Genomic DNA, 1,153,433 nt, shown 5'->3' on the forward strand with positions numbered 1-1,153,433 from the left:
ATTAGGAGACATTTAGGTTCTCAAGAAACGACAACATTATTCCTTTCCTAATGACCGCAGTGCACTGTCAGCATTTAGTTCAGCAGCAGATTGTTTTCCCTCTCAATAAACCGAGTGGAATAAGGGAGAGAGAGAGAGGGATTGATAAAATGAAAACACTGCCAAGCCATGAATTCAGCCACTAAAAGGATATCTGGCCTGTCCAATCAGAAGCTGGATTACATCTTCCGACCGTAGCATCCAGCTGCTGCTGCTTTGCTGTTGAATCCTCTACGTTTTGCAGCCACAATGCTGCGTGCACCGGCTCGCTTCAGCCACCGGCAGCAGAAAACGAAATAAACACTAGCACTTGACAGGAAATTCACACTCCCGTAGCCCACTGCCAGCAACTGCCTTCGGATGGGATGGAAAGGTCAGGTCAGCCATTCAATTATAGTACGTGGGATGACTGGTGAAGGGCAGAAGAATGTGTGTGGGGGCTGTTAAATGCTGATTGGTTTCACTGAGTTATGGGATGGCGTAAGTACCGCCTAAAACACAGAGAAAAATGTTAGATGCATGTAAGGAAAATGCGAATTTAAGGAAGAGCAGCAAAACGCACTTAACGCTTACAGAATAATTATTATTCATAATACCGCAGAGATGCGTCCTAATATTTTCCATGTAACAGGGTGTTCATTCTGCTGCATGTACTAGCTGTGTGTTTCCTAATATTTGAAACATTAATTGGCCTGTTTTAATATGATGCAGTAGATTGTCTGGGAAGCGGTAGTACACCCCTCTTATCCAGGGGTCCCTGTCAAGTGCCCTCCTTTCCTCATCTTTTTCTCCTTTATGTATGCTTGGAAGTCTGCAATAACTGGATGTTACCGTGCATCTTATTTAATGTTAGAGTCCACTGGTGCCCTCACTACTCCCCTACAAAAAGGAAATGACCACACTACTCTACTGTAATAATTTATTACACTTAAGGTGTGAGATCACAATGCCTTCGCCCAGGACCACCACATAGTGTGAAAGGCAGGCCACTGAGCAGAGTTAAAACTAGGGGTGGGTAGAACTCGAGGGATTTGACTCTGTGGAATTCCACTGGTGACATTCCACAGAGTTCTGCTGATGGGCAAAAATTGGCACATCGCACCGGTAGCGCATTCCGTGCTGAAAAATCAGCAAGAACGGCACCACACGGTGCTACCGAAGGCGCAGCTACTCAAGTTGATTTTGCTGCCGCACAAGTAGATTTTCTACTCGAACAGCAGCCTTCTGACTACAAATGGTTGTGACTGCCTCTGTTGGACAAATCTCACCAGGTGTTCTCCAAGAGACAAGAAATTGCACTAGGGGACGCCAAATCTCGCTCGCCAACATACCATTGTGGTGCCGCGTTTGAGAAACAAATTCCACCGCACAGGGATTTGCGGAATTTGGCGGGAACTCCACGTTACAAGAGTAATAGGGAGTTGGCAAAATTCCACCAATTACACGGGCATAACGGAATATTCCGCCCAAGCCTAGTTATAACTTCTGCATGCACAGTTAAAGGTATAGTAAGCTCTCTAGCTCTCTCTCTATTAACCAAATTTTTTGTTTGAAATTGTTTATCAGCTAATATGGAGACAGTGTATTTAGTGTACTGCACTGATGGAGCTCAAAACAAGAAAGCAGGAGTATTTGTGCATGTCACCACACAATCTGAAATTCAACAGGTTTAGAAAGTGTCTTATGGCAAACTGCTTCAATTATGTGTTGGCAACGAAGTTCAAAGTGCTATGATCGCACCCACGTGACACACAATATTCTTCATTATAGTGCGGGGTGGGATCACCGCGCATTTTACAATCAATAAGAACTGTAGAAAGGAAAGCGATACAATTGGGACTTACATTTTGTGAAGAAGAAAAGGGGTGAAGCACATTTAGGATTAAACATTCTTAACTGTTTGTTAATACTTCAAACAGTGTTGCTGAAAGGATATTAAATAGTGCAATTTTTAAAGAATTACTTAAATCGTTTAAGTGAGATCAAATCTCTGTGCACAGGTTTGCTCCTGTTATAGGTAAGGGACTCAATCCAGGGAAACACAGTAATCCCCCAAAATAAGTATTTGTCTAACCAGAGTTAAAAATCAGAAACTTTTAATATTTGAAAGAAATAGAATTTAGGTTGAACTTTTGATACAGAAAGGTAGAAAGTGAGAAACCAAAACATCAATGCAGTCTATGTATTTAGCAATCTTATATTTTAGAGGATTTAACTCTTCCAATAAGGTAACCTCACCCTAATTCCTACTCTTATACTTAAAGCTACCCCTATTACTTGAATAGTACGGTTTTATTTCCTTACCTCAACTCACAACTCCTAACCCTAACGTTAACCTCATTTACCCATCCCTATTCTTAACACTATGCCTAACCCAAACCGTCTCCCAGTCCCTATCCATAACACTTACCACAAGAATGCCCTTTATCCTAGTCCTAACACTCTCTATTACTCTAACTTCATCTTTAAGTTTGATCCTATCCTCAATCAAGCCTAACCCACAGCATGAACCTATCCATAACCCCACCAGTATCTCCTATCATTACTCTTACCCTAATGCTCACACACTCCCCAACAATTAGCCTTATCCTAAAGTTAACCCTAACCATCTCCTTCACCCATTTTAAATATCTTTCGTTTTCTAAATGTTGTCAGAATTCCTCTTTTTTCTTTCTTTTGTTTCTTTTACTTTCAGCTTTTTTTCAAACTTTTGGTTTTCTGGGTTTGTTTCGAAATTGAGACCCCGTAGGAATTCAAGTTTCTATCCTTTGTCTATCAAAGTCTGTGGAGAGGTGGCAGTAAAAACTTTGCAGTCTTCTTATACCCTGGATCCTTAGAAGCTTGACTTATTTCTAGGAGTAAACTTGGCGATCAGATGGAAGGGAGGGAAATGTCAGTAGTTGTATCAGAGCTTACTTTTGCTTCCTATTATTAACCAATCAATAAATCTTTATTTCGGCAATGTTTCAGCCATAAAAGAACATAAAAAGATATATACAATAAAAACATACAGTAGTGGGGCAATAACTACAATTTCAGTGTTTAATATAGACCAAAACTACTAACCACTGTTTGAAATTACAAAACTCCTTTTGATCCAAATAGTATGCAAGTACTTTGAAAGTGCAAACACAATGTGGCCTGCAGTATCGGTTTTAAAAATCCTTAGTGCATCTGAGCATTTCCGGAAGCCTAAATTTCTACAAATTGGTACTATCCAGTACTTCCGGGCTCTACTATAGAGAGGGCAGAAAAATAAAATATGGCATTCATTTTCATTGTCCATACCGCAACCTGGGCATTGAGAGGCCCTTGACGGAGACCATTTGCTGGTAAGTCACGCTATAGGAAGGGAGCCAAACCTCCATTGTATATAGAGCTTCCTAGCCAAAGTAGGGTAAATCACATTCAAATAATCTTCAAATGAATATACAGATTTAACCTCTAAGAATGCTTTTACCATCGAACCATTCTGCGAGTCATGCAACCAAACACTGGAGCAGCGAGATCTATGGTACTCAGTGAATGAATTCGCTGAAATCTCACTACAGGCTATTGCCGGGTTGAACCACATATCCGCAAGGCCCATTGTCAGGAGTTCTTGTTTGACATAAGAGAGCCAGGGAATATGCACTGCTTTGCTTAAACACAGTATTTCTTGAAGTTCAGTTCTGTACTGCAGGAGTTCGGGCGTCAGCCATAGCCTCCTCCAAAACCTAAGAGGTTTAATGGCTAATTCCTCCTGGATGGGGAGTAGACCCAAGTCAAGCCTTAGCGGTAGGAGAGGTGTACTTTGGGGGAGCAGGAGCAGCTGTCGCAGAAATCTGTTCTCTACTTTTGTAATTTCAGGTCTAACTGCATGCCCCCATAATTCCCCTCCATACAATGCCGCCGCTCTTGCCCTCGTTTTATAAATTTCCAGGCCAGGGCTTATAGGCTTATATGTGGAGGCATTTGTCATTTTTAGTATTCCCCCAGATATTTGGGTCAGTTTGAGTTGAGATTTGGCCAGCTGGGGACCCCAGGAGAGATTTTCACTTAGTGTGACGCCCAGATATTGAAATGTGTGGACTCTCTCCAATGGAACCGAATCCAAGGTGGGTGATGGTCTGGTGTGTGATGAGGGGTTAAATATCATAAATTTTGTCTTGTCTACATTTATCTGTAAACCATTTTCACAGCAAAAGTTGTTAAAACCATTCAATATGCGTTGTATCCCCATGGGTGACTTAGATAATAGCAAAGTGTCGTCGGCAAACATTATAGCCGCGACTTTCTTGCCAGCCAGTCTGGGTGCATCATTGTTTGGCACCGCATCCAAGTAAGATATCATCCCATTTACATATAGACAGAACAAAGTGGGTGCCAGGACACACCCTTGCCTGACCCCCTTGTTCACTGGAAACCTAGCAGACAGTACACCCCCTCTCCCACACCTGACCTGTGCAAAATGTTGTGTGTGCAACCTCACCAGAAGCCCCAGTAATGAATTTGGAACTCCCAAATCCCGTAGGACAGCCCAAAGTTTACCCCTGGGGACAGTGTCGAACGCTGAACGTAAATCTACAAAGACCATATAGAGGCTGCCACTCTCCACCGTCACAGTCTTCCAATACAGCATTATTACGCGGAAGATCTGGTCCATGGTGGATGTTTTGCTCCTAAATCCAGCCTGATATGGTGAAAGAATTTCATACTCATTGATCCACTCCTGCAAACGATCTAAAATAAGACGTGCGAATATTTTTGGGGGGACATCAATGAGACTAATAGGTCTGTAATTGACGGGGAGCAGGGGAGAACCCTTTTTATAAATTGGTATAATTTCTGCTCCCAGCCAGGAATCCGGAACCTCAGCCCCATGCAGAATGGAATTAAATAGAGCACATAAATACGGCGTCCATATCTTTGGCTGTTCTTTGAACATATCCCCAGGGAGTTTATCAATACCTGGAGCTTTACCCATCGACAATTTTGCAACGGTGTTAGAGACATCCTCTGGGGAAAATTCCAGGGCCTCATCATCCCCTAGAGGGAATGCATGGAAGGGCAAAAGATCTAAATCGGAGGTTGCTGCATAAAGAGATTTAAAATGAGATTCCCACCCCCCCGCGTCTAGATTAACTTCAATCGCGTTACGGGGTTCATCGCACCCTGTATTCACAATGGCCCAGAATCTCCGCCCTTCCTTATTAGCAAGTGCGGAGGCTAAATTCTCCCATCTTTCCCGATCCCAATCTATTTTAGCCTGTTTCATAACTTCTTTGTAGGTGTGCCTAAGGGCACAGATAGTTAACCTGTCGCTACCGATTTTGATGGCATGGATCAGGTCGGATTTAGATTTCCTACACGTGGCGTTATACCAGGACGTTGGGGAATTCCTAGTCTTACTAGAAGTAGCAATAGGGTTAAAAATGCCTGCCAGGGTGTCTACCAATTCCTGGTCGACAGTAATCAAGTTCCTGGGTATACCGGTAGGTAGCCCCTGTGCCCAAATGTCACTTGCCATTTCAAGAAAAGGTAGGATGAGTGTATATAAATTTGAGAGAGCGTCCCTCCTCTCTCGCAGATTCCCCCACTTGACCCGCCTCCTATTATTGGTAATGACCAGACCAAGGTCAGGGGTCGGTTCAGTTAGGCTTTTCAGGATAATAGGGGATTCCATTTTCAGCAACAGTGCGTTATGGTCGCTGTCCGTTCTATTCAATACCTCCAGGTCCACTATCTTTTGCCACAGCCTGGTCTCAACCATGACATAGTCTAAATGGGATTCCCGATCTTTTTTGTTATAAGTAGGCTTGGAGGGAATGTCAGAGGGCTTCCGACCATTAACCGCCCTGACTGAATGATGAAGAGTTAAAGTCATAATCTGCAAGGCCAAAGGGGTCCAGGCCTTTGCATAGGTAGACTTACTGGGAGGGATTCCCCAAAACTCATCCTCTCCCGACAATACCCCCTCATTCAGCCCATGCAAGGGCTCGAAGTGGCAGTTAAAATCTCCTGCGATCACATAGTGAATATCTCGATTTAGAGTTTCAAGGAAAGCTGATAGTTCCCCAATAGTCTTGGATTCCTTTGCCAATACAGCTGGTCGGGAATATACATTCACTACCGCCAATTTATATGAGGAGGGCCATGTCATAAGGACACATAGGATATCGTCCGAATTTGTTTGAATCGAATCCACCCTGCACCCCAGATGTATACCGACCCACGTTGTCAGGCCACCAGAGGGGCGGCCTTTACCACCCCAACGGGCTGAGATATTGAAGGCCACAAACCCCAATCTATGAGCCTCTTCCCTAGCCCAAGTCTCCTGGAGTAGGATCACGTCAGAGGTATCAATAAAGGTGCCCCATTCTGGGCAGGCTAACTTATTTTTCAAACCCGCCACATTCCAAGATATTAAATTCATAGGCTGAGGATGGCACGGAGGATTTGTTACAAGATCTAATCGATGAGATGGACTCCTCTGGGGCTGTGGTTCAATGAACCGCGGTGTAACAGGACTAGTACTTTCTGAGTTATCGGGCGAGTACGGGACACCAGGAGACAGTATGGTATTCTCTGGGGGGAGACTGTTAGTAATCCCTATAATATCAGATGGGGGCCCCTGGGTGCAAGATGACAGACTGCTTTCCCCTATTGCCTCAATTAGCTCAGGACCCGAAATGTTACCCCCCAATGTACCCTGTGCTGCTTGGGTATGCCTGGGCAGTCAATCAACCTGGTCCAGAAGACTGTATCTGTTTGAACAGGGGGTATAAGACCATTTCAGGGCATATGGATCTCGCCTAGACTTCCCGTCACCTCCCCTACGCGAGTAAGGGATAAGAGTCCAGCCTTTTCCCTCTATCCTCGACTGTCCAGATGGGTAGAAGAAGGAGAGGGGGCGCACCCCTATTTTTGTGTCAAAGCGGGATGTTTCCCACTTGCAGATATAATCTACAGTCCTAACATCCCGGAAATTGACTATAACGCAATCGCCAGTTACATTTTTAGGGGTACACCCCACCCAACCCACCCTTCTGACCATGATGATCTCGCTATTAACGTGAGGGGGCAGCGGCCTATGGATGCTAAGCCAGTGTATTGTCTTGTTTTTCAAATTAGTGAAGTCTTCGCTACTAGGGTCACTAATTTCTGGTACCCCTGTAAGGACAACCAGATAAGGGCTTGCTTCCGGGGGCAGATCAAATCTCGGGGTAAACCCAAGTGCCTCTCCCTGATTTCCCTTCTGCACCATCCTTCCATTGTCGCTCTCTTTAGCCAGGGTGGCCTTTCCAGTATTATCATTATTTGAATTTTGCTTAACAGGTGGCCTAACTTCGCGTTGTACTTGTGGGGGATTAAGTGTAGTGGCAGGAACTACATGGGGTACAAGATGCGAATTAGTTACTGGCCGAATATCCAAGCTTAAAGAAGAGGAGGCATCAGTCATTACCCCTCCCGCCCTACCATTAGGAGTGCAACTACAGGAACATGTGGGGCCTACTTTATTGATGGCACCGTCTATAAATCCCCTTATTTGCTGTTCAAGCTTTAAGATGTGGGACGCTAAGCTATCTAGCCTTTTTTCCAAAGGGCCAAGAAGAGTACGCAGCAGTGAATCTACATTGTGTAATGTTATTGCATCCCCGTCTACATTTGACGGTAAAACAGAAGAATCAGCGAGAACCTGGCTGGCGGAATCCCCTTGAGGCTTCGGATGGGTGGACAATGGGAGTAGGGTATGGCTTCCCTGGCCATCTATGACCACACTTGAAGTCTCTAAAACTGTATTATTACGCCGTTTTACAGGTTTAACACCCCCAGTTTTAGATCTAATTTCATTAGAAGCTTTGGGCTTAATTTTCGGAATCGGCTCTTTAGTATTTCCCTTTTTTTTCCGTAGGATCGGACCATGTCTGATCACTGGGGGTGATAGATCTCTCGTAGTTGTCACCGCGAGATCATCACAACTCAGGGAATCACTGTGGGATGTATCATCAATAAATTGGGTAAGGGGTAGAGTGGTAGTTTTAGCACCAGAACCATTTGGGGAGCGGGCAGTAGCAAATAAGCCCAGCGAAGATCTCCTAGCATGGGCAAGATCCTGCGACACTCTACGCTGCATAAGATCAATGCCTTGATCAATCACGGAGTTTGCTCTGACAATAAAATGGTCTAGGGTGCCAGTAAGATTGCCATTAGTAACAGGAATCCTGCTCTCTTTGGTTGCCATTTGTCAAATTAGTGAGAGCAGGAAGGTTGAATTGTAGTATTATGCACCAATCAATACTGTAGTAACCTGTAATAAAAGTGCCTCGTTCAAGGAGCAATAAAAACCAGAATAAATGTAACTTCAAAGGTACACATACAGTTTAATCCACGGATTTAAGAGAGGGGGCCCAGTCCGGTCTCTTGCGGTCTCGAACGGGCTTAAACGGGCCCGCCCTTGGCCCGGGCTTCGCCCGGGACACGCCCCGGACGCGTCCCGCGTACGCGTGGCTGTGGAAGCTGTTATAGTGGGAAAGAGGGGAGGGGCCGGGAAGAGACAGCAGCTGCGGCCAATGACCGTGAACAGTGAGGCCGCTGGTACTCGCAGTCCCGGCTCGTTGCAGGTCGACCCCAGTACTCCCAATAGGTTCTTCAAAGAGCAATCACCGCCGAGAGGCCCCGCAATACTGCTCCCAAGGTCCGTGGCAGAGATGTGGCTCCGAGCAGCACCCGCGAAGCGGGGGCCGCGAGGCGCTATGTAGTGATGGGGGGAGGAGCCGGGAAGAGACAGCAGCTGCGGCCAATGACCGTGAACAGTGAGGCCGCTGGTACTCGCAGTCCCGGCTCGTTGCAGGTCGACCCCAGTACTCCCAATAGGTTCTTCAAAGAGCAATCACCGCTGAGAGGCCCCGCAATACTGCTCCCAAGGTCCGTGGCAGAGATGTGGCTCCGAGCGGCTCCCGCGAAGCGGGGGCCGCGAGGCGCTATGTAGTGATGGGGGGAGGAGCCGGGAAGAGACAGCAGCTGCGGCCAATGACCGTGAACAGTGAGGCCGCTGGTACTCGCAGTCCCGGCTCGTTGCAGGTCGACCCCAGTACTCCCAATAGGTTCTTCAAAGAGCAATCACCGCCGAGAGGCCCCGCAATACTGCTCCCAAGGTCCGTGGCAGAGATGTGGCTCCGAGCGGCACCCAGAGAATTCCTCTTTTTTCTTTCTTTTGTTTCTTTTACTTTCAGCTTTTTTTCAAACTTTTGGTTTTCTGGGTTTGTTTCGAAATTGAGACCCCGTAGGAATTCAAGTTTCTATCCTTTGTCTATCAAAGTCTGTGGAGAGGTGGCAGTAAAAACTTTGCAGTCTTCTTATACCCTGGATCCTTAGAAGCTTGACTTATTTCTAGGAGTAAACTTGGCGATCAGATGGAAGGGAGGGAAATGTCAGTAGTTGTATCAGAGCTTACTTTTGCTTCCTATTATTAACACTACAGCCCAGCAGCAAGATAACTCAATGTGTTCTGCCAAAGATGTGACGCCGACCTAAACCCTCCCCCCCTCCATATTAATGCAATTGAATTAAAAACACAGCAGAGGTGCTGTTAGTGGTAGGGATGAAATCTGTCATTATTGGACCTGGACCTCTCTGCAGGGTCACCCCAAAACTTTTGCGTTTTTGCTGTATTCGTTTTTGTTGGCCTTAGGACTCTGCACTTTACTACTGCAAACTAGTGCTACTTAAGTGCTTGTTCTCTCTCCTTAAAACATGGTACACTTGACTTATACCAGATTGGCTTATTTAATTTACTGGTAAGGCCCTAGTAAAATGGCACTACCTCTGAACAGGGCCTGTAAATTAAATGTTGCAAGTGGCCCTGCAGCACTGATTTTCCAAACCACTTAAGTAGCCCTTCCAACATGTTTCAGGCCTGCCATTGCAGTTTTAAACTGACATTTCAACCTGGCAAAATAAGCCTTTTGCCCAGGCCCAAACCTTTCTTTTTAATACATCTAAGTCATCACTAGGGTAGGCCCTAGACAACGGACGGAATGCTGAACAATGCAAACATTCACCCCCAGTCACAAGGATCTGGGTTTAATCCATCATTGTTTTGCTCACCACACCACCCCAGTTTGGACCCAGCCATATGAAAATCAGCCTTGAAACCCTGAAACCGGTCCTAGGATGCTTGGTTCCAGTCCAGGTAGGACCTGGGCTGGCAGTTCGGGCTGGACTGTTCCTATTGGGCACAGGGTCAAGACTGATTTGCATATGTCTGGGTTCAAACTGGAATGGCAAGGTGAGCAAAAAAACGATGGATTTAGGCCCAGATCTCTGTATTGGGATAAATGTATGACAATGTTCTGCATTCTGTTCATCAATTGTTCTTTTTGCATTTGTCACCCCGAGTGGGATGGGTATGCCCAGACGTGGGTCCCGTGCTCCTCCATGCCACTGGAGTCAAGCTATTCTGACTGATGAGGGGTGAAACCCCGAAACCGGTCCTAGGATGCTTGGTTCCAGTCCAGGGAGGACCTGGCTTGTCAGTTCGGGCTGGACTGTTCCCATTGGGTACAGGGTCAAGACTGATTTGCATATGGCTGAGTTTAAACTGGAATGTCATGGTGAGCAAAAAAACTATGGAATTAGGCCCAGTTCTCTGTACTGGGGTGAATGTATGACATTGTTCTGCATTCTGTCCTATTGTTCTTTTTACTTTAATGAAGTTGCCATTTTTCCGCCTTACCCATTTAGTGCCTGTAGCCTGTCTCTGCGTCACATGACTGGATGCAGCTGACAGATGGGCTTTGTGTATTCCTGCTAGACAGCCACACACAATAGAGAGCTTAGGTGTGCCTGGATGGGGCACCACTGCTAGGATGGCAGGTAGGAGCTGGGTACAACCCTACTTACGCTTGAATAAGCCATGTCCTGCCTCAACACAAAGGGTTACATACCTTCTGTAGTTATTCTGGAGCCAGGACAGGGTAAGCAGGCTGCCCGGGGACCTCAAGGGGATACCTCTAGAAGCTTCGCCCACATTCCAGGGGAAGAGTAGCAGGTATAAATATTGGACCTCAGACACCACCTCTAGAGTACACATCTGGACCTGTGGATAGTCTGCCAGGAAGAAGGACTGCTGTGCTTCTTCCTGGCAGAAGAAGCACAGAAGAAGCTTCTTGAGCAATCCCCCTCAAATGAAGGTCTGTGTCTAATTTTGACATAATGAATGTCTTGCGCCTCAGCATACAGAGGCAATGATTAAAACGTTTTCAATGCGACTTTGCCATGGTCGTAAAGCAATCGTTGCAACTTCGAACAGCACTAGCTTCAATTTACCATTGAAGGAACAGAAAGCTGTTCTCCATTTATAGCTTTGTTATGTGGTTTGCTGTTAAAGCACTGAAATTTGCCTTTATGGGAGTAGCTAAAAAGTAGCAAGAAATTCTCCAAGTAGTTCGATGTCCGATTGTTCAGCCCTCATTGGAATTTGTATTACCTTCTCTTTGATTTGTAAAAGTAAGATTCTGCGGGAAAACCTTTTTGAAGTTGTTGATTCCCTGTAAATATGTTGCAATTGCATGGAATAATTATTTTTATTAGTATAGTATAAACATATTTTTCCTCACGTTTTCTTTTTTCATGTTAATATTTTTCCTCACCATTTTCAAAAGCCACTTCAAAAAAGTGTTCACTATATTCTCCTTCAACAAATTAATCTTGGCATACTATTTTTTCCAGAAATGTTTTTGGAACTGAAACTATTAATTTGATACAGAGAACTTAATTCTAAGGTATATTTTTCCAGTGAGGTTTTCAGAGTATGAGATAAAATATTCCTCTCAGAGCTCTGTGTGATTTTTTTTGGTATGCTGTGTCCCTTCAAGTTTCGAAATGTGTGATTCTAAAACAAAATTCAATTCCTCATTGTATTTGTTGGTGATTTTTGTCCAATAATGTTTTCAAATTATCAACAAACACCTACAATTTCTCTTGCTTTCTCAACAAAAGAAAACATGTACAAGCAAACCCCATATATCTGGCACTGCCTGCCAGCATTTTGGTTTTGCTAATGTATTTTTTGTTTTTTCATGTGTTTTGTAAACTGTTATTCCTGAATGAGCAGCCAGACTCTTACCAATACATTGAAAAAGCCATTGGCTAAAAGTAAAGCAAGCTATGGTCTAAAAAACGCACATTGCCATAGTAGTCCCTGGCTCTGAAGGGGGCTGTATTGTGTGCAAAAGGGCTTGAATGCTGTCACTCACAGTGCAGACAGCCAATGGCTGATGTGGGTTGACCCATTTCCCCAAGTAGCATGCTATAGTGGGTGGAAGAAAAATGTGCATGACACAACAACACACCAATGGAGGAAGAGAGCGTACTGAAAACTCCTATAAGTATATTTATTATTATATTTATATATAAATATAATCTTAGTAACATCAAAAGTTCTTGGCTAACCCCAAACCTAAAAACGTGGGCTCGTTCACCAGCAAAAAATAAAAGAACCTGCTTGAACGTATCTTTGTTTTTTTTTAATCACACACCTTTCCAGGAGTACACTTTCTGAGCTACGCTAGTTGCAGGATTCCCAGAAGACTCCTGGAATGTCACTTGACATTTTCTTCTGTTAGCATTTCCACAATATAAATCTGTTTGCGTACTATAGTTCTGCACCGAAAGGGAGCCCCACTCAACAATTGCACATTTTATGATTTTTCAGTTATTTTTCTTAATGTGAATTACGTGTTCCCGTTTCCCCACACCCACCCGAAGTTGTAGGCGTTTTGTTCTGCTTCCCACCCTGAAAGGGTATGTATGCCAGCCCTTGACTGGTGTAGATCTGCGCCCATTTCCAGAGTGGGAACGGGTCAGAGACTGGTCATAGATAAACATTCACAAATCACTCAATGGTTGCCCACTCAACACCCCTGACATGGGTTTTACTTCCTCGTGATATTACACGACCGCAGGGTAATATTCTACATAAGTAAATGGATCTAAGTCTGTAAGGCCACATATTGGGAAGGGCCGGCTTTGCAAGTGTAGAGCCAACCATTTTGGGTCATGAAAGTAGTTTTACGTCTGAGGATGCTTGAATGAATCGGGCCCATTAAACAGCAGCATGGCTGCCAATCTACCTGGTGTGAGCAGATGATCTGACATGTAAAGATTGGATGGGATTGCCTGAATCCTGCCTGAGCCAGAATGTCATGAAATAAAAGTGGCTCAAAGTGGAGGGCAACGACTTTTGTCCCACAGAATCCTGTGGGATGAAGCTCTGAGAAAGCGCTTGCTTGGAAAGGGTGTCCTAGGGTAGGGGAAGATGTGTAAGGCAGGTAGGTAGGAGAACCAGTTTGAGCTGTTAGCTAGTTATTCCTTTGATGGCCAGATCACTCTTCCCATTTCTGTGGACAAAACATCCTGGAACATCGCAGGTGACACAGGGCTAAGGACTCGTGTATAAGAGAGATAAGTGGCGCCGACAGGTAACCATTAGGACTGAACATATGTAGGGGGGATCGGGCACTTGCCCAGCTTTGATTGGGGTGGGTGCTTCATGTCACCCACATGGTGTACCACACAAGCCTTGGTGTCTTAGGTTCATTGCCCATTCCCCATGCTGGTCCCTTGGAAAGATGACTGGAAGCAATGTTCTATTGCACAAGCCCATAAGCCTGCAGTGCCTCTTACAAGACTGTTCACAGGCCCCCTAGATGGTGGGTCCATCCACAGCTAAGGATGGCAGGGAGACTAGAAGGTTGGAAGCGTAGAGGTCAGACACCGGTGATAACTCCAGGGAGAAACTCTTACACTGCTGCTGCCCTTCAATGTTTCCTGTATACTGTCAAGCCATCTGACTGACAGTGTTTGTTTTGAGTCTTCACGTAAAGGACACTGTCTGATAGGGCTTGATGGGCCTAATTCTCTTGATAAGGACACTGATAGATGTTTCCACATTGGCACTGCAGCTTGCCCCTAGGGATTGGGACCCATCAATGAATGAGTGTTTAACATAATTGTTCCTGTCTCTCAGTCCTTTATGAGAGCAGAGGCATGTGGCCGTGCTCAAGAAGCTGTTAACATAGGTAGTGCCATTCTGGCATAATAAAGTTTTATGCTGGTGCTCGTGCAATATGTCATAAAGGACAGTGTCAATGTACTGGCCATTTTAAATACCTGTGTGCACAGCTCCAAATTCAATTGTGTCATGCGAGTGCCCACCTAACCTTTAGTAAATAAGGGCCTCAGTCTCCAACGTTACTCGGTCCAAGGAGCTATCATTTGGCTATCAGTCCATTTAGGGGGAGCAGGTGGGTCCAGGTTTTGTATTAGATGTAAAAGGGATATTGGGGATGCCTCTTTGTAAAATGTAATAAAGTATACAAAACGTGATGGATGGAATGCTTGAATTAATCTCAGCCACTTGTATTACTCAGGGCTGCATCCCAATCCATCGGTATTTTGCACACCATCTCACCTCAGTTTGGACCCAGCTATATACAAATATATATTCATCCTGCAAAGCCAGGTCCTCCGTGAACCAGAACACAAGCAACCCAGACCTGGATCCTGTGCTCACTGTGCCCCTGGAATCAGGCTATACTTGGCTAAAGAGCCCATAATAAGGGCAAAAGTAGTCCTGGGCTGCTTGTTTTCTGGTTCAGGGAAGACCTGGCCTTGCAGTTTGGGCTGAACTCTTCCAATTGGAGTAAGATCAAGGCTGATTTGTATTTGGCTGAGTCTCAACTGAGGTGTCATTGTGGGCAAAAAACAATGGATTGGGGTGTGGCCTGAGCAATTCCCAGTGGTTGAGATTAATTCAAGCATTCCATCCATCACCTTGTTGGTGTTGCAGTTGCTGCCATAAGTGTGATGGGTATGCTCGGATGTAGGTCCCGTACTCACTGTGCCACTAGAATCAAGCTATACCTGGCTGATGAGTCCATAAGAAGGGTGAAACTTGTCCTGGGTTACTTGTTTTCTGGTTCAGGTTGTACCTGGCCAGGCATTTCTGTCTGGACAGTTCTGATTGGAGCAGGATCAAGGCTGATTTGCATATGTCTGGGTCCAAACTGAGGTGGCATGGCGGGCAAAAAATCATGCATTGGGATGAGGCCCGAGTGATTGCCAGTGGCTGGGATTAATTCAAGCATTCTATCGATTACCTTGTTGTTGTTGCAGTTGCCACCCTAAGTGTTACGGGTATGCCCAGACGTGGATCCTATGCTCCCTGGAATCAAGCTATGCCTGGCTGATGAGCCCATATTAAGGGCAAAACCGGTCCTCGGTTGCTTGTTTTTGAGGTTTAGTGAGGACCTGGCCTGTCAGTTTGGGCTGGACTGTTCCAATTGGCGCAGGGTCAAGGCTGATTTGCATATGGTCGGTCCAAACTGAGGTGGCGTGGTGGGTGAAAAACAATGGATTGGGATGCGGCCCGAGCGATTGTTAGTGGCTGAGATTCATTTAAGCATTCTATTCATCACCTTGCTGTTTTTGTAGAATGAGACACCTCACATAATGAAGCTGAGAAATGCTGGTACTGTCTTTTAGAATCAAGGCACATCTGCTGGTAAGAGCTGGCACTGTGCCATTAAAAGTGAGGAAATTTTAATTCCTCATGCTGTTTATCACTTTTCATTATACCTGGTTAGTTGAGTGAAATAAAGCTCAGTCCCATAGCACGTATATCCTTGCCCTCTGTAAGACTTTCAATGAGTTTCTGTATTCTCTTTACCATTGTAGTAAAACTATGCATACACAGTGCATCTTCATCCTCAACACACAGCTGTATTTCACTATGAAGATCCTGCTGATTGGCTTTGTAAATGTGTGTACTGCTTTGCATTGCCACTCTTTGAACAGGCCTTTCCCATACATGGTCCTTCATGGTCTACACCTTAAAACAGAACATATAGTTTACTCCATTATGCAGAAATGGTGAACATATTGGTTGATCATTATTGTTTGGAGATAGTTCTGTCTATGTTATTGCATTACCTGAAGGGTTAAGCACTCCAGCTTCCTCAATTAAAATATTGAAAGTCATTTTCAATCACCCTACCACATGGAGGCATGAGGCTGCAAGTTTTGTCTTTTAAGGTTGTAGAAGTCTGGGTTACTTGTGGTATCCATCAAAAATGGCAGAATGCACACCAAATTACACACTTACACAGCTTTAGGGATGCTCACTCAAAGGCTTTATTTTGTTGCGTGCAACCCTGGTTTAGCGCGCTCCATCCATGCGCGTAAAGTTCATTCAAAATAAGTAGAGCCTCGTCAGGTTCCAACCCAGGATGCACTGCATGAAATGAGCTCCCGAACAAATCGAGTTCCAACAATTTTTTTCATTATTATTTCCTTTTATTTCATCTCATTATTGGTAATCCATTTTAATCCAGCATCTTTAGTCCAAATATTTCATTAATAAGTTTAACTTGTATCACCATTACATTACTTTGGGAGTATTTTATTCCTTATAATGCATTTGTGTTTCACATGCAGGAATTGATGCCTCGGTGAGTTAAGTGCTTACAGGTAATTTCTGTGTGTCCTGCAGGTCATGGGGTCCAATCCATGAAGCATCAACTTAGACTTTCACCAATCTTAGGTCAATACCTTGAGTTCCATTATATTGATTATAAGTTTTACCTGTGATTTGCAGCATGTAGAAACTGTTTTCTTAAGGGCTATGTTTAAAAAAGAGTATTTGCCTAGTGTTAAACGTCTCTGTCATATAACCTCTGCTGTCCTGTTGTACTACAAAATATCTAGTTGCGTCATAAACGTTTAATGTTGTGTTACTATATCCAGTTTGACCTCAAAATTATGGCAGTCACACATTGTATTCTTTCAACATGTTACAATGAGAATCTTGTGACCATAAACACTTAAAATGCAGAGGACTGTATATTTTTGGATGATCAGAGAAGGATAAGGGGTGTTTGGTTCAAAATATTCTTAGAATGGGGCTTCAAATGATGACCTCTTCAATCCAAACGAAAATGTGTGTGGCAGCTACGTGTGGTTGTGGGTGAGATTCGTGTTAGCAAAAATATCGTCTTACAGAAATAAGGAGTCCTGAAATTGTTTACAAGGATACTATCCATTGGGTGCAGATTTTCTATAATTTTCTGCAATGGGGCTAGATATCTGTAAACAATAATTAGGACACACTATTTATATCCGACTATATTCATTCTGCTACCATACTCTGTGGGCTAAGACCTTCACGATGACCATTGCTACTATGAAAGTAACAAGCAGCATTTTCATCTCTGCTGAGCCCATGCTCCTCATGTCCATGACACTCTGGAATCTTGCTCTGCTGAAACGCAGGCTACATTTCTGAGGTTGGGTCTGTCTACTCCCTGTTCTGTTTGCTTTTCATCTGCTGATGGCCGATCCTGGGCTGCCTGTGTGTGTGTGTTTTTTTTTTATTACAAAAATCTTTATTTAACTAAATATTATATCTTGTACAGTCATTCCTAATGGGTCTCGAACAGTAAGCTAATCTTCTAGATGTAGGTCGATTTGCAACCCACGTGCAATCGCTGTGTTCAAATTTAAAGTTTAGCACATTAAGGATAGCGATTACCAAACAGCGAATTGGTAAAAGTCACTATTTGTTAATCACTATTCTTAATATTTGTCAGAGTGACATGGAAGTCCTAGGTGACCAGCAATATACTTTTGCATGTGCAGTTGAGGGAATGTTATGCCATATAATAAGTGGTCCCCCCAAATCACCTAATCAAGTATGGTATTCCACCCTGGTTAGTCCAGAGTGGTCACGGAGCAGCAAAAGACTGTTTCAGCCCAGTCCTCACCCCTCTATTGGATTTAAAGGGCCTTTTGTTATCAGGCAGGCAGAGGGCTGGCAGCAGCAGAACTAGGATGTGATAAGAGGGGCACATTTTCACCTGCCTCAGTCCCAATCCCTACTCCTCTATTCTCTAATCTTCAGTATGGCATTTTCCTTCTTTGTACTCTCACTTCATGTGCATCACTGCTCTGCACTCCACAATCGTGTGCTTTCCCATCATGCGCTCTCCCATCATGCGCTCTCCCATCATGCTCTCTCCCATCACGCGCTCACCCATCACGCGCTCTCCCATCATGGGCTCTCCCATCATGCGCTCTCCCATCATGGGCTCTCCCATCATGCGCTCACCCATCACGCGCTCTCCCATCATGGGCTCTCCCATCATGCGCTCTCCCATCATGGGCTCTCCCATCATGCGCTCTCCCATCATGGGCTCTCCCATCATGGGCTCTCCCTTCATGCTCTCTCCCATCATGGGCTCTCCCATCATGCTCTCTCCCATCATGCGCTCTCCTATCATGGGCTCTCCCATCATGCGCTCTCCCATCATGGGCTCTCCCATCATGTGCTCTCCCATCACGGGCTCTCTCATTATATGCTCTCCCATCATGCTGTCGCACCCTATGGTCTCTGACCTTGCACTCTGTGACCCTGCTCTCCTTCTTATATTTGGTTATCCTGTGGTCCCCAGTCCACGATTGCTCATTATGTGCTCTCTTCCATTCATAGCTCTTCCATCATGTGCTCCACACCACACTGCGCCCATTCTGTGCTTAATCCACACCCCCTCCACCTTACTATCCTGCGAACAAGCCCTCCCTCTCCTACCCCACGTGCTCCATCCTGTCCTGTCCTATCCTACACTATTTTCCATTTGTGCAGGAAAATGGTGGAACTCACTGCCTTCCTAATTTAGGAAGCAGCTGAAGACTTGACTGTTTACTGAAGCTGTGGAATGAGCCGCTGTTAGAGTTAGTGGCGTGTTTAGCAACCAATTGGCTCTGTTGTCCTTCTTTTAGCGCTAAGACACCTTAGGGCAATTGGGCGCTTTATTAAACTATTTCATTCATTCATTCTCAGTAATAGGCCCTTCCACCAGGTGCTTTCCCATCGTTTACTCTCTCTTTTCCTTTGCTCTCTAATTTTATCTTTTTTCTCCTATCCTGTGAACTTCCCCAGCCCGTGTTAGTCCTCACCTTGTGCTTTCCTACTCTTTAATCTCCATGTGCTCTCTAACCCTTCGCTCTCACAAGTGCTCTCAAGACGAGGATGCGGCCTAACGACTTGAGCGGTCAACCCTGAAGCTGTGGTACCGGATTCGAGTCTTGGCAGGGACTCCCAGCCTCCTGTGATTGTGGGCAAATCACTTCATCTCCCCGTGCCGAACACAATGAATGTGTCTGTCTGTAACGCAACGGGTGCTCATGTAAAGCGCTCTGATACCTCCGGGTAGAGTTTGTGCTATATAAAACTCAAAAATAATAATACATGCTCTTCCTCATTCTGTGCTCACCCATCCACAAAGGAGTCCTCCATCATCTGTGGAGCATGACACTATTCGTCACTTGTCATCCATTCCACTTTGGGTACCACTTCACAACTGCCAGGAAAACCTGAAGGCAAGGGATCTAACTGTTGCAAGGCGGGGGGGGGGTCTGCCCTACCGCGGTGCGCCACGGCAGTGCTCGGATGCTCGCTGTAAATAACTCACACCCACATGCTGTTAATGCTTAGCGCGGACTGCCGTCGCAGTTCCGCTTTCTTTATTTTACTACTTATACGTTCACGCCCGCCTGCCAGCGTGAACGCAGGGGGCGGGGCTATGGAACGCACACCAGCGGAGAAAAGCTGGTGCGCCAATTGTTACATCCCATCTCAACTCAGTCTTCGACCATGGTGTGAAAAGTCTGATTGTTCACTTACTTAACAGGCGCAGTCTCTTAAGCGGGTGCTCGGCAGCGTGTTTGCTATCAGCGCATACCTGGTGGCTCCTGCTAGTCAGTAGTGTGGGGGCCAGTGTCCTGGGGGTAGGGGCTACGTCTCGGTTGGCCTCGATGACTCTTGTGCTCTCTGGCGCAGGAGGTTTGTCAGACTGCCGATCCTCAGCCCTTGGGGGACTGTCTGAACGCTCTTCCGTCTCCTCCGTGTTGTTCTCGCTGGTGGGGAGGGGGACAGGTGGGTCTAGTTGCTTGAACCAAGAGATGTTGCGGGTCACCCGTTCTCAGGCTTTCTCGACAGTCACCTTTGTTCCTTGCCGACCGATCACTGTCCAGTGTCCTTGTTCGTAGCGTGTGCGGAATTTGCTTCCTGGTCTTCTGTCCCTCAGGATGACCGTGTCTCCAGGCCGAAGTGGGTGGACGGCAGCTCTCTGGGCTCGACTGGCCTGGCTGTTGCGATTCTCTCTTCTTCGGAACACTCCTTCTTCGTCATAGGGGGGGGGGGGACCACCCAGGGGCAACGGGAATACCGTCCCGGCGTGGGCCAGAGAACATGAGCGCCTATGGAGCCTGGCGCGTTGAACAGAGTGGCGTGCTCCGGTATTCCCGTAGGAACCTCTGAAGTTCTTGCTCGGGGTCATTCTGTTCTGCCACTGCGATGCAAATCGATTTGTTTATTGTCCGCATGAACCGTTCAATCTCCCCGTTTGCTTATGGCCATTGGGGGGTGATGCGCCGGTGTTGGATTCCGTGGTGGTGCATGAATTCACGTAATTCGTGTCCTTGGAATGGGGGTCCGTTGTCGCTGCGGAGTTCCTTTGGACATCCGAACATTCCAAATATCTTCTCTAGAGCGGGGCCGACATGCAGAAAAGCTGTTGAGGTCACTACCTCTACTATTGGGTATTTGGAGTAACTGTCAATGAGGGCTAACGTGACTCGCCCATCAGGAAAACTCCCGAAGTCCACACTTACTTTTTCCCAGGGGCTCTGCCCATGCTCTTCAGTGTAGGTGGGTGCTGGTTTCTCGGGTGCGCTTGTGATTTGGCATGACGGGCACTTGCGGATTAGTTCTTCGATCCGGGCATCCGTTTCTGGAAACCAGACCTTCTCTCTCATGCGGGCTTTCATCCGTTCTGTCCCTTGGTGACCTCAGTGAGCCAGTTGTGTTGCCCGCAGTTGCAGGGACGCTGGGATGACGATTCGAGTCCCTCGGAGAAAGAGTCCCCCTCTGGTGAGGCTCAGTTCGTTCCTTACTCGCCACATGTGCACCAGGCTTTCCTTTTCTGGGCTAGACCATGTGTTTACTGACTGAAGGAATTGTCTCCATAGCCCTCCTTGGATGGTGTTCTGGAAGTAGGACATCACCGGGTCATCCTTGGCCGCAGCGGTTATTTCTTCCAGTGTCAGTGCCCGGGGGCATGTCAGGGCTGTTAGCATGTCCAGGTGTGCTTCTGTGTCATCGCTGTTCTGTTCTTCCTTCTCTTCTTTGGTTATGTCTGGGTGCCTTGATAGGAAGTCAGCCGGGTTCTTGGCCCCAGGTCGGTAGACCACCTCCATGTTGTAGTGTTGGAGCCCGATAGCCCACCACTCAATGCGTGGAGGAGGGTCAGGCGCTGATCCTTTGAAAAGCGGCACCAGTGGTTGATGGTCTGTGACAACGGTAAAGGGGTGTCCGCAGATGTATAAGTGGAAGTGTCTGCATCCCCATCAGATCGCCAGAGCTTCTCGTTCAATCTGCGAGTATCACTTCTCCGTTGGCATGAGCGCTTTCCTAGTGTAGGCTAGGGCAGCCCATCTCCCTGGTTTTTGTTCTTGTGGACTGTCCCTAGGCCCACAGGGCTGACGTCCACAAGTATCTCGGTCCTCTTGGCGGGGTCAAAGTACACCAGCGTGGTGTGGTCGAGGAGTGATTTCTTGACTGCTTGAAATGCTGTCTCTTCAGTCTGACACCATCTCCACAGGGCGTCGGCAAGGGTGAGGCCCCTGAGAGGTTCCGCAAGGGTGGCCAGATCGGGGATGAAGCGGCCGCAGTACGTGGCCATTCCCAAGAAGCTACGGATCTCGGCGACTGTGAGCGGTGCAGCTGCGGTCTTGATCGCTTGGGATTTCCGTGGGTCAACTTGTATGCCCTCTTGCGTGAAGGTGTATCCAAAGAATTCAATGGTCTGTTGGAATAGCAGGCACTTCTCCCTGTGCAATGTGACTCCCTGTTCTGATAGTCGCTTCAGTGTCGCTCTCAAGTGTTGGTAGTGCTCTGCAACTGTCTTTGAGTGGATAAGGATGTCGGCACTCACGTTCAGAACACCAGGGAGTCCGAACAGGATTTCTTTCACTGTGTTTTGGAAGTTCTCGGTGGAGGATGATATGCCGAAATTCAGTCTTTTGTACCTCCTAAGGCCTAGGTGGGTGCTGAATGTGGTGATATACCGGCTCTCTCTGGCAAGTGTCAGTTGGTGGTATCCAGCATTTAGATCTAGTTTTGAGACCCACCGGGAGCCATTTAGATCAGCTACGATGTCATCCATGGTTGGTGTTAGGTGACGTTTGTGCCGAATTGCCTTGTTCGGGAGGCGCATATCTATGCACAGCCTGATCTTTCCTGGTTGTCGGGGTTTTTCGGCTATTTCCATGGGCGACACCCATGGTGTGGGTCCTGATACCTTTTCGATGACTCCCTGGTCTTCGAGCTTTTGTAGCTCCTCCTCTACCAGCGGCCGGAGGTGAAATGGGATCCTCCTGTGTCTCAACGCTGTCGGTGGGACGGAGGTGTCTATATGTAGCTTGCTTGGAGCCCTCTTGATCTTACCTAGCCCTTTGAATAGGTCTTTGAACTGGTCGAGCAGTTCTGCTGTCTGGTCTAGTTGTACTTTCCTGGCGAACATTATCAGTCACAGGTCTTCGGCTGCGTGGCTGCTGAGTAGTGTGTCCACCTCTTGGTCGATCATGTGGATATCGATGGTGATTTCGACACTTCCTGACTGTACTGGCACAGTCATCTTGCCTTTTAGCGGTAGTGGCGTGTCACTGCCGTATGCAAATATTTTGGCTTTTGACGGTCTGAGTGCTGGTCTGGGCCTCAGCTTGTTGTACTGCTGGATTCCCATCACTGTTACCGAGGCGCACTGCATTGACATCAGACCCAGCAACTTGGACTGTGCAGAAGGGTTGGGGTCGTCGTCTGCTCTTCAGGGCTCTGGTGAATGAGACTAGATATGTTTCTCCTTCTTCCTCTGACGTGGAAGCATCCTCTTGGTAGGCGGGTTGTTCTCTCTTCTTGTTCCCAGGTTGAGATGTCAACGAGACTTGCGACAGCTGGCAGACCATTCATCTCATCGGTTTCGGCCGGGTCCCTTCCTTACGCTGCATTTTCCTCCTGCACACGGATGGGAAGTGATTTGCAATTCCGCAGTTGGTGCATGTCTTCCCTTGTGCCGGGCATGACGGCGAGGGGTGTTCCTTGAACCCACAGTAACCGCAGTGGGTCATCGGGGTCTGTGGCTGACACTCTCGTTGCCTGTAGGACCTGTCTTTTGTCCTGACTGCATCTGCCTTTTCCGTCTTTACCGTGGCACCCTTCTCTGGCCCTCTCATCAAGGCTACGTCCATCTCTTCTGCCCGTGCTGCCGACAAGTCATGGGACCGTGCTAGCACCAGGATATCGTTCATTAGTATGTTCGGTTGCCTTAAAATGAGGCCGCGTAGGGTCTTGCTGCGTATCCCTAGGATCAGCTGGGCTCTGATTTCTTCAGCTGCTCGATCCCCCACGAGGTGCGTTGCGGCCAGCTCCCTTAGTCGTGCATAAAAAGTGTCGACGGATTCACCTTCCCTTTGCTTTGCTTGTCTAAGCTTAAAGTGTTCGAAATTCGGGTTCATTTGGGGGTCAAAGTGGGCGTTCAAAGCGGTGACCCCTGCAGCATAGTCATCGGGTGGGCCTGTGACTGGTAGGTGCTTGAACAGGAGGTAGATCTCTTCTCCTGCATAGTGAAGTAGAAGGGAGCGCTTCACTGCCCTGTCCTATTCCCGCATCGCGATGAAGTAGTTCTGTAGGCGGCCAAGCCACGTTTGCCATCGAGGTGCGGCTGTGGTGAGGTCTGCAGGCTCACTGAAGGGAGGCAAGACGCCAGATGGAGGGTGGTGTGGTGCCGCCGGTGCTGAGGCCTGGGCAGCGACATCCTGATCTCCCATCTCGTGTGGCATGGGTGCGGTTTGATGGCTTATTGAGGGGTCTTGCTGCTGACGGGTGGCTTGCTGGGGTCGGTGCCACTGCACTTAGCGTCGTGCAGACTTGCGTGCGAGCCAATGCGTGGTACTCACTCAGACTGGGGTACCAGGGCATCTCTGTGGCCCCCTTCAGATGTGTCCACACGTGGTGTAAGTGGTGTGCCAGGCGACTGCGACAGGGAGCAGCTATGTGTGCTGCTTTGGTTGGTTGGTCGTGATTGCACTGGGTGGGGCCCACGTGGTAGGCCTGCTGATGTCTGGGAGAGCCTCGTGGCTCTAACCTTCCCAGTGCTGCGTGGTGCTGCCACTTTCCTCTGCCACTATGCTGGGGCCTCCCGCCTACATCGCCAGTGTTCCAAGGGGGGGTCTGCCCTCCCGCTGCGCGCCACGGCAGTGCTCGGATGCACGCTGTAAATAACTCACACCCACACGCTGTTTGAGCTTTGCGTGGACTGCTGTCGCAGTTCCGCTTCCTTTATTTTATTACTTACGCTTTGAGGCCCCCGGCGTGAACGCAGGGGGTGGGGCTACGGAACGCGCACCAGCAGGGAAAGGCTGGTGCGCCAACTGTTACACTAACAAGAGACTTCCATCCTATGTTCTCTTCATCCTTTGTTCTATCCTCTCCTGTGATCTCTTACATCCTTTGTTATTCTTCACCCTTAGTGCTCCTCTAATCTGCTGTCTCCTCTCGTGTGCTGTCCCATCTTGTGCTTTCTCAAGCCTAGTGTTGTCCCTTCCAGTGTTTCGCTTTGCCCCAGCCTTCTCCATCATATCAGGTGCTCTTACTTCCTGTGTTCTTCTGCAGTCAATGTTATTCCATGCAGTGTTTTATCTTGTACTGTGCCAGCTCTGTTCTCGGCTTTCACTCAATCTTAGCTCTCACATGACATTGTACTCTTGAATCCTTCATGTTCTCATTCATTTTCTCCCCCCCCTGTCAATACAATTCCACCACAAGCATTCTCATATGCAGAGCACTCTGTATTCTGGACCCTGCCTTTGTCCGTTAGGGTCAGACTGGGACCAAAAATAGGGTTGAACACCAAAATAAAAGTGGCCCTCATTAACGAAGCAGCTAGCTAAAAAAAATAGTAATATATGTGAAATAGACAGTACCGGCCCACCTGGCCATAAAACCGGCCCAAAATTGCTAAAAAAAACAGTTCGCAAACTATTGGTCACTGACTGATTGCCCCATAGGTCAGTCGGACCCTGGGTAAGAGTTGTGCCCATGTGAGTTTATGTTCAGCAAGGTACCTACATGAGTGCATGGTTAGCAGTGTGCCTGTTGGAGGGCAAGGAGTAGGGGAAACAGCATTTACAACCTTTACAACGTGGTCATTACAATGACCTGTCTTTATCACTGCATTCCTTTACCACGCAAGCCTTTACAATGACTTGCCATAGGGTCATGTAGCGTTAGACTTCGTAGTCCAACACTTTACCTACTGTTATGCAGACTAGAGTTGGAATAGTAATTTATACCTCTCCAAAGTCCAGCGCTTTCCCCTAAGGCAAAGTGGTTGTTTGTGGTAAAGACTTGTGTGGTAAAGTAATGCAGTGGTAAAGACCGGTCGTTGTAAAGGATGCGTTGTAAAGCTGTACATGGTAATGGCTTGCATGGTTCCGACATACAACCAAGGAGTGCTGTATGCCAGTGGGGGTACAGGATGAGGAGGTGGTTCTAGGGCGCATGCTGTGCCTTTTTGAGTGTACAGCGAGTGCGTGCATGTGTGACCTCAGTGTGAACAGTATGCCTGTATGAGTGCTGGAGAAAGAGTGTGACTGTGTAATTGCAGTGTAAGGGGTGTGCCTTTGTGAGTATAAGGCGAGGGACATCCCTGTATGTGCGTCCCTGTGTGAGCACAGGGTGAGTTGAGTGCCTGTGTGAGAGCAGGATGAGTGCGGTATCCTTTAGTGAAGGGTGAGGGGTGTGCTGCCTCTAAGAAGCAAGAGAAGGTTGGTACCTTTGTGACTGTAGAAGGAGGGGTGTGGCTGTGTGATATACTGGGGAGGAGGGAGACTGTGCAAGTGCAGGGGGAAGGGTGTGTCTATGTGAGTTCAGCGAGGAGGGGTGTGCATGTTGGAGTGAGTGAAGAGCTGTGTGGTTGTGGGTTATATGCTGAGGGTGAGGATAGAGTGGACAGTGTGCCTTTGGGAGTGCAGGGGAAGGGTGCATCTTATTGAATGCAGCAGGAGGGGTATGGAAATGTCAGTCCAGCGGATTGGGTGTACCCTTTAGAGTTCAGGGGAGCAGTGTGCTTATTGAGGAGAGAGAGAGAGCTGTGTGGGTCTTGTGTGAGGGGTGGTTGTAGGGTGAGTGGTATGCCCTTGTGAGTGCACAGAGAGTGGTGTGCTTGTGTGAGCGCAGAGTGAATAGTGTGCCTGTGTGAGGTCTAGAGAATGGGTGTCCCTGTACAATTGGAAAAACTATAGAATTTCCCCTGTGTAAATTCAGGACAGGCTCAAGTGCAATCTGTGGAAAAAAACACTCCAACAACAAAAATATATATTTATTAAGTTATAATCACATAGGACTCAAAAATGATATACTCACATAATTATATAGAACATAAAACACACACAAATAAAAGAACTCTAATAATTATAAGAGTTTAAAAGGTTTTGTATAAAAATACATATAGATGCCACTTTCTTACAAACATCATCAGGTATTCAATCCATGCAGATTTCTAAAACCAGGTGAGACAAGAAATGAGCCTTGTTATACTTGTTGACTCATTCTGATGGATTAACTGTAATAGAAACCACATTCTTTAGGACACTTGAGATATGTATTTTAATCTTAGATAAAAATATTAAATTGAGTGATGAATAAATGGCTTCTCTTGCTCATGCAGGCCCTCCAAATGCCAGCATGTACCAGACTCAAGGCTCACGGTGTCCTCTAACAGACCAATGTACACCTCGCATGGGTGTATCCACCTGGAATGTGCCACTGTATATGTGCATAACACAGGAGTACACTTAATAGAAACCTGTAAGACAAGGATTCTGCCCACTTATAAGCCACCAAATTCTTAGGTTCTCGGGAGCACCTAAGCCCCAACACGATGATGCTGTGAACCTCTGGTTTGCTGTGCGCTGGCCTTTGAAGGTGAGGAGATTTACTATATTCTTTCAATGTTTAGCAGGGGGTATTTTATTCCTTGTCCCACCATTGCCATTCAGACAAGATGAAGTGGCTATTCCTTCTTCATTTGAAAGACTTTTGATGCAGATAACTATAATAAGTGTGAAACCTATGATGGGAAAATAAACCAATATACAGCTAGTAAAGTTTTCCAAAAAGGTATTATATTATTACAGATTATTGTAAGCCATTTTAGAATAGTTGTAGCATTGCAGCGATTTTTATCTTAGAGAGATTCTTGCTTTGGTGTAATAAATGCTATCTGTTCAAAAAATAAAATTGATGACATAGATGTTTCCTCTCTTTTCTTTCTTTTCACCACAGTTCACTTTTCTTTAACTGTTTAAACATCAGTTATAATTATACACCATGACCTGTTTTTCACACTATCTGTCGGCACTGTCATCAAGCATCATCAATCAACCAATCAATCAATCTGGGTTTTTAAAGCTCGGCTACTCACTCGTGAGGGTCTCTAGGCGCTGGGGGGGGGGGGGGGGCTGCTTCTTAACATCACAACCCACCTGTAGCTACCTATTAGAGCATCAATGTCACTATCTTCTTACAGAGCATTAGTGATATCAAAATCGGAATGTAATAAAATTAGAGATACATATATTGCATGATATCATGTTTATTATGTATTACATTTTTCAGCTCTTCTTATAGCACGAACTACAGTGGTATGCAAACCCAGATGTCACAGGGATACTTGAAATATGGAAATATTTCATGGATATCTGTGAAATATGAAAGGGAATTAAAGGAAAATATGTTTTATAAAGCGCTTGAATGCCCAGGGGCGTCTTGGTGCTGGTAGCACAACAGATAGATGATATATAACAGCTAAATTATGAAGCTATAAGTTAAAAGGCCAGTTCTTAAGATTCTTTCTAAATGCCAACAAGGAAGAAATGGTCTTTAATTTGGTGGTTATGGCATTCCACCGCTTGGCTGTGCCATCCATGAAGCTTCTACCCCCAGCACATTCTTCTGAACTTGGGCACTTTCAGGTTAACTGCTGAGGATGATCGGAGTGACCCAGCGGGAATATATCTGGTTAATTTATTTTTAAAGTAGTCTGGGCCTTCTCCATGTAGGGCCTTAAAGGCAATATGCAATGCCGTGAAGTCTATCCTCTTGACAACTGGCAGCCAATGAAGTTCCTCAAGAGCCTTAACTGCTGAACTTTGTCTAGGTATTCCCAGCAATAGGCGCACTGCCGAATTCTGCAGAATTTGTAGCTTGCTCAAGAGACGTTTCTGTATATTAATAAATAAACCCTTACAATAGTCTATTTTAGATAGTGTAAGTGCAGTTACCACTAGTTTCTTCAGCTCCAAAGTGATAAAAGGTAAAATCTTCCTCAGAATTTTTAGCCTAAGGAATGTGCTTGAAGTAATGGCATTCACCTGTTTGTCAAACACCAGCTGGCTATCAACGATCACCCCTAGATTTTTCACCTTGGTTACTGGGGTTGGAAGGGACCCAAGTTCCTCAGGCCACCAGTCTGGTGACCAGAAGGAAGTATTATTTCCTAATAGTAACACTTTGGTTTTATCGGTGTTCAAATTCAAACAATTGCCCGCCATCCAGTTGTTGACTTGTCGCATACATGTGTTGAAGATAGACGCTGACTCTTTGTGGTTACCAGCAACTGAGATAATAATTTGTGTGTCGTCAGCATAACAGACTACCGAAAAACCTAAAGTTCTAAAGATTAAACAGGGTCTGGCTCAGCGATGATCCCTGCGGAACTCCACACGGGAGAGAAAAGGAGTATGAGCGATAGCCATCCAAAGACACTGACTGAACTCTGTCAGTGAGAAAAGAAGCTAATAGGGATAGTGCTAAGTTACGAAAACCCAGAGATTCGACAACGTCAATCAGAATTTTATGGCTGACCATGTCAAATGCTGCTGAAAGGTCAAGAATGATAAGCACTATGGTCAAAAGGGCAATTTCCATGACATACCGGAAAATCATTAATAACGCACCTGACCCCATGCAAAAGCTCCGTGATAAATGGGTCGCTGACCTGGGAGAACTTGACGACTCAGACTGGCAGGACGCATTAGCCTCACCCAGGGAAGTGGCAATCCCATCCCGACTTCGCCTGATACAACTTAAGATCCTGTACAGAGTGTACTACACACGGCTGACACTTCACCACATGGGGAGAGCGGACACTCCACTTTGCTTGAGGGGGTGTGGGGCACCTGGCACTTTTTTCCACACTATCTGGGAATGCCCTGTGATAGTGGAATACTGGAGATTGGTAATGGGAAAAATCACACGATTCAGCGGGAACCCTGTCCCACCCGACCCCAAGCTTTGCCTCTTAAATATATGCGAGCCCACAGACCTTAATATCACACGACAAGCATGGGCAACCTTGGGAATGCTGATGGCAAAAAAGAATATCGCAAGACACTGGGGTGCAGTGGCCGCCCCCACTATCGCAGAATGGTGTAAAGACGTGGATATAGCTATGGTAGCTGAAAAACTGTATATGTATGCAGGGGGTGCCCGAAATAATGGATACGGCTGTGGCAAGGATGGAACATATATAGGGGGGAGCTATGCACATTACCGATTATAGCACAAGACCCTGACGAAATGATGTGATCTAGCCATTTGTAACTGAATACTGTGATTTTCCTATGGGGTGTTATGTGCATAGGTGGGACGCCACAATGAGGCCGATAGTATACAACCCACCCTAGAGCCGTCTTAAAAAATCCAAGCTGAATATTAGATGGAATACCGGGATATCTATAAGTTTTGACCTTGTGCCTCCTGATTATTATTATTTTAATGTTTACTGAAAATAAAAATAAATTTACAAAAAAAAGAATGATAAGCACTGTAGAGTTCCCACCATCGAGCAAAATCCTTAATTCCTTCGTGGCCATAATTAGAGTCAATTCTGTACTGTGTTGGAGACGAAATCCAAACTGCGCATGATTCCAGGAATGAAGTAAGCTCTTTATTGATTGCCTTTTCTCCATTTTGGCAATAAACGGGAGCCTGGAGATAGGCCGATAATTATTGGCAACAGAAGGATCCAACTGGGGTTTTTTCAACAGTGGGAACAATGAGGCCACCTTCATATTGGATGGAAAGGAACCCTGCCTAAACAAATTGTTAACAATTGGTGTCAAGACACCCGCTAAAGTTCTAGAAACCGAATGTAAGCTCTCTGGAGGACAGGGGTCCAATGGGGACCCCGAGCGAGTGTTGAGGATTCGTTTCTGCACTTGTATATAGAAATATAGAAAATATTTTCCATATCCATTTGCTCCATCCCTCTCTGCGCCATTTTCCCATTGTCAATTGTTTAATCAACTTTCTATTCATGAAAAGCAAGCAAAATATGAGCATTGTAATTCTGATCAGTGCCCATTGGTAGTTGCACCAACAGCATAAAATATCTTTAAAAGATCACGTTGCTCTACAAAGATTATAACCTAGTATTACGCTTGCTATTTTCAATAATCATTTCCCTGTTTAAAAAAAATGCTTTTATTCAAGCTACCTGCCCCACAATAAACATATATTATAAAAAATACTTAGAAACAACATATGTAATATGGTCCGATATTGCCATCACAAGGTTCTGGTTACAATCTATAAACCACACAGTCATACGCAATGTATAATGGGGGCACAAGTTATAGTTAGTTTGCTAAGCTATAAATGGCATATTTCAGTAGTTGTTTTTTTAAGTTAGCTTGTTTCTCATTCCATCACCTAATTATTATATAACTTTAACTGTGGTTTTCAAGTGACTATATATATATGTGCAATGATTTCTGCATGTTATCAGCTGTCAACTCACCACAGGTCATCAGGATGAGTTTCTGCCAGATGTGTTATTTTAGGCCTCGGCTCTAGACGACGTGCATGTGCTGTCTCAAAAAGAGACCTGTTGTATGTACTTTGTGGGCTTCAGCCTGCCCATAGGCTTGCCGTTTGCTGGTTCCCTCATCGCTCCATTATTCTTACTCCCCATTTGCCCATGGCATGCATGCGTTATGCCTCTTCCCTTCTTTAGCTCTCCCGAAAGCATCGACCAATTACCACTAAACATACGCTGGGACTATTTTAACAAAAAACAAGAGAGCTGCCAATGCTGTCCATTATTTGACAAAAAATTCTTTCAAAGTGTAATCATTGAAACATTAACACTGATGACTTCTTTTTCTGTCTGATTTAATCATAAATGACTCAGATCATATAAAAAAACACATAACACTACATTATCCCACAAACCTAAAGGTACATCTCGAAGTAATGTACATAATTTTTTGTATGCATATTTTACTTATACATATACATACACAACAAAATAATTTTTCAACAATTACCATATACAAGACAAACACTAAATACATCACTCATACCCATTCAAACAAATCTTATCTTGACAGACAACAATAATACATATTGAATTGTGGAGACCATCAGCAAAAATTCAAAAATGGACTCTGTTTTAATTTGGCTGGAGGATTGGCCTCAAACGTAAGGTCTGCGCGTTTCAGATCCCTTTCTTTGAAGGGACTATTTTAAGGCATTGTTTCAGGACTTTTTTGTTACGTTAAGACCAGTTTTCACGAGTGCTACTGTTTTTACTTGCACTGTTCTTTTTCCTGCTTGTGCCGTCTCTTTATTTCTCTTTGCCTATCACATTCCCTCTATGTTGCTCTCTCACTCCTTGTTCTTTCGCTGTCTGTTGTTGCATCCTCTCTGTCTCCTGCGGGTTTTTTTGTAAAAAAAATGTTATAGTGCTAACTCAACCCAAAGGGATTTGAGCGCTTTACATGAGCACCAATTACATTACACAAGGATACATTAATTTCTTGGTAGCCCCGGGGAGAGTAAGCGTTTTGCACAGAATCACAGGATGTTGAGCCGACGCCGAGATTTTATCCTGGTTCTTCAGCTCCAAAGTCGGCAGCTCTGGGCATTGCACCAGATCTTTTCTCCAGCAGTTGGGCAAAAATCAGTACAGGCCTAGGGACAGCGCACCCTGCTCTCTTTAAATAACTATGCCAATATTGTTCAATTCCATTGTAATACTTTGTAAGAATTTTACTGCAGCTTGAAAAGTCACCTGGGATTTAGGATTACCTGCTCAAACATTAACAACCGAGCATCAAGTTAGTACGCGTAACATCTCACTGCTCCCTTTAGATAGCTCCCAAAGCCTCCAGCAACAAAGCCGTCAAGGCTAGCTGCAGTCTTTTCAGACCGCACGCTCATGAGCCTCTGCAGCCTGATTGATTTGATTGGACTCCTGAGGTTGTTGGACGGAAGCGGGTTTGCTTTACATGGAAATTTTAAAATATTATCCACCTGCTTTTATCCAGAGAGCAAAAAGTTGGAAGGAAAAAACTACATCCATGCAAGCGGTGAAGCGGATATATATCCCTTGGGGTTTGAGAAGGTAAGCAGTACACCTGCAACTATTGGCAATATGTGGATGTTGTGAATTTCATGAGATGCTCAGATGCCCCCATTCTAGGTCTCAGCTCTAGACGGTGTGCATATGCTGTCTCGAAAAGAGACCTGTTGCATGTACTTTGTGGGCTTCAGTCATCCCATAGGCTTGCCATTTGCAGCGCCTGCAGTTGATGCTGTATGAACAAGTGCTTCTTTCCTCCTCTCCCTTGCCCCCACTACTAGACAATATTCATTGGAGCGTTGTATCTCTCCGCCTTAATATATGATCATTACCTTATCTTTGTTTCCCTTAGTACCGAATTTGTGCTGGTTAGTATCTTTGGTTGGCAATCACGTCGTTCTTTCAGATGAATGGAAAATCCTTCTAGTCACAGATGGTCGCTACGTTCAGTAATAGCTGTGCCTACTTTTGTAACCTGCCCGCCACATCGAAGCTTGCCTCGCAAACCCTACAGGCAACTACAGGAAACGATCTAAAAGACATTCATATTGACAATTCTGATAGCTCGAGCATTGCCGAGACCTATTAGCTTTTCCAATGCTTGTTTATCAAGACCAGTCTACATACCTGTAGTTCCACTTTTTCCACTATATACATGGTCTTACAAGTCCCCACCTGCCTAGTGCTATTGGGTTTAACACAGAACTGTTGGCAAGTCAGACTTAAGAAGCGGTTGTACTTGTCACTTTCATTTGCTTGCTTCTTAATTGATGGCTTATATGAGCTTTACATCCCTGTGAGAAGTTGGCCTGGTATATGATGTTCACTAGTTAAAGTGACCACCTTGTACCATGCCAAGCAACCCTTATGGTGTGGTTGTAAGTCAACCTTTTCGGACTAGCTGCCCTAGTGGTAGCGTAGGCTAAGCAGTCTTTGAGGCTAAACTCGTTAAAGCGTGTTAAGCAGGCTGTTTTACCAAATGTAACCCCCCTTTATACCAATGAAAGGACACCACACAGATATATATTGAAAATATATATGTATTTATTTCTCAAAGTATCCCCTAGACTCTTTATGAGCACGGGAGCACAAATCGTTAAACAAGACAATGTTATAATACACAGAAGTTGCACTTTATATGGATGGGCCCTGGTGGCCACTCAAACCATATACTAAAATAGTGGTATAAGTACCACGAACAGGAAAGTGAAAAGGCCTAGGGCCTCTAGAATCGCTGGGCCTACAAGGAGCTAACTTCAGTTAGTGACCAGGAGGTCCACGGGTCGCGTGTGCAGTGAGGAAAGTTACACGCGGGCTCCCATAGGTTTTCAATGGGTGCGTAAAAGTTACAAAGTTACTGCAGAAAGGGTCTTCTGAATGGACTACGATCTTAAGATTTGAAACACAGACACTAGAGATGATTCTCTACACTTGGGCACCGGGGTGCCAGCTTTACCTCACCCACAGGAAGCGGGTGCATAGGTCTCGAAGTGCGTCGGGTTTCTTCTATCGATTCAATGGAGCCTGATGACAAGGATGCTGCAGGCGGTCGGTCCAGAAGAGATGCGGTGGATCCAAGAGTGGATCGGAGTTGTCGAAGACCTGAAAGCAGAGGGGACAGTGTTCACAGTCACTAGCCAGTGACCGGCGTGGCACCAGGTAGGTACCAGGCGATGTCAGGTGCAAACAGGTGATGAGGGGTAGCTTGTCTCCGCAGCCACGTAGTCCCTGAAGGTCGACGACCTCCAGGAGTCGGTTCACAAGCTGTCCCATGCAGGCTCTCGCTGTCGGCGGTGTCGGCGACTCAAAAGAAGCAAACAAGCCTTGGCAAAGGCAGGAGTCGTGGAAAGAGAGGAAAGCTGATTGTTCTGACCAGCAAGGTCAGAGGGGCTGCTCTTTTGGAGAGCAGCTAGGGCCAGTCTGGAGCAACCAGACCAGCATCGTTAGTTTCAAGTTTCGTCGCCAAAATGGCCACTAGCCAACGGGCCAGGGACCGGGCAGGCGCGTCGAGATGCAAAGTGCAGAGGGGCCCCACGCAGATCGTGGAGATGCTGGAGGGCTCACCTTTGGTGCGGATGCTGCTCGATGGTTGGGCTTCTCAGGACCCAAAGCACAACTTGGAGGGAGCCTTTGTCGTTGCGCTTGCAGCTTGTTGTCGGTCTTCCAAGATGGCTGGCTCCACGTGTCTCGGTGCCTCCACGGGTTCCTTCTTTGCAGGGACTGTGGATCGGGCTGTGAGAGGTCTGGAGGTCCAGGTCTTGTTGGGCTCTGGGCTCGGGCTCCAGCAGGAGGCGGCAGCAAAGCAGACGTCCAATAGCTGGTTGGTGCTTTCGTTAGCAAGATGGTCACTCCCTGACCATAGGGGAGATTTCCTTCAGTCCTCTGTGCAGCAGAGTGTCGAAGTTCCCGTCTTCTTCTTGTGGTTAAGTTGATTCCAGGATGTCTGAAGTCTTAGGACACAGCTCCTACCTTTAAGCGGATTCTAGGGGCCGGACTACCTGCTAGGTCCCTCCCTAGGGGTGGGACCAGGAAGGGGGGTGGTTACACCCCCAATCCTTTGTCCAGCTCGCCCCAGGTCCAGGGCTGGTGTGCCCCAGGACCGGATTGAACTGGCATTTGCACCGAGGCTCCTTGTGAGCCTCAGGCATGTCTGATTCCTTTCAAGCCCTACCTGACCAATACACAAAATCCTGTCTGGGGTGGTGCACGCACCTCCCCTGGCAGGAAACCCTTTGTCCACACCTCCCAAGCTGGAAGGACTCCCAGCAGCAGGAGGGCAGACTTGTGTCTGTGGTGGCAGCATCCATTTTGTGGAGCTGAGGCTATGTCTGATTTTACCCGGGTTTCAGGTACTGTACATGTCGTGTCCCTCTAGAAGGGTGGAATGCTAACCCCGTCGCCAGAATTGGCGAGGGGTTAGTATTCCAATTCGTATGACACCTTACTCGACATGTTTTGATAAAGCCAAACCAAAGATAGCATTTAACCGCGAGGTTCATAATGCACTTAAGAGTATATGGTATGACGATATCTGGAAACAGTAGAAGGAAGTTGTTCCGACCACTGCAGACAGGCTCAGCTCATGCCAGAGCACCATCTCACATGGAACCAAGCACTCTGCCTTCAGGATTGTTAAGGCCTGCCATAGGAGTGACTGATAGGTTAACATGTGTCCCATTTAAGGTTAGGTATAGTTATACTACACCTAAGTAAGAGGTGGTTACACCAACTTACCCCAGCTGAGTGATCAGCCAGTTGTGTCAAATTTGTTAGGCCAGGCCTGGGGTGGCATAATACATGCTGCAGCCCCTGGCAGGCCTTAGATACACCAATGCCCTGGGTACCTAGTGTACACTGGTACAGGGGCTCACAGGGTGATCCACTTCCAATTGGGTATGCACCTAGGGTGCATAGTGTAAATTTAGTAGAGAGAACAGCAGGCTGGGGGTCTGCTTGGCAGGCCCACAGCCTCAATATGTCAAAAACCAGTGAAGCAAAAAGCAAAAATTTGGGGTGACCATAGGATAGCAGAGCCTACTCTCCTACAATCCCCATCCCTCCATTGAAGCACGGCACATTTCTGTGTCCTTACACTTCTCATTTCTTTGGTGTTACTTGTTTCTTTTTAGTGTTTTACAACTGTCTCCCTTGTGTGCTTCTGTGCCACATTTGTCCACGTATTCCTCTGTCTCGTTGGGTGCTTCTCTGCCCCGCTAGAGGTGGGTGAGCCACTTAAAGCTCAAGACAGATAGCAGGCTCTGCTTCAGCTTGAGGTTCTCTTGGAACCTCAAACCCAAAACGAGCCAAGCAGTTATATGGCTTCTGCCTGCTACCCTCGCTCTACCCTTGTATACAAAGCATTAACATTTGAGGTTATAAAGGAGAGACAAATAGATACCCATTTAGTGTCTGATAAGCACACAGTGTAACCAGAAAGCCTCCCGGCTTTCCAGCTTAACCAAACTCTCTGATATTAGGCAAATGATTTGTTTCACCAATCCCCTTTTTCTTCATTACCTCTCAATGAATCTATAATATGACTTATTAATGTCAAAGCTGCCACATGTTGAAGAAATGTGATTTTTTAATTATAAAGAGACATTGTCATATTTTATGTGATGTTTGTTTCATGGGTTACCAAGGCATTCATTTTCCAGGCTTGGCATGTGCAACGGCTCTTAGAGCCAAGCCAGACCCTTGGCTAAACGTTCCCCTGTTAATTTGTTGGCTTGCTCACCTCTATGCTCCATGTCTCTGTGTTGCTCTCTCACCTTGCGTCCCCCCTCAGTCTGTGCTGCGGTGCCTCGCTGTGTGCTCTTGGTCGCATAGTCTCGCTGTGTGCGTCTCTTCCCCTCTGTGTTGCACTGTATCTGTCTCTGCCCTCCCTTGTTGTTTCCATCTACCATGTTGCTTCTCCCGCCCACATCCCATGTGTTGTTTCCCCACCCGCCTGCCTCCCCCATTTGGCTTCCACGCCTCTGCCTGGTGTTTTTAGTTCGGGCCTAGAGGCACCGCACATGCGCTGCTCTGCGAGGCATGGGGTAATCCCTATGTGGGGTTAGGCCACACCCACCACTTTTCATTTGCTACTTCGTGTGCCTTTCAAAATTGCTTTCTTTTGATTAGTGAAACGCTGAGCTTTGCCCCGCATTTGGGAGTGTTTTCACTTTCATGGCAACTGCCTCCTCACATGTGCCCTTCCGGTCACATTTATTTATCCTATGTTCGGCGCACTCTTTGGTTTTTGGTGTTGAATGGTCCTGTGCTGTTTCTTGCTTCCCTAAGCCTTCTCCTTCCCTCTATGGATATCTAAGATCTGCTGCTATCTTGCAGCGCTATACGTTGTCCTTGCGCCTTTGCTCTTGCCCCCCTCCCATTATCACCTCCCTCGTCCCTCCTCCTCTCCCTTTTTTGGGCGTGTGATCATTAGGTCTCGGCTAGACAGCGCTTGCGCTGTCTCTTTGAGACATGCTGTATCTACTCTGTGGGGCTAGAGCCTACTCAGAGGCTTCCCATTTGCTGACTGCATTATCACTCTCCTAATCTTTCTCCTCATTTGTCCATGGCATGCATTTGTCATGCCTCTTGCTGTGTTTACCACTCCCAGAGAGCAGGGACTAAGTACAATATAAATACACTGGTTACCATTTTAATATGTGTTTGAGGGACTCATTTATTCTTTCTTGAAAATCAATTGGCACTCCTGGTCCTGTTCTTATCTCCTCATGTTAGCTGTAAATTCCAAGACTGGGGCAAATGTCAGACACTGCCTGTGTTCGCTTGTTCTGTTTTCTTTGCTTTCCAGTCTGCTCCGTCTTCCTCTGCCCCATGTCCAACATGCATTTGCTGTCTTGTGATTCTGCACCTCATTGTTCACTTTATCATCCAGTTGTTTAATTTTATGAAGTACACGATGCTCTGAATTCAGCCCTCGCATAAAGAGGATTTCCCTTCCGTTCGCTGTGTTGACCTAATACACCATCCGGTGGAAACACTTTAATTGCATTTCCTGTGATTCCTCGCATTACCTGACAATTCTTCTCATCTACTGCCACTCGGTGATAAATGCATTTCCCCTTCGCATCAGTCGATGGCTTCAATAAAACATATGTGAAAATCGCTTAGCCCCGGTTTTTATCTGATAACTTTTAATCATTGCTTAATTTGTAAAATATTTAGTGCCAGGGCTCTGACAAGCAGGCCACTGCAGCTTGCACCACCCATCACCTTTGTGATCACAGCCAAAACAACTACTAACCATCTCTCTCGCATGTAAATGCGACAGTTCAGATTACTCCAGGGCCCCTAAGCTAAAGAAATGGCTGGGGAGGCTGGTATTAGCATTTTTTTTATGTATATTGTTTTACTAAACACCTGTTATACTGCTAATCTCTAAATTACATGAGCAGCGCCACCTTGTGGCAGACTGCCCTAAGTGTGGTGTTGAAAATTAGGTGCCGAGCACCGGAAACAAATTAAATGCCGATGCTCAGCACCGGAAAGCACCAGCTCAAATTAAGCACTGCTTTTAATGTGCTCCCCGAAGCAGCTTTACCTGAAAAATACAAACACAAGCAGGAGAAAACTTTTGGGGTTTTGCTTTCAGCAGCGCCCTCAGAGAAACTATTAACGAAAATTCTAAATATACTTTCCCTGTAAGGATGAGTTAGTTTAGTTGTTCACCAGGACAGAAGGCACAGAAACCACATGTCACATTTAGAGCCCAACTTTCCACGGAATGAGGAAGGTCTGTGAGTGGGGGGGAAGGGTGGTATTCAAAAGAACCACAGGCGCCCAGACACTCAATAAAGAAAGCAAGGAGTCAAGAGGAACTGAGACTCTGAAACCAATAAATAAACTTGCAGTCACTCATGAATGCAAAATAGGGCATTCCCTTTTTTTTTTTTTTTTTATTATTTTTTATTTGTAAACAGGCTGACAAAAGACAAAAGAGACAATATACATTGATGCATACATTTGTAAATATAACAAAAAAGAAATAAGAAAGAATGTTTCGTAGTACTAAACAAATCACAATAGCCGGATCATTCCATAAAAGTTCCCCAATTCTTTTCATATTTGCTCAAGGAGCGTATCCCTCTTAGATTTGCTAATGCTAACTCCATCGAGTGAATCTCAGTTACCAATGTCCACCAGTCCCATACCGTAGGTGGATCAGGGCGGGTCCAAGCTCTGGCCAATGTTAGCTTAGCGCAAGACATAAGGATTGAGGCCAGGCCTGCCTGTGGAAAAGAGATGGGATATATATCCAGCAAGACCGAGGCAGCGTTGAATGAGGGTAGTTGAACCGTCTTAATTTTTATGACTCTTTGAATGTCCCCCCAAAAGCTCCCAAAAGTAGGGCATGAGAACAACATATGTACCAGATCGACGGCCTCGGCCGAGCATTTAGGGCATTTTGTTCGATCGCTATATAAATTGTTGTGGGACCACTTAGCTATTATTTTGGGCGTGTAATATAACATACAGCTCGTTCTGAACTGTTGAAGTCTTAAACTAGATGAACGGACCCTTTTATTAATATTTGACAAAGAACACTCTATCTCCCTCGGTGTAATATTTATGCCTATTAGCTTTCCCCATTTATCAGCTAATTTAGAGCAATCATTTGCTTTAAAGCTGGTTAGAAGACGATAAGTGTCACTTATTACTGATTTATTTTTATCTGAATATAGGTAGTTCAATATATCGCTATCTAAGACCGTCGTAAGTTGTTTTTTATTAATCAAGTAGTCATGTATCTGTAAATGTTTATATCTCATAGTTTCAGGAATATCATATAGCAACTTAAGGGTATTAAAATCTAAAAACCCATGTGTACCGTAAAGGTCTCCTAAGACACTAATACCCGTCCTAGCCCAGCTATAAGCACTGTTATCGTTGAATATTCCCGGCAGACCCGGGTTGCCCCACAGTGGTAACTTTGAATGAAAATAGGTGATTTTACAGTGTTTTGATATATTGCCCCAAATCTTTATTATAGCTTTAGCAGTCTTAAATTTCACTCTTTAGTAGTAATTAGGGTCGTTAACTCGTAGCAAAAACAAATTTGAATCCTGTTTTAGCATAAAAGTGTGAAAAAAAAGTGTTCCTTCTTTTTTAAGTAGAGAGCGAATACGCAGCACAAAAGCAGGCCAAAAATACATCTTGAAATCAGGAAAGTTAAGACCTCCCATATTTATGTTGTTTTTCAGAAGATTCAGCGATCTTCTTGCTTTTTTAAAGCCCCAAATAAATCTACTAAATGCAGCATCTAATTGTTTAAAGAACATATTATTCAGGTTATCGCTAATTATACCCCAGTCTCTTCGGTCCCCGAGATTTGTAAAAATGCTACATACCTAGGTGTTAAACTCACAGCTAAAATTCAAGAAATCAACAACTTGAATTATAATACACTAACAAAATCGACTATCTCATTACTAAAAAAATGGCACAGATTACCCTTGAATCTAATTGGGAGAATCATTTTGATAAAGATGAAAATATTACCTAAATATTTGTATTTATTCCGCTCTATTCCACTGACTTTAAATAATATGTTCTTTAAACAATTAGAGGCATTCCCTTATAACCTGCATTTCACCAGTCCTTTAATGCACATTCTACATTTGCGGATCAGCTGAAAACTTTTGGAGAACTCGATATAGACATGTGAAAGAAGCAGTCAAAATTTCCTACGAATCTATGTTATATTACTTGATTATAAATGAATGTACACTTACAATATAAAAGATACAAAACAATTTGTAGTCCATAAGGGTCCTTTAAAAAAATCATATTTAATTTGTTGATGCTTAGAATGGGACAAAAGATGCTGCTCGAGCTTAGTCTCAGCTTTAACGATTGAAAAGCGGTATACAACTTCTCAGCGTATTATTATTATTTGAAGCGAAATAGCTTCATATTGAGTTTTTCAGTATTTTTTTTTTTTGCCTTGATGAGCAAATACCATTTCCGAGTTTGCTATCCCACAAGGCTAAAGAATGGAGCAAATTAATTTGCACGCTTCTGCAAAGATTCAGTGGTAGGGATTTTATTCATAAACAACAGTCAAAAAGAAAAGCAGCGCAGTCTGCACTATTGTTGCTTCTTCGGAAATAAAAGAGAGTGAAAAAACATATTGTCTAAAACTAAAAAACTAAAAAAAAATCAGTTACCTCTTCTTTTGGCCTGGCTGGGTAAATACCACTTTCTACCTGATCTATTTCACACACAGTTTGACTGAATTGTGTAAATTTAATGTTCTTGTTTTTGTGCCAGTGGAAAGTTTCTGTAGTGAGGCTCTTGGTTTCATGAGACTTGTGTGAAGGGGAAAATGTGAATTTAAGGGTGTGCTATCCTGCACTCTTTCTCTATTTATTATTTACACACAACAAAAATGTGAAATTAGTTTGATATATGTGTTGGCCTTGCTTGTTGAAAATTCAGTGTTCTCCGTTTCCTGATACTCACGCACCAAATGGGAAATGAAATGAATTAGCTCTGTGTAAGGTTTCTCTTTATTAGGTCCTGAGGGAGTGAGGTGCATACACCTTGTTCATATCCAATTAGATTGCCCGTATGCGTCAACATACGTAGAGCTTTACGTGGGCCGGGTCTTTTCAGTGCTCAGCACCGGCAGTTCTAAAGAGCAGGTGCTGAGACGGGTTTCTATCGGGCTCTTCATTTTTGCCCTCAGGCTGAAAACAAATCTTACCTCTGCTGCAGTACCACCCTTCACTGCCTTTGATATAACTTCAAAGAGACTTGTTCTTTCACAGTCTCAACATTTCAAAACTGAGGCATTTTCAACATTAGTTGTTGCTTATTTATCTTATGCAACTAACAACCATTGTCAAAGCCAATTGCCCGGACTTGTTGAAGGTGTAATATTACATTTTGTATTATATATCTGGATGCAATGACAGAAGCAGCAAAATACCAGGCGGGCGACACATTATACTCAGCACAGATTTTTAGCTTGCTTGGTATTAAGCCACACCTTGAATTACATCGGCCACACCCCTTTGAGAGCCCCCCTCCCCAGTTTTTTCATCCCACTTAAAGCCCTGTACATATGGTTTTTAGGATGTGCTGCTCAACATACAAGATGCCTGATAGTGGAATTTGTGCATTTTGCCAAAGCCAAATTTTGCACAAGTCCGCACATTTTTAGAATCTCAGTGAAGCATCCTGAAAAGAACTGACATTTATTTTTGGGGGACTCACTCACCTTGAAGTAGACGTATTGTTTAAGTTCCAGTTTTATATTTTTGCTAAAACAATACACACACAGTGACACCATGTCCTGTTGGTGTTTACAAATAGGTGCCGGAGCTGAGCACCGGCAAACACTAGCACAAATTAAACACTTCATGCTGCATTTTTAAATAACAGCAAAAATAATACTGCACCACAGTGCTAAAAATATGTAGTGTGGGAACAGATGGAACAGTACTTTGTAGGAGTGTGCCCCTCGGTACAAGCCACTTTGGGTGCTGAAGCAGTGTAGCACAATAAAGCCAAACAAGGCCAGTGCTCAGTTGCTACGGGACATACTTTAAAACTCCTGATTCAGCATGATGGTGAATTTGCATTCTGGGAGCATGAGGAGGACCTGTCTGGAATATGGTACGCATCTTAAACCTAATGGAGGGTATAATATCCCTGAGGTGGGGTTTCAAACAGGGTTACAAATGAGATGCCTGGCTGTCTTACGAATCTGGCTCCATTTCATCAGTAACACATGCTTTTTTCTTTAAATATTCACTCTACTGCAAAAAACCCAAAAAACATTGCCATTTACAATGCAAATAGCTCCAACTCTGACAAATGCGAGACCTATTGCATTGCAAATGCTTCTTTTTGGTTTGCGGACAGTAAATCGATTGTCAAGACTATGCTTTTGTCCATGCCTGTTCAGCTTCAGCGCCCGTCTGTGCCGCCCCCCTTTCCATCACTTTGTTATTGTTGTCTGCAAAGCGGAGCACCCGGATCCTAGCCGAGCCGAAACCCCAGTAGGTCGCCGTACACCACGTTGAGGGGGTTGGAATTTCAAGCTTGTTTCATGTTAGTTTTCAGTATGGTTTCAAGTTAAGTTTTCAGTTTGATATAACATTTTTGTTGTTCGTAGTGCCACTTAAAAAGTGCATCAATTTAGATATGAAGCTAGGAGCTTGCCCGCTCTGTTAGCCTCACGAAGATTGATGGCCTTGTATTTGTTGACCCACAATCTGGCTCTCTCATTCAGTATTTTATTATACTCTTTCTTTTCCTGGTGATGTCTGTTAGGAAGCTAGAGCTCTGTATTGCACTGGCATGTGCTGATTCTAGTCTTTTGATGTCGCTTTCAAGTTGGTTCAGTCACTGGTTTGCGCTTGTTAGAATCCAGGGTCTCTGGTTGGCGCAGGTATGCACTTGCGACAAGCAGGGACCCTTTCCTCTAAGTCAGGGCAAAGGATCACCTCTTTAAAAATAACCCCTGCTCACCCTCTAGGTAACGTGGCGCGAGCAGTCAGGCTAAATTTCCAGAGGGCATATAGGTTAAGCGTTCAAGTTGTTCCACACAATAATCACCACCCCACCACACAAAAGACACAAGGCTGTATTTATCAAAAATAGAAGTCTTTATATAAAAGGTTTTGCTCAGGCAGGATGATAAATACAGTTCTCTTGGTAAATTAGGGTTCCAGTTACTTGTAAAGGGTTAAGGGCAGCCACAGGTTTCAAAATGGCACAGTTCTACTTAAAATCAGTTCTTTGGGTCTTCTGCGCACTTCGTAGCGCCTTTCTGATGCTCTGGGCAAGGTTTTTGCAGTGCCTTGCCGTTTCTCACGCTTCCCGCGTGAGCCGGAGTAAGCTTGCCGAGTCTCACGCTTCTCTCGTGAGCACCGGCAATGGTTTTCAATGTAGTACGGCTCAAACAGTACAGCGCGAACACCGAATCTTCAACAGCCGTACCAGGCAACAATATGGTGTGAACCCAGGCTATTTGCAGGGCAATACGGTGCGAACAGGGAGCAGTACGGGGTGAACCCTGAACAGTTTAAAGGCAGTACGATTCCGACCAGAAGCAGTACGAGTCGAACTTCGGCCCCGGGGGTGATGATTTCAAACGTAGGTACGGTGCGAACAGGGAGCAGTACGGGGTGAACCCTGAACAGTTTAAAGGCAGTACGGTTCCGACCAGAAGCAGTACGAGTCGAACTTCGGCCCCGGGGTGATGATTTCAAACGTAGGTACGGTGCGAACAGGGAGCAGTACGGGGCGAACCCTGAACAGTTTAAAGGCAGTACAGTGTGAACAAGGATATCTTCAAAGGTGGTACGCTTCAGACCACGGCACGTTGGGGACAAGGACGGTCCGTACAAAGGCACGTACGGACCGTAATTTCAGCGCGATCGTCCACAATACCTTTGTTCTGCACGTGGGGTTGGTCACGGCGGCGGCCTCGGGTTTCCACGGCGCGGTGTCTCACGTCGCAGTGTCGTCCCTCACAGTCAGAGGGCGGCGGTGCTTCGTGGGGCACCCGAAGAAGGTCCCAGCCACACGACCAAGGGCAGAGGGGAAGGCAGCTCCGGGGGCAATTCTTAGCGCGTTGCAGCGCCGACGTCTTCGTAGTAGATCACGAGTGCGTCGCAGGTCTTTGCAGGGATCTCGGTGGCGCGGGGTCACCAAGGCTCGGTGCACGGACCCTCAGGGTCCTTTCCTGGCGGTGCGAGCTACGGCTCGGAGGGGCTGGTACTTGCGGTGCTGGGACCCGACAGGCCCTGGCGGTGCTCGTGGTAGCCCCAGGTGGCAGATGTCGCGGTGCAGGGAAAGGAGTAGAGGCACACAGGTTTTCTGGGAGTCAGCTTCACAGAATCGCTTCCAGGCACTTCTCCTCTTCTTGGGGATAGGTTGCGCCCACTGTTCCTGGGGCGCAGATCAGGGGGCAAGTTCACAAGCAAGCCCTTGGAGATTGTTTAAAAGCGCAGTTTGAATCAAAGTCTTTTCCTCAAGTCTTTTCCTCTCCTTCCAGCAGACAGGCACCCACTGCAGGCCAGTCTCTCAGGCAGAGAGACAGTACTCCTCCTTCAGCTTCTCCAGGTCCTTCTCCTTCAGGCAGAGGTTCGTCGTTGCGTAAACAGGATCTGATTTCTTAGGAGCCAGGCTCCTACTTTTATAGTGCAATTCTTTTGTTCTTTAGCGCCAGGGGGCCTGGGCCTGGCTCAGTCCAGTTCTGGAGCACTTTGTTGTGGTGACTCTGCTCTTTCCTTTCAGCAGCAGGGCAGAGACATCAGCCGCTCCACAGGGGGCGGAGCCGGCTTTGTGCTGGCAGAGCACAGGTCTATTCAAGAGTCAAGGTGTACTCCTCCCACCCATCCTGGTGTAATCTCTCTACCCACCACCTGGCAGCCAGCCTGTCTCTGGGGATTCCCCAACCCTGCTCCTTACTGTTGCTAGGCAGAACACACACACACAGCAGAGGCGGACTGAAATGGCCAGGTCAGTAAATACTAACTTTCTAAAAGTAGTATTTACAAACGCAGGATATTAAAATAAACTTGGGGCCTGGCATGGCAAACAGGGTTCATCAAATACCTGGGGGTCCAATTCGGAAACGACCTTAGATCCACACTAGATCAAAATGAGAAACTACTGCTAGAGAAAACAAAGACTCTTCTGGAGTCCTGGTCCCCCAAGTGCATAACCTGGTGGGGCAGAATAGAAATGATCAAGATGATGATCACCCCAATGATCAACTACTTGCTCAGCGTGTAACCACTGCTCCTCACTGACGATTTCCACCGTAAAATAGGTAACCAGATGAAGAAATTCCTATGGCGAGGGAAAAAAACGTGTATAAGTATTAAAAAGTGCATCATGTTTTCATCTGCAGAGCCGAACCCGTGACCTACAAGTGACACATCTCTGCATTGGGCTCTTAGCTCAGTAAATCACGTTAAAACCTCAGAGCTAGTTCCCACTGCAGAGCACATTTACCAATCCCGGCTCGGGCGCTTTGGTGGCAGTGATGGGGCTATGAAATATTATTTTGGGTGGTGTGAAGAGGCCACCTCTTTGGGTTTATAAAAAGAGGTCTGCGCATCATGTGTGCTTTGATATGTGGAGTGCAGAAATCATTCAATTAAGCATGTGCCCCAGAAAGTAAAAGCCTTTTACGTGCTTCCACTCAGCACACTAAAAGCTAAAAAGGGGGGTTCTTCAAAATCTATTGAAAAAATTTGCTTTTTATGAGGGCTCAAAGAAGAAACAATACATACAACCAGAAGAGGAAGTCATCAGCGCCACTCATTCCAGCATCTACTGTATGCTCAATTGCCCGCAATTTATAGCGCTGTGCGTTATTTATCCTGTTTATAAACACTTCCAACCTCAGCTGCTCTGAAGAAAAGAAATACACACAATTAAAACATTAATACGTGTACTTAGTACAGGGGGAAGCTTATAAAAAGGCATGGTGGAATTTCCAAACCACGGAATGGGTCTTTTTGGATACGGAGCTGGGTTCGTATCCGGCTTTGCATGAATGTCCAGCGATTCTGTGCAAATCTCATAATCTTTTCCTCTTCAAGCACTTTGCTAATCCCAGTTACCTCCGCCGAGGGAGAACTGCAACAAACTGACAATTTGTTGCTATTTGTTTTTTTTAACTCTTTTTATTGTTAATCAAAACACTGTCACAGTTTACATTTGATAGAAATCACAATGCATGGTACTTAGTGAGACATTACGCACAGTTCCACAGTATCCTGCTAAGTATACATTACAGTGCATTATAGAACATTAAGGTATTAGATCTTCCAGGGGCGGCTGTGCCGGTAACACCGGTGGCTCACATATGGTACCTCTATAGTCGTTCCACTTCCCCCATATTTGTATCCATTTTCTAGGGTATTTTCTTGTGACATATACTGTTTATTCTCGAAACATGGACCAGTCAATGTCCGCTTCCCATTCCCCCAGTGTCGGGGCTGTGTGGACTCCCCACTTCCTTGCAATGTTCCTTTTAGCAATCATTAATCCTAGCGTTGCCCATATTTTTTTCCTTGCTGCTCAAGTCAGTCGATTCCCATATATTTAGGAGACACCGCTTGGCCTCCATTGTTATTGTCTGCCCCAGAACTTCCCCCATACATGAGGTGACTGCCCGCCAATATCTCGCTATGTAAGGACATTCCCACAGCACATAAAAAAGGTGCCTTCCCGGCCACATCACCGTCTGCAATTAGGTTCATTTCCATACCCCATCCTGACCAAAGCCGGCCCGGTAACATATATCCTATGCAGTATTTTCAGCTGCACCAGTTTTAGCTTCGAGGATGTCGCCCCCTCCCTTGGGGATGCCAGCACTTCTCCTCCTCATCAAGTTCTGTTAAGTCACTGTCCCACTTTGCACGGAGCTGCTGGAGGGGATCAGGTGAATGATTTATAAGCTTTAGGTAAGTCAGGGAAATTGCCTACTTGGGCATATAGCCGTCCAGAAGCCTATCCTCGAGAGGAGAGGCCTCAAGAGGGGTCTCCTCTTTCGGGATAGCAGTGTATAGTGAATGTCGCACCTTTAAGTACCTGAATCTCTCAGTATCTGTGAGCTCAAACCCTTGTTGTGGGGCTGTGAATGGCATTATCTCTTTTTTTCCCAGAGATCGCCCACTCAGGAGATCCCTATCATATCCCATCTATCAAACCCCTTCATCTTCCAGAGATCTCCCAATCGTTCAGAGTCCCATAGCGGGGTAAACTGCATTATGGTTTTTGCCCATACCATCTCTTTCTGGACCTGGTGCCAAACCTGTACAGAGTGTTTTGTATGGCCTGTCAGGGGAAAGTTGGTTGGTTTAGAATATAATGCTCGTGTTTAATTCTCCCCAGGGAGAAGCCACCTAGCCATGGCATAGCCAGGATCCGTAGGGGCCGGTATATGCAGTGGTTGATGGCTGCTAGGTGTGCCACCCAGTAGTATTTTTTAATATTTGGCAAACCGATCCCCCATCATACCAGCTCCGCAGTAACCTCGAGAACGCGATTCTCGGCCGACCACTTCCCCAGTGCAGCGCCCACTGTGAATTCCACCTGTCTGAAATAAGATGCGGGAATCGGGGTAGCTGAATTCTGTAGGACGTATAAGAACCACGGCAGAGACATCATTTTAAACAACGCGGCTCTCCACAATAGGGACAACGGAAGAGATTGCCAATGTTCTACATCAGATTTCAGTCGCTGCAATGGTGGTGAGAGGTAAGCACTGTAAAATAATTTGGGATCCTTAGTGAAAAAAATCCCAAAATATTTAAACCCCCTCTGTCACCATCTTGAGTTGATATTCTTTCGGTAGGACCGACGGCTGACCCTGAAGCACAAAAATTAAAGACTTTGACCAGTTAATAGTGTACCTGGAGTATGTACCGAAATTAGTAAAGATGTTAAGGACTCTACCAGGGATCTATTGGGGAAAGCCAAGTATAACAAAATGTCATCTGCGTAGAGCAATATCTGGTCCTCCCAGTCATAAGCCCAGCATAGCCCTCTTATTACGGGGTCTCGTCGGATCCAGCAGGCCAAGGGTTCTAGTATTGCATGTTTGTCTTTTTTCACCCCAGAGATCTGAGATAGAGCGTGTCCCCTTAACACTGTTTTAAAGGCTTTCTTAAAGGACCCCAGCCGAGGCAACTGTGCCGTCGGTTTTAGCAAAGTAGTGTTCAATTTCTTTTTCTAACTTTGATTTAATGTGGGTTTCCGAAGATACCAGGGGCTAATCGGTGCAACCCGAGTACAGTCTCCCTTCCCATACTCCATGTGTAGCCAAACTGGGGAGTGGTCAGATATTACTTCCCTGACATAGCCAACATGTGCCGCTGGGGCGAGGATATAATCCAGGCAGGAAAAGCTTTTGTGGACCCCAGAGTGAAACGTGTAATGTGTCTAAGTATGGTGATATACTCTCCACATATCCACCAGCCCCATAGCCTCCAGGAAACGCGGGAGGTGCAGTTGTGAGGGAGGTATATCTCTAGGGGGGTAACGGTCCAGTGTCCCAGAAACCACTGAGTTTAGGTCACCTCTTATTACCATTCTACCATTGGGAAACATAAGTAGTGCCCTCCCCAGGTCTTAAATGTAATTTCCTGCAATCCTGGTGGCAAGTACAGTGACAGCAGTGTCAGTGCCTCACCCTCCCACTATCCATATACCGCAGCATATCTCCCCAAATTGTCAGTATAAACCTGCTCTATTGCCACTGGGAAAGCACGTCTCTTCAATATGCCAACTCCGCTGGAGCCCGTCGTGAACCCAGAGTGAGCAACTAATTAGCCCCCTCTAACTAGGGCTTTGCACATTTTTCCTATGAGATGCGTCTCTTGAAGCAACACCACCTCTGGGGCATGTCGCCTAACAAACTGCGAAAGAATCCCCTTTTAACTTTGTTTCGCAAGCCATTCACATTCCAGGATAATAACTTAATCCGTTTCTCACTTCTAGTGCCCATGTCTCCGGCTAATCTTTACTATTGGGAGGCGCCCAGCTATGTCCCCGGAACACCCACCCGCAGACAATAGAAGCGTGTGCGAACCGTTGTGATCTCAACATCGAGTTCCTGGTCACTGAGTTTCCCATGCTTAGGCTCGCTATTTACAATTCTGTGACAAAAGAAAAATAATCCTACAAAAATAAAACTCCCAACACCCCCCACCCTATTGTCCTCCATGCTCTCCTGCACTCCAGGTTCGGAACTGCCCATGACCCCTATAGTGCGGAGTGCCTGTCGCCCTAACTAAAAAACGAACTAGAAATTGGAGGGGAAGAGGCAGTAGACTCCCGCCCAATGGACCGTCCACCGCTACTATGCGCTCCCCAATAACTATATATGGACATGCATCATGTGAGAAGTTGGCCTGGCATATGCTGTCTCCTAGTTATAGGAACACCTTGCACCAGTCCAATTCGACTCTTATTGATAGGTTTAAGACAACCTTTAAAGAAAGCTATCCTCGTGGTAGCTGTGGAGAGCAGCCTTCAGGCTGAGTCTTGAAGGAGTGTTAAGCTTATTGTTTTACCATAATAACCTCTTGAATAACCAAATGAAAAAGTAGCCCACACAGGTATATATATAAAATATATGTATTTATTCTAGACAGAATCCCACAGTCTCTTTATGAAGCTGTGGCAAAGTTACAATTTCAAACAAGCATTGATAGATACAATAAATAGCACTATTAACATTGGGCCCCAGGGGGGGACCAAACCATATACTAAAAAAGTGGTATAAGAACCACGACAACTCTACAGACAATGCCTAGGGCATTTAGGATCGCTGTCCCCTTAAGAATCCACCCCAGGTTATGAGGAAAGGGACCCACGGGAGGCGCGTGCAGTGGAAGTAGCTGCTATCGGGATCTCTATTACAGCCTATGGAGAATGTCGCGGTTGGAAATAAACAGTTTAAAAATACTTCTAGCAGGAGTAAAAAGTTAAAACTTTAAACTTAAGCTTTTGATGAGCCCACTACCACGAGAGTACTGAGGTACCACTGTTACCTGCCCCAGGGAAGCCGGGTGCACAGGTCGTTTATGCTGTCGGGTCGCGGGCTGATTTTCAATGGGAAAATAGTCAAAAGTTCTGCTAACCAAAAGCGTCGATGATTCCGTGAAGATCAAAGATGTGGAGATTGTAGAGAAGAACCTGAAAGCAGAGGGGACAGAGTCTGGGTCACGGCAAAGTGACCAGGAGGCTCAAAGCAAAGAGCCCTTCGATGTCGGGTGCTTCAGGTGGAAAGTGGTGTAGCTTGGATCTGCAGCCACGGGCTCCGGGAGACTTCAAGGAAGGCCAGCTTCTGGAGGGCAACTGTCCCACGTCGGATGAGGGTTGCTGCGGTATTAGTGTCCGGATTGGATCCACTAAGCCTTGGCAACTGCAACCCCCGAAAGATGAACAAATCTGCTACAGTGCAAACCCACGAGGTCTGGGAGAGGTCTCCTTCAAGGAGACTGTAGAACAGGCCTGGAGCAGCCAGGGGAACTCTTGATTCTTGGAATAGACCTCCGCTAGGGCCCACAAGTCGAGAGACAAGGGACTACGGGAGGCGGCAATTTGGAGTGCATAAAAGGGCACCCACGGGCCACCGGAGGGGGCTAGGGTGCTGGTCTTTGGCACAATTGCTGTAGAGTGGTTGGCTCGAAAACGGGCCAAAGCACAACTTCCCCACTGGTCAGGGTCGTGTGCTACGCAAGAGGTGGCCGGTGTCCTGGGGTATTGGGGATCTCGGCACCCACGCGGTCCTCAGTGCCCAAACTCGTTGAGCACACTCACTGGCCTCTGGGATGTGCTGGAAACCCACCTCAAGGGTGCTGGAAGTCGTTGAAGTCCGTAGGAGCAGCGAGGTTCCAACCGGGTCAATTGCAGTGTTTCAGGTGCCTGCCAAGCAGGGGGATAACTCCTTTATCCCAAGGGAGATTTCTTCCATCAGCTGGGCAGCAGCAAGTCGAAGGTCAAGACTGTAAAGTTCAAGATTAATCTGAGGCTCTGGGGCCACGTTATTCACCTTTATCCCCAAGATTATGGGAGTGTCCAGAGTAGTGTCCACCAATTGTGTGTTTCCCGCCTGGGCGAGGGGCAGGATGCCCCTGAACCGGTTCCAAGCGGTGTATGCAGAATGAGGTCTCTGCAGCTGCCTACGTGCAACTCTGAAAGGACAAATGGTGCACCCACCCTGTTCCAATCCACATTATCCTGTCTGGGGAGATGCTAGCACCTCCCTGCCACAGGAGCCCTATTGTCCAGCTGGCGAGGCTGGGGTTTTCCCCAGCAACAGCCAGCCAGGGTTGTGTAGGTGGCGGGCAGTAGCCATTTTGTGTTACTTGTGCACTTTTAAATTGGTGTCCAAATTCTACCGCTTTTCCCATATCGCCCCTCTAGCAGGGGGGAATCGTACCCTCATGCCCATGGCTGGACTGGGGGTATGATTCCTACATGTTTGACATCAAACATGATATGGTTCTGTGTAACCATTCTCAAGTTATCGCGTTATCGGGATAGACTTATAATGCGGTTAAGAGTATATGGTATGGCTACACTACAAACAACCCAGCAATGATTTTACGAAGGTTGCAGAGATGCCCTACTCACGTAGGGGTCCCCCCTCACACAGACCTCAGCACCCTGCCTTGTAGGATTAGCAAGGCCTGCTATAGGGGTGACCTATGAGAGTATATGTGTTGTAATGGGGTGGGATATAGGGTACCTATATCCCTGTAAGGGGTGCTAGCACCACCTTACCCAGACTACAGTAGTGGTCTGGTGGTGTCAGTTTGTATGGCTGTCCCAGGGTGGCACAATAAGTGCTGCAGCCCTGTTAGGCCTACTGAGGGACCCATGCCCTGGGTACCTAGGGTACCATCTACAAGGGACTGTCAGGGCATCCTCAGCATCCAACTGGGTTTGTACCTAGGGTACTCACATCAGTTTTAGGGAGAAAGCAGATAGGCTGGGGTCCTGGATAGCAGGATCCCATCCAGACTAGTCAAAAACCACTCAAATACCAGGCAAAAAGTTTGGGGCAACCATTAGTCAGATTCCACCTTCCTACATAACCCCCCCCCCCCCCCCCCCCCAACGAAAGGAGATAAGGCTAACCATGTCCAGATAAGCCTTTATTTCCTGAGTGGCCATATAAGGAAGAACCTGCACTAGCATGGTGGCTCCCTGTCTCATGGTCCACTTGGGAAATCCTACCCCACGGGGTTCTAGAGTTTCTCCAAAGTCTAGGGGAATTACCTGTATTGGTTTTTGGTACAGAGGTGGGCTGGTGGGGTGTCTGAGTCTGGAAGTGAGGCCCTATTTGGGTTGGTCTCAACCTCCTCAGGTCACTGGTCACCATGGAAGCCTTTCTGCCCATGACTGTGTCATATCTGGCCCTAAGGGTCAACCTCTGGCTGCCTACAGCTGGGGGTTGGATCCCTTTGGTTGGAATAGTGGAGGGCACTGGAAGGTTTGGGGCAACTATGCCCCAGGTTTCCCGGTGCTCAACATCATCCATTTGAGGTCTACCTATACCTAGGGGTAAGGGTGGTCCCTCGGTTTGTAGAGGAATATTCACCTGGCTGAAACTACTCTGCTGGGTGTCCCTAATCTGCTGATGAGGGGGTTCCTCTGGACAGGGGCCCATTATGGGTCCACTGACCTCCCTGACCTCTGCAGCCCTGGGCTGACTGAGGCAGGGTAGAGAGGGGTAGGATACCTGCTCCAGACTGGGTACCACCTTGGAAGGATCCCCTGCCATCAGAGAGGTGGCCAGGCCAGGCCTGTCCACTTCTGGGGCAGTTACTTCACAAGGGGCAGGATCAGTTCCCTGAGAAACGTGACCCTTACCTTTAGTCTGGTGGGGGGAGGGCTGTTCCTCACCCCCTATGCTCTCTGTTTGTGTGGAGTGATCCATAGTTTCAGGCTTCACTCCCTTTATTTTCTCCTGGGGTGGAGGTGAGGCCCTCAGGGTCTCATCCACTCTCTCAGGGATTCCTACCATTTTCAAATGGGCCTTGTGATCTACCTTAGCCCAGGCTGAGATTTCCAGATCATTCCCCAGTAGACAATCTACAGGCAAGGTTGGGGACACTGCCACTCTCTTTGGGCCAGTGACCCCTCCCCAGCTGAGATTTACTACTGCCATGGGATGGTCTGTCCTAACTCCATCAACGTTGGTCACCTGGTAGCTAAACCCAGGTAAAAGCTGTTCTAGGGGCACTAGTCTCTTGGTCACCATGGTGACACTAGCCCCTGTGTCCTTGTAGGCCACAGCCTTCTGACCATTGATCATGGGCTCTTGTCTGTACCTGCCCAGGATACTGGGACTTATGGTAAAGTTGGCAAACCCCATGCCACCATCACAGACTAGAGTTGCTTGTGTAGGGGACCTGGTTAGGCCAGAGTCCACCTGAGTTCCCCAAGAAAACCCAACTAAGTTTTTGGGTGCACTCCCACCACCTGGGGGCTTACTACTAGTAGCAACAGGAGGTGTTGGAGCTGCAATGGGAGGAACATTTTCTTTATTGCCATTCTTTGGACAGCTGGAGTCAGTTTTCCAGTGGCCAGGTTGCTTACACACATGGCAATATGGTTTCTTGTTAGAAGAGGAAGGATTTTGGGACCCACCCCCAGCACTGGGTTTTTGGGGCCCTTCAGGGGACTTTTCTGTTTTATTATCCCCACCTTTCTCTTTGGGCTCGGTAGAATCTTTCTTCTGGTCACCACCTTGGTTCTTGGGCCTGATCCTGGTTCTGACCCATTTGTCTGCCTTCTTACCCAATTCTTGGGGAGAGGTCAAATCAGAGTCCACCAGGTGCTGGTGTAAGAGTTGGTTTTGACAATTATTAAGAATCTGCTCCCTCATGATGAGATTATACAATCCTTGATAATTATTTACTTTACTGCCATTTAACCAACCTTCCAATGCCTTGGTAGCACAATCCACAAAGTCTACCCAATCTTGATCCTGTGCTTTTTGGGTGTCTCTGAACTTAAGTCTGTATTGATCAGTGGTTAAGCCAAACCCATCTATTAAAGCATCTCTCAAGATATAATAACCATCAGCATCCTCTTCTCTTACAGAGAGGAGCTTGTCTCTACCTTTGCCTGCAAAGGAGAGCCACAGGATTGCTGCCCACTGCTCTACTGGGACCCTTTGTACTTTACAGGCCCTCTCAAGAGCAGAGATCCATTTGTGGATATCATCCCCTGTCTTATAGGGGGGCACAATCTTGTGGAGGTTCCTATTGTCAGGGACTTTCTCTCTAACTCTAGGGGTTTCATTACTGCCACCAGGGGTCTCTATACCCCACTTTCTTGAAGCTTTCTGAAGCTCCAGGGACTCCCTGTCCAATGCTAACTGCTCTCTCTTTAGTTGTAGCTTTGCCTGCTCAAACTGGAGCAATCTGCATTTCCTCTATTGGGAGGATTCTCTCCTCTGAGGAGAGGCAGAGGTCCTTTTGGATCTCCTAGAATGGTTGGACCCCACTGAGGGGGATCTGTTCCTTCTTGGATCCACCACTCTCCATTTAGGGATGGAGAGAGTGCCTTTTGGGCCATCACCTCCATGTTGTGAGTGGTCTGGTTCTTCCAGGTCAGGATCTTCCTCCTCTTCCTGGTCCTCATCAGAGTCCTCTCTAGGAGGGTCCTCTTCTGATTGATGCCCACCCAACCTGTCTACCCCATCAGACCCTAAAGTCTGCTTAAAGTCTGCTATGAGCAGGATTTCCCTGAGACGTTGGGTATTGGCACCTTTGTTTGTCTTAAGTTTCCTAAAGGTGCACATCTCCCTAAGATCAGCAAAGGAGAGATGATCATATTTGTCGACTGGGACCCTTTGGGGTCCTTCCAGAGCCTTATGGGCACCGGAACCTAAAGACATTTCTAGTGTAGAGATAGTGGTGTATCTACCTACACTAAGTGTGGCCTACTGAACCCTTTCTTGAGTTGTAGTCAAGGTGTGCTAAACCCTCTACACACAACTCCAAGTTCAGTAGAACTTATTGTATTCTAAGCTTGAATTTATATGTACCTTTGGTACCAAGTGGCTTTCACTTTAGAAATTCAATTTGTTATCTGGTAAAACAATGACAAGCTTGAATCCAACCGCTGCACACCAATGTGAGAAGTTGGCCTGGCATATGCTGTCTCCTAGTTATAGGGACACCTTGCACCAGTCCAATTCGACTCTTATTGATGATAGGTTTAAGACAACGTTTAAAGAAAGCTATCCTAGTGGTAGCTGTGGAGAGCAGCCTTCAGGCTAAGTCTTGAAGGAGTGTTAAGCTTATTGTTTTACCATAATAACCTCTTGAATAACCAAATGAAAGAGTAGCCCACACAGGTATATATATAAAATATATGTATTTATTCTAGACAGAATCCCACAGTCTCTTTATGAAGCTGTGGCAAAGTTACAATTTCAAACAAGCATTGATAGATACAATAAATAGCACTATTAACATTGGGCCCCAGGGGGGGGACCAAACCATATATTAAAAAATGTGGTATAAGAACCACGACAATTCTACAGACAATGCCTAGGGCATTTAGGATCGCTGGCCCCTTAAGAATCCACCCCAGGTTATGAGGAAGGGGACCCACGGGAGGCGCGTGCAGTGGAAGTAGCTGCTATCGGGATCTCTATTACAGCCTATGGAGAATGTTGCGGTTGGAAATAAACAGTTTAAAAATACTTCTAGCAGGAGTACAAAGTTAAAACTTTAGACTTAAGCTTTTGAGGAGCCCACTACCACGAGAGTACCGAGGTACCACTGTTACCTGCCCCAGGGAAGCCGGGTGCATAGGTCGTTTCTGCTGTCGGGTCGCGGACTGATTTTCAATGGGAAAATAGTCAAAAGTTCTGCTAACCAAAAGCGTCGATGATTCCGTGAAGATCAAAGATGTGGAGATTGTAGAGAAGAACCTGAAAGCAGAGGGGACAGAGTCTGGGTCACGGCAAAGTGACCAGGAGGCTCAAAGCAAAGAGCCCTTCGATGTCGGGTGCTTCAGGTGGAAAGTGGTGTAGCTTGGATCTGCAGCCACGGGCTCCGGGAGGCTTCAAGGAAGGCCAGCTTCTGGAGGGCAAGTGTCCCACGTAGGATGAGGGTCGCTGCGGTGTTAGTGCCCAGATTGGATCCACTAAGCCTTGGCAACCGCAACCCACGAAAGATGAACAAATCTGCTACAGTGCAGACCCACGAGGTCTGGGAGAGGTCTCCTTCAAGGAGACTGTAGAGCAGTCCTGGAGCAGCTAGGGGAACTCTTGATTCTTGAGATAGACCTCTGCTAGGGCCCACAAGTTGAGAGACAAGGGACCGCGGGAGGCGGCAATTTGGAGTGCGTAAAAGGGCACCCATGGGCCATCAGTGGGGGCTAGGGCGCTGGTCTTTGGCACAATTGCTGTAGAGTGGTTGGCTCGAAAACGGGCCAAAGCACAACTTTCCCACTGGTCAGGGTCGTGTGCTACGCAAGAGGTGGCCGGTGTCCTGGGGTATTGGGGATCTCGGCATCCACGCGGTCCACGGTGCCCAAACTCGTTGAGCACACTCACTGGCCTCTGGGATGCGCTGGAAATTCACCTCAAGGGTGCTGGAAGTCGTCGAAGTCCATAGGAGCAGCGAGGTTCCAACCGGGTCACTTGCAGTGTTTCAGGTGCCTGCCAAGCAGGGGGATAACTCCTTTATCCCAAGGGAGATTTCTTCCGTCAGCTGGGCAGCAGCAAGTCGAAGGTCAAGACTGTAAAGTTCAAGATTAATCTGAGGCTCTGGGGCCACGTTATTCACCTTTATCCCTAAGATTAGGGGAGTGTCCAGAGTAGTGTCCACCAATGAGAGGTGAGGCGGGAAAGGGTGGCTACACCCTCTCCCCTTTGTGTGTTTCCCGCCTGGGCGAGGGGCAGGATGCCCCTGAACCGGTTCCAAGCGGTGTATGCAGAATGAGGTCTCTGCAGCTGCCTACGTGCAACTCTGAAAGGACATTTGGTGCACCCACCCTGTTCCAATCCATATTATCCTGTCTGGGGAGATGCTAGCACCTCCCTGCCACAGGAGCCCTATTGTCCAGCTGGCGAGGCTGGGGTTTTCCCCAGCAACAGCCAGCCAGGGTCGTGTAGGTGGCGGGCAGTAGCCATTTTGTGTTACTTGTGCACTTTTAAATTGGTGTCCAAATTCTACCGCTTTTCCCATATCGCCCCTCTAGCAGGGGGGAATCGTACCCTCATGCCCATGGCTGGACTGGGGGTATGATTCCTACATGTTTGACACCAAACACGATATGGTTCTGTGTAGCCATTCTCAAGTTATCGCGTTATCGCGATAGACTTATAATGCGGTTAAGAGTATATGGTATGGCTACACTACAAACAACCCAGCAATGATTTTACGAAGGTTGCAGAGAGGCCCTACTCACGTAGGGGTCCCCCCTCACACATACCTCAGCACCCTGCCTTGTAGGATTAGCAAGGCCTGCTATAGAGGTGACCCTATGAGAGTATATGTGTTGTAATGGGGTGGGATATAGGGTACCTATATCCCTGTAAGGGGTGCTAGCACCACCTTACCCAGACTACAGTAGTGGTCTGGTGGTGTCAGTTTGTATGGCTGTCCCAGGGTGGCACAATAAGTGCTGCAGCCCTGGTAGGCCTACTGAGGGACCCATGCCCTGGGTACCTAGGGTACCATCTACAAGGGACTGTCAGGGCATCCTCAGCATCCAATTGGGTTTGTACCTAGGGTACTCACGTCAGTTTTAGGGAGAAAGCAGATAGGCTGGGGTCCTGGATAGCAGGATCCCAGCCAGACTAGTCAAAAACCACTCGAATACCAGGCAAAAAGTTGGGGGCAACCATTAGTCAGATTCCACCTTCCTACACATCATATATAAATGTAATCAAATAATGCAGAAAATGTTCACTTGGCCTGCTCAGCGCAGCGACCCAGTTCATACCGTGTCATTAGAGGTGAGGGCGACGTGGAAGTCTCTTTGTTAACAGTTTCCGGCGTGGCAAAACAGTCACTGACCAGTGCCAATGCCTAAAGTTTATCTGACGTTAAAAATCTTCGCTGGACTCCAGCCCTTCAACTATTCTTGTGCTGCTTCCGGCATGTCAAAAAACCAAGTCTTGCTGTCCGCTTCGACGTGCAGCTTAACCGGGAATAACATCGCATAACGAATACCTTTATCCCTCAGCAATTTTTTAACATCCAGGAAGGTGCGACGTCGTCGTTGAACCGCAATGGTAAAATCCGGGAAAACGGACAGTTCACTGTTGTCAATCTTTAGAGGAGGGTTAGCACGTGCCGTCTGTAGAACACTGTCTCGGTCCCTGAAGTTAAGGAGTCGTGCCAGGATAGGTCTTGGAGGGGCACGGGGCTTAGGTCTTCCCCCTGGCACTCTCTGTGCCCTTTCAACCGTAAAGAATTTCAACAGCGGTTTGGGACGTAGGTGGTTCATGAATAAATCTGCCACAAACAGGTCCACGGCCGGCCCCTCCGCTTATTTAGGGACCCCAATAATTCTGATGTTGTTACGTCTTGCGCGACCTTCGTAGTCATCCAGTTGGGCATCCAACCTTTTTTGCGCCAAATGAAGATCCTTGATTTCTTTACCCATTCGTTGGTTTTCGCTACGTAGGTCTTTAGTCACCCAGTCCATGGTTTTCACTTTTTCGCTAGTGTTTTTCAAATCAGTCCCGAGCAATGCCATGTCGATTGATATGGTGTCCATTCGGTGCTCCAGCGAGGTACGCACTCCTGTTATTGCTACAATTATGTCTGCCAGTGTTGGTTCCCCTTTGGATGGCGTCGACAATTTCTTCATCTCTCTCTTGGTTGCCCCCTCTTGTTCGCATCCTTTGTGAGTTGTGTATTTGTCCAGCCTCGGCTGGAGTGTAGTCCTCTGCCTGTTTGGTCCTGACATGACGCAGCGGCGTAAACGGAGTACCGTCCACCAGCACTACGTACTCGTGGTTCACTCGCCACTCACAGCACACCAGGCCAAACACTCAAGAGGCTGCCAGGGTGCCGTCTCGCTAGGGTTGCCAGATATGTGGTACACTGACCTCAGCGTTTCATAGATGTCGTAACTTGTATGAACCTCTTCCTCCAGCAAAGTATACGCCAACCAGGGGTTATGAACTATGAGTTATTGTCACAGTGGCTTTGGACCCAGGTATTTAGTTCACTGAATACAGCTTTGCAAGAACGGAGTCAGAGTTCACTGCCCCCAAAGTGAACTATGCCAGTATGTCACGGCCCATCTGTCAGTCTCGGTCCACTGCTGTTGGGCAGGCCGGTCATTCAGGTCCCGTCCCTCCCTGCCAGAGATTGCGATGCGTGTGGGCTCCCACCGTCAGCATCAGCCAGCGTACTAAACTGCAGCCCTGCACATCAGCTTCCGACAGGGCCGCTGGGCGGCAGGCGTGACGGGAGATGCAGAGCCGCGCCACGGACCGCCGATGTGTCTATGGTCCCTGTGGCAGCCACTCCAGTAAGGCTTCTGATGGCAGGGGGTGGGAGGTCAATAAGAGAAACGTTACTGAGGCCCCCTGTGCCTGTAGGGGTCCGGGTGCAGAATGTTGGGCATGGGCCTCCGGGGCGCCACCACGACCCGACAACTGCGGCTTCCCATCACGGAGGTCCTGTCCGGCTGCTCAATCAATCGAGCCTGGGGATTCCGGGCCCGATCTTCACTCCGTTCCACTTCTTGTCGCGATCCCGCTTGGAAACGGAGGCTCCTCAGGATTCGTGCGTCGCAAGAGGGGTTCCACTCCTTGACGTCCCCAACTCCTACAATGATTGCACAGAGTATTAGGGCGATCAAGTAAGGGAAGGAAAGGGAAAGGAACAGCAGGGAGTAGAACCTGTAAAACAAAACACAGCGAAATGGAGACAACACAGGTGCATGCAATTCTACACTCAATAATTCTCACTTGCCTACTTCTGTCTGGCCACACCAACAACCACCGGCTTCAACCTCCTATGTTTCTACATGTGGTATTGCCTCATACCCCAACAGACATGTTCTATAGGAAGCGACATGCAGCGTGCAAATGTAGGTGTAGGACAAATGGGTTATTCGTCACCCCTTCATAACTTGCTTGGATTCAGCAACCCCTTGGCTGAGAGAGTCTTGTTTATAAACCTCCAGGTTAAGACATTCTTCTATCTAACTGAAAGTCAAAAATGCACCACAACAGAATGCTTGGGTGAGCGAGCGTGCTATCTTTAAAATGTCAGTGACTCGATGATCCTGTGATCCAGAGAAGGCGCGTCTGCCACAAATGCGCGCTAAGACTCCTCCTCCTGAGTTTAGTCAATGTCACGCGGGAGAATTGCCATGTACGAAACCTAGTTCCTTCGTATCCTGACACTGTTACAAATGCGCTTACCTTCAGTGCTTTTGGGGGTTCTCAGACCTCTTCGACCCTGCGGTCCTGGTAGACCGGCAACGGGTCGCGAGTGCGGCGGAGGGAATAAGCGGGCACCGGACTAAGCCGCAGTCCCCGGCTCACCTTCGTGCTCCCTTGTATTCGTCAACGCGGTCTTCTCCGCAGGCGCAACAATCGGCTGCCGAACACCAGACTTCCTCCGCAGGTGCAGCAACGGCTGCCGAACACTGGATTCGTCAAAAGGAAACGGGACTGGGATGAAAGGGACGCTACGACGTTAGTTTCTCCCCGTAGCGTGGTTCAAGGAATAACGGGTTCGCAATGCAAAAAATAACGCACGCCTCTCTGGCGCGTGTCGTCCTAATTTATGGACGCAGCTCCGCATCTCCCCGCCGGACCGGGCTTTCTGGGTAGTGTAGTCCCATGCAGGCACCAACTCGTTGGTTCCTGACAGAAGGTCCCCCTTCCCGGCGCCTCCTAGATCCTGGTTTAGCGGGGTGTCTGCTGTAGAAGGCCCTGACCGCCCCCGGGGCATGTACATTGGTGTAGGGTTCCCACGAGTCATCCTCCGAGGTGTAGCCCTTCCAGGACACATGAAACCACAGCTTCCCTCACCTGTACTTGGAGTCCAATATCCTCTTCACCTCGTATTCCACTCCCCCGTTAATGGAGATCGGAGGAGGTGTTTTCCGCCGAGCCCCTACCGCTGGTTTCAAGAGACCGCAGTGAAACACGGGATGAATCCGTAGGTAACCCGGTAATCGCAAGCGATACGCCACCGGGTTGATCTTCTTTACCACTTGGTACGGGCCTATGAATCTGGGGTGAAACACACTGCGCAGTTTGAACCAGATGTTTTTTGTGGACAACCACACCATGTCCCCTATCTTGTACTGAGGTCCACCTATGCGGTGGCGATCCTCCCAACCTTTCTACGTCAGCTTGGCCCGCCGCAGCTATCTCCACACCGTCTTGTGTACCGCATGTAGGGCCTCGAGATGAGCGTGTACAGAGGACTGGTCCGCTATGTCAGCCGGTAAGGTAGGTGATGGACAGGATGCGGGCACTAAAGCCGTAGTTCGCAGTAAACTGAGAAACTCCCGTAGAGCTGTGGGAGGCATTGTTGTAGGCTAACTCAGCCATCCGGAGCAGAGGAACCCATGATTCTTGTGCTTCGTTGGCGTAACATCTCAGATACTTCTTCAGGGTCTGGTTAAGCCTCTCGGTCTGCCCATCCTTCTGTGGGTGGAAACTGGTAGACACCGCTGACTCGACGTGCAGGGCCTGGCCCCACCTCCTCCAGAAGCTGGCGATGAACTGGGGACCCCGGTCCGACACCATGACTTTCGGGAGTCCGTGTAACTTAACCACGTTTTGAAGCACCAGTTGTGCGGTTTGTCCGGCCGTGGGCAGGTTCTTGCAGTGAATAAAGTGGCCCATCTTGGTCAGGCTGTCTATTACCACCAGAAGCGCAGTATACCCCTGGTCCATGGGCAGACAAGTGACGAAATCCAAACTGATGTGTTGCCACGCAGGTGAGGAGTCGGCATGGTGATAAGTTTTCCTTTTTTCTTTGTCGTCTCGCTTTTTCCTCGCGCACAACTCTCGCACCTAGAAACCCATTCCTTGACATCTCGAGCCAACGAGTCCCACCAGAAGTGCTTTCTCAGCAACTGGACGGTTTTTTGGAAACCTGGATGGCCGGCCAATGGGGAATTATGGCACCAGGCAAAGGCTTCCTTCTGCAACGGCACCGTCGGTAGATACAGCGCTTGATTCTGGAACGGCAGCTGCTGCTTCAGGGTGCGGTTTGGCGTCTCCTTGGCCCATTCCTCCCATTCGTGTGAAGTCTTATGACCTCACACCTCGTCCAGGTATTGGTCAGCCTTGAGAACACACACCACCATGGAGGGATCAATGATGGCCGCCGGAGGGACGGTGATCCGGTCGCTGTCGGTCTCTAAGCGAGACAAGGAGTCAGGCTTGCGGTTTTCCGCTCTGGGCCTGAAGGTGATGATAAAGTCATACTCTTCAAAAAAGAGCATCCACCTCATCTGCCGTTCAGACAGGTGCCGCGCAGTTTTAAGGTACTGTAGATTTTTGTGGTCGGAGTACACTGTGATAGGATACCGGGCCCCCCATAAATACGGACGCCACTCCCCGAAGGCCTTTTTGAATGATAACAGCTCCTTCTCCGCAACATTGTAATTCTTTTCTGCCGGGTTCTGTTTTTTGGACAGATAAGCTACTGGGTGTAACTGTCCATTATGCGATAGGATGGCCCCTATCGCTTCGTCGGAAGCATCAGCCTCCACGATGAAGGGAGCGTCGAACCGGGGGTGCCTGAGAATCGGCGCCGAGGTAAAGGCCCTTTTTAAAAGTTCGAAGGCGGTAGCCACTTCCGGAGTCCATTCAAAGGCAGTTCCCTTTCTAAGAAGCCTTGAAATAGGCAGTGCTTTGTGTGAGAAATCCTGAATGAACCTGCGATAATAGTTGGCAATCCCCAGGAATCTCTGCACCCCTTTGACGTTGGTTGGCCCCGGCCAGTCCCTTACTGCCTGTACCTTCCTTTCTGCCATTCCCAAGCCATCCGGACGGAGCATCAGCCCCAAAAACTCTACCTCATACATCCCAAACTCGCATTTATTTAGTTTACAATACAGTTGGTGTTTCCTCCGGGCTTCTAGAACTTGAATGACGTGGCCCTGGTGTTCTTCCTCTGTCTTGCAGTAAATGAGTATGTCGTGTATATAGACGACCACTGTATGGTCTATGAGCTCCTTCAGCACGTCGTTCAAGAAATACTGGAACGCCGCAGGGGCATTACACAACCCAAACGGCATTACGGTATACTCGAACAGGCCGTAGCGTGTTTTAAAGGCCGTTTTCCATTCATTCCCCTCTCTCATGCGTACCAAATGGTACGCCCCTCTCAGATCTAGCCTAGTATAGATCCTGGCCTCCCGAACCTGGTCCAACAAAACAGGTATAAGTGGCAGGGGGTATCGATTACGAATGGTATTCTTGTTTCGAACCCGATAGTCGCAGCTCTCCATTTGCCTTTGAAATGAAAAACAGAGGGGACGCCACCGGTGAGTGAGAAGGCCTGATGAGCCCCATCCTAGTGTAGTGATCGAGATAGTCCAGGGTTACTCATAGTACGGCCCGCGGGCCGCCAGCGGCCCGGCAAGCCTTCCTTGGCGGCCCGCGGACCTTGCAGACATCCTACCTGTGTTTAAAAAAAAAAAATAGCAAACGCTGCCGGGTGCAGCAGCAGCCCGGACTCCGAGACTCTGCTCTGTGGGGGCCGGGGGATTCCAGTGATTGCCAAAGTGGAGATGCAGGGGCCTAAGAGGTGAAATACAACAAAGCTTTATTAACATGTAAATGGTCTTTTAAAGACCTGTGAAGTACTCGGGTGCGGCTGTGTCTGCGCGCTGGGAAGCTGTCTCAGTGCAGCTGTGTGTGTGCGCTGGGAAGCTGTCTGAGCCCGGGCTGAGGGCTGACACAAAAAGGGGGTGAGATGACAGAGGGTCATGGAGGGAGGGAGAGGGAGGCAGAGGGAGGGAGACAGAGGTTGACAGAGCGTAAGAGAGAGAGGGAGACAGAGAGGCGCAGTCTGGGGGAGACAGAGGGAGGGAGGGAGAGGAAGGGAGACAGAGAGAGACAGAGAGGGAGGCATGAGGGAGACAGAGGGCGGGAGACGGAGGGAGGGAGATGGAGGGAGGGAGAGAGACAGAGAGAGAGGGAGGGAGACAGAGAGAGAGACGGAGGGAGGGAGACAGAGGGCGGGAGGGAGACGGAGGGCGGGAGGGAGACGGAGGGAGAGGGAGGGAAAGAGACGGAGGGAGATGGAGGGAGAGAGACAGAGGTAGAGGGAGGGAGACAGAGGGAGGGAGGGAGACGGAGGGAGACAGAGGAAGACGGAGGGAGAGGGAGATAGACGGAGGGAGAGAGATGGAGGGAGGGAAAGAGACAGGGAGAGATAGAGGGAGGGAGACAGAGAGAGACGGAGGGAGGGAGGGAGACAGAGGGCTGGAGGGAGACGGAGGGAGGGAGATGGAGGGAGGGAGGGAGGGAGGGAGACGGAGGGAGGGAGGGAGACAGAGGGAGGAGGGCGACGGAGGGAGGGAGACAGGGAGAGAGACAGGGAGAGAGACAGGGAGAGAGACAGGGGGAGAGAGACAGGGGGAGAGAGACAGGGAGGGAGACGGAGACAGGGAGGGAGACGGAGGGAGATGGAGGGAGAGGGAGGGAGACAGAGGGAGGGAGAGAGACGGAGGGAGGGAGATGGAGGGAGGGAGGGAGATGGAGACGGAGGGAGGGAGGGAGACGGAGGGAGAGAGGGAGACAGAGGGAGGAAGGGAGATGGAGGGAGACAGATGGAGGGAGACAGAGAGAGACGGAGGGAGATGGAGGAAGAGGTAGGGAGACGGAGGGAGAGAGAAGGAGGGAGGGAGACAGAGGGAGGGAGATGGAGGGAGATAGAGGCAGTGTGGGAGACGGAGGGAGAGAGAGGGAGAGAGAGGGAGGGAGAGGGAGGGAGGGAGACGGAGGAAGGGAGGGAGACAGAGGAAGGGAGGGAGACAGAGGGAGGGAGGGAGACGGAGGGAGGGAGGGAGACGGAGGGAGATAGAGGGAGGGAGGGAGACTGAGGGAGAGAGACGGAGGGAGGGAGACGGAGGGAGAGGGAGACAGAGGGAGGGAGAGGGAGGGAGGGAGATGGAGGGAGGGAGATGGAGGAAGGGAGGGAGACAGAGGAAGGGAGGGAGACAGAGGGAGGGAGGGAGACGGAGGGAGATAGAGGGAGGGAGGGAGGGAGGGAGACAGAGGGAGAGAGACGGAGGGAGGGAGATGGAGGGAGACAGAGGGAGGGAGATGGAGGGAGACAGAGGGAGGGAGGAAGACGGAAGGAGAGAGAGGGAGGGAGAGGGTGGGAGTGAGGGAGAGGGAGGGAGTGAGGGAGAGGGAGGGAGACAGAGGAAGGGAGGGAGATGGAGGAAGGGAGGGAGACGGAGGGAGGGAGGGAGTTGGAGGGAGATAGAGGGAGGGAGGGAGACGGAGGGAGATAGAGGGAGGGAGTGAGACAGAGGGAGATGGGGGACGGGAGACGGAGGGAGAGGGAGATAGAGGGAGAGAGACAGAGGGAGAGAGACAGAGGAAGAGGGAGGGAGACAGGGAGGGAGACAGAGGGAGAGAGACAGAGGGAGGGAGACAGAGGGAGAGGGAGGGAGACAGAGGGAGGGAGGGAGACAGGGAGGGAGACAGAGGGAGGGAGAGGGAGGGAGGGAGAGGGAGACGGAGGGAGATGGAGGGAGAGGGAGGGAGACAGAGGGAGGGAGAGAGACAGGGAGGGAGACAGAGGGAGGGAGACAGAGGGAGGAGGCATCAGAGGGAGAGCGACAGAGGGAGGGCGACAGAGGGAGGGCGACAGAGGGAGGGCGACAGTGGGAGGGCGACAGTGGGAGGGAGACAGAGGGAGGGAGACAGAGAGGGAGACAGAGAGGGAGGAGGGAGAGAGAAAGGGAGGAGGGAGACAGAGGGAGGAGGGCGACGGAGGGAGGGAGACAGGGAGAGAGACAGGGGGAGAGAGACAGGGGGAGAGAGACAGGGGGAGAGATACAGGGAGAGAGAGAGACAGGGGGAGAGAGAGGGAGGGGGAGGGAGGGAGAGGGAAGGGGAGAGAGGGAGAGGGAGGGAGAGGGAGGTGGAAAGAGGGAGGGAGAGGGGGAGGGAGGGGAGGGGAGAGGGGAGGGAGGGGGAGAGGGAGAGAGATAGTCGCAGCATGCTCTCAACTCACCATTTGCCTTTGAAATGAAAAACAGAGGGGACGCCGCCGGTGAGCGAGAAGGCCTGATGAACCCTATCCTAGTGTAGTGATCGAGATAGTCCAGGGTTACTCATAGTACGGCCCGCGGGCCGCCAGCGGCCCGGCAAGCCTTCCTTGGCGGCCCGCGGACCTTGCAGACATCCTACCTGTGTTTAAAAAAAAAAAATAGCAAACGCTGCCGAGTGCAGCAGCAGCCCGGACTCCGAGACTCTGCTCTGTGGGGGCCGGGGGATTCCAGTGATTGTCAAAGTGGAGATGCAGGGGCCTAAGAGGTGAAATACAACAAAGCTTTATTAACATGTAAATGGTCTTTTAAAGACCTGTGAAGTACTCGGGTGCGGCTGTGTCTGTGCGCTGGGAAGCTGTCTCAGTGCAGCTGTGTGTGTGCGCTGGGAGGCTGTCTGAGCCCGGGCTGAGGGCTGACACACAAAGGGGGTGAGATGACAGAGGGTCTTGGAGGGAGGGAGAGGGAGGCAGAGGGAGGGAGACAGAGGTTGACAGAGGGTGACAGAGAGAGGGAGACAGAGAGGCGCAGTCTGGGGGAGACAGAGGGAGGGAGGGAGAGGAAGGGAGACAGAGAGAGACAGAGAGGGAGCCGAGAGGGAGACAGCGGGCGGGAGACGGAGGGAGGGAGATGGAGGGAGGGAGAGAGACAGGGAGAGAGGGAGGGAGACAGAGAGAGAGATGGAGGGAGGGAGACAGAGGGCGGGAGGGAGACGGAGGGAGAGGGAGGGAAAGAGACGGAGGGAGACAGAGGGAGACAGAGGGAGACGGAGGGAGATGGAGGGAGAGAGACAGAGGGAGAGGGAGGGAGACAGAGGGAGGGAGGGAGACGGAGGGAGGGAGGGAGACGGAGGGAGACAGAGGAAGACGGAGGGAGAGGGAGAGAGATGGAGGGAGAGAGACGGAGGGAGGGAAAGAGACAGGGAGAGATAGAGGGAGGGAGACAGAGAGAGAGAGAGACGGAGGGATGGAGGGAGACAGAGGGCGGGAGGGCGGGAGGGAGACGGAGGGAGGGAGATGGAGGGAGGGAGGGAGGGAGATGGAGACGGAGGGAGGGAGGGAGACGGAGGGAGAGAGGGAGACAGAGGGAGAAAGGGAGATGGAGGGAGACAGATGGAGGGAGACAGAGAGGGAGGCGAGAGGGAGACAGCGGGCGGGAGACGGAGGGAGGGAGATGGAGGGAGGGAGAGAGACAGGGAGAGAGGGAGGGAGACAGAGAGAGAGATGGAGGGAGGGAGACAGAGGGCGGGAGGGAGACGGAGGGAGAGGGAGGGAAAGAGACGGAGGGAGACAGAGGGAGACGGAGGGAGATGGAGGGAGAGAGACAGAGGGAGAGGGAGGGAGACAGAGGGAGGGAGGGAGACGGAGGGAGACAGAGGAAGACGGAGGGAGAGAGAGAGAGACGGAGGGAGGGAGGGAAAGAGACAGGGAGAGATAGAGGGAGGGAGACAGAGAGAGAGACGGAGGGATGGAGGGAGACAGAGGGCGGGAGGGAGACGGAGGGAGGGAGATGGAGGGAGGGAGGGAGGGAGATGGAGACAGAGGGAGGGAGGGAGACGGAGGGAGAGAGGGAGACAGAGGGAGGAAGGGAGATGGAGGGAGACAGATGGAGGGAGACAGAGAGAGACGGAGGGAGATGGAGGAAGAGGGAGGGAGACGGAGGGAGAGAGAAGGAGGGAGGGAGACAGAGGGAGGGAGATGGAGGGAGATAGAGGGAGTGTGGGAGACGGAGGGAGAGAGAGGGAGAGAGAGAGAGGGAGAGAGACGGAGGAAGGGAGGGAGACAGGAAGGGAGGGAGACAGAGGGAGGGAGGGAGACGGAGGGAGATAGAGGGAGGGAGGGAGACGGAGGGAGAGAGACGGAGGGAGGGAGACGGAGGGAGAGGGAGACAGAGGCAGAGAGACAGAGGGAGGGAGATGGAGGGAGACAGAGGGAGGGAGATGGAGGGAGACAGAGGGAGGGAGGAAGACGGAGGGAGAGAGAGGGAGGGAGAGGGAGGGAGTGAGGGAGAGGGAGGGAGTGAGGGAGAGGGAGGGAGGGAGACAGAGGAAGGGAGGGAGATGGAGGAAGGGAGGGAGACGGAGGGAGGGAGGGAGACGGAGGGAGGGAGGGAGTTGGAGGGAGATAGAGGGAGGGAGGGAGACGGAGGGAGATAGAGGGAGGGAGTGAGACAGAGGGAGATGGGGGACGGGAGACGGAGGGAGACAGGGAGGGAGACAGAGGGAGAGAGACAGAGGGAGGGAGGGAGACAGGGAGGGAGGGAGACGGAGACAGGGAGGGAGACGGAGACAGGGAGGGAGACGGAGGGAGATGGAGGGAGAGGGAGGGAGACAGAGGGAGGGAGAGAGACGGAGGGAGGGAGATGGAGGGAGGGAGGGAGATGGAGAGGGAGGGAGGGAGACGGAGGGAGAGAGGGAGACAGAGGGAGGAAGGGAGATGGAGGGAGACAGATGGAGGGAGACAGAGAGAGACAGAGGGAGATGGAGGAAGAGGGAGGGAGACGGAGGGAGAGAGAAGGAGGGAGACAGAGGGAGGGAGATGGAGGGAGATAGAGGGTGTGTGGGAGACGGAGGGAGAGAGAGGGAGAGAGAGGGAGAGAGAGGGAGGGAGACGTAGGAAGGGAGGGAGACAGAGGAAGGGAGGGAGACAGAGGGAGGGAGGGAGATGGAGGGAGAGAGACGGAGGGAGAGAGACGGAGGGAGGGAGGGAGACGGAGGGAGAGGGAGACAGAGGGAGAGAGACAGAGGGAGGGAGATGGAGTGAGACAGAGGGAGGGAGATGGAGGGAGACAGAGGGAGGGAGGAAGACGGAGGGAGAGAGAGGGAGGGAGAGGGAGGGAGTGAGGGAGAGGGAGGGAGGGAGACAGAGGAAGGGAGGGAGATGGAGGAAGGGAGGGAGACGGAGGGAGGGAGGGAGTTGGAGGGAGATAGAGGGAGGGAGGGAGACGGAGGGAGATAGAGGGAGGGAGTGAGACAGAGGGAGATGGGGGACGGGAGACGGAGGGAGACAGGGAGGGAGACAGAGGGAGAGAGAGGGAGGGAGGGAGACGGAGACAGGGAGGGAGACGGAGACAGGGAGGGAGACGGAGGGAGATGGAGGGAGAGGGAGGGAGAGGGAGGGAGAGGGAGGGAGACAGAGGGAGGGAGAGAGACGGAGGGAGGGAGATGGAGGGAGGGAGGGAGGGAGATGGAGACGGAGGGAGGGAGGGAGACGGAGGGAGAGAGGGAGACAGAGGGAGGAAGGGAGATGGAGGGAGACAGATGGAGGGAGACAGAGAGAGACGGAGGGAGATGGAGGAAGAGGGAGGGAGACGGAGGGAGAGAGAAGGAGGGAGACAGAGGGAGGGAGATGGAGGGAGATAGAGGGTGTGTGGGAGACGGAGGGAGAGAGAGGGAGAGAGAGGGAGGAAGGGAGGGAGACAGAGGAAGGGAGGGAGACAGAGGGAGGGAGGGAGACGGAGGGAGAGAGACGGAGGGAGAGGGAGACAGAGACAGAGGGAGAGGGAGAGAGACAGAGGGAGGGAGATGGAGGGAGACAGAGGGAGGGAGATGGAGGGAGACAGAGGGAGGGAGGGAGACGGAGAGAGAGAGAGAGAGGGAGGGAGATGGAGGGAGGGAGTGAGGGAGAGGGAGGGAGGGAGACAGAGGAAGGGAGGGAGATGGAGGAAGGGAGGGAGACGGAGGAAGGGAGGGAGGTGGAGGGAGATAGAGGGAGGGAGGGAGGGAGGGAGACGGAGGGAGATAGAGGGAGGGAGGGAGACGGAGGGAGATGGGGGACGGGAGACGGAGGGAGAGGGAGATATAGGGAGAGAGACAGAGGGAGAGAGACAGAGGGAGAGAGACGGAGGGAGACAGGGAGGGAGACAGGGAGGGAGACAGAGGGAGAGGGAGGGAGGGAGGGAGACGGAGACAGGGAGGGAGACGGAGACAGGGAGGGAGATGGAGGGAGATGGAGGGAGAGGGAGGGAGACAGAGGGAGGGAGAGAGACAGGAAGAGAGACAGGGAGGGAGACAGAGGGAGGGAGACAGAGGGAGGAGGCATCAGAGGGAGGGCGACAGAGGGAGGGCGACAGAGGGAGGGCGACAGAGGGAGGGCGACAGAGGGAGGGCGACAGAGGGAGGGCGACAGTGGGAGGGAGACAGAGGGAGGAGGGCGACGGAGGGAGGGAGACAGGGAGAGAGACAGGGAGAGAGACAGGGGGAGAGAGACAGGGGGAGAGAGACAGGGAGGGAGACGGAGACAGGGAGGGAGACGGAGGGAGATGGAGGGAGAGGGAGGGAGACAGAGGGAGGGAGAGAGACGGAGGGAGGGAGATGGAGGGAGGGAGGGAGATGGAGACGGAGGGAGGGAGGGAGACGGAGGGAGAGAGGGAGACAGAGGGAGGAAGGGAGATGGAGGGAGACCGATGGAGGGAGACAGAGAGAGACGGAGGGAGATGGAGGAAGAGGGAGGGAGACGGAGGGAGAGAGAAGGAGGGAGACAGAGGGAGGGAGATGGAGGGAGAGAGAAGGAGGGAGATGGAGGGAGATAGAGGGTGTGTGGGAGACGGAGGGAGAGAGAGGGAGAGAGAGGGAGGGAGAGGGAGGGAGACAGAGGAAGGGAGGGAGACAGAGGAAGGGAGGGAGACAGAGGGAGGGAGGGAGACGGAGGGAGAGAGACGGAGGGAGGGAGGGAGACGGAGGGAGAGGGAGACAGAGGGAGAGAGACAGAGGGAGGGAGATGGAGTGAGACAGAGGGAGGGAGATGGAGGGAGACAGAGGGAGGGAGGAAGACGGAGGGAGAGAGAGGGAGGGAGAGGGAGGGAGTGAGGGAGAGGGAGGGAGGGAGACAGAGGAAGGGTGGGAGATGGAGGAAGGGAGGGAGACGGAGGGAGGGAGGGAGTTGGAGGGAGATAGAGGGAGGGAGGGAGACGGAGGGAGATAGAGGGAGGGAGTGAGACAGAGGGAGATGGGGGACGGGAGACGGAGGGAGGCAGGGAGGGAGACAGAGGGAGAGAGACAGAGGGAGGGAGACAGAGGGAGAGGGAGGGAGACAGAGGGAGGGAGGGAGACAGAGGGAGGGAGAGGGAGGGAGGGAGACGGAGGGAGGGAGACGGAGACAGGGAGGGAGACGGAGACAGGGAGGGAGACGGAGGGAGATGGAGGAAGAGGGAGGGAGACGGAGGGAGAGAGAAGGAGGGAGACAGAGGGAGGGAGATGGAGGGAGATAGAGGGTGTGTGGGAGACGGAGGGAGAGAGAGGGAGAGAGAGGGAGGGAGAGGGAGGGAGACGGAGGAAGGGAGGGAGACAGAGGAAGGGAGGGAGACAGAGGGAGGGAGGGAGACGGAGGGAGAGGGAGACAGAGGGAGAGGGAGAGAGACAGAGGGAGGGAGATGGAGGGAGACAGAGGGAGGGAGATGGAGGGAGACAGAGGGAGGGAGGGAGACGGAGAGAGAGAGAGAGAGGGAGGGAGATGGAGGGAGTGAGGGAGAGGGAGGGAGGGAGACAGAGGAAGGGAGGGAGATGGAGGAAGGGAGGGAGACGGAGGAAGGGAGGGAGGTGGAGGGAGATAGAGGGAGGGAGGGAGGGAGGGAGACGGAGGGAGATAGAGGGAGGGAGGGAGACGGAGGGAGATGGGGGACGGGAGACGGAGGGAGAGGGAGATATAGGGAGAGAGACAGAGGGAGAGAGACAGAGGGAGAGAGACGGAGGGAGACAGGGAGGGAGACAGAGGGAGAGAGACAGAGGGAGGGAGACAGAGGGAGAGGGAGAGGGAGGGAGGGAGAGGGAGGGAGGGAGGGAGGGAGACGGAGACAGGGAGGGAGACGGAGACAGGGAGGGAGATGGAGGGAGATGGAGGGAGAGGGAGGGAGACAGAGGGAGGGAGAGAGACAGGGAGGGAGACAGAGGGAGGGAGACAGAGGGAGGAGGCATCAGAGGGAGGGCGACAGAGGGAGGGCGACAGAGGGAGGGCGACAGAGGGAGGGCGACAGAGGGAGGGCGACAGAGGGAGGGCGACAGTGGGAGGGAGACAGAGGGAGGAGGCCGACGGAGGGAGGGAGACAGGGAGAGAGACAGGGGGAGAGAGACAGGGGGAGAGAGACAGGGAGGGAGACGGAGACAGGGAGGGAGACGGAGGGAGATGGAGGGAGAGGGAGGGAGACAGAGGGAGGGAGAGAGACGGAGGGAGGGAGATGGAGGGAGGGAGGGAGATGGAGACGGAGGGAGGGAGGGAGACGGAGGGAGAGAGGGAGACAGAGGGAGGAAGGGAGATGGAGGGAGACAGATGGAGGGAGACAGAGAGAGACGGAGGGAGATGGAGGAAGAGGGAGGGAGACGGAGGGAGAGAGAAGGAGGGAGACAGAGGGAGGGAGATGGAGGGAGATAGAGGGTGTGTGGGAGACGGAGGGAGAGAGAGGGAGAGAGAGGGAGGGAGAGGGAGGGAGACAGAGGAAGGGAGGGAGACAGAGGAAGGGAGGGAGACAGAGGGAGGGAGGGAGACGGAGGGAGAGAGACGGAGGGAGGGAGGGAGACGGAGGGAGGGAGGGAGACAGAGGGAGGGAGAGGGAGGGAGGGAGACGGAGACAGGGAGGGAGACGGAGACAGGGAGGGAGACGGAGGGAGATGGAGGGAGAGGGAGGGAGACAGAGGGAGGGAGATGGAGGGAGGGAGGGAGATGGAGGGAGGGAGGGAGATGGAGACGGAGGGAGGGAGGGAGACGGAGGGAGAGAGGGAGACAGAGGGAGGAAGGGAGATGGAGGGAGACAGATGGAGGGAGACAGAGAGAGACGGAGGGAGATGGAGGAAGAGGGAGGGAGGGAGACGGAGGGAGAGAGAAGGAGGGAGACAGAGGGAGGGAGATGGAGGGAGATAGAGGGTGTGTGGGAGACGGAGGGAGAGAGAGGGAGAGAGAGGGAGAGAGAGGGAGGGAGAGGGAGGGAGACGTAGGAAGGGAGGGAGACAGAGGAAGGGAGGGAGACAGAGGGAGGGAGGGAGACGGAGGGAGAGAGACGGAGGGAGAGAGACGGAGGGAGGGAGGGAGACAGAGGGAGAGGGAGACAGAGGGAGAGAGACAGAGGGAGGGAGATGGAGTGAGACAGAGGGAGGGAGATGGAGGGAGACAGAGGGAGGGAGGAAGACGGAGGGAGAGAGAGGGAGGGAGAGGGAGGGAGTGAGGGAGAGGGAGGGAGGGAGACAGAGGAAGGGAGGGAGATGGAGGAAGGGAGGGAGACGGAGGGAGGGAGGGAGTTGGAGGGAGATAGAGGGAGGGAGGGAGGGAGACGGAGGGAGATAGAGGGAGGGAGTGAGACAGAGGGAGATGGGGGACGGGAGACGGAGGGAGACAGGGAGGGAGACGGAGACAGGGAGGGAGACGGAGACAGGGAGGGAGACGGAGGGAGATGGAGGGAGAGGGAGGGAGACAGAGGGAGGGAGACAGAGGGAGGGAGAGAGACGGAGGGAGGGAGATGGAGGGAGGGAGGGAGGGAGATGGAGACGGAGGGAGGGAGGGAGACGGAGGGAGAGAGGGAGACAGAGGGAGGAAGGGAGATGGAGGGAGACAGATGGAGGGAGACAGAGAGAGACGGAGGGAGATGGAGGAAGAGGGAGGGAGACGGAGGGAGAGAGAAGGAGGGAGACAGAGGGAGGGAGATGGAGGGAGATAGAGGGTGTGTGGGAGACGGAGGGAGAGAGAGGGAGAGGGAGAGAGAGGGAGAGAGAGGGAGGGAGACGGAGGAAGGGAGGGAGACAGAGGAAGGGAGGGAGACAGAGGGAGGGAGGGAGACGGAGGGAGAGAGACGGAGGGAGAGGGAGACAGAGGGAGAGGGAGAGAGACAGAGGGAGGGAGATGGAGGGAGACAGAGGGAGGGAGATGGAGGGAGAGAGAGAGAGGGAGGGAGATGGAGGGAGTGAGGGAGAGGGTGGGAGGGAGACAGAGGAAGGGAGGGAGATGGAGGAAGGGAGGGAGACGGAGGAAGGGAGGGAGGTGGAGGGAGATAGAGGGAGGGAGGGAGGGAGGGAGACGGAGGGAGATAGAGGGAGGGAGGGAGACGGAGGGAGATGGGGGACGGGAGACGGAGGGAGAGGGAGATATAGGGAGAGAGACAGAGGGAGAGAGACAGAGGGAGAGAGACGGAGGGAGACAGGGAGGGAGACAGAGGGAGAGAGACAGAGGGAGGGAGACAGAGGGAGAGGGAGGGAGGGAGGGAGACGGAGACAGGGAGGGAGACGGAGACAGGGAGGGAGATGGAGGGAGAGGGAGGGAGACAGAGGGAGGGAGAGAGACAGGGAGGGAGACAGAGGGAGGGAGACAGAGGGAGGAGGCATCAGAGGGAGGGCGACAGAGGGAGGGCGACAGAGGGAGGGCGACAGAGGGAGGGCGACAGAGGGAGGGCGACAGTGGGAGGGAGACAGACGGAGGGAGGGCGACGGAGGGAGGGAGACAGGGAGAGAGACAGGGAGAGAGACAGGGGGAGAGAGACAGGGGGAGAGAGACAGGGAGGGAGACGGAGACAGGGAGGGAGACGGAGGGGGAGGGAGAGGGAGGGAGACAGAGGGAGGGAGAGAGACGGAGGGAGGGAGATGGAGGGAGGGAGGGAGATGGAGACGGAGGGAGGGAGGGAGACGGAGGGAGAGAGGGAGACAGAGGGAGGAAGGGAGATGGAGGGAGACAGATGGAGGGAGACAGAGAGAGACGGAGGGAGATGGAGGAAGAGGGAGGGAGACGGAGGGAGAGAGAAGGAGGGAGACAGAGGGAGGGAGATGGAGGGAGATAGAGGGTGTGTGGGAGACGGAGGGAGAGAGAGGGAGGGAGAGGGAGGGAGACAGAGGAAGGGAGGGAGACAGAGGAAGGGAGGGAGACAGACAGAGGGAGGGAGGGAGACGGAGGGAGAGAGACGGAGGGAGGGAGGGAGACGGAGGGAGAGGGAGACAGAGGGAGAGAGACAGAGGGAGGGAGATGGAGTGAGACAGAGGGAGGGAGATGGAGGGAGACAGAGGGAGGGAGGAAGACGGAGGGAGAGAGAGGGAGGGAGAGGGAGGGAGTGAGGGAGAGGGAGGGAGGGAGACAGAGGAAGGGAGGGAGATGGAGGAAGGGAGGGAGACGGAGGGAGGGAGGGAGTTGGAGGGAGATAGAGGGAGGGAGGGAGACGGAGGGAGATAGAGGGAGGGAGTGAGACAGAGGGAGATGGGGGACGGGAGACGGAGGGAGGCAGGGAGGGAGACGGAGACAGGGAGGGAGACGGAGACAGGGAGGGAGACGGAGGGAGAGGGAGGGAGACAGAGGGAGGGAGACAGAGGGAGAGGGAGGGAGACAGAGGGAGGGAGGGAGACAGAGGGAGGGAGAGGGAGGGAGGGAGACGGAGACAGGGAGGGAGACGGAGACAGGGAGGGAGACGGAGACAGGGAGGGAGACGGAGACAGGGAGGGAGACGGAGGGAGATGGAGGGAGAGGGAGGGAGACAGAGGGAGGGAGAGAGACGGAGGGAGGGAGATGGAGGGAGGGAGGGAGGGAGATGGAGACGGAGGGAGGGAGGGAGACGGAGGGAGAGAGGGAGACAGAGGGAGGAAGGGAGATGGAGGGAGACAGATGGAGGGAGACAGAGAGAGACGGAGGGAGATGTTTCAGCTCTAAGAGTTCCTTGTCGGCGCTAAATGTGGTAGTTCTTCTGTCGAACACCCCTTTGATCGCTGCTCTGAACCCTTCCCAGTCCGACAAAGTCGGGTCATCGTTTCGGACCAGGGGTACAGCCCAGTTGGCGGCATTCCCGATTAGGTATGAAATGGCGAAAGGAGGACGGCTTACATGAAAAGTGCATCATAATCTGGGTCAAAAATACCTGTATTTTTCGGGGGTCCCCCGCATACCTTTCGGGGCTGGCTAATGGAATGGGAGGAGGGACAGAAACATGTATTTGTGGGCTCCCTGAAGCTACCTCGAACGGGTTTCTGGTGAGTTTCTCTACCCTTAATCGCAGGGCCGCGGTCTCAGCCCTGGAGGCAGCCAACTCCTGCTGGACCAGAGCCAAGGCCCCTAAAACCTCTTCCATGTTCGCACTGGTACTGTGGCGCACAAATCGGGAGGAGCGGAATTCGTGGGTGCGTTATTCTGTCGCGATCCCGCTTGGAAACTGAGGCTCCTCAGGATTCGTGCATCGCAAGAGGGGTTCCACTCCTTGACATCCCCAACTCCTACAATGATTGCACAGAGTATTAGAGCGATCAAGTAAGGGAAGGAAAGGGAAAGGAACAGCAGGATGTAGAATCTTTAAAACAAAACACAGCGAAATGGAGACAACACAGGTGCATGCAATTCTACACTCAATAATTCTCACTAGCCTACTTCTGTCTGGCCACACCAACAACCACCGGATGCAACCTCCTATGTTTCTACATGTGGTATTGCCTCATACCCCAACAGACATGTTCTACAGGAAGCGACATGCAGCGTGCAAATGTAGGTGTAGGACAAATGGGTTAATCGTCACCCCTTCAGGACTTGCTTGGATTCAGCAACCCCTTGGCTGAGAGAGTCTCGTTTATAAACCTCCAGGTTAAGACATTCTTCTGTCTAACTGAAAGTCAAAAATGTACCACAACAGAATGCTTGGGTGAGCGAGCGTGCTATCTCTAAAGTGTCAGTGACTCAGTGATCCTGTGATCCAGAGAAGGCACGTCTGCCACAAATGCGCGCTAAAACTCCTCCTCCTGAGTTTAGTCAATGTCACGCTGGAGAATTGCCATGTACGAAACCTAGTTCCTTCGTATCCTGACACTGTCACAAATGCGCTTACCTTCAGCGCTTTTGGGGGTTCTCAGACCTCTTCGACCCTGCGGCCCTGATAGACCGGCAACGGGTCGAGAGTGCGGCGGAGGGAATAAGCGGGCACCGGACTAAGCCGCAGTCCCCGGCTCACCTTCGTGCTCCCTTGTATTCGTCAACGTGGTCTTCTCCGCAGGCGCAACAATCGGCTGCCGAACACCAGACTTCCTCCGCAGGTGCAGCAACGGCTGCCGAACACTGGATTCGTCAAAAGGAAACGGGACTGGGCTGAAAGGGACGCCACGACGTGAGTTTCTCCCCGTAGCGTGGTTCAAGGAATAACGGGTTCGCAATGCAGAAAATAACGCACGCCTCTCTGGCGCGTGTTGTCCTAATTTATGGACGTAGCTCCGCCTCTCCCCGCCGGACCGAGCTTTCTGGGAAGTGTAGTCCCATGCAGGCGCCAGCTCGTTGGTTCCTGACACTTCTGCCCGGAGTCTTGGAGCAAGCACTTCCCAGCGCATGGCACCACAGCGGAGGGATCGCTCACCCCTCCGATCGTTTGGGGGAGAAAACAGATATTTGACGGATAATGAGGCGATTTGAGGCCACCGGCGACAGGAGATTCACCGCCTCGCAGCCATGGCACTCGGCGGTCAAGCCACGCCCCCCTTGTTGCTAATTTTAATACCAAGATTGGTCAACGAACTAAACGCTGATACTGTGCTACTTGTGATCTGCAGATACAATTCTGAAGGCGGGTAATGTCAACTGGGCCTTTCATCCTTCCAATGTAAGTATAAAGTAATAGTAACTCCTGTTGTCTACAACTCTTATAAATGTCAAGCAGCTCAATTACTTTCTACCACGTTCTTGGCATTTTTTGAGCAACCAGTGTCCCCTGGATTCCTGCCTCCTCCAAATGTCCGTTTGGATGAATTTGCAGGGTCTTAACATAGCTGCTCCATCTCCTGTAGAATTGTTGGGGCTGTATTTCTCTTTTCCTCCTCAGGATACTTATAGGGACAACAAGTGGGTAAAGTTAATTGGCTGGGCTCAGCATCGGAGGTCTGGCTTCCCTGGGGTGTGTGGCAGCACCACAGGGAGAGCCTGGGTTGCAGGGCAGGCACTGGGGTCGTTGCTGCCAAGAACAACTGCAAATTGTGTCAGTGAACTTCAGTCATTGGTTCTCATGCCCTGCTAGTGTAGGAATTTTGCCTCATCACATGTGCACATCTGTCTAATAAGAAGTACACTTCAGTGGCAGGTCTGGTGAGTGAATACTTTATTTTGTCAATGGTTCTTCTTTCCATTCTTTATCAGTTTTTAAATGTTTGGTAATCCTTGTGTGTTTATGCTATTTTTCCAAATTACAATAATTCAAAGCAAATATGCTTTCTTTGCACCCATAAAAATCATATTTTTCTGTGATCTTAAAAGAGTTACTAAATCTCTCCCAGTACCCGATTTCCTCTATTAAAATTATACGGGATTGGTATATTTTTTTAGTTTCACATTTTGATTGGAAGCATATAATCACCTTTTTTTTTTTTTTTTACTAGAAAGCGCGTAGTATTTAGCCCATTTCCTTGTTAAAAGGTGAGAAGTAGGGTGGGGGCGGCATTTTTCTCCCAGAGATATCAGCACTAAGCCTTACATTGCTTGAACTTTAAAGCTCTGTGGCTGAAGACATTCTCCTTAGCACCCTGACAAAACACATTGCAACTTGTTTCTCTTGTTTCTTTTACTGTCACAGAGAGACTGGGAAGTTTAACCAAATAGCTAAATTATTCTGAATTTACTTTACAAGTGAAATTGTGTGCAAATCACCAGTGGCGTAGCAAGCACTTTGGCCACCCGTGGCGGTCCCTGTGTTTGCCGCCCTGTGCGGCCGCTCAACAGAGCTCTTTGGGTGCTGGAGGGATTTTTAGGTCTCGCCTGACCCAGCGCATGCGCTGGTCTGGCGAGACATTTTGTGAGGGCTCCAAAAAGTGCTACCAGGCCAGCCTAGAGCTACAGTGCATGTGCGCGGGCGTTGCGCTTTACCGCAATTACTTTAACTTTCGCGGCTGCTTTGATGTTTGATCGCGATCACTTTCGCGGCCGCAGGGCTGCTTTGATGTTCTCCGTGAGGCTTCAATAGATTGCAGCAGTTAAAACAAGCATTGGCATAGCCAATAGGTCTCGCTTTTGGGACCTTTAAGTGTTTAGTTATGCAACTGTTGCATGGCTAAACACTTATAAGGTCCCAAAGGCGAGACCTATTGGCTATGCCAATGCTTGTTTCCATTTGCCGCCCCTCTGCGGCCGATTGAAGAGCACGGGGCGAATTCCACCCCCGAGAGCGGCAAGCAAGACCGGGCGGAGGCTGCAAATCACCTGCATATCTACAGATGAATCAGCTTCTGGTGTATATTATTCAAATAGTCACAATCGCTTAAATGTAATCATTGAAACACAGTTGCTTCAGAGGCACTTTGCAAACACTTGCAGTGTCCATGTGTTTTGTTTTTGCTGATACTGTTTCACATTGGCAAAACGCATTTTTTATTTTTTGTTGATGTGGGGGAGTTAATTGACAAAAAACACTGGCAAAGGGAAAAGGTCAGGTGAAGCATTTGAAAGGTGAGTCCTATTGGCTTTGCCAATGCTTGTTTTCCTTCTTTTTAGTTGCAGATTCAAGTCTGATCGGCGACTGGATAAAGCCTCCATATCAGTTTGTAGGCATCTGCTCAATTTTTATTTTTTTTATTTTTTGCTGTGCAGCATAGCTTAAACCGATTAGTAAAGCCAATGAGTCCCAAAGGCGAGACCCATTAGCTTGCTTGCTATGATTGTTGTCACATGAGAAATATTTAAAATCGATATTAAATTCTTGAAAGGAGACAGTTGTACTTGTTCCTTATAGGCAAATTGAAGTTAATATCTCTGAGAGCACTCTTTCAACATACGGTGATGATAGCGCTCGAATACTGAGCAAAAGCGCTAAACCCAGTGACGAGCCGGAAGCCATTACAAGGTCTGCTTAAGGCGCATGCGTTGTAGGCGCTTTCCTTCGAGCGGCAGGACGTTGGATAAGGTTTCGATGAGTTGAAAATTATGAATTTGTCCGTTTGTAATCATTCTAAAAAGCTACCGAGGGGCAGCATACGTTCTTTGTCTTAACAGGTGTCAGAATTAATGCTAATCGGCAATTGTACTTCTTTACACTTTATTTTTGTTCTGGAATAAGCGACAGTATAGTCTTCTGCTGGGCTCCTGTGGTAGGAAAACGTGCCTGATGATGGGCTGTTTTATCCTGAGGGACAGAGGGACAATGTGATCTAAAACACGAAGTACATTCCCTATACGATGAGCGCCTCTATTGAACGTAACTGAATAGAAAGTGCTCAGCGAGCTCTGTTGCCACGAGGGGAATTAGCTCAGATGGTAGAGCGCTCGCTTAGCATGCGAGAGGTAGCGGGATCGATGCCCGCATTCTCCAGGAGGAATATTTTGTATGCTTTTCTGTTTCAAAAATATTTAATTTAGGAAGCATTTGTATTCTTGCTCATCATGCATAGTAGTTAGAAGCAAACGAGCAAACTATTTAGGTTTCCGAAACATGAACCTAAACAGTTATTTGATAACAAAAAAGCGAGCGCACGAAGCTCTATAAATGTTTCACAGCAATTGAGCTTTTTAGCAGTAGGATTTCACTTGTATAAATAACCACGGTACTTCCTCTGCTATTCTCTTTCGTAGTCCAGCTTCCATCAAAGCGGCCGGCTGCCTGCAACCCGTGACATGGGGGCGGGGGGGGGGGGGGCAAGCGGAAGTCAAAAACGATTTTATAGATTTTTGGGCACCTGGACACAGCAATAATTTCAGGCTCCCTATTTAAAACCAGGCGCGCAACACCCATTGGATTCAAAGGGCTTCAGCATACCCCCCCCCCCCCCCTCCTCGTGTGTGGCAGCCCGGGATGAGACAGCTTCCCGGGCACAGACACACCCGAGCACTTCACAGGTCTTTAAAAGACCATTTGCATGTTGATGAGGCCTCGCTGTTGTTTCACCCCTTCTGAGAGCCACTGCAGCTCCACGCTATTGCTTAAAGACTCAGCCCCCCCCCCGAATTTTTTTTTTATCCCCCCCCCCCCCGAAATTTGGCTCTAGTTGCGCCCCTGTTTAAAGCATTTACACATAGCAAGTGTTAAAATTACATCTAAATGGAAAAAAGACTAGAAAACGATTTTTTTCGGAGTTTGGAAATTATTTCCACCAAATCGTGGGTTACACTTCTGCAATGCCCTCGGGCTCTTGGTAGGATTGTCACCTGGCCGGTATTTTACTCCTATGCCTATATTTTTATGGCCATATGAGAAGAAAAAAGAACAGCCGCACAGGTGATATGGCACATAGGCAACAAATACCGCACTCAAGCTCTCTATGGCCTTGCTGCTACCAGACCATACTTAATAAACAAATCTTGTACAAAAGGGGAGTGCTAAAGGAGTCCCCAAAAAATTTTTTGTAGAAGGTTCAAGATGTTGATATTGACGCGTTTTCTTGATAACCTTTTCCATGTAAAATGCAGTCCTTCAAACAATCCATAAAGTAGAAGCCATGAAATTGTGTTTCCATCCAAAGTTTTCATTTATTGAATCATTCAGTAATACTCCAACATCAGGCCAGTCAATGCGTTTCGTCCCCAAAATGGACTTCCTCAGGGTTTTATTCTGTTCATCCAATGAATCATCATCAGAAGTGTATATCAAGCTGTGGTCAAGTTTCCTGTTCCTCAGTGGGCCCTGTGTATATTACAAGACGGAGGCAAAATCCCTTCCATGCGAAGCCCCCCACGAGAGATTCACTAAACCTAGATATTTCTGAAAACTAGAAATTCAGCAGAGAGTAGAGGGAAGTATGGCTCAAGTAGACCCCCCAATGTTTATTTGCCATACAAACCCCAAACTTTGGTGTTCACACTTTTCGCAATAGGAATGTGATGAAAACTGTGACCATATGAAGTCAATGTGGTCAACACATAGTCTTCAGTTTGGTACATTCATTGGCTCAGTCACAGAAATAGTACTATTTTTATTGGGAAAAGTGTGGGAATTTGAGGTGGTAGGAATTTTGTGAATGCCACAGATTCCAGAGCTTTCCAGAAGCCAGATACTTATTATACTGTTTGACTTTGGTTTTGATTTTTGGATCTTCCCAAAACTTGCAAGTCAAACCCGACTGGCGAGCCAGGCATAGAATAGCAGTTGAATCCTGCACTAAAACAGCCGCACACAAGTCACTTGTGTTTCGCAAGTCATGCTCTATTTTAGGTGATACTTTTCTGAATTGCTTTGCATTTTCAATATTTGTAGCTACCCTTGACGTCTTCCCAGGGGTCAGTCACCTTTAGTGTTGGCCACTCATGGCTGTGCAAACTTTTATTCCACAATTCAAAACTTACAAATAGGAGAGTATTAATGCTTTAGAGCTCTGATGGTACCTTTTAAAAATACTTATATCTATAAAAATACTGTAGCGATTTACATCAAACCAAAATAGCATGTATTCTGGGTAATGGTACCTTTTTTTGCCAAGTTTGATATAAATCAATTCCATAAAGTATGGCGCAAAGGGAGGGAATACTATAGACTTGATGTCATAGCAGACATATAACAGACAGCCTCTGAGTGAAATTTGAGACATGAGAGGGCACAAAAGGGACAAGGAACGCCCAACAGAGCATATAGAGATAGACAACATCGTAACATGTGGGGGGGATGGGGGGAGATTGCATAATGGCGGCACACGAAGTATTCTTGGCCCAGTGTGAAGGGTATTTGAAATGTGATATGGAAACTGACGATCTTTTCGGCCATGACACTTGTGTGATGTCATGCGACTTTGTTTAAGCAGTTAATTGTGTTAATGTTCACATGCAATACAAATATTTCTTTAAAAAAAAAAAAGTCTGGTATAAATCAATTCAGCTGTTTGGACTGTAGATGAAGTCAAAATTTACCATGGGAGCTAAAATGGGTAAATACTTGTTTTATTGCCACCCCCTTTATCTTTTTTTATTTGTTAATAGATCTTTACAAACTTTTAAAGATGCTTGTATCTCAAAAGCTACTGAACGGATATGAGTATAGTTCTGTTTCCATGCCAGGTTTGGTGAAAATCTGTTTAGTAATTTGGACTGTAGATGAAAGCAAAATTTCCTGTGGGAGCTAAAATGTGGAAACACTTGTTTTTTTGCCCCCTACTTAACTTTATTTACCTGTGGACAGATCTTTATGAGTCACAGCATGCAGAAGCTTAGCTGACAGTTAGCAGATTGGCAGGTTTCGTGGGAATCCTCTCATGGGGTCAAAAGTTATAGGTAAATCAAAAAATGCCTTTTCAATGGAAAGTGTGGCTGAACCATAACTACCTATTTGGAGACCATTACCCTATAATATATATAATAAGCATAGACTTATTATCTTATAAAAAATAAATAAAGCAACATTATGGTTATGACCCAGAAAACAGATAATTTTTCTAGATGTTGTTAGCTATGCAATGCCTCTCCTTCAAACTTCACAAATCCTGTATCCTGAACCCCGTCTGCTGTAGGGTTTGTGACCATGCCAAGTGCCAGCTGGACCAAGCTTCGTATAACGAGCACAGATGCTAACTTCTCTTCAATGACGAGGGTGAAGCCATGAAGCTTGGCCTGTTTAGGGCGCATGGACTGTAGGCGCTTTCCTTCGAGTAGCGCTTTGCTGCTTCAGGTTTTGATGAGCTGAAAGAAATCGATTAGTTTGCGAAAAGCTATAAAAAGCCGCCCTAGGGTAACATATGCTCTTTGTCTTAACATGAGATAGATTGATGTTAACGTGAAATGCAACTTCTTTTAATTTTATTTTTGTTTTGTAAGTAGAAAGGTGAAAATGTTTTTTCTGTTGGATGTAATGAGGTAGGAATGTCTGGTCCAAGGAGGAATTGTTTGTCCTGACGAGGTAGAAAGAAGAGGTCGTGAAGAAGAGAATATATTCTCTGCTGAACTGGATTCTATATTGAGCTTGGACATTTTCTCTATAGGAGACAATGGTTGCATATGGGGAATTAGCTCAGATGGTACAGCTTTCTCTTAGCTTGCGAGACGTAGCGGGATCGATGCCCACATTCTCCAAAGCACACGTTTTGAAAACATGTACGAGTTTCAAAACTGTTTAAATAAATAAAAGATTGCATTTTCATAGATGTATACTGGAGCCCTTCATTAAACAGCATAAAATAAATTAGGTAACTGTTCCCAAAACATGGACACAAATAGCTGTTTTTTTATTGTGCTGCAGAGAGAGCATGAAGCTCCTAACATTTCACATCAATTTAAATAGAATTTTTCAGCAATAGGGTTTTCCTTCGACACCCTCAATCCTGCCTCTACTGTTCTCTTTCATAGTCCAGCTTCCATTCACGCAATCATTTGTAGACAGATTCTAGAATGAAAAGAGGAAAAGTCCTCGCGCAAGTCTGAGCTAATTGCCATAATAGCTGAACTGTACAAGACTTAAAGCTGAAAACTCATGTGGCACGTGGTGGGGGCAGAACCCATATTTTTTAACCCTGGGCATAGTTTGCGTAGTGGCGCTACGCGAAGTGCACTTCGCACTACGCACAGCTACGCGAACTGCGTAGTGCGGGAGGGAAATGCTGTTCGCACTGATTGCACAGTGCTGAATGCTTATCCGCACTGTGCAATCATTGCAAACGGCATCTTGCACAGTGCAAGCGGTCGTTTTCTGCCGCTCGAGTAGCTTTGTACTTGAGCGGCAGCTTTCTCAACTCAGACTGGTAGTTTCTCATCGCGAGCGGTCGCGGGCATACACGACCACTCGCAATGAGAAACCTGACCTCCCTGCGTTGAGAATCTCGCCGGGAGGTTTATTTTCCACTCTTGTGATCGGCAACTTGATTTTGCTGATCGCGAACGAAGAAAAAGTCTTGCCGGGATGTTGATTTTGCTCGCTAGCGGTCGCCAACTTGACGTTGAGGACCGCGAGCAAGCAAAAAATGCCCGCTACGCTACACGTTTTTTGCACTGTGCTACGTGCAATTCGCATAGTGTGTAGTAGCTCAAACTACACACGCTCCGCGAGCGCAGCGTAGTACTACGCCCAGGGTTAATATTCTTATGGATCGCTCAAAGCGCTCATGCATTGTCTGTGAAAGCTAGTGAGGGAGCCTGAGCCCACCTTTTCAATTCTTTTAGCAGCATGATTGCGTTGAGGAAAGAAAAGATTGCAAGTTGCTTGAAATACAGTGTAACACAAAAGGCTACACAAAGACCCAAGCATTTGGTGTGTGAATATTAATGAGGTAAGCTTACCTCGTTAATATTCACTCACCAAATGCTTATTATTACAAGTAGCTTCACCCGATCGCTTGCACATTCAACATCACCGATCTAACATGATTTATTAATGGTCTCGTACTGCTCACCTCCGATACGTGAAAGGCACATACTTATAACTAAAAATGCACTAGTAGAACCGTGCGGAGAACCACATAATCTCTCCTATTAAACACACTGCTAATAGCTCAACCTTTACCTTAATATCGCCACTGAGCGCCGTCTTCAATTTCGGAATGCATGCTATTTTTTTCAATGAATTGTTTCTATGAATAAGGGTTATTCCAACCCGAAATGCATTGGACAGGATAAAAAACTGTATGAGACAGACAAGATGTTTAAAACTTAAAACTTCAAGGATAAGTGAATAAAACGTACTCTCAGAAGTAATATTCTCCTGACTAACTTTTTTGAAGAACCAGCTAAACTTGGTATAAAGATCTCCACCAGGAGATCAACTCAGCGCCCAGGGGGACACATCCACACAGTGTTGTGCTGCTTTTTTCATTTCATTGATGTTTTTGACCGGTACGTCGCCCCAGGAGCACTATTAAAAACTTTATAGAACACTGAACTTTCTCTGAAACTCACAGTTGTAGCGCACACAACTCACTTTTTATCAAAACATGAGACAGAAACATTCTACGAATTTCACATAAGAGTTTGAACATTACTTGCAGAAGTGAAGACACTCCAAGTGTATTACAAATTCAGGCCTACAACTTAAGCTAAATTAATAGATTTCACCATATTGTGTAGGTAGGGAAATGTATTGATCATTACATTTCGATGAAAGCAATCTTTGAATGCATTAAAACACATCTTGCATCTAAGCCATTAACCTAAGAAAGCAAGTGTCATAATAATACATTATTAAATCACTTTTACTAGTGAGGCCTAAAACGGGTCACAATGGTTACAATGGTCAGTACACGCTCTAAGTAGTAATTCCAAGCCTTACATTAGATTACATTAACTTTTGCAGGATCATGTTAATGGGTTCACATTTCCTCTAACATATAATTCTCTCATAACATTGAATAATATGTGATTGTGTTCTACAAACGGTTACATTGCACTCCTAACATTTGCCCCATGTAGGATATGAATCCTCCACTCTATCACTAGTGTACTTTAAAAAGAAAAAAAATCTTAAAGGGGCTTAAAGCCCACCCATTACTAACCTTTACTTACCATTGATTGGCTCTCATGTCACTATTTTTTCTTTACTTACCATTGGTTAGCCCCTCCTCCTTGCCTCAGATTCATCCTGGGGTTTCTGTGTGTTCATGCTGTGGAGAATAGACCAAGTACAGCTTCTTGTAGCCAGTGTCCTTCCACTGGCCGCATGCTCCTGTATGTACTTGTTTATTACTTTTGGACATCCACTCTTACTGACTGCATGTTCCGAAGTGACTTTCTTTCATACCGCCTGTGTTTCCCCAGCCCCGCCCTCCATTGCTTTCCACACTCCCACCCCTGCTCTCCTTCCGCTCCCAGATGTGTTATTCCCCCCAAACATCTTGCACTGTTTTTCTTTACATGTTGCACAGCAGCATAGGCTGATGTGCAACATGGCTTACACACAAAAAAGCGCTATGACACGGTCAGTGCTGGCTGTGTTATAGTACGTATTTTTGTTTTTACTTTAAGCTATGGGAGACATTATGGGTGTAAAGACTCAGAGCTTAGCAGTTAAGAAATTGCATGTAATAATCATTGTGTAATCCAGCACTTATCCATTATAAAGAGCCATTATTAGAGCCATGTGAAAGTAGATTCCGTAAACAGCTAAAGACCTGGCTGTTCGCTAAAACTGAATAAAGATAACTCTTGGATAGTTTGTACAACTCGGTACGCCATGCAAAATGCAGTCGCATCCTTTTCAGAGCCTTGTCTTAGCGCGGGGACACACCGGTGGTGTAACCATGCGCTATACAAATGGATAAATAAATGAATAAAACAGAAGTACTTTGTTATACCAAAATGAAATACCACACAGAGGAATATGCCAGTGAATAAAGCATTGTATAATAGGCACTAGAGGTCAGAATAAGCAAAAATGAATCAGACTTAGATTTATTTCACAGGTACAGACTCACGGTGAATAGTGTAAGCAGAATTCTGTATCGCTGGCCCATAGGTCAGTCATTTAATGACCCAGTCACTGGTATGCTCCTGCTACGGCAGGAATGTCTCCTGCATGGTAAATGAGCATGTTCCCCTGCTCTACATGGCCAGACTGCACGTGAATCTGATATTATGATTTTTCTTTGGCCCACCTAACATGCTAATCTAGCTTGTGCACTGAGGCCTACGACTGTCCATGTTGACGCAGAGGTCAAAAACCTGTTCTGTGACCTGGGGAGCACAACAAGAATGCCCTCTGTTTTGACATAGAATTATTGTCCTTAGTTGCTGAAATAAAGCTTTGATGGCAACACACTGTTTTTTGTAGATTATAGCAGGGACATAACCACCAACTCTCTAACAACTATTGTTGGTTTTTATGATGTACTTAAATTCCAGCCCCATGTGCACATGCCAACTACTCCCTACCCCCAGCCTTCAGGCAACCCCTGCTGCCACCACCTTCGTCTGTTCGCAGCAGGGGTTTGGCGCAGGGCTTGTCTATAGCCAGGCCCCGCCCCCTACGATCAGCTAACCCCACTGCCAATGTATTCAGCTGTGCACAGCAGGTGTCTGAAGCAGGACCTGTCCAGTGGCCAGGCGCAAGGCCCTACCACCTCCTATCCGTCACTTCTACAGCTCACAGCCTTTGGATGTGCAGTGGTTTTAGGCACAGGGCCTGGTCACAGACCTGGCCCTGCACCCAAGCCCCTGCTCTCAGCCATCTCCCAAGGGCACCCAAGGTTAGGAGCAGCCTTACACACAACTCCCTACTATCGGCACAGCCCTGCAGCTGTGTTGAGCACAGCGCATATGCACTACACCCAACACCTCTCATTAGTCCAGATGTTCTACACAAATCCCTGTCTCTCTGTCTTGCATGCTCTCAGTCTTTCTTTATTTTAACTCTTTGAGAAACTCGCAAGTCATATGTAACTTGTGATTTTTCACAAAATGGTGGACAAATCCACCACCTAAAATGGCTGCTCACATAATTGAGACTTCCTTTGGACTTGTGAGTCATGCGCTTTTGCCTGTTTTTTCCTCGTATAGAACTTTCTTGTTCCATGCCACTGGATTACCCCGTGCACTTTCATGGGGTCAGACACCTCTGAGGATGGCCCCCACGGGTGTACAAAATGTTTTCCATGGTGAAAAAGGTATGAGTCAGATCTGTCTTGCCTGTTTGAAGATGGTCAAAAGAAAAAGTTACCATAAAAATCTAACGGTAATTGGCAGTGGTCATGAGTCATGACTCACATTTTAAAACGGCATAGATATTCAAGTGTAAACCCTTTAAAGCATGCTCTGAGACTTATGTAATGGATTGACAAATGTTATGTGAATCTGTACACAGGGTCAAAAGTTCTGGGCAAATCAAAAAATGTTTTTTGAATGGAATGCATGACTAAATCATAACAAGTCACTTGCCACCACCATCATGAAAGGTGTGTGTGTGTATAGAGAACATAACGGGTAACGGTCTAATGCCGGTTTGTATTGCCATTGAGCGGCTCTGGTGGCATTTACAAACCATGAGGCCAAAGGCTGAAGGGTTTATAAATGTCACCAGAAACCCAAGATGTTGTTTGTTAGGTATGTTTTATATTACATGATTTATTAATTGATTTAGGTACCCTTTAGAAAGATTTACTGCATTCGGGCATCATCTATGTACTTTTCATTGTTTGCCTGAAACTGCAGATATGTTTGTCAATGTTTTGAGAAATGTGTGTTTTTCGTTGGGGTAATGTGGTTTATGCAACATTATGTATTTTTATAAATCACATTTTAAATACTTGAACATTGTGAGGAAATTAAAAACATGCATTCTAAGAAGAGCTTTTATTTTGAAGTACACGTACACCAAACAGTAGGTTTAACAAAGCATATATATATATAGAAAAAAATATAATGCAATGTAGGACAGTGTAACTTTTTGCTGACAGAGTTCTGTGCTTAGTGTTTATTTTCACACACTAGGGAGCATTCATTGGTAAATGCTTGCATCAGGGATAGCCTGTGAGGAGCAGCTTGACAAGGGTGCTGATTTATGTTCTAAGAGTAGCACTATATATATAGCGCCGGGACGCCTCTTTGCTGAGGCAGCTGCGCGCATTAAGTCTAGTTAACATAACATAACAATATAATTGTAAAAGCATTTATTTTTAACCAGCAAATGAAAGAAAGGCGAAATGCCCTGCTATCTGTCTGGATAATTGCTTAATCGACTGAAATAGGGATGGCAGGCACTATACAAATGCTACAGTACAATACATGCTAGGGTGCAGTGCTTAATTTGAGACAGTGATTTCTGGTGTTTGGCAAGGGCACTTAATTGTCAACACGGGTGCTTGTAACAGTCTGCCACAAGGTGGTGCTGTCTGGCTAGTTTAGAGATGACCACAACAACAGTTAATTATTAATTCAATATACATTGAATATGACTATTACCATTCTTAGAGCTTTGAGGGCCTGAAATAGTCTGAATTATCACACGTAGGAGTGTGATGGTTAGTAGTTGTGTTGTTACTATCATTGGCAGCATGGCAGGCAGCCGCGGTCGGTAGTAGGAGTAACTGCAGGGCAGTGACGTGGGGAGGGGGAGGGGCAGGGGCAGGGTGGGGGGTAGTAAACTATGGACTACGGAGGTTTACAGGTAAGTTAACATATAAATTAATAAAAACGAATTTTGTTGCGTGCACTGCAGTGAACGCAACAAAATTCGTTTTATTAATTTATATGTTAATTTACCTGTAAACCTCCGTAATCCATAGTTTACTACCCCCCACCCTGCCCCTCCCCCTCCCCACGTCACCGCCCTGCAGTTACTCCTACTACCGACCGCAGCTGATGGCAGGGGCAATGTGTGGTGCAAGCTGTAGTGTCCTCCTGATGAGAGCCATGGCCCTTATTTTCTTGTGTGCAAATTAAGTACTGCTAGGGTGTGTAGTTTCCCATTAAAATGTATGGGCTATAGGTCCCAGCATCCCTAGTGTTGTTTGTTAAAACCCAGGACTGGTTGAAAGTGAGTTTCATTACAGAAGCCTACTTGACACCTGTGTGTTGCTCTGCTTTTATTTTTCATAACTGCTGCCATTTAAGAGATCTTTTTTTTTAAATCTGCCCTTGGTTGCCACGGAGTAGTGCTACTGATCATAAAGCGCTTCAACGCCTCATCACGAATTGTAAGCACTGTATGCATACAGGTGCAATAGTTATTCAAATAAACACAGCTACTGCAATGTAACGTTTCTTAGCCTTACCGCGAGACAGAATTGATCTTAATCGGCAATTTAGTATCTTATAAATGTATTGTTTCCTTGACATGAATGAGCATAGTGTCTCAGTTTTAAGTTATGGATATCAACATGTTCTGCTGTGATTGATAATTGTTTTTTTGAGCTTCACAGGCAAAGCAGAATAGATTATTGAAACAAAATCCCCTTCCTACACTGGTAGGGACTTTGTTGGGCTCCAAAGAATTATGGCATTCGTGTCGCTATAGAGACGGGGAATTAGCTCAGATGGTAGAGCGCTCGCTTAGCATGCGAGAGGTAGCGGGATCGATGCCCGCATTCTCCAGAAGGTCAATTTTGAATACTTTGACTTTAAAAACGTGTATTAATCTAGAAGTGTGTTTGAAAGCATGTATTAATTTAGAAGTGTGATAATGATTGCACGAAGTAATACTGATGCAAAAAGACACCCCAACATCATTCCTGAATACGGTGGAAATTTTATTGAAATACCGATGTACTTTCACTGTAGAGAGCGTTGAACTGTGTAATGGCTATATCACTTCAAAAATTGAACTTTTCAGCGAAAGAATTTCCCTTCTGTTCATTTTCCTACTCCATCTTCCAGTCAAACAAAGGTTTTGATCAATTCTAGAATGGAAAGACAGGAGAGCTATCATCCCCTTTAAACCAGAGACTGCAAAACAGACCGTGGGCTGAAAGCCCGCGTGCGCGTGCTTCTTTAGCAGCTGCATCTCGCGTGAGCGTGCTTCACTGAGTTCCCAGGCACCTCGAGGGCTGTGGAGACCATGGCGCAGACATATCTGAACCCCCGTTTCAATTATTATTTATTATTTATAAACCATTACATTTAGACAGAAAAAGTGTAAGAAATTACCTAAACATCATGGGGTAGATTTACAAGCCCCTTGCGCCACTTTTGCGTCACTTTTCCCATGTTCAAAGTGACGCAAAGAGGCGCAAGGGGCTTGTAAATCTGCCCCCATATCTTTAAGAATGACGGCCCAGGCCAATACAAACATAAACAAAATACATACTTAAAAAGAAAATATAAGTAGAAAGTGCTTTAATAGGCGTGTGGGAGGTGCTGCAGCAGCCCCATGAAATGTGAGACTTTAGCTGGAGGATGAACGGTAAAGGAGCGCTTCAAATGTTTTTCTTCTAGCAGCATTGGTTGTTTGTGCTGGCCGATCTTTCATTTTCTTTTTTGTGACTTCAAATTGACGAAATGTTTTAATTTTCACATAATGGGGATGTGTATGATAGGAGAAGGCTATAGCATGGCAAATATTTTGCAACACGTTTGTTCATAAAACAGCTTTAGAAAATAACCATTAAATGTATTTTCAATTATTCCAAAAGGCATTTGAAATACACATGAGGTAATAATATTGGCTGTTTGGGCCTGATTCACCAAGCTATTTTCACATCCAAGTCAAAAGTACACACACAGATGGTTTAGTTTACAAGTGCAAATTCACTTTTGAAATTCAGAAAAATGAATTTGCAATCATAAAAATACTTAACCATTCATAATGTCGTCCAATCATGATGTCACGTTGCACATGGGTAAACCTTCTCCCATAGGTGAAGAGTGGCCATTCCAGGGCGGGAATGTCCTGATATTTAAGAGCAAACATGACTATATGAGTTTGTTGTTATACACACAAAAAAAATCATTTCAGATTTCTGCCCTTTTGAGATTTGCTCCAGTCCATCGTAGGAGTGAATCTATTTCCTGTGTTGAATGTGAAAGGAGCCCCCACAAAATTAAGTGGGTGTACGGGGAAAGAAGTTTATAGACAGGAAAACATAATTTTGCTATGGAGAAGAACGATATAAACTGCAACTGCACTAATGCCAAGGCATTTCACATGTACACATTTGTATCATATGTACAGTTGCACATATGGAATTGTATTTGCATACTATTCCTTGGAATTCATAACCCTTTTCCAGAAAAGCTTTTGTACACCTATGACTGGCACAGGTTTACAGAAGTGCTCTGGAAACCTTTGTGAATTTGAAAAAAAACCTGTAAATCTGCACCCAATCGAAGAAGTAAACCCACTGGTGCAAAGATAACATTTTTGAAAGAGGGGACACCTCGATCCTGAAGTGTGAGAGAAACAATGATTTCAAAAGTGAACCAATTCCAAACCCAAATGTACTCTATGTTTTGATGTAACAGACAAAGCAGGCGGTATATTAGCATACAATGCTACTTATGATCCATCATACATATTGGCACATTTTTTAAATCCTGTGCAATATGTAGACCCAACATGCACTGAAATTACTGTAAGAAGATGGCCCTTTCTGACATGGTCACCCCCTACTTTTTGCCTGTTATTTGATGCAATTTTAACTGAAGTGCACTGGATTCCTACTATCCAGGCCCCCAGTGTCGGAGCTCTTCCCCTAAAACAAGGTAACTGTTCAATTGTTCCCAAATTGGCAAGACCTTTAGCATATCTCTAAATCCATTTTAAATGGTACCCCTGGTACCTAAGGCATGGGTACTAAAGAGAGTCCCTAAGGGCTGCAGCATGTGTTTTGCCACCCTAAGGGACCCACCACCAAACTCATGCAGATTGCCATTGCAGGCTGCGGGAAGAAATGGTGTAGACAAATGTGAAAGTTCGGCATGACACACAGCCTGTGTGCCATGCCAACCGACATTGCATAAAATATAGGCAGGCAACCCCTACAGCTGGCCTTACAGCCCTAGGGCATGGTGCATTATATTTAGGGCTCCCGTTTTATGGTATTTATTTTTTCAACATTTCTGTCTGTATTTATGCATATTTATTTTTTGCTAATTTTTTCTGTATTTATCCATTTTTATTTTGTGTTTTCTGTATAAATGAAGCTGCAATGGGTATTTTTCCACATATATTTAACTGATAAATGTATACTCGCATTTGAATGTCCAAAAGGTTTGAGCAGTACACAGTGCAATCACGTTATCTGAAAACACTTGCATTGTAGAATAGCATAAATAATTGTAGATCTGAACTTAGTTAAGCTTAATTAAGAAATCTATTGTCTTTTTTCATGTCTCATACCTCTAAATCTGTACACCTAACGACCTGGTACGCATGACTAACAGTAGAATTTTTTTTTTTTTACTGAAGGCCTATTTTCTGTATTTAAAAATAAATATAGACTGGAAAATAAATAGTTTGCTGTCTGTATTTATCTGTAAAAAAACAGTCAAAATGGGAAACTGGGAACCTTAATTATATTACATGAGAGGACATATCTGCATGAGAAGATATGCTCCTGTGCTGTCTAGTTCAATTGCTAGATAGTAAAAGGCAGCAGGCAAACCATTTTAAGTATATGTACTGGATACTAAAAGGGTGCAGGCAAACCATTTTAAGTATATGTACTGGATAGTAAAAGGGAGCAGGCAAACCATTTTAAGTATATGTACTGGATACTAAAAGGGTGCAGGCAAACCATTTTAAGTATATGTACTGGATACTAAAAGGGTGCAGGCAAACCATTTTAAGTATATGTACTGGATACTAAAAGGGTGCAGGCAAACCATTTTAAGTATATGTACTGGATACTAAAAGGGTGCAGGCAAACCATTTTAAGTATATGTACTGGATACTAAAAGGGTGCAGGCAAACCATTTTAAGTATATGTACTGGATAGTAAAAGGGAGCAGGCAAACCATTTTAAGTATATGTACTGGATACTAAAAGGGTGCAGGCAAACCATTTTAAGTATATGTACTGGATACTAAAAGGGTGCAGGCAAACCATTTTAAGTATATGTACTGGATACTAAAAGGGTGCAGGCAAACCATTTTAAGTATATGTACTGGATAGTAAAAGGGAGCAGGCAAACCCTTTTAAGTATATGTACTGGATAGTAAAAGGCAGCAGGCAAACCATTTTAAGTATATGTACTGGATAGTAAAAGGCAGCAGGCAAACCCTTTTAAGTATATGTACTGGATAGTAAAAGGCAGCAGGCAAACCATTTTAAGTATATGTACTGGATAGTAAAAGGCAGCAGGCAAACCATTTTAAGTATATGGACTGGATAGTAAAAGGGAGCAGGCAAACCATTTTAAGTATATGTACTGGATAGTAAAAGGCAGCAGGCAAACCCTTTTAAGTATATGTACTGGATAGTAAAAGGCAGCAGGCAAACCATTTTAAGTATATGTACTGGATAGTAAAAGGCAGCAGGCAAACCATTTTAAGTATATGGACTGGATAGTAAAAGGGAGCAGGCAAACCATTTTAAGTATATGTACTGGATAGTAAAAGGCAGCAGGCAAACCATTTTAAGTATATGTACTGGATACTAAAAGGGTGCAGGCAAACCATTTTAAGTATATGTACTGGATAGTAAAAGGGAGCAGGCAAACCCTTTTAAGTATATGTACTGGATAGTAAAAGGCAGCAGGCAAACCATTTTAAGTATATGTACTGGATAGTAAAAGGGAGCAGGCAAACCCTTTTAAGTATATGTACTGGATAGTAAAAGGGTGCAGGCAAACCATTTTAAGTATATGTACTGGATAGTAAAAGGCAGCAGGCAAACCATTTTAAGTATATGTACTGGACAGTGGTCAGTACGAGTTCCCCAGCTACATGATGGCTTCACTGAAACCTATGGTGTTTGGGATCAAACACCTTGTCTTAATACGTTCTTACTGATGCCAGTAGTAGATTTATTAAAACATGCACCCAGAGGGCACCTTAGAGGTGTCCCTGAAAGCCTACCAGCCTGTTAGTGTGCTGGCTGACTGGTCCTATCCAGCCTGCCACCACAGAGATGTTTCTGAGCCCCTGCAGGTGAGAGCCGGCACTCTCTGAGGCCACAAAAAAGGCCTGCTCCGGAGGAAGTTATACCCACCTACTCCAGCATTATGACTAAACCGCTTGCTCACACTTCCACAAAAGAGCATTTGGGATTATTAATTTGAGCCCTGTAACCTAATAACGGGTTGTCTGTTTTTTTTTGGTACACTACATAAAAAGCCAGCTTCCTACAATTACCTTTTGAACGCCTTGTGAATTTTGAAGTAAAATCACCATGGCACTGTGTTAGACGGAATTTCTCTGAAAACATCATAAAAAACATTTACTTCTAAAGATAGAATATATTTTTAACACTGCAAAAATGTTTTTACTAAGACCCTACATTATGAGAAACATATTTAAAGATGTTGTCTTCATTTGAATGCAGACGACCAAACAGTTTAACCTAGTATTCCAGTTACCGTTTTCGGTAAACTTTTGCCACTTTGCAAAAAGTAGCTTCTTCCTGCTTACAGCACCAAAATAAACATGTAATTTAAAAAATACAATTCTTACTGATTGAAGTATACATTTTAAGTTATCTAGCTCTACAAACTTTAATCCTCTACTATAGAATCTACTAGTAAATTCATGTGTATCCTTATTTTGTAAAGCACTGGTTGATATTGTAATGCGTTCTGACCCCTGGGTCTGGTATGTACTATGTACATGGTAAATAAATAAATAACACAATATTTATGTCTGACTCTATTTTTATCAACATGCAGCCGCCGATGTAGCATTTCTGGTATGGCTGACTAGTAATCACGTGTGACAACATAACTCTGGGTGGGTGCCCTAAAATACGTCTCAAGCTTGGCTTGTCAGTTTCACTCGGTCTGTGAACATGGAGACTGGCTCATCGAAACAATAGCCAAGCTGGAATTCTGGGCTTTTCCCCATTACCTCCCAAATACCGTTTTTTAACACAAAAATTCCTAAATGCGTGGAAGATGAGCGCAAAAATAGAATCGAAAATGGTACCTTTCAACCTCATTTTTTTCATGCTGTTCAAATGCAGAAGATGTTTGTGAAACTGTCTGCAGTCAAACTCTGCACTTCGATGTGTTGCAATGAAGACTTACACCAGGAGACCCAACTCTGTGTCACTCATCCATCAGTCGGTATTTATATAGCACGGCATACCATCCTGGGGCTATCCAGGCGCTGTGTGATCTGACACCTCTTTGTTTTGTGTTGTGCTTCTCCTGAAAATATGTTCGAGTGGAAGTCAGTGATATTAACATATAGGGGCATATTTACAAGGTGACGTTAAGCCATGCTAAGTGGTTTAGCGCCTCCTTGTAAATATTGAAAATGGCGCTACGCCACCGGAACGTAAAAAAAGTGACGTTCGTAAATATGCCCCAAAGTGTCCTGCGTTCCTGTAAAAAAACTTTATACAGTTTTTTTAAGAAAGACTTTTTGCATCTGATTGATTTAACATGTGAGCGGCGTATTTATTTAATACAGCGTTCTATTGATCTCCTTAACGAATCATGGGGCCTTATTTACAAGGGGATTGCGCCACCGGAACATAATTTTTTGGACGTTCTGGTGGTGCAATGCCCTGCACCATATTTACAGAGTGGGTTTTTGTGCCTTAATGCTGCTTTTTAAATATGGTACCTTTTCACGCAGGTATCTGTGTGAAAGGGGCGTGCAATGGGTGTTGCTGTGGGTGTTCCACCGCAACACCCATTGCTTTTTTACGCTGCCCCCAAATTTACAAGGAGGTGGAAATCTGAGGCAATGCCATGCAATACCAGGCGTTAGAATAGTTTTTATTTCTCCTCGTTTTTGCTTTTTCTATGTCTGCTACATTCTGAAGCACACGTGGAAAGTGCAAAATACCATTAATTATTGTTTACGTACAGGAATGTGTCCCTTCCTGCACAGAAACAATCATTAAATAATGGCGATTTGCTACTTCTATGTGTGCTGGAGGGAAACAGTCTTTTCGACGCAACCGTTACAATGCATGCGATTACATCGCATGCCGTTGCAACGCAAAAGTTGTGCAGCAGTGGGTAGAAGGTGTTGGATTTAACTCCAACACCTTCCCTACTGTTGCACACACTGGAGTTGGAATAGAAAATTAATCTATTCCAACTTCCAGCGCTCCCCCGACAGAAAGTCAGGGTACAGTTTTGCGTTGCAAAGGCATGCGATGTATTCGCATGCGTTGTAACATCACATATTCGTGCTGCAGACATAGAAGTAGCAAATCACCATTATGGATTGTTTATGTGCAGGAAGGGACACCTTCATGCACACAAACAATCATTCCCTGCAATGCAGGCACCCTTGCACTATGGCGCAAGGGTGACTGTGTTGGCGCTAGGCAGCAAATTTTAGTAACAGCGCTAGGGAAAGCACAGCGGTGCGCCACATTATTGTAAATATGGCGCATCCCTTAATTTTGGAAATGGTGGTGCGTGTTTCTGCAAAATTTGCCGCAGCTCCGCGCTCCATCATTTCCTTGTATAAATGCCCCCAAAATACCTTTGCTGTTAAATGAGAGAGAGTTAAAGATATCATTCCAGTGGCAATATTGCCCAATGTGTAACCAATAAGTACTGTTAAAATCCCGACTTTCCTCCTTGACCAATGTTTGTGACCTTAGAAAAATTAGTTTACTTCCCTGAGCCTCAATTTTCTTGATCATCACAGTGGAAAGCAAATTCAGTTCAAGCTGGGCCCTATAAAATAAACTCTCTTGTTTATGGTTATTAAATTGTTCTGTAACATTAGTCTATCTCCAGAGTTTAATTTGCAAAGAACGTAAGTGTAGGTGCCCAAAATGTTTCTTAGGAGGCCACTGCTCAGGGCTGGACTGGGAACAGAAAGAGGCCATGGTAAAATGCTTGTCCGATCCCCCTGGGGGGAGTGGACGAGCTGTTAGCTAGGGCCGGTTTTGGCTGATTTTGATACAGGGGGCTGATTTTGCTGGTAACAAAAACGCCATCCACCCGGCCCAAAACCCTCCCCCAACCTGGCAGCCCACCAGGGAAACGTCCGGTGCCTGCTACGGCCAGTCCGGCTCTGCTGCTGCCCAATTCCCCCACAGACTCTGCCCACTTTCTACACAGACGAGTGCCTATATAGAGAATGCAAAAGCTGCATAGTAGAGATCTCACAAAGTGAGCAAGACTTGCCACAAGGGGTGTTCAACCCCTAGAATGCTTCCTTTTTCCCATTTCATATTTTAAAACCTGTGTATTCCTTCACGCACGTCCCATAGAATCATAATTACAATTGACACATAGGTTACCGTTACTCTGTGTGCTCTGTAAAGAGGCCAAGGATCAGGTCAGCAAGTTGCAGGAAACCGTTTTAGGCACAGTGGCAATCATTGTCAGAAATGTGCACTACTGTCGTGTAGTTCCCATTATTCCGTAGGACCTGCACGTTTGTGGACAACATAAACTCTGGGTGCAGTGCTTAGACTGATTCCAGGCACCCCGCAGTATATGTACTGGGGCACATGACACTACCTTCACCTTCAACCTCTGTGCTCGCAGTTGTGTGGTCATGAACACCCATCCACTTCTTGAACTCACTCTGACTCTACCTATGGATTTTGACGCATCCCCAGATTTACAAGGCCTTGTAAACTTTGGGATGCACCAGAACCTTACGCCTCCCAGGGTAGGTGCAACGAGGAGAAACATCACTATTTCTCCTCTTTTTTTCCTCTTTCTATCTGTAGAAAAAGGAAAAAGCCTACCTGGATTGTTTTTGTGCAGGAAGGTGACCCTTCATGCCCTAAAACAATCCTGTATGCAACACAGACATCCCTGCACCATGATGTAGCAGGTTGACATGTTGCTGTGCACCAAAATCTCATAAATCTGCCCCCTAGAGGCAACTCAGTTCGCACTATGCACTTTAGAAGACTTGGTTGTTACATGAAAAACACAAGTGTAGAAACACAACTTCAGGGAAAAGAAAACACCTTTAGGAAACAGGGACACGTATACCATGCAACAGCAAGTAAAATGAGTGAAATGTAACAGTGAATGCATCACTGACATGTACCTTAGGGGTTCCGCTTTCAAATTCTAACAACAATATTGATCATATGTAAGGAGCAGATAACAAGGGACATGCTGCTGCGAAATGTGGGGTGGGGCTTGAGATTGGAGAGGACAGGGAGGAGGGAGGAGGGGAAAGCGGGGAATGAGCCGATTGACGCTGCACAGACTCCGCTGTATTGCTGATGTGGATAGATGCTGGGGGCGAATACCGCTGAGATGGTCCGGGGGAAGGCGGGCTGGACCCGGATGGACATGCTGGTGGGCTGAACCTGTAAGATCATAAGTGGAAAACAGCTGTGCCGAATACTGATGAGAACGATGTACTGATTTCATGCTCCTGGTTACGATGCAAGTGTCTGTATTGTTTAAAAACTTTATAAATAAAGTTTAAAAAAATAAATAAATAAAGGAGCAGAAAACAAATGACTTGTCTATTGATAGGGTGACCAGATTTCGTAAACCAAAAACCGGGACAGTCCACATTCCACAAACATAGAAGTAGGACTATAATTTTGTATCAACTTACTGGCACAGAAAGACTTAATTGACAGTACACACATAGGAAAAACAGACAATAGGTACTAGAGGGAATTAAAAGTAACTTTTACACACAGTATTATCTGTGCTTTCAGATAAGGACTAATAAATAATTATTCACCAAAATACATTAAAACTTTCATCCTTTTGTACTATCTACCCTCTTCGAAAACATGGCATCTGCTGAAACTTGAAGAGACATTTTGTGAGTAAAGAGGCTGGCCCCGGAAAATCCAGGACGCCAGGTCACGCTAACTATAATGACTTCACTTACTGCCATGGAAGGACTGCACTGGCACATCCCATAAACCATTTTGTTAAGTGTTACTTAGCTGAAGGAAGACATTACAAAGGTCTCAAGTTACCTTATGGCTACATCATGGAGCCTGTTGGCATTCTGGGACTCGTAGTTTTGGCTGCACCTGTAAAAGGTACACCTGGATCTGAAACTGCATAAGCAAATTACAAAACCAAGACTTGATAAGAACACAGATGTGCCTACGACATATAACATGGAGAGATGCACAAGGATCCATAAAAAATAAATATTTGCCTGTTCTACAATAAGGGCACCACAAATAAAAGTTGCATGGTTTCTTTTTAAATGAGATAGCATTAAAGTTGTGCCCACTTCCGACAATGCAAACAGAAATAGTGTAGACAGTATTTTCATTAAATAACCCCTCTCTTTCATTCCCAGATATCGTGATGAACATAAGGACACAGCTCAAAAGCTGGGGGTCAACTGAGGTTCTTTTCGTATTCTAATGTGCCCCTCTTTCCATCCCGTTGTAGCACAGTGGTAGTCTTTGAAACGAAAGCAAAACAGTTCACATCAAATGTGCACGCTACCCGCCCCGCTTTTGTCAATTTTAATTAAAACTATTGGGACAGTCCACAAAACCCCGGGACTGTCCTTATGACTCTTCAGAACAGGGTCGCATTAGACGTCATACTTGCAGACCGAGGTGGGGTATGTAAAGTGATCCAATCAAGTTGCTGTGTTTTCATTCCAGATAACGCTCCGACAGTTTACCAGGCCATTTCCAAACTGCATAAGATCTCCGAATCTATTCACGTGGATCAAGGGGATTGGTCATTGATGGGGTGGTTCTGGGAACTGATATCCACCTGGGGATGGAAGGTTCTGATAGTTATTGGGATGATCTTAGCCATTCTTTTCCTGTTCTGTCTGTGTGTACAGTGTGCTCCTGCAATATGTGGCCTCTGTGTTACATCGTGTGTAAGGAAACCTGTATCAAGAGACGAGCTAAGTAATAGGATGATGCTACAGCAACATCTCAACGACTTTATGAACATAGACCTGGACTCAGACCTGGACTCAGATTAGCGTGAGTATAGGTTATTGCCTATGTAAGGGCAAAAGGAGGGTCTGTGGTACTGAAAATTCTGGACCCGTGTTATAAACATCATCGTATCATGACGATTTTGGTATCAGCAGACCGAGAATGATTAGAATACTATGCACAAGCATTTTCACCATATTCGGGTGACGAAATCACCCTTAAATCAGAGTTTCCGTCCTGAACCCTCGGTTTCCATTGAACGGCAGCCATTTTGTGATTGCCCTCACATAGGCCAATGACCAGGCCAAAAACGAGTCTGAAGGACACATACACCTTTGCTGACTCCACTGCCTGAAGCCAAACCTGTTCGGCCAGTTCCTTTCCCAGCGGCCGAATGAGATTAGTATCAAGGCACAACCTATCATAAAACCTTTCATCACACACAAACCATGCGCAATCTTACACACACACCTGTCCCTGTTTCTTTTTTTATGACTTGCTTTACGAGGAGGAGGTGCCCATTTTTATTGGGGGTCCGTCGATATCTGATGAAAGTACTGAGCCTTGCCGGGTAATTGCTTGAGGGCTAAACAAACTGAAATATGGGCTTGTCATCATGACTCTGCGTTTTCTTTGTAGAGAAAATATGTGAATGGTCAACTGTAAAATAAGGAATGTTTGCCTAAAGCATAATATTTTGTATAAAAAGAGAAGGCTGGCTTTGTAAGGTTGAGCAGTCTCCTGAGAATATACACCGTGTTGTACTTCTAGGATACCTGTTACTGGTTGCAGCCAATAAATACGATCTTTGACTTCACCAGGAAGACTCTGTGTTTCTGTAGTCTGAAACAGGAAGAACTCGAAGTCTTAGGGTGTGTTCCCTGGCACCGCTGGGTTCTGAAAAACCCAGTACTTCAGTTGGCGCCCAACGTGTGGCGATTTCAGCGGTACCGGTCCAAGCCAGAGGTTCGTGAGGAGCTTCGTGTGAAAATTCTGGAGGAAGGCCGCCACTTCATCGACCCCTGTATGTCGACGTGGTCCGAAAGTCTTTGCTGCGAGGGTCCCCGCTTCCCGACGGCTACGAAGGACTGCTGCCCTGACTATCGCCCTGTTTTGGACCCTTGATGATTGGTAGAGCGAAACGATAGACGAGTCTTCTGGTGACGTCATCGATACCTCAGTTAAGTATAAGTGGAGCGTCTCCCAGTCTTTAGTTTGGTTCTTAGTTTGGTATCCCCTTGGGATCTTTGATTTGGAACTTGCAAGTACCAAAGCCGAGGGACTCGTGTATTCACAAGACTATCGTATTCGATAATCCTTTGAAGTTTGAAGCTAGACTAGAGAGCGAAGATGCCTGGTCTTAGCAGACTTGGAAATTTGTTTTGTCTTAGTTGTAATAGGGATTCCCGATTGGAGGACTCGTGTCCGGTTCCTCCGATTGGAACTCCAACCTATGAACTATATGTGAAACATGGAGTAGGCCCCATCACATATAATGAAGTATGGATCCGATACACCAGGAAAGATGGTGCTTTAAAATGGCCCCAATATGGTAGTTTTGACACAGAGATTCTGGATAATCTGGAGGTTAAACTTTTTAAGAAGAAAGCCCGGACGGCGATGTTTGACTCTTTCCGCCTATGGCGTAAGGAAGCCAAACAGAAGGAGATTAAATTAGCAAAGAGAAATAAGAGAGAAAAGGGTATCTCGATAATGCAAGCTGCGATGCAGTTTAAAGATAATGAAGAAGAACAGATGAGTGAGCAGTTGCACAGGCAACGTAAAATGGTGATCGATAAATGTTATCCAGTTTTACCGCTTCTTCAGCAAGATGCAGCAGAAGAAATTGAGAAAGATCCTTTAATGTCACACTTGTTGAGTTCGCCACCCCCTTATGCGCAGAGTGCTACAGCACCTCCGCAACCTTTAGTTGTGCAACCTCCAATTATTGTGCCCCAACTTTTTCCACAGCCGCCAGCTCCTCTTCAGTTGGCTCCTACTCCTATGGCGCAGCCCCCTCAAGGGCCGCCGACTTTGCTACCAGCTTCATCTGTACTTCCTATGACTTTGTCTACTACATCGACTGCCTCTTCTGGTGTTCTTCCTGATACTGCCTCTGTGTCTGCATCTCCGTCTGCCTTGCCTCCCTCTGTTTTTCCTCCTGTTCTTTTGTCAACTTCTCCTTCTATCCGACAGAGAATGACTGATACTGTTGCTAGCATTATATTTCCTCTCTTCGGGTCAGGTGGTGTGACCCCTGATTCGGAGCGTAAGCAGTCACGTAGTCAACTGCCTGATTCTCGAGAGAGAGAGAAGTGTTTGACCATATGGCGCGTAAATGGGTTACCTTCCCTTTTAAATATGATGTGGAGTCTGTTATGGATGTCTTCCGTCAATGGGAAGCACCAAAACAAAGATACGTTTTTGAGAAAATGTGTGCTTTCCTTTGTGAGGAATTGGAGGATAATGATTTGGAAACAAATCCGCCTGAGTTGTGCCGTGTACGGTTTGAGCTTTCAAAGGGCACGATTGTGGGTTCCTATGTTGAGAAAGCAGTTGTGACGTTGTTGTCCTTTAGGAATAAGGATCCTTCTCAGTCACTGTTTGAACATGACTCCTCAGTTAGAAAAAAAGTGCGACAGTACCCAATGAGAGAAGTCCCTCCGGTATGGAAGGACGCCGTTGCGGCTGATGCCGTTAATAACATTGCTGCTGCTCCAGCTCATTTTCAGCGTGTTTGGGTACATGTTCCTTGGAAGCGAGCTGAAGTTTTAGCCCTTAAGCAGACTTTGCCTGACCCCCGTAAAAACCCTGCAGGGTATTATAAGGAATTATCACAGACTGCAGACACATGCATTATGAATTTAGCTGACATAGACATGTTATTTGGGAATGTTGTTCCACAGCCTTTGTGGGGATTGATTCGCCATACAGATCACGCGCAAGAGTTAGGTGACTCATGGGCTAATATTAGTACTGCAAATGATAGACAAGTTGGTGGTGCCAAGCCTGAGCCTTTGGTAGCAGAACTTCCTGCTAGGATCATTACTTACATGAAGACTTTAATGCCTGCGATGCGTGTGAATTGGGATAAATTGTCTGCATGTAAGCAGAAGAAAGATGAAACAGTGTCTGATTTCTTCACCAGGTTTGAGGAAACGTTTATCGACCACAGTGGTCAAGATATGAGTACAGAAGGTGGTCAACGGTTGTTCGTTGACAAGTTTGTGCACAATTTGCTTCCCGAGCTGTGTAAGAAATTGAAAGATTCAGAGAGTTCTTGGGCTGTTTCCTCTTTAGCACAAATATTGGCTACTGCACAGTACTACGAAAATAGGGATAAAGATGAGAAGGATAGAGCAGAAAAGAAAACTAAAGAATTAAAGACGAAGGTTCTTTTACAACAGGCGTATCCGCCACGTGGTGGGCAGAGTAACTATCAGCAACCTCAACAGTTTCAGAGAAACTCACAAAGGTTCGAGTATTCTCAACCACGTGTTCCTGTAGGTCCCAATCAGTGTTCATATTGTAAAGAAGAGGGTCATTTCAAGTATAGTTGTCCAATTTTGTTACAGCGTACGAATGGTTCTTCTGGCGCAAGAGGTCGAGGTGTTCAACAAGCTCCTAGAAGTAGAGGACGTGGAAGTTTACCCCAGAACGCGCGTTCCCTTCCGCCTCAGAATTCAATGAATAGTTTTGACCAGCAAAATCACGCGTCTGGTAGGACGGCTCAGTACTATCATGACGACTACTATGCAGAAGATGAGAATATGGAAGGTAATGATTGCTAGGACAGCCATAGACAAAGAGAGGGAGTTGTTTCAGTTCCAGTAGATCAGAGTGGACCTTATGTTAAGGTGATTACATCAGGTGTGTCAGAGCCTTTTCTGTTGGATACTGGTGCTACAAAGAGTTCTATTATGCACTCAAAACTCCCTGGCGCACCTTTGTCTGGCGAGACGAATGTTTCAGTAGGTTTTACTGGCGCCCCGGTTAGGAACCCGATTTCTTGTCCTATGTCCCTTTCTGTTGGACCTTGTGAATTGGAAGCACCCCTTATCCTGACGACAGGTTGTGGTGAAAACTTGTTAGGATTGGATTTGTTGAAAAGATTGTACGCGACATTATATTGTTCTCCTTCGGGAGTACAACTTACACTGGGTAGGAAAGTGATCTCTCCAATGTATTTGTCGAAGGATAAACTTCCGACTGAATTGTCGTTTCTTCCTGATATTCTTTGGGCTACTGGTCCTAATGATGTGGGTCTTTTGGAAATACCGCCATATGTTGTGACATTGAAAGCCAATGTTAAATTGCCATGCATTCCCCAATACAAGATCTCTAGTGAAGGTGAAAAAGCGTTGCTAGCGATCATTTATGATTTGATTGAAAAAGATGTAATTGAAGAGACAAGAGGCAACGTTTGTAATAGTCCTGTTTTGCCTGTTTTGAAACGTACTGACCCTTCTCAGCCACCTGTTTACAGGTTCGTGATTGATCTTAGAGAGGTCAATAAAATAGTTGTGCCACAGTTTCCAGTTGTTCTTGATATCACTGCCCTATTGACTATGATTCCAGCTTCCGCCACCTGGTTCTCGGTGATCGACTTGGAGAATTTTTTCTTCAGTATCCCGATTGCCGAGGAGAGCAGAGATATTTTTGGCTTCAGTTTAGGAGGCCGAAGCTTCCGCTTCAAACGCGCTCCTCAAGGCTACTGTGAAAGTCCATCAATATATAGTCAGGCTTTAAAAACACAGCTTGATGCAATTGTTTTACCTGATGGCGCTACCCTTATTCAGTACGTCGATGATTTGCTAATAGCTGCAGATACTGAGGAGATTTGTAAAGAAGCCACCTTGTCGTTGTTGCGCCATTTGTCTGATTTACATCACAAAGTGTCTCTTTCAAAACTGCAATATTGTCGACAAGAAGTGACCTACTTAGGTCATCTCTTATCGAAGGAGGGAAGGAAACTGACCCCAGAAAGAATTCAGGCTATTGCAAAACTGAGTGTGCCAAGGACACAGAGAGAAGTACGTGCTTTCTTGGGCATTACATCATACTGCAGACAGTGGATACCGAATTTTTCTTTGCTGGCCAAACCTTTGGTAGCATTGACCTGTAAAGATACACCGAATCCCGTTCCGTGGTCTGAAGATTGTCAGAAAAGTTTTTCCGAATTGCGTAATGCATTGTGTTCGGCTCCTGTGTTGGGTACCCCCGACTACAGTAGGCCCTTTACACTGTATATCCATGAGAAAGAGGTCTTGTGCATTGTCAGTGCTGACACAGTCTTTTGGAGACAAGCAGCGTCCATGCGTGTATTTTTCGTCGACTTTGGATCAAGTAGCTAAAGCATTGCCGAGTTGCTTGAGAGCCACAGCGGCAGCAGCTGTTTCTATTCGACAGTCTGCTGGGTTAGTGATGAATAATATGTTGATTGTGATGGTTCCACATGCAGTGGACACGTTGTTAAACAGGACCAAGACACAGCACTTAACTAGTGCTCGATTGTCAGGTTACGAGTTGACACTGTTAGCGAGTCATGTGCACATAAAAAGGTGCAATACTTTGAATCCAGCCACGTTATTGCCGATTTCAGTAGAGACAGATGATGTTGAACAGCATGATTGTTTTCTTAGGACAGAAGAAGAAACGAAAGGGAGAGTAGATCTTAAAGATACTCCTCTTGTAAAGTGTGATGGTACCTTATGGGTGGATGGTTCATGCTTCAAGCTTCCGAATGGTGATACGACTGCAGCATATGCTGTCACGACTTTGCATACGATTGTTGAAGCTGCACGTATACCACACAATTCAGCTCAAGCAATAGAGTTGATTGCACTTACGAGAGCGTGTGTGTTATCAAAAGGTATGAAAGTGACCATATATACCGACAGCCAGTATGCGTTTGGTGTGGCTCATAGTTTTGGACGATTGTGGAAAGAACGTGGGTTCCTGACTTCGCATGGAGCTAAGATTCAGCATGGTCAGTTGGTGAATGAGCTTCTTGAGTCACTGACCTTGCCGTTACAAGTCGCGATTGTGAAATGCAGTGCACACAAGAAGGTTACTGATGATGTTGGTCGTGGTAATGCATTTGCTGACGAGATCGCAAAAGAAACAGCAAAAGAGGTGATGAATCGAATGTATGTTGCAGGCCCTGCAAGATGGGTTGGTGATGTTGGAATGTGTGAAGATACGATAGAGAGTGTGAAGTCTCTTCAAGCTGAAGCTTCAGAGAAAGAGTTGAGTGTGTGGAGAGAAAGTACGGGTAAATTGGATGAAAATGGTTGTTGGGTTGACCTGTCAGAACATCAGCGATGGTTGTTACCCGATGCGTATGTGCTTGCAGTGGTGACAATGGCTCATGGAATGGCCCATATCAGTGTGAAAGGGATTTGTAAATTGTTGGCTCCAGTATGGCAAAATGCTGGAATTCCTAAATGTGCAGAGAATGTGGTCAAGAATTGCATGGTGTGTCTGAAATACAATCCTGGTAGGGGAACCCCAACTCCAGCTGGTCATTTTGCGCCTCCAGCGTATCCGTTTGAGGTTTTGCAGCTAGATTTCATCCACATGGAAAGGTGCAACAATTTGAAATACGTACTCGTTGTGGTTTGTGCCTTTTCAAGATGGGTAGAAGCATATCCCTTAAAAGACAACACTGCCTTATCCACAGCTAAAGCCCTTGCCAAAGAATTCTTCCCTAGGTTTGGAATGCCGAGAATGGTCTGGAGTGATAATGGGAGTGAATTTGTGGGTCGAGTGATGAAGAAAGTATGTGAGGGGCTAGGTATCCAGCAAAAATTTCACGCTGCAAATCACCCCCAATCAGCTGGACTAGTAGAGTGCTATAATGGCACGTTAAAATTGAAGTTGGCAAAAATACAAGCGAGCTCTGGTCTTAAATGGCCTGACGCTCTGCCTTTAGCACTCATATCAACAAGAATGACTGTGCATTCGCGAGTGGGACTTAGTCCCTATGAAATTGTGTTCGGCCGCCCGGCCAACATATGGGGAGTGCCAAGGCCGACAAAATTCAGTGAGATCGAACACCCAGTACTTCTGGATTATTTGTATGAATTGACGGCTAAATTGCGTGTTTTACACCAACAGGTTCACGATACTCTGCCTCAGGTCTCTGAAGCTCCAGGACATCTTATCGATCCTGGATCATGGGTGCTGGTCAAAAACTTCCAGCGGACAAACAATGACCAGCTCCGTTGGACCGGCCCCCATCTCGTCCTTCTCTCAACAAGATCAGCTGTTCGAGTGGAAGGGAAAAAGAACTGGATCCACGGCGTACACTGCAAGAGGGTCCCTTTGACTCTACCGTACGACCGGTGGGTCCAGGAGGGGATCACTGACTCTGAGACTGAGACTGTGCCTCGTTTTCTGCCTTTTAGCGATGCACGTGTAAAAGGAACACTTTCTGAACAAGAAAGTGACAATATTTTGCAAGAAGCTGTGCCACCGTCAATTCGATTGAACACTACAGAGCCTGAACTTTTGTTCCAGAACCAGACAGTTCCTGGAAAAAGCCGTTACAATCTGAGGCCGAGAACTATGGACAAATAAAAATTCTTTTTCTTTGCTATTTTTGAAAGTGCAGCTCTCTCATCTGAGAAACTTTCTTATTTTTGTTTTTCAAACCGCCATCCGGGTTCAGCTGTAGGGGCGTGGTTGCCCAAGTCTTTGGAGTGCAGCTGAAGACGTTAGGTCGACAGTTCTGGTCGGTCTAAGGGAGTTGCCCTGGACTGACAGAAGCATTCCTTAGCATAGAACACCCTACCACCACGAGCAGCAATTAGAGAGGATGGAGTTTTTCGAGAATGAGAGACCTGCCAAACAGATGAACTTTAAAGCCAGAATGCGTATAATGATGACAAAGAAACAATTTTTGATATTATGTATTTTCATGTTGCTTAGTGTAATGACGTTTTTAATAGGATATGTTTTATTCTCTTTTCAAGTGACATTTGCACGCACTACACAGCCCATACCTCCTTCTACTGTTTCCTCGCATTCTTTTCACCCTCAGCCTGAACACGAGTCTGCTAGAAGATTAGAATTTGTCAATAATTCATTCATTCAGCTTCTACACCAACACCAATTAGTAGTTAACACAACTAACTGTTGGGTGTGTGGTCTTATGCCTCATACTACTGATAAAGGTATCCCTTATCTGGTCCTGCCTTTCAGCCATAATGGTTCTGTGTGGGCATATAGAACGATATTCATATACGCTCATGAAGCCAACCCCCTACGTTCTGTGAAAGATAATCCTAAGAATAGTGCTCTAGTTAAGGGTATAGTAGATATGATTAGGGAAGATATTTCCTATGAGACTATCCCGAGAGATGAGACACTAGCATATATTGGATGGAACATAACAGGATATGGAGTTACTCTGAGTGAGAACCAGCGAGCAAAGAGATCCTCCCCGATTTGGATTGTACCCCATCAGGGTCACCTATGTCTGCAAGGTAATGGCAAGAATCCCAGAGCTCAGTTAGGGAAAAGTATCTGCACTGAAACATATGTTTTTGCATCTCAGACTTCCCCTTCGTTCTTAGCAGCTAAGGGTACCTATTTCATCTGCCATAATAGAGCCTATACATGGTTGCCCCCTGACTTCTCAGGCACATGTTTTGTTTCGTTCCTGTTGCCTCCCACCTACACGGCCGCGGCAGATTACCATAAGACAAGGATAGTTAGAGGTGTCATCAGTAAAGAAGACACTACAGGACAAGAACTTGGAGAGTTCGTAAAGGGTTTTCTGCCGTTTTGGGGGCCCATGGTTAACAGCAGGAACATAAGGCAATTGACAAGGGTGGTTGAATCCACGGTAGATGAAACCGCCGGTGCCCTTAGTAATTTGACGGCTGAGCTCCAGTCGAATCGCCTTATGACTCTTGAGAACAGGGTCGCATTAGACGTCATACTTGCAGACCGAGGTGGGGTATGTAAAGTGATCCAATCAAGTTGCTGTGTTTTCATTCCAGATAACGCTCCAACAGTTTACCAGGCCATTTCCAAACTGCATAAGATCTCCGAATCTATTCACGTGGATCAAGGGGATTGGTCATTGATGGGGTGGTTCTGGGAACTGATATCCTCCTGGGGATGGAAGATTCTGATAGTTATTGGGATGATCTTCGCCATTCTTTTCCTGTTCTGTCTGTGTGTACAGTGTGCTCCTGCAATATGTGGCCTCTGTGTTACATCGTGTGTAAGGAAACCTGTATCAAGAGACGAGCTAAGTAATAGGATGATGCTACAGCTACATCTCAACGACTTTATGAACATAGACCTGGACTCAGATTAGCGTGAGTATAGGTTATTGCCTATGTAAGGGCAAAAGGAGGGTCTGTGGTACTGAAAATTCTGGACCCGTGTTATAAACATCATCGTATCATGACGATTTTGGTATCAGCAGACCGAGAATGATTAGCATACTATGCACAAGCATTTTCGCCATATTCGGGTGACGAAATCACCCTTAAATCAGAGTTTCCGTCCTGAACCCTCGGTTTCCATTGAACGGCAGCCATTTTGTGATTGCCCTCACATAGGCCAATGACCAGGCCAAAAATGAGTCTGAAGGACACATACACCTTTGCTGACTCCACTGCCTGAAGCCAAACCTGTTCGGCCAGTTCCTTTCCCAGTGGCCGAATGAGATTAGTATCAAGGCACAACCTATCATAAAACCTTTCATCACACACAAACCATGCGCAATCTTACACACACACCTGTCCCTGTTTCTTTTCTTATGACTTGCTTTACGAGGAGGAGGTGCCCGTTTTTATTGGGGGTCCGTCGATATCTGATGAAAGTACTGAGCCTTGCCGGGTAATTGATTGAGGGCTGGACAAACTGAAATATGGGCTTGTCATCAGGACTCTGCTTTTTCTTTGTAGTGAAAATATGTGAATGGTCAACTGTAAAATAAGGAATGTTTGCCTACAGCATAATATTTTGTATAAAAAGAGAAGGCTGGCTTTGTAAGGTTTAGCAGTCTCCTGAGAATATACACCGTGTTGTACTTCTAGGATACCTGTTACTGGCTGCAGCCAATAAATACGATCTTTGACTTCGCTAGGAAGACTCTGTGTTTCTGTAGTCTGAAACACGAAGAACTCGAAGTCTTAGGGTGTGTTCCCTGGCACCGCTGGGTTCTGAAAAACCCAGTACTTCAGTTGCGCATAAGTCTAGTTAACATAACATAACAATATAATTGTAAAAGCATTTATTTTTAACCAGCAAATGAAAGAAAGGCGAAGTGCCCTGCTATCTGTCTGGATAATTGCTTAATCGACTGAAATAGGGATGGCAGGCACTATACAAATGCTACAGTACAATACATGCTAGGGCGCAGTGCTTAATTTGAGACAGTGATTTCTGGTGTTTGGCAAGGGCACTTAATTGTCAACACGGGTGCTTGTAACAGTCTGCCACAAGGTGGTGCTGTCTGGCTAGTTTAGAGATGACCACAACAACAGTTAATTATTAATTCAACATACATTGAATGTGACTATTACCATTCTTAGAGCTTTGAGGGCCTGAAATAGTCTGAATTATCACACGTAGGAGTGTGATGGTTAGTAGTTGTGTTGTTACTATCATTGGCAGCATGGCAGGCAGCCGCGGTCGGTAGTAGGAGTAAATGCAGGGCGGTGACGTGGGGAGGGGGAGGGGCAGGGTGGGGGGTAGTAAACTATGGATTACGGAGGTTTACAGGTAAGTTAACATATAAATTAATAAAAACGAATTTTGTTGTGTGCACTGCAGTGAACGCAACAAAATTCGTTTTATTAATTTATATGTTAATTTACCTGTAAACCTCCGTAATCCATAGTTTACTACCCCCCACCCTGCCCCTCCCCCTCCCCACGTCACCGCCCTGCAGTTACTCCTACTACCGACCGCAGCTGATGGCAGGGGCAATGTGTGGTGCAAGCTGTAGTGTCCTCCTGATGAGAGCCATGGCCCTTATTTTCTTGTGTGCAAATTAAGTACTGCTAGGGTGTGTAGTTTCCCATTAAAATGTATGGGCTATAGGTCCCAGCATCCCTAGTGTTGTTTGTTAAAACCCAGGACTGGTTGAAAGTGAGTTTCATTACAGAAGCCTACTTGACACCTGTGTGTTGCTCTGCTTTTATTTTTCATAACTGCTGCCATTTAAGAGATCTTTTTTTTTAAATCTGCCCTTGGTTGCCACGGAGTAGTGCTACTGATCATAAAGCGCTTCAACGCCTCATCACGAATTGTAAGCACTGTATGCATACAGGTGCAATAGTTATTCAAATAAACACAGCTACTGCAATGTAACGTTTCTTAGCCTTACCGCGAGACAGAATTGATCTTAATCGGCAATTTAGTATCTTATAAATGTATTGTTTCCTTGACATGAATGAGCATAGTGTCTCAGTTTTAAGTTATGGATATCAACATGTTCTGCTGTGATTGATAATTGTTTTTTTGAGCTTCACAGGCAAAGCAGAATAGATTATTGAAACAAAATCCCCTTCCTACACTGGTAGGGACTTTGTTGGGCTCCAAAGAATTATGGCATTCGTGTCGCTATAGAGACGGGGAATTAGCTCAGATGGTAGAGCGCTCGCTTAGCATGCGAGAGGTAGCGGGATCGATGCCCGCATTCTCCAGAAGGTCAATTTTGAATACTTTGACTTTAAAAACGTGTATTAATCTAGAAGTGTGTTTGAAAGCATGTATTAATTTAGAAGTGTGATAATGATTGCACGAAGTAATACTGATGCAAAAAGACACCCCAACATCATTCCTGAATACGGTGGAAATTTTATTGAAATACCGATGTACTTTCACTGTAGAGAGCGTTGAACTGTGTAATGGCTATATCACTTCAAAAATTGAACTTTTCAGCGAAAGAATTTCCCTTCTGTTCATTTTCCTACTCCATCTTCCAGTCAAACAAAGGTTTTGATCAATTCTAGAATGGAAAGACAGGAGAGCTATCATCCCCTTTAAACCGGAGACTGCAAAACAGACCGTGGGCTGAAAGCCCGCGTGCGCGTGCTTCTTTAGCAGCTGCATCTCGCGTGAGCGTGCTTCACTGAGTTCCCAGGCACCTCGAGGGCTGTGGGGCCCGTGGCGCAGATATATCTGAACCTCCGTTTAAATTATTATTTATTATTTATAAACCATTACATTTACACAGAAACAGTGTAAGAAATTACCTAAACATCACGGGGCAGATTTACAAGCCCCTTGTGCCACTTTTGCGTCACTTTTCCCATGTTCAAAGTGACGCAAAAGAGGCGTAAGTAAGGGGCTTGTAAATCTGCCCCCATATCTTTAAGAATGACGGTCCAGGCCGATACAAACATAAACAAAATCGCCTAAAGACGTATTTCTAGCCCCTATCTGTACATACTTAAAAAGAAAATATAAGTAGAAAGTGCTTTAATAGGCGTGTGGGAGGTGCTGCAGCAGCCCCATGAAATGTGAGACTTTAGCTGGAGGATGAACGGTAAAGGAGCCCTTCAAATGTTTTTCTTCTAGCAGCATTGGTTGTTTGTGCTGGCCGATCTTTCATTTTCTTTTTTGTGACTTCAAATTGACGAAATGTTTTAATTTTCACATAATGGGGATGTGTAAGACTGTATGATAGGAGAAGGCTATAGCATGGCAAATATTTTGCAACACGTTTTTTCATAAAACAGCTTTAGAAAATAACCATTAAATGTATTTTCAATTATTCCAAAAGGCATTTGAAATACACATGAGGTAATAATATTGGATGTTTGGGCCTGATTCACCAAGCTATTTTCACATCCAAGTCAAAAGTACACACACAAATGGTTTAGTTTACAAGTGCAAATTCACTTTTGAAATTCAGAAAAAGTGAATATGCAATCATAAAAATACTTAACCATTCATAATAACATCCAATCATGATGTAACGTTGCACATGGGTAAAGCTTCTCTCATAGGTGACGAGTGGCCATACCAGGGCAGGAATGCCCTGATATTTAAGAGCAAACATGACCATATTAGTTTGTTGTTATACACACAAAAAAAATTCATTTAAGATTTCTGCCCTTTTGAGATTTGCTCCAGTCCGTCGTAGGAGTGAATCTATTTCCTGTGTGGAATGGGAAAGGAGCCCCCACAAAATTAAGTGGGTGCAGTGGCGTCACTAGGGTTGGTGTCACCCGGTGCGGGTAACTCATGGTGTCACCCCCTCACTACTTACCGCATGGACCACCTCCTATGCCCTGAGTCCGCCAGTGGACACAGTTGGCAAATAACGGGACCATACAGAATCCTTAGTAACGTTTGTAAATGTAGGTCCTATATTTACCAAATGTGCCTGTTAAGAACAGTGTGATAATGATTCATTAATCAGGTTGTACAGTGGGCTACCTGCTAGTCAACAGTTTATTGGAATTTATAATATCATAGGTATGGTACTTTTTACTGGTGTGGTGTTCCCACTATCCAGCAACACGATATATCAGTGGTCAAAGTGGGGGGAAAAAAGTAGGGGAACTGTGGGCGGAGAATCAGAGGGCGGGAATAACCCAAGGATTGGATCAGTGGGCAGAGCCAGAGGCGTGGCCAGAATGCGCAAACATCCCAATTTTTTGTGTTTGTTTGGTTTCACAGTTTTATCAACCAATGGATACACATGATTATTTAAGGTTATAATGAGTTATTGACAGTAAAATGTGTTCACAAAGTAGGATATGCTTCTAATCACAGAATGTCCCCAAATACGATAAAATGTGGAAGCACAAGCCATTTGTCTCCGAAACCATCGAGTTTTTGTCATCAGCAATTCTCCCCTTTCCAAAACAGCAGTTCAAACATGAATGGCTAAAAATCCTAGTTTGCAAATGTTTTCTAAATAATAATGGCTCTGACATATTTGCCTCGTAATGCAAGATCTGCAGCATGATCTGACCATTTAAACTAATAAATTGTTTGTAGCTCAAGCGTATCAAAAGTTAATAAAAAATGTGATTTGTGTTGCTGCGGAGTTACTAGCTCACTGTTCTATGTTAGGATTTTAACTTATAAACTGCAAGTAACAAAAGGATCTCTCTGAAAAAAGCAGTAGCCCACTGGCCTATTTACATTAGGTGCACTTTGTGATCTGCATGGTACATGTTCTTTGCAGCAGGTACATTAACCCTCTGAGCTACCTTTCCATGAGTCAAATCTTCCATTAGACAAAATTCCGATCTCTCTCTAGGAAGAACATTAATCACCAGAGTCATCATGACATTTTTATTCTTACCGAAAATTACTGGAGGCCAGGAAGGAGGCAGCAAGCGCTTTTAAAACCATAATATACTTGCACAGATGATGCCTCCACCTAAAGTGAGCACCTGGTGCGGTCACACCGGTTGCACCGCCCTAGAGCTGGCCCTTCTCAAGGGTCCTGTGATCTCAGTGACAGGGTCACTATTCTAGGGTGTACTGCTTCATAGGCCTGCCCGCAAGACTGGAGGTGAACTTCAGTATGAATAGTGGTGGACAAGCCTTGAAGGTTAACCTACACTTGTCATGCTAGGGTCCACCTGCTGGTGCTACGACACCGGGGCTTCTAATGTCTTGCGAAGCCTTCTAAGGTCTAGCATGAGATAGTGCTCTCTCAGGAGAGTGGTCTGGCGCACTGGTTATTAAGGCTGAACCTGGTTCCCCAGTTCCAAATTCAGCAGCTCTGGCCATAGTGCCACATCCTCTCCCCCACTGAACACCATACTGCCCCACTGAGAAAAACTCAGACTGCCTTCAACTACAACCCAATTGTTGCCAGCTATAAACACCTGGATGCGGCTCAATTTAAATTACGCACTGGGCAAGAGCAATATGTGGCCTACAAAAAAATGTGACAGCATCCTGGAAAAAGCAAACAATCATAGGGAATGCAAAATTTTGCAAACCATGTGAAATGTAAGCAGGAACAACATGGTTACCTTAACGCTTTTACACTCACTGTTCAGAAATCAGTGAGTGCTTTTGTCTGAGAAGTTAAGGACATGACAACAGGGCCCTGAATGGACCCATTTCAATGGCCATTGCTTGTATCCTTACAAAACGTAAGCAGCATGGTAAAAAAGACAACAACCCTAGATACAGAGCAGCAGTACAAATTTTGTTTTTCAATCCTCACATTGCAGTACCTCCGGATTGGTGCACTAGTTCCAAGCCCAGGGAAAACAAAGCCAAGACAACAAAAATAGTGCTTCACTGCCAAACTGTAAAAGTGGCGCTAATGTGTTTGGGTGTGAATAAAATCAATCTGGACAGTTTGCTACCACTCTGTCTTACTTTATTTAGTTATTTATTTTTCATATTTTTAAACTTTTATTCCCGATGCTGCATTTTGGAATTAAATGTCAGAAAAATACGACATTGATTTCCAGCAAAAGTGATTTTCTTTTTTTGATCCATTTCACAGGGAAGCAAATAAAAGAAAGGAGAGGAGACAGTGCGCACTGCGCACAGGCGGGGAACAACCTTTACAACGCAACTTTTACAACACTTACAATGCATTTTTTACAACGCACAATCCATTACAACGCATGACATTACAACGCATGACACTACAACGCATTTTTAAAAACTAACTTTACAACGCATTCCATTACAACGCATACTACCATTACAACGCATACCATTACAACGCATAATATTAAACTACACTATCCAACACTTTCCCTACTGTTGCACCCCTTGGAGTTAGAATAGTAATTTTTACCCCTGTACTATCCAACACTTACCCTACTGTTGCACCCCCTGGAGTTAGAATAGTAATTTTTACCCCTGTACTATCCAACACTTACCCTACTGTTGCACCCCCTGGAGTTAGAATAGTAATTTTTACCCCTATACTATCCAACACTTACCCTACTGTTGCACCCCCTGGAGTTAGAGTAGTAATTTTTACCCCTATACTATCCAACACTTACCCTACTGTTGCACCCCCTGGAGTTAGAATAGTAATTTTTACCCCTATACTATCCAACACTTTCCCTACTGTTGCACCCCCTGGAGTTAGAATAGTAATTTTTACCCCTATACTATCCAACACTTACCCTACTGTTGCACCCCCTGGAGTTAGAATAGTAATTTTAACCCCTATACTATCCAACACTTACCCTACTGTTGCACCCCCTGGAGTTAGAATAGTAAATTTAACCCCTATACTATCCAACACTTTCCCTACTGTTGCACCCCCTGGAGTTAGAATAGTAATTTTTACCCCTATACTATCCAACACTTACCCTACTGTTGAACCCCCTGGAGTTAGAATAGTAATTTTAACCCCTATACTATCCAACACTTTCCCTACTGTTGCACCCCCTGGAGTTAGAATAGTAATTGTTACCCCTATACTATCCAACACTTACACTACTGTTGCACCCCCTGGAGTTAGAAAAGTAATTTTTACCCCTATACTATCTAATACTTACCTTAAATGCAATTTAATATTATGCGTTGTAATGGTATGCGTTGTAATGGTAGTATGCGTTGTAATGGAATGCGTTGTAAAGGTAGTTTTTAAAAATGTGTTGTAGTGTCATGCGTTGTAATGTCATGCGTTGTAATGGATTGTGCGTTGTAAAAAATGCGTTGTAAGTGCATGCGTTGTAAACGTGTGCGTTGTAATGACATACATCCCGCACAGGCACCTCCTCCTCCTCCTAAAAGGTTAGGTTGCTCTGCGCACACCAGCCCTGTTGGTGTCACCCCATGTGAGGGTGTCACCCGGTGCGGTCCGCACCCCCCCGCACCCCCATAGTGACGCCGCTGAGTGGGTGTACGGGGAAAGAAGTTTATAGACAGGAAAACATAATTTTGCTATGGGGAAGAGAACAATATAAATCTGCAACTGCACTAATGCCAAGGCATTTTCACATGTACACATGTGTATCATATGTACAGTTGCACATATGGAATTGTATTTGCATACTGTTCCTTTGAATTCATAACCCTTTTCCAGAAAAGCTTTTGTAAACCTGTGACTGGTACAGGTTTACAGAAGTGCTCTGGAAACCTTTGTGAATTTGAAAAAAACTGTAAATCTGCACCCAAGCGAAGAAGTAAACCCACTGGTGCAAAGATCACATTTTTGAAAGAGGGGACACCTCGATCCTGAAGTGTGAGAGAAACAATGATTTCAAAATTGAACCAATTCCAAACCCAAATGTACTCTATGTTTTGATGTAACAGACAAAGCAGGCGGTATATTAGCATACAATGCCACTTATGGTCCATCATACATATTGCCACATTTTTTAAATCCTGTGCAATATGTAGACCCAATATGCACTGATATTACTATAAGAAGATGGCCCTTTCTGACATGGTCACCCCCTACTTTTTGCCTGTTATTTGATGCAATTTTAACTGAAGTGCACTGGATTCCTACTATCCAGGCCCCTAGTGTCAGAGCTCTTCCCCTAAAACAAGGTAACTGTTCAATTGTTCCCAAATTGGCAAGACCTTTAGCATATCTCTAAATCCATTTTAAATGGTACCCCTGGTACCTAGGGCATGGGTACTAAAGAGAGTCCCTAAGGGCTGCAGCATGTGTTTTGCCACCCTAAGGGACCCACCACCAAACTCATGCAGATTGCCATTGCAGGCTGCGGGAAGAAATGGTGTAGACAAATGTGAAAGTACGGCATGACACACAGCCTGTGTGCCATGCCCACCGACACTGCATAAAATATAGGCAGGCAACCCCTACAGCAGGCCTTACAGCCCTAGGGCATGGTGCATTATATTTAGGGCTCCCATTTTATGGTATTTATTTTTTCAACATTTCTGTCTGTATTTATGCATATTTATTTTTTGCTCATTTTTTCTGTATTTATCCATTTTTATTTTGTGTTTTCTGTATAAATGAAGCTGCAATGGGTATTTTTCCACTTTTATTTAACTGATAAATGTAAACTCGCATTTGAATGTCCAAAAGGTTTGAGCAGTATACAGTGCAATAACGTTATCTGAAAACACTTGCATTGTAGAATAGCATAAATAATTGTAGATCTGCACTTAGTTAAGCTTAATTAAGAAATCTATTGTCTTTTTTCATGTCTCATACCTCTAAATCTGTACACCTAACGACCTGGCACACATTACTAACAGTAGAAAAAAAATAATTGAAAGAAGGCCTATTTTCTGTATTTAAAATTAAATACAGACAGGAAAATAAATAGTTTGCTGTCTGTATTTATCTGTAAAAAACAGTCAAAATGGAAAACTAGGAGCCTTAATTATATTACATGAGAGGACATATCTGCATGAGAAGATATGCTCCTGTGCTGTCTAGTTCAATTGCTAGATAGTAAAAGGGAGCAGGCAAACCATTTCAAGTATATGTACTGGACAGTGGTCATTACGAGTTCCCCAGCTGCATGATGGCTTCACTGAAACCTATGGTGTTTGGGATCAAACACCTTGTCTTAATACGTTCTTACTGATGCCAGTAGTAGATTTATTAAAACATGCACCCAGAGGGCACCTTAGAGGTGTCCCTGAAAGCCTACCAGCCTGTTAGTGTGCTGGCTGACTGGTCCTATCCAGCCTGCCACCACAGAGATGTTTCTGAGCCCCTGCAGGTGAGAGCCGGTACTCTCTGAGGCCACAAAAAAGGCCTGCTCCGGAGGAAGTTATACCCACCTACTCCAGCATTATGACTAAACCGCTTGCTCACACTTCCACAAAAGAGCATTTGGGATTATTAATTTGAGCCCTGTAACCTAATAACGGGTTGTCCGTTTTTTTTTGGTACACTACATAAAAAGCCAGCTTCCTACAATTACCTTTTGAACGCCTTGTGAATTTTGAAGTAAAATCACCATGGCACTGTGTTAGACGGAATTTCTCTGAAAACATCATAAAAAACATTTACTTCTAAAGATAGAATATATTTTTAATACTGCAAAAATGTTTTTACTAAGACCCTACATTATGAGAAACATATTTAAAGATGTTGTCTTCATTTGAATGCAGACGACCAAACAGTTTAACCTAGTATTCCAGTTACCGTTTTCGGTAAACTTTTGCCACTTTGCAAAAAGTAGCTTCTTCCTGCTTACAGCACCAAAATAAACATGTAATTTAAAAAATGCCATTTTTACTGATTGAAGTATACATTTTAAGTTATCTAGCTCTACAAACTTTAATCCTCTACTATAGAATCTACTAGTAAATTCATGTGTATCCTTATTTTGTAAAGCACTGGTTGATATTGTAATGCGTTCTGACCCCTGGGTCTGGTATGTACTATGTTCCCTGGAAAATAAATAAATACACAATATTTATGTCTGACTATATTTTTATCAACTAACATGCAGCCGCCGATGTAGCATTTCTGGTATGGCTGACTAGTAATCAAGTGTGACAACATAACTCTGGGTGGGTGCCCTAAAATACGTCTCAAGCTTGGCTTGTCAGTTTCACTCGGTCTGTGAACATGGAGACTGGCTCATCGAAACAATAGCCAAGCTGGAATTCTGGGCTTTCCCCTATTACCTCCCAAATACCGTTTTTTAACACAAAAATTCCTAAATGCGTGGAAGATAAGCGCAAAAATAGAATCGAAAATGGTACCTTTCAACCTCATTTTTTTCATGCTGTTCAAATGCAGAAGATGTTTGTGAAACTGTCTGCAGTCAAACTCTGCACTTCGATGTGTTGCAATGAAGACTTACACCAGGAGACCCAACTCTGTGTCACTCATCCATCAGTCGGTATTTATATAGCACGGCTTACCATCCTGGGGCTATCCAGGCGCTGTGTGATCTGACACCTCTTTGTTTTGTGTTGTGCTTCTCCTGAAAATATGTTCGAGTGGAAGTCAGTGATATTAACATATAGGGGCATATTTACAAGGTGACGTTAAGCCATGCTAAGTGGTTTAGCGCCTCCTTGTAAATATTGAAAATGGCGCTACGCCACCGGCACGTAAAAAAAGTGACGTTCGTAAATATGCCCCAAAGTGTCCTGCGTTCCTGTAACTAAACTTTATACAGTTTTTTTAAGAAAGACTTTTTGCATCTGATTGATTTAACATGTGAGCGGCGTATTTATTTAACACAGCATTCTATTCATCTCCTTAACAAATCATGGGGCCTATTTACAAGGGGATTGCGCCACCGGAACATAATTTTTGGGACGTTCTGGTGGTGCAATGCCCTGCACCATATTTACAGAGTGGGTTTTTGTGCCTTAATGCTGCTTTTTAAATATGGTACCTTTTCACGCAGGTATCTGTGTGAAAGGGGCGTGAAATGGGTGTTGCTGTGGGTGTTCCACCGCAACACCCATTGCTTTTTTACGCTGCCCCCAAATTTACAAGGAGGTGGAAATCTGAGGCAATGCCAATGCTTACCAGGCATTAGAATAGTTTTTATTTCTCCTCGTTTTTGCTTTTTCTATGTCTGCTACATTCTGAAGCACACGTGGAAAGAGCAAAATACCATTAATTATTGTTTACGTACAGGAATGTGTCCCTTCCTGCACAGAAACAATCATTAAATAATGGCGATTTGCTACTTCTATGTGTGCTGGAGGGAAACAGTCTTTTCGACGCAACCGTTACAATGCATGCGATTACATCGCATGCCGTTGCAACGCAAAAGTTGTGCAGCAGTGGGTAGAAGGTGTTGGATTTAACTCCAACACCTTCCCTACTGTTGCACACACTGGAGTTGGAATAGAAAATTAATCTATTCCAACTTCCAGCGATCCCCCAACAGAAAGTCAGGGTAAAGTTTTGCGTTGCAACGGCATGCGATGTATTCGCATGCGTTGTAACATCACATATTCGTGCTGCAGACATAGAAGTAGCAAATCGCCGTTATGGATTGTTTATGTGCAGGAAGGGACACCTTCATGCACACAAACAATCATTCCCTGCAATGCAGGCACCCTTGCACTATGGCGCAAGGGTGACTGTGTTGGCGCTAGGCAGCAAATTTTAGTACCAGCGCTAGGGAAAGCACAGCGGTGCGCCACATTATTGTAAATATGGCGCATCCCTTAATTTTGGAAATGGTGGTGCGTGTTTCTGCAAAATTCGCCGCAGCTCTGCGCTCCATCATTTCCTTGTATAAATGCCCCCAAAATACCTTTGATGTTAAATGAGAGAGAGTTAAAGATATCACTCCAGTGGCAATATTGCCCAATGTGTAACCAATAAGTACTGTTAAAATCCCGACTTTCCTCCTTGACCAATGTTTGTGACCTTAGAAAAATTAGTTTACTTCCCTGAGCCTCAATTTTCTTGATCATCACAGTGGAAAGCAAATTCAGTTCAAGCTGGGCCCTATAAAATAAACTCTCTTGTTTATGGTTATTAAATTGTTCTGTAACATTAGTCTATCTCCAGAGTTTAATTTGCAAAGAACGTAAGTGTAGGTGCCCAAAATGTTTCTTAGGAGGCCACTGCTCAGGGCTGGACTGGGAACAGAAAGAGGCCATGGTAAAATGCTTGTCCGATCCCCCTGGGGGGAGTGGACGAGCTGTTAGCTAGGGCCGGTTTTGGTTGACTGATTTTGATACAGGGGGCTGATATTGCTGGTAACAAAAACGCCCCCCCTTCGGGCCCAAAACCCTCCCCCAACCTGGCAGCCCACCAGGGAAACGTCCGGTGCCTGCTACGGCCAGTCCGGCTCTGCTGATGCCCAATTCCCCCACAGACTCTGCCCACTTTCTTCACAGATGAGTGCCTATATAGAGAATGCAAAAGCTGCATAGTAGAGATCTCACAAAGTGAGCAAGACTTGCCACAAGGGGTGTTCAACCCCTAGAATGCTTCCTTTATCCCATTTCATATTTTAAAACCGGTGTATTCCTTCACGCACGTCCCATAGAATCATAATTACAATTGACACATAGGTTACCGTTACTCTGTGTGCTCTGTAAAGAGGCCAAGGATCAGGTCAGCAAGTTGCAGGAAACCGTTTTAGGCACAGTGGCAATCATTGTCAGAAATGTGCACTACTGTCGTGTAGTTCCCATTATTCCGTAGGACCTGCACGTTTGTGGACAACATAAACTCTGGGTGCAGTGCTTAGACTGATTCCAGGCACCCCGTAGTATATGTACTGGGGCACATGACACTACCTTCACCTTCAACCTCTGTGCTCGCAGTTGTGTGGTCATGAACACCCATCCACTTCTTGAACTCACTCTGACTCTACCTATGGATTTTGACGCATCCCCAGATTTACAAGGCCTTGTGAACTTTGGGATGCACCAGAACCTTACGCCTCCCAGGGTAGGTGCAACGAGGAGAAACATCACTATTTCTCCTCTTTTTTTCCTCTTTCTATCTGTAGAAAAGGGAAAAAGCCTACCTGGATTGTTTTTGTGCAGGAAGGTGACCCTTCATGCCCTAAAACAATCCTGTATGCAACACAGACATCCCTGCACCATGATGTAGCAGGTTGACATGTTGCTGTGCACCAAAATCTCATAAATCTGCCCCCTAGAGGCAACTCAGTTCGCACTATGCACTTTAGAAGACTTGGTTGTTACATGAAAAACACAAGTGTAGAAACACAACTTCAGGGAAAAGAAAACACCTTTAGGAAACAGGGACACGTATACCATGCAACAGCAAGTAAAATGAGTGAAATGTAACAGTGAATGCATCACTGACATGTACCTTAGGGGTTCCGCTTTCAAATTCTAACAACAATATTGATCATATGTAAGGAGCAGATAACAAGGGACATGCTGCTGCGAAATGTGGGGTGGGGCTTGAGATTGGAGAGGACAGGGAGGAGGGAGGAGGGGAAAGCGGGGAATGAGCCGATTGACGCTGCACAGACTCCGCTGTATTGCTGATGTGGATAGATGCTGGGGGCGAATACCGCTGAGATGGTCCGGGGGAAGGCGGGCTGGACCCGGATGGACATGCTGGTGGGCTGAACCTGTAAGATCATAAGTGGAAAACAGCTGTGCCGAATACTGATGAGAACGATGTACTGATTTCATGCTCCTGGTTACGATGCAAGTGTCTGTATTGTTTAAAAACTTTATAAATAAAGTTTAAAAAAATAAATAAATAAAGGAGCAGAAAACAAATGACTTGTCTATTGATAGGGTGACCAGATTTCGTAAACCAAAAACCGGGACAGTCCACATTCCACAAACATAGAAGTAGGACTATAATTTTGTATCGACTTACTGGCACAGAAAGACTTAATTGACAGTACACACATAGGAAAAACAGACAATAGGTACTAGAGGGAATTAAAAGTAACTTTTACACACAGTATTATCTGTGCTTTCAGATAAGGACTAATAAATAATTATTCACCAAAATACATTAAAACTTTCATCCTTTTGTACTATCTACCCTCTTCGAAAACATGACATCTGCTGAAACTTGAAGAGACATTTTGTGAGTAAAGAGGCTGGCCCCGGAAAATCCAGGCCGCCAGGTCACGCTAACTATAATGACTTCACTTATTGCCATGGAAGGACTGCACTGGCACATCCTATAAACCATTTTGTTAAGCGTTACTTAGCTGAAGGAAAACATTACAAAGTTCTCAAGTTGCCTTATGGCTACATCATGGAGCCTGTTGGCATTCTGGGACTCGTAGTTTTGGCTGCACCTGTAAAAGGTACACCTGGATCTGAAACTGCATAAGCAAATTACAAAACCAAGACTTGATAAGAACACAGATGTGCCTACGACATATAACATGGAGAGATGCACAAGGATCCATAAAAAATAAATATTTGCCTGTTCTACAATAAGGGCACCAAAAATAAAAGTTGCATGGTTTCTTTTTAAACGAGATAGCATTAAAGTTGTGCCCACGTCCCACAATGCAAACAGAAATAGTGTAGACAGTATTTTCATTAAATAACCCCTCTCTTTCATTCCCAGATATCGTGATGAACAGAAGGAAACAGCTCAAAAGCTGGGGGTCAACTGAGGGTCTTTTCGTATTCTAATGTGCCCCTCTTTCCATCCCCCTGTAGCACAGTGGTAGTCTTTGAAACGAAAGCAAAACAGTTCACATCAAATGTGCAGGCTACCCGCCCCTCTCCCCAATACCGGGACTTTTGTCCATTTTAATTAAAACTGTTGGGACAGTCCACAAAAACCCGGGGCTGTCCGGGGAAATCCGGGAAGTCTGGTCACCCTACTTTCATCAATTTATAACTTTGTGATGAGGGGAGCGGGCCAGGAATGTTTTTAAGGTCATATTTACAAACTCTACTTTGTAATATATATCACCCAATTCAGTGGTTATCTATTGTGCTAAATTGAAAAACTTAAAAATGTTTAAAAAAAAAAACTTTGGGGCATTTTTAAAGCCCTCTTCATATTTTACGCAGCGTTTGTTGCGCAGTTTTTCTGCCAAATATTGTGATGCCCAGGTTCGTTCTTTGTCTCTGGCAGTGCGTATTTTGCAATAATAAAAAAAAAACAGCAACACAATAACTCTGCCTGTGCCCGTGCTGCTAAATGGCGGGGTTGCCTCAAGGCTGGCTAGTCCTAATTTATCTTTCTTCCACCAACCCCACACTTCCCAGCTGTCTCTGTGCCTCGCTCTCACCGGATCTCCTTCACCCCTCCTTTCTCTGTCAGTGTCTCCCTTTCTTTCGCTTGCTTTTTTCTTCTCCCTTTTTCTGTTTTTCCTCCTATTGGGTCGAAGTCTGATTATGTAAAATAAGTCCCTGTCCCTCAAAATGAGTGCTGGCTGCCGCCCACCTCCTGCACACAAAAAGCACTGCTTTTAGGGCAGGGTCACGACCGTCCCCCTCCTCGGGCATGTCATTGTGAAGGGAAGTGTGATTTGCACCTGTCTTCACCGATATTGGAGATTTTCTTCAAGCGGGTTTTACTGAATTCCATTAACCTGGGCGGTTTTTAACGAATACACATTTCATTTTATCTACATAGCGCTTAGAACCCAGTAATGCCAATGTAGTGAATACTTCCATGGTCCTAAAACAAGCCAACACAACTGATAGTAATAGACGGTATAGTTGGCCTGTTTTGATTGAGAGTAAAAGTACAGCACAGTTTCTCTGTTGTCTTTAACTTTCTGTGAAAACATGTTCTGGGTTGACAGATGATCGCCTACTTGAAGAAGAGTGAAAAGCATACCACTGAAACCTGATCGCCTCAGTTGACTCTGTAAAAATAAGTATGCAGAAACAACTAATGTCAGATGGGGAATTAGCTCAGATGGTAGAGCGCTCGCTTAGCATGCGAGAGGTAGCGGGATCGATGCCCGCATTCTCCACAAGCGTTTCTTTTTAATATGAATAAAAGTGTATTTATAGATATGCGCATTTCTGCCACTGTTCTTTGGAATTTTCAGTTTAAATATTTACCTCATTTAGAAAGCAATGGAAGTTTCGTACTGTCCAGCATGGGGAGCGGTTCGCGGCTGAAATTAGACGCAACGCGTCCTGTGCCTGAAACTTACGACGCGTTGGTAAAACACCAGCCTGGTCTCAGTAGGGAAGGGACATCTTAAAAAGAGCAAGTTAAGCAAAGGGCAATGGTTGTTTACTTCACCTGCTCCATTGACCGCGCAATATAAATAAGCACTGGCAAAGGCAATAGGTCCCGCCTTTGAGACGCATTGGCAATCCCCTTTGTTCATGCTATGTAGCACTGGCTGTTACAGCACGAACAAAAGTAAAAGTGAAAAACACAAAATAAAGGGTGCACAAACGCGTCATGACGTAGGTGTCCGAAACACCTGCCATTTTTAGGTTTCAACTGCACAGCGCTTGCGTTGTGCTTGTGAAATCTCTTGTATTTAATATATCTTACATGGGGGCTCTTATCAGTCCGGCTGAATTACTGTGTTCATTCGCTTTTGTATGGAACTTTTTTTTGTTGTTAACTTTCCCTGGCTGCACACATTTAAGATAATTCTACTAAAGCTGTTCACACTGTTTAAGCCCCATTCACTGCCAAGATAAGATCTCTTCTCATGGATAAGGCAGACAGCTTCTAACAGTATGCTGAAATGCTTGCTTTTTATCACTTAGTTGTGTGAAGCAGACGTTTGTGGCATTTCCTGTTCATGCCTCAGTACCTTTCTTTGCACTTTGTATGCATTATCGGTTAGATATTTTCAACTTATGGTCATTATGATCAAATTCTAAATGTTGTAATAAACACTGCACATTAAAAAGAAAGTTAATATACAAGAGCTATGCTATATTTTACTACTAAACAGGCACACACAAGTGCAGTTACCTTGCAGACAACAGGATCATGATTTAAATGGTGCAGCAGGTGCAGTAGCACCGGGCCCATCAGTTGTCAGAATTCCTCTAAACACATAATATTGCTATATTTGGCTACTAAACAGGCAGTGACAATTGCATTTACCTTGCAGTTAAAAGGGACCTGATTTGAATGGTGCAGCAGTTGCAGAATTGCGGGGCGAAAAGCTCTACTGACCCCACTAAACCCAGATTATTGCTAACATTTGAACCTAAACAGGCAGTCACAAGTGCAGTTAACTTGCAGACAAGAGGGTGATGATTCTATGCTTTCAAAGGTGCAGCAGGTGCAGTGATACCAGGACCAAAAGCTCTCAGCACCCCACTACACACCTAAAACTGCTATATTTTACTACTAAACGGGAAGTCACAAGTTCAGTTATCTTGCAGACAACAGGGTCATAATTTGAATGGTGCAGCAGGTGCAGTGGCACCAGGGCCAAAAGTTGTCAGAACTCCTCTAAATACGTAATATTGAATATTTTACTACTATACAGGCAGTCACAATTGCAGTTACCTTGTAGTTAAAAGGGCCTTGATTTCAATGGTGCAGCAGGTACAGTGGCACCAGAGCCAAAAGTTGTCATAACTCTACTAAACACCAAGGGGCAGATTTATAAGCCCCATGCGCCATTTTTGTGTCACTTTTAACATGGGAAAAGTGACGCAAAAGTGGCGCAAGGGGCTTGTAAATCTGCCCCCAAATATTGCTATATTTTACAACTAAACAGGCAGTCACAAGTGCAGTTATCTAGCAAGTAGTAGGGTCATGATTTCAATAGTGCACCAGGTGCAGTGACACCAGGACCAAAAGCTCCAGGCACCCCACTAAACACTGATTATTGCTATATTTTACAACTAAACAGGCAGTCACAAGTGCAGTTATCTTTCAGGCACTAGGGTCATGATTTGAATGATGCAGCAGGTGCAGTAGCACCAGGCCAAAAAGTTGTCAGAACTCCTCCAAACATTTAATATTGCAATCTGTACTACAAAACAGGCAGTCACACTTCAAACACTGAACTAACCATTAGCCTTGGATTCCTGAGCTGCATACTCCCCAACGTAAAGTGCCTTGTTAGGAGTAGTAGGCGCTATATGCATATGTATATTCCTCCTTCTTCATTGTTTGCTGGCTGCCACCATGCTCTTGAACGTAACGCGGGTTATCTGACGGACTCAGCACTGTCCAAAAACATACACCAATCTCCTTTGCCTGCAAGGATGACACCGCCTTGTGTGGGTTTATGGATTTTTTGTTGCAAGCTACCATTGTACGCGTTTCGGCTGATATACAGCCTTGTTCACCGATGACGAGGCACCATTTTCACCCTATATTTACAAAGTTCAGTGCATGATGTGTTACCATTGAAAGTGAAAACATACTCAATTTCTCGCATTATGTCTCTTATGAAATTACATGCATCTTTTTCTTGCCACATTATCTGCAGATTACAATGCTCTGTTTTAATGTCACCGTTAAGACTGTAAAATTTCATAGTATCAAAATTTATCACAGTTAAAATTCCAACTGTCAATTTAAGAACATTTAAAATGTGGTCTTTAGGAATAAGTGTCATATATAAAATTATTTTCACACTGATTATTGTAAGGTAAAATGCAGCATCAGTCCACAGTCATTTAACCCATAGTGGATCAACCTCCTTTCACATTATAAACACGCAATTTTCAATGGCGCTGCTCCTCAATTGCATCTCATGATATTGTCACCATACAATGTAAAACAAGCAATTTGTACGAAAACTCATTATAAAATATATATATTTTGTTCTTAAATGAACTCAAGTATTATATAATAAATGAGGAATGTGGACAGGAGGGACTTTATAATGTTCAGGGAGCGTGTTTTCGTATAGTTATGGATTTGCTGCATTTGCCACGTAATCCATCACCTTTGCATGACTTTCAGATTTTAACAAAAAAAATAGTTTCTAGCTCAAATGGCTCGAAAGTTACTTGTTAGCGGAAGGAATGCTTTGTGCCGCTTTTGTTGCTGGGGGCCGATATTGCAGCTACGCTGCAAAACCCACCCCGTAACAAAAACAGCATCCCAGGGAAGTAAAACCGTCCCCCACCCTGGCGGCCCATCGGGGAAATGCCCTGTGCCCGCTACGGCCAGTCCAGTCCTGGTAGTTGAGTATACCCTCAGTAACAAGTTAGCAAGCTCAGTGCCTTGATGTACTCAATATGGTCCTCCAAGGCTGAGCTGAGAGTTGCAGTAACTAGCCGCTCCAAGTACATGCCTGGAATAGAGCGAGGGGGCACGCTAGTGAAGGTATCACAATCGACCTATTGTGATCAGCCGGTGCATACATTTCTTCCAGTTGCTGAATAACCTAGAGAGAACAGGCCAAGCATGGCTTGAAGGAGATTGCAGGATCGAATAGCAGGGCTGTAAATCCTGGTGTGCTGCAAGCAATTCACCTCCTTCGTGTGAGTCCAAACTTGCAGTGGAACTACAAATTTAATGGGGCCCAGAGACCAAGATAGGGACCCATTACTATGACTCTTGCTTGAATTCATCTTTTAATTAATTGCAAGAAGCTGTGAAGCATCAAGGGTGGTGGAGTGGCAGAAACTCACAAACAGTACAGACTTCAATAACACACAATTAACGGATTGTTCAATTTGTTTTATTACCTTTAGCAAGAATAGGTCTATCATTGCTTGAGTAAGTGTGTCTATTATGCATGATTAATAAAAAACATATCATATGTGTATTATTATACAGATTAATTTATACAAGTGAGACATGCTTTTTATTACTTGAGGTGCTCCAGTTAAAGACTTGAGGTTCTCCCAGTACTTGATATTTTCTGGCAGGACTGGAGAGAGTACACCCGCATGTTCTGGACGGTATTTAAAAGGTGGAATGACTTGTTGAGTTCTCTCCATGTGCTCACACAATTTTGTCTGTTTTATGTAAATTCAGTGCAGAATTCAGCTATTTCCCTAGTAGCTCACTCACCATTTTGTTTGTTTAATATGTTTTTAATGACATTACACTTAACCATAATACATTTCCCATTGCTTTAGACATACAGAGAAGTTCACAGTCGAATACAGCACACATTCTACATCCCTGTTTAATAGAGAACCGGTCAGTAGCACCACTACAGTTACATTTTCTCTTGAGCTAGGCAGCCAACATGTCTTCATACTCATTGATGAGCATGCCAGGTTGTGGGACCCAAGGGCCATGGCACGTGGTGCATGGATGTAGACATGGACGGACTGGCCGTAGCGGGCACCGGGCATTTTCCCAGTGGGCCGCCAGGGTTGGGGACGGTGTTGGGCCCCTGAGGGCCGTTTTTGTGACAGGGACGTTTTTGCAGCATAGCTGCAAAATCGGCCCCTGTAACAAAATCGTCCGAAACCGACCCTTGCAAACAGCTCAGCCGCACCCCCAACCTCTTGGGGGGCCGGCGAAGCACTTTGCCAGGGCCGTTTTTGGTTCCCAGTTCGGCCCTGGATGTGGACTCTATGGGGTTTGCAGTGTCGGTTCCCGCTCGGATGCTAGACCAGGCTGGTGAGTCTATGTTTCTTTGGCGGAAAAAGGCTCACTCACCATTAGCATATCTCAGTCATGGCGGGCAGGGGGAGTAGGGCGACAGAGGTGATGCTTGCCGCTAATGGGTGATTCAGGTCCACAGTTCAGCGAAAGACAAGTTGTCTGCCCCACATGCCTGAGTAAAGTTCGTCGTGCACGGTGGGATGGTTGCTGTTCAGCGATGATAAAACTCAGGCCGATGGTGGCTGGCCAGTAAGTGTGGAACGGCAATGGGATTTTGGGTAGAAATGGGAGTGAGAGTCCCAGGGGAGGAACAGTCACTCAAGTTTAACCAGTGGCGGCTGGCATCTACGGGAAGGGAGAGGCGGCGCACATGCAAATAATATATAAAAAAAATGCGCACGCAAATAATGTATAAAAAATCACTTACCTTACAGAACACTACTTCCTCCGGTTCATACCTCCTCTTTCACTGGAACTGGATGCTGCAACTCCCTTGGTCAATCCTGGCGCTGCTCTCGCCAGCATGAGAGCAGTGCTAGGGTTGGTGGGAGAGGCCTCACTCGGCGCTCCACAATACTCTGGAGGCTTTAGCTTGTTCTAACCCAGCTGTCTTAAGACAACTGGGTAGAATGGTTAGTGTGTGCATGTGCGACCAAAAAAGACATGTACACTTTAAACAGTCCACAGCCAGCCTACCCTCCTCCCTGCTGCTGTCGCTCAGCAGTAGAGTACAGCTCCCGTTCTGATGCTCTGTTCGGGACGGGGCATGGAAAATAAAATGTTAATAAAATTACCATTTTATTTTTCATCTCTGAGGGCTTATAAGTGGGGCAACACTTCTCCGCATCTAACGGAGGAGCCACCCCTGAGTTCAACACAAATCAGAAGCTAACTGGTGGGGCTCTTCAGCTATTTCCTTGCACTAGATGTGTACAATTCGGAGAAGCCACAGGAGTAGCTTAGCTAGAGCCGAGCCAAGGACCCAGCTTAGCTCTAAGAGCCAACACTCAAGCCAAGTCACCATAAAATGATCGTGTGAACCCAGAAAAGAAAGCCTGTGCCGCCAGTCAGCCTCTCTTCAGTACATAATAGGTAAAACAACAGCAGCAGCTTTTGTCGCTTACACAGATCATGTAGGGGAGTCCTGGAGAGCACAGAGAACTGCATGGCCAGCATTCCTTCAAACATTAGATACTGTGAATCAGTAGCAGTGCTTGCTTTCTTCACCGAAATTGAACTTGCCCATCATAGTGGTACAAGTAAATGTTTCCCTCACATACAGAACAGCTTCGGCATGGTCAGCATAAGGGCAAGCTTCCCTCACATAAATAACAGATAGATCATGGTCAGCAGAAGGGAAAGCTTCACTCACATCCATAACAGATACATCATGGTCAGCAGAAAAACAAGTTTCTCTCACATAAATACCAGATACATCATGGTTAGCAGAAGGGCAAGCTTCTCTCACATAAATAACAGATACATCATGGACAGCTGAAGGTCAAGCTTCTCTCACATAAATAACAGCTACATAATGGTCAGCTGAAGGGCAAGTATCGCTCACATATCACAGATACATCATGGTACGCAGAGGGGCAAGCTTCTCTCACATAAAAACCAGATACATAATGGTTAGTAAAAGGGCAAGCTTCTTTCACATTTATACCAGATACATCATGGTCAGTGGAAGGGAAAACTTCTCTCACATATAACAGATACATCATGGTCAGCAGGAGGGCAAGCTTCTCTCACTTAAATGAGACATATATCATGGTCAGCAGAAGGGCAAGTTTCTCTCACACATAACATATGCATCATGGTCAGCTGAAGGTAAAGCTTCACTGTCATAAATAACAGATATATCATGGTCTGCGGAAGGGAAAGCTTCTCTCACAAAAATAAAAGATGCATGATGGTCAGCAGAAGGGCAATCTTCTCTCACATACATAACAGATACATTATGGTTATCAGAAGGGCAAGCTTCTCTCACATATAACAGATACATCATGGTCAGCAGAAGGGAAAGCTTCTCTCACATATAACAGATACATCACGGTCTGTGGAAGGGAAAGCTTATCTCACATAAATAACATATACATCATGGTTATCAGAAGGGCAAGCTTCTCTCACATATATAATATATATCACATGGTTAGCAGAAGGGCAAGCTTCGCTCACATATAACAGATACATCATGGTCTGTGGAAGAGAAAGCTTATCTCACATAAAGAACAGATACAACATGGTCAGCAGAAGGAAAAGCTTCTCTCACATATAACAGTTACGCCATGGTCATCAGAAGGGCAAGATTCTCTCACATATATAACAGATAAATCATGGTCAACAAAAGGGAAAGCTTCTCTCATACATAACAAATACATTATGGTCAGCAGAGGGGCAAGCTTCTCTCACATATAACAGATCCATCATGTTCTGTGGAAGGGCAAGCTTAGCTCACTTATAACACATATATAATTAGCAGTAGGATCTTGTCCTTTGTCAATGACCTGCAGCATCCTGGCTTGCACAATATGAGCGTCCCGCCTACTTCGGAATGCCACTGTTTGTCTCTAAAACAGGTTTTGCTAGTAAATTATACTCTTTTGCAACTTAAATCACTTTCAAAGCATATTGCTTTGAAGAGAGATGACAGTGGAGGAAATTGCAACAACATAAAATGCAGCAATCAGCGTAACTGAAAACACTTCAACAGGACATTGAGTATGAGGATATCCTTATAAGATGCATTTCAGTTGGGATGTTGCCCCATAACTTGCCCATCGCAGCGACTAATCTCCTTTCACCCACCCTTAGTTTTCTAGAGGTCGGTGAGCCACTGACAGAATAAGCCAAGTCAGGGCTGGCTCTCCCGTAGTGCGACTGGTACAGCTGCACTTGGTGATGACCTTGGGAGCGCTGTGTTTAGAAATAACTTGTGGGTTTAAATGCACCCTTGGCAGAGTTCCTTGTGTGCCAAAACAGACTTCAGGCAAGAGACAAAATGTGTCGCAGACTGGTGATTAAATTTCCTGCTGGAGAGAGAGCGAGATTTGTCTAGTAGTGGCAGTTCTGACTCATCATAATGTAGCACAGAAGGTGTGTCATGCACATCATAGAACTGTATTCTATGTGGATAGCTCAGTGGGTTTTTAATTTTGTCACAGAGATCCTTTTGTTACTTGTGCTTCATAAGTTACAATCCTAATATAGCACAGTTAGCTATGAACTGTCATCAAAGAGCTGCATGCAAACTGCAAGGAATGGGGTCGGAACCGTATGTTTTTCCCCAGTCTTTCATTTCCCTTATGGCTCAAAAGGGTTAGTTTAGGCAGAAATACATTCTTATTGGTAAAGCCAATTCCAATCTCTGTGGTATGTCTTTTAAATCGAGAGTTTGTGCTTCTCCAGGCCAAACACTCATAAAATATACTGCCTGCTAGTAAGGGTGATATATGTTTGCTAAACCTTGTATTCCTTATTGTCTTGTGTATCATTTCCTATAGACTGATTTGCACACATATGATTTATTGTCTCTTTGTAAGGTGTGTGATGTAAGGCTCTGACACCCTACATTGTAAAGCAATTGAAATGCATGTGAGAGAGGGGCTATGGAGTAATGAGGGGCACTGTTGGAGGATTATAGTGACGCAATCCATGGAGAAGGAGGTCATGGGGGGAGCCAAAAAGATTGTCGCACCAGACACCACCAGCGCAAAAGACGTCCCTGAGCCATACTCAAGCCTGAAGCCCAGCTCTGGCTCAGCTCAAGGTCCTGTTGGAATCTCAAACCCATAACAAGCCGAACTTTCATGTGGCTTGAGCCTGCCACACTTTCTTTCGCCTCATGCACAAAGTGGCAAAAACAAAGCATTAACATTTGAGGCAAAAAGGAGAGACAAATGAATGCCCATTTAGAGGCTGATTTGTACAAAGTGAAATCTGAAAATCTCATTAAGTGCGGCTTCCACACTTAATCAAATTGTGTGATCTTGTGCAAATATTTTTCTCCCCTATTGCATATGAAAGCACCTTCAAATAATTGAGTTTAGAATATCTATTGTGTTTGATTTAATAGACTATAATGTTGCTCTGTCTATAAGATTCTGGGCCACATACATGGTCCACATGACAACTGTCTTGCCTCTTAGTTCAGTAATGACAGTGTCACCAGGGTTGGGGAAATGGCAGGAAGAGTTTTAAGTACATGTTTTAAAACTATCACTTTTGATAAGTACTTCTCAGTACAGTGCTATCATGTGGCGTAATAATATCAAAGCTTCCACATGTTAAAGAAGAGCACTTTTTTTAAATTTTAAAGCGACTTTATCATATTTTATGTGATGTTTGTTGTATGATTTACAGTCACGGCCGGCACGACTCGCGGGTGGGGGGGGGGGGGGTGCGGGGAGGGGGGTCACGTGTGGGTAGGGGGTGTTAATAAATTTTTATTTACAACTTACCTTCGCCTCAGGTCCCGCGTCGCGTCTCCTTCTCTCTCTGCTACGAGTCTCAGGAAGCAGGCAGCCTCGCTCTCCTCCCCTAAGTCAATCACAACGCTGCAATGGCAGCATTGTGATTGGCTGGGATGCCGACCACACATGGGTCTATGGGGAGGCTGTTTTCTTCATGCAGGCTGCATGCAGCCAACATGGAGCAAACGGGAGAGTGCGTATGACTGGTTTGGTCGGCCCTGGGACCAACCAAACAGTCAGCACCCACAACAGTGGGCAAGCCAATCTTCCCCTGCCCTGCAGCAGGATCGTCCACCCGCCCACCTCCAACCAAACCCTTCTGCTTTCTCGCAGTGCGAGAAGCAGAAACATAAAATGGTATTCATAATACCATTATATGTTTCTGCTTCTCGCACTGCGAGAAAGCAGTGTGGCGACGCTCCTCCGCCCACATGGAGGAGCCGCCCCTGTTGATTTACATGGCAAACATTACCATGGCTTGGCTCTGCCTTGGCTCGCCGTAATGCATTGTTGACTCGCTGACTCTATTTGACCCAGCTTCACTGATGCCACACTGGCGACGCTCGCGGGGCAGCACGTGCAGCATGTGTTCAATGCACTTGTTCAATGGATGGCCCATTTCAGGCGTTCCACCTAATTCACACCAACCTTTGAGATGAAGTTGGGCTCAGGAGGAGGGATTGCCAGGACATGTTTTTCTCAACCCAATTTAATTTCAGACATGATAGCTGCTGCTCTCAATTTTTTGGGTAAATATCTTTAAAGCACACACAGGGGGATATTCTCAAGAACGTGTGATAACTACCGCAAAAGTAGTTTAACGCAACTCTTCACATCACAGCCTATCACGGGAAAATAACACCGTGTTAATGTGGTATTCTCAACACGGCGGCACCATGCGATATACCCACCAACAACGTGTTAAATGAATGCGTTAAAACCAACCAGATGCCGCAAAAATGCGAAACACCAACTCGAAAAAAGCGGCGATGACGCACATCATGATACAAAAATCAGCAAAAAACAACCAAAGGCCTGCAATCCCCAAGCGACACGTGGTAAAATGCACTACAAAAGTTGGAAAAACAACACATACAAAAGCCAAACAACCGCGAAGCACAATTGAGTCAGCCGGAGCAAGTGCAGAGGACAACCAGAAACCCACAAGCCCCCCGGAGGACCAGCCTGGGACCTCGGGCCAGGGAAGGGCAAGGAGAAGAAGATTAAGAAGAAGCGGTTCAGTCCGCAGGAAAACAGGATCCTGATAACGGAGGTGATAGAACACCATCAACTACTGCTCATCACTTCCACTGTGTCACTGGGAACTAAAAATAGAATATGGCAGACCATTGTGGATAAGGTGAATGCAGTCGGAGTGCTGAAGAGGACAATGTAAGAGGTCAAGAGGCGCTGGAATGATGTCAAGCGCAAAACCAAGCAGAAACTCGCAAACAACCGGAAGGCAGCAATGCAGACTGGAGGTGGGAGCCCAGCGCCACAGGAGGAGCTGGACGAGATGGAGGAAATGGTGTCCACAGTCATCAGTGGGGAGAAGGTGGCAGGAGTTGGGGGACCAGACACTGATCAACATGACCGGACACAACAGCAACAGGGTGAGTAACGACCAGGGACTGGGGGGACGGGGGAGATGGGCACAATGGCACACATGCACAATTAAGCATAGCACATCTGCGGACAAACCATGCCCCAGACCCCCAACTCCCACCAAAAGACCAGTGCACCCAAGTATGCAACATCACAGCACTGTATAAGCACAGAAGTCAGAGGCACACCGCATGTAAGGGATAAGGGGCAGCCAAATCAGAACTGTAGGGGCGACTCCCTCAAAATGCGGCACACACACATCACATGCAGAGCACATCAACATTGACAATGATGTGGCTCAATCTGCAACACGTACACAACAGAACAGAGGGACCAACTGGTGCCGCTTGTGTGCAGGAACTGGCCAATCACATGTGGCATCGCAGGGAAATGTGAGTTGACAATGTACAAGTACAAACACACATCCATGATGTTGTCGAAATGTCCACTGCCCAGCATCAAATAGGCCGCTCCCCACAAACAGTCACAATGTACAATGTCATGCAGTCTGAATGTAAACATGTACAATGCTTCAACATACATGTGAACACAATGTTAAACTGCATCTCCCCTTCACATTGCAGAGGGAGAAACAACACCTCTTGCATAGCAGTCCCAACCTCTCTTCTCTGATGACGAAAAGGACCACCACACCTTCGACTCCGACGCCCTCCAACAGCTCGTGGACAGCATCCGCAGCCCACTTCCAGGAGCAGGGCAGCCCAGTTACTATGAGGAGAACCCACCCCCTGCAGGCAGCACCCACCACCACGGTTGCCTCCCAGGACCCCCACGACACACACATGTCCTTCCAACTCTGTTTGTTGGTGTGCCAGGAGTAGCTGGCTGATCAGGTGCAGGTGGGGTTCAACCACATGGCAGCCAAACTAGACGCCATACATGGGTGTCTAAGTCCCATCAGGGCCTATTCACAGTCCCTAACGGACACCGACAGTCCACTCCATGCCCTCCAATGAACCTTGGCTGACATCACCAGAGTCCTGACTCAGAGACAAGACCGACTGTCCAGTCAGAGTGGCTCCAGCGAGCTCGCCCGGGACTCATGCAGAGGCTCATGGAGGACAGGGAGCGGACGCGGGCGGAAAAGGCGGCTGCCACGGCTGCACACCAGCGAGAGGTAGCTGGGTCCCCCAATGTCTTAAAGACCATCCTCATGTCATTGCTGCCACGAGGCCTGGCACTGATGCATGCTGCTGCTACCACTCCATCCACATCTCTGGCCCCTGATGTGTCAGTGCCACACAGTGTGGCACACATTCCACCTTCAGCCCCTGAGGTGTCACTGCCACACAGTGCTGGAGACAGAACACCACCACCCACATGTGAGGCACCTGAAACAGCAGAGGACGAAGATGCGGATGAATCTGCTCTCGTGGTCAGAAGGAAGTGGTAGCATTCATCTCCGCCATATGGCCTGTTTCTGCTTGGTTCTGCCCTCTGCATCATCACCTTCCACTGTCCCCCGATGCACTCTGCGACACTAACCTTGGACCTCGACATGGACTGCCATATTCTGTTTGGTCACCAATGACCCAGCTATCAGACTGCGGACTGAACTCCTCCTCTTCTGATGTACTTATCCTTCCCTGAAGGACACTGGCTGGCCCTCCACGGGCTATCAATGTAAAGTGGGGTTTGCAGGGCCCGGTACTGCTCCAGCTACGACACTCCATTGAATGTACATTAAACATTCATTGTCACACCAATGTGTCATTTCTATGATCTTGCAAGTGTGGAGATATGGATGAATGTAGGGTCAGTGATTCCCCCTAACGTCCATGTTGCTCATGTTGTGGGACTTGGGTCACAGAGTGACACATTGCTGATTGCGTTCAGGGTGGCGTCGACACTAGAACGGAGACACACGCATTAGTCACTTCCTTGTCCAGCCCAGAACGGAAGCACGCCCAGAGCCCCGGGGTCATTGTTCACACCCTTATGCTGGACTGGCATACGCCAGGCAAGCCCACTCGGCTTACGCTCACGGGGGGGGGGACAATGCTACATGTCTCAGGTCTTCCCTGCTGCTCACAGGTCTAGTTGTCAGCATGCCACAGACACTCCCTCACGGCTGGTTCACACCCACACCACACCCATTCACACCCACACCACACCCATTCAGCACCGGCATCACAGGACACGTGACCCTGCCAATTAAAAGGGCCTGGTGCACGTGCTGGATGCCATTTCCACTCTGTAACTGGGTTTCTCCGTGTGGGTATCATTTCTGCCTGAGGGCCTAGGGCCCGGACACAGCACATTCCCGGTGCCGGGGGTGACATGATGGCTTCCGCACCATGGGAATCAATCATAAAGGGTCCATGGCTTGCGGTGCACAGACTTAGTGGCACAGGCACACCGCCACGGGACGGTGTCTTTGGGTGCACTGTGGTAGGTGCACCTAAAGTGCAGAGCGGTTGTGCAGCTTGCGATGATGCGCCATCCAGGCGGTCCAGAATGGTCGCATTAGTGTGAGCCCTGCTGGACCGCAGTGTAGGTCTGAGCCAGCAGGCAGTGCGGGCCTACCGACACGTGGCGTCGCCTCACAGTTCACAGAGTTAGTGGCACCTCTAGTGCTAGGCGGGTGTGCAGCCTGCGATGAGACCGGGTGCACTGATATGTTCTCTGCCATAGCGAAATCAAGACCCAGAATCAAGTGTGTGACCTGGTGGCCCGCAGTGCGGGGCTGCATGATGTGGAGGGTGCCATGGTCACGGGCCCCGGGCTTTGGGCTCCCAGCGGCACGTGGTGGGTCCTCTTGGAGACATGTCGGTAGCGGAAGGTGAGGAGGGAGGCCTGGTTGCGCAGGGGCGGGCAATCTCTGCTGGGCGGCGGGAGGGGTTGGGGTACTGCAGCGTGTGTGCGCAGGGGCCGGCAAGCGCGGATGGCGTGTGCTACTGTATGGACTCTGCCATTCATGTCTCAGGAAACTGTTTCAGATGAGGGACCTGGGGGACTGCAGTGTGTACCGGCACGTGGTTGGAGACACACTGGTGGCTGCAGGTGAGCAGTGAGGCCTGGGTCTGCAGTGTTGGCACTCTCTCTCCCTCTCTTTCTCTCTCCCTCTCTTTCTCTCTCTCTCTCTCTCTCTCTCTCTTTCTCTCTCTTTCTCTCTCTCCCTCTCTTTCACTCTCTCTCTTTCTCTCTCCCTCTCTTTCGCTCTCCCGCTCTCTCGCTCTCTTTCTCTCTCCCTCTCTTTCTTTCTCTCTTTCTTTCTCCCCCTCTCCCCCCCCCCTCTCTCTCTCTCTCTCTCTCTCTCTCTCTCTCTCTCTCTTTCGCTCTCTCTCTCTCTGTACTTTGATGGGCTCATGACACACCTTCTTATCTGTATTTCTGTCTTGCTGGCTGTGACTTACAGAATGCCCAGAGAAGACCCCTTGTGTCTCTTCAAGATTGTTGTTTGAGGTTTAATCTGTAATAAAGTTTTTATTTGGATTATATGATTTGAATGTATGATTTCCATTTTTCTGGCCGCACCTGTATGTTAGGTGTTGTGATTGTGCAACTTCAGACGATTTGTTTGGTTCATGGTTTCGTGGTGTTAATGTGCATTCTCTTTGTCCAAAGGGAGGGGGGGGGTGGGTGGTGGGGTCCTGGGGGTGGTGGTGGGTGCTGTTGCCCTATTGGGGCTCCGAGCTGCATGTTCAGTTGCTCGGGGGCATCTGTTGTTCTTCATGTTTGGCTATGGACTGTGCTCCCTTGGCTGCTGCCGGTTGTTGTCCGACTTTACACCAGGTCAGAGCTGGTGTTAGTTTCCTGCTGCTAACGCACCTTATTGCCTGTTTTGGGATCTTATCGCCGATCTGGCTGGTTGTTGAGAATGTTGCAGAGTGGTGTTGTCGCGGCTTTTTGCTCGGAAATGCCTACTCTGCATCTCATTAGCGATGGTTGCCGGGGTCATCCGTGGCGATGTCTTTTTGAGGATGCTATCTCCGGAAAACTGGTGAGATCGGCTGTTAGCACCAGCTTTTGAATGGGGCGATAAATTTATCATGACTTTGGCTGCGCTAAAGTGTCGATAACTCGGCGATAGATCCTTGAGAATATACCCCACATTTGTTTATCAAAGGAGTGCTAATGTTGGCGCATTAGGAGTCAGATGTTGAAATCTGCATTTGGGAAACTATCTCTACCCGCTCGTCCAGTGACCTGTTTAACCCTTGATTTCCTACAAAAAACACAAGACAGAAAGTCAGGAACTCAATATTATTTTAATTTCAGAAGTAAGCCAATTGGAAGTGTGACATATAATCTGGGCCGCAGGAATTATGTGTTTCTGTGGCTGCAGTTTTTCCCACAAAATCATGGATTTCCCCCATTTTCCACACAATGCACCATCTTCTGCATAAATGAACAAGCATTTGCAATGCAATAGGTCTCCCAATTGCGATATTTTGAGCTATTGGCATTGTAAATAACAATGCCTTTTATTTATGTGTTTAAAAAACCTGCAATAATAAAAGGCACTGTCATTTGCAATAGGTCAAAATTTCTAAAATGCGAGACCTATTGCATTGCAAATGCTTGTCAGAAGTGGTCGAAATGACGAGTTGCGCTATTCAAAACTCCAAAATAAAACAATTTAAATAAATGAATGAATAATATACCGGGTTCTCAGCATAAACCCATGCACATTTCACGATGAAGCAGTCGTGTTTGGGAAATAACATGCGTAACTGAAGTAGGCGAAACATGTTTTGTCACTCATAGCCAAGTAGGTGTCAAGGAGAGTGGGTCCAAAGAATCCTTAACTCTCAACCCCCCTCATTTCGGATAAAGAATCACATTGTGGATTGTTTTACACTTTAGTAAGACCGGACTGCCCATAGCATGTTGGCAATCATGTATTTAACTGCATTTTTAAAGGGAATAACAGAACATAACTGTAATGTTTCAAAATATAAGTTAGACCATTTTCTAGAATGATTGTAAAAACATATTTTCAAATGGGGCCTCCCCTTGTGTGAAAATACTTGAAACTTGAAGTCCACTGCTTTAAATTCATACCAATGTTGTTTCACATGCAGAGCTTTGTATCTGAGAAATAGGTGCCCTAATTTAGCATTTTGCTCACATGCCCCTGGCAGTTTCCGAGCCAAGGTTGTTAGAATGTCCGCGAACATGTGAGGTGAAACGAGCAGCGCCATGTTGGTGAAGGCTGACTGAGCGCGCGAGCAGGGCACGGCCTGTGGTTGGTCCTCAGTGTGAACCTTTAGGTAGGCAGGGGGCAGAATGCTTTGATTGGACTCTAGCACCAGTTTATAAACACACAGATTAAACCTCGCCAGTGACCCCCGAACTGCACCCAATGCAGGGGTTTTGTGGGAGTCCCTCTGACTGGACCCTGCCTTAGAGATGAACCCCGATCTGCAGCATCCAGCAAAACAATGGATTGCCCCCTCCCAAATAAATAATATCACTTGGAGCTCGAGACCTGGAATGCGACTTCTGGTTGACTTTGAGCATGTTGTTGGTGTTGCCATGGTAACCGCACCTGCAAACATTATGCGCATGCGATGAGTGGCATTTTAATATCACACTTCTTTAAAATTCGAATTCTGCATATTGTATAAATGTCACCATGGATTAAAACAACAAGGATGCTCCAAAAAGCATAAGTAAGCCAGGCTTTCCAAAATATCTGATGATTGATCATTGCGTCTGAACAATTACAGGCATCACTCCGTTTTCTAAAAGACCACGAACATACGTGAAAAATAGCACTTTTAGTCGGAGATTCACCCCAGTAAACACGCTGAATGGTGTGCATTCTGCTGCCAAATGTCATGCAGGGAGAACCAGAGAGCAATGGCTGGATTAGTGCACGTAAACCTGCTATGTCCCGAAAACGTAAAACAACCTCTTTGCGCGCAGCATATGTTCATTTATAGCGACGGGCTGTTTGCGAGCATGAGATAAGCCACTTGGGATCCTGCTTGATGGCGGCCCGGGCTTGCGGTGCAACAGACAACATTGAGGGTGCATGCTAATGGAGAGGCAGGAGGTAGCTGTGCAGGGCGACGCTTGGCAAGGACTGCTGGCTCCACGACGCGGAGTGACTGCATCGCGCCAAATTGCAGCAATTTCTTACAGCAAACAATGCAGCAAAAACACGCATGGATCGGGGAAGCTGATGGTTACCTCAAACGAGCGCGAGCAACGCAACAAAGGTGACTCGTTAAGGGGCGTTGCGGCGGGCTGTTTGCAAGCACGAGATAAGCCACTCGGGATCCTGCTTGACGGCGGCCTGGGCCTGAGGGGCAGCGCCACAGCTCGTCAGCAGAGAGCGTGCTCATGTACAAGTCCGGACGGGCGGGCCTAAAGGAGACAGGGAGGGAGCCAAAAAGCCTCACAGCTAATCAAATGCGAGCGTTTCACACAAAGTATGACGCGCTTGAATGAAAAGCAGAGGCAGAGCTTCCACCCCACTTCCAAAGCAACCTGATGACAATAGATCTCGCAGAGCGGGCAGCGCATGTGCTGTGATGCTAGGCGAGACCTAAATAGTTCACCATAATGAAATGTTGTTTTTAGCTCTAACAGATCAAACACTATTAAACAGAAAGTGAAACACGGAACAATGAGCAGTGGCAGATCCGTTTCTAAATTTAACCAGTCACCTTACAGTTGCTGATAGCTGTATTCAGGTGTAAAACTTTGCCCAGACGCTAGTAATAGTTACTAAAATGACAAAATAAAGAAATAATACTGCTGCAGATTATGCTGCATAATTTCTCTTTCCTAGCTGCATAATTTTGTCATCCACTGCTGCATAACTCCAGTGGCCCGGCATGTGATACCATCCACCATTCCTGGCTTTTCCCCAACAGTGTGTAGCATTGTGGGGTTGTAGTTTGTATTTTTAGGCTGCCATTATGGGTTCAACATTGTAGCAAGCTAACAGCTGTTACTGCAGTGCCAGAGCTGGCCTAATGTGTTATGCATGATATTAAGCCGCTTGTCAGCCATGGTTTACATTTTTGCAAATTCCTCTAGTTCTTTCCAGAAACTGATTGATTCACAAATTCTGCTTGTATATTTTGTGAGAGTTTACTCTTTCATTTAAGTCATTCATGAAAACAAGCATTGGCAATGAAAATCATTTTGTCTTTTCTGCAGTGCAAAGTTTATTATAGAGATTCCCAACACAAAAAGGCACAACTTGGGAAGCAGCAACAAACCTTCCCTAACACACATAATAAACAAAAGAAAGGTGTCAAAACTAGTAGCAACATCACGCAGTTCTCTCACGCATACAGAACCGGTGCAAAACAGGCAGCTAACATACTAAAGAGGGAGTGAGAAGTAATAAAGGTCTGTTTTATGCTCAGCAGAGAAGATGTACAACAGTCCTGGAAGAACCAGCAAAACCTCCTATGGGATTCATAAACAATCATGTACTCCCATAGGGTGATGGACCCTCGGCTTTCTAGTGTGGTTTCAACAGTGGTTTCCACCTCTTGCACTGGGAAGCAAATGAGTGTATGATTGTTCACTGGTTCTGTCCATAAGTAGACATTTATATTCTCCTTTTGATACACTTAGAGTTATATTCCATGTGTGTGTAAGTGAGCTAAAATAATTGTGACTGGTGTCTTTCTACTACCAGACTAAATAAAGTGAGGCAAGCTACAAGTGCTATTTCCCTTATGGAGTCAGGCGCCTTTATCAGGACTATAGAATTCCGTATCGCACATCAAATATCATGAAACAGTCTACAATGTATTGGGCATGTTTTCCAATACCATCCAATATGTCCTTTGTTTTTTTATAAGATGGGGCAATAAGAGTGGAATCAACCCTTCTTCCCAGGACAGGCATATCTTGGGAGGAAACGGTGTAAGCTTCAGTCCTTCAGAGGACATGTACAGCCAGGGCAGCAGCAGCGCAAGCATTCCTCATCACAGCAAGCCATGCTTCCTCACAGAACAGGTATCACATGGCAGTAACAAGCAAGCGTCCCTCTCTCACAGAAGGCAGCAAGTGCAGTCTTTAATTTCCCCAAAAACAGATTGGGTGTAAAGTGTAAACTAGTACAACAAGCTTTCATCGCACACAAAACATGCACAGTTAAGGCATGAGTGACATGAAGTTATAGACAGATCTATGGAGTGGGTGCTTAAATCATTGAGAGGCATGTATAGAAGATGAGTTACTGAACATGTCGGTTCTGACACCATGCACACGAAAGTTATATTCCACGTCAGTATCCTTAAAGTACTGTTGCTGTCACTCGGAGACCTGCTGTCACTGCTGTAACTCCTGGTATCATATCCTGCAGTCTTGCTGCTGTCACTCCATTGGGTGCAACTGCTGCCATTTACATGTACACTTGTTAATGAACCTTCAACCTCAAAGGCTGAGCCCTTGCTACAACAAAGATAGTGGCCTTCTCTAGAGGTAGTGTGATAGGGGATGGAGGGAGCAACATATGGCCCTGTATGGCCCATTTAAAGACAAAATGGCACAAACAAAAAAAACACACATCGATACTTCTCTTTTGTTCTTGTGCCCACCATTACCCCTTCTTTCTCTACAATTTCCCACTCTCTATTCAATATTTCTTTCTCTCACTCAATCTCATCCCGTCTCTACCCCAATCCATGCCCTCCTTTCCTACATTTTCCCTATTTCTTATTCCCTTTCCCTCTATCTCGTTCATGTGTACCTCTTTTTGCTTACATTTATATTTCTTCTCAGTCTCTTGTCATGTACTCTTGGTCCACCTACATTTGTCTTTTCGCCATTTTCTCTTACACTCAGTGCCCTCACTCTCTTCACTCACACCCGCCTTTCTCTATCTATTAGCCTCTTCTATTCCAGTTTAATCTATTATACATGCCTGTCACACTATTCTCATTTTTCACACTCTCTCCCCCCTCTATGTCTCACATGCATCAACTCTTTCTTACTTGACTCTACTACTTATATCTCGCTTTGCATAATGTAAGACCAGCGCAAGAATTTAAGCCAATTCTCGTTCAAAGTATGTTTCCTGCACCACACCTTCGAGCAGGGGTGCCACATTTGCTATTTGTTCACTATAAATATGATACCCACTAATGGTAGCAGTTTAGGCCTCCACCTAGTATTCTCTTCCCCCAAAAAATGGCCCTGCTCTTTTGTGTCACACTCTGTCTTCTCTTATCCACAGATGCTCTCTAGAATTCTTGCATGAGCCTCATACTTTCTCTTATCAACCCTCCATGTCTCTTTCTGTCTCACACACATCCTCTTTGACACTTTTATTTGCACACCCATTTCTGTCCATCCTGATACTTTGCTCCCTCTATCCTTCTCACTTCCCTCCCTGCAGCACACAGACTACTCTTTCTGACAGTCATCTCACTATAGTATCTCACACATTCCTTTCTCACACCATCCTTTCACTTATCTTCTAGTCTAATCTTTTCTCACCATTCTCACAAAGGCCCTGTTTCCTGTCGCACACACTCCTCCTAACATCTCATTTTCACTCACACCCACTTTCACACCCTCACCTCTCAATAAAATGCTTCCCTCACAAACACATGCACGCATTTCACTCCCTCTTACAAGTCCTTTACCCTCACAACCCCCTTTCTAGGTCTCGCATGGCGTTGCAGCGCAAAGCGCTACTCGCCTCGGCGAGATTTATTGTTAACGAGGAGTTTCAGTTGAAGCCTTGAAGCCCCGCCCCTCATTTCCATTGGCTGGCGTCACCGTTTATGCTAAACGGTGGCCTACCATTGAAAATGAGGGTATTTGGGTAACGCCCTTTGGCCTCCGAGCCGGACTGGGTCGCCTGCTTTGCTGCTGTAGCAAAGCAGTTATCTATCTTTATGGGGCCATGTGTTTCTAAATAGAAACACATGGCCCCATAAAGACAAGAGATCCCCATGCTCCGGCTGCAGTGTGGTCCTCTTTCACTTTCGGGACCGTGCTTATTTTGGGAAGGGACTGCGGGATTTGGTTTTAAGTGTGCAGTACCTGTTTTTGGTCGGAGGAGGGGGAAGGAGCCAGGTGCTGGCCCCACGTTGGCACACTATTTGCTGTGGTCGGGCAGGATGACGGGCTGCTGTCTTTTGGCGGAGGAGAAGGAGCAGCACAGGATCAACACAGAGATCGAGCGGCGGATAAAGAAGGACAAGCAGAACGCCCGCCGCAAGCTCAAGCTGCTGCTGCTGGGTGAGTGACAGCGGGCTTCGAGGCGCTGCTCTGTTACTTCTCAGGTGTCTCGTTGATCCAAATAACTCTCTGGAAACACCGAGGCTGCGCCTCCTGCTCCCCGGCCCCTTTGGAATTGGTTCTTTCTCTTCCCACTCAATGACAGTTCTTCTGTTTGTTTTCCTTCCCCTCCTTCTCCAAGGCAATTCGTTTTATTTTCTCTTGCCCTCTCCTCTTCTCCATGGCACTCCTGTCCTTTTTTGTAATCTCCTCTTCTCCATGGAAAATCTGTTCATTCACTCTTTTCTTCTTTGCCTCGCCCTCTCTGTAATACGCTCTGTAAATCTGTTCTTTGTTTCCTGTCTTTTTTCTTCTGCTCTAAGGCGGGTTTCTCCTGCCCCATGGCACTTGTGTTCTTTCTTTCTGTTTTATGCCCTCTAACTCCATGCTGACAACGTGAAGCCGGACACAGAAGGGGCAGTGGCTGGGGACTTTGTACAGAAAGGATCTGTTGTTCCAGTGGCTGGAAACGGTCGGGCAGGGCGTGGAGGGCAGCTCAGAGGTGCCCGTAATTGCCCCGGGGTGACAGTGGAACCCGATCCCCGCCTTCGCGGAGCCTCACTGGCTCGGCAGAGCTGCTCGTACCTTCCAGGATATTGTAGACTTTGCCGTCTGGGGGTTCTTTCACACAGAGTGTTTTGTTTCTTTTGTTTCAATCCAATGCTCTGATTTAATTTTAGTTATTTAATGGCTTTGCACAGTCCGACGGACACCAGAAGCTAGTTTACCCCAAAGTTGCAGTCACACTGTCTGGGTGCATTGATGCGGTGGGGCAGGTTTCTTTCAGTCTGCACACGTGTCTATGTATATTTCATTTATTCGATCCGCTCGCCTCTGCCCTCATTCCTATGCCTTCTTTAATCCCCAGTTTCTTTCTTTTGCTGCCCTTCTTGCTATTGGCCAACTTAGATCATTCTCTTCTCCATCTCTCAGTAACTTTTTAGGTGCGTTTGGCTTACATATTGCCTTTCAGTTCATCATGATTCCCTCTTTGTTTTCCCAGCCCTTGGGTGCCTTTTTCCTCTCTTTTTGTTTGGCTCTTGTCTATCTGTGTTTCATTCGGTGTGTTTACTTTGTCTCTTGTGTCGCCGTCAGACCATGTCTGTACCACAAAAAGAAAAAAGTATGCTTTCATGTAGAAAATGTGCTTGTTATATAAAGCACTTTAATACCGGCAGGTTATGTTCACGCTATATAAAGTGACAATAAACTACTAATCACGCACTCCGCATATGACTCAAACATGCCCGAAGCACGTCAACTACTCTTACAGACAATAGTAGTGTATTCTAGCACTGGATTGCAGCCGTACACTTCAACTGAAAGTGCAACAGTTTGCTGCATGGCTAAATACTTAGACCCCAAAGGCGAGACCGATTGCATTGCAAATGCTTGTTTGTCTTTCCTACATGTCTATTTGTCCTTCCCACACATGCATCATTACTTACACAGCTTTCTCTTGTTCATTTCATTCTCTTTATCAGTTCCTGTTTCTCACACGCACTTTCACTTTTATACTCTCCCTTACACAGACGCAGACACTCAACGATGGCTGTTTTTTTCTGTTCCCTATGTTCCCTATCACAAGTTTGAATATTGAATGATCATTTTTGAAAATCATGCTGGAGTAAACAAAGCAGTGTTCCACAATTTGGCAAAATCAACTTAGCATCTTGGAGCTATTACAGGACTGCACTTTTCAAAAGGGATAGTCCCCCATAAATAACCTGGTTTCAGACTCAAACACGCTGTAACAGATAGCACCGCAATTGTCCAGACCCTGATCGCTAAGTATGTAGTTATAAAATTGCAAACCCTGTATACTGTCTTTATAGATTTTTCAACAGCATTTGATAAAGTCGACAGATGAGTCCTATGTAGAAAATTACAGATATTGGGCATTCCCGTGAGACTCCTCGATTTGGTCATTACACTACACTCCTCCACATGGTGTAAGGTTTTGACAATGAAATGTGGGCCTTACACCTATAATATACACCCTGCATGACTTAACACTGGGGTGTCTGTTAGCTCCATTACTGTTTCCCTGTATCTATATGATCTATATACCCAACAAGCCAATGTCGAGAATTTTCTCAGCAAATAGCATCTTGTAGTTTGCATGACCTATTGTTGGCAGATGACGTGGTGCTATTTGATCTCACCTCAATTGGCCTCCAACCAGTTTAAAGCCTCTACATGATTAAGCGAAGGCTTACAAAAAACAATCAACATCTCTAAAACCAATGTTTTGCCCCTTAGAAAATTACGAGTTTGGAAGTCCATAGGACCACCAAACTTGTGGTGGAGGTGCAGAGGCGGTTGGTGACCGCCGTACCAGAGGTCCGACCGGCGTATTACCAGCACGGTGGTCAGATCATCAGAGAACCATTGAAACCGATAGGGATCTGCGATCCCTGACAGTGGTGCCGCAGTCTAGGAAAGCAATATGCTTGGCAGTGACACTACAGCACCGCCAAGCATATTAAAAGTTTCCCCACCACCAGCCTTTTCATGGCTGTAAGCCCACAGTGAAAATGCTGGCTGTGTGGAAACAAAGATGGCCCTAAAGGGCCTTCTATTGCTCCTGTGACTAGGGATGCATGTAGGGGGGCACTTGTTGTGCTCCCCTGTGTGCATGCACCCCCTTTCATGCACAGCAAGGACTGCACAGTCCACACCGTGTAGAAACGGCCTTTGACACTCCCATCGCAGTGCCTTTCTTATAGGCACCGCCTTGGGACTGCATCACCGCTCACCCATCAGACCATGAGAAAACTCCTAATCTGGCGGGCAGGCGGCTTTGGTGTTGTGGGAGCGGGGAGGTTGCGTGGCGCCCCGCTCCCACCCCTTCAAAGTTGTAATCAGGACCTCAATGTGAAGTGAAATGGTTTGATCATTTTAGAATTGGAAACCGATTAACTAATTAGTCTACATATGATTCTGGAGAATGATTCTGTATGTCCTAAAGTTTTATAATCTTTCACCTAGAAACTGTTTCATTGTTTAATTGTTTTATAATTGTTGATCTTGTTTGAGGTCCAAATCCATAAAATACTTTTGAACTTTGATGCCCTGCTGATAAGGTCTGAAACGAAAATCCTAGTCCGGTTTGTAGACTTAAATCAATGCAGTGATGCTTTCAAGCTTTACCATGGATAGTTAGTTGGTAAAATGGAGAAAAACGAAAGTAGGGGACCATTAGCAAAATAATGGCATGTGTGTTGATGCATTCGTTTTCCATGGTTTGAAAAGTAGCCTTTCGCTTTTAGGGAATTATTATATGAAGCAGCCCAGACTCAGCCTAAGTTATGTTCTAGAAAGAAACATAGGTACCAACCTCTTAAAGAGTGGTTTTAATGCACTTGCATTAGGCGCTTTTTTAATCCTAGCCTCAGTGCTGTACCTGTTCAAAATGTTGAGAGCCGCCAGAGCTGGTGTGTGTTGCTTCAGTGCTCCATTCTGCTCCCCCTGGAAAACATTAATGTGCAGAGGTGCTGAAGTCCTTCCCCTTTATGCAATAGAGGGTATACAAAATTCAACAGGCCTTCTTGAGCAGGAGACAGGCTAGGCAAGAGCTGAAAGAAAACGCGTCATGAGGGATTGAGGACCTTAGGATAGCTACATCCAGACATATGGCATGAACAAGAATTGACCCTTTAGTGGGTTGTCTATCTCTATCTTGCACCCTATGAACAGAGTTCCACAAGATGGAGTTACCTCTCTCTCTCAAAGAGCTCTGAGGTCAGGCTGGGGAGCGTAGCAACACTCTGGTCTCTGGTAGACTTTGTCTTTAGGCAGCTGTCCTTGAAACAGTGTTTGCTCAAACTGGGACTCCATGATCCTTCAGGTGAATCCAGGGAAGTTCTCAACTCATCAGGCAGACTACCTCCATTCCCTCAGATTCACGCTCTGCAGGCCTTATGTTCGCAGTACTGGAGTATGGCCCGTAGTCCTGAAGGAGAAGCCGCCAAACGGGCTGTTCCTGGGCCATCCTTTCCTCTATACTGGAGTAAAAAATCTCCTTGCAGTAGAAAGATGAACTTGAACACTTGGCTAACAGTGCCAGTTTATATACAAATACAGGGGCAGTTTCTTTTACTTCAGAAGGCTGCTCCAAATTAAAAGTACAGCTAATTTCTGGAGGAATCCGGCCTAAAAACTGTGAATCTTTGTATTGGTGCAGATTAGCTGCAAGAAATCCAGTAACCAAACGGTGAACAGTCACTCTGATTCCTTTGGTGATGCCAGGCATCCCACAACAACCAATGTGAACATTAGCCAAATTCTCCTTCTGCCAATCAGTGCTTGTTCCCAGTGGCAGCTCTTCCGCTAAGGCAGTAACAAATAAATCTCCCAAGATGGCCACAAGAGACAAAAGAGCCCAAATGTAGCCCAAATATCACCCAGATGTAGCCCAAGTATAGCCCAATGACAGAATGTCCCAGAGTGTTCTGACGAACAACTAGAGCGCTTACTGTCTTACTTATGACAAAAGTATGGCACACCTGAAGCCATCTTGATTGGAATAAACTGGTAACACTTAAAACATTTAATTTAAAAAGGAACACAATGAGGGGGTCCATTTTGCCATAGAAATTATGATTAGTGCTGAAGAAAGAAAAATTAGGGCACATTTTGAGTGACTTCTCAAATCCTCTTCTATTTCATTAAAAAATTCTGATATGCAGACTGAAACATGCACTTTTAATACCAGCAGCAGACTTCCATGGTGAGCAGTAGCTTTACTACAGTGATCTAATGAGCAACTAGAGTGCTAACATTCAGAATTTATGGCAAATGTGTGACATATCTGAATACCTTCTTGATGGAATCAAAGTAAAAAACTGAAAGCATTTCCTACTGAGGAGACTGCAGTAAATGAGGAAATTAGGAAACTTCATAACAAATAAATCTCCCAAGATGGCCACCAGAGACAAAAGAGCCCAAATGCAGCACAAATATCACTCAGATGTAGCCCACATGTAGCCCAATGACAGAAGTGTGCAAAACACTTATTGTTTGTGTATTTGCAGTTTTATATAGTGCAGACTTGTCAGGTATTGGAGTGCTTTACATGAGCATTGGTTACATCACACAAGATCAAATTCATTTTGGTTGTAGACATGGGGAGATTAAGTGATTTGACCACAATCACAGAATGTTGCGCTGAAGCAGAAACTCCAACCTGGTTCCCCAGTTTCAAAGTCTGCAGCTCTAGAAGTAACACCACTCCTCTCCCCTAAGTGCAACATTTAATCAAGTGGTCAACTGGATAAAAAAAACATAAAGATTGCAAATAATTTAAAAGTTCTTTGTCGCTATTTGAAAACTCAGAAAATATGTCCTCATTTTAGTTTTTTAGAGCACTAACCATAATTTTGATGCAAATAAGACCCTCTCATATATGTAATTTCTAAAGGAAATGCTCTAGGTATTACAGTTTTGATTACATCAAGATGACGTCAGGCGTTCCACACTTTTGTAATAAATATAGAATGTTAGCAATCTAATTGTTCATTGGTTCCAGTGAGAGGCAGAGGCCAGGGGCACGGACTCTGAAAATTGAAGGCAGGTAGGAGAGTGCAGGGGCAACAATTTGACCACACTGGGCAGGCAGGAAGGGCAGTGGCAGCACAACAGACTATGGAGGGCAGTGGAAAGGGGGGCAGGGGCAACAAACCAACAATACAGGACTGGCAAGAGAGGCTGTGGCAATATAATAGACCATTGCGGGCAGAAGGAAGAGGCAGTGGTAGTACAACCATACATGCCAACAGACCTGTTTCAGACAGGAAACGTCCAATATTTTTAAGCTCAAATGCGCTTTATTTGATCTGTCTCCTGTCTACAATCTCCTCTTTTTCAATGTAACTCAAAGGGGAAAATCAATACCCCAGTTTTTTTTCAAAATCTCCCTCTTACCAAGTTCAAAATGTTCGCAAGTATGGTACAATGGATCATGGTAGGCAGGAGGAATTGGGGTAGGGACATGGACTCGGATAACAGAGGACAGGAGGGACATGGAGAGGTGCACCAAACTGACCCTACAGGGCAGGCATCAGGGTTTGCAGCAGCACAATACACCACACAGGGCATGCGGAACGGGAGTGCAGCACAACAATCCATAGAAAGCAATAGGGAGGGGACAGGACCGTGCACATGGACAACAGAGAACAGAGGGGAAAGAGGAAATGGTAGCTAGCTGACCATAATGGACAGACAGGAGAAAAAGCTGCAGCATAACAGACCATAAAGGGCAGGAGGGACAGATCAGGGGCATTACAATGGAACAGACAAGGCAGGAGGGAGGGAATAGGGGCCTGCACATGGAAACAGAGGGCTGGGGGCAAGGGGGCAGGGCAGGAGCAGCAAGATGACCATGGAGGTCAGGAAGGATGGGCACTAGAAACAAGACACACCATGGAGAGCAACTATGAGACTATGATGGCATGCACACAGACCATGGAGGGAAGGTGGGAGGGGGTCAGGGGCAGCTAGCTGACTACACAGGGAAGGTGGGAGGGGCCATGGCAGCACAGAACACCAAGCATGGCAAGCGGGAGGGTTAGTGGCAGCACAATGGCTATGATGGGCAAGAAGGAGGGTGCAGGGGCATGCACAAAGGACCATGGAGGATAGAAGGGAGGGTCAGGACCTGGGCACAGACATGAGTGTTCAGGGGAAGGGGCCTCACAACAGACCGCCAGGCAGGAGGAGCAGTTGCAGCACAACAGACCAGGGAGGGCAGAAGGGTGTGGCAGTAAAATGGACCATGGAGGACAGGAGGAAGGGGATAGGGGCATGGCATGTGGACAGGCAGGGTGGAGGTGGCAGGGACAGGTTACAGTCATCTGACAATGCTAGGCAGGTGGGAGGGGAGTGGCAGCTCAACAGAACACTCAGAGTAGATAGGAGTGGCAGGTCCATGGAACATGGTGGGCAAAAAGGATGGAGCAGGGGCATGCACAAAGACATCGGAGGGCAGGGGGAAGGAGAATAGGGGCAGCAAGCTAAGCACAGAGGCTAAGCAGGAGGTCAATGATGGGCCATAGAATTGGGCAATGGAGGGCAGGAGGAGTGGACTGGTACATCATGCTAAATGGAGGGCAGTGGCAGTACATCAGACCATGCATGGCAGGAGGGAGGAGGCTAGTCCATGGATTCAGACAACAGAGAATAGGGAGGAGGTGGATGGGGCAGCAAGCTAACTGTTCAGAGAAGGTGGGTATTAGGAACTTTATTGTTTTTAAAATGTGTGTCTGTGCGAACTACTTAAAATATGAACAAGTATGCAGCATAATCTTACTTTTATTCAGGAAGAAGAGGACGTTTGTGACTGTGACTCCGGGCTCACTTGGCAGAAACACCCCCTGACCCTCCACCCCCAATCGCAAAATGTAATGCCTGTGAAAAGGGTAGGTGGACGCAGTATTATATAGAACATAGTCTTGAGAGCACGATTGAAAATGAAAAGATATAGTAGATGGTATAAATTATGCACCAAAAAGTGTGATATAAGATGAACCGGGGCGTGAAATATAATATGCAATACATTGTGCGCAATGACAGATTCATTGGAGAGCGCGAGATAGCACAGGCACTAGCGCGTGCTATGCAATATGCGCCTTGGAGTGTAATATGCACAGGGCAGTGTTGTGTAACCTAACTAGTCTCTAAAGTTGTAATATAAAATATGTGCTGGGGAGTGTAACGTTGCATATGCACTGTGACAAAGATATAGATCCCAGATTGTAATATGTATGGCATAGCGCTGTGCGTCATAACCTAGGCATCGAGGAAGGCACGTTAGATGGGGCAATATAACCCGTGCAAAGTCAAGTTTGGCATGACATATTCTCGGGGTGGTGCTACAGTGCACATGGGCTAGAGAGTGTCATAGCATACGCACTAGCTGCTGGAATACAACACAGAGGTATGTGACACTCAGCGGGCACTGGTGGGTGTAATACAGCATTGGGCTCAGCCAGGAGCACGCTGTGACTCTCAAGTGAGGTTCGTCTCCTTTCCAGAGAGTAAAATAAAAAGAATTTCACATCCGGTGGTGGATGTGTGTTTTATTAACCGTGAGGGGGCTTTCTTGCATAGTTTGGTCGAATTTTTGTCGAATACCCTTTGAATGGCTTGGTGTGCGTGTGTATTAACCCCTTCCCCGCTCATGACGGAACCGTTCCGTCATGAGCCACGGTTGCCGTGTGCTCATGACGGAACGGTTCCGTCATGACAATCCTGTTGGCGGCCGCTCCGCCTGCGCGGCGCTGTTTCCCCGCCTGTGCGGGGCGACAACGCAAATGGGCGGAGTCATGACGGAACCGTTCCGTCATGAGCACAGCTCAACTGTGGCTCATGACGGAGCGGCTCCGTCATGAGCACAGGCCCACCGCGCTGCCCCCCTGCCCCCCCCAGCGCTGCAGCGGAATGTCCGCGGCAGCGAAGGGGTTAAATGTGCCCGTCAATAACTACCCATGTTTGTATAAATAAACAATAAGCGTGTCTACTTGGAGAGTACCCACCGTCGGGGGCGCCGGGATTAGACACGGTAGGGCATCAGACACGTCAGAGCTTCACTAGCGGTGTAAATACATTCCATGTGGATTCATTGTATGCATAGTCGCCTTTTAATGAATGTCACGCAAATTGTCATGGTGATAGGTACATACGGTTTGTTCAGCATGTCCTAGGTGTTTCTATAAATATATATTTTTTTAAAACAATAAAAAACAAAGGCCGGCCCCGGGGGATGGGGTCCCCGGGGCCATAAGTAGCCTGAGGAGTGGGGCAACGCAGCCTCCTAAAGAATAAAAAAAAAAAAAAGGCCATGACCCGGGGGTTGGGGTCCCTGGGGCCGATTAAGACCTTGGGAGGGACAAATTTATTTTTTTCAACAAAACAAATTAGGATGCAGGCCCTGGGGGATGGGGTCACCAGGGCCACCAGGGCCAATAAATTAGAAAAAGAAGGGGGGCCACACAGATCTCCTTCTTAAAAAAATAAAATAAATAAAAGACCGGCATCGCGCCGGAGGCCACGACCCCTCCTTGCAGCACTCTGCAAATGCACCCCCTTGCCAGTTGTAAGATGGGGAATTAATTTCCCTTCAATACTGAGGGTCCCTGAGGGCCAACTAGCCCAACAGGTATCTCCAGTATGCGCCAGGGAGCTGCGTTGCAGACAGGTGTTCTGAGGCTACGCCCCTTTTTACACCTCTATGCAATGCAGCTCTGTGGCGCTTACTGGAGGTACCTAGTGGGCTAGTTTGCCCCTAGGAACCCTCAGGATTCAAGGGGACTTAATCTCCCAACTTAAAAAACGGCCACAGGGCGTATTTACACAGTGGGGAAGGGAGGGGACGGGGCCTGAGGTGACGTGTGCAAACACGCCCTATGGCGCGTTTTAAGTTGGGGAAATAATTCCCCTTCAATCCTGAGGGCCCTTGGGGGCCAAATAGCCCACCAGGTGCTTCCAGTAATCGCCACTGCGCTGCGTTGCAGAGAGGTGGTCTAGGCCGTACCGCTTTTTACATCTCTCTGCAACGCAGCTCTGTGGCGCTTACTGGAGGTACCTAGTGAGCTAGTTGGACCCTAGTGACCCTCAGGATTCAAGGGGACTTAATCTCCCAACTTAAAACGGCCACAGGGCATGTTTACACAGTGGGGAAGGGAGGGGACGGGGCCTGAGGTGACATGTGCAAACACTCCCTGTGGCGCGTTTTAAGAGGTAGTTTTAATCCCCTGCCCTATTATATACTAGGGGCTTACAGAGGAGGTCATGCTAATCACAGGGGGACCCCAACGCATAGTGTTCCCTATCTTTTTCACTGTATTCTGAGTGTCTTTTAACATAGCACTGGCTCTAGGACTGGTTAGTCAGACTCAGTTACCACCAGTATCCGTCTGAAAAAGTTGAGGGTACAGGATGATTTTGCAACAAGGCTTCTTCCTGCTGTTCTGTTTGTTCTTTCTGCACGTTATCCTTCTTCCTGCACTTTTCTTCGTCTTTGAGGACTTCTGTTGCTTCTTTCTGCATTTCTTTTTTTTCTTTCTGTGCGTTTTTTCTTCTTTCTTCACATGTCCTATCTCTGTAGGCATAGTTAGAAATTAGCATTTAAAAAATCTTTGAAATTCACTGAAAAAACCATAGGTTTCAGGGGCGTTATAGTTAGCTGGACTTTTCACTCGTACAAAACCATTGAAATTCCCCCATTATAGTTAGTTCAGCTAACTATAACTCGTGCGCCCGCAATGCACTGCTGATGACGTCACATATTACATCACTCATGACATGGTCAGTGACATCACTCATGACATCACTGATGACATCTCAAATGACATCACTGATGACATCATCCTTGTGATAGAGTGGCAGACCTCCTCGCCCCCTAATATAACCTTTGATACACACATTCAAAAATAGAAACTAACATTTTCAAAACAATGGACACACCAATACCAGTTACAACAACCTATTCAGTAATTCTAAGATCCACATACACATCCACTCATTCACCAATAGTCCTATACAGTTACTCATACATGTACTCACTCATCATATGTACTCATACACCTATACATCCTGTTACACAATGCCACTCATCCATAGAGTTACTCACACACATAGTCACTCATGCTAATAAAGAATCAAACATCCATTTACTTGCATATACAGTTATACACACACCACCACACTTACTTCTACAGAAACTTACACATACTTAGTCTTTTAAACAATCACTTATAGAAACACATACTTATTCATACAGGAACTCTTTCAATCTCTCACTCTCACATATACTCACTTATATACACCAATAGTCACATATACTAGTTTAAAACATATGTAGTTACTCTTAAAGACACTATAGAGACAGTCATTCACTCACTAACACACCCATGCACACACTCATCCACCCATACAGTCCTGCACACATGCTGTCTTCAACACATACAAACAGTGAGTCACTCATTCACGCACCTATGCACTACGTAATACCCCCCACCGAATCATACAGACACTCATACTGATTCTCAAAAAGCCAACTAATAACCTATATAGACACTCATGTAGCTACTCACCAACCCATGCAGCCACTTATACACAAAGTGAGAGACTGATACAGATATTTACATATTTAAACATTACTCACTAAGCCATGTATTCACTAAAATACACTTAATCAGTCAGTTATACAATCAATTTTTCAAAAACAGATCATCCATTTAGACACTTATATACCCATTTATTCTTCCATCGACCTTGAGATATACATATATAAAACATATGTAATTTTCAGAAAAACACACATTCACTAGATGATGTCATCAGTGATGTCATCAGTGATGTCATTTGAGATGTCATCAGTGATGTCATGAGTGATGTCACTGACCATGTCATGAGTGATGTATGTGACATCATCAGCAGTGCATTGCGGGCGCACGAGTTATAGTTAGCTGAACTAACTATAACGGGGGAATTTCAATGGTTTTGAACGAGTGAAAAGTCCAGCTAACTATAACGCCCCTGAAACCTATAGTTTTTTCAGGGAATTTCTAAGGTTTTTTAAATGCTAATTCTTAACTATAACGTGCCTGAAACCTATGTTTTTTTCAGTGAAGATATATAAATATTTATACATATATATAAATGCATATGCATATATATGCATATATATGTGCATATGTGTGCGTGTAGAGAGAGGTGGAGGTGTAGAGGTGGAGGTGTAGAGGTAGAGAGGTAGAGGTAGAGAGGTAGAGGTAGAGAGAGAGAGAGAGGTAGAGAGAGGTAGAGAGAGGTAGAGAGGTAGAGAGTAGAGAGTGAGTAATAGAGAGTAGAGAGTGAGTAGTAGAGAGTAGTAGAGAGAGTAGCAGAGTGAGTAGTAGAGAGTAGTAGAGAGTAGTAGAGTGAGTAGTAGAGAGTAGTAGAGAGTAGTTGAGAGTGAGTAGTAGAGAGTGAGTAGTAGAGAGTGAGTAGTAGAGTGAGTAGTAAAGTGAGTAGTAGAGCGTAGTAGAGAGTGAGTAGTAGAGAGTGAGTAGTAGAGAGTGAGTAGTAGAGAGTGAGTAGTAGAGAGTAGTAGGGAGTGAGTAGTAGAGAGGAGTAGTAGAGAGGAGTAGTAGAGAGTGAGTAGTAGAGAGTAGTAGGGAGTGAGTAGTAGAGAGTGAGTAGTAGAGAGAGAGTAGTAGAGAGTAGTAGACAGTGAGTAATAGTGAGTAGTAGAGAGAGAGTAGTAGAGAGTAGTAGAGAGTGAGTAGTAGAGAGTAGTAGAGAGAGAGTAATAGAGAGAGAGTAGTAGAGAGTGAGTAGTAAAGAGTAGTAGAGAGTGAGTAGTAGAGTGAGTAGGAGAGTGAGTAGTAGAGAGTGAGTAGTAGAGAGGAGTAGTAGAGAGTGAGTAGTAGAGAGTAGTAGAGAGTGAGTAGTAGAGAGTAGTAGGGAGTGAGTAGTAGAGAGTGAGTAGTAGAGAGAGAGAGTAGTAGAGAGTAGTAGACAGTGAGTAATAGTGAGTAGTAGAGAGTGAGTAGTAGAGAGAGAGTAGTAGAGAGAGAGTAGTAGAGAGTAGTAGAGTAGTAGAGAGTGAGTAGTAGAGAGTAGTGGAGTAGTAGAGAGTGAGTAGTAGTAGTAGAGAGTGAGTAGTAGAGAGGAGTAGTAGAGAGTGAGTAGTAGAGAGTAGTAGAGAGTGAGTAGTAGAGAGTAGTAGGGAGTGAGTAGTAGAGAGTGAGTAGTAGAGAGAGAGTAGTAGAGAGTAGTAGACAGTGAGTAATAGTGAGTAGTAGAGAGTGAGTAGTAGAGAGAGAGTAGTAGAGAGAGAGTAGTAGAGAGTAGTAGAGAGTAGTAGAGTAGTAGAGAGTGAGTAGTAGAGAGTGAGTAGTTGAGAGTGAGCAGTAGAGAGTAGTAGAGAGTGAGTAATAGAGAGAGAGTAGTAGAGAGTGAGTAGTAGAGTGAGTAGTAGAGAGAGAGTAGTAGCGAGTGAGTAGTAGAGAGAGAGAGAATAGTAGAGAGTGAGTAGTAGAGAGTGAGTAGTAGAGAGTAGTAGCGAGTGAGTAGTAGAGAGTGAGGAGTAGAGAGTGAGTGTGTGACGGGACGGGTCTGCCGGCTCAGGGGTCTCCAGAGGGCACGGACTGGTGGGCACCGATATCAGGGGTCCCTAACAATCTCCCCTCTCCACAGACCAACTGGGCAGCGGACGAAGACGAACTGCCGCTGGTGGCCGGAGCCGGGCCCTTTAACTGGGATGTACCTGGAACGCAAGCCCCGCCCAGGGAGGACGTCACTCAAGCAGGAAGTACAAGTGGAGGCGAACCGAGGAGGTGGAGGGACGGCGATCCCTGGAGGAAGGACGGAGACGAAGGAGACGGAGGAGGAGAAGACGGCGCGACTGAGAGGAACGATCCAGAGCAGGCGGACACCGGAGGCTGGAGGAACGAGAGACCCAGCGGCTACGGACTCCGCGAAGCGCCCGGCCACGTTCCCAGGGGAGGAGCGTGGCTTGGACAGGTACGGGACCGGGTAGCGGGCTGGATGGGAAGGCGGGAGAACCCGCGTTAACCGGTCGCCCCCTTAAGTCTTCTTGTTTAGTATTGTTTGATCCCCTCACCGTTTGTGGCACTCCGTTTTCGGTTGTACACCAGTAGGGTGCTTCCTCACTCCCGGTCCCTGGTGTTAGGAATACGAGTTTACCTACTCCCAGTCTAATATAGTCCCTTATCTCTCTCTTCCTTGGGCACAACGGAGAGCCAAGTACGTGGCCGCCGGCAGGACGAGGAAGGAGGGAACGAATCATCCGGGAAGAGCGTTGGAGACCTAATTCACCACGGATCCCGCTACTTTCGCGAGAGAAAGGCTAACTAGCCGGACTAAAAGACGATTGATCTCAATAAAGCCACGTATACCCAGAACTCGTGTAGTCTCTCTCATTGACGCCCCATCACAGAGTGGTAGAGAGTAGTAGAGCGTAGAGAATAGTAGAGAGAGAGTAGTAGAGAGTAGTAGAGTAGTAGAGAGTGAGTAGTAGAGAGTAGTAGAGAGCGAGTAGTAGAGAGTGAGTATTGGAGAGTGAGTAGTAGAGAGTAGTAGAGAGTGAGTAGTAGAGAGTGAGTAGTAGAGAGAGAGTAGTAGAGAGTGTGTAGTAGAGAATAGTAGAGTGAGTAGCAGAGAGAGAGAGTAGTAGAGAGTAGTAGAGAGAGAGAGTGAATAGTAGAGTATTATAGAGTGAGTGGTAGATATTAGTAGAGTGAGTAGTATTGAGTAGTAGAGAGTGAGTAGTAGAGAGAGAGAGTAGTAGAGAGTAGTAAGAGTGAGTAGTAGAGAGTGAGTAGTAGAGAGTAGTAGCGAGTGAGTAGTAGAGAGTGAGGAGTAGAGAGTGAGTAGTAGAGAATGAGTAGTAGAGTAGTAGAGAGTGAGTAGTAGAGAGTGAGTAGTAGAGAGTAGTAGAGAGTGAGTAGTAGAGTACTAGAGAGTAGTCAGTCAGTGTCAGTCAGTGTCAGTCAGTCAGCATCAGTCAATCAGTGTCAGTCATTCAGTGTCAGTCAGTGTCAGTCAGTCAGTGTCAGTCAGTCAGCGTCAGTCAGTGTCAGTCAGTCAGTGTCAGTCAGTCAGTGTCAGTCAGTGTCAGTCATTGTCAGTCAGTCAGTTTCAATCAATCAGTGTCAGTCAGTGTCAGTGTCAGTCAATCAGTGTCAATCAGTCAGTGTCAGTCAGTCAGTGTCAGTCAGTGTCAGCTAGAGCAGCTCTGCTGACCTGGTTCTCTGGCTCTAAAGCATCTCTGCTGACCTGGTTCTCTCCCTCTAAAGCAGCTCTGCTGACCTGGTTTCTCTGGCTCTACAGCAGGTCTGCTGACCTGGTTCTCTGGCTCTAGAGCAGCTCTGCTGATCTAGTTCTTAGGCTACAGAGCAGCTCTGCTGATCCGGTTCTCTGGCTCTACAATAGTAGAGAGAGAGTAGTAGAGAGTGAGTACTAGAGAGTGAGTAGTAGAGAGTGAGTAGTAAAGTGAGTAGTAAAGTGAGTAGTAGAGAGTAGCAGAGAGTAGTAGAGAGTGAGTAGTAGAGAGTAGTAGAGAGTGAGTAGTAGAGAGTGAGTAGTAGAGAGTAGTAGGGAGTGAGTAGCAGAGAGTGAGTAGCAGAGAGAGAGTATTAGAGAGTAGTAGAGAGTGAGTAGTAGAGTGAGTAGTAGAGAGAGAGTAATAGAGAGAGAGTAGTATAGAGTGAGTAGTAAAGAGTAGTAGAGAGTGAGTAGTAGAGAGTAGTAGAGAGGAGTAGTAGAGAGTAGTAGAGAGGAGTAGTAGAGAGTGAGTAGTAGAGAGGAGTAGGGAGTGAGTAGTAGAGAGTGAGTAGTAGAGAGAGAGTAGTAGACAGTGAGTAATAGAGAGTAGTAGAGAGTGAGTATTAGAGAGAGAGTAGTAGAGAGTAGTAGAGTAGTAGAGAGTGTGTAGTAGAGAATAGTAGAGTGAGTAGCAGAGAGAGAGAGTAGTAGAGAGTGAGTAGTAGAGTATTATAGAGTGAGTGGTAGATAGTAGTAGAGAGTAGTAGAGTGAGTAGTATTGAGTAGTAGAGAGTGAGTAGTAGAGAGAGAGAGTAGTAGTGAGTAGTAGAGAGTGAGTAGTAGAGAGTGAGTAGTAGAGAGTAGTGGCGAGTGAGTAGTAGAGAGTGAGGATTACAGAGTGAGTAGTAGAGAGTAGTAGAGTAGTAGAGAGTGAGTAGTAGAGAGAGAGTAGTAGAGAGTAGTAGAGAATGAGTAGTAGAGTAGTAGAGAGTGAGTGGTAGAGAGTAGTAGAGAGTAGAAGAGTGAGTAGTAGAGATTGAGTAGTAGAGAGTGAGTAGTAGAGAGAGAGAGTAGTAGAGAGTGAGTAGTTGAGAGTAGTAGAGTGAGTAGTAGAGAGAGAGTAGTAGAGAGTAGTAGAGAGTGCGTAGTAGAGTACTAGAGAGTAGTCAGTCAGTGTCAGTCAGTGTCAGTCAGTCAGTGTCAGTGTCAGTCAGTCAGTCAGTGTCAGTCAATCAGTGTCAGTCATTCAGTGTCAGTCAGTGTCAGTCAGTCAGTGTCAGTCAATCAGCGTCAGTCAGTGTCAGTCAGTCAGTCAGTGTCAGTCAATCAGTGTCAGTCATTGTCAGTTTCAATCAATCAGTGTCAGTCAGTGTCAGTGTCAGTCAATCAGTGTCAGTCAGTGTCAATCAGTCAGTGTCAGTCAGTGTCAGTCAGTGTCAGCTAGAGCAGCTCTGCTGACCTGGTTCTCTGGCTCTAAAGCATCTCTGCTGACCTGGTTCTCTCCCTCTAAAGCAGCTCTGCTGACCTGGTTTCTCTGGCTCTACGGCAGGTCTGCTGACCTGGTTAGGCTACAGAGCAGCCCTGCTGATCCGGTTCTCTGGCTCTACAACAGCTCTGCTGACCTGGTTCTCTGGCTCTAAAGCAGCTCTGCTAATCTGGTTCTATGGCTCTAAAGCAGTTCTGCTGACATGGTTCTCTGGCTCTAGAGCAGCTCTGCTGACCTGGTTCTCTCCCTCTAGAGCAGCTCTGCTGACCAAGTTCTCTCCCTCTGAAGCAGCTCTACTGACCTGGTTTCTCTGGCTCTACAGCAGCTCTGCTGACCTGGTTCTCTGGGGCTCTAGAGCAGCTCTGCTGACCTGTTTCTTAGGCTCTAGAGCAGCTCTGCTGACCTGGTTCTCTGGCTCTAAAGCAGCTCTGCTGACCTGGTTCTGCGGCTCTAAAGCAGCTCTGCTGACATGGTTCTCTGGCTCTAGAGCAGCTCTGCTGACCTGGTTCTCTGGCTCTAAAGCAGCTCTGCTGACCTGGTTTTCTGGCTCTAAAGCAGCTCTGCAGGCCTGGTTCTCTGGCTCTAAAGCAGCTCTGCTGATCTGGTTCTCTCCCTCTAAAGCAGCTCTACTGACCTGGTTTCTCTAGCTCTACAGCAGCTCTGCTGACCTGGTTCTCTGACTCTAGAGCAGCTCTGCTGACCTGGTTCTGCGGCTCTAAAGCAGCTCTGCTGACCCGGTTCTATGGCTCTAAAGCAGTTCTGCTGACCTGGTTCTCTGGCTGTAGAGCAGCTCTGCTGACCTGGTCCCTTGGCTCTAAAGCAGCTCTGCTGACCTGGTTCTCTCCCTCTAAAGCAAATCTGCTAACCTGGTTCTCTTGCTCTAAAGCAACTCTACTGACCTGGTTTCTCTGGCTCTACAGCAGCTCTGCTGGTTCTCTGGCTCTAGAGCAGCTCTGCTGACCTGGTTCTTAGGCTCTAGAGCAGCTCTGCTGACCTGGTTCTCTGGCTCTAGAGCAGCTCTGCTGACCTGGTTCTCTCCCTCTAAATCAGCTCTACTGACCTCATTATCTGCTGCTAGAGCAGCTCTGCTGACCTGGTTCTATGGCTCTAAAGCAGCTCTGCTGACCTGGTTCTCTGGCTCTAGAGCAGCTCTGCTGACCTGGTTCTTTTGCTCTAAAGCAGCTCTGCTGACCTGGTTCTCTCCCTCTAGAGCAGCTCTGCTGACCTGGTTCTCTGGCTCTTAAGCAGCTCTGCTGACCTGGTTCTATGGCTCTGTGACGGTTGGTCAGGGACAGACGGGACACGGGTGCTTTGTAAGCGTGGTTTTATTGCAATATATCGCTTTCTTAATCGACTAGTCAGTCTTTCCCTCGGCCACATGGCCGGATCCGTGGTTCCTCTCGGGTGGGGTCTTCCTTCCGGAAGGGTTCTCTGTCGTCGCCTTCCTTGGACCACGGGAGGTATGCGATATGTTTCTCCCCGGGAAGAGCAGGGCCCCAGAAGAAAGGAAACAAACAAAGGATAGTGTCAGGGTACCTTTCCTTAACGGTTCAACCTAAGACCGGGACCGGGCATGAGGAGACACCCTAATTTGTGCAACAGTGATTACCCGTAAGAACTCTGTGTACTTCGTGAAATGTGCAATAGGGGGGGAAACAAGAGAATAGAAACAACAATACAGGCACTAGTTTTCAAGTAGGCGGCTTATCCCCTCTCGCTATCCAGCCCACTACGCGGTCCCGTACCTGTCCTAGCCACGCTCCTCCCCTGGGAACGTGGCGGGGCGCTTCGCGGGATCCCGGGCCTCCTGGCCGTCCGGTGTCAGTCTCTCCGCTTCCTCCACACTTCTCCTCGCACTCGCTCCTCGACGCGCCTCCTCCTCCTCCTCTTGACTCTTCTCCTGTACTCCACTCTTCGCCTCCGCTCCTCCGGGAATCGCCGTTCCTCCACTGTCGGGTCTCGCCTCCATTTGACGTCCCCTGCGCCGTGACGTCACTCAGGGGTGTTTCCGATGATACGAAGTGTTTCCAGTTAAAGGGCTCCACTCCTTCCTGTATCCGCACTGTACTCTCTGGTGAGGGAGGACATTCTTCCTGCTGTGGGGGGACAAGAGGGGGTGAGAACGGTACGTGTGTCCACCAGTCCTTAATGTCTTTTTGCTCCGCTTGTCCCGCTCTGTCACAGGCTCTAAAGAAGCTTTGCTGACCTGGTTCTCTGGCTCTAAAGCAGCTCTGCTGACCTGGTTCTCTGGCTCTAAAGCAGTTCTGCTGACGTGGTTCTCTGCCTCTAGAGCAGCTCTGCTGACCTGGTTCTATGGCTCTAAAGCAGCTCTGCTGACCTGGTTTCTCTGGCTCTAAAGCAGTTCTGCTGACCTGGTTCTCTTCCTATAAAGCAGCTCTGCTGACCTGGTTTCTCTGGCTCTGCAGCAGCTCTGCTGACCTGGTTCTCTGGCTCTAGAGGAGCTCTGCTGACCTGGGTCTCTGGTTCTAGAGCAGCTCTGCTGACCTGCTTCTTAGGCTCTAGAGCAGCTCTGCTGACCTGGTTCTCTGGCTCTACAACGGCTCTGCTGATCTGGTTTCTCTGGCTTTTTCAGCAGCTCTGCTGACCTGGTTCTCTGCACTCACGATGCACGCACCCGACTTCGCGAAAATATATTTAAAAATAAGTTTATTATAAGTACAAATATATTATTTTTATGAATATCTTAGATAATCGCTTGCCCTAATATGTCTATTAAAGACACATACATATCATTTTGGAACATAATTTTTTTTTACGGGAGTCGCGCACCCAGCTCGCCCCAGCACGTATATATGACGTCACACGGGACCCGCAGCCGTGCAAGCATCTTGTACCGTAATGCGCATGTGTCGCGAATGCGTGGGACCAGGAGTCGCGGACTGATCGCATTCCAATCGCGCACATCACGTAATATTAAATGTATATGATGTAACTGAAAAACACGCAGTCGTCTCACACCGTACGCGGATCCTTCACGACTTTTCTAAAATGATGGCTAGAATGTGCGCACCCACCGTGATGTGTACGCTTTGAGTGCGCAACTCCGAAAAAAATTGGAATTATTTTTTTAAAGAAAATAATATAAATATATTAAAATAAAAAATGAAAACAAGAAAATTAATCAATATATCAGTTTAAATTTTTATTTTATTTTATTTTTTGCAATTTTCAGAAAAATATATAATGTTATTTAATTAATAAAATATTTATAAATAAACAGTTAAAAAACTGTAGAAAATCAGTACAAAAGAATAGGTATAACTAATATCACACTTAAAAATTAGCATTTAAAAAACCTTTGAAATTCACTGAAAAAACCATAGGTTTCAGAGACGTTATAGTTAGAAAAAAGTATTTAAAAAACCTTAGAAATTCACAGAAAAAAACATAGGTTTCAGGGGTGTTATAGTTAGCTGGCCATATGACTCGCACAAAACCATTGAAATTCCTCCGTTATAGTTAGTTCTGCTAACTATAACTCGCGCGCCTGCAATGCACTACTGATGATGTCACATATTGCATCATTCATGACATGGTCAGTGACATCACTGATGACATCACTGATGACATCTCAAATGACATCACTGATGACATCATCCACGTGGCAATCCGATACACCTCATCATACACTGGTATAACCTTTCATCACTCACTGTAAAATACAGAGTACCATATTTGAAACCATTGACACACCAATACCAGTTACTACATACCCACTCACTGATTCCTAAGTCTACACACACAACTACCCATTCAACAACAGAATCATTTATACATGCAGTCACTAATTAATAGAACACTATCAAATGCACTTATACACATATATAGACATTGACACATCAGCAGTCATCTTAGTCGGATATGCAGTCATCCTACTCACTCATGAAAAAAATGAATCACACTTACATTTACTCACTTACACAATTATCCAACAACACCTCATTTATTCAAACACATAGCAACTCATAGTTAATATGTTAAAAAATCACCATTACAATTATACACTCATTCATATAGTTACTCTCATAATCACTGACTCTTACACATACTTATTTATATACACCAACTCTCACATGCAATGCCTTTTATTTTTTTACTTTGTTGAAGATGTACAACTAAAACATATATTCGCTCACCAACACACAAATAAATACACTCAGTCACCTAAACAACTGTTTCCACATGCACTCTTAAATCTATACACCTAGTCAATCAACCATTCACACATCTATGCATAGTTACACACACCCCTTCCAACCACACACAAACTCAGTGTCCCATACACATACTCACCTAACTAATCAATAACTAATATACACACTCATGTAGTTAGTGACCAACTGATGCAGCATGTTATACAACAACAGAGACAGTGCTGCACACATTCACATAGTTTAGTTACTAATCCATGTATTAAGTGAGACACTTTTAATTACTCACTTAAACAGACAGCTACTAAATCCTCCATCCAGACAGTTATATATCCACTCAATCTTCAATACAGATTGGTATATATGTAACATATTTAAATTTCAAACTAAACCACATTCACTGGATGATGTCATCAGTGATGTCATCAGTGATGTCATTTGAGATGTCATTAGTGATGTCATCAGTGATGTCACTGACCATGTCATGAATGATGCAATATGTGACATCATCAGCAGTGCATTGCAGGTGCGCGAGTTATAGTTAGCAGAACTAACTATAACGCAGGAATGTCTATGGTTTTGTACGAGTGAAATGGCCAGCTAACTATAACACCCCTGAAACCTATGTTTTTTTCTTTGAATATATATATATATATATATATATATATATATATATATATATATATATATATATATATATTCACTGAAAAAAACATAGGTTTCAGGCACGTTATAGTTAGAAATTAGCATTTAAAAAACCTTAGAAATTCACTGAAAATACCATAGGTTTCAGGGACGTTATAGTTACTTGGACATTTGACTCATATAAAACGAGAGATATTCGCCCGTTATAGTTAGTTGAGCTAACTATAACTCGCGCGCCCGCAATGCACTGGTGATGACGTCACATATTACATCACTCATGACATGGTCAGTGACATCACTCATGACATCACTGATGACATCTCAAATTACATCACTGATGACATCACTGATGACATCATCCAGTGAATGTGTGTTTCTGTAAAGTTTAAATATGTTTCATATATATCTATTCCAAGGTCTATGGAAGAATGAGTGGATGTAGAAGTGCCTGAATAGATTATTTAGTAGATGCATGACTGACTGTATAAGTCACTGATTGAACGTATGTTACTAAATGCATGGGTTAGTGACTAAACTGTGTGAATGTCTATATTAGTCTCTCAGTTGGTGTGTAAAGAGGTGCATGGATTGGTGAGTAGCTACATAACTGTCTATATGGATTATTGATTTATTGTATGAGTATCTGTATGGGTGTCTGAGTGTCTATGTGGGTGGGTGGGGGGTGTCTGACTCTGTGCATACATGTCTGAATGGCTGATTTACTGGTTGTATAGATTCAAAAGTGCATCTCGGAAGGGCTGTATGGGTAGCTGACTGTGTGTACAGGTGTGTTGATTAGTGAATTGATGTCTCAGTTGTATATATGTGAGTAACTATATATGTTTTTAGACAGTATCTGTGAGTGTTGGGGTGTATAATTGACTATACGTGAGAGACAGTGATTGCAAGAGTGTCTACATACATGAATGTGTACTTGTATTAGTGATTGTATAAGAGAGTAAGTATGTGTTAGTATCTATATAAATAAAGGAGGTGGTGTGTGTATAAATAAGTCAGGTGGTGTCTATATATCTGCATAGGTGAGTACATGGGTGTGTGATTGATTTTTGGCATGACTGAGTAGATGTGTGAGTAACTCTATGGATCAGTAGCACTGTGTGTGTAAGTATAGGTGTATGAGTGGATATTATACTGATGTAATGATGAGTGACAGCATGTATGAGTGACTGTATGAGTGTATGTCTCAAATATATAGATAGGAATCAGTGGATGGGTATCTAGTATCTGGTATTGGTGTGTCTATGGTTTCGAAAATGGTAGTCTGTATTTTAGAGTACGTGTATCAAAGGTTATATTAGAGTGTGAGGAGGTGTGTCAGACTATCACATGGATGATGTCATCAGTGATGTCATGAGTGATGTCACTGACCATGTCATGAGTGATGTAATATGTGATGTCATCACCAGTGCATTGCGGGCGCGCGAGTTATATTTAGCTCAACTAACTATAACGGGCAAATTTCTCTGATTTTATATGAGTCAAATGTCCTAGTAACTATAACATCCCTGAAACCTATGTTTTTTCAGTGAATTTCTAAGGTTTTTTAAATGCTAATTTCTAACTATAACATGCCTGAAACCTATATCATGTGTAGATCGGTCTTGGTTTATCTGTGAGCAAACGTGTGTCTGTATGTGCTTGAATCTAACAGTGTTTGTGTAGAGGCGTTGTTATATGTGCATGAATAGACCTGCCTGTGCCTATGAGAGTCTCCCTGTCTCTCTGTCAGTAATAAGGTGTGTGCTTGTGTTTATGTAGCTGGGTTTTATTGGTGTGTGTTCACATTCGTCCTTGTGTCTGTCTGTTTCCTGATCTGTCTGTGCTTGTATTAATGTGTCTAAGTGCGCGGGTCTTTACATGGATGAGTGTCGTGTTGCCTCGTATATGTGAATCTGAGTACTTGTCTGTGTGTGCGGGCACATTGAACTGTTCAAGCACTTGTATAGCGTTTTCCTCTTAGTAAGCCTATGTGTGTCTGATTGTGTTCCTGTTTCTGGGTCAGTATGTGTGTGTATTTTTCTGTATGTTTGTGACTTTATGCCTCTGTGTCTGATTGTAGGCGTCTTTATAGTTATTGTGTGTGCCTTTTATGTGTTTGTTTATATGTGTTCCGAGAGCCAAGAAACAGCTTACCAATCCTGGCAGCCCAAACCAGTCATGCTCACTCTGCCCTTTCTCCATGCAGGCTGCAATGCAGACTGCATGGAGATCATGGCCTCACTGCATGCCCCGAGCTGGGCGGCGTCCCCACCAATCACAACGCTGCCATTGCAGCATTGTGAGTGGCTTAGAGAAGGGGAGCGAGTCTTCCTGTTCCCTGTTCCTGCCGGAGGTAGGAGAGCAGGAGCAGGAGCCAAGAAGACGTGGGACCCGGCAGACGGACAGGTACGTTTTTTATTTATTTGTTTGTGAATAAATTAACCAACCCCCCCCCCCCCATTGCACCACCAGTGATTATGCCGGCCGCAACTGCATAGCATTAGGCCATAGCCTCATTCTAATGCAGGAACGCCCTCCTGAAATAGTGCCGGTGCTGTATTTGCGCCAACGCTAATTGTATTAGAGAAGGGGCCACACAAGCATCTGCAACCGCTTGTGTAATGCTACAGGGCTCCAAGGGTGCACAGAACAAGCACACTCTCCCATTGACCACCCTCCCTGTGTCATAAAACCCCTGCTTGTACCCAACACTACACGACTTAAAAACAAATCTAAACAAACATCTCTTGAGCTTGGAGGGCATGAAGAGTGAATGTTACCCTGAAGGGTACTAAATACGCCAATAGCCATACAGCACATCTCATGCTAAGATGCTGCCTCCATCTGTGGTGACACCTTTCAGTTTGCGCTAGAGAAGAGTACATTAGGATGTCTGAGTGTCCTTGCTGTGCTTACATTTGAGACAGCAGCCTGTGAACACTCGCCATTTATAGCCTCGGTGGATTCTGTCTGTTTCGCACTCACTCCTTTTATTGTCCGATGGGTGCTCTTGTACTTCTGTACATTTCTGCTACTAATGTTACTTGACTCTTGGATTAAATTCAATTAAATTAAAAGAACACATTTTGTGTGCGCGTGTACTACTGTGTCCTCTGCTATGAGGACATTACAAAGTAGGCGATTGCAAGCCCTTTGACCTTTTAAATCCGGCACGAGAAGCAATGTTCGGATTAAAAACGCATCCTACAGCCTCCCAGATTAAACAAATACAGGATTATGGCTTTTTGCAATAACGCAGGGTCTCGGGTGCTCTCTCTCTGGCTGGGTTTCCTGGACCGAGTTAAATGTGTTTTTTTGTTCTTCAAGTGACTGATATGAAACTCTCCCGACACTGAACACCCATCCCCACCTTATGATCCGTTTCCTTTTTTGATTTGATTCACAATGAAGTGGTCGGCTGCTTAGCTGGGGAAATGTCAAGGCTGCTTTTTAATTAAAAGGAAAAGCCAGTTTCTTTACTAAGCCACGTGTCTCGTTCAGTGTTTAATTTGTACAAACAGCATGGAGTCCATGTTTTTTTTTTAATACGATTCTACCACGGGTGTTGAGTGCTGGGATGGCTTAATACCAAGGCTGCATAATCTTGACTCCACCTCATGTCCCTTTCCCCTTTCTACCTTTTATGCCTTTCTCTCTTTCTCTGGGTCAAGGTCTGATGAAAAATAACTCCCAGTTCATAAACAAGCATTTACAATGCAATGGTCCCGGCAACATTCTAGGTAGAGCTATTGGTATTGCTCATTATTCTTTTATGGTTTTTGTATCCCTAAATAAATGGCATTGTCATTTCTATTGGCATGAGGTTTTTTTTTGCATATGTGATACCTATTGCATTAGAAGAGAGAGAGTGAGGTAGTGAGATAGAGTGAGGTATTGAAATAGAGAGTGAGGTAGTGAGAAAGAGTGAGGTAGATAGAGAGTGAGGTAGTGAAAGAGTGAGTTAGTGAGTGAGGTATTTTCTGACGTAGTGAGATAGAAACAGTGAGTGATGTTGTGAGATAGAGAAAGATTGAGGTAGTGAAAGAGAGTGAGGTAGTGAGGGATGTTGTGAGGTATTAAGATAGAAACAGTGATGTAGTGAAGTTTTGAGAGAGTGTGTTGTGATATAGTGAGGTAGTGAGAGTGAGATAGAAATAGATAGTGATGTAGTTATAGAAAATGAGGTAGTGAGATAGAGAGTGAAGTTTCTAAGTAGTGTGTTAGAGTGAGAGAGTTACTGTGGTAGTGATATTGTGTTGCTGTGAGAAAGAGAGAGTTGAGTAGTGAGTTAGAGAGTGAGGTAGAGAGTGAGGCAGAGAGTTAGTGAGAGAGAGTGTAGTATAGTGAGAGACAGTGAGGTAGTGAGAGAGTGATGTAGTGAAGTTTTGAGAGTGTGTTGTGATATAGTGAGGTAGTGAGAGTGAGATAGAAATAGATAGTGATGTAGTGAGAGAGTGAGGTAGTGAGATAGAGAGAAAGTGACGTTTTTAAGTAGTGTGTTAGAGTGAGAGATAGTTACTGTGGTAGTGATATTGTGTTGCTGGAAAACACATGGCTAGTGACCACTTTACTTCTACCAGCCAGGTAGAAAATACAAATGAGCACCCAAAACCTTCTTATATATCCCAAAGGGCAGGCCAAAGCCCACAATATGGATATATTCACTGTATTGGACACAATAGGTCTGAAACAAGAAAAAGGTAAAGCGGTCTTATTGGTGAGATCCAAAGTACGAAACAAGTCATCATACAAAGCAGAATTTTCAATCTGTCTCAAACACAGAGGCTTCAAAAATGTTTTCAAGAGCAGGAAACACAAGAAAGGTAAACTGCAATGCAGTTGTGGAAAGAAGAGAACTATGGCAGGGGGAAATTGTGAGTCATCTTTAGTGGTAAAAATGTCAAGGGAGCACATTCATTGCTGAGATTTCGCTCTCTCACCATGGATATATATATGTGATGTTTTGGGAAAGCGCTGCAAATCTCGCCTTTCGGCCACTTCAGAGCGATGAGCAGTGGTACAAGGTAGGTTGGGAAGCCATGATGTAAAATGTGTTCACTGTTTTAAAGTTTGTCTAGAGTTAAGAATGGCAATACATTTTCAGCATCAAGGACGTGCTTTTTAAAACCCGCTTCGGAAGAAAAAAAAAAGTCTTCGTGTACAAGTCTCCACAGCAATATTTAAATTTGGCACAATCATCTAAATATGATAAATACTGGAACTTGTAAATTGGGTTACACGATCCCGAAAACTGTTAATTTCTTATAATGACAAATTATGAATTTACCCCCATTTGCCGAACAGAATGCTTGTTAGGTGATGTGCCCCAGCATCCATTCCTTAAATTGAAGGCTGACGCTGTCTCTCAATCCCATCACATCTCGTAACCCGACCAAAAAAAAAAGAATCCTAGAACCCTGTTCAAAACCTCAACAGATGGCATAATAGTATCAACAGCACGATACAACGTCCTCTCAAAAACCATCGATGCACCCAGACCTACTATGGGACCATTTTGAGATATTCGGCGTCCCCACTTACTTAAACATGCCTAGTTATTCGCCATGCGTCAAATACTGACAGTAGGTAATGGGAGAAGCGGTCAGTATAAATGAATGATATCGTAGGAGGCTGCAGTCTGCAATAAATATGATCCGTGGTATCGGGAGCTGCGAACAACTAACAACCTATCTGTGATCAGTGTCGCCTCCGATCTCTGACATTGGTAGCCTGCTAGTGTTCAGTGGATAGGTATCAATTTCTACAACCGCCGATAACACAGAGCAATATCCATGGCCGCGGAGGGCCTATGTGGGCTGGATTATCACCCCCAGCTCGGAATGTGCGCGTTGTAATCCCAATAGTCGCGTCTCCTCAGGCTGTTCACCTCGGCGTTGACCCGGGCCCTGCTCCCGGTGGTGGGGCCGGGCATGGCGGAGGCTGCTCCTCGCAGTGGCAAGAGGCAGCAGGAGCGCAGGGGCAGGCGGCCCAGTAGCGGCGCGGGGAGCAGCAAGAGGCAGCGAAGGGCCAGGCCGGGCAGGGAGGGAGAGGGGCGCCGGGGGCTTCAGGCGGTGCTGCGGAGGGAGGGACCCGGAACACAGGCTGCGAGTGGCCAGCGACCAACGAGTCGGGAACGAGAGCGCGCCACCTGGCGGACGGGAGGAACGATTGACCAGCGAGACGGGTAAAAGAAGGAGCGCCTTCCAGCCAGAAGATGTGGAAACAGCACTGTGACTGTGGCGTAGCGTAGCGTAGTAAATGCCGAGGATACAGAAACTCGAAACACAGTCAGGAGAACGTCTTCAATGCAGAGGGAGCTGTCACGGTTCCCAGGGATCTTCTCCTCGGGATGACGCCGATGCTAGGTATGGGTCCCCCACCCATCCGTCCCCAGTCCGGCGTACGTATAACACTCACGGACTCTGAAGACAGGTGGGCGAGGGAAGGAAGGGTAGGAACAGCGGGGAAGGAGACCTGCAAAGAGAGAAGGATATGGATTACACCAGGACTGACCCTCAGGGTCCTGCCACCACCCCGTGCCAGAGTCTCCCTGCGTACCTGGGGGACCCTTCCTCCCTCCGACTGGCTCTGCGGGACACCAGGACCCCTGGTGCAGATCGAGGAAATGCTGAGGTTGAGGAGATGGCGGAGCGAAGTCAGGGTGCCTTCCCCCGGGACTACCTCGTTACGTCACGGGCAGTAGGGAAGGAGAGCCGAGGTTCTGAAAGAGGTAAGGTCGCCTTGCGGAGGCGCTACCACTCGACGCCCCACGGAAACTCCTAGGGTGGAGGAGCGCGGGAAATCACTCGGGGTCTCTTCCGTTCCTATACGGAAAGACCTGAGGTGCAACAAGCTAGTGCTCCCGGCGCTTCTACGTCACGCCCGGAATCCCTGGGCGGAGGAGCGCCAGAAGCCTGAAGGGGTCTCCTCTGTTCCTGGCACGGAGAGACCGGTAGTTCGTCCGGTGAGAGTACCCGGCGCTTCAACGTCACGCCCGGAATCCTTGGGCGGAGGAGCGCCGGGAGAGTACTCACCGAGAGGAGGGAAGACCACGGGGGGAGGCTGGCTGGCGGCTGGGAGCCTGTGAGGTCTGCAAGGATGAGGCGGCCCGCCGCCGTGGATGGAGGAGCCGGCAGGGGTTTTCCAATGCCGCCGCGGGTCTTCTCGCAGGGATGTCTCGGGGGAATAGGACTCGGAGAAAACCAAGCGGGAACGAAGCGATTCGGAGATCGCTTCCGAGTCGTGGCACACAAACCTGATGATGGGAATCATTGGCCCAGCCTCCTGGGTGGTTCCGCGCTTTATGCGCTTCCGGAGGTCCCGTGTTGCCGGTAGGCGCCTTGGTTTCTGGGTGTTGGAGTCTGGTTGAGTCGCTCGGTCTGGCCATCCGTCTGAGGGTGGAAGCTCGTGGAGAGGGAAGAGCGGATGCTGAGCTGTTCGCACCAGACCTTCCAAAACCTGGCCGTGAACTGTGAGCCTCGGTCAGACACGATTCCTAACGGGAGTCCATGAAGCCGCACCACATGTCTCAACAAGAGAGATGCCAAAACCCCTGCAGTGGGGACTTGTTTACAGGCGATGAAGTGTCCCATTTTGATGAGGTAATCCACCACCACGATGATGGCGGTGCATCCCTGGTCCTTCGGTAGTCCCACCACAAAGTCTATCGAGATCCTTTCCCAGGGGTTCATCGGTGTGGGAAGAGGCATCAGGAGCCCCTGCTTCCTCTGATGGTCGGTTTTCATTTGCGCACAGATCGCACACTGCTGAACCCACTGCAACACGTCCGGTCTGACGGAGGGCCACCAGACTTGCCGCAGCACCTTTTCCAAGGTCTTGGTCCCTCCCATGTGCCCCGCACAGGGCAGATCATGGCACCAGGAGAAAACGAGCGTCCGAAGCCGAAGCGTGGGTACTAGGAGCCTGGAGCCGCACAGGGGGAGACCTTGGTGGAGGCTCCATTCCTTATGGCTCTTCAACCACGTGGTCCAGGCGAAGGTGCGGAGTCCTTGTTTCACCTTCTGCAAGAACGAGTCGGTCTTTACGCTCCCTATGACTTGCTCAGGTGAGACGATGGACTGTTCTGGGGTTCCCCTTGGAAGGCCCTGGGAATTCTGGCGTGACAGGGCGTCGGCTTTTCGGTTGAGCGCTCCTGGTCGATAGGTGACCAAGAAATGGTACTCCGCAAAAAAGAGCATCCACCGCTTTTGTCGGGGAGAGAGATGGCGGGCAGACTGTAGGAATTGGAGATTCTGATGGTCCGTGTACACCGTCACCTGATGCCGGGCCCCCATCAACCAATGCCGCCATTCCAGGAACGCCTCCCGAATGGCGAGCAACTCCTTCTCAGAGATGGTATAGTTGAGTTTGGCCGGGCTCAGCTTCTTGGACATGTAAGCGACCGGGTGGAGCACACCGATGTCCGGTTGGCGCTGGGATAGAATGGCGCCCACCGCTTCGTCAGAAGCGTCCGCTTCGACCAGAAACGGAAGATCAGGGTCGGCATGTCGCAAGATGGAGGCACTGGTGAAGGCTCTCTTAAGTTGTTCGAACGCCATCTGGGCTTCAGCGGACCAGAGAAAGGGAGTCCCTTTGCGCGTTAGCTTGGTGAGCGGTGTTACCATGTGCGAGAACTGATGGATGAATCTCCTGTAGAAGTTGGAGAAACCCAGGAAACTCTGGATGTCCTTCACGGATGTCGGTTGGGGCCACTTGGCGACCGCCTGCACTTTGCGCTCAGTCATGATCTGTCCCTCTGGAGTGAGCAGGACACCGAGGAATTCCACCGTGGTGACATGGAACTCACACTTGGTGAGTTTCCAAAACAGCCGGTTTCTTTCCAGGGCCGCCAACACCTTTCGAACGTGACCGACATGTTCCTCCAGATCAGATGAAAAGATCAGGATGTCGTCGATGTAAACTACGACATATCGGTCCAGGAACTCTCTCAATACTTCGTTGAGGAAGTATTGGAACGCGGCCGGGGCGTTGCAAAGCCCAAAGGGCATCACCAAGTATTCGTACAAGCCGAATCTCGTTTTGAAGGCGGTCTTCCACTCGTCGCCCGCGCGGATCCGCACCAGATGGTATGCCCCCCGGAGGTCCAACCTCGTGTAGATCCGCGCCCCTTGGACCTGCTCCAATAGCACCGGGATGAGAGGCAAGGGGTATTGGTTCTTGATGGTTAGGGTGTTGAGAGAGCGGTAGTCGATACAGCAGCGAAGCTCGCCGTTCGCCTTGGGTATGAAAAACAGGGGCGACGCCGCTGGGGAACTCGAAGGGCGAATAAACCCCAGTTTCAAATACTCATCCAAGTACGCTCTCAAGTGGCAGGTTTCGGGGCCCGTTAGGGCGTACACTCTGCTGCACGGGATAGCGGCTCCTGGAACCAGGTCGATACGGCAGTCGTAGTCGCGGTGTGGCGGCAGCTCTTCGGCCTTTTGTTTATCGAAGACCTCCGCATACTGGGCATAGCAGTCGGGGAGAGTCACTTCCTTCTCTGCGGCTGTGGCCAAGTGGTGTGAGCCCGCTTTGGCTCCCTCCACCGGGGCCCCCTCTAGGTGGCACTGGGCCTGACAAAACGGGGATCCGAACGTGATCGTGCTGGTTGACCAGTGGATGGAAGGCTCGTGCCGCCTCAACCATGGAAGCCCAAGGATGAGCTTACATCTCGGCGCTTGGATGATGTTCAGTGCGAGCCATTCGCCGTGGTTTCTTCCTATGGTGATCCACAAGGATGGGGTCATGTGACGAATGGGACCGGATTCCAGCTCTTTGCCGTCGACCGCATACACCAGCTCGGGAGAGGTTTTCGTGCGAAGAGGAATACCCAACCGCTACGCTTCCTTGATGTCCATAAAGCAGCCTGTGGCTCCGGAATCAATCATGGCCCTCACGTCCATGGGGCCCTTGTTGAGGGTCACCTGCACGGTAAGAAACAGGTGGTCGGGTTCTCTAGTGCCGTCAGCCTCCAGGGAAGGAATGAAATGACAGCTTGAAGGCTTCCTTCCCTGACCCTTCAAGCGCGTTGGTTTTCCGACGCCGTTTCCCCGAGACAGGCCGCCTCCAGGCTAGCCTTTGGCCTATTGGTCTTTGGACGAACCGGGCACTCGCGCAAGAAATGGCCTTTCTTGCCGCAGTAGAGACAGAGACCCTGTCTCCGACGGTGATCCCGTTCGGTAAGGGTTAGGGACGCTCTCACCGTCCCGATCTCCATGGAGTCACCTCGGGGCGATGCCTGCTCCAACAACCGGGGAGGCTCGACCGGCGAAGTGTTTTTGTCCTTTCTTTTGTGGTCCCCTTTTCTCTCTCGGAGCCGGTATTCTAGCCGGGAAGCCAGCTCAATCATGGCAGCGCAAGTGACTGGTTGCGGGTCTATCTGGGCTATGACGTCCTTTAGCTCCTCCGTCAGCCCTCGGTAGAAAATCGCAGCCTGCTTTGACTCAGGCCAGTTGGTTTCGGCCACCAACCGGCGAAAGCTGTTGACGTACCCCAAGTAATCCGTACTGGATTGGCGAAGGTCAAGGAGGTCACTATCAGCGGAGAAGGTGTCGGCCCGGCAATCGAACGTCTTTTCGAACTCCTGCCGGAAGGAATCCCAGTCGTATAGGAGGGCATCGTCTCTTCTCACGAGAGGAACTGCCCACTGAGCTGCCTCTCCGGTCAGGTAGGAGATCAAGAATGCTACTCGGGCCTGATTGGTGAGGAAAAGTTTCGGCTTGCAATGGAAGTGTAGCTGTATCTGCGTCAGAAAGACCTGCACCTTTTGTATATCCCCGTGAAACCTTTCTGGGGGGGCCAGGGGGATTTGTGTGGGTATCTCTACAATCACCTGAGGGGTAGGGACAGGGGGGACAGGCCCCGCGTCGAAGGGATTACGCTGCATGCGGTCCAAGCGCGAGTGCAGCGCGGCGGAGTCTGCCCGGGAAGCCGCCAGTTCTAGTTGCACTTGGGCCAACGCGGCTAACACGTCGTCCAAGGTGGCCATCGTGTTCGCACCAACGAGATCAGGAGGAGGAAAATTCGTGGGCCAATGATTCTGTCACGGTTCCCAGGGATCTTCTCCTCGGGATGACGCCGATGCTAGGTATGGGTCCTCCACCCATCCGTCCCCAGTCCGGCGTACGTATAACACTCACGGACTCTGAAGACAGGTGGGCGAGGGAAGGAAGGGTAGGAACAGCGGGGAAGGAGACCTGCAAAGAGAGAAGGATATGGATTACACCAGGACTGACCCTCAGGGTCCTGCCACCACCCCGTGCCAGAGTCTCCCTGCGTACCTGGGGGACCCTTCCTCCTTCCGACTGGCTCTGCGGGACACCAGGACCCCTGGTGCAGATCGGGGAAATGCTGAGGTTGAGGAGATGGCGGAGCGAAGTCAGGGTGCCTTTCCCCGGGACTACCTCGTTACGTCACGGGCAGTAGGGAAGGAGAGCCGAGGTTCTGAAAGAGGTAAGGTCGCCTTGCAGAGGCGCTACCACTCGACGCCCCACGGAAACTCCTAGGGCGGAGGAGCGCGGGAAAACACTCGGGGTCTCTTCCGTTCCTATACGGAAAGACCTGAGGTGCAACAAGCTAGTGCTCCCGGCGCTTCTACGTCACGCCCGGAATCCCTGGGCGGAGGAGCACCAGAAGCCTGAAGGGGTCTCCTCCGTTCCTGGCACAGAGAGACCGGTAGTTCGTCCGGTGAGAGTACCCGGCGCTTCAACATCACGCCCGGAATCCTTGGGCGGAGGAGCGCCGGGAGAGTACTCACCGAGAGGAGGGAAGACCACGGGGGGAGGCTGGCTGGCGGCTGGGAGCCTGTGAGGTCTGCAAGGATGAGGCGGCCCGCCGCCGTGGATGGAGGAGCCGGCAGGGGTTTTCCAATGCCGCCGCGGGTCTTCTCGCAGGGATGTCTCGGCGGAATAGGACTCGGAGAAAACCAAGCGGGAACGAAGCGATTCGGAGATCGCTTCCGAGTCGTGGCACACGAACCTGATGATGGGAATCATTGGCCCCGCCTCCTCGGTGGTTCCGCGCTTTATGCGCTTCCGGAGGTCCCGTGTTGCCGGTAGGCGCCTTGGTTTCTGGGTGTTGGAGTCCGTTCTTTCGAGGCGGGGCTTCGCGACATCCCAGATCATGACAGGAGCGCAGAGGGAGCGCGAAGGGATGGTGCTACACCAGAACGTGCTTAGAAGGCTTCTGGCCGGCCTTCAAAAAAGACAAGCATTGGCAAAGCCAGTGGTGCTGACTTGCAATTTCAGTCACACGACAATCATTTAATAAACAAGCACTCCACTGCCTTTCTCCGAGGCGAAGCAGAAATGCCTCGGAGAAAGGCAGCGGCGTTTTCCGATTCGGGGGCGTGTTTCTTTTTCTCTCCTCTTGCCATTGGCTGGAGGAGAGAAAAACAAGCCCATCGAAAAGTATCGCAAAAACACGCCCCCGAATCCGAAAAGGACGGGGCTTGTTTTGCGAGACAAAGACTCTTCTCCAATGGCTGGCCAGCATTTAAGAGGCCAGCCAATGGAGAAGAGGAGAGAAGAGGGGCGGGTTCAAGCCCCTCTTCTCCAAAACATTAAATCTCGGAGCGAGACTGCGCAAGCGCAGCCCTCGAGCCGAGACCTAAAAACATGAGTGCCGGTGCCCACCGCCTGGAAACACCGCCACAAATTAAGCACTGGCAGTCGATTAGTTGTGAATGGTTTTTAGATTTGGGAAAAATCTACCAGGCATCGACTGAATTAAAAAAAAGTTGAGGTTCAAATTGAGCTTGTTGAGCTGCAAGGATATGCTTTTGGCGGGATACAGTAATTGCAAGTGTCTGAAACTTCAATTGTAAAAATAAATTGTGCGGATCACCAAAGTTTTTCTTAAGAGTCCACTGCCAAATGTCAAGGTTGCCAATAAAAAGGTTACCTAGTCTTGATTCTTCCACATGCTTTTGTGATCTACCACCCTCTGCTTTGTGACTCTTTAACTCACTTTTTCAGGTACTTTGCCATCCCTTCATTTTCCTATTGTCACTATTTTCCTATCTTTCTTTCCCCTCTTCTTTCTGCATGTCTTACCTTTCCCTCGTTCACTCTGGTTGTAAAGATGATGATAAAAAATAGGTTCTGGTCCCCAAAACGATTGTCAGTGCCCGCCACCTGCAGTCACCAGCATAAAGTAAGTACTGGTGCTGGTGTAAGAGCTAAGGGCCTAATTTAGATTTTGGCAGATGGGTGACTCCTTCACAAATGTGGCGACTATGCCGTCCGCCATTATAAGTGCATTATGTTCTACAAACGTGGGTTATCCGTCACATTTGTAACTCGTCCACTAAACTCAAAATGAGGCCCTCACTGTGAGAAGGCTGCCTGGCTTCTTGTCTTTGCTCATACCTGGAAAGCTTCCGTTGCTCTGCCTTCTGGCTTCCTGTGGATCACTGGCAACAAATTAGGACTGTAGCCTGTTGCTACATAGGCCTGCGTGGTGAACGCCACTAGGTTTGTGGGATTTGCGGAGTTTTCCTCACTCCCCTGAGTTTTTTCCTCGCTCAAAATTCCACCTCCCGACGAGATTTCTCAACACGGGTGAGCATTGAGAAAGCTGCAGCTCAGGTAGAAAATCTACTCGAGCTGCAATAAAAGAAGCAGCGCCCTCTTGCGTAATGCATGGTGCAGTTTGTGTTGAGTTTTCAGCGCGGGACAAACACCTGGTGCTGGAAATCAACGTGAACTGCATGACCAAACGCACTCCTCCGCTTGTGGAACTCCACATAGTTTTTCGGTCACTTTGCAGAGTTCAGTGTAGCAAAAGTCCACCCAGACCTAATGCTAATGAGAGATCTTCGGACTGTCACATTTTCTGGTTAGAGGCGAGTGTTTGTACGCACATTTGACGAATGACAAATAAAAAAGGTCGCCATCTTTACTTAGGGGACACATTACACTCTCGATCTGCCTTGCTCGTGACCTTAGTAGAGAGGTCACCTGACTATGTCATGCAAGACACTGTTTCCAGTTCTGGATTTCTAATTAATAATTTCATCAAAGTGTCTGTGATTTGCATTGTCGTATGTAGTGATGGCATGACTTAAATGTTCTCATTTGATCAAAAATATGTTTCTGTTTAAATAGCTGTGTTAGGTTGTGCTGCATGTAAATCTCAAGGGGAGAGTTTGCAAGGATTGTTGAAGGCTAGCAATTAATTTGAGAACATATTCTATTTTACCAGGCGCAATATTCAGCAATCAACCTTCTGGATTAAGGACCATATGAGAGACTAATGTTCAGACGAGCAGGAGATGAACTCCACAGCGGTAAGTGACTGGTACTCAAGTTGTCTTTGAGCCAAGGCATTTCACAGTAATGTAAGGGTTAAATCTGCGTTAATTACTGAAGCGATGAAAACAATGGAAACATTCAGGAGCAAGTAGGCGAAACTAAATCGAAAATGCATGTTACTTAAAATGTTTTAATTTATCATGCTAATTAGAAAATATGACCCCTATTAACATTTTGGAGGCACATAATGTTGATCGGATTTCAGATAGTATTTTTTAATTTAGTTTAAACAACTTTTTCTGTGGTTATTCACGATTAATCTTAGTCGATTGTCACGACTCAAGCTATCCAATGTGGATTTATCTACCAGCTTAATTAATCTTAGAAAACAGTTTTTGCAGTGGAGGCCTTTTTGAGACTTTGTTTAACCCCTTCAGTGCCCATGACGAGCTGGACTCGTCATGGGCCGCGGTGGCGCTGTGCCCATGACGAGTCCAGCTCGTCATAGACCCCGCCCGCTAATGCAACGGCCGGCACTGGGCGGGGAAAGGGGCGGGCACTGAAGGGGTTAAAATTGAAATTAAAGCTTTCCTTCCTGAAATCATGTTGACTATTTGTACTTGGCGAGAATAAGACACTCCACTCGACCCACTGAGCTATCACAGGACCACATCCATCAAAAAAGCATTATGCGATTGCCTAAATAGCGACTTTTACGCTATTTGGCAATCACAAAATGCTATGTATGTAAGGAATTGGCAGCTATTGTTGGGATACATTTGTTTGTATCCTTGATTTGGGGCAACACTCCCAAATTCTGAAGCCTATTTTAAATATCTCACTTGGGGCCTCATGTAGGTGGCATACACTTTACCGATTCTAAAATACCGAATCATACCGAATCGGTATTTTAGAATCGGTAAAGTGTATGTAGGTAAAAATTTGGTAAATGTTACCGAATCGGAGTGAGTCGGTAATTACCGATTCGGTAATGAGGCATACCTTCCCATTGATGGGAAGGTATGCCTCATTACCGAATCGGTAAATACCGATTCGGTAATGGGGGGAACACATGCAAGGGTGGCAGGGTGTCACATTGACACCCTGTTGCACCCCTGAAACGGCCATGTGTGCACATGTGGCACACATACATGCCCTAAGGGCATGTATGTCTGCCACATTGCACACGTCTAGGCGCTCTGAAATGCATTTCCACATCCATACATTATTTACCACCAACTATTAGTTGGTGGTAAATACCGACTCCAAACAACACCCACACACTCCCCCTACATCTCATTTCTGTATTCGGAATTTACCGAATCGGTAAAATGACCGATTCGGTAATTTTACCGAATCGGTAAATTACCGACTACAGAAATGAGCCCCCTACATGTCACAAGCCTAAATACCGGTCGGTAACGGTAAAATTACCGAAAATCGGCCGTTACCGACCGGTATTCGGCTACGTACATGAGGCCCTTGGTTCCAAAATCTAAGAGATGTAATATTTTATACCGTACCCAACCACAGGTGAATTGGAAGCATGGTGCACCTCTGGGCTGCAAAAGGAACTAATTAAGATATACAGGTGAACCAACAGATTCGTTCTGCAGCTCCGATTATGCAGAGACTTTCTGGGCAATCAGTGGCGGAACGCAAAATGGTGGCCCCCCTGCATAATGTGATGAGATGCCCCTGAGTCTCCCAGTCTCACAGATATTCATTGATCTTGGGCTCAGTGGTGGTCCCCTGGAGGTCTGGAGCCCCCCCACCCTGCCCCGCAGGGGCTGCAGGGACCTGTGTTACACCCTTTTGGACAATAAGGGAAGACGATGGGATGGAAACAGCCTGGAGCCGGGACTGTGTGCACAACATTTCTCACTTGGCCTTCTTGAGCCCTAGTCACATCCATGACCCTGTCTCCGTGTGCCCCGGAAGGCCACCTTGTGATGTTTAGCCAAAGAGTGGGGAAGGCCCTTCTTGTATATTGGAGCTATGGTGCTTTTTAGGTAGGGTCTGCAGAGCTGCTTCTCTCCAAGAAGTGTGTTTACCTTCATGGTTTTCCCGGGAAATGCGTGTCTGTTTACCCCAGCCAATAGCATATCTCACATTGCTTGGATGAGATCACATTGAAGGGGCAGTGGGACACATGAGAAACAGTTAGGGATTGGCCTGGGAGTACCTACCAATGACATATTAACTGATACCCTTTCTGAACCCATGTTACACCCACTGCTTCTCAGTACAAGCCTGAGAGGAAGAAGATGGAATGTCTGCTTTTTCTTGAAGAGGAACATTTCCTGCTCCCCATCTGAAAGGAATGCAAGAAAAGTTGAAGGAATTCAATGTGAAAAACGTGACTTCTTTTTATGAAAAAACATCTTTGTAAGTTTCATTGGAGCGGGAACCAGGAGTATCCATTTGACATAGGCGCTAACTCATTGAATACAAGGCCAGCCTTGTACTGCGCTGGACTGTTTTATCCCCACAATATGGGGTCATCAGGTCAATGGATCATGGGTATTCATTTTTTGAGGTCATGTGGAGGTCAACTTCTGAACTGATTCAACATTTAGTAAAACATGAAAACTTCGACCAGCCCAAACCCCCAACTTTAGGATGACTGCGCTCTTGTTGATCAGCCGTGCATGGTCTCTAGTTCCTGGTTGAAGCTCTATTCTTAATTTTGTTCAGGATTTCTTTAGTTGCTATGGACATAATAAAATGCCTTTCCCGAATGGTTGGATATTCTTTATTAATTTTTGAAATCCTTATCTATTTGTTGCTCTTTGGTGACCTTTTACTTGTTATGTTTGTTTTCTCAAAAACTGGTTTGGATCTTTATGTTTCTCATTTATGTAAGTGTGTTGTTGTTTATTAGTTTACCTATATGCAAATGCCTCACAGGTTTTCCTGGCTGCTCGAGTGAACCAAAAGGGAGGCAGGATACGCATAAGGGTAACATGTATGTAATCTTTGTAGGGCTTCTATTTAGTCTGAGTAGGTACATGTTGTGTCAATAGAATGCCCTTTCTCTCAGTAAGGCTGCCAGTCACATGTTCTTCAATGAGGTTTGTATGTGACTTCCAGCTGTGCTGAACACAAAGTCTTTCTATTATACTCAGTTTCTGCAAACTCTAGTATGTTTTACCAAAGCACCATTAACATCTTAATATGGGGAAAATATGTGGCAGAAATCTTCAATAAAGGCTTATAATCTGCTTTAGCGTGCTATACTGGCCAGGGCTTAGTTTATAAAGAAATGCCAGGGCCCATCTCAGGAAACCACTGCCGCTTGCACCATTGATTGTGCCTACTAGCACTGCCATTGCCAGTACCAACACAACTACTAACCATCACTGGCTATTCCAGGCCACCCAAAGCTTAAAAATGGGCTGGCCAACTGGAGTAATTCATTGTTAATGTATATTGAATTGTGAAACACTCTCTTAAAAAGCTCACCTCAAACATATACATACAGCGCCACCAGGTGGTTGGCTGTCAGAAGAGACAGTACTGTGCACCGGCAAATGCCGGCTCAAATTAAACACTGATACTGGCCATTAAAGGCCCACTCCAGTGTTTGGCGAGCGGCTGTAACTAGAGAGCAGGCTGTTAATGTCCAATTAGAACATATTACCCCACGAGGAAAGGATGTGCTAACTAGAAAATAAGGATTCTCTGGAAACGGAGCGGGTTAAGACCCACTGCAGCTCTGAACGCTTTGTTTCACAGCTCTCACTGTGATTGCTCAACAATTAAATCTGTGTGCAGGGCCATGGTTGTTAGCTGTTGAACAAACACAGCAACAGCTGTGATAGAAATCTGAAGTCATCCTCTGATTCTTCCCTGGACTTGGCTAAACTGTTTTTACTCATTCATCTGAGCCAGGGAGACACAGGAGCTGAGCAGAATCACCCCTCCCTTCTTCTGAGGCTCCAGTGATAGTGTGACCTATGGGAGGAGGGGGTAGTGATGCTCCCATGTGCTCTGATCCACAGCCTATGTCTCTCTCTTTTCCCTGCCCAATCCACCAATCCTGGAGAGGCAGGGGAAGAGGCAGGCAGAGACGGTGGCCAGAACACTGTCATATTGAGAGCAGTGGGCGCATACCAGATTTTATTTGCTACTGATGCTCCATTTTCCTCAGTGGAGCTCATCATTCCAATGCACTATGTGAGCTGTAGTTTGGACCCTTAACGAAAGACGGGACATTGATAAGTTTGAGGTTCCATGTGATGTGTAATTCTGGGACTCAATACCAGTGGCGGCCGACACAGGTAAGAGTGGTAGGGTGGGGTGGGGGCGGGGGTCAGGGAAGTCGACAATGGGATACGTAACATTAAATTAAAAAAAATAATAAAACCACTTACCTTTCGCTTGCCGCATCACCGATGCGGCGAGCGCAAGGTCAGTGGTTTTAAAAAAAACTTAATCTTACTATCCCATCATCTGTGAACTTCCCTGACCACAAGCAGCCTTGCCTCCGCCCAACCGTCCCAGTGCCTCACCGCTCTTAACTGGGCCGGCCGCCACTGCTCAATACCCCGTCCCTGTTAAAGGAGCCCTTCCTCCAACATGGCCGACAATCAAAATGATTTTTATGTGAATGAACCGCTTATTGTAGTCTCTCTCTATCTCCTACGTTTACTAATAGTCTGTGATGATCACAACTGTGCTGTACTTGTTGACAAAGAGGTTTAGTGTTTCCCTTATGGCAAGACTGGGGGAAGGATATCATACCACCTGACTATGTTTAAGACACTGTTCATATGACTGTCCAAGGACACATTCTCTACACAGGTTGTGGAACAGGTTCTAGTGCCTGTGTTTTTGAATAAGATACTGCCTCCTGTCTCCAGTGAAGCAGGCTGAGTGAGCTTGGTTTAGGAAGAAAAGGTTAAATATGTCTGGTGGAAAAACCTGCAGTCTGGACCTGATTCAAAGTCAATTGTACATTTCCGTGCACAAATATAAATCATAATTTCCTGTGTGCGCATTCAAACTAAGAAACCGGCTGTAGGAACTACTGTCAGCAAGAAAGCAACCAGACTATTCTATTAAAATGATATATTCTGGTCATTTTTTAATTTCAAATAATATGTTGGAAACATATGACTGTCTTGTTTGGGCGGCAGTATTTTTTCATTCTTCTTTTATTTTTTTTCATTCATATATTGCAATAAAAATAAAAATAAAGCCACCAACTTGCAAAGCCAGACCAATTGATTTTTCCAGTGCTTGTTTGACACCAGGTGTTGACTCTTGCTCATAGAATATGGAGTGGAAATGATAAGAAGCAGCATTTTTTGATGAATGCTCGCTGTAATAAAAGGCGATTCATTATAATGAGGCTTTTGAAAAGAAATGTCATGCTTGAAAAATGTAAGATTTCATGCTGGAATAACAAGAAGCCATTTGTATGTTAATACATTATTTTATATGTAAATCGAAAAAAAATAATTATTAAAATATAAGTGAAGTTTCAGTTTTCACTGCTCAAATTCATGCTGCCTGCTTATCACAGCTTACAGTCACCCACCATCCAAATGTCCGTAACGGACACACAAATTCCATGAAATGAGCTAAAACATAAACTATTATGTTTTCTGACCTAATCGCCAACAACCAATGTGATCCAATGGCCACATTACCACCTTCTCTTTGTAGGTTTCATGCTAAAGGGCCTGTCCTGCACTACCAACCATACAGAAGTGGAAGGTAACCAAAGAGCTGTAACCCTTGAAACCACCTCTCTTAGAGAAAGCAACACTTTTTAAGCAACTCAAATGTATCCCTCATCACCAGCAACCCACTACAACCTCCAATGAGCAGACAGCAATGACAGACCTCAATGTTGTGTTACTATTACTGCTAACTCTTCCACACTTTGGGGCATATTTACAACGAAGCTGCGGAGCGTGGCGTTAGCCTCCTTGGTTTAACGCCGCACTCTGCCACTTCTAAAACACAGGGCTGCACCATATTTATAACAATATGGTGCAGCCCTGCATTTCCCGCTGAACTGGCACTAAATTTAGCAGCCTAGCGCCAATACATGCACCCTTGCACCATAGTCTGCTTTGAGGTGAAGATTGTTTATGTGCAGGAAGGTATCCCTTCATGCACATAAACAATCTTTAAATGGTGTTTTGTCACTTCTATGTGTGCTGCTTAATACAGCACACATAGAAGTTACAAAATGTTACTTTTTTAAAAGATTGTTTATGTGCAGGAAGGGATACCTTCCTGCACACAAGCCATCAATGGCCTTTTGCTTTTTCCATGTGTACTGCACAACACAGCACACATGGAAACAGCACAAACGAGGAGAAATAAAGCATTTCTCCTCGTTTCGCCATGTTAAGACCAGGTTGTGGGTCATTTCCCACTAGTTTTTTTCCTCGGCAGATTTGGAGACTTGTCTGACTGTACAGCTTCTGATTGTTGTTGCCAGGAAGGAGATGCCTGTTTTGGGTGGGAGGGTGTAAGAGGCCCACTGAGAATGGGTGTAACATGTCCAATCTATAGACCATATCGTTTTTTTTTGTAAAAATGAGTCAGTTCAGTTCAAAATGCTTTATTCGGTTTGTTTACACAACCATATAGCAGACATAAAATATAAAACATACAGCAATCATACAATAAAACTATAAAAGGGACAAAATATATAGGCCAATTACATTGGATGTGTACGAGACATACTAACTGGGATACAATCTCCTCAAATAATACCAATACGTAATAGAATGGTCGGTATAAATACAAGGGGAGAAGGCTCTAATGGACTCAATAAATTTACATGTGCTGGTTGCTAAAGTGCTGAGTAATGTGCAAAATACGCAATATAAAGTGCAGTTCCCGTATTGGGACATGTACAAATATCGCAAGAAAAGGCTCTGCAGTACTCAACAAAATGACAAGTGCAACTTGCTAATATTCTAAATGATTAAATAACAATAGATTTTCTGGCGGTCATACATTTTAGAATATAAGTAGCTACATGACAACATATATCTGCGCTTTCCAGAGTAAACATTAAAATGTTTGAACCATTAGCGACCTAGCCTGTGGAAGATAATCACATGTGCCTGTATTGGTCAGCTTTGTATCTATATGGTTTTAGAGCTGGTACAGGTTGTTGGTGGGCACCCAGGGAAGGATGGTTAATTTCTTCCCATTTAGCTATGGATTTGTGCAAGCATATGTATGGTATACTCATAATGTGATTTTTCAAATCTTTTCTACAAGAAAGTTGGCGAATTGTTGACATTTTCATCTGAGTGGGAGACCAGATAATGCTTGTGTTTGATGAGTGATAGTGTTTGCTTGCGTCATTCACCTGTAAGTTCTCTCTAGGAGAGGTTAGGGCAAAGAGAGGCAGTGTTTTCTTTTTAAAAAAACTGCTTGGGATATTTTCTGAAACACTTGACAAATTATTTGAATGGAGATAGTGGGAGTTTCTCCGGCATTGCACAATTTTTGAGAAAAGTTCTGGCCAACAAAGCGGCCTTACCACTTTGACACAACCTACTTTCTCAAACTGTGGATATGGGTAATGTGTTGCACTTTGAAATAGAACTCACCACCATGGTAACCAGTTATCACCCCAGAGACATTTTGACAGGAGTAATTGATGAGGATATTAAGTCCTAGTTGTTAATTATTTACAAGTTGTCAAGGATGTCATTTAACAATTGATGGGATACTCTATTTCGTGGATGTGGAGACACCACCTCTGCCATTCCAGCTGTATCTGAGCTACCAAATGTATAGTTTTATTCCATTTGTGCTGAAATGTTTCCCTGAATCGTTTCCTGTACATTGGTGTGGTCTTTTGTTGAGAAATACAGTAATTGCAGGTCCATCATGTCATGTTCGCACTTATTTTTTCCATCAGACAACCAATGGGGAGAGGGGGCTGTCTTGAAAAGATAAATATTAATTTTCCCTTCATTCAGTAAGTTTTTCCTTCAGAGTCTGGGGACAACTGTCGCTTTTCCTTCTCTGGATTGACATAGTTTACATAGCCTATCCGGCATAACAATCGGGACCCAAATTAAAATAGTACCTCTCAGAGGATGTCCCAGGATTCTTTTTGTATGTGGAATTTAAGTCTCAATAGTGGAGTATTTGCAGATATTAAGACTGTAAAATATTTATCCCATTTGTATTTTAAATATTAAGAAGTGGTGTAAATAGCACATGTGTTGTAAGATTTCTCAGACCCTTCAAGTTGTAATGTACTGGTTTCGTTGAGATTATACCTCATTATTATATCAGATATGTTATGGCCAGCAGAAGACTGGTGGTAAAGGTGCACAAAATGCGCTGAAACATGTGGCATTTTCCCCAACAGTTTCATGTATTTGACTGCATCTCTGTGCAAATGCATTCTAAATCTTGGGGTAATGCCACATTTCCTAAATGTAATAATTACCCCTTTGTGGTACAATTCAGGATTTAGCACCTAGAGGTAAATAAGCATCCATTGTCAAGGCAGTTGCGAGGTGCTCATAGCTGCTAAGGGATAACAGATATTATTTCCATTCAAAAGTGTTCAATAACTGTCCACTGTCCTACTGTTGAGGCCACAGCGACATGGTGGGTACTGCATAGTTTGTCATACTTTCCTTTTTAAACTTCTTTTGTATATTCTTGTTTCTAAAAACAGGGATCCAAAGTAGAGGAAGAATGGGGCATGTGGCAGGAGCAGCTGAAGCTACTAAGCGCGCTGCATTGGGCTCTTACATTTCTTTTTTTAGGTAAGTGATCTACTGTCCAATTGAATTATTTTAGCACCAGACTGCTATCAATATGTCTATAGATATCTTTAACATATATTCCTTTTTATTTTTTGGTGTTTTTTTGCTGCACATTGATTGTCTTGTTTGTTTAGTGACTGTTATTTTACAATCAATGTTCCTCTATGGAAACCTTCGAATTTGCTCCAATTTGTTCCAGATTCAGTTAATCAGACATGTCTTTGGCTTCCACAGGTCAGAAAAGCAGCCTTATGACCTCTGCCTGTGAAGATCAAGCCAAAAGGCTGCTTCTCTGACCTGCCCAAGCCAAGCACATGTCTAATTAAATGAATTTGGAGCAAATATTTAACTAAGATGAATCATTATTAGATATTGAAGAATACTGCAGAAGAAATTTGTTTTATGCACACAGGAGGTGAATACCCTCAGCACAAATAGTATTGGTAAGATTGCCTTGAAAAAGCAGGGGTTCAGAAACACATGTTGGCTGAGAAGACTGGAAGTCTATAACCAGATGGGATTTTTCTGTGGATGCCATAGTGATCTATATGTTGTAAAGATCACAAATTTGGAAAACGTTTATGATAATGTCAACTATTTGATGTCTGATCCTTTTGATTATCTTACAAAAATGATGATGCCCTATCATTCTATAATACATTTTGTTGTCAGTGATACAGTTTATGGGTAAATATATCTTGTCTTTTCCACTCAGTTTTGGATTTTTTTGTTTTTGAATATATACTCACCCTAGAGGATAACGTAGCGCTGGGCAATTTTCTTTTTTTCCCGGACTTGTATTAAAAAAAACATGTGTTCAAATCTTCCACGTTTCTCATTACTTAAAAATTAACCAACAATATACATGTATTTCCCAGTGGTGGTCGCCACTGGGTAGGTAGTTAGTTAGGTCACTACTTTTTGACTAGTTTGTGCACATGAAAAGTATCGAGGTGATTTGTCAAGCAGGGCCCAGGAAAAATGGGGGCCCCAAAACACAAAATCCCTATGTATTTTCCAGACTTTTTTATGAAGCGCTACAGCAAAACTGCGGAACAGAATTACACAAAATTTGGCAGAAAGCTAGATCTTAGTCCACAAATTGTGCTTTTTGTGATTTGATGTAAATCCGTTCAGTAGTTTTTGAGAATTTAAGGTTAAAAAATATTTGTATATTTGAAGGGTTGGGAGAAACCCAATTAAAAAAAATAGACTGTTCCGATAAGCCCAGGGAGCTTGTTTCCCTTTGACCATCTCGTTCCTGTGGGAGCCAGACTCTCGCAGGAGCAAGCTCTCGGATTGACTGCCAGCAACTTGAATAAAAGGTTGCTGACAGCAATTACAGGACTCTGGTACTTAGTCCCCTGTCCTGAACTTTAAAAAAAACATATAAGGTGGCAGGGTAGGGATACTTTTCCCCTTAGGCCCCATGGGGGGACACAGAGGCACCCCTCTTGAAGCCAAAATGTAAAACCAATTAGACATTTTTGTAACGATCCCTAGGGAGTCCCAAGGGATCGAGGCAAAAAAAACAAAATGGCGGCCTGGGGCTGCATTGTTTAATTAACCCCCCTCCCTGAGCAATTTTTGGCCCCAAAGACCCCATCTCCCAGAGCCCAATTTAATAAATTTGGGGAGGGGTCGCACAGCCCCCCTCCCAGAGCTGTATTCGGCACCAGGGACCCCATCCCCCTGGGCCCAAAATAGTTTTTAAGGAGGCATCGGCCCCCGTTAAAAGGCCCCTGGGACCACATCAGCCAGGGCAAATATTTTTTTAAAAAGGGAGGGGGCCACGCAACCCCCTTCCCTGAGCCTTTACTGGCCCGGGGGCCTCCATCCATTGGGACCGGCTCACACTCTGTGTCCCAGGAAGTCCATTCCGGGGAGACACAGTGGTTTCCCTGCTCACACCGGTGTGGGCAGGGAAACTTGTGTTTGTTCCCATTCGGTGGGAATATTTTTTAACAGCTTGCAAAACGGGAGTAAACACAATGGGCATCATTATGATGAGCAGTTGAAGGTCTTTCTTCCCGACATCAGAGGTATCTGTCCGACTGCCTTATTACGATACTGACGGTTGAAGGTAAACCCGTGGAGGAATACCGCTCCGCTTCCAATGGGCTCAAGGAGCCCGTCGAGGTGGAGGGAAGATCGTAATCCCAAAAGGGAGGTGGTGCCTACTCAGGCACCGCCCTGGGGATTACGATGCATGTTTGCGACAGCCTTTATATGGCAGTTCGACTGCCATAGAAAGGCTGTCAGAAAAGGACTATGGGGGCCCCTAGCAGGGCCACTGTACCCCCCAGCCCCCAGCCTCCACTATGAGGCCTTGGGGGCAAACATCCATGCACCGTGTGGCAGACACCACATGGTGTCTGGCAAAAGGTGCATGAATGTCTAAAAACATATATTTTTCTGTTGCAGCTTGTGCTGCAGCCCTTTTTCTGCTTCGGCACAAGCTGCAATGTAAAAATTGATGTTTCCAACCACCCACAGGGCAGTCGTATCCTAATTTGGTGGGGGGAACCATCGACTAATAGTTGGGCCGATTACATCCCGCTACGGTGTCGGTCAAACGCTCGTCCGACCAACATCGTAATAGGCCCCAAAGTGTTCTCCCAGAGGGCAGGAGCTTTAAAAATGCTCCCTTTAGTAATTACTTGGCACTGGGGTATTAGGTTCCCGGGGCCTAATATGGCTTGGGGAGCAGGGATGCACTCTTCACCTGGCCTCTTATTTTGGCCCCTGGGGTTAGGGCCCCTGGGGCCTTTTAAGGCTTGAGGAGGGAGGCCACATGGTCTATTTCCCCTTTTTTTGGAAGCGGTCCATGTGATAGGGTCCCAGGGCCAATTTAGGGTCAGGGATGGAGCTGCAAACCCCCTCTCCCCTTAATCGATATGTTTTGTCCCAGTGGATGTGGTCCCGAAGGCCAACCTTACGCTGCTCATGCCAAAGGCTATGCTTGGGGGAGGTTAGCAGCCTGCTGGGGAGTTGTCCACAGGGCATGGCTACAGGCCAGGCCCTATGGCCAACACTCCGCTGTACACGGCCGAAGGCTGTGTGCACCCTGGAGATGGCTGCCTGCGGGGTTTTATCAACATTCCAGATACATTTGACAAAGTAAAAGGAAGTTAATATTCAAAGGCAATTGGAGCACTTTTAGTAGTTTGATCATTTGGACCAGATGGATTACCACTCAGTAGGTTCTTAGTGGGTTGAACTCTATTGCTCTATTAGTGTGTTTGCTAAATTTAATAAAAACTATTCAGTTGTTTTTAGGACATTGTCACAAAGCAAACCCTTATGGCAATATTGTGGCAAACATTACAAATGTTAATCCACTAATCTCCAATCCGTCTATGTGTGTGTGTGTTTGTGTGTGTGTGTTTGTGAGAGAGCGAGAGAGAGAGAGAGAGAGAGAGAGAGAGAGAGAGAGAGAGGGACTGGATATAGCCTCACTGGTGCAGGTTTCTAATCTTATATGAACCGTTTGAAAAGTAACACTTGAGAAATATTAATGTTTGTTTATTTAGTATGATCATAGAAACAAAATATTTGTGAACCCTCTTGTCATCTCACCTGATGATCCATTGAAAGAGCAATTGATGACCTCAGACAGTTCAAGGAACTGTCCCCAGACTCGGGAGCACCAACAGTCATACATCTGCAGGATGCCAGAGAGGAGTAGCAGGGATCACCAAATAGGAACAAATCTTCTACGCAACTACATACTAAAGAGAGATGGGAAACCAGAAGAGAGGAAAGAGACAAAAAACATGTAGAGAAAATGCCAGTGGTGTCCAAACTAACAGCTACAGAGAGTCTTGCCACCAATGAAGTTGCGAGGCAACTTCTGTTCTGCTATTTCTACTAAAGCTACCTGGAAGTGGCCATCCCGCCCTTCCTATTCCATTGGTCTTACCCAAGCTCATGACCCAGAAGTCCTCCTGATCTATCCCCCCTATCTCCACAGGTCCAGCCTCCACCTTGTCTTTTTACACAATTCTTGTCTATTCTGATCTTGTCGCACTCTTATCCTTTGCTGATTTAGATTGTATGAGTCAATTTCCTCACCCCCAGTCAACTTGCAGTCCTTTGTATTGGGTTCCTAATAGAAACGGGGAAGAAAGTATCTCACTCCTGATAAGTAGGTCCTGAAATGAATAGAATCTAATACTATTGTATTTGAAAAATGTCATGATCTTTGAATCTGGATAGGCTATCTTTGATTTTTAAATCACCAGGTTTGGCTTAGGGCTAATTGATGAACTACTGGCAAACCAGTTAGAGTCCACTTGGTGGAAGTCCTTGATAATGAACATTGTTAAAGAGACTCCTTTAACTAGTAGCTTTTGTATTGGCACCTCTGCTATTTTTCCAGCTCCAGTCTGATGCCTGGGGGTAATTCTAAGGTGAGGAATCTATAACTAATTAGTCATTTTAGACAGGAAAGCTCAAGATTGTATGTTGTGAAAATACTTTATGTTGAAAATGAAATCTCATCAATTTCAGTTTTGCAAAGGATGAAAACAATTTTGATGTTTTACTAAAAACTGTGCTATTTGTACACAATTAGAAAATATCAAAATCACATATTTTGAAATTAAATTATAGTACAACTGTTGCTTATGTGATAACCACCCTGCTTAAAAGAGTATTGTTGTATCTAAAGCTCCAGCCTGTGTTTTGCTGATGACCTGCCTCTTGTTCACGCCTCTTTGGTCGCTGCCAGTTGTGTACTGCTTGTGGTGGATCACAGATTGGAAAACACCTGAGAGAGGTACGATCTAGTGATGAGATTTACTGCACCTTTATCTGCAACCCTTCTTTTGTTATGCATGCAAAAAAATCTTTTTGGTGGATTTACAATATTAAAATGATGATGGCTTAAAGCAATCTGTTTTGTGTGGAAATTATATCAAGTGCAAATAATAGGATTATCTTCCGATATGTAGTCCCTCCTATGCAAATCAGTAATCAAATGCCTTTTGAAACATATTACATTTGTCTAATTTCAAGGTTCTAGAAACTAATTCAGTTCTGAACGTGCATAGGATGCCTGAGCTCTCTTCTGTATCCGGTGCCCTGAAAATGAGGTTTCAAGTTTCAATACTTGTGTTGCTAACGCACCAATTCCTACAATTCTGGTTCATAACTACAGGTTCTCGGTTTCAATTAGCCATCTTTGGCTCTACATTCAGGGCTACATTCTTATTACTGTGTAAACAGGAGTTTGCACACCATTGGAATTATGAGTTGAGCAGTGGTGGCTGTTGCGGAACATAAGTGGTGGTCAGCAGAAGAGAATAAAAAAATAAAATTACTTACCTGCCAGCCGCCACTTCCATCCTCTTCTGTTCTTGTCAACTCCTGGCAGCATGCAAGCTCCCAGACTCCCCTAAGCCAATAGTATTACCAGCATGACAGCAGTGTCGCGATTGGTCTGAGGGGCCTGGTTTGCAGCTCAGACAGTGCCTGTGAGCCTGGGACTTGTCTCTACCCAGCTGTGCAACACAGCCAGTTGGAGAAAATGCTAAGTGTGCATGTCGGTTTGGCCATCCTAAGACGGCCAGCCAAACTATCATGCGCACTTATGGTGCCCATCACTCCTCCTCCCTGCTCCTTCACGATAGCTTAGCCCAGCCCTGTCCCACCCTAAACTGCCTCAGTGCTGAAAAATAAAATGATAATAACATCTTTTTATATTAGTTTATTTTCCTGTTTGCACTGTTGAGAGCTGTGGGGTGACGCTGCTCTGCTGACGGAGGAGGCTCCACCGGAGTTAAGTGATAATTGTCAACCATGACAAAATTTCTCAGGGTAAAAGCAACTGAAGAAAGGCAAAACATGCGGAATTAGTGTGTGTTACATATTTATTGTTTACCTTATGCTTCATTTCCATCTCCTACTCGGTCATTAATCCCCAATTCGCACGACTGGGCGGACTCTCTTTCTAAATCTTTCGAAGATAAAATTATCGCAATTCACAACTATTTTCTGCCTCAAATAAATAACAACCCTTCAGAAACTTCATCCATTGTGTCTCCAGGCCTTCCTCATATCCTGGATGAATGTTCTCATTGCATTACAGAGGTAGTGGCAAAAGCTATGCAGAAAATAAAATCGGGCTCGCCTACTGACCCCGTGCCAACAAAATGTCTTCCAATCATTGCACCGGTGCTGTTGGATAGTCTAACTGACCTATTTAACAGGTCACTATCGCAGGCCGAGGTCCCAAAATTATGGAAAGCTGCCAGAGTCAGACCTATTTTAAAGAAACCCACTGCCGACCCAAAGCTCCCCTTGAAGTATTGTCCCATCTCGCTGCTTCCTCACTTTGGGAAGATGCTTGAATCTCTAGTAAACAAATAGCTTGTTATCCACCTTGAGAGTCATAGACTACTGGACCCCTCTCGATCGGTTTTTAGGGTCGCCCACAGTACGGAGACAGCACTGGTAGAGGTAACAGATAACATCAGGCTAGCATTGGACAGAGTTCAGTCATCAATTCTTGTCCTGCTAGATTCATCAGCCGCTTTTTGACACCATCTCCCATAGCATTCTAGAACAACGGCTCTGGGAAATTGGTGTCAGGGGAATGCCTTAAAATGGCTTCAGAGTTATCTAACAGACCAAGTTACAACGGTACAGGTGGGCAAAATTGTTTCCTGTAGCAGACCAGTCAAGATGGGAGTGCCACAGGGCTCTATTCTGAGCCCGACTCTTTTTAATCTTTACGTGACACCACTGACCAAGGTGATCAGATCCTACGGCTTCGATGTTGTATCATACGCCGATGATACTCAGATCCTGATCCCCCTTCTCCCAGATCCGGTAGAGACAAAGTTGCGATTCAAAGAATGCATGTCCCCAGTTGATAGGTGGATGAGCACAAATCACCTTCAACTAAACGGAGGCAAGTCTGAGATTGTGCTTTTCGGCAAGGCTCATGAACACTGGTGGCCCTTGAACCTAGGCCCCTGTCCAATCCCAAAACAGAAGGTACGGAATTTAGGATTCCATATGGACAACCAATTATCAATGAAAAGTCAGATTACCCATATAATTGGTTCCTGCTTTGGTGTGATGCGCAGTCTACACAAGGTTTTTAAATGGATTGCATTTGAAGCCAGAAAACCACTAGTTCAGGGACTGATTATAAACTGCATGGACTACGGCAATGCCCTGTTGTCCTCAATCAACGAAGGCCTTCTTACAAGGCTTCAGATTCTGCAGAACACTGCGGCCAGGCTGGATCTCAACCTCCCGCCTAGATCCCCTTCGGCCCCTAGTCTGAGATCTCTACACTGGTTTCCAGTCAGAAAGCAAATTCACTTCAAGATTCTTAATTCAACACACAAAAATATTTACGGAACTGGCCCGGTGTACTGGGCCAAAAAGCTAAGATGGTACCAGCCTTGCAGGACCCTGAGATCCAGAATTACTTCTTACACCACTCAGAATCCGCACCACTAGAAATGGAGGAAGGTCCTTCTCCTTTCTTGCACCTGCCTCTTGGAACAAACTGCCCTTAAACTTACGTACAATCACAGATCACAACTGCTTTCGCAGGAAGTTAAAGACATGGCTGTTCTACAACTAAACAAGCAAGCTTTCAGAGCTGTCTGCAGGCGCCATGAGACTTTCAAGTGGTTTGTGCACTGACTAAATGCCCCTGATTTGATTTGATATAGCAAACTCGAAATTGGAAGAGTTTACCACATTCAATATGTACCTCACTCTGGGGCAATGGTATTTACAGGACTTGTTAAATATCCTACCCTATTCTGCACAACTTGGAATCGGCCCTTTGTACAATGAAAAAACAAACACTCTTTCCGACAAAAAGGCTTTGATTTAATCATCCCTTATTAAATATCAGAATTTAGCATTAATATCAGAATTATGAGTATCATAGTTATTATCATACCTGTTGCATTTTTTGATGCAATGAGATGGCCTTGATGGAACACAAGCAAGATCAACACACATTTTGACTCACAAAAGAAAACTAGAATACAACATGTCATAAAAACAGCACAGGCAACATTATTAAACAAGAATGGCTCCAACAATAAAGCACAGTTTTTCAAGTATATTGGTCAAATCCATGGATTTGAAGGGATTTCTGAAGAAGAACTGAAGAAATATTGGATTATTTCAGTGTCTGCCACACGAGCAATGTTTCACCAGATTAGATTATCATGTATGTGCCTTCCAGGAAATAGTGTGTCTGAGACAAAGAAAAAGTATGGATTCCAAGCAGGCCGCATTTGTGCCACAGAAGATGCAAAGCCTATGTAAAGTAGTGTTTCTCTTTGTGTAAATGCCCATATAGAATCCAATGACAGGAAAAATACCATAAAGGTTACTTTTTGTGCCAAGATGAAATGCCCCTCACTGTATGAGAGTACTCTGGGGGCGGATGAGATGGAACCCCTCTTGTCCACACCTTCTCAGAAGCTTTATTTCATGGGAGGTCACATATTGAAATTGTTATTTAGTAGTATGGCATCAGGAAGCACACCTTTTAGGTTATTATGCGGATTAGCTGTCTAACTCAATAATGTGGCAAGAGAGTGTCACCTGATGCTATTGTGGAGCTTGGTGTTGGTCAGTGCAACTCCTTAAAAGGAGAGCAGCAGCATTAATGGTTGGAGCTTGTACTTCTGAGTGTCAGTAGATGGACATTTGGGGGCTAGATATGCCCCACTCCTTTCGAGAAACAGCAGCAGGGAAAGTTGTGTTACACAGTCACAGGCGCCAAGTGCATTGATTGCTGCATGCGTACCACAAAGACAGAAACTGGCATTTAGAAAGTGACTTTAAAGTCGACCCCTTCTTGCTTTGGATCCAGATAATGTCTGTCATAGTGCTAGATCTGGTAGTAAGCTCTGGTGCCAAAGGTGCCTCAGGGCAGGGGGTGGCGTTCCCCAGGACTGGGTGAAGCCAGGGTCACATATCAAAGGCAGCAGAGGTTTGAAGCCTTTCATCTTGATATGCTAAATTCACTAGCCATCCTGCAGGAGGAGGTGTAATCACCTTCCTCCGGACAGGCATTGTTCAGTTCTCATAGAGCATGGGCTCCCCTGCCAAATGGAGCAATAGACATCAATATCACCAAGATATGCTGCACTAACAGACTCCAGCCCAGCCAGGACTTTGTTCACCAGCCTCTGGAAGGTTTTAGGGGCGGTCTTTAGACCAGATGGCATCACAGTGAACTGGTAATGCCCATCTAGGGTCGGAAATGGAGATTTGTTTTTGGCTCCTGGGGCGAGACCAATCTGCCAGTACCCTGATGTTAAGTCAAAGTTACTGAGAAACTTGGCTGCACCCAACCTGTCAATCAGGTCATCCGCTCCTGGAATAGGTTGAGTATCAGTCTTGGTGACTGCATTGAGACCCCAGGAGTCGTCACAAAACCTCAGCTCTGGTTTACCTCCCTCGGAATGAGATTTGGGGACTAAGACCACAGGGCTGGCCCAGGGATTCTCAGAGGGTTCGATGAACCCTATTTACAGCATCTTGCTAATTTCAGCTCTGATGCTTTCCTTAACTTGGTCAGGCTGCCTGTAGATTTTATTTTTGACAGGTAGGCTCTTCCCGGTGTCCACATCATATGTGCACCAGGTTGTCTGACCAGGGGTTATGGAAAAGAGCTCAGCATCCTGTGCCAGGAGTTGCCTAAAGTCAGTTTGCTGTTGGGCAGTGAGGGTGTCTCACAAGACAACTCCTTCAACAGACCCATCTTTAGGGTTGTTTGAGAGGACCTCAAGGAGATGTTTACTTTTGTCATGACCCCCTCATGCACCCTTTGTATAGTGGGCCTGGCATGCAGGGCTCATGTTACCCTACCCCGGTGGTACCTTATGGCAGTCTGTGATTCCATGCCCGAGTTTACCCTCTCCCCCTGATTTCAATACACCTGAGCTTGCAAGCACTCCCTGAACATGGGAACCAATAGCTTGCCATGCTCCCGCTGTTGCTGGGGTCTTGGAGTGCTTTCCCTTCTGCTTCCATCTTTTAGTTTGCACCTGCTCTTCCTGTAAGGTTAAGCCAGTGTACTAACACTTGTTTCCTTCAGGAGTCTTGGAGAACCTTCCAGATTGCCACATGTACCATGTGACACATGTGATCCTGTTGTTTCTATTGGACCCTGAGCCTGTATATAAACCACACTCAAATCTTAGCCCCTTGCTTGGCCTACGCTTCCAGTGAAGTAAGCTTCCTGCTTTCCCACTCCCCTGAAGAATCGACCGAACCTGGGCAGTGTTGTTCCCTGCTGCAGTTCAAGCCCTTGGCTCCAGTTCCCTCGACCCATGCTTCATCTCCACCTCCTGCTCAGCTACTCCAGTTCCTCTCTCTGAGACAAGACCTAGAGACCTTCGTCAAACTTAGGACAAGTTGAAATACTAGGCTAAGTACTTAATAACAGGTTAGTGCATAGTCTCATTTCATAATAGTAAGCACGCCGGAGTATTGTCATCCTCAGCCTATAGATTTGTCTTCAAGTTTCCTCTCAGTGACCTCCCTCTAGTTCACCTTGATTGTTCTTGCTCCAGACCCTTCCATCAACATTGGCCTTTGAGCTATGTTTCTACAAGAACTAGAGGCATTGCTCTGTTTTTCTCTGATGAACAGAAGTGCCTAGAGAATTCTCCTTCGAGCGTTTGATTCATGTGTGATCCTTGTATCAAAACCAGTGTGCCTTGTATACCTTGTGAGTGTCATACTCCAATCCATGGTCCTAGTTTACCATGGGAGATTAATTTTCCAATCTGTGTTCCTAGTATACGTTGGGAGTGCCAGAAACTCCAACCCATGTTTTGAGTTTAACCTTTGGAGTATCAGAAACTCCAACCCATGTTTCAAGTGTAACCTTGGGAGTTCCAGAAACTCCAACCCGCCACCTAGTGTTTTGACTGAGAAGTCAACAAAATCTACCCAGGACTGACTTGAAGTTTTCTGAGTCTCCCTGAACTTAATCCTGTTCTCCCAGTGGTGAGGCCAAAGACCTCAATCAAGGTATCCTTCATGAGGTCATACGTCTCAGCTTCTTCCTCATCCAGTGTCAGGAGTCTATCCCTGCACTTTCCTGAGTCTAACTCCCACAGTAGAGAGCCCCAGTTTTTCTGGTGTAACTTCCTCATTTTACAAGCCCTCTCAAAGGCTCTAAACCATTTGGTAATGGCATCACCCTCAACATATTTTGGGATAATCCCTTTGGGGATTTTGAGATCAAACGTTTACTCTCTCTCCCCATTTACTTTGTTGCTTCCACCACTTATGGGTTCAAGACCCATCTCAGCCCTTTCTTTCTTTATAATCCAGGAATTTGGCTTCCAGGCCTCCTTTTTGGCTATTATTTCAAGATATACATCTTGATTACCTAGATCTTCTATATGCCTAGGTACATGTTTAGGATAGAGGTTTCTGTCTTTGTCCTAATCCTCCTCTTTTGTTATGGTGGGGGGCTACCCCCGGGACTACTGACTACAGTCTCATTGTCACTGTCCACATCCTCCTCAGGGGTGACAGGACTTTTTTCCAACTGAGCTGCATCAAATTCTGCAAGGAGCTCCTGGAATCTTGCTTTTGTAGGGTTTGAGCCTGTTGTAATTGTATTGGCTTTACAGAGGATCCTTAACTGCTGCATACTAAGCTGTAGATAAGGGTGAGGTTGATTTCCGGCCCTATCTTCTCTGAGCTAGACATGTTTAGCATAGTTGGGACCTTTTTAGAAAATCGAGAAAAAAATTGCAAAGACTTTTAAAGCCTAACTGACAAGTACTCTTTTTAATTTTCTAAAACAATGGCCTAGGGGACTTAACACAAGGCCCCAACAGTTGAGATTAGAAAATGTAAAAAAAACATGAAAAATCAACACATTTTTTAAATACTAAATGTCAATTGTGGATTTCTTTGTGGAATCACCTATTGACCAAGTGGTATCAGCAAATGCAAAGTCTTGTATCCCACCCCTGCCACCAATGTAGGAAGCTGGCTTTTTATGTGGTAGTGCCAATGTAAGGGCAACCAAAGGAAAAAAACTCATTGCTTTACAGGTCTTCCTAAAATAATCCTAACTGCTCTATTTGTAGTAGTGTGGTCAAGCAGCTAAGGCTTATCATAGAGGAGTTTTAAGCATTTGTTGTACACGCACATTCACAAATGAGACACACGCTAAAGAAGAAATCCGAGACCAATTTAGAAAAATAACGTAGATTTGTATATAATGTTAGATACCAAGATCATTAGAGTCAGGTAAGTACTTTCAGACTTAACTTTCGGACTTATGGATTTTACAAGAAAACAAAAATATACAAAATAATAAATTTGAGGTATGAACCATGAACGCAGTAAGGTTATCCTTTGGGAGGAATTACATAAACTGCATACAAGTACTGTGCCTGATTCCTAAAAAAGAAAAATATGGAAGGCAATGCAGGAAAAAATAAATGATGTAGGATTCACACAGAAGTTCATTAAAGAGATTAGAAAAAAATGGTACGACCTAAGATCCGGGACAAAGGAGAAGGTTGCAACCCGGCTAACTCAGGCCAGAGGAACTGAAGGAGGCCCCCCTACTGTTCCCCCTTCCCCCACTGCACTTGAACAACTTGTTGAAACAACGTTGGAGCCAGAGGCAGTGGAAGGATGTGGAAATATTGACACTTCTGAACTGCTGGTACCTCTCAAGATAAGTGTACTACAAGATTCTAATCGCCACACCAAATACATATTAAGCACTGACATTTAGCACATGATAGTTCAAAAACTTTATTATATCAACATAATGCAATTAAACTCATATAACACAGCCATAATACAGTAAATAATATTTATTCCATTTTTAAACAGATATCCATTCTCATCGAACTGATGCTTCTGAAGGTGAGGCATTTGTGGATATTCCAATGCAGAAAGAAAAGCAACTTGTGGATGATAGTGAAGACACAATACCGCAATTGACACCAATGAGCACAACAGTGCAAGTACAATCACAGTCATCCAATGTATTGGGTGCAGGAAGTACTTTGAGACTAGGCTAGGAACCTGTAGTCAGGCCACAGGAACAATGGGGCCAACTTAGATGTCGCAATCACTGTGTGCCCACTAATTTATCTCCCGCAAACCTTAAAAGTGGTGACATCGCACTAAATGTTACGGTGCTTGGTGGACTGGTGGCATTGATGCTGAAAGTTCAGCATCTACAACAGAGGGAAATAAAGCAGATTAATAACAAACTTACTAATATTGATAATAGCATGGTAGCAGTATTGAAAACATTGCATCAACCCTAGCTGATAATCAACAGCATGTGAATGTTAGATTGATAATCTGACAGACGCTGTGAAGACCCTATGTCTAGATATCAATGCAGTATAAAGTGGGGGGGGGCCTCTATACTGACCTATTTAATTTTGAACTTCAAAATTAAATAGGTCAGTATAGAGACCCCCCCCCCCCCCCCCCCACCACCACTTTATACTTTGTTCTGACTCCCTCCTCTAGGGCCTAAAAATTATCTTAGGGAGTATCTTTTCTTTCTCTTATAGATATCAATGCAGACCATGTACAACACAGACATAGGGAATGTCTCACATGGAAGGCTTGATTACCGTAATAAACAAACTTGCACATGCAACATCTGTGCTATTAAGACAAACTGTCAACATCCAGGTTGAAATGAGACACTACAGCGAGGATGTGGACCGTGAACTGCTACAGAACACAAATGCTGCTGAGAGATTGCAAACCACTCAGATAGCAGGTGTCAATCAAGTAGTATGTCCTGAGAGCGAGAACCACTCTAGTGTGAGTAGTATGTCGGACAGCGACACCATGAGTGTGCATGAAACCAGGCGTGGCACTGCTGGAGGTGAAAATCTGGGTGCCAGCACTTCTGGTTGTACCAAATGGAAGTCATACGATGATATCCTGCTAATGTTGCTAATGTTGATTGTCCTGTTTGTCGTAACCCATATTTCAAATTATGTTTATATACTACTGGTGACATAAAGTAATGTCATTTTCTATGCTAAAAGTCCTTGAAGAAAGAATTACAATGTGATGTTTTATTACCTGCACAAAATGGCTTGGAGTTTTATTTAGTATTAGTTTTCAAGATTTCACTCACCCTGAGCAAAAATTCTAAGTAATTTTAGCACACCACCGTTGACCCTCTGCTGCTCCCAATTCATGATGTTGCAGATCTGGTGGTAGCTGTTCTTCATCCTCATCAATTTCAAAGCCAGCTACAGTAACAGTTAAACCTCTGCCTGGTGCTTCATTGTAAATAATTCACATGTTGCAACAGTCTTGCACAGAAGTCGGGAGAGTACTGTAGGGCACCACCACTCTTCTGCAGGCATATGAATCTACTTTTCAGGATTCCAAATGTGCACCCAATCACACTTCTGGTTTTCCTATGTGCCATATTGTACTTATTGTATTGTCTGTATGTTTTATATGTACCTGTTTTTACTCCAAAATGTACATTTCATGAATGGTGGTTCTCCACCCTTTTATGATTTTTTTTTAATGAAATCAAATAAAAGTATTTATTCAGGTTATTCAGGCAACGCTGACAGCATATGGCTGGATTCATATATAAAGTCATTATCCAGGGGCGTAAGGCATATACACTATCACCTGAAATAGTAATGTATATTGTTACACATCACATTTAAAAAAGATTTTCTAATATGTAAAAAAAAATAACATAGACTTATTACCCAAAATGTATGCATCATCAAACTCTCCACTTTGTAGCCTCATGGGTGCTCTTAGGTAAATGTGCTATGTCTGTGATCACATGTTGTGCATCACACAGAACTTGAATAGTCATAGAATGAGTATTTGTCCTGTGGAGGAATACATTATCTATGGTGGAGGATGGGCCGACTGACACATATGCACCATCTACACATCCAATAACATTTGAGAATGATTCTACCCTGTAAAATTGAAGGAAGCTTGGTAGTATGTAGTTCATGGGCATTTCTAGGCAAAGCTGCTGCAATCACATCTAAATAGCTACCAGATTCTAATAGAAGCAAACTGCATAACACCTGCACATGGGTTGGGATGGCCTTCCTACATAAGGTGTGTCTGTCAAGCTGAGGCTTTAAATCAGCAATTAGATCTCTGATTACTTCACTACTTAGCCTATACTTGTTGTATATCTCCTCTGTTTGTTCAAACAGTGTGACCCTTAGTCTGAAATGAAAATCCTCTCCTGCCTTTTCCGCCTTTTCTGCACCAAGCCAAAATCTTAATTGTCATGACATACAGAGCAGCCATTTTGGAAAAACTCTGATGCATTCTGGGGCACTTGTTTTAGCTTGCACATGATTACCACCTGGGCCGAGGTCGTGGCCAATTGCATTTGCAATTTGTTGTTTTTGTGACTATTCGTCATTTGTGACTGTGATGAACATAGCGAATCGCAAATATTGATTTCTTATTTGCAATTCACTATTTGGAGTTGCTAAATTACCGATTTAAAAACCATTCACGAATTTAACTTGAGGACTGAAATAAGGTCCCATAAATTCCATTTTTATGATTTAGTGATCGGTATTCAGTTTGCAAAGAATATCGATTCGCTAACTTTCTGTACATATGGCCTCTGGTTCTACTCGATTTGTAACGATGAGTAGTTCAAATGCAAGCCTGCACTTTTTGAAAAAAAGTGGGGTAAATAATTTATGCAGGTACACTAGAGACAATACATTATGGAGAATCTGCGGGTTAATCGTTTTGTTCTGGCATAATAACTCACTACCAATATCACCTCTGTTATTTGCGAAAAACTGTTTGAATACGGCTGCATACATTTTTCTGCAATGCTCACTATAAGCATCCTTTCTCTGGAAGTGGAAAATATAAAATTAAATTCACATAAAATGTATGTATACATATATTTTGTAGTTTTGTTTTTTTTATCAATTCCTTCATTAGGATACCTGGAAGAGGACCATATATCAGCAGACCTCTGTCTTTGTTCTATTCATATGGAATAATACTAAAAAACAACAGAAGAAAGGTTCAACGTCCTAGCTAAGTTATGGATTTCATATGTTAAAGACGCTGTTCCAGCGAGGTTATGAAGTAGTTTCTTATAGGATATGTAATACAGTTACTGATTGCATACTGTTTAAAGCTTTTTAAGACTTCTTCAGCCCTAAAATCTGAATGACTCAGCTGGTCTAATCTCTTGCTGGTGATATATGTGATGTCATTCAGTAATGCAATGACAGCTGAACTACAGTATTTGATGTGCCCCTACAGGTGGTAGGAAATCACAATGGATGAGCAAGTGGGCACTTTGGAAGCATTTCCGGGATTACTTTCCTGTAAAGGTAAAATCGTTTATTTTTTTATTATTTGATTGAATAATAAATAATAAAAATATGTACTAAATGGAGTTAACTAAACAATGTCATGAAGGTGGTCTGACACTAGAAGTCAGCATATTACAACCAGAGACGTGTGCCTACAATCTTTTTATTTACATGGTAAATGTTCCTTGTACATGTGACTGCTGCAGTAGCCGCAGTGTCCTGCTTGTGTCCAACGTCATAGACTGCCATGTGAAATAGAACCGTGTCCAGCTGGAGTATTCCGCCATGACTGTACCCATCTATCCACAGCCACAAACATCCCACTCAGGTAAAATGGCGTACATGTTCGGAGAGTAAATCTGAGAAAAGAGCTTCGGCAGCACTGCGACTTCAAGGTACAGCTAAGCTACTGGAATATGTTTGCATTTTGCCTTCTAATTTTCCTTAAATTTGAAAAAATGTTTTCTCTTGGAAAACAATAGTAAGATTAGATGGCTGAAGTATGTGAAATCAGAGCTGACTGCTGTTGGGCTTGTAGAGCTATTTAGGGATCCAACTGTGTGTAGGAAGATTTTGAAACAGAAGCTGATTAACACCTTTATGCTGAGGGCACATTACAATCGAATGGAAAAGAGCTGTAATAAACAGGCAGTCCTCGCATACAATTCGATCCCGCCCCTGATAGAGGGAGGGTATTTCTACCTAGCAGACATTAGTATACCAAAGCATAAATATATATTATTGAGATTCTGTATGAATCTGATTTCACTGATGCTAGGTCATCCGGAGAGAAGATTCAAGCACTCAGATCTGACGTTGTGTCCTTGTGACAACCACTCTCCCCAAACTTATTTGTATCTAGTTCTGTTTTGCGGGCTCTACAAGAAAGAAAGGAATGATTACATTGTCCCGATTTTAAAGCGTTACAATCTTAGACAACGTCTGGTTGCACTTTATTTTTTTAAATCATTGCCTGACCCTTTGGTCTGTTTTTCAGTAGCGACATTTTTGTGGACCTGCATAAAAAAGAGAGGAAGCAGTGGGGCTTATAAACAGAGTGGTGTTTTTACTTACTTATTTATTTATTAACTAAAAGAAGATAATATGTATCCATAGATATATTTTATGTGGTCAATAGAGCATAACATTACTTTTTTTATGGTTTTTCTCCTAGTGTAAGTTTTAGATTCTTTAAAAATAACCCCTCAGATATTTGATATGATATTTTAACATGGATTTTATTTTATGTGAATTGGAGATGCATGCTGATTATTGTATCCTTTTATCGTTGCATTTATGATCTGTATTTAATGGATCGAATAACGAATCTATTGCTTGATTGAATACTCAAAAGCAAGCTTTAACAACAACTTGTTATTTTTGTATTCATGTTTCATTTATGGGCCTAATAAATGATAACAGCTTTTTTTAACAGCTATATTATAATATAGATTTATCACAAACTCAGGGTTAGGCTCTCTCATCTGCTTTGGCTAAAGTCCTTTCAGCCATTGGCTTAAAACAGTGTCAATCATATCTTGGATCAGCCCAAAGAAGGTTCTTTCCATCTTCTGTTAGCTGTTCTGAAGTATCCTTCTTCTGCTTGAGGGGTCCATTGCACATTTGAAAAGTCCAGTCAATAAGCATACGTTTATCACTTTAATTTATGTATCGGACACCTGCATTTTGTTTATAAGGTAGTCCTTTTTAGGTCTCGCCTGGCGGTGCAGCGCAAAGCGCTGCTCGCTCGGCGAGACCTAAAGTGAGAGAGGAGATTTCAGAAGGGTACTTGAAGCCCCGCCCATCCTTTTCATTGGGTCGAGTCAGCATTTATGCTATACGCTGGCTTCCCATTGAAAAGGATGCTTTTGGGCCACTGCCCTTTCTACCTTTCGTCCGGCCCATCCAGACTGGGTCGTCTGCTTCACGGCTGTCATGAAGCACTTTCTTATCTTTAGGGGGGCCATCTGTTACTTGTCTTATTTTTGTTTCGCGTGCGCAAGTGCCATCTGTTTTTTAGCGTCCGTGTAGTGCTTGCTTTCTCATGGGGCCTGCTGTCTGTCTCAGAACTCCTAGATCTGGGCCACCTAGCATGTAAGGATTTCTGTCACGCCACGTTCGAGACACAGTTTGTGTAGTGTAACTTTTACTGATGTTGTCATTATATTAATTACAGGTTTTAAACTAGAAAATCCTACCTATTTTTGGTTACAGAATGCTGATCGGTATGCTGTTCTAGGCTCACTCGAATCTCTGACACGAGGCGAGAGTACTGTCTATAGGTCCCTCAGCCACACTCTGACCCCACACTGTCCTCTGCAGTGGGTTTAGCTCTGACTCTGTTGTTGTGAGCAGCCCTTCCGTTACTGCATGTCATGGGAGGTGATGTAAAAGGTGGATACAAAAATTCAGATTTTTCATTGCCATTCAGATAAGCATCACACCGGGCAGGTAATCTGCTTCCGAGATGATTACAATAGGACAATCACAAACCGAATCCGTCTTTTTATGACTCCACCGGGGCGCATTCGGAAGAATTGCCCTTTAATATTGAACAGCATGCAAGTGTAGAATGAGTATTGTTCCGGCTAATGCTGAACATTGGGAGACATTAACCTTCATTCTCACCATGTTAAAGGGAGGCAGAGAGGCGAGGGCTTAAATGTAGTGCAGTGCGCAGGCAGCAGATTAGTACTCGTGTAAAATAAAACGCACACGCACATCTCCTGCCAGGATTGGATTTGATCAAAAGGCGCAGGTGGAGCCCTCGATGTTGAAATGTTGTCCACTTATCCCTGAGTATCCTACAGATGTTTGCCACGCAACAGCTGAAACTGCGCGCCATGGTGGGGGAAGTTTCGCATTACATAGCGCCATAAGGCAGCTGCCTACAATGGCCCTAACTTAGCACTGGCCACGGGCAGCAATCACAAACCATTCACCAGTTCTGTACCTCCCCCCGCCTCCCCCTCCCACACACACACACCCTTTCGGACATGTACATCTCCAAGTTATGCAACAACATCAGCCTAACAAGTAATGCACTTTACTCCCATGACTAGCCAGATAATACTCGATGCAAGCAGTGCTTTATTTCACTTTTTATTATTTTATTTATGCTGTAGTCATTTTTGCGCGTGTATACTGTACCTTCAGTTTACAGTATTATTCGGGTGCAGTGGACCACTGTCGTCTGGTGGCTACTGCACCTGCTGCACAAATGATAGCTCTGCCGCGGGTGGTGCTAGCTGTAGCTCTCCGGCTGCCCGACAGAGGGTGCTACGACTCAGGCTAAATTACATCGTTCCTAAAGAGAGTGGGTTAGTTTGGGGATTGCTCTGAATAATCTGAAAAGACAGAAGCGCCTGGAAGCAGCATTTATTGCAGCAAAGCGCTCGTTCTGTTATCTCGTGGTCTTATCAGACAACCCCCCCAGCTGCAACGGGGTCTCACCTGCTGGAACCGGTCCTAGTATGTATTTGGTTTCCATGACAGCAGGATGTGGACAACAGCATCTGAGTTACTGTGACAAACCATGATGAGCCTGTGTGGCAGGCACATGAGCTAGTGCATTCTGGGAGTTGTATTCCTGCTTCAGTTAAACTGAACAGATTTGACATGAAGACATCTGGTAACCTTAGCCAACGGGGACTCCATGGGCAGCCCCGTAACAGCGCGAGGCCATGACACCCCCTCGTGTTCCCCACTCCCAAGGGCTCCCCACTGCTGGCATAGAATCCCGCTCTTCTCCTGACTGGGACAGGGATGAAGCCGACGTTTGCTGGATTTTCACATAATGGGCAGGAACAGGTGAGGGTCGAATGCCCGCTACCTTTCCCCAGGAGTATTTCTTCATAGGCAGCAGAGCCGGGTTTTATTCACTGGACCCTTCTCTGCAGCAGGCTGAGGATGTTGTTGAGCACAATGTAAAAGATAATGATGGTGAGTAGTGTTTCTGTAGAGTGTGTTTACCTGAGTGCGTCTTTTGAATATTAAACTCAGGAGCCGCCCTCCCTTCTTGTGCACGTGAGGTGACCTTTGCTCCTTTGACCACTGACATGGGGCTTATGTCATCAGTGTTTCAGTAGAACCCCTGCTGGCAGTGTTGTCACAGTCTCACCCATCCCCCACCTCATGGCTGCCCACATCTTGACACTAGCACCCTGCCCCCCCACCTACGTGTAAAAACCACCGTGAGAAAAGGTCCCATGTTCCCTCTGCCTCGCCTTTCAGTGGATTCTTCTGAGTGCTGCAATTAATACTGCCCCCCAGCGTCCGTGGCATTAACTGTGTCTACATCCTCGGATGATGTAAGTTGTCACCTTATGTAATGATCTATCTCAGTTGTAAAGCGCTCAAGCCCTTTTGGGCAATATCCGCGCCATGTAAAAATAATTAAATAAATAAATAAAGGGTCTCTCTTCCGGCCCACAAGCTTAGCCTCAGGGTGTGCTAACCCCTTCACTGCTCTTAGTGGGGGCACTGGGGCTTCTCAGATCACACGTGCCCCCCCTACACTAATATCAATCAAATTGCCCCCAGTTTTGAGCTTCCTCGCTCTGTGGCTATCACATTTAATTTGTCTCTCTGCCTCCTCTCCAGTGTACAACCCCTTCATCTCCTCCCAAATCCACCCGCCCCCAAGGACCCCTAATTACAAGCAGCTCCACAGAGAGCTGCTTCACTAAGGGATGAGCTCATCTCTCTCTGCCGGGAGGGGCGTAGGTTTGGGGAGGAGGGGTCTTCATTAATTCTAGTGGGAGCAGGATAGAGTCTCCCCCGTATGGGAGATTGAGAGCGCTCCGGGCTGCCAAGAATGGCATTTGTCAGCATAAACTGGCTGTGTTGCTTGAAAGGAGAGCTATTTTTGTCCTGGGGGCGGGAAAGAGGGGCATCGGGATTCATCAATCCACCCATGCATCCATACATCAATCCATCGAGAGGGACTGAGGCCAGCACCCTGAGTCACTCATGGAAGATGGGCTGGGGGAGGGGCATGGGTAGCAGCCTAGTTTCACTCATCAGAGGTGGGCGGCCTCAACCAATGGAAGGGGTGTCATTCATTACAAAGTAGTCTCACCCGCTAGAAAAGGCGTCACTCAAGGAAAGGTCTCACTCACTAGAAGGTGGTCTCACTCATATGAAGTAGGTCTCATTCGATGTAAGGTGGTCGCACTCTCTGGATGGTGGGCTTACCCGCTAAATTTTCCAACACCTTGAAGGTAGTGTCACCCCCTGGATGTGGTCTCACTCGATGGGAGGAGATCTCATTCAGCATAACATACCCACCTCTACTGGAGGTCGTTTCGTTAGAAGGAGGTCTCCAGGGCACAAGTCCTAAACAAGCATTTGCAATGCAATAGGTCTCGTATTTAGGCGAGTTTGAGCTATTGACATTGCAAATAACAATGCCTTTTATTTTTGTTTTTAAAACATAAATAAATGGCATTGGCATTTACAATGCCAATAGCTTAAACTCGGGTAAATGCGAGACCTATTGCATTGCAAATGCTTGTTTATCTTCTGTCTAGCAATTATTTTCAGTTCTTGTCTAACAGCGCACACGTGCTGTTGCTGTGAGGGGTATTGTATGCAGTGGGTTGGAGCCTCGCTATCCCTTACCATTTGCAGGCTCGATTGTCACTCTTTGTAGCTGCCTCTTAATTGGCCACCATATGCCTGAAATCACTTCCTTCTATTTTTCAGGCGCATGGACTAAGTACTAATTAATTTAGTGTAATTTTTGTCCCTTGCCTTGGCTATCTGAGCTGTGGTTCTGAGAAAAAAAATTTTTTACACCATTTATTTCGGATCTGCATGTTTTTCACATCGGCAATCTTTTTTCAAACTTTCACCTGGTCCTACCTGACTTTCTTCAATGACACAGATTATTAAATCAGTGTTAGTTTTTTTCTACCTTTTTTTTAGATCAGCATTTTTTTCCTGCTTGCCATTCTTTTGTTCAGCCTTTCACTTTGCTCGACGTCACTTTTTTTTTTTTAAATTGGCACCGACTATTTAATAAGTCTGTGTGAGACTTTGTGCTTTAGGGCTTCGGTGCAACCCGTACCCATATTGCTCTCTGACCCCTCTCTGTATTCCTCCTCCTTCTTATCCATGGCTTTTTCATTTCTTTTTGTTTGCAATCTTGTAAAGGGACACCTCGACCCGAAGGTATTGGAGCTCTACATGATCACCAATTACATCACACAAGGTGACATTCCACTTTTTTAGGTGCAAGGAGATTAAGTGATTTGCTCAAATTCACTAAATATTGAGCTGATGCCGGGACTCGACATTGCTTCCCCGGTTCCAAATTCGGCAGCTCTGCCCATTATCTCTCATTTAGTATTCGGTATGATATTAAGTTTGTATTTAGAGTAACAGTAAGAGTATAACTATATGATGGGCGTCCATTTGATGGGTTGGATGCATGAACTTATTTTTTATCGAAAATTATGTGGGTATTTTGATTGGGTCTTTTCCCCGCCCATTTGCTTCCTGCCGCCTTCCCTAGCAGCCATGGGTCTGTGTTGTTCACAGCAGCCACATAACAGATGTTGATTGATGCAGAGTCTGGCAGCAAACTGCTGCTCATTTCAGTATTACTAGTGCAAACGGAAGTTCCTGGTAGGTGCGCATTCTGGGCTTCTCATTTTGGTGTTATTAAATTTGAAACTACGCATGTGTGAGCATAGCTGGAAGCTTATCTGTGATGCCAATGCACGCCGGTTATTTCATGTGCTCATTTCTTCACAAAATCTACTATACTCCCATTAAACGTCATCGCTATCATCTCCACCCCGATGATAGGTGAGCCAGATGTGGAATGTCTGGGGCAGACTTTTTCCATCTTGCATGGATGTGTGGGGCAGTGGGCCAATTCAGGCTTTCTGGGTGAGGTTTCCATTGCACTAAGTGATATGGTAGGGCAGGACTTGACGCTTACCAGGCGCGCAACGCCCAAAGGGCTCAAAGTGCTTCAGCCCCGCCGTCGCATGTGTGTAAACACGGGCTGAAACAGCTTCCCGGGCACACACACAGACAGTTTTTGAGCTGTTATACACCCGAGTACTTCACAGGTCTTTAAAAGACCATTTACTTCTTAACGAGGCTTTGTTGTTTTTCACCCCTTCTTAGAGCCCCTGCATCTCCACTCTGCCTATTGCTGGAAGAATTACCCCCACCCCCCAAATTTTTAGTAGCCCGCCCCCCGAATTTTGGCTCTATTTGCGCCTCTGACGCTTACTCCTCTCATGGCAGTTTTGGGGCACACTGGGGAGATCAAAATGGGTTTCCAAAAACATGTGAACCTGGCTCTACTATTGGCTAAGCGTAGGGTCGCCTGCCACAGGTAGCGTGGAACAGTGCCGAAATTCAACGACAGGCTATCTGACCTCATCTACTGCAATGAACAATTGTCCAAATATGCTGAATTGTTACCTCCTCGGTCTAGGCTAGGGTGATCAACCGTCCGTAAATTTCACGGACTGTCCGTTATTTTGGTGTGATGTACATTGTCTGTAATCATTCCTTTTACAGAAGCCTTTTGTCCGTAATTTTGGACATTAATTATAGCGTTCCCTGCGAGAAGCCCCAAGAGATTAAAAGTTCTCAGGGGCCAGCTCGCCCTTCTCTGTTGAACTCCAGAGGCTGCAGCAGCCCCTCCCTGAGCTCTCACAGACTGTGGGCAGGCCCATTGTCATTCCAGCTGAGGCTTTCGAATGACAATGCGCCCGCCCTCTGCCTTTAGCATATCATGTGCCAGTGAGATCGGAGTTAGTGTTTACAGAGGAGATTTCCCCAAACAGAGTACTGTGGGGAATTTGCCCCCTTGTGTAATTTGTCAATGTTGTACACAGAGTGAACAGGGCAGGAGCAGTGACGGGACAGAAGAGGCGACAGGAAAGGAGAGGTGATGGGCAGGAGAGGTGACCGGGCAGGAGCAGTGAACAGACAGGAGCAGTGAACCGGGCAGGAGAAGTGATGGGACAGGAGAAGTGATGGGGCAGGAGCGGTGATCGGGCATGAGCAGGAGTGCTGACCGGATGGGAGCAGTGAACGGGCAGGAGCGGTGAACAGGGAAGGAAAAGTACAGGGCAGGAAAAGTGATGTGACAGGAGCAGTGACAGGACAGGAGAGGCAACAGGAAAGGAGAGGCGACGGGGCAGTAGAGGTGACCGAGCAAGTGAAGTGACGGGCAGGAGCAGTGAACTGGGCAGGAGCAGTGAACGGGGCTGGAGTAGAGAACGGGGCAGGAGAAGTGACAGGGCTGGAGTAGATGGGGCAAGAGAAGTAACAGGGCAGGAGAAGCAATGGGGCAGGAGAAGTGACAGGGCAGGAGAAGCAACAGGGAACGAGAGGCGACAGGGAAGGAGAGGCGACAGAAAAGGAGAGGCAACAGGGATGGAGAGGTGGTGGGGCAGGAGAATTGACAGGCAGGAGAAGTGACGGGTAGGAGAAGTGACGGGCAGGAGTGGTGATGGGGCAGGAGAGGTAATGGGGCCAGTAAATGATTAGGCATGAGCAGGAGCAGTGACCGGGCAGGAGCAGTGAACGGACAGGAGCAGTGAACGGACAGGAGAGGTGGACGGACAGGAGCGGTGTACAGACAGGAGTGGTGAACAGACAGGAGCGGTGAATGGGGAAGGAGAAGTGACGGGTCAGCAGAAGTGACAGGTCAGCAGAAGTGATGGGGCAGCAGAAGTGACGGGGCAGCAGAAGTGGCGGGGCAGGAGAAGTGGCGGGGCAGGGGACGTGAGGGGCAGGGGAAGTGACAAGGAAGGAGTGGTGATCGAGCATGAGTACTGACTGGAGAGGAGCAGTGAAAGGGCAGGAGCAGTGAACGGGCAGGAGCGGTGACGGGGCAGGAGAAGTGATGGGGCAGGAGAAGTGACAGGGCAGGAGCAATGATTAGGCATGAGCAGGAGCGGTGAACAGGTAGAAGCAGTGAATGGGTAGGATCAGTGAACGGGCAGGAGCAGTGAACAGGCAGGAGCAGTGAAAGGGCAGGAGCAGTGACGGGGCAGGGGAAATGACAGGGAAGGAGCGGTGACGGGGTAGGAGAAGTGAAGGAGCGGGAGTAGTGATTAGGCATGAGCAGGAGCGGTGAATGGGTAGGAGCAGTGAACGGGTAGGAGCAGTGAACGGGCAGGAGAAGTGAACGGACAGGAGCTGTGAACAGGCAGGAGCAGTGACGGGGCAGGGGAAATGACAGGGAAGGAGCGGTGACGGGGTAGGAAACGTGACCAGGCAGGAGAAGTGACTTGTACTTATGTTCCTTGCCTATTTATTTATACACTATTGCATGACATCCACTGATGCGTCTGCAAAACATACCTGTTGTCCCGAGTTTTTGTCCTGAATTTTGACCTCCTGTCCTGAATTTTTATCTTGAATTTTTAAACTCACCATCCTGAATTTGCACCCATGCCAGTTGGCCACTCTAGTCTAGGCCTCAAGATATTTGGGACTTGCCGCGTAAAAATCTGCTGTTGCATGATCAGATGAATGAAACAAAGTCAAAGTCAAAAAATTCTTTATTTTGGCCTGTAAGCGGGTTGCAATGAGGACACTGACGCTGAAGTGTTTGCTGGGGTTGTTTATTGAGAGTTCACACTGTTACGGGTCGTCTCCGATCCCCTCGGTGTCAGTATCTCGGGTCTTGGCCCTCCGGTTCTTCGTCTGGGACTTGATGAACTTCGCTCCCCTTAGGCGTCGGGCTCTTGGGTCGAGGTCTCCCTCCGGGCCATGCGAGACAAAGAGAGAGATGCTAGGGTTAGGACACGGCTCTTCCGTAACTTTCTACTTGAGGGACGGGGGTGAGGGAAACACACAGGTGCTGCAGTGCTCTCGTCAGGCGTTCGTGACTCAAAGGAGTGAGTGAGAGGGGGGGGAAGTCTAGCGGTCTTTGAGGCGGTGAGCGTTTAGCGGTCAGTGGCGAGCACCCTTCTCCCGCCTCCCGACCCAACCCGCGAAGCGTTCCCGTACCTGGGAAAGCCACGCACCTCCTCCTGGGGCGTGGCTCGGCGGAGTGTGAGGTCCGAGGTCTCCTGCCTCCGGTCTCCAGTCCTCCTTGCGGTCGCTACTTCTCCTCGGCCGTTCCTCTCTCTCGATCCCGTCTTCCTCCTCCGATTCACCGTCGTGCTCCTTCTCCGTTCTCCCTCCGGTGTCGTCACACATCCTGGTTCTCTTCTCCCGTCCTCTTATTGGCTGTTGTTCCTCCACGTTAGAATAGAGGGCGGGACTGTCATGGAAGGTGTCCCAGTTGAAGGCACAGAGTCCCGTTTTCGAGGTGTCTGAATCCTCGGTGGTCCACGGATCCTGGGAGATAGAAAGTACATGATCGTTCAGATCTTGAGGAGACCACCAGTCACCCCCTTTGCAGTCGTCGTCCCTGCCGTCCCCGTGACACGGCCAATTTGGCCATAAAATGGTACAGAGTAAAACAGAAAGGGGAAGAAGGGGAAAAGGGAAGGCAAGTAAGATTTAAAATCCATTTGTATACACATGGCAATATTTTCGTACAGGCAAAAATACCCTCTCATTAAAAAATTTAAAAATGCGACAGGTTCCAGACACTCATTTCAAAAACATTAAAGCTAGCAATCAATATCGATTAATTTACGCCGCTTGCACCACATAGCTAGCAAAAATTTACAGAGTGCAAAAACAATAGGGCTCGATGAACTATAGTTAAAAATTCTAAAAGCATTCAGGCAATGTTTAAAACCCAGGTTTCTGCACAATGGGATCAGCCAATATTTTCTTGATTTGGTATATGCTGGACAAAAGAAGAGAACATGAATCTCATCTTCTAAATCGCAGCTACAGCCCGGACAAGACTTATTAGAGGAGGCCGTCCACTTGCTTGTGACGGCCTTGAGGGGTAAAGTGCCATGTCGCCATTGGATAAAAAGTTTACGCGCTAAAATCGGGAGGACAACATCCATGAAGTCCTCAAAATAATAAGAATTTTTAAATTCTAAAAAAGAATTAGTGAGGGAACCCACATTAGGGGCCGTGATTAAAAGTTCCAGCTTTTGCCCTTTGTAAATTTTGGTAAACATCTTTCGTGATATCCGGCCACATGCCCTATCTGGGTCTTCCCACATGGATTGTAGTCCTAGACTTAGAAGTTCACGCTTAATAAACGCAAGCCAGGGGATTAAGGATCTGTTTAAGTTCGTCCCTATAGTTTACAAGATCTGGAGTGGTCCATAGTCTGTGCAAGAACCTTAAGGGCTTTACTGCTAGCTCGTTTGCAATAGGCGACAGTCCCAGGTCTAACCTCAGCGGTGTTAATGGAGTACTCTGAGGAAGCGATAATAATTGCCTTGCAAATTTGGACTCAACTTTTGTAATTTCAGGGGCAGCACAGTGACCCCAAAGCTCACCCCCATAGAGAGCAGCTGCCCTTGCTTGCGTCTTATAGACCTCCAGCGCAGGACTCACTGGTCTAAACCTTTAAGATAGCACCCGACAGCTGTGAAAGTCTCATGTGGGATTTGGCCTTTTGCGTACCCCATGACAAATTTTCATGAATTGTAACACCCAGGTACTGGAAGGTCGTAACCCTTTCCAAGCATACATCACCCAGTGATGGATTAGCGCGAGTATACACTGGCGGGTTAAAGATCATGAATTTTGTCTTGTCAGCGTTGATCTCAAGGCCTCTGCTCCGACAGAAGTCCCCAAAGCTGTTCAATATCCTCTCAATCCCCATGGGTGATTTGGAGAGCAGGAGGGTGTCGTCCGCGAACATAATCGCCGGCACCCTCCTGCCAGCCAGTCTTGGTGCGTCATTGTCAGGAACACTGTCCAGATGAGAGATTACCCTGTTGACATAAAGGCAGAACAGGGTCGGTGCTAAGACACAACCCTGTCTCACCCCCCTGCCAAAGGGGAACCTTGGTGACAGCGTCCCATTCTTGCCACAGCGAACCTAGGCAAAGTTCCCCTCATGCAATCTAATAAGTAGCACTAAAATCTGGTGCGGGAGGCCCAGATCCTGGAGGACAGCCCACAGTTTCCCCCTAGGAACTAGGTCAAACGCGGACCGGAGGTCCACGAAGACCATATAGAGCCTGCCACCCTCTACCTTTACCGTCTTCCAGTACAGTAGGATCAGTCGGAAGATTTGATCCATAGTGGAGGTATTCCTTCTGAATCCCGCCGGGAAGGGGCTCAGGACATCGTGATCCTCCATCCACGTCCACAAATGGCCCAGGACCAGTCTTGCATATATTTTTTGTTGGACGTCGATTAAGCTGATTGGCCTGTAATTGTCTGGGAGCAGAGGTGACCCCTTCTTAAATATCGGGACTATCTCTGCCCCCAGCCAAGTACTGCGATATTTCCATGCCTCTCGAGATAGCGTTAAATACGACAAGGAGATAGGGGCCCCAGATTTCAGGTTGATGTCTAAAAAAATCCCCCGGTAATTTATCAAGTCCCGGGGCCTTTCCCACTGAAAGTTTGCCTATTACACTGATCACCTCCCCCAAGGTAAACTCCAGGGGCTCCTGCTGATCTTCTGGGACTTGTGAGTCGGGCAAACTACACAACGCGGCCTCCCCCCCATATAAACCTTTAAAATAGGCCTCCCATGCTGATGGCGCAATATTCGATTCAATGGCAGATTTTAGGTCACCCGAACCATGGTTAACAAGTGACCAAAATCTGTGCGCATCTTTTGTGTCCAGGGCTACCTTTAGGTTCATCCACCTTTCCATGTCCCATTCTTTTCTTGCATGCCCCATGACCTCTTTGTACTGCAATCTGTAATCTCGAATCGCCATTTTGCTGTGCCCTGCCTTAATTGCTATTACAAGATTACTCTTTGCTCTCCTGCATGCTGAATTGTACCAGGAAGAGGCAGGTTGTCTGGGCCTTCTCGTGGGAGCCTGGGGGTAGAAGACTTCAGCCAGGTTATTGGCCAAATCTAAATGGATTACACTAAGTTCTCCATTGAAGTCACTGGGAACATCTTGGGAGATTAGAGTTTCGACCTCCAGGAGTCGTGGTAGAACTATGTTGTAGACTTTAGCTAAGTTCTCTTCCGAGCCTACTATTCCCCCCACTTTACCCTACGCCTGTTACTTGATAAGATCAGACCCAGACCCTCATCATCTCCTCCTACAGTAGGGGAGTCTGTTTCTTGTTGGCCTGGATTCACCAACTCCAGGCGTAACGCGTTGTGGTCACTATCAACCCTCTCAACTACCCTGAAATCAATGAGCATCGACCACATCCGGGTTTCCACCATGATGTAATCGATCCGGGACTCTTGCCCCTTCTTGTTATAGGTGCATACTGACGGGCTATCGGACACTTAACGGCCATTACAAGCCCTAAGGGAATTATTTAATACAAGGGCTGTGATCTGAGTAGCCAATGGGGACCACACCTTAGGGCGTGGGGACTGACATTGGGGGATCGCCCAGTAGTCATCCTCACCCATAAGCGCACCTTCGCTACTTCCAAAAAAAGGCTCATATTGGCAATTCACATCCCCTGCCACCAAAAGCCTAGAATCCCCTGGCAATGTACTCAAGAATTGGGATAAATCATCGATTGTGGATGACTCAAGCCCTATCCGAACTGGCCGCGAGTAGACATTCACAACCGCCAGTCCATAGCCATTGGCCCATTTTAGCACTAAACACTGCACATCCTCTGAATGGGTGGGCATATTTTCCACCACGCAACCCAAGTGAAGAGCAACCCATATAGCCAATCCCCCAGAAGGTCTTCCTTTCCCTCCCCACCTTGCAGGTACATGATAAGTGGCAAATCCCACTCTTGAGTGTTCCTCCCTGGCCCAAGTCTCCTGGAACAAACATAAGTCCATCTGGTCTACCAGGGCACCCCACTCTGTGCAATGTAGCTTGTTTGTTATACCCGCCACGTTCCAGGACAGTATTTTAATTGAAGTCAGTGCCGTGGCTGCTTTGGTTACTGGAGCACATCCTAGTGTCTCACTTACACTCTGTGCCCCACAATCAGGTTGAGCTAGGTGCTGTGGCACGACACTTTCTTGAGTCGCAAGCCCCTCTACCGTTTTAGGTACCCAGGTCTGGATAGATGGAAACGCGCTTTCTGGACCACCCTCAAAATCCTCTGCACTTTCAGTAGTCTTTTTAGGAACCATAGTCTGGGAATTGCCCACCCTCAGCTCCCTATCCGCATAAAGTCAGTCCACCGTTTCAAGGGAACTAAACCTATTATGGGTCACAGGGTAGTTTTGGGTGGATAGGTCTCTGTGACCACCCCTGTTCACCCTTTGACCCCGCCTTTGCATCACCAGTGACCAATCCGATGCGCAAACTGGCGTTGCAGGTCGAGGGTAAAAGAAGGACAGGGGATAGGGTTAGATCCTTGAGCCTACACTGTTGTGAATCCAGTTGCAAATGTGTTCAACTGTGCGCGGGTCCCTAAAATTAACCAGAACACAATCGCCTGGGATGGTTTTTCTACTGCGTCCCACCCAAGCTATCCTACGTACCATCAGTACTTCACTTTTGACATTGTGCGGTAGGGGCCTGTTATGATTAAGCCACTGGGTCACTTTATTTTTTAAAGACATGAATGATTCCTGACCTAGATTTCTAATTTCAGGAATACCTGTCAAAACCACCACATACGGACTGGTTTCAGGCGGTAAATCAATTCTTTTCGCAACCTGGGGTATAAAATTGGGTAGAGACTCTCCCTCCTCTAGTGCTATCGCATCTGGGGTGTACGTGTTCAAGTTGGCTGCCCCAGCAGCAACTCCTGCGGCCGCAGCTGTCATATTTGCAGCTGTAATAAGAGGCCCAGCAGTAGGAGAATGAGCAAGACTCACAACCCCAATGGGCACAGAACTGGGCACAGAACTGGTTTGGGCTATGTCCGTCGACTGCATTTTTTTCTTTCTTTTTACCCCATTCCCAGCCAGAGCCTGTTGTAGCTGGGAGAGCTGAGATTCCATGTGAGCAAGTCTCTGATCTAACGGATCAAACGCTGTCTTTAGTAAGGACCCTAGTCTCTCTATGAGGATATCGTCCTCCCCCTTAGCCTCCCCCATACACTGAACCTGCTCCGGAGTCATGGGTCCTTTTGAAGCTGGAGGGGACAGGGATAAGTCAGTGTCCGAGCCAATTGAGTCATTCAAGGTAGGACCACCCTTGGGTTTTAAGGATGCAACACTGCTAGTCCGGCCCTTCGCTGTTCTGGTCTTCCTGTGACAAATCACTTTGGTGGCAGCCCGCTTCCTCTTGCATTTTGCCGCTCTTTGGTTCCCCCTCGATGGATTTGCCGGTGATTTCACGGGCGTGGTAGGCAAAGATGAAACCTCTGGTACCACAATTGCCGCAGTTGCCTCTGGAATTGGGAAGCCTATAGTTGAAAAGATGTGGCCGTCGTCCTGAAGAGCATGTACCGGGGTTGGGACACAGGTAGTATTGATATGATTGTCATGCACAGGCGTCTGAGCACTGGCAAAATGGGCCAAGTAAGATCGTTTAGCCATTGCTAGGTCATGAGACACTCTGCGCTCCATAAGGATAATACCCTGGTCAATCACTGAGTTTCCTCTAATGACAAAATTGTCTAAAGTGCCAGTAACCAACCCTCTACTGGCCAATGTATTGCTCCTTGTTCCCCGACCAGCCATATTAGTGATGTCCCCAGCAACACTTACTGTGGCAGATGTAGTACAGTTCTGAAGCCACAGGCGAAAGGAGAATGGAGAATAGAGAATGGCCCAGCCTGGCCTCTCCGACCCCCGAACGGCCCGCAGACGGCCCCGCCCTTGTCCCGGGCTGCTCCCGCGCGCTCCTGCGCAGCGGAAGTAGTGATGGAGTAAGTAGCGTCAATAGGAGAGGCGTTGCTCTATCCCAGGGGCAGGTGTGTACAGCAAAAAGGACTCCTGGGACTTCAACTCCTTAATTAAAATGTGCGCCCCTCTTGTCTTTCGTGCAGCAGTCCCCCCAGTGATCTCCACTCCACCTCCACTCCACTCCACCTCCGCCTCCGTGTCAGGCAGTCACCTCGAGCCCCCCCGGCCTCCTCGCAAACGCAACGGGCAAACGCTCAAACACCAAGCCATGAGGAGCCGCCCCAAACAGCAGAAAGGGCGCCACGGACCTGGGACTCGGGACTCCCCAGCACGGCCAGGACAGCGGCAGCAACGATGCTCCTCCTTCCCAGCACCTGCAGTAAGTCCCGCGGAGTCTCGCACGCTCTTCTGTCAAGAGGCGGAGTTTCAGGATGAATGAAACTGAGGGGGGTATTGAGTTGTGCACTAATCCCTGGAAACAACTGACATTTAGTCCCAGTCCCTTCTGTTGCAGTTTTACTATCTGAATATCTCATATATACTCCGGATATCGAATGAATTGAACTGAACCCATGTAATGTTCCTGAACCCACATAATGATCTTATAATCTTTATCTGAACCTATTGTGCAATGATGGATGAAGGGTTTTACTCTATTGTTATGTTGTACAAATGGCATTTATGCTCAGGAAGGACGAGCGAATTGAGGAGGGATGAATTTAACTCTTTGCACTGCATATGTAATGAAATTTACAATGCTACAGGTTATGCGGTTTGTATCTGATTGTTCGTGTTGATTGAATAAAATCAATAAAGACATTTTCAAAAAAAGGGGCACTATCACAAGACGTCAGACATGCAGCATGGCATCAGACCATCCATCGTTCATCATGATCGCACCTTCCTCGTGACTTCTTTTCACTCTACCACTGGGCGGCTGCTTATCAGTGCAACCAACCATAGGATGAAAAGGAGCTTTGGCAAAGCCGATGGGTCTGGATTATTACTCAAAACACAAGTCAGTTGTAGTGGATTTGCCAAAGCTTGTTTTAAAGAATCACGTATTGGTGTGTGGGAAATGCAAGTAAAAGAGATGACCTGCCTATAGGAAAGCCGAAAGCCCAATCCCACTTTTGTGAGCTCGGGACTGTGATGATTATGTAACCATATTCAACTGTTTGGTGCCAAATTGTACAGGATATGAGTGAAGGCCGTCTGTGGTTTGCATATGTAGTATACTGACATATAGGAGCAAATGTACTATTTTTTCATGTAGCGCACTGCAGCAGCCGCAAATGCTGCGCTGCGCGAAAAGGAGAGAGGAGGAGAGCGCCCTATTTACTAAAATAAGGCCCTCTCCTCCCCACTCACTAGCGCCAACGCTGAAATCAGCTGCCGTGCGCTCCGGAGACCCTTTTGCACCATGGTGCAAGGTTGTCTCTGTGACTCTAGCATAGGTTTTGTACTGAAAGGAACCCTTCTAGTACAAAAGACTATGCACAGACTCACTTTAACCATTTTCCCACTTTGTATGTGTGCTGTAAAATGCAGCACACATGCAAAGTCGGAAAATGAGGGAGAAATGAAAGCATTTCTCCTTCCTCGCGCCTACTTGAAAAGGGCGCCGTTTTCTCACGCTAAACCCAATCTACTTTATTTCGTAAATTGGGTTTAGCGTGAGAAACCTTGGATGGTTGCATGGGAATGCCCGTGCACCACCTTTGGTACGTCCCCATGGTGTAAAGTAATGCAAAGCATCGATTTTCACAGCTTCGCATTACTTTTCCTTACATTCCAGCGCCGCTGGAAAATAAATTGGGAAAATACGATTTTGTGCCAATTTGCGTCACTTTTGTGACACGGTGAAAAATCCTAGTAAATCTCCCCCTAAGTATTCTCAGATTCCAACATTCATAGTGCCCCTTCCCTGTCAACAGGTCCACAAAACCTTCCATGCGAGTCTCACTCTGGTGTGTAATCATATATACAAAGCTGGCTGAGTGCCATTTAACCCCTTCAGCGCGGCGCGGATTACCGCGCTGTGCTGAAGGGTTCGTGCGCGGGGCCATGACGGAGCGGTTCCGTCATCCGCACAGCGCAACCGATGCGCATGACGGAACCGCTCCGTCATGCGCATCGAAGGGGTTAATGAAAGTTTATTTACAAGCCTCTGTCTCAGCTGGGCAACATAGCTATACTAAATGACTACCCTTGGGAAGGAACATTCACACTCACTTGGGGAACACTTTACACCTCACACACTCAAGTGCATGTGTCTCACACATCATGAGTGCATTGTTCCCATCACAAGATACGACAGGACCACCTCCTCCCTCCCAGCGAATGAATACTGAGAAGCATTCTAAACTTACACTGAGGTGATAGATTCATAATTGTTAAGGCAGCAACTAATACAGTTTTTTGTAAACACATTTGTATTGCCTTTTACATGTCATAAATCATATCTACTTTCAAGGTGTCAACGTACAAAAAAGGCAGCAACTAATACATGTTACCAAATTTGAGGACAATTCCTTTTAAGATCCATAAAGTTCAGCATAACTGTCAGGCACTCAAGGAATAATTTCAGGGATGAGCGAGGCATCCCAGCTCCCACACTTGCATAGATTGACCAACTAGCTACGGACCAATAGCGGCAGTTAGTGTGTATGATATCAATGCCTCCGGTACTGTACTGCCCCTGTTCACTGATGTTGTTGAACTGCTCCGAGGGAGCGGTGTAATTGTTTATACTTAGGGCTCCCGGTTTTCCGTATTTACGGATTTATACATATAAATACAGACGGAAATCGATATTTCCTTTGTCTGTATTTATATTTATAAACGGTAAAATACGAGTAAATGTTGCCGCGCTGCCTTGCCTTGTGGTCGGCAGAACTGCTGAGTCAGGGAGGGAGCTGGGAGCCTCGACAGGCAGACTGTCCCGTCCCCTGAGGACTGATAACACAGCCACGCATAGTCTTATCAGTGCAATCGTTGATGCTGCCAAATGTTATCCATGCACACACACACACACAGAGGCGCAACTAGAGCCAAATTTCGGGGGGGCTAAGCAAAAATTTCGGGGGGGGGCTGCATCTTTAAACAGAAGGCAGAGTGGCGCTGATTTCGGGGGTGGGGGGGCTGAATCTAGGCAGAGTGGAGCTGCAGGGGCTGTTAGAAGGGGTGAAACAACAGCGAGGCCTCATTAACATGCAAATGGTCTTTTTAAAGACCTGTGAAGTGCTCGGTGCGGCTTTGTGTCTGCCCGGGATCTGTCTCATCCCGGGATTCCACACATGAGGGGGGGTGGGGGCTGAAGCCCTTCGAGTCCAATGGGTGTTGCGCGCCTGCGACGCACACATACACAGCATTTCGCCATGCCCCCCAGCACTAAACACGAACAATGGAACACGCAGAAGCCCCCAATCACAAAGCCAACAGCTGCACTCCCGCCTCAGCCTTTGCAGGGCAGGCTGACAATGATAATGTGTAACCCCATCTCTGCTCTCAGCTCTGCATAATTTATTTATAGATGCAATATCTATTGCTTGCATCTATTTAGGAATGCCCTTTTTTAAATAAAATGCTAGGAAGTGAAACGCTATACGTGCTGCCTTAAAGATTAATTAATAAGCCCTACATAGAAAAGCTGCAGCGGGCTCAAACAAAACGTAATAGGCGAAAGATGGTTAATTGCTTATTTCTGCTCTGGGAGAATTAATTCTGTCATCAAGTTTGTTATTACTGCCAAGTCATAAGTGGCAACCGCACAGTGTAAACACTGTAATTTAACTGTATATCATAGAGGACTTGCGGAGGCCATGTAGGTGAGAAGAGAATGTTTCAGAATTAAATTACTTCCTTGGTCTTTTTGAAGCCAGTTGAATTCACTTAAAGAAATGCTGCCCGTTTACTTGCATTTCTAATTTTTGTGTCTCAGAGTATCCTCGCTGAGGCTTTGGCAGTGACTATAGCTCTTTTAAATGAAGTGTGCCTTAGTTGTCAATGCTTCAACATAATTTCAGAGTGCAGCACATGGGCAGGAGTCGGGTAACGAATTGTACAAATGCTGGTGAATGTTCTTTGCTGAAAGTTGAGGTCAATGAATTTTCCCGTTTGTTTAGACCCCATGAGGCTAAAAAAAATTTCTCAATGTCATGTGGTGAAGAGCAATTGACAGCAAACTGTTGGGTTTATATTTTCAAGTTTTCGGATAGTAAAAATGTATTGCCCTCCAAGATCCATGCAATGTGCAGTCAGGGCTGTGACTAAATCCAGGCTTACGTTTCTTTCACTATCCTTACAGTAGAAAGCCACGCACAGGCACAGGGAGATTAAGTGATTTGCCCAGAATCACAGGATGCTGAGCCGACGCCCAGGCTCGATCGAACCCAGTTCCTCAGCTCCAAAGTCACCAGACGTCCTCTCCCCCCTCCATGTTTTCTTTACATGTTTGTGCACAGTACCCAAAGAGTTGAAGCGGAAAATGTTTTATTCGCTTTTTTAATGCCACATTTAAATAGGGGCTCGTCAATGAACCCCAAAATATGTGTGAAGTATCTTCATACTTTTTGTTGTGAATGTTTTGAATCAATACAACACTGTTGTGCGGCAAGATTGATTTGGGAAAGTACGTGGGTAAAAACAGATTACTATCAAGGTATACCTACGTAACCCTCCAGTGCCTTGTTATAAAACCTGACTGCCGGGGCACAATGTCCTGTTACAAAAACATTGTGGACGTATGTGACCTTTTATATTCAGAAGTACTTTGCAGAAGTGCACAAGCGCATGCATTCTCAGACTATAGAAATGTCTCGGAGTTGTGAATTTGGCTTCTGTGCAAGTTCATAGTAAATGTTTCCCTGTCTGCCGGCTTCGGAGTGAGGGGTTTATTACATGGTTTTGTTAAGGCCTCTGGGGCAGGTTTCAGAGGGGTGAAGCTCTAACAGAATATTGTGGCCATTCCGGTATCATCAGCAAATATTGAACGGGTTTTCAGTGGTCTTCACTTCATTAACAAACCAGAAAGAGCCTCAATGCCCTCAAAGTCTCTTGAAATGCACATGTGCTTGTACTACAATGGCAAAGTTTTCAGCTGAATGTATTGTGTTGCCCAATAACAACCGGGCGCAGGTGCGCCTTGTCAATGTAAATAAATGTGGAAAAATACTAGCTGTAGCGTCGCCTTTTGCTTGTGGCAAAAATAAATATGGATAAATACAGAAAAAAAGCCCAAAAAATAAATATGGATAAATACAGACGGAAATGGCAAAAAAATAAATACCATAAAACCGGGAGCCCTATTTATACTGTATATACTTTAAGGCGCACTGGTGAATGGGGTAGGCGGGAGGGGGGTGGGGATGTTAGGGGACGCAGCAGGCATCAGATTATGCTGAGTACATTGTTATGTTATTAATGCTGCATACACTGTTCATATTGGAAAATTAATAAAAATATTTTTTTTTTAAAAAAGGAATAATTTCAGAGATTGATGTCTCAAAATGTGTGAAAAAATCCCTCGCAACTGAACTACTTGTGCTTAGACTTTTCCACACTTATCAATAAACTGGCACAGTCCATTTCAAAACGTTGTTGGATACTGACACCTTTTGAGTGAAAACGTGAAAGACCTTGTGAGATATGGGTTCCACCCAATTTAATCTCCCTGTATATCATGCTTTCTGGACCACCTAGTTTATGAAGTCCTGCTGTGAGTGAGTCTCACTACCTGGGTCTCACTCACTGTTAGCCCTGTTGAAATGGACTGAAATTAATGACCACCGGTGACCATCATCTACGATAAAGTACCCTTCTGTGCAGCTAAGGTAGGAGGCTCTGGGCTGGTTGCATGATAACACGTTTACACATTTGTGTACACATGTGTTTGGGCTGAGTGAGAGAGACAGCTATCTAACTCAGCCCAGTATCTGCATACAGGTAGCCTGTCACAGGAAGGGACCCTTCGGGGACTGGAGCGACATTGTTCAGTCCTTATGAATGGGCATTAATAGTGCGAGTATGTACATCTGTAGCACTTCACTGAAGGATGTAGAGGGCTTTCCAGTGTTATAGATTATGGGCAAAATCTGCAACAAAGCACAGTTTTGCCGTTGTTATGCCTAGAAAGGAGTGTGATGCACCAATCCGGTGGTAAATCATGATACCAAATGCAGATCTGACATTCATTTCCACATATCTACACTCCTTGTGGCACTTCAAGATTTATCATTTTTCTTTGGCTTAGCTTCCAATTTGAATCTGGCTTTTGAATCACCCAGCTAGGCCAAAGTAATTACCCTGCTTGCCAGCTGGAGGTTAAAAGGCTTCCCCACATAATGAGGCCATTAGTCAGTAATTTGGCCTGGTCCTGGGAGAGGAGAGGAAGCAAATGGAATCTGAATGTGCTCATCAGTGCAGCACCAACTTAGCGCCACCTCGGCTCTAGCACAGCATCACTTCAACATCAGCACTGCACCATTTCAGCATCAGCACAGCACTACTTCAGCATCAGTGCACCACCACCAGTGCAGCCCCACCTCAGCACCAGTGCAACCCCACCTCAGTAGCAGCTCGGACCCAACAAAGCACCACTTCAGCATCAGCACAGCACCATCTCAGCATCAGCATCACGCAGCACCACCTTCGCACCTGCTCAGCGCCACCACCTCAGCATGACTCAGCATCACCTCAGCATCATTCAGCACCACCTCAGTATCACTCAGCATCACCTGAGCACCACCTCATCATCAGTACAGCATCATCTCAGCATCATCAGCACATCACCACCTCTTCATCAGTGAACCACCACCAGTGCAACACCAACTCAGCATCAGTACAGCACTGCCTCAGCACCAGCGTAGCACTACATCAACATCAGCACAGCACCACCTACACATCAGTGCAGCATCACCTTAGCACAGCACCAACTCAGCATCACTCAGCATGACATGAGCACAAGCTCACACCACCTGAGCACCAACGCAGAGCCACCACCTTAGCATGACTCAGCACCACCACAGGATAACTCAGCACCACCTCAGCATCACACAACACCTCCTCAGCATCAGCACAGCACCACCTCTGCATCAGCACATCACCATCTCAGCATCAGCACAGCACCTCCTCCTCATCCTTGCACCACCACCAGTGCAGCACCAATTCAGCATCAGCGCAGCACAACCTCAGCACCACCACAGCACCATCTCAACATCAGCACCACCTCCACATGAGTGCACCAACACCAGTGCAGCCCCACCTCAGCACAAGCACAGCCCCACCTCAGCAGCAACTCGACACCAAAGCTGCACCACTTCAGCATCAGCACAGCACCACCTATGCATCTGCGCAGTATCACTTGAGCACATCACCAACTCAGCATCACTCAGCACCAGCTCAGCGCCACCTAAGCATCATTGCAGCAGCACCACCTTAGAATTGTGCAGCACCAGCACAACATCACTCAGCACCAGCACAGCATCACTCAGCACCAGTGCAGCACCAGCTCAGCACTGCCTGAGCACCATTGCAACACCATCACCTTAGAATGGTTCAGCACCAGCACAGCATCACTCAACACCACCTTAGCATCAGTCCACCACCACCAGAGCAGCCCCACCTCCGCACCAGCGCAGCCCTACCTGATCAGCAACTCAACAACAAAGCAGCACCACTTCAGTATCTCTCAGCACCACCTCAGCATCATTCAGTACCACCTCAGTATCACTCAACATCACCTGAACACCACCTCAGCATCACTACAGCACCATCTCAGTGTCAGCACAGCACCACGTCCGCATCATTGCACCACCACCAATGCAGCACCAACTCAGCATCAGTGCAGCACCACTTCAGCACAGCGCCATCTCAACATCAGCAAGCACCACCTCAGCATCAGCACAGCACCACCTGAGCATCAGCACAGCACCACCTGAACATTAGTGCACCATCACCAATGCAGCCCTACCTCAGCTCCAGCGCAGCCCCACCTCAGCAGCGACTCAGCACCAAAACAGAACCACTTCATTATCAGTGCAGCACCACCTGAGCATCACCACCACCTCAGAATGGTTCAACACCAGCACACCATCACTCAGCACCAGCACAGCATCACTCAGCACCTCCTCAGATGAGAAGAACCTCAGCCCTGTAGAGGTGAGAGGTACCCAGGCAAGAGGCAAGACCTGGACAGGGGGTTATATGACAGGAGGCAGGCTTTGCACTCTCCCTCAGTGGAGGTACAATACTGAGAAAATAAGTCTCCAGAACAAAACGAAATTTAGAGCCGACGGGGCCAAAAGTCAATAGTCCTGGCGGCTAAAGCTTGGCACCGGAGCAGAGAAAATGGAGAAACTAACTAGGACCTCCGGAGGGACTGACTGGGACTGGGGTGCTCTGCATATCCTCCCACAGTTTATGTGAAATGCCCCTGGGGGTGCCTCTTCCATGGGACCGAAGTGAAAGAAAATGGCATGTGGTGGCGTGCGTGCGTCCCCTTCATTTTGATTAAAGGTGCCCCCAGGGTTCCCCGCCTCTCCAGTAGCCGAGTGCAAAAAGCAAGGAGAGCACAAGAAAAGATCCTGCCGCGCTCCGGTTCAGTAATGCCCGCGGGGCCGCTAGTTCCCTAATGACTAAGGGAATGTGAACACCACCACGGTCTGAACCAAAGCTGATCCCCGGGGGCCCCCAGTGCCTGGGGATCACCGCTGTGGTAACATGCAGTCCCCACCACCATGTGCGTGTCTGGAGGGGACGAGCACACCAGCCTGCATGGACAGTGGACGGGAGCGAAGGGTCCCCTGGCAGTGTCTCACACCAGTACAGCTGAGGGTGTCAGACGGGGTGCCTATGGCTGGGCTGCATGGGCTTGTGCTCCCACGTGGGCCCCACCATGGAGAAACACAGAAGGCTCAGGCTCACCCACCACAACTGATAACAAGCATTGGCATAGCCAATAGGTCTCGCCTTTGGGACCTTATAAGTGTTTAGCCATGCAACAGTTGCATAACTAAACACTTATAAGGTCGCAAAAGCGAGACCTATTGGCTATGCAAAGCGGCCATGGGGCCGCGAAAGTGAAAGTGATCGCGATGCGGTCAAACATCAAAGCTGCCGTGAAAGTGAAAGTAATCGCGGTAAAAGCAGCGCGCGCGCCCGCGCACATGCACTGTAGGTCTAGGCTGGCCTGGTAGCACTTTCTGGAGCCCTCTCAATAAGTCTCGCCAGACCAGCGCATGCGCTGGGTCAGGCGAGACCTAATCGCCAGACCAGCGCATGCGCTGGGTCAGGCGAGACCTAAAAAGAAAAGACGAGGCATTATGCCACATGTAGTAAAATAATGAAGGAGAGAGCCATTGTTGCAGCGCGAGGGCTTTAATAAAATATGCATGCCTCGGCGGGCCAAGGAGTACATCGGGGCTGCGCATCTGCGTATTGGCTTTTTGTGATGCCAAAGACAGAACGGGGCACCACCAATGATTTACCTATAGCCTTGAGGGGGCCACCGGAGATGCAATAGCCCGCCAGAAGAGTGCCTCTTGATTATATGTTGCCTTAGGTCTCACAGGGGTTACATTGATGACCCTGTGAGAAGAATGTTCTGCCTCAAGCACTCTTGGAGATCTTGGAAGGGTATGGACTTCTGCTGGTGGGTCCAATGCTTGCAGCACGTATAAAAGTAGAAGTAAAACTCAGGAACGCACTTTATGCAAATTGAGATGCTTTGTTGGCAAAGTTACCAGGAATCATTAGATGTTTTTAGGAAGAAATAGAAATATTCTATTGATAATGATAACAATGACAATGCATCGTTACATTTATAAATGAAGGTCATTAAAATACTTCATTGATAATCACATCACAAAGTTAGCAGTTAGCCATTACATGTCCTAATGATTGTTATTGTAAGACGGTAGCATCCTCAGGGATTTTAATAGGGTTGCAGTGGTTTAGTATGACATAGTTCTGCTTTTATTGGACAAAATAGTGTACCTGCTTTTTGATAACTTACTCCCATAACACAACAGGGGGTATTGTGTTTATAGGATTCAAGGGTCGCTAGGGATGTGAACTATTAGTAGGGTGTCATCATAGGTATTGCCCCTTGCCATCATGTATATATTTGTAAATGAATGTGCAGCCATGAGTAGTGTGTGTGCGTGATAAAGTACTTTTTCTTTTTACTGACTGAACAATGATTTATTGGGTGTTGTTTGTTGCATGCCTGCAATCTGGAGTACTAGCCCACACCACCTCCCCTGAGTAGACCTTGGATTGCTCTCCCTTTATACCCTGAGAGAGTCAAGTGCTACAACAGTGTACGCGGTTTTCAAGTACACACAAAGTTGTGGACTTATTACTTGGGAAGGACTCAGCCCCTCCCCAACTTATAGCCCACTTTTTTACAGACCTCTTCTCACATAAAAAGAGGATGCAATATCCGGGACCAAGCAGTCCATACATGTACAAATAAAAACAATGAAGGACAAAATACTCTGTGTATCTATTCAAAGTCTACAGGACAATATATCTGTGATAACTGCAGCATATCTACACACAACAAGCCATGTAAAGGTCTGGAACTAAGATTACAAGGGCCATGAGTACAGAGATCCCTGACAAACTGTAATAGTGTAAATGTATTATGCATGCATGAGAGATGACCACACGGAAAGTGAAAAACAAATATTAGAACTCAATCCAGCATTAGGTGTTCCAACCCAACTACCTGACTAGTTGCACATTTCACAGAGAAAGACCATTCAGAGAACTAATTAACATGGACAATTCTTTAAAAAATAGAGAGCACAAGTCTGTCGAAAACAAAACGGAGTCTGTTTTACACAGAGCAAAATAGGATTTTTATGTTGTCCACAGATCGGGAGGCGCCAAACGATGAGGTTGAATGAAATTTACGAACCCAATAAAATTTGAGCTCAGGAGAGACTTACTGACACCCACAATTAAACCTAAGAAATATTGTTTTGCGACAGATCAACATTTCATGACTAGAGTATCGATGGCGTTCACTTAATCACCCCGTATTACACACCATCCACCTTGTACATGGCGTCACCGGTCCTCCCCATACAGAGGACTGCATTCTTAAAGAAAGCCTCTGTAATAATACAGTTCGATGTTCTACATCCCCGAATCTCTCCATAGATAACCACCCAGATCTTTTAAAATTGCAGGACGGCAGCAGGGCACGCGGAAGCGTATTTGCGCACTTTGTCCTCTGCCAAATGTGGGTGTTTTGTCTACAGCAGAAAAGGACTGTTGATGACATAGTGACATAATGGCCCAATGCAATAGGATTTCAATTAAACAACTTAAACTCAGCTCCCACACATATGGGGACTGAGAGGCTACCATTTAGATATACCCTTTGATAGTCACTGAATCAGAGATAGGACTGGTGGCCCCAACTCTAATGACCACTGAGTCTTGGTTCTATGAACTCTACCATGGATTTAACATTGATCAGCATGTGTGCCTAATTGCTGGCCATGATTGTAATATTTAACCCTTGCTTAGTTCATGAACCATGGCCCCCCACTCTAATTTTGAGCCTATTTGTCTTTTTTGTCCAGTGGCCACCAACCTTTTTCTGTAATGATGAAACAATGTGCATTAGCTTCACTTTTATCCCTGTAGATCCTGCCATTGAAAAAATGCGTAGGCACGTGGCTTGTATTGCTAGTTTCCTACAGTTCGAACTGTCTCTACTTATGTAAGCACAATAGAGAAAGTATACTGTCTATTTCACTTGTGTGGATTGCGTTGAGCATATGAATGTTGTGTGATAGCGGCTAAACATACAAAGGGGCACCAGAAGTATTTACTACTCTTCTAATACAATAGTATTTTATTTATCGTGCACAATGATTATGAGTTGTTGGTTTTTATTCAAATACCTTTTACTGGCTGATTAATTCCTACAGGACAGTATCCTGAGGTCCTGATCTCTTTATCGGGTTAGTTCTATAATACCACCTATACCAGACGACCAGGGACTGCATAGTCTGGGTACAAAGGGTGATACTAATACTGATGATAGCCTTATCATGTTATCAGATAATTTGGGAGGGCAGAGTTTTGACTTTACAAAGAGATAAGGGAAGTGTCCTATTATCACCCCACATCCATTTCTATTTTTAATCTTGTATTCAATAGAACTAAAATAGAGCTATTACAACTTAGGGAGCTCATTACGATTTCAGTCAGAAAGCCTCTGACCGACAGTCGGAGGCTTCCCGACCTCATTGGAGCCCTTCCAACTGCCTCGGTCGATTTACGGTCCAACCGTTCTATTACAATGTTCTCGGTCGGAACGTACACCAGCCAGTCATTCCGTCTCGGTTTCAACCATCTCTCAGAGTATTCCTGCTGGTCGGGACCACACTGTAACCCCCTATGGACAGCGCTTCCACCTTCGGGATTACAATGTTTGATTCTGACAGCCTTTTCGGCCTGCTTTTCCGACATGGAAAGGCTGTTGAATAGTGACTTTAGGGGCCCATAGCAGGGCCCCCTTGCCCCCGCGGCCTACGGTTGCTGGCCGAGGGGGTACATAAGCTACTACCCTGTAAAACCCTGCACTGTGTGGCAGGCTCCAAGGGGTGCCTGCGACAGGATGCAGGGTTTTACACACACACACCCATTTCCCCATAGGAGGTTGTGTTATGGCCGGTTTACAGCAGTAACACAAGCTCCAAAAGAGAACAATGGGAATCCGACCGAACAGTGTCCGGTCGCATCGTAAACCAGTGGTCGGAACTGCAGACTGCCTGTCAGTCTGTCCCGAGTCCAAGATGGTCGGAGGCTTTCCGACCGACATCGTAATGAGCCCTTTAGTGTATGTTCTATTTTTTAACACAGTTTAAATCTATCACAACCCTTTTCACGCACCAAAAAAGTCACTTAAATTAAGAGCACTTGATAAGCCTGCCTTGCAACACTTGTTGCTAGTCAATTTAAAAACAAAGAAGCCCGATAGTGCACCTACAGGGTGTAAATCCCTAAATGTAATTGGATATCATCATGCAGAGATAGCAGGACTTGAAAAAACGCTTCAAAGGCAAAATCCAAACTCCAAACTCCAAACTCCAGCTCCAACTCCAAACTTCATCTGCATACAGCCCAGAAATGTCTCTATTTAGATGAACACACATCAAATGGAGAAGATCAACTAGATTGCTTAAATGGGATTAAAATAAAATCTTCTGAAACATCTGCATTCTCAACTACCAACAAAGGCTGCTAGTTACTGATATACAGATTATAGGAGGCATACAGAGTATAGGAAGGCCATACAGAGGAAATTCAATCTCCAAAATCTATCTTTTCAATTTTAGCCTGGTACCAGATCTACAATTATATCCTGGGACTATACCTAATTGGCCATAAATGCATAAAGAAACCCTGGGATTGTTTGTTGGTCAATACACCTAATTCCAGATGAGAAACAATGTTCGGGAATCTTCGATTTGTAGAATTTGAAGTCTCACCACAATGTTTATCCCGTAAAGAAATGCCATGACTATCAGCAGTCTAACAACATGCTGAACACCCTTAAAAGCAGCAACCAATTCTCTCCAATTGCATGGGTTGGCTATCTCCTCAATTGACAAGAGCTGACTCCAAAGGGACTACTCAACCCTTCTGGGTCTCATTTGTTAGGAGAACAAGGAGTTCTGTGGTTCCAAAGAGATCCTGTTTAAAAATTTCCTGGTACAGACCAAAGACAGGATAGTGTTTCCCAGTCTGGAAAAGAGTGAGGCTCAAATAAACACCAGATTTTCGATGGGCGGCAGCAGTTCATGAGAAATCCATTCATTCGCACAAGGGTGTATACCAATGGGACATCCTGCACTCAGTAGCATAGCAAGGATGCCCTTGGACCTGGTGTGAGCAAGGAAAATGGACCCTTTGACTGATTTTGAGTTAGTAAACTACAGCATTGTCAGTCTTCAATGGCCCCACAGGGTACTGGGCCCGGATGCCTCTGCACCTGCTACACTAATGGTAGTTACGTCGCTGACTACTTACAGAGTGATATCAGACCAACCATTTATCTAAATATGGGTGTGGTGGCAGGTTGTCATGGCCATTATAGGTAGTGCCGTGAAGCAGACTGGAGGCAGACAGGACAGATTATTCGGGCCACTCCCTGAAAATCTTTCATCAGGTTAAATGGGATAGGGAGTAAGCTTTCTGAAGAGCTACTGAAACCATAAAACAACCCAGCAGGACCAGGGTAAACTCTGTAATGCCTCGCTGGCTGCTGGCTCTTTATGAAATCGACCTGACGTCTGAGGCTGAGGATTGAATATATATCTTGAAGGTATTATGGCGTCTCCTCTCATTAGCGACTATGGGAACTCTGATTCAAGTACGTCAGCAGAAGAAGCGGAAAACAGTGCGCTCTCATTCCCCTGTTGCCTTGGCGCATCAATTAGGCCATCCCTGTGGCCAGCCAAAGACACTGTCTCTTACCATGATGTAAATAAACTGACACAAAAAGAAAGTGAGGGGAGGAGTTACGTATACCTCATTATGGAGGCGGCTGTAACGATTGGCAGAACTTTAGGGATTGGGGCCCAAATTACGGATTGGGATTAGGAAGTGGAGCAATGGGATAGCACACCTTACCGAAGGTCATATAGCACAGGTCATAGGAGTGGGTGATATTTGTTTGCAAATCTTGTGCACTTTTTATTTGAAATTGTGCTTCTCACTCTTAGTAAACAGTGGGATTTTTTTGCATTTCTTTTCTCTGTTCTCCCAGCTTTTGAAAACTTCGGACCTCGACCCAAGTCAAAATTATATATTTGCCTGCCATCCCCATGGCATTATGAGCATTGGCGCTTTCTGTAATTTTGGAACGGAGGCAACTCGATTTTCCAAAGCTTTTCCAGGAATAAAAACATTTCTGACAACATTAAATGGCAATTTCCGCGTACCGTTGTTCAGGGATTATTTGATGGCAGCAGGTAAGTGGTTAAATAATGAATTAAAGAAAAGTTTTTTATTGTGAAAAATTCAAGTTGATTTACATTTCTTTTACAAAATACCGGTTACTATCACATGACTCGTCAGTAATCCTAATAGAGAACACAAAACTCGTTAAAGGGCTTATCTGTAAATATTTATGGTAAGAATGTTGTCGTTATTTTTTCAGTTTTGCATAAAATGTATTTTACTTTTTAATAATTATGTTTTTTTTTACATTTTTTACAATCATTTATTATGCATATTATATAGGCCTCTGAAGGGAGCCCAGAATAACATTAAACACTAGAATTGTTTTCCAGTACCAATAAAGGACAACACTTTTTTGCTGGAATAAAAGGAGGTTATGTTATTTTGTATCTTCGGTACAAATAATTCAAATACAGATAGATACATATAGACAAAGTGGTAATGAGGGCATATCCAAATTTGTTTTACCAAAGTTTCGTTTTATATTCTCAAATTAATCAGACTAACTGATTGCCGACTTTCTTTAATATGTCATTGCCTGCAGCACAAATGCCTTTAAAAATGCTAGATTTTGTGTGCAATCGTGTTTTTTTTATTTACAAAAACAAATTCAGTCAGACAATATTTAAATCACATGCCTCATATTTATTTAGGAAGTCTGCAACAAGAGGTACAATTGCTAAACAGATTCTGGAGACAATTCAGATATGTTCCTCATTAGCTGGAAAAACGTTACAAGCAAAATGAAGTGCACAATTTACAAGAAATAACTTTGCTTCATCAGTTTCATTAGTATACATAAGAAAAGTATCTATAATTGATATCTATAGTGCAGCTACATGGTAATCAATGCATACTTTTACAGAACAAATGTTAAAACATTTGTTTCCGAACGCCTCCTATTAGAAGACCGTTCTGTCTAACTGATGCACAGCATGCGAGTCTACAACAGTGCAGGTTTCAAAAGAAACTAGCTACTTACCTGTGACAGTAGAATTGCAGATTACAGATATTCCAGAATGACTTGTGATCCTACCTCCTCCCAGGTGAAGTGGAATCGTCCAAATGAAGACAGCAAATAAGACAATATATGAGACAGATGTGACCCATCAAATCACAAAGGGAAAAAAAGAATCCAAAGGTGGTGGCCATATAATCGTGTATTGTGGTCTCATAGTTGGCCTTACAATGAGTCATACTGACTCCTCCTGTGGGCAAAAAGCTATTTTATACAAAGACTATTTTCGGACTCAAAGTCTCTAGATAGTGGCATAATGCGCAGCATGTAAATCTAGACCAGCCTCAAACCATAAAATGGTTATTACGGGTATTGTATTGCAACATTTATATAGCGCTCACTATCCCTATGTGGGGAGTTGAACTGCTTGCCTACATGAGCAGCATGCAACTCCTTTGTGGTGTGTGGTTGGAATTGTGCTGTCTGTATTTGGATCATATGTGGGAAGTGTTTCCATGTGTGAGGCGCGGTTAGCAGTGTGCTAGGTGAAAAGGCGTAACAGATATAGTTTTCAGTAGCTTTGAGCAACTCTGCAGATTCCTTTACTGTATTCTTATGATCATAGTCTACCTTGCTGGCTACAGCACTGTTTTTTCCATTATGAGATATTTCACCTTTTACAGTCTTGAACAGGCATAGGGTGGAGGGAGAAATGGAGGGCAGAACTGCTGTGATGGACTTTGTTATCATCATTGCATATCCTCATTGGGAGATGCCAAGAGGCGGTCTTAGTATGTAGCTGGTTGGGACGTGCAGTGGTGAATACAATTAAAGTCCACCATTGGCCAGCAGCGTGTGGCATATCTCTTCAGTACTTCCACCCGTGTTCATTTGGTGATGCTTTATTGCTGTGGACTGGTACAGTACTGGGTAGTGGACGTGGCCATAACGGGTTTCTCTTATGTAAGTGTAAAAGTGTCAAACAGCACTAGCGAATTGTTATGCAACCTGTATGAGTTGCAACCAGGTGTGGAACAGAAGGGTTATATATGAATTGACATTACTATATGCTACCCAGGCATAGCTCTGTGCTCAGGTTGGGATGCACTGTGGATTGTGGATGAATTATTCTGAGTTCTATTTCAGTAGTTATCCTGTATGTACATATTTTTTACAACATGAATGGCATGCACAGGCTAACAAACTCAAGATGGTCAATACACTTCTTGCTGAAATATTACATTGCCCAGTTTCGTCTTGATTTCTATTCTGGCCATTTTCAACCAATGAAACCCTGTCAGAGGTATTTCTATTTTGCCATTCCTTTCATAAAAGAGGTCTGATACATGAATTTCTACATTCAGTACTTATTAGAGTGAAAGAGCGGACACCTGCCTTATCATGAGTGTTGGGAGGAGGGTTATGTCAGCTTTTCACACCTCAACCCAAAAGGAGCAGAAAACAACAGTAGACCCAGAAATAGGTTTTCACAAATTCTCTTGCTTGCGGTAGGCAGGCCTACCCAATAGTAAAAATAAGCCAGTTTACTGGACTCTCAGGGCAAATGTAACAATTGCTATTCAAATGTTCTCTAAGCACTACATTAGGCCATGTACTCCCAAGCTTGGTTTACAGAGGAAGTGTGGCTTGTTTTCCTCATCTATCTGCGTCAACGAGGCACTGCTTCCAGAGACATATACACGGATGCAATACAATAGAGGATTTTAGAGGAAGATTGTACACTGTCCTCCAATGCGATCTCTGTCCATGAATACCTTTGCCCTCCAGTACCAGACAAAAACTTAGAAAACTAATGGTAAAACAGTAGCTAAAAGTATGACACATCTTTTTAAATAACACATCTTACCTTAACCATAAACAAAACCTCAATAAGAGTTTTAAAATTATTTTAAACTCTTTATGCTGTATTCCTGCTACTAAACAAAGTACACTGATTTTGCTTCATGGACATTTTTGTTCCAATAATTTTCTAACAAAACACAAAATGTGAACAGATCCAGTGGGCTCTATTTTTAATCCGTAGTGAACGTACCAGATCAAAGGCTGAGTGCACTATTGATTATTCTGTAAGTAGTAAATGGTTCCCAAGACCATTCGCTCTATTTTTGCTCTGGTACAAAGTTCATATAACCTGGCACCCACCAGGTGCCCATTCCCAAAGAGAGTAGGGTTCAAGAAATATTGAAATAAATGAAATATGAATTGTGTTGAGGAGGCTTGCGCACCTTATTATGTGAAAAAGAAGAAGCCAAAAAAAAATAATTTAAATCCCCAAAATCAAAAAAGAAGAAATAAGATTAATTACCCGTTAATTAAAAATGGATTGCAGTAGAATTTAGGACAGAATAAGGGTTAAAAAAGCCTTAGGGTTAGTGAGAGATGATTGGTTAGAGCTAGGGTTAGGTAAAGAGTAAGGTTTAGTGTTAGGAGAGTTATTAAGTTAGTGTAAGTGAAAGGGAGTTAGAATTAGAGAAAGCTTAGGGTATGAGTACTAGTTACGGTTAAGTTTGATGCCAAGTTTTGACATAATGGCATTCTTCAATGTGAGTCCTTTGTTATGGTTGACCTAATGCAAAATGAAAAAATCATGTGCATGGTTTATTCATTATGGGATTAGTATTATAGAATGCTTTATTATAGTATTCTTCATTTGCACATATATCCCTGCACACACCTGATACACAGCAGAATCTAAGTGTTAACCTGGGGTGCAGGGGGTATCTTCAAAAGAAGGGAAACAGTCGGAACAATGCGGGCAGAGCCATGTGTGTTCCAACAACGCAAGCGCTACCACGCTTGCCTTAACCACTCATATGCCTTATCCACGCATATGTGTGGTTAAGGCAGTGCGAGGTCTAGCTGCTGCTGGGCGGAAACAGGGAGGATCGGGAGAGGACGCAGCAGGGTAAGTTGGGTGGCTGGGGCTAGGTTTTGGGGGGCTGCAGGTAGTTTTAAAGGGTTTGGGTAGTTTTCAGGACTGGGGGAGTCGGGGTTGTTTTCAGAGCTGGGGGGTCAGGGAAGTTTCTAGGGCTCGGTGGGGGACGGTAGTATTTAGGCTTAGGGGAGGGTGGGGTCATTTTTTAGAGCTTGGTGGGCAGGGAAGTTTTCAGGGCTGGGGAGGGGGTTGGTTTTCAGGAGGTAGAGGGGTAGTTTTAGGTCTCTGGTGGGGTCTTGAGGGGGGTCGGGTAGTTTTTAGGGCTCAGGGGGATAAGGGTAGTTTTTTAGGGCTTAGGGGAAGGTGGGGGTAGTTTCTAGTGCTTGGGGGGCAGGGAAGTTTTTAGGACTCGCCGAGGGGGTTGGTTTTCAGGAGGGAGGAGGTAGTTTTAGGTCTCAGGGCGGGGGAGAGGGATCGGGGGAGAGTAAGACTTTCGTGATAAGTCTTAACCATGCATATGTCATTGCCATACATGCCTTAACAACTCATATTACGTTGTAAAGGTATGCATGGTAAAGGCATGTGCGTGGTTATGGTTAAGACTTGCGTGGTTAAGATCATGTGGAACCGGTGCGTGGTTCTGTCACACAACAGAATAATTATATTTATAAAACAAAATATTCAAAATATGTATTGTTGTGGGAAATCATATCTTTTCATGTTATAGTATTTATGAAATTCTGGTTTTGCCATCTACTACCTAAACATTAATTACTTCAGTTCATTTTAAATGTAATTATGGCCTGTCTTTTGTACAGTTTGAAGCTCAATGTCACCCATATACTACAACCCCAAAACTGCTACATGCTGGGCCAGAATTCAAACGTCAGCATTATTTCTTCATACCACCACTAATAATACCTGTCATAAAACGCATTCAAAGTTAGTGAACGTACGCTAATTAACTTTAATTGAACAATGTTTATTGTCACAACCAGTCTCCCAAATTCAGTAGCCATTCCAGTTCCTTCCTTTTCCACTATGTTTTGATATATTTTTTAACTGATATAATAATAACTTTCATAGTTTAGTTATGTTTTCTCTCGTGTGTTTGTGTGTGTGTGTGTGTTAGCACGTAAGGTGGTTTTGATTGCACTTTTACTCCTTCTATTTAGTATGCCAAGCACATTGAAACTCAATGAACTTTAAGTGTGAGATATTATTGTCTGTTTGTCTGCTTCCAGGTATATGTTCTGTGAACAACTCGTCCATTGACTACCTTCTATCAAGCAACGGAACAGGGAACGCCGTAGTCATAGTTGTAGGGGGTGCAGCAGAAGCCTTAAACTGTACCAGCAAGGAGCACATACTGACACTGAAGAATCGAAAAGGATTCATTAAAAAGGCTCTGACACATGGGTATGTATGCATGACTTACATAGTGCTAGCTAATATGCAAAACAAGAAAGATCTGTTCAGAATGAAGAGTTTCAGTGGTAAGTGCAAGAACAGTGGGAAAGGGGAGAGGAACGAGATCTAGCATCTAGGGCAGGGCAGTGGCGGCTCCTCCGCTAAGGCGGAGGAACGTCGCCCCACTGCTTTCAGCAGTGTAAGTAAAGGAAAAATAGAATGGTAATAGCTCGTTATTATCATTTTATTTGTTCCTGCTGTAGCGTCTTTGCGGGGCAGGCTGCACAGCTCTCAGAGCAGGGGGAGCAGTGGTAGGCAATCTGTAAGTGCGCAATTACACTGTTTGGCCAGCCCTCTCTGGCTGGCCAAACATTTCATGCGTACTTTGCATGTTCTCCACCCAGGCTGCATTACAGCCTGGGTGAAGAACATGCCCAGGCTCCCATTCCATAGCTGAGCGCTGAACCAAGGCGCTCAGACCAATCACAACACTGCATTGCAGCATTGTGATTGGTCAGAGGAGCCTGTGTGCTTCCTGTCCCCGCCCAGGAGAGGGACGATGTGGAGAGACAAGACGTGACTAGGAGGTAAGTTACATTTCTTTTTCTTTAACATGCCCCCTCACCTCTGCCCTTTGCCCTGCCACTCCTGATGCGTGCCAGCCGCCACTGGGGCAGGGCTCTCCAAAGTTGGTCCTGGATGGCTATTGCTTTCCATTGAAATATTCCATATTCCTCCGCTTATTAGAAAGCCATACCTTCTGACTGTCCTTTATTTAAACTAGACATTATGCATAGATATGTGTATTTTAAATGAGTATGAAGAATATTGTGGAGAGTATCACCTACCCACCAAACAAGTGCGCGCTGTACTCAATGAAACACTAAGGTTTCTTCTCATATTTCGATTTATTATTTTTTTGAAAATAATTTCTCCATCGATTAAACTTCAAGTATTGTTAGATCAGTTACATGTTGCATACACACTCATCTTGTGATGAAATGATTCACGTTTGAATTTTCAACTTTATACATCCACCCAATGCATTTCGGATCACTAAACTCTGACCCTTCTTCAGGGGTCTATAAGAAATGAAATGAAACAGGACCATTAGGTTCACTATACGGTTCGATAAACATAATATGCAATCTCCAAAAACATGATATACAGCCAAAACTCAAAATGAAACACGAACAAAAATGAATTGGCAAAGTTAATCCGTATCATAGAAAATCAACATCAAGTTAACTTGAGAGTTTTTTTCATAATAAACACACTATGACATGCGCAGAAGAGAACATGTTGACATTTCAACGACCTAGGTATTATAGATGTAAAGCCTTACAAACATTCATGGAGTGCATCTGAGTCCCTCTTAACATTCCTCTTACTGCTTATGTTTTCAGCCGCACTAGTGGGGGTGAAGTTTTGGCCAGCAAAGAGGGGCCATGGTTACCTCACTTCTGGGAAGCCTCATTTGCGTAATTGATGTTGGTGAGAATCACAATATTGTGTCTGAAATTCCAAACTACAACAACATTGTATGCGCAATGTCGAATATCAATTTATTGGCAATGGAAGTTGATGTGGAGTAAGAATAGTACATCTATTTTTCCCTTAGTGATATTTGTGTAGGTCAGAAGTATTGCCCTCCAGTCGGATCCTTGAAGAACTCTGGGGCCTTGTTGTGGAGACAGGGGGGCCGATTCACAGAACTAACTTAAGACAAAATCCTAAACTTACTACTTTTGGTATTCACAGAAGTTAGGATTTTGTCTTACGTTTGTCTTAAGACAAACTTAAGACAGACTTAAGACAGACTTAAGACAGACTTAAGACAAACTTAAGACAGACTTAAGACAAACTTAAGACAGACTTAAGACAGACTTAAGACAGACTTAAGACAAACTTAAGACAAAATCTTAACTTCTGTGAATACCAAAAGTAGTAAGTTTAGGATTTTGTCTTAAGTTAGTTCTGTGAATCGGGCCCAGTGTGAGGACATGAAAGGAGCCCAGACATCTGACTCCTTCTTTTCTCATTAGCCCGGAATGTCAGAGCAGTAAAGCGCGAGGAGGGACTGTATTTTTAGGCTTAGACAGGGAGAGCTGTGTAACTGAACCCTGGCGGGTGTCTGTTTGCAGGTACATGAAGACACACACACATTTACACATACTTTTGAGTGTACGTCCGTCTTTGTGTGCAGGTATGTGTATTTATACCTGTATACCAGTGCGCCTGTCCCTCCCGTACAGGGCACAAGTCCTAGAAAAAGAAGTGGGGGAACTAACCTAGTTAATCAGAATGCAAGTGGCATCAGAGCGCGTGACACGTGAGGCGCGTGACATCACAAGAAGTGGCATCACAAGAAGTGACATCAGATCTTAAGCCCTCCCATATATGTTTAGCAGGTGTATCATGAGTACATTTGAGCAAATTTCGAGTATACTTGCAAACCCTCCTGATTTAGACAGAAGATTCTCACTTTTGTGCTCTACACATAAAACAATGTTGCCTTTTGTCATCGTAAAGCTTCCTCTAGCCATAGTGCTTTAAAAGAAAAAATAGTGATATTTAAATTATTACAACGCCTCCTCAGGGGTAGTAAGCGCTATATAAATGCTATTTATTTTGTGCAAATACTGGGAAAGATCAACACATCTGATGTTCTGACAGTGCATGCATATCTCCTAAACAGAGCCAGAGCAAAGTGAAAAGCTGCTTCTCGTAAGCATGTGTGAGGTGCTAACCTTTGTTTCCCCTCTGCTGCATTTGATTCTAGGTGTGGGGCTCTTGACTGCTGCCAGCCAGGAGACTCGAACAAAAGGAGGCCTGATGACCTCGCTGATCTGGCCTTTGTATGGGCCCAGCAGGAGTCTGAAACAGGGCCAGACTGGGAACCAAAACTGGCCCTGGCAAAGTGCTCGGCTGCCCCCCCCCCCCGCGGGGGGTTGGGGGTGCCGCTGAGCTCTTTGCCAGGGCCGGTTTTCGTTACAGGGCCGATCTTGGCCCTGTAACAAAAACGGCCCCCAAGGGCCCAAAACCGGCCCCCACCCGTGCGGCGCACCGGGGGTTGCCCGGTGCCCGCTACAGCCAGTCCGGCCCTGGTCTGAAATAAGAGAGCCCCGCCCCCGCCTGCACGTTGTTGTGATCGAAAGCAGACAACGTAGGCACTGCTGAAAGTGTCCCGGTCTTTGGAAATTACACCGGGACAAATTCAGCATATTTTTCAGTGGGGTCTAACTTCTTGGCAGGGTGGACGGCGTCCACCTTGTGAAAAAAGTGGGTGGACGCCGTCCACCCGGGTGTACCCCCGACTCATGCCCTGCTCCCGTATGTGCCTAGGTGCATCTGTATGCATACATTCCTCTCTGCGTGTCTGTCTATTCCGGCGTACCTGCTTTTACAGGGGGTTGGGGAAATTGGGCAGTTCAGTGCATCAATGTTTTTTTGTGAAAACTGAGAAAAATGTCCCTTACACTTCCTGAAACACATGTGCCGCAGTAATAATGCTGTCCTGGTCAGGCACCAAGCTTTGAGCATTCCCATCATAACCAAATTATTTTAACCCTTCAATACCCAGTATCAATGCTCCCTCTCTAGTCATTCATTCAGTCATCTCACATTCATCAGTCATCCATCATTAGTCTTATTCATTCACCATATTCCAACCTCGTTACCCTGTCACCCGAGCGCTGTCTCTCCTTGAAAGATGAATACGTTATGTTTAATCCTCTGAAAGTGAACTTACTGATTTACACACCCTGAAAGGCGCAAGCGAAAATCCACTGCCACCTCAGGCAGTTTACTCTGAGCCTTGATTCATCTGTATGTATCCTAGCCCTTTAATTAACTGACTGAATAAATGTACGTTTTATAGCGTGCACTATAAAACACGTCTTTTGGCACTCAAAAGTCATGTTGCCTCAATATAGAAAAACAACTGGAAAAGGGCAAAGAAACAAGGAGTCTTTGTAATATTGTGAATGCCCATGCCATTACCTAACAAGCAATGGCAAAGCCCACTCGTCCCAGCTTCTTGGTATTGTCAATACATGTTTTTTGTTGTTGTTTTTTTTTGTAAAATGTTATTGTTGTGGAAGCTGTCGTGCCATTGTCAATATATAATAAACAATTGGCTAAGGGCAACAATCTTTTTTTGTATCAAAAAGCACCTATAGCCGTGGCCCTGGGCACAGAAAGGAACTTCTTTAAATGCAGATGTGCTCATGTGAAAGATTAAAATGTCATGTCTTACAGTTAAGTTAGTCAATGGCTGGAGCGCGCTGAAATATCGACCATGTTGTATGTTGAAGTGGGTCAAGGAAAAATGTGAATTGACACAATAACAGCCCTACGATTGCAGGTGGTTCTCTAGAAACCCTTTAATGTAAGTGTATATATATCAAGTCATGTGATCAAGGCCCAGGTGGGGCTGAAACGCGTAATGGCGGCGATGCAGGGCAACTAAATAAAACTTGACTGCACAAGGAACCTTGGGTCCGCGTTCGTCTGTCCGAGTGTGAGTGGATGCTTCTAGACGAAATCAGCGATATATATATATACATATATACACTCATACAACCAGTCACTTACCCATACAGCCTCTCAACACAGCCACTCACTCGCCCATACAAGCGCTCACACACCCACATAACCACTTACATGCCAATTCACACATCCATACAAACGCTCACACATCTGCTCCCTCACCCATACATCCATTCACATACACACTACTCTACAATACAGCCATGCACACACCAACTCACTTAACCAAACATCCACTCAAACAGCCACTCACTGACCCATACAGCCACTTACACAGCCTATCACTCACTCATACAGCCATTCAGACACCCACTCACTCACCCATACAGTTGCTACACACCCACTGACCCACCCATAGAGCCACTCACACCGCCATTCACTCATCCATACAGCCACTGGCACACCCACTCACTCACCAATACAGCCACTCATACAGCATCTCACTCATCCACACAGCTACGCACACACCCACTTATACACCCATACAGCCACTCACACACCCATACACACAAGGATACATACAGTCACACAGCCACTCACAAAAAATATATCTTAGATGTAGTATCACTCAGTAGTAGTGCACCTAGTATACTAATGTAACTCTTGCAGTAGGTTAGTATATATGTCTAACACCCATAAACTCTCAAAAACACACTCACTTGATGATATCATCAGTTTTGTCATTTGAGATGTCATCAGTGAAGCCATGAGTGATGTTACTGACCATGTCATGAGTGATGTAATATGCGAGATCATAAGCAGTGCATTGCAGGGGCGTAAGTTATAGTTAGCTCAGCGAGCTATAACTGCTGAATTTCACTGGTTTTGTACAAATGAAATCTGATCCTAACTATTTAAGCCTCACTTGTCTCAAGATTTATACATTTTACTGTTGGGACTCGCTTACGCCATTCAAACAATCTCTTTGTATTTGTGAGAATCACTTAACAAATAAACGATTGTATTAACAGCATCAAAAACTGCCTCATATCTATGTACAACTAATTGTAATTGTCATTGTCACTGTATTTATATAGCGCTTACTACCCCTGACGACACATTGAAACACTTTTCAATGAGTAGCACGCTACTCCGGAGCCCAAAGGTGGATTAGTGGTGAATTAGTAAACCAGTAACCAATATTCAATCATAGGTCAATATCATTAAAAAAGACAGCAATTAAAAAGTAGTCAAAACGACTCGTGTTAATCACCATCTTATAATAATGCATATAGATATAGGTTCACAATCCCTATACTTCATCCTTAGAGCTCTGTCCCTACTCTTGGAATCTCCTCTATTAGTCATCTTTCTTCAAACATGTTCTATTTTGCAAAGAAAATGAGGACTTTTTACTTAACAGGCCTGTTGGCCTGTCTGTGCCCCTAATGGGCTTTAGTATTTTCAAGCATTTAACAGGAATCCTCATTTGTGCAGTGCTGTATGTGGAAAGCCTTGAGCTTCGCTTTTTTCTCTCGGGTATTATTCCCAATAAAAAAGGGAATACCTCTCGATAGGTATGTTTTTTTGTTTCAGGTTCAATTACTTCATGTTCCAGTAGCTTTCAGCGGCTTCTTCAGATCGCTTGCACTTTTTTTGTATTTGATCAGCTTTATTAAAAATAAATACTCAAAAAGTGAATTACAATAACAATAGCTGTATACATTGAACCAAAAGATTGTTGTACGTCAATAAGAAAAGAAGCTGGTTAGGTTTTTGTGTTTTGTGCGAGAAAATAGGGAAGGGAGGGAGGAAAATGGTCCGGGGGATCGCTTGCACTTTTAATGTTGTCCTCAGTGCTTCATTTGAGCCGGTGGTTGCAGGCAGGGCTCACCAGCACTTTTGGGGGGGGGGGGGACCGACACTTATTTTTAATTATCAAAGTTTGGCCCAGAAAAAGAGAGAGAAATGCATCAAAGGGGGAAAGAAGCAAGAATGGCCATCAATTCACCAGAATGCCAGGGGTAGCGGCAGTAACATCATATACCCTTTGATGTTAATGATGTCACCGGAAGTGACATCATATGACTTTTGACCCTGCAACCTCCCAAGAAGTTATGTCACATAATTTTAATCCTGATGACATCACAAATGTTTAACATTGCTGAAGTTACACAATTAATATATAATCTTCTAGGGAAGAACACATGTTGGGGGGTTAGCTCCCCTGATAAAAGTTTGGGGAAAATGGGCTTTACTAGTGAATTTTAATTCAATATTTTCACATAAATTTGCAAAATAGTCACAGACTTTAAAAAACAGTCATTAAATATTCAAGTCCTTTCATGGTGTGCTAAACTACTGAAATCTGACAGTCCCCATGAGTTCACCCAATTATGTTTTTAAAATATGCTATGGATGCCCCCTCATGTAAAAAATTACCTCCATCGCTAGGACCAGCCTTTTGTCTCCTTTTGCCCAAACATTACATACAATATGGCAGTGCCAGAATTTTCCCAATACTGCTCCTCTTGCACTATGGAGGTCCCTTATGTTAAAGGTTAATCTCTAATATGTCAGGGACCACATTGTCATGGACATTCCCATGACCTTGCAACAGCTGTCTTCCCATATGCCAAGAATTTCCTACAATGTGCCATCACAAGCAATTTGTCACAGGTGCCAACTATGCAAGAATTTCCTCCAGGAGGCCAGCACCGGCATTATTTCATGGGTGCTCCATGCCACAATTTACCTACAGAGTGCCGGCAGTAGCATTTTGCCAAGGGTATCCCATATGCAAGCATTGCCTCCAGTATTCCAGTGCCAACAATTTGTCAAGGGTGCTAATATGAGTCAAGAAGCCTGCCAGCTCCATCAGCCATCTTCAAGCATAACAACATATGCTCACTTACATTGTGTTATGTTATGTTAGTTAGTTTATAAAGCGCTCAACTCACCCTGGGGCATCTCGGCGCTGCCTAGAAGAATAGGGTCCTGCAAAGGGCGCATTGAAGAAACTGGAGAGAGGATTTAAAATAAAAATGCTTTCAGCTGTTTTCTAAAAATGCCGTAGCTAGGGATTGATCGTAGAGCCTGGGGGAGCTGGTTCCAATATCTTGGATCAAGATATGAAAAGGCTCTGCCACCAGTCCGGGTGAGACGAAATCGGAGAACCTGAAGGAGACCCAGCGAGCTAGATCTGAGTCTCCTAGAGGGACAGTTTTTAAGAAGTTTTCTTATTCACCTATTCAGACTCATTCAATCATTAACACTGACTTGCACTCATTCATTTTCACCTACTCTTGTGCACTCACTCTCGCCCAGAATCACTCATTCACATTCTCTCACTCACTCTTACTCTGACTCACTTATACTTACTCACTCATTTTGACACACACACACATCCACGATCCCATATACAAACATACATGCTCACACATATAGACGCTCTCCCAGAAAAACTCACTCTCACCCACGCGCACACAACATACATTAAAACCATTTTATTTTTCTTATCTAAGGTGGCAGTGAAGATCCAGATCTTACTGCTCCACTTGCTATTACACTAGTAGTGAATAATAAACTATTATTCACTTTTGATGTGATAGAAATGAGCAGAAAACGAGGTTAGAGCCTGACTCTGGTAATGCGAGACATCCCTGTGTTTATGGCACTGATGTTGCCACCTCGGAGGCCAGGGGTCACAAAGGCAGTGCCAGGTGGAGCAAGGGACAAGCTAGGGGTCGCAATTGCCACCCCTGGTAACCCCTACTTGACATCCATGGGAGCAGGATGTGAAAGATGGAAAACAGTGGCAAAAGGATAAAACTGAGATGGAAAGTAACGAACAAGAGTGCAAGATAGGGACAGGGAGAGTATGTTGGTAGATGAAAGAGGTTGTGAGGTGAGACAAAGTGTAGAAAGCCTTGGTATTCAGCAACCCCGACATGTGGCACGGGCGCCCGTGGGCTTCTTAGAAAATGTAAGCCCCAGCACTTATTCTTTTACAAATTAAGCAATGGTTTTCCCATGCCTTAGACCAGAGGGTCCAACATGTAGAGTGGCTAGATCCATGCGAAATATTTAGTATATCCGCTTTATTACAAATCTACTTGCAATACATCTAAATGGGAATCATTATGCTGAAAATCTGCATTTGTATCCAGCCTTCTTGGCCCAATGTTAGACACCCATATCTTTCACAGTCCTTATCGCTCATTCACTTATTGTGTGAGGCTGGGCATACCTGTCAGAAACACCCCACTCTGACCTTGAAATCAATGATTCCTTTTAGTATTATTGATCTCTCATGAAATTATATATACTTCTGTTTCCATGTTCTTTGCAATAATGATGAATTTAATGTTTATTAGCCATACCACCGGCAGAATACATTGGATAAAGCCACCCCAATTGTACTTGAAAGTATACTGCAAGTAACAGAGGAGTAACACGAAAATAGAGAGGCAGGAGGTCAGATGCTTTCTTATGGGCATGACACTCCGGAATAGGTTGATATAGCCTCATAATCAGGGCCACTGCAATTATGCGGCAGGAGAGGGCCAAATTATGTGGCAGGGTTAACTAAAGTATGCAACAAGAAAAGGCAAATTATGTTGCGTAATGTGATAGCAATACTTTCCCATTTTCACACTTGTTAACTCTGTCTGGACATAGGTTGTACCTCATTAGCACCAGTTTAACATCCAAATATAGCAATAAGCAACAGAAAGGTGACCAATCAACCTTTGCTCAGGGCATTCCACTGTGCAACAACACATACCGCTGCATTTTCAGTAACTTTTTAACTGTTTGAGTAAGAAACAAAATGTTGGGGCAAATGCGGCAAATCCAATATTTTGAGAAAAAATGCCGTGGAAGCACAGTCTCATATTTCCAATGTCCTGCTTATAATGTACCTGGTGGGGAGTCCAGTATAACTAAACGAACACAGCAAGGTATGTATGGGACAATGAAAGTGTGTGTCACTGTACGCAATTGCTTTATTTAAGATGGTGACCCTGACCCACCCAAAGGTGGCGTGCTTCATTGTGTCCCTCCTCACACCAGAACCAAAGGTATCTGGTGTAGGCTACAACTCCTCCATTAGGGGAAGAGCTTTTGAGGTGTGTTTTTGAGGGTATGGTCCTTAGGGATGTATTTTGTGTGAGTGAGGAGCGCAGAGTGCTAGGCGTGTGTCTAGTGATTTAAAACTATCTCTTGATAGGCGTAATTAGCAAAGAATCTTTATTCTGGTGTCTCCAAGGGATAGATTAAAAACTTAAAGGGGAGTGAGAAACTTCAACCCAGTATGGGCGATATCAACATGTTTGCTTTGTGTAATTGCCATATTGGATGGGTGGAACAAAAGAGAAAGGTGAGAGAGAGAAAATATTAGTAAGTATAATGCTCTACAAATTTCTATTCAAAAGCAGGATACAGGTTTATGAAGAAGGCAACTTCGGGTAGATAACAATTCTCTGAATAAGGTAATTATGACAAAGACTCCAAGGTATGCCATCATTTAATCCTGTATTATGCCTTTTCTAATTAAATACCCAGCGTTCCTCCCTTTGAAACAGCAGACTTTTTAAACCATGGGACACCGAGTTAAAGGTAGCTTTATCAATTCCTTTCCACTTTAGATCTCATTGTGCTGTGAATTAAGTGTTGAATCAATTTACTGTCTGATCGTTTACATCTCATTGTGCTACAGTGTTCTATTATCCTCATCTTTATCTTTCAGGTGATCATCCCTATATAGTATTGGTTACATGGGCATTGAATCAGATATATAACACCATTCGTATTACAGTTAGTGTGGGTTTTGAGGATGTGGTCATCCCTAAGTCAATCTCCATTGTTTTTTCGGGTAGGATGATACACTGAAGATGACCCACATGGAAAGTGACCTCTCACTTTTGAAAAAGCCCACAAAGTCTTTTTATGGTCTTTGTGTAGTGCATGCGGTCTAGTATGTACCAACATGTCCTTTAGATGTCTACTAAGTTTGAAGGCAAACATTGGTTTATCCAGAACCTTCTCACCCGTATTGAGAATACATCAATTCTTCATTGCCACCTTTATGATGGTATTCTTTATATGGCTGAACGTAGTAATAAAGACCATTCTGTCAGATGTAGGTCTGGGGTTGTTTTCGAGTAACGCGTCTCTGTGGTTGTTCCTGTCTCACTTTGCTGCTTTGTGGACAAGTTGAGATGGCTTATCTCTCTGTATCAGATCATTGATCAATTCATTGGTGTGTTCTTTATGCTTTTCAATCCCAGAACAATTTATTTCAAAAATTGAAAATTGACCAACTGGTAGATGTTCCCGTAGCCTTCTCGGATGGAAGCTGCCATATAAAAATAGGGAATTTTATGCATTTGGTTTTCTATATAGTTCAGAATAAATGCACCCATCTTCAGGATTTAGTAGCAAATCAAGGAATGGTAAATGAGTCTTGCTAGTTTCACAGGTAAAATGTATATACTCATTCCTGGTGTTAAGTTGATGTGTAAACTGAAGAAGCAATTCTGAGTCGCCTTCCTATATAATGATATCATCGATTTATTGCATCCATAATTTAAGATTAGCCCGCTATAAATTGTCAATTGGACATATGTGGGCAGACTCAAAACTATGCATGTACAGATTTTCCATGCTTGGGTCAAATGTACTGCCCACCGAAGTGACTATAACTTTCCAGTATAATTAATCTTGAAAAAGAAAAAAAAAAGAATTTCATGGCAAGATTTGCACAGTCCGTTAAAAAGGCAGTAGGTAGAGATTCCACATCCAAGGTTACTAGATAGTCTCATCTAGTAACCCTCGATGCCAATATTCCAGAAGATGAAACACTACAGATGGTAGAGGCACAATTAAATGAAGAATCGAGAGACAACCAGACTCTGACTGCCTTTATAATGGACTGTCCAAATCTTGCAGCTTCAGGGGGTGTTTGAGGTGTGACGCTGCCCAAATGCATTCTTGGCTTGGCAGTTGGGTGTGGGGCCCTGAGTTGGATCTCCTATATTAGTATCTGTTTTTCTTGTTATTCTCATTTTACTAAGAGCTTTTACCTTAACTGATTCATGTTTGGGACCACAAACTTAAATATATATAATTACTGATTTACCAAAAAGTAGTAAATCTGCACTCATACTTTGTGAATGTGGGCAAATCTATTATGTTTTGGGATTCACAAACATTGACAACAGTAGGCTTGGAAGTCTCGGATTTCCAGGCATATTACCGCCAATCAAACATCCAAAAAGTGATGGTATGAATGCTTTCAAATAGTCTAACCAGTGGCAATCACTTGTGGTAGCATTCCAATCCACTGTTTTTCACCCAATGTGTCACTCTAGACCGAGGCCCACCTAATGCAAATAATCATTGATGCTTTTCCCCATTGAAACAGTCCATCCCGAACCCTGGTTATCTCACCGCTCCACCACTCTCTCTGCAGCTCACTGTGTTTTTTAGCTGGGACAGTTGAGATTCACCCCTGGCCCCGAATGGCACTGAGTAAGCTACGCCTCTAGGTGGTATGTGTATGTCCATACGTGGGTCCCAAAGCTCACTGTCCTTTAGGACTATTGTTGCAACTCACTTATGAGGCCTAAGAAGGTTGAAACATGTTTGAGGTTGCTTGTGTTCCTATGCCGATGGGACATGGTTTAGCAGTGACTATCTCTTATGTGGTAGGGCCAAGACTGGTTTGCATATATATTTGGTCTCTTTCTACATAAATCTGAATAAAAACCCACAGATTGGAAAGTAACTAAAGTCAGAAGATGGCATTGCCTCAAGAGGTGTCCGACACTATAGTAACACTCTATAACTCTATAATGTGTATTCAAAGGATTCACACAAGAGCCAGAGTTAACGAAGAGGCTGCAACAGCATTGAATGTAAATATCTATAGTTCCCTGTAGTATATTTTTTAGACATTCATTTAATCTGATTCATGTTACTCAAAACTGCTTAGCCAATTCTTGAAAAATGCAGCAAGTTCTTATAAAGCAGTATATTTTATTCAGATATGAATTTTGAATACATTATGAAGTTTTAGCAAAAACAATACGAAACAGTTGTTAATATGTCCCAACTGACCAAGTACTCACACAGTAGAAACATATAGAAGGTAAAAAAGTCACATATAGAAGGTAAAGAAGTGTATATTCAAGAAAGCAGTGGTTAATTTGTAAAATAAAATAAGTGCCTGAGCCCTCTTCAGGCAGCCACTGCATCTTGCACCACCCATTGCCCCTGCCAACACTGCCAATCACAGTACCAACACACCTAACCATGACACTGATACAAGTGTAACAATTCAGACTATCCAAGCCTCTCAAAGCTATAAGAATGGTGGAGTGGCAGGTATTATTCATTTTTAATGAATATTGATTTACTAAACAAGTATTATTGTGCTCATCTCAAAATTGACAACAGCACCACCATGTGGCAGACTGTGAAAGTGCCGGTGTTGACAATTAAGTGCCGGTGCCGAGCACCAGAAACCACCAGCTCAAATTAAGCATTGCAAGAAAGTAAGCAAAAGAGCGGGGTAGGGCCAATTTGATTGTGTCCACATCCCTGGTATGATCGAAACACAAAAATCCTATTTTAATTGCCCATGGTGTGAACAGCATTTCAACGTATTATTGAATTAATAGTTATCGTGGGGACACTACTGTTTGGAGCAGAAGCAACAAAGTTGTTTTACTTAAAGATCCCACAAATTCACTGAAGAGATCATTAAAGCAAGAATTAGGGTATTTCAATAAACCTAGGAACATACGAGTTGTGCAGAAATTGAGATATGCATATGGTGGTGACAATCTGACCTGCACTCATATGGGATTTGATAGACAATGAAGATGAACACTTGCGGGTTTCTCGTAGCTGGCCATTAAATGAATACCCCAACAGAGTAGGGTCGAAAGGTACATAGTTTGCAGTGCAGATGGAAGTGGCATGCAGCCCTTAGTGTCTGCGTCTGGCTAAAGTGCTGAGAACTAGGAGGACACATGTAATTGATCCTCAACTGAGTGCTGACAATAGTCAGGGCGACAACAACATAGAGCACAGACTCTCAAAGGAATGTTAGACACAGATTGGGCGCTACGCCTTGGAAACCCATGCTTATCACATGCCTAAAGTAGATAAGGGAAGGATCTCCCTTCCTTCATGGGACAAGAGGATTGCTTTTTGAAGCATACATAGAGAATACATAGAGAATTCACACTATGAGATCTCCAAAAACGCTGGTGGAATAAATCTAACATAGTGTATTTGTACAGAAATCTGTATCAGCCGAGCTGATTTTACAAAGAATGGCTGTAAGGAAGGCGACTAAACATTCCTGTTAAAACATAGTGAGAAAGATAATGCATGAATTCTTGTTCATATTATTAGCCCATATCAGCAACAATGCATCAGACTCTCAAAACAGTGTTAAATAACAAAAGAGACACATTCCCTTTTAAGATACTCTATTTGCTTCTCACTGTATAACATAAAGTCATTTCTCATTTTCAGGACTGCCCTTGTGCCCGTGTATTCTTTTGGGGAGAATGAAATCTATAATCAGTGTCTATTTCAAGATGGCAGCTGGAAAAGAACTGTTCAGAGTCTCTTTAAGAAATGGATTGGTTTTGCTCCGTGTGTCTTCATCGGCCGTGGGATCTTCTCAAGCACTTCCAAAGGCATCTTGCCATTCCGAAGGCCCATCACTACTGTCGGTTTGTATTCGCTTTGAGTTATTACTGGTGGGGAGAGATGGGAGACACAGGACAGTCAGAAGTAGTGTTTTGTATGTATATCGAATATCCATTGATTTTTTTGAGCTTTAAAAGTTCAAATAGATTGATAATAAGTACAGTTCAAAGAGTGTTAAACCTCTTTTTCGCTACTTTGCCCCTCCGAGTCATAATATTCCTTAAAACCGATTTCCTGCTAAACTTCACTCCTCTGCCTCTTTTTGTTTCATCACCTGTACCTGCATACGTTTTGTCAAAATAAAGTTATGCCTGAAAGTAACATTACCAAATTAAACAGAAGTTACTTTGCATTTGCCTTTTAGAGGTATAAGTTAACATTGCCTAGAGTAAAAATTGTAGAAGATGTAGGCATTTCCAGAGAAATAAGTTAGCAATGTAGAGCTTCTAGCCTGTAGCATGATCTCTCATACCTTTTCTAAGAGCTTCTCATTTCTGGGCCCTTTGAACATCAAGTCACTGTACTACTTACATCCTCATTGCAGTTTCAAAGAATAAACAATCTGGTTCCAACCAATGATATGTTTTCCATTTTCCGTGGGATCTTAAGTTTATCGTCAACGGCCTCAAACCCTTTAAGTGCTATATTGGGTTTATTCATCACCCGAATGACCACATGCTCTAGAAATGTCTTCAAACTCTCTTCTCCAGAAGCCTGTTAATTTAGGGCATTGCATAAACTATGAGAGAGGATCTCACAATGTTAGGGTGCTCTTTATGTCCAGAGTCTGCAGTGGAACCTCTAGCTAAAATGGCCTGGCGATGGACTGGAGGTGGAGCTGAGCATGCACCTGAAGTATGTGGCTGGGAGAATTTCCACAACTTCGGTGCAGACTGTGGTGCAAACTCCAGCTCTCATCGACAAGCGGGTGGTGTGATGCTGCTCTTTTCTACCACAGTGGTTGGGCATGGAGGATGCTCCTGCAGGTCAGTGGGGGCAGGAGGAGGCGGCATGTGGAAACATCATGGCTGATGTTGGTATTTATGTGGATTTGGAGGGGGCAATGTTGGGAGTGGTTCTTTTGTTCTCAGGCCCTAATCCATCATTGCCACTTTCTCTTGCAGCTCTATGAGAATTAACGTTTCTGTCATGGATGTCTCCCTTTCATGGGCACATGGTTTCATTTCATCCACCTTATTGGGTGCATAAGGTGCTGCTGACAACACTATTGTGTGTCACAGTGCTTCTGGGTGCCTTTCCTCCAGCATGCTCTTTGCCCCTTTGTTCACATGTTTTGCTACTGTGCATTTTGCCCTATTCTATAGACTTTATTTAGAAATGCTTTATTGTAGATTGGCTTCAGTCTTAAACTTCTTCCTCTGTTATTGCCATTTGCACATTTCTGGTTGGCAGCATCTTTTAGGAGGTCACTCTTCAACGTTTTGCTAAAATACTCACTGGATGACAAAGTCACTAATGAAATAGGCCCACCAGCCGTTAAATCCAAGACCACCAGGTTCCAGAATCAACTGTTGTGTCCACCACTTGAGATACACTTCCATCAGTATTCCTCTAGTGGGAAGGATGCTATCAACTCTCTGCGGTTACTCAAACTCAGTGGGTTTCAGTACGAGGATGGCAAAGTAGTATCCCAAGGGGGTGTTAGAGACATACCTCTCTGCCATACCACGAGTTGCTGGGAGTTACCAGATCGAAGTTACTGGGTCGATAAACCTAATTTTAGGGGTGAAGCACTGCACCTGGTAAAGCCATGGCCGAATAGGACTGAAGCCTGTGGCATTTGCACCATAGGGAGGTGGGGCAATGCTCAACCTTGTCTCACAAATGCCTTCAAAGGCCTCCAACACCTGCCCCACTTGCCTCCTGCCCTACAGCCACACCATGTTCTTTTGCCATCTGCTCTGAGCAGGTGGTAGGTTAGATTGAAAAAGGGCCCATTACGGGGTCTGGAACTTGGTGCAACAGGAGGCAATAGACCTGGTTAGTACCTGGTACACATTTTATTCCACACTACAGGATCAGTAACTTTTATAGCCAGTTAATAGAAGCTGGGATCCCAGCATCAAAACCCATCCAACTCATAACTAGACCCAAAATGAAAAGTTGAGGAGAACACCACTCCTCATTTGCTTCTCTTGAAGATCTATTCAATTAGAGCAAATTCTCCTTCCTCTCCTCAACCAAGATTTTACAGCCTTGCAGAGGGATTTCCCCCACTTGCTGTAGTAAATTCCCAAGAAAGCTACACTTCCGCATCGCTCCTCCCTCCAGATCCTTGATGGCCAGGATCCTGTTCTTTGCGCAGTGCGTGAATTGCAAGTATATTCAGAAGTCTTTTGTCTATAGTTTATATCATGACTACATACCCTGACTCGAGAGGAACTCACCAGTTAAGAAGCATTGTCCCAATATCACCATTCTTACACTATTAAAAGATGCCCAGGTTATTAACTTGCCTTCTATCTGAAATGCCATTTTGAACTATATTGGTGATCTGTGGCATATTGACTGGTCTAGGCTACTCCTTTATGAGCACCCATATTTCACTGAAGTGTACCAACAACGACAAATATGCAGTGGGAAAAGCAACTGCCTACCCAAGTCCATTGATGCTCTTTGCAAGTTATCCAGAAGGGGATGTATGATGTAACAATGCGTACGATTACAACGCGGTATGTTACATCGCGGTTTTAACAACGCAAATCGTTACATCGACTTGCGTTGGAGGGCGCTGGACATAGGAATAGTGTGAATTACTATTCCAACACCAGTCTACGTACAGTAGGGAAGGTGTTGGAAAGTAATTCACACTATTCCTTATCCTACAGCGCCCTCCAGTGCAAGTCGGTGTAACGACTTGCGTTGTTAAAACCACGATGTAACCATACCGCGTTGTAATGGTTGCGTGGTAAAGGATGTTTCCCTCCAGAAGGGCTTGTCTTTTCCTTGTCTTACAGCTCTTCTGAGTTGACAACATGTAACACTGAGTTAGGCACTTTAAGGCATCTCCTGGTGTTATCCTTCTTCAGTGATGTTACGCTCATCTTTGGTTTTTCCCCTCTCAAATGCAGAAAGTAGACTTTGCGAACAACTGATTTAAAACATACACAGACTACACTTATAACATGCACCATGGTTCTTAGTATGATTGCTGGGGATGAGGGTTGCAGTTCATACCTCAGTAACTTTGTGGACACCAAGGTGTCTTTGAAAGGAATCCTTGCAATGAGAGAAACCAGGCTTTTGCAAAAGGTTGATATTGGCAATTGGAGACCTATCTTTGCGGTTTGGTAAAGAACTTAAACAGATACTTAACTTGTTGAGTTCACGTATATTAAACTATGTCTGGTTGATTCACAATGGCTTTCACAGTTGTTCCGTAAGACAGTACATGTAGCCAAATTATAGTTGAAGTAAAAAAAATGTGTAAAGCAACAAAATGGTATCCAAGCATTTGTGCAGCAATAACCAGAGGCAGACCAACCTAAAACAGAAAAGTCTTGAAGCTGTTTTTTCAAATACCTGACCTCTCTAATAGTATTTATTTCTTTGGCAAGATCTTTCCACCATTCCGCGCCTCCACCTAAAGCGACCTGCCACCAGTGTGTTTTGGAAAGTGTAGAACCCTCCAGCATGGCCCCTGTCCTAGAATTAAAAGATCCTCTCCAGTGTATAAGCCCTGATCTGAGCCTCCAGTGGGTGAAGCCTTCTTGGCATAGTATTTCACACTTAAGAAGTCTGACTTTAATCCATAACCCTCTCTGGGGTGTGAAACCAGTACAGTCATTTTAATGTGGAGTCACATGTTCCTGCACCTATGATCCACTACCACCCTCATGGCATGGTTCTGAATGTTTTAAGCCTCCCAAATATATTTTTTAGATGACCTAACAAACAGAGTGTTGCTCTTATCAAGCCTCAAGCTCATGTTTCCTCTAGCTTTGTCCGTTCTTGCTTGTTTCCCAAAGATAGATCGGAACGTGGCTAGAGTATGGTTATTAAATCCACATGTTCTGGTGAGTCTTTCTGATAATCTTACATCAGAAACAAATTTCTGAATTCTAACTTCCGATTATAACTTGATAGGGGTCTTTTCCCAATAGCAGCCCAACAATGTAGGGCATTTGCATAAGATCGGAATAGCATCAGTTTAGGATTGTTTGTGTTAACAACGAGCCGGCTCGCTTGCATCCAATCCTGGAGCATCTCAATCAGGCAGGTTAATACCCCTGTGTGCTGAGTGATATCTCCTCAGAAGGAAATAAGGAGCTGTGTGTCATTGGTATATACATGGAACCTAATCCAGCATGCTTGTAATAAATCATGGAGTGGTTTCAAGTAGGGTTCAAACAATGGGAACCCTTCGGAACACCAAATGCGACCCTTAAACTGGAAGCCATCATCTCCTCACTCAAAACCCGTAAGGTTCCCTTTCCAAAGAAAGACCTGATCCAGTCCATAGACTGCGATGGGACCTCTGCTACCTCACACAGGTGGCTTAATAAGATGGCATGATCAACTATACCCTAAACAGCAGACAGGTCCAGCAGAGCCAATAAGGCACTTGAACCTTTAGTTGTAATTATTACGAGCTTCTCAGGCATGTATATAACAATGCTGTTTTCTTACTCTGACCAGGTATAAAGTATCCGCGGCCCAACCATTTTACACCTTTAACCCTAACCCATGAAAAGAAAGGTTTTTCTGATAATGGTTGAGATAGTAATCGACCTCATTCCTTTACCAGGGTCAGATGTCACTATTCCTTGGACGTTGTATCATGTTCAAGTTCTCATTTGCGACTTCAATTGCTGGCAAACATATTTTCACGGGTTTGATTGCTCTATCCATTGTCAATGGGGCCCTACAGGAATGGTTGCCATCCAACAATGGCAGCCTCTTGGCTAACGCCCTTATGGATTTTAAAAATTCTCTTTTAACAATACCCAGCCTCCAAAACCTGTTTCACATAATAATGTTTTTTAAGAAAGTTCAGTGCCTACAGGCTCTGTGTAACACACTTACCCTCTCCTTGTCCGCACCAATCCTGGATTTGAGCCATCTATGTGTAACAGTGCATGGGTTGGCTTTCATCAGGTGAAATTCCTCTGTAAGCTGTTTTTTGCCTGAATCAAAAACTGTTTTACGTGCACCAGATAATTGTAAACCACCAATAATGCAGGTAGAGTTATACAACCTTCTTAATTCTTACACATGCAAGGGAGTGGTCCCATCTACATAACCCCCTAGGTCATGCTCTGATAGTTTCTTCCACCCTAAATTACGTTTGACCTTCTTCTTCAGATAAAACAAGACGCAAGGTACTAGTGCATGATCCAACAATGGAAACCAAAGAAAGGTTTAGCCCCAGTCGCGGCCCGTGCAGGTAATAGTGGTGGGGCCGGTTTGTGGGGATGCAACAGACGACCACGAAGGAAAATTAAATAAATAATTATTTTTACCTCCTCCTCGTCTGTGGAAATCGTCGGCCCCACCCGGCCCCACCCCTCCACCGTTCTTACCTGCACGGGCCACGGCTGTTTAGCCCCTTAGGGTTTATTATGCTGGTAGTCAAATCTAACCTAGTGTCTGGCCTTGTCTTCAGTACACGTTGGCACTCATTGTTTCAAACCTCAAGGTTCTTGGGGCATTCTTTTACTTCTGTCCAAAGATTAATGTTATATCTGGTAAATTACTTACGGAAGGACACAACAAACCTAAGAGCTAAAACTTTAAACATTGAGCCCTGCGTCCCACTCCCGGTACATCTGGGGAATTATTGTTGAATCCCATCAAAACTGTGAATAGTGGAGAACAATCAGGGGGCCATTTGGAAATACAGCAATCGTGCATCAGAATAATCCAAACTAGCATTAGAGTAATTATATCTCACACTTATTAAATACATGCTGTTTGTGAGGGCTGGGCGATTGATGTACTGGCTGTTGTGGAGACTTGGTTTATAGAACTCTTTACTACAGATATTAACACCATCTTGACAGAGAAATACCCCATTATCGGCCAAGGGCATCTGCGGTCCGTGCAGGTAACAGCGGTAGGGCAGTGGGGCCAGGAAAGGGGGGATTTCGAGGGACGATGCTCAGGGAAAATTAAATAAATAATTAATTTTCCCTCGACATCGTCCATCAAAATCCCCCTTACCCTGCCCCTGCAGGTAACAGAGGTGAGGCAGTGGGGCCAGGTAAGGGGGCATTTCGAGGGACGATGCTGAGGGAAAATTAAATAAATAATTAATTTTCCCTCTGTGTCGTCCATCGAAATCCCCCCTTACCTGGCCCCACTGCTGTAACCTGCACGGACCGCGGCTTGCCAAGGGTACTGGAGATGTACTTGCCATTCCTGCTTACTACCAGAAATGCAGTGCAAAGACGTTGGGAGATTTTGATGACATAAGCGTTAAAATCGTGTTACAAATAGGTTTTTTTTGTTGAGTTTTGCCAGATATTTTTGTTAATATTTTTCTCATAGGATTTAGTGAAGTTACAGTAGCTAGCTATTCAAAGTATTGCTTGATGTTGGCTGATTTGTTTATCAATAATTTTGTTCTCAGCGCATACACCTGCACGTGTGTGTATGCCTGCTTACATATATGTTTAGTACATATTTATTAGATAGTTTGAAAGACAAACATGTTTCAACACGAGCCTGAGAGGCTCCCAAAAACACAATAAAACAATGAAGTTGAAGCAACAAATAAAAACTAAAAACAAAAAGCTAAAAAAAAAAACACAGTCGCTATATTACACTTTTACAAAACACAGCCGAATGTATTTGCTCTGTCAATTTCAGGGAAAGCCTCATTAAAACATTATACAAGTTGCATGAAAACATTATATAACGATATCTAAAATGCTGTACAAAAGAGATTCATGTGACACAACTTACTAGGGATTTTAAAAGGGTGACTAGAGTTTTTATTAGACAGAGAGCTATAATCTGTAGCTGTGTCGGAGTGATGCAGCACTGAGCCCATTCTGGTCATCAACAATAAGCTGCGCGTTGACATGTCGGGCAGGCTATTTAAGTACTCTTCACATACACGTCAATAGATCTGATTCAGGATGGAGACTCCCGATTTTGAGCCAAAAAGGGTTTATTTTAGCTATCTCCCGCCTAAAATAGCCTCTGGTGGTCAATTGAGAAAATACACACCAGCCATATTTTTTCTAAAAATATCCCACTTTACTGTTCTGAAATGTTGGCATGTATGCCCTTACCAACCCAGACGTTTCTGTGTCAGTTTAATGCCCTACAAGCATTGCTTTTCCAGCATCAGTAAAATAACTTGTGAAACAACATTGTTCTGACAATTCTAATGCCGTGCTTATCAATATTGGGGTTAAAAAGAGAAATTAGCGTCTTGTAGTTGGCAAACAATTTAAAGTGTGTCTCTCCCTTGCAATTGGCCAGGCCAAGTCACTTTGAATGGACGGCCTGAGACAAAGACCAGCCAATGTGGGAGAGTTGTGTATGTAAAAAGAACGAGACGTTTGAACCCCACGAAGCCTAGTAGTGAAAGTTAAATCTTCTATGTTAACAAACATCAACATGTGCAAAGGTTCTTAAGACATTTCCATTCCAATTTCACAAAATCAGGGATGTAATTTAAGATGGGAGTTTTTGATGAGTAAGGAACAATAGGGCCTTATGAGCCATAAAAAGTGGTTTTATGGAGTTGCCACCATAAATGATATTAAAGGCCTGTTTAGAGTATGGCCATATTTACTCTGTCCACCAAGGTGGTGGAGGACATTTCGTTCTCCACCTTCATAGACAGAGGGCCGTTGCTGCGGTGATCTCTGTGTGTTCACAAGAGCCGTCTCATGGTGGCTACTGTGATGACACAGAAAGTTTGGTGACAGCCGCCATGTTTCAGGTAGCCGCTCACCAAACTTTATAGATTTTCAAAAACAAACTTGCCAAGTGGAAGGGCTTCTATCGGAAGGTTTTGGGGTCATTAATCATTTTGCAATCGCAGTGTGAAGCATTTTGACTCTAACACGTCATTATGTGTGTACGTTGGGTCACACAGTGTGACCAAACGTAAGTGCCATCTTGAATCAGTGCGTGCATGTGCTACAGTTAACCTAATAAGACTGATAATTATGGCTTGGCGTGGATATTGCCAGCGCAGGATCAGAGAGATTATTTTTTTTTTGGTCACGGAAGGCGAGGTCTGTAAACTTAAAAGTTGGATTTTTTGGGGGGGAAAAAGAAATACTGTTGTTTTTATAACCTACCTTCTTCTAATCATTTAACTATTGGGCGCTGCTACCCAGTTTCGTTGAACCTGTCATAGCACAACATCACGCGATGATTGGTCCACTTTATGTCTTTTGGCCTTAGAGTTGAGAACCTTCCTTAAAGTGGTTGGAATGGAAGGAATATTTTGTAAACTATATTACTGCTATTGATGTATCTAGTAAAATGCCGGCAGAGCAAAAGAAGATTCCAGGTAATATCTAAATTATAAATATGATCTACCCCAGGACTACCTGAAAGGAGGTGTCTTTGAGGTAACTGACAGAACATTGAAGCTCATGGCCTCCTATCCTTCCTAAAAACTAAAACCCAACTGACAGGCATTCTCCTTCATCTTAGCATCAACTCCAAAATTTAACAAGAATATCGTCCATGGCAGATTTTCGCTCTAGCTGGCACTGGACCATGTTCTACAACATACCTCATATATAAATACATGTGGTACAAAAATCTCTGGAGAAAATCCCTCCCAATCGGTAAATAAGGCAAATGTCACTGTGAATTCTCTTCAGATAAAATAACTCTAAAAACATTGTACAGTGTACCAGCATCACTTTAACTAAGCAGCCATCTCTATGCAAGTACTTGAACTAAAGTCATAGAAACAGCAAAAAAAGGCCCCTTGATGCACCATCAGTCACAGTATAGTACTATGCTGGATGGAGAATTCCTAGAAGAAAACTGGTTGCATAAATATCAAATAAGAACACAAATCTATGGCGTAGGCTGGTAATATTGAGTCCTGAATATCGACAAGGCTGAATATTGTTGCAAGCATATCGAAGTAGAAAATACCGAAAGGTACATTTCTATATATTTTCTATATCTAACTCAATATATAGGTCTTTTGGTGATATACATAAATTCTAGGTACATAGGCGAGGACTTAAGAATAGTAAATCCTTACCTCCCTCAGTGCAATTACCTTTGGAAATGTTGTCCCTCAGTATTGTTGTAACAATATTCTGTCCCTTCAATATTCGAAATTCGATGTTCTCTACTACAATCCAAATCTGGTGAAATATACTCCCAATGACCAAAAAAATTTCACTTTGAATTCTCTTCAAGCAAAATAACACTAGAAACACAAAACAGTGCAGCAGCATTGAGTGAGCTAAACAGCAATCTGTAGGCAGGAATCTGGTTTACCAAGCTCATAGGTACAAAATAAAAAAATCTTAATGCCCCCTCCATCACAGAGGGGCACTATGTAGGGTGGAGAACCCCAAGAAGAAAAAAGCATCTTCTAAATGGAGCCCACACATTTGGCATTAGCGGGAAAAATCTTGGAATTCGGTATTCTTCCTTCACCCATAGGTGCATATTATGGTTAGGCTGCGCCTGTCTGTTTTGCAAAGGACTCCAGGGGCAGTATTATACAGAGTGCCCTGTGGGCACAACGGGCATGTGCGCCCGCTTTGCGAACCCCGGGGCACTTTGGTATTACAGATAGGGCTGCAGAAGCTTGTGTGGCCCTTTCTGTAATACTGACAGCGTTGGCGCACATATAGCGACAGTGCTATCACTAGACGGTGTTCCCTCATTTGCATGGGGGCGTGGCTCAATGCAAGTGAGGGAATCCCTTTGCCTCGCGCCCTTGTTCTATTATTGATGTGGGTGCAGAGGCAAAGAAGCTGTCAGGTGGCGCACTGTCCGCACACCCCCTGATGGCAGCCCTCTAGAGGGGAGAAAAGGGGTCCTATGGACCCCATAGACATCCCCTTGAAGGCAGGTGCAGCCACTCACTGAAGCCACCTGCAAGAGGATCTCTAACCCCCCTTAAAAGTGCAGGTGGGTCGCCACCTGCATAGTGAAACATGGAGCCGCTCCGTTTTTCACTTGAATATGCTGCCCTGGGGGAAGCGCATGTTCGCAGCTGCCCTGGGGACAGCGCATTCTACATAATACGGGGCACCCTCCATGTTAGCGCCGAGAGCACCTTTTGAAAAGTGCGCTCGAAGCTAACAAGAAGAGTGCGCCGTATTCTATAATAAGGCCCCAGAAGTCTTGCTCTTGGATGGCAGTTATGTCAGGCACCATTGTTAGCTGCCGTGTAGGTAATGCTGCAGGTTTTTTAAAAAGATACAAGTGGGCTGAAGAGAGCCAATATAGATCTTTGAATGGTGTCGTCATTCTATCAAACTCAAAAAGACAATTGCACCATGGAGAATGTTCATAAGGAGTGTCAGGTGAACCCCTCGGATAACACCTAGTAGAACATTCCCACCATCAAGTGAGAAATAACTGGACAGCTATAGTGAAATTATTGACTAGAAAGAATAGCTGGACCCTGCACAGAAGGTACGGCTGATGCAAGGCAATCTTGGGCTTGTTCGTAATGTGTTTCAAAACTCAGGATGGCATACATGTGAAATCCCAGTGAGATAGTTATGTGAATGATATGCGTTGGGAAGCTGAACCAATTGTTCTAATGGAGCCATTCTGGTACCTGATGATGCTTGCTTGCATTAACAATTAAAATAAGGTCTGTCTTGGCTGAGTTCAATCAGAGATATGCCTTCCACATCCAGATTTAAAAGGAAGTGAGGTAACCCTCCAGTAGGTCAATGCAGTGGGTGAATGTAGAGTCGGTGTATTACACATTTTAGTGGCTGCTGAAATCAGTAGCAGCAAGTAGGACTTCAAGGGCTACTATTTAAAGGGTAGGCCCAGGGGCCAAAAGAAGAGGTCCAATGTGGCAGTCATTGTGGTCCTAACTATGAGAGGAAAAATGAAGGTGGATGAATGTTGGGTGTTGCTGTTGTTAGAAGGGCAAAGATGTTTGGTGAATGACTGAGATGTAGTCTTTTCTCATGATATCTTATCATTGCGCTGCATGATATAAACTTGATAGAACAGCAAAAAAGTGATGAATTAAAGTTAGTTTAAGCTACTGGTAACTCCTCTGGGCGTATTTCCACTTTATTGTTTTTTAGCTTGTCTGTATTTGCCTTTGTATTGCCATTTTGTATTCCATCTTTTGGGGGTCTATCCTTAAGCATTACCTATTCGTCTCGCTGTGATTGTGGTGGACAACACAGGAGTGAGGGCCATATTGAACCTCTTATAACTGATAATCAAGAATGGTGAAGCGAGCCAAAAACGATAAACAGCAAGCACAGCCCCAGTTAATACCCCTACCCTTGCCACAAACATCAATTGATCGAATGCTTCAGAGGGCTATAGGTGTGGTGGCCACCGAGATAGAACTCACAGAGAGAAGACTGTCGCTGACCGTAGACCTTCGGTGCACCTCAATTGACCTGGCCCCATCCACAACCAGTAGTGACTTGGAAAGTACCCCCGCGCTGTTCCTGCAACCTGCAGGTACCAAAATGGGAGCCATAACCAAACCATCTATGTGGAAGGGGGGCGAGAACAGAAGGCAGCACAGACTCTGAACCCAAGCAGGGGGAGCGGGCACCAACAAAAGAGGTAGGGATGGATACTGGAAAATGTTCAGGGGCATGGACCTGGGGGACGATCTGCCGATAATAAACCTCCCCTAGCTTCATTCCAAAATGTTATCGTACTGGCAGGTGTACCTGAAGTTAAAGTGGGGCAAAGGGAAACCCAGCTAGAGCTTAAAAACAAATGCTTGTTTTGGCTAGCCAGGTGTCGCCAGTTTGCCTACAAGCATGCCTGTGAAATTCTTATGACCTGTAGGGTTAGCTGGGTGGCTTGACAGATTAAGGCTTTTACTCTAAACCACTCCCTAAGAGCTTGTAATGGCTGAACCCAATCTGACACTCCAGGGAAGCAAACCTTTACCAGGGTCAGCCATTCTTCCTTCCTAGACTACATCCTGGTAGAAACCAGGATGTGGGGTAAGGTTATTGATTTTGCTGTCTTGCCGCGACACAACAGCGATCATAATGCTCTGACCTTAGAGATGGAGTTGGCAGACCCAGGGAAAAACATTGATGTCAGATGGTAGAGTATTACTCCCCAACGATAGGAGGAAAGTAAGATGGGTGGCGATTGAGTAATTGCCAGATACACTGGCTTTCTTATATAAAACCATCATACCGACCCCATTGGAACTAGAAAAGTTTACAACCACAGATAATATTGTCACTTCCCTAACAAAAGTTGCCAAAATACATTAGGCACTAGCAGCCAATTTGGTGGATATATTCTGGCCAGTGGTTAATCATAGGGGGCAAAGTTAAAGCAGTCCTGGTTCGACGGCAGCTGTCGGGAGGCAAAGAGGGCCCTGATAGAGGCTATAAAATCCAAGAATGGAACCCAAATTAAAATAGCGAGGGCTTCGCAAAAAAAAACATGGGAATGGAACAATGGGCATCCCTGAAACAGGCTCTAGCAGTCAAGAATATAAAATCCTTCTGGAATATTGTCAGTACAGGCTGTAGTAACGGAAAGCAGGCTTTACAGCCCAGTATAGCAGCTGATATTTGGAAGGAGCACTTCCAGGTCCTGTACCCCTGCTGGATGCTGAGTCCAGCACTTTGACCCTAGCAATCCAGCCATCACAAAACTCTTATACAGAGGCCCCTGTGCTGAACTTGATCGAAGTAACCAGCGCCATAAGTAAAACAGCCCCCTGAAAAGTTCCAGGACTGGACAAGATACCCGGGGACTTTTTCTGCACTGAGCCTAAAATTTGGGGGCCATGTTTGTGAGTGTTCTTCAATGCTATATTACATGGGATGACTTTCCCCGCAACTTGGGCTGGAGCTGTGATTCTTCCAGCGTACAAAATGGATCCCCATTATTGCCTATCAACTACAGACCAATTAGTCTGATTGATGTAACCCCAAAGAAATTTGCTCGGATTTTGATGGACCGCCTCCAGACTTGGCTGGAGGAACATAAAGTCATGAGCTCACTCCAAGCTGGCTTCAGGAAGAAAAAAATCCACTATTGACCAAATATTTAGGCTCCAACTCCTCTACTGGAAAACGGTGCATCTGGAGGGTGGTAGCCTCTACTTGGTCTTTGTGGATCTAAAAAGTGCTTCTGACTTGGTGCCAAGGGATGCCCTCTGGGTGGTATTAAGCAATCTTAGAGTCCCTCAGTATCTATTGAACATGCTAAGAAGATTACACAAAGGCAACTATGCCCAAATTAGGCATGGTAAGCATGGGGAACTCACTTTACCTATACCAGTCAAGAGAGGAGTCAGATAGGATTGCGTGCTCCCCCCACTCTGTTTTGTATTTACATCAACGGGTTGGTTGGTGTATTGAGCAGAATGAAAGATATAGACGCTCCTAACATAGCGCACAAATTAGTGCCACCAATGATGTTTGCAGATGACACTCTTTTGCTCGCTAAGACACCGATGGGCATCCAGAGAATCCTTGATGGTTTTGGTGCATTTTATACAAGCAGGGGGTTAGAGATCAACATACAGAAGGCAAAATATATGGTCTTCAACCCCGCTAGCTCGACCCGTCCCAATCAACACATGAACAGTATCCAACTTGAGAGGGTAACCGTCTTTGACTATGTAGGTCTCACTCTAATGGAAAGAATGGATTAGGGGCCACAAATAGATAAATCAAGTCTCAAGTTAGCCCAGACAATAGGAGATCTGGCTAAGTTATACAAAAATTATTTTCATAAGCCCGTAGGACCAGTTATAGAGATCTACAAAACCCAACTTAGGGGTGCTGCCATGTATGGGGCTAAACTCTGGGGTCACCGTCTTCCAAAAACCATCATTAAGTCTGAGAATAAGTTCCTTGAGCAGTTATTCGGCCTTCCGGTGAGCTCTCCACTTACTCCACTGTGTCTGGATCTAGGGGTAAAGCCAATTGCAGAGGAAACTGGTTGTAGACCCCTAACATTCTGGTGGCGACTAGGGATGACTTCTGAATTGGCCGAGCTAAAGGAGGTACTGGGAATTCCTGGTATAGGCATACCGGCATGGTTTGCATACATCAAGGAAGGTCTCTACACTATAGGTAGAGAAAGTCTATGGAGTAGCCCTGAGGTAGCTTGCACCACAATATAGCGCAAACAACTAGTCTGGAGCTACAGGTGGGGTAAACTTGCCCAACTCTATGAAAGCTCAGCCATTGGCTCTCTTACAGTCAATTTTCTGAAAATAAAGGATAACTATAAACTAGAGCATTGTCTAGATGAGATACAATCGGCACTAGCCAGGAAACTCTATGAACAGTTTAGGCACGGGTCTCTTCTGCGTGCATTTTCCAATAAATGGGCAGGTAATTCCGCCCTACGGTGTTCCGCATGCAGTAGTGAAGAGGAGACTGAACTCCACTTATTCTTCTTTTGCCCCAGTTACAAAAAATGTAGGCAAAGGTGGTTGATACAATTGTGCAGTAACTTAGGTACAAGGCGTTGTGAAGAAGCATCATGGGCCAGATGTACGACCCGTTTCTGCATGCACAAACGGGTTTGCGACCTGTTTGTGCATGCAAAAACCTAGAGGGCCTATTTAGCGAGTCGCAATTCATTTGCGACTCGCTAAATATGATTTGCGACTCACTTTTAGGAAGGGGCGTTACCTTCCTAATAGCGACCCTCAATGCCATGTATGACTGTTTTGCAATCACAGAAGGGCGGTAAACCACTCGCAAACGGGAAGGAGACCTCAGGGGACCCCTTCCCCTTTGTGACTGGCTCTAAAAATATTTTTTAAGGGCAGGCAGTGGTCCCAGGGACCACTACCTGCCCTTAAAAAATGAAACGAAAATGTTTAATTTTTCTTTTTTAAATGCATCCCGTTTTCCTTTAAGGAAAATGGTCTGCATTTAAAAAACAAAACTGCTTTATTTAAAAGCAGTCCCAGACATGTAGGTCTGCGGAGCCCAGCAGGCCACCATACCTGGGAGGGCCAGCCATTCTCAATGAGGTCGCAAATTGTGAGCGCCTCATGAAATATAACACCCAAATGGCAACTGTATATGCTGTGGTGCGTTTTTTAACCTCTATGTGGTGGGTGCGCCAGGCTTTTCTAGAAATTTGTTAAGGGATTGAATGTTAATTGATTTTTTTTATCACTTTATTACACCAATTTTCTTAAGTTTTTATTGGGCATTAGCTTTTTAATCTGCTTTTACGAATTGTATGTTCTTTGCAATGCTCTTTTATGGTCCACGGACCGAAATAAAGAAAGATGGATGGATGGAAAGGTTGACTGTTCACCTTTCAGTTGCACATTGCTGTATTTGGGTGTTAAACTAGTACTATTAAGGTAAAACTTTTGTCTAAACATTGCTAAAGCGTAAAAAAATAAAATAAGGAACTGATACTAAAACAAAATGTGCCGCATAATTTGCATTTTCTTGCTGCATAATTTAGTAATCCCTGTTGCATATTTTCTTCCTCCTCGTAGCACATTTCCAGTGGCCCTGTTCATATTGGGAGATATATATGGAGCCCAACACTACATACTGATGTACTGTAGTGCCGACCGAGATCCTTCCTTTAATAATGCAAATCTTCTATTGAAGAAAGTGCTGCAGATTATGAAAGGCTTTATGCAGATCAAAGATGTGTCATTCAAGGCATTGAAAGGGATGTGCTGAGCGACAGTTCTCATGGAGTTTTCATGGTCTCACAGTTTTTTGACCCAGGAAGTACTAACTTCCCTTCTATGATGACCATATGGTTGGCGGCTTCAGATTCCCTGGAAGCAGTACATGTCCCTCCTATGTTAATGACAAATTCAACTGACAAAAATATTAACAGATCACTTTCAACATTTGACTTGCTTCAGTGAATTAGAAGACAAAAGCATTGTCTGGATTTTAACGACAGAGCTTTTCTGTCCCCCTCATCTGAACTGAGGTGGCAAAGTGAGCTAAAGAACGATGATGGATTCAAGAGGAGTTGGCCTAACAACTAGGGCGCTCGACCTTGGACCTGGGGAACTGGTGTTGAGTCTCGGCAATGACGTTGAACATCCTGTGATTCTTGGCAAATCATTTAATCTCCCCGTGCCTAACAAAAAAAATGAATAAATCCTCATGTAACATAACTGGTGCTATGTAAAGCGCTCTGATACCGGATTGTATTCTGGTCAAGTTCGCGCTATATAAAACTCTGCAAAAAAAACAAACTGTGACTGGGGGTGAGTGTCTGAAAAGTTTCAGCGCTCCGTCCACCATATCCTTGTGTTTGCAGGATCCCCCTCACCTTCATCCGAATGTACAGCTGGCTACCAGCTGGGTATACCTAGAAGGTGCCAGAGTGACGTTCCATCCAACAATGGCACAAAAAACCTTCAAGCATGTGCTTACATGCCAGTGCATTTTCTGTGCAGGACCAACAACATAGTCAAGCGCCTTGTTCCTTTTTGATGGCCTAGTTGACATTTCGGCAAGAAAAGGCAAATTATTTTGACACCATGGATGTTACTGCATTTTTTTAATGTATGGAATATTGACAGTTCGTTGGATGATGAACTACTGTCTTTTCAAAAAACGTAAATACCCATTTTGTTGCTTGGTTTTTTGACGATTTTGTACAAGAAACATATTGTTGTGCGCAGTTGCACCAAGAAGTACTTCTTAAAATATAGCAGAATCAAGCGTGAATAGGATCATATTTACTATTCTTTATTTTAAGTGGTAAAAACAAGATTTTAATGATTTAGAAAGGTTATTCATCATTTTGCTAAATTGGCAGTGACACCAAACTTAAAATGCACATAGTAAATCTAAATCAAAAAGAATGCAAATGGGCGGCTGTCGCTGTGAGTCTTCGGCTCATCCAGTTTAAATATCTGCACAGGGTCTATTTCACCAGAGTTAGGTTGTCTAAGGCGGGCCTGGTGGCTTCTCCGCATTGCCTCCGTTGCCTGAATGCAGAGGGGACGCTGCTACACACGGTATGGGACTGTTCTGTATTAACTAGGTTCTGGCGGGGGGTTTTGACCTGTCTGTCAGAGGTGCATGGTTGGGATCTCCCACGGTCCCCCAAACTGGTGCTCCTGCATGTGATGGAGGATATAGGGGGCAATGTCTATAAGCGACATCTGATGCTCCTGGGTTTTACTCTTGCCAAGCGAGATATAGCGAGGGCGTGAAAGTCGACAGTCGCACCTTCAATATCTGTCTGGAAGACCGGTCTCGATTTTTGTATGGGACTAGAGGCCGCCATCTATGTGGCACGGGGCTGCCCTCGTAAACATTTTAAAATATGGAAGCGCTGGGCGGACTACAGGGGACTGGAATTAGAGCCCATATTAGAGGAATAATTGGGTGGGTGGTGGACCATCTCCCTCCAGCTTTAAAGGGGCATGGCACACTGGAGTACAAGGCACAGCCGGGTCTGGGGGTTATGGGTCATGGAGAGAACAGAATAGTAGTCGTGTACAGATTTGCTGCTTTGACTGGATGGACAGTGCGATGGGTGGAGGAGTGGGGTGGGGGTGGTTATATGTTTTTTTAAGGGAGGGGACTGCTTTGGTTCTGCATGTCTCTTTTGTAGTCGTTATATGATATTTCATGTGAAAAATGTCAAAGCTGGTATGTTGTCTCTCGATGTGGTTGAAGTCTCTGGGCCACAGAGCTTCGCTGAATGTGTCTTTGACGAATAAAATTTGTTTACAAAAAAAAAAAAAGAATGCAAATTAACAAAATGCCAATTAATGAATGCACATTTGAAGATTTTTCAAACTAATCACCTTTTTTTGCTTCACCATCCTTCAGCAAACGCCCAAAGAATTTGCAAAGTAGAACACTGTAATAATATGTTTAGAGAGCATCACTCCACGTTCGCGCTGTAGTACCCGTTAGCCTTTACACCTTACGTTCACCTGAAGACTCCTTTCCCACTGTCAGGTGTCCCAAATCTAAATTATATAAAAGTATAGAAAAACCCTCTTTTTAAAATAAATCGAGTATAATAACCATATGAACAATTTTCCATTCCCATTTTGCTCTCAATAATACTACAAACCCATGAGTAGTCAGAGTCAAGAACAGTGGTGAAGCTCTAGTTGGCCTGCCATTCACTATTAGGAGCCACAGCCAACCAGCAACCAAGGACTGTAGGAAGCTGGGTTTTTGTTGCATTAACCCCCCCCACACTTTTTGCCAGACTATTAATGCACTTTGACTTGATGTGCCCTGGGTCCCTGCCAATCAGTTTCCCAGGACCTGTGAACGTTCCCAAAACTGTACCTTTTACCTCCAATTGGCACCTCTCTGGTCATATGTGAGTCCCTTGTAAAATGTACCATGGGTACCAAGGGCACTGTGGCCAGGGGAGGCCTCTAAGGGCTGCAGCACTTATTGTGCCACCCTTAGAGGCCCTGTACCTTTACACACACTGCCATTGCAGGCTGTGTGTTTTGGTGCAGAACAAAGTGAAGAGTCGACATGGCACACTGCCATGCCTACAACACACTGCCCTGGCATAGGTCAGCTACCCCTCCAGCTGGGTGCACTGTAACAGTGGTTCGGGTATAGGCGCATGAACCCTGTATCCCTACAGTGTCTAGACCAATTCTTAGATGTTGTAAGTGCAGTAATGCCATTAAGAGTATATGGTGCTGGGAGTTTGTCATTACGAACTCCACAGCACCATAACGGCTTTACTGAAAACTGGGAAGTTTAGTATCAAACTGCTCAGCAGATTGAATCCACACTGATGCCAGTGTGAGATTTAATGAAAAATGCACTCAGGGCATCTTAGAGATGCCTCCTATAAGATGACCAGCCTTTGGTGGGTTCCCTGACTAGTACACATCAGCCTGCCTCCACGAGACATGTTTCTGGACCACTGGGGATGGAGCCCTCACTCCCTGAGCCCAGAAACAAAGCCTTTCCTGGGCAGAAATGTTCACACCTCCCCCAGGTCAGGAAGAGCCATCTGTAGCAGGGAAGCTTCAAATGCCTTGCCGCCTTTGGAATGCGACCCCCCAGCCTCTCCTGCTATCAGGAGAAGGCCCCCTTCCTGTCTCCCCTCCTTTTCGGCGGGAAGACAGGTGGGAAAAATCAGCCAGAAGGTGTGCCCACCTCTTCCAACCCCACCCCTCAGGTGGGGGAGGTGAGGTGAAGCCCACTCCTCAGTGCCCTAGTTTGAGTGGCCCACTGGTCTCAGCGAGGTCCACCAGCACTCCAGAGTACGAGTCCACCGTGGGTTGACCCCTCCAGGACTCCCCAACGTCACCTGCAGCCTCTGCACGGAGACCCCCCATCCGCGAGTGGCCCGGGAAGGTGAAATCCAACCTCAGAAGACACCCGTGCATCCAGCCGCCCTGCGCCCTGGAGAAGAGAACCCGAGGTGCACCTACGTCCCTGAGCCCTCCAACTTACCTGCCCAGCTGTTGGTTCCTCCCAGAAGTCTTCCAGGACTGAGGCTACAGCCAAAATCCAAAACTTGCAACTTCTATTGAAAGTAACAGGGCACCCGATGCCAAAAGAGCACCCTGCACCCGGCCGCCCCTGTGCCGCTGTGGGTGCACCATTTGTGTTGAACTCGATCCCCCTTTGCCCTGAGCTAAACCCTATGAGCTTTGCTCCCACAACCTTGTGGCCTGCTTGTAAGCAGTCACCAACAGGAGGCCCCCTATCCCCCATTGGATATCACTGGGCCTCAGCACTCTGCACCCGGCCGCTCTAGTGCAGCTGAGGGTGCTTTGAGAGTGCATCCTTGACCCTGGGGGAACCCTTGTTCTAACCCCAGAAACTCCACCCCAAAGACGGAGTACTTACCTGTTAACCGATAACTTAATTTCTCTCCATAGGAATACATCGACTGTTTTCCTTTGAAAATTGTTTTGTGTGTGGAGTTGATTTGTACGAAAACCTGAAAAACTATAACTTTACTTACCTTTTCTCTAGGAAATCTCCCAGTGTGATATCTAGGCATATCACACTGAGTAGAAAAAGTAACTTAAAAAGTAATCTGAAAAGTAATCTGAGAAGTAATTTCGATATTTTGACTTACCGGTATTTTAATAAACTGCATTTCAACCTGCATTCAAATGTAAAACACTGCATAAGATTTTGCAAAGCATTTATTTCACTTACCTGTGCCAGGCTTGGCTTGGTTCTAGAAATAAAATAACTTAATATTTGTATACAAAACAAATTGGTCTGAGTTCAGTCTTTGTTATGTTATGTTATGGGGCATTTATTAAGCGCACAGCTACTCCAAGGAGTGTCCCGGCGCTGATTTAACCCAGACACAGAAAGCAAACTGACATCCCCTCCCATTCTAGTTCTGAAAAAGCCAAGTTTTCACACCCTTACGAAAGTTTAAAAGGTCGCATTCTTTGAGTGTGTGACATCATTTGCTGATTGAGTGTGTACAACAAATGCTTAACACTACCCTCTGATAAAGCCTTACTGCTCGCCCACACTAACACAAATAGAGAGTAAGGTGCTATCTACTTTTACCTCTGCCTACCTTTGAGGTTCCACTGGACTCTGTGCACACTATACCTCATTTTGGTATAGTATATACAGAGACCGCTTCCTACAACGACCCCATCCTGCCAAAACATGGCCTGAGAGCAAATTTAGCCCCACTTGCCTCAGGCTGAGATCAACATTAGAACTTAAAAGTTGTGTGACTTCTTTGCCCACTTCTCAGAGCAGAATCAAAAAGTAAGTGACGGAGGGAGGAATTTTTCCTATCAACACCTACACCTGAAAGCAGGAAGTCCCACCTCACTACTTACCATCTAAGACTTGTAGTAGAGTTGTAGAGGTAAGGTGATCACCCGGCTCACTACTCTTCACCAATCTAGCTCCTTAGGAGCAACCCAGGTAATCTTCAACAATCCACTCAACCCACCCAGAGCAAACACATTGAACACACATGACTCAGCAAGTCAGAGCTCTTGAACATACAAATTGTGCACGCAGTCAACTTAGCTAACCTAAAATCTTCATACAAACGTCATTACTCAAATTGCCATCCACATTGGTGATGTTCTGTTTCAGGAAGAAAACAACAAAAAAGTGATAGATGTAATATTTGGATAATTCTTAGCCACCCGTAATTTCCTTGTGCAGCATTCTGTTGTATTGATTATGTTCACTGTGCCACTATGTGCAAGGGCCAACCATAAGCAAATTAATCTTGGCCACACCTCAACAGGGACAGTGCAGCCTAATGTATTATGGTATGTCCCATTTGAATGGGAACATAAGCAAACCCAGGCATATTTCAGCTTTGTTAGTCCACCTTCTGTTCAGAGGGGACATGCCTAGCAGTTTGGTCTGGACTGTTCGTGTTGGCGCAGGATCAAGGCTGATTTACATATGAATTGACCCTTTCTGTAATGCTCCAACACAAAGGGTATCCCACAACCTAAACTGAAAGGAATGATTTCCCCGCATCTCGAAACCCTAAGTATTTTTGTTAGACCCTCACCCTCCCTATTAATAGCATGCTTCATCATTGGGTCTCATGCTGGTACCCATTCCAGGATGGGATTAACCATATTCCAGGTAGCACTTTGGAAAGTTTATGTGCCAGGATCTTCTAAGAGTTAAAAATACCTAAAAATAGCCAGGTATCCCGTTAAATAGTGGATGTTGATGGTATGGATAACAAAAACATAGGTGGGGTGTATGGAGGAGTATGAAGGCCCTATGCCCTCTTTTTAGTCCACAGGTTTCAGCCCCAGTTTTAAAGGCCCATAGGGTCAACATTATTTCCAAGACTATTTTCTCCTCACACCCTACCAAGAAGGGGGTAGCAGTACTGGAGACTCATGGGTGAAAAATGGAGCCTTGAATAGCAAAGAGAGCCTGGGAGATAACTACTCACTGCTGAGAGTCTAGAAGACATAGTGCCTCAAAGAGAAAAACTGTAGTGTAAGAGACAGAGAGAGGGAGAGAGAGAGAGAGAGTGTGTGTGTGGTGTGTGAGTGTGTGTGTGTGTGTGTGAATTCTGCTCATATGGGCCTCCCAATCTTCTACTAGTCAATCAAATCAAATAGATGCCAACAAGATGAACATACAGCATCAACATCAGAGGATACATTTCAACGTCCAAATCTGTCTGTATCGGTGATGTCCAGAATTGAGTGTTTAGTATCCACAAAAGACTGCTCATTGTTTTCTGCCTGATTTATAAACGAAACTTTTCATTTCCTATGCTAAATCTATAGCTGGTTTTCGGTAATTTCAATGTCAAGCCAGATCATTTGGAACCCAGGGCCTCCTTCTGTAGTGAGTTCTCCCTGAATACGCACATACATTGTTAAGTTAGCATAACCACGTTAGAGGTTAGAAAGCCATCTTGCTGCTTTTGCGCACGACACTGCGTTTACATGTTATTTCTTAAACAAACTGCTGACTCGAGACTTGTTTCACACGAGAGCAATCTGTTGTTACCATCCCAAGCTCTGCGCAGCGACCTTGGTCTGTACATGGTGTGACAAACAGTCTGGATTATTACACAATGCATGTTTTCCACTCTAGGTTGATCGACCCACTATTTAGCCATAACACACGCGCAGCTGCAAATACCTGAAAGTTGGTGCTTTTAATATCACAGACATCATGTGTATTATTCAGACCGAAGACGAGCCTTCCTGCGAGAAGACTCCTGATGCTCCTGTGATGTGATTTCACTAAGCTGATCTTTGAGGTATGGGGTCCCCTATTCAAGCCTAAGAGACCTTCTATTAGCATAATAATAATATTAGCTTCTTAGTAAAGGGAAGGTGGTAGTATCCACTGTCATTATAATATGATCACCCCTTTTATACTCTATGGTATTGTAACTATGTTGATGGTTTTGATATTAATCATTTGTCTGCTTGTATTAGCCAAAGTACTGCATCTTAGGACACGTGGTCTATAAAAATAAACTCTTTTTATTTACACCGTGTCTCTGTTGATTCTTGTTGTGGACTGATGTGAGAATAATATACAAACAGGTATTTCCGATTTCCACCATTCCTGAGTATGTACTGAGTCGCTTGTTCTGGGTTGTCTTTTCATTGGGACCGCCGAGCTAAATCTCGGATAACGAATGGGACACTTATGCTAGCTGGATACTGGGTTCTGGGTTCTGAGGTGAGTTTCTGGTACACCACAATTCACTGAGGTCCCGGGGTTCTACGCATAGTTCTGTGTATAAGCAGAATCCCTGCAACACTTCTTGGAGATTAGTTCCTGCACTGCAACCTTTCCTATATCTTGTAAAAATGCTCTCGGCATGTTTAAGCCTCCACATGATCTTGTCATTTCCGTTTAACTTGGTGATTATCAGGTGGTCTGGGAGGCAAGGTTCGGCAGGAACTCCTTTCCCAGCTGAGAATGGAACTGTGTGGTGCTGGAAGGGATGGTGATTGGAAAGAATGGAGAATGGAGGTCATTCCCTTTGAGGACTAAAGCAGGTGCGGATAATGTCCCTTTCCTAGGTGGTCAACAGAGCAGACATGAGGGAAATACAGCCTTCTCTATGAGCTCCAGTGAAAACTCCCTTCATGCAACCTTACAGGCGCTGGCATCAGACAGTGGTCATGATGATAATTCCATAACTGGTTTATAAATATGGATGATATATGGTCTCTACATAGGCAATGAAATATCATTCTCTGCCGCACGTTCTTCTGGAACCTATGAAAAGGCATCAGCAACATCTGGCTCACAATCAGCACGAATTGTTGTTGAAATATTAGCTTTAGATATAGTTTGGAAATGCAATTGTTTTGTCCACAAATATCACTATGCCTTTTTTGCTTTTATACACACATTTAGTAAACAATGTCAATTTCTCCAAAGAAAAGCATATATATTTTTTAAATAACTGTATTTATACCACAGATGATAGCTTTCAGTTTCAGTAAATCTAGGTGTTTGGTCCCCAAACGACACCTTGTCATTTTTACCAATTGCTCACGTATGTTAGGGACTCAAAAAACAGGACTGCCTCAAATGCCAGGAATGCTCATTATCTAATAATTGTTGAGTACCAAAGACTATGGATTACCATATTTTGTTAGAAACTCCCATTAAAAACAATGAGTGCCACTGTAAGCCTGAGGCAACAATATGCCAGTGGTGGCCTCTTCTATGCCTGGAACAGCGGAACAGCAACAATAATGCCAAGGATGCTGGTAATATGTCCAAATTCATCACTTAGTAGCAGAGTGGCAGAATGGCACTTTCTGCAGGGTTACCCCTTGCCAAACCTTAAGATCCCCTTTTATTACACACAAGTCACCCCTAAGGTAGGCCCTAAGTGACCCTAAGAGCAGGGCAATGTGTAACTAAAAGGGAGGGCATGTTCTTTTAAGTTTTACATGTCCTGGCAGTGACAAACTGCTAAATTCGTTTTTCACTGCTGTGAGGCCTTCTCCTTCCATAGGACTGCATTGGGGATTCCTTGAAAAATCTTATTTTTTTTTAACAACAAACTTTATTGTTTTGTACAGTACAAGGGTCAATCAAGAAAGGCAACTTCGTACTAATATGAAACACATAAGCACCTTTACTGCAATTTCCTCCCACTACCCTGGTCTGCAAACATCAGACCCCAACCCCCCCCTCCCATCCCAACCTATGCCCACACCCACGTCGTTCCATCGCACAACCTGACGATTGCCACCGTACTGTAGGGTTCAGACACCTCCATGACACTGCAAGCGAGTCTTGAAAAATCTTTTAAGTTGTAATTCCTGTTTAGAAAGGAGTAGCTAATTCATGTTTAATATCTTTGGAATGGCGATGATAAATCCTCTTTAATAGTAAAGTTGGATTTGACATTACCATTTTACAAATGCCACTTTTAGAAAGTGGACATTTCCTCTCTTAAGTTTGCTCTGTGTGCCTGCTTCCGTTCTCCTATACACGTGTGGGCTGGGTGACAGCTACACTTTGTGCATTCCTTCTAGACAGCCACAACACAGGAAGGGCTGGGTGTGACAGGAGATTCATCTTCATTCATCTACATTAGACTTCTCCAACGGGTAGTTCGTGAGCTACTGGTTGCTCGCCAGCTACCTGTAAGTAGCTCTCCAGTGTGCAACCCAGCCTACTAAAGTATATGTTTTTGCTTGGTTGAGTTAATATATGTATCCCAAAATTGAAAAGAATGTATTTGAGACAAAAAAAGTGTGTATTTTCAGAACTCATAAAACAAATGGCTGAATTCCCACAACATATTTAAAGCTGATATTTGCAGGATAGATCATGAGGCGCTGTGAAGACTTATTACTCAAATTTTAACTATGGCGCCAAAGTCATTGCAGCTATGGCTGTTATGTATTAACCCTGTTGATATGCCATTTTCACATTATTGTTAGCAAATTTGCCTATCGCTCTGAGATAGTCACTACTGGTAATCTTGTCAGACTCGGTCACTATTACATCACTAATAATATTAGTAGATCTGTATGGTTTTTACTAAACATAAGTAGCTCTTATTACAGAAAAGGTTGGTGTCCCCTATTCTAGAGTGTGGGCAGTTTTTTTTGGTCACGTGGGCCATGACGAGACCAAAAAAAACAGCCCCTTTCAAACTGGCCCATCTGGCAGTGCCAGCCTGCCAAACGGCCCAAAAAGCCAGCTCAACCTTCCTGTTTATCATATTATAAAATCAGAAGGACCCACATTCCAAAGCAAAAATCTGGACTGGATCAGCTATTCTCTCATGGATGTAGGAAACTTGAGAGTTCTGTCTTTGTGTTTATATACAAGGTAGTGCTTAATTTGAGAAAAAAAATAATAATAATAATAATAAGTGCCAGTGCTCAGGGTTTTTTACACAAGGCCACTGCAGAATACACCACCCACTACCCCTGCCAGCATTGCCAAATGCCATCACACCATCTGGACAAACCCAGGTCACCTAAAGTCCTAGGAATATTTAATGTACATTGAATTGAGAAGCGCTGTGCTCATAACTTGTGCTCAAAATAGTGAGACAGCGCCACCATGTGATGTACTGTCACAAACAAGTGCTGGTTGGTACACCTGGAATCCTTGGCATGGTTTCCCCAGTCTTGTTTCCTGTACCTTCTGTATTTTTGATTGTAGCTGGATTGTAATATAATAATAATAACCATCTTTATTCAGCAGTAAATACAGCCATAAAAGAAACAGTTCAAAAAGAACAGCAAAATCATTAGTTAGCTACATATTCACCAAATGTGCAAAATCGCATGATGTCCATTTGTATCAATGATCAGGGCTGAGTTTCTTGTCCTCTTTAAAATGCTTAAGAATGCACAATTACATGAAAACTAAGTCAAGCAGGTCTTGGTCAGGGGATATTAAACACAGTAAGTCTGCACAAGCAAACTACTGTTAATACTCTGTCAGAGACCATAATAATCAGTTAATAAACAGCTCATTACGATTTTAGCAGCATAACAATGTGCAAACTTACAGCTATTCTTATAAACTTCATTCACCTCTAGTGTTTCTTAACCTTTTTTATTTTATTTATTTATTTATTTATTTATTTATTTATTTTCCTCATTTGCCTTACCCTCCATGTGGGAAATTCCGACCACCGTACACGACACAAAGGCGTAAGTTGTTATAGTGGTGGCAGACATGACCCAAAACCAGAGGGACTTTCGCCGACTCCATCTAGGTATATTGCAACCTGCAGGACCATTAAAGGGCCTAGACAAGACCCGGTCCAGGGAGTGTTCAAGGCATAATCATAGGACCCGGGGAAAAAAAAAAACCTGTGTTTCTTAACCTTAATGCAGTTCTTAAAAAGTTAGTAACACAAAAGAGTGTGCAGGCATTAGGTAAAAGCTTTAAATACAATAGGGCTACACGGACCTCCCTGAATCTCAATTCTTTTAAAAGCCCTTTAAGGAACAATCGTCTGGGGTGCGTGAAATATCTAAAGAGAAAGTCGAAGTGTAGGGTATCCTGAGGAGACCTATTGTTGCAGTCACAGGGACCTCTATTTTCTATGTGTGAGGCAAAGCCCGAGGGAGAAGTCAGTAAGTGGTGAAGCTGATTCAGCCTAAAATGAATGATTACAAATCTATCATGTGCTTTTGTTAAAATTGATAAATAAGGTTCCATGCCCTACACAGACTTTACTATGATGTGTGCTCTAACTATGGGTTTCCTAAGCTCCTTATCCTCTGGGTGAGCCACGGCATATTTAAAAAACAACTCTTTGATAATATCTTATCCTGTGGCCTCACTTTATCATGTATAGAGAAGATGTCTGCTCTGCCTAAGGCAGAGAGGGTATCCTTGATATATCTTAGCCATGGGATTTTTAGCGCCTGGTCGAGGTAGAGGCAGTCCTGAATTACTAATCTATTAAAATCTGCTTCCTCATCAGACCAGATCTTCACCCACCATAACAGGAGTTTAACGGCCCCCAAGTCCATTATCTACTTAGTTCCTAGTTCTTCATGTATCGAGTACAAGTGAGTACCCTGAGAAACATTTTCAAAATACGCCTAAACTATTTGTTTTCTGCAATTTGTAATTTGTTTGCTGCCATATACCCCCATACCTCACTTCCATATTGGGCCTTGGAAATACAGTAAGAATCATATAACTTTAAAATGATCCCCGGTGTCCATGTACCCTGTCTGTGAGCGTAATTTGCAATTGCTCTCCATTGATCTGTTCATTTCTCAAAGCTTCCCCCCCTGAAAGTGTTTAAAATTAAGTTTCTCATCAAATAAAATGCCCAGGTAAGAGAATGCCAGGACTTTTGCTAGACTATGTGTTCCTATTTTAGAAGTGTTGTGTCTGCTGGCCTGTTTGCCTATTTCCATAATATGTCATTTAGATAAGTTCGGTGATAGGTCCATCTCGTTCATAAAGGACACAAACCCATCAAGTAAGCCCTGCAGACCCCTCAGCGTTCGGGCTAGCAGTACCGCATCGTCTGCATACAACAAGACAGAGACTGGTCTTGTGGCTATCCTAGGGGTTTCGGCCTGTAGGGCTGTCAAGAATGAGTCAGGTCCGTTAATGTATAACGGGAATAAAAAAGAAGCTAATATACATCCGTGTGTAACACCACTTGAGCATTTAAAATGATCGGCGGTGTTCCCTTCCTGGGTATATCTAATTACAGCAGTGGTGTTAAAATGTAAGGTCATTAAAACATGAATTATAGCCGGATCAACCTCTAGATCTCCAAGCAGTTTCCAAAGTCTGCTTCGGTTCACCCGATCAAAGGCCGAGATGAGGTCTAGAAAGCCCCAAAACAGTGCTCCAGTTTTAGCTATTGTGTATTTCGCAATTAATAGATAAAGATTAAGGCACTGGTCTGTAGTAGATTTTCCTACCTGGAAGCCATATTGCACCTTCGAGAATATTCAGTTGGAGTCTGCCCATTGGGAGAACCTGTTTAATAGGGCTCGGCCAAGGACTTTCACTGTGACATCAATAAGAGATATGGAGAAGTAGCAATGAAGATTGTCCCTATCTCCCTTCTTAAAAATCTGGACAATAGTGGCAGTAGACCAGGATGTGGGCATAACTGTTGTGACTGCCACATTTAAAAGCCTCACAAAGAGTGGTGTCCATACCTCTATGTTATTACGGAACAGTTCAGGAGGTATCCCATCTGGTCCAGGGACCTTATTCCGGGACAGTCCCTCAATTCCCAACCTAACCTCCTCAAGAGTAATTGTAATGGGTTCAGTTCTATGGAGGAAGATTGTGTCTTATGAGGATAACCTGCTGTGACCATGGTTACAGACTGTCTCAAAATGGGCCTTACATTGCTCTGGGGAAATGTTGTGTCTTAGCCCCGGTTTATCTGAGTCTGTGAAACAGGAGCTACTAATGATCTTCCAAAATCAAGTACAATCCTTTTGCTCGTATGCCTCTACTAAATCTTCCCAAACTTGTTTTTGCAGCAAGCTTCCGTCCCTTGACGGCCCACTTATAATTACTGCAGCAGGCCACCACTGGCGATCTATCTCACGGGGTCTGTTTCAGGGCCCTCTTAAGTTCTCCAAGAGCCCGGAAGCACCCGCTTTCAAACCATCTCAGGATTTCAACGTGAGAAGAGGCTACTGCGACTTTTAACAAGCCAACAAGTGATTGTGCAATAGCAATAAATGCCTTGATGATTTCTTCCCCATGGTCTAGCGGATCTAGACATGTCAAGATCTCCGGCCGACTTGTTCCAAACAAAGATTTATTAAAACCAGTGACGTTCAGCTGTGACTACCGTAAGCGCCTCCCTTGGTCTATGACAGATATCGTGCCCACATTTGCCCTGCAGGATGTAGTTAGGGTCCCTGGTGCTTCAAATGCCAAGGTCAGAGGGTTGTGGTCACTAAACAGAGTGTGTAGTATATTAAAAGACGATATAAACCGCCTCAAAGAAAAAGACACAAAAATAAATTCAATAAATGTTGCACAGCCCATGCCTTTGTAAGTCGGAGGTACAGGGGAGTCACGGGGATTAGCAAGGAGTTCCAGTGTATGTGTTAGGCCATGAGTGTTTCGGATGGCATTCAGATACCGCCCTTCCGGGGTGTGTTCCATGTGCAAACCCTCACTAATCATACAAGTGGACCAATCACGACAAGTCACGGCTAAGTTGGGACATAAGTGACAATGAAAATCTCCCATTAAGATTAGTTGGGCCTGCGGCATTCCTTCCCCTTGTATTTGCTCACGGCGCCCTCCTAATTTTAGAAGGCTTAATGACCCATGGTGCTGCCCTCATGCATTATAAAAATGTATTAAAGTGAACCGAAAAGATTGACTCATTATTGCGAGACCTTGTACAAGTTTAGAGTTCCACATAAAGGGCTTAATTGTGCCATTGATCCTGAGGTCTATAAAAATAATTAGGACCCCCCTTGCTCTACCTGTTCTGGAGCCCTCTGCTGGGCAGGAGAACGTTTTATAGCCTTCAAGAAAGAAAGTTTTTTCGGTCTCTCAAGTTTCCTGAATGCAAATGATGTGAAAGCGTCTGATAAATTGGAGCCACCTCCTGTCAGCAAATTTTGCAGCTAATGCTGCCACATTCCAAGAAATAATATTTAAATTATCCCCCCTCACCTGGGTCTGATTAGATGGGGGGATAGTGGAAACTATCCATGGGCTGCCGGTCCCAGAGGTACCTAGGTGCATGGGGCAGATGCCTGTGTTTCACTATTCCCAGGCCTCTCAGCGGGTGTGTCACTAACTGTACTTATGCCGTCACACTCTCACTGCCAGTCTAAATCATTAAGGTCCTTCAAGGGAGCAAAAGGGTTAAGTGAAGTTTAAATACCCCGTGAGAAAAAAAGCCCCCAACCTGAGTTACAGGATAGTGAATAGGTATAGGGGTGAGAGAGGGCCTTTAGAAGAAACCCAATGCAAGCAACTTTGTGCCTGATTCAAGTGAAATGGATTGGGAGGTGTGGCACAAAATCTTACGGGCAATTTCTAGGAATCCAAGCATGACTACCACACTATCACCTTCAAATGTTTTCCTGGACAGTCCGATCCAGGAGGCCCCCGTAGCCATCAGGATATGCCTATGATCCGCTACATTGAACCCAGCATGTTTACTTAACCAGTGATTTACTTTATTAATCAATTGGTCAGTGGTCTCTTCACTTGGGAAACTAAGGTCTGGCATCCCTACCAGAACCATGGTGTAGGGGCAGCAGGCTGGGGGGGGGGTTCAATTACTGGTAGATCAGGGCTATTTGGAGCCAGCCTTGGGGGCACCGATTCATTTCCTGGTCACCTTGGCGGAGGTTTGAGGGTCGAAGTTGGGTAACCAAAGAATCAGGGCCGCGTGTCGAGGCCCCAGATACACTGGGAATGATACTGGGGGTCTGAATGATGGTATGGGTGCCTGCAGGGGGGTTTCCCTGTTGAGCTGTCTGTTGCTGTGGGGTAGCCATCTGAGAAGCCTGGTTAAAAGAAGCCAACGCTTTTTCAATTCTACTAACTATGTCTGGTTTCTAACATGACTTTAGTGAATTAACTGCAATAGTTGGACAATAAGCCGGTCAGCACTTCCACAATTTTTTGTCTTATAGAAGTCCATAAATCTTCAGCAACCTTTGATTCGGCATTCATGACTCCCTCCCCCTTCGTCTCAGATTTCTTATTAAGTCGCCTCAGCCTCTTGGGTGCAGGGGGGCCACTCAGATCCACACCTTGAATAGAAGCAGTAAATGTTGTGTTGCGGCTATTGTGCCCTGGGGTAGAGTTACTAGGGTCAGGGCTAAAAGCGCCTAAGTCCTCCTGTACTAGGGCCGATGCCCCATCCGATGATCTTTGGATAACCGAACTTGTAGGCTCACCCAGCTTAAGGAGCGAGGCACCACCCAAGTCCAAAGAGAGTTGCCTTTCTGCCATATCTATTTTTTGTGTGATGGCGCCCACTGCTATTGCCAGGAAAGAGTCAATAGTTCCATGTTTTGAGCCCAGCGGGGAACTCGCAAGTGCAGGCTTCCTCTTCCCCTTGGTAGTCTGATTCAGAGAGGCCTCCCACTGCCAAAAGAGCAAAGCAGGATCTGTGTCACAGGTAATGGTTGTGTACTCATGGTTGGAGCTTCTGCAGCCCTTAGTGTGGTGTCCAGGCAACTGACCGAATTTGACGATCAAAATGTGGCTGTTTAGGTCCGTCTTCAGCCCAGCCCAGCCTCGGTTGGCCGCGGATGGGCACAGACAGACCCGCCCATGGTACGGGCACGCCCGCGTGCGTCCCGTGCTGCGGGAGTCCTGCACTGCTGATGAAGTGCCTCAAGGCGCAAGAATGACGGGATCGCAAGCACTGCTGGGGCGTGTGGTCCTCTCCTTCTGTCCGCTCAGACAGTATCGGGCTTCCCTGGGCAGTTTACCAATGCCGATCAGTGCTAAAGTACAAGTGCTCCTTGTGTAAATTGTGATTATGATTGGCTATCCATGATTGGCATACTTGAATTAATGGCAAGTGCTTAGTAAAGTGCGCTGTGTGTGCCCAGGGCCTGTAAATCAAATGCTACTAGTGGGCCTGCAGCACTGGTTGTGCTACCTACATAAGAAGCCCTGTAAACCTGTCTCAGGCTTGCCATTGCAGTGTCTGTGAGGGCAGTTTTAAACTGCCATGTCGACCTGGCAAGTGCACCCATTTGCCAGGCCCAAACCTTCACTTTTCTTACATGTAAGGCACCCCTAAGGTAGGCCCAAAGGCAGAGTGCAGTGTATGTGAAACGTAGGACTTGTTTTGGTGTGGTTTATATGTCCTGATAGTGAAATACTGCCAATTTCGTTTTTCACTATTGTAAGGACTATCTCTCCCATAGATGATCATTGGAGCTGCCTTGTAACATTGTAAATTTCAATTGAGAAGAGCTAGAGATTTGAAGTTTGGGCTCTCTGAGCTCAGCATTTTCTTGCTTTATCTTCCGGTGCCTCTGCCTGCCTGTGGAATCAACGTCTGGTTTAGACTGGCAACTGGGTTGTTTGTGCATTCACTATAGACAGTCACACAAAGGGAGCTGAGGTGTGCCCTGCATATCCTAATTGCCCATCACCAGGCTGATGAGCCTTTCTGAGCTAGAATGGTGGGAGGAGTTGTCAGTGACATCTGAATAGGGCTGTGCCTGGCCTCTCACAATGCTGTTTCCGCCCCCTGTAGTGTGTCTGGAGCCAAGGCAGGGTAAGGCAGGATCTTGTGGACAACAAAGACCTTCCTTTGAAGTATGCCTACTTCAAAGGCCAAAAGGGATATAAGTATTGGACCTGTAACCCCACATGAAGAGAATACTTCTGGATCAAGAGAACACTACCACGAGGAAGAGCTGGACAGCTGTTAGGATGAGTACTTCCCCTTTGCTCTGTTGCTTTGCTGGGTCGGCCTGCAGTTGCTGCTTCTATCCTGGAGAGGAAAAGGACTAGACTTTGCTTCGTGACCTGCTTGAGAACATTCTACAAGGGCTTGTGTGTGCTAGCCTCCCGTTGGAAGTCTCAGAGCCATCAAAGACTTCACCTGCAGCATCCCTGAACTCCACTGCTGGGAGTTCTGACCTGCCTAGTGGTGCCAATTCCAGTTCTGGGCCCTTCGAGGTTGTTCCTTCTGCCAAAGACTGCAAAATCAATGCATCGCCATTCCAGCGCCTCTCTTTTCTGACACAGCACTGCCATGCTGGAGAAGTTTCCACGGAGCGCCGCTATGTGGCTGAGGAAATCGATGCAGCGCCTCTTCGCGGCCTGAAGAACTGCCGCAGCTTGAGTCCAGCGTACCGTGTCTCTGACATCCAAGACCACTGCACTGACTCCAATGCAGGACCTTTTGTGCAGCTAAAAGAATCGACGCATCACTGGTCTGAAGCTGAAAGAATTGACGCAGCGCATGTTTGCCCCTGCAGCCTCGACCTCCAGCACGTCCATATTTCCATGCATCGCACCTGTGCACCAAGTTTTCCACTGCATCACCCTCACACCAGGACCGTCTTTGGATTTTGATGCATCGCTTCCCCTTACAGTCCAGAACTGACACAATACTTCTCCTGCTTGCAGTAGAACTGACACAACACTTTCCCCGGGACTCAGGAACCAACACATCACTGTTTTATCCAACGCTTCTCTCCTCTGCGGCTGTTTTCCTTATGAATTTTGATGCACCCCAGGTACTTTGTGTAAAGCCTCTGCAACCAAAGAGTTTAATGGACAGAATTGCTTAAAACTTTTTAAAATGATATGTTGAGTTATGTATGTTGGATTTTTATCGTTTTGGTCTTGTTTTGTTTAGCTGAAGATTGATTATTTTTCTAAACTGGTGTTGTGTCCATTTGTAGTATTCTCACTGTTACTGTGTGTGTTATGTACAAATACTTTACACATTACCTCTGAGATAGTCCTGACGACTCGTACCAAGCTACCAAGGGGGTGAATAGGGTTTTTCTTGGGTGTGTAACTCCCTTACCCTCCCTAGAAAGAAGGGTCCCTACTTGAATAGGGTGCATACCACTGCCAACTAGAGACCCCCATTTCTAACACCGGTATTTAGAATTAAGGCCCTCATTAGTATAGTGGGCGGTTGGACCCCAGCCCGCTATCGCGGCAGTCAGGAGACTGCCCAACAAGTAGGCGGCGGTCTGACTGCCGCATTACAATGCGACCACAGGGCTGGCAGTCACAAAGCGCTCCTTTTTATGGCAGCGAGTGTTGTGGCCCAGGAAAAGGGCCGCAGCACAAGCCAACGTGAAAAGGATCACTTCCTGCTGTCCATGCACCGTGTGCCATGCGCCATTTGGTGCATGGCACACGGTGCTTGGAGGTGAGTGAAAGCACTACATGTGCCCACTGGCTCACTTAACAGGGGCCTACGGCGGATGGGGACCCTGTTTCTGACAGCCTTTTCATGGTGGTCTTTCCGACATAATAAGGCTGTCAGAAATTGACATCGTACTCCCAACGGCAGTGCCAGCCTTGGTACCACCTCCATTCGGATGTATGATTCAAACCACTGCCCCATTGGGATCACTGATCGTGGTGAAGGTGGCAATCTTCCCCCCTGTGGGTCCGACCGCCAGTATGGTAATCCGGCAGTCGGACCCCCACCAATGACCTGTCGGTGGCTGTCCGACCGCCATCCTAATGAGCCCCTAAGTGCTGGTCCCGAACACCGGCAAACACCAGCACAAACTTAGCACTTTAGCTTTATTTGAATCAGTGGCTATTTTTAGGTTTTCAAGCCCCAGAGTACTTTTGAAATCGAGTGAATGTCTCTATTCACGGAATATGAAAAATGTTGTAAGGCAAGGCTCAACAAATTATGTGTAACACTCATACACCAGAGATAAAAGCTAAGAGGTTTTTTGGGGTATATTTTATCGAGCTCTTCACCATCACCCCTTTCCATATTTTGCTACCCCAGTCACAGGGAAGAAGGTAAAGCAGTGCTCGGTTTCACAAGTGACTCTTCACTTGTTGCCTCACGGAAAAGCTCCGAAAAAATTATGCTGTCTCATATAGCTGTTGCTTCAGCAAATATTTTCTTATTGCAAATTGTTTTTAAATCTTTTTCTTTAGATTTGTTTAGCCAAGTGATGGGCGAGATACAGGTTTTGCAACCTATTTGTCAGCTGCTGATTACAGACTGGCTGAGGTAATGCAATATTTGTTTACACTAGACAATTGTTGAACAAGAACTCTTTCTTGCAGTGATTGTGAAAGCATGTCAACACCTTATTGTGTAATGCTTGTCACTGCCCAGCCTGCTAAGTAAAGGTATGAAGTTTAAGACAGCTCATTAAAGAAATATTATGGGGTCAGAGTCTGGGTAAGAAAACAGAACAAGCCCTAATTATTCAGGTACTTGGTGACGCCTTTGGAGAGTATTTTATTATTATCGATTACTCAGTTAAAAGTGGACTTGACACTCAGTCGCAGCATTATTGATATGATTGTAAAGGTTGAGACTAAATATACAGGAGGGAGCATCTACCCTTGCTGCGTTTGCTTCTAAGTGCTCAAATTGTGCTAGCGGTTGGGCGTGGTTGCTGATGAATGAATGAATGAATGAATAAACAGGCATTTATAAAGCACTCTATTATTCCAAGGAGTGTCCTGGCACCCTGCACCTTAGCCCACACACAAAGGTCAGATCAGTTTAGACTAGATGGTGGGCAGCACACTTTTGGGGATCTGGACTTTTTTTTCATCATCCAAATTTGACCCCGAGCAAAGGAGAGAAAACCAGAGAAAGATGGAAGAAGTGACAAGGGGCGAATGTAGGCATTAAATAGAACCCCAAGACTGAGATTAAGAGATAGGAAGTATAGGGTGTGGAAGGGAAGTATAGGGTGGTGGAAGAAACAGGTAGGAGGTAGAATCAAAGCTAGGCAGCAGAAGTATTCAGCAACCGTGACATTCTCCACTGCAAGTCGCAGGCTCCTAGGAAAAACTTTGTCCCTTGTACTATATTGTTTTAACAAGTGAAGCATAAGTTACTATAGGCAGTTGGTCAATCTAGGCCTTATCTAGGCCAAGCAGTGGCGTAGCAATGAGGGGTGGGGGGTGCTCCGCCCCAGGCGTCACCAGTATTGGGGGCAGCAGCCCCCCCTTACCTGTGGCCGTCACTAGGCAACAAAAGCAGAAATCGCCAGCCCCCCTCTTACATCCGGCTGCAGTGGGTGGCAAAGGCAGGGACCACCATGGGCGACAAAAGGCCTAGCTGCGCCACTGAACCAAAGCCACCATTTCAGCCTAAAAGTCTCTTTCCCTACCCCACAACCAGGAGGGCGGGAGATTTTCATCAATGTGTTAAAGTGATCTCAATGCATTACATGCCGGGCATGCAAACACCTGCAACATTTACCTCGATGGTGGTCCTTAGAATTCCTGTCGAATTGGCGTCTGTTTCAATCTTGAAACTCCAAATTCTCCTTCTCTATTGTTGGAGGCGCCAAAGATCTCAACAATTCTGTGCATGTATCTTGGTGGTCGAACATGTGAAGGCAAGGATTGTACAGCGGAGCACACCAGGGGCTGCCATGGCCCTGGGGCATGCCAGCAGCCAAACTGGAGGACACTCCCTGTGTTGGAGGGATGAAGACAGGAAGTGAGGGAACACAGGGGGATTTAAGGCTAGGGTAGGGGCAACATTGTGTGGGAAAAGCTCCACCAGTAGCAAAAGTACTAGAGATGCATAATGAAGAATAAAAGTGGTGTTCTCACTGATTCACCATGCTTGTGCCTGACATGCATCCGAAAAGATACAATAGAAAGGTCCTATATTTAATTATCTCATCTATATGAATGAATTATCTAATTAATCCTATATTTATCAAATTAGCTGATGCTCTTTTTATTTTAAAATGTATAAATCGATGTGTAACTAAGAAACTGAAATTAATAGTAATTTTTATTTTTGCAGTTGGCAAGCCCATACTCGTACCGAAGACAGAGGACCCTTCTGATCAGGAGATTGAAACGTACCACCAAATGTACATCAATTCGCTGACGGAGCTCTTTGAACAACACAAGCTGGAATATGGTTTATCAGAAATTGACACCCTAACCATAACTTGATGCGTTGCATCATTTATTGTCAATCCAGGAAAGAAGCCAGACTCATGCTGTGTGCAATATTAGTTTGCCACGAATAACACAGAACTAGCACCCGGTGCATCCCTGCATCATTTGATCTGGTTTGAAAAATGCTGACGTGTCATGCAGTATAATTCAGCTTTATATAGCATGTTTTTAGCATGCATAAAATAAAATATTTTGGACCCCATCCTTGATTGTCTTGTTTTCAGTGATTGCATGTATTCTAAATGCATATGTTCGATAACTTATGTCCAAAGGTACTTTATAGGGATATTGCAATTCAGTAAGGAGCATGGTAACCATATATAGGTACAATGTATCCGGTTAAATGCCTGAAGAGAGTCCTAGTGCTCCTGGTGATGTTATGAAATCCGATATCTGATAATATCACACGGTTTAGTGGATTCAACACAGAAAGTCCTTCAGCAAATCAGATACTTTTCTAGGTTTCCTTCCTCTTCTGGACAGCTGACCATATGGGGCGAGGACCTCACACTGTAATCAGAGTTGATTGGCCTGGCCAGAAACCCACCTTTTTTATGTGATAACATGGCCATCATGATTGAGGTGGTTCTGTAAAGACCTGTCTCTCCACCTCTGCCAGTGAGCGGTACTGACTGCATATGGCCATGTCTGAACTGGGGGGGCGTGGTGAGCAAAATAACGATGGATTAAACCCAGATCTGTGACTCGGGGTGAATGTTTTGCCAATGTGTAACATTCCGTCCATCATCTTGTGTGTTTTACTGACTTAAGTCCCACCTCTTGAGGTAAGTGAATGTGTGGACCGTGGATTCTATTTGAAGATTGACTAGCTTTTGTGTATTGAGAATCTAGGTCCCAATTCAGAGACGGGCAATACACGGAATGTAACCCAGGTAATGATTAAGTGCTGATATTCCCCAAGAAGCAGAGAGAGGGCATGAAGATTTGGAAAGTCCGGTTAGGAAATCATATGGGGCTGCTCTATTGATGGACAAGGCTCCTGAATTAATCGGTCAATAACCTAGAAGGTAGCATTTTAGGAGCACCTTAGAGGGGTTAATACACAACCAACAACAAACAGAATGCTGATATATTTTCATTCACAGTGAAAACTAAAAGAAGGAGACAATGGCCCTGATTACAACTATAACGAAAATTCCATTTTGAGGGCAAACTCTTGGTTGCATCTGACACGAAATTCACATGTGTCTTTTGCCCAAATTCAAATTACGGACCACAATCTATTTGCCCACATAATAACGTGAGCATATATTGTGAAATTCCGATTTGTGCACCCTGGAATACATTTCAGCCCCCTAGAACACATTCCAGGGTGTGTAAATTAGAATGCTGTACTATTTGCGAACCAGATTCTTGACAGATTCTACCCTTCCAAAACCCTTTCGGCAAGTAGCTCATGCTACTTAATTGCAGTTGGGCAAATAACGCATGTTCAATTATTAGTGCATGGGTAAATACTCCCCCTCTCCAACTTGTAATCTCATTTCAGGTGCTAATGGGAGTTTGCAAACAAAATGGAATTAGCCCTTTAGTTTAATGAGGGCCTTAATGTAACCAAAGTAATCCTGAAGCGCTTCAGGGCAAAGTTAGATTAGCATCTTAAAATCAGGTCAAGAGTACTCAGTGCTCCTAATATGAAACAGGCAACAAGCCAGATAGGCTTCTAGCTTATAGAGCACGCACCTGGAAACTCTCGATTATGTTCACGAGATAACAAAAGAGCAATTGATTTAAATTGGTGAGAGGGAACCAGAAGTTGGCAAAAATTCAGGGCCTGATTCACAAAGGTAAACTTACACTTTTATTTAGGTTTGCGATTTTCTTTGAATTCACAAAGGAATTTTAAAAGTAGTATCTTTACAACTGCTGAGTCTCCGTATTCAGGGCGGAGACGCCACACATATAAAGACAGAGAGTCGTAAAGAAACTACTCGTAAATTGCTTTGTGAATTGCAAAAAAAATCATAAACTTGCACAAAAGTGTAAGACTACCTCTGTGAATCAGACCCATAGGGTTTTAACAGGATGGGTAGACATTTCACCAGGTACCTGGAAATACTTTTTAAGAGGTGTTTCGCTCCACTCGTTGACACAGCCACCGAGGGAGGACTCTGAGGCTCTTAGCCAAAGAGACTTTGTAAGATATAAATAAATATTCAACTTGATAAAGCTCCAGGTCTGGAAGAGTATTCATTAAGAGCCATATGTACTAACACATTTTGCCTCAGACACAGAATGTGTAAAACTCTTTGATACATCAGGCCCTACTATTTCTTAATCACTAGTAGGGATTCTATGGAATCATTCAGAATGTTGTTCAACATTATTATAAATACAACTGTTAACTCTAATTTCTTCAAGAAAAAGATTGTCCGTCTGATCCTAAGACTTTGCAAAAACATGTCTAAATTAGTGATGTGCAAAATTCAAATAATCTCCTTTTGCAATAACACAAAATTTGGGGAAAATTGCGCAAAATTATGTGATCTTTAAACCCAGCATTAAGCGCTGTTTGTTAGTTCACAATGCATCCTTGCAACCAGGGCCGGCTCTAGGGCGGTGCGCCCGCACCGGGCGTTGACTTGGGGTGGGCGCGTCATTTTTGAAAGTGTATATGATCATTTTAAAAGCACCTGCCGCGTTTCTGGCCTCCAGCAATTTTCAGACCTCAATTAAAATGTCAAGATAACTCCGGTGATTAATCTTCTTCCTGGAAACAGACCTTGTCTAGTGGAAGATTTGACTCATCCTAAGGTAGTACAGAGGGTTAAAATGACTGCTGCTCAGAACGTGTACCACGCAGATAACAAACTGCAAATAATGTAAATAGGTCGGTGGGTTCATGCTTGTGTGAAAGAAATCCTTTTGTTACTTGTCCTTTATAAGTCAAAATCCTAATATGGAACATAGAGCTATTAACTGTCATCCTAGAGCTGCATGCACACTGCAAGGTATATGTTAGAGCTATATGTGTTTTTTGCACAGTATTTCATCATCCTAATCTTGTGAAAAGAGTTCATTTGGGTAGAAAACAATTCTTATTATGAAAGAGAACCCCTAACAATGGTGTTACGTTTTAAATTCTGGATTTGTGCTTTTCTTGAATAAGAACTTAAACTATAGCCTAGCAGTATGGATGACATGTCACTCCTACGCTACACCTTGTAGTCATGTCTGATGTAACATTTCCTATACACTGATTTACACACATTTTTTTTGAACGTTCATTTTATTGGCATTTATGAAGATAAGCATACATACACCACATTCCGTGGAAATGAGCATGTTACATGAGTAACGAATTACACCATTTGCGATATAGAAAGCATGTATGTGTCTTGTTCTGTGTAGATGCGGTCTGTACTGTAGCAGTTCCTTGCCAGTAAAGTAAAAACTGGGGAGGAGAGCCAAACTGGGGAGTGCCATGAAGTTCTGAATGATGTGTCCAAGGCTATGTCCGGAGCCCGCCCTTGACCATCCTACAGTATTGCTGCCTCCCACCGAGGGGGGGATGAGCGTGCGCGCAATCCGGTGTGAGGAGCCGATGGGTACGTCAGGGGAGCAGGGAGGGACCCAACTGGCTTAAGGGTGGTGTGGGGGGACAATGGGGGATATCCCCCGTTGTGGGGCCCTGCGTCGTGTGGGGCGACACGGGGTCGGAGGATACACTGATTTACACACATATGATTGTCTCTGTGCAATGTGTGTGTGTGTGTGGTGTAAAGTGCTCTGACACCTTACACTGGTATGAGTGGTGCTATAAAACTGAATGAATCTGAGAGGCAGTGGTTATGGAGACTTGAGAGGCACTGTTAAAGGGTGCTAGTGAGGGAATCCGTGACAGAGGTGGGCATTGGTGGGGCGCCAACGGGCATTGTTGCACAGGGCACCACCAGCGCTAAAGCCGGCCCTGCCTGCACCAATTTTGGACTTATGGACACATTTAGTGATATAAAATAATGCTAACAGCAGCTGCTCGTGTTCTGTTCATTCACGATACTCCCAAGCTCCTGCGATAGGATTTTTCCCGAACAGATGAAAAATTACACAACATGGCATAATCCTGTAAATTTGGGCATTTTTGCCTAACAAGCATAATGCAAAATGCCACAAATTATGCAGGGTTATGCTGACCTAACGAAAATTTAGCCAGGAACTAGTTTTAAATTTCTCTCTTGTAGGCAAATGACTCGAATTAATATTGACATGAAAATTCATGTCAATGTCCCAATTAGAAGGATGAGGGAGCGGCTGTCCCATATGAGCGGTGGTACAATTGGTACCCTGTAAAGTCACAGCATACAATGAGTCTTTGGTAAGAAGTTTTACAACAGCCTTATTAAAAAAAAACACAAAAGCTCTGAGGACTTCCTTGGCTGCATGATTTTTCAGACCCATTAAGTAAATCATAAAACTCATTTGTAAACAAAGAGCTTATCTTGCACATGGGCACAGGAGCTGAGCAAGTAAGCTAAGTGTTCTTGTAAATTGGTTTAAGGTCTCAAAAACAATGAGTTGACATTGTTCTTATGGAATGACCTATACATTTACACTTGGGTGCCGAGGAAGAGGAGGAGGACCAGGCACCAGATCAAGGGCCGGTGTCACAGTCACTGTGGGTCAGCTGCCATCTGATAGGTTTCTTCGGGGCTCAGAATAGAAGTGATACTTTCTACTGCTTGTTGAAAAAAAGACAAATTAATATCCTCCCAATCAATCAGGGCGTGAAAGGCGTTTCCTAAACCAATAGGCTTTTTAAGGTGTGCCTGTGTAAGAAATATGTAGTTTCCATAGTGGCTCTATGTCCTGATGCTGAACTCTGCATTAAAAGAACAATGGAAAGCAGCCAGTGAATGACTCTGAAACAATTTACTGATAAGGACTACATTTGCATATTTGCCATTGCAGCCTTCTATGTCTATAAAAACCCCTGACAGACTCTGGACATTCTGGGCAATATTTCTTTAGTTAACACTGCTGAAATGATATTGTTCTGTTTGAGTAATGCCGCAAAGTACTTGCCGGTAGGCACAAATTGAATAAGGGGAACTCGAGACATGCATTATTAAAGATTTAAAGGAAAATTGCACTGAAAAGAACAAAGCACCAATGGTAGTTAATGGTCGCAGTATACCAGGACCTAGGCACGATCTCAGGCAGACTGCGATGATGTGTGGGTCAGATACCCCAACCAGGTTGCTCCTGGTCAAAGATTGTACCTTCTGAGGGAAACATCCATTACTACGCAGATAGTACAATGCAATGCCTTTACAACGCAGCCAATACAACGCATATGCCTCACTGATCGGCACCTTCCCTGAGGTAAGCACCCGGTGGTGTTAGAATAGTAAATTATGTTGTAATGGTACATGCGTTGTAATGGCTTGCGTTGTAATAGCATGCATTGTAATTGAAGTTGCATTGTAAAACCATGTTGTAAAAGTATGCGTTGTAATAGTTTGCATTGTAACATCATACATCCACCTTCTGACTTACTTTTGTAAGTCCCATTCAACCACAGGTGTACACTGCAGAGGAACCCAGGGACCTCGGGAGAGGGTGCTTAGAGACTCTCATGGTAACAGTCAGATTCTGACAGCAAAATCTGAAAGAGACTATTAGTTATAGATTCCTTACCTTAGAAGTACCCCCAGGCGTCAGACTAGATCCGGAGAATGTTTTCTCAGCAGTACCCCTGCGTGTCGGTAGGTGGCGTCGGTTGACTCAGTGTTCGTTGTTGGCGTCGTGGTCGCCTTCGTGACTTCGCGGTATCTACTTAGACGCCGCCCCTGCGCACTGACATTAATTCTTTTACACGACATTCCACGCCACAAGCGCAGAGCCATGCAAGACACTGACCACTGGTGCACAAAACTAGGGCACTGAAAGGGAGTCCCTTACGCTAAAAGTCAGTTCACAGAACAGGGAAGATGCGTGGGGAGGTACGGAATCTATAACTAATATATGTCTCTTACAGATATATAATTACCGAAGGTAAGTAACTTGTTCATCTGAAAGAGACTATTAGTTATAGATTCCTTACCTTAGAATAGATACCCCAGCAATACCAACCCTGGAGGTGGGTCTGCGAACTAAGTTCACACCAGAAAATCCTGGAGAACTGAACAGCCAAAGAAACCGTCTCTCCGGACCTGACTGTCCAGGTAATGATGTTTAGTAAACGTGTGCAGTGATGCCCACGTTGCTACCTGGCAGATGTCATTGAGGGGGACTCCACGTCCCAAAGCAGTAGTGGCTGCAGTCGCCCTGGTGGAATGGGCATGCAAGCCCTGCCGGAGGTTCCTTTTCACCAAGGAATAACAGATTTTGATGCAAAGAACAACCCATCAAGAGATGGTCTGTTTTTGCATGGCCCGACCTTTCTTGGTGCCCACATAGCCAACAAAGAGTTGATCTGCCTGGAAGTTCCCCATTAATGCCTGGCACCAGCTAGAGGGTGAGTGTGAATCCTGACCTATCAGGTAAAAGTTCCCAGTGCCGTGTGGCTCAGATCCTGCGGATTTCTTTCATATAGTATGGTCATGCCCACATATTGCCCCTTACTGGAGCACCCTAGAAGCAGAACTTACGGAGGTATTGGGATGGTAGGTGCCACACAACCCCCTAAACATTTTACTGGGCTTCACTGATGGGTTGGACTGGTCCAGGGCGGACAAGACATTCCTGGGTACCGCATTAGTGGTAGCCAAGCGCGACATAGCAGCGGCATGGAAGAACCATAACCCGCCCACTATGGCTAAATGGCGCCAGGGAGTGGATTGGTGTGCCACGCATGAGCTCCCGTTGTTTGAAGCCAGGGGCTGTCCCACCAGACACCGAAAAGCCTGGGGCAAATGGCTAGGTATGCTGGACTAATCACCACTTTTAGATCTGTGGGACTGACTTGTTCTGCCCCCGGGAGAGAGAGCAACTACACTGTACTTTGTTATACCTGCACTGTATGCCGAAATCCACGTTATAATGCTGCCTGACATGCTGTACTGTTTGTTTTTATTTCTTTTTCTCTTCTTGAAAATCAATAAAAATTGATTATCAAAAAAGAAGTTCCCAGTGCCAACCCTACCCACTTTTGAAGTAGTTCCGGTTTTCATTATTGCAAACAATCCCAAAACGCTATGTGTTAGAGCATTTTCAAGATGGCAAAAGTCTTCCACTACACTAAACATCAGCCCTGAGGGCTGAGGATCTGTGTATGAGTGTCATCCTGAAATCACAAGTGTCCTCCTACATCTAACACTAAAATCCAGTTTGAAGCAGGCAAGGTATCCACAACAAACCCTGAGTCACAAGTCTGGTTGGGAAAATCAGGATCCTACAGCAACCAGACAAGGGATACACAATAATTTTCTTGGCATCACGTCTCTCCCTTTCAAGTGCTCCTCAAGTGTTACATAGGGTTCACTAGACCTCTCAAGCAGGTTTGGACAGCGTGGTGTCCCAGAATGCCCACAGCCCCCACTCTGAATATTCTGTAGAGTTCAGAGGAGCATCTCTGCCCATTCAAATCATCCTATTGTTTGCTCCCTGGAGAAATTTCAAACCTTGCTCACTGCTATTCAAGGCTGAGCACTGGCTGGGACAAGCTGGAAGCCTCGAAAAATCTGAAAATTCTTAACAGACCTGAAGGTCTGGTGACTTGAATAATCTAAATGTAATAAAGCCATAAACTGATCTCAAATTGTGTGATCCTAGGCAAATATTTTATTTCATCAAGTCACCTTTTTCTTCATTATCACATACGAGATCATCTTTGAATATGTGGGTTCAGCATTTCTGCTATACAAAAAACTCTTTTGTTCGATTTAATAGAATAAACGTTCCCTACATGTATAATAATAATCTAGCCCACATATAGGGTGCTGGAACTGCACTTTCTGGTTGGCCAGGGCGGTGCCCTAGCCAGGCAGAACCTACCACTCCCATCTCGGATGGGTGAGTACACTGACTGTATAACCTTCGCTCACCCGTGGGTAGCTTGGCACTGAGCAGTCAGGCTTATCACAGAGGCAAAGTTTAAAGCATTGGCACAGCACTCTGACACAATAAATACACTGAGTGTCATAAAAGAGACTTCACACGTGGTGTATGTAAATAAAGTTCATATTCAACACACACATTAACACAACATTAAAATCCTGTATTTCTGGGCACAAATCAGATTTGGAAATATTACTAGCAGTACTAGGCCCAACTATGTTAAAATGACATCAGTAGTATGCACACCTGGGAAAGATCCTACTTTACCCCCCAGCACCCATATGCGCTGCCAAATGTTGTCAGAACTAGGCGCACCCCGGATAATCATTAAAGTGCAATACCATACAGTTACAGGGTGCACCCCAAGTCACAATGATATGAAAAATGTGTACACACAGATAATTACAACACTTTTAAACAGCAGCGTGGGCCAAGGCCAAACGGGTAAAAACCAATGTCAAACCTAGTACTCTTTTGGCAAGGAATCAACGTGTAAAGCAACACTGCAGTGCAGTGAAATTAAAAGCAGGAGGTCCTCATGCTATGACTCCCACACACTCACTCAGCTCACGGAGGGGTTCCTCAGCCCATTCAATTACTCTCACCACCCAGGCTTAAACCGGGCAATGCTACCTGCAAATACGAAGTTGTCGGGCCGGGTGAGGAGAGGACAGGTGGCCTGCCATACTAAGGGCACAAAAGGAAAAATCATTGTACGGGGTGAAGCAGAAGCCTCTCGGAAGAAGGAGTCAATCCTTCTGACACATGTCGATCACAGTAGCACCCAGGCAATCCGAGCACAACGGAACACTAATCTGCTCCTCCGCGCTTCCCTGAAAATGAGGCACAACATCTGATGCGTGTTCATACGAGTCACACCAGACAGTTCCGGTCACACACAATGAAGAGCCGCAAACTCAGTAGCTCCCTGGAAATGAGGCACAACATCTGGTGCACGTTGATACGGTTGCACCAGACAATTACAGTCACACACAATGAAGAGTTTCAAATTCTGTACCTCCCTGGAAATGAGACACAACACCTGGTGCGCGTTGATACGGGTCGCACCAGACAATTCCAGTCACACACAACGAAGAGTTGCAAATTCCATATCTCTTTGGAAATGAGGCACGTCTGGTGCATGTTGATACGGGTCACACCAGACAATTCCGGTCACACACACACAAGAGTTGAAAATTCCATACCTCCCTGGAAATAAGGCACAACACATGGTACGCGTTCATTCGGGTCGCACCAAACAATCCAGGTCACACACTCAGGCGCAAGTTTAGCAGTGTCGCACAAGTTAGAATGGAATGATGCACTACTCCGGGTACACCCACCCTCAGAAGATCGCAACATGTGAATGGGACACCGCATGCAATGAGCATGCAGTCAGCGTGTCGCACAAGCTAGAGATGCAGCACAATCGATGAAAGGGACCACACTGGATCATGCCGCCGGTGAATCCGCTCACCACCACTCACCACAAACACGACACTTATGTGTGTTGAGGCCCCCATGATGAAGGGGCCACACTTCTTAGATGCAGACAGTACTTTTGGGGCTCTGCACAAGGCAATCCGGTTTTGAGGCCCAATCCTTACTTCCATGCTCACACCGCGCTACCAGTTGGGATCCAGCAGATGATGTGGGCACTTACGAGGGCACCGCGCTCCAGGTGTCACACGCAGACAGTGTGAGTCCCTCACAGGAGATATTTAATGTCCCTGAGATATCCACAAGAGAACAGGGGGCAAGCCAACAAGCCCTTGGAGTACACACTTCAGAGTGCTGCACAGCAGCAGGTAGTCAGCCCAGGCTAGCCACTATTCAGGAAGGGTCTACGGTCCCTTCCAATGGCAGCAATCCTCCATGTGCACAACAGATTCATCTGGCACTGTGCACCACACAGTTCCTGGATGTCTGGTCCCACGTCCCCATAATTGTATCTCTACCCTGCTGAAGTATGGCACCAGTAGTTAAACTGAAGTGTGCCTTTGAAGTCGGGGTGGTTCATGGGATTTCCCTTTGAACCACAGATGTCTCCTCTAAATGTCATTCCTGTCTGCCATGGGGAGGTGGAATTCAGATCGTAATCTTTAGTGGGGCCATGATCTCGCTTCCCAGAGGCAAACTATCAAATTATCTCCCTCCAATCCATCCAGCCAAGCCCTCAAATGGCAGAGGTCTGTTGTTCAACTTGCATGCCCAATGCTTTATAACTGTCGCTGGGGAATGCACAGATGTGCTCCCCCAGACTCCAATGTGGACTGGAGTCAAGCTAAAAGGCACACAGAGGGTTTTAGAGCAGAGAAATGCCCACTTTCTAGAAGTCTGAAAGAGAGGTGCCGCTGCAAGCGGCGCCTACTGCTGCACAGCTTTAACGGAGAAAACTCTCAGAAGAACTTTTCTAAACGTTGAATATTCACTCTAAACCAAATAATCCATATGAAACCATCCATTTATCATATTAATCCCGTAGTCTCTGTTGTTAATTGCAATCAATCCGGAGACAGATGGGTGCCATTGAATACTTTATTCGCATTTTCAAAACGCTTTTTGTGACCAATCCAGGCTTAACATAAGCGTGTGCTGTCAGTCATTTTTCATTATCAGACTTTACATATCACCCAATGCATTTCGAACCTCTTTGGTTCTTCGTCAGGGGTCGCTGAAATAAATAAAAAGATGCGCTTAGCTGAACCACTCTAAGATCTAATATGCCTAATATTTGAAGAGAGACCTAAACTTACTTATAAACAATGCACCTCGAGCAAAAAACAGAATCACCTCACATCGCCAACCTCTCTGTGATCCCACTAACCGAATATAACTCCCATCTACAAACAATGTGTTTAAACAAAATCTGCTCGTGCATCCTACATCTAATTAGCAACCAAAGTTTGTGTGCTGCCCCATAAACTACCCCTGTCCTTTCACAACTAAACTAAAGACCCTAATCTATCACTGAAAACCACTTAACCCTTATTTACCTTGTGAAAAGCCTAAACCGGCATTGCGTTGTTTTCGTGCCTCCTCCCGTGCTTCAAGATAGATCAAACTACAAACACCCTCCCTTCCCGCTTTTAAACCATTGCCACAGGTGTGCTGAATCTACTCTTGTAACTGCCTAATTTACAGGAGAATAGTATACGATGTAAGAATGAACACTACTACAGAACCCACAATGCTTTGCCCCTGGAGTGCACTAACCTAACATAATCCCCAATAATCGTGAGAAAATGAACTGAATAACTCGACATATTTTCAAAAATGTTAATCCTGAATAAAAATAAAAAATACATGAGCAGCGTATTCATAGAACATGACATTGCCTGAAAAGTAATAAAGCAATAATGAAACGCTGTACTCTTTTGTTACAGTCCCAAGAGATGATGCTGATCATAGAGTAGTCAAATCCGCCATCCTTTCTAGTCCGAGAAAAAATCCTGTATATTCAACCGGTCTGTGTTCTGTTGAACGTTCCATTGTCTCCAGAGTTATGCTTTAAAGTGCATTCATTTTACTTTTTATTCTTTGAAACATGTGGGGTGCAGACGCTTGTTGGACGATAATTTGCTAAGCATAAAGTTTTAGATAGCGAGTGCACACCTTCCCTTGTCTTGTTGATTAAAGTTTCCGCTGGAACTGCAAATGAATCTGCGTGCAAGCAGTTCTGTGAATCGTCCCATCACAGTGTTTGTACAAGAATTCTGAAAGAGAGGTGCCGCTGCAAGCGGCGCCTACTGCTGCACAGCTTTAACGGAGAAAACTCTCAGAAGAACTTTTCTAAACGTTGAATATTCACTCTAAACCAAATAATCCATATGAAACCATCCATTTATCATATTAATCCCGTAGTCTCTGTTGTTAATTGCAATCAATCCGGAGACAGATGGGTGCCATTGAATACTTTATTCGAATTTTCAAAACGCTTTTTGTGACCAATCCAGGCTTAACATAAGCGTGTGCTGTCAGTCATTTTTCATTATCAGACTTTACATATCACCCAATGCATTTCGAACCTCTTTGGTTCTTCGTCAGGGGTCGTTGAAATAAATAAAAAGATGCGCTTAGCTGAACCACTCTAAGATCTAATATGCCTAATATTTGAAGAGAGACCTAAACTTACTTATAAACAATGCACCTCGAGCAAAAAACAGAATCACCTCACATCGCCAACCTCTCTGTGATCCCACTAACCGAATATAACTCCCATCTACAAACAATGTGTTTAAACAAAATCTGCTCGTGCATCCTACATCTAATTAGCAACCAAAGTTTGTGTGCTGCCCCATAAACTACCCCTGTCCTTTCACAACTAAACTAAAGACCCTAATCTATCACTGAAAACCACTTAACCCTTATTTACCTTGTGAAAAGCCTAAACCGGCATTGCGTTGTTTTCGTGCCTCCTTCCGTGCTTCAAGACAGATCAAACTACAAACACCCTCCCTTCCCGCTTTTAAACCATTGCCACAGGTGTGCTGAATCTACTCTTGTAACTGCCTAATTTACAGGAGAATAGTATACGATGTAAGAATGAACACTACTACAGAACCCACAATGCTTTGCCCCTGGAGTGCACTAACCTAACATAATCCCCAATAATCGTGAGAAAATGAACTGAATAACTCGACATATTTTCAAAAATGTTAATCCTGAATAAAAATAAAAAATACATGAGCAGCGTATTCATAGAACATGACATTGCCTGAAAAGTAATAAAGCAATAATGAAACGCTGTACTCTTTTGTTACAGAATACTTTATTCGCGTTTTGAAAATGCGAATAAAGTATTCAATGGCACCCATCTGTCTCCGGATTGATTGCAATTAACAACAGAGACTACGGGATTAATATGATAAATGGATGGTTTCATATGGATTATTTGGTTTAGAGTGAATATTCAACGTTTAGAAAAGTTCTTCTGAGAGTTTTCTCCGTTAAAGCTGTGCAGCAGTAGGCGCCGCTTGCAGCGGCACCTCTCTTTCAGAATTCTTGTACAAACACTGTGATGGGGCGATTCACAGAACTGCTTGCACGCAGATTCATTTGCAGTTCCAGCGGAAACTTTAATCAACAAGACAAGGGAAGGTGTGCACTCGCTATCTAAAACTTTACACTTTCTAGAAGTGGCATTTCTCAGCTCAGCTATTAATGAAACATTCACTGTTACCACAGGAAAGGGTTTGTCATTGTGTATCTAATGATAGGAAACATTATGAGGCTGCTCCATTGCAAACCACTATTGCAGCCTGGAGTAATTTCAACCATTCCCCCATGTTAACCTATGGGAAGAGCCAACCTCATAGGTAGTGGAAACACACATGGGTATTCTTCACTACCTGGGCATGGAACACACATGTGTACCAGCCCTGCCTTTGACCTACCATTTTCTTAACCCTTTCAGACATTTTCCCAGGGGTGCTCTAGTGGTAGTGAACGGTCCCCTCAGGATTGGCCGGTGGTTTAGAAAGGCCAACCTGAGCATAAGTGCAATTGCACGCACACAGCCCTGCAATAGCAGGCTTGACACATGTTTAGAAACATCATTGGTGCAAGTGCGCACACACAGGCCTGAAATGGCAGGCTTGAGACATGTTTAAAAATATCAGGTAAGCACCACTTTCTAATGTGTGTAGGAACGGCGCACACACTTTCACACTGCTTTTACAGTGGGAAAGTGCCCAGTGCCCTATGGCCACAAACAGAGAATCAACAAAACCCTGGTGGTGTTCCATGGGAAGAGCCAAACTCCTAGGTAGGGAAAACCCAAATGGGGGTTCTTCACCACTTGGGCCTAAAACACCCATATGTGCCTGCCTTACTCTTCGCCTACCACCCGCTCCGCCCATCAGGGCTTACCATAGGGGTGCTCTAGTGGCGAGAAATGCCAACCTGAGCATAACCTCAACTGCTCACTCTAGGGCCTGCAATGGCAGACCTGATACATGGTTGGCTGGCTATTCCGGTGGGTGGCACAATCAGTGCTGTGTTCCACTATTAGCCAGTGCAGTACCTGCCCTGGGTATGTTGTGTACCTTTTTACAGGGCACACACAGGTACAACACCTAAACCAATCAAGTAAGCACCACTTCCTAGCATGTGTAGGAAAGGCGTGCGTGCTTTCACAGTGCATTTCAGTGGGAAAGTGCCTAGAGTCCTAAGGCCACGAAAAAGAGAAGCAGCAAAAACCAGGAGGAAAAAAAACAAAAAGATTTAGAGAAATCCCCTAAGAAGGGCCATGTCCAACACAGGGTACACATGACCCTTGATTTAGTTCCCTAATAGCATTGTCATGAGAGCAGGAGGAGGAGTTTTTCTCAGTCCATATTTAAAAACATTCACTTTCAATAAATATAATACTAAAGTATGATGTGATAGTGCACTGACATTTACAGAGAGACTTTCTCCACTGACATGGTCACAAACTTTCCCATTGACATGCAGTTATATTGATAAAACTATATAGCTCACAAACGATAATGTGTGGAAATTGGCTTATAGCAAATATTTATAATTTGCCATCACCAAGTAAAGTATTCTGATTTGTTTTGAGCCTAATAAAATCTTTGTTTCCATTTCACTTCCAAATTACAAAAAAGTGTTTTCCTAACTTTTTAAATATATTTTGAAATATCTCTGAAGTTCATGTACTAGCTATTTAAATGTGGTGTGCCCTGCATGATTGTCAGACAATTCACTTTACAAAATCCTCTAACTTTGAGGTCAGAGAAAGAAAAGTATACACCAATCTCCAAGATCAAATAAACAGCAATTTGTAAGACAAAAGCTGACAGCTGACATTTGACCTCTGTCCTTGAACACACAGCAAAAGTGAAAAGATAAAAATGAAATTTAAGGGCACCTTTATTGCTTATTTACTTCCTGAATTAACAAAACACCTGTTCTTTGCCCGCTCCAGCTCTCGCCAGATCAGGCCAGTAGGCCCTAAAAAAACTTGCCATGATAAAATTTGATTTGCCATAGCGAGTGTGTGAGTAGATTTCCTGAGGCCTGAGATGGAGAGCTAATGTAAATTATCCTCTAGGAACTTCAGATAGAAAAAGATGACTTTTTACAAGTTGATTTTCCTCAATATTTATTACAAATTCACCTTCACCATTTAATTTGACTTTTTTTAACAATTAAAAATAGTTGAAAACTATTTTTTCTGGCTGGTCCCATTCCAGAGGTACTGTATTACTATTTTAATTTGTATTCTGGTTTTCTACATAGGAAAGCTAGGCCTACCACCGTGAAAATAGCTTTTTGCCCTTTGTAATGTTAGTATTACGTTTTTTACATGCCACACTTTTAAAAACCATACACCCTACATTGTGTGGTACAAGCATTACTATAGTGTGACTTGCTTATATTTAATCAGGAGGTTTTTACCTGTCAAAAAGGGTTATTTTAACAGGTCACATTGCAGGTTTAAATTACAGCGGTCAGGCTACGCGGGGTAGGTATGAAGTCATTTTTGCCATGCCAGTTTAGTGGATGCACAATAGATGCTGCAGTCCACGAGTGTGTTTAACGCTCAGGCCCCGGGTTCACTTTCTACACCATGAACTAGGGACTTACAGGCATGTTAAATGTACTAGTTAGGAATTAATCAATTTAACCTTGTTTAAAGGGGCTGATGGCATATCCTTGCTCCATCAGGGGGCACAGGTAAATCTACCCCTGGTTAGCAGGAGTAAGATACACAGTGATCCAAAGCCTGCAAAAATAGGGTCCAGCAAAAGCAAAAATCTGACCATGTAGAAAACGTAGATTTGCTACACAAATGGATATTGCACCCAATTCCCCTGGTAATTCCATAATTCCCCACGTGGTTTCACCTTGTAATTCACCTGCTGAACAGACATGTCAGGGTGAAACGCCCCATATCCATAGGTTTAGCACAGATCTAGTAATCCTGATGGAGCCAAGAACATGTGTTACAGGCCCCAGTGCGATTGGATATTGTAAAGTTTTTTGCGGTTTTATGCATTCAGGTGATCCCAATATTTATTATTCTACAGAGACGGTAAAGAGATGAACTGTTCACTGATAAAGGGACTGAAATTGCAACAACAGAACTGTTTGGGGGGCACAGACAGACAATCTCAGAGTTCCAGAGATGCCCATTGGCCTGTAATGTCCGGCTAGAAGAGTATTTGACAAAACAACAAACAACTTCACTGTTTCCATACCAGAGCATTGGAATTATTATTAAAAGTAAGACAAAAACTGGGATATGAATTGAATCACTTGAGGTATAGGAAACTGTGGATGGGTATTGGATAGTTTTGGTCACAGCTATGATTAGTGTTTAGGAGGGCCCAAGCTAAGCCTAGAAGCTGGTGGATGGAGTTCCCCTTACTAATTTTAGAGATGAGAGGCTCTTCCTCCTTGCCAAAGGCCAGGTAGTGTCATAAACATGTGAGACACCACTAAGTCTGTTTGCATATTCAATCACTGAGTGCGGTCACACACATTTATAATGTGGCCTCAATGTGTTTTTAAACCCTACTAGGCGAGTCAGTGTCTTCTTTTTTCAGTCAGAACTGCATAGAATGTGGTTTCTATTGAGGAACTGCTCATCATTCATGCTTTTAGTACTTAACATTGTGACTATGTCTCCAGTGGGTTGAGGGAGGCACTTTTATGTTTGCTTCTGATTGAAAACACTCTAGCAGGAATCAAATACATTAACTCTAAAGGTCTGTTTGAAATATAAGCCAATCACATTTTATTTCCAGAATGAAAACTGCAATTTTTAAAAGTATATAGCAAACTACAGCTGCTTGTCCAAAATTGTGTCGCTTACAGCCATTTTCAAGTTCTATTACCTTTTTAAATGTATAAAACGTGTAATTTACTGAAATAAAATTTAACTTAAATGTTCCTTTAGATTTAAATTATTCTTTTTGTATATAAAACTTAGAAGACCGGGTGACATTTCAGAGCACTAACAAAGATATATTAGCAATTCAGTTTTGACTATAAAATCGGCCCATTCCATTAAAGTAAAGGGGTATGAGAGAAGGTGACGTCACTTCCGATGATGTCACTGCACACTGTGTATGCCAATTAATCCTCACCTATATTTTTCAAGAAATTGTGTCCCATGGGAAGGTATAGAGTCCAGTGTTTGCTCAAGTGGAAGCAGCAGCTACTTTTGTCATGTATCTCAGGTACAATAGTGAAGAGGGGTTGGTGAGTGTGACTGTGGGCGCAGCTTCGTAACCCGCTCAATTAATTTCATCACTTTTTCGTCTGAAATCTTTCTATATTCCAAGCGCCTTCAAAAAGTACGATTCAGTGATAGCTGTGTAAGCCACCCTCTTGGTGGATGGGCTGACACATCAGAGGATTAACCACAGATTGTAGTCTTGAACAGGACATAGCAAAGGAATATCAAGTGGCCACAATATTGTGACCTAAATATTGAAACCAATATATCAAGAAGGTAATTGCACAGATGAAGGCTATTTGCTATTGAAGGAGCTGGGTTCCACGTTCTAGATCTACTCTGGAACCCCAGGCCGATGTCTCTTTTTGTCAGCATGTAAGCATGGAGGGGAGGAAAATCGTTAGCCAAACAATCATTAATGTTCCAATGAACTATGACGCTGAAGAATCACAGACTCCCAATTAGGGTTAGTTAATTTATTACAAAGCCAAGAACAATTGTACATACAAGCACCTCAGAATGACCAAACCTATGGGTAAAAATAAGACGGTGCAACATGCACAGAATAATCAGTTAATGGACCAGAATGCAGAAAATAATCACACCAATGTCGAGATTCCCCTTCAATGGAGGTTCGTAGGTATAAAGCATTAGTCTATCCGTACACTACCACTAGATTGACATCCCTACTTAGTTTTTCCCAAGGCAAGATCCATAAAGGTGTTGTATTTTATACTACATGCGCGGCAAATTTTTGCCATTCACCGAACGGGTCTGATATCACTGGCTGTTTGAAAAAAGACTCCTATGTGTCTAAGTATTTGTGAAAGAGTTTCCCTAATAATCTGCCTCCCAAATGATATATACAAGGAAGAGAGCTAGACAGAACCAAATAGTTGTGGTACCTGTTCAAAACCCACAGAGATGGAAAAAAGGTGAGGAGGGACAGGCAGTGCCTCACGGAAGTAACCCCAACGAGGATACGCAGACAGGTACTCGCCTGCTACCTCACGTTCTCATCATAGGCAACTGCCGCCCAAAAAGGAAAAGAAGGAATAAATCAATAAACCTCAAATCAATCCCAAAGACTGGTGTCTAGTGAAACTTATATTCTAATTAGTGTCTGTGTTCAAAAAATAATAAGAGTGTCGACCCAAGAAAGGAAGACTGAGTCTGATCAGGACCCACGTCAATCCAAATTAAAACCGAGCAAGACTACACTGGCTGTATGATTCTTTATTCTGTGCTGTGTGTCTGCTCATTAAAACCAACATGTTTCGTTGCCTGTTTAAATTAGCGGCAACTTCTTCAGGGCTAGGGTCGACTGGCCTCTCTGCGTTGCTAGTTCAGACCAGTAATCTATCTGTCTGCACCGTGAAGGTTGCTCTCGTTCAGCATACCTCAACCTTTGGTATAGGTAGATGTGTGCTACATCAAATACTCCTGGACTGCTTGCCCAATGGCCGCGGATTCGCGTTTCTCGTCAGCCCTCCAGTCCGGATGCTACTCGACCTTCATCCGGAGTAGCATCCGGACTGGAGGGCTGACGAGAAACGCGAATCCGCGGCCATTGGGCAAGCAGTCCAGGACTATTTGATGTAGCACACATCTACCTATACCAAGGGTTGAGGTATGCTGAACGAGAGCAACCTTCACGGTGCAGACAGATAGATTACTGGTCTGAACTAGCAATGCAGAGAGGCCAGTCGACCCTAGCCCTGAAGACGTTGCCGCTAATTTAAACAGGCAACGAAACATGTTGGTTTTAATGAGCAGACACACAGCACAGAATAAAGAATCATACAGCCAGTGTAGTCTTGCTCGGTTTTAATTTGGATTGACGTGGGTCCTGATCAGACTCAGTCTTCCTTTCTTGGGTCGACACTCTTATTATTTTTTGAACACAGACACTAATGAGAATATAAGTTTCACTAGACACCAGTCTTTGGGATTGATTTGAGGTTTATTGATTTATTCCTTCTTTTCCTTTTTGGGCGGCAGTTGCCTATGATGAGAACGTGAGGTAGCAGGCGAGTACCTGTCTGCGTATCCTCGTTGGGGTTACTTCCGTGAGGCACTGCCTGTCCCTCCTCACCTTTTTTCCATCTCTGTGGGTTTTGAACAGGTACCACAACTATTTGGTTCTGTCTAGCTCTCTTCCTTGTATATATCATTTGGGAGACAGATTATTGGGGAAACGCTTTCACAAATACTTAGACACATAGGAGTCTTTTTTCAAACAGCCAGTGACATCAGACCCGTTCGGTGAATGGCAAAAATTTGCCGCGCATGTAGTATAAAATACAACAGCTTTGACAGAGCTAGGGTCATTGACTACAACGTGTTCACTGTGCTAATAAAGATAAAAAGTTTTTCCCAGGCAGGTCTTGTTTTGTGTACAGTTTATGACTGGGGGGCGACCTGCCTATTGACCCCCTAAGCTCCATTTTGTTGAGAAGATCCATAAAGGTGTCAGCTGTGAAGTCTTCCCAAGAAGCCTCTTTACATTTAGATGAGTCAAGTAGCATAAAGCTACAGAGCTCTTTCTAAGATGCTCTCTCTCTCAAGGCAAGGCAGAAATCCCTCGACTCTGTCCCTAAATTGGACACTTCACTCTGCATGAGTAACCCAGAATGCATTGCAACATCACACCATCGAGGCAAACCACCTCCTTGTAGGTAACCTTCCACGCAGCTGCGATGTTCCCAGGCCTTATCAAGATGGCCTTGATTCCCAGCCTTACTCTGATGAGAAAATGCAATTATTTATTATCAGTATCGCCGTTCAATGTATCCTCTCCTCCTGAAGCCTAACTCCTAAAACAAAGAAATTTTTCTAGCTAACAAGGATGAATTTCACCACCTGCAACAGAAACGTGAGAAAGAACAAATCCAACATGCACATGAATTTCACTAAATAAATCTAATGCAAGAGCCTCCTGGGGAAAATACAACCGAGGCCTACAGAAATTGGTCAACATAAGAAACAACAGGAGGCCTCATGAACATACACGTATAAAATGAACATTATTACTGGGCACATCTAAATTAACACGATACATAAGCACATCAATTGTGTGAATACTTGTCAGCGACATGTACAATTCTGCACGTTAATGTTTTCATCTAACCACATTTGGTTGCAAAGTTAATTTCTTCATGTTTTCATTGTAAATATCCCTAACACGTCACTTTTCATGTTATTACAGTTCATGTTCAAATGACCTAAATTTAATACAGTAAAGGATTATATGTAGGTGCGGACTACCCATGGTTATAATGCACCCCTACAAATGGAAGAGCAAAATTTGTGCTCTAACACTATTCTTAGCTCGACAAATGCTTACATAATTTATGAGGCTCTCTAAAGCTGAAAGGGTATTGTCTTGACTTATAATGGGTGCTCCCTTGTGTCTGGACAAAGCTGTGCCTCTCTGATGAGCACTAACGATTGTGGAACACATGTCAGATGTTTCTTTTATTAATTCAAGGTTGGCTAGGATGCATTCAATCAATCAACACCCGTAATACTGTGCCTGGAGTGCTAAAAGGCTTTTGCCAATTTCAGCTCACCATGGATGGCACTTGCAAATCCTATGTTTAAAGACTTTGCTGTAAAAATGGCAAGAAGCGTTATCACTCTCTAGTTTAGAGTGGATGACACTGTGCTAATCCTATACTTAAAATCTCTTCTAGAGAAACAGACATTTGAGGTGAGCACATTGAGAGTGCTGGAGGTGTTTTAGGGTGCTCCATTTAAAGGAGATGCTCTCCACCTAAACTTAGAACTACCCAGAGTTGCTTGCTTCTTTTTTTGCATAATTTATGCAGCACTCTAAGCCTGAAAGGGAATTCCCTTGATATATATGTAGTATAGTTAGAATTATGGTTACCAGAGATGGGACCTCCTCATAATGTTTACTATTTATAATTTTGCACATGTCTGACGAATCTCCGTTAAACTTTGCAGGCCTATTCTTCTTTCTACATTGTCGGATGATGCAAAGTTTTGCGGTGATGGGTCAAGGAGGCGAAAAGATAAAAGAGGGGGTCCAAAACACATTTTTCCTCCGATGAGATTTCCATAAGCCTTTGCATTGGCAGTAGTGTGAAAACAGCTGAACTGATTTCCATTAAATTTGGCAGGATGAGACATTATGGTGCGCACGTGATCCTTTTGGGTACTACAGGTAAGTAGGGTAAGTATTTTTAAGGTATAAGGGAGTGCAACTTAGTTGTATCTGTTGTCGGAATAGTTTTGCAAAATGTTACCGTATTTCACGGAAGTACCGTGGTACATAGCGATGACAAGTATTTATGTAATTGGCTAATGGCTACCTTTACAAAAGTTAAAGGCAGCCATTTCGCTACCAGGTACACTTTGCAGTGTCTGCGTTTCACCCTTAGCTGTAGGGAAATACTAGATTTTGTATGTTTCCTCTACCTATTATCACTTTATGAAAATGGTAATTGGTAGGAAAAAGCGTTTATAAGTTTCTATATGTTTTGTAAACATGTACGGAGTACCACAATACTGCCTTGGGAGTATTGCGGTACTAAAAGTAATTAAAAAAGTAAATGTGTTAATTAATTAAAAAATACACTTTAGTACGCTATATTTTACAGAAATATTGTACTGCAGTGTATTTTTAAATTTTAACACATTTAAAAAGTCTATGGAGTATCACGATAATATCTACAAATCACAGGGTTACTTTAAAAAAATGTTTTCAAAATGTGTAGTACTCCCATGATTGCTGTGGAAATCTAAACAACATTATAAATACATTTCTCTACCTATTAACACTTTAATAAAGTGGTAATAGGTAGGGAACAACAATAAAACCTACTACTTACCTTGATCTTAGACCCTAAACCAGTACGCAGACCGCAGATAGAATGTGCTGAAAACGACATGGCTGCTTTAATTTGTGGTAAACACAGCCATTAACCAATCACATACTGTCTTATCATGTACATGTACCGCATTATTCGAGGTTGAGGTCACTTCAAAATCCATGCCTCTCCACTACGGAATCCCTCAGGGATCGTCCCTGAGTCCCACTCTTTTTAATGTTTATATGGCTCCGCTTGTGGAGATTGTGCTCCCTTTTGGGATTCACATAGTGACCTACGCTGATGATACCCAACTAGTCGTAGCACTGAAACACTCTGATAATGCCTCTATCGGCCTTTGTCCCTTTCTAGAAGAAGTAGCCAAGTGGATGAACCACTCATATTTAAAATTGAATGGTGACAAGACCCAGTTGAGGCTCCTTGGCAATCCTTCTCTCTTTAAAGCGGATGTAATGTGGCCAGCCTGTATGGGACCTGTCCCTGACCCCAAGACCCAGATGAAGAGTCTGAACATCTGGCTCGATCAAGACCTCAGCTTTATGGTCCAAGCACAGAAGGCTGCGGCTTCCTGCTATGGCATCCTAAGGATGCTCTGCTAAGAGCTCCCACTTCTCCACTTCCAGGCTTGAAAGCTTATGGTACAGGCACTCATTATTCCCCGCTTGGATTACGGGACAGCCCTTTACCTTGGAGCTCCGAGCTCGACCTTCGCAAAACTCCAAACAGTGCAAAACTGCGCAGCGAGGATTCTTGTGGGGACCTTGAACCAGCAATCTGTAAAACCTGCCTTTAAGTCCCTCCAGTCCCTCCACTGGCTCCCTGTTCGGGAGAGAGTTAACTTTAAGGCTATGTGCATCACCCACAGGATGTTATCAGGGAATGGACCGGCGATCGACCATTCCATTGTTCAGCCTTACCTGGCGAATAGACGGCTGCGCTCAGACGATCTGCATCTGGTCGTCATTGCCAGGATTAAGAAAGCCAGAAGTGGTGGTCGTCTATTCTCTTATAATGCCGCTAGACTGTGGAACTCCCTCCCTCTTCACCTATGGAGGCAACGCAACAATCTGGCCTTTCGGAAACTGCTAAAAACTTGGCTCTTCCCCTAAGTGTTGCTATGATGCCTCTCGGTTTACTGCCTTCAGAGCTGGGATGCTCCTGGGTAGCTACGCACTTAATATGTGCTGTTTCATTCATTAATTTACTGTGAACTTACCACAGTTTATTGTGGCACAATATATAACTACGTATTTAAAAAATTGTAACTTTAAAACTAATTACAATATTCATACATACTACCAAAAATTACCATTTACACTAAATAATCTCAAATGCACACGAGCCTCCGTTAATTTTAACTTTTGAGTCGTTTGAGCTAGAAACAATTTATTTTGTTAAAATCGACAGCCATTGCGTCAGATGATGGATTATGTGGCAAATCTAAAATTATGAAACAATCGCCACAGCCCCACAATCGCATAATTCCAGTGGCCCTGACTATTCGCTATTCCACTCTACGCCACTCTAATCTATGACATTCCACTCTACGCTATTGAATGCCACTACACTGTAGCTCACTCCAGCGTATGCAGCTCCACTCTACATCACTCCACTCTTCGCAACTCCTCTGTACGCTATTCTACTGTACGCTACTTCATTCTACAACACTCCACTCTACACTATTCCACTCTACGCCACTCTACTGTACACCACTCCATTGTACTGAACTTCACTTACCAATGCTCCACTGTATGCTACTCCACTGTACGCTATTCTGCTCTATGTCACTCCACTGTATCACATTCCACTCTACTCTACTCCACACTACAACCCTATACTCTATGATAGTACACTTGACGACGCTCTCCTCAGCTATACTGGACCACTCTCCACCTAATGACTAAGCCTGGGAGTACGCAGAGTTGCAGCTGGGTTTTTTCCTCGCTCGCACTCACCAAAATTAAGTTGGCGAGCGAGGAAAATCCAATGCTAAACCACCTACCAGCAAGATTTCTTAACATGGGTGGTCGCAGATGGTCGCGAACACTCACTTTGAGAAATCATTTGTTCCCGTCGAGGATGCTGCCGCTCAAGTAGAAAATCTATTTGAGCGGCAGAAAGAAGCAGTGCCCTCTTGCGCTGTGCATGGTGCCGTTTACGCTGATTTTCCAGCGCGGGACAAACACCCTGCCCTAAAAATCAGCGCAAACAGCGGGACCTACCGCACTCCACCAGTTGCGGAATTCCATTAGCGTGGCAGAGTTTTTGGGTCACTACGTGGAGTTCCGCATAGCGGAACTCCGCAAGGCATATTAATGACACCACTCAACAACAATAAACTACAATTTCAAAAACGTTTTAGTATAAATAAAAAAACACTAAAATTCAATAAAAAAAACTAACGTTTTGTATTCTTTATGTAGAAACGAAACTTAGAATATACAAACATTAGAAATTCTCAAGTGATAGTTATACATTAAATTTAGCTACAAACAAAAGTTAAAGTAAGAAACAATTTCAATTTCTAAACCCATACCTTTAATTTATACTTTACACAATACCTTCAAATTATTATAACTGATGCACCTCCATACACAGTGTATTCAACTCGGTAGCCACACTACATTAATTATAACTCGCCACTCTACCATGCACTGTGTTCTCACAAAAGATTAGATTTGCAATGTCATAACTCTTCCTGTAAATAATACTATTTTTCATGGTATAAGTGACATAATTTAAAACTGTATAAGCAGTGCATGGAGTAGGCGCGAGTTAAAGTGCCTGTAGTGTGGATGCTTAGTTGAATAATTATAATCAAATGTATATTTCATTAATTCACAAAGTACAATGTTTTAATGAAAGAGACTGTGATAAAAAATGTTAATAAAGTTTTATTAAAAAAACTAATGCTTTTTTTGTGTTGCTAATAACTTTGACACCATTTGTCGAATCTCCACAAAACTTTCCAAAAAGGTGTTCATTTCTTACTAGTTTGTGCATGAAAAGTTTCGAAGTGATCCGTCAAGCAGGGGCCGAGAAAAGGAGGGGTCTCAAAACACAAAATCCCCATGCTTTTCCCAAAGACTTCTTTAGACAAGGCTACAGCTAAAACTGCTGAATGAACTTACACCAAATTTGGCAGGTAAGTAGATCTTGGTACGCAGATTGTAGTTTTTGTGATTTGTGTGAATTCGTGCAGTAAGTTTTGAGACATTAAGGTTTGAAAAAATATATATATCTGGACAGTTTGGTTCGAGGGACTCTCGTGAGAGTTCCTCAAACCCAATAAAAAAAAGAGAGCATTCTGATTCGCCCAGGGAGCTTTTATTCCCTTGGGCAATTCGCTCCCACAGGAGTCAGTCTCTGAGCGCTCTAATAGGCTGCCAGCAACATAAGAACTTTTTTGCTGACAGCCATTGCGACTCGGGGACTTAGTCCCTTGTCCTGAGCATGTTAAAAAAAATTATATAAGGGGGCAGGGTAGGGATGGCCTGACCCCCTATGCCTCATAGGGAGGGGACCCAGAAGTACACCACCTGGGGACAAAACCCAAAAACAAATCAGCAAAAATTGGTGCAATCCTGTGGCCTCCCATGGATTTGTAATAAACAAAATAGAGGCCTGGGCCGCCATGTTTTGTTAATGGGAGGGGGTGTGCAGCCCCCTCCCATAGTCTTTACAGGCCTTGAAATGCCCACCCCGGGGCCAAAATTAATGTATATGGGGAGGGGGGATGCAAGGCCCCCTTCCCTTATTCTTTACAGGCCCCACAGAGCCTAACCCCGGAGCCGAAATTCTTGAATATGGGGGGGGGGGGGGCTGCACGGTCCCCCTCACTGAGTCATCAGAGACTTCGGGGAGCCCACCCTTCGGGCCGAAATTTCTCATAATCGGGAGGTAAGCTACAAGGCCCCCCCCCCCCAGCCATTACAGGTCCCATAAAGCATACCCCAAAGCCGAAGTTCATCAAAAAATGGAGGGGGCCTTTAAGGGCCCCGAGAAGCCCATACCCAGGGTGCGGCATGTCACGATTGGTGGTGTGTTCGCCCATTTTACGCATAAAGAAAGAGAAAAACAGAAAAGGTTATGCAGAAAATATCATGATTCCATAGGCAAGTCATGGTGCATTGTAAATAAGTATCCTGTTCCAAGACGACCGCTGCTCTCAGTAGGATACAGGAAATGTGGTACGGACAAGGAAATCGGGATGATTGGCCAATAGTTAAGGAATAGGAAATAAGGGGCAAGCATCTGTTATTTGGGACTCCGGACGCGTTCAACTTTGCGTTGGTCAGCATTCAAGGACCTGCATTTTGCTCTTCTAGGGATTCCGTTTCTTGAAGGGTTCCGGCTTCAAGAAGGATTGGTTCTACAATTTTCAGGTAAGTGGAAGTGTTGGTATGGCTGAACTTCGTTTTTGCTTTCACATGTGTGTTGACTGCAGCTGGCGTCTCAGCGATCCCTGTCTCATTGGATCATTGTCCGATTGTGGTTGGCATTTCGATGCTCCTCATTGGATGGTGTTCACTTTAGATTGTTGCACAATTGTGCTGTAGACTTTTATAAGGATTGGCTAAACTTTTTGAAGTAAGCGGGTGGTTCTATCTTTACTTCTGCCATTAATTTGATTCATTATCCACTGCGCAAGGGAACCTTCTTTATGGATCATTATTGATTGGAGTGAATAAAGCTTTCAGCTCTCATGGTCAGGCTGGAAATCCTTGAGTTCAATGAATTTAGCAAACACAAAGAGATGATTGACGGAGTGATGAAACTTTTCAGACACTCACCCCCAGTCACTATTAGATCTGGGTTGAATCCATCATCGTTCTTTAGCTCACTTCACCTCCCAAGTTCACACCCAGCCATATGCAAATCAGTCTTGACCCTGTTCCTTATGGGAACACTTCAGCCCGAACTGTCATGCCAGATCTTCCCTGGACCGGAAACAAGCATCCTGGGACCGGTTTCAGGGTAACACCCCTCATCAGCCAGGCTTGCTTGAATCTAGTGGCAAAGTGAGCAAGGGACCCACGTCTGGGCCTACCCTGCCAACTTAGGGCAAACAAAGCAAACACAAAGAGATGATGGACCGAGTGCTGAAACTTTTCAGACACTCACCCCCAGTCACTATTAGATCTGGGTTGAATCCATCATCGTTCTTGAGCTCACTTTGCCTTCCCAGTTCAGACCCAGCTATATGCAAATCAGTCTTTACCCTGTTCCTTATGGGAACAGTCTAGCCCGAACTGCCAAGCCAGGTCTTCCCTGGACCGGAAACAAGCATCCTGGGACTGGATTTATGATCATTGAATTGTATGCTGGAATAGTGGGGGCATTAACATTAATGTGTGTGTGGGAGCGCGGGCCGGATAAACAGACGCGGAGGCTGAATATAATGAGCCAGTGGGTATTTCTTTATTGATAAAGCAGGAGGGATGGCTGTCTGGGCGGGTCTCAGGGTATCCTGGCTTGGTCTTCGGGCCTCTTCGTGTTCGGTTGGGTCTAGACTGTCCTCTTCTTCTTTGTCGGGTTGTCCTGGGATGGTCGCGGTGGTTTCCCCAGGGAGGCTCATGAGAGGGACAAGAAAACAAAGGAGAAGCCGTCAGGGACTCTGTCCTGTCTTTACTAATGATAAACAGTGTTCCGTCACCGCACCCGGTAGTGTTTTCAGGGGAAGTGCAGTGCTTTTGAGGTAAGGGAGTGTATAGGAGTCTTCAGACCGATTATAGACCCCAACCACCGGGACTCTCCTTTTGTGCGCCGAGTGCGTCCTCTCAGGGGTTTGTAAAGGGTTGAAAGGGGCCACCACCACAAAGAAGATAAGTATGCAAAAATTGGAGAAAGGAAAAGACACGCTGCCCCTGTAACCACCCGCCTCCCCTTCACCTTCTTCTACCACCCGCCTCCCGGTCCCGTTTTCCCCGTGTTTTAGCGACTCACCGGCCCCGCCGCAACTCTCCCGGGTTGCGGCCGCTCTCCAGCCTCCTCCTGTGGGGTCCACTAGTCCTCACACCACGTCTCGTCCTGGACTTCCTCTTCTTCGTCCGGGCTCCGCCGCTCCGCGCTCGCTCCGTGTTGCTCCGGCTCCGTTCTGCTCCTCTTCGGTTCCTCGTCCCGCTGTTCCTCCTTCTCTTCGATGCTTTCTTTCTTCTGCTCCTCCTTCTCCGCTTCGCCTTTCTCCTTCGCCTCTCCGGCACAAGTGCGCCCGTCCTCTATCTCGGCAGCTCTCTTCACCTGTGGTGGAGAATCACATCCGGGTTTAGTCCCTCCCCCTTCCGGGTTCCTCCTGGCGGTGCCACCACCCGGCCAGGCCTGAGTGTGAGGGGGCGGACCCAGTGTCCGTAAAGGTGTAACCCGGCTGCGGGAATGTTCAAGGCCGGTCTCCCCGGGTAAGATCTAATTGCGGGTGCGGGGGAGGGGTGTGGCTAGGGTAATGTCCGGGGAATTCTCACAGTGTGCGAGTGTGCTACTTACAAATAAGATTTTAGATTATTTCTATTCTGTGGAGGGCTAGGGTTTGGTTGACTAATTGATTAATTTAGAAAGCACAGAACAGAAACTGAAATGTTTCTTGGAGTTTGGCAATAGGTTGCAATTATTACTAAACTCAGTGGGGTTCGTTTTATCGACCTTCAGAGATTAAAACATATGCCCTATAGGTTACCTGTATATCTTTGCTTTAGGTGCTTCACTCACTGAGCTTAATTACAAAGAGTCAAACCTGAAACCTTTAGATTGAAGTCAGTGCTTGGCGACAAGCACATTAACCCTTTGAGAATTTTATAAAGAAAACGTATGATATACCAATTCCAAACAGACCCCAGCAGGAAGACTTGTGATCCACTGAACACCTTAGAATCTAATTTATTGAGCCAGCAAATACAGCCAATATGATAGCTCAATAGGTTTATGTTCCTACTGCAGTAATGTTGTTTTTGGCCAACTTACATTTTCACGCTTCAACAGTCGATAAAAGGAGTTGGACAATAGTAACACCTAGTATTTATAGTGCTTGCAAGTCTGCTGTAACAAGGACTTTGAATAGGTAGTTGAAATATGTGCTTATAAGGGCCTGTGTATTGATGTATTAAATACAAAACAGAACTCTCAGGTTTTCAAGATTGAGAGCTAATTAGTATAATGATGACATCACAGAAAGTAGTATCACACAACATTTGAATTTGATCAAGTGAAATTATAGAAGTGTTCAAAATAATAGTAAGGTTATTAAAGTAACACACCAGCTAACTAAAATACATGTAACATGCCCGTCACTTCAGGTACTAGGCTGAGTGAGCTGCAGCAATGATACACACACACATAGTTATATGTGTGAGTCAGAAGACCACATGACGTACCTGCCCGTTTATTATATAGCCTCTGACAATGCCTGGCCAGTGGATGCATTAGATAGATCCCTCCCAAACTTGGCGTTGTACTTTGCTGTTGTGCTTGGCATGCGAAGTCTCTGTGTCTCTGGCTAGGTGCCTGAGAAAATACCACTGATGACACGAGCAGTTGTTACTGTCCTCAGGCTCCTGGCTGCCCTGGCGGGTGTTGACAACATTGTCTCTCGGGGTACTTGGCTCAGGGATAGAGCTGCCGTCCAGGGTTTCTCCGGAGCCTGGCTGCCAGTATGAGCTCTCCCACTCATTCTCTTGTTTCTCTGTCTCTAAGCCTGGCTGTGCTAGGAAGTCCACTCTTTGGAACAATGACACATTTTTGTTTACTGTCTCGGCCCTTTCAGGCGGTTATCATGGTACCGCCTGAGCGGATGACTGTTCAGGTTCCGGGTGTAAATGGAGTTTGAAACGTCCACCCTTGTCTCCTGGTTTTTATCAATTCTTTGTCCCCAGGGGATATCACTCAGACTCTTGCATGCCTCCTCACGCTTGCTCGGGCTTTGGTTGGAGTTCGCCAAGCCTGGGCATTAGCTGAGTTGTATGGAGGTGGAATCCACCCTAGGGAGACTGGGATGTGTCTCGTCTGTGCCTATTGAGCATCAGGGACCATGGGGACCATTGTGTGCATGCTCAGTTCTGGATTGGCACCTTCTGCAACAATGATTTTTAGTATCTTGTTCAGGGTGCGCAAGAAGCGCTCAACTTCGCCGTTGGCTTGTGGCCATTGAGGGGTACTCCAGGGGTGTTTGATCACGAGGTTGTTGAGTAGTTCTTTGAACTCTGATCCCTGTAATGGAAGGCCATTGTCTGTCTTTATTTTGTGTGGGAGGCCAAACAGTGCAAAAGTTATTTCCAGCACCGGGGCTACGTTTAGGATGGTTGTGCTGTCTACCACCTCAACAATGGGAAACTTGGAGTAGCTGTTGACCATTATGGCTGTAATGTGCCCATTTAGGAACCTCCCAAAGTCTAGGCCCACCTGAGACCACATGGTGGTGCTCAGTTCCTTGGTGATGATGATTGCTGGTGACTCTTGGAGACTTGTGATCTGGCATGAGGGGCAGTGCCTCACAGCCTCATCAACGGTGGGCTTCAGCCCGGAAAACCATACCTTTTTTTTCATCCTGGACTTCATTTGAACGGTCCCTTGATGTCCTCCATGAGCTAGGGCCGTTACCTTGTCTTGCAGGCTTTCAGGTACAACAATGCATGCCTCTTGCAGCACTAACCCTTCTGGCCTGGCACTCAGTTCATCATTCAACCTCCACTTTCTTATCAGTTGTTTTTTCTCAGGGCCATGCCAGTTGTTGGCTTCTCTTCAGAAGTTCTGCCATGACCCTCAATGGAGGGCATCCATGACCTTCACTAGGACCGAGTCATACTTAGTGGCACCACTAATCTTCTGGAGGCTAAGTGCCTGCGGGCATTCACTTTGTGTCACCATGCTGACATACTCCTCAATGGCATCTGAGATGTCGTGGTTGTCTTTGGCATGAGTAAGCGGGTGCTGGGAGATAAAATCAGCCGGGTTCTTGGCCCCGGGTTGGAAAGTTATTTCCATGTTGTAATGTTGCAGTTGGATGGCCCAGCACTCAATCTGTATAGGAGGATGTGGAGCTGTGCAGCAGAGTAGAGAGACAAGTGGCTGATGGTCAGTGACCACATGGAAAATGCCTGCCACTGAGGTACAGATGAAAATGGCCACTCGTCTGTTTGATGGCCAATGCTTCTCTCTATTTGGGAGTATCTGGTCTCTGCTGGTGTGAGGACTTTGCTAGAAAATGCGAGTGGTGCTAATTTCCCTGGCTCCACTTCTTGCGTGAGGACACCTCTCAGGCCTACAAAGCTGGCATCGACCAGGAGTTCAGTTTGTCTCTTTGGATTGAAATAGGCCACTGTCGTCTTGCTCAGTAAGGCTTCTTATACTTTTTGGAATGCTTCCTCCTCCTTCTGGCCCCACTGCCAGGGGGAATCTATCTTCGTTAGGGCGCGTGGAGGCTCAGCAATGGTCGCTAGGTTTAGGATGAACCGGCTACAATAGGTGTCCATGCCCATCAAGCCAGGAACTTCAGAAACAGTTGTTGGTGCTGGGGCTTGCTTGACAGCATGCAACTTGAGGGGATCAATCTGGACTCTATCCTGGTTGAAGACGTGTCCTAAGAACTCAACAGAGTTATGAACGAAAGAGCATTTCTCACAGTGGAGGGTGGCACCGTGCTCTGACAGTCTCTTAAGTGCTGCTCGTGGTGTCTATTGTGCTTCTCAGTGGTTGCAGAGTGGATCAGGATATTTTCACTTACATTCATGACCCCCTGTAGGCCTGACAGCGTCTCTGATGGCATCTTAGAAGACTTCAGTCGCTGACAATATCCCGAAGTTCAACGTCTTATATATGTGTAATCCTAGATGTGTTAAGAAGGTGGTGATGTAGAGACTCTCCTCTGCTAGCAACAGCTGATGGTATCCTGTGTTGAGGTCTAGCTTGGAGAACTACCTTGACCCATTCGGGTCAGCAATTATGTCATCCATTGTCGGTGTGATATGTCATTCCCGCTTTATGGCTTGGTTGGGAAGTCGAATATCAACGCAGAGCCGTATTTTGCCAGACTGCTTTGGCATCTCAGCGATGACCATCCGGAACACCCACAGGGTTGGGCTGGATATCTTTTTGATCACCCCTAGGCTTTCCAGTTTGCTTAGCTCTCACTCTACCATTGGTCTCAGATGGGAAGGCACGAGTATGTGGCGAAGGGCGACTGTCTTCGTGGTTTTGTCGATGTGTAATGTGACTGGCGGGGCTTTTAGGCATACAAGCCCTTGGAATAATTCAGCGAACTGGCTTACGCATTTGTCTGTTTGGAATGCTTAAACATTCCTTGCGATAGATACTAGTCTGAGTTCTTCCACTGCATGGCTGCCGATGAGAGTGTTGCCTTCTTGTAAACAACATGGACAGTTGCTGTGACTTCACGATCTTCAGATTTTATTTGTATCATCATCTTTCCTTTTAAAAGGAGCGGAGATTGGATTCCATAAGTGAATATTTTGCTGTTCGTACAGACCAATGGCAGTCTTGATTGAAGACGCTGATATTGATGAATTCCCATTACGTTCTCCGAAGCGCTGATGTCAATGAGGGCCTTGATGCTGGACCCTGCTACATCAACCAGGCAGGTGGGTTGGGGCCGTCTGTGTCGCTTAAGTTCATTTGTGAATGAGATAAGGAATACTTCCTCTTCATCATCAGGTGAGGAGTCTTCCAGCTGGTGTCGCTGGTGGGGAGGCACCTGAGCAGCACCCAAGGATGTTTGGTCATCAGTGAATAGTTATCGGATTGACTTAGGCTGGGTCTTCCTCCCTCCGGTGTCTCTTCTTTTAAGGTCCCTTCTACAGATTGTGGAAAAAAGGGTCAGCTTGCCATATTTGAAACATATGCGACCTTGGGCTGGGCATTTGTCCAGGGGATGTTCACTGCGGCCGCAGTATCCACAGCTTGATCGTGGCTGATGGAGCACTGATGTCTTTGTTTTCATTGCCTTGCGACTAGTATGCACTGCGTCAGTGTGTTCCATTTTCACTGTGGGAATGCGTTCTGGTTCTAGTGTGATCGTGATGTTCATTTCAGCAGCCCTAGCTGCAGACCGGTCATGAGTCTTGGCCAAAATCAGGATATCATCCAGGCTGATATTGGGTTGCCTTAGGATAAATCCTCTCAATACCTTGTTCCTGCCGCCCTGGGTGATTTGGGCCCGCACTTATTTAGGCTGATTGTCAGCTGTGCAAGTACTGGCTAGCTCACGCAGTCATGCATAGAAAGTGTCTATTGACTCACCGTTCCTCTGGCTAGCTTGGCGGAGCTTGAAACGCTCAGAATCTGGGTTTAACTGCTAGTCAAAATGTGCATTGAGTGCCTTTACTGCAGCATCATAGTCGGTCGCAGCACCTATGTTAGGGAGGTGCACAAACAGTTTATACATATCTCTTCGCCTGTATAATGGAGTGGGAGAGAATGCTTTATGGCCCCATCGGACTCCCAGGTATCTATGAAATAGTTCTCTAACCTTCCAATCTACATTTCCCAGCAGGGTGAGGCTGTAGCTGGATCCACTAGCTCATGGAAGGGTGGCAGTGCGGCAACTATGCATGTTGTGGAGCAGGCAGGTCCTGTGAGGATCTTGGCTGAGGTGCGGCTGTCGTGTAGTTCCTATATTACCTATACAGGATCTGCGCGATCTGGATAACATAAACTGGGGGTTTGGTGGCAGACTGGCTCTGAGCACCCCCACCGAGAATTTTAGCCTTTCTGTTTTAGCTAGCTCACAGTGCCACTAGAATCTCCTCTTATCGGGGAGAGAAAGGTTTCTGGCAACCTCAGAACATGACAACCCTGATCCCCAGGATCGTGGAAACAGTGAACTACTTTTCGCTCAGTCACTTATTCGGTCTCAGAGAGTTACACAAAAGAAACAGTCGGGCGTGATACAATAAGAATTTATTGCACAGTTAGTCTTCTAGTGTAAAACAGATGTGCTGCAACATGCAACAACCGGTAGACAGTAGCAGATATATATGATTAGCAATACAGTGAAAATAAAAGGATAGTACAGTTCTACCATCTTGCAAAAATCATGAATACATACATGAATATAAAATGCATGATAAAAGTGTGCGTACTCCTACGATGCCTATCTAGATGAACCTAATAGTACCTAGCATGTGTGTAGGTGTGAAGCCAAGAATCCCTCTAGGATTTAGCCGAACCCCTTTACCTGAAGTGAGAGAGTGTGGGACACTATCCTGGTCTCGAGGTGGACACCCCGCGAGGGATGTGTTAGACCACTGTCAGCTGGAGCGTCTGCATGCAGGAGCCTCAGCGTCTCTGGCAATTGTATCGGCCTGAAAGTCTTGGTTCCCTCTCCCAACCCTTGCAAGTTGTGCCGTATTTATACAGAAAGTTTCTAGGGTTCCTTTGTCCCTTGTTTCTTGTATTAGCCATTGTTAGATTTGAGGATGATGTATGGGATGAACCTTGTACGTAGATATTATGCAGGTGGTGTAGCCTCTGCCTAGTTTCAAAGAACCCTTATGAATATTCATTCATACTGTATGAGTCTATTGATGAAATTATAGGACGCTATTGTTCAGGGAAAAAGCCTCCTTCTGCGCCCAGAACTAGAACATGTAAAGGTTCAATCCTAAAGGCCCATTACTGTGTAGTATAAGGGAGTTAATGTAGGTGAAGGTGTATGATATTACCCAGGCCTTTATTAGGGTACCTATATGAAACATAACACCCACTCCTCTTCCGAACAGTCAACAATGATACAAATATGCTAGTGAACTACTCTTTTTAATAGGTAGCAGCGCATAAAACTATCAGTGAGCCTCGTAAAACATTGCCTTTAAAATCATTTAAAAATAGTCTAAGAGGGGGATTTTTTTTTTTTTTTTTAAATTAGCTTTTGGAATTGTTACCTAAGCCAAAGACCTGGATGAGTTCGTTCATATAAGTCGAACCACTACAAGTGTCAGAAGGCCATGCTTTTCCAGCACAAGTGTAAATTTTTAGGAAATGTTCCAAATTTAGTTGAGTTTTGAAACCAAAAGGAAAAGTCTGAATTCTTTCCCAGCACACGATGAGCCAATTGTAGATTAAGTGTCCTAGCTGGGAGACGCAACATCGCTGTTGCTTGCTGCTGCTAGGACGGTCCCTGTAACACATTATCTGGATTTGAAATGGTGTTGTCTTCTGGCATGCCCTCTTACTTTCCTGAACTTTGTTTTTTATTTATTTATTATATTATCTTTTCATGTATGGTGGTTTTTTCTTCAGGTCTGTGGTGTTTCAGCCATATCCGACTTTCCTCTGCCTCACAGATGGGCCCACCGGGAGCCGAGAGCAGAAGCAATCGGGCGTAGAGATGCCGACGGAGGGATCAGGCCTTCTCAACACATCCCTGGTTGGGGGGGTGGGCGAGCAAAGGAGGGCGGGCCAGTCAGCTGTGAAGTGATCAGCCAAATGGTTATGCTCCGCTGTGTGCCATATGAGGTGGGCGGTGTAGCTAGGAGGCCGGGAGAGGAGGCCTGCATGGCCAGTTGAAGGATAGAAGCCGCGCTGAGTATTGACAATGATCAGGATGTAGCTCTAACTTCTGTCGCCGGGCAGATAACCATTCGGTGAGTCGGTGAGTATTGACGATGGTCAGGGTGCAGCTGTAACCTCTGTCGTCGGGCAGGCAACCAGTCGGTGGCCCGTCACGGCATGCGCAGGATGGTGTAGTTTCTGCTAGGCATGCGCTGCACACCGCCAGCAAAGTTTGACAAAATCGGAGTCGATGAAGGCCATGCAGACTCCATCACTGAACTGGTTGATGGCGGCCAGCGGAAGTCTGCAATACAGTGCCCAATGATTCGCTGTAGTGGCCCTTGTCTCAGGTGGGGTTGGGGGCCCACCCTCGTCCCAGTGAAATGGGGGCCCTCACTTTGGGCACTAGGCCTGAGCACGCTGCACTGCAGCAATGACACACACACACAAACAGTTATAGTGTGAGCCAGAAGACCAAGTGCGGTCCCTGCCCGTTTATTATATAGCCCCTGGCCACGCCTGGCCAGAGGATGCATTAGGTGCAGTTGCGGTGCATGGTGGTTGTTACAATACACACATGTGGTGTAAAGTTTTAGTGTGCTGCATCGAGGATGTTTTTTTTTAATACGGCCATAATTACAAGTGGCCGGTTTTATGTGTGATAATTAATACACAAGTTAAAAAGCACCGGGTTGTACAGAATATATTGTGTGCAATAATTATTGCCTCTTTCAAATGTTGCCTCCTACATGGGGCACAACGTTAGCTACTTTACATATCGGAAGTTACTGGGCCACCTGTAATGAAGGCCTCAGCAGGGAAGCTGTCGGTGGGGCTTACCTAGAGATGAGAGGACGTCTAACAGTCTCCTGTGCTGGCGGGTGCTGCTCTGCACACAACAGAAGTTTGACAAAAGTCTCATGTGGAATGCACATTTGGAACTTTGTCCAGGGTGCCCAACCATCTCAAATGTTTCATGTTTGTCCTACATTCGTGGCTCTGGTCCTGCTGGCTGCATACACACACAAGTGGGACACCCACTGTCCTGCATGTTTTAGAAACTTTATTGTCTCAGCTTTACAAATGTAAGCCATACAATAAAAACACAAGTCATAAGTTACCATAAAAATTAAAACACAAGATGTATCATGCTACACAAAATACCTACGACACTTTAAAAGATTGAAAATCCAAGAGGTATCATGCTGCATAAAATACCTACAGCAATTTAAAAGATTAAAAATCCATTCCATATGTACGATTGCCTTATTGATCAGTTTGTACATAAATTGTTTGGGACTTGCACGTACTGGTCTGCGATACTAAGCAAGTATGTAGGCAGGCACATGAAATTTAAAAATAAGCATGTTAAAAATAAAAAATAAATGTTATCTCCCAAATGCCCAAGAAGGCAATTGATAGTTTGGCAGGCACGATTAACAAATCCAATACTTTTGCAAATGTCATGGGACACCATTCCTACCATAGATGGGAAATATCCCATAAGCCAAGAAAGAAATACCGGACTCTAAAGGGCTTTGAATGCATAACAATGCTCGTACTTGTAGGAAACTTTGGTCTTAACTTAAATAACACGACTACAATAATACCAGAAATTTGTCTCTTGGGAACTTAACAAAATCAAAGCGCCTCCCATTTCTCTCAATCGTGAGTGAAAAGCTTGCACTGTGTACAAGAGTACTGCAGTTCGCCTGCACTAGGGGATGCAATTTAGCTAAAAGTGCTACTGCATCATACTCCCTCCCCTCTAGTGTGCAAACATGCTAATGTGAATGTGCTTAAGTTATATTTTAGGATTATGTCAAAGGCTCGCCCCGGGTTCAAGGTGCTTAATGTGAGTTTAAGTTTGAATCATCTTCCTCCCCACTGGGGACATAGGCGCTAGGCTGGCTGGGGCAAACAGAGTAAGCCAGCGCTATCTTTGGCGCATTTCTTCTAGCTCCCAAATTCAAATAAAACAAAGTTCTGCAAAAGCAAAGTTGTGTCTCTTTCCACGCAACCCAGATAAAAGTTGCCGCCAGGATAAAAAAAATTCTCCCGAATCAGTTCAAAGACATAGGGACATTGAGACCTTGCAATGTCTTATGTTATATTAGTTAAAAAGGGGTGAAGGTAGGACCTCCTTGCCTGCAAGGAGTTACTAAGGAATAATATGAAATGTAAAACAGTTTAATCCTCTTCTTGTTTGCAGTTGCACATCGATGAGGATGCACTGGACCACTTGTTGGTATGAGTCATGATTGGTACTGTTCCTGTTTTGATCCTTATATACAACGCCTTTACAATGAGGTTTTTACCACGTTGTGCCTTTACCACGCATGTTTTTACCACGTGCATGTCTTTACAACAAATGCCTTTACCATGCATTTAAGGTAACTTAGGGGTGTGGGGGGGGTCTCCCCCCGACAAATACATTGTTTTTATACACATAAACAATGCGTGGCGATGGCTTGTGTTGTAAAAATAAAGTGGGGTAAAAAAATGCGCTGTTAAGCCATACAATGTATTTCCCTGCGTTGTTCTGTTATACAACCGTGGGCAGAGGGTTTCATTTCCTGGAAGCGAGTCATTCATTTGCCTCCTGGCTGTGCGCTCTTATAGGCCCTATACTTCTCCATGATTATTTGCCTACTTTAGGTGGTCAATGACTGAGGATTAGTCCAGAACCGTTCACAGCCTATAGCAGGTGGTGTACTTGCAATACAAGTGAGCCAAGGCAGTTTGAATGAGTCACGGCTTTGCCAAAGTTCCTGAAGGGCTTTTATGCTGACCGCAAGCTTCTTTTTAGTCCATATTCGGATCCATAAAGTATCGGTTTAAGTGCCAGACGGGCTTCGAGACTATGCCTGCCCAATTCCAGCTTTAATGCAGCCAGAGGGGTCCCTGGACCCAAATGTAACAAACTTTGTAGCAACAGGTTCTTGCTCTTCTCCAGTCCATTGGCCGTTTTACACTCCCTTGGCTCTGCCTCATGAGAGCCTGCAGCTAAAGCTTTCATTTGGTACGCGTGGAGGGCAGGCTCAATGGATCTTCGTCCACACTTGTTGGAAAAAGTCCAAACAGACTTTGCATATTGACTCATAATTGCTTTGCTTTTTAATAGCTGGTTGGCCAGAACACTTTCTCATCAAATCGAATCTCTAGATAATCGTAATTGTCAAAATGACCTAGGGCCTTGCCATAGATTTTGAATAGGAACTTCTCAATGTTGCATTTTGGGTGTTAATCACCAGATTTGTTGACGTGCAATAGTTTGCGAAGCCTCTAAGTAGCATGTGCACAGATAATTTGGAACAGGCCAATTGCACAGGCTCATCTGCAAACAAAAGAATGGGTATTTTGGCCCTTCTGATTGTTGGTACATCCAGAGCAAGGAGGCTTTTATCTACCTTGTTGATAAAAAAAAGTTTAAATAACCCCGGTGCTAAGAAGCAAACTTGCTTTATGCCAGAGTTTATTTCAAACTTGGTGTAAATTCGCCTCTGGTTCCATATCTTCCTGAGGCTGAGTTTCCTTGATGAAGTAGCATTAGGGCACTTTTGTTTAGTGTCCCTGCACTTGTAACTCTAAAAGGCAAGCAACTAGTTATAAAGAAGACAGACCACACACGAGGTAAGTGTGACTCTCTTTATTCTGATCATCCGCTCTCCACACTGAACACAGAACCTACGTTTCACAACATTCTAAGGTGAGCTTCCACTGCCAGGGCGTACCAACTGGGTCAGCAGTGAAGGGGGAGTGGGTTATACCATATAACACTGATGGAGATTATAACACATCTCCTTATGTGGGGAAACAAATGGAAAGGCTTCACGGATGGGGTGAGTTAACAACTCTGTCTTTGCTCCATGTCTGTCCATTCTCCAGGCGAACTACATTGCGACCACACTTAACCACACCCTGGTGTGTATGGTACTTGCTGCGTCCTGGGGGAACATGAGTGGGCATTTTAACCTGTACAGTGGTGCCCACCTTGTACTCCTGGGCTTTAACGCCATGCTTCTGGTCATACCATCCTTTGTATTTACGTTGGTGCTGAGAAATCTTCACTCTGCTCTTACCAAGGTCGGGGACCACCCTTTTTCCTCCTCCCAACCACCCCGGGTTCATTTTGGTGCAGGGTTCCCTCCCTCTTAAACATGCAAAAGGAGACACCCCTGTGACAAGATTGGGAGTGGTATGGTAAGACCAGATGCACTCTCTTAAGGAATCTTCTACATCGAATCCACTGGTGATGGCCAATTGGATGTGCTCTTTGATAAGCCGATTGGCCCTCTCGACCAAACCATTGGCTCTTGGGCAATAGAGAGCAGTTTTCTCATGCTTAATATTGAGATTCTCTAAGAACAACTTCATAGTGTCTGAAGTAAACTGCACCCCATTGTCTGTCACCAATGTTGTAGGGATGCCCTCATATACAAAGACACTCTTTAAAAATGAGATAAGGTTGCTTGTCGTGGTAGATGAAGTAAATTTAAAATTCACCCAATGAGAGGTATAATCAACTAGAACAAACATGAACCTCTTTTGTGTACCCAGGATTTCCATAGGACCAATAATATCAACAGCTAGTTTTGTCCAAGGAACCTCCGGCACTTCAACCGGGGATAAGGGAGTATTGCGTGTGATTTTGCTTTTGTCACTATTTGCACAGCTAATGCACTCCCTTACTTTTTGTTCAACCATAGAGTCCATTTTTGGGAACCAGAAACAGCTCCTAACTTTGTTCTTAGTGAGGCTCCTCCCTAAATGACCCTCGTGCGCCAAGTCGATAATTTTGTTTCTCAAACTCCTGGGAGGTACCGCTCTGTTCCCTCGATGTACCACTTCCGACACTATAGACAATTCATACCTCACCTCCCAAAAGTCCTTGATAGAATCTGGAACTTGTGAGCGAGTCTCAGGCCACCCATTAACAATAAACTGTTTCAGAATGCTCATTTCACTGTCTTCACTCACACTGGCGTCCCATTCTTCTTTACTTAACGCAGGGAGATGTACGGCTAAAATGGGGACATCCAACTGTTCCTCACTAGAATAATCCACAAGGGGTGCCCTAGATAAATAGTCCGCAATCACATTCTCTGGACCTGGGAGGTACTCCACCTTAAAGCAGTAGTTTTCTAAACCCAGGACCCATTTGGAAATTCTCGGGGAATTGTTATGTACACTTTTTGACGAGAACATGAATGTCAGAGGCTTGTGGTCTGTATGTATAACGAATTGCATCCCCCACAGAAAAAACTTAAAATGGTTGACGGCCCAGTAGCACGCCAACGCCTCCCTCTCGATGACTGAGTAGTTTTTTTCCGCTGAATTGAGGGTTCGTGATGCAAAAGCTATAATAGTATCTTGGCCTTTATCCTTTTGTGACAGCATCGCACCCAAACCTTTATTGGATGCATCTGTGGTGAGAATAGTTTTTTTCCTTGGGTCGAATGACCCTAGTGCAGGTGAACCCAGGATACGCTCTTTTATTGACTTCACTATCATGCTGTGTCTCTCCTCCCACACAAATTCTCTGTCTTTCTTTAAAAGTTCACGTAGGCCTTCACACAGATCCGCAAAGTTTTTAACATACTTTGACATGTACTCAACAAGGCCTAGGAAGGATTTAAGCTCCTCTTTGCTTGAAGGGTTTGCCGCATCCCTGACCGCTTGAATCAGACTGTGCTTTGGTTTAAACCCCTCCTTAGATATGGTGTGACCCAAATAATCCACAGAGGTCACTTTGATCTTGCACTTATCCAGTTTGACAGTTAAACCCGCTTTAGACAATCTCTGGCACACCGTGTTGAGAGTATCATCATGTTCTTCCTCCGTTGCCCCATACATCAGTATGTCATCCTGGAAACACAGCGTGTTTTTTGTACCCTCCAATATCTTTTGCATTATTTTTTTAAAAACGGATGCTGCCGAAGCCAACCCAAAGGGCATCCTGATGAACATGTAGGCCCCAAACGGTGATGAAAATGCCGTTAGGGGTCTTGACTCAGGATGTAACTCAACCTGATGGTACGCCATCGATAAGTCTATGACAGAGAAGTAACATCCTTTCCCCATAGTGCTGAGCATCTCATTTATGTTGGGCAGTGGGAACCTCTCCACCCAGATATTGTCATTGAGACTGCGCAAGTCCACACAAACGCGAATACCACTGCCATTGGCTTTAGAAGCAATAACTAAAGGGGCCAACCATTCTGACGCCTCTATAGGTTGAATGACACCCATGTCACACAATTTATCTAACTCGCTTTTGAGGACTTCTCTCAGCCGGAAGGGAACTGGTCGCGCTCTATGGACCACTGGTTTTGCGCTCCCTTTGACTTTTATTCTGTGTTGGAAATCCTTCAACTTTCCCAATTTTTCAGTGAAAAGATCGGGAAACGCCTCTTGTATAAGGTTATTGCTATTGGGAATGTCTACTAGGATGACCTGATTCCCATTGTTGGGGTCCAGGATGATACCCAGATCTTTCTGGTGTTTCCACCCCAACAGGTTTGCACCCCTCTCCACAACATACACCTTGCCTACAATGGTTCTACCCTTGAAGTCTATGTGACTACTAACCATTCCCACTAAAGGGATGGGGTATCTGGTGTATCCCTCAGGCAATATATCAGGGGGAACCAGCATACCCTTGTCACCCCCCAAGGAATTTTCAAAATCAGCTAGGTTAACCAACGTAAACGGTGAACACGAGTCCGCATACACCTCAAGAGGCTTGTTGTCAATGAGAATGACACATTTAGGATAATTTGGCTTTTCCAGATCTTGGCTATCTTTCACCTGAAAAATGAATCTAGCTTGCGATTCCCCACTGGTGCTTACATTTCTAGCAGGGCTACTTGAGCTAGAACCCTCCCTGCACACCCTGGCTAAATGTCCTCTTCTATTACATTTTTTACATAAAACCCCCCGCGCAGTACAAAAGGGGCTGTTGGCCAGGTGGTTATTGCTGCCACACCTAAAACATTTCAACCCTTGGGACTCCTTTCCAGGATTACTGTATGGTGTGCTTTTACTCTCTTCTCTCTTGTTAACCTTAAAAACGTCTCTCTCAGGCCCTTCACTCTGAATGGCTGCCACAACCTCCTCTTTAATTTTCATTTCTCTAACACACTTGGCGGTGTGCTCCACAGATTGTGCAATAGAAACAGCATCCTTGAGGGATGGGTTTTTCGCCAACAGTTTCTCTTGTACTTTACCACTATTAGTACACCTTACAAGTTGATCTCTTATAAGGGAATCGTTCAAGTCACCAAAATCACACAATCGTGTAAGGCCTCTCAGGGCAGCTATGTAATTATTAATTGACTCCCCCTTTCCTTGGGTGCGACTAAAAAACGTATGGCGTTCAAGCACCACATTGACTTTGTCACCGAAGTGTGACTCCAATTTCATCATAGTAATGTCGTACACATCAAAATTTTCCTCCTCTTCCAACTCTGGCTCAGGTAAAGTTTCATAGACTTTCCGTCCATGAACGCCTAAATTGTGTAACAGGATGTGTTGTTTGCGCAGGGGAGAGAATCTTTCACCCCCCATTGCGATTAAATAGGACTCAAATAGCTTTGTCCAGTCTTTCCAGTGTATTTCTGGATCACCACAGTCATTGAGGAAAGACGGAGGTTGACTCATGCCAGGAGTGCCCATTTCGTAAGGTTCACCCAAATGGAACACAATTACTTGCACACTTGACCCCACTTAGAGGAATAGCAGTATATACAACACGGCTTATGCAGAGGAGTCACGCACAATCAAACGCACAAAGGTGTGCGAGTCACCCTGGGAGATTCCTTTGCTATCAGTGTAAGCATAGTCTGACAGGAAAGTGTGCGTGCCACAGATAGACACGCTTATGCACGGTATTTGAGATGCACATTAACTGTGTGCATATCACAGAGGAGGATATTCACGCAATGAATATGGCCATGAAGAAATACTACACGACTATGTGCGTGCATGGAACGGAAACGAAAACTGGTTGGACCTTACTTGTGGATGGAAGGCCTGGAGCGCCTGTAGACTGGAGCGCCGGTGGAAGGGTTTACCCAGCGATGTCACACAAGACAGTAGACCGGCCCTGGGAGTGCTGGTGCGCCGGCAGACGGCACTCGGGGCGGAGCAGAACGCCCCCTCAGGAAGACAGCCTCACAGGAAACAGCTGACGCAGACGGAGCCGACGCCGGAGCTGACACCCTCAGGCAGCCGTTCCCCTCGAGGTCGATTGGCAAGCCTCCCTTCAGGGATAGAGCGCAGCAACACCACCGCAGGTAATCTCCACAAGAAACGCTGGCACCAGGGATCGGCACGCGGAGCTAATCACGCCCCTCACTGAACAGCTGAGGCTCCACCGCTGATGAGCTTCAAAGGAACCGCTGGCACCACGGATCGGCACACGGGGCTAATCACGCCCCTCACAGAAAGGCTGAGGCGAACGTCGTCACTCTCCTTCTGACTGGAATCCCTCTCCTTCCGCCTGAAGTAATGATGCCACTTGACACCGCCTCACCTCTCGTTGCTCGAACAGTGCCACGAACGATCAGAGTCACCGCCACAAAGACCTGAACAGTGACTCCAACCCAAGATTGCCTCTTGCTTGGGCACATAGCAGGAGAGAATACGTAAAAAGGGGAGATGACCAGCTGCCCCCTCCGCAGTCGTCGCCAGTGTTATAAAGAAGACAGACCACACACGAGGTAAGTGTGACTCTCTTTATTCTGATCATCCGCTCTCCACACTGAACACAGAACCTACGTTTCACAACATTCTAAGGTGAGCTTCCACTGCCAGGGCGTACCAACTGGGTCAGCAGTGAAGGGGGAGTGGGTTATACCATATAACACTGATGGAGATTATAACACAACTCTCACTCTTTCATTCTTTTATGAGCTGTAAAAGAGGTGCCTACTGGTGCGGGAGGAGCTGCAGCACAGGATGGGTCCTGCATAATGAATCTTCAGAAGCAGGTTCAACTGAAGAGATCAAGATACAGCTAGCTACCTGTCACAAACAGCCCTGAATGAAGGCCATGCTGAGAGCCTCGCCTGAGAGTAGGCCCTTGGTGTTTATTTTATCCTGTAAGCCTGTCTTAAAGTGCAGACAGACTGTCAAACCAGTGGACAGAGGCAGAGGGAGAGTATGATCTGTCCAGGATCATACCATTTGATAAAGTAGAGGACCTGAGACTGCAGCTCGTTGATACTTGCTGCACAGGCGCTTCCCTCCTCCCCCAGGTAATATCCAGTCCATTTTGACCACACACTTACTGATGGATTTTACATAGTTTCAAAATATTCCAATTCTTGCCAAAAATGAGGCAACGGGGGCAGAAAAATAAGCTCAAAACGTGATTGCTCGAGAGCATGCAAGTGTCCGAATGGGAGGACAGAATTTTTAAAAACGTGTCTCCTGCTTTCACAGTTTCCAACTAGCCCAGTGGACCACACCATGGGCGTAACACAGGTTCCCGCCCGCATCCCACGCGGTGCGGGGGCCCCCCAGAGCTGCAGGGGGCCCCATAGCACAGTACTCCGGCCTGAGTGCTCCAGATTTAATCCAGAGCGGGGGCCCCTCCGTGTACATTGCAGGAGGGGGCCCTTAAACTTTCCTTATGCCACTGGACAGCACTTTGGTGGCAAAGCCATGGGGCCGCTGTTCCCAAGGAAATGTCACTGTGTTGTGGTCCATTCCCAGCTTCAGAATATAAAGTTTATATCCAGCATATATTAGGTAAATGGTAAAGGAGTATGTACCTACTAGATCACATCCAGTTCTGATGTCGGCATATCCTAATGACTTGCCCACCTTGTTTGGGGTGATGTCAAAGTTTTTTATAGCACTCTACCTTTCTTTGGGCCCAAAAGGCAATACGTAGTTGCAGGGCAGTATATGCATGGTAGATGCCGATATTTACCATTTATGTTTAAGACTATGTCATTCCATTTCGATACCAGAATTGTTCATTTTCTAAACATGTCTCTCAAAAGTTTCAATAGTGAGTAACTCAAGGCATCCACCCCAGGGTTCGTGTTTGACCGCATGGATTGTGTTTGAACTCAGGGTCACAGTTTTAAAACCCAGCAGATCCACTCAGCCTTTCATCCTTCTGAGATTGATACCTGTTATTTCAGTGGCAGAAGACCCACAACATGAGTGAAAATATGCAAAGTGTGGTTCTTGCTCTACCTTCTAACCACCCCTCTTCTTTATGTCCGGTCTCTGACACGCCATCAATAGTTCCTCATGTAGTGGGCAAGCCAACAATAACTCCTGTTGAGAGTTCCTCTCAAAGAGAGGCTTCAGGTACATTGGGTGGGGATTTTACTTTGCAAGACATAGATTTAGAGATATGTAGGAAGTATGGGATACCAGATAAGGATCACAAATTGCAGCCCTTGGATTTTTCTCCTTTGACACTACCTACTGGCCTGCAACTCTTCAGTAGCACACCCTCAAATCACTCTCTTTTACTATCCCAATGATCCTGGGACGCCAGATTTGGAAGTAATTGACAATCAGCTGTATCTCCGTCCCGGATCAGTAGCACACCCTCAAATCACTCTCCTTTACTATCCCAATGATCCAGGGAAGCCAGATTTGGAAGTAATTGACAATCAGCTGTGTCTTCGTCCAGGATCAGTAGCACACCCTCAAATCACTCTCCTTTACTATCCCAATGACCCAGGGACGCCAGATTTGGAAGTAATTGACAATCAGCTGTGTCTTCGTCCAGGATCAGTAGCACACCCTCAAATCACTCTCCTTTACTATCCCAATGATCCAGGGACGCCAGATTTGGAAGTAATTGACAATCAGCTGTGTCTTCGTCCAGGATCAGTAGCACACCCTCAAATCACTCTCCTTTACTATCCCAATGAACCAGGGATGCCAGATTTGGAAGTAATTGACAACCAGATGTGTCTCCCCCCGGATCAGTAGCTTCACTACTCTGTTTAGAGAGACTTTTATCTTCCATTTTAAATCTTCTGAAAAAATGTGCAGACAGGTTGGACAATTTTGAAGGAACTGATCAATGGAAAGTAAGACAAGGGATATTGCTCTGGCCAAATGGCCTCGACGGAGGTGATTTCAGCGACAATCAGAAAGGGTGAAGGTGAAGAGGCACATACACAAAGTGATTTCGGTACGCAAGCAGGAAAAGCGCAATGCAAAGCCACTCCTAAAGAAGCCTCCACTCTTGAAATTCCAACTTGTACTATTAGATACATCTTTCATACTGATATGGCTATTCCCACAGTAAGAGATTCCGCTGAGAAATTCTAGTATAAAGAGCAGGAAGTGTTCCATATCTTTACAAATGCTGGATTTTCATTTATATCTTGCTCCAACCAGGATACAAATGAGGGTGAGCCATGTCCCACCCAGTTAAATACTTTGGGTGAGACAAAAAAACGGAGAGGGAAGAAAGATCCAATCGCAGAATCACAAAGAGGGGACGCATAAAACTGCAATTCGGAGAAGGGGCAAACCTCTCACAACATCATTGTAAATACGATATTACAAAATTCTTAAAGTTTGCAATGCAGGGCTATCAATCGTTTTCCAGAGTCGGAAGGGAGTGGTGGACAGGATGTATGAAGCGACTCATGCCAGTGTGGTGAGGAGGGTAGGGGGTGATCCCCCCCTTTGCTCTCTACTGGCGATCTGTTGCCCGTTTCCCAGGGGCTGAAAGTCCACCTTGGAAATAATGGTAGACGAGTGTCATTCAGGGAACCCTTAAAAATCTCTGATCAATGGGCGAACAGCAAAATACAGAGTTGGAATTTGTTGCCTTGCGTTTTAAATAGTGCATGTGTGACCAGTTGTTCTCTGCTGCCCCATAATTAGCAATGAGTTGAAGGTTATCTCCTGGAACGTAGCCGGAATAAAGAATAACAGGGAGAATTTCCAATTCTTAAGCTCGCTAAAGGCGGATGTGATTTGTCTCCATAATACATGGTGTGATGAGTAGTTTCAGCGCGAAGACTATTACATTCTTGATTGTCTAAAGCTAGGCCCTCTAAGAGGGGACAAGCAAAGTGGGGAGTAGCATTTCTCTAGTCCAATAGATTCAAGTGGAAGAATGTTTGTCATAGGGATACCCCCGACTTACGAGTACGACTTATGAGAGTTATGGCTGTAACTCTGTTCCATCCTGGCGGGGAGCTTGGGGGAACCACCTCTTTTACTGGTAAATGCTTATATTCCGCCTTGTGAAAAATATCATGCACTTTTGTATAATGCCTTTTCTTTTAGCAAAGACTTGGATGAGTAACTGGTTCCTCATGTAGGGGATCTAAATTGCCAAATATCTAAGTATGCCTTGCATCAACTATTTGATGATGAAAAACAGGAGGCCCTGCAAATCCCCCTATTGCTTTTCTACCAAAGATAGGAATGGATAAGAGAAGGAAGTTCCTATTGACCAACTGAAAAGCAATGATTGTATTATTGCAAATGTGAGACTACCCTCGGACTTACCAGCACAATACATGCATAAATCTCCAATGGGAGGGGCAATTTTGGATTATGTGTTGGTCGGTTGTACTTTGTTTTATCTGTTGGGCGACTAAAGGTAATGGAAACACGCATCAGTGACCATTGTATGTTGACCTGGGCTTAAGCATGTCTCTTATTAGCTCATGGAGGTATGATGGGACTACATCTAAATTTATTTATTTTTAAAACAGGGAGAACACAGTGGGACCATAGGATGATCACTGGTCTATAGAGAAAATTAGAAATTGCACTTGAAAATGTTGATGCCTAGGTGGGAGATGCAGTTAGTAGTAAGTGTCAATTGAAAATCACCCATGGCCAATTCTAAGTCTATCTTACTCCTGATTCTCTTACTGAATAGAGAAATAAATGCCCTAGTAAGGGAGCAATATGGGTTGTATTGACCTGAGAGGGATTCTAAGGTGTCTCTAATAAAGAAGCAAAGGAGCCGGCTAAAGGCCCAACTAAAAAGATAGGTGTGCGACCCGCTCTAGGTTGATCTAAGAGAGGCAGTTGTTAAGGGACAGAGGAGGTCCTTTTGGACTTTAGTAACAGAGGGCTGTGGGTCAAGAGTTAAATCTTTTCTCTCTGTCATTGAGGAAGTTAGGTTGAATGACTTATCTCTAACATGTATGCGGCAAACAGAGAGGAAGATGATTTTTCCAAACCAGAAGTGGGTATACATGCAAACTACCTTCCATCAGTGAAGGAAATCGAGATGGTGATCTGAGAAATGCACAATGGAAAATATAATCCCTAGGACAAAATGTGAAAACACAATAAACCAAATAACATACAAAAATGAGTTCTGAAACAGTTTATAAATGTCAAAAAATTAATAATTTTAATCATAAAAACAGCAATAATCTAAAACAAAAAGATCAAATTGATGACATTAATTGATCCTTATTATATTTCATTTATCATATTAAAATTTCATCAAAATGACAAAACAATGAGTGGCAAATTTATGATCTTCAATTTGATCTTTTTGTTTTAGATTATTGCTGTTTTTATGATTAAAATTATTACTTTTTTGACATTTATAAACTGTTTCAGAACTCATTTTTGTATGTTATTTGGTTTATTGTGTTTTCACATTTTGTCCTAGGAATTATATTTTCCATTGTCAATTTGCTCTGTCCTAGAAATTACAGGGGGTCCTTAATATTCACATGCGATCTGAAGAATGCATACCTCTGCTGCGATGGGTCCAGATGAAGTCCCAATCTCTGTTATAAAACAAGAAGCAACCATTTGGAGAAAAATATTGTTCCCGGTTTTCAAAAGCTGCTATAAGAATATGAGAGTTTGAGAAGTTGGCCTGGTATATGCTGTCCACTAATTAAAGTGGGCACCTTGCACCAGTCCAAACAGCCCTTATGGTGATTTAAGAGCTCAAAGATAACCATAGAAAGCTATCCAAGTGGTAGCTGAGGACAGCAGCCTTCAGGCTTAGTCTTGAAGGAATGTTAAGCAGTTTGTTTTACCAGAATGCAACCTTAATGTATTGGTTAAATGAAAGGAGAACCGCATAGTAGTTAGAAACATATGTATTTATTATTATAACACACCTTAAATACAACACAGTATCTGCTACACGCAGATAAACACAAAGCACACAATACTGTAGCACAGAAACAATCGTAAGTAGCACTACTACACAGTGAGCTCCAGGGGGAGACCAAACCATATACTAAAATAGTGGTATAAGAACCACGACTTGAGTCACAACAGTGTCTAGAGGTTGTAGAATTGCTGGGACCCCAAGGAACCCCCCAAGGTTAGTAAGGAGGGACCTCATGTAGGACGGGTGCAGTGTGAGAACACGACCACATGCTACGTACAATTAAATGGAAGAGTCGCGGTTGCAGTTTTAGCGGTTAAGGATCTGTAAGACTGTTACTGGTAGGGGCGGGCCACTCAGAGTTATGTAAAAGAAAAACACACTGGGGAGATTTCTTTCTTGCGGTCTCCTATGAGGAGGTTTCTGTTTTATTTTAAGGAGATGTAAGTAATACAAACAAAAAAAACCATAGCGTCCTGCTTAATGCCCTCCTGGTCCGGATTCAGGGCTGAGTTGGGGCATAGGGTAATGAATAGGGTAAAGCTCAGTTCAAGTCTGGTTGGGGTTCTTTTCTTCTCTTGCTACAGAGATGTTGCCTGGTATCACTGGGCGTCCTCGGGAGGTGACGGGAGACTGTGGCTTGTCAGTGGACGTCACGGGGCGTGGTAGAGAAACAACAGAAGAGAAAGAAAACAAGAATCTGATCTGAGGTTTACAAAAAACATTAGGGGGGGGAGTGCACCCTTCACCTGTGTCCCTGTCGTGCTGTGCCTAAGTGCAAGGGGGAGGCTTAGTGTAGGAAGGGGTTGTGAGCCTTGACTCCTGCCCACCAGCCCCGCAGAGAAAAGAACCCAGCCTCGGGTACTTGCCTTAACCCACGACCCTCCGGGGCCGTGAGGGAGGGAGTCCCAGCTTCTTCTCCAACCGTTGGTGGGATGGACTCAAGCGCGTTGCTCCTGGAGCGGCCGTCGGTGTACTGCTTCTCCTGGGTTGGGTAATGTTCGTCCCCGGACACCGTCTCCTTCTCCGCCTCTTCCTTGTTTGTTCCTCCGATGTTCGTCTCCTTGTCCGTGTCTTCTTCTTTCGCTGCTGCACTACCTGATATTCCCTGCTCCGTCTTTATATCCCCCATAGCTCCGCCCTAGTTGGCTCTGATTGGTGGCTCGTTAGGAAAGTCCGGTTGGTCTACTAGACTGCTAACCTGACTTCCTGTTTGTCTTGTCGCGGCCGCCATCATACGTTTCTCGGGTGTCACGGTGTGTAGAGGGGACTCCTCACAGGATCCTTCCCAGTGGATTACGAAGAAACCCATTAGAACATAGACGGTTGGAGATCCACCCCACTGGGATACCGAAGTACCAGAGTTACCTATCCCAGGGAAGCCGAGTGTATTGGGCTGAAGTGGCTTCGAAAACCACCGTGTGAGTCTTCAAAGAAATGCCACTGCTGAAAAGAATAAAAGTGTCCGGTGGAACCCACAGGTGGATTATTGATAGAAGGAACCTGAAAACAGAGAGGATAGAGTCTGGGTCACTCAGGAGTGACCAGGGGCTCGGTAGACGAATGCCCACCTATGTCGGGTGCTTCAGGTGTGAAGATGGAGAACTTGACTCTTCAGTTGCGGGGACATGGTGATGTTGAGGATGACCAGGACCTGGATACGAGCTGTCCCATGAAGGATGTTGTGTGCTTAGGGGTCGGTGTCCGGCGGGAGCACAAACAAGCCTTGGCAGTGGCAACTCACGAAGAAGGTCAACTACGGTTACGGTCTGGCCCAGCAAGGACCAGAGGACTCACCACAGCAAATGGAGGCAGGGCAGGCCTGGAGCAATCAAGAGAGCCCAAGAAAAGCAGTGTTGTCCCTCAAGTGGACCCACAGACCGAAAGCACAGGAGTCGCGAGAGGACGTCTAGGAGTTTCACAAAGTCACAGCTTGCAAGGCACAGAGTGCGAGGAGGCTGAAGTCCTTTGTCCAAAATGTGCGCAGAGGTTGGGGCTATTGGCAGCCTGATGCACTTAATTACGGAATGCCAACAAGCATATGCACTTGCAAAAGTACGAGGTGCACAGGGGTTCAAGTTATGCGGTCACCACAAGAAATACTGGCCTCAAACTCAGTGAGAGGGTAGCTCTACCTCAAGGAACTTAGGAACCCACCTCCTGTGTAGGTGGAGCCTTCGGAGTCCGCAGGAGCTCAGGATCAGCAGACTGGTCAGTTGCGTTACAGTGCCTGCAAATGCACGGGAGTGACTCCTTCACCCCAAGGGAGATACTTCAGTTCTCCTTGATGCTCCACAGGTCCTGCACAGAGCCTGTATGGTGCATGGGCACAGATGATGCTTTGGACGGAGAGGGAGACGAAGTCGGGCCCAGTCAAAGTCCAGTATCCAGACGGTTGAAGGTCAGTGGTTTCTTGATCAGAATCTTGTCCACGTCAGATCCAAGGAGCTACAGTCAGGTAAGCCCTTTAGTATCCACGGGAGAGGGTTGGAAAGATTCAGGGGACCCTCCTAGGGCATGGTCAGGACAGTGGGGAGGTTACTCCCATGTCCTTTGCCCAGTTTGGCACCAGAGCAGGAGCCAACGGCTCCCAGGACTGGTTTGGTCTGGACTATGCACAGGGACACCAAATGTGCCCCTCTGGCAGACTTTGAGGCACTTTGGAAGTGCACCCACCCAGCTCCAATACACTAAATCCTGTCTCGGAGGTGGTCACAGGATGCCTATTGTGCTGCCTTCCTCTGCTCGAGCTTGGCTCAGCAGCAGGAGGGCAGAAATGTGTCTCTGGTCGGCAGCAACCATTTTGTGTTGTCCGGGTCGAGAAGGCTGGTACCGGGAAGACCACGGACTCCACAAAGCTTGCTTCTGAAGGGTGGAATCATACCTTCCACACCGGTTACCGGTGTGGAGGTATGATTCCAAGGTGTTTTATACCAATCATGACATGGTTTATTGCAGCTGTTTTCGAGATAGCATCTTACGCGAGCATTTAATGCACCTCTACTGTATGTCTGGCTGCATCACAGACAACCCGGGAGAATATTCTACGAAGGCTGCAGGGGTGCTCTGCTCATGCAGGGGCACCCTCTCATGTAAAACCCAGCATCCTGCCTTCAAGATTGCCAAGGTCTGCTGTAGGGGTGACTTATAGGTTTTAAGTGCAGTGACCTATAGATATAGTAAACCTATAGCTAAAGTAAGTGGTGCATGCACCATCTTACACAGGCTGCAATGGCAGGCCTGTAATTCCATTTTGCATGGCCTCTCAAGGGTGGCATAATACATGCTTCAGCCCATGGGAGGACTCTGGGGTACCTATGCCCTGGGAACATGTGTACTGACAAGGGTACCCCAGTATCCAATCTGGAGTTTACCTAAGTACTTGACATAACATTTTAGGGAGAAAGCAGATAGACTGGGGTTCTGATTAGCAGGATCCCAGTCAGACTAGTCAAAAACAGTGTAACATAAAAGCAAAAAGTGGGGGTAACGATAAGAAGCAGATCCTACTTTCCTACAGAGTTTCCCCCTTCTGCACTGGCAACATTATAGTCCCACTATTTAAGAAGGGAGATCGAAATCTGCCAGGGAATTATCATCAGATTGCCATTTTAGATGCAGTGGGCAAAGTTTTCTCAAAATGCTTATTGACCCAGAAAAGCAAGTGGGCCATAGATAAGAAAATCATACCTATGGAGCAAACTGAGTTCAGGAGAAATCATGGAACTACTGATAATATAGCTGCTTTCCAGCTGATCAATGAGAAATATGTAACGCTTACAGGAGGAGTGAACTATGCAGCCTTTAACGACTTCTCCATAGCATTTGATCAAGAAGATCGATCTCAACTGTGGGGGAGGTCTTAAAGCTGGGTATGCCATGCACCCTGCTAGATCTAGTTATAGCACTCCACTCCTCTACCTGATGCAGAGTACTGCTAGGCGGCGATTGGGCCTTTCTAAGGAAATATACACCAGAAATTATTTAAAACAAGGGTACCTCCTAGCCCTATTACTCTTTTCTCTATACATTCCGTACCTGCATGTCAGTCTATCACAGAGTGAGGGTACAGCTCTGAGAATTGGTTGAAAAGCAATAGCCTATTTTCTGTATGTGTATGATGTATCATTTCTGGACCTTACTCCTAAATAATCGTCTGCAGGCATTGCAATAATTTGCTGATACTCCTCATTGAAAGATTAACATCTCTAAAAGCAAAATCATGTGTTTTCATGTAAGAAGAATCCCAAATGCTCTAAGTTGTCTTGGTCCCTGGGCTCCCAAAAGCTAGAAATAGTAAAATCCTATACCTTTCTGGGGAAGATAATGTGTGGTAACCTTAGTGATAAGGTCCATAATGAGAATAGCATTAGCAAAGCTCAGTCTCAGGGTAAAGGATTGGGCACTATGTAAACGGGACATCCCATTTCCTGGTGACGTGAGTGACAGACAGGACTGGTGGACTCCCGTAACTCCACTGCCTTGTTCTTTTAAACCCCAGCAGGAGGATTGGTGTGCTTTCGTAGCAACAGAGGCTTTTCCCGAGATCAAGCCTTGTCCCTTTAACCAGGATTGCCTTCTTGTGGCCACCACGCCCCCTATCTCACGAGGACGTGCCGGATTGGATAAATATCCGGAAGAACCACAGATGGCGTGTGACATCACCAAGGAGTGGAAACCCGGAGCGGAAGACGAACGACCGAGCGCGGAGAACGAGGAAGAAGAACCGGAGGAGTGACGGAGAGACGAGCCAAAGACGGACGGAGCAAAGGAGCCAGGAGGCCAACGTTTCCGTGCATCGCCGAGCCACGTTCCCGGAGGAGCGTGGCTGCCTCAGGTACGGGAGCGGTTCATGGGTTGGATAGGGAGGCGGGATCGCCGCTAACACTGTGACAGCTTCCTTGTACCTGTGTCCATCCCCTCACGACCCCCACAAAGCACGGAAGGATAGTGAATACGGGCACTACGTCGTATACACGAGAAGAGGTGTTCCCCCACCCCCGGTCCTGGTCATAGGTTCAAAAGTGTTCTAATAAACCTAGTCCTAACGTCCCCCTTTCTTCTTCTCTTTCCACCCCTGCCCTGTGTGTCCCGGAGCGCCACGGAGTATTGGAAAACGAACCCCAGGAGTCGGGAAAGAGGACAACGCCCCCCCATTCACCACGGAGCCATTCAAGAAAGAAGAGAGACTGACTAGTAAACACAGACGTGTGTTATCATCAATAAAACCATATGTAAAACGACCTGGTCTCCGTGCTGTCCCTACCACCCCTCTACACACACTCTACAGGGCCACTGGCAGAAGACACTTCTCCTACCTCTTAGAGGTTTACTGAGCAAAAATCCCTGTATCACTGCTCTATGGATTGGAACCGATTAGAGTAGCTAAATTGGGCTTCTTAAATTTAATGCAAGGGCGAGTGTTAAGAAATATCACCTCTGGTAACTATGCAATTTCAGTGGCTGCCTTAAGGTTGGAAATGGGCTTGAGAAGTGATTTTTGTCCAGGGGTCGTACACTAGGTGGCATGCTTATCAAGGAGCGAAGAAAATACATTAAGGCACTGATAATCAAAGTACGGCCCGAGGCCGCTTGCGGCCTTCTTGACCTTTACATGCGGCCCCCCTGGTGAAGCAACTGTTTAGTTGTTGAGCACTACTACCCAGAATAAAATGTTAAATAAACAGGCAAGCTTTTATTAACCTGCAAAGAAATGCTTGCCCGTTTATTTAAAATTGTTTTAGACCTCCTTATACAATCTCTGACCCACCCAAACACCCTACCGCCACCATGCTGGCATCATTGCGGCCTTCGGTCACACCACAGACCGTAATTGGTGGCCCCTGGGCAAATGTTTTTGAGTACCCATTCATTAAGGTCTCTTATGAAGAAAGACATTCTGGTAGACAAAAAAGGAAAGTCATTTGTCTACAGAAATGTTTGTATGCTGTTGATTAGCTCCAATTAGATCCCAACTTGGTCCACACATAAACACCATCACAATTAAAAGCTAGCCTAAAACAGGTAATGTGGGCGATAAGCTTTCACCCGGACAGGGAGACATGCCTTAAAAAAAAGGGGGTTCAAAACTTAACAGACTCCATCTCAGCAAATAGAGTGCAACCATTTTTAATTGTAATTTGTCTCACAGGCTGAGACACTTTTGGATTTTGCTGAGGTTGGGCATGCTCCTGCTTAATCCCCTTATGGCTAAATGGTATGGAATCCCCACTGAATGTAATTTATGTCAAAACGGGATTTAAGACCTGAATCACGCCCTTTTTATCTGTCTGGCGCTTTTATTATACCATTGTAGATGGCTGAGGCCCATATGCTTGCAGGTATCTATACGATCTGCCTCAGAAGTACTACAGTCACTTTATATGCCCCCTAATGAAATGTTGTTATAGACTTTTTAAAGTGCTTTTAAATTTGCATTGATTTTATTGCACTTATAGTACTGTTGTTTTTATGTTGTCCTGGATTTTAATTAATTTCTAGGAATCTGAACATCATGGCATACCTGCCAACTAACACACTGCCTCAGTGTGACACACGATATCAGCTCACATCACACAGTCACCCGGTGAGCTGCCGATATCACACTGTGGCGAGGAAAACGAGCTCATAACCACTGTAAATAGAGGTTTTCCAGCTTGTTTAAGAGAACATTTGATCTGCTGACCTCCAATAAGGGGTGTGAAAACACCCGAGGACATCGGCACCCGCCTCTGTAGATTTTTTTGTTTTTTGGGAGGAGGGGTCTTGGGGCGGGGTGGGGTTCAAAAGTGTCGCCTAGGTACTTCTTGGCACATGACCCTGTCTTCTTTAAAGCCCCACCCCCTACTCACACTGTGAGATTGTTCTTCAAGTTGACAGGTATGTCATGTGAATTTGTATGTTTCTTGAGCATATTACATTTTTAAATGTTTCATGTGGATCTCTTCCGAGTTCCGTAACATAGATAAAATAAACTCGAACCTTGCCTATTTAAGCCCCACGGACATTATCCTGGACTGTCGTTTTACCAAATTTTAAATAAAGCAGAAAAAAATAAGGTCTGTGCAATATTCCCAACTCCTGTTTCTACTTGTGAATGAACATTTTAATTTTGTATTTTTTTCTTTAAATGATTATGCCAAGATGCAGCGTTTACTACTTGGAACGTTGTAGCACTTTTTTTTTTTACCCATTATACTGTTTAATTATATGCTACTTTTTTAAATTGTATTAATTATGCATTTTAAATGACTTACTTGCTACACTAAAAGCTTGAGCCAGATACCTGGATTCAGCTCAGCTCAAGACCTAATGGGCCCTCAGCTGAAAACGAGACAAGCCTTCAAGTGACTTCGGTCTGCCACTGACACTGTAACCTCAATCACCAAGGATTAAAGACAACACATAAACTTTTGATGTAGAAAAGTAGACCGAAAAAGATACCCACTTTCTGGCTGAATCGCGCAGTGTGAAACTAGAAGATTTGTGATCAGTCCTGCCTTCCCAGTTTGACCAAATTGTCTGATCCCACACAATTATTTTGTTTCATGATATCCCCTTTTAATACATTATCACCTTGAAATACATGAGTCCAAGTTATGAGCTGTTCAAAAACCTATTTTGTGCTTGATTTCACAATATATAATGATATACCTTACAAGTGTTTTGGCATTTTAGTTCGCTAATATCGTCGTAATGGCACGAGGGGTGGAATGTTTCTAATATCGCGGCAGGCATATTTCTAAATTCCAGTTTACAAACTATTACTTTTCATAAATCCCTCTAAAAGCAGCTACATAATATTATGTACTAAGTTGAGACGCTCCCGCATATTAAATAAATACACTTTTTTAATTCTGAAGAGACTTCAGAATATTTTCACATATAATCTGTTGCATGGTTACATGCCATATATTAATTATAATAGCTCGGCTAGTGCTCTCAGATCCAAGTAAGACCCTTGGCTCTCCTTGTTTATTTATTCGTTCACCCACCTATAATATATCTGCAAACCCAGCTTAGCTGTGTGTTTGGTAATTGCCGAACACTCGCCCTGCTATTACTGGCACTGATAGAAAGAAGGCGCCCACAAAGTACACACCTTTCGAGAAGGTCTGGGAATCGGATATCAACACCAACTAACCTGAAGTAACCTCTCCCTCCGCCCATCGGTGACGTAGAAACCAGCCCCTCACGCGCCACTTTCCAGGGCCAATGAAAACGAGGCATCGCCGTGCGTGGGGAGGAGGGTAGTGGGTGTGCGCGTGCGTTCGCTTCTATGCGCGTGCGTTATATATGTAATCTTGGTCAGTTGCCCACTGCTCCTTCTATTTTGTACTACGCAAGAAGCATTTTCCCTGGTTGATTCCCACAAACGAATCGACGTTTAAGAGTTTTATAACAAAACAGGATTTCCTAGGAGTCTCGGAAGCTGCCATTCAATAGGTTACTGACGGGGGATAGACAATCGTTGCAAAATCATGTTTGAATGGGAAAGGCTGTTTGTCAGTGTGCGCCAGGCCTTCATTTGTAATGAGCAAAATCGTGAAAACAATTAAAGACGGGAATGGTATAGCGGTAGAAGCATTAGAATGAAAGTACTTCGTTGTTACTTATACGCATTTTCGGGACTTCTTTTGGTGGGCGTGTGCTTGCTTCTCACTTCTTTTCAATGGTGGTGGGGCTTGTTATGGTTTCAGATCCGGCCACACACTGCCGGTGTTCAGCTGAGCAGGCGCAGCTCTCTCCTCCTCCCGGGCCGCGAGAGACCGGCAGCCGCCTCCCTGCAGCTCCAGGCGGCACGACCCGGGGTGAGTGACCAAGCAGTGCGGAGGGTGGGAAAACACAGGGTTTCAGTGGCAGCGCCGTGGATGTGGTACAGGCAACCCCAGTGACACGCATGGCGAAGAAAGATGCGCACTTGTCGCTACTTGTGAATGCACATGTAGGCATTGGGGACTTGTGGATAGCAGTGAGCGGCACGTGTAGTTGCACGCAGGCTTCCCCTGGAGGACATGTCACCCGTTGACTTAAGGGCGGACGTTTGCCTCTGTAAGGGTCATTCTGCTCTTTATGCATGTGGACTCCAGGGAGGGGCTGTCTTCCCCCGGGAGCGGATATGCCGGCTCGGGCTCACTGAGTTGCGTGGGTCATTTCTTTGTGAAGAGCCCATGCACCCCTTCCTTCCCCCATTCAGCTTTCCCCTCTGATAAACACTTGTCTCTTGGGATATAAATGACTCATGGAATTTCCTTCTGTAACGCCACGCTGTCCGTGGTTTTGGTATATAGAAAAGTTAAAGTTTCGGTGGTGGTTCTCGGAATTTCTGAAACACAGACTTTCTAGGGTGCATTCCTGGCTGATAGCGTCTTAGGTGTAGGGCAGTTGGCTCGAACTTGAAGTATATGTGGCTCACAATAAAAGATAGTAATGGGCAAGGACTCTGCTCCAGGGGAATGTGGGCGAGAGTAACCGAGTACATCACCTCGAGCACTATTTCATGTTTCCAGTGAATCGCATTTCTTTCTTAAGGGGCAAAATGACAGGCCTTCGCTGGAATGCCACCTGGCGTCTTTGGTTTCTGGAATTCGTATTTTTTTTTTATTCCTGTAAGGCGCTTTGCCCTACCTGACCACAGCAATAGTAAATGGGATGTTTATATGCGACCGTCACAGACCAACTTACCGTCAGAACATCCTTTATTGTTTACTGACCAGAACAAAAAGTAGTTGTGTTGGTTTCTATATGTCAAGGCGCACCGGGATAACAGGGATTCTGGGGTGGCCCAAAGAATGTCCGAAATCTGATGTAGACTGTCGGTCCAGCAGCCAGTGTCTACATCGTTAAAGGAAAAGCCTTGATGCTTTCGTTTAGTACGTATGCTGTTGTTTCTGTATTGTGAGTAGGGTGCGCGCGCTAGTTTTTTGTGCTGTCTGCTGAATAGTTGTGTGTCTGGATGGGGCCCTCGGTCCAGGCAGCTGCTGATGCTGCGTTATTGTTATTCATTCGGACCGATCAGGGTTAACAACACTGCCGGAGTCCTGCTCACGCGTTGTCACGGTTGCCTGGATCTTGGTTCCCGTGGGTCGCAGCCGGTCGGTCATCCCTTTCTGTTTTGTTTTTAATCTGTGTTTTGTAAATACGGATGCTGAGAAGAAGGGGCGGGCACAGTGGGTTGCAGCATCATAGTCATGTGCTTCCTCTTGTTTTGGGGAATTACAGCATGGCTGCGGGCTCCGTCATGCTCACGCGTCCACGTAGCAAGGCTAAAAACCTGGCCAATATATTTATTATCTAATGTCCGTCTGAGTACAGGAGCATCCCACTTGCCCGGTGAGCATAGAGGTAGCCGAGGTTGTGGTTGCTCGTTCTGCGCTTTCTTTTCCCACACTGCTTCTTTGCCGTTTAATACATGTTGATGTTGCTTGGAGCCCATCTGTATTCCTTGCGCTCACTTTGGCAGATATATTTTTGATTTGGGTTGGAGTGGTGTGCAATCTTAGGGGTACTGAGACAGCTTTAATTTTTGTACTTGGTGTAAATTAATTTCCAACATTATTTCGTGATTGACCTGTTTCCGTGCACCATGGTCAATGATTAGCAATTTCAGGGCTTTAAGTGTGATGAAAAAACGGGGGGCGGTTTGTGGTCTTTCAAAGGGGCGAGGCCGGTGCAATTAGGGTGTGGCTTAAAACACAAACTAAAAATCTGTGCTTTCGGTAATTTGCTGCTTTTGTAATTGTATCCCGATCTATAATACAACACGTACCATTACACTTCTAACAAGCCAGGACTATTGGCTTTGCCAATGGTTGTTAGTTGCTTGAGACAAATAAGCCACAGCTATGGCATCGTTGTATAGAATATTGAAAATGCTTCAGTTCTGAAATGAGGCTGAAATAATTATATTGCGTCTCTTTGAAGTTGCATCAAATCGGTGAAGGGTGTAACTGCTGCAGAGTTAAGCACTTTACCACCCTGAGGGTGAAGGCAAAAATGTAGCCCAATAGCAACCCATCTCAGCATCTGATTTGCAGAACTGCTGGTGCCGAGGAGCGACAGGACCCAGGCTACTTAAAGCCCTGAGCAATTGTATAAAGTGAGCAGTATACTTTATGATGGTTATAAAGATTCGTTGCATGGTGCTGGTTGACGCAACAGTCTTTAACCTTCACCTCAATAGTTGTCTTGCTGATTCCATCTTTAGTAATGGAGAAATTATATTCAAATTCAGTTTAAGACAACATGCATTTCTCACAATGTCCTCCTCAACTCCACTACCTCATACACTGGTTGGAAACCTGAAAATCTGGAGCCCATAGAAGATCAAGAATCACTGAGCCGCTCCTGCTCAAACCTCTGACTTTCAAGCAAGAATGCTGAATGAGACACAAATTATGTTTGTGAACAAGGCTTTGGAACTCCCTCCCACCAAGCCTTTCACACATTCTCTTGTCTATTCACATAAAAAGGCAACTCTGACTCCTCCTATAGGAGAGGCACTTAGGTTAAAGTGGGAATCGTTGTTTACCTGACCTCTCTTTCGTGACACGTGTATGCCTGGCGATTTCTGAGGTCCGATTCCGTACCAACAGCTGTAGAGATTGGCCATCAATCTCATTTCCTTGGATCGTGTTTCTGCCCAATTTTAACAAGACAAGACCCATCTACATTGCTTTACACTGGTTACCTGTGTAACAGATTTTCTGTATCCTTGTCTGCTACTGTGAGGCGGCAGTGTTGCATAGTCTGTTTTTATGTGTTTGTTCTTCATATAAGTGTTGTATTCATCAACGTAGAGCCATTCCCATCAAATGCTTATGAGGGTCACCTGTTTCAGGCGCATTATAGACTCTGAACTCATGTCAGTCATACGTAATATGTTCATGATTTGATAATTGTTCTCCTTCTCAGATTTAGGCCTTCCTTAAGGTTAGTTGTATTTCACCAGAGCATTTACGTCTGATGGAATTCGGCTGGTTGTTATTACAAGTGGCTGGTGTTTCTGGTTCTATAATTACTGGTTATGAAAGTTCTGGATCTGGTAATTCCAGGCCTGGAGGCACAGGTCCCAGTTTCACTTGGTGCAGATGTGCACCTTTTGAAAGCAATACAGGGGCTGAAGTGCAGGAGCACACACTCTCTACATAAAAGTCACATGGTGGGGCCGAGGACAAACTCCCCGGACATGTTCATAGCCCAGCTTTTCTGAACTGCCCTCCCCAAGGAAGAACAGCATCATGCTAGTGCCAGAGTCTGTAGCTTTGTGGCCCCTTCCGGCCCAGAGGTCAGAACAGGGGAAATAGACAACCACCCCCGGCACTGCCATATCATGGCCTGATGTAACCCACCCACGAGCCCCACCAGTCCGTCTGCTGACTTCCTTATGCAGTGAGCATTTTATAAACACCATCACTTTTTCCAGCGGAGCACGGCGAAAATCACTTTGAGAAGGACCTGCTATCCCTGGTCCACATGGACATTCCCCATTCCAGGGTTGAAACTTCAAATAGCTGTAATTGTGGCGTGAGATACTGATTGGAATTCTAGATTTCGACCCCCAAGCATTGCATCACCAAATTCTGCCAATCTGATACAAAGGTTTTTTTCTTTGTAAGACTAACCTATAATTCTTCCATCCCTGCTGCTGGGGTTTCCACAGCATTTTCAGGAGCTGGATCAATTCCCACCCTTTTTAGCGACCCCTGAATGCAACCAGAAAGTTTACCCAGATTAGTGCTGGTCAGAGCTGCCATCGTGCCTTTGTGGCTGACAGATAAGTAATCTTCTGCAACTGTGTTTAGTAACACAGAAGCGACTTGCTGCTGCATCTGTGAAACTCTATATGATTGTGAAAGCCTAACTTATCGAAATTATTGGTGCTATGTGTAAGTCATTAATTGTGTGGTAGTGTTGCACATGAGCTGGCAAGTTAGCACAGAGGGGGTTTGGCCATTGTTGTCATTGTATGAGGTGTGGTGCATGTCCTAAGATGAGTTATCTTTAACAATAGATGCTGGGAGTGGACACTCTTGAATCAACCCACCCTAGTGGGTGATCTGACTGGATTGTGGTTTAAACGTATCTCTTATTGCTTAACTTCATTACCAATTTGTATCCCTTCATTTACTTTTTTGTGTAAAATGCCTACTATCCTGGTGATTTCCTTTTTAGGTCTCGCTGGCGTTGCAGTGCGAAGCGCTGCCGCCAACGAGACTTATTGTTGCCGTGTTTACTCCCAAGGGAGACAGACCTGGGCACGAGCCGATTCTGGTCGGGGCATGAGCCGATTCTGGTCTGTGAACGCGCTTCACAGCGGAACAGCTTGTTGACGGCGAGCGGCTCCTGTTCTCTCCCCTCCTCCTCTCCTCTGGCTCGTTTGCTGCAGATCACACAGCCCCGCCCGGGGGGATCCGAGTCGTGCACCATGAGCAACAGTAGCAGCCTAGGTGCAGCCAAAGAGAGCAGCCCCCACTCCCGGCGCATCTCTGGGAGCTGCAGACTGCCCTTCATCCCCGCAGCAGCTGCCAGGACCTGACGCCTGCGCCCATGGAGGTGGCTGATGGCTGAGCCCCCGAACCCTTCCTGCTGGAGGTAGCTGGGCGACGAGGAAGACAGGAGAGGGCAACCCCGGCGACGCGCGCCTTTAGCCATGGTGTCATGGATCATCTCCAGGCTGGTGGTGTGAGTATACTTGGGGTCCCCCAGACGCCCATCCTCCCTTCCCGCGGCGAGCACACGCCCCATGCGCCTCTCAGTGCCACGCGCTTGTGAAGACGCGCTTGCATCAAATGTATAAGATCTGCACGTGTACGGCTGGCGCCGCGTTAATTAGCCCCATGTGTGCTTCTTTAATTAACAAACATACGAGAACCTGGCGCCGCGTTAATTAGCCCCATGTGTGCTTCTTTAATTAACAAACACACGAGAAATGCATGCTCGCTTTAGCTATGGGCTGTTGCAATATACCTCCTCTGTATTTGTGTTTGTTGTTTTACATACTTATGGTTGCTGCGTCCTGTTTGTTTGATCAACAAATTAAAACATTTGCCAAATGCATACAAGAGTTTATGCACACGTTTTTTATTGCGCACACGAGCTCCAAGCGCGGCGCGCTTTACATGTACAGCATGCCTCACCCCACTTACCGGCTCTTGTGGGGACTCTGCGCTGCTCCTCGGCTGGTCTCCGTCTTCAGCCGGTCACTGCAGCAACACGCGGTGCTCCCTCTTGCTCTCAGGAGCCCCGTCTGAAATCCTGCTTTGGCAGCACCATGCGGCATTCACGAAGGCGCGGTGGGCTCCCGCCGGACTTTCTCTACTGTCTACCTCCCTGGGCCGCAAGAGCCGTGCAGCACTTATTCAAATAAGTACGGCGAAGTCCGCAGGCACTGCCACTGGGCACGAGCCGCAGACCACGTTGATGTGCACGCTCACGGCAAGCATACAACACGCGCATGGCGCTCTTTCACTTTCCCTTGTTTTTCAATAGCGATCGCGATGCAATCGCTTTCAGTGCCGCTTGTTTAGATTATCTCTTTGTCACACAATACATGTTGTGAGTACACCCTGTCATCTTTGCATGCTTCCGTGATAACGGTAAATTGCCATGCATGTATTTCTACGTTTATTCACAACGTTACTTTTGTCAAGTAGTCTAGGCCGTGAATATCCGCGAATTCCCAAATATTTTCTTGTTAGTTAACAGTCAGATGCCCTTTAGCGAATAACATTGGCTACACATAGTAACAGAGGAAAATGACTGAATTGCACTGCACGGGTCACTCCTGTGCAGTGAGATAATACAGTGCATCAGGGCGGTTACCGTGTGTGCAGTACTTCTATGTACAGACTTGCATGAGGTGCTGAAGTACTGAGAGCTGCAGCTCACCCCTCCTGACCCCAGAACTGCACAGTAGAGAAGAAGCCTGTGCCGTGGACAGTGGGTAGCGTTAATGTCCGGTCCGTGAGTGAGTCAGGAGAATTTGGCGCTGGACGGGCGGGCCGGCCCGGAGAATCCATGAAGCTGAAACTACTGCCCTTGTGTCACGTGGTATTGTTAGCGCGCACTGGGTACAGCAGACATCTGAGACCCTGGTGATTTGACCCCTGAGGCACTGATGTTGCAGCATTCCTTTCAGTTGCTGTTCTGCCGCCACCCGGTCGCGAGACAGCAGGTCAGTATATGGGATAATTATTTGTGTCTGTTTATGGGCCTGTCGGTCTTGGTGGGTGTGCTAGGTTAAACTGATATTTTTTTCCGCTAAAAAATAATTCCTGCAGCAAGCTTAATTGGACAGTGTGACATATGCAAAAATGTCTTCTTCATCGCTGTGGTGCGGTTTTCACAGCAAGTCTATACTAGCTGATGCAGCCGAGTTACTTACTGTTTTAATCGAGATGAACAATGGAGCCTCGACTGCTTTATATAATGGTCATCTTAGAAAGCGGTTTTGAGGAGTTTTGCATTAGTTTCAAGTAATTTTTAACCCTTCTCACTGCTCAATAGTTTGCAGTTTCTTCTTAATTTAGCTTTTTCGATGTCACTCTCAGTTTCACTCATTTGCAGTTAAATGCCACTCAGAAGTGCATTGAAACAATGGAAATATAAACATAACCAATCATCTGAAAACGTGGCAGCGATGGTGTAAGTCAAGCTCTCGTACTGTTCCACGGACTCTTATGCTAGGTTAAAATGTGATTTTCCTGGCGCAGTCACGTTGCACGAATGGGTGTAATTTGTGATAATTTTTTATGTTTCCCTCGTCTTCATTGCTTGATTTTGCTCTGAAGAAAGTGTCACTCATTGGTGCTGAAATGCCACTCATAATTACACTCAAATGATGCAAATATCACACATAGCAATCTCAAACCTTGGCAGCTATGCATGATATATAGTCCTTTTCCCGCGCCCTCAAACCGTATCCTACTATAAATACAAGATTAGACTGATATAAGCAGGCAAACAATTAGCGTGCACGCGTTTCTCCAGGGCACAAGCCGGGACCTCCTTGAGGGCTCCCGTGCTCTTTGTGCACTCTCTGGTGCCCCTGGTGCTAAACCATCCACATGCATGTGCCTTGTTTCTTTATCAAGCTTTGAACACATGCAGTAAGCAGGGAAGGGTGTGTTTTCTTGGGCAGCATCCCTTTCACACCTTGGGCTGCAGTTCAGAAAGGCAATCAAGGCTGTGTATTACATTGGCTTTGAACTTCAGTGCCGCAAAGTAAGTGGGAAAGTGGATTTAGTACATTAAATCAGTGTGATCCCTGCCACTGACAGCTTCGCCGGTGCTATTCCATGACAAATCAATACAGTCTCCTTATTTACACACTCATCCGTTCCTGGTCGTACCGACAGCCAGTTTCAGTAGCTCCTTTATTTTTCAATTTCTAACTTTTTTTTGTTTCTCTTGAGAATGGCATATAATGTATGCTGCAAACGGTCATTATTTATGATAATGTTTTTGTTCATGTGTATTGTGCAACTCTTTTCTTGGTTTTAAAGTCTCTGCTTGTTCAGTTTACTTGTTTCACTGGTGCCTGGTACATAAATTCCCCTGTGGAGGAAAAAAACGGTGTGTTCCATTCTGTAATGCAGAGGCCTCAACAATGCTGAAAATGGTACTGCCCTATTTTTTTTGGTACCAGTAAAAAACAAGCATTTGCAGTGCAATATGTCTCGCATTTGTGAGAGTTTAAGCTATTGGCAATGTAAATAACAATGCATTTTATTTATGTTTTAAAAATCAACAAGTAAATAAAAGGCATTGTCATTTACAATGCCAATAGCTCAAACTCTAGTAAATGCGAGACCTATTGCATTGCAAATGCTTGTTCTTTTTGTGCTGGTTGTAGTTCAAGAGGAACTTGTAGCGAGGGTGGACTAATTTGGGATATCTGAACATGCATAGTTAATCTGACCTTGATTACAATCACATGAATCTAAACTCCTGAACTTTGCCTTTTAAATCTAAGATACTGTTTGACTAAGATAGGTTATGCAGACAAGTCGGTGCTTTTAAACTGAACCTTGTTTGATAGTTGAGAGCAAGCGTTAGAATAAGAATATACCACAATTTGTTTTTTTGTAGATCCTGAAAAGGAGGAGGAGGTTTTATCAGTGGAAGGCAATTCTAGAGTTTTGGTGCAAACACAGGGAAGAGACAGAAGCAGGGGACGAGCATGAGATAAAAGGAGCAATAAGTCAATGATTTGAAGGAGTCTATGCTGAAACGTGTAAATGTGTCCAAGTTAACATACTAAAAATATGTAGACTTATAAGTAAGACTCCCAGTTTTTCGTTTTTACTGATAAATACAGACAAACAATGTGTTTCCAGTCTGTATTTATTTTTAAAAGCGGAAAATTTCCGAAAATTGTGCTTCTTGTTAGTGACTCTCCATACTATCCATCATGAATTCCAAGCCAACAGCTGAGAAGATAGACCGCATTAGAAGTTAAGTAACAGGTTCAGATTTCCTTGACTACAGGCTTATGTTAACATATACGAATATTCTAATGCTGATATTTACATGTGGGTGTAATGTTTCGCTAACTTTGGCTGCTTAATTGCTAAAACGCTGAAAGTAGCAAGGTATGAGTGTATGTGTATCAGTTAAATAAATGTGGAAATCTTGAATTTTACAACTCCATTTATTTACAAAATAAATATGGATAAATACCAATAAGATGGCCAAAAAATAAATATGGATAAATACAGACGGAAATGTTAAAAACATAAATACCATAAAACCGGCAGCCCTACTTATAAGCCTTGTACCTTCTTCAAGGGAGTCACAAACACTACAACACAGCTAAAATTCCATTTGTACTGGAGAGTTATGTAGTATCTGACGGGGGACAAGCAGTAGTGAATTTAAGGATTTGTACGAACAAAGAAGTGTTTGTGGATATTTGTTGATATTGCAAAGGATGAATCCCCAACAGAAGAAAGCATGTGGGTGATGGATTCAGAAAGAAGGCAAGTTTCAGGAGGGCTCAGAAAAGAAGAAAACATAGCAGCAAATTCTTAGGGGCAGGGAAAGTAGAATTCAGAGAGACAGAGAAAAAGGGGGACGGGTGAACAAAATCTTACATTTAAAACTAGACATGATAAAAGTGTTAACTGATGCAAAGTATGTTAGACTATTAGTAGGTGTGTTTGAAACATGTAGTGAACTGACCAAGCCTGTTAAGATGAAAGGTTGTTGCACTGTGTAAATAGGAGATTAACTTGGCTCTCATGGGTGTGCTCAGTACTCCCAAATTGATGGGCGAAGTCTGTTTTAGATTTCAAAGGCAATGACCTGGGAGTTGGGTAAATTCAAGCAGGGTGGTACCATTTTTCTTTTTATGTGGGCGCTGCTGTGTAGATTGTAATATGTCAAGCCACCGTCAGTTGTGTTCGTCTGTTCCGTCATTCATTGGAATTGATTGGACACAACAGAACAAATCTTCTTCGGAGCCATAGTCTGCTCTCACCAGTTCTCCCCCCTCAGAGGTATTGCACCTCCCAGGTGAATCGTAACAAGCTCTGCAGTAGTGAAAATGCATTACTGTCTGGTGACTTAATTGGTTGTTTCTGTCAAGTTATCAGAGCATATTTGATGTACTGCACAAACTACAGTCTCCATTAGGTGGTGCTGGCTGAGTATACTTATGTCTTGCTGTCCCCAGATCAAGAACATAAAGGGGCGCAGATTAGTCAGTGTGGTTCGGGGGGGGGGGTGTGAATCTCAAATTTCCCAGTTAAAAAAGCTGTGGTCTACAGATTGTACGGGTGAGATGACCTAGTTTCGGTATGGACTGTTTCCATAAGGAGAAGGGTCCATACTGATTTGCATTAGGGCCAGGGCCTCTGTCTAGAGCGGCACAGTGGGCAAAAACCAATGGACTGGAATGCTACCATGAGCGATTAGAGTATTTACAAGCATCCATCCCATCACCTCATGGGTGTTTGATTGTCAGTGGTATGCCTGGAAACCTGAGAATTACTCAACATTCCAAGCCTACTACTGCTAATGCTGGTGAAGTCCAAAAAGCAGTACATGCACCCATTCAAGGAGTGCTTCTATGGGTGCAGTTTTGCTATTTATTTTTTCATTTATGGGGGGGAGAAACTAGTAACTATATAAATTTACGATTTCACTTCAAACAAAATGAATAAGTTAAAAGCTCCCAGCGAAATGAGAACGAGAAAATTGGACACCGCATGGCAAAATCAACTCCTGGATGCTAGGCCCACCACCAAGCCAAGAATGCATTTTGCGGGTGTCACACCCCCTCTAGAACTACCCTCTTGCCCGTTCACCTGTGTATGGTAGTTCTCCCTGGGGACTCATGACTATGGTCATGTAGAACACAACAGCCCGAGTCCCTGCCCTTGGATCACTTACTTGAAATGTATTTTCACTGTATGATCGCCTCTTTGTCTCTGCTATGAGAAGCTTGATGGTAGAGGTTTCAAATTGATGCATGTAGTCAGGGCTCTATGTTTCCAGTCCTAGCCTTTTCCAAATTATTTTATCAAGTGACTGGTGCCCACATGTACTACGCCGAAGTTGCAAATAGAGGTGGGTGCACCTGCAAATTAATAGGATGAGCTGATCAAGAGCCGAGCCAAGGGTCTGGCTTGGGTTTGAGTCCAAGCATGACCCAAGCTATGAAAATCTTTGGCATGAAATTTTAAAAAGTGCATTCCTTTAACATGTGGAAGCGTTTCGCCATAGTACATCAGATTATATCACTGCATTGACAGATATTCAGTGTACTGCTTTTTTTCTTCTTTCTGAAACTGTTCCAGGTGTGTGGAATTATTTCCAGTTATTTATTTACCCTATACTTTCACAGAGCTTTTATGATTACTGTCTTTCTCATACAGAATTAACTCATTCTGCGTTTTTTTTTTTTTCTGGGCTTTTTATTTTTCTTTAATATTATTTGAGCCTATAGTTTCCCGTTTTTATTTTCTTAAATGTTGTTTGAGCTTTTAGTTTTTCTTATCCATAATTATCGAAGAATTTACGTGCCCTAAATATAACAAAACAATGTCTGTTGTTTGATCCTCTCTCCATCTTTCTGAAACTGCATTGGTATGGGAGATTAGAGCCAAATAATTGCTTGTTATGCATGTCATAAATGGAGACTTGTCTGTACATAGTCTTTCGTTCCAAGCGAACTTTTTATAATTATAATGTTGAAAGTTGTCTTTTGTGGATCCAAAGGTGGTTCTCCAACTTTTCGGAGGTCTGCTTGCGAGATGAAAACGCACGTATAACACTGCATATACAATTTCCAGGAGAATTGATATTCCACACTGTTAGTTTCTGAATTTCCCTATCATTCGATGTATACTGGACGTTTTTTTGACCGGTGCTTGCAAATTGATAACCATAAACTGTTATGTTACTTTCTGTATGTGGACCTGGAGCATTACTTCTCATTTTTCTTCTCCCTACTTTTAGAGGGTTTTTAATTGTTGTTGCTGAATCACTGGTAGGCCTATCCTCTACTGAGGTTCAGTTTTTCTGCCTTTCGGGGATCAGCGTGGCATGGTTTACTGTATTTTGTGGTACAGCATGACGTCATGGTCTTGTTTTGATATACTTTACAATATCCTAGATTATATTCCAGATTTACATTTGCCTAGAACTGTACTAGACCTGGAGCCAAAAGAACTTAATATAGTTTTCAAAGAAACCCTGAGTCGTCTTTGGTTCATGTGCTCTGATGCAAATGTGGGTTTATCTGGTAGAGAACGCGAGGCTCTATTGCGTTATTTTATATACTGATTAATTGCTTATGACTGGACGTATGTGGTAAATGTTTGCAGGAAATAGTTTAATACTCCCAGGACACTAAATCGTTATAATCTGAAATGTCTTAATCTGGGTATAATCTATGAAATTGCGTGTGCTTTCGAGCATTTTATTGTGTGAAAGGGAGACGGGTCCTCTCCTAAAAGCCATACTTTTAGTATTGTAGTTGACAGATTCAAAGGTGGGCCTCTGTCTCCACTTATATCACTTTTCCAGCCCTATCTCGTTTTGTAAAGTTATAAAGCCTTGGGCTGGGAATATGAAGTAGTGCAGATGCAGTGGAGCCAGTGACCTCGCTTTGATTGCTGAGAGGAGTTGGCCTAACGGCTAGGGCGGTCGACCTCCAACCTGGGGATCTGGGTTTGAGACTTGGCAATGACGCTGAACATCCTGTGATTCTGGGCAAATCACTTAATCTCCCTGTGCCTAACAAAACAAGCATTGGCATAGCCAATAGGACTCGCTTTTGGGACCGTATAAGTGTTTAGTTATGCAACTGTTGCATGGCTAAACACTTATAAGGTCCCAAAGGCGAGACCTATTGGCTATGCCAATGCCTGTTTTTTTATTTCTTTAGCGCCCGATTCTGAACAGCAGGCAGCCTCAATGGCGGTAGGTGTGCCTTGTTCCTGAAATGTATATTTTTAGGACTTTTTCGTGCAACGCGCGCAGTGCTTTGGGTCCAGGTGGAAATCTGCTTTGCAAGAGTCGCACACACATGAAAACAGCCGCACTATAATATTCATGGCTCAGCAGGTATTCTCGGGTCACCGTATTGAGATGAGGTTTTGGATAGCTTGTTAAGTCTCTTGTTTCACACAATTCAGTACATTGATGTGTAAGACAAACCACAACTGCACCAACTAATGGACTATAATGCATCGCGCTGCAGAGATGCCGGACCATTACCATGTGTTTCATGCACTGGAAATGTCCATGTCTTGTAGGGATCAGCGCAATAAAAAAAAGGACCGGAAATAAGAGCCGCTATTTCTGATGCTAAAACCGCTTTGACACTTAATCGCTTTCTCGTATCCTATTGTATAAAATGAATCCTCTTTCCGTGAGTCTGGGCTCAGGAAAAATGTGGGCACATTGGTGGTGGAAGGGGGCAACTCGATGCGGACACACAAAAGGAAAGAGAAAGACGCATGTCCTCTTACTGAGTGCTAAAAGTCAAATGCTACGGAAACATGCAAATGAAAACTAGCCCTGTGGTGGGGGAGGGACAGTTGTGAGAGGCGCCATGAGGAAACAATCTCTCGGCATGCTGTGGCGGGGGCGGGGGATCGCATTCCAGGCGGGGGAGCGGACCCTTTGAAGTATGATGCTGTGGCTACATGTGCACGCGCCAGTGGGCTGAAGCGCTTCCCCAAACGGATTGCATGGCGGCACGATGCACGTGGTTGTGTGCGTGCTCGCCATGCAATCCACTTTTGGGAGCACTTTGAAATGCCCCTCTTACTAGAGTCTCGCCTAGTGATTGCGTAAACGCAATAGCTAGGCGAGACCTAAAAATGAATGTGTCCTCATGTAATGCTACTGGTGCTATGTAAAGCGCTCTGATACCCGATACCGGGTCAAGTTCGCGCTATATAAAACCCTGTTAAAAAAGAGTTCTGGAATTTGGTTCCCTTGGAAGCTTCTCTGTTTTGGACCGTCTAGCACGGTGAAAATTGCATCCACTGAAAGAATGCTTGTTTTGTGCAGATTATGTTCAATATGGTAGGCCTGAATTTGGTATGGTGACAAGCCAGCAAACAAGGCTGTAGACTTTACTGGTTCATAGGGAAAAGCTATGTCATAGGTCTGTTATATTTATTTTGAAAAGTTGTGATAAAAGCAGTAGACACAATTTATTTTTTTTGAAAAGTTTATGTTAAAGTTAATGGCTGAATGGTTTTACACTTCGGTAATACCAGTATACATGTATTTTCTGACCTGGCTTTCCACAGATTACCTTAGCAGGCAAGGGTTTTGATTACTATCTCTGACAAACCCATTTAAAAAAAAATGTAATTGTTTTTAATGTCTCGAATGACAGCCCAGTTGCCTGCAACAGCTTAGTGATCACCATTAAAAGATGCGTAAGAAGTAATACTAGGAGAGAAGCTGTGGTTCCGCTCACATGTTTATCTTCTCTACTTACATTTCATTGGAAAATGTAGGAAAGTCATCCTTTTCACTCGATCACCCCCTTAAGGTCTGTCCTTGGTGCCCCAAGGGTAGGATTCCTTGTTATAAAAAACAGGGACATTATAAAAAACCTTTTATATGCCCTGAAGCGAGGAAAAACAGCCAAATAAATTTTCCCCCATTGTATTGCTGCTAGCTCCAAAGGCCCAAAGGGGAAGGCTTTATTAAAATGTAATAAAGTCTAACTTTTGATTGGAAGTAGCTGGCAACATAATTCAAATATCAAAACAATAGTTAAGGTCTGATCTGATTTACTATAAGTATTGCAGGATAGTAGTTTAAGAACGTACTATCCGGAAGTTAACTAAAACAGCCCGGTAGCAGCGTCTACTGATTGGACAGCCTGAGAAGGTGTGAAGAGGCCTGGGGCTGAAACCATACAGGCAGTTGGTGGGTGGAGATTTGATTCCTAGAGAAGCCAGGGACAGGAAGAGGGCTGGGGAGATAAATTGAACTTTAACCCCTTCAGCGCTGCACGGATTTCCGCGCAGTGCTGAAGGTTCTGAGCGCGGGCGGGGCCATGACGGAACGGTTCCGTCATAAGCACAGCCCAACCGACGTGCATGACGGAACCGTTCCGTCATAAGCGTCGAAGGGGTTAACTGTAGAAGAAAAGAAGTCACAGGACCCAGGCCAGCCCCATCTTCCTTGATCCCCAGCCAGTTGGGAGCCCCCTAATTAGATTCTGAGTGGGTGGGGCTGAAAGGGGAGTGTATGGTAAAGTTGGCAACACCTGTGGGTTGGCTTAGCTAGACCTGCAGTCCAAGGAGAGAATTTCTCCTTTTGATATTTGGTAAAATGTCTGTAAGCACTATTTTCTTTGAGTTTCTCCTACTGCATGCACAACATGCTTTCCTGCAACATTCAGCGCGCCATGCATCCAGCCCAGGACAATAGTGGTCGCTTCTTTGAAATTAAATAGGCCTTGCATTTACAAGAGTTTGAGCTATTGGCATTGTAAATGACAATGCCTTTTATTTATGTGTTAATTATCAAAACAGATAAATAAAGGGTATTGTGTTTTACAAACAGCTTAAACTCTCGCAAATGCGAGACCTATTGCTTTGCAAATGCTTGTTTTTTTAAATTCTTGCTCCTGTTCCCAGTACTCCTCAGATAAGATTCTGCCCATGTGAATGCAAGGTGAACGGCGTGCCTGTGAGCTTGAGGGTGTAGTAGTTTGATACCAGACCTATTTGTGTTACCAGTGCTTTCTTCAATGCCAAGCAGCTGTGTTTCCGAAGCTTGTCAATGTAATGGTAATATGTGCACCAGCACATGTTATTATTTTGTTCTGTTGGAAAGTTCCAGAAAAACTTGTTCTGCAGAAGTTCTACATTTTATTACTGCCGATTATAATTGCTCCAGTCATATTAATAGATACTTGATATGCTGCACAGATTGTGTATGACGCAACCATATTTGTTACCATTTGGGGCATCTTTTGAAATGACACGACCAGTATTGTTCTTGCCTAATAAGATATGTTTAGGTTTGGCCTAGAGATTGCTTTAGGTGTCTGATTACCCTCCTGTTTTTCTAATATATAAATACAAAATTAACACACAAACATTTATATTAATCGATATGTACACGCACAGTCACAAGGGGGTCGGGCAGTCTTTTTTTTTTTTTTTTTCTTCTTCCCCATTCCCCCCCCCCCGCCCCACTCCATTCACAATTTGCTTCTGCAACCCACAGCATACAGAATGAGACAATTGGTGAACCCAGTACAACAATTGACTCTTCACCTTGAGAGACTGGATTTTGCTTGTTTACATCAGCTTAAAAGGATGTCACTTAAGTGCATGGTTTAGTATGCCGATCTATTTTTTTTTATTTGGCTTTCATTTCATATTTTTTATATTTGGCTGACATGTGATTGCTTCTTTTAGACCACAGTATTAGTTCTCTCTCTCTTTTTTTTTTTTTTTAATCCTGTTTATTGTTGCTTGCATGTTTATAAATAATAGTAAAAGACATTGAAGGCTTGCCCTAGCTTTGTCTGTGCTTACTTTTTATGTTTTATAGATTTGTAGATTGCACCGTCACCCGGGAGGGTATCTTGGTGCTGATCAGGCCTAGGGCATAAAGGGACTAGTGGAAAAGCAAGGTCTTCATCGGCTTCTTGCAGAAATCAAGAAGTGAGGAAGAGGCTCTTATGTGTAGATGCAAGTCATTACATGCTTTAGGAGTGATGTAGGAGAAGTCTTGACCGCCAGATCTGGCTTTCCTTACGCATGGGATTTGTGCAAGTAGGAGTCCGGACAAGTGGCTGTGTCTGGAAGGTTTGCAAAAGCAGGTGCGATTTTTGAGGTATGCTAGGCCAGTGTTATAAAGTGCCTTAAAATTGTGGGTGAGAATTTTGAATTGCTCTTGTTTGTTAATGGGAAGCCAGTGGAGCTCCTGCAGGTGTGGTGTGATGTGAGTGTGGTGTGGGAGGTTGAGTGATTTTTGCCTGCAGAGTTCTGAATGGTCTGCAGCGATCTGGGTAGTTTTTTTTTTGATCCTGGCATAGCGGGTGTTCCCATAGTTTAGCTTTCTTTTGACCAGGGTAGGCGTGACGGTTTTCCAGGTGCTGATAGGGAGCCATTTAAAAATGTTCCTCTGCATCTTCAGGGTATGGAACCATTAAGTGGTGACATTCTCGACTTAGGCTGTCATGTCGAGTTTGCTGTTGATGATCTCAAGGTTCTTGGCGTGGGGGGTGGGTGCCAGTCCTAGCACTGTTAGCCACCAGATGGAGTTTCACAGTGATGTGATCTTCCCGAAGATCACTTTTTCAGTCTTTTCAGTGCTTGTGTCTGAAATCTACAGCTTTTAAATTGTTTCCTTTAAGAGAATGTGCTTTGCTGCACATATATTTATATGTTGTTGTGAGTGTGCAACTGGATACATCGTTATAGCACACTGATCGTACCTTACTATCAGCATACATGTAAAGGTACTTGTGAGAAACCATCTGCCTTACCGGACCTTGGACGCTGCTTTTACTCGTCTACCGGTTTGTACCCCCGTCACCCTCTCCCTCCTCTTACATGCTCTGCCTCTCACCTTCCCCCACCGCTTTCCCCTCTTTCATTCTTTGTCTACTTCCCCTGCTCCTATCCCCTCTCCCCTGAATCTCTCCCCTTTCCTGTTACGCCACCTAGCCCCCTGTCCCTTGTGCCCTTTAACTAAGCACTCCTTCTCCCCTTGTTGGGGAAAGCTCCAATATTTATACTCTGGAGTCATAGTGATCCCTCTGAAAGAGTCCACAGCATCAAGGGAGCCACTCAGTTGAGGTATGGTATGGCGCCCCTTGCCAAAGCACTCCCTCTCCCCTTTTTGGGGAAGGATCCAGTAGGTAGGTCTTGGAGTCTCAGAGACCCCTCGGAGAGAGTCCACTGTGTACAGGGAGCCTCTCGCAACGGAGATGGGGGAATGATGCCACTTCCACTGAGATCACAGCTTTCTGGACTTGGGATGCAGCTATTACTCGTCTACCGGTTTGTGCCCCTGTCACACTCCCCTTCCTCTTTCATGCTGTCTCTCCCCCTCCCCCTCCTCTTTCCCTCCTTCATTCTCGGTCTACTTCCCCTGCTCCTACCCCCTCTCCCCTGAATCTCTACCCTTGCATGATTTTTCCCTCACGTATATGTCCCTATTGTTTGTCTCGACCTAACATGTAGCTATGCTCTAAAACTGTGTAACCTTTATAACTATGTAATCTGCAACTATGATCTGATACTCATGTAAAGCGCTCTGATACCTCCGGGTCTAGCCAGCGCTATATAAAACCTTTTAAAATAAAAAATAAATAAAAATCTGCCCACAATTTAGATTCCAGTTAAAGATGACCAGACGAGGTAAGATTTCTGGAACTCTTTATTAGCCATTCACTCTCTGAATGGAGAACAGAGGGCTCCAACTTTCTAAGGTCAACTCCCAAGGGAGAGTCCACTGAGGAACAAGGGCAGGGGTGGAGGGGACATACCAAGGTACAGGAAAAGAGATTAAAACACTTTTATATCCTTGCCACCAATTTAATTATATAATCAATTTCTAACTTTTCTCTCCCAGATTCTCAACTACTCTTGAACATTTTAAAACAAGCATTTGCAATGCAATAGGTCTCGCATTTATACGAGTTTGAGCTATTGGCATTGTAAATGACAATGCTTTTTATTCAAGTTTGTTTTTTTTAAAACGTAAATAAAAGGCACTGTCATTTACAATGCCAATAGCTCAAACTCGTATAAATGCAAGACCTATTGCATTGCAAATGCTTGTTTTTAGTTCTCGCTGAGCCAGCGCATGCTCTGCGAGAAATCTAGTGTGTGGGTTTTCAAAGTGCTGCCACAGGCTTTTGGTGGCCTAGCGCTTGCGTTCACGCGAGCGTGCACGCGCGCAGCGGCCATGTGGGTTTCTGGCAAGGCTCATTAAGCCTTGCGTGCCTCAATGAGCTTTCACTTTCGTGCTTGTTTTTCTTCATGTTTAAAAGCCACTTTCAGTAGGCTCCTTTTTAGAATCGTGGCATTCCACACTTTTATGCCTGATTCAAATTAAAATTTGAACAGCCCCATTTTTTTTTTTTTTACTCAAAGCAAAAGTATTTATTTTTTAATACATCACTTTATGTAGGGCTGTCGTCAGACTGAATTTAGAGTACATTTTTTTTTTTTTCTGCAATGTGTTTGCTTTTCTTAGGTAACTCAAAAGAGGAAATGGTCTGTAGCATATGCCGTGAGTTGAAAAGACATGATAAAATAACACGAAGAGAAACAATTGCATTATGGATATTATCGTAATGAATTAAAGTATGTTTGATTTACCAACATTATATTTTTTCTTAGACTGCATATTTACATACAATAATAGTCGAGTTAGAAGAGCTCTTGCACACTCCAGGGTTCGGTGTCTAAGTTATTACAATATTTTTTTTTTCTGCCCCTAACGATGTTGCATTTTCTGCTGGTTCTTCTCTCGACGTCAAGCACCAAACCCTGACCCTTGTGTGACAGTGAGCACAATAAAACTGCATAGGGCTCCTGTTTGCAGAGTTCCAAACCCTCACCCCTCCCGCCTACTCATGCAAACACAGCTGCTTCTCAGAAGCTTTTAAGCAGTGATACAGTCACCATGCCACCTTGCCTAAACAAGCATTGGCATAGCCAATAGGTCTTGCCTTTGGGACCTTATGTGTTTAGCCATGCAACTGTTGATGTTGCACCAAGGATATTGGGCTGCATAATTAAATACTTATAAGGTCCCAAAGGCGAGACCTTATGCCAATGCTTGTTTAGGACTTGTGCCCTGTTTAGGCCCAAGATTCCTCGCGGCTTCAGAGAAAGGGAGACATGAAGCGTCCCAAGTATAAAGATGAGGCAATATCACAGGTGTTACTTCTTGGTGAGTCTGAGTGAACTAGTAAAACAAACTTCACAGAAGCAGCATAATACATTTGACTTTTGTAGGCAAGTCTAAATGTTTTTTTTCCCCCAAAAGTAAAATGACGTGAATTAAGAAGCATGCATATTTCACATTTCTTTGTTTGACTGTGGGGAAAATCAATCGGAACCCTCATTTTAAATGCTCTGTCTTGTGTTACTAATATTGTCTAGCTTTATAGCCAATGGCGCTTTACTTTCTCGTACCTGTATGTGCACTTTTCTCACTGGTGAATTGGCTGTAAATCATACCAGGCCAATGCTCGTTTGGGCGGCTGTCTTAAATGCCTCAGGTCCAATTTTATAGTGATTTCATGGGATCACGTTCCTTATCAATAAGATAAAGGTACTGTCATACAAAAGTAATCTGAAACCTTGGAGGTTATGTAAATGTATTGTCTGGATTTGCTAAATAATACGGCCTAATACAGATACTGAACACCAGCGGCCGAGACCAAACGCTAATCACAGTGCACCAATTTGACGTCAGCTGCTACCCCTTTGTGCACCGCGCGCATGGGCACGGCCTCACTACTCCCGAAGCCGCACAGGCCCGACTACCAGAGGCCGACTTCGCCGACCGCGGCGCAGCGGGCTTGACAGGCTGACAAGCTCACGTAAAACGTGCGCCACATGGACCGACTCACTCACCAGCTCACGGTTAAACTCACACCAGATCCCGATTGACGCAGAATGTTCACTCGGCGCGCACGATAATCACTGTCGGCGTCACTTGCTGAGTCTGCTTTGCCGTCTGCAACCGCCCTGCAGCTGCAAGAAGCGTAAGGCGTGTACGTCGGAGTCAGAGCTGTGTCAGACCGGCGAATCAGCAGGGCGCGAGCACAGGATGTGAGAATCCATTGAGCTGTAGTAATGTTCAGGGCTGCCCACCATGCCGATTTAGATTTGTGTATTTACACCTTACATATGACTGATTTGTTTTTTACTGATGTAGTAGGTGACAGTCGCATGTAGCATTTGAACTCGTGTGGGGATGCGAAATTGATTTATTTAAGAGCTATACCGCATACACCAAACCGACCTCTCAAGGTCTTCAGCGGAATGTTGAGCTCAGCGGTGCCATAAGCACCAATATGTTGAGAAGGATCATGGCTGGCTGGTTATCTTTATCAAGGGTGATGTGTTCATCATTTATAGTGCCCTCCAGTCTGTCTCTGTTCGTCTTACAGGTTGTAAATCAGATTGGATCCCATATAAACAAGCATTGGCCGCACGCGCGCCTCGCGCTTGAAGTTTAAAAAAAAAAAAAAGAAAAACCAGCCCGGCGGAGCGTGGCGCGAGCTTGGGGGCGGGGGAGTGGACCCTTTGAAGTGCTCCCAAAAGGCGGATTGCATGGCGGCACGATGCACGTGATTGTGCGCGTGCTAGCCATGCAATCTGCTTTTTGGGAGCACTTTTGAAACCCGTATTCTATAGTCTCGCTTTGCAATCGCTTACGCGATAGCAAGGCGAGACCTAAAAATGACTGAAGTGCTGTTATCCTTAGTGGGCATAGTATTCAGGGGTGTGGAATTTATTAAAATATCTACTTGTCCATGGGGCAGGTTGCTTCATAAATCTACTTGTCCTGTAACAAAATCCACTTGTCCCATTGGTGCCATGTTGTGCGGCGACAAATTATGGCAGCAATCTCATTATATAAGAGCTCTTATATAGCCTCTCTGATTATGCCAGGGCTCATATCATAGTAGTGTTTTAATACTAGCAATCCCTTTATGTTGCTACGTTTCCGCAGATCTACATACTGGGACTGAAGGTAGTGGTAAACAATAGTTCAAGGGTTGGAATGTCCTTTTGAGTCTGTGCGAACCTACTAACTTGCATGTTTTAAGGGTTTTCAACAACTCTTCTCTAATCTTTTCCAATACTGAGAAATGTTGGAAATTTACTCCTGACAATGGCAGAAGTAAACCTTCTTCCAGAAATGGGAAAAAAGTGGTTGAAGGGAGAATAAACTTGCAAACACTCAGGTGTTTGCATGAGCAAATCTACACATGCATATTTGCTCATGCTAAAATGCAGTTCACAAATATTTTCTAGGAGTACTATCTCTTGCCCTACTGCTGTAAATTCTTGTGAATTCACAAAAGCCATATTGCTGCCCTTAATGCAAGGACATATACCAAGGGTGCACTTTTGAGACTTTCTTTAATAATTGGGCCCCTAATTTGGTTTGGCGTTAACGATGACCTTTTGTGTTTATTAAAATTCTCTCTCTCTGTATCGGCTGGCTTTACGGTGAGTGACCGCATTCTGCTCTTTCACAAGGAGCATATCAGCACACAAATTAGTTTTGTTCAGTGCCAGTAACTAATGTGGCAGTGTGTGCTTTTTTGAGACAAACAATTTTTGCTTTTGACAATGTTTGTTATAATGGTGAGGGTCCAGCAGCTCTCACATCAATGAGGTTTTACAAAAACCATGCCAACACAAGTCACACATTGCCAAAACTAAAAAGCTGACCACCATTTCAGACCTATTGGCTTTGCCAATGCTTGTTTATTTTTATGTTTCCCAAAATCTTATTGAAACTGGTTACACTGATTTTCTAATATGAATATTTTGGGGAAGTACTAGTATGCATCAACACATTTTACTAAATGATGGTGCAAAGAAATGGTACCTGAAATGTTACAGTAGTTTAGCAAAAAAACATGTTTCCTACTTTCATTTTTTTAGTAACATTTTATATTGAAAGCAAAGAATCATTCATCTTGCTTTCAAGCTTCTGCAAATATTTGCATCTAATCAGAGCATTTTGTGAGCTTTATGCATAGCCTCATATTGCTAAACTTTGAAACCGTTTGTACACATTTTCATACTGGAACCACTGTCCTTAGTGCAGTCAGAACTTGCATTTACTGAGAGCGCTCATTCTAATAATAAAGGCTTTCAATTAATGAACCGTAAATACAAGTTTGAACAGCATTAACATATGCACACAAATATTAACTTCACTGCAGTCAGTGCCCTTCCCTGATCCTTAATGGGGTACTGCAAACTGGCAGCCAAAGGGTTTGTGCTGCAGGGGGTTGGGCCCAAACAATATGTCCTGGGCTTCGGGCTATAGGAATTCCACATCCCTGAGTATTTACCATAATTGCAGACTGGCTGCCTTCAGTTATGAAATGTTCATGTCCTTTCACTTAGGTGGTGCCATAAGTCATTCAACGTCCAATGTCTACTATAATGTCAGGTTAAAATTGAGCCATTCCTTGTCTTTCAGTTGATTGCCATCAACGTTTTTGGAGTGAGCAGGAATTTTACCGTTATATTTGTGTCCACATTTGTCATCCTGAGCGTGAAACAGAATACTGGATTGCACTGGGACGGAGTATCCCACACTTTCCTTTTTGGCCTCCAAGAAATTTTGCCACATTTTGTGTAGTTCTGAACCTGGCCACTAAACGTGTTTGTTTGCCCCTTTTTAGGTCTGGCCTAGCGTGGCAGTGCGCATGCGCTGCTTGCGTAGCGAGACATATTGGGGTAGATGGATTTTAAGAGAAGGACTTTTGCTCCCGCCCATGGTTTGTATTGGGCAATGTCAATATTTATTTAAAACCCTGGCTTCTGATTGCTCTTCAGGGTTTTTGGTTACCACCCTGTGGCTTTTCTGTGCACGCCCTTGGGACACAGTCTACGGCTTCCTTCAGTTTTATTGCTTTTCTCTTATCTGATGGGGCGTGTCAAGGGAAGGTTCAGGGAGAGTTCAGCATGGCATCTGCTTTCCAGGCCGTCACGCGTGTCTTCTGTTTCCTCCCTCATCTCGCTACTCTACCCCCACCCCACTCTCTCTGCTGTTCCTCCCCCTCCCTCCAGTGCTGTGTGGTGCGCAACGGCGAAAGCTTGTTGTTTATTGACACGGGTTGGAACTTAAGCTTCTTATGTTCAGCTGACCGAACACCAACGGAGGACGTGTGCAGAGCAGAGAAGCCTAGCCGGCAGCGCACAACCAGGACAAAGGGCCCTGTTCGCAAACTGTTTGCGCAGGAATTTCAACCGCAAACTTAGTTTGCGACAGCATAGTACCGAGTCAAGAAACAAGGTTAAAATTAGTGAACATGCAGTAAACGGAGGGGGTAGGCTCATCAAGGCGGATAGTGGGCCTCAAACGGACTTTACCATAGTCGAGAGGATTAACTCATTTTTGCAGCCCACTTACAAACCTAGTATACCAAAATCACAGCGGCAGCCCTCCGATTTCCCACCCTAAGTGAACCGAATATCACTGCATTTTAGACTCTCACTAAGTACCTGCTATCTGTGATAATTTTTCAGTTCCGGATGTCCACCTCCATGTACATATATGGAAGGATTTAGCACCAAGTCACAACATTAAGGCAATTCCCTTCTATCTGTCTTGGACTCATACCTTGAGACAGACCATCGCACATCGATACAACATCTCTTCTCTGGGGATATCGCTACCCTCTTGAGGACAACAAAAGCACAGTTACATGGCATCCTGATGAAGGCTTCACAGCCGAAAGGCGCGTAGGATGTAACATCGACCCAGCCATGACTATTTGAAATTGTAATCTGTTACTTTGTACAAACCTTTTGTAGATACACACTTGAGTTTATATATTATGTTTGAATTTTGACTCATCTAAAAAAAAAAAAACAAGAAACATATGTTCTATCTTCTGTCTTTATTTTGAAAGAATCAAAATACATGAATATGATACGTAATCCCTTTATAATGTATATATAAAGTGACATAAATAAAGTATACCCAATAATTTTGTATCTACTGGTGATATATTTATTCAATTTTGTCCGCCTTGTAGGTCTTTGTATTTTTAAACATTGTTCCTAAATTGTTTTGCAAACGAATGACACTATTCTACATACAAACATTAAATAATGTTTTTTTTCCAAGTTCGACCGCGCAGTACTGTAAACAGTCTGTGCACGGAGTACGGGGCACTCCTGTTTCTCACTTTCTGGACATGAAGGAGCGGGGCAGTCCTGCAGGCGGCCCGGCTCAATCTGCTGCGAGGCGGGCTCGGCTGATCTTGCATCGCTCCCAGTAGCCTCCTGCGCACAGGCTGAGGCTCCCGACGGGGTGCATCAGAGCAGGTTGGACGTGCGAGCTTCCCGCAGGTAGTGCGAGTTTCTGGGCCTGGAGAGGAGGGTGGGGGGGCCACAGGAGGAGGCTCCAGGGAGAGCAGAAACCTCCAGATGCTCGCTGCACTTATTCCTATTCTTACTCTTATTATTTACACTATAGCACCTGAAAGTGTGAGTGTTGTGGCTAGCGCAGTCTTAGTGCTTGGACTCCAGCAGCCGACCACCTCCATCCTTCTGACTGGATATTTTCTCGTGGTGCACATGTCTTGCACTGTACATCTATCTGTATATTGTATTGCAATATTTACCTAGTATCCGTATGTGGGGTTCGAAGCACTTGCCAATATGGGTAGCATGCTACACTGTCTATAGTTGGAAGGGCTGAGTCTTTGTTGTGATCCTGTGTGGGAAGTGTTTCCTTCTCGTGCGTGGGTGAAGGCCACCGAAGTGCGGTTGTCATGTTGTGGGACACATCGTTTAGCAGAGTGCGAGATGAAAAAGTGTGAGAATGGTGCAACGGTTTCATAAACCTGGCAGCCTTGGTCAGCTCTGCAGCTCCCTTAATGGCAGAACTCTTTAAACTGTTGTGAGAAGTTGGCCTGGTATATGATGCTCACTAGTTAAAGTGATCACCTTGTACCATGCCAAGCAACCCTTATGGTGTGGTTGTAAGTCAACCTTTTCGGACTAGCTGCCCTAGTGGTAGCGTAGGCTAAGCAGTCTTTGAGGCTAAACTCGTGAAGCGTGTTAAGCCAGCTGTTTTACCAAATGCAACCCCCCTTTTTTACCAATGAAAGGACACCACACAGATATATATTCAAAATATATATGTATTTATTTCTCAAAGTAACCCCTAGTCTCTTTATGAGCACAGGAGCACAAATCGTCAAACAAGATTACAGTAGAATACACAGAAGTTGCACTTCATATGGATAGGCCCTGGTGGCCGCTCAAACCATATACTAAAATAGTGGTATAAGTACCACGAACAGAAAAGGGAAAAGGCCTAGGGCCTCTAGAATCGCTGGGCCTACAAGGAGCTAACTTCAGTTAGTGACCAGGAGGTCCACGGGTGGCGTGTGCAGAGCAAATAGTCACACGCGTGCTCCCATAGGTTTCAATGGGTGCGTAAAAAGTACAAAGTTACTGCAAAGAGGATCTTCCGGATGGACTAGGAACTCAAGATTTGGAACACAGGCACTAGAGATGTAATACTACACTTGGGCACAGGTGTGCCAGCTTTACCTCACCCACAGGAAGCGGGTGCATAGGCCTCGAAGTGAGTCGGGTTTCTTCTATCTGTTCCGTGGAGCCTGAAGATAAAGATGCTGCAGGCGGTCGGTCCGGGAGAGATGCAGTGGATCCAAGAGTGGATCGGAGATGTTGAAGACCTGTAAGCAGAGGGGACAGTGTTCACAGTCACTAGCCAGTGACCAGCGTGGCACCAGGTGGGTACCAGGCAATGTCGGGTGCAAACAGGAAGAAAGGTGTAGCTTGTCTCTGCAGCCACGTGGTCCCTGGAGGTCGACGTCCAGGAGTCGGTCCACGAGCTGTCCCACGCAGGCTCTCGCTGTCGGCGGTGTCGGCGACTTGATCGAAGCAAACAAGCCTTGGCAAAAGCAATTGTTGTAGGAGATAAAATAAGCTGATGGTTCTGACCAGCAAGGTCAGAAGGACTGCTCCTTTGGAGGGGACCAAGGGCAAGTCTGGAGCAACCAGACCAGCGGTGTATTTCGTGAAGTTCGTCGCCAAGATGGCCACTAGCCAGCGGGCCAGCAACCGGTTAGGCGCGCCGAGTGGCAAAATGCAGAAGGGCCCCACGCAGATCGTGGAGATGCTGGAGGGCTCACCTTTGGTGCAGATGCTGCTCGAGGGTTGGGCTTCTCAGATCCCAAAGCACAACTTGGAGGGAGCCTCGGTTGTTGCACTTGTCAGCTTGTCGTGGTCGTTTCAAGATGGCTGGCTCCACGTGTCTCGGTGCCTCCACGGGTCTCCTCTTTTCAGGGACTGTGGATCGGGCGGTGAGAGGTCTGGAGGTCCAGGTCTTGTCAGTCTCTGGGCTCGGGCTCCGGCGGGAGGCGGCGGCAAAGCAGACGTTGATTCGCTGGATGGTGCTTGCGTTAGCAAGGTGGTCACTCCCTGACCACAGGGGAGATTTCCTTCAGTCTTCTGTGCAGCAGAATGTCGAAGTTCCCGTCTTCTTCTTAGTTTCAAGTTGATTCCAGGATGTCTGAAGTCTTAGGACACAGCTCCTACCTTTAAGCGGATTCTAGGGGCCGGACTACCTGCTAGGTCCCTCCCTATGGGTGGGACCAGGAAGGGGGGTTGTTACACCCCCAATCCTTTGTCCAGCTCGCCCCAGGCCCGGGACTGGTGTGCCCCAGGACCGGTTTGAACTGGCATATGCACCGAGGCTCCTTGTGAGCCACAGGCATGTCTGGTTTCTTTCAAGCCCTACCTGACCAATACACAAAATCCTGTCTGGGGTGGTGCATGCACCTCCCCTGGCAGGAAACCCTTTGTCCACACCTCCCAAGCTGGAAGGACTCCCAGCAGCAGGAGGGCAGACTTGTGTCTGTGGTGGCAGCATCCATTTTGTGGAGCTGAGGCTATGTCTGATTTTACCCGGGTTTCAGGTACTGTACATGTCGTGTCCCTCTAGAAGGGTGGAATGCTAACCCCGTCGCCAGAATTGGCGAGGGGTTAGTATTCCAATTCGTATGACACCTTACTCGACATGTTTTGATAAAGCCAAACCAAAGATGGCATTTAACCGCGAGGTTCATAATGCACTTAAGAGTATATGGTATGACGATATCTGGAAACAGTAGAAGGAAGTTGTTCCGACCACTGCAGACAGGCTCAGCTCATGCCAGAGCACCATCTCACATGGAACCAAGCACTCTGCCTTCAGGATTTTTAAGGCCTGCCATAGGAGTGACTTATAGGTTAACATGTGTCCCATTTAGGGTTAGGTATAGGTATACTACACCTAAGTAAGAGGTGGTTACACCAACTTACCCCAGCTGAGTGATCAGCCAGTTGTGTCAAATTTGTTAGGCCAAGCCTGGAGTGGCATAATACATGCTTCAGCCCCTGGCAGGCCTTGGAGACACCAATGCCCTGGGTACCTAGTGTACACTGGTACAGGGGCTCACAGGGTGATCCACTTCCAATTGGTTATGCACCTAGGGTGCATAGCGTAAATTTAGTAGAGAGAACAGCAGGCTGGGGGTCTGATTGGCAGGCCCACAGCCTCAATATGTCAAAAACCAGTGAAGCAAAAAGCAAACATTTGGGGTGACCATAGGATAGCAGACCCTACTCTCCTACAACTGTGCTTTCAAAGAATGCCTTTTAGTAATGGTTAATCAGACTGTACCTAGTGTAAACATTTGAATAAGTCCAGTAAAAGGACCCGTTCCCATTAGTGAAGCAACCAAAAGTGAGAATGGCCGACTGCATCACAATTATGACTTATTTTACAAAAGCTGTATGAGGGCTCGTTTTTGTTGCTCGCATTAGGTCTGATGGCACCCGTATTGCAGAGATGCTGCAGCGTGTGAGAGATCCTTTCTTTAGGTCGAGCCTAAGGCATGCAGTAGTGGAGTACGGAATAGAATCCCTGCCCAATCTCCGCCCATATTTGTAATTGACTTGCGTCATTGTCCTTCGTAAAAGCTGGCTTCCGATTCAATATTCGGCTTATTAGTCCCTCCTTGGTACCGCCTTGTCTGTATTTGTAACCTCCCTAACGACTAGACCTTTTACTGGTGTTGTTGCATGCTCTGCTTTATAGGTCGGTGAGCATTATTTTATTTAATGCTCTTCCCCTATTGCACCCACTACCTCGCAGCACGCCGCCCGCTTTTATTTTAATGTTTACTAAATGCGGTCCATTTTAACTATAGCCGCCGCGTTTCTTTCCTTCTTTCTTTTAGCAGCGCAGTCCGCGTTTATCGGGCACACATTTATTTAAGCAGTGCATTCTGCATTTAGCGACCGCGCTTATTTATTTATTTTAGCAGCGCAGTCCACATTTAGCGTCCGCACTTATTTATTTAATTTGTTTACTGACACCCATGCAGCGCTTACACATTCATAGAGGCTGCGCCCCTTTCTTTACACAAACTGCTTCTAAAGAAAGGTACGCGGCCGACATTAAAGGGAAAGCGCAGCTTGGGCGCTTTTACCCTGCAAAAAAATCTGTTTATCAACTTGACAAACATGCTTTTTTGTTAAAGCCCCCATTCCGCGGTTTCACTTTACTGTAGGACACGCCCTTCATGAATGTGAAAGCGCTGCATGGGCGCTAGTAAAGAAAAAGAAATTGCAATGCAATAGGTCTCGCATTTTCAAGAGTTTAAGCTATTGCATTGCCAATAGCTTAAACTCCTGTTAATGCGAGACCTATAACAAATGCTTGTTTCATTTTCTCCTGAACTGTAGTTTCCTCTGCATTTATTGGAAATATCCAGTAACATTTCAGCGTGTTTCTCTAGAGTAAAGAATCATCCATCTAATATCTTGTAACTCAGTTATGTGCTTCGGGTACAGGCTGCTGATTTTGGAATGTCCCTCCCATTCACTCATCATTTACCTTGCAAGAGATTTTCTCTCGACCATTTACCACTTGACCATATACTTTTGCCTTTGCTAATTGTGTTTCACGATTCAGTAAAATAGGCAGTAATCCCCTCAAGTCAAATGCAAGTTATAATGAACTTGTTGAACACAATTTTCACTCTCAGTGATAATTGTAGCGTTCTGTATCCTGTGGGTAGTGTCCAATTTAAAATGGCGTAATCTTCCCTATCAGAGCATGTGGAAGTCTTTTTTTGCATTTCTCAAAAGATTTGATTTTACCACCTTCCAGCACCTCACAGATTGTTCTGCAATCTTCCATTCCCCAGCTTGCAGGTGCTTTTCCCTGGCTGAAAGTGAAAACTGAAGTTTGTACTTAAGTGTTTCAAGTGATGAGAATGGTGCGTGACCTACAATATTTGTTGGGCTTGATTAATCGATCAAAGGCATTTGTACAGCACGCAGCTGCCTCGGCTGAGGCTTCCCGGCGCTCAAAGCAGGCTGAAGAATAGGTTCTGCTAACGCTATCTAAGCTTGATTGAAGAACCACATTTTTAAATCTTTCCTGAAGCCCTGTTCAGGACCCTGCCATGCGAACGTGAATGGGCAGGGCGTTCCAAAACGTAGCCGTCTGTACCGAAGATGACCTACCACCACGTCCAACATTGGCAAACCTTGGAATGCAGAGGAGGCGCAGGTGGTTAGATCGAAATGCTGGTTGATGTTATTTGTCCGCCTTTGGGTTTTTAGGTCTCGGCCTGACGTAAGCAGCGCATGTGCTGCTCTCGTCTTACGAGGCTTCTTGGAATCGATATGATTCCAGAAGCCTCGTCCAAGGTCCGCCTTCAGCTTTGATTCTTGCGCGTCGTTTGGCGTCACGAATTATGCCAAAAGCAGTGCAATGATTGCACGGAAGGCATGTCAATAGCTGCTTGTTGCCACCCTGTCTCCTTTTAGCCACGCCTAGCGGGATTGGATCTCTTACCGCGGCGTGACACAGAAGGTTTAGTATTCGCTTGCCTGCAGCACATTTTTTTTGGGGGGGGTCTTGTAGCGCGCGTACACCACTCGTGGGCTTACCTACACGGCCGCTTTCATTTTCACCGTTGCGGGTCGCAAAATAATTTCTTTATTCAAATTACACTTTGTTCAGCCGCCCACTTTCACCGCGGCCCCCCCCCCCCCCCCCCCCCCCCCCCCATTTCTGAAGATTTGCCTAAGGTCCCGTTTTTCAGTGAGGGTCGATTGAAAACAGAGTACCACGTTTTTATGTGTATCAAAGCAGGAGTACATTTGTAGCTCTTATTCAGAAGCAATGTTATTGACTTGTACGATACTGAGTTAAGTTTGACTTTTTATTCATTTCCTTTGTGCCTTGTCTGTGTTTCTATGTTGATTAGTACTACCATGCTGAGTAAAATTGAAGCCCTGCTTCTATTTATCACGAAATGCCACTCTTTTCGGTTTTAAAAATCTGCTCACCCAAGTTAGAATGCATCTGTTGGATAAATAGCCAAGCTGGTTCCTATTAGTTTCGTGTCACGTCTCGAACTAGGGACTCTCTGCTGTTTGAAATTTTGGCGGTGACATCAGCAGCTCTGTCGCGTTCCCATGTGACATGCAATGAGCTGGCATGGTAGTGATAACGAGGGGGTTTCACAATGGCCTGTGGAGCCGGAGCACTTCCCACCATCCTTATCTCTCCGAAGCAAGATCGTCGCTGTGGAAAGTGCCCTTATATCTTAACATAGCAGCCTTATCAGGAATGGATGGAATGTTCATACCTTAATCGCAAAGCACATTTCACAAATCAGGGAGCAGAGTCCTCTTCCAGCAGCCTCTGGCAGGAGAAGCAAAGCCATGCGTTTTACAAGGCAGGAGGGGCTTCAGGTGCTAAACAGAGCTGCCTTGCCAGCTTCCGGGCGAGAGGTGAAGGGGCAAATACTGGGAGCAGGCACGTGGAGTTGGGGCGTGAAGTGTGGAGGTAATACAAGTGACTTTAGTGCACTAGAGAAGAACGAATGAAGGCTTTAACGATGGGGGGGGGATGCAGTGTTTCCATTGCTACAGGAAAGGGCTGATCAATGGTTTGGGCACCGTGAGCAGTTGGAAGGGGCCCTAAAAACAAGCATTAAAAATTCAATAGGTATCGCCTTTAATTAAGTTAAAGCCATTTGCTTTGCTAATGGTATTGGATAGCAAAGCAAATGGCTTTAACTTCATAAAAGGCGAGACCTATTGCATTTTCAATGCTTGTTCTTTGGGTATCCAGATCACGTCACAAAGGGGACACCCAAAACTGCTTCGCCTGTGGGTCGAGTGGTACCCTTGTTACCCTCTGATACCACTGATCCATTTTTCGATTCTAGCAGCATTATAGAAATTGAAGAAGTGTGGAAATGCTAAGCCTCATTTAGTTTGGCCCTTTTTCGCATCGCATGAACTTAAGATGCCCTTGCAGTACTTTCATTACTATTCCAAAGCATCTTTTATTGTAGTGCAGCCAAGCGGTTATAAAGGCTTCCCGCAGATTTAACAGTCAATCGCAAAAGCCTGTGTTCAAATGAAATATTGCTTCAAAAGGCTGTAAAATAATATGGAGAGAAATTCCCTAGTCAAAAACCTGGCAGTTACCCTTTGCTCGGACTGGCGAGAAACTGCAACAATCCTTCAAGTCCGAGATCAAGCACATTCAGTCAAATTTGAATCCTGATCCTCATTGTGATAGGTGTCTGACATCTTGTGAAATCACCAAGTGCTTGTGTCTGACTAGAATCTCATTTGTAACCTAGTTTTAAACATTTAACCCAATCAAAAGTACTGCTTCTATATCTGTCTGTCCTGTCGACCATTATGGCTGTTCCTTTGCTTGAGGATCACGCCTGCTGCCTTCAAGCATGATATGGCCACACCTGCCCTGAAGGATCAGGAAATCGATCCTCTTGACTCTCCCCAATTGCTGACCCCCTTCTGCTTCTACACTGAAGCCATTTAACGTGGAGAGGACAAGAAAGGTGCAGACAACAATTATCTGCATCTTTTTGAGGTAACGGTGGCATGTCTGTGCACACACCAGTAAATGCATGCTGAGCTTAATGATCTGATCTCAGTAACATGCAATTTAGTGCAGCCTGGTCAGTCACGGTATTTCTATTCAGTGATGTTGGGTCACGCTCCACACGACTTGTAGTGTTTGAGTACTTTATTCACAGGCTCAAACCTGGCATCGACCATACAACTCTCCTCTTCAACCATCTCCCCAATTCACAATGACCACCTACGGCCCGCATTCCAAACCAGGCCTATAGACCGTTTTAAGCATCATAACATCCCCATGGTAACCACCCAATCCTCAATGCAATTAAACACAACAGGTGACAGGATGGGTAAAAAACGTATACAAATTGTACACAGATATGAAATGCACGTCATTTGTGTACCGCTGCATTCAAACCATTTTCAATTGTCTCCTTTCCGTTCTCTCTTTAGTATGCTGAGTATTGCACAGGTTCCAAAGCAAAGCATCTAAATAGGTAGTAAATGTTTCTTTTGTAGTAGGTTATAAGGCGCCAGTAAATATGCAATCATCAGGTTCACTTTGGAAGCTTGCCCGTGATTACTCGATCCCATTGAAATATTAATTGTGCCCGAGTAGTCTTTAAATTTGTTTTATTTGCTAATGATTAATTGGAATTTGGGTTAACATATGTAAGATGAACACAGTGAGGAACATTCTACTATGAATTGTCCTCAAATTGTTACTTTTCTCTAGGCCTCGGATGAGCCTCAAACGCAAGAAGCCATTATCTCAGTGGAGGAACGACAAACGGTATCCACAAACTTGAATTGGACTCCGAGTTCCTGACCCAATGTTTAGAAAATAGTCTTAGGGCTGTAGCGGCTGCTATGGGGCAGTAGTGGTGAGGTGGGGGAGTGGTGTGGGTTTAAAAAAAAATAAAGGGGAAAAAAACTTGCCAGCCAGCTGCCGCTTCTCCTCTGCCCTTTTCTTCCGTCGACACAGGAAGGGAAGCACCCAGACTTCCAGACTCCCCTAGCCAATCACGACGCTACTTATAGCAGTGTTGTGATTGGTCTGAGCACAGTGGTTCGTCGCTTAGTTGGGGACTGGGAGCTTGGGCATGTTCTCCACCCAGGCTGTGCAACACAGTCCGGTGGAGAACATGCCAAACTGTCATGCGCACGTAGAGTGGCCACCACTCCCTTCTCTGGCCTGTCCAGCCTGCCCCACCCTGCCCCTACAGAGGAGTAGTTAAAAATAGAATATTAACATGCTGTTCTCATTTAATTTTTCCTGTGGGGCGATGCTGCTCTACATTAGTTGAGGAGCCGCCCCTGTCTTACGGTGATGTTCAAAATAGGTTTATGCAAAACCTGTTGCTCAAGGATTGATGGTGGGTTATACTTCACTCGATCTTATGTGTTGTGTACTCTAGGATTTCCAAATGTTTCTTACCTTACTGACCTATTTTTGAACTACTAAGCCTTCAAAGCGATTGACCACGGGATGGAGTTGTCAGGCAAGCCTGGGCCTGGCTTAAGTGCTGCTTGTGAGAATCTATAGAGTGTAAATCCAGCCCTTCTTGTTTGTAGTGATGAACACAACTGCAGAGATCCCATTAGGATAAGAGCACTTCGACATCATGAGCATTTATAGAAGACCCCCAGTTGGGTGTCTACAGGCAATATCCGTAGAGTTCATACTAAGCAACAGAGGTAAACCTAACCAGATGCTTGTTGGCTGTGCCGGAGTAGGTTATAAAAACTTTGGAACTCCAGTGCATAATATTCACAGTAACTGCTGTGTCTATATTTCCATGTCTCACTCGCCTTAAAATCATGTTTGTCTGTTACCATGCATAAATAAAACTACTCGTGGGACATAAGCTGACTTTCAAACCAGAAGTCCTCGGTTTTAATCCCAACATCTCTACTTGCCTGAACTGTGATTCCAGTCAAATGCTCTGCTTCAAGTTCCATTTCTGCTATTAGGTACACTGAGCGGATGTTCAGTTTGCACTGACAAGATACAGTAGTTCTAGTACAGTTTAATTACATTTTTTGTGCAGTGTTTGTATTAAAGATATTTGCAAATAAAGATGCCAACAAAATCCAAAAATGTGCCCTTTCCAAGCAACTTGTTTTCACTTCAGCGCCATAGCTTCCCTGTTCTTCTGCCACCGCTGCACCAACCCTTCTCACCTCTTTCAGTAAGAAACTAAAAACATTTTTCATTTGTTAGTGCAGGTACATCCACAGATTAATTTGTCTGTGCCATGAAATACTTGGTGTTTACACGCTCTGCCCAAAACCCTAAATTCAATAATCTAAAAAAAATATTAAAACGCAAAATTCACGCATTGATAAGATATTCAAAGGTACTCAGTTTAAGATTAGAATAGACATCTGAGCCAATGTCCCCAGATTGACGCGCTTTTAAATCTCTTCCAAATCATGCACAGAAAAGGGCAGTGATGCCATGCCACTGCCTTGAGACCCTCACGGGTGAGTAGTGCGCTTTATAAGCCCCTGATTGCTTGATTAATGCACTATAAAAATGGCAACATCATTACTACACAAATAAACGAGGGTAGGTGCCCAGGTGCTATTTCTTGGTAAAACAAGTTGCTCTAACATAAGTATTTGTAGATCATAATGGTCACCCACAGGAGGCCCATCAACCTATTGAAAGATAAACATTTTTTTTTTTACTTTCTAAAAGGATAATCGACCTTGGAAAGATGAAAGGCTGAGTGGGTAAGGCTGGATTCCCAGATGTGTCATACTGTTGCAATCGAGCTACTAGACCCAGCTTGTATACTATATAATGTCCACTTAAAATAAAAAATACAGCAATTCCAAATGAAACCTTTTTAAAAGCATCCTTTCACTATTGAAATACCCTCATACAGTTTGTGTGAGTTAAGTTTTACTAAAAGACTCCTGAGGGCTACACTGCTGATGCAGAGAGTTTTAACAAGTCATCCCGGGATGCACTGCTAGTGCAAAGCTTGGCTTACCAACTTGAATATTTAACCTAGGGCTGCACTGCTAGTGCAAACAATGTTTTATTAATTCAACAGTATTTCCAAGCCCAGATTTTTTTTCTCCAAAGTTTCTAGGCGGAAGAACCCCTCTGGGACCCCCTTTAGTGACCAGGCATGTACTTTTGTCCCACCACTTTCCAAGTTCACGAGTGGCCACTGTTGACCTGACAATATAAACATTTAGCCAGGCCTAAAACTTACTTTTTAACATGTATAATGCAACACTAGATATGCCCTAAACTGCCCATAGGGCAAGGTGCAGTGTATTTAAAAAGTTGGGCATGCCTTTTCAACTTTTACCTGGCCTGGTAGTGAAAACCCCTTACATTTTTCTCACTACTGCAAGACCTGCCTCTCCCATAGGATAACATAGGGTTAACTTATTAAATGTAATAAGTGATCACTTTCTGTTGGGAGCCGGTAGCATGTGATGTCTAAAGAATTGTGTAATTTAAACCTTTTTTTAAATGATGAAGTTGGATTTTAGGTCACAATTCTAAAAATGCCACTTTTATAAAGTTTGCATTTTCTTGTACCAACCATTTGGTGCCTGTATCCTGGGCCACATGACTAGGTGTAGCTGGCAGTTGGTCTTTGTGTATTGCTACCAGACAGTGAGAAAAAGGCGGTGTAGGTGTTGGGGTGTTGGCAGGATGCACCATCTCTGACTTGATGAGCACACAAGCAAAGGGTTTGAAACTAGTCTTTTGTGACCCCAGGCAAGTTAGGGCCAAGGCAAGGAGGCAGTGAATACCAAACACCTGTGGGCAAGGAAATCTCCACAGGTATAAATAATGGCACCTCGGACCTCAGACCCAGCGGTTCAGTAGACATCTGAACTTTTGGAAGTCTCAAAAGAACTGCTGTCCTCCTCTGCTAGGAGGACTGATGCTCTTCTGCCATGATGCCTGAGTGAAAAGGACTGGACCTGCATCTTGAACCCTGGACCACCAGAGTGACTCCAAGGGCCAGTTTGCGGGCCTTCTGGTCAGAGCCTCATGGACAGAAAAGGCTACAGCCACCTTGAATCAACCACAAGGACTCTGCTGTGAGTCTTACCCCAAGGTGGTCCCACCCTAGTCCTGGATCCTTGGATGTGGTCCTGAAGGTGCTCTGCCAATTTAGCTCTGGTCCTGTGGGCAGATCCAACGCAGGCCGATGCATCTCTGTTGCTCCGCTTCTGTTGCGCAACAGTGCAACGCATCACAGACGCTGGACCTTGCATCGCAGCTCACAATCTCCTCGGAACCGCCACTACGCAATGCATTCTCAACACACGCCCTCACATCACAAGCACCTCGTCTACTCAATGGCATCCACAACGTTGAAGAAGGAACCGCATCACAGACAGCAGCTTCTTCAGAACCACTGGTGCGCTACGTATCTTCGGTGTAGGTTCTCACAATGCTCCACAAACCAGGATTTGAGGTACTTTGTTCAGCGCATCTAACTGGCCCCCTGCATCTCACTCGCGCCTCCATTGTGGTCGACCTGAACTTGTCTTTGTTCCGGGTCTGGCACAAACAAATAACCGCAGTTGGTGCTTTGTGCTACCAGGAATTATTTTCCCTTCAATCTTTAAAACTGTTTATCTCCAGTTCTTCTGATTGGAGTAATATAATCTTGATCTAAAATAATTTATTACATTTTACTCTTATTCTTTTTCTTGTGGTATTTTCACTTTATTACTGTTTGAAGTGCTGCATATATACTTTACACATTACCTCTGTTAACTCTGACTACTTTTCTGCCAAGCTACTAGAGGGTTAAGCACGGGTTAATTTGAGGTTTGCTTGTGACTTCACCGTGACAGAAATTGTGGCAGCTGCTTGAGTAGGTTTCACCCCCCTCAACCGGAAACCCATCCTATGTCGCTTATCTCAGCACCACTCTGTCTTTGCTGAAAACCTGTGCCTGAACGGGTCAGAACAGTTAATTAATCGTGGTTGTTGTGTCCCTTTTTATGAATTACTTCCATTGACCAAGTGCTGTGAGCCACTCCTGTGGCATTCAAAGAAATCTGCAACATTGGAGTTATTTTGACAAGCGCTCATTCATTAACCAATCTCTTATGTGCTAAAGTTCTTTAATCATCAGTTTTGCTTTGCAAGATATGTTAGTTTTTTTTTCTCCCCAGTGAGACTCCAAGCTTTGGACATCAGAAACATTCTGTTGTTGATGTCAAGGCAAATACAGTAGATTCCACAGTTGCTTGGCTATGACTAACTGTATCTTGCCATTACTACTCTGTTTTGTTGCATCATAGTGCCCACCTTGTCGATTTATCTGTGCTTGATTGGAGGTATTTGTGAATGGTAGGCGTAGACTGCGAGCCAACAGTTTGGTGTTGTTCATGAGATTCTGAAAGGTGCTCTGACTCCTAAACACTGACGCTACCCTTAAGCTTGCAAATGGTAGGAATAGTGATGGATGATGAGAAAAGAGTAGCACATTCATATATTTATCTTCATGTGGAATATTGTTTTTACTCTCCATAAGCTTGTCTGATATAGGTATTTGTTTGTCTACTCAAGCTTACTTTAGAAGTGTCAGATTTCATAGATCCTCTCAAATAGTAGAGCTCTAACTTCAGATGGCTCGCAGACTGCAGTAAGCTCTGTTAACAATGATGAGTCGAGTGGTATTAGTTGGTTGACATAGCAAATACAACAAGATGATGGACGCAGTGCTGAAACTTGTCAACCACTCACCCCAAGTCGAGATCTGGGTTTAATCCATCATTCTTTTGCTGACTATGCCACCCTAGATTGGACCCAGTCCTATGCAAATCAGTCTTGACCCTTGACCCTTGTCCTCTTGGAACAGTCCAGCCGAACTGCCAGGCCAGGTCCTCCCTGGACTGGAAACAAACATCCTGGGACCGGTTTCGGGGTATCACCCCTCATCAGCCAGGTTAGGAGGTGCCTGTTCCAGTTTTGGGTCTCTAGAGGTTGTTCCTGCTACTGGGAGCTGGAAGAGACCTAAGAGAAGCAAGAAAAACAATCTCTTACGCTGTCAGCGCTGCCGCGAGGCCAAGGCACCACTCCTGAAGTGCGCTACTCGCCACCCTGCCTGCACCGCAGCTCCAACTCCTGCTGACTCCGGCAATTATTGGCCTTCCTGACGCTTGCGCTCGCATCAAAACCAGCGCCTGCATCCAGTTACCGCGGCACCGATAACCGCCGAGGGTGACTCCATGAACTTGCCGACTTCGCACGGCCTCACCGGAACCAATGCCTCACCGCCGACACAACAGATTTCCCCTGTCGTGGATTTGACACATCACCTCCTCGCGGACATGCCTCTCCTCTCCTAGACCCCCCCCTTCCTCCCCCTACCACACTCCCATGGCAGCCAGGGAGCCGGCCTCTACCTGGGCACCCAACGCCTCTCCACGACGCAGTGCATCGTCATATACTTTATTATACAAGGAACTGTTTGGGGGTCTGTGTGACTCCGTGCCTGATGCCATGCACCTCCCGGTCGGTGCCGTACTTTGGATTAATTGCTGTTGCAACGCCGTAGTAGTCCCAGGTGTAGCTATTTGTTTTCTACAAGTTCTAGTTTTGCAATAACGGTTCTAAAATCGTAATTTGATACATGTATGTTGGAGTTTGGTTGTTTTTGGTCTTGTTGAGTTTAGATAAAGATACTTTCGTTTTCTAAACTGGTGTGGTGTTAATTCGTTGTGCGCTCACTGTATTACTGTGTGTTTGGAGTACCAATACTTTACACATTGCCTTTAGTATAAGCCTGTCTGCTCGTGACAAGCTACCAAGGGGATGAGCAGGGGTTATCTAAAGTGAGTATACCCCTTACCCTGACTAGATGCAAGGGTCCCTACTTCGACAAAGGTACATACCTCTGCCAACTAGAGACACTGAGTTCAAACAGTACTTAACTAAATACTCCTTCCAAAGTGGAGGGAAGATGCCCGAAGACGAGAAATGCTACCTGTTTCATCAGGCAGATGGAACTTTGCAGCACATTCTATGTATCTGCCCCGCCCTAGCCATACATCAAAGAGGTTTGCTGAGAAAATAATGTATTCACCTAGGGATCAGCTCCTGTAGATCAGCATAGATGGAGTCACTAGATCCAGAAAACACAGTGCTGAATATTAGACTGGTACAGTTCTTGGAGACTTTTCAGTGCCTTGCCATGTCAAATGCACAGACACAAGTAGGGTAAGACTAATAGCAAAGAATGTCTCTGATAAGAACCCCTGTAGGTATTTTTTATGGTGGGCTGCTAGGGACAAAGAACTCCTGTTGCTTCCTAACCCGTCAGGTTGAGTACTAGTTTGCCATTGCCTTCTCTGTTCCTTGGCTATTGGCACCTTATACGCAAATTTGTTTATTGCGGATATGCTATGGCAGGCTGCTAGGGACCATGAACCTTTTTCCTATCCCGTCAGGTTGAGCACCAGTTTGGCTAGTGTCCATCTGTTCCCAGGCTAAATATCAACGCCTTCTGTGCCAATTTGCACGTTGCTTAGGCTTTTGCCAGTTTTAGATATCAATGTTGGCACTTGTTCACTTTATGCCAGATTTGCCTATTGTAGGCCCAGCAAACCTTGTATCGCTGACCGATTTACATGAGTGATTACCTCATTTCAGTCTTTACCTATTTATATGATCTGAGAGGTATGTTTTTAATGATAGTCATTTTTTTGGGGGCTAATAAACAAATTTACCTACCTAAGTAAATACTTGTGTGTTTGGACTGTGCACTATTGCACCAAGGGTGGGGCAGACCTAGGTTAATAAAACAGGTGCAAGGTCATTGCCCCTTTCAATCAAATTCCGCCCTGAAGGAGGACCCTTTACAGTTCGACAATCTTGTGGCTTGTGCTCGCAGCATGAAGCCTGGTGAAGACTGATCATTTCCAGTTACTGGGACAAACTACCTTTTGTTAGTCTTTTTTGAGGTCCTCAACAGATTTATGCCTCCCAAAACGCCTCCAGCCCCCATGTTGGAATTTGAATGTAGTTTTCACATGGTGGATATGTCCACCCTTAGAAACCCTCCACTTCTGTGGTCTACAGTCCTTGTCCTAAAAGGTGGACTTCTTAATAGCACTCTCCTCCCTCTGATACATCAGTGAGTTGCAGGCTTTAACCATAGGGAACCCTTTCATTCAGGTCCATAGGGACAGGATGGTCTCTAGTACAACACATCCCAAATTCCTTCCAAAGGCAGTCTCACTTTTTCTCATTAATCAAGCCACTGAGCTGCCTTTCTTCGTCCTGCAACCAAACTCTGGAGTGGAAAGGGCTGTGTGCACACCAGATTTTAAAATGGCACTTGCAGCCCATTGACACAATTAAGTTCTTATAAAAGACAAAACAACGTTTTGTAGTCTGTGCTAAACCTCCCATGGGACAGCCCATCTCCAAGTCACACACTGCTAGATTGATTGATTGTGAAATATATACACACCTGGTGTGCCAAGGTGAGCACATTGCAGGTACAAAGAAGCCTCTGCAGTGTTCTTAGCTAACATCCTTTTAGCGGATATCTGCAAATCCCCCAAACTTTTTACCTTCACTCCTACTGTTTTCTGCATTTGTTTTTGTTGCCTTTAGGACTCTGTGGACGTTACCACTGCTAACCAATGCTAAAGTGCTTGTGATCGCTCCATAAAATATAGTAAAATTAACCTGCACCTGATTGGCACATTTAATTTATTTTTAAATCCCAGATATGGTATCAAGCGCCTTTTAAATTGAATGCTACTAGTGGGCCTGCAGCACCCATTGTACCATCCGTTGCCATAGTACTCTGAAACGTATTTCAGGCCTGCCACTGCAGCTTGTAGTGCAGTTTTAAACTGATGTTCTGGCCTGGCAAAAGAAACCTTTTGCTAGGCCCGATCCTTCCTTTTTAATACATAGACAATACTCCTAAAGTAGGCCCTAAGGGCCCATAGGGCAGGGTGCATTGTATTTAAAAAGTAGGACATGTGGATTTAAGTTTTACATGTCCTGACAGTGAAAAACTCCTAAAGCAGTTTTTCACTGTTGTAAGGCCTATCTCTCCCATTGGATAACATGGGTTACCTTTTTGCAGTGAATATGTTCTACCTTTTCATTGGGAGCTAGTAGAAATGTCATGTTTAGACTTCATCTGTTATGAGCACCAAGGTACCCCGATATAGGCCTAGGTAGTTGCACGACCTTTACCTACATTTGTCCTATCAATGTTGTACATATAGGTCCTGGCGCTGACCTTTTACCCAGTTAGGTGTCACATAAATGTCGTTTGGTTTTCTCTGAAAGCTAGCCTCATTTATTATGCATGAGGTTTCTCAGTATCACAGCAGGATTACCATCTTCTGCATAATAATTCTGTATAAGGGTCACCACTATCGTCATCCTTGGCCGACATGCCCACAGTACCATGACACATTGAGAGAGAACCCCTGAGGGTACCTTTCGGGTATATAAGTACCATATCTTTGCTGGGGAAGGGAGAGGAGGAAGACTTACATGCTGACATGAGACGCTGAGTACCCTGCACGCAAACACTCCAGCACGCAGTGGTCTGACATCCCTTTCGGGGTATCCACCTCGAGACCAAGACAGGGTCCTTTGCACTCCTCTTTCCTAGAGGGAGTCTTGGCTTTACACCTACATACATGCTAGGTACACTTGGGTACATCTAGTTAGAGTTTGCATCATAGGAGTATGCATTATTTCGTTCATGGATCCATACTCCTTCATATATTCATTGTTTTAGCACTATGGTAGAATTCTACCTTTTCTTTACCCTGTTGGTGCTTATAACCGTATCCATATGTTTCTGTCTAATGGTTGTTGCAGCACACGTATTTTATATTAGAAAGACGCTGGTTCAATAAATACTTATTAAAAACGTCCCCACCGTTTATTCTGGGTATCTCTCTGAGTGTAAGCAAGCACGGGTGACTGAGCAAAAAGTACTGTACTGTTTCCACGATCCTTGAGGGGTCAGGATTGTCATGTTCGAAAGTTGCTAGTACAAAAGAGGACTAGGTGTTGGCAGGATGGGCCATCCTGCAGGGATGGCTGGAGGTGGAGCTGTTGCCTGCCCCACTTAAACTTCAAAGGGCTTGCCTCCAGCACACACAAAGGAACCTCACTCTAGTCTTTTGTCACTCAGGGCTTCTTGGAGCCTTGGTAGGAGAAGGGAAGCCTGTTCCAGAACCAGATGGGGGTAGTATAGGGAAGCCCCCCACTTCAAAGGCTGGCATCAGGTATAAATATTGGACCTTCAGAACACCTCTTAAGTACACTCTCGGATATGTGGACATGATAGAAAGACTGCCTTGACCACCAAAGGGCTGCCCTGCTGCTTGAGGACGGCCCTGCTTTCTGAGAAGGGAGAATGGACCTGATCTCTTCATCCCAGGCTACCTGAGTGACTCAAGGGGTCAGTTGGCTTACCTCCTGTCTGAGCTGCAGGGACACAGCAAGCTTTAGAGGCCTCCCTGCAGCTGCACATCTGACCTGCTGCAACAGACTTGCCTGAACCTGCTTGGTTCCTTATTCCTAAAAAGGTGCCTCCCCAGGTCCTGGACCATTGGCTGGCATCAGTTGACCTCTTATGAAAGAATGCCAAATTCTTGAGTTGTGGGCTCTTTGCAACCAGGCCCGTTTGGGCCAACTCTGCTGGCCGTGACGACGGCCAGCATGAAGCTCCGCTGAACCTGTCTCTTTGTGCTATAACAACCCCCCGCAACGCACGATCTGCACTTTGCGCTACAGTAATGATAGCCCGCGGTGACCTCCAATGCGAAGCTGCAGCCTAGACTGTCTGCAACGCCCGACCAGATCGTTGCACTACAGCAACGACCATCTGCGGCTCAAGGCCTGCTCTTTGCACTATAGCGACAACCATACACAGCACTCACCCTGCTCCTCGCAGCCTTCTCCGCTGTGAACAAAACTCTTCATGGCGGACTATGAGGAGGTAACTTTTTCAGTGGAACTAAACTAGTCAATGTGTCAGGCCGGCACTCCATTGTGATTGGCCTGATCTCTTGACTTTTCCCCCAGTCTAGTACGACCTGGTGACCGCGAGTGGTACTTTGCACTTTTAAGCATTATATCTGTTTAAAACTGATAATCTCTGGGTCTGCTGATTGGATTTTTGTTTCCTGGTATCCTTTAATTTATTTAAATATACTCAATTTTTCTTAATTGCTTTAGGATTTTTCTTGTGTTGTATTTACACGTTATGTCAGTGTGCTGCATACATACTTTATACATTGCCTCCAAGTTAAGCCTGAAACTTTGTGCAAAGCTACCAGAGGCTTCAGCACACATTAATTTAGAGAATGTTATGGTTTGCCCTGACAAGGATTGTGGTTGTTGCCAGAGAGGGGCTTCCACCCCCACCCCCTCAACCAATAACCCAAATCTCTTGTAGTGTATAGTGCCATAGATTAACATGCGATTACTCAACTCCCCAGAAGCCAGTGATAACTTTTTGCTCTTTTCAGCTCACAACTCAAATTACACTTGTCTTTGACACTACACTGCACTTGCACTAACTCACCTGCTGGGCGTAAAACAATCTGAGGTGCAGTCTTTGTCTTGGTGCATTGTGGATTAAGGGAGGAGTCAAAACTGGTACCATACTATAACTAGCATTTACAATGCCATAGGTCTCGCATTATTAACGTTTAGCTATTGGCATTGCTTAATAATGCAACACCAATTGCAACAAAAGTCAATAAATAGAAGGAAAAAAAATAAACTTTTTTATTTTTGTAGCAATGGTGGCATGCTGTGCTTTAGATGAATATGTTTAAAAGTAAAGTGCGCCATACTGCGATTGCTACAATAGTAAACAAGCACTGAAAAGAAAACCAGGAGGGACAGCAGCAATAATGGGAGGGAGAGGGGTGCGTCTGCGAGTGAAGAGGCAATATTTGTTTTCAGAGTGGGGCTCCGAACCCACATTTTTGAAAATTCCATGCTAAACGTAGCGAGAAGACCACAAGACACCAGTCGCCATTCTGGAGCAGTCCAGTGAAAATATAGAAACTATTTTTGATTTTAAAAAAAGAGGCACCTGTGAATTCTGACGCCATTCTGTAACCCCCACCCCTTTCTTTTTGGTAGTGACAGTGTAATTTACGTTTGTGGGAATACTATCATTCGCCCCCCCAGCATTTTGCATGAAATGCCCAGGACCGATGTATGGGCAGCTGGAGCGTGACACTACTCCCAAATGTTGTTCAGAAACTTTGCACTCGTGCAAATACAGGGAAAGAAGGTTTGCTGCTTGTGTAACATAGGACGATTATTGCACCAGGCCAAGTGTGAGAACATGCATTTGGGAATGTCGCTAATCCGATCGCACATTGCCTACCCAGGTAGCAGAAACCGTGCCCTTACTGTGCTCTAATGTAGTGCAGCAGTGTAAAGCTTCTGTAATACCATTTAGGAGGCCCTTTCCTCTGCGGTCAATATAGGCATGTCCACACTAGGTCACGGACAGCAGTCACCTGGGGAACAGGATGCCAAAAAATCCGCCATCTTGGCTCAACTCTCAGCGACAGATGACACGGGACCAAAACACGTCTCTGGGTCACGCAAGCGCCCGAATTCTACGTGCGGCAGCTTGCGGTTCGCCAGGCCTGCTTCCCATTGGGTGAAACACCATGCCTGGGACCTGCCCCGCCGCCTTATTTGTTGGCCAATGTTGTCACTTCTGAGGGACCGGGGATGTGGCGAGGAGCCCCTGCTTGGTGTTTGCTGTACCTCCCGTAAGGGGGCGCTCTGCACTGCCCGAAACGTCCTCTTCCCCCAAAAATGAAAATAGCGGACAGGTATTAGTTATTCTGGGTGGAAGGGCCACCTCTGGCCAGCGACTGTAGGGCGTGCAAAGTGTGTCTAGATTATGTAGGTCTTCTCTCAAAAGTGTGCTGGGGTGCCAATTAGAAGTAAAGTCTATAAACTGGCATGTATGTACGTTGTGAATACTATGTCAAGCATGTCCGTATGAAGTGTGTTGTGTAATTTATCTGAAATGTCATTTATCGACGTTGTGTTTAGTTTGTGTGTTTAAGCATGTGGAACATGCGCGTGCGTGCACTCTGTCACATGTATTGCGGTAATGTGTGTGTGTACATGGTGTTTCTGTGTGTATATATATTAAACGTTGTGTGCAGTTGTAGATGGTGTTTTTGTGTGTGTATATATGTTAAACATAGTGTGAGTGTGTGTTGTGTGTGTTTTATGTGTTTGGTGTGTTTACGAGCGTTCATGCACTGAAAGTGTGAGTGCCCACTTAGGCACAAGTGAGGGCACTCACACGCACGCCTCCCGAGAGCACAGCGACAGGGCTCCAGGCCCCTGCTACAGTGGAGGGGACCAAGAGCAAAGCAATTAGCGAGGGCTGCCAAATCCTGCGTCACAATAAATCAGTGACCCAAACCCTCCCTCTCCAAATACCCCTCATTATTAAATCAGCCTTAGTGAAGCCCTCCAACCCCATGCATTTCCATGTTGATAGACTTGTACCTGTCCCCCACAATGGGAGGAATGCCTGAAACCTAAGCGCTGTCTGCGGATTACAAAGACCCCTCCTTCAGACCGGGCCCTTCGCCTCCAGTGCAGCTGAGGCCCTGCTCCAGAGGAAGCCGGGTGGAGACAGCACGTCTGCGCCAGGCACGTCGGAGAAGGGTTAGCAGCCACCTATCAGCCTCAAACATGGCTGCGCAGGTCTCTCTCCTTACCAAGCGCTATCTCCGCTTCCTGTGGAGGGGGTATATTGAGGAGTGCGGAAGGCAAAGCTGCAACCAGGAGCAGCAAGGGGAGAGGGGACTGAGAATAACTTCTCAGCCGTGCTCCGCATATCAACAATTCTTTGCGCAGTTCTTTGTAACTTTACACCGTTGCATCATTGCTTACTGTGGTACATCATGGTATGATAAGGCATATCAGCAACAAAGCGCCGCAAGCAGGGCTGCGAGCTGCTTCTCAGCCGAGTTCTGCATTTCAACAATTCTCTGCAGTCTTTGAGTAGGTCTCTATAACCTTACACATTTGCATCGCTGCTTCCTCAGAACATCGTATATTGGGCTATGGGGAAGGCATACCTGAAATAAGGCGTCGCAAAGAGGGGCGGTATATACTTCTCAGCCCTGCTCTGCATTTCAAGAATTCTTCGCGCACATCTAGTGGGTTGAAGGTCGCCTACACTGCAAAGCCCGCACTGACGCTAAGCAGACGGGGGAGGAGCATGTTATCACGTACCAGTCGCTGAGCTAGACAAACATTAACAAACAAGCGCACGCCATGACGTATTTGCTCGGCTTTTTCTGCCGAGCCAATTGGACGGCCTCGCCTGCCAAAAGGTTTCTTGTCTTTATGGGGCCATGTGTTTGGCCCCATAAAGATAAGAAACCTTTTGCGACCAAAGCAAGCGAGTCCGTCCAAATGGGACGGCTCGAAAAGCCAAGCAAAAACGTCATCGACACCTCTGTTCCATTGGCTGGCCACCGTATAGCATTAACGGTGATGCCGGCCAATGGAACAGCAGGGCGGGGCTTATAGCCCCTTACAGAAAATACCCTGTTAACACTAAATCTCGCCTGAGACTGCGCGCAGCCTACGCCTTGTGAGACCTAAAAAGGGTTACCAGACTTTTTAAGGGTAAATTACAGTACAATAGTTGGGATCTCTTATTTGTGTTATTCAGTGATCAAGTCAACCGCATGGAAGATGGACCTGAGTGGAACAAGGGTGAACTCCCAGGTGGTACTCAGGAAGACATTGACCTGATCAGCGACAGATTGCACAGCGTGCATACTGGGAGGTAGTGCTAACCTCCACATGGGCGCCTATCTGTGACCTAGAATTTAGGATGGCGCGTGCTTGTTTTAAGTGGATGAGCCCGACCTAAGGTCTTTAAGTTGATGCACATTGTTTGTTCGAAGTAGGCGAAGAGGGATCGGATTTGGTGAGTCCTATGAATTTCCCACGGTTTCATTAGAGTAGTAAAAATGCTATGAAGTGTTCAGAGTTGCATGTCATAATGGATACTGTTTTTGGCTGACTTTTTACATATAAAAAGAATATGATAATCCTGTGATAATCGTACAGCTTAATGAAAACAGAAGTGTCTGTAGTTGGTTCTAAACATACATCGATCTTTCACTTCTTACAAATATGTGATTATTAGCGGCTGTACTAAACTGCTGTTTTCAGGATCTGTATTTCTCCAAGGCTGGCAAGGCCGTGTTACTCCAGAGTGCATAAGCATGCACTAATGCTTACATAGCACTCAGTCAGAGGCAGTCTAATTCACCTTCCTTCCAAATGGTCAAATCTGAGTTTTTCACTTGTATAGATCCAGCCAGAAAAAAGCCTTCTCGCCACTAAGTACTTCAGTGGTTTACACAGGCCAAGACGTTTTGTTAAAAGTTGGTGTTCGGGTCATCGCATAAAAATTCAAAAAAATATCTAACCACTGTAGAAGCCGCTTTAAAATATTCCATTCACATTTGTTCATCATTGTAGCAAAGTCAAATGCAAACATGAGAATGGCTATCTTATCTTTTTGTTTCCGATTAATAGTTTTATAGTAGTCTGGCACGGCCCTATCTTAACTGGGTACACATTGCAACACTTGTTATCAAGGTTTGCAACACAAATGCGTAACTTTTCTAAGTAGTCTCTTTTTTTTATCACAGTAATATTCTCCCACCCGCTGCACTACTAGTACAATGCACATACGTCTGGTGATTAACACGCCTACAGCGTAACGGAGTACACCTGCTGAAGCCAAAACATAGCACTTAAGATGGGTAACTGAGTTGTCCATGATGTCACACAGAATCCTGTTCAAAACCACCTCCTTGTGAGCTGCTTCTACTGCACTATCCTCTTTTCCTCCACCATCTTCAGATCCTGTGATGTCTGTAGGAGAGTAGGATCTGCTTCTTATAGTTACCCCCCACTTTTTGATGATGTTTCACTGTTTTCGACTTAGTCTGGCTGGGATCCTGCTATCCAGGACCCCAGCCCTAGCTGCTTCCTCTCTAAATTGATTGCATGTACTTTAGGTACACAACAGATTGGATTCTGGGGTACCCCTATAAGTCCTTAGCATATGGTATACTATATACCCAGGGCATAGGTACCCCAGAGGCCTCTCGGGGGCTGCAGCATGCATAATGCCACCCCTGGGAGACCATTCAAAATGACACAACAGATCTGCTACAGCAGCCTGTGTAAGGTGGTGCATGCACCGCTTACTTAGATATAGGTTCACACTATCTATCCATATCACTGCACATATAAACCGATCAGTCACCCCTATGGCAGGCCTTATCAATCCTGAAGGCAGGGTGCTGGGTTTTATGTGAGAGGGTGCCCATGCATGAGCAGAGCCCCTCTGCAGCTTTCGGAACCTTTATTCCGGGGTTGTTTGTGATGCAGCCAACCATATACTCTTAAGTGCATTGTAACCTCGCTGTAAATGCTAACTTTAAAACGGCTGAATGGAAACATGTTGTGTTTGGTGTCAAACACCTTGGAATCATACCTCCACACCAGTAACTGGTGTGGGAGGTATGATTCCACCCTACTAGAGGGAGAAATATGACTACACCGGTACACCCGGTACCAGCTTTACAAACCCTGGCATCACAAAATGGATGCTGCCAGCCACGGACACGAGTCTGCCCTCCTGCTGCTGGACGAAACTCCGGCAGGGGACGGCTGGACAATAGGTTTCCTGTCACAGGGAGGTGTGACCACCTCCCAGACAGGCTTTAGTGTATTGGGGCTGGGTGGGTGCACTGGGTGAGAGTGCTTTGATGTCTGCACTGGGGGGCACATTTGGTGTCCCTGTCCATAGTCTGGTTCAAACCGGTTGCAGGGGCTATCAGCCCCTGCTCTGGTGCGAAACTGGACAAAGGACATGGGTGTAGCCACCCCTCTGTCCTGACCCTCCCATAGGTGGGTCCCCAGAGTTTGTCCCACCCCTTCCTTGGGAATAAAGTAGGAACCCCTGGCTACAGGACTTTAGATTTTACCTGGACGAATCTCTGCTACAGAAACCAAGTACTTCAACTATATACACTACGCTAGATGACCGAAGAATCTCCCTTGGAGTAAAAGAGTTACTCCCTTGCAAGGCAGGCACCTAAAATGCATCTGACCGGTTTGCATCTACACAGCTCCTGAAGGACTCCGAAGTTTTGCAACACAGGAGGTTGGTTCCTAAGCTTCCACGAGGCCGACCAGTGCTCTCAGCAAACCTGAGACCCGCAGCCTACGTGGGGACCGTGCAACCTGTACCCCTGGACATCGTGCACATTTGCAGCAGCATATGCTTTGATTCCACCGAAGATTACTGGCTTACACTCCACAAGTGTTCCATGGGCTATTTTCTGATTCCTCTCGAGGTCCCTTCGCGATCCCTGGTCCATCGACCTGTGTGTCCCTGAGAAGGGTACTTTAACTTTCAGTGGGATTTCCTGGTTGCTACAGACGTACCCTGACTCTCCATCGCTTGGGGAGTCCCCAGGACCTTGCGGGTCCACACCGGAGCATCCTTTCCCTGACCGTGAGGGTTGCAGTTGCCAAGGCTTGTTGGTCTCCATTCCGGACACTGACCCCCGATTTCCCCCCCCCCCCCCCCACCAGCACTCAACATCCTTCGTGGGACAGCTCGTCTGTGGACTTTGGTCGTCGTTGATGTCTCCTGGTCCCCGTGGCCGTAGAGTCAAGCTTCACCTCTTCGCCCCTGAAACACCCGACATCGGTGGGCATTTGTCTACCGAGCACCCGGTCACCCTGAAGTGACCCAGACTCTGTCTCCTCTGCTTTCAGGTTTTTCTCAGCTCCGATTCAGGCTTGGATCACACCGGACACATCTCTCTTCCCGGCAGCATCACGCCATTGAAACCTATGAAGATTCCCGACACCATTTGACACCTATGCACCTGGCTTCCCTGGTTTAGGTAACATGAGTACTCTGGTGCTCACATGGGTGCTGGCCTTAGAACCTTCTAAGATTGAAAGGGTTTGCTCAAAGTCCTCTCCTAAGTGTCCTTAATCTTTAAGATTCCAACCACGACTTTCCCATAGGATTGTACGGAGCTCGCGGCTGTGTTCTCACACTGCACGCGTCATCCGTGGGTCCCCTGTGTCACTACCTTGGGTGGTTCCTTGGGGTCCCAGCAATTCTACGTGCTCTAGGCATTGTCTAGTCAAGTCATGGTTCTTATACCGCTTTCTTAATATATGGTTTGTTCTCCCCCCGGGGCCCATTGTATATTGTACTATCTGTCATTTTAGAACTGTATTATTGTGTGCCTTGCTCTCTAATCTCATAAAGCGGTTAGAGAGTGTTTCGAAATAAATACATATATTTAATATATATACCTTGTGTGGTTCTCCTTTCATTTGGTCATTCAGGAGTTTATGATCTGGTAAACCAAGCTGCTATACATTCCTTCGAGACTTAGCCTGAAGGCTGCTCTCCATACCTACCACTAGGATAGCTTTCAATAGAGGTTGTCTTTAACCTAATCATCAATAAGGGTCGTTTGGACTGGTGCAAGGTGCCCGCTATAACTAGTGGACAGCATATATCAGGCCAACTTCTCAAAATGTCCATCATTCAAGGTGCTTCACCCCTTTGTCTCTTTCTTTTACACCCCCACCACTTGGTTCAGGTTCTTGCAACCAATATAGTTATCTATAAATTAAACAAAGGAAAACCACTTTGCTGAAGAACGTGGGTACCTTGCTCACTTTGCCCTTGGATTCAAGCTAGCCTGGCTGATGACGGGTGGAACCCTGAAACCGATTTCAGGAGGCTTGTTTCCAGTCCAGGGAGGACCTGGCCTGGCAGTTCCGACTTGGCTGTTCCCATGAGGAACCAGTCAAGGCTGATTTGCATATGGCTGGGTCTGAACTGGGGTGGTGAAGTGAGCAGAAGAATGCTGATGGATAAAACCCAGATCTGTGACTGGGGGTGAGTGTCTGAAAAGTTTCAGCACTCCGTCCATCATATTGTGTTTGCTATACTTGAAAAATGTGTTTATTGTGCAACATCCATTTCCAATTAGCTCCTCCTATGTTTAGTTTAACAGCTTCTTTTGGTTATAGTCATTGTTTCTTTGGGTCTCAAATTACTGTGGTAATGCTTTTACTGTTAGCAGTAGTAGTATGAATCTTTATTCGGTTAAAATGTAACCGTAAAAGATAAACATGACCCATATAACATTTTTATAAAAACATATAAACTTTAAAACGCCAGTTTGACACACACACAGTAAATTGTCCAGATTCCAGGGCAAACATTATAATTCACTACAAGCTGCTTAAGTCCTTAAGTGAGAAGGGGGGTCACCGACATAAAAAAGAAGTTAGTTTCAGCAATCACATAATCGATAGTCCATTTCCCTAATTCATCAAACTAACGAACATTGCTGTGCAAAAAATACACCATAAAAAAGGAGTATCAAGCATTTAAAGTGGTGCATAAAGCATTTGGTCACCCCTAATAAAACAGAACACAACAAAAGTAAGACCATGCCTCCCTTAAATTAATTGCACAGCTCAAAAGTTAATTACGCACACACAAGTGTGAACATTCCTGAGCAGCATCAGCAGGTCTCACTTTTGTAAAATTTAGATTTTTAAGAAGGGGTATTAGAAAACATTTTCTTAACCAGGTGAAGTGGAAACAAAACAAACTAAACAAGAGTTTGTGCGGACAAATTATCACACTCACAGTGTACCAATGCGCACGAAGTAGACCAGCCTTTAGGAAAGCTAATCAGCCTTCAGAGAAACTAATCGGTTCTGCTAAAAGATTAAACCTAAATATTAACAGCTGCCGATGATACACATTAGTCATCCATGTTGGGTAAGGTTCTATAAAGGGTACTGTTTTGATTAGATAAAAGGCATGTGCTGCAGATTTCTGCAGTTCGTCACTTTCCCTAGTTGCAACAACGCAAGTGTGTTTGACCTAATCACAGTCTGCTTCAGTGGATTCCCCCCCCCCCCCCATAATAACAAATACATCTGGGCGGCCTATGCTGGTTGACCTTCTACTTTATATAGCTAATCCAAGGTATTTCTTTTCACATATTCTAGTAAGAGGCAATCCCGATTGAGCAGTCTGTTCAATGTTGGATCACTTTTGTACAACACTGAAATCCATCGTAGCTAGACCCCCAAGAGGTGGTGTTAATCTGATGGTCCAAGTTAACCTCATTAGATTTGTTTCTACAAAATATAGGAAATAGAATACTGTCAGAAAAACCGAATAATGTGGATGATTGAGAAGTCTTTTTTTAATCCAGTGCACATTTGTTATATTTTAGCCTTTTGTTAAACACTCTGAGAACAGACATTAAAACATAGATTCAATTCAATATAAGCTTTATGCGGTATGTACAAACAACCATAAAAGCAGTTGCAAGACTAATATACAATAATAAAAACAATTGTTTAAAAAGGTTTTAGCAGCAAATTGCATAAAACAAATCCTTTTCGAGTACAAACCGAATTTTTTTTTTTCTGCACACAAAGCTTTATCTTACGTTTATAGATTTTTAAAATAAATGATGCAACATTAAAACAGACCCCAAGATCATTAAGGGTAGCGAGTAATTTCATTGCAGCTTTTTGCATTCTCACATTTTCCTTTAAAAATAGTGGTTTTAGATAATGACACCTAAAATACAGGTAAAAATCACAGAAAAGCATAAAGTGCTTTGCTTAGACTACCCGTCGCATGGGGTAGAATCTGGGGGGCAAGTTTTCATTGCAGGAAAAGCGACTAGATGGTGTACTATTCCTAGTCTGAGTCTAGTCAGTACAAAGCGATGTGTTGGCTTTGTCACCCAAGTCAAATAATTTTGAAATTCCATCTTAGACTCAATGGATTGATAGAATATAAAAGTCGATTGTTTACCTGCCAGTCTCGTATGAGTTTCTAGTTCAGAAAGACATCCTTAATTACCTGTTTAGTTAAGGTAGTCACCTGCACATGGTTCGACTGAATTGGTAGATTAAACACTTTACTGTATGTATACTGATATATCTTAACCAAGGGATACACATTTTTTTTATCCAGATGTAGACAGTCTATGATGATAGATTTGGTAAAATTAGTGTAATCTTTGGCCCAAATGGAGCTCCATAACACCAGCGGTCACAGAGAAACCAAATCTGCTAGGTACTGTAATCCTACTTCCAGTTGTATTATTTCAGTGGAAGCTGAGGAAGGGTAACTTAAAAGATGCTTTAAAAAATAATTTTCCTCAAGCGGCAATCCCTGACTACAATGGTAGCCCCACACCCCAGCACCATATAAGGCACTGGATCTAGCCTTGTAAATTAGTGGAATATCCTTAATTGGGCGGTTGCCTAATTTTGCCGCGAATCTAAAACCCCATGTGCACTTCCTGTTCATCTTAGATCAGACACTTGTTATTTCATGTGGCCAATTTTCACTACCTGAAAAAGTTACTCCCAGCTAACAAAAAGTATTCACATCTATCGGGGTATTATCAATATGGAAAGATTTGCGTTCCTTTAATTTAGGCCCGCATACCATGGTAAAAGACTTTGTTTTGTTAATTATCAGTTTCCTTGCGTTGATAAAATCCTTAAAACTGTTAATCGCTGTAAGCCTACCAGGGTGCTAGTTAGCAATACAGCATCATCTGCATATAGCAGCACTGCGATCGGGCTTCCAGAGATTTGTGGGGCATCTCCTTGTACCAGTTGCAGAACTTTGTCCATCTCATTAATAAACAATGAGAACAGGAGTGGGGCGAGGACACAGCCCTAAGGAATGCCTTTTTTGGTGTGCATTCGCCCTGCTGCCCATATCGTACCTTATTCGATAGCTTCTCATCGAGCCTTGCAAGAAAAAAAATAATTGGTTTGGGTGCACCAGGGCTAAGCAAGGTTGGCCAAAGGATTGAATGGTCAACTAGGTAAAATGCACTGCTACTGTCTGCGAAGCATAAGAACAATCTCCCTTGTTCGGCACATGTGTATTTGCCTATTAGTAACTCCAGATTTAAACACTTCTCTATGGTCCCCACCCCTTTTCTAAAACCATATTATGCAGGAGAAAGTATTGCCTTTTCCCTTGCCCACTCTTCTAATCTCATTAGAAGGACTTTGCTCATCACCTTAACTGAGGAGTCTAGGAGCGATACGGGCGGTTATTCTTTGCTTCTGACTTATCCCCAGTTTCAAGAAAGGCAATAACGGCTTTACCCCACAAATGAGGGATATGCTCTGTCACAGCTGTATTAAATACCCTAGTGAGGATAGGCCCCCCCACAAGTCTATCGCAGCTTTATATACATCTACTGCAACACCGTCTGGACCCGGGGCTTCCCCCCCTTACTACATAGATTATACATTTATATTATTTATCATTTCTGTCATCAAATTAATTTTTCACTTCTTTATCCTTCTAGGACTGTGAGACTAGTGCTGTTAGGAATTGTAGGGAGTTGTAAAAACCTAGAGGCTGCCATCTGTGACGAAGCCATCCCTGGATTTTTAGCCAGGCGTGTATTGCCTTTGGTGACTTGTGATTTCAATTTAACATTGCAAGAATGAGCTCTAAATTACCAGTTTGTAGGGAGATCCATAAAGTGTGGCATGGGACATTGGACCCTTTGACTGTAATGGAAACCTAAGCTTACATCTGCTGTGCACTTTATTTTGCTGGCAAGCTCTTGCAATCTCACTCTTATCTGCCTAAAGGGAGAAGCTCTTATTCTCTGTCTCGTGTATACGTTGCTGCTGAAAAACTCACAGTTGTCTTGCAGGATGCCCATTAAATCTCCAGTAGCATATCAACAGTCTGCTTGTCTCTCTCTTCCAGAAGCGCACAAGATATCTGAGGTTAGCAGTGGATGTACTTGAATCACTCCATGACGGATGCACCCCCTTTATTTAGAGTTAAATGAACGTAATTGGGTCCCTTTCCATCCTACCCTGAAGTTTGAGTATAGGTGGAGTGCAGCATTTTTAAGGCAGGATATTTTCCCAGATGCTATTGTTAAAACCTCTGGGGACATAAGGGCTGCTCAGTAGAGGTGGTATCGCTATAAGATTGTGTCTGCTGGTAGAGTATTCGGTTGAGTGAAACTTGTGTGGAGCATACAGCGGGAAGGAAGCAGAGTAAGATGTGAGGGGAAAGTAGCATTTTTTAATTAACAAAGTGGAATTGAGCATGCATCAGATCCTCTTGAAAGGCTGGGCAAGAAAGTGGATAGATTTGGGAGAGGAGGGATGAGTAGGAGAGAATATGAAAATGATTTAATAAATAGCATAAATGGTGCACCCTGTGTGTTTCCAGCTCTGGCATGACCGTCATCTAGATGGGGAACTTTTTATAATGTCCCTACCTCCAGAAGACAGCCGCTGCAATAGAAGCCCACTGTTGCCTGTAAACGCTTCACTTAGAGATACCAGCAGTGGCGCAAACAATGGCTCCTCTCAGGGGAGACTTACGAAGAAAGCAGTCAATGAGCGAACAGATTACTTTGATGGGCATGTAGGAGGCAAAGGTGGAAGATGATGCGGCATTGGTTGGCTGAATCCAGCATCGCAGGGCCTGGTTCAGGCTTATTGATCTAAGATTGTCTCTGCCACTGACTTATTCAGGAGAGAACAGGTTGAATTTACAATCACAGTAGTGGGACTCTATTATTGATGGTCTCTGCCAATGATTCCCAGGGTCTTCTGTGACTTTGGCTCTCTAGATGTTGTGATCACGCACAATTTCTTATGGAGACAGTTGCACTGCATTCAGGATATCATGTGGTGTGGGCGGTTCATGCTCTGCAGAGCACCAAATCACTGAAGTTTGCTTATTTAGTTAGAAAGATCCAACACCGCCTCCTGGGCAGGGGCAGCGCCATTCAGTCCGGAAGAGCGCCGAGGCCATCACCTCTGATTGGCTTCTGACAGCCATCCCTGGATTATGTCATTGCCTGCAAACTGTCGCCCAGTGAAAAATGAGCTGGTACTGATTTAACAGCTGCTGGGCATGAAGAGACAAGGACATGTGCTCTGCAGATTATGTGACAATCCGTGGCTCTTTTGCTGATGTGGGGACGTAATGCAAATGCATGGGTCTAACCCGCAATGTGTGACACTTTAATAACGTGTATTTGTAAAGCGCATGTTCACCGCGACTGGTATCTTGGTGCTGAATAACAGATGTTTATTGTTACTCAACTCAATGCCACTCCTTTTATTTATTTCATGGCTGTGTACAACGCTCAAATGAGATATTTTGTCAATTTATGCCACTTGTTAACTTGCAAACAAACTCTAACATTGTAAGGTTAACTTCACGTGTGCAGAATTGACATCTTTGGTGATGTGAAAACCATTTGTATGTCTTGTCTAAGGACAGCTGACTGTTTGCCGTCAACGTAACTTTTGTATGGAGCACTTCAAAATAATTATAGTGGGCTTTGAGCCAGCCCGCTTTAAAACATTGGCTTTTTGTGTTCTTTCTCGTACAGCCATTAGCTTGAGACATTGTCCTTAACATCTTAGGTCTTCCTATAGTCCTCTCGCCTCATTCTGTCAGCAGTCGGTGCATGAGGGACAGTTTTCTCTTCTTCCTCTCCCTCTGCTCTCTTGCCCCTTCCTTACTTCCGCACTCACTCTTCCTGCTTCCCCTTTCTTCTAGGCTACCTCTCACCCCTCCCCCGAACTCTTAACTTACAAAAAAAATCTAATACGTTTTATGAGGGCCTTACTGATACTTGGCCACTCTCTTGCATTTTTGTTTGCAGCATGCAGTGCATTCTTTAATATAAACTTACTTTTTGAAAATGACCATCGGTGATCTGGGAATAGTTGATGTTTAGTAATAAAGCATACAAAAAAATAGCTGTTCGCCTATTAGTGTACACTCATGGCAACCTTCACAAAAACCGCTCCAAGATGATCTTGGTTCATGCGCATATGTATGCACACATGGTGGTCCTCTTGCACTCTTTTGCTTAAATTATTTTACTGGTTTTGGTTTGGAGCATTACTAAGAGACCTAGTAACCCTGACTAACAATCATACAATAAAATACAATTCCCATTTAATGCAGAAAAATATTGAAAATGCATCCTCTTTCCCTCCGTTATGTGCTGAGGGGTGTGCGGGTGGGTTTGCAGAAGGAGACAAGAGAGGAGAGCCTTAATGGGGGCTCTTGTGCTGAGCACCTTTATAGGAGTGTGGGTGTGAAAAGCTTTATGGCATGTTTAGGGTAAAATGTTGCTACTTGTGACTAACCTGTCAGTGAGAAAATTGAGGAGGCCTTAGCGATAGGGTATTCAAGTTTAGTGACGTTGCGGAACAGCAGGGCCCATCTCATTTTGAAACGTCACCCTTTCTGTGTTAGGTTGGGTTGAAATAGTTCCCTTGCTAAGAGTTGCTATAGGCTGTTACACCAAAGGGCAATATGTTCAGAAGATTGTTTTTTCAAAATAGGTCCATGCGTTGCCTTGCTGTTTGCGGCTTGTGGGAGGGCCGGACCAAATCTTGGGAATTCATTCCTTCTAGGATCTCAGATTGTAGGCCCAGTGCAGTAATTGCTGGATCTGCTTGGGTGGGTCCAGCACCCCTCTCTGATAAACTCTACCTCAGGCCACCTCCAGCAGACCCGGAGGTATGGGGAAGGAAGCAGTGAGAAAGATATGGCGAAAGCACTCTGGAGTCATGTAACCACTAATTTCCTATGCTGGATAATTTAAGGATGTCTGACATTCCTCTGCCTTCTGAGGGTCGGCCAATAAGCCTCTCTCCGATACTCCAGCTGCATTCAGGACTAGAGATTAGATTGACCAATTGGCCACCAAAAGGGCCTGATCGACTACAGTCTTAGCCACTTAAAGTTGGATTGATAAGTTCAAGATGACCGATTTTTGCTTTTTAGTCTCTGAAACCAGAGAACTTCTCAAAGCACTGTGATTCTTCCAGGATTGCCAAAGGGATCCCTCAGGATCAGCCATGGACAAGAGAAGAATCAGTGAAAAAGCACAGCCTGGTGTTCCTGTCCTGCAAAAGAATGCCCTTGCTGTCCTCTCAGGCCCCAATCCTTATGGCTAGTGGTTCCAAAACGAACACAAAAAGGGGTGTGTGATGGCCACCATGCCTCATGCCTCTTTGGAGCGCAAAATCTGGGATTTCAGACCATTGATCTTGACTGCTACTGTTCAGGATTTAAACCATACCAATTTCCAGTCTCTCATCCCCTTTTCAATGACTTCTTATCCAGGCCAGCTTCAGGAATCCTTCAGTTTGCAAAGTTGAACTACTACGGACTGGTTTTTGTGATAAAGTATAGCAAAAACAATTACAGTGCGGCCATCCTGCCTAAGCATGCTTACATATGGGCGGTCATCTTTCAATGGTTTTTGCCCAGAACAATCGCAAAAGCAAATGAGCATTTGACGGAGGAAGATTGCTTTGCGATCTTGTGTTGCAGGTAAAACCTATGGCATTGTCACTGGTTGTTGGTTTTGGAAATCTGGAGCATACTACCCAAGTCAAATATCATGATTTTTTTTTCTCAACTGAAATCGGCAATTTGCTAAACCGTACAAATTGTTACGTTTTAAAACCCTAGAATTGCACAGTTTATACGTGATCACCAGACCTCTCTAAAACACCTGCTAGCAAAGCACCTTCATAGTTGGGTGGATGATGAGCAAAGCAAACAACACCTCACTTTAAATGCCAATATCAGTTAGATTATTTGTTTTGCTCTTGGGGTATGTTTTTCTTTCTAGCTAGAAAGACGTGTTTGCAGCAAAGAACACAGTAAATGTCCACCTAACGAGCAAACGCATGAGTTACCGTGAAGTACCAAACATGCTTTTTGCTCATAGCAGATGGTGCAATAGACTTTAAGTGAAAAGCAAACGCGGAGGGTAATGGTCTTAACACACCAAGGCCGTTATAATTTGCTAAACATTGCATACTTAGTTTTAAATAAACCGCAAATAGCGTAGTAAAAACCTCGATTGCAGAAAGTTCATCAGTGCCATGTGAAGAGGATTACCTTAAGAACGAAACCGATACTTCCATATTATGGGCAGTTACCAGTTGGGTCGTTAGAACTGCGCATGATCGGTTATCCCTGCATCTCTCGAAGTTGACACGAGGGTGGAGATGTTTGCATATAGATTTCGAACGTGTATGGGGAGAGCAATTTTTTTTTTAATGTGAAACTGGTGTATGCGTTTGGGAAGAATTTGCGAAAACGTTGTTTTCAGTTGAACTTTAATGAGCCCTGAAGAAGTAGTGAGACTCATTTTGCCTGCCCTCTAACAATTCTCATGTATTTTGTGGCTATTGAATTGAACGAAAATTAACTGGTCTGATTTTGTACAATTAAATATTTTCAAAAAAATATATGCTGTACCTAGAAGTTGACTGTTTTTAATGGGCTAAACAGTGAATTTTAATTATTTGTTTTACCTTTATAATAAATGGTAATAAAAAGGCTTTGTGACTACACAATAGATAATGGATCATCCTGGTGATATAACCTCTGAAGTACTGGTGATGCTGGTTTTTTTTTTTTTGTGTGCATTTTTTAGTAATCCTGTCCTCTGAATAGATCTCAGTTTCCCAGTCTTTCTGTGGTTTGGACTTTATTTTCCCTGTATAAATTAAATGTTATACCTGTTTCATCCATCCTTAACCTTCCCCCAAAAATATAGATTGGAGTTGTTTCTCTTGACCTGGTTAACCCACACTTTTTACATGCTGTGATTTCGATTGAAAGTGCACTGGGTCCCTGCTAACCAGGTTCCCAGTGCCAGATCTTTCATAAAACTGTACCATGATTGGCAAGGCTTCAGCAATCCCTATAATTCCCTCGTGAATGGTACCCCTGGTACCTATGACATTGGTACTGAAGTGGGTCCACTAGGGATGCAGCACTGTTTGTGCCACCCTTGGGACCCCTCACAAAGACCATGCAGACTGCCATTGTCTGCTGCTTGTCTTGGTGCAAAGAAAACTGAATAGTCCACATGGCACACAGACATTGCATGAGGTAGAGGTAAGTCATCCCTTACTTAAGGCCTTATAGCCTTCAGGCAGGCTGCACTATATCCCATGTATAGACATAACTGCATGAGCAGATATGACCCGACAATATCTATGTCCATTCTTGGATTATGTGAGTGCCCAGGGAAGCCATAGGGAGTACAGGGGGATGGATACTTGTCATTTCGAGTTTCCTAGCTCCATGATGGCTTCACTGTACCCTAAAATGTTTGGTACCAAACATCATGTCTTAATAAATCCTCACTGATGCCAGTGTTGGATTTTTTAAGAACTGCACACTGGGGGCACCTTAGAGGGTCCCCATGAAGCCTACCAAACACTAGTGTGGTCTCTGGTAGTCTTAGTCGGCTTGCCACCACCAGACCTGTTTCTGACCTCCTGGGGTGAGAGCCAGCACTGAACAAAGCCTCCTCTGGGTGCATGAGCCACTTTACACCTCTGCCCCCAGAGGCGATGTCCCCTTCAAAACACAACCAAGTCTTCTCCAGATAGTGGAGTATGCTAACCCCCCCCGCCCCCCCCCCCCATATTCCTGCTCCTTATTTGTTGGGAGGACAGGCGGAAAATTAGTTAGATTAGGATGTGCGTCCACATTCCGTCAGCACCACCCCTAAGGTGGGACAGGAGATGTGGACACTACTTTTCACCTAGAGGGGGTGGACACCCTGAAGGTAAGTAGGCCATTGGCTACTACCTGTGTCTCCTTTTAACACCCTAAATATAGTATTTAGGTGGCATCCCTGGAGCCTGAATTTCGATTTGACAAATGCAAAGAAGACACTGGCAAAGAGCTGCTGACCTGAGAACCGAAGACCTGCTGCAGAAGTTTGTTGCGAAACCCTGCCTGCTGCTCCCAGTACTTAACCATAGTGGTGTGCTGTCTAGTCTTCGACTGTGAGGCCTGCAAGACCCCCAGAGCACCACCAGCCACTCGCCAATCGCCAGAGAACTCCTTTGGAATATAAGAACTACTCCCTAGAGTTTGCAGGTGCCTAAACCAGAGAGTGTGGATTACTGACTTCCTGCTCGCCAGTGATTCCTACGCAGCATCTAAGCAAGAAGATGAACAGGGTTCAATCTGTCTCCTCGTCTAGTGTGAAGACACCAGGACCTACCGGCGCCGTGCCACACCAATACCTATGGTACTGGACCCCCTCCAACCTACACCGAGATGAAGAGCCCAATCCGGACTCCAACTGCCCAGGAAGCAAGCACTCATCGAGGGAAGTTGAGACCTCTGAGACCCACATCGTTATTTGCCAGATGTCTCAGAATCATCCCTGCAACCTGCCTTCCCCTGATCGCGAAGACATCATGACGCCCGGCTGACCTATTTACTCTGCGCCTTGCCTTACCGGCCTGGGTACCGACAATCCAGCTGTGCTCCCGTGGTCTTTAGGCCCTTGCGACCTTCTCCGTTGAGTCAGACAAAAAAAGGATGGTCCGAGGGGGACCTTCCTTTTACGTCCCATTGTGCACTGTGTTTCCTGTTGGGCCCCCTTCTCTGTCGTGCGCCTGCTACCGACGATCTCAGCACCCTGCTTTTGGCTGAATCTGGGACGCTCCCGACAATCCGCTGGTGGAACTTTGGACCTGGCCTTCTTACTTACCTAACTCCAGAAGGTGAACCTCGAGATCAAACTGCATGATTTTATATGCGTCACAACACTGCTTTCTCGAAGTGCAAGAAGCAGAAACATAAAATGGTATTTTAAATACCATTTTATGCTTCTGCTTCTCATGCTGCGAGAAAGCAGAATGGTATGCCTGGTTGGGAGCGGGTGGATGGGCGGGTTGGGGAGGAGTGGCTTGCCCAATGCTGTGGGCCCTGATTGTTTGGTCGGCCCTTTGGGGCCGACCAAAACAGTCATGCGCACTCTGCATTTCCTCTATGTAAGGAGAAAGTGGCCTCCCTACAGGTGCCTGGCGGGACGCCATCCGCACCAATCACAACGCTGCCATTGCAGCGTTGTGATTTGGCTTAGGGGAGGGAGTATGTCTGCCTCCAGAGAGCATGCATGCATGCCCCTAAAGAATGATGCAGCGGGTGCCTAAGTCGCGGTGTGTCTCTTTTTTTTTTTTTTTTTTTTTTTTTTTTTTTTTTTTTTTTTTTTTTGGTTTACTCCTGCTGTAAAACATTGGCAAAAAGTACTGACAGTCAACTAGGTGAGACCTATTGACTTTGACAAAGCTTCTTTCACACTGTAGGTCACCGAAAGGAAGAGGAAGTGAGCACAGTCTGTTTCTGAGCTGGCATTAGCAGCGCTTGCTGCCATTAGACATGGCTAGCATGGCTACCCCAGTCCTTGGAGGATGTGAGGACAAAATTGATTTTACAATACCATGCCTGCAGCACAATAAATGACCCTGCTAGATGTCTTGTCGTGAAATTGTGGAGCAAGGTTTTTGATTCTGTTACTTGTGGGCGACCCAGATTTCACCTAACCCATCTCATTGGTGGTATTGGCACCAATGCACTTTAATTGTTTAGAGCGCCATAACTTAACGTTGGTTTCCACTACTGCTTTTTGTCTTTCGCATCATGCAACTGACAAGCCTGAATGAATCCAAAGCCAATGGGCGATAAAGAAGCGCCGTCATGTCCTCTCGAGCCCTACCGAATTTGCTTCCAATATCCAGTAGAATTTCCTTTTGGTTCCAAGACCCACTTTCTGGAGGTCCTTTTTTAGTTGTATAAAGCTTCAGGATCCCACTGTAACCACCACTTGCAACGCTGAAAGAAAGCATTCACAACAAAAGTTTTTCTTTTTTTGCATGTGTATAAGATGTGTTGGTGGGGAACACAGACCACAAAAGAAGCCCAGCCCTACTTTCGGATTCCCTTATAAGATCCCTAAGGCAGTACACCGATGCCTCGAGTCACTATACAGTGGGGAGCTCTCTGCGACAGTGGTGACCTTTTTAAGACTTACTGTCCAAACCACTAGGATGCTGTGCCCTCTGTGTTGCACTTCAGACCATGTGAACCACTGCAGAACTGGACTTTGCCTGCCGTGGGAAGCAAAGTAGAGGGTGACCGCATCACTGCAGCTCTGAGATTTTTAACCGGATCTGCCCTGTCTATAGCTTTCACTCTGTGATGGGAAGGGCAAAGGAGCATCTAAAGCATGGACCTTGGATCACAGGTTCTGCATCCTTTCTGCTGCTGATAGCCACTGTATTCACTCTGCATGCCATGATGAATTGGTGGAACAGTTTTGTAATATCCTCAGTTCTTGTTAATATGTTCCCTTTCATCCTGTACCTAGCTGCTCAGCCAGTGTGAGTGTTCCGGTTAGAATGTTAGTGACAGTGGAATACTTGGGAGCCTGGTGTATGAGTGTAGTCAGTTGGAAGATGGGCTGAGCAGCTAGGAGGCTGCTCCTGGTGGGGCTTGTTGTAACTTCTTCCTAAGAACTTAATATACATCATCTGCTTCTGCCTGGCCACGTCTACAGCGTCTACTTGTACCTCCTGAACATGTGGGACCAGCCCACTACAAGTTTTCATACTCCAATGTTTATTTTAACGTGTTTAGCTCATCTTAGATGTTTTAAATGTGTTATCTATTTCTGGCCCGTTGTAAGCTGCGTTTCTGTGTACAGTCTACATTTGCACTTCATTGTTCTTTCTAGCAGTTGAGCTTGCAGTTGTGAAAGTTTTCGTTGTTTACGACAATTCGACCGTATATGTCACGGTTTATGGCAAAAATAAAAGGCCTGACAAAGCAAGTAGGTCTAGTGTTGGTAAGTGAGTGTGATAAAAATGTGTGCTGCTGCCTAAAGGTGGCAGCACTACATTTGCAAGGAAAATGTAAAAAAACAATACCAGTGCTTAAGAGCAAGCAAATCTACATAGAACACGAATGGAAATCATTAAAATAAAAGTTTTTGCACATCAAAGAAAACATTGAATTATTATTGGGTAAAGAAAGTACTATTGTGTTTGAATTGCGGTAACCTGAAGATGCAGATAAACAGAAGAAAAGACAAATAATCATCAGTGCAGTGAATAGACAGCAAGAATCTGTGTAGGAGTACTGGCCCACCAGCTTTGGAACTATTATTTTTAGGGAGATGGGCATATGTGATGACTGCAAAATGTGTGTCAGTCATAACACAAGAAAGCCAATGGCTGAGCTTGTCTGAGTCAGTGATGTATGGTGGAAGTAAAATTTGAATGACAGTTGAACAGACCAATGGGTCAAGAGCCTGACCAGAAGCTCCTCTATGTAATTGTGTTTTTTTAGGTCTCGCCTACGCAGCGCGCATGCTCTGCGTAGGAGACCTTTAGTAATCAATTCAGTTTTGGCCCCAAAAACGTGCGCGCGTTGCATTGCTTTCAATGGCAACGCGTGCACGTTTGGCGATTCCCTTGCGGGAGCGAGCTTTGAAACCATTTGTTTGTAATTAACAGATTGATTCAAAGCTCGCTTCCGCAAGGGAAACAGGCGCAGACCCGCTCCTCTTCCCCCTCCCCCTGCTGCCTCCTCCTCTTCTTGTCAGCGCGAGGCGCATGCGCTTGTTGTTCACTGGAATTGACCAAAAACTTAGAGAAAAGCCTACAACATTTACCATGTTAGCAGGGCCACATTGCAGACATTAAGTGAACATTGTTTTACATTGTGCAGACACGCATGCACTGTTAGTGCGAAAATAACCTGGTCTTTTCGGTAATTTTGTTAACTACGTTAAAGTAAGGGGGGAAAAAACAAAAAACTTCGGAACCCTAAATGCCATCTGGCCAACAGGCTTGGGGAATGAAAATGTTAATCTGACAGCGAAATATATTGACATTCTCAAATGGTTCAATGGTGATGTAGGTATGGAGACTCGTTCAGATGGTGGGAATCCGTTTCTCGCTATTAGCACCGAGGGCCCCGCAGTGAGAATGCTTCATTTGGCACAGCCCAGCTTGGACGTGTACCGAACCTGTGTTCCCAAAACACACCAGAATTAAATCCTGCGTGTTTAAAATAAGAGAAATTATAATGATTCAAGCCCAAACTGCTGTGAAAGATTAATTAATCTGCAACCCTTAGTGGAAAAAAAAGTCTCTCTTGCTCGATTACTGCAGATTTCAAGTTTAGGGTCATGTTAGACCTGGCACCATTTGCGTGAGTCTCCCTTCCTTTTCGCTGTGTCTCCTCTGTTTTTGCTGGTTATAGATGCTCTGGGCGCTGTGCCGCTGCCATTCAGTGCCACAGCGCGAATGCTCCCTTTGTAAAGATAACATATGAATTGGTACATCCATGATTGGCTTATTCAGTTTACCTGTTAGTCCCTAGTAGCGTGGCCGGTGTGTGCCCAGGGCTGGTAAACCGAATGCTGCTGGTGGGCCTGCAGCACTGGTTTGTGCCACCCACAGAAGCAGCTTGTAAAGTGTGTCTCAGACCTGCCACTGCAGTGTCTGCGTGCAGTCCCGAACTGCCATCTTGGCTGTGAAGTGCACCCGCTTCCCAGCCCCTAAACCTTCCCTTGGCATCATGTAAGCCCCCCTTATGATAGGGCGCATTGTATGTGTAAGGTAGGGCATGCCCTGTTGTATGTAGCATGTCCTAGTAGTGAATTACACCCAATTTCGTTTTTCACTACTGTAATGCTACCTGTTCTCCATAGGCCAGAACGGGAGGTCTGGGCTATTACATCCTATAGTCCTAACTGACCCACAGAACATGGTAGAAAAACGAATCTAGTATGCCTGAGCTCAGAATATTAAAATACATCTTTTAGTGAAGGTTATTTCTATATTCTGTGTTTGAAACTACCATTTTTAGAGTATAGGTACTTTCTTGCCTAAGCCTTCCAGTTGGTCTGCTATTATGTGTATTGGCTGTCTGGTTTTGGAGGGACAGGGCAGGCTGAGTCAGACCTGGGTTGAATAGAGCGACCTGCCTAGGTGTGAGGGGAGGGGTAGCTCCTGCACTTGAATAGGGCTGTGCCTGGCAAGGTGAGAGCTGGCTCCACCTCCCACTGTGCGTCTGAGGCAGACCCCCTCTTTCTGAAAGGAAGGATGCAGCCTGATCAACAAAGTGCTCCAGGGCTGGGCAAAACTGGTTCTGGCTGGGTTCAGAGACTTGGGACCCCTAAGAACAAAGACTTTGGGGGTATAAATATTTGTGCACAAACCCCTACAAATGGTATTGCTCCTGGATAACAAGAAGAACCTCTGTCCGTGTGGCTACAGGAATCTGCAAGAGAAGGACTGTCCTTGTGCCCTGTGTGCTGTTTCTGGGACTGGCCTGCAGCTGCTACCACTGGACTTCAAGAAGAGGAAAAGGACTTTGATTGGACTTTTATTTTTGCTACAGCAATCACCCAAGGGCCAGAAGAGAGCTAGCCTCCTGCTGGAGTCTCAGGCACATCAGACTCCACCATCAGCCTCCTGTTTCCTCCCAGCGAGGATTACTATCTGCAGGTGAGGCTCCTGTATGTTCCAGGACCTCTATTTCTACTGTTGAGAAGAGAGCGCTGAAAATCGTCGCTAACCTCCGTTAGCGAGCCGCTGCAGCTGGTGAGCGTGAGAAAAATCGCCGCTCCGCTGTCGCCGAGCGCTCGCTAACCCCGGAGATCGTCGCAGCACCTGTCTGCGGGCCTGAAAACGACCGCTATCTGAAATCATCGCAACAGGGTCATCGCAGCGCGGACGCCGAGCGTTCGCCATTTTCCCCGCATCGAATCCGGATCGTCGCTCCCTCGCGGAGGGCCATCTTTGTCAACGCAGCAAGATCGCACACGCAACAGGCTCGGTGCATCATCCTCCCTTCGCGGCAAGGATTTCATCGCATCACCAGCTTAGCGTGAGGAAGTTTGTCGCTTTGTCCTGCCCGCAACCCAGCGCATCATCCTCCCTCGCGGTAAGGATTCAACGCATCGCTGGTTAGCGTGAGGAAATTTCTCGCTACAACTCCTTAGCGTCATTTTTGTTGCTTTGCTCCAGGAACCAGATACTTTGTGAGTAAAAGGGTCGCAGAGACCCCTGCCTTGAACTAAACATCATTTTGTGCATCCTGAACTATTTTTCCTTGCAGCATTTCTAAAGTAATTATATTTTTATAGTATTGTGGATTTTTACTGTTATTGGTCTTGTGATTAAGTCTATATAAAAATACCTATTGTTCATAACTACTTGAGTGGTGTCCATTTGTAGTGTTCCTCATTATATTACTGTGTATGGTCATAAATGCTTCACACACTGCCTCTGAGATAAGCCTAGCTGCTCGTGCTACGTTACCACAGGGTTGAGCAGGGGTTGTCAAAGGGTGTAGGCTGCTTACTCTGACTTAGGAAGAAGGGTCCCTACTTGGACAGTGGCCAGCCATTGCCAACTAGAGACCCCCATTTCTAACAGGTCATATTTCAGAGATGGTTTTTGCGCTCTGTGAAAATGAGATAGGTTGAAAAACCCGGTTTAAAAGTTTGTGCTTCTAGAAGGAACTCACATCTGTTTCAGTCTTAACTACCACAGCTGGTGTGTCCGGGTGAGAAAGGCAACAGCAAGGAAGTAATTACTGTCTGGGAGCTACTTCACACATATTGCAAACTACCATCTCCTGCTGGTAAAATAACTGTACCGATGAGAACTAAAAGTCTTGTTTATTTTTCTGCATAATTTTACTCAGAAAGATTTGTGCTCTGATAACAGTTTGCCATCTGTTGCTACTTCCTGGCCGGCTAATAGTGCCTCAGATGGGTTGGTCCTTGACTGCTCCTTGGTGTACTCCTCATACTACTGACCTTTTGAATGCAACTGGTGATTATCATTGGTCGCCTCTACTTAAGATAAGGTTCGATCTTAAAGATGGTAGGCATTTGCAGGTGCATCAGCTCTCTCACTCCGCAACCCCCCCCCCCATGTTTAGGTTCAGTGAAATTAGCCCTCCATACTTATACCTGAAGTTCAAACCTCATACACCTCACTTGACCTCCAATATAGAAAACAAGTATTTACAATGCAATGGTCTCGGCATTGTTAAAGTTAGAGCAATTGGCATTGCTCATGTCATTGTTTTTGTTTTTAAAACATTTAAAGAAACGGCAGTTATTTACAATGTCAATAGCTTAATCTCTCTCAAATGCGAGGCCTATTGCATTTGCACCCACACACACAGAGCCACCCACACACACAAAGCCACCCACACAGTCACTCACACAGAGCCACCTACACAGAGCTATTCACATAGAGCCACCCACACACAAATAGAGCCACCCACACACACACAGTTACCCACACACAGACCGAGCCACCCACGCATAGACCCACCTACAAAAAAAGACACACACACACACACACACACACACACACACACACACACACGCACTTATATGTTTTTTACTTCTATATATTTTTTTTTTTCATAAATTAAGCACTGCAGTAACCACAAACTGTTCTGAGCATCAGTATGACTGTTCTTCTTAAATTCCTGAGTCCGGCCACAGATAAAAGGATCGTAGCTGGAGAGCTTCTAGTTGGAGACGCCTGGTCTAACTGCTCATGGTGGAGAGAGCTTTGATGACCCATTGAGGCACCACGTTGATGTCATACATATGTTGTGTAAATTCATATCAATACATTTCAACGGTGCTCGTCGCCATTGTTACAAATTTGTGGCACACTCGCAGTCTGGATCGTACTGACCTAGGAGCGCCATCAAACAAACATGCCCGTTTGTTGGTGTTAAGTTGCATGAGGTTAGTAGAAAGTTATTTCCCAAAGCTTGGAAGAGTGCCATGATCTTGCCACTTATAAAAAAACCTGCGCTCGACCCTGCAGTCCATGCAAATTACAGACCCATCTCCTTACTCCCTGCTCTGGCGAAAGTGACTGAAAGGTTTGCTCACAGATCTATTTCCAATTTTATTGAGGAAAGGGGTCTGTTGCATAATACTCAATCTGGTTTCCGTGCAAATTTCAGCACGGAGACCGCGCTCCTTGAAGTCACAGATGCCATCAGGGAGGAGTTGGATGTTGGTAAAAAAGTGGTACTGATTATGCTGGACCTGTCGGCGGCGTTCGACACCGTTCCCCACGCACTTCTTCTCTCCAGACTCTGGGACTTTGGTCTGCGGGGAACGGTGTGGAATTGGCTTAAATCCTTCTTAGCCGACCGCCGGCAGACAATCTGGGCGCCACCCTTCTCTGCTGAAATGTCACCACTTGAAGTGGGGGTCCCTCAAGGTTCCATCTTGAGCCCCCTCCTGTTCAACATCTTTATGGCCCCCCTGGCGGTGACAGCGGAGGCTTTTGGCGCCCGGATTGTCAGCTATGCTGACGATACCCAGCTCCTCTTTGTAAGTAACAGGGATGGTCAGTTTGATAGTGTCCAGGTCAACGGATGTTTGAGTGCTGTCTTTGAGTGGTTTGGACGCCATGGGCTGAAGTGCAACGCCGACAAGTCGGAGCTGCTCTTCTTTGGCTGTACATCTGAACCCGATTGGAAAACCTGGTGGCCGAAAGATATGTCTCCTCCCACTAGCTCGTCTGTGAAAGCCAAAAATTTGGGAGTGGTGATTGACAACAAGCTATCTTTCGGACCACATATTTCATCTCTTACTGGGAAATGTTTCGGCATCCTGCGGATGCTTCGCAAATTTCTCCCTCTAGTCTCTATCCAGCACAGAAAAATTATTGTCCAGGCACTGATCTGCTCCAGGCTGGATTATGCAAACATTCTGTTTCTGGGACTTCCCAAATATTTGGTCAGGCGTCTGCAAATCGCCCAGAATTCTGCAGCCCGAGCCATTTTTGGTCTTCCAAGGAAAGTCAGAGCCACGGATCTTCTTGCCACATTGCATTGGCTCCCAGTTGCAAAAAGGATTCTATTTAAAACTCTGACCACGACTTTCAAGGCCTTGCATGGCATAGGCCCCAAATATATCTCCAAACGACTGTCTTGGTATACCCCTCCCAGATCTCTTAGATCCTCGTCCTTATCAAAGATGAGTGTTCCCACTATCAAACGAGCAAGAGCAGGAGGACGGTCTTTTCGTCACTTAGCCCCTCATGCCTGGAATGATCTTCCAATCTCTCTAAGACAGACTTCTAGTCTTCTGTCTTTCCGCAAGGCTCTTAAGACTTTGCTCTTCCCGTAATCTTGATGCTGTTTCTGTGTTTGTATGCCCTTTTGGTGTTATGTTTTTCCCCATCTTCGGTTGGGAGTCTTCGTTAAAGCGCCGGGATACTCCAGTGGAGTGGCCGTGCGCTATAGAAGTGTACAAATAACATAACATAACATTTCAATGCGGAGTTAAAAAGTGGTTGGCCAACAACAACTTTAACTTGCATTGTTCATTTAAGTCAAGTCTTGTGTTATATTGTGTATGTATTTACCAGAAGGTGAAAAGCCTACAAATCACTTGCTGAATAATGTATATTTTTAGCCGCTTCTCTGGCCTGCCCTCAAGCTACAATGCCCACATCACATTTAAAATCGCAGCACCCATACATTTTATATACACTTGAACCTTTGGATGAATTGCGAAATCCTTTGTTCGAGACGGTCCCTGAAAGCCACAATCCCTGCACAGCTCAGCATACATGTGCGTCTACTGCTGATATGTTTTAAAATGCAACATGGCATTGAATTCTCCTAAAACGCACGGATGCAGAGCCTTAAACACCTTGTAAAGAGTGTACGTCAGTGACACCAATATGATCTTTAATTCAATATGTACCATTTAACACACCCTTTCCAAGTCAGATTTCTAACGCCACAGTGTACCAGGACAGCAATTGAGTTTCCAAGCAGGAATTGTGTTCCCTGTGTCTGACTCTGAAGACCAAAGCATTGGCGAACTTGCAGATGGTGAGAAACACCCTAAGGATGCAATTATTCTGAGGGGAGGATTCTTTTTTTTCTTCTTATTCAGTATTTTATTTAAAATTAAAAACAACAAAACATGTATTATGTAAACACATGCATAGAGACACATAAAATCATAAAAACCAAAATATCAACAATACACAGATTTACAGACTGTCCAGCATTACACACTAAATATATCATAGTTATTTTTGTAACGCATTCATCTCAAGAAATGGGTTACAAATCTTCTGTTCGGATGATGCTCAGATTTAAAGGTCTCATTCAGGGGCATTTTCTAATAAACACAAGCTGATTTGCAAATTCTTACACTTTTTTAACCGTTATGGTGCCTCTCAAACCTATGTCTAATATTTCTGCTGTAAAACCATGGGTATTACCAAAATCTCCTGGAATCATTGATTTTATAATATCTCGGAACACCAGATCTAGACTTAAAAAACAATCCTTCCTGAACACATCTTGCTACAAACCGACTCGGTCCATTTTTTTTATTTTAAATTATTTTGATAGTTGGGTTCCTAGACAAAAGAAAAGATATGCAAGTCCTGTCGTTTGGATGTCCTTGTTTCCAATTAACCTCTTCGATCTGGTTTGTTGTTTATTGTCTCGTCCCATTTCTCACTGCTTTATAAATGAACACTTTGTACGTGCTGTTATGCCATAGTTCAGGACTCCCATCTTTGGGCTGGTCGCGGCGTGCTGCAGCGATGCCCTCACTGAAGAGGGGTCCCGAGTGACTTGTATCAACCACGACTCACATCTGTATAAGGCGTTTATCACAGATTCTGACACCCCTCTCCCACCCTGGGGCTTTACCATCCTGGGACCTCTGTCGGTCCCCACAGCTCGCCCTGCCCACCGATCGCCCAGAGGACGGACGACCTCGATATGCATAGCTTATATGTTATAGTGCACAATAAAAGTACAAGCTCCTGGTATTCAGACAGAGGGCGCCCTTATCGATGGTCGGGGGGAGAAGAGGCAGCCGCGGGCTGGAGGACGCTGGCACCCGAGGCTGGTCGCCTCCAAATGTTCCTGCTCCGACATGAAAAATTCAGGCTGTTTTGCTGTACCCAAACAGCTCTTTAACCCATTTTCGGAAGCCCGGGCATTACCAGGGCGGCTGCTAATGAATTTCTGCTCCAGCGGCACAAGTGAAGAGAGGTCCGAGGAAAGGGGAGGGCGGAGAGGGGAGAGGAAGTGACAGGAGACGGGGGGGGGGGGGTAGAGAGAAGGGACACCGAGCAGGAGGAAGGGAAGGCTAAGCACATATCAAGTAGGAAGGGACGAAAACAAGAAAAAAAGATTTAAAAATGGAAGCGACGGACACACGTACCCGGACCACTAAAGCTCATAAGAAAGAAGGTGACGCCGGGTCGTCTCACAGACAGGAGGCCTGGGCGACGGGTGCACCTCACAGCATGCAAAGCAGGTGTGAGTCCGAGCTTCAGGCGAAGACATCAACATGGGAGCCGAGAGCAGGGGGAGAGGAAGAGCACACCACTGCCTTTCTCCAAGGATAATGCCTCAGAGAAACGCAGCGTCGTTTTGGGATTTGGGGGCGTGTTTTTCTTTCTCAAACACGCCCAGAGAAAGAATCGAAAAAAACACGCCCCCGGATCGCAAAAGGACGGGGCTTGTTTGGAGAGACAAACCTCTTCTGCAATGGCTGACAAGCATTTCAGAGGCCAGCCAATGGAGAAGAGGAGAGAAGAGGGGCGGGTTAAAGCCCCACTACTCCAAGTTATTAAATCTCGCAAGCGAGACTGCGCAAGCGCAGCCTTCGCTAGCCGAGACCTAAAAACTACAACCCTCATCTTTTTAGGTCTATCCTAGGCACCCCCTCACTCCCCTGCTCTCTTCTGTGCATCTCTACTTGGCTTCTTTGTCTTTCTCTCTCGTTCTTTCTCTCGTATCTCTTTTTCCTTCTGTCAGTTCCTTTCTTTCAAATTCCCTTCCTCTCTATTCTCTATCCTCTTTTTCACCTTGTTCTTTCTCTTTCCTTTCTTCTCTCTTTTCTTCCTCTTCTCTTCTTTTATCTGGCTACCTTCTCTTTATTTCCCCTTGTTCTTTGTCTCAATCATTTTATTTCTCAGTTTTTCTCTGATTTATTCTTCCTTTCTTTCCCTCTCTTTCCTCCCCATCTCATTTTCCCTCCCGCAATATGTTCATATTCTCTCTATTTCTTCTCCCTTCCCTTCTCTTCCTCTTGCATGATTGTCACTACTTCACTTTTTTCTTTTCCATCCTTTCAATTTATCTTCCTCTTTAACCTTTCGCTGTCCTTTTTTTAAAAAAAAATGTATTTCCTTGTTCTCCTCTCTTCTCTTTATCTTTCTATCTCTTGCACCCGTCTATTTTAATTCCCCTTGTTCTTTTTTCTATCTTTTTCTTTTCATCTCCCATTTTCTTTCTCTAGCTCCTTCTCCTTTCTACTCCCTCTTTGTCTTTCCTTTTCTCTACTGCACTCTGTTCTTTTTCTCTCTTCTCTTCCTCTCTTCCTCTTTATCCCCCTGCTTCGCTCAGTCTTCTCCTTTCCTCTAGCTGGACTGTGAATATTTCAGTCTTCTCTACAACTCTATAGATATGTGCTGCATGTGTTTGCGTGTATGCTAATAGTGTGCAGTATATCAATGTTGTGCCGTATTCCTCTCTATTTCTGCGCACGTTTCTGTTTGTGCCTCCGTTGTTAGTAGTATCTATCTATCTATCTATCGTTTTTAGTACTTAAAGATGGCAGTCAAGAAACAAGCATTGGCATGAGGTTTAAAAGCTCCTATGTACCTAGGTGTTTTGAGCATCTAATTCCAGGATAAAACACATAGATTTTTTAATTTTTATTTAAATTGACTTAAGCCTGGGACTAGTTCAATGGGGGTTACTTAAAGCCAGGGCACATAAGTAGCCGTATTTTCGTGTATGCACAGGGTAGTGGGATTTCCATAGTACTTTCCTACCCCTTACAACATACTAATGTGCGTTCTGGTTGGTTAAATATGTAGGCACTGTGTTGTGCATGCTAGGAAGATATTGGTTGAGATGTGACCCATTGATAATATTTTGGCATTTCACGTTATGCTTGGATCTGTGGACCAAACTTGTTGCATCAAGATGTAGCAGCATCTTAAGCTGGGAAGTGAACTGTTGATATTTTTGCAGATTGCGAACGCAAACCTACGTAATTTATTTTGAAGTCCTTCGAAATCTTAGGAAATCGCCATTTCTTCACTACGTTTCCTGAATTGTAGGTGTCTGTAATTGAGTCTTATTCTCTTCGGAAACATGTTTTTTTGTGTGTGCATCTTTTATATAGCGCGAACTCGACCCGAAGGTATTTGGAGCGCTGTACATGAGCACCGTATTTACATTACATATTCAGGCACGGGGAGATTAAGTGATATGCCCAGAATCACAAGATGTGGACGCGACCCCAGGCTCGAACCCTGGTTTCCAGCTACAAAGTCGGCAGTCTAGCCGACGGACCACATCCTCTCCACCATGTTCCCGGGGCTTGCATGTAAATACAGAGAAAGAGCTTCCCCCTATGCATGAAAGTTGGAATGATGAGAAATGGTGCCCTTCTGGATCTTAGATGTTTCCGCTGACCGTACAGTTCGGTTTTTAGATTGTAGGAATATTGGTCCTGTTCCTTAGCTCTATCAGTGAGCAATGCAGAGGGATTTTAATGAACTTCTTCTGAATGCAAGCCACTATGAGTCTTGAAGGAAGAAGCAATGTGTTCAGTTCTGTTCACGTTTAGGACATGTCGGCCTGTGACACTCTGGATTCATTGCACTCATATATTTAGAGAAACCACTGTAAAGCAGGTTTGCATATTCAAGATGTGTAACACAAAGGTTTTTGAGACTTGCGTGTGCTAAGCGCAGTAGTGTACTTTGCCCTGTTACCGAAATGCTAATCAGTTTATTGTGAGAACGTTTCTTTAAACTAAAAGGGAATCTTTTCTCACAATGTCTCACATCTATATTGAGGAAAAAACAGAGGATATTAATGAAGTTGCCTGATCGCTAGTGTGTAGTGTGTTTCTGTTATTACCACTTCTTTGGTGGAGGATAAGAGTTGTGGGTGATGATGATCCTTTTGTGTGTTTGTGTGACCAATTTGTGGGCGTTTCAGGGATTTCATCCTTTGCCCATCGAGTTTGATCAGCTAAGAGGTAAACTTGTGACATTTACCAAGGGAACTTTTGGATGGAGGAACCGGTAGAGCTGGGAAAGGGACCAATGTTTCAAAACTCCTTCCTCTGCTTTTTTGAGGGACTGTAGTAGGGTGACTTTGTGCTGAGTCTAACAGAAATTAGTACTCCTTTTTAAGGTAACGTGCTTGCTTTTTATGTAGTTTTTGCGCTGTAGAACATGTAAAAGCAGCTTAATTATTATTTGGACGTCCGAGGGTATAAAACCCAGCGTCTATATGTCCTATTGTTTAGAGCCTCTGATATTTGTCAGGAGTTAAACAACGTCACCAGTGTTCCCGAATGAGCTTCTTTGTGTGCTGGCTAGTTCACAAAGATGGTAAGTTGTCACCTTACCTTGGGTAATGTTTCATTCCGGCAGGTGTTTGTGTCCCACTACTGTTGTCTCCCAAAGCATGCAATGGATGCCTGCTACATTAGCTAGGGCAACAAGACCCCCATTTTATCGCGATTTCGCGAATCTCAAAATTACTGTGAAATTGGCTGAGGAGTGCAATGCCCCCAACTTTGGGTCGAGGCACCGCGAAAAAAACTAAACTGCCTCAAAACATTTGCTTTTCCTTTTATTGCAGGCTTAGATCAGCACGTTATGAGTGCTTCAGACTGTAGCATTTCTCTTACTGCCAGCCTGATGCCGATCTGAAAGCCTACCTGCACACACCACCTCCCCTCTGGATTGGGGAGTGCTCGGAAGACAGGCCTGTGTGTAGTTTCCTGAATAGTTTCTCAAGGTAATGCACTTGTCCCACACTCTACTATTTTTTAGATCGAGGCACGCTGTATCTAGACTGTGGGCTTGAAGCACCTCCCATCTTTTTCATTAGTTCCTGTACGTAGCCTTCATAAATGCCTGCTTTTTATTGGTCAGTATGCTTGATTAGTCCCGCCTTTTGATGTTTCAGACCCTCCCAGGAGAATGCCCTTGTTACATGTAGTCTTGCTATTTTTTTTTTCATTTAGGTTCCTTTGAAGGCACTTAAAAAATACAAAAATGTTTATTGTATAGCGGCATGGCACCTGCTTCAGGGACGCCGTGCTTCATGTTTCGGACCGAATTTGCATTTTTAACCATTAGTTTCCTTTGTTCACTTCAGCCTGCCTAAAATGTCTTTATACATGCAGAAGGCAAGCGCTTTCACTTTAAATCTATGAGCCGTAACACGCCCAGGTATGTACGTTTCCTCCTAGTCTCCTGTTGTGTGCCTCGTGAACTGCTTATGTTCCAGAACTTTAATCTGTGTTTCCACAGTAAATTGAACATATTCAGTTCAATCGCACTCTTTCAGTGGCCCACTGATTGTTGGATCCTGCCCAGCTGCACCTGTGATAGTGGACGCATCCGGGTATCTAGTTTGAAGAGTGGGAGGGATGAATAACACCATCACTGGGACAACGCACTTTGGTTCTGGCGAATGAGTCGTGCAGTAGGGCACAAAGGCTGTGACTGGAGGAAAAGTAATAGTACTCCATTGTGCACGGAGTACAAGGACATCTTGAGCCTGCAGATCTATTTTACCATCCTCTACTGGAATGAGGTGGCTGTGGCGGGCCAGTGCTGCGCAAATCAGAGCAGCCATTCAGCTGCAGTCTTTAGTCTTTACGTATCTTGTCATTCCATGTAGCACACACTCTCTCAACCCCCACATCCTGTTCCTTCATCTGACCTTGCGTACTGTAGTAAACAAAATAACGAATTGTTGATGCCTACGCTTAAGCCTTAGCAAGTGACACTAAAATGTAAGTGCAAGCACAGACCAACTGTCCTGGAGCTTAGAAACGAGTGCCAGATAGGCTTACCCGCACAAATCAAGCACTGCTTGTCCCCCCCCCCCCCCCAAAAGAGACCCTAGTGTGCCTGGAACCATGAGTCTAATTGAACTCCTTTTGTAGCGGGTGTGCTGCGTTCGGACTGCGTTGTGCACGGGCAGATGAATAATTATATCTGCATTGTGTTCTGTGCTTGACATCTGAGATGTCTCCTCAGTGCCATGAACTGTCCGTGGGATACAAAAATTACATCCGCATTGTGAGGGTGAAATCAACTGGTTGTGGCTTCCAAGGGTTGTAAGGACATTGTCAGACTGACCAGAACTGTTTGTGCATTACAAGAGGTGTGCGGGCCTTGCTAGAGTGAAGGCAACTGCAACTGCAGGGGACTAGCACTAGGTAGAGAGAGTTGGTTAGACTAACATGCCTACAAATCGCAAGTGTAATAAATGGATTGATTGGCCTTCTGGGAAAGGGGGTCTCTTGCCATTGCAAACGCTTGAGAAACCCTGCCAACTGAAGGAAACTGACGATTACAAGGACGTTGTCTCTTTAGGACCGTGTCTTGTCGGTATTGTTTTCCCTGTCACACGTTTGGTGCGTGTTGGGTGTCTCTTTTCAAGTTTCCCTTCACTAACCGGTGTTTTTTTCTGTGCCTGGGGCCGCAGGAGCACCATTGCAGCTCCGTTCGCGGACCCCGTTGTGTGACAGGCTCCTGCGGTGCAGTGCGCGTAAGCTCGCGGGGGGGGCGCATGTTTGAATTCGCTGGTCCTGGATACTCCTGTGGTGAGGAGCGTCGAGTTCAATCGCATAGCCCGTGCTTTTATTCAGACGCGCACACAGCCTGTCCAGGTCTGAAAACCCTGACACCTGCGATTGCAGTCGGACCCACGATTTACCCACAGCGTGACACCTGCAGACTCTGTGGGTCAGATGCTCTTGCCGTGAGGCATTTTGAGTAAGGCCCATTTTTTTCTTCACTCTCAGCGCCTGCTGGCCGTGGTGGGGGCGGGCTCAGACCTCCTTGACACTCGTACTGTAGGGTGTCTCCCCCGGGCAGACCCCTTTTTTCTCTGCCAGCCACCTTGCGGCACAAAAGTTAGTGTTCTTTATCTTCTTAAACTTCTGCATTTACCTCAGATTTGCCTACTCGGACGTCGAGCGTGTAGACTAACATCAGAGTCCATACCAATACCTCTCTTTCCCTGTTACTAAGGGGGACGTTTTCAAAGATGGAAATGGATTATACTGAAGGGGAATCCCTACAAGTCCTTCCGCATGACGATTAATTTTGCGACGCAGTCGACTCGTCCATTCATCAGGCAGTGGAGGCAGCAATGGGTCCTTTTGAGCACCACATTATGCAGTATCCTTATGCCATACAAGCAGAATGACCCGCGCGCGCAGTAAAGCGCAAGAGCACCTCAATGTCAGATGGGGGCGCATTTGAGTGCTTAAAGAGCTTTTCTGACCAGACCTCCTCCTCTTGAGCAGGATAGGACCCCGGTTGTCCTGGAGACCCCAGACTTTGGCCACGATGAGGACGACTAATCGGCATGGGACTCTCAGGATGAGGCAGGACCGTCTACACCCTGGTGCCCTAGCGTGTCCCCCCCCCCCCCCCCCCCCCCCCCCCCCCTCTGACCCCTCTAAGCAGAAAGAAGAGCCTTCTGACATGCTAGTCACGGATGACCTAGTCCACCCAAGGTCCGCAGCGTGGACGCCCTCACCAAAAGTTTCAGCCATCGTGGCAGGACGACTACGGAAGCCCCTGGAGAAGGAGGTTAGAGCCTGTCATTAGGGCAGAGTGCCGTCGCCTGGCCCTTCCGGGCAAGGCTGCCACAACGCCGGAAGTCGACCCAAAGATGGCGACTTTCCTCCAGAAATACGTCGGGGACCCCAAGAAGGGTATCGACAGGTCCTCGAAGAACTGCCAGGATAAGCTCCTGGACCTGACTGGATTGCTCACTAAAATCCTTGAGCTGGCTGAAGAAGCCAAGGCGGCAGGTACCCCTTTGTCACCGGAGCGAATTTCCAACTGGGCTCAGAGGGCAATAGTCTTTTTGGGGAATGCTAACTGCGCCCTTTCTACGGAAAGGCGATGCTCTTTCCTTTTTGGAGGTCGACCCCAAACTTGGGGAATTAGCCTCTTCGGAAGCGGGCACGGTGGCTCAGGGTGGCCTTTTTGGAGACCCTTTTATCAAGGAGCTAACCAAGTTTGTCTCCACTTTCACTTTACTTGACAAATACTGACTTCAATCAAGAAAGTCTTCCATCCGCGTGTTTGTCAGTGCCAGTAGTGGCAGGGGGCGCTCGTCCAGCAAAGTTTATACCCAAGGCCCTCCGAGGAGGCAAGAAGACCACGGACCCCAGCAGGCAGGAGTTCTTTCAGTCTCGCAGTGGCTTCAGAGGGCGTGGAGGCAGATGACTAGGCCAACCACTGGCCAATACAAGTGAGCCTTTCTCCATTCCAACATCTCAAGGTGGGGGGCAGATTGGCGTTTTTCGAACACAATTGGCGAAGCATTACATCAGACGCCTGGGTGTTACAAACAGTAAAAGGTTTCCAAATAGAGTTCTACGGTACTCCCGTCCAAGACACGCGCCCCGGACCTCTGGTTTTCGCACAAGAGAAGGCCGTGCTTATAGACAAGGAGGTGGCCGATCTTCTGCAGAAAGGAGCTATAGTGCCCTCCTCCCTACAGCCATCGGGGTTTCTCAGCAACATCTTTCTTGTAGACCAGATGAATGGCGGTCAGCGTCCCATCATAAATCTCGGAGTTCAATCAATGGCTGGTTTACCGCCATTTCAAGATGGGCATCCATCTTCTGCGCGATCTCCTACAACCCAACAAATGGATGGCGCGCCTTGACTTGAAGGACGCGTACTTGACAGTCCCTGTCTACCCCCTGCACAGGCGGTTCCTTCAGTTCCTCTGGAAGAATCAGGTCTACAGGTTTGCATCCCTTCCCTTCGGCTTTTCGTCAGCCTCATGGTGCTTCACGATAGTCCTCAAACCTGTAGTGGAGACACTTCGGGCGAAAGGTCTGTGTCTCTTCATCAATCTAGACCACCTCTTTCTTCTGGAGCAGTGCCCTTCACGTCTTGCGTCCTGTCTCAAGGAAACAACAGAGTTACTGCAAAACCTGGGGTTCATTATCAACGACAAGAAGTCATTCCTGATTCCCTCCAGGCAGGTGACCTTCCTGGGGTTCACCATAGACTTGGTAGCCCGCACCCTGAGTCTCCCTCCGAGGAAGATCGTCAAGATTCCCAAGGAACTCAGAAGAACTTTGGCTCGCTCCTACACCTCGCTAAGACAGGTGGCACAACTGGTGGGCCTCTTGTACTCATCGATCCAGGCCATCTTCCCGGGCCCGCTGCACTACAGAGCGCTTCAACGGCTGAAGGCCTCACATCTTCGCAAGGGCCTGCAATACGTGGACCAGGTTCCCAGCACGGAGGAGGTTCGCATGGAGATGAGGTGGTGGCTCGACCATATGGAAGCTTGGAATGGCAGGGTCATTTTCAGCTGCGATCCAGACTTGGTAATAGTCGGACGCCAGCAAATCGGGCTGGGGAGCCCAATGCTGGGACTCCTTTACAGGAGGAAAGTGGTCTGTTGCGGAAGGTCAGCTCCATATCAATTGGCTGGAATTGATGGCGGGCTCCTTCGTGATTCGGAGTGGGACCAAAGACAGGGTGTCCTGCAACGTCCTCTTAAAGATGGACAATGTCTCAGTGGTGCGTTATATCAACCACCTTGGTGGTAGGAAGGCCAAAGCATTGGCGGACTTGGCCAAGTACCTGCGGACCTTTTGCTTTTCCCACAATCTTTTGGTAAAGGCGGAATATCTCCTGGGAGCCTCCAACGTGGTGGCGGACAGGTGTTCCAGGAGTTGGCTCAACACGAGCTTGTGGCAGCTTCAACCTCAGATTTTTCAGAGGCAGAACGACGAGTGGGGCCCATTCTCAGTGGATCTCTTCGTGTCCAGGTTGGATCTCCAGCTCCAAACGTTTTACAGCTGGAAACCGGACTCTCTAGCGGCCGCAACGGACGCCTTTCTCCAGAATTGGGCGGGGGACTTAGGCTACGCCTTTCCTCCTTTCGAGATGATGATGAGGCTCACGACTCACATTCGCAGGCAGCAAGCGAGGGTGGTGTTGATCACACCTTATTGGAGATCGCAAGTATGGTTTCCAGTTCTTCTGGAACTTTCTTGGGATTTTCCGATCATACTACCCCATGTTCCTCTTCTTTTGAGGTATCCTTAAGGCCACCCTCGCCCCTTACTCCAACAGGGAAGAATGCCTCTGGTGGCCTGGCAGATTACAGGCATCGCTGGAGAATCAGCGGGCTTTCGCAAGAGGCTTAACGACTATTGGGAGCAGCGTGGGTGGACTGACAGCACCAACAAAAGGTATAGATCAGCCTGGTCTTGATGGGTACGTTGGTGTGTTGGAACGATCACGATCCCATGGGGTGTGAGGTGGTAGCTATCCTTTACTTCCTGGCATCCCTAACTTCTCAGGGTTTAGTTTATCGTACAAATAATTCCTATTGGTTGGCAATTTCAGCGGGACATTCACCGGTCCAAGGCCACCCAGTCGGGGAGCACCCTCTGGTTTGCAAACTGTTGAGGGGCATACGCTTAACGCTTCCCCGGAGCCTAGATACTCCTCTTTGGGATGTGAATAAGGTGCTCCACTTATTTCAAGCCTGACAGACCAATAGGTACTTTATCCCGAAAAGAACTCTCTGCAAAGTTGGCGATGCTCTTGTGCCTCATTTCCTGCCGTAGGGTGTTGGATGTTTTCGCCCTGGACATCTCAGGAAGAGTCTACACTCCGCAAGGGGTCACGTTCCACATCGTCTGCAGAACCAAGTCGGATTCTAGAGTGATCTCTTATCCGGCTTACGACAATTCATCCAAGCTGTGCGTGGTCAGATGCCTTAAGGAATATGAGAGCATGGGGAGAGGCAACTGTTGATTTCCTTACGGAAGCCATTCAAAGCAGTTACACCACCTACTATAGCACCCTGGATCCGATGGGTGATGCAAGAAACGGGCATAAATGTCTCGCAGTTCAGCGCCCATTTGATGCGAGGAGCCATGGCATCAAAAGCTTTCTCCCTGCGATCCAGGCTGGAAGACATTTTGAACGCGGCAGACTGGTCATCAGACTCGATGTTCAAAAGATTCTATTTCAAGCCAGTAGTCAACATGTCATCGCTAGTGGTGGATAAGCTTTGAGCAAGCATAATCCTCGCCTCCAGTCCTGACATAGAATGACAAATTTCCTAATAATCGTGACCGAAAAGTTTCAATTCTATTAAGGATGTGGAGGCGAGGATTATTCCCTCCCAGGGCTCTAACGATCTCCTTTATTCCCACCCCTTGTGACTACTTGTTGTTTCCCGTCAGGATGATGATCCCTCGTACGGTATAAGTATGTTTTGTTTGCCTTACTTGTTCACTTTATGAAACTGTGTGTTCTTGGGTCACCATGTTCTCATGTCAGCTGTTTAGGTGTACTGTTGGGTTGACTTTCAGAGTCACGGAGGACAGAGTCGTGGCCTTTCTGCTGGATTTATTTCAGGTTCCGAGAGTGTCAAAAACGAATGATCTGTTGCGAGGTTCTTCTGGCCGTAGTATTGAAAGAGGAGTTACCACAGGAAGCAGACGCCTTTGGGGATGACAGTGGATGCTGATTGGTGGCTGTTGATGGACTGTGCAAAGCACCATGGGAGTGCTAGTTTTTTGTTTAAAGTTGAACACTGCTGGCTGTAAGGAATAAAGAAAGTTACAGCATAATCCTCGTCTCCGCGACCTAAATACAATTGAAACTTTCCGTCATGATTACTAGGAATTTTTTCATTTTCTGTGATTACATCTCCGCACCGTGAGTCATATTAGGATCCTACTGCTGTGAGGTATAAAGTACACACTTCTGGAGACTGTGCCTGCCTCCTTCAAACTATTTTTATTTATTTATTTAAAATACAATTGGAAAGGCCTATTCACAATACCAGACTGGCCTAGAACCCTTTTCCAACATAAAATTGTAGAAGGATATCTGAATAAACGTTCTAGCTTTTAGTGACATTGTAGACCATAGAAACTTTGTTCATGTCTATTTCATGTTACTGGACTCCTTTGGTGAAAAACATTCCAGTATCCATAGCTGTCCAAAAATAATTCTAATCGTCAGACTGAAAGGAATTGAATATTGATTACAAGAGCTGCTGAGATGTCATAGGACTGAAAAGGGAGATTCGTTTTGGGTAACTTGCAATTTAGAGGCACTATCATCAGGGCCACTGGAATTTTGCTGCAAGAGAGCACCAAGTTATGCAGCAGGGTTGACTAAATCATGTGGCAAGAAAAACTCTGCGGCATAATGCTGCACAATTTTTGGTAGTTTACCTTCATGATTTTGTAATTCTTACACCTAGTAATACTTTCTGGGTATAGATTTTACCTCATTAGTACCAGTTTTTAGCACCCAAATATAAAACTAAGCAACTGAAAGATGACCAGTTCAACCTTGCGAAGTGCTTTCCACTGTGCGCAAACATGGCGGCTTTTTTTTTTTAACACTTTTTATTGAATCCGATATATGTTTCACCATGAAAAAGAAACAAAACAACTATGGTGCTTTTCTACCCAAACTCCATCACCCCCAACCACAAGTTCACCCCCCTGGCCAAACCGCTCTCTGCAGACTGCCCGGATAGGGCTGCGTGTAGTTATCCTGCGTACATGCGGATTTCTTCCTCTTCTGTCCCAGCCTGTGATTCCCTTGGAGCACTTCTAATTCCCAGATAGTCTGCCCTTTTCCTCCAGATTTGTGTATACTGTGCTTTCTGGTACATGTAGTTTACAAATTTGCATTATTTGTCATTTGATCGCAAACCTTGTGAGCACATGAGTAATATCGTGACCTGTTTTTCACATTTACAAAGGATATGAAATTCACTTTGTGCTGCCAAACTGTTTCATAAATCATTAGAATACATTTCAGTTCCAGCACCACCATTACGCATCGGTCTGCCTTCCTAGACTGCTCGAGCTAGACAATGTGTCACCTTGTGTGCACGTATGGATATACTTTAAACGCGTGTGTGTTTGTATTTATATAAAATGTCAACGATTTAGTGGACGAGAATAGCAATACAAGCCCAATGGGGCTCTGTGGCCAAGAGGCTGCATGCACAGTGGTCCGCTTTCGACCCACCTGCTGCATTGTTGGTTCATGCAAAGCTCGACACTGGAAGAGGTTGAGATGCAACGTATTTTAAACCTAGCGCAAGTCTCCATAAACACATGTGTTTTCAGTAATGGCAAACCACAGTTTGTTATTGTTGCCGATTGTAAATATCCATCTACAGTTTACTGCTACCAGATCGCAACATTTAGAAGCAGAAAATAGGGCATTTTTGAAAACTAAATTGTGTGAACGACCGGATAATTAACAGGATAATGTGCTGCATAATTAAACACTTATAAGGTCCTAAAGGCGAGACCTATTGGCTATGCCAATGCTCGTTTTTCGTTTTTATTCATGTAAACCTGTGGGCAATGAAACATTGCTGTGGGAGGGCAAAGAAGCGGGTTTGTATGTGTATCCTTGGAGACTTTCCAAAGTTGGTCTCAGATGTTTTGTATGTAGGCAATAATACATATTTAAAGAGCTCAACAGACGTTCCTCTCTTCCAAATGGGACATGGTCAGTGGCTGAAATGCTTAAAACACAGAGGAGTACTGTGATCCTGGGTGGAATGACTGGGGGGCAGGGCAAAGACGTCGCAGAACAGAATGTTCTGTAACTATTTTGTGGTCTTTTAAATTCTTGTAGATGGATTGAAAGTAACACACCTTAAAAGTATAATAAATGCAAGTTCACCTAATTAATGGGAAATGCACGATTTTAGTTCCGAGATCTCAATTGATAATTGTTGGTGCCTGCGTCTAACCAGAGAGTCACAAAACAATCCTGGTTGGTGAAGTGGGAATTTGAGGCTGGTGTATTTATAGTGCGACAAGATCAAGCCTGTGAAATACTCCGCTGTGAATATGTGAGTAATAATTTTAAAACTGTATTACACACAATATAAGGCTGCCACAAAATGTGTAGAAAGATTTAGGGGCTTATTTATGAGCGGTAGCGTCACTTTTTTTTTGACGCCCCAGGGGCCAAGATTCTCAATCATATCTATGAGGGGACACAAAGCCACCTGCGTAGCTTTGTGTGGCCTCCATAGATATGGAGGAAGACAAAGCAGCACAAGATCCGGCGTTGCTTCATTTTCATCAAGAAGGCGTTCCATGGGTGTTGCGGTGGGTGTTCTCATGCAACATCTATGGATTTTGCCTCAGATTAACTTAATGTAAACCTGAGGCGGCGCAGAAACCTTATGCCTCACCAGAGCAGGTGTAAGAAGAGAAATATTTGTTATTTCTCCTCGTCTTAAGGTCTTGTCTAGTCGGCGCTTGCACTGTGTGTTTGAGACATGTATTCAGAATATGGACTTTAAGCCAGCCCATCGCTTCTGGTTGGTTGGTTGGCCTGCCTTTTGGTAATTCCTTTACTGTGGTTGGTCAATAGTGTCCATCTATCCTGCCTTTGGGTGCTTGGTTTCCTTCCAGGGGCGTATCACTGATTGTTTTTTGGTTGGCCATCTGTTGCCTCCTCGCTCGCAGACGCAACTCCCTCCCATTATTGCAGCCGTCCTTCCTGGTTTTCTTTGCAGAAATTTGGGCACTGCATTCTCTATGATTACGTTGGTTCTGGTGTTCCCACTTCACTGCGCTCCGATTAGCTGGTCTAGCTTTTAATAGGCCTGTGCTTTCTCACTCGCAGAAGCGCCCCCTCCCACGATGGCTGTCGTCCTTCCTGGTTTTATTTGGAGTCCTTTTGTCCCTTGCTAATCTACTGGTCACCGGTGTTTTAGCGCCCTCTTTACCTCAGTGGGTGCCTTTTAATAGCCAATCACAACTGTGTTTGGGAGTTCAGAGGGGCTTCCTTCCATTAGTTCTCATTGCGAACTTGCTACGCCACTGCCCCTTCCTAGCTCAGTAAATCACCCACTTCCTAGCCGAGCACAGAAGCCGACTGAGGCGAAGCACACTGCCAACCCATGGGAAACATTTTTCAACAACGAGCCTGAGTGCGCTGCCCGGGCACGTTCGCCAGGCCTCAAAATCTACTCGCCCACTCGCAACTGCGAGTAAATTTTTATCAGGTCGATCTATTTTTAGCACCTACTAGTCCCATCTTGCTACTATCCTTAGGCTAGAAAGGAACAGGTGTTCTGTTCATTCAGAAAGTGAATGAGCAATAAATATGCCATTAAATCTTGTTTTTAGCTTGACACGTTTGCTGTCTGTTCAAGGAGAGGTCAAATGTCAGTTTGTCTTTTAACTAATTGCTGCTTGGAAAATTTTCTCTCTTACTAGAGTTAGAGGTTTTTGTCAAGTGAGCTGTTTGAAGTGGTCAGGTATTTTTCTCTAACACATAACATTTAAATAAATAGCCTGTGAATTAATATTACAAATATTTCAAAATATATTAGGAATTACATAAACAGATTTTTTGTAATTAAGAAGTGTGATGCAAACAAAGGGATAAATGGGAGCAAAACAAACCAGAACATTTAACTTTGTGATGTATAAATTAATCATTTTCAGAAACTCCATTTCCAAACATTATTGTTTGTACACTATATAGTTGTATCAGTAAAGCCGCACATCAAGTGGGAAAGTTGGGGGCCATTTCAATGTAAAATCTGCTGAATACAAATGACAGTGTGCTACCACTTCATGCTTTAGTTATATAGTTATTAAAAGTGATAGTTTTTAAACTTGATTTGAGAAACGTTCCCCCGCCCCTAACTTAGGAAAATGATGTTTATGAACTAAGAGACCAGTCAGGGGGTCATGTGTATCCTATATGTGGAGTTTTTTGTACAGCAGAATGGCTGAAGGTGCTCTCATATGTGATAATGAAGAAAATGTCTCAATAAATGAAATTATTTGCCCACAAGGGCAGCATTTGAAACCAGTTTATGGGTCAAGAGCCTGCACACATCACTGGGCGGCTCGCAGGCGAGACCGCCTCAACCAGTGGCTGGGATGGCACGCACCACCCATAGGCTGGATTTGGACAATACCAAACTTCCAGGTCAAGGGGAAGCCTTAGGAGGGGGGAGGGGGGGGGCGGGTAGGGGGGGAATAAAAATAAAAAATATATATATATAGATCGTGAACAAGGCAGCTGTGACTGCCGAAACGCGTAGATGTTTTGCATCTGAATAAAAATCCGAATGATTTAACCCCCCTGGAGTGCTGGACGTTTTTCTTTTTATCAAGGAGAATCTTATTTTTGAATATATGAGTCCAACGCCTCCTCCAGTTGAGGAAAAAGCACAGCACACTCCGGAATTAGAAGCAAGAGCTTTATTGAAGATAAAATGCGCGTAGTGCTGACAGTCCCTTCAAACGCTAAGGCAGACGCGTTTCAAGCTTTTAATAGCTCTCATCAGTGCCTTGTTCGTGGGTCTTCGCGCTTTCTGTGGTGGTCAGAAACGAGGTGCAGGTGAGTTGAAAAACCGCTCGCCTTAGTGATGTCATTGCTTTCTCCTCCAATGGGTGGCTCGCGCTTACAGCCCACCCGGCTAAGGCATGCTGGTAAATGTAGTCCTGAGGGGTGTTCATTAAGTAACGGAATCACTCCAACCATCAAGTGATGTCCCAAAATGCTGGATCAGGGCCACACTCCAGCTCAAGAGCCCAGCAGGATGACAAAAAGCCTTGCTCCCAACTCCTTAATCAGGCGAAAATATCACCTCCTCTCTCCCCAATGCAGCATATATATTCACTGAAAAAACCATAGGTTTCACACATGTTATAGTTAGCGGAAATTTTACTGATAAAAAACCAATGAAATTCCCCCGTTATAGTTAGTGCAGGCAACTATAACTCACGCGACCGCAATCCTCTGCTGATGCTAATACTGTATTTAGACACTTATTTGCCCATGTCTTCTTCCATACATTTTTAGCTATACATATATTACAAATATTTTTTTTTCATAAAGACACATATGTCATCAGCAGAAGATTGCGGTCGCGTGAGTTATAGTTGCCTGCACTAACTATAACGGGGGAATTTCATTGGTTTTTTATCAGTAAAATTTCCGCTAACTATAACGTGTGAAACCTATGGTTTTTTCAGTGAATTTGCAAGGTTTTTTAAATGCTAATTCCTAACTATAACGTGTGTGAAACCTATGGTTTGTTCAGTGAATTTGTACGGTTTTTTAAATGCTAAGTTACTTTACGCCATTCGTGGCGTGCGCGCCCACTTAACGCAGTTCGTTCCGTGCGCGCACGGTGCGCTTCGCGCACCGTGCGCGCACAGTGAGCACGCGGTGCGCTTCGCGCACCGCGCGCCCACTTTACGCAGTTAGTGCCGTGCACGCACGGTGGGCACGCGGTGCGCTACCCGCACCGCGTGCCCACGTTACGCTAGATGGGCCATGTACGCACGATGCGCTTCGCGCACATGGAGGACATATGATGCACTTCGTTTTGAAAGGTAATATTTTAATTTTTCGTATGTGTTATAAGCCATGCACAAATGGTGCCCTTCGGCCACCATTTGCACACGGGGTGGAGAGAGTGTGGATAATTTTTTTTTTTTTTAATAATTTTTTACCGTACGCGTACGGTAAGCGTAATCGGCGAAATTAGCGAAAAAATAAAAATTCAGTTTTTGGCCTTGGGGGATCTTTGGGGACTCCCTCAACATTGCTATGTGTGTGGGAGCTGACTAAACAGCCCCTTTACATGTTTTTGTGCTTTATATTTTAAACATCACTCTCAGTGCGAGAGAGAAAATGGCGGCCGCCGCTTCCTGGTTTCGGCCGATTCGAATGTTTACTAAGATCTAAGAGCCAATCAGAATCTCGCACGCCACCGTACGCGTACGGTAAGCGTACCGTAAGCGCACCGTAAGCTGGCTCAGATATATATATTGATGTAAAGGCTATTTTCTCAGAATCTACTGAACAGATTTACACCAAACCTACAAAAGGCACTTCCTTGACCTGAGGACTACCTCTCTGCCAAATTTCTAGTAATTCTGTTCAGCCGTTCGGGCTGTAGCCCTGTCTAAAGGTCCTATGGAAAAATGCATGGGAAAAACGCGTTTTGGGACCCCCCTTTTATCTCAGCCCCCGCTTGACGAATCCCCCCGAGACTTTCAGGGTAGGAGCGGAGCGTAGCGCCCCACCTATTTTGAAAAATTCGCGAGGGTTCGTCGACCGGCGCCAAAGGTATTCAAAATAGAATGTTGCGGATTTCCGATGGAAACGTGGTCCTAACTATAACTACCTACTGGCGACCGCCAGTAGGTAATATATATATATATATATATATATATATATATATATATATATATATATATATATATATATATATATATACCCTGCTTTCTAGGAGTTGTAAGCTTTTGTAAGGGTAATTATAACACTTGGACTGTCGCATATGTAAACAGTATTTGTAAAGGCACTTCTAGGACTTAAAGTTGGTATGTGAACTGGTAACATTTAAATTACACACACATATGTAGACGTGCACCCGTGTGTGTTATGTATATTTGGGAGATCTTCTGTGAGTCCTCACACCAACAATACTAATGAATAGCTGTCCCTCGACTAGCATGTACCACCACCAATAGCTTCGAGGTTTCACTGTATGCACACAGTTAACTACTGCTGAACTCCTTTCCACAGGACTAGAAATATTAATATTTTGTGCTGCAAGACTTGTTAAGTAGTAAGGTAACCCCCTTACCCACATGAAACGGTCTGAAAACATCACATGCAATATTCATAGACCTTTTGTTAGCATAAGCATCAGTCACCAAGGCACAGTTTTTCCAAAGTTGAGGGAGGGGTCCTTCTAGAAGTTATTAATTTCATTTGAGTTACTTCAATTGAGTCTACACTACTAATTCCAGAATGCATCGATTTCTCAAATGAAAACGCACGACAGTTAAAGTTGAGTTCTAGTGACATGCAGTAGCTTTTTGATCCTAAATAAATGCAGGTGGACTATCATTTGGATCAGCTGTCTGCCAGAGTGCGTGGACCCCAATCATTTGCACCAGGCCATGTGCCCGCTTTCCTGTTTCCCCGTGCTATAAAATGGGATAGTCCACTACAACCCTCCCCCGCCCCTCTTAAGGCACACTATTCAGACTCTGCGTCTTTTTACACATTAGCACCACTTTACAAAGTTTGTCAATGAAGCGCAACTTTAATTTTCTCGTCTTTCTTGGAACAACATTGTTTTCCCCGGGTGGGGAGTGCAGCATTCCCTACGAGTGTTTGCTTTTTCCAGGATGTTGTTTCTTTTATTTTTAGCCAGCATAGTACTCTTGTCTCCCTAACCTCATAACCTATTTCCCATTTTCTGCTTCTCCAGTGCCGCAAGGTCATATCAATGGCAATACCACTATACAAATATCACTCCACTGCATACAAAAAAAGTAAAAAACATTTTTCATTTTCAACGCCAAGAGCGCAAACGTTTACAAACGCGAGACTGATTGCATTGTAAATGCTTGTTTCCTCGTTCCATGTGTGCTGCATTCTGAAGCACACATAGAAAGAGGAAAATTCCTCTCTGAATTGTTTTTATGCAGGAAGGTGCCCCTTCCGCCACATAAACAATCCCGCCTGCAACAGAGGTACACCATGGTGCAAGTGTGCCTACGTTGGTGCTTGGCATCAATTTGTGCCTAAGCAGAGGTAAAGGAACGGAATGCACCATATTTTATAAATACAGTGCATTCCTGCCCCTTTACATTGGTGTTGGGCAGCGCAGCATGAAGACTTGTGGTGCTGCCCTACGCCAATTCCTCATAAATGAGACTCTGAGGGTGTTATTAATGTGTGCGTAAGGTTGCATAGCATCTCTCCAGTTCATCATTATTTCTAAAAGGTTACCACGCTCTGTCACATCTGCCCAGTCCACCATCCCTTTAAAAAATAATAATAATATGAACACCAGCTGAGGCATTTGCACAGTCCACCATTAAACACAAGACGGGGCTCGGACAACACATGATAGTTTGTTTTGTCATTAACCTGTGATAACTGTTTAAGTCTAAGCCTAGCAGACAGTACAGCGGTCTGGTTAAAAAGACGTTTTGGGGCTATTCTGAAAGTTGACATAGGAATTAATGCATTTCGCCCATTGTTTACCATTGGCTTTGTGGTTTATGGCTCACATTTGCTTGCTTTCTAATTGCTGCTATGTTTTAGGCTGTCCAGCATGTCTTTGTTCCCCCATGGAGCACAACCGGTTTACTGTATTCTTCCACGAGGGCTCAATTTCTGTAAAAAGGACTTTATATTTTATTCTTTACTTGTAATATTTGCTGTGCATTGAAAGAAAGAGGTTAAATGTCAGTCTTCATCTTCTGAGGGAGCTTGGTGTGGACTATTCTTTCTCAGACTTAAAGTGAACAGATTTATCTGCCAGTCTTGTTGTGAAAGCAAAGGATTTTTCTAGCACACAACAAAATTAAAATGTCTGTAAATGGACTGTGCAAATATTTCAGAATATATCCGAATCAGGAAAGTACCAATGAAGCACATATTGTAATTCTGAAATATGGCGGAAATAAATATTTCAACACAATCAAATCGGTACACCAGATTGTGCCATTTCCATACATTGTTTGTGTGCTTTATAGTTTTATCAGTAAAGCTGTATGTTGGTGCTATAGCTTTATCAGTAAATCAGTATGTTTGTGCTAATGTAATGGTCATTTCATTTTAAAATGTCTTGTCTTTAATGGCAGTGGGCTACCACACCATACATTTTCAACTCTGTCAATCCACCACACACTGCGCACCTCCACTGCACTCCACTCTACAGCACTCCATGGCGCTCTACGCCACTCCGCACCACTCTTCTACACCACTCAACGTCACTACAATTCACGCCACTCTTCTCTACGCTCCTCCACTATACCATCTTCCTCTCTGTGACAGGCTACACCCCTCCATTCTACGACACAATGTCACTCCACTCTGCAACAATTTACTCCACTCTACGCCCTTCAACTGAAGCCCCTACCACTCTAGGCCACTGCCATTCTAGGCCCGCCACTCTACACCACTAACTTTTAGCTATGCAGGCTTGCTGGTGTACAATATAGAACAGTTCTTGCACAGGTGAGACCTACAGGCTTTGCCAATGTTTGTTAATGTCTGCAGACTTGCACAGACGTAGGACAGAACGCCCGGAAGACTGACTCATATCGTGTCATGTACAGGATGTACTGCTGGGTGTCTTGCCTGTTTTTTGACACTGAGGTCAGTGAGTTTATTTTTTGCGATTCACTTATGATTTCTAAATTTGCTAGGGTGTTACACATCATCATCCAACCTGTGGTTTCACAAGCAGGAAATTGACTATAAACAACTCAGCTGTCGATCATAGTGAAAAACTTTGCACAGTTGAAGGCGTACTCTTAGCACCGCTTTTACTTAAAGTAATCGTTTTATTTAAAGAATAGCGCCAAGTTGAGTACAAGACACTTAATGTCTAGAACTCTGTATGTGCATATCGCCAATCTTTACTGCACTCCCTCATAATCTACCTTTCTTCATGTGCGATCTACTATTTCATTAGCACGCCTGGCTTCACTACCAATCAAATGTAGAGAAATTGGATAGATCTCAGAAACTGTAGGTATAGATAACAAGCATTGGCATAGCCAATAGGTCTCGCATTTATACGAGTTTGAGCTATTGGCAATGTAAGTGACAATGCCTTTTATTTATGTTTTGGTTTTTGAAAAATAAATAAAAGGCATTGTCCTTTTCAATGCCAATAGCTTAAACTCTTGCAAAAGTCCAGGTGCAAGTAAGGACTGGGGAGGAGGGGAGACGACTTGCTAGAACATGCACTCTAATGGAGCGCAACATTAATAAAATGTGAATTATCTCCCAAAGCCTTGACTGTGCTGTATAATGGCTATCACTTGTAGATGGGAGAATATTATTACTAGCGATCACTTGAGCTGAATCCTTTCTTGTACATATGACTGCAGAGTGGCCCAAGTAAACCTGCTCATTTACTCTAGTTTGGGAAGAAGAGAAATAGATCGGCCCCCTCCACTTGTCTCTTTGACACCGATTGCAAATTCATAAGACACTTGGCCCCTGTGCTGTTGCAAAAATTATGCAACACACTTGGAAAAACCAACCATGCGCTGGAAGCAGTACAAACCCTGAGTTCTCATCAGAGAGGGCAGGTAGGAACCTGTTTGAATAACCTGCTTGTCCATGAATTCGGACACAACAGATGCCCAGAGGATTGCGGTCCTTCCGGTACAAAGAATTCAAGTTTTTACTCGCGCCATGGAGGCCCCTATTTCAAAATACTCACATTTTCTTTGCTTAGTATAAACACACTGTAGTAAAGACTGATGCGGCACAATGACTTGCAGAATCGGGTGTAAAAAAAACCAAATGTGGCGATAAAAACGAGCAATAGACTCTGCAAAAAAGATTAATGCCCTCTTACAGCGATATAACGAATGGAAAACCCCTAGAACGTGAAAAAAAGAAGAGTGACTAATTAATACGGGCGTATATTACTAACAGCCACACACACCTGTAATATGCACACTAACAGTCCAAACAACTTGACAAGTACAGGATATCGCAGAACTTCTAGGATGTGAGGATTAAGGGGAGTTAGCTGCTGTTACTGTGCAATAAAGAAGCAAACAATGGCCAGCTCAGCGTGATGTTGCGTAAGCACACATCACACCGCTGTGCTATCTTTGAAAGTCTATGGCTCTGAGTGTGCAGATACGGCTATTTGGGTTAAGGCTTTGGGAACGTGTACTGCTCCCCGCGCCTGGGGCAGTTTACCTGTGATCTCCATGCCCAGGGGTAGGTTTCTGTGCCTTCCTGCCTTTGCTGCCCTCTGCCATTGCTAGAGTGAAGGCTTGCGTTCCGAGTGGGGGGAAGGAGGGCTCCTAATGTGAAGCGGGAAGGGGGAAGTAAATTAACTTCAAAACGCATGCCTGGGCGCGCAAAAGAAATACAGAGAGGGGGGCTCTTAATGCGAAGCAGGGGGAGAGAAAAAAATTCAAGGATCACGCCATGGCCTGCTAAAGTTTCTTGCATTCTGTCATTGCTAAAGTGAAAGCGTGCATACAGAGTGGAGGGGAGATAACAGTGTACTGCTCCCGAGGAAGTTTACCTGCGATGACCGTGCCCAGGGGTAGGGTTCCACGCCGTCCTGCCTTTTGTTGCAGTCTGCCATTTGTAAAGTGAAAGCACACATATGGGGGGGCTCTTAATGCGAAGCCGTGAGGAAGCAAAAAAGCTCCAAGGAGCATGAGTGAGTACTACTCATGACAGATTTAGGAGCACCACTCCTGAGCCATGGGCAGTGAGTACCACTCCTGAGCCATGGGCAGTGAATACCACTTCTGAGAGAAATAGGCAGTGACCATCACTCCTGAGAGAGACCGATGCAGTGGGGAGGGAGAGCGGGAGAGGGAGAGAGAGAGACAGACACTCGCATCTGAAGAGAAGATGGCGTTTGCGTACCACGCCAGAGGGAGACACAGTATTTAGGAGTGCCACACCTGAAGGGACCCGACGTGGGCAGTACCAGACTAGAGGCGCACTGATTTCCACACGAGAGGCACGCGGCAGTGAGCATCCCATCTGAGAGGCGCGGTTGGTGAGTGCCAAACCGGAGAGGAACACGGGGACAGAAAGCACCATACCAGTGAGGGAAAGAGAGAGTCAGTACCACACACCAAAGGAAGCAACTGGGTGAGCACTCCAGGAAGGGACGCAAGGTCCATGAAAACCACTCCTGTGAGAGACACAGGGGCACTGAGTTACATGCCCGAGTGAGTACCTATTGAATGTGGGCCATAACATTTCTTGCCAAACCAGCATCTCTGGAAAGCCCTGTAGAAGGCCAGGCGTTTGCGATTTTTCTTCCCACTCTCATTTGAATATAGTTTGTTCGTGTCTCCTCTTGCTGCACCTCGGTAAAAGGAAAAACATCGGAATATGGCTAAAGGGGGGGATTGGCGTTTAAAAGGTTATCATTTCTGATATTCGCTCCTAGAGAAAATGCTGCTGAAAGATAGAATAAAAACCACTAAACGGATTTACACCATAGTTGGAATGAACATAAAACTTTACTCCGAAAACATGCAGTGCTTAATTTGTGCCGGTGCTTAGCCCCGGCACTTATTTCTCAGGGCCGGGTCTATGTCTCCGGGACACTAGTTGTGACTGCCAATGCTTGTTGGTGTCTCCTCCTCCGCCGCGTCTGTGCGCCTCTCTAGGCAGTGGCGTCACTAGAGACTCTAGGCCTGGGTGCAGGCAGCTGATGTCATTCCAAATCCCATTGGGCCCTAAAAGTGCGTGTGACTGGCATCACGAGTGACGAGGAGGAGCAGAGGTTGACCACCCGTTTCTGGGCCGCCATAATTTAGTTTTATTCCAAGGCTAGCCGCCGACCGACGTAGCCCCTCCCCTCCCGTCTGCCACCAACACAGCAGGTGAGTTTCTCCAGCAGACCGGCACCAATTGATTAAAGGTCATGGGTCAGGTGGCAGTGGGTGGTGGTCAAGCGGTTATGCTGCCTGTGCGATTAATGGTCATGGGTGGGTGGTGGTCAAGCGCAAGAGTTTATGCAACTAATGGTCATGGTTCAGTTGGACAAGCAGACGCTGCGTACTGGTTATGCTTATGCTGCCTATGCTGTGTGTTGTTGTGTGTCGACTCTTCACTTTTGTGACTTGAGCAGGGCGCAGCGCGGAGGGCGGAGGCAGTGCGTAGCGAGGTGGCCTGCCTCTCTGATCATGACCACTGCCTCTCAGATCACTGATTACGTCGTCTTCGAGTTGTGGGCCCATCTTTTGAGCTGTCGGGACTCGGGAGGCCTGCGAAGAGACGACTTTCAGGCACAGCAGCTCTGTGTACATGCTGAGGCCTCTCGCCTGCTAGCGCGGCAGTTCTTCTCTGACTCTTAGTCTCTTACTGAAAACAGTGGCTGCAAGACGGGGTTCTCACTCTATTTCCTCTCCTTTCTTTATTTGCACACCTGTGAAATGGATCCAAAAAAGAAAATCACTTTTGCTGGAAATCAATGTCTTATTTTTCTGACATTTAATTCCGAAGTTCAGCATCGGGAATAAAAGTTTAAAAATATGAAAAAATAAATAACTAAATAAAGTAAGACAGAGTGGTAGCAAACTGGCCAGATTTTATTTATTCACACCCAAACACATTAGCGCCACTTTTACAGAGTTTGCCAGTGAAGCGCTATTTTTGTTGACTTGGGCTTTGTTTTCCCTGGGCTTGGAACTAGTGCACCAATCCTGGAGGTACTGCAATGTGAGGATTGAAAAACAAAATTTGTACTGCTGCTCTGCATCTAGGGATGTTGTCTTTTTTTTACCATCCTGCTTACGTTTTGTAAGGATATAAGCAATGGCCATTGAAATGAGTCCATTCAGGGCCCTGTAGTCATGTCCTTAACTTTTCAGGCAAAAGCACTCACTGATTTCTGAACAGTGAGTGTAAAAGCGTTAAGGTAACCATGTTGTTCCTGCTTACATTTCACATGGTTTGCTAAATTTTGCATCCCCTATGATTGTTTGCTTTTTCCAGGATTCTGTCACTTTTGTTTTGTAAATGTATGCCACATATTGCTCTTGCCCAGTGTGTAATTTAAATTGAGCCGCATCCAGGTGTTTATAGCTGGCAACAATTGGGTTGTAGTTGAAGGCAGTCTGAGTTTTTCTCAGTGGGACAGTATGGTGTTCAGTGGGGGAGAGGATGTGGCACTATGGCCAGAGCTGCTGAATTTGGAACTGGGGAACCAGGTTCAGCCTTAATAACCAGTCCGCTCTCCTGAGAGAGCACTATCTCATGCTAGACCTTAGAAGGTTTTGCAAGACATCAGAAGCCCCGGTGTCGTAGCACCAGCAGGTGGACCCTAGCATGACAAGTGTAGGTTAACCTTCAAGGCTTGTCCACCACTATTCATACTGAAGTTCACCTCCAGTCTTGAGGGCAGGCCTATGAAGCAGTACACCCTAGAACAGTGACCCTGTCACTGAGATCACCGGACCCTTGAGAAGGGCCAGCTCTAGGGCGGTGCAACCGGTGTGACCGCACCAGGTGCTGAGTTTAGGTGGAGGCATCATTTTTGCAAGTATATTATGGTTTTAAAAGCGCTTGCTGCCTCCTGCCTGGCCTCCAGCAGTTTTCGGTAACAATAAAAATGTCATGATGACTCTGGTGATTTAATGTTCTCCGTAGAGAGAGATAGGAATTTTGTCCAATGCAAGATTTGACTCATGGAAAGGTAGCTCAGAGGGTTAATGATTCTGTATGGTCCTGTTATTTGCCAACTGTGTCCACTGGCGGACTCGGAGCGGAGGAGGTCCATGAGGTAAGTCATGAGGGGGTGACACCATGAGTTACCCACTCCGGGTGACACCAACCCTAGTGATGCCACTGAGCCTCTGCATTGTTTTCCATTTATGTGTAGGTGTCCACTATGCTGTCTCTCGGCCACAGCGCAGTTTCAGACCAGCATTCCCTGAAGTTAATTGTTTACACCTGCTTTGTATGTGTGCTGTGCAGACAAAATTATGAATCAGTCGCCAGTGAGTTCAGCTGCACAGTAATGAGGAGTAAGAATGATATTTCTTTGCAGTGGAGTGATAGTTTAAAAGCAAATATACCAAGTTTTGTACATGTGTGCGAGATTTGGACAATAAATAGAATTCATTAATGTCGCTCATTGTGCTGTCGTCCTCACAGCTCCAAGCAAGGTAACAAAGTAAGGAAAAGAGTTGGGCTGCAGTTTGAATAATGGTAAACGTGAATATAAATTCAAGGGCATTTGAAAAGCAATAAAGTTAAACTCTGTTTTGCACTAGCTCGTAAATCTTGCTGTATGGAAATTGGGGGTACCTCTTGGACCTGCACTGCAGGTGTGGGTGTATAGCGCAAACCAACTAATTATGAGAGGCCTGCATGCTCGAGGTGGCCAATGAATTGAAAACGTGTTTTTCATTTCAGTTTTAACACTGTTCTCACGGAAGGCTTCCTTTTGTGTGTGTGCATTTGTTTTATGGGGTTTTTCTGGCCCCAGCCTCCGTGTGTGGATCTTACTCGGTGTGCCCTGGTGACTTTCCGCGGAAAGACAACGAGTAAGTGTTAAAGTAGAAGGTGCAGCTGCGAAGCGATGAATTCGTTCTTTCATTTTGTATTGTGTAGTTTCCATCATAGGCACTTTCAGGGTAATGAGATAACGCTGGGACATTTTACCTTAACTGGTCTTCCCCCATCTCGCCTGAGCAACAGTTGGAATGGGGACCTGGGATCTGATCTGATCTGGGCTGGCGTTTGGCATGGCAAGCTAGGCCTAAGCCGCCAATCTTAAAACGAGCGCACGTAGCTGTCTCAGCTAGAGTCCTGCAAACAACAACGTCCCTCTTGATTCCAATGATTCAGATTACGCGGATTTAAATCAGTTTCTTTACTTACCCCATTAAACCCCCTCCCATCTGCCGCTTACTCTCTGCTGCTGCGCACCACCACCGATCTGGTTCTAATCCGGTCACATTCACAACACATTCTGCAATTATAAGCAAATCACTTTATGCTCCATGATTGTGATACTACTCCGATTACAGCCTGATTCCTTTCCTTCAAGTTGTACTGCCCCACATACATTTGTTTTGTTCCTTGTGTTTGAGAAGCTAAAACTACAATAGGTATTCTCTGTACAGCATTTCACTGCTCTTTGAAACTAGACTTCTGTTAGTACGAAGAAAAACAGAATAAGCACTAACAAAACCAATAGGTTGGACTTTTGAATAGTGGAAGCACAAATGCATTGAAACACACTATATCGATGGGCATATTAACACAAATCGGCCTAGTCTGCAAGTGTGGTGCCCCCATGACTGGCAGCAAAGTTTCTCTGAAGTGTAGTACCACAGCAGGGTATGACCGGAAAGTGCTTATATGAAGACCCAGGTCTTCAGCTTCTTGCGGAACTCAAGAAGTGAAGAGGTGGCTGTGATGTGTTGGGGCTTGTGGATGTGGGTGGAGCCAATACAGGAAGTGGGTGGAGCCAGTGGATGAAGTGGGTGGAGCTGGGGAGTGGGTGTGGTCTCCGATGAAAAACGTCAGCACCTGCACTTAATATTTTACAAATTAAGCACTGAAAACATGCTTTCTTTTAAATCGATACATTCGTTTTTTAGATATGAGCATTTGAAAAAGATTTCGTGTGGGTTTAAAGGTTAACACCTGTGTTATATTGGCACTTGAAAAGCCATTTCTTAAATTATTTATAGGTTCTGCAGCGTTTGACGAATATGTCTGGAATTTGGCAGCCACTCAGTTGGTTCAGAATGCTATTGATATTTTTTAAAATAATTCAGCATATCTATAAAGGGTTTGGCAGTTAACGGGATGGGAAGGGGTGCGAAAAACCTTCATTTGCCAGTGAGTTCGTCACTGTTAGAATCGGTGCTGAAATTTGGCAGGAGCTAAGAAGTAGTAGTTAACTTTTGGGTATGTCAAATTTTGTAGCAATCCATAAATAGGGGGGCGTACTGAAAGGTGGTGGGGCAATACAGTTTTCATTTATTTATAACTTTGGTGCGGTTTGATCACAGGTCATGTGTGATATCTAGTGCAGTTACATTAGGTTTCATGAAGATCCAAGGGGGCAAAATAGCCTTGATTTAATGATAACTTTGGCACAGTATGATTGAACTGGGAAAAATTTGGCAGGAACTTACTATGATTAACCTTCTGTTATTGGTTTTAAGGTGGTACAGATCCACCAAGGTGGACCGAGTTAAAAAGGGAGGGGAGGACAAAAAGTTATTGATTTGCTAACAACGTTGGCCCTATGTGATGAATCGGCACAAAATTTGGCAGAAGCTTGGGTTTTTCATTGGTATGTGAAGTGGTGTGCCACTCCATCGGGTAGGTGGTCAAAGTTATAGGGGAGGCAGTTACATTTTCAGTTGTTCATAACTTTAGCACTGCTTGATGACTATCTATCAATTGTAGAAGGCAATTAACAAGCTACACCTAGTGCAGGTATCCGGTTTTGTGTAGCTCCGTGGGTGAGGGGCGATGAAGAGGGAATTTGAGTCAACCAAAGCATTTTTGATTCTCTAATAGCTTTGGCACCATCTTGTGGATTTGCACAGGATTTGGCAGGAACTTACCATGTTTAGCCTCTTGATTTTCTCAATTTGATGCAAGCCCATTAAAGGAGGCATTTCAGAGAGTGGGCGTGAAAGGTGTTCATTTGGTAATAAATTTGGCACTGTTAAATGAATGCACACACATGTTGGCAGTTGTTTAGCCTCCTGCTGGTCATTTCAAGATTTGAGCAGATCTGTCCAGGGAGGGAGAGACCAAGGTACATGTGAGAGCAAATGGTGTTTCATTCACTAATGTTCAATCAATTTGTATAAAACTTGGCAACTAGCAAACTAAGTCTGATTCAGCACTAAAAGGTGGTTAAGCACAAGACCTGGCCGAAAGCTGTGCACAACACACATGAGTACATGGCGAGCAGTGCACAATGAAGGTTGGGTGGCCATAGTGGGTTGGGCACATGGCTCTGCTCTGTAGCCAACCAGTGCAGTCCAAAGGCGTGCTGACTGCAGGTTTGGCACCCACAGTGGGTTGGATGCACATGGCCTTGCTCAACAGGGGTTGAAGATTAAGTAACTTCCTCACTGCACTACTGGGTATACATGCCTCAACCCAAGTTAACAGCTTTTCTCCATTTGATATCCAACTGATTTACTTACTACTGGCCATTGGTACCAAATTGAACCTCTCTGAATGGAAAAGATCTTCTAATATTTCCTTTCACACCTGGCAGACGTGGGTCTGTTTCATTAGAAGTGTTGATAATGCCTGCTTCAAAAAATTGTAGGTCTTATCATCTAGGAAATTGCTGGACGCCATAGATAGTTACTTACAAAAGGACAAACTTCCGTAAACCCCACTTTACTTAGATAATGTCTTATGTCTGATAATAAGAGATGGTAGCCCATCGATATGTCCTATACGACTAATATTATTTCTGTATAATTTTCCAATACTAGAATTATACAACTGCAAATTACATGTTGCACTTTACTTGCACTTTATTTACATTATCATGTTAGAGAGACCAAAGTCATGAATTGTGTGGAATTGTTTTACTCCTTTGATGCCAATGTCAGTTTACCATGTCAACTTGAGCGTTTTTATTCCTGTTTTTCTCATTTGTACATTTGCTTTCTGAAATGCCCTCTCAACCCAAGATGACACGCTCCCGATTTGTATGGTTGCTTCTTTTATGGTTTGTTAAACCAAAATAAAGAATTATTTGTTTGTGTTGTGTAAATTTTGCGGAGAACTTTATAAGCCCGTGTTTTTAAAAACATTTTTACAACATTTTATCTATCCCAACTATGCATGTAACATAAACTGTACGAGTGTACATATATATACATGTTTTATACTTCTTTTTGTTACATTAGTGTATTGCAACTAATTTTGCAGAACATTTCCCGATGCTGTTTGTACCCATAACGAATTAACAGGTGGCGTAACCATGAACTGTCAGTAAAAATGTTTGATCTTTGCAATTCAGTGAACCTTACTACTGTTTGTCTTCAGTGTAGCTCAGTTAATTCTCCCAGTCTGTGGTGTTTTTGTTGGCTCTTGTGTTGTTCTGGGTGAAAATGCCCGTGCTAATAGTTTTTTGTTCCATTACAAGAATTTCTTACAGCTTCTATTTATCTGAACAATAAAAGGAAACGCCCCATATATTCTCGGGCTTATTGTCTCTTTGGTGTTTACTTTGTAAGTGAAGCCTAATTGGGTTAAATAAAAAAACATGCTACATGGATATACTTTTTCTATATGTATAGATATGTTGATAAGTGATGTGTGTCTTAATTTCTGTGTATTTCTTTTATATATATTTTCTTTTTATAAGGCTATTCCCTGTAGGCTCCATGTTTTATACTTCTGTACATGTAGCATATTTAGTAACTCTTACCACATTGATGGGGATTTGCTAAGCTCATTTTATATATAAAAAGAATTGAGTCGGTTCACAAAAGCCTTCCTCCCTACAAGAATGGAGGTAGGCCATGGAGGGGGTGTGGGAGCTCCAGCCATCTCCCCTTCCGACAGTGACACAAAACCAAGGCAATAATTTCATTTATAGAACACAAACCCAGGTTATTCAAGTGCTACGTTGTTCGATTTTAACTATGATCCAATCCCATTGTATGACATTTTCCTTACACAGACAGATGAGTGGCAGACATGGCTGTACTGGCATCTAGACGTATGACATAAAGGTTGTATTTCTTGTCTGCCAAATTAGTTAACCAACTAAACTGTTTAACCAGCTAATGAACTTCAAGTCACTCCACAGTGGTAGATCAATTTACTTCAGTGACACAATGTAGCACTCTTCAGTTAGTTTTGGTGCACAAGCCTCAAGGTTGTCACTTGGATACAAAGCTAATGTCCGTACAGTTGTGTAGGCTAGTAGAGAAAATGACAAAAGCATAGAAGTAAAGCAGTTGAAACTGAAAGTGCTTACTCCAATAAAAGGGAGCAGCAAAGTGCACTCCTCTGTAAATAAGGCAAGCACAAGATGATACAGTGAGTGAGATCTATAATGTACACTAGTCAGTTAAAAAATATTTCACCTGTAATGTTACTGTTTTTCTTCCCAAAGTGGAGAACACGGTAATGACATGAATAAAAACAACCCCTGACGTGTTTCGCTCTCATTAGAGCTCTTCAGAGAGGTATAGCTTTGTTCAGACACAAGGGAACACCTAGTATAAGTCAAAACATTACTCTTTCAGGCATAGTGATGCATACATTTTGCAAAAAAGAAGCAGAGAACTCTGGGTAGTTCTCAAGTTTAGGTGGAAGGCAGCTCCTGTGTAGAGCTCCCTCAACACCAGCGACACTCTAGATTTGCTCACCTCAAATGTCTGATTTTCTATCAATCTTTTCGCATAGGATTAGCACAGTGCCATCCACGCCGGGATGGACAGGGACAAAGTCTTTTGCCATTTCTACAGCAAAGTCTTTAAGCATAGGGCTATGCTTATTTTTTTGCATAATTTATGCGTCCCTCTATGCCTGAAAGCTTTCTGCTACATTTGGTGTAAAACCATTCACCAGTTTGGCCGGTAGCTGTCTAACTTTATGATTCATTTTTCCATAAGAAACACTTTTTGTGCCCTCCTTTTTCTCAGCCTTCCGTTGACAGAGCAACCCAAAACATTTCATGCACATACTATTAAAGTAGCACTATTTTGGAAGGTTTTGGGGAAATTTGTCAAACGGGGCCAAAGGTGTTAGCAATAATAAAAATAAAAAATTCCTATGGAAATACGATCTCACCTATAACTACCCATTTGTTACCACCACTTCAGGGGTGGTGTGGTGTGTAGATTCGTGCAAATTCATGTGACCTGTGAAATGCCTGTATTTTAATCCCGTTCTGGGTGTTGGCTAAGGGGACAATCAATATCTTGCGATTCAACATTTTAATTGCGATTAGGGCCACAAAGTTATTTTGCTGCACCAAATAACATCTATATTCCTGTCTCAATTCAGCAATTAATTTTATTTTTCTAGGTTTTCATCCATCTAAGGCAGAACCTAAGAAATAGGAAAAGGGATTAAAAAAAAAAGCAAAAGAGAAAACGAACTAAAATTCAAAACAACTAAGCAGTCCGTGTCTGGAGTAACTACAAACTAAACACCAAAGTTCATAATCGAGCATCCTCTCAATCTCCACAGTTCTGTACATTGTTTTCAGCTAAGACTATAAACCTTCCCACTCTTTAAATTTGCTGTAACAAAATCCAGTAGGTTGTCTTTTGCATGGTGGGTGCTCACAGTGACCTATTAACTGGTTCAGTGCCAAGGAGGTAACGGTTATGTTCTTGGCTGTGGCGCTGGTGTGCCAAGGACGTTACTGTTACATCCTCAGCACACCACCGGGAAATCTCTCTGCTGTAAATAGCAGAGGGATTTCCTTCTTTTTTTTTTTTCTTCAACCTCTAGAGCTGGGAAGGGCTTCCCCAGCTTTCAGAGGCATTTTTTTTCTTCTTCAGTGCAATGAAGATATGCGCGCTGACGTCATTACACTCAAAGTGAAATGAGCTGACCAGCTATTTTACGTTCACTGCCTGCGTACTCAAGTATGTAGGCAGACGGGAGAGTTACCATTAGAAAGGGAAGAATCTCCCCCTCCAGAGTGGGCCCCTGCGTGGGGATCGCCGCAAGAGGGCAATCCCCAAGCAGGAATCCACCACTAGGCACCAGGTAGGGGGGAGTGGCCCCCTTTAGCAATGGCCTTTGCTCCCCTATAATAATGGGGGCATATTCTGTCCCCCCCCCCCCCCCCCCGAACAGTCTTTTTGCCCCCCAGGGTGCAGTTGGGGGACCATAGCCTGCTCCGCGGGGGGGGGGGGGGGGGAGGGTCAGAATGCCCACTTTATTTTGTAGTTCAGAGGTGGGGGGTGCCCAGAATGGGGATGCCAATGCCCCCACACCAGCAAAAAAATAGCCAGTCTTTCTGCCTGTGGAGGTGTGCCTTGCGTGGATTCCCCAACGTTCTTTTTACCCAGAATCCCCAGCAAACCTCAATTTTAGCTAAATAGTTTTTTTAACGTTTTCCTCACACTTCTGTACAGGAAAGAAGTGGGATCACAAGTTAGACACAAATTTCCTACTACCCAGAATTCCCCCAGGCCTCACAATAAAAATGCTACCTCACTTTTGTGGGTGAGCTGAGTGTCCGCGACAGGGAAGGGCTGAAAACCTATTGTGGAGGCATAAGAAACTATCGATCACAGAACGATCTGGTTTTGCAAGGGGATCACCTACGTTTTTGGTCCCGGGCTTGTCTGCCATGTAGGGAAACCTACCAAACCCAGACCTTTCTGAAAGCTAGACACTCGGGGAAGGGGGGGGGGGGGAGGAGTCCAGGGACATGTGACTAGTATGGATCTCCCAATGTTTTCTTAGGCAGAATCCCCTGCAAACCTCAAATTTAGCTAAAAAAAACACATTTTCCTTACATTTCTGCCTGAGATCACTGTGCCGACACAAATTTCCCCCTATCCAGTGTTCCCCTTGGTCTCCCAATAAAAATGATATCTGACTTGTTTGGACGTGACCAAAAATGCAGCTGCCCCTCTTGGAAAGCCAGGTCTTTTGTGATAGATAATTTTGTTGTTTCCAAAATACGTTTTCAGTCCTTCCCTGTAGCTTGGTTCACCCACACATTTCTGTCGGGAGACCTGGGGGAACGCAGGGAGGTAGGACATTTCTGTCTGCACAGTGACACCCCACCCCCTGTTTTTTTTTTCTTTTTTTTTTTTAAGCAATATTTGAAGTTTGCAGGAGATTCTGTGTAAGAAAATGTTGGGGGTTCCACGCAAGCCACACCTCCCTGGCTACCCTAGGTGTCTGGTTTTCAGAAATTTCTGGGTTTAGTATGTTTCTCTACATGGTCGCCATGCCCGAGACCAAAAGCGCAGGTGACTCCCTTGCAAAACTAGGTCTTTTTGTGATCAATAATTTTCAAGTCTCCATAGTACAATTTGGGCTGTTTCCTGTCGCGGTCACTAGACCTAGCCACACAAGTGAGGTACCATTTTATCGGGAGACTTGGGGGAATGCTGGGTGGGTGGAAGTTTGTGGCTCTCCACAGATTCCAGAACTTTCCATCTCAGAAATGTGAGAAATGTTTTTTTTTTTTTTAACAAACGTTTTTGTTTGCAAGGGATTCTGGGTGACATAACCTGGTTAGAGCTGCACAAGTCATCCCATCCTGAATTCCCCTGGCTGTCTGGTTTTTTAAACTGTACACGTTTGTTAGGTTTCCTTAGGTGCTGACTGGGATAGGGCCCAAAATTCACAGGTAGGCACATTGCAAAAAAAGGGTCCGTTTTCTGTGGAAAAATGTGATGTGTCCATGTTGCGTTTTGACCCATTTTCTGTTGCGGGCACTAGGCCTACCCACACAAGTGAGGAACTGTTTTTATCGGGAGACTTAGGGCAACACAAAATAGTAGAACAAGTGTTATTACCAGTTGTCTTTCTATTCATGTTTGCCTTCCAAATATAAGACGGTGTGTAAAAAAAGACCTTTTTAAAAATGCCCCTTAATTCACGTTCTAGTATGGCTACCCACAAATTCAGAGCTGTACAAATAACCACTGCTTCTAAACTCCATATCTTGTTCCCATTTCAGAAATACATACATCTCCTTGATCCTTATTCTTCATGCTTTATATTTTACCAAATGAATTACTGTATACCCGGTACACAATGAAAAACCATTGCAAGGTGCAGCTCAGTTATTGGCTCCGAGTACCTCGGCTCCTTGGTGAACCTAAAAAGCCGATATATTCCCTGCAACAAGAAGGGTCCCGCGGACGTAACAGTATATTGCTTTTAAAAATCTAGCATCGTTGGGAAGAAGTTACAGGTGAAAATGTAGGCACAAATGGCTGTTTTTCTCAACTCCATTTCAATATTTATTTTATTTCAACCTTTACTTTCTATAGGAAAACCTTGAAGGATCTACACAAATGACCCCTTGCTGAATTCAGCATTTTGTCTTCTTTCCAGAAATGTATAGCTTTCTTTTATCCATTATTGGTTTAACATCCATTTCTACCACTAACTGGAATGAGGTTGAAATCACAAACATTGGAAAAATAGGCTATGTCCCAGTAAAATGCCAAAACTGTAGAAAATGTTGGTTTTCTGACAAACGTCTGTCTGTAAGCTGGGAAGAGGGTGATTTTAGCACCACAAACCCTTCGTTGATACCATTTGCAGGGAAAATACCAGACGCTGTCTTCTACAACACTTTGTTCTCATTCTCGCCACCCCCCCCCCCATACCAACGTTTAGCTGTATTTACCCTAATTTCTTGGTCCCCTTCAGAGGAATCCACAAACCATGGGTCCCTTTAGAATCCTTAGGATTTCGTAATAAAAGGACGCAAATTTGGCGTGGTTATCTTATGTGGACTAAAAGGTTGGGGGGGCCTAATCAGGAACTATCCCACATAGCCAAAAAAGGGATAGCCAAAAAAGGGCGTGGCACAGGGGAGGGGGTAGGGCTGACAGTGAAGGGGTGAAGCAGCCTGTATACAGGCAGGTAAAACAATGCAATATTGACATGTATACACACATCAACCACTGTACAAATAAAACAATATATGAAGAGGCACCCTTGGACACCAGCAACACACAGAGGCACATATATGTACATACTTGCACACCACACTAATAAAGGCATTAGAACAGCATGCATAAATACATAGATAAATGGATCAGCAGATAGGGGAGTGTGGATGATGCATGGATTGAAAAGAATGCATGAATGCAGTGATTGGGAGGATAGGTGAAAAATGCGTACAGGTAGTGATAATCAGTTTGTATTGCATCAGAAGTTACCATATTCAGAAACTGTTTCTTCACCGTGTTAGAACATAAATACAGTGGCTGGTGACGAGAGTTCAAGGGAGGACAGTAGGAAGTGAAGTGTTTTGAGACGCTGAGGATTTTCTCTTACTAGCGTGTGTGTCTGGGTCATTTCACTGACAAGGGTGAGATTGTGCGGGAGCTATCCCCACACAGAGTGCCAGCGGAGAGGTACTGGATCCCAAGAGAGATGAGGTGCAGCAAAGGCAGACTTAAGGTTATAAGGACATAGAAATATGTATGAAGCCACGGTCATGGTCCGGAGACATATAAACAAAAAACCATACGGCTGACCAATGTTAAGCACTCCAAAATCAGTATACAATTTTTTAGTAGGTGCAAAGACACGTCCAGAGCGAGCCGTACTTGTGCTCTACTGGAAAACCAGATATACAAACTTTTTTACAAAGGGACGGTGCACCAAAGAAAAGTCTTTTCAAATATTCCAATTGTTGTTCTTTTATTCTTATTCAACTCTTAGAAAAATCAGACTCAGCCAACGCGTTTCGTTCTTTACGAACTTCGTCAGGGCATAGATTGTTTTTAAGAAACGACCTCCACGAATTTCAAAAGTGGTCGGCTTCCAAATGGTATACTTGTTCATACAAAATGGTATGTAACCTCTCCAAGTAGCTGAAAGGTGTATGTACAAATAAGATCCTATGTGCGTCACCGGAAAGTTCAAATAGCGGTCGGACTCTTAGTTCAGTCCATAGGTAGCATAAGTAAAATTAGATCAACCCTGTTGTTGTATATTTAGGCCCAATGTGTAGGCTCCATTTTTCTTTGAAACGGGCGCTTCCTCAGGTTACCGGCGAAAAAAAAACAAAAAACGTTTGTTTTTTTTTCGCCGGTAACCTGAGGACTGAACTAAGAGTCCGACCGCTATTTGAACTTTCCGGTGACGCACATAGGATCTTATTTGTACATACACCTTTCAGCTACTTGGAGAGGTTACATACCATTTTGTATGAACAAGTATACCATTTGGAAGCCGACCACTTTTGAAATTCGTGGAGGTCGTTTCTTAAAAACAATCTATGCCCTGACGAGGTTCGTAAAGAACGAAACGCGTTGGCTGAGTCTGATTTTTCTAAGAGTTGAATAAGAATAAAAGAACAACAATTGGAATATTTGAAAAGACTTTTCTTTGGTGCACCGTCCCTTTGTAAAAAAAAATGGTCCGGAGACATGAGAGTGCTGTTTGCCAATAGCTATCAAACTGAGGGAAGTGTTGTCTCTGGTACCTGGTATTAGGCCTGCGTGCAGCATTTTGGCTGTGTGGTGCATTAGAGTAGTGTTGTGTGATCTGGCAGTTCTTCTGTTGCCGAACTTCGGGTGAGTACCATCACTGAGATGGGGGAAATCGAAACCTGTTTTGCAAATTGTGCAAGTGTATGTGGGTCAAATTTGTGAGTGTAAAGAACACCGGCTCTGTGACATGCCCTAGCAGTAGAAGGCCAAGGTGCTTTAGATTTCTTACAGGAATTATAACCGGATGCAACACGTGATCTGAATGTGCATGAGATTTTTGTCAAAAACGTGGACTTTCATTATAACCAAGGTTGAGCACAAATTAGAAAGGTATCATTTTGGGAGGAGAAAGGAGAGAGATGGAGAAATTAAAGTAGAAAATAGTTGTGCTCGGTGGAAGCTAGAAGGGGCAAGTTAATTTGGGGCACAAACAAACACATTAGAGACAATTTCTTGATTGTGCCAGTGACCATGTAGGAAAGTAGCTGTGAATAAAGGATTAATCCATTCGGAGTTGGGAGGAATTGAGCGCAAAAAGAGAACATATGATGTGTTGAGGAAATATGAAAGGATAAAACGAAAGGCGTGATAGTTATTGCAGTCAGTTCATGGAAGGATGTCATGGGATGAACAAGAATGGGCTGGTGTTAGCACTAGAGTTTGGTCAGACACAAGGCTAGCAGTAATTGGAGTTCACTAGTGACAGCTACATTTTAGCAAATGCAGGAAGAAGAGAAACTACATGAAATGTTAGAGAGATGACATCAACAAAAAAATTGCCATGAAAGACGTATGCTAGAAGTATGTTACAGTTGGGGAGGAATCCTAAGGATAAAGATAAAATAGAATGGAAGGAAAAAAACATAGCTTTCCCATCTAGGACATTGAAAGGTGCTTAGTTAACGTACTTGGTGATTTAAAAAGGGGACTTAGCTGCTTCATTGGCAATCAAGATGTTCAGGAACTTATTGTGGGGTGATGTATTCACTATTAGATCTGTTTGCAAGGACTTGAGAAAGGGGCTCGATAGTATCCTGGAGAATTTGCAAGACGGTGGTTCGTTGGGTGGAATACTTTCAGGATGTCTAACAGTGCTGTGGACTATTTATCTAGACTGTTTCCAGGTGGAGAAAGTGAGAACTGTGAGAGAGGAATATCTGATATTGCAATGCTCGTGCTGCGACTGTTAAGACCATAAAGGAAGGACCATTGATGACATTGGATAAAGAGGCCATATTGGCAAGAGTGCTGGAATTGTTTAGGGTGGTTGGAGAGAAAAGAGAAACTTGCAAATGGAGATGAAACTATTCCGGAGTGTCAAGGAAGAGTTGGAGAGAGAAGAAAGACCTGTTGTTTAGGGGCACAGAATGAATCTGATTGAGCACTCGCCGCAGGAAGAATATAGAACTTGCCCAATGCCCATAACTGTCATGCTGGAGTACTAAAAGAAAGCGTGGAATTAGTTTTTTTTTGTTGATAATTTTGTTTTATTTTTGAAAAAGATAAAGGAAGGTTTTTAACAATAGTTCAGTTTAACCATTGTTGTGACCATGCAAACAAATATAGCTCTCCAATGTCTTTAATCTATACCAGTCATTCTTGTGCATCATTACAGGTGCAGAATATTTAGTCTCATAAAGTAGGGATAATTTTCCATTCAATCCATTAGACCCTGGTTTGGTGTCCAATCCCCACGATTTTCTGGTGCGTCTTGGAATAGCCCCTTGCTTCATAGGGTTTAACAACTGTCTTTTGTTCATACATCTCATGCTTCAATTTTGTAATGCTAGGTGTGACTGTATAGGGCTCGAAAAATCTGAAAAATGGTACTAGTCCTGCAGGTCTAGTACCTTGAAAAATCTCCTCGACCTAACAGTAACCTACTTGACCTCCGTCTCTGAAAGCGGAGCAAATGTGACAAGATAACAAGATTTAAAGGCATCTTTATTGCTCATTTGCTTTGTGAGCAATAAAAAGGCATTTAAATGTTATCATCTTGTCACATTTTCTCCGTTTTCAAAGACAGAGGACAAAAGTTAGTATGTTTTCCTACTCGCCAGAAAGGGCAAGTAGGACCTAAAAATAGCTCGACCTAATTAAATTTACCTCGCAATGCGAGCGGTCGAGTGTATTTGTAGAACCCTGATTATGAAACTTTTTTGCTCATCTAGAATGCTCGGTGGTGGTGGTACCGGTTGTTGTGGTGGTGGTGGTGGTACTGGTTGTTGTGGTGGTGGTGGTGGTACCGGTTGTGGTGGTGGTGGTGGTACCGGTCGTGGTATATCACAGTTTACTTCACATATGTTCTGCCTGGTGGATCTGCATGGCATAAAGCCACTCTGATCATGTTTAACTAGCTTGTGCATTACTGTCAACAGGCAGTTAGCCAGGATTTTTGTTCAAATTGTGGTCTCAGCATTGATATGTGAGATTGGAACTGTAAGAAGTGCATTCAAATTATAGGCGATTGGGTTTCAGCAGCAGTGATAGTGGGCTCACACATGTCCTTGGGAAGGGAGACCTTCTCCTTAAGAGATGTAAAAAGCCATGCAATGGCTTCCCCCAAAGAGATGCATAGGCTTTAAAACTCTCCTAGGAATCCATTGAAACCCAGGGATTAATACAGCTTTGACTAGCCAGTTGCTTCTGTTACCTCCTTAAATTGTAATCTCCTTTCCCAGTATGGCACCGTCATCGCTGGTCAAGAAGCCTTTGGTAAGGCCGCCTTAAAATACGCAAGCATGTCTAGGAGCGTTGAATTGTTGGGACCAGATAACTGTTGGTAAAACTAGGCAAATGTTTCTGAACGGTGCCTTACAGATGGGTATCTCTTTGTCTACTTTGATCCAATTTTCCTGTCGCTCTCTTGTCTGCAACCAAGCCAGTGCAAAATTTTCCAAGTTTTGTTGCCATGCTATTATAGACGGCTCTGCTTATCTTTCTGTGCACGTTTTTCTACCCTAAGAAGAGACTGCTCTTATTGTATTTTAATAAGTTTAAGTTTGTGGGGGGGAAGCGCCTGTCTTACTTGGGCCCATTGTCAGATTTTTGTCATTCAACTTGAGAAAATATACTATTGGATCTCATAACGTTATCAAGAATGCCACTGAACTCTTGAGAGCAAATTAGTGAGTGATATACTCTCCGATGGTGCCTCTAAATTCTTTTTTTGGCAATCCACCATGCATTCAAACTCCACATGCCCTGCTGCCTGGGCGTCCTCCCTCCCCTTGTGATTTCTATTGGAGCATGGTCAGAAAGGCAGCATGGGTGTATTTGACGGTTAATGGTCTGGTCTCCATCAGTTACTGGTATGAAGAATTAGCTAGTTCCGGAGAAAGCCTTATGTACTCTGCAATTGATGCCTACAAGTCCATTGAAATCTTCCTTCCATGATGAACAGACTAAATGATGATCTTGGTTGAGAACCTCATCGTCAGTGTACTTGAAGTGACAAAAGAATTTGTACTCTGACAGAACCTGAACTTACAACCCTCAAGTACTGGAATTTAGGATTACAACTACTAGTGGGCTTTTATATCAAATTTATTGACTGACTTGATGCCCATGTAAAGTCATCCAATGTGTTGATTGGTAGTCCAGGATATTTTGTCTCACGTGCTTGTCACTGTCCCAGCCTTCTCTCATGATAAAGAAGGACCTACAACCCCGTCTGGATCTCCAACCCCATCCATCAGTCTGGAACATACATACATACAGGGTGGCGGTTCAAAATGCAGGACTCCTGTATTGCCAGCATGTTCAAGGCAGTACAAAAGGGGGTGGTGATGGACGGAGCATCAGAACCAATCAAACACTCACACCCAGTCAACAGATCTGGGTTTGATCCATCACCGTTCTTTAGCCCACTCTGCCACCCCAGTTCAGACATGGCCATATGCAAATCAGTCTGACCCTGTGCCTCATGGGAACAGTCCAGCCCGAACTGCCAAGCCATGTCTTCCCTGGACCGGAAACAAGCTTCCTAGGACCGGTTTCTGGCATTTCAGCCGTCTTCAGCCAGGCTTGCTTGAATCCAGTGGCAAAGTGAGCAAGGGACTCACGTCTGAGCATACCCTGCCAACTTATGGCGAACAAAGCAGTACAAAAGGGGGTGGTGATGGACGGAGCATCAGAACCAATCAAACACTCACACCCAGTCAACAGATCTGGGTTTGATCCATCACCGTTCTTTAGCCCACTCTGCCACCCCAGTTCAGACATGGCCATATGCAAATCAGTCTGACCCTGTGCCTCATGGGAACAGTCCAGCCCGAACTGCCAAGCCATGTCTTCCCTGGACCGGAAACAAGCTTCCTAGGACCGGTTTCTGGCATTTCAGCCGTCTTCAGCCAGGCTTGCTTGAATCCAGTGGCAAAGTGAGCAAGGGACTCACGTCTGAGCATACCCTGCCAACTTATGGCGAACAAAGCAGTACAAAAGGGGGTGGTGATGGACGGAGCATCAGAACCAATCAAACACTCACACCCAGTCAACAGATCTGGGTTTGATCCATCACCGTTCTTTAGCCCACTCTGCCACCCCAGTTCAGACATGGCCATATGCAAATCAGTCTGACCCTGTGCCTCATGGGAACAGTCCAGCCCGAACTGCCAAGCCATGTCTTCCCTGGACCGGAAACAAGCTTCCTAGGACCGGTTTCTGGCATTTCAGCCGTCTTCAGCCAGGCTTGCTTGAATCCAGTGGCAAAGTGAGCAAGGGACTCACGTCTGAGCATACCCTGCCAACTTATGGCGAACAAAGCAGTACAAAAGGGGGTGGTGATGGACGGAGCATCAGAACCAATCAAACACTCACACCCAGTCAACAGGGTATGCTCAGACGCTCCCTCAAGGTTCCTATTCAGATGAAGTGATATTGCTCCATCCCTCAAATGCATTCTTGGCATGTGTCTTTGTAGTCTCCGGTTATGAGAGATTTATCCCTTTATCTTTTGCCGCTGCTCTTAGAGGCAGCTTTTCCTTCCTGGGTGAGTTGTTGTTTTAGCATGTTCTTTATATTTTCAATCTGAGTTTTTCCACCCAGTCCCGTTGCGACAGGAGTGTAAACAAATAATGTTTTGATTGCAAAATTACTTTTCTTTTGGCAGGGCATGGGAGCTTGTATTTAATGCTTTTTGACTCAATCAAAGATATTCTTAATGGCTTTGTACTTGTTGAGTATAGTCTGGAAACACTTTAATAGGCTTTGATTCCTAGCTAATCTCACCTAGAGTTTGCATTGCCCTGAGAATTTCATCTCATTCTTTGTAGTTCGAGATACTGGTTATCATGGCCCCTGGGCGAGGCCCCCACCAGCAGCATCCAGGATAGGACTCATTTGCGATGAAGCATTGGGACAGCTTATAGTGCATTGCATGGCATAAGGCATCTCCCACTCTTTCTTGCAGAATTTTAACAAAGGTAGTTAGTAAAAACATTACAAACAACGGTTTGACTTGAGTCCTCGAATTGAAAGATTCTGCCCTATGCCTCAGTCACTCTGTATGTAGCAGTTCTTGGTGTAACTACGCCACGTTGAGTCCGACCTCTGAGTTTATTTTCTATTGTGGTTCAGGAGTCCTATATACCTGTACCGAGATGCTAGTTAAGTCTGCTGTGGCTCCCTGTGCCGCGCTCACACCAAGGAAGCGGATTGGGCTGACACCACCATGGCACTCTGAGGGGCATTGTGAGCAATTTTGTCAATCTTTCCCTGATTGGGGATGTGGTTTGCTTTGTCTTTAACTATTGTGCCTTTCTGTTGGCACATCCCTGAAGGTCTACCGCCACCAACCCAGCACCAGTATTCAAGTAGGATCTGTGTACCCTGGTTTTGCTTGCTTATGCTCCCCCCCCCCCCCCCCCTGCACCCATCTGGATTCGCTGAATATTTTTACCCTAAAGTGATTAGCGTCCCGTATAATTGTACTGGCCTGCTGCTGCTAGTTGTAGGGCAACAAGGTGCAAGCAGTGTTTTTCAAGGCCTTTAGATTTGGGGAGCGGTCTGGGTGGTGGTCTGTCCCACCATCTGTTATCACTTTTGAGTAGGGAAACCCTGCAGCCAAGGTCATTTATGCTTTGAGCTGCCCGCGTGTAGGTAACAACTAGGCTTGGTCTGTGGCAGCACCTTAATGAACAGGGAGCTTTCTCAGCATCTCTTGTGCATACTGCAGCATCCAGGACCGCTTCCCTGGACACAGTAAGATGTCTTCACCCTGAGATAAACTGCTTCGCAGGCAGCAGCTACAGCTGGAAAAGACTGCTGTGGGCCCTACGGAACCAAACAGAAGCCTCACGAAAGAGTAGGCAAGGAGGGAGGTGTAAAGCAGGAAACTGCCCCTCACCTTGCTCCCAAAAGTACTCTCTTGCCTCAGGCTTGCTTGTCCCGGACTGCCAGCCTCACCACTGTTGCATGTTCAGCTTTGCTTTGGGTTCTGCCCAGATCTATTTACGGAGTTACAAACAACAGGGGCAGCCCTAAGACCTGGGGCAAACTAAATACTGGAATCCTAACAAATGTTCAAGTATAACACTTAGAATAATGAGAAATACAAAATAACCTACCCAGAAAATATATAAATTAAGCAAAAAGGAAAAGAAAGAAAACTAACATAGTAAATAATGATCAATGAAAGAGGGAAAAAAGAAGAAAAGAAAATGCCCAGATACTATTTGGACACACGATTCCCATGTATAAATTATTTCATTATATAGAAAATTTACTGACAAAAATAAAAAACAATCCTAAAACAATAATGGCGCTCATAGGGTTACACAAAAAATACTGGATGTACAGTTAATACAGTGTGTAATCAAACAAAGTGGTTGAGGAAAAAGTTGTACAAAAGAGGGGTTCAGGACAAAACCGAATCAGCACACAGCAAAGAATGCGTCCTCTTCAATTAGGGCCACATGTAGGCGTCTACGGCGTTTCGCAAAAACAATAATTGATGGACAGAATGTAGAACAATGTCATACAGTCACCCCAGTACAGAGATCTGGGCCTAAATCCATCGTTTTTTTGCTCACCATGCCATTCCAGTTAGAACCCAGCCATATGCAAATCAGTCTTGACCCTGTGCCTCATGGGAACAGTCCAGCCTGAACTGCCAAGCCAGGTCCTCCCTGGACTGGAACCAATCATCCTAGGACCGGTTTCGGGGTTTCACCCCTCTTCAGCCAGGATAGCTTGATTCCAGTGGCATGGAGAGCACGGCACTCACGTCTGAGCATACCCGTCCCACTCGGGGTGACAAATGCAAAAACAACAATTGATGGACAGAATGCAGAACAATGTCCTACATTCACCCCAGTACAGAGATCTGGGCCTAAATCCATCGTTTTTTTGCTCACCATGCCATTCCAGTTTGAACCCAGCCATATGCAAATCAGTCTTGACCCTGTGCCTCATGGGAACAGTCCAGCCCGAACTGCCAAGCCGTTTCCACCATAATTGATTCAGAAGGTCATCAGTAAAGAACAACTAACATTTGAGCGTCAAAGGAAATTCAATAAAACATGTAAAAGGAAATATGTACACTGGTATCCGGGAGATTAAAATGTATAAAGAGTCATATCATAGCATCAGATGAGCCAAAAACCAATTAGATAAGGGAGTGGGGTATGAGAAACTAATCATTACCTTTCCACTTATCTCAATGGTGGTGCGTGTGTGAGTGTCATACCCACTGGGGGGTGGCACGTGTCAAGCAGGGGCTACGGGGCTTGAGCTGTGGTCGTTTTCCTCTGATTTCATTTGGTCTGTCCTACTATGATGCTGCAACCTGTGCCAAGTATAACCATATGCACCCTTGACTCATAGTAGTAGTAATGGTGAGAAGTCAGAGACTTAGCTGGACTTAGTGAGGGGGTGCTGCAGCTCAGATCTCAATAATCCATCAACTTTATTACACAACAGTAACACACGTAGTACTGTTAACAGAAAAAATGTCGTGTTTCTGGGCGCTGTCTGTGCTGCACCTTCCATGCTCCCTCATTGTTCCTCCCGCCTGCTGCTAGGCTCTGTCCCTGGTTCTGGAAGCCCTTCCCCTCCATTTCTCTTTTTCTATGGGAATAACAGTAGTAGTGATAGTATAGCTCAGGTGCAGATTAAATCGCATGAGCACTCAGTCTCTGCTAGTCTCTTGCCACTCTCGTGGAATCAGTCTTCACAGGTTGGTCTCACCATCCCGGGCCCTGGAGCACACCTGCAGATTTTGACTCAGTGGCGGTGCTCTGGCTAGCAGTTTTTAGTGTCTCCCTCCACAGGAACTACGGCTGGGCATAGTGGTGCACCCACTCTGGACCCTTTGTTGAGTAGGAATCCGCAGTCTTGACTGGTAGACGTCCTGGGATTAGGAGTCTTTGTGCTAGGCATAAACCAGGGCCAGCAAGTCAAAGACTGAGCCCCGATTGGGCAAAGTAGCACCTGGGACATGCCGCCCCCTTGGACTAATCATTAATTTGGTTGCTGCAGCCCTTCATGGCCCGGACACAACTTTGGCAGTTGCTGCCCCCGCGCCAACTGATTTCCGGTGAAGCATGGGATGGCGAACTTTTTTGCACTCTCAGCACTGCATGGGCTGATCACAGCTGGGTATTTGAAGCTATGCACAGGTCGTTGTCAGCTTGGACTGTTGCAACCACACTCTGGTTGATTGCAACACACAATCATAGCCACATCCTGGCCTCTGTAGTTGCTGTGGCAAAGTTGTGGTTCCTGCTACAAACTATTATGGAGAGACTGAGTGTATTACCACTAGGTCTAACAGATGTCTCTCCTACAGTCCCTTGTAGTGGGAACCACACAGACCCCAGGGGCACACTGCTTCCTGGATAGTCTCATACTGTAGGATTGACCAGCTCCTTCTCTTTCTGCAGACCGGCAGGCTTCTAGGAGCTTCAGGAAAAGGGCACAGTCCTCCTCCAGGAGACCAGACCACCTGTGCTGTCCCCTCAGCTCTTGCAGACTGTCTGTCCTACAGTCACCAGCCCTGGTTATACAGCACCACTCTGAATACTTTGTGGAGCACTTACTTCCCTGACCATGGAGGGCTTGGACTAAAACAGCATGTGAACATCATGTGGGATCCCACGTTAATACTGGCAGATAGTAAACGTGTATCCACAGAATTAAACTGTAGAATTGGGTTAGGGTGGTTCTTCCTTGAAGTGTCCTATCCAGGCTGTTCTTCAGACACAATCTTTGTGTAGAGGGATATTCCTCACAGTAGACCAGCCTCTAACCTAGAGGACCCAAAAAGAGAAGCACAAAAAGGTGTGAAGCTTCAGCACCTGGCTGAAATCAGCCCAGCCGGAAATGACCAAACGGCTTGTTTCACCAAACTGTTTCTTCGCCGTGCACAAAAGGCTACAGTCCCACTGCTCTTTCCGATCGTCTTTCAAATTGCAGTTTGGTGGGGACTAATAAGCAGCTCCATGCTAACCTAAAGGCCCAGTTGCCATTCCCTTCATTTCAATGTCTAGGTCACCTCCATCCAACGATACATTTCCACTGTCTAGGAATACAACCCTCCTCTCCATCTTCTGCAAAGCCTGACCAAGGGGAATCAAAAATTCTCACTGGCTTCAATTATTCTGGCTCACTCACACACCATGCATGTACTATGCAGGCGACACCCATCAACACACAACACTCACTCTGGATGTTAGTGCTTTTGAGTGGCTAAGCACGTAGAAGGGAACGTTACACGAGTGGGGCAGTAGACCTCCACTCCTATGACTCGGATGCAAAGGTCTGGCCACACTATGGCTCCTCTAAACATGATATGCTGTCATTACTGCTCTATATGTTAATCCCATGACAGAGACAGTAGTTCAGTGCTCCTCAATAAAGGCATATTTGTGCTCTCTTCCCGGCCACAGGCGAGTCTAGGACCTAGTCATGTCATGGACAGGCCTAGGCGTGATACCAAACTAGCACTCATCTAGCTCTCTAGATTATTATTTGCCAGGGCCAAAAGTCAGATTGCCAAATAAAGTTGTGATCTCTAGCCAATGCAACTGACTACATTATATAGAGGAAATTCCAGTCAGAACAGTGGGAAACAAATTGAGAATAAATGCACCCTATGGAACATTAAGATATACTTGATCCAATGCAACCTGACTACATTATATAGACTAGCTGCTCCCAAACTTAATTAAGCCCTTCAATAAAACCAGGTAAACCAGTTTTAGTCTATGGGAGGCCAGCGTTGCCACAGTAAAGAACAAATTTGAAGATATTTTACTTGCTTGGACATGTTGAACATTAAATATACATGCCCTACCTTTAAATTATAATGCACCCTGCTATATGGACATTTAGGGCCCTACCTACAGGTCGAAATGGCAGATTTAACCTGCACTTCATTAGCAGCATGAAATATTTTACAGTGCTACTTTAGTGGTGGGCATAATTAGTGGTGGAACCCACTAGTAGTATTTAATTTACAGGCCCTGGGTACATGTAGTACCATATACTAGGGACTTGTAAGTAAATTACATGTACCAATCAGGTGTTTACCAATGTTACCATAATTGAAAGGTAAAGCATAAGCACTTGACCATGGGTTAGCTGGAATAATGTGTCCAGAGTCTGATGGCCAACAAAAAACTGGTTCAGCAACAGAAGGCACATATCTATGGTGACACTGTAGAAAGGGCTTATTTTCAACAGGTAATATCCTATTAACAACTGGAGACACCTAATCATTGATGATGCTTCTACGCAATGGTTTAGCAAAAATTCCAGTAGAAAAGCAGCTTTTCTCTGTTATGTCAGTGTTTTGTTTTTTTCCACGCTTAGAAGTTTAGCACGCCAATGAGTCAAGAATGAAGGATCTTAGTTAATTGAGATTCTAGCTTGTAGTATCAGCCAAATAATCATGGCAATGAATATTATCTTTGTCTGAGATTTATCATCACTCGGTACTCCTTGAGTTTCCTTATTAGTGAAGCCCAGTCCATTCTCCCGCATCTGGTCAGAGAAATGGCAACAATACAAAGAGTTGCAAGGTTATCGAGCAAAACATGTGGATAGGGTTGCTAGTTACGCCTTGTCATTGGGACTCCATGTTTATAGTTTAATTCGTCCAATCAAGGCCAATCCATCATTGTATATTTTTCTTGTTTTTTTTCAAGTTGATCGAAATAATAAAATAATGCATAACAATCATTTACAAAATGGCGAGGACTGGAAGCCGGTTGCCTTGACCCTTTAACAGTCATTGGGATGTAGATTCAATTTAGAACAATTTGATCTAGGTAGATGGCATATCATGTTGGATTTAATCATATAGTACATTTATCCAATAAGGAGGACATCAATGTTTACACGTTTTAAGTTCTTAATGTTCTTATCCGTTGTGCATTCAGATCAACCTTTTGTATTTAAGAAGACTTGGTGAAATATGTCGATCCTCGCATAGGCAGATTCACTGGATATAGAGGGTACTGTGTGTAATTTAAGTGCTAATTGGGTTGTTTAGGTTGACCATATTGGATTATAGCGGCTGATGTAATGTTTTCAGTGTGGAGCAGTTATCAAGACTGTAAATAAGTCTACTCCTCTCATGTAAATGTCAATGCAGAGTGATTGTTTGAAAAGGTGTAAAGGGCCTGTTATGCTGCAATAGTGTTATTAAGAAATATTTTAGCTTATTTTTTCTCTTTGATTTACCAATTTTAAATATACAGCTCCTATGTTTTCTGTTGAAAACAAAACGTTTATCCCAGTAGGGTGCTTGCTAGTAGAGTTTGTAGTTTCAGCAGTTGTCTACACCGGAGTGCAAAGTAAAACAAGCATTTACAATGCAATGGTCTCGGCATTGGTAAAGTTAGAGCTATTGGCATTGCTCATGACATTATTTTTGTTTGTTTTTGTTTTTAAAACATTTAAAGAAACGGCATTGTTATTTACAATGTCAATAGCTTAATCACTCTCAAATGCGAGACCTATTGCATTTGCACCCACACACAGAGCCACCTACACACACACTGATTAAGCTATTGACATAGTAAATAACAATGCCGTTTCTTTACATGTTTATAAAAAAAACATAAACAAAAAAAATGTCCTGAGCAATGGCAATAGCTCTAACTTTAACAATGCCGAGACCGTTGCATTGTAAATGCTTGTTCGCTAGCCGAGACCTAAAGACTAAATAAAACATGTTCCGCAGAGGAAAATACAAGCAGCCTTCATTTTGTGTTCAGGCAGTGTTCTTGAGTGTGTACAGTTTTCCCCTTTAATATGGTTGTGAAATCTATGCTTTCAGGCAGCAGAAAGGAACCCCCTTGCCAAACAACACTTGGAAAGAGCAGGGGGAAGTGGGTGGGGGGAGTGGATGCGATGTCCTCGCGCTACCCTTCGCTCCACCCATGCACAAACTTGCAAAGTTATAAACCATCGCAAAGTTATTCCTGTACAGCATCCCATTAACCCCCCCCCACTTGTGACCATTGTGCTGCCAGGCACTCTCGTAGCGGATGCATGGGGGACTATGGCAATAAGAGAGGCCATCATGGCAAGAAGGGGCATTACTCTTCTGACCATCAGGTGGCGATCCGGCACAAAAAGAGGCAGTGGTATAGTTAACTCAAGTAACTATACTGCTGAATTTCACTGGTTTATGTCCCAGGGCAGAAGCTCTGGTGTCATGCCCTGGGGCTGGCTATACACTTCCTCTGCCCTCAGCTGCCCTGGTGGGTCATCCTTCACCACTGTGCTTGTCTGATCGTGTCACTTTGAGATTTGGCGGCTGCTACTTCTACATTTTTTCTAGTGCCACCTGTTTGTGGTAACTGGGCGCTCAAAATGCATTGCATGTAAAAAAAGCGAACACGCCCCTTTAACGAAGCGTTCACTGCACGGCAAGAAAACAATCGATTTGGGTATTGACACAGCAGCAGGTTAAACTTAAATAACCTGTTCACGTAATACAGCCGCCTGGTTACCAAAATTAGCCCTGGTACTGCGGCCGACTCCTTCCCAGCCTTTGCAACAGAGGGGCGGCTCGGGTTTGTGTACTCTCGGCCAGACTGTTACATAATAGGCTGTTTGCTCGCGACCGGAGACCCTGCTAATCCGGGCACAGCGCGCGCACTTATGTCATCAACTAGGTGCTAACCCTTTACATGTCCCTTTCCTGAATGCTGCCACCTCGCCCATGCACCTTCGCCTCACCCTGATTATATACGCCTCCACTGCAGCCCTCTAACCAAGTGCTGTCCAATGTTATGAACCCAATGTTGTTCACCCACCCTGATGCCCTTCCAGCCAGTGCAGACCACAAGCAGCTCTGTGCCACGTATCCCCCCTCTACCTGGACTGCACCCACGGTGTTCCACTCCCTCTTCTGCTCTCCCCCTCACCTCCTTCTCGGCCGCTGTTACTTCAGATTGCGAACACTTCCGGCACCCACCTCCCTCCCGACATCCCCGGCGTGGCGTAGAGGGTGGGGCAAGAGGGGTGGGGCTAGGAAAGTAGCCTTAGGAGCGCAGGCTAATGTGGGCCGGAGGGGTTAAGGCGGTGTAGAAGAAGCGAGGGCATGTGGGAGGAGTAGTTACTGAAATATCAAAGGTGGGATTTATGGTCGTGATATGGTTCTTTTTCAATAAGAGGGCAAGTGTGGTGCTTCAATAACCGATTCGGCGTGAACTGCCTGAAGTTACTACGGAATATAGCATTGTAGACCGAGAGACACGGTTCTGATTAGAGGGATAGAATTCAGCGCTTTGTAATGTGCGGTACTATATTGGAAAGATACTGAATAATTATTATCAAAATGCTAAAACATGTTTATCCCACAAGCAGACGTCAGGGTAACCCCCCTCCTCCTCCTCCTCCTCTCTACGCTAAAGATGGCCGCTTCGAGATCACAGCGAGGCTTGTCCTTTTTCCATTTGTACACTTCAGCGGAGGCGGGATATCAGGCAAGCTCCTCGGCCCTTATAAGGGCTCAAACAGCACTTCAGAGCGAAGGGTTGGTCATCGAAATTACGTTTTATCTGGCATGGCTCCGTTATAGGAATTAGCTCCACGGGCTAAAGAAAAGCTCCAAATACAGCCGAGGTCCGCCTGCTTTGTGATGTAATATAGATTGCATTAAAGACAACCGCTCCTTGTATGGGTAAGCTTTTTGTCGGCGATTGAGGAGAGCGACTGCTAATTTCGAACGGAGGCAAAAGGCACACCACCGCCTTTCTCCGAGGCAGAGAAGAAAATGCCTCGGAGAAAGGGAGTGTCCTTTTCGGATTGGGGGGCGTGTTTTGCTGTTGTCTCCTCCCTGAGACTTCTCGCAAAAAACACGCCCCCCGATCCGAAAAGGACGGGGCAGGATCAGAGTGACGGGACCTCTTCTCCAATGGCTGGCCAGCATTTACTAGGCCAGCCAATGGAGAACAGGGAAGAAGAGGGGCGGGTTCAAGCCCCTCTTCGCCCAAGTCATTATGTCTCGCGAGCGAGACTGCGCAAGCGCAGCCATCGCTAGCCGAGACCTAAAAAAGGAACAATCTGGTCTTTTCGCGGACCTTCTGCATGTCGCTCCTTGTTTCACCAACCCATTTACTATGCTTTCTCTTACACACACACCTACGCAGACACTCTTAGACACACAACCAGGCAGACGCTCTCCTCACCTGCAGACAGTATTTTCACTCACTTTCGCATAAAATGATAAATCCAATTCACGCACACATGACTATCGCTCTGCAGAGAGGCCAACGATTGGATGAGCATGTAGTGTGAACACCTTATGACTCACTGAGGTGCAAGATGAGACACTCTCCACCTTCAGAGCCCTCCGTCGAACACACCCCCCTACAACCTGAACTCCCCAGACACCTTGAGGCGACTCGTTTCACACCTGGCATCTAATCAAGAGTCCTGTGTTAAATGAAGATTAAAAAAACTATAAAACACATCCGGAAATAAGAAATACTCTTAGGGTATCACGATGAAGCAAAACAGGTGAAATACAAATGAGGACCGCTTCGCTGACATGGATTACCTAATGGATGACGTCGATTAGTGTTTTGGCTTGCAAAGTTAAGGTGGCGAATATAGAGCATTGTGTGTACTCGTATCAAGTCTGCCCAGGCAGGGTCAATGCCTCGCAAACCCTGCTGGAACCTACCCTTACAATAACAAAACGCAGTCATTCGCGTTTACGCGTGCAGTGACTACTAAACCCACCGTGCTGCCGCAGTTCCAGAAGGGCCAAACATACCGCAGCGTGCAATCGCCCCCGGACACCAGTGCTGCCGGTGAAAACGTGAGGGGTCCAGAGGGCTGCGGGGAGAGAGAGAGAGCTGGTGTCTGTGTGGAAACCCCCGCCCTCCGGGCCTTATCAAGACAGGGCAGCCCGGATAGGCCGAAGATTCCCCGGGAATAAGCAGTTCTGGGTCTCAAAGGTCATGAACAGGGAACTAGAGAGCCGGTCCCCGTGAACTTTGGAAAGGTAGTCAGCTGGTCCGGCCCCGCCACTTTCACATCTAATTACCTCGTGTATCCCCTCCCCTTCAGCCACGCAGCGCCTTCCAGCTGTGACAGTCACCTTGGAGGGCGCATTCCGCAGAAGGGGGGGGGGGGGGGTGATTGGCAGCTGCATCGCCACTCGACTCTCCCGACCACAATCCACATTGTGGCGGAGATCAAACCCCTCCGAGACTCTAGCTGCTACCTGGACGAGTATCTGATCCAGTCCAGTTCCTACCGATGGATTCTGGGACTTGTAGTGCAGAACATAATATTGTAGCATGCGCCACGCTACCTGAACTGTTTACACGTGCAATTCAAATGCAGGTCACAGCATATGCTATTGTCTATATTGAAAAACTTAAATAAAAACATTGAAAATGTTGGTACCAGAATTCAGCGAGAACCTGGGACTTTAATTAGCTAAAAATGCCAATAACTGTCAACAGGGCCCATGGCACGGGCCACCACTGCCTTTTATGTCGACCTCGCTCGGAATGCTGGGACATTTAAGCCTATAGTTACAGCAGATAAAAGTGAGACTTCGAGATGCCGCACACACATTGCTTTTGACTAAAACTTCTGTACAGATCAAGGATGGCGGAATGACACGACGTCAAGTCGTAGTTAATGATTGCTGCCGCAAATACTAACTAAGGGGCTCATTCACAACCCCCCCCCCCTTTTTGTGCATATTTATGTAGCGCGAACCTGTTATCTGGACTTAAATCGTGTGAATTTATCAAAACCGGAAAGGTGAAAGGCAGCGTGAACCCTGCCTCAAGTTTACCAAAGACTTCAGGTTGCCAGTGGTTCTGTCTTAGCCTGTGGTCTGAGGGTCTGCAACTCTTTTCCAAAATTAAATAATATTACCAATAATTATTATCAAAATGCTAAAACATGTTTATCCCACAAGCAGACGTCAGGGTAACCCCCCTCCTCCTCCTCCTCTCTACGCTAAAGATGGCCGCTTCGAGATCACAGCGAGGCTTGTCCTTTTTCCATTTGTACACTTCAGCGGAGGCGGGATATCAGGCAAGCTCCTCGGCCCTTATAAGGGCTCAAACAGCACTTCAGAGCGAAGGGTTGGTCATCGAAATTACGTTTTATCTGGCATGGCTCCGTTATAGGAATTAGCTCCACGGGCTAAAGAAAAGCTCCAAATACAGCCGAGGTCCGCCTGCTTTTTGATGTAATCTATAGATTGCATTAAAGACAACCGCTCCTTGTATGGGTAAGCTTTTTGTCGGCGATTGAGGAGAGCGACTGCTAATTTCGAACGGAGGCAAAAGGCACACCACCGCCTTTCTCCGAGGCAGAGAAGAAAATGCCTCGGAGAAAGGGAGTGTCCTTTTCGGATTGGGGGGCGTGTTTTTCTGTTGTCTCCTCCCTGAGACTTCTCGCAAAAAACACGCCCCCCGATCCGAAAAGGACGGGGCAGGATCAGAGTGACGGGACCTCTTCTCCAATGGCTGGCCAGCATTTACTAGGCCAGCCAATGGAGAACAGGGAAGAAGAGGGGCGGGTTCAAGCCCCTCTTCACCCAAGTCATTATGTCTCGCGAGCGAGACTGCGCAAGCGCAGCCATCGCTAGCCGAGACCTAAAAAAAAAAACGCAAGCATTTGTATTGCAATAGGTCTCATTCGCGAGACTTAGAGCTATTGGTATTGTAAATGATAATTTCTTTTATTTATGTGTTTGCCTTTGGGACAATATAAGTGTTTAGCCATGCAGCACATTATTCATAACCCCTGCACACACCTACCGATATAAAAAGTCTGAGTTTAATTACTACTGTTGCAAACCTCTGCACCTTCTCCTGACATCAAAGTTCGAGCTAGAGTTTAATTACTACTGTTGCAAACCTCTGCACCTTCTCCTGACATCAAAGTTCGAGCTAAATCATCTATGATATGCTGGCCACGATTTAACTCGCAAATATTGGGCCCTGAGAAATTAGTGGGTTGTTAATATGGGCACTGGTAGGTGTGGTGGGCGGGCAAGCAGTGGTGTGGGAGGGGGCTAATGAGACGGGTAAAGGTGTCGCGCTGAGCGTATCGAAATGTACGTATGTGAATGCTGTCCGCGCTCTGCATTAACAACAAAGCAAACCAAGTCGAAGAAAAGCAATCTTTAAAAGATAAAAAGTAAGGAGGTAAAACAGAGTGCATGGGGGTGTTTATTCGAAGTAAAAACAACACTTTAATGTTGACCGTGATGCATGCCCAAGCAGTGATGGGAGAAATGAGTGGGACGATGTGTAAAGCAGCTGGTCAGGAGGGGGTGAGGGACGGGCGAGCAATGAGGAGGGAGGGAGGAAGCAATAACTAGGACTAAATAGCAAGTGGGGAAGGGTGCAAGGAATGATGTGGAGACAGCCTGCTGATCAGGGTCGGATTGGTGACGCGGGCAGTTGGGAAATGGCCGAAGGGCAGGTAGCAGAGTTCTAGCTGTGGGCTGCTTTTTTGGGCCTGAGTGGCCGTTCTAGAGGCAGATCGGCGGAGGTATCACTCACTCGCTTTCTCTCGCTGGGCCGGCCCATTAATGTATGCTGATTGAGAGGGGGCAGGGGGCCTGAGCAGAAGTGGCTTTAAATTGCATTTGTGTGTGGCTCAGCAGTATGAACTAATCTGTGCATTTTTTTTAAATCTAAGTGAAGTTAAAACATGCCCTCCCACCCCCTTTCTTTTCATAGAACTTTGCTGTAGGCCATTTTTTTGTTGTCTATTCTGTTCAGCGCTGAAGAAAATAAGTTTGTTTATTCTAATTCACCTTTCCTGACCCCTGCAGCTGCTTATCAGATCAGGCTGTGACACAAAGTTTGAATAATGGAGTAGGTAAGAGAATGTGTTACTGTTTGTTTTTATTTTTTTAATCTGCACAGGCCCAGCAAGGCACATACTTTGTGTATGCTTCATTTAAATAGTTTTTATCATTTTCATGGCCATGGATGCAAGACAACAAAAAGAATGTCCAGATAACTGGTGATTAATGATCCTGCTGGAGAGCAATCCTTTGCCTGTTGGTAGTTTTGAAATGCAGATAGGCTGTATTTTATGTGGATAGCTCAGTGAGTTACATCCTTTGTCACAGAGATTCTTGTGTAAAAAGAGTTGGGGCTTGATATACATTTATATTAGTAAAGCCAACCCCCAACCACTGGGGTGTGCTTTAAATCCTGAGTTTGTGCTTCCCCAGCCCAAACCCTCCTAAAATATACTGCCTACCAGTATGGATGACATGCGATTCCTACACCTTGTAATCCTCATTGGCTTATGTGGCATTCCCTGTAGACTGATTTAACATACTTTTATGATTTATTGTCTCTGTATAATGTGTGCATGGTGTAAAGTACAGTGACACCCTACACTGATAGGAGTAGCACTATACAACAAATGAAATGCATATATGAGATGCTACGGAGAGATGAACGGCCCTTTTGGAGGGTGGTAGTAATGGTATCTGCGGAGAAAGAGGTAACTGGTGGGGCGCCAAAAAAGACTTTCGCACTAGTGCTAAAGCCGGCCCTGTCATGGCCTTTCTGGTTTTATTTAATTAGCAGTCAGGTCATTAAGGCAACTGTGGAACATATTAAAGTGTGAGCTAATTATATTTACTGCTATAGTCGATGGTTTAAGTTTGTAGGTGATTTTACTCATTTTTGGGGGGGAATAATGAAAGTGGAGCTGGATGGTGGCTGATATGGGGCTGGGGCCCAAGGTCAGCTGTGAGATTAGGTGCACTGGAGAGGGATGGTAGAAAAGTAGATAATCAGGCCTGAAAGTACTTGTTTTGAAGCCTAGCCTGTTGGAATTTGAGGGTTTGCACTTGGGTCCAGACATTGCTCTTACTTTCAAATAACTCTCCACATACTCTGTATACACACAGAATCGATCCAATATTTCTTGGTGACTGTTTGCAAGTAGATATGATGTAATCTAGGGCTTGTCGGCTACCACAAGAAGCAACAAATTGGGCCCGCAGTGTCTCACCCAAATGCATCTTTGGCCCATCCCAAAAACAATTCCTGGAGCCGGGCCTGGTGCGGACTACCGAAAGCTGTGCAGTTCGTTGCTCTGGACACATCAGTCCGCACTGGGAGGTCCAGAAGGGTTCTATCAGAGCTCTCAGGTGCTCCCCGGACCCTTATCGCCTGCAGGATGGCATCCGATGGGTGACTCCGGCAGGAGCCAGTTCGCACTATGCTTGCTCCAGAGCCGGGAGGTCTCTTCAAAGCGCATGTTTTCAGACTACATAGTAATAGCCGGGTAGCAGTATGCGTTCGGCGCTGTTGAGAACACTGTGAACGAGGTTCAATTGCACCAAAGCAGTGCGGCGCTCGCGAAACGACCGGCATCAGTATGAGCATTCAATAGGAATAGAGCCCCAGGCTGGTACAGTTATTTGCACCATTTGCTGCAATAGTGGCTGTCAGATAATCCACTGCCAAATGTGAGGAAATAATGACTCAACAGTAGCACTTGTAGAAGAAGATTCAGTATGTTGAGAAGCTCCCAGATTATTTTATACTTGGGTTGCAGTTTTTAAGGAGTTGGTCACATAGCAGTTGCCCAGTGTGGAAATTGGTGGTATTTGACTAATGCTATGTTTTTTATATGGTTGGTGGTTATGAAACTCTGATTTGAAAATCGACTTTTCCTAAAAAGGACACATTTGAACGGTAGCATTCCGTTCTATTTTTCACCTCTAATAACTAACCATTTGGGAATTATTTGATTTTGCAATTGTGCAGTTGCGCAATCCATAAGGCGGGTTCACCTAATATTTCAATTCAGTTAGCACGTTTTTACTGCCCACACACCTTCCCTGTAGAGAAAATTGTAATTCTGGCTTTTCTGGCATGAGCTTGCAATTAAAAATTATCATCTAAATTAAATTTAAGGATGGCGAATACGGACTATACACTTTAATGATTGAGCGGTATGAATGAATTTGGGATGGTAATAAAGAGATCCAATCTGCAGTGTAATATTGACTCTCCTAAAAACAGAATTAATTCACACTTTTAAAGATTGGGATAAATTGTCAAGTGTAAAATTTCAGCTGTAGCTGTCTGAAATTGGGAGTGTTATCTCTTTAGCATTCTTTCAGGGTTACCAGAGTACCTCTCGATACAATAACTGAGATTATGTTTCTATTTTATGCTAACCTTTAAAAAACTGCTTTGATTTGTGTCTGCTCATGTCCCAATGCAATATCTGCCTCTCGGAACAGATGTCTTCCTCCCCCTTATCTTCTTTCTATTGCTTTCTCTCCACTAGTCTGATCTATGGTCCAGCGCCGGGGCACACCGTTGTGGTGTAACCAAGCGCTTTACAATTGATATTAGTACTGTTATGTGAAGATACTTTACCCCGCCAAAGGACACCTGACCTGAGAGTACCTGCAGGAAAGCTAAAATCCCCCAAGCTCTTCGCTTTAGGTACTGTGGCAGACCAGTGATTGTGTCTCACCAATGCTAACAACGAGAACTTTCTAAGCAGGTGTATATTTTAAGACTGGATGCAGTTTGGAAGGCTGTTGCAAAAGGTGCATGCTGAGCTTCACTCTTTGGTGTTGTATTAATCAACACTGGGAGGGTTTTCAAAGATATTTGGCCCAATAGTGGTCTATACTGGGACAAATATCTCTATCGGGTCGGTTCTGTGATAGCGGAAACCTGTGATAGTGGAGTTTCTGTGATTGGTGCATGGTGAGGGGAAGAGCCCAGGGCTGGGGGATAATATGTCAAGCTGAATTCCTTTGTCTGATGGAGTGACTGTTGCTGGGCAAACATAATTTTGTGTGCGGTTTTGGTAGATTGAAGTGTTAATCCTTTGCAGATTGTTTACTAATGATCTAGATTTTCCAGTTGGCTGGGTCCTGTTTATCTGTCTATGAAGGGTCCACAGCATATGCACTATTAACTGTTTGATGTTGTTTCTTAGCTTAAGAACATGCTAGGATCTACTTTTCAAGCGGCCCTTGATATCTTATATGTAAAAAGCATTTTTTTTTTTTAACCCCTTGAGTGCCCGCCCCTTTCCCCGCCCTGTGCCGGCCGTTGCATTAGCGGGCGGGGTTTATGACGAGCTGGTCTCGTCATGGGCACAGCGCAACCGCGGCCCATGACGAGACCAGCTCGTCATGGGCACTCAAGAGGTTAAGCAGTCTCAACTGGACACGGAGTATTGGTTAAATGATTTTTTTAACCTGTATCTGAATTCCAAACCAATTGCCAAATCTGAAATTAATATTTAACTGTGTCAGTTATTTTCATAAAGTTATGTGTAGAAAGGGGATCAAGTGGTTACCCTGTTAGAGTTCAGGAGTACAGTAGTTCCATAGACGCCTGTGGTAATTGATGGTTTCTGCTTGAGATACTTCCCAATAACCACTGTTTGGCAAGGACCCAGAGAAAAGGTCTTCCACATGCTTGACTTCAGAAACGATAAGGACCCAGAGAAAAGACCTTTGTGGGAGCCGGCCTCGTGGCGTGGTCCTGTTTCCCCGCGCTAAGCCGCACGAGGTCCCATGCACATCGGGACTCCTCCATCTTGGATTGCACGTCACTCCACGTGACGACCTGTATGACCCTGTTCTACCCGGCCTCGGTCCCAGCGAGGCCCGACATCGAGACGCCAACCCCTGGCCCGGCGGATACCACGTGAGCCCTTCCCACTCCCGGCGGAGGGCAGTATCGATGGGACCCCCTACCGTCTCTCCACACCTAGGTGTGATCACCCCACAGCTCTCTGGGGCCTGGCGCCTCTCCTGCTGGGCGTCTGGCCGCTCCCTACCCGGCCTCTCCGCCCCCTCCGGGCGCACGGGTCCGGACATCAAAGGGCTCCCGTCCTATATCTGGGGCGACCCGACAACAGGGCGATAGTTGTATCCTGGAGTCAAGAGCCCTGCTGATCGGATCGCGGCTGACCCTACGGAAGAAGACTCACGCTGAACCACCACTTGAGCCCTGCTGACGACGTCGCGGCTCCACCGTGCTTAGAGACCTTCACGAACCTTGGGGGCCCTGCTGACGCTGTTGCGGCCCGACCTTGTTGAACCATACCACCTGAGCCCAGCTGACCTCGTCGCGGCTCGACCGAAGCGGACCTACCACCAGAGCCCTGCTGACCGTGTCGCGGCTCGACCTAAGCGGAACTACAATCCGAGCCCTGCAGACGCCGTCGCGGCTCTCCACGTCCGAGCCGCTCTGAGACCAGCATCCAAGGTCTGGCACCGAGCCCTCCCGTACCTGGTTGGTACTAAGACTGTCCCGCTACCCTATCCTCTTAACGAACATTGAGACTCTGATAGGATCCCTCGATCCCTCTGTAAATATTGCCCGTATTACTGCCGATAAAGAATCTAATCTTGCAACTGCTATTGAGTCCTGTGTGGTGGGGTTACTGGGCCTAGTACGATCACAGGGGAAGGACCGCCCCGAGGGGGCTTCTCAGCGGCGCTCGGCTATAACTTGGCGGTAGGAAGGTGCCCGGAATAGTCTCCCCGACTACCCGGTGGGCCTCCCTCCAACAACCTTCCACATGCTTCACTTCAGAAACACTTGTCAAATGTTTCTAGCTTTATTGGGTTCCTCAGATCATTTGCCATGTTTTTTGCGAACTTGATAGCCCATCTCTTTTCAAAGTCATCTTGTCCTCTAATACATTTGCCTGATTTCTGTCAAGTATGTTGTTTTGTTGAGATTTAAAAAAAAGAATTGATTGATTGAGATAAACGATTGACCACTCACCCCTCTGTGGCCTTAAAGGCATCCCACTACATAAAATTGATGGGTCTTGACTCATAGATTTCTGTGAAGTAATGTGTGATCAGATATCTCAATTGTTTTATTTTGAGGGATAATCCTATAGTCCTTCATCCTCCTTCTAAACTTTGGGAATGTATTATCATTGCCGGTAGGCTCGTATGGAACATTGAGTGCTCTGATAATTTTATTAGCTCTGTTTTTGGTAGAGAAATGGGATTGACCAGATTGTGTGGGTGACATGAGTGTATTATTAGTCTTTGGTGTGATTGGTGTTTTTTCCAGAAACTTTACACTATTTCGCTGTCAGACTTTTGTCTCTAGAGCCAACCTATCGGAGTAGGTTTGGGAGGGCATACTGGCCTTGGGGCTGGAGGAATTGAAATTGTTAAGCATAGATCATCCAAACTTGAAGATACATTTGAGTATGTAGTGTTAATTAAAAAAAACTGCAAATTAGCTGATGGGGATCCCAACTAATATTAAAACCTAAAGGCTACTAAGCATATATTTAGCATGTATTCAACTACTTTTGTCATCCACTTGATATGTTGGTGTTAAGGCATGTGATGTAGGGTTGACAATCCTTTTTTCTTTTATTGACCTTTTGTAGTCCCACGTTCAAGGACCTAGTATTTTTGTGTGTTGCTTAGACTGTAAAATGTATTATTGTTGTGTGTTGCTTTGACTGCAAAATGTATTTCCTGCAATAATGTGATTAGACTACTTTTTCAGCTAACGCTCTTGACACTTGTGGAACCATCCCTGTTAATTGAACGCTATCCAGCACACATTGTACACATTCACTCCATTCCCACAATAATTCAGTCTTTTGCACCATTTTCTGGGGTTGCTCACTTTACTCCCACATTTATTGCCATATATGGGTCAAAGTTGGGTGGGGGGTATTTTCTGTTTACTCCCTTGCTCGGCAAACACCTGACTTGGTAACCAGCTGCCCTTATGGAGTAGTGCCAGGCACTGAGAGGAATTGAATCTAGGAGCTGTAAAACAAGACCTTCATAAACCTGTTTTACATTTCTTGTCATTGGGTTGCAGCTAATAACGTACAGTTTCAGTTATAGACATTTGACACCAAGATTCTGAACATGGCCATGATCAGCTCTTTAGTCTAATACCGGTCAATGGTTGCCTAAGCAATATGAGATATTTAATGACTGGAAATAATCTTTTTGTCTAAATACTAGCAAAATTGAGCTTTTGTTCTTGGGTTCCAATCTGTCGGCTGGTGACATTTGAAAATGGTGAGGCGTAAAAGTGCTGGATGAGTGCCCAGTGTCGAGTGAGCAAGCAAAGTCGCAAAGAAAGAATGAAGTTTTAAAATATATTAACACGCATGATGGAAAATCTAGGTAACAAAGGCAAAGGGCCTTTAGCACAACAAACTGTACCATGCCAGCAACAATTAACTCCAATGTCTTTGAAAACGAGGTGTGGAGCCCCTGGAGTGCAGCTGGTGTGTGAGAAGCCAGTGCGGAACAGTGTGTGACGAGAATACATCTATGAATGCTCTGTGCTGGAAACCTACAGCAGGCAGACGGACCGGAGATTCTAGCAATGATTTCCAGTTCAAAGAAAACCACCAGCCAGTTGGAGATCACACACAATGAAGTAAAAAAAAAAAAATTACATGCCCCAGGGATGTCATTAAGGAGTAACTAAAACACTGGTAATTGCTACGCCCACGTTTCTGCGCACAATCCCTTGGATTTGTTCATGCTATGAAGTATTTCAAATGCGGCAACCTGACCCAACACATTAAAAAAAAAATATCACAAAATATACAATGGTCTGTGGCTATGCGATGCCATCGCTGGTCAAGAGCCCTCTTCTACCTGGAAGGAAGGAGCTCATTGAAGATGGATGGGCATTCATGTGGCACTGGCCTTTATTCATATATTATCTGGTAAAGTATCCACTATCTTAGACTGTATCCATATTTTAAGTCATCGAGGCATTCCAGGCCCAAACAAAGGAGCAAGGCTCATGACATAAAAACCCGGCTGCTTTTGTGATATAATTTAAGTGTTAGACAAATGTTTTTTTATTCCTTATAAAATTAGTGCACTCTATCTGCTTTCTCAATCCTCTCTGTACACCCCGCACTGTGGCTAATAATTAGTTGCAAGCACATAGCTTATAGCGCGGCTGCAGCCCGCTATGCCCCCTGGAGGAGGAATGGGGTGTACACCTAGTCCACAATGATGAGCAGTTCCAGTGTGTTCCTTTGGCCCAGGAGAGAAGGGGTTTCAGCAGCACGTGCCTAGCCCAAACTCTCCTTCAAGGCAATCCCAGGCCAGGTACCAGTGCCGCACTTTCAAGTGGGCCAGGTGCGCTCATGAAGGTGGCGGGGGCCTTAACAAGACGACCAGGATGCAGGGGTTTTGCCAGCGCTTACCGGGTGTCTCCAGGAGCAGCAAGGGCCGGCCTGCCCCACTCGGAGCGGGCATTCTTTGGTCACACTCAGGCTGAATGGCGGAGTTGGTGCCAGCATCCACAAAGCTGTCTCCGCATGCCGCAAGTCTTGGTCTCAACCCTCGGACCCGTTTTCTAGCTGCTCTCACACATATCGGGCCCAGGTACGGAGGCTCGGTCACCGCCTTGATCTTGGCGGAATCCTGGGAGCTGCTTCGGCCAGAGAAAGATGCCCTGGCATACCCTAGGGGCAAGAGGGCCTCTGCTCCGTTCCTACCCAAATGGAAGTTCTCCTTATCCTCACCACCCCACTGCCAGACATTGAAGCTGGGTTGTCTTGTTCATGTTTGGGTCATTGGTGAGGGCGTGTGCTGGAGTGGCCGTGAAGGAACTCTGGTAAAAAAGGCAATTTTCACCCCTTGGCCTCCCACGGAGGTTTGACTGTCTTTCTCCTGATTCACTTGCATCTGCAAATCCACCCCCACCCCGCCCGCCTGCTGCGACATTAAATCCATGATGGGTGGGGATGAGGTGGTGAAGAAGGCCTAAGCGGCCTCCCTGGTGCCCAGGTGAGGTGGGAGGAGGTCAACTGACCTTCCCATCGGAGGGCAGTATTGTTGTTACCCTGACCTCTACCCAGCTGGACTCTGCACGTGCTCAGGTCCCTGCAGTGTTCACTCTGTCACTGCAAGCTTTCCGGTCGTGGGGCCTTCTGCCGAGGGGAGACGGGGAGAATGGGGGTGAGTGAAGGTGAAGAGTGGGGGAGGGAATGAGAAGTGAGTTTAAAGTGGGAAAAGATAGAGAGGCAGAAGGGGTAAACCAGATAGAGACAGGGAAGAAATCCAGACGGCTATGGAAAGCGGAAGAGAGGCGCAGAGACAGCAGTTTAGAAATAGAAAGAGTGATGGTAGAGAGAGTGATAGGATACAGTTGGGGTAAAGAGAGTGGGACAGAATTAGCTACAAACGGGAGAGAAGTGAGTGCAGGAGGAATGGCGAGGTAGAGATGTGAAGCCAGATAGAGAGAGTGTATGTTTGTCTGAGAGCGAGAAGCAAAATCAGAGAGGAAGAGAATCAGCAGATATTGGAAAAGAAATGCGTGGAATGCATGTCTGTGTGCACTCTTAACCCCTTCAGCGCTGTGCTGAAGGTTCTGTGCGCGGGCGGGGCCATGACGGAGCGGTTCCGTCATGCGCACAGCGCAACCGACGCGCATGACGGAACCGCTCCGTCATAAGGATTGTGCCAAATGCAAGCAAGTAGGAACATTAGAATTATTATGATATTAAGAAGCTGCAAATATTACACAAAATGAGGACCAAACACCCAATGTTCATGTTTCCTAGTTTTGTAACAAGTTAATACATTTTGTTTATATTGACACATTTCTCCCATGTATTGTTCTGTCCTGCAACTGGTGTAAGTGCCAGTCTCTCCCGTCCTAGACATTGATTGTTAGCCTGAAAGTGCTAAAAGTACTGTTGATGGCTTTGCGTTTTCAGGGTTTTCGCTGTTAATCTGCACATATGAAAAATTTGAGACCTCTATCCAGGGCAATGCAAGGGCAAAATGAATATTCTATAGAAGTTTTGTATCATCATGTCTAACTCTCAACCCCGCCCACTAGCCCCTCCTCAGCTCAATTTAAATGAGTGCCTGCACTTATTTTTACCCATTTAAAACACTGGTCTAAATCCTTGAGGTGACAGTTGCTTGAAGAGCTCTGTTACTTTCAGTTTGTATTAGACCAGTAAAGAGGTTTCGTGCCCTGTAATGGGTTACTCTATTCAGCAGGGCACACTGTGCAGCCTATAAAGAGCACTTACCTCACCTGCTGCATTTATGTTCTCTTTAAACACGGTCTCCTAGAGTCTTTATTGCCGTTACTATTTTCTCTACATGCCTAAGCAATAGAAGAAGGGATAAAACCAGATTTACCTTAACATGACCTTTCCAGAGGTACACCTTGCCAAAGAGTTACAAGTAAACACAAAAGGCTTAGGTGAAAATAGAGTAAATTGTTTAAAAAGGGCGTTGCACGACGGATGATTGTTAAAGAATTTTCGTTGGTAATGCATTGGTCACGTTCACATTAAAGTACTTTCCGTTTGTGTACCCCCCAAAACCCCTGGTGGGCGAGCACTAAAGATAAATGCTTTGAAGAAAGGAAGCCAGAGGGCTGTACACTGGGTTGACGAGAGACCGGAAATGGCTCAGCAGGTCCTTTTTGAGCTGGAGCTCCAAGGCAGACATTTCACAGGATGATTAGCTAATTGTTGGAGAGACTTTTTCCACCCGTAGGTGCGCTTTTCAGGTCGAGCCTTGGCAGCGCATGCGCTGCTCTGCAAGGCATGCTGTATTGTGCTACTGACTTGAAGCTCCGCCTATTTATTTCCTTGGCTTATGTGATTGTCCTTTTGAAACTGTGACTTTTCATTGGTCAAGAGACTTGGTTGTCTCTCCTTGGTACCGCTGTGTCTCAATTTGTAACCTCTCATGGCGACACCCCCGGTTACATGTGTCCTTACTGGGTAGGCTTTAATTACAGCCTTCATGAACAATCTTGCTAAATGGTTTTCTGCCCTGCTGTTGCAGGCAGGATAAGCTCTCTTGCAATACTTAAAAAAAAAAAAAAATATATATATATATATATATATATATATATATATATATATATCTTTGAAAATGGCAGCCCCGCCTCTTTCTTTAGACACAGCTGGCTCTTGTAAAGAAAGATGACATATTGTGAAAGCTGTCATGGGTTAGCTTTTACAAAAAATGCATTTCATGTCAACTTGACAAACAAATGCTTTTTTGTGAGCCCATTTAAAAATGTGAAACTCCAAAGGGAGCTGCAGAAAGGAAATAAAAAAAAAAAAAAGGAAAGTTTTACTTGCAGCTCTTCCCTACTCAGCAGGGAGCCAATACTATAATATTCACTGCACTATGGAAACTCGGCCCATAATTCTTTGCGGGGCCCTTTATTTAAAACACATCTTTGCCCATAACACAGCCTGTGGTGGTCCTAGTACGATAGGACCACCACAAAATCATCCTGCACGGCATGCTTTTCCTTTCAGGGTTATCATTTGGGACATCACCTTAAATTGGGGAGGGGGGGGGGGGCAAAATAATCACCATTCCCACACTTCCATAGTTGGAGCTAATGCTCTACAGCTGGGAAGATGTGTTTTAAGGTAATAGTTTCCTTTCTTTAGATGAGCTGTGTTTAAAAGTGGTGTAGCTACTTGGCATGAGGCACTTTTACAAAAACAAAAAAAACATTTGTTTGTCAGCTTGATAAACAGATTTTTGTTTTTGTTTTTCGTAAAAGTGCCCCATACAGCGCTTTCATCTCAATAGCGGCCCTTTCTTTAGACAAGCGTTCGCCATTAATCTGAAAGGTCGCCATAGCTCCAATTTTCGTAAATGCGAGACCTATTGCATTGCAAATGCTTGTTAATTCTTCCTTTTCAGATGTTCACTGGCCTGTGCCACATCTGACCAGTTTCAACAGATGCACGATTTGTGGGTAACGAGGCTTGCACCTTATGTTTAGTGAGTGTATAGTCTGGGCCACTGTAATTATGCGGCAGGAGAGGACCAAATTGTGCGGGAGGGTTTACTAAATTATGCGATAAGAAAATGCATGCTATGCGATGTAATGTGCCAGTTTTTGTGCCGGTATTGCCTCATTTTGTAATGTTTATACATGTTAACACTGTCTGGGCAAAGGTGTGACCTCATTAGACCACTCTGACGCCAAAATAAAGAAATATACAACAGAAAGATGGCGTCTACCTGTGCACTGCACAGCAACTCATATTGCTGCATACCTTGATCCATTTTAGGTAGAAACACATATTTTTTAAGATCTGCTTATTATGCAGGAGATGATGGATCATGTGGTAACTGTGCAAAATCCACAGTTCTGTTGAAAACGCTGCTGCCCCCCAAAATTGCAGAATTCCTGTGCCCCTGATCTGTGGGGCCTTGGAATACCGCATCTTGTAAGATTTCATCAGCATTGTAGAAAGAGGACAAAAGACTGTCTTCAATTAAGACTTGTATTGTCCCTTTTACTCCTTCACATCCACATGAACACATGATGTTCCTCGGTAATACAGGATGTTTACAGTGATTCTCTCATAAAGGACGAGGGATAGCTGGTTGGTATGCTACAAAGTAGTACCATTCTCTGAATGTTGGTAATCTTAATCCAGATTTCAATCTGTGCAGTGAATGATGATTGCAACCTTGTCCCTTTTTCTTGTCACTGTTTTTTAGGTCTCGCTGAGCCAGCGCATGCGCTGCTCTGCGAGACATTTACTATCTGGGTTTTCAAAGTGCTGCCACAGGCTTTTGGAGGCTTAGTGCTTGCGTTCACGTGAGCGTGCACGCGTGCAGCTGCCATCTGCTTCCAGTGCGATCCCTTTCACTTTTTTGTGCTGCTGCGCGCATCACTAGCGTTTTTTTTACACTTCCTACAAGCTTCCCGCGGCCTAAGCTTTTTTTTTTTTTAGCAACAGGCCCATTTTTTCTACCCGTTCATTAAAGGATGAGTTGTGCTTCCGCCATAAAATACCGTCGGCACTCTCCACCTGAGCACCACCCTTTGTCAGTGTGTACATCTGCCTCTATGACTCCTCCAAGATGCAGCACAACCTATTCTGTTGTTTCTCTCTTAAATAATTCTACTGCTCTCCTCCAGTGCTGGTACTTTTCTCGCAACTTGATTGGACTGCCGGTTGCTGGCTAAACTACTAAAAGCGTATTGCCTGTAGACTGTGGTGCTCAATTAACTGCAAAATGTGCATGAGATAACCGCTTCTAATCAAAGGACACTGGCTCGGGAAATGTTCCGGAATCTATTTAACTTTTTTTTCTTTTTTAATGAATTGGTGAAAGACAATTATATTTGCACTGCAGTTATATTATGTTCAACAAAGCACTTTACAACATATAGAGAGGAAGATTACATCACCCAGAAAGCTAAAGGAAAAAATGTGGACACAACAGGTGCCGATACTTTAAAGAAAGACCAAAAAGACTCTCAGTGAACATGACCAAGAACGCGTTGATTGTTTTTCTGTGTGTAATAAAATAAAAAATTAGGACCTCTCGGAAAGTAAGGCGGTATTACCGTTTGATGTCAGCTACGGGTCACCCTGCTTCAGCCATGGGTTCACTTCACTATGAGTGAAGCTTTCTGGCCATGCACACGGTGCAGGCCCCTTCAATGCCATGGACTACTGCGGCAATATGTCGTTTTTGATTACAAAATATATTTTTTGCTTTAATCCAATGCTTGGTTTTATGATGTTGGTGCATGACCAACAGCACCCCCAAAACTGATGCCCGGTCACTTGCATCAAACGCGCACAAAGTGCACAATCCATTACTTTAAAAAAAAAAAAAAAGAAAAGTCCAAGAAGGCCACCCAAGCTTCACCGTGTCTACTTGCATGACGCCCATCCTTTAATGTGGTTCACCTTAATAAACAAGTATTGGCATAGCCAATAGGTCTCGCCTTTGGGACCTTATAAGTGTTTAGCCATGCAACAGTTAATGTTGTTGCAGTAAGGATATTGTGCTGCATAACTAAATACTTAAAAGGTTCCAAAGGCGAGATCTATTGGTTATGCCAATGCTTGTTTTACACTAGGAGGGTGAGTCATATTGGCACTATCTCTGAGTGAGAGGTGTTGGCCCCTCTTCCTTAGCCAAGAAGGCAGAAATACCTGACATTCACTTGGAAATTGAGTTTGTGTATTTTCCTAAGGCAAACCCTTTACTGTTCCTGTATCTACAGCAGTCCTCGTTCTTTCTTTGTGGTGTTTGTTTGATTTGTTTGGGTGTGCTCATTTCCTCTCATCCAGGAACCAATTTGTACAGTCTGGGGCATGGCCAGAATGGCAGCCGCATCGGACGCTTCCTAGAAAAGCTCCGTGCTAGGCCCAACAATTATTGTGTTGTCCAGCGCCATTGACCTGTTAACGTGCTTATTTAAACTGCCCACCCTCTGGCGAACACTTCTAGAACCAGATTGGGCCGTCGATTACAGGGATTTGTCGCAGTATCCGTTGGTTTGCGGCAGCGAGTGGCCTGTAGTGCACTCCCCTGATGACTGCGGCTGCCTGGAAGGGGAGCGGCCCTGAGGACTACAACTGACAAGCCTACACTATCTAACATACCGGAGGTATTACTGGACCCCCGAGTGAGGACTGGGAAGTGAGAGCAACCGTGCTGCGAGGAGGGCCACGCCCCTGAAGGTTGCAGCGCTCGGACTCCGTGACCGGATCTGGAAGAGGGCCCTGGAGATCATGGTGGGGGCGCAGAGGGATGCGATGAGCAGGAGCCCAGAGGACTGGCAGAGAATGGCAACTGGGTAAACTGAGCCCGGTGCGCACCTCACGCCGCCACCCGGATAACTGTTTTGATGTCGTCGGGAGGTGTAACAGACAACCAGGGAAGAAGTAACCGTGAAGCACCCCGGCCAAGAGCCAAGCCTTGTTCCTCACGTCGTCATCTTATCTGCATCTGATGGATTATTGCCCATCACTGGGTGGGTTCATGGCTGCGCTGTTCCCGTATACAAGGAGGACTCCTGGCACTGCTCGGAGGAGTTGGGACGGGCCTGAGGTGCCATAGAATGGAGCTCCAGATCTGGGCAGCCCTAGAGAGTGGTGAGCCACATCTGCAGAACCCCGGGAGCGGCGGTGAGTTCACTGGCAGTGGGTGATAGCACGGGACACTCTGAAGGGATAGCAGGAGCGGACGTCACAATACGCTTGAGAGAGTGACCCAGAGAACTGAAAGCACCTCTCACTTTAGCACCCCTCATTAGCGAGACGTAGGCCCCAGAGGGAGAACTTGGCAGCATAGAGAGGCGGTTGCCCACTCGGAGGGACCTAGTTTGCAAGAACAATGGAAATACTACCTGTTGCCTGCCCATAGGATTGAGCCCTCATAAATGCACAGTGGGGAGAGGGAGAGGCCTCCTCGGATAGTGGTTCTCTTGTAACCCCTCCTATATCACTGAAACAAACCGTCTCGGACTGGCTTTCTTCTACCATATTTGTCCTGAGATCTAGAGGTGTTGTGTAACGAAGGTGAATGTCCTGTAGAGTTCTCCATGAATTGAGATCTAGCCCCAAACTTATGGCCTATGGGACTGGTATGTCCACAGTCTGAAACTCTGTAGAGGCTACAGAACATGGCAGGGCACATAACCTGCCCTCAAGGTGATGACTTCTCAACATCACACAGGAGGAGTTGCACGTAAATCCCCAAGTTCCTCACTCTGATGGTGGTGCCCTATCCATTACAGCTCTGATGGGGAAGGCAGGACTCAAACAGTTGGGAGTCTCACCCAAAGCTCCTGACCCCACTCTAAGAACAACAGCCGAAGATGACGCCGCCACCCCAGCTGGAGATCCCATACGACTCCAGCTAGATAAAATGTTAGCGGCCATAGCGGATACTAAGGCCACTCTACAGCAAGACATAGACACAAGTCAGTGGGCCGTGGCCTACTGCGAACGGAGCACACCAAGTTGGCTGACTGAGTCAAAGGATTGGAGACCTCCAGCACCGAACTGTGACCTGAATGCACAACACTTAGGAGTCAGATGTCCAATCTAAAGGACCAGTATGCTGCTCCTTTATCGGCGAGCAGAAGGTGCTGAATGCCATTACGGACATAACATTAGGGTGGTGGGCATCCCAGAGAGAGTAGAAAGGGGGCTATGGTGAACTACCTGGAGAACTGGTTGCGAACTAAGGTAGCTGCTGGCTTACGTACCCCCCTTTTTCTTGCTGGAGCAAGCTCAAGTGCCTGCGTGGCTTCTGGCCGTGGGCCGACCTCCCAGACTGGTGGTGCCTAGGCTACTACAATACAGAGACTGGGATATTATATTACAGAAGGCCCACTCAGAGTGCCTCTATATGGTGGACAACAGGAGGGTCTCTATATTCCGGACTTTACAGCAGCAGTGCAAGGTAGAAGGGCTTTCTTTCTGTAGGTCAAGAGAGCCTTCAGTGAAAACGATATCCAGTACTCCTTTATGTTCCTATCAAAACGCCAGATTGTTGTTTACGGCTCCACACACTTCTGTGAAGACCCAGAATCAGCCTGGACCTGGAACGGCACACCCACGACAATCGGTACCCAGGCGGAAGGTATGGAAGTACCTATGCCAGTTGTAAGAGATGGTCCAAGGAGCAGTCAATCACCCTCACAAACTGAATTGGAACGAGCTTCAGCCCTGCACGCAGTAGCGAACATTGTACAAGAACGCAAGAATACATTGGAGACAGAGACTTCATCGGACCACAAGTCAGTGCTGTCCAACTGTGTCCTCACATGGTGATGAGACTGGACTCCCAGTGGTTACGCCCCAGATGGCAGATGACCTGGTTTGATATCCTTTGTTCCTGTATCCACAGGATCTTATTTAGCAATCGGGTGTTGGGCGGAGGGTGGGGGAAGAAGTCTCCTGAGCTGAATCCATCTATTCCACACGTTCCCTACCAATATTTTATCCTGTGTGACTTTGACTGCTGGAAAGATATTTGCACTGATCATAATATATATGGCGGGTATTGCACGGAATTGGCTTAATCCTCTTGGTTCACACCTCACAGAGTGGCCCTTGTTGGCTGACTGGGGGAGGTATTCATTTAGGCAATGCTTGAAGGATTTGGTTTGGCTGGCAGCCGTTGCCGCACTGGGTTGGCGAGTTTATAGTTTGGGGCTGTACATGCCCTATTCTTTCTTTTTCTTACTCTTTCTGTTTACACATGAACCACACATTACAACACTGGGGTGAGGGAGGCGGGCAGGGGGATTCAGGGAGGCAGTGAAAGATGTACTCATACGAAGTTTCATATGGCTGGCCAACGACAAGCCCCGACATTTATGTCTCCTGGAACATTAGTGGGATGGGATCACCTTCAAAGAGAATGGAATCCATAGGCCCCTCCGGAGGCAAGTGCAGGTTGCCATACTGCAGGAGACCCACCTGGCTGGGGCGGAGATAGATCGGTTGAAATGTAGATGGCAGGGCAAACTTTATTCCACTTTCTACTTTGCCTACGTCAGGAGGGATTTAAATATGGATTAGGGTGGGAGTCCCTTTAAAGGTCACGCTTCCCATTATAGATCATTGGGGTAGAATTGTTTTTGTGGAGGGTTGATTATTCGGGAAGGAGTTTACACTGGGGTGTATCTGTGCTCTGAACCAAGACCTTATTATCTTCCTCCGCTCTCCATTCACATGGCTGGCCTACCGGTTGATAGTCTGCTGATAGAGGGCGACTTTAACTGTGTATTGGATGTGTTATTGGACAGCTCACGACAGCCACTGACTGGGGCAGGAGCAGGCAAACTGGCAAAGGGATTGCAAGATTGGGTTGGGCATTGGGAGATGGTAGATGTCTGGAGGACTCAACCTGGGACTTCTTAACGTACACAGCCGGATAGATAGATGTGTATGTTCTTGGAGGCTTAGCCAACATATTGCATACTCTGAATACCTGGGGCGAATCCTAGCTGATCACAGCCCCGTACTCCTGGGATTTCAGCCACTGGGGGAACACCCCCCTATCCCTATGTAGTGGCTAAGTCAAGCCTCTCTGGAGGAAGCATGCTACTGCAATTCTCTAGCAGGGGTGATCTCAGACTACTTGGCCCAGAACCAGGGCACTGGGTCCACGAGTATAGTGGAATGGGAGGCTGTCAAGGTGGTAGTTTGGGGTCGCTGCATCGGGCTGACGGCCGGTACCCAGAGGGAGCTGTGTAGGGAACTCTAAGCATTTTAAGACAAATTGCATTCTTTAAATAATGCTCTTGCCATTCAGCCATGAACGCTGGAGGAGATCTAGGAGACGAGAAAAGTACAGTGCTACACTAGAGAGAGTGCTTAGTCATGATTACAAACAATGCATTAATGACTCACAAAGAGGAGGGCAAAGCGGTACAGCTGTTGGCATGGCTTATTAGACTGGAATCACGGGGGGGGCGCCTATCACGCATATCCTGCAGAGAGCTGTCCAGGCTTTACATTTGCCTATGGCTATCAATGGTGAATTATTTGATTATTATGAAGGCCTGTACGTTGCCCCTGCACTCCTCCTGGTGGAAACTAGATTGGCATTTTTTTTAGCTCCTATACTTATCAACTTGTCTCTACAGGAAGCCCATGTCCCCTTAGCCTGGAAGCAGGCTAAAATACTGCCCCTATTAAAAAAAACCTCACTGGATCCTCTTAACCCAGCCAACAACCGCCCCATCTCTCTCCTCCCTGTTATGGCCAAGACTTGTTAAAATATAGTCAATAAGCAACTCACTGACTATGTGGAAAGGGCAAGCCTTCTTCATCCTGTTCAGTCCGGGTTCAGAACTTCATACAGTACTGAGTCGGCGTTAGTTGAAGTGTCTGAAGCCATTAGGGAGCGCCTGGACGCAGGCGGCAGAGCGGCCCTCATCCTGCTCGACCTCATGGCGGCTTTTGATACGGTCCCCCATGCGCTGCTGCTTACCCGGCTTGCATACTTCGGGATCGCTGGCGCCGCCTAGAGGTGGCTGAAATCTTTTCTGGGCGGGCGCAGCCAACAGGTCTGGCTTCCTCCATTCTCCTCTTCTTCTCCGGCGGTCTCCACTGGAGTGCCCCAGGAGTCCTGCTTGAGCCCCCTGCTTTTCAATCTACATTTCACTCCCCTGATATATCTAGCAGAGGAGCTGGGAGCCAAAATCATTGCGTACGCTGACGATACGCAGCTCCTATTCACATCGGGAAAATCGGAGAATTCTACATCCCAGGCTAGGAAATGCCTGTTTGCAGTTTTTAAATGGCTTTCTGCAGCACAACTGAAGTGCAATGACGGAAAGTCTGAAATTCTCGTTTACGGAAGGCCTCCCGACCAGTTCAGGGAAGCCCTCTGGCCAACAGAATTCCATATGCCGACCTCTACAGGACAACCTGCAAAGAATCTAGGAATATGGTTTGAGGTGGATCTTTCCTTCTCCACCCAGATCAAGAAGCTGGCAGGTCACTGCTTCGGTATTCTTAAATCTCTCACCACTTCTCCCCAGAACAGCTAAGGAGACTGTCACCCCGGCGTTGATACTCTCGCGGATCGACTACGCTAACGCCTTGTACGTCAGTCTGGCGAGGTATCTTCTAAACAAACTGCAGTTTGTCCAGTATACCGCTGTCAGACTCCTCTTCAACATCCCCTCGAGATGCAGCGCCAGGTAGCAGATGCGGTCACTCCACTGGCTGCCTGTGCTTGAACGAGTCCAGTTCAAAGCACGGACTCTGATCTACCGTGCTTTACATGCCAGTGGCCCCATCTATTTACAGAAGCGTTTCCGCTTCTATTCTCCGGTCAGATCTCTACGATCAGCATCTCAGAGTTTGGCCTGCATTCCCCGCTTAGATCAGGAGGCAAGTCTCTTGCTGTTAAAGCTGCCTCTGTGTAATCTGCTTCCCTTAGATCTGCGCAGCATTCTTGACTTTGGCCTATTTAAGAAAAAGCTGAAGACATTTCTGTTTGTATAAGTTCTCTCCTCCCTAGCCCCCCCAGGCACCCCCTCCCCCCGTCGAGCTCACGCCGGGACACTCCTAGGAGTAGCTGTGCGTGCAGGGCCGGCTTTAGTGCTGGTGGCGCCCTGTGCGACAATGTTTGTTGGCGCCCCACCCAATGACCACCTCCACCACGGATTCTCTCACTAGCACCCTTTAACAGTGACCAAGTCACCATAACCACACTCCCTCAGATGCATTGAATTAGTTATATAGCGCCACTCATACCAGTGTAGGGTGTCCGAGCACTTTGCATCACACACAAATTACACAGAGACAATCAATCATACGTGTGTAAATCAGTGTATAGGAAATGTTACATAAGCCAAAGGAGTGAAAGTGTAGGAGTCACATGTCACCCATACTGTTAGGCAGTAGTTTAAGAGTGCTTGGTGTGGAGAAGTACAAACACAGAGTCGAAAAAGAAACAGCATAGTTGGGAGTTTTCTTTAATAATAAGAATCGATTTTTAGCCAAATTAACCCTTTTTGCAACATTAATCAATGTTCTAATAATGTATACTATGCAGTGTGAATGCAGTTCTGGGATGAAAGTTAATAGCTCACTATTCTATATTAGGACTTTAAATTATAAATTGCAAGTAACAAAAGGATGTCTTTTGAAAGCAGTAATCTGCTGATCTGTTTACATCATATGCACGTAATCTACTTGATACACGTTCTTTGCAGCAGGCATATTAACCCTCTGCACTAACTTCACCTAAGTCAAAACCTCAACTTTACAAAACACTGATCTCTCCCCAAGAAGATAATTAATCACACTAGTTTTCTTGGCATTTATGTGAAGCCTGGTAATTGCCGGCGGAAAGAAACGCTGCAGCAGGTGCTGCAAAAGCTTAATAAACTTTAAAATACGGCGCCCCCAGGAAGCCAGCACGCGGTGCGGTGGCACCGCCCTAAAGCCGCTACTTAGGCTAGTCTGGTAGCTCAGTTTGAGGGTCTGCTGCCGAGGTAGGTGTGGGTCAGGACGGTCACGGGTCGTCTGTAGTGACACAAGAGCAAATCATCTTGTTTTACTCTAACACAAACGTCTGCCCACCAGTACGGAGTAGAGGCGATCTAATTTGAGGAAAGAATTTCTGTGAAATCCGGAGACTATACCCCCCAATGCAAAGGAATACAAATTCTGACCGAAAATATTTAAAGTCAAATACAGAAACAAATCAATAATACAATAAAGTAAAAGTGCGTTTCCAATCTGTAAACTTTTATTTGTGTTTTTTTTGGTACTGCCGTGTTTATAATTTGCAGTCACAATGGACCATTGGTAAATGGACTTTCAGCGGCGTTTTATTCCCTCTTAAAAATAAAAAGGTGCGCATAATGAAGTCCTGACGACAAACGGAAGTGTAGGCGCCGCCTCCGCTTAGAGTTCACTGCTCGCTCACCTTGCTCATTTGTAATTAAAACTTTGTGCCAGGAGATTTCGTGCCCCGTCCTGACTCTTGGCTCAGCTACTGGGATTGTCTGCCAGGATCTCAATGTGACCTTCTTGCAAATAAAACAGAGGATATTACTTAGATCTCGCAGGATTGGTCGTGTGCTTCAATCATTAGTTGGATCTCCATGCCGTTTTGATCACATGTTCACCTGGAGTTTTCAAGAAAGTGCTGCCTTTATTTCTTTTCTTCTTTATCATTAATTTATGTTGCAGCTCGTACTTGTAGGTAGTTCAATCAATTTAAACGATCAAAAATAAGTCTTCTAGACGTGGTTCTCCATTATGCCTTTTCCTTTGGTCCTTTTTAGGTCTCGCCTGACCCAGCGCATGTGCTGGTCTAGCGAGACATTTTGTGAGGGCTCCAAAAAGTGCTACCAGGCCATCCTAGTCCTAGACCTACAGTGCATGTGCGCGGCCGCTTTGATGTTTGATCGCGATAGCGATCACTTTGGTGGCCGCACGGCCGCTTTGATGTTCTCCGTGAGGCTTCAATAGATTGCAGCAGTTAAAACAAGCATTGGCATAGCCAATAGGTCTCGCTTTTGGGACCTTTAGAAGTGTTCAGTTATGCAACTGTTGCATGGCTAAACACTTATAAGGTCCCAAAGGCGAGACTTATTGGCTATGCCAATGCTTGTTTTTAAATTACCATTAGGGCACGTTGAAATGGTGAGTGGGTGAATATTTCCTTACTCGCCAGCCTCATTCACATTCGTACATTTTTGGGAAATTAATTTTGGAGCACACCAGCCTTGAGCAGAAAAGGTTGATTCGAACACTGTCCTCCCGTGGTCGACACAGTAGCCCATTTGACTGCTTTGCAAATCATCTTTTTATGAATTTGCCCACGAAGGGCCAGTTCTTCTGCCTAGACCTTGGCAGAAGTACCTTCAACTTGTTCATATGGATACCCTTTAGGGAGTGCACGTTTTGTCATTTGATTGACCAAGGCAAAGTAATATTTAGATTGGGGTCGACCTATTGTATTGTAATTGTATTTATATAGCACTTACTACCCCAGACGAGGTGTCAAAGCACTTTTTTGGCGAGTAGCATGCCACACTGGAACCCATAAAGGATTAGTGTTCAATTAGTATAGTGTGATATGAAAGTGATTTAAGTGGTGATTTATTACAAACTTTGTTGTTGATTATATATTTTTGCAATATTACACATCTTTCCTGTCCTAATGACGATAACTCTGACTTTAGCACGTGAAGATCGGACTGAGTTGTCAGCATTTCATTTCTGTTGTTTAGCAACATATGCTTGTCTTCACTGTAATCACTAGGGCAGGAAATTGTTTTCTTTGGCTTACTGTTTCACAGGTCATAGGTTTTTATTATATACTCTTCTATATGCTTCCACAGTTGGCAGACACTAATGCCAGCAATCTGCCTCAAGAAGCGGAGGTGCATAGAGCTCATCTGAGCAAGCGCTCCATTTGTGCATGTGCAGTGGCGGCTCCTCCTCAAGGGCTGAGGAGCGTCGGCTCACTGCCTGGCTGACAGCCAGTAAATAAAAATTAAAACAATGTCAGTTTTACTTTTTATTTTCTGGCTCTGTGCCAGCTTGCGCAGGGAGAGGCGGGGCACGGGGAGGAGGAGTGCTATTTGAACTCATTAAGTGTGCATATGTGTTTGGCCGGCCGTCTCAGGCTGAGCAAAACACACATGTGCACTTAGGTTTCTCCAGCCCGGCTGCATTCAGCAGCCGGGATAGAAGAAATCCCAGAGAATCCCTGTTCTGAGCGGAGCGTCTTTCCAGCCCGCTCAGACCAATTCCTGCGCTGCTTTCACACAAGAGCAGCACGGGGTTTGCAGGGAGTCTGTGACGTGGCCCCAGTGCTTGCTGTGACCAGGAAGGACGAGGCAAAGCGGGAGGCAGGCGGCAGCTCCAGGTAAGTGTTTCTTTCAATTTTATTTATTATAACCCCCCCCCTCGCCCGCCCTCCCTGCACCCCTCCACCCACCCCACCACCTGTTTATTGTGGTGGCTGCCACTGTGCATGTGGGTGCCGGATGCCAGTCCCTACTCCTCACTTAGCTGTGTGCAGTGGTGTTCGGATGTCGGCAGAGGGTGGGTTGCAGGGGCTGTGGCTATGTCCAAGTGTTACAGCTCTTGGTATTTATGGTATACAATATTCTTTTTTTTTTTTTAAATTGAGATCCACAGATTCTTTAGCAAAACTGTCGAGGGAGCTATGGGAAACCATGCGGCAACATAGGGTTTTTTTTTTTTAAAAAGGGCTGTATTTAAAAAAAAATAAACATATTTATAAAGAGTAAGTGACTCTGAGAAGAGTTTTTGTGCTTGATATGGTTTTTGGCCAGTTATATGGCAGGTGAGATGCAGGACCTAAACCTTCCTCGCTACCTTACCATCAGGGTGGAGCATAAGGCCTGGCCCCCATCCCTGCGGCACACAGACAAAGGCTATGCATTGTTGATTGTCCGCCCATGAAGAGTGTAACATGGGGCCAGGCGGAATGTCACACTGCGTCTCACCTCTGCTGAGGTAGCCATCATTTGCACTCACCTACATACTAAACAAACATACATATTTGTTTCTTTTTAATGTCGTCATTGGGATCTCAATTTTTAACATTTGCCTATTTTTAAACAATGGGAGTTGTTCCTTAAATAATCCATTTGTTTAAGTTTTTTGTGCTTTTACAGTTATTGGGGATGAGAAATAAAAAGAAAACGAGAGCTGGTGTATAGTGATGCAGCGCGGCTATTAAAAACCCTTTTCCTTATTACATCAACCCAGACAACCCCTACACCTATTAACTCATATAAACCTATGTCGGTGGGGCCCATAACACCGAATACACAAATCTACTCCGTTATCTGGATTAATGATAAGTAGACGAGCTGCTGGACGAACAGGGTACCTTATTAAATGACCGAATGTACATTATACACATTATATACATTAATCTTATAAACTGTTGGTTCTAAACCTCAAGGTACACCGCTATTCGGTCGATGGACCAACTAGTACAATCAGTTAATGGTGATTAAGTGCAGCTCAATCTCGATTAAAAGCTTTGACATTTATTGATCATGTTTAATTTAAGAATCACAGACTCAATCTTAGAGTTGGCATATGATTTTATCTTAATTCATTAAATGAACGTAAATTAGTAAAGTTTTATTAGGCAAATGCATTTAACATTATCCGTAAGCATTTAAGTAAAATTAAAATAGAAATGGAAAATACTCATTACCCTTGGCCATAGGGCGATGAAGAGAATGGTTCACCAGAAAGAAGAATGAACCGCAGATCACAGGATAGATCTCCCAACACTGACTGACTGTCCCTCTAACCTCCTCGGATGCAATCTTCTCCCGGGGCAACTCCCGCGACTGTCTCGTTCCTATTCTCCATCAAACTTCTAAGTCCAAAATGACCGAGTCTCTCGTAGCATCAGGATAGAAAAATGAAGGAATGTCAAATCGAATCTGATCGAACCAAACCGAACAGACAGACTCAGGACTCCAGCACACCATAATGTAAGCGCAGACTCATTTATACCTTTTCTTCTAACTCGCTACATTCAGAAATTGAAATCTTTAGTTGCTGAATTCATTCAAATTGGTCCATTGGAGGGGTGGTGATGGTCACCTTAGTGCCCTCCTTGTTCGTACCGGTTTGCAAACAATAAGTGCATACAGTAGTTCTCGTTATCCACAATGTCCAAGGGAAATTTAACTTGTTAGTGAAATTTATAACAAACACCGATGGTCAGCCTCTGTAGCTCAGTTCTCCCATCCGTTCCCATGCATACTTGCTGAACTCTTGGCACCTCTCTCGTTTCAGGTCAGGCTGGCCATGACATCTCTCACTCCGGGAATAGGCCGCATACAGGTGACTGGAGTGTTCACTCTGCTCATGCGCGGGGCCATCTTTTTCGGCGCAACCAATCCCATCCCTCTCTGGCAGCCATTTTCAGGCATGGCCTACCAGGCCCGAACGAAACTAATATAAGAACAAACACAACAGAATTTAGACACAGAAAATAAGCCTTTCTGTTTACCACCCGCATTCTAATAACCTGTGTTAGATATTACCTAGCAAAAGTGACATTTAAAGCCACTTTACTTACCATCTGCATTCTTTGCCACAGTATCATCTTACTACACAACAAATCCATGTAATTTTACTCTATTTATTACGCAAATCACAAGACCTATGTTATTTAATCCACACTTGTAAATAAATTAATTTTGCAAAGCCAGTTAGTTTTTTCCACATGTAGTGTCTAATAAAGGTGCATTTTGTTGATTAGTACATGCGTTCAAACAATTAGTATCATTAAAGTTAGGAGGTCATTCATTTCGAAGGGGTACAAAAAATATTTTGTTTTTCCCCTGCTCCATCAATAGTAACCTGTATTATAAAATTTTATTTTTTTAATGCCTGCTCATATAACCGCACTCTACTTCTTCACACTTGTACAGTCTGTTCTCCAGCGGCGAGCACAGCCCACAGAGAAGGCAATGTGAGCAAATAGTGGGAAAACTTGCATTACTTCTATATTACTCCTGCTGCCAGATGTTCTGGCGCAGTCTGTCATCAGGGGCAATGGTGTGCTGTAATACAGCAGTAAATGTAGATGCCTCCTCTTCAGAGTTCCTCCCTTTTGGTTGCATTAAATTGCCTTTGATGCTGAGCATTAAGTAGTTTATGCATCCATGTATTCCGAATTAATATTTGGCATGCCTTTCCACGCTGAGTGTCTTGTCACGTAATGTGCATATGACTTATGTCGATGATGGCTTTTTCTTTCCAGCAGTGATGGTGAAGAATGAGTGGAGCTCTCGCCTTCCACCTTATCCTCATTGCTGTCCTGATCAGCTTTCTCTGGATTACCTCTGCCTGGACTTCCTTCCAGAAGCCATACCTTCAGTTGGAAAAAAGGACACTCGCAAGAAGGAAAAAAAAAACAAGCAACTTATAAACACAAAATAAAAAAAAGTAAAAATGTAGCTGTCCATTGTGGGTTTCTTTCGGGACCTTTTCCGGCTTGGCCCTGCAGCTCAACTCCGCTGCGTTGTCAGTTAAAACATACCGTTTTAAACTAACAAAACCACTGAAACACGCCAGTTAGGTATCTCAAGTAAATCCCACCCCCGCCATGCACAGTCCTTTCTTCAATTATATAATTTCAGATGTTGCAGCCATGTTATCAAAGATGTCCTAGATCATGTCATGAGTGATGTACTATGTGGGATAATTAGCAGTACATGGTGAGGGCATAAGTGGTAGTTACCTTAGGGCACAAGGTATGGTTACTTGAGATAACTATAGGTGGTGAATTTCAGCACTTTTGTGTTTGAATTTGTTTTAGCTACCATTTTCACCGAACTACAACATTCCTTTAACCTTTGCTTTTTCTCAGAGACTTTCTAAGGCTTATTTTAAATGGAAAGTAAGATATTTCAACCATACCTAGTTATGAGAGCACATTATCCATTGGTTTCTTCAGTGCATTTTTAGGTTTTTTTTAAAGGTAAAGTAATATTTTGTTGCCATAGGTAACACCAAACCCATAATGTGCATGGCCTATGGTCAACCTCTTGCATTCGTAAACCCTACCCTACGCTGCGCACAGCCATGGGCCTGCCTCCCCTTTAAATATATATGTAAGCCCCAGGGGATGGGGTGTCGGGGGGGGCCCTTTGCAGGATCGGGGAAGGGTGCTGCACGATCACCTCCTCTTTAAATGTGTTGGCACCTGGGGGTGAGGTCGCCCCTTCACAGACTGAGACCATGCACACCCCTCCCCTTTTTTTAAAGGTGGGTCAAGAGGGAAAAAAAGCCCTCTATGCCAATCAGAATGCTCTATTTTTAAAGTGGTGCTTGCAAAATTCTTGTGAGTCCCATGTACCCAACCGTTCAGATATATAAATATATATGGACCTTAATTTCTCAAACTATTGAATTGATTTGCAGCAAATCACAACAAGCATTAGTAAATGCATTGTTTCGCCTGTGTGATTAATAATAAGCTGTTTTTTGTTGCAAGTTGTAGCTTGCTGAGTAATTGTACAATATAAGTTACAGAAAGTCTGTTAAAGTGTTATGACTTTTTTTATGTAAAAAAATTCAATATATTGTGCTGTTACTAGTGGTATAGTGCAGGTAAGTAATAGCAACATTTTGAAAAATGAAAGAAGGAAATAACAGAATTAAGTGAAGGAGTAGTAATATTATGTGTTTAGAGGCGTTCCAACAACTTTTGGGCCTGTTGCCACTGCACCTGCTGCACCATTAAAACCTAAAACTATTGCCTGTAAGGTAACTCCACTTTTGACTGTCTGTATGGTGGTAAATATTGCAATATGTGGTGTTTATAGCTAGTTTCTGCAAGGTAACTGGGCTTGTGGCTGCTTATTTGCTAGTTACATATAGCAATATTTGGTGTTTAGAGGACTTTTGAGAACTTTTGACCCTGGTGCTACTGCACTTGCAGCACCATTTAAAACGTGACCCTAGTGCCTGCTAGATAACTGCACTTGTGACTGCCTGTTTAGTTGTAAAATTTAGCAATATTCTGCGCTTCGTGGGGTCCCTATAGGTTTTGGCCCTGGTGCCACTTCACCTGCTGTAACATTCAAATCATGACCCTGTTCTCTGCCAGATAACTGCACTTGTGGCTGCCTGCTTAGTAGTGAAATATAGCATAGCTCTTGTATATTAACTTTATTTGTAACGCACAATGTTTATTACACCATTTAGAATTGGATCATATTGACCAAATAGATTAAGTTGAAAAAGTGCAAAGAGGTACTGAGACAAGAATAGGAAATGCCACAAATGCTCAAAGGTTAAATCATCTGCTTTACACAACTAAAAAATGAAAAGCAAAGAACCTAGCATACTGTTAGAAGCTGTCTGCCTTCTCCGTGATAAGAGATCTTATCTTGACAGTGAATGGGGCTTTAACAGTGTGGACAGCTTTCATAGACGTATTGTAACTGCATAAATGCGTGCAGCCAGGTGAAGATAAAAAAAATAAAAGTTCCACACAAGTGAATAAACAGCCATTCCGCAATGGGAACTGATAAGAGCCCCCTTTTAAGATATATATATATATATATATATATATATATATATATATATATATATATATATATATATTCACTGAAAAAACCATGGGTTTCACACACGTTATAGTTAGGAATTAGCATTTAAAAAACCTTAGAAATTCAATGAAAAAACCAAAGGTTTCACACATGTTATAGTTAGCTGGACATTTCACTCGTAAAAAACCAATGAAATTCTCCCGTTATAGTTAGTTCAGCTAACTATAACTCGCGCGCCCGCAATGCACTGCTGATGACGTCACATATTACATCACTCATGACATGGTCAGTGACATCACTCATGACATCACTGATGACATCTCAAATGACATCACTGATGACATCACTGATGACATCATCCTTGTGATAGAGTGGCAGACCTCCTCTTCCCCTAATATAACCTTTGATACACACATTCAAAAATAGAAATTAAAATTTTAAAAACAATGGACATACCAATACCAGTTACAACAACCTATACAGTAATTCTAAGATCCACATACACATCCACTCATTCACCAACAGTCCTATACAGTCACTCATACATGTACTCACTCATCATATGTACTCATACACCTATACATCCTGTTACACAATGCCACTCATCCATAGAGGTACTCACACACATAGTCACTCATGCTAAAAAAGAATCAAACATACATTTACTTGCATATACAGTTATACACACACCACCACACTTACTTCTACGGAAACTTACACATACTTAGTCTTTTAAACAATCACTTATAGAAACACATACTTATTCATACAGGAACTCTTTCAATCTCTCACTCTCACATATACTCGCTTATATACACCAATAGTCACATATACTAGTTTAAAACATATGTAGTTACTCATAAATACACTATTGAGACAGTCATTCACTCACTAACACACCCATACACTCACTCATCCACCCATAGAGTCCTGCACACATGCTGTCTTCAACACATACAAAGAGTGAGTCATTCATTCATGCACCTATGCACTACGTAATACCCCCACCGAACCATGCAGACACTCAGACTGATACTCATAAAACCAACTAATAACCTATATAGACACCCATGTAGCTACTCACCAACCCATGCAGCCACTTATACACAAAGTGAGAGACTGATACAGATATTTACATATTTAAACATTACTCACTAAGCCATGTATTCACTATGATACACTTAATCAGTCAGTTACACAATCAATTTTTCAAAAACAAATCATCCATTTAGACACTTATATACCCATTTATTCTTCCATCGACCTTGAGATATACATATATAAAACATATTTAATTTTCAGAAACACACACATTCACTGGATGATGTCATCAGTGATGTCATCAGTGATGTCATTTGAGATGTCATCAGTGATGTCATGAGTGATGTCACTGACCATGTCATGAGTGATGTAATGTCATCAGCAGTGCATTGCGGGCGCGCGAGTTATAGTTAGCTGAACTAACTATAACGGGGGAATTTCATTGGTTTTTTACGAGTGAAATGTCCAGCTAACTATAACATGTGTGAAACCTTTGGTTTTTTCATTGAATTTGCAAGGTTTTTTAAATGCTAATTCCTAACTATAACGTGTGTGAAACCCATGGTTTTTTCAGTGAATTTGCAAGGTTTTTTAAATGCTATTTTTTTTTCTATTTTTTTAAACTTATTTTTATTTTAATTTTCTATCCTTTTTTAAAGACTATGGTTAAATTTTTAAAATTCTATAATATGTTTTTTTAATATATTTTATAAAATAAACATGTAAAATTTATTTGCAATACATTTTTTCATTTTTTTTTTAGTACGCGTACCGTAAGCTTACGGTAAGCGTACGGTTTACGCAACGTCCGTAATTTATCTACGCTGTTTGCGTATATTTACGCAATTTGCGTAGCCGCGCGTACTCCGCGTGGGACGTGTACGCTACACGCGCACGTTACGCGGAAGTGTCGGGGAGTGACTGTTATGCGCATGCGCGCAAGCGCGTGTCTTTTTTACGCGCATGCGTACTTTTGCCGTAAGCGTACGGTAGGTCATGTGATCATGAAACACAACTTTTGATTGGTTGAAACTACTTTCAGTTCTAGAACTCTCCTACACCACACCCATTCCCCTCATTTCTGCTTGTGATCCCTTAGGAGAAGGAGCTGGGTTGTCTTTGTGATACGATGGCAGAACAGCAGAGCCCTTCTGAGAGTGAGGCTAGCACTAGCAGCACTACCTTGAGGCAGAGAGCGAGGAAACAAAAGACCTCTTATGTATGGGATTATTTTACTTTTCCTGAAGGCCAGCAAAAGGTAAATGCACCCTTAGTAACTTGTAAGCTGTGTAAGCGTGTACTTTCAAGAGGTAATCCTGACAGGAAGTATTCCTTTGGGAATCATACCATGATGAGACACCTCAAGGATGTACACAGAAGGACACATGCTCGACTTACTGGAGGTAACCCTTCAGAAAGTCAACCAAGCACATCCACAGCAGCTCAGCCTGGACCATCATCTGCAGGGCCGAGTCCTTCTTCTGCAGGTCAGGTGAGCCCTTCATCTGTGGGGGGAGCATCTCCTTTTGCTGGCCCTCTGGAAATTAACCCTCGATTTCTGAGGGTTGATATTCGATGCGCCTCTTGTCATGATCTAATTTGTCATAGGGAGACCAGTGTTTCCCTAGTGAACAACAAAATAGATCAGCACACTTGTCGCAGAGACTAATTTTCCCAATCTTTCTTTCCTCTGTCCCTGCATGAACACAACGGCTCTTTTAAGAGCCAACCTTATCTTTCATCTTTTTTTTATATATGTTTTTAAAAACTTTTTTTTTTTTTTTTACCGTACGCGTACGGTGCGCGTAATTTTTTTTTTTTTTTAAAAAAACACTAAAAATCAATTATCACATTACAAGGTCCTTGAGAGACTACAATTAAAAACTGAAAATGTGATCGTGGAGAAGTGGAAAAAAGGGACCATGATATTTTTGACTTACCATACCCACTCAAAAAAATATTTATTCATTTAAATTTTTTTTTAATTGCATTAAAAATGGTTCTAGTTTTCGAAAATTATCTATCTCAATCATGACATCTCTGCCTGTAATTCCTATATGCACACAGAGTCATGTTTTCACATTAGTCACAAAACGAAATTTCTTTGCCAATTTGAAAGCACACTTACTGCTCTTTTTTTTTTTGGCAAGTGATAATCGCTTTTACAGACTGACACATTATGAATCCACTTTTCAGATTTTTTAAAAAGCCCATGTCCAGACTGCTTTTTCAGACCACCACCATGTGTATCCTGGGTGACTGCCTACATACCAGCAAGGGCAACCAGCCTTAGTGATGCTGAATGTATTTGCATTACAGACTGAAACCTCAAACCCCACTCGCTTGTAAATACTGTGCATGATTATACATGGAAAGCAGCTGGGTGTGTGCTAAGAGTCTGCTTCTGCACCAAAAAATCGCTCCCCCTTTTTCCTACTAATGCAACTGTGAAATCACCAGAGCAAAACGCAATAAATCTCTGCCTGTAATTCCTATTTGCACACAGTCATGTTTTCACATTAGTCACAAAACGAAATTTCTTTGCCAATTTGAAAGCACACTTACTGCTCTTTTTTTTGGCAAGTGATAATCACTTTTACAGGCTGACACATTATGAATCCACTTTTCAGATTTTTTAAAAAGCCCATGTCCAGACTGCTTTTTCAGACCACCACCATGTGTATCCTGGGTGACTGCCTACATACCAGCAAGGGCAACCAGCCTTAGTGATGCTGAATGTATTTGCATTACAGACTGAAACCTCAAACCCCACTCGCTTGTAAATACTGTGCATGATTATACATGGAAAGCAGCTGGGTGTGTGCTAAGAGTCTGCTTCTGCACCAACAAATCGCTCCCCCTTTTTCCTACTAATGCAAATATAAAATTACCAGAGTTGTACACAATAAATCTCTGCCTATATTTCCCAACATGTGTAACCTGGGTGACTGCCTACATTCCAGCAAGGGCAACCAGCCTTAGTGATGCTGAATGTATTTGCATTACTGAGTCCAACCTCAAACCCTTAAACTATTCTTTTTTTATACCAATACACCTTAATTTATCGTGAAAACATAGTCCATATTATTTTACATGTTCCTCACATTTAAATTTCTCCCAAAACAGAAAATAATAAACACAACTTCAACAAAAAGAATTACATTTCTATTATTCATTTCTTAATTTACCATATACATCTCCTCTCAAACTCTAAACTCACCTTTAAAATTAGTTAGTTGTGAAAGAAATGTGGCACTCAAACAGCAGATTATCAGAGCCAGGATCTCTGTTCTCTACACCTCTCTCCTCTCAGCAGAACCAGATAATGGCAAAGTTTCCCTCTATTTTTCCACACATATACATGTAAGTTTCAAATCTCAGTGCTTCCCCCTTTTTTTCAAATGTAATCACACATTTCTATTGGTTGAAAACCAACCCTTTTCCAAAAGTACCCTTCCCCCAACTTGACTTCTGCCTAGTACCCTTCCCCCAACTTGACTTCTGCCTGCTACCATAGCAACAGCTCATGGAACACTGCTGTGTGGAGTTAGGTCAGAAGTTCGCCAAACAATGTTTCAATTCCACAGAGCAAGAGTGCTTGACTTTTCAAACCTTACAGCAAATCCATAGTACTGTTCTTTGGTAACACATTTTTCTGTACCAATACAAAACATGCTTCTATAAATTGACACATACAGCCTAGTTTTTAGTGTAGAATGGTATGAAACAGCCAATCAGTTCTTTTTTTTTAATAAAAAAATATGTATGCCTCCATTTCCAAACTGTCTTTCATTTCTTTTTACCATTCTACTGAATTACACCTCCTGAGTGCATCCAGATCTCCTTTGAAGATGTTCACAGTGTGGATTGTAGGACACAGCTATGTCTTCTGGAGTGAAAAGTTTGCAGAGAAAACAGGTATTGTGAGAGACCTTGCTTTGCCAAATGTAGACATTAAATGGATTGGTCAGAGAGGGTTAAAGTGGCACCAATTGATGCCATTGGTGAAATCCTTCATGCAAATCCAACACCCTGACCTCATAATAGTGCACTGTGGTGGCAATGACCTAGGCACTTTGACTGGGGTAGGTCTGGAAATGCTTATGAAGGACACCTTTGCACAACTGTTTTCACTTTTCCCTAAAACTGCCTTTGTGTTTTCCAACATATGCCAAAGGCAAAAATGGAACTGGTCCAATCATTTCTGTCCGCAGATTGACAAAACAAGAAAGCACGTCAACAAATCTGTTTCTGCTTTCCTCCGTGACTATGGTATGGGTTCCATTTACCACAACAACTTGCGTTACGACATGCAAGACATTTATAGAGGAGATGGCGTGCACTTCAATGATGAAGGGAACAGAGTCTTCCTCTTGAACCTTAGACTCTGCATCGGTACTTACTTGTAGGTACCACTAAAAAATAACTTCATAAACACAACGGCTCTTTTTAGAGCCCCCTAATATCTAAACTCTTAAATCTGCATTTCATTTCTTTTAATTTTTTTTTTTGTTACCGTACGCTTACCATACGCGTACCCCGTGATTTTTTTTAAAATCAATAAATGTTTTCTTTGTACTTTTCTGTCCTTCTTTGACCCCCTCACAAATGTAAGGGGGTCTGTAACTCTCCTCCTTGCCCCCTTTTCTTGTTATCACTCTTTTTTTTCTGAGTGAAACACACGAAATGGCGGCCGCCGCTTCCTGGTTTCGGCCGATTCGAATGTTTACTAAGATCTAAGAGCCAATCAGAATCGCGCTCGCGCACGCCACCGTACGCGTACGGTAAGCGTACCGTAAGCTGGCTCAGATATATATATTGATTTAAAGGCTATTTTCTCAGAATCTACTGAACAGATTTACACCAAACCTACAAAAGGCACTTCCTTGACCTGAGGACTACCTCTCTGCCAAATTTCTAGTAATTCTGTTCAGCCGTTCGGGCTGTAGCCCTGTCTAAAGGTCCTATGGAAAAATGCATGGGAAAAACGCGTTTTGGGACCCCCCTTTTATCTCAGCCCCCGCTTGACGAATCCCCCCGAGACTTTCAGGGTAGGAGCGGAGCGTAGCTCCCCACCTATTTTGAGAAATTCGCGAGGATTCGTCGACCGGCGCCAAAGTTATTCAAAATAGAATGTTGCGGATTTCCTATGGAAACGTGGTCTTAACTATAACTACCTACTGGCGACCGCCAGTAGGTAATATATATTATATATATATATATATATATATATATATATATATAACAAGATATAGCGCAAGCGAAACCTAAAAAGCACACTTTCTGGACCAAGATCTAGCATCTGACAAATTTGGTGTAATTTCGCACTCAGCAGTTTTGGCTGTAGGACGTTACAAAAATCCCTATTAAAATTGGATGGGGATTTTGTTTTGGTAACACCCTTTTTCTCAACCCCCCCTTGACTGATCACCCCGAAACTTTCCATGAAGGAGTTAAGCCAAAAAGAGTTCTTTCTTTGGAAAGTTTTGTGAAGATTCATCAAACTGCGACAAAGTTAATAGCAAACAAAAGAAGCAATTTTCTGTGGAAACACCATCCTAACTATAACTACCAAGTGGCAACTGCCACTGGGTAATATATTGCAAAAACACTGAAATTCACTAGATCTATTATGTTATGCATGCATAACTTGCATTGCCCATCATGTTTTACTCTTGCTAGACTGACATTTATAGGCCTCGCCTAGGCAGCGCTTGCTCTGTCTCATCGAGACATGCTATACTCCAGTATGGACTTGAAGCTCTGCCCACTCTCAACCCATCTTTTTAATTGTCTGCTGTCACTGTACTTTGTAAATGTTGCCTTTTGATTCAGAATAGGCTTATTAGTTCCTCCTTTGTACCTCCCTCTCTTCTGTTGTTACCTCCCATGAGGACAGGCCTTTTTACATGTGTTGTTACTCAGTATGCTTTATTTACAGTCTGTCAGCACAATTTTCTTAAATGGCTTTCTCCTACTTGCTGTTGCAGGCACACCTTTTGCTTCTCAGCAAACACATACAGCATGTGTTTCCTGCTCATCATCAGAGGCAATTGGAGGATGCCTTTCCGTTCCATGCACTTCCCTCCCGCCCCCCCCCCCCCCCCCCCCACCCTGCTTGGTTTTTTTTATAATTGTGGACACACTTTATCAGTGCTGCACCCGTTTCACAAGTGCCGTGCTGGTTTTGCTTTCAGTGTTGTGTCTTTTCCCCCTCTCCTCCATCCCACTCTCTCTGCTCTCCCTCCCAGTCAGTTTTACAAGCTCCAGCAGAACCAGACGGATAGAGAGGGAGGGTTGTGCTGCAGCCTGCCTCTGAGCAGGGGGTACTGAGATCTGTTCCTGCTTCTTGCAGCTGCCCTGGCTGTGGACTGGCTCTGTTCTCCGCAGACAACTGCAATATGAGCTTGTTCAAACCACGCTGCACCAGTTTCACAAGTGCCGAGCTGGTTTTGCTTTTGTTGTCATTTCTATTCCCCAGCATCTCCATCCCACTCGCTTCTCTCCCTCCAGCTCCCTTCCAATCAGGGAGCGGGCTCCAGTGTTTTCGTCAGAGCAGGCAATAGTAGACGTGCGCCTTTCTTTTTTAAAAGTGTACCTCACCTGACTTGCTCCTCTACTCAAACCAGAGTATTAGTAAAAATAAATGCTTTGTTTGTGCAAAATTCTGCGCTTTTAGTTTAACAATGGCACCCGTGCGCCTATTGTCGACAGCTTGGCAGCTTCGGCTGTTCGGTGGCCGAGACCTGTTTGGCTGGACATCTAGAACCTCTGCAAATGTGGCGGATAGTGACAGCAGCTTTGTTTACTTCATCTGACCCTCTCTCCGAAAGCTTGCACCATGCAATTATTGACTATTTGATGATATGGTTTATTAGCACTTGTATAGCGCACAGTACCAGTCTTTCCTCCGATGTGAACCCCATCCTGTAACTGGCTCCCCTCACTCTGCATATCCATACCTTTCATGCTTCCATATTTGAAAGGCTCTTTTTGCTTTGCTGAAGGTAGCGTTAACATCCCAGGAAATGCAGCAGTGAACGAGAGCTCACTCCAATAATATCTAAATGTAAACGTCTCACTAGCAGGAAGTGAGACGTCAGGACTATCTTTGGTTTATTTTAATCGGCGACGTCCCACATCTCTTCCCCCAGCAAAATGACAATAGGATAAAAATGCAGTCTAAAAAAATGTAAATGTTTACCAACCTGACATAGGCGCCTCCTACAAAATATGGTCTAATCAATTTCCTCTTTTTTCCGCTTATATTTTAATGTTATTATTTGACCCAATTTCAGTCTAAAATGTAACTGCTCCGTTACGCCATTCCGAATCACTAGCACGGGCTGTGTATCACAGCTTAAGCAAAATGTACTAAATTACATTATAAATGTCAGAGAAAATCATTCCAATCTTAAAAAAATAAAATCTAATCACGGTTCAGATGAGTTACAAAGCAGTCAAATGCAAAAATAAATGCTCGCTGAGCAAGCTCACTAGTTAAAATGATTACAACGCCTAAATTGTTAATTTATTAAATATTTCATGTGTACCCCATCTTAAAAGTAAGAAAGTCCTCTTCAAAACAAGCATTTGCAATGCAATAGGACTCGCATTTGCTAGAGTTTGAGCTATTGGCATTATAAAGGACAATGCCTTTTATTTATGAGTTTTGAAAACCTGCAAGCAGTGTGTAAAAACACACTGTACTTGTAGTCCTTCCTTACGAGAAGCAAGGCCGGAATGGCAGTAAGAGAGGCGCAGTTACTTCCAACCTTGCTTCTCGTAAGCGACGACAAGTACAAAGTGCGTGTTTACGCGCCACTTGCAGGTTTTCAATACACATAAAAGGCATTATCATTTACAATGCCTGTAGCTCAAACTCTTGCAAATGTGAGACCTATTGCATTGCAAATGTTTGTTTGTTTGATCCTAGCAGGCAGCACAAGCTATATGCAAAAAAGATCAGTTGTGGGCTTAACAAGAGCGTACTACCCACCCATTGCTTACCATTGGTTCACTTTACATCTCTAATTTGTTTGCTTGTTATTCATGGCTTTCCATGTCCCGGGTTGTCCAACTTGAGCACAGACTCTTGACCATCTCTGATTTGCTGGCTTCTATGCTTCCACTACTCACCTTTAGGAAACCTTATTTAATTTTGGTTAAGCACTCCTTGAGAGTACATGTTTTGTCCTGCTCCCTCCTCCTCTGCACCTTTTCTCCCCCTGCCTCCAAATACCCACCCCTGCACTCTTACACTTTCTTGTGTACTACTCCCCGAGCTTTCTTGTACTGTGTGCTTTTCTCCATGTGTGCTTCTCCCCTGCTCCTCATGTTGTTACATTTGTGTGCTTCTCATTCTCTTGTGTACTTCTTTCTCGCCCCATGCACTCTTCTCTCATCTTCTCTCCCCATTCCCTTGCACGCTGTGTTTTTCTGTGTGTATGCTTTCCTCCGCCCCTGTGTTGGTCTCTCCCTCGTGCAGTACTTTGCTTTTTAACTCCTTGCCCCCACCCCCTCTATCAACTCCCTCTTAATTTATCTCCCTCCAGCCACCCAGTTATTCATTTTTTTTATGCCTGAAATTTGTACTTTTGGCACCAAAAAATATTTATTTTCTTATTTATCTAGCCAAGTGGCTTCCTCCATCTTGAATCAGTAAGTAAAAAATTAAACTAAATAGTGCTCATGTGATCATGCATGTGCATGGCAGTGGAATGGCTCAGCTGCCAGCTGCGGTTGTATATAGTGGCTTTTTAATTTTTTACAGTGCTGCATAGCATCACGAACAAGCATTATGCTGTAGAGAATTGCCAAAAGGCATAGGCAAAACAAAGAGTTCCCGAAGGCTAGACTTTTTGGCTTTACCAGTGCTTGTCAAATGGGAGTTTCATGCATGCCGTGCAGCATGTGAATTGCTGGTGTTTTGTCTGTTGTATAGTATAGTTTCTTATTTTTAGTTGTTTTAAGCGTTTCAGCCAGACCCGTAACTTTGTTTCTAAGTGTATGTATCTCGTTTAACTAATTTGACGTGTAAATATATTCTCTGATCATAATGTACTCATTTATCTAATTGAATACGTGAACACAAATCATTGTCAGTTGCTTTTAAGCACGACAGAGAAAGGGAAAAACCATTCAGTGGCGGAATCGGTGTAACCAAGAAACCTGAACCTATCTTGGCATCCCAACTCGACCAAATTATCTTTTCCTTGAAAATTACTTCATTTCAGTGTGTACCTTATTTTGAATAAAAAGTTTTGAGTGCATCTTTTCAAGTAAGATATTTCAGAATGTTCTTTATATTAAAACTTCATTTGTGTGTGGGTTGAAACGTTGCTCCACGTATAATAATATTGGTCACGTAGACATGACAAACTCCAATCTGTTGCTGCACTTGTGGCGGCATTGTTGGAATTGCGGATGGGGAATACGTGAATTTTTTAAAGGTCTTGTCCAAAGCAATGTTTGCCAGCCGTCGTGGAGTGATACAGTGTGCTAAAGAGGAACACTAGCCTTCAAGAAATATATATATATATTTTTTAATTGAAAATGCATTTTACTTTGTGACATTTGTTATGATTTAACTTATGTCATTTAGTCTACATGGCAAGTGTTTCGATTGCTTGGATGGTGCTTCCGGTCTCGTAGCCAAGCCAATCTACTGTCTGGCTCATCTCTTCTCTCCCTGTGAATAAGCTGGCTTGCCCAGCTCCGCCAGTTAGTTCGGGAGACATCATGGTGATATTTTTCGTGCGTGTATTTCTCTATTCACACGTCTTGATGAATGGATCCTCTATATACCCAATGCACTCTAAGGACATCCGCTGTGAAAGACGCGGTGACGTCATCTGATGGGGCTGACCGACCTGAGATTGTGAGATCACAGGGCGCAATAACGGGCACCTGTCAAGACGTACTCGGCGTCTGTTAAAGAGCACGTTCCGTCGTCATGGAGACGGACACCTTTAGAGGCGCGCCGCTTTAGTATCTCTACCCCTTGTGGCTCCTGCATCGGCTGTGGCGATGAGTGCGCGCGGCGGGACCGCGCTGCTGCAGGCGGCCCACATTCCCGGTGAGCGAGGGCGACACACGCCAAATTGCAATCACTGGCGGCAGGGGGAGGAGGGCTGCAATTTGAACACTCAGTGGTTGTCATTTCCTTATGCATTTAGTACACAAAGGGCACATAATGTTCCCATACTAATTGTACACGAGGTTCTTAACATTGGTGTCAATAAGGGCAGTAATCGCCGTCAGTCCGTTTATTTGCGTGGCTACCTTATGCCTCACGGTGCACGCCCATAGACGACTGGACGGCTATGTTACTCTTCGTGTCAAGTTTCTTTTGCCTCTGCCTGTTACTCCAGTACCCAACTATCTGTCAGCATTAACATGAGTTCCCCTGACACTGAGCTTGATCAGTGACTTAACTGACCATGCCATGAATGATGTAATATATGAGGATCATGATGGATGTAGTGCATTGCGAGGTGTAAGTTATAGTGAACTTGAGTAACTATAACTCTGAATTTCTATGGTTTTGTACGGGTGAAATCTGAGCCCAACTATTACGTCCCTGTAACCTTTGTTTTTTGTAGCAAATTTCTGTATTTGAAATTTTTATTTTATTTAACTGTAGTCAGTAACATTTGACAGTGAGTTTGTGAGTGCATGAGTGTGTCTCAGTAGGTCTGTGAGTGGGCGTGTGAGTTTGAGTGGGTCTGAGTGGGTGCATGAAAGTCTATGTGGGTTTGCAAGTCCCTCCATAAGTGTGTGAGTGCATGAGTATCTTAGTGGGTCTGTTAAGTAGGTGCGTGAGTTTGAATGAGTCAGTGAGTGGGTGTGTGAGTCTAGGTCTGTGAGTTTGTTAGTCTGAGTGGGTCTGTGAGTTGGTTGTGTGAGTCTAAGTTGGCCTGTGTGTGTAAGTGTGCTCTCTGTTGTTCCCTCTTCTGCTCTGTTTTGCCTTTTCTGCTGTTTTTCTACCCAGTTTTGCCTTCCATGCCCGTTTTTCTGCCCTCTGTTTTGTCCTTCTCTGCACAGGGGAGATGGGACTATGCAGTCGTCCTCCCCAGGCTGATTCCATCCCTCCAACCCCAGGACCCAGGCCTTAATTGGATTGAAGAGGGGTCCTGGCGGCCGATTCGCCCCCTAGGACTCCATCCCCCTGGGCCAGGTTATGTCTCCTGGGTACCCTGAAGTTCACTCAGGGCACCCAGTGTGCAGGATAGAGACAGCTGGGCTAGCCTTAAGGTCCCAGCTGGCTCCCTGCCTCCTGATGGAGCCGGCATTGCTATTGCACACAGGAAACTGCTTGAAATTCAGCTCCCTGTGTGCAAGGGCAATAGTTTCATCTTTTTCCCTGCCCGCATGTCTGCGGGCAGAGAAAGAGTTTAAACCTCTGCTTCCAGCAAGCAGGAGCACTTTGACAGCTCCCGCTTGCTGGAAGCAGAGCAGGGCTCGAGTCGGGGGTACACGTAGGTACACGGCGTCCCCCCCCACTCTTTTCACAGGGTGGACACCGTCCCCCTTGCCAAGAACTTGGGCTCCATGGGGCGTGGATGAAAAAGGAAACCGTTCGTGTAAGCGGTATTGTCCTAATTGCAGTATTATGAAACGGCGTTCATTTGCCATCCTGTGACTTTAAAACACAAATCGGCTAAAGACTGGTTTAATCGCGCAGCATTCACGGCAATTCTTTGCTATCTAGTTTGGGTATTCGATTTAGCAGCAGGGCAGCTTCCTCTAGTAATGCAAAGCCCCCAGCTTTCCCAGTCTTGTGTGAGCAGTTCCCTCAGTCCGGGTTTTTACTTTGTATACAATGTCTTCAATTGTGCATTTTCTAATGGGATAAGCAGGACTATAAGTTCCAGAATACAGAGTAAAAACTTAGACTGGACGTAGGAAACGTGCGAGCTTTGCTTTTCATGATGTCATGAGGTTATTTGCATATTGTCAGTCCCCACACTTCTTTTTATAGGACTTGTGCCCTGAAGCAGAGTGTTTGCTTTTGCTTGATGGGAGCTGTCAGCTCACGCCAAGCAAAAGCACACAGCTATGCTCTTGGGGTGGGCACCTTGGGACATAGCAGGTGCTGGCCTTGGAGGGTGGCGGACCCCAGGGCAATATGTGGCTCCAGGAGGGAGGGGGTGCTGCCTCGTTTACTTTTCAAGGCTGGCCTCTGGAAGGTGGTGGTCCCTGGGGCCGTATGTTGCCTGGGAGGGGTCTGCTGGGCCCCCTATTAGGTTCTGTTTTGCCGCAGGGAGGTGGTGGTCCCAAAGGGGTCGGGTTCCTCACAGCCCTCCCATCACTGTTTCTTTTTTCCCAGGGAGGTGGTGGTCCCCCAGCCTTCAAGGAAGCCTACGAAGGGTTTCCGCAAGGTCCCCACCATTTTTAAATATTAAGCCCCGGGAAGGTGGTGGTCCCCAGGGCTTCTAGGAAGCTCAGGAGGGTGGCCACATTTCTCAAAAGTTCCCCCAGGTACCTTGGCCACCTGTGTGCTTTTTCCAAAACTAGCACGGGATCCCTTGCTCACACCCCCTCTTCCACTGTAGTCTGCGAATTTCGGAAAAAAACCATTTTTATTTAAAAAAAAAAAAAAAAAAAAGTTTGTTTCTGGGACTCAGATGATACTGACTCTAGCGGTGGGTGGAATTTGCATAGTTGCGCTACGCCAAGCTCAGCGAAACGGTAAAAAAAATCTCCACAAGCATGCAGAGTTCCGCGAACATGCGGAATTGCTTGTTCCGGCCGTTAGCGATGCTTTTTTCCTGTTTGCGAACGCTGTTTGTGTGCTTGGGGGGAATAACTTGCGAACACACATTTTGAAAGTGCGAACAAGCAAAAAATTCCCCCGAAGCCGCGGATCGCGGAATTTTTGGCAATTCCGCGTTCTCCGCGGAACACAAAATTACCCAAATTCCACGAGCGGAACAGAGTTTACTGTTCAGGCCTAGCTGAGTCCCAAGATGGCTGCCAACACTTCTTTCTTGAAGTGCTGGCAGCCAGTCAGATCGCGAGGGTTCGCGAAGCTTTCACGTCTCTTGATATCCAAATTTGGATATCTTTAAATAACCGAACTACTGAATAGATTTACACCAAATAACAAAAATCACTCTTTTTGGACCAAGAGCTAGATTTCTGCCAGATCTGGTGTGATTCCATCCAGCTGTTCGGGCTATAGTCTTGTTCAAAATTCCTATGGGAAGTAACATGGAAAATGCACTTTTTTTTTTTTTTAACCCTCTCTCCTTTTATCCGCCCCCACTTGACGGATCACCTTGAAACTTTCCTTGCACAACTAGAATCACCAGGACACTTTTTGGGAATATTTGGTGAAGATTTTTCAAATGGCGCCAAAGATATAGGCAATGGCGGCTCCTCCACTATAGCGAAGGAACTTCACCCCCCCCCCCCCCCCCCAAAGTCAGGGAAAAAAACCAAGCATTGGCATAGTCAATAGGTCCCGCTTTTGGGACCTTATAATTCTTTAGCCATGCAACACTTGATGTTGTTGCACCAAGGATATTGTGCTGGATAACTAAACACTTATAAGGTCCCAAAGGCGAGACCTATTGGCTATGCCAATACTTGTTTTGAGAATAGGTCCAGTCTGCTTTGCACTGGACACACTTGAAGGACAGCTTGTGTCTATTTTTCACGAGGCGAGCTTGGAGGGGTGCCTGCATAGCTACCAAGGTTTTGGATTGCTATGTGCGACATTTTCATAATTACAGTGTCAATATGAGTGACATTTCAACGACTATGAGTGACACTTTTTGGCGAGCAACATCCAGCAATAAAGACGAGGGAAACTTATAAATAAAAGCAATTACACCCATCTCAGCAATGAGAAACTCCAAGAAGAGTTACATCATATGCTACCTGCAGTATTATTCCAAAAGAAAATAAGCTCATCAAACAAATTAGCTGACGAGCGGTCCGCCTCAGTCCAGCACGCCGCCCACTAGGTGCTGAGCCCTGAGGGCGGCAGTCGCCATCAAACCAGCCGCAGCCTGCTCCTACTTTGCAGTATGGATGTGATTAGCTTTTAAATTGCCCAAAGTTTATTGCTTTTTTGCTCAGGCTGTTTTGTCGCCTGTGAAAGATAGAACTGACTCACAGGGACTCGACTAGAAATTTGTTTGTGACGTGAAGCAGCCCTCCTCGCATAAAAATCCGCCATTGCTTTTTGTGACCATGATGGTGATGTCTTTGCACAAACCCTTTCAGCGAAAGTTAAAGCACGTTTGGCGTTTCACGGCCAGCCAGACACACACAGCGTTTCCCTTGCGGGAGCGAGCATGGGGACCATCTGTTTGCAAGATAATTACAAACCGATGTCGCCAAAGCTTGCTCCCGCAAGTGAATCGCCAAACGTGCACGCGTTGCTATTGAAAGCAATGCAACGCGTGCAAGTTTTTGGGTGTAAAAGCAAATCGATTCCTAAAGGTCTCCTCCTATGCAGCGCATGCGTGCTGCGAGGCGAGACCTAAATACCGAGACTCGTTTTATTTTTCCTTTCCTGCTGAGTCTTGGGGGCAGGGCCTGGGGGATGTTCGGGCACTGAGGGAAATGTTAGTGCACCCCCCACACTACACATGACGGTTGACGGCTGTCTGAGGCTGGCCAAACCATCATGCACAGTGAAAGCTCTTTCCAACCCAGCATCACAGCTGGGTTGGACAGAGAGCAGGCACTCCTGGAGTGCAAATCAAAGGCACTCAGGCCAATCCTGCAGCTGCTCTCATGTGTGAGAGCAGCTTCAGGATTGGCCCCAGGGCATTTTGGGAGCCTGTGCCTTCCTGCAGTGAAGAGGAGCAGAATAGCGCGACTGGGGTGATTGCAGGTAAGTTTAATTTTTCATTTCCGCCAGTAGGTAATTATATTTATAATTCCAACAAATAAGTCTTCTAGGCCATGTTCTTCACGATTGAAGAGTTCAGACTTGACAATATATGGAGCTAGTAGCACAGTGTGAGATGTAATATCCTCCAAGCTTTGACGAAGTCTTCTCATCATATCTTTTCTTGAGCAGTTTCCCTTCACCCCAACAAACACTGCTTCCACAGAGGTACCAGAGACTTTAAGTTAAGATGTTGCTTATTAATAAAAGAAAGAATGGCACCTGTGAAATAGTTAAACCTTCTAGGGTGTGTTTTTATATTGTCGAGAGAATGGGACTACATTTCAGGAACTACAGCAGTATTCACAGGTTCAATACCTGGGTTAAAACTGTACATCCACTTGAGATGTGCATTATTTACTATTGCGTAATAGTGACTGACAGAAGACTTCTCCATTTTGCGTTAAGAAATAGAAGCCATTTCGGACAAATGGGCTGTCGAGTTCTGGTGGAAGAAGTACGGCATGGTTATTTCCAATACTTTCTGGTGCCCAGGATTGGCAAAGGCCTTCGGCCTGTTCTAGACCTGCACCCTCTCAATGCCTTCTGGAAGGAGGAATTCAAGATTTTCACCCTAGCACAGGTCTTGTTGACCCTGGAGACTGGTTGGTGGCGTTGGACCTGGAGGATGCTTATTTTACATATTCTCGTCCTGCCTGCCCATCGGCACTACCTGTGGTTCGTAGTATGACAGGAGGATTTTCAATTTGCTGTGGTCTTCTTTGCTGTCACCAGTGCCCCTCAGGTGTTCAAATAAGTGATGGCGTTGATGGCAGCTCATCTGAGCACGTCTGAGCTGCCAGTCTTCTCCTTGTTGCCGACTGGCTGTTGATGGCAAGCACGCCCCAAGCAGTTATCAGCCACCTCCAGACTATGGCGAACTTCCTGTCGTTTTTGTGGTTCAATATTAACATGCCAAAGTTAAACCTGACTCCTTCTCAAACTGTCTTCTTCATCAGAGCCATTCTGGTCACAGTTCGATTTTGTGCCTTTCCTCCCCGGAAATGGAGTCCAGGACATTCAGGCTATGATTCCGATCTTTCCTGGATTTGAGTGAGGTCGACCAGAGACTGTTGGGACTCATGGCCACCTGCACCCTGCTGGTAAATTACACCAGGTGGCATACGTGGGCTCTGAATTCCCAGTGGGCCCAACAACAAGGGGACCGCTCCGACTACATCCATATTTCAGAGAAGACGGCAAAAGATCTACAGTGATGGGTGCTGGTCTGTGAATGGGTTAGTGGCAGACCCCTCTCCCCTGCCCACACAGAGCTGATAGTGGTGACTGATGCATCATTTCTGAGTTTGCTGCCACCTGGGAGAGGTGGAAATCAGAGGTCTCTGGCAGAGTCCAAGCTTCATATCAGCCTTCTGGTGCTTGGAGCCATCCCCTTGGCGCTTAAAGCCTTCCTGTCACCCATCAAAGGGAGGCTGGTAGAGGTGCTCACCGAAATAATCACTGCCATGTGGTACTGCAACAAACTAGGTGGGGTGGGGCCACAGACACTGTACCAGGAGGCCTTGTGGCTATGGAAATGGCTGGACCAACAAGGAATTTCCCTTTTAGTGAACCACCTGGCAGGATCCTTGAAAGCCAGGTTGGACACACTCAGCTGTCAATGCCCAGCAGATCACAGATGGCAGTTGCACTCTGAGGTGGCGCAAGGTCCCTTCTGCGACTGCTGAGCACCGTGGCTCAATCTGTTCGCCAAAGTATAGGACATGCAATGTCAGCACTTCTGCTCTTTTGAGTTTCCAAGGCCCTTTTCTTGCTCGGAGACGCGTTCCTACCTTGAGTGGAACTCAGGACCCATGTACGTCTTTCCACTGATACCACTTCTGCCCGAGTTCTGAAGATCGGGACTGACCGGGCCCAGTTCATCCTAGTGGCTCTGGATTGGGCACAGAGAGTATGGTATCCAGGACTCCAGGGTTTGAGCATATGTCCTCTGATCAGGCACCCCTCCAGCAGGACTTTCTGTCGCAGCAACAGGAGAGAGTTCTGCTCCTGGGCCTTCATACTCACCAGCTTCATGCTTTGAGATTAAGTGATATCTGAACACGTTCGACCTTCCTCCGGAGGAGGTTGATGTCATCTTGGCAGCCAGGCCCCCCTCGACCAATACTGAATACATTTGTGGTTGGGATAAATTTGTGGCTCGGTGTGGTACACACCAGACTGACCTCCTCCAGGCCAAGTTATCTGATATTCTGTTTATTTCTCTTGCCCTGTTGCCTTGCTTTCGGCACAGTTAAAGGTTATCTTTAAGACTTCTTACAGTTGCCAGACCAGCCCTCGATGTACCAAGTTTCCAGTTGTGATGCAATTTCTGAAAGAGCTTCAACATATGTTTCTCCCCCTTCCCTTTATCATACCCCAACAGGATCTTAATCTGGTCCTGATGTAGCTGATGTCCTCTCCATTCATTCATAGCTGTCTCTTAAGACTCCTTACCATTTAGACTGTTCCTAATCGCCATCACCTCGGAACGGCAAGTGAGTGAGCTTCAGGCTCTTTGTGATAATCCACCACCTTCTTCCCAGACAAACTGATTCTGTGGACTTTGGCATGTTTTGCCTAAGGCTATGACGCAGTTCTATGTTGGTCAAATCATCAAATCACCCTGCTGGAATTCTGTGCTCCGTCTGGCCCCTCTAAGGAGATTGCTAAGCTTCTACATTGATCATAAAAAAGAACACCAGGTGGACGTTCAGCTCTTTGTGTAGTTCTCTGGAGTAAAAAAAGGCAGAAGAGTGCCATCTTCTGCTGGATTGTGCTCTAAAGATCTGTTGCGCTTTGGCTAAAAATCAGCCTTCAGAAGAACTTCATGCGTGGTCTACCTGGGCCAAAGCTGCTACCACTGCTTTAGCAGGTGGAATTCCTGTTTTAGACATCTGCCCCACAGCTACATTCAGGAAGCACTGTTGTCTGGACAGTCAGGTTTGCCGAGAGGGGCATTTTGCCCGCTCGGTCCTGCAAGACTTACTGGTTTGAGTCCATTCACAGACCAAGCTCTAAATAGGTACTGCTTTTGTATCTAGGTGAAAAGTGAGAAATCTGCAGTTAGAAATTTCTATCCGAAGAATATCTTGCTTACCATCGGTAACACTCTTTCTGGTAGAGAATCTATCTAGCCACCGATTCTTCACTGATCCCCTCTGTGCTATGATTGGAGTCTAATAAGATTCCAATTCTAGGAATGCGCACACTGTCTACCAATTCGCTTTTGTGTCTGTGTCTGGAGGCACGGGCAGTCTCGAAAGCAACTGATGTCCGTGCGCAGGAGTGGCGCCTATATACGTCCGAACGTCCTTTCCGGAGAGGAATGGCATCCACGGGGAACTACAAGTTGCCACTTTCCAGTGCGTAGAGGTACTGCTTAAAAGTTTTGGATCCAGCCTCAAAAGCTGAGGAATCTGGGCTAGATCGAGTCTCTACCAGCAAGAGCGTTATTGAAGGCAAGTAACTTTATTCTTTACTGCCAGGCTCTGGAGTGTGGTTAAACCCGCATCACTCTTTTTTTTTTTTTTTTTTTTATTATTTTTTTTTTTTTTGAAACCGTTTATTACAATCTCAAATAGTTACAAGTATGGGCCTACAACCGTCTGGCCGGCCGCTAGAGTGGCAGTAGCATATGACATACATACAGAAAAATCTCTTGGCGGTGCAAAAAGGGTAAATCAGGAGACATCAGTAGTGCAGGCCACATAACTCCAAACCAACAATACGGTTTCCTTTTGTCAAAACACAACAACACAAAAACAACCACACCCGCAAGGCAACCCGCAATCCCAAGTGACAGCACGCGCTCCTTAAGTGGGGGACCCCAACCAATCGCCAAACTCTGGAGAGGGGAATGAGAACGGATCAGGGACTGGGGAACCACGTGCCCATGGCTGGGGGAGGGGGTCGGCTAGGGGGACGGAGCTGGCGAAGCAGCCGGCAGCAGCGGCGGCTCGCAAATACCCCCGCGATAGGCGTTCCAGGGGCCCCAGATTTTCACCCACGCCCCAGGCTTACCCCTCGCAACATACACCACCTTTTCACGAAACATACACCAATCCATGTGTTCTTTCCAGGCCGACACCGCCGGAGGCCTCTGGGATCCCCACAATTGAGCAATGTCACGCTTAGCAATCATGTATCCCAGAGTCACCCACCGCGTCTGCGGAACCGAGTAGTCAGTTGGCTCCCACACATTCAGCAAGCATCTCCTCGCTTCAGGCAACAGCACGACACGCGTAACCACTCGCAGGACCTCATGCACACCACGCCAGAATCGCTCCACCTTTGGGCATTCCCACAGAATATGCAAGAAAGTTGCCAAAGCACCACAGCCACGCTTACACAGTCCATCCTCAGCTAAGCCCATACGTAGAAGCCTTGGCCCCGTCACGTAAACCCGGTGGAGGATCTTAAGCTGGACGAAGCGAAGGCGAGCCGGGATGGCCACCTCCTTCGGAGAGGCCACCGCGGACATCCAGTCCTCGTCGTCCAACTCCAGCCCATCGGCAACCCAGGCCTCGCGGAGGCCAGTCAGCAGGCCCGATCGGTCGTTAATCAGTTTTTTATATATAAGGGAGATCGTGCTGTCTGGGACATGGCCATCCAGCACTCTGTCCTCCAGGGGGGAAGACTCCGGAATGGACGCGACATCCGGGAAGACGGAGCCCAGCGCGTGGCGGACTTGTAAGTACCGGAAGTACTCACTGCCTTGCAACTGAAACTTCGTCTGCAGCATCTCGAAAGTTTTGAATCCCCCCCTCGTCCAGAGATCTCCCACTGTGCTGATGCCGATCGTGTCCCATTTCTCGAAGCCCTTCGAGGTCCACAAGGAGCCCAACCTCGCCGATGCATATAGCGGTGACGCCCGGGTCAAACGGTCCTTCCACCCCATAGCTGCGTTAGCCGCATCACTCTTAAATCTGAAACTGACCAAAGTAGATCACTTCCAAAGAAACAAACACAAGGAGATGATGGATTGAGTGCTGAAACTTTTCAAACACTCACCCCCAGTCACAGATCTGGGTTCAATCCATCATGGTTTTTTAGCTCACTTTGCCACCCCAGTTTTGACACAGCTATATGCAAATCAGTCTTGACCCTGTGCCTCATGGAACAGTCTAGCCCGAACTGCCAAGCCATGTCTTCCTTGGACTGGAAACCAGCATCCTGGACTGGTTTCGGGCTAACAGCCCTCATCAGCCAGGCTAGCTTGAATCCAGTGGCAAAGTGAGCAAGGGACCCACGTCTGGGCATACCCTGCCAACTTAGGGCGAACAAAGCAAACACAAGGAGATGATGGACGGAGTGCTGAAACTTTTCAAACAATGCTTCATTGATAATCTATTTGCTAAAGGTCAAAACCCTACCTGGTTTATGTTTAAAGAGAAACACCCCTCTATCGCTGAAACTGCTACGAAGAACGGCTGTACATGGAGTATATAGAGAAAGCTGCATAAGCACTTCACTGGACATTTGGAATAAATCAATGAAAAACTGACATTACTCCACTAAACAGTCAACACACCTCAGTTCATTACAATGTGTTCATTAGGCCTAGGTTTGCAGCATTGCTTGACTTGGTTCTTTTGAAGATTATTGAATTTGGAAGTCAGTTTTGATCTTTACAGTGAAGTGTGGGTATGGTGATGTTGGAGATTTTAAAGACTGTTTTCAAGGTGTATTGGAAAGGGAATGTGAGTGGGATACAAGAGTCAAGGGGCTGATTGTTTATACTTTAGTCAACTCATTTGGCTCGGTCAGTTGAATCTATATCTTACACCTGAATGATTCAGCACCTCATCTTTTGGAAATCAAGGTACCAGTGGCAGCTAGTGACATTTGAAAGTGGTGTCGCATAAACGTTGGGTTTGACTTGTATATAGCGAGCGATGTAAACAAGTTCAATGGACAAAGCTGGGGTCCAGGGTGAGTACCTGTCCCAAAAAAGGTGAAAAAAAGATTGTTAAATGGTGCATTTTAAAGCAAATGAATGAAGTGATAACGCAAGATTTATAAAGCAGTGGGAATGTACAGTCTTGAAATTATAAATACCTTAAAAACTGCCCCATATCTTCCTGAATTAAGAGGTTCAGCAGTTACTGTACTGTATAAATTGTACAGCATGACAACCATAGCCCTTTAAAATGTTTCCTTTCCCAGTGTCTTGCATACACTTTGGAAAAGTATGCTCTAACCAGACTTCGAAAAGCACCCACAGCTGCTGGATGCAACCAGTCATATAGAAATATGTTTAGACAGGTCTTTAAGTGTGATGTAAATAGTGGTGGCTCTCTATAAAGGAACATGTCAAATACATTTTTGTGATTCATATAGTGTGCCACCTGACCAGTATGTTGGTTTCTCTCAGAATAATTGTGCCCAGATAAGTGACACAACTACTGCCATACACTTAAAGCCTGTCTGTATGATTGGCTTTGCCAATGGGCATTAGCTGTATGAGATAAATGAGTAACAACAATTTGTTATAAAAATTAACATTTGAAATGTTTCAATTCTGAAACTGTGAGTCTGTGTAAAGAGTTTAATTTAGCCTCCAGTTATGTGTGCTTCATGTTAGATATGTGTCCTTTTTTTCTGCATATGTTGTCCATCTGCACATCTTAAATCACCTCTTTCCTTATCTGCATTTCACTCTTCCTCCGAGTTCACTTCCTCGCATCTGTCACTTCAGCACCTCCACACATGCACTGCACTCCCTCAAATTTAAGGACTTTAATTTCTCTGCTTTTGCCTTGCAAATATTATGACATCTGTGTACCCCTTCAAACACATATCCCCAGAATTTCAGTTGCAAATGGAACACATAAACCGAGTTCTGTGTGCTATGCAGAGAGGCCAAACCACTGACACGCACTTTATTTTAGCTTCAGCTTTAGCGCCTGCGCGCTCCAAGCCCTTTATAAACACCTGACATGGCTCAAGCCTCAAAATATGCACAGCAAAAAATACAGATGAATAACAAAATTATAAAATAGCTAACTCTTGGAGAATGCAAGATTAAGTGTTTGTATGTATACTCTTTATTGTCCGATTAATTAAAATCATTACAATAAAACATAGTTCATAAAACAAGGCAAGTTCTTACATTCCTTAAAAATAATGAGGCGTTAACAAATCTTTATAGCTGTTACAAATACATAAAATATCATAAAAAGGTATTTTGTTCATAACCGATGTTAGAGTCGGGGATCTCCGGTTGGCGCAAGGTTGCCCTTGTGTCAAGCAGGAACCCTCTCCTCCACGTCAGGGCGCAGGATAACCCCTCGCGAATGACCCTTGCTCACCCTCTAGGTGCGTGGCGTGAGCAGCCAAGGCGATTCCTCAGGCGTTGTTGGTTAAGCACTTACAATCATACACACAGTAAATACATTAATCCCCCCAGAAACGGACACCAGACTTGGATATATATAAAAATACGTTGCTTTATGTAAAAATAAGGTATATATATCTCAGCAGACTTATCACAAGACCAATAACGTTTTCGCTAGGCCTCCAGGTTATACAGCAGGCAAATGTTCTTGGTTCGTAGTCTCTTTACTTGTAGTTCCAGTACTCACAGAGATCGGTTCCTGCGAACGGGGAAATACGGCGTTGCGGGCCCCGAGCCCGATACTGGACTTCTTTCGTGATTAGGAGAGTCGGCACAGGTCGGTGCGACTCTCAGCTTGGGAAGTGTTCTTGGGTCCTCAATCAGCAGGTGTGGGCACGTAGGCAGGCGCGGCCAGCGACCCTTTAGCACGGCGGTGCAGGAGGGTCTCCACAGCGGGGGCGGCGCGGCCTGAGATGTCCGGGGATAGCGAAGCGGGGTCACAGGGCACGGTCAGTGCAGCTGGATGACCCGGCGTAGATCACAGTCGTCGGACGGCTTCCGGCGGGAGGGGTGATCGCGCGGTCAGCGCGCTCCAGTAGCAGGCGGTGACAGGGATGCAGGCGGCCTGGCCCGGGGACAGAGAGCGGCTCGGGACGGAGCGGGGCTCTCACGGGTTTGAGGCAGGCGAGCTTCTGAGTGTCACGGCCCTAGGAGGGGCGATGAGGGGCGCAGTCTCTTTTCCAGCGGGATGCCCACACGGCTCGAATTGGAGGATGAGCAAGAAGCACAGAGAACCCACTGTTCCTGGGGTTCAGTTCAGGGGGCAAGCTCAGATCAAGCCCTTGGAGAATGTTCAAGCACAAAGTAGCAAAGTCTTTTCAGTAAGTCTCTTCCTCTCCTTTCTCAGCAAGGCAAGCAGCAGGCCAGCTCCTCCGGCGTCTTCTTCTCCTTCTAGTCGGGCAGAGGTTCTTTGTGGTAAACAGGATTCTGATTTCTTAGGAGCCAGGCTCCTACTTTTATACCATGATTCTTTTGTTCTTTAGCGCCAGGGGGCCTAGGCCTGGCTCAGTCCAGTTCTGGAGCACTTTGTTATGGTGACTCTGCTCTTTCCTTTCAGCAGCAGGGCAGAGACATCAGCCGCCCCACAGGGGGTGGCGCCGGCTTTGTGGTGGCAGAGCACAGGTCTATTCAAGAGTCAAGGTGTACTCCTCCCACCCATCCAGGTGTAATCTCTCTACCCACCACCTGGCAGCCAACCTGTCTCTGGGGATCCCCCACCCTGCTCCTTACTGTTGCTAGGCAGAACACACACACACAGCAGAGGCGGACTGAGATGGTCAGGTCAGTAAATACTAACTTTCTAAAAGTAGTATTTACAAACCCAGGATATTAAAATAAACTTGACTACAAGAAGTATTTTATTATTCTGAGTTCAGGCATACCAAACTTGACACTCTACCATGCTCTCGGAGTCCACTGGGGTCACAGCGTTGGCGTGATCCCAGCAGCCCATTCTGGCCTATGGAGAGCAGGTAGCCTTCAATAGTGAAAAACGACAAGGGCTGTAATTCACTACTAAGACATGCCACACACATCAGGGCATGTCCTACCTTATGCCTACAATGCACCCTGCCCTTGGGCCTACCAGAGGGGTGGCTAATATGTAGGTAAGGGAAGGTTTAGGGACTGGCAAGTGGGGGCACTTGCGCAGTCAGCGCGACGGTCCCGGACCGCGCACAGGGTCTGCGGTGGCAGACCCTAGACACATTTTACACGGCCGCTTCTGTGGGTGGCGCAACCAGCGCTGCAAGCCCACCAGCAGCATTGGCATCCACAAGCCCTGGCACCCCTGGTGCACTTTACTGGGGACTGACAGTGAATCCAATGAACCAATCATGGACATCAATTACAGGTACACTTTACCTAGGGAGCACTTGCACTGCGGCACGGATTAGCCGTGGCGCAGCGCCCTGAGCGGACAACACCAGCAAAACAATCGAGGCACACCATCAAAAAAGTGGAAGGGAAACTCACGCCAAGGTGCCAGGTCTAACAACCGAATATGAACATTACATTTCGTTGTTATTCACCATACATATTAGTAAACTCATCCATACAGAATATCTTTGAGTCCCCTCTCCTGGTTTTTAAACAGCCCCTTAAAAGAAGTAAAGCATACAGTAACACACGTTTGGTCCAATTAAGTGAAGCATGTGAAAAAAGAGAGGAACTAAATTACTGAAATGCATTCCCTTAATGTTTTTAACATTCATTGTTTGCAAGTGAATCCATGTTTTTAGCATCGGGGTTAAGTTAGGGTCATGAAGACATGGCTAGTTTCAATGTCATACATCAGAGAACTGGCCACCGTAAGCACATATTTATTGCCTTGCTTGACTCAGATATTTGGATCAACTTCGCAAGGGAACAAGAATCCTGCTCGTTCTTTCGATCCATTTCATGGGGAACAATTAACAAATACACCAGCTCCACTTCTAACGGAGCCAGCAATCTGCAGCCAGGGCCTGTGGTGTCACAGTGGGGGAGGTTAGCAAGATGAGGGGTCTCAGCACAATATACACAACACATTAGCTTACAAACACCATTACAGAGAACAAGGCACCGGATCTCATGTGCTTGCATCCACTCTTACGTATGACGAAAGGGTGGGATCCACGCCTTTGAATGACGGACGTCTAAAGTCACGCAGGGTTGAAGTCTTCGGTGCCAGAACCAATGATGCTGATTGCGTCACTGGCCTACAAAGTGCATACAACTATAGACACAATGGCAATCAGGGCTTTCAAACAGAAAGCCCTGCTTCTTGCCTCACAGTTCCAAAAGTTGATTTACTACCTGGCTTCTGTCTCATGCTTCAGAGCAAGGTGGGGCAGGCAGACTGAAACAGACAGTCCAGCCAAGACTTAAATGCATCGATTTATTCAGAGATACGATCCATTCTTTAAATAAATCGATCTATTTAATATGTTTTTATGTAATTGTGTAGGAATTTGAGGGGCGCAGCCCCTGAGCCCTAGTGGAAAAACCGCCTCTGCAGTGTATTTTATTTACAATATTGCATCATCCACGCACAGGAGGGTAAATTTTAACCATTCAAACACATTCATAGCATTCCATTGCAATTAAAAAAGAGAGCGCTTTCGTACTGGTGTCCGTCCTTTTCTTTAAGCCCCTAATTAACGCACCAATTGATTGTCCTCCTAGTTGGTCTTCTTCTGAGCATGTGCTACCTCTACCATCTCCTCTGAAAGCAAAAGGGCTAGCCAGGTTTATTGGTGGAGCTAGACACTCTGAGAGAGGGTGCCAAATCAGACCCAACAGCAGTGCTTAAAAAGGATCCCAATTTATGGGGCAGTCTATTAGCTCTCCTCTTTCTGTGGAGGTTTGAACAGAGAATAATATATCTTTTGTTTGTATCTGGCCTCAGCTTCTTATCTGGTCTTGTCTGCCATACATTTTTGGATCCATTCGCATTGGAAGATTATTTTTTTTTGCTGCCAAATGTTCTTGGTCCGTTCTGTTATTTGCCAAACGGGGAGGGGGGGTATTGTTGGGGGGGGGGGTGTTGTAAAGCACTTAATGAGGTGGCTCCATTTCCTCCCAAATCCAATGTAGCTATACATTGAAGAGTGAACCACAGGAGCTATCATGTCCGTTGTGTTGGTCTTTTCTGTCCAGCGTTGTTTTAAAAAAGAAATGTATTCTTAACAAAGGACAAAGATTACCTTAGTTGGATGTCACAATAGCTATAGTTCTACAGGTCAGCGTTCTTTGTTCTGGAAGGCCCACAACCATCTTTGGTAGGAGAGAAACTGGGAAGCCAACTGCCTGATCGCAAAATTCTTAGACGTTTTTGTGGGGCAAACCCAGTTAGATAGGATATCCTAAGTTTGGAGTAAGTTTACCTTTTCCATAATCATTCCTATTGGCCTATTTATGTACGTTTGTTTTGCTGCAAGCATATACTAATACAACCGTATAAATATTTTGGGGCAGCAACAAATAATATAAGGAAGCAATGCTATACATTAACAGATTTCCCTATAAAGCAGTGTAGGAGTGGTTTACACTGCGTTTTATTTTCACCCCCTTCCACAAGATTGCAAAGATAAGGTTTCAATGCACCCTTGAGTCGAGCCAATATTTATATAAATTTTCTGTCAAGGTCTAAAATATTCATCAGTGCGTTCAGAACTGATGTAGATATCCATACATCGGACTTGTTGGTGGGAGAAGAGGAGGAGAGTTCCCTGGAAATCCGTAGCTGTTAGAAAACAGCTGCTGGAAACAGAAAGCATAAATGGCAGTACTTGCGAACCATAGTGTAAATAAAGATATTCCTTAAAAAATGCTGAGCCCCTTGGTCACAGCCTGTGAAACGCAGTAGCCCCACAGCTTTTATACTTCTCCATTATCAGAGTTTTATGCTTCAAAGTGGAGGTAATCTAATTCCACATACCGCCTTGTTGTCCCATTATTCAACTGTTCTATAACCTACCTAGTGGCCATGTTAGAAGTGTTGAAAAACGCACCCAGGGCCCCACTACTATAGCTTTAGAGCCTGCCGTAGTGGGCTATACCAGTCATTAAAGGCCAGTTCCCTTGTTAAAGGCATGTAACGCTGCACTGGGCATTTAATGGCCGGCATAGCCCAGCTACGGCGGGCTATAAAGCTATCGGAACATTCCACCCCAAAAGGATAGAATATCCAAATAGAGAAAACAAATGCATCGGAGATAGATGGGTTTGATATCTCACTCCGTTACGAGCCTTTGTTTCACAGCTGTTGCTGTGAATGTTCAACTGTTAACAGCCGCGTGCAGAGGGTCTCGGGTGTTATCTGTTGAACATTCACAGCAAGAGCTGGGAAAGGTAGAAGTAGTCTTCTAGTTCTCCTGGGCTAAACTGTTTTTTGTCGTTCAGCCATGCTCGGGAGACCCAGAAGCTGAGCAGCATTCACCCCTCCCTGCTTCTGAATCCCCAGTGACACTGAGCTACAAGAGGAAGGCAAGGTGAAGGCTCTGGCATCCTGCTGCACATCCTCTGCCTTTCTTTTTCCCCTGCCCAATCCACATATTTTGGAGAGGCAGGGTAAGGAGAAAGGCAGGGGACGTTGGGAATGGAAATGTTGAGCGCAGCGAGACGATTTCAGCTTACATGGGCCGCTGCTGCTTCATTGCTTTCAATGGAGCTCCCAACATTCCAATGTTCTAATTGGTAAGAGAAATCGTGAACACAAATGGAATAGTTATCTTCTCCGTCTTCTTTCTTTTGTAGTCTCAAAGTGACCTCCTGTAGCAGCTTGAGCTCTGTCATATTTCGAGATAGAAAATCTTTCTTAAGCTTAGAAGCCCAGAGACTCTGCTCAGTAGTATGGGAGATCAAGAAGTCCCCTGAGGCCTTTTCACAGCCTCCTTTAGTTCTCTGGGGGAAGTGAACGGAGGGTTTTCTTTTTAATGTTGTGTAATTTCAGGTAAACTGCAGATTTGTAAGTCTGGCTGTGATTGAAGCGTGCTGTGTTGTTGGGTATTCCTTGACAGCATTTTGATGTAGGGCTGTCTGTACTGGATAGCAGTGGCTTTGTGTTAAGTAGCCCAGAGCTAAACCCCCTTCATAACTTAATGGCTACCTAAAATGTTCCATCAATGTTTGACCATATTGTAGCATCCTGCATGCCCTGTCCCCAGTTAGAGGGGTGCCAAACGTGAAAGCAGATTTCTACCTCGGATTTAATTAATTGTATATGAAGTGTATGCATGTTTGAAATTACGTTATCTTGAACTGTCTGCTGCATTATTTGTAACCTGGGGGTGTGATAACTTGGTCAGTGTTTGGACCAGTCATTCTTTGTAAGGCTTCTGTAGCCCCTAACTCACCTGCCTCTCAGTCTAGTCTACCCCTCAGTTTCTCTATCTTCCTGTGCTATCTTGAACAGGCTGCACTTACCTTTTTTTGACCTACCTCTTCTTAGCCCTTCCTGGCCATCCAGATAAGGGAGGCAAGGATCAGTGTCTTCTGTGGTGTTTTCCCTGTTTAACCCATTGGCGGTCAGGTAAATCCCTGCCCGTTTGGCCTGACTCTTCTCATCTCCCACCCCCTCCCTCTTCACCACTCCTCCTTCCTACAGATGTTCCTAGACTCCAGTACAAACAGCTGCCACAATATTCCTAGAGCTAACCACAGACCCACTACCATAATGTCTATCTCATAATGTCCAATCCTCTTATTGTATTTGCTGGTGATTTTACAGAGTCCCCACAGGCTGCGCTTTTTTCGTGCTTAGTTGGACCCCAAGCTTTATTCACAGAGAAATCAACTGTGCCATCAAAGTGGGGTTTTGATTTCTTAAGGGGAACTTCAAATAGTATTTACCAGTGGCTTATTAGTCTTTTTAGTGGTTGAGCTCTGTCGCTTCTGGTATCATCAGTGACTAATCCCTGCCTTCTAGGATAATACTTGCATTGCTTCTGGGTAGACTCCATATGTAAGTACAAGGGTCCTGAGTGAAAACCATACATTAGTTACTGGTGGCTCAACTATGGCTACGTCTTTTTTACTTCTGGTAGGGCTGCTTAGTATTCCCTTGTAGGGTTTTGTCATTCTGGTTTAGACTTGCATGTTAATTCTCTTGATGATACATCTGATCCTCATCGAGGTTGAATTCTGTCTTTTTTGTTTTTATATAAACTACTCAAAAGTGTGTGACCATCTCTGTTATCATATTTACTGCAACTCTTCATGCTATAGTGGAGTGCCCTAATCATGTTAGAAGCATAATTTGAACCTCGAGCACCTCACCAAAGATCTCCCATTGTGACATTTTACATCCAATATCCTTCCAACCTAAAGTATGAAATGCTGCTTAGTTCAAATATTCAAATATAATACAGTAAACTCAGTGGAGGCCTGTGGTGCTCTTGTTGTAGCGTCTCTTTCCCTTGTAAACCTTTATAGTTCTATATTATGACTCCAGTTTTGACTCCTCCTTTTGAAGACACGGAAAGCCATCTTCCAAGTAGATTAATTAAGACAAATATATGCGTGATAAGCATGCAACAAAGTATTTTGAACTGTGCCATTTTGAATTCCATTTTTTTAACCACTATTTCCTTTTGTAATTTTCCTTTGTGAACAAAGTGAGAATTAATTCAAACATACTCCTTTACAATTTATGGTGGCAGTGGCAAATCATGTAAAGGTAGATTTGATTATAGTTTTATGGTGGGAAGATCAGAAAAAAATGTTGGAAGGTAAAAGGGTATTTTATGAGATGGTAGAATGGTTCAAAATTTCTATAGTGTCTAAAGTTGCAGGGCGACGACGTCCGACTCTTTTCTTTTTACTATAATGTGCAGTATAAAATAAACTCCTGATTCGAGAATTTTCATAGCTTTAACGACCTTCCTTATTTCTTTTTAGATCCAGATCTTCGTTGAACTCATTGCGGTAGGAAGACCTAAAGAAACACCACTTGCAACTAAGATTTTTGTTAACCCGCAAGATGGAACTCAGCGATGATCTGAACCCTGTTCTTCGCCGTCTGGTACAATTTATAATGTGGGTGTACAGTATAATTACTTTCGCACCATGGTACATCCTGTCTGGGGCAATGGACCGAGAATTAAAAGCCAAACGAATTAGAGCTCGGCCAGTGGATCTTCTGCCTGGGAGTCCTTATAGGGCTGTCAACAGTTCACGAAATTTGGCTTCAATTCTGTATCCTGAGTGTGATACACTGGACAAGGTTTTTAAGTATGCAGCAAACAAATTCGGAATGTCAAAGTGCCTGGGGACAAGAGAAATTTTAAGCGAGGAAGATGAAGTTCAGCCAAATGGAAAGGTTTTTAAAAAGGTAATTTGATTTTCAACATTGATGTATTTCTTGTTTTCTTTTTAATGTAGACATTTTAAATATGGCTTTCTTCTCTGACCGGAGGTCTGATGCGTTGTTTTAGAGAAAATCAGGTTTGTATATACTGAACTAACTAACGTAATTGAAAGAAACAGTAAACCACAGCAGGTTTCAGAGAATGTGTGCAATTTATCTTTCAGGAAAATGTGTTTTGTAATAAATCTGATTGAGGGGTGTGCATTTTACCACAATGCCTGGTTTTCTGTAGAAATGCAGGTATGTATGTTGTGTGTAGTCCAGGTTCAAAGTCCTCTGCGTTCCAGTGCAGGCTTGGTGTAACTTTGCAGTGGCACTGCACATGACATTACTGGTTCTTTACAACCCATGGAAGATGATTTAAACTATTTGAGGACAGTCAAACAACACTCCATCTTATAACAGTGCCATTTAAAATATTTTGCCGTTCAAAATATCGTGCCCACTTCCCTCTTGTTATAGAGTACCTTCATGGGCATACAACAGTTTTTGTTTTTTTACCAAGCATGTTTTCAGTTCAGAGATCTTCCTTAGTTAAGAGCTTGTTTTCCGCTATTGGTGCCTGATGCTACTATATTTGGCCCGGTTGCCAGTCCTCAGGGCAAGGCACGGGCTAGCAAGGGGCTTCAGTCCCCTGCTATTGTAATCGGTGACCATTCTCGACGATTTCGATGTTCTACGCATCATTTAATACACCATTATAGTAAGCCCAGATGGAGCCAGCGGGAGCTGTTCTACGTGGAGCTCCAAGGAGTTGGGCAAAAACTCTGTGGAGCTCCGCTCCGCTCCTCGCCTCCAACCCCCGCCTCCCAATAAATGTGTAAAAGAAATATAAAAAATTAAGGTAAATTAAACACACTTACCTTTATCAAGGCATCTCCGGCTTCCATCCTCGCCGTGGTTCTGCAGAATCCCCTACGTCAGACGTACGTTGCGGGTAGGACTGCACACGCATGCACAGTCCTACCATGACTTACGTCTGACGTAGGGGATTCTGCAGGACCATGGCAAGGAGGAGCCTGGAGTTAAGTGTGTTTAATTTACCTTCAATATTTATTGAGGGGGGGGGGGGGGGTGGAGGCGGGGAGGGTGCGGGGAACTCCGCTCCGCTGCAGAGTGGGAGTTTTGCATAAACTTCGTGTTCTCAGCGGAACATGAAGTATGCAAAAATCTGCAAGCTCCACCAGCGGAGCGGAGTTCTCTGCCCATGGTTACACTATAGTCAACATTCTGGCAGTTTATTCATACAGTGTTGTTGAGCAACAACCTGTCCTGCTCAGATGTAAGTGCACTGTACAAAGTCATGAGCAGCTCAGTATAGGTTTGTAGCATCCTTTAAAAGATGCGCTGTATTTGGGCTCATTTGGCAGTGAGGTGGAATTGGCTAGCTTTACCTGATCAAAGAATACCGTTCAGGTGCTATTGAGTGGTTTTTAATAAAGGCAACACAGCTTTAATCTCTTCTCTGTTCAACTCTGGACTGACTCCCCATGGATCATGATGGAACGTACCCCCAAATGTTCGCTTGTGGAACTCTAGGAGTTCACTCACTCAGTGCTTAATTTCAGCTGCAGGTGGAAACTACCAGCACTCATTTTTGAGAACCAACAGTAATTTTTCCTCTCCAGAGTTTGACCCACACGAAGAGAGAGAGAAGCAGACTGAAAGGAAATAGCGAGGCAGAGAAAGGCAAAACAAATGGTACAAAGAGAGAAGCAGGAGCCTGAAAGAGTAAGATGAAGGGGCAGGGAGTGTATGGTCTTGAATTGGAGGGGCAAGAGGTTGGATTCAAGACTATGCAGGCTTAGTATTCGGTATGTCAGCATTCAGTAGAGCCACCAGTGGGCTTCTGAGCAGAACTATAGGCTCCCGCAATTATTCTTTTACAAATTAAGCACGGCTGGCTCCTAACACAGTATTAAAAATGGCAAAGTACAATCGCGACTAACCGGAGCACGATATCACAACTTTCTTTTGTTAAACACACTGATCACTTCATACAAAAGGTCCTACCTGTTCACGCATTCCTTACGGAGGAATGAGGATTAAGTAAGCATTGAACATTTCGACAGCCGTTGAGTACTGATTAATTCGTTTGCAGTAAGGAACTTTTGCGCAGGCAGTTTGAATGTTTAATTGTATGTTCCTCTCTGAATCTGTACATTTCAGTAAACCCTGTTGATATGCAACAGTTTCAGAACTAACTTGATGCTTCCCTGGTTTGAAATGGCAATTTCACCCTTAAAATATTGTGTAGTACGTGTGGTCTCAAGACCTATGCAAACTCAATGATATGCCTTTTGAAAAGTTTGTTCCACTTATTGATTTTTAATGACCTTGGGTAGTGTTTCTTAATCTTAACTTTGGTGGACCCCCACTTAATTGCTACTGCAACCCACGGACCCCCTCTGAATCATTATTGGAGTCCAGGTACCCCCACTCAGTCATTACTGTTAATATTATTTAATTTTCTAAGCAGTCACAGACTCGCATGGTAGGCGTTGCAGACCCGTAGGGGTCCCCGGACCACAGACCAAGAACTGCCTCCCTAGGATGCTGCTTCGGATTTCATTGGGGAAAAACTGAGGTAAGGAGCAGGTGATAAGAGAAGGTTGACACAGGATATTCTCAGCACAAATAAGGAATAATTCCATCTCCTTAAGTGAACGGTGGAAAATCTTCGGAGTCAACAATTCTGGCAGTTCAGAGTCCCAGTACAGGCAAAGAACAATATAATCTTACCATTAAGTACCAAACAACTGTGTAGGCATGGGACCACATCCTTTTTAGGCTGAATGTTCTAGAGCTTTCAACGTGATTTCTGGACAAATTTGGTGAAACGGGATGTTTTTCAGTTTCCTTCTAAATTTGAGGTCGTCTTGTTGTGATGTAAATCCAGGTGCTGGGTTATTCCAAACGTTTGGACTACATATGCTCATTGTTTCCTCCCACCAATATTTCTTATTAATGGGGACCAGGATAATCTATTGTCAAATGTCGAGTGGGCTTTCTTTTGCTGATTAGTTTTATATACATATTTCGGACCTCGAGACCATTACGCTCTGCGAGTGGTTCAAAGCATCTTGAGGGTTACCCACTGTTTCATGGATAGACACTAAGCTTCGAAGGGTTGGGTGATGTGCTCCATTATTTGTATTTGTAATACTTCTCTAGATATTAGGTTTTGGACTAGGTGGCGCTGTCTCAGGTTAGTCTTCTGGGGACCAATGTGCGACAGGCTCTATTTTGTGGTGGAAGCTGAACACAGCTGTTATACTTGGCTGAGCATGTTGAGGTGGGCTCTCCGGGGCACTGCATTGAATTGTGGAATAAATGAGACTATGGTAAACGATGATTCCGAAATCTCTCTTGGAGCACAGGGTCAGGCAGTTCATCCCATAGAGTGTGGGCCATTGGAAGGGTACGTGTCTAGAGCAGAGTCTGTCGGTTTTTGAGCCATTTTGGCTTAGGTTATGTTTCCTCGTCCAGTACTGAACAGAAGCAAGGCATGTGTCATGTAGGTTTTGTTGCCCTTGTTTTTGTCTAGGCGAATCATTATCTTTGTGTCTGCGGCATAGCTGTGAAACGTTATCTGGAATTCCTCTATAGCATGGGGCAGCTTACAGATGTATACTGTAAGAGCCATGGGGGTAATCCAGACCATGGGGGGGCTCCACGTGGAATGCATTGGGCGTTGGATTGGATCCTTCAGTCTCATTGGTTCAGTATGATTATGGAGGAAGTATGTCATCCATGTTAGGACAGAGCCCTTAATCCCCATGTATTTCTCAAGTTGACAGGCAAGATGTCTTGGTCTTCGAGTGTTTTACAGCTGCGAGGTCCACTGGTATTAAACTAAATCTGCAGGCTGATATTAAGGGCTCTCAAACTCCACTGATACTGCAAGCTCGCTTATAACCTGCCAGTTTTTACAGCAACTGACCATTCCAATGATTTGTTACTTATTGTATTATGAGATGTAAATAATATTGGAAGATGCATCAGGGTAGAACCAGTATCTCACAGCACATACTGATACCACACTATACCAAGAAACTGCATGATGGCACAGACTTACCCACAACATTTTGCTGACATGGCGCCTGTGCTCTGCAGTAGTTTATCTGTTGCTTTCTCGAGTTCTAGTCGGCACTTCAGCGCAGTCTTAAAGCTGTTGCATTTTATTGTCTCTGAAGTAGGTATACCCAGCATAGAAGCTGTCAGTCATTCTGCACTTTTAAGAGCAAGCTGTTGATGCCAGATGCCGCGGTATATACCATTTTTCTCTATATTGTTTTTACCTTATTGTTCTAAACGCCCTTTTTTTTTGGGGGGGGGGTGAAATCCTGAAAGCAATAAATAAAGATGCCTTTAAATTCTGTACTTATATTGTCACATTTGCTGTGCTTCAGTGACGGAGGTCAAATGTCAGGCCATACCTCCTGACAAATTGCTACTTGTTTTGAACATGGGGATTGGTGTTTACAAAATCCTCGAATTTTACAGTCAGAGAAAGTAAAATGAATTATGCGACAATCTTGCTGCGGTACAGTGAGTGGGAAGGAAAAGGCTGTAGGATGTCCTTTTTTTTGTAATGCACAACACAATGTAAATTAAATGAGCTGTCCACTTTAAGTAGTTTGGAAAGTAAAAATGAATCACATTTTTCTGTAATTCTGAAGTGTGATGGAAACAAATAATAGTATCTAAACAAATCAAGGCCCTATTTCCTGGCGATTCACAAATGATAAATATTCACCAGTACCCAATTTCCACACAATATTGTTTGTGTGAAATATAGTTTTAACAGTAAAACTGCATGTCTGTAAATTCAGTGGCCATTTTAATGGAAAATGTACTGCTTGTAAATGACCACATGAAGCTTTGGTTGCATTAAAAAATTGTCCTCCTCGTGTCCGTTAAAGCTAGGTGGGCCATGAAAGTTTGTCATGCAAAAAAGTGGGTCATGGTTCTAAAACGTTTGAGACGATATACATATTCCCCTTTGCAAATAAAAACCTTAATTCTTTATCAGGGTAACCCACCGGGTGCCAAAACATTACAAAGATGTCCTGAGGCATTTTCAGAAAGTAGTGTCCAGAGCAGCAAAACAAAACTTGCTTCAAATAAGTACACTTTAACAGACTTTTTGATGTTGTGTGTTTTTATTGTTGATATAACCGGCTGGGCCTCGGCTTTCAAACATCAATTTACTACAAATCCCAAGCCATTTCTGAAGAAGTGACAGTTGGGAATTTAAAATAAATTGCGCAAATTTCCCAAGTATTGTTACTTACACCATAATTTTAACTACAATGCATAATGGGTCTCAACTTTGTAAACTTTATAAATTTGTCTTGTGGCTGAATGACTATGTGACCTTTAAGAAGAAGACCAATTCTCATAACCCAACTATTATTTTGTACTTTTTAGGTCTCGCCTACGCAGCGCGCATGCTCTGCATAGGCAAAAATACCTATGGCAGTCGCTTTGGCTTTTCAGCCAAAAACGTGCACGCGCTCCATTGCCTTCAATGGCAACGCGTGCACGTGTGGAGATTCACTTGCGGGAGCGCGCGGCGCCATATGGTAGCAATTATCCCTCCTTCCGCCCCTCCCCCTGCTGTCTCCTTTTAGCGCGAGGAACTCACTTGTTTATATATACAGTAGGTATTACGGTCCCTTTCCCCAAAGATAAAATGCTACCTGATTCTCTGACCCGTATATATAGGTAGTGATACAGTGCACTTGAAAAATTAGGGTCGGCTTTTAACACATCAGTCTGTATCCCATTCGGGTAAGCTGCTCTTGAAGATCGGGATTTCTTAATCAATGCTCCTATTTCCTTTCAGGCAATTGGCATTAGAGTGATTCGAAAGATTAAGCATGTTATAAAACCGGTGGTATAAAGATCCTCAATATGTGACTTCCATGTAACATAGGACATGATCTTTAGCTGCTTTGTGCGACCCAGTGCCCCAGCCAATTAAAGACCAAAATAATTTAGCATTGTGTTTTGTTTGCAAAATGTAATTTCGTCCAGACCACGTCTTGATGCCACCTACCCATTACCAGTAATTCACATCAATAGCGCTTTTTTCATCCTTTATCATTATGTGTACAGGTTAAGCTAATTACTTCTCAGCATATTTGTGAAGTAAAAGTGGCTATGCACCACCAAACTTTAGCTGAAAGTTCACAGCAACGTTAGGAGTAGAAATGTTTATTTGGTGCATTTCACTTTAGAACCTTGACTGAAATGTAAATTATAAAAAATTAAATTGATATATTATATAAAACGAGTTGTAGTTAAACTATTTCACAAATGGAGAAAAAAAAATCACTGGACAAGAAAATGAGATTACTCAAAGTTTTCGAACAGCAGAGCAAAGACTACTTTGAATTGAAGGTAAATTTGTAGAGCGCGAATTGCTGCCCAGGGGCGTCCAAGCGCTGGGAATAACAGAGGTGACCTCATAGAGTGGCTAGCGGAGAATTAATGAGGGAGGTTGAATAGGAATGTCTTTAACTGCTTGCGGAATGAAGAAAGGTTGGGGTTGACTCTAAGATGTAGAGGGAGAGTGTTCCAGGTCTTGGAGGCATTGTAGGAGAACGTCCTGCCGCTAGCCCTAGTCTTTTTTATTCTTGGGGCCGTGGCCATAAAGGTCTGGCTTGAACGGAGGTTTCTGCTGGGTTGGTAGTGGGTGACTAGGTCACGGGTAATCATAGGACCTGTGTCCCAGAAGGCCTGATGGGCAATGCACATGGCCTTGAAGAGAATTCTCTGGTGCACTGGTAACCAGTGAAGGCTGACCAGACCAGCTCTCACTGATTGCCTGCGAGGAAGCTCAAGCAGTGTGCGAGCCGCACAGTTCTGCACTGTCTGGAGTCTGCGTAAGGTGTAATCAGGAGCGCCAAGGTAGAGCACGTTGTTAAAGTCTAGGCGGGACTGTATTAAGCCCTGGATGGCTACCTGCTTAGCTTCCATGGGTAGAAGGGGGAGGATTTTTTTTAACATCCTAAGGAGGCCAAAACAGGTAGCCGAGAGTTTTGTGGCCTGAGTATTGAATGAGAGGGATCTATCCAGCCACACCCCCAACTTTCTGAACCATGATGGAGGAAACACAGAGGGACAAACTGCCCCAGAAAGGGGCCTGCCTTTGTCTGCCTCTCCAAAACAAGCCTTTTCATTTAAAAACAAAGGAACTGCCAAGTAAGAAAGCTACCTTTGAAAATTAGATGTGCTAATTCATATACCTGCCCCCACCCCCATACAATTCTCAGGGGAGCCAGATGCATCTTTATATGAATCCAGTAGGCAGCTCTTATTTTTTTGCATATACTTGAATACAAAAAAAGTATCCTGTGCTGTCAGCTTGTCAAGTAAGTAGCTAACTTACTCAATGGGGCCTTCGAGTCTTTCTTGTTTTGTTTTATTTTTAGTTGCAAGCTACACGCAGTGTCGCATCTGCTCAATCTCAAATGCAGAAAAATACAATCCAGGCCAAACGCATACAGATCAAGCATTCACACAATTAACAATCAGCAGGAACACTGAATGTGTATTGTCATTCTAAACGACCAATCACAAGCACAGCCACATCGACCCATCGACTTAGAGGCCAACTCTCCAATCACAAGCAGGGTTGAAGTGACATCACACAGTTCACAGAACACTGGGGGTAGAAACAAAACTAAAAGATCTATTTCGTGAATCAGCTGTCAACTTTCTTTAAAAAAAAACAAAAAAAAAAACACATGCATTTCTACAGGAAGCCACTAACTCTAAAGTTACTTGTCACTTGCAAAAAGTAACTATGCTTATATCACGTGCCATAATTAATGTATACCTAGGGTCAAAGTTCTATGTGTAGAAGGAAGAAGATAAAAGCCTACAACTCTGACACAATAATGTAGATTCACTTTGCCACTGTCTGTAAATGATGTTAGTGGTCAGGAAAATCTGATTATTGCTTTATTGTATATCGTGTGTGTTGGAACAAGCAGTGTCTGGTTGGCTGAAGGGATGCCCCCAGCCAGGTGGATGCTACTGCACCCCTCTAGGGCAGGTGATTACACTCAGTGTACAACCCACGCTCACTCTTGGTTAGCACTGAGCACACAGGCTTATATCAGAGGCAATGTACAAAGCAAAGGCACAGCATCCACACACGATAAATACTCCTAGCATCACAAAAAAGACTTCACACAGGATGTATGTAAAAAACATTTGTATTCAACACACATATTCAATCCTTAGAACATTAGCATCATATACTTTTGGGCATAAAACGCATTTGGAAATATTACTAGCAGGACTAGGCCCTCCTGTATTGTTACAATATCACTGGAATGCACACTGTGGACAATGCCTAATCTAACTGCACCCCTGCCCCCCAATTGAGAGAGAGCACCCTTATGCTATGCACTATATCAACAATATGTACATACACGAAAGAAGAACACCTTTTAGCAGCACCGCAGGCCGGCACCACATACCCAGTGTCAACTGTATAGTGCTTTTGGCACGCAATCAACACATGAAGCGGCATCGCTGGCCAGTGTCTTGAATGACAGGTGGTCCAAACATGATCACCCCACTCACTCACTCCACACTGCTATGCAGTGCAACAGGTAGCCAGTCCGTACTGAACGCTCTTACACAGATATACATTTAACACCCTAATGCGGTGCCACTGATACCCAGCTGGTCAATGGTTCACCCTCTACAGACTCCTTGGCCCAAGCCTCCCTCCACCCTCTAGTTCAAGCCAATTGTCCTATTCCACTTGATGCAATGTAACCAACCCTGCTTCTTGGACACCAGGCTGCATGCAGCCGATGAAGTCTGGGTCTTCGGAAAGCAGGTGGGAAATTTGTAGCAGTTTTAATTAGGAGTAAGATGTAAACAATGGAAGGTTAGCAGCCACTCGGAAGTTCAACCACAGGTCTCAAAACACAACGGTCTCTTGTCCCACCTCTAAACTGTTTCAGAAGCGTTCCTACAACCCAGTTTATCCTTTTGCTACTACCTAGCACCAAGATGTCGTTGAGAGGGGCCAGGTGAGGAGAGGGCAGTTGGTCCGCAGCAATGAGGATCAACAAGGGAACAACCAATGAATGGGGAGTAACACAGGAGAGCCTTTCGATAGGATGAGGAGCCCTGATCGATAAACGCCGATACGAGTTGTACACAGGCAATTGGGGCACAGCACCTGATGCGCGTTGGTATGAGTCGCATCAAACACTTCGATTTTCAAACACGATGAGTTGCAAATTCCGCACCTCCCTGGACATGAGGCACAACGACAGGTGTACATTGCGATGGGAGGCACCTGGCAATTCCTGTTACAAACAGCGAAGAGATAAAATTCCGTACCTCCCTGGAAATGAGGCACAATGTCTGGTGCACGATGATAGTCTGCACCCCACCAGTCAGGCCACGCATACACACAGGTGTAAGTTCAGCAGAGCTACATGAGTTATAAAGAGGCACTACTATGGGTACATCCACACCTCCAAGGCTCGCACCCAGTGACTCGGACACAGCACGCAATGAGCATGTAGTCTGCGTGTCGCATGGAAGAGATGTAGCACGATCGACAAAACGGGCCACATAGGGTCCCACAATAGGTGAATGCACTCACCACCAAGACGACGTTTATGGTCAGGGTAACCACAGTTCAAGAACCATACGCCTTAGATGCGGGCAGTTATTCTGTGGCTCTGCCCTAGACAATCCGGTCTCCAGACACAAGTCTTAATTCGACATTCACACCGCACTACCAGTTGGGATTCAGTAGCCAACATGGGCATTTTAGAGGGCACTGCTCTCCAGATTGCACAGGTAGATGGTGTAGATCCCTCGCAGGAGATATTTGATGTCACTGGGATCTCCAGGAGAAAAGAAGGCATGTGGTCGGGCCCTTACAGATCACTCTTCAGGGAGCCACACGTTAGCAGGTCCTCAGCCCAGGCCAGCCACTTTTCGGCCAGTTATCCTTCATATGCACAACAGAGTCCTCTGGCAATGTGCACCACGTAGTCCGGGATCTCCGGCCCCACATCCCCACAAGCGTATCTCCCCCTCTGCTGAAGGATGGCACCCATAGGTATAATGTTGTGTGTCTTTGCAGTTCGGGTGGTTTAGGGGGTTTCCCTTTCAACTGCAGATTTCTCACCTAAATTGTAGTCCTGTATGCCATGGGGCCATGGAATGCAGACTGTAATCTTTAGTGGGAGCATGACTCGGCCCCTGCAGGTTAAGTTTCAAAACATCTATCTTCAATCTATCCCATTCAGCCCTCAAATTCAGAGGTTGGCCATTCCCGTGGGAGGACCATGGTTTATGGCTGTCGCTCGAGGAATGCACAAATTAGCTCTCCCCAACCCCTGGCATTACCTGAAGCTAGGCACCATGGTCCCCGATAATCTTGGAGCCTAGAAATATCCATATTCTATAAGGGGCGTTTCTAAGCGAGTTATGCCAAACTCCCTTTACCAATGGAAAGGGTTTGGCACTGCAAATCCACGGATAGGAAACATCATGAGGCTGCTCCACTGCAATCCACTATTCCAGTCTGGAGCAATGTCAACCACTTCCCCATGTTAACTTATGTGAAGAGCAGGCCTCATAGGTAGTAAAACTGAGGCCAGTGGGTTTTACTAGCTTATTGTATGAATGTGTTTTGGGCCCAAGTGAGTATTAGGTGTATGTGTGACCAGAGCTGGTAACCCGTGCTTGATCACTACTAGCCAGTGCTGGAGCCACCCCAGTATGTGGTCTACCTGTTTACAGAGCGCAAGGAGGTACGGCACCTCAACCCATAGACTACGCACACCCAGCTCAATGCAGGTACATGCACCTACCCGCTACACTACAGTGGGACGGTGCCCAGATTCCTAAGGTTAGGCAGACGGAATCAGCAAAGACTAGGAGGAAGAAGCAAAAAATGTTGGGACAATTTCCTCTAATAAGGCTACGTCCAACAATGTGCTGGTAGTGTGGAATGGAAAAATAAAAAGAAAGCCGGAAGTACTGCCTCTACATCATTATCAACTACACCTCCACCAGAAAAACAAACATAAGCAGATAACACAAACAATAAAAAACATTTTTTTTAAAGTGTGCAAAGTTAAATATCTTTACCCATTTGTACATTGCAGCGAGGAAAAAAAGGGTTGGCATAGCCAATAGGTCTCGCCTTAGGGACCTTCTAAGTGTTTAGACATGCAACAGTTGATGTTGTTGCACCAAGGATATTGTGCTGCATAACTAAATACTTATAAGGTCCCAAAAGCGAGACCTTTTGGCTATGCCAATGCTTATTAGTTTAGTAATTCGCGCTCCAGGGATTCCATCATCAACACCTTTCTACATTTGTCTTCAGCTGTACACCATTTGACTGCATGCTGTCGATGGGCAAATATTTAGTATAGTTCTAGATCCAGCAGCTCAGACCCCTCGCCTCCTGATACAGCTTCAGTTTATTCAGGTTGAATCTACTCCTCTTTCAAGCCCATAAGTTATCTTTAGGCTAATTCTCCAAATGTGGATGTTGGTATGGGGCACAGGCAATTTTGTTTTGTACACAGGCAGCTGGGACGGCGAACTATTTTTGCTATGGTGATTCTACCCCTAATGGAGAGGTTTCCAGAAGTGTACAATTATTTTAACACCTGAAAAACTCTAGCCATATGTATGCATATTATGTCCTCATCGGTGTTTATTACCTTGATCCCCAAGCACCTGAATGTCTCCCTTCCCAAGTAGAGGCCAAGTTCTTGGAGGTTGTCAAGGGACGCTTTTACTAGTCTGCCTAGTAGGAACAGAATGGACTTAATTCAATGGGTTTCTAGGCCTGAACTGATTATCTTTAAAGTTTGCTATGAAGTAACAGGACTGCTTGAGGCTGACTCTGGTATATCAGTTTGTCATCTGCATAAGGGTTTATTGTGATGGTTGCATCTCAAGGGCAAATAGCAAGGTTGAAGAAGGGCACCCAATTCTACCATCAGTGTATAGTCGCTGAATCCTGCTTTAAAAGTAGGGCTTTAAGCCCATATAGCTTACTTCTTTCTGGTGAACTTTAACCTACATTGCATCTTTATGAAACCAAGGCAGGTTTTACTCATTTTAACTACATATCGCTCTGCATTGCTCTCTACTAATGTCTAGGGTAGCACTATTTCTTCACATTTTATTTTCTACTTAACAATAGGACCTTAGGGTTTAATTTCCAAATGTGAATACGTGTGTCAATTGTACCATAGTTATACTCTGTAAGAAATGGAGAGGTTTGAGAGAAATCTACTAAAGTACTTTGCCACTTGTATTTTCCTCAAGAATTCACCCATGACAAATATTCGAACCAGCCTCTTATAGGCGTTGTGAGTGATTGACTTATAGCAGTACTCTCGGTATGACGGGTGCAATACTCCAGATATTGGCACAAACTATATTACCTGCAGTTTCTGTCAGGGATGTTATGGTGCCTGGTTTTGTATGTATTTCAGGCAGTGTCTTTCCATATGTCTGAGTATATAGTTAGTCCTCTTCCTGTAACAGATGTACATCTAGGGTATGGAGATACTAATTCCATAATTTTCAAGAAGAATGCTTTGTCATCGGTATTGGGACCATATTTGTTTGAGATGCAGCTCTATATCACCTAGTAAGCCATAGGCCAGGATGAATCTTTCTTACTCGTCTGCTTTTGAGTATTGCTGTTGGAAAAGAACACTGTTTGGTGTCAAGATCGAGTTCCCTCTGACATAAGCAGCAAATGTAGCTGAATGTAACTGGCCTCTCCTTTGTCCCCCTTATTTTTTAATGGTTTAGAGTTGGAGGTTTCTTGCAGGACCTCCTAAGGAATAAAAGCACCCTATATCTCTTGCCAAAGTCATTAAATCTGTACATTCCATGTGATTAGGTTAATAGGTTCCCCCCTCTCTACTGGTTCTGGGCAAGTACTGTCTTGCCGACCTTAGCCAAGAAATAGGAGAAGTTAACTCCTACATGAGGTCAGGCACAAAAATGTACTTGCATGACAAGGTTGTGATGCTAAAACATACTGAGCCTCTGCATAGCTGAACGTAGTTTCAACCTGATCAAACTTGCATTTAACCTCCATTTCCACTACCCCAGGTCAACACGTTGTGAACCTATGTTAGAGAGTTGTTTGACCTATCCGACCCTCCCTTGCTCCTGAAGGTCATGATCTGTCAATTGATTATGGTTGAACCTTCGAGTCTACTCTAGTTCAATCTGCTGATGTTGATAGTCCCTATAAGTTGTCCTGCAGCTTAACAGAAGAAATCTGGCACTCAAGTTCAAATATTGAGGATAAGAGTTTGAGCTAGTCCCTGAAGGATCTCCATAACCATTATTGCGATAGACCACTTTCCCCCTTTCTTAAACAAAATTAGTGGCAAGTTGTTTCCTGAGCGGTTGCAGAATATTGCATCCGCATTGAACAAAGTTATCAAGCCCCATAATGATCCAGCTGTTCCATCAATTTTACCCCCCCCCCCATCGCACACACCTTTGTCTATTACGACTTCTAATGTTCATGCTCTACCTCACCTTCCAGATCGATGTCACTGCTGACATTACTGCTTCAAATGAGTATGTACCTACATCTGGCTCTGTTCCTCTGGCATTCTTGCAGCCCACTTCTGCTACTTTTGTTTGTTAGGATTCTTCCATTATCTGTCCTAGATTTGACTTATGTAAATTGTCTGACCTCTGCAACTCTAGTGGGATGATTCTCAGAAGGGGTGCATAGTCACCTGTGTGCAACCTTTGGGCTCTTGGAGTGAGAAACTCCAGCTATCTTAAGTAGGTTTCTCTTTAAGTGAAGGCCGCTAACCTCAAACTGTAGAGTGTAGTCTCATGTTATTTGAGGTTAAGGGCCTCCTGTTTGGATATGTTTATTTTGAAACCTGACAACCTTCAGTACTCCTCAGTCACGTAGCAGAGATGGGAGACACTTCTATTAATAGGACCAAAATATAATTTGGAAACATGGTAAGCTTAAACATACCCACTCCCAGTTGGACTCCATGGATTGCCACATTGTACTATATTCACTGCTCTAGGGCTCTAGATGTATTGCAAATTAGAGTGACTCAGGGCACACATCCTTTGTTCTCCTCTCCACCCAGAGTTGCACTAAATCAATGTTTTTGGAGACGCCTAGCCTGCTCACGTCTTGTTAATAAAATTGTGTACTAAGCCTTGAGCCCATACAGCCTCCAGAAAGAAATTTCACTCAACCTGGTCAAAGTCCTTTTCAGCATCGAAGGAGAGTAAATATTATAATCTTTCTACTGAACCTCGGGTCTGTCTCCGTGATGTGTATCGCCAGTAAGGAATTATTCTTAACCCTATGCACTTTCCAAAATAGACTGTGGAAGCATGCCCCAGTTAAACGGCTAGGACCGTTACGGAGATTTTTATATGTGTATTCAGGAGTGAAATGGACTGGTAAGACCCACATTCATCCTCATCTTTCCCAGGTTTAGAAAATATTAGTTTCATCGTAGAAATAGTCACCCTCTCCTGCTTTATGAAGGAGATCGAACAATCCTGTCATTATATGGAGCAATGCAGACCAGTGTGTCTTACAGAAGATTAGGCTGAACTGATCTGGTCTAGGGTCTTTTGAGTTTTTTAGGCCATTTATTGCCGTAATAATTGCCTTGGTGGTAGCTTGTTCTAACAAATCTGTCTGATCCAGGGATAGCTTCTAATCTAAGTTGGCCTGCCCTGCATACCCCTTCACTTGGCTCTCATCTGCTGGTTTGGAAATGATCAACCTATCAGCCTTTGCCATTTCATTTATCAGACTTTCTCCCTCTTAATCTCTAACCTCCTCCATGTATACCTGTACTTTTTGTGCCTTGAGTCTTCATGCTTAAAACTTCCTGGCCTTGTTACCCCTCTTGTAGAATTTCTGCCTGCCATACAGTTGCACCTGTACTTTTGTTTTCTTTTGTAATTCCTCTACCTTTTCTAGGTCTGCTTGTAGCTGTTCCCTGACTGATTTCCTGATTCTCTTCACCCACACACTTTCAGCTATAAGGCAGCCATTTAATTTCTCCAGTTTCATTAAAGCAGAAGAAATCCCTCAGTTGGTTAACAAGTGTCCTTTCAAGTGGATTTTTCAGGAGCATGTAGATAGTCGCCATTACCGCCTGTATGTTTGTCTGCTGGCCCCATTTCGTTCTGCATATCACCAGGCATGATCTGAGAGAGTTATTACTCAAGTTTAACCTTGATTACAATATGTATAAGTGTATGATCTGCGGATATCATTTACAGCTTGGCATATCACCTATGGTACGGTGATTAATTACAGTAATCTCTGATAGATTGGGGCTGTGCCATCCATGTGTCCGTCAGGCCTTCCGCTGTGAGCCATTCATTGCTTGGCTTCTTGGGACAAAAGCCTTGTTCCCCCATTTTTCTACCTTGTTCAGTCCTCGACACTGCCCCTCACCAAATTCCAGCTGCCATCAGCGTCCCAATTGATAGAGATCGTAGTCTCTGCTTGGTTGCATTAAGAAACTCCTTGCCCACAAACAGTACATAAAACAATGATATAGGTATCTCTTTTCCCTTATTTGTCCATTAAGAAGAAACCATCTGCCACTTCTATCTGTCAACGACCTCAAAGAGATTCTTGCATGTGGTTCCATCAGCATGCCCACCCCAGTACTTTTCACCATTTGCAAAGAACTGTGTGGGATAGGATTTGGATCTTAGTCTCTTTGTCACTCCCCAAAAGTTGCCCCCTGTAGTTGGCAAATGTACCTTCAAAGTCTCGTTAATGTCTGCATTGCCTTGAACTCTTGGCTAACGAGTTAGTCCCCTCACATTAAAACAGATGATTTCAACCTCTGTAACCATTGTATCTCCTGTGTTGAAGCTGCAACTCATGCTTTCATCTGATGTCTCTCATTGCAATCCCCATGTTTGTGGATGTTGAACCTGCTCCCTCCCCAACCCCCCAACAACTATTAACTGTAAGCCAACTAACCCCAGCTCCCCTATTCAGAAGTGTAATAACCTCATACACCCATCGGACTGATGTTTAACCATACCCTCTCATTGCCCCATCCGTGTCAGCCTTCCCATATTTCTTTAGTTTGACTCACCCTCAGTTCTATTCCCCTTTCAGTTGTTCATCTGCGGTTTGATCAGGGGCCCTTCATCTTCTGACTGCTCTCTCCGGGGGTTGGTCTCCCTCTCCCTCCTTGTCTCAATGTGACTTTGGGTGACATCCCTTTTTGTCAGCCTGGTCCGTGTTTTACATTGTCTCATGGACCTCCCTAGGGCTTCCAATGTTGTCTCCCCATTCTCCTTCAGCTTATTGCATCTGTCTTACGTGCAGAACTTTATCTTCTGTAACCTGATCTATCTCCATGTAACGATTTAATTGGAACCAATGACCCAACCTGTGTTTATTCACACTAAGAAAGTCTGATATCTGGCGGAAAGCTATCCTTTTCTGCATTGTCACCATAAAGAGACTATGAAAAAATCAGAATCTTACGCCCCTTAAAGAGTAAATTTTCCTTCTTTTCGCCACCTCAGTTATTTTTTCTTTGGCGTCATGGATCCTGGTCACATAGTCTGGGAGCATTTTATTCATGTGCGAGAACTTCAAGGTATTGGATTCAAGTATTCAAGTATTGACATGGCAACCTGTGTTTGCCCTCTGAGTTGCGAGTACTCCATGATCCTGATATTGTTGTGTCTGGAGGGATTTTCTATGTACTCGAAAGTCCTTTGGAGAGTTCTATTTATTTTCCTGTAAGCCAAAACGTTCCTATCCTAGTTATTCCATTTCTTCAGCTCTTTTGTCTCTGTAACGCCCTGAACGTCTCAGGATCGTTTAACAGACACGACAATGAGGACGCAACCACTTGTGAAGGGTTAGTTCTTTTAATGAAGGCAAATAAAATACAAAGAACAAACAAAAGTTATAGTCACTGGAATCCTCCAGGCTAAGTACGTTACCAGCCCACAGCACGGATGGTCCTAACCGTCCTCTGCATATACGCCGATCCCGGCGTATGCCAACAGAGGGCAGAAATGAAATGGCCGACAATGCCAATCGGTAGGCTGTGAGGGGCACGAAGAGTGTTGGGGAGAATCGAGGAGTCAGGGAAACACCCAGCCGGGGTCTCTACCTGAAGGGAGCAGCCGCTCAACCTCTTCCTCAGACTGCACCGGGACGCGGAGTAACCTCCTGGTGATGCGTCACCGATACCCCAATCACAAGCAAGAAGACTGAACCGAGAGCAGCCGCTCGATCGATCCTGTGGACTTCCGAGTCTGTAACGCGGCAAACACCTCCTGATGTGCGTTACAGCTGGCAGTCCCTGTGTCTCTGGTCGGGCTGGGAGTTACGACTCCAACCAGCAAAAGCGCCACTGCGCTTGGACTCAGCCGAGTCAAAAAGCGAAGCTCAATGGTTGACCGGTAGAGCTTCCGGGTCCTTCACAGGTGACGATGGGGCAAGACACGGCCCAGGGAGTAACGACTCGACCTACCTCCGTTCTTGCCTTACTGGAGCACCACTCCGGAACACTGCTCTTCACGAAGCAGGTACGTCGGTGTAAACACAATATCCGACAGCCTTGTACCTCCCGGTTCCTCCCTTTATAGGGCGTGTTTTCCTTGAGTTATGTAACAGCTCTCCTGTTTACATAAGGGCGTGTTTCCCTTGAGTTATGTAACAGCTCTCCTGTTTACATAAGGGCGTGTTTCCCTTGAGTTATGTAACAGCTCTCCTGTTTACATAAGGGCGTGTTTCCCTTGAGTTATGTAACAGCTCTCCTGTTTACATAAGGGCGTGTTTCCCTTGTATGACAGGAATTCTTGACAGTACATCCTCCCTCTCAGCGGCTCCCCACGGGTCCAGCGCTGGCAGGAAAACGCCGATGGAACAAGGAGACCAAGCGCGGAGCATGAACCCCTTCAGCCGGTTCCCATGAATGCTCCTCCGGGCCATAGCCTTTCCACGCAACCAGGTACCACAGCTTCCCCCTGCGCCATTTGGACGCCCGTATGCCCGACACTTCATACTCCACCTCCGACTCCACGCATACCGGCCTAGGTGTCCCAGACGGCTTGGAGGGTGCTGGTTTGAGCAATGATACATGAAAGACAGGGTGTATCCGCAATGACTGGGGCAAGCACACCTTCACGTTCACGGGACCCATACACTTGGTAATTCGATAGGGGCCCATGTACTTGGGATGGAACACACTGTTCTTTCGAAACCTCATGTTTCTTGTGGATATCCAGACGTAGTCTCCAGTGCGGTACAGTGGCCCGGGCCTTCTCTTCCTATCTGCCGCAGCCTTGTATCTTCTCTTGGCCTCTATTAGGACAGCCCTTGAGCGCATCAACGTGTCTTTTATGTGTGCCACCCTGTCCGCTGTGGCGGGAATCCTGTCCTCTCTGAACGGATGTAGAAATGGCAAGAACCTGGGATGTTGGCCATAGTTGCTATAGAACGGAGATGACTGTGTGGAGCTGTGAGTGGCGTTGTTATAGGCTATCTCTGCAACCCATAGCAAGTCGACCCATTCTTCCCTGCCCTGGTCCACAAAACATCGCAGATACTGTTTGAGCGTTTGGTTCAGGCGCTCGGTTTGGCCGTCCGTTTGAGGGTGGTAGCTGGTGAACAGGGCGGTCTTAACATGCAGCGCAGTGCACCAAGTCTTCCAGAATTGCGCAGTAAACTGCGACCCCCGGTCCGACACGATCACCCCAGGTAATCCATGCAGTCGTACCACATTCTTTAGGAGTAGTGACGCCAATTCCCCGGCCGTAGGGACTCTCTTGCAGGGGATGAAGTGCCCCATTTTCGTCAAGTAATCCACCACCACCAGTATTGCCGTCATCCCCTGGTCTACCGGTAGGCCCACCACGAAGTCCAGTGATATGCTATCCCATGGTCTATCCGGGGTCGGAAGTGGATGCAAGAGCCCTTGGGTTCGGCCATGGTCGGCCTTCATGGTAGCACACGTAGGACACTCCTGTCCCCACCTCCTGACATCCACTCTCATGGTTGGCCACCAGAAATGCCGTCCCATGCTAGCCACCGTTTTTTCAAAGCCCAAATGACCTGCGCATGGAGAGTCATGGCACCAGATGAATGCTTGTTTCCTTAGCCTAGGCGTGGGTATCAATAGGCACCTGCCCTTCAGGGGTATCCCGTCCTTCAGCTGCCATTCTCTGTGACTGAGGAGCCACCTCCGCCATGCGAATGACCTGATCCCTCTCTTTATTCCCCTCAGGAAAGTATCCGGTTGGGTAACCCCCAATACCATCCTCGGGGAAATGATGGAACGCTCGGTTGCAGGCAATGGTTCCTTAACTGCAGATTGACGGGACAGGGCGTCCGCCTTCCGGTTTTCCGTCCCCGGCCGATATGTGATGCGGAAGTTGAACCCCGCAAAGAAGATCATCCACCGCAGCTGCCTGGGAGAAAGGTGTCTAGTGGCCGTCATGAACTGTAGGTTCCGATGGTCCGTGTACACCGATACCACATGTCTTGCCCCCATCAACCAATGCCTCCATTCAGTGAAGGCGTCCTTGATTGCGAGAAGCTCCTTCTCCGCAATATGGTAGTTGCGTTCGGCGTCGTTGAGTTTGCGGGACATGTACGCAACGGGATGAAGCACCCCTGTGTCGTGGTTGCGTTGGGACAAGATAGCCCCCAGCGCCACATCCGACGCGTCCGCTTCCACCACGTAGGGGAGATCCGGATCGGGGTGAGCCAACACCGGCGCCTTACCAAAGGCGCTTTTCAGGGCCTCAAAGGCTTTGTTCGCTTCAGGGGACCAGACAAACTCCTTGGACTTCCTCAGTAGCTGTGTGATTGGGGCCACCACTCCTGAAAATCCATCTATAAACCGCCTGTAAAAGTTGGCGAAGCCAATGAAACTTTGGACGTCCTTCACGCTTTGGGGCACCGGCCATTCTTTCACCGCCTTGATCTTTCGTTCTGCCATCTCCTGTCCCTCTGGACTCAGCATCACTCCGAGGAATTCCACGGATGTGACGTGGAAGTCACACTTGCTGAGTTTACAAAACAGCATGTTTTCCCTCAGCTTTTGGAGCACAGCTTTGACGTGGTGTACGTGCTCCTCCACACTGGACGAATAGATGAGGATGTCGTCGATATATACGACCACGTAGATATCCAACTCCTCTCTGAATACCTCATTCAAAAAGTACTGAAAGGCTGCCGGGGCGTTGCACAGACCGAACGGCATGACGAGGTACTCAAAAAGGCCGAACCTGGTCTTAAAGGCGGTCTTCCACTCGTCTCCGTCCCTCATGCGCACCAGATGGTATGCCCCTTTCAAATCCAACTTGGTGTAGATACGAGCTTTCTTGACCTGTTCCAGAAGTACACTGATGAGAGGCAAGGGGTACCGATTTTTTATGGTTATCGCATTCAATGCCCTAAAGTCCACACAGGCTCTCAGCTCCCCATTAGCCTTCGGGATGAAGAAGAGTGGCGAGGCGGCTGGAGACTTGGACGGGCGGATGAATCCTAGCTTGAGGAGTTTATCCAGGTACCCCCGGAGATGCACGTTTTCAGGCTCCGTCAGGGCATACAGCCTGCCGCTGGGAACGCTGGCCCCTGGCACCAGGTCGATCTGGCAGTCAAACTGTCTATGTGGTGGTAGCACTTCCGCCTTCACCTCATCAAATACATCCTCAAAACTGTGATAAGCCTGGGGGAGAGCCACATCTTTTTCTGCCGCTGTAGCCACCGTCTGACTCCCGCTCTCATCTGCGTCAAGGGATTCCGTTCTTATTCCACAATGCAGGATGCAATACGGTGACGTCATTTCGATGCGATGTGTTGGCCAATCCACAAAGGGGTTGTGTTTCTGTAGCCACGGCAATCCCAATATGACGCCATATTGGGGCGCTCGGATGATGTTAAAATCGATTTGTTCCAAATGGTTCCTCCCATATCTCATCGGAAGGACCCCCGTGTGCTGTCCGATGGGCCCCGTCACCAATCGCCTTCCGTCTACCGCATAGACGTCTTCGGGTACCGCTTTGGGAAGAAGCACTAGCCCTAGCCTGCATGCCTCGTTGTGGTCCATAAACATGCCAGTGGCCCCTGAATCCACCATGGCCACAACGGGTATCCACTGGTCATGCACTCCCACGTGCACCGTGATAAACAGGTGTCGTTGTCCCTTAGTGACCGAGTTGGAAAGTGAAGGGATGGATGAGTGACTCCGAGATGCCCCTTCTCTGGTCTTGGAGTCCTCTAGTTTTCCGCCGGTATGTCCACCACGGCTGTTACCGACCGGTTGGCCCGATAACGTGACGTCTTCGGTTTGGCAGGGCATTCACGTACGTAGTGGCCTTTTTTGCCACAATATAGGCACAATCCTTGTTTACGGCGTGACTCTTTCTCCGTGGCTGTGAGGCGCGCTCGTATTGCGCTGATGTCCATGGGTTCTCCCTTGGATGCGGTGGAAGTTTCAGGACTTCCCACCGTCACATAGGATGGAAGGGATTTTCCTTTTCTCCCATGATCCCCCTTTCTTTCACTTAGCCTATGTTCCAGCCGTAATACCAGGTTGATAAGGCCCTCACATGTCTTGGGTTGAGGGTCAATATGAGCCACGGCGTCCTTGAGCTCATCGCACAGCCCGTGATGGAAGAGCGCCGTCTGTTTAGCAACAGGCCACTTGGTTTCCGCAACCAGCCTTCGGAACGCGTTGAGATACTGCACCAGGTCGTTGGATCCCTGTCTCAACTCAAGCATTTCACGGTCCGCCGTGTACGAGTCAGCCCTTCTGTCGAATACCTTCAGGAATTCCTCGCGAAAAGCACCCCAATCACATAAGAGGGGGTCGTCCCTGCTCACCAGAGGTACGGCCCATTGTGCCGCGTTTCCAGCCAAATAGGATATAAGGAAAGCCACACGAGCCTGACTCGTGGGGAACGCCTTTGGTTTGCACGATAAATGTAGCGCCACTTGTGTGAGGAATACCTGCACTGTGTTAGGATCCCCACTGTACCTCTCTGGTGTTGCCAAGGGGATGGCTACCGGCATTTCCACTACTACCGCAGGGGTCTGGTTCGTGAGGGAGGTGCTGGGCGTGAGCGGGTCCAATTGGATAGCATCCAGTCTGGCTTTTACATCGGCTGTTTCTTGCCTAGAGGCAGCCACTTCAACTTGCATGGCCGCTAAAGCAGCCAGCACATCATCAAGTGTTGCCATGTCTGTTATCGACCGGGAGACAGTTAGTGTTATTAAGGTCGGATATTTTGTAACGCCCTGAACGTCTCAGGATCGTTTAACAGACACGACAATGAGGACGCAACCACTTGTGAAGGGTTAGTTCTTTTAATGAAGGCAAATAAAATACAAAGAACAAACAAAAGTTATAGTCACTGGAATCCTCCAGGCTAAGTACGTTACCAGCCCACAGCACGGATGGTCCTAACCGTCCTCTGCATATACGCCGATCCCGGCGTATGCCAACAGAGGGCAGAAATGAAATGGCCGACAATGCCAATCGGTAGGCTGTGAGGGGCACGAAGAGTGTTGGGGAGAATCGAGGAGTCAGGGAAACACCCAGCCGGGGTCTCTACCTGAAGGGAGCAGCCGCTCAACCTCTTCCTCAGACTGCACCGGGACGCGGAGTAACCTCCTGGTGATGCGTCACCGATACCCCAATCACAAGCAAGAAGACTGAACCGAGAGCAGCCGCTCGATCGATCCTGTGGACTTCCGAGTCTGTAACGCGGCAAACACCTCCTGATGTGCGTTACAGCTGGCAGTCCCTGTGTCTCTGGTCGGGCTGGGAGTTACGACTCCAACCAGCAAAAGCGCCACTGCGCTTGGACTCAGCCGAGTCAAAAAGCGAAGCTCAATGGTTGACCGGTAGAGCTTCCGGGTCCTTCACAGGTGACGATGGGGCAAGACACGGCCCAGGGAGTAACGACTCGACCTACCTCCGTTCTTGCCTTACTGGAGCACCACTCCGGAACACTGCTCTTCACGAAGCAGGTACGTCGGTGTAAACACAATATCCGACAGCCTTGTACCTCCCGGTTCCTCCCTTTATAGGGCGTGTTTTCCTTGAGTTATGTAACAGCTCTCCTGTTTACATAAGGGCGTGTTTCCCTTGAGTTATGTAACAGCTCTCCTGTTTACATAAGGGCGTGTTTCCCTTGAGTTATGTAACAGCTCTCCTGTTTACATAAGGGCGTGTTTCCCTTGTATGACAGGAATTCTTGACAGTCTCCTTCTTCTTACTGGGAGGAAGCTCCCGCAGGTTGTCAACAATTTGTTTAACTTCTTTGAGTTCTTGCCTCAGTTTGGAACAAAGTGCCCAGAAGTCTTATTTTATATATTTTACCTTTAATATATAAACTCTTTGAAGCATTTATCTCCTGCACCCCCAAAGTGAAGTGGTGTCTCCAGCGTCCCATTGCTTAACCTGCTTTTCCAATTTGTATCTTGTTTCTGTGCGGGGGTTCACCAACAAATCTTTGATTGCATGGTCTATTGTTTTCTTTGTTGCCACCATTTTCTGTTGCAATGAAATGATATGGAGGTAGCTCGGTCTTGCACAGAATCTGTGCCTTCGTTGTGAGTAAATGCAGCTGTGATTCTGTTGGATATATTAAAATCTGTTGGCCCCTCATGAAGAGGCTTGTTAGAGTCCTCTTTGCATCAATCAATGAGGCAAAGTGCCCACTAGCTTCATGTTTGACACTGTAAATGAAACACCTTTTGTTTCAAACCTTTCCAAATGTGTAAGTAGGTGTTCCAAACAACAAAAACAAGTGTAACAGTGCAGTGCTTGTGAAAGGTGAAAAGGTTGTGCCACAGTACAAACCAAGTGTGAAAATGCCTCGATGCAGTGTATTCAATGTGGTGGTATATGTGGCAAACAGTCTATTTCATAGTTTTGTCAAATCTTTACATGCAATGCATCCATGTAAAGATTTGAGCATTGAAGTTGCGACCTGTAGGACGTTGATTTTGTAAAATTAAAAACAGGTCTATGTAAGGACCAAAAGGGGATGGATAAACCGTGCATGGTAAAACATTTGAGTGTGTGCACAATATTACGGGAAAGGTGTCTTCTTACAAACCTATATTAATGCCTTACGTCTACTGTAGGTTAGAAGGGGGCGGCCAAAAGAGAGCAATAAGTCTCCTGCAATTGTGCTATATATCGGGCCTGTGCAGTTGCCCGACGGGGGTAAAGCACATGTGTTTTTCTTTTTGAAAATAAACTAATCCAAGTGGAAGCATTATTTAAACACGTCCGGGTGGTACTATTATTTAACGCTTGCAAATTCAGTGCAACTCACCAAATCGTCTCATATGCTGTCTCAAATTGCCCTGTAAGGTTTGAGACAAACATCAGTGGCAGAGATAAACTATTAACCACTGGTAATGAACGCAGAGTCTACCAACCGAAAATTGTTACAAGTATCATGGCTGAAAAATCCATGATACATTGAACAGCGACATTGTTTCATTTGTTACCAATGAAACTAAACATGCTAGGATTTCCACAAGAAAGCGGCTGGGCCAAAAGAGATCCTTACCCTGCGCTCGGTTGTCTGCATTGGCGTATAGAGTTGCAAGAGGCTAGCTTTGATTGGGCTCGTCTTTTCAATGGGGGCTGAAGCCGTGCGATGATGTGCACCGTGATCTGTCATTGACTGCTACCGAGTGCCTGCCACCGTTTACAGCACGTGCTAACCTGCGGAATGGCCTACAGATGGCTCTCGATGGGGAATGGAACATAATTCAAGCTCAGGGGCCTACATCAGGCACAGTATCTTATGCGGGGAGCTGAGGCTTAATGATTGAGAGTGGTGAAGATCATGCATTGTTCAGACCTGTATGTCCTGATCTGTTGAGGAGGAGAGATGCGAACTGACCTGCAGGGGGCTCATATGGGTTGAGAAGTTAAGAACTTTGTTTAGAAAGTGTTTCCAAGTTCCTCATTTTCATTCAAACCCCTATTTACTGAGTCCAATTGAATCATCCACTTACATTCCCGTAAGTTCAATATAAGTCCAGTGCCAACGCCATGTGGGTTCAGTTGAACGTTCCCCCCAAGACCACTCGCTGTATATCCTCCAGATTGTGGTTGTATTCTTGGAAATGTTCTACTAGAGCTGCTCCAGGTGTTGCACATCGAATCAGACTGCAATGTTGAAGGATAAGTTGTTTCACTATTTCTTTAGTCGACTCATCTTTCCTGTAACAATGTAAACAGTACTTAGCTTTTACCATGGAGGATGTATCGATACCTTTTTGGTCCTGAGGAAGGCACATTTTTTTTACAGAACTAACCTACCGATCAAAACATCAGCGCTAAAATCTTTATATGCCTGTTATGAAGCATAGGAGAAACTGTGAATCGGACTGTTTGTCACCTATAGCTTCACATTGTATACACTGTGTCCAGCATTTCCACATTTCTTTTGTACTCTCGCATGTTTTCACTTTTCGCGAATACTGCACCTTTACGCTTGTTTGGAACACCTACCATGTCCTGTGATGCTGGAAACAATAGATGTTTCACCTAAAGTGTAAAACATGAAGCTGGTGTGTACATTGCTCTTGATTGATGTGAGAGGACTCTCCCAAACCTCTTCACCTCCACTGGCCGCTTCTGATGTCAAATATGTCTTGTTGCTGGGCCGACCCTGATATTGGAGACCCAACGTCCAGGGAAAAGGCCTCCGTTCAGTAGCCAATAATTCAGTGAAGTTGCGTCTGTGTGCTTGGCATTTGGGGTCTGTTTTTGACAATCGGCCCTCTGACTGCATTTATGCGGGAGTTGAGGGTCTTCCCTTCATGCCACATAGTCTGGGTCCATGGTGGTTGATGTCATGATTGTGGTTCTGGCCTGGGGCGTGGCTCACTGTAGGGGTTGCTGCTTTGCTTGTCTTCTCTTTAGTCTGCAGCATATGTTATTAGTTGGACTCTGATCCCTTCAGGGTTTTGCTGGCTCAAGAGCACTATTGCTCAGCCCCGATGAGCTTACCTTTTCACAGCCTTTCCAGTGCCCTGGACCAAGGTGTGGTATATTGCAGGGAACTCTATCACCTTCTCCAGCATGGCTGGCCCAGTGGCTAGTGTCATTGCAGGCGTCTTTCCTGCTAGTCTCCAGTTCTGCAGGCTCCAATCCAGCTGTTCTCCAGGGATCCGAGTAGTCCGCATTGTCTTGTAGACAGGGTCTGGGAGGGTCCCTTAATGGCAGGCTTCTCTAGCTGTCTCTGCTAATTTTGGGAGACCCAAAGGGCCATCCAGATTTGCTGTGTGCGAAGGGTCTTCGGTAGCCGGCCGCGACTGCCGTTTGCCATGCCCTCTGTGTCTTCAGCCTCACCGCCTGCTTTCCAATCTGCCTCACGCTCTCCTTTCCTCCCTGTTCTCTTCTTGCTGTCCTGTCCACTCCTCCTGGCCGAAGAGCCCCCTCCTTCACCATGCACTAACCACAACACCAGGAGCGCCATGCAGACCTCATGCCATCTCCTCATTCACTACTCCGCTCACCATCTTATTTCTTCTTCACTGTGCTATCCCCGCTGGATACAATCCTCTTCAATCCAGTGCTTCAGATCGCTGTCAAGCCAGCCAGATCTCTGCTCATGAGCCTCCTCTCTTTTAGACTGCCCCTTATTTGGTTCCTGCCCTCACCCCCTAGGCATCAAAACTTCTTTCGAGTTGGCCGCGATGTATGGATGGAGAGACTACTTCTTAAAATATTCTAAGTTCCTGCTGAAACGAGATGGGAGCCTCTGGGAGTAGAGGAGGTCTTTGAGTTGAGAGATGATCTGCAGGCTTTATTGTTTTGGACCAGTCTACTAATGAAAGTTCTTCACTATACCAGTTGCGCTGTTTTGGACTTAAAACATTTTTGCAGGTGTCGGCTTGCTTCCAACATTTGAAATCCTGAAACTTTTATGAGCTCCCCCTCCCCACGTTACAATTTCCCAGAATACTTTAAACAAAAAGTTATTCCATTTCCATCTGTGAATCATGAAGATGTTCAAAGTTTTAATATACTTGCCACTGTCGGGGGAACTCTGATTTTCAGAAGGATAATTGAATATCCCCAACATTATTATTTTGCTTAACCTATTAGATTTAATAAAAAGTTAGGAGAAGAGCTTGTCGGGTTATCTTGAATTTATTTCCAAGCTGCCAGGGTGTGTCATTTCTGAGGTCCCATACCAATGAGACCTCCTTGGGTCTGTTCTCCTCCCGGTTTAGATCTCTTTACACCTGTCAACAGCTTGTCGTCTTTTGAAAAACTGGAACCTAATTATATTTGTTCATTTTTTATATTTTTGAAGTGTTCTAAACAACTAAATGGGTACTTTTGATGATGTTCAAAGACCTCTTAGATATAAGGCAGACAGTTCTGATTTGTGAACACTTATTTGATTATAATTAAACAGGTGGCTCTCTCAATAGAGTGCAAGAACTCACCCTTAGATTCAGTCATGGAGCAAATCAAGTATGTGACAAGAGGGCGAGGTTGGAATGGCCTCCTAAAAAGTGTTTTTCATGACATGAATTGGAATTCCCACACTGAAATTTCTCTACAAACATTTGAAAATAAAAAATCAACTGAATTTGGGAGGCCCATAACTTCATGCCCTTTCCAGGTTTCCTGCCATTTTGGATTATAAAACAGATCGTAGCAATTCAGTGTGCAGGTGTGTGATATCTAGGGATCTATCTGTTTGCGAACATCCAGTAAATTCGAAAATGTGAAAGGTCTGCTGAATTTTCATATTGTTCTCAAACAGACTTCAATCGACTGTGCTGTAGAATATTAAGAGGAAAAAGAAAAAAACTTACATTAATCTAATCTGGCATTCTCATTATTGTGGTTCAAAAACCACCAGAGAGCAAAGAGCTACTTTTGCTTTTTTTTTTTCCTCCATTTTTTCCGCTTACTCTGGTCAAAAGTATTTAGTACTTTCCATGCTATAGCCAGATCGTCTTCCTAGCATCATTATTGCTGTTGACTGCTGTTTGTAGTCAGTATTGATACTGATTACGGCCTATGGCTAGAGATGATTATTGATATCTGGCACCACTCACTAGGTTCTTGTATGAGGCCATTAATGCTCATTGCTGCCTGGAAATATTATTGGCTTCAGCCATTGAGTCTCATAACTTCCTTGGGAGAGCTCACTCTCAGAATGTCAACTGCTGCTCTCTTTCCAGCGCAGTCACCAACTATGAGAGTTGCAGCTTTAGCTAGTGAAAGTAAATTATTCACAAAACCCCTTCAAATGTATTCCCAAGCAATTCCTGAAATGGAGAACATGCCACTGTTGCACAAGCAAAAGCCTAACAGCCTCTAATATCTAATAACGTAACTGAAGCCCAAAGATCTCTACAATAATTGTATTTATATGCCGCTTACTAACCCTGGCAAGGCATCAACGCATGTAGCATACTACTCAAAAACCCAAAATGGATTAGTGGTGGGTTAGTATAGAAAATGAGTTATTCTGAGTGGTTTGACATGTGCGTCTGATAGTTGGATGGAATAAGATAATGGAGAGATACAACATAGAGTCTAGAAGGTGTTATTTGGGAGATCATAGTAAGATCCCAGAAGAGGCGTCAAAGTGCTTTTTGGTGAGTAGCAAGCTGGCCCGGACCCTAAGAGGATTAGTGGTGAGTTAGGGAAAAATGAGTTACTTTGATTGGTGGGGATGTGAGTCTGTTAGATTGAAATGTATAGTGGAGAGATTGAAGAGTCTAGAACAGTGATTCTCCAACCTTTTCTGTAACTAGAGCTACTTATGTTCAATGAATATCATTCCAAGCTACTAATATTATTAATGGTGTCATAGTGACCACAATAGATATTACTTTAGTGGTCACCATATGCAAAATTACTAGCAGTGATCACCACAGTACATCAGGCAGGATTGCCCGCAGGAATGTAAAAAAGGCTTTATCAATTTTAAATTCCTCAACAGGGGTATTACGTAGTAGCGATAGCTGCAATGCCCATGACACCTAGGTTATGATATTAGTAATAAGTCGGCCCAACCGCACATAATTTATCACTCAAATATCAGCTCTACATTTATTTTGAAAATTGAGCAATTTCGCGCAAAACATCAGCTATTGAGTTCTGAAAATACACACATTTTCATCTCAAATACATACTCTCATTTTTGGTATACATATAGTAATTCAATCAAGTAAAAACATGTAATTTAGTAGGGTTAGCTGTACACAGGAGAGCTACTCGCAGGTAGGTGAAAAGCTACCAGTAGCTCTCGAGCTACTCGTTGGAGAAGCCTGACTCTGGATAATATTTTACATATTCCATGACTGTGATACATCCTTGGAATTTGAAAGAATTAGGGACACCAGAACTTTTGTAGGTCTCGCCTAGCCAGCGCAGGCGCAGTCTCTTTCAAGACTTTCTTTATCTATTGTGTGGGGTAAGTGCACGCCTATTGTCCGTTGCTTTTAATTGGATTTTGTAGTGCCTCTTGTAAATTACTGGCCACTTAGTTGTATTTGTCCCATCTTTCATTGCTTGGTTTCCTCCCATGGAGACTGTCCCTGTTACATGTACGCTTACTCTGTTTTTAATGTATGTGTTTGTCACAACACTATTTTTATGGTCACTTTGGCTGGTTTTCAGGTTCAGAATGGCGACTCAGATGCTCCTGTCTAAATGGAACGCAAGTTCGTCATCCAGCCGCTACCGCGCTCCCTCATCCCCGCAGCACTCCAGGTTTGTGAAACTCTGGATTCACTCTCTCGCAGTGCCGAGACTTGGAACGCAAACTCTGCATCCAGTCGCTATAGCACTCCCTCATCCCAGCTTCACTCCAGGCTTGTGGAACTCTGCATTTACTCTCTCGCAATGTGGAGACTTGGAACGCAGAGTTGAACCGCTGTTAGAAATACACTAGCCTTAAAATACTTCTGTGATGTTTGGCCGGCGACTAATAGAGCCTCCATCTTCAAAGCCCATAAGCCTCGTTCTTTACTGCTATATTTTTATTTTACCCCAGACAAAAATTGTTAGTCCTGGCATCTTTTGGTGCGTTTCTCCTGTCTCTTTGCTTTCTGACCTCCTGTTTTTGATGGTATACTGAACTTCGTTTTTGCTGGTTTAGTGTCTACGTGCACTTTTTCACTGCTATTCAGTGCTAAAATGCGAGGGCTCCTACTGAAAATTGTGTTATGTTTGGTTTTCCATGATCGGCATATTTGATTTACTAGCCAGTCCCTAGTACAATTCACTGTGCGTGCCCAGGGCCTGTAAATCAAATGCTACTAGTGGGTTAGCAGCACTGGTTGTGCCACCCACACAGGTAGCCTTTCAAAGGTGTCTCAGGCCTGCCGCTGCAGTGTCTGCATGCTGTTTTTACTGCCATGCCGACCTGGAAGTTGCACCTACTTGCAGGCCCTAACCTTCCCTTTTCTTGCATGCAAGTCACCCCTAAGGTAGGCCCATGCACAGGGTGCAGTGTATGTGGAAGGTAGGTGCTGGTGTGTTTTACATGTCCTGATAGTGAAATGCAACCAATTTCGTTTTTAGGTCTCGGCTAGCGAAGGCTGCGCTTGCGCAGTCTCGCTCGCGAGAGATAATGACTTGGAGAAGAGGGGCTTGAACCCGCCCCTCTTCTCCCCTCTTCTCCATTGGCTGGCCTCTTGAATGCTGGCCAGCCATTGGAGAAGAGGTTCGTCACTCCGCACAGGCCCCGTCCTTTTCGGATTTGGGGGCGTGTTTTTTGCAACTTTTCTAATTATCTCCTCCAGCCAATGGCAAGAGGAGAGAACAAAAAAACACTCCCCCGAATCCGGAAACGACACTGCCTTTCTCCGAGGCATTTCTTCTTCGCCTCGGAGAAAGGCGGCGGTGTTCATGGCGTCCTCTCCCCCTGCTCTTGGTTCCCGTGTTCGGCTGCTGCACTGTCTTACGTCTGCGAACGTCGCATCCACGGGCCGTTTGTTGTTGCCGGGCTGGCGCCGCTGCTTTCATTCTCCTCACGTAGGTTGTGGCGCAGTTGTTGTGTTTTGCATTAACAATGAAATGTCGCCAGTCTTATTGGCTATGCCAATGCTTGTGCTTAATTCCTACGGTGCCTAAAATATAAAAAGAAACAAATTGACTACTATTTTGATTATGCCCCCTGTGCATTGGTTAATACGGATCACTCGTCGTAGTTTTCCGGTTCTACTCTAAATCTCGACATTATGTGTTCGGTCAAGCTGCTGATTAAACTCAAGCTCCCATGTTGTCCCCTCCCCTTCTTTATTTTATTGGTTTTCAAGTTAATTCGCCCCTCCCTGCTTGTGATTGGCAGCTGCAGTGGGCGCTGTGTGGGGCCATTTGACGGCGCCCAAGTATGTGGCAACCTTCGTCGGAGATGTAGGGGTGACGGCGTTACGCAAATGACCACCCCCCTCCCCCCCATGCAGAATGTCAAGAGGGGCCCATGTGCTCCGTAGCTCACAGATATTTATTCATTGGCCTGGGGTTGAATGGGGACCCCACTCAAGGGTTGTGAGGCCCCTGTATGTTCGTCCCCAGGTGATGTTACGCTGTTGATGCAGGGTGCTGGAACCAGTGTGCGGGGGTTCTCGACGGTGTCCATGGCCAGCTCACAGTTGTGTGGGGTCGCCTTTAAGCGCTTCAAGGTCTTCTCTGCGCTGTTTAAGGAGCTCTCGGTTGGAGTCTCGTGCATATGCATGGACCTTTCGGATCAGATGTGCTGCCTGTAACTGCACCACCTTTCCTTCTGTGCTGGGATCCCCTTGGCAAACGCGCGCGCTAACTGTCTTTCTCTGTGGGTTTTAGTCGCCCTCCGGCTCCCAGCGACCTGTCTTCGCTTTTGAAGGTTTATTAACTGATGCTAGAGTCTTATCAATAAACGTTGCCTCCTATGAAGTTCACGGCTGTGCCTAGAGACCAGTTCGTTTACGGAGAATTGCAGCTTTAGATATTGTGTTTCAGACTCTTACAAGTCGCAAGAAATGTCAAGTCTTTTCTGCTCACAAAAGTAGCTCTTACCGGTAGTCCAGACCTACTATCTACGTTAAGTTATTTAGCACGACATTGTCAGTTTCTATGTTTTTCAAGTACTCAAACTGTACAGTGCGATTGTGGACGGATCAGCGTATTTGGTTGCAAGTCTGTTGTTGAATGTCCTACATTGGATTAGATGGATGAGTGTGATGCTGATGGCCAGGCGCGTGGTCTGATCTTGTGCCGAACTGGTCCCTGTTGATGAGCGTGACCAACCTGTTTACTGGCGTTACATAACTGACGAGTACAGTAAGCCAAACACGTTTTTTTAATTGTTTTTTTCCCTAGCTGCTCAGAACATTATTTTTCTTAAACTGCAGTCTCTCCCGGCGAACATGTTGTGTTTTTTCTTTTTTTTTAATAGCATAAATAACCCTGCTGGGGGTGTTGCCCATGAGAGAATTGTCTTTCCTATGCGCCTGCGATGGGTGGATAACTCGGTCGGCTGTGAGAATCTCGTACCTTCTAAATAAATGCTGTCTAGAACCTTCATTAATGCCCTTGTAGAAATATTTGCTTTTGTGCAGACCTCACTCGCTATAACAACTCAGTATAACTCCGAAGATTATTTTTATAATGACCTACACACCTCACTGAATTACACTTAGCCTCTTGTGTGCATTTGTCTCAGTCTCCTTCATACTAGGGCCTCAAGAGGCTGTTTCCCTGATGCTGCTACTTGTCAGGCCTACTGTTGGCTGGGTGCCTGGCCGCTGGCTTTGACTTCTCGAGTCATATGAGGCTGATCTTGCCACTAGCAATCCCCCTCGCTCTATCTTCTTTTGTTGTTCAGTGTTAGAAGTTAACTAATTACTCATACATGTTACTGGGCCAAAACGTAGTCAGTAGAAGCTGCAGGGGATTTCTGCGAATGGGGCTTTGAGTTTCCGAGGATTGGATAGTTATATTTAAAATATACTGACTCAGTACAGAGTCTGCAGTATCACCTGGTCTGGCGTGGTACATTCACAATTCCAAGTGCTACGTTTTTAGAAAAGAGCATAGGTTGTTACGTACCCTATTTTCTGCACGTGAAGTTCATGGATTTTATTTCACGTGGTATTAGCAGGTTGCATGTCTCTTGCTTCGTGCTTACTGCTTGAAACCATCTTAACCCCTGCCCCATCTATCCCATGATTCCCCAGGGATATGAAGTGCCTGACCCTCTTCTCCTAACCCCAGTGCCTAGATTTGTTTCGGAGCCTGGCACTGTCTCACAACTTCTCTCTCTCAAAATATCACTACCTCACTTTCTATCTCACTACCTCACTCTTTCTATCTCACTAACTCACTTTCACTCTCTTTCACTACCTCTCTCTCTATCTCACTACATCACAACATCACTCTCCCTCACTACCTCACTCTCTATCTACCTCACTCTCTATCTACCTCACTCTCTCTCTACCTCACTCTCTCTCACTACCTCACTCTCTCTCACTACCTCACTCTCTCTCACTACCTCACTCTCTCTCACTACCTCACTCTCTTTTTCAATACCTCACTCGCTCTCTCTATCTCACTACCTCACTCTCTCTCTGCTAATGCAATAGGTATCACATATGCAAAAAAAAGCTAATGCCAATAGAAATGACAATGCCATTTATTTAGGGATACAAAAATGATAAAAAATTAATGAGCAATACCAATAGCTCTACCTATAATATTGCCGAGACCATTGCATTGTAAATGCTTGTTCACTATTGAAAGGCTGTCTGTCCCATAGGTTACCATGGGAGGGACCTTGTAACATCTTACAAGCGTAACTTTCCTTTGGGACAAGATAGAGAAATGGAGGTTAGGCTCTCTGAACTCCGAATTTGATAACACATAAAGGTGGTTTTTAAACTGAGTGTTTGAAAATGCCACTTTTAGAAAGTGGGCATTTTCTTGCTTAACCATCTTGTGTGCCTTTGCTGTTTGAGTATTTACCGTCTGGTTTTGGAGTGACAGGAACTGGAGATGTGCATTCACACTAGACAGTTGCCAGGGGGGTTGAGGTGTGTCCTGCTGTTCCTGGGCGACTCATAGCCAGGCTGAATTGTCCTTTTCTGTAATTAGTCGTGGGAGGAGTTTTCACTAGCACCTGAATAGGCTGTGTCTGCTCTGCACAATGCTGTCCCCACCTCCTGTAGTGAAGCTGGACTAGAGAGGAAAGAACTCTGAGGCTTTCTGCCTAAAACTTCAAAGGGCAAAGTGGTATAAATATTGGGGCCCTGACCCCAGAACTTAAGATATCTGGTGGACTAAGGATCCTGCCAAGAAGAGCTCAAGAAACTCCTAGGAGGAACTACCACTTTGCTGTGTGCTTTGCTGTGTTGGCCTGCAGTTGCGGCTTCTATCTTGGCCAGTGAAAGGACTGGACTTTCTGCAATTTATTTTCCTGAGTATCTCCAAGGACTTGAGGAAGAGCTTGCCCTCTGTCAAGAAGTCTCAGGAACAGTAAAGACTTCAAGATCATCTGCTACCAGCACTGGAAACTGTGTGTTTTGTGCTGCAACAGAAAAAAAAGTAACCTTATGCCATCAACAATGCCGCTGCCGGCACCGTGACCTGTTGGCCCCACAGAGAGCACTGCCCCGCTTTGCACTGCAACCCTGGTCTCACCGCCTGCACTGTGGCCTGAGGGCACTGCACTCCGCACCACCTTGCTTCACATTGCTGCACTGGTATCCCTGACAACAACACTCCACACGCCGACAGACGCCGCTGTTTGCTCTGTGGCGTGAGGAAACTGCTCGTAAGCTACTTGACTCACCGCCCCGTTCCATAAGGCAGCCTTGGCCTACCAGCGACTGTGCCGTCGACTCCAGATAGTCTGCCGGCGACAGTGCTTCAGCATCAATGACGACGCTGCTTGCACCATGACCTATGAACACCACCACGCTTCGCAGCCCTGGTCTCAATGATGCCCCTGGACGCCGTCATCGAGCCGCTGCCTGCACTGCGACCAGAGGGCACCACACACCACATCACTCCTCTTCACACCACAGCCCCGATGCCTGCAAGCACTCCTGACTTCAACCTTATGGAGTTCGATCTGCAACACTGGTCACTTTTAAGGGCCCAAACGACTCCGGAACCGACGATGCCGCCTCTCCGGAGCTCATTGTAAGGTCCGCGACGCCCTTCATTTCCAAGATACTGTTTGCAGGTCTTCCAGTCACTGTAGCTGGCCAACGATCCCACGGTTTGCCAGAACTGTTTGATTTGTTTGTTCACGGTGCTCTGATGGCCCCGGATGGAGCTATCGACTTTAAGGAGCTGTATTTTAAGGTATTTCTTGCAATATTCGTATTTTGATGACTGCATGTTGGATTTTTATTGTTTTGGTTTTGTTTTACTCTGATAAATATCGGCTATTTTTCTAAAACTAGTGTGGTGTCCTTCTGTAATTTTTTAACTGTATTACCGTGAGTTATGTGCAGATGCTTCACACAGGGCCTCAGAGATACACCTGACTGCTCATGCTAAGCTACCAAGGAGGTGAGCAGGGGTTATTTGAGAAGTATAATCCCCTTCCCCTGGACAAGGTGCATACCTCCTCCAACTAGGAACCCCCATTTTAAAGAAAAATATTTACATTTCGTTTCAAGATATTTTAAAGATAGAGCATTCCATTATGAAGGTTTGACTTTTAGCCTGATCTTATTATGGCCAACGCCAGGACAGTGTTGTGCCGATGCGCATTGTAGATTTAGAACTGTTTCTGTGTGGCCTGACGCTACCTCCAATACGGGCATAGAGAGTTGCGACAGTTCTATCCCATCTCTTTCCCCCTCTATCGTTTCAAAGATCTGAAGTCACACTGTCACGCAGAGCAGTAGTCTGTACCAGCCTGGGAGCGTTTCTTTCCGGATTGTGATGTCATGCAGGGACACCAACCTTGGGTGGTCAGCTTGCAGGAGGGAGAACATGGCAGAGGCGGCTGCAGCGGTGGGGGTGATGGTGCCTCAGCACCGCTTTTCCTGACATTGTTGCAAGAGGAAGGTGAGCCCGAAGCTGCCCGTAAGAGTACGTGGATGAGGGATACTTATGATCGTCTTAGTTTGAGCGCTCTACGTTTAGTTTGTTTAACCACTGCCCATTTCCGTCCTGTCAATCAGTTTCTTATAAGGTGATAGGGTGGAAAAACTCGAGAGTGAAGCGTGGGAGATACATTTGGCTATCCACACTGGGTTATTGGTCTGTAGGCAAACCAGTAGATCTCATGACAGGCTGACCACCCTGAAGGATCAGTAGAGCTGCTACAGTCACAGTATCATGCGACTGACTCCATACCAGCCCTTTTTGCCTCTCGGGTCTGCTTCATCCATTATAGTTTAGGCTTAGTAGTACATAGCATCCTGCATGGATACCTTCACGGTTGTTCGCTCTTATATGCACCTTTATATGCAGAGTGTCTCTTCATCCGTTCTCTTTCCCCTGCAGGCATTTTAATCATCATCAAGGTCCTTCTACTTCCTCACAACCCCTCATGACTGGTGGTGGCGACATTTGCAGAGAGGCCAAGTTTTGAATGGGCTTTCAGACTGAAGTTTCACTCATAGCGTATTGTGTGCCCTGTGGAGGAGTGTGGCCTGGGGGCAGTGTGAATAGTTGGCGCTCCTTTTACCCACACCAAAAAGCACACACTGATTCTGACAAGCGCCTCGAGGTGATTCTGTATATAGCCTGCCTAATGAAAGAAAAGCAACCATTCTTTACCCTGACTTAATATTACCAATGACTCCATGTCGCCATCAGCGCTGTGCCCACGGGTTTTTATTTAATTGTGTGCTACATTCCGGCAGTTGTTAAGTGATTGTTCATGTCGGTAATCCAATTTAAGTAACGTCATAAAACCAATCCTGTATAACAGAACAGCAAAGCCTTTGATCTTGGGGCAAGCAGCAGTGCTGACGTGCCCATAGATGACTGGCGTCATCTGCAGTAGTTTGGCAAAGAAAACCCAGTTCCATAAAGTGTATTAAGAAAAAACACTCACACTTGTTGCTATGTTGACTCTTGCATTGCTGATGAACAGAAATCTGAACCCATTAAACACCGCTCTCCTACAACTGCGGCGGATGCCCAGCATGTGACTGGCTCTACCCCAGCCCTGACGGCCTTTCTGAGGTCCCTCGCGGTGTAACACTCCGGTGCAGACATGGTCACTCTACAGGTGACAACGCCTGAGTTCTACTATGACCTTATCCAAGAGCTACTTGGCCGCATGCCGCCTTTTGTTGATGGCATTCGTCAGTTGTACTGACTTGTTCTTGCCTCTCAAACCTTCCTATGAAAGCTGTCTGTCTATTCAACCTCCACCAACCCCCACCAATTTGAGTTTGTCCTCTTGGCCCATAACCTGGCAACATTTTAACGACTCTCCAACCTGTGCTCTCAGTCCGCTCGTGAACTTTGGCAGCAACTTTGTGGCTTCTTTATCTGTGTGACGCACCCTTAAAGAGGCATCGGTCATTCCACGTTCTTAAGAAGACCATTTTGAGGTCTCCAACTTGGAGCAATTGAGGTGCTCTTAAGGGTTTGCTTCAAAGGCATGAGTTTGAGTGGCTTTTGAACAACTACAAGTATATATTGATTGAAAAATGTCCTCTCATTATCACAGACAGTTGAAATGAGAAGAGAAATGCAAACACCTTCAGAAATGTTTGCTGAATAAAACAAGTTAAAAATTGAACATATCTAAAATTCTACAGATATTAAATGAAACATTTATTACAATCTTTAATACCGCTATGTAAAATAAGATACTAACCACGTAAAACTGCAGTCCCTGTGTGCATTTATTTTCCCTGTTGCTCATATATAAAAATGTACATCAATGCATATTTCTTCCTGAAACACTGATTAATCCTGCAACTCTCTTCAAAAAAAGGTATTTTATTTATTCAAAATTGGGTTTAACATACCTTGTTGCCTTTTAATGTCAAATAAACTTTCCACATATTTTCAGTACCTTTAGGGAAATTGAACACTAAGGAGTTTGGCCCCTCAGTTTGATTTTCAGTGCAACAGGAATGGATTAGGGATTTAACTTGGAATTTCTTCATATTTTTAAACCTGGATTCACATATAATCCTGTTGCATTTGTACTTAGATTCAGTCTCTGATAATATAGATCTGCAAGCACTTTACAAAGAATGTAGCCGCCTTCGGATTCCATTTTGTCCACTCCCTATTTACTCTCTATACTGCCTGCTTACACATACTAAGCACAATGTATTTCCCCGGGCCTTTTCAAGGTTTCCGTGTCTCAAACCCACACGCTCCTCCTCTTCTTAGGGTGTTTTCTGCCTACACATGTCCTCCCTCTTTATGCGTCTGTCGCGTGCTCTCCCCTTCTTTTTCTCTTTCTTGCACACTTTCTGCTCCTCTGTCTGGGGTTCATTCACCTCTTTGCGATCAATCTACCTATCCCTCTCAGTCTTCCTGCCTATCTATTCTGTGCTGCTCTCAGCCCTATTATTCATCATACCACATGATTCCACTGCACAAATACACTCCACGACACTCCATTCTACCCCACACAATTCCACAACTAACAATTCCAATACAACCCACGTAATTCCAATACAACCGACGTAATTCCACTCCACACCACATACATCCACTACTCTGCAAACCAAAACACATAGATAAAAGGTCTTGTCATTTACAATGCCAATAGCTCTAACGCTCCCAAATGTGAAACCTAATTCATTTGAAATGCTTGTTTTGATCATAGTTGCATTGTTGAAAGTGACATTGCGTAGGTGAAGCAGGCTTTTCCCTCCAGGGTGGCAGCGGAGCGAAAGGCTTTTGCTCTGTCCAAGCGCTCAATGCGTCCGTTTGTCCTGGTATAAATGGTAAGCGGGGTGGAACCATACTGGAGCCTGGATGTGTCTAGTTATCATTGCAGGCTCTTGACCTGTCTCAGGTTGAATCTGATCCACACTTGATGTTTTCAAAAGATGAATGGATGAAAGAATCCGATTTGCCAGTATATGTCGGTGACATTTTCATCCCTGACACACACTGCTCATTGTTTTTATTTGTCCTAAGTTTAGCAATTTACACCATAAATATATACGACCCCTCCTGTTAACCACGAATTTCAGACAGGTGAGACGTGCATTACTGTTATAGTATTTACCAGCACTTAGGGCTTGCATCTTTTTATCATGGTTTTTATAAGGTAATTTAGAGTGAAATTCTCTAGCCCATTTGTACTATATGCTGCTCTTGTTGCTGTATTTTAATTGTGTGTTTAGACTCTGTATTATTGAATGTATATTTCTTTGTGTACTCCTATTATTTCATGAAAAAAGTCGTATTAAGTCCATATTACGACAACTCAAATTTATTTTGGAAGGTAGATTTGTTGAGCTCCTAAAAGAAAGGTCTTTGCTTTTAAAATAGAAACACTCTTCTTTTTTGCTGCCACATCGCCAATCTGGAGCTTGCGTGTTTAAGCAATCAAGACTGGATCACTTGATGACATTCTCTGAATGTTTTCTTTTGCGCTTTATTTCCTTAGTATGTTTTTAAAAAAAATTAATTGGAGGGGCACAAGCGAGGTTAGTAGAAAGGTGCTTTTGAAGGACCTTCACTAACCTCCGAGTGTTTTCGGTCACCCTTAGATGATTTTGTTTTAGGCAGTACCAAAGAATAATCTAGCTTTCTTGATGTGTTACAATGAATACCTGTGATATTTCTGGCGTTTTCGGACTGAGATAATTTACAAAAGCGTAGCTTGAATCTGTGATCTCATACAAAACCCAGAGTTAAAAAATATTCCAGTTAGTCACGGTTACATTACACAACATTGAAGATGGGTTGGGTCATTCAGATGATCAACCCCTGCTTTAAACAGCTATCCGGAGGTAGAAGAGTCATACACAACGTTACCTCACCTGCCACCCTCATCCCCCCCCTTATAACACTTGGGGTCCTGCCATCGCGACCACCCAAAAATAGTAACATAACAGTGAACTGCTGGATTGAGTATCCTGTAATCACACTACTGTGTTTCAATGAGAGCCATACATATCATGTAGAGTTTGAAATGGGTGGCAGTCAGTGCTTAATTTGTAAAATATGAAGTGCCAGGGCTCTGACCAGGAGGCCACTGCAGCTTGCACCACCCATTGCCCTTGTCTTTGCTGCCAAAACAACTACTAGCCATCTCTCTCGCATGTAAATGCAACAATTCTGTTTATTCCAGGTCCCCAAAGTTAAAGGAGTGGCTGGGGAGGAAGGTATTAGCAATTTTTTAATGTATATTGTTTCCCATAACAACTGTTACACTGCTCCTCTCTAAATTACATGAGCAGCGCCACCTTGTGGCAGACTGCCTTAAGTATGATGTTGACAATTAAGTGCCGGTGCTCTGCACCGGAAAGGACCGGCTCAAATTAAGCACTGGTGGCAGTCAATAACATATATGTTTTTCACCGAAGAGTGACAAACACAGACAAGGGCTAAGCTAAGCTTAAGGCGTCTATGCTATCACTCAGAATTCTGAGGTGAAAAACATCCCCGTTATTAGCTTTCTACCCACCTATAATGTTATGTATGGCCCCAAATTAATCTGCCTCTCCCTTCAGCTATTATGCATGAGCAGTGAAGTAGCAATATATAAAATAACCTCTCTCCCATGTCTAAATGTTTGGTTTTTTTTAAACACAAAAAAACACCCTCCATGCCTTACTACCATCTCTCATCCTTCATAAACTGCGCTGTCTGCTATATAGTGCTGCCCTGACAGGCCATCGGAGAGCCCCGTCAGGGCAGCCTGTAATTCCTTTATGGTGAAGTAATAGTGGGACACAAATGTTGTTCCCATGTCTTGCTGTGTCACAGCAGTGAATACCCAAATTTTAAATGTGGTATTCACGATAGTGGCACTTGGTGAGAGCCATGCACAGCACGTGGAGTTATAGGTGGGTAACTGCGAATCCTGGATTGTGAGAAAGTGGCTCTGTATATACTGTTCCCAAATAGGTACAGGGTGTCCACAGTCCCCAGAGGCTTGGCAGAGGCTAAAGATAAATATAACCTTACCCTCTAAAGTGGTAGCTTGGTCGAGCAGTAAGGCAGTATCAGAGGACAGTGTAAAGCATTTGTTGTACACACTCAGTTAGCAAATGGTCTCATACACTCAATAACTGAACTCTAGGCCAATGGTGTATATATAAAAAATATATGCTTGTTTTATTTTAGAACCAACAATTGGAATTAAAATATACTTTCTCAGAATGAGATGCTTTATATAAATACTTTTGCAATATGCAATTGACTTTTGTAAACCGTTACAAGTGGTTGCAATAGGCAACACTATTTTAAACACAATAATGCATTGAGTTCAATGGAAGTTTCATGTTATTTGCCACAGATTACTTTTAGGATTACTTTTGGAATGCCAGGACTGGATCCTAGATTCGGCCCTGGGTCAGTACTTAGAATCAAGTGATGAAAGTCGACTTAATTACTGTGATGATTTTTAATCAATATTTAGCTATTTTAAAAGTTGACAGAAAATATTTCAAAGACAACAGTCAATGATTCCCTATGGAAGAAAATTCAAGTTGCAGGTACAGTATGTTCTCGTTACTGGGTGCCTAGACTCAGTCCTGGGACCTTTATCCAGACCAGGTAAGTAATTACGTTTTCAGATATTATACGATTTTTAAAGAATATTTAAAGATTGCAGAAATTGACACTTAGAAGAAATTTCACAGAAAAACAGTCAATGATTTCCTATGGGAGAAAATTGGGTTACTGGTAAGTACAGTTGTAAGTATTTTTCAGTCCGTGCTGGGCACCAAGATCCAGCACTGGGAGCTCACCTAAGAGCAGGTGAGTATTTTCGTTTTCGTTACTCGGCTGATTTTTGGTGAATATTTTAAGATTTGAAAAGTCCACACTTAGAAGAAATTTTAGGAAAAAAGCCAGTCAATGTTACCCTATGAAGAAAATAGTTATTGGTTTAAAGGTAAGTACTCGACTGGCAGAGTTGAGGTTCTGGGCATAGACTCAGGGGTCCCCCAGGGTCAGGTAGGTACAGTTGGTTCACCCTCAGCGACTCTAGGGCGGCCGGGTGCAGAGAGAGTTAGGCCCAATGTTATCCTATGAGGGATATGGGGTCTTGGTTGGTGGCTGCTGACTAGCAAGCCACGCGGCTGTGGGAGCTGGGCTCCTGGTCACTTACTCAGGGCAAGTGGGGAAGTAGGTAGGTGTAGAGGTTGCACTGCCAGGGCCACTCGGGCGGCTGGGTGCAGGGTGCTTTTGAGCCTTCGGGCGCTCAATTGGTTTCAATGGGTAATCTCTGGTTTAGATAAGACTGCAAGCTCGGGGACGAGGATTCTTCAGGTGCCACCACCACTTCTAGAGGTAAGTTGGGTAGTTGGAGGATAGGTAGGTACCCCGGGATTGGGCACAGGGGGCCGCGGGGCGCCGCATGCAGGGGTGCCTTTTGGTGTCGGGAAATCTTACCCTCTGTTGATCGCGATAGGGAGGGCACCTTGTTCTGAGGTTGCAGGCTTCTTCAGGAGTGTCGAGGGAGGTCCTTGGGTGCCGGACTGTGGGTCACAGTCGCTGTGAGGTCGTCCTCGTAGTCTTTGTTCACTCTGGCACTGGCCAGGCTTGACTGGTGCAGAGTGTGCTGGGTTCGCGGTTCCGGGTTGCTGCCATGGATTAGAAGTAGGTTTTGAGTAGAGCCTCTACTCATGGGAGTCCCAGGGGCTTAGAGCCAAAAGGTAGCCAGGTCCTCCGGTGTTTGTGTAGTTGCTGGCCACAAGAGATGCAGGGTTGGAGCAGGAGCAGGTTCGAGGGTCGACAGGCCGTTAGGGCTGGGGCCAAAGCAGTTGGTGTCTTCCTCTTCTAAGCAGCTGCAGGGCAGGTCTTCTTTCTTCTTGCTCTTCTTTGTATGTTGGAATCTGGGGAAGGAAGGTTCAGGGTGCCCCTAAATACTAGATTTAGGGGCATTACAGGTAGGTGAAGGGCAGGGGCCAATGGGTCCCTGTCCTGGGGTTGGTACACCCCCTATCCTGCCTCTCTCCTGTGGGAGGGGGGCAGGAGCCTAGTCCTGATTGGGCAGGGCTTCCCATCTTCAAGATGGCGAGAGCCCGGAGATGTGCTTCATCTCGCCTCCCCCACCTGAGGGGTGGGGTTGGCAGGCTGGCACATCCCTTGTCCTTAATTGGGGTTTCCGGCCAAGCTTCCCGCCAGAGTGGGGGGGTTTCAGTGGCCTGGGGAAGCTCACAGAGGCGGCATGCCTTTGAAGCTTCCCCTGCCCATCCTGGGGGAGGAGATTTAGCACCTCGCCTAGGATGTGCATTGTTGCAGACCCAGGAGAGCAGGGGCTCTCCTACCCAGGCGTCTCCCACCCAGGGGTCCAGCAACATGTCTGCTGTGTGGCAGCCGAGGCAGCCTCAGAACAGACGTGGATTGTAGGTTTAGGTTTCAGGGGGCCTCTCTAAGATGCCCTCTGTGGTGCTTGGTACATTAAATCCCACACTGGCATCAGTGTGGATTTAATGTGCTGAGCAGTTTGATACCAAACTTCAGTCTTCAGTGCTGCCATTATGGTGCTGTGGAGTTCGTATTTGACAAGCTCCCAGCACCATATACTTTTAGATGGCAGCACTGCACTTACAGGACCCAGGAATGGACCTGGGTACTGTAGGGGCACAGGGCTCCTGCCTCTGTGCCCACACCACTGGCAAGGGCACCCAGCTAGAGGGGTGGCTGATGTATGCCAGGGCAGTGTAGGTTGTGGGCATGGCACACAGGGATGTGTGCCATGTCAATTCTCTGTTTTGTCTTGTATCCAGACACTCGGCCTGCAAGGGCAGTGTGTGAGTGTTAGGGTACAGGGCCTCTAAGGGTGGCACAATGAGTGCTGTAGCCCTTAGAGGCCTTCCCTGGTCACAAGGCCCTGGGTACCTAGGGTACCATTTACCAGGGGCTGACATGTGGCCAGGGTTTGCCAATTTGGGTTTTGGCTGTTAGGCAGTTTTTAGAGAAGGAACACAGGCCCTGGGCACCTGATTGGCAGGAGCCCAGGGCACAACAAGGAAAAGTGCATCAGCTATTAGGCAAAAAAAAGGGGGGGGGGGGTTACTGCAACAGAAACCCACTTTCTTACACAGATGTTTTACATATGTGGGTTTTTAATGATCTGAAGTAATCAACAAGAACGAAGGGTGAAGGTTGCACGCTCCAGGACTGAGCATTAGGACTGCAAAGCAGTGTGCAACAAGCAATGTTTCTCACTGCTGTGAAGTTACTGCAGTTTATTTTTTAAATAACCAAGTCTTATTGTGTTTAGAGTGAAAAACACGAAAACACAGTAAACAATTCCACATGTCTGAGTTAAACAGAACAGCAGATGAGACCTTACCAAAGCACACATCCAGCCCACGATGTTCCCACCACCTGCCTCACATTTTGCCATGTTTCTGCGGGCATCCTCGTGCCTCATAGTTTGTTCCTGTCGGGCACACCAGCCCTCACCCTTTTCACCGTAACTGCCATTTATATTTTAACAAGCATTTACAATGCAATGGTCTCGGCATTGGTAAAGTTAGAGATATTGCCATTGCTCATGACATTATTTTTGTTTGTTTTTGTTTTTAAAACATTTAAAGAAACGGCGAAAAGACCTATTTCAGCTTACAGTGGGTTTAGAGCTGCCCATTGCTTAACACCGATTATATTAATGTTACTCTCAGTAACTTGACTTTTTGTTAGCTTGTGTGTGCTTTTCCTTCCTCTTCTTGTGTTTGTCCATTCCCTTGGAACATTTGTTTTACCAGTATCTTTCCACTGCTTGCTTTTCAAGCACTACATTTTTCTTTTTGGTTCGGCACTATGTTAAAGTGCATGTGTCTTCCAGTTGTCTTCCTCCATCTACTTCTCTCCCTCTGCGTTACCATTTGTTGTGTATGTGGTTCTCTCCGACCATTCACTGTAGCACTTGCCTTTGTGTACTTCTCCTCCCACAATGCTTTTATCACCTGATCGATTCTCCACAGCCTATTTCACGTCGCTCTCTCTCCCATTTATTCTCTCAGCCCCATTCTATGTTGCTTCCATCCCTCACTTTGTGTTGCTTCTTGCCTCTTGAGCCCTTCCACTTTGCTTCCTATCTTCCACGCCCTCCATGTTATTTCCCTCACACTACGCCTGTGATAATGCTTCCCCACCCGCATCCTTTGTAAAGTTCCCCCATCCGTATTCTTTGAGATGCTTCCCCCCGCTTTAGTCTGCTTATTTTTAGAAATCTTTATTTACCGATCCAGCTTTTTTTGTTGTTTTTTTGCCATGCCTCACGTTATTGTGCAAAGCCATTGGGACCCAAATGCGTGAACTATTGGCTTTGCCAGAGCTTGTTTTCTAGTTGCAGCAAGTAGTTTAAATTGTTGCTCTTGTGTTCAGACAGAATGTTATCTTTCTAGTTCTATTTACCTTTCTTCCAGCAGAAGAAGCCCCGTGTCCTTTAGTTACAACACATTTCTATTTGTATGGCTTGATTGGACAAGACGCTTTCAAGATGCAATACACCAATACTTTAACAGCACTCATAATCTGCACAAGTTACAATGCAAAATAACTTTTTTCCTTATGGGTACCCGGTATGTTAGACGTAGTTTGGGAGCGATTTCGCAAGAATGTGACTATTACTTGATGATTTCAGGTATTGTAGCAGCTTGTTCGACAGTTTCTTTTCATGGCTTCGTTTGCGCGGCATTGGACAGTAGGTGTGTTGGCACGTGTGTAGTACGGGATTGGGTCTCTTACCTTTTAATCTTGGCATATTCTCTGCTGAAATGGTTTGTTTTTTCCTCAAAAGATACTATTTTATATTTCTGTGACTGAGACCGAACCTGTTGAGATCACACTTTGTTCCCCATGAATCTGTTGGGTTCTCGAATAGAGATACTACGTGTAAGCGGTTCCTCGCAACTCTACCACTGCTACTTCGGGTGTTGGAAAAGCGTCTGCAATTCACATGGAAGGTAAAAAACATGGTTTTTAGGTCTCTAACCCCCCCTCCAAAAACAAGCCGAGGGCACCGGAAGACACCACCGCCTTTCTCCGAGGCAGAGCAGAAATGCCTCGGAGAAACGCAGCGTCCTTTTCGGATTCGGGGGCGTGTTTTGCTGTTATCTCCTCCTTGAGACTTCTTGCAAACAAGCATTTACAATGCAATGGTCTCGGCATTGGTAAAGTTGGAGCTATTGGCATTGCTCATGACATTATTTTTGTTTATGTTTTTGTTTTTAAAACATTTAAAGAAACGGCATTGTTATTTACAATGTCAATAGCTTAATCACTCTCAAATGCGAGACCTATTGCATTTGCACCCACACACAGAGCCACCTACACACACACTGATTAAGCTATTGACATTGTATATACAATGCCGTTTCTTTACATGTTTTAAAAACAAAAACATAAACAAAAAAAATGTCATGAGCAATGCCAATAGCTCTAACTTTAACAATGCCGAGACCGTTGCATTGTAAATGCTTGTTATCATTAAAGTGTACCAGTATGTAACCGTCTAGTAATCTATTTCCTGAACTTTCTCAACCCCCATTGTTTAGCTCTGTTTGAAAATAGCTGTCTGTGATGCAGCAAATTGAGACCAGCTACTTGCCTGTGTGAAGACAGTCGATCTCCCCATCGCAACAGTAAAGAGCTGTTTTTACATTGTCCAAGAAGAGTCTATCTTTTCTTCAAATTTAAGTTACCCTGCAATAAACGTTTGAGTGACTTCCTATGACAATTTCCCTGTGTGAGCTGCTTTGCCTTGGAAAGTGCCCAGGGCCAGAATCTCTGCAATTTATGTCGCCTGAAGTTCCTTGGCTCTTATAATCCTGACCCCTTTCTTGTCAATAACCTATATTACTTCAACAAATAACGGATATATGCTTTCTCATATTTCACAGTTCCCAGTTTATATCCCCACATACTGATACCGTTGTTGGTATTTCTGGGGAACTGTGCTTAGGACTTTCGTGGCCTGCACCTTCCAAGCTTGTAAAAGAAACGCACAAACCTATTATTGAGGGTCTGGGGATTTACCGAGACTGTGACTTCAGCACTTTTAAATTCAGCAATGAGTAATTTACTTTACTCCCTTAGTGTTAAATGACTACCGCATTGACAAAGGGGTAGCACACCAAGCATGATACTGCCATACAATCAGGAATAAACGTTGTGCAATGCACATCATATTTCCTCGCTACCTCTATTATACAATGCATGCATACTATCAGCATCAACTTTGCTGCGACACAAACAGATCAGATGTTAGTCCCGTGTGTACCTCTAGCCACTCTTTCCACATAGGCAATATTACAAACACACATCTCTCCAAACAACTACCTGTAATCGTTCTGAACAGTTGGCACTATGATACCACCATTGGTAGATGCACACTACACAAATGCTAGGTTACATAACATAACTTGACAAGCGTCACTTGTGAGTCCTACACATTGAAAACGATAGAACAAAAATCATAATTTTTATGTCAAGACAAAGTTGGGGAAAATCTAAGAACAAAGCGCTATAAAATGTTCTTCTGCAAAAAAAAGTGCGCCAAACAACATCAGCTCGGTCTAATTTCACTTTAAACAATTGTACGTGAAAACATTGTACGGCCGCTTACTTTGAAAAGGCTCTGGAGCAAAGACAGACAATGTCACTGTCCTCACCGGGCTCATCTAAATGCAACACGATCTCTGCCACCATGCTCCACCTTTCGCACAACATGATGGTTCCCGCGGAGAACAGCAACCAAATATGCCTTCTCTGTACGCGGGGGTGCCACACAAATGCCCCAGTGCCTCTTGGCGACAAGCATCGAACGTGTGAGTCGTGCCAAGATTGCGCTTTATCACCGGTAAACACGGTAATCACTGCGCACGAGGACCGAAACAGCGGCTCCAAGTAAACACACTCAATCAGGTAAAAGAAAACATATTCTATTTAGATAGGGCAGTACTGTGACAATCAGGGATTGGTTTGTTGAACTTTTGTCATGTGACTGGCTGGGATGCTATTGCCAACTGTTCATTGGCCAATAGTGCTCTGAAACTACACGGCTGTGGATTGGCTGAGAGACGTCTGCCAATTTATTACTGGATGAGTGATCCCGGAAGACTGCACTCAGCCCTACGATTGGATGACGGCATGCCTGTTTTCTTCTGCGCGGGCAGTGTGTTTTGTTTGCAGCCCACCCGGCCTGTACTGTCGTCATAGGCGTGTCATCTTCTCCTTCTTTTCCTACGGTAGCACCGGCCTCTGTAAGAGCACCTTTCGTAATTTACGCCACCGCACCCGCTCTGTCTGTTGCGCCCCCCGCAGCTTTTCACTTGGATTATTTTCTGCAGGCGGTTCAGGTGAGGCTGCTGCAATGTGTAGTATCTTTCTTTCTTTTAAATCTTTATTTCGATTATGTGAATCATAAAAGAACATACAAATACATTTAAATCACAAAGGTTAACTTAAAAAAAGAAAATCATTCATAAATGAAGGATACACTAAAAACTAGGGAGAATACAATTGCAAATAAGTGGATTGGAACATAGTCCTAGTCAATGGTAGACAATTTACATTTCATTCCGTAAGATGGATTCTTCTAATATGCCATATTGCTGCTAGATACTTGCTAATAGCAAAGACAGTACAAGGAGATAAATCACTTTTCAGCAGCCTGTAGGCATCTAAATGTCGTCTAAATCCCCAGCTCCTACAAATGGGAGCAATCCATTTCTTCCTAGATTTCGTGTACATAGGGCAAAAAAACATTAAATGAATATCGTCCTCCAGCTCACTAGAGCATGTGGGACAATTTTTTACAGTAGGGGGGTGCCACCTACTGGTAAGTGCTCTAACTGGGAGTGCATTATAACGCCATTGTAGAAATAATTTTCTCAAGGCGACAGGATTAATGTCATTCAGGACGGTTTCCAATATATAGTGGTCCTTAATAGTTAAAAATGTAGTTGTCATTGATCCCAAATTCTCATTAGCGAGAGTAACCGAGAGATTAAAATTGTGGTAGAGTGCAACAAGTTCTTTACGGGGTATGGTCGCACACGACTCTAGGGGTTTTGTCCAATGGGTCTGTAAGCCCAGCTTAGCAAATTCATTTTTTACATAATTCAGCCATGGGATTTTGCCCAGGGCTGGGTGAAGGTAGAGTTCCAAAAGTTCAGAGCGATAACTCAAAAGTTCAGGGGTTGTCCAGAGACGCCTCCAAAAAGTTAAAGGCTTCACGCCGAGTTCCTCCCTTATCGATCTTAGTCCCACATCGAGCCTAAGGGGAAGTAAGGGCGTGCTGGGTGGAAGGGCAGACAGGTTCCTTAGGAACTTGTTTTCCGTAACGACAATCTCAGGGGCACAATCAATGCCCCAGAGTTCACCGCCATAAATTAAAGCCCCACGAGCCTGCAATTTATAGATTTCCAGAGGCGGGCCAATCGGGTGCGTCATAGATTGGTTCCATAATTTCAGGATTCCCCCTACCCTTTGATTTAACTTTAAATTTAATTTGGTCTGATGATGAGACCAGGTCATTTTCTCATTGACTGTTAGACCCAAATACTCGAAAGTGTGGACTCTTTCTAAGCTGGTTCCATTTATAGTGGGATTAGGTCGGAGAGACCTCGGGGGGTTGAAGATCATAAATTTAGTCTTAGCCGTGTTGATCTCCAACCCCCGATCAATACAGAAGGATACAAAACCGTCCAAGACACGTTGTAACCCCATGGGGGTCTTAGCTAAAAGCAACGTATCATCGGCAAACATAATGGCCGAAATGCCAATACCCGCAAGGCGTGGAGCATCTCTATTGGGTACTTCATTTAAATGAGAGATGAGACCCTTTACATAAAGGCAAAACAGGGTGGGCGCCAAGACACACCCCTGCCTTACCCCTCTTTCAACAGGGAAACTAGCTGAAAGGCTGCCACCCCTCCCGCATCTTACCCTCGCATAGTTATTAGTGTGGAGACGCACCAGTATGTGCAAGAGAGGCCCTGGGAGGCCTAAATCTTGTAGCACGGACCATAATTTTATGCGGGGAACAAGGTCGAAAGCCGCACGGAGATCGACAAAAACTGTGTATAAGGACCCCCCCTCTATCTTTACTGTTTTCCAATAGAGCATACACAACCTAAAGATCTGGTTGGTTGTGGAAACGCTCTTTCGGAAGCCAGCTTGGTAGTTGCTCAAGATCTCAGATGACTCAACCCAGTCCATAATACGATTCAGGATCAGCCTCAAAGTTTTTGTGCAACATCTATCAAGCTAATAGGCCTGTAGTTCCCTGGCAACAGTGGAGAACCTTTTTTGAAAATAGGCACAACTTCGGCGCCTAACCAAGTAGGGGGAATTGGCAAGCCGTCCAAGATGGCATTAAACAATAATGTGAGATAAGGTGCCCATACACTAGGTTCATGTTTATACAAGTCACCTGGTACCCCATCCAATCCTGGTGCTTTCCCAACGGGAAGTTGGGAAATTGCAAGCTGGATTTCAGTTAGCGAAAATATTTGATGGTCTCGGCTTGGTACTGTGTATAGTGGGCTCGCAGGGGCAGACATCGGGGCCCTGTAGAGAGTGCTAAAGTGGATTTCCCAGGCTTCTGGGGCAATGTTGTTAATTACAATTGCGGGGGGTTCGGTTGTCCCAGTAGATACAATCAACCAAAATCTCCTCGAATCTCTTGATTTTAGGGCAGCGGTTAGATTCTCCCAATTTTCAGAAGCCCATTCCAGTTTAGCAAAACGTATCAGGGATCTATAGATCTGTCTCTTGTGTTGGATATCAGCCTTAGGAGCTTTGTTCTTTATAGCACCTAGCAGATCGCTCTTTGCCAATCTACAGGTCTTGTTGTACCAGTTGGGCTGGTTAACAAATCCCTTTTTACAGGGAATAATAGGGTTAAATAGCCCGGACAGCATAGAAAACAGATCCTGATGGGCAGTTGCCAGTTTCTCATGGTAGTCTAGAGGGGAATGCTGGTCAAGGATCCCCGCTATATTGTTTAAAACCGAGGCGACTGCAGCATAGACTTGGGATATTTCTTTGTCATTACGAACCATTTTACTCCATTTAATTCTCCGCTTATTATTAGAGAGAATAGCTGAGTCCGATGGCTCCGAATTAGGTGGTGGCGCCAAATCCAGAGGGGATAAACCAGATAATGAGACGTCCAATATAAGAGGATTATGGTCGCTCTCCCCCCTTGGAATGACTTGAAAATCTAGGACTCTGTTCCAGTCCTTGGCTTGAACGAAAATATAATCAAGCCTAGCCTCTCTACCTGGTTTATTAAATGTGGGCTTAGGAGGGTTATCTAAAATAGTTCGACCATTACAGGCCCTAATAGAGTGGACCATTGTCAGGGAGGTAATCTGGATAGCCAAAGGTGTCCAGGCCCTAGCCATTGGACCAGAAACCTGAGGGATGTTCCAGATTTCGTCCTCTTCCTGGTTTATTTGATCCACCAAGCCCTCAAGTGGTTCGAAATGAGAATTAAAATCACCAACTATAAGAAGCATTATATGATCGGGTATTCCAGTTAAAACATTTGAAAGGGCCTCAATCACCCGGGATTCCGCACAAAAATTCACGGGTCTGGCGTATACATTAATCACCGCCAGTTTGTTGTCTAGGCCCCAATCCAGTATTATACATAGAATATCATCAGACCCAGTTTCAAATTTAGTAACAGTACATCCTAAGTGAGTGGCAACCCAAATAGTCAGGCCGCCGGAAGGGCGGCCACGCCCGGACCACACTGCCGGAATTGAATAGGTAGCATAACCCAGTCGATGGTAATCTTGTCTTGCCCAGGTTTCTTGAAAACAACAAATTTGGTGAAGATCTATGAAAGAGCCCCAAATTGGGCAGTTAAGTTTGCTGGGTAGACCGGCTATATTCCAAGAAAGCACCTTATGTTTTATTGTGCAATTGGAAGGGGCTGGAAGAATTTTACAAGCAGGAGGCTCGGGCAGAGTCGGAGAAATAGGAGTGGTGATGGGGACGGAAATAGAGACAGGAGAAATGGGATGGTAATGGGAGAGTGGGGGCAATGGAGGCAATAAAACAGAAATGGAGCCTTCCTGGGGAAGTCAATCGACATCCTCAAGACAGGCATACCTGTTGAAAGTTGAATAGCCAGCAGACAAAGGCTCGTCAAAATGGACGCGCCTAGGCCGGCCTCTGGTCGCATTGCCCCCAACTTTGGACCAGTTATCATCTGTGTCATCCAGTAAAGAAATGTGGAGTGGGGGGTAAAAGAAAGACAGGGGCAAGGAATTAATAAGGGAAGTATTGTTACCACCAGTCCAATTAAGAATATAGGGAGCTGTTAAGCGGTTGCTGAAATTAACCAAAATGCAGTCACCCTTAATATTCTTTATAGTGCTACTGAGCCAAGGAACCCTTCTAACCATTAAAACCTGTGACCTCACATTAGGAGGGAGAGGCCTATGCTTATTGAGCCAGTTAATGACTTTATTTTTTAGGGATGCATAGGATTCAGTCGATGAGTTAACAAGTTCCGGGACGCCTGTTAGAACAACGACATAAGGTGAGGCTTCTGGTGGAAGATTGATTATGTTTTTCCTATTTGTTAGGGCTATATTTGGATTGGTATTAGCTCTTGGACCCTTGTTATTTTGGTCCGAGTCTGCGTGTTGTGGGTTGGGTACTGTGACTATGTTCTTGATTTGGGATTGTAATTGACATTGAGAAGGCACAGAGGGCGTATGTTGTGAGGCAGGGAGTACTAGCAGAGAAGTAGTTGGATTAGATTCTGGTATATTTGGCAAAGGATCGCGGGGTCCGAGTGGAAGGGAGCCCATGGGAGTAGGGAGGGAGGGAAAATGTGAATCCGCTTTTCTTGCTTCACATACAGCACACGGTTTGGCTCTGCTCACTAATACATTTGCCGGGGCTGCAACAACCCTTTCTATTTCCTTAAGCCTAATATCAATTGCATCAAACCTAGCAGTCAATGAAGTAAGGAGACCATTAATAGCAGTTTTTACAATGTCATTATATCGACAAGAGGTCTCATCGGGTTCTGAGACACAATCAGAGACATGTATAGGTGTATTAGATGGCAATACAATTTGCTCTAATGGTGGTTTGAGAATGCAACTGTTGACTTGGGCAGGCCTAGTACATGTTGGGATAGGTGCTTTAACAATACTAGTATGGGGTCTATCCAATCTAGGTTTTTTCCCTCTCTTATTGGGCCCCTCGCGTTTCCTTTTTGGAACGGCTCCCTGCTCAATATACTGTGCTCCAATTAACGTCTGGTCCGACAATCGGGAATGCATAGTATGAACCGTACCCTCAGGGATTGGTTGAAGAGTATCTCTACATGAGGGGGAACTGGATCTTAAGTCACATAAAACCGATTCAATTGTACGATCAATACTATCCATCAATGCTACTTGTGAGTCATCAAGATTTGTAGGAGAGCCTGCAGATGCAATTAAGCCAAGGGATGACCTACGCGTACTGGCAATTCCGTCAGATAAACGCCTTTCTAGTAAGTTCAATTCACCTTGGATTACAGAGTTCGCCCTAATGATAAAGTTATCCAGTGTTCCAGATACTATCGGTTGTGCTTTCATTAGTTTACCTCGTGTATCCATAGTGACTTGCTGCCTTGTGCGGGGCGAAGAAATGGATGAAAGGGACAGGGCCCGGTCCGTGCTTGAACGGGCTTAAACGGGCCCGCCCTTTGCCCGGGCTTCGCCCCGGACTACGCCCCGCAACGCGTCCCGCAACGCGGTAGTAGGCGCGGGAGTTAAATAGGAAGAGGAGGAGCCGGGAAGAGTGCCCAGGTGCGCTCAATCCAGTTGTACAGCAGCGCACCCTGGTCCTCGCAGTCCCAGCAGGTAACAGGCTCCAAGTGCAGGAAACAAGATATCTCAGTTAAAAGTCCTCGGTAACAAAGGCTTAAAAGAGAGACAGAGTTCTCCCGTGAGCACGCCAGCGAGCGGCTCCCGCGAAGCGGGGGCCGCGAGGCGTTTTATCAGCAAGAGGGACGAGGAGGAGGAGCCGGGAAGAGTGCCCAGGTGCGCTCAATCCAGTTGTACAGCAGCGCACCCTGGTCCTGGCAATCCCAGCAGGTAACAGGCTCCAAGTGCAGGAAACAAGATATCTCAGTTAAAAGTCCTCGGTAACAAAGGCTTAAAAGAGGGACAGAGTTCTCCCGTGAGCACGCCAGCGAGTATCACCTGACATCGGACCAGTTTTGGTACCGAATGGGGCTAGGTTGCTTATGATTTAATCCCACTTAGGTGCCAGTGCAGAGCTGGCTATGCGAAATTGCCCAGATGCTGTCTTCCAAGCCCCTGTACGAACCAATAGAAACACCCCCCCCAACCTATTTAAACAAGAACACCCTTGGAGAGGTGAGGAGACCAGAGCAGCAACCGGACGAAGGGGGAGCGGGGGAGCGGACGAGCACACGACTGCCTTTCTCCGTGGCAGAGCAGAAATGCCTCGGAGAAAGGCACCGCCCTTTTCGGATTCGGGGGCGTGTTTTGCTGTGGTCTCCTCCCTGAGACTTTTCGCAAAAAACACGCCCCCCGATCCGAAAAGGACTGGGCATGATTTGAGTGACGGGACCTCTTCTCCAATGGCTGGCCAGCATTTACTAGGCCAGCCAATGGAGAACAGGGAAGAAGAGGGGCGGGTTCAAGCCCCTCTTCTCCCAAGTCATTATGTCTCGCGAGCGAGACTGCGCAAGCGCAGCCATCGCTAGCCGAGACCTAAAAACACGCCCCCGATCCGAAAAGGACGGGGCCTAATCTGAATGACTGACCTCTTCTCCAGTGGCTGGCCAGCATTCAAGAGGCCAGCCAATGGAGAACAGGGGAGAAGAGGGGCTGGTTCAAGCCCCTCTTCTCCACGTCATTAAATCTCTCGACTTCCGGTTCTGCCTTCGGCAGACCGGATGGTCCCGAGACCTAAAAAGCATATTCACGATAATGGGCGGCTATGGGACCCATGTATAATAAATAGAGTTTATACAATAAGGCATAGCTTTATTATCGGATTGTGCAATAGGAGTCCGTACTATAAACTACAACTAAAAAAAAAACTCGTTCAACTTGTTCAAAAGGCTGCGCTGAATTTAGCCTCCAATGGCATGACGTTTTTTTAAACTTCGAATGCATAGAGCAAAGTAAAATACCCAATTCAAACACTAGGTGGAGCATTTCCCTAAAAATGAGTAAACCCAGAGTTTTTGTGAAGGACACCTCTGCAGCACAGTGTTCCCACTAAACGCAGGCAGGGGATGACGAGCACAAAGAAGGGGGAGGTCAGCTGCTCACGAGGGCTGAACACTTAACTTTGCTCTGCCCTGGCTGCAGGCGCAGAAGGCTGCCCCTTGCGGCTGGAGGGAGAAAGGGCGGGATTGAGGGCAGATGATCAAAACCGAACATAAGGAGGATTTACAGTCGGCCCAGCTTTGCGCCGACGTCACCTATTCGCCGATCTTTGATGGTGGCTGCGGAGAAGCAGCAACCTGCAGGGGTTTATGGGGATTGGGCTGTGTTTCCTTCCAGAGTCGATCTGTGCAGGTCTTTCACCCTTATCTTGTTAAACCTTTTTCTTGACTGAGGCAGCCAAATCTGACACGAAACCATCTGGGTCAAAAGTTTTGAACTTGAATACGTTTAGCAAAATTATGAAGAGGTGGAGAGGAACATTGGGGCTGTACAACTGCCCTGCGACCCTGCGTGGCGCTTTTAAGGGGCTCACAAACTGGGCCTTGCTGTTCAGCGTCCAGACTCCAGACCTAAAAGCCGCCGCCTCCGAGCTGTCGGATTAATAATGGGCCCAGTGGAGAGCGTGCAGCAGCCCTAAATTGTTGGGAAGGGTAAAACCATGTGCCTGAAAACTGCTGCTGATATATTACTATTATATGCGTCTTCCACAGACTGTGGCGTCATTTAGGACACTCGTCATTGTCGAGGCTCCATTGCTCATTTCTTGGTCAGAAAATGAGGAAAAATGCGAAGGCCAGCTGTGTTGTCTCTGCATATTTGCCCATATGCACCGCAATTTCAACACGTTGAAATGAGATTGTGAGTTGAAGGCCAGAGAGCTGTGAGGAGCTCAGCGCACCACAGTCCATGCAAACGATTATACGTTTACGTGGCATGATCTCTGTTGTGAGCAGCAAAAAAGGTCCTTCCACTCACATTTGAGTCCTTTCTGCTCGATATACAGCAAGTATGGGATGACTATTGTAAAGAGTTATGTGGTTTCGTACACTGCCCTCTTGAGGGCATGTATGGTATGTCTTTACCGATCACATACAATCCTCGGCTGCTGATCATCAAATGGAAGTATACATAGCCGACACCGAATTGGCCACAAAAAAAAATATTAGGTATTTGATTTTTACACCTAGGTCTAGCGGTTCCTTTGTACTATTAAATAAGCAAACTTACAAATCCATTAATTATTTTACTGTTTGGTAAAAAACGCATTCAAAACGAAATGAAATCCTGGTTAATCACAAAATGCCTTCCGCGCCCAAAATGCACAGAAACCATAACAAAGTTAGGGAACCGGACAGGGATGGATACGAATACACGTAGGAGTATACCGTCACAATAACAACACAAGTTATAGAAGTCTCGTCATTTTAGAAATTTGTATTGAACTAAACCAAGGATTTTTTTTGTTTTAAAATCCAGTTAACTGGGGGGTCAGTGGCACTCAAATACGAGTTCTTTTGGTTGCCATCCTACATCTTGCTTTCCCTAGCATTTCCACAGATAATTTATTGGTAGAGTTTCAATCTGGAATTAAAATCCGAAAGTCACTTCAAGTTGTTGGAATCTTTAAAATTGAATGTTGAATGACTTTTAAAGTGCTTAACATTACCATAAACACGTTCTAATTACTACGACCTACCAATTTAGCACTTTATTGTGACGTCGCAGCCATACACTCCCCTTAAGGAGCGGCGTAAAGCAAAGTGAAGGCCGCCCCTGCAAAATGTGAAATGGGGGCCCGAGTCTCGCGTATCTCACAGGTATGCATTGGCCTTCAGATGAATGGGGGCCCATGACCGGTAGTAGGAGTTTTCGTGGCTTCCCCTGGTTTTGAAGAGCCAGGCACCTGTAAAACGCGTCTTCCATGAAAGCCACTAAGCCTACGCCACTCCGTTCCCCAATGACTTTTGTCCTCTCTAAACTGAACGCAGCAAGCACTTGCAGGCCATTCAGTCATCCAGAGGGGGGGTATGTGTGCCTGTGCGCGCGCGCGCGCGCGTGTGCCTGTGCGTGCGTGCGTGCGTGCGTGCGTGCGTGTGTGTGTGTGTGTGTGTGTGTGTGTGTGTGTGTGTGTGTGTGTGTGTGTGTGTGTGTGTGTGTGCGCGCGCGCGCGCGCGCCGGTGCGTGTGTGTGTGCCGGTGCGTGTGTGCGCGCGCGCCGGTGCGTGTGTGTGTGCCGGTGCGTGTGTGTGCCGGTGTGTGCCGGTGTCACGGAAAGGAGTGCGAGGTTTTATGTCCTGGAATTAGGACATAGAAAAGTAACTGAGAAATGTCTGAGAAGGATGGAATTACGTTCTCCTGTCTGGATAAAGAGATATATTCGAGGGCAACAAAGACCCTACATATCTCGATTAACTTCATTTCTATACATCCTGGACTATTGGCAACATAAGTAAGTGCCTTTTAATGTACTATTTTTTCGGTTGGTAAAAGAAACCTTAGTAAGATTTTCCCCACAGTCTCTGCAGATGTTGCCCCCCAGTTGTCTGGAGACTGCCACATTTTCCCCCGCATATTTGGATTGCCAGGACTCGCTAGACCAGCGACCTGTGTTTGGTTAATGAATGTGGCACTAGAGGGCAGCAGTGTAACATTTTAGAACGTTCGTTCGCTTTTGAAATACAAGTGAACTTCGAGCCTACCAACAGGAATAATCCGGTTAGTTGTGTCTTTTCAGTTAATTGATTGGCTGCCTCTCTCTTTCGATCAAATAGTAGGTTGTCTATTTTTCCCCTCTACATCAGAAAGGGGAGCATGCAAGCGTGCCACAGGAACAAATGCGTGACTTATGTTGTATGACAGGACAGCAGCGAGGAGTGAAGTGTCTTCTCTTCCAAAGACACTTCCAGAACTAATAAACGCCCTTTTAAGTCCCTCAAGGAAGTTCTTTCACTATTGTAAATGTTCTATTCTATGCCTGTACAAGTGTCACCCCAGTGTGTTTTTGAGTGACTGCCATCTATTGCTGTATTTTACCTCTGCTTGTATCTCATTTGCTTCTGTAACATGTACATTTGTAACATTCTCCTCATGTAACATAACTGGTCCTATTGTGAAGCGCGCTGACACCTTTGGGTAAATTCCGCGCTATATAAAAATGGATAAGTAATACGAGTGCAAACGAGGCCACCTCTCGGGTCTGCCTTCGAGGCCAGTCTAGGGAGGGCCAGGGAAGAGCTGTAATACTGCCAAGAGTCAAAAGGCAGCTCCTGCCTTTTTAGGTCTCGCTGAGACAGCGAAAGCTGTCTCTTTGAGACATTTTGTAAGTGGGCTTTCAAAAGTGCTACCCACATGGTTTTGCTGGCCTAGGGCTTGAGTGCACGATGGCGTGCACGTGCACAGCTGCTCCTCTCTGCTCCTTGCATTCCCCCCCTCCCTTCTCACCCAGCCCTTTGATGCTCTGCTAGATTACTTTCACTTTCGCCGCTTTGATGTTTGATCGCAAACGCGATCACTTCCACTTGTTTATCTGTGTGATTCTCTGTTTGATTCTGTTCGTGGTCTGGCCATGCTTACACTACTTGCAAAATCCACAAATACAAAACCAAAACAGCGGATTCTTTACATCTAAAGGAGCGATCTCGGGAACAGTTGCCAGGCAGGGGTAGCTCTGTCTCCATTTACTGTTTAGAATCGGCTTTTTACTCTGAAATTTACTTGGAACAGCGACCCCTCTCTGCTGGCGCTCGATTAGAGAGACGGGGAGAGTGCTTTTAGAGTGTGAAATAATGAACTGGTCGACCGCGCGAGCGCCACCGCTTATCTCATTCGCTCTTGACAGCTCCTCTCTCTCACCTCTGTCTTTCATCCCCTGCAACAAAATCACTCGCGCTGTCAACACCCCTACACTACCAGTTTGTGGTACTGGCCATCGCCTACACCTCCCAAGAGCGCCTTTAAATTTACATTTCAAAGTAGAGCGCTCCATATGATTTCAGAGTATGCCATACAGTCGGGGCACACGTCCTAAAAAAGAGAAGTGGGGGACTGACCAAGTCAGGCAGCATGCAAGTCACATCATAACGAGCGCTATCAAAGCCCATGACATGACGACGCGTGACATTCCATGTGGCATTTCGGGAAATTGTATTCTTTAAATTCTTACCTTTATATCATATTTTCACTGGCTGAATAATAGTTTCATCTATTTTGTTGCTTTCTACATTAGCCTATGTATATATAGATTGTCTTTATGCAAAAAACACCCCAGCATAACCCAGTGAGGCTTTCCACATAATAGTTGTAGCTGCTGCGGGGTGGTCACATTATGGAAAAATACGTCCCTGAAGGCTCACTTTTGGGCCAATGTGGTTTTCTCATTATTACTGTTTTTTAAAGCCCACCCTTGTGCTTCTGACGCCTCGCGCACGTTGTCTTGGTTTCCTATGAACCCTCCTCCGCTTCCTTCCGTTGCTTGAGACCTCCATCCGCGAGGCCACTGCATGTCCACGTTCGATCACTCTTGCTGTCTCCTGCCCCGATCACCCTTGCTTCTTTTACAGGAGCCACGGAGAACAAGCATTTGCAATGCAATAGGTCTCGCGTTTAAGCGAGTTTGAGCTATTGACATTGCAAATGACAATGCTTATTTTTGTTTTCGTTTTTAAAACCTAAATTAAAGGCATTGTCATTTACAATGCCAATAGCTCAAATTCGCGTAAATGCGAGACCTATTGCATTGCAAATGCTTGTTCTGTCATGCTTTTACCTGTGCTAGAGAGTCCATGTTATCCTTGTGTCCCTTTGTCTGTTGCGTGTTACTTCCTCATTAGTACAGTACACAGGACCGTAACAAGCATTGGCATAGCCAATAGGTCTCGCCTTTGGGACCTTATAAGTGTTTAGCCATGCAACAGTTGCATAACTAAATACTTATAAGGTCCCAAAAGCGAGACCTATTGGCTATGCCAAGCGGCCATGCGGCTGCGAAAGTGATCGCGATAAAACATCAAAGCGGCTGTGCGGCAGTGAAAGTAATCGTGGTCAAGCGCGGCGCGCGCGACCGCACACATGCACTGTAGCTCTAGGCTGGCCTGGTAGAAATTTTTGGAGCCCTCTCAATAAGTCTCACCAGACCAGCGCATGCGCTGGGTCAGGCGAGACCTAAAAAGGGAGGGGTACACTTGTGTGCCTAGTACGCCATTGGCCCAACCCGATCCCTTGAACCAGCGAGCTGTTGTGTGCAAGGATTGTTCTTTTGAAGTTGTGCTTGATAACGTGAAAGCAACATTAGGGTTCCATATTGAGCACTCTCCTCTACTAGTGCGACAATTCGGATATGAAACCTTTTTATAATAGATCTTTTTGGGGGGTTAAAACCCTATTTTATTTTTGTATTAGATTAAACTATTTCTCCACTACCGTCGCCACTAACTAAATGCAAAACTGTACACACCCTGGGCAAAAATGGAAATTGACAGCCGGTCAGACGTATTATTTTTTATTGTAAAACGAATTAAAAGAACAGCATGCAATCCCAGCATGTAAAAAAAAAAAATCATCCAGCAAGCCTGTCTTCACAGAACCATTGTTAAAATGTCCGAAATCCGTAGGGATGCAAAAAAAGAAGCTTAAAGTTCCTGGGGAATATTTCTTAACATGGGAAATTGTCACCAGAAAGGAACCTATTCTGAGCAGTACTGCAAACATGTTCTGAATCAGAGCACAAGTCCTAAAAAAAGAAGTGGGGGGACAAACCAGGTTAGACCGGGTGCAAGGGAAATCATGACGCGTGGCATCACAGCGCATGATTTCACGATGCGTAACATTGCATGTGAAATCACAGGAAGTGACCTCAGATATTAAGAACTCACACATATGATTATCAGGTATAGCATGAGTACATTTAAGTGCATTATGAGACTTAACAAATGAGATTTGGTTTCGGGGTTGTGCCAAAAAAGTCGCACAACCCAACGCAAAATCTGGGCCTCAGCTAATCCATTTACTTTTTAAGCCCTGCCAGAAATACATTAGCAACAAGGAGAAGCCTATCAGTAGGTCTGTTATGCTTAATTGGTTGCAAAGTCTACATTTTAAAATATTTAATTGGGTGTGTAAAGGTGCCAGTAAATCTCATGGAATAGTAATAATGGTGCGATAACTCTGGAGTTTAACACATTTGTTGGAGAGATCTGTGTTTTGTGAAGTCTCAGATTTGTATCAAAGAAGTACAAGGTTAATGTGTCTCTGCAAAGTACATCACGTAATATGCAGATTTTTATTTCATGTAGATAGTAAATTTGGTTACTGCTTTTAACACAGATTATTTTGTTTCCTGTAGTTCATAAAATGTAATCCTTGTAATATAGCACAGTGAGCTATGAAGGACATGCGACTCCTACACCGTGTAACCCTGTCTCCCTGTAACTCATCTTGTACATTGATTTACACATGTACATGATTTATTGTCAGTGTATAATGTGTATGTTACGTAATTAGCTTGGACAACCTGCATTGGGTTGGGTAGCGCTATAAAAGAAATAAAATAGTGCTATTGAAATTGTTATTTGTGTAAATACTGGGACAGACCACTTCATCTGACATTCTTACAGTGCGTGCATCTTATATGCAGGAACTGAACAAAGTCAAAAGCTGCCTCTCTTAGGTACCTGTGAAGAGATAACAAGCTGTGTGCCTTTGTTTCCTCTCCATGGCATTTACATTTGTGTGAGGTCCCAGGCTGCCTCCAGTCAGGATATTCAAACCAAAATAGGCCTGATGGCCCCTTAACTTCGGCCCAGCTGGAGGTGAAATAAAAGCTCCCTCCCCTCCTGCACATTGCGGCTGGGAATGGATAGCAGACAACGTACAGACGCTGCTGAATGATTACTGGTGTATTACACCGGGACACGTTCAGCATATTTCTGTGAGACCCAACTTCTTGGCAGGGAGGACAGCGTCGACCCTGTGAAAATAATGCGTGGACGCCGTGTAGCTGCTTGTACCCACGACTTGTGCTCTGTTCTGTATATATTTAGGACTGCTGCTGTTGAAAGGCTAAAACTAGTGAAGCGGGAAGCTCAGTTGTAGCAGCAGTGAAGCACCAACTCTGCAGAGGGTAAAACCTGGACCGGGAAGGGGTTTTGGTTGTCCCGGATATTGCTCATGTGTATTGATGGGACTTTCTTCTTGGTCGGGATGAGGCTCATTTGGTGGTTACGCATCACTTGGTGAATCTAGATCTGTATTTCACATCTCTTCCGAAATATTAGGAGCTTGGAACAAAACTACTGAAATATCACTCAAAGCGTGGGCCTTTTTTGGTTACCCTTCTCGACCTTTTTTCTTCTCTTTAATCCTTTGCTGCGTTGTTTCAAGTTTTAGAATCAACTGAGTGTCTTTAATCCGAATGATCGGGCATACCTATGCATCCAGTGTCAAGATTAAGACCCCTGAACCATGAGTTCTGGAAAAAGCACAATCGGAACAAACAAATATAAAAAATTGAAGTTCTAGTATAAAGCAATACAAATATGTTTCCAGTAATTAAACTGATAGAGTAATTCGTAATTCGTATTATCTGCCCTTATTTAGCGTTCCAGTGAGCTGTATCTGTGGGATTTTAGTTCAGTATCGTGTTTGACAACCCGCGTTTAAAGTGAAGGGCATTGAAAGGTAACCCGGATCAGACAACGTCAGTCTAGTTACAAAGTGACCACCCCAAGCCAAGAGTGACATATTAGATCTTAATCCAGTTTACGTTTGCATTATTTTGTTTACAGGGAAATATGCTGTCCAATACAATGTCGCCATTCTCACGCCCTGGGCTGATGCGGATAATGGCCTATTGTGAAGCAGTGTGTTGTATTTCAACTCAGTGACTGAAAACAAACTCGATTTTACAACCTAGTATCAAGTGAAAAAAATCTAGTGGGGCTTTCTTGGACTACCTTTTGTGGTGCAAGGGAGAAGAACATCTCTTTTTCTGTTAATAAGAAGTTAATACTAACGTGAAGCTGATTGTGATTAAATTTTACGAATGCATTGTAATCATATTTACCTTTCTTAGGTCATCCTTGGAGAATACAAATGGCTGACTTACGAAGATGTTCAGACACTTGCCTCCAAGTTTGGTTCTGGGCTTTCCGCAATAGGTCAAAAACCAAAAAAAAATATTGCCCTCTTTTGTGAGACAAGAGCCGAGTGGATGATAACTGCCCAGGCATGTTTCATGTACAACTTCCCAAGTAAGTTCTGTTTATTTTTTGTTTTTAAAAACGTATCTTTCAATCTCTTCAGTTTGGTAAAGTGATGACCCAAAGGAATAGGCCTTTTAATGTTTATTGTATTTATTATTTATTTAATAGTTTAGTATTGGTGAAAAAACAGTGCACTCAATATATAGTAAACATTGTGCTTAAGCATGCTACATTATATACTGTGTAAAACAATAAACAAACACATACATTATTAAACAAGGCACACGAGTTCCATTACTATTAGTTGTAGAGCGCGAAACAGTCACCTGAAAAAGGCATCTTGGTGCTAAACAAGAAGTAGACCTACCAAGAGATGTAAGAACTGTAGAGCTTACAGAACCACGTCTTCAAGGCTTTCCTAATGGCATAGAGATTGCCAACAGAACAAAGATAGTCCGATTGACTGTTCCTTAGAATGTCATATTGTTCCGTAGGCAAGCCACCTGCACAGAAAATGACCTACCACTAAGACAAGGTTTCTTAAATTTAGAAACTTTGAGCAGATTGATGTTCCCAGAGTATAATGATCTAGCTGGAAGATAGCCTTGCAACTTATGTTGAAGCCGTAGGGGACAAGTGTGATAAAGTCCTATGTGCCATTCACAGTGCTTTAAACTTTATATGCTTGGCCATGGGGAACCAGTGAGGAGAATCCAGAGCTGCTGACGTAGAGGAAAGGTGTTCGAGATAAAGCCAGTTTTGCAGCCACAGCTTGTATGCGTGAAGAATTACAAGATATCCAGGTCCACCTTAAAATATGGCATTGCCGTAGTCAAGTCTGTTTAATATAATACTTAGCACCACAAGCAGGTGGGAATCCATTGGCAGCAAAGGTTGAATTTTACAGAGTACTCTCATTAGCCCAAAACAACTGGAGGATAGTTTACTAACATGAGTGGAGGGGAAGAGACAGATCATTATCCATATAAACTCCCATATTTCGAACGGCCATCACTATAATTGGATTTGAGATATCGTTCAGTGATCAACATTTGGCTGCCAATTGTTTGAAAAGAGACTCTGAAAGACAATCCATTACCTCAGCCTTGTCTTCATTGAACTTAGATAGCTCTAAGCCACTTCAAGACATCTTGCATGTATTCATGGAAAGCTGACATTGGAAAACGTCTCCTCCAATCATTAAAGGACTCTGAAAAGTGAACCCAGATCTCTTTACGCCTTTGCCTTCTGAGCTCATAACAGCCTTGAGTTACTATGAGATTGAGTGCCTGTTCGAACATTCCCATTTAAGCACAAATATGACCAATAGTGACCTATTAAGTTTGCTTGAAGCTTTTAGGTGGATATATATATATATATATATATTACCTACTGGCGGTCGCCAGTAGGTAGTTATAGTTAGGACCCTGTTTCCATAGGAAAACCTCAACATTCTATTTTGAATAACTTTGGCGCCGGTCGACGAATCCTCGCGAATTTCTCAAAATAGGTGGGGCGCTACGGTCCGCTCCTACCCTGAAAGTCTCGGGGGGATCCGTCAAGCGGGGGCTGAGATAAAAGGGGGGTCCCAAAACGCGTTTTTCCCATGCATTTTTCCATAGGACCTTTAGAACGACCTACAGCCCGAACGGCTGAACAGAATTACTAGAAATTTGGCAGAGAGGTAGTCCGTAGGTCAAGGAAGTGCCTTTTGTAGGTTTGGTGTAAATCAGTTCAGTAGATTTTGAGAAAATAGCCTTTAAATCAATATATATATCTGAGCCAGCTTACGGTACGCTTACCGTACGCTTACGGTAAGCGTACGGTGGCGTGCGCGAGCGCGATTCTGATTGGCTCTTAGATCTTAGTAAACATTCGAATCGGCCGAAACCAGGAAGCGGCGGCCGCCATTTTGTGTATTTCACTCTGAAAAAAAAGAGTGAAAACAAGGAAAGGGGGCAATGAGGAGAGTTACAGACCCCCTAACAATTGTAAGGGGGTCAAAGAAGGACAGAAAAGTACAAAAAAAACATTTATTGATTTTAAAAAAAATCACGGGGTACGCGTACGGTAAGCTCACGGTAAGCGTACGGTAAAAAAAATAAAAATAAATAAATGAAAATCAGATTTAAGAGTTTAGAAATTAGGGAGCTCTAAAAAGAGCTGTTGTGTTTATGGAGTCATTTTTTTAGTGGTACCTACAAGTAAGTACCGATGCAGAGTCTAAGGTTCAAGAGGAAGACTCTGTTCCCTTCATCATTGAAGTGCACACCATCTCCTCTATAAATGTCTTGCATGTCGTAACGCAAGTTGTTGTGGTAAATGGCACCCATACCATAGTCACGGAGGAAAGCAGAAACAGATTTGTTGACGTGCTTTCTTGCTTTGTCAATCTGTGGACAGAAATGATTGGACCAGTTCCATTTTTGCCTTTGGCATATGTTGGAAAACACAAAGGCAGTTTTAGGGAAAAGTGTAAACAGTTGTGCAAAGGTGTCCTTCATAAGCATTTCCAGACCTACCCCAGTCAAAGTGCCTAGGTCATTGCCACCACAGTGCACTATTATGAGGTCAGGGTGTTGGATTTGCATGAAGGATTTCACCAATGGCATCAATTGGTGCCACTTTAACCCTCTCTGACCAATCCATTTAATGTCTACATTTGGCAAAGCAAGGTCTCTCACCATATCTGTTTTCTCTGCAAACTTTTCACTCCAGAAGACATAGCTGTGCCCTACAATCCACACTGTGAACATCTTCAAAGGAGAACTGGATGCACTCAGGAGGTGTCTTTCAGTAGAATGGCAATATGAAAAGAAAGACAGTTTGGAAATGGAGGCATACATATTTTTTAAAAAACAAAAAGAACTGATTGGCTGTTTCATACCATTCTAGAAAAAAAACTAGGCTGTATGTGAAAATTAATAGAAGCATGTTTTGTATTGGTACAAAAAAATGTGTAACCAAAGAACAGTACTATGGATTTGCAGTTAGGATTGAAAAGTCAAGCACTCTTGCTCTGTGGAATTGAAACATTGTGTGTCGAACTTCTGACCTAACTGCACACAGCAGTGTTCCATGAGCTGTTGCTATGGTAGCAGGCAGAAGTCAAGTTGGGGGAAGGGTACTAGGCAGAAGTCAAGTTGGGGGCAGGGTACTTTTGGAAAAGGGTTGGTTTTCAACCAATAGAAATGTGTCATTACATTTGAAAAAAAGGGGGAAGCACTGAGATTTGAAACTTACATGTATATGTGTGGAAAAATAGAGGGAAAGTTTGCCATTATCTGGTTCTGCTGAGAGGAGAGAGGTGTACAGAACAGAGATCCTGGCTCTGATAATCTGCTGTTTGAGTGACACATTTCTTTCACAACTAACTAATTTTAAAGGTGAGTTTACAGTTTGAGAGGGGATGTATGTGGTAACTTAAGAAATGAATAATAGAAATGGGAATTGTTTTTGTTGTAGTTACACATGGTGGATTCATAATGTCAGTCTGTAAAAGAGATTTTCACTTGGCCCGAAAAAAAAAGAGCAGTAAGTGTGCTTTCAAATTGGCAAAGAAATTTCATTTTGGCACTAATGTGAAAACATGACTCTGTGTGCATAGAAGAATTATAGGCAGAAATTTATTGCGTCTTGCTCTGGTGATTTCACAGTTGCAGTAGATGGAAAAGAGGAGCGAATTTTTGGGGGAAGAAGCAGAGGCTTAGCACACACCCATGTGCTTGCCATGTATAGTCATGCACAGTAATTAGAAGCGAGTGGGGTTTTCAGGTTTAAGTCTGTAATGCAAATACATTCAGCATCACTAAGGCTGGTTGCCCCTGCTGGAGTGTAGGCAGTCACAGAGAATACACACGGTGGTGGTCTGAAAAAAAAACAGCTTGGACATGTGCATTTAAATAAATTTAAAAAAAAGGTTTCAGAATGTGTCAGTCTGTAAAAGTGATTTCAAAGTGTAAAAAGAGATTTTCACTTGGCCCAAAAAAAAAAGAGCAGTAAGTGTGCTTTCAAATTGGCAAAGAAATTTCGTTTTGGCACTAATGTGAAAACATGACTCTGTGTCCATAGAAGAATTATAGGCAGAAATTTATTGCGTCTTGCTCTGGTGATTTCACAGTTGCAGTAGATGGAAAAGAGGAGCGAATTTTTGGGGGAAGAAGCAGAGGCTTAGCACACACCCATGTGCTTGCCATGTATAGTCATGCACAGTAATTAGAAGCGAGTGGGGTTTTCAGGTTTAAGTCTGTAATGCAAATACATTCAGCATCACTAAGGCTGGTTGCTCCTGCTGGAGTGTAGGCAGTCACAGAGAATAAACACGGTGGTGGTCTGAAAAAAAAACAGCTTGGACATGTGCATTTAAATAAATTTAAAAAAAAGGTTTCAGAATGTGTCAGTCTGTAAAAGTGATTTCAAAGTGTAAAAAGAGATTTTCACTTGGCCCAAAAAAAAAAGAGCAGTAAGTGTGCTTTCAAATTGGCAAAGAAATTTCGTTTTGGCACTAATGTGAAAACATGACTCTGTGTGCATAGAAGAATTATAGGCAGAAATTTATTGCGTCTTGCTCTGGTGATTTCACAGTTGCAGTAGATGGAAAAGAGGAGCGAATTTTTGGGGGAAGAAGCAGAGGCTTAGCACACACCCATGTGCTTGCCATGTATAGTCATGCACAGTAATTAGAAGCGAGTGGGGTTTTCAGGTTTAAGTCTGTAATGCAAATACATTCAGCATCACTAAGGCTGGTTGCCCCTGCTGGAGTGTAGGCAGTCACAGAGAATACACACGGTGGTGGTCTGAAAAAAAAACAGCTTGGACATGTGCATTTAAATAAATTTAAAAAAAAGGTTTCAGAATGTGTCAGTCTGTAAAAGTGATTTCAAAGTGTAAAAAGAGATTATCACTTGGCCCGAAAAAAAAAGAGCAGTAAGTGTGCTTTCAAATTGGCAAAGAAATTTCGTTTTGGCACTAATGTGAAAACATGACTCTGTGTGCATAGAAGAATTATAGGCAGAAATTTATTGCGTTTTGCTCTGGTGATTTCACAGTTGCAGTAGATGGAAAAGAGGAGCGAATTTTTGGGGGAAGAAGCAGAGGCTTAGCACACACCCATGTGCTTGCCATGTATAGTCATGCACAGTAATTAGAAGCGAGTGGGGTTTTCAGGTTTAAGTCTGTAATGCAAATATATTCAGCATCACTAAGGCTGGTTGCCCCTGCTGGAGTGTAGGCAGTCACAGAGAATACACACGGTGGTGGAATGAAAAAAAAAAACAGGTTGGACATGTGCATTTAAATAAATTTAAAAAAAAGGTTTCAGAATGTGTCAGTCTGTAAAAGTGATTTCAAAGTGTAAAAAGAGATTTTCACTTGGCCCGAAAAAAAAAGTGCAGTAAGTGTGCTTTCAAATTGGCAAAGAAATTTCGTTTTGGCACTAATGTGATAACATGACTCTGTGTGCATAGAAGAATTATAGGCAGAAATTTATTGCGTCTTCCTCTGGTGATTTCACAGTTGCAGTAGATGGAAAAGAGGAGCGAATTTTTGGGGGAAGAAGCAGAGGCTTAGCACACACCCATGTGCTTGCCATGTATAGTCATGCACAGTAATTAGAAGCGAGTGGGGTTTTCAGGTTTAAGTCTGTAATGCAAATATATTCAGCATCACTAAGGCTGGTTGCCCCTGCTGGAGTGTAGGCAGTCACAGAGAATACACACGGTGGTGATCTGAAAAAAAAAAAAAGCTTGGACATGTGCATTTAAATAAATTTAAAAAAAAGAGCAGTTTGTGTGCATTCAAAATGGCAAAGAAATTTCGTTTTGTGACTGTTGTGAAAAGAAATGTAGTAATATATTTAAATACAATAAAGGATTTTTTTTTTAGTTTTTTTCAGGTATTGCTGAAGAACAGTGAACAAAATTTAAGATGCCTACAAAATCTCGAGTTCAAAAAACGCTAAAAAAAAACTATATTTGAGGACAACTGGAGGACCAAAGTTAGTAGAAGATGCTGATGTTGGGAAAAAGAAAAAATCTTCTGGTAAGCAAAAAAAACAATTCCTAAACAAAATATTGAAAACAAACAAAAATGTACAAAATGTCTGTTCTCGGAAAAATGTAACAAAACCTACAGAACAGCAAAAAATTGAGGATTTAGTTAATGCAAATATACCTTCTGCAATTGAAAAGTTTAACATAAACAGAAAAACAGCATTTAAAGAGATACGTAGAAAAATGTTTCAGAGAAGAGTTATGTCCAATTTGATAAAGGATATAAAGAAATATAAGCAAAAGGCTAAATATTATAAGAGAAAAAAAGAAATTGAAGCCATTGCAGCAAAAGCATTAGAATTAAAAAGGAAACTATTCATATTAATTTTGAATAGGATGCGTACATTAGATAAAATGGTTAATGTACTGAAATCACAAAGCAAAAGCAAAAGAGTAGTGAACAGAACAAACTTTTGTAAAGTGTTTTTAGGAAAGTGGATGCATAGTTCAAGTAGTGAACCTTTTTTTAATGAAGAAAGCTATTTTCAAAGTAATAGTTTGCTGCATGCAGTTGACACCAGAGGTCGTTCATACGAAGTAAAAAATGGTTGCATAATGGAGAAGGAGATAATGGTTCCAAGAGATGAGGTACAAGTGATGGCAGATGAGGCAATGGGGAGACGTCCTAAAGCCCCAGTGTACACTTGGAATTGTAGTAGTATTTGCACTGTGCGTCAGGAATCTATTGACAGATTTCGAGAGTTTCTAAGAGAATATAGTAAAAAAAGTGTAAAACAAAAGATTAAGGTGCTTCAAAGTCTGGATCCATGCAGAGTGAGAGAGAATACTGGTTTGCAGGGTCATTCTCTTGCTTGTCTATCTAGAAAAGTGTGCAATAGTGTTTTCCATCATTTTAGGATGCTGGCTGTTCATCATACTGAAATGAGAAAGTTTGTGAGACGGTTGTATTTTGCCAAAAGTCCAGCAATAAAGTTAAATGAATTGAATAGGGCTCTGTTCCGAGGAACGGTATCAGATGTAGAGAAGGTTGTTGATGAAATTCAGTTTTGTTACTTTGGTCCTGAACAAAACAGTGCAGAGAAGGACACAGTAAATGAGGCAGAAGTGGAAGAGAATGTAGAACCCTCTGTAAGTAACACATTTAATGATCACATAACAAAATTTGCAATAGTCTCTAATGAAAGACCAAATGTTACTTGTATTTGTTGCCGCAGAACTCATTATAGAAAACAAACTAGGAATGTTGATCTCTACAGAAAGAGTGAAAATGAAGATAATTATAAGTGGATGGATTTTGCCACATATATATTTCTTGAAAATTGTTTTGAATTGGGTGAAGATCAGCGTATTTGTAAATACTGCTACAACAAGTTAGAGGAAAATAGAATGCCGACCAGAGCTGTACATAATAATTTAGAATTGGATGCTATTCCTGCTGAACTTTCTGAATTAAATACATATGAGTCTATACTCATTCAATGTGTTCATCCGTTCCAGACCATAGTACGTATGGAGCCCAAAACTGGTAAATTACCTCCTTCAGATTTACTGAGAGGTTTAAAAGGTAGAGTGGTGTATTTGCCCTTGGATTTGAAAAAAAATATGGAAACTATTGATGCAGATACTTTGGAAACTGAACCATTAATTATTCTGGTTAATGGTGTCCCTACAAAGAATAAGAAGATTTGGCAGGAGCTGGTAGATGTGCGGAAAGTACAAAGAGCAAATTTGTATTTGAAAAAAAATAACAAATGGTATGAATCAATTTATATACAAGAAGAAGAAGAAGAAGAAGAAGATTTACAAGGAGACACAGAAACACCAACTGGACAAATTGAAAAAGTGGACAAGTCAAAGGAAGAAGAAATTTATGAACATTTTAGCATACATCCTCTCCATTCGAAAGAAGTTATGGGAGACAATATTGATCTCTTTCAGATGAAGAAAGCAAAAGGAAATCCCGTGAGTGTATGGGAGGAGAGCTTGGAAGCTCGATGTTTTCCCCAGCTGTTTCCTACAGGAAAAGGAGGACGATACGATGAACGTCCAGAACAGATTCCAGCTTCTGAGTATCGGACTACAAGACTATATGCTGAAGATCCCAGATTTCGACAAAGTATCCCTTATTTGTTCCATCTTTTATTTGAAAGCGACTTGTCTGCACTGTCTTATGCAGTAAATCACATTTTAAAAAGTGGAGTACATTTACAAAATGTGTCTGCTAAGGATTTTATGGAGAAAGTGCAGCACCGAGATGATCATTTGGAAACACAACTGATCAATCTGATGGCTTGTCAGCGTGGGACAAATGAATATTGGTACCGACGCCATGGTGAACTAAAATGCATGTTACGCAACTTAGGAACACCAACATGGTTCCTTACCCTAAGCTGCGCCGAGTACGCTTGGGATGATTTACTGGATTTTCTACGAGAGGCCAATTCAAACATTGAAAACATCGAATACAAGACAGCAGGAGAACTGTGCTCATTGGATCCGGTTAATGTTTGCAGATATTTCAATCATAGATTTGAGGCTATGATGTCCTTCATCTGCAATAAAAAAAATCCACCCCTTGGAGAAGTAGTGGATTTCTTTTGGAGAAAAGAGTACCAGGCAAGAGGTGCTCCTCATATTCATATGCTGCTGTGGATCAAGGATGCCCCAAAGTTTGGAACAGATACTGATGAAGCAGTGTTATCTTACATTGAAGAATATGCAACATGTGCTATACCTAAAAGCACAGAAGAGAACAAGTTAAAGGAGCAAGTTCTACGTTTCCAAAGTCATCGGTGTGGAAAATACTGTCGACGGAAATACAAGAGCAAAGAAAAATACTACACTAAATGTCGATTTGGATTTCCTAGACCTGTTCTTACAAATGGAAGAGTCAACAGTTTTATGTCAGCTGTGAGACATACTATCACAAGAAAATCACCTAAGAATACCTACAACCTTAAAAGAAGAATCAAAAAATATAAATGACTACAACCCAGTCATTTTATCCATGTGGAACGCTAACATGGATATACAGTATGTTGCTGACAATTCCATTGCTGTTGCTCGATATGTAACGTCTTACATTACGAAATCAGAAAAAACAGAATTGAAGGAAATGTGGGAAGAGATTTCTCACGAGAAGACTGTCAGTAAGAAGCTGTACAGTTTCAGTTTGAAGATGTTATCGCATCGAGAAATTGGATCCTACGAATGTTCAGATAGGTTATCTTCTGCAAGTCTCTACTCGAAGTCAAGAAGAATAATTTGGGCAAGTTTAGGCCTTGCAGCAATGAGAAATCGGGTACTGAAATCTGTTGGAGAAATTGAATATTTGGCTGAGAATGACCCAGAAAGTACAGACATATTGAAAACAAACATGTTGGACACATATTATCCCAAGAGAAGTCATCATCTGGAGAACATGTGTCTCTATGAAGTGCTGCAGAACTACATTTATTCACGGAAAGCTGCAGAAGACATCAACAGTGGAAAATATAAAGTTGTTGGTGAAGAAGGATGTTTGGTGAAGCAAACCAAAGGAAGTTTGATAAATCACCGGAAGCTGAGTTGCGACACTACCGACAAAGAATTTTACTACTTGGCTCTTTTACAGTTGTTTAAACCATGGCGTACAGAGGATGAACTACTGGGAGAATTCCAGAGCTATGAAGATTCTTTTAATGCTTGCAAAGACAGCATACAATGCAGTACATTCTCAACTTATCTGCAAATGTTAAATGAAGAAATTGAACAGGAAACTACAATTGCAGCAGAAATAGCTAGAGACAGTTCTCAGGACAGCCAAAGTTCAGGAACATACAGTCAAGATCCCCTAGGACAACCAATCGTTGAAAATGAAGCATCAATAGCCATGAATGAAGTGGAAACGGCTATGAATCAAGCTCAAGAAGAATTTATAGACTTAGAAAATTTGGAAAGACAACTGAATCAAGAGCAGCAACAAATTTATGAAGAGATCAAAAACAAAATTGATCACGGATTTCTACATATCAAAAAAGAGTGCTCATGCACATCATTTCATCCAATCAGGATGTATGTAAGCGGACAAGCTGGCACTGGAAAAAGTTTCCTAATTAAAGTCATCAGAAGCTACCTAAAGCAAAAAACGGATTCTACTTTGTCTTGTGTGGTTACTGCTCCAACTGGGTTAGCAGCATATAACATAAAAGGAATCACCTTACATCGTTTGCTAATGTTACCAGTGGAGCATGAGAACAAAATACAATTCAACAAGCTAACTGGAGAAGCATCCTTAGAAGTGTCAAGAGTATTGAAGAAGATGCAAGTTCTCATTATTGATGAGGTGAGCATGGTATCAAACTTAATGCTTGCCTTTGTGCATTTAAGAATGCAGCAAATTTTGAAGACAGACTATGACGTGTTATTTGGTGGAAAACACGTCATAGTTTTTGGGGATCTTTTGCAACTTACTCCAGTTAAAGGACAACCAGTGTTTAATACTGTGACACATGAAGACACGAAGAAGTCATTGGGAAGCATTGGAAATACAAATATTTGGTCCTTCTTTGAGTACAAGGAACTTACAACTAATATGAGGCAAGCAAACGATGAAGAATATGGAAGTATTCTGAAAGATATCAGAATTGGACTACTCACAGAAGTTGGCAAAAAAGCATTACAGAGTCGGCTGTTACATAACTTATTTCCAAAGGAAGAAATAGTTGCAGAGAAAATATACAAGAATATTGCAGAAAACAAAAGTGTCATCTGCTTAATGCCAACTCTACGTGAATGCTCAATATTTAATGAGGAGCTTTTGAAATTGGAAAATGAAGACATCATGAAATTGGAAGCAGTGGACAAAATTGAGGATGGAAGAATTACTGTCACAGTAACAGGCAAACTGAAAAATAAATTGGACTCACTAGAGAAGAATATCTCCAAAACAGCAGGATTAGAAAAAAATCTATATGTTTGCATGAACTGTAGAGTGTTTTTAAGGAGAAATTTGGATGTTGAAAAAGGCTTAGTGAATGGAGCGATGGGAAGAGTTGTGGGTTTTATTAATTATCAGAAAAAAGATGGAATTGAATGTTTAAAAATAAAATTTGATCAGATAGAGGAAGTTAAAGACATTTGTCGTTGTTCAGTTCGTTTCATGCTTGTGAAAGACTTATATGTACGTAGGAAGCAGTTTCCGTTTTCACTAGCATATGCTGTAACTATCCACAAGTCTCAAGGATTGACTGTAGATTGTGCATTTGTGAACATTGGTTCAACTGTGTTCAAAGAAGGTATGGCATATGTAGCTTTGTCACGAGTCAAAACATTATCAGGTTTATTCATGATTGACTTTGATGATTCAAAAGTTAGTGCTGATACAAACTGTGTAAAGGAGTATAATAGATTAAGAAGAACCTATGCTCCTCATTTAGGTCAGTATCCTGTGTTGGAGAAACGTGTAGTTTCTCGTAAAAGGAGAAATGAGAATATCTGTAATGAAGATGTAGAGAAGAGGAAAAAAAAGAGGAGTGATGTAATTGCAAGCAAAAAGAATAAGGAAAATGAAGAACAGGTTGTAGGATGTCATTTTGAAAATAGCTCTGGTGTCAACTGCTACGCTAATGTAGTGCTGAATGTTGTATTTTATCTGGAAAGTTTGCAAGAGCAGATAATAGTAAATCAGGGAAAAAGATTCTGTTCAGAGCTCAGTCTCCTTTTTCAAAAGCTGAGTAAAGATAAAACTCAAATAGAAAGTGCTACTGACATTAGAAAACTTTTAGATGTATGTTCAGGACGAACACAGTTTTCTCAAAATGTACAGCAAGACGCACAGGAATTCTTGTTGTTTTTTCTTCAGGTAGTGGAAGAAGAAGGAGTTCCCATTGACATTTTTTTTGGTCTCTCTTATAAATGGGAACATAGTTGTGAAAATTGTTATAATATATGTGGCTCTATTGTTGATAATGAAAGGTTTATTTATTTGACATTGCCAGAGAGTAAAACAGTCACTTTTGCAAAATTAGTTAAAGATGCTAATCATAGCATGAAATGTGGTGAGTGTAATTCTGACATGTTTTCAACATTAATTTTAAGGGAATACGGACAGTATGTAATTTTAATGATGCAACGATGTAGAGCTGATGGTTCAAAATTGGATACTTTAATAAAGAAGTTTACAGGACAGCAATTATCAATTTCAGGAAAAACTTTTGTAACTGTTGCAATAATTTTCCATGATGGACCTACTGTTACTTCTGGACATTACACAGTTTATCTTAAATGTGAAAAAGGCTGGACACTGTGTAATGATTCCCAATTGATTTTCAAACAACGTTTGCCTTAGCAAATTCCTATCTAATCTTTCTGAAACCTAAATTTTAGAGAGACTTGGCAAGATCTGGACAAAATAATTTTACCATTTTACTGGATTACCATTGCAATTTTGTAGAAAAAATATTTTTTAAAATTATCATTTGGCCTAAAGGAAAGATAACCAATTGTAATGTGGACTTTTTAAATTTTTAATGCAATTTTGAAAAACCAATAATTTAGAGATAATCGGTAACTTCTGCACATTTTAAATTTTGGAATGCTATTGGACTGCCATTGGAAATTTTTACAAAAATGATTTAAAAAATTACTATTTGGCCATGTGGAAAAGTAACCAATTCTATTGTGGACTAAATAAATTATTCAAAAAATTTTTGTGAACCAAAATGTTACAGAGAATCGGTGAGATCTGGACAGATTAAACTTTAGAATTTTAATGGTTTTCCCTTGGAAATTTATTCCAGGGAAAAAAAAAAAATACTATTTGGCCTAAAGGAAATAAAATCAGATGTATTTTGGAGTTATTTGAGATATAATATTGTGATTATACTCCTGAAACAAAAATATCAGACGGTATTTTAAAGAAAAAAGTATTGTTTTTAGATGATATTTTTTTAGAATAATATGCATTTCTGTAATGATAAGTTTAAGTGAGAAGAGATTCTGGGCTTTTTTAATACAATCTTTGAGATTGTTATTTTTTTTTGCCCGCTGTAAAATGATGAATGCAATTGCTTTCACAATTTATAGTGAAATGCAATATATTCTGAAAACAGCAAAAATAAGGCAAAAATATTTTTTGGTAAAAAATGTAAATATGTGTACTGTATTATAAAATGGTTTAAAAATATTAATACTTTTTTCTTTTTTTTCAGATCGATATAGAAAATTTTCGTAAACTACAACCATTTAAAAAACTATTTTTAAAAAAAACAAATGAATAAATATTTTTTTCAGTGAGTATGGTAAGTCAATAGTAATAATTGTAGTCTCTCAAGGACCTTGTAATGTGAAAAATGATTTTTAGTGTTTTTTTTAAAAAATAAAAAAAAAGGTACGCTTACCGTACGCGTACGGTAAAAAAAAAAAAAAAAGTTTTTTTAAAAAAATGTAAAAAAAAGATGAAAGATAAGGTTGGCTCTTAAAAGAACCGTTGTGTTCATGCAGGGACAGAGGAAAGGAACCATGGGAAAATCATTCAAAGCTACAAATGTGCTGATCTATTTTGTTATTCACTAGGGAAACACTGGTCTCCCTATAACAAATTAGAGCTTTACAAAATGTGCAATGAATATCAACCTTCCGAAATCGAGGGTTCATTTCCAGAGGGCCAGCAAAAGGAGATTCTCCCCCCACAGATGAAGGGCTCACCTGAGCTGCAGAAGAAGGAGTAAGCTCTGCAGGTGATGGTCCAGGCTGAGCTGCTGTGGATGTACTGGCTCGTCTTTCTGAAGAGTTACCTCCAAAAAGTTGAGCATGTGTCCTTTTGTGTACATCCTTGAGGTGCCTCATCATGGTGTGATTCCCAAAGGAATACTTCCTGTCAGGATTACCTCTAGAAAGTACACGCTGACACAGCTTGCAAGTAACTAAGGGTGCATTCACCTTTTGCTGGCCTTCTGGAAAAGTAAAATAATCCCAAACATAAGAAGGCTTTACTTTCCTCGCTCTCTGCCTCAAGACAGTGCTGCTGGTGCTAGCCTCACTCTCAGAAGAGCTCTGCTGTTCTGCCATCGTATCCCAAAGACAAACCAGCTCCTTCTCCCAAGGGATCACAAGCAGAAATGAGGGGAATGGGTGTGGTGTAGGAGAGTTCTAGAACTGAAAGTAGTTTCAACCAATCAAAAGTTGTGTTTCATGATCACATGACCAACCGTACGCTTACGGTACGCTTACGGTACGCTTACGGCAAAAAGTACGCGTGCGCGTAAAAAAGACACGCGCTTGCGCGCATGCGCATAACAGTCATTTCCCGGCACTTCCGCGTAACGTGCGCGTGTTGCGTAAGCGCGCACGCGTCCCACGCGCAGTACGCGCGCTACGCAAAGTACGTAACTATACGCAAGCAGCGTAGATAGATTACGGACGTTGCGTAAACCGTACGCTTACCGTGAGCTTACGGTACGCGTACTATAAAAAAAATAAATAAAAAAAAAAAATAATCTGGAAATAAATTTTACTTGTTTATTTTAAAAAATTTATATAAAATAAATATTTAATGATTTTAAAAAATTAAGCATAGTCTTTATAAAAGGTAAAAAATTAAATTAAAAATATGTTTGAAAAAAATGAAGAAAAAAAAAAAAAATAGCATTTAAAAAACCTTGCAAATTCACTGAAAAAAACATGGGTTTCACACACGTTATAGTTAGGAATTAGCATTTAAAAAACCTTAGAAATTCACTGAAAAAACCATAGGTTTCACACACGTTATAGTTAGGAATTAGCATTTAAAAAACCTTAGAAATTCAGTGAAAAAACCATAGGTTTCACACACGTTATAGTTAGGAATTAGCATTTAAAAAACCTTAGAAATTCAGTGAAAAAACCATAGGTTTCACACATGTTATAGTTAGCTGGACATTTTACTCGTAAAAAACCAATGAAATTGCCCCGTTATAGTTAGTTCAGCTAACTATAACTCGCGCGCCCGCAATGCACTGCTGATGACGTCACATATTACATCACTCATGACATGGTCAGTGACATCACTCATGACATCACTGATGACATCTCAAATGACATCACTGATGACATCACTGATGACATCATCCAGTGAATGTGTGTTTTTCTGAAAATTAAATATGTTTTATATATGTATATCTCAAGGTCGATGGAAGAATAAATGGGTATATAAGTGTCTAAATGGATGATTTGTTTTTGAAAAATTGATTGTGTAACTGACTGATTAAGTGTATCTCTCACTTTGTGTATAAGTGGCTGCATGGGTTGGTGAGTAGCTACATGGGTGTCTATATAGGTTATTAGTTGTTTTTTTGAGTATCAGTCTGAGTGTCTGTATGGTACGGTGGGGGGTATTACGTAGTGCATAGATGCATGAATGAGTGACTCACTGTTTGTATGTGTTGAAGACAGCATGTGTGCAGGACTGTATGGGTGGATGAGTGTGTGTATGGGTGTGTTAGTGAGTGAATGACTGTCTCAATAGTGTCTTCAGGAGTAACTACATATGTTTTAAACTAGTATATGTGAGTATTGGTGTATATATGTGAGTATATATGAGAGGGAGAGATTGAAAGAGTTCCTGTATGAATAAGTATGTGTTTCTATAAGTGATTGTTTAAAAGACTAAGTATGTGTAAGTTTCCGTAGAAGTAAGTATGGTGGTGTGTGTATTACTGTATATGCAAGTAAATGTATGTTTTATTCTTTTTTAGCATGAGTGACTATGTGTGTGAGTAACTCTATGGATGAGTGGCATTGTGTAACAGGATGTATAGATGTATGAGTACATATGATGAGTGAGTACATGTATGAGTGACTGTGTAGGACTGTTGGTGAATGAGTGGATGTGTATGTGGATCTTTGAATTACTGAAGAGGTTGTTGTAACTGGTATTGGTATGTCCATTGTTTTGAAATTTTTAGTCTCTATTTTTGAATGTGTGTATCAAAGCTTATATTAAGGTGAGAGGAGGTCTGCCACTCTATCACAAGGATGATGTCATTTGAGATGTCATCAGTGATGTCATGAGTGATGTCACTGACCATGTCATGAGTGATGTAATATGTGACGTCATCAGCAGTGCATTGCGGGCGCGCGAGTTATAGTTAGCTGAACTAACTATAACGGGGCAATTTCATTGGTTTTTTACGAGTAAAATGTCCAGCTAACTATAACATGTGTGAAACCTATGGTTTTTTCACTGAATATATATATATATATATATATTATCTACTGGCGGTCGCCAGTAGATAGTTATAGTTAGGACCGTGTTTCCATAGGAAATCCGCAACATTCTATTTGGAATAACTTTGGCGCTGGTTGACGAATCCTCGCAAATTTTTCAAAACTAATGGGGCGCTACGCTCCGCTCCTACCCTGAAAGTCTCGGGGGGGATTCGTCAAGCGGGGGCTGAGAAAAAAGGGGGGTCCCAAAACGCTTTTTCCCCATGCATTTTCCCATAGGACCTTTAGTCCGAGCTACAGCCCGAACGGCTGAACAGAATTACTTGAAATTGGGCAGAGAGGTAGTCCTCAGGTCAGGGATGTGCCTTTTGCAGGTCTGGTGTAAATCTGTTCAGTAGGTCCTGAGAAAATAGCATTTAAATCAATATATATATCTGTAAGCGCGCTCCGTGCGCTTACGGTAAGCTTACCGTACGCGTACGGTGCCGTGCGCGAGCTCAATTCTGATTGGTGGTTACATGACTGTAAACATTCGAATCGGTCGAAATCAGAAAGTATCGGCTGCTATTTTCTGTCTCTCGCACTGAAAAACAAAGGTTGATAACATGAAAAGGGGGCAACGAAGAGAGTTGCAGACCCCCTAGCGTTCGTCAGGGGGTTCACGAAGGACTAAAAAGTATGAAAAATAAATTTAATAATTTAAAAAGAAAATCGCGGAGTGCGCGTACGGTAAGCTTACCGTACGTGTACGGTAAAAAAAAATTAACAATCACATTTAATATATAAATCTAAGGACCCCCAAGGGAGAAAAAAACAATTGATATTTTGTAAAAAATGGCGAGGCGTGCACGGTACGAAATGCGCAACGTGGGCGCTCGGTACGCGAAGCGCACCGAGTGCCCACAGCAAAAATAAATACATAACTTTGCATTTAAAAAAGCGTACAAATTCACTGAAAAAACCATAGGTTTCACACACGTTATAGTTAGGAATTAGCATTTAAAAAACCTTGCAAATTCACTTAAAAAACCATAGGTTTCACACAAGTTATAGTTAGCTGTACATTTCACTCGTAAAAAACCAATGAAATTCCACGTTATAGTTAGATCAGGTAACTATAACTTGCGCGACCGCAATGCACAATGTGTCATTTCAGATGTCATCATTGATGTCATGAGTGATGTCACTGACTATGTCATAAGTGATGTAATATGTGACGTCATCAGCAGTTTATTGTGGTCGCGCAAGTTATAGTTACCTGATCTAACTATAACGTGGAATTTCATTGGTTTTTTACGAGTGAAATGTACAGCTAACTATAACTTGTGTGAAACCTATGGTTTTTTAAGTGAATTTGCATATATATATATATATATATATATATATATATATATATATATATATATATATATATATATTACCTACTGGCGGTCGCCAGTAGGTAGTTATAGTTAGGACCACGTTTCCATAGGAAAACCTCAACATTCTATTTTGAATAACTTTGGCGCCGGTCGACGAATCCTCGCGAATTTCTCAAAATAGGTGGGGCGCTACGCTCCGCTCCTACCCTGAAAGTCTCGGGGGGATCCGTCAAGCGGGGGCTGAGATAAAAGGGGGGTCCCAAAACGCGTTTTTCCCATGCATTTTTCCATAGGACCTTTAGAACGAGCTACAGCCCGAACGGCTGAACAGAATTACTCAAAATTTGGCAGAGAGGTAGTCCCTAGGTCAAGGAAGTGCCTTTTGTAGGTTTGGTGTAAATCTGTTCAGTAGATTCTGAGAAAATAGCCTTTAAATCAATATATATATCTGAGCCCGCTTACGGTACGCTTACGGTACGCTTACCGTAAGCGTACGGTGGCGTGCGCGAGCGCGATTCTGATTGGCTCTTAGATCTTAGTAAACATTCGAATCGGCCGAAACCAGGAAGCGGCGTCCGCCATTTTGTCTCTCGCACTGAGTGTTGTTTATCAAACATGATGGCAAAAAACATGTTACGGGGCTGTTTTGACAACTCCGTCCCACATAGTCATGTTGAGGGAGTCCCCAAACATCCCCCAAGAGCAAAAACGGTTTTATTTTTTTTTCGGCAAATTCGCCGAGTACGCTTACCGTACGCTTACCGTAAGCGTACGGTAAAAAAAAAAAAAAAAAAAAACACTATCCACACTTACCCCCCCCCCTGTGCTTTTTGTGGCCGAAGGTCACCAAATGTTCAGGGCTTATTATAAGGGAAAAAAACACTATCCACACTTACCCCACCCCCTGTGCTTTTGGTTGCCGAAGGCCACCAAATGTTCAGGGCTTATTATAAAGGAAAAAAACACTATCCACACTTACCCCACCCCCTGTGCTTTTGGTGGCCGAAGGCCACCAAATGTTCAGGGCTTATTAAAAGGGAAAAAATCACTATCCACACTTACCCCACCCCCTGTGCTTTTGGTGGCCGAAGGCCACCAAATGTTCAGGGCTTATTATAAGGGAAAAAAACACTATCCACACTTACCCCACCCCCTGTGCTTTTGGTGGCCGTAGGCCACCAAATGTACAGGGCTTATTATAAGGGAAAAAAACACTATCCACACTTACCCCACCCCCTGTGCTTTTGGTGGCCGTAGGCCACCAAATGTACAGGGCTTATTAATAGGTAAAAAAAACTAAATTTTGGCAACATGAAATTATAAAATAGAAATAAAAAAAACACTATGCACATTGACCCCACCCCCTGTGCTTTTGGTGGCCGAAGGCCACCAAATGTACAGGGCTTATTAAAGTTGATAAAAACCGTGCACGGAACGAACTGCGTTAAGTGGGCGCGCACGCCTCGAATGGCGTAAAGTAACTTAGCATTTAAAAAACCGTACAAATTCACTGAAAAAACCATAGGTTTCACACACGTTATAGTTAGGAATTAGCATTTAAAAAACCTTGCAAATTCACTGAAAAAACCATAGGTTTCACACATGTTATAGTTAGCGGAAATTTTACTGATAAAAAACCAGTGAAATTCCCCCGTTATAGTTAGTGCAGGCAACTATAACTCACGCGACCGCAATCTTCTGCTGATGACATATGTGTCTTTATGAAAAAAAAATATTTGTAATATATGTATAGCTAAAAATGTATGGAAGAAGACATGGGCAAATAAGTGTCTAAATACAGTATTAGCATCAGCAGAGGATTGCGGTCGCGTGAGTTATAGTTGCCTGCACTAACTATAACGGGGGAATTTCACTGGTTTTTTATCAGTAAAATTTCCGCTAACTATAACATGTGTGAAACCTATGGTTTTTTCAGTGAATATATATATATATACACACATACATATAGTGATGCTATAGTTAGGTATGGTAATAATGTCCTACTTTAACATTAAAGAGAAGCCTTAGAAATTCATTGGAAAAAACTCCAAAGGTTAAAGTGATATCGTTGAGTGAAAACGTCAGTTTAAGTGTAACATTTTAAACAAAAAAAAAAAAGATTGAAATTCACAAGTTATAGTTAAATAAAGAAACTATAGCTTGTTCATTTACCTGTAGAAGCATGCCTCTGGATGCAGAAAAAAAATATTCGTTTTCTTTTCTGACAAATCATGGGATAGACTCACCAAGGTAATAATTAAAAAATAGTGCAAGTGCCTCACCCAGGTTAATTGAGAAAGAAAGTGAGTGGGGAATAAATGCATTGCAAGACGCAGGAAACTTTTTTTTTGTAACTTTATTTTCAAATTTTTCCAGTTATCAGTGATAGAGTTGTTAGATCACTGTCAGCCATTAAAACCAAATGTATAAAGTCCAATTGCATATATAGGTGTTACATGTAAAATATATCTATTATTTCTAAAATATTTGAATCTTTACATTATTCAAATCTCAGTCCCCGCTGTCCCTTCTGCCCCTTAGTCCACTTGCAGGCAATACTTTTTCCCATTGCATTCTTGGTCATTACAGAAACCCAAATCCCAGCCATTGGAAAAGACATTACCTCAAGATAAGGCTCTAGACGTATGCAACAATGTGTTTGATAAGCGTGTGCAGTTACCGCACTCCCTCCGGGACTAGTCCCTGCTCCAATTGTGAATTCGAGTTCTGCCTCATTGTTTCCACATATGTCCGATAAGGGCCCCAAATGTCGTTAGGGCGCGATGAACTAGGCTTCACACTGCCATATATCTCACTATGTACTATTAACAGTTGCAATATGCCAAGCTGCGAAGCCAGCCCTTCAGGATAGGCACAGCCCTATGGCCACAGTTTAGAGCCACTTCTCTCTTGGCCAACAGCAGACCTAGGGACGCAAATCTTCTGACCTTTTTAGGGAAATGAACAGTGTATCCTAGCAATGCTACTTCCGGAGTGGGGAGAAGTGTCAGGTTAGTCTTGCTTCCTAGCGCGCTGTGGACTTGTTCCCAATAGTTCTTCAGCTTAGGACATGTCCAAGTTAGATGCGCAAAGTCTGCGTGTGGGGCGTTACATTTCTGATAATTGTGTGGTCTAGAAAGATCTCATTTGTGTGCTTGGGCAGGAGTAAAATAAGTATGGTGTAGAAATTTAAAGTGGAGAAGTTTGTGTCTGCTATTTAGATAAACATTCTTCGTGACCTCACAGCACCTCTTCCACTGATCTCACAGCACCTCTTCCACTCACAGTCAGTGATGGCGCGCCCTAAGTCATTTTCCCAAGCAGCACGAATCTTGTCAGTCACCGGCCTCATATCAGCGATTGCTTTATAAAGTCTGCATATAAGATGGGCACCAAACTAGCGCTCCATGATTAAAGTCAGTGGCGTGAACGTGTCAGGTTCTACGGGATAGGTAGGCAGCGTGGCACGCAGAGCGGACTCGCCCCAGGACAAATTTGTCCATGAAGGAGCGGTCTTGGAAGCGGGTGTCTTTCGACGCTGAGAAGATGTGCCCCTCCGGGTATGGATCCCAGATTTTGGAAACATCAAATTTGTCCAGAGTGCGGTGTACTAGTTTCTCTCCAGTTATTGGCAGCCAAGGAGTATTCGGGAGGGGTAGGGCAGATGAATTCAGCACTGGAAGAACGATGTCTGCCTCCGGACGCAGAAATGGGATTCTGGCATCCAGGTGGAATCAGGCATAGGCGTAGCAGCACTGGGCCACCAGATAATATAATTGGAGGTCAGGAACCCCATACCCGCCTCTACTATATGGGAGAGTGAGTACCTGCCAGCGGACGCGTGCCCGTTTCCCTCCCCACACCAATCGGATTAGGTGTTTGAGCAGTGTAAAAAAACCCCAAAAAAACTTTGTCAGGGGTATGGGAATATTGTTGAAGAGGTATAAACATTTGGGAAGCACTATCATTTTAAGTATGGAGACTCTGCCCGCTATGGATAGTGGTAGCTTCAACCATCGTTCCACTTGAGACTCTAAGGCGCATATTGCTTGCCCATAGTTTAAGCTGAGAATCTGGGCGGTATCCAGGTGAATGTGGATGGCTAAATACTTTACAGAATCATTACACCACTCTAGAGGGAACTCGCAATTCCATGGAACTGTACTGCTGGTCAAAGGGAATATCACCAACTTTTGTCAGTTGATGACCAGATCTGAAAAACGACAGAATCTTGAGTATTTCTCGCACTAGCTAATCTAAATTATTCTGGGGATCTCTTACATAGAGAATCGTGTCTGCATATAGTGAGACTAGTAAAGTGCTAGTGTTTAACTGTAAGCCTCTATGTAGATGCCGTTCTTGGAAATGTCTAATCAGGGGATCCATGGCCAGGATAAACAGAAGAGCGTATAATGGGCACCCCTGTTGTGTGCCTCGGGTGAGTGAGAAGGGCCGGGATAAATTGCCGTTTAGGCGAAGTCTTGCGGTATAGTAACGCAGTGGTGGCCACAAATCCTATTGGCATGCCCATGCGCTGCATAATCGAGAGAAAGAAGGGCCATTCCAAAGAAACAAAGGCCTTCTCTGCGTCCAGAAGGATTGCGGCAGCGGGGGCGTTAGGATTGATTCTATGAATAACGGAGAAGATATATTCCATCAACTGTGAGAGGCGATTGGCGATAATTTTCGCAAAGATTTTATAATCTAGGTTTAATAGTGACAGGGGTCTGTAGGAGCCACAGAGAGACGTATCTTTGCCAGGTTTGGGGAGAAGAATGATGACAGCCTCACGAAGTGTGGGGGGCAGTATCTGTTTCACTAGCGCTTCGGCATACACTTCTATCAACTGTGGCGCCAGTATGTCTTTGTAAGCTTTATAAAAGTCTCCAGTAAAGCCGTCTAACCCAGGGGCTGAGGAGCCGCGGAGAGCATCAATGGCACCCAGGACATCGGCCTCCGATATCTGTTCAGCTAAGAAATCCTGCATGTCCTTTTCTAAATGCACCAGTGCAATTTCAGATAGATAGGCTTCCCGGGCCGTCGAATCGCTCCTTACTTTAGTCTGAGAAATAGTCCAAGAACGCATTGCGGATCTCCGTGGTAGAGGTGTGTGTCTGAGTATCGGAAGTGTGCAGCTCTGTTATGTATGTCCTTTCGTATGGGGGCCGAAGCATCTGCGCCAATACCCTGCAGGGCGCTCACCCTCCCCATATCGCCGGGCAGACTATTTGCTCAGATATAGTAACTCTTGATCTGCAGCCTCATGAAACTCAACAAGAAGGGCCAAGCGTTTTCCTTCCGTATCCGACTCTGAAGTGCAGAGTGCTATGGAATCTTGGTCCATGAGTTCTCGTTCTATACGCGTCAGCGTGTTTCAAAGGTCTTTAAGTACTCCGGCATGTTTGGAAATGCATCCACCCTGTATATTCGTCTTAAAGCCCTCCCAAAGAACTGCCTGCGTGACCACTGAGCCAGTACTGATGGAGAAATAATCCTCAATGGCTTCACGCACCTTCGCGTTGAAAAGGTCGTCATGAAGGGCGCGACTGGGGAATCTCCATTGTCGCTCGTAACCCTCCGGGCAAGGTACCCCAATGTGAAGCTGTACCGGGGAGTGGTCGGAATAGCTCCTTGGTAGTGTCGCCAGTGACCGGAACCACCCGGCAACGCTAGGGGAACCAGCCAAAAATCTAATCTGGTCCAAGTGTTGTGTGGGCCGGAGTAATGAGTATATTCTGTATGTGTCGGATTACTCTGTCGCCAAATATCTAGCAGGGAGTGCTGCTCACATAGCTCTAATAACGTGCGTCACGCTCTAGGTTTGGAGTCCGGAGAAGTAGCTGTACTGTCTAGGCCAGGGTTAAGAAGTAATTTGAAGTCTTCCCCCAACCAAGAGAAAACTAGGTACCAGCCTCATCAATTGGGCAGATAGTGAATGAAAAAAAAACAGGGGTGTCCGTGTCCGGGCCATATGCGCATACCAGCGCGATGCAGTGCCCCATGAGCTACCCGTGACAATGACGTATCTGCCCTCATCATCCTCAACCACAGAGTTGAGGCGGAAAGTGATCCCCTTATGTATTAGAATGGCTGTGCCCTTGGCGTAGTTGCTGTAATTGGCGAAATACCTATGTGCCCCCCAGCAAGCAGCAAAGCGGGCTGTGTCTGTTTTGGGTAAGTGTGTTTTCTGTAAATATGCAATGTCAACATTGTGTCTCAATAAATAGTGGACCACCTGTCGTAGTTTGCGGTTGTCATTGAGACCTCGAATATTCCAGGCCATTAAGGTCAAGCCAGAGAGACCTTCAATATTTCCTACCTGGGATATCCATTATACATGTCAAACATAGTGCATTCTAGTAACAGTGAAGAACAAGAAACCGTGCCAGTGATCATGACTGATAAACCGCTTGAAACATTCAACCAAGAAGAAATAACCCTCTCCCACCCAGCCTCACTACACCCCAAGCGAGGCAAAACCATATAGAAGAATAGAACATGAAGTACCTATTAACTTTAAAGGTAGATGAAAAGTCCCGAGAAGGGTACATCCCATAGAACAAGTACACACCCCAGGTATACACCTTGAGAGGTGTCAACGCCACGTCTACCGACCAGCTATCTGAAGCATAACAGAAAAATCGAATACATTATCCCCATTCAGTTGCATAAACGTTACATTCAGCTATCACTGCCAAGTTATCCAGTGTCAGAACTTGAAAAAAAGTTTGACACTTGCATCTGAGCCGCTGTGTGGTGAAGACCCCCCCCCTTCTCCCGACCGATTATTTTGTTTATATGTATGACAAAATTCTTGTGCCTCCGTAGGATTGTCAAATATGCGTGCCCGACCGCCCACATCTACCTTTAGCCTGGCGGGGTATAACATGCCATATTTTAAACCCAGGTTTCTAAGGGTTGCCTTCACCCCATTGTACTTTCGGCATCCTGCACCATTACAGTGAATTCTGGGTAAAGAGAGTTTAGAACCTTGCCAGATGTTGTCCCCACGTTCCCTAGCGAGGCGCAACGCAGTGTCTCGGTCCCTAAAGTTCATAACACAGGCAATGATGGGTCTGGGAGGGCATCCTGGATTGGGCCAGGGACCCAGAGACCGGTGTCCTCGTTTTCTCACAAACCCCTGGGTGAAGGATTCCCTCCCAAACAGGTCTGACAAGTGTCTCAACAAAGACATCCAGGCGCACATTGACCGTGGACTCTGGAACTCCCAAAATGCGAATGTTATTGCGCCTACTGCGCGCCTCCAGGTCCTCATTCTTTACAGCCACCTCTTTTAGAATGCGCTCAACGTGCTCCAGATGTTTCGAGGACTGTGCGGTGTATCTTCGATATCCGAGATGTGTGCCTCTGCCACATTCAAGGTGCCGGTCGTGGACCTCGATTTTGGCCCCCATGTCTGCCAGACTTTTGTCCAACACGTCTAATCGCCCATCTAGGGCCTTGAAGCCCGTCCTCCTCTCTTGAAGCATGGCCGTTGCCAGCGCCGGGATCTCGTCTGTATGCTCTGCACCTTGTACGTTATCCGCCATTCCAGAGCTCTCTTCAGTGGTCCTGTCTGCCTGTCTGTGAGCTTCTCAAAAGGCAGGGTCTTCTGCTTGGGGTCATTTCGGCCTATGCCACGTAACCGCAGCACAGGCAAACAATGGAAAGGGTGAGCAGCTCTAGGTATTATGCGCTCAGTGCGAGTAGAGGCAGCAGTGCATGCAGGAGGGTGCATGCAGAAGGGTGCAGGCCCCAGGAGAATGCGGCCAGGGACCAGTAGCCAGAGCAGGCTTCGCATGCAAATCATGGCATCCCCCAGGGCGCTGTGTCCTCGCTGTGGATCAGATGGGGGGGAAGCCTGTAATCAGAAAGGCCCAAACCCTCGGACCTCTCTACTCAGCTTTGGATGGTGGGCCCCACCTCCAGAGGCCCGGAGGCACCCCCATCCAGCGCCTGTGCTGTGCAGATGTATACCCCTGCAAACGTGCGTGGTAGTCCAGCTGTAGTAGATGGGGCAGGAGCAGCCAGAAAGGCAGCGTGGAATGTTTCTGGCATTTAAACCCAGTTAGAAGTGGCCGCGGGAGTCTGTAGGCCCTGATCTGTCCAGGGAGCCGAAGGGCACCTCAATACTCATTGTTTGATCAGGCCATTAGGAGAAGGGGCCTCGCTGCTGGGAGGCCAGTCACGGTGTGTAAAGGGCAGCTAGCGGTTCGCCCCCCACCCCTCCTAGCCAATGCCGTGCCGCTGTTACATGGGCGCCTCGCAGCCTCGCCGCGGGCCCTGTCCCCGTTGTGGCCTCGTAAAATGATGGGCGTAGGCCCTGGCACGGTCCGGCGCAACCGTGCTCTGATCCAAGTTGTGGCGGGGGGGGGGGGGGAGGAATCTCCACCGCAGCATCAAGGTCCACCTTCCCGCCACAGCAATGTGCCCCAACTCACCGCTGGCTCCTGCCGTTCGCCTCCTTGTTTCTTTGTCCGGATCAGCTGGAGGCGCTCAGGGCTCCGCGCGCTGTCTCTTCGTCCCTCAGCTCGCCCGCGCCGTATCTTGGTGATGGAGGCAACCGCCGGCCCCGGAGTCCGCTCGCAATGTACGGGGTGGCTTCAGCGCTGTCGAGTGTGAGGCAGTTGTGGCATGTATTCCCGGGGATAATATCGAAGAGCTGGGTCAGAAGACGGAGCTTCAACTACAAGCGGCCATTTTGGTCGCTTGCGTGGCCACGTCCCTGCATTGCAGGAAACTTAATTCAAGAAGAGTGGTTTAGAAATGGGGTAATGTGATGGTTGGGGTAGAGGAGTGTTTCTGCTTAGAGGATGGGGGAGCAAAGCAAGTAGATAGCTTTGTATAATGGGCTTTAAGTCATGATGCAGTTGCAAAGACATAAGGATACCTAGCTGTAGAGGACCATTAGTTAGCGTATAGACAACCCCAAAGCATCTATCTGTTTAAGCACAAAGTGCCATAATAATTACACATCTTGAGGAAATAAATCCCTTGACAAATCATAATTTTAAGAGCTAGATTGTAATTGTGGGAAGCATATTTCAAGACCGGAGCTACAACTGGTTACATCCAAATAGTTTGTATACCCATGATTGGGTTGTTAACACAGGAGTTCTAACCTTCCATTCGTTAGGCAGGGGCAGCTCCTCCGCTAAGGGAGAGGAGCGTCGACCCACTGCTCTAACGCAGAGCAACTGCAAAGTAAAAATAAAATGAAAATAACTGAACGTTCGTCATTATCTTTTTATTTTTAATATTGCAGTTGCACTGCAGTGCAGCCTCTTGGATAGGGCAGGGCGGGTCCGGCCTCCCCTGATGTCGATACCGGAGGAGGAGTGGTGGCTACACCTAAAGTGCGCATGACGTTTTGGCAGTCTGTCTCAGGCCGGCCAAACCGTCATGTGCACTGTGCATATTCTTCACATGTTTTATTATACAGCCTTAGTGGAGAACATGACTAGCCTCTAAGCTCCTGTCTGAGCGCCGAACCATGGTGCTCAGACCACTCACAACGCTGCTTAAGGCAGTATTGTGATTGGTCAGGGGATTCTGGGAGGCTGGGTGCTTCCTACTGGAGGAGAAGCGGTGGCTGCAACGGCTACCTCAGGTAAGTTTGCTTTCCTTAAAAAATACAATAATCCCCAACACCATCTTCCCCTGACCCCCCCCCCCTCCCTCCATCGTCTCCCCCCCCCCCTGCTACTGTTCCCTACTAGCCGCCACTGTCATTAGGTGTAATAAACCGAGGCTTGGTAAAGTCAAGATCTTGGGGATCAATTCAAAGTTGTTGGTGGAATTAATGTCATCGCCTTTAATGGTGTCCTCCAAAGGTTTGTAGTTTAGAGGTACAACTTATCAGATCTTCTGATAAAGACTTGGCAGTTTTGCTTTTCATATTGGGAATTGAAAAATAGGGAGATTTTATATATTTGTAGTCTTTTTAAATTTACTGCAGATTTTACTTTTTATTTCTGTTTTTGACAGATCATCCAGAAGTAGTTTGCTTTGTCAATTGGTTCAGATTACTGCAGGGCTGTCTTGTAGTCTTTCTTCTTTCACTTCTTCCCAGCTAGTGAAGAATTACTTGTGTCAGCAGGACCCCTCAGAAAAAGCTTTATTTATGGTAATTCTGGAATCCATCCTTTTGTGCGAGTTAAATCGACCCTTTGCCCATTTGTTTACAACAGCCAGACTGATTTCATGTGTATTCCATGTGTATTCCACTTATCAAACCGGTATATTCTTCTGGGAAGATTCACTGTTTTGGGTCTTTCCATTATATTCTTCCACGGTCTCTTGGTCTTGTAATTGAAGAATGTCTCTTATGTTTCCAATTTGATATTTTTGAAGAATCTCTCTATCTTCTGCCATTGATGCCTTTAACAGGCTTGAAGCAGTGAATCAGGCAATTCTTTGCAAATGATCTACAAAAAGCTAGTCACATATTGGCAACTGGTATCCGGTGAGCTCTTTTTTTTTGGTCTACTATATATCTAAGGTCCATTGTGAGTGGGCTTCTGCCTCACCAAGAAGGGACTGGTAGCAGGCAGGGAGACCAGCTGTCCCGGACACTGGTGACTGAAAGAGAATGTTGCGTGTGCGAATTAAGAGACTTATGGGACAGACTGGACAAGTACACACTTTGGCAGTATTGCCAGCGGCTCCATGCTGCACCTCTGATGACCTGTTGGACAGATGCAGGTGGGGACCTCTGGCACACCAGGTGTTTGGCAGCACCTGCAGACCTTATATATGGAGGATCCGGCGGTGTGCGAGGAACGCTATGGCCGTTGATACGGAGGTTGTAGCTGAGGTGGCTACTGCCAGCAGGGTTGAAAAACTCATAGCCTGGATACCTGTTGAGGAGATCTGGGAGGTGTTGTGATCAATACCCGGGGCCAAGGTGCCGGGCGCGAACGGATTCCCGATGGCATTTTATCAGACATACTCGCAAAGCTGGCACAGCCCCTATTACAGGTGTATGAGGAGGTGTATGAGTGAGGGATACTGCCCCAGACCATGTGTGAAGGGGAGATAGTTATGCTTGTGAAGCCAGGGGGCATGGCCGGGACCCAACAGCCTATCGACCACTAACCATGATTAACTCGGATGTTAAAGTATTGTGTAAAATGTTGGCACACCGGCTGGCTCTATATATGCCACCTGATCTATGAGGACCAATGTGGGTTCATATCCGTCCATAGCACTGGTATCAATATAAGGCGGTGGACGCATATCATGCATGAGATACGCCACAGGGACAAGCAACTAGCCCTGGTGTATATATAGATTTCGAGTAAGCCTTCAATTCTGTTGATTGGGGGTGCTAGCTGGAAGTACTGAGGGCGGCAGGATTCAGTCCTCTGTTTCGCCACTGGGTTAAACTTCAATATACTGCACTGTACGCCTGGGTCAAAGCCGTTCTAAAGGGTGGCTGCTGGAGAGTGGTATGCGTTGGGGCTGCCTGCTCTCGCTGCTTCTATCTGTGCTGGCTATTGAGCTGCTGGCGATTTGGGCATGGAGGGGCCTAGAGTGGCCGGGCATACACACGGGTGGGACGCCACACGTGATATTGTATCCCGAGCATGCCGTTTTTTATGTTGCCCCGCCCCATGAGGCAATGCCAGAATTGCTGCAGATCATGGAGGATTTCGGTTGTTACTCAAGATTTCGACTTGGCAAGCTTAAATCTTTGATTTTCCCACTGGCCCGTCTGGCTGGACTGCTCCTGGTGCTGTGTTGGGAGACGGGACATTTTAGGTACCTCAGTGTACAGGTGACAATTGAGGACACACAATTATTTCACCTCCGTGTACCTAGAACGGTGCATGCACTGAGGCGATCATTGTCCTTTTAGAACACACTGCCGCTCTCTTTGATGGGTAGGCTGGGGGTAGCGAAGATGATAATGCTGCCTGCTGTTTATATATGCTCCAAAACTTGCTATGGCCTACCCCCAGGTGAGTATTCATGCAGTTGAACTCTATACTAGTGGACATCGGTTGGGCCGTCCGTCGGAGTAGAGTGGCATTGGACACTATGAATCGGCTGTATGAGGAGTAAGGGATTGGAGGCCCCTAGATTGGACCTTTACTACTACGCGGCTCTCTTGCAGCACGCGACTTGGTAGCTAGATGAAAGAGAAAACTAGGAGAAGAGGCTATTAAAAGGAAGAGTCTTGCCGGATAGGCTCGCGACGGCTTTGATGGAACGGGCGGGGGCGTGCCTGATGACGTGCCCTATATAGTTAAACAGACCACGAGCATCTGGCAATGTTTTGTGGAACAGTTTTTATAGCATGCTTCATTCCATCGGTGAACTATCAGTGTATGTTCCTGCGCCAGTGCCAAAAACGATGGACGTTATGTCTTTTCAAGCATGGCAGGAGGGAGGATGTAGCATATTGGCTTACTTATGTCCAGGAGAGACTTTTATCTCCTACGAGCAAGCTTGTGGGGACTTTGGGGCGGGGCCATTATTTGCATTATGCTGGAATATCTGACCTGCTTAACTTTGCCCACCTATCTGGTCATTCCAAAGACAACACAAACGCTGGATGTAATGCCCAAATGTGGTGCTGGGTTCCGACTAGTCTCTCTCATTCACAATGCAATGAGGGTTGACTCTACGGGCCCACCCTCCCAGGTCACTGGCGCCTTGGAATGCGGATAGGTTAGAGCCCCTATGTGAAAGGGTGTGGAAAGCTGTAGGCACACTCACACATACGTTTCATGTAATGTTCGCTTTGAACTCATGCATTTCAACTACTTACGCTGCACCTGCATAACTCCTATGGAGTGGCACCGGACCGTCTGGATAATTTCCCTAGGTGCGGAGAGGAGGGGGTGAACTTCCTGCACTTAGTTTGCGGGTGTCCCAGGGGTCAGACATTTTTGGGCCGAGGTGGTGGAGAAGTTACAGTGCGGCACAGGCCTCTGCATGGAGTTGACACTGCTGCACTGCCTGTTGCGACACATCCGGAAGACTCATAGTGTTAGCACGGCGCAGAATGGCAATAACATGGATGGGGATGCTCGCCTCTGAGGTTGATGCGTGGATGAGGGATGTGCACGAATGGATGCTGGCGGAGGAGGCCCATATGAAAGCTAGTAGTAGAGATGACAAACTAGCTATGGATCTAAGGCAATGGCGGGAACTGTGCTACACATTCCTGAATATTGAATTGAATGGGAGTGATCAGAATGAGTCCGGTGTGGGTGAATACACAACGGAGGAAAAAACGAACTATGTATATTGATGAGTTATTTGATTACTGTTGCATAAATGTGATCAATCCATAAATCGTGAGGTTCCGGTTTACGTTCGATACCCTGTTTAATTCACAAGTATGTACGGTTTGTTGCTGTCCACCTGATGAGGTTTTTATTAAACTAATACATTTGTTAAAAGTGAAATGACTGGTAGCAAAGGCGAGCCCGGATTTTGTAATGGGACCAAAGATGTCTCACCTGGATAAAAGGGAATTATTACTGTGCATGTTTATACTCTGCATCAACTACGGGTACATGTAAGTGAGTCACCTTCTCTGTGACCCTCTGCTGCTCTCTGGGTGCCCATACTTGTTAATACCTATCTCAGAAGAAAGGTTCTGTATTGCCGAATTATCTTTACACAGTGAAATATAATCCAGGTTAATCCTCTTACCCTGGACCTCCACATGACAGCCATGGGTGTTCCTGGGATTTCAATCCACCATAGAGGTTTCTAAGTATTTGGCAAATTACTTTGCTTTGGAGGTTCTGCTTGGCTCGCCTCAAGGGACTGGTATTAGTACATTCGGCACCCCAGCCACTTGGGTCTGGTACGTCTGTTCAGGTGACCATGAACTCCCCCCTACCTCCAGACCAATGAACAAAGACCCATTCACAAACAAGACGTGCTGTTTGCACACCAGCTGGTTTCCAAATCGGTATGCAATTTACAATGTGGCCCATCTTACTAGGTTGCATTACAAATAGTATTTTCACAGTGGGTCGCAAAAAAACGTGCCTAATGTACATTAACTTGACAGGTTGCAATTTGTGATTCCCCTCCGCCTTTTCAAAAGGGGTTTTTGTACACCACTAAATACTATTTTATGGTCGAAACCCCTTTTTCCTTTTTTTCTGCTATTTTCAGCCTTTTCGATCACAAAGGTGTTTTGTACATGAGACCCCATGGCTGTACCTAACTCACCAAAGGCACCTTTCAACAAGTCGAGATCAATGAGGACAAGGCTTCAGCTACATCTTTTCTATTCTTGGGTTCGAGGTCTTGTTTCGAAATATGATTCGACTCTTTGGGACAAAGCATTGAATGGATGATCAAGAGGGAAAGGAAAAGAAACCGAGAAGGCTCGCAACTCTTCATCAGGCTCATTAGCTTCAGATGCTAGTTTGGACTTGAGGAGGAGCTCCTGGGGGTTGTTTTTCTGCCTGTCGCGGTGGAAATAAGTTTCCTCACAAGATGAGTTTGTTGAATCCCATTATGTTTTTCTGAGCAGTCTTCTAGGCTGGCAAGCACTCCCTGGGGAAGTTTCTCTTACTCTTCCGTTCTTCCTTATAGTGATGACGTTCTCCTTATTTGAGTAAGATTCTTACGCAAGATATGATAAGAGCTACATTTGCAATGTTGTTGCTTGAATAAGGGTTCCCCCTCCAAAGTTCTTACCAGGCGGTAGGCAACCTGGTAAAATGCTTACACTTCAGTTAACGTTTAACCAAAAAGTTTTTCTCTTTAGGAAAAAAAACTTTGTGTGCCACAGATGGTCAACATTTAAACAAAATTCAAATATTGTCTAGTGCTTCCAGACAAGTTGTACAGCTCTGAATTTCAATCGTTCACTTCTTTGTAGGTTGAAATATTCTCGCTCTAAATGTGGAAGTTTGTTTTAAATATTTTCATTTAAGAGCAATCCTTTGCCTTCCTAGCTGAATCAGTGCTGCATGGAATGAAGCCAGATTTGTAATGCTTTCCATTGAGCTGTTCAAGGGGTTCCAGGAATCTGACGCTATACTCTGTAAGATAAGGTGAACAAGTATTTGCTTTGCCTTGTGATAAAGGTTCACAGCGCTATCTGGCTCATGTCAGTGTGCACACATGCTTAATGTTTAGTGCAGTTGGAGACGTGCTTCCGCTCACTCACGCAGACTGTTCAATGCACTTGTGCTGCTCTCAGTCGCAAGAGAATTTGGCTGACTAGTTTGCAGGCAGATGCTCATGTAAAAAGAATATCAAAATGTCACGTGGACACATATTGGACTAGATAAAATCCAGTGTGCCTGAAGTCCCATTTCTCCATGCTTACAGCGGCAATGGAAGTGATTGTGTAAGATGTCAGTGACCGGACAACAAGTCGAGAACCAAACAAAACATTTATGCTAGTTCAAACCCTACCGTATACTTTTGATTGCTCTACTCGACTGAATCTATAGAGAAATCTAGAGATATCTAAATCCCAGATTTTGGGGATTACCCGGTGCAATTGTGTTTTACTGATTGCTCTCTCGGCCCATAGGCACCAGGTATCCCCCACTGAACAAATTTTTAATGGCCTTGGATCTCCAGGGTTTGTCTTCATGCCATGATAATAACGGTGCACTTCGCAAATTGGAGCCAGCCTTCAGTATAGAGTTGAATGGTGCCCTCAAACCACCCCGACATCACCCCTGTTGTAAATAGTACACCCACTGCCTCAGCAAGTATATTGTCCATCTTGGTTAGGTTGGACAAGGGCTTGCCCTTATTTTTATACATATTTTAATTTCAATCATGCCATTTCTATGCTTGTTGCAACTGTTGCTGTTGAAAAGCAGTTTTTTCAAAAGATTGTCATGCTTTAAAAAAAAATTTAACCTGACTATTGATACATTTTTCAGTTGCCACGATTGGCATTTTTGCCGTATCCTGATGATACTTATAAGTCCAGAGCGCTGTTACCGAATTTGAAAATGTTGTAATGCAGGGCTTGTTTCAGCTGAAGTGCATGATTTAAGGGTGTTCTGTACTGGAAGATTTGTCAAGTGAACCACCATCATTCTCAGATGTAATGTAGTGTAACATGGATTTGTAGAGCGCTAAACTGATCAGTGAGGGCATCCTGGCGCGATCCTCACGGATCGTGCCGTAGTGCCCTCGAAGCTTCAGCTGAGCACCAAAGTGATGAAAGTTTGTGAGAAGATGGAGTGAAAATTGTGGCTAGATGGATGGATGAGAGATACATGGTTGCAAATGTTTATGGAGGGAATATTTGTGTGTCGTGCATGACGGCCACAAGTGTTTTGATCATGTTGCAGCAGCACAGTGGATTAGAGTCACTGAGAGATGGTTTAGTTGGTGAAAAACACAGATCCATATATAGGTTCCATTTAAATGAGTGATTAAGCATCATTGGCCAGATGATGCTGATAGCAGTAGACATGAACAGCCTAAAGTGTTGTTTCAAAAAAGAACAGCTATGCTTTATTTGATATAGCAACAGGAGCATTTTCCATAGGGCAATGTTGTACATAGCAGCGGTCATACTGCGCTTCATTATTTACCAGTTGTGTGGGGACATCTAGAGGAAGGATTTGTATATGATGGTGGTGGATGTTCAACAGAGGCATGACCGTACAATTACTTTTTATATGTATATAAATTCAGTGGCAGATGTTGTTTAGAAGACGACTGTGGTTAATTATCAAAATTATTTTAAGATGAGGTGTACCTTGAGAGCTGTCTCGAGAAAGATGACCTGAGAGATCTGCATTTCAACAGCAAGTTTTTTCCAGTGTGAAGTCCACAGTAAATAGGAGTACCAAGATCTGGATGTTGCACATGAATGTTCGCGTTTAACCACAAGATTCAAGTTTTGCCGAGCTCAAGTTATGAATTTAGAAGTATCGGGTCGAAGATATTTTGGAGTGGAGCCATTTATGGCTTTAACAGCCAAGATCAGCAGCTTATAAACTGCTCTATTTTTGCTGACAGCCAGCCCTCTTGATTCTGGGAATTAGCTATGTGTGTGTGCTTCTTTGCATGCCTACTGACCTGTTCTGGTGCAATGGAGAGAATGGGCAAATGATTAAATCTGCTAGCCCCTTTCCTCCTTCTATCTCCACTGTCTGTTTATGGCATCCAAAGACTTTAGACCTGCCCTCTGGTAAGTGAGTCAATATACCTATACCCCTGGTCGCAGTGGTGAAGGCCTTCTGGCTGTGTGGGTTCATTAGTTGCAAGCATTACCATATTTCATGAGGAAATGCATTGCATCATTTGCGTTTGGCAGACGTTAAATGTTGTTTAATATTTGTATTATTGTTAGTTTTTTTTTGTCCCAGTTCCCCTGCCTGTGTAACCACTTGAGTGGTTTGGAAGGTCCAAATTGTCGGTATGTTTAGAAGCTGGGTCTTTCAGTACTTTCGAAGACAGTCATACTTGCGGTAGGGCTTTTCCTACTGCTGCTAGTTGTAAATAGCCCTTCCCACTTCCTGGGCCACTTACATAATTAACAGCTATTTTCTGTATATGGTATGGCTTGCTTAGTCAGCCTTTACTCGGAAAACTCCCTGAGTGGAACCAAATTGGGCGCCCTCGCTGCTGATTGTGTGTGTAAAATGAGGCAACAGTGGGCCCAGTTGTGTTCACATGTCCTTAATTGGCTGATTATTTCAGAGCAGTAACTGGCCTGGGAACACTAACATCTCTGCGTCTAACCCCGCCCTCAACTCAATGGAGTCACACATGGATCAGCTGCTTTACACTGGTGCCTAGCTGTGATACCCCTAACTGATCACACCCTCCAAATACTAGTAATGGAGATTACGCTTATTTGTTTGGAAGAGGAAAGCCTGCAGTTTATTGGCTTCTTTCACTTACAAGCGATCTGCCATGTTTTCACTTTGGGCTCGCCATTGAAAGAGATTTTTATTTTGTTTCTCTGCCCAGTGAATGGTCACTGATCTCAACTGCAGTTAAGCGGGAATGCTGGGTGGTCATCCACTGCAGTAGCCATGCCCAGTCGGGCATGTCTTAACTTTTGCTTTGGTTGCCGTGCTTCAACAGTTGCAATCTTCAAAGCCTTGTTTAACTCGCTCTCAGTCAATGAGGCATGCTGGGTGGCTGCCCACTTCTGCTACCCATGCCTCAGGCTGTAAGACGCTCCCCGTGGACCTTTACTTCCAGTGGCCTTGCTTCGCTCACCTTCACTTTGACTAGACCTACCAATTGTTCATAACATTCCCTATCCGTACATGCTCTTAACAGTAATATAGTACAAAATGATGGAGCCCTCCCTGCTGAATGTGTTGAGGGGCCACTGAGTCGCCCATATCTCTCAAATCTTCCTTGGCATGAATGAGGGACCCCCTGAAAGGTTGAACGTCCCCCACCAGCGCCGCAAAGGCTGCAGGGGGCTGCATTATGCCGTTGGCCTATCCAGATTAACATTCGCTATCAAAATGGATTCCTCATCGTTTCTAGGCTCTCCCTGTTACCGTGTCATCATTACCTGTGGCACAGCTGTGTTTTCCTGGGTGCTATCTCCTCCAGCCCGGCTGGTGTTCGACCTTGCAGCTGCAGGTGATCGGGTTGTAAGTTGCACAGGTCTCACCGGTAGCTCCTGTTGCCAACAAGGCTCACATGCTGACCTATTACTCTTCAAACTTTATTCACAACCCTTTATGGTTAGAACATGAGCCTGTATGTTCTGAATGACTAATTCCTGCCTTGGAGAGGTGTATCCCATCCATGCCACAGTTGGAAGGGGCCCTCTGTTGGTTAGGCTGTCTCTCAAGAGACCGTGCCCCTTCTGCTTCGATATTTAAACATAGCTCTATTTCAATTACTCCTGGACTCTTTCTTGTGATTTTGACTCCATGTTGGGGATTTCTGGGAACATTTCCCGATCATTTTATCACCATGGCTCCTCTTATAATCACTGTAATAGTAAGTAGTAGTGGGCCCCTGCTCTCATCTGTGAGGCCCTTCCCACCCTGGTGAATTACTGTAATCCCTCCCACATGACCCACTCCATACCTTGTGTACCCACCCCATCACTTCATGGGCAAAACTGTGCCCTATATTGTAAGTGTTGCTGTGGGCATGTTGTGCTGCTGTGGGTACCATTGGTTGCCCAGTTACCTATACATCTCTGGCAAGCAATGAATAACCAGAAATCATTAAAGTGAAACAAAATGTTGTTCTTTTCCAGTCTCCCTTTTTGTATTTATTTTTTAAATTACGGGATTTCTTATTGACCAATTAACCCACATAGTGAAATTCCAGGTTAGAAACATTGACAACTCTCCAAATCTCTCAACCTAGATGAGAAGTGTGCTACAAATGGGTTAACGTTTTCCCCCCTGAAAAACCTTACTACTGCCTTAACCCTCTCTGCCGCCCCACTTTAAAAACTGTCACCTTACATTGTGATATGTGGCAAGACACCTTGGTGTTCATACCATAACTTAATCTCTCTTTTGTTTTGATGGCCAACAACGCATGGCTGTGTAGTTGTCTCTATGACAACCTTGTTTGTTTGGAAACTCCCTTTAGTAGAGCCCAATTTTAATTACAGGTGGGCTTGTCACCTGCCGTCTTCTGGTACTAGTTATGCTTTGGTTACCTTCTACTGTTGTATGATTGAATAATGCAGGCAAAAACATTGCATGCCTTTACAACGCATTTTTTACCCCTCAATTTTTTTAGCACACAAATGCTTTTACCTCGCATGCCATTACCACCCGTTAATAGTGTAACTAAGCTAAGTATTAGTATGGTAAGTTTAAAAGTGTGTGTTTTTTTAAACATTTTTTTAGGTATAAGACCCCCATACCACCATACTTAACCTAACCTAAAATGCGTGTTAAAGACCTACTGGTGGTAAAATCTTGTGTGGTAATAAAGACGCCCTAAAGGCACTGATGTAAAAATCACGTTGTAAAGACTATCCCCAACCCCCACCCCTCCCCCTGCCATATACCCCTATTCCCAGCACTGCCTTACTGGAACCGAAGTGTGGATTCTGGGGAGGGCGGCAAGGGTTTAAATATCCTCACTGCCCCCTTTGACTTGTTGTGGTGCGAGTGGAAGCCTTGAACTGGCCAGAGATTGGGATTTGGGCACAGGGCCTTCCAGCACATGAGGTAAAACCCTGTGTACCCTGCTGGGGCATGTGTGTGGGTGTTCTCACCGTTGGGGACACATACCTAATATCTTGGCCTTATAATGGCCCCTGCAGGAATGGACCAGGAGCAAAGTTGTTGGTGAGGAGCAGATTGGGGAATGTAGGGCAAGAGGTAGGAGGGGAAGGGGTTTGAGACCGCATTAAACTCTTGCACCTACGCACATAGAAAAAAACTGTTTAAAAGAAGATTAGGTTGAATCCCTGGAGCAAGGTGGAGACTGCTGAATGCCCTTAATCCAGGAAGCCCCGCAGCACTGTTCTGAAGGTTGGCACCTTCAGCTTTGTGCCTAGCTTGTCTATGCCAAAGCCAGCCCTGGTTTTGTTTTGGTGCCACCAATGAAGGTGTTGAACACAATAATGAACATACATCTTTTTAGCATTGTGTAAATCTGTTATCAGACTATTGTAGTGTATGCATTTGCAATTTGTAGGTCTGGCTTGACAGTGCAGCTGTCTGCTTGCCAACAGTTAACAATTCTTTAAAACCTACATAGATGGGCTTTGGCGGACTTCAGAGCAGTATTCTTCGCTTACATACTTCTGTTGGCTATTTGATATATCATTCTACCTCACCTGGAGTGTTTGCTTCACCATGCATGGGGGACAATTTTACATCTCAAAAGTACACTAGATCATCAAATTGTGTCCATCTTTATTGAACGACTGCACAAAGCTGGCCTCCAAGGGCTCGCACTTTGCTGAATTTGCTCCTACAAGACGGGTCACTACATGATTCCACTTGCCAGCATCATCTGAGCCCACAGAATCAACTTCATATTGTATGCTGATGCCACCCAGATCATACTCTCCCTCATTACGCCAAACACCCGGACCACTTTCTCTGCCTCCAGAACGAAGTTGCCAGATGGATGAAAAAAACGGACTCAAGCTCAGCATAAACAATATGGTAGTTGCAATCTTCGAGAAAATACACTTTGCTCGGGAATCTTTCTGATATCCTGCTGAAATACGACCCACCCCCTTCTCAGCAACCCATGGAACGAACCTCAGATTGTAATAGACAACCCATTCACCATGATCGGCCACGTGAATCAACTTCATGCTTCCACACATTTCAGATGCTTAAGAAGCTCTTAAATTGGCTCCCTATCAACACTCGTAGAACCTTTACCAAATCCCTCATTACCAGCAAGCTGGACTGCACCAGCACACTCTATGCTGGAATCATGGCCTAACGGCTAGGGCAGTCGTCTCTAATATGGGGAACTGGGTTCGAGTCTCGGTAATGACACTGAACATCCTGCGATTCTGGGCAAATCACTTTAATCTCCCCGTGCCTAACAAAAATGAATGTGTCCTCATGTAATGCAACTGGTGCTATGTAAAGCGCTCTGATATCCGATTCGGGTCAAGTTCACACTATATAAAACTCTACAAAAAAAAAAAAAAAACTCAACTGACCAGAAGACCCAGACCATAGAAAACTTCCCTAAAACTCCCACTCCTATCACCCAGCACAGCCAAGAACTCCACTGGCTCCCAGGCCACAAAGGAGCCCCCTTCATACTCCTCATACACACATTCAAAGCCTTGCACAACATTGGCCCCACATACCTCGAAACACACCTTTACTTATCCGGACTCCTACCCGCACATAACCCCTGTACATGCAGAACCTGATCCAGTGGTCGTGCCCTCCACTACTTTGCTCCTAGAGCTTGGAACGACCTGCCCCTGCACATCAGAGCGGCCTCTTCAGTTATTGAATTTGACAACAAACTGAAGACCTGCCCCTTCACTCTTAGCACCAGCACTGCCTCAGCACATACAGCTCCTGCTACCCGCCAGGATACCCTACTGGGTGAATGGAGTTATATTCAAATACGCATAACAGTACTCAAATCGCAGTCCAGATATCGGCTTTGCCCGTACTTGTTTTGTTAGCACCAGGGCTTTAAGTGGGTTGAAAAAACTGGGGGGGTCTCTCAAAGGGACGTGGCCAATGTAATTAAGGGCATGGCTTAAAACCATGTAAGCTAAAAGTCTGTGCTTAGCATAGTGTGCCGCCCAACTTGTATTTTGCTGTTTCTGTCTTTGCATCCGGATATATGATACAAGCAGTGGTCGAAGTGGGGGAAAAAAAGTAGGGGAACTGTGGGCGGAGACTCAGGGGGCGGGAATAACCCAAGGATTGGATTAGTGGGCGGAGTCGGAGGTGTGGCTAGAAATAGCAAAACATACCAATTTTTGAACGTTTGGCATTTCACTGACCAGTTACAGCTTATATCGTTATTTAATTCAAAGAATCAATAAACATGTTTATTTGAGGTTTAATATACAAGTTGTTTATATTTAATTCATTTACAATGTGTGACATGTTTCCAATCACAGAATATTCCAAATACGCTTATAAGTGGAATCATAAGCCATTTGTCTCCGAGCCATGCAGTTTCTTTCATCTGCACTTCTCCTCCCTTTTTCTAACCATTTCTGAACATAAAATGCAGGTTTAAATTCTATGACAGGTGGCCCCACGATATTTATGAACATTGTAGAAGACAGACGATTGATTGATATTCTGTTCCGCAGTGGTGTGAGCACATCATTCATTACACTAAAGCCCCGTTCACATTCAGCAGTTGAGGTACAAAAGGTGTTTATAATGTGCATTAATGGTTTCAGGCTTTCAGGGATGCAATTTTTATTTTGTTTGTACTCTCTGAAACCAAGGATGTACTGCCTGGTATCAAATACATGCAACCTGCTACAAAGGTTTTGTAATTCTCCCTCACCGTATAAGATGTCTACTGGATCTGGCCAATAAACTGGTTGTAGGAGTTTCATTCTATGTACTAACTCTTTGTATTCTATTTCATCATTGTTTGTGGTTGTGCATCTAGAAACATTTGATGCATAGACATTGTCATCCTTTTTCGCAGGTTATTTGCTAAGCTCCTAAAGAACTGTGCCCTATTGATGCTAACACAGCCTTTGTTCTGTTGCAGTCCTACACCAGCAAACTGCATCCGTTCAGCAGCATCTAATGCAGTTGTAGCAAACAAAGGGCCCAGGTGCATCAGCCATTGATTCAAACACTAAAATCTGCATCTGTATTGAACGCCTCATATATGGTCATATCACGCCGCTGCAGCCTTCTGGATAGGTCACCCAATTCTGTGAGAGCATCATATAAAATGCCCATATTTTCAACAAACACCAGGGAGGTTAATAAACGGTTTAAACCAGCATATTTCCTCTGCTCAATGTCACTCCTCGTTGAGTCTTCGGAAGATTCCATGAAATGTTTAATAAGTCCTTTGTAGTTGTTCCAAACAGCTCTCACAGATCTTTCACTTGAGGACACCCAACGTACATCTAGCACCTTTCCAATTGCCAGAAGTCTTACTTCTACCTCCAGAGCACATTCCCCAAGCTCTCTCTGATTTTTCGGAGAGGCATGGTAGGTGGTATATAGTTTATCAAAAAAAAATTTGAGCTGATTAATGCCTTCGACTTCTTTACAAACATCACCCACAGCAAGCTCCAGCTTGTGGTTAGCACAGTGCCATACACTCAACTGTGGATATTTCAGTTTCAGAAGAGTTGCCACACCGGATTTCCTACCTATCATATTGGAAGAACCATCTGTTACAAGCTGAACCAAATTACTTTTTAAATACTCATCAGTAAAACCGTGTCTCTCTAAGCATGCAAGTAAGGTATCTAAGATTAGATCTGCTGCTGTGCTTGGCAACTAAACAAGGTCCAAGAAAAAGGTCAGTGGCTCATTGTGTTTATCAATACATGCTCTTACACAGATATTTAGTGTGGTCAATTTACTATTTCTGAGATTAGGGACATATTTATGGGAATGGTGGCGCAGGGCAGCACAGCAAGTTACTTTGCTGCGCTGCCCTGCGTCACAGGGAAAGGGCGGGAATGTGCCGTATTTATCCAATATGGTGCATTCCGGTCTTTTCCCCCTGCACTGGTGCCATTTCGACAGCCTGGCTTCAACGCAGGCACACTTGCCCCATGGTGCAAGGGTGCCTCCTTTGCATGCAGGATTGTTTTTGTGCAGGAAGGGGCACCTTCCTGTACAAAAACAATCTTGAGAGGCTTTTTCATCTTTCTATGTGGGCTGCAGAATAAAGCACAGTTTGAAAGAGGAAAAAGCAAGGAGAAATAAAGATATTTCTCCTAGTTATGCCTCCTCTGGGGCAGCGCAAGATTTTGCCGCATTCCCAGGATTACAAGTCCTTGTAAATCTATGAATGCGTCAAAAACCGTGGGGGTTGTGTGGGAGACTTTTATTATTGCAGGAAAACTACTGCGTGACAAAGCCACTGCTGCTCTAGGGTGTGCTGCTTTGTAGACCTGCCCGCAAGACTGGTGGTGAACCTGGGTATGAATTGTGGTGGACAGGGCTTCAAGTTTACCCAACTGGCCACCGGTAGGGTTCACCTGCTGGTGCTAAGAGACCAGGGCTTCTAAGGTCTAGTGGGGCCTTCTAAAGTCTATCATGGGTGCTCCCTCAGGAGTGGTCTGATGGACAAGGCATGAAGGCTGAACCAGGTTCCCCAGTTCCAAATTTAGTAGCTCTGGCCAGAATGCCACATCCTATCCCCACCGTACACCCTCCTGCCCCACTGAGTGAAACTCGCACTGTCTTCACCTACAACCCAATTCTGCCCCATTATAAGCACCTGAATGTGACTCATTTCAAATTATGCAGTGCCTGAAAAAAAATGTAACAACATTCTGGGAAAAGCAAATACTCATAGGGAATGCAGGATTATGTAAAGCATGCAAAATATAAGCAGGAACGACATGTTACCTTAACGCTTTTACTCTCGTTCAGAAATCAATGAGTATTTTTTGTCTCAAACATTGAGGACATGAATATAGGGCTCCTCCTGTACACATGTGTGAAGCAGGGCTCAGAGACAAAGGAACTCTTCAAGAGAATCTGATCTGACTCACGGAAACCCACAAGGGCTCCTTCTTATCCACAAATTGTGCACTCTTGATTGTCAGCGCCAGGATGCCTGTTAGGTGAGAGTGCGCTTTACAAGTGAGATAAATAAATAAATAATTCTTATTCATGTCAGCCAGCTAGCTGCTCAAACATAGTATAGCACATATGTATTCAAGTGTCCTGCAAAGAAGAATGAGTGTGAGTAAGTAAATGTGGGTGTGAATGATTGAGTGCCTGAATGTAACTGAGCATGAGTGAAAGAGTGTATGTCGATGAAAGTGAGTGAGAAGGAGTCACGTAGAGTAAGTGAAACTGTAAGTTAGAATGAGGTAATCAGAGTAGGAAAAAGTGGTGAGACTGAGTGAGTGAGAATGTGATACCGAATGTTGAAGAGTGAGTGCAAGTGAGTAATTTTGAGTAAAAGGGAAAGTGAATGAGAATGAATAATGGTGGTAGTGAGCCTGAGTGAGATAACATGTGAGCAAGCAGGACAAAACACAGGCCTTGGCAAAGGGGAGGTAAATATTTACTTATGGGAGGAACATATTGTGCATCTTGAAAAAAAATGTGGTCAACTCCTGGGGATGTTGTCTTGGCACAGTAAGGGATTTTGAGAGAATTTGTGTAAAAATGGGGTGTTGAAAATAAAATGCAGTATTTGACCATATAGTTTTTTTTTCAAAATTATCTTGGGAGTAGCAACACCCAGACTGCAAATCCTCCAGGCCCTCCTTTATCTCTTCTTAGTCTTACAAGGCCCAGTAAATCGCACTCTTTTCCAAATCTCTTTCTAAATATTATCACTCTCAAAAACAGTTTTTTCTATGTAATTTTCCTTTTATGGGAAGAGGAGGTTTCTGAGGTGGTAGTATCAGGCAAGTGACACTACTTGGGCTCCCTCTGTTCGAGCCTTCATGGAGGATCCCTCTTCATTGCTACCTCCACCTGACCCCAGACTCCGCAACGCACTCCCTTACAGGCTTGATTATCCACTACTCCTCTCCAGTGCACCTTATCTCACAGCTGACCTTGGGCCCCAGCCCCATATCAGGCACCATCGGGCTCCACTTTCATTTTTCCCGGTAAAAACATTAGTAAAATCACCTTCAAACTTAAAACATTGAATATAGCAGTAAATATAATTAGCACACACTTTAAAGTATGTTCCACGGTAGCCCTTATGACCCGACTGCTAATTAAATAAACAAAAACAGAAAGGTCATGCCAAGGCCGGCTTTAGCGCTGATGCGAAAGTCTTTTTTGGCGCCACACCAATAATCACTGCCATACGCCACAAGTGCTCCTCATCTCCCCATAGCCCCTCCCCCTCATGACCTCCTCCTCGGATTCCCTCACTGCCACCCTCCACCAGTGCCCCTCATTTCACTGTTGCCCCTCCCCCTCATGACCTTCTCCTCAGAATCCCTCACTACCATCCTCCAGCAGTGCCCCTCATCTCTCCCTAGCTCCCCCCTCCCCCCCATGACCTCTTCCTCGGATTCCCTCATTGCCACCCTCCAACAGTGCCCCTCATCGCTCCATAGCCACTCCCACTACCTCCTCCTCGGATTCCCTCACTGCCACCCTCCAACAGTGCCCCTCATCTTAATGTAGCCCCTCTCTCATATGCATTTCATTTGTTGTGTAGCGCTACTCATATCAGAGTAGTGTGTATCAGTACTTTACACCACGCACACATTATACAGAGACAACGAATCATACAAGTATGTAAATCAGCCTACAGGGAATGTCACATAAGCCAATGAGGATTACAAGGTGTATGAATCACATGTCATCCATACTGGTGGGCAGTTATTTTAAGAGGGTTTGGTCTGGAGAAGCACAAACTCAGGATTTAAAGAGTACTCCAGTGGTTAGGGGTTGGCTTTACTGATAAAAATGTATATCTGCCCAAAGATACTCATTTTAGCAACATTAGAATAATGAAAGACTGGGGAAGTTCTAACTATATCACAAAACAAAAAACGCGAAGTTCTAACTATACCATTCAGGTTTGCATACAGCTCTTTGATGACAGTTCATTGGTCACTGTCCTATGTTAGGATTGTATCTTCTGAACTGCAAGTAACACAAGGATCTCTGTCACAATGACAGTAACCCACTGAGCTTCCACATACAATACAGTTCATCTGCACTTAACTACTAACAGAGAAATGATTGCTCTCCAGCAGGATCGTTAATAGCCAGCGTTATCTGGGCATTTTTTTATTGTCCTATTGTCCTATTGTCCTGCATCAGCCATGATAATGATAAAAACGGATTAAATGAAGCACACACAAAGTACATGTCCTGCTGCGCCTGTGCAGAATTTAAAAAGAAAAACAAATAGTGACACATTCTCCTACCTACTCCATTAGTCAAACTTAGTGTCGCAGCCTGAAGTGATAAGCAGCTGCAGGGGTTGGGAAAGGGGAATCAAAATAAACAAACTTCTTTTCTCCTGCGCTGCACAGAAAATGAATATCCCCGCAGCAGGACAGTCTGCAAAGGTTACCGCGGCCAAAGAAAGGATGTGTCGCCTTTCGCCATGCCCCTGTTGGAGATGAAGGGGTGAAAAGATAAACAAAGCCTCGTTAACATGTAAATGGTCTTTTAAAGACCTGTGAAGTACTCGGGTACGGCTGCGATAATCTCAAAAACTGTCAGTGTGTGCACGCCTGGGAGCACACACACGACGGGGGAGGTGGGGGGGGGGCTTTGAAGCACTTTGAGCCCCATGGCGTTTCGCGCCTGCCTTCAAGCCCTTACCTGAACCGGGCCTGAATTAGGGCAGTCCCGGGACGCTTTTTTAAAATCAAGAAGTAGGGGAACGGACTAGCATAATTTTTAAAAGTAGGGGCACGCCGTACCCTTCCGTTCCCCCCCACTTCTAACACTGGATACAAGAAGTAATATCATACCTACGTCAAGTCACGACTATTGGCTTGGTGAGTGGTTGTTCGTTGCGTAAGATACGTAAGCAGCAACTATGGCTTGTATATAATATTGAAAAAGGTTCTTAAAGCCCTGGTGACACCACAATGTTGCTGCTCTTGAGTTTAAAAAAGAGAAGGGAAAACCAGAGAGAAAATGGTTCTCTCAAAAGGATTCCCCTGCTCGCCTGGCATGTCATGCCGTAACTTCTCCACAAGTGCGAAGTGAGCAGTGTGAGCACACACACATTGATGTCCCTGCTGTCACTGCAAAAACGGACCGTCTGTACCAGAGCACAAAACAAAGCCCAATAGAGACCGGTTTCGAGGCCTCCTTGGAAAAAAAAAACTGCCGGTGCAGAGCACCCTTGAGACCCGGCCCACTTAAAGCCCAAGTTAGCACCTAACTTCCCATTGTATGGTTCCTGTGCACAATGAGTGCTTTGCTCGTTTTCGGCTGCTAACGCATGAACACAGCCTGGCCACGCTACTCGGGCTGTAAGATAAAATGTTTGATTGGCACTAATGTGCCTGAATGTACTCCGCACATGGGCCTGCCTGCACACGTAATGCGGCTCTAGCCGTGCCTGAGAAAGTGTTAGGTGTCTTGGCTGAGAGCTGACGGCTTTGCGGCTCGCGGCTGCGGCTAATGACTTTCAGCTGCCCCGGCTCGCGGTTCCCCTTTCTCCATGACGTCAATACGCCGTCTGTAAACTCCGTGAACCTTTCGGTCGGATCATCCCCCAGCCTTGGAATATTTAATGTGGCTTTTGCCCGTTTGCTTTATAGGTGAATCACTCATTAGGCAAGCTGTCGTTAAGAAGTTTGTTCTACATCCAAATAACGTGTACTTTAACTTCGCTTTCTGGCCGGGGAAGCCTCCTTTCTGATAAACTGTTTATGTAACGCGGGTCCCTGGGGTCAGTGTGAGGGAGCTCGTGGGAACAAGAGCACGGCTTTTCTAGAGCGTGCTTCCACCAAATTAAACTAAACAACATGCACGTGCATTTGTCGGGCAAACTCTGTTGAAATGTGATGAGCTGTTTTAATGGAAGGGCATAAGCAGAGGTCGTTCTTTACCAACTGCAGCGGATCATGCAAGTAGGCGCTATCACGCATCCCTGTTCACTTCTACGCGCTAGCTTGAGATAGTTTCTTTATGATCCTCTGTTACACATCCTACCTCCCTGTTTTACAGAGCAAACTGACATTTATTTTTGGTCGGCTGCATCAAAAATAAATGTTGCTTTTAATACCTCTGCATTTTACCCACAACGTTAGTATATGTGTGCTTTTTTGGTTAATATCTCATACTGGTTGAGGTAGGTGTAGTTTCTTGGCAAATCTCTCACACTGGTTGAGGTAAGTGTGCTTTTTCAGTAAACCTCTCACATTGGTTGAGGTAGGTGTTTTCTTGGTAAATCTCACATAGTGGTTGAGGTAGGTATGCGCTTGGTAAATCCTACTGGTTGAGGTAGGTGTACTTTTTCAGTAAACTTCTCACACTGGTTGCGATAGGTGTTTTCTTTGTAAATCTCACATAGTGCTTGAGGGGTAGGTATGCTCTTTGGTAAATCATACTGGCTGGGGTAGGTGTGCTTTTTTGGTAAATCTCTCACTGGTTGAGGTAGGTGTGCTTTTTTGGTAAATCTCACACTGGTAGAGGTAGGTGTTCTTTTTTTGGTAAATCTCATACTGGTTGAGATTGGAGTAGTTTCTTGGTAAATCTCGCATACTGGTTGAGACAGGTTTTTTGTGTGGTAAATCTCATAGTGGTTGAGGTAGGTGTCCCTATTTGGTAAAATCCCTCACACTGGTTGAGGTAGATATCCTCTTTGGTAAATCTCATAGTGGTTGAGGTAGGTGTCCCTATTTGGTAAATCTCTCACACTAGTTGAGTCGAGTCACAGTTCTGATCTGGCAAAGTGTCGCATGGTAGGGTCTGTTGCACGCGCCAACAAGGGGAGTTTTTAACTCTCTTCTAGGCTTCAAGGTAAAGTACAGAAATAGCCACAGGAAGAAGCCCTGGAAATTAAGTGATTCCAGTGACGTTCGTAGTTTGGATAATGGCTAAAAGGTGACCCTAGAAGGTATTCATCCTTCTAGGAGCACTTATGTTCCGTTTTCATTTTTGTGGATATCATTTTTATTTTTGGGCATCTACTATTGCAGAGTTTACTGTTAAAAGCAACCCCAGCAGCCGGATCCCGGACCAGTCTAACCCCTTTACTCCTACGTCTTCGGGTAAGCTCCCTCTGGAGCGTTGCATTTATTCAGCCTCTTCATTTGGTACTTTCTCCTTTATGTTTATTGATATTACTTCAATTTTTCCCTCTTCATTCCTTTAGATGCCCCTGCATCAGTGAAAGCTGTTCATATTTGTGGTTGTGAGTAGCAACAAGTCACATTGAACACACTGCTGTCAGCTTTTAGCGTTTTGGCTTGTATTCATGTCTGGCTATTTTCTTTGTTTGTCTTTTTCAGTTAACTTCTCACTGTCTCGGGCATTCTTTATTTCAAGTCCTGATGATGATCCCGAAATGATTGGATCGAAATGCCATCAACTGACTCAGCAGACCTGCCTAAATAATTATAATTGAGAAACGCGGGCTGCATATAGATTTTGTAAATTGTGACTTCCTTACTTCGTGATTTGAATCATCTACGCTTGAGCACTGAGCAATTTATTTGCACCGCACTGTCACTTATGTACCCAAACATTATTCTTCAACTCTTTATTATTAAAACAATGTTTTGTATCCTAGTATTGTTTCCTATTGGCCGCCAGATCATTGCTTTAGGGACCACTGTTATTTTGAAAAGGGATATAATAAAATGACATGCATTGAGGCTTAGTTTGTGATTTATAATAGATGTATTTTTGAAATTGCAAGTTAATCACTTATTACAAATGACGCTGCAACAGTAAAAATGACAAGCAATGGCAAGGCTAGTAGGTCTACCTGTTAAGGTGCTAATGCATACAAACTCAGGCATGCAGAAACGTGGACTTGTACATGGCTATTTACGTTGGACCGATTAGCTTTTCACTAATCGACCCCACTGTCACTTATTACATAAACATTGTTCTTTAATTTATATTAATTTTCCTTATTTGACACATGATCATTGCTTTAGGAACATCGGTCCGTTTGAAATTTGATAAATTACTCCGGTCTTTATACTTTTTAGGTTTCCCCTTGTGCTATGAAACTAATTTTTTTTATATCCTGCATGTCTTCTCTGAACGTCCACCAAGTCACCCTTTGTTTGTACAAGCGGTAAAACACAGTATGTCGTCCCGGAATACATGTAAAACAATGGACCTATACATTTTGCTTGTATTAGAACATCAAGCTCCAGAATTATTGAGCTTGTTAATGCTTCCTTTCCCTAGAGATGGTGTGGTGGAGTATAGGAAATTAACTTAAATATGTATTTTCTTTTTTATTTCAGTTGTTACACTCTATGCCACATTAGGAGGGCCAGCAATAGCTCATGGTTTAAATGAAACGGAGGTAACCCACATCATTACAAGCAAAGAACTTCTTAAAACAAAGTTGATGGTAAAGATACAACTTTTTTAAACTCATCTTTTGTGTTCCTGATTTGTTGCCTTGTTTAGTTATTGTACTTTTTATTTAGTTTTCGTTAAAGGAAGCTCTACCTGTTTAGATGACCTCATATTACCAATAATTTAAATATGTACTTGTAAAAAGTAGTATAGACAGAGTGAGCCTAGGGTCAGCCCACTTCAGCCACTGGCTTTCATTCGTTTTCTAATTCTGACTTGACAATGCAACTTCCACTGAAATGCACAAAGGGCTATTTTACATCTTAAAACGTTCACTCAATGATCATGCTCTTTGTCGCATTTAATCTCTTTTCTCCTACGTGCACGCTATATAGAAAGCATTTCTTTGTTTTTGAACCAGCATTGGTACAGCCACTAGGGCAGGCTTTAATGTGATAAAGAACATTTTTGCAAACAATGCCATTTGTGAATGCCTGTGTTCAGACATGTTGGTATAACAAAGCATATGTTTAAGCTGCATATGGCCCCCAGGACTTCCTCCATTGAGGATGGAAAATATAACATCTCAATATATTTGACCATCACCTTGGGAAAGGTTAATCCTTTCAGATATTGGTCTTGTTTGAACTCCACTTAGTTTTCTGAAGCACACAGTCACTTATAAATGTACCAAAAAAGATTCACTTTGTCCCTGTCATCATGTTTTGGGAATGTTAGCCCTGTCTTTTAGGCAATGTACCCGGTTTTGTTTTTCTTTTAATGTTTTAGCAAACCCTGTGAGGGCCTTGTTCCAGGTTTCCTAAAACTTACTGTTCAATGGCATGTGTGGCAGGAGGTACACATGCTCTTCTTACTCCTACCATCTAGTGTTGGGTCCGAAATTGTGCAAGTTGTTTTTCTTCAAAGAAGTCTTGAGTCACAAGGTTGAGTGACTCCTCCTGTTGGTGAACTTATGCATGGGCATCGACTCCATTGTTAGATTGTTTTCACTCTGCCATAGGGTTCGGACTTGTGTGACTCCGCTCCATGTTTCAACTCCGCTTCGATTCCTCTGGTTTCTTCACTGTCCTTGATGGTATTGTTTTCGATGGCGCTTTTCCACTTATGTGCTACTCTCATATTTCCTCGGTTTGGGCTTTGACTGACCGCCCTTTGGGGCGCTGTCCATCTTGGGCCTACCTTTTTGTGTATCGCTGGCTACATCCAACACGCGCTTCTAATGGAATGGACACCTTTTAGGTTTTGCCTGCGTTGCCATGTGAAATACCCGCACACGACCAACACCTAGTGTGCAACCTGTGCCTTTTGCCCGTCCATCGAAAAGCCGCCTGCGACGCATGTAAGGCATTTCAGTCTGAGAAAACCCTTTCGGATCGAAGGGCTCGTTGCCTGGTAGTGTCTCAAAATGCCACAGACGACACTCCCAAAAACCTTGGTACCGAAACCTTCGAAGCTGAAAGACTCAAAGGCATCATATTCTTCGACATCTCCTGTTGAACGTGTTTTAGAAAAATTGGACAGTCACAGAAAAATTCCCATACAGGAGGGAACTGGTCGGATACTTGCTTCTCCGCCTCCCAAAAAGAAATTAGCGTTTGAGGCACTCTACATTCTTCTTCCTTCCTAGAAGAAAACCCAGGAAAAGGCGCTAGCCCAGCGTACCATCTTCATCATAACACGCCTCCTCCTCTACTGTCGTGAAGGTACTACTAATTCATAGGACCTGCACATTTGTAGACAACAAACTTTTGGTAAGGTGCCCAGACTGATTCCATTCACCCCTATAATATATGTTGGCCTACAGACCAGCAAGCTCACAGTGACACCATAAATCCCCCCTAACCCAAACAAGGAGCGAATGGGTTCTGGCAACGACTGAATCGGACAACCCTGACCCCTGGGGGATTGAGAAAACCGATCTAGAACCTTTTACGCTCAGTCACTCATGCACTCTTGTTCTCAAAGAAAATATAAAGAGAATACACAGTGGGATGTTTTCAATATATTTATTGAACAAATGTTATTCTAACCCGAGGAACCAATTCTGTGATAACCAGTAGACTGAAGCAGATGAAAGTGATTACAAGCACAAAGAGTAAATAGCAGATACAGTTCCACCATGGTGCTAAGACAGTGTATCTATTCAGGCATATCATGCAAGTTTGTAATCCGGCGTACTTCTACTATGCAATCCCTACTCTGTGTATGTCTAGAGTGTTTGTAGGTGTGTAGCCAAGAATCCCCCCACAGGTTGATCCAACCCGTTACCTGGCGGGAAAGACTGTAGGACCCCATCTTGGTCACAAATTGGACACCCCTCATGGAGATGTCAGGCAGCTGCTTGGCAAAGCCCCATCATGCATGACCTTTCAATATTAGCGGAAGTTTCTCCTCTGCCAACCCCCGTAAATGCTTCTTTATAATAAAAAGCATCCTTGCGATGTATACGTAGATTGTCATTGTTATGCTTTGTGAAAAGTTGGCCTGGCATATGCTGGTCACTAGTTATAGTGGCCACCTTGCACAAGTCCAATTCGACTCTTATGGTAGATAGGTTTAAGATAACCTTTTAAAGAAAGCTATCCTAGTGGTAGCTGTGGAGAGCAGCCTTCAGGCTAAGTGTCTGAGGAATGTAAAGCAGCTTGTTTTACCTTATAATCTCTTGAATTACCAAATGAAAAGGACACCACACAGGTATATATATCAAATATATATGTATTTATTTCTAGATACACTCTACTAATCTCTTTATGAGATTAGAACCCAGATACACATTCAAATGTCAACAGTTCTCAATAAATTAAGCACAAATATGGCTGTAGCCCTAGGGGCGTACAGACCATATACTAAGAAAATGGTTTAACAAATTTGACTTGAAAAATGACAAAGCCTAGGGCCTTGGGAATCGCTGGGGCTTCACTACTGCAGTGTTAGCAGGTAAGTAACAAGCCCACGGGAGACGCGCGCAGTATCTAAACACAGCCGTGGGTTTCCTATAGGTTACAATGGAGCAAGTCGCGGTTTGTATTTTAAAGTTTTAGGGCACTTCGGAGAAGTCAACAAGCAAGCCACTTACAGGGTAAGTATTTCGAGGGCCAACACATACTTGGGCACCGGAGTGCACGAGTTACCTCACCCATGGAAGCCGGGTGCATAGGTGTCTTTTGGTGTCGGGTCACGATGCTGTTTTCAATGGAGACCAATGAAGACTTGCTGCTTGAGACGACTGAAGAGGTGTCCGCTGCAATCCGAAGATGGATTGAAGTTGAAGAGGACCTGAAAATTGAGGGGACAGTGTTCAAAGTGACTTGCCAGTGACCGGTGGCCAGCAGGATGGATGACCACTGATGTCGCGTCGTTTCAGGTCGTCGATGGTGATTTGTCTCTTCGCTCACGAGGTCCAGGAGGGATCGGCGATGACCAGCAGCTGGATTCGGAGTGTCCCACGACGTCTGCAGCTGATGACGGTGTCGGCAACCGGATTGGCGCCAACAAGCCTTGGCAACTGCAAGTCTCGTGTGGGCTAAAGATTGACGATGATGCAGACCAGCAAGGTCTGATGGACTTACCCAGCGAGGGTAAGTGAGGGCAGGCCCGGAGCAACCAGGAGAGCCCTTGAAGTCGATGAGAAAGTCTTCGGTGGAGTCACTAGCCAACGGGCAAGTAACCGCGAAGACGCCTTTGCAGGAAAAGTTCCACAGGAGCCCACGGTCACTCGGGACGGGGTAGGCCGCTGATTTTCGGTACCAGACCTGCTAGGGACTTGGACTACAGATGGTCCAAAGCACAAGTTCGTAGAACGTTGTTTAGGGTTTGCACTCTAAATCAGTGCACGGTTCCCTGGTATTGCTGTTCCTCGTCACTCGTGGGGTCCAGATGCCACAGCTTCGCTGGGGACTCAAAATGGCCGTCGAGAGGTCAGGAAATCCGCTTCAGGGGACGCAGGGACTTCCGACTCCGGCGGGAGCGGTGAAGTTTGGAACCGTTGAGTAAAGTTACTGGTGCCTGCCAAGCAGGGGAGTCACTCCTTGACTCCAAGGGAGATTCTTCAGTCTTCCAGAGATAGTGGAACGTCGAAGGGCCAGGATTCTCCTTTGTAGAGCGTCGTCCAGGGTAATCTGAATTGCATTGGCAATGCTTGGTATCTTATAGTGAAGATAGGGGAGGGACTAGCTCTATGACCACTCCTCTAGGAGGGTCAGGGTAGTGGGTGGTTACACCCACTTCCCTTTGTCCAGTTTCGCGCCAGAGCAGGGGCAGGGGCAGGTAGCCCCTGAACCGGTTTGAGCTGGCATATGCACAGAGGAGCCTACTGCTCCCCCAGTGCAGGACTTCAAAGCACTCTAGGAGTGCACCCACCCAGCCCCAATACACTAAATCCTGTCTGGAAGGTGGTTACACCTCCCTGTGACAGGATGCCTATTGTTGGGCCTCCTCCACTGCGAGTTTCGGTCAGCAGCAGGAGGGCAGCCCAGTGTCTGTGCTGGTGGCATCCATTTTGTGATGCCAGGGCTCTGAGATTTCTACCGTTTAGTACAGTGGGTACATGTCGTCCCCTCTAGAAGGGTGGGATCATACTCCCACACCAGTTACTGGTGTGGGGGTATGATTCCAAGTTGTTTGACACCAAACACGACATGTTTTGATGCAGTCATTCCAAAGTTAGCATTTACCGCAAGGTTATAATGCACTTAAGAGTATATGGTTTAACCGCATCCACAAACAGCAGCAGAGAATTGACTCTGCCAGCTGCAGAGGGGTCCTGCTCATGCAGAAACACCCCCTCACATAGTAAACCAAGCACCCTGCCCTCAGGATTGTTAGGGCCTGCAAGAGGGGTGACTGATAGGTTTATATATGTGTGTGTATGGTGAGATATAGGAACCTATACCTCAGTGAGGAGTGCTAACTCTACCTCACACAGGCTGCAGTAGCAGGCCTGTGGTGTCAGATTGTGAATGCTTCCCAGGGGTGGCATAATACATGCTGCAGCCCCTGGTAGGCCTGTGATGTACCAATGCCCTAGGTACCTAAGGTACCATATACTAGGGGCTCATAAGGTACCACAGTATCCAATCACTAGTGCATCTAATATGCACACCAAGTTGTTTAGAGAGATCAGTGAGACTGGGGCCCTGATTAGCAGGGACCCAGCCAGACTATAGTCAGAAACCAGTGTATACATCAGAAAAAAAGTGGGGGCAACATTAGTGCAGATCCTACTCTCCTACATGCTTTTGCCCCAAGTGCCATGCAAAGTACTCCCGGCAAGACCAACAGAGTGTGCAGTATGTTTGACACCGGAGGATGCGGAGACTTCTGTGAGGATGCTTGACGTTCCGGTCAAAGAAAGCACTTCGGCAGCGAAGGGAGCATTGTTGGGCTCACACCACCATGCAGCGACGCACAGAAGACGTACCAGACATCTTCAGGGAGTAGTCACCAGACCCCGACAAGGAACCAGAAGACACAGTGGTGCAGACGGCACCTCTGGAAGTACTGATACTGCTGGCTACCAGTGGGGACAGCTCGGACTGTGACCCAGATTCCAGACAGGGGCACATGAGTAACTCCGTGAAAACCACCAAACCCCCTACCAAAACGGCTTTTCAGAACCCCACTGCCCTTGGAACATGGCAGCATGGCCGGAGTGGTAACAGAAGCCAGCACTGGCAATACCGCTCAACTGGGCCCGGGAGGGTGGTGGTGCTAGTGTCATGCACAGCTGTTGATTTTGTTACAGTGGGCCGATATTGCAGCACTGCTGCAAAATGGGCCCCCAGCAACAAACAGGCATCCACGGGTCAAAAACCGTCCGCCATCTTTCCGGCCCACTGGGAAACACCTGGTGCCTGCTACGGCCAGTCTGGACGCACAAAGACAAATCCACTCCGCCTGGAAAACCTTTGATTAGCAGAAAATATAAGGTCTTAAAATTTGTTTCGGTGCCAGTACAGAAAAAGGCCACATCAGCACTAACTAAGTCAGGCAAGGACTCTGAGCCGAAGCAGCGAACGTCGGAACCGAAGAGCGCTTTGGAACCGGAAGATGTTTCAGCACCAAAGCCATCGACACCGAAGCTGGCACGTAAGGGGACTGCATCGAAACCCGATGCCACAAAGCCGCAACGGGGACAAAACCCTCTTTGGCACCTACCACGTCTTCGAAGCCGAAAGCCACAAAAGATATAGCTGAGTCACGGCAAACACAATTGCAGACCATTCTAGAGCACGTGATAGACCAGCTCGACAGTGGGCAAAAGACTGTTTTTGTACACCACAATACTGGGAAGCTAGGCACTAAAGCACAACTGTGTGTTTCCCTTACGATTCCCAAAAGGAAGAACACATTTGAGGAGGACATTGCTGAGCTTGAACCAGCCAAACCACAAAAGGACAGAGGCACAAGCACAAACACTATCTTTTGCCGTCTTTTTCCTCCTACTCTGTCACCTCCTCCTCCTCCTCCTCCATCCTCGCTTACTCTGCCTTCACCACCACCAAACATTGTAAGCAAAATACCTAGGCAATTTACAGAACAACACAATTATGTATTTAGTGAAAAAAACAGAGGTAATGTAGAAGGAGACACAACGTACTGAGTTATTTGAGATATAAGTACAAAGTTTATTCTATTTATATATAAATAAGGATGATATCAACAAATTAATAATGATGGACTTTGTAATTACAAAATATAATTCCAAACAAGAAGAAGAGAATGGATGAAGTACATGAAACATAAAGCATAATAGGACAAATCATATTACAGTATAACCAGACAACATCATCTAAATACAGACAACAAGTAAATAAAAGTGGCTGAAACCGGAGTATTCTCAACGCGCGTTTCGACGCTAGCAAGGCGTCTTCATCAGGAGAGCCACAATCTCTTTGAAACTGAATCAGTCAGAGAGAGTGATAAAATGGGGACTGCGTGTGGTCCAACTGGAAATCACTGGCATAGCGAGGCGTTCCAAATGACGAACTGCAAATGTGTGGCGTATATCTGCCAAAATGAGATCTCCAAAGAGGTAGAGACGATTCTCCAAAGCTGCTGGGAATAACGAAGGGTAAAATCGAGTCCCACGGTCAGATAAAATTTATACCTCGCAATGGGCCATAGATATAAAGTGGAATAACTGGTGTCCACACTTTTACGGCACCCGGATAGAATGATGAGGACCGCTAGAGTGCAGAGGCGGCCGAATTAGGTACTGGGCAAGAAACGCTGGTGGCTGTAGGTAAAAAGTGGAATAACTGAAGTTCACACTATTACGGTACCCGAAATGGATGATAAGGACCGCTGGAGTACAAGGGCGGCCGAATCAGGTGCTGGGCAAGAAATGCTGGTTGCCGTTGATGGGTGCCCGCATGGAAAATAACCGCAGTAGAATGACCGCAAAGGAGGACCGCAGATAAGGCCCTTATCTGCGGTCCTCCTTTGCGGTCATTCTACTGCGAGTGAGTACTTGACCTTTTATTGAGGACCATTTTAAAAAGTGCATCTAACCTTTGCAGAAGAAATGTCTTTTAAAGACTGTAAAGACCCTTTCATATACATCTACAAGGTTTAAAGCAGGGCTCTTAACTCTCATTCAAAGGGTTCTAGATTTGGCAAAGGTTTCTGCAGCTCGGAGCCTGCAACGCACCAAACAATGCATTATAGATGTCTTCCTGGCTGTCTGCAGCCAGTCCTTTGGGATTCTTTAAACTGGACCGGGATTCTTTTAGACTGCTCTAACTCTAGTGCCAGCTGCTAGTGCTTTGTACAGTGAAGCCTGCAGCGCACAGGACACATATGGTACAAATTATAAAACAGTCATTGAAAATGCAATAGGTCTCGCCTTTGATTAAGTTAAAACCATTTGCTTTGCTGATGGTATTGTATAGCAAAGCAAATGGCTTTAACTTAATGAAAGGCGAGGCCTATTGCATTTTTAATGCTTGTTTTTGTAAAGTGCCTAGCTGTGGATTTTGAACCCTGGCTCTGCCGGCACCTAGGGAAACCTAACAAACCTATCCTTTTTTGAAAAATAGCCACCCAGAGGAATCCAGAAAGGGGGGACTTATGTTCTCTCACCAGGTTATGTTACCCAGAATCCCTAGCAAACCTCAAGCTTGGTTTAAAAAAAAAAAATAATAATAATAATAATTCCTCACATTTGTGATGGAAAGTTCTGGAATCTGTGTGGATCCACAAAGTTCCACCCACCCCGCATTTTCCAAAGTCTCCAGATAAAAATGGTACCTCACTCGATGGGTGGACCAAGTACCCGCTAAAGGCAAGGGCCCAAAATGTTTTGAGACCTCAAAATTACCTATCACAAAATGACCTGATTTTTCAAGGGGGGCACCTGGGTTTTTGGCCCCAGGCTCGACTGCCATATATGGAAACCTACCAAACCCACACATTTCTGAAAGCTCGACACCCAGGGTAGACCAGGGAGATATGGCATGCGTGGATCCCCCAATATTTTTCTACCCAGAATCCCCTGCAAACTTCTAATTTAGCTGAAAAAAAATCACATTTCCCACATATTTTTGCGTGGGATCTCCATGCTGGCACAAATATCCTAACACCGTGTTCCCCTCAGTCTCCTAACACAGTGTTCCCCTCAGTTTCCTGAGTAAAATGATACCTCACTTGTGTGGGTGTCCAATGCAAAATCGGCCAAAAACGTATTTAACAAAAAAATTAAATTAGCCCCCTGAGCACGTAGAAAGTGAAACTAAAATGAGCCTATTGGCTAATTTCAGTTTCTATGAAATGACATCAGCGTGACGTGCACGTTGATCGTCATTTCACAGAAGCCACATAGACTGTCCCGGGAGCTGGAAACACTCTAGCCCTGCTCCCGAGGCTATTCTGGAGAAAAAGAAATCCCTCGGTACCCGCACCAGAGGGATTTCCGGTGCCCGCACCAGAGGGATTTCTGGTGCCCTGTGTCAGGACAGCCGGTAGCCGTCCTGAGCACCGTGGCTCAGGATAGCCCACGGCCGTCCTGGCACCCAAAGGGTTAAGCAGCCTGGTAAATCAAAGGTAGTCGCCCCTAGAATTAAAAAGAAGTACAAGACCTGACCAATGGACCCTCAACTTATTAAGGGCCAAGTTATACCGGATTCATTAGTGGTACACACAGCCAGGAAAAGGGCAAATTCACTGGGCACAGGAGATGCGTCTCCTACCGATAAAGAGAGAAAAAATATAATGCCGCAGGCAAGCACGTCGCAACACAGGCAGTCAACCAAATGCGCTTTGCCTCCCTCCCTTCACAACCCAAGCACACAGTCTGCGGTGTCCCTCAAGGCTCATCCCTCAGTCCTCCCTCTTCAACATCTACATGCTAGCAGACATAGTCAGAACGCACAACATCAACATCATCTCCTACGCCGACACCCAGCTCGTCCTATCGCTCTCAGCCAACCACACCACTACAAAGGCCAACTTCCACAACTGCTTGGAGAACATCTCAGCCTGGATGAAGGAAATCTGCCTAAAGCTCAACACTGACAAAACCAAAGTGATGATTTTCGGCAGCCACACCTCCCTCTGGAATGACACTTTGTGCCCATTGGGCCTCGGACCCACCTGATGAATACAGGCCCCAGCTAGGCCCGCAGGACACAAGGGTTCGCTCTCCTGTAATGGAAGCTACAAGGAAGTTGGCACGGAAACTGCAAAGTACAAAGACAAAGTTTATTAACCCTTAAGGGTGGTCCTACAATCCATACAACACCCTTCAGTATTGCATAGAGTAGCACACAGAACTTGCGTACACGGTCCCCTTTTATACACAACAGAGGGGCTCATAAGTGGGTGGATACAACATGAGGCGAAAAGCATTACCTTTTATGGACATTTTCGATACAGAATCAATATGTGGGCGGAGTTAACACATCTCTAAGCCCGCGAAAACATGGTCAAGCGAGGACTAACTGATCACAGATGTGGTCAAGTCTGGACATGCGCCAGACGGACAAAGGAGCTATTTATAGACTGTTACTAGGCAGATTGCAAGAGCAACTAACACGAAGATAGGACTCTTCTCGTGCTGAGCACGTGGAGACATGACAATACAAAATGGAGTCCAGACTTTAGTCAACATAACGGAAGAAACTCGGTCCAAAGGGGAATCCATGTCTTTAGTGAATGCTTAATCACATCGTTGTTTCAATTTTCAACAGACGACCCTTTCAGCATTTACTGAAGACATCCGGTCTATTAGAATAATCATCATATATGTCAATTTTCATCATTTCTTCTATTTCTTTAGTTAAATGTTTCTGATAAGTGACATTGCAATAGCTTTCTTATCAGGAATACAGAATGACACACATAGGGAACAGAGTAAAGGACCACATTGGACACAAATGCAACAAGAAAACAGAACTGCCACGATAATGCAAAGACCAGTTAAAACCTTCCACCCCCATGTGGTGATCAATGCCCAAAACCATCCAGAAAAGGTCCAAGTGCCGTTTTCTGTATGGATTTCAGCTGCAATTTTATGCAACCTGTTGATAGCATTATAGACTGACGGCGTGTGGTCAGGGATGAACACACAACAACTACTTCCGATAATTTTACATGCTCCACCTCGGTCAGCTAACATAACATCTAACACCATACGATTCTGTAATGCAACAATTCTAGTAATTTGTAATTCTTCCGTAAGATTCCCAAGAGCAGCAGCGGTTTGATTTGTCACAGCCTCTACAACTCTTGTTAATCTTCGAACTTTCCTACTATTGAGGGCAGCTCCAACAAAGAAAAACAATCCTAGGTTAAAATCAATATACTGTTGCAAACTAGTATCAGTTTGGTCGACATCATCAATAGATAGAGTACGTTTATACCTATTTACAGTCACATTATTCAACAACTTCAAATCTTTATGATAAGATGCAGGTGCCAAGAATACAGGAGGTAATAGGAATGCTACATAACATACTCCAGACCAACCGGCTGGTAAACGATAATAACCTTTATTCCCACATACGAAGTATGTATTATGGGATGCTAAGAAGGTACTATTATTCAACCCGTCAATGTTCAAGGTAGTGATACAGTCACTAACACCAACAGGAATATATCCCACACTCTGGACGCACAGGTCCGCTTGAGCTTGTGCCACTTGAATCACGAATCGGTCCTTCCCCACAGTGTCTCTAGTGTTCGTGAAAATATAGGGAATCTATTCATTGTCTGGTCGATACTCTTCCCATTCCCAAATTGTCCCATTTGCTTGTGGATAACCATCTTTATCTTGATGACATTCCCTATTAAGTCTGAAGAGTAATCGTCCCACTGTAGGTTTCCGTGTGGCAAAAAGCAAAGTGTACCATGCTCTACAAGAGCCATTATGAGAAAAAGGAAGAGGTATGAACGGAGTTCCTCCTTTCTTCTGGTGAGCTGGCATCATGCCACATATCCAACAGTTCGTAGCATTAGTGGCAACATGGGTATGATGCAACATCTGGATGAAAGTGTTATTCAAATAAGACTGGTCATGGGATTGCTGTTGGACCACCTAATTGGCCCTGTTCTGGTGCACGATGGGCTGAGATCTCCTGATACGTCGGGTGGGGACGGCAGGCCTCTGGACCACAGCCTGGTCCCCCGTGCTCTCTGTGACACCTGCGGGAGGGACGTGCACTTGATGCCTGTAGCCCCATAAAGTGGGACTGAGCACGGTCGTTGAAGTGCTTACGGACTCCTGCGTGACCCTCTGTTGCCTGCTTCATGGGTAGGGACAAGATACCCTGCGCCTCCAACCTCAACACCATCACGCAGTATACTACGCAACGCATCCCCATGCAGCGCATCACTCGTCAGTCGGGCTTAGACGGAGAGGGCGACACCTCCAACGAGCTGTCCCGAGCTCAGCTCCTAGCGGCGATACAGGGGTCCCGCACCACCCTGGAAAAACAAATAGAGACAGTTTCCATTGACGTGAACCTACTGCGGGTGGATTTGCGGAGAGTGGAGGATAAAGTCTCAATGGCAGAGGGGGACATCGTTCAGCTGGAGAGGGAAGTGGCCTCCTTGAAGCAACAGGTCTCTCAGCTGACCCACACTACTGGAGTGTTGGAACGTCGAGCGGAGGAAGCTGAAGGCAGGGCCCGTCGCAGCAACATCAGGGTCCTGGGTATCCCGGAACGCTCGCAACATGTGGAGCGATTCCTGGAGGACTGGATACGCGTTAAGCTATGCCCCACGGGTCTGTCCAAGGTCTTTGTGGTAGAGAGAGCCCACAGGGCGCTGGACCCACCGCTGCCGCTGGGAGCTCCTCCTAGGTCCCCCATCGCCAAAATCCTAAACTATCAGGACAGAGACTGTATTCTGAAAGCTGCCAGAGAAGCGAAATACCTCACCTTTGACAACGCCAATGTATCCATCTATCTGGACTATACCCGCAAATTCCAGGAACAGAGGAAGTCTTTTCTTGGCATCAAGCAGAAGCTACGTGAACTCCACCTGCAGTACATGTTATTGTACCCTGCGAAGCTTAAGGTGATATCCCAGGGAAAGGCTAATTTCTTTGACTTTCCAGAGGAAGTGTGGGAGTGGCTCGAGATCAGTGGAGAGGCCCTCCGCCACCGTGATCCCGGAACACTTGGGGGTCCCGACCTTCAAGGAATCGCAAGACCAGGCGCAGGAATCGACCTGCGGGTGACGCCCAGGTGGAGTGACCGCGGATCACGGTGGGGGCGATGGCGCCCTACGTGTGGAATCTTCGGACTCCGGCGACTCTTCCCCCACGGACTGTGACAGATACTCCCGAAGTGGGACTGATACCAGAAACTCTCCCGCCAACCACCCATATGGTTCCAGAAACCATCCTGGATCCACCAACGCCAACTACAGACCCGTCCTGAAGGTGATATCCTTTTTTCACATTGCTGTGGTAGAGGGGGGCCGGACATTAAGGGCCTAGTGCTTATTGACCCACAGGGACTTTGGAGAAATGCTTGTTGTAATAGTATCTCTGGGTGACCTCCCTTCTTTTTTCTTTTTTCTGGGGGGGGGGGGCCTAGAGTAGTAATGTGTATATGAGTAGATGTCGTATGCACCTCATGGGCGCAGCCTAACAATCTGGCCCTATTGTTCCGCATGTTTAAACCTGGGCAGTTCGGGACATTGAAATATGCCATGAGGTGGCTGGTCTGAGTTTGGAATTAGACCTGATGGGGGTGGGGGAGGGGGGTTCCCTTAGTTTTTCTTTGTAAGGTAGTTTCGGCCCCATTTGGGCTAATGGGGCAGCTGTGCACGTCCTGAAACCAGCTTGGGAATGGCATTTCTGCATGTACCGTTGTCAGTATATTGCTCGTGGGAGGGGGTGGATGTTCTTAGGGGGTTGTTTTTTTTTTTTCTTAGGCATTGCGTGTACAGCATCTGGAGCGCAGGGTCTACATAGCTACATGGGGTGTGGAACACATGAAGTTTGGTTATTTTACCATCCATGGGGTTTAAATTTTTAAGCTGGAATGTGAGGGGGCAGGGCACGTACACCAAGAGGTACAGAGTCCTGTCCTTTCACCGCAGACATCAGGTCTCGATAGTCAAGAAACACACCTTACTGACGCAGGGGCTCGGAGGTTGGCGAAGAAATGGCGTGGTCAGGTTTTCCACGCTTCACCCTCTAACTATGCCAGGGGAGTCCTTGTATGGGTGGCCCCAGGGACCCCATTTTCCCTCCAGTACATAGAAGCGGACATCCATGGTAGATATCTGCTCATTAGAGCTAATCTAGATGGTAGAGATATTGCAATAATGAATACCTATGTCCCTAACATAGTAGACCAGTACTTTTTTCTATCCCTGCAGGAGGTTCTAGTATCCAAATTGGAAGTCCCACTGCTCTGGATGGGAGACTTTAATTGTGTCCTGGACCCCGACCTTGATAGGTTCCCACCCCGCACAGGCACGAAACTGAGGATGACAATTAAACTCCAAGAGGTTATGGGAAATATAGGGGCACAGGATATATGGCGCCAGAGACACCCAACCCTGAGAAGTGCATGCTTGTTTTTCACCCACTCATAATAAGCACAGTCGCTTAGACAGGTTCTTAATCGCAAACCCAGACACAGCTATGTCCTTCGAGGTGACTCATCAAGCGCGATTCCTTTCTGATCACTCCCCTGTAGCGTGTGTGGTTGACTGAGGGGGCCCAATATGCTGCCCACGGACTTTGAGGCAGCTGGCAGAGGTACTCGAGGACCCAGTAGGGAAGCATCACCTAGAATCTGCCATAACTGACTATATTGATCTAAACTGGGACGGGCCGGACTTAATTATCACTGGTCACGAACTGGGAAGCCTTGAAAGCGGTGGTGAGAGGGGCATGCATGAGTCTCACATGCGTGGTTCGGAAGCAGCTCCAACGAGAGCTACAGGAGGAGGAACGACGCCTCTTAGAAGTCCAGACTTGCGAGACCCCTGACGCAGAGGGATAGGGAGCATGGCATCCGGGAACGCATCCGTGACATTTGGGACAGGCTCGACAAATACACCCTCGCATATTACAGACAGCGCCTTCATAGGGAAGGGGATAAATCGAGCCATCTTTTGGCCTGGATTCTCCAGCGGGATTACGCCCCTGCCACGATTGTGGCTTTGCAGGAGCCCACAGGAGGCCTGGCCCACTCAGAAGTGGGACTACTGCATGTCCTGAAATCCCACCTGCAGACAGTGTATGCTGCGGACCCCGCAATCAGCGAGGCAGCCTTTCTCCCTTACCTTCCTGACCTGACCCTACGGTCTATCCCTAAATCGGTTTGGAAGGAGCTCGCCAAACCCCCAACACTGGGGGTGGTACAATCCGCTCTGCAGCACCTACCACAGCCAAATCCCCGGGTAGTGATGGGTTCCCTCCTGAGTTCTATCAAGCATTTATGGGTACACTTCCCCGCCTCCTGTTACAGGTCTACCTTGAGGAATTTTAACGCAGAGTTCTCCCACCATGTATGACACAGGGGAAAATATGTATGATCCCGAAACCGGGAGGGGATGTTCATGAGCCCTCATCATATCGACCGATTACTAGGATTAACACAGACGTTAAAATCTTTTGCAAGCTCTTGGCTACTCGATTGGCGCCATACATGCCTCTCTTGGTCCAGGAGGACCAATGTGGGTTCATACCGGGACGAAACACGGCTATGAATCTGCGCCGGCTCAACCACGTCATGCATGAGGTACGCGATCGGGAAGATCAGTTGGTATTGGTATCCATTGACCTCGCCAAGGCATTCAACACAGTAGACTGAGGTTACCTTCTCGAGGTCCTACGCTCTGTGATTATGGGTCCCAAATTTTGTCGCTGGATTCACATTTTGTATACGGCAACCCGCGCAAGGGTAAAACTTAGGGGTGTGCGATCAGAAGACTGGCAATTGGGAAGGGGCACTCGCCAGGGATGTCCCCTTTCAACTTTGCTGTTTGCCCTGGCTATAGAGCCCTTCGCGGTCCGGATCAGGGCTGAAATGGAACAATGGGGAATTAGAGTGGCTGACACGAGTCAAGTTATCTCCCTATATGCCGACGATGCCCTGTTTTATTTGGCTTCTCCCCTGGACGCACTGCCGTTATTGCTGCGCCAGTTAGACCGGTTTGGAGAGGTCTCTGGATTGCGACTCAACTGCAGTAAGTCCCTGATCTTTCCGTTAGCGGGACTGGCCTCGGTACCTTTGGGGGAGCTCCCGGACCTGGGGCTGCGCTTGGAACAGGTGGGTTTCCGTTACCTAGGGATACAGGTGGCCCCAGCGGACTCGCAGGCGCTGGCCCGGAATGTAGACTGCATCATTACGTCTCTGCGGCAGTCTGTGACATTTTTGAAAACTCTTCCCCTGTCATTGATGTGCAGGCTGGCCATCTCTAAGATGGTTATGCTTCCCAGGACACTCTACGTCCTCCAGAACTCACTATGCCCGTTACCGTCGTGAGTCTTACAAACCCTGAACATACTACTCACTTCCCTCCTTTGGGCGGGGTCGGCGCAGTAGGGTAGTTCTCAGCACTATTATCTGCAGCTTTGAGGAGGGCGGACTGAAGGCTACACGCTTCAATTTTATATTACTACATGGCCCAATTACAGCCTGCGGCACGTTGGCTGACAGACGCGGACAACTGGGAGAAACGCCTTCTCACGGCAGGGTGGAAACCCAGACACTGCAGGAGGCACTGAAGCAGGGCAGGGGGTCAGAGACCTCTCTTCCCTACATAGTACGACATACAGCTGGTATATGGCAGCGATTTGTCGAGAAAGTCTTACGGAAAGCCCCCTTTCACAGGGAGCTTTCGATCTGGATATTAGCCCCCTTTCTAGACATGGGAAGATTACATGTCCTTTCAACCTTGGAGGGAGAGTGGATGCGAAGTTCTTGCTGACCTCTATCCCAACGTGACTCATCACTTACGAACAGGTGGAAGAGTACTTTGGCCTTGGACAGGGACTGTTCCTACACTATCGGGGAATTCAGGATGTGGTGAAGGTCACCTGGCCACAGTACCCGGACATTCCACCTCCGACACAAACTCTAGATATCCTACTCACGTGTGGAACAGGTCGTAAATTAATTTCTCTCCTCTATACAGCTATGAAATGGGATTCTACCCCCCTCGTGCCACCATCTCGGGCTGCCTGGGAGAAAGATGTCGCTGTCCAGCTGGAGGAGAAACCATGGGCGCACACAGGCTCCCTCACACGCACAGTCTCCTGTAATGCCAGATTCAAACTGACGTATTTTAATTTCTTGCATCTACCTAACCCCGGTATCCCTGAAACGCGTTTCATGTGACCGGGGAGATAGATGCCCAAGGTGTGCCACAGAGAAAATGGGCTTTTTACACTTGGCATGGGATTGTCCAATGGTTGGGCAGTTCTGGGCGGAAGTGGTGGGCAGGAGTGTTGCGGTCACGGGCGTGCAGGTGAAACTGGAACCCTTGAGTTGTTTACTTGCATCTGTCCGGAAGCCCAAGAAAAAGAAACTCCCATATAAGCTCCTACAATTAATGCTAGTGCAGGATAGCTATAACTTGGATGGGGCAGAAGGGCCCGGAAGTGCCCATCTGGCTTAAAGATGTTCGAGAGTGGTCCCTAGCAGAAGAAGCCCATATGAAACCCGCCTGAAGGGATGAGAAGCTAGAAGCGGACCTATTGGTTTGGCGCGAAATGTGTCTGGGTTGGCGGATGGGGAGCCCTCCTCTCGGGATACAACTGACTGCGGGGGGAGTGGGTCAAATGTAGATGGTGAGCCTAACCTGACTGAGGAGCAAGGGGACCGACCCCGGTAATCTACACACTGAGAGTTTGTGGCATGCCCCATGCTCCTTCACTGTAATACGCTTCTAAATGAATATTGTTCCCCATTGTGTCTTTCCTCTCCTGATGCTACCACCTGTGCTACGTACCATTAATAATATCAACGGTATCCCTCTATACGCTGTGTCGATGCCAATTTGCTTTTGTATTTGTAAGATGTAAAAATGAAAAATAAAGTAAAAAAAAAAAATGTTATCTTTGCTTTTTTCTTTGTTCTGTATTGTCCGAAGCCTGTATTTAAAAACGAATAAGACACTTTTTGTGGTACTTCGCTTTAGTCGCAACCATATCACCATCACTTAACTTGGCGACTACATTTGAGTTACTTAATGCAACTGCAATATTTCAAAATCGATAACTCAATTGAAGTGTACGCACATTTATTTATAAGCTCTGCCCCTGAATCTTCTTCACCGAAGAAACACGTATCTTTCAATTCACCCAACTATAAATGAAGCATGAGTACTCCTTGAAGTACTCTCTTGAACTAGTTTAGGGTTTTTTGATTACCTTGCAAGTATGTGTTTGTCAAATTTTGATTGTACATGTTTTATGGAATTTTCCACAGTTTCCATTTAACAGTTGTTAAACTACATCTTGATTTTTAAAACCATTTTGTCTTGATGGATGGAAGTTCTTTTATTTAGTCATAAGCTAGCAGATCGTTAAGCAAACATTTGTACCCAGTTCCTTTATCAGAACGTTTACTATTCGCTGGACACACTAAAACATGTAGTAAATCTTGTTGACACAATACACGCAGATCCCATTCAGTCTCAGTTCCAACATTTTGTATACTAGATATAAACTCTTCATTAATATTTACAAATTCACATCTTCTTTTGGTAGACATTTTGTTCTCCTCGACAGTGGATAATCTTTTCACAATTTCAGAAACCTTCAACAAAAATGAATTTTAGTTTACAAGGGCTATACAACATACCTTTTTATTTACATCATAAGGTATTTACGTACTGGATCCATAAAAAATTTCTCATACTTTGTCATGGGTCAACTAAAATGTTGAATTTGTACCACTTTTGGCATTTTGCACCGGAACAATGTGTGAAATGATGTGATGGATGCCTAACATTAGATTAATAATTGCTATCCAAATAATAATTGCGGCCATTTTCTTTTATGATATTATATGGACAAAGTAACCATATGATTTTTGGGGTCTATATTATCACTCATTTCTTACCTTATTAAGCCCTGTGCAAAGTTTCATGTTGGGATCACATTTTGCACGATTCTAACGCTAAGCTACCTCACTAGAGCAAAAGATTTACACAGATATTGCCTCTCTTTCAACCACAAGCTCAACTCACAGTAAAGGTAGTGATGAGCTTTTTAGGTATGATGTCTTCCTGCATAGCCATAATACCACACTCTCACCTACATATGCACCCCTTTTGCTTGCCCAGCAATCTGTGGTCTCAAGTGGTGGGGCATCTATAAGATCTAGTGTTGGTAGGGTCAGCGACCCATCGCTCTCTGCAGTGGTGGATGAGCAACAACTTGTTGCAGGTTTGGCCCTTCAAGGCCCCCGCAAGCCACCATTACCACATACGCATTCCTTCAGGGGTGGGAAGCACATATGCAAGATCTCACAGTTAACGTTCTATGGACGGTATATCCGAGACATCTACACATCCATCATCTAGAGCTTCTAGCAATTCAACTAGCTCACAAAGCTTCTTAGTCACCTAGGCCAGAAGGTGGTACTGATACGCACAGACAATATGACTGCAATGCATTTTAGTCAAAAACAGGAGGGGACACACTCCTCACAGCTGTCCCTCCTATCAGAGTGCATCTAGCACTGGGCAATCTCTCACAAAGTCCACCTCCTAGCAGAATACCTTCCTGGGGTGGACAACGACTTTGCAGATATGCTCAGCAGGACACATCAGCAGGTACATGAGTGGGAGATCAACCTACTACTTCTCCACTCTTACTTCAAAAGATGGGGAACACCAGACATAGACTTGTTTGCCACTCACCTCAATACCGAATGCCAAGGCTTTGCCTACAGGTTCCCTCACCCTCAATTCAAGGGCAATGCCCTATGGATGAATTAGCCAGGAGTATTTGCCTACGCTCTTCCTCCTCTCCTACTCCTTCCATATGTGGGGCAGAAGTTAACACAAACTCCTCTAACACTAATCCTATTAGCCCCAACGTGGGCATGACAGGCATGGTTCACAGCCCTGCTGCAACTATCTGTAGTGCCACACGAGAAACTACCTCTTTGGCCACATCTACTGACACAAGATTAAGGAAAGGTAGTGCATCCCAATCCCAGGCAGCTAAATCTAGCGAGTTGGCTCTTGAAATCCTAGAATTTGGCCATCTGCAGTTGCCAGAAGAATGTATGGACATCCTTAAACAAGCTTGTAAACCTACAACTAGAGCTTGTTATGCTGCAAAATGGAAATGGTTTGTACATTACTGTACAAATAAACAAATCCAACCTTTAGCACCTACAGTACAAAACCTTTTAGGTTATCTCTTCCATCTGCAGCAAGCAGGGCTTGCTTGCACATCAATCAGATTACACTTAGCAGCTCTAGCTACCTAAATGCAGAACAGGCAACATATGTCCTTCTTTAAATTACCAGTAATCAAATCATTCATGGAAGTACCCATGAGTTATCCCACCTTCCACTCCACCAGCATGGAACCTAAACATTGTCCTTACAAGGCTTATGGGGCCACCATTCTAACCACTTCATTCAGGTCAACTCTGATTTCTAACATAGAAAGTTGCCTTCTTAGTGGCAATCTCTTCCTTTAGAAAAATTTGTGAACTGCAAGCACTTCCTCTACAGGAACCTTTCTTTAAAATGTTCCCAACAAAATTAGTTTTACAGACTAATCCAAATTTCATACGGAAGGTGGTCTCAGCCTTTCACTCAAGTCAGACCATAGAACTACCAGTGTTCTTTCCTAGCCCAGACACAGTAACAGAGGAGGTCCTGCGTACATTAGATGCCCAAAGGGCAATCATGTTCCACATTGATAGAACAGCACCCTTTAGAAAGACAGAATAACTTTTTGTTGCATTTAACAAGCCTCATCTGGGCGCACCCGAATCCAAGGGAGGAATTGCTTGATGGATGGATAGTAAGATGCATTCAAACCTGTTATCAAAAAGCCAAGAGGATACTTACAGTACCACCATGGGCTCATTCCAGAAGTAAACGGAGAGCCACTATGGATTTTTCAGGAACTATCCCTGTAGAGGATATTTGCACAGCAGCAACATGGAATAATCCACATACATTCACAAAACACTACTGTGTTGATGTCTCCACAGATCAACAAGAGTGGGACAAGCTGTACTTAAAGCTCTGTTTCAAACAAATTCTTCACCGCAAAGGGGAGCACTGTTTTACATTCAATGCAAAGCATATGCATCTACAAAAAACATATGCTATTGCAGTATTTACTATTATATTTACAATAAATGCCACACTTCCACTTCTAAGCAGGTTTCTTTATTCTGTCACTGCATTGCTCCTTTTTGAACTCTCACCCGATGAGTCAAAAACAATCTACCACAGATACTCACTGGAGGAGGAGTCCTTGTACCTCGTGACTCGAAGACTTCTCAAAGAAAAACAACTTTTAATTGTCCGAGCCTAACCCTAGATGGCAAGATAATGCTAAGCACATGAATCTGTGGCACTACTAGCCACAAAGAGATGCTTACAGGGTAAGTAACGTATTCCTTTTTCTTTTGTGCCATCTCAGTAACATTCTCATCATAAAGATCTGGTAAATTGAAGTTCACCCGAGCACCCATGGAATGAATCTTTTTTTTATTTTTTAAATGAAAGTCTAATAGGCAATCCTCCATGAGAAGACAGTCAAAGCCTACCGAGTCCCAGTCTAGTTCAGGGCAAAAATCTCTGGTCTAGGGTTCAAAACACCTTTTGCGTGTCTTAGTTGTTTATGGCAGAGGGGAGTATGTACCACAATGGGGGTGTCTAACTACAGAATAATCATCTGAGATTGATTTGGGTTTCTACCTGTAATGCTATCTAATTGATCCTGGTTAACTGATTTGGTCATTAGTGAAGCAAATTAAGAGCTAATAGTCTTTAAGATCTTTTTGAGGTTTGGAAAGCAAAAAGACTATTGCTTCTCGCATAAATGCATACAGTATGACTTTCACCAACGCCTCCTTGCAAGTCTAGGGCAAACTGTCATATATATTTATTCAAGAATGCCACCAGTCTATCGATGTGAGGAGATTTTTCTCTATGCATCAACTTGGTGGCACTCGTGATTTCGTCCAGTCAATGAACAGCCATCCCTCAATTTCTCTATCTACCAAAGCAAGCATGTTGTCTTCCACCTGGCCACTGTGTGTACTAGTATCATCCTGCTTAACTGCAGACTAGTTATGAGCCACCCTGTATATTACCAAACAAATTCTAACACTTTCATTATAAAGGAAGAGAGCGCCTCTTGACTGTGGGTAAATATTTTCAGATTTTCACAGATTAGATTGAAAATCCTCAGGTTCTGGGTTTTGTGTGCCAACTGTTAGGTCGCTCAGCCTTAGGGTTTGGGATTCTAAGACAGAGGCATGCTGTACAATTCCTTAAAATTGGATTCATTTACTGATTGAACAAATACCTCTATATACTCCAATTTCAAGCCAGCATAGCTTCATATTATTACAAGTTTTTATTGGTGATCTGAAATGTAAATGCATAAGTTATATTGACACTACCTTTGCTATGCAAGCATACTTTTATCTGCCTGGAGCACTTCACTGTCCTGCGATGCTGCTCCATGATTCGTAAGTATGCTAAACATATGGCAGTGGGATTTTAGTAATAACAGCTTTGTTTTTCTTCAAAGGACATTCTTCTTCAAGTTCCATTGCTCCAACACATTATTCTAATAGATGGAGCAGGGGTATCATCATTTGATTGTCCGGATGATGTGACCGTTCATACCATGGCTACAATGCAGACTCTGGGAGCTCGTTTTGGTTAGTATAACATCTACACACTTTTTATGCTTTTTCCACACAGTCTTTTGTTTCTCTAAGCATCTCTCTCCTCCTTGCTCATCTCTCTCCTGGTGCCTTCTCTTCCCTGCTCCCCATTCCTAGCCCCTCTTCCTGGTCCTTGTTGCCAGTAGAAACGAAGACCCTGAGGAAGTTAGTTTGATTCAGCATATTTGCTCCCCATAAAGAACTATGCTTCTCCCACAGGGGGTGAATATTCGAGTCTTGGACCATTATAAATGCACTCAATACACACACACAAAAAAAAATTGTGTATTGTACTATGTGAGCAAATTAATTGCATAGTAGCCTTTGTGGTTTACGTTCTGTGTTAACTGGCAGCATTCAGTTCAGTACGTTTTAGATTTTCCATAAATGCTTTAGAGATCAATAGCTTAGTGTTAAGAAGGTTTGCATGTTGTGGACAGTACTGAGCTGTGTGAGGCAACAACAACAACAAAGCAGGACACGGGTGAAATGTGTAAGTAAAGGGTTACACTTTTGGACAGTAGCAAATGCAAAAGCCATACATAAGTAACTTGTGTGTTACTCATACTCCAGTTGAAGTCCTCTAAGAAAGCATGCTGATCATGGGATTCCTCTGCACTAGACGCTCTGGAGTTCTTTGTTCATGGCAAAAAGTGTTTTCAATGCGATTGCTTAGCTAAGTTCAAAGCAAGTACTTTGGTTGTAATCTCCAAGTCTCTCAATGTTAATACTAACTGGGTATTTTACTATTAGTCTGACTAAAAATCTTTTTTTGGTGTACTGTGAGTACTGTCGCTTGGCTATAATTGATTTGGGAGTTGGCACACCAAATTACTCCTTACATTTGGGCGGCAAATAGAAATGGGATTCTGATATATGTAATATTAAGCTAATTCTGTGTGTACTTCCAACATCAGTCCCGTTGGAGGGGAGCAGAAGGTTTAAGACCGTTGCGTTGCCTTTATTATGAAGAAAGTGATAATGAAATTAGGTTTTTAGCCCTCTTCTAAATGATTAACCCAATTGAAGGGCATCCGTCAGATATTTGGCTGTACCTTAGGAATGATTCATCCAAATATGTTAACTGAAGTTTGGTGTCAATATTTTTTGTTCACCAAAAGCGCAATTCTCTAAATAATGTTATCTAGCTGCTCTGTGCTTCCTGTGGCTAGCTTTTCCGTAGGAATTGGTAGGCATATCTTAAAATCTATTGTTTAAAAAAAAATGTTTTCATTGGTTAAAAAAAAAAATATATTTGCAATCAATAGGAGTGGAAGAGTTGTGTTGAAACAAGAGAGGATAACAACAAAATTGTTATGAGACCCTCAACAGTGTTGTTCCGCCAAAGGCATGTCTGCCGTTGGCGTACTAAGACACAGATCGTCACATCATTGGGTCTTTTTCTCCACGAGGTGGGGTTGTATCTTGAATCTGAGACCATGTGGGATCCACCATGTGAAGAAAAATGGTTTAAAAATGCCTCCTACCTTCAGAAAAGATACGTTTTATTAAAAAGATCAAAGGTAGTGGTATGGTCAGAAGAATGAGAGATGTGAAAAGTGGGGTATTAGGTGTCTCTCACATCTGTCTGTTGAAGAGCCAGGTCAACCCGTTTCAGCCTTCTTGGCGCCCTATGGGCCGATGACTTTCGTCAGGACCTATAAGACACTTTTTGTAAGACCCCCTTCGTGAAGTTAAATCTAATCAATTGGGACACATTCCCTTTTCGATTACTGTAGTTCTCTTCTACTTTTGGTCATATGGAACTCTTTTTTTTATTTTGTCCTGAAAAGAGGCGAAAAGACATGAAGAAAATGCATTATGTATTTGAATATTGTACTAATATTGTCCCACATTTTCAATAGCCGTGCATGCACCCAGCGATTTTGTAAGGACACATGTTCTTCTTCCATTTATGGATTCAAACAGGTTTTAACCTCTTAGGGTTGTTTGCTTCTATGAGCAAATCTAATTGGTACTCATGTATTCCATACAAAAAATGATCTTTTGTTGTCTGGACTTGCATACTGTGTAAATATCACTGTAATTAGAAATTTGTGAGGAATTGCGTTCTAGTAATCATCAATAAGCTTACATCTAGGCAAACAATGTTTTTAACACAAAAGGTACGGGTAGAATAATCTATGGCCACAATGTTATGTGCGTTAGTTACTAAAAGGAGTAAAGTGATTTAAGGAATCTCTGGTGATGCCCTTTTGGCAAATGGTGGAATTCCGTATCAGAAGGCTATTGCGGCGTACCGTAGTTTCAATTTTCATCGGTCTGGATAGGTATGGGGTGTTACTATTTCCTTAATTAAAAGGGAGAAAGAAACATTGAAAACAGAGCGTCAACACATCTTTTCCACTCCTTTTGATGACACATGTTCACCCAAGGGAAGTGGAGCCGAACTTAAACTTCTCTCTTCCCTCCTTTTGAGTCTTTAAAATAAAAAATTAATTGCCATGTTCCAACAAACACTGTAAAAATGCAACGCTGATATCGACCATGCTGTTGCATAACCAATCCATCAGACAATGCATGAGCCGTCGCACCAAGTCTGTTTCCAGCATTCACTTTGCACTGAGATAATCTCACTAGTGGTAATCAGAGCGAATACTTGGCTATATTCCTACAGGGTGTGGCCAACAAATCTTAAATTCTGTCTTTGGAATTACCGGCAGTTTAGCAGAGTTATTGAAGGATTGGTTTCCATATCTGTGGGTTTTAGTTTTCGGCTTGGATTTTTAGCTTTGCATTGGAGTGTGTGAAGGGATTATTTTATACTGCCTGGTTCCCGTTACTGAGTGTTGGTTTTTGTCAGCCTAAGCGGATTACAATGGTATTTTTATGAGTTTAGCATTCAGAGTCAAACTTGGTGCTCATATTACTTAACATTATGAGTCAAATATAATGCTCTATTGTAATTTGCTTTTTATCTTGTCCATGTGCTAATTGTTAGGGAAAGTAAAGCTGCAGAGTACATTTTGGTTCAAAGAGCATTCACTTATTTCACCATGAACTCAATTTTGTCTAAGTCCATACCCAAAACCAGTGGTAGAATGAATGTAAAGGATGAAGGCAATGTAGATGATAACAGGCTCTGTAGAATTCTGATATTTACATAAAGCTTGTCTGACATCTTTAAGGCTACAGTGAAAAAGAGGTGTGTCACCTTGGCCCAGGTTCTTGGAGGTGACCGTAAATAAAGAATGTAATTGTAAGAAGACTGCTAGCTTGTTTGTTATACAGTCTTGTTTTGAAAGAAGGGCCTTGCCTGGATTTCATTTGTTATTGATGAAGTGGATTTGAAACTTAACCTTTGCTCCAGTTATTAGCCATTGCAGGTTTCTTTGACAGGCAAATATGGTTTGGACAAGTTGTAGGTGGCAACTACATCTGAATTTAAGATGCACGGGAAAAATCCTTTAGTGATGCAATTTATGTAGGAGTTTATGTTCAAATCCCTATAAAGAATGGGACCATGATTATGATCAACATGGCACTATTTAAGTGATCATATAGCATCTGAGATGATAGGTGGACATGGGGATTTGCATAACATTTTATGCTGCAAGCTCATGACCTGTGATTTGGCACAATCTTGCTTCCATTTTCACCATTCCAGGCCCAATCCGGCACTTGGATGTTTGGACAGTGTGGAAAGAATGACATACTTTTGTAGTGTCCTCCACCCCACACCTTTTCCTGTGGGCGTTGCCAGTTTTAGATCTCCGTGAACTATGTCAGTGTGGCAGCATTTGTGCCTTTACTCTAAACATGTACTGTAAATTAAGTGACCCCCACTTGACTTACTTGACCTACCAATAGAACCATGGTAATTGGTTCATGAAATGCACTAGTTGTGTGACAGTGCAATCTCACATGCAGACTGCAGTGTGCACTTCTGTTACCCACAAAGGTGACTAAAGTATATTATTCAGTAGAACACAATTTAGGTGTAGTAGGCTAATTTCTTTTTTTTATGGAAAGATTTTTATTAGTTTTCCACAACACGTTATCATATACAGTGACTCTAATCAGCATGCATACAGATATACAATAATCCAGTGTAGTACCCTGTACTCTATGCCACTTGACCCCACAAGCCCCCTTGATATACATTGATGCGCCTGGCTTTACCTTAACCATCCGGTTCATGGTAGTCCAAACCATATGAAAGAAGTCACCCATCGGGTTGTGATAACTAGGGCAGGCGGGGCGCTAAGAACACCAGCCTTCCAGATGCGATGGGGGTGATAAATAGGGTAGACGGATATATCACTATTGTATGAGACGGAGTCTAGATGATATCGCCAGGATCTGGGGAGACGTACATGCATCTCTCCAATCAACTTCATCAAGCTCCCCAACACAGCCTTCCCTTTTAACCCTCAGCTAATCTAGCGATGTAGGAGAATGAATGACCAGTAGATTTGGGATATCCCACCCGCTCCCAGGTGTACCATAAGTATTCTGCACTCTAGGGGAGCTATACTCAAAGTTCTCCAACTCTGCTTGATACGGGGAGAGCAAGTGGGAGAGACCAGGGTCAGGGTAGGCCAGAAGGTTCCTCAAGTAGCCTAGGCTACTACTATTATAAGCGCAGCGTTAATCAGATAAGGTAGTGCTATGGAGTCCAGGCGGGATGGAGTACGCAATCTATGCTGGGACACAAGGTTTTTAATGACAACACATTTGTTAACATCATAAATGGAAAATCATTTACTGTTTCAAGTAATAGTTCTGGTGCTCACACAAGACGTGAAAGTGCGTGAAGTGGGGGGTGCATTAGTGACAATTAAAAGTTACATCGCATTGACAACAACATTGAACAAAACTCCTAATTAAATTGCAGTAGTGGAGTTTTGGTTGTAATGGTCGACGGCGTTTCGATCTAGTTAGTATGAGATCATCATCAGGACAACAGGGTGTGAGCAATTAGGATAGGGTGTCTAGTATCTTTGATATTGATTCCTAGTCTGGGAACATGAGGCGAGGTAACGATTGATTAATGAGCGTTAAGGCGTTAGGTCCGTATTGACAATTACGGTTGGGATGATGGGCGGCACGCACCGGTGAGGCCTCGTGAAATTTAATTTTGTAGGGCCTCAAGGGGCTGCCGGGATATGAAGCGGGTACCCGGAGAACTTGGACAGCAGAAGAAGACTCTATGGCAAGGGTGGGAGTAATTTTGGAAGGCGAGGTGCAGACTGCCGGGGATGCACGCAAAGCAATCGGCGTCATCCGGGGAATGGATCCATGATATGGAGAGAGGACATGATGAAGCTGGAGGTAGCGGAAGAACTGGGAAGCTGGCATTTGGAACTCGGATCTGAGATCTTGAAAGGGCTTCTTGTGATCCGTTTTCCAAATATCACCCAATTTTGAAAATCCTGTAGAGACCCATCCCCTAAAGCCCTTCAGGGACGATACCTGGGTCAACCACCTACCTTCCCACAACAGAGTTTCTAGCGTGAATAGTAGGCTTCAGTTTTAAAAGCACTGCAGTAGCATATAGCAGGGAAAATTGCTTTGTCATTTAGGATACATACTAGAATCCGTTAGTTAAACCAACCCTCAGTATTCCCTGTGTGCCCTCATGGCGGGGTGCTTAATGTATGCAAGTGCTAATGCTACATATTAAAGAAACATATGTACCAACTGTGAAAGTATCTGAAAGCAGGAGACCCAATTACTTTTTCCGTGAACACTTGTGACAAAAGTTGCTTTTTACAATTCGTTCTTGGGAAATTTTAGAAACTTACTTGAAGAATATTGGCCTCATTTTATCCAAAATCTGATTCAGTGGGAAAGTAGATTTTTTTAAAATTACTTGTATTGATTGGGAAAGCAACTGTTAAAACTGTGTAGTATACGTTGCTTAAAACCCAAAACAAATGTAACTAGTAATGCTATCTGCCTTTGCTTCAGGGATGGTAGTTCGCATCACAAAGAGGCATGAAGGACTGGCCTGATGGAGAAAAGTACAGCCTCTTTTGAAGTCCGGAAACCCCATAGTGCAAACACCATATAGCAGGAATGAGCCAATTGAGACGAGCAGGGAAAGATATCATCACAAATGACTTACAGCCTCCTCTTTCAGATGGAAATCCCAAATGGGGACCCAAGTAAGAGAAATCTTTTCATCCGTCGGGAACACTCAAACATTCGTCTCTATCCACATCAGAAGTGGAAGTTCTTCCCAGATGATGAAGAGCTGTTTCGTATTTCTATGGGGGGTAAATTTGAGAGGGGAATCGGGGCTTCTGAGATGGTAGCCTGACTGGAGTCATATCACATGAGGAAATCTGAAATGGTTCAAAGTAAGGTGAAGGATTAAGCCCTGTAAAAGAGGGTTGAGGTGTAGGTTCCACAAAGCAGTTCACAGATGCACCGGGCGGTTGTATAGGCAGTCACAAAAGGCATCTTCCAGAAAAGCAGTCAACAAAGAATTTAAAGATTTCTAAGTAGGCTTTAATATTTTCAGTTTTTGTTGTGAGTTTGTCTATGTTTTGTAAGTGTTCCCAGTGTTTTTAAAAGTTTAAAAAATTGGTCTTTTTTTCGGTTTAAAAAGATATGGAGATAGTGTTATTTCAGTTTTATTTCCTTCCTTCCATCGCTCATCCCAAACACCAAGCATCTTTCCTGCTCCTCATTCTCTTATCTAGACCCTCTCCTTGAATTGGCTCTTACACGTAACATTTCATTATTTACCTCTCCTCCCTGCCTTTCGAGCTTCCCAGCACTCTGGCTTTTTCCAGCAGTCCTATCCTAAGCCTTGTGCAGGGCATTGCATGGATAAGGATGTGTGTGTACTTCAGTAAGATTTTTTTTTGCCGCAGATAAAGGGTAATTGTAAGCATTCAACACCCCGTCCTGCAGATTTATTCTTCAGATGAATGACAAAGATTGAATGAAGAGTTCCGGTTTAGGACATTATATTGTCGGGCGCCCAGTGCCCTGTTATTGCAAGCCAGTATTACACTGGCCAGTTCATTGTCTCAAGATACCAAAATAGGGCTGTGGACAGATAAATCGCAGATCAGTATGTTTTCTATAAATATGGTTACTGTGGTTTATAGATGTGAATTTATCGAGTGTCACTCCTTGCTGTAAAAAAAACAAAAAAGCAAGCTTTTGCAATGCAATAGGTCTCGCATTTACGCGAGGTTGAACTATTGACATTGCAAATGACAATGCCTTTTATTTGTTTTTAAAACTTAAATAAAAGGCAGTCATTTGCAATGTCAATAGCTCAAACTCGCATAAATGCGAGACCTATTGCATTGCAAATGCTTGTTTAAGACCTGATGACGGTTTCTCGGCCTCCCCCAGTTGCACCCCACGCTGTTTTAGCCATGCTGGTTGCTTTCATTCCAAGCCCCGCCCCGGCACCAGGAAACAAAACTTTACTTTTTGTTCCTGGAGCAGCCAGGAAAGCGAAACCGCTGTTGGGCCTGGATTGAGGCCAGCGGCCCTGCATTCTGCTTGCTCCCCCGTCAGGGGACTCTCTCTCCCTGTCATCCAGAAGATGAAAATCACTTCATCTGAATGTGTCCGTCTGTAATGCAACTGGTTCTCATGTAAAGCGCTATGACTTCCTTGGGGTCGAGTTCGCGCTATATATCTAAAACTGCAAAAAAAAAAAAAAAAGACTGTCGCAACTGAATACAAACCCACTAGAAAAAAACTTTACTAGGCTATTATGCGGCTCGCAATAAAACTGTGTTTTCCCTTGTTCTTATGAGTGTATTCCGGAGACCTGTTTGAAACAACCTATTTTTTTCATATGAATTGTGTGTTTAACAGGTCACTTTAAACTCATTACAACACACAACACTCTTGAGTCTTGCTGAATCTTAAATTTGACCTACTTTTTCGAATGTCCGTGCCACAGCACTGTGACGTAATTGTTTGGTTACTATGTTGGTGTTGACGGTCAGGTGGTCTTAGGGTTGTTCGCTCTACAAACCCTGAGTAAGGTTGCCCAATGTCGCTTTGTGATTGTACGTTTCGCCCCTCGTGGTCGAGATGTGCGCTGGTGCCAAGGACTCTAAGGAGCAAAACACGATCTGTTTCCAGGTGACTTGAAAATAACGAAATAAAAAGGCTTCCATCTTTGATATTTTTCCCAAGTAGGGTTTTGTAAGAATGTCTTCCTTCGCTCCTCCCAAAGCTCCCTAGCCCCACCGCTCATTCCATCAGCAAGAAACGGGAAACCTTATACAAATATCAAACTCCCCCACCCGCTAGGGGTCAAACGTTGTACAACTTCCTGTGTTCACCTTTCTTCCCCTAACGTTTGCCTCTCAGTTCTGCCTTTAAGGTCATTAGAACCTTCGTGGTTCTATAAAAACGAGACCTGCGAAGAGATATAGCAGCTATAAAAAATGTATATAAAAAAAGCCTTACGCTAACAGACTTTGCAGACTTAGTATTGCACATTGGAATAGAAATCAGGTTGACGCCTCCGGCGCTAGCTCCCGCAGCTCGCAGCCAGTCCTTGAGTGAGTAGGGAGGTCACGGTGGCAGCTCTTATTTCACGTTCTCCCCTCCGCCACCTTGGAAACCAGCTAGCCCTCGCAGGCTGTGCGGCGCTCAATATTGGAAAGTGTGGCGCCTTTCCTGTGCTTTGTTCCCCATCTCATTTCCCACGCCATGGCCTTCTCCTCTCTCCCCCTCCCGTTACTTGTCAAAGACCCCCAGGCAGCTAGTCAGGGGAGGGGGTGGCGGTACTTTACCTGAAGCAAACACCATAGTCTGCGCAGGACGCCTGGGCTGAGGCAGACAGTCAGGAACAAGCGCTACCATGACGTTTTCGTTTGGCTTTTTCTGCTGTGGCCTCGTCTGCTAAAAGGTTTCTTATCTTTATGGGGCCATGTGTTTGGCCCCATAAAGATAAGAACCCTTTTACTTCAGAAGGAAAGCAGGCGAGGCCGTCCAAGTGGGACGGCAGAAAAAGCCAAGCGAAAACATCGCACACACCTCTTTCCCAATGGCCGGCCGCCGTTTAGCATAAACGGTGACGCCGGCCAATGGGAAAGAGGGGCGGGGCTTAATGACCCTTACAGAAAATACCCACATCTCATTAAATCTCGCCAGCGAGACTGCGCATGCGCGCAGCCTACGCCAGGCGAGACCTAAAAAGGAACAAATGACGGATGGAAAGCTGAACAATGCAAACATTCACCCCGTCACAAATTTCTGGGTTTAATACATCGTTATTTTGCTCACCACGCCACACCAGTTTGGACCCAGCCATATGTAAATCAGTCTTGACCCTACTCCTCATGGGATAAGTCCAGCCTGAACTGCCAAGCAAGGCCCTCCTTGGACCAGAAACAAGCATCCTGGGGCCTGCTTCGAGGCATCACCCAGGCTAGTTTGAATCCAGTGGCGCAGTGAGCATGGGACCCATGTCTGGGCATACCCTTCCCACTTAGGGCGACAAAAGCAAAAGGAACAAATGATGGACAGAATGCTGAACAAAACAAACATTCACCCCCAGTCACACAGATCTGGGTTCTAGCCATCTCTCTTTTGCTCACCACGCCACCCCAGTTTGGACCCAGCCATATGCAAATCTGCGTTTCCCCTGCTCCTCATGGAAACAGTCCAGCTCGAACTGCCAGTCCAGGTCCTCCCTGCACGAGGACCGGTTTCGGGGCATCTCCCCTCATCAGCCAGGCTAGTTTGAATCCAGTGGTGCAGTGAGCACTGGACCCACATCTGGGCATACGCTTCCCACTTAGGGCAGCAAAAGAAACAAATGCTGGACGGAATGCTGAACAATGCAAACATTCATTCACAGTTGCAAAGATCTGTGTTAAATCCATAGTTCTTTTTGTAGCATATCTTCAAAGCATTTTGATATGGCGGTAGGAATTAAAGTTAAATTTAGTTATCCTGAAGCTGTATCACTAACCCATTCTTCTTTAGTATTTAATCTCAAAACAGGTTCATGCACTAGTTTTTGCTAAAATTGTGTTTAGTGCAGCACATACTAGGAAATGCAGAGCAGCTTCTTCATATTTCTGAGCTGCAATGTCTGCATTTCAGACACTAACTTGTAGATTGTGAGTTTGTGTATGTGCTGGAGGAAATTCAGATTCACCAAAAAATTTGCCCCTTTTGGTCTGTGCATTAAGATGTTCACAATTTGTTCCTCATCCTTCTGTATGAGGGTGTGTGTCTCTTTTAGATATGCTGTTCAGAACCACCACAATGTAAAACTGAGAACAGGAGTGTTTGGTACAGCTCTTTCTGGAAGGACATTGATCCAGGAGGCGTCCGTATGCACAATCTTATTAATGTAATGTTTCAGAAAGCATAGTGGCTTCCCTCTCTCAGCGAAAGAGAATGACATCATGGTGGTGCCTCTTGCCCTGGTCTGAGACTTGTTGGCCACTTCAGAGCAAAGGGCAGTGTACAGGCTACTGTGAGCATCCATCACAAAGTAATGCTTGGAGATAGGGGCTGCATTTGTACAGCTTTGCCACCAGAGGGCATTGATGCAGCAAAATTAGTGTACTCCTGTTTCTATTAAAAAAACAAATCCCTTTGAAGGTATGTTATGGTGATCTGTTGCAATTGAAAACCAGAATCCCCTCTTTTGCTTAAGCAAAGAGAACATAAGGCTTTGATCTCGGTCACTACCCAGCCCCTATAGATGTTTATGTTCTAATGTATGCATAGGTTTAATGGGAGAGAAACTCCTTTTAAAGGTTAGGGATTATGTTCAATTTACAGGAGAGAGAAAATATGTGTTCTAATACCCTTACAAATTCATCTGTGCATCAGTGAACTGCTTTGTGAAACTTTCAGTTTTAACCTGGATATGGTGACTCTCGGAACCCACACTTCATTTGTCCCTTAGCTCTCTGAATTCCATTATGATGGTGATTAACATTCCCAATCTTCAGGCTGCCACCTCCCTCCTCCTCAGCCAAGAAAATGCTTCTTAACATAGATATTAGGCGAATCTTACATTTTTACCTGCACATGACTAGGAGCTCGGTATCCCAGCCAAGTTTATCATTCATGATGTTGTTGAAACAAACAAGATAGCTTCCACAGCAATCAATTGCAAAATGGATCATATCCCATATTTAATATTGCTAGACCTCGCATCGTGTTTCCACTCCTACCAGTAGTCAGCTGCTTTGCTACTTGGCCTGCCTTTCTTAAACTTTGAAGACACTGCCTTTCGAGTCATACTCTGTGTATTTGCTTAATCAGTAGGTGCTCATTGCTATCTTTCAATTCATTGCTGTCACTGTATGATCCACCCATTTGCTGGATGTATGGGTGAGAAGAACGTAACGTTATGGATAGAATGCTTTAATTTATCTGTCGTTGATAGTTACTGCTGACCTAATTCAGATTTATATTTTTATAATTGTGCCTGATCAGACATCACAACATAAATGCAAATTGGCTGTGGCCTGCCCCAAAAGGGACAGCCCAGCCAAAACTGCTATGGCTATTTTCCTGTGTATGGGAAGGCAAGCAGCCCATGTATGCTTTACTCTTGTTTGGCTTCACCTGTGAAGTGCAATGCCAGTAATACAGTATAGAGAACTGGCGGAACCACGTCTGGCACCCAAAGATGGGTTTTTGATGAAGTCTAGCAATGCCAAGATTGGTCTATGGCTGTGCTTCTACCGGTGAGAATGGACATGGCCTGGCCCTTCAGAACCCTTTTGGTGCTGGCCAATACTGATTTCCACATAGTTGGTTCCTTTCTTTAATGGAATCAGTATGCCGAAATGCTGAGTGATTCAATGTACTCCCAGTGACCAGGTTATTGAATCCATCAGTTTTTATGGTCTTTATGAATAACAAGGAGCTAGAGTTTAGGATTGCATAAAGCTACATTTAAGGGGACTTTGTTACTCCTAATTTAAGGCCCCCTGCTGTTTTTGGTATACTGCTGTCAATTCCTCGGTCATTGGTCATAAAACTACCACGATGGGCTCTTTTTAGGCAACTGTTGAGAGTGTGCATTTGAAATTGGGTCTCTAGTCGACAAGGTTTGCACCCTGTCCAAGTAGGTACCACCACTTTAGTCAGGGTAAGCTCAATACACACTTTAAATTAACCCTCTGGTAGCTTGGCACAGAGCAGGTGTTACCGGATCCACTGACCTGAAGTGATACCCAGTCCACGGGAACCAAGAGAGCTCTCCACACTCCCCAAAGACAGCCCCCCTGATATGGAAAAGAGATTCTCTCATACAGGAAGGCTAGCCCAGGGAGATGCGGGGAATGATATCCAACCCAGGAAGCCTCTTCTGAATCCCCAAAAGGTTCAAGGAAAGCGAATTCAAAATGAGTGTCCTTGGAGAGAAAACAAGAAATGCCTCAAATGAAATTCTATCCCCTTATGTAAATCTCAAAAACTTCGTAAGGATATTATGCCTGTCCCGCAGAGACAGTCGTTCCACTTACCAGTCAGATTTGATAAGGAACGTATGAACTGTGCGAGTGATTAGAAGAACAAGGTAAATCAGGCAAATCCGTTATTTCCTTCACAGTCCGCAGAAGATCCGAAGAAGAAGAGGCAGATAAATCCAAAAAGGCTTGCTTTCAATGTCCAAACCTGTTTAAAGGCGTAAGTTCCACAAAAAGTCTGACTTTACAAATTCGTAGGCCTCTTAAGAGCATTCACAGTCTATTACTGAGAACATTTGGAGATTTCCAAACATAGGGACTTTGGCACAAAATAAAAAGCTGGAGTATGGTTCAATTTCCCAAAAGGCCTTTTATTTCGGGGGGCATTTATTCAGCCCAATGTTGCCACTTGATATTGGGGGCCAGGAATGTTCATGAATTGGCGCTTAAGCCAAAAAATAATCAGAGAGGTGCTACTGTAATAAACATGGTCGTGCATTAGATATATACGCGACCGCGGTTGCAGCAAGAAAAAGGACGCGGACGTAAATTACCTTCAAACGCGGCCGCGGAGTCGCACACTGCTCAAATAAAAAAAAAATAGGTGCTGCTCATTAAATGCCTTTAGCGCAACTGCGCATTAACAGGCAAACGCTCCATCCACAAAAAGAATCAGGGAGCAGTAGCGTGCCAGCTGGCAAAAGAAAAGGAACAAAAAGGATTGGCAGCCAAAAAATAGGATTTAATACCTCCACAGAAAAACAGGTTTCAGCCACAGCAAGGATGATCTCCACGAAGGAACAGGAAGTGGGCGTGGTCTCAAGGGTGAAGTTTCCGGAAGCCAAGCACTGGGTCCATCTGCTGGCCTGCATTTATACCCTTAAGGGAGCGTGTATAAATTCCTGTCCTTCAGTCCCTTAAGGGAGCGTGTATAAATTCCTGTCCTTCAGTCCCTCAAGGGAGCTGGTATAAATTCCTGTCCTTCAGCATGGCAAGGTAATCTCGCAAAACGTTCTCTATCTCTGCAGGTCAGGCATTGCTACCCCTGACTAATGGTGGGGCCATTTGATGGTACAAGAGGCTTGAGCTGTGACCGTTCTCCCTCCCAAAGGTCTTTTCACAGGACTGTTTTTTTTTGGGGTGGAGGGCATAGAATCGTCACAGGAGCATGTACATGTTCTGCTGGTTCCCATGATCTATCTTCAGGTGAATAACCTACCCAGTCTATTAAATATTGTAGTTTACCCTTGTATCTGCGTGAGTCAAGGATACGTTTCGCTTCATATTCCGTTTCTCCGTTTACTAAGACGGGGGAGAAGGGATCTCTGGTTCAGAAGAGGGAATATACCTTTTGAGCAATGAAGTGTGGAATACGGGGTGGATGCGTAGTTCTTCGGGTAACTAACTTTAAAGTAACAGGGGTGATAACCTTCTTAATAGTGTAAGGGCCGACATATCGGGGTTGTAATTTTCTGGGACCCTCTAGTTTTAAATTCTTGGTGGACAACCAAACTTGGTCTCCCACTTTATATTCTGGTGTCGGACTATGATGTTGATCTGCCTGTTGCTTCATGGCTTCTTTCGCTACTAATAACTCTTGTTTTGCTTTCTTCCAATTGTTTAAAAGAACTGTATGATGAATGTTTACAGCAGGGATATCCACTAATGTGGCAGGTAATGGGAGGGGTAGAAGGCGAGGATGATGAGCCTGTAAAAGGAAGAAGGGAGAGAAACCAGTAGAAAATTGTGTGGTATTATTGTATGCGAATTCAGCCAATGGAAGAGCATGAACCCAATCAGAGGTGATAGAGGCGAGTAGACATCGTAGCTACTGCTCAAGTGTTTGATTAGTTCTGTTTGTGGGTGATAGGCAGTAGAGAATTGAGCCCCTCTGTCTGTAATTATTACAGAGGGAAGGCCGTGTAACCAGACTATCTGTTCCAGAAACACTTGAAGTAACTCTTTAGAAGAGGGTAATTTTTTTCAGCGGTATAAAGTGGGCCATTTTAGTGAACATAGCGACTACCACAAAAATAGTATTATAGCCTCGTATCTGCAGGAGCTCTGCAATAAAATCCATACTAATGGAGTGCCAAGGTACTTCGGAAACTGCTATAGGTTGTAGTAGTCCTGCAGGAGCTGAATGAGACTATTTCTGTCTTGCACAAACTGGACAAGAAGTAACATAAGTAAATATGTCTTTAGACATACCTTCCCACCAAAACCAACGTTGGCACGTTTGTACTGTTTTCTCCCCACCTGGATGTCCAGCTAACGCAGTATCATGACACCATTTAATGATTTGTTGTTGTAAGTCTACAGTTGGTATGTATCATTTCCCTTCATGAGCCTTCTATTATTTTGTTTTTGGGGTTTTTTAACCAGTCAGATGTGGAGAAGGTAGAATAAGCCTGTGTCAGTCGATACAAAAACGATGGAGCATGGTTTTCTACTCGATCTCCTACCCCTAGTATCTTATGACATGGTATGATGGGAGAGAATGTGCAGAGATGGATCTTCTTTTCTTGACCTATTCTGGATAATGCGTCTGCTTTTCCTTGTTGAGAGCCAGGGCGATATGTAATAATGAAGTCGTATTCGCTAAAGAATAGAACCCATCGCATTTGTCGGAGAGTCAAGGCTCTAGCGGATTTAAAAAACTGTAAATATTTGTGGTCTGTATAAATAGTAACTGTGTGAGGGGAGCCTAATAGATAATGTTTCCATTCTTGGAATGCCATCTTTATGGCCAATAACTCCTGTTCTCCGATGGTGTAATTTTGCTCTGCTGGGAGGAGTTTTTTTGAGAAATAAGCTACTGTATGCAAACAGCCAGTTATCTGATCACGTTGTGACAGAACTCCTCCTACCGCAAATTGGGAAGCGTCTGCTTCAACATAAGGCTGGGTGTTGTCTGCATGCTTAAGGATAGGAGAAGTAGTAAATCTTTTCTTTAATTGTGCAAAAGCCTGTTCTCCCTCATGGGACCACTTAAAGACCACTCTTTTGCGAAGTAACCGAGTGATCGGAGAAATAAGATCAGAAAAATGGTCAATGAATCTTCTGTAAAAATGTGCAAAACCTAGAAAGGATTGTACTTCCTTTACTGAGGTGGGGCTGGGCCAATTAATCAAGGCTTCTATTTTCTTGGGGTCCATGTGAATGCCATCGGGAGAGATCACAAAGCCTAGGAATTCTACTTTGGTAGTATGAAATATACTCTTATCTAATTTAGCAAATAAGTGATTGTCATTGAGTCGTTGTAAGATCTTCTTTACATGCTCTACGTGCTCTTCTTCATTCTGAGAGTAAATCAAGATGTCATCTATATAGACAATCACAAAGAGATCTAGATATTCCCGTAAAATCTCATTAATGAACAATTGAAAGGCCGTAGGGGGCGTTACAGAGTCCAAAAGGCATGACACAATATTCATACAATCCAAATTTAGTTCGAAACGCAGTTTTCCATTCATCTCCCTCTTTAATTCTTATCAGATGATAGGCCCCTCTAAGATCTAATTTGGTAAAGATTTTGGCTCCGCGTATTTGGTCTAATAGCACTGGAATGAGTGGCAAGGGATATTTATTCTTTATAGTTACCTTATTCAATGTGTGGTAGTCCAAACAGGCACGCAGACCTCCTTCTCTCTTAGGAATAAGAAAAATGGGTGATGATACAGGAGATGTAGAATGTCTAATGAACCCTTTCTCCAACAATTCTGTTATGTATTTTTGCAAATATTCTGTTTCAGAATCTGTCCAGGCATAGACTCTACTGACTGGTAACACTGCTCCTGGAACCAGATCAATTCTACAATCAGAACTTCTATGTGGGGGAAGGGCAGTAGCACTAACTTCATCAAAGACTTCTTTATAAGTTTCATAGATAGAGGGGATTTTGTGTGTCCCTTCAAGAGTATCAAGGGCACAACACATAGGGTGTTCTATCCAGCTGGCTTCGTTATAGCAATGTAACAGGCAATTGGGGGACTTCAGGGTAACTGTATGCTTAGTCCAGTCTATAAGAGGATTATGAGTCTGCAAACATGGAACTCCTAAAATGGCTCCAAAATTGGGTGTATCTATGAAATCAAATTGAAGAGATTCTGAGTGACCATTACTGCATACCAGGATTAAGTCAGGAGTATGATAAGTGATTAACCCAGAGGACAGTTCACTCCCATCTATCGCCCTCACAGGTTCAGGCCGGGATTTAGGTAGAAAAGGAATGCCTAACTTATGAGCTAACCGGATATCAAGAAAATTACAGGTAGCACCAGAATCTAAAAGGATGGAGATGGCTTTTCTCTGCTGATTTGATATAATTAGTGTCACAGACAAGGTAAAATGTTTTGCAACAGGGGCTGCTAATTGTGCTGAATGTTGAGAGACCTCACGAGACCCATGACTTGAGGAAACGGTCTCACGTTTCCTCAAGTTGTTTAGTTTTCCGATGGGGAAGCATAGGTTTGATTTCCAGCTATTGTTTTAGAGAAGGAGCGGGTTTTAGCTGGACACTCTTTAGCATAATGTCCCCCTTTACCACAATATAAACAGATTGTTTTTTCTACGTTTATCTTTTTCTTCCATGGATGAGGGGGCCTGCAAACCACCTATCTGCATGGGTTCACTCGTGTCTTTGGTGTCTCTAACTTCTCTTTTCTACCCTCGTGCTAGAACAAGTCGAGACAGTGGTGCGTAATTTCTCACCCTTTCTCTCGTTCAATCGATGATCAAGCTTAACCACCAAATCAATGAAAGCATTACAGTCTTCTGGAGGATCAACTATTTGGGAGAGAAGGTCTTTTTAAATTATCATTTAACCCACGGTAGAATAAGGAGGTTCTCTTTTCCTCTGGCCATTGAGTTTCGACTATGAGTCTATTGAATTCCGTAAGGTAAGTAAGTAGATCTTTAGACCCCTGTTTGAGATTCAATAGTTCATTATCACTGGCTCGGACAAACGTGTGTTTAGCAAACAGGCTTCGCATCTTTTTCTTGAATTGCTGGAAATCGTAGAGGAGTGGATCATTGTTTTCTACTAGGGGTATAGCCCATTTGGCTGCATTCCCACTAAAATAAGAAATGACAAAAGCCTGCATCATCGGGGAAGGACGCCAAAGGAACAGGGTTGGGAGCATGAACTGTTACATGTGCAGGTGGAAGAGTCTCAGTGGTGGGGGAAACTGGATTCATAGTGGCAGAGGGAATCATGAATCGAGCCAGCTGAATATAAGTTTTCTTATTCTTTTGTGTTATTTCTGTCGCACTATTATCTAATGACGACTGAAGTCGAGCTTGTACTAATTCAGTTTGGAGGTGTTGATTTTCTACCCTCAACCTACCAACCTCACTCTGTAAATCAACTATAGCTGCTGCGAGATCTTCTAATGAGGGTCTCTGGAGTGTAGGGTTTAAGGGAGGACATGCCCCTTCTAAAGCCATCTTCGCTCATGTGGACGATAATTCGTGGGCTCGGCTTTCTGTTACCGGATCCACTGACCTGAAGTGATGCCCAATCCACGGGAATGAAGAGAGCTCTCCACACTCCCCAAAGACAGCCCCCCTGATATGGAAAAGAGATTCTCTCATACAGGAAGGCTAGCCCAGGGAGATGCAGGGAATGATATCCAACCCAAGTAGCCTCTTCTGAATCCCCAAAAGGGTCAAGGAAAGCGAATTAAAAATTAGTGTCACACTGGGTCCATCTGCTGGCCTGCGTTTATACCCTTAAGGGAGCGTGTATAAATTCCTGTCCTCCTTCAGTCCCTTAAGGGAGCATGTATAAATTCCTGTCCTTCAGTCCCTTAAGGGAGCGTGTATAAATTCCTGTCCTCCTTCAGCATGGCAAGGGAATCTCGCAAAACGTTCTCTATCTCTGCAGAGCAGGCATTGCTACCCCTGACTAACAGTGGGGCCATTTGATGGTACAAGAGGCTTGAGCTGTGACAGCAGGCAGGTTTAACTGAAGAAGCGATGTGTAAAGTAAAACAAGACTAAAACGACAAAAATCGAATCAGAAGTCGAGATCTACATTTTTAAAGATTAAATGTAAAAAACAGTGCTTAGAAGACATTGCGGCTGCGAAGGACCTGTGCAAATTCAAAGTTTGGGCCGACCGCGATGGATGGCAGGCCGGCTACAGAACCCATGCAGGATCCACTGAAAAATTACCTTGAATGGAGCAAAGCGTTGACTCATGATGTGGCGATCTTTTCCACACAATCGGGTCACTGTGTCGTTATTGGGCTGCGTTGAAGTGAATCCAATGCATCGTCAAGCCGCACAGAGCATTGTTGTCTGGCCCTGCAGACGGTGGATCCACTGAGCAGCCTTGGCGTCAAATGGCGATGCATCGGTTCCGAATGGCGAAGTGATGCTGCTGCATCAGTTTTTGGTGAAAACAACTGCAGAACCCACTTCTGAGGCCCAGGACTGGGGGGCCCTCAGGCAAGGGTAGGACTCATGGATGGCCGAGTCCAGCAACACCAGCAGGATTGCAAGAATGCTTTTGTTTCCCTGAGTCTTCATGAAAACATAAAACAAGCCACCAAGCTCTTTGAGTCATTCTGGGTTCAAGTAAGATGGAATCATCCTAGTCCGTGGCAGGGCAGGTCAGCAAAGCATAGAATGGCAATTCTTACAGCACAGCAGTCTTTACTCCAGCAGAGTTCTTCCCAGGTCTACTAATGTACTGATTTGGTAGTGTCAGAGCCCTAGTATTTATATCTTAAAGTGCCTTTGATGTAGGGGGTGACTTCAAAGCAGCTGTCTGAAGTGCACGAGTATCCCTTTCAACCCAGTCCTGTCGGCCACACTACCGGGGGGGGGGGTGTACTCAGTCCTATGTGTGAGGACAGGACACAGGCTATACATGTGTAAGTGTGAGCACCCCTTTCTCTCGTCCTAAGTAGTCTTATCAGAATGCAGATGAGTTCTCGGTCACACCCAGCCCATACTGTGTTTGGGGTTGTCCAGAGGGAATGCACAAAGTGTAGCCGTCACGCAGCTCAGATGTGTATTGGAGATAGGCTGCAGGCACACAGAGCAAAACTAAGAGCAGTGAATGTCCACTTTCCAGCTGTGGCATTTCTAAACTGGTACGGTCAAATGCAACATCACCACTAAAAAGGATTTATCACCACCGCTTCAAAAATATGAAACATGATGTAGCTACTCCTTTCTGAGTTGGAATTACAGCTTTAAAACAGTTTTAAGAAATTCCCAATGCTAGTTTGAGAGGAGCGGGCCTCACAGCAGTGAACAATAAATTTAGCAGTTTGCCACTATCAGGACATGCAAAACGTAAAAGTACATGTCCCTTTTATTTACACAGCACCCTCCCGATAGGACTACCTAGGGCCTACCTTAGGGATGACCTAAGTGGTGTAAAAGGCTTGACAAGTAGTTTTAAATGCCAGGTCAAAGTGGCAGCAACCTGCACACACAGGGTCTGCAATGGCAAGCCTGAGACAGGTTTGAAAGCCTACTTGTGCTGCAGGCCCACCAGTAGCATTTAGATTACAGGCCCTGGTTATATGTAATCACTTTACAAGGGACATACAGGTAAACTAAATGTGCCAATCCGGTATACACCAATGTCACCATGTTTAGGGAGGAAGTCCATGCACTTAAGCACTGGTCAGCAGTGATAAAGTGCTCAGAGTTCTAAAACCCAACAAAAAAACGAAGTCAGAAAAAGAGAAGGAAGGCAAAATGTTTGGGGTAACCCTGAAAAAAGGGCCCTTTCCAACAGTGTGCAACCATGCAAAAGAAGGAGGCATGGTCATATATACACATGCCTGCCTGGTACACACTGTGCATGTCTTTGGGCAGCATTTATTAAATGTATCTGATAGCGATATCTATCCGCAGATTACGGAACTTTTGAATTCTCTACACAGGCGTCAGACTGGATCCGGAAATGTTTCAGCAGTACCTCTGCACGCCGGGGGACGGCGCCGTACGGCTCTGCAATGATGTAGTCTCCGGATGTGATATCAGCAGTGTCACATAAGTCCCCTCCGGAGCGTGGATGTCAGTTTCTTGTTTTCCACGCTGCAACACGGATCCGGAGAAGCGGTTACTCAGATCGTTTGTATTTTTGCCTATGCCTTCGCGTTTTAAGTCGTGCAAGACCTGTGCTTGACAGATGTCTGCTACAGATCCCCACCCTATCTACATGTGATGCCAAGGAGAACACCACGACTCAGAGATGTGCAACGCCTGTAAACGGCTGAAGCCTAAGGCCTTGCGAGAAAGGCGGATGAAGCTGTTGACGGTGCTGCTCTCATGGTCGGAGTCCAGGCGATGTCCGTCTCCTTTCCACTCTCAGGTTCCTGCCCAGGGGCGTTCAAGGAGCCGTTCCCGCGAGTGTCGCTCACCTAAGTCACGAAAATCCCATCGTAAGGGATCAAAGTCGTGGCGGCCTTCGGCCTCACTGCGTGGCGACGTGGTCCCTGCTGGTTCCTCCCATACTTTAATGGAGGACGTCGGGCAAGAGTCAACCCCATGCCTCCCTCCTTATCCTGGAGCCTGGGCGACTTTGATCCAGATGCAGACATACTATCATGCTCTGCATGCCTTTTTTGGGTCCCTGCCTCCCCCCTGGCGCGCCTTCGGGCCCCAAAGAGGTAGGGGGTACTCCGACTGGAAACACTCTGGCGGGTTCGCCCTCGGTGCAGGTCGAAGACCTCAATTCCGTGCCTGAGGTCATCACAGCTTTGGAGCACAGCCCGGTGCGGCTTACAGTTGTGGCTCCGGTGGCCTCGGATGAGGCTGTTCAGGAGGTGGATACAACGCCGCCCCGACTTCTGTGGGTGTCGTGCACGGTGCATGATGTCAATCGGCACTGGAAACGCCTCTCATAGCCACTGTGGTTCCTGTGGCTCAGGTGATTCCGGTGACGTCGACCACTTGGCTGGTCTGATTCAGCCTCTTGTGGAAGGTTCTTGGGCTGCTATGGGGGGATGGTAGTCTACTACCCTCTCCTATTCTGATCTGCTTTCCCCGCCACGAATGGCGACTGAGGCTAGTGCAGCTTTTGCTGAAGTTAAAAAGAGCTGCTGATGTCTTGAAATTGCAGCTTCCTTCGGTGACTTTGTCATATGATCCCTTATTGGATCTGCTTCACCAAGATGTTACAGGTGTTGAACCCTTACTGCCCTATGAAGAGTCTCAGCATGATATTCTTCTGGTAACATGGGTGAGGCCAGTGACCGTAGTCGTAGTCTCTGTTGATCGGGCCACTTCCCACTGTCCTGCTCCCGATGACCCGATCTGTCTTTCTCAACACCCTACTGCTAAGGGGTTCATCTTGCAAGCTGCTGCGACTTCACTGAATCCAGATGTTTCTCCTTTACTGCCACCAGGTAGAGAATCTAGCTGTGTGGCCGGAATATCTTTGCTTCGGCTAGTTGAGCCTTGAAATCATTAAACATGTCTTGTGTCTTAGGAAGGCTACATATGCTTTATGGGATTCTGTCACCCATCTGCCTCCTTCCCTTCCTGAAGAAGTCAGGGCTGAACTCTTTCAACTTGCGCAAGATGGTCATGAGATGGCATAGTTTAATATTAACTCAGCAATGGACACCACCGAGCCATGGCTCGGTCTGTTGCTCTTCGCAGGCACTCTTGGTTGCGTGAGTCGAAATTCACAGATTATGTTCGGGGGAGTTTGAAAGATATGGCCTTTGGCGGTTTTGGTTTATTTGACAGCCATGCAGAATCAGCACTACAGCGCCTCATGGCTGGTCACTTGCAGTATGGCCTTTTCAGGTCTTGTGTTTCTCTTTTATATGACCACACTCGTGGATCTTTAGGTTTAGGTTTAAGGATTTAAATCCTACCGCTGCTGTTGCACTTTGTGGTGATGAAGTATTAAGCACTACTTCTTTCTTACCTCAAGATTGTTTGACTCCGGATTTGACTATTTTAATCTCTGGATTGTCTTTGCAGCTGTGTAGCTGGTTTGTTCTTTTATTTTACTTTGATGAGGAGCTTAGTCTTAAGAGTTCATACAATTATTTGGGTATAAGTCTTACTCTACGTGGAGTGTTGCTTTGCAATTTTATAGCTTATGTAGTCTGCTTTTTGCTAATAAATAGTTTTCTCTGAGTACCCTGTAGTGTTGGCATCTCTCGGCTATACAGCTCAGTCCTTCTTGGACTCCGTTATATGCTCTTTTAAGGGCTATTGTTGTGAGCCAATAGGTGTTCTTTTACTCTTGTGATACCCTTTTTGGGGTTCTGTTACATTTACATGCCCTGTTGGTTTTTCTTAACCAGGGTAATCCGTGTAGTTTGTTTACGCTTCTTGAGCAGACTGCATATTTATTATAAGTGCTTCAATTTTTAAAGAGTTGTGCTGGTCAATTCAAAGTTTACGGTTGTATTCTTTGGAATTTACGAGTTAGTGGCCTCTTCCTTTGTGGGAGGGTGCAGGTAATTTCTTTGATTCAAATTTGGAACATGGTGGTGTGAACTCTGTGTCTTAATCTGTATGGTAGGCAGTGTCTGCAACAGTTAATGCTGTTTTCAGTCGTGCATTACAGGGTAGGTGATTTTTAGGCTTTATAGAAAGCTGCTCTTGTTCTCCTACAATGTTTTTTGCATATGTCATTTCTGACTGAAGGTTAGCTATTACCTGACTTCTTGAAGTATGTATCCAATTTTCTCTGTATTTAACAGCCCTTGAAAAATCATGGCCGTTGCTTCGTGAAGAAGTGTAAATGATATATATAGTCTTATGTGTATTATCTATCTATCTATCCATATCGGACTTACTAACAAATTTTATTTTGTACCGCAAGTGTGGTTGAATGAGCTTGTAGACGGCGAGGATTCATTTTTATGTATAGTTTCTTTTTAATGTTTCGAGCTCTCTTAATGATATATTTTGATACTGCACAAATAGATGAGATTCCTTTTTCTATAATATATTGATTTGGACTGATTTGTAAGCTCTCTTTAGCTAATATGTATACAGAGTACACATGGCTGTATGCATATTTGTTACACATATTTGGTCTTCGATATTTAATAACAATTTTTAAAAAAGAGATCAGGAAGAGGTTTTTATGTGAGAGGTGGTTGCTTCTCTTTTCTCGTTTGCCTTGGTGCCTCAAGCGAATCCACGACTCGAAGTCCTGTTCAGACTGTTGGACCATGGCACTGCGGGGGCAAGCTTTGTAGATCCTTGGGGTCCCGCAGTAGACACTGGCTAGTGAAATTCCGTGGGTTGTCGGGGCACTCAAAGTCCCTGGTGACATCCATATATACATCTTTGTGGCAAAAGTTTATGCAGCTGGCATAAATGATGAATATCTATACGAGATTCAAATCTGTTTGGTTTCATTTTAGCTTCTTTATAGTGCATAAAGTAATCTTCGAGTGGTCATTTTGTTCAAACAAAAGTCTTTATGCCATGGAGTTGTTGTTCATCTTTCTTGGTTGTGTTGATGTTCATTCATCTTGATATAATGGGAATGAGTTCTGAGAGTCCTTCTTTTTGGATTTTATCACAACAGTCCTTTCTCTGGTATTTCTTTATTGTTGTAAAGAATGCAGAGTGCATGGCTTATGTCTTGCACTTGGTCCTTTTGGTTAATAAGTTCTCTTTCCCCCTGGCGGATAGAGGATAATGTCTGATAACTGTCAAATGGTTGTTTAGGAGTTTACCCCTTTTCCCCAACAAGGCCCGATTTTATATGTTCTGTGACAGTGATCATGGATTCTATTATGAGCCAAGCTCTTGCTTTGCTATTCCTACGTGCATGTGCTTGGTTGTTAATTATGACCGGCTGGTATTTTGAGAACTTTTGTAGGGCTAGTTCGCAGACCCTGCTCCAGGGTGGGATACCTATGGTTTTTAATTCAAAAATTAAGGAATCTTCTGCTAGATGTCTTTATCAGATGAACAAGTTACTTCAGTAGCATAATATCTGGTAGAGAGACAGTCTAGACACAGATTACTTAACTCCCTGCCCATCCTCCCCACTCTGCGAATTACCTATGAAGTAAGGGTTATACCCTTTTCAGTACTAGTTTTATATACCTGTGATCAATGCCTGTGCATATTCAATTACCTAAAAGACCCTATTTGGATTCTTGGCTCGACACAACCTTTCATATGATCTTGGGCAGGTTGTTTCACATCACTATCCCACACAATACTCTGAATATGTTCTTACTTGTTGCTTTTCTAATATGCTGAGAAAAATGATCAACCCTATCTGTAAAGACACAAACCAAGGGAACTCTCCATAATGCAAATATCATACTGTGCCATGCATTTACCATTGAAGCTCGCAAGAGCGCTGCATCACTAACCTTGAAATTGAACAGAACCTCTCGGTACCGATGCGATTAAAACCAATGACTCCAGTGTCTGAAATGAACAAAGGCGTCATAGGAGAGACGGAAGCATTCACAGTGTAAAGCGGGGTGGTGAGGAGGGGCGGGCAGCTAATGTAGAGATGGACAGACCGCTTAGCCGAGAAGGAGCGTCAAACATATTATGCACCAGGAGGGAATTGAGACAGAGCAGGGAAGGAAGGACGGACATCTTATAGGTTGGGCCACTGGATTTATGCAGCAGGAGAGGGCCAAATTATTGGGCAGGATTGAGTAACTTTTGCAGCAAGAAAAGGCAAATTATGCGGCACATTTTTTAATAGTATTACTCAGGGCTGTAAGTGGGATGAAAAACCTGGAGGGGGTCTCTCAAAGGGGCGTGGCCAAGGTAATTAAGGGTGTGGCTTAAAAACACATAAGCTAAACTGCCCTTAGCATAGTGTGCCGCCCGACTTGTATTTTGCTGTTTGTCATTGCATCCAGATATAGGCTACAACAGGTAACATCACACCTACAAAAATTCAAGAGTATTGGCTTTGTCAATGGTTGTTAGTTGCATAAGATAGATAAGAAGCAACTATGGCTTGTATATAATATTGAAAAAGCTTCCACTTAAAGCCCTGATGACACCACAACAATCTTGCCGCTCCTGAGTTTCTAACAGAGAAGGGAAATCCAGAGAAAAAATGACTCTCTTTAAAGGATTTCCCTTCCCTTACAATGCTCACCTGGCATGAGGAGTGAGGAGTGTGAGCACGCACACATCGATGTGCCTGCTGTCACTGCAGTCCGGTAAAATACAGACCGCTTGTGCCAGGGCACAAAACGGATCCCGATAGAGACCCGTTTCGAGGACTCCTTTAAAACAACTTTCCGTGCTCAGCACAGGTGAGACCCGCCCCACTTAAAGCCCTGGTATTACTTATTTTGTACTTTTTGCACTTGTTGACACTGTCTGGGCATTGGGCGCACCTCATTAGTACCAGTTTAATACCCAAATATAGCAATAAGCAACAGAAAGGTGACCAGTCAACCTTTGCAAAAGGCCTTCTACCGCATGGCAACACATGCCGCTGCGTTGTTCATATCTTTTGAACCGTTTGAGCTAGAAATTCTTTTTTGTTAAATCTGTAGATTATGCAGTAGATAATGTGCAGCACATCTATAATTATCCGCAAATCGCCAAATTACGTCATATCAATTGTCTGTTTTCTATTTTCAGATACTCAGAGGCATACTTTACTTCCTCTCTGCCCATCCTAGTAGTGTCCTAAAAAGAAAGCAGATTTGTCATTTGCTGTCCCACCTCACCTGTCTTGCTTTATTTTGTCTTCCAAGATGTGGGGAGCACGATTGCCAATATCTCAAAACGACGAGCATACCGATAGTGACATCAGGCACTCTTTGACCCTCTAGTGACATCAAGTGGTTGACCTCGCGCCCTTCATGCAGTCCCTCAGCAGCCTCATGTTTGCTAATGCAGAGCATGGGGAGGGGGGAGTGCGCTCTACAGACAGTTAACAGGTCTCTGAAGCCTGATAGCTTTCTCTGGCTGCTGCTGGCTTTGTGGCTGCTGAGAACAAGGGAAAGGAGTGCCCTGCCAAAGCTACCACAGCACAAGACGAGGGTGGCAGCTACCCCTAACTGGCATCACCTTTGTTGCTTGGTATTTAAAGGGGAGTGGAAGCGGGAGGGAGAGAAGGAGGAGGGGGGAGTGTGAGTTAGTGTGTGTGTGTGTTTTTTTTTTTGTGTGAACTTGCCTACCAGTATGGTCTATACTGTTAATCCATCCTGCCCCATGGAGAGATGGTCCTGTTATCTATGTCAGACCAATAGAGACAGTGTCTTACTTGAAGGAACAGGTTACTTTTCGGAACGTAAAAAAGACAGAGTTTCTAGCGCCTCATGTCTTATCCCTGCTTCCGGCATTAGGCACTCGTTGCCGTGCTTCCCTGACAGACCTCTCTGGCCGTGGCACTCGCAGACCTCTCCCTCACCTGGCAGGCGGTCCCGGGCACACTTCGACCCGTGAGCAGCTGCAGGGACACAGCCGGCACTTCCCAGACAATGCTCCTGTGTGCCGCTTCTGAGGCAGTGTCACCAGGAAGTCCCTACCCACCCCCTCGGGTGCGGATAGGTGACACAGGGGCTCCTGCCACTCAAGGCGCTAGTACCGGTCCTGCCGCAGCCACTGCCAAACCTGGATCGTGAGAAGCATTCCTGCAAACAGGGGTGAACTGACTTTCCGGGCTCGAGGGGAAGTGGGGGTTAATTTCACAAAGTGTCGGTCGGGCCGGGGATCTGTCCCTCACACCCAGACCCTGCCATCATCACAGAGGTGCTGGGCTGCTTTACTCCTGTAATTCGGACCACGTCGCACCGATGCCAGAGTTCCAATGAGCTTAAAAATGATTCTGCTTACAACCTAACACATCCCTTCACTAGATAACATCCCAGAACACCTCAGCGCAGGTTATATAAACGCTTAATTCAAGAAAAGCCTGTGCCGTCAGTCACAATGAGTTCCTTTCAGTATTTGCTTTACCTTTTCCCAAGTCAAAGCAGTTATATCCTAAGTATTCTTTGCACGGTTACCGTGAAAGCATGCATTCTTTGCAATCCTAACAGAGCAGCGTGTGCAATGGTGGCGGAGCTGCTGCTTTACACATTCCATCTCGCTGCAGCAGGAGGAGCAATGCACACGAAGCAGCCACGTCCCTCCCCGCGATAGAAAAGGTTTGTAAAAGAAATCCGACGGACCATGACGGGCATAAAGCAAAGCGCTGCAGCTGCAGTCCGGCACCCCCCACTGTATGACGAATCATTTGAGTGGCATTCTTCATCTTTCCCACCGCGCCGTCCCCAAAGTAAACTAGCAAAAGTGCACCAGGGCCAGCGCGACCATCATCTGTTTACAATTAACGCAACCGGTCACGATAATTGGAAACAGATGGCGCTGCTGCTCGCTCCCGAGGACCCTAGGCCATGGCACAGAGAAGGCGGGACATGCACCCACCTTGGGCCAATTGCATGCTGTCTTTCTTAGAACAAGCATTGGCATAGCCAATAGGTCTCGCCTTTGGGACCTTTTAAGGTTTTAGCCATGCAACAGTTGCATAACTAAATACTTATAAGGTCCCAAAAGCGAGACCTATTGGCTATGCCAAGCAGCCGCGATCAAACATCAGAGCGGCCGTGTGGCCACGAAAGTGAAAGTAATCATGGTCAAGCGCGGCGCGCGCTCCCGTGCACATGCACTGTAGCTCTAGGCTGGACTGGTAGCACTTTTTGGAGCCCTCTCAATAAGTCTCGCCAGACCAGCGCATGCGCTGGGTCAGGCGAGACCTAAAAACGCATGCAAAGGCCAATAGGGGGAGATTAAAAAAAAAAAAAAAGCACATGCACGAGCTTGTGTTCAAAGTTTCAAAGCCCTTACTAAAACCTCGCAGAGCAGCACAAGCGCACTGGCTCTGGCGAGACCTAAAAGGCATACAATCTTTACATGATAATGTAATAATGATGTATGGTGCGTGGTTGGGGAAGGGGAGGGGGTTTAGGGTCTGCTGTTTCGCAGACTGCATTGGGGTCGATATATGGTGCCTTGCAAATGTATATTGTTTTCTTACATGCTTGATGCTCGCTGGGCTTGCCCATATGGTACCTTGAAAACCAATACAAATCTGTTTAAAAAAACAAAAAAAACATACAATCTCACTCTTAATTCCTTTATGCAATTGAATGGGGTTTGCAATAAACAAATCTATATCCTGGGCCAAAAGATGAATCTTACCTTGACACTTTCAGCCCACTATTTCCTAGTCTCCACTTTTAATTGTTTATAGAAAGCTTCTGTCAGAATCAGATTAACTCGGTGAAACGTTTGTATTTTGGTAACGTGGGGTGGTTGGTCCTTCAGCTGTTAATTGCATTAGAAAGAATTAGAAAAGTAGCATTATCAACAGACTGGGTGGTAAATGAGGGGGGGTTATACCTCTTTTGGACAGCGGCCTACATTGTGGAAAGCCTTGAAAGTTTTCATCACTACCTGGCAGTACTTAATGTAAAATAGATAAATAAAAATAAGCGCAGGGCTTCTGAGAAGCCCTCCATGTGTGCTTATGAATGCCCGTTGATTACCAGGCTTCCCTAGTTTTGATTCCACTTCATACCTCTTTATCCCACTCCTGCAGATTCTTTTTTATCTCTGCTTTTCTCCCTTTGTCACTGTTTCTATTTTTCTGTTCCTCCTTTAGCTCCCTATATTACTTTTGTGTATTTGCTATTCTTCTGTCAGGCTTTTTTAAAACACTTCTTTATGAGATGGTCGAGATTCTTGTATCAATCAGTGTAATGTCCGTTACAGCTGAAGATTAGTATCATTATCCATCCAAGACTCGATGCACCAAAAACCATAGTGTTTTTTGCTTTCTCGCCCGAAGTACGCTGTGTATGCCCAGACGTGGGTACCTGGTTCACTGTGCCACTGGATTGAAGCTAGCCTGGCTGATGAGGGGTGATACCCTGAAACTGGTCCCAGGATGCTGGTTTCTGGTTCAGAGAGGACCTGGCTTGGTTAGTTCGGGCTGGACTGCTCCCATGAAGAGCAGGATCAAGACTTATTTACATATGACTAGGTCTAAACTTGGTGGCATGGTGAGCAAAAGAACAAAGGATTTAATCCATATCTCTTGCTTGGAGTGAATGTTCGATTTGTTCCACATTCTGTCCATCATTGTGTGTCTTTAGCAACAAAAAGACTGTTCAGGTTATTTCACCCATTCTGGAAACTAGAACAAATGTCAGTATCTGGTGGGATTGTCTTAATAGCTACTAAAAAACAAAGATACAACTAGAAACATGTTGCCGTCGTACTTTAAGGAGCTATGAAGATGCTTATGGTAAATAGCCAAAATCCAATGTATATAGAGTTAAGGTCAAAGGGACAGAGGAAGCCAGCCTTCCTTATATCTCAACAGAATAATACCACTTTCTCATGAAGTTCATATAAAGTTCATGGGCAGCAGCCCTGGGAAAATGACTATAGAAAGAGTTGAGGTGAACAGAGTAGTATTAATTCAACCCCCTGATACAGCTGGCGATTTAGCTGTATGTTTATAAGAAACACTTGTCTTCAGTTCACCATAACGATTCTTATGCACAGGTGGAGGGTTCATCTTCTGTCTGCACTTTTTCGCCACTGCAAAACTCACATCATTCCCTCTCTTCCAGTTATTGATTGAAGTAAAAATGCAGAGTTTGTACAAGAGAGCCACGGGCAAACAAGAGCCAGTTCTCTCCTATTTGCCATAGTAGATCATGCCCTACTCACCCATCCCAAAACGAATCCAGTGGCCTACATAGTAACAAAATATGAACAACATTTGCTATTGGTACTCCACATCTCCAGCAGAATGAGTTTGGGCTTAGGTTTGCCCTCTGGTGCTTGGATAATATCCAGTGTTAGTCTCATAAGATTTTGAAGAGGCAGAATTTCAGTTGTGCTTTCCGCAGGCCTTTAACCGTCTGTTTACAGAATCTCCAACCAGTCAGTCTCTGAATGCTCTCATCAGTCTGGGTCATCATTTAATTGGGATAGTTTGTCTTTAGTTTCTCAGTCAGGACACCATGGATTCTAGCAGCCAGTCCTTAAAATCACACCACGTTTTCAAATAGGCATGAATTGATTGAGGTTCTTAAAGTAAGGATTCCTGTGTGTTTTTTGACTAATTAGGTAGTGTTTTAATTGCAAGTATTTCTATCGTTGGTTGCAATAGATTCCAAATTAGTCTTAGTGCATCCAAGATTTTGAAAGACTCCTTCCATGAGATGTTCTATCTCTACAATGGTTTTTTCAAATCACGTTGTACTTTGAATTGGGCGACCTCAGTTTATTATTAAGACTCATGCATTGTTACAGATCGACACTTGAGGATGAAAGAAGCTGTTTATCTTCGTTAGTTGGAGGTTGAAGTACATACTGTGTTCATTTCCACTAGGATTGGGTCGCACATGGTTTAAACAGCATTTGGCTTCACAGAATTGCAGGACCTGTATGGGGGTTCATGAGGCGATGTTCAGTGGAAAGCCAATCCGGAATGTGAAGACAAATGATAAGCTAGAAGATTCCGCTGCCTATATAACAGGAGGGCATGTGCTGAAGGCATAAGATCCCTGAGCCCCAATTCCTTCACTGCATACATCTTTGAGTTTTTCATCATTGAGGGAGAGTGTGGGGGATTGCCAAAATAGAGTTTTAATTTTTCCATCAATTTTTGTCAGCAGCTTTTAGGGGATGTTGATAGGTAGCATGCTGAAGACACAGTCCTGGGGGCCACTACCGTTCTGATTGTCTGATCTCCCACTCAAAATGGCAATGGTGAATTTTTCCTTTTGGCACGTATTTGTGTATTTTTGTCTTCATGAACTATGTCGGGAGAAGGTCCTAATCATTAGGATTTGATCTTCTGAGGAGAAACTGGAATGACACTCACCCACAATTGTTTCACAGTGGAAGTTGTCACGGGCATAGCTTTGATTTTAGACAAGTTTATTTTGTGGGCTCAGGCCAGCCCTCTCCAACATCGTAGTGCGATTCTTCCCAAACAAAGATGTTTTTTCTTGTCTGCACAGAGGTATCACAACTTTGCCATCCATGCCATCATGTACTTGCCATAAGAGATGTAAAAGATTCTTCATTTGGTTCCTGATGTTTACCCTGGTGCAATCCCACTCGCTTTATATGTATAAGAGTAGATCACCCATTAAAGCCTAGAGGCTAGCACTTTCACCAGTATTCTTGTAATGGATATTGGTCCATAGCTGGTACTTTAATGATGATATTTCCCCGGTAACGGATCAAGGATATCACTGCCCTGTTGCATTCCCCAGAGGCCTCCTTTTTCATCCACACCTTTAAAGACTTTTCTGAGAAAGAGAGTAACAGTGGGGGCTGCGGCCTTATATAATGCATATGGGAAGCGATCTTTCTCTAGCACTTCTCATGTGTTCATGGATTAGATAGTGGAAGCTATCTCCTCTGCTGGTATGTCTTCCTTCAAGACTTCCCTCTGATCCATAGCACACATAGGTAGTTGAAGCTGCTGCAGAAATTTTCTTGAATTACTGTATGGTTGCTCAGAGATGTTTAGTCTTTTGAAGTAATTATTTTTTTTGTATTTCAACTGGGTGTTAGTAAATTGCTCTGACCATTTTGTTTTGCCGGTATGTGGAGATGATTTCCAGTATTATCAGAGACTGTTTCCTGCCTTCTCGCTTTGCTCCTAATGTCTCATCAAAGTTTTTGTAATGCTGGGCCAGTGTTGGATGATATGGGCGTTTTGAGGGGGGTTCTGTTGTATTTTGCTCTTACTAAATACCAGAAAGTTATAGCTGTAGCGTAGAGTGCACTGAACTGTTGTACATTCATTTCCTTTATCTTTGGTTGCTGTATGCCTCAATGGGCCAGAGCCAAATACTTTGAGAGAGTGGGGAAAATTAGGTAATCTTCATTCAAATTCTGGTAGTATTTCAAGGGCTATGCAATGAGAGATTTTCAACAGACATGGTATGTAATCTTTGAGTCCGGACCTAAACATAATATGACTGTTCCTTCCCAGGTTCTTTTCAGTTTCTCTGATTCAGCATGGGGAAGATTTGTCTAGTGAAGTAGTTTCAGGTTTTGGAATTTGGTGGCTATATAAAAGTGTATCTTTTTCAATTTGACATATCGGTGAAGCTTTTTACATTGAGAGACCAGATGGATAGATAAGCATCGTACTCATTTTTTACTGTCCTTGTTCGCAAGATTCGATCCTATGCCGTCCTCTATAGACCCCTTTACACAGTGTGGTTCTGATAGCAATGAATGGGTTTCTTAGAATAAATTGAGCTGCAAACATAGGAAGGATATCCAGTATGTCGGGTCACCAGTGTTGGCCATGAACGGCGAATATGTTAAGCAGGTGGAAGAAAAGAATGTGTCTTCCACAGTCCTATTTGCAGTAGTAATAGTAGTATAAAAAGGAAAAACGCCACTCATTTGAATGCACTATTAGCTTTAAGTAGGTGAGCTTTACAAACAGTATCTTTGCAATCACTCTTGTTTGAATCGGAAGGCTGACTGATGTAGATATCGCTATTTGGACCAGCAATGCTTAAATGTTTGCATGGGGAACCTCAATTTGTCTCTTCTTCCAGATGATACTTCCTCCAGTCACGCTCTTGGTTTGTACCACTCTTGTAGAGGACCCCATGTGTTTTTCTGGCGCTGCTTCTTTTTTGTTGATCAGGTGACTACTATCCTGAGACGTTCTGTGTGGAACCATATCCATTTTGTCTCTAGAGGAGACTTTATAGTTCGATTGAGTCATTGTAGTCTTTCGTTTTCCCCTAAATCGGTATCATATTTGTGGCCTGTTCTAGTAGTCCCACTCTAATTTCTGATTATTTCAGTGCTGATAGCAGAGCCAAGAATGTTTTGAAACTCTGGATGTTTTCTGCAGCATAGGAGATTTTGCATCCTATGCCCTGGTAGAAGTCCTGTTTTTGACAAGTAAGCATCCACCATCCTGCAGAACCAAGACGTTCTACAGCATAGTAACTCTACTCTTAAGAGTGACTTTATCAAGTTCCATCAGACCTATAATCCTGTTCCTACCGAAGCCAGATCCCCTTGTTTTTCAACTGACCTATTTCCAGTATACCATTTTCCAGCAAAACTCTTTAAACAGATAGCTACAAAAATACTTTACAAAAAGTCAACTGAATCATGACCTTCAATTAGGATTTCAACCCATGAAAGGGACAGAGCCTGCCACTGCTAATAAGAGAGGAATTTCTCATCATACCCTATGAAATGCAACAAACTGCCCAGCTCCATCTCGATCTCCGTGCAGTGTACAACACTTCACAACATAATACATTGATGACCATTTTAGAATATTGGTTCAGGATCAGTGGAAATGCTCTTGGCTTGCTCAGTGCTTCACACAGTCAACCAACGACTGTGTATTAAATATACAAGACCCTTTTGTGCTGTGTCATTTCGTATTGTCCCTCACGGGATCCTTAGTTTGTCCACTCCTTTTCAGCTGCTGCACCTGACCCTTTCCCCAGCGCTTAAATTGGAAATAAGCGGACAAAATCAAGTTTTACATCAGCATGAAAAATAACATCAAGTACTCGTGCAACATTGGATAAGAAAAAACCCTCTTTTGTCTGAGTGGAACTGTAACCGGTATTCTATTTATACTCTACCACTCTTCCGTAAACTCCCCTTGTCTAGAAACTGTCTCTATCACATTTAGCAAAGTTAAGATTCTCGGAATCGTCTTTGACTCTAATCTCTCATTCACCACTCAAATCAGTGCAGGTGTTGAGGGTGTCAATAAATGCCTGAGAAAATGTCTTTCCACACAAACCTCCCACCGCACTTAATCAAAAAGTTGCATTGGCTCTTGGCATCTAGATTGTTACAATAGACTGTATCTAGGTCTCAGAATCTGATAGACTTCCAAGTTAGGCTGCAGGGATGTGTCTGAGCGAAGAGAGAGATGGCAACATGAAATCAGCAATCCACTGACTCCCAGTGGGATCTGTGATTAAATTCAAGAGGCTCTGTTTTTTCCACAAGGCCTACTGGAATAAAGTCCCACCATACCCACAAAAGTTGTCTCCTTTTCCACCTCCCTGCCAGAAACCTCGGATCAGCATCAACACATTTGATCCTTTAGCTTATCTGTCAACTGAAATAAAGCAGCTGATCTCTCAACGTTTAAGGCCACAAACTCTGCAACACCCTATCCAGGAAACTCTTAGCCTGTGATACAATTGTCAACTCATGGGCTGATATGTTTTGGAACCGTTGGATGGGCTTTGCATCTGGACCCTTGCTTCACACTGTATCCAAACTAATATTCTTGCCTTGTATTATGCTTCTAATTCTCAGTTCCCACAAGGCATTGTTGTACCGGGGGTATGCTAGTAGAATCAATGGCCTTTTTTGAAATGTGATTGCGGAATTTTTCAGGATCAGTATATCACCCTTCTCCTCACTATTTACTGTGCTTCCAGGGTGCCTACATTGTTGCTGCTTTTTTTGCTCTCAGACAATGGTCTAATTAGTCATAACTTTAGAAAACACCTTCTGTGTCACCCCAGTTTAGTGCTGAGCACCCAGTTAGTGTACTGATGCCTCCAGCTAAGAAATTTGTGTTTACTACACAGAGTATGGTATTTAGAGTGCAGCTATTGCTTATGGAGTGTGGCACTTTAATATGAAAAAGTGTGGTCCACTAAACAGCAAGAAACTACTTTTTCAAGCAGTTATGTCTACAGATTCTGGTTATCGGTCCGTCATTCATTCAAGATGTCTGCCATGAGTGGCTGAGATAAATTGAAGTACAGTATCCCTACTTATGGAATCAAAGACCAGATCTTTTAGAGAGAGAACACGCAATCACCTAATTCAATGAGAAATCTGTTTCAGAAAACTATAGATTAGAATTTCCTGCATTTTCTTAGTCAATGATTTCAGTTCTCTTTGCTTCCAGCCTCCTTGTATATTAATGTTATGTTTTTTTATTTTTTTGCCAGAGGATGTTACAGGTAAAGGCATAGAGTGTTGGACACCAAACCATAAACGGGGCAGAGATCAGGTGTTGATGTTAGCGTAAGGAAAGTTCAGCGCTCTTTAGACAAACAGTTGCTCACTTTTCAGTAGTATGCAAGGCTGAAGGCTTCCGTTAAGAAATGAAGTTGAGGCACGATTAAATAAAACACACAGATCATTAATATGCTGAAATGAGGGCTAACCAAGTTATTAGAAGAAGACGAGTGGGGTCTCGTTATTGATGCATATGACATCTGCTCAACTCTGGCAGCTGGCTCAACGGAGCATATAGAAAAGCCAAGAGTGAGCTTATTATGGCTATTAAGTCTAAAATCCAGCTTGAAATAGCTGAGCATAAGAAGTTGTACCAGTATGTGATATCTGAAGCAAAGAAAGAGTGGGAGTGTTCTCTTTGGTCTGAATTACATGTAGCAATTTCTAATTTCTGGAAGATTGCAGCGGGCTGCCTCAACGGTTGTCAATCGACCCTTGATTTTTGTATCCAGCCGCAAGATTGGATGACCAATTTCGAACAGCTCTATTCTCATAACTGTGATACCAAGGTGAGAAAAAGGTACTCGATCTAGTTTTACTTTGAAAGCTGCTGATTTGTCATTCACCCTTACGGAAACGCTGCTATCTATAAACTCTTCTATTCCTGGTCATGCTACGGGGCCAGATTGATTGCCCAATTTTTTATAGAGGGCAATCCCAGAAATCTGGGGGACATACATTAACTTGCTTTCAAACAAATTTTTGGCTGGTATGGAGATTCCATCCGCCTGGAAACTAGCCGAAGTTATTACTAGCTATAAAAAAGGGGACCAGGCTAATCTGGCCAACTATCGGCCAATAAGTCTGATCGATTCCCTGCAAAAAATCTTAACAGGTACTGGTTCATGTACAAGAGTGGATCAGGGATGCAAGTATAGTTACGGTTTGGCAGGCAGGCTTTAGACAATATGTAAGTACACTGGATCAGATTTTTCGATTTGTTTGTATGCATTGGCGAGAGGTGATCATAGGCAAGGACAAACTTTATTTTGCCTTTGTCGATCTCCGTGCAGCTTTTAATTTAGTGCCTGAGCGAGACTATGGAAGGTCCTTGAAGAGATGGGTTTGCTGGCCCCTTTGCTGTATATTATTGTAAGGCTTTATGCTGAAACGTTTGCCTAGGTCAGGTGGGGAAGGGACTGGGCCCTGACAGACCCAATCTGTATTGATCGTGGGGTCTGCCAGGGGTGTGTTTTAGCCCCACCCTTTTTCCATTCTCCATAAATGGGCTGAGCGGATTTTTACAACAAGAGGGGTGCGATGCCGCTAAGATAGTTGGGCAGAGGATTCCTGCACTTCTCTTTGCAGGCGATACCTTGTTAATTTCTAAATCGTCTGAGGGTTTGCAACAGCTCCTGAACTCTTTCCAATTGTTCTGAGTGGATCGAGGCTTGGAGCTTAATAGCTCCAAGACTAAATGTATGATTTTAAGTAAACGGTTGTCGATTTCTTGTAAGAGGAGGATGGTAGTGGGCGACACAGTTTTAGACGTGGTACCGAGCTTTGAGTATTAGAGACTTAAATTGACCAAGAACCTATGCTGGACACCCCAGGTGGTAAAAGCCCACGTCTCCTTAATTCAACACACAACACATATAGCAAAAATCTACAGGAAAACAACATCAAGAAGGGTGGGTCCAGCATTGGAAATGTATACTGTGATGGCCCTAGGGGTGGTTCTTTATGGAGCTGAGCTGTGGGTTTACTCCCACACTAAAGGCCTATCTATAGTGGAGCAACAGTTTTTAAGAACCTTATTTAATCTTTACCCTCTCTATTAAGACCTGGGCCAAAAGAAAATTGCAGATAAGATTGAATGTAGAATGCTGACCTTTTGGCACAGGTTATGGGCAATTCCTGCCCTCAAGTCTTATAGTGAAGGTGTTCAAGACCTTTTGGTCTCGGAGTACGCGCAGAAAATACCCTGGCTCTGTGCTATGATTGATTGCTCAATAGATTGAATATGGATGAGTATTGGACAAACCCTAAAGCATGTGCATGATTGGTAAGGCCAGTATAAAAGGACTTTTTTGGGCAAATGTGGCGGTCAACAATATCGGGATGTGTACGGGCTCCCTATCCATGTCTGTTTTTTTGACTGGAAACAGTTAGCCTCCTATGAAGGTACTATTGACAAAATTGCTCTTCCACTGGCTAGGAAACTATATTTCCAATGTATGTATGATACCTTACCCATAAGGTCATTTACCAGTTGATGGCAACAGAAAAAGGGGCAAAAAGATTATATGTGTCCGGTGTGTGAGGAGTGTTTTGTAACACCCGTTCTTGTTTTGTTTTTCTTTCCCTTACATAAACAGATACGGGCAAAATGGATTGTTCTCTTGTGTAAAATTCTTGGTTGTAGGGTGCACATGGAGGTGTTCAGAATATTACAAAATACACAAGCCAGATAGTAGTCTGTTGTGTGGCCATGTTTCTTAGGGCCTTTTGGATTAAGTGTGTAAAACATTTACAGTCTGCTATGGTTTTTACTTGAGAATGGTTTTAATGTGGGAGGCACTGAGCTGTGACATTTTGTCTTTTTAAGATGAAGATCCATTTTGTGATTTTGATATTTTATATATATTTAGCAGTGATTGTGTATTGCGTACTAGCGCCCCTTTTAACCAATATGCTATTTAGTGTTATTTTTAAAAGTGTACTTTTATGAATTTATCTGATGTGTAATTGATTGTTTATACTTTTTGATGGTTATCGAGCGAAATAGTCTTCATGAAGATGAAATGAGTACTGCCTAGACCAGTAAAGCTAAAAGAAAAATAAGTATATATTAAGTCAGATTAGATTTAAGTTCCCAATTGACACACAAACCACAGGGGTTTGTTTCTGAAACCAACAACCATGCAGACTTGGGCTACTATGGCATGCCACCCTCTCCAGCATTACAGTTTTGCTGAAAGTTCACTTTTCGGTCTGGCGTTGGATACAACCTGGGTAAATGAATGTTAAGACAATGAAGATTGAAAGATATTGAAAACAGTTTTGTTGCAGCCCTTGGCTGAATACACGATGGTACTATGCATGCAATCTAGAATGTCTGTACTGTTGTGGCAGGTTCTTCCATCTGTATCCATTAAATCAAAGGACACCCTGGGTTTAAGAAAGGATAATGTTGAAGAACTAACAGCTGAGGACCAGAATCCCAACATTTTGAGAATCCATGGCAAACTGATAATATTTGTAGGAAGTTTAAAGTTGTAGAAGTACTGTTTGCAATCAGATAATTTGTTTTCTGTCATTGTAAATATTTAAATTTTACTTCTTTCAATTTGGTACAGTGAATAAACCGAATCCTCCAAAAGCTAATGACCTTGCAGTAATTATGTATACCAGTGGATCCACAGGACTTCCAAAAGGAGTTATGATCTCTCATAGCAACCTTGTTGCTGGCATCACAGGGATGGCCGAGAGGATTCCTAGCTTGACGTAAGTTTCCATATCCCAAAACTGAATCCTATTATATGCGGAAATGTTAATAAAAATAGCAGTTAATGAATCTGGAAATGCAAAATTCCCAAATTCTTTTTCCTTTCATTACAGTTTTCGCCATTTCCAAAGTTTGGAAATAGCAGCATCTAGTAAGCATTTATTTATTCAGGCTTTGTGTTTCTTAAAATATTTTTGAGCAACATTGTGATGTAATAAAAGGTGCTGACCTCCCATTTTGTTTTGATTTCCTGAGCCATCTGGAACATATTAAAACTCCATTTTTATTGTCACTGTTATACAGATTTGTCTATAGACACATACCATCAAAATAAGTTATTCATGTTGCGTGGTATGCACATACAGACTCAGGGCAAGCACCACCATCTGTTGAAAACAGTATCATATCTATTGTTCATGCTGAGCTATAATGTTTTCTTTCTTCAGCATTGAGTTATAGTCATTTGCGTGAATTATTTGCGTCTCTTGGGGATTCCCTAGTACTGTTAAAATAGCATTAACATAACTACAGTCCCAACAAACATGTTTGTTTAGTAGTACATCCACTCATTTGAAACAACATAAACTACACTAAGCGAGGTGGATGTGCTGGTCTCGCTACAGACCCTAGCTGCCAACATAGCCCAAATTTCTATCACATAATTTGTGTGCGGGAGTCCCTGGGAAAATCTCTGGTCTTTGCTTTTGTAACAATTAGCTTCCCTGGATTTTCATCCTCCTTTTTTTTACCCGCCAGTCTGCCAACTTTTAGCTCCACCCATCTGTGAGTTGTTGCTGTGGGCTTTTATATCTCTTCGGGCTCAGGGGAGGCCCTCTCAGCTGTCACAGTGGAAGATGAGGAGAAGAGATCTCTCTTATTGATCTCCCCTTCCTGTTGTCAAAGGATGATTTATTCAGTGACTTGCACTTAGACTGATTTATTTGCCTTAGCCAAGCTCCTAAGCCTTTTGCTGCTGCATCTGTAAAACATTCCCTTCAAAAACTCTCAAGGAAAAAAGGCTGTGCCTATTCCCATCTGTCAGGGAATGATTTAGTGCAAAGAGCCCCAACAAACACTTTCATGAAGGTTGCACAAAAAACAAGCAAGTTTTTCTGTGGTGTTACTGCAGTTCAGTATAAAAAGTCACTTTAAGGGGAGCTTCCTGTTGTGGAAGAATTTTCTATTGTTGACTTCACCCTGTTGGTTGCACTAACAATGGTAGTCCCGTGGTTGATGACCTCCTCACCAAAGATCTGGGCCTTGTTGTTGACTATCACATCGCTGTTGGCCATCCCATCATTGAGTAAGAACATCCGGTCAACGACCATTTTTGCAATGATTAACCTGAGAACAACGACCCTGATTATAGACCTGTTGAGGAGCCCACTGCTGCCGAGTGCCTTGCAAACAAAAAAAAACATTAGCCATTTTGAGGACTACGCTGCCATGACTGTATACAGTTGTTGATACCTTTGACTTTCTTGATGACAGCTGACCTCTATTCCACACCATAAGTGGCCCCAGCATCTTAATTGCAATTTCAGCTGAAGGAGTTAGTGCACTTACTGATCCACATCATGTATTTCGAAGTAGAGGTTGTTAAGTGACCAAGAAAAGGTGCAACTTAAGTTTCACTACCACCAGAGTATGAAGAGGATGAATATGGAATATCGCCACATGGAGAGGATGTTAGAAATAATTCCTACAATCCACATAGGCAAATATGTTGTGCAAGATCTTCCGCAAGTAGGCTGCAGAATAACATAGATATCACCACAGGGACCTGCCTGGAATGTAGGTTTTGGTCGTTTTCTTGAATATCTTGCAACTGATGATGAGAAAGCTTTGCAGAAGTTAGCCCCATAGCCGCCTTACTTTTCGCAGGGGCCTCCAAGTAGCGCACAAGCAAATTCCTTCTCGGCCTCAGTCGCCACATCATCCGGCACTGCCTGTGCCACCTCTGATGCCACACACTGTTCCTCCTTCCCATAAAGACATGGGTGAGGAAGGCCAGCAGCTTACTGATCCGGTCACTGATCCAGAAGGGGAGAAAGGCAAGGTTCAAGAACTTCATATCAAATTTCTAAATGATCACGAATGGAGAGATTCCATCCCTCTATAAGAGGAGAATAAAACACCTTTGCAACCGGGTTCTCCACCAGATGACATTGCCTGGTTCCATCTCCTATTGGAAAGGAGGCTAAGGAATTCAATCTGCATATGGCCGCATCAGCACAGCAGTGCTTTTTTCTCATTTTAAGGAACAGCTAAGAAAGATAGTTTAGTCCTTCCACCAGCTCCTAAGCCGGGCATTGTCCTCTGGCTCTCAGCTTTTTACCATTGCCAAAAAGATTAGCACCCCCTAGAACGTACGGTCAGGGCGCATTCCACCACAAGCATTTCAATAAGAAAGGTCCTCCATGCAGGAGTCTTGCTCCCAGATATACACCAAGCAATTACGTGGACCAGCAGACACCAGTTCACCAAGTACTACTGCATGAACTTAGACACAACAGAGCTTTCTTCAGCGGGCACAAGCAGCGCTATGCGACCTGTTTTTATTGAAGCGGAGCCTGCTTCCCACTTACAGTTTGCTGATGTTACTCGTTACTGCTTGCAACTATGATTCAAGCATGTGAATCTATAAAAGATCCCGTGCTGGAGAAGAAATTATTTACTCGTAACTCAAATTCGCCAGTATTGCTTCATAGACCCACATGCGACCCTCTTTACTGCCTTGTCAGAGGCTCTCTCCCTATTCATTGTATTGTTCATATTTCTGTTTTGAAATATGAGCTCTAGTGGCCGTACATAATTAAGTACACAGACAATATTGGCTGCATTTTGGGTTGGCTCTAATTAGGTGGATGTGATATTAAACATTCACCTATGACAATGTTATCACTTAATTGCTATTTCACAGTTACCAGGGGTGGCCAGCTTGATAAGTGAGAATGATTCAAGTATGTGAATCTATAAAAGATACCTACATTGGAGAACTTCATTTACAGGTAAAAGTAACCCTCTTCCTTTCATAGTCTCCCTTCTTTTTTTATTTTCAAACTTTATTCATTCTTGTTTCTTTACACATGATTTTTTTTTTTTTTTTTTATATACATGGACCACGTTGTCTGGGACAGTTCTTTTAGTCAACTCTGATCATAAACAGGGTGGTACACAGAATAATCACAAAGCCGATTATTAGTTGGGGTGGTTGTGAGACCTCACCAAGTAATAATGTCACTATTCTGGATCGGTCCAGTTAGGTCACTTGAATACTTCAGCTCTGTCCTGGGGAACTGTGGCACAGAGTAGTCTGGGTTAAATAGTATAAAGCATTTATCAGTACCAAAACTGTCAATAAGTAGAAAACGCAACAGAATAAAAACCCACACCAATTTATAAAAATAGTATATATTTTTATTAAGTGGAGACCAAAAAACTCAAATCTGATGAAGAGAAACTGAGTTATGATTTTTCAAGGATGTGCGTAAATCACTGCTTTTGCATCGACAAAAGGACGTTACTCTTTACTTATCGGTTGTCTTGTGGTCTCCCAGTACAATCTCAGTAAAGAAGCCTCGCAATTAATATTGCTGAGATATTTGTGCACTGCTAAGCACACATTTTCATTGTTGAGGGCCAACTCCTTTTTACAATGTTCAAAATAATCCATTGGAATGTAGTATTAGTGACTCCTGTTTAGGTCTCATCTGCGCAAACTTTCTTCTTGTAGGCATTGTACCAGATCTTCTCTAAGAAGGCACCATGTCTGTTCCCGTTGCAGGGACCAATTTAGGAGCAGAAGTATCAAAGTCTTTAGGATAAACTCGCGCAGCTGTGTACGAGACAGACTCAAGCTCGCTGGCTCCAAGATACTGTGGTCCACCCTAGTCTCCCAGGTCTCTGAAGAGAATATCTCCAGTGTATATTTTAACTTTCTAGAGGTGCCTCTACATTATGCATCCCATTAGGCAACCTCTTCGGTGATTTGTGAAACATTGCGTCGTAGAGCGCCTCCAAAATCACTAATGCTGTTTGGTTTTGGAACCAGTTATGGAAATTGTTCAGGCTCCATCTACTTGAGCCAAGCAAAGGTTCCTAAAGAAAAAATGTGAGCTGGTGCTGCTGTTCCTCAAGGCAGGTCCATTGCCTTACTCTACTATAGTTGCTGTAGTGCAAAAGAGATTTCCAAACACAACCTAAGCTTCAACACGGGCACAAAAGCTAGGGCAGCATTCCCTTCGGTGCTACCAGTACACTCGAAGAAGACTCGAGAGATGTAGGAATCAGCAGCACCCACCAGCTGTAGAGAAAACCCTGTCAAATTCAAGATAATTGATTCCCTGATTCACCCTTCTGTTTACCCGCTCCAATAGAGGGGAGCATATCTCAACACTTGGCAGAGTGGCAAATAATCATAAGACACTCCTGGGTGCTCTGTATTTTGAAGAATATTATGCTCTAATATTCAAGCCATCGCCACCTGTGGCAAAGTTACTGAAATTAAATTATAAGGACTTGCTACAATTCAGACTGGAAGTATGATGCCTACAAGCACTAGGAGCCTTAGAAAGTGGGCATACAGTCCGAAAGAACAAAGGAGTATTTCTTGGTAAAGAAGGGAGGAGTAAAGCAAGAATTCAGACCCATTCTATGAATAAGAACCACAAGCAAGTGGATGAAGAAAGAGGAATTCATTATGCTGGCGTTACATCAGATTTTCCCTCTGGTCAATAAAGTTGACTGTATGTGCTCCTTAGATCCAAAGAATGTCTTTCCATATCATGTGGCTCTGAATCACAGAGAAAATCTTAGGTTGTATTTCATAACGCTGAAGTTTGGTCTAAGGTCTGCCTCAAGGATTTTCTCCAAGTGCATGGCAGTGATTGTAGCACATCTGGAATCGAAATGATCCGTATCTAGATACTAACATGCTTCTACAGTCCAGTTGACAACAAAGAGTGCTCAGGACTGCAAAATGATGGTAGTAGTCTTAAATAATCTGGGTCTTCATTTGAATTTCCAGAGATTCAAGCCTGTTCCAGTACAAAGAAATCCATTATCTTGTAGTGGTAATAGACTCAAGTCTGGAAAAACGAGATTATTCATCCAGATGTAATACAATCAGATATCCTCAGTCTAAAGCCTGTTAGTGAGAAAAATATCACCTCTTCTCAGCCCAATGGCCTCCTCCATCACAATAGTTGCTCATGCAAGGCTACACCTTAAACTCCGGAAAGAATGACTGCAGGGTCAGTGGAGTCAGTGTTAGTAGAGCTGGACACACACGTTCTTTTGGCAGAAGCATTGCACTCCTTCCGTCAGCGGGTGAAGCAATGCAATCTCATGATGACGATCGCCTTTCTGCTTCCTCTTCCAAAACCAAACGATGTCATAGATGTCTGCCTCCTATGATGGGCTGCCCATCTTGTGGCTTTGCAGAATAAGTGTACATGGTCTTGACAGGAGAGATTGTATCACACAAACATTTTGGAGCTCAGCAGTCCGTCTACCTCTGAAATCTTCCAGTTCAAGAGAGTAACAACATTTTATTCAAACTGACAATGCAACAACTATTACTTCAACTACTAGAGAAGAACCACATTCGGGCACCTTATCCATGGATGTTCAAAAGTTATGGCACTGGTTGATATCCAAAAATCTTTAAATCATGGCAATGCGCTTGCCAGGTGTTCGAAACTAACGAGCAGAAACGTTTTAAAAGGTCACGGGTGGGTTATCAGAATTGACAGCAAAGCATACTAATTATTGATGGTTTAAGAGATTGCCATTTTTATCGATCGCATATGTGTGCATTTATAAACACTTAATGAAATGTGTTGCCTGAAAATAAATTTGTCACTTGTTCGCTTCTATGTGTTTTGTTTCACTTTGGGAAAGAGCACACATTTGTGGTTTTGTCTGCTTATTACACCTTGTATGTGACATTTGTACAATTTCTATCTGGTCTACAAATTACTACACTACATATGTAGTTGCTATACTTTTATAGTTTAATTGAAAGCACTTGTAAGCCTAGAGTGTATTTAGGGGCTTTACTACATTAATTGTTTGCTTAGAATATATTTCTATTCCTTTCTACAAATTTAAATGAATGAATTCCTGCTGTACCATTGTTTTTAGTATACACTAAATGCCAAGGTTATACTGACGAGAGGGCTGCTCCTATCATATATATTTTTATGGGCATTAAGAGCTACTTAGGGGTGATAAAAGCAGGGTTTAACCCTGGTCGAATTTGCTCTTTTAAAACTGCACAGATGGCTGCAGCGGTAGGCCTGCAGTCATGTTTGTACTTTGTCTGTAGTGGGTGACACATTCAGTGATGCAGTCCACTAGTAACATTTATCTGCCTGGTCCTGGGTACACCTTGTCCTGTATGCTAGAGATTTGTAGAGAAGTTAAATATGCCAAATAGGATTCTGGACAATTTCAACATTAGTTGCGGATCAGCACACATCAACCGGGATCTGGTTAACAGGGTCCCCATGCACAAAAAAAAGCAGCATCAATAACAAGCATTTGCAATGCAATAGGTCTCGCATTTATGGAAGTTTAAGCTATTGGCATTGTAAATGACAATGCCTTTTAGTTATGTTTTAAAAACAAAAACAAAATAAAATTGCAATGTCAATAGCTTAAACTTGCGTAAATGCGAGACCCATTGAATTGCAAATACTTGTTTACCGTAAGTTATTGCTAAACACAGCACCCCCCCTGAGGTCAGCGCCCCCCTCTCCAGGTCAGCGCCCAGTGCGGTAGCACCAGTCACACCGACCTAAAGCCAGTTACTCTATTGAACAATCAGAGCGGGGAATGAGCGGAAGTATGAGCACCACAGTACACTGCCGAGTGGAAGCTTTAACCCAGGTTCTTACCAGCCACAGTGCTTTGCTTGTGTTACCTTTCACACACAATGTGCTTCACCGCGGTTTTCTCAACTACCTGAGACTCCACACACACGCCACTTCACACTCCACCTGAAACAAAGAAAATTATGCACCTCTTCTCGTCTTTATGTTACAGTAGTTGCATGTATTATGTTGTTACATGTGAAGTATGTCACTTCCCACATGGGTAGGTCTTCTCTGCATAAGTACTGTAGTACATAAATAATTAAATTTAAAAATAAATAAAGTAATGACTCCCCAGAGGCTTCAAACATCTTTTACATGAAATGGACGTGTTTTTTTTCGAAAATGGCACTGGAGATGCCATTTTCACAGCCCACGCTAAATGACCCACTGCCTGATGAATGGCAATCTTAAAGGCAGCAGCAAGATTATAGGAGCAAGAAGGGCAGTGGCATCACACTCATATTGAAAGAGCTCCACAAGTGCCCGGCCAAAACAAAAATCCCATTAAAGACCTGCAGCAGAAACAACAAAGCCCTGCATCTCCAGCAGCAAATGACCTGTCTAATGCAACACACACAAGAAGTAAATCTTGCTCCCTTATTGATATTTTGGAAATGGAAGTGCAGAAATCCTTATCCAGGTGGCTTCATGCCATACATCCTCTAATAGGAAATGCACTAACACAGATTGTAAGACTGAACCACAACATTGTCAGCTTTAAGAAGGACACCCCAAACTTCTTCACTCCGTACTGTTGCACTCAAATAAAAGAAAAAAGGAAGTGAGAACAGAGACAACTCAGTGAGGATAAATGTCAGTACACCAAAAGGTCTGGGGTAGCAGTAGTGACACCACACAGAGGGGCATATTTACAAGCCGCTAAATCTCGCAAATGCGAGACCTAATGCATTGCAAATGCTTGTTTTGGTAGGCACGGAGTGATTAAGTGATTTGCCCAGAATCACAGGAAGCTGAGCCAACGCCAAGGCTCGAACCCAGTTCTCCAGCTCCAAATTCTCGGAATCTCTTATTTCAAGCAGCTCTCTTCTATTATTTTTTTGCAGAGATATGTAGCCCGAACTCGACCCGAAGGTATCATAAATCGCTTTACATGAGCACCAGTTACCTTTGGGTCGAGTTCTGCACTAAAGAAAACCGGAGTATTAGCTTTGACAACGGTTGCAAATTGCATTAGATAAATAAGCAACAACTGTGACTTCGTCGTATATAATTTTGAAAATGTTTCAGTTCTGGTTCGTGAGGTTGTGGCGTACGTCTAGACTGCCGACTGAGATGAGAGAGCAGGATCGAGCCTGACGTTGACTCAACATCCTGTGATTCAAAACATTAATATGTCCTCATGTCATCATGTACCTGGTGTTCATGTAAAGCACTCCACGTTTGCGCTACATAAAACTTAAAAACTAGTTTATTTTAAGTTACATCGAACGCAGTGACGGATGGTACTTTTGCAGAGTTACGTTTTTTTTTCATACTACGTGGGTAGGCAGGCTTACAGATAATGGTGAAACCCTATCGCTGACTGGAGGGCAGACACAGGCATATGTGATGCCTCACGTATGTAAACCGTAAGAAGAAAAACATGCAGGACACACAGAGATATCCCCACACATTATTACAAACACCACAATGAAGTGTCACCTCAGCACCCTTATTCACAAGCTCACCTCCACCCGACTCTCGGCAACGACGGTAGGGAGGATGACACATGATGTGCATCGAGCACTGCCACAAGCATCAAGCAATGCAAAAACACAACAAGCATTGGCCACAGGCGCGCCTTGCGCTTACAGTTTAAAAAAACAAGAAAAACAAGCATTCGGCCGCGCGGCCGAAAACGAAAGTAATAGCGATCGCGATCCAAGCGAAAGTGATCGCGATCGCTTGGACGGGAGAGCTGTGTGGCAAGCACGCCAGTGGTGCGCGCGCAGCAGTGATTGGCGGCTGCGCGCGTGCACGTTCACGTGCACTGTAGCTTTAGGCCACGGCAGCACTTTGAAAAGCTCAGTTATAAAATGTCTCTTCGAGCCTTTGGCTCGCGAGACCTAAAAAGGGGGGGGGGGGGGGGGGGGATTATGCAAAAAGAGGCAATTTCCTATAGATACCATTTGACAAATATGCCTGAAACTTGGCAGGCTCTTACTACATTCAGATTACTATTGGTATTTCCGATTTTGTACCTATCCATAATGGGGGACGGAGGGGCTCACAGTTAAAAAGGTGGGAGGGGGGGGGGAAGAGACCAAGAAAAGTGTTCATTTGCTAATACTTTTGGCACTGTGTGATGAATCTGCACGAAATTTGGCAGAAGCTACAAAGAATGAATTTTCTATTGATCTGTCACTTTTTGTACCAAGCCATAAGTTGGAGAGGCCATAAAAGGTTCATTTGCTTTTAATTTTGATACATGGCAGGCAGTGCAGAGTGGGGGCTGGGCACATGGCCGGGCCCTGAAGCAATCCGCTGCATTGCACTGTCAAAGGCCGTGACCAGTGGGGATTGGGCAGCTACGGTGGGTTGGCTTTAGGGCCTGGCTGCAGTTTCCCACTGTGCACAGCCAAAAAGCTTGTGCAGCAGCAGTTGAAGTTTAAGTAAATCATTAAAAACACAGTGGAAACTCACTGAAAAAAGCACAGTTAAAAGTGCGTAATGATTCTGGCCTAAACTTGGCAAACTACAGACATTTTCAATGTTTAGAAACCTACACAACACTTGAGCAGCAACTCGCGCCACTCGCCATGCTCAAAAAACCTATTTGGCAGAGGCACAGAAACAAACTAAAGAGCGATCAAGAAAAGAACATGGTAGCATTGCCGGTGGCTTGACATATGGCATGTGTTGTGTGCATTGCTAACCATTACTGTTGAATCTAGTGATTTACCAAATCTTAAAAGTCAATCAGTCTAACTTCTTGTGACAACACATACAAATTCCACTTTTCAAAGTGAACTCTTTACTGTTTTTTATTTAAGATGGTAAATGGAAACAGGTGCTTCTAAACAAACGCACTACTACTTGATCGTCCGACAATGCAATGACGACATATACATTCTGAAACTTTTGCAGTTTGGCTCTTAGCATTCAGGTTTGTGGTAAGGTGTCATGCCTAGACCAAAATATATCTGCAACTGACTCCGAGAAAGAATCATGGCTGCTCTAGACAGGAACATACACATTTTTACACCACATAAAGGTCATCATGCTACAATGAGAAATATTATTTGCAAATGGCAAATGTTTAAGATGGTTGCCAGAGTGCATGTCTAGCAAATTCACTCAGGATCGAACTATATGATGTACTTAGACATTTCAAAGAAATCCAAAGCTACATCGGTGGAGTCTACATTCCTCTGTTATTATGATACAGGTTGGAGTTCATATTTCATTAATTAGAAAAAGAATAAACAAATACAGCTTTTGTTTAAGGGTAGCCGGAATAAAGCTACCTTTCCAAAAAGAACATTGCTGCAAAACTGGCAAACAGCACAGTTATGAACCACAAGACCTCTAGAAAAATGTCCTCCGTACTGATTAAACCAAAGTGTAGTTGATTGGCTGTAATGCTCTACATCATGTTTGGCAAAAACAAACCTTGGTATAATCACAAGAACTTTACTTCAACCACCAAGCATGGTAGTGGAGAGGGGATGATTTGAGTCTACTTTGCAGACATGGGACATGAATCCCTTGCAAACATTGAGTCCACCTTGAGCTACTCCCTATACCAATTTATTCCAGAGAAAAGTGGGGCAATCTGTCCAACTGCTAAAAGGTAGCCAAAAGTAAATAATGCAACAGGACAATGGTTCAAAGTATACTGGTAAATCTACCACAGACCAGCTGAAAAAGAAAGGAAATAGGATATTGGAATGGCAATTCAGCGTTCAGATTCACGCTCTCAAGCTTCACGGGGCCCAATTAATTGTGCTAAAATAAACGCCTTCAAAACATCTCCGAGCTTACGCAGTTTGGTAATGGTGGTTCTGAATCCCCCTTCCAGGCAATGTGAGAGACTGAAACTGTTACAGGAAACGTCTGCTTCAAATTATTGCTGTTAAAGTGTTGTTCCACTCTTTATTGAATCGCCTTAGAACCTAAGGAGGCTGTACTTTCTCTTTCAAGTCACTGAATCATGCTTTCGCTCTCTCTCTCATACCACACTGATACCTATTGCACTATGAAACTCCCCCTCTGTATGGACTAAAGCACCCTCTTTTGGGCTCACCATTTTTGGGCCAGTGCCTTTGATAGCCATGTTGAACTGATGGCATTTCAGTCACATGATACTGTGGAAGTGGTATGAAAGATGATGTGAACATGATGGAATGCAAGCACCAAAATTCAAATCCCTCCCCAAAGCAGTGCCACCTCCAGTTCATAGATATTTTTTCTCTCCTACCAGACAATAAGTGCTATAACTTCATGGTATTAATTACTACCATTAACACACACCACACCTCAACATAAACTGTATTGTTCTTTGATGTTTTTTTGCTAAATTCAGTGGTAATCGTTTTATTGTTTTCAGTGGGCTGAATATCCAAGTCAGACCTATTTGACTGACCTCTAAATGTGTACATTAGAGCATTATTTCCTTGGATGAAGTGTGTCCTGAAACTGGCTGGAAATAGTGGTAGCCTCAGCCAGGGAGGACTATCTCTTAACCTTTGTCATTGTTGGTTAAGTTCAGGACAGCAGAGTTAATCCTCAAGTGTAACAATGTGACAGCTAAACTAGCCTTCAGGAAATCTACTAGATTACCCCTATATCCATGTAGATTGGATAGCAATGATAGTCAGTGTGCAAACTCCCCTCACTCAGATCATGTGAAGAATGCTTGGCACCTATTCCCAGCTTCCCTCTCACAGAATGGATAATTGTAGCTTGGCCTGCATGATTGGCAGACATCAGTGAAAAAAGGTTGCTGGGCAAAATGGAAGCTTCTTGCTTGTACAGCCACTGTGGCTATCTTCCTGCAATCAGTAATATGATGTTCTCCCTTACTGGATCTTTCATTGATTCACATGCTTGAATCCTCCCCATCGTCGAGGTGGGAGTCCCACTGTACATTCTAAAACGGTAGGAATAGCATTGATCGCTTACAACAGTAAAAAGACATTGACTCGTGTAGTGTATCTAGATCTTAAAAAGAAAAGATCCAAACTTCAGCCAGTCAGGCGATGGCACCCTTCTGATACCCCCGGCAGAGAGATCTTCCCTCAGCTTTTCTACCGCACACCATGTGACAGGCAATCTCCAGGAGTTCTGCTCATTTTCTTCAGCTTAAACTCAAATTTGGTATTTCCTCACTACTTCTCTAGCCTCAAGATGTCAAAACCTTTCAAGAAAGAGCTCTTTAGGCCTTGTGGGACCTGCGGAAATCAAAGGCTGCATTCAGAAGAGCCCCACTAGGAATGTATATATTGCCTTCATCCTACCCACAAGTTAAAAGACTGCAAATATTGTAGAACCTTTTCCTCAAAAACTCTCAAAGACAGAGGGAGGCTTTTATTGTGGCTTCGGAAACTAAATACTTAGACGGATGTCATTTCTGAGGGAGAAAACAGTGAGGATTCTATCACCTAATATGAAATGACCAGGAAAAGAGAACGGCACCAGAGGGGCACAAGAAATCCTTAAAAAAGACACATCATTGATCTTCAAAAGGCTCCTCACACAGAGAAAGGCAAGAATATGCTTCCTCTGAGGCAAAATCTGAACCCTCTTCTCCATCGACAGCCTTGGCTTTCAAGCCTGCAAAATCGTCCTAAGACCCAGTCTTAGTAAAGTATAAATTGACTATAAAGACCTTGTTGACGGCAGTAAACCTCTCAAAATCATAATAGTCGACGACAACCACCTCATCGACGAAGCCCACATAGTTAGAGACTTTGCCACCGCTGTGGACGAAGACCTCATCGACTAAACCGTTGACGTGTCAGAAGAAAAAGCTTTTCCATCAACAGCGACGAAAAATAAGTTTCCAATGCTGGTTTTATCACTAGATTTGACCTCATCGATGCTACAGTAGACGACCCCGCCGACAAGAAACCAACTTGCACAAGATGATTTGTGTCCAGAGCACACCTCCTCTAGTAAAGTGTCTCCTTTACCATCAAGCCGCTTGTTAGACTTAGTGGAGTCTGACTACGATGATGGTCCTTTTGAAGCAGCCCATAGCCCATCGGAACTCCATGTTAAGTAGCAAGAAGAGGATGATGATGATGATGAATACTATCCTCAAGTATGTCAAAGGCAACAATATGTTAAGAAGCAACAGAAATATATGGAGCGGTTCCATCATTATGGTCCACCTGCACCGCCTGAGGGCATGGTCCAAGTTCCCATAGCCATGGTGCAAGCGTTACAGGCCATGTTGCAAGACTAATACAAACGTTTCCCTATGCCTGCAGGGACAACTTCATCGCCTATGTGTCTACCGCTTCCAGCGCCTTGATCACCAGATCCTATGCCGCCACCAACTACACCTAGAATAACACCTAGATCAAACATTGCCATGCCCCTTAGAGGTGGCCCATCCTCTTAGCATGAGGATAGCAGGGAGGGTGAAATTCAGGACACCCATTGAACGACCAGTGAGTGGAACGACTAGCTCCTCCCCATGCCTGTTCCTCCGGTGCCTCAACAAATAGACTCTCCATCAGACGATATTGGTGGATTTCATACTATGACGGAACCAGCTGCTACTCGTTTTCAGCTCCCAATGGCAGTGAAGCAATCCGATTGTTTCCTGTATGATTTTTAGGAACAGTCAAGAAAAACTGTCAAAGTAATCCATATAGTAGATTACATTTGAGCGGAAGGGATTAAAATAATGACAACTCCTGCCACAGTGACCGCAGTTCTTCCAAGAATGGTCAAAAATATAAAGCCCCTGAGGACTCTCCGGCATATCTAGTAGGACATCCAAAACCAGACTCAGTCATTACTCAGGCTGCCCAGCACCAGTCTAATAACTCTTCCACATCTATCTTGACACCACCTGTTAAGGAAGGTAGATGCCTTGATAATATAGGGAAGCAATTCTCCACTATCTCAGGCATTACTATATGTGCTGCAAATTCTCTGGCTATTGTGAGTATATATGACCGCCAGATGTGGTTGGATATTGCCACAAATCTAAGTTTTCTGCTAGAAGCTAAGAAAACAGAAGCAAAACAGGTTCTGCTAGAGGGAGAAAGATCTGTCAGAGATCATAGATTGTGCTATGGACATAGCTTCTCTAGGTTTGCAGCAACTCTCAGGGCCAACGGTCCTTATACACCAAGTTGGCTAAAGGTGACAAAATTTCGTCCTGAAGTCAAAACAAAAATTCTAGACATGTCATTTGATGGCGTCACCTCGATGCCTTACAGGCAATAAAGGCAGACCCGAACCTTCCATTTGATTTTACTAAGTAGGGCATATATCCTTTTTCTTTAATGGGTTGCTCCCCATGGTTTTCCAGTCCCGATGAAGATCTGCTTTTGAGGCTTTGTTTGCCCCCACCCCCTCACAGCTCGCCAGGTTGAAACATCGACACTTCCCATAACCTAGATTGCTAGTTGGTTTCATAAAGGGGCAATTATGAATGACGCAATTACCTCTGTCCAGATGTGACCATACTTATGTTGGATAATAAGTATATGCGAACAAGCTTTGTTGTAAATGAGTTAATCTATGCAATAGGTCAACTTTCCCTTTCCTAAAAACTTCACACACACGAGCACTTCTTTCCTGAGCACTCTTTTACGTGTCTATTTGGAGCAACATATATGTATAGAGTGTACATATTTTTGCTGTTTTTGAAAATACTGAAATGTACGCATCCAAGTGGGTTTCTTGTGTGTGTGAAGTTATAATTGGACAACAATAGAAGCATAGTTCTCCCTTGCGGATAGAAAGAGTACCTACTCCCATCATTAAGTGTATAGGTTGGGATATTGAGAAGCATTTGGAATACGTTTGTTCATTTAAAACCTTATCCGCATAGTGGATTGTTCCGATTGGACCACTGTTGTCACTTATCATTAACTACCCAGGTCCTTCAGGGTATTTTTGGGTCTCCCCATTGTTATGTAATGGCTATTTAGAGCAGGTGCACACCTGGTAGGGTTTTTTCCTTTTGGATTCTTTCCCCCCACTACCACTCGTTAGTAGTGTTTTTATATTAAGTGTTTACAAAGAATAAGAAATGTCAGATAAAGAAACTCGGTCATACAGCGAGGAATCAATAGACTAATAGAGGAACAGACAAAGGTGGGTTTTCTGGGACCTGCCATCTTTAAAATTGACTTGATCTTCAATGAGAAGAAAAACAAGCTAGAAAGACTAGAGAAGAAACTTGTCAGGACTAGACTACATGGACATCTCCTGACAAAGCATTTACAGGCTAACACCATTCCATTAGGGCTACAGGTCAGAAATGAACCATTTATTTTCGTAGATAATCCTACATTTAAAGAAAACTTTAGCTTTGTAGCGAATAATTGCTCTTGGCATTGGATGGTGTTGGGAGTTGAGATGGCACTCGGACAGGTGCAGAAACTAATAAAAGAAATATGCAGAGCGCAAGAAAGAAATTTTGGAGTAAAAGGCCTTGGTTAATGCCAAGCCGGCCTTAGAACGCTTAGAGAGAACTATTAAGGACTTGGACATTAAATCACAGGCCTACAAACCAGACAAGTTGGGCAGGGACATCCTGTTCTATGACAAGAAAGCTATCTATCCCTACATCACAGAAGACTACTACAAGACTCCCAGGGTAGATACTCAAGGAGGGGCAGATGGGGTTTCATGAGGTACACAACTTTCTCAGGTGCAAGTGGCAATGGCAGTGATGTAGAACAACCAGGCTGATGCTAGGGCTTATAAGACCAAGGTTACAGTTACCAGAACTTGGCATCTGGTCATTTTTTAGGAGCCGGCCAATGGACCCACACAGGGGAGGGGGCCACCCCTGGAACAGGGGTCATCCTAGGGTACGAGGATGGAGCAGAGGCCAGAACAGGGCCAGGAAACGGGTATGCTTCCAGCAGGATAGCCACGAGGAGATCCAAACACGCAGGCAGTATTACAGGTGGTGAATTCCAGGATTCTCAATCCTAATTCCACTCTGAACCCCCATTGTAAATCTATCAGATTTTGAATGGTCATGAGAGGAATGGCAAGTACTTTTGAAGGGCTTATCATTTGTACTAACTACTTTACCTAATTCATTTAATTTAAAGATGGAACTACACCAATTTTTTCGAAAGGTCCCCTTAAGATACTACTTTAACAAAGTCCCTTCCCAAGTATCTACCGTTAATACTGGTTTAAGGACACCATCAATCTTCACACCATCGGCACACCTGATGTCCCACAAGATACGTGCATTTGAACAGGAAGTGCTAGGGGACACTATGAACCTTCTCACCAAAAAAAGAGTATGTTAAATAAAAGATCTCCAAACCAGAACGAGAAGCCTTGTAGACAGTGAAACAGAATAAAGACATTGCCATCAAGGCAGCCGACAAGGGTAGAGCCATAGTTGTGCAGAATACCACTGATAATGATACTGAGATAATCTCACAACTTTTGGATGGGCCAAGTCATGTCAAACTCAATACCGACCCAACAAAAAAATAACAGATTTGATTAAGAGAGCGGCTAGTGAATGGTTGGAGAAAGGTATCTTAAAGAATTGGAGCATGATTTTTTTTAAAAATAAAAGCAACCCTGGACCCCCCACTATTTACAACCTCACAAAAATCCATAAAAATCTGGAGAAATCCCTAGGACGACCAATAGTCTCAGGATGTGGCCCCAGTTTTGAGCCTTTTCGTAAATATGTTAACTGATATTGAAACTAAGTGTTGAATTCACCAAGGCCTACTTGAAGGACACAATGGAAACTATGAAGTTAATTGACAATCTTGCATTAAATCCTAATGAACAGACTCCGATTAACATGGATATTACATCACTATATTCCATTATTCCCCAGAGACCCGCATTGGAAGTGGTCAGGGAGGTCCTGAATAGGAGAACACAGCCCGTACAAGTTCCGACCAATTTCATTATAGATCTACTTGAGATCGCAATGAGCAAAAACCTTTTTTAATTTTCAAGGTGATTACTATCTACAGACTAAGGGAGTCATGATGGTGGCGACTCGTACCGGAACTAACGATCCTGTACATTGATCATTATGAGAATGACCACATCTTCAAGGCAGGGACTCAAAGTTATAAACACATCACCCTGTGCGGACGGTACGTGGATGATGTGCTGATGATTTGGACAGGGTTAATAAGGAAAGGCTTTTAGGTTTCAATCTGTGGCTGTGATAGATCAGAGGATATTAAATTAGCTATTGAGCACAGAAGCTATTGATTTTTTGGATGTAATGATTAAGGTTGACAACCATCATCTATATTCGACCCTTTTGAAAAAAATAGTGAGAGAAATACCCTCCTACAATACGAGTCATCACCCCAGAAACCTTAGGGACAATTTGCCCTATGGTCAGTTCCTCTGTCTTCGGAGGAACTGTTCATACAAACATGACTACTTTAGAGAGTGAGGATCTACTAAAATGTTTGTCTGAGAGAGAATACCCTAAAGGTCTTTTGAAGAAAGCAAGAAAAAGGGTCTGGTTCTGCCTTTGGGATACTCTTCTCGAACACAGACCGCGCGCAGACATGACGAAAAACATAATGACATCTGTAACAAGTTTTTGCGCACGTAGTAATGAAGTACGTAATAATATTAATCATCATTGGACCATGGTGTCAAATGAAATTGAAACCAAGGAGCTTCCGATACATTCCTTTAAGAGAGGAAAAACATCAGGGATCATGTAGTGAGCTCCTTCTTGAGAACACCACCAAAGTCCTCCATAAACACATTATGCAAGCTGCCTCAGGCTATAGGACATTTTAAATGTGGGAGTTGCAAAGCATGTGGTCTTACCATAGAAACAAAGACTTTCAATCACAAGGAACAAACATACACATTAAGGGAGCACACTAACTGTAAAAGTGTAGCTGTTATCTATGTGATCAGGTGTCCTGCTGGGCTTCTATATGTGGGACAGACCAGGCAAAAGGTAAAAAGCACGGATACTTCAACACTGCAGTAGGATTAGATGTAGGGTCCAAGTGGCACCCACGGTAGAACATTTCACCGTCCTAAATGATCCCACATAGGTAGTATATGCCGGTTAGTGGTTGAAAAGGTCAGTAGAATAACAGAGATGCCAACTTTGCTAACACCTTAAATCTACGAGAGTGCAAGTGGACACACCGTTTAAACGTGGCGGCGAAGGTCTGAGTGCATTTGACGAGACCTCTGGGCAGGTGGCAAGCCTAGGTAATGGCTAGACCCTTATGCCCAGTAACGCATTCTGCAAATAGCGCATCCAACTAATGGCAAGCTGCGCAACCGAAACAAGGGCTAAGCAAGGCATTATTCTGCTAGCGGTGTTCTGTTCCTGGGAAACTAAATATGGCCCTTGTTCTTTTTCTTTTTACTAAGAACAGTCTGTTTGTGAACTAATAAGTTTTATGAGCCACAAAAAACGATTATGTATGAAATGCTGCCCTCTATAGAACGGTTGCTTGTCAAACATTGTGACATATTTCCACTGGGGGACAGATACAATGCTAGACCACGATATGGAGTTGTTTTTGTATGCACAATAATATCTGAAGTTGTCTCTAAGCATGTGCCGAATATTGTATATATTTTACATGGGATATGAAATGTACTGGGGATGTGGTTGCCCTTCATTTGTGTAAGCGTGGACGTACATTTGGAACCTTTTATGCCATTACAATATGTATTTACGTTCTTGACACTGTATTAACATGTGCATGTTCTTTAAATACTATGCTGATTGCTGATGTTTGTGACACGCATTAGACCGTTATCAGATCATCTTCAATGTGACTTTCAACAAGCTGCTCGCTACTGCTCTTCCATTCGAGCAGGGACGAAGACAGGTTTTTGCTAGCCACAGGGAAAGTGTACCGAGTAATTTTGTTTCTTTTTATTTACTCCACACGGGAATATCTCGAACGCGTTTAAGGACATTTCGCAATACTGCCAGCACTCAGAGGGTGCCCAGTTACAGACGCGTAACTGTTTGGCAAACTTCCCACCGCGCCCCTTGCGGGCCCGCTGACGCAGAGCCAGCTCGCAATACTGGCAGCACTCAGTGGGGGCCCAGTTACAGACGCGTAACTGTTTGGCAAACTTCCCACCGCGCCCCTTGCGGGCCCGCTGACGCAGAGCCAGCTCGCAATACTGCCAGCACTCAGAGGGTGCCCAGTTACAGACGCGTAACTGTTTGGCAAACTTCCCACCGCGCCCCTTGCGGGCCCGCTGACGCAGAGCCAGCTCGCAATACTGGCAGCACTCAGTGGGGGCCCAGTTACAGACGCGTAACTGTTTGGCAAACTTCCCACCGCGCCCCTTGCGGGCCCGCTGACGCAGAGCCAGCTCGCAATACTGCCAGCACTCAGTGGGGGCCCAGTTACAGACGCGTCACCTTTGGCAAACTTTCCACCGCGCCCCTTGCGTGCACGCAGAAGCAGAGCCCAGCGTTATCTGTTTTAGACGCGACGCTCACGGAGCCCTGACCGTAGCCGTCTGTCGTCTGTGTAGATTCATCTTCACAGAAGGATGTAAGCGGTCGGGCCTCCTCTCCTGACTGTGCGATGCTTTTTCTTTTCTAAACACAAATTCTCAATGGTCGTTTACTGACGTGCAAGTTTGATTGTATTTGTCATTCCAGAGCCGGATGAATAACATGCCTCCCCCTCACACTGAAGAATTGCCACCGTTTTAGCTCAGTTCGTTTCTATCGTTTAACATTTCCAGGCTGTTCAGATTGGGGTTAAAATATAGCAGGAATAGAACCCTTCATGTTTATTTTTAAGAACACGGACATCTCCAGTATATCACTCACCTTTCAAGGCTGACCGCTTCAAATTGTGTACTCTTAACAACAACCTCAGAGAAAGCAAACAATACCAGGAAGAGACACTGGGAGGAAATGGTGACGACCTCCTAGTGCCAGTTACACCTCCTTTAACACCTTATTCTGTCAGAGCACATTTTTTTTTTTTTTTTTGCATATTTATATAGCGCGAACACGACCCAAAGGTATTGGAGCGCTTTACATAGCACCGTATGTACATTACACATTCAGGCACGGGGAGATTAAGTGATTTGCCCAGAATCACAGGATGTGGACGCGACCTCGAGGCTTGAACCCTGGTTTCCTGCACCAGGGGCGGCAGCGCAGTCGACGGACCATATCCTCTCCCCCACATTTCCTAACATCACATTCATTGGCAAATATCACAATGGACAAATGGGCCCTGTATCTTTTTACATATGGCGATACCCTAGGGTTCACGCAAATCCCACCTACCACTCCACCAAAAAGAGAGCCTTCTCACCACCTCCATCTTCTCAAGAATGAGGCGCTAGCGAGTCTGAACAAGAGTGCCATGGAGAAATTCCCACATTCTCAAAGGAATGGGCTTCTATTCTCGCTTTTTCCTGGCCAAGAAGAAATCAGGAGAATGGCGTCCCGTTCTGGATTTCAGGAAGGCTCAACAAGTACCTCAAAAATGAAATCCTTTTGCATGTTGCTCTCCAGAAGCTCTTACAGCATCTCAATCACTGAGACTTTATGGGGAGTCTGGATTCGCATGTAAAGAACAAAAGGAGAGAGAGGGAAAGTGAGTCACTCTTAATCCCCCTGACTATGTATTCAGAATCAACAAAAGAGCAACTATGAGAACATTAAAAAGTTAGGGTAGCACAGAGGAAAAAAGTGTTTCTTTTAAAAGAACCCTCACTCACCAACCTGGTTGGTGACATGCTTCATCATTGGGTTCCCACCAAGGAGGCCGAGTGCCTCCCTGGTGTGCTACGACGCCTAGTTTTACAGCGGAGCTGGTCTTTTTCGGGCAGGTACAGGGATGTGAGTGTTTGGGAGTGAAGTACAGTTTAAAAGGTGACGGGTTCTATCCAAAACTGAATTTTAATGGTTGAGAAACCAGTGACCGTTAAAAGAGAGTGACGGATGTTAGCTGGCTGGTTAGGTTCACCAGGACCATCCGGTTTGGTAAAGTGGTCGACATGTTTCAGCTTATTTTTGCACGTTCGCTAAGCTTTCTTCAGGACCGAAAAAATTCCATGGCGGTATGCGCTCGCTAAGGCGCATCCTAACCTATGGAACTAAGTGAATGGTAAAACTCGCGGTTCTACCACAGTGGACTTCCTGGGATTTCCTAGGCCACTAAACTCTGTAAGATAAATAAACAAGACACACAAAGAAAGATGATAACAGGCATTGTGCTGTAAATTCAATGATCAATACTTTCAGTGCTGTCAGTAAACAAAACTGTGCTAAATAGCAAACTTGTGCTAATTACGAGGAACATTTATGCATATTGCCAATTTTGTTCATCTTAATCTCGAAAAACCATATTCATTAAATATCGTTACTCCAACAAAAACAACGCATTCCATTATTAATGGAGGGCTTGAAACTACAGAACAATATCACTGTAGTACGTACAACCCTCTGAATGAAGGCGATTACGTGCATTTATAGCACTTAGAATCATTACTCCTGGTGCTCGGTGACTTATATTCCTCAAAAGACATATACACGGATTAAAAGAACGCTGAAATAAGTATATTACAGCGCACAACTGTATATGTGCGTCCTAAAACGGACACCGCTAGCATGGAAAAAGGCAGCTTACATAGAAAGGAGACTTGCTTGGCGTCATGGGTCCGGGAGGGGGGATCAGTATGCTGATAGGATCTGAGATGAAAGGAGCCAAGATGTAAAAATATAGGAAAAAGGAGCAAGAGTACAATGTAACCCTTAGCGCCCCCAGTACACTTACTTCTATGCTCACATACTCCCGCAATGTACCTAACGCTGTCCTCCTCGGCCCGGATCTTGCCGCAAAGTGGCTTTCCCGGGTTGAAATGCTTGTTTCGCGATCACGTGACTCTGAACAGGGTACGTGTGACGCGTTACGTTCTGGGCGAACGTCGCAAAACCACTAGACTGCGTGGTAGAGAGGTTCACGCTAAACTTTATTAGTCAAAAGTTAGAAAACAATAACAAAACCCAAGTTTTTATCATTCAAGGCAGAAGTTTCGTAATTTCACAGAAGCAAATTGTAAGGTGGTACTGTGTGCTATGTACCAATGTGATTTGAAAAGTTCAGCGTCATCTGGGGCTACGCTCAGCGTTACTAAGGTGTATGACAAGTGGGTACACGGCTGATGTTGAACCAGCTCTTTTCCATTTACGGAATACTAGTGGTGAAAAAGACGGGGACTGGCCACTCAAAAAAAGGGTAGGGGGCAAGATCACAAAGAGAATGTGAATCAGTGGAACCCTTGTTGTATGGGTATTGGTATCTTAAAACCCAAACGTTTTTTTGGCAAGAGAAAATATTTTAACAGATGCACAGACGTCACTTGTTCAGGAAGAAAAACAGAGGGCTCTAAGTAGTTAGTGTTTAAGCACTGTACTCCAGGGGATATTGTCGTTTAATTCTATGCTGTGTGTGGATAGGCGATAAATCCACCGCTGTTCTTTTTCAAAAAGCGTTTGTTGGTTGTTAGGACCTGCATTAGGCTATTTGATGATCGTCCAGGTAAGGTCGTTTACGGTGTGATTGACCAGTAGGAAATGCTTTGTCAGTTTAGAGATATTCTTGCGGCAGCGAATGTTGCTTCGATGTTCACAAATCCGTTGTTTGATCTCCCTTGATGTCATTCCCACGTACCTGAGGCCGCAAGGACACGTGATTAGATAAATCACATTGGTTGAATTGCAGTTCATATGGGACCTTTGTACCCATTGTTTGCCAGATTCCACAAGAAGTTCTTTTGTCACGGAGGTTAAGTGACAGACACTACATGACCCACAAGGGAAGTGTCCCATTACTGGTGGTAGGCCCCAAACGTCTTGGATCGTCCTGTCTTTATTCTTCTCCAGTTTCCTGGGGTGTGTATGCACGAGCATGTCTTTGATACTTCTCTCTCTTTTGTAAGAGAACAAGGGTAACTCCCAACTATGGTTATTACTCTTCAAAATTGCCCAATGTTTTTTGATAGATTTACTGACAGCATTGGAAACTGCGTTGTATGTAGTTACGCACGTCAAAGGAGGGGTTGCAGTAGGTCTTGACGGATTATCTTCTAGGAGGGCTTCCCTGTTTTGATTCCTTGCCCTCTTACAGCTTTTTCTGAGGATCTTATCAGGGTAACCCTGGTTCTGCAGCTTCAGTGTCAGCTCATCAGCCTGTATTTTGAAGTCCTGAACCTCACTGCAGTTGCGTCTAAGCCGTAGATATTGACCAAAAGGGAGATTCTCCCGCAAAGGGCGAGGATGGTAATTTGAAAAATGTAGAAGGTTGTTCTTGGCCGTGGGTTTGTGGTGTGTCCTGGTCTGGAAATGGTTGCCAGCTTTAGTTATGACAACATCAAGGAAGACGATCTCATTTTTGTCATAAAAATGAGTAATCTTCAGATAGGGGTCACATGTATTAACCCAATCGAAGAACTCCAAAAGTAAATTCTCAGTACCTTGCCAGATGATCAGGATGTTATCTATGTATCTTCGCCAGAAAGATACAAAAGGAGCAAAAGGGTTCCTAGCTGATAGAATGTGCTTGCACTCGAAGTCATAGACGTATAGCCCGGCCACACTAGGGGCAAAGGGGCTGCCCATTGAAGTGCCCGTCGACTGTAAATACAGCTCTCCTTGGTACTCAAAGAAGTTTTTCTTGAGTGCAAGAGTGGCGCATGAAACCACAAACTCCTTAGGTGTGACGTAATCCCATGTGGATGCCTCTAGAGTCGTCTTAACCACTTCAATGGTATCATTCTGTGGTATACATGTATAGAGACTTTCTATATCCATAGTGACTAGGAATGATGGTTCGTCCAAAATCACAATATCCTGTAATAATGCCAACAGACTTTTGGTATCCTTAAGGTAGGTGTTGGTTGCCTGGATCAGGGGCTTTAGGAAAAAATCGCAATAGCGTGATAAGGGTTCCAGCAGAGAATCAATTCCTGATACAATGGGTCTACCCGGAGGGGGTAACCTATTCTTGTGTATTTTAGGAAGGGTATAAAAGTATGGTATAGTACCCTTACTGTTGGTGAGGAAATCCGCCTCATGTTTGGTGATGTGACCCATAGATTCTGCCTCTTTTACAAGATCCACAATTTCAGCTCGAAGGTCGGTAGATGGATCCCTCAAAAGGTGGGTGTAACTGACCCGGTCATCCAAAAGGCGTCTGCATTCTTTATCATAGTCTGCTGTATCTTGTATGACAATGCCACGGCTTTGTCAGCTGATTTGATGACAATATCAGAGTTGGCCTGTAGGGATTGAAGGGCCTGGAACTCCTTAGCCCGCATGTTCTTAAATGGAGGCGTCTCTTGGAAAGATTCAACATCGTTGAATACCGCCTGTTCAAAAGCGGTAATTTCTGGTGGTACCATGTGGGGTGGTTGGGTAGAGGTGGATTTTAACCTCATACCTGAATCACCCTGACGGGTGGAAATCTCATCACTAGGATACTTCTCAAAGAAACTCCTCAGTTTCAATTTCTGAAAAAAATCAGAGAGTTCGCAATGGAGCTTGAAACGATCCAATCGTGCTGTCGGGATAAATCCCAGGCCTTTTTCTAGGACATCTTTTTCATCACTCGTGAGAGTTGCTGTAGAGAGGTTGGTGATCAGACTCTCTGGTTGCTGGGACCTGCCTTTTGTTCGCGAGATCTGCTCCGTGTGTTGTCGCCTGCCGCTTCGTCTTGTTCCCAATGTACCTGATTGGGAAATCGCCTTTAGCCATGTCCTCTTCGGCCCCTCTCTAAAAAAGGGGGGCGATACGCATTCTGTTGGAATTGGGGGTGCGGCATAAAAGCGGGATTCCAACCCATCATTTGTTGGAAGGGTGGTGGTTGGAAAGGATTCTGATAACCTCCTCCGCCCCCTGGTGGAAAGGGGTGCCCTGTTTGTTGGTGGTGTTGTCTTCTATTCCTACCTCTGCCCTGTTGTCGTGACTTGTAGCTGTCCCCACTTGATCCACTTATGGTGGAATCGTTGTCAGAGCTGTCTGTGCTGTAATCATTCCTTGGTGGGGGAATATAATCCGGATTGGCATAAGGGTAGGTTTTAGTATATGACCATTTTGACAAGTCCTTTTGAAACTTCTGTGCTTTAGACTGTGTAAGGGAGTCTTTTGTATTCGTTAATTTCCTTATTGAGTTCTTCCAGCCTCTTTTTGTAACCAATCAGTGTAGTTCTAAAGTGTGTTTCTGTTAATTGGATCTCTTATCATTATGGCTTCAGATAGACGGAGTGCTGTTTTTATTATAAGCACTAGCCAATCACGGGTACAATACCACGCAATCTGGGCCCATTCCTTTCTGAACTGTGCATCCTCTAAAAAAAATTGTGGGGCATTGGTCACTAAAAGGCCTTTCGGTGCCACATTGTTTCTTAAGTACTCTGTAAGTATCGTACCATGCAAGATGGTACGGATACGGTTTCGTTTTTGTTCTGAGAGTCTGGATTCGCAACATACTTCTTTCCATATCCCTATCCATCCCAAGCATTGCAAGTGTCTCAGATTCACGGTAGGCGTCACTCACTGTCATCTCACCACCTTCCCTATACTGGACTCCACGTCTGTGACACAACTGATGAATCGCATTAAATTGGGCTCTCCTGCAGATCCATGCCCCCGAGGATCTTCCGAATGGCCTTTCCCGGCCTGGAAAAGCAGCTCCTCGCATTGCTGAACAATTCCTTGGAGACCGGCCACCTACCCTCCAACCTGAAGGAGGCCTGAGTCACCCCCCTCCTAAAGAAACCAGGAGCAGGTGCCGCTAGTCTCCAGAACTATAGGCCTATTTCCCAGCTCCCCTTCCTGGCGAAAGTGGTAGAACAACATGTTCTTAAAACACTTTCATCCTTCCAGGAGGAACACCAACTCCTCCAGATGCGACAAGCAAGATTTAGAGCCCATCATAGCACGGAACTGGTGATGCTTTCTGTTCTTGATGACCTCAGAATGATGGCTGACAATAAAAAACCGAGCACCCTGATTCTATTAGACCTATCAGCGGTGTTCAATACGGTCAACCACTCCCGGCTGCTGGATTGATTAACGGCCCTGGGTAATCATGGGGCGGCACATCCGTGGCTATGATCCTTCCTGACGGAGCAGTCCCAGAGGATCCAGTTAGGAGAGCGGGTATCAGACAGAGGTATTCTTACCTGTGGGGTCCCTCAGGGCTCCGCATTGTCCCCGTTCTTGTTCACAGCCTCTGGTGACAGCCCTGGCTTGCATGGACTGCCGTGTTTTCAACTATGCGGATGACACCCGGCTCATCCTCCGGATTGACAATTTTCCCTATGCCCAGGATGTGGCACAAAACATCCTTAGATTCACAGTAAATTGGATGACCACCAATACACTGAAAATCAACCCTGATAAAACAGAGGTTCTTGTGATCCCTACAAAAGACAACCCCTGGAGCGATCGTTTTTGGCCCCAGGAGCTGGGTGCCACCCCCACACCAGCCCACGCCATGAAAAGCCTAGGCATTAAAATCGACTTGGAGCTCTCCATGGCTACCCAAGTCACCACAGTGGTCGGTACTTGTACAGGGATCATGAGACAGCTATGGAAACTTGTTCCCCTCCTCTTAACTGCCTCTCTACAAACGATCGTATCAGCCACAATTGTCTCCAGACTAGATTACGGCAATGCCTTCTATATCTGCCTTCCTAAAAAGCTTATCAATAAATTACAGGTGGTTCTGAACGACGCAGTCAGATTGATCTTTAGGCTGCCCAAGACGGTCCTGCGCTTCCCCTCTGTTGTGCAAATTGCACTGGCTCCCCATCAAGTAAAGAGCTAAGAGTGTCTCTGCATTGCCCATAAACGATCTACGGCAAAGCCCCGGCCTATATTAAGGAACGCCTGAAGAACTATGTTCCGGGCCGTATGCTGCGGTCTGCAGAAGCCTGCCGCCTGGCCACCCCTAGATGCAAAACCGCATCCAAAGGGGGCAGAGCCTTTTCCGTCCTGCTTCTACAACTTTGGAACCAATTGCCAGACTACTTGCGCAAGGAATCGGCACTCCTCCCATTCAGGAAACAACTTTAAACATTCCTGTTCAGGGAGGCCCTGGACACTGTGTAAACGTGCCTCACTGTGCGGCCATGCACCCATTTCACGATCTCTGGCAACTCTCTCAAAAACGCTTAGAGACCCGTCGGTGATTAGCGCTATATAAAAATCAATTAACATTAACATTTCAAAGTGCTCCACTTTGCTCTCGGTTTGGCCCCTTGCATATTCACAAAATGTCTCACTCCAGTTACAGCCCATCTGAGGCAGGAAGGCCTGCAGGTATTTTCGTACCTCGACGACTGGCTCATAAAAACTTCATCTGCCCATCAAGCATTGAAGGCTACAACATGTCTATGGATATTTAAATCCCTGGGGCTCACAGTAAATTTCCAAAAGTCTCTCCTCTTCCTCAACAAAGATATATTTCCTAGGAGCAATCGTAGATATATTGCAGGACAAACCATTATTGTCTATAGTGAGGCAAGCAAAACTCATGACACTAGCTCAAATCCTTTCAAAAAGAAAGTCTGTTTTGCGGCATCTTCTGAAGTCTTTTCTCGGCATGATGTCATCTGCCATTTTCTTAGTACCTTGTGCTTGTCTAAGAATGAGACCTATCCAGGAAGTCCTGGAAAATCAGTGGGTTCAAATAGAAGGCTCATTCGACGATGTCATTCAAATTACACTGGCAAAAAAAAAAGGCACTTCCTTGGTGGAAAAATTCCAATAATCTCTCGTCAGGTCTAATGTTCTGATCTCCAGTCCCTGAGTACATAATCACAATTCACACCTTTCTAGAGGTCTGGGGAAGCTCAGCTCTAGGATCTCTTTATAAGTGGCAAATGGAATCTCTCACAGTCTAAGAAGCACATAAACTTCCTGGAATTCAAGGCGATTTCTCTTGCCCTTCAAGCCTTCTTCTTGAAAATTTGGGGATCATCAGTGTTGATATGAACAGAGAACACTTCTTACAATCATTACCACAACAAACCAGGAAATCCAAATACTCAGATCCTGTCTTTGGAGGAGCAAAAAAATGTGAATGGGGATTAGTGCACAAAGTATCATAAGAGGAAAACATCTGCCAGTGGTGAGCAACACTTTGGCAGACACTTTAAGCAGAACAAACCAGAGCTGTCACCAATGGGAGCTAAAGCAATCCATTTTAGACAACCTATTCCAACGATGTGCCAAGCCAAATCTGCATCTCTTTGCTTCTCAAGAGAACTGGAAATGGCAGTGTTACGCAAGTTGGGACCCTCAAAGAGGGTTGTGGGGGAATGTGTTTTTGATCAGATGGTTCAAGATTTATGCATACACTTTTCCCCTCATTCCCAGGCTTCTCAAGAAAATGAAAAGGGAACCATGTAGCAAATTCTTATTCCTCCAAGGTGGCCCAGACAGTACTGGTATACAGAGTTTCTGCTGTTATCGGAGGACAATCCCATTCAGCTGGAGCCCTGGAAGGATTTGCCCTCTATGAATCGCAAGCAGGTCTTCATCTGAACCAGACATCTCTGCACTTATCCGCCTGGCTCCTAAATACCATGAACTGCAACTTCTAGATATTCAGGAGGACTGTAGGGATATCCTGGCTAGAGCCAGGATACTACAAACAAAACGTATTGCCTAAAATGGAAGCGTTTTTGCCTATGGTGCCAGCAATCAAACGTCCACCCAATTTCATCTCCCCAGAACATGTTTTGCCATACCTTCTCTCTCTAGCAAGATCAGGCATAGTGCAGTCTTCCATTAAAGCGAACCTAGCGGCCATCTCTAGGTACAGACGAACATCAGGTTCTCCTTCTCTGTGGCAAAACAGACTAATCACGCAATTTCTTAAAGGTTTGTTCAGAGTTTTTCCTCCAATAAAAACACCTCCACCAACTTGGCAATTAAAAACCGTATCGTAACAACTCGTGAAGGCACCTTTCGAACCTATTCACATGGCGGATCTCAGATTTCTAACTTGGAAAGTTGCCTTGCTGTTATCTCTTACTTCTGCAAGGAGAGTACCCGAGCTTCAGGCGTTTACCATAAAGGAACCCTCTTAACAATTCAAAAATAATACTGTGATTCTACAAACTAATCCCTAAAGTTCCAGCAGATTTCATCTCAATGAACCTGTTGTGCTCAATACTTTTTTCCCAGATCCACACACACCTGCTGAACAAGCTTTGCATACCCTTGATGTAATAAGAAGCTTGAAGTTCTATCTGCATAACACAAAGCACTACAGGCCAAATATTTGTAGCATACGGAAATCATAACAAGGGGCATCTTGTTTCTATGCCCACCATAGCATGATGGATTTCAGCAGCCATTCATTTCTGCCATTCTATTGCCAGTGTTCCTTTAAGCAGAAAGGCTGAGGCACACTCGACCAGGGTTCTCTACAACTGCGGTAAGGTTTTCTGGAGTTCCTATTGAGAGTATATGCTGTGCTGCAACATGGAAAAACAGGCATATGCTCACCCAACACTTTTGCCTGAATTCAACGCAACGCAGTGATTCAGCTTTGGGGCAAGCGGTGCTTCGGCATCTTTTCCAATAAGGTGAGCCGTCAATCATAAAATGTGTATATTTGTACCCGCCATCCTATTTCACTGCTAACTATTCTGATTCAAGTATGTGAATCTATGAAAGATCAAATACTAGAGTAGAAACTTGTTACTTAGTTCTCGTTCTCCAGTATTGGTATCTTTCATAGATTCACATGCGACCCCCCCTCCTCCCCTTAGAGGCTGTCCTTGGCAGGTGGTGAATATTACCCCTAATGCTTGAAAATTGCTCGAAAATCAGAGGGAAGATGCCTCTGCTGGGAGTGTTCTAAGGGTGCTAGCGCCTATTAGGCTGGAGGTTTTTTTTTTAAAGATATCGGTAAGCTACAAAAGTCAATGTCTTTTTACTGCTAGCTATCTATACTATTCCTACTGCTTTAGAATGTAACGTGGGACTCCCACCTTGACGACGGGGATGATAAAAGCATATGAATCTATGAACGATATCAATACCGGAGAATGAGAGTTACAGATAAGTAACACGTTTTTTAGCTTCATTAATGGGGAAACAATACCCATCTCCAGTCTTTGTCGCCACCGAAATGAGGTGCCACATTGGATTATAACGGCTGGGTAGTGGCAAACAAATTGATCATTGTAAATGAACATACATGATCATGTTTGTACTTATTTGTCGGCAGGGTGAATTTATGCCTCCTTATCTTTAGGTGTATGCACTCCAAGTCTCCTTAAAAGACTTTGGACCCGATTCCTAGTTCTTCTGAGTTTTCCGATCCCTCTTTGCACACAGGTTGAACTTTTTGAGTCCTATTTACTACACCCAGTAATTACTGGGTCTGGAAAATACCTCAGCCTTCATTAAATTTCTGTAGTTCAAACCTCCTAACATGGAAAAACAATATGGTATTTGGAGTGGTAAGCACCAATATCCATGTTATTTCCCAAAAGCACAGAGTTGGTACTATTAATCAAACTTGATACATTTATTTGCCTTTTGATATTGAGATCGCCACATCAAGCTATACAGTGCTCAATAAAAACAATGTTAAGCACTGCAAAGGCATTAAAAAAGACAACTGAGCCTGTGATTGGTCCATCCCATCTTTAGAATTTCCTGTTTCCCATTTATGGGTTATTCAAATTCACAGATACATACAAGCCCACTCCTGACTCACTTGAGACCTCCGACTATGAGTTGGCATTTTATGCCTAAATCATATAATTGTACTCCACAAAGAGAGACCATCCTTTAGAAGGAGCAGGGCCACCTACGAGACACTGGTAACTCCATGAGGGCCTTGGAATTTTAAAAAGCACGTAAATCTCTAGAGGTTCCTTCCACTGAGAGATCACTGTATTAGCCTAAAGTCATACTGGAACACCTACTTTTCAGACTCAATTGTTTAAGTTACTTTAAATAACTCTACGTTTGATAAAACACTGTTTTTACTGAAGTGATGTTGAGATCTGTGGCTTAGTTTAGCAGACCTGTGTTTACTCAACTTTGAGAACCACTTTGACCACTGATTTCTGGTCTACTGTAACCAAATGTGGCAACAGTTCCTTCTCTTGTAAAATATGGCACGCAAACTGATGAAAGGAAATACAGCGTTTCTGTGAACTTAATACCCTTTCTCGTTCAATAATTGTCAGTAGTGGATGGCAGTCATTCTGCAGCTTCTTCAAAGAGCTGTTGATGGATACTATAGGACAATAGTTCTTAACCTGTGGTCCAAGCGTCCCTGGGGGTCCAGGGCGCCTACGCAGGGGGTCCGCAACTGCTTAGAAAATTACATAACATTAACAGATTAAGAAATTGTAAATAAATAAAGAAGCAATATGTAAAATTGAAAATGTTTGTGTTCTGTTAATGTGAAGGAAATTGAAACTGAAGGCTAAAAATGAAGTTGTATCCTACAAGATTTGTGGGAGAAGTGCAGTGCATCAAACAGCATATAGTATGGACAATGGTGTGCCTCAACTGAATTTTTAATGGCTCTAATCTTCCCATTAAAAAGTTCTGATTTGTTTTGTTTTTGGTTTTATATTTGCCAGACAGTGAAATAAAATATTTTATCATTTGTGTATTTTTTTTTTTTACCATTTTGTTTTTGTCATTTGTGTATTTATAAGATGAATTCCTTTTCTGTATTTTCTGTATTGTATTACTGTTAAGTCATCAGAATTGTTTAGGTTGATGACTCAGTGGGGGTGCCCAGGTTGCAATAATGACTCCGTGGAGAACCTCTGATTCCAATAATGACTCAGTGGTGGTCTACAGAAGTGAAAATGTTAAAACCTCTGCTATAGGTAATAAATAGATCTCCTTGTCCATGAGATGAGCCCTGGTCCTGTGCTGATGCGCATTTGTGCATCAGAATGAAGCATATGAATAAGATTAGTCTCTGTCATCTGCAAATCAGACTTGGGTCTGCTCCAGTGAGACCTGCCCAGCCTATTTGGGCCTCTTCATTCGGGTACAGCTTGGTTCCTGTGTACAGGATCCACATCTAGGTATACCGGTTGAACCAAAGGCAACTGAAATGGCCTAAATATTCCAAAAACGGGTGTTTGTTGCTTTTGTTAAGGGTCAGAGAGGATCTGACTGGGTAGTTTGGGCTGGACTGTTACTATTGGAGCAGGAACAAGGTTGGTTTACATACGGCTGGGTCTAATCTAGGGTGGCTTGGTGGGAAATAAACAATGGACTTGAATGCGGCCCTTAGTAATTACCTGTGGCTGATAGTATTTCAAGTGTTTCATCCATAACTTTTACTTTTGTAGTCTTCGGTGTGTAATGGGTGTCTGTCAGCACTTTCCAGAGTAGCAAGAAATAGGACAATTGGATTACCAGTAGTGTATGGGCAATTATTAAGCAATCATAGTCGATAGTACACACTTGAACCCCCCCCCCCCCCAGAAACCTTTCCACCACAGAAGTCGTTCGGGATTTACCCTGTGAACTGGTTTGTTCAAGAGGCACCCCTACAACAAATACATAACCATTTAAAATACTGTCTATGGCTTGAATGGGAAAAGGAATATACTATGTACTCCCTGTTAACAAAGAGAGGCATGGGTAAAAAGAATACAAATTCATTCTGAACCTAAAAACTCGGTAAAGAGAGATGCACTCAGATTATTGATGATGTATATTTATCCACACCTGTATAAAGAATGGCAAGTTCATTGGTTCTTCAGTAAGCATGTTTCTTTTTTATAATTATTTTTATAGTCTAGTTCTGCACAAATATGTTACAGTAAAATCTTATTGTTTTCTCTTTTACAATACTATACAGAATGCGTTGCTTACTATAATCCTATAATATCAATTTAACAAGAGCTTTAGATGTATATTTTGTGATATCTAGTTGACAAAATCAGAAGTCAGTTAACTTGTAGTAGAAATTTCTCCCAAATTCCATTGGAGGAAACCAGCCTGTCTCAAACAGTACATATAACCCCATCCAACATGATATGTTTTGAAAGTATTGTGCATAGTTCCGTATTCTCCGAACTACAGAGTACGAGAAATTAGAAACTTGTGTTAATCAAGTCCCCAGTCCACGGGAAAAGTTAATATTCATTATAATTGCCTTCAACACTGAAGCTGAGAGTGTGGAAGCAGTTTATAGAAATCCCGATGGTGCAGGGTCACCCTTAGTCCATGGGTTCTTATCAAGTAAGGAGGAAGCAACACTGGAGTGAAGTACAAACCAAGGGTCATTTATTAGCATTCATGAATGGGGGCTCATCCGACAAGCACCATTGGGATACTGTAGGAGGAAGCACCCCGAACAATGGTTCATTGGTTTTTATAGCAAAAGAACAGAAACAAGGGACGCCCAGAGGTAAATAGAGCTTTGGGAAAAACACACAAATGAGGTAACGGTAAGAATCGACAGCCTTGTGCAATCGTCGCATCCTAAGGCTGCACAACAAGATATGCTATCTGGGTAAACTTTACTTGAGGCTTTACAATTGTCTGAAAAACCCTGAGCAGACGCCAGCTGTTCTTTTGCGCTGACTCTTCATGTATACACAGCCTTCAATGCCCCAATCTAGATTCTTTACTCATGTTTATACAGATGTGGTTTCAAGGATAGAGCCAGGCTGGAAGTAGGGCAGGGGTGAAAAATGGATGAGGCATAGCTTAATCAAAAAACGAGAGAATCAGATTTTACATTTTGACAAGAGCATTTTAATACATACTAAAATAAATTAATCATCTTTGTCCTTTGCTTCCAAGTGGAAGAGTTTCTGCATATGTTTTTAGTGGCAGAAACGTATCTAAGTACATGTGAAAAGAATACCACTTTCTCAATTTCCCTTGCGTGCCCTCAAGTTCTCCCCTGTACTATTCACATTGCAGCCATTGCCAGATTCAGAAAATGCGCACCCAGGCATGTTGTTTCAACCATTACCGAAAATAACTTATTTTTAATGGGGCGTAAAGACCCTATGTACACAACTGGGGAAAACCGTCTTGTAATGACATTTGACCTCTTTTTGAGCCTATACTCAAATTATATTATTCTGGAACATCACGTTCTTTGTTGTCCTTATATTTGGCAGATGGGTGAACGTAATAAAGCTGTGCTTCCCCTTTAGAGCACTTCCCTTTATGAAAGTGCAGTCAGACAATACCAAAAGACTGCCCTTTCCTCTTCCACCTCCAAAATCTTTTAATCTTGGAAAGACCTGATCTATTTCCATTCACCATGCCACAGATTTGTAAACTTGTTTATTTCGCTTTTTCTTTAGCCCCAAAAAATGTCTTGCCTCATCCCATGACCTATTCTCATAGGGTATTCTATGGCCTGAAGAGTGTAGGTGTAATAATCTCCCTTTCGACACGTTGAGGGGGGTTATACCACTTTATATTTTACATTGTCCTTTGCAAGGGAGAAGCAAAATGTTTGTTGTAGCTTGAAAGGCTTTTGGATTAATTAAGGTCGGACTGAGCCGTCTCATAAGGTTGCTCTTCAGGAGGTGGGTAGAATCAATCTTTGTGACTGCTCCTCTACTATTCCCAATAAAAAGCATATCCTAAAACGCTTGGTGTTTCAAACTTCCTGATGTAATGCGTGTTAAAGAATAGTTGTAGCCAAGATGAAACGAGTAGAGTAAATTGCTTCTGAAGGTTGTGCTGCTCATGGTGCAAAAGTTGAAAAAAAGTCCCTGCAGCTGCATTTGTAAAGATTAGCAGTGAGCCCTTTGCTTGAACCACAGCATGGAGGTAGGGTTTCCAGACTGAGTCTCGAAGCAAGTGTTTAACATGCACAAAAATATAATATTGCTAAAGTGAAGTGTAGAGAAACATGCAGAATGCGTTTGCATATTTAGGGTTGACATTGATGAATCTGTAACTAACAGGTATATTCTATTTCCCCCACCAGGAAACATGACGTTTACATCGGATATTTGCCTCTTGCTCACGTTTTGGAGCTGAGCGCAGAACTTGTCTGTGTTTCTCATGGATGTCGGATTGGCTACTCGTCACCTCAAACTTTGTCAGATGAGGTAATATAAAATCCCTTTTACAACTAATCTCCGTTGTAAATTGCACTTTAAAATAAATATAACCCCATTGCACATTCACATAATACTAGATGATCTTGCTGTGAATACTGCTGCTTAACAGTCAGGCTGTTCTGCTATTATACTTGGTTGGAAATTGGTAATTCAGGAACCGTAAAGCCTAAAACGGGATAACCTTTCTTCCAGGAATGTAAAGGATGCATTGTTTTGCGCGATTTTACAAGCAACACTTCAGCTGTTCTCATGCTGGGTTGTGTATTTGCATATGGGTCTGGTCCCATCCATGTTTTTAGAATTCAACACCATTCTTAATTTTCGCAGAAAATATGTATGTAGCTAGTGTGTGCCATTTTGGGCCAGGAGCGCACTGAATTACCAAATTCTAACCATCTTCTGCTGTTCAGTTTGAAATGCTCTTAATGTGCAGATTAATTTAATACAGTTTACAGTGCTGAAAAAGTGCACCAATATCAAGAGTGCCAAATAGAGGAAGATGGGTTTTAGCTCATAAAAAATGAGACATTCATCACTTTTTCCCTGATTATCCTCGGTTGGTGATTAGTAAATCAGTAAACACTTTGCAACGTCCTGATACATATCCAGATATCTTCCTCTGAGTAATAATTTCAGCACTTTATGCCAGTTGTGTGCCCCGCAGGTCTGAAGAATATCCTGTGAACAAAAGAATGGAATCTGACCACAGCTCGTTGCAGTGAGCTTTGCTCCAACATTCGGACCCAGGAAAATGGATTAGTAGCATAGCAAGTCAACTGTAGTGAACTTTTTACTCAAATACAATCCTCTTGTCTCCACTTTAGACCCCAAGGGCATGTCCAAACCGTACTTTAGATGCACTTCTAACAGTCCACTTTTATGCCTTCATTTGAAGTACTAATGCTGCTGGCCAAACTTGTTGCTACCTCTCTCTGCTAAGCATCGGGCTATTGACTGCCTTTGTGCATTGCAGTGCGAGTAGCAAGGCCTTGGTCTGCCCAGTTTGTCTTCTGTCAGCAGCATGTTATACACCTACCTCTCCTTCTTTATCCCTTTATTCTAACTGAACATCAGCCCATTGAGTTAATACTACACAGTAAGAAGGGGGGTAATCTGAACAAGCCACTGGGCTCCTCAGCATTTTTACCTTCTAAATCAACTATTCTTGAAGCCTTTTTCTTATGACCCTTCAGGGTGCTGCACAGTACAACACTGTTAGGACATTTGTTTCATGTTGTTTTGAAAATACTGACTGTTTTCCTCCTCCTTTGAAGACACGGGAATGCAAGTATAGGTTAAATGTTTAGTTTCAAGGAGGTGGTAACCCTCTTTTCTTTAACAGCTTCAAAGGAATTAGCCTTTTCTATTCCAAATAAGATTGCTTTCATTTCTCCTAAGTTTAGGGCAAGTGAAAATAACTGGGCCTATCCAATATAAAAAGGTTAAAAAGAAACGGTGGCCATTGGGCATCCTGGTTTAAATACTACATTTTCCAATGGTTGCTGAGCACACCAAAACGTTGGTGATTCTACTCATGCGATGTTACCTTTAATTTCTCCTAGGTCCATGTCTTTTATGCTTTTGTATATGTGCCGCTGTTAAAAAACTGGATTTTGCCAAAAGGCCCCATCAAGCTTTTTGTTAGTTGGAAACTGAATTCTCATCAATGCTGCTTGTTGATTTGAAATGGTTTTTATTGTGCCATGCTTTTAAACTTATGCTGCTATGTGTACTCTTATGGTTTTATAACCGAAATAAGGCTAATGAAGAATAAAGCGTATCCTCTTACCCAACTTTGTATCATGAACAATCGCCGACATTAAGGGTTCCAAAACGTCCCTTTGTTTTATGACATCTGGTTGTGTTGTAAAACCTATTGTGAAATCATTATCTTTAAAGTAATTTGCTGTTTCCTAGCACATGGTGTCCCATTCAGGATAGAAAGGCTATCGCTTTTTAGGTCGAGCCTAGGCAGAGCATACGCTTTTCTGCGAGGCGTGCTGTTCCTGGATATGGGCTTTAACTACCGCCCATCTTTTCTATTGGCTTCCTCTTACTGTCGTTTGTAAATGGTCACTTGTGATTTGGTCAATAGGCTTAATAATCTCTCCTTTTGGACTTTCGTAACCTCCCATGAGGACTACCCCTGCTACATGTGCTTTTACGCTTCACGGTATTTCCCAATTTTCAAGTGCTCTCTCTTTTTAGGTTGGCCTTCCTTTACTCATGTTCCTTCCACAAAACCGTCCTGGCTGCTTCATTTTTTGGCGATCGCTGTCCTGCTCTTAATCTCCCTGTGCCCTTCCCCTCACCATCTCACTTCTCCCCCCAACACCCCTTCGAGGTTGCTGCTTGTTTTTTTTGTTGTAAACTCTCACTCTAGCGCCCTAGTTTGCTGTCTCGCCTGTGGGCCTTTGTCCCCAAGCCACATTGCAGTTTTTATACCTGTGTGGTTTCTGCAGGTTGTGAACTCTTTTCCAATAGTAATTGCTTTTTTATGCTTTCTAATTTACAGGCGCTTAACTGTTTGATAAGGAACTGATTTAGTCCCAGCCGTACCAACCTTTTCAGTTTCAAACGCGCTCAGATTCAGGTCCATTGGGAGCTTTACATTACTGTTGCATGTATTGCTCTTGTAGTTGTCTGCATAGAAATTTTATTAAAATAACGGCAGCTGTTGGTTGTTTGTTTATAGTTGATGTTGAGGTGCTATTCCTTTTTAACACGCGTTTAACTATTCTTCCAATAACCGTAACTCACTATACTTTGTAGAGCAAATAAACAAAACACAGCACATTTCTTTCTTTGTGAGGTATCGACGTAACCAAGGGAGTTCAGGAACTGCTCCCTTCCTCACACCGACAGAAATGTTCTATAAAAATAACACTCCCATTAACCAGACACTGCCGTCTCAAGCACAAATAATGAGGGAAGGGCATATATTTTCCTTTCTAAGTCAGTTTTTTCGGAGGTTCCTATTTTTGAAAACACAATGCTGCAGTGGCTGGAAGGTAAACTAGTAAATGCATATATCGAGGTAAAGAGTGATCTCTCCAGTTGCGGCAACTATTAACTCTCTCTTGCTAATCTTATCATGTAGTTCCTTGTAAGTAGAATATGCTAAGTGGGAAACAAATTAAACAGTTTTTCCTTTTATCCAGTTCCGTTTTTTTTTTTCTTTTTTTGGCCAGGAACATGCGTTGTGGGATTTTTAGTTTTGTGTTTACCTTTTTGATTATGTGCTTGTCCAGTGCAAATACAGACAACCATAATTGGCTGATAGGATGCTGCATGGCGTCCAGCCGCTTGGCAGTTGATAGACTCCTTATGCCAACGAGCTCAGTGGGTGTCTATACTTATTTATTTTTTATTTAATGTTGCCTTTATCCAGCAGTAACCACCCTGCCAGCTCTAAAGCACTGTATTTACTACAGTAGAGATGTAGTTGCTAAATAAGACCCAACTTCTAATGCCTTGTTCCAGGATGTTACTTTTTTTTTCAAGCTGAATATTACTCTTGTCTCCCCTCCCTCATAACCAATTTCCCATTTTCTGCTTCTCCAGTGCTGCAAGGTTATTCAAATGGCAATAGCGCTATGCAAATATGATTACTCCACTGCAAATTAAACAAGCATTTGCAATGCAATAGGTCTGGCATTTACGTAACAATAGTAAATGCAACATCTATTGCATTGCAAATGCTTGTTTGCAAAAGTGCCCTTACGGGGCTTTCACTTTAATGTTGGCCGTGTCCTTTTCCTTAGACGAGCCGTGTCTAATATAGGGGCGTAGCCACCATTAGTGAGAGCGCGATATTGGGGTGCTTTTACAAAAGGAAGCATTTGTTTGTCAACTTCACAAATGAAATGCTTTTTTTGTAAAAGCGTCCCATGCCACGGCTTCACTTTAATGGCGGCCGTGCCACTTTTCTTTGACGTGGCTCGTCTAAGGAACGCGGAGCAGCCGCCATTAGAGTAAAAGTGCGGCATGGGGCAAAACGAGTTAATACATACAAAAAAAAACATGCAACCGCGTTCGGTGCCGCGAATAAACCAAAGTGTAACTGTAACAAATGATGCACGGAATGCTGAATGATTCAAACATTCTCCCCCAATCAAGAGATCTGGATTAAATCCATTGTTGTTCTGCCCACTACACCACCCCAGTTTGGACCCAGTCATATGCAAATCAGTGTTGACCCTGTGCCTCATGGGAAGAGTCCAGACCGAACTGCCAAGCCAGGTCCTCCCTGGAACAGGAAACGAGCATCATGGGACCAGTTCCGGGTATGTCATCCTTCATCAGCCAGGCTAGCTTGAATCCAGTGGCACAGTGAGCAAGGGACCCACGTCTAGGCATACCCGTCCCACTTAGGGAAAAAAGTGTAACTGCAACAAATTATGGACGGAATGCAGAATGATTCAAACAATCTCCCCCTTCATGTGTTTGCATATGTAGCCCTAAGTGGGAAGGGTATGCCAGACGTGGGTCCCATGCTCACTACACCACTGGATTCAAGCTAGCCTAGCTGAAGGCTGATTCCCTGAAACCGGTCCCAGGATGCTTGTTTCTGGTACAGGGAGGACATGGCTAGGCAGTTCAAGCTGGATTGTTCCCACAAGGAACAGGGTCAAGACTGATTTGCATATGGCTGGGTCCAAACTGGGTGATGTGCTGAGCAAAATAATGATGGAGTTAACCCAGATCCTTGTGACTGAGAGTGAATGTTTGCATTGTCCAGCATTCCATCCATCAATTGTTACCTTTGCGAATAAACCAAAGACACAGCCACCACTGTATGAGCGTGCCGTGCTATGAAAAAAAATTAGTTAATGGGGGAGAGCGTGTCAACCATTTAAGCAAATCGTGCACAGAGGCTGTAATTAAAACCTACTGAATAACAACACATGTAATGTGGAGTGTCCTCATGGGAGCTTGCAATATGAGACAAGGCAGTTCTAAGGAGGGACTGCTAAGCCTATTGACCAATTAAAAGCTACAGTTTCCAAAGGACAATGAGACAAGCCAATGAAAAATATGGACAGAGCTTCAAGTACATACCTGAATACAGCATGCTCGCAGAGCAGCGCATACGCTGCCAAGGCTCGACCTAAAAATAAAAGAAAAAAAACATTTAATTTTAAACTCCAATAGCTCTAACTTTACCAAATGCAAGACCAATTGCATTTCAAATGCTTGTTTAGACTACCAGCCATTTTGGAGTTATTAAATTAAAGGCCTAACCAGTCGCACAATATGGTGTACAAATGCTTTCTCGGGCATGTAAAATTCTAAAATAGACTCTTATTTTGTTTGCTGTTGAGCCCATTTTTCAGGGATAGTGACTTTCATGTACAACAGAGAAACGTTACTTATAAATATGATGAGCTTCTTTTGGGCACCCACCTCTGTGTCCTCCCACACGTTCTGTCTCCTTCCAGAGAAGTCAGAATATTGAATTGCATATCGTATGAAGGACACTCATGTGCAATATCGATTGTATTGGGTCTGTTCCCAAACTTGACTGACAGTGGTATTTGGAGAGCTTCACAAGGGGGATAATAGTTAAAACCAGTACGTGCATGGTTGATTGTTTGTTACGACCACATTGTTAGAGACCAGCAGTTTACCCCTCCTGGCAATCTCCTACACCATGGTCTGCATGGAAGGAGGAGCCACTCCGGCATGGACCTCGGTATGTACTTCACAAACGCTATTGTGACATGCCCTATTGTAACATGCCCTGCGTTTTAGAAAATAAGGTGTCAATATGAACTGTGGATTCCTGTGTGACATACTGCTGACTTTGGTTTAAAAAAAAAAAAAAAGTTAGAGTATTTCAAGCCCAATTTTCGAGATCGGATGCGGCTCCGAATCGGAATTTACCACAGAATCAAACTGCAGAACTACAGTTACAGGTAAGTAATGTTTCACTACTGCCCTAAATGTATCGTCATACAAAGTGTAGTTGTCTGTAAACCTTGGACTGACTGAAAGAGTTATACATGACCTGGGGGGGATGAGGCATCCATGTTCTGCATACCAGTGAGTGGTGGGATTTTGTTTCTGAATTTGCAGCTCTTGGTTACGTACTGAACTGGAGCTGTTAGGATCTGCGTTAATAACAGTACTGTAAAGATACATGACAGTGAATATGTGTGAATGGAGAGTATATTATAAAGAGTTTACGATTGTCATAACCAAGAATAAAATTCATACTACTAATTCCCAATTGGATGAGCTTGGACACTTGTTACATCTGTTATTCAGCGCCAAGATACCCTTGGGTGAACGTGCGCTTTACAAATACATATGTTTTATGTTACGTTTTATGTTACGTATCTGGAGACACACTGTCGCCAAATGTTTCTCTGAACCTCTTGGTAATTCCAGGGTGATTATTTCGCCAGATCTGTCATCCCCTGACCACCAATTGCTTAGCTCCCCGGCTATGCCTGCATCAGTGGCCTATTTGTATCTGCATGTGTTTGTCTGTACTTGTTGCATACATAGTGGGCCAGACTCTGCGTTTGTAACAAAAAAAAAAATGCTTTTTGGAATGTAGAAAGCCCATTTTGCAGTTTGGTAACAAGATACTGTATCGCAAAATGGGTTTAGAAGGGCATAACGGATTGCTGTATGGAAGGGGCATGTTTAGCGCATCCCTTCCAAATAGCAGTTATGGTATGTATCAATGTTTTGCGATCATTATCTGATAGCAAAACATTGAAATTTTACTGACTCCAAGGATGGGGTGGTAAGATATTATCAAAAGGGAAAGTGTCGCTCTGGGACTCCTTTCTCTTTGTGAATGTAAAAAAACAAAAATGTGTAAGTAGGCAGTGGTCAGGGACCATTGTCTACTCTCACACTATCTTTAAAAAAAGTTTAACTTTTTTTTAAATGCATTCTTGTTTTCTTTAAGGAAAAGTGTGTGTGTGTGTGAATACACCTATATTTATTAAGCATGGTGGTCTGCTGAAACCAACAGACCACTGTCCTCGCAATGGGTTCGCAGTTTATGAACTAGCTCATGATTATTGATGAGGTAGGTCAGATTTATACCTGTTACGAATCAGAATTTTGTTAAACTTATTTCTACATAAGTCGGCTTTCAAAATTCCACACTGGTTGCAATTTGCAACCAGTTTTTTGTACCTCTTTCCCATTCTGTACCACTACTCTTGTTCGTTTAATTTTTTATTATTATTGTTTGTTGGTATCTGCATAAAAGTTCCTGTGCTGTCCAAGTTATTGGTTCTAAAGTTCTTGAACACTGTGGTCGGGTCAGTAGTCAAAGAAGTGCTGACATAGAACACCCAATTCTCCCTTTGCAATAAAGTGTTTGTGAGCATTTGCATGGGAGAAGGCTGCCACATTTTCGAAGGTGCAGAGAAGTCTTCGTGACCCATTGTCTGTATGATGTACATCTGTCGATATTAGCAAGGCTTATCGTGAACACCGTACTTAAGGAGTCTGACTTGTCAGAGCATTCTGTTATAAATGCTGTTCCTTTCTGTTTTAAACCCGTTTAGTCTACTAAAATCAAGAAAGGAAGCAAAGGAGACTCCTCAGAACTAAAGCCAACGTTGATGGCGGCTGTTCCAGTAAGTATGCCCCGCTGTGTGCTTGACGCATAAGCCTAAAAGTTCCGTTAAAATTACTGTAACTTACAGACGCAATGATACTTTCTGTACATGATGTTCTACGCCTTAGTGTTTAAAAATGTCTAGGTATAAATATTTACACTGCAGCGTGAACCTCCACATGCTGTGAATGTCGCCATGCTTGAATTTCCGAGACATCAGGTATCAGATGATGTTTGGTAATTTCAGTATTCTTCATGTGGTGGTATTTAGAATGAACTGTTCCTTGTGCTGGTGCCTTTCCCCCTTAGCTCTGTTTCTTAATTTCATTCCTTCCACTCTTGCCATCAAAAGTCAGAATGTTAAATCTGAGGAGAAAACTGGAGGTTGCCAGACAGCTGCAGCTTTTTCTAGATCAAGAAGCAAAATGGTTAAACAATTGACTTATGCAACATGGCTATAGCACAGGGTCAATTAACATATTTTCCGCACATTTGCAAACTTGTCTGTTTAAGCATTTATGTTTGAAAAGAAAGTCAGTGAAGTATGTTCGTGAGTATGATAACCTTGCCTCCAACCTTTCTTATGCCAAATGCTGGTGGAAACAGTGCCTGGGCCGCACCAGCTCTGAAATTCAACATTAATGAGAGATCCCCTACAGCTTGTGTATTTTCTGTCTTCTAGAATGCACATGAATTGTGATTTGGCCTATATTAGCAGCTAGACAGAGTAGTTAAACTGGGCAGTTAGATGCTGTTATTGTAAGAAGAGGTTTGTCTGGTTTATTTTGTCTCTTGTGTGGGTTCTCAGACAGCAGAAGGTCCCACCCCTGTTGTAAGCACACCGGAGCTACTGGAGTCCTCTTCATGGATGGATAGATGGGAGCAAATAGATATGCAGACGAACCAGACCATCTCACCATCCATCCTAGAACAGAGGCCCTGTAACTGGGAGCAAAGTGGAACACAGGGTTCGCCAGAATGTAACCAGTACAAGAAACGTGTAGCCTTAAAACACACCAGTTTTCCCCTTACAGCCAGTCCTATCTCATCACTTCCGTTTGGAATAATGCCCTGAATAATGAGAGCGCTCCTCTGTATGGCACATGAAACCCCTACCGATTTCTGTGAAGATCTGTGGTGCCAGAAGTCAGGAAGCTGGGAGACTAAGCTGGAGCTCACTGTCCCATCTCTGTCTCTCTGCCATGTAGGAACCAGGCAAAAAAACTGACAGGACTCAAATTGACAATTGATATCCTCTTTATATTACATCCACTGATTCTTGCACGATGCAGCACAAAAAGATCATGTGAAATTCAGGGAGTCTGGTAAAAATGCTTACATCATCGACATGCATAGACCATTCATTTGTCCGTCTAACCGTGAAATCTAATTTTCTCTTAATAAAATTGAAAATGGTGATGGTTCAAACACCCAGCACAACTGTCGTGTACTGTGTCAGCAAGCTGGAAGGAATAATGTCCCAAAAAGCTCAGGCAGTCGGGCTCTACGTATTGGTACATGGATAGCAGATTACTGCGATTTGCCACCCTTATCTCCCCTATGGACTGTATTTTGCTGTCCGAGAAACCACATCTGGAGAGGTACCTACAGGCCGGTTTCCCTGCCCAGCATGGGAGGCGCAATCCTGTATTATTGCCATCCAGTGCTGAAGTGGTCTCTGCTTGAGTCTCCGCCTCAGTGCCAGAGACTCAAGATCCTGGATCTTTGGGTTCTATTGTTAGTCATGCTCCAATATTGCAAAGCCCCAGACAGAGATATTTCTAAAGCTTAATGGATATGACTTTTTTTAACATTATGCTCTCATCCATCCTGCTCCCTGTAAGAGCCACACAGATGCAAAATGCTGCTCTTCAGGTGCATGAACAGCTAAGAATCTCCTCTCTGCCACATCAAAAAATGAAGCATAACAATACAACACTCACAAGAGTCCAGGCACTCAAATACAACGGAGCGTCCCAGATCCTGCAGGTGGCAACAAATTGTTGCCGCACAGCATTAAACACACTAACACTGGAGCAAAATGTAATGTGTACGAGGAGGCTAATCTTTATCGCTTCTGCTCACTTGCCACCTGCCCTACTTGTCCAAAGAGTTTACTCTTCATGTCAGGGCGGCAGTTATGCAAGCAGTACAGCGCTGAGCAGGGGCGGCCGGCACAGCTCGGAGGTGGGGGGCTGGATCGCAGGCAGCTTTAAAAAAAAAAAAAAAGTAGTAATATATATATTTTTTTTAAACGTACCTTGCCGTCAGGTCTCGCGTCTTCTCTCCTGCTTCCCTGTGTCCGACTTTAGGTCAGGACAGGAAGCAGGCAGCCAGGCTCCCACTCCTAAGCCAATCACAACGCGCTCAGCCAGGGGCTGTAGGGGTGGGCATGTTCTCCATGCAGGCTGTAATGCAGCTTGCATGGAGAACAGGGGAGTGCGCATGACTGTTTTGGGCGGCCTGAGAAGGTCGTCCAAAACACTGCGCATAGGAGTGTCTACCACTTCTCCTCTGCAGCTCCGCCTCGCCCCCTCACGCACTGCCGCAACAGGAGGAAAAAATAAAATGCTAATAACTTTCTGTTATAATCATTATATTTTTTCGCTTCTTTGCTGGTCCTAGCAGTGGGGTGACGCTTCTCTGCCATAGCAGAGGAGCCGCCACTGGCACTGAGAGCCATGCAGATGAAAAAGCGTCACTTCCAGGAAGCACCAAATAAAGGCGGAGCTGCCGTCTTATGTCCACTATGCCATTGGCCTCTAAGCCATGCAAGCCGCACGCACCAACTGTGCAACTTCTATGCTCCATCCTACAAACCAGCTTGTTAACCCAGGCGCCCCTCCCCTCAAAGCTGCCATTACCTCTTTCCAGCAATTGTTCCACATGTGCCGTGCCCGGCTCAAGCCCACCATACAGCAGTTCTGTATAGTGGAGCTGTAACCGGTTTAATGGCACTCAGTGTGATGCCATGACTCCACATCTGGTTCTCTGGTGCTGCTGTAGAGCTGCCACTTGTAACCCCCCCCCCCCCCCCCCCCCCCCCCCCCTACCCAAAGGAATCCCGTAAGCTGGGATCTGAATCTACCTACCTGGGGGGCGGCAGTGTTCCTCTGGGGCCATGTCCTCCATGCAGCTCAAAAGAAAAGCATCTTTCATTTCCATTAAATGTGTTTTCTGCAGACGTATGATTTTAGCTGTTTTTCACTGAACATGAATATACCCTTGGGCAGGCGTTGATCGAAGAAATCGATAATCTGATTGGGAAGGTTCTCCAGGCACAATATTAGTTTTTTTTCCGCTCTTCAGTTTCCACCCCTTGTGTTCTGTAGGGTGGTCAAGAGGACTCTGCAGCCAGCAACAAAACAGCACTAGCAGTCACATGTTTATCCGGAGTATAGGTGTTTGTTCGGTGCAGTTTGACTTTGGTGTCCGCTGCCTGCCATGGGTGAATCGGTTTGTTATTAAGGGTATCTTTTGGTTTTGATGAGAGTTTGAAGCTCAAACTGCGGTGAGGGACTGTGCTCTTTTCTAATCTAGCTGCACCCGTTGTGTTTTTTTATGCAAATAGGAAATCATGGATCGCATATACAAGAACGTAATGAGCAGAGTGAACTCCACGAACCGCCTCCAGCGCAATCTGTTTTTTTTGGCATATAATTTCAAACTGAAGCAGATCTCAAGGGGCTACACCACTCCTCTCTGTGACAGGTAACCGCGATGCATTCTCATTATGTTTTCTGTCCCTGCCAGAACCAAACTTCACATCTTTTGGTCATTTTTCATTCCCTTCCGTAGCTGGGTATTTTTAAGTACTTACATGCTTTTTTAATTTGTGTACAGCTCTGCCTTTGAGTATAATGGCTCATTAAATTATCCATGTGTCTTTAGTTAATTGATACGGAGTGTCATCAACATCACTACTGCCTTTGCTACGGTGTTTCTACAAAATGGGATTTTTTAGGCTTGTATTTAGAGTGAAGCTGCTTTTTACTTTCCGTCCCTATTAATTAGGTAACTTTGCACACAGTCTTTTCGTTTTATGCGCACACAAACTCAAGGAGCAATTGTTCATTTAAATGTATTTAAAACAGTGCCATTTGTTTAACATTATTAGGGGATTCTGAATTTAGGAGTGAGTCGTGCTAATTTGTAAACTCTCCTGTGTTCAGGATGTAGGTCACTAAAGTATGCATGTTGCTTGGTTGGTACACTCTAGCAATCCTGCTTTATTTCTGACCACTGATTCATCAAATTCTTCATTTGGCACGTACTGCCATAAAAGTACACCTAAATACAATTCATGCAAGAACATTAAAACAAAATTAATACAACATGTTTAAATGTTTCTTCCACACCAATTCTCAACATCCTCGTGCCCCCTTTATATGACATCATCAGATCCGCAACAACCTCTCTGTGAAGCAAGCTCAGAACATCACACTCTCCTCATGTGAATACCTGGGCATTGATCTCTTGAATAAGGAAAGACCTAGTTTCAAACTAAATGCATTTTACCATCCTCCAGTAGATAACCTACCATTCATTGAACAAATCATGAAAATCATCACAACCAACTCCATTCCCCATTGTGCCCAGATCTTCCTTGGTGAATTCAATTTACACTGGAATGACCCTTGCGATCAAGCAGTGATTAGCCTAAAAATCTTCCCATCTGACCTTAATCTGGTCCAGTTCTGCAATAGTCACAATTTGGGCTCGACCTCAGATCATCTCCAAGGCTAATACCATTCAGCTTGAATCTGTTGTCCTATGTGACAGGACAGACCACCATTGCATCACTTTCCGCATCACAAAATCAATGTCCTGTAAAAAGGCATAAATAAAAAAAAAAACGAGTCACTGGAAAAGGAACTTTAGAAACATAAACCTGCACAAACTGACATCTATTAGCAACCACCTTAGTGGGCTGGTTGAGTCGCGGAGCTTTTTTCCGCTTTTCTGGCATTTTTAAAACTCTGATACGCTCTCGCTTTAATTGCTATTTTTAAATTACTGTTGAATGAAATTGAATTTGATGCTTTAATCTTACCTGCACTGCACTTTGGGATGGAGATTCTTCCCCCTCCCTGCACGCTTCTTTCTGGGGTTGATTTCCGGGCTCAAGGCTAGAGACTCCATTCTTGCAGGGCGTGCTCTAGTTGTTAGGGGAGGTGGGTCTATAAAAATGTGCGCTGCGCGTGCGCCCTGCTGGTGCGCCTAAGGCAAACCCGTCTGCGCCCATCAGCGTCCCGTAAGCGGCCAGCGCCAGCCAATATGTGCGTTTCATCTCACAACCTTCTGTTGCACCCCAAAGGTATAGTAGGGCCGAGCTGTTCCAGCTTCATACTCCTCATTGCCCGTGCCTCCCCTGGGAGGTCTTGGAAAACCCCAACACCATTTGTGAGCTGTGTAACTTTTCATTACACACCACAGACACTCCCGCCCCAGTGTTCCTGGGAGGAGACAGTCAAGCGGGCCCCTCTATCCAGGCAACCCTTATTAACGCCCGCTCCTTGGTCTGCCACTTTCAGGATGTTTGGGACCTTATCGAGGATGAGTCTCTGGATCTGCTTTTCATCACTGAGACGTGGCTCAATGAGTTTGCCAACCCTGTTATAGAACTAGCAGTTCCTAGGGGTTTTAAAGTGTCCTGGGCCGATCGTATAACAGGCAGGGGAGGCGGGGTTGCGGTGGTGTATAGGGAAAAGTGGTCCTTTCAACGAGGTGATATTGTGAGTATTGGAGATAGAGGCCTTGGATTTTTCCCTTACCATCTCTCCACATTTCTCACTGGGTGGCATTTTGGTCTACAGACCTCCTGGTCCTGCAGGCACTTTTTTGAAAGCATTGGATGACATTATTATCCCTCGCTCATTGCATTTCTCCCACTTTCTTCTTCTCGGGGATATAAATATACATTTAGACTGGAGTGAGGAAGGGGATACGAGGGAGTTTGTTGATTCATTACACCTGGCCTAGTTATCTCAATGGGGTTAATTTCCCTACCCACTGTGGAGGTCACATACTGAACACTAGCTGTGCTAAATTTCCCATTATTATTAAGCCCCCTTTTCAAGTTACCTAGTCTGATCATGCGGTTATTCCGTTCTCATGGTGTCTTAAAGACCCTCTCCTCCCAAAAAAGCCCACCTAGTACAGACTGGCGCCCAAAATCAATCCTGATGCCTTCAGATCAGCCTTGGCAGAGTCAAAGCCAGACTTAGTCCAAGATGTGGAGGTTGCTTGGGAAAAGTTTAACAGCTGGATCACTCAGGTGGTTAAGCTTACTTCCTCTTCCTCTCCCCTAGACGAAGCAGAGACTCCCCTTCGAAACCTTGGTTCACCGAGGAGCTCAAAACTCACAAGAGGGTATGTAAAAGATTAGAGCGGAGCTGGTGTCGATCCTACTGCCCCCTGGCTAAAGGGCTATTGAGGAAAGTTCAAAAATGGTATTGTGCTGCCATTCTGCAGGCTAAAAGCATGTACTATTTCCAGTTTATATTAGTTTCCAGGCACCCACGACAGAAAGTACTATTCTTTCTACGTCGGCTGCTTGGTGTGAGAAATTATCAAGCTTTTTTATCGATAAAATTCTGGCAATTAAAGAATTTTAAGATATCCTCAACCGTGACTTTATCAGTTGAGGGCGCTGTCTCGGCAACCGCACTAGGGGGACCACATGGATACTCTGTTTTCTCAGCTTTTTCCTCCATCGCTCTGCAAGATGGCTTAACAATTGAAAAAGCTTTTAAATCTAGTTCACCGTCAGATCCCTGTGCGGCCAGGCTGCTGGCATCAGTGGTTGAGACAGTTAACCTAGAGGTTAACACTCTGATTAATCTTTCCCTGAGGACAGCCACAGTCCCTCTGATGCGGAAGCAAGCCAAACTCTTGCCTTTGCTTAAAAAGCCTTCGCTTGATCCCCTGATTCCTACAAGCTACTGGCCTATTTCGCTTCTGCCAGCAGTGGCTAAAGTCTGTGAGAAGGTGGTAAATAGACAACTTATTGCCTTCGTGGAAGACGAAGGCCTGTTCCATCCAGCTCAATCTGGATTTTAGGGCCAAGTATAGTACAGAGTCTGCCTTAGTTGAAGTGACTGAGGCCATCAGAAAGTGTTTGGATGCTGGCGGCAGAGCGGCTCTGATTTTATTAGACCTCTCTGCGGCATTAGATACCGTCCCTCACTCGCTGTTGCTGGCCCGGTTGGCTTACATTGGGGTGACAGGGTCTGCGCTGCGTTGGTTCTTTTTTTGGAGCAACGCTCACAGCAAGTCTGGTTGCCCCCGTTCATCTCTACCCCACAAGCTCTGTCCACTGGAGTTCCTCAGGGCCCTACCCTAAGCCCTCTTCTTTTTAATATTTATATGACTCTTTATATCTACCTGGCAGAGGAGCTGGGGGCTAAGGTCATCGCCTACGCTGATGACACCCAGCTCCTCTTTACCTGGAGTAAATATGACTCTTTTCTGGCTCAGGCCAGAGCCTGCTTGTCGGCCGTCTTTAAATGGCTTCATGCTGCGGAGATTAAGTGCAACGAGGATAAGTCCAAAATCCTCTTGTACGGTACCTTCCCTTCTCAATTCAAGGAATCCCTTTGGCCGGCCGAATATCCTTTACCCCATTCAGAGGGCCAACCTGTAAAAAAATCTGGGGATCTGGTTTAATGAGGATCTCAGGGTTACCACCCAGATAAAAAAAAGTATCCGGAAAAATTTTTGGTGTCCTAAGATCACTTAGGAAATTGCTGCCACTTCTACCACAGCCGGCTAAAGAGATGGTCACCCGCACCATAATATTGTCACGCATTGATTATGCGAACGCTCTTTATGTGGGCGTTCCTGGCTACCAGTTGAAATAACTTCAGGCTATCCAGAATGCCGCAGCCAGGGTTTTATTGAATATCCCTCGAAGGTCAAGCATACGACCACATCTGCGTGATCTCCACTGGCTGCCGGTTGCGGAAAGAGTGAGATCTAAAGCCCTTACCACAGTGCACGCAGCCCTTTATCAGTCTGGCCCTGGCTACCTCAGGAAGCGTTTTAAATTCTACGTGCCCTCAAGAAACCTACGTTCTATGGCACAGTTCCTCGCACTGATACCACGTTTCTGCAGGGTGAGAATGGGCGGCAGCTCTTTGGCCTATAAGGCTGCTGTGGCTTGGAACGCACTCCCTTTGGAACTGCACTGCATCCATGATGTCAAGCTGTTCAGGAAACGGTTGAAAACTCTGCTCTTTGTATAGAACTCCTCTGACTCCCATTGCTCACTAGGTACCGCGCCGGGACACTCCTAAGTAACCGTGCGCGATTTAATTGCATGTAACATAACATAAAATAACATGCTAAACTCTCTAAAAGACATGTCAGATGTCCAGAGCCTTACGAATCATTATTACAATTAAATGTCAAACATTTTAGATTATATGGCACCTCTCCAGCTAACAAGAGTGTCCACCAAAGACTCTAAGCCTTGGTTCAATGGCAGCCTAAAAACGGATAGCTCGAAGACTGGAGAAACGCTCATGGAGAATCTCCCCCCACTATTGATCACCTCAAGATCACAGAGACAAATCTACAACAAATGCATTTGTAGCTCTATAGCCAACTTCTTCAGGAATCAGTTAGATTTTGCTAGGAACCACCTAAAAAAATTGTATGAACTTGTCAAATCACAATCTAACAGGCCACCCAACCCTCTATCTGGATCTTTCTTGCTACCTAACTGCGAAGAACTGGCCTCCTCCTTTCATGGAAATACGGGAAAGATTGAAAGTGACTTACGTTCTCAAATGTCTCTCCTCCCGGTGCTTTCACACATCAGCCCTTCCCATCCTTGGGTTTGGAGCATCCAGTCGTCACCCCCCCAAAAAATTGCTGTGTGGAGCTCATTCAAATCCGTTGATGAAACTACCATTCTAAAAATCTTATCAACATTGAAGACTTCCAACCACTTCAGCGACCCACTCCCCGCGAATCTCTTCAAGGAGATTAAAACCTCTCTTCTCCCACTCTGGACCAAAATAGTTAATGCATCATTACTGCAAGGTTTTATACCGGACTGCGTCAAATCTGGATAGATAGCTCCTAATCTCAAGAAGCCCACAGTGGATCACTCTAACCTAAATAATTTTCACCTTATCTCCAACACTTTCAAAGCTCCCCGAGAAATGAGTCCACACTCAACTATGCAATCACATCGATCACTTCCAGCTCCTGGAGCAATACCAGTCTGGCTTCCGTCAGGGCCACAGCACTGAATCGGTCATTACTCGCATAGTTGATGACTCTCCTCAAATGCTTGATCATAATGAATCCTGCCTCCTAATCCTCCTCGATCTCTCATCAGCATTCGATAGGGTCAAACATGACAGGCTCCTTGATTTATTGGAATACAGGATGGGATTTTCTGGTCCTGTCCTAGACTGGTTTACCTCATTCCTCAACAATCGAGCCCAGAACATAAAGATTAACCACTCCCTATCTAATCCTTCCTCTATCACACTAAGTGTTCCGCAGGGTTCCTCGCTATCGCCCACTCTCTTCAACCTGTTCATTGAACCGTTAACGAAAATTCTGAAAGCATCTAACATCAAGTACCACATGTACGCGAACAACTCCTAACTTTACCTTAAAATCTCCTCTCCTGAAGATATAATGCAACTTTACAAAAAACTCAGAATTGGCTGACCTGCAACCACCTCAAACTAAATACTCTCAAAACAGAATTCCTCTTAATTTCACCTCCCAAATTCTCACTAGACATTGCAGAGTGGTTGCAACATCTAACTGCCCTCAATTGCATCCCACAGGTCATTGATTCCACCAAATCACTAGGTATGACACTTGACAAGATTTTGAACATTTAGGAACACATCAGCGCAGCTTCCAGAGTAGCTAACTTGCAAATGAACATCCTAAGGAAAATTAAACCCTTCCTCCCCTTCGTGGACTTCAAGTCAGTGGTTCAAGCCCTAGTTATCTCCCGGTTAGACTATGGAAATGCATCTCTTTCGGGCATGCCAAGATCAATGTTGGCCCCCTCAGGGCCTCACTTTATTCAGCTGCAAGGCTCATTATCGGATCCAAACGCTACAACCACATCACACTAGATTTGAAATCTCTACACTGACTCCCTCTTCTGGCAAGAATTCAACTAAAATTGCATGCGTGACACACAAAGCTCTACACCAACACCTCGCGGTACATTGCACAAAAATTGGAGCTATCTGGTGGAGCTAGATCCTCAAGGAGCAATACATCTTTACGTCTGAAACCACAGACATTTAAGAAGAAGAAAACCTATGACCGGGCCTCATCTTTTGCTGCCCTAAGAATTTGGAACTGCCTTCCTTCTAAAATCCGAGTTAATCCATCATTGGCATATTTCAAAGCACAAGTAAAACTGTTATTGAAGAACAAATACCTACCCTAGTTTACAGGTCCTTGTCGCATTAACCTTGACTATTCTAAACTTGCCCTATTTTGCGCGACACCTTAGTTTGTTTCTTTGTTTCTTTAATTAGGACCCGGAGGTAGTTCCTCATACCGTCCTCGTACCACCACTACATGTACTTTTCATTGTAACTGTTATTGTTGCGCATCCATGTCTGCTTTGCTTACCTCCTGCATCATGGGTCATGTTCGCTCTATATAAAACTCTAAATAAATAAATAATCCATAAAATCATCACTGGTCATGGAATTTTACAGTGTGGCTGGAGCCATTGGCTTGTACTTCTGGCCTCCAGTAGCACATCATTAGGGAGGGTCAATGAATTTGAGGGTTAGGCTAAAATTGTATACAAATCGCATTACCTACAAAATAGGCAATGCAGTGCAAATCTCAGGGCCTCCCAAAACCCTGGCTGATTCTCTGTACTCCCATTAAAAAGCAGGAAAGAGCAAACATGGTCAAGAGTGTTGTGTTCGATCTAAAAATTCTGGAGACAACCCTAAAGTCCCTAACCCCCATACCCCGATAGAGTGGAAGTATCCACTTCTTTCTATTATTTGAATAGCGCTGGCAAAAGAATATGTGATTAATGCATTCTTTTGCTTGGGGTCAAAAAGGGCAGGCCAGATTTAATTTGCTGGCATGAGGCTTCCAGTTAGCAGTGAATGTGCGCAATGGTAAATACCAAAATGTTTGCTATTTGGGGTTCAGTGGAGTCCACGTAGAAGTTATATAGAAGTTCCATATAGAAGTTATCTTGGAATTCCAAGAAGGTTGGTGTCAAAGTGTCCAAACTCCTGGTCCTACTTAATTCTCCATCTATATACCTCCAGTACATCCCCTTGAGTGCAGTTTTTGACATACCGGTCATAGCTCCCTGGATAGTCCACAGATGCTCACACTCCATCCTAAAGAGGTGGGTCTTGATGTCCCCTAGCCGGGTATCCTGAAGACCCCAGGCCTCAGAATGGAGCTCCGCCAATTCTGGCGGTACAGAGAACAACAGACTACGTAAAGCCGACCACCTCCCAAGACAACATACTTCGACTAGATAAGCTGCAGTCGAAATATTTGGTCGTTGGTATTGGTCCCTGGTATAAACCCAGCTTGTAGGGGGCTTATAAGGCCTTATCCTCAACCCACTCACACAGCCTGTCCAACAGTATACGGCAGGAAAGCTTTTGGGAGCTGTCAATTTGGCTGATTGGCCGATAACTGGATGGCAGTGACCATGAGCCTTTCTTGTAAATAGGTACGATCTTGGCCCCAGCCAAGGTGGGGGTAGTGAGTAAGCCTTCCAGAATACTGTTAAAGTACTTGGCAAAGTATAGACCCCAAATTGCCTTGTCTGCTTTGAACATGTCCCCTGGCACCTTATCTACCCCAGCTCTTTTCCTGGAGTGATCCAATCTATGGCTTTAGTAACCTCCCTTACAGTAATTGGGAAATTTGCACACGGCTGGTTCAGACATTCTCTCCCTGTGCAGCTCGTTCTCCACACTGCGGGACTCCACTGTCATAACAGCAGGGCCTACAGTACTACCAGAACAGATCCTTGCCTTTTCCACGACCCCCCCCCCCCCTCCATCATACAGCCCTGAAAAATGGTTAACCCACGCTGCTGCTGAAATGTTAGAGTTCAGCAGAGCAGCTGAATCCGGAGTCCTATCGGCCATCGTATGCCAAAACACCAGATCTTTCAATTTCACGGTATTCAGCAGGAGTTCCCATTACTCCACTTCATACTCTTGTTTTGCTGTTCCTAGTGAGGCTTTGTAAGAGGCCCTTGCTTCCTTAATTGAATTCATTTTGCAGTTTCTAATGGCATCTGAAAGTATTTTACAGGCAACCCTACAAGTTTTGGTGTGCCATGGAGCCACCTTGGCCTTTCCAGGGAGGGACCTAAATTCCAACATAGAGTTGTGGATTACATCAAGGTCACCCCCCCCCCCAATAGGACTGCTTCCAGGATCATGGCAGGAGACTCATAAATCCGTGTTGAGGCAACAAAACTCCACATTAACCTTCGGCAGATACTTGAGGGGACAAGCCTCCTATCAAATGGTTCATTAGCACTAAGGGAGGCATTTAGCTCCAATGCACAAAGAGTGAGGTCCAGGGCATTATGGTGGCTATCTAGCCACTGTACCACTGTCATGCCAACAACTATGGGCCATACCCTAATATCCTACAGAATATAATCTATTCGACTTGAACCATCCTGCCAATTATATGTATCACACTCATCCATATTTCATGGAGTTTTCCTGTTGTGTGCTCTGAAACAAAGGACAAAAGCGTTCAGCTGCATAATAGTGGCTGACCACCTCCTAGTTGATGGTTAAGTAGGAGCAGGTATCGCTCATAGGTTATCCACTAATGGGACCAGACCCTGCATCGATATGATCAAAGCAATAATTAAAATCTCCCATCACTGTTTTAAGTGCATGTGATGGGAGGAATGCCAGATGGCCGCTAACTAGGTCGATAGCTGCTAAATTAGCCTTGCGATTATCATTCCTACAATACACATTATATAGCCACAAAGAGCCCCCTTAGCAAACTTTAAATTCACACACAAAACAGTGGAACCTAGGTCGATCATTCTTGAACATGCATGTGTGACAGCCCCTTGACTCTGGCCTCTCTTGCTGAAAGAGCATGTTAATCAAAGCAGATGAACCCAGTTCAGAATAAGGAACCTGTTGCCTAGGTTTCCCGGAAAGCACACATTTCGAATTGGTCCACAAAATTGGCCTGTTCCGGACAGCTAAGCTTGTTGATCAAATCTGCAATGTTTCTGGATAAAAGTTTAATATTTCATGGGGCGATGGGGAAGGTGTTAACCTGGAAAGCACTAGTGTCGTCATGGTCTAGTAGATCGGCACCAGTATATTAGTTCCTATGTTTAAATCGTAATGCTCCTCTTTTCGTAAACCCACTGCTATAGAAGTCACACTATACGAGAAGAAAACTTCTCTTAGAATAAAGAAATAATGAAAAGGAGCATATAATCAAATATAGTACATTTATAGATTATAAACAATATCAAATTCATGCGATTTGAAACAAAATTAAAGTGCGGGGAGTCTTGAAATTTATTTTCTTCATATAATCTTTATTTTAATTTCCAATCAGAAGCATAAAGCCCAGCCAACGTCTTTCGTCCAATAGATGGGCTTCATCAGGGATTTGAATCAGATCACAAAGGTCAGCAAAGCAATCTACGAATGTGTAATCTTGAAAGCCAAAAATCTCGTGACCTCTTGTTAATAATATATATCCAAGATTTCACATTCGTAGATTGCTTTGCTGATCTTCGTGATCTGATTCACATCCCTGATGAAGTCCAGTGGAGCATTTCTCTCCGAATCCTCAACCACTGCTGCATTGCAACTTACTGGGGGCTGTGCTGGGGACTGTGTTCTTTACCCTGACGCCAAAATTGAAGAAATAAGGTCAGTGGTACAGGACTCCACTGACAGCATATTGCTAGACTTGCTACGATTATTTGCTGTGATATGGCATGGTCCTACTCCTGCAGGCACTTGGCTTAGTATTGGGGCTGAGGATTGAAGTGCCAGTAGGGTCTACATTCTCGATGTTAGATAATTTAGGGCTCTGCTGATCTCTTCTAGTGCACTAATCCTGTCTACTAGAGGTGAAATTGCAGCTTTCACTATCCGCTCAACTTCAGCAATGACCTCACCTCAACTCACATTAGCAGTCTCATCACAGCCGGTAAGGTTGAAGGTCGGTGTTGACCCTGCCACTTTTGTGACCTGGTTTGTCTGCCTACAGGATCGGTTGTGGAGGTGGGTATTGGGGTGGGCGTAAGTTCTTGGTTTTTTAGCCTGCTCATTTGCCTGATGAGTGATTTTCCTTTTTTTCTTTACCTCCTCTTCAGCCGAGCTAGTAGACCGTTTCTGGGTGATGTCTGTCGGTGGTGCCCTGCCTGATCTGAAATAGTCTACTCCTATTAGATCTGAACTTGGTGACAGATCTGTTACTTTTGGGTTTGGGCTAGCCCCCTCACAGGGTTTATCAGATGGTTGCACAGCATTGGAGGTCCTCTCAAAAGAGGTAAATCCTGCCCAGTTTCTACATCCAACAATAGGCGGGTCTCTACGAGGTCTATGTCCATCGCACCAACATTCACAGCTTGCACCAGGAAAGCGTCCAAGGTGGTGTTACTCCTGGAGTAGGCATGTATACTATCATGCTCCCTATCCATTTTGTGCTTTCCCATGTTCATATATCCATATGTGAGCGTAGGCGAAATTAGGGTGATAACCCCCAGGTAAGTGATCCCATATAATACCTCCGCCTGACAAGTACATGACAAATGATGTGGTGACACGGGCAATGCAGACGATAGAGGTGAAATGAGCAGTGTGAAGCAACACTAGACCTACAGCACAACCAGAAATTATGATGATCGACTTACCTCCCCTTGGTCTAACTGAAGCCGCTGCCTCCACCCACATAGCTGAAGTTAATGACTGTTCTCAATGGGCCAGCTGGCCCCGGGCTCCGCAAGCTCTCCTTGAGCCTTCAGCTCCCAAAGAATTGTGTGCTTTCACGAGCACAGTTCGACGTCTCGGGGAGAGCACAGATTCAGAAAAGGTTTAGAGACTGTTGTAGTCTAATGCACGCTTTTTACCAATCTGAAAATAAATTCTGATCAAATATTAAGAAAGGCCTTAAAAGTCCAAAGCCACAACATTATACATAGTTTCTCTGTTTCTAAAAGAATTCAGATTTGTCCGCATTGAACCAGTCAAACCAATCAATAGAGGTTGAAATCTTACTTTAGCATTAAAAAAAGCTTCTGATGGCTACGTTTTCCTGCAGATTCCTCACCGTATCTTTCATTTTTTCAGCCTTCAGACTCACCCACAAAACCTTTCCTCAGAACTATCTCTCTAACACGAGCGGGCGATGGACTGCAGCCTCTTCTACGACTATACATCTGGACATGACGACAGCAGAGCATATTCGATGGCAGCCGGTGCACTGGCATCAGTTTCTGTTTTTCTATGTCTCGCCAATGTAGAACCAAAGGGGACGATGGACAGAGTGTTGAACATTGCAAGCACTCACCCCCAGTCAACTGATCTGGGTTTAATCCACCATCATTCTTTAGCTCACTCCGCCACCCCAGTACAGACATGGCCATATGCAAATCAGTCTGATCTTGTGCCTCATGTCTGATCTGGGGTGGCGTATTGAGCTAAAGAATGATGATGGATTAAACCCAGATCAGTTGACGGGGGGTGAGTGCTTGCAATGTTAAACACTCTGTCCATCATCCCCTTTGGTTTTGCTTTGTTCGCCAATGTAGGTCGGAAGCTCTCTTGGTGATTCACCTACAAAATGTCTCTTTTAGACTAGTAACTAGATTAAATTTCCTCCGAAAGTTTCAAGGTTTAAGCCCTCTCACAAGAACTTGTCCTTGTTGGACCCACTCGACTTCTGCATGAGGATGGGAAAACCACTCTGTGGCCTGCCAATCTTGTGCCTCCACTCCATGCATCTAAGACCATCATGGAGCTGGACACCAAGTTGATTTTGGCCAAAGCCTGTAGGAAGGTGCCGTAGGATTTTCCCTCAACTGATGAGGAAAAAGTGCCATAAAACGGGGAAGTCCAGTTCTCTAATAATTCATATTTTATAATTCATATTTGTAAAGCGCGATCGTATTACTCCGTAATAGGGAGATTAAGTGAGCTATTACCCAGACTCACGTGATGCTGAGCTGCCACTGGCGCCAGGGATCGAACCGTGAGCCACGTGCTCCGGGGTCACCCGCTCTGGACACTGCGCCACACTTCTCTCTGCACACCTATCTTTCTGCTAGTAAACTGTCCTGCTCTCCACACCGCTCATAGTCTCCCAGCCAGGCGCGCGCATGCACAGAGCTCCACGTGCCTCAGCCGTCGACTGCTTATAACCGACCACATCTGCTGCACCACCTCTGATCCTGGCTACCCCCATAAGACGTATAAAATCTGAGGGGGCTGCGCGGCTCACACGGACGAGATCTATGCTCTAGCGTTCAAAGCGACTGAACTAAGGGGGGTTAAGGCTTTTAACAGCCACCCTGAGTGTGGCTGGTCCTTTCCCTGAAGCAGTATAAAGGAAACATCACCCGCATCAATCTACACACCATGCGAATCCTTCCCTAGCTCTCCTTTTCAGTGGATTTTACCCAAAATTAAGGCACAAGTACAATGTTGCTATACTTGTTCGAATTGTTTTCGTTCTTAAATAGTTGTAAAATCTTTACTCGTTATAAATTGTTCTGAAACACGACCATCGTTTTTTATGTTTTTAAGTGGAGACACTTTTGAGTTTCTCGCCCCCCGCTACCCCTCATAGCAGCAGATGTTCTTTAGAGGAAGTTGCGGCTTTCTCGTCCATCGGCGTATGCTATTCTAACTGCAATCTTGTAATATTTTGGACAGTTAACCATTACTCAAATATTGTACATGCGCTTGAAAGGTTGTGATTTAGCATGTCCGCACCATCCTAGCAGCTGCTAACCTGAGTTGCCACTGAAGGCCAAAAACTAGGAATAGCGTCAACGTCGAGTGGTGGATGGAATTACCCTTTTGAGATTCTTTACAAAAAGGTTCATCTGGGTTTAGAAGGGAAAACCCAAACAGATGCATGGACTTTCGGCACGGTGTGCAAAGCTGAAGAAGCCCAGACCGCCAGAGGCGTTTTAAGCCATTGACAAATTGGGCTCTGGCCCAGGGGCCCTTGCACGGGATGGGGGGGGGGGGGTCGGTGGCTGGCAGAGCCAGGTCTATTCTGCAGTGAGTCTTGGCCAGAGGACCTTGAATAATTCTCACATGGATTGTTTTAAATACAGTTTCCCTTTCATTTATTTTTAATGCGGGTGATGTGTGAGAGTAGATTAGACATTTTGCAGAGAAATGTTTGTTTCATGCAACATCCATAACAAATGTTCCTTTTAGATCAAAATAGGACCTGCCATATGAGAAATGGGAGGGTGTCAGATTATTTACAGTAATATTAGTGAGCTGCTACTGTTACAGTATTGAAAATACAACATCCGCCCTGAATGCCCTATTTCTCACTCTATAACTCTTAATATATCCTCTACCTCCATTCTGACTTTTACCAAACACTATTCTACTACTAAGATTCCCAAAATAACCCTTTCTAGACTCTTCCCTTCCCTACCCCTCCTTGCATCATCTCATAACTCTTTTACTATTCAGATCTCCCAAACAAGCCTTTCTAAACCCTTCCCTCTGACCCGTCCCCCTTACCTCCACTTTACTCATCCCAAACCTCCACCTACTGCTATGAGCTCAAACAAAACTCTTTTTAGGCCCTTACCTCATCTATCCCTTCACTATCCTTTCCAATACAACTAACATACTAACATGTCCACTGCTCAAATTAATTTCATATTTCCCTATACTAATTCCCCACTAATCCTGTTTGGGTCCCAGAGTAGCGCGCTACCCACTGAACAGTGCTTCGACACCTCATCAGGGGTATATGAATGCAATTACAATTGCAATCCTCTCACTCTGTTGATAGCATGCTATAGAATAAAAGCTTTGGGCCTGAACACAAATAAAGCCTGTTTTCTACAGCTCATCCTGATTCTCTTTTATGCCTAGAGTTTTACTTTTTTTCCTTTTAATTTTAAATACCACTTTGCAATTAACCTTTTTGGGTCCCTCCCAACTCCCTCACCCCTCCCACAACAGTTGCGCGCGGCCTCTCCCTAATCCCGAGTAGATGCACATAGAAGCTTTGTGGTGCCATCTTGTTATAAATTAAATCAGGATTGGCAAAGGCAAACAGTTGTGTAACATCACTAAAAGGCTGCACTTGCATGTTTTTTTCTTAGTCTTCCAGTTTCAATGTCGACACATGGCTTTTTTTTCTCGAGATCACTTACATTGCAATTTGCGGCGCTGCAAACTTTTTTTTAAAAAAATATTATATTTATTTTTTAAGCAGCGGCGGCATGTTTTAATTTTGGTATTCGTTGCTCAATAAACTGTTTTTTATTAATCTATTTGTTTTTTAAACCGCAAGGTACAGCATTTTTATTTTGCGCGGTGTTTGTGCGGTGCTACAGGGAGAGGGCAGGCACAAGCACAACCGCAGGGAACAACAATATGGCCGAGCTCTTCAGGGCAGCACAACTGCCCGCGGACGCTCTGCACCAATTTATAGCATGCTGCTGTCCGCCTTGATGTTCCCACATTGAGCTTCTTGCTACTGCTTATTGCAAATGCTTCCGGTCTTTTAATTATTTGGTTTCGTGGAAAATTTAGTAAACATGTTACTGTTGCAGAATAGCCGTTCCACTTATCGGGACATGCGCCTTCCTCCTGTGACACGAGAGACATGGAACGAACAGCTATAAATCTGCCTTGCAGTGTTTGTTTGCACTGTAGCACTTTACTCCTGTGTGTACATTTCAGTGCCTTCACCCTCTCTGATGTGCCAGTTATTTCAAAGCAGAGATAACAGTTGTTTGCAATGTGATTTTGCCTTTTCCTCCTCGGCCCTCTCATTGGAAAACTGAGCCTCTCACCCCGGCCATAAAAAAGAGATTCTGGTTCCTGCATTGGTCAGCTCCGCCCTCTCTCATCTGGCGATTTCCATACATCAGTAAATGCTGCTGTGCCCTTCAGAAAAGTTACATAACACTGCCCTCCAGCTGGTCGACCAAACACATTGCCCTACCTGATGACCCACCTTCAAGCTACTCCCAGCTCAGCAACCCACCTCAAAACACAAACCACTGCTGTCGTGCCTCTTACGAACGCATCCCTTACAGTCCACTGTTGCCCCCCTACAAAACACCCCATTCTGCTTTCCGCCCACCCATAAATTCACCCCTTGGATGCCAGTGCAATCCCATGACCGCAGCCCACTGCTCCCCTGTCCACCACCGACTGAACTACTGATGGCCAGTCCCCATCTAACCACTGCCTACTGGGGATATGCCCTCTTCAGCATGTAATCCTCTTCCTTCCGCACACTGCATTCTAAAGCGCCAAGCCCGCCTCCAAGAGGAACCAGCAGGGGGCCACCCCAACCATTATCCATACCTTTTTATGTTGAGCCTGGGCAGCGCATGCGCTGCTCTGCGAGCCATGCTGCATTGGAGTATGGAATCGAAGCCCGCCCAGTCTCCGCCTATATTTGTCATTTGCTTGTGTCATTGTCTTTCGTAAATGCTGGCTTCTGATTCGTTAATAGGCGTGTTAGTCCCTCCTTAGTACTGCCTTGTTGTCATTCGTAACTTCGCATGAGGACTGGTCCTTTTACTTGGGTTTTTACATGGTGAGTCTTTTTTAGTCTGTAAGCACTATTTTCTTCAAGTAGTTTCTCCTACTGCAGGCACAACATGCTTTCATGCAACCTTCAGTGCACCATGCACGGTTTCACTTTCTAAGCAGTCCGGGACAATGGCAGCCGCTTCTTTGCCTAGGTCTCGTATTTTCAAAAGTTGGAGCTATTGCCATTGTTCATGACAATGCCTTTTAATTTTTGTATTAATTATCAAAATATATAAATAAAAGGCATTGTCATTTACAATGCTAATAGCCTAAACTCTCGCAAATGCGAGACCCATTGCATTGCAAATGCTTGTTGCCCTTAGCCATCACTAAACACTCCTGCTAGTCTCCAGACACCCAGTGCAGACAGACCCTTTCAGTGGCTGCCATCCCCAGTGCCACAGTGGTAACTCAAGACATCTTGAACTGACCACCCCAAAACAATTCTTCCTGCTAGCTGCTACGGCACAAAGGTAATCCCTGCTATTTTTGATCCTCTGCATGATGCACACAAAATGATATTAAATGTACAAAGGGTCTGAGTTTTGTTTCCTCCCTCCAACATTAATTTACGCTATATAGTCCACTGAAGGATACCTCCTGTCAAAGGCAAACCTGATCACCTACGTTGCTCCAATCAACAAGTACCCCAAGGCCAAACGCCACAGAGAATGCGTGATTCAGGTCATGAAACCCACAGTGACAACGTGGCGTTTCCCCCACCCACTGTCAGCCCAGCGAAATCTGCAAGTGCACAGCAGCCATCAATACAGACAATGTCTAAAGCGCATTTCCACTCACTTGCTTTGATTAGAAGCTCCTGATACATATACCAATGTCTTCTAGGTGGTATCTACCAGAAACCACGGCATTCTTTGTTCCCCCCTCCCTCCCAAGACTACCCGAATGCTGTAGGTCAACCCTCCTCTCTCCCCTTCCTTACTAATAACTAATGGAGGGTAAAAAAAAAAATGTATATGATATTTTCTTAAGTAACTAGCGTATAAAGCACTTGCTTCCCGAAGTCCTCAACCAGATCCACAAATATCAATTTTCTGCTATCGCACCCTCTTGTCAACCCTATTAAATCTGGAGAGTTTTTTTTTATCCCTTCTGTGAACTGAGCAAAGCAATACCTTGTACGAAAAAACGTCCCTTTAAAACCTTTGCTTCTTCTACAGGCTGGCAAAGCATGTACTTGTTTTACTGACTGTCTTGTTAAAGAAAACCGGTAACTCGTTCTAGGATTGAAATTACTGTTTAGAAGGGCGGACGTTATTACTGAGAAGTAGGATGTTTTCTCACATATCTGCCAGACACTCCTTCTTCCGTGCACGCGCAAGGTCACACAATGCAATAATACAATGCAGTTCAACAGATTGTTCAGAAGAAAAGTACCAGAAGATAAAGAAACAGCCCATATTAATTTTACAAAGAAAAAGAGACAATCGTCAACTTTATACCCCATGACATAGAAGCCATAGCGTGCACAGCACATAATTCTACCACATACAGCACATTTGAACATTTCATAATTCTATACCACACAATTCAACTATAAATAATTCCACTCTCTAACACTCCATACCACAAAATTACAATCCTAAAAATTAAAAACCACATATTTTCCACTTAACTCTATACCACATAATTCCACATCACATAATAGCACTCCACTCAACATAATACCACTCCAAACACATAATTACACTCCAAACACATAATTACACTCCATACACCACAATTCAACTATAAACAATTAAACTACACATAATTACACTTCAACCTACATAATTACACTTCAGGCCACATAGTTACTCAACTCCAAAACACATAACACTCCACGAAATAAAACTCCACACCATGCCACATAATTACACACAACGCCATACAAATCCACCATTGTTCCCCAGACAATTCACACAACCTAGTTAAACTCAACATAATACCTCTTAACTCCATATAATTCAACTCCATATAATTCAACTCTACTCCATAGCACATAAATACAGTCCACATAAATCCAGTCTATGTGACACAGCAACACCACATAAATACACGCCATACCACATAATACCACTCAACATAATTTTCACTCAACACCATACACTATCACAACACACTATTCAACTCCACACCACATAATTCAACAAACCACAGAATGTACCTCAGCAACACCATTACATAATACACCACATACATCCAATCCACACCACAACATTCCACACCATGCCACAAAATTAAACTGCACACCGTGTAAGTAAACTCCACTACATACCACTCCACAACACAAAATACCATTCCACATACTTCCGCTGCATGACATGCAATCCCACTCCACATAATTTCAGTACACTCAGTACCACATAATTCCACTGCACACCTTGCCACATTATTCCACTACACAAATCCACTCCACTCCACACAATGCCACCACATACAATTCCACAACTAACAATTCCAATTCAACCAATACATTACCACTCGACTCCACACCACATACATTCACTCAACTTCAAACAGAAAATGCATGGGTAAAAGATATTGTCATTTATGTCAATAGCTCTAACTCTCACAAATGCGAGACCTATTGCATTGCAAATGCTTGTTCTCATGTGCTATGATATTCAGTCTTGTACCTTCTCGCCTCCATCCCTGATGACTTTCAGAACACTTTCTCAGGTAATCCATAATGGCCGTCAGGCAGCTACTTTAATGTTTAACTGTGGCATGGATACCACAGATTCTGTTGGATGGGCCATGGCTCTTTCGGTGGCTCTTCGCCGGCATGCCTGGCTACGTACCTCTTGTTTTTCTGAGGCTGTTCAGTCCGCCTTGGTGAAACTGCCTTTTGACGGTCAATATCTGTTTGGCACTCCAGCTGACTCCATTTTACGCTGTATCCGATATAGTCAGAGCGGAGCAACATCTTAATATCTGCATACCATACCTTCTTCTCCCCGTCCCCATCATACTCTGTCGGGTTGGGAATGGTTTCCTATTTTTCTTTTTATGTGGACTGTCATAGGGCTGTTCGAGTTGGCTCTTCTGTTCACTTGTCCCTTCGTGTGCCGTCCGAGTGGTGTCCAGCCCTGGTAGGTATTTTTTCTTTATGCATTCTACCATGTTGATGAAAGGCTGTGGTCCCTGGGTGATCTCTGAGACTAGTCTTAATTTCTGACCCTGTTGGTGTCCCCGCTGGTGGCTGCATGGTCTTTTTGCTTTCTACCCAGGTTCTGCTTGAGGTGTTTCCATTGTATTGTGGCACTGTTGCCTTGTTTCCCATCCATCAGGGTGCTTAGTCTGTAGGGCTTATTGGCATTCCTCTATATGTTTCTGATGCTTTCATACACCTTATAGGGGATTACATTTGACGTGCTTGGTGCACTCGTGCAAGTCTGTAGATGGTGCTCGGGTGTCCTCCTTGTCCCTCCACCACCCACCCACTCTGGTTATTGCGTTTTTTTTCCATACTGACCTTTAGGGGGTATCCTTTCCACACTGCGAATGCCCTTCTTTTCTGGCAGATGCAAGGGCAGAGGCATGGTTCTTGGCCTACAGTATTTTGTCTGGGTCTGCTGGGAGTGGTGTTCCTTCTTTCTCTCTTTAGCCGTTGGCGCTTCTTATGCAAATTCTCGCTATACACAGGTGACATGGGCTCCTGTCCGCCCCTTTTCTTTCTTGGATTCCATGTGGTCATTCCTTGGCCGTGTCTGGCATGAGTGGTCTACATGCACCCACTCGCTCAACCATACAGTTAATGATACACCCACTCAGTCACCCACAGTCATTGACACACCCACTCACACACCCAGTCACACTCCTATACAGTCACTGACTCACCCAATCATACAGCTACAAACACGCCCAAAGACCCAATCATGTCCCCACCGACCCATAAAATTGCTTACATACCCAGTCACTTTCCCATGTAACCACTGACTCACCCAATCACTCACCCTTACAGCTACAAACACATTGTCACTCACCCATAGACCCACTCGTATGCCCATTCATGCACCCATATACCCACTCACACACCCACTCACCCACCAATAGTCGCTCATGCACCCCTGACTTTCCCATACAAACACACTCATTCACTAAGCCATACATCCTCTGACACACCCACCCACTCTCTCAACCGCTTACACATCCACTTACTCACTCATGCATCCACTCACTCAGTAACAGAGAAACTCACTCACATTCTTAGTTATACATGCACAAACCTACAGATCATCTTTTTGATCCAATGAAAGGTGGTTCTGGCAAGAGCCTCTTTTTGTTATTTTTTCAGAACTATTTTTTAGTTTTTTAAAATAATAATTTTTTTACATATAAAATGACAACTGGATTTTTTTTATAAATGGAAAACTGGGGAAACAAGTGTCATTCAAAAACAAAACAATTAACACTTAACCACTTTTGCAGCATCCAAAAGTGCTGCAACAGATTGTTCCCCTATAGTTAGAACTTGTTTTCAGTTTAAAGAAAAAGTGCCCATTCTTTGGAGTTCTGGTGAGTTCTTTGGGAACTGTTGCTGAACCACAGATGGTAGAGGGTCTCCAGGGGCAGTTGGTGTTGCAGTTGGTGTTGCAGTTGGTGTAGCCGGATCTCTTGCACTAAGCTGCTTCTGTGCTCTGGTCAGTGCCTTAGAGTGGTATGTCTTCCGATGATACAACATACTCATTGTGCCGCATTAATACTTCTTCGACATACCCCTGGAGTGTGTCTTATCAAATATTGAAAACTTTACATGCTTAGCAACCACCTTGTTCTCCCCGGAGGCGATAGTAAAAAAGTCAGTCTTGGGAGGGGGGGGGGGGGGGTGCTTTGCTGTGGGTTCCTCCTTCAAAGAACTGTCTTCATCAAGGTGTGGCTCCTGATCTTCACTGCCACCAGATGCAATTTTATTTGGAAATAATTTCCCCAAAATAAACCAAATAAGTATTCAATTTTAATACAGCAAGTTCTCAAATGTGAATCTCCAATCTCAGCAATGGAAGTCTGACGAAAAGAAAACTGGGTGGAGACCTGCTTTCTTGAATAATCAAGTGTCTTGTCCAGTAAAACCCCTTTATTCCATAGTCCTGTGACGTCGTGAACGCTGACGTAGTTGCGATAACAGGAAATAGAATAAAATGGGTTCAACCATAACATTATTTAGAAAAAATTTCAATTTATATGTTAGATTAGTAAACTATTGATCACAAACATTAATTACAATATGTGTATATATTTTTCTTTTTACTTTCTAAAAAAAAATTAGACTTTCTGAAAATCCTGCCGATTTTTAGCTGATTATATGTATTACACCTTTTAGCAACAACTTAACAAATATAATTTAAAAAAAAAGAAAAGCCTTCTTGACACACCTGTTTCTTGATGCTGAATAAAATGATGCCGCGTTCTTGAAGCTCAAGAAAATAAGGACATCTCCACCAAGCAAACAAGTGCTTGCTTCATATAGTTAGGAGAAAGTGCCCTTGTTCGGTGGAGATGCACCTCTTTGTAGTCTCTGTCTTCTCTATAGCAGCATTCTTTTTATCTATGTATCTGTAAATATATCTATATCTATAAATTCACTGAAAAAAACAAAGGTTTCAGAGACGTTATAGTTAGAAATTAGCATTTAAAAAACCTTAGCAATTCACAGAAAAAAACATAGGTTTCAGGGGTGTTATAGTTAGCTGGCCATTTCACTCATACAAAACCATAGAAATTCCTCTGTTATAGTTAGTTCTGCTAACAATAACTCGCGCGCCCGCAATGCACTGCTGAAGATGTCACATATTGCATCATTCATGACATGGTCAGTGACATCACTGATGACATCACTGATGACATCTCAAATGACATCACTGATGACATCATCCAGTGAATGTGGTTTAGTTTGAAATTTAAATATGTAATATATATACCAATCTGTATTGAAGATTGAGTGGATATATAACTGTCTGGATGGAGGATTTAGTAGCTGTCTGACTGTCTAAGTGAGTAATTAAAAGTGTCTCACATAATACATGGATTAGTAACTAAACTATGTGAACGTGTGCAGCACTGTCTTTGTTGTATAACATGCTGCATCAGTTGGTCACTAACTACATAGTTATTGATTAGTTGGGTGAGTATTTGTATGGGACACTGAGTTTGTGTGCGGTTGGATGGGGTGTATGTAACTATGCATAGATGTGTGAATGGTTGATTGAGTAGGTGTATAGGTTTAAGAGTGCATGTGGAAACAGTTGTTTGGGTGACTGAGTGTATTTATTTGTGTGTTGGTGAGAGAATATATGTTTTAGTTGTACATCTTCAACAAAGTAAAAAAATACAAGGCATTGTATGTGAGAGTTGGTGTATATAAATAAGTATGTGTAAGAGACAGTGATAATGAGTAACTATATGAATGAGTGTATAATTGTAATGGTGCTTTTTTTAACATATTAACTATGAGTAGCTATGTGTTTGAATAAATGAGGTGTTGTTGGATAATTGTGTAAGTGAGTAATTCTAAGTGCGATTAATTTTTTTCATGAGTGAGTAGGATGACTGCATAACCAACTAAGATGACTGCTGATGTGTCAATGTTTATATATGTGTATAAGTGCATTTGATAGTGTTCTATTAATTAGTGACTGCATGTATAAATGATTCTGTTGTTGAATGGGTAGTTGTGTGTGTAGACTTAGGAATCAGTGAGTGGGTATGTAGTAACTGGTATTGGTGTGTCAATGGTTTCAAATATGGTACTCTGTATTTTACAGTGAGTGATGAAAGGTTATACTAGTGTTTGATGAGGTGTATCAGATTGTCACGTGGATGATGTCCTCAGTGATGTCATTTGAGATGTCATCAGTGATGTCACTGAACATGTAATGAATGATGCAATATGTGACATCTTCAGCAGTGCATTGCGGGCGCGCGAGTTATTGTTAGCAGAACTAACTATAACTGAGGAATTTCTATGGTTTTGTATGAGTGAAATGGACAGCTAACTACAACACCCCTGAAACCTACGTTTTTTTCTGTGAATTTCTAAGGTTTTTTAAATGCTAATTTCTAACTATAACGTCTCTGAAACCTATGGTTTTTTCAGTGAATTTCAATGGTTTTTTAAATGCTAATTGTTAAGTGTGATAGTAGTTATACCTATTTTTTTGTACTGATTTTCTACAGTTTTTTAACTGTTTGTTTATAAATATTTTATTCATTATATAACATTGTTTTTCTGAAAATTGCAAAAAAATTGAGTAAAAAATTTAAACTGAAATATTGATTAGTTATTTTGTTTTCATTTTTTATTGTAATATATTTATATTTTCTTATAAAAAAACAAATTCCAATTTTTTTCGAAGTCGCACACTCAAAGCGTACACATCACGGTGGGTGCGCGCATTCTAGCCGCCATTTTAGAAAAGTCTTGAAGGATCCACGTATGGTGTGCGATGGCTGCGTGTTTTTCAGTTCCATCATATACATTTAATATCCCGTGATGTGCGCGATTGGTATGCGACCAGTCCGTGGCGACTCCTCCCACGCATTCGCGACACATGCGCATTACGGTACGAGATGTTTGCGTGGTTGCGGGTCCCGCGTGACATCATATACGTGCTGGGGCGCGCTGGGTGCGCGACTCCCACAAAAAAAATGTATGTTCCAAAATGATATGTATGTGTCTTTAATATACATATTAGGGCAAGAAATTATGTAAGATATTCATAAAAATAATATATTTGTACTTATAATAAACTTATATTATTTTTAAATATATTTTCGCAAAGTCGGGTGCGTGCATCGTGAGTGCAGAAAACCAGGTCAGCAGAGCTGCTGTAGAGCCTAAGAACTAGGTCAGCAGAGCTGCTGTAGAGCCAGAGAACCAGGTCAGCAGAGCTGCTGTAGAGCCAGAGAAACCAGATCAGCAGAGCTGCTTTAGAGCCATAGAACCAGGTCAGCGGAGCTGCTTTAGAGCCAGAGAACCAGGTCAGCAGAGCTGCTCTAGAGCCAGAGAACCAGGTCAGCAGAGCTGCTGTAGAGCCAGAGAACCAGGTCAGCAGAGCTGCTGTAGAGCCAGAGAAACTAGGTCAGTAGAGCTGCTTTAGAGGGAGAGAACCAAGGCAGCAGAGCTGCTCTAGAGGGAGCGAACCAGGTCAGCAGAGCTGCTCTACAGCCAGAGAACCATGTCAACAGAACTGCTTTAGAGCCAGAGAACCAGGTCAGCAGAGCTGTTGTAGAGCCAGAGAACCAGATCAGCAGAGCTGCGCTAGCTGACACTGATTGACTGACACTGATTGACTGACACTGATTGACTGACACTGACTGACTGACACTGACTGACTGACACTGACTACTCTCTACTACTCACTCTCTACTACTACTACTCTCTACTACTCACTCTCTACTACTACTACTACTCTCTACTACTCACTCTACTACTCACTCGCTACTACTCACTCTCTACTACTACTCTCTCTACTGCTCACTCTCTACTCCCTCTCTACTACTCCCTCTCTACTACTCCCTCTCTACTACTCCCTCTCTACTACTCCCTCTCTACTACTCCCTCTCTACTACTCCCTCTCTACTACTCCCTCTCTACTACTCCCTCTCTACTACTCCCTCTCTACTACTCCCTCTCTACTACTCCCTCTCTACTACTCCCTCTCTACTACTCACTCTCTACTACTCACTCTCTACTACACACTCTCTACTACCTACTCTCTACTACTCTCTACTACTCTCTACTACTCTCTACTACTCTCTACTACTCTCTACTACTCTCTACTACTCTCTACTACTCTCTCTACTACTCGCTCTACTACACTCTCTACTACACTCTCTACTACTCACTCTCTACTACTCACTCTCTACTACTCACTCTCTACTACTCTACTGCACTCTCTACTGCACTCTCTACTGCACTCTCTACTGCACTCTCTACTGCACTCTACTGCACTCTCTACTGCACTCTCTACTGCACTCTCTACTGCACTCTCTACTGCACTCTCTACTGCACTCTCTACTGCACTCTCTACTGCACTCTCGCTACTACTCTCTCGCTACTACTCTCTCGCTACTACTCACTCGCTACTACTCACTCGCTACTACTCACTCGCTACTACTCACTCGCTACTACTCTCTACTACTCGCTCCACTACTCACTACTACTCACTCTCTACCACTCTCTCTCTACTACTACTACTCTACTATTCACTCAATAATACTCACTCTCTACTACTCACTCTACTATTCTACTACACTCTCTCTACTACACTCTCTCTACTACTCACACTATTACTCACTCTATACTATTCACTCTATACTATTCTCTCCTATTCACTCTACTACTCACTCTCTACTACTCACTCTCTACTACTCACTCTCTATTACTCGCTCTCTACTACTCACACTCCACTATTCACACTCTACTATTCACTCTCTACTATTCACTCTCTACTACTCACTCCTACTCTACTACTCTCTACTACTCTCTCTACTAATCACTCTCTACTACTCACTCTCTACTACTCTATTACTCTCTACTACTCACGCTCTACTACTCACTGTACTACTCTCTACCACTCACTCTCTACTCACTCTCTACTACTCACTCTCTACTACTCACTCTCTACTACTCACTCTCTACTACTCACTCTACTACTCTCTCCTACTCTCTACCACTCACTCTACTACTCACTCTCTACTACTCACTCTCTACTACTCACACTCTACTACTCACTCTCTACTACTCCACTACTCTCTACTACTCACTCTCTTACTCTCTACTTCTCATTCTACTTCTCACTCCCTACTACTCTCTTACTCTCTACTACTCTCTCTCTACTACTCACTCTCTACTACTCACTCTCTACTACTCACTCTCTACTACTCACTCTCTACTACTCACTCTCTACTACTCACTCTCTACTACTCACTCTACTACTCACTCTCTACTACTCGCTCTCTACTACTCGCTTTCTACTACTCTCTAGTCCTCACTCTACTACTCACTCTACTACTCACTCTACTACTCACTCTACTACTCTCTACTACTCACTCTACTACTCACTCTACTACTCACTCTACTACTCGCTCTCTACTACTCGCTCTCTACTACTCGCTCTCTACTACTCGCTCTCTACTACTCGCTCTCTACTACTCGCTCTCTACTACTCGCTCTCTACTACTCGCTCTCTACTACTCGCTCTCCACTACTCGCTCTCCACTACTCGCTCTCCACTACTCGCTCTCCACTACTCGCTCTCCACTACTCGCTCTCCACTACTCGCTCTCCACTACTCTCTACTACTCTCTACTACTCTCTACTACTCACTCTACTACTCACTTACTCTGCTTCTCACTGTCTACTACTCTCTCTACTACTCTCTACTACTCACTCTCTACCGCTCACTCTCTACATCTCGCTCTCTACTTCTCGCTCTCGACTACTCTACTACTCACTCTCTACTACTCACTCTACTACTTACTCTCCACCACTCACTCTCTACTACTCGCTCTCTACTACTACTCTCTCTACTACTCTCTACCACTCTACTACTCTCTACCACTCACTCTCTACTACTCTACTACTCTCTCTCTACTACTCTACTACTCTCTCTCTACTACTCTCTCTACTACTCTCTCTTCTACTCTCTACTGCTCACTCTACTGCTCACTCTACTGCTCACTCTACTGCTCACTCTACTGCTCACTCTACTGCTCTCTCTACTGCTCTCTCTACTGCTCTCTCTACTAATCACTCTCTACTAATCACTCTCTACTACTCACTCTCTACTACTCTATTACTCTCTACTACTCACGCTCTACTTCTCACTGTACTACTCTCTACCACTCACTCTCTACTCTCTCTACTACTCACTCTCTACTACTCACTCTACTACTCTCTCCTACTCTCTACCACTCACTCTCTACTACTCTACTACTCACTCTCTACTACTCACTCTCTACTACTCACTCTCTACTACTCACTCTCTACTACTCACTCTCTACTACTCACTCTCTACTACTCACTCTCTACTACTCTCTCTCTACTACTCTCTCTACTACTCACTCTACTACTCTTTACCACTCACTCTACTACTCTTTACCACTCACTCTCTTACTCTCTACTTCTCATTATACTACTCTCTACCACTCACTCTCTTACTCTCTACTTCTCATTATACTACTCACTCCCTACTACTCTCTTACTGTCTACTACTCTCTCTACTACTCTCTCTACTACTCTCTACTACTCTCTACTACTCACTCTCTACTACTCACTCTCTACTACTCACTCTCTACTACTCACTCTCTACTACTCACTCTCTACTACTCACTCTCTACTACTCGCTCTCTACTACTTGCTCTCTACTACTCGCTTTCTACTACTCTCTAGTACTCACTCTACTACTCACTCTCTACTACTCACTCTCTACTACTCACTCTACTACTCCACTACTCTCTACTACTCGCTCTCTACTACTCGCTCTCCACTACTCGCTCTCCACTACTCGCTCTCCACTACTCGCTCTCCACTACTCGCTCTCCACTACTCGCTCTCCACTAATCACTCTCAACTACTCTCTACTACTCTCTAATACTCACTCTACTACTCACTCTCTATTACTCTACTACTCTCTTACTCTCTACTTCTCACTGTCTACTACTCTCTCTACTACTCTCTACTACTCACTCTCTACCGCTCACTCTCTACTTCTCGCTCTCTACTTCTCGCTCTCGACTACTCACTCTCTACTACTCACTCTACTACTTACTCTCCACCACTCACTCTCTACTACTCACTCTCTACTACTACTCTCTCTACTACTCTCTACCACTCTCTACTACTCTCTACCACTCACTCTCTACTACTCTACTACTCTCTCTACTACTCTCTACTACTCTCTCTCTACTACTCTCTCTACTACTCTCTCTCTACTACTCTCTCTCTACTACTCCCTCTCTTCTACTCTCTACTGCTCACTCTACTGCTCACTCTACTGCTCACTCTACTGCTCACTCTACTGCTCACTCTACTGCTCACTCTACTGCTCACTCTGCTGCTCGCTCTCTAGTACTCGCTCTCTAGTACTCGCTCTCTAGTACTCGCTCTCTAGTACTCGCTCTCTAGTACTCGCTCTCTAGTACTCGCTCTCTAGTACTCGCTCTCTAGTACTCGCTCTCTAGTACTCGCTCTCTAGTACTCTCTACTGCTCTCTCTCTACTGCTCACTCTCTACTGCTCACTCTCTACTGCTCACTCTCTACTGCTCACTCTCTACTGCTCACTCTCTACTGCTCACTCTCTACTGCTCACTCTCTACTGCTCACTCTCCTACTCTCTAACACTCACACTCTACAACTCTCTACTACTCGCTCTCTACTACTCGCTCTCTACTACTCGCTCTCTACTACTCGCTCTCTACTACTCGCTCTCTACTACTCGCTCTCTACTACTCGCTCTCTACTACTCGCTCTCTACTACTCGCTCTCTACTACTCGCTCTCTACTACTCGCTCTCTACTACTCGCTCTCTACTACTCGCACTCTACTACTCTCTACTACTCTCTCTACTACTCTACTACTCACTCTACTACTCTACTACTCACTCTACTACTCTCTACTACTCACTTTACTATTCTCTACTACTCGCTCTCTACTACTCTCTACTACTCACTCCTACTCTCTGCTACTCACTCTCTTCTACTGACTCTCCTACTCTCTACTACTCTCTACTACTCACTCTCTACTATTCTACTACTCACTCTACTACTCACTCTCTGCTACTATGCTACTCACTCTCTACTACTCTCTACTATTCTCTGCTACTCACTCTCTACTACTCTCTAATACTCACTCTCTACTACACACTCTCTACTACTTGCTCTCTACTACTCGCTTTTTACTACTCTCTAGTACTCCCTCTACTACTCCCTCTACTACTCACTCTACTACACACTCTCTACTGCTCACTTAACTGCTCACTCTCTACTCCTCACTCTCTACTCCTCACTCTCTACTCCTCACTCTCTACTCCTCACTCTCTACTCCTCACTCTCTACTCCTCACTCTCTACTCCTCACTCTCTACTCCTCACTCTCTACTCCTCACTCTCTACTCCTCGCTCTCTACTCCTGGCTCTCTACTCCTGGCTCTCTACTCCTGGCTCTCTACTCCTCACTCTCTACTCCTCACTCTCTACTCCTCACTCTCTACTCCTCACTCTCTACTCCTCACTCTCTACTCCTCACTCTCTACTCCTCACTCTCTACTCCTCACTCTCTACTCCTCACTCTGCTACTCTCTCTGCTACTCTCTCTGCTACTCTCTCTGCTACTCTCTCTGCTACTCTCTCTGCTACTCACTCTCTGCTACTCACTCTGCTACTCACTCTCTGCTACTCTCTACTCACTCTCTACTACTCACTCTCTACTGCTCTCTCCACAACTCACTCTCTGCTACTCGCTCTCAATTACTCTCTACTTCTCATTCTACTACTCACTCCCTACTGCTCTCTCTTACTCTCTACTTCTCACTCTCTACTACTCACTCTCTACTACTCACTCTCTACTACTCACTCTCTACTACTCACTCTCTACTACTCACTCTCTACTACTCGCTCTCTACTACTCGCTCTCTACTACTCGCTCTCTACTACACGCTCTCTACTACACGCTCTCTACTACTTGCTCTCTACTGCTCGCTTTCTACTACTCTCTAGTACTCACTCTACTACTCACTCTACTACTCACTCTACTACTCACTCTACTACTCACTCTACTACTCACTCTACTACTCCCTCTCTACTGCTCCCTCTCTACTGCTCCCTCTCTACTGCTCAGTCAACTACTCCCACTCTACTACTCCCTCAACTACTCACTCTCTACTACTCACTCTGCTACTCTGCTACTCACTCTACTACTCTCTAATACTCTGCTACTCACTCTCTACTACTCACTCTCTACTACTCACTCTCTACTACTCACTCTCTGCTACTCACTCTCTGCTACTCACTCTCTGCTACTCACTCTCTGCTACTCACTCTCTGCTACTCACTCTCTGCTACTCACTCTCTGCTACTCACTCTCTGCTACTCACTCTCTGCTACTCACTCTCTGCTACTCACTCTCTGCTACTCACTCTCTGCTACTCACTCTCTGCTACTCACTCTCTGCTACTCACTCTCTGCTACTCTCTACTCCTCACTCTCTACTCCTCACTCTCTACTCCTCACTCTCTACTCCTCACTCTCTACTCCTCACGCTCTACTCCTCACGCTCTACTCCTCACGCTCTACTCCTCACGCTCTACTCCTCACGCTCTACTCCTCACGCTCTACTCCTCACGCTCTACTCCTCACGCTCTACTCCTCACGCTCTACTCCTCACGCTCTACTCCTCACGCTCTACTCCTCACGCTCTACTCCTCACGCTCTACTCCTCACGCTCTACTCCTCACGCTCTACTCCTCACGCTCTGCTACTCACTCTCTGCTACTCACTCTCTGCTACTCTCTACTACTCGCTCTCTGCTACTCTCTACTACTCGCTCTCTGCTACTCTACTACTCGCTCTCTGCTACTCTACTACTCGCTCTCTGCTACTCTCTACTACTCGCTCTCTGCTACTCTCTACTACTCGCTCTCTGCTACACTCTACTACTCGCTCTCTGCTACTCTCCACCTCTCTACACGGACACATATATATGCATATGCATTTATATATGTATGTGTGTGTGTGTGTGTGTATATATAATATATATATATATATATATATATATATATATATATATATATTCTGCATATCTATATAAATATAAATGCATGCATACATATACATATATGCATGCATATGCAGGTTATGTACATGAAAGTTTGAAAAACACTAATACAAGCAAAGCAAAAAAAGCCACCTAATTACAAACAGAATTGCTTTAACTTAAACGAGGGCGCGACTTATTGCATTTTCAATGCTTGTTTACTTTGGTTCCATCAAGAAGGCATTCAGATGTGTCACACATTTGCCATAAATTCTGAATGGTAGCACTGTAGTTGCTCATTAGATCACTGTAGTAAAGCTACTGCTCACCAGGGAAGTCTGCTGCTGGCATTCAAAGTGCATGTTTCAGTCTGCATGTCAGAATTTTTTAATGAAATAGAGGATTTGAGAAGTCAAAATGTGCCTTAATTTTTATTTCTGCAGCACTAATCATAATTTCTGTGGCAAAATGAACCCCCCTCATTTTGTTCCTTTGCAAATTAAATGTTTTAAGAGTTACCAGTTTATTCCAATCAAGATGGCTTCAGGTGTGCCATACTTTTGTCATAAGTAAGCCTGTTAGCGCTCTAGTTGGTCTTTAGAACACTCTGGGACATTCTGTCATTGGGTTATACTTGGGCTACATCTGGGTGATATTTGTGCTACATTTGGGCTCTTTTGTCTCTGGTGGCCATCTTGGGAGACTTATTTGTTATGAAGTTTCCTAATTTCCTCATTTACTACGGTCTCCTCAGTAGGAATACTTTCACTATTTTACTTTGATTCCATCAAGAAGTCATTCAGATGTGTCACACATTTGCCATAAATTCTGAATGGTAGCACTGTAGTTGCTCATTAGATCACTGTAGTAAAGCTACTGCTCACCAGGAAAGTCTGCAGCTGGTATTGAAAGTGCATGTTTCAGTCTGCATGTCAGAATTTTTTAATGAAATAGAAGAGGATTTGAGAAGTCACTCAAAATGTGCCCTAATGTTTCTTTATGCAGCACTAATCATACTTTCTATGGCAAAATGAACCCCCTCATTGTGTTCCTTTTTAAATTAAATGTTTTAAGAGTTACCACTTTATTCCAAAAAAGATGACTTCAGGTGTGCCATACGTATATCATAAGTAGGACTGTTAGTGCTCTAGTTGTTCTTTGGAATACTCTGGGAAGCTGCAGTAGAACACAAAGGAATCAACTGACAGTCTCTACCCTTGTTGGATGTACATGTTTTACTGAGAATGTCAGACTTCATTCTCACATGACTGAGAAAGATAAAGTAAATTTACAGAAAATATGCTCTCAGTTTAGCTTATAGATCACCTTCCAAATCTCTGTGGGAAAAGCATGAGAAAATAGTTTTCTCTCAAACATGATTCATGATATCCCAGCAGAAGGCTTTTTCACATGGTAAAATCACCTTAGAACATACCACAATTCCTAAAATGAGTATGGTACCGTCAACAAATGATTTATAATGTAACTAAAGTCTTAAAACCTTCTATTAACTGCAATGCTTTTTAATGAGGTGCTATCATGTATATTGGTCCCAAGATGGCTGCCAACACTTCTTGGATGAAGTGCTGACAGCCAATTAGATCTCACGATGAGAAGTGTGGTTAGGCTCCGCCCAGATATATATGTGACTTTACTTTTGATTTTCTCGGGAACTACTGAGTGGATTTACACAATTAAGCCAAAGGCACGACTCTGAACCAAGGTCCACCTTTCTGCTAAATTTGGTGTAATTCCGTTAAGCAGTTCGGGCTGTAGCTGCGGCTAAAGGTCCTATGGGAAATTGCATGGGGAAAACACATTTTGGGACCCCCCTCTTTTCTCAGCCACCGCTATACGAATCATCCCGAGACTTTCAGGATAGGAGCAGACCGGAGCTGGCCACAAGTTTTGAAAATTTCGTTAAGATTCATCAACGGGCTCCAAAGTTGTTCCAAATAGAATGTTGCCGATTTCCTATGGAAAATAGGTCCTAACTATAACTACCTACTGGCGACCGCCAGTAGGTAATATCTATCTATCGATCTATCGATCTATCTATCTATCTATCATAACCGCATCGGTTGATGAATCTTTTCGAAATTTTAAAAACTCGTGGGGCGCTCCGGTCAGCTCCTATCTTAAAAGTTTTGGGGTGATTCGGCAAGTGGGGGCTGAGAAAAAAGGGGGGTCCCAAAATGTGTTTTCTCCATGTTAATTCCCATAGGAAACTTTAGACACGGCTACAGCCCGAACTGCTGAACGGAATTACACCAAATTTGGCGAAAAGGTAGCCCTTGGTTCAGAAAGATCCCTTATTGTTAAATGGTGTACATCCGTTCAGTAGTTCATGAGAAATTAGAAAAAGTTTCAATATCTGGGCGGGGCTTAACGACGCATCTCATCGTGAGATCTGATTGACTGTCAGCACTTCATCCTGAAATTGCTGGCAGCCATCTTGGGACCAACATACATAATAGTACTTTAGTGAATCGAAGATTTTGAGGGTTACCAAAAGGAGAACTAGAAAGGGTGATAACAGACTTTAGTTACATTAGAATTCATTTGTTGATGGTACCATACTAATTTTAGGAATTGTGGTGTGTTCTAAGTTGATTTTACCCTGTGAAAAACCTTCTGCTGGGATATCATGAATCATGTTTGAGAGAAAACTGAAGGTAAAATGAGAGCATATTTTCTGTAAATTCACATTATCCTTCTCGGTCATGGGAGAATGAAGTCTGTCATCCTCAGTAAATCATGTACATCCAACAAGGGCCGAGACTGTCAGTTGATTTCTTTGTGTTCTACTGCAGCTTCCAAGAGTGTTATAAAGAACAACTAGAGCGCTAACAGTCTTACTTATGACAAAATGATGGCACACCTGAAGCCATCTTGATTGGAATAGACTGGTAACACTTAAAAACATTTAATTAAAAAAGGAACACAATGAGGGGGTTCATTTTGCCATAGAAATTATGGTTAATGCTGCAGAAAGAACATTTAGGGCATGTTTTAAGTGTGATCTCAAATCCTCTTCTATTTCATTAGAAAATTCTGACATGCAGACTGAAACAATCACTTTCAATACCAGCAGTAGACTTCCAGTTAACTCCCTGGTGAGCAGTAGCTGTACTACAGTGATCTAATGAACAACTAGAGTGCTAACATTCTGAATTTATGGCAAATGTGTGACGCATCTGAATGCCTTCTTGATGGACTCAAAGTAAAAAATTGAAAGCATTTCCTACTGAGGAGACTGCAGTAAATGAGGAAATTAGGAAACTTCATAACAAATAAGTCTCCCAAGATGGCCACCAGAGAAAAAAGAGCCCAAATGTAGCACAAACATCACCCAGATGTAGCCCACACACAGCCCAATTACAGAAGTGTGCAAAACACTTTGTATTTTTAGCTTTTCTGCAGCTTTATATAGTGCAGACTGGCCAGGTATTGGACTGTTACATCTGACTTGGACCCCTTATTGCGTATTTTGCACAAAGTACATGAGATTGATCCTGCGAAACATTGAACTTTACGATTCTGTTAACCTGAAGTTGCTCTTAACCGGGCTTTGTAACACCCGTTTTTACCTACTGGTTTTAATTAATTCTCACTGTATTGTATGAGGAAAGAGGATTTACTGTTTTTATGTACACTTTTTTATGATCTATGTTTCTAAATCAGATTAAAGTTTAATTTATTCTGTGGCAGGACGGAGGCGAGGATTATGCATAGCTTTCCTCACTTTATTTGCATAGCAGTTTAAAGAAAATGTAACACAACAATCATTAAAGACTACACAACCCATGAACCATTAGGGGGTAGTCTCCAAGGCAACTATAGTCCAATCATATCACAGTCCATCGTATATAATATCGTGATGTCCCTTCCGCTTCCTTTTTCTTCACTGCTCGTAAGTTAAGTGCATTCCTTACATTCTTGGCTTAATCTGACGTTGTTGCTGTTTGTATAGCGGTTCTTGTGCACGTTATTAGCATTATTGCCTTGGTATTGTTTCATATTCCCTGCGCAGCAGGCTCTTGCCCGAGAGAGTTCTCCCCCTCGCAGTTTCTCCCGCTATGCACGCGGTTAGATCCTGTCAGGCGCATCTGGTCCGAGCGAGGCAGCTCCGTCGAGCGCTTCCGCTGGTCTTTTATGCGCGTTTGGGAATCCGGTCACTCCTTTAGTGTCCGCTTGATTCCCGACCAACCCTCGCCTAATTTTGACACTGCTACGTGGTGATTTCCCCACACGGCCACGTTTAGTGACCAGCGCCACCTGGTGGTGGTAATTGCCATTGTGCCTCAGTCTATTCTTATAACCGCTTCGGGGAAAGCCCAGCTGTTGGAGCACCGGCGAGGGGGCTGCCTTAAGGATTTTAAGGGCATTTGTTCTGTGCTCACACCCTCTGCTATCATGTCTTCTCCAGAAGACGATTTTTACTCCTCCTACCAGGAAGTGTAGGAGGAATGCCCCCCCCAACTTCTCCCTCCAGCAGTGGACCAAGCCTTCTCTCTGGCTATTTCTAGGGCGCTGGCTCCTCTTAGGGATCAGGTTGAAAAGCTGATGAAAAGCATCCCTGGGGTGTTCAGTGACCCAGATCTGGTGGTGGCGGGTCCCAGTAGCTACCAGATGGGGAATAAAAGGCCCGTTAAGCATAACGCGGGGAACTTGCAAGGATTTGATAAACTTACGGAGACCTTCCTCTAGAGTGCGCGAACGCTAAAATATGCACCCTGCCGGGAGGAGGAGGAGTCCGGAGAAAATTGCGACGCTGTTACCACTATTGTAGACCCCGACGGCGGGTTTCCCTTAGAGGGAGAGGGTGTATCGGAGGACGATTTCTCCTCCGATGAGGATAAGGACTCGGGGCGTCTCTGGCATCCAGAGCCCCACTCCTCTCCGTCCCGAGTTGGGTACAGGGTCCACTCTGACATGTTCGAGCCTACCCAAATTTACCATTCTAGGTCGGCGGAGTGGACCCCTGACACCAAAGTGGCAGAGTATGTGGTAGGGAAAATCCATGAACCCCTTGAAAGGGAGGTCAGGAATAGGATGAGGGGAGAATGCCCCAGGCCCTCACTGAAGGGGAAGGTGGCACACACGCCTCAAATTGATGAGAAACTATGTACCTTTTTCTCCAAGTATATGAGGGATCCCAAGAAAGGAATTGATCGGTCTTGGACTTGGTAGGGCCCTTGACCCAAATTATTCAATTGGCAGAGCGTTCAAAAGAGTCAGGATCCCCTTTGTCTGCAGATATTGTGGCTGGTTGGGCGCACTACCCTAAAACACTACCCCCTCCACTACCCAAAGACCACTGCACTACCTAAAACACTACCCCAGCACAACCCCCTACACTACACAAACACTACTGCACTACCCTAAACACTAAATCTACCCCTAGCATGACCCCCTACACTACACAAACACCACTGCACTACCCTAAACCCTAAAACACTACCCCCTCCACTACCCAAACACCACTGCACTACCCTAAAACACTACCCCAGCACAACCCCCTACACTACACAAACACCACTGCACTACCCTAAACACTAAATCTACCCCCAGCATGACCTCCCTACACTACACACACCACTGCCCTACCCTAAACCCTAAAACACTACCCTAGCACGATCCCCTTCACTACCCAAACACAACTGCGCTACCCTAAACCCTAAAACACTACCCCAGCACGACCCCCTACACTACCCATACACCACTGCACTACCCTAAACCCTAAAACACTACCCCAGCACGACCCCCTGCACTACCCATACACCACTGCACTACCCTAAACCACTACCCCCAGCACGACCCCCTACACTACAGCACTACCCTAAAACACTACCCCAGCACAACCCCCTACACTACCCAAACACCAGTGCACTACCCTAAACCCTAAAATACTACCCTCAGCACGACCCCCTACACTACTGCACTACCCTAAACCCTAAAACACTAACCCAGCACAACCCCCTACACTACCCAAACACCACTGCACTACCCTAAACCCTAAAATACTACCCCCCGCACGACCCCCTACACTACCAAAAAACCACTGCTTTACCCTAAACCCTAGAGAGAAAAAAAACACCCCATGCCCAATCCCCCTTAACTCTCACTCCTCGTAGTTCCAGCTTCACGTCGTCTCTGAGGGGTGGTGCCGTCGATGTGAGGAAACGGAACAGCCTCTGTCTCCTTACAACAACGTGGATTGTCTACAACAAAATTTGTTGTAAAGGCATGCGTGGTAAATGACCATGCGTTCTAATAAAATGTGTAGTAATGACTTCACGATGTACAACGCATGCGTGGTAGTACATGCGTTGTAGTGGTATCGCGAAGTAAAAAAGTCGTAACGGCTGTTTACCGATAGAAGCTGGCCCCTGTTCTTCAGTGAGACGTTTATTTTATTAATTAGGAGAAAGGGATGTGTTTTTTTTTTTAACCGAAAAGTGCGTTCCCAGCTGTTGTATTGTGAAAGTGTCCGCGTGACCTGGTTTCACTTCCGGTGAGAGAATGGAAGAGTCTGTTTGAATCTAAAGGAGCTCTGTTGTTGGACGGGACTGGCGCGACACGTCATCAGAAAACATAGCTAATGGAAAGCGTCCTTCCTGAAGTGTGGACAAGTGCCATGAGAGGTCAACGAGTTTGCGTCCCACCGCAGTATGACCGTAGCACGTGACCCATGTGCTGCCTCCAGGGTACGGGAGGCAGAAGCGGCATCACAGGTCCTCTTGAAGACCGTTGTAGCACTATTTCTACATTTTGGTACTAGGGCATTTTAACTTTGTTGTTCCTGCCAGATACAAAGAGAAGATCCTGTGTTATTCAGTGCCCTCGTTACCTTTTTTGTGGGTTGTGGTGCTTGTCACTTCGCTGCCCCGCCGATGCACACGAATGGGCACCCCACCTCGTGTGCCATCTGCAGAGCCTCTGCCCTTGGATCACTGGTTTCAGTTTCTGGAGTGAACATAAACAGTTGCTCCCAAAGGACTAGCCTCAACACTTAGGTGAATATCCCATGCTCCAGCATTTCACGGAAATTCTTTCCTAGCTCTCCCACATCGACGAGGACGTCATAATAGCACGGCTCCGCTCGCAACACCGTATGACGTCATCGGAGCTATAAGTGGACCTCGTCGGCGTGCTGACGTCAGTTCCACCCATTTTTTCTGTGCCACCGAGGCAAACTGGCAGACCGAGACATTTTCACATGTATACATAGTATAATAAATATATATATCTCTCTCTCTCTCTCTATATATATATATATCTCTCTCTCTCTCTCTCTCTATATATATATATATATATATATATATATATATATATATATTTTCTTTTTTTTTTTCACTGGGAAAAAAACATAGGTTTCAGGCACGTTAGTGTTAGAAATTAGCATTTAAAAAACCTTAGAAATTCACTGAAAAAACCATAGGTTCCAGGGGCGTTATAGTTGGTTGGACATTTCACTTGTACAAAACCATAGAAATCTTCCCATTATAGTTAGTTCAGCTAACTATAACTTGCACGCACGCAATGCACTGCTGATGACGTCCATTATTACATCACTCATGACATGGTCAGTGACATGAGTCATGACACAGCAGCATTGTTAAGTCCATGTCCATGCCCACTTTGCCCACCACTCTACAAACGCACTCCCCAGCATGCTCTTGGATGTGGATTGAAGTCCCCTTCACTGCTGGGGGTCCTTTAGGAGCCAACTAGCCTACCTCTTACCTCCAGTAAGCCCCACGCAGTGGGATTGGTGAGAGGTAGACAAAGGCCATGCCCCCTTTCTCCATCACTCTGCAAACACGCTCCCTGGCTCGTTGTAAGTTGGGGGGATTAAGTCCCCTTGAATTCTGAGGGTCCCTGGGGTGCAACTAGCCCACCAGGTACCTCCAGTAAGCGTCACAGAGCTGCGTTGCAAAAAGGGGCTTTGCCTGGACCACCTCTCCGCAACACAGGTCTGTGGTGCTTACTGGAGGTACCTGGTGGGCTAGTTGGCCCCCAGGGGCCCTCAGGATTGAAGGAGAATTAATTCCCCAACTTAAAACGAGCCACAGTGCGCGTTTGCAGAGTGTTGCTGGAAGGGGCGGGGCGTCCAGCACGATCGCGTGTAAATTTGTTTTTTTTATTTTTTGAGAAGGGGGGCTGTGTGGCCCCCCTTACTTTTCTATTTTATGGGCCCTGGGGACCCCATCCCCCAGGGCGTGAAACCCTATTTTTTTATTTTAAAAAAAATTGAAGGAGGCGTATGCCCCCATCCCCTGGGGCATGGCCAGTGTTTTTGTTTTTTAAAAATTATTTGGAGGGGGGGGCTCTGTGGCCCCCCCCTCCTCAGGCTATTTATGGCCCCGAGGAGCCAACCCCCGGGGCCGGCCTTTGGGTGGTTTAAAAAAAAAAATAAAATTGTTTTCTTTTATTATGGGGTGGGGGGCTGCGTGGCCCCCCTCCCTGGCCACTTCTGGCCCTGGGGACCCCATCTCCCGGGGCCGGGCCTCTTGTTGGGTAGCACCAATTCCCCTACGGTCCCTGCCGGCTCCCTGCGTCCTGGGGGAGCCGCCATTGCTTTTCCACATGGGGAGCTGCTGACATGCAGCTCCTGTGTGGAAAAGCAATGTGGTTTGGATTTTGGAAGAGAGAGCAGGTTTCCTGCTCTCTTCCAAAATCCAAACCACAGTTTGCTATGACAGGGCGGGAGTTGCAAGGCTCCCGCCCTGCCATAGCAAACAGCAGTGTCCCGGGGGTGGGCACCCCGGGACACTGCAGGAGCCGGCCCTGGGGGGTGGTGGTCTCCAGGGCTATCAATGGCTCCAGGAGGGGGGCCGCACTGCCCCCCTCCCAACATTGATACAGCGCGGGGGTGGTGGTCCCCGGGGCTCGGGGTTCCGTTATGGACCCCCACATTTAAATATTAGTGCCTCGGGGAGGTGCCGGTCCCCGGGGCCTGTGGGGGGGCCAACCCCCTACACAGGTGTTTCAATAAAAAAAAAAAAAAGCCCCGGGAGTGGTTGTCCCCGGGGCAGTGGGGGGGCTGTGTGCCCCGCTAATAATAAAAGCCCCGGGGGTGGCGTTCCCCGGGACTTGGGGGGCCTCCAAGGCCTCCCCACAGATTAAAAAACAAGCCCCGGGAAGTGTCGGTCCCTGGGGCTGCGGGGGGGGGCCATGTGCCCCCGCAAATATTTTTGAAAAGCCCCGGGGGCGGCGGTCTCCGGCGCAGTGTGGGGGGGGATTGTGCCCCCCCATATTTAACTAAACAAAGCACAGGCGTTTTTTTTCTCTTTTCTTGGCGAATTCAGCCGACTAAAAAAAAAAAAAAAAAAAGGCTTTTTTGGGCCCTGAGGGTCCTTGTGGCCTAGGGGGTCAGGGTGTTTCTACCCTGCCCCCTTTTCCTGTTTTGCACATTTCTTTTTCTCTTTTCTTGTGCCTTGGTTCTACCAAGGCACAAGATGGCTACCAACACTTCCTGGTTTGAAGTGTTGACAGCCAATTCGAATGCAGCTCGTGATCGGCAGGGTGCGTGGATCCACCGCTACTCTATATATCTCAACTTTTTTATTTTTGGATTTTCTCAGCAACTACTAAACGGATTTACACCATTTAAAAAAGGTCTCTTTCTGTACAAGGGCTACCTTTTTGCCAAATTTGGTGTAATTCCGTTCAGCAGTTTCGGCTGTAACCGTGTCTAAAGTTTCCTTTGGGAAATTGATTTTTTGACCTCTATTTGTTAATCTCTCAGCAACTACTGAACGGATTTACACCATTTAAAAAAGGTCTCTTTCTGTACAAGGGCTACCTTTTTGCCAAATTTGGTGTAATTCCGTTCAGCAGTTTCGGCTGTAACCGTGTCTAAAGTTTCCTATGGGAAATTGATTTTTTGACCTCTATTTTTTAATCTCTCAGGAACTACTGAACGGACTTCCATCATTAAAAAAAAAATAAAGTCTCTTTCTGAACTAAGGGCTACCTTTTTGCCAAATTTGGTGTAATTCCGTTCAGCAGTCCGGGCTGTAGTCGTGTCTAAAGTTTCCTATGGAAAATAACATGGAGAAAACGCGTTTTGGGACCCCCCTTTTTTCTCGGCCTTAGCTTGGCGAATCACCCCGAAGCTTTCAGGATAGGAGCTGACCGGAGTGCCCCACGAGTTTTGAAAATTTAGCGAATATTCGTCATCCGGCGCCAAAGTTATTGGAAAACAAAAACCGCTTTTCCTATGGAAACTGGGTCCTAACTATAACTACATACTGGCGACCGCCAGTAGGTAAAATAAATATATATATATACACACATACACTCTGGGGAAAAAAAGGTTACAGGGACGTTCTAGATGGATTGAGATTTCACAAGCACAAAACCATTGAAATTAGGCATTTATAGTTGGTGGTCAGGGACATCACCGATGCCATTGTCCAGTGAGTGTGTTTCATAAACATTTCTGATAGATTATAAGCTACTGCGTAAGTTAAATTACTATTCTTTGTGTACTACTACTATTGAATTATACTATTTGTAACATATGTCATCTGAGTGGCAGTGTTGGTATCAGTGTGAGCGGGTCTGTGGGTGTGTGAGTGGCTGTATGGATCTGCCAGTGGGTGTCTGAGTGGCCGTATAGGTCTGTCAGTGCGTAAGTGAGTGGCCGTATGGGTCAGTGAATGGGTTTGAGAGTGGTTTTCTGGGTCTGTGAATGGGTGTGAGCGGGTTGTGAATGGTTATATGGGTGTGTGAGTAGGTGTGTGATTGGTTGTATGGGTATGTGAGTGGGTGTGTGGGCGTGAGTGGTTGTATGGGTGTGTGTCGGTGTGTGAGTGGTGGTGTGTGAGTGGTTGTATGTATGTGTATGTGTGTGTGTGCAGGTGTTTGAGTGGTTGTATGTGTGTGTGTGAGTATGCAGATGTGTGAGTGGTGTGGGTGTGTCAGTGGTTGTATGGTCTAAGTGAGTGTATGTGGGGTTGTAGGGGTCTGAGTGGGTGCGTGAGTGGTTTTGTGGGTGTGTGAGCAGTTGTATGGATCTGTGAGTGTGTGTTGGGTTGTGTGAGTGGTTCTGTTAATGATGTAATCAGTGGTGCCACTGACCAGGCCATGAGTGATGTAATATGTGAGGTCATAAGCTGTGCATTGCGGGGACATAGCTATAGTTATCTCAGGTAACTATAACTACTCAATTTCAATGGTTTTGTGCGTGTGAAATCTCAGCCTGACTATAAAGTCCCTGTAACCTTTGTTTTTTTTCTTTCCAGGAAATTTGTACGTTTTTTAAATTTCCGAACTATACCGCCCCTTTAACCTTTTTGTTAATGTTAGTTCCTAATTATAACATCATCCCTGTGACCTAAGGGTTTTTTTGGGGTGAGTTTTGAAGGTTTTAAAAAATGTATTTCCTAACTGTAACCTTGTAGATTAGGTGTGTGAGTGGCTGTTAGGTCTGTGACTGGGTGTGTGAGCGGTTATGTGAGTGTGTTTGTGAGTAGGTGTGTGAGTGGGTTTGTCTGTGGCTGCATGGCTTTGTGAATGGGTGTGTGAGTGGGTGTATGGGTCTGTACAGTGGGTGGGAAAAGGGAGCAGGCCTCTGTCAAGCTCTAAGCAGTCCCACAGTGTAGGACCTACTGGTGGTAACAGGTGGGGTTCTTGGCCTCTAAAGGCCCTCAGCATCCATTGGGACGTTATGCCCCAACCCAGGAGGTGTGTTTGCAGAGTAGTGGAGAAAGGGGCATGGCCTCCGAGCTCTCAGCAATCCCATTGTGTGGTACTTACTGGTGGTAACAGAAGGGGTTTTTGGCCCCCAACAGCCCTCAGCATCCAAGGGGACTTAATCCCCCAAGGAGTAGCGCGCCAGGAGGTACATTTGCAGAGTGTTGGAGAAAGGGGGCGTATCGTCTGAGCTCTCAATCAGACGTGTCCTTGTATTCCTCTTGGAGGATTATAACCTCAGGGAGAAAGTGGTCCCCGGGGCTCTTCAGACCCTTCGGTGTGGCCCCCTTCCAATAAAAATAACTATTGCCCGTCCCGGGCCAAGAATGGCACTAGGGAGGGGGGGACGTATGCGCCTGCCTCGCCATAATATATATATATTACTAAGCCCCCAGGACCTGGACCACCGGGGGCCCATGTGTTAACAAGCGCGGAAGACCACTTTTTTAATGTAAGTTTGTCACAAATTTGCAAATCTGTTGTGATTTTTTGCTGCGAAAAATGCTTGTTGACCAGATCACCAGGCTTACAGGATGGCCGCCCCCTCTCTCCCCCCCCGCCCCCAACAAGATCCTTGGCTGTTTCCTGGCTGTGGATTGGGGCCTCACCATGATCCACGGCCAGTAAAACTGTGCCCAGAAGGCATTGTTGGAAAGGCGAGACTCCTGACATCACAGATGGGTGGAAGGGGGCAGGGAGAGAAGCGGAACCGATTTCGCGTCTCCTCCGGGAAATAAAAAAGAAACACTGGAACTTTGCACTTGTGGATTGTCTAAAAACCTACCCTGGTGTTGGACAGTGACCGTTCCATGCACCAGGGAAGGGTGTGCATGTGTCGCGACTGGCCGACACACGCACCAAATGGGTTAAAAATCTGTGCTCATGTTTGAAAATTATCTCATGTTAAAACAGCTTAAAGACTTACGCATGTCTGTTGAGCGCAAACTTGAATAAACGAACCAGGTTCCTTTCGGCCAAGCAGGGATTTAGTCACATTTGGGGGAAAAACAATAACTTGTGGAAGCTAAAATTCCAAATGTTGGTATGAATGGAATTGTAATGTTCCTTTTTCTATTTTTAGAATGGTTTTCAATAGGTTCCGAATGCTTCTTGGTGGAAAACTACGAGTAATGTTGTGTGGTGGCGCCCCGCTTTCTGCAGCAACTCAGCGGTTCATGAACATTTGCTTCTGCTGTCCAGTCGGGCAGGGCTATGGTCTAACAGAGACATGTGGAGCTGGAACCATTACAGACGGTCAGTGCAGGTTTCACCAATTTGTATAGCTTGTCTTCGGCAAAATTAATTTAGTTGCAAACCTTATCCTAAGAAGTAATGTTAATAACATTTCATTAGGTAGGGGATCAATTGTTTACATGACTTGTATCTTAAAATTATTTTTTCAGATTGCTTCTTTAATTTCTCTGTTGTAGTCTGTAGGAAAGTAGATTCTGCTTCTTATGGTTAGCCCCACTTTTTGCTTGATGGTACACTGTTTCTGACCAGTCTGTCTGAGATCCTGCTACTCAGGACCCCAGTCTATCTGATTTCTCCCTGAAATGTTATGTCATATTCTTAGGTACACTCCAGATTGGATACTGGGGTACCCTTATAAGTCCTTTGTATATGGTACACATGTACTCAGGGCATAGGTACCCCAGAGGCCTCCCATGGGCTGAAGCATGTATTAAGCCACCCATGAGAGGCCATGCAAAATGAAACTACAGGCCTGCCATTGCAGCCTGTGTTTGCAGCCTGTGTAAGACGGTGCATGCACCACCTACTTTAGATATAGGTTTACTACATCTATAGGTCACTGCACTTAAAACCTATAAGTCACCCCTATAGCAGGCCTTCACAATCCTAAAGTCAGGGTGCTGCGTTTTATGTGAGAGGGTACCCCTGCATGAGCGGAGCACCCCTGCAGCCTTCAGAGACGTTTATCCCGGGTTGTCGATGGCGCAGCCCGACATATAGGAAGAGGTGCCTTATATGCTCGCATAAAATGCTATCTCAAACGGCTGCAACAAACCATGTTGTGTTTGGTATCAAACACCTTGGAATCATACCTCCACACCGGTAACCAGTGTGGGAGGTATGATTCCACACTTCAGAAACATGCTTTGTGGGTCCCTGGTCTTCCTAGTACCAGCCTTCTCGACCCGGACAGCACAACATGGTTGCTGCTGACCAGAGACCCATTTCTGCCCTCCTGCTGCTGAGCCAAGCTCTAGCAGAGGAAGGCAGCACAATAGGCATCCTGTCACAGGGAGGTGTGACCACCTCCTAGAAAGGTTTTAGTGTATTGGGGCTAGGTGGGTGCACTCCCAAAGTGCCTGAAAGTCTGCACAAGGGGCACATTTGGTGTCCCTGTGCATAGTCCAGATCAAACCAGTCCTGGGAGCCGTTGGCTCCTGCTCTGGCGTGAAACTAGACAAAGGACATGGGAGTAACCTCCCCACTGTCCTGACCCTCCCCTGGGAGGGTCCCCTGAATCTGTCCAACCCTCTCCCGTGGGTACAAAATGGCTTACCTGGCTGTAGGACCCTAGATTTGAAGTGGACAAGATTCTGATCAAGAAAACACTGACCTTCGACTGTCTGGACACTACGGACATCGCTGGACTTCGACTGGCCCAACTTCTTCTCCCTCTCCGTCCAAAGCATTGTCTGTGCCTGTGCACCATACAGGCTCCGTGCAGGACCTGTGGAGCATCAAGGACAACTGAAGTATCTCCCTTGGGGTGAAGAAGTCACTCCCCTGCATTCGCAGGCACCGTAAAGCAACTGACCGGTCTGGTGATCCTGAGCTCCTGTGGACTCTGAAGGCTCCAGCAACACAGTAGGTGGGTTCCTACGTTCCTGGAGGTCAAACTGCCCTCTCACCGAGTTTGAAACTAGTATCCCTTGTGGGGATGTCATAACCTGAACCCCTGTGCACTGCGTACTTTTGCAAGTGCATATGCTTGTTGGTGTTCCTCAACTAAGTGCATTGGGCGATCGATAGCCCCATCCTCTGCGTACATTTCGTACAAAGGACTTCGGCCTCCTCCTACTCTGTGTGCTGCAAGCTGTGACTTTGTGAAACACTAACGGTCTCCTCGCGACTCCTTTGCCTTCGGCCTGTGGGTCCACTTGATGGACAACACTGCTTTTCGTGGGCTCCCTTGGTAGCTCCAGGCCTGCCCTGACTCCCCTTGCTGTGGTGAGTCCTCTGGTCCTTGCTGGGCCAGACCGTAACCTTCTTTGACCTTCTTCGTTGGTTGCCGCTGCCAAGGCTTGTTGGTGCTCCCGCTGTACACCGACCACATAGCACTCGACATCCTTTGTGGGGCATCTCGTTTCCAGCTCTTGGTTATTCTCGACATCTCCTGGTCCCTGCAGCTGTAGAGTCATGGTCTCCATCTTCACGCCTGAAGCACCCGACATCGGTGGGCATTCGTCTACCGAGCCCCTGGTCACTCCTGAGTGACCCAGACTCTGTCCCATCTGCTTTCAGGTTCCTTCCATCAAGAATCCACCTGTGGGTTCCATCGGACACTTTTCTTCTTTCCAGCAGTGGCATTTCTTTGAAGACTCCCATTGAGAACGACAGCGGTTTCCGACGCCACTTTAGCCCTATGCACCTGGCTTCCCTGGGATAGGTATCTCTGGTACTTTGGTATCCATGTGTGGGGTTCTCTCCAACCTTCTATATTCCAAAGGGTTTCCTCGTAATCCACTGGAAAGGGTCCTTAAACTTTAAAACTGCAACCACGACTCTCCCATTGAATTGTACGTTGCACGCGGTCGTGTTCTCACACTGCACCTGTCCTCTGTGGGGTCCCTACTTACTCACCCTGGGTGGTTCCTTGGGGTCACAACGATTCTACATACTCTAGACACTGTCTTGACTCGAGTCGTGGTCCTTTTATCACTATTTTAGTATATGGTTTGGTCTCCCCCCCCCGGGAGCCCACTGTGTATTAGTGCTACTTGCGATTGTTTCTGTGCTACAGTATTGTGTGCTTTGTGTTTATCTGCGTGTAGCAGATACTGTGTGGTATTTAAGGTGTGTTATAATAATAATAATAAACACATATTGTTATAACTACTGTGTGGTTCTCCTTTCATTTAACCAATACATTAAGGTTGCATTCTGGTAAAACAAGCTGCTTAACATTCCTTTAAGGCTACGCCTGAAGGCTGTTATCCACAGCTACCACTTGGATAGCTTTCTAAGGTTATCTTTGACCTCTTATATCACCATAAGGGTTGTTTGGACTGGGGCAAGGTGCCCACTTTAATTAGTGGACAGCATATACCAGGCCAACTTCTCACCTAGTGCCTTCAAGTTAAAGCACTGGATGTGAAAGTACTTTTATCTGTTGTTATGGACCTTAGTGTAAGTAATGTTCTGAACATGAATTATGGATGTTCCAGAACTGAAATTACATCCTTCCTGCAAGCCTGTTTTTTAAAGAATCTTTCTGACGGATGATTTTTTTTTTTGCTGTTTTATATAGCGCGAACTTGACCCGAATCCAATCAGGTATCCAAGCGCTTTACATAGCACCAGTTACGTTACATGAGGACACGCATTCATCTTTTTTTTTATTTTATTAGGCACGGGGAAATTAAGTGATTTGCCCAGAGTCACAGAATGTTAAGTGTCATTAACGAGACTCGAACCCAGTTCCCCAGGTCAGAGGTCGAGCGCCCTAGCCGTTAGGCCAACTCATCTCCAACTTATAACCACATATTTCTCACCTCAGAATATCCCCTAGGCTTCAGACTGAATCCAGAGGATTTTGGAGCAGTGCTGTCTTATGTTGATAGGTTGTGTTGTGGGACTCTGCATTGACTCCATGACATCCTGGAAGTGACAGTGTGGAGCCGTATATAAACACTATGACTGCATGCTTAGTTTGTGTGCCTTCCAATACAGATACAGAGCTCTGCTACCAACTTTGTCTGTCTTCTGATGATTCCATACCTTTCTTTAAACAAACAGGAGGTAGACCCTAGAGTGGAGACTAATCACCCAGAAGGGAGGGAAGACCTTGTAGAAGCTAAGGAAGACTGGGATACGTTTTCTTGGAACGTGATTTACAAAACCTATTCAGTATCGTCTTCCTACACAAAAACACATCCAGTGCACATGTATAATGATTACCATCCAGGGTGAATCAAGCTATAAGCGAGTCTTTCTCTTTTTTATATATAACCCTCGCTCACTAACTCTTTTCAGTTGGGACGGCAAGCCGGTTTAGTGCGGTACTAAATAGGTACACAAGTGGCTATGGGACCCTTAAGGACTGTATGACTACAGGGCCAAACCTCCTTCTGCCATCTGTGGGACTAAATAATACCTGTACGGATACCACTCATTATGAAATGTTCTAGTACCAGACTCTGAAGAGGCTTGTAGACACTCCTCTCATGTGTGCATGCCACAAGTGACTAGACACCCATATATTATCACTGTGGCAGTGATAGTTTTTTCTATCCTGACAAATGCCCTGTATCAGATATGGCTGTCTGAGTAGGGCAGAAACATGTGGATAAACTGAGGGTCATAGGACCATTGTTTTACTCGAGTGACCCTTCTTATAATTACTATTATTATTTTTATTTTGCCCATTTGCCCCGCTAATAAAGAGATATCTGGATGTGGATAAGTCCTTTTTAGATTTGCTCCTTGGTTACCAGAAAATATATCCAAAGAGCTACCTCTGTAGGGTTGAGCCCATCCTGGCCTTCAGAAGCCTGAATGGACCAGATGATGAGATTGTCACTATATATATAAAAGAGAAACACTCCAACGTAGTTTGAGTCATCCCAGATGGTAATCATCTTACATGTGCACAGAATGTGTTTTTGTACAGGCAGACGGATACTTCGTTTATTTTGTAGATGCCATAACTTTACTTTAGTATGCAAAAGAACAATGCCCTCCCCTAAAACGTCAGAATTCACGCCTTGCCCGACTGAAGGAAGCAGATATCGGTTATAGAGCAGCACAAAGTGTGCCTTTGGTGCTTGTGATTTAGATACAACTCTTTAGTTGTGTGATAAATGCACTCTAATGCACACAGAGGCGATTGAAGACTGGGAGGCAAATTAGTACATTGTCAAACATAAGGAGTCACAATCTTTGCACAGCTCCTGCTCCAAGTTGTGGGTCTGAACCAGAGGCAGTTTCTCTTAGAGTGCTGCACTTCCTGCTCAAAATCTTTGGGTAAGTCAAAGCACAAGTCTACATGCAAGCTTAAGAAAGCGAAGTGGGGCATGACCTCATCCTGCTACCCTGACTCCAAAGAGAAGATGCAGGGGCGTCAAGATTTATGCAACGTTCTATCGAGATTTCCTGCACTGGAACTGATTCCTCAGTTGGTCCCAGTGCACTGCAAGTTTCTAGGTTGTCATTGAAATCTTCAGTGGACTTCCAGTACCTCATAGCACTCCTTATGCTCACAAGGAAATGCAGAGGCCTCCAGTCGGGTGTCCCCCCAGCAGGTCATCCCCAGTGCCATCCCTTGGGATCCATTACCAGACCAGTACCAACTCTGGGACAATCTTCTACTGCTGCCTCTAGATCTACACTGGTTGCCGTCAAAGCGTTGCCCTGGTTCAGGTACAGACACCATTGTGGCCAATGGATGATCTGGTGCCAACACCCAAATCAATCCAGAACCGGCGTCAGCTCAGCTTGATCAATTTTGCGCAAAATAGAAAAGTGCCATTAGTTGTCCTGAAGCTTAATTCTAACCAAGTGTCTCTACCAACTATCAGCTGAGGCTCCAATTTCTGTTTGGTTCTGACTCCTATTGTGTGGCAGGACCATGTGCGCTGCTAGATACTACTGATGAGAGTGAGGAGAATTGCTTGCTGTCCCTCTGATGAGTGAGGGGAAGTGCATGCTCTCCCCCCTTTACGCTGATGATGATTCCTTATACCTTGATTTGCAAAACACCCGTGGGTTTGATACCTCCTCTGAGACAGAGCTTGACTTGTCAAAAAGGCCACCGATTAAAGAAAATGCCCCATTTGCAGTGGTGCTTCAGAGTGCTGTGGACGTACTAGAATTAAAGCTGCCCACCATTGTGACAAAAACGTTTTTTCCAGGAAAACCCCACGTAATTTCAAATCAATCCCCTGTATATGCAAAAAGATTGTCTTCAGGAACTGTTTTCTTTTGCCAGCCTGGCACTCAGATATGTAGATGCCATCTTTCTATTAGGCCTTATACACTTGTCCTGTGGGGCATGGCCAGCGGGATCTTATCTGCGTCCTGAAGGTCCTTGCTGTCTTTGACAGGTAGGACATGGCCAAGTACGTTATTCACGCAGGCTTGCACTTCATTGGGAGGGTACTTGGTGCCTATGTTGTGCTTCGTAGCCATGCCTGGATGAGGGTATTTGGATTCTCTTGCAGTTTAATGTTTATGCCCTTTGATGGGTCTTGCAGCTCTGGCGGGGAAGCAGAGTCCGTTAGGAATGCCTTAAGGACTGCAGAGCTACTGTCCATTCCCTTTGGCTTATGATCCTGCAAACCAATTTACCACCATTTCTGAACATTTAGGGGCTATTTCAGGGATCTGCCATATAAGCAGAGACAGCCTTGTCAGCCAGTAATACAGCAAAGTGGCCAGTCTTTTTGGTGACGTAGAACCGGCAGACAACGTGCAGGCTAGGCGGGGCAACAGTACTCCTATTAATCTTCGCATGCTACAGTGGCCAAGAAACGGCTTTAGTTTGGCTTTGGTGGTGCACGACCAACTAGTGTGTGAAGCAGGGTCCAGCACAGCAGAATACGTTTCAGAAAAGCAGCGGTCTGTCCTGCTACATGGAGTATACCTGTTTCTCTCTAAGGGGTGCCATAGAGCGGGTAGTAGACTTGGCGGGGTGGTTGTTCCTGCTGCTTCCTCTTCCCATAAAGAATGGCCTTCTCCAACTCCTAAATACCTTCCTACGGACAGACAAATTCAGAATGCTCGCATTGGCTCAGATGGTTTCTGTCCAGGTCTTTAGGAGAAGGATGGTCTCCATGGACATGCAGAACTCATATTTTCATATACCTGCCCTGCAGTTGAACTGGCGTTATCCGTAGTTCAAGGTGGGTCAGGAGCATTTTGTCGTGCTCCTCTTCAGCCTCAACAGCTTCCCTCAGGTGTTCATAAAACAAATGGATGTGCTCGCTACCCATCTTCATAGGTCGGGAGTTCCCGTATTCCTATACCTCAGCAACTGACTTATAAAAATGGACTTGTTGCCGTCAGTATTTGACCACCTGTGGACGATGACCTATTTCTAACTTTGCTGGGGTTTACCATAAACGAGCTCAAATCTCAGCTGATTTCAAGGCCTTTCCTCTGCAGCAATGAGTACAGGACATTCAGGTCGCTGATGCTGATGTCTCAGGCTCACTCCTAGATTCAGGTGACAGTAGCTCTGGGTGAGGTTGGCTCTGAGGCCTCTTAGCCTTTTGCATCCTCCTTGTCACCTTGCCAGATGGCACATGCAAACCCGCAGTGGAGCTTAAAATCCCAGTGGAATCAGAATTAAGGCTGTCTTTCTGGCATTATCCAGGTCTCCTGGGATATGATCAATGATCTGCAGTGGTGGCTGACATCTGTCCTGCCGACAGTGGTGACATATGCGTCACTTCTGGGACGGAGGAGTCCCCTGGGGAGATTGAGATCAGAGGTCTCTGTTCTCCAGTAGCGGGTTGACTCCACGTCAGGCTTTTAGAGCTACAGGTCCTTTATCTGGGAGTGCCTGTGCAGGTTCTCACAGACAACACCACTGCCATGTGGTACTGCAATAAGCATGGAGGTGTTTGGTCGTAGGTTCTGTGCCAACAGACTGTGTGTCTCTGGCTGTGGCAGGAACGCTACAATGTTAATCTCCTGGCAGGGTCCCTGAATGCCAGAGAAGTTATCTGGAAGTTCATGAGTGGCACCTACATCCCGAGGTGGCGCAGGGTGCTTTTGATCAGTGGAGAGAGCCCTGGGTATATCTCTTCACATCCAGTCAAAACACACAGAGCCAGCAATTTTGCATGTTAAGTTTTCCACCAGAGCACTTGTTACGTGACACGTTCTGGCTGGAATTGAGCAAGGGACTTCTGTACATCTTCCTGTCACTACTTTTCCTATTTGCTGAAAATCAAAAACAAGCCCCAAGTAATGTTAGAGGTCCTGGATTGGGCCAGGAGAGTGAGATACCCAAAACGTTTGAGCATCCGTCCTCCGACCAGGGTACTATTTCGGGAGGACCCTCCGTCTCAGCAGAATTGCAGAGTCAGGCACCCAGATCTACACACCTTATATTGCCTTGTGGCGATTGGGCTGTTGCAATTGAATGCTTTTGATTTGGCGCCTGAAGTAGTGGGTGTCTTGCAGCCTGACAGCCCCCCACAAAATTCATCTATGCCGTGCATGGGACAAATTTCTAGCTAGAAATCATTTTGTTTTCTTTATATGTAGCCCAACAAGGCCATGCAGTGGACACGTAAAATGTTGTCAACCTTTTGTGACCTTTCTACATTTACCAGATCAACCTTTAGCATTGGTCATCGTACAGCTGTAGGAGAGGAATACAGATTAACATGCCATACAATGAAATGTATACATCATCAAAGCAGTGGTCGAGTGTACATCAAGGTAGATGCTTTTATGGCCTGTTACCATTCATAAATGCTTAGCTGCACCAGCTCACCAGGAGTATTGTACCAGTCTTTCTCCCCCCAATATCATGACTGCACATCAAAAACCCCTAAAGTCACTCCTGTCCCCCTGACACCTTTTCCCATTTCTTGGGGCTGCCCCTGCTTTAATACTACACACGTTCTGCCCTATGACACCAGTCAAGGTCTGATTTCCAATCATGGATGCCAACCGTTCCAGTTTAAATCATCTGTTGTGATGAGGTTTATTAACTTTTAAACATGTTATCTCCCAAATATCTTCTGATGCCACTGTGGGATTTTAACTTAGCCTATGTCATTCCTCATGTAATGCCTTTGGAGCCCATGCATGGCTGTTCGCTGTGTCTCCTGACTTTTACGTCTGAATGCTTCGCTATTGCGATTATGCTTACTTGCTGTGAAAGTAAACTGCAACTACTTTTAGTGTTTCTGCCCTACACCACCTTTTCCAAGACAGATTGGGACTGAGAAATTGGGTGGCCTTCTTACTGAAAGTTGTAACTCCTTTCCACATTGGGTAACTCTATACTGTAATGGTTTTCTTTGCTCCCCCACCCCTTGAAAGAAGAGGATAGGCTACATTGTTGGACATTAAAAGGACTTTAAGCATTTACGTTTGATACCAAGGGCCAGCAAGAGGACTAATACATTTTTGTGGAGTTCTCCGGATCAAACAAAGGGAAGGCTGTGCAGAGCAGGATCCTGGCAAAGTGGATACTCCTCTGCACCAAGATCTGCTATGCACTGGAAAAAACAGCTCTGGAACGTCTAGCCATTGCAGAATGGGCCCACAGAGAAACTACCCCTGCGTTGGCAAGTGACAGTCCATGATATCCGCCAAGCTGCTATGTGGGACTCTGCGGATATGTTCAGAAAGAGTTACTGTCTTGACAGATCACACTGTGCGTTCTGCAAGACTTTCTGGTTTGAGCCCAAGCTACAGACCCTTCACTTTGGGGACGTACTGCTTTGATATCTATTCTAAGGTGAGATTAAAAGTATCCATCAGAAGAACAAGTTACTTTCAGTAACACTCTTTCTGGTTAATACCTAAGCCCCTTTTCCTTACTGCCCTCCCACCTTCCTGTTTTGTAGAGTGGCCTCTTAATAACATCTTAAAGGTCGCAAGTTAGTACTCTGCACACTATTAGCAGCAATTGTTTGCCCTCTTGAGGGTGTGCAAATGGAAAAGAAACTGACGTCAAAGTCAGGGTGACGCTTGCATGCGGCTTGCTCTGTCACTTTCGAAGCATTAGGGATGTAACCTGGAGCTGCACAGCTCTATCCTATCAGCACATTGGGAGCACTGCTACAAAGCTCCCAGGATCCAGTCTGGCATCTGAGGGAAATTTTCCAGGTGAGGAATTTGCAGTTCGAGTACCCACCGGAACCAACATTACTTACCAGCTCATTCTTTGGAGCTAAGAAGCCCATATACTTTGGTTAGCTTGAGATTTCCTTTTAGATAGAGTGATCAAAAGCTGGAAGCATAAGTGGGCCGATGTATTGTAGACTTCAGCGTTCGGACTTTGTCATATGGAGGGTGATGTGGAGTACTTGTCTTTTCAATTAGACCCATGGTCCCTGTTATCTGTTCCTGGACAGCCTCGGTGTCGCAGAAATATCTCCGATAGTCTCTTTGCCTACTTTTCTGCCTAATACTGTACTGTGGGTGACACATGGTGCTTTAAGATACTAACGCTGAATGTCATTCTGATGCAGCTGCATGGCATAACACAAGGCCTGTTCTTGATGTGCCCACACAACGTAATACAGGTTTACACTCATAACCAGACTCTGACAAACCTCAGTGTTTGTCCTTTGGTGTCTAAAGGGTCTAAAACTGGGATGAGCCTCAATGTGATGGTTTAACCAATATCAGAATCCACTTTTAAGATGCCTAATTCTTCCCCCTATCACTTGCACCTTCTTCTGAGTGACTAGGGCATCTGTGCAGAATGCCACATATTAGATTATCCTCTTAAACAAACCCAGCATATTTGTCCCAAGGATTTGGTCATTTGTCCCAAGTACTCTGTCAAAAGTGCACAGGCTCATTAAGGGGAACATGTAAGGTTGTTTTAGAAAACTAGAATTTAGTCTACTCGTTTAATATTCATAGAGCGAAATGGTATGGCAATCTTTTGCCAAAGTTTTGAACTTGTAGATCTAATCCACTTATGAGAAGGACACCTATTAATTCCCCAGTTCACCAGACTCTGTGACAGACCAGTTCCAAGGCTTATCTTGGTTTCCATAACAGAATTCTCTCTTGATGGAAGAGAAGCACCCTTAAGCCCCTCCCATTCCTGTCTTTCTGAGAGGGTAAAGAAGCAACAGCTAAAATGAGTTTTTTTGCAGACTGATTAAATCCGAGGCGTAGTAGCATACCATTCCGTCATGTAAACAATCACTGATAGCTTCATTTCTGTATTTCCTTCTTCAATAGTCGCAATAAATCTTAGTTATGTCAAAGGGGCTGATAAATCCCATTCACCTGAGTAGGCTACCAGGAAACACACTTCTAGGGCTAAGGATAACCCTTTGAATAAATTAGTATACAATGTACCCATCCCTACTCTTAGATAGTCACTTTCAGAGGACTCCATTAAAAGTTGGTATGATACTCAATGTAGAACAAGAATGTTGCTCTCTAATCAGTCCTTTTTAAAAATTGACAGCTTTAGAAGGACTGACAAGTAGTATTTTAATTTTTTGTAAAAATCCATCTTCGTTGCTTTGTGTAAATGTGGTTGGTGTGTTTGAAACATCTTTAGCTGCATTTAAGCTGTTAATTGATGTAAACTTGCAGTTTGCATTGGCTTGGGGAACTATTTCTAATTTGATTGGGGCAATCATTTTTCTCGTTTTTTTGGGGATCAATTAATTTTCACCCGGCACCCTCCCCGGTCCGCAGTCAGTTGCAAAGGGAGGTTATTTGTATGCCATTTTGGCTGTGCCACATAAGGAGGAAGTGATTCGGTGGTGTGCGCTCCAGGTGGGCTAACCGATCAATGCAGGAAGAAGCCTGACTACCCATAAAAGGTGGCTGATGCGTGGACGTCCAGCTGGCGCACCAAAGGCAAGCCAGTGTGCATCTGGACAGCAACAGGTATTGTGCCACTTCTGAAATACAGGACCTGCATTATAGCTCCTGTCAGCTACGTGCTCTCTGCCCTGCAGCCCCACTGAAATGTGCCAGTTCGGTAGTTCTGCACAAGAAACAAGCAACATGCTAGGTTTGTGGTTATATGTATAAAAGCTTAATTAAAAAAAAAAAAATGTTTGTGGTTATAACTTTAATCCCATGCGCAGGCACGATCAGGGGAGGTGCAGAAATAAACCATCTAGTTTCTACATGCTAAGCTTGAACTGTTATTCTCTGTTCTCGCTATCATGCTGAGGTCTTTGGCTTCAGTTTGGACTACTCACCTGATGTGATGTTATTATCAGAGACCCGGCTTAATTGGATTTTCTACTCATCCACTGTTTTAGCTCTGCCAGGAAGATATAGCATCAAGAGATGCGACAAAGTAACTCAAAGTAGAGGTGGGATTGCCATTATTTAAAAAAATCTGCATGATGGATCTACTTAACATTCCGGACAGCGAATTGCCCAGTTTCAGATGGGAATAAATTATCATTTAGCTTTCTCCGGAGTTCCTATTTATTAGGCCTCTTGGCCCGGAATAGCGTTTTCAGGAAACACTGTTGGATGCTATTCTATGATTTGTGCAGAAATGGACCAGTTTTATAATAGGTGAACTGAATTCACATTTTGAGTCGAACACCTCTGTCCAGTCACTGAATTATCATTCAGGATCTGGAAGCCATCCAGCTCTCCCAGCTCGTGCAAGACCCTACACATGAGGCCAGTCACCTTTTAGATCTGGGGTTTTTAAATCTGCCAAATTTAGAGGTACTGACTCCCATTCCTGTAATTTGGTCCAACCACTTTGCTGTCCCCCTCTGTATGACAGTACAGTTCTCTCAGACAAGGTAGGAGGCAATTTGTATTCAAGCAGGCATGGTACCAACTGGATGACATTAACTTTCATAAGATTTTATCAGGCAATATCTCAAACATTGACGCCACTATTGAGGTGGCGGTAAGAAATGTGAATGTGTGGATTGCGACGAGTTTGGACTCCTCGATTCCGGAATGAAAGACCATGCTGACGAAAAAAATGTCTGAACCCGGGTTCAATAAGCATTTAATTGTACAAAGGAAACATTGCAAGGTGCTGGATTGCACATGGATAAAGTCATATGAGATTGAGGCTAAAGAGAAGTATCGGGCTGCCATCAAAATCTATCATAAAATTATTAAAGCTCATTCTTCTTTTTTTCTCTGCCAAAATGTAGAACAGCCATAATCCTGTCAAAGAGATCTATGTGATCATTAAGGGGCTGAAGATGATTCACTGGCGTCAGATATGTCAAATGACAGATGTAATATGTTCGTTTACTACTTTATTTAAAAAAGTGAATGCTGTAGACTCTAATTTTTCTAAGCAAGGTCGGTTTGAATTTAACTCCCTCCTGCTCCTTTCAGATGGAAGGGCCTCCATCCCTTAGCAATTGTTTGACTGAGTTTTAACAGCTGAATGAGCGCACGTTGAAGTCTTACATCGATGGCGAAATCCGGTTCCCCTGAGGATGCTGCAAGACTGCATATTCTGTAAAGAGCTGAGACTGTTCTCTTTCTTATATTTCTCCGTATAGTAAATTCTTCGCTTTCTACGAATGTTGGCGTAGAAACATGCCAATGTTCTTCCCCTTAAAAAACCCACCTTGGATCAGTTTAAGCCTGAAAAATTCCATCTGGTCTCCCACTTGCCATTTTTGGTGAAAGTGGTGGATAAACATGTAAAAAATCTGTTAGTGAAGTTCTTGAAGAAAACCAATTGCTTGACGCTTCACAAAATGGTTTTAGACCGGCGCATAGTACTGAGACAGCTTTACTCAAGGTGACGGAAGAGGTCAGGCAACTGATGGATGAAGGTGACTTATCTGCATTAATATTGCTAGTTCTAAGCTCCGTTTTTGACACTGTTATTCATAAGGTACTTGTGGATAGACTCAACGAGATTGGTGTTCGGGGTAAGGCTCTGGCATGGTCTGTGTCCTTTTTAGGCCTTTTTCTGGCGAAAGCAGCGCATGCGCTGCTCTCGTCAGAGAGGACCTTTTGGAATTGAATTTCCCCGTGGTCTCATGCACTTGCCTGCATGGACAAAGATGGCTGCTCTCGCCATCTGTCCAAAGCAGACAGCATGCGCGTGTCCGTGGGACAGTGGACAGTCCGCCGCCATCTTGTTCACGCCGGCTTCCTTCAACGCTGGCTCCAGTGTGCTTTCACTTTAAACAGTGCATGCACGCGTGCGACGGACCCAGAGTTGAAGGATGCCGGCGCTGGGACACTTTCTTGCTGGCTCATCACCCTTCACAACCCGATTGCTTCCCTGCTGGAAGGAGCACATCACCATGGAGCTGAGGCAGAGGGACCGGGCACAGAAAGTGTGATACGAGCAAGTGTTCCAGTCCTGTGAGTAATGCATGCCCAAGATTTAAGTGCTGCCCTTCCTGCCCTTTTAAAAGCAGCCAATCCGCTTTGTCCTCCTTGTCCCCGGTGCAGCGCAGTGTCACACAAGTGAAGGCAAACAGTACATTACTAGTTACCGACCATGAACCTCTAACTAAATTAACCAAGCACTTTAGTGAAAAAAAAGTTTTTTAGACCAGTATCTGAAAGTGAAAGTACCATCATTAAAGCATATACCTACATTGGTGAGGAAAGAACGATAAAATACCGAGCCTGGTAGAAAATTAAACCAACACTTCAGTGCTTTCGCTGATTGCATTAGTCGCTCCCGCCAGGGTGCATCTTAGCTATTCAGATTTAAAAATACTCCTAGGCAGACTGGAAGTACTAGAAGAAGGCAAAAAATGTATAATCAATGCTAAAATAACAAATTAATTGCCACCCGTGATAACATGACACATTGTGGGAGTGTAACTCAACATATAAATGCATGTTCGGACAGTCGATCAATGGTTTATAGCCGTATGGCTAACAGAGGATTCCTTCTAATTTTGAATTGGTAGAAGGCACACCATTTAGCCCCCTAAGGTATCTCAGTGGGGTGAGAAACTCCCACGATTCAGCTTCAAAGCTTTGTCTTTTTAAATTTAAGATACGCACAGAAAGAAAAAAAAATTCTATCGGGTGGGAACGGGTACCGTGCATACGAACATTCATGCATAAGAAGTCAGTTGTGTCATTTACAAATAGTTTAAACCTCGTAACATGATTTGGGTGCAGCCTCAGGTGTGCAAGGGCAGGTGTGGAGAGTGGTCGGGTGGCTTATGTTGATGACCTCCCTCTTATGGTGCCAACACCTTTCATGAACGAATCCAGTTCGCTTGCAAGTGGTCTGATATCCTCACTGCAGCATGCACCTTCTAAACTGTAGACCACCCAATTCTTAGACTGTGAGCTAACTCTCAGAGACGGTTTTCTGGACAGGGATAACGTGACAGTGGAAACAGGTTTTCAAGGAATTTCACCTTGTTGTGAAAAAACTTGATGATTTTGTGGGCATGCAATGGGCCACGAAACGGCTGCATACTCCTCACTGCACTGCAGTACTGGCAGCATGCTCAGCAGACACTTCAGCAGCAACTACTTTGAAAGTATTCTTCACGTTAGCCCCAGATGACTAGCTATTTACTAGAAGTGCCATTTGTTTTAACAAGTGTGGAGTAGGTTTGAAGGGTGCGAGGTATGTTGTGGGACTTTTGTGTATTTTCCGTTACTTTTGTTGTGTTTATTGCTTGATTACACAGCTATGGACTTTTAAAATAAACCTCTGTGTTAAGTAAGTCAAGTGCTTCACTGTGTACTGCCTTTGTATCTGGGGCGCTTAACTTTTTTTTACATGCTGCAGTCTCTAACACAAGCAGTTTGTATCCTTGCTTTTTTTAATAAAGGTTGGGAAAAAAATAGGCTTCAGGGTCAATCAAAGGAGGTTTCTGAAAATGTAGGGCCCACACGCACTTACTCAGCAACCCTGAAGGTATTTTATGACTTAGTTGTTTGTATGTTTTCAGTCTACCATTAGTATGGCCATTTCATTGCAAACAAATTCTGGGTCACTTGCAACCCTTTATTTGATGATTTCACCGCAGACCGCCATCTGAATTGCCTTTTACATCTGTATCATCAGTGTTGGGTTTGGAGTTCTTTTACTGCTTCCGGGAAGAGTAAATCAGATGATGTATAGATGGCTACTGCTTATAAAGGGTACACAGTGTTCATCAATTATATAGCTCTTCAATCCCTGGTGGCAAAGCACACAGGTTAATGTGCTGCATTGCTAAACACTTATAAGGTCCCAAAGGCGGGACCTATTGGCTATGCCAATGCTTGTTTAAATGATCATACTTTCCAGGTGATAGCTCCACAGTTCTCTTCCAGCTAGAGTTTGGACACCACAAGTCTCGTCTCTAAGCCCCATTTTATTTAATATTTATGTTAGACCTCTTGCAGCTTTTTGTGAAATCTTTTGGGTTGTCCCTAGTATCTAATGTCACTTTTTTTTGAGAATCTTATTCATTTTAAGGCATTGTTCTTGGCGCATCATATTTTTTATAGAAAATGGGAACCAAGCCTGGGTTCCTTACTGTAACCTTGTCATGTAACCAGAGCATTAAGATTAGCTGTCCTTAATCTGGCTTTGTCCCTCGTTTTAAGTTTACTATTTAGGTTGGCAGATCTCTTCAAGTGTTGGCACCCAGATTATGGAATAATATACCACATTATTTGAGCACTGTATTGAATCAGCAAAATTTTTGGAGAGCACCTGAAGACCTGGCTGTTCTAGGTGGAAGAAATTCTGCCTAAGGTGATTAGCAACAGGCACGCCAAGAAGTCCTTAGTTTGGGCAGCCATCGCGATATAGGCCAAACAATGTTCCGTTTGCTTCCGATCTAGGCATACTCTGAAGTAGCAGTGTTTGCTGGAAGCATTGTCTGAATTTGGTTTTAATAAAATTGGTGTCACTAAATAAAGAATGAAGGAAAGAGAGAGTAAGCATGGAGAGAACAGTGGCTTCTCTAGTCCAACTATGTGTTTATTTAATTAATTTGTAAAGTGCCCGAATCACCCCACCAGGTGTATCTCCGCGCTCTGGCTGCCATTACCAACCAAGCGGGGGGATGAATTAGAACAGCGTGGGTTTCAGCAGCTTTCTAAAAACCAGGAAGTTAGTGCATTGACGCAAGTGGATAGGAAGTTGTTTCCAATAAAATAGTGCAAGGTGGGAGAAAGCTTTACCACCCATGCAAGCTTGTTTAAAGCACAGGATATGGAGGAGAGCTTTGGATCCTGACCGAAGGGGCCTAGATGGTATATATCTGACCAACTTATCTGTCCGATAACTGGGGCCCAAGTTGTTGAGAGATTTGTGGACCTTACAACAGATCTTGAATTTAATCCTCTTTCGCACTGGAAGCCAGTGTAGTTTTTGGAGTAGAGGGAGAGAGGCAGTTCTGGGAGGGGCATTGGTCACCAGCGGGCCGCCGGGTTCTGGACTACTTGCAATTTGTTTAGGGAGGTTTACTTGGCTGAAATCAGCAAAGCATTGCAGTAGTCTAGGCGGCTTAGAACCAGTGCCTGGATCAAGGTTTTCCGTGTGGAGAGTGGCAGGAGGTGAAAGACCCTTCGAAGGAGACTAAGTGTGTGAAAGCAAGCCCCGGCAGTAATGGTAGCGTGCTCCTCCAGAGTTAGTTTATGATCTATCCAGACTCCTAGGTTCTTTACCACCTGTTTAGGGGATGGGGCAGAGCCTAGTTCCTCTGGCCACCAACTAGGGGACCACCTTACTGCTGCTTCTCCAAACATTATTTCAGATTTTTCTGCATTAGGCTGCAGAAAGTTTTCTCTCATCCAGACCGCGATGACTTTCATACCCTCCGAAAAGATGGTCTGAATGTTGGGGTTGGATTTGTCAAAGGAGCGAAGAAGTTGGGTATCATCGGCATAGGAGATAGGAATAAAACCTAATTTCCTCAGTAGCCCAGCCAAGGGAGTAACTATGTTAAATAACGTAGGGCTCAAACAGGAGCCCTGAGGTACTCCCTTGGTTACTCTTGTGGTCTGCGAGCGGAAAGGGCCCAGATTGATGGTCTGGGTTCTGTCTGTCAGGAAATTAGACATCCATTTTAAGGCATTCCCTTGGATGCCTATGTCCGTAAGTCTCCTGGGTAGAATCTGGTGGGAGATGGTATCGAATACTGCAGACAGGTCAAGCAGCTCCAAAAGTACTGCCTGACCATTGTCCGTTACCATTCGGATGTTATCAGTAACTGTTACCAACGCTGACTGTCTTGGTCGAAATCCAGATTGTGAACAATCGAGATGATTCGAGGATTCGACAAACTCAGACAAGTGCTTGTTGATATGCTTCTCCAGAAGTCTGCTCTGTAGAGGGAGCAAGGAGATAGGGCGGTAGTTAGAAACATCTTCCGGGGGAGCTTTAGGGTTTTTCCTGATAGGGATGATCTGTGTTGCTTTCCACTCAAGAGGGAGACTGCCTTCGGTCATGGAACTATTGAGAATGAAGCAGATGGGAGCAGCGAGCATCTTGGATAGCAGAGCGGTGGTCTTGGCAGGGATAAGGTCAAGTGGAGACCCTGATTTAACTACTTTTAAAAGATATTCTACCTCCTCCGGTAGACGAGCCGGGAAGTTCTCCAGTGTTAGGCATCGGGAGTAATCTGGGGAGTGTCTAATTTAAGGCTTGTCCGGGAGCCGTTAGCTGAAGTAATCTTGATGTAGATCATTTTGATTTTCTGGGTAAGATGATTTGCTATGTTGTCACATAGGATTTGGGCAGGGGCCTCTTTGGTGTTGCATGCCTTAGGGTTAGTAAAAGACTTTAAAACCTGATATAGTGTTCTTGGGGAGTTCTCTGCTAGTTCGAGTTGCAGTGTGATATGAGTTTTCCAAGCGGTTTTCATGTTTTTATGGGATTGTGCATACTTCAATCTTTCTTTATCTTGCAAGTCATTGGAACGGTGCCAGTGTCCAAGTTTATTGCAGTTACTTTTTTCGGTCCGGAGATTGGGAGAGTACCATGGTGTCTGGGGGCATTTAGTGGATGTTGGGTACAGTTTCAGTGGAGCTAGGCGGTCGATGGTGGATTTCATACTAGCCCTTGAAGGAGGTTAAGCGCTCCTACTGTCAGTCAGAATTCTGAGGTGCTATGAAAGTGTCTTGAAACTGAGTGGGTGTGAGTTTGTGCCAGGGCCGGACTGGGAACCAAAACCGGCCCTGGCAAAGTGCTCGGCCGGCCCCCTGGGGCTTGGGGGTGCCGCCGAGCTCTTTGCCAGGGCTGGTTTTCGGCCGATTTTGTTACAGGGCCGATTTTGCAGCTAGGCTACAAAAACGGCCCTGTAACAAAAACGGCCCCCAGGCGCACCGGGGGATTGCCCGGTGCCTGCTACGGCCAGTCCGGCCCTGGTTTGTGCCACTGTCTAGATCTCCTTATACGGTATGTTTTGGGGGCTGTATTTTCTTTAGGGCCGTTAATCCAGAATTCGATCAATGAATGTTCTGACCATGTCATAGGACAGGTTGCTCCACAAATAATATTGGGGGAGTTGGTTAGAATTAGATCCAACGTGTGACCTGCCAAGTGAGTGGGTTCATTATTTATCTTCGTTAATTAGAGTGTGGACAGGTCTGTCAATAATGAAGAAGCTTCTATATTAGCAAGACTTTCACTGTGCACATTGAAATCTTCGAGAAGTAGGACATTTCTGGTCGAAATAACATGAGGAGAGATGAGATCCATGAGTTGGAGGGTAAAAAAACTACAGCACTAAAGTGAAGCATCTAACGAAGCAGTTGACTTAAAGAATAATATAGAGCAGAAAAAGAAATGGGGTATATAGATCACTGTCGATCTAGATTTAAAGTTAACATCCAAGCATGTCACAGAAGATCCTTTATATGCTTGGGTGAAACATTTCTAGGCTAACACCTGCTGATCCTGCAACCCCCCCACCCCTCCTGTGCCTTCCCCTAACCACACTCCCTCTCCGGTTACATTTGACACTGTGTATGTTGAATATTATATATAAGGGTAGTCAAAAAGAGTGCACCCAAGTCATTCTTACTAGTTGATAGAGTTACTTCCAATGGTAATAATAACAGTAATAGTGAGGCATTCACTGACCCCTTTCCTCAGTAGTGTGGTGTGTCGACTGGCATACTTATGGTCGCTAGCAATCATCCTTAGCCCTCTCCTCCACCAGGAGGTTGAATCTTTCATATGAGATATGACAGGATCTGTACCAGGGAAACCTTAAAATCGCTACTAGTTCCCCAAGAACAATCCTTAAAATCTGTAATTAAAAAGGGAACCAGGGCAAGACCAAAAGCATACATGATGGTTTCAGGACTATAAGGTCGTCCTACACATCAAAGAACAAAAAAGGTCGACATGTTTCAGCCAATCGTGCGCCCAAAAAGGATCAGTCACTTTCCTCGGGACCATAAATGCATATAACAAATCCCAACAATATTATGTGGGACTAAATTGTCCCCCTGAAAAATATTTACTATTTTGTTAGTGCAATTTGCACATACCTCTGGAGAGAATTCTTCATAGCCCCTAAAGAACGGACAAAGAGTTATATAATATTGTTGGGACCTGTTATATACATTTCTGGTCATGAGGAAAGACACCAACCTATTTTTGGGCGCGAAATTGGCTGAAACATGTCAAGCCTTTTTGTTCTTTCATGTGTAGGACAATCTTCTAGTCTTGTACACATCGTGTATGCCTTTAGTCTTGCCCTTGTTCTCTGTTTAATTACAGATTAAAAGGATTGGTTTTAGGGAACTAGTAGCAATTTCAAGGTTTCCCTTGTACAGATCCGGTCATATCTCAGATGAAAGAAATTCAACTTCCTGGTGGAGGAGAGGCCTAATGATGCTAATGACCATAAGTACGCCAGTGGGGACAACATACTACTGAGGAAAGTGGTCAGTGAGGGCCTCACTATTACTGTTATTATCACAGTTGGAAGAAACTCTATTAACTAGTAAGAATTACGTGGGTGCACTCTTTTTGATTACCCTTAAGCTGAACATTGGAAGCAGAGTGCACTTGTTGCGAAGCAGATTCTACCTCCCTCTTTTGATTTTGTTGATGAATAATCTATATACCACATTAAATCTACAATTTGGTATAATTAATCATGTTTCGTTTTATACAATCGTACATTTACATGGACACACATTTGATTGGGTAAAGTGCTGAGTGTGCATATAGAGAGTAACTTGTTTACCCAGTTAGAATGTAGTAGTATATATGCCCTTGGAGACCAGTCGTAAATGATAGTGCTCACCACGCTTTTCTGTCGGACACCAGAATCAGCCTCACAATAAGTAACAGGACTGTGGCCACAACATAACAGGTAAATAAGTTTATTCAGTTGCCGTTAGGGCAATTCTTGGCAAAACTAAACAGCTACCCTGGGCATCACCAACAGAGAGTGCAATTTTGCTATTTAAAATGTGAAACGCTTTATGTATCACATTGGCTTCAAACGTATGTAAGCTGTAGATGAGGGTTGAATGTGCACTTGCATTCCTTTATCAAACCTGGAAATTTGTATGCTGCAAATGTGAAATATACCATGTTAACATTCTGACTTCATTGTTTCGAAATATTTAGTAGTGCTCGCATCAAATAGTACACATTCTTAAATATGTTATGTTGTGCATTTCAGTGTATGATTACAGTACAGGAAGAGTGGGATGTCCTTTGGTTTGCTCGGAAATCAAATTAAAGAACTGGGAAGAAGGTACGTTTTTAACTGGGTGTCATTTTTATATTTGTGATGCATAGGTTACTAAGATATGTAAATTCACGTAGAACAAAATGAAAGATTTTAACAGTTGCATTGTATTAGTAACAACACTTTTGTGTAGGCCTCCCTTCAATAAGTCTGCTGCAAGGAAAGATGATGTATCTGGACTGACTCCTGAGTAAATGTTAAATCAGAAGGTGAGAAAAGGTGCAGAATATCCTGGTATTCCCATGCTTTATTGATCACATGGTATGGAATGGACGAGGAAGGCGGCTCCTGACCTTGATTCTCCTCTTCATCCTATTCTAGGGGCAGCATTTTACCAGCTAATAGCCCCACATCCCTTGTGGTTCTGAATGCTCTTTTCCCCTACTCTATGATCTCCAATTCCCCTACATCTTCTCCACATGTTAAAAAATCATCATCCAGTGTTGCCCTACTGGCAGAACTCTTTGTCTGGGTTTTAAGGCCAAATGTATCACTACAATGTGATGTTGCTCTTCTTGGTCTAATGGCTCTGATTTGACCATCCATCTCTACATTCCGATGGAATATATGGAAATCATAAAGCAGGTAAGGAAACCTTCCACAAGGACACGCCATGGCTTCATTGTATTCCTTCAGATGTGACCCAATCGCAGATTGGTGTTGCCGAATAGACCCACCTTTTGTGAGCGAGTAGACCCAATCCACAGGAGCGATGAGAATATCCCCACACTCCCAAGGCCTGTTCACGGAAGCATGAATACAATACACTCTACCAGTAGACCGCCCCTGAGAGATGTGGGGACCCAAAGCTTGGCAGAATATACTTTAGATCCCCAGCAGATTTCCTCAGAATGGTCAAGGAAGGGGATAACCTATAGAAGAGATAATAAGGGAAATATTAGGAAAAGGCCTCTTCTCCCTAGAACCAGAAAAACATATCCTACACTTTGGTGCTTCTGTTAGCGATGACACCCACTCCCTTCTTACCCGCTGGACATCTCTGGAGTCAAGAAGGAATGTAGAATTGACTCAGCAGGGCAGGCAAGTTGGATGGGTGTCTCAGCAGGGCAAGAAGTAGTCAGGAACAGATAGGGCAGCGCAGTGGGGGCTGGCGCCTAGTAGGTGACAGGAGGGAGTATCACTGGGACTCTGCTAAATGCTCAATGGGGATTCTCAAAGCGACATATTAACAGACCTCTCAAGTCGGCTGTGGAGTAAATGGAGCCCACACACTGAGAGAGAACACCTGTCTCCAACAGCAGCTAGAAGCCCTGCTCGTTGGTACTGCAACTATCTAAATAACAAGTTTCCCAAAATGTGGCATCAAACACGCACTTCAAGTGCGAAAGAAATTCAGGTGAGGATCCTCAAATAATTTCAAACGCGCATCGCGCGTACAACATAAAATTCTACACAAGCACACACCTAGCGCCGGTAAAATGCTTACGCGGAAACAAGATACAATGTATCTGCATTCACGCCAGCATCTGCTGACAGCGTGTATTAAAGAGAAGGCGCCACCATGTCGGGGGGGGGGGAAACGAAAGCGGAAACTAAGTAGCTTTTCAGACGCGGCCGCGTCTCTTTGCCTTTAAACCGCGGCCGCGAATGAACACTCGTCGGGGAGCGGGGGAATTCTCTCTGTGACTCTGACTCGCTCATGCGGGGACGGGTACTCGGGGGCAGCGAGCGGGAGCCTGATAACTATGGGCGTCGAGGTTTAGGAGACTCACGAAACAGGAACTCGTCCGGAGGGGTGTGGCGTCTGGATACAGGAAACCGAAAGCCAAGCACCGGCTTCTCGGTTAGAAGTGCTATTTAAGGAGGGAACGGGAGTAAACTCCACCTACCGACACTCGGCAAGGGAGCGTCTAAAAAGTGTATGCCCCCTAACACTGGTACTCATTTCTCCCCTGCGCCCATGTGACTACGCAGGAGGCTCGACGTGTAACAATTGGATTACCAACAACTGTCCATCTAAACGGCAAGAAACCTGGGATAATACTGCAGGAAAAAGCACAGGAGTTGTGGTTGCCCGACTGATACCCTCCAGAACTTGGTCCTGCCCCCTCTCCTAAACAGGTGGTGAAATATCTTGGTATTAAGATCAACCACACCCTATCAATGAAAGACTAACTAAATACTACCTTTGACACTTGCTTTGCTACAATGCGATTATTGCAAAATGTTTTTCTGTGACTTCCATCTGACTCAGAAAGACCTCAGTGCAGGCGCTACTCACCAGTCACCTGGACTACAGTAATGCATTGTTAGTGGCAGCAAATTACTTTTTGCTGTAAAAATTGCAGAATGTGCAAACGCAGCTGCTCAGCTAATTTTTAACCTGCCCTCCCGCTCCTTGTCTCCCCTGTTCTAAAGCCTCTGCACTGGCTTCCTATCAGAAAACAAGTGATTTTCAAGCTATGCTGTCTGACCCAAAAAGCACTAAATAAGGTCCTCCCACATATCTGCACTCCAGACTTCATCATGCTCAGGTCCACAAATAAGGCCCTTCTAAAAATTGCACAAATTCGTACCTTTTCCTGTTTGGCCCTATTCCACTGGAATAAACTGCCTCCCCACATATGCTCCTGCTCCAAATTCGTAATGTTTAAGAAGCTGCTGAAGACATGGCTATTTAAATAAGTGCAACCCTGCACAAAGTGATGAGATACTCCTTCGGGAGTGAGTTGTACGCTATACTAAATGCATATAATATAAGCAAACACTTAATTCACAGCTGAAATAGTCTCCCCATTAGCCATTACAGTGGCTAGGTGAATTAGCACATTTGGCATCCTACATGGCCTTCCAAGGACATAAGACTGTTTTTCAGACACAGCCTTATTTTTTCCTAATGTTAGACCAGACTTCCATGTTAATCCATTCCCTTGAAGAAACCTGAGGAAATGTCATTAAAAAAACAGCAATAAAAGGGATGCAGTAAAAAAGATAATGTGACGAGAAACCAGGTGATAAGGAAAGAGTTCCAGTTACTTAAAAGGTTAATAATTATTGGGTGTAGGCAAGAGTAGAGGTACTGGGATGTAGGTTATTGTTAACCTACACCTACACCAACGCCTGCACCTTAGATACTAAGGTGCAGGTGTTGGTATAGGTACTACAGTATAGCGTAAAGGTGCTAGGGTATAAGCAGTGAGAGAGGTACTAGAGTATAAGTAATTGGGAGGTACAAGAGTATAAGTAGGAGGAGAGGTATAAAGGTATACATTAAGGGGTGAGATATTACGATTTCTGACCTGTCTCAGGCCTGCTTTTGCAAAGCATGTATGTGTAGTTTACTGCTGCTTCGATTTTGCATTTACAACCTCTTGCCAAGCCTTAAACTTCCTTTTATTACACATACGTTGCCCCTATTTAGTAGCTACTTCACGTTTAGTATCTTTGCAATGGTGGTGATAAATCCTCTTTAATGGTAAAGTCGGATTTAACATAACCATTTTAGAAAAGCCACTTTTAGAAAGTGGACATTTCTCTGCTCTGTGCGCCTGCAGCCTACTTCCAATTCACGTCTGGCCTTGGTGACCACTACACTTTATGCTTACTCTCTAGAAAGCCACAACACAGGAAGGGCTGGGTGTGGCAGGGGATATATCTGCATTCATCTACATACTGATAGCCTTCCTAAGCTGAGAGGTGGCTCACACTTGCATCTGAATAGGCTTTGTCCTGCTCTCTCCCAAATGGCTGATTTACGCCCCACTGGTAGTCTGGAGCCTGTGCTTGTAAGGATTGCCCCTTTGCTGTGACTGACTGCTCCAAGGAACTGCTTCTCTGCTTTGCTGAGCTGCCCTGCTACCTGCTGATCTTGCCCTTCTAGGGACAAAGGACTGGACCCACTCACTAGGACCCAGAATGGCTCCAAGGGCTTGCCCCTGCTTAAGAAGTCTCATGGACAGAAGAGACTTGCAATCCTGCTGGTGCTGCTGGACTCTGCCATCTGTGAGTCCTACCCTTGCCTGAGGTGCCCCTTCAGTCCTAGGCCTCAGAAGTGGGTTTCTGCAGCATTTTCTACTTTGAAATCAAAGCGGCTGTGACTTTGTTCTGATCGGAACTGTCACACTGCCCTACGACGCAGCAGCTGTTTGACAGCGGTTCTAGTGCCAACGCGACTCAATGACGACGGCCATCCACTCGCTGAAGCAGCTCAACATCAAGACAGCACCTACATCTCAATGGGTTAAACTTTCACCGGCAGCGTGAATCAACCCTGAAACTCGCCTCCATCTTGGCTCAACAACGATGCAGCGACTCCTTGCCTCAAGTCTTTGACATCGACCAAGGCTTCATCCAAGTTATTTCTTCAGCAGCATCTGTCTGGTTCCTGTGGGCGGCCTGCCATCGATCGCGGTCGGCCTGAACTTTGACGTGGCACATGTCCATCGTGACCTCAAGTAACCTTTTGACCGCTAGTAAATTCTAAGCACTGTTTTCACATTTAATCTTTAAAAATGTATATCTCTACTTTTACTTATTGGATTTTTGTTGTTTTGATTTTGTTTTACTCAGATAATATTTCCTGGTTTTCTAAACCTGTGTTGTCTTTTTTGTGGTGTTTATATTGAGTTACTGTAATTTAAGTGATTGCCTCTAAAGTTAAGCCTGAGGGTAAACACAGGGTAATTTATGGTGTGTATCTGACTTACTTATAAAAGAAGGTTTCTCTTGGATCTCAACTAGTAACAACCTGAGGATATACAAACTCAACAAAAACCAAAAGGAGGAGGAAGATGACTGCACAATATCTACAAATGATTTATAAGTGTTTTAAGGGCCCGCTTTCAATTTCACAAAATAAACTCGAACTCCTATTCATATACACCCATCATTCACTCTGATATTATTCTAATTATTTGGTGGAGGCCTATGGAGGTGCTACCGGGACCAGGTTCTCATCACTATCCCTCCCTCAAAAAATATAATTTCTATAGGCGTTGATCCTTATTGATCTTTTTAAAACATTATCTGATCGATAAAGAATTTCCACCATTCCAAATCGATATCTATGTCCTTATGCATTGATGCTTATATTTACTTTTTAGGACTTTCTACGAGGCAACAAATTAATGTAATATACCTTATAGTGACACTATTTAGTCTTGAAAGAATATGAAGTTTTTATTCAAATTTCATTATTAATGTTTGCTGTCTTCTGGTTTCTTAAAATCGCAGATTCTTAATTTGGAGGGAATCAAGTGATAATAAATGTCAGTAGAGTCCCATCCTATGTATTTAGATGAATACTCAATAAGAAATAAAAGCACCCACCTAGAACTAGCGGTTTTTCGGTTTTTGCTGGTGTGTCATACGTTGCACAGATGTAGTTCAGTACCTTGTGTTCCCAAGATTCATGAATCCAAAGGGGAGCCAATTTTATAAGGCCCACAAGGGTCAGATGCCCTAAAACGAGATATATGTAGAGATAAATAATAATTAAAAAAAAAAAATCTTTTGAATTCCATTGGTATATTATCTCTTAGTAATGTCGATATTATTGTTGTATGAGCCAGTTTCACATACCTTCAGCTGTGGTGTTTTTCTAATCAGAGGCAAATGAGTCCTCCATTCAATATACGTGGTTTCCAGATATTCCCCAGTCACCAGTAAGTATTGTGGTGTGTATCACGGGGTTCTAAAAAAATATATTTTTGTATATATAAGTGAAGTCAAATACACATGAATCAACAACCCCATGCTTTAAATCATGAGCACATGCGGACAGATATTTTTCTCAATTCCAAAGGTATCTGAAAACCTCCGTTTGTAATCAGTAAGCAACTAGTGTTAATGTTACTATAGCCTAGGATGCCTTGAGTGATGGAGAGCTTTTCAAAATAGCAATAATGTGGACCAATCAATCAATCAATCAATGCATTTATATAGCGCGCTACTCACCCGGAGGGTCTCAAGGCGCTTGGGGAGGGGGGGTCCGCTACTGCTCGAACAGCCAGGTCTTGAGCTGCTTCCTGAAGGCGAGGTGGTCCTGAGTCCGGCGGAGGTGGGTCGGCAGGGAGTTCCACGTCTTGGCGGCCATGTAGGAGAAGGACCTTCCTCTTGTGGTGGCCCTTCGGATGCGGGGGACGGCGGCGAGGGCGTGGTTGGTCGAACGGAGCTGGCGTGAGGGAGTGTAGAAGCTGAGGCGGCTGTTGAGGTATCTTGGGCCTTGGTTGTGTAGGGCCTTGTGTGCGTGGGTGAGGAGTCGGAACGTGATTCTCTTGTTGACCAGGAGCCAGTGCAGGTCTCTCAGGTGTCCGGAGATGTGGCTGTGTCGGGGGATGTCGAGGATGAGTCTTGCTGAGGCGTTCTGGATCCGCTGGAGTCTCTTCTGGAGTTTGGCAGTGGTTCCGGCGTAGAGGGAGTTGCCGTAGTCCAGTCGGCTGGTGACGAGGGCCTGGGTGACCGTCTTCCTGGTCTCGGTGGGGATCCACCGGAAGATCTTGCGTAGCATGCGCAGGATGTTGAAGCACGATGAGGAGACGGCGTTGACTTGTCTGGTCATGGAGAGGGAGGAGTCCAGGATGAAGCCCAGGTTGCGTGCGTGGTCTGTCGGTATGGGTGCGCTGCCCAGGGCGGGGGGCCACCAGGAGTCGTCCCAGGCGGAGGGTGATGAGCCCAGGATCAGGACTTCCGTCTTGTCTGAGTTCAGTTTCAGGCGGCTGTTCTTCATCCACTCGGCGACGTCTTTCATCCCTTCGTGTAGGTTGGCCCTGGCGGTGGCGGGGTCGTTGGTGAGGGAGAGGATCAGCTGGGTATCGTCGGCGTAAGAGATGATGTTGAGGTTTGTTGGCATGCGGTGGCCGCGAGGGGGCTCATGTAGACATTGAAGAGGGTGGGGCTGAGCGAGGAGCCTTGAGGAACGCCGCAAATGACTTCGGTGGCTTCTGATCTGAATGGGGGGAGGCGGACTCTCTGTGTCCTTCCGGCGAGGAAGGAGATGATCCAATCAAGGGCCTTCTCTTGGATTCCGACGTTGCTGAGGCGCTGCACTAGGGTGCGGTGGCAGACAGTGTCGAACGCCGGGGAGAGGTCCAGGAGGATGAGGGCCGCAGTCTCCCCGTTGTCGAGCAGGGCTCGGATGTCATCGGTGGCTGCGATGAGAGCGGTCTCGGTGCTGTGGTTGGCCCTAAAGCCAGACTGCGAGAGGTCGAGGGATCCGTTCGTCTCGAGGAAGGCGGCCAGCTGCTTGTTGACGGTCTTCTCGATGACTTTGGCCGGAAACGGGAGGAGCGAGATGGGGCGGTAGTTTTTGAGGTCGGTGGGGTCTGCTGATGGTTTCTTCAGTAGAGCGCTGAGTTCGGCGTGCTTCCAGCTCTCCGGGAAGGTGGCGGTGTCGAAGGAGGTGTTGATGATGTCCCGCAGGTGGGGTGCGATGATGGCGCCGACTTTGTTGAAGACGTGGTGGGGGCAGGGGTCGGTAGGAGATCCGGAGTGGATGGAGTTCATTGTGCGTTGGGTTTCTTCGGTGTTGATTGGGGTCCAGGCACGGGGGGTGGTGGTGGGGGGTGCCGGTGCGGTCGTGGGGTGCGTCTGCTGTGTGCTGAAGCTGTTGTGTATGTCTGCGATCTTGTTGTGGAAGTAGGAGGCGAGGGAGTTGCAGAGGTCTTGTGATGGGGTGATGTCGTTGTTTCCGGCGTTGGGGTTGGAGAGCTCTTTGACGATGTTGAAGAGTTCCTTGCTGTTGTGTGCGTTGTTGTCCAGTCGTTCCTTGAATGAGGTTTTCTTGGTGGCGTGGATCAGTTGGTGGTGTTTTCGAGTGGCGAGCTTGAGGGTGGTCATGTTGTCTGGTGTTGGGTTTCTGCGCCAGGTTCTCTCGAGGGCTCGGCAGTTCTTCTTGGAGCTCTTGAGTTCGTTGGTGAACCATGGTGCTTTCTTACTGCCGGGTCTGCTGGGCGGGGTCCTCAGTGGGGCTAGGTCGTCTGCGCACTTGGTGATCCACATCGTGAGGTTGTTGGCGGCCCGGCTGGGGTTCGCTGAGCTGGCGGGGGGGTCCTGGCTCAGGGATGCGGCAAGCTGGTCGGCTGTGATCTTGTTCCAGTTTCTGCGAGCAACCTGTGGCTGGTGGTGGTGGATAGTGTTCTTCCTGAAGCTGAAGTGGACGCAGCTGTGGTCCGTCCAGTGGAGTCCGGTGGCGTGGCTGAAGGCGATGTCCTTGCTGGAGGAGAAGATGGGGTCGAGTGTGTGTCCGGCGTAGTGGGTGGGGTTGGTAACCAGCTGCTTGAGGCCGAGGTTGGCGAGGTTGTCCAGCAGGGTGGTGGTGTTGCGGTCGTTGTTGTTCTCCAGGTGGAAGTTGAGGTCCCCGAGGAGGATGTAGTCAGCGGAGGCGAGGGCGTGCGGGCTGATGAAGTCGACGATGTCTTCGCTGAAATGTGTGCGTGGTCCCGGGGGTCTGTAGATGAGGGTGCCTCTGAGGGTGGTCTTGGGGTCGGTGCAGATCTGGAAGTGCAGGTGTTCGGCGGCTTTGAGGGTGTCGTCGGTGTTGGTCGTGATGCGGATGGTGTTCTTGTGGACGATGGCGATGCCTCCTCTGGTCTGATTGCCGCGGTCCCTCCGGGTGATCTTGTATCCGTCCGGGATGGCGATGGCGATGTCTGGTGCTGAGGAGGCGTTCATCCAGGTTTCCGTGAGGAAGGCGACGTCTGGAGATGTTGTGTCGATCAGGTCCCAGAGTTGGACGGCGTGTGTGTGGACGGAGCGAGTGTTGAGTAGGATGCACTTCAGGTGGTTGCTGTTGGAGCTCGGTTTGGCGGGTGCAGTACAAGTCCGGATGCAGGAGAAGTTGCAGGAATGGCAGCTGAAGGGTCCGTGGGTGCGTCTCGGGGTGGCTCGGTAGCATCCAGGGATCCGGCCTGTGTTGAGTTCGGTGGCGTCGTAGGTCCGGCGGGTGGGCTGGTGTCTGCGGGGGCCAGGGGTCCGGGCGCTGGGCGCGGGCCAGGCGCGGACGGGCGCAGACGGGCTTGCCTTTGGCGCGCTTACGGCGCGCTCGCTGCACGTTTGCCACTCTGCCATATGTGGAGAGTGGGGAGGGGCGGAGCGAGGGAGGGTCAGCTGGGAGGCGGGAGCGGGGCGGCGAATGGGGAGGGCGCTCGAGGTGAGGGGGCGGGGCCGCAGGGGGCAGCGGCGGGGAGCGGGGAGGTGGCGGGAAGCGCGGTAGAGGTTGGGTGCGACAAGGGGAGAGCAGGGACAATACAACAACGCAAAAAGAAAACAACACGGGGCAAAGGGAGATACAGACCACTAAACAAAGGAGCACAGGGTAAAACAACAATTGCAGCGCAAGCGGGGCAAGGTCGGCAACAGCGGTGTCCCAGGATCACGGCGGCAAGATCAGCAGCAGAGGAGAACCAGGATCACAGCTGCGGGCAGTGGCGGCAACGAGGGGCAGCCTGGGCGCACTCACGAGGAGTGTGCGCGGTGCGTGGTGTGACCGGCCCAAAGGGACAATGGTCACTGCTCACCACCACGTGCACTCCGTCCTTTATGGTCCAGTGGGAGGGAGGGTCAGCTGGGAGGTGGGAGCGGGGCGGCGAATGGTGAGGGGGCGGGGCCGCAGGGGGCAGCGGCGGGGAGGTGGCGGGAAGCGCGGCAGGGGCTGGGTGCGACAAGGGGAGAGCAGGGACAATACAACAACGCAAAAAGAAAACAACACGGGGCAAAGGGAGATACAGACCACTAAACAAAGGAGCACAGGGTAAAACAACAATTGCAGCGCAAGCGGGGCAAGGTCAGCAACAGCGGTGTCCCAGGATCACGGCGGCAAGATCAGCAGCAGAGGAGAACCAGGATCACAGCTGCGGGCAGTGGCGGCAACGAGGGGCAGCCTGGGCTCACTCACGAGGAGTGTGCGCGGTGCGACCGGCCCGAAGGGACAATGGTCACTGCTCACCACCGCGTGCACTCCGTCCTTTATGGTCCAGTGGGAGGGAGGGTCAGCTGGGAGGTGGGAGCGGGGCGGCGAATGGGGAGGGCGCTCGAGGTGAGGGGGTGGGGCAGCGGCAGGGAGCGGGGAGGTGGCGGGAAGCGCGGCAGGGGCTGGGTGCGACAAGGGGAGAGCAGGGACAATACAACAACGCAAAAAGAAAACACGGGGCAAAGGGAGATACAGACCACTAAACAAAGGAGCACAGGGTAAAACAACAATTGCAGCGCAAGCGGGGCAAGGTCAGCAACAGCGGTGTCCCCGGATCACGGCGGCAAGATCAGCAGCAGAGGAGAACCAGGATCACCGCTGCGGGCAGTGGCGGCAACGAGGGGCAGCCTGGACTCACTCACGAGGAGTGTGCGCGGTGCGTGGTGTGACCGGCCCGAAGGACCCTGTGCTAGGTGTTTGCAGTTTCCAAAGACAAGTACTTGATATGTTCTTGATATTTCAATGTAATGCTTTAATTTGCAACCATAATCTTTTATCAAGTTCATACCCAAAGGGAGTTTGAGCAAATGTCATGGGATTAGGGCTCTTTTTCTTGTGTATGGGTGCTAACTTGAGAAACTGTACTGAATCCAGCTGTAATTCTGCAGATGGAAGCTATATAAAGAACACATTAGTGCCTCACTTGTGAGGTCACTTAGTTTGCTGGACAGAGCGGCCTTAGGGATTCATCCCCAAGTTCAACACTGTAAATTTAACATTACTTGAAAAATGAATTGTTTTGCAGTATTGTTTTTAAAACCTTGTTTAAAGGCACATCCTTCAATGCCAGCCCCTCCACCCACTGGCTTATTTTAATACAAATGCATCACCCGGATACAAAAAATGTTCATAACGCCATGACCCCACATCAAAAATAATATCTGCCTCACTGTATTATTAGCCTTCTATTTTCAACAAGCTCTCCGAGACTGGCTGTTCCTCGGTCAACAATGAATCCCTTTTCTATGTTGCCAATAATAAGGAAAAGCTTTAAGTTTTATGGTAGATCAGTTTTAGTAGTCATAATGAATCTCATTGGGTTAGTCATTTATTAGTGACCTGTTATTTAAGGCTGTATTCAAAACTCTTCATGCTCAAAGTTGTACTATGTCCTCTCTCTGGTCAAGCAGACATTCTAATCCTTGGTTCCTTTACATGTAGACACACATTTATTCCATGATAGCCCAGGACCTCGTCCCTCTGTTTAAGATGACCAAAAGGGAGCCTCCTCCAGCAGCATGCTGTTACTGAGTCCTCTCTGCTTCTTCTGGAGTATTTTTTACATTCAGACACCCCCCTAGCTTCTGTGTAGGGGCCTTTAGTACTTTGCCTATCTCCAGTCAAACTAAAGTGACAGCTAGCCAGTGGATTTTGTCTATAGTTTTTACCATTGGATTGGGATATGGAGCTGAACGATTGCCAATGATTGAGATTAATTCAAGCATTCCATGTGCAAGCTATGCTTATGCTTGTGACCCGGCCGGCCTTGAATCAGTCTGCATTTCTAAAGTGCACTCTCTCTCACCCCTAGGGGTATCTGAACGCTATGACTCTGTTGTAGAGCCTGGTCTTGAGTCTTTTTCTGAAGTCTGCCAGCGAGGGGGCCGTACGGAGCTGGAGGTCTTTCCAGGTCTTGGCTGCGATGTAGGAGAAGGAGCGTCCGCCCCTGCGGATGCTGGGGGGCGAGTACCATGGCAGAGTAAAGAGAAGCGTAGGTGTTCAGTAGGTTAGTGGAAGTTCAGCCGATGGATGAGGTATGCAGGTCCTAGGTCATGGAGGGCTTTGAAGGCATGCCTGATCTTCTTGAACTGGCATCTTTCCTTGAAGGGGAGCCAGTGGAGATCTCTCAGGTGGGGGTGGGGAGGTGAGTTTGTTTGGGGAGGTCTAGGATGAGTATAGCTCCAGTATTCTGTATGGTCTGGAGTCTTCTTAGGAGCTGGATGGAGATACCAGCGTAGAAGGAGTTGCCTTAGTCGAAGCAGCTGGTGGTGAGGGCCTGAGTAACGGTCTGTCTGGTGTTGGTTGGAATCCATCTGAAGATTCTGTGAAGCATGTGGAAGCAGGGGAGGCAACTGTTATCTTGTTTCATGTTCAGTTGGCTGTCAAGGATGATGCCGAGGTTGTGTGCGTGGTCGGTCAGTGTGGGTCTGAGCTCTGCAGGCCACCAGCTGTGGACCCATGAAAAGGTGTTCTGTTCAAAGATCAGTACTTCAGTTTTGTCAGAGTTGGGTTAGAGGCAGTTGTCTTTCATCCATTCAGCTATGTTTGTCATGGCGTTGTAGAAGTTGGTTTTGGCATTGGCGATCAGTTGAGTGTTGTCTGCGTAGGAGATTATGCGAAGTCCATGAGATTGGACGATGTCTGCGATGGGGCTCATGTAGATGTTGAGGCCATGTCTTATATGCCCATTTAGTGCTCTTATAAACAGGAGTGCTGCAAGGGTGCAAAATTGGTTTGTATCCATCTCCTATCGAAACGCATACAGAAACACTTCAAGCATTGCTCCTTTAGAAGTGGCGGCGCTGCTGTGACCTAGGTACTGGCTTGGTGTACTCTGCAGTGTGTCCTGAAACCCAAAATTGCTAACAAAGCTGTGCTACTTAGGCATTCGTCTTTGATAAATACTCATGTGTATTCTTGCTATAAATGGGCTTTTCCCATTATGGAGTGATGTATTTATACAATTTCAGGTTTTGGAGCTCACACTAGTGTTTGGCCTGCAGCTCTTTTGGGCTTATTCTGGCACCTGAACTTTGCTAGGAAAAAGCAAGTGTTCTCCCTCTGAACAAGGTCGGGGAAGGGTATAGCGAATCCCATCAATAATATGCGTTCATATCACACAAAGAGTGCATCCCTTATCTCCCTTTCTTGCTGTTTGCTGTAAATTGTGTTTTAAGACAGTGAACTCTATTGATGTTTTCTATTCTGATTTATGCCTTTCTTGAAAGGGTACAATTTTAAATTCATTAGCGCTTTACAGTGTTTGATCTGTTTTGAAAATATTTTTATATTTTTGATGTTTAACTCTTCTAGGTGGATACCATAACACAGATAAACCATATCCAAGAGGCGAGATCATTATTGGTGGGCCAAACGTAACAATGGGCTACTACAAAAACGAGGAAAAAACCAAAGAGGATTTCAGTGAGAGTCAAAACGGACAGAAGTGGTTCTCCACTGGCGATATTGGAGAGTTCCATCCAGATGGATGTCTGAAAATTATAGGTGAGACGTAAAAAGCATCCATAGATTTGTTGAAAAGCAACTAGAACCTTAAGTTATTTTTAGGTACCATTTAAATTTATAAAAAGTTATTTACTATTTCCCTATGTCTGCTGTGTCCTGCTGTGAGTCGTATTTAGCCTCTCCTAGAAAATTATGTAAAAGGAGTAAATGGTTGCTCTTCTAGCAAAGCTATATTACAGTAAATGGTTTCCCTTAACAGTAAAATAGGATACAAATTAACTATTACCCTGTACTCTATTTGATGTTGAGTATTTGATTGTCAACAAATAGATGTATTGCAAGACATTCTAAAATGATTACATACTTAATAGTAGTCCTTAAGGTTAACCTATTTACAGAAGTGCTCCCCTATTAACTCTCTCACTCTGTATCCTACCTGCCTCTCGTCAGGGGTAGGAAGCGCTGTATAAATGTAAGTACAATTAGATTTCGGCACAATGAAAACAAAGGTGTAGTTTCAGCTGGCTGCACATCACCTCTGCAGGAGGTGAAGGTACTGGACAGGGTTGTCACATGGTGGATATTTTTAAACATTGCTGTTTTTTGGGTCTTGCTTAAGACAGAGCATGTGCTATCTGTTGTGACGCACATTTTTATCATAAATTGGGCTTAGAGCCCTCTCCTTGCTTACCATTGGTTATCTTCATTGCCACTTTCATTTGCTTGCTTCTTACTTGTTAGATGTGTGGGCTTTCCTTCCTCCTCTTTTTTGTGTTCTGCCCATGAAGCATTGAGGCATTACTATGCTGTTAAACTGCTCACTTTTTCAGACTCTGCTTTTTATGTTTTTCCTGCAGTGTTTGTGCTGTGCTTGTGAAATTTCTTGTATTTAATATAATATATCTTAAAAGGGGGCTCTTATCAGTTCCCATCAATGAATTACTGTGTTAATCTGCTGTTGTGTGGAACTTTTTGTTGTTGTTTACTTTCCCTGAATACACGCGTTGAAACAGCTGTGATACATTCATCTTTTCATTGTGATGCCACCGAAAAGTATTTATCTGATCTCACTCTACATTTTATTTGGGTGTAAGTTCTTGAACTTGATTTTATGACTTTATTTTGGGCAGTTATATTAGTGTGCCTGCAGGAGCTGTGTGAAGATCTCACGTCACTCTCTCCCCATATTGGAAGAACAGGATAACACTGCCATCTACTAGTTATTTTTTTAATTGAATATAAAAATTGCTCTTGCATGCGTTTTCTCTTCAGGTTTAATGTTGCTCAGATACTAAACAGAGTCCCGGTAGTCAACTCTGATAACAATTTGGATATCTTTATACAATGTTTGTTTTTACACTCCACAAGAGTGAATTTTTCCCAGTCTCCCACGTTCGCTCCTTTCCACCACCATGCTCTCTTTATCTCTCTCACCCATGTGCTTTCACCCTCCTAGCTCCACTTTGCTGTTTCACCCACACCCCCTTTACTTATGCCCCCTACCTGCACCTCTGTGTTACTACTGCCCTTTGTTGCATCCCCTCCCGATTTCAAAAACTCACATCCATAAGCTCCCCCAAGTCACTGCCATCCATCATCCCCGGTGTTGCTTCGCCCCACACACGCTCCATTTTTTGTTCCCTTTCGTATTTTCCACCACCTGGTTAAAAAACAAAAATTTGCTTTGAAAATGACATGGTCAGCTGTGGCAAAAGCTTTTTATTTCTTGATTCTGTCACCATGTGCCACAGCATCATCAGTGGTGTACTGCAAGGCTAAAATCCTTTGCAAGGCCAGAGTGTCCCAAAGGTGAGGCCTAATGCTTTCTCAATGTTGCTTTTATTCTGAAATGATATGATTTCAGGGTTGGTTTGAAGGGGGTTACAACCTAAACCCTAAAGAACCTCTCAAAATGTAATATTGAAATTATATTGGCCATTGATATGTCATGATAGGGGTGTGCGGGATTTGTTTTTGCGTCATTAAGCAACATTTTGGCAAAATGATACGAAACTGTTAATTGCAAATCCATAATTTTGCATTATATTTTATTGCCAAATGTTGCTTTAGTGAATTGGCACAGGGAAGCATATTTCACAAAAAAATGGCAATAAAGCACCTGATTCAACAACCCCTTGAGTTCTGCTATCCCTCAGCTTTCACTGTGAATTTTAACTGGAATTGCACGTAATTGTATTAAGTGCCGTAATTTCGCAAATTTCTTGTAACAAGTGAACCTCAAAACTGTGTGAATTACGCCAGTTTAATTTACATTTTGACCAAGCCTAGTTATGACACCATAGAGTCATAACTTGAAAGTATGTCCTGGGTGACAGAAGCGCTCTGAAGACCGGAGGCTGTGTCTATACCTGGTTTAGAAATCTTTTGGTAAACCATACTACCCATGTCACAATTGTCCAATATTAGTCTTAAACATTTCTGACTTTTATGGTACCACAGGAGTCTGTGTTGTGCCTCCAGCCTTTCAATCTAAACATGGTTCAACTGGGTCATCAATCCAAGTGACTGGTCAGATCTTATTCATGTATGCGAACGACACCCAGATTCATTTTAACAGTTGATGGTGATCCCAGTGTAAAGGCCGGAAAGCTGCCTATTTGCCAAGCCAGACTTGGATATTGCAAAACCATTGTAAACGTAATGGTAGGAAAACTGAAACGTGATCTGACCTCTAAGTGAAATCTTCCTTTATTACTATCTACGCTTGGCCAGAATCCCATTGTAAGAAATTGGGTTGGTGGTTGAGAGGGGTGAGACCCCTTCTCTAACATCCACAATTTTTGTCAGGGGAACCACAAAAACAACACTAAGTTAACCTGTGCCTAATCCTCTGGTAGCTTGGCAAAAAAGAAGTTTGGCTTAACTTAGAGGCAATGTGTAAAGTATTTATGCAGCATATAAACAGTAATAAGGTGAACCTGCAAAACAAGAAAAATCCCACAATTTTTTAGAAAAATAGAATACATTTTAATACATTTGACACCAAAACAAAATCCAATCAGTGGATCCGTAGTCATGAAGTTTTAAAGTTTAAAATAGAAAAAAGTGCCTAAAAAAACTCAAAGCTCCAACCGTGGGCATCCAGTAGCATGAAACCTGTGCAAAGTCGAAAGTTATTGCCGACAATGATGGAGCGTTGTTCAGATACTCAAAGTGGACTGAGCTCGGTCTCCATTTAAATATTGTGACATAGAAGAATTTCTGAATAAAAATGCCTGAGAAGGTAAAGTTCAGTGGGGCAAGGCAACCGGTGGTGTACAAGGAGGAGGTGGCGTCGGGGAGCCGCTGGACAAAGTTGTGTTTAAGATTTCTACCTTCAAACTTAGTCTATTCATGGAAGTCTAAAATCTGCAGCGCGACAAAGCTGCCGGCTGTAGCCGACAAGGGCTCCATGAAGCCAGATACCCCTTCTGCGGGAATCCATTCTGCTGCGGAAAATATAGTGGGAGTTGCCGCGAAGTAAGGTCGATGCACCTTGGGTGGATGGGCGAGCAGGTATATCCCTTTTTCCATTTCGGTTCGCAAAGCACTTTTTGGCTGAAAATTTACTAAGTCCCAAGTTTTGGATTTTGGCCATCTGGGCACGTTTAGCACCACTTCCAAGGGTCCAGGACTGGACGGTCGGGACTCCATCAGGCTGGGTTCAAGTGTAGGTCATGTGCCTTTTCTGTCCCTGAGGCTCTCAACAGAAGGCCAGACAACTAGCTCTTGAAGTCAACAAAGTAATTTCAATAGATGGCTGGGGCACAATCAAGAAAAAAAACAGCTATCTCTATCCCCCGAGTGTTAAACAAAAAAGGTATGCAAGTATGAGGGATCGACCACCATACACCCTCAATCAGGAAAATAATCCCAATTCATACTAATGAGAAAATATTACGCACTCTAAATCGTATTCACACTCACAAATTAGTTTTAAACACCTTATATACATCTGTGTCCTTTTTGTGTATTCTCTTGGTAAGCGAATAGTCCTTCATACAATATATAGCCAATTCTTTTATTTATATTCTTCAAATGCAAAGCCCATTCAGTTGTAGCCACAGGAGGTATCCAAGACAGAAAGACAGAGCTTTTTGTCCACTTTTGGCTTCTGCAGGGCTACAGGAATACACAAAAATAGGTTTTTAGTACATATACATGCACAGAAAATACATTATTTACATTCTTTATAAAAACAATCAACATTTACCCACAAGATCACTGGATAATGATAGACCATGCTGCATTACGCACGAAAAATTTATCTATTATTAATGCAGTGACCTTTTTCCATTAAAAAAAAAAAAGTTTCACATTTCTTTGAATGGTGTCCCATAATCCACATTAATCTCACCATGTTTAGTTAATCCATAATAAATTGAACAGAAAATGAAAAACTAAAAATATTACTAAAACCATCTGAAAATACCTATAAATCGCAAAATGCCAACTCCGAAAACGTGTCTCAAGTTTCTTACAATGTATTAACATCAAGGTCATATATCAGACATAGGTTTTGAGTAGGCAATTTAACAAAAGTACAAAGTTTTGTAAGATTTATTTATTCTCAAAACTGTTGTATGCTCAAATCTGAAATGTAACCAAGGGATAATCAATACACATTCAGCAGCAAATGTTTATACATGGTTCATGCTGAAAATCAAGCAAAGAGGGGTGTCTGACAGGTCTTTCAAAGGGCAGAATAGTCTTGGAGAAAAGGTATTCAAGCTCTAGTTACAGATCCATCACAAACATTGTAATTCTAAAATATGATAAAATGGCACCTATAAGAATTGGCAACCGTTAAAAATCCCCTCTAAAAAACACCCCAATAATACAGACCAAGCCATTCTAATTTCCAAGATGTATGCATTCCACGTATGTCAACAGAGCACCAACAATATTCAAATATGCCCCAAAGAACACCAATTAAGTCTGAGAGAGCATTCCACCTAAACAACACCAATTAAGACAGACCAAAACATCCTAAATTCCATAACAAGTAGAATACAAAACTGAAGGAGCATTCTGCCTTTGTTAATCAAATTGGACTGCAACGTTTGCAATCCACAGGTAAAACGAAAACAAAATAACTCCATTGCCACAAGAAATTCATTCTTCCACATAATGGAACTAATATGTCAAAGTGTACCCCTACAGTAAATGGGCTTGTTTGCCAATGTGCTCTCGGCATCGAGTTTGCCACCATCTTGGAAGCGTTTTTACCATCTAGGAAAAGAGCATTACATAAGAGCAATTGAACAAAAAAAAAAAGGACTGGACTAGAAAGGCTGTATGTGTGAGGGGTAGGGATAGGCAGACTAATGACCCCGCTATACGCAGAAATGTTAAGCTCATTCAAAAAAGGAGACAATAATACATTCTCTGTATAATGCTTGCCACCTTGATGGTTTAAGATGAAATTACAGAGACTTACTTTTGAAAACCTATTAAAGTTTCCAAATGAACCAAACCATATTGGACATCAAAACAAACGGAGGACTGCCATGCGAACATTGTATGTATTAACAAAGGTCAGGCAAACCACTTTCCGCATTGATATCGCCATTTTAGGAGTTACATATTCATTTTGGAGTCATTATAGAACCACGCAAGACAAACAGAACCTAGAAATCACCGTATTGAATGCAAGTATTACTAGCAATGCCATTACAGGCTGTTATAGACACTTCAGAAAACAGCAAGGCCAGGGTATGGCATGTTGGATAACAATACATAGAGAATAATTCAAGGTGTAACTCAGATTAGAAGCAAAAAGGAAAGGAGATTTTTGCTGAATTCCCAAAAATTATATAATTCGCTATTTGTATTAAGGCCATTTCTCACTGTTCTAAGTTTACATATCCGTATTGCTTCTATCTAAGCAATATCTTTCTATCGGGCCCTCCCCATACATTGTTTTTTACATGCTCCAATGCATCAAACCATATTTTTGAGGTACCAGAAGGAAGATCTTTAATATGCATGGCTACCGGGTAATTTTCATTGCAGTTTTTAATCGCCCTTACATGTTTTTGTATCCGTAGTTTCAATGGACAGATACTACTACCAACATAAATCTTTTCACAGTCGCATCCTAAGAAATATACAGTGTATGTAGTGTTGCAATTATCGAAACTCATTAGCAACCGTTCAAAATACCCTCCAAAAACGACCACAATTAATACAGATAAAGCAATTCTTTTGTCATTCCGCTTTTGTCAACAGAGCATCTACAATATTAAAATATGCCCCGAAGAATAGCAAGTAAGTCCGTGAAAGCATTCCACCTAAACAACACTAATTTCGACAGACCAAAACATCCTAAGTTCCATAAGAGATTTGCACAGAATTCCAGAATGTTGAGCGTCCCTGCCAAGACTCTACCCAGTTCCCCAGCTCTGAGGTCAACCGCCCTAGCTGTTAGGCCACATTCTCTCTTGTTAAATGTAGTTCAATATAGGGATACAGGAATAACCCACGTTACATTATATTGGGAAAATTGTTTACTTTTCAAGTATTACCTTTGAATGTGCTGTTAAGATTATAAGTGACCTTATCCTTATTCCTGCAAATCATATGATGTGCCATTGCTTGTCTTTCTCAGGTTAAAGAGTGCATCAAAATGTGAAACATTGATGCTGAATGTGAAAATCTAAACCTGGGAATAAAAGAAACACAATTTACCATGACTTTAAGCTAATTTGTAGGTTGTGCCTACTTGTAAGCCTACTTTGTGGCTTACAAAGAACAAAGTGGGCCTTGGAGCCCGCCTATTCTTTAGCATTGGGTTGCTTTCCTTGTCAGTATTGTTTGCCTGCTTTATATTCTTGACCCAGCTTGCAATTTTTCTGTTTGTCCCTCCCAGGGAGCATTACCTCTTTTTTGTATCTTTGATTGGCTGGCATCACTGCTTCTTCTGCTTGCTTTTGAAGCACTGCTGTTTTCTTTTATGTGAAGCACTCCATTAGACTGTGTGTGTTTACAAGCAGTCTTCCTCGGGTACGTCTCTCCCTGTGCACTACATTTTGCTCTTTGTTGCCCAACTGCCCACACCCTCCCTATTGTTTCCCAGCACCCACTCTGTCCATGTTGCTATTCAAACTCCGTGTTGCTTTTGCTTCTGCCATCCTTTTCCTGTTGCTTTAGTTCCCAGCATACGCTCCTAGTTGATTTTGCATCCCCTTCTGCCTTCCCACCTCTTTGTTTCACGTCCACGTTGTGTCTGCATACCCTCTCCCTCCCTTTCCGTGTAGCTTTGTAATTTCCACTCCCAACCTCCCCTGGGTTGCTTTGCCATCCAGCCTCTCCTTGTTGCTTCGCCGTTCCCCCTTCCCTACCCTTCCCATGTAGCTTCACCATTCCCTGCACCCTTCCCCATGATCCATCCCCTTTCCACCTGCTTTAAAAAAAGTATTTGGCATGTATTATTTTATTGTAGTTCTCGATCCAACTTTGAACTGTAACTAAAATAAAAAAAATATAAAATGCTTGTATCAATTTGTAGGCACGAGCACAAAATGTTGTTGATCGCGTCAAAGGTGTTTTTTCTTTTGTTAACATTAGCATTGCGTAAGCTGTGCAGCATGGTTCAAAACCATTGGCAAAGCCAGTAGGTCAGCATGGTTAGACGTGTTGTCTTTGCCAGTTCTGTTTGTTATTCCTCCGATGTTGTCATAAAAACTTGCAGGTGCAGGTCCTTTTTTGTGAGCTGTGGAATTTCTGATTTAGTTTCTGCAACTTTACTAATATCTTTTATAGTTGAGCCCTGCGGTATGCACATTCGTTTATAACTGAATTGAAAGAATGTGATTAGGCTGTACGCATGCTCAAGTGTAGATTCCAACCTTCTCTTTGTCTTTGCGATCCATCAGGAATTCTTTGTGTTTTGAGATTACTTACCGGTAGCCCTCCGACTCCTGATTCTTCTTATTAATGACCAGTCTGTGTAATTAGGAAGAAAGAAAGCGGACTAATTCCTGCTCGTCCATATCAATATTTGACATGGTGCCTACGTTTGTATGTTGTCCATTAATTTTTGTGCCATAAGTGTATTCACCTACTGGTTATTTTTGCTGTTTTTCATAGTTGGGCTCCAGATTTAATTTTTCTTCTTCGGAAGAAAGGAAATTTGTAAATTACCTCATGGTGTCCTACCTGCTTTTAAGTGTCCAGTGATTGATAAACCCCACCGGTTATTTATCTGTTTCCAAAAATGTCAAATTTGCAAATCCCTATTAGGCATTTTTCCCCCTCTCTCAACACTCGGCTGCTATCATTTAGTGTAGTGTTTCATAAATGTAGGCTGCTTGCAGCACACACTTGTGTTTTATAATGCTTCTGCCGTCTTGAAATGCAAGAGGTGAAAATCCTATTTATTTAAAGGAAAGTCTGTGGTCTTTCTGATTGCCACGAATATGGGGCAGAAAAGCAAATGGAAAACAAGTAATCGGCAAACATTTTGAATTCAGGATCCTTTATCTTGTCATGTGAACCACATGCAAGCTAATGCTGTTCTAATTCCTGCATTGGATCGTTTGCAATGCATCCCAAGTACTTCATTTATGTGCATCAATGGGATGAGAGTCTCCGTAAGCTCAGTTAAGCCTCACATAGCAGAGAAACTTAATTAGTTGCACATTGACCTCATTGTAAACTTGCCAAACTTTTGCCAAAGAGGTGACTGTGCTGAGCCCTGGAGACACGTTCCATACCCCTCTACAGTCCCTCGGCCAGAAGAGGGTTGTTTAAGCGATTGGACCTAAGGAAATAATTTTTCTTTCAAATTACACTACCGAGGAGGAAAAATCCTTCAGCTACCTGTGGCCGGAAAAAGTTAATGCAGATAATTTTCACAAAGAAAGTCTATTAATCTAATCCACACCATAAGGCAAAAGCCTGCAACATTTTTATTACATTTTCCCTCTAAAATATTGAAAGAAAGAGATGACCTTTGTATCGTTTGAAGGAAGCATCCTCTATGGATGTTGATTCTTAAATGGACCGGTTTGGTTAGAAAAATCCCTTGCAACCACCAGCAAGGGAAATTAAAATTCACAGAACTGTCTCTTCCAAAATCTGTGAATGAGAAATCTGTTTCTGCACGGAAACTTCCCTTCTCCTTTAGGGCCTGCCTAATAAGGCAACTAAAAAGTTTGACAAATTGTCCAAGACTACTTCTGATAAGATGGCAGAGTTCTTGCCACAATTGTCATCCATGTCCACTTCAATTAATAAATTCTTGTTGGTTAAGTTGTTGATGGCCTCATTAGTTATTAACCTCATTGAAGCCGGGACCTACACTGTCAGTTAGTGGCTCATCTGCTGCCATGTTGACATTTGAGATGACTTCACCACCCTTGCCATTTGTCCTGCTAATAGTGCTTCCACCCCACCTACAGTGTCCCTATTGGCAACTTATCTGCTGTTAAAAACAAGATTGCAAATCACAAGACCATCAATTGAAACCTCAAAAAAACACCATCAAATGGGCAAGGAAACACTCTCAAATCTGTGCTCTCCGTCCTGCAGGGATCACTGTGTCCTTGTTGTGCGCACACTTGGCACATAGCATTGTGAGCCGTATTTTGTACATCGAGGAAGATGATGATGGCGTCTCTAGAGGAATTTGCTGTATTTGAAGCCATTTACGTCCAACCCAACTGCATGTCTTGTTTGCTCCTCATGAAATAGATGACGATGGTGATTATTTTGAGCATGTCCAAGATTACCAGGAGAATTAAGCAGGAGTTTCTTATTATCCTTATAAGGCAGAGGAGGAGCTCTCATGAGATTAAAATAAAAGTTTTAGATCAGGAGTAGAAAAACTGTGAAGGTACTCGCATTATAGCAGAGGAAAAGTTATCCGAGTGCTGGCTGATTTTATTGCCTCTCTGTAAGGGACGATGCTTGAATTATATGCAAGGTTCCCTAACCTGCTATAAGGACAACCTCCACTTCCACTATTGTCTCCACCTCCACAACCTGTTCAATTGCATGCTATTCCTTCCAGAGCACTTCCTCAAGTGGAGGCAGATACTACAGAAGAAGACCACAAGAAATAGAGCAGGTACGAAGACCACATTTCTGACACACAAGGTAAGGTGCAAACCTACATAGCACCACTGAGCAGCCAAAAGACCACACACACCCCTCCTGTTCTTCCATCGAACTCTGCCACCCAGGCAATACAGTCTGATTCCATTCTTTGGTTGAACAGGTGCCCAAGAGATTTGACCTTCCATCGAAAATGAAGTAAAAAAAACAAGAAAGCCTTTACCCATTTTTAACCACATTTGGAAGGAGGGTAAGAAGCTTATGCAGCTTCCAGCCGCATTCCAGTGATTCTTCCCCAACTGGAGAAATTGTATAGAACTAAAGGCTGTGCCCCAACCTATCCCAAAGGATACCCTTAAGCTGACTGTAAAAATTGGGGCAAGATGGCCAACATGGCTGTCGCACTTTAGGGTTGCTCCGCTTCAGCCCTGCAATCCAAAGTAAATCCAGACTTGTAATCGCCATCAAACATCCCACTGCTATATTTTAAGGACCTACCTGCGGAGCCAATGTCTTTCCATCAACTGCAACTTTCCACAGTCAGCTGGGTGCACGATGGAGCTATGGAGCCTGTGCTGTGGTCTGACGGCGGGGGAGCGGTGATCACCGTGTGACTTGAGGTCCTCGCTTGCTTTGGGTGCTTCAGTGGTGCCGGCGAGGGTCCCCCCTGTGTGCCTGGCTCCTGGTGGGAAACTCGTTTGGGGGTGCAATCCTGGCCCAGCGGTGGAGCGACTAGTATCATCTACTGGAGGTGTGGAGCCAGCATCTGTATGGGCCAACGGAAGGAGAGGATCCATCCATACCTCTGCTGGGAGGGCCCTCAGCCGGCGCAACTGTCTACGCTGAGGCACCCCCCCTGAGAACCTGAAGCTCTACCACTGCCTTCTTCTGGCCTCTCGCTGTACAATCCATCTGTGTCACTGCTGGAACAGGAACCTCCCACAATAGGGCCCATCCGTGCCATTGCTGGAACGGGCCACGCTGCGCAGCCGGCACAAATATCTGCAGTGGGCCCCCCTCCCCCTCGATGAACCTCTAGATCTGCTGCTGTCTCCTGGCCTACCACCGTTCCTGAATAGAGCCACAGGGCCAAAAATAGGGCCTCCGCGCTGTGGATGCCGCAGACCAGCCGGGGACTGCAGGCCCGCAGCAGAGCTGCAGACTTGAGTTGTTGCCTGCCCCTCCGGCCCGTTTGTCCGCTTTGGATCTAGAGCACAAAGCCGTGGGTGTCCCGCATCGCGGCTGGCGCCACAGGCATGCCTTAGACTGGGACAGAGGTCCTGCTGGGTTGTGACATCCTCCTGCGGTGGGGCTACCGGAGTGGTCCAGACGGGAGCCCTGTGTCTGATTCCCTGCTATACCAGCTCTGAAGGCCTGAACATGAGTCGGGTGAATACATAAAACGTGTTGGGGGCACCTTCGCCCACTTCCGCCTGCGCTGTGGATTGGACCCCTTGCTCTACTTGTCTGCGAGGTCCGCACCGTCCAGAAAATCGCTCACAGCTTAATAACATTTGCATCATTGGAGTTCCCCAGAACACTGAGGTCACTAAAACCCAACAGATGGCGGACTTTACGGAATGCAGGATTAGAATCTGGATGCCCAGTGCTCACCTGTCCTCGTGGTTTGCTATCAAATGGGCACACCGCTGCCTCTGGGGGCTGAAGTTTCGTTCGTCCTCACCGTCCGCCGATCTGGAGGTTCTCCAGCTGGACTCTGATCTCTTCCGCAGTCCTGTGATTTGACTGGGTTTGCATTCTTTTTTTTTTTTTTTTTTTTTTTTTTTGAAACCGTTTATTGCAATCTCAAGAATATACAAGTATGGGCCTACAACCTTCCGGCCGGCCGCTAGAATGACAGGAGCATATGACATACGTTCAAAAACACTTGGCCTTGCAGAAAAGCAGAATCAGGAGGTATCAACGTCGTGGGCCACATCACTCTGACCCCACAATACGGTTTCATTTTATACAAACAACACGAAAAATCACACCCGCAAGGCAACCCGCAATCGAAAGTAACAGCACGTGCTCCCCGAATGGGGGACCCCAGCCATCCACAGGAGTCCAAAGAGGGGAAGGGGAACAGATCGAGGACTGGGGGAACTCTGTGCCCGGGGCTGGGGAAAGGAGTCAACTAAGGGGACGGGGTTGGTGAGGCAGCAGGCAGCAGTGGTGGCGCGCAGATACCCCCGCGGTAGGCGTTCCAGGGGCCCCATACTTTCACCCAAGCCCCAGGCTTACCCCTCGCCACATACACCACCTTTTCTCGGAACATGCACCAATCCATGTGTTCTTTCCAGGCCGACACCGCCGGGGGCCTCTGGGATCCCCACAGTTGAGCAATGTCACGCTTAGCAATCATATATCCCAGAGTCACCCATCGCGTCTGCGGAACCGAGTAGTCAGTTGGTTCCCACACATTCAGCAAGCATCTCCTCGCTTCAGGCAGCAGCGCGACATGCGTAACCACTCGCAGGACCTCATGCACACCACGCCAGAATCGCTCCACCTTCGGGCATTCCCACAAAATGTGCAAAAAAGTAGCCAAAGCACCACACCCACGCTTACACAACCCATCCTCAGCATAGCCCATACGCAGAAGCCTTGGCCCCGTCATGTAAACCCGGTGGAGTATCTTAAGCTGGACGAAGCGAAGGCGAGCCGGTATGGCCACCTCCTTCGGAGAGGCCACCGCGGAAATCCAGTCCTCGTTGTCCAACTCCAGCCCATCGGCAACCCAAGACTCGCGGAGGCCAGTCAGCAAGCCCGATCGGTCATTAATCAATTTTTTGTAAATAAGGGAGATCGTGCTGTCCGGAACGTGGCCGTCCAGCACCCCATCTTCCAGGGGGGAGGACTCTGGGATGGAGGCGACGTCTGGGAAGACGGAGCCCAGTGCGTGACGGACCTGCAAGTACCGAAAGTATTCACTGCCCTGCAGCTGAAACTCCGTCTGCAGCGTCTCGAATGTTTTAAATCCCCCCCTCGTCCAGAGATCCCCCACTTTACTGATGCCTATCGTGTCCCACCTCTCGAAGCCCTTCGAGGTCCACAGGGAGCCCAATCTCTCAGACGCGTACAACGGTGATGCCCGGGTCAAACGGTCCTTCCACCCCATAGCTGCGTTAGCCGCGTGCCACACTCGCACCATGACACGCGTAGGTCCCGTTAGGCGGGGGCCGGGCGCGCCAGAGTAGAGCGCTCGATTATAGTCGCCACCAGGCAGGAGCATCTTGTCCATTTCAAATGCCGGGTTTAAGGCGGGCCCGTAAAGGCCATGGTTAATTGCAGCTAGCTGGGATGGGTTTGCATTCTTAACGGCTACATGATCTCCTGTTTTTAAACTATCCTGTTCCCTTTTTCAGCCATATTGACTTGACTAGCTATTTAATTGCTCCAAATGTCTTCGCTTTGATATAAGATGGCGGCTACTGTCTTTATGATGCTTTTCTCTATGATTGGGTTTCCCCTTTAATCAAAGTTTTTACAGTGTTCTGTATATTACTTTTTCGAATGTACCTTATTTCTTTCAAGGCGACAGATGCTTCTAGAGTAGAAGTGTGGGTAGGGGCGGGAGTGGGGGGGCGTTCTTTGCATGTTGATGGTTTTTCAATTCAGTGGTATGTACGATGTATCTGTTTACCTTTTTCCTTCCCTTCTAGGTTCTAGCACACACATTTGTATTAATTATGACTTCAATCTTGAGGCGGTGTTCACTTGTAGCACACAATTGTTGCACTCTCTACCATACTATCTAACCCGCATGTCTTCTTCCCAGGTCACCCACCGGTCACAATAATTAACACCCCCTATACATATGACTTTCCAGTTTTTTTCATGGAATATTACCGGTCTATTGGATCGAGTGAAATGTGCCACAGTGTATCTTCGCCCATCATCCTCTCCCCTAGGTGTTACTATTTCAGGAGACTCCTCTTTTAGATGAGTGCTGTCCCTTTCTGGCCCGTAAAGGCTACAATAGGGTCTTTCATGCAGGGTACTCCCAGGGAGCTAGAGGGTTGGCTATCCTTCTGCGCTGCTCCTTCCCTATTGTGGTTGCTCACTTCCCATGTGACCCTTATGGATGGTTCATTGCTCTAGAGGGTACACTGGAGGGACAGGTATTTATTCCAGTAAGTATGTATGTAACTCCTGTTGCTTCACCTGCCTGCCTCTGAGATCTCTCAAAACTTCTTTCCCACGTTTGTCAGGGGCTTACTGTATTAGGGGGTGATGTTAATGTAGTATTAGATCCTGACATGGACAGTACTGGAACCCCTACCAACTCTAGAAATGCTGGGGCTTGCCGACTTACGCACTGGATTGGTACTCTAGGCCTCTGTGATGCTTGGAGAGCTTGGCATCCTAGAAATCGCCAGTTCACACATACATCTGCAGCTCACCAAACGCACTCCCGGATAGAACTCCTCATACTGCCTGCTCCCGACTGTTGACTACTGACTCAGATCCAAATGTTGCCACCCAGACTATCAGACCACTCACCCTTATTTCTCTATCACGGCCAGCCACCACCTGGACTGCGCCCCATGTGGCGCCTTAATGCTTGATATCTCCAAGATAAAACCTTTGTTCAATCACTAGGTACTGAACTCTGTGCGTATTTTCAAGCCAATGAAGAGTCGGTTGCTCAAATTTGTACTCTGGGCAACAGTACGGGGGTTTGCCAAAAGTTGTATCGGGGCTCGAGAGTGTTATTGCTCCTCGCTCATTGCCCACTTGAGGCTCTCGCTCTCGCCTTTCGCCTGGGGCAGCGATTGGCGTTAACTCCCCAAGAGGAGGTCTCCCGTTCAATTGGGTCTCATTCGTGAAGATTACATGTGCACTTGTTTGAGGCGGCAAAAACACCTTGGCTGGCCACACAGGCCACGATTTATGGTTGGGGTGACAAGAATGCAAAGCTGCTCTATTGGCAGGCCTTCCACCAACAAGCAAAAAGGATTATTCCTGAGATCATAGATGATGCTGGTTGTTCACGACAATCTCTTCCTGGGATAGCAAAGGCTTTCGCTCAATACTATAGAAAGTTCTACTCGATATCAGTAGATAGGGATCTGGCTGTATTCTGTTCCTTTCTTGATTCGGTCCTCCTTCCTCCCACCGAATCTCGTTTACTTCAAGAACCCTTCATGGTGGACTAGATCGTTGACGCATTGTCAGGTCTGGAGTCTGGGGAAAATCCCTGGCCCCAATGGATTTTCTGTGGAATGCTTTGCCACTTTTCGAGACATTCTTCTCCACCATCTCTCGACCTTCTACACCGTGGTCTGACGTGTGGGCACCTTTTCTTTAGAGCTGGACTCTGCCACTATAGTTGAGATACCGAAGTCGCAGCCTCCCTCTATGTCCTGCGCCAACCATTGCCCAATTTCACTCCTCAAGAGCAAGGTAAAGTTTTGCCATGATGTTGGCAAACACTCAAATGGGTCTTGACTAAGTTGGTGCAACTGGATAAATGCAGCTTTATGCCATCCCGGAGCACAAGACCTTGTATTCGTCAGATTCACGTAGCCTTGGCCCACATTCGATTGTCCCAGTATCTGGCATTGCTCCTTACAGACTTTGAGAAGGCTTTCAATACTGTGGATTGCCACTATCTTCAGTTGGTGTTGGTCCTCGCTGGCTTTGGATTGCAAGTTTAGTAAATGGTCTGTATCCTTTACCCTAATCCCACTGCCAGATTGCGAGTCAACAAGGTCCTTTAACACCATCTTCCCCATAGCATGAGGGACCAGGCAGGGCTGCCCCATTTACCCCCTCCTGTTTACCTTGGTAATAGAGCCTTTGACCCAGCTTATCCGTATGGATTCCGGGTACTCTGGATGGACTTGGGGTGTGGGCCATGAGGACAGCATCGCTTTATACGCAGATGGCGTTATCTTATATCTCACGAACCCAGCTGGAAGTGGCCCTAAATGTCTTAAATTGCTTAAACACTTTGAAGCAGCCTCAGGCTTGAGGATGAACCCTTCTAAATCTGTGCTGGGTGCTCTGGCATCGGCCAGAGACTACTTTGATTGGCAGATGATTATCCCTTTCCGCCGGGTTCGTTTTAAATATCTGGGCGTATGTTCGGAAAGCTAAAACTGACCTCTCTAGATGACAAACTCTTCCTGTTAATGTCATGGGACGTATCGCGTTACATAAAATGATGATCCTTCCGTGCTTTGTTTATATTTTTCCAAATTTGCTACTTCAGTTGTCTTTGGCCTGGGTTTCACAAATTTAATGGAACTGCAAGAACATTTCTGTGGCGGTGTTTTAGGCCGCGTTGGGCTTTCATGCACTGTCAACGGAGCCCCTTTATGGTGTCCTGAAGATGTCTAACCGCTACCTTTAATATTTGTCCTCCCACCTACTTGTTATCCACGACTGGTTGTAATAGGGGACTGTCAAATCCTGCCTAGAGCGCTCGTTGTTGTGCTTCATCTAACTTGCAGGCCATACTCTATGGATCCCCGGTTTCTAACTCTATATCTTTGGTAACAAGCAATCCTTGTATGGAGAGCTGCACTCCAACATGTACAATGGAGGCCAGACTTGCACACTAAACCCCTCTTTGGCACGGCATGTAGCTGGGAGAAGTGGCGGTGCTCTGTGGCTTTCAATCTTGGGACCTTATTGGTATCACTCAACTTGGAGATGTGTGGTCAGGATCACATATATGCTCCTTCTAGGACCTTCAACGGACGTATACTCTTGCACATTCCCAATTCTACAAATACTGCAACACAGACACACTCTCCACACTCTTATCCAGTCAACCTATGCCCTCCCATAGTTTAACTCCCTGGAAGCTAAGCTACTCACGGGTAATTTGGGCTGCTGGAGAATCTCTCGGATTTAGCATGCCCTCCTAACAAGCTCCCCTGGTTCACTAGACCCCCTTAAAACCCGGTGGGAGAGCTGGGTGGGACCCATGGAGGATGACGATTGGCGGGATGCCCTAATAGCCCCTCGTGAACTCACTGTTTCCTTGTGGCTATGGCTGTTGCACACATACTATCAATATTATACATATCTCTCCCGAGCCCGCCTCTGTCTCACAGGCCTTCGCTCTACCTCCGCCTGTCCTTGTTGTGGAATTGGCTTGGCAGACTTTTATCATATGGTGGGGTCTTGTCCAGTGGTCCATCTTTATTGGGCCAGGGTAACCCGAGATTTGTCAGATGTTCTTGGGTGGGAACACCACCCCCCCCCTCCCCCGTCCCCCGGTTTATTCTCCTTGCTGTGTTTAAGGGTTCCAGAGGCATGAGGGCTGAAAGAACGTTCCTAGGCATGGCCCATTTAGTTGTGAAATGTTATATTGCTACACAATGGCTGTCTCCTTCTCCCCCGACACTCTGTGATGGAAACTGGTGGTGGAGTGGTGTGCACAACAGGAGCGTGTATTCTTTGAAGCCAGGGGTTGCCCCCAGAAACATGGGCGGGTGTGGGGAAAATGGTTCGGTCATTTGGTTTGAGACTTCTATTGACATGTATTCCTGGTCATTGCTTACTCTCTGTGATGTACTGCTTGAGGATTACTGCCCTTCATGGTCATGATACTTTAACCTATTCTATACTCAGCTTTATGTGTGCCATATGTTCTTCACTGCCATTTTTAATTCCTCAAAATGAAATAAACGGTTTATCAAAAAGAGATTGGGGCAATATAGGGGTCCATTTTTGCCCTGCACTTGTCTGCCAGAACAACGGTCTCAAAATGAATTCATTTGAGAAGAGTGTAAGTACCATGATGTGAAGTCCATTAAAGCAACCAACAGGTTACCATCTTTAGCTGCTGTGATAAGCAAATTTGGGAAGACATTGCTCTACATATAAATTTGCTTCCCAAAGACAAAGGAAACTAGCCATAGGCATTATAATTGACAGAAATAAAGGAAATTCTGCTCAGCTGTGAACAAGACCAGTGAAGACCTTTGGTAGTAAGTGGAAGCAGCAGTGTTGAGACACCAAAGTTGGTTCAGGAGCACTTGCTTCAGACTAGGGTGCAGACCGGCGTTCTCGACATGCCATATGATGGTGAGCCTTTGTTTGGTGAACATTTATATGACGCTCTGTAGCAAATTAAATGGACACACTGCCTTCATTCGGCGCCTTTCCGGTTTGTAAGACAAAACCATTCTGTGGCAGCAGAGGTTGCAGCATCTGACATGGAGGGGAGGATACCAGTACCATCACATTCAACAGTACTCCAGACAACCATATCCAGAGTAGGCATATTCCAGGTATCTTCAGCGCTCCTTTGACACCAAATAGTCAATGCACAGAAGTGCAGACGAAGCCAGAAGACAACTTCTAGAGAACCCGACTTTTCTGTCCACCTGCTGCATCCTAATTCGTTGCTCCAGCCTGAAGGGAGTCAGTTAGCAAAATGTTTTCTTTTCATCAATGTTCTTGGACGTCATTCAATTCAGCCACACACTGAATTTAATCCAGAAGCCACCACAGCCCTGAACTACCTCACCCACCACCCTACAGATGCACCAGCGTCCATCTCAACAACATTTAAGATTACCTGGCCCTGTTACTTAAGAGGTTGCTCAAGATTGTTTTCAGATGTCAGCAGAGTAAAATAATTTGTTCCTGCTTCTTCCTTTTAAAGAAGATATGACAAGAGTTTGGCTCCCCATGTGCCATTGTCACCTAATAAGTATCTCTGAAAACATAATTTCTAATGGTGATTTTTAAAAGAGGTTATGCAGCTTCTACAAGAAGGGAACATTCTGGGGTCTCCTAAGTTGTATGCTTTTGTGTTCTCATACACCCAAACATTGCAAGTTTCTCATTTTTTCAGCGCCCGCTTAACATTGCGATTTCATAGTACTTCCCTCTCTCTTCACATCAGCCCGCAGAATCTTCACATAGTGTCTTGCACTGGTGACTGCCTATAATTATCTATTTATTTGCTTTTGTTAACATGCACTTCATCTTTATTCCTTATAAACATTAGTATACTGCCCTCTCATTCGTAACTGATGATACTTAAAATCATAGGATCTCAAGTAAGTCACCAAAATATTTAATCTAATGTGGATGCCATCTCCTACCATCGCTCACAATAGGTAGTAACCCTGTGTTGATGGTGATGGGGTGCTAGAAAGGTAGTTGAAGTTCATTTATAAAAGCAAAAGACAGTAGGACAGAGTAGACTTTTACAGTGCGAGAGTTTATAGTAAAGGCGAAAATGAAGAAAAAAGATGCGCATTAGTGGACAGAAGTAAAGTATAGCAGAGATGCATTAAACTGTATTGAATTATGTTGCAGTATGTGCCAGTAAATACCAAAAAGTACTTCTGTTTTTGTCAGGATTACTCTCGCTTCAATAGCACCTGTTCTGCAAGACCTATTGTTATAATATCTTTATACACCATTCATGGCTCGGTGAGATAGGAACTAGCCAATACTGGGCCCTGATGTTGGGAATATTCATTTTTGGACTTGAGAGGGCCACTCTAAATTAGCTCCATTCTTTCCTCTGAGAGTCAGTGTTGCCTTTTATGAAGCATTTGCTCCAATACATTTTCTCAAATATGAAAGCTTTATCCATAGAACATACATTTTTAGACTGTCTAAAACATTTTTACATTATCAGCCCCTGTTGATCTGTAGCTTGGATAATCCTACTCTCCCAAAAGATGGTATTTTGTTGCCTTCAGTGTCCCACAACAAGCTGAATTGAATGAGTGTGCCTTTCTGAAGTTATAGTGACAATTAATTGCTGCCAACCTTAAATTGCTGATGGTGAATTATTCCTCCTGTACAGGAAAAAATAATGTATGTTTCAATAAGACGTTTGACTGAATATCTTTTGTATTCGGTGTTCTTTCTCCGGATTTTATTTCTTAGTAAAAGGTAAGAAAAGAATGGCATAGTCGAAGGTAGCTAATTCAGCCTGTCTTGCTTATCTTTTTTAAATATTCCAGTGTCTTAATATTGCCATCCTTTTGAGAAGACATCCAAACTCATTTAATGATTGCATTTTTTTTTGTATAAGATTGAAAGCTGAAAAATAGGGTTGTTCATATTGGTGTTCTTCTAGTTACATCTGTAATGTTAAACACCATTCTTACATCATAGCAAACCCTTCTAATGGCAGACCTACCTTCATTCTCACATTAAAAAATATATAATTGACCTAATCTTATGTAAATAGCCTTCCTGCTGTTGTGGATAGATACGATTTTGTAGAATTTAACAAATCTTCATCCATGCATTGACTTAGTTCACTCGAGTTTAATATTGTACAGTTTCGCCCAGTAAAATGATCTAAGATCAGTATGACTTAATCCCCCTTTACCTATAGCTCGCATTAGTTTTCCTTTGAAAATCAATTTCTTTTATTTCACAAAATAAAATAAAAATACACTCTTCTGATTGACCATTCAAACTGCAGATTCCTCACCTTTAGAATTATTCAGCTGGTGCTAGATTGGATCTGGAAGTTTTATAGCAGTGCTTCTGTGCGGCACTTGGTGGCACTGTGCGACTGTGCTTTGACTCTCATATAAGCACCAGTCCAGTAGGCCAACATCTGTTCCTTTCTTTCCACACCTTCAAACACTGGTCCTGCTCTCTGCTCCCACTTTTGTTGGTCTTCTGATGACTTCCAAAAAATGAAATCTAGTTTTCAAGGTTATTGTGTCCCCCTTAAAACTACAGGCTTCTAACCATTTTGCAATTGCATAAAGCAGATTTCAGTCATTGACCCACATGAGGTGTGTCTTTGGTGTTTGGGCTCAGTGCATGACTCCAAGTCATGCCTGGTTTGCACCCTTGTGCATTTGAAAGTGATCGGAGACCTTGAAGAAATGCTGTACATAACCAAGCACAAGAAGTCGTGCCAGGCTTCGCGCAAGTCCTTGCACCCAATCCAAGTCAAGGACTCCGACCCACTCCCGTTTCAGAGGTTGTTCCGATGGGAAATCAACTTTACAGTCAAAGTCCTCTGGCACATCGAAGTCTCGCTCTAAACGGAAATTCAAAAAGGCTAAGCAGGACTCAACCCCACCCTGCCACTCTGTCTAAAGAGAAGACACATGTGCGTAACAGTGTCATTCGGTCTCCCTCCTGATCTCCGGTTGAGGAACCTAATCCACAGTTGATCCCGATATGTTATGAATTTTCCAGGCCATTGATGACACCGTAGCAGGTTGAGGCCTTTAAGAAGGCAATACTGTGATTTTTTTGCCACTCTCCCGGCTCCTTCAAGCACGCCTTCGTGCCTGGAGGATCCACAGGACGGTGCCGTCTGAACCCCTTGAACCCATCACAGGTTTGTCACCAACTCTAGTGCAAACTTCCACCCCTGCTCCACAGTCGTTTTTGGTACCTCTTATGCTACAGGTGCCAGAGGAGAATCTGGTGCTGACTCCAATGTCCGGCCCTGAACCGCCTTCGATTTGATCCAGGAAGCTCTCAGAGTTTGCTACAGCGCACCCAGTCACCATTCACCTTAGGTCTGATTCTATGCTCCCACTACCATGGAGGCATTTTCAGAGGCTTTATTGGCTTTTTGGTTCCAACTCTGGACGGAGCTTGCCACCCTTCAGAGATGATGATGGTTGAGTTGGGTATGATTTACCACTACATTATGTTGACAGTTTCTACATGGACTTACACTAGGCCAGTGGGCTTGATACATGGTTACATTTGCCTTGTGAACCTCCTATGAAAAAGAATTCTTCATTCACTGGTGTAATTCGACAATTGGTGGAGGTTCTGTATCTAAAACTGTCTTCTGTTGAAGTCCAGACAAATGTACTTACTGAAATTTTTCAGCCTGAGCCAGCCTCATATGAGCCCTTGCTTTCCTTCAGTGAAGCTCTTACTGATACCTTAAATGGCACTTAGTCTAAACCTTGTTCTTGCCTGCTGGTGAATTGGCAGGTGGCCATACACCACCGACCGGTGCTGATGACACAGATTTCCTCACCAAGCACCCCACCCCTGAGAGTCTTATTGTATAGGCCTCGACCAGTAATGTGAATCTAAACTCATTTCCAACTTCTCCTCTGGAAAGGGAATCCAGGAGGATTGATTCTTTGGACAAGAGCATGGCAATCTTGCTGATTCGATCCTGGTCTCTGAGGACACTTCCCAGGATTTGCAAAGGTGGCTGCTCGAACACAGTTTGCCTGGCGGCTGGTCTCTCTCCCTTCCCCATCCAGAGTTGACGGAGGTGACAGATGCTTCAGTGATGTATTGGGGAGGTGGAGATCAGAGCACTCTGTTTTCTGGCAGAGAGCCAGTCTGCTGGACTTGCAAGTTATTTGTCTTGCTCTGAAGATCTTCTTGTGTTTCATTAAGGGGAGGCTAATGCAGGTTCTTACAGACAATACCTCCAACATGTCGCAGTGCAGCAAATGTCAGAGGTAGGTCGTGGACCCTGTGCCATGATGCTGTTCCTCTCTAGAGGTGCTTGGACTGCTGGGCAGATTCCTCATTGCAAAGCACCTGGCAGGCTCCCTGAATGCCTGAACCAACAAACTGAGCCTCTGACTTCTGGCAGATCCACTAGTGGCATTTACATCCTGAGGTGGCGCAGGGCATCTTCCAAAGTTGGGGAGAACCCTGATTATATCTGTTCTCCACTGTCGAACGCAGTGTTAAAAACTATGCTCATTGGAGTTTCTGCATGAACTCTCTTTAGGAGACCCATTCCGGCTGAAATCCAAAATGGAACTCGTATTCCTTCCTGCCACTCTCTCTCCTTCTCTGAGTTCTGAAGAAGATCAAGATCAGCCATGCCCAAGTCATCCTAGTGGTTCCAGATTGACCTAGGAGAGTGTGTACCATGAACTTCTGGTCATGAGTATCGTCTGATCAGGTCAACACCTCGGTAGGAAATTTATTCCAGCCACAAGGCAGGGTCCTCCACTCAAATCTACACAATCTTCACACATATAAGTGCAGATTGAACAGCGGCAATTCATTGTGCTTGATCTGCAGTTTAAATTGTTGATGTCCTCCTTGCTGCCAGGTGCCCTTCCATAAAATCCATTAATGCTGGGTGCTTGGGCATATTTGTGACCTGGTGTGGTGTCCTCTTACTGGCAAAGCTGTGGGATATCCTTTTTGTTTGTTTTGTCATTAGCCCAGCTAGATCTTGCAGTGGGCACTATCAAAGGTTATTTGTGGGCCCTTTCAGCCTTTCTGCGTTTGCAACAAGCCATCCTTGTTCAAATCACCTGCTGTGATGAGGTTTGTTAAAGGTTTGAGGTACGTATCCAGTCAAGCCGTTTGTGATGCAATAATGGGACTTGAAGTTCGTCCAGATATTTCTCATGTGTACATCTTTGAACCAATGTGTAGTTAATTGTGGCATCGCCTGCCCTTAAAGACAGTCGCCTTCATAGTGAGACACTACTTTGGTATGTTCTAAGGTGAGGAATCTGTTACAAGTATCCATCAGAAGAACAAATTACTTACCTTTGGTAATGCTTTTTCTGCTGGATACTGTAATGGCAGACTCCTCCCTCACCTGCCGGTCTCCCCTTTGTGAAGTAGTATGCGTCTTTTTTTTTTTTGTTTGTTTTTTTTTTACCTTTAAAAAGGTCATGAGTTTATATTTAGCACACTATAGCCAACAATTGTTCATACTATGCATTGGAGGGCACAGAAAGAGTAAAGATTAAAAAATGAAGTCAGCTTGCAGGGGATAGCTCTTATATGAGGCTCCACTCTTACTTTCAAGATGTTATGTAGTCAGTACAGCTTCGCATAAGGCCACCTAGTGGTACGCGTGAGCACTGCTGTGAAACAATCTCCAGATACAGTGAGTGCCTGCAGATATTCTAAGGTGAGAAACCTGCAGTTAGATAGAATATCCACCAGGAAGAACAATAACATAGGTAAGTAACTTGTTTTTACGCTGAAGCTCTAGATTTCATCTTCTCTTACTTTCCAAAGCCATTGAGGGACATTTTCGAAGAGGAAGCTCCCCCCCCCCCCCCCCCCGCATCATCTTGTCTCCGACATATGGCCATTCAATGCAATATTCCCTAAAGCAGTGTTTTAGTTGATGACTGTAAAACTTGGAACCAGAAAACGAACAATGTTTTCATATTGGAGTGTTTTTAGATATTACATCAAGCGGTAGAGCCTCAGAATTTTCTTAAACTAGCTGATGGCCGTATTATTAGATTGTTTACTTTGTTTACTATTTTTTTCTCAGATTAAAAACTGAAAGATGGTGAATTATATTGCATGGTTAACATGAATGTTGACCTCGCTTTGTCATGCACTGTTAACTCCTTAAACGTTAATCATGGAGATAGTTTCTCTTCATAAAGTAATTTACTTCCAAAAATATGGAAAGGAAATTTATGACTTAATCTTCCAAACGTTAACTGAAGTTCTGCCTGCGCTGGAAAGATACTATTAATGGCATGCAACTTTTCAGCAGCGCTTTTGAGGTGCTATATCAGTGATTTTCCAGTATAGATAAATTCCACAAGCAAAACAATACACACGTCATCATGCGCTATTTCTTCAACTGTATATTTCTTTTTCATTTTTAGCCATTTGCGTTTGAAATATTTGAGATACAGTGAAACGTTTTCTTAAGGTACCATCTATAACATACGGTTCTAAGCAATAACTCTTCAATTAGTTATGTGATTTACTAAAATACTTACCTCTTCAAATTTACAAAGCACAATTAGTAACAATAGTACCTAGAACTCTTGATCTTTGCACTAACTTGTAAGGCAGATTATGTAATATGTTCTGCCAATGACTTTGTACAGGTTAACATTTAGTAGATGTCAATAATTTAGAATGCATTTTACAATTGCTGTTCTGCATTTTTTTTACTGCTCAATCTGAGTGTAATTTGTTCTTTTTTTAAATATTTTAATAGACCGTAAAAAAGACTTGGTTAAACTTCAGGCTGGAGAATATGTGTCTCTTGGCAAGGTGGAGGCTGCTTTGAAGAATCTTCCATTTGTAGATAACATCTGTGCATATGCAAACAGGTAAGAATGCTGACGAGTTCACATGGTTTTACAGGAATTGTGTAAATTCAGTTTTGCCAACAAACACTATAGTCAAAGTACAACTACAAAATATTTCAGTGATATTAGTTATGTAGTTGTGAGACTTGAAACAGCAATCACGTGTTCTCTGTTAGGTCTCATGTCTTATACATGTTCCATATCTGCCCGTAAAAAGGATCAATGGGATGAACACCAAGCCAGATCCTTGTAGGTTACAGTTTCAAATCCTGACATATCGAGTCATGCTTTCATGTATTCAAATTTAATACAATGGTTGCCTTGTTTTTAACCTGGCCCATAAGTTGGTCCCCTCCATAGTTCAATTCAGTTTGTTCACCTGCACTACTAAATGGTTGCCATATTATCAATGGATTGATAGGTGCTTGGGCTCAGCCTAGATTGGAACCTGAGATTTGCAGAGCACACACCCCACACACCTCTCCCCCCCCCCCCCCCCACACGTTTTATTTAAGTGACCTAGAATTGATTTATCTGTACAAGTATGTCACTTTTCTTAACGCCAGATACCGCCTGAAGGACAAGTAAAGGTGGCTGCTGTTCCGAGTTAGTCACCATTTATAAAAACTGAAATTCCAAGATTACACACACTGAAAATCGTCTCAATCAAGAAGGACATTAGAGATGTAATGGGCGAGGGTAGTCTTTTTTTTTTTTTTTTTTCTCTCTTTGTGGTGCCCATTTGCAGAAGGAATGGATGCGGTTAATTTTAATGGGGGGGGGGGGGGGGTCCCTTAAATGGTTTCCTTTGTGAAGGATCGGTTTGGTTTATCACATGTAGAGATTAAGTGAAAGCAAGACCTTCAGTGGGTTCTTTGTAAAAATTCTGCCCCCCGTCAGCTCTTTCACTCCTCTATTTTCTGATTAAATTTCAGTCAAAATTTGTAATTAGCAATCTTCACTCAACTTCTTTAATAGCCTACTGTCAAATGAAGTGAGAAATGCCTTCACATTTTATTATTTGTTTCTCCTGTGGGGGAAGAAGACTGTATCAGATCTACACAAATTGTGAGTGATATACCTCACATTCTCTTAAAGATTGTGAGGTATTTCAAAAGATGTCCAAAAGAACTCTTAAAGGATCGGGAAAGCATCAAACTATGTGGGATGCTTCAGGACATGAGAGCTTAGAAGAAGAGAAAGAAGAAGAAAAGATTGACAAACCCTTGTATATACCAACCCATCCAAATCAGCAAACGTCTGGAGAGGGTTTCCACAGTAGGAGATCTAAGGAAGGGAAGTTAAATGGTAAAGACAGACATCTGCATCAAAGCACTCAGCGTCATTCTAAGCTGACATCTTGGGTAATAACGTCGAGGGCATTGGGCTGACCTATTCACCTCCTAATCCTGGCTTAGTGCTAAGGTCTTCACATACACTTTAGAAGACCTTCTAGGACTTCTATATTATGGATTCTTTCACTCGCCGTTGAACGATTGGACCAGGGTGACACACTCTTCTTTGACGTCCGATAGATCCTGCACATTGTTGCCACGTTTTCTATTACAGTTGATGTCACAGAGATCGAGGATGATAGTCACCTTTGCTGGCTAATCATTCTAACCACTCCACTGCATCTTTGCATTCTCTTAGATATGCATCTCCTCAACACCTTTCAACATCACCCGATTTAACTCCAAGATTCTCGACGTCCTGTCTCTTTTCAATACCAAAATAGAGATCAGAGGAATGCCCTTCAATGATGCTCTAAATGAGTTCCTTCACATTTCACGTTCTCATGTGATCTTACACCACCTCCTTTTCGTCTTCTAAGGACCAATATTCCTTTCCAGGATCCACTATAAGTGCCATTGCGTCCTCTAGATTTACCTCCACCTCAGATGGTTTCAAGGTCTACTTCCATATCACCTATCAAGAGGTGCCACCTATATAAAAGCTTAATACTCGCCTTGTGCACGAGTTATCACTAGGGTTTTTCATAATTATGTTCCACTGATCTTCTCTAAAACTCTTACCCAGCTCCTCTTTTCATGAAGACCAAAAGTTGCTTTTTTTCCATTGTTTACTGCCTCCTGGAGTAGCATATATAATCTGGAAATCAGGTGTTTTTCATCTGCAGTATTTTTATGCAGTTTCTTAAATCTGGTAAATGGTTGTGCGGCCACTTATTTTACCTCTGGGTTTAAGACCCAGTGATATTCCGGATTCCTGTACTTCAACTTGCTTTTGCATCTCTTCAGATGTTTTAATATTTACTTTGAGGTTCATCTCGCCCAACTTATTACATGTTTCCTGCCATTGCACCATATGCTTCTCTGTTTAATCCCGGAGTAAAGGTCGGATTCCCCCATATAGCGATAAAGGGCGCTGGTAAGGATGTGAGACCGATCCTAAGGCCACCTGATCCCAAACACTAATGTTCGCTTTCTTGATCAGAGGAAAGAGACAGGTTAGTTGTGCCATGCTACTTACCAAACGGGTCTCCCCACCATTGTTTGATGAACAGTGTAGCGCCATTACCTTTTGGTTTCTGCTCTGGATCTTTCCAAGTGGTATCCAAGGTGGGCTGCCTGATAATACCGTATGGTATTTGGTATACTTAGTCATCACTGTTTGTCAGGTGAAAATCAGATTCTATTAGGATCCTTGCATCCTCTGCCGTACATATATATTAGTAGTGCATATACTTATATACTTTGAAGCTGTGTGAAACATTCTGTGTGAGTAGTTATGGATAAGGTCTGAAAAAACGAGGAGTCTGGGCATTAGACTAATTTTCTTAGTGGCAATATGACAGAGCCACACGAAGGCCAGGTAACGTCTTCACTGAGTAGCTGCTTCTATCTTGTTTGGCTCTGTAACTTTTGTATATTGCTGGGTTGGCATGGTGAGCAAAAGAATGATGGATTTAACCCAGATCTCTTGACTAGGGGTGAATGTTTTGATTTGTTCTGCATTCCGTCCATCAACTGTGTGTCTTTTGCTTTCTCACCCTAAGTGCGGCAGGTATGCCCAGACGTGGGTCCCGGGCTCACTGCCACTGGAATCAAGCTATCCTGGCTGATAAGGAGTGAAACCCCCAAACCGGTCCTAGGATGCTTGTTTCCGGTCCAGGGAGGACCTGGCTTGGCCGTTCGGGCTGGACTGTTCCCATGAGGCACAGGGTCAAGACTGATTGGCATATGGCCAGGTCTAAACTGGGGTGGCATGGTGAGCCAAAGAATGATGGATTTAACCCAGATCTCTTGACTGGGGGTGAATGTTTTGATGTGTTCTGCATTCCGTCCATCAACTGTGTCTTTTACTCTTGGTTATTGTTGCAGCCAACTGGACTCTTGGATATTTGATAGTACCATTGCTTTGTTTAAATTTGTAATGTGCTTGCAGCCAGCTGACCGTCTCTGGTGGAAGGTTTATCAGTAGTATCCCTGATTTGGATGTTTTAAGGATGAGCTTTACCTCCTTCAATACATCTTTCTTGACCGATCATTTGGGCTAGAGGTTCCAAGTATAAGAGCCACAACAGGGGGAGCAAGTGCACCCCTGTATGGTCCTTCATTTTAATTGTTTGGGTAAACCTGCTGTTTATTCTAATGCACATGAGTAGCCTGCCAGTTCCGTCAATATAAATCTCGGCTCAAGACCTCTATTATAAAGAACTGCCAAGAGAAATACCCAGTTAACTCTATCAAAGGCCTTTCTGGCATCAAAAGATATTAAAAGGGCCACCTTTCTCTTTTTGTTTATTATATCAGTCCTATGTAGTACCTTTCTTCTGTTCTCGACGACCTGTCTGTAAAGTTTAAATCCCGATTGATCTGGGTGTTTCAACTGTGGCACGAGAGTTTCCAGTCTTTGCTGTACATGCTGTAGGTTTCGAACACACAAGGCTGGCAAAACAGCTAATGCCGTCTCCAAGCCAGCTCTAAAAATCTTCCCCTCCTCTTTACTATTGGAAAACTGCAATAGTAAAAAGCCTATGCCCATTCCTTAAAGGCAGATAGAACAAAAAAAAGGTTTAATCCCTCAGATTAACATTTCTGATGCAGCACGTTTATGAATGTCCCAGGAATACTTAAGGTTTACCATTTTACATTCAGTTTCTGTCTTGGAAACTCAAAGTGTCTGGGACTACATCACAGTTTGAAAATGATTCACAGTTTGCGTGAAGGGTCTGTGCATTCTAAAATGTAGGCAGAGCCTCTTTAGGTTGTTAGTCTGAGAGTATTTCTGTATTTTTCAGCAATGAAAGGGTCTGGACAGCAGCGGTTCCCACGCCGGATGCGTACCGCGTGAAGTGTTAAAAATAAAATGGCTATGGCTATGAAATGATTTCTTTACCATTTTAACCAAAGGGCAATGCAGCTGCCAACCTGCCTCTGAGCCAAGAGGGCGTGTCCTGACTGTCCTGTGCTGCTGATTGGCTGGAATCTCCTGAGGCTTGAGCCGGGAGAAGCGCTGGCTTGCGCACTGCATTTGCGGTATTATTTTATCTTGTCACTTATTTTAATCACATTGCTGCTACTGTTTTTAGAATTTTAAATCAACGTTTATCAGTTAACTGTTCGGCTGCTACTGGGGTCATTGTGTTTGGCTCCGATTGTGGTAATTACCCCCCTTACCTGCTTCTCAGCACTTCCTGACTTCGCACAGCCTGCCGAGCTGGTGACGATCGTCAGGGGCCGCCATCTTGGGTGGGGACGTGATTTGCGCTCTAGCGCTTCAGGGTGCACCACTACTTAATCACGCATGGTGCGTGCGCTCCGCTGGCACGCCTAAGGCAAGCCCGTCTGCGACCGTCCGCGCACCGGCCGCGCCATGCGCCAAAATCCCTGGCCAAGTATCCCTTGGTGATGCAACCACTCTTAGCTACTCTAGCAGACAATTACGAATTCTCAACAAGGCTACCAGGCAACTGGACTGTGTGGTTTCTTCACCTGGTTCTGGCCCACACCTCGCTGGTGCCCGGCCTGCTCTACAACTCTGCCAGAGCTGGGCCCAGGCAAAACGCTTGAGGAAGCTCGGGAGTTGGGTTCCAATCTATCTAATGGCAAAATTACGGCTGTCTTTCAATGCTTATTACTTAATGCCCGCTCTCTGGTCAAACACAGTGTCGAGTGTGCTTCACTTATTGAGGATAATAATATTAAATTAGCTTTTATCACGGAAACTTGGTTGGACGAGGCTTCGGGACCTGATTTAGTGATGACCACACCTCCTGGTTTTTCCTGCTACACTGTAAATAGACCCTCTAAGAAAGGTGGAGGATTGGCTGTGCTCTATGATAGTTCCATCAAAACCACTGTCGACACAACAGTCTACTCCTGCTTCGAAGCCCTGTCTTTTGTCTTCACCCTTTATTATGGCCTCACTTTTAGGGGTGTTTTAATATATAGACCTCCGGGTCTTAGGAGCCCTTTTCTAACAGAGGTGGGAGCTTTGCTGGAAGACGGTATGTCCAGGGAGTCATTTACCTTTCTAGGTGATTTTAATTTTCATCTAGAAATGGATGGGGACAGAGACACTGGCAAATTGCTTGACCTTATGGGTAGTATGGACTTTAGACAACTGGTGCAGGCTCCTACTCATCAGACTGGGCACACGCTGGATGGGATCTTCTCTAACTCCACACAGATCTCGGTTACCGAAATCCTTCCCCTGGCCTGATCATTATGCAGTCAGGTTCGAGGTAAAAGGTGGAAAAAACCAGGGCAAAACCTCCACGGGGGGAGCCTAAGGAAATTAGATCATGGAATAAGGTTGTTGGAAATGACCTTAGGGATCTTCTACTCTCCACACAGAAACACCTCCCTTCAGATGTGGAAGAAGCCGCCTCGATATATACATCTTGGCTGGAGTAGGTCTGCCTCACTCTTGCTCCTAAAAAAATCATCATCCCTAAAAGGTTAAAACCTACAGCCCCATGGTACTCTTCAGATCTGAAGTCACAAAAATTAATCTGTAAACAGCTGGAACAGGCTTGGAGGAAGGGTTACCTTCCAGCTGCCAAAGATACTTATAAACAAAGTATCCAGTGCTATAAACACTTACTGTTCCAACTAAAACAGAGTTTTTTGCACACCAGATCAAGCTTGCAAGTAATTTCACTAAGGAGAACTTTATAACATAGTAACCAGACTGGCGCATCCACCTTCCGTTCTTTAAACGCCGACAAGAGGTTTCTGTGAGGAAATTGCCATTTTTTTTCCAGAATAAAGTAGCAAAAATTTTCTAAACGTTTAACGACCCGGTCAACACCAACTTTGGCTTGACGGCCTGTCCGGAGCTAAAATCCACCTTGGATATTTTTCCTCCTATAATACACTTTGAGACCCTTAATTCTCTGGTTACTGCTAAATCTGGGTCACCTTATGACCCCTGCCCTGTGGCAATAGCAAAATTGGCACATGAAACCATAGCCTTGATACTGACGAACATCTTCAACGCTATGTTTACTCTTGGCCAGTTCCCTAAACGTTGGAAGACAGCTTCGGTGCTTCCTTTGCTGAAGAAACCCAATTTGGACATGAATGACTTAAACAACTTTCGCCCCATTTCACGTCTTCCCCTTCCGGCGAAACTGGTGGAAAAACATTTGAACAGCAAACTGAGTACCATTTTGCGTGATACTAATGCCCTCGATCCCACCCAGTTTGGCTTTAGAGAGGGACACAGTACCGAGACTGCTCTTCTCAAATCCACGGATGAAATTAGGCGAGGCTTGGATCAAGGCGGCAAGGCCGTACTGATCCTGCTTGACCTTTCCGCGGCCTTCGACACGGTCCATCATGGAGTCCTGATGGACCGGTTGTCGGCCTGCGGTATACGGAAGATAGCCTGGTCTCTTTTAGAGTCCTTTCTCTCCGATAGACGACAGTCAGTGGCTTGGGGTGATTTCGTCTCGAACCCCTTCTCACTTCCTTGTGGGGTCCCACAGGGTTCCTCCCTTAGCCCTACCCTTTTTAACGTTTATGTAGCCCCTCTGGCCCCTTTGATTGAATCATTCGGCTTTTTTCTGACATCTTACGCTGACGACACTCAAACTGTAATCTCCATGCTTCCAGGCCAGGAGAGGGCATCAGGAGAAAGACTACATGATTGTATGAGGGTGGTAGGAGATTGGATGTTGCAAAATTGTTTAAAGCTCAATGCAAATAAGACGGAAGTAATGCTGTTTGGCAATAATGCCAATAGTTGGACCCCTAGCTGGTGGCCGGAATCTATGGGCACCCTTCCAGTCCCCTCGAGAAAAGCAAAAAATCTCGGTGTAGTTTTGGACGAATGCCTCTCTATACAAGCCCAGGTGAATGCGGTAGTTTCCTCTACCTCCTACATTCTTAGGAGCCTGAGGAAAGTGCTCCCGCTTTTACCCATAGAATGCAAATTCACCGTGGTCACAGCTTTGATTTTGTCTCGCCTTGATTACTGCAATAGTCTCTATCTGAACACGCAGGAAGGTAACCTTCTTAAACTCCAGATGCTCCAAAACTCAGCAGCTAGGCTGCTTACCGGAACGTCCAGGTCTACCCCTATTTCAGATGCCATAAGAAAATTTCACTGCCTAACTGTACAAAAGCGCATTCTATTCAAAGCTCTTTGTTTAGTCTTTCGCGCTTTGCAGGATACAGGCTCTTTACATCTAAGACAACAATTTTGCTGGTATGTTCCAGCAAGATTATTACGCTCCCTGGCAGCAAAGCTTATCATCCTTCCCATCATAAGGAAAGCCAGATGGGGTGGGAGAAGTTTTGTGGCAGGAGCGGCTAGGGCCTGGAATCAGCTTCCGTTTGAATTAAGGAATTCTAAGGATCTTCTTTCCTTTAGGAAGGCGCTCAAAGCTTGGTTGTTTTGATTCTTTCGTTGCAAGTGTTGGGAGAACTACAGCAAGCGCCGGGACACCTTAGGGTAGCTGTGCGCTATATAAGTTCTAATAACATTGGCAGCAGGAGGACTCGAGTGGTGGTGGCCACACGCTTCAAAGTGCGCATGTCACTTTGGCTGACGGTCTTGCGCTGGACAAAGGGACATGCGCACTTTGAAGCTGTCCACACACCTGTCTTGGACAGCTGGGTGGAGACCAAGCACAGGCCTACAGGGCCGGAAAGAGCATTTGGCCTACCCGATCCATCCAATCCTGGCGCTACTCTCATGGAGCATAAGAGCAGCTTCAGGATTGAGTAGGGGGGTTTCTTCGTAATATAGGCTTCAAAGGACAACGAACAAGACACTGAGCCAGCGGATAAGTACACTTTGGTTTTATTTAATGAATGTAATGTGTAATGCATGTGATTTGTTTTATTTTGGAGTGAGGGGGTGTTTTTATTTGGGCTTTTGAGGGAGTTTTAACCCCTTCCCCGCTCATGACGGAACCGTTCCGTCATGAGCCACGGTTGGCGTGTGCTCATGACGGAACGGTTCCGTCATGACAATCCGGTTGGCGGCCGCTCCGCCTGCGCGGCGCTGTTTCCCCGCCTGTGCGGGGCGACAACGCAAATGGGCGGAGTCATGACGGAACCGTTCCGTCATGAGCACAGCTCAACTGTGGCTCATGACGGAGCGGCTCCGTCATGAGCACAGGCCCACCGCGCTGCCCCCCTGCCCCCCCCAGCGCTGCAGCGGAATGTCCGCAGCAGCGAAGGGGTTAAAAAAAAAATTGTATGGGAAATGTGTTTTTTTTTTTTTAAAGTGGCGTGCCAGTTTGCGCGTCTCACCACTTTGAAAGGTCACCACCCACTCCTCTGTCTGGAGGTAGCAAGTCACTCAGACTTGCACGACACTAGCAAAGTTCACAACCCTTGTAGATCAGAGATGCAAGGCAACTTTTTTTTCTCCTGTAGATCAAAATAAGCAATGTAGCTGTGTGTGCTGTATTTGGTTTGTACTCTTTGCTACTGTACATACTTCTAAAGATGGCGACCCGCATAGGAGTGAGATACATTACTTAATGGCATATAATAAATAATACCACATCTTTCTGATATTTTCTGTATAAATGATAAAGTTGTTGCATGGAAGTGAAGATGTATATTTACAAAAAAGTGGATTTACCGGAGGGTATCTTCTAATGGAATAAGCATGCTCCTGGGAGAGGGGAAATCAAGATCACAAGAGGGTAAAGTCTAAACCGCTTCAGTGAAACACTTTTGGCTGTTGTTGAAATATTAAATGTCAGTTAATGTATGACTACCAAAATCGACATTTGGGACATTATCCAGCTCAAATCCTTGCCAGCAATCCAGGCAAGGATCCAGTCTTCCAAATGCCAACTCTAGGACACAACTGTCCCCTCTTTGTTTGTGCGGACTCCCAAGGACACAGTTTGTCACAAACGAGAGGTAGTCCGTCTGTTTTTGTGCTTCCTCTAGAGATTTTATCAACAACCAGCACTGGATGTAACATGGAGAGTAACTCTAGAAACTAAGCAGCTTATCTCTGGCACTACTGCCATCGAGGACAACAGACATGCATTGAAGAGTAAAGTAGCATTGTTTACAAATGGGAATGTATTTGTCTGCCGATTGGCCCGCATGGGTGAAGAGCAACAGTAGAGGACATTGCCTCAGATGACGTGTGTAGTTTCACTGCATGAATTATCTTTGGAAGTCTGTTCCCTAAGAATTTCCCTATTGCCACTTGTGCCCGCTTCCACATTTGACATTATGTATTTTCACCAGTGCCACCCTCTTTTTATTCAGGGATGTATTCCTTCCTCTCTTCTGACTCAATTAGCCTTTTGCACTCACTCTGCCTGGAGTTCTTTCTATGCTTGCCACACTGTTTTTTACTCCTCTCGCTTTCAGCGAATCCTGGGTTTTTACTCTTTTGCTAGTTGCCATTTGCATTCTGCTTTAAACTCCTACCTATAGTGGGAAATCTAAAAGGACAAGTTAAAGGATGCAAAGCATGGTTGGCGTAAAAGCCCTGACCGGCTGATACAGGACCCACGTGAAGTCGAGCCACGCCTTGTATTCTTTTTTATTTTTTTTATTTTTCAAAAACCTTTATTGAGAAGTATCAGGTCAGACACATTACACTGTGCAACACTACAGCTCAAAACAACATAGTACAGGTCAAGTCAAGCATTTGGCAATGAGTAGACCACATCCTACAATGAGCAGAAAAAAACATGAAGGTCAGGATCACAGCTCCACTACACATAGGCCCCTCCACTCTAAGGGGGATACACCTGTGATAATAGCCTCAGTGGGGAGTACCAATAAGGCGGGGGCGCCTATGGAAGGGAAGGGGGCAGTTACTGGCCAGCACCGACGGCCGCCGCGGGCACAGGGCCGGCGGGGATCGTGGGAGAGGCAGCGCCAATGGAGTGGGAACGGGATTGAAGATAGGTAACCAGAGGGCCCCAGATATCTACGGGTTGGGACCTGGTGGGCAATAAGTCCCAGAACTCCGACAGGAGAGTCTGACACCGAGAGGCGTCCTCCAGCCAGCTCTCAACCGTTTGGAGCCGGCCGGCGACCCCAACATATGGCCACCCTATGCCTAGCCAGAACCAGCAGCATCGAAATCAGGCGTCAGGAAGCATCGGGGCAGAATTTTACGAAACCAAGGAGGCACAGGGGAGGGTCGGGGTGCACTGCGACACTAGTAATGTCAGAAATGGTGGAGCACACCATCCGCCAGAACTCTGAGACCTTAGGACATAGCCACGCTAAATGTGCAAAGTCCACTGAAGGGGCAGCGCAGCGCACACAAGAATCCGCTGGAATGAGCCTGAGCCTGTGGAGCTGAACAACCTGTGCAAGTACTTAAAATATATCAGACGGAGCCGGTAGTTCGGTGACGGCTTTTTCGTCTGGTTACAACAGTACTGCCAGTCAGCCTGCGAAATTTCGGTTCCAAGATACGCCACCCACGCCCAATCACGCCCGGTATTCTTTAGCATGAAGACTGATCTTGAAGCACAGTGATCCACAGTAACTACCCCACAGTAGCAGAGAATAGAATCATTAGAGTTAGCCACTGAAATTATATGACCAACACTGTTCAAGTATCATTAAATTGTATCGGTCTCAGTTTGAATGTAAGAATTTATTGGAAGAGATAAATACATAAACAGCAAAATATGGGAGATTCACAAATTGAAAGGCTTTTAGATGTGAAATTCTGCAGGCATTATGTTCACCTGTACATGTTAATCTTGGTCCACGGCTAATGCTTATTTCCTTTTACCCTTCCCCTGTCATTGGCAGTCACATTGAGAGCCCACTTCCTTGCTGCACCATTAACAGCGGGTCCAGCTAGTTGCTAGCAGGGAGCCACAGACATCAACAATGTGACAGCCAGCACAGATCTCCCGTCATGGCTGGTGCTTGCCTTAGTCCTGCCACCTCCTACTCTCCCTCTTTGGGCTGCCCTGTGGCTTCCCCACTTAGCCTGCTGCATACGCTACACAGCCAGGCCGCATTCAGGCCCCGGAGGTCCGGTGGGGACTATGGTACTGTTGTCACTAACTCATTCCAACGGGAGGGTGCACCTGGGGGCCTCTTGATAGCAGCTTCAGCTGTGCAGTTAAGAGCGGGGAGATTTCAACGGACGATGATGGAAAATTAAATCCATAATTAATTTTCCCTCGTTGTCGTCTGTCGAAATACCCAACCTCCACCCGGCCCCAGCGCTCTGCCTGCACGGGCCGCGGCTGCTTGATATGTTACTTGCTTCAGCTTGCTTCCAGTTGTCTGGGGGACAGTCCAAGTTGGCTGATGTACCTCTGAAGACGGCCAGGCCTAGGATTATGAGGTGGACACAAAGCCGGACAGTCACTGGCCACCATTTAGAGGAGTGCATGCTCGCCTGCCTGACCCATTCCAGCTGATGATTCCAGTCAGGCTGGGGGGATTGGGGGCAGTGCTGTAGCTCTCCGGCTTGTGACCATCACATGTGGGTCTGGGCTTCAGTGCTTGACGAGCTTTGCATATGGCACTACCAGTGTCTTTGCCTCACCAAAAATAGTTGGCGTGGCTCACTTTGTGTCATGCATAAAATTCCTTAGCCTGCTGCCATTTTGAACAAGTTATTAAATCACTGACAAAGGTCCTCTCTGTGCACCTGATGCCTCTGCTGATTTCCAACAACAGAAGCCCTGGACCCTCTAAAAGGATTAGTGGCAATGAGCACCGGCACACATTTAGCACAGCAGTCTTTGTCCTGACAGGAGCCAAGGGCCTGTGGGAATAAGTATGCATTTAGCAAGGAATGCAACAATTATGCAAGTAAAATCAAAATAGATAAATGAATGTATTTGTCACTAGGGAGTGTGATGGTGTCAGTGTAGTTCTTGGCTACTACTCATTTGTGGCTAAGACCAAGATGTGACTTCTCAGTGTTAAAGCTTCGATTGTACTGACAGCGTAGCAGATATGGTTGTTTTCTCTTTGTTTTCAAATAGACAATAAGCAATTGCAGTCATCCCCGAGCACAGAATTTGAGTTTTAAACGATATTTCTTTCTGGTATTAGATACTCTATGTGCATGCTGGTTTTAAGTATCTATCCGTAGATTTGTCATTAAGAGCTTGCATTTATTTCATATGGTGCATTAATGCCAATTGGGCCATTTTTCTGTATTCTGGGATGATATAGTAGCCTTATGATCATTATCAAGTCAAATAGGCTGCTTGGTTTGGTAATGTCTGCTGAAACAGTTATACAACCATTTGTTTGCCTTGAAAGATCAATACATGATAATTGATAATATATTTGGTAGAAAGTAGTGTGCCTTTAATCTTGTTAACATTACTTTTAATGTGTTCATGTTTTAGTGACCAATCGTATGTCATAGGATTTATTGTGCCTAACCAGAAGGAGCTGCTAAGAATGGCCGAAAAGAATGGCATTCAAGGAAAATTTGAAGCAATCTGTAACAATCCCCAAATGGAAAAGATTGTACTAAAAATTATATCTGATGGGGCCAAAACAGGTGAGTTTTTGTTTTGTTCCTTTGCCATTTTTTATTTGGTATAGTGAAGTCCATCTTTTTGCTTTACCTCTGACAGGAAGTTACTCTTATTTTTAACAAAATGTCCTACTTTTCCCACAGAGTAACTTTACAAATATTTCCATTGCTTTATTCACAAAATGGAATTTTCAGATTGAGACATGTCTGCAACTGTATTTTAAATACAGTCTTCGCTAAATTTAGGCTGCATATCATCTCCAGTTCACTAAACAAGTTCCAAGCTTTAATGAAGTTCAGAAATGTAATCCCAATCCGCAAGCCATCTGCACAGTAACATAGTGGTAAGTGTGTGGGGGAGTGAGTTTTCCATACAGTATCACTTGCCAATTTTCTGAATTGACCTGAAAAGATCTTCCCAGCATTCAAGTTTCTTTGGCTTGAATACACCAGCCCCGATGTACTGCCATCTGCCTATATTTTTGAATCAAGGTTAAATATTGAAATGGCCAAGCATGAAAATATTTCCTCAAAATTGGATTCATATGATCCCTTTGATCCTTACTGGCTATCGGGTAAGAAATCCAGGGGGTATTTTTGTTAACAGCAGAATGATCAAAAGGAATAGCCTTTATTTTGTAGCCCTTTCATCTTTTTCAGACTGCTGGTCTCTCAACTCGTTAGTAGATGGCCACAAGGCTTGTGCCTTCAGAGTTCTGCCATCAGAGTCTATTTAGATTTTCCAATGCCCCAAGGTGTTTAAAGACCAATGGAAATACCATTTACCAGTTGGATGGTCACTCACTGCAACACGTTAGTACCAACATGGTCAGATGTGATCTACTTCTCTGGCACAAGTTCAGCTGCTATGCCTCCTTGCTCCCAGGAGGAGCATCTGTTAATTCCTACCTGGGAAAGATAACTATGGCTGAGAAACTGTAATACATCATACACACTGCTACTGGGACCATTAACATGTCTATGCAGCGGCAGCTGATACTCAAGTTTTCAGAACTGAAGTACAATGCCCATTAGAAAGTCATTAACCTCTTCTTTGATGGGAAGAACTTCATGGATCCCACAATAGATTAGGCGATGAGTCAATACAAAAGTGAAATTGTCCTGGGTAGGCACTTCTTTTGACCCACGTACCTAGCTGAGTCCTCCACTTCCTCCGAAAGCATTCTGAGGGATTACAGAAAATACCTCCAGTTCATCAGTAAGTGGCATTTGACCACAGGGCTGCCCCACAGTTTTTTTGTTTAAACCTGGACTTGGTGGCTGTCATTCTGCATAAGCGGAATGTTCACTGTTACTCATATTTGTGTGGTGTCCAAGGAGGGTATGTAATTCACAATAACATTTACACTGGAGACCTGCCAGACAGGGATGTCCTCTTCATCGTACAGATGCTTTCACACATATCCTGCGTGACCTGACCGCATATGAAGCTGGGATTTTGTTTTTGTGTTTTTTTTTTTTTTACCCTGCTAACATGAAAATCTAGCATGAGCAGTGAGGCCTACACCTGTCCATGGTGATTCAAAGGGCCAGAACCTGTTATGTTATCTAGAGGAGCGCATCAAGCGCACCCTTTTAATTGACATGGGTATACGGTCTATGTGTTGGTTTGTTGACATGAAGCAGTGATAGCAGCATACCAATATTCTTGTGGATTGATAGTACTCGGTGGGCCATTTTTTTGTTCAGGGGTTTGGCCTGACGGCCACACTCCTAAAATTCTGCTGGGATGCGACACCCAGTCCCTTGTGCTGATATCCCATACCCGTGTATGTAAGGTGTGGATGGTAGCAACATTTTACGTTGTGGCGAGAGTCTGATTGCTGGGATCAGTGTGATCCAGTATGGATGTCCCTTGGTTTGACATGGTGCAAGTTGGTGAATAGGATACAACTTTCCCAGATATTGGGCATGTATTGCCTGCATTTCTGCAGCTAAAGGAAGGAAACCCAGACACTGAAGTGAGGGAGGATGGCGACAGGGCTGTCTTTAGAAATTCTATGAGGACCTTCTAGCAGGGGATTGCTGATTAGTCTGTCCTGAACACTGCCATTTGATGGATGGTAGGCGAAAGGGAGTGAGTCAGAAAATTCTGTTAGTGCTGAGGCAGTTTCTAGGAGGGCCTCCCCATTTGTGTTTCCATGATTGGTACTTCACAAAGGCTGATGACCACCAGGTGCGTTGTCTTCACTCCTCTTTGTGTCCCTGTTTTGGGAGATTCCTGCTTAGATTCACCATTACTGGCAGTGGAAGCCATCATCTTGCACATAGACTGAGTCTGCACTGCAGCCATTAAAAGACTTTTAAAAACTTACCACTGCAAATCGATTCCAGGACCTTAAACAGTGGATTAGTCTCTACATTCAGGAAAATTCATACAAAGGTGGGATGCAAACTATCCCACTTTGTTCTGCTTGCCTTCTTGACTAAGGAATGTAGTATTCTGCAGAGTACTCAGAGCTGCAGTAATCCAGGACTGATGTCTGCTTCACAGCCAGTCTCTCGTAGGTGATGAGCCATCAATTTAAATCTATGCAACTTGGAGATGCTGTGGATCTCACTAGCGCTGTCTGCTCAGATAGGGGAGGAGAGGGCCTGGCTCTGCATGAGGAGGGGAGACTTTTCAGGGGGAGTATCTCAGCAGTGTTTCTGGTGCCTCAGACACCCAGAAAAACCCAAATTGTGCTCAGAAGTATCGGCCTGCTGTCTCACACCTCCATCACTATCTGAGGTGCCTGTACTGCTGTAGCCATCGTAATTGGACAAAGACGTAATCACGTCCATGGTGGAGGGAACCCATACACCAACTGCGTGGAGGCCACAACTGCTAAAGATGGAGAATTGTTTGCCAAGGCCTGCTGTACTGCTTTCTTCAGTGCTGGTACCAAAAGGTGGGGTCTCTGTAACAAGATTGTTTCTTCTGATACAGTTGCCGTCTGTGTAACCGCAGAGGGTGAACTGAAGCCAATTCAAGCACTGTGTCGCATTCAGCCGAGCAGGTAAAACATAAGGACATGTTGAGAGACAGTGTCTTGCACTAGTGCTTCACGTTAAAATGGGTAATGAGTGCTGATACGAATTCTGTGGCAAGATACAAACTGTATTGACCTACGGGTCCATGCATTTAGCTATTACCAACATAGACTAAGTATTGAACTTGCACCTGAGCCGATTTCTCGGCTTAAGTTTTCCTGCACTGCTAGGTCACTATGGTAGTTTGGAGGCTACAGCCTCTGGCTTGATCTCTATAACTAGGCAAGAACTGCCATTGTTGAATTAGGACACTGTTGTGGGTACTATAACAATTGCTTTAGCACATAGTATTGTTGAACCCTGTAGCTGAAATCTAGGAGTCTATGGCCCTCACAATACCTCTATGAGAAGGCTGTGACTGTTCTCCCTTACTTCCCTGAGAATCAAATGCAGAAAGTGTGTGCTTTGCAGAGGCATAGTAGGACATGCCCCAGGCCACCATAGGCCAATAACCCTAACCCCCATGGTTGTCACCCCTCACTCCCATGAATGACAAAACCAAATACAAGCTTAAAATCGGAGTGAACCACCATAAATCAATTCTGGTTGGTCACTTCCAGAAGGATTCAGTTCGTAGAAGGTTCTACCCTCGCAAAGTGCTTCCTCCTCTACCAGAGGCTTATGGTTCCGGAGGCCTGTGGGAGTCCAAACATTCTGCATGGGGTGGTACCACACATGTTCCATTTTCATTGCCTGTGATTCTATCTGGTGGAGAATTGGGACTAGCTTCAGGAAGTACAACAAAGCTCATTCTGGTCCTCTCCTTCCTTGGTTCCAACCTTGAAATGGTGGTGTCACTCTCCCAGTCACTTAATGAGATGCCCTTTCCACCTCTCTTGTCCATAGATCTCTGGCCCCTCATTTTTTGGGGTGAAGTACATTGCAGGGAACTCTCCATAAGTGCTTTGCAGTCAGATATGTCACTGTACATAAATATGTTGGACCTCAAATTCTACTCTTTGGTTCTGAAGACTTATCTGTACGTGCAGAAATCCGTGGTGGTACACACAGACACCTTAGCATTCTTCGCACCAGGAAACGAGAAGGAACCCTTTCTCGTAGCTCTTTGCGCTGGGTTTAGCACTATGGTAATTAACACTGCAACAAGACATATTCCTGCTAGTCCTCCACGTTGTTGGGGATCAATATCATCACTGGGCACTGGCTAGTTGGCACCTCTACCCTTCACTCCAGGAATTCCTTTACCCGCTTCTTCTAGGTCTGAAGTAGAATCAACACTGATGCGTTTGCGACCCTCCTCAACACCAAGTGTAATAAGTTTGCCTCTTGGATCATCAGGGGGCCTGGATCTCTTGGGGGACAGCATGAAGATGCATTGGACAAGGATTCTGGGTCAGAATGACCTAGAACAGTGGTTCTTAACCTGTGATCCCTAGTCCCTTGAGGGGCACAAAACAACTACTTGGGGGAAGGGGGTCTGCGACAGCTTATAAAATAATTTATAATAGATAAATAAACTGTATATCCATGAAAAAGCAAAATTGATATTTGTAAACTGCTCAGTATATCAAAAAGCATTTAAAATTGGGTGCTATAAAGTAAAGTGGCATCATCTTGATGCATGGGAGCTGCGCAGGTTGAGCAAACAGAATCTAGTAGGGGTGATTGGTGGCTTCTGCTGAAGCACCGGCATGCACCAACAAAAAGAAAGCTTGAGTTTGAACATAAAAGACGACTATTTACTAGAGTCTAACATATCGCCTCCTCTTTTTTTTTTTTTTTTTTTTTTAAATGAGTCAATTTTGAAAAACTCCAACCTTCCCATTAAATTAACATTTTTGCTTTTTTCTGATGTTTTTTGGGCTATATACAAGATGTCATAATTTGTGGCCTGGTTTGATGTATACCGAACAAATTGTTTAGGCAGGGCTCCAGGCTTCCAGTAGTGGAGCTGCTACTGACTCCTGTTTATTTCCTTGTACGCACATCTAAGTGGGATTTTGAGGTGCCTTATTCTAAGGGCGTCCAAGCCCATTGCGTGTTATTTTAAGTTTATGATTTTACTTTTTATTTTAATTTTTAAAAAAAACTTTTTATTAAACATTGCTCATTAGTTGATATTTTCAAGGAAACAGTTCTGTTCACATATTACATACATTGCAAGTGTATAGCACATCGTATAGTGTGACCTATCCAGAATACAAAAATCGGGGTCGCTTCTACGGCCCAACTCCAACATTCTCTTCAGTCTGCAAATTTCCTCCCGCGTCCCAGAGGTAGTCATTGCAACCCTCACACACACTCCTCAGAATTCCCTATATGCCTGCCTTTCACACCTGTCCCATTTCTTTGTGCAACCCCATCTCTGGCAGATCACTTTTTCTGCCCCTTGGCACCAATCTAGATCAGACTTCCACACAGTCAGGAGACCTCAGCCCTACCCCACGCACTGGTTATGTTATGCCACCCCCGTTGCCAGCATTAACCAATTTGTTTGATATTTTCACCTCTTGGCCCCCCCCCCCCCCCAACCCCACCCCACCCTCCTCATTACTGCCAGCAGCAGCCACTTGGCACACAGTGGAACTGCAACCGAGCGCACTTGGGACATTGTCTCAGCAATCGCCCTCCATTAGATCTGTATTTTGGGGCACTCTCAGAGAATGTGGAAATAGTTCCCGTCCTGACCACAGCCTCTCAGGCAATCGGAGTTAATCATCCTCCCCATTTTAACCAACCAAGTGCGTGAGTAATAGGCACAATGTAGGATCCAAAGCTGAATCCGGTGGAATCGAGCCTGGATAGCTATCTCTTGTGGGCTTTGGATCGCCTCCACCCACTCCTCCTCATCCAAGTCTCCCAGATCCTCTCTCCAGGCCTCCCTCAACTTCACTAATGGGTCTGGGGAGTTGTAAACCAACTTACGGTATGCAACTGAGATTTGCTGCTTCGGAATGTCCACTGTAAGGAGACGGTCCTCCAGATGGGAGGCCTCCGACAGTTATTCCCCCTTGAACAAGTTCCTCCGCTGTGTATGCCTAACTTGTAAGTATTTAAATATCTCAGTTTCCTTCAACTGGAAGTCGCTTTTTGAGGTTTCTAATGCTCCACGCCTATGAGTTCCCAACCAGAGAACCCCCTCAGGCTTCTCACCTCTCGCAACATGCCACTTCCCCACAGCTCGGTCATATTAGTTAATCTGCCTTCCCAGCCTATGGCCTCTCTCCAAGTACGAACCACTGTATGAGAATGCAGGGGCAGATCTCATTCCTTTCTTTTCTGATATAGAATCCCATCGTGACCTCTTCGTCCATCAACGCTCTATCCACTGTATACGCTGGCTCCCTATGGTCCGCAAAAACCCAGTCGTTGACCACTAGCAATTGGGCGGCCCAATAGTACTTCTTGTTGTGTGGTATCGCAATACCACTGTCATACATCCCCCCCTCTGTAGCTTGGAAAGCGTAATACATAGTGCACCCCCCTGCCACAGCAAGGTCCGCACTTCATGTTCAATTTTGGAAAAGAATTCTTTGGGGATCCAAAATGGCGTGTTCTGAACACACATATATCAAGCGTGGGAGAGACATCATCTTATACAACTCTGCTCTCCCCATCAATGTCTATGGCAGGGCACCCCAGTGCTGGAAGTTACCCTTCAGTCTGTCTAGATGTGGACTCTGATTTAGGCATATGAAGTCCTGTGGGTCACGGGTAATGTGTATCCCCAGACATAGGAAACTGTCCCTCTTTACCGTTACCGGGGCAGGACAGGAGCGGGGGAGTTGCAACTGCCCTCCACCAGCGGGAAGACAATGACTTAGCCCAGTTAATATAATAACCGGAATAGCTACTGAAGAGCTTGGGTATGTGTAGGATTCTGCCAATGGAGGGGGCGGGTCTGGACAAATATAATAGAATGTCATTGGCTTACAAGGAAATGCGCACCTCCCACTACCCCGACAATACACTCCCCATACTAACCAGTCCCGTCAAACCCATGCCACTAGTGGTTTGAGAGCCAGGGCACAGAGCATGGGAGAATGGGGGCATTGCAGCCTCGTACCCCTATGGAGGGTGAAGATTTTGGAAACCCCTCCATTGATCCGTACCCTGGCCAGCGACTCCTGATAAAGTAGCCTGAACCATGCACAAAACCTCGGTCACAGTCCCACCCTTATTAGTGTTGCCCGCATATAGTTCCATTCTATACTGTCAAACGCCATTTTCGCATCTATGGACATCACAACTCCGGGGTCTGCCTTAGGTCCCCAAGTCTCATGGAGCACTCCAAATACGCGCCGTATATTCAGACAGGTTCTGCATTGTGGCATAAAACCTGACCGCTAAGGGTGAATTAAGGATGTGATGAAAGTCCTCAATCTGGTTGCTAGCACTTTAGTCTCAACATTTAGCAGAGATATGGGTCTGTAGGAACCATAGTCGTCTCGCCTTTCTTATATCACCACCACCGTGGATACCCTCTAGTCCAGCGGCAATGTACCCCTATCTCACGCTTCTCTAAACATTGCCAGCACGTGTGGGCCACCTTTTCCGCTTTCCCGCTGTCCTGTTGTACAGTTCCACTGGCAGGCCATTAGGCCCCGAGGCCTTCCCAGACAGCAAATCCTGCAGTGCAGCAGCGAGATCGTCCTCAGTCAGGTCGGCATCTAGCGACTCCCTAGCTTCTGTGGAAAGCTCCGTCAGGGGGAAGTCTTGTAGAAACATCACTACAGTCCTCCGTCGTTCTAGTCTTTGTTGACTCCTATAACTTTTTGTAATAAGCAACAAAAGTATTATCTATTGAGTAGTTTGTCATCTGAGTCACCCCCATATAAGTTTTCACCTCCAGAACCCAAGACCTCTCCTTGTCTCGTCTGTCAAGCAAAGCCAGTAATCTACTTGCTTTATCCCCTACATCATATAGTCACATCTGTGTTGCAAGCACATGTCTTCGTGCACTATGTTTTATAAGTCCCTAAGATCCTGTTGCTTACAGCACAATCTCTGGCGAAGATCTTCAGACCCCCCCCTTAACCACCTTCGCTGCAAGGGCCAAAACCTGACTAATCTTTATTGTATTTGAGGCGATGGTCCGTCTTGATTACACCTCCCCGCCCCCCCCAGTGAGTGCCTCAGACTCTCCCATTAACCACCTTCGCTTCAAGGGCCAAAACCTGACTAATCTTCAGTGTATTTGAGGCGATGGTCCGTCTTGATCCCCCCAGTGAGTGCCTGAGCCTGTCCCCTCAAAAACACCTTGAGCACCTCCCACAATACACAGCTCGAATCCACTGTTGCTATCTTCTCCCTGAAATAGAGATCTACTTGCTCCTCAATCCTATCCCTGTGGCCCCCCATGCTTCAGATACCAAGGGTCAATCCTCGTGGGCAGGGCAAATTCCTGTGTGGGCCCCTCCAATGTTACTCCCACCGGGCAATGATCGGACACACCCCACGCATAATGCAGCGCATGCTTGAATCTACCAGCATGTAACTGTTGTATGTACAGGTAGTCTAGGCGGGAGGAGCTATCGTGCAGTGCCGGAACAGTAGGTAAATTGTCGTGTTAGAGGGTGGTGGTGCCGCCAGAGGTCCACCAACCCCAGTGCCTCCACAAATGGACCCAGTGGCCTCCGCTCCCCCATTAGGACTGAGCCAGACTCTTTTGAGCCCTGGCCCCGTCACCGCATTCCTGTCTCTCCCCAACCCCCAACCCCCAATCACCCCCCACCCCCAATCACCAGGATTCCATCTGGCTTTTCTAACAAGAGGGCGCTAACCAGTGGGATGGCACCTCCATGTAAGCGCAGTGGGACGTACACCAAGATGACATTAACCGTTTCTCCCTCCGAGGATCCCAAAATTGCCACATATCTACTTTGGGGGTCATGCCAGACTGGGGTACGACAACTGGGACAAAGCGTTTGAACAGCATTCCCACCCCGTAAATCTTTAGTATAGCCTGCATGCGCCACTAGCTGGTAGCCAAATCTATCAAGGGCTTGGTAATGTTGACCTCTTAGGTGAGTCTCCTCAAGTAGGACCAGATCATGTGTGTGTCTGCGCAAATATTGGAGAACCAATTTCCTCTTAATATTGTTACCCGGACAGTTAACGTTCCAGGTCCAGACCTTCAGGTCTTTCTTATTGGGGTGTCCCATCTGGCCAAGATAACTTCTGCCCTATCGCTAGTCCTCCTACCCTCTGACCCCACTGTTCCCCCTTTTGCAATGTAGATGTAGGATGTTTCAAGTATCATGTGTGATCTGTGATTGAGCTATCGAAACAGCTGAAAAATCAAACTTTTAACAACCAATGCATATGCATCAAATCCCAGAACCCTCCTCCCCACACTTGTCGCAACCTGAATACCCCCCTCCCTGCTACCCGGCTTCGTGAGCCTTGAACTGCCCACTACCCCCACCTTGCAGAGTGCCTGTCACCCCATAAGGAAGATTTGCTAACTTGGGTGTGTTGCCCTCTCCACCTACCTACACAGAGAAATACCCCTTTAGAGCAAATCTAAACATCCCACCATTAATAAATGTGTGTCCCGAGCCCGCAGCCCCATGCCCAAGGGGCAAGACCCATCGTCAGGCCGTCTCGCCCCGTGGGGCCTCCTGTCATCAGGCAATATTAACCCCTTCAGCCCCAGAGAGGCAGCATAGAGAAGTTCCACATGTCCAACTCCCAAAACAGCCCATAAAGCACATAAGCCCAGCTGCAGGTACTCATCTGCTCACGTATCGTCCTGGGAGGCGGTCGGGCCCAGGCCATCCGGCGAGGCTGGCTCACCTAGTCCTCCGTGCGATCCAAGAGGGTCTCTTTTCTTCTCTGACGTCCCCTGCCTTTTCACCGCTCTCCAACCTTCCACCCAGGACCAAGCCTCATCCGGGTGGTGAAGTGCCAGGTATTTCTATCAGCTACGACTCTCAATTTGGCAGGATACATCATCATATATATTATCTGTTTTCTCTTGCAGTGCTTGTTTGACCCCCTCAAAGTTCCTGCGTTTTGTCTGCACCTGGAGGGTAAAGTGGGGGGAAAATCGGATTGATGTGTTGTCTATATGGAGATACCATGCACTCAGCTGTAATTAAAAACTCTTGCAATAATTGTCCGCGGTAGGGTGCCCGGTTTGGGGACAGGGCCCAATGCCCTATGGGCCCTCTCAATTGAAAAGTTGTATACAGTATATGTATTAAGACTGTATACATAGAGTACAGGATAGCTAGGGATAAGATTTATAATATAAATGTATTACTTATGTAGATGATACAAAATCTTTCCCACCCACCACTCGTTTTCGAAAAATCTTTGTAACAAGTCTGCCAGCTTTATACATGTTTATTATGCTTTCCATTTTTGTTTCGAAAGCAGATTATCAGAATTGCTGACACAGCTCATTTTCAAACTATGAATGTTTAAACTTGTCCGTGCATACCTGATTTTTTTTTTTTAATTGCGCTACTCTAAGGATGTTGCTGTGGTTTACAGTTAACAAAGAACAAGCGCTTATCTCCAAAATATATTTAAGGGCCATCCGATGTAGAGAACATTTTTTACCTAGTCCAGTATCTCCCGCAATCATCATCAAGAAGCATTTTAGAATGCTAATTTGTTTGAATCTGTTTGGGTTTTGAGATCTATTGCGATATTTACTGGATGGGCTCCTTACAAAATCTAAAAAGCAGCATTATAGACGATGAAATTCCAAGTACGCAGCATTTAGTATAGTTTAAGATAAGACTAAGAGGAAGATTGGTTGGTGCAAAAGGGACGATGGAGTTTCTAAGGTAAAAGGGGCGAAAATCCTGCATTTGTTGATGAGCTTTGGGAAAGGAGAATTAAATGTTATGAAGTATAAAATAGCTTTTTTTCTGAATGCAACAGCGTTTTCTTGGCATCTCATTTCCTCTGAGGGTGAGTTCAACAAGAAGGGAGTAGCCCCAGAATTCTTTTTTTTTTTTTTTGCAGTAGAGTATTGGTTTGATATTTTTGATTCAAGTCGCATAGCTTTGGCACATTTGTGTTTCTTGCCCAGAACTGAGCCTTCAGGGCAGCAGTGGGTGGGTCGGACACTGGAAGGTCAAAGTTACTATTCTAGCTCCAGAATATTTGGGTAAAAGCAACTTTCCCCCAAACATTCGAGGAGGCTTATTTTCTATTCCAACTCCAAGCTCGGAATATTTGGGGGAAAGTTATAAATTCCCGAAGTATTTTTAGTAAGGATTGGAAAGTAGTAATTTTTAATTGCTCAAAGTGCTGCCCTGAGGGTACAGCTCAGGGCAAAAAACTAGGAATACCGCGTGCGTGAGCTTATCTTGCTTCAAGAGACGGTCAATAACTTTTGCCTATACCATCCCTCCTAGAGCGCTGCTACATACAACATTGCCATTAAATATTGCTGGTTTTAATGGCAATGCTGTAGCAAAAAAACTGATGCCTTTGCCTACAGGGGTTAAAGTAGGTGTGGCAAAAGAGCTGATGTACATTATAATTGCAGTGCATTTCGACTTGGCAGCCAATGCAATCTTTAATAGCTGTGCATGCAAACGTTAACGTGTCTTGTTTAATTCTTTTTTTTAAATAAAACTTGCCACTGTACTTTGAGGAGTACATCCTTTATTTGTAAAGAAAAAAAATACGCTTACTAAGGGTTTGTACCTGCTGTAATTGTTGACTTTCTTGTTTAGCTTCCTTGGAGAAATTCGAAATCCCACAGAAAATCCGCCTGTGCGCCGAGACATGGACACCTGAAACGGGGTTGGTAACAGACGCCTTCAAATTGAAACGCAAGGAACTTAAAACACATTACCAGGCCGACATTGAGCGAATGTACGGAGGAAAATAACGGAATGCTTCCTTTGTCTGGACGCCATTTTGCTGCCCCAAGCCAGCGCAAGCGGGAAATACTTGAATTGAATCTCTCAACATTTGAGACCGTAAAGTAAACCAATTCGAAGCCCATTCCTCGCCTGGAAGTGTTCTTCCGAGCAAAAGGAGCACAGCGTCGTTCACTGACCCCATCAGTAAAATGTTAAGACGGCAAAGTCGAGTCTGTCTCTGTTCTTAGCAGAAGTTGTGGCGTCTCTAACCCTGCTGATTTCCCCAGTCTCGGCACTGGTGGCCAGATACTGATATGGAATCCGCATTTTTTAAACCCAATTTATACATACATCTTGTGTTATTGTTCTGTTTGTAAGTTTAAAAAGGGGTGGCTGTATAGAGGGATCAGTAACATTACTGTATATATGAAACGGTGACTTTTGGGGGAGACTTTTTTAACTTCTGATATTTAAAACGAGTGTTGATGTTGTGAATTTGTGTACATTGGAAACCTGTTTACAAATGAAACCTTTTTTTAGGGCGTGATCGAAGTTTCCTAATGCTGTATAGTCGTCTTGTGTTGGTCGAGAATTAACTTGAATACACAGAGCGCCATCTGCAACGACCACGCCATCTTTGATGTTTCTGGCCATTTGTTTTTGTACACCCATTTTTTCCCTGCTGTTGAGAGTGATTCTGATGGTCGAGACTTGGCAGCAGAGAGAACTCCGTCAATCATTAGCGTTTGAATATTAATTGTCCAGCAAATAGAGTTTGAATTGTTGAGATGAAGAGTTTTGTGTGGCAGTTTTAGGGCCTTTTGCTGCAGATAGTGTGAGGGATTCCACTAAGCAGAAGGGGTGTTGCAACAACTGAGTTGAGTCGGTTACCGCAGAAAAAAGAATACAATAATGTAGTTTAAGGAAGCAAGCATTGACCGGCAGACGCTTTTGGTATCTTTTCCCATTCAGCTTGACCTTAAGTTATTGTATCACTCGTTTCTGTAGTAAGTTCCTGAAGTACTGAAAAGGAAATGGACCAGAAAAAAACGACATATGCATACATGCATCCAGGGTTATATTAAACTAAATCAGAAAACCAAATGTTCTTAAAACCCAAACCACTTGAGGTTAATTGTAGTGACTCATTTGCTTCTTGAAGTGTTTGACTGAATAATTACCTTATGTATTGAAGGGTTTTGTGCAATTTATTTCTTTGTGTTATTTAAAATTCTTGCTCCAGAACCAGCAGTGATCATCGAACAGTTTAAATGTATGAATTGGCATACTTGGCACACAACGTGTCCTCCTAAATAGGCGCTATACTGAAGAGTGTATTCATTAGTACCGGGACTTTTCATAGGAATGAATTGAAAGAATTAAAATGCATAAGGAAAGAAATAAATGTGGCATACAGATCATTTTTTTACCAGTTTGTGTTTTGTGTGAATTTCTGTTATATATCGAGGGGGTCCAGAACTGCTTTTTCAAGATGTTCAAATTGCGATAAATATGTAAATAAGGGTCAGGCCGCAATTGGGTACCCCCCACCCCCCCGAGCCATCTATTACACTTTACAGGGTTTAATTTTCCATTAACTGTTGTAGATGAGAAAGTGACAGCAGTATTTTTAGTTTCTTTTCAGGCCTTTTATTTACATTCATGCCTGTGATAGCCGTACTGTGCCACCAGTCAGTTCTATACTTAAACACGTATTTATATGTGCCAGTTTTTACCCATAGGTGCAAGTGGTTTAGTTCTGATTCAGCAGCCCAACTTCAAAGTATAGTGGCATTACACTACAGCGGTCTCTGTTGATGAATCATCCCTGCCTCCCTCCCTGTGTCATTATCCAGTCATCCTCTGCCATTGCAGTGCTAGGACAGTTCCACACTTTTAGCGTGGTCTTAACTGTATAAGAGAAAGAAGAGATGTCCCAATGCAATGTTTTATTGGTTGTTGTGTGCCGAAGGCGAGTGTCGCAAGAGCAATCATCTAACCACAGTACAACTTGGTCATCCTTGGCTGTACTTGAAAAGAAAGATGCACAATGCCTCTCCAACTCTTAATTCCAGCACCAATTCGGAAAAGTCAATCATTTCATTACCTCAGGGTATAAGGCTCCACCCCGGGTTTCTGGCTGGTTTTCTGCAGCCTTACTTGTCTGGTCTCCCAGCAATGAAGGTTCACAGCCTCTAAAATAAAATGCATGGACTGTTTTTTTCCTTTACTACTGTAACTGGTCCCCCATGACCAGTATCTCTTAGTAAAGCAATCTTCCTCAGGACTGGCTAGCAGAAGTGTGAACATCAAAAACCTAGAAACCCTCCAGTTTCATTTGGATCAAACTTTGAAACGTCTGTCTGTGGCGCAATAACTCACGTTCTTGTGTTATTAAAAATGCAGGTACACGCCTCTAGGTTTAAGGAATAGCTGTCCAGAGATCAGCGTACTTACTATAACCTAAGTTACATGTGCAAAATATGTTTCTGCTTCATGTGCAAAGGCCCTTGTCTTCATATCGCTTCTTTCCTGTGTGTAAAGGGTCTCCAGTGGCAGAATACAACATTTCAAATTAGTCCTTCCTCTGTATGTGTTGATGACCCTTCATATACTTCGATAGGATACACCATTGTTTACCTTCTGAAGTATAGGGAAATGATAAGTAGGCTGTAGGAGGTAGCAGGGTCCTTCCTCCCTGGTGTGGTTGCATTCAAACTAACCCTGGGAGCCTCCCAAGCCTCCATCTTTTCCAGTGGTCATCTCAGGCCTTTGCTCTCTTTCCATTACTATGACAGCACCCACAGAACTGCACAAGAGATGTCTCCGGCATCAGACCGTTCTGAAGATTAAGATGAGGTGCATGAAGTTGTGCAAACCGTATGCTCTGTTTCGGAAAGTAACTGATGCTCCTCTTTAAAAATGTGTCCCCACAAGCTACAGGGATCTATGCATATGTTCCTTGATCGTATGTTTCAACCTGGCACCCCTTAGACGTGAAGCTGAGTGTCTTAGCTGTATCGAAGAAACTGAATAGAACAGTAGTTTCTAGTACCTTTTGCTGTTAATTACAAGATTTCGGTGCCCCTAAGAATACCCTACTACAATGATTTCCACCCTCTAATGTAGTCTGTGTTTTGTCCTGCTGGAGAGTGGTAAAGGGCATACTGAATCTGTGTACTCTACTCAAGAAGACACAGATCTGCCACCTTCAACAAAGTTAGGCTTATCTGGATACTAGCCAAACCTTGTGCCACACAAATTCCAAACCACCCATGGCCTAATATGTGTATTTCAAGAACAAAAAGCTGTGTATATTCCAGAGTATGCCTCCGAGAATGTGACAAATATACCTGATTTGGATTAGTAAACCAAGTGGTCTCACTGTAGCTATTTGTGATCAGTGATACAACACTATGTGGCTTTAACGAAGGCTTTGAGTGCGTAGTTATGTGTGCAAGTACTCTCCTATGAACCGAATCGAGTGACCGAACTCTCATGCTGTAAAATATTCTTTGGCCACTACACATAAAAAGGCCTCACAAAGTGGAGTAGCCCTTCCGAGCTTCATCTTATGTCGCCCTTTTACTTTTGAAAAATGTATTTTCTTATTGAAGCTCAGGTGGCCTGTGTTAAAAACGTAATCTCAGAAGATTGTGCTACGCACCCAGCAAGTCATGTTCCACTTCAGGCTAATGTTCTAAGACTGTCACATTAATCCTTGAAGGAGTGATGTCTACCTGGAGTCATTCTTTATTATGGTAGTGAGTTGCGCATACCCGTTGTAAATTATTTACGTGCCTGACTATATTGAGACACTCATCTGTCACTTGATTTGTTAGTGTAAATTATGCCATGCAGTCTTTTTGTGGTAGCCTTTAGTTGCTTGTTGATTAAACAATTTATTTTCAGGCCCCCTGAACAGTGTGGGGAAATCCTTGTGGCAGCATCCCAGTTTCATTTCCAGAGCAATCACAAGGACCTCTCCGGGCCACAAATCAAGAGAGACTGAAGTGCTTCTGCCTTTTACTAAAAAAAAAATCCGAAGTAGCCTCCAGGTCCAGTTTCAGGGGCTAGTTCCCTATGTCTACTGGCCCTAAATCACCTCAGTCCACCAAACTGCTTGGTTGTCATGTGTATCTGTGGCCAGTGTCTTAATCTAAATATATCAAAGGAGAGACCTGTTACTGGATAAATTGCTAAAAATGTACTGGTAGCACTTTGTAAGGAAAACATAAAAATGGTAATTTGGATAAGTGCACTTGTAACTGTTAAAGCCCTTCACATAGCTCAACAGACACAGATCAGGTGTCTAGCTCCTCGTTAATGCCCTCACTTTGCTTATACTTTGAGTCCACTACATATTCTGCTGACTATCATTTGAGTAGAAGGGTTGTTGTGCTACCGAAAGATATTTTATGCGCTGGCCTTGCAGTACAGGTAGCCATTCTGCAAACCTATAACGTTCTCTTCAATTCACCTAAATTAGAAGACACAAGAGGAGACTTGGCATTGGAGAGGGATCTGCTCTGCATAAAAGGGTTTTCTAGCATTGAAAGTTTCAGACATTGTTCTGTACTGAGTATCTGTTTGGCGGCATATCCCACAGAAATATGCCTGGGTGCCTCATTCATGGTGCTGATAGCACCCCCCCCCCCCCCCCCCACTTTTTCTATAGACAGTCTTATATTGCATGTAGGTAGGGCATACATTACTGTAACTGCCTTTCCTCATGCAGATAGGAAGGAAATACTTCAAACTGCAGCTCTCCAACACGGGTCAAAAATTAGATAGACCAGCAATCAAAAACTTATCTTTTAAGAATCTTCTCTTTAGTTGATGGAGACATCCTTTAGAAGAATGTCTTCTGACCTTTGGGACAGCAGGGGGGATTTCCCGCCTAAGGCTTTGTGTCAGACATCCCATACATAACATAAAATAACAGCATGATGGCATTAGTCCATCACTCAAACGTGCTTCTTTTCAGGCCATCACTTCTACAAAGTTTGTCAGTAATGCCATGTCAGTCCCATTCATGTAGTCTATATACGTTATGAAGCCTTATAGAATAATGTATTGTGGAAGTGAACTATTCGATTTCCAGGATGTGTTATACATAGTGTGGTGGGATAATCATCAGTTTTCCAGAATTGGCTGGGCAGTGGGAAACTTCAAAGAAAGCTCTCATCCCTTTTTGTTCATTCTGTCTTGGTCGTGTGACTCTAGTAACTGCACACCAGGTGCAGCAAGGATGGGATAACTTACTTAACACTTCTTTCCAGAATATGACCACTCATCTAGTCTCATCAGATGAGATATCAGCACTTTAAAGCTGCCCCAAATTTGCCTGTTAGCCCAAGAGATTTTTCAAAGTGTCATGTGTACAAGTCTTGTATGAACCGAGGTCCACTGTCGCTAGGGAATTCCTTTGTGATCAGTTTATCACAGAACTAATTTTCGCTTCACTTATTGGTTATCTATGATGGTATTCCAATACATCGTACCTCTGTTACGATTCAGCCCGAGCTTGGTAAATGGATTTCGAATACTTTGATCTCCTGAATTTTGCCATGTTAAGACCCTTAGTATAATTCTGAATGTGATCACTTGTCTCAGGAGGAAGGGCAAATTATGCCAAAATTCTTTGATTCACTGAACTTAAAAGATGATAGTGACTCAATGGTGTAATGCACTGATTGTAGGAATTTGTGCATCTCAAATGCCAAACCTTACCGTTAAACTGAGACGATCTGCACTTTACATTCATTGGTAAAATATGACTAATATCATTGGCCTTTTTAGTCTACTAAAGAGAAAATCTTAAATGTCTAATTTCCTGCATTGTTCATGTTAAGATGTTCACATTTTAAGGAAAACCGTTTCTAAATGACATTTATGAGTGTTTGGACCACCTGCAAAATGTTTTAACAACCCATTTCCTTCCCGTTTCCACTGATATGATGACCTGCTTTTAGTTAATGGACCTTCAATGAAATGTGTAGACGCCATTGATGTTTATTACAAGTTTCTTCACAAGTTTCCTGTTTAAGGGGTTTCTAAATGGAATCTGAATATTGATTCACTTATATGGTAAGAGCCCCCCCTTCAAGTATTGGGTTCTTTTTTTATTTTCATTTTTTTATTTATGAGATGGCAATCTTGTTTTCCATTAATTAGACAAGGAAAGATCAAAAGATCAAGAACATAGGCTTTCTTTGATGTATAGTGTAGTGTAATTCTGCCATTTCTGAGACACCATATGCCACTTTTGGAGTCTGGGTACCCTTTCCATACCATTCTGGAATGCTCATTGAATGGGGTTGAGGCAATTACTGGTCATTGTGATTGGGGGGTGGAATTTCCAGTGGGGTATAGATATTTCATGTTTTTTGTGTTTTTTTTACTGTAGGGGGTCCACTTTCAACATTATTTAGGGCAGAGAGGGCATCTTTCTCCATCTTATGTTCCACACTCTAGTCTTGCGGAGGTATGTTTCACATTTTGTGGGTGAGAAGAACTTTCAAGATCTACTGGAACCAATTCAAAGCAAGTACATTTTTTAAATACTTCGGGGTAATGCACTAGGTAGCTATCAGAATTCCATAGATCCTTAGCAAATTCCCTGGATTTCTCATTTTACAATATCCAAGACAGAAACTACACCAAAATGTCTACTTCTGTGTCATATCTTTCTAGCTAATTTAGAAAATGTGGCTTTTCAAAATATATTCTGGTGACGTTCTGCAATTCAACGACATTCACCTGGCGCTAGCCTGGATTCCTCTTCAGAAGCAGATCTGAATTTGATCAAGTTACTTTATCACCACCTGATGATAAGAGGCTATTTTCGAACCTTTGCTTTTACTGTCCCCTATCTCCACTTGTATCAGATAACCTATTTACACAGAATCGGATTTTATGTGCAGAGGTACCTAAGGGATCACTGAAAATGTGAGGGTAGACATGTAGTCACTGGCCGTGTGCATTTGCACTTTTTTTAATGGCCATCTTTAAAAAGCAGTTAATGGCCTGTAAGCAGTTATGACAAATGACGTGGCAAAATGTTATGTAGTTCCGTATGAAAGTATATTGTAATTCAGTTATGGCTTTAAAGAGTTCACATATCATTTTTGGCTGAATTGGTTGGAGGCAGGTGTGTATTATGTCACTCCAAATTCGAAATGTTAGTATGCTTTTGTCTGTGAGGTTCTACAGGCCTGCGTTTAGGATGTTTACAACCCATTTGGGGCCTTATTAGTGATGGATGGTGCTCAGAATATTTCTGAGCAGTTGCTTGAAAAATAAATCTGTAAATGCCAAGAAGGCAATTGAAAGGTTACAAGATAAAAAGGGTTACTGTTTAAGTGAGCTACTATTTGTGTATGTGACTGTAGGGGACCTAATTAGATTTGTTAAAAATAAAATAATGTGAGAAAAATGTATTTTGTGACCCATGGAAAATGTAATCTAGTGTAAAATATACATGCCTATATATCTTCATTTGTTTCTACTTGATGGTTTTCTGAATATTTTTCTGAAATCTACAAATGGGTTTAACACAACACATGACAAAGAAATACATATTGTAAGTTTGCATAGGAGGCCTATTTACTCTTAAATTTTAAAATATTTTCTCTTAAATATCCGAATAAACCTTCAGTTCAAAGCAGTGGTACTACCTAGGAATATTTTCTCTTTATTCCTCCCTTCATTGGCTGTTGTTTGTGGCTTCTAACTATTTATACTGGATATGTTCTTCCGATTCCTCTTCTATTTAATATTTCTAGGCATCAGACTGGGTCCAGAAAGATTTCAGCAATTCCACAGCATCTGAAAGCTAGTACTGAGCCAGTAGCAGCTGCTGATCTATTAGGAAATAATGTAGCTGTTCCACAATGGCACTATACAAATCCAGTTTCATTTGTTCAATTTTCTTGCATGCATCATACGCCAGGTTCCCTATTTTGTTTCTTATTGCTCTAATTCTAGTAAATTAGGCATATTTTGGTTACAAATCTATTTTGAAATTTCACCACCAATGCCTTTGGTGTCTGTCGCACATTTGTGTGTTGTCTTTACAGTGAAAAAGATTGTTGCTTGTGAACTGTATTCCATAATGCGTCTTAAAACCATTGGAAAAAGAGAAGCAACACTTTTTGTGGCTCGTCAATAGAAGGGTTCCGGGTCCAGAGACCCCCTTTGTGTAGCTGGTCAGTGGTGTCTCTGAGACATTCCTTGATCAGGGAATGACCTTACGACATAAAGAAGCGGACGTCTGAAAAGTAAAAGGAAATTATCCATAGAATTCCATAGATCCTTAGCAAATTCCCTGGATTTCTCATTTTACAATATCCAAGACAGAAACTACACCAAAATGTCTACTTCTGTGTCATATCTTTCTAGCTAATTTAGAAAATGTGGCTTTTCAAAATATATTCTGGTGACGTTCTGCAATTCAACGACATTCACCTGGCGCTAGCCTGGATTCCTCCTCAGAAGCAGATCTGAATTTGATCAAGTTACTTTTTCACCACCTGATGATAAGAGGCTATTTTCGAACCTTTGCTTTTACTGTCCCCTATCTCCACTTGTATCAGATAACCTATTTACACAGAATCGGATTTTATGTGCAGAGGTACCTAAGGGATCACTGAAAATGTGAGGGTAGACATGTAGTCACTGGCCGTGTGCATTTGCACTTTTTTTAATGGCCATCTTTAAAAAGCAGTTAATGGCCTGTAAGCAGTTATGACAAATGACGTGGCAAAATGTTATGTAGTTCCGTATGAAAGTATATTGTAATTCAGTTATGGCTTTAAAGAGTTCACATATCATTTTTGGCTGAATTGGTTGGAGGCAGGTGTGTATTATGTCACTCCAAATTCGAAATGTTAGTATGCTTTTGTCTGTGAGGTTCTACAGGCCTGCGTTTAGGATGTTTACAACCCATTTGGGGCCTTATTAGTGATGGATGGTGCTCAGAATATTTCTGAGCAATTGCTTGAAAAATAAATCTGTAAATGCCAAGAAGGCAATTGAAAGGTTACAAGATAAAAAGGGTTACTGTTTAAGTGAGCTACTATTTGTGTATGTGACTGTAGGGGACCTAATTAGATTTGTTAAAAATAAAATAATGTGAGAAAAATGTATTTTGTGACCCATGGAAAATGTAATCTAGTGTAAAATATACATGCCTATATATCTTCATTTGTTTCTACTTGATGGTTTTCTGAATATTTTTCTGAAATCTACAAATGGGTTTAACACAACACATGACAAAGAAATACATATTGTAAGTTTGCATAGGAGGCATATTTACTCTTAAATTTTAAAGTATTTTCTCTTAAATATCCGAATAAACCTTCAGTTCAAAGCAGTGGTACTACCTAGGAATATTTTCTCTTTATTCCTCCCTTCATTGGCTGTTGTTTGTGGCTTCTAACTATTTATACTGGATATGTTCTTCCGATTCCTCTTCTATTTAATATTTCTAGGCATCAGACTGGGTCCAGAAAGATTTCAGCAATTCCACAGCATCTGAAAGCTAGTACTGAGCCAGTAGCAGCTGCTGATCTATTAGGAAATAATGTAGCTGTTCCACAATGGCACTATACAAATCCAGTTTCATTTGTTCAATTTTCTTGCATGCATCATACGCCAGGTTCCCTATTTTGTTTCTTATTGCTCTAATTCTAGTAAATTAGGCATATTTTGGTTACAAATCTATTTTGAAATTTCACCACCAATGCCTTTGGTGTCTGTCGCACATTTGTGTGTTGTCTTTACAGTGAAAAAGATTGTTGCTTGTGAACTGTATTCCATAATGCGTCTTAAAACCATTGGAAAAAGAGAAGCAACACTTTTTGTGGCTCGTCAATAGAAGGGTTCCGGGTCCAGAGACCCCCTTTGTGTAGCTGGTCAGTGGTGTCTCTGAGACATTCCTTGATCAGGGAATGACCTTACGACATAAAGAAGCGGACGTCTGAAAAGTAAAAGGAAATTATCTTCCTCTCACCAGGAGTTAGATAATGCACTGGTGCAGAACGCATCTTTTTCTTTTTTTTGATCTGCGTGATTCGTCAGATTGAGCCCATCCCAATGTAAAGCAACGTCTTTCTTATCAGCTCAGTTTCCATCTTAAGATCAAATGTTTTGTACAAAGCCACATAAAAAATATTTGACATGGATCTTAAAATGGGGCCAGTAATATTCTACTGATCTATGATCTTGAAAACAGCTAAAAAATAAAGTAATACCGGATTGTAAGGATCATCACTTGAATATCGAGATTCTTATTCCACAAAAGTTTTCGAAGTTTAAGAAGCTGTCTCTGACTTAAGGCACAAAGGATATTATAATGAAGACAATCCCTTTTTGCTTTATTGAGGCAGACGTGAGGCCTGAATCGCTTTCAGTTCAGAAGCAGTGGTCATAGCACCCAATTGAGTGTTTTTCTGTCCCCCCCCACCCCCCCAACAACCTCAGAAAGAGCATTTTTCATTTTCCGTCTTTATTAAAAACAAAAGTTGTCTTCCATGGTGGTAAAGAATGACGTGTTCACAGAAATATCACAGCTGGTGTGGCTTGCAATCTAGCCACTGCCCTTTAGTGGGGTCTAGTGGGACATACTCTTGTTGCTTGAAAGACACCCCATTGAACTACAACAGTGGAAATAAAGGTGGCAAAGAAACATAAGTTATATCTGACATATCCATTGTTTCTGCCCACCCTACCTTTTTATTGCGTGGTGGTTCAGACATTATGTGTGAAGACCAGGCCTAATGTATTTTGCAATGTGTCACCATACCAAGAATCAAAACTCATTGATACAATGGGCAGGAAGTTTTTTACCTCATGAGTCTGCCACATCTACAGGCATATTTCTTTGCTGATTAGGAATTGGGAACCTTTAGAGGTAGACCACAGCATTTATCTTCGATGCCCCCAACCTTTTAAATTCAAAACCTCTTGGAGCTTTTCTCCCAATATTTGACTTGAACTTTCTCACCAGAGTCCTCAGAAAAACCAAAGTTTTACAGGATTGGCTTGACATAAATTATTTTGGCGTTGATTTTACCACACTGGCTTGAAACATAGAGGTTTGAGGATACCATTTTTTATACGTAGAAGCAAAATAGCACAATAGGCTTATGGTAGGGAAAACATTTCTGTTTTAGTAGTGGCTACTGCTTTACTCAGGCGGGAGTTACATATATTAACCCACTTGGTTGATTGACTAATAAATGATATCCTGCCATATTCAAAACACATGACTATTTTTCCTACTTTAGCTTCACATTGAATTTAAAAAGCTCTTTACAGATAACTGTGGCAAGCTTCGATTTATCTCAGTTAATCACAACAGAATGCAAGGTTTTATCACATTTCGCTCTTCCACCAGGACACCCCTCTTATGGTAATTACATTCCTGCGTCCACTGGTCTTAAGGTGTATGCAGTCATCCAGCTGCCTCAAGGGGTGATTATGTCTGCATGCAGCCTCTAAAGTTGAACTTAGGACTCAAATGAACTAATTCTACAGGTGCTTGTTCAGTCCCGTGGATGATTCCCAGAGATTCTGTTTATGTGCAGATCCAAGCATCTCACATAAATTTACTATTGGCCTCAATGCGTTTTGGGGTTATAGCCCTTCTTCATGGAACTAATTTCATCCATTATTATTAATTATTAATTCACATTTGGTAAAGCGCATGGCTACCCTTTGGCATCCCAGCGCTAGCAACAGCAAGTGACGGAGAACAGTCTCAAGGCAGGTTCTGCCTTGAGACCATCCACATTTGATACCCATACAAGCGGAAGGCCAACACCTAACAGCTGCTCAACTACCGCTAAACAGCTGGACAAAAAGCACATTAATTGTGAATTAGGTCTTGAAAAGGAGTGTGAATAAGCTGGTTCAGTGGCTTTTACACCTGTTCATGTATAAAAGCTGCTCCACACTAGATAGACCAGTTTTGATATGTGCATGAACAAATTATTTACAGAGAATCTCAGGCTGGAAAAATCATGCCCCATTTGCACGAATACTTGGAATAATCTGAACACATTTTCATATTCAAAGTATATAACTAGTGACTTCTGTACCACAAATACTTGAATTTTCACTGAGACTCAAAGACCTGCTCTGGTAGTCTGAACTGCATAGCATTCTAGACAGGTGTTCGTTTTTGGTCTTAATTGCCTCAATGTGGCTGCACATTGAAAAGCGGTTTGTTTTTACAGGCAACATTATAGCTTGCACTATGTTGATAAACATGGAGGGGCTGGATCCAAAGATCTGTTCGGCAAGTCAGGGGGTGTTGTTTTGGTGCCTTAGCAAGCAAGGGCATTTCTGTGTCGCCTACCTGTTTAGCGAGTGTGGATAATGCGAATGGTGTACATTGTCAGCAGTTTGACTATTACTATCTACTATGGGAAGGTTACCTGCATATGCTTCTTCCGATCCACAGTGTTTTGAGTTGTACGTCTATGTATCCGTTTGTCAGAAGTAAGAAGAAGATTAGAAGAAATTCAATCTTGATAATCATTTGGAGACTCTCTGTAAAGGTTTCAATCCCTGATGTCTTTCTCACCATCAGACCTTGTCCTCTCCGTTATGTCTATCCCTCAGGGCCCATCATTCACAAGATCTAGTGTGGTAGAGAAGATGTTATTCTCATCACACTGGATGGGATAAGTGTCCTGGCTGAAGAGGGGTGAAACCCCGAAATCGGTCCTAGTATGCTTGTTTCCAGTCCAGGGAGGACCTGGCCTGGAAGTTCGGGCTGGACTGTTCCCATAAGGGAACAGGGTCAAGACTGATTTGCATATGGCTGGGTCCAAACTGGAATGGCGTGGTGAGCAAAAAACGATGGATTTAGGCCCAGATCTCTGTACTGGGGTGAATGTATGACATTGTTCTGTATTCTGTCCATCAATAGTTCTTTTTGCATGCATAGGTTCCTCAGCTACGGGTCTGGCATATGGCATCAGACATCGGAGTACCTCCAGTGTCCAGGTTTGGATGCAAGTAATAGGCTCACAATCCCACCTCCGACATCTATGTTGTAGCTTTGCTGGTACTGTCCACTTGTGGCTCTCCACGCATCTCCTCACAGTATCGCCAACCAAAGACGAGAAGGGGAGACCTCAAGGTTCATCACCATGAGTGGCTGTCCCTGTGCCCTTTCCCTCCTTGGTGGAATTCCAGGTTTGTCCTTCATGAAACTTCCCCCTAGGGGATAAGCTTCTCGTCCTTGGTGAACTTACTTTAATTTTGCAGGATGGACATCTTCTAGATCACCATATATCCCTCCACCTAGTGGTTTGAGTCAGAAAGAAGAAAAGCATTCCAGACTTTTAATGCCATTCCAGCAAGATAAGGACCCATTGACAGAAAATTGGAAGACAATCGGCATTTCACCTGTCTTCAGCAAAAGACAGGCTTAATGTAGGTACAAACCCCTGCTTGCCAAAACCCTTTATTTTGCATTTTGGAGTTCTGAGATAACTCTGAATTCCTTAGTTTCCTAATTGTGATTCCATTCAAACTGTTGTTCATCAAAGTTATTCCCTTTGAAGATCGTATTTGTCAGAGCTATCAATTCAACTGGAATTGAAGATAACTGTAATCTGTTAGTGAAGTAACATTGTGCTATTTGTATACCTGACTATGTGGTGGTGCAAGTTCACCCATCCATTTTCCCAAAAGAGGTCACCATTCTTCTTTCATTTTTCTCATCAGTGGTTGCTAACTACCTATTTTTACGTCCTTGGGGAAAGAGGAGGAACCTGTCCACAGGCTTGATCCAAACAAGCTTTGATGGCATGATCATTGGGCATTACTTTAATTTGATCAATCTTTAGTTTGTAAAGCATAGAAAGACAAAACTGTGTCAAAGGGCACAATATCCAGCTATGCTGTGCTTTCCTTCCACCTCTACTGCTAAGTGGCTGAAAAAAACATCCCAAGCAAGGGATTTTGCTCACTCCACAAAAGGTACGGCAGCTCCATCTCTTCTTTCTGTAGGATGGTGCACCTATGACATGTCCGGTTCCTTACATATTTTTACCAAGTATTTTACCTAAACGCTGAAACAAGTAACACCTAGGTGTTTGTGTGCATTGCTGTGGGAGTCTTTCTAGCTGAGTAATTTGCCAGAAGAACAAGAATAAACTTTTATTTTTATGATAGATACCATATCTTCCTTTAGTTTCCACATCACCCACCCACATCCCCTCTTCCGAGACAGCAATTGTTTCTTTGGTATCTTTTTTGTAAACATGTTGTTGGTCCTTCTTTTGGTACTGCCCCGTGTAACAAGGAGAATTTATGCTGAACTGACCTCACCAGTGGTGTTAGTACCTTTGCTGGAGTCACCCATTCACTTCCTGAAGTGCCATTATAGGGGATCAATGACTCCCCCCAAGAATGGTGGGAGGGGCAATTTTCTGAAAGCTTTATTTATCCAGTCTTGACCAAAAAGTTCTTTCTAGTTGATGCATCTGCGTGAGCTGTGCATGCGTCTGAAAAATGTTGGCAAAAGTATGCAACATATTTGTTGCCCCCTTTACAATGTAATAATAAAAATAATCTTTCTATCACGCCTTCACTATCAGTTAGATAATGGGGGCAAAGGTCCTTGCCATTTTTATCAGTCTTTGTGATTTTAAATGTGGATTGTTAGGAACCATTTTCTCATAGGAAGTGCCTTTCCCTGTAAAAGTGTCACTTTAAGAATACTGATATGCTTTTTTCAGTTCTCAAATTAATTCTTTGTTTGTTAATCACGCAGCCTATAATTGTGTTGTTCGAATGTTCTTGGTTCTGTGAAAATTGAGGATTCACATAAAACCCTTGTTTAAATGGCAGGGACTCTGGACCTTAACTATTTTTGAAATTATCTGGGAGGTCTAATGTCACAACTTGTATAAAAGAGTATGCCTGATGAAAGTGTGTGTAGGGAATAAGAGAAGAGGGAAGTGGGTACAGGTGGTTAATATTTTGCACAGTATATTGTGGAACATGGGCTTTTCCAAAAGACTGTATAATCCTGGTGAAACAGGGTGAATGCCGATATTTATGGTCTTGTACATTGATTACATTTTGATATATTTGTTGGCAGTCCTACTACTTTAAAATTCCATATTTTTTCCTAAAATGGTGCAACTAAAGAGCTTTATGGATGTGGAAATGGAACTCATGTTGTACCTATGCAGTGGCGACACTAGGGGGGTGCGGACTGCACCGGGTGACACCATCACATGGGGTGACACCAAAATGCAAAATAATGGGACGCCCGCCCGCGGAACAGCCTGCACGGGGGAGCCCCGCGGCCGGAGCCCAGGCAGGGACAGCATGGCATCCATAGTAGGGGACTTCGACCCGGTGACCACCAGCGTGCCGGCGACGCAGCACATCCCAGCTAATAAGCATGCAGCGAGCCTAACATTATGCGTTATTGTGACTGACTGTGCCCCCTCCCTCTCCACCGCCCGTCCTTTCTCTCTGCCTGTCTGCGGAGCTGGCACGGCTCCCCTCTCATACAAATGACTGGCCTCGTGGGCCAGAGGCAGCGAGTAGTGCTGTTAAAATGCATCATTTCATTATCCCCGCTCGTGTATTTTACTCAGTTTCCAGTGCTTTAAATGGGCCGGTACTCACCGGTACGAAGTACCGGCACTTCTTATTTTTACCAAGCCGAGTACCGGCACTTCTCCACTGTCAAGGAGAGTACCGGTACTCAGGATCAGAATGATGAGTTGGGCACTGGACTGGACCCCGATGGCCAACTGTGAGCTGTTTTTTTTGGCAGCATGTTTGCCGTCTATCAGTAATCAGCTGTGGCGGCTTATTGGAGGCATGCCATAAGGGCAAGAGGGCCTCTGCTCTGTTCCTACCCAAATGGAAGCTCTTCTTATCCTCACCACCCCCCTGCCAGGTGTCGATTCTGGGTCCTCCTGTTAGTGTTTGGGACATTGGCGAGGGCCTGTGCCTGACCGGCCAAGGAGGAACCCAGTAAAGCCATTTTCACCCCTTGGCCTCCCACTGGGGCCTGACTGTCAAATCCAACCCCACCCCGCCAGGCCGCCTGCTGGGACATTGAGTCCATGAAGGCCAGGGTTGAGGTGGTGAAATTGGCCTAAGCGGCCTCCCTGGGCGCCAGGTGAGGTGGGAGGAGGTCAAATGACCTCCCCATGGGAGGCCAGTGTTGTTCTTCTCCTGACCTCTATCCTGCCAGACTCTGCACGTGCTCGGAACCCTGCTGCTGTGCTTACTGTCTGCCACTGCAAGCTCTACGGCCGTGGGGCCTTCTGTCGAGGGGAAAGGAGGGAGAATGGGGGTGAGTGAAGGTGAAGAGTGATGTGGAAGGAGCAGAGAGTTTAAAGTAGGAAAAGTTAAAGAGGCAGAAGGGGGAAGGGCAGATAGATAGGGGAGAGATCCAGACAGCTATCAAAAGTAGAAGAGAGGCGCGGAGATGGCAGATTAGAAATAGAGAGTGATGTTAGAGAGAGTGATAGGGTACAATTGGGGTAAAGAGAGTGGGACAGAATTAGCTACAAACGGCAGATAAGTGAGTGCGGGTGGGATCACAAGATTTGAGATGTGAAAACAGATAGAGAGTTTATCTTTGTCTCTGAGAGAGAAAAAAAATAGTAGAGGAAGAGAATCAGCAGGTATTTGAAAAGAAATGCGTGGAATGTTATTGTTTGTGTGTGTGCCTTCTTGAATATATAAGGATTGCTCCAAATGCAAGCAAGTAGGAACATTAGAATTATTATAATATTAAGAAGCTGCAAATCTTCCAAAACAAGAAAATATGAACATTTGGTGTTTGGCCTTAATTTTGTGTAACGAGTTAACACATTTTGTTTATATTCATACATTTCTAACATGTTATTTCCTATCCTGAAACCTGTGTAAGTGCCAGAGTCTCTCCTGTCCTAGACATTGATTATTAGCCTGAAAGTGATAATAGTAGGGTTGATGGATTGCCTCATTCAGGGTTTTAGCTGTTGATCTGCATGTATGGGAAGTTTGAGACCACTATCCAGGGCAATGCAAGGGCAAAATTAATACTCAATAGAAGTGATTTGTATCACCATGTCTCACTCCGCCTCTAACCCCGCCCACTGGCCACGCCCCTAGCTCAATTTAATGAGTACCTATACTTATTTTTTCCCATTTAAAGCACTGTCCGTTTCCAAATCCCCGTGTTCTAAATGGGTCTGTGTTGAACATAATTAACACCACGCTGAAGCGGCAGTCATTCACTCGAATTCAGTCTTTTTCTGAGCAAACGTCTTAGGAGTTGTTTGCTTTTGGAAATATTATGGCGTGGTTTCTCCTTATTTGCATTTCATCAGTTTTGCATTCACGTTTTCTAGCTTGCCTATAAAATATGGTCTCGTGTGCAAATGAGTACTTACTGGTACTCATACTTGTTTCTCCTGAAGGGCGCTGTATTCATTGCTATATTGTTGTTTTCTCTGATCTTCAGTGCTCTTGTTCTGTCTGTCGTGACTTCCTTGCAGTAGCAACTCGAGAAAGCTCCATAAATATTTTCATAGTGCCCGTTACAACTGGGCTTATCCTCCATACTACAGCAGTGTTTCCGACAATTTCTCCTCACGGGCGCCATTAAACTGTACGGCCTGGTTATGAAGCTCATTTAATTTCCTTAAAGGTAAATCTTGTAATAGACGCATACTCGCAAAATTTCTAAATTATATTCAGTATGGAAATTTTGGATTTACCGAGGTATTTATTAGACCTCATTTACGCATAAATATTCAGTTATCCTTTATAAATACAGCATATTTTGCTAACCAAGTACACTGTGCATATACTGTGATTCTGTTTGATGTAACCACTTCTCAACATACATCCACTGCTATGAGATAAGCGCCTGCTTTGCACACCATGGCAGAGGCGTCACTAGGGGTGTGCAGGGGGTGCGGACCACACGTCACCATGAGTTACCGCACTGGGTGACGCCAACCCTAGTGACGCCGCTGTACCTATGTCTGGGAAATGCTTTAAATGACAAAATTAATCTTGTTTACTTGGATCTGGGAAGCGCCTATGAAAGGTAATTTTTCATATGAATTAACACTATCCTGCCTCAGACTTTATCAATGTAATATCTACAAATAGAATAGGTTATGGAGGGTATTTACACTCTTCATTGTGCGTGTTTTTTGTCTAAATTTGAGTGAAACTGGTAAATTCTACTGAATATAACATATTAGACTAATGTAAGTTGATGCAAAGGCAGTTCCAGAAATAGTTCCTATGGAGAATTACATTTGCACTGCCAAGATTATGTACATAATAAAAAATGCTAAACAGACCTAAATTGTTTTACACTATGGTCATTGATATTTATATTTACAGTGTTCCCTTCCATAAAATGACCCTCAAAATTGAAATTGGAGAAAATAAATTTTTTCAAATTTATATCTCCACTCCTTTGATATCTTTAAAAACCACAGTTAGTAAATACTGACTTGTTGGGTTGCTTTTATGGAAAAAAGGCATGATGTGCATGTAATGTATCCTTTTCTGCTTTAAAAAAGGATTGGTTTACACATGCAACAAGGAATACCAGTTAATCTTGTGTCACATATTGAAGTTTTTACCTCTTTTGCATCAGCATTTATTAATTTTGCAATGCTACTGTGTTCATGTTTTATGTATTTGTTTTATAATGAGATTTAAATGGGGTATTCCTTTCTGGTTCATTTTCGACATGGCGACTCCATGATCTTACAGTTGAGCATGTGTCATATCCCATGTACCTGCTAAAAATATGGGTGGCAACTACTTCAACTTCTAAATGCCTGGTTTGGATTTAAAAGGTAAGAAAGAATGATGTTAGTGCCTGCCTCCATACTGCATTATACTCCCCCCCCCCCCCCCCCCCCCTTCGTATTTAGTCATCTCCCACACACTATTTTCTAACCAAGCAACAAAACACCAATTGTTTTAACGGCTGATTGTCTTTTTTAAGGCAAATATATCTCATGCAAAATTACAGAGAGAGGGATTTGGTTCAGCTCCCTTCAGCCATTGGCTGCTCTGGCGTAGTCCACTTCAGGCTTCATCGTAATTTTGGATTAGCCAGCAGAAGTAAGTTCCCTTTTACTGGTGTGCTGTTAGTCAGGAGTATTATTCAACTTAAGGTGCTTCCATGGCTATGTATGGATAGTGATTTGTTCATGAGCTAGAATGGAGTAGCACGATTTTTCCTACTCCCACCCTTTGACTCCTTTTTCGAATCCAGCTTCTACTTCTGTTCACTTCGCAATTACTCTTCCTACCATCTTTAACCCATTCTTAATCCCAATTCTATACCTACTCCCAAACCACTAGATTGCTACCCCTACTCCAATTCCTACTCCACTCCTATGAATATTACATACTCCTCCTTTCTCTTCGTCATATGCCTGCTTCAACTTACTTCTACTCATATGTACTCTTTCGCTTGTGACCCTACTCTATTTTATGAGAGTTTCATGATTACTTTACATATCCTCTGTGAGATAGGCAGCTAGGGCGTAAGGAACAATATAGCAACATTTTGTTCTTTAGGATCAGGATTGGTAGTGCCCAGCTCACTTAGTGCTGCAAGTCTGTTGAGTTGTATCATTGGATCACTTTATGCCATGCCCTGACAACAAATGCTTACTTTTTCTGATTACTTCAGCTTAATTCCCACTACCACATATCTACACGTATTCCTACACACTCCAAATCTTATGCATACTCATGTCTACTCTCCTCCCTCTACGTAATCCAACCTACACCTACTTTTATCCTAGTCTTAATCCTATTTAAACCCCCTATTACTTCTACTTATTTTAACTGAAACTCATACTGTTACTCTGCTGAATTCATCTTCCTTGCATGGGTCTTGGTAATATTTCTATTTCCTACCCCACTACCACCTGCTGCACTCTTTACTTCTCTCCCCCTCTAATTCTCTCCTGATTGAAGTCAGATGCTGTTTCTCAACATAACCAATTGACCCAATTGACCTTTTGTCTTTCAAAAGTCAATCTACTGAACTAGAAGCAAATGTATTTCTGTGATATATCTATGACATGCTACGACAATTTGACACCCAGAGTGTACAGGGCCTCCATAGATACTAAGGCTGTCATAGGAGTTCAAATTTCTAGCATTGTCAATTCTTGTGTCAGCATGCAACCTGTGATTGAATGTACGCAGTAAAGCTGGTGCTCCCTGTCTTTCTGCACTCCTGATCCATGCCCTAGAAGGAAAACACAGACACTTATTGCGTGCTTGACCTCCGACTCAGCTGGCCCTATACAGAAAGGGGTAAGCCCGAGCAGCCCCTGTGCACTGAACAATCTGCTCTTATTCCAGGGCTAAGTACAATACAGAGATTTAAACCATGCTGGGATGCAATGTATAGTTCAGATGCACATTCCTTACGGCCATTCTTTTGTATGCATTCTGTGCATGTGCAGCTTGCTGTGTGGTGCATGCATGTTCCATCTGAAGCTCTACCCTAGCTCCTCCAAGCTCGTTCTGGCACCTGTGCATCACCATCTGGGCATTGTCTTGTTGCAATAACTGGAGCCAGGTGGATCCCATTTGCCTGCAACCCAGCTTAGGAAGTCTTCTGCCACTGCCAGACCCTGCAAGTGACTTCCAAATCGCCAAATAGTTTGAACCCCAAGGCCCAGCAGACCAGTGTCAAGCAGTCTAGCAGCTTCTCTGACTCTTTCAGGTAACTTGCCAGACGGGAGAGAGGAAACCCAGAAGGGCTGGGGGTTCACCCTGTAGCAGGGTGAGTAGCAAAATATGTGGTTGCTTCTTTCCCAGTGGTGCCCTGCTGCTGGCAAGTGGGCAGCAGACCAAGGGGCAGGTGCTTGACTCTGTCATGCTACAGCGATATAGCAAAAAGGCAACCTCGGGCTTGGGTCGGACCTGCCCTGTGGATTGAGAGGAGTGAAGTGCTATGGTATATTTAGAACTGTAAATATTTCTATTGTGCGTCACTGTGTGGACTGGTGAACATAATTATTTTATGCTCCTAGGACTGCAGGCCAGTAAAGTGTCAGAGTGGAGTGGCATATAGTGGATTTGTGTGTTGTAGAGTTGCATGGCGTGGAGTGCCATAGAGTGGAGTATAGTCGTGGCGTAAAATGGAGTAGATTAAAGTGGTTTTGAGTGTCTTAGAGTGGCATAGAGTGCCACAGAGTAGAATGGAGTTTTTGTGGAGTGGCCTAGAGTGAAGTGACATCTAGTGGATTGGAGTGTCGTGGAGTGTATTGTAGAGTGGAGGGGCATCGAGTAGAGTAGAATTTAGTGGTGTAGTGTGCATGGTGTGGTAATGCACTGCCATTACACAACACATTTTCAGTTGAAATGACCATTACATTTGCACATACAGTTTTACTGATAAAACTAAAGTCACAAGCTATAATGTGTAGAAATGGCATCACCTGGTGTTGTGATTGTATCAAAATATTTGTTTCCACCACACTTCCGAATTTAAAAAAAGAGCTTAATGTGTGCTTTCCTAATTCTGATATATTATGCAGCACTTGCACTGTTCATTTACAGACATTTTAAGTTTGTTGTGTGCTAGGAAAAAACCTTTTCTTTGCCAGTACCTGGCCAGATTGTCACATAAATCCTCTCACTTTGGAATCAGAAAAGAAAAAATAATCACAAAGCTCCCTCAAAAGCCAGAGCCTGACGTTTGACCTCTGTCTATGAATGCACAGCAAATGTGACCGGATAAGAACAACATTTAGGCCTAAATCCATCGTACTTTTGCTCCCCATGCCATTCCTGTTTGAACCCAGCCATATGCAAATTAGTCTTGACCCTGTGCCCAATGGGAACAGTCCAGCCCGAACTACCAGGACTGATTTGCATATAGCTGGGTCTGAACTGAGGTGGCGAGGTGAGCTAAAGAACGATGATGGATGCAACCCAGATCTGTGACTGGGTGTGAGTGTCGGAAAAGTTTCGGCGCTCCGTCCATCATCTCCTTGTGTTTGCTTTGTTCGCCCTAAGTTGGCAGGGTATGCCCAGATGTGGGTCCCTTGCTCACTTTGCCACTGGATTCAAGCTAGCCTGGCTGATGAGGGGTGTTACCCCGAAACTGGTCCCAGGATGCTTGTTTCCGGGCAAGGGAAGACCTGGCTTGGCAGTTCGGGCTGGACTGTGCCCATGAGGCACAGTAGCAAGACTCATTTGCATATAGCTGGGTCTGAACTGAGATGGCGAAGTGAGCTAAAGAACGATGATGTATTCAACCCAGATCTGTGACTGGTGGTGAGTATCTGAAAAGTTTCAGCGCTCCGTCCATAATCTCCTTGTGTATGGATTGGTGCATGACAGCATTTTGCGGGGTAGGATAATGCAATTGATGTCAATGATATGAGTCGGAGGGAGGGAGAAGGATAGACATGGGTTTATGTGTAAAGCCCACTGTTTTGTGTTGCAGTGGCGAAGATATGTAGGGTACAGGCGTTTACGGTGGCCTGTTATCCGTTTTAGGTCTAACCTAGGCAGTGCAAGTCATGTGGTATTCAATCGGTGAGCTTAGATCCCCCCCATAGGCTTGCTATTTGCCAACATCATTGTGACTCTTTTATTTTGTCTTTCTTTTGGTTTATGGCATGCATTTGTCATGCCTCTGGCAGTGTTTATCCCTCCCTGAGAGCAGCGACCAAGTGCAATCACACTCCCCCCCCGTGTTCTAATTATCTGTGTTTCCCAAACTACTTTTTCTTTGTTTGCAAAGCAATTATTACAATTTTCCCGGGCCGTACACCACCACCCCCCCCCCCCCACCTCCCACCCATCTCTGCTTGTTTTAGGACTCTAGTTTCCTGCAAATATTTGCAGTGCCACCAAATGCAACAAGGCCATGAACTTGACTAAAATGGGGTGCAAACACCTCTTTAGAAAACCACCCTTAGAGACAGCACACCACTAACACTCCACTCCTTATCTGAGCACGAGCCAGTGTGTTCATTATTCTGAAAGAAATGCCACAATTTGTTCCACAAGGACGCGTGGCGATATTTAACTGCCGTCAGCGACTCCACAGAGCCCCCCGTATTTACAGTGTGTTGCACATCTCAAATCTGTAAGGAGTTCTAGAAAGGCCTATAGCAGCCCGAGTCTCCTGTCACTACGCCGACTGCAGCAAAGACTTGCTTTAAAGAGAGACACACACGCAGTGTCAGAGGTGGCTCACCAAGTCAAAAGATGGAAGTGGCTTCTTTTGTGGCGAGTGCATCGAACACGCAGTAAACACAGCAACGGCCAAGATCTGCATCTACATTTTATTTCTTTTACTTCACCAGGACGCTTGAACTTCACTGACAGTGCATTTAATTTGTGAGTTTTAGAGTTACCACAAGAGGCGTGCCGACAGTCTTTTGACCTGGTGAGCTTACTTACTTTACTTTTATTTCACTTTGTGAAGACAGATCGACGTTTGTTAAATGGGTCTCAGCGCACCACCCATGGTCCTGAAGTTTTAGCACTGGGGGGGGGGGTCTGTGTTCTTCAAAAGATTCTGCTTATCAAGTTACTTTGCTGTATGCGAGTTATGTGCTTTAACCACATTTATCCAAGAACACTTCAATTCTGTAGATCTTTGCTCACACTCCAGTGAGAGATAAATGGAGCATGCTGTGATTTCGCTACATGTCTGTACGCCAACTGACCACGTTACCATTGCTATGTGGACCTTAATGCTTCCAGTCGTCTCTGCTCTTGGCAGCTGTCCCAGAGTTCGTGCCTCCCAAGTCCCAGTATATGCATCGCATCCTGGCGCTTGTGTCTCTAACTTCCACCAAGTCTCTGACTTCCTGCCACAACAACTGTGTCTACCTTCTCCAGTGTCCATGTTTTCCTGCACTAGTGTCTGTGTCTCTTTATTACAGTGCTTGCATTCATATCTTAGTTTTCTTGTGCCATTATTTGTGTCTCCCACTTTGTTCACATTTCACATGCAAGTGTACACCCCTTCCTACCATGCTGCTTGCATGTCTCTGCAGTGTCTGTGTCCTTGCCACATCATCTGTGTCAAGGTTAATCACTGCCTGCGTCTTTCTATCTTGGTGTCTCTGAATTCCTATACCATTCTTTGTCTCTCACTGCACTGGTGCCTGTGTCTTCCTGCCCCAGTTTCAATGTCCCTGTCTCTGGGTCTCCCACTCCATTGTCCTTGTGTCTCATTGGCCCTGTGTCACCCAATCCTTCCCAAATACTAAAATGTAGATGGCAACCAATTCTCTTCGTGGGCTTCGACTGATCAGATATTCTAATGTGCTGATGTTGGGTCAGACGTGCTCTACTGGCCTTGTAATGCTGTGCTGGCCAGCCATGTTCCATTTTTTTTGGCTTTCCTTGTGTTTATCCTCCTACACTTCAGATGTTTCAAAGATGGGTAACCTAGTTAACATGCTGCCCCTGAACATGTTCTACTTTTATTCCTGGACAGAATCTGTGCAACCAACCGCAATATGACCATCCTGTTGATGCCCCTCCTTATATCTGGCCTGTCATGTTGTGTTCATGTTGCAGACCCCGTTTGAAGAATTGTAACAATAGTGGATCCTATCCATGAACTCCGCTTGTGTTCCATGCGTGCTGATAACAGCCTTCCCCCAGAACCTTGTTTCCACCATGCATTCCTCAAGCAACCACAGATCTGACTTTTGGCTAACAACAAAGCTAGGTCTACAATATTGTGTTCTGTTTTAGCTTTCTTGAGCCTGGGCATATCGCCCACCACATACATCGTAAGTAGGTTCAATCTAGCATACTTCCCCGGGTGTTGTTGTAACAGCCCCCTAGGGTGACCAGAATAGAACAGGCAGTAAGAACATACATAAAAAGCAATTTTTAAACCCAGTTGCTTGCCTGTTAATTAAATTGCTTTCTTGAAACAACTGCTAACTATCCCTGCTTTGTTAAACATAAAAAACACCTCCCACCATTTTCAGTCGCCCTCTTTAAAAACCGGGACATGAGCTACATTTCTTGACATTTGCTGGGACAGCTGGTTAAAAACTGGGACCGTCCTGGCAAAACGGGGACGCCTGGTCACTAGAAGCCCCCCGTGACCTTCTAGTGTACCACAAGCCAATATCATGTGTTTGGAAATGTGCTTATTCTGATATGGGGCAGCTATTGGAAAGCTCTTAGTTACAGGGATGTAACCTCCTGGGAGTAAAGTATGTTTGGTGTACATAGTTGAACTGAGTAAACTTGAAGACCTTGCTTTCTAGATAATTTCCTCAGGAAGTGTTTCTATACAGGAGTAGAGCTGTTCAGTGAGCTCTACAAAGCTGGCACTGTGGCCTGCGCTACAATTTGTTGTTGCCGCAAAGGATTCCCGCAGGATCTTGTTTGCAAGAAGCTCCAGAAATCACAGAGCACTGCATTGTATTCCAACGAACTGCTCGCAGTCCAGTTCTCAGATAGGTGTGATGTGTATGTGCTCATTACAATTCATGATGAGAGCCCTACCCCATCACGGTTTGGGGTCAGATGCCCCAAGTCCACAAGCCTACTGGTATACTTGATTACAACGAGTACATGGGCGGAGTGGACAAGAACTACCAGATTCTTCAGCCATTCAATGCAAGTCGTAAAACTCGCGCTTGGTATAGGAAACGGTTTACCCACCTGATCCAGATGGCAACATACAATGCATATTTTGTTTATCGTCAGACCACCACAGGAACACACGTCTTTCGTTGGCTACCAGTTGTCTGTGATTGAAAGTCTCACTGCTACAGAAACGGCAGCTTCCACTTCAAGTGTTCTGAAGGATGTGGCAAGGCTGCAGGAGTGACACTTTGCTGATAAAATTCCTGCAGCACCCAAAAAGTCGCGACCATGTCATCGTTGTAAAGTGTGCTTAATGCAGAGAAAGAGGCAGGAGACTCGTGTTTACTGTCCAAAGTGCCCAAGTAAGCCCGCCTTCTGTTTTCCAACTGGCTTTGTTATATCATACTAAAGCAAAGAACTGGGAAATTAACTGAGGTGGAGCTGCCATTAGGTAAACCTTTCAGTTGCTGTGAATGGATACCTACTGCCTGTGTGCCACTATTTTGCTAGGCAAGCAGCTGCAGAATATTTGTTCCCCTACTTCAGGAAATCATGGACTTCTCAACACCTTTATCTGCTTTCAGAACGCTGTAGTTGTTCTGGTCGCCAATTTGCAAGTGCATTATAGTCCCCACACTGCACATACCAGAGGACAGAACATGCGCCACGTTGTCACGGAGTGCCCTGTTTGGCAAAATGTTAAAGGCTTGACTGGATTTTGAAGTGCTTGTTAGGGAACTTATGTGTATTACACAGGGACCGCCCTGATCGCCATCGAGAACCGGAGTAAGCGTTTTAAGTCAAACAAATATCCAATGGGATTTATTCACCAACATTTCCACTTGCTTTGAAAGTGTGCAAACTCAATTAACTTGTATCATAACCATGTTATTGAAAAGGGATACAGGACACAATATCTTGTATGAAGATTGTTTTCACATCTTTAGTTTAAGATGTGAAAACAATCATCATACAAGATATTGTGTCCTGTATCCCTTTTCAATAACATGGTTATGATGCAAATTAGTAATTAAGTTTTCACGCTGTCAAAGTAAAAATGTCGGTGAATGAGACCCACAGGACATTTGTTTGGCTTATTACTTTAGGGAACTTAGGCAATATTCCCCAGCATGTTTGCCCTATTTTCAAAGGTAGATATGCTCGCTGAGTTCAAAGAATGGCTTTGCGGCTTACTCTGACACCCCCCCAACTTGCTTCCACAGGCTGGAAGGAGTTGGATTTAGCACAGTGAGTGTGTTGATGGCATATGACAAACGTTTTCTCAAGCTTCAAGTAGCTAAAGATGGAAGGCATTAGTATAGGTTCACTTGACAATTAGATCGGATTAGTCAGGAATCTGATGAGGACAGACACACCAACTGGTAAGAAAAACTTACTGTAGGTGTTCTTTCCCAGGAATATTACATAGGTAGAAGGCAGATAGTGAAGGTAGTACGGATAACCGTCATTACTTCATCTTCACTCATGGATTCAAATCCATTGGTGCCATACTCGCTTTGAATTTACCATAGTACTTATGGGTCAATGCTTGACCTGCTTTCCATGTTCATCCTCTGTTAGAACTTAGTAGATGTTCAGTTTACTGTATGATAAGTGCATTACAGTCACTGCACATAGCGGTGGATTGGACATATGCTACGTTGTCACTGACTACCGTGTTCCACATTCTACCGATCTTCATAATTTATGAATTACGATGCTCTCTTTAGAAAGCTTTGGAAAATTTCCAGCATTTGTGCCTTATTTTCAAAGGTAGGTGTGCTCGCTCAGTTTGAGGAATCTGCTTGCAGCATACTTGGACACCCCCCAACTTGCATTCACAAACTGGAAGGAGTTGGATTTAGCACAGTGAGTGCGCTAAAGACGCATGAAAGACTTGTCTTCCTGAGCTTCATGTGGCCGTCATGGGAGCCATTAGTAAAGGTTCTCTCGGCACGCGTTTGGTAATGAAGAAGGAGGCGGATACTTCACAGGTAGTAAAATGTAGTCAAACTCATTACGTCCTACGGCGTAGGACAGGGATGGGCCCTTGCATGGTGGCGGTATGTTGACGTGTATGCAAGTGATCTGTTTGATTGGGCCCGTGGCTGGCGGTATAGTAGACTTGTGTGTGGTGTGTGAATGGCGTGTGTATGGACCATAAAGCAAGTGGCTTTATGGCTCACCTTCAGAGGCTTGGTTTCAATTTTTATATACTTTGATAAGTATATGTCCTTTGAAGCCAGCATTTCTGGAGCTGCTAAAACTAACCAGCGTAAGTGGTGGATTAGCTTGATCAAATTAGTGCCAGATTTATATTTCTAGCGGTAAGATGGCCTTTTGTAAGAACGTTTTTTTTTTTAGTCAATATGGGTGCCTGAAGATTTTTTGCCCTAGCTCAGCCCTCACCCCGGCAAACCTGCACATTTTTGACTAGTAGACAAAGAGAGGAGTACAGGGGTGCTTGGCTTGCGTGGCTCTCGCAGGTTTTTTTACTCAGAATCCCCGACATACCTCAAATTTAGCTAAGAAGCAAAATGTCTTCACGTTTAAGTGATGGAAAGTTCAGGAATCTATGGAGACCTTAAAATTTCCATCCGCCCAGCGTTCCCCCCCAAGTCTCCCCATAAAAATGGTACCTCACTTGTGTGGGCGACCCAAGTGCCTGCGACAGGGAAGGGCCCAAAACCTATTGTGGAGACGTAAAAACATGTAGTTTTGCCATAGACCATTTTGATAAGGGGATTACATCAATTTTTGATCCTGGACTCCGCAGCAGTCTAGCCTATCAAATCCAGACATTTCTGAAAGCTGGACACCCAGGGGAGTCCAGGGAGGTGTGGCTTGCGTGGATCCCCCAATGTTTTCTTACCCAGGATTCTCTGCAATCATCAAATTTAGCTAAAATTTGGCATTTCGGTGATGGAAAGTTCCAAAATCTGCGGGGAGCCTCAAACTTCCATCTACCCTGCATTACCCCAAGTCTCCCGATAAAAATGGTACCTCACTTGTATGTGTAGGCCTCGTGCCTCCGGCAGAGAATGGCCCATAACCTACGGTGGAGATTTCAAAATTATCGTTCACAAAAAGACCTGGTTTTGTGAGGGAGTCACCTGCGTTTTTGATCCAGGGCTCAGTGGGCATCTAAGGACACCCACCAAACCCAGACATTTCTGAAAACCCTACACCCAGGGGAGTACCTAGAGGTGTATCTTGCATGGATCCCCCAACATTTTCTACCTAGAATCCCCTGCAAACCTCATAATTAGCTAAAAGAAATCACATTTTCCTTACATGGCCTGGTCTGGTGGCGCAGTGGACTAATGCATCCACTGTAGGGGCCTGTGTTCGGCCTCATGGTCACAGGTTCTAATCCCAGCGGATCCACTCAGCCTTTTATCCATCGGAGGTCGATAAAATGAGTACCATTGAGTTGGGTAACAATATACATCTGTTATTCAGCGCCTTGAGACCCTTGGGTGATATGTGCGCTTTACAAATACACATGTTATGTTATGTTACATTTCTGTGTGGGATTACTGCACCGGCACAAATTTCCTAACATGCAGTGTTCCCCTTGGTCTTCTGAGTAAAATGATACCTCACTTGTATAATTAATCATATATCGTGAATTGATGGACAAAATAACAAATCACACAAGACTTTTGAGAGACATATACATTAATGAACAAGGGCATAAAACGTATGCAAAAGGAGTATATAAAAATTGTAGACTTAAACACAGACGACATATATGTAACCATATACAATGGTTACATAAATTATTCTTTTTGAGGATATCCCAAAGAAACAGATGACTGTCCAAGCCGATGTCCTTTTCACATTAGAAGTAGAAATAGCTTGGCAAGTCAAGGGAATACCAGAAATTATCACGTAAATGGATGTTTTGTACAGCTTGTATTTTGTTGAGGTTGCAATAGTCCAATGCTAATCGCCAAGACGGATCAGGTTAAGATACCTTAAAAATCGGTGTCAATGGAGAACTAGGATGGCGTGGTTATGCCCTGATACAAAAGCTCATCAATAATATTTTCAGTGCGCATTTTATCCTCAAGTTGTAAAGGGGGTTGTCCCTGGATTTTTGGTTGATCACAAAACAGACTAAAAGTGGTGTCTTATCCCAATCTGTTTGCTTTCAAAAGAATATGAACAACCTGCAAAGAACCCTATGTTGAACATGAGTTGCAAATATTTGGGACAACCCTGTTGTTAGTCTGGAGCCAGGGCAGGCAAGGCAGGACATCTGTGTACTTCAAAGGCATACCTCTAGTAGCATCTCCACATTTCAAAGGCACAACTGTGTATAAAAGAAGGACTTCAGACTCCACCACTTCTGGACACTCTGCCATGAAGGGAGACTGCCATTCTGCTGAAGGACTGCCACTCCGCTGGACTAGACTCCACAAGACTCCACTCTACGGGACTTCTGATTTGCTGAGCTGAACTGCTGCCTTCTTACCTGGGTGGGAAGACCTGGACCTGCACCTCTTGAACCCAGAAACCAGACTGACTCCAAGGGTTTGCTGGCTGGCTTCCTGATCTGAAGTTTCATGGATATAACAGGCTTCCAACCTCCTTACATCTGCACCTGGACTCTGCCATCTGAGCGTCTACCCTGCCAAGTGGTGTCACTCCAGTCTTGGACCCTTGGAAGTAGGCCTGAGGTGCTTGTCAATGGAACCGACCGATCTCCTCTGCTGAGCGATGCATCCCCAAACAAAACTGATGCATCTCCTTGGCTGAGCTGTGCATCCCTGAGCTGATCTGATGCATCACTGCTGCTGCATGGATTGGACCCATTGCAAAGACTTGCATCGGCCACTGCAGTCCTTGGAACCGATGCATTGACCCAATGATGAGGCGCTTCCACTGCCCAGGTCCTTGCATCTCTTATCGATGGCAGTCTCAATGATGATACCGGACTCTATTGCAGTTCCTCGAAACTGATGCAAAACCAGCTGCACGCCACATTCCTAACACCAGACCATTGCAAGCCACGTCGAAAAGATCCTCGCACCACAGCCTTGCTGCATCTCGGAAATGATGCACCACTTTGGCTGAAAGACACCTCTTTGACGTGGATCCACGCAATGCTCTGCAACCAGGCTTTAAGGTATTGCTCCAGTATCAGAACTTTCATAGATTCCCATAGCTTGTATCATTCCCAGTCGTTGGAATGGGAGTCTCGGTAAATAATAAAGAACATAGCAGTAGGTGCAAAAGAGTAGGTGCAAAAGAGAAGAAAAGGCCTAGGCCTCATCTCATTTTGTAGCATATCCACCTCTTTTTGTAAAAGAGACCAAAATAATGCAACAACCAATCAGATTAGCCTCACCCCATAGAACCTTCCTGAGAGAACCTCAGAGCCTCAGATTTTCTACCGCACGTTGTGCTAAGGGAGTCTCCTTTCAGCTCTGCTCACTTCAACTCTGTTCTACTGTTTTTTCAGCAGTTTTTTCTTCAGAATTGTTGGATATTTCTTCTTGGAATGTCTGACAAAGAGAAAAAAGCCCTTTTTAAGGCTTGTTCCACCTGTGGCAAGAAAAGGTATGTGGAGGACAGGCATAAAGACTGCATATACTACCTGTATCCGGACCACAAGGCACCGGACTGCAAGATCTGCCGCACCTTTTCCACAAAGAGGGTCGCCTTCTCACCTGGCTCCACAAGCTGAAGTCGAGAAAGGAAACGCTGTCAAGTGACAGGAAAGATTCGTCATCTGCCACTTCGTCCAGAAGGTCAGTGAAGAGGGGTAGGGCTTCCCCTTCACCATCTACAGTCCATTACGCAAAAGCCTAAAAAAAGACCCCCCGTGAGCCGGAGTCCTAGCAAATCTCCTCACCATGGTGCAAAGGAGAGGGAAGGACTACCTTCAGCAGGAGCAGTGGCAAAGTCTGCTATACCTTTTAAAAAGCCTTCTTCTCTGTCATCTGAGAAGTCTGACAAGAATAGTCAATCGTCGACGACGCTGCGAAAGACTCAGTCGGCGAAGGCTTCAAAGGTGCAGGTTAAAACAGTACCACCGTCGACGGGCTCGTCGACGGTGCCTTCAAGTCTCCATCAATCGACGCTGGTGTCGACGGGCTCGTCGACGACGATGACAATTACTTCGACGAAGGTGTCGACGACGATAGCTTCAACGACGATGACGTCGACGAGAGCATCAACAACGACGACGGTGACGACGACAACGGGAGTGTCGACGGTCTCGTCGACCACCGTGTCGACGACACCCATCTAATCGTCCATGATCTGCTCGTCGTCGGTGGGTCTTTCGTCAACATCCTCGTCGACGACAATTTCCTTTCCTTCTCCACTATCGATGGTACCGCCGCTGACGTCTTCGTTGATGGAGAAAATCACCATTTCTTTGATGGGAATCACACCGGACATGACTTCTCCAAGAAGGGTTGCCCCTCTGCCTCCTGTGCTGTTGCTGGAGGAGGAAGATGATTCTGAGGGAGAGGATGATTCTTTTGGCTATGCCAATAGCCCCTCACAGCTTCTAGTCAAGTGCCAGGACACTGATTCTGAAGGTGAATACCTTCATGGGCACTCATATCATCACCCTTTTCAATGTCAGGAAGACACTAGACAGGAGATGATTTCTGTACCTTCTTTTCTCTTGGCGGAGCTTCAAGGCATGTTGCTGGACTATAGGAGGGGATTCTCCCAGCCACCTCCTTCACTTCCTTTGGCGCAGGCTGTATCTGCTCCGCCAGCTTCTTTTGTGACTTCGCCAAGGCCATCGTCCCAGATGGTATCACAGCGTCAAGTCACCAGTCCAGTCATACCTCCGGTGGTTCCAGAGGTGCCGATTGATTCCTTGGACGTGGATCAGGGTGATATCACCAGGCCGGACCAGGGTATGGAGTGGGATGATTGTGATACCGGACCCAGCTTCTCCAACACCGGAGACTGCTGATTCTCCCCCGGCAGACATTGGGGGGGTTTCACAAATTGATGGAAAGAGCCTCAAGCAGATTTAAACTTCCCATGCCTTCAGTTCAATCTGAATGCTTTCTTTGTGATTTCAAAGAACCTTATAGGAAGACGGTCCGTTCCATTCCTATTGTCAGCCACGTCTGGGATGAAGGTATAAAGGCAATGAAGAAGCCGGCTACTGTCATTCCAGTCTTGCCGCGTCTGGAGAAAAAATACAAGGCCCCTGAAGACAGTCCAGCATCCTTAACTGGTCAACCGAAGCCAGATTCAGTGATAGCCCAGGCGGCTCAGAAAAAATCACGTAACCCTTCTGCGCCTCTTACTCCTCCTCCTCCGTTCGCTAGCAGACGCAGCTGTTCTTTGTCGCCAAGGTTGGCTAAGGGTGACATGGTTCCGGCCGGAGGTCCAAACCAAAATCCTGGACCTTCCGTTTGATGGGGAGGCATTATTTGGTAAACATATTGATGATGCCCTCCAAAACATCAAAAAGGATACGGAAACAGCAAGATCCTTGGGAACCCTACAATATTGAAAGGTTCCTTTCCGTGGAGCCAGAGGAAGAAGTACTACAACCTACAGGGGTTCATACCAGCAGCAAAGATATCCTTCTTATAATTCAATGCCTCAGTCTTATCGTCCATCTTACTATCAAAGACCAGGCCAGACCTCTTCTTTCTCTAGGTCTAACTCTAGAGGGAAACAGAATCGCCAGGGGCTTGACACCACTAAGCGACAATAGCGGCGTACTGGCTCTTCCTGCTGTACCCCCTTCCACGACATCATCTGTGGGGGGCAGGGTATCTCAATACCTCCACAACTGGCAACGGATAACATCAAACCGTTGGGTACTCAACATCATTCAATGTGGCCATACGCTGGAGTTTGTACATCTTCCACCTTCCAAGCCCCCTGCCGTCATGCCTTCGAAACATCTGCGTCTTCTGCAGCTCGAAGTTCATCAGATGCTCCTCAAGGGAGCTGTAGAGCCGGTCCCCTTTTCTCAGAAGGGAGAGGGTTTCTACTCCAGATTTTTTCTGGTCAAGAAGACGCTGGAGCAGTGGCGACACATTTTAGATCTCAAGGAGCTAAATACCTATCTCATAAGACAATCCTTTCGGATGGTGTCTCTCCAGGACATTTTACGTCCACTCAACAGTGGGGACTTTATGGCCAATCTCGATCTCGAGGATGCATATTTTCACATACCCATTCATCCAGCCCACAGGAGGTTTCTATGGTTTACAGTAGCCAAGAGCCACTTTCAGTTCAAGGTTCTACCTTTTGGACTTCGGTCTGCTCCGAGAATCTTTACCAAAGTGCTGGCGCCGGTGGCAGCCTTCCTCAGGAAGCAGCATTTTCAGATCTTCCCCTACCTGGACGATTGGTTGCTGAAGGCCCCGTCCAGACAGGCAGCGGAAGAAACAGTCGATACATACACGCTTCTGTTCAGCAATCTGGGCCTGACTCTCAACAGGGAGAAGTCATCACTCTGTCCGTCCAAGGAAGCGTGATTCCTAGGGACCATCCTGGACATGTCTCTCAACAAGGCTTCTCCATCCCACGAAAGGCAAGAGAAACTTATGTCCATGGCTTAACTGTTGAGAAGAAGAAAGTGTCTCTCAGTTTACCGTTACAAATCCCTGCTAGGAGCAATTTCCTCTTGCATTCCTTTAATACCTCACTGCAGGTTGCGGATGCGTTCACTTCAGGAGCAGCTCGACCTGCAATGGCGACAAGTGGACGGATCCTTCGACAAGATGCTGATCACTCCGGCTAATAAAAAGGCCGCCTTGTGGTGGACGAAGGAAGAGAATATATCCCAAGGTCTATCCTTTGTAATCGATCCAGCTCCTCGGGTAGTGACTACAGATGCCTTGCTGGAAGGCTGGGGCGCGGTGCTGCAGGAATTGCATGTAAGCGGACATTGGTTGCCACAGCACTGCCTTCTCCATATCAATCTCCTGGAACTCAGGGCGATTCATCTGGCTCTACGGGCCTTTCTTCCACGGCTGCAGGGATCAGCGTTTCTCGTCCGCACGGACAACACCACAGCCATGCACTATATAAACAAAGAAGGGGGTACCAGATCTCGTCCGTTGTCACAGGAAGCCCAGAAGATTTGGGAGTGGGCTATCCTTCACAGGTTATCACTGAAGGCGGTGCATCTTCCAGGTGTACTAAACGAAAAGGCGGACATGCTCAGCAGGCTGTCGTCAGTCAGCCACGAATGGGAACTGAACTAGACTGTCTTGCAGGAAATTTTTCACCGGTGGGTCAAATCCTCAATAGACCGCTTTGCCACCCCGGAGAACAAAAAATGCCAGTTTTACGCCAGCAAGCTACACCATCACGGATCGCTGGGGAATGCGCTTTCGATAGCCTGGTCAGGCGCATTTGTATACGCTTTTCCCCCCGTTCCGTTGATACCCAGAGTACTCAGGAAGATCAAAACGGAGCCGTGCAGGATGGTCTTAATAGCTCCAGCTTGGCCGAGGCAGTACTGGTTCACGGAACTTCACCTCCTCTCGCTGGTCCCTCCACGGCTGCTACGGACGGTCCCAGACCTTCTCACGATGTCCAAGGGCCAGATCTGGCATCCGGACCCTCGCTCTTTACACCTATCAGCATGGCTCCTGAGCAGCGAGTTTTTCTTGGGCTAGATCTCTCGGAGGAGATGAAGGAGGTGTTCTCGCAGGCCAGAGCTCCTTCTACTAACAGGACATACCGTTTAAAATGGAAGAGGTTCTGCATCTGGTGTCAGCAGGAGGGTTTTGACCCTTTTTCATCTCAACCTCACCAAGATTCTATATTTCATGTCTTTGGCTAAAGCGGGGCTGGCTCATTCATCCATAAAAGTTCATTTGGCGGCAGTTTCTCGCTATATACGCGCTACATCTGGACCTTCTCTTTGGTCAGCCAGGATTGTCAAGCAGTTCCTCAAAGGCCTCTTTAGAGTCTTTCCTCCAGTGAGGCCTCCGCCTCCTATGTGGTATTTGAATTTGGTTCTCAGCCAGCTGATGAAGCACCCCTTTGAGCCGATTCATCGAGCAGATCTGAAATTCCTTTCTTGGAAGGTGGCGCTTCTCCTAGCTCTCACCTCTGCAAGAAGAATGGGTGAGTTACAGGCTCTGACGATCCAGGAACCCTTCCTACAATTCAAGAAAAATACGGTTATCCTAAGGACTAACCCAAGGTTCATACCTAAGGTGCCTTCGGACTTTCATTTAAATGAGCCCGTGATTCTTAAGGCTTTCTTTCCTCAGCCATCTACGCCGGCGGAAAGAGCACTCCACTCTCTGGATGTGCGGAGATGTTTGAACTCCTATCTGGACCGTACTAAAGAATTCCGAAAATCTTCTCAACTGTTTGTTTCGTTTAGCGCTCCCCGCAAGGGCTTGCCCCTGTCCAAGCAGGGGATTGCTCGGTGGGTGGCCAGTGCTATACGTTTTTGTCACTCAGCAGCGGGCAAATCCCTGGAGGGTAGAGTCCGAGCACATTCTACAAGGTCCATGGCTTTTTCTACGGCCCTCTTTGCTGGGGTCTAGATCAAACATATCTGCAGGGCTGCAACTTGGAGCAGCACACACACCTTCACAAGACATTACTGCCTGGAGGCCTCGACACAGGAAGACACGGCTGTAGGTCAGGCAGTCCTGAGGAATCTCTCCCATTGAATGGTGAGCTTTCCTTTCTTCCCTCCTTCATTTCTTTCTTGTTATTGGCACATTTTGATTTGGATTAATATGAGTATTTACTAATTATTCTTAAATGTTATTGCACTGTTTTTAATGTTCTTTTGCTTGATGCATATAAATAAAAAAAAAGAGGAGAGGGAGACACAACGAGGAGAGAGCTTAAGCTAACAAAGGTATTGAATCTGATTTTGCACAGACAGGAGCGCCTGGTGAAGGGCTCCCTGTTTCTCTTTCTGCTGCTCTGTTTTAAATTAATTAATAACTGTATTCACATCACTCTGCACTTTAATGAGCGCCTGGTAAAGGGCTCGGATGTTTTAAAAGTATTTCCTTGCTATTTTGCACATTTGGGTCTACCCACGACTGATTCCACACTTACCCGGTATTCTCCCCGGTCCAGCACGGATGGTTCCGATTGTCTGGAGGGAGACGCCCAAAACCGGAAGTGAATCGCGATCGCTTCCCCTCTGTCCCCTCGGAGGGTTAACGCTCTAGCATTTCACCCCACATAAACTCATGCCTAGTCAGACGCGCAGCAGACACGCTTAAGCTAACGAAGGTATTGAATCTGATTTTTGCACAGACAGGAGCGCCTGGTGAAAGGCTCCCTGTTTCTCTTTCTGCTGCTCTGTTTTAAATGAATTAATAACTGTATTCGCATCACTCTGCACTTTAATGAGCGCCTGGTAAAGGGCTCGGATGTTTTAAAAGTATTTACTTGCTATTTTGCACATTTGGGTCTACCCACGACTGATTCCACACTTACCCGGTATTCTCCCCGGTCCAGCACGGATGGTTTCGATTGTCTGGAGGGAGACGCCCAAAACCGGAAGTGAATCTCGATCGCTTCCCCTCGATCCCCTCGGAGGGTTAGCGCTCTAGCATTTCACCCTACATAAACTCATGCCTAGTCAGACGCGCACAGCGGGCACGCCGAAGGCGCGCCAAAGGCAAGCCGGTCTGCGCCAGGACGACGCCAAGAGCAGGAACCCCTGCCGATCCTGCCCACCCGCCGCCCAAACAAATGAGGGGTCCTTTTACCTACACCAGCACAGAACTGCATATGATCAGAAACTCTAATATCAACAGAGAGCTGCCCACTTTTATCTGCCCCATCTCTAAGGAAGTGGTGGGTCCATTCTCCTGCAGGAATTGCACTTACCAAACTGCCACAATCCCCCCCCCCCCGAAGAGCTAACACGAAACCCAATTAACATCCAGACGATGCTTCTCACCACGCATTAACCGGCATGGACAGGAACTGCTTCCTGGCCAATGTAAGATCCCTCCCGAAACATGCGGCCAATATATGGGACCTACTGTCCTCTAACAGTCCCGAGATTGGTTTCTTAACAGAGACGAGGACTAAACCCCACTCCAGTCCAGACATAGCGGTCGCCCTCCCTGAGGACTATCACATATTAAAATTAGACAGACCACACAGGATGGGGGGAGGAATCGCTATAATCCACAAAAACTCTACTACCATTTCCATTTTAGATCAAATAAGTAATGATCAGTTTGAGGTAATGATCTTCAATATGAAGATACACCATAACACCCACTGGAAAGGAGCCTTAGTTTATCGACCACCTGGACCTCTAACCAATACCACCACACAGCTTATTGAACTTGTATCCCCACACGTAATCTCCTCTAGAAATGTTCTTCTCCTCTGAGACCTCAATGTACATAGTGAAATCACAGACAATGCAGACGCCGCATCCCTTTTGTCTGAACTGGCAGCACTCAACCCGACCGCAATAAAGACCCGACCCACCAAGCAGGGCACACATTAGACATCATCTTAACCAACTCACCCGACTTATCCTACAAAGCTTCTACTCCCCTGACATGGTCCGACCACTTCATGGTCGTATTTAGAATCCACAACCATAATACTCTCCCGACTCCCAAATGTTACCCCAATAAAATCTACAGGAAATGGAACCTGATCACTCCCACTCTCTTTGAAGGTGCCTTCAGCCCACCCCTCCACGCAGAAGCAGACAAAGTTGAGAAACGCCTAGCCACCTTTAATGCTAATCTGCTAGCCACCTTAGATAGTTTAGCACCCATGAAACAATGTCGCCCCTTCAGCAAACTATATCAGACCCCATGGTACTCGAGTCCCTTACGACTAGAAAAACAATCCTGCAGAAGACTGGAACACCTCTGGCGCCGCTCCCAACAACCCTCAGATAGAGCTAATTACAAAGTAGCTCTGAACCACTATCACTGCAATCTAAAAAATGCAAGAAAATCCCATATCGCAGTCTCCCTCGAGCAAGCTGGGAACTCTCAAAAATGTATACACAGTTTATCCTGAGCACCACTCCATATATATATAAATCGCAGTCCAATCTGTCCTTGTTCCAACTGCGTTGTTTTTATTCCATCAATGTTTTTAAACGTCTTCTCCAGATGCACTTCTATCCACTCCTATCACAAAAGTATTGTGTGAATTTGGAAATTGATGTAAGAGATCGATAGTACTGGTCTAGGTATATGATTGCTTATATTTAAGAACAGTTAATAAGGATATTGTTTTGGGGCAAATAATAGTTTAGCAATGTATTCCTTGGGCTTTCATAAGTAGTTTAATATGGGTGGAATTCTCTTCGATACAGTTATAGCTTATAAGGATATGTAATGGTCAGAGAGATTCTCTATTTATTTATTTTATTTTCAGGTCTGAGAAATGACTTTTTGATCTATATATATTCGCCGATAAGTAGTTGGGAGATGGTAGATTGCAGCCTACTCTCTGACAAGTGTTGTGCTTTTATAATGGAAAAACGTGGTTAAGGTGAGCTCTCTTCCTGAACAATCAAAAACAAATGGATGTTTTAGTTTAAACATTGCTGAGCAAGGGTTAGTTGGTGGATCTTATATTGGTTGTGATCATAGAGTATAGTTTAATCACTTTTATATATAAGTAAGAAATAAGGAAAGTATAATTTCATGATGTATTCATTTGTGATAAAATTTAGCACATCATATTAATAACTATTGTGTCCACCTGTGGTGGAATTGTCTCTATCTATGCAATATCAGATGTACAATGAGCACATGGGTGTTATGGTGCAGGATACATACAGTAAGTAAGTTCTATTTAACCAAGACAAATGTTATTGGTTTATTTATAGCCCTGATGAAGTCAGAGATGCAAACGCATCCTACCTGACGAAACACGTGTTGGCTATATGTGCATTTGGAGAAGGTGTGGATAAAGGTGCATCTGGAGAAGACGTTTAAAAACATTGATGGAATAAAAACAACGCAGTTGGAACAAGGACAGATTGGACTGTGATTTTTATATATATATGGAGTGGTGCTCAGGATAAACTGTGTATACATTGTGGACTGGTTTCTGGTCCTAACTTTTGGGGGTATTGGTGGCTGCCCCATACCTTGGCGCACACAGCATGATAATTGATATATTGGACTGTAGGGACTATTGTGATTATGATTGCGCACAAAACCTTGCCATAATTAGCTGTGTTTACAACTCTCAAAAATGCCTCTATCAGATCCTAAAAACCTTCACCAACCCCCTGGCCTGTGACACGGCACCTGTACCATCCCAAACACCATGCGACAATATCGCCAACCATCTCACACAAAAAATAGATTTAATCTATAACAAAATCACGGCAACCACCAATCCCCAAACTAATCCAGGATTCATATCCCCTTACATCCCACCTACCACTGACCTTTTAGACAACTTCCCTCCTCTGTCCATAGAAAACACTGAAGCTCTCCTAAAAAGCATTAAAACTGGATCTCCACTTGACCTGATGCCGGCCAAAATTTCCGCCATCCTGTCCAAACAACCTGCTGCCCCCATCTGCAATATTCTCAATAGCTCATTGAAGGAAGGAGCTCTCCCGCTCGAATGGAAAACTGCACAAATTCTCCCGATAAAAAAGAATCTCAGTATCTCACCAGAAGACATCACTAATTACCGTCCCATCTCGCTACTCCCTCTACATACTAAAATCTTAGAGAAACACATTAACACCCACCTGTCCAAATACATCGAATCCACCAATAGCCTGGATCCCTCACAATCCGGATTCCGCCCCAGATATAGTACGGAGTCCACTTTTGTAGCAGTGACGGACAACATTAGGATGCTGCTGGATAAAGGTCAGGCGGTGCTTCTTGTACTGCTTGACCTTTGCGCAGCATTCAACACCATATCCCATAAGATTCTTATCAGAAGAATAGGCGAGATAGGCATTACAGGTAATGCACTAAAGTGGCTAACCAACTTCCTATCAGAACCCAGACTGTCAATCTAGGCCCCTACCACTCCAGCACCACCAAAGTCACCAAAGGAGTGCCCCAGGGATCCTGTCTAAGCCCCACCCTGTTTAATGTTTACGTGGCTCCCCTGGCGAGACTACTGAGAAAACTGGGCTTCACCCCCATATCTTACGCCGATGACACTCAGTTACTCCTCCCACTCGACAACTCTGATTTTAAAACAGATGAACTCTTCTGCGACGGAATGAAATCCATAGCGGAATGGATGAAATCGAACTTTCTCCAATGAAACGCCACAAAGTCCGAGATAATGCTATTTGGTGACGCCAATATCAGGTGGTCACCTAGATGGTGGCCAGAGGAACTGGGCCCCTCCCCCTGCCCCAAGTCTGTGGTGAAAAACCTGGTGGTCCGACTGGACCAAAAACTCACCCTGAAAGATCACGTCTCGACCACCATAGGAGCCTGCTTTCACATCCTTAGCATGCCCAGAAGAGTTTTCCCTTTTCTTCCACTTTCTACGAGGAAAACTCTCATCCAGGCTTTGATCTTAAGCCGACTAGATTACTGCAACGCGCTTTTGATCTCAGCCAATGAGAAAGACATCAACAGATTACAGGTCGTTCAAAACACCGCCGCCCGCTTGGTGACCAATGCCCCCCCTAGGACAGCCTCCATCCCTTTGTTGAAGGAATTACATTAGCTTCCCATACGTAAAAGGATTAGTTTCAAAGTATGCTGTATGGCACACAAAGCAGTATACAGACTGGGTCCCAGCTACCTCAATAGCAAATTTGTTAACTATGTTAAGACCCCTCAGATCAGGCGAAAAAGCCCTGGTATCAGTCCCACGCTTTAAAAAGTCTCGCCTAGGCGGCAAAGCTTTCTACCACCTCGGCCCATGCCTCTGGAACGATCTCCCCATACGCCTGCGTCAATGCACAGACTATCTTACCTTCAGGAAACTACTGAAGACTTCACTCTTCTAATTCGATTTCCCTCTTTCGCTTACGTGGCCACAGCGCTGAGATACCCTTATGGGGTGATTTGTGCGCTTTACAAGTGAAAAAAAAATAAAAAAAGAGCAAAATGTGTTTCTGACTGCTAGCTACTCTGATACAAGCTATGGGAATCTATGAAAGTTCCAATACTGGAGTAAGAAAACAAGTTACTTACCTGTAACTTTGGTTCTCCAGTATTGGTAACTTTCATAGATTCCCATGCGCCCACCCTCCTCCCCTGGGAAAGCTCAGCCTTCAGCATGTTTTGTTATACTGTTACACAACGGCTACGAAAATCTGAGGTTCTCTCAGAAAGGTTCTATGGGGTGAGGCTAATCTGATTGGTTGTTGCATTATTTTGGTCTCTTTTACAAAAAGAGGTGGCTATGCTACAAAATGAGATGAGGCCTAGGCCTTTTCTTCTCTTTTGTACCTACTGCTATGTTATTTTTTTATATACCGAGACTCCCATTCCGACGACAGGGAATGATACAAGCTATGGGAATCTATGAAAGTTACCAATACTGGAGAAACAGAGTTACAGGTAAGTAACTTGTTTTCTTCTGCTCAGTGGGCCTAACTGGGTCCCTGTAGCTGGCCAGCGTTCAATCGCGGTCGACCTGGACTTGTGACTGTCGCGGTCCTAGTCACAACCAGAAATCCCCAATAGCACTTTTGGCACTATTTTCACTATAACATGTTAAATTCAATATCTCTGGTTCTACTAATTAGATTTTTGTCATTTCAGTCTTGTTTTGTTTATTAAAAAACTTACTCTGTTTTTCTAAATCTGGTGTGGGCTCCTTTATAGTGTGTTTTTACTGTTTTACTGTTTGAAGTGTTGCACAAATGCTTTACACATTGCCTCTAACTTAAGCCTGACTGCTCTGTACCAAGTTACCAAGGGAGTGATCACTGGGTAGTTTTGGGCTTGCTTTTTGCTTGACCAGACAAGGATTGTGGTTGCTGCTTGACCAGGGCTTACACCTCAGTCCACCAACAACCCAATTTCTTGCAAATACCATACACTTTAATACTATTTACCAGCCACAAAAATACAACACCAACTTCTTTGATCAGTTCTCAGAATGTCGCCTCTTAAAAATGCTGTGAGTTAAAAACATATTTTGTAGAAAGTTCAGTCTTGATGGGGCCAATACTAGTTTCAAGTCTTACATCACTCCAGAGAACCGCACGTTTCTCAGCCGTCTGTAGACTTCTATAACCTCACGCATGATGGTTCTAGTAACTATCTTTTTGTTCTCTTTCCTGGTGAGCTTTGTACCCCTTCTAAAATTAGCCTTGTCTGTACCGAGTACTATTAGCAAAGCCATCTGCACTGGCTCTACGATGTTCAGTGATCTAGATTGAAACCACTCTATGTGCTCTGAATAAGTTAACGGCACAACAGTGTGTTGTTAAGGATCATATTGTGCATGTGGATTAGCAGGTGTGTATTTTGTGAAGCATCTTTTGTTACCATGCACTGCGGAAATGGCAACCCATGATTAAAGCTTTTCAATAGTAAACATGTAATATCTTGTAATAATGTAAGTGCCAGCATAAACCCTGTTTCTGTCAAGCGGGGTTTAAGTGTTGAGCACATGTTCTCTGGATTATTTACTTTGTCACCAGTTGCACACAAAGATAAAGGGGTTGATCTCTCAGAAGCAAAATGTGAATGTAAATGGCCACTTGATGACACGAGATTACGAAAAGCTCATCTGTGTGAATAAAGTGGTAAAGTAATTTTATTTGTTCAATTAATTGAAACTGATGCAAGTCATTGCCCTATATGAAGCATAAAATAACATAAAAGGAATTATAAATAGTAATTTTAAACAATTGTTAGAAATTGGGTTCCTGGTTGACTGGGGTAGAAGCCCTGGTTAAGCAGTAACCAAAATCCTAGTCAGGATAAGGCACAAACACACCCTAAATTAACCTGTGCTCACCCTCTGGTCGCTTGGCAGAGAGCAGTCAGGCTTAACTTTAGAGACAATGTGTAAAGTTTTTATTCAACACGTCAAACAGTGAAAACACACACAAAAAGATTCCATACCAGGTTAGAAAAATAGAGTTTACTGCAATAAATAAAACAAGATCAAACTGACAAAAATCCAAAAAGTAGAACAGTGGTATGAATTTTAATTGAAAAATCTGTAAAATAGTACTTAAAAGCATAAAGCTCCAACCTGGGATATCTAGTCATGCTGGACCAGGACAGTTCCAAACTACCCAGTTGAAGTTTTACCTTCTCAAGTTTTGTACCAAGAGTCCAATTTGCCGGGAGCAAGGAGAGCGCTGGTGATGGTTGGCGGGGTGCGAAGATTGGGCCGTGCCTCGGATGGACAGGCTCATGTCTCACGGTTGCGACCCATGCCAGTAGACGATGCTTGCTGTGCAAAGAGACGAATGTGTGCCCGCTCTTGCTGATTTTTTGTGACAGCATCATGGTTCTGGTGCAAAAGGACCCATTTATGCAGAGCCCCAAAGCTTGACTTTAAGAGCTCGAGATTAACACCAAGGGTCCAGGGAACTGAGAGGCCCCTCTTAGAGGTCAGGAACTCATTGAAGATGGATCCAGGAGCTGTGGGGCCGGTTATGTCCCTGAGGCTCAGTCCAGCAGACTAGCCCTGTGCGTCCCTCAGGGGACTGGTGTTCAAGATGGGTTCTAGATCCAGTTCCTCCTATCCAGGCAAGAGGGCAGCAGGTCAGCACATCAAGACAGCAGCTCCTTCAGAGTGGCTGTCCAGCGAAGTGACAGTCCTTTCGGCAGCACCGCAGTCCTTCTTCCTGACAGGATCCACAGGTCCCGATATGTACTAAAATGGTGGTGTCAGAGGTCTAGTACTTCTACCCAGTTGTACCTTTGAAGTAGGGGAGACTTTCAAGAGATGCCTTTGAAGTGCACAGAGGCCCTCTTTTCCTGTCTCTGCTCAAGGCTCACTACAGGGGGTTATGCACCCCTTTGTGTGTGAACAGAACACAGCCTATTCAGGTGTAAGTGAGGCTGTGCCCAACTCCTCCCTCCCGTCCTGCCAGGATCATCCATCAGGTCACACCTAAGCTCCCATTGTGTGTGGCTCTCTAGAAGGAATGCACAAAGCCCAACTGTCAACTACCCCCAGACATAATTGGAGACAGGCAGCAAATGGCTGAAGTAAGAAAAGGCCAGTTTTCTAAAAGTAAAATGAACAATTGATGGACGGTATGCTGAACAATGGAAACCTTCACCCCCAGTCACAAGGATCTGGGTATAATCCATCTTCATTTTGCTTACCACCCCAGTTTGGACCCCGCCATGTGCAAATCTGTCTTGACTTTGTTCCCCGTGGGAACAGTCAAGCCCCAACTGCCAAGCCAGGTCCTCCCTGGACTGGAAACAACCATTCTGGAACCGGTTTCGGAATCACCTCTCATCAGCCAGGCTAGCTTGAATCCAGTGGAGAGTGAGCAGGGGACCCACATCTAGGCACCCCCTTCCCACTTAGGGTGACAAAAGCAAAAGGAACAATTGATGGACAGAATGCTGAACAATGCAAACATTCACCCTCAGTCACACGGATCTTGGTTTAATTCAACATTCTTTTGCTCACCACGCCGCCCCAGTTTGGACCCAGCCATATGCAAATCAGTCTTGACCCTGTTCCTCATGGGAACAGTCCAGCCCAAACTGCCAAACCAGGTCTAAAAGTGGCATTGTCAGAATTACTCTTTTAAATCTGACTTCACTATAAATTGTGATTTTAAGTTTTGGTTCCAGAGACGCCAAACTTGAATCAATGAGATCTTCCCATTTAGAATTTATGCCTAGAAAATGTAATAAGGTAATCCCAATGTTATCTAATGGGAGCGATAGGCTTTGCAGTAATGAAAAATCAATTTAGGAAGTTGTTCACTACTAGGACATATAAAACTTAAAAGTACATGTACAACTTTTTAAATCCACTACACCCTGCCCTTGGGGTGTCTGGGGAGTATCTTAGGGGTGACTTATATGTATTAAAAAGGAAGGTGTATGTTTTAGGGAAAGAGCACAAGCACTTTAGCACTGGTCAGCAGTGGTACAGTGTGCAGGATCTGAAGGCCAGCAAGAATGAAGTCAGCAAAACCAGGAGGTCTAAAGGCAAAAAATCAGGGGGAAACCACGCCAAGGGTGCCAGGTCTAACAATAATGATGGCAAATATTTAGATTATCACTTATGTTCAATGTGTTTAATACAAATACAGTTTAAAAATGTTGCAAATCAGAAAAGTTCTCAGATGTCTTCTGTGTTTGAACAGTGGCTCAGAATTTCCATACGCATGCGGGTTCCTCTTTTTAAAAAAAAATTGTTTTTAAAAGTTTCTGCCTCTCTTCTCTTGCTCCAGTGCAACAGCTTAAAAGGTGTTAATTGTCTCCTGATGATAAATGCAAAGTCTGCAATGATATGGTTCATGTAAGTAGTTGGCCTAGTTTCTTCTGTATTCTTTTTCGGGCAAAAAGCTGCTATCTTATCAGGTTGATGTTATGTCGGTTTGCTCTCCGTTGCAGCTAGTAAATACGTTTGTCTTGTTGGTTTTACATATTCACATCGTTTTATAGCTTTATTAGTGAGCTTAAGAGTGCGTTAATCTTAAGTGCGTGAATTGAACTTCAAATTCAAATTTATGAACAATTTTATTGATGGGTGAGAAGTTATTTTTGACCATTCTTCTTTGACACCCAGGGCTGTTTTGACTTCCCTTATTGCGTTTGTCTAATGGTTTTTAGGGAAATTGCTGTCATCAAGTGTGTTGCTTAGATGAAACCTTGGCGTGTCTGCTCTCCATTTTTCATCCACTGACAATAGTTTATGAAGGCGGTTTGATGGGCAGGTTCTTGATTTTGGAACCGGAACTCAACCATATCTGACGACATTTTGTCACATTTGGAAGGGAGAAAACTTTCCTAAGAGTTGACTTAGCTTGATTAGAAACGATCCAAGTTATACTGGAAGGACATGCTGGCCCTAAGAAAGTGCTGGCAGGAAATTTGCTCTGATAACATTCAAAATTGCTTCAGCGATGTGTTTTCGAGTTTTTCATTAATCTGCAAATGGCGAAAGGAATGGTACAAGCCATGTGTTTTTGTGCAGGATAGTTGATATTTCCACCAGCCTGTGTCAGATATTCACATTGCTAAGTCTTTGTAGAGAGGTGTGTAGTTTAGTTTCCTAGAGCCAAGAGATCATTTTTTTCAGCCTTTTTTTATTTGTAGAGCCAAGAGATCATTTTTTTCAGCCTTTTTTTATTTCTCGAATATCATGATTTAGCTCTTTGGTTCGTTGGCTAATACTTTATTCTGTTGGTTATCTACATGCAGCTCGTCGAGGGCACACTGCAGCCCTAACTCGGTTTAGTCAAGAATGACTAAATCTTCTGCCTATTGCAATATTTGCACCCGGTGAGTTCCTGTGGTAGGCAGGAACACTCTTCCTCAGTCTGGACACAGCAGTTGCCGTGTCAGCTGTGTACAATGAAAATAATAAGAGAGCAAGAACGCATCCCTGCTTGAGTCCGGTGTCAGCCATGATTAGTTGTGAGACATGATTTCCAGGGCAAGTTCGTATCCTCACCCAGGTAGGTGTCTGTATAGAGTCATATTATTGCCTTAAATAGGGTGATCGAGATGCCCAATTTGAAATATTTGGATCAAAGGATGTTTCGATCTACCTTGTCGAAGGCTGCAGAGTAATCCACACAGGGACATCTTAAGGATTGGGGGGGGGGGGGGCCTGGCCCAAACGTAATTCGGGGCCTCTGCTTGGAACAGCTTTGAATTTATGATCCACTTTCAGCTCTTTCATGCCTCTATGGCCAGGTCACTGACAGTGCACAGGCACACTGGTCCAAATTCTAAATGTGTTTACATATAATATTTAGGGATAGTGACCTGTGTTTTCAATATTGTAACACAGCAGCAGCTCACTAACATTACTGCAAATCACCTCGGTGACATATAAATATGTGCGGTCCTCTTTTGATCTAAAAGAAACCTTTTCATGGATGTTGTGTGAAACATGAACACATTTCTCTGCAAAATGTCTGTTGTAGACTTGAAGGCATCACCCACTTTAAAAATAAAGTAAAGGAAAATGATATTTGAAACAATCTGTATAAAAATCTTTGAAGGTCATCGGGGCAAGACTCTGCAGAACTGAGCTGGCTGTATCAGGGTACCCCCTGAAAGGTTGGGGCCCTGGGCCAGAGCCCACTTTGCCCATGCCTTTAAAAGTCTCTGAATCTGCAAACAAATACCGACAGAGTGGGTGAGTTAATGGCTTCATGGGCTATGTAAGAGAGAGCAATGATACTATCAGTGGTACTGCATTGTAGTTTAAAGCCATTGTGATGAAATGGCAAAATGTGCTTCTCGGTTACCCAGCTTTGAAAGTCTGCTAGCAGGATTCTTGCGTGTGCCTTTGCTTCTACATCAAGGAGGGCTATGAGGCGAAAGATACTGGGATAAGCCCTGTCTCCTTTTTTGTAAATAGGTAAGATAATAGTCTCTTCAGGAATGAGGTTTGAGCCCACTTGAATGACTCATGAAATAGTGGTTACAACAAGTTTGCCCAACTTTTCATCCTGGTGATCCCTTTAATCTTAAAGATTTTATAGCTAGCTTGACCTATGCTATGGTGATTACCTGTTCTTTTTGTGTCAATCTGAGCGTGATGATAACATTAAGATTGTTTTTGTTGGTTGTTGAAGGATTATCCTCTATCTTATCTCTCAGACAGTATAAGGTGATGATGTGGTCTCGTCAAGTGTAGAGGCCTACTGCATTTCTCTTCTGACATATCTTTATTGTGTCGAGGACATTGATTAGTTACCGAAATTTGCTTTGATTTTTCATACAAATGAGCTTATGGATGAATTGCCACTTGTGCTCTTTGTATTTGCTTTTCATTTCCCAGATTAATTTTTGGTTGTGTTTTTAAGCTTGAGAGTGTTTGGGTCACTGGGTCCAGAGTGATCAGTGTTTCTTCTTAAGCGCCCACGCTTTTGTCTAATTGACCTCAGTGTAGTCGTGCACCTGTGATTTTCATGATCTATATGAGTGCATGCCAGACTAATAATGTACTGGACTCTAGTAATAATGCAGAGCTTTTATTAAAATGGGACAGGTGTCTAGGCACTGTGTAGGGTCTTCTAATGCCGCTTATATATCTTTAACAAAGTTCCCAAGGACTTTAGGATCTCAAGGGCTATAGAGCTCCATTTCTGTGTCTGTGCAAGTATACAATGACCAGTCTTTGGAGAAACCAACAGTCTGGCGAGACCGCTAAACCTCAGTCCAGACCTATGAAACATTTGTCCTGTTCAACAAGCATTAGCAATACTGAGCTATGGTCCCCTGTACGATTTTCCATTGTGCTCACATACTGTTGCTTTTTGATGTTATGAGCTATGGTCCCCTTTGCGCTTTTCAATTGTGCTCATGTGCATGGTGCATTGATTCTAGTGCAAGAATGTTATCTGTCTCTGCAACTTTGTCAATAAAGGTTTTTTGAGGGGAAAAAAAGCGCATTGGCAATGCCAATAGATCTGGCATCAAAAGAATGTTGTATGGTAATGTGAAGTATTGTGATAGCACCTCCCTGCCCACCAACCTGTGTTTTACTGATTGGCCCTCTAGCTACCAAGCAACCCCAAGCCCTCCTCTTGCAACTGCACAGGCCCTTAAAGTTTGTGGAGGGAACCCCAAGACAGCTACCTCCATTTTGTAGCCCCAGCTTCCCTGTGCCCTAAACAGCCCAGTGAGCAAAAGACAAGAAGGCTTTAGGACTGACTGCAGACTTTGTGTTGTGTATTCTTGAAACTTTAAAACTGCTTTTTCCTCTACCTGTGACTTTAAATTCACCTCTTGGTTTCTGTGCAATTTGTACTTTTAAACCTGCTGTTTTTCTCTCGTCCTGGCTGTTTAAATTTCTCTCCTAGTTTTCATATATACTGTGCTAAGGCCTGTAGAAGGCAATCCACCCCACCCTTTTTTACAAGATAAAAGGCAAAATATACTCAGAGCCTCACCAGAGTGTGTTTCAGAGACTGAGTAATATATTTTATGGTTTACACTGTGTTTGGAAAGTGTATGTAGCACTCGTTTTTGGCTAGAAAAAAGTGATTTGTTTAAGTGCACGAAAATCTGTATTTTTAGTGGCTTTAGATTTGGGCCTTACCTGCAGGGTTGGACAGGAACTACAAAGTGTGGATTGAGCCGATCTGTATCCATGGAGATTTTTACCTGCCCCCTGCCCACCATACTGTACTATACTGATTGGCCCTCTAGGTGCTGAGCAACCCTCTCACACATCGATAGGCCCTTAAAATTGTGACAGGAACCCCACACACAGTCACCTCCATTTTGTTGCCACAGCTTCTCCCTTCCCCAAACAGCCCAGTGATCAAAAGACAGTTTGTGGTGTGTATTCTTGAAACTTTAAGACCGTGTGTTCCTCTGCCTGTGACTGTTTACATTTACTTCTTGGTTTCTGTGCAATTTGTACTTTAAGAAATTTTGTTTTTCTCTACCCGTGACTGCTTAAATGTCTCTCCTAGTTTTTCCCTATACTGTGCTAAGGTCTTTAGAAGGCAAGCCACCCCCAAAAGTAAAAAGGCAAAATACACCTCGGGGCTATCCAGAGTGTATTTCAGAGTCTGCTTAATGTGCTTCATGGTTTAAACAGTGTTGCAAAGTGTATGCAGTACTCTATTTTGGCTAGGAAAACTGATTTGATTAAGAGGGCAGTAATCCATATTTTTAGTGGATTTAGATGTGGACCTTGCTTGCAGGGTTGAACAGGAACTACAAAGTTTGGATTGAGCCTGTCAGTATCAAAGGAAACTCTGACTTCAGGGGTACCATCCTGCCCATCAGCCTATGCTTTACTAATCGGCACTCTAGTTGCCACGCAACTCTTGAGCCCTCCTTTCACACCTACACAGACCCTTAAAGTTTGTTGAGGGAACCCCGAGACAGCCACCTACATTTTGTAACCCCCAGCTTCTCTGTGCCCTAAACAGCCCAGTGAGCAAAAGACAAAGAAGGTGGTAAGAACACAGACTTTGTGCTGTGTATTCTTGAAACTTTAAAACTACTTTGTCCTCTACCCATGACTGTTTAAATTTACCTCTTGGTTTCTGTGCAATTTGTACTTTTAAAACATTTGTTTTTCTCTACCTGTGACTGTTTACATTTCTCTCATAGTTTCCCCTTGTACTGTGCTAAGGCCAGTAGAAGACAATCCACCTACCACCTTTTTTTACAACATAAAAAGGCAAAATACACCTCAAAGGCTAACCAGAGTGTGTTTCACAGACTGCTTAATCTGCTTTATGGTTTAAACTAGGTTTGGAAAGTGTTTTAGCACTTGTTTTTGGCTACAAATAGTGATTTGTTTAAGTGGGTGAAAATCAGTATTTTTAGTGGCTTTAGATGGCCTTACCTGAAGGGTTGAACAGGAACTAAGAAGTGTGGATTGAGCCGGTCTGTATCCAAGTAGAATCTGACTTCAGGAGCACCTTCCTGTCCGCTGCCCACCAGCCTGTGCTTAAGGTCACATGCCCCTTACATAAGCTTCTTCTAAAGGTGGAGAGGACAAGGGCAGTTGCTTGTGTGGGCCTGTTTGGGTTGGGCCTAGGGCCAGAAATGCTGCCCTATTTTCCATTCACCTGCCATCATCTTAACTCATCAAGAGCCTCAAACATAATAACACACTCTTAAATAATGCGCACTACTCATTTACTACAAACAAACCCTATCCACATTTTCAATGTCTCAGCAACCACTACAAAGCCTGACAAATCACACCTATACACTCTTCTACCCCAAATACCACACACTGCTACCTTCACTCTCACACAAAACACCACAGTGTCCTATCCCACTACTAAATCCACACATAACTAACACATCACAAAGCCGCATTATACATAACTTTATTCCATCCTGACACTCACTCCCTCTACCCTCTACTTGCTTCTAACAGACCTCTTTCTGTCACCATCAAACCTATACTCAGCCCTCCATCATATCATCAACCAACAAACTCCTCCTCTTTTAACCAAAAAACACACAACCAAACAATCCTAATATTCTACTGTACCAAACATATTACCTCTTCCAGCTATCAAATATAATACAAACACTCATAACTCTTGTCTATTCCCTCACACACCACATGCACTCTTTTCCAAAACATATTAGCATCCCCTTTGGCATTTAAAACACACCAGCACATCAAAATCTTTACCGCACATCATTTCAGAATACATTCCCTCACAAATTAGAAACACACCCACTCCCACCCTCATGACTACACAAATAATACACATCATAATCAATCTTAACTCCAAACTTTTCTATCTTCACCAACATCTACCATAAATACGCCAACTCAACAACTCGCATTCACCCACATCTCCTCCATTGCAGTATTTAGAACCCTAAAACATGACCCACATGCCTCACCACCACCCCTAACCCATACACTTTCCACCCTAAACAGATGCAAACTATATAAACAACATGCCACTCCTCACAACTTCGCATCCCCATGTCTATTTCACAACAAGGCTACTCTACAATAACACAGTTCATCAACTCACTCTCAACCGCATCTACACATGTAGACCCAACAAAATGCCTTCTAAGGCTGCTGGATGAGGAATACGATACAGAAAAGCAACACTATTGGTATCCTCATACAGTGAATACCAGCATTGACACACCCGCTGCAAGTTCAAAAAATACTGCTCACACTTTTAGAAAACGAAGTCACACCACCACCAATACACTATCTCTAAACTGCTTACTAATAAATGCTTGATCACTCTAAAAAGAAGCACCACATCTACGACCTACTCACTGGCACACAACCTGGCTTACTCTTCATAACTGAATCACGGTTTGGAGATGACCTGGCTGCAGTGTTTCATGAAGCCATTCCCCAGGGCTACCAAACTATCACACAAAATTGTGTAGGCAAAATAGGAGGTGGACTAGCTTTTATATTCAAATGAACAATAAATCTTAACAAAGCTGACAGCGTTCTCATTGAAGGCTCTGAGGACCCCACCAACCAGATGCAACTTTCTCCTCCTTTACAGATCACCACCTAGCAATGCAGCATTTCCAGACACATTTCTAGACACAGTTTCAAACCGTATAACACTACACTCTAACCTATATTTATTCTTGGTGACCTAAACATTTGGTTTGACAAACCCAATAAGCCCCATCAGACTGGCCTAGCCACACTGAACCTACATCAGATCGTACACAACCCACATACATTGCTGGACACCACCTAAATGTGGTTTTTGCAAACCCAGAACTAGTTACATTTCAAAGGATTACTCCAGTCACATGGTCAGACCACCATTTGGTAGCTATCCAACATAAAACACCACAAATCAACACACCTACGACTGCCTATCAGCTGGGGAACAAACTCAATTTTGAATACTTAGGAACACAACTAACATCCAAAACAGATATAGACACAATTAATTCTGTTAAACTTTGAGGGGCTACTGGAAGCTTTTGAAATCCTAATGCTACTCAGAACAACAAAACAGGACAACAGAAAACAAGGACCTTGGAGAAATACAGAATAAAAAAAGATAAAACAGATTAGAAAGCTACAACACACCTGGCTCAAAACAAACAAACCACTATCAAGACAAACTTCACCTACAGAGACTTAACAGAATATACAAGTCAACAAAAAAGCTGTAAAAAAGGTACTATTCAGACAGAATTCAAAATGCTAAATGTGCAAATAAAGATTTTTTATTAAATTCTCACCAAATTTCGTAAACCTAAATGCACAGAAGGAACTTATCCCATTACTCTAGAATTCACTGACAAATTGGCAAATCATTACACAACCAAAGCAGACGATTTGGACACCTATTTAAAACAACGGCAAACCACCAGCACTAACCTCTTTCCAACAGTCCGCTATAAGAGAAGGCTAACACAGCCTTTGCTTTCCTTAAAAAAAACTATCAAAAAAGGGAATTTCTAGATATTGTCAAAGCAAGCAGGCCAGCAGACTGCCCTTCTGACCCCTGTCCACACAAATCTTTCAGAAAATTCTTTTAACTACCTCTGCTGCCGCCCTAGTAAGAAGAATCGTCAATAATCCTTTAACTACGGGAATCTTTCCAGAAAAGCTAAAAAAGGCATAACTATGCCCATTATTAAAGAAAACAAACCAGGACCAGCATGACCCCAACAACTACAGACCAGCAATGTTAAAGTCTGTGGACAAATTTTCTCACACTCCCAAGCAATTAAACCACATGATGCCGATTGTATGTGATTTGCACTGGATACTCTTATAAGCAAGAACTAAATGTAAATTATGTTGTTTCACCTGTAAAACCTTGCTTTGGAACAAACTAGTAGCTTAGTTAAACTACTCACCATTTCAAGCGTCCTCAGAAAACTCCGATGCACTTACTTCTACAGCTTGAAGAACCTCATTTCAAAACATCTCTAGCATAGAAACATTCATTACAGCGTGCTACAACCTCTACATGGAACGGTCTCCCTTTTGATAGTCTATGTTTAACCCACCCTTCTAATGTTTAGTAAACATAAAAAAACATTTACTTCTATTTGAATTAATTTGGTCTTTCCTACACCAAAAACCTCACTTAAAGCAACTGATGCAGGGGTGTTGTGAACCCCCACTTTAACAGCTAATGCAGGTGAGGGGTTCTTTATGGGCCTAATTTATCGGTAGCTTGACAGAATTAACACTAAAGGAAAAATAGATGGTTTGATAAAAAAGTGAAAGAGGCATGTACCACAGGATGTATGAGCGGGTGAAAGTAAGGATGGAAAAGTGGGTGAAAGGATGGTTGGATTGATGGATGGATGTGTGGGTAGAAGGATATATGCAAAGTTGAAAGGCTGGATGGGTGAAATGTCTATAAGAGTGAGCAAAATGATAGGTGGAGGAGTTGGTAAAAGGATGGGTGGGTGAAAAGATGGGCTGACTAGTGGGTGAGAAGATGGGTGATAAAAGGAGGCAGAGTAAATGGAAATCTAAGAGATTGAATAGATGGATGGGTGGATAAAAGTATGGCAGAGTAAATAGGATTCCGAGAGGATGATGGATGGGTTGGTGAAAAGATAGCAGAGTAAATGGAAATCTGAGAAGATGGATCAGTGGGTGAAAGGATAGCAGAGTAAATGACCATCTGAGAGGACTGATGCATGGATAGGTAAACGAATGGTAAAGTAATGGAATTCTGAGAAGATGGATGGATGGCAAAGTAAATTGAAGCATGGGGGGAAGGATGGATGATGAATGTATGAAAGGCTTTCTTGATGGATTGGTAATTCAAATGATGGTTGTATGGGTGAATGAATGGATGGATGCATGCATAGTTGATAGATGTGTGAACGGATAGATTAATTGAATGGCCATTGGATGGAAGGAATGGTGAAATATTTAATGATGGCTGAAAACATAAACGGATGACAGAATATAAAGGTGAAATGGTAGATAGTGGGTGGATTGAAGGGTGAAAGGATGAATCGGTAGATGCTTTGATGGAAGAGACAAGGGAGGTCTTCTAGAGAGGTTTGTGCTTATTTGCTTCGCTTGCTTGGTCCATCAGACTTTTGTTTCAAAGTGGGGATATTTTAATTTTCTAGCTACTTTTGCCAGTTGCTATCAAGGTTTCTATTTTGCTTTAACAACTGCCCCTACTCTGTGTATTGCAAATGTTATCTCAATTATATCCTGTTTGATGTGATTTATTGTATTTAAGTCTATTGTGAAGCACATTAATTCTCTTTGTGGTAGAGGTGTATGATCCAATACTGTTAAATAAATACATTCATATTAATTTGAGATATAGTTGTACTAGTAAATGTTGAATAACGTTTAAGCAGTTGAGTTCAATTATTAATCTGTGTATATATTTCCAAACTATTGCTTTTCAAAGCACTTCCACTTAAGCCTATCTTCCCAACATAAAATGGAGTTCAAGTCTATGTTCCAGAGTGCAGGCTGACTAAAGTCGCATTGGCATAGATAACGCCTGTGTACCCTTGGTGGACATGGCCAAGATTGCACAGTCTGTTTCCCCAATCTACATGTGCAGGTCGGATCCATTGTTTCTTTTTTGTAGGAAAATGTAACCTGAATTGCGCCTGCCCTGTTTGCTCTATGTGAGCCTGTAGCCAACAGCTTTCAAGAAAATTACCATCCTGCAGTTTTTGCTTTGAATACAAGGCTAACTTAGAAATCTATTTACATGAGTAACGCTATCAAGTCTAAATGATTCATTCAGTGATACAGACCAGATGAGGCAGTATGTTGGTTTCCAGAAAATGGCACGCTCTGGGAATTCCCAACAGGCTTCAAATGAGCAGTGTATTACAGCAATGGCTTACTCATGGTGTGCATACTGAGACACTCAGATGAGCACATTGAAAAGTGTATAATTTGTATTTAAATAAAAAATTGGATTTTTTTTCTCGAAGAAGCGTTTTTTAAACCGCACTGCCAAAGGGAAGCCAAGTACACTTGGGGAGTTTACTGACTCAAGTTTGGCATCTGTAACATTGAGCCACCCTAATTGATAGAGAATTGCATATATCTTAAATACATTGAAGCAAAATAATGATCTATAGATATGGGGTTAGATAAGTGGTTATTGGGCCTCTCTGCTGAGTCACCCCAAGATTTTAACCTTCACCCCTCCTGTTTTCAGAACCCATTTGTGTTAGCTTTCAGGACTCTGTGCACTTTACAACCGCTAAGCAGTGCTAAGGTGCTTTTACTGACTCATTAAAACATGGTAAAATTAGCTTATCCAATTTGCACATTTAATTTAGCTATAATCCCTAGTGCAATAGTAATATATGTATCCAGGGACTTTATATTAAATGATGCTATTGGGCCTGCAGTACTTATTGTGCGGCCCATTTAAGGAGCCCTTTAAAAAATGTCTCATGCCTGCCATTACAGCCTGTGGAAAGTTTTAAATAGCCAATTCGACCTGGCAAAATAAACCTTTTACCAAGCCTAAACCTACCTTTTTAATACATGTCATTCCAGCTCTAGGTCCTAAACAGCCAACAGGGCAGGGTGCATTGCAAAGGATAAGGCATATCATTTTAAGTTTTACATGTCCTGGTAAGGAAAAACTCCTACATTCAATTTTCATGACAATGAGGCCTACCTCTCCCATATGATAACATTGTGTTACCTTATTACATTTAATAAGGGCTAACGTTTGATTGGGAACAGGTAGAAACATCATGTTTTATTTTCAAATTAATTGTAATTTAAAATCATCTTCAAATGTAAAGTCGGATTTTAGATTATAAATTCTGAGGCCTTCTAGGAGTTCTCAGCTGCCTGGGCCCAGACAGTGAACCATAGGACCTGGGTGTAGCTGGGAGAGGGCCAGCCTGCTAGGATGGTGGGGCGGTGTAGCCGTTCTCTGCCCCACTTACATTTTAAAGGAGCTTCCTCAACACACTCACAAATAAATTGATATCAGGCTATTGTCATCCCAGACATCATGGGACCCAGGCAGGGAGAAGGAAATTTCAAAAACATCTGTGAGGGGGAGAGCCCAGAAGTTTCATCTACTTCAAAGTTGGTGCCAGTTATAAATATTAGACTTTAAACCAACTCTTCAGTATACTCCTGGACCTCCGGAAGACTACAGAAGGACTGCTGTGTACTCCCGAAGACTGTCCTGCTGCTTGAGGCCTGCCTTGTTTCACAGAGACTGCCCTGCTGCTTGAGGCAGGCCTTGTTTCTCAGAGGACTGCCCTGCTGCTACCAGAGGACTGCCTTGCTCTTCAGAGGGATGTCTTGCTTCTTGAGGTCTGGCTTGCTCCTTGAAGGAGAGAAGCCCATCGCTATGAACCCAGGACTACCAGAGTAACTGCAAGGGTAAGTTGTCTGACCTCCTGTTCTGAGCTATAGGGACAAGCTCCAGAGGCCTCCTTGCAAATGTCCAGCTGACCTGCTGCAACTGGTCCTGCCTTTTCCTGCCTTGACTTGAAACTGGACCTGCCTGAGCCCTGCTGGCCTCTGCTGGAGTGAGTTCCTGATCCCCAAGAAGCGCCTCACCTGGTTTGGACCCTTAGCTGTGTCAGTTGAGCTCCTCCTGTGAAAAGCTGCGTGCTGGACTTTGAGAAGGTAACTTTTTCAGTGAGACTAACATGGTTCCTGTAGCCGGCTCGCACTCCACTACAGTCAGCCTGCACTTGTAACTTTGGCCCGGTCTAACGTGACCAGATACCCACAGTTAAAACATTCTGCTTTTTGGCTCTAAATCTACTTAAACCTATAACATTGCATATCTGCTGTTCTACTTATTGGATATTTGTCCTTTTGGTCTCATTTTATTTATTAATTGTTACTCTATCTCTATAAATTGGTGTGGAATATCTTGTTTTGTGTTTTCACTTTATTACTGTTTGCGTGCTGAATAAATACATTACACATTGCCTCTAAGTTAAGCCACCCTGCTTTTGTGTCAAGCTACCAGAAAGTTTAGCACAGGTTAATTTACAGACGTTGGTAGTTTACCCCAGCAAGGATTATAGTTGTTGCTTGAGAATAGTTTTCACCTCCCTCCACCAAAAACCCAATTTTCTACATTGGTGTTCAATGGTGGGATCCAGTACTTGTGTTTGTGCAGTGTCACTCAGTGATTTTGTGTAGCACTAAAATCCCACATAAATATCATGGTACCAGATTCAAACATTTTTCAATTCTCCTTGATCTTTTGCTTTAGCCATCACTTCCGTTTTACCTGACTTTGTGCATCTGTGACTCTGCTTGCAGCAAGCATGGAGTTTGAGCTCAACAACCTGTATAGCTACACTGTGACTGAGCTCAAAGGATTCTGCAGGGAAAGGGGGCTCCCAGACACAGGAACTCCAACATGCCCTGGGAGGAGGCCTGCCAGTTACAGTTTACAGCTCAGGAGGATGAGGAGGTGCACTGCCAGGATGATCAGGAGGAGGAAATGGTAGGGGAAGATGCCAGCCTCCTGATTGTGGCCCCAGAGTTGAGAGGAGGGCAGACAGGAGTGAGAGCCGCTGTCAGACCCAGACCAGGATGTAGGATCTCAGCCTGCAACCTTTTCCCAGAGGAGCTGGAGGACAGGAAAGCAGAAAGAGAGTTCAGGCTGAAGAGGACTAAACTGTAAATTGAGGAGGCAGCTGCTGCAGTGGAGAGAAAGACTGAGGAAGAAAGAGGCTTGGCAAGGGAAAACACTGAGGCAGAAAGTGCCTTGGCAAAGGAGAAGACTGAGGCTGACGGGGCCCTGGAGGAAAAGAAGCTGGCCCTGGAGAAGGAGAAAACGGAGGCTGAAAGTGCCTTGGCTGAAAGAAAACTGGTATTGTCTCATGAAGTTAGTCTTTGTCTGGCATACTCCACGACCAGCCACGTATGAGGTGGTGCCTGAGCAGTGCCAGAATAAAGAGGGAAAATGCAGGCGGAAGGACGCTTCGTGTTCTAGTTTGTGTGCGTGCCTTCCATTTTGCTTGCACTCACCTTTGCTTCCGAGTCACGCTGCTTCGTGTTGGCGGAGTCTCAGCGGCCCTCCCTCGGTGACTGAATTCAGTCCATGTTACTTTTGGTCATCTGTTCGATACCTCCTGCCTACAATACAAGAAAGGAAAAGACATTTAAAGCGCCATGTCTTGTTTCAGGCGGTAACGCGCCTTTGTGCTAATCTGTTATGGTTTACAGGTTACTTATCTGACTGCTGAACTTATTTTGTATGGAGTTCTGATTTTATCATTTTGCCAGCTTTTTTTTTTACCACAGAATTTATTAATCAATTACTTATGGTAGCATACAATCAACAGTGCAAATACATTAATTACACAGTTATCGTTGCAGGACGCTCGAGTCCCTGGATCTCTTCCTCAGGCAGGCTCCCCAGCAGGTAGCCTCCCACTGTGTAGAGGTTCGACTTTGTTATTACCAACTACTGTACATGATTCTACCGGTTATCTTAACCTTCTATGGGAAAAGAGCTGTAGGTTACACTATGTACTTGCCAGAGGTCAACAACTCCTTCCCCCCCCCCCCCCCCGCCAGGTGTGTCTTGTGTATCATGCGCCGGATACCGCTCGGGCATCATTACTTGTAGATTAACCCAAGTGTCAGTATTCCTTATTCTCGCTCCTAAGTCATGGTGTCTGGGCAACCCTTACAAACTCAATGTCCCTATTCCACCACCCATAGTAGGCTACAGCTGGCTGCTCCCTGTCTCCAGCTCTTGTTATGCCCCCCTGAAGGTCCTCCTCTGGGACAGCATCTGTTTACTTAAGTATTGTCAGAAATGCTTCCCACGTTCTGGTTGATGCTAAAGATTTCTCACTACCATTCTTCCTGGCCGCTTGTAACCCTACTTGCCCCTTTATAGTCTGCCCATCGTATGAATTCCCTCTTCCACCTGACTGCATTGGGGCCGCCTAGTGCCTTCCTGGGACTAGTAATGTCTCTTTTTGCCAGTATAAGACCCAGATCCTGGAATTCATTTGTTACTTTATTTTTTAAGGTGTGGGGGAACCAGTGGAAGAGGCAGTCCCCCGTTGCTGCGGCCACTTCTCTCTGTCACCACTGACAATACTGTGGCCACCATACTCCAGAGGTCTGGGCAGCTCCAAAACATATGGAAGAACTCCGCTCCTCCCTCATTGCACAGGGGGCCAATCCGCTGTTCTTATGTTAAAACATTTTGATGCGTCCCGGCATGAGGTAAGCTTAGGCCGTCTGGTTTTAGGTTTAAACCTAAAATAACTGATAAAACCCCACCAGAAGGGAAATAGCTCTCACCAGTGTAAACTTATAAACACTGGGAAAAAAAACCTGTACATCCACAAACTAAATGCCATTCAAAGAAAGGAAAAGGAGAGTGAAAGTCATTTTTATTTATTCCTGAAGGGGCCAATACAATGTAACTTTGTAATATAAGGTAGCAGTAAGAAAGACTGGGCTAACATTATTCTGCTTGAGTTTGCTTGTTTAGGGATGTCACTAAAATATTGTTTCTTCTTCCTTTTTTCAGTTTTTTGGTCTAAAGATACAAGGGTTAGAAGCATGTTTTAGGTGTTGTTTATTTATTTTGTAAACTGTGGAGAATCAGGAAATATCAAAATCATATTTTATTTTTGGCTATGTTTGAGTCTTTCACTGATCGGAAAAATATAGGTGTCATAAGAATCTTTCCCAATATGTACCATCACATTTACACACTGAGAATGAGTAAAAATCCTTGATACATCCGCCCCCTTTTCTAGTGAGTCAGTATTGATAGTAGGTGAATTGCCAAACACCCCAGGCTTTAAACATTCAATGCAAGGTATAGTGACAGGTGTATGTGAAAAGAGTGCAGTCACAGAGTATCTGGGTTACTGGTGAAAACATGACACCAGACTTTTGGAAAACATGGAACGCAGTGTCACTTGGAATGCTGCTGCAAAACGTTCTTACCAAGTTCAAAAAAAAGATTGGAGTGATTTTGTTTGTATTTGCAGTGATTCAGCTACGTATATGAAAAAGTTGTGTGATGACCTGTCAAAATCGATACCTGAGCTGAAGTGCTTCCCTGTAAGAGATCCTTGCCACTTGTTAGATGGTGTACTGAAAGCATCTTTAGAATGTTCAGAGTTAATGAAGAATGCTATTGATTTTTTAGTCCATTGTGGTGCACTGTTTTGTTTTTCATGGAAACTAAAATGAAAACAAATCTCATTTTGTGCTTTGTGTGGCATCAACAAAAGAGTCATCCCAACTGTGTCACTTAGCTGGCGGTTCTCAGTCCTAGAGGCCATGAATGCTATATTATCCATGTGGCAACCATTTACAGAACTTTTGCTGAGTGATGATACCAAAGGCAAGGAATGTGAGGATCTTTGGTCACATATTGATAGTGATTTGAAAAAAAGTACACTCTACAGCATTCTTAGATTTTTCTTAGATGACTCCTGTAATGGACATAATAATAAAAAAATCGAGTTTGAAAACACCCTTGTCTACCAAGTGTTCAGCATAATTGGTCATACCTTTTTGGACACCAGGCAGCAGGCATACACCGCGAGGACCGCTAGACCACCAGGCTATCCACGGGACGCTGACGCTGTTTGTTCCCCTCGCCGCCACTCACCAACGCTGGCCGCAGTGGGGGGGAACTACAGCTCCCGGCAGTCTGTGCATCGCCCAGGACCTCCTTCCGGCCAGTTCCGCGCCCGGAGGCGCTACAAAACCAGAGGCTCCCTCGGTGGAGCGGGGGTCATACCTTTTTGGACACCAGGCAGCAGGCATACACCGCGAGGACTGCTAGACCACCAGGCTATCTACGGGATGCTGACGCTGTTTGTTCCCCTCGCCGCCACTCACCAACGCTGGCCGCAGTGGGGGGGAACTACAGCTCCCGGCAGTCTGTGCATCGCCCAGGACCTCCTTCCGGCCAGTTCCGCGCCTGGAGGCGCTACAAAACCAGAGGCTCCCTCGGTGGAGCGGGGGTCATACCTTTTTGGACACCAGGCAGCAGGCATACACCGCGAGGACCGCTAGACCACCAGGCTATCTACGGGACGCTGTTTGTTCCCCTCGCCGCCACTCACCAACGCTGGCCGCAGTGGGGGGGAACTACAGCTCCCGGCAGTCTGCATCGCCCAGGACCTCCTTCCGGCCAGTTCCGCGCCCGGAGGCACTACAAAACCAGAGGCTCCCTCGGTGGAGCGGGGGTCATACCTTTTTGGACACCAGGCAGCAGGCATACACCGCGAGGACCGCTAGACCACCAGGCTATCTACGGGACGCTGACGCTGTTTGTTCCCCTCGCTGCCACTCACCAACGCTGGCCGCAGTGGGGGGGAACTACAGCTCCCGGCAGTCTGCATCGCCCAGGACCTCCTTCCGGCCAGTTCCGCGACCGGAGGCGCTACAAAACCAGAGGCTCTCTCCGCGTCGCGGGACGCGCGTGGGCGGTGCCGGGCTGAGCCCGGGCAGAGGGCGGGCCGTCTGTGGCTGTCCGGGGCCGGAAGAGGCCGGGCTGGGCCTCCCCCTTGACAACGCAGGAAGTAAGTCGTAGCAGAGAGTGACTGTTGATTATTGACATTTGGCTCAACCGTGGCTGTCGTAATACACTGATTTGCATGGTCCTGTGACAAATGGCTGGAAAGGGTAAGCGTCTTACAGCCCCTTCCACAGTAGCCGGGACTATGGACCAATTTATTACACGTGCCGTCTCGGTACTGGAACATGAGATAGCCATGACTGAAAGACGCCTTTCGTTAGATCCTCTGTCTGGTAGGCGCTCCTCATTGGGCCCGCTTGCTCTCGTTAAATCACCAAACATTCCCAGAGAGCTGCAGCGGGAGGAGGTATCACTACCTTCTACGTCTGATTCATCTCAGCACATGTCATCCCCATCCGGGAGGTTGATAAATCCCCCATTAAATATGGATGTAGTGCTAGAGGAGGAAGTTGTATCTCCAGTCGCTCCCAGTGTCCCCCGCCCCCAGACTAGAGAAGGGGTTAGATCTAACATATCCACCAGTGCAGCTACCCAGAAAAGGAAAAGGGGAGGGGGTAAGGATGGTGGTAGGCAGGCGAAAATATCCAAAGCATCTAAAAACTTGGTACCCCCTGACACTCCAAGCACTAGTGCCCACCACTCTATGATTGAAACTAGTTTACTTGCCCCCCCCCACCTGAAGCTACCAACATAATCTCTCAGCTAGAACGCATAGTACGATCTTTAATCTCTCCATTATTGGAAAGGATCGAAAAGGTTGTAACTAAAGTTGACAAATTAGAACAATGCATTTTGGATAATTTTTGTTCGCTGAAGAATGTTAAGCTGTGTTCTAGGGATATACCTAAAACTAACTGCACTCATGGAGCGAATTCCACTCTTGTCATCCCACCCTTATCTGGCCTATCCTCTGCCCCTGTTCTCACTACTTCAGGTATTGGTTTACCCACGAATATTTCTATGTCACCCCTAAACACTCAAAAACCACCACGGCGGGAGGGAGCGCCACAAAATAGTCAGTCCCTGAGGCAGGAGGGTTGGCCAAGCAATGTATCCTCGGGCACTAATATCGCGAACTCAGAAAGATTGAGCGCGACTGTTGATATCCCTCCCCCAGGTAATGTAATCAGGCCACCCCGGACCCAAATACATTTACCACAAGAATCTTTTCCCTACGTCGTGGTATTAACGGGTGTCCCCGAACTTCCTAATAACAAAAATGAATCCTTTGAACAACTAAAAAATAAAGTAAGTCATTGGCTTAACAACCATAGACCAATTCCGAACGAACTGAATGGTCGGATTCTTTTTGTTAGAAGGGTCCATTGGATAGGCTCCCAACCTAAAAATACGCAGGGTGATTGCATCATCGTCAATTTCAAAGACCCACGCCTCCCTAGGTTTATTACTGAGCACACATCTTATGATTCTAGATCTAGCATAGAGGCCCACAATTTAACTTATTTTTACACTCGAGGTTTTTGTCAGTGACAATCGCATAGTTTGACATCCTCCTCACATCCTACGACATTGAGGGTAAACGTTAGTATACCCACAGATCCGGTGGTCATTCCTTTGGTCCGGACCGGATCACAAACAACACCCAGAGCTCTATCACCGCCTCCACCCGGCCTGTGCGAGAGGGCAAATATACCTAGTCAATCTATTGTGCTCCACACTACACGGCCTGGTAACTATTCTGGTACTTTTTTGTCGTGGAACCTGGCTGGCATTAATACTAAATTTGACTCACCCGAATGGGTTAGCTTTGTCAATAACTATGATCTCTGCCTATTGCAGGAAACATGGTCCCTCGAGGCTCGGTTTTTGCCGGGTTACCTGAGCTTTCATGTTCCAGCAACGAAAGGCCCGAAAGGCCGTCCTTCTGGTGGCCTAATTCTTTGGGCTCGCCAGGATCTATTTTCACATGCTGTTGCGATCGACACTGGGTCCCCGGATATTCAATTAGTGAGACTAACTTCTGACCATAAGTGCTCTTTGGATATTTATAATATTTATCTTCGGGGCACTAAAGGGAAAAAGTCAAGGGAGTTGGATATTTTAACCACACTCGTTGAATCTAACTCGTGCCAGAGGGACCTGATCGTAGCTGGGGGTTTTAATGTTACCTTTGAACCCCTTTTAGATTCTGATTCGGAATGGGGCTCTGACCCCAACGAGGACGGACAATGGGGCATCCCAGTACTTTCGTTACCCCCCATCAAAAGGTGGTCTACGGCAGCAGTTCAGGCAAACGCATTTTGCCTTGGAAACGGTTTACGGGCACTGAACGGCAGAACAAAGGGAGCCCCTACCTTTGATAATGGCCGCTCAGCCAGTAGGATTGACTATGTCCTTTGTTGTTTGAGGCTGTGGCGCCAGCCTATAGATATGGTGGTGGAGAAAAGACTAGAGAGCGACCACAACCCCATTTGTGTCTCCCATTGTTGGTGGGGTACACCCTGCTCACTGATCAAGAAAACAACTTTGGATCCCTTGGCGTGTGTCCCATCAAATGATATGCGGAGGCTAAAATGGACTCTGGTAAAGACCAATGCCTCAGTAATGGCCCATATTGACACCATCCTCTCTGCAACTAACGCGAACCTTGAAGAAATTTTGAAAATTCAAGATCAAAATGTACAAGTAACTAGAATACATGAGTCATTTTTTTAGGGCCTACGTGCTTTCTTCTTTAAACAATCAAGAAAGGGCACTATGCCACCGTCCAAGCGACCCAGGAGATAAACAATGTAAAAGTGCAAGAGGCACCTTGGCCCAAGCCCTTTCTAGTGGGAGTTTACCTCTCATTCAATCTGCTAGACACGCTTATAGGAAAAGCATTACCCAAGCAAAACGAAAATGGGACGTTTTGTTTTGGCTCGAATTGAAGGATGCTTGCTATGCCCGGGACACCAGATTATTCTGGAACGTGCTAAAGTGGGGCAGAGGGGGCTCGCCTGATAACCCCGCAAACCATGTCACTCAAGAAGATTGGTTGAGGTACTTCAAACCCCAATATGCACGAGATCCCCGTTATAGTAACCCGGGCTCAATTCCATATGTCTTTTACTCGTTGGGGCCCTTCGGCTCTAACGATGTTTTAGTTGCCTTGTCTTGTGTAGCTGCAGGGCGGGCCCCTGGCTTGGATGGTGTCCCATCTGACCTTTTCCTTAGTAACAAAGCTTCCTGGAGCAAGTACATCGCCCTAATCGCGAACGCCGTGGCTGTAGGTGCCCCAGTACCTAAATCCTGGGGGGGTGCTATTATAATTCCAATATACAAAAAGGGTGACAAAACCCTCCCAGGGAATTACAGGCCCATCAGCCTAATTGACACAATCCAAAAAGTCATTGGGAGGATGGTACTGAATGAGGTACTCATTTGGATAGAAGCTAATAAGATCCTTTCTAATCTCCAAGCGGGCTTCCGCAAATTTACCAGCACTGTGGACCAGGTGTTTCGCTTTAATTACTTTGGAAGGTAGTTGAATTAGGCAAAGGCAGTCTTTATGTCACCTTCGTGGATTTAAGAGCAGCCTTTGATCTTGTCCCTCGAGAGCATCTCTGGAGGGTCCTAGAAAAGCTCGGCCTACCCCCGGAGCTCTTGACTCTAATTAGGAGACTCCACGAGCCCAACTTTGCAAAAATACAATGGGGTGGCCCGGGGGAAACAACCCCCGAGTTTCCTGTTGAGCGAGGTGTGCGCCAGGGATGTGCCATGGCTCCCACACTTTTCTCTTTGTATATCAACGGAGTAGTTGATTACATGCTCCAAGCAAACACTGACGCCCCTAAATTGGCAGGAGCCCCTATACCAATACCAATACTAATGTTTGCCGACGACACTCTTATAGTGTCTAAAACACCGTGCGGCATGCAAAGGGCTCTGTCAATTTTCGAAAATTTCTGCAAAGATCATGGCTTGGAGGTTAATGTGTCAAAGACTAAGCTTATGACCTTCAATCCACATCCAAGCTACAGAGCTGGCAAGCTTTTAATGAACGGCCAAATTCTGGAGGAGGTAACAAACTTTCCTTACCTGGGCATTCATGTCTCCCATAATAATCGGTGGAATAGACATTTGGAATTGTCCACGTTGAAATTCACCCAGATCACGGGTGCGCTGGTCAAAGAGCATAAAAAATCTCTTACTAAACCTGTCAAACCAGTGCTACAAGTATATGAGGCAAAGGCCCTAAACTCAGTCCTGTATGGGGCAGAGCTTTGGGGTTTTGACTCATTAACACCCCTAATAGCCGTAGAAAATAAATTTTTTCGTTACATTATCGGCTTACCACAAAGTACGCCAATGGTCCCATTTCGTTACGATCTAGGTAGAAAGGCCATCAATGATTTGGCCAGTCTCCGTCCGGTTTTATACTGGAGGAGACTATGGACTACACCGGAGCTCCAACCCTATGCATTGGGTATCATGGACATAATCCAGGTTGACAAGTTTCACAAGATTGGATGGTTAAGGAATCTTCGTGAATCTTTAAAAGCTCTGGGGTTGGAAGATCTATGGAACGACCCAGTTGGCGCCGTGTTTCCAGCCAAAAAGCTATTGAAAACATTATATTGGGAACAGGTAAATCACAGGGTATGGGGTTCTTTTTCTGCCCCCACAATGACCAGCCGCTTTCTAGAGGCAAAGGTCTCACCTTTCTTAGAACCTTTTTGGGATTTGATCACTTCGCCAACTGACAGGAAACTCTATTTCCAACTCAGAGCAGGCTCCCTTCCACTTAGGGCTCTAACTTGCGGGTGGTTTGGTACAACTATATGCACCTGTCCTGCTTGTGGCGCCAAAGAAGAAACAATCGCTCACTTCTTGTTTGTTTGCCCGGTATATGTCATCCCAAGACGTCATTGGCTCTCTCCTTTATGTAAACTTCTGGGCACAAGGAGATCTGCCGTAGCCATCAGAATCTTACTTACAAGCACTTTACCATTCCACTCAATAGTTTTAGCCAAATACTTGGGGTGGGCATGGTCCCTCAGATTAAAAGCCCTCCGGTCCAGTGAAAAGGCACATGGGTAGGGCCTCAAATATGATCATTATTCGTGTATTAACTCTTTTTAGCATTATTTTATTATTGATGTCTAATGCATATCATCTCGTCTACCTCAACGTTTAATATCCCTTTTACTTAAAACTTTTATCTATTTATTGGAAAGATTTTAGATTTTAAATTATTTAGTGACTTGCTTCATTTGTATTTGTCTTTTTGTTTGTGTCTTGTATGAATTATCTTAATTCGAATAAAGACTATGATGATGATGAAACATCTCCTTGAGAGTAGGCTGGGTGACACTTTTAGCGATTTTGGCACTGCAACATATTCCATGTTAGAGTGATTACCACTTGGTAAGCACGGAAATATTGAGGAGCAATTCAGGAACTTTTATTTTACAATGTATGAGAAATAACCCTTCACCAACCATGGCATTTGAAGTCAATCAAGCCTCACTGTGGTACTCTGCACAAGGGGGTACCTATGCCCTGGGTACATGGGTACCATATACTAGGGACTGACAAGGGTACCCCAGTATCCAATCTGGGATGTACCTAGGTACTGAACACAAGTTAGGGAGAAAGCAGATAGACTGGGGTCCCGATTTGCAGGATCCCAGTCAGACTAGTCAAAAACAGCATCACATCAAGCAAAAAGTGGTGGTAACCATAAGAGGCAGATGCTGGGAGGAGTGGCTGCCCAGGGCACCATGAAAGCTCTGGTTTCTGGGGCTACTGCCTCAGGGAGAGTACAGAGGTTCATTCAGATGGAGGTGCAAGAATGGAAACAGTACACAGTGGGAGGACCAGTAAATCAGGGGTTGCCAGCTCTGAGGACAGAGCAACCTTAGACTGACCCTGGTGTGGCCATTTCTGACGTGTGAGTGCTCCCTGCGCTGTCACAGAGACAGATGCTGGAGACCTACACTAGGCAGACTCTTGCATGACACAGATAAAGTGGGTCACCCTTGAGTGGGTGGTGTTCCCCCCCTAAAGTCCCGGCATGTTAGGCACCTATAGAGCCTCAGGCTATGGACTCTGGTCTGTGAGGCCAGTCTCAGGCTACCACCTTCTGGACTGGTGGGAATTAGAGTAGACGTAGGGTGCCTACCAGCCCCCCATTGCTGGAAGGAGAGAGGACCATCTCCTTGAACTCAGGACTACTAGAATGGCTCCAAAGGTCAGTTGCCTGACCTCTTGTTCTGATCTACAGGCAAAAAAACAGCTCCAGAGGCCTCCCTGCAACTATCCAGCTGACCTGCAACTGGACCTGCCTTGACTTGAAACTGGACCTGCCTTAGCCCTACTGGCCTCTGCTGGAGTGAGTTCCTGAACCCCAAGAGATTGTGCCCCAGGTCCTGGGACCCTTGGCTGTCATAAATTGAGCTACTCCTATGAAATCCTAAAGTTTTCAACTCTGCCCGCCAGATTTTTGAAAAAGTAACTTTTTCAGCTGGACTAACCTTGTCCCTGTATTCAGCCCACAGTCCCTCTTGGTTGGCCCGAACCTGTGACTTTGTACCCATCTAGCGTGACCAGATACCCACAGTTAGCTTTTTTTTTTTTACTTCTTGGCACTATTTTTACTTAAACTTTTAAACTTGTATATCTCTGGTTTTACTGACTGGATGTTTGTGGTTTTGGCCTCAATTTATTTAGTACATTTTTCTCTGATGTTCTAAATTGGTGTGGGATATCCTTTATGTTGTATTTTCAGTTTATTACTGTTTGTATGCTGTATAAATACTTTACATATTGCCTCTAAGTTAAATCTGACTAATTTTGTGCCAAAGTACTAGAGTGTTAAGCACAGGTTAATCTAGTGACTTTGGAGGTTCACCTTGATATGGAATGTGGTTGTTGCTTAAGAAGGGTTTACACCTCCCTCAAAGAAAAACCCAATTTCCTACTATGGTGATTTAGGTTTAAGCATACCACAGTTAAAATGTTTGTTAAAACATCATGTACATGGTTATGTGAAACACTTCCTGCTGTCAACGATCTTTGCAGTCTGAACGTCAAAGCCAGGACTTGTGCACTAAACTATGGAGAAAACAGTTCATGGAGGAGTAGAGTTTGGTAATATGTTAATAAATTAAACGTTAAGCACACGAGTGAGTACAACTCCCAATCTCTTTTTCATCCTTTAAAAACTATTAATTTATATTAGCTACATATGGACATTTTCCCGCCCTCACCATAGAAATAAGTCAATCTGAATTACCTTTCTATGTAGAGGGCAAGGTCAAGCAGTTTTTCGGTCCCTTGCTGGCGACATTTCAATCCACCCACTACCTTTTAGCTCATCCCCTGTTCCATTGACAGTCATTAGCATTTTTTAAGGGCTTTCATGCTCCTCTGTTGACGGTGGCTCCCTTTTAGAATTGCCCCTTCCCATTTAGACTTTATTGCAATGGCATATTTTATATTTTATATTTTCGATGAAGACAACCAACACACTGAACCCTCACCAACCAACCCTGACACCATGAAGCCAGCGATCGACAACTGGGCAGCCCTCACCACCAAAGACACACTGAAGACTAACTCAATCCACTCTGGGGCCCCCACGGACCCCTGCCCCCACCACATTTTCAACAGAGGCGCCAACACTATCACACCCATGCTCTGCCACACCATCAGCTGCTCCCTGGCAACCGCATCATTCCCAGATGACTGCAAACACACCGAGATCAACCCCTCCTCAAGAAACCCTCGGCGGACCCCACCGGCATCAAAAACTACAGACCCATCTCCCTGCTCCCCTTCTGCGAATGTCATCGAGAAAGCCATCAACAGCCAACTCGCCACTTCATCGAAGAGCACAACATCCTCGACTCCTCCCAATCAGGCTTCAGAAAAAACCACAGCACGGAAACCGCCCTCCTCGCCGCAACAAATGACATCTGCACCCTACTGGACAAAGGAGAAACCGCAACCCTCATCCTCCTCGACCTCTCAGCGGCGTTCGACACAGTCTCTCACCTCAAGCAGGGATTCAAGACAAGGCCCTTGACTGGATCCACTCCTTCCTCTCCGGCAGAACGCAGCGGGTCAGACTCCCCACTTTCCTCTTGGACCCTACACCAACCACCTGTGGAGTCCCCCAGGAGTCATCCCTCAGCCCTACGCTCTTCAACGTCTCCATGGTTCCGCTGGCGCCCATCATCAGAACCTACGGACTCAACATTGTGTCATACGCAGACGACACCCAACTCATCCTCTCCCTAGCCAATGAGCCCAACACCGCCAGACACAATTTTCGAGAAGGTATGGAAGCTGTCGCAAAATGGATGAAAAACAGATGTCATCAACTAAACACCAACAAAACAGAAGTACTCATCATGGGCCCACACCCCGATGCATGGAACGTCACCTGGTGACCCCCCGCCTTCGGAAGTCCGCCCACCACCACAGACCACGCACGCAACCTGGGAATCATCCTGGACTCTGAAATCAAAATGGACCGCCAGATAAAAGCCATCTCGTCCTCTTGCTGCCACACCCTCTGTCTCCTATGCAAGAACTTCAAATGGATCCCCCTCGAACACAGAAAGACCGTCACTCATGCCCTGGTCACCAGCAGACTCGACTATGGCAAAGCACTCTATGCTGGAAAAATAAAAACCTCACACGCAAGCTACAGAACATTCAGAACGCTGCCGCAAGACTGGTCCTCAACCTGCCAAGACACTGCCACATCTCCCAGCACCTGCGCACACTCCACTAGCTCCCCGTCGAAGCTAGAGTAACCTTCAAGATGCTCACAAGACCCTCAACGACACCGGACCAGCATACCTGTACAGCCGACTCAAATTCCATGCACCCCAAAGGACCCTATGATCAGCCTAGCTCTCCTATGCCTTGGTCCCCCACACCAGGAAGACCAGATCAGGCGGCCGCTCCTCCTTCCTCGCGGCCAGAGCCTGGAACGCCCTCCCACTCCACCTCAGACAGACAACATCTCTCCCCATCTTCACAAGAAACCTAAAAACCTGGCTCTTCAACAAACCCCCATCCTTGATGGACTGGGACCTGCGAACCCCCGCGCCTTGAGACCCTCACGGGTGAGTAGTAGCGCATAACAAACGCAGGATTGATTGATTTATAAATCATAAAATTATTTAGAATCACCTATGACCAATTAACAGTAATGGGATTTGTATTGCACTAAAGCTCAACTCGATTGCAAAAAACGTGTTTGCCTGATGTCACTGCTTAATCTTTTGTGATATTCCCTGTACATCTGATTGACAAAGCAGTCAGAGATCACAGTGGGATGAGGATTATTTTATTCCTGCTCGGATACTTAGTTTTGTTTCACTAATGGCCCAGGCGTAAATGCTGAGTGTCGACAATTTTTGCACAAATCCTGCTAATGTCGGGTGACCCTATATCTAAAACAGGCTGATTGTTTATGGTGATAATCCTCAGATTCACATGTTTACATGTTTAATGTGTACTACTCCTTTTATTTAAACCAATTTTTTCTCGTCAGGGAAAAATATATTCCCGCTACTGAAACCTCCTCCAATGCAGCTTGATTACACCTGAGGGAGTTCCCTTTTCCAAACTTGAAACACATTGTCAGACAACATTGACACCTATATTTTGCAGCAGTACTTTTCCATTTTTTTTTTTTATAGTGTTGAAAACACCAAGAAAATGTTTTGTGAATTTTGCATTGCTGTACGGCTTGTACCTCTGGTAAAATGGTGCGTTTGTTGGACGACTAAAATGTCAGGATTGGTACAGACTAATCTATGTACACCCTCATGCTATGTTGGCTTGTATTCCTGCTATCTCACAGTGCATCACCTGCACCCCTAACCTTTCAGGGTAACAAATGTGTGTGCAGCGTCAGAACATGACAACCCTGATTCCCCATGGAAATCGTGGTAACTGATCTAGAACCCTTTTGCTCAGTTTTTTTATGCATACCCAAGGAAATATACAAGAAATACTCAGCAAGGTGTTTCAATATTTATTGAAGCATTGTGATTCTTGTATAAAATACATGTGCTGCGATAATCCGTAGATTGGAACAGAATAGCGTGATTAGTATTATGAGAATAGTGAAAAAGATGAACAATTCTACCATTGTGCTGTAACAGTGAATATATGCTGGCATATAAGTACTGTATTATTGTGTAGTCCTATCTAGCGCTTCGCAACCTAGTTTACTTAGGGTGGGTGATCTGCCAAATCCCTGTCTGGTAGTCTAACTCCCCATTACCTGTGGGTAAGTGTCATCAGGGTGCCCGTCTGTTCTCTATTAAGCTGGACATCTCTCTTTGCAGGGGTAAACCGGAATCAGATGGTCATGCAGCAACCTCACGCGGTCAGCTAAATGCTCCTCTCCCTTAAACCAGGAAGCGATGCTTTATATATAATAAAAACACCCATGCTGCAATGTCGAAGCCCCAGTCAGGCCACCATTGTTTATCCTATTGTGATAGCCGACTGGACAAAAATATGCAATAACATGTTGCTGAAATGAACTTTCTCCCTTGTCCAGAATATTCAAGGTGTCGTGATAGTGTGCCAACGAAGTGGAAATGTAAGCAATGCAGTTTCCGAGACTATTATCCTGCACAGACACGTAAGCAAATGTATGTCAAAAGTCCCTGTGTAAGAAAGAAGGCAACTTAAGGAACATGAGCATGTAAAATGATGGTATTTCTAACCAGGCCTCTCCTAACCACATGATACCCCCTCCTTGGACATGAGATGATAAAAGCTATAAAAACTATGCTGAAACATAGGATAAAATATACATAAAAACCTAAAATCATAAAGAGCATTGTGCTACTTTAAACAAAGAGCATAGCGAAAACTGAAGTCTTAAAATATTGAAATCGAGCAATTGTTTAAAAAAGGTAGTCATTTAAAAGCGTTTAGTATTAAAAAAAAAAAAAAGCTGAATTATAAGGTTTCCCCACCATGAAACTGTCAGGAGGTTTACGTGTTCCGAGAGGTAGACAAATATTGCTGTTCCCAGAAACCACAGACCATGTTCCCAGAGGCACCCATTGAAGCAGATCCAAAGAGCAAGTGTGTGCCAATCCATCCCCCTCAGTAGCCACCGTAGGAGGACCAGCCAGTGCGGGATCTGCAGAAGCCGAGCCAAGATCCAGATCACCAGGATCGGAAGCATCCCAAGAGAGCTTGTAAAATGCATTCAGAAATAACAGCAAGTGTGAAGGACACTGATACAAGTAAGCTGTTAGGGGTCCTACCCTCAGTTATATGTCCAAAGGTTGACCCTGTTGCATTCCTAGACATATGTCCAGGGATCACTCGAAAGTGCACAGCAGACTAGGGAAGAAGGGCTGCACGCTGTGTAGCCATACAGACCGAAAGGACAAGAACTAATGCTTATTGGGTTCATGAAGCAACAGTGCGCCACACCACTGTATCATGCGATCATAACACAGGAGAACATGTGGTAGTGCCAGTTCCATTTAGTCTCCTGATGGGACATCCATTCCGGAGCAGAAAAAATAAAAGCACTGTCCTGGACAGGAACACGACCAGCGGAAGACCTCCAAAAACGCTTTCAAGCACAGATGGAATCATTTCGAAGACTGTCTTGAAGGTGCTAACTAACCCAGAGCCAATTGATTTTAAAAATGCGCTACTCCCACAGTACTCGACATGTTAAAAATGAAGTGCGCCCGTTCCCAAAAATGCAGTGGGAAAGCAGTGTCTGTATCTCAGAAGAAGACCTTGCAACTTGAAGATCAAACGTCTCCATTGCAGATGTTAAGGTTGCATCCTTCTGGAACACTAAGTCACCTCCATAACTGTGCAGGCAGGTGGAAACAGTACTTGTGTGCAACTGGTCATGAGTGCAGAAACCGTTATCTGATGGGCAATGTCCGGTTTCAAGCCACAACAGCCCTAATAGTTCAACATCAAATAACTCCCATTCGAGAGCAATCTGAAAGTCGGACAGATCACAGCAGCTGGAGAACCCTTAAGATAGCAGGACAAATTTGCCAAGGACACATTGCAGGCACCATGAATTGAAACTTCCCTACATACCAAGGAATGCCTAAAGTACTCTTGCAGTCAGTCCAGCTAAGAAAAACTTCAGTCTCGCAATTCCTACAGTGGTATCTAAAAGGTAATATCCATGACTCGCGCACATATCCTTCTCCTAGTGATTCGTATTTGCCTACTTGATGGTGTTGTAAACAGTATTGGAAGTGAAAAGTCAAAATTAGCAGAGAAATAAACCAGTGGATTATCCAATTCACTTAAGGTATTTCTGCAAAAGTAAATGGTAGTTGCTTCAACTTCTCTATGTGTAATATAATGCACGTTGCATCCTTTCTTGCCAGGATGGTTTGCTGTTTTGTTAATTTATAAGGTAAAAACAAGCTGGTGGCGTTAAGGTGTCACCAGTGTTTGAAAAGTCCAGCTTAGCAACATGATCGATCTCTAAGCTGTGACTGCCCATGCTGTAAAGAAGACATGTCGTTCTGTATGTCGTCTATAGCGGACTACATTGTTACCCAGAGAGTATACCCTAGTGGACAATGTAGTCATACGATTATCAACTACAGCTAGAGCCTTTTCTAAATTTGCCCTGTCAATTTCACACAGTCTCTCAGCAGCTTCCTGCTACGATACCTTCTACACTTCGTTGTATATTGTATACAAGAAGCACTTGTTAAGTGGTTTTCGAGGACCTAATAAAAAGACATGTAGTCCCATGTCATCAGAAAGAAGAAACAAGTGTTATGTGATCTGAGACAATGTTGAGGTTTTTAGTCAATCTAGGCATAACCTCCCAACACTGTAAGTCATTGACACCCGAATGTTTTGTGTCTCCACATAACATAGGTAGGGCCTACTGATCTTAAACCCTTTGGTGTCACCTAGATAATGTGCATCAGAGAGGTTTACTGCAGGAGTAAAGTGGGCTCTGGCCCAGGGCCCCAGCCTTATAGGGGGCCCCTGACCGAGCCAGCTCTGTTCTACAGAGAGTCTTGCCCTGATGGCCTTTAGTAATTCTTAAACAGATTATTTTAACTATCATTTTCCGTTAATTTATTTTTTATGTGGGTGATGTGTGAGTCTGTTACAGACAGTTTTCAGAGACATTTTGTTTGTTTTATGCCCCATCCAGAAAAAGTTATTTTTTTTTAGATCAAAACAGGACCTCACATATGAGAAATGAGAGGGCGTCACAGTAATATTAGAGAACTGTTGCTGTGTTACAATATTAAAAACACGTCACTATACCTGAATATTAGATGTAAACACATTGAGAGTTTGGTTGAGTGTGCCTGCACACCCACAGTGACTTGGCTGAAAAGGGCATGAAAGACCTGAAATTGGATCATGAATTCAAAGCTGTTCCTAACAGGGGCCCCCAAAATGTATTTGACCCAGGCCCCCCAAAATACTTAAGATGTCCCTGACGTGCATGACATAAGTTAGAATCTAACGGCCACACTAAGCCTCCCCTAATGGTCCCTGAAGAATTGTATGAACCGTTGCAAAGCACAGTGGCTAATTTTTTCTCCGAGTAATTTGTGAACTATTGCCAGTTTGCAAAAGGTGCAAATGTGGCAATGTTGGGTATATTCAAATCTTTTATCCTAGCCAGGCCAAGACCTGTCTGCTGCACAGTTTTGTTCAGGAAAATCAGTTGATGTGGTATCTGGCATGCTCGAAATAAAGCCTTGTTCCCCTGAACTTGCCAATCTTTAGTTCCACAAATAGATTTCAAATCAACAGTGTCTCTCCAAAGGTCAAATCTTTTGTGTGGACATCTGGGAAAAAAATATGCAGAATATATCAGATTTGTATCTGAGCATATTTTTCTTTGCTGGTCATGGTGTGAATTTATAATAATTAAACCCCAGGTCTACTGTATTGTGACCAGAAAAATACGCAAACTTCTGTGAAAAGGTTTTGTTTTAACGGGGAACTACCTTTACAACGCAACTTTTACAACGCACTACCATTACAACGAAACTGTTACAACGCGAGTGCATTGACAACGCAGGACATTACAACGCAAGTCTTTACATCGACTTGCACTAGATGGCGTGCTAACATTAAAAATAGTGTAGTTTACTATCCCAACACCTTCCCTACTGTTACGTGGACTGGAGTTGGAATAGTAAATTACACTTTTTTAATGTTAGCACGCCATCTAGTGGAAGTCGATGTAAAGACTTGCGTTGTAATGTCCTGCGTTGTCAATGCACTCGCGTTGTAAAACTTTTGTTGTAACAGCATGCGTTGTAACAGCATGCGTTGTAACGTCATGCATCCGTTTTAACTCCCCCCGCTGTGGTGTAAGGCAGTGTTCCCATTGTTTGTAATTAAATATTGCATGTGGAGTGCTTGTTTTATGCAAGAAGTGGGGACCGTAATGTTGAAAACAGAATATTTCATTATAATGAGCCGTGCAATCATACATATCATCAGAGCTAAAAACAGTGGAATATCTAGATCGTCTAGCATTTCATGCACTGTATCGATGTCCCAATCATCGGAGAGAGTACTAGGAGTGATAATGTCAGTTAATTAAATTGGAAATACATTTGGTACTTGTAAAAGTTCAGTTGGACCAAATATATCATACAATACCCTAACCCAAACATTCCATTAGAAACCAGAACAGCAGAAATGTGCAACTGGGACAGGTCTCTTCGCACTTTGTGTGATGAAGAATGTGGTGTTAAAACCAAGTTCACCAGTTTCACAGCAGAGCATTCTGGGAGATAGTATCCGATCATACGCAGGAAAAAGACTGTCACAAAACCAATCCAAAGGACTAGGAAAACAAAATTGTAATCCACACTTATAGCCATGGAGTAACAAAGTATATCTTCTTCAGCTAAAAGAGGAATACACACAATCTGCCTTGTAGGGGTGGAAACAGAGGTGGGTCAGACAAATCTGAAGAAAAGTCATCAAAGTAGACAAAGTAGCCTCAGGCAGTTTGATCTATTTTTGGCAGCTCTGGAGGATGAGAAGAACTGGTAGTTGACTCGAATTGTGGTACGTTGATAAACACCATCCGTATTAGGTTTCAGGAAGTTGATTGTATGGTAGTTAATGTAGCAGGTAGAAGTGCCACTTCATTATGAGCTATCCCCAGCCGGGAAGAAGCAGCTTCATTGCTGGTCAAAGCTTCCATCGGGACTTCCTATAAGGTAGAAAGAGGAGGCAGGTAACTACCCAGCAGCCCGTGTGGTCTACTGTGTAGAACCGGCCACATAATGTGCTTCGATGATATTTATTGACACAAATCTCTTGTTTTGGCAGCCAGTAAGGGGTGGTAAAAGTACAGGTCTGGTACCTTTAACAGCCAGGACAGGTACAGGCACTCTAGAAGATGGCCCGAATTCTTTCTTGTGCATGATCTTCTCCCACACTAGTTTGCCAATCTTGGGATCCAGCCAGTAGTTGCTGGCACTTCCTGTGCGTCCCGGAAGCTCTTCAGTTCCTGTAAAACATCCAAACATTCATTGATGTAAAATGGTATTTCAGCCACTACTGTTCTGGGACTGCCGAGGTCTGCTATCCACATTTTAACCCCGAACAGGACCTCATAGGGTGTCCGATAACAGAGGGATTTTCTAGGCATATTGTTGAGGGTTCTCTGGACACCATATAGATGACGGACCCAACTGAGACCTGAACCTAGTACCCTATCTGTTAAAGACTTCTTTAAGTCCCGGTTCTTCCTCTCCAATACAGCGTCTCACTCTGGATGATAGGAGGAGGAGTCCCACACGTTCACACCCTATTTTCCCATGGTGTCTTTGTAAGTTTTAGAGACGAACGCCAGACCCTGGTCCGAATGTAATGTGCCAACTGCATATGCCCCGATGAAGACTTGCAGATCTTTTATAATAGTTTGGGCATCGGCCAGTCACTGTGGCCAAACCCATAGGACTTGAAAGCAGGAATCCACTGCAAACAAGATGTATTTGTAAGCCCCATCTGATTGTAAGGGGCCACAGTGGTTGGGATAAACAAAAGCAAGTGACTTATTTGAGATCCATAGAGGTGTCTGTGGTGGACGTGCTGTGGTGGAACACTTCGTCTGCTGGCAGATGTCGTATTTAAGGACAAAGTCCCTAGGCTGGTTATATAGATCTGGCCACCACTAGCATTGTTGCAATAGTGAAATTGTAGCTGCCACCCCCACATGTGCAGATGCTAGACCCTCGTGTGCTGCTAGTATTAAACATAACCTGCAATCTGAATTTGGTATTATTCTATCCCCTACACCTGGAATATGAGCAAATGGTATGTTTTGCGCATTTAAATGGTTGGAGTACTTTGCTGGAAAGCCTTTCAGCAAGTTGGTGTCCTCACATGCAGTGTTGACAGCCATCATAATGTCTCTATTGATTCTGGTACTGGAATGAGTAATCGTAGTGACAGCAGCTATTTGCACTTTTGCTTTTGTGGCATTATCCATGGAATTCCTTGCAACGTGTATTCCTTCACGCTGGTGACTCAAGGTGTGAATCACCTGAGTCTGTGGCAAGCATTCTTTCAGCTTAGTCACTTGTCCCCAAGGCAATTTGTGCTTTATGGTGTACCCTTTGGAAACTCTGAATCCATTCTAGCTTCAGTAGTGTAGATACTCATTGTAAGACTGGACCCAATAATATGAATCACGCACTGAGTGTGGAGAATCCTAGACCCGTATTCTCAAGTGTCAGAATTAGAGCTCTGAGTTCTGCCAGCTGCGTTGTGCAATCACCTAGTGACTGCATGTAGGTCTTTTTAGGGTATCCTGCACTCTACCCTTACTAGCGACGCATGCTGCTGAGTATTGGTGTTTTGTCCCTATGACCGGCTGTGCAGAACCATCAGTATAAATGATGTAGTCATACTGATCAAGAGGCATAACTTCATTAAGCAGAGGGTATTCATTTTCTTATTACAGGTATGTTTGTGTTTGTAAGTTCAAACAAAATCTGTAGTCTACATCTGTTGCATTGAGAGAATTGTCTCACTGTATACATCTTTGATGTAATGTTTTTGCGTTGGGAACGCTGGCTTTTGTGCCAGCCTCTAAGACCAGCACCCGAGTCACGACAATTATTATCTTCCTCTGAGCTATTGCTCTTTCTATCAACACAGCCGTCTGCACTACCATCAGAATCTTTTTTGTTGGTGCAAAAAGCATCCCAGCGTTGGTGTATAAATGTTATTTGTATGCAGTTGGTACAGTATCTCCCTCGTTGAATGTAACATGGGTATATCCTGATGCACCCGCAATGATACACCTCACCAGGCTTGTTTTGTTAACACGTACATGTAACGGTTTTGAAGCTAGCATATCAGCTTGTACTGAACATAAAATCCATGTGTGTGTGCTTGAAAATTCTGGATGAATCAAGTCGTAGAAAGGTTAAACTCGTTTTGCATAATCTGGAATGTAAATACTGCCAAAATGTAGGAATCCCAATATGGATTGAAGTTTCTGTAATGTGTTTGGTGGTTGCAAGAGTGTCCCAAGGCTTTTGCCTTCACTTGAAAGCTCATATCCCAAGAATAGGACGTTGAGGTGGGCTATTTTTGATTTCTTAAAATTAAATTTGTAGTTCATGTTAGCAAATCCCAGAACTATTTGATCTACTCTTGTCAAGTGTGTAGAACGGTCATCATCCATCAAACATATGTCATCGGCATAGGATAATGCCTGGTCATCAAATTCTTTTTTTTAAAACAATTTTTATTAGAAACAAAACAGCAGCATTGTTGACATTACATAGACATTGCAGCAGAAGGTACAATGTTTTGGCATTGTGTTACAATCTGCAGTCCATCAGATGCCCAGAATATAAAACAGTGTGAAAAGCATAATCGTACAATGAGGGTCACAATTTTTGCCTTCGGGTCAGAGAACCCCACCTGCACACAGAGTTCTTCGTAGACCGGGATTTACGTCATCATGTCATCACCTGCCCCTCCAACCTTGCGAGTCTCCCCCGTCTAAGCTCTATAGTGGGGGAGATGCAAATTTCACCCCTGTACTTATTACAGCATCCCCACTTATGATCCCATTTACGTGGGCAACCTCTTCCTTTATATACCATTTTTTCCGCTACCATTGCGTGGTCCATGTCTTTAGCCCAGTCGCGTAATTGTGGTACCGTGTCCGCCCCCCACTTTTGAGCAATGTTTCGTTTCGCTATACTCCACCCCATGGTGGCCCACGATTGTTCAGCTTGGGTGAGGTCTGTTGCCTCCCAGATGTTAAGGAGACACAGTGTGGGAGATGGATGTATGGGTTTATCACAAGTCCTTGTCAGTTGTCGGGTGACGTCTATCCAATATTGTTGTATATGGGGGCATTCCCATAGGATGTGTATGAATGAGCCAGTATGATCACAGTGTCGAAGGCAGAGTATATCTGGTCTCCTACCTAGTTTAAATAACAGTTTAGCATCAAAGTACACCCGATGGAGGATCTTAAGCTCAATAAGCCGAAGTCGCATCAGGATAGCCACCTCTCGGGGGGAGGCCAGAGCCTCGATAAAGTCATTGTCAGCCATTTCACTCAAGTCCACCTCCCAATTTATTCGTAGCTTCTGCATTGGGTCAGCCCGGTTGTTGATCAGTTTCTTGTACATGAGAGAGATGGCTTTACGGTCTATTGGGTCCAGCAATAATCTATCCTCGAGAGGAGAGGAGTCAGGGAGGGGGGCGTCTTTAGGGAGGGCACAGTCTATGGCGTGGCTGATCTGAAGATATCGAAGTGCTCTGACGGTGTTAATTGATATTTGAGTTGTAGCTCCACGAACGACGCCTTCTTGCCCTTAATCCACATTTCCCCCACAGTAGATATTCTGATCATAAACCCATTTGTCGAACCCTGCACAAGATATCAGGTTCCCACAGGGGGGTAGCCTTCGTTAGGCATCCCCGCCACCCCATCCGCCGCTGAACTCCGTGCCACACTGCTACTGTACGGGCCGTGGGGCCAGTCAAACGTAATGTCTTAGGGTTAGTATATAGTGCTCTGGTGTATCTTCCCTTTCCCATTAACCAAAGATCAGTGTGGAAACTGGGGTCAGTATGTGACCCAAACACCCATTTGTTGATGGCAATTAATTGCGACGCCTGATAATAGAGACGCATATCTGGCAGCCCGATACCTCCATCGTACCACCCCATGGTGAGTTTGTTTATAGCTATCCTAGGCGGCCTGCTATCCCAAAGTAAGTCTCTAACTGTTGCCTCAACCTGCGAGAAATAGGATTCAGGGATCGGAATGGGAGTATTTTGGAGGGCATAAAGGAAGCGTGGTAGGGCGAGCATCTTGAATAAAGACGCCCGTCCCAGAAGAGTAAGGGGGAGTGTCTTCCAGTGGGTGACATCCGATTTAAATCTCTTCAACGGTCCCAACAAATTCTGTTCATAAAACAAAGTTGCATCAATTGTTATGAAAATGCTCAGGTATTGGAATCCCCGGGCCGCAACTGGAATGCTGTATCCACGAGGACTTTGCGGAGGGTCACCCCAGAGGGAGTACATCTGGGATTTGGACCAGTTTATCTGGTAACCAGAATGGGCCCCAAATATGTGGAAAATGTGGAGAACACGTCGGAGTGAGCGCGCTGGTGAGGCAAGATAGAGCAGAATGTCATCTGCTTATAGTGATATACGGTCTTCGTGTTCGTCCGTCCATTTAAGGCCTCTGATGCCTGGGTCCCCTCTGATCCAGAGCAAAGAAGAGCGGCGATAGTGGGCAGCACTGCCTCGTACCGCGGCAAAGGGGGAAAGAGTTAGAATGATGATTGTTTACTGAGACGTGGGCAATGGGGAGCGTATATAAAAGTCTGATCCAGTCAAGAAACTCGGGCCCGAGCCCTATGCGAGTCAGAACCGCGAACAGGTAATCCCATGCTACGGTGTCGAACACTATTTTTGCATCAAGCGCAAGCAATATCGCATTTACCTCTAGTGTCTCTACATGGCCCAGCGCGCGATGAACTCGGCGTAGGTTACCCGCCGTATTCCGACCCGGCATGAATCCTGACTGGTCAGGATGACCCAAGTCAGTGAGATAGGGGAGCAGACGGTTAGCTAGCAATTTGGCCAGAATTTTGGCCTCCACAGTTATCAGTGAAATGGGACGGTACGATGCACACTCCTCCACAGGTTTACCGGGCTTGTGAATGACCACGATGGTGGCTGCGCGGATATCAGCCTGGAGGAGGCTAATCTCAGAACATTCATTATATAGATTTAACAAGTGGGGGGCGAGTTTCGTAGCCATAGGTTTTAACAGCTCGATCGGAAGCCCATTAGGGCCCATCGCCTTACCCGCACGGATGTCTTGGATGGCTTTCTGAATCTCTTCAACCGAGATATCCACGTCTAGAGCCTCTCCGTCCTGTTGGGAGATACATGCTACATCGATCGTAGCGAGGAGATCTGCCACAAATGGCGCCTGTGAGTGCTATGGGAGTCCGTATATTTGTTCGTAATGTTTCGCCAATGCCTCCGCAATGCCCCGGGGGTCGGTAACCAGAGCATCTTCAGGCCCCTTAATTGCTCGCACCCAACTCGCTGACTGTTCCTTACGTTCCAGCCATGCCAATAATTTCCCAGTTTGTTCGCCCTGTTCATATATTCTATGGCGGGTGGCGAGAGCACGCCTGTTTGCATCCTCCAAGAGCAGTTGCTTATAATCCTGTTTCTTGATACCAAGGGTATGTTGAGTCTCTTGATCAGAGTCTTGCGCGGTGGCGCCTTCAAGTCTCAAGATCTCGGTTTCCAATTCGCTCACTCTCCGGTTGCGCTCTGCCCTGTGTCCCACCATCATAGATGACGCTCTCCCCTTTATTACCGCCCGTATGCACCCCAGAGTGTAATTGCTGACTTCACAGACCCCATATTCTCCTCAAAATAATAATCAGTGTGTTTCCGTAAGTTTTTCCTGATGTGCAGGGCCTTTAGTGCCCAATCTGGATCATGATGGGGCCTGGTTGTGCACCGAAGACCGCCGGGACCGGGGAATGGTCCGACACTCCCCGTGCGAGGCAAGCGGAGTCGGTGAAGTCCTGTATATGTTGTGCGTGGGTAAACAGGTAGTCAATTCGTGATTGACTGCCATACACACCGGATTGGAACATGAAGAGTGCGTCATGGGGGTGTGACCACCTCCAGATATCCACCATCCCCAGGGCATTGGCAAAGTCATGTAATTGTGAACCGTGTGTCGAGTCACGTCTGGGCGGGGATCGATCCATTTGGTCATTCATTGTCAGGTTAAAGTCACCCCCCTATCACCAGTGTACCCACAGGTAAGTGCAGCAGCAGTGCTCCCACATCAGTTAGTGTCATGCATTGGAGACCTGGTGGGGCATACACCGAGACAACATTGAGGACGCTGCCCTCCCAAATGCTCGTGCAAGCAGCGTATCTACCCTGCGGATCAGTCCACGTGTTTTGTATAAAATAAGGGCAGCCCTTACGAAGGAGAATCCCCACCCCTCTGGACCCTGTAGAGAAGCCTGAGTGTGTCACCATATGATATCCCTTCCTGTTGAGGGCCATAGTTACCTATTAGATGGGTTTCTTGGAACAACACCATGTCTAGCCCTTGACGGTGGACATATTTTAACACTATACTTCGCTTAATTTTGTCCCATAACCCGTTGACATTCCATGTCATGAGTCTAAGTCCTTGACCTCTAGCCATTGATCACAAATATAGGTATGATGAAATATACAGAGTATTCATGGCAAGTGAGACCCTCGACTGCGTCATTCCGTGTGGCTCCTGGAGTGTTACAGCGCAACACAACACTTTGAAACGTAGAATCAGTGATCTGAATAATGATACCAGCGGAGATGTACATATACAAGATACAATTTTGTCCTGCTGCGATTAAACAATAACCAATACCCCCCCCCCCCCCCACCCCAGTGAAACAAATCCAAACTTACCCAGCTTTGGCGTAACTTACCCCCCTCCCTGCCTCCCTGCTTAACAGGACTAGAACCTCCCACCACCCCCAACATGCAGAGTGCCTGTCGCCCACCCATGAACAATTCAAGGGAACGTGAGCTACCCCACTCCCGGAGCAATCACATATGGTCAATAGGTTCCTGGTCCTCCAGCCCAACCCCACCCCCAACACAATGTATAACATCAGGCCCAATCCGGTGCCACACCATCACCTTACAGTATCTCAGATCGATGACCCATGCCATATCGGCCCCCATACAGGAAACAATCACCATCAAGCGGTTAAACAAGGAGAAAGAGCATATCGATTACAGTTTAAAAAGACCGTTGAGCACTGAGTTAGTCTCTAATACAGTGGCAGGTTTCGACGCACCTCCAGCAAGGGTAGTTCCGCCCTCCACCCAACCAAAGCCATTAGTCATGGTGCACACAGATAAGAGGTTAGGATTCCGGGCCTACTTATAGAGTGCACAGAAGAACTCTCGGGGACCGGGTGCAATACCCCATCATCTTACCAGCGTCCAGGGTTAGCGCCCCCCTGTGTGTCCTTGGGAGTCACTGTCTGAATGTGGAGGAGAACGTCTCTGCTGACGCCAATCCTTTGCTTCATCGGCTGCCGAGAGTCCCTGCTTTACCTTTTTTCCGACCGTGCGCCAGCCCTCCAGCCAGTCCCATGCTTCTTCAGGGCGAGTAAAGAACCATGACTTCCCATTGGCTTCCACTCATAATTTGGCGGGGAACATCATAGCATACCTTATTTCTTGGTCTCGGAGAGCCCGTTTCACCTCAAGGAAGCTGTGCCTCTGTTTCTGTACTCTGAGTGTGAAATCGGGAAAGAACATGATTTTGCTGTTTTCGAGTGTCCGCGGCGGGGCCGCCCTTGTGGTTTGAAGAATGATGTTGCGGTCTCGGAAATTGAACACTCTGGCAAGGAGCGGTCTAGGGGGCGCCCCCCGGTTTGGGCCAACCACCCGGCACACGATGGGCTCTTTCGATCAAAAAATATTTTGAGCGTCCTCGGGCTGTAAATGCTTAAGGACCAATTCCTCAACAAAGAGGTCCGCTGCCTGTCCCTCTGCACGCTCCAGAACACCTATAATGCGAACGTTGTTTCGCCGCATTCTGCCTTCATAATCGTCTAATAATTGAGCCATCACTTCATGGGAGGAGCGCAGTTCAGCGACCTGTCGTTTTGAGAAGGCTGGTGTTGTTACTCAGTTCTTTGGTTGTACTCTCCACTGTGCCCACTCGCTCCGCGAGTTTCTTCATGTCCTCCCGGATCAGTCCCACATCGGTGGCCACAGTATTGATCCTCACCTCAAGGGACGTTCTAATCGCTGTAATCGCCTCGAGGAGATCCTTATTGGTGGGTTCCGCCGTGCTGTCCGGGGTTGCAACCTCTCCACTATCTCCGCTCTGTAATTTTTGCCAAGCAAATTTTTCCAGCTTGGTCTGAGCTGTGGTCCTGCTGTTGTGTCCAGTCGCCATGCTCGTCATCCCAGGGGCCTCACCCAGCTGTGAGGTGCGGCTGCTACTCCCCTGCAGTGGAATCCTCCACCCAGCCTGTCAGCTTTCGCAGCGAGCACCCTAGACAATGGGGTGTGCAAGAGGATATATGGTGCCAGTAGAGTACTAGTGGTGTCCCACCAAGCTCACTGCGCGGGGAGAAGGGACCGGGGCAGGGTTAAGCCTCCATCTACAAAGCCCTCACGTCGTCTTCTCTGCAACAATGCTTGCTACACCTCCCTTTGACGCGACCAAGAGCGAGGCGGGGGGTTAAGAGTCTCAGTTGCGGGTGATAACAGCCCCCCCGCCAGTACACAGCGCACCACCTTGAGCAGGAGCAGTCCGTGTATTCACAGGACCCCGGGTGAAACACTCTAGGCTGCCAGGGTCTCACCAGCAAAGCACGCTAGGCCACGGCAACCCAGCGAGGAAGAGCTATGGCCGGGCGTCAGTGCAGGGCCTCCTCAAGCAGCCACAGGACCATGCATCAGCCCGACTGGGCATGTAGTTGGTTGCGGGGCCTCGGAAGAGTATTGTGCCCTCGTGTATCAGCCTGTGAGAGGTCTCCTCAGATGGAGCAGTCTAGGTCGCAGGGTTATTATTGGGCTTACTCACATGGGCCGATCCAGGCCTAGTCATCTTTGCCCCGTCCAGGCCGCCACCACTCGCACTCCGGCCCCACCACACCAGAGGCCCTGGGGGGGCTCTCCGCTGCACTCGCCAAGTCCCGGGTGGAGTGCTGGCAAGCGCGCCTCTTCGTTTGTCTCCACCCCCGGGGTGGTAGGCCGAAGTCGTAGTCTCGCGTACCAAAGCCCACCGGCCGAAGTGCACCTCTCACCGCGGGGCCGCAGGCAAGGACGCGGTCAATGGAGCCCCTCTCGGGCGTGGCCGCTTATCAGCCCCCAATTTCTCCTCGGTGTCGCCAGGTGCCTCCGGACATCGGGGGAGGCATCAGGGTGCAGGCCAGGCCGGCGGAACACTGGATTTGACGGATAATGCGGGAGTGGCGCTCCGGAGCTGAGCTACCGAGCGGCCATTCCTGTCTGTGGTAGGCCACGCCCCTCCGGTCATCAATTTCTTGCAGAAGTTCTGTGACCCGTACTGAGAACAGCCCGGGTCTATTTTTATTCTCTTGAGGTAATCGACAGAACTGTCTTTGAGAACCAAGAGCGCTGAATGCTGACAAATAGCTGCTTTCAGGCGCTTTATTTTGGCAGAAAAATCCATTAGAGATATCCAATGTGGTTTTGTATTTCTTTCGCAATATATTGTCCATTAGTGCCACTCTATGCACTTTTTACGAATGTATGTGTGTGTGGGACTGCCCGGGACTATGTCAGGAACACAGTCAGGGACTTGGGCAGGGACTGGGAACGGGATAGAAAACGTACACAGAGAGGAGTACAGCGCTGCCCAGGATCACACAGGAAGTCAGAGGAAGAAAAGGGATCCAAAGGGGAAGCCTGAACAAGATGGCTAACACCCAAAAAGGACAGGCACTTATGAAGCAATTTAGCATTCAGAAAAACTACACCCAGGACAAATGTGCATGACACATATAGGAAACAACATTAACAATAAATGGAAGTGTAGAGTAAAGCACTCAGGAGCGCCACACGGTACGACTGAAGCTGTTACAGATACTGACTGCAAATGCCCACATATAGGAAAAGCATTCAAAGGCAGGGTCTGTTGAGCTTATACCTATGGTGAAGTTATAAATGCAACTCAAAGACAATACTCTCAGTGAACAAGAAACACCACCTAGGTAGTCAGCTGTCTACGGATCCTGGGGATCAAACAGGAACATGCAAGGCAGTAACAGCAAGGGGGTAGAACTAAACACAAGCACAATCGACAAGGAGCTAGCAAGGGGGAGTGCTTAACAGGAAAGGAAGTAAATCACAGTGCACACTTGGCAGAAACAGGTAACAAATATACAAGGCATCAGAAGCAAGACAGCAGAATTCAAAAGACAGAAAACTAGGAACTGGAACCAAGGAAATGGGAAGAAAGGCAGGGACTGGAAAAGGATATACAGAAGGGGAGGCTACAAAGGTATACTAGAATAGTGCAGGTTCAGGAATGTAGAAAACAAAGTAGCATAGAAGGAAGTGCTCGGGCAGGAACAAGGATTGAGCTGAGGCACAGGAGTCAAGGTAGCACTGCAGGCAGTGCTGCTTCAGGAACAGGGAAACTGCTGCAGTTCAGGAACAAGGAATGCTAAGGCTCAGAAGTCAAGGTAGCACTGCAGGCAGTGCTAATTCATTAATAAGGAAAACAACAGGAGCTCAGGAACAAGGAATAACTAAATCTCTGGAAACAAGGGTATCAAAGGCTCAGGAAACACTGGAACAAGGATCGGTCTCACCGGTATACAGCTACAATGACCAACACTGGACTGAAGGGAGCTGGGGCTTAAAAGAGTTCACAGTAATCGTATGCATCAGGTGTGAGCAGGCTAGCAGCAGCCAGCCACAGGTGAACTGGATTCCTCCACCCATCCTTGGCCTGCAGGGGTGGAGATGGAGCAGTGAGCAGGGAATTCTAGGTAATGGAGTTTCCAGAATGAGCAGGCTGGCTTCCACAAAACCTGGCATGGATTGGGAATGGATCGCAATTTGCAAGTGGAATTTAAATGGCTGGAAGTCAGTATCTACATGAAGGGGAGGGCCTCGAAGCTTATTAGACCACTGGAAAGCCATACTATTTGGCCCCCTGGTGGTGGGCACGAGAGCACAGGGAGTGAATCGTGACAATGTGTAGCTGTGTTTAGGCGTCTCTAATCTAACACTAATATGAATGGTCTGGTTTTATAACTGGAAACTAGAGATTATTCCTAGGAGAGGTGCAACTTTCTATTAACCCTGGTATTCAAGTTGTGTGAGGATCTCTCTAAGTTGTTGTTTAGTCTCAGATTGTCTTTGAAGTTATGGTGTTGACCTCACTCTTATCATGTGATAAGGTGAACTGTCATCCCACCTCACATGGTTGCGGTATAACGCAGGAGCTAGTGCTAAAGCCCACTCCTTCACGTATGAATGTTTTACTGAGTCTGGAACGAGGCCGGAGAAGGAAGGTAAAATTACCATTTCTCCCTATGTGCAATGCATCATAATTTCAGGTGGCCAATCCTTTTCAGCCAACAGAATATCAAAGGCGAATGACAAGTTCTCCCAAAAGAGAACATTAATATATCTCAGTACGTCCCCTCCAATTGGAGTTGAATGTCATACAAACAATGCTGGAAGCTCACCCTCTTATCCAGTGTTTCCACCTGGATATAGTCACTCAATGCTACTGTCCCCACACAATCCATGGGTTTTGACAAACATATTGTGACTTCTGCCGCGCTGTCCAGCATGGTCAGAGAGCATTCTCCACTCAGAAGCAGTGTCCTCAAAATCCATGGCATGCTTGATTTTCAGTCCAGCTACCTTCTACTTTTTGAATTGAGGTTTTGACTGTTTAGGTTTATCTTCCTTTTTTATTATGAGTCAGAAGAGAGCTGGGAGTCCTTCTTTGGTTTCACGTACTCCTCGGATCTGTACTCTGACCTTCCACCTCTCTCGGAGCATTTTTCAGATTGATCCTGATCGGAACAAGATACATGTGTATCAGTAACCTGATACCTGTCAGATGTTTTAATATCACGGTTACGGAGATTATAGCTCTTTGATGAGCTCCTGCTGAGGAGATCTCCCTGCTATGTCTCCTTCCTCCCTCTGTCGAGTTAACGTAACATTGCTTTTTTATCCTATGTTTGACTATTCTCTTGTAACAGATGTAACTTGTAACTCACTGATCCTCATGTAAAGCGCTCTGATACCTCCGGGTCTAGCCAGCGCTATATAAAACTCTTCAAATAAATAAATAAATTAAGATCTGCCCTGTGACTTAGTCTTTTCTTTATTTTTCTTATTATCTCACTTCTTTGAAGATTTGGCCACTTGCTTAGAGTTATCCTTTTCAGAATTACTATTGATCTGTGGTTTACTAGGTCAGGCTCTCAAATTATCTCTACCCACCTTTTTGTAGGTTTCTTCAATAATTCTAGGTAATTCCCACTCCTGTTCTCCAAGAGCCAAAACCTTAAGATGCTGGTGTATAGCCAACGCTGCTGTTTCCCCATTATTGTTACTTAACATAATGACAGATACCCGTCATTGTTTGCATAACAAACTGTGTCAGACTCCTATATATTCTGACTAGGCTGTTATATAATCTATGTAATTGTGGTGCTGTAGAATTAGCTATGTTTGGATGTGGTGTGTAGCCGGCTAAAGCTATCATGTTGCTCCCTCTTTACTAAAGGGACCTAGTCTAACTTCTTCTGTAGTGTGTGGTAGGGTACCTTCAAACCAATTTTGATGTTCTTGGTAAGTTAATGGTATTTCTAAAGCTTTGTTTATTTGGAACATCACTTGCAGTGTGAGTGTGAAACAGCCTTGATTGGTCCTTTGCTGCTTGGAATGTAACCCATGAATATAATACTTCTGTCCTAAGTGCTTTGTGAGCCATAACCAAGAAGGCAGCCTCCCCACCTATAAGTGTGAGTTCATGTTGGAGCAGCTTCTGAGTAACTGCATGTCTGCAGTTTTCCGGCATGATTATTTCTTCTGGGTCAACCATAAAAAGATGTCAAATTCAGAGAGGGTACCACTACGGGGAGATCCATTCAAAGGCTCTAGCTTGAGCTACGTACAGCCAATACATAGGGTTTACCTATTCAGCTGAGGAGGAATTTTCCCTAAGACCAAAGACGTCTCCTGTTAATAGGAGAGTAGGGGTCTTTGGGGATACAAAAGAAACTACTCAGGTGATCCATTAAATAAGAATCAAAGCTAAAACATTGGTGGGGCCATGTCGTATGGCTTGTACCTCTCTGGTAAAACTGTACGTTTTATGGACAAAATAAATGCCAGGGTTTCAGACTGATTCCATGCATACCCTCATGATATGTCGGCCTGTATTTATTCTAGCTAACAATGCACCATCTGCACCCCTAATCTTACAGGGTAAAAAATGTGTGGCAACCTCGGAACACAGACAACTCTGATCTCCCAAGGAAATAGTGGTTACAGATCTAGAACCCTTTCGCTTAGTTACTTATGCATACCCAAGGACATACACAAGAAATATTCAGTAAGGCGTTTCAATATTTATTGAAGCATTCTGATTCTTGTATAAAATGTGTGCCGCGATAATCAGTAGAATGAAACAGAATAGCGTAATTAGCATGATGAGAATAGTGAAAAAGATGAACAATCCCACCATTGTGCTATAACAGTGAATAAATGCTGGTAATAAGTATTGTATTATAGTGTACTCCTACCTAGTACTTCCTAACCTAGTTTCCTAGGGTGGGTGATCTAACAAATCCTGGTCAGGTAGTCTAACTCCCAATTACCTGTGGGTAGGCGTCACCAGGGTGCCATCTTGGTCGTAAGTTAGGTATCCCTCTTTTCCGGGAGAAATCAGGAATCAGCTTGGCTGGAATTCCGTCACGCAGCAACCTTGCAGTGTCATCAAAATGCTCCTCTCACTTTAAACCAGGAAGCGATGCTGTATATATAATACCTTCTAGTGTAATGAAGACATGGTTTTATGTGCACACATTGCTATGTTAGCATAAGCGCTTTAGAAGTAAAACACCATCTTGCCACTTTGCTGCTTTTGCACACGTCACTGCAGGTAGCTGTTATTACAAGTAAAACTGCTTGCTTGCGTTTTAGGTCTCGCTGAGCCAAAGGCTCGAAGAGACATTTTGTATGTGGGCTTTTCAAAGTGCTGCTGGCTGGCCTAATGCTTGCGTTCACGTGATCGTGCACGCGCGCAGCCGGCCGCCAGCAGCACTTTGAAAACTCGTGCGTCATCGTGATCACTTTCGCTTTCAGAGCGATCGCGATCACGATGACGCACGCGCACACACACAACTCCCGCTTCTCCCCCTCCCCCACCACATATTGCGTCTCCGGCCGCTCGCGCGCGGCCAACGCTTGGTTTTTTAAGTTGCCTCTCCTGGCTTCAGCTCACCCTTGCTCCGGCCGCCCTCACCACCCCTTCCCCAGCCTTGGAGAGCGCATGTACGGCAGCAGGACCACACCGAATGCCTTTCCAATGCTTGTTTGTTTTTCTGTCTACTCGGCTCTTGCACCCCCCCCTCCGGTCTGTGCCCCCCTATCTGTTTCTCTGCCTTGCTGTGTTACTGGTTATCAGTGTTGCTTTCTGGCCATCTCCGTGATGCCCTGTCTTCTCGTGTGTCTGCTGTGCTTACTGTGTCCATGTTGCTCTCTTGCTGTGTTTCTCTGCCCTTTACATGTTTCCGTCCAGTGTTGATCATGTGGCCCCCATTGGTCCCGCGCGGCCAATGCTTTTTTTTTTTTTTTACTTTTAGCACGCCTGACTCTTCTCGGCAGCTCATTTCCCATTAAGAGCGTAAAAAGAATTCCAACAATAAACACCAACAGCGGGTTCCAAACAGTGTGCAGCCTCCCTTGAAATGCTTCATGGCCAATAAACATTACGTCTGCTTGCATTACCTGGAGCCCTACTGTGCGCAGCCCCACTCTCTTCGCACCCCCCTTATATAGAACAGCCGTCATCATAACCCAGCCAGAGACATGGTATAACTAACCCACTGCTTTAATCAAGGGCAGACTCACTGCACCCTCCGATTTGTAAAAAGGCAGATCTGTCCACGTGCGACCTACACAACCAATCATCGGCGTCCTACGACTGGCTGAGTGGCCCAGCGCTCCAATCTTAGGGCGCCTTACATATTATCAGAGGTACACAATCCCAGAAGTTTCTGACAATATGTTCTCCTGTGGGATTGAGTTATTCGCTACCCGGAAGCCCTAACATTATAAACAAATAACATCCGTTAAAAGCTCAGCTTGGGGAGACGCATGAACCTGAATTCACAGACAAGCAGTGGACAGCTGGCCACAGTAGGATCGCACCTTATGGTAAATATAAAATGGCAGAATCGGAGTTTGCGGCTCTTTGTACCACCGTGGGCAACAAAATCTGAATTATTTTGCATTCCATAGTGCAATTCCAACACCGTTAAGTATTGTTGGCATTTTGTGTGGTTTAAAATCTTTAACTCGACCTAAACGTTAATATTACTTCATATTTTGTCCTGATTCTTAACCGTCTCCTCGCCAGTGGCCTCTATTCTCATTCTGGGCTGAAGCGAGTTTGCTTTAAACTGGGCCAATAGACCACTACTTTACATTTAACACGCAGTTGTTATTAATTTCAGCCATCTGACGTCCAGCAGAGCAGGCGTTTGTTCATGTTTGCGATTTGCCCACGTGCGTTGTTTTAAATCAACAGCACTAAGCATGTTGGGACTTGTAGTTTTCCTTTCTCGGCCACACGTTGGTGACTCGGTAATCACCTCCTGCTATATCTTGTCAATAGTCATTTCTTGAGCACAGGCCAAATATCAAACGTTGCCTTGCAGTTTTACCCACAAACAATTCTTCAGGTTTACTATAACTTAATCAATGTACTTTTGATACAAATGTGCTTTATTGAAGGTGATTCAATTTAGAATCTCGAAAGTTCCAACAATACACCCCCAGGTGCGGAGACGCACACTTCATAATAACTGGATGCGTGCATAGCCTCAAATTCCAAGATTGCTGTCTACCACTTAAGGCCGACGTCCGCAGTCTGCCTACGGTGCTGTTTGCGAGTCGCAACTGCTTCTGGTAAACTTCAGTGTTACTGCTGAGGTGGTGCTGCCTCAGCTTCTGGACGTGCCTAGAGGTAATCGATGAAGTGACTTCACAAAGAGATAATTAACCTGTCCCTTTTGACGAGGATGTCTCTCTGAGCAGGAGTGGGGCACCTCACTCAGCTAGGATGGCCACGCGCACGCCGACTTTAACTAGGGCAGAAAAAGAATTGCGCTCCACCTAACCTGCGACAAGCACAGCACTGCGCGCCAGGCATGGGCAATAATGCCACCATTCCTGCACACTGCGCTTAAAGCATCACAATACAACGAAAGCACAATGCATGCACAGCCTACAGATATTAGAAGGCCACGCGGAGGGCATTCTATGTAGCTCAGCATAGCCGTATGCATAAAAGGAATTGCTACATGGTTAAGTCGAGAAAGAAACCCTCCAAACCGTTTAACATTTATTTTAGAGAAGGGATAAAAAAAACGTGCTCGAGTTAAATTCAGAGTCTTCGCCGTTTGTCCTTCCTCGGCGCACAGCAGACACTGCATGCAGGCAGACATGTTAACACTCTAGAAACAGGCTTGTGAAAAAGAAAGAACTCTCAGAACGTGACCCCTGCCTGTGAGGAGCGGCGCGATTTAAAACAAGCATTGCATAGCCAATAGGTCTCGCTTTTAGGACCTTATAAGTGTTTAGCCATGCAACAGTTGCATAACTAAATACTTATAAGGTCCCAAAAGCGAGACCTATTGGCTATGCCAATGCTTGTTCTTCACATGAGAACGGTCTGTTGTTCACATCCCTAGACGTACACCGTGACCTTAGTCTGAACACTGTGTGCAGAAGCCGTCATGGTCAAATAACAATGTATTCTGTTGAATTCAGGTTGATCGGCCCACGCTCTAGACACAACACGCACACAGCTGCAAATATCTGAAACTCGGGTGCCTTTAATATTGCATTTGCATGCATGATTCAGACACTTGGAGAAAACCTTTCCAGACACAGAGAGCAAAGCTGATCCTGTGATGTGATTCACCTAAGCTGATATTTACGGTATGGGGTTCCCCATTCAAGCCTAGATACCTTCTATTAATTTCATAAAACTAGTTTACTAGCGAAGGGAGGGTGGTTGTTTTCCACTATCATTTGTAATATGATTTCTCCCTTCATTTTCTATGGTATTGTAACAATGCTGATGATTTTGTTTTTAATCATTTGTCTGCTTATGTTAGCCAAAGTACTGCACCTTAGAGCACGTAGTTAAAAATAAACATTTTAAACTTTACCGTGTCTCTGATTACTCTTGTTGTGAACTGATATGAGAATAATAACGAAAAGGTGTTTCTGATTCCCACCTTTCCTGAGTGTACTCTAAGTCGCTTGTTCTGGGTTGTCTAATCATTGGTAGCTTCGAGATGATACGGAGAACAAATGAGACACTGATGCTAGTCGGATAGGGGTTCTGGGTACTGAGGTGAGTTTTTTGGTACACCACAATTCACTGAGGTCCTGGTTTCCTGCGCTGAAGTCGCTAATGCAGCACATAGTCGCGCACCTCTCCGGCGTCATTTGCCGCAGTTCGGGGTGCCTGACGATGGGATGTCTATTATCTTTGTAGTGAGTGCTGATGCATCGTATCTCTATGAGCTATTTTAGTCTTGGGTTACTTTGCCAGAGGTGAATGCGGATGATAATACGTTTCACACATACACTCCTACGGCAGTCCCGGCCGTATAGGACGCAGGAAATTTCCATTTCTGCTTGGCAGCATCGTATTTGGTTGAATGGCGCCTTCAATCACATGGTTACACCGGTTCGTTTGGGTCCCTTGTCCATTCCAGGGGCCACTTGGCTAGTCTTGGCCGGGTTTACACCACATCCACGTTATTTGCAAGCCCCAGTGGATGACTTGCGTCAGCTCCATACCGCCTTGATTACGGTACATAGGGCTTTAGTGCAATACGTCTCTCTCAATGTCCAGGTGGGGGCACCTGGGGTTGTGGCGCAACCAGCTGGACCGGCCGGGATTTCTATTAGTCCCGTCATAGTTAATTCGGTAATGGGCAAGCACCCCCAGAAAAAGGACGATATGCCTTATTGGCTTGCTGAGAAATTTGAACAGCTGGAAGCGGTATTTCCAAATTCTACTCCTGTGGAAAAACACAGGATCCTCACTATTAGTTTGCAGAAAGACTTCGTCCCAGAGGTAGCTGATTGTGACAGCTGGGTTAAAGTGTTTGCAGCAGTCTACTCGAAGTTCTTCGGCACGCCGTCTATGGCTGTACTGCCCTCCGTGATCAAACATGTTTAGGATCAACACGGTCTGGAGGCGGCGGTTGAGTTAGGAATGAGGCTTGTCGGCGTGTTCGACGTAGTGGCCACGCTCATCCTTGCTAACGTCAAGGGAGATACGGTTAACTTTCAAGTGTCGAATGCGCTGCACCTCGTCGCCGACGTCGATAAACCCCGGCAGTTACCAAAGATTATTGCGGAGGCTTATAAGACCATTGGCCGCAATAGTTTAGGGGTTAAGCCTTTTGTTCAAACAACAACGCAACCGCAAACTAAGACGGTGACGTCTTCTAGAGACGACCGTCCAGCTTTTCCTAAACAAAATTGGAAAACTAAAAAACAGGGGAAGCAGCAACAGAAACGGGTCTCGTCCAGCGTCACCGGTTCAAGCGACTACTGAACACACATATGATTTGCGCAATCGCACTAGGATTAGGTCTCCTGATAGATTTCAGGTTCCTGAACAACGTTCTCCTCGTTCTTCACAGGAAACACTGGTCTCACAGTCCAGTGGAGGAGAACGTGGCAAAGGTCAGGGTGCCCAACAAGGACGTGAGCAGCCCCGCCAGGCTGACTGTAAAAGCAAGCAGGAAGAATTTGCACGTCAACGGCCCCCGTTTCAGAAGACGAAGGTTGCTGCACTAACAGAGAGGTATGCCACAGATAGTGAGAACGCAGCTTCGGAACCTGACATGGGCACTAACGCTGCTCGACAGTGCAGCGGAGGTTACAATAGCGCGGCAAGCACTGCGTCCATATCTGAAGGCGACAGCAACTGATACGTACATCACTGTAGAAACTGCTGACACTAGAGTGGCTCCCCCTGACAGACTATATGACATAGTCCTTTTAATTGAAGGTGACATACAACGCACCATAAAAGGGATTTTTCGGGAAAATCTGACCTCTACATATGAAAATCTGTTAGCAGAGGCAGACTGGCCGCCAGCTTTAGTTTTGGCAGCTCCAAGAGGGGAAGAGGTAATCCGCCCATCTTTCACACACACAGTCCCCAAGGAGCAGGCTCAGAACTTTGCAGAGGAGTGGGCACAGGGCTCCAGCGTTGTACCGTACTCAGGTTGGGTGGGATAAATTGTCGCCAAGCCATGAGATTCCATTACGGTCTATGCCCCAGCCACAACCCCAATATCCCATGCACCACGAAGCTAGATCTCACGTCGCGGAAATCCTTGAACAATTGGAATATCAAGGTGTAATTGAAACATGTGTGTCACCCATGAATAATCCTCTATTCTCTGTAACCAAACCTGATGGGTCGTACCGCCTAGTTTTGGATTACCGGCATTTGCACTCTCATTGTCGGACCTGTGCGGTACAGAATACCCACAGTTCTGCCCTCGTTGATAGTCTCGTGAGAAAAAGGTTTAAGACCACACTTGACATCTCCAATGGCTTTTATAGCCATAGCCTGTCCTCTATTAGTTGTCAGTGGACAGCCTTTACGTCTGGCGGCAAACAAAAACAGTTAAAAACAATTAGCCATAGGCTATAAAAACAGTCCAGGTGTCTTTGCCGCACGTGTAGTCTCTTTGTTAGAGAGCATTGACCCTGATGCGTACTCGTATGTTGTTGATATCTGTCTCGCAGACGACAAATTATGGCCGCATCTGTGTCGCATTGACCGCATCATTGTCATGTTTGCGGACTTTGGCTACAAATTTAACTTTGCAAAATCACACATTGCAGAGTATACAGTGTTGTTTTTGGGCTATGAACTCAACAACGAAGGACGAGGTTTAGCACCTCACTTCCTGGAGAAGTGCGCATGTTTGCGTGCTCCGACAACACTGAAAAAACTACAATCTTTGCTGGGTTTTTAAAATTTCGGGCGTACTTACATTCCCGATTATGCCCAGCGTATCAAGCCGCATGAGCAGAATCCCTGCAACACTAGAACAAAAGTGGGAACCCAACCGTCGAATTTAAGGTGCTGGAATTAATTCACCAGACTGAGAACATTCACTTGTTTGAATGTTCTTAAGCATTTATTCGCTTATCATTTATGTTCTTTACTGTTAATTCATTTATATTTATAAAGCATGCCTAACCATAAAACACACAATTTCCTCAGTGAATTACATACATTAAACAAGCATTTTAAACTTCAACGAAATGGAAATCCATTCATTAAAGGCAATAATCATAAACACATAAAACATAAACGGTGAAATGCTTTCTAGTTGATGTCAGTCAATTTATAATACAACAACCAGTACTGACTAAGCAGTACTAATTCTGTATAAAGAATCAAAGGTTGAAAGATGCTGGGTATACATGATTATTGTACAGGGGCAATTCATTTATACACGTTCCCTGCATAAAGACATATTTCTTAGTTGATTTATCCCAGCAGTACGGGACGCTGACATGTTTCGAGCCCCATCCTAGTTAAGGGGTTCTCTTCAAGGCCTTTAGATTGGATTTGTTCTGGAAAAATAAATTCAGAATACATGAATATAGCTCTCCCTTAATTTAGTTCACCACTTCACTTTACTTTTGAATGCTTTTAAAAAAAACTTTTTTCTTGCATACAAACCCGGCTTGACAGTATGCTGCTCCTCCAATCCATATTTGATTGACGAGTGCGCCCAGACATGGGCTATGTGGCTCATTGTGCCATAGGACACAAACTAGGCCTCACTGCTGTAGTGAAATATGATCGAAACCCATCAGAGGCTGCTTATGTTCCCATTCTGAGGGTCATGGCCTGACAGTTTAGGCCTAACTATTCCTACTGGGGCAGGGCCCAGGCCCTGTCTAGGGTGGCACCGTGACCAAAAAACAATGTGCTTCACTGTGGCCAGGAGTAATTACCAATGGCTGTGAATAATGGAATAAAGAACCTGGCACCATCTCATCAAAATCCTGTTTTCATAAACAAAAGGCTACTGAACACAATGCCTTCTGCATGCCACTCAAGCCTCATTTGAATACTGTTAGTATAAAATGGCAACCATAATGAATGATTTACAAAATATCATCATGGTAATGAATGTGGCAAAACTTTGAAACGTGAACTCTTGGAGGTTCCTTATAACTAAATATGAGACAGCTTGAAAAAAAAGAAGGCTGAGACTGGTCTGGAGGAGGGACCTGAAAAGACGAAGAGGAGTTACAATTACAAAATTGGAGCAAAGTACATAATGAATAGCATTTGGTTGTGGAGCAGTAGGTCTATCAAAAAGCCTCTTATCCAGCAAGGAACTGAAAACAAGACATTCAAGACTACTTCCTGCACCCCCCCCCCCCCTCCCCGTATCCAGCCACGTGAATGTTTATAATTCTGTACAGAGCTAAGGGACTTTGTTTAATTTCGTGACTGCTGGACCATGTTTAGTCAGCCCCAGGGTCGGCTTTAGGGTGGTGCGGCCGGTGCAGCCACACCTGGCTCTGAGCTGGCTGGTGGGTGGTGGGGAGATGTTTTTGGAAATAACTTATGGGCTTAAAAGGACCTACTGCAGAGTTCATTGTGTCTCTGGCAGTTTTCGGGCAACAATACATGTGCCAAGATAACTCTAGGGATTAATGTTCCCACTGGAGAGAGATGAAGTTTTGTCTAGAGGCAATATTTTGACTCATAATAAAGTAGATCAGAGGGTCAGTATGCCTGCTGCGAAGAGCATGCACCATGCAGATCACAGAACGGTATTTTATGTGGATATCTTAGTGGGTTACTGCTTTTGTCAAAGACTTGCTGTTCATAAGTTACAATGCTAATATAGCTCAGTGACCTATGAACTGTCATCAAAGAGCTGCATGCAAACTACATGGTATAGGCTATAACACATTATTTTTTCACCAGTCATTCATTATCCTAGTGTTGGAAAAAAAGGGTTTGGGTGCGTAGAAGTACATTCTTATTAGTAAAGCAAATCCCAACCACTGTGGTACATACTTAGTTTATGCTTCTCTAGACCAAGCACTCCTAAAATATGCTGTCTGCTAGTATGGGTGACGTGAATCCTACAATTTGTAATCCTCATTGTTTTATGTAACATTTCCCTTAGATTAGGTTTACACACAGGATTTGCTGTCTCAATATAATGTGTGTGTGATTTAAAGTGAGAGAGGGGCTATGGCGAGATGAGGGGCACTGTTGGAGGGTGATAGTGAAGGAATAAGTGAAGAAGGAGGTCTGGGCATGGGGGGAGACAAAAAGACTAACGCACTGGGTACATCTAGTGCCAGACATGGACAGCCCCAAAGAGCTCACACCCATTCCTTCCCCTGCTCCTTGTGAAATATTCTCACACTTGTCCTCCCACCCATCCTCACATTTCTCCCCCATCTTACCTATCGCTTTCCAAGCTGCCTCGAACCCCCACAAGTGGAGTTTAATTTTTCAATTGCTCCTTTATTAGTGTTTCTGTTTTGTCATTGGATTGTATCCTATTTATTTCTTACGTCTTTAGAGTTTGAATTATGTAAAATGCTTGCGTCATGCACTAAAGGCAAAGTGCCCAAATAATGCTAAATAAACTTTACTTGTTTTTCTTTTGGTCAAGGATCAGCCTGTCCCCGCACATGCAGTATACTGGTTTGATTTGCTCAACAAAACCTTGAGACAGTTTAACAAAGTGTTATGATATATTGAACATTTAGAGCCATTGCTTATTTATAGCAGAATCAATCAAGTAAAATTATTGTTTGGTCGAATTAATGACCATAAAAGCACACATAAAAATATACATACAAATACAAAAATGAATCATCCACACACGATTAAAAATTTAAATTTAAAAAGTCATTACTAAACAGTTGTCTCCCAAAAAAGGCCACAGCGGACAGATACAGAGAAACATGGTTACGTTATCCAGAAAATTTCAATTGTAGCATAAATTATTTATGTACCTTTAAAAAGGAAATTTGTTATTATAAAATAAAACTAATTTGTGCAAAAAGCAAAACTCCATCATGAACAATCAGCATACGTATTCCTTAATTTTAAAGCAAAGACTATAACATTTAAAACCGCATGGCACAAAGCAGGGGAGTTTAGGTGCTAAATATACAATGACCCTTCCTTATGTGATCTAAAATTCATGGCCTGTAAAAAACAATATATATAATGGGCTTTAAAAGTGCGACACAGTGTGCAAAAAAGCATAAAGTGCAAAGTAGATTGAGTCGAAATGGCATCAAATGGGCAACAAGGGAGTGATTCAACCAAGACCCTGTTTGAGGTAAAGCCACTAGGTAATGAATTGTATATAGTCTCAAATGGGTAAGGTAAAATCCTTCCACCGGGTTCTCTATTCAGCTAAGATATGGCTCAATATCCAAGGTTGTGGAGAATGAAACATATTGAAAGATGCAACCATATTTAAAGATAATACAATTCTCTCTCTCTCTCTCTGTGCAAAGAACAATCTTCTTAAACTTACGTTATCACAGATTTTGGTGTTTGCTGGGACATCAAAAAAGTTACTTGACCCAAGATCTTTGAGAGAGTGCCTAACGTATGCCAACCATGGGATAGCTGCAGAATTATGCACTATTTTGCAAGAGGAGCTCAGTTCAGGAGTAACACATACTTTATGCCGTAAAAGAATAGGAGCCAAGCTTGCCTCGTCCTCCATGAAGGTAAGCCAAGTTCACTATGAGAAATTAGACTGGGGGTAGATTTGAGGATTGATAACAATCTGCACAATAATTTATTTTCTTCAATGATAGCAGTAGCTTTGATTTACTCTTGGTAAATCGTATTGTACAAATAGCACAGCATGCTTTACGATACGTCAGTCAAGGACACATTAAATACTCTTCTTTCTATATTAGTTCAGTTACTCTACTGTAAGGGAAAAGAAGCCTTTCTACAAAAGAAACTGCTGTTTGCACCATCAACTACATTAGCTAAAAAAAGCTTTTAGATCTGTTTATTATTAGGATTTCAAAGGCAGCCTTAAAAGGTTATAACTCTGTAACATCCCGTACAAATAAAATGCTACAAGGAAGTCTTTATATTATAACCAAGTATGGCATTTTGTCATCACTGTTCATCAGCATCTTTTAAGAATTTAAGTCTCAGAAAAGAAATTCAACCTCAACATTCTATACACAAAAAGGGGGTTGCAGAGGAAGAGTCTACAAACATGCAAGTTCAAGTAGTCACGTCAGATTTAACTTATTCATGTAATGAAAAAGGAGAAATAAAAAAAAATCTATGATCTTCTGGTCTATGCGGGGAAAATCTCAGTTTGGGTGCCCCCACTCTGCTGGTCCAGGATCAGTGCCCAACTCTATATATATTCTCAGTGCCATTCATGGTGATTGCTCCATTGAATTTAAATATTACCAACAGCTTTTGGACTAGTGAACACATATGTCTTATCCCCAGCTAGAACATGCATTCTCTCAAGTAGGTAGGCGAGCTGTTCTTGATCACTTTAAATAGGTCTGCCTTCCCTCCCCACAGAAACACAATATTCAAGAAACTCTGTATTACACGTGCCAGCTTCTCCACATCTGCTATAGCTGTAAATCCTTGCATCCCGATCTTTGCTGCTTATGCTTCATTTTCTAGTCTTACAACTTTTGACTTAAGAGGAAGATAATGGTCACTGCTCACTTTTTAAATTGCTGGCTCTGCTGGGCATTGCTCATCACCTCTCTACAGCTTTATCTCTATTGCACTACCTCTCGGGTCCAAGGTTCCCATTTCCTGTTTAGTCTTAGAAACATGCCCATAAAGAAATCCAGCGTCTTCTCCGTAGAGGACATCTGGGCCTCTGTGTGTTGGGTAGCACGTTGCATCCCTTTTAATGTTTTCATTACAAGTACCTCACCATGTGTCAAAGGTGCTTCTCAGTCTTCCTGGTATTCCTCATCAGTCCTAGAAGTAGCTCTTGTGGGTGGTGGATTCCTTAGGTCTTTCCCTGTTTCAGTCCCTGTGGCGCGGTGCATGTATTCAAATCAGCCTTAGGCTGTCGTCAATGGCTAAAGGTTTGCTCGATCGTCGCTGGATGGGGAGCTGGGAGTCAGGGCCCATTTGGTATGATCTTCCACGCCTCCTCTGTGGTGCTGATTCTCTCCACCTCTCTTGCCATCGCCGGTTGAAGAGGGCCTTACAGGTGCCAGGTCCACCCTGAGAATTTGTTTGCCCCCCCCGGATCTCTCTTGCTCAGTGCAGTTGTTCACCGCTTACAGACTTGCATGACCTGGCTGGCCTGCTGCAACTATCATCACACAATCCTTGGGATACAGCAGGCTCTGGGTGCGTTTAGTAGTGAGACACCCCTTTGGTGTGCTGCTCACTCTGCTCCAGTAGGAATGCTTCTTAGTCCCTCACTGGCTGTACTGTTCCAGAGCCGGCCCCAGGAGTAGAGCTGCGCTGAAGCTTACAAGACTGGCACTGATCTCAGAGTTCCGTTGATTCCACTATTGGTCAAGTAAATAGTGCATGCATGTAGCGTGCAGGCCCATATACACACACAGCACACATGTGAACAGATACGCACACACAGTAAAACACACATGCAGACGTGGATGCACATAAATGACAGAAAATAAGCCATAAATGAATACCTAACCACCCATCCACAAACAAATTGCACAGATGACACATAGATGCAATTATATGGAGCCACACGTTAGACATACTCAGGCACTTACATAAATAGCTGGCTGAAGTTGCGTGTGCATCTGTTCATCAAAGAATTCATGGATAAAAGCATGTAGATATATGAATGGATGGGTTTATGATTGGTGTCGGTGCCTGTATGAATGCATGGGTGATGATGGATAAGGTTGTTGCTGCAGGCTTGTTTGTCGATAGAGAGGTGGATGCATGCAGCTGGATACAAATATAGATGTGGATTCATGGAGGGATGAACAAATGTGAGTGGGTAGATACATTTTTATGTTAGTGGGTAAGTTTATTAAAATATGAGTAAATCATCATTATTGCAATGCATATATTGTGTTCACAAAGTATTACCAGTTCAACAATACTTTCCTGTCTTCAAATAATTTTCCAGAGATCCAACAGAATAGCTTTCTCAGACCATGATATACTTCACATGCATAACGTAGCAGCAGTGTTTAGTTTCTAAAAGAATAAGTGCTGTGGCCCAAACGTTTGCTCAGAAGCTCATAGCTGGCGCTATCAAACTTCATGACAATCTTGATTCCACCTCATGCGTCTTTCATCCACCACCAGACAATCCCTGTCTCTTGTGAGTTCTATTTCATCCCTCCTCTCTCTCTTTGTCATTGTTTTTCTGTATTTGTCTTCTATTCTGCCGTTTGTATTTTTTCCCTCTTCTTTAGGGTCAAAGACTGTTGCGAAAAAAAAATGCTGATCCTCAAAAATGAGGGCTGATGGACTTCACGTCCAAACACTGACCAAATATAGCACTGAGTAGCACAAATAAGGTACAGTTGGCTAAGATTTGATGTTCACCGCACACCTCATTTCTTGCATTACCACACTTTACCGTAACTAAACAGTAGTTAATAAATATACAACTCTATGTTAACAACACAGTACCAAAGCTATTTAGCTGACAAATTAATTCTATTGCCACTGCACTGTCCAACTCAGCATACATCCATGATGCCAACAACTGATACGGCTCACACAAGGCACCGTTCAACTGTTCACTCTTGAGAAAATAGCAAAGTCCTGCAGCACACATACCATAAGCAAGGAAAAGAAACTGGGCACGTTGGGCTTGAGATAGAAGGGCAGCTTACACTTTTGAGTAGTTTATACTTTTGAGTAAGTTTACGACTTTTGGCTATTTACTAAATAAGAGTGTAAATTTACTCCAAAAGTGTAACTTACAAAATAAAATTCAGCTTATTGATCTTAGTCCCGCAGTTCAACCACAGTTCTCATATTCTTCTCATATCTGTTCATCTAATTAAAGTCTGTCCTCCAGAAATTTTCTGGCTCTTTCAGGATCCAAAAAGATAAATAATAAGGGAGCCTTGCCAGTTAGTCTTAAGACATGATCTACTTATGAGGTATACAGGAATAGCTAAAGCTTGAAATTTTGGAATGAGTGCTCTCATTTCTCATACCCTAATGGCAGTTTCCCAGGCTAGGTCTCGGAAAATAGTAAAAGAGAATCCTTCTTGTGTAGTGAGTCTAATGCGTTCGCGAGCAATTGATAAAACGTTCTCTTTTATGGTAAAATCTTGGAAGTAAGCAATAATGGTGTGTGGCTTCCTCCCTCATTTTAAAGGTCCTGGCAGCACTCCTATGTTCTCATGCAATAGAACGTGAGAGAACAGTGTCTTGGTCGCCTTCCCTGGGACTGCTGAGAACATGTGTAAAAATAAGCTTGGCAACCCAATCAATTATCATTATATCTACCCCATCAGCATTCTTGGTGCCTTCTGGTATCCCAAACATTTGGAGGTTGGATTTGTGGGAGCGATTTTTCAGATCTTCGCATTTATGAAAGACTCAAGGTTTCTTGATTTTCTTGGTACTCGAAGAAGCTTTCGCCAAGCCTGCCTGTCTTAGCTTCAATAGTTTTACCGCTCTCTACTAACTCAGACAGATGTTCCTCCATTGAGAGCACCTTCTGTGTTAGATTTTCAAATTTAACTGACTAGGTTATTTGATTAGTCTTAATCTGGCGAACATCTTTCAAGATAGTTTTAAACATTGAGTTAATAGAAGCAGACGTGGAAGAGCTCTTGGAGTTTCTTCTGATTCTTCAACTCCATAGTTTCCTGAAACTTCTAAAAGTATGTCTTGCCTAGTCAGCATATCCTTGGTTGCTCCAGTTTCCCTCTCTAAGACTTGTTTGAGGGATCCAGAGTTGAATTTCTATTAGTTTTCCTATCATCAGGAAATGTTGATTGCCAAGTATAAGAAGCATAGCTGGAAGTGAAGTTGGAATCCCAGCACTCCTTCCTTATGGTACACGTAAATGTGCTTATTTCCTAAGCTTTAGTCTTAGCAAGAATATTCTAGGCTCTTTGCACTATGATTTTTATTTGTTTCATCTCATCGGGGTAGATTCGATAAGTTCACTTCCAATGCTGGGAAGGCTGCATCTAGTCAGCAAGTGGGGGCGGATGCTTTTATTGAAATCTTTCAGCATGGAATCAAGTGAAATCAATTGTTGCGAGGATGATGATGCCTCTTCGCGCTCACTTCCAATACAGTTCCGTTGGAAAGTTGGTTCAGCAAGGTCTCATGGATGACTGATGGGCAGACTGCCAGGCTTGATTGAGGTCTTACAATAAGGATTGAAGCTGGAGCTTTCCCTGCAATCTCTGTCTCCTCTAATATATTGATAGTTCCAGAGCTTCTTGTTTCAGAGCTATCTGATGATCTCACCTGTTGCTCCAGCACTATTTAGCTACTCATCTAGGGATGAATCACACCGCATAGGATTATTTTGGGATTTATTACGCAGCTGGAGTGTCAGATTAGTTACCGTTGAGGTTGAAGTTGTAGAAGACTTAGCCTCTTCGGCTATCTTATTGGCTGCTGCTATTGAAGTAACTAAATGAGCCAAGGTGTTAGAATAACAATGTCTTAGCTGTGTTGTTTACATATGTTGTGTGCATAAGTTAGCATTTACGGCATCATTTTATGTTTAGTCACCATTTTGAGCCATAATCGCAGCTAGTCTCTCTTTGTCTCCGCGAGAAACAGCTTTGGCAATTTTCATTTTCTTCAAGGTTGGGTCTTGCTGTACTAATGAATAACCTGCTCCTATTAGCGCATACCTTTCCCACCAGGTAGAGGCCTGCTCCCACTAGTCCAGCGATGGGGGCAGGCAGAACAACCTTGGCATAGAGAGTGTGTGTCTGGTCTCAGGATCGAAACTTATCCTTCTGTACCTCCTTTGTGTAGCTGTCTCCATCTGGAAATTTCCAGTCTGGGCGTGCCTGCAATTGGTTTTGAATTGTACATAATCTATCACCATGTTTCCTGATGTCAGTCCTCTCTGCAGCACCCTTGAGCGACTGGGCAGATGGGGCTCAGCTCGAGTGTATCTGAATAAACATATACTTGGTTTGTATTCTCTACTGTCTGACCGACTCTTCATTTGTATGGAAGGCTGGGAGGTGGTCGCGAGTGACCCAGGTGACCCTATTCGGGTCACTTCCTTCAGTTGGCACCCGAACAGGGACCCCATCGGGCGAGTGGCCCACCCCTCCTGAGGATGGGTTGGGAGGTCGAGGCCTCTGTCGGGTTGGACAGACAGACCAGGGATCCCTGCAAAGAGAGTTCCTGAACTCGCAGCTGCCCCTTCTGTCCCGCCTGACGGTGCCTCGCCCAACGGTCCTCCCGACTGGGGTCCTGAACGGCAAAACCCTTGGATCTGACCGTTTGGTCCGAAGAGTTAGCAGTGGAGAATAAATTTGTTTGACCTGTGTGCACCAGGTGAGTTTGTTTTGGTTCTTTGTGGAAATGGTACCATTTTGGTTTGTATTTGGTGTGGTCTGAGGACTGATTTTGATACGGGGGTTTGTGAACACTTCGCCAGGCAACAAAACGAATTTTGCCCACCTTTGAAAATGCCTGGATTTAGTAGGTTTTTGGTTTCTTGTTGTCGTTGTTGCTCTGCAGATGCTCAATCGGAAGAAACTCAGCCAGCGCCTCCAGAAGGCACTCCAAACCTTGATATGTATGTGAAGCATGGTCTTGGCCCTATTATGTTTAGCACGCTATGGCACAAATATACAAGGGACAATGCCGAGCTGCAGTGACCATTGACAGGCACTTTTGATGAATAAAAAATTGGGTTTTTACAGGAGAAGTTGTTTGCGAAAAGAACATTGACTCAGAAAGCTGTAGCACATGAAAGAGAGAAACAAGAGATAGGGATTGAACGTGAAGATACGAGGTTTCGATTGAATATTGATAAATCTTATGTTGCCCAAGAAGAAAATGATACATTTGTGGAACTATGGTTAGATACTTGACCCCCACCCCTATATGCCCTGCAGAGGATATATCCTGCTCTTCCCTCACAGGCTCAGCCACTTGGTTCTTCTGTCTCTGCTGTTTCTGCTTCTGTTACTGTTGCTCAAACTGCCTTGGCCACAGCCCCTCCTGTCCTTTCTTTGTCCTCGCCACCATGACTGTTAGTACTCCTGCCACACCTATTGCTTCGGCGTCTCTTTCGCCAGCTCTTATGCCTGTGACACAGCTGGCAGCGACGTTAATGCCTACTACCTCTGTTATCACTCCCACTGTGTTCTTGCCAATGTGCAACATTCCGTCCATCATCTTATGTGTTTTGCTGTTCGCCCTATGCGGGAAGGGTATGCCCAGACGTGGGTCCCGTGCTCGCTATGCCACTGGAGTCAAGCTATCCTGGCTGAAGAGGGGTGAAACCCCGAAACCGGTCCTAGGATGCTTGATTCCGGTCCAGGGAAGACATGGCTTGGCAGTTCGGGCTGGACTGTTCCCATGAGGCACAGGGTCAAGAATGATTTGCATATGGCCATGTCTGAACTGGGGTGGCGTGGTGAGCAAAATAACGATGGATTAAATCCAGATCTGTGACCTTGGGTGAATGTTTTGCCAATGTGCAACATTCCGTCCATCATCATGTGTGTTTTGCCTTCCATTCCCCGACATCACAAAGTAGTGGGACACCAGTACGTGGATTTGAGGATAGAGACTGGCCGAAATTTAAGGAACGTATGGGGCGGACGTTAGTCCGATCTCATGTGAGAGATGAGGATAAAAGGGTAGTAGCTATTCAGGCTGCCCAGTAGCCCATTTATGGCGTTGAAGATGTGTGGAGTATGATGAGAGATTATGAGCCTTTTGTGCAACAGCATACTCTTAAGCATATGTTGGCTACTTTGATTGGTCTTTGGGAGCAGTGTTTCAACGATGCAGCACCGCAAATTCTATATGATATTAAAGATCATGTATTTGTTACTGATATGGTGCCTGGTCAAGTTTTAGGGAATGTTGTGACGTTGGTTGCTTATCGGGGTAGACTGCTTGAGAACAATCCCACGTCGGTATCTCAGTTTCTGATGTGGGAGGTTCATCCTATCTATCATCCCAAAATACCTGAGCTAAGGGATCAGCATAATTTTGTTACTAGACCAGAGGCAGCTGCCCATTTCCAAGAACAACAGGTTGATACTCCGTGGAAAAGGAGTGAAGCCTTGTCTCTTAAGACTCATTTACCTGAGGAAGAATCCGACTGCCTATTATAAAGAGTTGACTGAAGCTGCCTCTTCTACAGTGATGACACTTGCTGATATTGAAATGTTCTTTGGCTTACTAGTTCCGGTTGATATTTGGAGACAAGTACCTACACAGGATCATGCTGCGGAATTGGGCAGTACCTGGGATCAAATTAAAGTATGGGATCAGGAACGGAAGCCAGGTGATAAACCTAAACCAGAGATACTTGCTTTGCCCGGCCGTATCATTATGTATATGCATTCTTTTATACCTCCGAGAAAAATTGATTGAGACAGGTTATCAGCTTGCCGTCAAAATAATGATGTGTGCCTGATTTTTTCACTCCGTTTGAAGGTGTATTTCTAGATTATAGTGGACAGGATTTGTCGATCCAAGGTGGCGTTTGATTGTTTGTTAATAGATTTGTTTCCAATTTGCTTCCTGAGATTGAGACCCCATTACAGGCTTCTGAGAGCACCTGATCCACGTCTTCCCCTTCTGTTATTCTGAATATGGCTCAGTATTATGAACACAGGGAAAATGAGGATAAGGAGAGGATGAAGAAGAAGCACAAGAATTTGAAGACGAAGGTGTTGTTGCAGCAGGCTTCTAGAGGGAATGGTAGAGGACGTGGTGGTTCAGCCCGACAGCTTCCACGCACTAGCAGGCCTACAAATACCACGCCTTTAGGGCCGAATCAGTGCATGTATTGTAAAGAGGAGGTACACTGGCGTAGCAGTGTCCTGTCCTTTTGCAGAAGGTGGCATTCGCGAGAGGACGAGATTCTCGTGGATGGGGTTGTGGAGCTGGTGGCCAGGATAGGGCTCAGAATGCTGTGGCCCCGCAGGCTCATTCTGATCAGAATTACTTTGACAACCCTTGGGGAGGACAGTATTATCATGATGATTATGATAAGGATAAGGTGACAGGGATGTCTTGCAGCTAGGACAGCCAGGGACAGAGTGAGTGACCAGTTCTGATACCTGTAGATCAACTCGGTCCATATGTGAGTGCATATGTGCATGATTCGGCTAAGGTGTTTTTGGTAGATACAGGTGCAACAAATAGTTCTATTTCTTGTTCCTTGGTCCCTGGGGCGGCTCTGTCTGGCCTTACTAATGTTTCAATAGGTGTTTCTGGTGTACCGGTTGTGAGCCCCATTTCAAAACCCCTTGCGTTGACTTTTGGTCCTTTCTCTGTGGATTCGCCATTTTTGTTGATGTCTAATTGTGGAGAAAATTTGATGGGTTTGGACCTGTTGACAAAATTGCATGCCACGATTTACTGCTCCCTGGCGGGTGTTCACATGACAATGGGTCTGGATATGGTGCACGCTACGCAGTGCCTGTCCAAAGAAGCTTAGGTAAAGGGCGGAGGACTGTGCCTTCTTGAATCGGTGTTTTGTTGATGGAATAAGTTCCAATATTCATTAGTACATTTCAAACACGAAGTGTTTATTCATATTAGCAAGCATAGAACAAAAAGCCAGCCCGCATGTACATAGGCCGGAAGAAATGATCATAATCCCATTCTCAAACGGACACTTTCGGGTTCCTCTGATGACCATGCAGATGTTTATCGCTTTGTGATTGATTTGCAGGAAGTTAATAAAATAGGGATTCCCCAGTTTCCAGTGGTCCCCAACATTACAACTCTTTTGACAATGATTCCTTCTTCTGCTACATTTTTTTCTGTCATTGACTTGAAAAATGTGTTCTTCAGCATTCCCATTCATCCTGACAGCAGGTATCTGTTTGTGTTCGCCCTAGCTGGTAGAAGCTTTAGATTACATCGCGCCCCTCAAGGCTATACAGAGAGTCCGAGTATCTATAGTCAGGCATTGAACGGTCAACTGGATTCCTTGTCGCTCCCTACAGGTAATGTATTGCTTCAGTACGTCGATGCCTTGCTCATCGCCTTGGATACAGAACAAGGTTGCAGAGACAGTACAGTAAAATTGTTGTTACATTTAGCTCAACATGGCCATAAAGTATCCCTTTCCAAATTTCAGTATTGTCAACAGGATGTCCCCTCCTTAGGTCACCTACTGTCAAAGGAGGGTAGAAGATTGACCCCTGAGCGCATCAGTGTCCTTGTTAAAATGCCCATTCCGCAAACTCAGAAAGATTTGCGCACTTTCATAGGTGTCACTTCCTATTGCAAGCAGTGGATATCTGGCTACTCGCTGTTAATCAAACCCCTGCTTGCTTTAACACTCAAAGATGTGCATGAACCCCTGCCCTGGACGCCTGAATGTCAGCAGTCATTGAGCAACTGAAAACTGCGCTTTGTTTGGCTCCTGTACTCTGCACCCTTGGTTATGCTAAGCAGTTTGTGTTGTACGTCCATGAGATGGCTGGTTGCACGCTTTCTGTTTTAACACAAAAATTTGGAGATAAGCAACGGCCGTGTGCTTACTTCTCTGCTGTGCTCGATCCAGTGGCACGGGCTCTCCCGAGCTGTCTAAGAGCAGTCGCGGCCATGGCTGTCTTGATAAGGCAATCGGCTGGACTCGTACTTGATACTGATCTCACAGTCGTGGTACCTCATGCTGTGGATCCACTTTTGAATAAGACAAAGACACAGCACCTCACCAGTGCAAGTTTGACAGGTTATGAGTTAACGCTGTTTGCTAAACATATTAGTATCAAACGATGTGCCACTTTGAATCCAGCCACGTTACCACCCCTCACTTCTGAGAATAAGGAGATTGACATACATGATTGTATCTTCCATACGGAAGAAAAGACGAAAGAATGGGTAGACTTGACTGATGTTCCCTTATCTGACCCTCAAGGAGAACTATATGTCGATGGCAGTACAGATGGCAGATGGCACTACAACTGCTGCATAAGATATTACCACGCGGCGTACGGTAGTTGAGACATCACAAGTTCCCTATCAGTCGGCCGAAGCTGCAGGGCTCGTTGCCCTAATACGAGCCTGGGAGTTGAGTGAGGAACTAGTTGTTAATATTTATACTAACAGCCAGCACGCCTTTGGACTCGCCCAGAAATTTTGGCGACTCTGGGCAGAGAGAGGGTTCCTTGCTTCCCATGGAACAAAGATTCAGCACGGTCATCTTATATATAGGCTGTTGTCCGCTTTGACACTCCCTAAGAAATTGGCAATAGTAAAGTGCAGCGCCCATAGGAAAGTTAATGACAATGTGGGTAAAGGGAAAACTTTTGCAGATCAGACAGCTAAGGAAACAGCCCGGACTAGGATGAAAAGACGATCGTAGCAGGTCCCGCTAGGTGGGTACCCGAGGTCACAATGTTTGAAGATACACTTGAGAATGTGAAGTGAGGCCACAGTGGAGGAATTAGCAGTGTGGCAAGAAAGTACAGCACAATTGAATGATGAAGAATTTTGGGTTGACAAGTCAGGGAAGCAAAGATGGATGTTGCCAGGTGCATATGTTCTTCCTGTTGTCACAATGGCCCATGGCACAGCCCATATCAGTGCTAAGGGTATTTGCAAGTTGTTGGACACTGTATTGCAGAATGATAACATCTCCAAAACTGCTACACATTTAGTGAAGTATTGCATGGTGTGCCTGATGCACAAACCTGGAAAAGGTACCCCTACACCACCTGGTAATTTTGCACCCCCTACTTTCTCTTTTGAGGTCCTTCAGTTAGATTACATTGAATTGGACAGGGTCAATAATTTGAAGTACGTGTTGGTGGTTGTTTGTGCATTCAGTAAATGGGTTAAGGCTTACCCCACTAAAGACAATACCGCCATTGCGACTGCAAAGGAACTCCCGAAGGAGTTCTTTCCTCATTTCGGCTTGCCCCATTTGATCTGGAGTGATAACAGAAGTCACTTTAATGGCTAGGTCATACAGTTAATTTGTGACGGTTTGCACATAAAACAGAAATTCCTTGCTGCAAACCACCTGCAATCAGCAGGCTTGGTTGAGAAGTACAATGGTATTCTCAAACCGAGGGTAGCAAAGATTAAGGAGACAACAGGGTTAAAGTGGCCAGATACTTTACCATTAGCTCTTTTGTCGACAAGGACAACAGCACATTCTAGAATAGGATTCTCACCCCCACGAAGTCGTGTTCGGACACCTGTCAAATGTCTGGGGCGTCCCGCGCCCTAACCGATTTTCTGATATCGAGCATCCATTGTTGACAGACTATCTGTGCCAGTTAACTGAAAATTTGCGTTTTATTCACCAACAGGTCCAGGACACTCTGGCAGATATACCAGAGGGTCCCGGACACGACATCCAACCTAGTGATTGGATCCTTGTGCGCCATTTTCAGCAGAAAAAGAGTTTGGAGTCGCGCTGGAAGGGGCCTGAGCAGGTCATTCTAGCAACACGTACGGCGTTCAAGGTCGCTGGCCGAAAGAATTGGATCCATGGTACTCATTGCAAATGAGTGCCTCTGACCTTGCCCTATGATCAGTGGGTGAGGGATGGCATTGGGGATGCTGAGTGTGAGAAGGTGCCTCAGTTCATCCCCTTCAGCGGCGCAAAATTAATGTGGACCCAAACAGATGCAGAGAATGACGACGCACTAAATGTAGTAGTCCCTCCAGAAATACGAGCCATTAAAGAGCCGCTGTTTGTTGACCCCTCTGTGCCTGGAGTTACCAGGTACAATTTGCATCCTCAGCTGAGGAATAGTGCACCAAAGGATAAGTCAAAGTAGTCAGGGATGGACTGTGTAAGTTAGGGTGTAGTTTGCCATAGTACCAACAGTGTAAGTTCAGGGTGTTGTGAGATTGGTGCACTGTTCTGACATTGGACAGGATAAATAGAATTTGCTCCCTAGGAAGGGGGTACCTTATCTTGAGTAACGTGGTATTCATGGTGAGCTTAGGACTGAGCAAGCTCCACCGCCGGTGCTCACGAGCGCCAACGTTGATAAACAATAGGAGCCTGTACCTGTGAGGCTCTGCAGGACACTGGGAACACTTACCTTTGCTATCAGTTTTATTGCATTCCTCTTCTTTTTCTATAATGCATCCGTTTGGTCGACCTATTGAGGAGGTGGAACAGCCATTTGCAGCACCACATTTAGCGTGGGGTTGGTCAACAAAGAGGAAAATAGTTTGCATATTAATTGTTGTGATTACGCTAATAACAATACTTGAAATACCCTGGTTTCTAGAGGAGCAATATCCTGTACAATCCTTGGTTGGTACAACGACCTCTCCCCCCCCAGCACGTTTTTGTCACTTTGGCTCCACACAAAGCAGTGCATAGATTGTCCTACACCAATAATGTATTTATACAAATGTTGCATCAAGCCCATAATGTTTACAATACAACTCATTGTTGGGTTTGTGGATTGCTTCCCTCAGTTACTCATAAGAGCGACAATTTGTTATCCATGCCATTGTCATATATTGGTAGCTGTGAAGGTTGCTTTGAATTGTTGCTTATGGTGCACTACCATTTCCAACTCTCTACTCCGTTATTACACCTGCTGATTCTCGCACTGTGGTAGAGTATATATGTTTTCATCATGGGTTTACTCCCATAGGACTGGCAGGACAAGGGAACTTCGGTACATTGTCCCCAAAATCCTGTATGAACAAATATGAAAAAGTGAAGAACTAAACATGGCTTCAAATGGAAATGGCTCATTTCCAAAGGTTCAACACCTCTGAGTATTTTCAATCTTTCCAAGCTCGCAATATTACTAAGGACAAACCGATGCCAGTGTCTGTGGTCAACACAACAGCTAGTTTCTGTGTCCAGGGGACTGGAGTGGTAAAAGTGGTGGAGAGTAAATGCAATTTCAGCTACAGACTAAGAACGATTAATAGTCCGCCTTTGGTCCTTCCCCATAATGCCTATTTTGTCTGTGGATCCCCAAGCTCATGCCTGGCTTCCAAGGGGATGGTCAGGCAGATGTTACCTCTCTTTCCTCCTTCCCCCTGTGTATGTTGCCCCATCCAATTATCATAAAGATCATCAGCTGCAGCATAGAAGTACATACTTGCCCCGAGTCAGAAGAGTTGTTGATACGAAAGATATAGATCAGACTGACATTAACGCACAACAATTTGGGGATGCTTTGAAGGACCTACCACCTTATTGGGGTCCCTTGGCTAATAGCCTTCAGATTCGCCAGCTAACAAGAGTTGTTGAAGGGGTTATCAATACGACTGCAGGGATAATGACAAATATCACTGCTGAGCTCCAGGCTACTAGATTAGTCACTTTGCAGAACAGGATGGTGTTAGACATCATCCTTGCAGATCGGGGAGGGGCCTGTTGCGTCATTGCCAGCAGCTGTTTTGTTTGCATACTTGATCCCGCCCCCAATGTGTATGCAGCTATACAAAAATTGCATCGACTTTCGTCTGACATACACCAAGAGACAGGTACTTGGACCCTAATGGGGTGGTTCTGAAATATGCTAACAACATGGGGTTGGAAGATCCTCATCTTTTTGATTGTGGTTGTTAGTATTATTTTTACATGTTGCCTCTGTATACACTGTCTCCCGGCTTGTTGCACCTATTGTGTAAATGTTCTCACCCCTAAACAGAAAATATCAGTCCATGATACTAGTGCTGCGATCATGTTGCAGAATGACATTGAGGACATGATGCAGATCGATGAGGGTGTCTTCGAATTCTGATTATGTGAGCACCAGCTTATAGTGATGTTTCTTATCCTTGCACCACGGTATACGTTTCTCGATAGTAACATAAAATTGTTAGCTTCTGCTAAAAGGAGGATCTGTTAGAATAAAAATGTCTTAGCTGTGTGGTTTACATATATTGTTTGCATAAGTTTCCATTTTATGTTTTGCCACCATTTTGAGCCATGATCGAAACTAGTCTCTCTCTGTCTCTGCAAGAAGCAGCTTTGGTAATTTTCGTTTTCTTCAAGGTTGGGTCTTGCTGTACTAATGAATACACTGTTCTTATTAGCGCATACCTTTCCCACTAGATAGAGGCCTGCTGCCACTAGTCCAGTGATGGGCGTAGGCAGAACGGCCTTGGCATAGAGATAGTGTGTGCCCGGACTCAGGATCAAAACTTATCCTCCTGTACCTCCTTTGTGTAGCTGTCTCCATCTAGAAATTTCCAGTCTGGGCGTGCCTTCATTGGTTCTGAATCGTACATAATGTATCACCATGTTTCCTGATGTCAGTCCTCTCCGCAGCACCCCTAAGCGACTGGACAGACTGGGCTTCGCTCAAGTGTATCTGAATAAATATATACTTGGTTTGTATTCTCTACTGTCTGACCGACTCTTCATTTGTATGGAAGACTGAGAGGTGGTCGCGAGTGACCCGGGTGACCCTATTCGGGTCACTTCCTTCCAAGGAACAAAGAGTGTTTACATTGATATTCTTTTCTCAATTTAAGCTTGCTGTGTGCTATCTGTTCAGGGGGATCTTACTCATAGCCCTAAATAACTTCCTCCAATTATCAGTATTACTGTCAGAGTTTATACAATCAGTAGAATTTCCTTTCTCAAATTCGTGTATAATTGCCTCAGCTAACGCACCGGGGATTACGTTAGGATTATCATGCCACTCTCTCCCTTTCCGATTGCCCAGTCTACCAGGTTTTCGAGTCTCCACCTTATGCAGCTCAGAACTCTAGCAGTTACTGCTCTTAGGTGTTGCACCAACAATCTGGTCCCATCCTGCCCCGGTTCTTCTCTTACCTCCTCAACATCACCTTTTAAAATTCTTATAAATATTCCAGCTACAGGGTTGCTTTTTTAGCCATTACCCCATTAGGCTGTTCTTTAAGGCACAAGTCATTGATGACATTCAGGTGTATTGTATCAAATACATTGACCAGATAGTGATGCTTATGGTATGTATTTAAGTTAAGCAGATCTGGGATGAGATCTGGTGATGGAAGAATCTGGGACGGGCAATCAAAGGACATCTCTAGCAGAACGGGAAACAAGGGTTGAGCTCTCCCTAGTGGAGTGATCAGAATTAACTCCGCATGTTGGATGCAGGCTTTGGCTGACACTATGGGAATCAGGAGGAAGGGGGGAAAGGCATAATGCAGAGGACCGTTCCAGTCCTTCAGAAAGGAATCAATGGCTAGAGCCAGCAGATCCAGGCATCAGGCGTATATTTTTGGAAGTTGATTAAAGAGGCAAGAGGTAAATAAATCTGTGTAGCACTGGCCCCATTGATTCTGGAGGAATAGGAAGATAGATAGGGGAAACTTTCATATGCTGGCGTCTCCGAGATGCCACTAAGTTGCGGTGACCTGGGAGATATTCCGCAATCATTGAATTGTGGTAGAGAAAGCTATAATGTCAAAACTCTTTGGCAATCTCTATCAGAACCTGGGATTTCGTTCCACCCAGTTTGTTGATGTACTGGATGGCGGAGATGTTGTCCATCCTCAGCAGTACATACAACTGGAGGTGCATGGAGCTAGGGTCTTGATAGCAAAGAAGCTGCCAGAAGCTGTAGGCAATTTATGTGAAGCTGCAATTCATCTGTGTTCCATCGTCCACCAGTGGAGGTAATTCTGCATCAGGCCCCCCAACCTCACTGGCTATCATCCCATTCGATCACTACATCTCGACAGAAGCCAAAAATGGCCTTGCTGTTCCAGGCTGACAAGTGGTCGACCCATCATTGCAGTTCTGCTCTGGTGTCCGGGGAGAGATTGATAATTTCTGAATATGAGAGACCTCATTGGAGATGACAGCTTTTCAAATGTTGAAGGGCCCTGTAGTGCCAGGAGGCTAGCAAGATCGCTTGTATTAAGGACGCCAGCAGGCCCACACTCCTGGTTAGTGCCTTCAGAGAGACGCAGTCCTTATAGAGGACGAAACAAATCTCTTTTTGGACTGACTTCAACTTCTACTGAAGAAGAGAGAGGAGAGCTGACACCAAATTGATTTGGAAGCTCAGGAACTCTATGCCTTGAGTGGGAAAAAGGATGGACTTTTTCTGGTTCACTAGGAAACCCAGTTCTTGGAGCAATTGGATAGTCCAGGACAGATAGGTCATTAATTGGTGCCTGTCTTGTGCCATCAGGAGAATATTGTTGAGATATATGATAAAATCGACTCCTCTGAGTGTGAAGGTGTTCCATGACCAGATTTTGAAGTGATACCACTGAACCTACAAAACATCCCTATATATATATATATATATATATATTACCTACTGGCAGTCGCCAGTAGGTAGATATAGTTAGGACCTATTTTCCGTAGGAAATCCGCAACATCCTATTTGGAATAACGTTGGCGCCGATTGACAAATCTTCGCGAAATTTTCCAAACTTTTGGCCAGCTCCGTCCGCTCCTATCCTAAAAATTTCACAGTGATTGGTCAAGCAGGGGCCAAGAAAAAAGTGGGGTTCCAAAACACGTTTTCCCCATGCATTTTCCCATAGGACCTGTTGACGCAGCTACAGCCCGAACTGCTGAACGGAATTACACCAAATTTGGCAAAGAGGTAGTCCTCAGCCCAGACTCATGCCTTTTGCTTAAATGGTGTATATCCATTCAGTAGTTCCTGAGAAAATTAAAGTTAAAAAGATAGATATATCTGGGCGGAGCCTAACCACACATCTCATCGTGAGATCTGATTGGCTGTCAGTACTTCACCCAAGAAGTGTTGGCAGCCGTCTTGGGACCAATATACATGATAGCACCTCATTAAAAAGCATTGCAGTTAATAGAAGGTTTTAAGACTTTAGTTACATTATAAATCATTTGTTGATGGTACCATACTCATTTTAGGAATTGTGGTGTGTTCTAAGGTGATTTTACCATGTGAAAAAGTCTTCTGCTGTGATATCATGAATCATGTTTGAGAGAAAACTATTTTCTCATGCTTTTCCCACAGAGATTTGGAAGGTGATCTATAAGCTAAACTGAGAGCATATTTTTTGTAAATTCACATTATCTTTCTCAGTCATGTGAGAATGAAGTCTGACATTCTCAGTAAAATATGCACATCCAACAAGGGCAGAGACTGTCAGTTGATTCCTTTGTGTTCTACTGCAGCTTCCCAGAGTGTTCTAAAGATCAACTAGAGCGCTAACAGTCCTACTTATGACAAACGTATTGCACACCTGTAGCCATCTTGATTGGAATAAAGTGGTAACTCTTAAAACATTTAATTTAAAAAGGAACAACATGAGGGGGTTCATTTTGCCATAGAAAGTATGATTAGTGCTGCAGAAAGAAAAATTGGGGCACATTTTGAGTGACTTCTCAAATCCTCTTCTATTTCATTAAACAATTCTGACATGCAGAGTGAAATATGCACTTTCAATACCAGCAGCAGACTTCCATGGTGAGCAGTAGCTTTACTACAGTGATCTAATGAGCAACTAGAGTGCTAACATTCTGAATTTATGGCAAATGTGTGACACATCTGAATGCCTTCTTAATGGAATCAAAGTAAAAAACAAAGAATTTCCTACTGAGGAGACTGTAGTAAATGAGGAAATAAGGAAACTTCATAACAAATAAGTCTCCCAAAATGGCCACCAGAGACAAAGAGCCCAAATGTAGCACAAATATCACCCAGATGTAGCCCAAATATAGCCCAATGACAGAATGTCCCAGAGTGTTCTAACGAACAACTAGAGCGCTAATAGTCTTACTTATGACAAAAGTATGGCACACCTGAAGCCATCTTGATTGGAATAAAGTGGTAACACTTGAAACATTTAGTTTACAAAGGAACAAAATGAGGGAATTCATTTTGCCATAGAAATTATGATTAGTGCTGCAGAAAGAAAAATTAGGGGACATTTTGACTTCTCAAATCCTCTTCTATTTCATAAACAAATTCTGACATGCAGACTGAAACATGCACTTTGAATACCAGCAGCAGACTTCCCTGGTGAGCAGTAGCTTTACTACAGTGATCTAATGAGCAACTAGAGTGCTAACATTCAGAATTTATGGCAAATGTGTGACACATCTGAATGCCTTCTAGACGGAACCAAAGTAAAAAACTGAAAGTATTTCCTACTGAGGAGACTGCAGTAAATGATGAAATTAGGAAACTTCATAACAAATAAATCTCCCAAGAGGGCCACCAGAGACATAAGAGCCCAAATGTAGCCCAAATATCACCCAGATGTAGCCCAAGTATAGCCCAATGACAGAATATCCCAGAGTGTTCTTAAGGACAACTAGAGCGCTTACTGTCTTACTTATGACAAAAGTATGGCACACCTGAAGCCATCTTGATTGGAATAAACTGGTAACACTTAAAACATTTAATTTAAAAAGGAACACAATGAGGGGGTTCATTTTGCCATAGAAATTATGATTAGTGCTGAAGAAAGAAAAATGAGGGCACATTTTGAGTGACTTCTCAACTCCTCTTCTATTTCATTACAAAATTCTGATATGCAGACTGAAATATGCACTTTGAATACCAGCAGCAGACTTCCGTGGTGAGAAGTACCTTTACTACAGTGATCTAATGAGCAACTAGAGTGCTAACATTCAGAATTTATGACAAATGTGTGACATATCTGAATACCTTCTTGATGGAATCAAAATAAAAAACTGAAAGTATTTCCTACTGAGGAGACTGCAGTAAATGAGGAAATTAGGAAACTTCATAACAAATAAATCTCCCAAGATGGCCACCAGAGACAAAAGAGCCCAAATGCAGCACACATATCACCCAGATGTAGCCCACATGTAGCCCAATGACAGAAGTGTGTAAAACACTTATTTTTTGTGTATTTGCATTTTTATGTAGTGCAGACTTGTCAGGTATTGGAGTGCTTTACATGCGCATTGGTTACATCACACAAGATCAAATTCATTTTGGTTGTAGACATGGGGAGATTAAGTGATTTGACCACAATCACAGAATGTTGAGCTGAAGCAGAAACTCCAACCTGGTTCCCCAGTTGCAAAGTCTGCAGCTCTGGAAGTAACGCCACATCCTATCAACATTTAATCAAGTGGTCAACTGTATAAAAAACATAAAGATTACAAATAATTTAAAAGTTCTTTGTCGCTATTTGAAAACTCAGAAAATATGTCCTCATTTTAGTTTTTTAGAGCACTAACCATAATTTTGATGCAAATAAGACCCTCTCATATATGTAATTTCTAAAGGAAATACTCTAGGTATTACTGTTATGATTACATCAAGATGACGTCAGGCGTTCCACACTTTTGTAATAAATATAGAATGTTAGCAATCTAGTTGTTCATTGTGATACTATTGAGAGGCAGAGGCCAGAGGCACGGACTCTGAAAATTGAAGGCAGGTATGAGAGTGCAGAGGCAACAATTTGACCACACTGGGCAGGCAGGAAGGGCAGTGGCAGCACAACAGACTATGGAGGGCAGTGGAAAGGGGGGCAGGGGCAACAAACCAACAATACAGGACTGGCAAGAGAGGCTGTGGCAATATAATAGACCCTTGTGGGCAGAAGGAAGAGGCAGTGGTAGTACAACCATACATGCCAACAGACCCGTTTCAGCCAGGAAATGTCCAATGTTTTTAAGCTCAAATGGGCTTTATTTGATCTGTCTCCTGTCTACAATCTCCTCTTTTTCAATGTAACTCAAAGAGGAAAATCACTATTTCAGTTTTTTTTCAAAATCTCCCTCTTACCAAGTTCAAAATGTTCGCAAGTATGGTACATTGGATCATGGTAGGCAGGAGGAATTGGGGTAGGGACATAGACTCGGATAACAGAGGACAGGAGGGATATGGAGAGGTGCACCAAACTGACCCTACAGGGCAGACATCAGGGTTTGCAGCAGCACAATACACCACACAGGGCATGCGGGACGGGAGTGCAGCACAACAATCCATAGAAAGCAATAGGGAGGGGACAGGACCATGCACAAGGACAACAGAGAACAGAGGGGAAAGAGGCAATGGTAGCTAGCTGACCATAATGGACAGACAGGAGAGAAAGCTGCAGGATAACAGACTATAAAGTGCAGGAGGGACGGATAAGGGGCATTACAATGGAACAGACAAGCCAGGAGGGAGGGAATAGGGGTCTGCACATGGAAACAGAGGGCTGGGGGCAAGGGGGCAGGGCAGGAGCAGCAAGATGACCATGGAGGTCAGGCAGGATGGGCACTAGAAACAAGACACACCATGGAGAGCAACAGTGAGACTATGATGGCATACACACAGACCATGGAGGGAAGGTGGGAGGGGTTCAGGGGCAGCCAGCTGACCACACAGGGAAGGTGGGAGGGGCCATGGCAGCACAGAAGACCATGCATGGCAAGCGGGAGGGTTAGTGGCAGCACAATGGCTATGATGGGCAAGAAGGAGGGTGCAGGGGCATGCACAAAGGACCATGGAGGATAGAAGGGAGGGTCAGGACCTGGGCACAGACAAGAGAGTTCAGGGGAAGGGGCCTCACAACAGACCTCGCGGGAAAGGCAGGAGGAGCAGTTGTAGCACAACAGACCAGGGAGGGCAGAAGGGTGTGGCAGTAAAGTGGACCATGGAGGACAGGAGGAAGGGGATAGGGGCATGGCATGTGGACAGGCAGGGTGGAGGTGGCAGGGACAGGTTACAGTCATCTGACAATGCTAGGCAGGTGGGAGGGAATTGGCAGCTCAACAGAACACTCAGAGTAGATAGGAGTGGCAGGTCCATGGAACATGGTGGGCAAAAAGGATGGAGCAGGGGCATGCACAAAGACATCGGAGGGCAGGGGGAAGGAGAATAGGGGCAGCAAGCTAAGCACAGAGGCTAAGCAGGAGGTCAATGATGGGGCATAGAATTGGGCAATGGAGGGCAGGAGGAGTGGACTGGTACATCATGCTAAATGGAGGGCAGTGGCAGCACATCAGACCATGCATGGCAGGAGGGAGGAGGCTAGTCCATGGATTCAGACAACAGAGGATAGGGAGGAGGTGGATGGGACAGCAAGCTAACTGTTCAGAGAAGGTGAGTATTAGGAACTTTATTGTTTTTAAAATGTGTGTCGGTGCGAACTACTTAAAATATGAACAAGTATGCAGCATAATCTCACTTTTATTCAGGAAGAAGAGGACGTTTGTGACTGTGACTCCGGGCTCATTTGGCAGAAACACCCCCTGACCCTCCGCCCCCTATCGCAAAATGTAATGCCCGTGAAAAGGGTAGGTGAACACAGTGTTATAGAGAACATAGTCCTGAGAGCACGATTGAAAATGAAAACTAGATATAGTATATGGTATAAACTATGCACCAAAAAGTGTGATACAAGATGAACCGGGGCGTGAAATATAATATGCAATACATTGTGCGCAATGACAGATTCATTGGAGAGCGCGAGATAGCACAGGCTCTAGTGCGTGCTATGCGATATGCGCCTTGGAGTGTAATATGCACAGGCCAGTGTTGTGTAACCTAACTAGTCTCTAAAGTTGTAATATAAAATATGTGCTGGGGAGTGTAATGTTGCATATGCACTGTGACAAAGATATGGATCCCAGATTGTAATATGTATGGCATAGCGCTGTGCGTTATAACATAGGCATCGAGGAAGGCACGTTAGATGGAGCAATATAACCCGTGCGAAGGCAAGTGTGGCATGACATATTCATGGGGTGGTGTTACAGTGCACATGGGCTAGAGAGTGTCATAGCATATGCACTAGCTGGTGGAATACAACACAGAGGTGTGTGGCACTCGGAGGGCACTGGTAGATGTAACACAGCATTGGGCTCAGCCAGGAGCACGCTGTGACTCTCAAGTGAGGTTTGTCACCTTTCCAGAGAGTAACATAAAAAGTATTACACATTCGGCAGTGGATGTGTGTTTTATTAACCATGAGGGGGGTTTCTTGCATAGTTTGGTTGAATTTTTGTCGAATCCCCTTTGAATGGCTTGGTGTGCATGTGTATTAAATGTACCCGTCAATAGCTACCCATGTTTGTATAAATAAACGACAAGGTTGTCTACTTGGAGAGTACCCACCGGCGGGGGTGTCGGGATTAGGCACGGTAGGGCGTCAGACACGTCAGAGCTTCACTAGCGGTGTAAATACATTCCATGTGGATTCATTGTATGCATAGTCGCCTTTTGATGAATATCACGCAAATCATCATGGTGATAGGTACATACGGTTTGTCCAGCATGTCCTAGGTGTTTCTATAAATATATATTTTTTTTAAATAATAAAAAACAAAGGCCGGCCCCGGGGGATGGGGTCCCCGGGGCCATAAGTGGCCTGAGGAGAGGGGCAACGCAGCCCCCCTCCTAAATAATTTTTTTTTTAAAAAAGGCCATGGGTTGGGGTCCCCGGGGCCGATTAAGGCCTTGGGAGGGGGGCCACGCGACCCCCTACCAAATTAATTTTTTTCAACAAAAAAAATTAGGGTGCAGGCCCTGGGGGATGGGGTCCCTAGGGCCAATAAATTAGATAAAGAAGGGGGGCCACACAGCCCAGGCCCAGGATTCAAGGGGACTTAATCTCCCAACTTAAAATGACCACAGGGCGTGTTTACACAGTGGGGAAGGGAGGGGACGGGGCCTGAGGTGAAGTGTGCAAACACGCCCTATGGCGCATTTTAGGTTGGGGAAATAACTCCCCTTCAATCCTGAGTGCCACTGGGGGCTAACTAGCCCACCAGGTGCTTCCAGTAAGTGCCACTGAGCTGCGTTGCAGAGAGGTGGTCCAGGCCGTGCCACTTTTTACACCTCTCTGCAACGCAGCTCTGTGGCGCTTACTGGAGATACCTAGTGAGCTAGTTGGACCCTAGGGACCCTCAGGATTCAAATGAACTTAATCTCCCAACTAAAAACGGCCACAGGGCGTCTTTACACAGTGGTGAAGGGAGGGGACGGAGCCTGAGTTAACGTGTGCAAACACGCCCTGTGGTGCGTTTTAAGTTGGGGAAATAATTCCCCTTCAATCCCGAGGGACCCTGGGGGCCAACTAGCCCACCAGGTGCTTCCAGTAAGCGTCACTGCGCTGCGTTGCCGAGAGGTGGTCTAGGCCGTGCCCCTTTTTACATCTCTCTGCAACGCAACTCTGTGTCGCTTACTGGAGGTACCTAGTGGTCTAGTTGGACCCTAGGGACCCTCAGAATTCAAGGGGACTTAATCTCCCAACTTAAAATGGCCACATGGTGTGTTTACACAGTGGGGAAGGGAGGGGACGGGGCCTGAGTTAACGTGTGCAAACACGCCCTGTGGCGCGTTTCAAGAGGTAGTTTTAATTCCCTGCCCTATTATATACTAGGGGCTTACAGAGGAGGTCATGCTAATCACAGGGGGACCCCAACGCATAGTGTTCCCTAGTGTATGTAGGTGTTTTCACTGTATTCTGAGTGTCTTTTAACATAGCACTGGCTCTAGGACTGGTTAGTCAGACTCAGTTACCACCAGTATCCGTCTGAAAAAGTTGAGGGTACAGGATGATTTTGCAACAAGGCTTCTTTCTGCTCTTCTGTTTGTTCTTTCTGCACGTTATCCATCTTCCTGCACTTTTCTTCGTCTTTGAGGACTTCTGTTGCTTCTTTCTGCATTTCTTTTTTTTCTTTCTGTGCGTTTTTTCTTCTTTCTTCACATGTCCTATCTCTGTAGGCACAGTTAGAAATTTGCATTTAAAAAACCTTTGAAATTCACTGAAAAAAACATAGGTTTCAGGCACGTTATAGTTAGGAATTAGCATTTTAAAAAAACATAGAATTTCACTGAAGAAACCATAGGTTTCAGGGGCGTTATAGTTAGCTGGACTTTTCACTCGTACAAAACCATTGAAATTCCCCCGTTATAGTTAGTTCAGCTAACTATAACTCGCGCGCCCGCAATGCACTGCTGATGACGTCACATATTACATCACTCATGACATGGTCAGTGACATCACTCATGACATCACTGATGACATCTCAAATGACATCACTGATGACATCATCTTTGTGATACAGTGGCAAACCTCCTCTCCCCCTAATATAACCTTTGATACACACATTCAAAAATAGAAACAAAATTTCTCAAAACAATGGACATACCAATACCAGTTACAACAACCTATTCAGTAATTCTAAGATCCACATACACATCCACTCATTCACCAACAGTCCTATACAGTCACTCATACATGTACTCACTCATCATATGTACTCATACACCTATACATCCTGTTACACAATGCCACTCATCCATAGAGTTACTCACACACATAGTCACTCATGCTAATAAAGATTCAAACATCCATTTACTTGCATATACAGTTCTACACACACCACCACACTTACTTCTACAGAAACTTACACATACTTAGTCTTTTAAACAATCACTTATAGAAACACATACTTATTCATACAGGAACTCTTCCAATCTCTCACTCTCACATATACTCACTTATATACACCAATAGTCACATAAACTAGTTTAAAACATATGTAGTTACTCATAAAGACACTATTGAGAGAGTCATTCACTCACTAACACACCAATGTACACACTCATCCACCCATACAGTCCTGCACACATGCTGTCTTCAACACATACAAACAGTGAGTCACTCATTCATGCACCTATGCACTAGGTAATACCCCCCACCGAACCATTCAGACACTCATACTGATACTCAAAAAACCAACTAATAACCTATATAGACACTCATGTAGCTACTCACCAACCCATGCAGCCACTTATACATTAAACATTACTCACTAAGCCATGTATTCACTAAGATACAATTAATCAGTCAGTTATACAATCAATTTTCCAAAAACAAATCATCCATTTAGACACTTATATACCCATTTATTCTTCCATTGACCTTGAGATATACATATATAAAACATATGTAATTTTCAGAAAAACACACATTCACTGGATGATGTCATCGGTGATGTCATCAGTGATGTCATGTGAGATGTCATTAGTGATGTCATCAGTGATGTCACTGACCATGTCATGAGTGATGTAATATGTGACGTCATCAGTGCATTGCGGGCGTGCGAGTTATAGTTCGCTGAACTAACTATAACGGGGGAATTTCAATGGTTTTGTACGAGTGAAAAGTCCAGGTAACTATAACGCCCCTGAAACCTATGGTTTCTTCAGTGAAAAAAAAAAAAAAAATATATATATATATATATATATATATATATAATCTACTGGCGGTCGCCAGTAGATAGTTATAGTTAGGACCGTGTTTCCATAGGAAATCTGAAAATTCTATTTTGAATAACTTTGGCGCCGGTTGACGAATCCTCATGAAATTTTCAAAACTAATGGGGCGCTCCGTTCAGCTCCTACCCTGAAAGTCTTGGGGTGATTCGTCAAGCGGGGGCCGAGAAAAAAGGGGGGTCCCAAAACACGTTTTCCCCATGCATTTTCCCATAGGACCTTTAGTCGAAGGTACAGCCCGAACGGCTGAACAGAATTACTTGAAATTTGGCAGAGAGGTAGTCCTCAGGTCAGGGAAGTGCCTTTTGCATATATGGAGTCAATCTGTTCAGTAGTTCCTGAGAAAATTGCAGTTAAAGCACATAAATATCTCGCGGACCGTGCGCGCACCCTAACGTGCGCGAGCGTAATTCTGATTGGTGGTTACATGTCAGTCAACGTTCGAATCGGTCGAAATCAGGAAGTGTCGGCCGCCATTTTGTTTGTTGTTTGTGCGAGAGTGAAAAAGAGAGGTGGCGAACGTGAAAAGGGGGCAGGGTAGAGAGTTCCTGACCCCCTAGCCTTTGTCAGGTGGTCCCTAAAGGACCCCGAAGGGTGAAAAAAAGTATTTTTTTTTTAAATCGCGGGGTGCGCGCACGGTGAAAAACCATTAAAAAAAAAGAAAAAAATTAAATAAAAAATTAGCATTTAAAAAACCGTACAAATTCACTTAAAAAACCATAGGTTTCACACACGTTATAGTTAGGAATTAGCATTTAAAAAACCTTGCAAATTCACTTTAAAAACCATAGGTTTCACACATGTTATAGTTAGATGGACATTTCACTCGTAAAAAACCAATGAAATTCCACCATTATAGTTAGTTCAGATAACTATAACTCGCGCGACCGCCACTCTATCACAAGGATGATGTCATCAGTGATGCCACTGACCATGTCATGAGTGATGAAATATGTGACGTCATGAGCACTGGATTGCGGGCGCGCGAGTTATAGTTATCTGAACTAACTATAACGGTGGAATTTCATTTGTTTTTTACGAGTGAAATGTCCACCTAACTATAACATGTGTGAAACCTATGGTTTTTTAAGTGAATATATATATATATATATATATATATATATATATATATATATATATTCACTGGGAGAATGAGAGTCCAAAGCCGCCTCAAGGTTTTCTTCAAGGAGGAGCTGCTCCTCTTCCATGCTAGGATCATAAGCCTCGCCACTGTAATAGTGGTGCTCTGCCATTTTTTTTACTGTGTGTATGTGAAATATCGAAATGCTGGACACAGTCAGCAGAAGTGGGGGCAAGCCCCAAGTATACGGAGCCGCTAGGAGGATAACAGAAGCAGCGTGGGCGACTCGGCCCCTCAGGCGAAGCCTGCAGACAATAATTTACTCTTGCCCACACGCGTAGGGTAAGCATTGGGCAGGGCCCCTCTGGCAATGGACACCAAGCAAGGTAAACAAGATTGTCAGGGCACAACAGCAACAAATGAAGTACTTATCTAAGTGCAGAGCAGCAAAGAAACAGGATTTTAGACGGCGACTTGGCATTATAACAGCAGGGGTATAGCGGATTGGTGTAAGGCTGGTGACGTAATTAAAGGAATAGTGAGAGATGTAGTCTTATGAATGTTAACAATTAATTGGCTGCTGTTAAAAGGATGTTAATAAAAAGCAAAGAAAGAGAAAGTATCATCCAAAGCCTCTGGTCCTGACATAGAATTAGGTTGTGGTTTTTACCTCTCTTCCCTCCCTTACTCGTTGGTCGAGGGAGTTTGTTTATCACTCGGCTAAATCCATTTTCAGGTATCTCTCAAGATTGTATCCCTTGGTCCTTGAGCAGTCTTGCAGCAATTTTAGTAAGCAAGGAGTGGTTTGAATTCCCCCACCCAAACTCACTACTGGAGCCTGCCAGTTTACTTTAGGGATTTATTTCGGTAACGGATGGTCCGGGGTGGAATGGTTTTTTTACCAGTCCTCCTGTGGGCCTCTCGGGTGCCAGCTTTATGCAAATAATGAAACAAAAATCAACTGAAACCAGTGGTTGAAGTACTTTTTTATTTATAAAATACCGTTCCCCTACTTTTCGTAAAAAGACAACTGTCCCTGGACAGTTAATTTCTGACAGTTTAATTGCTTCAGCTGAAGGGTCATTCAGTGAGTCTCCTGTGCTGTGAAACCTAAGTCGAGCAGACAACTAAACAAGCCTTTCTGCCACGGTACCTGATTGCCTGAAAGAAATGCAAATGTATACTACGAGTTAATTTGCAATTGTAAAGAGTAATCTGCAAATGTAAACAATGCTTTGGAGCTGGCAGTGACTTTAAATTATCTAATTACTCGAAGCTTATTGATGACAAAGATTTATTCCTGTTGAGTGGTAGTGCAAAGAGTTAACAACTGAGCTGTGAAGTGCTTGTCATTGTATTTATATAGTGCTTACTACCCCAGGAGGAGTTGATGAGACAGTAATGAAAAAAACAGTGCATTACATACATACACTATTACTACAATCTATATTTTGGAAGCACTATTTTATCATTTTGTAGTAGTCTATCTTATACTGTGTGAAATGCAAGCTTAAAATAATGACTTAGATGTTCACAGTGCTTTCTGTCACAGGCTGTGACATTGTAGCACTAAAAATACACAAGTCACTATTCTCCACTGCACCAAAGCAGATTTAATTCTGTGACTTTCTGGTTACACACAGACCTCTGCGGTGCATAAAATAATAGAGGATTCATAATGTACTATAGTGCATTTCCCATTGAGTAACAACTTTTGAAATGTATTTTTCATTTAGGCTGCACATTATTTAATATACCGTGATCAAGGTATATGGAGATACCGAAACGCGTTGGTTAATCTGTGTTGGTTGCTGAAAAAAATTGATTCAAGAATAAATTCAGATTTGGAGAATACTGCTGGAGTGCGACCATCAAGCGGGGGCCGAGAAAAAAGGGGGGTCCCAAAACGCGTTTTCCCCATGCAATTTCCCATAGGATCAGTTGTCGCAGCGACAGCCCGAACCACTGAACGGAATGACACCAAATTTGGCAAAGAGGTAGTCCTCAGTTCGGACTCGCGCCTTTTGCATATATGGTGTGAATCTGTTCAGTAGTTCCTGAGAAAATTAGGGTAAAAAAAGTTAGTGATATCTATGGCCGCCGAGGATCCTCGGACTGTACCCGCACCGTAAGCGCACCCTCCTCAAAACCGAGCGCGCACCCTCCCGATCGCGCGCTGAATGCTACTTGGCTGTCGAGTGTCTCTCTACATTCGAAACCAGGAACTGTTGGCGGCCATTTTCTGCCTCGGTAGAAGTGAGGCTGAAGAAGCAAGGGGAATAAGTGTGTAAAAGATATAAAGGGGCAGAGTGGAAATACTCTGACCCTCTAGAGGTGCTTAGGGGGTCCCAGAAGGACCCCCTGGGGCCCCCCTTTTTTAAAAATAAAAAACACGGTGAAATGCGCGCACGGTGCGCGCATCCTATCGCGTTGGATGCACGGATCCTCTCGCGGTGGGTTCGCGGATCCAAGGGAAAAAAAATGAAATTGTTGGGAGATAAAGATTAAGCTTAAGTGTTTTGTTCTTGAGTGGCTCTAAAAAGAGCCGTTGTGTTCATTGAGAGTTTTTGGTACTTATAAGTAAGTACCTATACAGAGTCTAAAGTTGTTGAGGAAGACTCTGTTTCCTTCATCAGTAAAGTGTACTCCATCTCTCTTATACATCTCTTGCATATGAAAGCGCAGATTGTTATTGTAAATGGACCCCATTCTGTAGTCTCGGAGAAAAGCAGAAACAGATTTATTCACATGTTTCCTAGCTTTCTCAATCTGTGGACAAAAATGATCGGACCAGTTCCATTTCTGCCTTTGGCATATGTTAGAGTACACAAAGGCAGTTTTAGGGAAAAGTGAAATCAGTTCTGCAAAGGTGTCCTTCATAAGCATTTCCAGACCTACCCCAGTCAAAGTGCCTAGGTCATTGCCACCACAGTGCACTATTATGAGGTCAGGGTGTTAGATTTGCATGAAGGATTTCACCAATGGCATCAATTGGTGCCACTTTAACCCTCTCTGTCCAATCCATTTAATGTCTACATTTGGCAAACCTAGGTCTTTGTGAATGCCTTTGTTTTCTGCATACCTTTGGCTCCAGAAAATGTAGCTGTGTCCCACAATCCACACTGTAAGCATCTTGTAAGGAGGTCTGGATGCACTCAGATGGTCTCTGTAAATGAAATGGCAGTTTGGAAAGTAAGATGTTTCTAAAATGGTGGCTAAGATGCAATTTTGAAAAAAGACAAGAAATCATTGGTTGTTTGACAACCTTCTACACTGAAAGGTAGGGTGCATATTTCTGTTTTTTAAACACATGATTCTTATTGGTTAACAAAAACTGATTGTAAGGAACATTATATATGATAAGCTGATATGTTGAGAAGTCAAGCACACTTGCTGTTTTGATTAGCAACATTGTGTGTGCTGAACTTGTGACCTGTGTGCTCAGTACAGTGTTCCATGACCTGTTTCTATGGTAACGGGCAGAAGGCAGATTGGAGGAAGGGTTGAAGTTTATGTCATTTGGAAAGGGTTGAAATGTTTAACCAATAGAAATGTGTGTTTGCTTTTGAATTTATGTGGGAAGGAACGTGATTTGATGTTTACATGTATATGTGTGGAAAATGAGAGGGAAACTTTGCCATTCTTTGGTTCTGCTGACAGGTGCACAGTGCAAAGATTCTGTTTAAAAAAATCTGGTGTGTGTGACTGATATACTTCTTAATCTACAAAACAACTTGAAAGGTGAGTTATTTAATTGTATGGGGATGTATGTAGACTATTTTTATTTTAATCAGACTAATGTATTTCTTCTGCTAAAGTGTAGGGAGTACTTTTTTTCTCTACAATGTTATTGACAGTGTGTGTGCATGTAGAAACCATTTTGTGATTAGGATTTGTTTTTTTCATGTGTTTGTAGACAGATAACTATGCAGTTTTTATATTTTGGTAGAATTAGAAACCAGTCATTGTTTATGAATTTGTGAAATGAGTTATGTTTCTGCAGTAAAATGTAGTATTCCTTGTAGATGAAGAAATGTGTTTTGGTATAGTGCAAGGGATAGTGTTGTTTGTCTAGAATCACACACAGAGCCTGTGTGCATTTGGGAACCACTGTGAGAGAAGCATTTAGTAATATGTTGCATTTGCTGACAGATAACTCTTTTAAAACCTGTCATGTTGTCAAGTTTTAGTAGCATGAGAAGCCAGTGCTTGCTTATGCGTTGATTAAATGAGTCAGGCAATGATACAAAAGTGCACTTTTGAAATATGCACATTGTGTGCAGTTCTCTTACCACTTCCATAGTAGTAAATAAGGTTTGGTAAACTCGTAGGGATAGTGGTTGTTGTCTAGAATCACACTGTGAGTCTGTGTGCATTTGGGAACCAATGTGAGAGAAGCATATGGTAACAATGTTTATTTGCTGATAGATAACTGTTTTAAAACATGTCATGTTGTGAAGTTTTAGTAGCATTAGAAGCCAGTCATTGCTTATGCTTTCATTAAATGAGTTAGGTATTGACAGTAAAGTGTAGTCGTGAAATATGTAGATTGTGTGCAGTTCCCTTATCACTTCCAGTGTAGTGAATGAGATTTGGTAAACTCCTAGGGATAGTGGTGCTTGTCTAGAATCACACTGTGAGTCTGTGTGCATTTGGGAACCACTGTGAGAGAAGCGTTTGGTAACATTGTGTATTTGCTGACAGATAACTGTTTTAAAACATGGCATGTTGTCAAGTTTTAGTAGCATTAGAAGTCAGTCTTTGCTTATGCGTTGATTAAATGAGTCAGGTATTGACATTAAAGTGCAGTCGTGAAATATGTAGATTGTGTGTAGTTCGTTTACCACTTCCACTGTAGTGAATGAGTTTTGGTAAAGTCCTAGGGATAGTGGCGCTTGTCTAGAATCACACTGTGAGTCTGTGTGCATTTGGGAACCACTGTGAGAGAAGCGTTTGGTAACATCGTGCATTTGCTGACAGATAACTGTTTTAAAACCTGTCATGTTGTCAAGTTTTAGTAGCATTAGAAGCCAGTCTTTGGTATGTGTTGATTAAATGAGTCAGGCATTGACACTAAAGTGCAGTCGTGAAATATGTAGATTGTGTGCAGTTCTCTTACCTCTTCCACTGTAGTGAATGAGTTTTGGTAAACTCCTAGGGATAGTGGTGCTTGTCTAGAATCACACTGTGAGTCTGTGTACATTTGGGAACCACTGTGAGAGAAGCGTTTGGTAACATTGTGTATTTGCTGACAGATAACTGTTTTAAAACATGTTATGTTCTCAAGTTTTAGTAGCATTAGAGGACAGTTATGGGTTATGCTTCCATTAAATGAGTTAGGTATTGACAGTAAAGTGTAGTCGTGAAATATGTAGATTGTGTGCAGTTCCCTTACCACTTCCAGTGTAGTGAATGAGTTTTGGTAAACTCCTAGGGATAATGGTGCTTGTCTAGAATCACACTGTGAGTCTGTGTACATTTGGGAACCACTGTGAGAGAAGCGTTCGGTAACATCGTGTCTTTGCTGACAGATAACTGTTTTAAAACATGTCATATACTCAAGTTTTAGTAGCATTAGAAGCCAGTCTTTGCTTATGCGTTGATTAAATGAGTCAGGCATTGACACTAAAGTGCAGTCGTGAAATATGTAGATTGTGTGCAGTTCCCTTATCTCTTCCACTGTAGTGAATGAGTTTTGGTAAACTCTTAGGGATAGTGGTGCTTGTCTAGAATCACACTGTGAGTCTGTGTACATTTGGGAACCACTGTGAGAGAAGCGTTTGGTAACATTGTGTATTTGCTGACAGATAACTGTTTTAAAACATATCATGTTGTGAAGTTTTAGTAGCATTAGAAGACAGTTATGGCTTATGCTTTCATTAAATGAGTCAGGTATTGACAGTAAAGTATAGTCGTGAAATATGTAGATTGTGTGCAGTTCCCTTACCACTTCCAGTGTAGTGAATGAGTTTTGGTAAACTCCTATAGATAGTGGTGCTTGTCTAGAATCACACTGTGAGTCTGTGTGCATTTGGGAACCACTGTGAGAGAAGCGTTTGGTAACATCGTGTATTTGCTGACAGATAACTGTTATAAAACCTGTCATGTTGTCAACTTTTAGTAGCATTAGAAGCCAGTCTTTGCTTATGTGTTGATAAAATGAGTCTTGATTTGACACTAAAGTGCAGTACCATGTAGTTTTGTCTTCACTGCACCAGAGCTGAAAATTTATAAATTTTACCCAGGCACTGTCCTAGAAGTAGTCTGATGATTTAGTCAGTTTCTAAGTACTTATGTTGTGAACCAACCATTACCAAATAGACTGCTTCAAATGTCTATGCATTATGCATGTAGTTCTCTAACCACCTATACAGTTGTTTTCACACCTTCAATTCCCTAGTCAGTATCCATACACTTCTAGGAAACACCCTGTCAGTCCCTTTGTAGTCTTCTAGTGACCCATTCAGCACCATGTAGTAATCTATTCACTGTGCCAAAACGCAAACATTTATAAATTCACTAAGACACTCTGTTTACAGTACTGTAATGATTCAGTCACTGTCTAAGTATTCATGCACTGAGCCAGGCCTTAGCACATGGACTGCTTCAAACCCCTATGCACTATGCATGTAGTTTTCTAACCACCTACAGACTTGTGTTTTACACTTTCAATTCCCTAGTCAGTATCCATATAGTCCAGCAAACATCCTGTCACTCCCTTTGCACTCTTCTAGTGACCCATTCAGTAGCAAGTACTAATCCATTGCCTGTGCGAAAACCCAACCACTTATACATTCATCCAGGCAGTCTCCTTGCTGTAGTCTAATCATTCAGTCAGTACCGAAGTACTCATGCAGTGAGCCGGGCCTTAGCACATGGACTGCTTTAAATGCATATGCAGTATGCATTCAGTTCTCTAATCAGCTACACAGTTTTCTTTTGCACCTTCAATTCCCCAGTTAGTATTCATATACTTCTAGCAAACACCCTGGTACTCACCAGTGTGTCTCCTTTTAGTACTGTAATCATTCAGTCACTTAGCATGTAGTCTTTTAGGGAGGTAGGCTTTAGGGCATGAACTGCTTCAAAGTAGTATGCACTATGTATGTAGTGTTTTAATCATCGTCACACTTGTGGTTCAGGGCTATAGTTTCTTAGTCTGTTTTTATATAAAATGTGTTTGTACAGTAATGGAATACTGTAAATTTGAAAGTTATTAATATACATTTATTTGTGATTCTTTTTTGCAGATACTGTTTTTCAACGTTAAAATTGAGAAATTATGCCAGAAAGAAAAAGAACAGAGACAGGAGGATTATTTGAAGAAACATCAACCACAAGTATTGAATGAACAAGATAATGTGGCTAAAAGGAAAAAAAATTCCGGTAAGATCACGAAGCAATTTATTAAAAATGTTTGTAGGAGCAAACAGAATGTAGAGAATGCTGCAACTTCAGAAAAATTTTAAGTAAGAAAAAAAATCAAAATAAGAGGAAAAGTAGAAAAGCAAATGTTCAGTCAAAGGAGATAAAGTATGGTAAAAGAAGACAAAATCAGTATATGGAATTACGCAAAAAAATATTTTACAAGAGAGTAGTGCATAATTTGCTGAAAGATGTGAAGAAATATAAAAAGAGAGCTTTATTTTATAAAAAGAAGAAGCATATTGAAAGCATTGTGGAAAAGGCTTTTGAAGTAAAAAGGAAACTGTTTATTTTACTGTTAAACAGAATTTGATAACTAGATAAACCAATATTTGTAATGAAGGCCAAAAGCAGGAGGAAAAGAGTTATTACTAACAAAAAAAAAATGTGATTTTTTTTGGGAGAAAAGAAACACAATTCTAGTTCAGAGCCTTTTTTTAATGAAGAGAGTTGTTCACTAAGTGAAAAATTATTGTATGCAGTTGACACCAGTGGTAGAGGTTATGAGGTTAGTGATGGTTGTCCAATGGAGAAAGAGAAAATGATTGAAAGAAATGCAGAAGAAGTGATAGCTGATGAAGTTTTAGGGAGACGTGCTAAAAACCCTGTGTACACTTGGGATTGCAGTAGTGTTTGTAGTGTAAGACAGGAATCTATTGAAAAATTATGTAGTTTTTTACGAGTCTATACTAAAAAAAGTGTAAAACAAAAGATTAAGCTGTTGCAAGGACTAGACCCTTGCAGAGTGAGAAAACATACTGGTTTGCAAGGTAATTCTCTGGCTTTTCTTTCTAGGAAAGTTTGTGAAAGTGGTTTTCACCATTTCAGAATGCTGGCAGTTCATCATACTCAAATGCTGAAGTTAGTGAGAAGGTTGTATTATGCAAAAAGTCCAGCACTAAAGTTAAGTGAGTTGAACAGTGCTCTTTTACGTGGGTCAGTTTCAGATGTGAAGCAGGTTTGTGAGGATATTGAGTTTTGTTACTTTGGGCAGAGTTGCAAAGAGGATTGAAAGGAAGAGTTGTGTATTTACCTTTAGATTTAAGGAAAAATGTTGAAACTATTGGTGTAGATCATGCAGAAAATGAGCCACTAGTCATTCTAGTTAATGGTGTTCCTACTAAGAATAAGAAAATCTGGCAAGAGTTAGTCGATGTTAGAAAAGTGCAAAAGGCATCATTGTATCTGATAAAAAATAATGAGTACTATAGAAATGTGTTTGTTGGAGAAGAAGAAATAGATTTAGCAGAAGATAGTGAAACATTAAGTGGACAAATTGAAATAGTGGACATGTCCAGATGTGAAGAGATCTATGAACATTACAGTGTACATCCACTTAATTCCAAAGAGGTGATGGGGAATACAATTGAGTTGTTTCAAATGAAAAAAGCAACAGGAAGTCCCATGAGTGTATGGGAAGAGAGCTTGGAAGCTCGTTGTTTCCCGCAGTTGTTTCCAACAGGAAAAGGTGGACGATATGATGAACGTCCTGTGCAGATTCCTGCATCTGAATATCGGACAACAAGATTATATGCAGAAGATCTAAGATTTCGACAATGTATCCCTTATATGTTTCATCTTTTGTTTGAAAGTGACTTGTCTGGACTTTCATATGCAGTAAATCACATTTAAAAAACTGGAATGCATCTGCAAAATGTAACTGCAAAGGATTTTATGGATAAAGTGCATCAGAGAGATGATCATTTAGAATCTCAGTTGATTAATCTGATGGCATGTCAGCGTGGGACTAATGAATATTGGTACCGTCGACATGGAGAACTGAAATGTATGCTACGGAACTTGGGAACTCCTACATGGTTTCTTACCCTAAGCTGTGCTGAGTACGCTTGGGATGATTTACTTGAATTTCTTCGAGAGGCAAATTCCAATATAAAAAATATTGAATACAAGACACCTGGCGAATTGTGCTCCTTGGATCCTGTCAATGTATGCAGATTTTTCAATCATAGATTTGAAGCTATGATCTCTTTCGTCTACAATAAAAAAAATCCTCCTCTTGGAGAAGTTGTGAATTTCTTTTGGAGAAAGGAGTATCAAGCAAGAGGTGCTCCTCACATACATATGTTGTTATGGGTCAAGGACGCCCCCAAATTTGGAACAGATTCAGATGAAACTGTTTTGTCTTTCATTGAAGATTATGCTACATGTGCTCTTCCAAATAGCAGAGAAGAGAAAAACTTAAAACAACAAGTCTTACGATTTCAAAGCCACAGGTGTTGAAAATACTGTAGACGAAAGTACAAGTCAAAGGATAAGTTCTATACCAAATGTCGTTTTGGATTTCCACGTCCTGTATTAGCCAAAGGAAGAGTGAACAGTTTTATGTCAGCTGTACGACATACCATCACAAGAAAGTCTCCGAAAAACACCTACAACTTAAGAAGAAGCGAAGAATTGAAATACATAAATGACTACAATCCAGTTATTTTATCCATGTGGAACGCTAACATGGATATTCAGTATGTTGCGGACAATTCCATTGCTGTTGCTCGATATATAACGTCTTACATTACTAAATCAGAAAAGACTGAGTTGAAAGAAATGTGGGAAGAGATTTCTCACGAGAAGAGTCTAAGTAAGAAATTATACAGTTTCAGTTTGAAGATGTTATCGCATCGTGAAATTGGAGCATATGAATGTTCAGATCGGTTATCATCTGCAAATCTATATTCCAAAAAAGAAGAATCATTTGGGTGAGTCTAGGTCTTGCAGGAATGCGAAATCGGGTACTGAAATCTGTTCAAGAAATTGAATATTTAGCAGAAAATGACCCTGAAAGTACAGATATTTTGAAAACCAATATGTTGGACACATACTATCCAAAGAGAAGTCATCATCTTGAGAACATGTGTCTCTATGAAGTGCTGCAAAACTACACTTTTAAACGGAATATTACAGAGAACATTAACGATGGAAAATATGGAGTGATTGGTTCTGAAGGATGTCTGGTGAAACAAAGGAAAGGAAATTTAATTAATCACAGAAAACTGAGTTGCGACAGTGCTGACAAAAGGGAATTTTACTATTTAGCCCTTTTGCAAATGTTCAAACCATGGCGTTCTGAACTGGAATTACTTGGAGATTTTCCCAGCTATGAAGATTCATTTAATGCTTGTAAAGATAACATACAATGCAGTGCTTTCGCAAATTATGTGAAAATGTTGAATAATGAAATTGATCAAGAAGCTACAATTGCAGCTGGGATTGCTAGAGACAGTTCTCAAGACAGTCAAAGTTCTACGGCACTGAGTCAAGATCCACTAGGACAACCAATTGTTGAAAATGAAGCAGCGATTGCAATGAATGAGGTGGAAACAGCAATGTATCAAGCACAAGAAGATGCAAGACAGTTAGGAAATTTGGAAGAACATCTAAATGTTGAACAGAAACAAATATATCAGCAAGTGAAAGAGCAGATTGACCATGGATTACTTCATGAAAAGAGAGTGTGCTCATGTACATCATTTCAACCTATCCAAATGTATGTGAGTGGTCAAGCTGGAACAGGAAAGAGTTTCTTAATTAAAGTAATTACAAGTTATCTGCAAAAAACAACTGAGTCGCATTTGTCTTGTGTTGTCACTGCTCCAACTGGGTTGGCAGCACATAACATTAAAGGAATTACTTTACATCGTTTACTAATGCTGCCAGTAGAGCATGAGAACAAATTGGAATACCACAAGCTAGCTGGAGAAGCTTGTTGTGAAGTTTCAAGAGTGCTGAAGAAAATGAAACTTCTCATTATTGATGAGGTGAGCATGGTTTCAAACTTGATGCTTGCCTTTGTGCATTTAAGAATGCAGCAAATTCTTAAAACAGAGTATGACGTGTTATTTGGAGGAAAACACGTCATAGTTTTTGGAGATCTACTGCAACTGATCCCGGTAAAAGGACAACCGGTATTTAAAACACTTGCCCATGAAGATACCAGAAAGTCTCTTGGCAGTGTTGGTAATGTGAACATTTGGAGTAATTTTGAATACAAAGAACTGACAACAAATATGCGACAGGCAAATGATGCTGAATATGGAAGTATTCTTCAAGATATAAGAATTGGAATTCTTTCAAAAAAAGGGAAAGAAGCTTTGGAGAGTCGATTACTTTCAATGTCTTTCCAAATGAAAATGCAGTTGCTGCAAAAGTGTACGTGGAAATTGCTAAAAATAAGTCAGTGATTTGCTTAATGCCGACACTGCGTGAGTGTTCAATATTTAACGAAGAATTATTAAAATTGGAAAATGAAGAAATTGTTAAAATGGAAGCCATAGATAAAATACTACATGAAGGAATCACCATTATTTTGACGGTTAAGTTGAGATCAAAACTAGATTGTTTAGAAAAAAAAATATCTAAAACTGCTGGTTTGGAAAAGACACTGTATGTGTGTGTAAACTGTCGGGTAATTTTAAGGCGTAATTTGAATGTAGAGAAAGGTTTAGTTAATGGTGCAATGGGAAAAGTGGTGGATTTTGTGAATTATCAGAAAAAAGAAGGAATTGGTCGTTGTTCAGTTCGTTTTTTGCTTGTTAAAGATTTATATGTCCGTAGGAAACAATTTCCATTTTCTCTGGCATATGCAGTGACTATTCATAAATCTCAAGGATTAAGTGTAGACAGTGCATTGGTGAACATTGGATCTACTGTATTTAAAGAGGGTATGGCATATGTTGCTTTGTCGCGAGTTAGAACATTATCTGGTTTGTTTTTGATTGATTTTGATGAAACAAAGGTTACTGCAGATGCAAACTGTGTAAAAGAGTATAATAGGTTAAGAAGGGTGTATGCTCCAAATTTAGGTCAATATCCTGTATTTGAAAAGCGTATGGTTAGTCGAAAAAGAAAGTTAGAGAATATCTGTACTGAAGATGTCAAGAAGGGAAAAGAACAAGATAATGTTGCGATTGCAGGTAAAAAGAAATTGGACACTGTTGAAGAGATTGTTGGTTATCAGTTTGAAAATAGTTCTGGTGTCAACTGCTATGCTAATGTAGTGGTCAATGTTGTTTTTTATCTTGAAGGTTTGCAAGAACAAATTATGCAGAATCGGGAAAAAAGATTTTGTTCTCTGTTGCATTCTGTTTATGAAAAATGGACAACAGATAGAAGTAAAATACAATCTGTTTCAGATGTTCGTAATCTTTTGGATGTGTGCTCTGGTTCTACACAATTTACACAAAATATACAACAAGATGCTCAGGAATTTTTAATGTATATGCTTACCATTTTTGAAAATGAAGGTGTAGAAATAGAAAATATTTTTGGCCTTTCTTACAAATGGGAACATTATTGTGAAAATTGCATGTATACATGTAGCACCAATGTAGACACAGAGATTTCTGTATTTCTGTATTTAACATTACCAGACTGTAAATCAGTGTCTTTCAATAAATTAGTGAAAGGTGCAATTCAAAACATGGAGTGTAGCCAATGTAAATCAGAAATGTTATCCACATTATTCTTAACAAAATATGGAAAATACATAATTTTAATGATGCAACGTTGTACAGCTGATGGAAGAAAATTGGATACTTTAATAAAGCAGTTTGTAGCAACACAAGTATCAATATCAGGAAGGACTTTTGTAGCAATTGCAATAATTTTCCATGATGGTCCTTCCACCACATCTGGACATTATCCTGCCTATCTAAAATGTGACAAAGGCTGGACACTTTGTAATGATGCCCACTTGGTTTTCAAACAACGTTTGCCTAGGGAATTACAAAATTCCTACCTAACATTTTTAAAGCCAAAGTTTTAGGAAGATAATTCAGTCTCTGAGGAATTTATTATTATAATTTAATAGGTCTACCATTGGACAATTTACATAAAGAAGAAGTGCAAAAATACCATTTGGCCTCAAGGAAAGGTATATTTTTGAATTATGGACTTTTTGGTGGTCATTTATTCGGTGATTATTTTAATGCGGCAACATTTACCGTTTTTATAAGTTAAAGTTATAACATTTTGTAATCTGTAAGCATTTCATATATGTGTGATTAGTATTTTCTGGTATTTTACTGAGAATAGTATGTTGATTTTTTTTTAACAATCTTTCTGATTGTTTTTTTTTTGCCCGCTGTTAAGTGATGAGTACCATTGAAATCACTATTTCTAGTGAAATTCTATATATTCTGAGAACAGCAAAAAAGGCAAACAAATTACTTTGTGTAAATTATGTTGTATTGTAAAAAATTTATTATTATATGTTATAATTTTTTTTTTCTTCACAGATCCAAATTTTAAAATAAGCAATTTTTATTTGAATGAAAAACGGCAAAAAATGAATACCATTTTTTAATCCTATTACTGTGAAGGTAAGTTTAACTAAGTCTCAATATGCAGAATGAAGAGGCCTGCAAGAAGCTACAAAGTTGAAACACGTTTCTAAAAACACTGCAAAAAACGAGATTTGAGGGGTTCATAATATTTCACGTTTTTAGCTGTTGAAGGACCGCAATCATTTCAATCATTCTTCTTTGAACATCTTTGCAGATAAAACTCTGTGCTTACTTTTATCATTCGCAAGGAAATTTAAAAACGGAAATATGTCACTTTTTGGAACATAGTTATTGTGCAAGACACTCTTTTATATTTACAAAGAGAGGAAAAGGCGCTCTGTGCACTTTTTATACTCCAAGTAAATACAACCTCATCATTTAGACCACTTTGTGTTGAAAGGGTGTTCTATAAGTGTTGTTGTGCATGATTGCACTTAATACTCATAGAACAAGACACATGTCTAGATTTATCAGAAATCATAAATCTCGATATGTGTGTGAATGGTGCACCATTCTACAATTGGTGTAGGAAAGCACAACAAAGAGAATTGTTTTATTTCTCCACATTTTTATATCTTCAATGCATGCTGAAATGTTCAGCATACATTGAAGGAGAAAAATGCATTTTCTCATTGTTTTTGTACAGGAAGGTGTGTCTTCCTGTAGAAAAACAAACAGCACATGACAGAGATATCCTTGCACTATTGTGCAAGGGTGCCTGTGTCACCAGATGGCTGCAGTTTAAGCAGCCGTGCAGACAGAAGCATAGATTTGCAACATATTTATGTACATATGTTGCATCCATGTGCTTCGGAAGTACTACAGCACACTGCAGCTAAAGAGGTTACTGTGTGATGCTGCAGCACTTCCTTATAGTTCTGCACTTATAAATTCACCATACGCTACTAATGCATTAATTCAGTCAATTACGTACTACACATACATTCATGTAAACTTTCACACACTAACAAAGAAATTTAGCTCTTTTTTTAAAAACCAGGAGAGTTGGTTCTTATAAGAACTTTTTGTTTCTTCTTTTATATTTTTGGGGGGTTTTCTGAACAATTTTGTGATTTTTTTTGATTTTTCTGAAAAACAAAAAACAAAACAGGAGAAACGATAGAATGAACTTCAGGGAACAATAAAAAAAAAAAAAATTGCAAATATGACTTTCTTGGCAGCAGCAGATCAGATCGATCGACTGCTCGCCATAGCACAAAGTCTTATTGCACTTAGTGCAGAGCACTTTTAAAAATTGAAATTGAGGACGGATGTCCAAGGTTTGGTCTGATGGATGCACTCTTGATGTGCTCGGCTGCGATGAGGTGGATGGCGCAGGAGCAGGAGTGTTTCTCATCCGTCGGCACTCTTCTTTTGCAAGATTGTTTGGATGAAGGGTCCTCATGTGCTTCATCATACTTGCCATGCCGCAAGAGTATTTCTTGTTAGGATCCCCTATCGATAGGACTCTTTTGCAAATCTTGCATGTGACCAAGGTGGCATTGGTTTTATTCTGCCCCTCGGGAAAAGTAAAAAATGTCCATACCACTGAAGAGAAACGTTCTTTGCGTGGTAAATCCGGCAAAAATTCATCCTCAGAGGTTTGAGGTGATGCAGGTGATGCCTGCTGCCCTGAAGCCATTTATGGTTGAAAAAAATTAGAGCTAAGTGTAAACTTAGTCTAAAAAATGTTCTTCTCTCCAAAGAGGTGGTTCTCCAAAGAAGCTCAAAGAAGAATGATAGAAATGGGTGGGGTCTTTCAGTAGTTCGAACAGGAAGTGTAATGAACCAATCAAATCTCTTTTTTTGCAGGTCACATGGGATCCGCGCACCCTGCGCGTACGCAGCACGCACCCAGCGCGTATCCGTGAAATTGAATTAAAAAAAAATATAGGTTTAGATGTCAAAATATATTAGTTTTAAGACTAGTTTAGAAATTGTCTTCAATTAATATTCACATGCAATACAGAAATATGTTTTTTTAAATGTTAAATACTTTGCGGGATCCGCGCACCCACCGCGTCATAGACGCAGATGACGCATCGCGGAAGCGCGTAAACGTCGCGTTACATGCATCGAACGTGTCACGTATAGGCTAGGAGTCGCGTACCAGTCGCATTGAAATCGCGCACTAACCACGTACCCGCCGCATACCATGCGCGGATGCTACCGCGTAGGGATCGAGAACGGTGCGCTTAGGGTGCGCGGATCCAAAAACATTGAAAAAAATATATAAAATAAAGTTTTGCACATATAGTTAAAAAAATATTTTGAAAAATATAAAAAAAATGTTTGAAAAACCCATTAGGTTCAAATAATATTTTTTAATTTTTAAAAGAATTAATTGAAAAAATACATTTAAAAATGGTGATAAAAAAGTATTTTAACAAAAATGTAATTAATGAAATGACGCACTGAATTTGAAAAATATAGAAATCCAATCAAAATCATTAAACATGATATCTTCAGAGATAAGTTATAGATAGAAATTAGCATTTAAAAAACCTTTGAAATTCACTGAAAAAACCATAGGTTTCATGCACGTTATAGTTAGGAATTGGCATTTAAAAAACCTTTGAAATTCACTGAAAAAACCAAAGGTTTCAGGTGCGTTATAGTTAGGAATTAGCATTTAAAAAACCTTAGAAATTCACTAAAAAAAAACATAGGTTTCAAGGGCGTTATAGTTAGCTGGACATTTCCCTTGTACAAAACCCTAGAAATTCCCCTGTTATAGTTAGTTCAGCTAACTATAACTCGCGCCCCCGCAATGCACTGCTGAAGACGTCACATATTACATCACTCATGACATGGTCAGTGACATCAATGATGACATCACTCATGACATCTCAAATGACATCACTGATTACATCACTGATGACATCATCCATTAAGTATGTGTTTCTGAACAGTTTTATTATGTTTAATATATATAGGGAAAGGCCTGTTGAAAAATAAGTGGGTGTACAAGTGTGTGAATGGATGATTTTCTAGGTGCGTGAGTCGTTAAATGTATCTTACTGCAGACTAGTGACTAAACTGTGTGAATTTCCTTAGTTCAGACTCATGCCTTTTGCTTAAATGGTGTAAATCCATTCAGTAGTTCCAGAGAAAATCAAAGTTAAAAGTACATATATATCTATGGCCTCGGAGGATCCGCGCACCCTCCTGATCACGAGCTGAATTTTAATTGGCTACCAACACTCTGAATCAAGAAGTGTTGGCAGCCATCTTGTGCCTCAGTAGAACCGAGGCACAAGAAACCCCCAAAAAATCATCGCAAAATGCGAAAAGGGGGCAGGGTAGAAACACCCTGACCCCCTAGGCCTGCTCAGGGGGTCCCACATTTTTTTAAATGGGGGATGCACACTGGATGCGCGCATCCTGCTGATAGAAAAAAAGAATCAGCGCGGTCTCCCGCGCTAAATATTGTAATTTGCCCCCAGGGGGGCCAAATCCCAGGGGCATAATGAAAAAATAGTGTGGGGGGTCCCAATCCCCCACACTGCCCCAGGAATCGCCAACCCCCGGGGCACTAACATAAAATAGGCGGGGGGGCTCACAGGCCCCCCCGCAGCCCCGGGTACCCCCACCCCCGGGGCTTCTTTAAAATGGGTGGGGGTGCTCTCAGGCACCCCCAGCCCCGGGGACCGCCACCCCCAGGGCAACTTTAAAATGTGGGAGGGTGGGCCACGTGGCCCCCCTCCTGGAGCCTTGTACAAGCCCTGGGGACCGCCACCCCCCAGGGCCGGCTCCTGCAGTGTCCCGGGGTGCCCACCCCCGGGACACTGCTGTTTGCAATGGCAGGGCGGGAGCCTCGTAGCTCCCACCCTGCCATTGCAAACTGCTTCGCTTCATTGAAGTGAGAGCAGGGAAACCTGCTCTCGCCTCAATGAAGCAAAGCAGATTGCTTTTCCACATGGGGAGCAGCAGAATGTTAGCTTCTCCCCATGTGGAAAAGCAATGCGGGCTCCCGCAGGAGGCAGGAGCAGGCTGGGACCATGGGGGGATTGGGAACCCCCCACGGTCCCCAATGAGAGCCAGGCCCTGGGGGATGGGGTCCCCGTGGCCATAAGTGGCCCTGGAGGGGAGCAACGCGGCACCTCTCCCCATTAATCAAAAATATATATGTATAAATAAATCAATGGCCGGCCCCGGGGGATGGGGTCCCTGGGGCCTTAAGCAGAGAAGGGGGGCTACGCAGCCCCTCTCCATAAAAAGATTTTAAAAGTTGGCCATGTCCCAGGGGATGGGGTCCCCGGGGCCCGGAATTGCCCATGGGAGGGGGGGCACGTGGCCCCCTTCCCGTAATTTTTTTTAAAGATTTTAATTTGGGGGTGAGGCCCTGGGGGATGGGGTCCCCAGGGCCACAAAAAAGTAAAAGGATGGGGCCCACACAGCCCCATTTAAAAAAAAAAAAAAAAAAGACACAATCGTCCCTAGGCCCCGCCCCCTCCCAGGGCGCGTTTTAAATTGGGGAATTAATTCACCTTCAATACTGGGGGTCCCTGGGGGCCAACTAACCCACCAGGTACCTTCAGTAAGCGCCACAGGGCTGCGTTGCAGAGAGGTGCTCCAGGCCACGCCCCTTTTTACACCTCTCTGCAACGCAGCCTTGTGGCGTTTACTGGAGGTACCTGGTGGGCTAGTTGGACCCCAAGGATCCTCAGGATTCAAAGGGACTTAATCCCCCAACTTAAAATGCGCCACGGGGCGTGTTTGCACAATGGTGAAGGTAGGGGGCGGGGTGATATGTGTGCAAACACGCCCTGTGGCGCGTTTTAAGTTGGGGAATTAATTCCTCTTCAATCCTGAGGTCCCCTGGGGGCCAACTAGCCCACCAGGTACCTCCAGTAAGCGCCACGGAGCTGCATTGCAGAGTGTTGTAAAAAGGGGCATGGCCTCTGAACAGCTCTCTGCAACCCAGCTCCCTGGCGCATACTGGAGGTACCTGGTGGACTAGTTGCCCCCCAGGGGACCTCAGGATTGAAGAGGCATTAATTCCCCAACTTAAAATGCGCCACAGTGCGTGTTTGCCCACATGTCACCTCAGGCCCGCCCCGTTCCTTCACCATTGTGCAAATATTTCTCTAAAATCAGCCGAACTACAAATTCCGATTTACTCACCTGTTATCAGGAGAGAACCCAGTGCTGCATGTTTTAGCCCAGCACTGACCCTGAAAAGTAATTTTAAGCGTACTTACCAGTAACTTGTATTTCCTTCCATAGGAATCCATTGTGTGGTTTTCAGCAGAAAAGTTTCTAAGTGTCTATTTTCACAAACTAAAAATATTCCTAAAAAATAAACACATTCTTTCAACTGTTTACAGGAGGTTCACCAGTGCTGGATCCAGGATCCACCACTGAGTAAGAAAAAGTAACGATAACACTACTTACCTGCTAAGTGAATTTTCTGCCATGGGATAACATTGGTGATTCTATGTGAAAAAAGTTCTGTGTCAACTTTTAAAATACAATAATATTCCTTAAAAATCACTACTGTAACCAAAATGCTTTTACTCAACTGTTACTCAACTGTTTACAGGAGATGTCCAAGGACTGAATCTAGGATCCAGTCCTGTGGTTAGAAAAGTAATCCATAAAGTAACTAATTGCATTTGACTAGAAATTCACATTGAGCTCAATGTTGCATTGTGTTTGAAATTGTGTTGCTCATTGCAACAACTGTAACTACTGTACTTAAAAGTCTATTGCCTATTTGCAAAGTATTTAAACTAAACTAATTCATTCTGAGAAAGTATATTTAGTATTGTAATGTATAATGTAATTATAATGTAATTAAAAAAATAAAATATCTAAAAATAAATAGTTTTAAAAATGTAGTAAATCAGTATAAAAAAAATCAGTATAACAATTAATACATTAAAAATTGTCATTTACAAAACCTTAGAAATTCACTGAAAAAACCATAGGTTTCAGGCCTGATATAGTTAGGAATTAGCATTTTAAAAACATTTGAAATTCACTGAAATAACCATAGGTTTCAGGCCTGATATAGTTAGGAATTAGCATTTAAAAAACCTTTGAAATTCACTGAAAAAACATAGGTTTCAGGCCTGATATAGTTAGGAATTAGCATTTAAAAAACCTTAGAAATTCACTGAAAAAACCATCGGTTTTAGGGATATTATAGCTAGCTGGACATTTCGCTCGAACAAAACCATTTAAATTCCTCCGATATAGTTAGTTGTACTAACTAAATCTCGAGCGCCCGCAATCCACTGCTGATGATGTCACATATTACATCATACATGACATGGTCAGTGACATCACTGATGACATCTCAAATGACATCACTGATGACATCACTGATGACACCATCCACGTGACAATCAGATACACCTCATCATACACTAGTATAACCTTTCATCACTCACTGTAAAATACAGAGTGCCATATTTGAAACCATTGACACACCAATACAAGTTTCTAAACACCCACTCAGGGATTCCTAGATCTATACACACATCTAATCACTTACCTAAAGATTCACTCGTTACGTTATCTTTATTCGCATATGCGTTATCCAGAAAAGCACAAACATTACTCATAATCACATGCATAGTCCATCATCATTAAAAAATAGAGAGACTCCACATTAAAACTAATCAATTAAAAGTTACTAGGTTATCCATGACTTGATATCATCAGCAATGTTAAAGAGACAGTGTGCAAGTGCAAATATTTCACAAAAAAGCAGCTAAAAACGGGCAGATCCTTAAATCACAGAGAGGTTACAGTTAGCAGCAATAAATGAAGGTGCAAGTGTGCATAGTAAATACAAACAGTACAAAATCCAGAAATGTGTATTGTACAGCCTAATCCAGCAGTCATTAATTCATAGAAAGACGTGAATGAATGGCCATTTTACAAGAAAGTACACACTCGGTATGTTATATCATCATCTTTAAGCTGGAGAATAATTTTGTATGCAGCCTTAAAATCCGTTGTGCCCTTTGCCCTGAAAAACGGTATCAATAACAGCATACTATATTTTTGGTAAAAAGAACAAAAAGTGTAGCGTAGACTGTTTCCCTAAGTTATCACATGGGCAGACCAAGTTCTCAATATTAGGTTGGTAACCCGTGGGGAAGCACAACAGATACTTTATTGAGCCCGATCTGAGACGAAAAAGAAGACTTCGCTCCCAACGAGTAATATCTCTTAAGAGATAACTAATAGGAGAGCATAATGGGGGTCCACCCTCGCCTGTCATTAAAATATATTGTTTCACAGATACTTTGGTGGATTACAGGGCATATCTCGCATCCCCATAATGTTGATATAAAACTTTACGAAACATCTTTCCATCAATACCATCTAATTGTTCAGGGTTCTTAAAAATATGCTCTAGATTGACCGCAGTCAAATTTGCCCATACTTGAGCCAGCCAGGGAATGTCACCGTCCTTATCACATTTTAGTCAATCTACTAAAATCTCACTTGTTAATAGGGCTGCAGGGTTTTTCCAAACCTTTAGCCAGAATAAAACAGGGCGTGACCTAATGTAATCTTCCAAGTATGGCATTCTTAACTCGTTATGGCATACAAAGGTGGACGATGAAATTGGTATGCCCAAAAGCCTCCTACAGAATCTATTTTCTTCAGCCTGGACGCTTTTCAAGTTTGTGTGGCCCCAAATTTCAGCCCCATAGGTCATGATTGGTACACATTGTGTCCTATAGATTTTAAGTAGGGACAGTACCACCTCAAATCTTTTCGGTTGGGGGAGATTTATTACTGAATTTATGGCTCTTGAAAATTTAGACAATCCATAGGCCAAATGTGGTGTCCAGGACCCATTGTCAGAAAATGTTATACCCAAATAAGGGAAAGTGCGAGTGCATGTCAAAGAATCGGGACACAGAGTAATAGAATTAGGGCCACAACACATTAAAAAAGATTTTTTTAAATTTGTGCAAAGATCCAAATTATTCATAAAAGCTGCAAATCCCCTAACTAAAATTCTCAAGGCATTGGGTGTTCTGCCCATTAAAACAGCGTCATCTGCATATAGTAAGGCAGGCAGTTTGTTACCATTAATTATAGGGACATCAGTGGTTTGGTTAGATAGGGCGTTATGAAGTTCATTAATATATAAAATAAATGAAAGTGGGGCGAGAACGCACCCTTGTCTAACGCCTCTCCCAACCACTATGTCTCCAGACACTGCCCCGTCCATGCTTATCCTTACCTGGGCCCTTAGGTCCCTATGGAGATAAGCTAAAAAGTGCACCAGATCTTTGTCTAACCCATAATTTAAAAGGCATTGCCAGAGCCTAGATCTATTAACAAAATCAAAAGCGGACGAAAGGTCCATAAATGCCAGATAAAGAGGGCTCTGTCGGGTGATGGTGTATTTCCCTATGATTAAGTTAAGATTCAGACACTGTTCCACAGTGCCAAGGTGAATACGGAACCCCAACTGACATATATTTATTATATTTTCATCCTCTGCCCAAGTTCTGATCTTGTTAAATAGAACTCTCCCCAATATTTTAAGGGTGTTATCAATTAGGGAAATAGGTCTATAGCAGCTTGGGTTTGATCTATCTCCTTTTTTAAAAATAGGAATAATTAAAGATGTGGACCATGTGTTTGGGATTTTTGTTGCGGTTAAATTGTTAAAAACGTTGAGTAGCAGAGGAGCCCAGAACTCTGGCCTTGATTTTATAAGATCAATAGGCAGCCCATCCGGGCCTGGGGCTTTATTTCCCGCACTTAGGAATATTGCCTCCTCGACCTCAATCAAGGAGATTTGAATTTGGATAGGCGTAAGATTTTCCAAAGTATTTTCGCATTGGGGCGGGGGGGGCATATATTTTCGAGAAGTGAGCAACCCACACCTCACTAATTATATTACAGCTTAGGGGGGTAGATATATTCCCAAAAACTCTCAGGGACTTAGTGGCAGACCAAAAATTATTTGTTTTGTTAAGTTTAGCAGCACAGGACCTGCTGTGATCTCCCGAGGCGACTCCGGGAGCAACGAGACTTCCTAAGCAACTTTGCTTTGCCTTTTTAAACCACTCGCTCACTCACCTGCACTGCGCCCCGATCCCGGCGCTTGGATCCTTTCCTGGCTGCCCCTTCCCTGCACGCGACCAGAGACCAGACCGCCGCCGCTGATCGCCCCCTCCTCGCTTGACTCTCGGAGGGGACGGGCGGCTCCACCATCTTGGGCGGGTCTGTCCTCGGCGCTGCAGCGCTTTTGGCTCCTCCCCCCTGGCTTGGCTCTTAAGGAGCTCACTCACCTGGGCTCTCCGACCTGCTGTGATCTCCCGAGGCGACTCCGGGAGCAACGAGACTTCCTAAGCAACTTTGCTTTGCCTTTTTAAACCACTCGCTCACTCACCTGCACTGCGCCCCGATCCCGGCGCTTGGATCCTTTCCTGGCTGCCCCTTCCCTGCACGCGACCAGAGACCAGACCGCCGCCGCTGATCGCCCCCTCCTCGCTTGACTCTCGGAGGGGACGGGCGGCTCCACCATCTTGGGCGGGTCTGTCCTCGGCGCTGCAGCGCTTTTGGCTCCTCCCCCCTGGCTTGGCTCTTAAGGAGCTCACTCACCTGGGCTCTCCGACCTGCTGTGATCTCCCGAGGCGACTCCGGGAGCAACGAGACTTCCTAAGCAACTTTGCTTTGCCTTTTTAAACCACTCGCTCACTCACCTGCACTGCGCCCCGATCCCGGCGCTTGGATCCTTTCCTGGCTGCCCCTTCCCTGCACGCGACCAGAGACCAGACCGCCGCCGCTGATCGCCCCCTCCTCGCTTGACTCTCGGAGGGGACGGGCGGCTCCACCATCTTGGGCGGGTCTGTCCTCGGCGCTGCAGCGCTTTTGGCTCCTCCCCCCTGTCACGCCCCCTTGACCCTCCCTCTTCATGTGTCGTCCCCACATAACTGTTCCTGTCTTCCGGCGGCGCAGCGGGCGGGCGCAGCGGGCGCGACGAAGGCGCGCCGAAGTTGCGCCTAAGTTAAGCCCGTCTGCGCCCGTCCGCGACGGGCCGGGACCAGGGGCCACCCACTGTGCCTCTCGCCGGGTTTACACTGCTGCCCAACTTATTGCACTATCTGCCTTTCCCTCTCCTGCCCCTCTCCCCCTTCACCACCTTCAATCACTTGGCATTCTCTCTTCTCCTTTACTTCGCCCGACTCTTGTTTCTCCCGATTCCCTTCCTCTCCCCCCTATTTCCCCTCTGGTTACTCGTTCCCCTCTGGCCCCTACGGTTGCCTCTGCCTACCTACTTAACACCCGGTCTGCAGTTAAACACCAGACGGCACTTTTTAATCTTTTAACCACTGATTTTCCAGACTTTTTATTTCTGACCGAAACCTGGTTCACTTCTGACTCTCTCCCTGATCTGCTAGCCATCCTCCCTGACACCTACTATGCTCTCCGAGCTGACCGCCCGGATGGCAAGGCTGGCGGGGGGGTGGCGATGATTGTCCGGTCGCCTTTTAAATTCCAGCTCCTCCCTCACCCCCTCATTCCTAACGTGGACTACCTGGTGGCCCGTTCCCTCAACCTTCCTTCCCTCCTCACTGTGGTTCTTGTCTATCGCCCCCCTCAATCGATGCCTTCCTTTGTAGCCTCCATCCAGGAGTTGCTGGCCACCCTCGTGGTCAACAACTCCTCTGTGCTCCTTCTTGGTGACTTTAACTTCTGGCCAGGAGACCTTAAGGAAGACCTTTCCTCAAAAGACTTCTCTGTCACTCTCCAATGTCTGAACCTTACCTCTTATGTCACAGCCCCGACCCACGTGCATGGTCATATACTCGACCAAATCTGGTCGTCTTGCCCCCTTGCTTTACCTCCCTCTATCTCTCCCTGTGTTTGGTCTGACCACTTTATTATTTCTTTTTCTGTTCACTTAGGTATGGGTGTCAAACCCTCTCCCCCTAAAAACCTTCTAGTCCGCAACTGGAACCAAACCGATCTTGATTCCCTTTCACTCTCTTTGGTATCCTCTGCTCCTGATCTCACTTGTCTCCCCCTTGAATCTCAGGCCAAAGCCATAAGTACATGGCTTGCTGCTTCGTGTGACCGTGTGGCCCCGCTTAAAAAGATCAAAGCGGTTCGTCCATACGACGCGCACAAATGGTTCTCCACTGAGCTCAAGGCATTAAAACTTGATCTCAGATGGGCGGAACGTCTTTGGAGACGTCAGTATTCCCCTCCTCTGCGAGTTCAGTACAGACAACTCCTTACCAACTACAAAAAAGCAGTCCTTAATGCCAAAACCTCTTACTTCACGGAGAGAGTATCGCTCTCCGTGAATAAACCTTGTGAAATCTTTTCTTGGGTTCGCAATCTTGCTACTTCTGATCGCTCCACCCCCAGCCTGGTTCCCTCCCAACCCCTCTGTCTGTCACTTAATAACTTTTTTATTGACAAGATTGCGAAAATTAAAGCTGACATTCCTACTGTGCCTCAGCCTACCCTCACCAGCCCTGCTACCCTCCCTTCTTCTTCCCTCGACACTTTCCCCCCTATTTCCCTGGACTTGTTTCACAACTACCTGTCTAAAGTTAAATCTGGCTCTCCTTTGGACGGTGTTCCTGCACGGATCCTCAAAATCCTCTTCACTAATTGTTCTGGTCCCCCCCTCTCTTTTCTCAACTCCTCACTGGCCTCCGGTGCTGTCCCCTCTTCTTTTAAATCTGCTGTTGTCCTCCCTATTCTAAAAAAACCTGGTCTAGATCCCTCCCTCCCAGCTAATTTCCGTCCCATTTCCCTTCTTCCCTACCTGGGTAAGATCCTAGAGACCCACGTCACCTCCTGCCTCTCCTCATACATCGAGGACAATGGCCTTTTAGCTTCTCACCAGGCGGGTTTCCGCCCTGGCCATTCTACAGAAGCGGTGGTTCTAGCGGTCTTGGATGAACTCAAGGGCAAGGCAGATGTTAACCTTCCCCAAGCCTTGGTGCTTCTCGACTTGTCCGCTGCGTTTGACACGGTCGACCATTCCATTCTTCTCGACCGTGTCTGCGCAGCGGGCATTCGGGGCGTGGCCCTCTCCTGGCTAGCATCCTTTCTTCAGGATAGGCATCAGGCTGTTCATCTTTCCGGTTTCTCTGCCCCCTCCTGTTCGGTCACTTGTGGTGTTCCTCAGGGCTCTTCTCTTTCCCCTCTCCTCTTTAACCTGTATATCTGTCCCCTTGTTTCTTCTCTTCTCAAGCGGGGGGTCTCTGTATATAATTACGCAGATGACCTCCAGCTTGTCTTTGATCTGTCTTCTTCTCCTGATTCTATTCCCAAGTTCAGTTCCTCCCTTATCTTTATCTCGGAATGGATGAGCGCCAATCATCTTAAGCTTAACCCCGATAAGACGGAACTTGTCCTCACGGGTGGTCCCTCTAACCCTTGGTCCCCTGCACATTGGCCCCCTTCTTTTGGTCCCCCCCCCACGCCCTCTCCCTCTGTTCGTACCCTTGGCATCAAAGTCAGCTCTGACTTAACCATGCACAGCCAGATCAGCTCTGTGGTGTCTTCATGTTTCCTCTCCCTCCGTCTTATTCGGAAAATATCACGCTTTTTCACTACCGACGCGCTTAAATCCATAGTCTTGGCTTTAGTCATCTCACGCCTCGACTATGGCAATGGCCTGTACGTGGGTATCCCCTCCCACGAATTCCGACGTTTACAGGCCATTCAAAACCAGGCTGCCCGTCTCATTCTCTCCCTTCCCAAATCCTCGCACATTACCCCGGTTTTGAAATCCCTTCACTGGCTCCCCATCCGCTTTAGATCCCTTTTCAAACTTGCCTGCTTTGCTTTTCGCGCCCACTCCCGCTCTGCCCCTGCCTACATCACTTCCCTCATTTCTTCCTATGTTCCTAGTCGCACTCTCCGCTCTTCCTCTCTCTCCCTTCTTCATATTCCCCGCTTCCGCAAATCCAGATCCGGGGGCACTCGTCTTTCCGTCTTGGCTCCCCAGTTCTGGAATAGTCTCCCACTTTATCTTCGCTCCATTCCTATTTTCAGCCACTTTCGTAAAGCCTTAAAAACTTTTCTTTTCTCTTTGGCTTTCCCCTCTTAGGTCCCCTGTGTCTCCCTCTATGATTTCTGACCCAGGTCCCCCAGCGCCAGGAAGCCGCTTGGCAGCAGTGCGCTTTATTAAATATTGTTTTCATTTCATTTCATTTCATTTCACAGGCCAAGTTATTCCAGTACCCTTTTAAAACCACATCTCGCCTTAATTTTATTACACTTTTATAATTGTGCCTTAAGGTTCTGATAAGAGTGGGATCTCTAGGGGAAACTGATAAGGCTGCTCTGAGATCCCTATTAGCTCTAGAGCAGGTATTATCAAACCACCTCGGATCACATTTATGTGGGAGTGTGGGTCTGGAAATCAATTCCTTAATACCTGCACATAATAAAATAAAAGCAGAAACTGCCTCTGGGTTATGGTCGGCCAAGGTAAGACAAGTATTACAGAGAGATGGATAAGTTATTACCATCTTCTGGAAGACCTCCCTGCAGTCCATACCCTTCCATTTAACTCTTAAGTTATCGGTTGAGAGTTGTAGGCTTCCCGCTCCCAGTTCTCTTCTAATATTTGGTCGCGGGGCCACCCTTAGCGAGACCATAATAGGGTTATGATCTCCAAAGGTGGATGCTCTAACCTCTGCCTCAACTAAGTAGTCTTCTAAAGATGGAGATATGAAGACATAATCTATAGTTGAGGCGCGTCCTAAGCCTCTGTAAGTAGGTAATGGATTATCATTAGTGGTTGTTGCTGCGATGTCCATCACATTTAAAAGACTGCTACTCGATAAATGGTCTAATAGCTCATAACCTCTCTTACATGGGTTAGATAGAATAGATTGGGAAGACCGCCCAGTAGTTCCTTCTCCTATCTTTGCATTAAAATCGCCCCCCAGACATATCCCAGCCAATTTGTACTTTCCCAATAAATTGTCCAAGTCCTGGATAAAGTTAAAAAGGTGAACAAAGTTAGCATTAGGTGTGCTTACGAAGTCATTATTATAAAAATTGATAAAGCAGATGGAAGCCCCTCGTGTATAGATCAGTACTTGGAAGTTAGCATTCTCTTTTGGAATTAGTTTTACTCTACCACCTGAGGCAATGCTAACCCATATTGATAGACCCCCTGAAGGTCTGCCATATTTAGGGTTAGGGGAAATAGTATTAAAACACTCATACCCTTCGAAATAAAGCTCTTTGGTTGCCCAAGTTTCTTGAAACATAAGGATGTCGAATGTGTTTATCCTAATTGGCCAATCTTCTATATTTAATTTTGAGGCCCGACCAGCCACATTCCAACTCAGCACCTTCAATATTGAGTCAGGGCAATCAATTAATTGAATCGTTTCCACCCCAGGACTGGTATTAGAAGTCTTCTTGGCTACCACATGGGCCAAACCGATTTGAGTTTTGGGTGGGAGTCAATCAAGATTGTCTAAATCGGAAATAGCTAAAAATCTATTAGCCGACTGGTGGGACGGCCTGAGAAGTGGACACTGTATAGATGACAGTTTATAAAAGAAACCAAGTGGTGATGCACAGATGTTTGTAGAAAAAAGGCATTTGGTCTCTTTTACTGCTAGTATAGGTCCGACAGTCCTAGGCCGAGAAAAATTAATAACAATGCAATCACCCCTGATAGTTTTTGCTGCAGGTCCCACCCAGCCTCCCCTTCGTACCATTAAAATTTCATGTATATCAGACCTCCTATATCCTTTGTGCTTAGCCAGCCAGTCCACACATTTATTCCGCAGTTGTTCCCAGGACTCTGATGTATTTTTCTCTAGTGGTGCTACCCCTGCAAGGGTTATCACATATGGGCAGGATGCAGGGGGTAAATTTAAGACATCCTGATTAAATACTACACGCCCCCTCAAGCCAGTATCAGCTATACTCGTACTGACTATCGGACCCTCTTGAGAATCAACAGGGTTAACATTTTGAGTATTAGCAAATCGAGTATATGGCTTAGGGGCTAGGGGGTTTCTCGTTTTATTATTAGAATCAAGGGGGACAGGCAGCAACTTTACAATTTGGGGCACTTGACGAGCCGGTTGCGCATTCTGGGAAGGATTTACCAAGGTGCTAACCTGTCGAGCTAGCTCATTGCATTTCCTACAAGATGATATAGCCTTAGTAGTTAGGGATTCCAGAAGATCTAAACGCTTCCATAACTTATCAAAACTTTTCTCCACAAACCCTTTAATACGATCAAACAGTGTATCAACTATGATGTCTCTAGCAGTGTCCCCAAGTGTGAAGTTAGAAAAATCAGTCTGCGTGGACTTCATCTGAATGGGATTATCTTTGATGTCCACATTAACTAGGTCAATAGAGTCACTACTGGGTGTTGGGTCTGCGGGAACCATGGGGCCCTTAATCCACGTATTTAACGTTGTACGTTGTGAGTTCAGGCGTGGGGGCTGTTTCCGTTTAGAACAGGCTGGTCTCACCACCTTCCTCTTCTTTATCGCTCCACTTACTTCTGGGTTAGGGGTTGTGGCCAGATTGACTGTGGTTAGTGTCGATGGAATAGTTGGACTACACGCAGATTCAAAATTTACAGTCGATCCTATGGAGCCCAGCCCTTCCAGCCCTGATGTATTCTCTCCAGTAGGGATGTGAGGTGATTGTTCAGTAATTCTGTGTATCAGTACCTCTGGGTTACCTATATCATTTTGTGCTTCACATTGGGGTTTAATGGGGCCCAAGGACAATCTTCTCTCCGTCAGCTCGATCTCAGTGCTGACCATATTCGCCACCTGCTCCAACATTGTGTCAATGGATGTAATTTTGCGTGCAGGGGTGGTAGCATTACGTTTGCCCATGATGACAAAACCCCTACACATCCATAAAGTACCAAATGAAAAACGCGACACTCACCACTGCAAAATACAGTTGTAGTTCTAGCTCTGTCTTCGGTTGTTGGAGGGGTAGCCCAGCCCGGCCTACCTTGGCCCCTGACGGCCACTGACGGCCCGCCCTTTGCCCGGGCTTCGCACGGCGCGCGTCCGCGCGCGTCCCGTGAAGCGGGAGCCGCGCTGTTATTTATGCGCCTCCGGGCGCGACAGGCAGCAGAGCAGTATGGGAGGCTTAGTCCTCTCCCTCCGTGTGCAGTGGCGGTGGGGGCAGTAGCGGCAGTCCCTCGGCGGTTCCTGCGAAGCGGGAGCCGCGCTGTTATTTATGCGCCTCCGGGCGCGACAGGCAGCAGAGCAGTATGGGAGGCGTAGTCCTCTCCCTCCGTGTGCAGTGGCGGTGGCGGCAGTAGCGGCAGTCCCTCGGCGGTTCCCGCGAAGCGGGAGCCGCGCTGTTATTTATGTGCCTCCGGGCGCGACAGGCAGCAGAGCAGTATGGGAGGCGTAGTCCTCTCCCTCCGTGTGCAGTGGCGGTAGCGGCAGTCTCTCGGCGGTTCCCGCGAAGCGGGAGGCGCGCTGTTATTTATGTGCCTCCGGGCACGACAGGCAGCAGAGCAGTTTAGGAGGCGTAGTCCTCTCCCTCCGTGTGCAGCGGCGGTGGCGGCAGTAGCGGCAGTCCCTAGTTGTATTAACTACATCTCGCGCGCCCGCAATCCACTGCTGATGATGTCACATATTACATCATTCATGACATGGTCAGTGACATCACTGATGACATCTCAAATGACATCACTGATGACATCACTGATGACATCATCCACGTGACAATCAGATACACCTCATCATACACTAGTATAACCTTTCATCACATTTTGCGGGAATGTAAGCTCACCAATCAAAGTACCACCAGTACATTAAATGGAAGTGACCTAATTTCCTTTGTGCAATGTACAAATCCTTTAACCAAGGATACAGTCACACCCAAAAAGAGCAATAAAAACAAAACAGAAGTGTTAGTACAACAAACATTGGACCAAAGTATTATGAATGATGAATTAATAAAGCTAAATGATGTTACATCAGAGAGAATAAAAACATCACGAACCAAATCCCCTGTCGGACTTTCCAACTGTCATAAACCAACTGAGAAAGATCAACCAGAGCTGCATGGGATGGAAAATCAGATAAATCAAAAAGGTCTAACGAAGCGGCAAAAGAAACGAGCAAGAAAAAACTGAAATCAGCTTGCAAAGTGTCTACCTGCCGAGAAGCAGGTGTTGATCAGCTACCCCATTTTTAATCGTGTAAAAACACACAAAAAAACTGAAATTGATCCAAACCTGAGGGCACAGATATCACCTGAAAGGGCAAAGAACAATTGTAAAGAGCTGAAGCATACACCCCAAAAAGAGAGATCCAACTCCATGCCTAAAAGACCAACTGACCAGATGCATAGGGTGTCATCCAAAATACCTATGAATCGTGAGGGGATTGCACAACCACAAATTCTAGGTACTAAAATCGACCTAATGACCTCACCTTCTGTCTCAAGTAGTGCGGATCGGAGCATGGAACAAGTGGACAGCGACGTAGCAGAACAAAATCAATCTGCAGCGAGTCCACAAAGTGATTCGCATCATAAGGTGATTACCCCTAATAAAAAAGTGTACACACTGCAGCAGAGCAAACAAACTCAACATTAATGAGCCTGATCAAAATAAGTGTGATGCCACCAATCAGGGATGCCAAAGGATGGTCATTAAAGGCATGGAAAATAATAAGAAGGCATTACCCATCCAGATCTCAATTCCAAATGCCAATTGCAGATCAGGCAAAAGTGATAACAAAAACATCAGGACCATCACAGCCAAGGTTGATAAGGGATGTTATGATCAATTGCAAGTAATACTAACTTCAGGGAATAAAGAATCACAACAAAACATTGAATTAACAAATGTAGTAAAACTTGGACCCAGTTCCACGTTCGTTGCCAGGGAAAAAGGGCACTAAACACAAAATGGCGACCTAACACGAGATTGCAATGATGGAATTCCTAAGAGCAGTACACCAATCGAACAGCCTCCGAAGCATGCTAATAAGCAAATTACAAAATACCTGTGTGTTGACACAAAGGGCCACGGAAGCCATTAAATAAGAAGGACTTGGCCAATCGATAAAACACGCCTCACCTGTGAACTAACACCAGACTCAAAAACCGCAACAGTAGGAAGGCTACTCTTTATTCCAAATTACAAAGTACATGGTACACAAGACTATCTAAACCGAGGAAACGTTCTTCATTTGACATCCACAATCACAAGTCTCAGCCAATTAACAACAGCCGATCTACTCTCAATAGAATTTATCTCCCTCGGAGACAACGTAGCAAAGGAAGGCACATTGACAACATGGAGCAACAAGGGAATTGTCAAGAGTATTCTTGCTGAAACCACCAAATTCGAGGAGTGGGGAATTAGTCTGAAAGAAGAAGCAAAACCGGGATATCCATCTCCCCTCCTAAGGAAGCATGGCAAAAGAGAAGATCACACACCGGCAAGTCAACTCACTCATTCTGTATTACATGGTGCCAGGGGAGCAGATAACGACAACACTGATAGCCGGGGTCTGATACAGTGTATTAATGACGATTGAACCTGTCGCCAGGCAGACAAAGTAGAGGGTAATTCGATCAAACTCCTCTCCTGGAATATTGCAGGAGCAAAAGCCATTTTAAATAATACTAGAAAAACAGACACCTGGGGCATGTACGACATCATAGCCCTCCAGGAAACATGGTTAATGGAGCCAATCGACGTACCAGGTAGACTATGTTTCCATGCTATTGCGACCCGTACTCAGCGCTACGGGCGTGCTAAGGGGGGATTGTCAGTATATATATCCACCTCACTTAAGATCATGGCCTCTCAATTGCCCACATCATCGGCAGATATGCAAATTATCAAACTGGATGGGATGTCCCATGGTAAAATTGGAACAATCATCTTAATTAATGTATACGCCCACCCGAAAAACGCATCTAAAAAAGAGCTCTTTAAACGCATTAATAATGTCATCTCCAACTTTCGCCTTGAACAACCAAAATGGGATATTATCTTGACAGACGATTTCAATGCCAATCTTCTGCATTGCCCGGAAGAAGAGGATCACATCATTATAGCAAATGAGCAGTGGGGCGTTGAACCCCAGGAGATTCCACCTGTAAAGAAGATGGATATAGCTGGTAGGCACTTGATGTGGGACCTGGAGCATATCGGGTTAAGGGTGTTAAATGGAAGATACGTGCAAGATAAACCACCTTCTACAACCTACATAGGTCACGGAACAAGTTCAATTTTGGACTACACCATAGTCACACTACCCCTTGCTAAGATTGATAAAAAAAAATCAAATAATCAGTTCATTAGATAGTGACCATTGAATGCAGCACATTGAAATAAAACTGACTCCTTCTAGGTACCAACAAGTACAAACAATGGTAGGCGAAGTATCTACAACTAATCTGAAGCGATTGAGGTGGACAAGTACCACCCTGCCACAAATAGTGCTGGATGCCAAGAAGGAACTTCAATCCCTAGTCTTAGACAAAGATCTGTGTTCTGAGACTTGGACTGATTACCTAAACAAGTTACCTAGGACAAGTATGAATACTAAAAAGAAGGCTAACTCAACACACAGTGCCGCCTTTTCAAAAGCCACACTTACTTTGAGAAGACGCTTGCGGAAATCCACAAGACGAGCACAAGGCCAAAAGGCAAATTCAAGTTCTTGGCAGGAAGTTCGAAGAATAAGGAAACTCTATAAGAAGCTAATCTGGACGGAGAAAAAACATCAAGCCAATGTGTTTTGGACTAAACGTTTGTATAACATAAAAAAATCTGATACCAGGGCCTTTTGGTTGCAAGTCAACTCTCTGAGCAGATCAGCACAAGTTATAAGTATGACCTGCATAACCGAAAGTGCATGGGTCCAACACATAGCCGAGACCTTTTCAATAAGATCAATCTTGCAGCTGCCAGCAGCTACCTCGAGCATAGTGGCCTTGAAAGACATGCCTTATGACTGGCCAAACAAGTACAAAATCCAACAGGAAAGTCTAGACCAATCGTCGCGGACAAGCGACGAACTTCAAATATCACTCACTGTAAAATACAGAGTGCCACATTTAAAACCATTGGCACACCAATACAAGCTTTTAAACACCAACTCAGTGATTCGTAGATCTATACACACATCTAATCACTTACCTATAGATTCACTCATACTTGCTGTCAATGATCAATAGAACTCTATCAAATATACTTATACACCTATTTCGACATTACACACCAGCACACATCCTAATCACTTACGAAGTCATCCTACTGACTTATGCAAACAATGGATCATACTTACTTTTACTTAGCTACACACTTATACAAACACCACTTCATCTATTCATATAGCTAGTAACTCATACTTAGTGTGTTAGAAAATCACTATTACAAGTATACAGTTATCCATACAGTCACTCATACAATCACTGAGTCTTATGTATACTTATTTATATACAACAACTGACACACACACTGGCTTTTATTTTTCTAGTTTGTTGAATATGTACCATTGAGACATATATTTGCTCATCACCACACCCATAAAGATATTCACTCACCCAAACAACTGTTATAACATGTAGTTTGAACTTCATATACCTACTGAATCAACTATTCACACATCTTTGGGCTGTCACACACCCCCCACCGAACCACACACACATTCACTCTCCCATACAAATACTCAGTTAACTAATCAATAACTAATATAGACTTTCACATAGCTAGTGACCAACTGGTGCAGCAGTTTACACAACTGACAAAGTGATACAGATATTCACAACACAGTTTAGTCACTATCCAATATATTTAGTGAGACACTATAAATTAGTCAAGTAAACAGTCAATCACACTGCTACTAAATCCTCCATCCAGATATTTATATTTATATATCCACTCATTCTTCAATGCAAATTGCTATATATATATAATACATATTTAAATAACGAACCAAACCACATTCACTGGATGATGTCATCAGTGATGTCATTTGAGATGTCATCAGTGATGTCACTGACCATGTCATGAATGATGTAATATGTGACATCATCAGCAGTGGATTGCGGGGCGCAAGATGTAGTTAGTACAACTAACTATATCGGAGGAATTTCAATGGTTTTGTTCGAGCGAAATGTCCACCTAACTATAACACCCCTAAAACCTATGGTTTTTTCAGTGAATGTCTAAGGTTTTTTAAATGCTAATTCCTAACTATAAAAGGCCTGAAACCTATGTTTTTTTCAGTGCATTTCAAAGGTTTTTTAAATGCTAATTCCTAACTATATCAGGCCTGAAACCTATGGTTTTTTCAGTGAATATATATATACATATAACCACCTGATGGCGAAAGACCCAAAAACAGTACAGAATGTTTTATTTTTTTAGCCACAACTCTAACCTGCCACCACACTCACTGACCCCACCCCACTCCACACCGCATCACAGATCTCATACTTTCTTTAATGCACTTCGACCGCTGACTGAAACCCAATCCTTGGAACCCGTCTTTTACTCCTTCCAGCGTCACCTCCTTTCACCATGCACAGCTGGGTTGCCACAGCCCTCCAGGACTGTGATGCGCTCTAAGACCTCTGTCGGTGAGGTCTGCAGTCTTACAACCACGTCCCCTCTCTCTTGTTCCCCTCGATGCTGGAGTCCATTTCCTTGTCTGTGTGGCCAGCCGTGCTCCACTCCCAGATGAAGGTCTTCTCCAGCGTATCTTCCAGCTTCTCTGTAGCCTCTCTCGGCATCCTATCCTGGCTGGAATTGGTAATCCATTGTCAGTTTCCCTGATCCTTCATTTATTTTCCATGCTTTGTCTTGCCAGAGTAATCTTTCTCTGACCTCTCCTCTATCCTTTTGATGCTGTCCTTTTTTTTCAAGGGCTCTCGGAGACCGAACTGCTGACAGGCGGAGAGTGCCTCGCTCAGGTAATTTTTTTTTCTTTTTTATTATATCCAGTCAGAGCTGGCCTTTGCTAAGACAACGCCCTGGGTGGAGGCGGAGAGAAATTCCACGCCCCTGCTGATGGTAGTCAATCAAATGAGGCACTAGGGGGTCACTTTTGTGTTTACTGGTCAGTACCTGGATGAGCAGGGACTGGCTCCTAAACACAAACATCTCCAGACCTTGCCCAGCACACCTAAATCACTGATGGCTTAGCTGCCTCACGCAAATTATGTTTTTTGTCGATGTGTGCCAGCAGGGGTCAGAGGGTGAAGGGAGGGCAAGGAAGGGTGCTAAGGGGGTTTTAAAAACAAAAAACATTGCACACTGTATAATAATGAAGGACTAAAACCACTTTAAACTGGAAAATCAGATGGAAACGAACAGGCAGGAACAAGGCTGGAGCAAAATGAGAAGGGCACTACTGTTGGCATAACCTTAATGGACACAGCACCATGCGACCCACAGAATATTGGCACCCTGCTGCTGAATCCAGTATTCTCTCACACTTTTCTTTGCAGTTCACATTTCACTTACTGGTGTGCACCGCTATTGTCCACTATCTGGGATGGTGGTTTTACCGATTGAGCTCTATTTATCGATATTACCATAGTTTGGTTTCTTCATAGTATTACTTCTGCTTATTTCTGCATTTTTATATAGAAGCCCACCTGGCCCTAAGGCATTAGGGCTCTTTACATGAGCACCAGATTACAATACACTAGTGTTTTTCTTTTTTTTCTTGAGGCATGGGGAAATTAAGCTATTTGCCCAGAATCACAGGTCGTTGAGCCTACAATGGGACTCAAACCTGGTTCCTAAGTTCCAAAGTCAGCAGCTCCGGCCTTTAGGCAACATCTTTTCCCTTTGTTGAGCCAAAGACACATGCAGATAGAGTGTGGAGTGAACAGGAGGTGGTCCAAGGGAATTCCTGAGGAGTCTTGTAACCATTACTGCCTCATGGGAAGTGACAGGTTAGAAGGTAAGAGTGCTCTCTGGGGAGCACATGCCAAGAGTGTCAGCATAAAAGGATATAGAGTGCCTGAAAACTACACTGGCAGGCAGAGATGGGCATGCTGCTGGTGATAGGAATCTGGGGAGAGTAAGGGAAAGTCAGATAGAGAAACACTGGACTGGAACTCATGCCCAGATGGAATTGTCTCGGTCAAGTAAATAGCTTAGTACAACCTCAATATAGAGATAGTTTAATCTCACCGGCTGGAAAACAGAACAGGGCAGTTGGGTATATCAAACCAACCAAGGAGCAGATGTCATCGAATATATAGGTAGGTAGAAACTTAATAGAAACAGAGGTTGCTGTGTTGAGACTCGTGCTAGCTAAGAATCCAGCCGTAAGCCCCAGGATGCTATCACAAATACACCGGTAATACATAATTAAAAGAGGCGAACTCATCAACAAATGGTAGCTATGCAAAAGGAATGAGGGAACCAAGAAGGGGAAGGACCAAGGGAACCGAAAAGGAGAACACAGCAAACATGAGGGGGTGATACGAGTGCAAACAGGAACATAAACAGAGAGAGCCAGTGCTTAGCGAAGGCTTTGAGCACACACTGGCGGCGGCGCAAAAGTTATTGGGAATAGAATGTTGCGAATTTCCTATGGAAAATAGGTCCTAACTATAACTACCTACTGGCGACCGCCAGTAGGTAATGTGTTTGTGTGTGTATATATATATATATATATATATATATATATTACCTACTGGCGGTCGCCAGTAGGTAGTTATAGTTAGGACCCTGTTTCCATAGGAAATCCGCAACATTCTATTTGGAATAACTTTGGCGCCGGTCGACGAATCCTCGCGAAATTTTCAAAATAGGTGGGGCGCTACGCTCCGCTCCTACCCTGAAAGTCTCGGGGGGATTCGTCAAGCAGGGGCCGAGAAAAAAGGGGGGTCCCAAAACGCGTTTTCCCCATGCATTTTTCCATAGGACCTTTAGACACAGCTACAGCCCGAACGGCTGAACAGAATTACTTGAAATTTGGCAGAGAGGTAGCCATAAGGTCAAGGAAGTGCCTTTTGCAGGTCTGGTGTAAATCTGTTCAGTATTTCCTGAGAAAATAGCATTTATAAGCATATATATATGTGGGCGGAGCCTAACCACACATCTCATCCTGAGATCTGATTGGCTGTCAGCACTTCATCCAAGAAGTGTTGGCAGCCATCTTGGGACCAATATACATGATAGCACCTCATTAAAAAGCATTGCAGTTAATAGAAGGTTTTAAGACTTTAGTTACATTATAAATCATTTGTTGATGGTACCATACTCATTTTAGGAATTGTGGTATGTTCTAAGGTGATTTCACCATGTGAAAAAGCCTTCTGCTGGGATATCATGATTGAGAGAAAAATATTTTCTCATGCTTTTACCACAGAGGTTTGGAAGGTGATCTATAGGCTAAACTGAGAGCTTATTTTCTGTAAATTCACATTATCTTTCTCAGTCATGTGAGAATGAAGTCTGACATTCTCAGTAAAACATGTACATCCAACAAGGGCAGAGACTGTCAGTTGATTCCTTTGTGTTCTACTGCAGCTTCCCAGAGTGTTCCAAAGAACTACTAGAGCGCTAACAGTCCTACTTATGATAAACGTATGGCACACCTGAAGCCATCTTGCTTGGATGAAAGTGGTAACTCTTAAAACATTTAATTTAAAAAGGAACAAAATGAGGGGGTTCATTTTTCCATAAAAAGTATGATTAGTGCTGCAGAAAGAAAAATTAGGGCACATTTTGAGTGACTTCTCAAATCCTCTTCTATTTCATTAAAAAATTCTGACATGCAGACTGAAACATGCACTTTCAATACCAGCAGCAGTTTTCCCTGGTGAGCAGTAGCTTTACTACAGTGATCTAATGAGCAAAAAGAGTGCTAACATTCTGAATTTATGGCAAATGTGTGACACATCTGAATGCCTTCTTGATGGAATCAAAGTAAAAAACTGAAAGTATTTCCTACTGAGGAGACTGCAGTAAATAAGGAAATTAGGAAACTTCATAACAAATAAGTCTCCCAAGATGGCCACCAGAGACAAAAGAGCCCAAATGTAGCCCAAATATCACCCAGATGTAGCCCAAGTATAGCCCAATGACAGAATGTCCCAGAATGTTCTTAAAAACAACTAGAGCGCTTACTGTCTTCATTATGACAAAAGTATGGCACACCTGAAGCCATCTTGATTGGAATAAACTGGTAACACTTAAAACATTTAATTTAAAAAGGAACACAATGAGGAGGTTCATTTTGCCATAGAAATTATGATTAATGCTGAAGAAAGAAAATGAGGGCACATTTTGAGTGACTTCTCAAATCCTCTTCTATTTCATTAAAACATTCTGACATGCAGACTGAAACATGCACTTTTAATACCAGGAGCAGACTTCCATGGTGCAGTAGTTTTACTACAGTGATCTAATGAGCAACTAGAGTGCTAACATTCAGAATTTATGGCAAATGTGTGACATATCTGGATACCTTCATGATGGAATCAAAGTAAAAAACTGAAAGCATTTCCTACTGAGGAGACTGCAGTACATGAGGAAATTAGGAAACTTCATAACAAATAAATCTCCCAAGATGGCCACCGGAGACAAAAGAGCCCAAATGTAGCCCAAAATCACCCAGATGTAGCCCAAATATAGCCCAATGACAGAAGTGTGCAAAACACTTATTATTTTGTGTTTTTGCAGTGTTATATAGTGCAGACTTGTCAGGTATTGGAGTGCTTTACATGAGCATTGGTTACATCACACAAGAACAAATTCATTTTGGTTGTAGATATGGGGAGACTAAGTGATTTGACCAGAATCACAGAATGTCGAGCTGAAGCAGAAACTTCAACCTGGTTCCCCTGTTGCAAAGTCTGCAGTTCTGGAAGTAACACCACATCCTCTCCCCTAAGTGCAACATTTAATCAAGTGGTCAACTGGATAAAAAAACATAAAGATAACAAATAATTTAAAAGTGCTTTGTCGCTATTTGAAAACTCAGAAAATATGTCCTTATTTTAGTCTTTTAGAGCACTAACCATAATTTTGATGCCAATAAGACCCTCTCATATATGTAATTTCTAAAGGAAATGCTCTAGGTATTACAGTTTTGATTACATCAAGATGATGTCAGGCGTTCCACACTTTTGTAATAAATATAGAATGTTAGCAATCTAGTTGTTCATTAGGATACTGTTGAGAGGCAAAGGCCAGGGGCACGGACTCTGAAAATTGAAGGCAGGTAGGAGGGTGCAAAGGCAACAATTTAACCACACTGAGCAGGCAGGAAGGGCCGTGGAAGCACAACAGACTATGGAGGGCAGTGGAAAGGGGGGCAGGGGCAACAAACCAACAATACAGGACTTGCAAGAGAGGCTGTTGGAGGGAAGATCTATTACGGGTCAAGGAAGCTAGGGGCGGTCCCCAGATCCCCGGGAGCCACCACAGAACTGAGCAGGAGAGTGAGTCAGGGACAAAAGGGGCACCTTAATTTGAGCCGGGGTGCCTAGGAACGCTTGCTCCAAAAATGAAGAAAACAGACATATGAGACATGGAATTGGAGGCAGAATACAATGGCAGTTTAATGAGAAGATGCAACTTCAAAGAAACCGCAGAATAGAGACATAAAGTACAAAATACAGAATCCAGATAATCATACAGCTGTCATAATATTCTCTGTATCTCAATTAATGTACTGACAGAGAGAGAGAGAAAACACATCTATACATGCATCATGAGAAACAAGTTACACCAAGGAAAATGTTACCTAGGAACACTCACGTTTACTCTTAGAGCAAGCATTCCTGCAATTACAATACAAAATCTTTTAAATGCAAAAGTAAAGAGAACAATGGTTAAACATAACATGACATTTCATATAGGTAAAATAGAATAAGATACTTCAAGCAAAGCAGAGCAAGACATTTTAAGCAAAGGAAGACAAGAGCTCCCAGCTCTTGGGGAAAACCTGCACTGCCTGTTAACCTACATACAGACGGCGAGGTAGTCCGTCGATATCTGTGGGTGCTCCCTTTTTATATCATTTTGTGGGCTCCTTTGCACGCTACATCTACCTACGTATGCTACCCAAAAGCTTCGTCTGCAGATTTTACCAGACATTTCGTCATTTACCCACTTAATGCTGACAATGGACTGGGTGAAAAGGTCAGTCTCTCAGGCCAATCGCTTATCGTAAGTTCCATAGAGCAAGCAGAAAATAATGGGTATTGTACGGGAATTCAATATATTCATGTATAAAATCTCCTCAGTTCTCCTAACTTGACGCTCTGCGGTTGCCACTTCCTTAAAAGTGGGAAACCTGCCCAGGAAGCAAGTACCAGTCCAGGATGCAGCCTACTGTATGTCGACAGCTTCAGGGGGATGTTGAACTTTGATACCGAGCACGGAGCACTCGGGTAGGGTGGGGGCTACTAGTTTGGATCAGAAGGCCTCGCAGACCTGCCTTCAGACTGCTATACACTAAAATTTCAGAGCTATGGTCAATTTAACAAAGAGGCCTACATATTGAACAGAAGGGCCTACACAGGGGTTTTATGCTGGCTGAGTGGTAAGGATGTCTCAGGATAATTATATAGCAACACAGGACCCGCTGGTCAATTTAATACGGCCTACAAATGCAGCTGGCAGGGCAAGGACAAGGGTCTCATACTTCAGGTGTGGACAGAACGGGCCAGGGGCCCCCTGTGATACAAAATCTACCCTCCTTCAAGGCTGTGGCAATGTAATAGACCATTGTGGGCAGAAGGAAGAGGCAATGGTAGTACAACCATACATGCCAACAGACCCGATTCAGCCAGGAAACGTCCAATGTTTTTAAGCTCAAATGGGCTTTATTTGATCTGTCTCCTGTCTACAATATCCTCTTTTTCAATGTAACTCAAAGGGGAAAATCAATACCCCAGTTTTTTTTCAAAATCTCCCTCTTACCAAGTTCAAAATGTTCGCAAGTATGGTACATTGGATCATGGAAGGAAATGGGATAGGGACATGGACTTGGATAACAGAGGACAGGAGGGACATGGAGAGGTGCACCAAACTGACCCTGCAGGGCAGGCATCAGGGTTTGCAGCAGCACAATACACCACACAGGGCATGCAGGACGGGAGTGCAGCACAACAATCCATAGAAAGCAAGAGGGAGGGGACAGGACCATGCACATGGACAACAGAGAACAGAGGGGCAAGAGGCAATGGTAGCTAGCTGACCATAATGGACAGACAGGAGAGAAAGCTGCAGCATAACAGACCATAAAGGGCAGGAGGGACGGATCAGGGGCATTACAATGGAACAGACAAGCCAGGAGGGAGGGAGTAGGGCTGGGGGCAAGGGGGCAGGGCAGGAGCAGCAAGATAGCCATGGAGGTCAGGCAGGATGGGCACTAGAAGCAAGACCCACCATGAAGAGCAACAGTGAGACTGTGATGGCATACACACAGACCATGGAGGGAAGGTGGGAGGGGGTCAGGGGCAGCTAACTGACCACACAGGGAAGGTGGGAGGGGCCATGGCAGCACAGAAGACCATGCATGGCAAGTGGGAGGGTTAGTGGCAGCACAATGGCTATGATGGGCAAGAAGGAGGGTGGAGGGGCATGCACAAAGGACGATGGAGGATAGAAGGGAGGGTCAGGACCTGTGCACAGACAAGAAAGTTCAGGGGAAGGGACCTCACAACAGACCACACGGGGCAGGCAGGAGGAGCAGTTGCAGCACAACAGACCAGGGAGGGCAGAAGGGTGTGGCAGTACAATGGACCATGTAGGACAGGAGGAAGAGGATAGGGGCATGGCATGTGGACAGGCAGGGTGGAGGTGGCAGGGACAGGTTACAGTCATCTGACAATGCTAGGCAGGTGGGAGGGGAGTGGCAGCTCAACAGAACACTCAGAGTAGATAGGAGTGGCAGGTCCATGGGACATGGTGGGCAAAAAGGATGGAGCAGGGGCATGCACAAAGACATCGGAGGGCAGGGGGAAGGAGAATAGGGGCAGCAAGCTAAGCACAGAGGCTAAGCAGGAGGTCAATGATGGGCCATAGAATTGGGCAATGGAGGGCAGGAGGAGTGGACTGGTACATCATACTAAATTGAGGGCAGTGGCAGCACATCCGACCATGCATGGCAGGAGGGAGGAGGCTAGTCCATGGATTCACACAACAGAGGATAGGGAGGAAGGGGATGGGGCAGCAAGCTAACTGTTCAGAGAAGGCGGGTATTAGGAACTTTATTGTTTTTAAAACATTGTGTCTGTGCGAACTACTTAAAATATGAACAAGTATGCAGCATAATCTCACTTTTATTCAGGAAGAAGAGGACGTTTGTGACTGTGACTCCGGGCTCACTTGGCAGAAACACCCCCTGACCCTCCACCCCCTATCGCAAAATGTAATGCCCGTGAAAAGGGTAGGTGAACACAGTGTTATATAGAACATAGTCCTGAGAGCACGATTGAAAATGAAAACTAGATATAGTGTATGGTATAAACTATGCACCAAAAAGTGTGATATAAGATGAACCGGGCGTGAAATATAATATGCAATACATTGTGCGCAATGACAGATTCATTGGAGAGCGCGAGATAGCACAGGCACTAGCGTGTGCTATGCGATATGCGCCTTGGAGTGTAATATGCACAGGGCAGTGTTGTGTAACCTAACTAGTCTCTAAAGTTGTAATATAAAATATGTGCTGGGGAGTGTAACGTTGCATATGCACTGTGACAAAGATATGGATCCCAGATTGTAATATGTATGGCATAGCACTGTGCGTTATAACATAGGCATCGAGGAAGGCACGTTAGATGGGGCAATATAACCCGTGCAAAGACAAGTGTGGCATGACATATTCACGGGGTGGTGTTACAGTGCACATGGGCTAGAGAGTGTCATAGCATATGCACTAGCTAGTGGAATACAACACAGAGGTGTGTGGCACTCGGCAGCCAATGGTGGGTGTAACACAGCATTGGGCTCTGTCAGGAGCACGCTGTGACTCTCAAGTGATGTTCGTCCCCTTTCCAGAGAGTAAAATAAAAAGTATTACACATCCGGCAGTGGATGTGTGTTTTATTAACCGTGAGGGGGGTTTCTTGCATAGTTTTGGTCGAATTTTTGTCGAATCCCCTTTGAATGGCTTGGTGTGCATGTGTATTAAATGTGCCCGTCAATAGCTACCCATGTTTGTATAAATAAACGACAAGGGTGTCTACCAGGATTAGGCACGGTAGGGCATCAGACATGTCAGAGCTTCACTAGTGGTGTAAATACATTCCACGTGGATTCATTGCATGCATAGTCGCCTTTTAATGAATATCACGCAAATCGTCATGGTGATAGGTACGTACGGTTTGTCCAGCATGTCCTAGGTGTGTTTATAAATATATATTTTTTAAAAATAATAAAAAACAGTGGCCGGCCCTGGGGATTGGGGTCCAAAAAATATAATTAGGAGACTGGCCCTGGGGGATGGGGTCATCAGGGCCAATAAATTAGAATAAGAAGGGGAACCAAACAGCCCCCCTTCTTAAAAAACTAAAATAAATAAAAGACTGGCATCGTGCCGGAGGCCATGCCCCCTCCGTGCAGCACTCTGCAAACGCGCCCCCAACAGGCATCTCCAGTATGCGCCAGGGAGCTGCGCTGCAGCCAGGTGTTCTGAGGCCAAGCCCCTTTTTACACCTCTCTGCAACGCAGCTCTGTGGCGCTTACTGGAGGTACCTAGTGGTCTAGTTTGACCCTAGGGACCCTTAGGATTCAAGGGGACTTAATCTCTCAACTTAGAACAGCCACAGGGCGCGTTTACACAGTGGTGAAGGGAGGGGACGGGGCCTGAGGTGACGTGTGCAAACACGCACTATGGCACGTTTTAAATTGGGGATATAATTTCCCTTCAATACTGAGGGCCCCTGGGGGCTAACTAGCCCACCAAGTGCTTCCAGTAAGCGCCACTGAGCTGCATTGCAGAGAGGTGGTCCAGGCCGTGCCACTTTTTACACCTCTCTGCAACGCAGCTCTGTGGCACTTACTGGAGGTACCTAGTGGGCTAGTTGGACCCTAGGGACCCTCAGGATTCAAATGAACTTAATCTCCCAACTAAAAATGGAAACAGGGCGTGTTTACACAGTGGTGAATGGAGGGGACGGGGCCTGAGTTAACGTGTGCAAAAACGCCCTGTGGCCTGTTTTAAGAGGTAGTTTTAATCCCCATGCCCTATTATATACTAGGGGCTTACAGAGGAGGTCATGCTAATCACAGGGGGACCCCAACGCATAATGTTCCCTAGTGTATGTAGGTGTTTTCACTGTATTCTAAGTGTCTTTTAACATAGCACTGGCTCTAGGACTGGTTAGTCAGACTCAGTTACCACCAGTATCCGTCTGAAAAAGTTGAGGGTACAGGATGATTTTGCAACAAGGCTTCTTTCTGCTCTTCTTTTTGTTCTTTCTGCACGTTATCCTTCTTCCTGCACTTATCTTCGTATTTGAGGACTTCTGTTGCTTCTTTCTGCACTTCTTTTGTTTCTTTCTGTGCATTTTTTCTTCTTTCTTCACATGTCCTATCTCTGTAGGCATAGTTAGAAATTAGCATTTAAAAAACCTTTGAAATTCACAGAAAAAACCATAGGTTTCAGGCACGTTATAGTTAGGAATTAGCATTTAAAAAACCTCAGAAATTCACTGAAAAAACCATAGGTTTCAGGGGTGTTATAGTTAGCTGGACTTTTCACTTGTACAAAACCATTGAAATTCCCCCGTTATAGTTAGTTCAGCTAACTATAACTCGCGCGCCCGCAATGCACTGCTGATGACGTCACATATTACATCACTCATGACATGGTCAGTGACATCACTCATGACATCACTGATGACATCTCAAATGACATCACTGATGACATCACTGATGACATCATCCTTGTGATAGAGTGGCAGACCTCCTCTCACCCTAATATAACCTTTGATACACACATTCAAAAATAGAGACTAAAATTTTCAAAACAATGGACATACCAATACCAGTTACAACAACCTCTTCAGTAATTCTAAGATCCACATACACATCCACTCATTCACCAACAGTCCCATACAGTCACTCATACATGTACTCACTCATCATATGTACTCATACACCTATACATCCTGTTACACAATGCCACTCATCCATAGAGTTACTCACACACATAGTCACTCATGCTAATAAAGAATCAAACATACATTTACTTGCATATACAGTTATACACACACCACCATACTTACTTCTACGGAAACTTACACATACTTAGTCTTTTAAACAATCACTTAAAGAAACACATACTTATTCATACAGGAACTCTTTCAATCTCTCACTCTCACATATACTCACATATATACACCAATAGTCACATATACTAGTTTAAAACATATGTAGTTACTCATAAAGACACTATTGAGACAGTCATTCACTCACTAACACACCCATACACACACTCATCCACCCATACAGTCCTGCACACATGCTGTGTTCAACCCATACAAACAGTGTGTCACTCATTCATGCACCTATGCACTACGTAATACCCCCCACCGAACCATGCAGACACTCAGACTGATACTCAAAAAACCAACTAATAACCTATATAGACACCCATGTAGCTACTCACCAACCCATGCAGCCACTTATACACAAAGTGAGAGACTGATACAGATATTTACATATTTAAACATTACTCACTAAGCCATGTATTCACTATGATACACTTAATCAGTCAGTTACACAATCAATTTTTCAAAAACAAATCATCCATTTAGACACTTATATACCCATTTATTCTTCCATCGACCTTGAGATATACATATATAAAACATATTTAATTTTCAGAAAAACACACATTCACTGGATGATGTCATCAGTGATGTCATCAGTGATGTCACTGACCATGTCATGAGTGATGTAATATGTGACGTCATCAGCAGTGCATTGCGGGCGCGCGAGTTATAGTTAGCTGAACTAACTATAACGGGGGAATTTCAATGGTTTTGTACAAGTGAAAAGTCCAGCTAACTATAACACCCCTGAAACCTATGGTTTTTTCAGTGAATATATATATATAGTTTAACATGTTTTATATATTTTTAGTAAATGCCATTTTTTTTATTTGACATTTTGTCTATTTTAATGATTTGGATTATTTTTCTTTCAATATTTTGCAGTTGATTTGTTAACATTTCTTATGTTTCCTATATATATATATATATCAGTATGCATGTATATATATATGTATATATATATTCTCAGACGAATTCAGCTCAGCTCCTCCTAGGATATCCGCCCATTGTCTGGTGGCGCGCAAAAGCCGGTAGAGCCACAGCCGGCAATAATTTGGATTCCAGTTGCAAAGTAAAGCGCGCTCTCGGTTAGGGTTTTTCAACAGCGATCTTTATTCCAACGTAACGCGTTTCGAGAGTGAACTCTCTTGATCACACGTTGAACGCTTGTGACACAGTGCATTACATACACACCAAGGACTCAACATAGAGAAAGGACTCATAATTAGGTAATGCCTCTAGGTGTGAGTGGCCGCCATATTGTAACATGTCAAAGTCATATTCAAACCATATAACTGTTCTGAGTCACGAAATAATAGAGCACCATAACATTACGGATAGCCATATTATACATTTTCTCGCAACTGGTCCGAATAGTAATCTGTATTTTAATTCCCATTGCAGCCTAGATGTCTACAAAGCAGTTTGTAATAATACACTCGCTTATTATAATGGAGTATTAGCGCCGAGTGGCGTACATATAAGGTAGTTGAGCCACGGGCTGATGATATCAGATTGTAGTATGTGCGGTCACCTGCTTATGCATGCATTGAAGGCATCCATCTATGTAATATTTTTTAACATAATGAGTCCTGACGATTACAAGATTCGAAATTTGTTACTTGCGCCCAGTGGCATAATAATCGAATCGAGTACCTCGAGCATGCATCAAATGGGCATAACTCTTCTAAATTAGATCAAATCGCACAGGTGAGTACTAGGCAAACTTAACCTTACAGTGATGAGCTATAGAGAAATAATAAAAAGTGAAAATTCTTATCTAATTTCTTCATCGGTGCTCTCCTTGTGACATTGAAGAAAAGGGTAGGTGGCCCGTGATTGTGCTCGTGTTGCTATATTGGGCTCCTTCCTTCTCTCCTGCAGAGAAAGAAGTTATAATAATTCAATTAAAATTAGAGCACTCCTGTGTTCTAAAACCATTAAAATCACAAATTATACATTTGTATACAATTTCTTATACACTATGAATTTTAGCACAATGAATCAGGAAACCACATCTTCCCAATTACTCTTCTATCAAATGAGTCGCCATCTCCTCATCCTGGTTATGTCCCTTAGGCTGCTTAGTTTCGAGGTCAAGGATCCATTTGGACTCCTTTCTCCTGAGGGCCAATTCCCTATTTCCCCCTCTGTGTTTGGCAGATATCTGTTCTATTACAAAATATCTCAGCAAACTGCTGTTGGATAGATGGAATTCAGCAAAGTGGCGTGCCACAGGGTATTGGGGATCTTTGTTTGTGATGGCTCTAAGGTGTTCTAAGACCCTCTTTTTTGCCATCAAAGTCGTGCTCCCCACATATCTTTTATTTCAGGGACACTCAAGGATGTAGATGGCATAAGATGTGCTACATGTGAGGAACTGCGTTATTTTACATTTCTCACTTTTGTATGGTATACTGAATTCCTGTACCATTCTACTGTTCCTGCACGCCTTGCAGTGGCCACATGGATAAAACCCTTTCAAATTATGCCGGCTACTTCCTGTCTGTTCAGTTATGTCACCCTTCATGAGTATATCTCTAAGGCTTCTACTCTTCCGAAATGTGATTCTGGGTCGATCACTAATCTGGGGACCTATGATGGGGTCACTTTTTAAGATCTTCCAATTCTCATTGAGGATCTTATATACTTTCTGGGAGTCTTTATTGTACGTAACAATTACTCTAGTCTCTGAGCTTTCATCCTGATTCTCTCTGGGTTTTGCTTCCATAGTTTTTTCTCTTGTTATATTTTCCATTTTTTTCACTGCTCTATTCAGGACCCATTCAGTGTAGCCCCTTTTCCTGAATCTTTGTATCATTAATCTTTCCTCCTCCTGGTAGCCTCTGGTGTCACTGCAGTTCCTTCTTGCTCTCAGCAACTCACCATACGGAATGCTCCATTTGAGCGTATCAGGGTGGCCGCTGAGAGCATGAAGGAGACTGTTACCCGCAGTCTCCTTTCTGAAGAGTTTCGTCTGTAAAGTGTTGGCAGTGGCTTTTACTTTAACATCAAGAAATTCTATTTCATCTTTACTTATTTTGTGGGTTAACACGATGTTATAGTTATTCTCATTAAGAAGGTTCACGAAGTCTTCAGCTTCTTGTTTGGTACCCTGCCATATTATAAAAAGGTCATCAATGTAACATAACCATTTGATAACCTTCCTAAAATGGGCATCATACATGACATCATTCTGTATTTCCTCCTCCCAGAGCCCCAGGAAGAGATTCGCGAAGCTTGTCCCCATAGAAGTACCTGTTATCTGCTTGTACAGGTCCCCATTAAACATAAATATGTTATTTTGGAGGCATATATCCATCATCTTGATCAACATTTTGGTATGTTCCAAGTACCTTATATCTCTCCCTTCTAGGTAATGGTTGCAGGCTCTTACCCCTTGTTTGTGTTCTATGATGGTGTAAAGTGAACAGACATCCAGTGTTAGAAACTGGTAACCCTCCTCCCAGACCATATTGTCAATTTTGCATAAAAAGTCTTTAGTATCTCGTACATGGGACGGAAGTTCTAACACATATTCCTGCAGGAAAAAATCCACATATCTAGATATATTTTCAAAAGCACTTCCAATGGATGATACAATAGGTCTACCTGGAGGGGCCAGAGGGTTTTTATGCACTTTCGGGAGGAAGTATATTATGGGAAGCTTCGGATAGTCTTTTTTAAGAAAGAGATTGTAGTATGTGCGGTCACCTGCTTATGCATGCATTGAAGGCATCCATCTATGTAATAGACGAAGATGCAATCTGCATTGAAACGCGTAAGGCAACAAAATGTAAATGAGGGGCACTGCGGGGAGCCTGAGGTGCAGACCGGAAGGTGGTTTTTCAGCTGTGTGCCCTCACGAAAGCTCATTGGGCACTTTGTTGGACTATATATATATATATATATATATATATATATATATATATATATATATATATATATATATATATATATATGCTTTTTATAGTCATAAAAGAATATCACCAAGAAGTTGTAATATAATGTAAATATTTGTTTTTAATAAAAGTGTTACATTATATATATGTATATATAAACATACACACACATAAGTGTGTGTGTTTTATGTAAGTATATATATTTATATATAGTATTAAATATTATTTACATTTATTTATATATAATTTTTTGTTAGTAATGAAAATATTTAAGATTGACTATTTTAAACTATTTATTTATTTATTTTAGGTTTTTTAATGATACTAGTGGGAAACAATATTCTGCTTCAATATTTTTGCACTTACCATTATAAGTATAGCGAGACAATATTTTGCAAACAATATTTTTGACACAATATTTTTGTTGCCCTATATTTTTGTCAATATTGTTCCATTGACAATTTAGCTAGTGGGCGGGGCGAGTAAATAGTGAAGTTTCTGTGCTATTTCCAAGGCCGCTACAATATTTCTATCCTCACCTCTCTAACCCCTTCACTCTTTTTTTAATTTCTGTTTATTGAGTACAAACAGACAATAGTACAGATTCACGATCAACAAGCAAAGAGGTATGGCCATTCTATGGTATCAAACGCCATGGTGGCATCTAGGGGCACCACCATTGTGTCCTCTCTTATAGTGTCTACCCTTCCCATCACCCCATGCAATCGTCGTAAGTTCAGTGATGTGTTTCTGGACAGCATAAAGCCAGATTGGTCCTGGTGGACCAAGCCGGAGATTACTCGGGCCAGTCTGGTAGCTAATAATTTGGCGAGAATTTTGGCCTCAGCATTCAGCAATGATATGGGTCTATATGATGAGCATTTATGTTTAGGTTTTCCCTCTTTGTGTATCACCACTAGCGTGGCTACTCTCTGGTCTTGTGGAAGGTGTCTCTTCTCCAGGCTCTCCTCATACATTGCCTTAAGGTGGGGGGTTATACTTTCAGGCCTCAATTTGTAAAGCTCAATCGGGAGACTATTTGGTCCCATTGCCTTCCCTGTCTGGAGATTCCGAATGGCTTGAGTGATTTCTTCCTGGGCTAGGTCACTATCGGGTGAAGGCCTATCGTCGTCTGCTAGTGTCGGTAGTCGCATTTCCGACAGCAGCTCTTTCACCTCACTGTCCTGCCTTTTAACTTTGGGCATATAAAGCTGTTCATCGTATCTGGCAAATTCGTTACTGATGTCCTGTGTGTCTGTAAGACTGGCCCCGGAATCCCCCACCAGCTCTGTGACCAGCCGTATCGCCATTTCTCTTCTGTCTAGCCAGGCCATCAATTTCCCAGCCTTATCCCCCAGTTCATGTATGCGCCCAAGTTTGTGTCTGTCCAGTGTTCTCGCCATATCTCTCGCTTCATCTCTATACTTAGCTTGTTTTAGCTTGAGAATGTGTGCATTATCTTGCCGCTCTTGTGTAGTGAGTTCACTTTCTAACTTCAATAGTACCTCTTCTAGTCAGAGTAACCCAACATTCTTCTCCTTCTTTGCACCTGCTATCTGGGACAATGCATGTCCTCGTATCATCGTCTTGAAGGCTTCCCAGAGAGTCTGAGCCGATTCTACAGATCCTTCATTTTCCTTAAAATAATGATCAATTTCCTGGGTGACCTTCAGTTTAATGTTCGGGTTACGGAGATGCCGTCGATTTATGGGCGCTACCCTAGTACTACTACCTCTCCCTATCTCTACCTGTACCCATATCGGAGAATGATATGAGATACCTCTTGCTAAATGCCGGATCTCTTGAACATACCGGACCTGGTTCGCCGGGGTAAGAATATAATCGTATCGAGATAGACTGTTATGGGCCCCAGAGTGAAAAGTAAAGTGTAACTCATTCGGGTGATGAACCCTCCAGGCATCCACCAGTCCCAGCACATCTAAGAAATATGGTAGTACCAACTGCGATGGGCCTATAACCCTGGGAGGGTGACTATCTAGTTCACCAGACAATACGGAGTTAAAATCTCCCCCATCACCAATTTCCCTGTGGGGAATGTTATCATCACTTTCTCTAAGTCCCTCAATGCCGCTTCTTTAAGGCCTGGCGGCAAATACACCGAAGTTACGATAAGTGCTTCACCTTCCCAGGTTCCAGACACTGTTGCATATCTCCCCAAACAATCTGTATACACATGGTCAATTGCCATGGGAAAAGACCTCTTTTTCAATATACCTACTCCCTGCGAACCCATGGTAAACCAAGAATGTGCCACAGTTGGTAGCCCCATCTAGCCAGGGCTTTGCACATATTTCCAATTAAATGAGTTTCATGACCAGCACTATATCCGGGGCATGTCTTTTAATAAATTGTAATATGATTCCTCTTTTTATTTTGTCCCGTAACCCATTTACATTCCAGGACAGAAGCCGGAATCCCTTCTCACCTGCGGTACCCTTGTATCTGTCCACTACTTATTACCAAATATGGCATGTCTTTCTGCTCACCATATCTCCTGATCCAACCCAAGGGGGGGGGTGGAGGGAAGGGGCCCCTCCATGCTCAACAGGGCCCTCTAGTCCTATTGCTCCTACCGTTGTATCTTCTGTGCCTTTTTCCATGGTACCTGAATCTGCGACTAACAAACATAACAATAACAAAAGAACCCCCTATACTCCCCTCCCTGCTCCCCTGCACTCTGGGCGTAGAACTGCCTACTTCCCCAACCATGCAGAGTGCTTGTCACCCCATACAAACAAACTAAAAGTAAAGTTGGAGGGGCCCTCAGGCCGGACCCCCCGACTCTAACCCCTTCAATCAATGTTATATTATGTCCACTCATACAGTGACTCCAAGTGCTTCAATATCTCAGCTGTATGCACCTTCTCCCTCGGTCTCCTTCATTGTTGCTTCTTGCTGGCCTTCTTGGTGTGAAGATTTTACAGTCCCGCTGTGGTCCTTCCCTTTTCCAGCATTGTGGTCTCTCGCCGGTCTCCACCCCTCCAGCCAATCTCCAGCTGATTCCGATGTATTAAAAAACATGTCTTCCCGTCTGCCCCAACTCTGAGCTTCGCTGGGAATAACATGGAGTACTTAATCCCTTTGTCCCGCAGCTGTTTCTTGACCCCCAAGAAGGTCCTCCTTTTCTTTTGAACTGCTATAGTGAAATCTGGGTAGAAGGCAATTTCACTGTTCTCATACCGGATCGGCAGTGCCATGTGGGCAGTATGTAATACAGTGTCTCGGTCCCTAAAATTTAACAGTCTGGCCAACATGGGCCTAGATGGGGCACCCAACTGGGTCTACCCCCAGGGACTCTGTGTGCTCTTTCGACAGTGAAGAAGGTAGACAAGGCCTTCGGCTTGAGGTAATCGCAGATAATTGTTTCCATGAAGAGGTCAGTTGTCAGCCCCTCTGCCTTTTCCGGGACCCCAAGTATCCTTATATTATTTCTTCGGGACCGTCCTTCATAATCTTCTAGGATTCTCTCCATCTTTTGGCTGGCCACTTGAAGTTCCTTTATTTCTCGTTGCATCTTTCCTGCGTCTCTGCTGAGCACCGTCGTGGCCACCTCCACGTTCCTCACTTTTTCGCTGATGTTTTGCATGTCGGCCCTCATCAGTGTCACCTTGGTTGTTATCGTGTCCGTTCTTATTTCCAACGATGCACGTATTCCAACTAAGGCCTCCATAATATCCTTCGAAGATGGCTCTTCGCTGTCCGGTCCCCGCCCTGTTTCATCTCCCCTTTACCAGGAGCTTCAGGATGAGACCGCTTCTGCATTCCAAATTTGTCCATCTTGGTCTGGAGGGTTCCTTTTGTTCCTTTACCCCCCAACATTGTGGCCTCCTGGCAGGTGGTCCGTTGGGGCCGAGTCAGATATTAGATGCTTCCTGGCCAGTGCGCTCTCCACCACTCCTTCGTTGTTCCTATTTTCCCACCCAGGAGGCCTCTATGTCCTACCACCCTGGCACACTTCGAGTCTTTGTCCCTATTCTTTACAGGAGTATTGATTACAGTTTAGCCGACCATGTTAGGCTGTTCATTGGGAGTATTGCACTCGTTTTGTCCAGGCCCCCCGGGTCTTGGCTGTTACTCTATCCGGTTGTTACTGGTCCCCATGCGTATGTTGTTGCTTCTCCCCCCTTGCCGCTGGACCTAGGAGTAAGTGGTGACTCTCTAATACCGCTGTCTCACTGTGCGTTACAATCCGCCTCTGACGTGCAAGCTGGTGGGTCCGCTTCCACCACCTCACTATTCTGCTTATCTGTGTAGAGGCTGACCTTGCTATGCTTTCGAACCTGCTATATGTTATGTTATGAGGTACTTATAGAGCGCACACTTCGAGTCTTTGTCCCTATTCTTTACAGTAGTATTGATTACAGTTTAGCCGACCATGTTAGGCTGTTCATTGGGAGTATTGCACTCGTTTTGTCCAGGCCCCCCGGGTCTTGGCTGTTACTCTATCCGGTTGTTACTGGTCCCCATGCGTATGTTGTTGCTTCTCCCCCCTTGCCGCTGGACCTAGGAGTAAGTGGTGACTCTCTAATACCGCTGTCTCCCTGTGCGTTACAATCCGCCTCTGACGTGCAAGCTGGTGGGTCCGCTTCCACCACCTCACTATTCTGCTTATCTGTGTAGAGGCTGACCTTGCTATGCTTTCGAACCTGCTATATGTTATGTTATGAGGTACTTATAGAGCGCACACTTCGAGTCTTTGTCCCTATTCTTTACAGGAGTATTGATTACAGTTTAGCCGACCATGTTAGGCTGTTCATTGGGAGTATTGCACTCATTTTGTCCAGGCCCCCCGGGTCTTGGCTGTTACTCTATCCGGTTGTTACTGGTCCCCATGCGTATGTTGTTGCTTCTCCCCCCTTGCCGCTGCACCTAGGAGTAAGCGGTGACTCTCTAATACCGCTGTCTCCCCATGCGTTACAATCCGCCTCTGACGTGCAAGCTGGTGGGTCCGCTTCCACCACCTCACTATTCTGCTTAACTGTGTAGAGGCTCATGGGAGGAGCCAAGATGGCGACCGGAGCAGACGCTTGAGCGCCCGGCTCCGTCGGTCCGTGGCCTCGGACTACTATCCTGATGCCCATCCTCGCCGATTCTCGAGGTGCACCGTGTGCGAAGACGCGCTGACCGCGCTGCTGCTTTCCCGGAGTCTCAACCCGCCCGGATGCCCGAGTTCTGGGTGCTTTTGTCCTCGGCACTGAAACCCTGCGCCCTTACGGCCTTTGCCGGCCTCCTGGAAGCTCCGCAGTTACCGGACTAGCTAGCGCTAACCTGAGCCCCGCGGTCCCGATCTCGCCTCGCAGCATGGATCGTTGCCGGATGAGCCCGGGGAGAGACGGCCGGACACCTTCTGCACCCTGTGCCTGACGGGCTGGAGCTGTGGGGTGGGCCCCGGTGCGGTGAGTCTCCTGCCCCGCTCTGAGGACCGAGCTGTGGGGGGCTGCTGCCACCTTTGCCTATTGCCTAGCCAGCGGCGAGGGGGACCGGCGAGAAGATAAGCGACTGTCGGCCTTTCCTGTTGCGGCGCAGACCTGAGGGGAATTGACCACTTGCCACGACCCCCCCCCTGGCCATTGCACCGTATAGCGGCAAAACATGGCGTTGAGTGCCTGCTCGCGGCTGGGGGGTGATACTCCGGTCTCGCCCGCTGCCCACTTCGCCCTCCCTCTTCCGGACACCAGCTCCACAGTGCCGTCCCGGATTGCTGCCGATGTTGGGGCCCAGCTTCCGCTGACATGCGGCTCCGTTCTGGCTGTCCTGCGGGACTTTCAACTACAGATGTGCGCTGGCCTGCAGGCGCTGAGTGAGAGGTTTGACCCCATACTGTCGGCTGCGGGCCGTGAGCGCGCTGTTTGTCATCCAATGGGCGTGGGTCCTCCGGTGCTCTTGTCCTCTTGCGGGGACGCAGCGGCGGTGTATGATTGTGCTACACTGGTGCCTTCATCTAGCGCTCCCGGCGCCCAGGGTCCACCGCTCTCCACCTCAACTGCGGATACTTTGTCCCCCTGGTCATGGCTGCCTGCTTCATTGTTCCCTGCCTCATCGCGTCCGCGAGGCTATCCTGCTGAGCGATACCTAACGGCTTCGAGGGACCGTCCGCGGTGGCCCACTGCTGCCTTTTTGTGGAACTCCTGTGCCTTACTTGCCAGGTTTGGATTTTATGTGGGGCAACACGGGACCTCAATCGATGGTCGGCGGCCATTTCGTGATCCTACTTCCCCATCCTCTCACAAGCGGCCATCTTGTCTTTGTCTGCTCGGGACACGGGGCCTTCACGCAGGAGCTGGTTTAATCCCAAGCCCGCGATCGGGCCAGGGCTAGTCTGACTTCTATCGCTATGGTTTATGGACGGGCTGGCCTGGGACTGGGACTGTATGTATGTTTTGCGCGCACTTGTCGCGACTTGTATCCCTTGCTTAAACTGTGGTGCCATGGTATCTTTGCATGCCGTTTTTGGCGTAGAGGGCTCTCAGTGTGTGGGGGCCATAACTGGCTGATGGTTCGGGGCGCTCTGGTGTCTAGTGGGCTCCTCCCCACCTTCTTTCCTGTTTTCTTCCCTTCTTTACTCTGTTCCTACTTTCTCTCTTCTCTATATTTCGGGTTCCTTGGGCGACAGGCACTATGCTGGGGGGGGGGTAGGCCGTAGCCTCCGCATTGGTGTAGGGTGGGGGGGTAATACTCTGTTCTCAATTAGTTCTATGGGCCTTTCTTCTTTTATGTCTCTGTGTTCTACTCTCTTCGATTCGGGGTCCGGGTGTGGGGTGGATCGAGTGGGGGCGGCTCTGGAGGGGCGCGTACTTGCTCATGTGACTATCCTGATATATCTCTGCACCGCCTCACTGATTGAGATTTTACTCCCATTGTTGTTCTTACTGATGTTGCTGCTCGCCCGTGTGGTGAAGCTATCTTACGGACTCGAATCTACTTTGCTCTTATCCTTCATTGACTTTTTTTTTTCTCTGATAAAATTATCAAAAAACTTAAAATTAACCTTCACTTCTCCTTCCCCGGGTTTCAAAGATATCTCCAGTATGTGACTCATAACCTGTTGTTAATCCTGACCGTTGATGCACGGGGGCTGTAATGTGGGTATCAGTGCTTTACTGTATCGTGGCCGGCCTGACGGTAGTAGGCCCGTATTTGTTCTTTTAAGATGCACGAATAAAGGTTTTTAAAAAAAAAAAAAAAAAAAAAAAAAAAAAAAACTGTGTAGAGGCTGACCTTGCTATGCTTTCGACCCTGCTATATGTTATGAGGTACTTATAGAGCGCACAGCTAATCAAAAAGAGTGTCCCGGTGTTAAGAGAAGCCTAAGGCTAGTCTAGCCATCATACAAAGAAGGCAACCCTTAAAGATGTTGTTGAAACAGCCAGATTTTAAGTAGTTTCCTGAAAGTCAGTAGATCAGGTGCCTGTCTGAGCTGCACCGGAAAAAGGTTCCAAGCACTGGCAACCTGAACTTGAAACTAGCGGCCGCTGCTCCGGATGTGAGAAAATTTGAGAACGGCCACCTGCTGTCGCGAAGATGATCTTAGGGTTCTGCCGGGGACATAGTAAAGGACTCTCTTTCTGATGTAGTGTTCTCCTGTACCATGCAGCGCCTTAAAAACCAGCACCAGGGCTTTAAAGCGATTTTTTTTTGCAAACAGGCTGCCAGTGCAAGGCCTTCAAATGAGGAGAAATCTGAGTTCTGGGTCCAAGCATAAGAACCGCCCTGGCTGCAGCATTTTGGACAACCTGAAGTCTGTTTAGTAGGTACTCTGGGAGACCCAAGTACAGAACATTAGTGTAGTCCAACCTGGAGGCAATGAGGGCTTGGACCACTGTCTTTCTGAGCGAGAGAGATAGTAGGGGGAGGAATTTCCCAAGCATTCTCAGGAGGCCAAAACAGGATCCTGTGACAGTCTGGATTTGGGCTTTCATGGATATAGTGTCATCCAATTTTACCCCCATATTTTTGACCGTGTTTGCAGAAGATTGGGGGGGGGGGGGGAGGGGGTGACATGTCAAAAGGCCACCATTTTTTCCACACGTCCCGAGATGGAGAACCAAAGAAGATGATTTCGGATTTCTTAGGGTTGCATTTTAGTTGATTTTGTCTAAGCCAGGTAAAGACTCCCAGTCAGGCAATGTTTCATCTTCTCCCCAATGAAATCCTCGCCCTTCTCACATGTGAACAAAACGTGCGTGTCATCCGCGTAGGAAATTATTTTTGCGTCACATGCTTCAACCAACGGGGCGAGGGGGGTCATGTAGAGATTAGAAAGTGTCGGCCTCATGATGGAACCCTGCAGAACAACCACTTTCAGAGGGGGAATAGGAGCAGCAAAAGGCGGGGACCAGACCTCTTGGTGTCTATCCTCCAAAAAGGAGGAGAACCTCTTGAGCAGTCTATGCAGGAGTCAGTCATGGGGCACGGTGTCAAAAGCCTCAGATAGGTCAAGAAGGATTAACACCCCTTTACCTCCTGTATCTAGTTTCTCCTTTATGGACTCTGAGATTTCCAGCAAAGCAGCCTCTGTGCTGAAATTCGGTCTAAAGCCGGACTGACTCTGGTGGAGAAGGTTATTAGATTCTACGTAGTCAGTGATCACGGAGTTTACATATTTCTCTAGGGTTTTCGAGAAAAAAGGAAGGAGTGAGATCAGTCTGTAGTTTGTTGCTACTAAGGGATCGGCAGAAGGTTTTTTCAGCAGTGGGAGGATTTTTGCGCTCTTCCAGTTTGGAGGCACCTGACTGCTGCTTAGTGATGAATTCAGAACAGCATTAGCAATAGGATTGATGGTCTCGGCCATAGATGCCAATATATTAGCCGAACATGGGTCCGTAGGTGATCCTGACTTTAGGCCCTTCATAATCTTCAAAGACGTATCCAGTGGAAGGGGAGGGAACTGTGTGAGGGAGGGACCAGTTATCGGGGTACTCGAGAGTAAAGAGACAGTGTCCCTTTCCTCTACCAGGTGTGGCTCCACAAAAGAGTTTTGAATTGTTATAATTTTCTCATAAAAGAATGACGCCAGATGGTTAGTCTGTTCTAAAGTCGGGATGAAAGGTCTAGCTACTGCACTAGGAGAGGAAAAGTCTCTCACAATTTTGAAAATGTCCTTACTTTTGTTTCCAGATGACTCAATTTTGGATGAAAAGAAATTTTTCTTTACCTCATAATTTTTTTTATGGTAGGCTTTTAAGGCTGCTTCATAGATTTCTTTGTCCTCTATTTAAAAAAAAATGTCTCCATGTTCTTCCCAAACGTTTGCATGCACTTTTGCTCTGCCTAAGGGCTTCATTAAACCAAGGAGATGGTCGTCGAGCCGATTTAAAAGGTTGCATGGTTGGAGGTGCGATCACCCTAGTGCATTGCTGTAGCCAATTTTCTAAGCTGAGGGCATCACTCACTGTGCTGTCACTGAGTGAGGGTGGATGCAAAGCAAGCTCGGTCCTCAGGGCTTCTGAGGTGATCCGGTAACCACGTCCTAACGTGGAGGGGTGGTGCTTATCATGAGATTGCGGGCATCTTCCCAATTTACAGACCCTGAAACCGATCAAGTGGTGGTCGGTCCACGTTAAAGGGACAGGCTTGTCCGTTTGAATCCTGACATTGAAGAAGATTTGATCAAGAGTGTGGCCCTTCTCATGGGTAGGGTGAAAGACAAAGGGGGTTAGGTTCATAAGAGCAAGGGACGGCTCTGCTGGATTATCCATGTGAATATTGAAGTCACCCAGTACCAGAAAGTGCTTGTATCTGGGGATTAACGATGCGATTGAGTCGGTGAAGGACTTGAGGAACTTCCTGCATTGACCAGGGGGTCTATAGTTCAAAACTCCAGCCAGGGATTGATGGGAGAGAGTGCGCAGTGAAAGCCTCAGCATTCCACCCCTTCCTTTTTAATAATTTCCTTTTTTAATAATGATCGCTACACCACCCCCCTTGCCCCCGATATGGTCCCTCCTCAGGATCTGATACCCAGGGGGAATAACGATAGCAATGGTAGTGTTGGAGGTTTCAGTGAGCCAAGTTTCGGTCAAAAACAAAATGTCCGGATTGAACTCTTGCAGAAAGTCAAAAATATGTAGGTCATGCTCACTTAAGGAAAATGTGTTAAGTAGAAAGGCCCTAGTTGTGTGCATTCCACAGTCGATCAGGATCCACTGCTTCACGGCTTTCTGCCCTCGGATGCCTCCCCCGGCTCCTCACCCACTCCGTGCCATTTTATGTCTCTGCCGTCCCGTCGGTGCCGTTCTCCTACACGGCTCTTCTGTATAGATTACAACGAAGTCAGAGAAAGACTGTCTATATGGTGCCCCTTATCCCCTCATGATCTCTCTCACCTGGGGAGGGAATTTCACACTGGCCTCTATGCTCCCACCTCATTTCTGCTTTCGGCTGCCTTTCCTTCCGAGCGACCCCACCTTGGCAAGCATCCGTCTCTTATCTGCGTCTCTGGCCACTTCACAGCTTCACGAGGCTCAAGGTCAATAGTATCGCCATAGGCACCCCTCAGTCCCCCCTCCAACAAAATACATTACCCAATAATAACACACACTCAGACTGAGATTGGGTACAAAATGCTGCAGGTTTATTACATACACCGTTATGTAATAGGTGGGTTATCTTACGGGCGATCCAAGGGCAGGCAACCAACTGGGCCGCCTGCCCGCCTGATGAGCCGGCCAGCACTGGGGCGAACCCCACCTATGCTGCCATCCAAGTGATTCTCTTCCAGGATCACGTGACCGTTGGTAGCTTCTACTCACGTCCCTTCCCGGGGCGGAGCGTAGCATAGCAAACCCCCGGTTGTTCAGGCCCACAACCGCCCGAAGGACTAGCGGGGCGCCGACACGGCTTACGGGACCCTCCCATGAGGCTCCTTTGGATTTAGCTCTGGCACCCCCTATGGTGCCGCGCAGAGGTACCCTTGGTACCGGCCTGCTTCCAGATCACCCTGTAACTCCGCCACAGCTCTGGAGGCGGCTACCGTCGCCGCCAGAGCCCCCCTCCAATGCAGCTATAGGCTTACCTGCCACCTCTCCTGCCTGGGGCTTCCTGCCATCCAGGTGCAAGAGAACCATCTCTGCTGGTTATCGATGGCCTCATCTATATCCCAAGCCCTTGACGCTATCTTGGGTCAGATAGTGTCTGCTGAAACCAGAGGCCCGTCAGGCCTGGGGAGGTGTGCCAAGAGCAAATTCACCCCCATGCGTGAAAGTTCCACTGCTTCACTTGCCTCAGCCCTGAGCCAGCTCAGGGCGGGGTGACCGCCGACGCCCGGGCTCGCAAGGCCCCGTTTATGTACTTATCTCACCTAGCTGTCGTTCTCCTAGCACTGGGTGCGCCTGAAAACCTGCATGCCCATCTATGGGACAGCAGCCCGCTAGCCGGGACGACTCCCCCACCCGCCTGGCTGCTCTGGCTAGGGGGATTCTATTTAACCTATGAACAGTCCCTTTTTTTGCTAATTCCTGACGCGCAGGAGTGCTCATAACTGAAGGGTGTGGCCATGGGCAAGGGACTCTCATGCCCTTGCCATGTATCCCTTATTCCATATGGAAATTATGCCCGTTCAGCTCACTCCATGGAGAAACCGCCCAGGCATACTGGCTTAGAGAATCTGTCTGATTTAAGCAGTGCACATTGCCTGCGGTATTGTCCAAGCATTACTGATTGGCTAAGTCCTACTTTACCAATCCTAGGATGCTCCCAGCTAAGAGGGTGTCCATGGGGGGGGGGGGGGGTTACCCACCACCAGCCCAGGGCTTCCCCAGCGGTGACAAGTTACCTGCTCCGCTGACGTTTAGTTTTAGTTACACACTGGGCGTGCCAACTCTTCTATTGACACAGTGTCCCCTTGTGTTGGCACGCTGCTACCCCCTTATTGGGACGGCAACACACTATGTTGGCTGACCGCAACCCCACCAAGTGAGGTACAAGTGTCAGTATCCAAGGTTCCCAGTTTCCTGCTAGCTCCAGTACACTCAGTGGTTCCGCTAGGAGGTACCACAAACCGGAGAGGTCATCCGAACCTTAAGGAGTGCCCCATTCTCACCTGGGCGCACCTCTAAATGATAGTAGTTTACCACAGCTGTAAGGCTAGAGAGACACCTCTTAAACCTATCTACTGGTTTACTACTCGGCACCCTTATGGTTGGAGCTCATTGTTTACACAGCGCGCATGCCCCCCTGGCACGATGTTGCTGAAGAGCCGGGGTCTGCTACCTTAAATGTCTGAGGTGAGGGGTTGAGGAACACAGACCGGTAATAACAACTGGAGGATGTATGTACTTCTGCCAATGCCTGACAGCGGCCCAGCTGTACCCCAAGACCTCGCGAACTCACACCCTTGGGCTGTTAGCCGGTGGCATGGTAGGCTGTAGTTTAGCAGCTCATGACATTGCCTCCGTGTATAAACCCAAACACCTCACTACATGCCAGTGCCTTTGGCTTAAACAATGCTTGTTAGTTGTATAAGAAAGATGAAGCAAACTTCTAGCTTCGCAGCGTAGCCTACTGCGGATGCTTCAATTCTGACCTGGTGGGACTGTCACCTTAACGTGTTGAACCTTCCTCAACCGTCTCCCTTCGATGAATAGCGAGCTCAACCGCGAATGAACCAACACACAAATCAACTTCTGCAACAGCCAGACAGGTCACATACACGTGATCAAGGTGCGGGAGCCCTATGGGAACGGAGTGGTGGCGCACAATCCCCGCCTTGGAGACAAAATGTTTTACCTCGTTGTACTGCGAGATCGGTGTATGCAGGAACAACATAACTATCCTTTGCCAACCCTGGGCCAGACCATAACTTTAGTCTAAATTGGGACCAGGGAAGACCCTGGTAATGTCACTGATCAAGCCTGTGATGTCATATATGACCTCTCCCCCTGTGCTTTGTGTGATATTGGCCCTCCTATGTGTGGGCAGAGCCCCGGGAAGTATACATGGGTTCTAGGCCGATAATGCACCCTTGTCGCGGAGAAAGCTGAAGTCATGCTTGCCGGTACCCGGCCAAAACCAACAACCCTTTTACCCTTTTCCAACAGCAGCACATGCAGTAAAAGACATTTATAAGGTCCACATGCCTAACTCCTGATGTCCAACGGACCTAGTAGGCCAAGCAGCGGAAACTCACTAAATGCAATAATAAGAAAGTCTTCTCATGGCGCATGCCACAGAGGCGCCGGCAGGACACCGAGGTTTACACCGCACAACCCGATTCCAAAGTAATCCCAATGTGACCTTGGCTGTAGAAGAGCTATCCCTGTACCTACCGGAAATGAAAACTTTGGAGCTGAAGCCACCACAGTTAACTAAATGAAGACCAGAGACTGGGGTACTCCACAGGAGTCTATACCGGCAAAGTTGGAGTCATGGAACACGACACGTATAGGATACTAGAGCCTGTACAGTGGATCCTCCAAACTCTGAAACAAAGTTGGCAAGACTAGTTCTATGGAGAAAAGCATTGAAAGAAACGCTCCTCAACGTCAAGTGACACAACTACCCTCCTACGTCTACCTTGCTGGGAAAGGTGGAGCGATGCCCACTATCGGGGTAGTGAATGAATAATCTATTCCTACAGCCAAATTGTTATAGACTGCCCCCCCGGGTGGTCTTCCACTTAATGGCCCCCTGGCAGTGCACTTGGTTAGGGCACCAATAATTAACCCCAAACTGGTGTGCTGCTTTGCCCCACCCAGGGCACCCTGTCCGGTAACCACCATGACAGACGTACCGCAATGCAAACTGAAGGCAGAGTAAAACACAATTCTGACCTAGGGCTGTTCACGGCGACACATACATCGTGACGCCCAGTATAGCGCAAAACTACAATCGGCATACGCGCGCTCTACATACAGCAAGGCAGTTCTAAGGAACGCCTGACAATTGTGCCCCTACAAGCCAGGACTCCTGTCCGGCGCCACTTCCTTATGCACCACGCCTTGCTCCTGCCATGCTGCCCCTCAATAGTAACACCACAACTACGGACCCGGGTACTCGTGCAAACGTGAAAATTCAGCCTTATTTCAAGCCCTCAAAATTTAAAAGGTTGGCTTGGGCAGCTGGGAGCAGTGAGTTTAATGCCAATTGCATTAATCCATGCCTTCGGGGTCATCTCTACAATAGACAGACAGTGCCAACCCGTGGCAGACTGTCCCAAGCGCCAGCTAGCAATTAAGTCACGGGCAGCGCACCAGCACTCACTTAGTCAAATTACAGTGGCCCTATAATGGTCCCCTTGGCACTTCTGCGACCCTGTCGACATCCCCTTGGACTTAAAACTGTACAAACCAGCTGGCCTTGTGCTCTTGGCCCTATAATGGCTCCTGACCGGTCACCTGCGGACCTCGAGCGCGGTGACCGCCAACTTGGAGCGTGACCATACACTTAATCACCTGCCCCCTTTTCACCGTCACGGCCCCCTGTCCCACTTCCCAACCAAGTCCTTGCAACCCAACAAGAACATCACACACATTTCTACAATTGGCAAAATATTCGAGAAGTACACAGGGACACCGCAGCAAGCCTTCACGCTTGTGGCCTGCGCCAGCCGAAAAAACCGCGACCACACCCTCTGCAGGCCACCGCATGCTCAGTAGCACCTCCATCCAAGACAGGGCACACCATGCTTCCTGTAGACAACCTGCGCGCCACGAGGCTCCGCTGCTCTATACCCCCCAACTACGCGCCATGCTTCCATCGAGCGCCGCAAAGCAGGGCAATCTAGGGAATCGGAAGGGCACGTGTGGTTAAGGTATACATGAGCCCCAAGAACAAAAATCTCCTTTGAAACCTATCAGAAGTGGTATCGCAACCCCTGTTGGGTTATTTTCAAGAACCTGAGCACGCCATCGACGTGAAGCAGCATTGGAAGGATTTCTTCCCAAGGGAACAATGCAGAGACAACGGGGTGCAGAGTCCTGTGATCTGTGACATGCAGAGCTCATGGTGCATCCAGTGGCGTGTATTCTGGACGTCACATCCCCAGCTGAACCAATTACACAACGTGCGTGGAAACTGCGCGCAGGGAACGGGATGGGCCGGCAATGCTTACATGTGGTGGGAGCCTAAACACTACACTGCCGACTAATGCACAAAGGAGTCGAGGAGGGTCGCCAATGTGCACATGTCTAGGTGATCACAACACTGATCATGCTCTGGGTAATCAATCGCCGCAATGGACTGCGTTTATCAGAAAGGTCACCGCGATAACACGCCAGAAAGTACCCTACTAACAAGCATACCCCAAAGGGTGGTGAATCACCTCAAGTTCAATGGGATCTCAACCATTTCACTCATGAGCTACTTGTGCCCAATGAAGCTGAAGGACTGGGTTATTCTAAGACCCAGCGGTGCCAGGGAACAACACCTGAAACCTTCGTGGGTTACCTGTTCTGGCGTACCAAACACAGAGACTCGGGACACTTCCAGCAACGTCAGAGATCAGCGTTTATTTACTGCAGGGATACAGAGGTCACAAGAAGTACACAGCGTGTAGGTTCTCGGAGACTGCTTCAATTTGCAAAAGTGGATCGCTCCTTTTATACACGTTTTTCCCATAGAACAGTATAGTGAACAAAGATTACAACTCAGTTCCCATAATAAACTTCAAAAGGGTCGCGTTCATGTTTCAGGAGGCCGGAACATAATTACAACAGTATTGCCAGTTCCCAACTGTAAAAACATATCCTCTCTGCAATAAAACACATTCCATCCTGATCGTAAACACATTAAGAGAAGGGGCAAGAACAGATGCAAAGAAAGGACAAGGATGCACAACAGATTAGAGAAGAGTGTTAGGAGTAATAAAGGAAACTCGATAACGGGATCAGAGACACCGTGTCTAATGTATGCATGACTGAAACAATAGACCGGCACGGCAAGATGAGCCTTGAGCGGGGCCATCTGCCTTCGTCGTGCCATTTCCCTCGTCATAAAAGTCATACTCCAAAGAACACGTGTCCCTCGTGTAAGCTTGGGAGTCCCAGGGTCACGAAGCGGACAAAGTCCGTTCGCTGGCTACTTGAGGGCAAGAAACAAAATGGATGCCGTATCTAAAATGGAACCCGAGGGTTCAGATGAACAAACCCAAAAATCAGACGAACCATACGTGGTTGCGTAGCGAAACTGCGTACACCCACTATACTCGTCATTTGCGGTTCGTAGATACCCAACTCATCCATATTCGTCACCACCCAAAAGTGTTGTTCCGTCCCACACGGAACCTCAGACGCTCCTTTTGCCCTCATGTAGGCAAGCACTAGTCAAGATCGGAATCTATTTCAATATTCATCAGATCGTTCAGTTGCTGCTGGAACATCATTCTATTCATCAACGTCTCCTTGGTAACAGATGGTCGTCTTATACACGTTGTAGCACATAGGCCACATAAGGCAGGACCACACTGTACACAAAGACAACACGTGAACAGAAACGTTAACAACAACTCCTACGATCATCAGAATCTTCCAACCCCAAGTTGACATCAGGCCCCAAAACCATCCTAGAAGCGTCCAATTACCTTCGTCCACGTGTATGGACTCGGAGATCTTGTGCAACTTCGAGATGGCTTGGTAGACAGTTGGAGCATTGTCAGGAATAAAAATGCAACAACTCGAATGGATAACTTTACACACACCACCTCTATCTGCGAGAACAACATCTAGAACCATACGGTTCTGCAACGTCATGAGTCTATCCGCCTGAAGTTCAGCTGTTAAATTACCAAGGGCACTTGCAGTAATATTAGCAGTCGACTCTACTACACGTGTCAGCTGTCTTAGATTCCTGCTATTAACCATAGGTCCCCAAAACGGCAAGAAACCCTTAAAGAAGTCTCCTGCTTCTTGACCGGCAGTATCCTCTTTGCTAATAACGCCTCTCGCAACTCTAGTTTTGTGATAATCTGAGGCAACTGTGAAAGTCGGTGGTAAAAGATTCGCAATATAACAGGTACCCGAAAAATCACGGGGTAACCATGTATATGCGCGTTCATAACATACAAAATAAGTGCCCTTAGCAGTCAGAAAAACAGGGGAGGAGAGCATCGGCAGAACATACGTGTCAGTGCAAGCACTGTTCCCAAGTTGTGCTCTCGGATTTCGACCCAAACCTTTCAAGCAGAAATTACCGAGGTGTGGTACAATCCATATTGGGGACGAGCTCTTAAGCTGTCTATCACCCACTGACGTACTATACTCAGCCTCGCTCAGATCCTTATAAGCCTGTACCTCTTCATTTGGGATAAGCGTTGCATCAAAAACATCTCTATCCAAATCCGCTATCGCCAAAGGTTTGTGATACGGCCCAGGACCAAAATTGGCAGAACGTGGCTCTCGACTGGGGTAGGAATCTAGTGCACTACGGAACATAGTTTGGAATGCTCGAGCCGAACCCTGGGAGCTGTAAGGAAGGACCAAATATGGAATACCCCTATCCATGGTATGTGGCATTAACCCACACACCCAACAATTGGTAGTATTCATCACCAACTGATGCTGATGTAGAAGTTGAACAAAGGAGTTATTCATAAATTCCGCACGCCTAACCTGTTCATGTTGAGGCAGAGGATGAAAAGAATGTGGGGAAACAGTGGTGAGGGAACTTAGTTTAGGAGAAAAGGTAGGTGAAACAGAAGGTAATAACAACTGTACTCCAAAATACACTCCAACCACCAATAACATAGATACGGTCAGGAACAGTAGGAACACCTGAAACAAAAAACATTTTGTACGTACAACTCTTCTTAATTCTGATCTCTGCGCCGACATCCTTTCTACTTCCAACAGCTTAGAGAATGCCATCCTCTACAAACCGTCCGTGACGTACTTGACGCACTTCGTTCTGGGTAGCGATTATCAATCCCCAGGAGTTCCCAGGAATCGACAAAAGTAACCGACCTAGTGTCAGAAACCTGCTAAACAGAAAGGAGTACCCGCACGGCCCTACGGTGACCCGGATGGAGAGGTTTCCTCGAAAAGTTCAGATTACAAATCTCTTAGCCGTGGGACAGCACATAAAAACTCAAAAAGAAAGGATATAATTGTCCATAATGTTCATAACATCAAAAGCAAATATACAACTAATTTTTATTAGTCCTTGAACGAAGAAAGTATCGACTTCTTCCAGGTCGAGTTTGCTCTACAAACAATTGTTCAGCTGGCGCAACAGTATTCGATGAAGTAGACAACGAGTCAGACCTTGGGCTCTCTGCTACCGATGACTCCACATGCGGGTTTGGCAGTGACAAATCATTCCCCACAGGTTGAGCGTCGCTAAACGGCACAAAGTGCAAAGGAGTCTCAGTTTCTGTTGCCGAAATCCCAGTCCTCACCCAACCATCCGTTGGTAAGGGGATCGGTACCTTTTTTCGTATGGCTGGCGTGTACCCAATTCTTCCGGCCCTCCAGTCGAACTGCAGTCCTCGTTGTCAATAAGACTTGAAAGGGTCCTACAAATCTTGGCTCCAAGTTACGTTTCCGACCGAAATTTCGGGTAACAACCCAGTCCCCTGGCCGGAGCTGGTGTCCAGGACCCTCTGTCTGCGCCGGTAGAGCTTCAAAGACCTGTTGATGGATTAACCGTAGTTTAGTGGTCAAATCATGCAGGTAATCAATTAACATTGGATACTCAAGACTATCAAAAGCCCTTGGTCTCGGGACCCCCCAAATATTCGCAGGGCGGCCGAACACAATCTCATGTGGGCTAAGCCCTACTCGAGAGTGTACGGTCGCTCTGGTCGATAGGAGAGCCAGAGGCAAGGCATCAGGCCATGATAGACCAGTCGTAGCCTGAATCTTGGCGAGTTTTAGTTTCAGGGTACCATTGTACCCTTCAACCAAACCCGCTGCCTGTGGATGATTAGCACTATGGAATTTTTGACGAATTCCAAGGCCCTTGCACACACTCTGCATTACACTTCCCACAAACTCACTTCCATTATCCGACCATACAATCCGTGGCATTCCGTACCGAGGAAAGTATTCCTTCAGCAGGATTTTTGCTGTGGACAGGGCAGTGTTATCCTTAAGAGGATAGGCCTCAATCCATCTGGAGAACGCACAAACCACAACCAAAACATACTTTAGGTTATTGCATCTCTCCATATGGATAAAGTCCAGCTGGATAACCTCAAAGGGACAAACAGGAGGAGCAAAATGACCAGGTGGAGTGGGGGTGCCCTTGCCAGGATTGTGCATCAAACACACCATACAGTTCTTAACCACTCTCTCGGCACATTTAGCAATACCCTCATTTCTCCATACAGGGGACAAAAACCTACATATTCCTTTCGCACTGATATGTGACAACCCATGAGCCATCGTCACAACAGCTAATACGTACGCATCTGGTAGCATCCACCTCTGACATTCCGTCAGGTCAACCCAACATCCATGCATGTCCAACTTTCCCGTACTTTCTTTCCACTTAGTCTTTTCAGCTTTAGTAGCTTCGTTCTGAATTGCTTTCACACTCTCAATAGTATTTTCACACATACCAGTCTCTGTCGGCCACCTCACTGAACTCGTGACATACATTCGGGTCGCAAGATCCTTAGCCGTTTCCTTAGCAATCTCATCCGCAAACGCATTACCACGACCAACATCATCCGTCACTTTCCGATGTGCACTACATTTAACAATCGCCACTTGTTTAGGCAGTGTAAGTGCATCCAAAAGGTCACTCACGAGCTGCCCATGCTGAATCTTCGTACCATGCGATGTCATAAATCCTCTTTCTCTCCAGAGTCTTCCAAAGTTATGCGCAACACCGAATGCGTACTGACTGTCGGTAAAAACATTCACTCGCTTTCCTTTAGACAAAACACACGCTCTTGTCAATGCAATCAACTCTGCAGCTTGTGCTGAATTCTGATTCAATCTCGCAGTTTCCACAACCGTGCTCAACGTCACTACAGCATACGCAGTCGTCACATCACCATTCGGCAATTTAAAGCACGAGCCATCCACATACAAAGTACCATCGGGATCTGTCAAGGGAGTGTTTTTTAGGTCCACACGACCTTTTGTTTCTTCCTCAGTTCGTAAATAACAATCATGTGGTGGCATATCTTCTGATTCCATATTAATCGGCAACAATGTCGCCGGATTCAGTACATTACAACGTTTGATCTGTATATGACTTGCCAAAAGGGTCAGCTCGTACCCAGACAACCTTGCACTCGTCAGATGTTGAGTCTTTGTCCGATTCAAAAGAGTATCAACTGCATGCGGAACCATCACCATGAGCATATTATCCATAACAAGACCTGCAGACTGCCGAATAGACGCTGCTGCTGCCGCTGTCGCCCTCAAGCAACTTGGCAACGCTCTAGCTACCGGGTCTAAGGTCGAGGAAAAATATGCACACGGGCGCTGCTTGCCACCAAATTGTTGCGTTAAAACACTCAACGCACAACCTTCCCTCTCGTGAACGTATAATGTGAATGGCTTGCTGTAATCAGGAGTACCTAACACGGGAGCCGAACACAGCGCATCACGTAGTTCAGAAAAACTTTTCTGACATTCCTCCGTCCATGGCAAAGGAGTCGAAACGTCCTTGCACGTGAGAGCTATCAAAGGCTTCGCTACCAGTGAAAAATTCGGAATCCACTGTCTGCAGTATGACGTGATACCTAAAAAGGCACGCACATCTCTCTGGGTTGTTGGTACAGTCATTCGAGCAATTGCTGCGATTCTTTCAGGGGTCAACCTTCTTCCCGCCTTTGACAATAAGTGACCTAAGTAGGTAACTTCTTGACAACAATATTGCAATTTAGAAGGTGACACTTTGTGGTGTAAGTCACAGAGATGCTGTAATAGTGACACAGTAGCAGTCTTGCAAACTTGTTCAGTATCTGCAGCTACCAACAGATCGTCGACGTACTGAATCAAAGCCGCACCAGTCGGCAGCACAAATGCATCTAGTTGACTTTTAAGAGCTTGGCTGTATATCGATGGGCTCTCACAGTAGCCTTGAGGTGCGCGTTTGAACCGGAAACTGCGACCTCCTAACGAAAATCCGAACAAATCACGACTTTCCTCAGCAATCGGAATGCTAAAGAACGCATTCTTCAGATCGATTACCGAGAACCATGATGCAGAGGCTGGAATCAGAGTCCGTAACGCTGTAATGTCTGGAACCACAGGAAACTGCGGGACAACAATTTTATTTACTTCCCGTAAGTCAATAACTAGACGGTACACGGGAGGCTTGGACGGATCAGTTCATTACAGAATAGGCAATACGGGACTATTACACACGTTACCTCGTGTCTCCTCGATAACATCTTTACCGATCAGATCATAAATGATCGCTAATAGTGCCCGTTCACCATCAAGGGAAATACGATACTGGGGTATGCGTGGTAAGCGCGCATCAGCTTTCAATTGAACAACATAAGGTGGGATATCCAGTAGGCCCACATCATTGGGACCTGTCGCCCACAAAGAAACCGGAAGAGAACTCAATTCCGGTGGGAGCTTATCGATCGACAGATACATAGGGGAAATCACATTCTCACCCAATGTAAGCTCCACACCCGTAGGAGAGCAGTACAAAGTCGCATGTAACCTCTTCAACAAATCCAAGCCCAAAAGATTCTCACCACAACCAGTAGTCAAAATCAAAGGAGCTTCTAACTCATGAGACCCAACCGTAAGGGGCAAGGGGCTAGAAACTGGATTGCTAACGGGGGCGCCAGAGAATCCAACGGAAACATTCGTTAAGCCAGACAAAGGCGCGCCAGGGAGTTTCGAATGCATAATGGAACTTTTTGCTGCACCAGTGTCCAACAGAAAAGGCTCAACGACGCCCAATGTGGCTACTGCAACATAAGGCCCTCTCTGATCAACCGGAACTGATACTTCTCCCTTCCTTTGTCTATGGCTGTCCTAGTAGATACCATCCGTATCAACATCACGCTCGACGTAATAGTCATCCACATGATACTGTGCAGATCTACCGGACGATTGTTCACGTCGATCGAAACAATTCTGCGAGTCTGAGGAAGTGGCAAAACGCTCGGCCTGATTCTGAGTAACTCCACGACCTCTACCACGTGAAGCTTGTTGAGGACCACCACGACCTCCTCGAGCTGACACACCATTATTCCTATCACGGAGAACCGGACAATTAAACTTCAAATGGCCCTCTCCTCGACAATACGCACATTGATTATATCCCAACACAAAACGAGGTGCGGGAGAGTCATTTCGCGTCTGCGATCTAGAGAACTGTGATTGCGATCTATTTGGCTGTTGCGAATCACTGAAATTTGAGCGCGGAGGATACGCTTGCTGCAATAAGACCTTAGTTTTAAGATCCTTTGTTTTCTTATCTGCACGTTCACTTTCCTCCTTTTCCCTATTTTCGTAATATTGGGCCGTAGCCAATATTTGAGCAGTGGTAGAAACAGCCCACGAACTCTCAGAATTATTCAACTTATTGCTAAGTTCGGGCAACAAGTTCGATACAAACTTATCAACAAACAGCCGCTGACCACCTTCTGAACCCATGTCCTGGCCACTATGATCGACAAATGCTTCCTCGAATCTCGTAAAGAAATCGGAAACGCTTTCATCCCTCTTTTGCTTGCACGCGGACAACTTGTCCCAATTGACGCGCATCGCCGGCATAAGCGTTTTCATAAGGGTAATTATCCTCTGGGGCAGTTCCACAATAAGCTGCTCAGGCTTAGCCCCACCAACTTGCTGAGCGTCTGCCGCTGTAAGGGCAGCCCAATCACCGCCTAACTCGGCCGCGTGATTCTCGTGATGAATTTTCGCCCAAATCGGCTGAGGCACTACATTGCCAAACAACATGTCAATATCAGCAAGGTTCATAACAGTAGCATCCACCAATTGGGACAGCTCCTTATAATAACCCGCTGGATTTTTACGGGGATCAGGCAAAGTTTGCTTCACCTGTAAGACTTCCGATCGTTTCCAAGGGAGGTGTATCCACACTCTCTGAAAACGGCCTGGGACAGCAGGGTTAGCAGTAGGATCACCTGGCATCCATACTGGGGGAACTTCCCGCATCGGATATTGACCAGGTTGTGCCATCCACGCTGCAGTCTCTTCCTTAAACAATGCTCGAGGTTGTACTGTACATCGGAATGATAACAAACGTTCTAGAGCTTCTCGAACCTTGTCACCTACGATCACACCAGTTATGAACTGATGCTGGAGCTCAGAAACCTCAGACGGTACATTATCTACCACATCATGATCCCACTCCTCCTTCAACGATTTACACAATTCCTCAAACACGAATCGTTGAGTGGGCGCATTAAACTGAGAAAATGTTTCAAACACTACACGCGAAGGGTATTTAACAGGATTACGAATCCATTTACGTGCCATTTTTACCAGCGATTCACGTTCCCTATCATCAGGAAGCTGACTGCGCCTCTGAGCGGCATCTGAAAGAGTCGAGCCGAGTATTGGCCCAAAAAGCGGAGAATAAAGAGTAGCAACAGCAGTCAGGAGACGACTACGAACAGAAGGAGAAGAGGAAGAAGATGCAGGCGCAGCAACAGTAGGGGTGGAGGCAATAGAAGTAGACGCGGCACCAGGAGTAGCGGGAACGACAGACTGAGGAGGGACTTGAAAAGGCGCAGTAGGAAGAGAAGCCGGTATCTGCGGCACAAGGGGATTCGGGAGAGCGGGAGGAACGGCGGGCTGACCAGCGGCCGCCAAAACAGCAGGTGGAGGAAGAGGTAGAATCACAGGACCCAGAGTATCGGGAGCATAGGGAGGTGGTGATTTCAATAGATAAGACAATAGCGAATCCTCTATCGGTTCTTCTCCCAACTTATCGACATTAGACGGTAGCACCGGATAACATTTATCCACCGCCATATGATGAAGTCGAGCACTAACTTCCTGCTCTTTCTCATTTTTGGCGCGCTGATACTGTTCAGCATCTTGCATCACCGCAATAACACCTTCTCTTTTATTTTTCTTACTCTGTTTGATTTCTTTCTGCTTGGCCTCTTTCCGCCATAACCGGAAGGAATCAAACATGGCCGGCCTAGCCTTCTTTTTAAACAGTTTAGCTTCCAAATTATCTAAAACGGCAGTTTCGAAACTACCATGAGATGGCCAACTAAGAACGCCATCATTTTCGGTGTAGCGGACCCAGTATTCATTATACACGATAGGACCCACACCATGGCAACTATAGAGCTCGTAAATTGGAGTTCCAACCGGAGGTATCGGACATGAATCCTCCAGCCGGGAATCCATTCTGCAACATTTGAGAAACCCAAACAAAGTACTACGGCTAGGCATCGCGCACACTAACCGAGTTTACAAACTTCAAGGGCTATCGAATTTATGATATCCTCGCAAAAAGTTTGCGAGACCCTCGGTTTTTTGGCAATTGCAATCGTCAAATAAAACCCAACAACTAAGAACCACGAATGCTTTGGTACCATGCAAACAACAAAGGGACACTGGGAGCGACCCACAAATACTTAACTGAAAGAACAATGGCGTCACCAGGAAGGCCCGTCTATCGTCTCGCCGTACAAAGGACTACGCCAGGCGCCAAAACAGGTCGACAGTCAGGGCATCAGTCCGTCGCAGCCGTCAGGAGGCGGGGATCTTCGCGGGAAAAGACGTCGGGCCACTTATTTCGACAACTGGATCGATGAAGCGGGGTGCACCTTCCCTCGGAGATTTCACACGAAGTTCCTCACGATCGTCGGGCTTTGGACCGGTACCGTTGATGTCGCCCCACGTTGGGCGCCAACTGAAGGACTGGGTTATTCTAAGACCCAGCGGTGCCAGGGAACAACACCTGAAACCTTCGTGGGTTACCTGTTCTGGCGTACCAAACACAGAGACTCGGGACACTTCCAGCGACGTCAGAGATCAGCGTTTATTTACTGCAGGGATACAGAGGTCACAAGAAGTACACAGCGTGTAGGTTCACGGAGACTGCTTCAATTTGCAAAAGTGGATCGCTCCTTTTATACACGTTTTTCCCATAGAACAGTATAGTGAACAAAGATTACAACTCAGTTCCCATAATAAACTTCAAAAGGGTCGCGTTCATGTTTCAGGAGGCCGGAACATAATTACAACAGTATTGCCAGTTCCCAACTGTAAAAACATATCCTCTCTGCAATAAAACACATTCCATCCTGATCGTAAACACATTAGGAGAAGGGGCAAGAACAGATGCAAAGAAAGGACAAGGATGCACAACAGATTAGAGAAGAGTGTTAGGAGTAATAAAGGAAACTCGATAACGGGATCAGAGACACCGTGTCTAATGTATGCATGACTGAAACAATAGACCGGCACGGCAAGATGAGCCTTGAGCGGGGCCATCTGCCTTTGTCGTGTCATTTCCCTCGTCATAAAAGTCATACTCCAAAGAACACGTGTCCCTCGTGTAAGCTTGGGAGTCCCAGGGTCACGAAGCGGACAAAGTCCGTTCGCTGGCTACTTGAGGGCAAGAAACAAAATGGATGCCGTATCTAAAATGGAACCCGAGGGTTCAGATGAACAAACCCAAAAATCAGACGAACCATACGTGGTTGCGTAGCGAAACTGCGTACACCCACTATACTCGTCATTTGCGGTTCGTAGATACCCAACTCATCCATATTCGTCACCACCCAAAAGTGTCATTCCGTCCCACACGGAACCTCAAAGCTTGTCCCGAGCCACAACCTTATTAAAGCTATAATAAGGATCCCCTCCCACATGGCCCCCCCCTAATACCAGCACAGGGCAACTTACATGCTCGCTAGAACCTACATACGTGCCCGAACAGGCTGTGATGCCTTACCATTATAAATCACCAGCGCCCTCATTACAGCCCTTAGCATAGTTAAATTTCTTAATTGGTCACTCCCTTGAGCCTGGGCTCCTCGTGCCGCAGGCCTTCCCCATGCGTTGCTCTTATTGCCTATGCGACGGGACAAACAGTCCACTATGGCGTGGCCCTAGCCGCCCCCTCGGCCTGAAGATATAACCCCCATCGCATAACCGTCAGGGGTCCCAGGGCGCACAGGACAATCCAAAGACCCTCCCCCGGGCAACCACTGGATCAGGGCCACGTGGTACACAGCAGGGGGAATAATAGCCCACACTTACCGCAGCTAACCCGACGCCCGCTGCAACTAAGTGCCATGTGATGCGACCACCGCCCAGTTTGCAGTTCAAAAAGGAAGTGGGACAAACACAGGCCGCAACTACCAAGTGGTTGCCACCGCGAGCAACCACGAACCCAGGGGACGCACAGGCCGTGTCGGGCCACATCGCGGGTCGGCTCCATGCCGTCCCCCACACAACAAAAAACCCACCTTCCGACCTAGGCGGTAAAATTGTATATACAATGCAGGCTCGACCCGAAGGTATTGGGGCACTCTGAAAGATACCAGTTGCGTTACACAAAATGTATTTTGATATACGCACGGATTTTTTTTTATTTTGCATAGTAAATAGCGCAGACTCGACCGGAAGGTGTCAGAGCGCTTTACAAGGGCGCCGTAGTTACTGTACCCATTCAGGCACGGCGAGATTACGTGCTTTGCCCGGAATTACAAGATTCGACCTCGAGGCTCGAACTCTGGTTCCCAGCACCAAAGTCGACAGCGTCGCCGACAGACCACATCCTCCCCCCCTAAGGACAAATTCCTGTTGGGTAGGCACGGCCCCTCATGCATGATGCTGAGCCAACGCAGGGGCTCGAACCCGATTCCCCAGCGCCCAAAGTCTGCAGCGCCGGCCTTAAGGCCACCTATTCTACTTGACTATAGGTGAGGGGGGGCGCGATGCCCGGGCCCCACCGCGACGAACTAGCGCAATTTAAACAATTTAAAGAGTTACAATAGGAGCAACGGTATACATCAAATAAAAGATAGTCGACTGCAGCAAGGCTCAAGGTAACTCTTGGTGGGAAGGTGAACTTGCATAGTTGAATTAATAGTGACAAGGCGCAAAGATTTTCTTAGGAGCCCATTGCCAGAGCTGCCGGTTGCGTAATACTAAAGCTGCCTAGTCTTGATTCCACCCTGTGCCTCTTTATTCCACTACCCTGTACTTTTTGTCACTGTATCTTACAATTGCTGTTTTTATTCCCCGTCTTCTTTTCTCCTTGTGTTCCTTTTTTTATCTCCTTCCTTTCTCTTGCTTTGGTTCGAAGACTGATAATGAAAACTTAGCCCTGTTTTCTAAAAGTGAGAGCTGGTACCTACCGCATGAGAACACACAAGTAAAGGTGACAGAGAAATTCTGAAATAATTAGCCATGATGTCAGCTATTCCCCTTTTCGTGGATTTAGGAGACTTTACTGAGAGAGGGCTCAGACTTTTATAGGTCAGTTTGCTACGAAGGTTAGCTTATCTACTGACATCCTCCCCCCACTCACTGTGCCACTGTAGATGGAGGCCCACCTAATGCAAATCAGTACTGATGCTTTTCCTCATGAGAACACTCTACCCTGAACCTTGGTCATTTCACCCCTCCATGCTGCAGCCCACTGCTTTTTTTAGATGGGAAATTTGAGATTCATGCCTGCCCAATCTCACTGACTAAGCTACTGCTACTGGATCTGCCAGTGAACATGTCTGAGGAATAATTGGGGCAAGAAACTGTTAGTGCAAGCCTCTGTTCCAGGGTAGTGTATTGGTGAGTTTTCAAACGCCTCACTGCAGCACTTATGTGACATGATGGTGAATGTGCTATAGGGGAGGCACTGCTAGATTACCAGAGCTGTTTCCTCAAAAGTGGAGCTCTTCAGCTAAAATATTGCTGTGGTCCAAACCCATTTGCCCCTCTGAATGTGGCGCCCGTGGGCCACTTGCCTCCTCCTGAAAGCCCCCTCCCTTTCAGAAGTCACCCATTTTCTATTACATGGATTGTAACAACTTTTCTAAACAAGGTGTCTTGTGGACAGACCGATTCTCTTTACCGTGTGTTTACTACTTCCCTACTATTTACTCTAAAATGTGAACTTAAAATGTAAGTTATTAACATGTATCTATTTTTACTACCTGTTATTACTACCAGCAGAACAAAGAAACAAAATAGTCCATTACCCATTCTTCCTTATGCATTAAGATTACCTGTTAAATATTTGGGAAAAAATAGAGAAACAGGGGTCAACTAAAGATGAACTGAGTGGTGTTTATTTTAACAAGCACTGGGAATCAAAATCCATATTCATCAACCTAATGGGTATTGTGCTGGCTGTCTTTTAAAAGTGCTTCGGCTCCCTATCACGGTCTGAAACTTTACATAAATGTAGGTACAGTGTGATGGAATGCAATGCATGAGCCACGGACCACGTTGCCATCTGTTGATGTTCTAATGAGCTAATTAAGAGGGTCGATGCGCAAGACTGGAGCTGTCTGAGTCTTCCTAAGTCTAAAGGCCTGATTTAGATTTTGCCGGAGGGGTTACTCCATCACAATGGTGACGGATATCCCGTCCGCCGAAATATAAATCCTATAGGACAAAGTAACCCTACCCCCGAAATCTAAATCAGGCCCCAAGCCTAAGGCTTATAAACAACACTGTGTGAAACAATATTTCAGTGAAAACTTCATGGGTTTAGTCAAAATTATAATCATTACAGAAAGCAAAAATAATCAAAAGTTAATTCCACAAGAGGACTAACATAATGTCTGCTGCTGAAGAAAACCCAAGGAAAGACAAAGTACAAATCTGTAAAAAGACTAACAGAGTCTGCTTAGTTAGAAAGCCAAAAGGAGTCTAAATCAAATAGACAGTGTATAATAGAGTCTGCTCTATTAGAAAGGCCAAAAGAGTTTTAGGCCTTGATTACAAGTTTGCTAGTAAAAACAAAAATATGTGCACATAGGGTAAATACTGATTCCACGGGGATCGGTAAATAGCACATGTGTTAAATAACACTGAATGTGTACTGTGAAATCGTTATTTACCGCATGTGTGAAATACTGAATGTGTGTTATTTAGCATATTTGATAAATACCCACCAATAAATAACACATGCACAAAACATCAGGAAGTGCATATTTTGGAGGGGCAAGATGGCCGCTGGCTGAGTGCAGCGTATAGTCACAGTTCTCTCTCCCTCCTCTGAGACGCCCTGAGTATGAGACCAGAGGGGATGAGTGATGTTTAAGGCCCCCTACTCGATCGTGACCGCTATCTGGAGAGTCTGCACATCACTCTCGTTGCTGCGGGCTTTTACGTGGATAGATATAATCAACTTGGACTTACTTGAGCAGTGGCCGTCAGTACTCGGCAAAGTTATCCGGATCATGGCGCCGAAGGGACCTAAACAGCTCAAAGAGGATCTAATTCACAAGGACCGTCCGGACGCTGATGCCGGCAAAGATCCTTTGCAACGTGGAGCGCAGGTACGGAGAGCTCCGAGGAAACCAGACGACCCGCGGAATGGTGTTGGAAGCGTCGGAGCTGTCACAGCGGGAGGAGGGAAAGACACCAGTGCCCGCAAATCAGTCCTTGCAGCGAAGACGGGACTCGACGGAGGCAAGAGTAAATCAACCAAGGATCCCAGGCAGCCTTCGGTACACGATTCGTTCAAGGCAAAAGCACTGGAAACTGACGAGTTACAAGGCGGAGGCGTTCTCGAGGAAACAGACGAGGCGTCTTCAGTTCCACTACCCGACGAGGCTGTACAACGGTGCAGGTACTCTCTTCGAGTCAGGGGGGAAAGTCGATCTCGAGCTCAGTGACTGATGAGTCACTGTTGAGTAAGCCTGGAGAGCAAACGGCCGGAGAAAAGACCTTGTCTGATAGTATGGCAGGAAAAAGCGGGGATTTTGTTCAGAATATACCAACAGGTCTGACAGAGCCCTCAATGAGTCATGAGAAGTCAGGTCTTAAAGGGGCAACCGCAGAGGCAACCGCACAGGCTCAGGCTCATTGCTTGGCTTATAATCAGTCCCAGCTATTGCTATCTAGGCGAGGAATCCCTGGAACCCCAGATGGTGAATGTTTTTTTTCCTTAAATGACGACTCAGACTCTTTCTTGTCTAGTGAAGGGAGCGAGAATACCAGTTCTGATTCTGATCTGGACTCTGCTGTGAGCTCATCGGTACAGAAGGCGCCTATTACACATAAGGTTTCACATAGGAAAAAGACAAAATCTAAATTTAAACATACGCCGAGCCCTCCTGAAGCAGGGGGGAGCAGGAAGCTTTGTTGGGATTATTCAGCAACGTCCCAGCTACATCAGGAGGGACCTGCGTCTAACTCTCAGGCAGTTCAGGATGGCATTGGCAATGAGCCCCAGGCTATGTCATTGGATCTCCTCTATACCACTCTGAAGCAGATGCAGGGGGAGGCAAGACTTGAGAGTCGGAGAGCCAAACAGTCGGCAAAAAAAATTCAGGGCTCTTTGCGAAAAATGAATAAGCTATATGAGGAGATGGCGGATAGGGTTGCTCATGTAGAGGAGAGAACGAGTCAATTGGAAGATGATGTGAGCAGGTGGCATTCGTTTAAAGAGGCACAGGAGAAACTCTCTGAAGACATACAATGGAAAATCGAGGATTTCGAGAATCGCCAGAGGCGTAACAACATAAGACTTTTGGGGGTGGCTGAAGGGGTCGAGGGGCAGGGTACAAGGGCATTTGTAATTAAATTGTTTAAGGGTGCATTTCCTGAGATGGAGACTTGGGACTGGGGGGTGAGGTTCAAAGAGCTCATCGCTTCCCAGTCTTTCAGAAAAAAAACCATAGTTCATCATCGCAGGCAGGAAGACCCCGGGCGATTCTGGTCTACATCGGGAACTTCCTCCTGAGGCAGGAAATCATGGAGAAGGCTAAACCTGACGCTAGACGTTCGTTTGATGGAGTTACTTTCTTTGCCCGGCCTGATTTCTGCCATGTTACTGTTGAAAGAAGGTGGAAGATGAGGCAGCTCATTGGTCCTCTTCAGACCCTTGGGCATGAGGCCTACCTGATGTACCCGGCGAGGCTCAAGGTTATCTTCAAGGGCCAGGTTAAGTTTTTTACATCGGAGATTAAGGCTCAGCAATACTTGGCGGAAATGAAAGAGCAGAAGGGAGGGTAAAGACTTGCTCCACATCTCGACTCGAGAGGTATAAGAGATTCCTTGGTTTCCTGGGCGAGGTATACGGAACATAGGGGGTCTAGGAGTGAGGGGGGGTGGCTGCTGCATTCATAGCTGCCACACATGGGTCAGGATTGACCCATTTGCCTGTAAACCGGGAGGGTACTGGGGGGGGATCTTGGGGTGGGGGAGGGGTCTGTGGGGGGTTGGGCACGGGAATGGGGGTGTGTAATGTTTTGCACAGCATCAGATTTGAGAAGACATGCATGGAAAAGGGAGGTTAAGTTACAACCTGAGCAGGAGATGAGGAATGTAATCGGAGCATATACTTACGGTCAGTTTCTAGGGAGGGCCTACAATTATGCTGTATCTTAATGAGCATAAGGATTGTCTCAATTAACGTGTGTGGGCTGAATGATCCGCTGAAAAGACAACATGTTGCGGCCGCCCTAAGATTAATGCGACTGGATTTTGTATGTCTACAGGAGACACATGTAGAAGCCGCAAAGAGTTACCTAATGGAACAGCTCGGGTTCTCATTGTTGGCTTATTCAAGACAGGGGGTTAGAACTAGGGGGGTGGCTATTTTGTCCAAAAGAAGTGATGTTAAGGTCATCAGAAAGAAGGAGGATCAATGGGGGAGATGGGTCTTGATAGAGAGTTTAATTAATAACCAAATAGTTACCATTGGATCAGTCTATGGTTCCACCGAAGATGATCCGGGTGTTATTCAATATTTGGACTCCGAATTGGCCTTATGGCCGGAACCTGTTATTTTGGCGGGGGATTTTAATATAAATGGGATCGGTGGACTAGGTATCGATGAGGGACAGCAATATCGGGGACGGAAGAAAAAGGTATCCAGAGCAATCATTAATATGGCACACCATAATTCTTTAATTGATGCATGGGGGCGTCTGAATCCTTTGGATGATGGTATAACTTATTATTCTGCCCCCCATAGGGTCTGTGTTAGGCTGGATTATTTTTTTATTTCAAATTCTCTATTATCTAATTGTAAGATTGAAAAACTCCCTCGGCTGGTCTCGGATCATAATCCACTGGTTTTAACAGTAAAATTACAAGGAGGAGAAAGGTCTCGGTCCTGGACATTTGAGAGGAGGTTACTTAAGGATGACGATTATATCAAACATATGAATAGATGGATAAAAACCTTTTGGGAAATAAATAGAGGTAGTACCTCCGCGGGGATGATTTGGGATGCTTTTAAGGCTGGGGTACGGGGAGAGACGTTAAGTTATAGTCTGCATAAGCAAAAGCTAGAGCAGGCCAGAGTCAATAAATTGGTTAGTGCTCTTGCAGAGGCGGAACACGAGCTGGCCCTTCTGGTTCAAGCTGGTGCTTCCCCGACTTTGGTATTACTTAATATAGTTCGTATCAAGGCAGATCTTATCGAGGGGCTCGCTATAAAGACAGCTGCGACTTTTCTTTCAAAAAAAGAACAATGTTATGAGTTGAGTGAGCGGGTCGGTCGTATACTTGCTATTCGTACTAGACAGAGAACAACGGCAGGACGGATTAATGAGATTTCTGACGGTAAAGGAGGTAAAGTCACAGATACCGACGAAATTAAAGAGGTTTTTAGACAGTTCTATGGTAAATTATATAGTAAAGATCAGCTAGGAGCTCCTTCAGACATCCAGCAGTATCTGTCGGATTTAACTCCTCCGCACCTGTCTGATCAGGACAGGGAGGCACTTGATGCACCTTTTAAAGTCGAGGAAATATTAGTGGCTCTTAATAGTCTCCCCTCTGGCAAGGCTGCGGGGCCTGATTTAATTCCCACTGAGTTTTATAGAATATTCCAAAATATACTAATTCCTGATTTGGTGGATACTATCCTGCAGGCTCAGTCTGGATATTCTGTCCCAGAATCATGGGCCGGGGCAGATATGGTGGTGATTTTAAAAAAGGGCAAGCCTTCTCTGGAACCAGGCTCATATAGGCCTATCACCCTAATGAATGCGGACGCCAAAATATTCTCAAAGGTGATGGCTATTAGACTCTCCAAGATAATAGCACAGTTGGTCAGTCCTACACAGCATGGGTTTATACCAGGGAGGGGGACGGCGCACCATGTTCGAAAAATAATTACCTTACTGGACGCAACGGAAGTCTCAGGAGACCCTATGTCGGTTATCCTTCTAGATGCAGAGAAGGCATTCGATCGGGTCTCCTGGGACTACCTCTGGGCTGCATTAGCTTGGTGGGGTATTGGGGTAGGCTTCATTAAATCAATACAGGCACTTTATCGGTCACCTATAGTTCAGCTTAGAATTAATGGAGAACATACACTGCCTCTCCAGATTAACAGAGGCACCCGACAGGGGTGTCCATGCTCACCTTTGCTATTTGCAGTTTATATTGATCTGCTGATCCGCAGGCTTGAATTAAATGAACAAATTGCTCCGATTGATATTCAAGGTCAGCTCTGTAAAACTCTGGTCTATGCAGACGACGTGGCGATAGTCTCTCCCTCCCCAATTAGAAAAATGTTGGAAGTAGAAATGGAGGCTGTGGTCTTTGGACGGATTTCTGGATACGCTCTAAACAGCTCTAAGACACAGATAATAAAGAATAGTCAGACGACCTGTAATGATGGGAGAGTAGTGGATTCAGCGATCTATTTAGGTATCAACATTTCGGCAGATGTAGGAAAGATCGTGAAGCAAAATATTGAGCCAATAATGGTAAAATGTAAGAAAGATCTTGACAGGATCCACAATCTTCATCTTTCCTTGTTGGGTCGATCAAATGTGATTAAAATGCTTATTCTGCCCAAATTTCTTTATTTATTTAGGACAATTCCTTTTCTTAATCGAAGGTAAATGGTTTCTTGCAATCGAACACTTGATTAATAAATTTATTTGGGCACAAGGGAAAACCAGGAGGGCATTACGGTTTCTATCTCTATCCAGGGATAGGGGGGGCTGGGCAGTACCGGACTTTAAGTTATATTACTGGGCATCAGCCATACAATATATGAGGGGGCTGATGGGAGGAGACAATTCAGATATTCAGATTAAATCAGACTCAACTGATATTTATGCATTGCTTATAGGGGAAGATGCTGGCAATTGTTTTTTGAAATATACAGACCCTGGGTATTATAAACGAACAAAATTTAAGACACTATTAGCAGGATTTAAAATTTGGGCAGCATTGAGTAAAAAACTTGGGATGGGTAGATTCAATGCTTATACTAGGATCGAGGGGAATAAATCTCTTCCAGTAGAGATATTTGCGGACAGGATTATGAGTGATTGGGGACGGCGGGGGATCTGTAAATTTGGGGATTTTACGGGAGATCAAGGTTTCTTGGAGTTCTCGGAGCTTCAAGGGAAGTATGGTTTTCCTAGGAATAATTTCTTTAAGTTTCTACAAGTTCGGAGTTATCTGCAGAATAAGAAGGGTGGGTTAGCTGGGTTTAGTAAAAATAGGATTTTCGACATGATTGAGTCTGGAGCAGACTGTTCCATAAAGAAAATTTATGCTGAGTTGTCTTTATTAAAAAGTGATGATTTGGAAAAATTTGGAAAGAAATGGGGTGATAAACTTCAGATTGATCAGGACTGCTTCCAGGACTCTCTTGAATTAGGGCGGACTATACTTTGCTCGGCAGCCCTACAGTCTCAGCATTACAAGACGATTTATTCATTATACCATACTCCCGATAGGATTTTTAAATGGGGGGGCACGACGGGAATTACTTGCCCCCGATGCAATAGTAGTGAGGCTGATATTGTTCATATTTTTGCAGTGTGTCCCCATCTCAATCTTCTGATTAAGGCTATTGAATCTTTTTTAGATATAAGTTTAGGAATTAATGTTGTCCTTACACCAGTATGGATCCTTCTGGGAGTAGGAGGGGCAGAGGAGGAATCTGCCTCATCTCTTTTTCTGTTTGTGGCTATGTCCGTTTATAGAATATGTATTGCATCAGCCTGGTTGTATAAGACAGCTCCAACATTCCATCAATGGCTGGCCAGATTATTAGCAGCGTATAATTTGGAAAAAGGGATATATGATAGAAAGGGGAAAAAGGGTAGAGCCTTAGGTAAGCGTATATGGGAACCTGTGAGGAGATGGAAGGAGACTCCCTGAACATAGGGAGATTGTTTTTTAGGGAATGTAAATCCTTGGGTCTTTGGTTCTTTTTTCTATCAATGTTCCTCCCTTGTATTGTTTAATGATATGTGCAAATTATTTTGTTGTAATGTGTAATGTGTACGGAAAAAAACGAATAAAAATTTATTAAAAAAATAAAAAAAAAAAAAGGAAGTGCATATTTTGAGGCATTGGAAGTTCCTGGGATTAAGAAATAAATCCCTAGAGAACAGAAACAGCCTGAGCAACGCACAAAAGGCCTCAGGAAGTGTTTAATTTGAGTCGGTGGGGGCCTCCAGTGCTTATTTTTGGGGGCCAGCACTTATTTCAGATGTTTACCAAGTGCAAGAGAGGAAAAAAAATATATAGTTTGGAAAGATAGAGGAAGCGAATGATGGCAAAACCGTTGCAAAAGGTGAAATCAGGAACCAGCAAGAGAGAGAAATAGAGTGTCTGGTAGTGGATTAAAGACTTCAAGCCTTGGTATTCGTTGCACCACCGTTTAATTGCACCGGCCGACGCCTACTAAACACAGCTTCGAGCGCAAGCGCCTCTTCTTTTACAAATTAAGCACTGGCATCAGGAAACTCGGAAAGTACTCCAACTACTCCTTTCCATGTGGGATGCTGCAGACACTCATTTTGTGTGGACCAAGCATCTTGAAAAAAGAAAAAAGGAGAATCCACTGTCATCGTACGATATCACTCAGTCATCATACGCAGAAACCTCCCAAGCTCTTCCATCAAGGACCCAGGCAGTTAAATGAAGAACAAGTTTACGGATCCTGAGCTGTAGGTCCTGGCCAAGGTGGTGGTAAGACACCATGGTTGTCTAATGTGCCAACTCATGCTGGAGATGCCACCAACAATAAACAAAAACATGGCTGTGGAAGGAGATATTGGACAACATTACTACTGAATTAACATATCCTTATGACGTTGAAAACATTAAAAACAGGTTCCAAATCTTGAAGTGCTAGGTACTTAAGAGGGTTGCCAAGCACAAGCACTAAAGCATGACAACTGGTGGTAGCTCTCCACCTTAGCTTTACCGCAAGCCATGAGTCGAAAAAATTATGACCATCTTCAACATGTATGGAGTGGAAGACATGATAGCAGGTCTTCAATTTGGAATAATTCATGATAAGAAACATGAGAGTTGTACCAGAAGTATATGTAGTTGTTAGAAATTTGACATGGCTGAGAATTGTCATCATTATGAAGAGTGACCAATGTAATTTGTTACACATATTTAAATTGATTTGTGTATGTGACATCATAGGAGCTCTCCAATGGCACTGCTGACATGTATTGAGATTGGACCGCACAAATCATAATGCACTGTAATCTTGAAGATGGAAGGTTGATTACTTTGCTCAGTATGTTGACGGTAGTGTGTTACTACAGTATGACAAATTTAGTTTTTCTTTAGGATCATGCATAAACAACAAGGTGATGGATGGAATGCTTGATTTAATCTCAGTCACTGGAAATTGCACAGCAAAATCCCAATCCATCGTCTTTTGCCAACCATGCTACCTGAGTTTGGACCCAGCCATGTGCAAATCAGTCTTGACCCTGCTCCTCATGGGAGCAGTACGGCTGAACTGCCAGGCCAGGTCCTCGCTGAACCAAACACAAGCAATCCTGGACTAGTTTCGCCCTTACTAGGGCTCTTCTGCCATGTATAGTTTGGTTCTAGTGGCGCAGTGAGCCCAGGACCCAAGTCTGGGAATACCCAGTGCACTTAGTGCGCTACACACAAAAACAACAAGGTGATGGATGGAATGCTTGAATTAATCTCAGCCACTAGATCACTGCACCACAACAGGTTCATGCAGAGCATCTAACACAGCAGTTCAGTATACACAGATCCAAATCACACAGCATTTGCACATAAATAATGTGCTTCATTTTGCAGTCTCAGCGCACTTGTTCCTTTCTATGTGAGGACACCAGGTGTATATGAGTGCATTCAGTATACCCTAGGATATCAGGAAACCTGGCTGTAGCATAGATGTTTGTTTTACTGACATTAGCTGTGTGGGTGTCTAAGGGGAATTGTATATTCTGCTCACTCACTCTCTGCAAAGCATCCAGCAGAGTATTTTTCTAAAGGTTGACTGAGAAATGCCATGCCCTAATCTTACTGTCTGCTGTGTGGTCCCTGTTGTCAAGGCCGGACTGGCCAGCCAGGCAAGCAGTCAATCTCCCAGGAGGCTGGAGGCCGGTTTTAACACTTGGATGCCGGTTTCGTGCTCCAAGACATGTTACATGATCTGAGTGGCAATTTGAAAGAGTTGCTTTGGTTCTAGCATGCATTAGAGCAACTGCACCTAGGGGCTGAGTTTATCATTTTTGCCAGGACTGTTTTAAGATTCCAGTCCAGACCTGCCTGTTGCAAAGAATTCTAGCACTGCTACCATTTTCAGGAAGTGAGGATCCATATATTGAGTACCAGGGTGTTCGTGATGATGAAAATATGTGTTGCATGGTGTCAATATTGGGCCTGTGTATCCTCTGGATATCAAGCTGATTCATGTTTAGGGGTTCGAGCCTTATTATGTTTTTTCTGGCACTCACCTGCATTGCTTTGCCATTTGAGGTCACTGATTGGTGGACTGGTTTCCATCCTCATGCTGCATGGTTAATTGTAGCAGAACATGGATCTAGCATAGCATGATATAGTGGCCTAGCAGAGTTGCATTCATGGAGGTGTACTGCGGAATGGCAGTGTGAGCCGCTGCAAACAACTTGTCAGAGCGTCACTCGTCTAAGGCTGTTTATATTGGTCTGGCCCTGTGTGCAAAAATGAGATTTTAGTTTTTCAACTCAAACAGTGCATGCACTGTGCTTTTTTGCATTATTGAGTTGGTCTTTCAGGAAGTTATGCCACTGACTTGTGACAGAATGTATTTTAAGAGGTGTTTTCCACTGCTTTTCAATGACCTCATACTTGTAATTGGTTTTATTTACCAAATATATTATTTTCTGATATTGTGGTAAATATCACATATGGTAAAAAGGACATACATTACACAGTGCATATGGACTGCAGACTGGCGGCGATTTAGCACATACGTTAAATTTCACACACGGTTTTTAACCTGTGATCAGGCGATTTAATAAATCCATGCTGTATTTACTCTGTTATGTTTTTGTCACCAGTACACCTAATGTATAACCAGGGTCTTAGAATACATCAATAAATAGGCTAGCATAGAGTGTTCTTTGTAAGGAAACCTAAAAAGAACTGTCTCCTCTCCAAAATAAAGCCGCTTCATAATGTTTCAGGGTACAGAAGCTATGCACACGTTTCATGCTATGATATGGCATCACAGGGTTGGACTAGCAATGTTCCAAAAACGTAAACCAATCAATATTCTGGTAAACAAGATACTTCTAAAGACACCTAATTCATTTTGTTAGTAAGGTTAGGCATAATAATTAAGGAAACTAATTGACATTTTATGTAAAACAGAAATACAGTGGCTTGTTCCGCTAATGAATGACATTCACACATCTGCAGGCCGCCTGGAAAAGTAACAAAATAAAAGGGCATCCTGAGTATTGCTTGCTGAAGAGAAGCAAATGTTACATGTTATGCCTGTACAGACACCACAGTTGAGGCTTCATTTTAGAGGATTTTCCTGAAATGAAAAAACACACAAGGAGAGGGGGGGAGAGGGGAGAGGAGAGAGAGAGAGAGAGAGAGAGAGAGAGACTCTCAAAAAATAAACATGCACTATTATTCTGCAAATATGAATAGCTGTCAATGCAAGCTGACTACGTTTAAATGATGCATTCTTTTCTAACATGTAAAATTATGCCTACATGTCCATGCACATAAACACAGGTAACTTCCATTTCCTCACTTAAGGGGATGTTTTTCTACTGCATCTGCAATCCTGTTTGGTTTTAATTTCCAAATATGGGTCAAAAACACCTCAGTTGCACTAAGCATTTGTGACCACCTAAACTCCTGTCTGCAACCCTAGAGCTATCACTGGCGTAATTACTCAAACAAAACTAGAGTCACAACTCAGTAAAGAAAATCAGACGCTTCACCTGTTTTACAACTGCCTGCTGGCAAGACTTCCAAGAACATTTTGTGCAGAGCCGTATGGTCACAATTTATATCCAATGTGTTACATGCCTTTGTACATTATTTTTGTGGAAAGTTCAGTATTTTTAGAAGTGGTGCGGAAACTTTCAGCGATGATGAACTGTGGTTTGCAACCACCAGTGTCAAAGAGTGAACAAAATACGCAAGCAGCAATTCAACGCTGTTTGTGGGGGGTGACACATGTTAAGACAGCACACAAGTAATGGATGGGAATGTTTGAATTAACCCCAGTCTCTGCTAATTTATCCCAGTACATTCCATTCTGTCATTTTTAGCCAGCCTGTGCCATTGCAGATGCGAACCAACCATCAGTCATGGCCCAACCCAAAGACAGGTATCTCGGCCAACACTTCTTAGCCATATTCCCTTTGAATCAGAATGCAAGCAAATATAGATACATTTGAAAGTTATCAGGCCTCATCAGTGAGGTGCAGCTTGATTTTCCTTTGCACAAAGAGCTCAGAACACGTCTGGGCCTGCACATGAGACAGAGTGACTCTGACAGTGATTGATGGAAACTCTTAAACAACCTGAATTACTGGTTGTTAACTTAGGAACGTTCCATTCCATTTTGTTTCCTTGTGTCTGTGCCTCTGTCCGTGCATTCACAGGAATGATCTACTAGGAAAATCAGTCTTGGCCACAGACAATGTCATTTTAAGGAGTTTGAGGTTCCGGGGAAGACAGATTTTGGGGCCCTTGCCCGGAATAGATTTGAATTACTACCCATTCCTGCTAATTCAAGCCTGCATGATGCCAAGCAAGTCTAAATTTAATGTTAAACTTTCACAGGGTCATAAAAACTGTTGAACTATGATTTGCCCAGGACTCTGGGTAGAGAAACAGAGTCAGAAATAGTGGTAGGGAGGAGGAAGAGAGGTTTAAAGAGTGAAATAGAATACAAAGGATGAACGTGTACCTATATTTAGAGTTTATGCTACTGGAAGGTCATTCCTAGTTGATGCTCTTTTTTGCCTTAACTCAGTAATCCTTCTGTTGAGTACTGATAATCTATTCTCCTTTTTGAAAAAGCCTAAATACACTTTTTCTCAAAGTTCTTTCTTCTACTAGGTCTTCTTCTCAGAGCTTGTTTGCTCAAATGCCAAACTTCCATCCTTGTTAGGCACATGTTTACAGGTTAGCCTGGTCTCCCTAGTGTTGTAGGAGCCCTCCATTACTTACACACATCAAGGAAGAATACATTGATCCAGCACCGAAGTCTGCCTCCCCAGCATCCACGAGATCTGTGTGGGGGCCCTTCTGCTCCTTGCTGCTCACCGCGTTGTCCGACCACTCGCCGACCGGCTGGTGGCCCTCTTCACGACGTACCACGACAGACTTCCATCACTGGTCTGGTTGCTCCAGACTGGCTCTTGCTCCCCTTCAACAGAGGAGTACCTCGGACCCTCCTGGTCCACTCCCGACGCCATCTTGACTCCACCGCGTGGGTTTGCCACTGCCAAGACCTGCTGCCCCATTCCTGGGCCCAGCATCATCGACAGCAGACACCTTCGTGGGACAGCTCGCCCTCCATCCTGGTCGCCGCCGCGCCTCCTGGTCCGAGGAACAGCCGAGTCCGACGTCATCCACTCACCTGGTCGAGGTGACTTCAGCCGGTACCTTCCTGGTACCCACACGATCGCTGGCTAGCGGTTGAGAACTGAGTCCCCTCTGCTTTCAAGTTTCCTTCATCGCCGATCCAGGCTTGGATCTCTCTGAACATCGACACTGGTCGCCTGCCAGCAACTTCTTCTTTCAGGCTCCTGAGACTACAACGAGGACTCCCGACATCTTGCTGAACCCCACGCAGCCGCAGCCTCTGGGCTAGGTAACTCGAGCATCTCGGTGCTCCATCGTAGGGTCACTCTACAAGTGTCCAATTCCTTTTTCGTTTAGTCCCACTGATCGGATTCCTCCGGAATCAGTAACTCTAAACTATCTAACCTTTCCCATTCCACTTGCAGTGTATATGGTTTCGTGCCTTCGGGCATTTGTGTAAATTGTGCAACCAGAAGTATTTTCATAAGAGTTTTGTAGTGTGCTTAGCTCCCTGACTCATAGAGAGCCAGGGTAGTCTTGTTATAAATAAATATCCTTTATTTTCATAACAACTTGTGTGGTGTCCTTTCACTTGGTGTTCAAGGGGTATATGTGATGGTAAACAGCTGGCTTAACACGCCCTCTAGAGTTTAGCCTAAAGACTGCTCGTATCCACGCTACTAGGATAGCTGGTCTATAAGGTTGACTTACAACCAATCATCAATAAGGGTCGTTTGGAATGATACACAGTGATCACTAGAATAGTGAGCACTACATATCAGGCCAACTTCTCACACAAGAGAGGAAAAACAATATATAGTTTGGAAAGATAGAGGAAGAGAATGATGGAAAAACCGTTGCAAAAGGTGAAATCAGGAACCAGCAAGAGAGAGAAATAGAGTGTCTGGTAGTGGATTAAAGACTTCAAGCCTTGGTATTCGTTGCGCCACCGTTTAATTGCACCGGCCGACGGCTTCTAAACAGAGCTTCGAGCGCAAGCGCCTCTTCTTTTACAAATTAAGTACTGGCATCAGGAAACTCGGAAAGTACTCCAACTACTCCTTTCCATGTGGGATGCTGCAGACACTCATTTTGTGTGGACCAAGCATCTTGAAAAAAGAAAAAAGGAGAATCCACTGTCATCGTACGATATCACCCAGTCATTATACGCAGAAACCTCCCTAGCTCTTCCATCAAGGACCCAGGCAGTTAAATGAAGAACAAGTTTACGGATCCTGAGCTGTAGGTCCTGGCCAAGGAGGTGGTAAGACACCATGGTTGTCTAATGTGCCAACTCATGCTGGAGATGCCACCAAAAATAAACAAAAACATGGCTGTGGAAGGAGATATTGGACAACATTAATACTGAATTAACATATCCTTATGACGTTGAAAACATTAAAAACAGGTTCCAAATCTTGAAGTGCTAGGTACTTAAGAGGGTTGCCAAGCACAAGCACTAAAGCATGACAACTCGTGGTAGCTCTCCACCTTAGCTTTACCGCAAGCCATGAGTCGAAAAAATTATGACCATCTTCAACATGTATGGAGTGGAAGACATGATAGCAGGTCTTCAATTTGGAATAATTCATGATAAGAAACATGAGAGTTGTACCAGAAGTATATGTAGTTATTAGAAATTTGACATGGCTGAGAATTGTCATCATTATGAAGAGTGACCAATGTAATTTGTTACACATATTTAAATTGATTTGTGTATGTGACATCATAGGAGCTCTCCAATGGCACTGCTGACATGTATTGAGATTGGACCGCACAAATCATAATGCACTGTAATCTTGAAGATGGAAGGTTGTTTACTTTGCTCAGTATGTTGACGGTAGTGTGTTACTACAGTATGACAAATTTAGTTTTTCTTTAGGATCATGCATAAACAACAAGGTGATGGATGGAATGCTTGATTTAATCTCAGTCACTGGAAATTGCACAGCAAAATCCCAATCCATCGTCTTTTGCCAACCATGCTACCTGAGTTTGGACCCAGCCATGTGCAAATCAGTCTTGACCCTGCTCCTCATGGGAGCAGTACGGCTGAACTGCCAGGCCAGGTCCTCGCTGAACCAAACACAAGCAATCCTGGACTAGTTTCACCCTTACTAGGGCTCTTCTGCCATGTATAGTTTGGTTCTAGTGGCGCAGTGAGCCCAGGACCCAAGTCTGGGAATACCCAGTGCACTTAGTGCGCTACACACAAAAACAACAAGGTGATGGATGGAATGCTTGAATTAATCTCAGCCACTAGATCAATGCACCACAACAGGTTCATGCAGAGCATCTAACACAGCAGTTCACTATACACAGATCCAAATCACACAGCATTTGCACATAAATAATGTGCTTCATTTTGCAGTCTCAGCGCACTTGTTCCTTTCTATGTGAGGACACCAGGTGTATATGAGTGCATTCAGTATACCCTAGGATATCAGGAAACCTGGCTGTAGCATAGATGTTTGTTTTACTGACCTTAGCTGTGTGGGTGTCTAAGGGGAATTGTATATTCTGCTCACTCACTCTCTGCAAAGCATCCAGCAGAGTATTTTTCTAAAGGTTCACTGAGAAATGCCATGCCCTAATCTTACTGTCTGCTGTGTGGTCCCTGTTGTCAAGGCCGGACTGGCCAGCCAGGCAAGCAGTCAATCTCCCAGGAGGCTGGAGGCCGGTTTTAACACTTGGATGCCGGTTTCGTGCTCCAAGACATGTTACATGATCTGAGTGGCAATTTGAAAGAGTTGCTTTGGTTCTAGCATGCATTAGAGCAACTGCACCTGGGGGCTGAGTTTATCATTTTTGCCAGGACTGTTTTAAGATACCAGTCCAGACCTGCCTGTTGCAAAGAATTCTAGCACTGCTACCATTTTCAGGAAGTGAGGATCCATATATTGAGTACCAGGGTGTTCGTGATGATGAAAATATGTGTTGCATGGTGTCAATATTGGGCCTGTGTATCCTCTGGATATCAAGCTGATTCATGTTTAGGGGTTCGAGCCTTATTATGTTTTTTCTGGCACTCACCTGCATTGCTTTGCCATTTGAGGTCACTGATTGGTGGACTGGTTTCCATCCTCATGCTGCATGGTTAATTGTAGCAGAACATGGATCTAGCATAGCATGATATAGTGGCCTAGCAGAGTTGCATTCATGGAGGTGTACTGCGGAATGGCAGTGTGAGCCGCTGCAAACAACTTGTCAGAGCGTCACTCGTCTAAGGCTGTTTATATTGGTCTGGCCCTGTGTGCAAAAATGAGATTTTAGTTTTTCAACTCAAACAGTGCATGCACTGTGCTTTTTTGCATTATTGAGTTGTGCCACTGACTTGTGACAGAATGTATTTTAAGAGGTGTTTTCCACTGCTTTTCAATGACCTCATACTTGTAATTGGTTTTATTTACCACATATATTATTTTCTACTTTTGTGGTAAATATCACATATGGTAAAAAGGACATACATTACACAGTGCATGTGGACTGCAGACTGGCGGCGATTTAGCACATACGTTAAATTTCACACACGGTTTTTAACCTGTGATCAGGCGATTTAATAAATCCATGCTGTATTTACTCTGTTATGTTTTTGTCACCAGTACACCTAATGTATAACCAGGGTCTTAGAATACATCAATAAATAGGCTAGCATAGAGTCTTCTTTGTAAGGAAACCTAAAAAGAACTGTCTCCTCTCCAAAATAAAGCCGCTTCATAATGTTTCAGGGTGCAGAAGCTATGCACACGTTTCATGCTATGATATGGCATCACAGGGTTGGACTAGCAATGTTCCAAAAACGTAAACCAATCAATATTCTGGTAAACAAGATACTTCTAAAGACACCTAATTCATTTTGTTAGTAAGGTTAGGCATAACTAATTAAGGAAACTAATTGACATTTTATGTAAAACAGAAATACAGTGGCTTGTTCCGCTAATGAATGACATTCACACATCTGCAGGCCGCCTTGAAAAGTAACAAAATAAAAGGGCATCCTGAGTATTGCTTGCTGAAGAGAAGCAAATGTTACATGTTATGCCTGTATAGACACCACAATTGAGGCTTCATTTTAGAGGATTTTCCTGAAATGGAAAAACACACAATTAGAGGGAGGGAGAGGGGAGAGGAGAGAGAGAGAGAGAGAGAGAGAGAGAGAGAGAGAGAGAGAGAGAGAGAGAGAGAGAGAGAGAGAGAGAGAGAGAGAGAGAGAGAGAGAGAGAGAGAGAGAGAGAGAGAGAGAGAGAGAGAGAGAGACAGAGACTCTCAAAAAATAAACATGCACTATTGTTCTGAAAATATGAATAGCTGTCAATGCAAGCTGACTACGTTTAAATGATGCATTATTTTCTAACTTATGCCTACATTTCCATGCACATAAATACAGGTAACTTCTATTTCCTCACTTAAGGGGATGTTTTTTCTACTGCATCTGCACTCCTGTTTGGGTTTAATTTCCAAATATGGGTCAAAAACACCTCAGTTGCAATAAGCATTTGGGACCGCCTAAACTCCTGTCTGCTACCCTTGCGTTCGGGTGCAAATTATGAGAACATGCTCTGCACTTAACCCTGGAGCTAACACTGGCGTAATTACTCAAACAAAACTAGAGTCACAACTCAGTGCAGAAAATCAGACGCTTCGCCTGTTTTACAACTGCCTGCTGGCACGACTTCCAAGAACATTTTGTGCAGAGCGTATGGTCACAATTTATATCCAATGTGTTACATGCCTTTGTAAATTATTTTTGTGGAAAGTTCAGTATTTTTAGAAGTGGTGCGGAAACTTTCAGCGATGATGAACTGTGGTTTGCAACCACCAGTGTCAAAGAGTGAACAAAATACGCAAGCAGCAATTCAACGCTGTTTGTGGGGTTGACAAATGTTAAGACAGCACACAAGTAATGGATGGGAATGATTGAATTAACCCCAGTCACTGCTAATTTATCCCAGTACATTCCATTCTGTCATTTTTAGACAGCCTGTGCCATTGCAGATGCGAACCAACCATCAGTCATGGCCCAACCCAAAGCCAGGTATCTCGGCCAACACTTCTTAGCCATATTCCCTTTGAATCAGAATGCAAGCAAATATAGATACATTTGAAAGTTATCAGGCCTCATCAGTGAGGTGCAGCTTGATTTTCCTTTGCACAGAGAGCTCAGAACACGTCTGGGCCTGCACCTGAGACAGAGTGACTCTGACAGTGATGGATGGAAACTCTTAAACAACCTGAATTACTGGTTGTTAACTTAGGAACGTTCCATTCCATTTTGTTTCCTTGTGTCTGTGCCTCTGTCCGTGCATTCACAGGAATGATCTACTAGGAAAATCAGTCTTGGCCACAGACAATGTCATTTTAAGGAGTTTGAGGTTCCGGGGAAGACAGATTTTGGGGCCCTTGCCCGGAATAGATTTGAATTACTACCCATTCCTGCTAATTCAAGCCTGCATGATGCCAAGCAAGTCTAAATTTAATGTTAAACTTTCACAGGGTCATAAAAACTGTTGAACTATGATTTGCCCAGGACTCTGGGTAGAGAAACAGAGTCAGAAATAGTGGTAGGGAGGAGGAAGAGAGGTTTAAAGAGTGAAATAGAATACAAAAGGATGAACGTGTACCTATATTTAGAGTTTATGCTACTGGAAGGTCATTCCTAGTTGATGCTCTTTTTTGCCTTAACTCAGTAATCCTTCTGTTGAGTACTGATAATCTATTCTCCTTTTTGAAAAAGCCTGAATACACTTTTTCTCAAAGTTCTTTCTTCTACTAGGTCTTCTTCTCAGAGCTTGTTTGCTCAAATGCCAAACTTCCATCCTTGTTAGGCACATGTTTACAGGTTAGCCTGGTCTCCCTAGTGTTGTAGGAGCCCTCCATTACTTACACACATCAAGGAAGAATACATTGATCCAGCTGTAAGTTTAGTGAACACTTCAGCCTATCACTGGGATCCATCAACTTGCCAGGAGGCCCTGCCAGACTGCCATTAGAAGCCGCCACATCATCACAAAACCAGCGCAAAATAGTGCGATAAGTCCAACCTTTACTGCCCTCTCCCCCACCCTATAAAAAGGGAAACAAAAGCTTGCCGAGGCTGCAGCTGATGTATGGGGTGATTTTACACTCCTTAAGGGACATCAACTGCTTAAACCCTCCAAAGAGGAGCTGGCAACCTACTCAAAGCAGGAGTTTCCAGCTCACCTTCACCATGTTGTTTCGGTTCCTCACTGTGTGGCCATGCGAAGCGCACCGATATCATGTGACACAAGGTGCCAGTTGGCAGGTCTCTGTGACAAAAAGATCATTCTCCCCCTTATGCTTCAAGTAACAATTTAGGAGCATATTGACAAGCCACTAAAGCCACAGGAATGTCACTTTTAAAGACGTTCCTGTGGTGATAGGGGCGTTGCCTAACATACAAGGAGGCATTAAGCCACTTAATGTGGCTTAACGCTGCCTTGTAAATAGGGCTCCCGGTTTTATGGTATTTATTTTTTTAGCATTTCCGTCTGTATTTATCCATATTTATTTTTTTGCCCGCTTTATCTGTATTTATCCATATTTATTTTGCAGATAAATTAAGGTGTAAAACTTTACATTTCCATATTTATTTAACTGATAGATGCACACTCATATTTTGATGTCTGTCGTGTTTGAGCTATTTCAGCTACCAAATAATATATGACAATTCATACACTAGTAAATATTAGCATTGTACCACAAATGTATGTTGACACAATTCGTTAACTTGTTTTATGTTATGTGGCTCTTCAGGCAGACAATGTATAACACTCAAATCTATGTTTTTGTCAGTTCTTGCCATAAATGTGATGCAAACATGCCATTTTAGGTACAAGTCTCATGGTGAGCCCCACATATCACCATTTTTTCCAAGTGTCTACATTTTTTATTTAAAGCTGTGATAGGTCATATTATCTGCTAGAGTCCCAAATTAGTAGCCGGTGATTTGCATATGGCCAGGTCTTAACTGGGGTGGCATGGTGAGCATGGTGATGGATTTAACCCAGATCTCTTGACTGGGGGCGAATGATTTGATGTGTTCTGCATTCCGTCCATCAATTGTGTGTCTTTTGCTTACTCGCCCTAAGTGCGCCAGGTATGCCCAGACGTGGGTCCTGGGCTCACTGTGCCACTGGAGTCAAGCTATCCTGGCTGAAGAGGGGTGAAACCCCGAAACCGGTCCTAGCATGCTTGTTACCGGTCCAGGGTGGACCTGGCTTGGCAGTTCGGGCTGGACTGTTCCCATGAGGCACAGGGTCAAGACTGCTTTGCATATGGCCAGGTCTAAACTGGGGTGGCATGGTGAGCAAAAGAATGATGGATTTAACCCAGATCTCTTGACTGGGGGTGAATGATTTGATTTGTTCTGCATTCCGTCCATCAATTGTGTGTCTTTTGCGGTTCAGTCACCTCAGCATCTTAATTTGAGCTTTCAGTTTAAAGGGGTCGTACCTATGGCCAGGATGTTTCATGTAAGTTAGTTCTACCAGTGGAAGTGATAATGATTTGGTTTCCAGGCTTGGAAATACATTGAATTAGCTTTCTACCACATAATTGCAGCAGCACGTTACATATTCAGACTTTGTCAGTCTTTCCCCAGTGTTGGTAAATCTGTACAATGACTGCTGTTTCTGGGTTGTAGTTTTCCTTTAATCAGTAAAATTCTCTGTTGGATGGGACATAGCACTGATCCTATTTTTACCAAGGTCTTGTCTTCTTCTTTTGGTGACAGTGGCCATGAACACCCTAGACTTGTAGACAAAAAATATGACCTTGTATAATGGAATCTCTCAGTACCCTAATGTCCTTAGGCAACGTTCACACTTTATATTATAAATTACAGGGTGCATGTAGGGAGATTTGCGTTGCTCATGTGAAAGCAGTGGAGGCCTAGCATAGAAAGGGACGTTGTTGTGTGAGACTTATTTAGTCTGTTGATGATGGATACTACCGCCATCTGTTTCGAAGCAAAACGTCACCCAAACTTTTATTTACAGGCAGGAACATATGTACCACAACTTTAGAGCTTTAAAGATAATTGGTATTAGCAATTGATCAATATTTCAACACTACCTAATATCGCAGGGACAGCATGCCCATTAGTGCCAGCGGTGCTAATCTGCAGCTTTGAGAGCGAAAAAAAAGCATGAGCATTTGAAAGCCTCTAAATCTGGGGTAACATAAATATCTGGTGTGGTAGTGCAGTCAACAATTTCTGGTGTTACTCTGAATTTTCTGGCCACCTCTAAATGATGGCCTGTGGAAGAACAGTGTGCTGACATATACTGAAGCCGTCCCAGTTGGACGGATTCCAAGTGCATTTGAGTCTTCTTTGTTCTCATCACTAGTATGGCGATTTAGAGCCCAATTTTCTGTATTTATCCACTTTTAAAAATTAATGCAGACAGAAAACACATTGTTTTCTGTCTGTATTTATCTGTAAAAATCCGTAAAAACGGAAAACCGGGAGCCTTACTTGTAAATAAGGCACCCTTTAACGATATACTTAGCATGAAAGGAGTGGACAATGAGTATTGCCTTGGGCATTCCACCGCAACACACATTGATTTTGATGCTGCCCCTTATTTACAAGTGTGGCGTAAATAAGAGGCAGTGAAAAAATTAAGATCAGGAAAAACCTGGTCTTAACATGGTGAAAATGTAAATTGGCCCCTTAGTGCCTTATTTAGAGCTTGGCAGATGAGAGACATCCACCAAAAAGTAGTGGATTTCCATTTCTCTGCATTAAGAGTTCGCTGACATTTCAGAGTGCTTCAAGAATCTGGAGTGAACAGATGGGAGAGAGACAACATTTGGAGTAATAGATGAGAACAGTAGATGATTGGAGGTAAACATTAGAGGTAAAGGAGGAGTGGATAAGCGAGAAATGCAAAACATTAAATGTGTGAGAATCAGAAATGGACAGGTTGGAAGTAGGGAAGGAGAAAATGGCACTTGTGCCTTTCAAACGAAAAGCAGCGAGGGTGGAACTAAAGGTAGAGAAAACAAGTCAAGGAGAAAGGGAACATGCCCTTTCTTTTTTTTCTCTCTAAACGAGTGGTTGAGTAATTGCATCTCTTAAGTGCCTCAGGAACGTCACTTGCCTCTTGGCACTGGATATATTAGCCAGCAGAGGCAAGAGAAAATAAGAGTTGGGGCAATAGACAACTTGGGGCTGCAATGTGCTGATCCCTTCTTTTTTTAAGGTGCTGAAGAATGGCGGCGGCACAGAAACATCAGAACTCAAGACAGAAGCCCTCTTCAGAGTGCATATGCACAAGTTCAGGCACTTTCCGTCATAGGACAGTCTGACATAGGCCGCTAGAACAGCAGTTCTTATTGATGCTTTCTTACTTCAGTGAAACCACCCCTCCCAACCTCCCTCGAACCTGGAAGTCGGGGATTCTGGCCTAATCACTTTATACAACTCGAACCACAAAACAATGCACAAAAATACAGACGCAAGTATACATAAAAAAGTGCACAAATTGTGAAATAGCTTAATTTAGAAATACAGATATACTAAAACTGAAATTGTGATGTTATTGGGAAGAAAGGAGCATTTCAAAATATGATTTTGCTTTTAAAATACAAAGAGATATGCTATACTCGAGCGTAATATATATATATATATTAGCCTAATGCATGCTCTCTTGTTGCCACTGCTTGCCAGTCCTTTATTTAAGGCCATTCTTACTAGATTCTGTTTTCTGTACTTGTGCCAATCCCTCAAATGAAGCTAAGAATGCCAACTTAATTTTTAGCTCCAAATTTCAGTTTCTTTATATGTGCAGCGTTTTAAAATTTGTAATTTTGCATATATGTATATATATATATTCACTGAAAAAAACCATAGGTTTCAGGGACGATATAGTTAGTTGGATATTTTACTCATACAAAACCGGAGAAATTCGTCCGTTATAGTTAGTTCATAGAAAGACAACTGCTGGGAACAGATTTGCATGCCACTAGCCATCATCCTGTTCATCTGATTAACAGCATCCCATAGGGGGAGATGCTGCGTATCCGCAGAGTATGCAGTACGGACATTGAGTGCAAATGGGCACAACTGCAGAGTAAGGATAGGTTCCTGGACAGGGGCTGTTCTGAAAAAACGCTTAATAGGGCCAGAAATAGAATTGCCCATTAGATCAATCCCAAGCACTGACTAAATAAACAGCAATGATTCCGATGACATATGAACAGAGTCTCTCACCCGATTGATCCTTACTTACAATTTGCAACATAAAGCCCTACGCAAAATTATAAATAAGAACAAGGCTTTGGTACGTAGTGACTCTGTTTTGAGTGGTCAGATTACTAGATCCCCCTGCATTACTTTTACTTTCTATGAGCAATTCCTTAGTAAAAAGTAGCCCAGAGGTGGTGGTATCCCAAACATGGCTGAGTCCTAGGAATGGTTTTACACGCTGCACAAGTTGCAAGGCATGCAAATATGGGGTTAATAGAACCAACTACGCAACACCTTTTAAACCCAACCCTGTACCTATTACCAAAAGTCTCAACTGCAAAACAGATTACGCTGTTTACGTGCTGGAGTGCTTGTGTAACCTGCAATATATAGGAAGCACCAAGTTGCAGGTGCATAAACGAGTGCTCCAGCCCCTACTGTCCATCACCAACATTGCTGTCACCTACCCGGTTGCCCGATACTTTAAGGAGTATCACAACAGTAATTTAGACAATTTGAAATACTTTGTCTTAGATACAATCCTTCCGCAAAAACGTGGGGGCAATCGGGAGGCAATGCTCAGGAAACTTGAGACTAGGTACATCCTAGAACTGGACAGCAAAATACCCCAGGTCTTGAATTCGAGTGAGGACTTTTATACATGTCTGTGACTGATTAATTAGTTTTAAATAAGGATTTAAGAATGATCTTATACCCATTTAGCTGCTGCCTACATTAGAAACGTTTTTTAGCTTTCATTTTTAGCCATTGCACATTTGCACTTTATTAAGTCACGGCTGTGACTTTTATAGGTGAATATTGGCACTGTTTGCACATGCACTTTAGGTAATCTTGATACATAGAAACTTCTGTAATTAAGGCCCACTTGGGCAGGATTTGGCTTAATTCATTGCATTTGCAACCCCCGCTTTCGCACAATGGCAACTTCAGACCGGGTTTAATATCCATACATGGTCTGTATATAGGTAACAGGGCTACCTTTGAATTTACCGCATGGTTTCAGAATTAAACAATTGGTTTTATTAATTCATGTTCATGACATTTCTGAATTTAACTGCGTGTCCAGCACGCTATCTATTATCCCTTCATTCAAAAAAATTTTTAGCTTTAAAAAAATCATTGTTTTACCTATCAATTGGTTTTAATTATTTGAAATATTTAATGCTTGTTTTAAATATTATACCAATTAGTGCTGTTGAATGCGTATATTTATGATGATAATATATTTATCTCTGTATATACATGCATTTTGGGACATTGCAGTGGATTTTAAGCTATTTATATACATATTTCTTCTATGTTTATCATGATCAATGCAATTTTTGAATCCATCACGTGTTAACACTTTCACTTTAAATATATGAGAGCACTCCACATGCGCATCATGTGATCAAGGGCACTTGGTTGCCCGAAACGCGTCATGGCGGTGGTGCAGGGCGTCCACAAAATAAAGTAATAACTTGCACCAGTAACAGGTCTGCATTTGTCATCTTTTCAGCAGAAAGCGCTACATGGCGAAGCAAGCTTAATATATATATATATATATATATATATATATATATATATATATATATATATATATATATATATATATTCACTGAAAAAAACATAGGTTTCAGAGACATTATAGTTAGAAATTAGCATTAAAAAAAGCTTTGAAATTAACTGAAAAAACCATAGGTTTCAGGGGCGTTATAGTTAGAAATTAGCATTTAAAAAACCTTAGAAACTCACAGAAAAAACCATGGGTTTCAGGGGTGTTATAGTTAACTGGACATTTCACTCGTACAAAACCATAGAAATTCCTCTGTTATAGTTAGTTCTGCTAACTATAACTCGCGCGCCCGCAATGCACTGCTGATGATGTCACATATTGCATCATTCATGACATGGTCAGTGACATCACTGATGACATCACTGATGAGATCTTAAATGACATCACTGATGACATTATCCAGTGAATGTGGTTTAGTTTGAAAATTTAAATATGCATTATGTATATACCAATCTGTATTGAAGATTGAGTGGATATATAACTGTCTGGATGGAGGATTTAGTAGCTGTCTGACTGTCTGTTTAAGTGAGTAATTAAAAGTGTCTCACTTAATACATGGATTAGTAACTAAACTACGTGAATGTGTGCAGCACTGTCTCTGTTGTTGTACAACATGCTGCATCAGTTGGCCACTAACTACATGAGTGTGTATATTAGTTATTGATTAGTTGGGTGAGTATTCTTATGGGACACTGAGTTTGTGTGTGGTTGTATGGGGTGTGTGTAACTCTATGCATAGATGTGTGAATGGTTGATTGACTAGGTGTATAGATTTAAGAGTGCATGTGGAAATTGTTGTTTGGGTGACTGAGTGTATTTATTTGTGTCTTGGTTTGCGAATGTATGTTTTAGTTGTACATCTTCAACAAAGTAAAAAAATAAAAGGCATTGTATGTAAAAGTTGGTGTATATAAATTAGTATGTGTAAGAGTCAGTAATTGTGAGAGTAACAATATGAATGAGTGTATAATTGTAATGGTGATTTTTTAACATATTAACTATGAGTTACTATGTGTTTGAATAAATGAGGTGTTGTTGGATAATTGTGTAAGTGAGTAAATGTAAGTGTGATTAATTTTTTTCATGAGTGAGTAGGATGACTGCATAACCGACTAAGATGACTGCTGATGTGTCAATGTCTATATATGTGTATAAGTGCATTTGATAGTGTTCTGTTAATTAGTGACTGCATGTATAAATGATTCTGTTTTTGAATGGGTAGTTGAGTGTGTAGACTTAGGAATCAGTGAGTGGGTATGTAGTAACTGGTATTGGTATGTCAATGGTTTCAAATATGGTACTCTGTATTTTACAGTGAGTGATAAAAGGTTATACTAGTGTATGAAGAGGTGTATCAGATTGTCACGTGGATGATGTCATTAGTGATGTCATTTGAGATGTCATCAGTGATGTCACACTGACCATGTCATGTATGATGCAATATGTGACATCATCAGCAGTGCATTGTGGGCGCGCGAGTTATAGTTAGCAGAACTAACTATACCGGAGGAATTTCTATGGTTTTGCACAAGTGAAATGGCCAGCTAACTATAACACCCCTCAAACCTATGTTTTTTTCTGTGAATTTCTAAGGTTTTTAAAATGCTAATTTCTAACTATAACGTCTCTGAAACCTATGGTTTTTTCAGTGAATTTCAAAGCTTTTTTAAATGCTGATTTCTAACTATAACGTATCTGAAACCTATGTTTTTTTCAGTGAATGCTAATTTTTAGGTGTGATAGTAGTTATGCCTATTGTTTGTACTGATTTTCTACAGTTTTTTAGCTGTTTATTTATAAATGTTTTATTCATTAAATAACATTATATATTTTTCTGAAAATTGCAAAAAAAAATTACAAAAAATTCAAACTGAAATATTGATTATATTTCTTGTTTCCATTTTTGATTTTAATATATTTATATTATTTTCTTTAAAAAAAAAATATATATTTTTTCGGAGTCGCGCACTCAAAGTGTACATATCATGGTGGGTGCGCGCATTCTAGTCGCCATTTTAGAAAAGTCGTGAAGGATCCGCGTATGGTGTGCGACGGCTGCGTGATTTTCAGTTACATCATATACATTTGGTATGCGACCAGTCCGCAACTCCTGCTCCCATGCATTTGTGACACATGCGCATTACGGTACGAGATGCTTGCGCGGTTGCGCGTCCCGCGTGACGTCATATACGTGCTGGGGCGTGCAGGGTGCGCACTCCCGCAAAAAAAAACTTATGTTCCAAAATAATATGTATGTGTCTTTAATATACATATTAGGGCAAGAGATTATCTAAGATATTCATAAAAATAATATATTTGTACTTATAATAAAATTATATTATTTTTAAATATATTTTGGCGAAGTCGGGTGCGTGCATCGTGAGTGCAGACGACCAGGTCAGAGTGCAGAGATGCTGTGGAGCCCGAGAAACCAGGTCAGCAGAGCCGTTGTAGAGCCAGAGAACGAGGTCAGCAGAGCTGCTCTAGAGCCTAAGAAGCAGGTCAGCAGAGCTGCTCTAGAACCAGAGACCCAGGTCAGCAGAGCTGCTCTAGAGCCAGAGAACCAGGTCAGCAGAGCTGCTCTAGAGGCTGAGAACCAGGTCAGCAGAGCTGCTGTAGAGCCAGAAAAACCAGCTCAGCAGAGCTGCTTTAGAAGGAGAGAACCAGGTCAGCAGAACTACTTTTGGGCCAGAGAACCAGGTCAGCAGAGCCGTTGTAGAGCCAGAGAACGAGGTCAGCAGAGCTGCTCTAGAGCCTAAGAAGCAGGTCAGCAGAGCTGCTCTAGAACCAGAGACCCAGGTCAGCAGAGCTGCTCTAGAGCCAGAGAACCAGGTCAGCAGAGCTGCTCTAGAGGCTGAGAACCAGGTCAGCAGAGCTGCTGTAGAGCCAGAAAAACCAGCTCAGCAGAGCTGCTTTAGAAGGAGAGAACCAGGTCAGCAGAACTACTTTTGGGCCAGAGAACCAGGTCAGCAGAGCTGCTCTAGAGCCAGAGAACCAGGTCAGCAGAGCTGCTTTAGAGACATAGAACCAGGTCAGCAGAGCTGCTCTAGTGGCAGACAACCAGGTCAGCAGAACTGCTTTAGAGCCAGAGAACCAGGTCAGCAGTGCTCTTTAGAGGGAGAGAACCAGGTCAGCAGAGCTGCTTTAGAGCCAGAGAACCAGGTCAGCAGAGATGCTCTAGAGCCAGAGAACCAGGTCAGCAGAGCTGCTTTAGAGCCAGAGAACCAGGTCAGCAGATCTGCTTTAAAGCCATAGAACCAGGTCAGCAGAGCTGCTTTAGAGCCAGAGAACCAGGTCAGCAGAGCTGCTCTAGAGGCAGAGAACCAGGTCAGCAGAGCTGCTTTAGAGGGAGAGAACCAGGTCAGCAGAGCTGCTTTAGAGCCAGAGAACCAGGTCAGCAGAGCTGCTCTAGAGCCAGAGAAACAAGGTCAGCAGAGCTGCTTTAGAGGGAGAGAACCAGGTCAGCCGAGATGCTTTAGAGCCAGAGAACCAGGTCAGCAGAGCTGCTTTAGAGCCAATAGAACCATGTCAGCAGAGCTGCTTTAGAGCCAGAGAACCAGGTCAGCAGAGCTGCTCTAGAGCCTAAGAACCGGGTCAGCAGAGCTGCTGTAGAGCCAGAGAACCAAGTCAGCAAAGCTGCTGTAGAGCCAGAGAAACGAGGTCAGTGGAGCTGCTTTAGAGGGAGAGAACCAGGTCAGCAGAGCTGCTTTAGAGCCAAGGGACCAAGTCAGCAGAGCTGCTCTAGAGCCAGAGAACCGGGTCAGCAGAACTGCTTTAGAGCCATAGAACTGGGTCAGCAGAGCTGCTTTAGAGCCAGAGAACCAGGTCAGTAGAGCTACTTTAGAGCCAGAGAACCAGGTCAGCAGAGCTGCTTTAGAACCATAGAACCAGGTCAGCAGAGCTGCTCTAGAGCCAGAGAACCAGGTCAGCAGACCTGCTTTAGAGCCATAGAACCAGGTCAGCAGAGCTGCTTTAGAGCCAGAGAACCAGGTCAGCAGAGCTGCTCCAGAGCCTATGAACCGGGTCAGCAGAGCTGCTCTAGAGCCAGAGACCCAGGTCAGCAGAGCTGCTCTAGAGCCAGAGAACCAGGTCAGCAGAGCTGCTCTAGAGGCTGAGAACCAGGTCAGCAGAGCTGCTGTAGAGCCAGAAAAACCAGCTCAGCAGAGCTGCTTTAGAAGGAGAGAACCAGGTCAGCAGAACTACTTTTGGGCCAGAGAACCAGGTCAGCAGAGCTGCTCTAGAGCCAGAGAACCAGGTCAGCAGAGCTGCTTTAGAGACATAGAACCAGGTCAGCAGAGCTGCTCTAGTGGCAGACAACCAGGTCAGCAGAACTGCTTTAGAGCCAGAGAACCAGGTCAGCAGTGCTCTTTAGAGGGAGAGAACCAGGTCAGCAGAGCTGCTTTAGAGCCAGAGAACCAGGTCAGCAGAGATGCTCTAGAGCCAGAGAACCAGGTCAGCAGAGCTGCTTTAGAGCCAGAGAACCAGGTCAGCAGATCTGCTTTAAAGCCATAGAACCAGGTCAGCAGAGCTGCTTTAGAGCCAGAGAACCAGGTCAGCAGAGCTGCTCTAGAGGCAGAGAACCAGGTCAGCAGAGCTGCTTTAGAGGGAGAGAACCAGGTCAGCAGAGCTGCTTTGGAGCCAGAGAACCAGGTCAGCAGAGCTGCTCTAGAGCCAGAGAAACAAGGTCAGCAGAGCTGCTTTAGAGGGAGAGAACCAGGTCAGCCGAGATGCTTTAGAGCCAGAGAACCAGGTCAGCAGAGCTGCTTTAGAGCCAATAGAACCATGTCAGCAGAGCTGCTTTAGAGCCAGAGAACCAGGTCAGCAGAGCTGCTCTAGAGCCTAAGAACCGGGTCAGCAGAGCTGCTGTAGAGCCAGAGAACCAAGTCAGCAAAGCTGCTGTAGAGCCAGAGAAACGAGGTCAGTGGAGCTGCTTTAGAGGGAGAGAACCAGGTCAGCAGAGCTGCTTTAGAGCCAAGGGACCAAGTCAGCAGAGCTGCTCTAGAGCCAGAGAACCGGGTCAGCAGAACTGCTTTAGAGCCATAGAACTGGGTCAGCAGAGCTGCTTTAGAGCCAGAGAACCAGGTCAGTAGAGCTACTTTAGAGCCAGAGAACCAGGTCAGCAGAGCTGCTTTAGAACCATAGAACCAGGTCAGCAGAGCTGCTCTAGAGCCAGAGAACCAGGTCAGCAGACCTGCTTTAGAGCCATAGAACCAGGTCAGCAGAGCTGCTTTAGAGCCAGAGAACCAGGTCAGCAGAGCTGCTCCAGAGCCTATGAACCGGGTCAGCAGAGCTGCTCTAGAGCCAGAGAACCAGGTCAGCAGACCTGCTTTAGAGCCATAGAACCAGGTCAGCAGAGCTGCTTTAGAGCCAGAGAACCAGGTCAGCAGAGCTGCTCCAGAGCCTATGAACCGGGTCAGCAGAGCTGCTCTAGAGCCAGAGAAGCAGGTCAGCAGAGCTGCTGTAGAGCCAGAGAAACCAGGTCAGTACAGCTGCTTTAGAGCGAGAGAACCAGGTCAGCAGAGCTGCTTTAGAGGGAGAGAACCAGGTCGGCAGAGCTGCTTTAGAGCCAAGGGACCTGGTCAGCAGAGCTGCCCTAGAGCCAGAGAACCAGGTCAGCAGAACTGCTTTAGAGCCATAGAACCAGGTCAGCAGAGCTGCTTTAGAGCCAGAGAACCAGGTCAGCAGAGCTGCTCTAGAGCCTAAGAACCAGGTCAGCAGAGCTGCTCTAGAGCCAGAGAACCAGATCAGAAGAGCTGCTGTAGAGCCAGAGAAACCAGGTCAGTAGAGCTGCTTTGGAGAGAGAGAACCAGGTCAGCAGAGCTGCTTTAGAGGGAGAGAACAAGGTCAGCAGAGCTGCTTTAGAGGGAGAGAACCAGGTCAGCAGAGCTGCTTTAGAGGGAGAGAACCAGGTCAGCAGAGCTGCTTTAGAGCCAAGGGACCATGTCAGCCGAGCTGCTCTAGACGCAGAGAACCAGGTTAGCAGAACTGCTTTAGAGCCATAGAACCGAGTCAGCAGAGCTGCTTTAGAGCCAGAGAACCAGGTCAGCAGAGCTGTTGTACAGACAGAGAACCAGGTCAGCAGAGCTGCTCCGGAGCCTAAGAACTAAATCAGCAGAGCTGCTCTAGAGCCAGAGAACCAGGTCAGCAGAGCTGCTGTAGAGCCAGAGAAACCAGGTCAGCAGAGCTGCTTTAAAGGGAGAGAACCAGGTCAGCTGAGCTGCTTTAGAGCCAGGGAACCAGGCCAGCAGAGCTGCTTTAGAGCCAGAGAACCAGGTCAGCAGAGCTGCTGTAGAGCCAGAGAACCCTGTCAGCAGAGCTGCTTTAGAGCCATAGAACCAGGTCAGCAGAGCTGCTTTAAAGCCAGAGAACCAGGTCAGCAGAACTGCTCTAGATCCTAAGAACCAGGTCAGCAGAGCTGCTGTAGAGCCATAGAACCAGGTCAGCAGAGCTGCTTTAGAGCCAGAGAACCAGGTCAGCAGATCTGCTTTAAAGCCATAGAACCAGGTCAGCAGAGCTGCTTTAGAGCCAGAGAACCAGGTCAGCAGAGCTGCTCTTGAGGCAGAGAACCAGGTCAGCAGAGCTGCTTTAGAGGGAGAGAACCAGGTCAGCAGAGCTGCTTTAGAGCCAGAGAACCAGGTCAGCAGAGCTGCTCTAGAGCCAGAGAAACAAGGTCAGCAGAGCTGCTTTAGAGGGAGAGAACCAGGTCAGCCGAGATGCTTTAGAGCCAGAGAACCAGGTCAGCAGAGCTGCTTTAGAGCCAATAGAACCATGTCAGCAGAGCTACTTTAGAGCCAGAGAACCAGGTCAGCAGAGCTGCTCTAGAGCCTAAGAACCGGGTCAGCAGAGCTGCTGTAGAGCCAGAGAACCAAGTCAGCAAAGCTGCTGTAGAGCCAGAGAAACGAGGTCAGTGGAGCTGCTTTAGAGGGAGAGAACCAGGTCAGCAGAGCTGCTTTAGAGCCAAGGGACCAAGTCAGCAGAGCTGCTCTAGAGCCAGAGAACCGGGTCAGCAGAACTGCTTTAGAGCCATAGAACCGGGTCAGCAGAGCTGCTTTAGAGCCAGAGAACCAGGTCAGCAGAGCTACTCTAGAGCCAGAGAACCAGGTCAGCAGAGCTGCTTTAGAGCCATAGAACCAGGTCAGCAGAGCTGCTTTAGAGCCATAGAACCAGGTCAGCAGAGCTGCTCTAGAGCCAGAGAACCAGGTCAGCAGAGCTGCTTTAGAGCCATAGAACCAGGTCAGCAGAGCTGCTTTAGAGCCAGAGAACCAGGTCAGCAGAGCTGCTCAAGAGCCTATGAACCGGGTCAGCAGAGCTGCTCTAGAGCCAGAGAACCAGGTCAGCAGAGCTGCTGTAGAGCCAGAGAAACCAGGTCAGTACAGCTGCTTTAGAGCGAGAGAACCAGGTCAGCAGAGCTGCTTTAGAGGGAGAGAACCAGGTCGGCAGAGCTGCTTTAGAGCCAAGGGACCTGGTCAGCAGAGCTGCTCTAGAGCCAGAAAACCAGGTCAGCAGAACTGCTTTAGAGCCATAGAACCAGATCAGCAGAGCTGCTTTAGAGCCAGAGAACCAGGTCAGCAGAGCTGCTCTAGAGCCTAAGAACCAGGTCAGCAGAGCTGCTCTAGAGCCAGAGAACCAGATCAGCAGAGCTGCTGTAGATCCAGAGAAACCAGGTCAGTAGAGCTGCTTTGGAGCGAGAGAACCAGGTCAGCAGAGCTGCTTTAGAGGGAGAGAACCAGGTCAGCAGAGCTGCTTTAGAGGGAGAGAACCAGGTCAGCAGACCTGCTTTAGAGGGAGAGAACCAGGTCAGCAGAGCTGCTTTAGAGCCAAGGGACCATGTCAGCCGAGCTGCTCTAGACCCAGAGAACCAGGTTAGCAGAACTGCTTTAGAGCCATAGAACCGGGTCAGCAGAGCTGCTTTAGAGCCAGAGAACCAGGTCAGCAGAACTGCTCTAGATTCTAAGAACCAGGTCAGCAGAGCTGCTGTAGAGCCATAGAACCAGGTCAGCAGAGCTGCTTTAGAGCCAGAGAACCAGGTAAGCAAATCTGCTTTAAAGCCATAGAACCAGGTCAGCAGAGCTGCTTTAGAGCCAGAGAACCAGGTCAGCAGAGCTGCTCTAGAGGCAGAGAACCAGGTCAGCAGAGCTGCTTTAGAGGGAGAGAACAAGGTCAGCAGAGCTGCTTTAGAGCCAGAGAACCAGGTCAGCAGAGCTGCTCTAGAGCCAGAGAAACAAGGTCAGCAGAGCTGCTTTAGAGGGAGAGAACCAGGTCAGCCGAGATGCTTTAGAGCCAGAGAACCAGGTCAGCAGAGCTGCTTTAGAGCCAATAGAACCATGTCAGCAGAGCTGCTCTAGAGCCAGAGAACCAGGTCAGCAGAGCTGCTCTAGAGCCTAAGAACCGGGTCAGCATACCTGCTGTAGAGCCAGAGAACCAAGTCAGCAAAGCTGCTGTAGAGCCAGAGAAACGAGGTCAGTGGAGCTGCTTTAGAGGGAGAGAACCAGGTCAGCAGAGCTGCTTTAGAGCCAAGGGACCAAGTCAGCAGAGCTGCTCTAGAGCCAGAGAACCGGGTCAGCAGAACTGCTTTAGAGCCATAAAACCGGGTCAGCAGAGCTGCTTTAGAGCCAGAGAACCAGGTCAGCAGAGCTACTCTAGAGCCAGAGAACCAGGTCAGCAGAGCTGCTTTAGAGCCATAGAACCAGGTCAGCAGAGCTGCTTTAGAGCCATAGAACCAGGTCAGCAGAGCTGCTCTAGAGCCAGAGAACCAGGTCAGCAGAGCTGCTTTAGAGCCATAGAACCAGGTCAGCAGAGCTGCTTTAGAGCCAGAGAACCAGGTCAGCAGAGCTGCTCCAGAGCCTATGAACCGGGTCAGCAGAGCTGCTCTAGAGCCAGAGAACCAGGTCAGCAGAGCTGCTGTAGAGCCAGAGAAACCAGGTCAGTACAGCTGCTTTAGAGCGAGAGAACCAGGTCAGCAGAGCTGCTTTAGAGGGAGAGAACCAGGTCGGCAGAGCTGCTTTAGAGCCAAGGGACCTGGTCAGCAGAGCTGCTCTAGAGCCAGAAAACCAGGTCAGCAGAACTGCTTTAGAGCCATAGAACCAGATCAGCAGAGCTGCTTTAGAGCCAGAGAACCAGGTCAGCAGAGCTGCTCTAGAGCCTAAGAACCAGGTCAGCAGAGCTGCTCTAGAGCCAGAGAACCAGATCAGCAGAGCTGCTGTAGATCCAGAGAAACCAGGTCAGTAGAGCTGCTTTGGAGCGAGAGAACCAGGTCAGCAGAGCTGCTTTAGAGGGAGAGAACCAGGTCAGCAGAGCTGCTTTAGAGGGAGAGAACCAGGTCAGCAGAGCTGCTTTAGAGGGAGAGAACCAGGTCAGCAGAGCTGCTTTAGAGCCAAGGGACCATGTCAGCCGAGCTGCTCTAGACCCAGAGAACCAGGTTAGCAGAACTGCTTTAGAGCCATAGAACCGGGTCAGCAGAGCTGCTTTAGAGCCAGAGAACCAGGTCAGCAGAACTGCTCTAGATCCTAAGAACCAGGTCAGCAGAGCTGCTGTAGAGCCATAGAACCAGGTCAGCAGAGCTGCTTTAGAGCCAGAGAACCAGGTCAGCAAATCTGCTTTAAAGCCATAGAACCAGGTCAGCAGAGCTGCTTTAGAGCCAGAGAACCAGGTCAGCAGAGCTGCTCTAGAGGCAGAGAACCAGGTCAGCAGAGCTGCTTTAGAGGGAGAGAACAAGGTCAGCAGAGCTGCTTTAGAGCCAGAGAACCAGGTCAGCAGAGCTGCTCTAGAGCCAGAGAAACAAGGTCAGCAGAGCTGCTTTAGAGGGAGAGAACCAGGTCAGCCGAGATGCTTTAGAGCCAGAGAACCAGGTCAGCAGAGCTGCTTTAGAGCCAATAGAACCATGTCAGCAGAGCTGCTCTAGAGCCAGAGAACCAGGTCAGCAGAGCTGCTCTAGAGCCTAAGAACCGGGTCAGCATACCTGCTGTAGAGCCAGAGAACCAAGTCAGCAAAGCTGCTGTAGAGCCAGAGAAACGAGGTCAGTGGAGCTGCTTTAGAGGGGAGAACCAGGTCAGCAGAGCTGCTTTAGAGCCAAGGGACCAAGTCAGCAGAGCTGCTCTAGAGCCAGAGAACCGGGTCAGCAGAACTGCTTTAGAGCCATAGAACCGGGTCAGCAGAGCTGCTTTAGAGCCAGAGAACCAGGTCAGCAGAGCTACTCTAGAGCCAGAGAACCAGGTCAGCAGAGCTGCTTTAGAGCCATAGAACCAGGTCAGCAGAGCTGCTCTAGAGCCAGAGAACCAGGTCAGCAGAGCTGCTTTAGAGCCATAGAACCAGGTCAGCAGAGCTGCTTTAGAGCCAGAGAACCAGGTCAGCAGAGCTGCTCCAGAGCCTATGAACCGGGTCAGCAGAGCTGCTCTAGAGCCAGAGAACCAGGTCAGCAGAGCTGCTGTAGAGCCAGAGAAACCAGGTCAGTACAGCTGCTTTAGAGCGAGAGAACCAGGTCAGCAGAGCTGCTTTAGAGGGAGAGAACCAGGTCGGCAGAGCTGCTTTAGAGCCAAGGGACCTGGTCAGCAGAGCTGCTCTAGAGCCAGAGAACCAGGTCAGCAGAACTGCTTTAGAGCCATAGAACCAGGTCAGCAGAGCTGCTGTAGAGCCAGAGAACCAGGTCAGCAGAGCTGCTCTAGAGCCTAAGAACCAGGTCAGCAGAGCTGCTCTAGAGCCAGAGAACCAGGTCAGCAGAGCTGCTGTAGAGCCAGAGAAACCAGGTCAGTAGAGCTGCTTTGGAGCGAGAGAACCAGGTCAGCAGAGCTGCTTTAGAGGGAGAGAACCAGGTCAGCAGAGCTGCTTTAGAGCCAAGGGACCATGTCAGCCGAGCTGCTCTAGACCCAGAGAACCAGGTTAGCGGAACTGCTTTAGAGCCATAGAACCGGGTCAGCAGAGCTGCTTTAGAGCCAGAGAACCAGGTCAGCAGAGCTGTTGTACAGACAGAGAACCAGGTCAGCAGAGCTGCTCCGGAGCCTAAGAACTAAATCAGCAGAGCTGCTCTAGAGCCAGAGAACCAGGTCAGCAGAGCTGCTGTAGAGCCAGAGAAACCAGGTCAGCAGAGCTGCTTTAAAGGGAGAGAACCAGGTCAGCAGAGCTGCTTTAGAGCCAGGGAACCAGGCCAGCAGAGCTGCTTTAGAGCCAGAGAACCAGGTCAGCAGAGCTGCTGTAGAGCCAGAGAACCCTGTCAGCAGAGCTGCTTTAGAGCCATAGAACCAGGTCAGCAGAGCTGCTTTAGAGCCAGAGAACCAGGTCAGCAGAACTGCTCTAGATCCTAAGAACCAGGTCAGCAGAGCTGCTGTAGAGCCATAGAACCAGGTCAGCAGAGCTGATTTAGAGCCAGAGAACCAGGTCAGCAGAGCTGCTCTAGAGCCTAAGAACCGGGTCAGCAGAGCTGCTCTAGAGCCAGAGAACCAGGTCAGTAGAGCTGCTGTAGAGCCAGAGAAACCAGGTCAGTAGAGCTGCTTTGGAGCGAGAGAACCAGGTCAGCAGAGCTGCTTTAGAGGGAGAGAACCAGGTCAGCACAGCTGCTTTAGAGGGAGAGAACCAGGTCAGCAGAGCTGCTGTAGAGCCAGAGAAACTAGGTCAGTAGAACTGCTTTAGAGCCATAAAACCGGGTCAGCAGAGCTGCTTTTGAGCCAGAGAACCAGGTCAGCAGAGCTGTTGTAGAGCCAGAGAACCAGATCAGCAGAGCTGCTCTGTAGCCTAAGAACTAGGTCAGCAGAGCTGCTCTAGAGCCAGAGAACCAGGTCAGCAGACGTGCTGTAGAGCTAGAGAAACCAGGTCAGCAGAGCTGCTTTAGATGGAGAGAACCAGGTCAGCAGAGCTGCTTTAGAGCCAGAGAACCAGGTCAGCAGACCTGCTCTAGCAGGCACTGACTGACTCACTCACACTGACTGACTGACACTGACTGATTGACACTGACTGATTGACACTGACTGACTGTCTGACACTGACTGACTCTGACACTGATTTACTGAAACTGACTGACTGACAATGACTGACACTGATTGACTGACACTGACTGACTGACATTGACTGACACTGATTGGCTGACACTGACTGACACTAATTGACTGACACTGACTGACTCACTCTCTACTACTCACTCTCTACTACTCTCTACTACTCTCTGCTACTCTCTGCTACTACTCTCTACTATTCACCCTTTACTACTCACTCTCTACTAGTCTCTACTTCTCACTCTACTACTCTCTACTACTCTCTACCACTCACTCTCTACTACTCTACCACTCACTCTCTACTACTCTCTACTACTCTCTCTACTACTCATTCTACTACGCTCTACTACTCACTCTCTACTACTCACTCTCTACTATTCTCTACTACTCACTCTCTAATATTCACTCTCTACTCCTCTCTACTGCTCACTCTCTACTAATCTCTACTACTCACTCTCTACCAATCTCTACTACTCACTCTCTACCACTCACTCTCTACTTCTCTCTACTACTCACTCTGTACTACTCTCTACTACTTACTCTACTACTCACTCTCTACTATTCTCTACTGCTCACTCTCTACTACTCACTCTCTTCTACTCTCTACTGCTCACTCTCTACTACTCACTCTCTACTACTCACTCTACTACTCTCTACTACTCACTCTCTGCTACTCTCTCTACCACTCACTCTCTACTCTCTATTACTCACTCTCTAATCTCTACGCTCTATCTCTCTACCTCTCCCTACCTCTCTCTCTACAACTCTCTACCTCTACACCTCTACCTCTACACCTCTATCTCTCTACACCTCTCTCTACATGCACACATATGCACATATATATATGCATATATATGCATATGCATTTATATAAATTTATGTGTGTATATGTATATACATACATATATATAATCTGCATATCTATATAAATACAAATATAAATGCATGCATACATATACATATATGCATGCATATGCATGTTATGTACATGAAAGTTTGAAAAACACTAATAAAAGCAAAGCTAAAAAGTCACCTAATTACAAACAGAATTGCTTTAACTTAAACAAGGACGAGACCTATTGCATTTTCAATGCTTGTTTACTTTGGTTCCATCAAGAAGGCATTCAGCTTCCCGGTGCCACCATCATATTTCGCCGCCGTCAATGCGGAAGTCACCAGCCTACTATGGGAGGACAAGGCGCCGCGGATAGCACTCCACAAGCTCACCAGGGGGTGGTATGACGGTGGGATAGCCCTCCCAGACTTGCGACTGTACTATTGGGCATCGCAGCTTACGGTGATCAACCAGTGGTTGCATGTGCCAGGGGAGGACCCGGCATATCGTATGGATCGGCACCTGCTGGGGGCTGCAGGGGTCATGGGAGCGCTCTACAATCACAAGAGGGGTCACTGCCCCCCAGGCCCCACGGCACACACCCTCCGGCTATGGTTCGAGGCGCAGCGAGCCCTGGGCTGGGCTGCGAAAATAACCCAACCTACTCCGTTGTGGGAGGAGAAACAGTTGGGGGTATTGCGCACTACCAAGGGGTTCCATCAATGGGACCTAATTGGCATCTCCAGGGTGGGTGACCTTTGGAAGAAGGGAGAAATGGTCACATTTACCAACTACAAGCAGATTTCGACCTGGCTTCCACCGAAGGGTTCAGGTACATGCAAATCCGGCACGCACTCCAGGCGGCAGTCCCGCCCGGGACCCGACTTCCGGAGTCGTTGCCTCTGGAGGACCGGCTCCTCACAGAACACCTGACACAGAGGGCGACCTCCCTAACATACCGAAAACTGATAAACAACCGGCCAGATCCATTCGCAGCCCTTAAAAACCGATGGGAGGCCGAGCTGGGGGAATTAGACGAAGCGGACTGGCAGGCGGCGCTTTCCTCCCCTAGGGAGGTGGGCGTCTCATCCAGACTGCGTCTGGTCCAACTTAAAATTCTGCACCGCACATACTACACTCGTACACTCCTATTTAAACTTAACCAAACTGACTCCCCGCTATGTCTTAGGCAGTGTGGGATGGAGGGAACCCTTCTACATACCCTATGGGAATGCCCGGCCATAACTCTGTACTGGAAGGGAATTCTGCGCACACTCTCCCAAGTGACCAGGGTCCCAACACTCCCGGAGCCACGGAGATGTCTCCTCAATGTCTGGGAACCGACTGATCACAACAAGATAACGCAACTCTGGGTAACACTGGGACTTATGCTGGCGAAACGCAATATAGCCCAAAAATGGGGCTCTAGCCAAACTCCAACCCTCGCCCAGTGGTCCCGAGACATGGACTCCACAATGGTGGTCGAAAAAACTGTCTATCTTCACAGAGGCTGCCCCAAAAAATGGACCCGGGTGTGGGGTGGGTGGAATGCCTATAGAGGAAATATATGTGAACCCCCGAGCGACACATCAGACTCAGACCTCAGTGACCACGATTAGACGAGATATAATTGGTCGGCGCAATGTGATAAATACTGTCTTGCGAAGCCAAAAGGAGCTCTCTGCTTTTCACAATGTCATGAATGTTCCACGGCACTCTCACTGGACATTTATTCTACTGAACCTGATGCCAATGTGTACTGTTTTATGTTCAAACTTCAATAAAAATATTTACAAAAAAAAAAGAAGGCATTCAGATGTGTCACACATTTGCTATAAATTCTGAATGGTAGCGCTCTAGTTGCTCATCAGATCACTGTAGTAAAGCTACTGCTCACCAGGGAAGTCTGCTGCTGGTATTCAAAGTGCATGTTTCAGTCTCCATGTCAGAATTTGTTAATGAAATGGCAGACGATTTGAGAAGTCAAAATGTGCCCTAATTTTTCTTTCTGCAGCACTAATCATAATTTCTATGGCAAAATGAACCCCCTCATTTTGTTTCTTTGCAAATTAAATGTTTTAAGTGTTACCACTTTATTCCAATCAAGATGACTTCAGGTGTGCCATACTTTTGTCATAAGGAGGACTGTTAGCGCTCTAGTTGTTCTTTAGAACACTCTGGGACATTCTGTCATTGGGCTATACTTGGGCTACATCTGGGTGATATTTGGGCTACATTTGGGCTCTTTTGTCTCTGGTGGCCATCTTGGGAGACTTATTTGTTATGAAGTTTCCTAAGTTCCTCCTTTACTGCAGTCTCCTCAGTAGGAATACTTTCAGTTTTTTACTTTGATTCCATCAAGAAGGCAGGGCGAGACCTATTGCATTTTCAATGCTTGTTTACTTTGGTTCCATCAAGAAGGCATTCAGATGTGTCACACATTTGCCATAAATTCTGAATGGTAGCACTCTAGTTGCTCATTAGATCACTGTAGTAAAGCTACTGCTCACCAGGGAAGCCTGCTGTCGGTATTGAAAGTGCATGTTTCAGTCTGCATGTCAGAATTTTTTAAAGCAATAGAAGAGGATTTGAGAAGTCACTCAAAATGTGCCCTTATCTTTCTTTCTGCAGCACTAATCATACTTTCTATGGCAAAATGAGCCCCCTCATTTTGTTCCTTTTTAAATGAAATGTTTTAAGAGTTACCACTTTATTCCAATCAAGATGGCTTCAGGTGTGCAATACGTTTGTCATAAGTTGGACTGTTAGCGCTCTAGTTGTTCTTTAGAACACTCTGGGAAGCTGCAGTAGAACACAAAGGAATCAAGTGACAATCTCTGCCCTTGTTGGATGTACATGTTTTACTGAGAATGTCAGACTTCATTCTCACATGACTGAGAAAGATAATGTGAATTTACAGAAAATATGCTCTCAGTTTAGCTTATAGATCACCTTCCAAACCTCTGTGGGAAAAACATGAGAACATAGTTTTCTCTCAAACATGATTCATGATATACCAGCAGAAGACTTTTTCACACGGTAAAATCACCTTAGAACACACCACAATTCCTAAAATGAGTATGACACCATCAACAAATGATTTATAATGTAACTAAAGTTTTAAAACCTTCTATTAACTGCAATGCTTTTTAATGAGGTGCTATCATGTACATTGGTCCCAAGATGTGCCAACACTTCTTGGATGAAGTGCTGACAGCCAGATCTCACGATGAGATGTGTGGTTAGGCTCCGCCCAGATATATATGTGATTTTACTTTTGATTTTCTCAGGAACTACTGAACGGATTTACACCATTTAACCAAAAGGCATGACTCTGAACCAATGGCTACCTTTTTGCTAAATTTGGTGTAATTTCGTTCAGCAGTTCGGGCTGTAGCTGTGACTAAAGGTTCCTATGGAAAATTGCATGGGGAAAACACGTTTTGAAACCCCCCTTTTTTCTCGGCCCCTGCTTGACGAATGACCCCGAGACTTTCAGGATAGGAGCGGACTAGAGCTGGCCAAACGTTTTGAAAATTTCACGAAGATTCGTCAACTGGCACCAAAGTTATTGGGAATAAAATGTTGCAGATTTCCTATGGAAAATAGGTCCTAACTATAACTACCTACTGGCGACCGCCACTAGGTAACACATATATATATATATATATATATTTATATATATATATTCCTCCCATTTCTGCTCCAAATATGAAGGAACAGGACCGACGCAGCATGGAATTGTGTGGCACATATTTATTCAAACAGCATAGTTTGCTAAGTTGCGCGGTTCGGCCATAAAACGGGCCTTTTTTAAACTTAGCAGGTGCCATTTTCAACACCTCATTTATACATTGTAGCAGTGCACGTGGTGTATGAACATAAAAGAAATATGGCCTTCTCACTGCCCTCCACATAAAATAAAGGAGCGGCTTACTACTTTCATTATTGATGTTGTTACAAATATACCACCCACCAGAAATAATGCATTCCATGGCTTGTACGTCAACATTATCAGCAGACAGGACCTCTGGTAAAATAGTGTCAGATCCTTGCTGCTAAATCTCAACACTGCAGCCAGCCAGATACCATCTCTGCACGATGTAAATGCAAACTGATGTAACGGGAGTGCAGCTCATTTGAAAACATAAAGGAAAGGCATCTCATCTCTCAGTTAAATACTGCTACACCGATTTAAAATAACATTTCCAATCTTTCCAAGGCACACCAAGTCACTGCTAAGCAGTCAGAAAGAAAGAGAAAATATATGCACCAAATTTTATCATTCACCTCCAATGGGATTATACCTATCCTTTTGCATATGTCTGCATAGTCTTGAACCGGGTGCCTTCATCATGCCGTTCTCCACATGCACAGACTCAGCAATTTTTTTTTTGCAGAGTTTTATATAGCGCAAACTTGACCCGAATCCAATCTGGTATCAGCGCGCTTTACATAGTACCAGTTACGATACATGAGGACACAGATGCATTCTTTGTTAGGCACGGAGAGATTAAGTGATTTGCCCAGAATCACAGGATGTTCAGTGTCATTACCGAGACTCGAACACAGTCCCCCCCAGGTCCGAGGTCGAGCGCCCTAGCCGTTAGGCCATCTCCTCTCCCGAAAGTTCCCATCTTGCCTTCAGGAGCATCAGCTCCTACAAAGTTAGTCAATGAGTTCCACAGGGGGGTGTGACTTACGCAGCCAAACAAGATAGCTGCACCCTGCTGAGCTACCTCTGGTCACGGAGTGACGGAGGTGAATTTCGAGCTTATTGAGACCATGCCCATCGCACTCAAAGATGGTCTCCAACGTTGCTTTGCTTTGGCAGCCTTATGAGACAGTAGGAAGTGTTTCTGCCCTTTTTCTATCTCGTTCTGTTAAGCGCAGCTTTCTCTTATTTACGAGCAGCCGCTATTTTGTGCAGTGCGGCACTGTGTTTTTCCTCAATTCCTTCATGTGACCATCGTTATTTGGTTAGCTTCTCTTCATCATTGTCTCCTTGATGGCAGAAGATGTGAACCACAAAGTGAGGCTGTGTTTTCCAGCGACAGCGCTCCCATGCTGTGTTAGATTGAGATGTCTGGGTCCTTACTGATGCGGAAGGTCAGATTAAAGCACCACTGGGTATGCCTTTGAATCGTCTTTACCTTTTACCTGCTCGACGGTCACCTGGGATTACGCTGTGGTTGTTTGTGACTTTTTCTGTTAAAAGAGAGAAACCATTTATCAAGCGAAGCACTTCTGTCAAAATTACGCCTGAGCTGTAACAAAGAAAGTATGTTCAAAGGAATCAATGGTACGACTGAAGGTCGGTTTATTGTGGCTGAAAGAGAACTCACAATGTGATGAAGGCGCACGTCATTTTAATTTACTGTTGATCTGAAGGCAGTTAGGAGTAGTCAAAGGTAGTAGATGACTGACGTGGCTTATGCAGCCAAACAAGACGGCGGCATCCTGCTGAGCTCTGTCCGGTCACGGATCGACGGAAGTGAATTTCAACCTCACTGAGACCATGCCCATCGCAGTCAAAGCTGGTATCCAACGTTGCTTTGTCTTGGCAGCCTTACGAGAAAGTAGGACGTGGTTCTGCCCATTTTCTATCTCGTTTTGTTGAAGCACAGCTTTCTCTTATTTACGAGCGGCTGCCATTTTGTTCAGTGCGGCGCTCGCGCTGTGTTTTTCCTCAATTCCTTCATGTGACCATTGTTATTTGATGAGCTTCTCTTCATTTTTCATCGTGGTTCAGCGCTACCTATACATTTCTTCAACCTATTGCCATGGTACTATTTTTATATGACTTTCTTCATGCCTGCAACTCCATTTGTTTCTAGGGTTCTTTCACCAATGACCTGCTATAATGTTTTGGTTTTGTTCATTTAAGCACTTGCTGTTGGAGTTTGTGTCTTTTTGGTGCCAACTAGTAAGTTAATTTAAAACTGGCTCTTTATTACCCGTACTAACCGTTACACACTCCTCATATTTTTCATGGACATAAATTGTGGTGGGACCATTTCTAACCCTACTTTTTCTTGTGATATCTCATGAGGTGTTGTTAGCGTGATTACAGCTGCAGTGTGCTGATTTTTTACGACCTCTGTCCTACACATTTATGCGCAGACTTTCTCCTCTTAAAAAGCCTACTCAACTTCAGGCACTCATTATTAAAATGTCTACTGATCCATTCACCCCCTCTAACGCCTCCTCTTCTGGCACCAAGCCTAAAAGAGTCAAGAACGACCCTCCCTGTTCGATTCACTCATTCTCAAATCCGGTCCTGGATGCAATTTTGGACGAGTTACGTGCACTTAAACCATTCATGAATGCCACCAACGTAAATCTGCAGTTGATTGAAGACAGATGGATCAACATGAAGGTAAAATCACTGAAATGGAACAACGTGTGGGCCTCCTTCAAGACTTGACGACCAAGATTCCGATGTTGGAGCAAGAAATCCAAAAGCTTAAGCTTCACACTGAGGACCTTGAAAATCGCAACAGAAGGAACAATCTGCGTATCTATGGTCTTCTGGAGAATATTGAAGGCCCTGATCCTCTCTCATTCTTGAAGAAATTTTTACCTGAACTCTTAAGTCTCTAATCTTCTGCTCCTCTAAACATCCAAAGAGCACATCGGCTTGGCCGCCCTCAACCTCAATCCACCAGACCACGCGGCATCATAATGCTCTTCCTAGAATTCACTGACCTCATGCGTGTTCTGAAATGTGCTAGAGGGAAACGCCGCCTTGTCTGGTCTGGCCACAACATCTTTATATCCAAGGATCTTTCTAATGCAACCAATGCTAGACGAAAGGAGTTTTGGCACTACGTCCTCAAATGAAATCTCTGAACATCTGCTATGGTATACTAAAACCTTGTCTCTGCAAAATTACCTACAAAGGCGTTTCCCAGTCATTTGAAGATCCGATCAAATAAAAATTATTCTTGCAATCCATCACCAGGTCATCAATGGTCATAAATATATAATGATTTTGGAAAGAAACCGGGCCCCTGAATCTAGGATGAACTTGCCCTGACAGGGAATTACAACTTTGGTAAAAGAAATACCTGGGCACGGTGGATTAGATAAAATGCAGGTAAATCAAATACAAACAATCATCAAGATAACATGACTTTAAAAACCAATTGCAACCTAGTAATGTATATACTTCATTTATTATTTCACTTTTTTTAAAATAAAAATATATATAATCTTTTTTTAGATTACAAAAATATATATATATGTCCAAATATTAATAGTTTTGAGAGACACATCGAATGTATTTATCTTTTTGTTTAAATTGATGTACATGTTTTCTTTACCTTCTGGGAATCAACTTCCAAAAACTTAGTTTTCATATTTCTCTATTCATTGTTACTTTCAAAAACATAAACTTAATATCTGTGATCGTATAATCAATATTTGAAACCGTCCATCAAATTGGTAATATGAGAAAAAATTGGCAACTTGTTGAACAAATGATCATGCAATCAATGTTTAAAAACCATCCATCATTATAATGGTATGAGGAGACTGGTGGCTTGTTGACAAAGCCGCCAGTCTCCTCATACCGTTCAACAAGTTGCCAATTTTTCCTCATATTACCAATTTGATGGACGGTTTCAAATATTGATTATACGATCACAGATATTAAGTTTACGTTTTTGAAAGTCACAATGAATAGAGCAATATGACAACTGTACGTTTTTGGAAGTTGATTCCCAGAATGTAAAGAAAACATGTACATCAATTTAAACAAAAAGATAAATACATTCAGTGTGTGTGTCAAAACTATTTGTAAAAATTTTGACATATATTTTTATTTAAAACAGTGAAAAAATAAATGAAGTATATACATTACTAGGTTGCAATTGGTTTTTAAAGTCATGTTATCTTGATGATTGTTTGGATTTGATTTACCTGCAATTTGTCTAATCCACCGTGCCCAGGTGTTTCTTTTCCCAAAGTCATAAATGTATAATGTACTTATGCTGTTTCAATGAGTGTACTGTTCTTAAGCTGTTTCAATGTGAATATTAACTTTTTAGGTTTCTAATTTTGTTCCCTAGTTATATCTCTTTTCATACTACTTACGTGGTCAAAATGTTTTTTCTTTTACACTACCTTTAATATTTCTCTGATGTTGCTCTTGTTTTTGGTTGTTGACATACCTGTTTCTCTTTTTATTCTCTTTTTCTCTCAGATCTGGCTCATTGTTCTTGATCTGTCTCTTCTTTTTCCTATCTTCTTTATTCTTTCCTCATTCCTTCCCGCTTTTTCCTATCCCTTCGGTCCACCTTTTCCCTCTTTGCCCACTTTTTCCTTTTGTTATATCAGGATCTTGCTGTTTCAACTATCTATGTTTTTTGTAACTTTATTAACCTTCTTTCTCTTTTTCCCTTTATCACTTTCTACCTTTTCTTTCTCTTTTTTTAACTTCACATGGGTTTTCTTTCTTCACCCTTTCATGTTTTTTATAATTCCTTTGTGTTATCTTGTTTTAGATAATTGGTGTCTTTTTATTTCCATTGTTGTTTTTGTAGTGTGTCATCATTGTCCCTGTACCCTGGTCTTAAACGTGATACATGCTTAATGTTGTGTCATGGAACGTTTGTGGTCCGGGTCACCCTGTCAAACATCAGAAGGTACTCTCTCATTTATCAAAATTAAATTGTAAAATTGTTTTTTGCAGGAAACCCACTGTAACAATATTTTATCTCTTAAACCTAAGCGCCAATGGGTGGGTCGAGTTGTTTTTCACCTGCGGTCAATCGTAAGGGCGGGGTTGCAATCCTTTGTCACAAATCTCTAAACCTTCAAATTTTGTCTACTGAATGTGACACAAGTGGACAGTGGGCAATACTTCAGGCCAATGTTCATAATAAAACAATCACTTTATTCAATATTTATGGACCAGTTAAACCTGACCCTGATTTTTGGAATATGATTACATTAAAATTATCCTCCATTACCAATCCCAATATTATTGTTGCTGGAGACTTTAACAATTGGCTAGATCCTTTTTCTGATAGAAAATCTAAATGGAAATTCAAACCTGATAAGTCTCAGAAAATATTTCAGTCTGCTATTGCCTCTCGCCCACTTTTTGATGTATGGAAGACCTGCAATCCTGATAAATATGAATTTACATTTTTGTCAAATGTTCATCACACTATGTCACGCATTGATTATATTTTGGTTTCAAAATCTCTACAACCCTCTGTGCAGTCTTCAGAAATTGGATCCATTTTTATTTCTGACCATGCCCGGGTCTCTTCGTCATTTGATCTATCCCTTATCAACTCCAAACATGCCTGGTGGAGATTTAACAACTTACTCATGTCTGACCAATCCTATATATCTGAGGCTACCTCTTTCATAAATGACTTTTTTCTGTTCAATATAGCTAGAGATACTTCTATCCACAACAACTGGGACGCCTTTAAGGCATCCTTTAGGGGCTTCACTTTTGCATACACGGCCAAAAAGAGGAAATTATTGAACTCCCAGTATCTTTCTACCCTTAAACATATCAAATCTCTTGAACACTCTTTCTTCACATCCAATTGTTCCACACACCTCTGAGACCTTATTACGGCCAAATATCACAGGGGTCAAAATAAAGTAGGTAAAATGTTAGCCAACTATTTAAAAATCAAAATGGAAAAGAAAACTGTTGGTCCTATTCGTAATGCTGCCACTAATAACTTACTTCATTCTGATTCAGATATTATGAATGCTTTCCAATCCTATTATCATTCTCTATATATGGACGATACACATCCCTCTGATTGTGATACTCAGTCTTTCTTTGATAATCTTCCCTCTCCCCCCTCTGTGCTGGATGCTATGTCTCTCCTTGAAAAAGATACATCTCTTCAAGAGATCCTTGATGCCATTAAGGGCCTCATGTAGGTAGCATACCAGTTACCACTTCTAAAATACCGAACGATACCGAATCGGTATTTTAGAAGTGGTAACTGGTATGTAGGTAATGAGTCGGTATTTTTTACCGAATCGTTACTAGTCGGTAATTACCGAATCGGTATTTACCGATTCGGTAATGAGGCATACCTTCCCATTGAGGGGAAGGTATGCCTCATTACCGAATCGGTAAATACCGATTCGGTAATGGGGGGAACACATACAAGGGTGGCAGGGTGTCACATTGACACCCTGTTGCACCCCTGATTCGGCCATGTGTGCACATGTGGCACACATACATGCCCTAAGGGCATGTATGTATGCCACATTGCACACTGCTACGCGCGTAAAAATGCATTTACACATACATTCATTATTTACCACCAACTATAAGTTGGTGGTAAATACCGACTCTTAAACACACACACACACTCCCCCTACATCTTGATTTTGCTTTCGGAATTTACCGAATCGGTAAAATTACCGATTCGGAAAAGTTACCGATTCGGTAACATTACCGATTCGGTATTTTTACCGAATCGGTAATTTTACCGATTCGGTAAATTCCGAAAGCAAAATTTGTACCCCTACATACCAATGGCCAAAATACCGGTCGGTAACGGTATAATTACCGAAAATCGGCCGTTACCGACCGGTATTTGGCTACCTACATGAGGCCCCAAATCTTTGAGAAGGGCCAGGGCTCCTGGTTCAGACGGTTTTTCTATTGAACTAATTTCTTATTTCTCTTCTATTTTTGCCCCTCGTCTATTTGAACTTTTTAATTCCTTCATATCTAAATCAAAACCTGAGGGATCTTTTTTAGATGCTCTTATTGTAATTATCCCTAAACCAGATAAAGATCATACCCTATGCCAAAATTATCGCCCAATCTCATTAATTAATTATGATTGTAACATTTTTGCGAACATTCTTGCCTCTAGATTGGACAATGTTATACCCCTTCTAATCAAGCCTGACCAATCCAGTTTTATTAGAGGTCGACTTACTTCTGATAACGCTAGGATGTTTACTAACATTCTTTAATTCGGCAAAAAGTATCCTGATCCTTAAGCTGCATTATCCCTTGATGCAGAAAAAGCATTTGATCGTATAACTTGGCCATTCATGTTCAAAAGTCTTCATTGGTTTGGTATTGGTCCCACATTTAATTAATGTATTAAATTATTATATTCTGAACCCCAAGCATCTGTTTCTGACAATGGTCTTTCTTTTGTCCCCATATTTTAATTTACCTAGAAGTACCAGGCAAGTTTGTCCACTTTCTCCTCATTTATTTATTTTGTGCCTTGAACCTTTCCTTGAACACATTCGTCATAACCCCCTAATAACTTGTTTTCAATATAAATCCCACAAAATCAAATTATATGCTTATGCAGATGATATCTTGCTCTATCTCTCTAAACCTCCTTCCTCTCTGCCTCCTTTTTTACCGGAAATTGACTTATACTCTAAAGTTTCGAGCTACAAACTAAATTTTTGGGTGTATGGTTTTCCTCTACTATTCCTCATACTCTTTTACACAATTTTAATGCACTAAAACTTAAGGTTCAAAATTCATTTAATTCGTGGTCCCCTCTTTTTCTATCTTGGTGAGGTAGATTGGACACTATCAAAATGATGATTGTTCCTCTCATTCTTTTCTTACTTTTTATGTTACCATTTAAAATTCCCAATTACTATTTTAATCAACTTGACTCTCTCTGTATTAAATTCTTGTGGAATAATAAACCATCTCGTATTGCCTTATCTAAATTAATTAAACCAAAAACTGAAGGGGGCGTGCGATTCCCTAATTTGAAATTATATCATACTGCTTTTTTACTTAGACAATTTTATGCTTTAAATAAGCAGGATCAAGACTCACCAATACCTAGATGGATTACTTTTGAGTGCTCTTTATTACATGGTCTCCTTTTCTGACATTTGTTCTATGTCTAACTGTACCTTCATCTCTCAATGCCCCATTTTAAAATACTCCCAACACTTGATACATTCACTCCTTACAGATGGTTCTACCTTTCAACAAGCATTTCCTGTCTCTGCCATTTGGTATAATAAATTCATTAAGTTTCTATACAAATCATTCTACTTCAAACATTGGAAAGAAAAGGGTATTTTTTATGTCCATCAACTAGTATCCCATAACTCTGTCATACCCTTCACTACATTACAAGAACGTTATAATTTACCTTTATCCTACTTTCCCCAATACTTACAAATATCAAATGCTCTACAGTCATTCTTGTTATCCAAATTTTTTTCTGATGACCCCGTCTCATTTGCATCCCTAACCCCTTTGAACACAATCATCTCTGACTCCACTCCTAAAGCTTCTGTTATATATAAGCTCTTATCTACTCCCTTATCTGCTCGACCAAAATCCACCATAGAATTAGCTTGGGAACAAGACCTCTCTATATCCCTTTCCACTAACAGATGGAACAAACTATGGCATAACATTTTTACTACCTCAAGATCCGCTAACATTACTCAATCTTTATTTCTTATCTTCAATAGTGTGGTTTGCACTTCTGTTCATATTCATAAGATTAATCCCTCTTTTTCTCCCCTTTGTTGGTCTTGCCTCTCCTCTGATGGCACATTGGTACATTTTTTTTTAATAGTAAATGTTATTATCATTTTGAAAAGCAAACAACCAACTTGACAGCACATTTCTTACAAGGTAAGGCAAAAGACCCCAACAGGCAGTAAAAACCACAGCCACAGTAGGAATAAATGGGCAAGCCACCCTAGTTGGAAAGCAGTACTTTATTGAATGAAGGAGCCATAGGAAGGAGTTTTAAACCGTAGGTTCAATCATTTGCCCCAAACCGTGTGGAATTTCGCTGGGCAGCCACGTGCCTCAAAGAGGGATTCCTCCTGGGTCGCGCACCAGTCGACCCCTAGGCGTCGTTTTCTCAGGGTAGGGGGGGGGGTGACCTGGGCCCAGGCCGCCGCAATGTCTCGCTTGGCCACAGCGACTGCCGTCCCCAAAAAAGTTTATCCGCTATGGAACTGTCCAAGCCATCAAACATGCCCAAGAGAATACGCAGGGGGTCATGGGGGACCTGCCAATCCAAGGTCTGTGTGAGCTCAGATTCCACCCCCAACCAGAACAGGGCAAGGCCTGGGCACAACCAGAGCATGTGGTAAAAGTCAGCTGGAGCCCAGCTGCAACGTGTGCAGTCTGGGGAGGGGTGGAACCCTTCCCTGTGCAGGCGCGATGGAGTTAGATAGGCCATGTGGAGGTATTGGAGTTGTATGAGACAGAGATTAGAGGAGGTCGTGAGAGTTTTGGGGGTCATAAGGACAACGCGCCAGTCCGCGTCCTCTAGGGGGCCCAGCCATCCCTCCCAGCGAGCCCAGAGCGCAGCTAAAGTGATTGGGCCATTGTTCAACAATGAGCGGTATATCCAAGACACCCCTCCACTGCCCATGTCTCCCATCATGACCTGCACCTCCAACAGGCTAAACTCAGCCAGAGAGGTACCTGTTGGAACATGGGCAATGAGGGCATGGCATTGCTGCAGGTACCTGAAGAATTGGGAGGTGTGAAGGATGTGACGCTGCTGCAGGTCCGGGAAGGCCCTGATGTGATCCCCCATCCACACGTCCCCAAGGAGAGAAATCCCGACGTGGTCCCACTGCCGGAAGCCTGTGAGGGTCGCCGTCACTCGTAACCACGTGCCTTGCCAGAGAGGTGTGTGTTGAGTGAGACGCTTGTCCCAACGCGTGTGTCGCAGGGCGGAGCACCAGGCCACCAGGATCGCTCTGGAGATTGGTGGCATTGTCTGTGGTATGGGAGCCCCGTATAAATAAGCTTGAATGTGCGGGAAATCCATGTCTCGAAGTTCAATCCGATAGGCTGGGTGAGACCACCCCCCCAGTGAACCAGTCATGGATGACAAGGAGTCTGGTGGCCAGATAATAGAGGTGGAGATTCGTCATACCCATACCTCCATCAAAGGGCGGGTTCCTGCATAGGGCCAGGGCGATACGCGGCCTCCCACCCCCCACAGAAACCTTGCTATCACCCCATCGAATTCTCGGAACCAACTCCCCGTAAAAGTGAAAGGTGGTATTCTGAATAATATATAGAAAGCAGGGAAGGAACATCATTTTAAAAAGTGCCCCTCTTCCAAGGGGGTTAAGCGGTAGGGTTTGCCAGCATTTGAGGCCATGTTTGACTTTCGTGACCAAGGAAGTAATGTTGAGCACCCATTCCAGCTCCCGGAGCAGAGCCACCCAAGTCCCAAGGTACTTGAACGACTGTCTCCTGATGGGAATACTCGATTGCTAATCAAAGCAAGCCCTTAAAAGATGGAGGGGGATCAGGGTAGATTTAGCCGGTTTGAGCCGCAGGCCCGAGATGCTTTCAAAGGGCTGGAACACCTCCAGGCAGTGGGGGCCAGAGCTCTCTGGGTCTTCCAAGAAGAGCAGGACATCGTCCGCGTATAGGGCAATTTTGTCCATGTGGCAGGAGTCCCAGGACCTGCCTCGGATATAGGGGTCGCCACGTATGAGACAGGCCAGGGGCTCCATTGCCAGCACGAACAAGAGAGGTGAGAGAGGATACCCCTGGCGCGTGCTTCTCTGGATTGGAAATGCATCTGAGATGGCGCCATTGGTAAGGACCCTGGCTTTGGGATTAGAATAAAGGACGCGGATGTGGCGTCGGAAATGGGGGCCAAATCCCATCATCACAAGGACATTCTCCAAGTACCTCCAGTCTACTGTGTCGAAGGCCTTCTCAAAATCTATAAGTAAAAGTGCCAGGTACGGTGTCAAACAGTGAGGGTGTGCCAAAGCGAGATGGAGGCTCCGTATACAATGTCTGGTGCCACGTGCCGGCATAAAGCCGCACTGATCCGGGTGGACCAGCTTGTGCAAGAGAGGCTGGGCCAGGGCCGTTGCAATGGTACATTTAATATACCACTGTCCCAATGTTTTTCAATTCTGGAAGTCCATTTGGTCTACGTCCTCTAAGATATTTCATTGTACTATCCCATTATCTATTAAAAATGTATTTCTTGGATCCATGTCCGATGATTTTTCCAACACCTCACCAAAGTTGAAACTGTTTGATCTTTTTATTTCTCTTGCATTTAAAGCTATTTTAACTTGTTGGAAAGATAATTCTAAAGTATGTACGTTAATGTGGTGGAACCTTATTTGTGATGAACATAGAATATCTATGGTCTCATCATCAACGTTATCTCAGAAAATCAAATCTGACTTATTTTGGATTCCTTTTACTACTTTCCTATCTTCACACCCATCTATACCTTAATTACTTATCTCATTTTTTTTCCCTTCCCCTTCCCCCTCCTCTTTTCTTTTCTTCTTGTTTTCTTAATTCTTTCCGTTATTTTTCTTTCTTCTTATTTCTTATTCTTAAATATTTATTCCACTATCACCTGATTTAATATGTACCCTTAACTCTTCTTACTTATTTTCACCCATAAGATGGTTTATTTACCCTTTTTTCTCTCTCTTTCACCGTAACAGATTGTTCCTTACCATAATATCTTCTGATAATATACGTTTTATTATTCTACTGTTTCACCTTATGCTTCATTGTAACTTTGGTGCTTTATTGTTTATATCAATAAAAATAATTTAAATTAAAAAAAATTAGTTCCACAGACACAAGTTCCTTAGTGTGTTGCTCGTTTGAAGTTTATTTTGCTGAGACTTTTTACTGAAGGCACATTGTCATAAAATCATTGAACACAGCCTCTTTCCTTCAGTGTGATCAGCCAACAAACCAATTGTTTGAACATGTCAATGGTGTCTCAGATTCCATTCCAGCAGCCTCAAATGCTGCATCCCCGCTCCCATTTGACATTAATGCATTGGCATCAACTTCAAGCCTGTACATTCTGGCCTCCCATGACACTCCGACTTCAGGTTCTCTCTCGGCATTGGTGGGCTCTGTGTTGTATTTGTGATACAAACTCCCACTGCTGATGACCACGGTACTCCTGAACGAGGGGGCCGTCGGTATCCGATATCAGCCAAATAGAAATCACATTCCACCCGTTTCTGCTCAAAATATGAAGGAACAGGACCAACATCGCATTGAATTCTGTGGCCCATGTCTATTCAAACAGCATAGTTTGGTAAGTTAGGCGTTTCGGCTGTAAACCGGCCTTTTTCAAACTTAGTGGGTGCCATTTTCAACATCTCATTTGTACACTGTAGCAGTGCATGTGGTGTATGACTATAAAATAAATATGACATTGTCACTGCCCTCCAAATAAAATAAAATAAACAAACTGCTGAATATCTCAATTATTGATGTTATCACAAACATACCACCCAGCAGAAATAATGCATCCTATGGCTTATACGTCGATATTATCAGCAGACAGGACCTCTTGTAAAATACCTTAGACAAGTGTTGGATCCTTGCTGCTAAAGTCGCCTCAGCCGAGTCCCAAAAAACCCCACAAAAATAAAGAAAAGAGGGTAAGGTAGGAAAAGGTAGGAATACCTTGACTCCTCTAGCCCTGGTGGTGGGGTGTTCCAGGGACCATACCAGGGTCAAAAGCTTTTTTAAAAATGTTTGGTGTGAAATCGCGAAGATTTGCAAATTTGCAGCAATTTGTTTTTAAAACAAGCGCATACTCCCACGCTTGTTACATGATTAGCCCCTGGGTGGGCCAAGTCCAGAGGGCAAGCGTAAATAAAAGAAAAGAGGAGTGGGCAGTTTAAGCTCCGGGGACCACCACCTCCCCGGATTTATTTTTTAAACTAAGGGAGGGTGAGCTGCGTGGCCTCCCTCCTTTGCCTTTCTTTTTTTTTTTTTATATTTTTTATTTTGAAATAACCATTAAGCAGTACACAATTATTACATCGTAGACAGTTCAGGTACTTAGCACAGCCAAGCATATATTGTCGTATCGATTTTAAACATCATCAATAACCTTATAACTAAGTTACAGGCACATAGTTCCAGAATGTCGCCATGAACTATAGACCACTGTCCCTGTGAATGTCTTTAGTCCCTAACATCCACTGGATCGCTCTCCTGTGGGGGTTCGCATATATTTCCGCGAAAGGTATTCCAACTACCCCAAATCTTGGTCCATTTTTTAGGGCAGCCCCTGTGTATATACACTGCCCTCTCTATGACCATAGCAGCATCCATGTCCAGGCACCAATGTTGCAGTGTGGGAGCTTGCTGCAGTCCCCAGTTGCGCGCTATGTTCCGTTTCACCAGCGCCATGCCCAGGGTAACCCAGTCCTGCTGCATGTGATTAAGATCTGTGGGATCCCAGATATTGATCAGGCATTGCTTGGGTTCAGGAAGAACCTCCACCCCCACGGCCCGTGAAATTGTGCTCATGACCGCCCCCCAGTATCCCGCAATCTTGGGGCACTCCCAAATGATGTGGAAAAAGGTGCCCGGTAGCCCGCATTGCCGGAGGCAGAGTGGTGTGTCAGCTCTTCCTATTTTATGTATGAGTGTTCGAGAATAATATATTCGATGTAACACTTTGAATTGTATTAATCGCAGTTTTGAGGGAATCGCTATCTCGAGGGAATCGCTATCTCTCGAGGTGACGACAGCACCTCCTGCCAGTCCGCCTCCTCCAGTGTACCCAGATCTTGTTCCCATCGTACCCTAAGACCCTGCATGGGATCCGGCAAGTTGTTTATAATTTTCTTATAGACCATGGAGATGGCTTTCTTACTTAAATGGTCTGTGAGGAGGTGATCCTCCAAGGGCGAGGCTTCCAGCAGTTTTGTGCCTGGTGGAATAGCATACTTGAGTGCGTGCCTAATTTGAGCATATCTAAAGGTCTCTGTCTGTGCCAACCCATATGTTGTTTGCAATTGAGCCAGGGGGATCACCTCACCCTTTTTCCAAAGATCCCCGATCTTGGTGATGCCTATCAGATCCCACTGTCTGAAGCCCTTTGTGTTTTTCAATTTGCCTAGGCGCCGGGTGTCCCATAGTGGCGTAGCCTGTGTGAGCACTCCCTCCCACCCCATCTTGCGCTGAGCTTCAAACCATATTCGAACTGTATGAGACGTTGGACCCATGAGAGTTAGTCGGCGTACGTTATTGTAAAGTGTCCCCATGATCCCTTCCTTTTCGAGGAGATGTCTGTCCATTCGGAATGCCGGTTCGTCCTGTGGCACATGAAGCCACTGGTTTATGACCGCAAGGTGTGATGCCCAGTAGTACTGTTGGATATTGGGGAGAGCAATCCCGCCATCGTACCATCCCCTCATTTATTTGTGTAGGGCAATCCGACCTGCCTTACCGTCCCACAATAGGCAGGTTAGGTCCGTATTTATTGCCTTGAAATATGCAGGAGCGACTGGGAAGGGTGTGTGTTGTTGGGCATAAAGGAATCTAGGGAGTGCCATCCCCTTGAAGAGGGCTGCTCTCTCGAGCAGTGTCAACGGCAAGGAACGCCAGTGTTTGATATCGTTGTGCAGTCGCGTCAGGGCCGGCGTAAGATTTTCTGCTATAAATCGTGTATGGTTATGCGTCACATAGATACCTAGGTATCTAAAACCGTCCATCGTTACTTGCAGTGCGCAGTAACGTGGGAGCCGTGGGTGGGGACCGCTCAGAACGTATAGGAGTGACTTCTCCCAATTTATCGTATAGCCGGAGACCCTTCCGTATGACACACATATATCGATCAGCGCATTTATGGAGCGGGCAGGGGACACCATGTAAAGGAGTATATCATCTGCATAGAGCGAAATGCGGTCCTCCCAGTCCATCGTCCATTTCAGCCCGCGAATCACCGGATCCTGTCGGATCCATGCTGCCAAGGGCTCTAGTACTAGCGCAAAGAGTAGCGGGGATAAGGGGCAACCTTGTCTAGGGGAAATCCGCCGAGATGCGGCCATTGACCACCACGTGTGCCAGCGGTTTCGGGTAAAGGAGCTCCACCCAGGCGCAGAACTTGGGGCCGAACCCCATATGGCGCAGCACTGCAAAGAGGAAGGGCCATACAACCAGATCAAATACCATTCGGGCATCTAGGGACAGGATACCCGCGTCCTCTTCAATCTTGTCTTTGGGAGCCAGGATACTATCTACTCTGTGCAAATTAAGTGCCGTGTTGCGGTTTGGCATAAAACCGGACTGGTCCGGTGGATTAGTGTCATGAGGTGGGGCTGGAGCCGCATGTCCAGTACTTTGGCGAGGACTTTCGCCTCGGCAATAATTAGTGAGATTGGTCTGTATGACCCACACTCTTCTGGTGGTTTGCCTGGTTTAGGTATCGTCACTATTGTTGCAAGACGCCGGTCTCTAGGTAGTTCTTTTCTACCAGACTCTCCAGGAACATATCAAGCATAGGCGGCACCAGGTGAGTCGCTACTCTTTTGTAGAGCTCCACTGGGAGCCCATTCGGCCCCAGTGCCTTCCCCGTGTGTAAGGCCCCTAATGCGTTCAGCAACTCATCGCTCGTTAGGTCCGCCTCCAGATCCTGAGCCACGGATGGCCCCAGTGCTGGCATTTGTATGTCCCTGAGAAAGACTAAGTTATCAGCGATCGTAGTCGTGGCCTGGGCCGTGTATATCCGCTGAAAGTGCGTCGCGAAGGCCTGAACAATCTGCTCCAGGTCGTGTGTGAGCTCTCACGTTGCCAAATGGAGTTGTGCCACCCACCTACTCACTTTTTCTTTTGTTGCCAGCCAAGCTAGGAGTCTACCAGCCTTATCCCCCATTTCATAGATGACATTTTGGGTGTTGGACAGCTTAGATTTCGCCTCTTCCCACGAGTATGCCTTATATTCCTGTTGAGCTAAGTGTAACCGCCGTCCTTTGCCTTTCTTAGTGCCCGGGAACCACCACCTCCCTGGGGCAGCAAATATAAAATGGAGGGTGTTGTGCGGACCCCACTCCGATGTTTAGAAATGCCCGGGGACTGCCACCTCCCCGGGGCACAAAACATGAACTGGGGGAGCTCACTGCCCCCCTCCCAGACCATATTTCACCGGGGACCACCACCTTCCTGGGGCATTCATTATGTTAAAGAGAGAGGGGGCTGCACCGCCCCCCTCCCGGCTGTTTTTGGCACCGGAGACCACCACCTCCCAAGGTCTGGCCCTGCACAATGGAAAGGAGGGGACTGTGTAGTGAGTGTGATGAGTGGTTCTTCCTTGGCCTCTCCTGTTGAGAGCAAAGTCCATGGTTCTCCCTTTAAATTACTATGAATATGAAAAGGTACAAAATCACCTGGAAGAATCACCCATTTGCCCCTGCACCATCCACCTTAGTATGCAACTCACAGACCCATACATCCACTCACATGGCCACAAACCCCTCACACACCCATACAACACAACACTCAGTTACCCAGTCACTGACCTATATATAATCTCACACTTCTACTCACAGACCCATATAGCCAATCACAAACCTACTCACACCTACTCACACACCCCCTCATACCCCTAGACAGCTGCTGCTCACTCACCCAATCACAGACCCATACAGCCACTCATAATCCCACTCCCACACAGCTACTCACACACCCACTCACACACCCTCAAAACTACTCACCCACTCATACACCCTGTCATGTTACGGCACTCGTA

The 1,153,433-nt window shown here is 44.8% G+C and overlaps 2 protein-coding genes and 4 non-coding genes across 13 annotated transcripts; all 6 read left to right on the forward strand.

The window, feature by feature from the left end:
• Positions 1 to 213: 213 nt before the first annotated feature.
• On the forward strand, positions 214 to 296,292 carry LOC146785298 (diacylglycerol O-acyltransferase 2-like). Of its 6 annotated transcripts, XM_085634269.1 has the most exons (11): positions 214 to 417; positions 155,480 to 155,578; positions 161,340 to 161,666; positions 183,435 to 183,519; positions 192,162 to 192,252; positions 196,925 to 197,032; positions 208,552 to 208,622; positions 239,219 to 239,423; positions 244,511 to 244,685; positions 258,717 to 258,919; positions 295,929 to 296,292. In XM_085634269.1, the coding sequence occupies exons 4-11, from the start codon at positions 183,505 to 183,507 to the stop codon at positions 296,081 to 296,083; spliced, it is 1,023 nt and encodes a 340-aa protein (XP_085490395.1). In that variant the 5' UTR covers positions 214 to 417; positions 155,480 to 155,578; positions 161,340 to 161,666; positions 183,435 to 183,504; the 3' UTR covers positions 296,084 to 296,292. The 6 variants fall into 6 exon arrangements, with proteins under 6 accessions (XP_085490395.1, XP_085490396.1, XP_085490398.1 ...); XM_085634270.1 differs by lacking the exon at positions 155,480 to 155,578; XM_085634272.1 differs by lacking the exon at positions 161,340 to 161,666 and having other exon boundaries at positions 214 to 412.
• On the forward strand, positions 80,960 to 81,032 carry TRNAA-AGC (transfer RNA alanine (anticodon AGC)). The gene has a single exon. It is a non-coding gene; the product is annotated as a tRNA-Ala (tRNA).
• On the forward strand, positions 91,579 to 91,651 carry TRNAA-AGC (transfer RNA alanine (anticodon AGC)). Its single transcript has one exon. It is a non-coding gene; the product is annotated as a tRNA-Ala (tRNA).
• On the forward strand, positions 113,635 to 113,707 carry TRNAA-AGC (transfer RNA alanine (anticodon AGC)). The gene has a single exon. It is a non-coding gene; the product is annotated as a tRNA-Ala (tRNA).
• On the forward strand, positions 127,249 to 127,321 carry TRNAA-AGC (transfer RNA alanine (anticodon AGC)). Its single transcript has one exon. It is a non-coding gene; the product is annotated as a tRNA-Ala (tRNA).
• A 57,874-nt stretch (positions 296,293 to 354,166) lies between the features above and the next one.
• Positions 354,167 to 890,595, forward strand: ACSL3 (acyl-CoA synthetase long chain family member 3). Of its 3 annotated transcripts, none has more exons than XM_085634281.1 (15): positions 354,167 to 354,185; positions 540,288 to 540,720; positions 604,208 to 604,385; positions 653,393 to 653,502; positions 675,679 to 675,811; positions 714,531 to 714,678; positions 749,691 to 749,814; positions 757,362 to 757,433; positions 760,986 to 761,125; positions 804,756 to 804,928; positions 826,162 to 826,236; positions 839,192 to 839,383; positions 864,291 to 864,405; positions 877,184 to 877,341; positions 889,032 to 890,595. In XM_085634281.1, exons 2-15 carry the CDS (start codon positions 540,370 to 540,372, stop codon positions 889,187 to 889,189), a joined length of 2,127 nt encoding a protein of 708 aa, XP_085490407.1. In that variant the 5' UTR covers positions 354,167 to 354,185; positions 540,288 to 540,369; the 3' UTR covers positions 889,190 to 890,595. The 3 variants fall into 3 exon arrangements, with proteins under 3 accessions (XP_085490407.1, XP_085490406.1, XP_085490408.1); XM_085634280.1 differs by lacking the exon at positions 354,167 to 354,185 and adding an exon at positions 354,413 to 354,550; XM_085634282.1 differs by lacking the exon at positions 354,167 to 354,185 and adding an exon at positions 519,234 to 519,261.
• Positions 890,596 to 1,153,433: the final 262,838 nt, after the last annotated feature.

This window comes from Triturus cristatus, chromosome 11, assembly GCF_964204655.1.
Source record: "Triturus cristatus chromosome 11, aTriCri1.1, whole genome shotgun sequence".
NCBI lineage: Eukaryota > Metazoa > Chordata > Amphibia > Caudata > Salamandridae > Triturus > Triturus cristatus.

What these genes read in the sequence shown, in the direction of transcription:
- LOC146785298 (XM_085634269.1), top strand. An exon ending in TTGGAAAACACCTGAGAGAG is followed by an intron (nt 197,033 to 208,551) that starts GTACGATCTAGT and finishes GTGCCCCTACAG; the next exon opens with GTGGTAGGAAATCACAATGG. An exon ending in AAGGCCCATCACTACTGTCG is followed by an intron (nt 258,920 to 295,928) that starts GTTTGTATTCGC and finishes TTATTTTTGCAG; the next exon opens with TTGGCAAGCCCATACTCGTA.
- ACSL3 (XM_085634281.1), top strand. Translation starts at nt 540,370, where the DNA reads ATGGAACTCAGCGATGATCTGAACCCTGTTCTTCGCCGTCTGGTACAA. An exon ending in CTCAAACTTTGTCAGATGAG is followed by an intron (nt 749,815 to 757,361) that starts GTAATATAAAAT and finishes AAACCCGTTTAG; the next exon opens with TCTACTAAAATCAAGAAAGG. An exon ending in ATTAAAGAACTGGGAAGAAG is followed by an intron (nt 826,237 to 839,191) that starts GTACGTTTTTAA and finishes TAACTCTTCTAG; the next exon opens with GTGGATACCATAACACAGAT.